The sequence below is a fragment of the Anolis carolinensis genome, chromosome 3 (genome assembly GCF_035594765.1).
Source record: "Anolis carolinensis isolate JA03-04 chromosome 3, rAnoCar3.1.pri, whole genome shotgun sequence".
NCBI lineage: Eukaryota > Metazoa > Chordata > Lepidosauria > Squamata > Dactyloidae > Anolis > Anolis carolinensis.
Genome location: NC_085843.1, coordinates 266,668,726 through 267,822,158, shown reverse-complemented (window position 1 = coordinate 267,822,158; position 1,153,433 = coordinate 266,668,726). Strand labels below are relative to the sequence as shown.

The following is a 1,153,433-nucleotide window of genomic DNA, read 5'->3' as shown; positions in this document are numbered from 1 at the left end:
CATTATTTGTATAATTAATCACTCGCTTCATCTCTCTCCATCTCCTCCATCGGAAAATAATTACTAAAAATAAACAGGGAAATAAAGATACTTGTGTAATGGGAAAACCAGAATCCCAACTGACTAGAGGATTTTATCAGTAAGAGTTGTTTTCCTTGTCTGAATTTGATTTAAAGCAAGTCATCCCTGTTTAAAGCAGGATGTCCTTTCTTGCCAGCTTGTTCGTGTTTTACTTTTCAGCCTCAAGAGGATTGTGAGAAATACACACAGGGAATTTGAGCAGTGTTCTCAGTTTTTGTTTCCTATTGCTCTCTTGTGGTCATGCAGAAGAATTACATAAATTCCTATCTACTAAGTGTGCTTTTGTGGACATAGATGGGAATTTGTTATTAAAAGGCATCACTGAGAAGAAATTATATATTTTGATATCCAATGTCTATCAGGAGGACAGTAAAATTGGGATAAGGCAGAGATCTTGCCCTATGAAGGAAATATTTATTTTTCAATTCAGGTGAATGACAGTGATGGAGGATGGCTTATAAATGCTTGATCCAGTTCTAAGTTTTTTTCACTGATAAGGGTGATATAAGCTTTTAAAAATCTGACTTCTTTAAGCTTAAAGAGTCCAATGGGACAGGCAAAAATCTGCAACAGGAAGAAAATAACTTTTTTCCAGTGGTAATGGATGCCCTCTCCAAACTTTCTCCACTTTCTCTAACAGTTAAAAGTAGCCTAGAAAAAAAAATAGAAACATAAAGAACTATCCTCAAAAGAAAATTGAGTTATAAAAGTTCTCAAACTGTTGGAAATGGACAGGTTGATGACAGAATCCCCAGTCTATCCCTGATTTTCAGACTCATATACACACACTCAATGTGATTCAGCTCCCTAGTAGGTAATCCTGCCATATTAAGCCTATCCCCAACCCACTTCCCTCACTAGCTCACGGACACAGTTTTGGGCTGGGAGGGCTTGAGCCCAGGTTGGACTACTATCACCCCCCAGCCAAGTTTCAGTGAAGCATATCACTCTTTGAGGAGCTTGTAGATTATATGTGTTTTAGTTTTAATTGATCTGGCATTACTAAAGAGCAAGGTGAGTTTTTGTGGATGGTCTGGGTCTCTCTTCACAAGTTCCCCAGGCTAGCAAGGTGACCAGAAGGTGAGATAGGTATTATTGTTTATGCATCATGTTGTAATTTTGTAATTTGTACTTTGCACCGTGTTTTTACTTCTTGTAAGATACCCTGAGTTCTGTTTGTAGAGGAGAAGCATATAAATAAAGATGATGATGATGATGATGATGATGATGATATAATGATAGGTATTAAATGTCTTTTTCTCCTTCCTCTCAGAGGAAATGTGACCCTGCCATTGCCATTTCTCCCCCTGCCCTGCACAACTTGTATTGCTGCCTCAGCTTCATTATAGAAAGGTAAAGGTTTCCCCTGACATTAAGTCTAGTCGTGTCCGACTCTGGGGGTTGGTGGTCATCTCAATTTCTAAGCCGAAGAGCCGGCGTTGTCCGTAGATACCTCCAAGGTCATGTGGCCGGCATGACTGCATGGAGTACCGTTACCTTCCTGCCGAGCAGTACTTATTGATCTACTCACATTTGCATGTTTTCGAACTGTTAAGTTGGTAGAAGCTGGGGCTAATAGTGGGATCTTACTCTGCTCCCCGGATTTGAACTGTTGATCTTTCGGTCAGCAAGTTCAGCAGCTTAAAAGCTTAACCCGCTGCGCCACTGGGGGCTTATTATACATTCTATTAAAACAGCAAACAATTAAGACAAAAAGAAAGAGAAAAGACATACAACAAGACAGTGCTAATAACAAGACGTAACACCTAACACACTCTGCTGATAGGCGTGATTAGTTGGCTAGCTTGGCAGAACCCTACTGCCACCATGGAGCTGCCTTGTAGCCAACTATATGGTTCTGGGTAGCCCTCTCACCATTACCCAGTCTTTCAGCTCTCACTCTCACTGCCAGCTGGTTTAGCAGTCCTAGAGCAGACATCATCCACCTTAAATGAGCTGATAGGGCTTTGACATGAAAATTCTTCTCACACACCATAACTAAAATAAAGGAGGAGTTCATCTGCATTTCTGCTGGTAAGGACCAAAAGCTGTCCACATTATAGCAGGATACGGAGTTGTCTTAGTGGATCTCCATTTTAATATTGACATGTATTTCCCTGTTGATGCTTTTAGATCTCTCCGTGGCTTTTGATACCATCGACCATGGTATCCATCTACAGTGTAGCTGTCCCTCTAGTCCATGGCACTACAACTCTCATGAAGAAAACTCTGAAGGAGAGACCTTCTTGTTCACAATTGTTAATTAGCGATTATGTGTTCCCACGTGTATGCATACTCTCTCTCTCAAACATGTACTAGTTCTCAGTTTTATGCATTCTAATCTACAGGTCTTGTGGATTTTAGTCCTCAAAGACAATTCTGAAATACTTGTTTAAAGAGAACACCAGAATCCCAAGTGACTATAGAATTTTATCAGCCAGAGGATGTTTTCCTGGTCTGAATTTAAGACAAGTCATCATGGTTTAAAGCAGGATGTTCTTTCTTGCCAACTTGATAGTGCTGTATTTTTTTTCTCTGTAGAGGATTCTGGAGCATACTCAAAAGATGAGTATTGCTTTTAAGTGAGATAATGTCATCTTGAGAAGACCATCTTGCTTTGGCTCGGTTTCTTTGAACTTTGTCAGACTGAAATGTCACACCACTTACAGATGTGGTTTGGGATTTTTCTACTCCACTCTTTCTATATTTTCATCACTTTTGCTGTTTTGGCGGAGTAAATCAAAGGAATTTCCATAGGCCACTCTAAACAAGCTATATGTGATGGTTTGTTTTATTTGGCATTCTTCTCCAGGGTATGAGTCGTCAGCAGGTTGATTCAGGGTTAGGAAATTACTCAAAATTCTGGCAGGATTTGTGGTAGATTAAAGTCGGGAAGTTTTTCTAGTTTCTCACCAGTCTTTATTGCCCATCTCCATTTGCAGAAATAGATGATACTAACAACTCACTTTAAAAGAACCCTAAACTGTTCTGTGAAACCTATAGATGTGGCTAAAAAATAAATTCAAACATGTCTAATGATTCTTTTCAGATGATTTTTAAAAACTAAGAAGAGTTCTACTATATCAGACCAAAGCTCTCGTCAGTTTGAGCATTCTTCCTCTGGCCATATATAACCACATATTTTCCTGCAGAATTGGAAGCGGTCCATGAAGCTGATGGCTTTATTATTTGTTCTCAGCTTCCAGTATATAGATAGATACCCTGGTTTCTTCCAGCCAACAAGGGGAATTTGAGGAGTTATCATTTAAAAAAGTAACTTCCAAGCTCTGCCATGGAAATGCCATTTAACCAACAGCGCTAATAGCTGTTGATAGAATGAATTTGTTTAATGTTATTTCAAAGTGATCTAAGCTAGTGGGCATCACCACATCCTGTAGTAGGGAATTCCAGAAGTTAATTATGTGTTGTGTGAAGAAACACTTTATTATGTCAGTTCTGGATCTGTTACCAATCAGTTTAACAGGATGCTCCTGAGTACTACGGATAGGAGGGAGAGAAATATATTTCTATCCTCTCCCTCTGTAAAAAAATCTGTTTCCCGCTTAGAGTCAATATTGTGGATAGGATGAAGGGAGGCAATAAAAGAAGTGCCTCTATATGTGGTTATGACTTCAAGAAAATGAGAGAACATGAGAGAAGGTGGTGATGGGGTGGAGTCATAGAATCATAGAATCATAGAATAGTAGAGTTGGAAGAGACCTCATGGGCCATCCAGTCCAACCCCCCGCTAAGAAGCAGGAAATCGCATTCAAAGCACCCCCGACAGATGGCCATCCAGCCTCTGCTTAAAAGCCTCCAAAGAAGGAGCCTCCACCACAGCCCAGGGGAGAGAGTTCCACTACCGAACAGCTCTCACAGTGAGGAAGTTCTTCCTGATGTTCAGGTGGAATCTCCTTTCCTGTAGTTTGAAGCCATTGTTCCGTGTCCTAGTCTGCAGGGCAGCAGAAAACAAGCTTGCTCCCTCCTCCCTATGACTTCCCTTCACGTATTTGTACATGGCTATCATGTCTCCTCTCAGCCTTCTCTTCTGCAGGCTAAACATGCCCAGTTCTTTAAGCCACTCCTCATAGGGCTTGTTCTCCAGACCCTTAATCATTTTAGTCGCCCTCCTCTGGACGCTTTCCAGCTTGTCAACATCTCCCTTCAACTGTGGTGCCCAAAATTGGACACAGTATTCCAGGTGTGGTCTGACCAAGGCAGAATAGAGGGGTAGCATGACTTCCCTGGATCTAGACGCTATTCCCCTATTGATGCAGGCCAGAGTCCCGTTGGCTTTTTTAGCTGCCGCATCACATTGTTGGCTCATGTTTAACTTGTTGACCACGACGTCTCCAAGGTCTTTTTCGCACACACTGCTGTCAAGCCAGGCATCCCCCATTCTGTATCTTTGATTTCCATTTTTTCTGCCGAAGTGAAGTATCTTGCATTTGTCCCTGTTGAACTTCATTTTGTTAGTTTTGGCCATCTCTCTAGTCTGTCAAGATCGTTTTGAATTTTGCTCCTGTCTTCTGGAGTGTTAGCTATCCCTCCCAGTTTTGTGTCGTCTGCAAACTTGATGATCGTGCCTTCTAACCCTTCGTCTAAGTCGTTAATAAAGATGTTGAACAGAACCGGGCCCAGGACGGAGCCCTGCAGCACTCCACTTGTCACTACTTTCCAAGATGAAGACGATGCATTGGTGAGCACCCTTTGGGTTCGTTCGCTTAGCCAATTACAGATCCACCTAACCGTAGTTTTGTCTAGCCCACATTTTACTAGTTTGTTTGCCAGAAGGTCGTGGGGGACTTTGTCGAAGGCCTTACTGAAATCCAGGTACGCTACATCCACAGCATTCCCTGTATCGACCCAACTCGTAACTCTATCGAAAAAAGAGATCAGATTAGTCTGGCATGACTTGTTTTTGGTAAATCCGTGTTGACTATTTGCAATGACCGCATTTGTTTCTAAGTGTTTGCAGACCACTTCCTTAAAGATCTTTTCCAGAATCTTGCCTGGTATTGATGTGAGGCTGACCAGACGGTAATTGTTTGTGTCGTTCTTTTTTCCCTTCTTGAAGATAGGGACCACATTCGCCCTCGTCCAATCTGCTGGGACTTCTCCCGTTCTCCAAGAACTCTCGAAGATAATTGCCAGTGGTTCTGAAATAACTTCCGCTAGTTCCTTTAATACTCTTGGATGTAGCTGATCTGGCCCTGGGGACTTGAATTCGTTTAGAGCGGCCAGGTGTTCCTGGACAACTTGTTTCCCTATTTGGGGTTGGATTTCCCCCAATCCTTCGTCCATTCCATGTTGCTGAGGTTGAAGATGGCTTTCTTTTTGTGAGAAGACCGAGGCAAAGAAGGTATTAAGCAGTTCTGCCTTTTCCCTATCCCCTGTCACCATCACCCCATCATCTCCTTGCAGTGGCCCTATCGCCTCCTTTTTCTTCCTTTTTCTACCAACATAAACAAAAAAGCCTTTTTTGTTGTTTTTTATGTCCCTGGCAAGCCTGAGCACATTTTGCGCTTTAGCCTTGTGAACCTTTTCCCTACAGGTGTTGGCTATACATTTGAATTCTTCTTTGGTGATTTCTCCCCTTTTCCACTTCTTGTGCATGTCACTTTTGAGCTTTAGCTCAGTTAGAAGTTCTTTGGACATCCATTCTGGCTTCTTTGCACTTGTCTTATTTTTCTTCTTTGTTGGCACTGTTTGCATTTGTGCCTTGAGTATTTCACTTTTGAAAAACTCCCATCCATCCTTAACTCCCTTGTTTTTTAATATTGGCGTCCATGGAATGCCGCTCAGTAATTCCTTCATTTTTTGGAAGTCAGCTCTCTTAAAGTCCAGAATGCGTGTTTGACTTGTCTTAGTTTCAGCATTCCTTTGTATTGCAAACTGCAGGAGCACATGGTCACTTGCCCCTAAGGATCCAACCACTTCAACTGTATTGATCAGGTCTTCCACATTTGTTAAGATTAGATCAAGAGTTGCGGATCCCCTTGTTGCCTCTTCTACCTTCTGGACCATAAAATTGTCTGCAAGGCAAGTGAGGAATTTGTTGGACTTTGTACTCTTGGCTGAGTTTGTTTTCCAGCAGATATTGGGATAATTGAAATCGCCCATGACTACTATATCTCTTCTTTGTGCCTGTTTGGTCAGCTGTTGACAGAAGGCTTCATCAAGTCCTTCATCCTGACTTGGAGGTCTGTAGTAGACACCCACGACAAGATCTTTTTGAGTCCTGGTTCCCTTGATTCTTATCCAGATGCTTTCAAGCTGGTTTCCCGGATTACAGTCTATGCAGCCCAGTGGCCCAGCTGGACTGTCATTTTACCTTTTCTGTCACCATTGTGTTCATGTAGATAAGCCCTAAAGTGACAAAATTCTTAAATATACAGATAACGCCTTAAAATGTTTTCAGTTTGATTTCTACTACTGTAGCTCCATTACACCTTCACCTTGCAAGACCCTAAGTAAATAATGACAGTTGCAATGCAAGATGCATCATCATTATCATCAATTACTCCTCCCATCTCAAGGCAGGGCACAACATAATTAAAATACATAGATAAAACAAAGGACCATAAACTACATATAATAAAAATAAAACAAGGTTCAAAACATCAATACTAATAAAATGTAAATTTAAAATTGACAACTTAAAATTGGCTGGGTGAAGAGATATGTCTTTTTTTTTAAAAAAAAAAAATCTGACAGCTCGTTTGGCTGTTGAGGCTCTTCTGGTAGGTCATTCCACAGTTTAGAGGCAGCCCATGAAAACTGCAGGCATGGAGGGTGCTGCTGGAGTTTTACTTCTTTACAATCATTTCCTGAACTTTTTCTCCCATATTCACCTCAACATGATGTAACTTTTGCATTTATGGGAATTAACTTCTATTTCCCATATAGTCTTAATTTGCATTTCCAAAACTAGGGCACAAAGTGGATAACAAATATTTAAATTAATAAACCAAGATAAATTCAATCCCAGCATGGCAGGCGATGCAAGTGGAGGGTGTGTGTGTTGTGCCTGAGCATTCATGGAAAGAGGGATTCGGGTTCCAGCACTGAATAATAGTCTTAATGGATGATTTCTATACAAAAAGCAGACTTCCTTGCATTAATGGTGGGTGCCAAGGATTGCATTGGAACACATTCCTTTTTCTTGCTCAAGGAATGCTTGCCCCTAACTTCTGCTGCTGTACAATAAGAGTTTTGCAAAGCACATACAGTGAGCCCTTCATAGTCACTGGATTTGTGGTGCAAGCCCCCCAAGAAAAAGGTAGGTAAAGGTAAAGATTTCCCCCCGGCATTAGGTCCAGTCATGTCCGACTCTGAGGGGTCGGTGCTCATCTCCATTTCTAAACCGAAGAGCCAGTGTTGTCCATAGACACTTCCAAGGTCATGTGGCTGGCATGACTGCATGGAGTGCCGTTACCTTCCCACTGGAGTGGTACCTATTGATCTACTCACATTTGCATGTTTTTGAACTGCTAGGTTGGCAGAAGTTGGGGCTAACAGAGGGCGCTCATTCCACTCCCTGGAGTTGAACCACCAACCTTTCAGTCAGCAAGTTTAGCAACTCGGTAGTTTAATCCGCTGCACCACCAGGGGCTCCAAAGAAGAAGGAAAAACCACAATATAAAAATATAGTGGGTGTTTTTGTCTGAAAGAACACCCTACAAATCTCTGTTTCCTCCAGTGTGATTCTATAGTCAACTTCTACTGATGTTGACTGTACAGTCCCACTGGAGGACCTAAAGAGTTCCAGAAAGACCATACTATCTTATTTGATTGATTGGAAAACCCACACTAATTTCAATACCATCAAAAAATAAGGTTCATTTTGTTTTATTGATTAACCCATCGGCCATATCAAAATACTTGACAAGCACATTTGACACATACTCATTAGGCTTGAGCCCAGATCAGCTTTTAGCTGTTTCTTTCAGTCAATCCAGCTTCTTCAGCTTGTTTAGAGGCTAGTAATGGCAAAGGGCCAACCATCATGGATTCCCATCCATAACGGGACCATGTGGAAGCCAATCCTGGCTCTTCCTTCCTTATTCGGCACCACAGTTTAATCTTTTTGATTTTCCTTAATTTTCTTGGTTCACCCTTTTAGCTTTTTTTCCCTCCTTCCCTTCCTCTCTTTTAAATACTTCTAAAAGAGAATAATGATTAATCCCAGCAAACAAAAAGAAAGCTCTAATTCTCCAAAAACTACCAGCAACGTGCCAGCAGTTGCTAGTAGTTTTTGGAGTAGAAAGTAGAAACAGCCGTAAGGAAGCATTAAACCCACAGATTGAAGTGTGCTCACTCCCGTCAGGACCTGCAGTAGAGCAAAAAGAGGGTTTTTAAGGAAGTCCAGGGAGATAGTTTGAGGTTGATCACTCTTTCTTATCTGGGAAGTGGGAAGCCTCTTTAAATGCTTTGGAAAGCTGTGTGCGGGTAGAGACCATGTGCACCTGCATCCTGTCTTTTCTAGAATAGAAAGAAACAGCTTTAACGAAGTATTAAACCCTGTCTTCTCTACAGACAGAAGGGAAAGGATCACAGAAAGAGTGTTATCTTAACTCTGATTCTTTTAATTCGGGTCTTAATGAAGGATATGGAAACAGCTATCTGGTTACCCACCTGTTTTCGGGAGTCATGCAAAAATGGATCTGAGGGTGCACCGTTATCAAGAAACAGATCTAGATTTAGCCGAAATGCACAAGCCTAATACTCATACAGCATACAACTCACATTACAACCAAAGTTAAAATAAACAAGTTGTTAACAATGGGTCAAGATCCAGATCAAATATCTGCATTCCCCTAAAATTTACCCCAATTGACCCCAAATATGCAGTTCTCAGCTGAATTGTTTTATATGAAAAAAGGCCCTTTTGTATGTTAATTTAGCATTCTGGCCGGCCAATAAAATGTAGTTTTAGTATAAGGATCCCAGTGTGTCTTTCAACAAAATAAGGTTTTTCTTCCTCTCTATGTATATAAAAGCACCCACAATTCTAAGATGAACCCAATTTTTTGAAATGTTTATATGGGTGGAGGGAGTATTTTTTTGAATTGAGAAAATACAGTAATAACATTGGTTAATAATCAAGCCTGCAAAAGTTAAATCTGCAAATTGAGCATATTTATGCTAGCAAAAAGAAATCTCAAAATTAGTCACGACTGACAAAACCACAGACAATATGTATAATGCATGCAGACATGCAGAACAGACACAAGACACCATTCAAGTTAGTCAATTTATCCAAAAATTGTCAACACCATATTGACATACCGAACAGTTATCTTTAACTACACCTTATTTTCAGCCAATGATACCTTTCGTATTGCTTTACTCCTCAACCACAAAAACAAGTTTAGCAAGTGAAGTTTTATTTCCTCTGCTCTGTCTGCTAGAAAAAAGAGAAATAGAGAAAAAGTACTGCATTTAATTAACATAGTTTATATGTTACACCTCGGCCTGCTTTATTCTGAGAATAAATGCTACAGCATCCGAGTCCCCGAGTTTCCTTTACAATTCATTATAATACAAGGATTTCTCATGACCACTAGGGGGCACTATGCCTCCCCACCTGCTGCAGACTCTGCCAGCTTCTATCCTGGAAAGGAAAAGCTTTTGGGGGAGTCCGTGTGGTTTATTATGTAGCAAAATTAGTGGGTGAAAAAAAGAGCAAAGAACATAATTAGGGAAATTAGCACAGAGGAGGGCTGCAAGCTTGAGACGGCTGATTAAACCAATTAGACATCCTGAAGCTTTTCTTGGAGATTAACACAGCTCTCCGCCTCCTGATACTCTGTGGGCCAAGAGTACATTGCACCATGGAAGATGTCCTCATTCTTTTCTCCCCCAGACAATAAAAAAACAAAACACTTTATACATCCCATCTCAATTTCTAGCCAAATTGAGCACAGATTTTGCATTTCAGAAGGAAGCAAAAAGGGACTAAAAAAGCAAACAAAGACAGAAGCAAAAGTGCCAAGAAATATGTATTTGTTGGGGATAGGTAGACCGGCAAGGAGTCTTACCTGATAATCTGTACTTACTGATATGGGGAGCAAATTGCACAATCAGGATGCAAAGCTTAAAAATATTGTATTTTTCTTTATTTTCAGTCTGCATAGTTGCTGACCTGTGACTATACTGAAGAATTAATGCAGTTCAACACCACTTTAGCTGCCATGGCTTAAAGTTATGGAAACATGGGAGTTGTTTGGTGAAGTACCAGCACTCTTTGGCAGAGAATGCTAGAAATCTTGTAAAAGTACAATGCCCATGATTTCAAACTGCTGTGTGATTCCATAGGTGATTAAAGTGGCATCAAACTGCATTTATTCTACCATGTAGATGCATCCTAGAAGGGTTCTGTGAACTCTTGTTTAAAAATAGTACTTTCTCTAATCTGCAGGCACTTTGTTAAGGAAAATTCAATAGCAGCTTGAATCTCCTCTAATCAAGATCAGGAGCAACAGAACGTTAAAGGTTGAAACACTTGCCACCCAACAGGAAGCCTTTCAGTGAAGTAGATGGAAATCTGTTTTGGAGAAATAAAAAACATTTGACATATTCATGTTGAAAAGCAAAATTGTTATATAGGAAAATAAAGAAGTGTAATGATGATTAGAGATAAGCAGTTTACTCAGCAACTCTGTATTAATGAAGTGATAGTTACTATGCTTATTTTCTTGTTGTGTTCCTTCAAGTTGTTGCCAACTTACGGTGAACCTATCACAGAGCTTTCTTGACATGGTTATTTTTCTGAGAAAGGTGGGATACAAAGAAATAAGATAAATATATAAATGAATATAAAAATTCATATTTGTTCAGAGGGCACTTTGCATTGGGCTGCCTCTGAGCTGAGAGAGTATGTCTTGCCCATGAGTTTCCATGGCTGGTCTCCAGATTCATAGTCCAACGCTCAAACCACTAAACTGCTCTGGCTCTCTGCTTATGCTTGATATGCCTCTTGCTAATGTTACCATTTTGTTCCAGTATTAAATGTTTGGAATGCCAAATTTATAGATAGTATCCACAGATGAATTTGAACCAACAATAGGTTAACCAGAGGAAATTTGTCATGAAAATGAATCCAATTAAACTAAGCAGTTGTCCACACTGATCATTTAATACACTTTTAAACTGATATTGAAGAAAGTGGTTTTACTGTGCATATGATAACATAGGAAACCAGGAATCAGTTTGAGGCCCAAATGATGATAACATAAACCACAGAGTACTGATGTCAATTAAGGGCTTCTTTTTCTGTGCTTCTATGGGAATTTTATGTCTGGCTGTATTAAATGGTCAGTGGAGATGGGGCCTCAACTACCAGAGAGTCTAAAACTGATTTTAGTGGGAAATGGAGTAAAACCTTGCATATTCACTTGTATGCAAATCCTACTGTGTGTCACAGAGGATTATAAAAGTTCAAACCCAAATGCTTTAGCTTAAGTGCATCATATCTGGGCAATATATTGTGGTAGATTAAATCATATATTGAAATGTAAGTTCTTATAATATAGAGCAGTGGTTCTCAACCTTTGGGCCTCCAGGTGTTTTGGATTTCAACTCCCAGAAATCCCAGCCAGTTTATCAGCTGTTAGGAAGTGTGAGAGCTGAAGTCCAAAAGACCTGGAGGCCCAAATGTTGGGAACTGGATGCACACCTCAGTCTTCTGTGCGTATTACTGGAAACTTTCACAGTTGGTTTGCCATGTGTCTTAGTGGATCATAAACTGTCTGATCAGCATATCAGAATATCAGCAAAATTCTATATGAATAGGTATTGAACCTCCCCTGAATAATTTCAAATTATATACAGTCAGTAAACTATTTCCACTGGTCTACTTATGGTTAAATAATAAGATTCAGCTAAAAATCTTCAAGTACCTAATGTAAGTGGTCTGTGGACAGAAGCCAAAGTCAGCTCTTCTACTTAATGAGAGAGAGGAAGGAGATGGCATTCTGCAATGAAACGTCGTGATTGCATGTCAACCTCAATTAGATATTTGGATAAAAGGAAGAAAAAAACATCTCATCTACCATACTGCCTGCTTATCTTAAAAAACAAAACAATCCCACAGATGTATTAATGGAATTCCACCATCAAGAATAGAACCAAACCACCATCATGTTTTTTTAATGGACAAAATAAGTAAAAACAAAGCATACCAAACAATCACTCAAAGAACTTTTCTGTCAAATTCTTGGAGAATGCTAACAGTTATTCAGCATCATTTAACACTGCTTTCCTTTCTCTAAACACTAGAAGCATCCTTTATATAAACAACAGCTTCTTTTTTTAGAAGTCCAAAGAGCAAAGAAAGCCACACGACTGAAAATTGGCTGAATCATTACCAGATTGCTCTAAAGCTTGATCTCCTTATTTTGCTGTCATGTGGTCTACTTTTGCCAATGATTCTAGATGAACATAGGAATGAGTTTGTGCTATGTCTCATCAATGTCAATTTCGTATGTGTTCATTCACACGTAAGTTCTCTCCATGTCTGCATTCAACCATTTTTTTTACAAACACACAAATATTTGTGTAAGTATGGGTATTTAAATATGCAGCGTTTAATTACTTGCTTCATAAATATTTTATATGGATTGTGTCCTGGCCCTGATGAAGAAAATAGATAAATAGTCTAATGAAAGAGCAAGACATTTTGCAGATAAAATCTCTTTGATCTGTTTAGACCAAGATACTATGGCCACTGAATATAAATTTGGCCACTACATGTCCACTATAATGGACAATTTGTACAGCCCAATGACACGTGTAAACTGTGGGATCAAACACATGTCTTGATCATTGCCTTTTCCAGCTTATCAAACCCCCAGGATTTCCTGAGTGAGTAAGAGTAATGATGCAACACAGTGGCTAAAAGAGGTAATGGGGAAACATCTCTTTAAAATGAACAAATTAGAATCTTGCCATATTGAGAAATTTCTGGTTAATTTCCAGTATTCAATTCTTGGAAAATTTGCTGGTAGTTTTTCAGCACTGGAGCTTTCTAGATGACATGGGCATTCAGGAGTATATCTTTTATTCTGATATCGGACCTAATTGTAGGACAGAAACAACTTTGGTCACCTTTAGGGATGTCTTCTACACCAGGCATGGACAAACTTTTTTGTCCTGGGGCCACATTGTGGGTCTTGCGAGGAGGGCTGGGCCAGGAGGTGGGGCTGGGAGGAGATGAGGCTGGGGGAAAGGTGGGTCTGGGAGGGGTGGGACTAGAATGGGGAAAGCCCAGGTGGGAATGGGGCCAAGGGCAGGAGGGGTGAGGCCAAGAGTGGGAGGGGCAGAGCCAGGGGAGGATCACCTTGTGGCTTTACTCCCAGCATAAGGATGAAGCTGCTTGCCCCATCCTTATCCTGGGAGGACGGTGAGGCTTTTGAGCTCTCTCAGCCTCCACTTGCCTCTCCCTTCTGCCAGCAGGTCTCATCCTGACTAAGGGGGAAGGGAGACAGGCAGGGGACAAGGGAGCTTGGAACTCCTTCAGCCCTTGCTTGTCTCCTCCCCTGGACCAGGCTTCTCCTGGCATCAGGACAGCGCCCACACCTTGTCCTGACACTGGAAGAAAGGGGAGACAGGTGGGGGCCAAGGACGCTGTGGAGCTCCTTCAGCCCCTGCTTGTCTCCTCCCCCACACCAGGCTTCTCCCAGCATCAGGATGCCAGGAGAAGGGAGACAGGAGGGGGCTGAGGGCTGGCATTAGGACAGGGCCTAATGCCTCAGGGGGCTCCCAGCTATCGCATGCCTCCATCCCTCATCCTTTCGGCAAAAGGACATGCCAGATCGCCACTTCCTTATACCCAGAAAACAGGGAAACTTTCAAGGACTGGGCATAAGCTGTTTTCTCTGGACATTTGCCTGTTTGCCTTAAGGTTCCATCTTGTCCACCTAATGTGTCACATATACAGACAGTTTCCATGATATGAACAAGATAGGTTCTGAATGTTTGTTCTTAAGTTGAAACAGGTACATTTTTTCAGCCATGTCTCGGATTTCTTGGAGCCCAAGAAACCCGAGACAGCACCCACCCATCTCAAAAACTCCCAGAAAAGCCTTTAAAACAGAAAATAACTTGCCAGGCCATTCTCCTGGCATGTAGAAATGATGCTCCAGGAGAAGGGGGAGGAGGAAAATTGCTCCTCACCCCTCTTTCTCCTGGTGCATCATTTCTACATGCCAGGTGAGCTCTGGAGAAGGGGGAATGGTGGGTGGGTAAGTTATTTTCTGTTTTAAAGGTTTTACTGGAAGGGTATTGTTTAATGTCCTGGTGTCCTGCCAGAAAATCCTGTAGGCCATGGGGACACCTGCTCCCGAAAAGCACACACTTGTGGACATGTGTGGACTTTAACCCAGGTGCAACCGTATTTAATAAACCTCATTGCTCCTGGGTTAAAGGGCTGTCTAGAACTGCCCACAGTCAGTTCATTTTTTGCTGTTCCAGTGACTAATAGAGCAATGGATTAAAACTACATCAATATACACAGAAGAAGAGAGAGGGGGATTTCTCCTAAACATTATGAGCTGTTCAAAAATGGAATAAATTTTCTTTGGTATGTGGTGGATGGTCATTTGCCGGGAGTGCTTTGTTTGGGGTTCCTTCATAGCAGCATGTGGTTGTTCTGAATGTCCCTTGTGGTCCCTTCCAACTCTGTGTTTCTATGTTTGTGAGTCTTTAATGCTACAAATGTAATGCAGCACAACGAAATGCAATGATATATCTAAAGGTGTGAGAGAAGATCCCATGTTGTATTCTGTTCCATTGGTTTCTTAGTCTGTCTCACCAGAATACAATCCATTAGCTTGCTTCCTGTTTTAACAAATATTTGAACTATCATCTGTTGCTTCCTTGAGATTTTAGATTTATGCAAATATGGAAGCTCTATATACTGCTTTTCTTCTGCATTGGGATTCTGTCCAACTTCCAATTCCCAATTTAGATTACATGCTTAGAAAGTAACTCCAAACTGTTACTGTGTTTGAAGGTCACAGCACTATTGATTGATTTCCCATTATAATGTATGTTGTCCTAACATAAGGAATGGGTGAGGGCTTGCCTGGCTGTTTTTATTCCCCAAATCTGGCTGAAATCCAAAAATGTGAGGATCAAAGCATCTGGACTTGTTGCTTTTATGTTTGGCACATAAAGAGGCTGGCAGTCCCCAATGTGGTCTTGGCTGGGCTCTAGTTGTTTTCTTCTCTGATGTGAAACAGTTGGGACTCACAGACCCTCCAACACTTAAAGTGGACTAAATAAAAACTGGCTTTAAAACTTGCCAAGTGCATGAAAGTGCCAGTCCCCAAAGTTTTTCAAAACTTATTAGCTATGGTATGCCCCCTTTTTTCATGTCTTGTTTTTAAGGAAAGCATGTTCTTTTTTAAAAAGTGGCTATTTGCTTGAAACATAGGTAAATTTATTTCTTGTTTTTAAGGAAAGTTTTTTTAAAAAATTGCATTTAAAAACATAGGTAAATTCATTAAACCTATGCAGGAGTCTTTTTTTAAACGTCTTTTAGATCTGGCTTAACTTTGTCTTTGCACTGGATATTGGGATACAAACATGTCTATGTTCAAAAAAGCCAAAATTTTCACTGGACAGTCTTTAAACAATTAACTTTTTTGCAATGCATCACATTTTTGAAAAGCAAGAAGTAATTTTTTTACACTTTTTTAGATGTTTACTGTCATTTTCCCCTAAATATTGGAAAACTATACACAGAATATTTTCTATCAGCTCCTGTGTAATGAATTTTTAAACCAATTTCTCGGGTCACTTTGTTTTAACTCAGTATAAATTAGAGATCCAACATGGTATAGTATTTTTTATTTATTGTGTCAAAAGCAAACTGAGGGTACAGTTGTAATGTATTTAAAACACAAACAAAGTTAAAAACTTGGCATTATACTAAATGTCCTTTGACCAGTAGCTGTATTTTGAGTGTTATACTATGATTCTGGAGATCTGCTCAGCCAAGAAAACCCACTGGCTGACCTTGGCCAAATCACACTCTGTAACCTTAGTGGAAGGTAAGGGTAAGTCCCTCAGAATAAAGCTTGGCAAAAAAACAAAAACAAAAAAACAAAAAAAACAAAACACCCGGTGATAGATTTGCCTTAGGTTGCCATAAGTCTGAAGTGACCTGGAGGCACACAACAACAACAATAAAGTCAGACAAAACAGGAACAAAATCTTAACCAATTTTCATAAACTGCATCCATACATATAGGCACATGAGAAACAATATTATTTGCTTCTGCTTTCCATTTTCAGCCAAACTATTTTCAAAAGTTTCTTTTGTGTAGATGGGTGATGGAGAAAGGAGAACTACCATGTTTGTGTGTTGTTTTTTGGTGGCTTAACCCAGTTTTCAAACAAGACATCACCCCAAAAGGCACCAATTTTTAACAAAAGTTAGAAGGCTCGGGAAAGGCTCGCAGGACTGCTAGGGAGCTCCTGGAACCATAAATATAGTGTTTGGGTCACATTGTCCTCTTCTTCTCTATCCACCTTTTGCTTAATTGTACATGTGTAACTTAAAGATCCTTCCTGGATGGATAGAATTTCTCCCTGATCTAGCCTGGCAATCCATTTCCCAAAAAACGATATTATACATGTGGAAAAAATGATCAATTAATTTAAGGCCAGCAAAATCTACAGAAAAATTGATCAATTCAGCTAAGCCCAGAAAAGTCAGTGGCCTTCTTCCATTCTTACCAATGTTTTTCTTACAGTCACTCAAAAGTTATTTCCTGACTGTACCTTTTACTAGTACATATCCACCAACTGTCCCAATTTGGCAGGTACAATCCAAATTAATTCTTAGTGCTCCCACTTTTCCAGATCGTTAAAAATGTTCTAGTTTCTCTTTCTTCCTCCCACCTTCCCTATTTGTGCTAAGCCTGATTCAGTTCAGTTGCTTCAAAAGGTGTGGATTTTCATCAGTTTGCTCAGAAAGAAGGAAAGGAGAGGAAGGAGCAGAATCTTGCTCTCCCCCCCCCCCCCCGCCCAGTAAGCTCAGGCAAAAGCAAAATGCTGTAGACCCTGCTAAATGGTGTGTTCTTCTATATCAATAAATTTCAACTTTTGTAATTGACCACACTTTGATATTGTTTGGTCATGGATATCTCAGTTTCCATCCATGAAATGTTGGAGGATATGGTCCAGATATGAAGAACATGGGCTTCTCTCTTTTTCTGTAATTTGAAGATGGTTCTGTCCTCACAATAATCAGAGTGTGTACTTAATTCTTTTTGATTACACAATAAATCTTATTGTTATTCCCAATAATAGTAAGTCTATCGAATCAAAAGGACTTATACATGCCTTGACTTACCAAATTCCTTTGGATTAAATGGGTCTGTTCTAGTAGGAATTAAGATTTAAGCTTCCATATGTGACCTGTTGTTTAGTAGCTGGGAATAAGTTTCTGGTTATATTTAGCTATATATTTATATAGTTATTTTAATATAATAAATGCCAGGAACTTACAAGATAGGTGGCTGTGTAGATTTCAGTACACAAACAATGAGGCTGGAGGTCATTATTGGTGCTTGTCTGGAGACCTATCAATTAGTGTTGTCTGTCTTTTTATGCCTATCATTTTTTTCATATGCTCACTAGAAAAACAATGCAAAAATACATTCTTTCCATATAAAATAAGTTTATAAAAGAACTTGGTCCAAAAACTTCACAGCTACAGTATCAAGACATTTTTTAAAAAAAACAACAACAAAGAAATAACGTTTTGATTATACGCGAGTAAACGAGCATATGTGCAATTACATTTTGGGTGCAATGTTTAGCAGTAAGATTTTGGCATTTCATTTTATTTGCTAGAATTTCACATATGTTTTCCATGTTCCCCAGCTGACACTGAAGGCACAATACAAGGAGAGGTTATGTTTAACTCCACCCAAGCAGTTTTAACACTGAAAAATTCCATTTCTGATCTGAGATGAACTTCATTGAAATTGTGCTGTGTGTTGGCTATTAAGATGCTTTAAATACTGTAATAAACAATTAAAAGCTATTTCATTCACCTTGATGCCAAATGTTCTGCATGCATGAAAGGACAGAATGCCAGATGAGTCCTTTTAACAATTGCAGTTAATGTTCCCACAGTAATAATTTCAATAACAGCATATAAACCGATGCAGTACATAGGACAAATGATCATAAGGTTTTGGGAAACAATTATATCAAAGTTATGCACTGTCTGCTTCCAACATTATATTATATAGACAGCATGGGAATCTGCACCTGACTGTATGAATATTATAAAAGTTTTAAAGACTGATATATATTATGTATAATATTCAGAGAGGGTCACGTGGTTTACTGGAAAGGAGGACAGTAGCTGAAGAAGTACAGAGACCCAGAATCCTGTCTGACAACACTTGAAAAATCCATTACGAAGTTCAAATTGGAAAGCAGGTTATGGAAACATCAGCTTAAGGCAAATGTTTCCAGTCACTGGGACTTCATTCATTATATGCCTGAGCATATGTCTGTTCCAGTAACAACAGAAGGCTACGTGGTATTATAATGCCAAGTACAAGAAAGGCAATATGGATGTACCCTTGAATCTCACTTGTGGCACTCTCAGATTTGTTCATATTCCACTTGCTTTGACCCACTGCTCTGGTCTCCCTCTGGACCTCAGTGCTGATGGCTTGTCTTTGATCAAAGCACTGCCACTTTTGATAGACACCACGGGAGGAAGTCAATTTACCACACTTTCATTGAATAATACACTCTACCTTTATTAACCTAGAATGCTGCTTTCTAGAAAAACACCAATGTTTTGCCTGAGTTAGGTTCTATTTGTATATGACCTGCTACAACAGCCAGGTTGTAGTTGCTTCCACACCATTCCCAGCATCCTATAGAGAAAGGTCTCGGGTGTCCAGAAAACAAAATAACAAAGTAGTGTACATATATGATCAAGTCATTTTTTGCGAATCCAGTTGAAACCAGATATAGTATTTGAAGATTTTTAGATATTTAGGATGTAAAAAGTGCAGAAATACTGCATCCATATGCTCGTGTATTCAGGTGCAAGCAAAGTTGAATACACTCACACTTACTCCAGGATATGTGAAGACAGGATTGCAACCCAAACAATCAAGTTTTGTCTTGATTCCAAGTTTTGGATGATGGTGATTTTAATTTAGATATAACCATTTCTATATCACATCTTGTTGTTAATTGCTATCAAGCCAGCTTCAACATATGGTGAGAGACATCAAAGACACACTGTTATCAACAGCCCAGCTCAATTCCAGGAGACGGGGGGCTGGGGCTTCTTTTATTGAATGTATCCATCTGCAATGTGGTCTTCCTCTTTTCCTTGTGCCTTCCACTTTAACAAGCATTATCATATTAGTTACTCAGTTATATCATCTGGTAATATGGCCAATGAACAATGATATAGATAATATAGATATATTTAGTAAAGTAATCAATTTAAGAAGTTTCACACTTCTTGTGCCGGTTCAAAGTATTTTTCCAGTACAGGCACATGGCATTTGTAGTACATTACTTTTTAAGTCATAAGGAACATAAGTGTGTATTCATGATTATCATACATTTAAAGAAATTGAAAGACGGGACCATCTTCCATCTGGAAATGGAAGACAACTGACAGGAAGAGATATCCTCTTTTCTTGAGTATTGATTTCCTGATACCAGAAATTTCTTCCAAACTTGTTTTCTTTCAGTTTGGTTTATTTTGAGTTCTGAACTCAACAACAGCTAGTGATGGGAGGGGGCTGATTAAAATATTCCATTTAGAGACAAGAAGCAGTAGATTGAAGAAAGATGCCCTTTAAATTTTAATTTTTCCTATGCAAATCCTCCCTCAGATAAAATTAGGATTTCTATATTTGCTTAATAGGATACTGTGAGCCTGGTATACCTACGTGTTGACACTTTCAGCAGGTGTCGCTGGGTTCCTAGTTCTTCCCTCAGGGAAACTCATGACACCTCACAAAACAAATATAAAATAACCATAAATAGCAATCTGAACAGTAAAATTCTAACAAGGCAGGAGGGTTTCTCAGCATAAAAAATAGCCTTTCTCCATGTAAAAATTATTGAGCTGAGAATTGCATACAATGCAAACAAGAACAATAATAGGACCAGCTCATCATGATCATTAGGTGACACAATTGCATGTATGGCACAATTACTGATGTCACTTCACATTTGTTGGCTTAACATTTGTGGATTTATTCATAGATTGGATTAATATGTTCTGTCTTGGAATCTCTAGTTTTTCGAGTGCAACTTTATTTTTAACTTCTACTGGATGTTGACCATAAAGTCATACAGGAGTACCTACAGATTCCTAGAAATAACACTTCTCTAGACAATTCTTGGTCCTCTAGTGTAATTTTATGGTCACTTCACACAGGAAGTAGCTGGAATATTACTAGTGGTTTCAGCACTGGGCTATGTCTCTGGAGATCAGGGCAGCCATGGCAACCTACTGGGCGACCTTGGTCAAGTCATCCTCTCTCCGCCTCAATGGACAGGAAAAGCAACACCTCTCTGAACAGATCTTGCCAAGAAAACCCTATGATAGCATCACCATAACTCAGAAATGACTTGATGACACACAACAACAAAATTTCTCTTTTGGAGTACTAGCATAGTGGATTTTTGGAGTACTAACACAATGGATTCGATGGCTACCATGTTCTAATTTAATCATCTGAAATTTTTCAATTAGTGAGAAAGCAATGCAGGCAGGGAAACATTAATTCTATCTTCCAAGATATGCACATATGAGACATCTTGGAGATGGGATCCAAATATAACAACAACATTCATTTGTGCTTGACATACACATTATGCACACAGTATATTTTATATAATTTTGCACCTGAGATGTTGGTGTACATTAAACCATCAATGCCTGTGTGAAAAGGAAGGTTTTTGGTGGTGGACATCATCACAGATTGCTATGATAATAGACCTCTATCATTGCAGTTATCTTTGATGATTCAGGATGTTGGCCATATAGAAGTCTTTAAAATACTCTTGTTCTTCTATATGCACCTATCCCTGCACCCATATTTTATATTTGTTATTTTACTCTCTGCTAAAACAGGATTTTTTTTAAATTGGAGAAATAATTATTTTAAATAGTCATGCTAAAACGTCAAAGTTCAAAGTTTGAAACCTGTTAGACTGCACTACAGGTAAATATAATTTGGAGCAAACATACATACACATTATGCCAAGAGGTAAATTGAAGCTAAGGCCAAACTTGGCTTTGATTACCTTCTTGTCTTGTTTGTGTCACTGTCAAGAAAACACAAGGAGCCTTTATCTGGTTCGAGTTTGATCTGTGAAGCTCTTTTTGGAGGGTAGCGAAGACCCCCTCTTTTTAAAAATTACAACCTGACAGTCACGTTTCATAAAACAACATGCACATAGGAAGAATAATATCATCATTGCTAATCAGCAATGAAAAATGTTGCCTGCAAGTCTAAACAGACCACAAGAATGTTGGAAAGCAGAAAGTTCTTCACTATAGCTTGTGGTGGAAAAAAAAAAAAAGGAATATTTGCTTATGTTCTCATTTGGCTAGAAACAAAAGCATGTTGATACTATATTAAGGCATTGTGCTTGGCCCCATATTTAACATGATTGTGATTTTCAAAAGCACAGAGGGAAAACTTCAAAATTGAGGTGGGCAGCTGGTAACCATCTCTCATGCATAACTGAGTTTTATGAAGTGCAACATTATCCAGGAAGTTATCTACTGGGAAGGTATGCAACCTACTAACTGTAACATTTATGGATAAATTGAGATCTGAAAGGAAACCAGGCACATGAAAAGGCAGAGGGCCCAGTTTCCTCAGGTAACTTTAATCATCAACTCCCAAATGTGCAAATTTAACATGAAATTGTCACCTCTTTATTCTATTGACTGAGCCAGTGAAATAAACAACAACCATTAGGACTTTTCTTAACAGCTGTATTCAGAGTTAGATTAACCATTGTATATCATCTATAAAATCTATAAATCATCAAGAGGAAGACTATCATTACAGTCAAATAGTACTTATTATTTGATTTCTAAACCTGTGCCGATGTTTCCAGAACAACCGCCGTAAACCCTTCACATTTGCGGTATTTGTGGATTTGATTATTTGCAGAACTGATTAACATGTTCTCTTCAGAAATTTCTGGATCCTCCAGTGTGACTCTATGGTCTACTTCCACAGAAGTCGGCCATAGAGTCTTACTGAAGGACTTCAGAGATTCCTAAAGAGAACATTTTAATCAATTGCCAGAAAGAACATCTGTCTTGGAATCTCTAAGTCCTCCAGTGTGATTCTATGGTCAACAACTGAAGGATTAATATACACCTCAATCAATAATGAATGGTAATTCCTAATAAAGTGTTCTTTCAGTTAAAAAGCATTTTATTTTATTTATAGTTCATCACTTTTGTAGGGTTCTGTGCCCCAAACTCCAGTGACTGTGGAGGGTCAATTGTAATTTAACTAATGAGTTGAATGCCAAACATCAGCTGTGATGAGCCCTAGGCCTTGTACTTCATAACATGTCTCATTGCTACAGAAACTAGGGAACTCCATGCCATATGCTCTAACATTTCACAGGTGAGAATTGGAACACGTGTGGTCAAGCAACACCTGGATGTGGTGAAGGTGGCAAAATTATTAATGAGGAAGAATACCAAAATTAAGGAAGACTGCAGCAATTGCTTTTGCTTGAGGATCCCAGGAGGAAAAAATTATGCCCTCTCTTTCACCCTGCTGAATTAATAAAGGTCAAACCACTTTTACGCTTTGCAACATTTCAAAAAAGTTATTTTTATTTCAATTTAAAATAATCTGACAAAAATGAAACATTCAAATAAAGCAAAACAAAATTAAGTTAATCAACAAATGCAGAAGCAAAACCAAAAAATATACTTAAAGAGCAAATCAAACAAAAACATTATGTTGTGTTGTTTCTTATATGAAATCTATATTAAATCTACCATTCATTATAGATTGCCAGTTCTCACTCAGTTTGCTATGACTGAAGTGAACCAAAGACCATCGGGGAAGTAGGAGGAAAAGATGGATTCCAGGACATTTCAAAAGCAGATTTAAAAGCAGGACAACAGAAGATGGATAAGGATTGTACTGGAAAACTGGAAGAGTTGTGGGATATGTAATACAGGAAATAAGCAGGCTAGTGAAGGAAGGACAGATATATGCTTGACTTCTGTGTTTGTTTGAAAGAAAGGGAAGATAGTCCTACTGATCTGTGCCACTTGTAATTTCTTTTAGTTTAATACGTAGAACCTAAAAATATCTTGAGTTTTCATACTGGTGAAAATGTTCTGTTTGCAACACCAGAGCAATGTATAAGAGTCATGTTTTAGGAGGCTAGTAAAATAGATTTCATGCTAGTACGTTTTGTAACTTTATTTATTAGTCTGACATATGTTTTTATAAGTAAGTTACAAGTATGATATATATATTTTACAAGTTGTTTATAAGTGTGATATATGTTTTTCAGCTGGCTTCAGTAAAACAGATCTCATGTTATAGAATAAAAATTGTTATAGGGTAAAAGTAGATCCTACAATACTCAAGTCTGCCTATCTTTGTTAAGAGCCATTTTCAGTTAACATATCCTCTAGAATTTCACAGTTGTAAATCCAGGATATATGTGACCAAGCAACATCAGTGTGCACTGCAGTCAAGATGGATATTAATGAGTACAAAGAGAAAAGTAGGAGAGATTGCAGCAGTGTGCTTTGCTGAGCATACTGGGAAGGAAGTGTAAACAAATCTGGGACATTTTAGGGGGGAGGGAGAAGGAAAAACATGAGGTAATTGAAGATCCATCATACTTTGGGACTGGTGCGGAGTACTGTCCTCCACACCAAACCCAAAGTTTCCTACCCATGTAGATGCACCCAATACTCCACATCAGCCCTGGAGGCAGCTGCACTGCCCATCTCCATCCCATTGCAGCAGAGGAATATAGTCCTGACCATCCAGCAAGACCTATCTTGGAGGTCCTGTCACCATTGTTATGATAGCTAGGAGCTCTTTGGAGCTGTGCCATTGCGCCTGGGGCAATAATTCTTAGCGAAAGAGGCATGGACGTGACATCTTTCCCCCAGGGGATTGCTTCTTGCCCTCCTTTAGGAAAGATGGAACTCCCAAGGATCAAAACACTGTAGATAACTCAAAACTAGTTTTATTGTTTACAAAAGGTTATCTCTTTAAGGCGATAAGCTGGAGGTTTCAAAGGGGTAAAGGAAAATATACATTAAAGTCTCCGGTTGTCTTGGGTCCAAGGAGCTTTGCAGCTGAGAAGCTTTTCCAGGTCCCTCTTTCTCAATGACTGTGAATGCCGAAGCAATCCTCAACCCCAGTCCAAATGGCCTATGTTTGAAGACACAGAGCCTTCCTCTAGCGCCAAAGAACTGATTTGAAGGCGCTTGAGACTTCTCAACGTCATCCAGGTTGGTCTGAACTTGAAGCATAAGTCTCAAGGGTAAGAACCTCAGAATTGGTGCTGAGAGATAACTTAATCAAGGGCTTTTAGAGCCAAGTCTCTCTCTCACGTCCATCTGATAGAAAGCTTGATGGTGGAATGAAAAAGGAAACACTGTCCTACTCCAGGAAAAGGTGGAGCCAAACAATTGACCTAAGGGAGCAATATAACTGGTGCAAACAACACTGATTGACAGCTATAAATAACCAATCAATCCAACTACATTTACAGGGTAAAAGGGGCAAAATCAGGCATGATACAACAATTCAAATATTGGAACTTACAGTTCCACATATAGATGGTGCCACTCGCGCTGTCACAGGAGCGTCTTGTGCCTGCAGGGTGGAACCCATGGAAAGTGGGGTGACCGTGTAAACAGTAGGGCCAGTTTGGATTTAGAAACAGCCCAACTGTTTACAAGACTTCAAAGTGTGGGTTTGAACCTTCAGGGGAGCTCCAGATCATTCCCCAACTTTGGCTAATGCAGGGCAAAACTGTGTTAAACAGTCTGCATTTCGTGTGAGTGCCACAAGGCTGATTCTCACCTGCCTTACTTTATAGTGTTCATATAGATATGTCTCCTGACAAATTGGGGCAGTTGGGGGGTATTAATTTCTAATGTATGAGATCTACTGTATTTACTTGAATCAAATTTTATCTTCCATGGCTAAATTCCATAGCTAAAATTAAGGTGTGCATTAAGTTCGATGGTGCGTTAGAACCACATATGTAAACTTGCTTGTGTCCTTCTGTCAGTCCGAAAGTGTGCCCCTTCATCAATTTATTATAAAGACTGTATATCAAGTCAAGAAATGTAGTTGTGCCATCATAATGTTACACATGTAGCCTCTGATGTACAATAAGTCAATCTTTATAAGCAATTTTCCTCTTCTATGTCTTTTTTTCTTTAAGTTTAATTTTCCGTACTCTCAATTTTTCTTTTCTATTTTTCCGTCCTCTTCTTTGAACAATTTTTATTGTAATTCATCTCTTTAAGATATTAGGATTTATTATTCAATATTTATTTCATTGTTTTTTCATTTTTTATTTCCAATTTTATAAATTAGGAAATTAACATAAAAACAAAAAACAAAATGACGAGATGAAATGATTCTGTTTAAAACAAATACAACAAAACATTATCTGGATGAACTATTTTTTTTTATATGTCCCTGTTTTTAATCTTGTTTTTGTGAGACATCCTGTATCTCTGTTTTGGAGGAAATAGGGATAGAAATTAAATGTAAAGAAATCATTGACAAAGATGCACCAGAGGTGTTAAAATTTTCAAATTTCTAGCCAAATATCTACCAAAGTCTGACTGATCCCCCAATGCAACCTGATGTAAAAGATAAGAAATGAAGCCTTAGAACCTTTCCATCTCTGAGTATATGCACACACATGTGTCCTGCAAATGGGCCATTCACATGAATTACTCACAGATGAAAGCTGCACTCTGGAATTTTATAGGATTGTCAGGCATCATGCCACGTACATAGCTGATGCATGCTGTTTGCTTGCACATGCATCCAGACTTGAGAATCACTCTGGAAGTCATCTCATGGCTGTTGGGTATGGTCCCAGAGACTGTTACAGGAACTCATCAGAGAGACCCAGTATAGAGTTCTAAATACCTTATGGTTTCAAGTCTGATGTGTGCTTTGAGTTGATCAAAATTTCCATCCTTTTGTAGTGGAAAGGGGAAGGCTGATATTGCAATAACATACATGGAAAATAGTCACAAATCATTTGTATGTTCCTGATTGTTAACAGGTGGTTATCGTCAAATCTGTTCTTGGCTGATTCGAAAATGGGTTAGCTGATAATGGTATCTTCCTATTGCCATCTCCCTTCCAAAAGACCTTTGATGTGACTGATGTGTTATCTTTTATTCTTGGCAAGAAACCAGGAAGAAACCAGATGATCAACACCCCCTTTCATGTATTTTGAGATGGAAAGTGCCTGTTTGGTAGCTGTCTTGGTGTCTGACAACTCCCAAATTGCAGAGCGGTGACTTTGTAAATTCACTGCTGTGGGCACTTAAAACCTGAGCACTTCATGCTAAGCTCTCTTTGGGTCTTAAAACAGCCTAAGGAGTGGATCTTAATATTCCTGTTCTTGTCAAATGATGAGTACATGTCAATAACACCATAGGCTCTTTGCAAACTGGTTACTCCATCCTTTAGTGACCAGAGTCATATGGTTGGGGAGCCATCTTGAAAGACTTTTCTTTCTTGTCCTTTAAAATGTAAGGCAACTGACCATCCCTCATTAACAAATTCTCCACTGGGCATACCTTAATGGATATAGGCACTCACTGAATTGGTTTCATAATGGTAGACTTTATAACTATGTAATAGGATAGATAAGTTCAACCTATCTCAGGGTAATGTAATTAATTATTTTAGAATCTCTTAGAAGAATGAAGATTCTATTGGCATCATTGGACTTCCAAGACATAAATCTTCACTGGGAGTGCAAATGCATCTAAATTCAGTGGCTGCCAAATAGCAAGGACACATACATTACTAGATTCTGGCAAAGCCTGTGCTCATACATAAAACATATTGCAATCAAGCATCATTGTCCATTTTTATTACCAATGGGAAGGGTGGGAGTAAATGGGTGGCAAATGCTTGAGCTTTGAATATAATGCTTTCTAAATTGCTCTCTATTTTCCTGGACAATTTTTCATTTTGGGGTGTGGATGTAAAAGTATTTTAGTATTTGGGGAAATGAGTGGTAGATGGTAGTGGTTGATTTTGGCATGTTATCATGGATGAATGATGAGATGACTGCACATCAAAAGAAGCGGACATTAACCGATACACACACATACAGCCATGCCAAAAGTTGGAATTTTCTAAACATTATTATAGATCTCATAAGTCATCATCTCAACAGAATGTCAAGAACAGCAAAATCAGTGTTTCTACATATTTAAGAAACAGCAACCCATGGTGCCCATCACACAATGTAAGCTTCAACTGTGGGGGTGAGATATTTTGCCATTTCTAAAGTGTTGGTTTTTCCAATGATTCCTAAGCCAGTTGGCAATTGACTAATTTTTAAATTCCCTGCATAGAGATGGGCAAAATGGCCAATTTCCCCATGTGATGTTAATCTGTATTGCCTGCTTTTGTTGCCTGCTTGCAAATAAAATGATGATGCTGTGTGTGGGAGGAGCTACAATGCCCATTTCCCCAGATCGCCAATACAGAGGCTTGGGAAAAGATCAGGGAAAGACATTCATTTGCAGGTCCATCATCAATGAAGGTCACAGTTTCTCTGGTTATGGGTGAACTACAACTCCCAGAAAGGAAGGTCAGTTTCCCCCAAATCCTTCCAGTAATCAAATTTCCAAATATCAGGTATATGTGCCAGTTTGGTATAGATCCATCAGTATTTGGATTCACAGTGCCCTGTATGTAGGTGACCTCCAGTATTTTTTGCTGCTCATGGGGGCTCTGTGTGCCAAGTTAGTTCCAGATCCATCATTGGTGGAGCTTAGAGTGCTCTTAGATTGCAGGTGAACTATACATCCCAGTACCTACAACTCCTATAAATCATGGTGAATTCTCCGCAAACCTCTTTGGTATGTTCAGTTGCTGATCAATTTCTCTGTTTGCTGTGTGCCATAGAAAAGAATAGGAAAGGGTTATGGGAAAGGCATTGGGTGAGGTCATGCAAATTCCACACCAATGGAGAGAGAGTAAGAAACACTGGGATGTCTGTGGTGGAGGAAAAACACAAAATCTAGGATGAAATTGTCCCCGTGTGAAAGCCTTCACTTGGGTGGCGGGCAGTATGGTGTTTTTGGAGGACATTGGCAGGGCTCTTGGACATGTTTGTGGCACTCTCTATAACCTGCAATGTCAATGGAAGGAGGGCCACTGGTGTCTCCTGAGTAGTGGGAGCAATAGCTATTTGTAGAAGTGGGAGCTTGTCTGTGTAAGTGGACATCCCAGCCACACACACACATACACATTTTCTCTTTGGGTATAGATGTTAAAAGTTCTTGAAAATATGGTCCCACCAAAGTAATTAAACACAATCAATTGTACGGCTTCAAGTCTTCTAATAAAACTTAAACAGCAGTTCTGGCTGAAATATATTCTATTGTTAGTCCTGACTTGAGCAGAGTTACTGAATCAATCAAATTTATCTACATGTTGAATCAACAGTTAATTCAATAGATCCACTTTAGTTGGGATCAACCAACAATATTTTGCTTTTTCTGGGCCAAATAACCAGGAATTACTCAGTAACAAGGGATAACCTTGGGATTCCCTTTCTAACAGCTTACCCTCTCAAATAGGAAGGGTGGTAGTATGAAGTAGCAGTAAGAAAACCTTTACTGAGGCTAGTGAAAAGGTGAGGTTCGGAAATGGTGGATTTCCTCAAGATTTCTCACAGGCCAGATTGCCAACCTCCATGGAACGGACTAATCCCAGGCTCCAGAGGTTTTCCTCTCTTTATATCCTGCCTGAGCTAGCTGACAATTACAATATTATGTACTCATCCTTAGCTGAAGTGTGCCTTAGGTTGACAAGAAGAAAATGAAAGATCCTTGAAACCCTAATGTTAGTGGCAATTGCACAGGAAAGTGCCCTTGTCAAATTTGTTCAGGCATTGAATTTTTTCCCCTTAAGGGATAAAGTAGTGACATTATAACCACGGATGCTTCTGAAATGTCTCCTTGGCTCTAAAGGAAGGAATGAGGAGGTATAATTTCCATGTTTATCTGACTGGCAACTTCTGATACTGTGTTGGTTATTACTTAAGCAAACAGAAGGCTGTCGCCAATGAAAATAATATGCTTGGCAAGAATGCTGGGCAATGTTTAATAGCTCTGGTTCTTCAACATAAAAAAGGATCAAAATTGAATAATAATTTTTGGCAAGGAGAAAGAAGGAATATTTAAAATTCTGATTGTTTTCCTATGAAGATTCTAATTACTGAAGTTTAACTGAAAACACTCGACTTTGTTCCCACGAGCAAAAGTCTGTGGGATTTAAAACAGGGGTGATGATTCTTCCAGGTGTCTGATCCATGTTCTCATGAATCTCGTGAAATTACTGGGCAGTCTGCATTTTGCCACAGAAATTAGAAAGGGGCGATGATATCTACAGTGGATCCAGAGTGTATATTGTGGGTTGCTGTTGCTGCTAGGGTAGTTGTTGTGCATCATCAAATAATTTCCGGCAAAGGTTATCCAATAATTGAATTTTCTGGGGTTGAAAGTATGATATATGGTCGCTCCTTTCTCATTGGAAACTGTATTAATTTTGTGTCAGACAATAAGGTTTGCTATTATCCATGGTTTCCTGATTCTACTGTAAGTTCAGGAACAGCATATGGGGATTGTAATGTATATACCCAACACATATTTGGGATAAAAAGGAATTATCTTTAATGATAGATTAGAAATAATGTCAAATACTGTAACTAAAATTAATACTTTAAAAGTTTGCTTAGTGACCAAAAGAAACATGGATTAATCATGTGTTTTTTCTTCTTCCCCCGATACTTAAACATTACATTAAAAATTCCCATTCCCTTCCTTGGTAATTTTTATCTTACTTTTAAAGCAATTGTGAAACCTAATGCACTTGAAGACACATAACAGCAACAACACTGATTCTTGTACGAGGCTTTCACAACTTCTCAGAAAGCAACGTGGCTTTATCCAAGCACATTTATAATTTATTTTACTATTTTCACCAGTGGTACCAAGCTCTCTTAGAAGAAAATGTATACTGAAATTTTATAAAGCAGAGAAAAAACAAGTCTGTTAACATTTATGGTGAATTATAGAAATATAAACTATACATTATATATCGCCCAGGCAAACAAAATATGTTTAATAGCTATCTGGACAGATTTCTCATGGCTAAATGACTATACAATATTTTGAGTGACAGTTTGGTATTTCATCCAGACAAATGAAGAGAAAACTTTACAAAAATTGATTTAACCCAAAGGCCAAATCATTGTAAAACCGTGACATTTTCCAAAAGTATTTCCCCTTCAGCCCAACACTCCTCTCTCAGAATTCAGATTGCAACAATAGCAGCATTTATCATTTTTATAGTACATAGTACAGTAGAGTCTCACTAATCCAAGCCTCACTTATCCAAGCCTCTGGATAATCCAAGCCATTTTTGTAGTCAATATTTTCAATATATCGTGATATTTTGGTGCTAAATTCATAAATACAGTAATTACAACATAACATTACTGCGTATTGAACTACTTTTTCTGTCAAATTTGTTGTATAACATGATGTTTTGGTGCTTAATTTGTAAAATCCTAACCTAATTTGATGTTTAATAGGCTTTTCCTTAATCCCTCCTTATTATCCAAGATATTCGCTTATCCAAGCTGCTGCCGGCCCATTTAGCTTGGATAAGTGAGACTCTACTGTATTTACAAAATTCAGAAGAATGGAGATACAATTTAACAATGGAAATTGATCAGGAATGATACATAAACAGTGTTTGTTTCAGTCCGAAAGGTGTTTTAAAGACACATTGAGACACATCTTATGCCAGGAAGGAGAACTTGAAATAGGATCCACTATACCACAAAGTATGTATAATTTCACAGCAGACATCCATGCTTAATATCTGGACAACTGTGGCACTAACCTGGATGTGTATAACATCCAGCATTTCAGAAATAAAAACTGTGTGGCCAAGGAACATCAGAGTTTGGTCAAAATGGCAAAAGTTATTATGGAGAAAGAATGTATACGTTAGGAGAGGTAGTTTCGTTTGCTTTTGCTTGAGCCTACTGAGAAGGGAAAGGTAATGCCTTACCTCTCCTTTGGCTGCCTGTTAACCAAATGCAAACTGTATTTGCATTTTGAACTATTTGCAGCAACTGAAGTAAACTGAGGACAAAGGGGCAAGTGGGAGGAGGAAGGAGGAACTTGGACATTTGAAATCCAGCTGAAAAGTGGAATAACAGACCATTAATCAGGGGCGTTGCTGCCAAATTCGGATTGTTGGAAGGCATGGATGTATGATGGTGGAAGTGGAGTCAGGGGCTTCATGCTCTCTTCTACTTGTGTTATTTTTTTATTATAATTCATTTCCGTTACTTCTTTCAGTATTTCAAATTCCTTTGCTGTCATTACTGTTGGTCCTCAACATTTGCGTTTTTGCCATTTGTGGATTTGATTATTCACAGATTTGATTACAATGTTTTCTCTAGGTCCCCATTACAATTATGTACTTAGCTTTCAGTAGAAATTGACTACAGAATCATACTGAAAGACCTAGAAATTCCAAGAGAGGTGGAAAATATAAAAAGAAATTATATTTATTGAGAACGATAAAATACCAATAGACAAGGAACACAATAGAAATATCAAGCTTTGTTTTTCACTTTCACAGATGTCCTGTGCCTCTAACCCCAGCAAATTGTATTCTGCTCATTTCCTTTCCTTACCTTTACTCTCTTAGGGGAGAAATAGTGAAGATAGAATAGTGGCATAAAACTTGGAAAAAAAACCCTGTCAAATGCCTAACAATTTCATGTAAAAGTAACTTTAAAAAAGAATATGTAGATGCTGTTCATTGTACGAATAAAGTGACTATTTTTGCATGTCATGGTGAAATGTGAGCTCCTTTTAAACCAGTGGTTCTCAACCTGGGGTCGCCAGATGTTTTTCGCCTACAACTCCCAGAAATCCCAGCCAGTTTTTTTTACCAGCTGTTAGGATTTCTGGGAGTTGAAAGTAAAAAACATCTGGGGACCCCAGGTTGAGAACCACTGTTTTAAACCAAGAAGGGTATAGATCATTATAAGTAACTATGTTGCTTGGAATTGATTTCTGCTGAGCTTTGCCCCAAATGTGAACACTTTAAGCAAAGGTCTTGGGTCCCACTTAAAACTGAATCAAAAGTAATATTTTGCTGTTTCATATAAAAGTGAGATTGAAGGAGAACTGCTATATTTCTGGGTGGGCAGAATGACTTTGATTATAGTTAAAGAAACATATGACTATAAAATCATTGTATTGTATTCCCCACCACCTGCAGCAACAAATCATGTGAAACAAAGACAAGGGAATTCACAATCCCGTAGCATCACATCACACTTATTACAAAGTAGTTGTCATTAAGCATGAGAAGGACAGATAAGCTGCTTCAAAAAAAGAAAAAAAAGAAAAAAAGGTCGACCTCATGATCAATGAGCTATTGTCTGTTGTCCAAAGTGGGCAATGAGCAAGCAATTCTATACTGAAGGATTGAAGACTGTGGTCCTCTAAACGTGATCGAATTCCAAGTTCCATAAGCCTGAACCAATTTAACCAATATTTGAGATGCTGTGCTATATTATGGCTGCCATATTATATCTCTTAAATGCAGTGGCTGAGCACTGTAACATGTAATAGAGGATACCCCCTTATTCATGGACTCGATACCAATGGTTTCATTCACCAGTACTCCAACCCCCCCCTCCCCAAACCTGGAAGTCCTGGAAGGTCTTCCAGTTCTATTCTATGGTAAGCTTACAGCCCAAATGTAGTCAAAATATAGCATTTGATATTATCTGTAGTTCTAGGTGTCAAGGAGGGGGCCTGGACCGTGTCCTTGTGCATAAAGGGGTTGTACTGTTTTTCCTTCCTTCCTCCACATTGTCCAGCTTACTGTAAAGCCCTGGAGCAGCCATCCCATGCTTTATAAGCCAGTAGAATGGCACAAGTGTCTAGATACCTCCCTGTAGTCAGATGTAAAATGATAGACTGGGATTCTCTATGTGTCTCAGTGCTGCTACGTATATTCACTTTGTGACTATGTCCCCTGTGTCTCACATGTTTCATCCTGCCTCTTCCCACTAAGCACAGAATTTCCATGCAGGCTGGCTTCAGGGCTGCATAGAGATATTAAAGCTCAGAGAATGTGGACCCTTAGGTAGTTAAGGTGGAGTGAGCATTTTTGAATTCACTAGCCATGGCCCTTTCATGATAGAATCCAGATGGGTGTGAGATTGGGGTGGTGCCGCGATATGCCCAATTACTTAAGGGTTTATCCACAAAGTGATTTTACCATGTCAACTGTGCTGTCAAAATGTGCCCCCATGTGGTTCAAGCTGGGATTTATTAGCAGGAGAATGAAGGTTTGGGTTTGGTGGTTCACTCCAATTGTAATAGAAAGTAACAACTTGCACCACATAAATTAGAATGGCAACCTAGTGTAGTGTTGAACTACACCTCTGGGAGACCAGGGAGACAAGGTCATCCACTGGGTGACCTTGGGCAAGCCACTCTCATCCTCAGAGGAAGGCAATGGCAAACCACCTCTGAACAAATCTTTCCAGGAAAATCCTATGAGTCTGAAATTCAAATGTCTGAAATGACTTGAAGGCGCATGACAGTAACAGCAAACGATGTAAGTTAGCTTGAAAAGTGTCATTCTTTAAAGAAATATCCATGGTTGTGACCTCAACACTTTAACAAGTAATATGAGAATTGGTTTGGGAGCTGGGTATCTGTATGACATCTCACCAACTTATTATTTCTTGATTACTTGTACTTTCAGTTGTTTCCTTTTCTTCACTATCTTCCCTGTAAGGGATATTTGTTTTACATCAAGTGTTGGAGAATAATCTGAGTAATTTTGGGCTGTTGCATTTTCAGTTATAAATGGACCAACAGCTACTCTTGTGTCTTTGTTACATAAGGTTCCCTTGGTAGAACATCATGTTTTGTATCCATTGCAGCCTAGTCTAATGAGATGTGCAGAACACTTCAGATATTTTGATTTAGAGAGGGTTTTGGGGCTTTTCAATTATAGTAGAGTTTCACTTATCCAACATAAACAGACCGGCAGAACATTGGATACATGAAAATGTTGGATAATAAGGAGGGATGAAGGAAAAGCCTATTAAACATCATATTACATTATGCTTTTACAAATTAAGCACCAAAACATCATGTTTTACAACAAACTGACAGAAAAAGCAGTTCAATATATGTAACATTCTGTAGTAATTACTGTATTTACAAATTTAGTACCAAAACATTGCAATATATTGAAAATACTGACTACAAAAACATTGACTACTGAAAAGGCAGACTGCGTTGGATAATACAGAACATTGGATGAGCAAAGGTTGAATAAGCAAAATTTTTCTTCCTTTCTATTTATGTTTTTAAATTGTTTTGTTTAATATTTTTCCCAAGGAAGAACAGTTGGATTTTAAACATTGTTCACAACTTTGTGATGTTTGCATTAATTCTATTGTTTTTAAGTCCCGCCCTTTCATCCCGCCAACCATCACAAATTGATTCTTTACTTTTTATTTCCGCTGTGGTTTAGGACTATTTTATGGGTATGACTTCTATCTGAAAATGCTAAATGGTGAAGAAATGAAGATAATACACACACCATGAAACTAATTAACATCCAAGTCCAGCCAAGTTTCATCAAAGAACTTAAAGTGGGCGACTAAGAGATGGCTCATTTATACTTTGTCAGTGAAGTACTAAGTATTACAGTATATAGTCAATGCCCATTAACATTAAGTAGCTTTCTAAGAGGGATTATTGGCTCTAGAGCTGAAAAATTAAGTCATAGCTTTGGGTAAGACCTGAGCCCTTGGAATATTCGGTAAAAAGAAATTCATTATTGACAATTCTACCATTGCAAAATAGTGATAGCATTTAAAGATTTAAAGCCTTATTTACTCAGGCAAGCTGATCCTTTATAATCTCCAGTTAGTACATTTATTCATCATATTTATTCCTATATTTAAGTTTCATATACATCTTTATCCATATCAAAAACCTTATTTACAACATGGCAAATCCTATACATGTTTACTCAGAAATTAGAGAACTATACAGACCTCCAAACATCCCAGCACTTCCAGACATCCCTAGATATACTTCTTAGGGCTGATGGGAATTGCTGCCCTTCAACATAAGGAGGCCTGAATGTTTCCAATCCCTGCCTTATATTTAATTTGTAAGTCAAACTAGAGTAGAACCACAGAGTCAGTAAGCACTTGGCAAGTTCACATACTGATTCGGTGGATACTTTTAATTGGTATGAACAACTGGATTTAGGCCAGTGGTGGGAATCATGTGGCTCTCCAGATACAAGGGTTGAATGAAAAGTAACGCCTCCACCTTCATTACTTGGGTTTGGATGGGAATATTTTAATAACTTAAAGGCAGAAATAATCCTTAGAATGTGCTCTTTAACTACCATTATTCACTTTTCTACATAATCACCAGACAATTGGATACATTTCTGCCAATGATGAACAAATTTTCTGAAGCCGTCACAGAAGAAGTCGACACTCTGTTTTCACAACCATCATCTCACAGTTCTTCATCAGAAGCATAATGATGTCCCCGCAGATCTTCTTTCATTATCGGGAACAGATGGAAGTCAGACGGTGCTAAATCTTTTCCTTTTGGACCCCTGTTAGCCATCGTTTCAAAGTTCACAGCGTTGTGATGTAATGCTCTGAATTTATTGTTGTTCCACATTCAAGGAAATCAACATGGATAACACCATCTGCATCCTAGAACACTGTTGCCATGATTTTTCCAGCTGAGGGCTGTGTCTTGAATTTCTTTTTCTGGGCGAGTCTTTGTGTCAATATTCCATAGACTGATGCTTCTTTTCATTTAACCCTTGTCTTACTGAACTGCAATCTCCTGCATTCACCACTACTGGATTGCTTGGGCTGCTGGGACTTGCAGTCCAACAACATCTGGAGGGCCACATGAGTGCCCTAATCTTGATATAAGATATACTTTTCAGTATATGTATATACAATTTCTACTGTAAAAATTTTAATTAACTGAATAGGTATCCACATTTGTGTTAGTTTTGTGAAGGTGGGCATTTGCTTCTACATGCCAATCTTCTGCTTGTCTTGCGATATGCTGACTTCCTGCTTGTCTGTTTCTGCATGTGGATCTCCCTTGCTGAATTGTGCCTCAAATATTTTATTTATTTATTTTATCTGTTATCTTCTCCTGTTGAAACAATGGTTATTTGTTCTGAAAACACGCTGCTTCCCCCAACATAGGTTGAATACTTTGGCTTCATAAACCCAAAAAGTGTTCCAATATCTCTTGCACAGTTTCTGTAGCAAACAAATGTTTGTGATCCTTCATTTCAAATACTGATTCCTCCAATATGCTGGCAAAGAAGGAAAACCCTCTATGTTTTGCAGTGGTAAGAAACACAGGATTGACACTTGGAAATGATACTGAGAGTGGATTAATCAGAAGGAAGCAGGAGGTCAAGAATAAATAAACAGAAGAGAGCTAAACAGTTTTAAAAGGGGCCGAGTTACTTAACAGGACACTGTGAACTTGCATGAAGAAGTGTGAATTTTTCAGTACCGCTCAGGCTGAAATGAATAGCAGCTCTCATTTCCAGAGTTAAATACCGCCTGTGCATATAAAACAGCTCATTTATTAGTCCAAGTGTTCCTGTTGTGGCAGTCTTGAAAAAGCATTCCCTTTCTCCTGAGTTTGTTCTTCATAAGAAGGAAGTTTTGGAGGGCCACCTGGAGAATTATAGATAAATACACTTAGGAGGCTGTTAGAAATATTATGTGAGACTTGACACAAATTAGACAGATAATATTTTGGAAATCTAATAGACCATAAATTCTCAAGTATAGCGCTAAATGTAAGAAGAGCCTCAAACCACTAAATCAGAGGTTTTTCAGCTTTGCATTCTTTTTCTACCAGTGAACCACCAGAGATCACCTGGAAAACCCACAAACAACTGAAAGTAATAGACTTCCCCCATGGTTGTCGCTAGTATCTGGCATTTGGACATATACTGTCTTTGAACAGGCTGTCTTCCATTTGGCTTCCATTGTAAATAGCTCCCAAGAAACCTATCATCAAGGAACTTTCTAATCCTCTTAAAAGCTCTGTGAGTGGTGATTGCCCATATCTTCTATTCTAGCAGTTAATTTGGTATCCTTATTACATATTTACAAGTATGGTTCTGCAACAGAATTTTGCATTGCATCTTTGATATGCTTGTACTATCTGACGGTTCAGTGAGTGGGAAAGCAAGTTTGCGTCAATAAAGAAGTCCTTCCTCTAACCTTGGATGAATTCATTAGCTAGTGTCAACCAAAATACTCTTAGTGGAATTCACATAACCGTTGGCTTACCAAGTCCACATTTACTGAATTTGCTTTCTCTAGTTGGGACTAACAACTGGATTTGAGTCTTCAATGAGTGTATTTTTAAAAAAGTTTTTGAATATTTAAAAATGCAGTCAGCATCCTTTAGTAATTAGTTCAGTGCTGAATTTTTCATGTGTGGAGAGGGTTTGTGGTGGCAAATTAACAAGACTGACCTTTCGGCAGCTTAAAAGGGGTGTCTTCCAAGGTGCTAGTGCCACCATCTTTTCTCCAACCATTGTTAGTTCATGCTGCTTCCTGCACCTGATTTTCTTTTTGGAACCATCTCAGTGTTTGGTAACTATGTAGTAAGTGGCTGTTTTATCCTACTAGCCAAAGGGCTTTCCCCTAAATTATTTTTATACCTATGATTTCCCTGAGCTTGTTGCTTTCTCCTACATGTTGTTTTGATACTATAAAGATAGTCTTTAAGAAATCTTTTTTTGTACATGAAAGGCCTAGTAATTTAAATAGTTTTCTTCTGATTGCAGGAAGATTTTTGAGAACTTCCATGTAAAGGGGCGCGGTTAGAAAGTTTCCCCCGTCAGATTCCTTTTTTTTTTTTTTTTGCTGTGTTATAGAGCTGGTGAGATAGGTAGAAGGGCAAGAGAATGAAGAGGAATGTCAATCATGCAGCTATTTTGGCTATCGACAGAGAAACCTTGCCTACCCCCACCTCCCTATGTGTGATTTCCTATAGGGGAATCACACACAACGTGAGTAGTAATAAATGAGACTGCTTAGCTGCCATGACTTTTCCCTTAGCATGGTTGTTTAGTGCCTGAGTCTGGAAATAAACAACCAAGCAAGGAGGAGCTCTCATACCAGCCATGTTCAGAAAACTGTCACGTGACAATAGAAAATCTTCCCCAACCTGGTTTGGTGTGTATGTGCGTGTGTGTGTGAAACTGGAGGTATGATTGGCGCTTCTAGAGAAGAGTCTGTTCCTGGGATATCTGACTTCACACTTTTTGTGGTCTGCCTCTTTCAAGTTAGCACAAGGCACATTGACATATTTTGCTTAGCAATCTGGTTTACTGTCTGTGCTTGCATTTACCTTCTTCACAAGTTGGTCCCATCCAGTTGTTGAAACAAGTACACCTTCCACTGTACACATTGCATTGGGATTTGTTGGCACACTGGCATTGCTGTGAGCAGTTGGTGCCATATTGGTTTGGCTTACACGCTACAAAGGGGAACACAGAAACACAGAGTTATATAGTCCAGCAAGTATCACAAGTTTTTAATTTTTCCATTTTACTTTTGTTGTTTGCTTTCACAAAGGATTTTTTAAACAATGCAAAAGATAACAAAGAAACAAAGATGCATTTGACTGTTCTCATAGAATTAGTCTTCATTTTAAAAGCATGTGATTTGGTTGGCTTTGTGTCAATCAGTTAACTAAATTTAAAGGTATTTCTGTTTTGAAGAACTTCAAAGACACAGAGAGAATCCTTAGTAGAGAGTCTACTTTATTCATAAATATGAAATAAATTAGATTTTTGTTTTTTAAAGCTATTATTTATGGCTTACGGAAAAAGCCCCTTTCAACTTGTTCCATTACATTTTAGGACTATGAAATGTTCTGTGGTAATATAATATTTAAAATAACTTCAAAAATAAACATGTTTGTAGGGCAAGGGAGCATTCCACAACCTGTTGTCCTCCCAGATGCATCGGAGTAGCTGTATTTAGAAGGAGGAGGAGCAGCTGGTGTGGACAGAAGTGGTTTTGGTATGAAGCAACATAACTTCTTATACAGACATACTGCAACCAATACACCCTCTGATAAAGAAGCTCCTTTTTGCATAGTATTTTGATGTTTTCTTTTCCTTTTCCTCCTATGTCTTGGTCAAAAGTTTTTTTTTAAAAGAAATCAGCATCAGCATTGGGAGAATGGTGAAAGAGGGCTGCAGAAAAATGGCTTTGTGGTGTGGGATTACAACACTATGTTTGTACTAAATACTGCAATAAACCTTGAGATGGGAGATAATAGCCAATTCCTCTGTTGCTTTGGGTGTCTACCTACACGTAACAATAAAGAGCAGCTAACTCCAGAATCTTTTACTAAATATCGGTGAATAGCAAAACGAGGGGAGAACACATAAGCCTGCCTCACCAGCTACTTTCCAGCAAGTGGAAAAAAAAGTTTGCCCAGCAAAGTGGAAATCATAAGAAAAAATGGAAGCTAGTATAATCATTGCTGTATGCACAAAAAAAGTCTTCCAAATACTCTCTAGAACAATGTTTCTCAACCTGTGGGTTCCCAGGTGTTTTGGCCTACAACTCCCAGAAATCCCAGTCAGTTTACCGGCCAAAAACATCTGGGGGCTTACAGGTTGAGAACCATTGCTTTAGAAAATATTTCTGTCTACTTGGACAGCCCTTCCTTGAGATAGTCATGTGATTTTGTGTGTGCATGTTAGAAAATTTAACAAATTTAAATTTCTGCTGTAGAAACCTGTCTTTATTCTCTCCGTGTTATTTGTGGTTCTCGAACCAAATTTGCTGCTAACAAGGTAAAAGATCTACTTTGATAACTGAGATATATCCTGAATTGCCAACTCATGTATCACAACAAAGGTTTTGCTATAAAACTACATGCCACAATAATTGATGAATCATCAAGGTGACACAACCCTTTTTTAATTTACAAGATTTCATTAGTACTGAAACAATATTCATTACACATTTTTAAAATAGTTTTGAACAATATTGCCTCTAGGATGGGAAACAATGAAAAACAACAACAACAACAAAAACATAAAACACTACACACAAACTGGTTAAAACAATAAAATATGTATTGAAAACAAACAAGGCAAATTGAACGTAATAATAATAATAATAATAATAATAATAATAATAATAATAATAATAATACTTTATTTATAACCCATTCTCTCTCCCCAAAGGGACTCAGGGTGGTTAAGAGAGTAGCATTAGCAATATGATATCACAGAATCATGGGGGAAGCCTGAAGGTGATCAAGTGATATTTTAAAGCACCTGAAAGGATTAAAAAGACATTGACTAATACCGTAAGGACCTAAGAACGGGTTTTCAGTAGTTGTGAGATCTAAGGGCCCAACCCCTGAATCCCCAGTTTTTACAGATTATCTTTATGTGGCAGAAAAGGGTGTCAATTCCCCAGTTTTGGGCATTTCAGCTCTGAACAAATGGTAAATGCTATTTTCATCTATTCTGCAACTTGCAAAGACACCTGGGGAGGTATGCATATATTTATTTAACTAGCTTCTTAGAATCATAGAATCATAGAATTGGAAGAGACCTCATGGGCCATCTAGTTCAACCACCTGCCAAGCAGCAGGAAAGTCACATTCCAAGCACCCTCAACAGATGGCCATCCAGCCTCTGCTTAAAAGTCTCCAAAGAAGGAGTGTTGTGACTGCGCCTTCGGGGATTATGGTTGATGGGGATGGAATTCGAAGAGGAAGAAAAAACCCTCGTGATGAGGGTTCACTGGAGGAGTTGTGCAGGAAGCGACTTAGAGAGCTATATGGGGGATCTTCTGAGGAAGATTCAGATGGGGAGATGGATGCTGAGGAACAGGTGGTGGCTGGGGAAGTGGGCACTGAATGGGCACAGCCACCGGAGATGTCTGGGGATTTGGGGTCTATGGATACTTCTGAACCTGGGGTTTCTGCAGGAGCTGATCCCAATTGGGATGCTTGGAGAAGGGAGGATGGTTCTTTAAGTGTTCATGGGGCTAAGTGTGGGCAGGATGATTGGGACTCCGACGAATTGCTAGGTACTCCAGATCCACGAGCTCTAGCTGTGTGGAGCTCAGACTCTGAGTAGATTTGGGACACCTGGTGTTTGGGTGTGAGTGTTTGGTCACCCAGGAGGAAGGGGAATAAAATGGGAATGTTTGGCCACTGCACTTTGCGTGTGGCAAGGTGTTGCTGAGGCGCCATTGGGATCTCTGTGTTTCCATGAAGACTGGACTTGGACTATGATTTGAATCTGCTGTTATCACCTAGCTTGGCTCTCGCTGTGTCTTATCGTGGACCTGTTTTGGATGACTGCACCCTCTTCAGACTTTGGATCGGAATTTGACCTTGCTACTGCCTTCGCCCTGTGATTGATGACTACTATCGGCTTTTGACTCCTGGCTTGCTCTTTGGACACCGCTGTTATCTCCTGACCTGACCTTGGAATCCCGGACGACGTCTTTTCACCATCCTTTTGGAGCCTTCGGCTTTATCCACATTGTGGAAGCAGTCTACTGCATTCTTAGTTTTTTTGTTGTTTCCTGACCAATTTGGTGTTTTCTTTTGGGAACTGTTCCTTGGAAAACTACAGAGCTGGCTGGCAGGGCTTGGACTCAGAAAGTGCAGTTTGCACTAAGTCTGTTTAGCTTTGTTTTTACCTGCTTGTGTTGCTGAATTATATTTTTGTTTGAACTGCTCTTGAAGCACTGATAGTGAAGTGTTTCAAGGTTTTTTCTGTGTTAACATTACTTTTTGGCTTATCTGCTGAATAAACTCTATTTTTGTTCACTAATTAGCGTCTGACTCTTGACAAGGAGCTTCCACCACACTCCGGGGCAGAGAGTTCCACTGCCAAACAGCCCTCACAGTGAGGAAGTTCTTCCTAATGTTCAAGTGGAATCTCATTTCGTCTAGTTTAAAGCCATTGTTCCGTGTCCTAGTCTCCAGGGCAGCAGAAAACAATCTTGCTCCCTCCTCCCTATGACTTCCTCTCACATATTTATACATGGCTATCATAAATAGAGGGATATATGCATTCTTCCTTCCTAGTTGTTGTGATTCTGAATTTACCTTCCTGCTAGAAGCAAATCATCTAGGCTAAATGTTCCTTATTTCATCTTCCTAAGTAAGGGATGATCTCACTTTTTCTTGTTCTAAGAACACCCCTTAAAACTAAGGTGTCCATCTTAATTTCCAAACAGGAAAACATGTTCTGTGGAGTGACAAATAGGATCAATGCCTCCAGGTCTCAGGCTTTGGCCTGGAAACCTTAGGCTGTGGGACAATCCTGACAGGTAAGTCTAGTGTTCAGTGAATCTTCCTTGGGGTATCAAAATTCAGAAGAGTTTCTCTTTGATTGTTGTGAACCCAACAACAAAAGGGCCCCAGGCTGACATGGAAAAATCCATGCATTTTTAAAAAAACATAAAGATTGTCACACTGCTTTAGTCACATGAGAATTGGATCTTGTAACTTCTTGATACCAAATACATTTAGCATGCTTGGTGTTTGTTAAAGACACCTCTCTTTCTCCATGCCTCCCCTTCTAACCACCACACACACCTTCTTTCATCTGGATTCCGATAAACACAAAAGATCTTTTCTTTTCCCCAGCACCTGAACTATTATATTAGGAGGAATGATTCACTGGCCACTTAGAATTGCCACCCCCATGTGTGGGAGAATTTTTTTATTCCAATTCAGACATTGTAGCTCTTTCAATTAAGGGAATGTTATGAGACAGAGTCTCGCAAACACCTCTGGGCCTGATTCTAATTTAAGTAATAACCACATTTTCATGTTCATAACAATGTGAATTTTAGACATCTGCTTGAAAGTCTGCAATGTTAATTTAGGAGAGGAGGGAAAAAGCAACCCAATAAAAAACCTGCTATATATTCTCTAGGTTTTTTTTAATTAACGTTATGGTTGTTTAATGGATGCTTTACCAGAGTTCAAATTAAAATCAGGCCTTTTATCTTTATAGCTGCTGAACAGTCACAGCTGTTCATGATTATATCACAGATGAACTGGGCCTAATTGAAAATAAAAATGCAAATAAAACCAGTCCCATAACAGCTTTTTAAGCTTTGGGGGTTGCACTGATTGTTTAGAAGAAAATAAAAGTGACTGCATTTTTTGTGTGTGTGCAAGGAACTGAAAACTTCACTCTCATTTTTTGTGCTAAGCTTCCCCCTTGTGACTTCCAGTTGTCCAAACAAATACAGAAGAAAGATATATCACTGAGAAAGCTCTCTCTATGTAGCCTTACTCACTTGTAATGTGAGGTTCCCCATTCAGACCACAAGAACTGAAAGACGGAGTTAGCTGGAATCTTGACCGCAAGTCTGTGCAAGCTAGGACGAGAGTCATTTCCTTTCTTTTAGCTCCTGGGCGGCACCAACTTCTACGTTTTCAAAATTCAAGGGATTTTCATTCACACTGGTTACATGTAAAAGTTTTTCATACTGTTTTCCTTCTACTCTGGGTTGCAGATTTTGGGGTCTCTAAACAACAGACCGCCTCTGTACCTGTGCACTTGAGGGGTCACATGTCTTACTTGTTCATTCATTTCAAGTGCAGATCATATGGGTTTATGCCCAGTGTAATCTATAAATGATACTTAAGATCCATGGGCTTCAGGTTTTAGGTCAGTCAAGTGTAAAATCAGAAAGAACACAGCTGTCAGTGTTGTCCCTTGATCTTACCAATATCACATCTATCTCCAGTTGTACCAGGAGGACAAAAGCATTTTCCAGTAACCGGATCACACCAAGATGAACCTTCACACTCGCACTGATGCTGACACTTCTCTCCAAACATCCCAGAAGGACAACCTGGAAAACAGGGCATTTATATATGAAATAGGTGTTTCTGTTGTATGAAAGACAATGCAATGGTAATAAAAAATGCTGTAATTAAAAACATTAATACAGCTGGGTTTTTGGATCCATGGGATCCATGATTTCCAGTGATTGTGAATTGTCACACCCCATATTAGTAAAAGGTGGCAGTGTTAACCTAGAAACTCTGAAGCATGCATGTTCACATCGCTGCCATTTTATTTTATATCCACAGCGGGCACCAGAACCTGAGGATACAGTGGGGCCACTGTATTTCTGTCTGTTGAATAGAACTCCCCAAAATGCCAAAGAACTTGAACTACTGTAAATATAACATTGGTATGCTGTTCTTACCTTTTTCACATTGCACACCATAGAAACCTGGAGGACAAATGCAATGCCCAGTTGTTGCATTGCATACAGCTGCATTTTTACAGTTGCAGGTGTTACAGCAGTTGAAACCATAAAATCCTGAAGGACAGGCTGAGAAAAGAAAGAGTTATATAGTTGTTGCTTCTTTCTTTTTGGAAGACCCATAATTTTTCACAAAAGGTAATTTTACAGCAGGCATGCATTTGGAATGCTATAAGACCCAGTCCATTGTATCTTGAATACAAGGCCCACTGTAACTGTCTTTCCTCACTGAGTCCTGGAAAGAAACGGTTGCTCCTAAATAGAATTGTTAGGCAGAATCAGTGTACTTGAGCCCATGAAATCTCAAACCCAGACACCAGAATGAGATAAGGAACTATATGACTGGGAAGACAGGTTTGTGGTGAGAATCTAAACTTTTCAAATCACAGATGAACCCATATCTCACTCATTGTTTTCTGCATTTGATCTAAGGCTGTTCAATATGCATCACATGTTTAAAGCATTCTTTTCATGTTCCACTGACAGAATAATGACCATGTTATATGTGAACATGTTATGGTGCCAATCTGAGCAGAGAAAAAGTTCACTCAAAGGCAGTCTACGGTACAGGAGGAATAGAGATTACAAAAACATAGGGAACACAGGCCTTTCATTTTTCTCTACCTCATTGGAAGGCACTATATATATATATTCTAAGAACAAAATGGCAGTACACTAGAAAAGACACATTTGTAAAGTCTACATGTTCTTGCTCATACTCTGTGGGTGATGTGATGCAATACTCCCTTTGAGTATTTTCTTAACGTTGCTAGACAATGACATGAAATGAGCAGCAGGAACAGAACAGAGTGGCCTTATAACATGGGTAAGAGTTCCTGAATTATGGATATGCCATGTTTAAAGTAGTGTTTTAATACAATCTATGCATCACTTTCTTTTTAATTTGTATTTAAGGTAATTAGCATGCACTGATTTTGCAATGTAGAGCTTTTATTGGCTTTCCTTAAGTTCCTTGGTTGATTACGTACTTACTATGTTCACAGGAATGGCCATAATAACCTTCTGCACATTGACAGCAGCCAGTAAACCTGTTGCAAATTCCATTATTCTGACAAGCGCAGTCTAGGTGACAATCAGCACCATATTTTCCAAGAGCACATTCTGGAGAGGGGGAAAAAGTTAGGAAGATCTTAATCATCTATATAAAACAGTCAGACAAGGTATCCTTGCTGCAAATGTGTGTAAGATAACTGAAATATGAAAATATATATTACGCCTTTCATTCTGCCAACTACTGTAGTTTGTATTCATTGAAATTAAACATGTGCTGAGAACACAGTTAAGAAAAACTTGAAAAATTATCCATCCTTCTGGAGAATTTCAAACAGTTAGTAATCAGCAGCATCTATTCTGTCATAAACTTTTATTTTGTATCATTTCTTCAGAAATTCTAGGAATATAGGAATTTTCACTGTAGTGATTTAAACCACTGCCCCACGTAGGTCAGTATTACATATTATGATTGAAAGCAGATTTCCAGAGTTTATCACCTCTCGGCACACCAGGATTCCTGAGTTGAAGTGCAATGGATACATTCCTTAAAAACAGACTAAAGCAATTTTTATTTTTAAAAAACAGTCTTTTAAAATGAAATCTAGCCAAGGTTTTAAGCACATGAGGTTAAAGAAAAAAAACAGTCTTAAGCTGCTTCCTAGAGTGACTCTACACTGTAGAATTAATGCAAGACACCACTTTACCTACCATTGCTCAATTCTATGGAATCCTGGGATGTGTAGTTTGGTGAAGCACCAGACCTCTTTGATACAAAGGAATACAACTTCCTCTTGTTTGAGGCTCTCTTGATGACCTCTCTTTTATGTGACAATCTCTTCAGTTCAGAGTATGTATAATTTTGCCACACACTGATGAAAAATTGTACACGTGTGTGGGAATGCTACCCCACAGGCAATGAAGGAACATGGAAAGAAATAGTACCTTTCTCACAATAGTTTCCTGTCCAGCCAAGTCCACAAGTACAAGTCCCATTGGCAGGGTCACAGATACCACCATTCTTGCACATACATTTTAGCTGACAGGTAGGGCCATATCTTCCCTGGGGACACACTATAGTAAATTAGTAAATTAACAAAGAGTTTTTGAAGAAGAAAAAAACAGTATAATGGTATAAATGGATGAAACCAGAAGAATGCACATATATGATATACCTATAACACACTATATAAAGAATCATTTTTTAAAAACTCAACAGACCCATCTTTAAATAATGAAATCCAGATTTTCCAAATATATGTACAAATACATGAAGCTGTTTTATTCTGATCCATCTAAGCCTTGTGGAAATAGTAGGACTCTAGTTTCTCACATATCTCTGTCAGAAATATTTTAAAATAACCAGGTATTTTTAATTACAAAAATGTAAGTCAAGCGCCGAAAGGATTAAATAAACTCACATTGCCCTGAGGAGATTAAGTAAGCCAAAGCCTTTTGGGTTAGTGAGCCAAAGCTAATGGTCCCGATGAGTGTTAGAACGCCTCAGTGTTAGTCAGTCTGTGAGAGAAAGCCACTGTGTGAGTAGGCCTCAGTATGAGATAGGCCTCATTGTAAGAGAAGGCCTGGTGTGAGAAACTTTCATGAGAAAAGCCCCAGTGTGAAGGCTGCTGTGTATAAAAGCTACTGTGTGAAACTCCTGTGTAAGAGGAGGCTCTCTGAGAGCGAAGCTGTTTATCTGCATGAGAAAGAAGCTCAGCGTTGAGACAAAGAAGGAAGTATAAAGAACTTTATTTGTGTTATGGAAATCTTGTTTTTGTAAATAGTGCAAGCATATTATTTTGCTATAAAGAAACGCCTCCAAAGGAAGAGATAACATTGATCTGTGGGTTTTTGTTTGCTTTATCACTCTTGGCTACTGGTGCTGGGTCATGCTGCTGCTAATAAGTTACTCTGCTATACATTTATGTAAAGGGCCTTTTGTTAATAAGCCCACTCACCCAACAGTCTCACCATTAGCTATGCTGCCTGAGGCTATTGAGATTCACAACCCAATAATCATGATATGGTTGCATTCCTGATCAGTAGTGTGTCCACCAACCTTCCTTAAACTTATGACCCCTTGAGCTTTTTTTTACTGAATGATTGGAGTTGCAGGCCTTGAAGTTGGGAAGATTTGTTTCCACTGACTGACAGGAGTTTTCAGAGCTTGTGAAATACATTTTTCCTTGTGCTGATTAAAGCCCCCTGAATATTTCTGAGACAATGCCTGAATTTTATTAGTCATAAATATAATAGATTGGTGTGATAAAATTGTGATTTGAGGATCACATGTAACCCAGGAGCTTTTGGTGGCCACGGGAAACTTCCAAGCCTGTCGGACTCCCATCCAAGGCAAAAACCAACCACCAAATTGCAAAAAGCCATACAAGGAGTAGAGAAAACAAGTAACCTTCCCTTTCCAATAATCAGATACAAACTGCTGAAAACAAAAACTGAAAGTCACCTGCTTTTTTTCTTTCTTTTTGGCTGTGTGACAGCTAATCATTAGGAAATGATAGGAAGGTATGGAGGGCTAATATGCCTCCCATACCCTGTAATCAATGTGGTAGATGTTGCCCATACCTACCAATTATATTTAATTGATGATGATGATGCCATGAAAAGTCATGCAGGTATGATTTTATAAACCCTTTGTTAAATTAATATAATCCTTGATTAATTTAAATAATTCCTGCAAAGGGCTCGTGGCATATATGTGGTTCACCACCTTCCCATTTTACTATCGCAATAATCCTATCAGGTATGTTAATCTAAGAGATAGCAGATACCACACAGAAAATTGGAATCTGGATCTTTCTAGTCCAAATCCATCATGTTAACTACTATGTTACACTGGTCCTGGAAACCACAAATGTGAATTACAAATCAGGTTGAGTTGGCTCACTTAGTCTAGTTTAAAGGAAATGAAGGGTTATGGGTGTGCTGAAATATGGTATCCCAGATAATTTTTAATTTCATGTATGAAACCACCATGGTGATTTTGGGCAAGGACCTGAGGTGAGTGAGGTGGTGACAACAAGTAAGATGAGAAATAGATGAGTGGTAAGACCAAGGGGATAAATTCATTCATTCATTCATCCATTCATCCAATATTCCATCTATCTATACAGGATATTCATTGGCAGTATTAATTATTCTGCAGTCACTGCTTTGCAGGTTAGAAACTATAGCCAATGCCTTTCAAGGGACTATGAATAAAAGCCATGAAACATTTTAAAAATCTAACTTTGTTCTGAATAATATAAGTGCATAGCTGGACTTATCTTACCCTGAAGGCAATTTGGTCCCATTTGGCCAGATGGACAGGAGCATTTGCCTGTCACTGGGTCACAATGTCCCGCACCACAGAAGCGGAATGAGCTACAATCCTTTCCATACTGATGTTCTGGACAAGCTAAAAGAAAACATTATATGGTTTAACAGACATTTATGTAAGTAGAGCCCAAAAGTTCCCTTAACATTTGAGAATCCATGTGTCTGCTTGCTTTTTATTGAAAATGTTGCCAAGAAAAAGTTGCCAAGCTATTTGCATGATGATGACTGGTTCCAAATTACCTAAGTAAGATGAAAGGGGATTGGAACCAGCATATTCATCATCCGTTTGAAACTGTTATGGTATGACATTGTTTCATCCACATGACCTTCATCAACAAAACTATAGAATAAATATATTCTTGTTGCAAATGAAGAACTGTTCTACTTGGTTGGAAAACTTAATTATTCCTGGGAGAAGAATGGCCCCAAAGGGGATACTGAAATCTGGTGTACTGTAGAAGGAAATAAATCCTGGATGAGACCACTGTCTAATACATGGAAATCTGTATGAGGAATTTTCTCTGGAAAGTAAATGTGTGTATCAGTTTTTATAGTCATTACATTTCTGGGAGTTTACTTCCTTATGTTCCACTTATGGTCCTGCATGGCAGGCATCTGGCTGTCCTTTGCAGGAAACAAGATGTGGGACTATAGAAGCCTTCATTTAGCATGGGCCAGAAGGTTATATTATGTTTGCACACACTTACTTTTGCCACAGTCTGCTCCAATGAATCCCGGGGGGCAGTCACAGGCTCCTGTCACAGCATTGCAATGCCCTCCATTCAGACACTGGCATGTCTTCTGGCAGTATGGCCCATAGGTTCCTTTTGGACAGCCTGTTCAAATCAGAAAATTCAGCTTCTGTTCATGAAATCATTTGGTATATAAGTAGACATAAGTTTGGTGCATATAAATGAGAGAGTTTACACAGATCTAAAGTGCTTGTAATGAAGTTACCGTTACCCATCATCTAAAAATGAGACTCTCCTACTGACCTGCCTGTTTCCTCAGCCGAAATTAACTTTCTGAGCTCAGTTGAGAAGAAAATTAATTTGAGGCAGGGATAATAGAGAGTTAAAATAAGGACAAGTAGAATTCAACTTTACACATGTTTAGAGCTGACATACAGAACTACCCAAATCATTTCAAACATGTCTATTATTTTCTAAGAAAGAATTTCAGGTCACCATGATTTACCATTTTTATGCTGGGGAGAAGCGAAACAGATTCAGTGAGTCCTCATGCCTCATACCCTCTTAGTACAAAAGAGCACCAGCATTTTATTTTAGTACATTCCATAATGACACATGAACCACCTCCTTGACCCATTCATATACAGTAGAGTCTCACTTATCCAAGCTAAACGGGTCGGCAGAAGCTTGGATAAGCGAATAACTTGGATAATAAGGAGGGATTAAGGAAAAGCCTATTAAACATCAAATTAGGTTATGATTTTACAAATTAAGCACCAAAACATCGTGTTATACAACAAATTGGACAGAAAAGGTAGTTCAATATGCAGTAATGTCATGATATAATTACTGTATTTACGAATTTAGCACCAAAATATCATGATATATTGAAAACATTGACTACAAAAATGGCTTGGATTATCCAGAGGCTTGGATAAGCGAGGCTTGGATTAGTGAGACTCTACTGTACATTGTAAATATTGAAAAATACTTTAAAAATCAATTCAAAATGTTCTCTGCACAATTTGGGTATATGAGGGGAATTTCCCCATATTTTAAGTGTTAACCCTATAGAGGTGTTCCTAAACTCAGGAAATCAACTAGAAGTCATCTAAGCCACCCCAAGGAAAAAAAAACCTCATGGTTAAATCAACCCCACCTCCTATTGTAGTGCTTCTTAAGTTATCTATTTGTAGAGAGGAAAATGACCTGTATTCCTCCAATTTACCTGTGATTAGTAATGCATTTAAATTTTCCTGGAAATTCCTGGAGACACTCCAGGGATTGATAGCTAATTATGCATGGACCGGCATCACTCCAGGGACAACCACTTTGAATAGCATTGCTCATGAAACAGTTTTAGAAATTCGTTAGGGGTTTTTTGGTTTTTTTTGGAGGGGCTATTTTTGGCAGCCTGAAAGTCAGCTATCCACCAAATGAAGTCTTTTTCCAAGGACAATGAGGGAGTCTTTTTTCTTTCACTGGCCTCTACTTTTTTATGATTTTCATTTTGATACCCAAGGCCTTTTAAACATGCTTGGTGTAGCTGATGAGAAAGGAATATCTGCTTCTATTTTTGTTTTGTTATTCATGTCTACTTACTAAAGAATTCTGTCAGTATCTGCTGTTTACCTTGCCTAATGCAAGCAGGCACACAGAGCTGCACCATGATAATCTAGAATAGAATGAATCCCATTCTTTCCTGGGTTAAGATCTAAAGCATTGTGTACTGTAGATGTTTGGCTACAATGTGACACTGAAAGTCTGTGTTTCTACAGGCCACTGCCACCATCTTCCTTTTATGCTGCTTAAAAAAGCAACCTTCAAACTACAAAGGGGACAAGGAGGAAATGGAGACTGAGCAGGAGAGTATGAATTTTGTAAGAAGGGAAAAAGGACATTCTTTGGCAGATACTTTACTAACTGGAATGTCTCTAGATCAATCTGCTAGAAATGCGCTCTAGCTAGTAACGCTACACTTTTGTTCTTGAATCAAAATTTGTTTACATCCTGCCACTCATTGCCTCTATCAAAGTTGTAGGTAATGGGAGCACTTGGTATAGACTTTGCTGTTTGGTTTTTGTGGAGCAATTTAAAAAGCTGGTAAGGAAAAATCCCGTGACATGCTACTGCTGTGAAAGGATTTAGGAACTGTTGGTCATGGCAAGTCTAATCCAGGCCAGAAGGAAGAAATCAGGAAATGACTTAGGCTGCTGGCTGCCATCCCTGCAGTTCCCAGAAAAACATAACACAGATACACAGGAAACTGTTAAATTAGAAAATGTCTTTTTTAGATAACTGGCAGTTGGAGGCTGAAAATCTTTTTTTAATGGGTGCTCGGCTCATGAAAGTGGCAGCTCTCTGTGTAAACTGGCTTCACTGTCTCTTCATTTGGGGAATGTAGTAACAGACAAGCATTCTGTGTTTAAATGAGAATAAAATATCACGGCAGGCTTGTATCATCTGTATGCATTGCTCCCAAATGAACTTAAATAAATAATAACTTAGGAGGGCAGGTCTACTGGTAAATAGGAGGATTACATGAATTACTGCAACTGTTTCCAATCATGGAACAAAAGTGTGTTGGCTTGAGCTGGGAAACAATTCCACTGGCTTTACCATAAAAGGGGTGGGAGAAAGACCCAGACTCAGGTGCTTGATGCTGAGTAAATTCTGAGCTATTTACACAAAAGCCAAATAACTAGTGACTATAAAGGAAGTGGGGTGGGTGAAAGAGACATTCATCGAAAGACAAGCCAAATGAGGTCATTATATTGAGGGTGTGTTCTATCCGCTTGGTAGATATTAAAAAAGGATTCAGGAGTGATTCACTTTTTTGCCAGGAAAACCAGGATTTCAAATATATATACACAAGAATGAGCAGAACTGAAGGCTTGTTTTGTGTGCCTGCACATGTGTTCAAAGAAATCTCACTAATTAGGGGGAAACTGATGGATTCAGTTTCCCCCAATTTGATTTGCTTAGGTGCTGATAGTGCATGTATGAGCCAAAAGTCTTTTTAAAATATGTTGTAGTTGTTCTTGAATTCTTGTTGTTAATTATCTTCAAGTTGACTTTGATGTATAGCAAATCTATGAATGGGAGACCTCCAAGTCACCCTACCATGGTCAACAACCCGGCTCAGGTCTTGCATACTTAGGGCCATGGCTTCTCTGTCCAACTGCAAAGCTGTCTTCCTCTTTTCCTATTGCCTTCTACCATAACAAGAATTATTGTCTTTTCTAGTAAGTCATGTCTTCTCATTATATGTCCAAAATATGACAGTCACAGTTTAGTCTAGTTCAGGTCTGATTTGCTCTAAAACCCATTTATTGGTCTTTTTATCTGTCCACAGTTTCCATAGAACTCCTCTCCAACAGCATTTTTCAAATGGAAAAACAGAAATAGTATGGCATGGACCACCCTAACTTTTAATATGCAATGAAAAAACCTTTATACCTCAGAATCTTGTCTAGTTCTTCATCACTTCTCTTACAAATCTTAATTTGTTGTTGTTTACAGTCTCCATTCTGAAAAATGATTGAGCCAAGGTATGGAAAATCTTGAACTATTTCAATGTCTTCATCAGCTACTTTGAAATTATTTGAATGTTTTTAGTCATTATTTTTGTTTCCTTAATGTTAAACTCTAAATCTATCTTTGTATTTTCTTCCTTGATGTTCCTCAGTAGTCATTCCAATTTTTTGTTATTCTTCTGCTAGTGTTATGGTGCTATCCAAATACTTCAAACTGCTGGTGTTAATTACTCCAGTTATAATGCCTCCTTCCTCCAAGTCTAATCCGGCTTTACATATGATATGTTCAGTATACAAGTTAAACAGATAGGGTGATAAAATGCTGCCTTGTCTGACTTGCTTGCCAAATTGGAAACCATTTTTAATCTATATTCTACCCTAATGACAGCTTCTTGTGGTCTCAAGAAGATTCAAAATGTTATTGTTCAAGGCTTATTTTTCCAAGGTTTACCAGCTTTGATTAATTTATTTCACATGTGAATATTGGTTCATTGTGAATTTAAAAAGTCTTTTTTCCCTCTTTCATTTTGAGCCTCCATCAGAGGTATGGTACAGAGAACCACCATGCTGTCAGATTGTAGGTTTCAATGTATTGCTAAGGGATGAAGAGTCATTTAAGATATAAAGTACTTACGCTATTTAGGGATTTAAAGGACCTGGTCAATAATCTGAGTTGTATCAGGATACAAATGGGTAATTAATGCAGCCAAAGCAGAATGGGTATGGTATGAGCTCATATTCAGCAGCATTCTTGCAACTTTGTCTAAGATTGCAGCAATTTCCAGAAAAGACAGTGTTAGGAAAATCACTCTAGTTATAACTGTGCCACCAGGTTCAGGTCTAACTGTTTGGAAAATCACCTTAATGTGGTTCCCAATAACAATTCCTTTCTGGATTCTAGATAATCTCAAGACCTAAAATGCAGTCCAAAGGTAAGCAGACTAGATCACCTGAAGAACCTGCAGGCCATACCACTAACAGCACTGAGTTCACCTTTACCTTTAATGTACAGGTTAACAAAAATGATAGCAACTGAAGGAGATGATATACCGTACTTTTCTGGACTGCTTCTATCCTGAATCTTTTCAGAACAATTTGGGTGGGAAGGTTTTCTAAAACAATTGTCTGATCTTTGGTCTGAGGAATCCCCCAGATTAAGAATTTAGAAATACAGGTTCTCTGGAGAACCACACTGGTGTTAAAAAAATCACTAGGCCCAGAGAGTTGCCTAGGCATGAATTATCTCTGAGTGCATCCTCCTTTTTCAAGTGTTGAATTAAATATAGATTATCTTTTGCTGGACCAGTCTTTATTTTCTGGGACCAGTCTTTATTTTGTAGAAGGTGCTTCAATTTAATTTTCAGGGATCCCTTTTCACTTCCAATTTACCTCTTTCCAAAAGTTTTCCCAGCATTTTGGGGGCAATTTTTAGGAGTTTGGAGGCATTGCCACAGAAAGGAGGATGCAAAGAAATTTCTGCCAACCCAATGACTAATGTTGTCAATAGCCAGTTGGGAACTTAATTATCCATAAAGGAGATATATATCAAGGGAACAGTGAATCCATGTAATGTTTCAGTATGAACTTCGCGTTCAGCATCCTGGATAGCTCAATCCTATAAACAGCTTTAGAACCTTGGATAGCTCCTTTAAAATACAACCTAAAATGCAGGGGGAAAGCTCTGCACACTGACACCAAAGCCTATTATTTTCCTTGGTCTTATCCAGTCCAATGACTGGATAAGCCAGTTTGTGCCTTCATGCCCTTGCATGTGGACATAAAATAGGCAGCATAGTCTTTGAACTGATGCAAAATATCTCTATTAGGAAGTAACAACTTAACATGGGACTGCTGTTTAAAAAGCCGTATCTTGCAACATTCCCTATTCTGTCTTTAACACTTAGTCCAACTTTTCCATGTCCCAATATTGCTAAAAATGTGTCCCTTCCCAACCATGCTCCATATCAGTGATTGGATATGAGGAGTCAACAAAAAGTTTTCATTTTTAGCAGTTACATGAACAGTACCATGTTTATATAAAGTGTAGTTCTGCCCTTAACTATGACCTGTTGCTGGTGAAAACGCCCAGTTTCTACGTGTCTTTCATCTGGATATGGCTGAGTGGTATTATAAAGTTTACTATTCATTGCAGCAAATTTAGATGCTGGCTTTCTCTTTTCTGTTTCTTTTTTAAACTACAGTGTATTAGGCATGCCCTTGCACTGATTTATGAGCAAATAAAGCAATTCTTACTGCTAGGCTATCTGCTTCCTTTAGTCCCTGCCAAGACACTATTTCAATTCTTCACTCCAAAATTCAAGAACATGAAAGCTCAGTTGCTCTTGGCAGCTCAATGCCTTTGCTTACCAGCCAGCTACACCTTTTATGGATAATTTCTTGTGCTGCTTTTTTCTCACATACTACTATAAGCACAGAGATTGTTGCCAGGAAAGGTTTCCAACCATATCCAACCACATGCTGGCTGGACTCAGTCCAGTTCAAGTTTTTTGGAAAAGGCTTTGTATATTGAACTTGGGATGCTTGAGAGCATTTTTTAAAGAAGTAGCATATGGAAAGCTCCTGCTCTGGACATGGTACCTGAGCCTAATTTTGACCTTTACTGTATCAGCCTCAGGCTGATTTTTTCCCCTTTTTTCAAGTGGCTTGAACAGAGGATAGCCTTTTAAAAATTCCACCAACCATCTGTGAGCTATCAGCTTATCTTTTACGGAGTCAGATTGTGCATCTATTCAGTAGGCTTGAGCAAATTTTTCGTTAGTTCGTTAAATTCGTTTAAAATTCGTTTCATAATTACTTTTGAATTGATATTGAACCATCTGCTCACTGCCTTACAAATATTACGAATTTGAATAATAAAAGTACCTTTTTTTTCGTTTGTTTCTGATGTCTTTGGATGTAGCTGTAGCCCCTCTGAGAGGAGAAGCCATGTTGGCATGCCTCTCAGCCAATCAGAGCGGAAGAGGGAGGGAGGGAGAGGCATGGCCATTGATTTTAAAAGAAGAAGCTTATCTATAACTGGATCAGCCAATCAATTAAAAAGAAACTTGCAGGTGACATGGCTCATTGGTTGTTGCAAACCACAGTCTGTCACGTCTCCTGACAAAATTTCACAATGCACAGTTGCAATGCAACACACTCTATCACAGGCATGGACAAACCTGGGACTTCCCTATGGGTGTTTTGGACTCCAACTCCCACCATTCCTAACAGCCTCAGGCCCTTTCCTTTTGCCCCTCAGCAAAAGGGGCGTCACGGGCTCAGCCAATGGGAGGGGGCGAGGGGGAAGGAGGCCGAGGAGGAGGAGGAAGACGGAGGGGGAAAATGGCCGCCGCTGCCGCCGCCGCCTCGCCTCAACTCAGGCCTGGTGTCTCTCTGTGAGGCGGGAAGGCGGCGGATGGAGCCGGGAATGGAGAGACCGAGAGAGAGAGAGGTCTGTATAGAGACACGCAGAGATGGAGGCTGGTGCGGGGCCCGGCGGTGAGGAGGAAGAGGCCCGGGATGTGAGGGGGTGTGGGCCAGGCCCATCCTCGGCTGCTCCCGGGGAGGCAGGGAGGGAGGACTACGACTCCCAGGGGCCCAGATTCGCACCCTCCCTCCCCCCAATGCAGGTCTCCATACGACGCCACATGAACTTGAATGGATACTGTGGTTGTGTTGTCGAAAGCTTTCATGGCCGGGATCACACTGTTGTGGTATGTATTCCGGGCTCTATGGCCATGTGCCAGAAGCATTCTCTCCTGACGTTTCACCCACATCTGTGGCAGACATACTCAGAGGTTTTGACGTCTGTGCGAAGCTAGGCAAGTGGGGTTTATATATCTGTGGAAGGTCCAGGGTGGGAGAAAGAACTCTTGTCTATGGGAGGCAAGTGTGAATGTTGCAATTGGTCACCTTGATTAGCATTGAATAGCCTTGCAGCTTCAAAGCCTGGCTGCTTCCTACCTGGGGGAATCCTTTGTTGGGAGGTATTAGCTGGCCCTGATTGTTTCCTGTCTGGAATTCCCATTTTCTGGGTGTTGTTCTTTTACTGTCCTGATTTTAGCTTTTCTGTAGCTAAAAATGCATATAAAATTGATTCTATAGGGAGGATAAGTGATTGGATTTCAACTCCTACAGCTTAGCTTTCTCTGCCAATAATGGTACCATACCAAACTAAAGCTCCCAAGATTCTGTAGCAGTGAGCCATCTTGGATATTGTAAGGGATTTATTAATTATTATTATTATTATTATTATTATTATTATTATTATTAGATCTTGCTCCCAGGAAGGTGCCTTCGCTGTGGCTCCCAACTTATCTATCTACCTTTCCACATATTCTCCACATTGTGTGTATGTGTATGTATATTATATATACATGAACCCCGATGGCGAAGTGTGTTAAAGCACTGAGCTGCTGAACTTGCAGACCGAAAGGTCCCAGGTTCAAATCCCAGGAGCAGAGTGAGTGCCCGCTGTTAGCTCCAGCTTCTGCCAACCTAGCAGCTTGAAAACATGCCAATGTGAGTAGATCAATAGGTACCGCTCTGGCGGGAAGGTAATGGCACTCCATGTAGTCATGCCGGCCACATGACCTTGGAGGTGTCTATGGACAACACTGGCTCTTGGGCTTAGAAATGGAGATGAGCACCAACCCCCAGAGTCAGACATGACTGAACTTAACGTCAAGGGATACCTTTACCTTTACCTATACACACACACACACACACACACACACACATATGCAGGGACTATATATATATATATATCACACACACACCAATTTAACAAAGTTTCAGCCACAAAAACAAAGTTTCTGAAGTAGAACAATGACTTTCACAGTAAAGACAACCCAATTTAACAGGAAATAAGACTTTCAAACCAGGAACAGATTTCTGCAATTATTAAAAAATGGTTTATTATAAAAGCTATGAAAATTCGCCAAAAATCAGAGGATAAGGGAAACGTTCCAAATTTTGGTGAGCTATCAGTGTTAAATGTGTTCTACCACTGTACCAAGTTTGAAGAAGATCACTCAAAAAATGAGGGCGGGAGAGTCCTGTAAAATCTCCCCTCGTGCTGTTTTTTTTTTGGCCACTGCACATGCGCGTCCGCCATTAACGAATTACTTTTGAAACTAACGAATTTTCGTTAATTTCGAATTTTTTGGGGGGCAAAATTTGGAAATGACATCAGAAACGAAACGCTGGCGCCCCCTACTTTTGAAACGAGTTTAGAATCAATTGTTTCATGGATCGCTCAAGCCTACTATTCAGCCCTACTAACCTTAATATGGCACGACCCATATGTTTTGTCCAAGTGCAAGTCACATCTTCTCCAGGTATTATACTGTCTGGGAATGATAGAAGCTGTAGTTCAACACTAGATGATGCCAGTTTGCAGAAAAAAATTCTAACCTACTAGAGAACATGAAAACAGCCTCGCCATGGCTATGTAGTTGTCAGTAAAGTCATTTTCTTTCTGTTCACTGCCTTTTTCCTTATAGAGGAAATATTACTGGGACCTCCTGCTAAAATACTATGTTGGAGGGGAGGAAGGCATTTTGATAGACCACTATGTAATACAGTGTCCCATGCCAGATAAGCTTTCCCTCAGACTCAGATTAAATATGCCAAACAGCCACTGAGTTGTACTATAGTAGAAATAAGTACAGGTAAATCCTCTGACTCTTCTGTCACAAAGCACTGAATTCTTTCCTTATGTGAGTCCCAAACATCACACAAGTTCCAAACGTTGTATTAGTTCAAAAATGTTAAACGGCTTGCCTAGCTGCTTGAATTAAAGCCCTAGTTGGATTCATGTCTCAGGAAACTACATATTCAAGTAATATATGTAAACATTGCATGTGTTTTGTAACCCAAAAGTTCCTGGATCAATTTTTACTAACTTTAGGTAAATGTTCAAAAGATTTTAGCATAAAAGGCTGGTTGAAATACTTTCTATCAGTGTAGATAATACTGTCCAACAAGGAACAGTGATGGACTCAAGAATATAGCAGAAGCTTTCTTGCAAGAATTTGCCTTATTATTAACATGGGGATGAAATCCCAAATATTTCTGTGGGAACAGTGCTAAAAGAGTGCAGCATGCCAAAGAAACCACCTCGTTTTCTTTCTAGTTTGTGGGCAGCAAACAGCAGAGTATGCAAAATCCACACTAGAAAGGAAGGGATAGTTTTTATCTCTTATTCTTATAAGATGAAGTGGTAAGGAAGAGGCAAGATGTAAACACACTTCACGATTTTCTTCTTTTTAAAGTCACATAAGTCTCTATTTCTTATCTGTCATTATATATGCTGTGCTCTACAAATATGTTTTTAAAGTCTTAAAAAGTCAAAGGACATTTAGCTCTACAAACATTAAAAACATCTTATGGTTAAGGAAGTCTTGCCCAACTTGGCAGCATGCCCTTCAAGTTACTTTCTGTGTCTTGACACAGGAGAGCAATTTGTTTTAAGTTGTATGTTCCTGTGGAGGCTGTGTAACCTAAAAAGCTGACTACAGATCACTTTTGATTTATTACAATTTGAAAAATATTTTTGCAACCAGTATAGATGCTTGGTTTCAATGTTCTGAGCAATTTCAAAACTTCGTGATGGCAGATGGGCATGCAGGTATCAATAAGGAACACACAGGGAACTCAACAGATTGCTCTGGAAATTTGGAATATAATTTATAAATATCATTTTGAAAAATAAAAACTTGTTCATTCTCATTTTTCTGTGCTATTTGTCATAAAGTCTGTTTTAACTTATTAATCTTGTGATCACCCCACATCACAGGCAACTTGAAGCCACGTTTCAATATGGCCTTCCTTTATTCCTACTGCTCTTTTAATTTATTAAGCATTGCTGTTTTTTCCATTGACACGTGTAGTCTCACATATATACAATTGTCTCAGTTTAGCCATTTTGGCTTCTAGTGAGATTTCATTATTATTGGCTCTAATGCCAATTCATTTGTCTTTTTTGGGAGTCCATGGTATCCGCAGTATTCTTCTCCAATACTTCTTTCAAATGAGTTAATTCTCTATTTATTTATTTATTTACATCACTTTTACCCCGCCTTTCTCCCCGAGGGGACTCAAAGCGGCTTACAATAAATAGGCAAAAATTCAATGCCTAAAAACAATGTAAAAACAACAATTCATATAAAAAAATCTACAAAACAACAATTCATATAAAACAGATACCATTGCAAAATAAAATCAGATTATATAAAATTTTAAGTATGTCCAAGATTAGAATTCTCTACCTGTCAGCATTCTTCACTGTCCAGCTTCACAAACAGAAACTGAAAATAGTATGGTATGGAAGAGTCTGATTTTGGGATTTAATGTTATATATTTACACTTCAGCATCTTAACTTGTTCCTTCATAACTGTCCTTCCAATGTTTAGTCAGCTTCTGATTTCTTGACAACAGTCTCCATTTTGATTTATTACTAAGACAAGGTACAGGAAATTCCTTAACTGCAGTGATTTATGTATTTACTGCACACATTAAAGAGGTGTTGCTTTGTTAATATTCAACTATAACCCCCCCCCCTCCTTTTTTTGCATTTTCCTCTGTAAGTGATTTAGTCCAACTGTTTGCCAATGCAGGAACCCACTGGATCTCATATCCACAGTTTCAGTACCGATGAATTTTGTTTTTATTCTCCTAGGCATTTGAAACCTGGTTTTCAGTGTGTACAATGTACTATTTTGCTGGTTTCATTATTGTACAATACGCTCTAAGGCAGTACTGTTCAAAATGATAATAGTAGTCTAGGAGCCAATGCCAATCAATATACTTTTGGCTACCAGTGAGTTTCTAGAGAATAAAAAAGCAATTGTAGCCAATGGGCACAGATATAGAGCTGGTCCTCAGCACAGTAGGGAAAAACAACTTGCTGGTCTCCCATATTTTAAGAAACATTATTTAGAGTTTTGCACTAGTTTCCTTAAATGATTCTTTTTGTCACTGTTTAGATGGGTTTAAAATTCCCATAGAATCTGTAAATAATTTTTCAGGAGTTGAGAGATTTTGAATGCAAGATTCTCAATGTGCTTCCAAAAATGAGCCTGAAGAGAGTTTGTACATTCACAAAGTACTTGAATACTTTGGTGAAACAGGAAAATAAGAGTGATTCATACAGTCCTTGATTGGCTGCCTTTCAGAAGATGTGGACTATTGTTTCTTGAGGAGCTTCAAGCATGATATACACCAGGGACGACTTTAACCACTGAAGAACAGCTGCTTGTGTTCAGCAGTAAGTGCTGATTCCAGAAGTAAATGCCAAACAAACCAGGAAAACACAGCATAAAAGTTGTAAGGCACTGTGTCCTATAAAGGAAAGCATTCATGAACAAATAAATAAATACCTGGGCAGGCAGCCTGGAACATCAATGAAAGCTCAGCTTGATTATAGTGTGGTGACAACGCTATTTGAACTATATTTCCGCACTGGTATTTAGGAACATCCAAGTATTTTTTTTTCATAGCTTAGAACTGAAGGAAGCTCAGCTAACACATGATTTCTATGCATGATTGTGAAAGCTACAAAATGAAGAAAGATGACAGGAAGAAAATGGATTTATTTGAAGTGTGGTGCTGAAGAAAGGTTCTATGGATATCATAGACTGTAGAAAAGACAATGAAAAGGTCTTTGAGCAAACCAAGATGACTTAACTGAGGCTGTTGTACTTTGGATGTCTCATGAGCTGACATGACATATTGGACAAGATAATGCATGGTAAAGTAGAAATCATTGAGAAAAGTGGAAGGGAAATTGACTCGATCAAGGAAGCCAAAGTTTGCAAGCCCAGAGCAGGACAGTTGATGACCAGGTATTTTGGACATCTCCCATTCATTAAATTGTCTTATGTTGATGTTGAGTTGCTAGCAAATAAAAACTGCTGACTCAAAACCTAATATACATCACTGCTGTTCTTTTTGTGTTTTTTATTTAATTTATTCGGAGCCCCTGGTGTCGAAGTGCATTAAAGCACTGAGCTGGAGACCAAAAGGTCCCAGGTTCAAACCCCGGGAGCGGCGTGAGCGGCTGCTGTTAGCTCCAGCTCCTGCCAACCTAGCAGTTCAAAAACATGCCAATGTGAGTAGATCAATAGGTACCGCTATGGCGGGAAGGTAACGGCGCTCTATGCAGTCCATGCCAGCCACATGACCTTGGAGGTGGCTACGGACAATGCCAGCTCTTCGGCTTAGAAATGGAGATTGGCATCAACCCCCAGAGTCAGACATTACTGGACTTAACGTCAGGGGAAACCTTTACCTTTTATTTAATTTATTATGTTTTTCTCCAGTAGGCAATTGAACATAATAACACTACATACATATTTTTTTAAAAAACAAGGCAGTTCCCAAGTTATGGACAAGATAGGTTGTGTAGGTTTGTCCTTAAGCTGAATTTGTATGTAAGTCAATACAGGCACATTTTAAGTGTAATACACACACACACACACACACACTTTGGATAGCATAGGGAAGGGTTAATATCACTGTGGCATTTGTTTTGTTGTCTGTACCCCTGTTTCAGCTCACTTTATGTCCCTGTGATAATTTGATTTTGGAAAATTTGACATGTTGTGAAACAAGGATTTATGAAAAACCTTCAGTGGAGACAACTTTTCCCTATGGTAGCTATTTCAGGAGTGAATTTCTCTTCATAAGAGTAGATTCCTCTCACTTTCTGTTATCTCACCTTAATTTGTAAGTTTAATGTTTGTAACTCGGAGACTGCCTGCATAGGTAAGATATACTAAAAGTTAATATTAAAGAAGTAACTTAATTGTCTACATAATTATAACCAACTGGTGTAGCCTCACTAATCCCAGGACTTGGGTACAGTCCCTGAGAGGTCTCTGCCCTTGGTCCCTTGTGACCATGAAAGTGGATGAGACTGAGAGACAGGCTTCCCCTGTAGATGTCAATGCCTGGGCAAATATATGGGAAAATTTTCATATTTTCATATGGGAAAATACAGCTCTCCAGATTGTCTTGACAAAAGTCATATGGCACCATTCAACGGAATATCATATGCCACACGTACTCACCCACTCTTGCTTCTATAGTAGGACAGTAAATAAGAAAACTAGCAGATGGTGCACCATTTGCTTGTAAGTACTATTATTGCATTATAATGAACATTTATATGTTTTCAATAATAACATATATTGCAGTCTTTTTACTTCAGATATGCCCACATACTGTTTTTGTAATTCCCTAAAGAGGCCTTAAAATATTAACAGGCCAAAGTACATTCAATTTGCAAAAATTAAATGCTACCATCTAGACAACAACAGACTGGTTCAAGATTGGGAAAGGAATATGGCAGGGCTGTATACTCTCACCCTACCTATTCAACTTGTATGCAGAACACATCATGCAATGTTCAGGGCTTGACAAATCCAAGGCTGGAGTTAAAATGGTTGGAAGAAACATTAACAACTTTAGATATGCAGATGATACTATTTTAATGGCTGAAAGCGAGAAGGAGATGAGAAGTCTTATAACCAAGGTGAAAGAAGAAAGTGCAAAAGCTGGGTTACTGTTAAACATAAAAAACAAGATTATGGCAACCAGACTGATTGATAACCAGCAAATAGAAGGAGAAAAAGTGGAAGTAGTGACAGACTTTGTATTTCTAGGCGTGAAAATTACAGCAGACGTAGACTGCAGCCAGGAAATCAGAAAACGTCTACTTCTTGGGAGGAGAGCAATGAACAATCTCAATAAAATATTTAAGAGTAGAGACATCACACTGGAAATGAAGATCCGCATAGTTAAAGCAATGGTTTAACTGAGCGAAGGATGATAGATGCTTTTGAACTGTGGTGTTGGAGAAAAATTGTGAGAGTGCCTTGGACTATGAAAAGATCCAACCAGTCCATCCTCCAGGAAATAAAGCCCAACTGCTCACTGGAGGAAAGGATCTTAGAGGCAAAGATGAAGTACTTTGGCCACATATTGAGAAGACAGGAAAGCTTGAAGAAGACAATGATGCTGGGGAAAATGGAAGGAAAAAGGAAGAGGAGCCGACCAAGGGCAGATGGATAGACGATATCCTTGAAGTGACTGGCTTGACCTTGAAAGAGCTGGGGGTGGTGATGGCCGACAGGGAGCTCTGGCGTGGGCTTGTCCAAGAGGTCACGAAGATTCGGAAGCAACTGAATGAATAAACAACAACAACAACCATCTAGACTCTAGGAAGCATTTCTTTCATATCTAGATTCTAGATTCAAGCCGCCCTGAGTCCCCTCGGGGAGAATGGCGGGGTAGAAATATCGGAAATAAATAAATAAATAAATGTTATGCAATTGTAAGAATGGCCATTTATTATTTTGTTGCTGGGATAGATAATTGTCTCACCTTACAGTAGTTATAGACTTTCTTGGAAATAATTTTCATCTGTTTTAGAGTTCACATTGTTTTCCTAATTTTGGTGGGTTCAGAAGAGGGTTTAAATTGTGTTGGTTCCTCCTTTTGGCACATATTGGAGAGGTGACATCTACACAAAACACATTTTCCATTTCAAATGCATATGTACTTCTGTTTCTTGGTGCTAAGATATTGGGGCATATTCTTACTCTTGAACCCAAAACACATATATGGGAATTGGACATTATTATACTTGCACTATATCTTTAAATTCTTATGAGGCCAGAAAACCGTTAAGTGCAAATTCTGCCTGAATGAGAACTAACATATGTAAATCCTCTCATTTTCTCTTAAGATACTATTTTTAATCAATCTTCCTTTCAGATTCCTACAGACATTTCCTCTCTTGAGGTGTATTAGCACACATTGCCGTGCTTTATAATATGCTAGCAACTGTCATAATTACTAACTGAAAGAAATCGAATGTCACTCAGCCAAAGGAAACTATGTCAAGATTATTGTTTAGATAAAGAAGATGCACTCTGCTTGCTTTTCATGCTGCCATCGGTATTAAATACCCTTTTAAAGGAGATACAATCAATTAGTCTATTTTTCTTCAAAAGTTTATACTATTTAAAAACTGTGATAAATGCACTGATTGATTGATCACACTAATCCATCAGTTAATGCTTTTAACTCTAATAAAATTGTAAATGGATAATTGGGAGGAATATCATCCCCCAGTAGAACTGCTTTGCATCTATAAATCTGTTCTTCCATAAAAATTTATGTCTCACCTTGCCCTGTAGACTTAAAAGTGATTAAAGGAGCATGGAATATAAATAGATGCAAAGATATGTACTAAAAATGGTGCATGGAAACTTGGGAGTCTATATCTCTCCAAAGTCCATAATATTTTGATTTGTACATTTCTATAAATCTCAAATTTGTGCATTGCAATCACTTCTGGATACATAAATAATTTCTTTAGCCTGACTATTTATAGTTTTGTATCTTATTTAAATACAGTTATGAATGAACCCATACATGTAGCCAAACATAGTAGTGGGTGATGTTCATTTACTTCTTTTATTTGTTTAATTAATTTATAACCGACCTTTTTCCCATTGGGCACTGGTAAAATGTCCAATTTGTATTTTCCATTGCACTTCAATTGACATGTTGGTTATTACTATTTTTTATTTTCTATACTATTTACAACATTTATAAATAGAACAACTATAAACAGATCAGTTACTTAGCTATGTGTAATTAGCAAACTGAACAAAGTAGCATATCCTTGGCTTCCACAATGCTGTTTCATTACTGGGCAGCAACTGCTGTGAGTGATGGAGGTCTGTTCTCTTGTTAACCAAGGCAGTAGACTGACATTTTCACTTTCTCCTACCAGTGCTTTCCACTGTGACAATTAAAAGCAAGAAGACTGTTGCAATTCCATCTTGAACTGAAGATCAGTTACAGGACATGATAGAAACACCAGTCTGCTGTATCCTGATGGACAGGAAAAGAGAGCAGCTTCTGCTTTCACAATCCCTACATATTCCCTATATTATTGCCATGATTTTGAGTATATAGGGGTTATCAGTGCAAAAGATATAGGGATAAATAACCCATACACATTTTTAACAGCTGTCATTCATAGTGCAACAAAGAACACAAAGAACACATGCACACGAAAGGAAACAAACTTCCATCCTTATTTTGCACTACAAATTGCAGTCACATTGGATAAATCACATCGACACCAGTATCTTCCACTGGAAGTTGAGTCAAGCGACAGGACCTAGGGATTCCTAGAAAGAGCAAATTTATGGGAATCTCTAGGTCCTCCAGGGTGATTGTAGTCTTCTGCGGTGACCATATAATTACCACAAAGGACTAGAGATTCCTAGAGAACTGTTTTCTCTGAAAATATATATATATATTAAATTTGCAGTTTCCCCCTTTCTGCTCCCCTAACCCCATGAAAGTGGAGCATCTACTGTGTATGTGTGTATGTGTTTATTAGTCTCTGTGTGCATGTATGTGTATGTATATATGAGTGTGTGTGTGCACACACACATATTGAAAATAGCACATATTGAAGTTCTAATAGGAACCACAAAATCCAGGAGTCCAGCCTTGCCCAATCAACCAATCAAATGCTTATTTGAGAAAAGGGCATCACTTACGAATATCGCAGTGGATTCCATGGTAGCCTGGCAGGCAGCCACACTTGCCAGTGACATGGTGGCACTCTTCATTCTTTCCATTGCACTGACAGAGTTGGTTACAGTTCTCTCCATATGTGCCTGGCAGACAAGCTGAGAGAAGAGGAAATGTAAACCGATGAATTACATTTGTCTTGATAAACATTGTGCTCAAACAAAGAGCAGAGTAGAATGTATTCAATAAGAGCAGCGCCTGCAGAAGAATGCTGCCCTCGGGGACTTTGGGGTTATTACATTTGCTTGGGGATTACTTTGTGGTTTGATTTTGTTTTGTTCACTCAATTTGTGCCCAACTGTCAAGGGCCAGTTGCAATTTTCTTGTCACTTAAAGAAAGTCATAGGTTGATGTCAGGGAAAATCAACTAAAATAATAAACTCAGGAGAGTCCCCCATGTCTGCCGGGTGACTCTCTCCTCCACAGATGTCTGAAAGCATCAAGTCAGCCTTAAATGTTTATGTAGCTTCTTTCTTTGTTTTTGCCACAGGGTCTCACATTTATGCTTGTATTTATGCTATGTGTTGTGCGCTCCACCACCAATGAAAGTGCAAGCTTGGAAGTGCCTATTTCCATTAACAAAGATGAACATGCCATAGAAAGACATCCAGGTTACTAGTGATAACTTGACTTTGAATGTGTTATTTGGGTACAAATGGAAAACATTGCCCTGAAAATAATTTGAAAATTCTGTCTTTTCCCTTTGGGAACTAGCTCTAAATATGTGGCCAAAAATAAATGCCTTACAGTTGCCTCAGCAAGGACATAGTGGAATTAAATAAAGAAGAACAATGTTGCCTTTACGTGTCTAATTTATTACAATTGCTTAGGGATTAGCAAATGTTCTTACCAAGTAGTCTTTGGGTTCAATGAGACATAAACACCATTAAAATCCAGTTCAAGTATAATGGGATGCCATGGTTTCCTCCAATGGGCATGAGCTGTGATGAATCTTCAAATTTGCAAGGTCCCTTTCCCCTCTCTATTTTCATATCCAGAAAGAAGTGTAGAAGTTTTCATATCTTCCTTTAAGGCAAATCTCAGTTCTCCATCTGAACTTGGAAAACTCTGGTTCATCTCAACTCTATACTGAATATAGGAATGGGATCTCTTTTTACTCTATAGAAAGCATTTACAGCCAACTGTCTATAGTTGCAAGTTTAACTCTTGTAGATTTGATTATTTGCAGATTTATTAATATAGTCTTTCTAGGAATCTCTAACATACTTTTTTTAACCTGAGAACACACCACTATAGAAATCTCCAGTTCCTCCAGTGCTATGCAAGAGTCGGCTTCCATTGGAAAATGGCCATAGAATTGCACTGGAGGAATGAGAGCTTTTAAGATTCTCATCTTCTAACCCAATTAAGACTGATTTCAAATAACCGTCTTGATAGCAGCTACAGAACATGTGTTTTGCATAACCTTACAGCCAGTATATTTTGTTTGAATCAGATATTTCTTTACACACAATGCTTCCTTTGGATGTGACACGTTGAACCTTATTCCTTCATGACAGAGATAACTTACTTCTTTCACATCCACTGCCCGCAAAACCTGGAGGACAGCCACACTCTCCATTAACATGGTTACAAGAGACTTCTGAAGGGCATTTGCAAGGCTCAGCACAACTATTGCCATAGAAGCCAGGCAAGCAAGCTGGAGAAACACCAAACAAAAATAAAACATTCTTTGTTAGAAGTACAGATATGTTTAAATAATATGACGCAGATGTGCCCTATAGTGTTATTGAACTTAAAATGTTATAAATCAGTCCTTTTGGGATTAGGGGCACAGGATGCCAGTAAAAGTGGAAACCCCAAGAGAACACATTTCTAGATATTTCTATGGTCAGCTTTTGGTTGCACTGGAGGACCTAAAGATTCCTAGAGACCATGAAAGTGAAACTCACAAATGTGGAAGCCCAACTGTATATAAGTGAATGAAGATAGCAGGAAATGTTTTCACTGTAAAGTGAAGGTAGGGAACTTTAGTGCAGAATAATGGAAGTGTGGGCTATAGATGTTTATGGAGTTATGGACATTACAGAGTAAAACAATTTTTAGAGCTCAAAACAATCAATGCTCATGTAAGGAGGTTCAATGACTAAACGACTAAAAGCAATGCATCATTAACCCATGGAATTACTACTATTCATTCATTGTTGCTCACTCCAACAGCCCAAGAGAGAGAAGACGGAATGAGAGATAGGAATGTGACAAGTTACCAAACTCAAGCTTTGTTGTATTTCTTTAAATCTTACTTCAGTTCTACAAGACTTTTCCTGCACACAAGATTTATATATTATTTGGGCACTTTTTTTTGGAAAAAGTATATTTTCTATGTGTGTTCTACTAAGATACATTTTAATATTATTTTACTGATTATTTTAAAGTATATTTATCTATCAGATGATTACCACAAATATACATGGCTCCTTACAAGTGAAACAACCAAAAGCATGGTGTCCTGCCAAAGACATATAATCTAGAATATACATGTGTGTGTGTGTATTTGAGGAGATACACACACACACACACACACACACACACACAGAGGGAGAGATGGAAGAATAAAAACAGATTATGCAATACAAAACAATATAGTATCAAACAATCTGACAAAAATATAATTAAAATATACAAGATTAAAAATAATATTACAATAAAATTCAAAATATATTCAAATATAAGCATTTTTAGTTGTGTACATTTTTCAAGTGTGTGCATGGTTTTGCATGTGGGTTTTCCACCTCAAAATGCACTGTAAGACTGAGAAACTTAAGAAATCCTATCCAGGATATTGTTCATCTTTTTCCCATGTTTGTGTGGCATGATGAGTTTTTTTTTTTTGGAGAAACTTCAACCCATTTTTTAATGCATACGAACACATCTTATTGAGTCTATTGCCTAACCCACACACACCATATTCTGTGCAGCAACATCTCTCTAAAGCACCGCATGTTGAGTTGCTACAAATTATTCTGTTCCCACTTGTGGACCTCCCGCCTTTTCAAATATTGCAATATTAAAATTCCTAAATTGGGTTATTTGAAACAGCAAGTAGCTCTAACTTATGATAAGGAATCTACAGAGCTTTACAATAAGCAGTCAAATGTATTTATTGACTACAGTATATTGACTTTTTTGCTTAGGGCACTGAAAACATTTTAATCACTTCTTCGAGTATACTATTTGCACACAGTTATGAAAAAAATATCATACATCATGCTAAAAATATACCATCAACACAAATGATTTTAAGCCCCAAGTCCCAGGGTGGGGTGATCACATTATCTAAACCTTAATGAACAATTGTAGGTTTTGTTGTCTAAAATGAAACGGTTTGAGAACCACTTCTCTACTTCCTAGCTAGGATTCCGGCTGCTTATACAGAAGATGTATTTGTGATCATTAGCTCTTATGTATTAAAAAGCTGCAAGCAGTAGGATTTCAGCTATGTTAGGTCAGTGAGGTTTCATGTAAGCACTGCCACAAAAACAAACAAACAAACAACAGGAACTTACGTTTTTCACATTGTTTTCCTCTCCACCCCTTTTCACAGTGACATATTCCAGTCTGATGATGGCAGGAGAAGCTGTGTTCACAGTCACATTGTTCCTCACATCGTTGGCCAAAATAACCAGTTGGGCAAACTGAGAGAAAAATCAGATACACAACTTAATATATCCTGCCTCTCTTTCTTTCTTTATGAACAGGAGGATAATTGAAGTGCAACCTTCAACCATTTCAGCTAAAGAGCCCAAATTTATGAACACGGCTCCTTGGAATTACTAATGTTTTTACATGTGGAGCATCTGTAATTTGAGAAGTCTGCCTGTCACAAGACAAAACGTTATAATAATCTCACAAGTGTGCAACATCTGGTGACTGGAGACATTCACATGTGATTTAATGCTTTGAGAATGCCTGAAATATCCCTATTGCTTAGTTATAACTAATGTGGATGCTCACAATCCTGCTTAAGTATTTTACACAACTCAGTTTGGAAGGGTTTTGCAGAATTTTCAACATATATATATACATGTATGTATGCAGTATTACATGTAATAAATGGAAAAATATAATAAATGAAGAATCTGCATCAGAGGATGTAAAATACCAGATAATTGTTCCTCTCTTTAGTAAAACTGGTCCCTATCATTACCCAAAAGAGCCTAAAACTGGAGCATTGGACATACACTATAGTATATACATCAGTCCCCTATCCTTATAACAGAGGCATAGAATTTATGTGCTCCCGATGTTGTAGGATCCCATCTTCCATCATCTACAGCCAATATTGCCAGCAGTGAGGGATAATGGGTGCTGTAGTCCAGCAAGAACTTCAGGACCACTGGTTCTATGCAATTCATCTTGAAAAGAATTAGTTTAGAAACCTGCAGAATTGTATATATTGGGATTTGACAGTCAATCCTAATTTTTGACTGTGGGATGGGCAGAAAGGAATAAACACATTCAAGAAATCTATAGATGCAGAAACAGAGGCAGGAAAGGGGAAGAATAGGAGAAGGAGTAGTAGTAGTAGTAGTAGTAGTAGTAGTAGCAGCAGTGAAGGAGGAGGAGGAAAATATTGAGATAAAATTGCCCATGACAAGCGGAGATAGAAGTATTTTATTAACTTGTAACATTGAAAGAATGGAGTTTGGACTATATATATATATATATATATATATATATATATATATATATATATCTCACAAAGCCCTTAGAATGAAAGATCTAAAAAAGGGAAAGAAAAGCATACCTTGAAAGGAGAAAACGAAAATGAGTCAGCATTCCTGAAAGGACAGAAAAAGAAGAGGAGAGTGAATCCTAACAGTTGATTCAGTATATAATATTTTAAAGACGGAAACCTTGAATCTATTCTTTAGGCAGAATCTCAGTCCAATGAAAAATCAGTAAGAATACCCCAGTACTGTTATAACGGCAATCTCTATTCCTATAAAAATTGTGTGAAAGAGGGGAGTTGAGTCTGCAGAAACAGTACATCATCACAAAATAATGTGAAATCAGTATTACAGGAAGCTTATCACACTGCAGGAACTTAAACTAAGAAAAGGGATTGTTACGAGACATTGTATTAAAAGCACTGAAATCAGATGACTTACCAGTATCACAGCGATCTCCAGTCCAGCCTGGATGACAATTGCATTTCCCAGAACGATGATCGCATGCTCCACCATTGTTACAAGTGCAGTTCTGCTGGCAGTTCTCCCCATATTTTCCAGATTCACACTCTATAATGAAACAAAGCAAAGTTTCACTTTCTGGTTATGAATGAGAAACCAGTCTTGGTGGCTAGTTCCACCAATTTCAGTAAGATGGAATGTAACAAATGTGATTGTTGCTCATCACCAGAACTTCAGATGGTCTTGGATGGCAACTGAATTAAATAAAGCAAGCAAAGTTTAAAATCCTTGCTGGAATGTATCCAGTTCACAGGCTGTTCCAGTCCAACCTCTGGGGCATAAGCAGTGTCCTGTTGTGTGGTTACAAGTAGTTTGATTTTGGCATGTGAAACACTGTAGGCAGTTCTTGTTGTACCAGCCTGGAAGGCAAGTTGTGAACAAGAATGTATTTCAGTTTAACATGAACAGAAGCTATGCAGAGGTTCTTTAAAAAAAATCTTGTCCAAGATCCTGGATTGGAAGATGTATTGCACATTTATAACTGCAATATGTCTCCTACTTTTTGTCTCCCGGAGCCCCCAGCATACCCATTTTCCTGATCAGTAGGGAAGGAGATGTATAGGCAAAGAAATGTCCAGTTGTTTTCCTATAGCAAGATGTACAGCAATGGTCATCCTCTAGGATTTAGGAAGTCCCTGAAGATAATCTCTTTGCTGTGTCATAAATCTTTATGAACACAATCACTATCTTGAGATGTGTCCCCAGCCAGTGGGCGGTAAAAGGCTGTTTAATCCACTAATTATTGCTGATAGCCTTAGGTATTAATGCATTGAACTCAAAACATACTTTGGGTCTGGTATCATTTGCTATACTGAGCAGGGGATGTCAAATCCTTTGCTTTTTGATCTAATTTTAAAATATATATTTTCAATTGAAGAAATCATAAGATAGAAAAGAAGCTGCCTTATACAAAACATTTGTTGGCATGCCTAGTAGGCTTCTGCATTTCGGGTGAATCGCTATCCATTTCTGCTTGCTGGGTACCGGAAGCCTCCCATATCTGTTTGTGCACACTTCCCCAAAACAAGTGCACTGCCAAATGGGTGCTTTCGTTCCACATAAAAAGTGGTTGTTTTTGGCCCATTGGTGGCATTGGGGAATTTGAGGCTCTCTTTTCCCCTGGGAGCCTTTCCTTTCTTCCCTTCAAAGGAACCTGGGTGACAGCAACAGGGTCAAGAAAGCACCCTATATAGCCCATTATGGAAGGGGACTTCCCACAGGCTCCTCTTCCATATCCTTCATTAATAACTGGATAAAAAAGCATTAGAGTTAAGTTACCAATCTTTCTGGATCCTTTCTGGTTGTAGAGGAGGAGACCCAGTTTAATGCTTCTCAAAGCTGTTTATACGGAGGTGCGTGTGTGCTTTTGTCTCCCAGCACCAGCAGCAAGCCATGCAGCTTTCCAAGGCATTTTAAGGAGGCCCAGAGAAGGAAGAGAGATGACCTGGAACTCAGTGGAGCTATCCTCCCTGGAGTACCTTAAAAATCCCCTCTTGCCTGCAATCATCTTTCTGCTTAGGGTTTTGCTTCCTTAAAGCTGTTCTTACTTTCTACTCTAGAGGAGGGGTAGGCTACTCTTTTTGTTTGCTGGGATTACAATTATTATTATTATTATTATTATTATTATTATTATTATTATTAACATTTTAGAAGTATTTTCTGAAGGAGATGAAGGGAAGGAGAAAAAGAAGCTAAAAGAGTGACTCTCCAAGCCCCCAAACACGTGTGCACCCCACTCAGTGTCCCTCAGGTCCCCAACTCCCAGTCAGTCCCACTAAATCAAAAGAATCAGGGAAATAAAGGAAAATCAAAAAGATTCAACAGTGATGCCGAGCAGGGGTGGAGGAGCCGTCATCAGCTGCCATGTGGTCCATTATAGGATGAGAATCTGTGATGACTGGGCCTTTGCCATTACGGATATTGGATCAAACTGAAAGAGCCAGATGAGCCACAGGGATCGGCTAAAAACAGTTCCGGGCTCAAATCTTATGCCTAAGACAATCGTTTAACCATACTTTCTGCAGATATCCAGTACTCTTCATGATGTTTTTCATGATGCTATTATTTGTTTGCTTTAAAAAAAAGACACCAGGAGCTGAACTTGAAACTTCCTCTTTACAGAACATGGGTGAGTAGCTACTGTTTGTTCTTCAACCTGTCTCTGACATATTTTTGGAAGCAATTTTTAGGTCCACAATCCTATGGCAAAACTAAGTTTTAGTAACCTTAAGTACTTTCCCCTCCTCTTTGTGACAAGAAAGACAGACATTTAACTTTTTAAAGGAACATTTAACTCAAAAAAGGTATAGAATTTCATTTCACACAAAGGTGAACCGAAACAGAAACCTTATCCTGAAAAAGCAATACTAGGGGAAAATATCATTTAATAACATCAGTTTGCTCTGTGATACTTTTAAGAGTTATTTTCATCTAGACCATATTATGTGTTTTCTGTGCATATTGCAACAAAACCTGAGAGCCCCTTTGTTCAATAACCAAAGACCACGGATTACCTAAGAAAGAAACAAACTGGGACCTTGTAAAAGACTACTTGAAACAAATGAAGATAGACCTCATTTGCTGAAAGTACACAATCTTAGGGATAAGAAGAAGACGGAGGGGAAGTAGAATTAAAACAAGGAAATATGGACTGGAAATGGATTATAGGACTATCAAAGTAAGAAGGAAGTTAACCCCCCCCCCTTTTTTTGTTAGCTATTCTCTCTCACTCTTTTTTCTTTTCACTTTCCTACTTTCTATCAAAACAAAATGTTCTCCATACCCCACAACCTCTGAGGATGCCTGCCATAGATGTAGGCGAAACGTCAGGAGAGAATGCTTCTGGAACATGGCCACACAGCCCGAAAGACATACAACAACCCAAAATGTTCTCACTCTTTCGTTGTAAATTTATCCTACTTTACAAGATTAAAAGCTTAATAAAAAGATTTTTTAAAAAAAAAAAAAACCAAAGACCAAACTCAACCAAACTCCTGACAACAATTCATAATATTTTAAAACTCAACTGTAAATGCAAATCATGGCATACCACATACAATTATTAGGTATCGTATTAAAGATGATTATAGTTTTATCTGGCCTCACTTTTCATATGTGTGTGCGTATGCATTCAGCTTGTTTGCATATCAAATAACACTTAAAACAGTAAATTTTATTCGAAAAATAAACAAATGGGCTTGCATATTACTTGGCAACACACCTGGATTTTGTCTTGCAGTCTTCTTGAGACTGAAGGACCTAAACCTTGCAAAAATTAAAATAAAATTCTACCTAACTTCCAAGTGAAGAGCAAGCCATTTATTGTTCCTTTAAATTTCACTCCAGTTTATGGCCACCCCATCACAAGGTTTTCTTGGCAAGGTTTATTCAGAGGTGATTTGGAATTGCTTTTTTCTTACATTGGATTAGTGTGTCTTGTCTAAGTGGGGTTGAATGGGGATTTAAATATCTCTCAGATTGTGTTGTCAAAGGCTTTCATGGCTGGAATCACTGGGTTGCTGTGAATTTTTCCAGGCTATATGGCCATGTTCCAGAAGCATTCTTTCCTGACATTTCACCCACATCTAGATGTGGGCGAAATGTCAGATGAGAATGCTTCTGGAACATAAAAATACAGCCCGGAAAATTCACAGCAGCCCATCTTTTAGATTTCTAGTCCAACTGCTGTGGCTCAATGCTATGGAATCATGAAAGTTGCATATCTTTAGCCTCTCTGCCAAAGGGGGCTGGTATCTCATTGAACTACACATTCAAGGATTCCATAACATTGATTTATGGCAGGTAACGTGGTGTTAAGCTGCATTAATTCTGCAGTGTAGATGCACCCAAAGAGAGGGAGAGAATATGAACCATAAAACTCAATCTCAAGACATCCGATTAATTTGGAACTCAGCTCAAGAGGAACTAAAGACAATAACTGCTTTGGGATAAGCCGTTAATTTCAAGTCACAAACACATGCTTGCACATTGATAGTGACTGAACAAAGGCATGAACCCACAAATATGCATGATCCTAACAAAATCTGTCTTTTTCTTTTGTTTTTAATCTAACTATAAATGGCATAATTTGTGTGATAGATCAACCACCTTTGTCTTATATTTTAGATTTTCTCTGTATATAACAAACAGCCCTACACAGCCAGACTGATATTCAATTTGTTTATCAGCTGTCTGGCTTGAGATCTTTTTCTACAAAGCAGGGTTTCCTTCTTTTTGCATCAGGCAAAATTACTCTAATACAAAATGAGGATGAGATCATATCAGAGTCCATTCAGAGAGAAACAGCAAAGGTGTTTTGGACAAACCAAACTAAAATAAACATACACATTTAATTATTATTATTTTTTAAAAAAACCTTCTCCAAATCACATACATGTAAAACCTTTCTGACAAAGTTGCCCAAACTGTTTGGTCAAAATAAAACTATTAAAAAGAATGCTTGTGTGAATGTTCTTAATTCAAATAATGATGCTTAATTTACATGCATTATTCTTGACAGTTTTATTTGAAAGTAGCCATAGAGTCTTAGGCTTTGTGTGTATTGTCTTTCAAAACCACAAAAAAGAAAAACTCTGCACGATCCTAACGGAGTAGAATGATGAGATCTGCTTCACCCAGAATTAGATAAATATCTTGAAATAGTCTCCCCAAAATTTGGAAATGTTACCTTTATAGACTCCAACTCCCAGCCTACATACTGGGGAAGATTTCAAGAGTGCAGTCCAAAACAAAACAACCAATAAACCAACAAAGCCTTATTTGCTCCTAATCTGTGCCTACCCTGTTATTTTTTCCCCCAAGTTTTGCTAAATACAGCACTGACTCCTTCCCCAACTAAAATCAGAGGCATACTTCAATCCCCATCTATGAAGATATACTGTTTTTCTCAATACAGTCCCAGAGAAATAGGCAGTCAACTGCCAAAATGTTGGGTGAAAATTGCATTTTCCTTGTTCCTTTGCCAACTCAATCAGAGTCCAGAGATGCTTCTTGAATTGCTTTTCCATGGAATCCTAATGCAGTGTCATCTCCTCCTTTATAATGATGATATAACTCATATATTGGAAGAGATTAGAGAACTTTGTGATCTGAGAGGGAAGGCATAGTGGCAGCATGCCTGAACCAAAATCTCTCGAGTCACTTTGACTTGGATCTCTGTGAAAGTAGGATCCCCACAGTTGCAGACCTCCTCCCACTGACTGCTACTTTTGGGGCATCATTTCCCAAGAGGCCCCTGCAGCTATATCATGAAAAGGGGACCAAAGTTTAAACACAAAATTCATTTGTTTCATATCCATCTTATAGACTGAATATAATTGTATGCATGGTATATTGTGGGCCAGCGATAGAGCAGTGGGTTAAACCACTAGCTGCAGGAAATTTGTCAACTGGAGGGTTGGCAGTTCAAAGCTGTGAGTCAGGGTGAGCTCTCAACTGTCAGCCCTAGCTTCTGCTAACCTAGCAGTTCGAAAACATGCAATGTGAGTAGATCCTCAGTGGGAAGGTAAAAGATTGTCCCATGCAGATATGCAAAACATGACAGCAACAGATCGGAGATATCTATGGATAAAAGGAAGGCTGGAACAAGAGCACCTCCCCATGGTCAGAAGCATAGTGTTGCCCCCAGACATGGGAGATGAAAAAAAAAAAAGGGGGGGGGAGACCTTTACTTCTGTCTGTTATTGTATGTCTTTGTGTAAAAGGCACTGAATGTTTACCTCATATATATTCGGTAATCTGCTCTGAATCCCTCCAGGGAGATAGAGCAGAATATAAATAAAGTGTATTATTATTATTATTATTATTATTATTATTATTATTATTATTACTATTATTTTCCTTAATACTTTAATAATAATTAATAATTACAATATTCACACTGGCCTCCAACAGACAAGAGGTCTTTCTCCCACCCTGAACCTTCCACAGATATATAAACCTTCCTTGCTTAGTTTTTCCAATATACCTCACCACCTCTGAGGATGCCTGCCATAGATGTGGGTGAAACGTCAGGAGAGAATGCTTCTGGAACATGGCCATACAGCCCCGAAAACACACAACAACCCTCTTTAATAATTTGTTCATAAAACCAAGTTCGTGTACAGTAAAACATCAGAAAGCAAAGGTATCATTATCTTAGCCACCCATATGGACAATTTCAAATGTTGGAGTTTTTCAGATTTTGGAATTCCAGATAAGAGACACTCAGCCTGTATAAGATATCATTCTAGCTTATTTTCTTATCTACAAGACAAGATGAAGTGTGTTTGATTGGGCCACCTATTTTTGTCTTCCACATCCTTTGACCATCCATGGCAGGTGGAATGTATTCCTTCTTGTGGATGACTTCTTAGCCTGACAAGTTCTGATTCTACAAGTATAGAACTTCTGTAGCTGTCAATGCCTAAACAAATGCCTTTGGGTGCCATCTAGAGCTCTACATGAGAATAGCAGGCTGGGCCAGGGGACAAAGGAAGAAAACCTGCCTTCTTTAGGCTGGCTTGACCCACTGATGATCATCTTAGTGTGATCCAAGGCTGGCCACAGTTCAGTCCTGGACATATGCCTTCCCAGCCCTGGAACCTATTTTAAGTGCTACTCCATGTCTCTGGAACATCATCATCACTCCTAGCAATGCTGAACTCACTCCTTGAGTACAGACAACTTTGTAGACCAAACAGGACCACCTAGCAACAAGCTATTCCTCCACAGGCTGCAGGGAAACCACAGGTTTGCAGAAGTACAATAAGAAAAAAAGTACAAGGAATGGAATTGTTTTCAATGTTATATATTTTTGCTCTTTCCAATGTGTCTTTTAAAAGTAATTGTGCTGTGAGTTACCATGAATTCTAGTCTTGGGAAAGAGGTTAAATAGAAACCAAGTGAACAGGAAAATATTTTTCGGAATCCAAGCCCAATGAAGGCTGAGTATCCTTAGCAGTCATGGATTGCTGCGTATCCACCAAGAATGGTGGACTGGAGTATCCTAAAGAAGGGCATGGTTCTGTGCAAAGGGAAGGGGCGAGGGACAAGTAGGCATGACTGGAAATATCTATCCCCTGTTTTGCTCTTTCTTTCCTCCTGCTACAAATTGCCTTAGTCTCATGTGGGGATAAAATACAAAGATGGATTTATTTATAAATCTTGCAAATCACTTCTAGGGTGTGTAGAGGTCATTTCTGCCAGATTTATAAGCCCCCATTTTGTGTGTGTGTGTGTGTGTGTGTGTGTGTCCATCCAAATTGGCATCCAGGTAGCATGGGGGATATGTCCACAACATTTTTTTTGGGAGGGGGGCTAGTCGAATTTATAATTTGGATTGGATAAGGCTTTTTTTTTAAAAAAATGTAAAAAATGAATAAAATTGACTTCTACTTGCCTTCTGCTGTTTTATTTTTTTAAAGGCCCCTCTTGGGGCTAAAATGGCCCAGAGATACCTGAAACAAGCAAAACTGAAGCAGCAAAGTTAGTAATGAGGAAGAACACAGGCTAAGAGAGGCTGCAGCAGTTTGCTTTCCCTGAAATTACTGGCAAGACCAACAGGCTTGTCCTTCCCTTCCTGCTGATTTAATTAGGCATTCTTGTGTGCCTCCAAGTTGTTTCCAATCTATGGTATCTTTCAGGAAAACCTATTTTAGGTTCTTTTGGCAACATTTTTTCATATGAAATTTGCCATTGTCGTTTTCTGAGGTTGACAAGAGTATGACTTGCCTAAGCTCATCCAATGGGTTTTTAAAGTTTAAAACTTTGGGAGTCATAGGCAAGGTAAAGGTTTCCCCTGACGTTAAGTCCAGTCATGTCTGACTCTGGGGGTTGGTGCTCATCTCCATTTCTAAGCCGAAGAGCCGGCGTTGTCCGTAGACATCTCCAAGGTCATGTGGCTGGCATGACTGCATGGAGCGCCATTACCTTCCCGCCGGAGCGATACCTATTGATCTACTCACATTGGCATGTTTTTGAACTGCTAGGTTGGCAGAAGCTGGAGCTAACAGCGGGTGCTCACTCCGCTCCCGGGATTTGAACCTGGGACCTTTCGGTCTGCAAGTTCAGCAGCTCAGTGCTTTAACACACTTCGCCACCGGGATTCATGGAAGTCATAATCCTTAGCAAAAGAAGATTGAGGTTTAGGAAATGTGGCTTCTACTTGGGTAGCAGTGTTCATTTTGCCTTAGATGCAAAAGCAAAAAATGTATTGACAGTTGTAAGCCTTCCTGGCAACTCCATCTTATGCTAATACTATCATAGGATTGCCAGGCAAGTTAAATTCAAAGGAGATTGCCCACTGCCTTCCTCTGATGCTGAGAGAGTATGACTTGCCCAAGGTCCCCCAGTAGTTCTCCATGGCTGAGTGAGAACTGAACCCTGATCCCTCAGAGTCCTCATCCAGTCCTTATACCACAACACCACACCTGTCTCCAAGGTTTCTGTTGCTCCTGCAAGCCCAACTAGCCATTTGTGCATGTTTCAGACTCCACAATATAAGCATGAATGGTTGCGAACAAAGCTTGTAAATGCTGCAACCATTTGCATCAGTGTTTCCAACTCGCCCTCCAGCCTGGTGCCCTCACAATGCAGAGGTAACAAAAAGGCCCTCATTTATTTTATTTCTGCTTGTTGACAAGTTCTCTGCAGAGGGGTTGCATCCCTCCTTATCAATAATTTTGAAAAGCTTTTTCATTCACGCCAAACGGCTGCCCTGAAGCCAGCAGCTTTTAATAGCATTAAGTCTTAGAGCAAATCAATTTCTGTCTCAATTATGCGCCAGCCTTGTGCTCCCCTCAAAACCTTTTACTTCCCTCTTAGGAGAAGATCTCTTCATCACTCAGTACCGCCAGGCCTGAATATAAATACTGCGTTGTTGTGTGCACTGCCAGAAGACCTGGAAGCCAGCCATCACCCAACCATTTTAATAGCAACCTTTGGAAGAAACCAGCAGTGTCACCCATGTATTACAAGGCATTACTGGCCGGTCTGAAAAATCAAAGCCATGATTCATTGTTTAGCTAAGAGGGAAAAGGGGGCTCCATTCCTGCATTGTTGTTTGACCTTATCCCTTCCCCTCAGAGGCAAAAGAAGTTGCGAAGGCTGTTGGACCTTAACTGGTGCAAAAAATAAATCAAACGTGGCTGAAAAAGCTTTAATGGTCCCATTGCACAAGAACAAATAGTGGTTTTCAGGTACAAATACCATCTACTTTGGTGTGGATGACAAAGGAGACAGACATGACTTAAAATGAAGGCCTTTGTTTCTTAATTAAACTTAACACGGAGAAACAAAGCATCCCGTGTTGGTGGTTGGGTTTGGTGGTTGTTGCTTTTTAAAAAGGAATAATTGGCAAAGCCCAGTCAAGACTAAGCTGATAGATTGCTTGCTTTGAAGGTGTTTGGAATGTCAGAGCAAATGGGCTGTGAGCAAAGAAAACCTATCACCCCTGGACCCTTCCACAATCATGAAGAAACACAATATGGCCATATTTCACCACACTTAGAGAGCAATTATAGAACCTGCTTTCCCTTTTAACGAATAACTGGATCAGAGAGTTGTTGTGTGTTTCTGGGCTGTATGGCCATGTTCCAGAAGTATTCTCTCCTGATGTTTCACCCTCATCTATAGCAGGCATCCTCAGAGGTTGTGAGGTATATACTGGATCAGATTTTCATTGCACAGCCACAGAATATATCTATGATAAATCTGGTATGGTCTTCCGTTTTAATATATTGGTTTTCAAGCAATGTTTTTAAACAAAAGGGATTTTTTTATTGTATAGTGGTGGGGGTGGACGGTGGAAACTATTAATTGCACTTTACAATACCAATTTCATCATTCTGGATGAAAGGTTGGCGGTTCAAATCTGGGGAGCAGGGTGAGTTCCCATCTGTCAGCTCTGGCTCCTCATGCAGGGACATGAGAGAAGGGAGTCCCCTGGGCAATGTCCTTGCAGACAGCCAATTCTCTTGCACCAGAAGTGACTTGTAGTTTCTCAAGTTGCCTCTGACATGAAAAAAAAATCATTCAAGAAGCTCCAGGAGTTCATAGACTTGTCACTGATGGCATTCTTGTATTCCAAGGTCTTCCAATGGCTGTGCCTGTTCTAAACAGTTATGTCTCTAACCCTGGCCAAATCTTTCTAAAACCCATATTTTGACCAAGTCAAGCTCAATAATCTGTGCAGCTGATCTGGCTAATCATTGTACCTGGTGAGCACTAAAATGACAATACTGAATCCTAAAGCATGGCCATTAGCTTTAGAATAATAGAATCACAGAGTCAAAAAGTTGGAAAAGACCACAATGGCCATCCAGTCCAACTCCATTCTGCCATGCAGGAATGCACAATCAAAGCACTCTTCACAGATGGCCATCCAGCCTCTGTTTAAACTTATCCAGAGGAGACTCTATCACACTCCAAAGCAGCATATTCAAACAACTCTTACTTTCAGAGAGTTCCTCCTAATTTTTAGGTGGAAACCTTTTTTTTCTATAGTTTGGATCCATTGCTCCATGTTTTAGGACCTTATCACATTGGGAAATAATCCATTTTTATCAATATGCATCCCATATTTGTTTAGGACTGGATGCATACTGTATTGAGACGGGATGCATACTCTCCTCATCATACCTGATTATTATGATTCTTACGTTGTGAAAATACTGCACTTTGACTCATCACACCACGGAAGGCTGGCTCCACCAAATCCGTTCAAAACACTCCCTACATCAATCTATGGCCTTTTAGAAAGTACTGTTGCTGATGGATTTTCCTATCACTCACAAAAGCAGCACTTCAGCAGTGGAAGAATCTGGAGTATTGCAAATAACACCATTAGAATTAAGTCTGTAAATAATCAGTTTCTGCGACACTTTGCAGGCAGATTCTGACACAATACTGATGGGATGGGGCAAACTTCATGTGATGGGACCCATTCAAAATCATTCTCAAACAGTCTCAGAAATGAAGTATTTCCTAATGTGATAAGGTCCTAAGTCTCTGGAACACTAGAAAGGAAGCTTGTCTTCCCTTTTGTCCAGTTCTAGCAACTTCATGTACCAATAACTATGTCTATATTGCTCCTCAAAGACAATTGTTGCCAGATTACTCTTTTTTTATAGTATCTGGCATTGGCTAGACAACCACCATTCATGGCAAAATTAGTATGGACACCGGGCTCAACTCCACCCCACAAACACTGTTTAGTGCTTACTCTAACTGGAAGCCAGGTGCCAGGTCTCACTGCCAGATATACAAACAGGAAACAACAGATATACAAATTGAGATTTTTTTTGCATGCAAGGTTCTGTGCTATGGTCTCTGTGTGTGTGTGTTTGTGTGCATTCTAGTCACCTGATGATTCACAGTAACTTTATTAATTTCATAGGTGTTTTCTGGGCAAAAATGCACAGGTGGTTTTTCAAGTTCTTTCCTCACAGACATAGGCTACAGCTTTTGGAATTTGTTGGTCTTCCATCAAAGAACTAACCAGGACTGACCATGCTTAGCTTTCAAAGCAGTCCGGATCTGCTATTTAGTCCTCCACTATGGTCCACAGTCCACAGAAATATTGTAAAGGCATACACAGATTACATTCTACTCCATCAAAATTATTGGTTGAAACCCATTTTGCACAAATGGAAGATAGTAAAACTCACAATCAAATCTGCTATGGTGATATACACGGGGAGAATTTCTGGCTTCTAGCAGAGATATCCATTACAGAGTACAATATATCAGATGCATGGGGTGTGTGTCAAAATAACTCATTCTATGATGAATGAAATGACAAGATGGGCAATAAATAATTTGTTCTAATCTTGCCCTCAATAAATGTCTTTCTCTGCTGTTTCCTGGATATTCTGGCTGTAGGTAAGATAGCAGCTGGTGACATTGTTACTTTGAGACACACTGCAAACACAAGATTTCCCGAATTTATCCCAGGTACTAATCCAGGGAGCACTGTGTTTTCTTCAAAGAATCACTGTTTCTCGATGGCAAGTATATCTATGACAAGTAGATTTGATTATCTATAAGAAGCCAGTACAAAGTCTTCTAAAGAGTCCATTGACCAAAGGCAAAAATAAACTTCATGTGAACGATCCTTGCCAAGACGACCCATGATAGGTTCATTTGAGGGTCACCATCAGTCATAAATGACTTGTAGGCATATAGCAACAATGTGAACTGAATAGTGAAAGCCACAAAATTCACCAGCAGAAAAATATCTTATATCATAACTGCTGTAAGGAGCTAGTAGTCTGAGATGTTACTGGGACAACCCCCCGCTCCCATTATGCTTGGTGACTGGCCCTGGTGTCTGGAGGCTATGAGAGCTAAAGCATTACAACATCTTATTGGCCATTGGTGGATTCATATGAAGAGTCTGCTAACAACACATGAAGTTGAGAAATCATTAGAAATAGGATCTATATAGAATTGGCTTGTGTGAGAGTTCTGGGCTAACATGATCACCCCAGCTTCTTCCTATGACCTATTTTCATGTGGTGCCCATGATGCTGTGATTCCAAAAACCAAATACACCATGGGAATATCTGTTATTGAAATGCTTTCATAAAAAATCAGTCTTTTGTGATTAGGACTGGCATCAACTATTATGCAAGGACATGGTTAATACCTAAATACAGGAAACAAATCACAGCCCACATGTGGCAATAATTTCAAATAACTAGACCATCAGAATTGAAATCATCATATCCTTGTTAATCAAGCCCTGTTATCTCCTTTAGGAACAAATACTTCCTGGCTCTGATCCAACAAAACACTGTATGCATAAATAACTAATAGTCGATGCACAGCTAACTTTATTACTTTTATTAGTTGCCTAGAAGTTGTTATCAGTGAACAGTTGCTTTTTAAATGTGAAGGAATGCAAAAAATGTAAGTTGGGGAGTTTCATAGAGGAATAAAGTGTTGGATAAATTATGCTGCATACATGAATAGGATATGAACATGTGCTTTGATTTATAGCTTAGGCATTCTAAGTAGTTTGGTGAGGATTACTGGAGATTGTGCTGTAACAAATACATACGTTGGTTGCACTTCAGTCCAATCCAGCCGGGGAGACACTGACATGTTCCAGCAATGTGATCACAGGAAGCTCCATTCTTGCAGTCGCAAATCTGGCCACAGTCAACCCCAAAGAAGCCATGTGGACAAGCTAAGGACAGAGAAATGAAGAAGTGATTCTGATATATATATATATATATATATATATATATATATATATATATATATATATATATATATCGTGTTTCCCCGAAAATAAGACAGTGTCTTATATTAATTTTTGCTCCCAAAGATGCACTAGGTCTTATTTTAGGGGATGTCTTATTTTTCCATGAAGAAGAATTCACATTTATTGTTGAACAAAAAAATTGAACATTTATGATATACTGTACAGTAGTTGTTATCACAAACCAGCATAACCAGACAAACTGAATCCTATCAAGAATTTCTTGTTACTACCATTATTTCCATGTACAACACTCTATGGTACGTACATTTACCAATCCTGCATGCTCTGGTGTTCTGTTTGACGGGCATGCTTCCAAACAAAAACTTTGCTAGATCTTACTTTCAGGGGAGGCCTTATATTTATCAATTCAGCAAAACCTCTACTAGGTCTTATTTTCTGGGGATGTCTTATTTTAGGGGAAACAGGGTGTGTATATATATATATATATATATATATATATATATATATATATATGCATAATCTTTGTTCTCCACCACACCAACAAAACAGAGCTTTTAGGAATACAAGTAGGACTGGCAGTTCACCATTTAGTTTACAGGATTGATTGCCCTGACCTGCATCAAACAGTTTAACTTTTCTTAAGGTGAAGTGGACTTCAAGCTACATTAGATTTGGTTGCTTGTTTGTTTGTTTTCAGCCCAAACAAACAAACTCTCTCTGTGGTTCAGACAGAGTCCCAAGGCAATAAACTGACTTCTGGATCAACCTTGGACAAGAGAAATGACTACAAAATAGATTTTCTCTGTTTATATTTGATTCATACTTGCTACATAAGAAAGATCTATTTTGCCTCTTGGTGGAGTTTTAATCAGCAATACACAAGCTCGGGCTGTGGCGCAGGCTGGAGAGCAAGCCAGCTGTAACCAGCTGCAATGAATCACTCTGACCAGGAGGTCATGAGTTCGAGGCCCGCTTGGAGCCTATGTTTGGAGCCTATATGTGTAATGTGATCCGCCCTGAGTTCCCTTCGGGGTGAGAAGAGCGGAATATAAATGCTATAAATAAATAAATAAATAAATAATCAATTTTTAAAAATTTACATTTATACAAGACTGGTAGTAATCTATGTCAACTGACTCTCACTTAGGAGAGGGAAGGATTTATTTTCAGTGTGTGATTGATGCAAATATCTGATCATTTATATTCAGTTTGCATCTTGATCAAGCAAAGCTAGTATTGGTTTTATCTCAGTTTTAAACAAATGAAGAAGCACATTGACAGTCTGATTTCAATCATATAACTTTTTTGTGCAGTGAAGGAATGAAAGATTTTTATTATACTTTCAGGTCTGATAATGCAGACATCTCATTTGTTTTTTGGACTTTAAAAGCCACTCATGAAAGGAAATTCATTATGTGCAGAGATTGTGTGAGTCCCTTCGGGAATATAGGGTGATCTACAAATAAAGTATTATTATTATTATTATTATTATTATTATTATTATTATTATTATTATTATTATTTTGTATTACTAGCACTGTTGTCCCTATTTCCAAGTGAAGCGGCTCTTGGGAGAACTCTATATCCCTGGACCTGACATATCCCATAGTCTGCACCTTGGCATGCTTCTAGCCTCCACTCCAGTGGGAAATGAAGTATGAGAGAAAGAATAAAACATTCCCTTCCCTTGCCTTTTGGTCATTTGTTTCTCCTGCATGGAGCGCCATTACCTTCCCACCGAGGCAGTACCTATTGATCTACTCACATTTGCATGTTTTCGAACTGCTGGGGCTAATAGCGAGAGCTCGCCCAGCTCCCTGGGTTTGAACTGTCAACCTTTTGGTCTGCAAATTCAGCAGCTCAGGAGTTTAACCCATTGCGCCACTGGGGCTCCATTTTACTTTTAGCTTTCATCAAATTAATTACTTGGATCAATTTATTTATTTAATCAATTGCTATCCTTATACAGTAGAGTCTCACTTATCCAAGCTAAACGGACTGGCAGAAGCTTGGATAAGCAAATATCTTGGATAATAAGGAGGATTAAGGAAAAGCCTATTAAACATCAAATTAAGTTATGATTTTACAAATTAAGCACCAAAACATCATGTTATACAACAAATTTGACAGAAAAAGTAGTTCAATACGCAGTAATGTTATGTTGTAATTACTGTATTTACGAATTTAGCACCAAAATATCATGATATATTGAAAACATTGACTGCAAAAATGGCTTGGATTATCCAGAATGTTGGATAAGCGAGGCTTGGATAAGTGAGACTCTACTGTATTTCATAAGGGCTCACAGTTTATTTTCATGTGTTCCAGCAAGAATGAGGTACAAAGGGATATGAGCCAAGGAAGGGAGCAATTTCTTTCCACAGCACGAGTAGCGCATGGATCAGGAAATTAGAAACATTTTGCACTGGATGCAAGTTAACATGTGAAGCTTTCTCTGCACCTATTTTTTTTAAGTGATCCTGAGTGAAAAGTCCTGTCACTCAAAAGGCTAGCCCATTGCTATTTGATCTCCATAAAGGCAATATAATACCATTCATCAAGTTTTTTTGTTTTTCTCAAGTAGTTGCGTAAATACCCTAAAAGCACCAGATCCTGTCTAATTTGGTAGTTGATCACACCTGGTTAGTACTTAGATGGGAGATCATGAGCAAATGACAGGCACTGTAGTCTACATTTCAGATGAAGAAATTGGCAAATCACCTGTGAATATTCCTCGCTTAAGAAAATGCTATGCAATTCATGGGTTCACCAAAAATCTACACGAAGGCACATACACATTGTATTGACAGGTGTCCTGAATTTTCTGGGTGCCCAACATTGCAAATTGTCCTTGCATCCGCTAGAGGGCAGTAGATGCATGAAAGATATGAAATAAATATTTTACTAAAGAATAATCCACTATATGAGGACACAGGCACAGATAACACTGACAAAGATACATAACAACTCTAGTGACAAGAAGTGTAAAAAATTCAGTGTGGAAGATACAGGTTTCTAAAATAGGATAAGCTGAAGATCATCTTTGGCAAAACATGCACATAAATAAGCATTATCATGGGTCTATCCAAAATAGAATGTCACTTGAGTGCTTTTCTTCTCTATCCAGCATAGGAAAGCGAAGCAACTTTGCAGGACCTGATAATGGGTGAATCAGTAGAAGCAGAAAGTAATTCTATTCACCCCTTGCTTTGGGAATTGCAGTTTTACAAGTCTTTAGCCTTCTCTGCCAAAGAGCGCAGATGCTAAGCTAAATTTCAAATCCCAGAATTCTATAGCATTGATCCATGGCAGTTAAAGTGATGTCAAACTACATTAATTCTACAGTGTAGATGCAGCAATTGTACAATTACGTAAGCTGCCTGCTATATATACTTGAAGAATGTGATCCTTGAGAATTCTCCAAGAACTTGTTCTGATTCATACTTTCAGACTAACAATAAAACTGTCAAAGGCTTTCATGGCCAGAACCACTGGGTTGCTGTGACTCACAACCTCTGAGGATGCCTGCTATAGATGTGGGTGAAATGTCAGGAGAGAACGCCTTTGGAACATGGCCATACAGGCCAGAAAACTCACAGCAACCCAAAACTGAAACTGTTCAACTGATTTTCCATTTTTCCAAATGTTGCTATCTATGAAGATTCCCAGAGATTAACATACACGACCTACATGCGGCCAAGCCACATCAGAGTGCGGCCAAAAGCATGTGGCCAAAAGACAAGAGGCAAAAATTATTAATCAGGAAAAACATACGAAACATATCATTATAAACTGAGAAATCCTAGAATTTATGTGCTGCGTTTCAGAAGGGCAAGTATCTCTTTCTCCTATTCATTCCCCCCATGTGAGTGGAAACTACTTGCACTTTGAATTAGACTTGCGGAAAGGATAAAAGACAATGGGGGAAGTGGGACGTAGAGAGAGAAATCAGGACATCATAAAAAATAACTTAGGAAGTGGGACAGCAGAGAATGAATAGGGAATATCCCTGTTAAAACAACAATGCCAGCAAGGCATGTTAAGTTTGATTGTTATTCCCATCAAAACAATGACTAGAGGTTGGAAAAAGTGTTTAGACTACAACCTAGTTGTCAAGATGGTTGCAGGATTAAGGGAGACCACTAGGTTTCAGTGTTGGACTAGGACACTAGGACACCAGGATTCGAATGACGGCTCTGACATGGAAATTCAGTGGCTCATCTCAAAGGAAGACAAACTTCCTCTGAACAAATTCTGCCAAGAAATATCTGTGATAGGTTCACCTCTGGGTTGCCATAAATCAGAAATGACTGGAAGGAACACAAAAACAACAGGATTAAAGCTTTTGAATTCATAGGGACATATCAGAGTAGTAAAAAGTTGAGGTGGATCGGAGATGTAATCCCCCAAGGTCAAGCACATAGCTACATGAATTGTCCTGTTAGGCAAATCTTGTAGCTGGTTAGCAGATTTGAAACATGAAGTAGAATTGCTCATTCATTTCTGGCAGTTTTCTTCTCCTTTCCACCTACTCATTTAATTGCTGTTAAGAGCTACATCAGAACTGATGTGAACTCCGGCTCATTTCCTTCACATCAGGGACAGAAATAAAGAATCTCAGTTAAGAGGAGGAAATACTTATTCTTTACTGCACTGACTATAGCTCTGCTACAAGGGATATTTTTCAAGGGAATAAAATGCCCCTAAATAAGAATTCTGCCTCCACAAAGAACTTTTGTTCATCCACTGAATGTCTGGTATTGCAGTGTGGGACATGGAAAAATAATTCACACTTTGAACTCATGTATTTGCTGTGCTCACTTGCCTCTTTTGGGTCATTTTGCCTATCTCTTTTCCTTTGATATCTAAATGGTCATTTCTAAATGCTTAACTAGAGTTTTCAGTTACCGGGTGGATGTAAGTATGTACGGAAGGAAAATTGCCTCCTGGCAGAGGGCAAAGTTCTTATATTGGATGCTGTGAGGGCGGCAAACAAAATGGTAAGGGGTTTCAAAACCATGCTTATGAGGAGCAGTTTAGGGAGCTGGGTCTGTTTAGCCTAGAGAAGAGAAGAAGATGATGATGGTGATATGATAGCCAAGTACAAATATTTGAAAAGCTATCATATTGAGGAGGGAACAGGCTTGTTTTATTCAGAAGACTAGAACACACAACAGTGGTTTCAAACTGCAGGATAATGGATTCGACATTATTAGGAAGAAGCTCTTGACAGGGTTGTTGTATGTCTTTCGGGCTGTGTGGCCATGTTCCAGAAGCATTCTCTCCTGACGTTTCGCCCACATCTATGGCAGGCATCCTCAGAGGTTGTGAGGTATGGATAAACTAAGTAAGGAAAGGAAAGAATATATATCTGTGTCCAAGGTGTGGCAAGAGTCCTTTGTCACTGGGAGCCAGCATTAATGTTTCAGTTAATCACCCTAATTAGCATTGGAGATGTTTTGTCCCTTGCCTGGGGGCATCCTTTGTTCAGTCAAGCCTTCATTGTGTTGGTTCCCATCTACTGTTTTGATTTTGGAGTTTTGTAATACTGGTAGCCAGATTTTGTTCATTTTCATGGTTTCTTCCTTTCTGTTAAAGTTGTCCACATGCTTGTGGATTTCAATGGCTTCTCTGTGTAGTCTGACATGATAGTTGTTGGAATGGTCCAGCATTTTTGTGTTCTCAAATAGTATCCTGTGTCCAGGCTGGTTCATCAAATGCTCTGCTATGGCTGATTTCTCTGGTTGAATTAGTCTGCAGTGCCTTTCATGTTCTTTGACTCTTGTTTGGGCGCTGCGTTTGGTGGTCCCTATGTAGACTTGTCCACAGCTGCATGGTATCCGGTAGACTCCTGCAGAAGAGAGAGGATCCCTCTTGTCCTTCGCTGACCGTAGCATTTGTTGGATTTTCTTCGTGGGTCTGTAGATAGTTTGTAGGTTGTGCTTCTTCATCAGCTTCCCTATGCGGTCAGTAGTTCCCTTGATGTATGGTAAGAACACCTTTCCTCTGGGTGGATGTTTGTCTTGACTCTCATGGCTTGTTCTTGCCCTTGCAGCTCTTCTGATGTCTGTGGTGGAGTATCCATTGGCCTGTAGAGCCCAGTTTAGGTGGTTGAGTTCACCTTGGAGGAGGTGAGGTTCGCAGATTCTTTGTGCACGGTCTGTCAGGGCTTTGATTGTGCTCCTTTTTTGACTTGGGTGATGGTTGGAGTTTTTATGAAGGTATCTATCTGTATGTGTAGGTTTTCTGTAAACTGTGTGGCCCAATTGTTGATTGGGTTTGCGGATGACCAGAACATCTAGAAATGGCAGTTTTCCTTCCTTTTCTTTTTCCATGGTGAATTGGATGTTTGGGTGGATGCTGTTAAGATGGTCCAGGAACTTGCTGAGTTCTTCCTCTCCATGGCTCCAAATTGTGAAGGTGTCATCTACGTATCTGAACCAAACAGTTGGCTTTTTTGGTGCTGTTTCTAGGGCCTGTTTTTCAAAGTATTCCATATAGAAATTTGCTACTACTGGGCTGAGAGGGCTCCCCATGGCCACTCCATCCTTCTGTTCATAGAATCCAGTGTCCCACTGAAAGTAGCTAGTGGTGAGGCAATGGTGAAACAGTAAAAGCTGTTCCACAGTGGAATATGCTGCCTTGGAATATGGTAGAATCTCGTTCTCTGGGGATTTTTTGACAGAGGCTGGATGGCCACCTATTGGGAGTGCTTTGATTCCCACATAGCAGAATGAGTTTGGACTGAAGGGTCTTTTTTTGGTTTCTTCCAACTCTGTGTTTCTATGATTTTAGGATCTGCCCTCCTTGCAGCTACACTTCTGGGCTTTGCAATGGATCACTGTGAGATGTGCTCCATGACAAAAATGGGGAGAACATCATGGTGTTATGAGTTCCTGACCTCTTTAGCTGTGTTTAAGGGACTGGGCCTACTTTGTCTGCACTTGCCTGGTAAATTATCCCCACTTCTTGAACAGATCAATACAATCATTGCAACAGATTTAAAAATCTGCAGAAAACGTCACCCTTGATAAATGCATCAACTCCTTTTGTGAAGAGGCTACAGAGAGAAGAGAGGAGAGGTAAAGAGAGAATACCTTTCTCACAAAAGGTTCCCAACCAGCCGGCTGTGCAAGTACAGGCTCCACTTATGTGATCACAGGCAGCTCCATTCTTACACTGACAGCTAGATTTACAGCTGAGGCCAAAGGTTCCCTTGGGGCACTCTGCATTCACAAAAAAGGAGACATACATTGGGACAAAGTCAGGCACAGGCCTGTCATCAATTCTGAAAGGTTTCTAATTAGTTTAAATGACTGCCACATGCACAAACATTGAACACTGATGTTGCTTTTCAAGAAATTCATTTTAATATAACCACAAACATAGCTATATGCATGGACCGCAGCTTGAAAAAATGGCCTTTTTGGACTTTTGGTTGGGGAATTCTGAGATAAGTAGTTTCACCTGCCCAGTATGTTTTCCTTTTGATTTGGTGTGGATATTGCCATTCTAAGGAAATGTGAACAACACACACAATCTGATATTGGATGTAAAATGCAAGCGCCTTATAAACCTGCCTTTCAACGAGTGGGATGGAGAAAAGGAAGAAGGGAAGTTTATTTGTGTCATTCGATGCATTTGAGGCAATGGACTGTAATCCAGAAAAGTACATGCTAAAATAAACCTGTTAACCTAAAAAAAGGAATCAGAAAAAACTCCCCTTTTTTCCCTCTGTCTTCTTTTTTAACACTAAAATGGACTTGCACAACTGTCTCTTTGAAAAGAAAACCAGGTTGCATCATTTCCAAACATACATTTTATGGATATCTATGCGCATTATGTAAATTTCCAGTTTCCACCTACGACAATGCAATCGGAGACCTGCCACATGCACAATGGAGGACCTTCTTATAGTGACACCAGGGGCACTCCAAGGGGCCAGCTATTGGTCAAAGGACATTTAGTATAATGCCAAGTTTTTAAAAACTTTGTTTGTGTTTTCAAATACATTACAACTTGTACCTTGGTTCATTTCTGATAAATAAATAAATGAATAAATAAATCCTGTTTCCAAATACAGTAGTCTCACTTATCCAACATAAACGAGCTGGCAGAATGTTGGATAAGCGAATATGTTGGGTAATAAGGAGAGCTTAAGGAAAAGCCTATTAAACATCAAATTAGGTTATGATTTTACAAATTAAGCACCAAAACATTATGTTATACAACAAATTTGACAGAAAAAGTAGTTCAATACACAGTAATGCTATGTAGTAATTACTGTATTTACAAATTTAGCACCAAAATATCATGATGTATTGAAAACATTGACTACAAAAATGCGTTGTATAATCCAGAACATTGGATAAGCGAGTGTTGGATAAGTGGGACTCTACTGTAACAAAAATGAAGTGGGCTAAATCTATACCTGAGAAACAAAGTTGTGAAAATAAAAAGTTGATTTTTTTATAGCATCAGCTGATTTCTACAACCATTTTGGTGGAAAAGTGGAATGTGACTGACTAAGATTAATACAGAAAAAGAAGTTTCATACTAAAATCAGGTGCACAGTCTGAAAAAAGTCCCTAAAATATTCTCCCTCCTAGTATATGTATGAAGCTAAAGGTTCTAGCTGAGCTGAAATCTGAGCCCTTCCAAGTAGACTACTCAACATCCTGGAAACGAGCTACACTCCTTCCTAGATGCATATGCCAGGAAAAAAAATCTATTCATTTATTCTAAAAATGTGCTGCTTCAGCAACAAATGATTAATAGCTTGGAATATTCACAGTGTTTCCCAGTACATCCTGCTACACAGAAGCAATTCCCAGTAACAGGGTCACAACTGCCATCACTGTTATTGGAGTCACATCCACTTCCACAGGGAGTTGTTCCCAGAGGCCAGGATTACATGGGCCAAAATAATAGGGTTTAATAATGGATGTAACAAACTCCACCATTTGGGGTGGTTGTTCTCTTCCTGTCTACAGCAAGGAGGGGGAATAAGGGTACCTTGATTTATTACAACTCCCATCATAATATCTCACTCCTGGCTTAGCTGGCTATAAATCATATATAATTTGGGCAGCAGATATATGAGCAATGGGAACTGGAGAAAAATAATGGGGGCAGGGGCACAGATTTCCTATCCTAGCTCTGGAATATCTATGATGGCCTTATTTCCTTGTATCCATGGTAGCCACTGGTGAATCAGCTTTTACAATTTGTCATTTTTTGGCCACCTCATGCTTTCAGTACTTCAGAGTATCATAACAATGTTCAAGGATTCCTGCTGGAGCAACCCAATGATTTGTCTAGCAAGGAGTGGGGATTATACAGTTCTCCAGGCATTGTTGACTACAACTCCCAGAATCCTTAGGAAAAATAGCCAATGATCTGAAACTATGGGGTCCAACAATATCTGAAGGACTGCCCAGCTAGACATGAAAGTACTAGCTTTCTCCTGTTATTTCTCCTGAAGAACAAATATGCGGATACTTCCTCTTAATCTAGAAGGTTACACAGCAGCTACTGGTAGACTGATAAACAGATGGACATCTTTCAGGAGTGCTTTAGTTGTGCATTTCTGCATGGCAGGAAATTGAATTACATGAAACTTGTACTCCCTTCTAAGTTTAAGATTTTATGAATGGGCCCACTTACCTTGTACAACCCCATGGCTTTTGAATATTTCAGTAGCAACATGCTGTAAGAGAACTAGCATAATAGATGCTGAACTTAAACAAGGAGAGCCTGACTTCAATTCCCTGCTCAGGACTTCTCTATGCATTGTTTTTAGGTAACACTTTCAAAATATGCTCTTTAAAATATTACATGCACACCTGTAACATAACATTTTATCATTTATTTATTTATTTACGTCATTTCTACCCTGCCTTTCTCCACTTCAAAGGAGACTCAAGGCGGCTTTACACATAGGGAACTATTTGATGCCTTAAAAACAATGTACAATTAAAATTAATAAAACAATTAGAAACCTTTAAAACAATACAATCACTATTAATCACATAATCCACAAGCGTAATCTGGGCCATTCCTATAGTCATTGCATATTATTCCATATCTATCTATTGTACAAGTTCTCCAAAGGCTTGGTCACAAAGCCATGTTTTTACTCTTTCTCTCACTTGAAAGCACAGCCATCATTCAACAAATAAAATTGCTCTTAGTAATCTAGGTAATTAGGTAGATAGTTCTGGGTAAATCACTGTTTTTTAGACTAACTTGCATCTCATGATTGTTGAGAGAATTAAAATGAAGTATTCCATTCATTTCATCTTGGAGGAAGCAGATGGACTTCTAATGAACCAAGAAAGGATGCCTTTGGACTTCTTGCACTTAAAGGCGGCTTGCACTTAAAGAAGTTTGTAGCAGCCTATTGTCTAATACACTGGAGTGCTGAATCCATTTTGGAATTAACAGGATCTATCTAAGGTACTGAACTTCGTTCTCCAAAAAGCTTCAGCACCATGGACAGATCCCATAAAATGTTCCCTTACAACACAGTGTAGCTCCTGTAAAACCCACCCTAGGTTTACCATCCTAAAGAAATAGAGACTTTGGATAGTACTTTAATAAAATGGGTAGGATAGTAAGGTCTGCCTGGCCATTGCTTAAGAAACCAGATAGAAGTGATGCCTGTTGGAAACCTATAATCTTCCATACATTCTGGTTGCCATAATTTGGTAATCCAGTGTAAGGAAGGAAATCATCTAAGATTTATATTCACAACTGAGGAATTGTCTCTCAAACTCAAGAAAGTGCAAGTAACTGTTCAGGCAAACACCCCCTCTCCACACACCCTGTAGTAATACTATGTATTAGCCCTCAAGTAAGCTGCATTGAAAATTGACAAGTGGAGGGGGGTAGCAGATGAAACTGGTTGCCAATCTGAATGCTGAAAATACAGACTGTGCTGGGAGGAACTGGCACACAGTGATGGAATAAAATTCTTCTATCAAAAGTTTCTCTGCCTCACCAGTTGTCACTCTCCATACTTCAGACTTAGATAATTAAGGATTATCAACAGCCAGGCTACATAAACCCATAAATACACAATTTCAGAAGCAATACGATTAACATGGATGTATGTATGTATGTATGTATGTATGTATGTATGTGTATATATATATATATATATATATATATATATATATATATATATATATATATCCATAGCATGAGAAAGTTAATTGCCTAAGTCAGGATTTTAGGATTTCGATTATGCCTGATGAGACAGAAAGAGCAGGTGCTGATAATGGAGGCTTTGACTTACGCTGCTTGCAGTCACGGCCAATCCAACCCGGGGGACATGAGCATTCACCAGTGATGGGGCTACACGCAGCCTTACTGTCACAGCTGCATTGCAGCAAGCATTTTTTTCCATGGTAACCAGCGGGACAAGCTGAAAAGAGACAAGCCACACAGGACTTGTCGGTTAGATATATGAACTGAAACAAAAGCATCTGTTTTCCATGAGAGAGAACAATGCTGGTCATGATCCGCTCATTAGGGATCACTAAGCAAGAGAGGACCTGAAAAATCATCAAGTACCATAGTAGGATGATCCACCCACCACTCCTGTGTGCAACACATTTCTGTGGAAACTTCTTTTTCCATATTGCTAATTTTAATATTGTATTGGACTGTCTTGTGTAATCAAACACCTGTAGAAATCACTGCCCCTATTTCACTATTTTTAGATCATAGTTCATTGTGTTATGATTATACAGAAATCTAGACACATATTATACTTCACTCTGTGGAATGGTGGTCTTGAGACAGTAATTTTCTCAGAGGAAATCCAGATGACACACATGGTATCCTGCGATGCTTCCTGTTATTATTATATTTTTAAAACATTAAAATTAATATGGAATCATTTGAGCTTTGATTTGTAAATAGCTTGTGAGCAATATATCATAATCAGAGAAAAGAGGAATGCAAGTTTGGGGTTTATTATGTTGTTGTTGTTTTTTTGCATACAAGCTGCTCTCACCCTGAATTTTAATTAGGTGTTATAAGAAATATTTACACCTTCATGTTCCATTTAAGGGAACTGCATTGATTTTTCTGCATTTTTTGATTTTTCTGCATTTTTTCTGCATTTTTCATTGTTCATTTTTCTTACATCTCAGTTTTCCCCAACACAACCTGTAAAAACCTCATACTTACAAACATTACAATACTTTCCAGTGTATCCAGAGGGACATTCACACATCCCAGTTTCTTTGTTACACTGTCCTCCGTTCTCACAGGAATCACAGGCAAGTTGACAGTTCACACCCCAGAAGCCATCAGGGCAATCTAAAAGGAAAAAAAAGAAAAAAGAGAAGAAAGCACAAAGAGATTATAATCTATACACATAATAAAAGTGAAAATATGCATGTATGTGTATGTGTCTGGGGTACCCACTTACACAGACAAGCTCCCACTTCCACAAATAGCTTTAGCTTTAGCTCCCACTACTCAGGGAGACACTAATGCCCCCCCCCCCCGATGACATTGCAGGTTATAGAAAGTGCCATAAACATGTACAAGAGCCCTGCCAATGCCCTCCACAAACACCATACTGCCCACCATCCAAATGAAGGGATTGATAAGAGTTGTAGTTCACCTACATCCAGAGTGCACTATGAACCCAAACAATGATGGCTCTGGACCAAACTTGGCATGCATACCCAATATGCCCAAATTTGAATACTGGTGGGTTTTGAGGGGAATTGGTCTGGGCATTTTGGAGATGTAGGTACTGGGATTTATAGCTCACTTGCAATCGATGAACACTTTGAACTCCACCAAAGATGGAATTGGACCAAACTTGGCACACAGAGCACCTATGACCAGCAAAAAATACTGGAGATCTTTGAGGAAAATTCACCTTGTTTTGTGGGAGTTGAAGTTCACCTACATCTAGACAGCACTGTGAATCTAAACACTGATGGATCTGGACCAAACTTTGCACACATACCTGATATGCCAAAATTTGGTTACTGGAGGGGTTGGGCGGAACTGGCCCTTTCCTTCTGGGAGTTGTAGTTCACCCACAATCAGGGAAACTGTGACCTCCACCGATGATGGACTTGGACCAAACATGGCATATAGAACCCCCATGACTAACTCAATCTACTAAAGAGGGTTGAGGGGACTGACTCACCATTGTGAGGGTTGTAGTTTACTGTACAGCCAGAGAGCATACTGAACCCCACTGATGATGTATCCAGAGCAAACTTGCCCAACATAACAAACTTGAAGTTCTGGTGGAATTTCTCGGGATTAATCTGGCATGATATCAGTTGTAGTTAATCTACAACCTTATGCATTTTGTATAATTAAAAATTGTCTTTTCCAAATGCCGGGTACCCTGGCTAATTAGTTAGCTAGCTGGCTAGCTAGCGATATATATATATATATATACACACACACACACACACACACACACACACACACACACACACATACACACACACACACACACACACATGCACACAATTCTTATAGGTATTTACTAGCAATAAAATCCCAACAATTATTTCCTCGCAAGTATTCAAAGCCTTAGAAGATTTCCCGAAACTCTAAACTCATGGAGTATACTGGGATTTAAAATCTCTTCAGGGTCTGAATTGGAATCAAGATCCATGTTAATCCTAACATAAATCATTTCACTTTTGGGAAATCTGAACCTTGTGGTTATATGGCACTTTAAGATTTACATTAAACATCGGAGTTAACTGCTTTTAAAAATAGTTCAGAAGACAGAGAATGGGGATGAGATAAAAAGACTGCCTGAAACATTCAAAAGGTGATGCTGTTACAAATGAAATGAAAATAATCTTGCAACTTTCAGCATAAGCACTACTGGCTTGCAAACCCCCCAAAACTCCTCCTCATTAAAAGACCAAACATGGACTTTTAAAAAAGAATCTTGTGTTAAACCTATCCTGCCACACTCACATAGATATATAAATGTAGAAATTAGCAAAGGCAATTTTAGGAGAAGGGAAATTGCTTTAGCCTTTTTCTGAGAGCATGAAAAATTTACTTCTAGCCAGCAAGTCTGTTGGCAGCAAGTCCAAAGAAGCCTTTACAGCCTGCTGTTCTGGTTTCCATAGAAGGCTATGAAGTCAGGAATACAGACTGTCTATGTATAATATCTTATTACGCAGGTTTAATTATATGTAAAGAGCTGTCCTGGTCAATTTCTGGCAGATGTATACCATAGACTATTGCTAGGGAACCATTCCACTAGAAGTTACCACAGAATCATACTGGAGGACCTAGGCATCCGTGCTAGCCATTTTCTAGGTCCTCAAGTGCAATTTTATGGTATTCTCAGTTAGAAGGCCAAGACATTGTTTATTTCAGGTTCCAGATTTTATACGGAAATCATTATACACAAAGTATTCTGAGAATGAATCTCTTGCATAATGAACTGTAATGGGTTTCCTACCTTAATTTGGCTCTTCCTCCAGTCTGCAATTGAATGTCATCACAATTTGTTCCAGGAACAAACAACTGTCAGGCCCACTCCTGTGACCCAGTTACTTATTATATCTATTTCCATCCTCTCTTACTTATAGGTTCAGTTCCCAGGTCTCAAGGCCTGTACTCTCATCTCTGGCCCTAAGCGCAAGAGGAAGCAGTCTCAGGATAAGAAGCATGATTGATTATTCCTGTGGCATGCTTAATGGTGTCACGAAGATCTTCTCCCATGACTTCACAAGATGTCATCCCTAAGTCTGAGATATGGAGCTGAAATCCATAGCTTAAAACAATCCAGATAGGGTAAACCTTCTTAGGAATCTCTGTGAATGTTGGGCTCTTTAGTGCATAATTTGCACCAGGAAAAAAACCCAATCTCCTCTATCAATAAATCATAATGGCCAATGATTTATGTTCCAATATTAAAAAAATCTATTTGTTTCAGTTTCCTGCTGATCCAATATCTCCTTTTAATTTGTATCTTCCTTCTGTTGTATTAACTGATTGAGACAGCATATCCATCATACATATGCTGTTGAGCTACATACTTGTAATCCTTCTGGTCTCCTGTCGAGTCACCCTGCTCTTTACTATCTCAGCAGCAGAGTAAAAGACCAAGAAAATATTAAAATGCAATTCTTGATGCAAGTGAAGCTCTATCAAGTGTTTGGAGACTATGTTGCTCTGGAGATTCGGGGATAACTTCCCCTTGACAGTGTACAGGATGCTTGCTGAATGCATTCACATGTATATGATGTGTTTTGATGCATTCATAAGCATATGGCAAAGGAGCCCGAGAATGACTTCCAGTGGGGTTGAGCAATTCTGAATAATTTAGGACCGGTTTTGTTTACCCTGAGGGTCTCTAAGGAGCACAGAATGTCTCCTGATAAAATTGGAGATGGCAAGGAATACATTTCTCTCATTAACTCCTACCTATTCACTTTTCACTTTAAAAATACACTAATCAGCCTCCTGGAAATTTCCAGGAACATTATTTTATGTTTATTTGGTAAGGAGGTGGGGTGGATGAGGTGGGGTGAACATCTTCAAGAACATATGGAAGTTGCATCCTGCTGGACATGGATGTTTGCAGTCTCCAGTTTCATGTTCACACAAGGAAACCGAAGGACAGTTATCACTGCCCTGAGTCCCTTGGAGAGATAGGGCAGGATAAAAATAAATTTTTATTATTGTTATATTATTATTATTACATCTATGTTGACAGGCTGCTCCATAAAAACCAAACCAACACTCTGGGAAGAAAAAAATAGCAAAGTGTCAGCATTCATAATGGAAGCATTTGTTTTCGTTCAGTTCCTTTATGCCTATAACACTGAGGAATAACTGGCGAAGGGGCTGACCCTTTACTTTTCTCACCAATATCAAATGTGAGAATCTTTATGTATTCTGTTCTCTCATTACCACCAAATGTGACATCTTTTTAAAAACCATTACCTCACTTTTGCAGCTTTTATGATTGTCCTCATATTCCCCATGGGGAGACTTTATTCCTTTAAACCCACCACAGGATTTATATTCAGGTTGTAGCTACATTCTATGATATTTACTTTCATCAGTTCTCGTGGGTCGATCTCCTCACCTAAACTCAGTACTAGTAATCAAAGTTAATCCTCACAATTGAGCAAGTTCTGTGAACACATGTTCCTAGAGACATGCATGGACCCCTCAATCATGTATTTGTTATTATGGCTTCACTAATAATAATAATAATAATAATAATAATAATAATAATAATAATAATAATTTATTTATGTCCTGTCACCATCTCCTATAGGTACTCGGATTGGCTTACAAAGTAGCACACAATGGTGCCACACAACATATCAAATACAATACATCAGCATTTATAAAATCAGTAACACACCAATTTACATAAAACCACAACATACAGAAATTAACAAAGCTCAACTCAAAGTGCCTAAAAGCAGGCTAAGTAACAATCTGACGGATACTTGACCCTTAACCCTAGTTTCCCCTTACTTCAACTTATTCTAAGTAATCTAACCAATAATATCCTCAAATCACATTGTTGGGTTCTCTTCTCTCAGTTGTGCTGTGGGTCTGTCTTCCAAAGGAAAAAGCACAAGACACACTGGTAGATTCCAACATATTTTTATTGTACCGAATGCCAGAACCTTCTTTTGGCCCACATATATAGGAGCTCCCACATACCAGAGGGTAATTGATGTTTTATGGCCGGCCTGTTTTATGGCTGGCATCTGTTCCTTGTCAACCAACCAGAGATGTAAAGGATTGGAGATCATGACACACATCCAGTCTCACAGTTAGATATCATTTGCCGTCAACATCCCAGGCATCTTTGTCTCCGACAAGTCACTAAACTTTAATTTATGCACTATTCATATAGTGCTTTACAATGCATTGTCTTATTTACTCTGATTTACATTGAATAATACATTTACGCAAATACAGATCCTTATAGAGGGGCAGGAGGCTACTCTCTAGCATTTATGGCCCATTCAACATTTCCCACAGCATTTGTCAGGCCACAGAAGAACTGTTGATGTTGTTGCTTCATGGAAACAGATGAAGCAAATAGTGTATGAGGAACAGTTCAGACACTAATGATGTGAATGGTCTGGGCTCCAAAGAGAAGGTAGGAAGAGGGTACTGCATCTGTGAGTGTGTCTTTGTTTCTTCCCTCTCCAAGATGAGATCAACTGCTTCTTCTTCATCTGAATTACCTTTCCCATTCCTGTCGAGAGAATGTGTTTTATCTCACTCTTGCACTGTCTCTGCAAACAGAACTCTTTGAACTCACTGAAACACATGTACATCATTTGATCTTTTTGTGTCTAATTTCTTTGAACCTGGTGTTCTGTGTATATCTGTCATGTTTGTACAGTAGGTGATTTTCCCCTATTGGTCAGATCAGCAAAAAAGGACATCTCACATTTTCTTGTGAAGATCCTACAACAAAGAGAAAACTAAAATATAAATAATCAGCTTCCCTTTTATTCAGTGCCAGCTCTGCCGATAAGCAGACTGATGTGACCATTGCCCTGGACCACAGATTCTGGCAGTTATGAGCATCATTTGCTTCATGTGTTTCCATCAGCTATAGACTCGTTTTGAATGTATTTTTGCAAGTCTGAAACCCTTGTGTATGCCTCAGAATCATGAAAGAGAACATTTTTTTTAGGTATGTCATTTGTTATGGTTGTATTTTCATTGACCAAAAGAGGACTTGTAAGATTTCCTTTTTCAGATATCAAAATAAGTTGGCAGAACTAAAGTAGCACAACTCTTGACTTTGGAAAGAGCAGAAGGGAAAATATTTGCATCCTGCAATGATTAACTTCTTATTTGTTTGACTAAATGTTTATGTGTTGTATTATCTGTCTTTCACAGGACAGCCAAAATAGCTTACAAAACAAACTGAGAAATAAATTAATCCCTAAAACACTCATCAAAATGAGAACCGTGCCACATAATTTTAAAACCCAGATAGAAGTCTTATAAAAATCACTGTTAAATATAAACAAGAGAGCCATTCTAAACCACCATCATCACTCCCAAGTACCTGGAAGGAAAATAAACTTTAGATTTATACCCCAGAAGACAAGCAGAAAAGAGTGATATGGAATGAGGGAAGAATAAATAACAATGTGGAGAAAATCATCAGGCCATATAGGAAAATGCCTACTTTTCTGACACTTGGTTCCTTCATAGCCTGGTCTGCAGATGCAAGTTCCATTTCTGGGATCACAATTCAAGGTGTGTTCCTTCACACACTGGCAATCTTCTGAGCAGCCAGCTCCATAGACCCATTTGGGGCATGCTAAAGTCAGATTAAAGATAAATATTGATATAATTATTACATGAGTAAAAGCAGACCACGAAGATTCAGTCAGGCAGGTAGACAATCCAGAATTATATTTCACCCCACCCTGCAATATAATTTCATATTAGTCTAACTCTATTCAGAAATTGATTGAATTGGTCTACATCAGTGGTTCTCAACCTGTGGGTCCCCAGATGTTTTGGCTTTGAGCTCCCAGATATCCTAACAGCTGGTAAACTTGCTGGGATTTCTGAGAGTTGTAGGCCAAAACACTTGGGGACCCACAGATTGAGAACCATTGATCTAAGTGATAAGATCATTAATGTTAGACAATACAGACTGCAATTCTATACACTCTTAAACCAGGGCTAAGTCTTACTTAGCCAAGTGGTTCTTATTCATATAGAAATGTGTAAATATGATTTCAGATTGTCCATCTTTGAAGCTTACATAAACTAATCCACTGATCCCCACTACAGGCCCACTATTTATTTTCTAGCTATTTATTTATTTAAACATTTATATTCTGCCCTTCTCACTCTGAAGGGGACTCAGGGTTGAGCACATCATATATACGGCAAGCATTTCATGTTGAGACATAAAGTAACTATAAATATACACAAGCATTAAAATCAGTTATATCAACTTAAAATCAGCTATTTATAACCAACTCAGTTCTCCATGCTGGCTCTAGTCAGTAGAGTAGGTTTCCTATTAATTATATATTCCTATTTTAATCCACAAGGTACACTTTTTGGGCATGTGGTGTGACTTGACTCACTTAGATGGCAGAAGCGACCATATAACCCAGGATCGCACAAGCAAGCTCCATATAATCTGTGGCAATATCCACTGTTAGCACAGTTGCATTTCTTGTTGCAGTGCTTCCCAAAACGTCCTTTGGGGCAGCCTGATATATATGAAGCAAAAAGAAGAAAGACAATACAAATGTCACTGAGCATCAATATGGAAATTGCTCTCTGTCATCAATAGCAACATATTGAGTGAGAGGATTTTAATTAGAAGGGCTCTTATTGATAGATATTTGTTTCCATGTTGTTTGAGATTGTAACAAGATGCATGAGAACATTTCAATAATGTTTATGTATGTTCCACTGGGCCATCACCCCAAAAATCTTATAGGAGGGCCAAGGCATTTATTTATTTATTTATTTATTTATTTACAGCATTTATATTCCGCCCTTCTCACTCTGAAGGGGACTCAGGGCGGATCACATTACACATATAGGCAAACATTCAATGCCTTTTAACATAGAACAAAGACAGGACAAACATAGGCTCCGAGCGGGCCTCGAACTCATGACCTCCTAAAACAGAGATACTTATATTTCTCATTGCAACTACAATAAGATATATAAAAACATACTTTGGGAGGCTATAGCTCCCAAAATCCTCTTACTTCCTATGCTTAATTATTATAGTATCTCGTACTTGTGTTTGGGGAAACTGATTATTTGGGTGAAAGTTTCCAGAATTCTCCAGAGTGCTCTAGCTCACTGGATGACACTGGGGATTATAACTCAGAAAGTCACTTCTCAAAGTTTTGCTATCTGTAGAGTACTACACAGTAGTTCCGAATAACTCTATGCTGCTATTCATGTTTGCTATACAACCAAGTGCATGGTTTTAATGGTGTGCCACATTAGCCTTGTAAGTTGTGGAAAGTGTGTTTCTGTGGAGTCCATGTGTGAAAGGAAGACTCCAGGTAAATGTTATAGCAGAAAAAATACGTTATAAATAATTTTAAGATCTGGAAGTCTGGAGAGTCTAGAAACCAATACAAAATTAGTTTTGAAGGGTGTAGACTAAAATGCATCTCTTTTCAAATGTTTGTCTCATCACTTCCAGCCACAAATAGGATGATTCTGCTTACTGTATTTTGACCTGAACTTGTAGTGGCAATTAAAGAAGATAATCAACACTGGAGGCAATAAAAAGAACACTCAGTGGGTAATGAGGCAAAGCAAAACCATGAAATCCTTACCATTCTCACAAAACTTTCCATTAATTCCTGGTGGACAACGACACTGCCCTGATATTGGGTCACAGGAGCCTCCATTCTGACACTTGCAGATGCTGCTACAATCTTTTCCGTGCATTCCCGTGGGGCAAGCTGTATCCAAATATGGTTAAAATAAATGAGGAAAGAAATCTAATCACATCAGGAATACAGTGACACCACCACTCAGACATATTTGAGAACTGACAATTCTGATGGTATTCCTTGCAGTTTCTATTGGCGATATTTCTCAGCTTGCTATTTATTACTGAAGGAGACTGATATAACTATGTAACATAAAGAGTGTCACGAACTGCTCACCTGTGACCATATTCTTTTTCTCTCTCACACATGAATGTCACCAAGTTCTGATCACAGCTTGGACAAATTCCCTTCTGGAACACCCAGAATCTCCAGTGACCAAAGTCAATAGCATCTGTCAAGTGTTTCATTGGCATAACTTTGTATCTTAAAACAATCATGATTGTGGGTGGATATCAAAGGAAATGGAGCAGTGGATTTTGAAATTCATTTTCCAAGTGCACACTGTTTTTTTTTTTATAGCAGATGAGATCAGCTAAGACTGACACCTGTCAAGACTGAAGGGTGCTTTGTTGTTGCCATCTAAGGACCATTTTGGTTGTCTGTCACTTGAGAAGAAAATATATGGGAGCTGAAGGGACAATATGTGTCAGACAGCATCCGTGGGTCATCTCATTCTGTGTCTCTCAATATGGTCTCATCAGCTCAATGTCAAAGCAGCTCAGGGTCAGTTTAATAGCTGATTAAACTATCAAGAGTATTTTCAAAGGGGTTTTTCCATTACCCTGAGTATCTGTGTCTTGCAGCTGCAGATCATCCCCAGTTCAAAGGGGTATCCAGCAATTTGAAAACTTTAGAAGATGATTGAAATAAATAGAATCCAGCTCAGAAAGATATGAAAATGAACACTGTAGTAGTTAAATTAATTTGGTCATGTCAGGTAAAGACTGCTGTCAATTTCTTTTTCATAAAAAAAAACCCCAGCATGGTGTAAATCATAGCTTTTCATGCAATATTTCACAGCATTCCATCGTTCCCTATAAATCTATCAAAATAATATTTGATGACATCTTTGATTTACTGAAAAGTACTCTGTCATCATTATTAGTCTATCTCTAAATTGTGTAATTGTAAGAAAATGCTTCACCAAGCCTCATGGGGAGTCATAGAAGATCCCAAAACACTGCCTAGAATTTTACATAAATGGAGAATAAGTATTCAAAAATATTTTTCTAAATGTTCCAAAACATGATTGGGAAATTCTGATGTCTGTATTGACAAGAATCTTCTCTGATGCATGGTAGTTAAAGTGGTGTTAAACTGCATTCATTCAACAGTGTAGATTCACTCTCAGTTTTTTGAAGCTATAGCTAGTAGATAGATAGACACACGTGGTCACACACTGTTCTTTATAGTGTAGCTTGATTTATTTCCTCAGGGAGGGGGAACTTCCAGTTCTCCAGATATTGGACTCTGTGACGATTGGCAAAGGTCAATGGGAGCTACAGTCATCTAATATTTGGAAGGACATAGATTCCTCATCTCTGATTTAATTAGTTTGTATCTTTATCTTTAAAACATCTAGATTTTTTTTAAAAATAAAAAACTGTCCAAGAAATTGGAAAATTATCACCATCAATCCCACCCCCCCCCCCCGAGTTGATGGCATGTTAGACTCAAATAAATATGGTTGTTGTTTCCTTCTCAATGTCTTCAATTGGATGTGGTGGTGGCAGTTACTTTCTACTCTTTAGCTACCAAAACCTGTTAGGTGATATTAATATTGAAAGAGAAAATATGCAAGGTCAGTTGAAAATCCTCAGGGTGGTTGTCAGAAGTACAATACTCACTTTCATTACAAATAATGCCAGTCCATCCGGGCGGGCAGTCACAACCAGTGTTGTTACTGTTGCAGTTTCCTCTGTTCATACAATCTGAACAACTTAAGCTGCAGTCACTACCAAACATGTCACTCAGGCAAACTGAAATGAAAAGTTATAAGAATCAAATTTGAAATCAGACAAGCCTACCTCTATCCATACTGAACAATCTTGAGGTGAACAACTGCTGATGGCAAACCAAAGCTAGTGGCTGTCCCTGAAGAAACAGAACCTAATTCATATTTGGGAGATGCTCATGATTTTTGTCCATACTGCTTTTTGGAAGTAAATGACCAACCTACATATTCTGGATTATTCAGCAGTTGTCCTCCAGATTTTACACTTATATGTTTTGCAGTCTATTTTTCTGCTCATGAAAATGTAACACAATAGAAATAAAAATACTATTTTGGGAGGAAATACTCTATTATTGGCCTAATCTTATTCTTCTGACTAATCTTGACTAGAGTAGGCTCACCAAATTAATAGGCTTTAATGATGTGTTGCTTCTATTTGTGACTAATCAACAAAATTGCAAACATAATTTATTTATTTACCACATTTATTTATGCATCACTTTCGCAGTGATCTGCATGCGAACTGTGGAAAGTGAAAATGCCAATTTAAAAGAATCTCTCACCAACTCTGTGGACAAGAGCAAGTTCTCCACGAATGTCTTCATTGTCATCATCATCATCATAGAAAGAGCTTAGTGAAGTACTGAAGTGAAGAAGCTGAGGTGGTCTTCTGAAGCGAAGGTCAGGACTTCCAACTATCTCCAGTTCTTCTTCATCCTCCTCTTCCAGTTCATCCTCATCTAATGCTAAGATAAGATATGAAATCCTTACATTTTCCTCTTAGTAAAGAAATACAAAGTCTTCTTGTATATAGAACTCGAGTTCTCTTTAAGGTGTTCTTTCTCCCCAGAGAGCTAATGGGCTATGGCCTTCCTGTTACATCCTTGTTATCTGGCCCATTACTCTCCAGGCATTGGAAGGCCAGTACATGCAACTTAGAACCTTAGAGAAAGAAATACAGTTGTGAGTATAGTCCCCTTTATCCCCTGTTCATGTGACCTCTTTGATGCCTAGATAGAACTGTTGTCGAAACCTTGATCCCACTTGTTACTAAGAAACAATCAATAAATAAGCAGCAGGCAATATAAAAAGGAATGGGAATTTCCAAAGACATTTATCTTAGGCTTTTGGGTCCATTCTGGTGACAAAACAATCCTAGGATGAAGAATCTCACTTTGGGGTATTTGTATTGACTTCCAACTGTACAAAAAAAATTCCACACATCATCATTTGGATGTGTGCGGCCAAATGATCATCTTTAGCCACAAACTGTACTCTGAACCTCAGGATTTGAACAATTATAAATTTGCTGGCATAAGGATTACTCAATTTGATTTGATTTTTAAGAAGTGCACACTATTGAAATGTCTCACTCTAAAAGCATGCAACTTCTAAAAACCATGGTCAGCAACATGAGTTTTCATTCTGGAAGACTTTCTAAATATATATGGTAGAACTTACAGATGCAGGACTTTCTATTCACACTGTTAAGCCTATATCCTTCTTCACACATACACTCATAAGAACCCAAAGAATTAATACAGTGTTGGTCACAGCCATCAGTGTCAGCAAGGCATTCATCGATATCTGGGATGAAATAAGAAGAGCAAATCATGAGTGCATCAATCAATTTTGATTAAGAACATTGCAGTGTAATGATGATGGTGGCAAGTACTTAGGTTACATCAGGAATTATCACACTGGTTATAATCTCTTTGGAAAAGGAATACAGTAGAGTCTCACTTATCCAACACTCACTTATCCAAGCTTCTGGATTAACCAAAGCATTTTTGTAGTCAGTGTTTTAATACATCGTGATATTTTGGTGCTAAATTCGTAAATACAATAATTACTATATGGCATTACTGTGTATAGGGGAATAGCGTCTAGATCCAGGGAAGTTATGCTCCCCCTCTATTCTGCCTTGGTCAGACCACACCTGGAATACTGCGTCCAATTCTGGGCATCGCAGTTGAAGGGAGATGTTGACAAGCTGGAAAGCGTCCAGAGGAGGGCAACTAAAATGATCAAAGGTCTGGAGAACAAGCCCTATGAGGAGAGGCTTAAAGAACTGGGCATGTTTAGCCTGCAGAAGAGAAGGCTGAGAGGAGACATGATAGCCATGTACAAATATGTGAGGGGAAGTCATAGGGAGGAGGGAGCAAGCTTGTTTTCTGCTGCCCTGCAGACTAGGACGTGGAACAATGGCTTCAAACTACAGGAAAGGAGATTCCACCTGAACATTTGCAAAAACTTCCTTACTGTGAGAGCTGTTCAGCACTGGAACTCTCTCCCCTGGAGTGTGGTGGAGGCTCCTTCTTTGGAGGCTTTTAAGCAGAGGCTGGATGGCCATCTGTCGGGGGTGCTTTGAATGCTATTACCTGCTTCTTAGCGGGGGGTTGGACTGGGTGGCCCAAGAGGTCTCTTCCAACTCTACTATTCTATGATTCTATGACCCTTACAAGTCAGTTTTCAAATGTCTGCTGAAATAACAAGGTCTTAACTTGTACTCCTTCTTGGAAAGAGCTTTCAGATCCTAGGATTAGCCACCGAGAAGGCCCTCAACTTTATTTCAACCAGAAAATATGTGAAAGTGGTGGGACAGAGAGAAGGATCAGGGCCATGACTTCCTTGATTAAATCAAACTATTTGCAAGATGGTCTTTCTCTTTTCCTACAGTCCTCCACCCTACCAAGCATTCTATTCTGAGAGAGTCTTACTTTGGGTATGTTTCTTCAATTTCATGTCATGCCCAAAGCAGGACAGCCTCGGTTTAGTCACTGTAGCTTCTAGACAGAGTTCAGGATTGATTCAATCTAAAACCTATTCATTTGACTTTTGGTGGTGCAGCTATAAAATGCTACTCATCATTATACATAGAAAATATATTTACAAATATTGTATTTTCTGTGAAGAAAATGCTGTTTTCTAAACAGAAAACACAGTACAGTAGAGTCTCACTTATCCGACTTCCGCTTATCCGACACTCCGTATTATCCGACGCCATCTAGTGGCCAATTGGAAACATTGCATCCTTCACTCAATCCAAGGTGAGAGCTGTGGCTCTTTCCCTTTCGAAAAAACTGGAAGGAGGAAAGCGCATCTCCGAAGGGAAGGGAGGGAAGGGGGGTGAATCATCCCATGGGGGGCCATTTATATGCGAGGGAGGGAGGGAGGGAGGAGGGGGAAAAAAGGAAACGCATGGCTCTTCCTCCCTCTTTCTCTTGGTGCAGGCAGAGCCTCGTGTCTCCAAACCGGCCTTGTTTCCAAATCAATGATTGGAAGGAAAGAATGGGGAGGGAGAGAAGCCAAAGCAGCTGGCTGCCTTCTGTAATCTCCTTACCTGGGTGGGCGGGCGGAGGACCCCCCTTTCCTCCTGCACACACACACACATTTTGCTCCAGATCCCCCCTCTCTCTCTCTCCTTCCTTTTTCTCCCCCACGCACTCTTCTTCCTCCTCCTCCTCCCTCTTCTCCCTCTTTTACCCCTGTCAGCCTTGCAGCAACTTGCACTTCTGTCTTCCTCCTCCTCCTCTTTTAACCCAAGCAAGAATCATTAGAGGCATAGCACCCTAGAAACACAAGAGACCCCCTCCTCCCTTCAGAGGCTCTCCAGCCCAGCCCCGTTCTGCCAGGCTGGAAGGCACAAGCCAAGCCCTCCTCCCAACACAGAGCCACCCAGTTCCAGGTGAGATTCTGGAGACAGTTGACCAATATCAAATATTTAGCAAATTTTTGTTTCCCAGTGTTGCCATTGCTCTGCTCAATATGGGATTCTAGAGATGATTAATCTACAGTATATTAGTGTGTTCCCAGCTTCCAGGGGTTTTGTATTTCAAACAGGATGTTTTGGTGCTTAATTTGTAAAACCATAATGTAATTTGACATTCAATAGGCTTTTCCTTAAACCCTCCTTATTATCCAACATATTCGCTTATCCAACGTTCTGCCGGCCCGTTTATGTTGGATAAGTGAGACTCTACTGTACTTCAGGACTTCTGCTGCAGAAAATTTGTTTGTTTTACATCTATAGTATTTTTTATGCAGGAAACATTTTCTTTTCCCAATCTTTTTACAGAGTAAGTACCAAATTGTGGACAGTCTTTCTTGCAGCATGAAAAACAAAATGCTAAACATTCTTATTCCTTTCTTCCAAATGAAAATTAGTGATACATTATACCCTTAATATTTACCATCACATCCACAGCCATCCAGAGAAAGTCGGAATCCTGCCTTGCAGCTACATTCATAGCCTCTGACATAGTTGATGCAGAACTGTGAACAGCAAGCATCTCCCGTCTCACATTCATCCAGATCTATGGGAAGAATGAAAATTCTCCAAAACATGTAGAAGAAATTCACATAAGAAAGATTTCAAACAGAAACGAAACAAACGAAAACAATGAGAACTGTATGAAACAAAGATCAACTCTTTAAATATTATTAGACTGTAACTTCCAATAATCTTATGCAGTATAGCCAATGGTGAGAAATAGAAGGAGCAGCAATTCTACATATGGAGATCTGTAGTTTCACCTTAGATTCACTGTAGGTCAGAAACAACTTGAAGACACACAACATAATGCTTCCCACTCAACCCATGTACTTAAATAATTCCTTCACTAAAGAATGATGCTTGATTGCATTGATGAAATAGTGAAAAATTACACAGTAGCCAAGAGCCTTCACGAGAATGTTCCTAGTTAATCTCTAATAATAATAATAATAATAATAATAATAATAATAATAATAATAATAATAATAATAATAATAATAATAATTATTCTTATATCCCGCCCCATCTCCCCGGAGGGACTCGGGGCAGCTTACATGGGGCCAAGCCCGGTCATAACAATATAAAACAAGCAGTAAAACAAATCAAACAACAATAAAACAAGTTATAAAACACATACAGTACATCATGATAAAATCATGGATAAAATCTGTAGGAAATTGGGCTAAAGTGCTAGTTAAGTCGAAATCTGTCATCTGTCACAACTCATTTACATGGTTGTTACTTTGCTACAACCCTTGTCCCTATCTTAGAGCATTAAAAAAACAAAAACAAACACACACACTACATTTCCCCTGTTTTCTCAAAGGCATTCATGGTTCATCACAAAATTAGATGAGATCTTGTAAATAATGTAATTCAACTTCCAATCAATGATAGAAAACTACTACTACAGTATCACTAATATGTGGTCATATTCAAAGAAAGCCCACCATCCTCTGAGAAAGTCTTTCCTACTGGTCAAGTAGCTCATGTTATCAGGAGATTCTTTCAAATATTTATTTTTATTTCTTTTAACTAAATCCATCACTCTGGATCCTATTTTATTGTACATGATTCCAACAGCACTGTTGAATTATATTACTAAAATCAGTCACTGCTCATCAGAATCTACAGCACTACATCTACACATGAATTCTTGTGTAAATTCATCCCATAGAAAACCTCTTTCTGAACATCAAAGGCCACCGTGAAATGCCCCGAGTAAAAATTTTCTCAGACCATATATTTTTAAGGTCAGTTTCTTTTAAAAAATAAAATAACATTTGTGACACTTCAGTAACCATCACCATCACATTGTGCTTTAGCCAGAGCTGGGATTGCATACATCCTGAAACTGCTGACCCACAAAAGATGAAACAAGGCCAAAAGAAAAAAAGCGTTGATTGTCTATCTGAAAGATGATCAGTCCATGCTGAATGGGCACAATTTCTCCAAAGAAGCAACAAGAGGAGTAAAAGGTCAGTCTGGCAATTAACCTTGGAAAGGGTGCTAACATTATTAGAGAATATAGTCAACACAAGGAAAAGAGAAGGAAGTGTAATCTATCAATTGAGGTTAGAGGCCACTGCAAAATTGATTAATGCAAGTTATTGGAACCAGCAGCACTGCTTTTCCTGAAAATGTCACACACAAAAAAGCTGGTGGGCAATATTTCAGATAATATCACAGGACTGAGGTAGTGTATTTCTCCCCAAATACACTACACTTCAAAACATGCCAACTTGCAGTTAATACAAAATGCCTTATTTGCAAAAGAGTTTATTTAGTCTTCTCTTGATAGAGACTGAAAGCATTGCACAGCAAAGACATGTTGTACCATATTTTGTGCATCAAAGTTTGGGTTGGCCACAATGGAGGCCACATGTTGGACAAAGAGTCCATTGGTTCAATCTAATTTGATTCATCTTTCCCACATGGCAGAGGGTTGCTTTATTGGACCTTTTCCACTCATGACCTCTTTCCACCCGAGAAATTTTTACGTGAACCCAGGTATATAAGAATATAAAACAGATATAAAAATCAAACATTTATTGATAACAAAAGAGCATTTGCAATGCTGATTTGCATAATGATAAACAGGCTAATTTTCCTTTTTGTGGATTACAGCTGAAGTCTTTTCTACAGAGTCTGCTGTAAACACTGCATGGTGTTGCTAATTGCCAAATTTTTAGGGACCTCACCATTAAGATATTTATGGTCAGAACCTACAGTTTTAAAAGCCCTGGTCTAGACAATCCACAGGACCCCATTAAGCTCTCAGATTCTATGATGCTATGATGATAATTCATTTATATGCCACTCTGCAAATAAAGCCTTCAGAGTGTCATGATCACTGAATACTATGTATAAACCAAAGGTATGGTATGTTTGGCTCCCCTGGTGTTTTGAAATATAACTCTCCCAAATTTTTGTCTGGGTGAAGCTGGTTGTAGCTGTAAGTCAAAACATCTGGAGCAGTGGTTCTCAACCTGTGATTCCCCTATATGTTTTGGCCTTTTTATGGTTAGTTTTATTTCATGTATGTATATATGGCATTGAATTGTGCCTTTTGTTGTGACTGTTATGGGCTGTACAACCATGTTCCAGAAGCATTATCTCATAATGTTTGGCACCCCAGGCAGGAAGCAGTCAGGCTTTGAAGCTGCAAGGCTATTCAGTGCTAATCAAGCTGGCCAATTACAACATTCACACTTGCCTCAAGCAGACAAGAGTTCTTTCTCCCACCCTGAACATTACAGAGATATATAAACCCTACTTGCCTAGTTTCCAACAGACCTCACAACCTCTGAGGATGCCTGCCATAGATGTGGGCAAAACCTTAGGAGATAATGCTTTTGTAATATGGCCATACAGCAACCCAATAAATAAATAGTCCTTTTTCTGTCAAATGTTGCCTGACCAACCATGTATGAAATCCATTGAACACTAGAAATGTGACAAAATACCTCTGGCTCTGGATTGCAAACAGCATAACATAAAGCTTTCAAAAGTAAGTTGCTCCTGCTCTATCAGCTATAGATATGACAATTCTATGGTTCTTTTACTAACCTGACTGTCTGATAGGCTGGTGTTAAATAGTTTAGAAGAAGAGTAATGGTCTGACTAATTTAATAGTTTAGAAGAAGTGTAAAAAGCTATGAAGCAGTAGGCTATCTAATCACTCATTCCCTTCCCAGCTTTTAACATAAAAAGGAGAGATTTATTCTAGGCACCAATTCTTCAAAGCTAAATCCCTTGGAGATAGAACATGCAAGTGGTTAAACCTGAACCAAAGGCACATACGTTCAACTCATTCCTCAGCTGTAAAGTTCACTCGGATGTTCTGAGACCTTGTGTGCAGCATTGCTTTGGTGATAATATTCTTTAATCCATAGGCTGGCAGTTTATGTGGGTTCAACGGCCTATTTCTCCTGTGAGAAATGCAATTTGTGTGATAGCATACCAAACCACTGCTGAATATGCTACCAAAGGTTGGTGGCATATGGCAAAATGTGTTTATTTTTGCTTTTAAAATCCCACATCCTTTTTGGGAAAAGGCATATGCTCCCCACATATAATGTTTACAATTGGATGTGCACATTCAGGAGGACAAGTTTATTTTTAAACAGTGCATGTGGGCAGCACACACCTTGGTTGAAGGGAAGGTGGCAATTTGAAACAAAGTGCTGCTTTTTCACCTAGCTGGTGAGTTTTGGTACCAAAACTGACAGCAGCAATAGGGGATTCAGGGGGAGAGATATCTTCAAAAATAGATATACCCACACATTGCCTGTCTCTGCTTTAGTTTCAGTTTGAAAATGGTTTCTTTCATTCCTGTTTGATGCTCTCCTTCCATACATCCCTAGTGTTTTTGCTGCCATGCATTTCGTTCACAGAGGATTCATTTATATGAGGGTCATTTATTGCTTCCATCATTATATTAATATGGGGCCTGTGAGATAAAGGTGTCATTGTAAATATATGATTTATGTATGAATACCCTTATACTCATAATATTTTTTGAAATCTATCTATATATTTATACATCTGTCTTCCATAACACAGCTCAGAGAATCTCCTGACTCTTTGCTGCTCTATCATATGCATGCTCTGTGCCTTTTGGCAGAAAGACAGTGGAAAAATGTATAATGTATTATTTAGATTGAGGCATTGACCTTCAGGTCATTAGCAAGCCGTCTTCTTGTTTTTATCTGAGTAATAGTAAACTTTGCCATGCCCCCTTATAAATCAATGATTTAACAGCTATAATTTGGGGGGTATGGAGCACCTCTTTTTGTGTTAGGATGCCTTTTTTTGATTTTTGGATACAATCTTTTAGGAAATATGGAAGCGGGTTGGAAAAGGCTTACACACATTAACACCAACATCACTTCTTCACCTGTTCAATTTTATCTGGGAACCTAAAGACTCATAGTTCCCTCTCTGAATGAAATCATTTTCAGGGTGAGGAGGTGTCATATAGATCTGATGGTTGTTTTATGTGCTCAATTTGTTTCTGACTTACGATGGGCCAAAGGCAAGCTTGTCATGGAAGTTTCTTGGCAAGTCACTTTGAGTCACCTTCAGGGGAGATAAAACAGGGTATAAATATAATAATAATAATATGATTGGTTCAAAATGGGTTTGGCCTTTGCCTTCCTCTTTGGCTGGGAGAATGTAATGGCTTTCCATTGCCAAGTGGGCATTTGCACCCTTGTCTCCAGAATCATAGTCCAACTCCCAAGTCACTACAGAGAGACAATGTAAGTAATAGCTTATAGGTAATTAAAGCTACGGTTTACTTCACAGAGGTATATATTTATTTTTACATCACCTATGCATGTCTTCTCATCAAAATCCAAAAGGTAACCTTGGTTACATGAGCAGAGTGGTCCCTTGGTAGAGTGCTCACAGTGATGAGAACAACCTCCATTGTTGTCTTCACAGCTGTTGACAATTTCCATTTCTATGCCTTGCAGAAAAAAGATCAAATCAAATACAGAGTAGAGCAAAGCTACCATCAGGGTTAAGCATGGTTGGACTTCCACCAACATTTAATTCTCAGCAAATTGCAAATAAAAATACATTTTTATCTGGAAAAACACCTCTTTAGGTCCTTTAGCATGAATCTATGGTCAACATTTGCCAGAGGTTGGCCATTGCGTTGCACCAAAGAACCCAGAGTGTACTAGAGAAAACCTTTAAATAAAATCCATGAATTATCATGTCCACAAAAGTTAAGCCCACAAATGTGGAAGGCTGACTGTAGGAGATAGCTGACAGGAGCTAGTTATAGGGACCTAACAACTGCCCTGCTAAAACAGCTCCACTGGCTGCCGATCAGTTGCCGGGCCCAATTCAAGGTGCAGGTTATGACTTATAAAGCCCTAAACGGTTTGGGCCCTGCCTATCTTCGTGATTACATCTCCCCCTATGTCCCAGTGTGGACCTTGAGATCTTCTGGTGAGGCCCTCCTCTCGATCCTACCACCTTCTCAGATACGGTTGGTGGAGACGAGAGAGAGGGCCTTTTCAGTGGTGGCCCCTCACTTTTGGAACACCCTCCCTAAAGAGATAAGACAAGCCCCATCAATATCATCTTTCCGTAGGGACTTGAAAACTTGGTGGTTTCAGCAGGTTTTTGGAAATAACTAATCTGAGGCCCTAGACACCACCTTGGCCATCACATGGTAGCTTAGGGTCTCAATAGGTTTGTGGAAGCAACTAATCTGAAACCCTACACGCCACCCTGTCCATTACATGATTCATGTTCTGCACTTTACCCACTTCCTTGATTGTGTTAGGGTGTTTGTTCTAATAGTTTTTACCCTTATAGTTATGCTGTAGGTTTGCAGTGGTGTAATCTTGGCCTGTGGTCTTTGTTATTAGTCACACTTCACCCCTGACTTTAGGTTTTTTACTATGTGATCCCTACTCTAGCCCATACTGCTGTCTTGTCTGATCCAGAAATTATACCCATTGGTTGTGGAATTCACCCAATGGAGCAATCTGTCATTCGCTTTTTATATCAAAGGTTTTACATTGTTTTAAAACATTTTTATCAAGCTTAAGTTGTTATGTTATTATTGGTTTGTTGCATTTTGTGTCATGTATGTTGGTATTGAACATACATGACATACATGTTGGTATTGAGTCCCTATGGGAGAGCGGTATATAAATAAAGTTTGTTGTTGTTTGTTGTAGGAGATGGGAAAAATAGGTCCAGAAGTAAGAGCTGATGACTGTGGAAGAAGGCAGATACACTGAGTGAGGCATCTAGTAAAGAAAATCTATGCATCCACATATTGTATGGATGTACAATTGTTCATGTTGCCAGCCACCCAACCCATTCTACAATATTCCATTCTATCAAATTTCCTTTCCAAAATCAGTAGCATTCTGTGTCAAGTGAGCATGCTCAAGCCTAACCAGGCTCTTTTAATACGCCTCTTCTCCAATGGTTCGTTTTATCCCTATGGATATTTTGTGTCCTGCTGCAAACCTTGAGCTTCTTTCTGTTCTCCCCCTTTACATATGTATGGTGTTGTTGTAAGGACCCAAGAATCCACCTGTATTTTTAAGTGAAATAAAAAAGTTTCAATAGATATGGCTTTTCTTATCTTCAAGAAGCAATGGTGGAAGGAGTTAAAGGAGGCATATTTTTGCCTTTCTCACAGCTCAGAAAGAACCCTTTTACTGTATGGATTAGGAAATCATACAGCTGAGGCCGATTGACTCTTTCCTGTCTGCATAAACATTTTCTACATTATGCATTCATCTCTCATAGGCAAGATATTTTCTTTCAATTTCCTTCTGATAAAAAAATCCCTCTGCCTACACACTAAATAGCTGTATCTTATACTTTCAATCATTTCCTCTTTCTGCAAACAGGATACAGAAGGAAGTTCTGAACAGAGACAGATGTTAATTTTATAACCTTCAAAGTGCAGCATTCCTGTATTTTCTGCAGTTTATTATAAATCTTACATGTCTGCCTTGAAGGCTATTCCTCAGTCTAACTCCTACAGTTGTATGCTACCTGGACTCCCACAAACCGGGAAAAGCTGTAATTTTGTTTTTAAAAAGCTATTTTGTTTTTAAAAAGCTAGGCCGGGCGGTGGCAAAGGCTGGTTAGCAGCCAGCTGCAACAAATCACTCTGACCAAGAGGTCATGAGTTCGAGGCCAGCCCATGCCTGCATCTGTCTCTGTCTCTGTTCTATGTTATGGCACTGAATGTTTGCCTTATATGTGTGTAATGTAATCCGCCCTGAGTCCCCTTGGGGTTAGAAGGGCAGAATATAAATACTGTAAGTAAATAAATAAATAAATAAATAAATATTTCTTCAGCTGAAAGAACATATTTCTAGGAATCTCTTGATCCTCCAGGGCAATTCTATGGTCAATGTCCATCAAAAGTTCACCAGAATTACTATGAAAAACCTAGAGATTTTTAGAGGACATATTAATCAAATCCACAGAAAAGTTAAACCCAGAAATGTGGAGGGTTGACTGCACAGGGGAAAAACAAATGTCACCCGTATCATTCCACACCTCCATTCTGAAATACACTGATTCCAGATAGACATACTGGAAGATTGGGTTTTGCTCAATATTGCTCTTGTTTCTGCTGTTTCCGGAGAGCCATGTGTTCTGGTTTGTTTGATGTGATCAACCTGTCTTGGATGCTTCCAGGAAGCCTACAGGCACTCTTCCACTGTTTCCATATCAATGAACATCCTCTGGCAATAACTTATTCCCATTGCTCTTCAACACTCAACAGTTGAGTATTTAGCTCAGGGATGTGAATTGTGGAGCTCTCCAGATGTTGTCAAATTGTAACATCTGGTAGCCCTAACTATTACAGCCAATGGTGAGGTGTTTCAGAACAACAACATCTGGAGGACCACGTGATTCCTTCCCCAATTTTGCCCTTTTCATATGCCCTGCATTTACACAGAGGCAATGTATGAATGGGCTCTAAAAATGCACTAAAACAATATATTGCTTCTTTAATTGAACAAGTTAACTTTGCCCTTCTGATGTTTCTCATTTTCCAGCAAGGATAGCTGCTTGACCACTGCTTATCAAGTGCTGTCATGCTGAGAATCCTCTTCTGTAGAAGCAGCATCACTCAGGGAAATAACAGCAAGCCATCAATTTGTAGCTTTGGACTTCCAATGTCCTCATTATTTTTATTTTTGAAAACAGAGCTTTGGTGGGTTGATCCACAGGCTTGATCACACTACGGTCAGAAGTCAGTCAGGGGAGCTGAGAGCTTGCATACATGAGTTGGGTTCTTTTCGTTTTTAATGGTTGTGCCTGAGATGTAAAATTAGGATGGAGATGGATAGAAAAATGCAGCCTTAAAAATCAGTAGTCTAAGCATGTACTTTGGGTAACTCTAGGAACAGTTAGACACATATTATCATTCACTGTATCTTGAGGGTAAATCAGCAGCCCTGTGTGCTTTTTGAAATGCAGGAGGCATCTAGTTCAGTATTTTGAATTCATGCTCATGGACATGGAAAGCTATAGCCTGGTGCAAACCCAAAATCTTTATCCTTGTATGCTGTGCAAGACACCTCTGATCACAATGTCCAGTTTTGTTTTGTTTTTTAAAAAAGCAAGACCAATGAAAGAACCTGAAATTAAGAACAAGTAGGCAATCTTTCATAGGTAAAATATGTCAGGGGCTCCATCCTGCCAGCACCCATTGAGAAGGTAGTTGTATCTTTACAGAGTCATAGCAAAAATGAGCACTTACGGTAGCACTGCCTTCCATCACGCCCTAGCTCAAATCCAGGATTGCAAATCAGGCAAAGGAACCCAGAGTGTTCATACAGAGATGAGTGCACCTGGAAGTCCCTTCTGCACATTCATCAACATCTGTAGGGAAAAAGGGGAAGCATGAGCATTAGAACCACTGAAGAATCCTCCTTCCATTGTCTACCTTTTGGACAAACCTTTCCAAATGGACAAATCTGCCACAGAATCCATGTTAATGACAGCTGGTGACTCTGATGCCATCAGGACAGTGAAATTGCATTGGTTTAAAAAGAGCTATCCAAGGTACTGAACCCTATTCCCAAAACCTTTCCCTTCAAATAGTACTTTGGGCAACTCCTTTAAAAAAGTCAGACTGAAACACAAAGAGAATTTAATGCTATGCCCCCATCACTAACCAACTCATATAGCTAACAACAGCAACACTAGCTCAACATGTCCGAGTCTTACTGTTGACTAATTTGAATTTAAAATGCCCTGCTAGAATGCACTTCCCTACAACTGTGTTTTGTCTGCTGGAACATCAATAGTGGTGTGTAAGCTGTATCTCAGGGAAACTTATGTGCCATGAATTGCCTTCTCATTAAAATGTTGCTATAAAGCTCCCAAAGAATGCCAAGGTACTCCAAAACACAGCTGGGATCAGAGCTTGGAAAAGTTACTTGGGGGACAATAAAATTCAGAATACAATTAGATCTAGAGCATGGAAAAAAACCTTTAGGTCTATAAACCCACACAAAACTGGAGAAAAGGCTTAGAAAAGGGGCGATGAAGATGAATAAAAATAGAAAGGAAGATGAAGCATTGACATCATGAACCAGGACCAACAAGCAAGCTCCTATGGAGTTCCACCTTCTCAAACGCTTCCTATTCAAATCAGAGTTGTACTATTGCACACACTGTAGTTAATTTCATTGTGTAAGCTCATTATAAGGTACAGAACTTTCAGATTTGTTTTTCGTTTCCATTCCAAACACTGTGATTTTTTTTTTTTACCTGTGCAAGACTTTCCATCTGCAGAAAGACTGTATCCAGAATAGCATTGGCACTTTGCAAATCCATTCTCATTTTGGCAGATGTGTAAACACCCTCCATTACCATTTTCACAAGGGTCAATCTCTGAAAGCAAGGATCAAAATGGCATATGTTATGGGATTCAAAAGTGCAAGCTGAGGTGTGGAGAACAACACAGGATACTGTAACTATCCTTATATACAGGAAACTCAAAAACACTTGAAGGCCAAAAACAATTAAAGATTGCTTTGTACCAATACATGCAGCAGAGTGAAATTTATGTCTAAAGAAGTTATTTCCAATGTTTTGTCAAAAATTAAGATGTCCCTGTCATAGAGAAACATGCACCAATTTTAAATTGGCTATGAATGATTCTATTGTGTGCAACAATCAAAGGAAAAAATTGTTATTATTTTATTCAATTACATCTTGTCTTTCTCCCAATAATGGGACTAAAAGTGGACAACAACATATTTTAAACAATGCAAATTAAAAGCAAGATAAAAGCCAAGATAAAAGTACAAATATAAGACTTGCTTTTAATAACATATTGATAAATTTTAGCATCACGCTTAAAATTTTAATTATAAGAAACAATAGACAAGACAGTATCTATGTTTAAGAAACATACAACACAAAAGACAAAGAAATAAACGGTATAGTGTTCCTATCCCCAGCACCCAGCAAAACTGACTTTCTGCTTTTATCTGGATGCAGTAATTTAACTTATCCCCAATACTCCTCCTCTGTAAAAAAAAAAACTGCATTTATTATGTTTACTATGTTTTCTTATAACAAAGAAATGATTTTCTTCTGCATATATCAAAGCATATAGTGACAATTACTCCTTTTTTCTTCCTTGCATAAACATTATCTTTCAAAACAATTAATTTATTAGATAAACATTAAAATATTAAAATGCACCGAAAGACTACATAGACATCCTTTAAAATGGGATTTTGAAACAGGGAAGAAAAAAATTGGCCTAACATGGCTATACAGCTCGGAAAACTCACAGCAACCCTGACCTAACAATGCTTTCAGTTTTTTTACAGCAGTGCTGACTTGCTTTCCTTAATATTCAGCAGAGATCTGACACAGATACTTCCATATGCCTCTCTTCTTGCCAACATTTTCCATGCCATCATTTCCTTTGCGACTTGACAAATCTAATGGTTGAAGCTGATCTGGCAAACCATGACATTTTTAATGGGCAGAGATGTTGCTGCAAGGGATTAAAGCAGAAACATGACTGAGGAATCAACCAAATTGCTTGAAAATAAACTTCAAAAAGTGGGAAGATAGCCTATTCCAGGGATGGTACTACTGCGGTGCGATGCCTGGAACCCATGGATACCACTTCAATGATGCCTGAAGCCCCCCACCCCCCAAATGCTGTGAAAACAACTGGATTATTACAGAGCAATCTCCCATGTCACTTCAACAAGTCTCTGCTATGCTATACTGCCCCCAGATACCTTCATTTTCTTCCATAGCCCTCTCATAACGGTGATAGGAATGGACTTACAGGGAGGGCCGGGCTGTGGCGCAGGCTGGTAAACAGCTGCTGCAATAAATCACTCTGACCATGAGGTCATGAGTTCGAGGCCAGCCCATGGCGGGGTGAGCACCTGTCAATTAAAAATAAAATATAGCCCCTGCTCATTGCTGACCTAGCAACCCGAAAGATAGTTGCATCTATCAAGTAGGAAATAAGGTATAAAAAGTGGGGAGGCAAGTTTAACTAATTTACAACATTGGAATGAGGAAGTGAGGAAGTGCCATCAGAGTGGATGATGAAGCAGCTGCTCCCCCCTGTGGCCAGAATCGAACATCCCCTCAGGAGAAGGTTAAATTGCCTCTGCGTCTGTCTGTCTGTTGTCTCTGTCTCTGTCTCAGTTCGATGTGTTTATGGGCATTGAATGTTTGCCCTATATGTACATAATGTGATCCGCCCTGAGTCCCCTTTGGGGTGAGAAGGGCGGAATATAAATAGTGCAAATAAATAAATAAATAAAGGAAAGGGAGGCAATTTTGAAAATGATGAAAATAATCATGTTTTTGTTTGCAATAGTTTTATCACTATCTGTTTTTAATTTGTAAGCAGCTTTGAATCTGGGGGCCACCATGCAATTATTATAAATATTTGTTTTAAAAAATTAAAGCTGTTTAATGGTATACTTTAGATGATCAGTTCTAGTGTTTGTGTTTTTGGATGATATCCATTAAATATATCCTATAAACTCTTTAAAAATTATATTAAATATTAAACAAATTGCACTTACATTAAAATCATTCCATGAATAAAAGAAATGCATACAGATTTCCATTGGGAAATATGCCATGTTCTTTTCCATCTCTTTCTTAATTCTTAACTTTGCACTTTCTGTTTTTCCCGATGCAGCATGCTGGCTTGACCTTTTCACAGGGTTTTCTGCTGTGCTGAAAGATTTTTTCCCTAAGAGCTAATTTAGATCCCGTTGGTATGTATATATAATGTTAGGCTTATTTTCCTCAAATGTCACTTTGCACTTAAGTTGAACCCAATCTACCACGTTGTCACCCATTTTGGGGAATGTCCTTTTGAAGCTTTTCTGGATGTACTTGGTACATTATAACACCACCACAGTCATGTGCCTCACTCTTTTTTTTCCAGGTTCCATTTCATTTATTAGAAATATTGACTGCAAAATAGATCCTTGGTGACAACACCACATTGTGCAAACTGCTTGTTTATTCCTGTCCTAGTATCTTTCAATCAATTATTAGTTCTTCAGAGTTCATGTCCTTTCATCCCATAACTGCTAAATGCTCTCAGGAGCCTCTTCAGATGGTACCTTCAATCATACTGTGTTTTTTTAAAGCAGCAAGTCAACATGAAAAAATTCTACACTGCAAGTTCTTCCCACACTAGAAAACTCCTGAGAATTGAATAATACATACACAGTATACAAAGGATTGTGGGGTAGTAGTAGGATTCTAAAGAACTAAATGCAAGACTGCTGCAAACTCTTTGATATGGTACAATGTCAAAGATGCTCTGAAAACCTAGAAATATAGCATTGACCAGGTCAGCCTACCTACATGCTTGGGATGTGCATCTTTATGCCTTCCCACTGAGAGAATGATTTAATCCATTTTCTCCCCACCACAGGAATGCCTTTGAAAACTATGTAGTTTTCAAATATGTTTTCTCAGGTAGGAGAAAGTCCCTTCCTACTTTTTCCTGTCTCTCTCAAGAGGGCCATGTAGAATTGCGATGGTGAGGTGAAGGTCTATCAAGGATCATTCTTGACTTTGTTCTGATATGATGATGTCCCCTGGAGGATTCTTGGAAGGTCCAAAAAATGTCTTCATTATCCCCAGTGTCCCCCAACCTCCTCATATTAGAGATACCATGTTGAAAAAAGGGGCAGGGAAAAGGGGTACTCTAGGATAGGGGCAGGAATAGCTCTGCGTTTATTTGAAGTTTATAGGAGAAGGAAAAAAACTGGCTTCAGGACAACTATCTGTATCAGGTTTTGTTAAAATTTAAGATCCTCTTTCATTCCCACCTCACAGAATCTTGAATATTATTTCAGTCCTCTACTACAAGTTGTATTCCAGACATACGCAATGTGGTGTTAAGACAACCATTCCCAGAAGCTCCCAGTATGATGAATGCTCGGTGTCAAAAATTAGGAATACTGCTTTTTCCTTTCTTTTTTTAAAATGACAATTCTCAAAACCCCAAAGCTATCACAGACAGTGGACATGAGGGCTGAGGAATTCTGGAGACTTTAATTGAAAAATACATTTCCTAAGCTCTGAATGATGATGATTGTAGCCCACAACACTTGAAGGGCAAGAGGCTGCCTACCCTTTGGTGCCTTCAAATTCTTCATAGTTCAGTGGCCAAGGCTGTTATTTACAAGTAAGATGATAGCTCCATGTAGCCCACCACATGTGGCCCCATGACCCTAACATCTCATTTTATTCTTTGCTGTTTTGGAAAAATTGGCATTGACACCTATCCTTTCTTCTCTGTCCCATTAAAACCAAAAACAAAATGAGGAATTATACCACACAACTTCCAATTGCATTGCAGCCTCCTTCCCCAGCCAGTGTGGTGGGAAATGGTTTCTTCCTGCTTCACAATGGCCTAATCCTGGCCCATGGGAAACTCAAAACAGAACATGAATGTAATGGCACATTCTCCTCAAAGTTCCTCAGCAACTGGCACTCAGACAGTCTCTGGTATACACAGCCATCATGGCATCATAGTAACCAATGACAGGTATTAACTCTATCAATCTAGTTCCCGTTTAAGGTGGTTTATTTGTTAGAAGCCAGCATTACAGTTTTGGGGCAATAAAGCTAACAATTGAACTAAGTGCTATGTGAAGATGAACCTTCTTTCATTGGTTAGATGCATTTACTATAATGCTTCAGTTGATAGCCTTGGCTTCTAATATTACAAGAGAGGAAGAAAAATGTCCATATAAACTACCCTCATTATGTGTCATTTTCTACACTCCTATCATGTACCCTCTTGCTTTTTGAATTAAGGTACAAAGCATTTAATGTAATAGCTTTTCCTCTATGCTACTATAAACCTCACTTGTTTTTCAGACTTTGTCCAACTACGTAACATCTTGTTTCACATGTATTCTACAAGTATTGCAGGTGTTTTTGCACATTTGCATAAGTATAGTGGACAGTATACTGTAATACAGTAATCCCTTTCCATGGAGAATACATTCCAAGACTCCCTGTTGATACCTGAAACTGTGGATAATAGTGAACCTTATATTTTGACAATACTTGGACCAGAAACATACCATAGAATCACACTGGAGGACCTAGAGAGTCCATAAATAATTCTGGAGGGATGGGAGAAATATTTTTGAGAACACGGGTAAGTGAAAGCATGGATATTTATTTTGTGGATAAGGGGATCAAAATCTGAAATCATATATATATATATATATATATATATATATATATATATATATCTTGTAACAACCTCCCACTGGGTCAATACATTAACTGAATTTTCCACTTAAAAGCTGTCAACTAAATGACCCATTGGGAAAGACCTGCTCATAAGCTTAGAAAACTCAGCTGGTGGAGTAGCAGCTTAGTTCAATTTGCAAGGATTTATGCAGAATAGACAAGATCTGGTTGAGGGAATCATAGCCTGACTTACACCTGGTAACTTCACATGTTTATTCATAACACAGAGGAGGACCCAAAGGTTTTGGGCCCCTACTTTGAGAAGCCATGGCCAGAATGGCAATTTGGGTCATAGGAGTTGCAGTACAAAACATATGCCTGACTCCAGGTCATTTTTGGCTACTCTGATTTTATCCATGGTTGTATTCATTGTATTCCTTTGGAGGCTCTTTTTCTATGAGGCAATCTTTTTCCAAGCATTTCTAAGTTTCCTGCAAGCGATGCAGTCTCCAAACAAAACTGGAGAACAGAAACACGGAGCTGGAACTGTAACATTTTATAAATATCTTATGGAACACTTGGTGCAGAATCTAGACCATATGGCACTGAACATATGATGAGCTCACAATGGGAATTTTAGCTGGGTCAGCCTGCAAAATTTGGCTAATAAACATTCCACTGGATCAGTGGAAAACAGAACAAAGTGCAGGTCATTGCCAAATAATGGAAGCTAATAATAATTGCCTGGAAGAAGGACAACCTAAAGCCATATTGCCTTGTTAATGTGTTTTAAGGAAAAAAAAAATAGAAAAGATTAATGTGCTTATGTTTTGATCTCCTTTCCTTCCCCAGTTGACTTCCTATATTAGTTGCCCCATTTCCTACATCTTTCTCTTTCTCCCATTTCTTTTGATTATCCTGCTGTTTGTCTTTCGAGTTTCATGGTCATTTCTAGGTGGGAGACAAAGGTGCAAATTCTCCAGTTTTAGTCAGCTCTGGGCAATAGAAAAGGCCTGGGTGCAAATCTCAAATTTAGCTAGTAGAGCAGCAACTTGATACAATTTGCAAGGTTTAATTGATTTGTTGCTACGACTTAAAAAGAATTGTCGCAGTCTGAGTGCCTAAGTATTTAGTTAGTTTCCTCCTTCCTTCCCAGTTGTTGCAATGCCAGGGCTCTTGATGTGCTCTCTTCTGTATTCATTTTCTGGCTAGAAGCAAATAGGCTACCGGCAGATTAAATGCTTAATGCATAACCCTTAATGACATCCCTGGGGGATTCCTAAGTCTCTGGTTTTGGCCCACAACAATCCTGAACTGACATCTCTAGTCACAAGACATCAGATGTGATGTAGGAGGTACATGCTTCTCCTCTGAATCAGAGAGTTGGAAGGGAATGGAGGGGCGTTACCCAGGACTTCAATAACAGCTTGCCTGACATCTTACCTACCTGCTAAAGCTAATAGGACACCCAGGGGAGCCTTGAGCTGCAAAAGGCTTAAAGGGAGATGAGAGATTAACCACTCTATGAAAAGTAAACTAAGTAAGTCAGCAAACCAAAGAGAAGCTGATGCTAAGCATTCTTCTTCACCTTTTGTTATTCCTTTTTATTTGTTTGTGTTTTGGATTGCTCCCTGGGACTCTAAATCTCTCAGTCTTTGGTTTTTCGTCCCTTAGGCCAGGGGTGGGGAGCATCCAGTATGCAGGCTGTATAAGTCCCACAAAGTCATTTGGTCTGGTTATGTGGCGCCTGTGGTTGTCTCCCTCCCTCCCTTTCTCCTCCTCGATTACTGCCTCTTTCTCTGAGTGATGAAAGCCATGATCAGCCTTGAGAAGTGGTTGGTCTGCCTCCTCCTCCTCCCATTGCCCACCTCTCGGCTCCTCTGGCGATGTAGTCAGCGGGAGGTGACCAGACCCAACTGTATGCCTCCTCTCTACCTCATTATCACCCATACCCTCCATCAGACTTCTTCCTATTATGACCCAATATTCCACTGTTTCCCAGTTCTCCAAAACATAACCTCTGATCCATCTTCCATCTCCCTAGCCCATCTTCCTTCTAGTATTCATCTGTTTATTCATCTGTGATCAAAAAAGACAAACATTCTCACTGGCTTATTATAGTATATAGGAAGGTTGGAAAAAAAACCTTTATATATTTTATTAAATGAAAGTATTATAAATAAGCACAAGTTGAGCATCGCTCATCAAGATATCTAAAAACTGAAATTGTCCACATGGGTGGCTGAGATAGTGACACATTTGTTTTCTGATCATTCAGTGTACACAGACTTTTTTTTCTTACCTTCAACATACATAATTTTGTGTTTAGTCTTGGGCCCCATTCTACAAGATATTTCATTATGTACATGCAAATATTTTAAAATCCAAAATATCTTGAGATCCCAAACAATTTTGGTCCTAAACACTTTTGGTAGGGGGACTCAGCCTGTGTCAGTCACAGAAAAACTCCAATGAGGTAATTTGATGTCATGGTACATGTCCCTTGCCCTCTGCTTCTCATATAGACCATGCAGATAAACATTTCTCTATAGCTTTTGACTTCATATGAGCTTTTTAAGTAACTTTGGCATGTCCTGATTTCAGATCCACGGGGCTTCCCATCGGTCTTCAGTTGGTAATGTGCATAGCATTGACACTGGTAATGGTCTTCACTGATCTGCAGGCACTCATGTTCACAGCCTTCGACATAAAGGTTACTACTATTTTCATCTTTGCCTACTTTTAGCTACATGTGTTTACTCATATTTCATTTCTTTGTAAACTGCTTTGAGAACCAATCTTTGGATGGGAGGGGGATACAGGGAATAAATAAGAACACTGGGCAATTTCCCAATAGTGTAACCCTATGTTGTTATGCAAACATTGCCCCCCCCCCAACTGTTGCTAACCCTTAGGTTACTGCAATAGTAAATTCTTTGAATCCTAAATCATTATAACACTATGCTGTATTGTATGGTGAACAAAATATTCAGGAACTTTAAAAGACATTTGGGGTGTAAAGGCAAATAAAAGTTGCAATGATTCAGTGGGAATTTATGATGCCTTTTTTTTAGTAAATCAGCTTGTAGAAACAAATGGGATAATGATGCTGCTCTCCAAAATTTAACACAAGGGCTACTGGCAGGACAGCATCCAACATCTGTGCAATTAAAAATAAAAGCCTACAGCCAAGTAGTATAAGAATATAGTATATACAAATTAATGTGTCTCCCAATGTAAGTTTAGAAATGTGGGCCAATTAATGGGCTTCCCAATTAAAGGAAGTGAAATTCCATTCTAAAGAATAAAGTTTTCTTCCCAACATGTGTCTTTTGACCCAAGGTGACTTCATTATTCTCCCCTCGTACCCTTTTCCACCTGCAGACGAGACCCACTGGCTCTAAGGAAAGTCCCTGAGGGAGTGCACATTCTCCAGATGCCAATACTGTCTGCAACACTATACAATCTCTTTTGTGAATGCATTTTGGTTTTCAACAGTTTCCTGACAAGTGAGAGCTTTGCTTCTTAACAACTTGGATGTTTGAGCCTGCTGATTCTAAAGATATATCCATCAACATGTATCACCTATCAATAACAAAATTGATTTTTAAAAGCATAAAAGGCAAGAAAGGGGCCTGACAACATGCTGGTGTTGGTGCACTGGGTTCCTTATTAACGTAAAATATTTATATCTCACCCTTCTTTCAAAATGCACAAAAAGGTTCCAAAGAGTAAAACCGCATACATCAACATAACACATAATAATAAGGAAGAAATCCTGTTACCACATCTACAGTTTATTACATTCCCTAATAGACAATTTTGTATAATATATAGCCTGGGCTTTAATGTATCTTTTGCTAGTTTACATACTTAACTTTTTAGTTTTACTAACAGACTTTTTGTTGTTGTGTCTCCTTTCTAATACACAGAGTTTTGTGCTTTTTCCCTGGAAGATACTTTTGGTAAGCATTGCTTGTCTGGAGAGATAAGGTTGCTGTAAGTTGAAGCCAAATAGCAACAACAACAACAACAACAACGCATTAGTTTGCCGGTTGGTCCACAAACTTCAAATTAGTTGCACTGTTGTTAACTGTGAGTTGAATGTTTTCTTCCTTATCTCTAACATTAAACAAGTGTTCATTTTATTGTTAAGCTGGAAATGTACATGCCTGGTTTAGTATTCTTGATTTTGTGTATTGCCTGAATGGAAAAATAATAATTGGTAGTATTTTCAATGTAAAAAAAAATCACTTCACAACAGTTTCTGCAAGGTGTCCCATTGGGTTTTCATAGCTGTGCTGGGCTTTGAATCCTGGTCTCAGGAGTAAAATAGTACCATCCTAGCTGTTATGTACACATTTATCAAGCCACAAAGTAAACATTTCTTAAAACCTTCTCCTACCTCCTCAAGGTTGCTTGCCATCAAGTCAATACAATGGTAGCTCTAAGAATGGCAAAACAAGTCATTTGGTCTGTTTCCCAAGTGCCTCCAGTTTCAGCATAAAGACAAAGAAATCCAAAAGAATTGATTCAACAGATGCCATCCATATGAAACCGTACGGGTTTTCACATTTTAAACAGCAAAAAACAAAATCAATGGGGAATGGAACAAGAATTTCTCTTGTGTCAACAGGCAGATTTACATAACATTTTAATCCTTTATACAGAACTTGGCAACAGTAATTGGAGCTCTATGCCCTATTGCTCTGCTATCTCAATAAAAGCATCTATTTACTGTCATTTTTCCCAGTGTGACAAAAAGACAGATCTCTATAAATGTAGGAATGTTATTTTAAAAATACCAGGTTCTGATAATTTGCAAACCCCCTTCTTTTAAAAATCATTTATATTCTGCCTTTTCAAAATGTTCAGGGTTTTAAGAAATAATACATATGTATATGCCGGAGATTACAATATGAGACAGGAGTACAAAAAAAATTAAAACAAGAATTACCAAATGTGAACAGCTTCCCTGTAATATTAATGAACAGGAGAGCCAGAGCCAGGTATCCCCTTCATAGATGACAATGATACGTTCTAAATTCATGAATAATCAATTCCAGCCAGTAGGCTAAAACATTAATAGATAGAAGAAAATGCTGCAAAGCCACAAAGACCAGGAATTCACAGCTAGTATAATAATAACTCCATCTTGACTTGTGGTGCCCAGACCTGCACATGGCATTCCAGCAGAATAGAGTGCTGTAACTACTTTGCTTGATCTGGGCACCATAGTCCTATTGATATGGGCTAGAATTGTGTTGGCTTTTTAAGCTGCTGACTTGTGTTCAGCTTGTGGTCTACAAACATTCCTAAATCTTTTTCATAAATAAAGCTGTTCAGTCTGGTGACACCCAATTATTTGAGTGGTTAGTGGGGGAAATGGTATCAAATAGTCTCAAAAGGACCTTATCCATGTGCCAGGATATCACATTAACAAAGAAAAGGGGTGATGGTTTATAGCAGTGGTTTTCACCCTGTGGGTCCCCAGGTTGTGGGTCCTACAACTCCCAGAAATTCCAGCCAATTTACCAGCTGTTAGGATTTCTGGGAGTTGAAGGCCAAAACATCTGGGGACCCACAGGTTGAGAACCACTGTCTTATAGGAATAACTTTTTCTTGCTTCTTTATCATACTAGAACCTGGAGTCATCTGCTAATGCAGATCAAGGAAAGTGCTTCTTCACATACTATATAGTTAAAATGTGGATTTTGGTACAATGACATGTAGTGGTGTGTCTAACTTAGCTGTCTTAAAGAATATCAGACATATTCCGATAATCTCCAGACTACCAGAGGCAGATTGTCTTCATATACCTACCACTACGGGGCACAAACCAAAGATGCTGTTACATTTATCCCCTGCTGGTAGACTTCCCATAGGCATCCTGTTGACCACACAGTAAACAGACTGCTAACACAGCTAAACTTTTGATTTCAGACAGCACGGCTCTTCTTATGTTGCTATGATTTGTCCCATAATTAGATCCACAATGGTAATAGATACTCAGAGCCTGCATTATTGAAAAAAAACTTGTGCTTTCCATTTGCATCTCTGAGCTTAGAGGGTTGGGGCTATTTGGTTATCTTACAAGTAAAATAAAAAATAGAAAAAGGATGGAAGAGAAAGAATCTAGTATCAGCTTTACAACTGAGGATGCATCTACACTCTAGAATTAATGCAATTTAACTGCCATAATGCAATGATAAGGAATCTTGGTAGTTGTAGTCAATAAGGTTTTAAGGCCTTCTCTGCCAAAGACTACTAGTGTCTCACCAAACTATGTACAATTCCCATAATTCTATAGCATTGGGTCACAGCAGTTAAAGTGATTTCAACTGCATTTATTCTTTAGTGTATATTTTGGGTCCTTCCACACAGCCGTATAACCCAGAATGTCATGGCAGGTAATCCACAATATCTGCTTTGAACTGGATTATCCGAGTCCACACTGCCATATAATCCAGTTCAATGTGGATTTTATACAGCTGCATTTAAGGGGCCTTGGAGTCTTAAAAGACATGGCTTCTCCCTTTTTATGCTGTAGCAGACTGACATAGCTATTTAAAAAACATTATTGCAAAATAATAAAATATAAATAAAACACTATCCTTTCTAAGGGTAAGTCTGGCAATGCATCTTATTTTCTGCTTTTATGATTCTTAATCTTTTATTCTGTTTTGTGAGTTGTTATTTGAAAAAAATAGATAGGTATTTGATGATCAGGAAAAACAAACTCAGTTTTTTATTCTGATGGAAACAAAGAAGAATATCCTATCAGGTACCTTTAATATTATCCAGATACCTGGCAATATGGTCATTTATCCATCTCTTTCTATAAAATAAAGTGAAGAAGTGAAGATCGAGCTGAAAGTTACAGTAATCTGAAGGCACATTCCTACATCAAGTTCTCACTTGGGATGTGTAGGAACACTCACTTCATGATGGGGTGCCATCACTTTCTGAGTTCCTCTTCCCCCATCTGCCAAGTGATAACATGGAACAGGGGCAGATAAACACAAAATGTGATGACAACAACATAGCATGGTTTGAGTAGCAAGGCTTAGAACACAACAGGGCGAGAACATTAAAAAAGTGAAAACTATGCATATGAGTATTGTTGTTGGCAGCATCCCTGCAGTGAGACTTCCAAGGGTTTAGAAATATTTGTTGGACCATTTGGCTCTAGTCAGGGTAAGGGGGAATGAATGAGAGGAGTTAGGACAAGCTTATCATTCCTACAAGCTAGAAGTTTCCAAAACAGTATTGCAGTTTATTCGGCCAAACAAAAAAGGCAGAAAATCAGTATAAAGCAAAATATTAGAAAAACCAGACAAGGGAAGCAGGGAATTAGCATGTAAAGTCATGCTATAGTCCACATGTCTTGAGAAGCAGCAGAGAGGAGAGAACTGCAGATTCTCAGATTAGGTTTAACATGTATTACGGTAGATTTCACCTTCAGTGGCCCTTAGATTTGTAGAAATAACAGAAGCAACTTTAATTTGTCACTTTGAAAAAAACAAACAAAAAAACAGGAATTATCTCCTTCTTGAAAACACAGAACTGTCTGTATCCAATGCAGACAGTTCCAGCTGCACTTCTCATGTCTGTATCTCATATCACTTAAGAATTATGCCTAAAGAACAATGTATTTTGTAATTAGCTTCCCAGGGAAATATGCAACACTTACTCCCTTTAGGTTTTTAGAAGGGCCGTTAAGACACTTTTTGTTCTCCAAAATGGTTTGCTGGATCTTAAAGGTTTTTGTTTTACTTCTGGCTGTTTTATTGTGATATGGGTTTGGAGTCTTTAATATTTATGCCTTTAATATAATGGTACTGACCTGCCTTGAAGCCTCTAGCATGCAGAAAGGCAAATGATATATTTTGAAATTTAAAAACAAAATAAACATTGGATTTTGCTTACCAGAATCCAACTGCCCCATTTAAGAGGCACCGTTATTTGCATCCTGTGGGTAATATTTTGATTGACCAATTCACTCTTGTTGGAAAGGACAGAAGAGGCCACAGTGAACTTTCCAAGCAGAATAAATTGAGCAAGTCTATAATTAATGTCATATTCCTTTTGAATGCAGGCAGCCAATATCCTTCAAATATAGTTTCGCATTGAAGCAACTTTGATTTGACATCACCCTAAGAGTTATAAGCACCATGTCATGAAGTGCAGAAGCAGAGGAGGCTGTACTGAAGCTGCTTTCAGAATAATTTTAAAAGTCAGGGGGAAAGTTGACAACCTTCCAGACAACTTGACAACATAGTATTATACAGTCTTGTTTGGGGGGAAATGTGCTTTCTATAACCCTCCCCCCTCCAAAAAATTAAAAGTGTATTTCCTTCCTTCCTCTCATCCTCATTTTCTCTTGACAGCTCTCATTTCTTTAGAAAGTATAGCACAGGTGGTGTCACTCATGCTTACCTATGCAAGTGTGTCCATCAGCATGAAGTCTATGAGCAGCATCACATTCACAGTGGTAGGAATCTAAGATGTTCATGCAGGTGTGCTGGCAGCCTCCGTTCTTCACTGCACATTCATCAATATCTAGAAATGGGAGAAAATTAGGTGAAACTTGATAAAATACAAACCACTCTAGGAGAGCCTAGCTATGGTCCAAGCAGTGCATGCTTCTTATTTGTACATGTTCTATCCCAACACTAGACATAGTTTTTGCTCTCTATATTTTACATTTTCTTACTTCTCGGTTCATAGCCTACTATGTCCTGATTCCTTCAGGTCATACTGTTCTCCTATTTTCCATCATCTTTGAGCTCAGACTTTACTCCTCAACAGCAACTTATGAATTTAATTCCACAAGGGCAAGACCTTCTGCCTGCTTTGTGATCTTTTTTCTTCTATAAATCTTAGAGCTTTTATTTACTCTTGTCTTGGAGGCCCACAAAAAGCCACTGAAATTCAATAGCATTCTGATAACCCAAATACTCACAAGGATGACAAGTGCCCCTCCTAATGCTTGAATTTTGGTACTGGAGAACAGATCTATGGATATCACAGGCTGTTAAAAAGATGAATAACTGAGTCCTAGAACAAATGCAGCCTAAACTCTCTTTAGAAGCCAAGATGGCTAAACTGAGACTGCTGAAACTGTATGATGAGAAGACATGTCTCACTAGAAAAGAATACTTGAAAAGGTAGAAGGCAATAGCAAAAGATGCCCACATTTGGCTTAAGATAGACTGGCTTAATCAAGGAAGCTATAGCCCTGAGTCTGCAAGACCTAAGCAGAAATGTTGATGATAGGGTGAGGAGATCTCTTGTTCATGAGGTTGTCATAAGTCAAAGGCAATTTGATGGAAGCCATTTTTCTCATCCCTTGCAAAAATCTCACTCTGTGTGTGTGCTTGCTTTTTACACTAGGTCATGGCTCTGAAACAGATACTGTTGTTATACCTCAATTCAGCAGAATGCACTCAACCAAAGCCAAGTGCTTGATACTTCATTGGTCTTGCTTTGAGATGTACAAAGAAAAGGCTGAGTTGGTTTGTAATCAATATGGGTCTAGCAGTGAGTCAAACACCAACAAGTAATTGGATTAACTAGGTGGTATGAGATTGCTTCCTCCATCCCAAACCCATAACAAAAGTTCTTTCAGCCCTATGATTCCACAGTTCTTTCTAATCTTTCCCAGCCTCTTTTTAATTAGACACAAAGCTGTTCATTTCAACTGGAAGGCTTTTCTTTCCCAAATTGCAGTATGAGTACAAACAGTATAAATAATAACACAGTATTTGCAATATGTACAAACTCTCTCTCTCTCCTATCTTAAACTTCCAACCCCCATCAAACACACACAGGGTTACTACAACCTATACTATAGTCTCAGTACTGGCCACCACATCCCAATTACAGTAACACTTGTGGTTAGGTTTGAGGCACTGATCCTGTGATCACTTAAAATAATGCTGTATGACTTACAAATCCTTACACCTTCCAGTCTATACCTTCCTGTGTTCTTCATCCTGAAATGACATAACAGGAGCCTACCAAAGTCTTCATCCTGAAGTCACTTAGCTGAGTATATTAGAACATTTTCAATTTTAACTAAAGACCCATCTTCCTAAGTGAGAGGTTCTAGGTTTGATTGAAACATCATGTAGGCTGGAAGGTTATCAAATTTGGGACAACTGCCTGAAGCATGTTCTTATTTAAAAAAAAACAACTAAAAAGGTGGGATCAATGGCATAAATAAAGAAATTATGGAAAGCTTTTCTGAAACTTTTCACTGCTTAGAAGTAAAACATAAGCAGGTAATAGAATTTAAATACTTTGACAATTGTAATTCTGTTCCAAAGAAAACAGTTTTAAAAACTGTATGGAAAAAGCTAAGACATGGATGGCCAACAAGGTAACTCAGCAGTCCCATGTGATTCCTTGCCTGTCCATATGCATCTACCTTTGGTGCCACTGAATTTTAGAAGACTAATCAGTGGTGGATCAGCAGGTGTAAAAAAAACACCCCTATTTGACTTATTTGCTATCTGATGAGTACTTCTGAAAAAAACATGGAACATTAATCACCTTGTAAAGAAGGGGGTATAGTTTGTGTTAGTCTGCTGCAGAAAAAAAAGTTGAATATTAACAGTTTTGTTTGGCACAAGTTTTTGTGGACTCCAGCCTATTTCATCCTTGGAGTGTTGCTCAGTTGCCACTAGCACGTGGGTGAGGGACGACGTGGAAGAAAGTAAATGCAAAAGGATTGAATACTATTCATTATCTTAACAAGATCCCCATACCCGTATTGGATGGTAATGCAGACAATCTAACACCAATAAACAGATTAACAAAGTATTGATATGAAAAGCCCTACTATATCTAATATCCAGATGTTGTCCCTTTCTTTCTGTATTATGTGAAGTTGAGCCACCAGACCAAGTTCACACATGGATAGAAAATAGACAGTTGTTTTAAAAATAAAGCATTACCTTTCACTATTTACTTTTAAATTATCCTCTGCTTTATATCGCTCTCATTATTTCTATATTTTTGATCTTGTATTCATGTAATTCAAACCAACCTTAAAGTTTAGAATGCAAAATGAAGGGAGAAAGAAGAGAAACTTCTTAAAATAAGAATTTAAATAAATGAGATGTTCAACTTTCCCGGTCTTAATTCAAGGTTTTTACAAGGGCAGTTGATGTGGTATGTGTGTAAGCACTGGAAATTACTTGAGCTAATTTTAAAACCAGAATACAAGTCATTCTTTATCACTTGTGCGTCAGTCTTGTACTCAAATGTAATGTGTGGGGCTTTACACTAGACATTTCATTTTTGTTCAAGCAAGCCATCTGGAACCATTTTGGCATTAGTGGATGTTCTTTGAGATGTAAATAATAAACAGTACACATTCTCAGGCTCTCTTGCATTAACAAAGTTGAATAAAGTTTCTGTATTTGAAGACTGGCATTTATTATAGCAAGTTAGTCATCAAATGCCATTTTTTTTTCCAAGAACATATAACCATCATGTGCAAAATGAGGCTGTTCTTTTTCTGAAGTAAAAAGGTGACACTTTTGTTGCTTTGATTTTTTTTGAGGAAGCAGGTATGATTTTTTCCTCCTGTTTTATCCATGGATTAGTATATGGGTTTGCCATAAATTGAACTGAAATAATTGAAAACCACATGGGCACATCTGTTAGAAAAGGAACTCTTCTGCAGTATTGGGAGGGGGCCTGGAATCATAGACAACATGATACTTTTGAATAAGATTCCGTTTTGCTAATTCTGAATTTTTAAAATAACTTTTAGGACTATCACCGGAAGTTACTATTCCACGGTAGTTGTGTGATCATTGATAGCAGTTACATATCAGCTTGAACATCCTTGCTAATACAGGTTTTTGCAGCCAGCCACACAATTGTGTTGATTCGCTGATCCATGGCCCCTCACTTGTACATCTGCCTGAGCTTGTAAACCTACCTTCCCATACTTCTAGGTTTTTAAAAGCAATTTCACAATTCTGGGTATGATTAATACATTTTTAAAAGTATTTCTACAGATTAAAAAATTAAGATTTTAGGAATGGACAGCCCTATGGACTATTTTTTATTTACTCTGTCCCGTTAATCTATTGGTTCCCAACTTTTGGGCCTCCAGTGTTTTGGACTTCAACTCCCAGAAATCCCAGCCAGATTACCAGCTGTTTAGGAACTGTGCTAGCTGAAGTCCAAAACACTTGGAGGCCCAAAGATTGGGAACCACTGCTTTAATCTCACTCATTTCCAGAATGTGGTTTACCCAAGACCCTGGCTAAATTGTAAATTGTAAAGGCTGCAAAAGATTGTGAACCAAAATTAGATGGGCCCCCGGTGGTGCAGCGGTTTAAACTGCTGAGCTGCTGGACTTGCTGACCGAAAGGTTGGCGGTTCGAATCTGGGGAGCAGCATGAGCTCCCACTATTAGCCCCAGCTTCTGTCAACCTAGCAGTTTGAAAACATGCCAATGTGAATAGATCAATAGGTACTGCTCCGGTGGGAAGGTAATGGCACTCCATGCAGTCATGCTGACCACATGACCTAGGAGGTGCCTATAGACAATGCCGGCTCTTCGGCTTAGAAATGGAGATGAGCACCAACCCCCAGAGTAGGACATAACTAGACTTAATGTCAGGGAAAACCTTTACCTTTTACTAAAGTAGAATACATATCCATGTTGCATATGATTGTGAAAAACAGCACCAATAGTACAGTGTCTGGAGAACTAGTAGCTTAAAGTTTTAAGAGTCAAAACTGCAATCATATTTCCAACGACAAACTAAGTGAAGAAAATTAAACTGTCAAACAAATGAGGAAAGGCAAAACATCTATTTGATAAGCAAGCCTAGCTATGATATAAAAACAATTTCAAATTCCATTGCACCTAGCTAGCATTTTAGAGATGACATTAACAACCATAAAAACACACAAAAGAAGCCAATTCTTATGAACTGTCACTTAACAGGAAGTCAAACTGGGGGATTAAAAAAAGAAAGCAGATGATTCATGTGAGAGAACTTGTGATATTCGCACATGGGACTAAGGAAACATTACCTGTCTTCCGCATGCCAGCTCATAAAGAGAATTGCACATAATTAACTAAAGGAGCTTTCCTGTATTCAGAGTTGCAAACAAAAATCCAGCTGAACAAGAACCATGGAACAAATATCTGTACTACGTTTTGTACCACATTCCAATATTTCTCAATAAACTGGTGGCATAATATTTGGCATGTTGCTTTGTTTACTCAATAACAGCACTGGACCATCTGACACATAGAACATGTTTCCCTGACTCTGTTATCTTGTCATCACAAGTTTTGTACAAATTAGATTCCCTGAAATATATGTGGTCCCATTTCATGCATTATAAACAAATCTGAAGCAAGAAAAAGGCAGAAAATGGCATAGTCAACTTTTTAGGACTGAAACTGGCATGCCTCCATGACCAAAGTGACTAGGGGGTTTTGTGAGTTGCAGTCCAAAATGGACCTCTTGGTCTTGCTCCAGGTGTCTTGCTTTTTATGCCTGTTCCTGGGATTATTTGGAGCACTAATTCAGAAAATTGCATTGGATAGACCACATCAGCTGTAGTTTCTTAGATATGGTTATCACGGTTTTTAATGGGCTTTATTTCATATCAGGAGCATCTTGAGAAAGTGCAAGTCACTTCTGGTGTGAGATAATTGCCCATCTGTAAGGATGTTGCCCAGGGGATGCCTGGATGTTTGATGTTTTACCATCCTTGTGGGAGGTTTCTCTCATGTCCCCGCATGGGGAGCTAAAGTTGACAGGGGGAGCTCACCTGCTCTCCCCCGATTCGAACCACCAACCTATGAATCAGCAGTCCTGCTGGCACAAGGATTTAACCCATTGCACCACCAGGGGCTCCTTTTTATGGGTGAGCAGATAGGGAGTAGTAAATAGCATGTATTCTGTATCTCAAAAACTAGCGCTAATAGGGGGAAACTGGTGCCCTTTTTGGAACTGGCAGGTCAAATATACTCAGAAACAAGTCTAACATTTGAGGCACTGAAATATGTGTTGGCCAGTGTAATGACTCTATAGGCAACTGCTGTTTGCTCAAAGCCAGGAAGAGCAGCAATTAGGGATTTTAATTGGATGGCAGTGGGAAGAAGGAATAGGATTAAGCGCCGCACAAACCACAGCCCCAGTCGTGACTCTTTTGCCTTCAGGTCTTATAACCACATCCATGACAATTCAAAAATGCAGGCAGCTGGAGTGACACATATATCTATATGATATGCCATGTCTATATATGTACAACTCTTTACATAACTCACAATATTTTAGGGTTTCTTAGAGTTATTTTAGCCCCTATAATTTCAGGGCCAAAATTGAGCCCTTGGGAAAACTCCTTGTGATGTTACAAGAGTGATATTAAAAAGGGTCAGTCACCTGTGATGCTATTTCGGCATGACATTTTAAGCATCAAACACAGTTGTCTAGAGTATGCCATTCAAATATTACACACATTACAAAATCGCAAACCCAAGTTCCAGGCAGTGCTTTTGCCTTGAGATTTCTTTCTCATGCCCTGAGGGCTAGAGGATCAAATTTAGGTTCTGAGGATCTGTAGACTCTATAATATATTGTTGCTACAAAATCCAGTCCATTCTCCAGCTACTGGCAGCATTGCAGTAAAGATCTGGAGACATGGAGACACTGAGAGGTATGACTATAGCAAATGATATTGTTTGTACAAATGTAAATGTCCCACAGCTTTGACTGTACATGCCGTGATTTGACCACAGTCTAGTCTGCATCTGTTCTGTCTCTCTTTTTGACTTCTGAAATGCAAACATGAATTTTGTACATTGTATAGTTTGGATCTGTTTAATGCACTGAGCAAATGGGAATTAATTCACAGGGCCACATAGTACTAGCATGCATGAGAAGTCCTAAAGAACTGGCCTTATACATGCTTCCAAACATGTGGCTTTGTGTCACACCTGGTGCTGCTCATCACTTGAAACAATGGAAAATCCTGGAAAATATGCTTGCTCTGTTAATGGTAGGCAACATTCCAGTTTTGGGGATTGAAAGTGAGTCTTAACTCAGGGGTATTCTGCATTTTGCCACCACATTGTGCTGTTTCCCTTTACTTCCACCTGAACACCAACTCCCTTTCCCTCAATCAATCTCAATTTCAAATATTGCCATTTAGTTTTCTAGCACAGCAAGCCTGTCACCAAGTGCAACAAGCTTTCCCTTGAGATCTCTCCGTTAATAGCTTACTTTTGGCCAATGCTCTGGTTTTATAGTAAACAAACACACACAAACACATGCCCCAACCTACAAGTTAAGTTCTACAAAAGCAAGTGCTATAATTATTTGTGAATTGGGACTTCAATATCTTTCTCTCAGCAGGACCTGACAGCTTGAAAATACAGTTATGCTCAAGAAGAAACAGGAAAACTTCTGATCTTTTGAAAATCTCCGCATTTGGACAGCAGCTTAGGCAGATGTGTTCTTGCCAAGCTCAGTAGGAGCTAACCTCAGTTTAGCAGCTTTCGTTCCCACCATGCCATCACGCAGTAGGAAATAGATACAAGAGAGGCAAGCTCATGGAAATGCTTTTCTAATGTGAACTGCTGTCATCGAAGTCGAAATGCAGCTGCAACTAATGTGTCCTACTTCATGGATTACTCTGTGTCAATGTCATGTGTGTTTATAGAGCAATCTCAGGAAGCAGTTGTGTATGTCAGCTCCCTCATTCATGTTTACTGGAGGGAGACACTTGCTTCAAAATGAAGGGCTATTTCTGTACAATGATGTTCCCCAAGTGAGACCAGTAACAAAACCCAAAAGAAGGTTAGGGAAATCATGGTTTAGCTCCAAAGATTAGCTCTGAAGGTCTTGCCTCAGTGGTGCCCTCAAAGGCTGTTTATAATAACACGAGCTTACAAACATATTGAAACATAAATCGACGCCGTTTGCTGAGTTCCCAGACCATCTAAAGTGGAATAGAACAATGTATGATCCAGTCAACATTCACATTTTGTTTATTTTCTATTAAAATGGTAGTTAGTTGCCTTTCTAAAATGCTGAAGAGGTATCCAAAGATGCAAAACAAGTAAAACACAGCTGTCACAGATCAACAACACACAAGTGTGGCTTGCAAGTTATATTGAAAGCAGATCAGTCTTCTAATTTTATTTGCCCACCTCTGTACACATTCCAGCTTGTCAGTATCTCTTTTAAATTGTGGTGCAGAATTGGACACAGAATTCCAGATGAAGTCTAACCAAAGCAGAATAGAGAGGTACCATGACTTCCCTTGATCTAGACCGGGCATGGGCCAACTTTGGCCCTCCAGGTGTTCAACTCCAACAATTCCAAATAGCAGGAAAGCTGGCTGTGATTTCTGGGAGTTGAAGTCCAAAATACCTGGAGGACTGAGGTTTACCCATGCCTGATCTAGACACTATACTCCTTTTGATGCAGTCCAAAATCCCATTGGCTTTTTTAGCTGCTGCATCACACTGTTGGCTCATGTTCAACTTGTTGTCCACGGAGGTTCCAAGATCTTTTTCAGATGTACTGTGATTGAGCCAGGTGTCATCCATCCTGTATCTTTGCATTTCATTTTTTCTGCCTAAGTGAAGTATCCTACACTTTACCTTCTTGAAAATCATTTTGTTAGTTTTGGCTCAGCTCTCTAATCTGCTGAAATCATTTTGAACTCTGATCTTGTCTTCTGGAGTATTAGCTAGAAATGCCCTTTCTCCACTACTTTCCTTACCGCTACTTTGTGAAAATCAGCCTGGTCAGTTTCCTTATTTTAAGTCTAGCTCCTAGAAATCCTGGAAGACATGTCCCTCGCCACAGCTGCTTTTTTAATTAGCTTGGTACACAGACCTTAACTTCCACCCACCCTGCTATTTGCCAGAAAACATAGTGATCTATGTCTCAGCTGCGCTTCTGGATCTGCTTTTAATGCCAACTACCTACATGACAGATTTTTCTTCTTTTAAAACTTCACAAGATGATATTCTACCATTGCCTACTGTCATGGAGCCAAATCCCAGGGCTGGATTTCCAAGCCCTGAATCTGGCTTCATAACATAAAACAACCCTGCAAGCACCTGGCGGGAGAAGATAAAATGAGCCTGGGAACTCAGGGTTGAAAGTATAAACAATTATAATTGATGTAGTGTGTGGGAATGGTAGTAATGTGATCCGGAGGGTGGGGTTTGATGATGATATTTGCGTGTGCTATTACGTTGCATCAGAAGTGATAAAATTGAATGTATGTAAACATTAGGTCATTCTCGACTTTTCCAAAGTCATGTATTCTTCAATAAAGATTGGATTTGAGAGCAGCTATCTTTGATCTGCGTTCAGACTGATCCTTTGAAGTGAGCGTGACATTTAAGTCGAGAATCCCGTTCTCACCCTCCTGCGGAATTCGCAGTGAAGTGATAATGAGTGGAGAAGGAGATCAAAGCCCAAATGGAGCAGGGAGGCCTTTGCAAGGGGCCCGGCCGTTGGGAGAAGAGACGCTGCAAGCCATAGCTTCCTCTACGGGGTACCCCAGGCCGGACGGCGTGACCCAGAGGATTCCCAGGGGAGGAAGAGGCGTCTCTGCGGCTGCGGAAACCAGTTGGGGATCTGGAGGAAGCATGCCGGAGACCGTGGCCCTGCGGTTATCCATCCTGGAAACAAATTTATCCAGGCTGTCGGAAACCGTAGGGAGGTTGGTGCCACTATTGGAAGAGAATCTCCAAAAGGAGCCCATCCGATATGGCGCCGAGAGAGAGCCAAGTAAAGAAGGAGATTGGAGCCAGAGGGGCCAGCGAGCATCAACGCAGAGTCCCGTGGCCGCGAGGGGCGAGGGAGATGAGGAATATTGGCAGGAGCTGGAGTTCCGAGACAGAATGGCACGCGAAGTGGAGCGCCAGCGAGCTCTGGGAACTCTGAGGCCGCCATCTCCAACAGAGCTCCCAACCCCCCGAATGGGCGTCGGGGTGGAAAGACCACTGGGGCCAGGGATCGGGTCCAGTGGATTAGCAGACGAAGGCGGAGATGAGCAGGAGATCCAGGAAGAGGAGGAGAATGTGCTGTACGACGAGGGAAGACGAGATGCGGGGGCTACAGCGAGGCCCGTATGCGGATGGGTGGAAGGGCCGACAGCGGCGGCAGAATTTCGGGAGCCGCGCAGAATGGCCACCGGAGTGGGGCGCGGCGTGTTCAGAGGGGCCGTCCAAGGTAACCCGATGCAACCCTTCCCCCTGCCTCCCAGACAGCACCAACGGGCCGCAGAATGGATGCCAAGGAGGGAAGATCTCAAACTAGAATACGGAGGGGAATCAGCTGAATTGAACTTTTTTCTAATTAGCATCAGAGGATACATGGAAGACAATGCACACACATTCCCCTCCGAAGCAAGCAGGGTTCGAGCCATCGGCAACACACTAAAGAGAGGAGCTGCAAGCTGGTATGTGCAACTACATGCCAGACGCGACCCATGCCTGAGGTCAGTGCCCCGCTTCCTCGCCGCACTGGAAAACCGGTTCAGAGACCGGCTAGAGCAATTGAGGGCTCGAGACCAGCTTAAAGGAATAAAGCAGAGGGACAAAACGGTGCCCGAGTACGCAGAGGAATTCCTCCACCTCGCGGAAAGGGTACCAGAGTGGTCTGAAGTGACCAAAGTGGAAATATTTAAAGTGGGACTACGCCCCGAGGTTTTCAGCTGGGCAGCGCACAGAGATGACCCCGAAACGCTCCAGGGATGGATTCAACTAGCGGGGCGCGTTGAGTCCACCCTGGCCCAAGTGAAGCGCTTCAGGAGCAGCGGCGGCCAGCAAAGACCGGTGGCAAGAGGCCGAGGAGAAACGAGGAAGCAGGAAAGGTCCGGAGGGAGGCCGGGGATTCCCTCCAGAGGAGACGACAACAAACCTAAACCGGGATGCTTTGTGTGTGGGAAGACGGGCCATCGAGCAGCAGAATGTTGGGCACGGAAGGGGGAACCACCAAAACCCTCAAAACCCAAGCCAGCAACCGGGAGGCGTGCGGAGGAGGAGGTGCAAGCCCCAGAATCTTCGGAAAAACTGGTGAGTCGGGACAAACGCATGATAGTAGTGCCAATCTGCATCTCGGGGCTAGAGAATCGGGCCACCTGCAAGGCATTCGTGGATTGTGGTTGTTCTAGGAACATTATAACTCCGGAACTAGCAGGAGCGCTGAAGTGCCAGCAGATGGCGCTTGACTCCCCAATTGCATTTTCGCAGCTAGATGGATCAGTTGCTGCTGGGGAAGTATCTACAAAGGAAATACGGGGGGTCCCATGTAAAATAGGCAAATGGGAAGGAAGAATATCCTTTGTGATAGCCCCTATTGCCGCATACCACGTAATATTAGGGATACCATGGCTCGAACAGGCTAATCCTGAAGTAGATTGGAGAGGAAAGAGCCTAGCATTTAAAGAACAGCAGACGCAATGGGAGATAAGCAAAATTGCAGAAGAGGAGGACGAGGGAGATGAAGCAGGTGAAATAGACCCACAGCTATTGCCACCTGAATACAGAGACTTTGTGGATGTTTTCAATCAAAAAGAAGCAAGTAAATTACCTCCCAAAAGGAATATAGAAGTAGAAATTGAAATAACCCCAGGAGCAAACTTACCAAAACCAAAAGTGTATCCCATGTCTGTGCAGGAGAAGGAGGAATTGAGGAAATATATTGATAAAAACCTGGCGCGAGGCTTCATTAAGCCATCCAATTCTCCTCTCGGGGCCCCAGTGTTATTTAGGAGAAAGAAAGACAACTCCCTACGATTGTGCATTGATTATCGAAATTTAAATGCAATTACTAAGGACAATAAATACCCTATGCCCTTAGTAAAGGATTTAATTACCGTATTGAAGAAAGGGAGCATATTTACTAAACTGGATTTAATTGAAGCATATCATAAATTAAGAATCAAACCGGAGGATACTTGGAAAACTGAATTTTCCTGCGCATTCGGCCATTTTGAATATAAAATTTTGCCTTTCGGTTTAAAAAACGGAGGCGGTTGCTTTATGCAGCTTATAAATGAAATACTACACCCATTGTTGTACAGAGGGGTATTCATATTCCTTGATGATATCTTGATTGTGAGCGAAGATAAGGAAAAGCACGTGAAATTGGTCCGGGAAGTGTTGCAGAGACTAAGAGAAGCAAAGCTGTACGCAAAACTGTCCAAATGTGAATTTAATAAAACTCAAATTGACTTTCTGGGGTATCGGATATCTCCAGAAGGGTTAGCTATGGATCCAGCTAAAGTATCAGATGTAAAAGAATGGGGAGTGCCTCAAACAAGGAGGCAAGTGCAATCATTTCTGGGGTTTGCAAATTTTTATAGATCCTTCATAAAAGGCTTCGCGCAAATAACCGCACCCCTTACTGAACTTTTAAAAACAAAAGGGAAAGGGGAGACAGCAAAAGTAAAAGCTCCTGGCGCCAAACTGAGTTGGACGCCAGAATGCCAAAAGGCATTCGAAACACTAAAAGAATGCTTCACAGAAGGACCCATCCTAAAACATCCAGATATCAGAAGCCCTTTCGTAATCCATTGCGATGCCTCAGACTGTGCGTACGGGGCAGTACTATTGCAAAAAGATCAAAATGGGAACTTAAAACCCTGTGGATATTTGTCCCGGAAGTTCAGCGAAACTGAAAAATGTTGGCCAATATGGGAAAAAGAGGCATTAGCCATATTAAAAGCCTTAGAATGCTGGCGACACTTCCTCGAAGGAAGCGGAATCCCATTTGAAATTTGGTCTGACCATAAGAACCTCCAGTATTTAAAGTCTCCTCGAAAATTGTCCCCCAAACAGATTAGATGGGCGCAATACTTCAGCAGGTTCGATTTCCAATTAAAATTTTTTCAAGGGAAGCAGAATGTCTTGGCAGATGCTCTTTCACGCATGCCTCAACACGAAGGCATAACCACAGCAAAAGAGGGGACAATATTCTCTGATAAACAATGGGGCTTAGCTGTCAGGACAAGAGCGCAAACCCAAAAGGAGAACACGGCTATTGTTGAACTCGACGGGGAAGATAATTGGGGAAACGAACTGAAACAGTCTTATGAAGGAGATCAGTGGATCGCATCCAATGCAGAAAAGGGGGAGCAGAAGGGGGGATTTTGGTTTGTTAACAAGAAACTGTATATCCCAGCAATATTAAGGATTAAGATTTTGCATCGTTTTCACAATAACCAGAGCGCTGGTCATACAGGAATTACAAAAACAACGAAGGCAATAGCAAAACATTGTTGGTGGCCAGGAATGAGGAAGGACATAAAGAATCATGTTGTTCAATGTGATGATTGTGCCAGAAATAAATCGAGAGGAGGGGAGCCTATGGGATTATTACAAACAGTAGCGGAACCTACCAGGCCTTGGGAATGTGTAGCTATGGACTTTGTGGGGGAACTGCCGGTTAGCAAAGGACATCGTTATATTTGGACAGTATTAGACCTGTTTTCTAAACAGGCCCACTTTATAGCACTGACGAAACTGCCATCGGCCGAGAAACTAGCTGAATTGTACATAAACCATATTTACAAACTGCATGGATGTCCCAGTAGAGTGGTCAGTGACAGAGGAGTACAATTCACAGCAAAATTTTGGGAAAAATTCTTGGAAATGCTAGGAGCAGAAAGGAGTCTAAGTTCTGCTTTTCACCCCATGACAAACGGGGCAGTAGAACGTACTCAGCAGACACTTGGGCAGTTCCTTCGAATGTACTCCAACATGAGACAAAATGACTGGTCTAGGTGGTTGGCTTTTGCAGAACTAGCTTTTAATTCGACTATACATTCAGCAACAAATAAAACCCCCTTTGAAGTAATCTACGGGTATGAAATACAGCCTTTGCCCCAGTTGCCAAGATGGACAGAGAATGAGGAAACAGAGGCAAGAAAATGGAAAACGCAAATGCTGGAATGCTGGAGTCAAGTGACTGCATCCTTAAAGGAAGCACACAAAAAGTATAAAGCGTTCGCAGACAGAAAGAGGGTGGAAGGCGAAAAATTGGATAAAGGAGATCTAGTGTGGTTAAGTACCCAAAACATCAAATTGGGGCTACCTTCGAGAAAATTGGGCCCCAAATATATTGGACCATTCAGAATACAGGGTGTTATCAATGAAGTAACTTTCCAGTTGGCATTGCCAAAAAGTTTAGGGAAAATACACCCAGTATTCCATCGCAGCTTACTGAAAAAGTATATGGGGACATTGGACAAAATGGACACATAGAGTTATTGTTTGATTTGTTTCAGGACTATGATGAAAGAAGAACCGGAGAGGAGGACGAAGAAAACGAGGGCGCCATGTCATGGAGCCAAATCCCAGGGCTGGATTTCCAAGCCCTGAATCTGGCTTCATAACATAAAACAACCCTGCAAGCACCTGGCGGGAGAAGATAAAATGAGCCTGGGAACTCAGGGTTGAAAGTATAAACAATTATAATTGATGTAGTGTGTGGGAATGGTAGTAATGTGATCCGGAGGGTGGGGTTTGATGATGATATTTGCGTGTGCTATTACGTTGCATCAGAAGTGATAAAATTGAATGTATGTAAACATTAGGTCATTCTCGACTTTTCCAAAGTCATGTATTCTTCAATAAAGATTGGATTTGAGAGCAGCTATCTTTGATCTGCGTTCAGACTGATCCTTTGAAGTGAGCGTGACAGCCTACACTTTGGAGCTTCGCCCCAGCTTGGCTGGGGAAGAAAGACCATTGATCATACCATTATATAAACAAGACAATTTATTAAATTAATGTTCATTGTTTTTTATTTTTAAAACAGTTTTCCTCTTCTTTTCACTATTGTTGCACTAATACTTCTATTATTTATTGAAAAGATTTTGTATCTGAAACATAAGATTGAGACATCCAAATGTTCTGGATTTCAACTCTCAGATTATTGGTTCTCTAGTCCATCTGGCGGCAATAGGTTGACCACTCTTGTCTTAATCATAGGGCCAGTAAAATATTTAGAATTTGAAATACGAAGCCTGTATCACTCAAACCACATAGCTAGTAATTATAAATGGTATAGTTCCCCATGTTTTTCCCAGATTCTGATGAAATTCATCTAAATTAATTGGCTGTGGTAATAACTTCTGTGACAGAGATTATGTCATTTCATATACTTTAATACTGCATTCTAATATGGACAATGGCAAAGACAAAAATAAAATTAAATCAAATTCAAACATTCACATTTGGAATATTCCCCCAGGATTTTCTTCTCAAAGTGTCCGTCCATGTATTTGTGTTTTATTTGGATTTCATGCCTTAGAGCTTTCTCAAATCATGGCTCAGTTGTTTCGATTGATAGTACAACCCAGAAATGTTTTAATAATAGAAGTTTGACCACAAAAGATACGTGAGGATGCATTTCTATATGTTATACAAGTAGAAGTTGAGATTTGTGCATTTTCTTTTTTGTGGTTTATGAAGGCTACACCTGTGTTTAGGTACATATTCTACTGCCCACCAAATCTCCACAAATCCTCCTATGCCAATACCAGTAGAAGTCATGTGGCAAGGACTTTCCACAAACTTTCTTTTTACACTGTTATCACACTTTAGACAGTCTAACAGACTGTTCTTAGGTGGGGGAAAACCATTGACTATGGAAACGAGACAGCACATAAGTCGACACCACACACCCTCTTTCAAAACAGACGTGTGTTGTCATCACACAAAGCCCAGAATTGTTTTGGGTCAGGGAAGGAGTTGCTCAAGACTGGCAGGCAGGTTATTATCAATGTTGCATTCCTACAAACATTTTTTTAACAAAACAGTAAAAACAGAGAATGAATTGTTACAACAATATCAGCTAAAGCAGTTAATATATGATTATCATAAAGACATTAAGAATAAAGAAACGATTGTAAAATAGCTTAAAGTGAAAAAATATATCAAGCAAAGGAGATAATCTATAAGACCTCATTAAGTGAATGCAAAGAGGGATATAAACTAGGACACTATTGATTACTCAAGAAGCTCAATCAAGTACTCTTGGTGGTTCTGATTCTTGGTGCCTGATAATTTGAGGTTAGGGGGCTTTGGTCCCAAGCCTAGCTTTAAGGAGTGAGGGTCAATCCTTCTTACCGCTTGGTTCAAGGTCTAGGCCCTACTATCCCAGTGTTTTTCAAACTCTGCTCCTCCAGGCCTTCAGCTCCCAGAAATCCCAGCCAGTTTACCATCTGTTAGGAATTGTGGGAGCTGAAGTCCAAAACATCTGGAGGAACAGAGTTTGAGAAACACTGTACTAGCCTATCAGTGAGCTAGCTATTTTGAAAGTTGTTGGAGACATCATCATGCCAGGAAAAGAGGAATAACTCTCCTTCCCACACCTTGAGTTAGAAGTTAGCAGTGTCTCAGGAGCCAGGGTGGTGTAGTGGTTTAAGCCTTAAACTAGGACTCTGGAGACCAGGATTCAAATCACTGCTCAACCATGAATCCCGCTGAGTGACCTTGGGAAAGTCACACTCTCAGCCTCAGAGGAAAGCAATGGCAAACCTTTTCTGGTTTCCATGGAAGGTGTGGAAAATGTGAAAGGAGAGGAGAAAGAATCTAACTGAGGCAGATACATGATGTGACTATTAAAATACAATATAAACTTGTATCCATGAGGGGCATGTTCCGAGATCCGCCTGTAAATACATGGAAACTGTTAATAATGGTGAACTCTCTTTATATTCGATTACCATTGAATAGCACTGGAGGACCCTTAGAGAGACCCACAAATCCAAGAGAAAATCCTTTTTGGATCATAGGTAAGTGAAACTATGGTTATACTATATTTGGGGAATTGATTGATGCTATGATAGAAAAAGATACCATTTTAAAAGGTGCCCCCATTGATTTCTCTAAGGGTGTGATATTAACTATTTCCTCATTTATATGTCCTGCTAACGTATATGGACGTTACACCTAGTAAATATATGTAGGATATTTATTTGTACTTATTAAGAATACTATTTCCTTCTGTAATGTAAACTGTAGTAACAAAACAGTAGCCACCAAGTTAATGATGCAAAAAAGTATTGAGAAGTAGAAGTAAATGTTGACAGATGGTATAAATAATGAAAAACAGGTGTGCCACCCTGTATCAACACTTCCTTTGAAATGGTTTTTTCCCCTTTAAACCAAAGCAATACTTTTCAGTAGAGTGGCTATGTTAGTCTGTTATAGTAACACTGAAAGTGTATATTGGCATCTTAAAGGCTGACAAGTTTTATTTGGTATTAGATTTCATGGACTGCAGCTCACTTTATCAAGTGCATGGAATAGTGCCTTGGTTTAGTATTATACAGTTGGATGAGTATATTGTTAACTCCCTGCAAAGTGACCTATAGTGACCCTATGAAACCAAACTGTGTGATCCCCAACAGCCCTGCTTAGAATTTGCAGATTCAGGATCATTGTTTTCCTGATTGATTCTGTCCATCTGGCATACAGTCTTCCTCTTTTCCTGTTGCCCTCTACATTGTTGTCTTCTCTAGTGAGTCCTGTCATTTTCATGATATGGCTAAAAAAGCATTATCGTCTCAGCTTTGTTGTCTTGGCTTCTAGGGACAATTCAGGTCTGATTTCTTCTGGACCCATTTATTTGTCTTTTTAGCAGTCCATGGTATCCATGGAACTCTTCTCTGGCACCACATAAATTTGATTTTCTTCCTATCAACCTTTATCACTGTCCATATTTCACAACCTTATAGGGAGCATGATGGAATGGACCATCTTAACTGTAGTATTCAGTTACCCATATTTACTCGAGCCTAAGGCACACTTCAAATTTCAAAACCCTGAAACCAAAAAAAGTATTTGCTGCTGAATGTTATGTGCTTTGGCAAAAACTGCTGTTTGTTATTTGGCCAGAAAAGGTGTGCATTACTATTGTTGGCTGCTTAGAATTTCTTCATTATAAACAGTTGTGTTAGGACACCAAAGCTTCCAGCAACAAAAAAGAAAACCTTGGAATGCATCTCTGATGTAGAATTAATCCACTTTAATTGCCTTGGTTCAACACTAGGGAATCCTGGTGGCTGTAGTTTGACAAGGTTTGAGCCTTCTATTCCAAAAAATGCTGATGCCTCACCAAGCTACAAATCCCAGGATCCCATAGCATTGAGCCATGGCTATTAAATTAGAGATGGCATCCCTCAAAGAGGAGCTCCATTGCACCTCCTGAAGCAGCCCTACCTTTTGTTTTGGTTCAGCACTAAAATTACCGTATGGCATAAATATAATGCACACCACAATTTTGACAAGGTCATTTATCCAAAAAAGGTGAGCATTAGATTCGAGTAAGTATGACATACACACACACACACGCACACACACACACACACGTACACACACGTACTTCAAGATTATGTCTAGTTCCTTCATAGCTTCCAGTGAAAGGTGGAAGGATGAAATTAGTGCATGTGAGCATGAACAGAAGTGCAAAAACCTCATATATTTATAAATATTTTAATAGGTAATTAATAATCAATTGGTTGCATGGTAACACAGACATCCATCACAGAGGAATGGGTTACCTTGTGCACTATTAAGTTAAACTAGAACATTTTCTTGTTATAGTACAATATTTAATATGTACTCTTCTTGCTTTTTGATGAAATTACTGCTATTTGCCCATATCCTTTTCTACATTCTTTGAATCAGATGACAGCCACTCTCAGAGGCTTCCTTTCATATTTTTATAGATTTGGTATTTTTTCCAACCATAAAACACTGAAGGCAAAAAAGAAATCACAGAAATCCGAAGAGAATACCTCTGAAAGGACCTGCACACATTGTTGATGATAATGCTGCTTCAGTTAGTTGCCCATCTCTCTTAATCCCTCCAATGGCCCAAGTTCATATGGTGCAATCCATTATCAAGGAGGGCTCTCATGTCACAGCATTTTAAGCTTTACTTTAACCACTCAGAGCAGTGGTTAGTATAAAAATGGTACCATGACTGAATCATAGTACTAAAAAATGTGACAATGAATGTATTGTATTTGCATAATTAGAATGAAATGAGAATATTATGCCAAATTAATTGACATTATATGCAGATTACTCGTCTATATTAGAGGAAGTGGAATATGGCAACGTGATAGTTTTACAGTACTACAGTTTCATAACCCCATGTGCATGAATATTGTTTTTTAAAAGTTGGCATTTTATCAATGACATCCCCCAATGGTTTTTATTTCAAAAGACTCAAAGCAAATTTGGAGACAAAGCTTCATGTGCTAAATAGTCACCTGCTGCATTTGGTTTTTTTAAAAACAATAACAATGCATTTTGGGCACTGATAAAATGGGCTTTTCTCAGGAGCTATACTTTAACCAGAAATAAAGCAAGAGACCATCTATTAACATGTGGAGATTTGTTTCTAATTTGTTTTGATTTTTCATATGTTCTCATCAGTTTTGTCCTTTGGAAAATAGTTCAGAAGATGCCATCTTTGATATGGCAGCCATTCTTATGCTTCTACAAAACATTTAGATGGCTATCACTTATCTGTAAGTTGGAAAATGCTACTTTTTAAACTAAACTAGTAACAAATTATCATTTATGGTTTAATAATTGCCCATTACATTACCAGTCGCCTTTCTGCCGGTGGTTGCAATTCTAAAACAATTTCTGCTGGAGTAGTCCCAATGGATTCCAAGGGAATTAATTCAGCGTCAACAAGAAGAGAAGTACAGCCACGCAAAATCACGTTTTCCCCCTTGGAAAATGAATATCCATTTATTCTTGACAACTGCAAAGTGTATTCCTATAATTGCAGAGATAATAGCCTGGCTGATTACATCCATTTGTCAATGGTAACAACTCTTCTTCTCTATTCAAACAAACAAATTACTGCCACTTAGGAAACTAGAAAATGTTGACATTCTCTACAACATGCATTTAAAAAAAACCCCACACATGATTCAGAAATATGGAAAATGGCTTAAATAATTAATGGAGAATATTTTCAGAATCTTCTCAAGTTGTTAGAAGTACTGTTCAGTTAGTTAAGGATGACAGAATGAGCACCCTTCTAAAAGAATGATGATACAGGCTGGATCGACACTGCCATAATAATGGTCAATGTAGAGTCATATAATGCAGCTAAATGAAGTTACACTGCATTATATGAGTCTATACTGACCATATAATGCCGTTTCAAAAGGCATTATATGGCAGTATACATGGGGCCACCACAGTTACACAAGCTACCATGGGAGGGGGAAATATTTTGATTACATGTGACAAACCATGCCACAATTTTACCACCAAAGTACTGTTTGGTCCTTTCTGTCCTGTCCTGCCCTGCCCTGTCCTGCTTTCTTTCAATATCTATATCTTGCAATAATAATAATAATAATAATAATAATAATAATAATAATAATAATAGAAGAAGAAGAAGAAGAAGAAGAAGAAGAAGAAGAAGAAGAAGAAGGGAAAGGAAAGAAGAAGGGAAAAATCATTGAAAGTGAGGGCATAAATATGCCCAATGGCCAAACAATAAAGTGTCACCAGCCAGAGGCCTATAAATATCTGGGCATATTACAGCTGGACAACATCAAGCATGAACACGTGAAAACTGTGGTCAGCAAAGAATACACACAAAGGGTCAGAAAAATTCTCAAAAGCAAGCTCAATGGAGGCAACACCATCAAGGCCATAAACACCTGGGCCATACCTGTCATAAGATATACTGCTGGCATTATAAATTGGACACAGGCGGAACTGGACAATTTGGACAGAAAAACAAGAAAACTCATGACCATTCATCATTCCCTGCACCCTCGCAGTGATGTTGACCGGCTCTATCTGCCTAGAAGATCAGGGGGCAGAGGACTCTTACAAGTAAAACAAGCAGTCAAAGAAGGAGAACATGCCCTGGCAGAATATGTAAAGCAAAGTGAAGAACCTGCTTTGATTGAAGTCAAAAATCAGAAACTCCTCAAAGCACAGCAGACAAAAAACCAGTACAAGAAAACCACACTACAAACTAGAGCTGACAGCTGGCACAACAAAACATTGCATGGAAAGTTCCTTGACAAAATTGAAGGAAAAGCTGATAAGGAGAAGACCTGGCTCTGGCTCACGAATGGGACCCTGAAGAAGGAAACAGAAGGCCTGATCCTTGCAGCCCAGGAGCAAGACATCAGGACAAAGGCAATTAAGGCCAAGATCAAAAAATCAGCTGATGACACAAAATGCAGACTGTGCAAGGAAGCTGACGAAACCATTGATCATATCCTCAGCTGCTGTAAGAAAATCGCACAGACAGACTACAAACAGAAGCACAACTATGTGGCCCAAATGATCCATTGGAACTTATGCCTCAAGTACCACCTCCCAGCAGAAAAGAACTGGTGGAATCACAAACCAGCAAAGGTCGTGGAAAACGAACACGCAAAGATACTGTGGGACTTCCGAATCCAGACTGACAAAGTTCTGGAACACAACACACCAGACATCACAGTTGTGGAAAAGAACAAGGTTTGGATAATTGATGGTGACAGTTGCATTGATGAAAACCACAGGAAAAACTCAGCCGCTATCAGGACCTCAAGATTGAACTTCAAAGACTCTGGCAGAAACCCGTGCAGGTGGTCCCGGTGGTGATGGGCACACTGGGTGCCGTCCCAAAAGATCTCAGCCGGCATTTGGAAACAATAGACATTGACAAAATCACGATCTGCCAACTGCAAAAGGCCACTCTACTGGGATTTGCACACATCATCCGAAAATACATCACACAGTCCTAGACACTTGGGAAGTGTTCGACTTGTGATTTTGTGATATGAAATCCAGCATATCTATCTTGTTTGCTGTGTCATACAACGTCATTGTGTCAATAAATCACACAGTCCTAGACGCTTGGGGTGGGGGTGGCTTACACAGCGACCAAGCCTGATAGTATAGCAATAAAACATCAACATAAAATACAACCCAATTGCAATGAATTAATACAGAAAAACATATAAAATATTATAAAACATAAGTTGAACAACAACCAATAACCAATCGCCAAGTACAGTGGGCATGTTCAGAATTGGGGCAGGGCAATAATGATACATGTGCAATATATTGCAGGACCACTGGTAAGATGGGCCAGTAATAAAGTGCAGAGATCAGGTATAACATGGAGATAGAAGGACTCAGTCAAGTTGTAACTGAATTAGTCAAAGGCACATTGAAATAACCAAGTTTTCAAGTTTTTCCAGAAGGTGGCCAAGATGGGGGGCAACCTAATTACTCTTGGGAGGGCTTTGCAGAGCTGTGGGGGCCCCACCAAGAAGGCCCTCTCCCTTGTCCCCAGTAATGGTGCTTGAGATTGCAGAGGAAGCGTGAGAAGGGCCTCCTGAGTAGATCTTAAAGTTCGTTCAAGTTTGTAGTAGAAGATGTGATCACGAAGGCAGGCTGGATCCAAACCTTTTAGGGCTTTATAGGTGATAACCAGCACCTTGAATGGGACAGGAAACTTATCGGCAGCCAGTGGAGCTGTTTTAATAGGGGGGTTGTCTGTTCCCTATAATTCACTTCTGTTAAAAATCTGGCTGCTGCCTATTGTACTAACTGGATTTTCTGGGCTGTCTTCAAAGGCAGCCCCAAATAGAGTGCATTGCAGTAATCTAGTCTGGAAATAACTAAGGCATGGACCACCATGGCCAAGGCAGGCTTCTCGAGGTATGGTCGCAGTTGGCGCACAAGTTTTAACTGGGCAAAGGCCCAGTTAAAACTTATATCCAAGGATGTTAAGGTGATATATTACAAAAGAAATTTAAATAGTTTAAAGCAACTTAAATCAAGAATATTTTAAGATAATGAAAGAATGTTAAACCATTCAACAATTTAAACAATTTAAAAAGAAGTTAGGAGACAATTGAAGATAATATTAACTTTGTTCAAATGTGCACATTTGAACAAGATCAATTAGGCCCAAAGTCTTTAGTAAAAACATGTTTTAACATGGCACTAGGCGCCTCCGGTGGCCTAGGGGATAAAAGCCTCATGACTTGAAGGTTGGGTTGCTGACCTGAAAGCTGCCAGGTTCGAATCCCACCTGGGGAGAGCGTGGATGAGCTCCCTCTTTCAGCTCCAGCTCCATGCGGGGACATGAGAGAAGCCTCCCACAAGGTAAAACATCAAAAACATCTGGGCGTCCCCTGGGCAACGTCCATGCAGACAGCCAATTCTCTCACTCCAGAAGCAACTCCGGTTGCTCCTGACATGAAAAAACAAAACAAAACAAAACAAATCATGGCACTGAAATGACTTGAGTGGTGGCACCAATGAGGCATCTCAGAGGATGGTCTTCTGATGCTGGGGTGTCACAGCAGGGTAAACATGTCCTCCCAAATCTCACTGGTAGGGCCACTTCAGAAGACAGAGGAAGGGATGTGTCTTGGGTAGCAGGTTTGGGAGTTGTGAAAGGGCATCAAATTGTTACATAGTTTAATCACTGAAGTTTACAGTAGTTTCGCTGTGTCAGTGTAGAGGCAACCTTACTTAGGATTTATCTATTACTCTAGAGAAGATTGAAGCTCACTTTTACTCTTCTTAGTTTCCTTTCCTCCCTACTCCTTCTGTATTTTCTTCTTCAATTTATTGTTGTTGTTGTTTATTTATTTATTTATTACAATATTTATATCCCGCCCTTCTCACCCAACAGGGGACTCAGGGCGGCTTACAATAAAACAGACATATAAAAACAGTACAATACACTATAAATTACTTAAAAAATTAACTTACATATAACATTCATAAAATGCATTTATAAAATATAGATAGGCGTGTACAAGTTTAAAAGACTGGGTCTGTCAATTGAGTTCCAGTATACATAATAGTAATTAATGCTGCTGATTCTTATTCGAAAGCCTGGCCCCACAACCAAGTTTTTTATGGTCGCAGTTGGCGCACAAGTTTTAACTGGGCAAAGGCCCAGTTAAAACTTATATCCAAGGATGTTAAGGTGATATATTACAAAAGAAATTTAAATAGTTTAAAGCAACTTAAATCAAGAATATTTTAAGATAATGAAAGAATGTTAAACCATTCAACAATTTAAACAATTTGTTGTTTGTTGTTGTTGTTATTATTATTATTATTATTATTATTATTATTATTATTATTATTTAATTTGTATTTTTTTCCTTGTGTATTTGTATGATGTATATGATTTATAAAGGATGTTAAGCCATTTAGCAATTTAAACAATTTAAAAATAAGTTAGAAGACAATTTATTCCCCCCTCTCTCTCTGTGTGTGTATGTGTATGTATACACACACACACACAAAGAAGATTATACACACACACACACACACACACACACACACAAAGAAGATTAAAGAAGATTAAAACACCAATACCAATTAAATGTAAATTTAAAGTTATAAAAGTTTAACAATTTTTAAAGGAAATAAACTTGTGGTGAAACAAACTTATTTTTTACTGTGAGTTGAGTGCAATCAATGCAGATGTATGATATCACACTGTTCCTCCAAATGACTGTTATTGAGTTAGGTGTCATAAGTACTATGATTTACTACAATTCAGAAAGGCCATGAAAGAGATGCCTCCAAGCAGCAGATTAAGTCAACAATATTGCTCCAAATGTGAAGGGGACTAGAAGAAAAATGAGTTTAGCCATTTCTGTGCTTTTAAATTGAAGGTTTTAATATGGCACTCTTTTATTCCTGCATACGTAAGCCACCTTGAGAAAATGGCTGAAAGGTGAGCTAAAAGTTTTAAAACAAATAATTGAATAAAAGTGAATGGTGGCTTTAAAATTCGTGCAGCAATAGAAGATAAGCTCTCTTCACTAGATACCATTCATCTTCATTTCCCACCCGTCCTAGTCTTTTAATTATTCAGACCAAATCAATACCAGTTTCAATCCTTTTAATTGTAAGTCATTGGGTGCATTTATTTACATCTATTCACAGGCAGCAATTGCTACCTTTTCATTTTCATAGTTTCCCATTGCAATTTTTAACTTCAAGTAATGGTATAACTCTGGATGACTCGGGGTGCATCTACACTGTACAATTAACACACTTTGACATCACTTTCTCATGGGTCAAATGTATGGAATCATGGGCCTTCTCCTTTTGCAAGGTCTTTAGGCTTTTCTGCCAAAGAATGCTGATGCCTCACCAAAATAAAAGTCCCAGGATTCCTTAGCATATATTATATTCTTTTTTTTAGTCTGCTGAAAATGCAAAAACTCTAACGTCCAAATACAACAGCATGAATTGAACCCCGCATATTACTTATACATATGCAAAACATGTGTATTGCAACATAAACGAAATGCTCTCTTCAGCCAGAGCTGAACAGTATGATAAGGAGCTACTTTGCATTTCTCAGTTGAAATACCTCTTGCAATGCAGATGCCCATCTGAACCTTGATTCCCGCCCAGTCTGTCCCCAAATGGCTTCTAATATGCCAAAACAAACTAAACTGCTCTTTGATGCTAGAATGAGCTAATCGATTTTAAAATAATCGATTTTATTATGTGTACATTTATAGACTAATCACGTAAAGTTTACAAAATTAACTAGAACAACAACACACTTACTTTAAAAGATTCAGATAATTTGCTATTGACTTAGAGTAATTAGATTGATTTTCGTGGTAAAATTATCCAAGAGTACAATCTCATCTTCTTTCCCAATGGTACTAAGCTGAAGCACTATAAAGAAAGTTACAAGATACGCTCAGCAAATTTGATCTGACTTTTCCTTGGACCTTGTGAAGGTAACTCTGGTTGGGGAAAAGCAGCTTAATGGCAGAAGGCTAAATCCTATAATTGTTTCTACTAGCCAACTGTAAGAGCCAAAAACTTGAGGTCTTTGTTGCTAATTATACAAGGAATGGCAACAAGCAGTTGCTGGAATTAACTTGCCCTTTGTCTTTTTAAAGCTTCTTGGAACCTGAAAAGCATGCCTGATATGCTGTCATTGTGCTTCCGTTGGCCAAAAATATTTCAGGACTTCACCCCCAGGTTGTGAAAGTCAGAGTAAATTAGTTGACTCAGAAGACTTTGTAGGCTCAATGTGATTAAGCTTATGATTATTAATAAGTTCATCACTACTCTTGTTTTGCAGATAGGGAACTGAAACTCAGCAATTGAGCAAATTAATGATTCAGTGCATGAAAGGACTTGAATCCACCGCTTTCCAGACAAAACTAAATATAATATACCTTCTATCTTGTTAAATTGAATGTTTTTCATGATGTTCTATGACCAAAATGCAAATCATATTAAATTATCAATTTACTCAGAGTGGGAGATTATTATTTCCATCGAAGATATACATTCTATAAGATACTGTATCCACTTTTTCTCAGTCCCGTTTTGCTTCTCTTGGCTACTAAAAATATGGCATAAACACAGAAAACTGGGAATCCCTGGCCCTCAAGTGTTGTAACTGGAGGTCAGCTGTTACCAACAGGACTATGGAGTTTGAAAAGGCAAAAATAGAGGGAGAAAGGGATAAACTTGCCAAGAGGAAGGCGTGTCAAGCAAACTCTTGTTCAGACTACCTTCCATCTGGAAATGTATGTTGCAGAGGATTGCTTTCAGCTGCTACCAAAAATATGGAGGACTCGACATGTGTTAGACAGATCGCCACCCACTGACACCAATATATGGAGGATTCAAACTCATTACCACTGCTAATGCTACCACCAATATTATATTGAGAAGCCTTCTCTGTGTTAGGATATTTAGAGAGTCACACGAGACACTTTATGTGAGAAAAAACAAGAATTTGTTGTTTATTTGTTTTTAAACAGTAAAGATGTGTAGCAGTTTCAATAACAAGTTAGGCTTTTCTCTTATAAAGGATGGCTTTATAACTTGAATTCTGTGGAAATATGTTCCTTCACACAGGAAATACAAATAGGACAATTTAAACCTTTAAATCAACTTCTCCTGGGAATTTACATCAGCACTCTAAACTATAGAATCTCAATATAGTTCTCAGCCTTTGTTCCTGAAGGCTTTTAACTATATTCCTCAAAGAGGTATCTCTCTAATAGCAGAGCTCCCAAAACTATATCTTCACACACCACACACCAACCAACTAACTTCCTAACTGAATGAATAATTCTCTGGCTGAATAGCTCCAACTGTCACTTTGGCTCAGTCCCTCTCCAGTTGCTAAACAATTCTCCCCATTTACATCAGCCAATCAGACTGCCCTTCGAGTAATGACTGCCTGATCACTCCTCCCCGTTGCTCTGCTTAGCTTTTGCCTGAAGCTACCTGTACACCGACCTTGTAAGGTAGGCTAATCCATTACACATGCCATCACTGTGAAAGACCATGCAGATCCAAAATAGGTCTCTACAGTTACTTACGGACCTACCATCAAGACCCTTGGAAGACAATCATATTTGGCTACAAGTGATAACCTATGATGCAGTCATCATAGGCTATCACTTGTAGCCAAATATGATTGTCTACTTTCTTCTTTCTGTTTTACTCATAAAATAGATCCCACCGGTAGAGTGAATGAAATGACTAGGCAACAAAATTCTGGGGCATAGTAGCTCCCCATAGAATGAAATAGTCCAAAATAGTTCAAAAATAGTAAAAATGAGATTGCCAAATGCTATGAAAGATTTTTTTTTAAAAAAAAGAAATTGCAATGTTGGTAGATAAAGTAGTAAGTATGTACATCAGTACTGCATTTATGGGTAAAACAAAAGATTCATTTTATCAACAAGTGATCATAGGTCATCACAGGTTTCTTGTCTTAGAAGATTTAATGTAAGATTTGATGTAAGAAAATGTGATGATCTATATTAGAAATGACAATCCACTGAAGGGAGCTAGCACAGGGGTCATGAACTTTTCAGCTAATTTCTGAAGCATACCTATGCGAAGTGACAACTCTATTTTCAGCCTGTGCTGCTCAGTCTAGAACTAAGAATATCTATCTTTAACAGAAATGTGTACTAATTTCTCAAAAAGAAAACAACAGAGTCTTCCCTCTCCTGTGTAATATTAATTAACAGTGAAAGAAATACACTTGAAGGTTATAGTTCTATGCACACTGTTGATGCTAACTGCTGTCAAGTTAACAATGGTCACCTCCAAGTCATCCTCTTATTGACAGCTTTGCTCAGGTTGCACAGGGCCTTGGTTTTTTAAATTAAGTCTATCCAACTGTAACAGGATTTTTCTGTGTTCCTATTGCCTTCTACCATACAAAGCACTATTGCCTCTTTTAGTGGGTTATTTCTTCTCATGATATATATGAAGTACAACTATCTCTTGCTTGTTTTGCTCTAGGATCGATTTATTTGCCTTTTTTTTAGTCCACACTACCATAGCACTCCTTTTATTTCATCAGCTTTCTTTACTATCCCACTTTTACAGCCATAGACAAAAATTGGAAATATAACAGCATGGACAATCCTAACTAGTATTCAGTGATGCATCTTTACACTTCAGAATCTTGTCTAATTCCTTCATATCTCACCTTCTGAATTGTAGAAATTTTTTTTTGGTAATATCTTAACTGCAGTCTCCATTCTGATGAATGAATGAGCTCAGGTATGGAAAATCCTGAACTATTTCAATGTCTCCATCATCTATTTAAATGTTATACAAATAATCTGTGATCATGGTTTTGTTTTCTTAATGTTCAATGGTAAATCCACCTTTGCACTTTATTTCTTGGCTTTCTTCAGTTATCATTTGAAATCTTTGCTACTTTATGCTATTATGATGATATCATCTTAAACTTCTGGTGTTCTTACCTCCAATGTCTATTTTTCATTCCTCTGAGTCTAATCCTGCTTTTTGCACAATATGTTCAGTGTCCAGGTTAAACAGACGGAATAATGACCCTTTGTGTTCTGTTCTGAGGGTGTCATCTTTTCCTGTGTGCAGGTTACACATCTGGGCTAACAAATGTTGTGGAATACTTGTTTCATTAAGAAGATGTGTTTCATGATCACCACAGTCAAAAGTTTTGTTCTAATATGTAAAGCACAAGCTAGTTTTTTTTTATGAATTCTTTGATACACCTCATTATCCAAACAGATTTTTGCAAAATGACCTGATGTCATGCTCCCCCACCCCAGTTTGTCTTCTTTAGAAGATGAAGAAGACCTTATAAGAGCTGAGCACTCCTTCAGCAATTCAGCATGATGAACAGTCAAGTCTTCCTCTGGTTCTGCAAGAAGAGACCTCCAAGTACTGATAAGTAAAGATGAATTAAGCATTTAGTGCAAATCCTCAGATGCAGCAAAAAGCTACATGCTTCCAGCTCTAAGATGTGCTCTTTAAATACTATTGGGCACATGGACATGGGTTGTGCTGAAGTTGGATAAAAAATGGCTCATTTCTCCCTGAATGGTACTGAAAGCAACTTCAGCACTCCTTGTGACCACTGGACCCTGCTATTGAACATCTTGGATTTATGACCCTCAGTTGGCTCACTGACGTTGTACTGATTTATGGCTTCTTGATCTCTGGTTGCTGATTATTGGAGATTTTGTGTCAGTTTTTGAACTGTTTTAAGAGAAGGACTCTCATGACTCTTCCTCAAGCAAATCCAGCTTGTATACATTGCATTTCTCACTCCACATATGGTAAATGTCTTTGTTGTAGTACTTTGAGCATCACTTTATTAAAGGATTCTATGCAATGGTCCTAAGGCTATTGCAAACCTTGGTGCCCCCTCTCTTGGAAATAGGAATGTATATTGAACGATTCCAATCTTCAGTCAGTGATTACATTTTCCATATTTGTTGACAGATTTTAGTTAGAGCTAGAGTAGATTCTGCTTGAAGCAGCTATTTTGATATTCTGTCCAGCTTCTACTTGTTTATGGATTCATCTTTCATTTTTATTTGAAGGAACCGATCATCCTTCCATCTATTTTATGTAGCTTTTCGGCATATCATTTCCATCATTTTTTAAAATTTCTAATTGGTCATGAAATGTGTTCTCTGACTGACAAAACTACAAATCACAAGATTCCAGAGGATGAATCCATGGTAGTTCCAGCAGTATTTTATATTAGAGCAAGATATCCTCAAACAGGTTAAATAAATGGAAGGAGGCAGAGTCAAACTAAACCAGTTTCCAGTTGGAACAACATTTGCTCCAAACAACATGTAGCCCTAAACTACATGTTGTTTGGAGCAAATGTTGTTCCAACCCAGGTTGTTCCTATCTAAATTATATGAATAAATCCCAAGGAAACGGCAAGGCACAAAGACACACAGCAAGTCTTTCTGTAAACAAGCATGATACAAGCTTTCAACTCACAGCGGGGTATGAATTGTGTTCTCCAGTATATACAAAATTCAGCACAGAATGAGAAAGTCTGGGATTGAACTCTTGTCCACCTTTGGCCTTCCTCTCTCTCTCTCTCTCTCTCTCTCTCTCTCTCTCTCTCTCGGGATCAGCCCCTTCAGGAGCAAAATTGAAACGACAAGAACTACAACACACTCCGTGCTAAGAAGTATTATCTAAATGGCAAATAAGAAGACTTGTTTCCGGTGAAGTGAGCAAGAAAAATGACATGGTAAAGTAGCACTGCTTCCCTTCAAATTCCACTGCAGTTCCAATTACTTTGCTATAGAGAGTTCGTATAACCCTGAATAAGGCAGAAGATTTCCCATGTTATCTCTCATCTATGCTTTCTAAAGTCTGGTTTCTTGTTTCTGAAACTGAACAGACATTTACTGTCACAAGACACTTTGCAGCATGATTTATTCATTGCCATTTTTCACAGCTTCTAATTTCCCCAAAGGTTTTTCTAAGAACGCAAGGGTGAGGAGAGTGATGCACCAACCCTTTTTTATAGTCATCCCCACCCCCATCTTTTCACAGAATAAAAGTCTCACATACACACATATGTTTAAATATTTATATTCCTCATATCACAAAATAGTTGTGTACAAATAAAATCAGTTTACATGAATTTAAAAACAACTGTAATTAATAAACATAATTTAAACAGAACAAAAACATATTAAAAAAAACGCAGGATGTGAAAGCGATTTCAACCATGAACACATTACGATAGGAAGCCAGGATTTGTTGGAAAACTACCCCAAAAGCTTTAAAAGTTCTGGAAGTCAAACCTTAAGTTACTTCTGGCTTCTTTTTGCCCACAAATCAATGCATCACAGAAGCAGAGGGGACAAAACTATCCTTTCACCCCATTGCAGTTGGTGATACAAAAAGCAAATATCTATTGATACACTTAATTTTCTTTTAATCCAGTTACACTATGGACTTTTTCATTAATCCACTGGAGTATGAGTTAAAAACAATATGCATGGACATTGAATGCCCCACTTTTAATACCCTTCAAGCACCCCAGATTTGCAACTGTCGCAATTCACCCTCTGTTGATGCAATTTTAAAATGTTCTGGTTAACTTCTTTTCTTTCCTCTTTCCCCCAGTGTTTTTAGCTTACTTTAGGTGCTTCAAATTAAATTCAAAGTACCAGAGTAGCTTTTATCCCATTAACTCAGCAAAGAGAAAAGAGAGATGGAGAAATCTTGCATGGAGGAATCTTGCCCTTCTCTACAGTGTAGACTCAGGCAAAAGCAAACTGCTCCAATCCCTCTCAGATTGTGTGTTCTTCCTCATTATGAACTTTTGCAATCTTGACCACACTCTGATATGACTAAGTTCACTTTTCCTGGTTTTCATCTGCAAAATGTTCTATGCCTAGCATTTATTATTAAATAATTATGAATATAGATTTGAGAAGACAGGAAAGCTTGGAGAAGATAACAATGTTGGGGAAAATGGAAGGAAAAAGGATGAGGGGCCGACTAAGGGCAAGATGGATGAATGGTATCCTTGAAGTAGCTGGCTTGACCGTGAAGGAACTGGGGGTGGTAATGGCCGACAGGGAGCTCTGGCGTGGGCTGGTCCATGAGGCCACAAAGAGTTGGAAGCAACTGAACAAATAAACAACAATAACAAATGGTTCTGGATCCTTAACTTGATGGTCAAAGTTCATTTTAACAAATCCTTTGCTAGATATTAAACCTGAATCCAATCTAACGAAGATTTTCATGTGTATATTTCACAACGATTGTGTGTCTAAGCGGCAGGATATGGGAGATAAATCTATCTTAACATAACAGATACGGAATTAGCTTTGAAAGGCTAATCTGTGAACTCCCTGCAGCATTCTAATTCAGCTGCTCATTACTTCACTAAACTGGAATTTACTTCTCATCTGTAATTTACTTCCAGATGTAAAGGCTACCCATGCTTGTGTAGTGAGAGTGTCTAAAGATTTTATACTATATGGTAGAGGTTCTCAAACAGTCACTGTAAGTTGTTGAAGGCTTTCGTGGCCGGAATCACAGGTTTGTTGTGTGTTTTCTGGGCTGTATGGCCATGTTCCAGAAGTATTATCTCCTGACGTTTCACCCACATCTATGGCAGGCATCTTCAGAGGTTGCCTGCCATAGATGTGGGTGAAACATCAGGAGATAATACTTATGGAACATGGCCATACAGCCTGGAAAACACACAACAACCCACTCATTGTAGGCTTGCCAAGTCAATAAAACCCTTGACATGTCTGCATCTGTTAAGGCTCTGTTTTAAATAAAATAAAAGGGACAGAAGATAGCTGGACAGAAACATTGAACAGCTATACCAAACACAAATAAGAGGTATATGGCAGCAAACCTGTGCTACAACTAATGGTACAATTATTTTGCCCTAATGCAACCAGGTCCCGGTAAGTACCTGGTAAGTAAAGCTATGATATTTGTGAAATTAAAACAAAATTAGTCATGTGGTTTCTACTATCCAACATTACACGGTCATTGGGACATATGTGGCTGAGCAACATCAGAGTGCAGTCGACATGGTAATGCACAAGTTTGGAGAAGCTGCAGCAGTTGCTTTTGCTGAACTGACTGGGAAGGGCATGATTCCAGTCTCTTTTTTCTCTCCTGCTGATTATATTGAACATGAACCATATTTTCACAACAGAGGAAAATGGGAAGAAGAGAGACATTTTAAAACCATCTGGAAAAGCAGGACAAAAGAAAATAAAGTAAGACTGTTCCTGACAAATGGGGATAATTGGGGGGTTTGATGACTGATGCTGACAATATTTGTTGTAATGCATTTCATAAATCTATATTTTGGGTTTTGCTTTTTTATTGGCATCGTACTAGAACTTTGCAGGATCTCTGAATACATGGGAAGCAAGTAACAGAAAGATTCCAGTGTCACTGAAGTATTTCTTTCTTGTCATGGAAATCCAGTAACATGTGTGCCTCTTATTGAAACTCTTTGGATAATACATATGCTTCTCTCACTAGCAGGGAGGAGGTGGAATGTTACTATTTAATGTGGGAAAATTAACTGATTAGGTTAATTGTACAGTTTGGCGGAAGAGTAAATTATTGTGTTAGTCATTCTGTTATTGCCAAGTCAGTATTTTTTGGAGTGGGAGTGGATAGTTTGCCTCTCAGTAAGAGACTTTTATATTTCCTTACTTTAATTATATAAGGCAACCTGGTTGTTCAGAAAAAGGAGACTAAAAGTGGATAGATTCAATTGAGGGGGCCATAGCCCTGAGTTTGCAAGTGTTGAGCAGGGCAGGTGATGCTCAGGCATCTTGAAGCTGTTTCATTCATCAGGCAGCTGTAAGCTGAAGTTTACTTGATGGCAAATAAAAACAACAAAGGCAGCTTGTTGTTTTTATATCTATTTCTTTTCTTTAAATAAAGTTGAACCCATGTTCAAACCTACTTCCATTCCCACCAGTTCAAAATCTTGCTGAAGAGCACTGGGATGTAGAGTGCAGGAGCAGGTGGGAGAGGACACGATTTAAAGCAATGGAGAAGACTTTCATAAAGGGAAAGATCTCATTACATCTCCCTCCCCAGCCCATCTTATATGATGAAAATATGAGGACACAAAAGCCTATCATTAAAAGCAATACTCCTCTACCACCACAAAAAACATAATAACAAGTAAAAAAAATTGTGTCACTTAGTCCTCTGCCAACTAATGGCTTGGAGGAAATTGCATGGGTTTTTGTTAAAGAAACTGACGTATGGCTTCATTAGCATGAAAAGTAACTCACTGAAGGGAGCATCACCATCTGCAATATGTTATTCTCAGGCTTGGCTACCATTCAAGCAGGCACACCATAAAGATACCTTTATATTGACTATTCTAAAGAAACACAGCCCACTAATGTGTTGAAATGGAAAAACAGGTTAAAATGTCATCTGAATACTGCTCATTATAAAGTTAGCCCTTTGTATCCATGGATTCTACCATTCACAGCTTGAAAATGTTTTTTAAAATATCCAAAGAGCAAACCTTTGATTTTGCCATTTTACATAACGAATAGCATTTTGCTAAGTCATTGTATATAATGGGAATTTAGCATCTACAGATTTTAGTCCAAGCTTCAAGCTAGAGTTTGCACTCCAAAGTGTGATAAGGATAACCAAGAAGCCATGTGATTGTCAGGCACAGATTCTCTCATATTATTTTCTTCGAAGCAGCACTCATGAGTCAAAATGATGTAATGGTTTGTTTGTTGGACTAGGCTTCTGGAGGACTGGGATATGAATCCTTGCTCAGTCATTGGGCAAGGACCTTGGGCAAGTCACATTCCCTCAGTCTGAGAGGAAGGTAATGCTAAACCCCTTCTGAACCAATTTTGCCAAGAAAACCCCATGATAAGCTCACCTCAGGGTTACAGTAAGTTGGAAATGACAAGACACATCTCCAAAAAAAAAAAAAAAACACACACACACACACACACATCTCAACATCACTGTATTTTAGAAAGTGTGGTTATCATGTATGCAAAAATTAGTTTATTTGCAGAAAGTTATAAATAGGCTTAAAAATAGAAATCTGAAGTTTTGGTAGGAGAATCAGAGGGTGAAATTTGTCACTCATAACTTCTGAAATAGAGCCAGTGCAGTGCAGTGGTTCGCCTTATAGAATCCATGACAAATCTTGGGTCCCTGGGAGAATAGGTTGTGAATCTTGCACAGTTATGAAAACTCATTTGGTGATTTGGGGCAAATCATAATCTCTCAGGTTTAGGAGACATCCTCTGAAAAAATAGTGCCAGGAAAACCCTGTGATGGGGTCACCATGTTGAAGTTAACAAAATGCTTTGACATTATGATCCTATGTTCATCCCTGTGTTACCTTGTAACATGCTGTGTACCAACTTGTAACACTGTTATATAATATAACTCAGGGTAGGGAACATGTAGTGTCCCAGATGTTTTATACTTCGACTCCATCATCATTGGCTTTGCTGGATAGGTCTGTTGAGAGATCCAGTCCAACAACATATGGAGAGTCACACAGTCTTCATCTGTGGATGCATGTAAGTATAGAGGGAGCATGTTTCAGAAAATGTCTCCCATAAATCATTTTATCCTGTATTTTACTAGAGTCCAAGGACTTGGGATTATAGCCATGGAGAAAAAGCATTGCTCCTCTCCTCTAGAGACAACCTGAAATCCCAGAAACTAGAATTGTAATGCTCTGCTTGTCTGGACTGACATAAATGGACATTGCTTTGACTCATTATGAAGTATCTTCCAACACATTCATATTATAGCTGTTATGACAGATCAGTCTTTATGTTCAAAGAAATAATGAGTGCCTGTGGGACATATGGATTGACTAAGTGTAGTGTGCTAGAAAACCTTATGTGTTCATTCATTAACACAATGAGGGATATAAAATACAGTTCTGTTCATGCACATAATAGTATTACACCAAGACCATGCCAACAGCATGCAATGTTAACAAGTCCTCTGGATTACTTTCCTTGCTTCTGAACGTGTGAATATTACATTAGCTTTAAAAAAAACCTGTAAAAGCTGATGGAAAAACCTCATTAAAAAAAAAAAGAATAAAAATTCAGCAGTTTGTTTCTTTTACCTTCCAGCAACAGCATTTGCTACTTTCCCCAGCATTCCAATGTGGAAAAGAAGAGTAGGGGGTAAAATTTAATTGCAACATACATTTACACTGCACTGGGCCTAAGCTACAAAAAATACGGGGAAACAGCAAAGAATTAAATCCTAGGACGAAGAGACAAAACTTTCAGTTCTGTACAAGAGCAAGAACTTTATGGGAAAGAGCTACCAGCTTTTCTTCTTTGCTGGTCATGTATTTCCTTTCAAAATATAAATATAAAAATTGCTAGAGTTATAATTAGAGCAGATGTGCTGTACAACAATGTGCACAAAGGAAGGCAACTCAGCACACTCCAGATGTTTTGGAGTCTAGATCCCACTGGACTCAGCCAGCAAGGCATTGTGAGCATTTACTAAAACATCTGGAGGGCACCAACTTCCTTACCCTGAGAGAATATAATATAAAAAGTCATAAATAAATAAAATGAGCAGGCAGAGTGATGAGAAGTCATGAGGATCTGGCATGTGCTTGCTTACGTCCTTTAAGCTACTATCACATTTTTCTTCCTTATAATCAATACGCTGGGGTGAGTATGCATTTGATAGATACTAAAAATCTTTTTGCTTGGCAATTGTAAATGAAAAGTAATTCACCAGGGGCTGGCAATTGTTCTTAAGATACAGCGTAATGTCAAGATATGGCAGCCTCAACCACATCATCATAATGAGATTTTTTTTTGCCTGGGAGGAAGGGTGGGGTAAATGAACTATCCAGCTTTTTTCTTATGTCCCCACTGCCCTAAACAAGCCATTTACTACCTTAAAGTATGTAGAAGATTACTATACTGAAGTTTAGACACATTAGAGCAGAATTCCTTTATGCTTATAACATTAAGAGGTGTATCTGTGTTTGGATACTGCAAGGGGAAAGTAGTACATGTTGTTACGGATAATACAGGAGGCACCTGTATTAGAGAAAAAGTGCGTCAGGAGCTTTCCCTTCTTCTGAGTCAGTCGCAAACTCTCTTTCAACCAAAATTGACTGCCTGAATAAAAGACTAGCTTTAGGCAAAAAATAAGGGCTGCAAACTTGAACCAGTTCATTTCAGATAGCAAGCTATTCAACTGAGAAGGATTTGCTAACTTGTGAAACAAATGCACTTGCATACCAAAATACACTAGATAGAATGAAGAAAAATTTAATCAGATCAGCTCTGCCTGTAACAGCCTTGTCTGAATATATTATCACCAAAAAGGCAGTGGGGGGAAACGCTGTATCCTGGAATCAGGTCATCACAAAGAATTGAGCACTGAGCAGTAAAATGTTAGGAATTTAGGTAATTTTTAAAATTTTGCACTTATTTTTGTTGTACTCAGACCTCCAGCTTTTCTTCTTGCCATTTTTCTTAAACCGAGATTGTCTTTACTTTTAGGTCACCTAAGGGCCCTTCCACATAGCCATATAACCCAGAATATCAAAGCAGATAATCCACAATATTTGCTTTGAACTAGGTTATCTGAGTCCACACTGCCATTTAATCCAGTTCAATGTGGATTGTATACAGCTGTGTGGAAGAGCCGTAGATACTGAAATGCAGCTTGCTATTAAGGTTTCTCTACATTGGGAGACACTAAGCAATCTTTGAAGCAGGAACCACTTTCTTTCCAAGTTTTAGCTGAAGAATGAAAATAATTAGTTGATTGTGTTTATCTGGTAGAAATAATCTCTGGATCCAAATCATTCTATTGCTTTGCAGAAATCAATGCTTTTGCATCATTTAGGTGAGAACAAACCTCTTTGTTACACCAACTACCAAATTATAAATATATGTATCTTAAGACTTATTGCTGCATATGCATGTATTTGACTAAGTTTTTGCGGGATCGCCACTTGTGTGTATGTGTGTTAAGGGAAAAACACCTGGTCAATCACATTTCATAGTTGGGTAATTAGAACAATCAAGGATAACAAGCTTGAGCCACTCCCTGAATGGGGTATAACTTGGGGAATGTTTGTAATGCTTTTTGGGACTTACTGAATCACTTGCTTCAGAACTTACTCAGAGTAAGTTCCTGGCTGAGAGCTTACTATGCTTGTCTCCTTGCACCATTGAAGAAGAAACCTCCAAAGAAGATGCATGAATTTAATGCAAATAATTTTATGTGAGTTTGTTGCTCCAGATGGACTGAATTATTTTGAAGCTGGAAGTTTTGTGTTTTTGAAGCTGCTTATTTAATTTTCTCCTTGACTCTGCTACTTAAGAGTATACTTTGATTTTTCCATTTTCTTGGCTTGTATTAGCTCATTGTGGATGTACAAAAGGGCTGGATAAGTCTGGACAGGTCTGCACGCAGTTTGTTGTTCCACAAACCCGTAACAAGACTTACACACAAAGTTTGAGTCCTGGCTTAGTTATGGTCATTGTAAATTCGTTAATATTGATGAGACAAGTATTCACAACTAACTTATGTTTTCCTAATGTGACTTAATTTACAAGTGGATTGATTCAAATCTGGCTAAGAACTAATGTAGGCTTGATCCAGCATCTAGGACCTGGTGGCCAGATAGGGACTCCCTAAATTACCATGGAAGTGGTAGGAAGCCCCTACTGCCCAGCCACACCGAACATGATTCGGTGCCACTGGACAGTCACCCTAGGGATCCCTGTTCCCCATCTTACGGCTTTCCCTGTCCGTGACATGCCACCTGATCTTTGGAACTTTGTTGTCAGCCAGAGTTCTGCTTTGTGAGGCAAGCTGAGGGAGGGAGGGAGGAGGAGGAGGAGGAGGAGGGGGAAAGCCCACTCAGCTGTGGCTGACATCAGCCAGAAAGCCTGAGAATAAGGATGATATGTGCCATGGCTGGGGACAGAGGCAACATGGAGGGACAACAGAGGACACGACCCCGTATCCCTGGAGCCCGCATCCCTCGACCACACAAGTCTGGGGAATGTGGGGTGGCAGAAAAGACAGCTGCAGTTGGTCTGCCTTCACCCTTCTATACTCAACTTAAACTGGGCAAGAATGCATTAAGGTGACCTTGCCTTGGATTAAGCTGAAGGAGCCTCATATAGCTACTGAAGTGCTGATCCAAGTACAAATCGATCTTAGTGTTCTATGTAGATGCGCTCTACTTTTGGATCCTAAAATGTTTTATTTGTTTCTGAAATAACATAATAGACCAAAGAAGCCCATATGACTTTCCGTTTGCATACTCACTTATTCTGTCCCCTCAAAAATCTCAAAAAGAGGAGCTCTTATTTCGCTGCACTGCTTAAAACTTCATCATTGTAGACCTTTCCTGTTCCCTGACACACACACACACACACACACTTCAGGGAAAACAGCAGCAGTGCCTCCTCTCCAGTTTTCTAGCCCTTTAAAATATTTTCTATCAATTATTTGTATAGATAGATCCCTTCTCCCCGTTCCCCAATCTTCTTGTTTAGAATTTCAATTTGAAAGTAGCCAGTAAATTGTGGGTGCTAAACAAAAAAAGTTGTAGATTTTGATGTCTATCATAATTTATTTATTATTTTATTGACAGTATTTATACCCTGCCCTTCTCACCCTGAAGGGGACTCAGAGAGGCTTTACAGAACACATATAGGGCAAACATTCAATGTCTATTATACAATTAACAAGGATAGACAACACAGAACAGGTAAAGGCATTTTTCACATCTTATTTCCAGCATCTTTTGGAGGCTGTGCTTGACTCTGGCTCCATCTTCCATGTCGAGGAGCTCCTCTCGATCAATGTCTTTAGGATACCTTTTTTTTTATAACCTCCCCACTAAAAAGCGGAACCTATTTTATCTACTCACATTTCTGCTTTTGACCCTGCTAGGTAGACAGGTGGGCTAGAGCTAATGGCAGGTACTCATCCCCAACACGTGCTTGAACCACTGACTTCTAATCAGTAGGATCTTTTTGCAGCACAGTGGTTTAGCCTGCTGTGCTAAGTTCAGCTCCTTATGGCCTGAGAGGTTATGATGAGGTATAAAATTGACAAATAATACAGAACAATCCCTATATTTAGACATTTGGTGTCAACACTGAGGAATCCATTCAAACTAACTATATCCACAGTCTAAAGTGTCATTCATTCCAGCTGTTGCTTTGCCAACCAGATGCACATTTATATCCTGAAGTCAAGTATGATTTCTGAAAGCAAAGCCTTCCTCCCACTCTCTGTTCAACATATTACCATGCAACTGATCAATCAAAAGTATCTACAAAGATTGTTACCTTCACATGATCTCCGGTCTTCCCCCAGTTTTTGGCCAACTGGACATTTACAGTAGAAACTGCCAATAGTATTGCAGCATTGGCCCTGACAGCCTCCATTTTCAGTGCTGCATTCATTGACATCTGCAAAAACAATATTTTTTATTGAAGAACAAATGCCAAATATATAAATTATACAATATTAACATCTTGTGTGTGTGTGTGTGTATACAGCATTTCATCCTGTCTGTCAAAATAAATACTCTCATAAAGGCTAACTATTCTAAACATTCACTCTTTGCACCTTCACAATACTCCCATTTTAGCCTGAAAGGCAGCCCTTTCTTGTCCAAATCATCTGGATGAATGGCCAGCTGGACGTTTGCAATAGCTGCCAATGGTATTGCTGGCTTGGACCTTGGTTTGCCCTGTCCTTATCCAGCAATGCATATCACAGCAGCACTAAACTCCTCTGCTTCTTGCGGATCAATGTAATTCAGGAGGTTCTGAACTGATCAAACCAGCTTTGCTTAATCAGCTTCCTGTCTTGTTATCTTTGAGAATTACCAAAAAAGGGTTTTCAGCTGCTGAAACACCACAATATATAGCAATATATAACAATTTCCAAATCTTTCATACAAAATATCCTGCCTGTAATGATAGGGCTGGCCCTGGTTCATGAAAGAAACTATCATATTCAAAATGGTAGATTAGATGCCTATTTGTGGAGGTCTATCAAGAATGATGACAACATGCCCGAATGTTCTCTTTGGAAACTACACAGGGAGAAGAGATTACTCAAAATACTCACTTCCAAAACAGCACAGTATGTGACTGATATTTTGTGATCTGACTCTCAAGTAAAGGTTAGGGTTTTAATTCAAATTGTGGTCATTAAACAAGTCTTTAAATATTCTCTGAGGAGTTTTAAGACCTCCTTTAAATCAGTTTCCCTTCCATTTCTCGAGTTAATGAAATCCCTAATTATTTTGACACCAATTGCTGGTTTGCAGTTTTACAAAGTCTATGTGTTCCTTAGGAGGGCAATCCTAAGCCTTTGGTGAGCATCTTACTAATATTTAGTCAATTCTGCCTAACTATAGGAGGAAAGTGGAAGAAAATTAGAAACTGATTTATTTTACAAATAAGGACTAAGCAAGATAATTTACTTCCTGAGAAAAGATGCAATCCTGTATGCTTTTACCTGGAATCAAGCTCTGCTGAACTCAGTGGAATTTAGTTTTGAACAGATATGTACAGAATATTGTATGTATGCCCAGATGTTTCAAGAGCAAGAATTAAAAGGCAAATAAATGTTATGAAAAAGTCGACAACTACAGGCATAATCTGTAAAGAACAAATGGGTTCCAGATGATAAGGCCAGACAATATAGTTTCATACTATACACTCAAGTAAACCTGGGTTCATACAATTTTCACATTCCAGCTGACAAAGCCGATAAACTAAAATCAATACATTACATTTTCAGCCCACAAAAGTGCAAAATCATATAACCTTGAGGCCACTCTTTCTCCTAGAAGAAAATACTGCTTTATTGCACTGACATATTTTGATAGAAAAGGGCAGGTTACAGAAATAATTGTATGGCTGTTTATTAGAAGTCTCGCCACTCTAAGGATTTCTATCTTCTCATTAAGAATTCTGTGATATGTTGTTAACTTGGTCTCTGTTTCAGCGACCACACTCATAGGGCTAACTTGTTCCATGAACCATAATAAGCTGACTTTGGTGAATGTCATAGCTCACTGGGCCTGCAATAAACTACTGGGGTGGAATAACCTCTTCTAAAGCATTAGGATTCTCAGTGTAACAACCCATAAACAAGGTGCCAATCAGTTCAAGTGGTGCCTATTGGCTACTCTAGCATCGTTGCAACACACAATAATAACAATAATAGTTTTGAGCCTCTGAGGATGCCTGCCATAGATGTGGGCAAAACGTCAAGAGAGAATGCTTCTGGAATATGGCCATACAGCCTGGAAAACTTACAGCAACCCAATAATGGTTTTATTTCTTACCCGCCTCGCATCGTAGCTCGAGGTGGGTTACAACATTGCTAAAAACACACAATCAACTAAAAACAGTCTATAAAATACACACATTAAAACACATTTCTACAAAATACATATTAAAATGCACAGAAGAAATATCAAACATAAGATGCTAGTTTAAAATTTGTGATTGAAACTGACTTGGTAGGCCCGATACAGTAGCAGATTGAACAAGAGACTGGAGTCCATAACTATTATGTGAATGGTTTAGTCCAACAAAGAAGAAATCACACGATAACTCATTATTCATATTCATTTCAATGTCCCCTTGCAAACTGAAAAAATGATTAAGCTCGAAAGGGTACATTCATGGGCTTTGCGATCAATGAAATAAATGTTTCAAACCTGATTACAAAATGAGGGTGCACTGGCTTTTTGTTTCTAAAGTGTTTCTAAAGTATTGTTAGTGAAAATTTTGTTACTATAATGAGAGTAACAAAATTTCACTACCTTTTCTGTATAGTAATTGTGCAAGTGGGGAAACTTCAGGGGCTCCTTTCTCCCTCAGTTTTACAGCTATTGGGGTGAAACTTGCTACAATGGTAGAACACATGTACCACTGCTAGCCCATCAAGTTTCAGAACATTTCACTCATCCACTGTGTTTTGAGGATTTTTCAAAGTTTTTCTAAATAACATTTTTTTAAAAAAAAACCTACAAAAGCTCTGTCTTTGAATTGTCTATACAATGACACAAGATAACAGGGGGCCATTCATATTCATATATTTACTGATTTTAAGGATTTTTAAAAAAGGTTTTGAGATAACAATTGTTTTTTTAAAGCCACAACAGATGTCTCATTGATTGTCTCTCATACTAATCAATAGAACTTCCATTTAGAGATTTCTTTCCATCCCAGCACAGAGATTTACTTACTAGAAGTATCCGTCAGTCTCCCTCTTTGCAGATTCAACAAATACAGTCATTAATTAATCAGCCCCAGAGGGTTTTTAATAATCTATCCTGTATTTATCACGGTCTTACCATTTATGTGTTTTAAATGTAATTTTTTATCCTATATTGTTGTTTTAATTGATATATTATATTACTGTTTTATCTTTTTTATATTGTGATTTGTACTATGTTATTTATATTTTGTCCTTATGTTGTTTGCGCCGTTGCCCCATGTAAGCTGCCCCGAGTCCCCGTGGGGAGATGGTGGCGGGGTATAAATTAAGTTTTATTTATTATTATTAATTTATTGGAACTCTGGCTGGCTGCTGCTACGGAGGGACATACCTCTTCCCTATCCTGATTGGGACTTTCTGATGCTGATCCATTCTGGGAAATGTAGTTTAGGGCAGGGCCTTTTGCATTCTCTGGCATAGGGCTTCTTGCCTTCCCAAACTACATTTCCCAGAATTATGTGCTTTCTCAGTCTCTTTCCCAACTCTGCTTTCTCCCTACTTCTTCCCTTTCTTAATGGTGAGAGGCCATGAATTTATGCTTTTTTGGCTTTGCTTTGCTTGCTTGCACTGAAAATAAAACTGAATTTGAGAGGCTTCCAAAGTTTACAAAATTCAAACAAAAAAGTATTTGGTAAGTTTTTATTTTTAAGTAATTGTAAGCAGTAGATTACAATTAAATGCAGAAAACCAAAAAGGAGCCTGCCTGCCCCCCCTCCCCATCTTCCTCCCACCAGGAGGCTGCGAGAAGGAACTTAATGGCAGTCAGGTAAGTTTTCTTTAATTTTAGAGGTACTTTTGGGGGCTTTGGGGTGGTTGCATGCCATTCCGATTGCAAGCAGGATGGCATGCAGCCACCCCTCAGGAATGCCCAGGTTTTCAGGGTGCAGTGGGAACAGAAATGTGGGCCAAAATGGGTTTTAAAAGCTTGCTTTGACACACATTTCTGGCCTATCTGGAAGTGCCCAAAGTTTTGCAGTTGCAGATCCCTCTGTTTTTTGGATCTAGAGTGAAATTGTATCAGGAACACAACTGTTAATATACAGTGTTATGAGTTTTGACAGTTTTTTAAAAACAACACTGCAATGTTTTCATGCTAGATATTAAAGGTAATGTGTAGATCAGCATAGTTTTCAACTTATGTCAGTAAGAACCATTTTATGGCTTTCATATCAAGGAAAGCAACCACTGCAATACTTTCCCCCTTTTAGAATCTATACATAAGATGACACAGAATCAACCACTTCTTTTCTGAAATCTTGCTCTATAAAAAACATTTTCCTCCTTAAAATAGCAAAAATCATAGCTGATTACAATCAGTGTGCAAGCCTTTCATATTGAAGAGGAATGTCTTAGTATGCAATTACTCTTCGCAGTTGGATTCAAATTTATTTTATATTATTAATGGAATTCTAAAACAGCTGACATTTCCCAAATAAGTTCATGAAGATAAGATTTGGGTGATGTGGACTGGTATGGTCTGGTAGTACAGCACCAGGTAAGAAGGTTCTGGGGCAGTCATTGAGTAAATTCTATTTCACATCACATTAGTAATTCCCAGCAGACTAGGAAGGGAATCCTGCCACACCTTCATTGGGAGATATATGTGATGGGTACCAGTGTCAGGAAAAGAGAAGCACAATAGCAGGCATCTTTCCAGTTCAGGTCTTTTCTATTTGTGGTATCAAATGTATGGGACAGCCTCCATGAAGAGAAGAGCCAACTTCTATCACTGGCCTCTTCAAAATGCCAAAAACAGAGCTGTTTCAGAAGACATTTAGATTCTCTTTTGAAGACTAATTGAAAAGCTATTTTCAACGCTGTATCTCTTTGTTTGGGTGAGAACCTGCATCACAGAATCACAGTGTTAATGCTTAACTTGTGGAACCACATCTTCTTCTCTCCCTTCTCTGGGACTCAAATTCAGGACTCCCACCAATCCATGACCAATTCAGGATTCACTTTATCGCCAATTGTTATGCAATCCTATTACTAGACACAGAACACCAACATCATCTGCCAAGATCTCCAGATGGCCTTTGGACATTTCAGTGGATGATCAATGGCATCATCCACTGAGACCTCTGAAGGTCATTTGCATTTGGTTACAGGGATACCCTTCTCTCCACTGGCCATGGAGAGGGGGGATTGCAGTAGCTAAATGGTAAGTCCTTGGGAGATTTAGATCATACACAAGGTAGTCAGAATTCAAACCTGTGCAAGGGGTCGTGGTAGCACAGTGGACTGAAAGTAACAGATAATATGAGCTATTATATTCCCATTGCAAGAAGGTCTTTGAAAACAGAGCAGATTTCACCATTTAGGATTTATTCTGAGGAAAATTAATACCTGGAAGTTTTACTCAGAAAACAGCATTCACTACACGGGATTTTATAGTAACAGAAGCGACTTTGTGAACATGCTGCAAGTTGCTTCTGGTGTGAGAGAATTGGCTGTCTACAGAGATGATGCCCAGGTGATTCTGGAATGTGTTAGCTGGGAGGCTTCTCTAATGTCCCTACAAGTTAGAGCTGACAGACAGGAGCTCACCCCATCTCACAGATTCGAACCAGCAACCCAACCTTCAGGTCAGCAGTTCAGTCAGCACAAGGGTTTAATCCATTGTGCCACCGCAATCAAGAATGCATCGACCTTCCCTCTCAGATGGAAGCCATAAATCTTCACTGGTTGAATTGCATTTTGAATTTGATAGTTCTATATGGATTCAAATTGGATTCAAATACTCAATGGATTCAAATTGTTGTGTATATAAGGAACTTCATATTTGGTTACCCTTCTACTTTCTCACTGTGTAGCCTTATCAAACTAATTTTCACCAAGGGCACATCAGCCTTATGGTTGCCTTCAAAGGGCCAGTTGTAGTTTTCAGACTGTATAAATATGACTATTTTACCCAGGCACTGAAAGCCTTACAGGCCACATAAAACGACTGGACTTGTTGGCTACATTTGATGTGATCCATACTAAATACTTTCATAGCTGCTTTCAGAATGTTGGGATAAGATAAGTGGTCTCTTCCAGCTCTATTATTTTACAATAGAAACTACCCACAACCCAGCAAGAATATCAAAAAGACTGTCGTCCCACGCAGCTGACCCCTTACATAATACCGTGAAGTCTGCAATTTTGCCTATAGCTGATGAACATTCCTACCTCTGAAAGAGACCCCACAGTACCTCTTATATCAGAAGCAAGAGGGAAGCCTGCAGCTTGCTGTCTGAATTTCCTGATTAAGTAGCAGATGGCACAAAGAAGAAAAACAGTGTGCTAGATTATAAAATTGGGCACCCTGCCAACTTCCTCCCTCACTCTCAGCAAGATTCCTTAACATTCTTTCACCCCAATATTCATTACAGGCAGAAAAGGAGGGGGAGCCAATACAGAATACTAAATGGAGCTCTCCTGTTAAAAACAAGGTTAGTCTACTGGATCCAGGGAATAAATATAAAATGCAAAGGGTAGATTTGAAACTATTATATTTAAAGATTGTTTGCTTATTGAGAAATGTAACAGTCTTATAGAAATACAACATGAATTTGATGTTGTTTGCCTTCCAATAATTTATGGAGCCCCTAAGGGAGTTCCTCTGAGGCTGAGTGAGTGTGACTTGCTCAAGGTTACCCAAAGGGTTTACTCATACATATTTGAGAGGTGATTCAAACTCTGGTCTCCCATGCCCTACTCCAAACTGCAAAGAATTGTATATTTCAGTGTCATAACCCAACATTCAAAACACTTGCTGGTTCTTTGCTATTAAGTAAAATGATCAGCGTCTTGTAGAATGTGAAGGCTCATTGTGAGTTAGTCTAGGCTTTCTGCATGGATTCTCTGTTATACTTAACAACAACAAACAACAATAACAACAACAACAGCTTTATCCTGCTTGTATCCCGCTTCCATCACTCTGAAGGGACTCGGGGCTACTCACATGGGGACAAGCCCAACAACACAAGTTAAAACACAGAACAATCAATTAAAACATTATAATTACATAAAACAATAAAACACACCAATAGAATTAAAACCAGGACAATAATAATAACTAAACATTCAGAGAGTATATATTTTGGTCGTATACTTGACCAAAAAACAAATTAGGGTGAACTTTGTTGCCATCACCTTTGACTGCTACCATTTTTGGCTGAATATTTAGGTTGGCAAAAGGTCTAGTTTGATGTTGTTGTTTGTTGAAAATTTAAATATCAGAGTGAATTTCCCTTCCTGCTTCACTGGATGATGTGGAACAGAGTAATCCAAAGAAATCCAAAGGCTACTCTATATTTCAGTATCACACTGTTCACTATCTCTATCAGACACCAGTGAACAACTTAACACAATTAGAAAAATGAAGGTCAAGATCTGTGAAATTATCTGGCATGGTATAAAATGAAACAGAGAATTAGATGTGCTGATGTACTCACTCTACCCACCAAATTGGATAAGATCTTAATTGTTAAGCCATAGGAAGATATATTAGCCACAAGTTGTTTTTTCTTGTGGAGTTGGTGCTGTGTCTTCATGCTGTTTCTGATTTAAGGTGATCCTATCACAGGGTTTTCTTGGCAAGGCTTCTTCTCAGGAGGTTTGCCATTGTCTTCCTTTGAGGTCGAGAACGTGTGACATGCCTAAGGTTACCCAGTGGGTTTCTGTGGCTGAAAGGGGATTCTGACACTAGCCCCCCAGTGTCTTACACTCAAACCACTACATCACACTTGATCTCAAATACGATTAACTTTTGAGAAAAAATATTTAGGAACATACTGCACACAAGTTCATACCACCTAGACAGTCTTCCTTTCTTTGCCAGTTCTGTAAGCCTTTTCAATGTCCAATATAGTCGTCTTTTTAAAAAACTATTCCTCCCCCCCCCTCTCAAGTTGGTCCCCCTCTCTCCCCAATGGAGAGGAATTCCATTATTATTCCAACCGGAGATTAAAAAGAACATATTCTTGCCCTGATCTCCCAATTGGGAAGTTGAAGAAATAAGTTTTGTCACCAGTCAGTGATGGGTGATAACACAGTTCATCCACCTAATCATTTATATCGAGCCTTTCTCCCACCAATGGGATTCAAGATAACTTAAAACGTAATTAGCAACAATAAAGATTAAAAGCATCAATAGAAGATGTATATATAAAAGTTATTTGAAGGACAAAAAGTTTATCACTTTAAAACACAGAAACTCATTTAAAAAACTACACAAAACCATAAAACTCATAATATATGATCGGAACTCCATCCTAGTCAGTTTCTAAAACTTGAATGCATAATACATTTTGATTTGTTGGTAGAAGAAGGGGGGTTATCTTCGTCCCCCTGGGAGGGAATCCAAAGTGTAAAAATAGTTACCAACAAGCCTGAGAAGGTGGAGGAACAGACAGAAGGGCCTCCTTTGATTAACTTTAAGGTAAAGGTAAACAATTTCCCCTGACATTAAGTCTAGTCGTGTCCGACTCTGGGGGTTGGTTTTCATCTTCATTTCTAAGCTGAAGAGCCAGCGTTGTCTATAGACGCCTCCAAGGTCATGTGGCTGGCATGACTGCATGGAATGCTGTTACCTTCCCACCGGAGTGGTACCTATTGATCTACATTGGCATGTTTTCGAACTGTAAGGTTTTGAACTGTCAGAAGCTGGGGCCAATAGCAAGAGCTCACTCCGCTCCCCAGATTCTAACTGCCGACCTTTCACTCAGCAAGTTCAGCAGCTCAGTGGTTTAATCTGCTGCACCACGGAGGGCGCATAAAGCAAGACAGGGTCATATTCTGAGATTCAAAGAAAGCTATTTAGTGTTTTATTTCAGAGCAAGGAACTGGACAAACCACCTCTGCATATTTTGTGCTGAAGAAAACACAGAGAATTCATTGGGTAACAATAATTCAACAGGCAACCTGAAGGTGCCAACACATTTTGAATTTCTAGTCAGATAATACTAATGTCTCACCCCTGGATTCCATAGGACATAGCCACATGAAAGGATCCCATGCGAGTTCTTACATGAGCAACCTGGCTTCATTGCTTCCTCCTCATTCACCCTTTATTCCTCCAAAATGGGAATGGGAGCAATTCCTTCCACTCACTTGGAGACCTTTCACACTTCTATGGCTGAACCACGTGGAATCCTGAGATTTGTTGTTTGGTAAGATATTATAGCTCTCCAGCTGAGAATTAAAAATACCATGAACCTATGAATGTCAAAGCAGTTCAAATTGATTCATATCCCTGTAAAAGTGTTGAGTGCAAAGGCTTCTGATGTCTGCAAAACCCACTGAAAGTGCATTTCTCCCCCACCATCTTCTATGTACAAGGATGAGAGCAACAACTCTCACTTCTTTGAAGTGATCCCTGAGAGCTCTTTACTGTCAGGATTTGTAAGTTACATGGCATTTCTTAAGTGATAACAGGATCAGTGCCCAGGCTTTACTACAGGTGTCATGGTAACTGAGATGTGGTGACTAGTGCTGAGACAGTTGTAATAATCCAGTGTTAGTTTAATGAGGGTAGATGAAGGTATGAGGATTGTTGGAGGATTGTAGAGTATTGCATATACTGTGTTTATACCATTGATGCAACTAAAGAGAAAACACTTCCTTTTGGAAAGAACAACTTTGTTTGCATGTTCTTGTTCCTGGAGAAGACCACTCAACTACCAGAAGCTTAACTGGAGCTAATAGAGTCCCTTCTACTCTAACAGGGAATTTTATGATTGCAGAGAACCCCTGACATTTACTTCCAACCCTTCCCTCCATGAAACCACATTCCTGGTTGAACTGCCCAATGCTTTGGGCAAGATCTCGCAACATGTTGTCTAAGGCAGTTTGAGCCACAGAGGTACAAGAATCCATCCCTACAACCCTTTTCAGCTCCCCGATCCAGTGATTGGAATTGTTACTGTGTGGACTGTAACTCACAGAACCTTTGCCACAACAATGGGCCAAAAGGGTAGTTTTAAAAACACATTTTCCAAGTTTTGAACAGAGGTGTGCTTATCCATCCATATGATTTCTTTGCTATGGTGCCAGCTAGAGTGGATGTAGTTTTGGAAGAAATCCCCAATAGCTTTAAATCAAGTAATTTTGCAGAAAAGGGAAGCAAAGAGCCCACACTGACACTTTGGACTGGGCTATTACACAACAAAAGCAATGGAACCACGCAAACATCTAACTATTTTTGAAGGGGATCACGTGCCCTCATTAGTTTACTTAACAAGATGTTTGAGAGCTCGTGGAGACAGAATGTCACAGTTTCCCAGGTTTTTCAATGGCAGCTCTTTCCCTGTCAAGGGCAAAAGAACACGTATAGAAAAGATAATTAGATCCTCATCTATTTAAAACTTAGAGACAGACTCCAGGGGAAGCTATTGTTCCCTGATATTTCAATCACCTAATTAGGTTTGGGAAGCTTCCTCATCAACCCCCAGCCAAAGGGGCACGACTGGAATCAAGCACACTTGAGCAAAATACTCCGGTCTAGTCACATCCGTGAAGGACAGATGGTACAAAAAAAGGACAGGAGGAGGCTAATAAAGTGTCATTTTCAAGGTATCCAAAAGGGAGAAGATCCTTTTCAAAGAAAATCTGCCAGCTGCATTTTTCCACAGCAAACAATGATTTCTTTCCTTTAGCTCAATGAATTGTGGGTTCATTTCCATTTTCAAGGTAATATTGTTGAGCTTTTTACAGAAAGGGGTAGAAAATCTATATATAAAAAGAATGTGTTTTCAGAGCTACCATAGAAATACCAGCCAGTACTCCTTCTACAACTTGAGAAAACTCCTAGGTTTTGAACAGCTGCCTTGTTGTTATATGCCTTCAAATTATTTCTGACTTATGTCAGTCCTAAGGTGAATCTATCCTGGGGTTTTCTTGGTTCAGAGTGGGTTTGCCTGCCTTTGAAAGAGTGTGACTTGCACAAGGTCAACCACTGCATCTCCATGGCTGAGCTGGGATTTCAATTCTAGTCTGCAGTTAGAATCCAACATTCAAACCACTACACAATGTTGACTTTTTATAACGTCTCCACAGCAGGTACAATTAAACAGGTAAAATTATTGCTATTACAGTTGTTGTTAAGGCTATAGCTTGCCTTCGTCTCCAGAATGAGACTCAATACTACTTACAATTTTTGAAAACTAGCAATACTAATAACATAACCTAAAAGTCCATCCAAAAACAATAAAAAGAATGCAAAAATGCATTCCACTTATTGAATTCTTCTTATAATACCAAGAAGTTGGGGAAAATGGAGAATATGTCTCCAACTAATTCCTTTGCTAATAAATCATTCCCAGACTTAATTCCCAGTTTCAAATACAACATTCCTTATGGAATACTTATTAGTATTATTTTTCTTATCTTTATTTATATCCTGCTTTTCTTCCCATGGGGACTCAAGGCAGCTAACATCCATCCACACTAAACAATTTAAAAAGAGCAATACAAAAGTTAAAAAAAATTACATGATAACAGTGTGTAAAAACAAAATTAAAATACAGCAAATACATTAAAATGGCCTTTATACTCTATTTAAATACATACATATTCCTATACATTTTTGGACAGCCTTTTGAAATATTTCAAAGGTAAAAAGCCAAACCATTGAGTAAGAAAAATGTATATACCCTTAGCAAAATACAAAATCCTTTAAAATCTCTACTACTTCTTTGTTAGGAACAATGAGTGGCATATGGATAGTTGTATGTTACTATTAAAACAAATACTGTTCAGTACAGAATTGCTATTTTATATGATAGATACAGCAGATGTCCTGATTTTGGATAGTAGGGAAAAAATCAACTCAAATCCATGAAAGTTGTATCCATAATTGTATGCAGTCTCACGTCTTCGCGCTTGTCAAATGTCAAAGGTGATCATAAGTGGAAATGAAAGGCCGCTTAATTTCCAAATTTAGCTCAGCTAACAAAGAACGGTTTGTGCTGAGGCCAAGAGGAGCCAATTGTGACACCAAGTTTTCACACTCCAGTGTGGATTTGACTTTGTGATGTGATGACTGTACAGCCATCTACTATTGACGTACAGCCACAGGAAATTCATTTACACCCTGTGACAAACAGATTTTTTGCTCCCTTGTTTTGCATTTTCCACAACAGTCAAATGTCATTGCTTTTTTACTCTCTGCCTTGCAGTGACATCAACATTTTATTGCCTGCACTATTTACAGAGGAAGAAATCTTATATTCAAGATGTTCACACAAATGCATGTGTATGAACTAAATAAGATAATCATAGGTTATATAGGTTGAATATCCCTTATCCAAAATACTTAATACCAGAAGTGTTTTGGATTTTGGATTTTTTCCCCAACTTTGGAATAATGAGATGTTTTGGAGATGGGGCCCAAATCTAAAATGTGTTTATGTTTCATATGCACTTTGTATACTTAAACCTGAAGATAATGTTACATAATATTTTCAATTATTTAGTGTATGAAACGAAGTTTGAATAGACTGAACCATGAAAAAGCTTAGGTGTTTTAGCCATCCATGTGAACAATTTTGGATACTGAAAAATTTCAGATTTTGGAATAGAGAGGACATTTTTTTGGAAGCAGGTAAGCAACTAGATACTGATCCCACATATACAGGGGCCACACTGTATTTTACTGCCATGCCCATGAAGGTACTTTGAGATCTGCAGTGGAGAGGGAACAGGGAAACTGAACTTAGTGTGGTGGGAGACACTTTGTCCCTCCCAATCAAAAAAGTCCCAACAATCAATTTGGCACAGTGAGCTCTGGCTTTGCTAAACTGCTTGGGACATTCAATTTGATGTTTTGTTACATAGATAAAGAATGCTTCAAAGGGACATGCTGAAGGATGCTTACAAACAATAAAGCCTTCAGGATCTACTGTGTTTTTCACTCAGATTTTTGAGATCAGCTAACTGAAGCTTGAGTTAGAACTGAAGACTTCAGAGCCAAGAATAACTTTCCAAATCGACAGACATGAACTGAGAGCATACAGTGTTTCCACACAAAAACCAATGAAGCGCCTTCCTTTCAGCCACTTAATACAGGATAAATTGTTGCTGGGGTGCTAGTGTCCAATGGTTTGAATGTTGAATTATGACGCTATAAACTTCTTAGACCCCTTGAGCAAGTCACTCCCTTTCAACCTCAGAAGGCAATGGCAAAACTGCCTTCCAACAAACTTAATTAAGAACATCCTGGGATAAGGCACCAATAAGGGGAAAAAAAGAAGATACATAGTGACAAATTGCTCTCTGTATGTTTGTATTTGTGTGTTTGGAGTACACCCCACACTCTATTTTGGAATATAAATATGTGTGGATTTTCCCCTCCACAACCTATTTCTAGTTTACTTATTTTCCGGTATAAGCAAAGTTGCTGGTTTTATAACAGACCGTCTGCCTCGTGGTATACTTTGCAAGCCATTATGCTTTTGAAGGTGACAGTTTCTCTAAGGAAATTACAGGTGAGGCAACGATTGGATGCACAGTGATGAGATCCAGAATGTATGATTGGTGGTTTTTAATCAACTCTTGCAAGTAATTTATATGGGTTAGGAGGAGGTGGCTGGTGAACATCCTTTGATTGCTTCTGGCAAGAGTTCAGTTATAATCCTTCTGCTCTAGTCTTGGATAGGGATGGAAAAGGAATTTGCATTAACCAGGTCTTTAAAAAAATCAGTTGCAATTCAATTCATGGTTTGTGAGGCTATTTAAGGAAAATATGCATGGTGGGGGATTGGAGCAAATTAAATTAAAGATACACACACACAAGTATGCAAGTAAATGCACAAAGCAAAAGTGGGTATGAACGTCAGGGTGGTGTAATTGAGTGTTGACCAAGGATTCTGGCAGGCCAAATACAAATCCCCATGTAGCCATGGAAACCTCGTGGGTGACTTTGGCCAAGTCATACTCTCTTGGCATAAGAAGAAAGCAATGGCAAATCCAGTTGCGGTCAATACATGGTCTGTGAGGTTATTTAAGGAAAATGTGCATGATGGGTGTTTGGAGAAAATTAAACTAAAGATTTACACACACACACACACAAGTATGCAAGCAAATGCATACAGCAAAAATGTGTATGAAAGTCAGGGTGGCGTAATAGTTTGATTGTTGACCAAGGATTCTGGCAGACCAAAAGACAACCCCCGCCCCCATGCAGCCATGGAAACCTAATGGGTGATTTTGGCCAAGTCATATTTTCTCGGCATAAGAAGAAAGCAATGGCAAATCTGGTCTGAATAATTGTTGATAACTAAACCTTAGGAGAACTTGAAGACATATACCAACAATGACAGACATGTTTAATATATGTACAAAAATAAAATTTGATTAATGCAAAAGAGAGCATAAACATGAGTGTGTGAGGAGAAGTATTTGGAACCATACCTAAATACGCTTGAATTTCCATTCAGGAAGGAGGAAAAAAAGTCTCAGAAATTGACAAGGAACATGGACAAGATTATTTTTATGCGGGATTCTACAAAATTTTAGAATTTGGTACTGGCTAAGAATTTAGCTGGCTGAAGAACCACCCCCTACCTAGTAATTAAATTTGTTATTTTCATCCTTATATGTGCTACCTATCAAACCTTTTTCATCCACTTCAGAAGTGGAATCATCAGCATTAACCAAGGCAATACTGGATAAATTTCCTAGTGTCATAATATAATTAATACAGGATAACAAATGAATCATTATCAGGCTGGACTGTTGTTGCCCCAAATTGCAAACATGATATATTCTTGAAATAGAAAGGGCTAATGTGATAAAGGGAACTGGCATCAAAACACCACAAAGGATATCAAAGGGTTATAATATCTATTATAATGTCTTGGAATTCTGATTAACTCTAAACACTGAATGCATTAACATAGTATATATTACAATTATAACTGGTTTCCAATCACAAGTCATTTCAATCCCACATGTTATTGATTCACATTGGACATTTATTAAATTGTCAACATTAAGGAAGAAAATTATTTTGGTATGGGATGAGACATACAGAGGAGTATATAATTTTCTAAAGGACAGATGGGTTTTGGATTGTTCAAGAGACACAGCAGGATCTGATGGGAAGCTATAGCTGGAACAGAATATTAACAAAGCAGATAACTATCTTCTAGCTCTGTCTTTCTTTATTTCCGAATTGTCACTATTAGCAGAGGAAGTCTGAAAAATATCTGTAATGGCTAGTGATTGATATTTTATTTACAAGTTTTAGTAATAATACAAAAATAATAGGCATCAAGACATGCCCAGATAAGTTCTTATTGTAACCAATTGTAAACATCATTGGCTTTTAATATATTTTATTTTTTTCTTTGCTTGTCTTTTTTTTTCTTTTGTCCCTTATCATTTTGCTATAGAGTCAACACTCTGGCTCCAAAGTCAGTATCTTATGAGTTGTTTGCCCATCAATATGTGAATACCCATATGTATGAGTAGATATACAGGTCACAACACTTGAGAAGGGTAGCAATGCATAAGAGTGTGCAGTGGAGGATGGCAGTTTCTATGTTTGGATGTGTGAATCCACTCTAAAGCACAGTCGCTCTCCACTCCATCTATTTGGTTTGAGGGCTGATTGCCAGGTATCTGTTTTGAGATCTTTGCTATCATTGTCATCTCATAATTCCTGATGCCTAATTATCAGTCAGGGTTTAACATTAAATTTTGGGACAAGATTTTGCAGTGTGTTGTTGCTGACTAGCTAGCGCCAGTGGTTCCTGGATGAAATGGATTCTTCATATCCATTTCAGCTCTGGCCATGAAACAGAGACAGCCTTGCTCACCTTGGTAGAGAACCCATACTGGGAACTGCTGTGAATGGGATTCCACTGGTCCTTCTGGTCCAACAAGGTTTTGTCTTGTTTAATATTATATACATGATACTGCTCCATTGGTTGCAAGTTTTTTGGAGCATAATTCAAAGCCCTATGATCCTGGAACTCTTCTTGTGATAGTTTTTCCTTAGGGTCTTCACAATAAGTTCAGCAACCATTGATACACTATTTGGCATTAGCATAAAGGAAACTGATGTGCTCAAATACCCTAAAGACACATGGTCTCATCTGAACTTGGAATCTAAAGAGGGGCAGCTCTGGTCAGTACATGGATGGGAGACCAACAATTAATACTTTGTGCTGTAGGCTATATTTCAGAAGAAGAAACTGGCAAAACCATCCCTGAGAATTTCTTGCCTAGAAAATCCCTATGAAATTCATGAGATTGCTATAAATTGGGAGATTATTTGAAGGCATTTATACATACCCAACTGTTGTGAGCTGTGCCATGTATAAAGGTATTACCCTTTAGAGGTCTTTTTGTGCCTTCTTGCTTTTGAACTCTCTCTAGTCAGGAGTTACAAAGGTTTTCATGTTTGTTTTGCCATTTTTCAACAGCTAATCAAATCAATATTTAAGAAGTTGGACTTTAACTGCAAATCTACCACATCTCATCTAGCGTGCCACCATAAATAAAATTCAGCACCTTTGGTAGCTCTTTTAAAGTTTGGACTAAAATCCAGAATGGATTTATCATCCCAATGACTTAGCTCTCACTGGGATTGTACCTATCAACTGTTCTACACAAGTGAGTTGCTTTGCACCAAAAGCTGCAAAGAGCATATTTTTCAACCTCTTGATCTACTTCTATATATAAAACATAGTGTTGCTATTAGTTATTTTCTTTCACTGCCCACAGGGTCCCTTCCATTACTTGTAACCTACTGATTAAATTCCAAGGCATATTCACACTCAAAAGAAAAAAACCCCTCCCACACATATAATTATAGAATGTAGAGAAATATAACTTTTACAAAAGTCATTAATGCAGCAAGTGAAAATTATTTCCCATTTGTCAAAGACTTTGGGGAGGTCAGGAGATAATTGGAATGACAGATGAATAGAAGAGATTCTCAGCAAATGAACTATACTGCAATGAATCAATGTCATTTATGGAGGGTTTTTTTGGGAAACTATACCTTATTCAAGTTCCAGACTGCCCTCTTTGCATTTCTCTTTTCAAAGGCTAAAATGTATACATAAATTACTATACTAAGTATTGGACCCCTGCTTCCCCCTCGGACTAATTGCACAATCATATGGGTCCTATTCCCTAGGAAGGGACAAAATGGGTATTCTATAAATATATACCAGGCAGCTGAGTATTTCATTTGGCTTTAGTTAACTAGCACCCAGCACAGCTCCATTGTTCCTGAGCTCCAGTGGTTCATAAGAATCCTTCCTCCATGTTAAAACTGTCACTGCTGTGGCCTCTGAAGGAGGAGGAAAGCAGCCAGGGAAACCTGCCCTTTGTTCCCACCTCACCATCTCTTTTACCTCGCATGTCCTACCTTACTTAGATCGTACGTCTAAAAGCAGGGTGTAGTCAAACTAACTAATCGCAAGCAACTTTGGGAACTTTTGTGCTGGATGCACAGCACAGGCTATAAATGCCAAGTAAATGTATAAATGCCATGATGGGGAGTTTGGATGGACCTGGTCAGAAATACTGTGCATGAGGAGAAAAGGCATGTGTAATTATATCTAAGAATTAATGGAATCTAAATATCCTCTCCTTTATATGCTTGAACATCAACAGCTCTGGTAAGATGCCTTGCTCACCACTTGATCTATAAGTCATCAGTGAGTTAGAACACACTTGTCTACTTAGGATTACAAAAGAAATACTTTTGACCTATTTAATCTATTCTAGGTCTTCTATGTTTCCTGTTCAGAAACATATTGGAGACTGTCTCATTCTTTCATCAAAACTATTTATAAAAACATAACTCTCTCAGGTCATCTTCCTGGAAACTAGAAGGCAAGGCATAACAACAACAACAACTACTACTACTACTACTACTACTACTACTACTACTTTATTTTTGTACCCGGCCTCTATCTCCCTGAAGGGACTCAGGGTGGCTAACATGGGGCCAAGCATGGGTAATTACAATAGAACAAAATAAAATACATTCATAATGCACATCATCAGCAAATAAAAATACATCAAGATTGACCATCTGTCGGGGGTGCTTTGAATGCGATTTCCTGCTTCTTGGCAGGGGGTTGGACTGGATGGCCCATGAGGTCTCTTCCAACTCTACTATTTTATTATTCTAAGATAAAAACACAGTTATACACAGTAACATAGTAAAATAATAAAATAGTGACAATAGCATAGTTAACCATAATTTAAAACTGGAACAGGAGTTAATGAGAATGAAAAGGCATGGCAAAATCAGCATTAAATCAGGGTCAAGAAATTGTGTTGTGCTTTTAGACTGAAACTACCATTAGACCAGGTCAGCATAAGCCAATGGTGAGGAATGCTGGGTTGTCTAATCCAGTTGCCATTCTTGTGTGCTTTTAAGTGCTTTTAAGTTGGCAGTGCCTAACCATTTGGCCCTCTATATGTTTGGGACTCCATTTCCCAGAAGCTGGAGGATCAAAGGTTGGAATTGATGATGACATTAAGGTATTATGAGGTTTTCTGGAGCTGAAAATACATAATTCTCCCAAGGTCACTCAGGAGTTTTCCACAGCCAAGTTTGGAAAACTCTAATATCCAGAGGTGTAGTTCAACACTACTATACCACATTAACCAAGGATTTTGGAAATTGTGGTCCACCAAAAGATTTTTTTTAGCAATTGTGTCAAATAGGTATAATTTTGCACCCAGCTTCAGTGAATGGATCTCTGCTTCTAGTAGTACAAAGATATTACTATTATTTTGTGAAATATTCATATTCCACTCTATACAATATTATAGTGTGTTATAAGTAACATCAATTAAAAGTTTCGGCTTTAAAGTAATCAAAATTATTTGAATAGACAATTATTTGAATAGACAAAAAGGACATGAAACAATTTTTAAAAATTACACAGATTAAAATTCATATATATATATATATATATATATATATATATATATATATACACACACACACACACACACACATACATACATTTTGGAATAAATCTAGTAATCTTCAAAGGGTTGTCGAAGGCTTTCATGGGTGGGATCACAGGGTTGTTGTATGTTTTCCGGGCTGTATGGCCATGTTCCAGGAGAGAATATTTCTGGAACATGGCCATACAGCCCGGAAAACATACAACAACCCTCCAGTCTTCAAAGGCTTTTCTAAAAAGTTGTATTTTTACTGAGTACTGGAATGAAGTCAATGTCTGAAATAATTGGGGCTCTATATGGTGCCACAATTTAAAAGGCCCCTTTCTCATAGAGTACAGGCAGTTCCTTAGTTACAAACATTCGACTTAGAAATGACTCATAGTTTTCTCACAAATCCTTGTTTCCACAAAAAGCACAGGAGCACCGACAGCAAAACAAACACCACAGGGATGTTAACCCTTCCCTATGCTACCCATTGTTCATAAGTAGTTCATAGAAGAAGGCCCCGCTAAAGCAGATTTCAGGCTTCATGCATATAGATCCCACAAGCATATATCCTTCCCTGAATCAGATAGATCTTCTTACTAATAACAAAGAGAACCTTCTTACTCATAACAAAAAAGGTTAAAATAAATATGGCACCTTGATCTTAAAATGACAAAACAAAAGTACTTGTCTGTACCAGTTAATTTTGAGTAGATTTGTAGATGTGACATATTAGCCATGGCACTTACATATGTACATTTTCAAATTAAGGTTTAACATTATTTTCCCAATCTTAAAGGTACTAGCCCAATTAATGTTTCTATGTAAAGCATATAGTAGTCTTCTGATGAAGAGTGTCCAGGGGTCAGGATGAGAAAGAAAAGCAATAGTGAACTTCACTGAAAGGCCAAGGAATAGCTTGTAGAAAAATTGAGACACAAGGAGCAGCAAGGGACGGTTGATGAATAAATCCTCGAAGCTCCTGAAACCAAGTATGGGTCGCCTTCCAGTCTGTTCACGAGGTCTCACCCAACCTTGATTTCTGGAGCCACTGAGATTGCCAAAAAGGAATTGAATTTCTCTGTGAAGAAATAATAACAGAGGAGGAAAAGAATATACAATCCAAAAGGAATTGATTTTATTTTAAAATGAACTTTCTGCCCAAAATGTGCCTCCAGAACCCGGTGTCCTAAATCTTAGACATGGGTGTAGCTGTAAGGGGAGAGATTAGGGCGCTACTTACTAAAATAAGAAATATTTTCTCTCTCTCTCTCTCTCTCCCTCCCCCCAACTTTTCTTCAGTCCCCAGATTTCTAACACTGCAGTAATTTGAAACCTGAATTGAACACTTAGAAATGTAATTTTGGCTTTAAAATGTTAGGCGGGGAAAGTTAGGTATGAAATACAAGCACAGCAAATAGAATAGTTTTAGATGTGAACCATTTTAATATCTCACTCTCTATAATGCTAGAAATTTGAGGACTCAAGGAAAGTTCATTTGGAGGGAGCAAATTCTTATGGGATAATACTCTCATTCTCCCCCTCTAGCTACATTCCTGAATTTCCAAAGGAAGAAATTGTTACTCAGATAAGATTAATTATTGCATTGATAACGAGAAGGGACATGAGGAAAGTCCACTGTGCCTGTGGGAGCAGTCATATGTTGTTGGCGAGCTCCAGACAATACTCCAACTTTCACAGCTCTGAAGTTGGTGAGAATAGAAATTTAGCAATCAGCAATTCTATTCAGATTTTTGCCACTCACAATCTTGCTTATTGGTAAACATTGAATTACAGACATGCTGATCCAGATTAAACATCAAAGTTCTAGCACTTTAGTTTTTACCTCTACAGGAGGAAGTATTTTGTTAAGTCTCAATAACCCATTCAAGATCAAGTAACCTCAAAATACTGTGTTGCATGATTGCTGGGGAAATCCATTCATCTCCCAGCTAGAATAGTGAAACAAGAAACATTGGAAGTGTGTGTGTGATGACAACAAATTAATATGGCGATTTCTTTGAAAACTCCCACAGGCTTTGTGGTTATTCAGTAACAACTATAAAGCAAAACTAAATTCTGATAAGAAATCCAGGGAAGTTCACTGGCTTTGTTATCAACTGGAGTTCAGTGGAAAAAAACGAATCTAAGATGCCATTGAATGTAAGGTCCACCCCATTTTCGAATCCCCATAAATGGGAAAAATATGCCTTAGATACAGTTAAATATGGCAATTCATAGCATATGTTGTGAAAGCAATTCCTGTTTTGCAAATTTGATTACAAACCACTCTTGATAGGCAAAAGTTCATATAAAGCGCCTTCATAAGAAGCTCTACTGTGGATGAGGATCAACCAAAACAAGAACAGCAAATGTTTGATCTGGTAGTTTAAGACACTGGTTTTTGCTTGTATTTCCAATGCACTTGTTTTCAGTTGTAGAACTATACAGAAACCCACCAAACTGGAGCCCAAACACTGTCGAATGCTGTGGCATAGAACCTTATTTTCCCATTGTTTTACTGACTCACAGTAAGTCCAGAACAGACAATATTTTAGATAGTGGACTGTTGCAATGAGATAATGACAGAAACTTCACCTCTAAAATCTATGTTGGCACCAACATTGTTAGTTATAAGCAGAGCTATAGAAACGGGGTCCAAAGGGGACTCCATAAAGCTAATTGTGCACAACACCAAAGCATGCCATTTGCAGAAAAATGTGTACTCTGAGTTACTTTTAATAAATAAATAAATAAATACAGGGATATCCATTTTGTTGGTTTCCACAGCACTTTGTCTTTGGATTTTATCTTTCATTTTGAAAAGTTTGTTTCCCTGCTGATTATTGGTGTGCTACAGTAGCCACTCCTGACAGGACCGGAACAGGATAAAAACCAAGCGAATAAAATAAGATAAATAAATTTCCTGCACAATTTGCTGCTGACATCATTTTGTGTTGTCTTTCCTGCAATTTACAGGGGCTGATAAACATTCCCTGCTCGTTCAGCAATATATTTTCTCCCTTCAAGGAAGTCTGTTTTCTATTACCATGTAAACTGCGGGATTGCCAGGCAGACTATCCTCATTAATCTTGTCCCAAGGTAGAAGAGTTAGCACTTCTGTACAATGTTTCGGAGCTTATATCTCATTCTCTCCCCCTGCTCACCCATGCCCCTAGTTCAATGGAAGAGACTTCATCTGCACAAGGTGTTTCAATCTGTAATGCCAGAAACCAAAGAAATTACTCTAAAGCACACGACTGAATTTCTAATAACTCCTGAAGTTAAAAAAAAAATCTTGATGATTAAAACTGTTGTGGCATGGAGAAATTATAAAAGGACAATGTTTCCAAAAACAATGAAGAGAAGGATCATGATTTCCAGAAACCATACTTTTAGGAACCCTACAAAACTACTGGGTGACTATGTGATCTGGTTTACAGATAATAGTTCTCTGTTTAAATGTGTGTCCTATTTGGGAGCTTGTCTAAGCTATGATAAGGTAAAGATAGAAGAAGAAAGGCCTTCAGGAACCTTGAAGTTGCCTATTGCAATTAGCACACAGATAGGACACTGAACTAAAATATCTTACTAAAATAACTAATAACAATAGCCACAGATTATTACTTCATTAGATCACTTATTACTCAAAATTGATTTCTTAAAAAGTCTTCAACTGAACCTATTCTTCCATCACTGCTGCTTCAGTTCACTATCAAGTTTGAGCAAACAATATTCTTGCTGCTTTTGGCATATATCAAATTAGTAATCCATAATTACTATGCATTTCTTATCCACAATGCCCAACAGAAATATTTTTGATAACATTACAAAATCTACATTTAATTTTGTAATTAAATATGCATTATAGTGCAATAAGTTTTCATCTTCTAATAAGACCGTTACATATGGAAAAAAACCCTTCCTTATCTTGACATTCCCAACATTGATCTGAAACATTCTGGGACATTTTGACAGTTTATTTGGGGAAAATGCCATTTATACATAATTTTATACAGTTTTTCTTTGAAACTGCTGCACAAAGTAAATTTTATATCTTTCCCATACAACCATATGGATGTCATGCCCAACATTTTGGCCCAGGATAATGATCTGTTTTTAGTTTCAAAAAGACATTTAAACACTTTTTAAATTACATGGTCACTGTCTTTACCCAACTCTAAATAAAATTCATTTTCTTTAATCACTATGGCTGCATTTTTCTTGTCTTGATTAAATCTGTTCTTAAATTGGCATATAAGCAAACCAATTAAGATCTTTGCCTTCCTTAAGAATCATCTCTCTTGATTTAAACTTCCAGCTATCTTGTTGAAAATACAAATTGTCATCAGAGAGAAACCATCTCCAATTTTAACCCATTCTTATCTTTTAAAAAAAAGACTTATTGAGGTGAGATATCAAACATTATCCTAGAGTTTGTGTATGCAATCACTTTACCCTGAAGAGGACCAGAAATCAAACTTGGGTGTTCTGGTGACATCCAGGAACTTCCAGTCCTTAACATGACGTAAACAGAGCTGAGTCCCTGTATCCTCACATCAAACCAAGTCCGGGAATGCTCTGAAGTTTCTTTGAAACTCTGAAGCAGTCTTGCACTTGGGGCTGAGCATGGACAACAGACTTGCTGTAAAGTAAACTGGTCTGCTGTCTATGTGGACTGGTGGTGCTATTCTCTTTGCCTTACAGGGAAAGGGAGATGGACTGGGTCCAGGTCCTATCAACACAATAGTTGGCCAGAGAGTTCCTGGCTGCCCAGGAGTCTTTGAGACATCAGCAAAGATGCCTGCATGGCCAAAATGATTGGTCACAAAGGTTTTCAGCAATGACCAGGAGCTTTCCAGTGCTATCTGAATGACTGATTTGATGCTATGATGACTAAGGTAACAGAACAGGTTAGGGTGTCAGTCTAACAGGACCATCTAGACCAGGCATGGGCAAACTTTGCCCTCTGGGTGTTTGGACTTCAGTACCAGCTTTTAGGAATTGTAGGAGTTGAAGTCCAAAACATCCAGAGGGCCGAAGTTTGCCCATGCCTGATGTAGACTCTACCATGACCCAGCTGCATAGCATGTGGGGCCAGTCCAAAACAACTCCATGTCATCTGTTCTGTACTGGCCCAAATTTTTGGGTAGGGGTAAATGAAGAAATATTAGATCGTAAGTTATTATGATAGGTTTGATTTTAGACATAATCCAAATGCCCTATTTATGTTTAGCCATGTTATCTACAAACTCTGTTATTCCTTTTCTTCCTATATTAACTTATGTCTATTTTCTCTTTAGGGGCCCCGGTGGAGAAGTGCATTAAAGCACTGAGCTAGAGACCGAAAGGTCCCAGGTTCAAACCCTGGGAGCGGCGTGAGCGGCCGCTGTTAGCTCCAGCTCCTGCCAACCTAGCAGTTTGAAAACATGCAAATGTGAGTAGATCAATAGGTACCGCTCCGGCGGGAAGGTAACGGCACTCCATGCAGTCATGCCGGCCACATGACCTTGGAGGTGTCTACAGACAATGCCGGCTCTTCGGCTTAGAAATGGAGATGAGCACCAACCCCCAGAGTCAGACATGCTTGGACTTAACGTCAGGGGAAACCTTTACCTTTACCTATTTCCTCTTTGCTATTATTTCTCCCCTTTTGTCTGCTCCCCATCTTGTTGTCTCCCTACTGTCAACATTAGGACTAAAATTATCTTGCGTTTAGGATTTTCTTGCATATTTATTAAACTCCATAAAGTACCATGTGCATTGTAAATTAATATTTTTGTTTTTTAAAAAAGTTGCTACTGAACTTCTCGGGTTTTTTTTTCCTGAAGGAAACTGCACTGCCTCTGCACTACAGCAGTTCACATGATCAAGACTTTGATGAGATCAATCCCACAGTACAACTAAATTAGCTTTTTAATCTTCTCATACTTATCTAGCGACACGGATTAAGGCTGTTTTAATTATGATTTCCATACCAAGAGACTGTGTAAATATTTGTGGCTTCAGATGTTCTTTCCTTGACACTCAATTTAGACTATGAAATATATGCTTTCTCTTGTCATGGAGACAGAAGAGGTAGGAGGAAGGGAAGAAGAACTGCATGGGTTATTTCATTTTGAAGAGCAACGATTGCAAAGCAATTACTTTGCATAAGACCATTTATAATGAATGCAATCCATACCATCAGCAATGTCATACATTTGATACTGTAGCCCATCTACTGGATAACTGATCCATCGAAATTAATGCATTCTCTCCACAGTATGCTTCAGCACATAAATTCCCCCATCATGCAATTGCATAAAAGTGGCTATTTGTTTTCATATTTTATATATACCTTGGTCTATCCTAAAGACTTTGGTGCAAGGCTGCAAAACAATAGTAATGCAAGGACGTATAGTTTTCATTGCAAAAGAATAAATACCTCACCGTCTTCCATTTTCACATGCTTTGCAGGACACAGTAATTGCTCATATAGCGCTTTCTTCTTCAAACATGAGAACAATTGTTGGTGAGAAAAGCTTTGTATTTGGGCACAAAATGAAAGCTTTAATTGATCTTTCTGCTGTGATTCCTTATCTGGAATAAATACCACCACTAGCAATTTCATATTTTCAATTGAATTTTTTTTCTGGAAAAAAAATAGGACAATCTATAAAAAGTAGCTACATGCTATAATGCTTCTTATAACAATGCACACTGCTGGAAAGCTTCATGGAGATGTAAAGCAAAGATTTATAAGTCATAATGAAGGCCTCCTCAAATAAGTTTGATCTCCAAAGGAAAAACCATATTTCAAATAGCAATTACTTTGCTAGTAAGAAGGTAGATAAAATCTCTCTGGCTGTGCCTATAAAGCACAATACTTGTTTACATCTCAGAATCTCATAGGCTATAGGATTTGATAGGGTGCCTATGTCTTGTATTATGACGTTGTTAAATATTAGTTGTAGATAAAGCCACAACCTAGTTTTTGTACTGAAATGTATCTAGTTAAGATAACATCCAAATATATTAAGACTGCAAATGTATGTGTGTAAATTCACCTGAGTTACCTTGGAGTAAATACACACTGGGTCGAAAGAGCATAATTTTTTCTGGAAAGTAAGTCCAACTGAGTACAGTAACTTCAGTTTGCTGACAAACTAGAGGAATAAAGAGACCAGAGAACAGAAGTATAATGAACTAAGGGAAATTTTATTAATTGTTACCTGTTTAAATGTTTCTTGATGGTGGTTGTTCAAAGTTCCAGCTCAAATACTGGAAGGCTAGTTGGAGGGTATAAGCTCCTAAGCCAATTTAGCCCCTAGTGAAGGCAAAAACCCAAAAACAAGCCCCAAGGACAGGAGATTCATCATAACCTTCTGGTTCGCTTGATACCCAGGAGATATTTATTTATTTATGATATTTCTATCCTGCCTTTTTCTACCCTGAAGGGGACTCAAGGCGGCTTCACATAGAGGCAGCTATTTAATGCCTAGACAACAATACAGCATTAAAAAATGTCATTGAAAAGACTAATAAAATTACAAGTAACAAATTAAAAACAATTAAAAACCTAACAATGATAACTGATCACATAATCCACAAGCATAAACCGGGCCATTTCTATAGTAATAACTTGTCATTCCATATCATTGTCATTCTCTTTCGTCCTCATCAGTCACACCTGTGAAGAAGGTGGGACAGAGAGCAGGGCCTCCCCAGATCATCTTAAACTCCAAGATGGTTCATAGAGGAAGACATGTTCAGACAGGTAAACTGGGCCAGAACCAGTTAGGGCTTTGTAGGCTAAAGCCTGCACTTTGAATTGTATTTGGCAGCAGACTGGTAGTCAGTGGAGCTGATGCCATAGGGGAGTTGTATGCTCCATGTATGCTGCTCTGGTGAGCTGCCTGGCTGCCAACCATTGGACCATTTGGAGCTTCCCAACAGTCTTCAAAAGCAACCCCACATAGAGCGCATTGCAGTAATCTATTCAGGATGCGGCCAGAGTGTGGACTACCATGGCCAAGTCTGACTTCCAAAGGTCCGGGCACAACTGGCGCACAAGTTTTAATTGTGCAAAAGCTCCCCTGGCCACTGCTGAAACCTGGGGTTCGAGGCTCAGTAATGATTCCAGGATCACTCCCAAACTGAGAATTTCAAAGCTTCCATCCAATATCAAATGTGCCAGTACATGGCTCATTGGACTGTAGCTCCCAAACACCTGCCACAAATAGGGGCCAGTGTCTGCTGTACCCCCTATTTCCCACGAAAGTCACACAGGACAAATGTAAGAGCATGCTGTTAATCATCAAGAAACAAAACCACGCCAATTTGAGTAGGTCAATGCCATCACCTCAATAACTCAGGTCCCTGTTAGGTAATGATAAGGTAGGAAATGGAAAATCCCAAACCGTTTAATTATTGATGTATGGCCAATTGGCTTAGATATTGTTGGTGACTGCCAGTTTCCTCTGGCTCCAACTGGAGTCTGGTAACTTGGCTGTCCTGCTTCCCCATCTGAGGAGTCTCTTTCGGGTAGGACATAATTAGGGTGAATCTGGATTAAGCATATAGCTCTTTTTGCACTTTTTACAATGAAAATCCCTCTGCCACCTATGATTGCCAATATGCCATGTTATGAGAACATTATAGATGCTTTTAGGCTGGATAGCTCCTGCATATCGCTCATACCTGTTCCAGGACTTCTGCTATCCAATCACAAATTGCCACTCATTCATAGAGTATAACCTGCCCAAGAACACACAAGTACGCCATAGGTCAGAACCAATTTATATTCAAGTTATGAAAAATTGAGCACCAAGGCAAAGTGGAACAAAGGCGGGCTCTTTATTACTGGAGGTATTTAAATATAGATTTGATTGACATCTATCAAGGAGGTTGTGGTTGCATCCTCCACTAGAGATGGCAAATTGGTCAGGGAATTGGATCAGACGGCTTATGGAGTATGATTATATGATAGTCTCCAATTAATTTGGAACCTTGAAAAAATGGAAAGAGTCTCTGTATCCAAACTTAGATCCACAGAATTTGTTCTCACACTGAGTACCTTGAAGCCATTGGACACTACTAGAAACAGTGTAAACTGAGCCCATGTTTGTTTCTTCCATTAACACCAAACCATGAAAAAATGGCAGGTGCTTATCTACCTGCATGTGTTTTGTTCGACAGCAGGGCTACATTACCACAAGAATATAAATCAATGATTCACACTGATGTTTACGGAGGATGATCTGGAGAAAAATAGCCTTGAAACACTTGCTGTTTGGATCAAAAATTTCTACAACTGAATAAGCAGGTTTTCTAATATAGAAAATTGAGATGGAGGGGGGGTGGAATAATTGCTCTCTGTGAACAGAGCATTTCCACAAGCTGCTTCTCTACAGATAATATTTAATCAGTCATAAATATGAGACACATAGCGAGAGACTTCATTTCCCTGCACTTTATTTTCCTGAGAGAGTCACAAGGGAATTTTGTTCATAAAAAGAAAGAACCATCTATCATAATCATTGGTTTTCCATATCAAAGAACATGAAAAGATTGCTTGCCCCCAACTCAAGCAAAGAACTGTCACAAAAATTCCAACATGGATTGAAAAGGGTTAAGTTGTCAGTATAAATCAGGAATTGCCTAGGCAAGGGCCATAAAACTAAAAGTAGCAAAAAGGCAAAGTGTCTGCTCTCCACCCATTCATTTTCTGTGATTTATGTTTCTGTAGTTATAAAGTACAAGAGGGTCCAAAGGGGCAGGGAGTGGGGATAATGCCTGAGAGTAATCTACGGTACTTTGGTCCACACACATCAGTCAAAAGCTTCAGCAGGAGTTCACAAAAGAAAATTAATCATCAGTATCTGATATCAGATACAATGACAAGAAAAAAAGTCAGGGACACTTCAGACACTCCAAACCTTGCATACTGGTAAAGCAGGCACTGCTTGTGATCAAGGTATATTCTAAGCAGTCCCATGGTGGGAGTAGGGTGCTCCTGGACCAGCTAACTAATCATCCTGGGCAATTGGGAATAATACACCCATTGATTGTGTGTTCAGTGTTGTTGTATTAATAATTTGTCTTTTGCATTTTCATTTTTTGTTTTTGGTTGTCTCTTTGGTCCTCCATTGTTTGTTTTTAATTCAATGCATTCAGAACCCAAGGCAACAATACAATGCATACAGGGCAGAGGGAGATATGGCAATGCCTGGGTCATTTGCCCTTACAGAGGAAGGAGAGAAATGTGTTTTGTCAGGGGTTTGTTTTGTATTATTTTTTATTATTTGTGGGAACAAATAGGATAATACAAATCTCGATAATGAAATTCCACTTATATTTTCTCTCAATGTAATATATCTTATTTACATTAATCTTACCAATCCAGATTCCATATTTATCAACCTCTTGTGTCTAACCGTTTTTTTTTTCTCCCCTCCCCCTTCACCCCCACTCACTGGGAACAGTTATAACATTAATGCGAGTGTTATTTGAAATGATCAATCATGAAGAGAGTATGATTTAGCTCTTTATATTTTCTTTTTCCTTTTACTCTAGTTATCAGTGTTCCCCATTTTGAATCCCAATTCTTTTTACAGCTGCCTGTTGTGTATTTCAACATCCTTTCAAAAATATAATCCTGGAGGATACGGTCTGCTAAATATTCAAACCATTTTAAATTCCAATTTTTCCTGCTCTTTCCAGCCCAAAGCTACTGTTGATTGGGCTGCTTCTATATGCCCATTTATTTGAGCTAGGAGCCCCCGTGGCGTAGTGGTTTAAAGCCTTGTGACTTGAAGGTTGGGTTGCTATCCTGAAGGCTGCCAGGTTCGAATCCCACCCAGGGAAAGCGCGGATGAGCTCCCTCTGTCAGCTCCAGCTCCATACGGGGACATGAGAGAAGCCTCCCACAAGAATAATAAAAACATCTGGGCGTCCCCTGGGCTATGTCCTTGCAAACGGCCAATTCTCTCACACCAGAAGCAATTCAGGTTGCTCCTGACACGGAAAAAAATGAGCTGCTCTTGAATTCAATTTTCTGAATTAAAAATGCCCTTTTAATCAGCTCTACTTTTTGCCTTAATAGTTCTTCCATCTCTTTATTTTATTACAAAATTTTTGTATCTTGTCACAGTCCCACTGCATATGCATAAAAGAGCCAATTTCACCACATTTGTGCCAACATAGCTTTGACAATGATTTAGTTATATGGGATAATTTAAGAGGGGGGGTTGTATCATTTGGTCAATATTTTCCATTGTGTTTTTCCGGCCCTCTGGTTTTAGGAGAGAAATGTGTTTAATATATAACTCACCTTCTGGTCATCTTGCCAGCCTGGGGAACTTGAAGAGTAAGCCAGATCACCCACAAAACTTCACCTTGTTCTTAAGCAATGCCAGGTCAGTGAAAAGTAAAATACATATCATCTATGATCTCCTCAAAGATGAGGAAGCTGACCTGGCATGCTTCACTGAAACTTGGCTGGGAGATGAGACTGGTCTAACCGGGTACTGAGTCAATGACCAGATGAGGGAAGGGGGGAGTAGCTGTGATGTATAATGATTATCTACTAGTGAGCTAAATCATATTGAGCGTGTGTACCTGAATCTGAAAACCAAATATAGACTGGGGATTCTGTTAGCTGCCTAACAGATTCCTTGGCTGAGCTGATGGTCTCGGAGGTGTTGTTGGAGTCACCTAGACTTTTGCTTCTGGGTGACTTCAACATAACACTGAAGAGTGGTTTGTCATGTGCAGCTCGGGAATTCACGGCATCCATGACAAACATGGGCCTATCTCAATTTGTTTTTGGACCTGTGCATTTGGCAGGTCATACCTGATCGCTCTCAAGGGTTCTCTCTGACCCATTAAAGGCTCCCTAATATACACAAACCCTCAGGGAAATGAAATGGGAAGTATGATGATTAGAACGCAGATGGAGCAAAACAAGACTTTTATGTGACAAGACATGGTATAAAGGGCAATATGTGCAGCGAACAAAGCTTTCTTCTCTGCATGTATTGCATTAGAACCTGCAGTAGTTCAACGTGATGCACTTAACAACTATTTCACAGATAAAATCTCTCACATAAGAGCTGACTTAGATGTTGTCATTGGAGCAGAAGTCAATAACAAGGTGTCCAGGAACTTTGTGAGTATGATTACCCTAGATCAGTTTCAATTGGTGAGCATGTTGATTCGTAATCAACTACCACCACCACCATCCGCCCCATGACCCTCAGAAAGCACTTCTAGTGTGTATGTGTGTGTGTGTGTGTTTGCATACCAAGATTTTGTGACATATATATCCCCATACACACACCAAAGATATACTGTTTTTGAAATTCCAAAACCTGTTGTTTATACGTTCAGTCGCTTCCCACTTTTTCCTGATCTCATGGACCAGTTCCCCAAAGCCTACACGTGCACAAACACATGTATAGATCCCTGGGAACCTCAAAAAGAAAAGAAAAAAGAAAAAAAAGAAAAAGACCAAAGATGCAATAATCCCACCTCATATGACCGCATTGCTCTCAGGTTATTATTTTTAGGACTAAAATCTACTAAACATGAGTGCTACCACAGTGCACACCTAAACCCTTCAACATGAAAAAAAAGATCCCACACAATAACTGGAAAGTTTTTATATCGATCTAATGTCTCCAGGTTCCTTAAGATAGTTTCTTGATTTATTTTTTTTTAAAAAATATGGAGATAAAATATACAACTGATTTTCAGTCTTCACTTAAATCATTTTCAATCTCTTACATTTTATGTTGGGCTTTATTTTAACATTGTTTTAAAAATTCTAATTGTTGCCGCATGTAGTTTTAATGTTGCATAGTGCTTTCAGCACATTTTAAATGAAAACATGTCTGATTAAGGCAATCTATAATGAAAATTAATCAACAGAGTAATAGCAAAATTAGCTGTCAAATACAGGTTTAGTATTTCAATGAAATTAAATGCTCCAGCAATTGATTTTTTCTTTAAGGGAGACATCTGAATTTTTAACATCTGCATTGCTTTTAACATCTGAATTTTAATTATTTGTTACAATTTAAAAGAGCAATAGAGCCTCTGTAGCAACAAAAGCGTTAATTAAAGGTTGGTTTCCTCTGTCCTCTCTTTATCTGATACATAAATACTGCTCAAGGGCATTCCATTAACACTCATCTCATATTTATTACTTAAGTCTTTTACCTTAGCCATTTAGTCTGTTTCTTCCTTTTTGCTCCTTCTTAGGCAAAGTTCACACAACCTCATTCAGTCCACAGAGGTCACTATGCATCCAGACCTAAACTGCGGTCTACATATGAATCATGCATATCTAATATGTGTGCATATGTTGCTGGTATTATACAACAACAATTATTAATGGTTATCTCTGAAAGTGGCATCTCTCACCAAAGCAATTGGTGGTATAGCTTATATCAAACTCTATTTTCTAACTTTCCATGAGATGATTGATTAAATCAGGAAATGGCATTTACAAATGTGTTGAGTGTTTTATATTTCTACTCCTACAATTAAATACACAGTTTTTTTATGTTTTTCTTACTACAGTGTGCCAATCATGACCATCATTATTTGTTTCAAATTAACTTCCCATGCTGTGGTCACATACCCAAAAGTAGGGGCAGATGACCCCATTAATAACTGATGTTATAGCTATTTCATGATGTTGTTTATGAAAGAACATTTGGAAACTCACACTGTTTCATCCTGATCAGGGAAGGAATGTCAATTCCACAGTATACACAAGGGTTCGGGAGTAAATACAGCCAAGTGTCAAGTGAAGCTGTATGTTTGTAAGTATGCATTTGACATATATGAGATGGCCACAGCCATTCATGCACATACTGGTATGTGAGGTTTGGGGCTCAGTTTGAAGTGTCACAAAAACCTAATTAGGATCTAAATCATTGGGATAGCAGCTGAATAGGTTTAAAGCAAGTTGGAAAATGCATGCATTAAAAGTATTCACTTTCTCCAGATATACTGGGACAATTCTCAGGACCTTATCTTGAATCTCCAAAGGTGAGGTGCACATTTTCCAGTTTTGATTGACTTAGTACCATAGAAGAAAAAAATGTGTGTGTCTAAATCTCCAGCTCATCTAGCGCAGAAGCAGCTTGCTACCATTTGCTAGGATTAATTCATTGCTGCAGTTCAGAAAGATTTTTCAGGGCAGGTCTATGGATTTACTTAGCTCCCTTATTTATTTATTTATATTTTTATTTTGGCTTTCTACTTCTACAGGATCCAAGGCAGCTAACAAAATATATAATATCTGACTACTATTAAAAAATATCATATGAAAGTTTTAAAGACAATTAAATAACAGTCCAGTTAAAAAGTATGATACACAATTAAAACACAAAAAGAGTTTAGAAGTATACTAAGATATAAAAACAGATAACAACCTTCCCTTCTAATCGTCATGGTACAAGGGCTCACCTGTTGTTCTCCATCTACCTTCTGACTAAAAGCAAATAGGCTAGATTAAATTTTCCTAGTCTTGCCTTCCAAAGAAAGTGAGAAGATATAATACCTTCACCTCATGTTGATCCAATAACAGTCCATTTAGCTAATATTTCTGTTTCAATGACAAGCTATGAGTAACTGTGATTGGTACTTAATACGTAACATCTAATGACATCACCAGGAGTCATCCCAAAATCCCAGGTTTTGGCCCAGAATTTTTGGAGCCTCTGACCTAACACCTTCATAACTTTGCGAGGTTTCTACAATCTTTTTTTCTTTTGGAATGTAATTAACTGAGTTTTACCTAACCAACACCTAAAAGTTTTTTTCACAAGTAACAGTACTGAGACTTCTTGAGAAATCCAAATCTTTCTTTTTACAAAAAGCGTCAGAACTTCACAGAAACCGAGATATCTGGATCCCAAAAAGAGTTACTTGCTGCTGGAATTTAAATTTTACTGTACTTTGTCTTGGTCCTCACATGGCCAGGAATAGAATGGTCACATTGCAATCCTTCCAACCAAATAAACAACAACAGAAACAACATCTGATCAAAATGTAGTCTGTGACTTCAATTCTCTTTTCTATACTTCTGCATGATTTTCTAACATTTATTTCCTGAAAATAAAGCTAGTGGAATGTCAAAAACTTGCATGAAGAATTTTGTACAATTTGGTTGGCCAAGGCTGCATCTATACTGTAGAATTAATGCAGTTTGTTAGCACTTTCACTACTATGGCTCAATGCTATGGAATTATAGTTTTGCAAGGTCTTTAGTGCTCGTACCTCCAAAAATACAAGGCCCATCATACCAAGCCACTGAGCAATTGCAATTAAAGTGGTATCAGTTTGCATTGATTCTTCCCCAACCTCTGGTTGTTAATAGATGTTAGTTTGTTTTAGAAAAAAACTACTGACCATAATATTCATGAAAGCATTTTTGCAGGTGCTGCAAAGAATGAAGTCTCAGAATTCAATAGATAGCAAAGTATCTGACTTCTAGCTTCGTCTGACCACCTGGAAGTCAAAGAACCATTTCATCAAGAGTCTAACCATCCTCTCAAAGCTTCTTTTTCACTTGGCTGCCGATGCAAGACTTTTGATTACAAAGAACATTTCACCCAGAATTTAACCTCAAGGTAACTGCCCACATTCTAGAAAGGGCCTTCAAACTATTCTTCAGATATTGGAGAGCTATTCAGGCATAGTAAGTGTAACTTTGCACAATTAACATGCTAGATATGTATGGTAGAATTATAATGAAATTTAAATAATGTTGAATTTTAAGTTATCTTCTAACCACTATTAAATATTTTAAGCAAAAATGGGATAAAATGTAATTGAAAAAGTGATTTGTGGCTTCACTCACTGAGACAAATTCAAACAATTTATTCTCCTCACAAGCATAATGCTAGAATCTGTTGTCAGCTCTGCAGCATGCAGTAATGCCATGTTGGCTGGGGATGATGGGAATTAGAAGAGGTGAGTGCATGTTCATACATAAAATTTGCACTGTCATAGAAAAAAGATCATGAGTGAAGTGACTCTGAGTCACATCCATAAGATTATGCAATGACTGTACTGTCGTTTCTAGAAATATTTCTTTGTTGTAGCAACGTATTGTTGGGTCATGTTCCTAAGTTGAACAGTTTTGCCATATGCTGTGAATTTCTAGGCACCTCATTTTAAGAAGGATGCAGACATGCTGCAAAAAGTTCAGAGAAGGGCAAGAAGGATGGTAAGAAGCATGGGGAACAAAGTATATGCAGAATGGCTGATGGAGTTATGCATGCTCAGTCTGGTGAAGAGAAGGTGGCAAAGTAACACGATTGCAGTCTTGAAATATCTAAAGTAAGGCTTCTTAAACATTTACACTCATCATCCCTTTTGGCATGAGAAATTTTTACTTGACCTCAGATAGGTCCATATAAAATAAGTATAAAATCAAACATTTACTGATAACAAATCAGCATTTGCATGGTTTGCTAAACAGGGAAATTTTCTTTTTTAAGAAGCATAGTTGAAGCAGCTTATGCGGAGTCTCCTATAAACACAAGTGCACAACAGATTCATGTAAATATTTCAAACATCCATTAGATCGTATTCATAAAACCTCTACTGTTGCCAGTTTTAGGACCCCAACATTGAGCTAAGGGAATCCCATTTTGGATTGGGACCCACAATTTAAGAATAAGTGATCTAAAGAACTACCACAGAGAGGCAGGGGCAGGTTTACTGTCTGCTGTTTCAGAAGGTAGGATCAAGTCTAATGGTTTTAAATTATATAAGTGTAGATTTCAACTGAGCACGAAAAGGAACTTCTTAATGGTGAGTGTGTCACTAGTGGGACCAATTTTCTTTTGACCTAATCATATTGACCAAAATCAGCAGCATATGCCGATTCCTCTCCATTTGTCCCACGGAGCCTGCGGGCTCTCATTCCATGATGTAGAGGTACTTCCAGCAGGGCTCCGTGGCACAGAAGGAGAAGAATTGGCGTACGTGGCAGAGGGAGGTTTCCCATGTTGCATTAGCAACAATGGGTGGAAGCTGGGCAGCAGATGCTTCCCCCTATAGGATGGGGTTTGGGGTAAGTTGGGTGATGTGGGTTATGGGGTGACAAATTCACCATGCTCCCACTGGACACCACCAGATTTGCCGCGATCTATGGCAATTCCTGGGGCAAATTGATGAGGTTCTTAGAGAAGTTGTAAGGTATCTGTCTCTTCCTCTAAATATCTTCAAAAAGAAGTTGCAACGCAGTAGAAAAAGCAGCAGAGGTGCCAAACTAATAACATCAATAATAACTCAACAGAAATATAGGAATAGAATAAGGCATTCAAAACATATACTTCATATGTAATTCTATCATCAAAAATTACCATATATACAATAGAGTAGATTTTCTGATATCTATTTTTTGCCAGAGTGGTCTTCTTTAAAATACAGGCAGTCCCCAAGTTACAAACATTTGACTTACAAATGACTCATTATTAAGAATGGGGGTGAGACAACAGGAAGTGAGAGAAATCTACCACTTGGAAGGGAAATTCATTCCTGAAAGAGTTATTATCATGGGGAAAAGGTGTCTCTACTGAAGCTTTCTCCCCAATCGTTGTTTCCACAACAGGCCAATTTTTTCAAAATCCAGTTTGAAATCTTGTGATTGCACAGACAGCAAAACAAACATTACATCAAAAGTTATATATATACCTGTTCCGACTTACATACAAATTCAACTTAAGAACAAACTACAGAACCTATCTTGTTCATTTGTTTATAACATGGGGATTGCCTGTATAGAGAAGATTTATAGCAACGAGTTTTAAGAATATGCTTTTATCTCAATAATGCATGCATTTCTACCAATCATTTAGCAGGAGCAGAGTACATATAAATACCAGAATATCAGTAACCCCAAAACTACAAAATTAGAAAGCACCAGTAAATAAAGACAGAGCCCAGAGTTTATTCTGCTTGCTTATTCCTCTCATGGGGAAGGCTTCTCTATGAGATGTGCAAGTAAGTAGAATAAATTCTGGGCACTGTCTTTACTTACTGGTGTTTTGTATTATTTAGATATAGCGTTACTTATATGTATTTTTTTGCTATTCTATCATTGTATTATTTATGCAATTGCCTTGCTTCTGGGAATATTGCTCCTGTTAAATGATTAAGGGAAGTTTATATATTATTGGGATAAAAGTTACTCTCAGAACTGGTTGCCGTAAATATTATCTATCCACCTTCCACATTTGGGGATTTGGTATTTCTGTTTTAGATTATTTGTGTTCACTGCTCCCTTGAAGGCAGCTGATGCATAAGCTTTGTTGGTACAGTTGGCAAAGCCTTCACTGCTTCACCCCACTCTCAAAGCCATGGGGAGAGGGGTGAATTAGCAAAGAGCTTGCCAACTATCCTGCAAAGCATACCAACCAGCAAGCTTCAGAGGGGCTGGATGGCAAGAGATGAGAAAGGGAGCAGCTGTGCCTCCCTTGAAGCCATGGGAAGTGGCATAGCAACAATTTATGTCATCATCTGCCATCTACCAAAGTCGGAGACTTCAGTGCGGAGTGGTTGAAAACCTGAAATCACTGCTATTCTACTTCCTATAGATTTGGGGAAAGCACAGCAACAGTGCCTCCACCTGCCAGTTATACAAGAGAGTCTTGCCCTGACCTGGTTTTTCCATGATTTTTCCACATTTATGGGGCTCTTTGCCCCTAATCCCTACATATGGAGACCAATTGCACTTTGAAGAAAAAACATTATCTGGAAATCCATTCACTGTTTTTATATTTTGATTGAAGTGTTCTATATAAATCACAGGGTTGGAAGTGCCATCCAGTCCAACCCTCTCCAAGGCAGCATATTCCACTGTCAAACAGCCCTTACCATCAGGAAGTTCTTCCTAATGTTTAGGTGGAAGCCCGTTTCCTGCAATTTGAGTCCATTCCTCTATGGTCCATTCCTCTGTGCAATTTTGCACAGGTTCATTAAAATAGTGTTAATCTCTGATGAGACTGAGAGTTGGCTCATATCTGTTTTGTTTCCAACCTGTTACATCATCTCTCTAGTACAGTCAGATAACTGACTCCCATATTTTAAACTCTTCCTTATAGTAAAGCTTTAAGTTTGATTGGCAAAGAAATTACAACACTGCCATTCTCCTTTTACATTCATAAAAATTGTGACTTCCAGCTTTTTTTTTTTTTACCCAAAGGCTTTTTTTATTTTTGAAAGGGGATGATAAAAGTGGCAGCCTTGTTTTGGAAAGAAAAGAGTATTCTCATAATCCCTACCACCACTGCTACACCTTCACAGTACACAGACAATGTGGTGACTTTCAAATGTACTTGTAAAGAAGATTGGGAAGCAGCTCTAAGGATAAGATTGTCCAATGCAGAAAATAATGAGAAACCAAAACCCACAGGCACATCACCAGGAAAGAATGGGATGAGTGTGTGCATGACAGAAGATCAATGCATTCTGAAGATGATGGAGTAGGCTGCAGTGAAGAGGAGGAGGAGGAGGAGAATGAATGAGGACAAATAGGCAAGAATGGGGCTAACTAGAGGCATTTTTTTTAAAAAAAAATTCTCAGGAAAGTTTGTTATGAAGCAGAAGCCAGCATGGCATAGTGTTTTGAGTATTTGACTCAAAGTTTGAAGCCAAAGTTCAAACCCCTGATTAGCCACAAAACCCACTGGTGATCTTGAAAAATCATGATCCCCAGCCTCAGAGGAAGAAGACAAAAAATCTTCCCAAGAAAAAGTCTGTAATAGGTTTGCTTTAAGGTCACTATATATCAGACAGGACTTGAAGGCAAACAACAGGAGAATGTTCCAGAAGCCCAGTGACAGTAAATAATGAGGATTAACCAGGAAACCCCCTTAATATAGCTGATATAGATATGCTACATCATACGCTACCAGTGCTACTGTTTGGTGCATGCTCTGGACAAAAAGGAACCACCAAGAGAACAGTCATAGAGCATGAGGGATCCATCTACAATAACAATTTAATGCAATTTTTAACCAGTACTGAGGAAAGTAATTTTATTGTGCAAATGGTTACATAGGAGATACTAGAATCAGATTGAGGCCCAGATGATGACTGCACAAACCACAGAGCACAGATGTGCCGTCGCGCCTGGGGCTGTAAACTCTTAGTGAAAGAGGCATGGACGTGACATCTTTCCCCAGGGGATTGCTTCTTGCCCTCCTTTAGGGAAACTGGAACTCCCAAGGACCAAAACACTGTAGATAACTCAAAACTGGGTTTATTCTTCACAAAGGGGGTAAAAGAAAATATACATTACAGTCTTTGATTGTTTAAGTCCATGAAGCTTGTCCAGATCCCTCTTTCTCTGGCTGTGAATGCCGGAGCAAACTCAGCCTCAGTCCAATGACCTATATCTGAAGACAAGAGTCTTCCTCTGTTGCCAAAGGACTGATGTGAAGGCGCTTGAGACTCCTCAACGTTATTCAGGTTGGCCCTGAACATGAAGTGTGAGTCCCAAGGGTAAGAACCTCAGAATTGGTGCTGAGAGGTAACTTTTGAAGGGCTTTTTGAGCCAAGCCTCTCTTTCACGTCCATCCGATACAGAACTTGCTGATGGAATGAAAAGAGGAAACACAGTCCTACTCCAGGAAGAGGTGGAGCCAAATAGTTTAGCTAAGTGAGCAATATAACAGGTACAAACAACATTGATTGACAGATATAAATAACCAATCCAACTACATTTACAGGGTAAAGGCAAAATCAGGCATGATACAACAATTCAGATCTTGAAAATTATAGTTTGACATATAGATGGCGCCACTCGCGCCGTCACAACAGAGCTTTCTTTCATGCACTTCTGTGGCAATTTGAAGCTAACTTTGAATTGCATTAAATTGTCAGTGTAGATGGGGCCAAGCATATGAACCTCCCTGGAAAACAGAGCCCTTGGATCCTACTCGAGCCTGAATACTCTTTGGACCCCATTCATTTTCAAAGGGAGAGTTACCTTAAAACTCTAGACCTAGTCCATTTAGGGTAAGCCTATGCAATCTGGGTTGATTTCTTTTCACATTGCCTCTATCAGTGAAAAGGTAAACAATGAAGCCATTATCTCCAGCAATCTGACTTGAAGATCGAAATCCTTCATTCAGCAGTCTATAACTTCGATTTCAACCAGAATAAAAAAAGGATAGATAGAGCTAGAAAATATAAATCACCTGTCCCTTCAGACCATACTATGATTCCACTTTAACTGTCATGGCAACATCTTGGGGCATCCTGAGATCTGCAGTGAGGTTTAGAATTCAAGTTCCTCATCAAACTACAAACCTCATAGGACACAGACTTAACAGTTAAAGGAGAATCATAATGCTATAACTGCATAGTGTAAAAGGCCCCACATTACATCACAAGTATATACTTTGCATAAATATGTCCTATGGAAATTGTTAGTATGCATTTTTTTAAATGTGTCTATCAAATGTAGATCAAATATTTGAAAAACTGAAGTGGTTCAGGACATGCATTTTTAAATGGAAACAAAAGTCTGAATGATATGTTAGAAAATGTTGTTGGTAGTCTAAATTATAATTTAACATGAGGTGAGCAATCTAAAGTATAATTGTCATAATGGCCATTGAAATTCACCCAATATATCAAAAACCTGCATGTGAGCATTCTGCAAAACTGTTCCAAAAATAATTACTATGACACCTGCATGTTTTAAAAACAAGACTAGGCAAATAACATGCTCTGATAATATCCATAATTCTGCAGTGGGTTGGAGAGAGCAGTTAATATACTGTTCTCTGTTCATAATCCAAATCAGATGTTTAAAACATTTCCATTATTGTAGAATTATCTTGTTTTAAAGGACAGCTTGAAAACATTGTTGAATGTGATTATGTGAACACAAAATGTAGCTTGAATTGATCATGCACACCAAATACACAAAAACATTGCACAAGAGAGCCAAAGAGAAAAGAAAAAAAAGTATGGTAGAAGATGGCATTTGAGATGGTATTCTTGGTGCAGAACTAAATGATGCAAGAAACACTGAGCTGCTGCTAAAATTGCAGTCTGATGTATTCCAGAATATCTATTGAAATATCTAGTGAAAATATCTACTGTGCTCTGGATTTCCATGAATCCATTTTTCAATGATGCTAGGAGAGAGATATCCATGGCATTGTGAACTCGGATAAAATACAGAGGGAGAATTCAATACAAAGATGTCATTTTTAGCAGTAGCCTTGCATTTCTTATATATTAAGTTTTCTGCCTTTAGACTATTGGCTGCCAGGGCATACAATTGTTAAAGAAAGCAACGGACCATCAGCTTCACTCTCTTATTCCTTGTACTGGGAGAACAGCTTATGATTTGGTACTAAGATACTTGGTTCAACTCACTGATTTTTAGGTATTTCTCCCAGCTAATAGACTCTAAGTAGGGTTGTCACATTTAACACATTTAATACAGGTTACACAAGGGGTGGAAACCCTCTGGCCTCCCTCCCTAATGTGGCCCCAGGAAAATTTAGATTTGATCCACAAAAGATCCAAATGATGCTTCGTCCTTTCCTGAGGCCACCTTTAAAGTTACACAAACAAACAAACAAACAGTAGATACTGCTTAAATTACCAAAGGGGAGTGTAAGTAAGATGTGGGAAGTTCCACTATTTTTTTTGTTTTTTTGTTTTTAGGCAGGAGATAGCAAACAAATTCCTGTTTTCTATGCCATGTTCAAATTCTCAATGGGATTGCACTTTCAAGTGCCTTATCCTTTGGAAAGACACTTGCAATGAGATATACCTCTGGGTAGAAGAGGCCCTCTTAATGAAAAGATACACTGCTGCATGTTTCAGAGTAGAAGAAACAACAGCATGACAGCACAAACATTTACTATTCCCTGTTCTCACCTAACCAGTGCCTCATTGCTGTGCCTTATAAGCCAAGATGAGAAAGGTTTGAGCTTTCATAGGGTGGATGGCTAATCCAAGCATCTTGTTCATAGCCTCAGGCTACAAGTGAAAATGAACCTAGGAGCCCTGACTAGATGGTACACTGGACATGTCCAGCTGATGCTGCTACAAATACACAAAGTACTGAGTAAATATGAAAGGTTTTTTCTTCCAAGTGCCTAGTAAATTAGCACTATATGTGACAATCAGAGCTTGATCATAATAGGCTGCGTACCAGGAGAAATAACTGTAACACAGATATAAAGAAGATAAGGTAGGACACAAAATATTATTTTTAATCTTCTTAATTATTGCATAACAGCACAGTAGTGTAGTGATTTTTTGTTTAATCCTAATTAATGCCATTTGTTTGCTACCACTATCCATCTCTTTTCATTTCCATCAAATCTCTTATAAACCAGGGTACATTTCACAATTCACAGCACTAGAGCAGGTATACGGGGGACTTACCAAGACTTCAAAAGAATACTTCCACTATAAAACCCCCACACCTTTTGAGAATTCCTTGGGTTCCATCCATTTTTGGGAGTGGATCCTCTTAATTGGTGGTTGTGGTTGAAACATAACACTTAAAAATGACAAATAAGCCAAACACAAATAGAAAACAAGTTTGTAGGACCCGGTCTCCTTGAGAAGTCATGTCATAATCACACATGTCATTGGTCCCCAGTACTGACACAGAGCACATGGCCCAAAGGGAGGACAAGATGCTGAAAGGACACATGAACACCCATAAAAATCAATTGCTCTGATGTGTTGGAAGGGGGACTCTGGTATGTGGGAACAGGCAGGCACCAGAGTTTTTGAGTGATTTATGACATCGTAGAAAAAGTCCTATATAGATGGGCTGTAGTATTCTGAACAATGAAGATGTAGGTACCTTCAGCCCCTGTGTGTCTTGGCATATTCTTTCAAGAGAAGACTAAATCCATAGCAACACAGAAGGAGCAAAGTAATGTACATGTGGTCTTTGCATCCCTTCTCCCCATTGTAAGATGTGGCCCTGCAAAGGGCCAGAAAAATAGTACAGGTCAATAACTGGCTCAGAAAATGGTGCCAGGAAGTATACCTTGGCTTCCTTGACCATGGCCTGCTTTTTGAGGAGGAAGGCCTACTGGCAAGGGATGGTGTGCATCTCACACAAGTAGGAAAACACCTTTTTGCTCACAAACTAGCAAGCTTCATCAGGTGCACTTTAAATTAGGTCAGCCGGTGGAGGGGGACAATAGCCTTGTGAACAGTATTTTACCCAAACCACAGGGAATCGCCATAAGGCTAAATGGAAGGTTGCAGAAACACAAGAAGGACCAATTACCAAGAACACAATAATCCCAAAGGAACAGCTCAGGGGAAGGTCCCAGGGGCTTACATATCGTTCAACTAATGCACAGAGCATGGGGAATAAACAAAACGAACTCCAACTTTTAGCACATCACCACATGATGTCATAGGCATCACTGAAATGTGGTGGGATGACTCCCATCACTGGAATGTAACCATTGAAGGCTATAACCTCTTTCACAGAAACAGAACAAAGGGGAGAAGAGGGAGTAGCCCTATATGTCAAAAACAATTACATTGCAGAAGAGATGCAAGATGGCAATCTGGGAAACCAGCTTGAAAGCATCTGGATAAGAATCAAGGGAAACGGGACTCAAAAAGATCTTGTCATGGGATTAGGGAAACAAGTTGTCCAGGAACACCTGGCCGCTCTAAATGAATTCAAGTCTCCAGGGCTGGATCAACTACACCCAAGAGTATTGAAGGAACTAGCAGAAGTTATTTCGGAACCACTAGCAACATTTTTTAGAGTTCTTGGAGAACGGGAGAAGTCCCAGCAGATTGGAGGGGGGCGAATGTGGTCCCTATCTTCAAGAAGGGAAAAAAGAACGACCCAAACAATTACCATCCTGTCAGCCTCACGTCGATACCAGGCAAGATTCTGGAAAAGATCATTAAGGAAGTGGTCTGCGAACACTTAGAAACAAATGCGGTCATTGCTAATAGTCAACACGATTTACCAAAAACAAATCATGCCAGACTAATCTGGTCTCTTTCTTCAATAAAGTTACATGCTAGGTAGATGCGGGGAATGCTGTGGATGTAGAGTACCTGGATTTCAGTAAGACCTTCAGCAAGGTCCCCCATGACCTTCTGGCAAACAAGCTAGTCAAATGTGGGCTAGGCAAAACTACGGTTAGGTGGATCTGTAATTGGCTAAGCGAACAAACCCAAAGGGTGCTCACCAATGCATCTTCTTCATCTTGAAAAGAAGTCACGAGTGGAGTGTCGCAGGGTTCCGTCCTGGGCCCAGTTCTGTTCAACATTTTTATTAACGACTTAGATGAAGGGTTAGAAGGCACGATCATCAAGTTTGCAGATGACACCAAACTGGGAGGGATAGCCAACACTCCAGAAGAAAGGAGCAGAATTCAAAACGATCTTAACACATGTCACGACCCAGGCTGCAGAGCACCAATAACCATACACAGAGGCCAGAATCTATCTAATATCTTTATTGAGGAAATATATAAAGTTAATAAAAGCAAGTGTAGGAAATAGTTCAGAAGTAGACCTTTCAGGAAAGGTCAAAATTAGTCCAGAGAAACAATGTCCAATATGAAATATTAAGGTCCAAAGTTGTAATCCAGTAACCGAAACACTCACTTTGCCAAGCAAAGTGAGGGGAGATGACAAGGTCCTTTAGTCCATGAAACTTAGGCAAGGCAAGGAAATAACTTGATTCTTGGATACAAGACTTAATTCAAGGCAACAAAGAACAAGGAGCAAAAACAGGATCCGTGGTAAATTCGTGGCGAGGTCCGGAAGGCAAGGCTGGGTCCGTGAAGCAAAACAAGGTCCTGGGAAGCAAAGCTGGAAACGGGAGCGTAGTCCACACACAACCTACTCCCGTAGTTGACAAATTGACTCCGCAAGATTCCTACGAGGGCAAAACACCTAAGTAGGGTCTCGTTTTCCCGCCAGAGAACAATTCTCTGGGGAATCAGAACCGAAAGCCATTCTCTGAGCCCAGATGCATGACTCCCTAAAGATTCCCATGGGAAGCAGGTTTAATCAACCATTTGTTTGGCCGCGATTCTCAGGCTTCTGCGATTAGCCTGTTGAGCTCCTCTCTGTTGTTGACAATAATCACGGCGAGAAAAAGGGGGAGATTTCGGCTCAGGGCTTGTTTGGGAAACTTCTGGGAGGCAAATCTCCTGCAGGTGCAGGGGCTCCATCTCTGGCTGTGAAAGCTCCAATTCTGGCTGAAACGGTGGGAAACCTAAGTTTTCCTCTTCATCTGTCACAACAGCGCTAGGAACGGGACTACATGGCCCATGAGTCATCACAACACATTAGAAAGATGAGCCGAAACTAACAAAATGAAGTTCAACAGGGACAAATGCAAGATACTTCACTTCGGCAGAAAAAATGAAATGCAAAGATACAGAATGGGGGATGCCTGGCTCGACAGCAGTACATGTGAAAAAGATCTTGGAGTCCTCGTGGACAAGAAGTTAAACATGAGCCTACAATGTGATGCGGCGGCAAAAAAAGTCAATGGGATTTTGGCCTGCATAAATAGGAGTATAGCGTCTAGATCCAGGGAAGTCATGCTCCCCCTCTATTCTGCCTTGGTCAGACCACACCTGGAATACTGCGTCCAATTCTGGGCATCGCAGTTGAAGGGAGATGTTGACAAGCTGGAAAGCGTCCAGAGGAGGGCAACTAAAATGATCAAAGGTCTGGAGAACAAGCCCTATGAGGAGAGGCTTAAAGAACTGGGCATGTTTAGCCTGCAGAAGAGAAGGCTGAGAGGAGACATGATAGCCATGTACAAATATGTGAGGGGAAGTCATAGGGAGGAGGGAGCAAGCTTGTTTTCTGCTGCCCTGCAGACTAGGACGTGGAACAATGGCTTCAAACTACAGGAAAGGAGATTCCACCTGAACATTTGCAAAAACTTCCTTACTGTGAGAGCTGTTCAGCACTGGAACTCTCTCCCCTGGAGTGTGGTGGAGGCTCCTTCTTTGGAGGCTTTTAAGCAGAGGCTGGATGGCCATCTGTCGGGGGTGCTTTGAATGCTATTTCCTGCTTCTTAGCGGGGGGTTGGACTGGGTGGCCCAAGAGGTCTCTTCCAACTCTACTATTCTATGATTCTATGACCCTTACAAGTCAGTTTTCAAATGTCTGCTGAAATAACAAGGTCTTAACTTGTACTCCTTCTTGGAAAGAGCTTTCAGATCCTAGGATTAGCCACCGAGAAGGCCCTCAACTTTATTTCAACCAGAAAATATGTGAAAGTGGTGGGACAGAGAGAAGGACCTCCTTAGCAAAGCTCAAAGAACAGGCAGGATAGCCAGAGAAACGATGGTGCTTCAAGTAATTTGAACTTGAACCATGTAAGGCTTTAAAGGTCATAACCAACACCTTAAAGTCTCCTTGTGGGAAAAAGTGGGCCATAAACAACAACAACAACAACAACCACAACAACCACAACAACAACAACAACACCATCAATAGCAACAACTAATTGATTTGTGCCCAAAAACCAACTGGCAACTGGTTATCCCCCAAAGATGCAAGCCACATTGCTGTCCCTTTGTATTACTCAAAAGATGAAAATAACAGGACAAAGGAATTAACGGTTAATTAATTACCTTGCTAATTACCTCCCTGCTGTTTGCACAGGCAGAGACAATGTTTGGTGGGGAACAGCAATATTCGGGATGGTGAGGTGTGATCTGCTTCTCTCAACTCTGATGGTCCTGGAACAATTGTCCACTGCCCATTGTCTGTTTGTATACTTTATTTAGAGCCTACCAGTGGAATACGTACTGAAACTTGGGCTTATGAAGAAAGATAGGCAAAGCATATAGCAATAAGGCCCAATAAGATTCTGGATTTTTAATGAGGATTTGAATTGTAAATCACTTGACCAAATTCAGCAAATCTTTATATGCTTTAGGAATTCAGCTATAAAGCAGAGATAGAAGCATGAGCAAACTGGGTGTTACACTAACACTGAGCTCTCATGTGTAAACATCCATGCAATTCTGTCTCTCAGGATCAGGGAGGATTAGTGCTCAGATACATATTGCTGCCAAATGAAAAGAGGGGATATTCATATTTTGTGATTTGCAAGTCTTACTTCATTTGCATTCAAATTCAAGTCATTTATTTGTTGAAAAGATGCCTCAGTTTAACACATGCCATAGCTAAAACTCTTCCTCCAATACTCAGTTTAACCCTATATAGATTCAGTAACAAAAGCAAATGTGAAGAATTAAAATTATTAGCAGTCAGGGCCCAACCCTGATTTTTCCTGCCAGAGTAATTGCCAGCTTGAGGCTCTGTCAGAGGGCTAGTTCTTGTTTTACCAGAATAACACATTTCATCCTTGTATGGGACTAACATTTCTTTCTCTGGGGAAAACAAAGCAGGATAGGAACCGGCATATCAGACAGACCAATATTAAACCTGCCTGATGAGGTAGTTTGTTGCTGGAGAAATATAGTGCAGTCTCCCAAACTACAGCACTAGTGCTCTGTAGCTGAGATTTGTATGTACCTAACCAAACTGCAAAGTCCAGGCTTCTGTAGGATGGTGCCATGACAACTAAAGTGGTAGCAAACAGCAATATTGTGAAGTGTAGATATTTCCTTAAACAAAGGAGTATTAACCATTGGATAGATCATAGTGGAAGTGTGGAAACGTGCTGTGGACAGAAAATTTTATAACTTTTTTGATGCTCAAATCCTATCATGATATTAGTTTAATCAAAACTGTACTGACTTTCAATTAAGCTTCTGGACACAAATCATAGTGCTAGTTATCTGTATCATCTTACATGACATGGGACAAAGTTTGTATGGAGGACTCTCTCTTCTTGTATTAATCTGTTCTTCATTTGGCCAGTTTCCAAGGCTGTGCAGGCATCCTCAGAGGTTGTGAGGTATATGAGGTATTAATATATGAGGTATTATACCTCACAACCTCTGAGGATGCCTGCCATAGATGTGGGCAAAACATCTGGAGAGAATATTTCTGGAACATGGCCATACAACCTGGAAAACACACAACAGCCATTTTTCTTTCTTGTTGGTTTATTGTTTGGATTCAGATTTGATAACTTGCTAAAGCTAATGTCTTTTTGTCTGATTAGGATCTACAAAGTTCACCCAGGAATGCAAGACTTAATTTAATAGTCACCTTTTTCATTTAGGGTTGCCAAGGACACCCCTTAGTATAAGGGATATCCTCTACCTGGGGGTTGGAAAGCTTTTCCTTTTATACAGACAGAATAAGATGACAAGAAAAATTACTGCATTTTGGAGTATGCCATGCCATTTATGAATGTAGATGATGCACCTATTTTTACAATGACTTACAGTATGTTTTATAGAGAAACTGAATACATTTATTTAGTATTTTGAGATTAACACAATCTTGATAATAGCTTTCTTTGACTGTCAATTCTCCTGTCCCTTATTGCTATTTTGAAAACCTGGCAACACTACTTTAACTGTAATGAGGTAATGGCCCGAGCACACCATGGTGCAGATGTGCTTAGGCTTGGGAAAAACAAGCAGTAGCAATATTCTTGCGCTTCATTTACCATTGTCAGGTGGAAGGTAATTTAAGGGTCTCGGATTGCAAATAACAAGCAAGGCAGATGAACTTCAGGAAAGACAAAGCTTAGAAACAGCCGCTTCTCATTCAGTCTGTAGTGTCCATTGAAGCCTGATTGACTCAGGTGGATCCTAACAGCAATGCTATAAATTATCAGGGCAAGCTCAACACAACACAATTTAGATTTTAAAAAAAAATCTTAGTGAAACAATGGAAACTCTAAAAACAACTAAGGTAGGGACAAACAATGATTGTCTTTCACTGAAAACAGGATTATTGACAATGGCTTGTAGGCTGAAAAATTATTTGAGTGGCTCTGGGGATAGGGGAAGCTAGCCTACAATGTACAGCTTTTGTATTTTGGGCCCTTTTCAGAGGGAAAATCACCAAAACCATGGGAGAGGGGACTATCATGGGGAAATTGTCAGGGGACTTTTGGGTTTGCAAGAAATACATGTGGTCCATGAGCCGCAATTTCTACACACCTCATTTTTATTATGGAGCCCCGGTGGTGGAGTGTGTAAAAGCACTGAGCTGGAGACTGAAAGGTCCCAGGTTCAAATCCCGGGAGCAGCGTGAGCGGCCGCTGTTAGCTCCAGTTCCTGCCAACCTAGCAGTTCGAAAACATGCCAATGTGAGTAGATCAATAGTTACCGCTCCAGCGGGAAGGTAATGGCGCTCCATGCAGTCATGCCAGCCACATGACCTTGGAGGTGTCTACGGACAACACCAGCTCTTCGGCTTAGTAATGGAGATGAGCACCAACCCCCAGAGTCAGACATGACTGGACTTAACATCAAGGGAAAACCTTTACCTTTACCTAATTTATATTATAGATGGCTGAAGCAGCTAAAATTATTGTTCTTCAGGCAAGAATCCCATATCCTCCAACATTTCACATATGAAAATTTGGACATGTATAACTTGGCAACATTAGAGTGCAATCAAGATGGGAGAAGTTATTAATGAGGAAGAACACACAAGGTACAGGAGACTGCAACAGTTTGCTTTTGGCTGAACCTATTGAGAAGGGCAAGATTCTGCCCCTGTTTTCCTCTCTGTCCTGCTTAGGTGAGTACAAACAGAGTGTTCAGCAAATGATGTAAACAGAGAACAAAAGGGAAAAGCAAAAGAAGAAACAAGAAACAAGAACATTTTAAAAGCAGCTAGATGACAGAATTGGGATTGACCCTGAACAATGAAAGCCATACAACACCCTCCATATATTTCAAAACATAGTTCTGATCACCTCTATCTTTGCTAGCCTGAACTAGATGGTAAATGCTAAGATGCTATTTTTTTCTGAAAGGGCATCCCCACACTGTGACTCCTGAGAGTTTTTGACATGTTTCCATAACAGAAATATCCACACACTACATACATTTCGCAAACAGGAGAATTAAGACTGCTGTCTGAGGCATGCATGCTTGGAGTTAACCCACTGAGATCATATGAGCTTACTCGCAAGGATCATGCCTAACAGTAATACAATAACCCTACAGTAACACATTAATAAACTAAGAAATATACCAATGACTGTCTTCCAATATTTTCCTTATACCTTTCAGTAGGATATACAATTGTCCCTCCACATTCATGGTTTTGGTTTTTGTTGATTTGATTATTAATGCATTCAATTGAAATGTCCCCTCCAGGAATCTCTTGTGCGATCCTACAGTCATCTTCCTCTGGTTCTGCTGTAGGACTACGACATTTCTAGAGATGACATTTCTAGAGATTACATATTTTAAGGATATCTAGGTTGTCCAGTTAGAATGTGTGGTCAGCTTCCAGCAGAAGTCAACAGCAGAGTGATGCTGGAAAACTTAAAACATTTCTAGAATAGCACCGTAATGTCTTTGTTCATAGTTTTTCACTTTCCCAGGGATCCTGTGCCCTTAACCTCGGTGAATGTGGAGAACTGACTGTAGTTCCCACCAGTTCTTGTTTCTTCCTTCCCATCTCTTATTCTCTCTCAGGGTTGCTTCTGAATGTCACCTGCTAAATCCAGCGCATTACTGCAGGCTCCAGAAACAACACAGATATTGGCTGCAAGGGATAAACAGGGCAGAGTGATTAATAGGCGTCTGCTGATTCCACCTCGGCAGAGTTATGCCAAGGGATTCTTCAATTCACTTTCCTTTCCAGGAGATACACACGGCAGCACTTTTCTGGCCTCCAAAAGACAAGGCTAATGAGTATATATACATTACAGCTCTTTGCTTCTGCTTTTTCACCTACTTTTTCTGGGGAGGGCTGGCTATTTTGGGAAGAATTATAATGCATTGGGAAGGATTAAATTATAGTCACTTGAATCATTTATTAATTCATTACACTGGTAATATTGCGTTCCTCCTCTGGGAAAAAAGGTGTTTGTAACATTTATAATTAGAGGTTAACCGTATACTACATCCCTCCTCACACAGGAAATCGTAGCTCTTTCTTATAAGGTTTTTTTTTGTGGTTATTGAACTATTTTTTCCCTCACTTGGTGACTTAAAAATATTAGAAAAACAGTGAAGAATTTCCACAGATCTCTCCTCTATGCTGTAGAATTAATGCAATTTGAAACCCTTTTAACTGTTGTGGCTCAGTGCTATGGGACCCAGGGGGTTGTAGTTTTACAAAGATCTTTAGCAATCTCTGCCAAAGGGTGATTGTACCTCACCTGACTACAAATCTCAGGATTCCACAGCATTGTGCCATGACAGTTAATGTGGTTTCAAACTGCATTAATCCTACACTATTGAGACAATCATATTGTGTTGGATTTGGATGAGCAAAATGGGAAGTTCATTTGAAATGCTAGACTGCAGAACCTACAACAAATTACCGAAGTGTGCCATAGTCATTTTCCTCTAAGGATTTTGCAGCAGGAAAACAAAAAGAGCTAGATCACCTTGAGTACACTGGAAGAATGGGAGGGTGTACATATGATAATTAAATCAGGAGTAAATATCTAAGATTTATTTTGCCCATTAGCTGAGCTCCCTTTGTTTGGGTAGCATGAAACACCACCTCCAGGATCTGATGTGCCGTGGATACATGTACACCAGTACACTTCATCATTGAACCATGTGAAAGAAGTAATTTCTTCTGAAATCTATTCTCTGCTGTATAAATTCAATGCTCTGTGAGCATTTTCCAGTTAATGCTGTGAATACCAGAGACCTGCAGAAAGTGGACTGCTCTTCCATTAGAAAGCAGAACCTTCTTTCCCTCTCTCAGAGGGGAAATTACTTCAATTAATCTTCATACTGATATGGGAACCGGTTTTAGGGCATACGAGAGCACAGCTTTAAGGAACAGTAATTAAGTGCAAACCCTGATGAGCGGCACTGGCAGCACGTTTTTGGAAGTCAGTCATTAAAGCAAAGACCGCGTTATCTGCTTCGTTGTTTAATAATTTTTAGAGCAGGATGAAGGGGGAAGGGGCTTTCGGGGGGAGGAGAGGAATGAAGTACTAACCCAAGAAGATGAACACATTATTCATTAAATATCAGGTGAATAATTCTGCTGTCTTAACAGGCTTTCTGGGGTTAGGCTTAATATATGTAGATATTACCGGAAAACCTATTATCATCCTGTTTTAGCTTGCCTGATCATTCTGGGCAGGAATTCCTGCTGGAATGTGTGTAATCTTTCTAAGTTTTCCTTCTTTCTGCTCTTTCCGATTTCTTCCTTCAGTTCTTCTGCCTCACTGATCAAATCATTGGAACTCATGCACCTGCAACACTGGGTATCAGTTGTACTCTTTTGCAAGAGTAGAATTTTGTTGTTCTGAATACTTGCAGTGTACACACACAAGTAAAGTTGAAAAATAAACCTGGAATTAATATGTCAACATCACTAAAAAAAATAAGAGGCTACTCCACAGATTGAATAGTGAAGTAGCACAATTGTACACAGATCCCTATTCAGTAAAACATGCACCTAGCTTAACAAGTTCTTGCTGTGATGTGTACATCACACACACACATACATACACAATATGCATAAGTATGTATGAGGGTTGAATGAAAAGTAATGCCTCCCCCTTTGCAACTCCTCAACAGATGGCAGTACTGGTATGCGGCAGGTACTGCCTTGTTTAGTAGACTCTACAGTTCCATTTGGTGGGAAGCCTTAGCATTTAATGGTTGTGTTGTTAAAGTGTGAAGTATGTAACCTTGCACAGACAGTTGGTCAATGCGACTTAAGCAACGTGCAGTCATTGAATTCTTGACAGCAGAAGGTGTCACCCAAAGGAGAAAAGCATCACCTTCATTCTCATAATGTGAGAGGAGTTCCTGGCAAATTTCAAGTCTGTGTGCTTTCATTTCAGGTGTCAGCATCCTGGGTACCCATCATGCACAGATCTTCTGATAGCCAAGCAAAGCAATAATGTGACTCACACGTTCTTGTGAAATGCCAATTATGCTTGAAATTTCTCTCTGAGCGATACGACAATCATCCTGAATCAACCTGTCAACCTTTTGTTTGTGAAACTCGGTGGTTGCTGTCACAGGACATCCAACTCTTTGTTTGTCACACAAGTCAGATGTTCCCACCTCAACATCTTTAAACTTACTTGCCCAACAACGCACATCAACACAATCACCATAAACAGTTTGCATTCTCTGATGAATCTCTGAAATGTACAAACAGAACCTATGTCCAGAGTCTATTTCAAGCTTTTAGGACACAAAAGTTGGTTCTGAATCATCACTCATTAATATATCATACTGGTTCATAGTCCAAGTGACACCTCCCCCCCCCCCCCCCCCCGCGCGCTACCCTGGCAAATGTCCTGATTTAACAGAGACACTGCTGATTAATCTCCTGTTGTCCTACTTTGTCAGCTAATTTTAAAATGTCCCAGTTTCTTTTTCCTCCTTCCATTTCTCCCTTTGTCCTTGGCTTACTTCCATTATTGCAAAACTGAGTCCAAAGCGCAGAAGTAGCTTGCTCCCATTAACTTGGCAGGGGGCTAAATGTTGCCCTTCCCTGCAGGGCAGTGGTTCTCAACCTGTGGGTCCCCAGGTGTTTTGGCCTACAACTCCCAGAAATCCCAGCCAGTTTATCAGCTGCTAGGATTTCTGAGAGTTGAAGGCCAAAACATCTGGGGACTCACAGGTTGAGAACCACTGCTGTAGGGAAAGGAAAATGTAAACTGCTGCAGTCTCTTTTGGCTTGTCTATTCCTCACAACCAATAACTTTGCCATTTTCCCCATATTCTCATGTTGCTTGCCAATTCGCCTCATTATTCGTCTGTTTGAATATTAGAAAGTATGCAGCAAGGAAAGCATCTTACCCATTGTTTCAGAGTAATGGTTCCACTAACAGGCCGCAGGCTGCCCCTGCATGAACACAGTGAATGCTTATTTTAATTAACAGAGGAGGCAGATCCCTTTAGCTAGCCCTCCACCAAGGCGTGTTAAGTAACACTCATCCGCTCCATTTTGTTCTAGCATTTGGATACTCAAAGAAAACAAAAGGATGCATTCAACTTAATGTGTGAACCATGCAATTCCCACTCCTGTTTCAATGCCTTCTTCAAGTTTCTACAAAATAAAAATAAAAACAATCCCCATGTATGCTTTCCTATGCTATCCCAGGAAAGTAGTCCTTTCAATCAATTTTTATAACCTTTGGTTCTGGTGACTTTCATTCTTTTTTAATTCAAATATTTTCTGGTGATTGGCAGGATAGTAAAACTTGTTAGGATATTGATATATTTATTTGCTTTTAAAACTCAGTATTGACTTCCTCCTTTTAAAACATTCACTTTCAACACATTGTGAATATCAAGATTGTATATATGGGGGAGGCTTCTGCTCCTGAATCTTCTGAATGGGAGAATGAACACCCCAAAACTATTTCTGTTAAAATATCTTGTTCTCTATTGATGATGAGGGGCCCCAGTGGCGAAGTGTGTTAAAGCACTGAGCTGCTGAACTTGCAGACCGAAAGGTCCCAGGTTCAAACCCCGGGAGCAGCGGGAGCGGCTGCTGTTAGCTCCAGCTTCTGCCAACCTAGCAGTTCGAAAACATGCCAATGTGAGTAGATCCATAGGTACCGCTCTGGCGGGAAGGTAACTGCGCTCCATGCAGTCATGCCGGCCACATGACCCTGGAGGTGTCTACAGACAACGCCGGCTCTTCGGCTTAGAAATGGAGATCAGTACCAACCCCGAGAGTCAGACACGACTGGACTTAATGTCAGGGGAAACCTTTACCTTTACCTATTGGTGTCAGTTTGAGATGTTATCAGATTTTAAAATAGAAATCCTAACTTTTCTATTATTCTAGCTAAATGTACAGTAAGAACCCACGCTGGCTCTATGAGATTTCCTTATCTGAGCAAAGGAGAAAATGTCTCCCCTGCTTTCATTTCACTTGAATCCTCTATCAACACTCACATAGGACTATGTCCTCCATTGCAGTTGTTACACTCAGCCTAAAGACACAGGCTTAGAATAGGATCGTCTGTGGCTCTATGAAGACGGATGCAAATATTGTGGCTTGATCTTTTTAGGGTTATCCACCATCTCACCAATGCATTGTTTTGGGTTATCAATTTCCTTCCTCTCCCCACAAACAAAAAACCTCTTCCAAATAAAATTGAAGATATACATTTCATGTCAGCATTCATATTTCTCTTACCTTGTAACCTATTTTAGGCTCATAATTAATTTTGTAATTATCTCTTGACAATCCTTTTTAATTTATTTCCAGTTTCCCTACAAACTGTATCAATTAAGTTAAACAAGTTAGCCTTTGTGCCAAGTATTTATATATACATTGTGTGTGTGTGTGTGTGTGTGTGTGTGTATCTGACCTAGAATGCAAACTCAATTTATACTTTATGCAAGTATGAGTTGAAATTTCTCCTAACCAACTACATTTTTAAGCATCTTAGTCAGCAACAACTTCCAAAGTTTTGCAAAAATAATCCATTAAAGAACTATGTTGTCCAACCTCCCATCTAGAGATATACAAAACCTGTCCTTGTTATGTCCTTCAGTATTTCTTCATTGAATGTTTAGAACATTTATTCACCAAAAGGATAATGATTCTCAACAGAGAGATCTTTCATAGTGGCTTAAAGATAATGTGAGTTCTTGTAATATATTTCTTTGGATTTTGCTAGTTGTTGTTGCGTCTTCATCCACTTTTTAAATAGGCACATAGTTTGCTGAACTCTTATGTGTGATTGGAAGGATATTTTTCTTCTTGTGATATCTTTTATGGATATATATTTTTAGAATCATAGAGTTATAATGCAAATGTGTGCAGTAGGCTCTTGGTATCTGCTGAAGTTTTGTTTCAGAACATCCTATGGATACCAAAATCCATAGATGCCCAACTCTGATGATATATGAGTGCAATGGAATGGTGTCACTTGTATATAAAAAAACATGGGATGTATTTTTTAAAGCCATATTGAATTCGTGAATGCAGAAATCATGTATATAGAGAGCCAACTGTATTTCATTGGGAGACTATACCATAATCAGTCTTTTAAAAATTAAAAAGAAAGGTGAAAAGAGACGACAACATGTTATAGATTATGGAATAAAAACAACAACCCCCCTATGGCAGGATGGAATGTTGCAGGTTGTGCCAAGAAGTGCCAAACAACAGTCTGGGGCAACACAACTTCATTTGGATATGCCTTTTAAGTACTATAGCAACAAATGCCGCATGATCTATTTGTCCTGTTTGGAGAAGCCCAGGGAGGAAGAGGATTTGCTCTTTAAAGCATCACAAGTTATTTTGCTAGGATAGACTAAGGTGGTGGGTCCTCTGAAACTTCTAATTCAAAGTCCTTTTTTAAACAAAAAGTCTTTTGTATTATTCAAAACACAGGTGTCTCGACAAATCCAGATGTGAACTGCAGAGTTTTGTTCGAGGCTCATACAGCAGAAAAGGTGATGGGATCCCTGTTGAGAGACACAGCATGTAGACTGGAAGTTTCATGACCTTCTGTGTTTCATCTGTTAGAACTATTCCTTGAGACAACAAGTGTCAACTAGCTAATAAGACAGACATGAGAAATCCTTGAAAAATTTATAAAAAACACCAGAATTTTTTTTTGTACAGCACATATTGAGAACCATTTTCATAAGTGCATATATGCATTTATGCATTTATCACACACACGTACATATAGGCCATGCCTTAGCCTGAAATATGATGAGGACAACCAGACATTATCTCCATGATCAAAAGATTTTTTTGGCCACTACCTCAGAGTTTTTTACGTTTTATTAGATACAGAATATCTTCCAGGACTCTTATTGAATCCAATATAGCTTAAGTCAATCATGATTTCAGTGGATATATCCCTATACATGATTAACTCTGAATCCAGTCTGTGGTATGTATTGGCCTTCTACCGCCCAGAGCCCTATTATGTTTTGGATTACAGCTCCCAACTGCCCGTCTAAAATGGATAATGATCAGAAATAATAGAACTGTAGCCAAAACCATCAGGCTGGAGAAGGCTGATCTATATTCCACATTATTGATGGTTATGGGTGTCAACATAAATGCAAAGCCATTTATTTCCAGTTTACGATTTGTCAGCATTGATTTCCTTATAGAAAAGACTATAAATGCTGTTGCTCTGTAATCCATACACCTATCAAGAAACCTCATATCTATATTTCTCCCACAGAAAGGTGATATTGCACATATATATGGTATGGGGGAATGAAATCTATTTTGTCTAGGCCCTTCCCTTTCTTTGAAATATACATTAAGTTAAAAATATATCCAATATAGTGGCTTAATTTTTAGGCAATTTCTCACAGCATACCTTTGTGCTTGATCACAAACTTTGATAACCACTGATGTTTTATCACCGAAAGCCAGCATGGTATAGCAGTTTGAGTATTGGGACTATGACATTGGAAAACAGGGTTTTAATCCCTGATCAGCCATTAAAAGCAACTGGATTACCTTAGGCAACTGACATACTTTTAACCTTGCAAAATACCATGACAGAACCACCTTAGGGTCACCAGAAGTCAGAAATTATTTGAAGGCACACAACAACGTTAGTAATAGTTTATTGTTATTTTTATGCATTAGTTCCACTTCTATTTTCTTGCAAGCAAGATATAGGCATTGTACATTTCACTCCTCCTTCCCAATTCATTCTCAAATCCACCTAGTATGAAAGATCAAGCTGAGAGTGTGAAACAGACCCAAGGTCACCTTGCAAATATTGCTTAGTGATAAGTAAAAGCTGGATTCCCCATATCCCAGATAAACATTATAACCCTTAAAGCACACTAACAGGTAAAGTCTTTTCATGCTAGCCTTCTCCTCCAAAACATTTAACTGCACTGAATAATGCACTAAAAATTCCATTTTCAACAATGTCCAATGATGTTGGAATGGGATGATGCCGAATGTGACAAGCTTCAAAATATGGTTAGGTTCTACTAGATGTTACAGGGAGGGAGAACACAGCTGGATTTGTTAGCATCCACACACTTAGTATAATATTCCATTTCCTCCCGAGTCTCAGAGAAATGAGTGGGATTTGCCTCAGCTTCAGTAAGAGAAAAACTGCACCTGTAAATAGCATGAGATTCAGCTGTACCTAAATCTATTTCTAAAATTACATCGACTGTATGATTTCTCACTCTTCTGACTCTTTTTATCTATCCAACATTAAGAACGGAAGAGACAGTACTACAGATAAAAGGAATCAGTGACACACATGGCCCTCACTTATCTTGCAGGAAAAGATATATAATTCACTTTAATTTGTGAAAATGGTATCATTATGCCCTGTGGTTAACACTTGGAGCACCTGTGTTGTGCACATCACCAAGTAAATAAGATAAAATGAACACGCAATGTGTGTGAGAGAGACAGACACACACAGTTGATTGTCAGTTGTGTGTTGAAAACACAGGGACATGGGGAGTGCGGAAGATTCTTCTCCAACTATTTTTACAAGGTTTTATTTTAAAAAAATTAAAACATACTTTCTTATATCCCTTTCCACTGTTCATAATGGAATCAAGCTAGCAATAACTTTCACAGACTTTAATGGAAACACCACTGAGTCTAAAAAATCAAATTATTTTCATTTGGAAGATAAAGCTGTCAGTGGGGAATGCAGTCATTGTCATGCTAACAAAGGTATCAGATAAACAGCTTGTCATTCAATCTCTCCCTTTCACATTAAGTTATTCCCAATGTTGATTCATATGCAGCATAGGGAAACTCAGGCTTGCTATGCCTGTGTGGAAACAATAAGCAGAAAGAATCAATGCTCTCCCTTTTAATCCCAGTGAAAAGATGCAAAATAAGTATCATGGTATCTTGTAGCAAATCAACATATGCTGTCTCCTATTAAGCTGTTCTACACCAGTGGCTCCCAAATTACCTGCTTGCAGGAAAATCCCTCTTGCGTTGCACGGTCTGCTGATAAACCTTAAATATCCTCAGGCTGAGAAGCTGAAGTTCTGGTCTGAGAAAAATTTGGAGGCAAGCGAGGACTCCCCTGTCATTGTGCTAGTGAATTTATGCCAGGTTTTAGAGCACTGTAGAATTAATGCAGATTGACAACACTTTACCTGCCATACTGTGATTGTGGATTTTGAAAATGAGATGGTACATTTACTCCTGAATTGGTTTTCCTATTTTTTTGCTGGATAATTACTTGATCTATTTCTGGTGTTTACCCATAGGGAGAGCCATCCGATCATCATTAAGCCATTCTCTTCTCCCTTTCTCATAGTGAATACATTCTATGTGAACCTGAGATCCTTCTGCGGCACACCTACACAGAGAGAGAGATTCAACTGCCTATGGTTGAGTACTTCCTGTCAGGGATACTTAAGTTGTGGATTTCTCCATTGACAAAAGTTGGACTCTAGTCAAAGAAATCAGAAGATTAAAACTTGAAAGAGCAGCTATGAAGGAAACAAACTCAATTCTCAAGTATACATATATATGACTGAATATTAAAGTCATGCCATAGTATTTTCAGTTTCTATATATGTTTACGAAAGTTTATGAAAGTTCGACTATAAAGAAAGTAGGAAGGAGGAGGATCCGCTTATCTGAGATGTGGTGCTGGAGGAGAGTTTGGTAGCTCTTATAGAGTGCAGCAAATACAAATAAATGTATCTGAGAACAAATCAAGGCTGAGCTGTCCATAAAAACCCAAATGACCCAACAGATGCGGTTGTGCTTTGGCCATATAATGAGATGACTTGATTCACCAGAAAATACAGTAATAGCAGGAGACAGTATAGATCAGAGGCCCCCCAAAGTAAGGCCCACAGGCCAGATATGGCCCTCCAAGGTTATTTCCCTGGCCCACGTCCTAAACTTTTGTCTGAAACAATTTAAAGGCACACAACAACAGCAATCCTTATTAACTTGACTTCCCATCAGTCAAAAGCAGGCCCACACTTCCCACTGAAATACTGGTAAGTTTATGTTAGTTAAAATTGTTCTTCACTTTAAATATAATATTGTTTGCTAATGGGTTGTTGTTGTTTTTTGCACTATAAATAAGATATGTGCAATGTGCATAGGAAAGTGTTCATGTTTTTTTCAAACTATAATCTGCCTCCCCCCCCCCCCCAAACAATCTGAGGGATTGTGAACCAGTCCTTGTCTTTAGAAGTTTGAGTACCCTTGGTATAGAATAATAATAATAATAATAATAATAATAATAATAATAATAATAATAATAATAAACAGACAAAATCAACTGTTTCAATCAGACCAAAGACGGTTCTACCAGAGTCTGAACCAAACAACAGACACAGTAACCATAAAGCCAGAGAAAACTGCAACAACAAAGTTCTGGAAAGAACTTTGGGAAAATAATAAAACCTACAACAAAAACGCTAGGTGGATAAAGGAGTTTGAAGGAAAATTCTCACAGAACAAAATGGAACTGATGGAAATAACAACTGAAATGATCAGCAAACGAGTGCAAAAAGTCAAGAACTGGACATCGCCTGGTAGTGATCAACTTCATGGATTTTGGCTCAAACATCTGATTAGTTTACATGGAAAAATGGCCCAACAATTCAATGAGATGCTGCAGAAAGGAAGTATCAGTGAATGGCTAACAACTGGAAGAACATACCTGATACAAAAGGATCCAGCAAAAGGAGCAGCACCAGGAAACTACAGGCCAATAACGTGTCTGCCCACTATGTTTAAACTACTGACTGGCATCATAGCTGACAGAATTCAAGACTATCTTGAAGAAAAAAACATCTTGCCAGATGAACAGAAAGGCAACAAACGGAAAAGCAGGGGCACAAAAGACCAGTTATTGATTGACAAAATGATTCTGGAGAACTGTAAGAGCCGAAAAGCTAATCTTCACATGACGTGGATTGACTACAAAAAGGCCTTTGACTCACTCCCACACAGCTGGATCATCAAGTGCCTGGACGCCATCGGGATTTGTAAAACCGTTGGCACCTTCATTGAAAACATGATGGAGCACTGGAAAACTGAACTGTTTGTTGGAAATGAAAGCTATGGACTTGTCAACATCAGGAGAGGAATTTTCCAGGGAGATTCATTGTCCCCTCTGCTTTTCATTATTGCCATGATCCCTCTGTCAACAATCTTACAAAAAACAAATCTCGGCTATCAAACATCTAAGAATTCTCACAAAATTTCACATTTGATGTACATGGATGACCTGAAGCTATATGGGAAAACGGAAACTGAAATCCAGTCTCTGACCAACACTGTCCGAATTTTTAGCACTGATATCAACATGGAGTTTGGTTTGGACAAATGTTCGACAGTGGCATTGAAGAAGGGAAAAATCATTGAAAGTGAGGGCATAAATATGCCCAATGGCCAAACAATAAAGTGTCACCAGCCAGAGGCCTATAAATATCTGGGCATACTACAGCTGACAACATCAAGCATGAACATGTGAAAACTGTGGTCAGCAAAGAATACACACAAAGGATCAGAAAAATTCTCAAAAACAAGCTCAATGGAGGCAACACCATCAAGGCCATAAACACCTGGGCCATACCTGTCATAAGATATACTGCTGGCATTATAAATTGGACACAGGTGGAACTGGACAATTTGGACAGAAAAACAAGAAAACTCATGACCATTCATCATTCCCTGCACCCTCGCAGTGATGTTGACCGGCTATATCTGCCTAGAAGATCAGGGGCAGAGGACTCTTACAAGTAAAACAAGCAGTCAAAGAAGAAGAACATGCCCTGGCAGAATATGTCAAGCAAAGTGAAGAACCTGCTTTGATTGAAGTCAAAAATCAGAAACTCCTCAAAACACAGCAGACAAAAAACCAGTACAAGAAAACCGCACTACAAACTAGAGCTGACAGCTGGCACAACAAAACACTGCATGGAAAGTTCCTTGACAAAATTGAAGGAAAAGCTGATAAGGAGAAGACCTGGCTCTGGCTCACGAATGGGACCCTGAAGAAGGAGACAGAAAGCCTGATCCTTGCAGCCCAGGAGCAAGCCATCAGAACAAATGCAATTAAGGCCAAGATCGAAAAATCAGCTGATGACCCAAAATGCAGACTGTGCAAGGAAACCGACGAAACCATTGATCATATCCTCAGCTGCTGTAAGAAAATCGCACAGACAGACTACAAACAGAGGCACAACTATGTGGCCCAAATGATTCATTGGAACTTATGCCTCAAGTACCACCTCCCAGCAGCAAAGAACTGGTGGAATCACAAACCTGCAAAAGTATTGGAAAATGAGCACGCAAAGATACTGTGGGACTTCCGAATCCAGACTGACAAAGTTCTGGAACAAAACACACCAGACATCACAGATGTGGAAAAGAACAAGGTTTGGATCATTGATGTTGCCATCCCAGGTGACAGTCGCATAGATGAAAAACAACAGGAAAAACTCAGCCGCTATCAGGACCTCAAGATTGAACTTCAAAGACTCTGGCAGAAACCAGTACAGGTGGTCCCGGTGGTGATGGGCACACTGGGTGCCATGCCAAAAGATCTCAGCCGGCATTTGGAAACAATAGACATTGACAAATTCACCATCTGCCAACTGCAAAAGGCCACCCTACTGGGATCTGCACACATCATCAGAAAATACATCACACAGTCCTAGACACTTGGGAAGTGTTCGACTTGTGGTTTTGCGAAACGAAATCCAGCATATCTATCTTGTTTGCTGTGCCATACAACGTCGTTGTGTTGATAATAATAATAATTTATGTTCAGCTTTTCTCCCTCACAGGACCCAAAACAGCTGTATTACAGATTGATAGACACAAACAAGGAAGCCATGGCCCTGGGTCTGTGGGGTCTGAACAGGACTGCTGATAACAAGACATTTTGGAGGTATCTTAACATAGGGTCAACGTAAGACAAAGCTTTCCTGTTGAAAATTAACAATAGCAAGAAGATATTTGATTAGACAACATACCATGTCTCTTCAAGTTCCATGCATTCTGCCTTCTTTCCTTGATGTTGAGTTTTACAAGTACCAAAGAGCACAAGCAGGCTGTATATTAATGGCCTGAAGTGGAGTGGAAAGTAAGCCATTAGTTACTTGAAGATGAGGTAAGGAATGTAATGAGGTTACCTTTTGAATTTAACTAATGGGTCAGAATGTGGCTATAACTGTTGAGGTATCTTTTAACCTATTTACAAAGCTATTTTGAGATGAATTTTTTCCCCACTTTTAGCTTCTTACCAACACTAATGTCCATTTCTCAAAAGCAATGAAAATAACAGAAAATTATGGAACTAAAGAAGTAATGCAACTAATTACTGTGGTGTGATGAAGAGAACATATTTTTTCTCAAACACTATGCTGAATTATTGGAATAAATTACTTTTTCAAAGTAGATTCTATGCTCTGAGGCTGCTGAATCTGACTGTGTGAGGAGACAAAGGGAATCACAGCCCCAGTCAAAGCAACGGTGTTCTGCATTGTGCCTGACTTAAAGCAGGCTAGGTTGATAAGCAGTGCAAAAAAAGGTGGAGGTGGGTAAACAGGATGAATTTATAGACTCCTGTGTAAAGATCTGCTCATCACCATGCAAAGCTGTTGCTGCAAGACTGACTGCAGAAAACATAATAATTCAAACCTTTCTTAAAGGTATCACAATTTCACTTTTTAATCTCTGAGAAATCTCTGCATTGCAGACTTAAAACTGTAGTAAATAAATATTGCTCATCCTCATTGAGAACCTACCTGCAGCTACGTCTTCCTCTATTCTTACTGCCTGGGACAGAGTATGCTCCCCAACATTTAATAGTCTAGCTTGCTGTTGACCTATGCAGCCAAAAGACAATTTAATCTGTCAAGTAGGAAGTTAGGTACTGCTTATCCAGGGAGGCCAATTCAACTAATTTACAGTCATAAAAAAATCTCCAGCAGCATGTGGAAGAATGAGGAAGTACTCCATCAAGGACTCAGTTTCACAAGTGGATAGTGAAGCAGTAGCTCCCCCTGTGGCTGGAATCAAGCATACTCTCAGGAAGCCAGAAGCTGGAACGTTAAATTGCCTCTATGTCTGTCTATATATGTTGTATGTCTCATGGCATTGAATGCTTGCCATGTATATGTGCATTGTGATCTGCCCTGAGTTCCCTTCAGGTTGAGAAGGGTATGAATGAACATGGAACATGGCCATACAGCCTGCAAAACTCACTGAAACTCAATTAGTTACTTTAGTTTTTACTGACAGTATAGGCATGTTTGCTCTTGGACTCTGATACATAATGATTCACATCAGTGTGAAAGAGCTTTTGCCATCCTGAATAGGATACAACCCAAAAAACACAACAATTTGTATGAATACAAGCACAAAGCAACAACAGGATTCTGGCTGGTGCTGGAGAATTCCCAGCACCCTCCCCTAACTCAGCTACTTGAGCTCACATAAAAAAAGTGTGTTTGCAACACACAATGTCCCAGATGTTGCTTGGCAGGGTTCTCTTTTAAACTGATTATTATTTGCATGAGATATATGATAGAAGGGCAAGCCTTTAGGGATTATTTTGATAGCGGTGGAGAGAAAAGAGCAAGAGACAGATGCAGCCTGAGCCTCACCTAGAGCGTGGCATTTGAGTTTAATGTTAATAGGGGCTTTAAGTATGATGAAAGCTGTGGTAATGATTGATTTGCTATGTATAGAAAGCTTGTTGCTACTGAGGGGTGAACATTACAAAATTTGATCTTGCTTTTATGTCTTCTTAGATACATGCCTTCTACTCTTTGTGATAACATCAAGTATTTTCTCTTCGGAGCGGCAAAAATATGACTAGAAACAGCAGGGTTTTCCTTTTTAATGTTAACTAATGCTTAATACCATTACAGAGAAAGAACAATCAAGTGTCAGAGGGTCTTGAATGTCTCTTCTTAGAAGGTGCATGGCCTGCTGTATACACCTTTAAATGATGCTATACCAGACACTGACAGATTGTATGGGGGTGGATTTCTATTCACCCCATCCCATGCAGAGACATCTGCTTGCAAATGAATTTTCCTATCATTGTCCTCCTCACTTCCATCTGAGAACATGTGCTGACAGCATTCTCTTATAGATCCAAAGCATCCATGAAGCAGCGCACAATAGGGGTGCATTAGGATTTACTCCCATATATGGACCTAATTCAGCTCCATTTCCCCATAAGAAGTAGGGAGGGAGTATTACAGCAGGGTGTTCATGACTACCGGGGAGATAACACAAATGAGTGTGGATTCAAATCCTGATATCCAGAATTGTTGTCCAATGATCAAACTATTACAGCATGTGGCTCTCCAGAGCAATATATATAAATTTATCTTCCCCCGCCCCCACACATACACACCCAAAGAATATGACTCCCATATTCTGGTACTCACATATTCATTTACCCACTTCTGACAAAATATATCTTTTGTAGACATTTTCTATGTCCTCTAGCATGACTCTATGTTCTGGTTTTGCTGGATGTTAGTGATAAAATTGTGCTAGAGGACCTACCAAAGACTAGTTTCTCCGGAGTGATTCTATGGTATGCTTCCACCAGACATTGTCCATTCAGTAATACAATAGAGTCTCACTTATCCAAGTCTCGCTTATCCAAGTTTCTGGATTATCCAAGCCATTTTTGCAGTCAATGTTTTCAATATATCATGATATTTTGGTGCTAAATTCGTAAATACGTTAACTACAACATAACATTACTGCGTATTGAACTACTTTTTCTGTCAAATTTGTTGTATAACATGTTTTGGTGCTTAATTTGTAAAATCATAACCTAATTTGATGTTTAATAGGCTTTCCTTAATCTCTCCTTGTTATCCAAGATATTCGCTTATCCAAGGTTCTGCTGGCCCGTTTAGCTTGGGTAAGTGAGACTCTACTGTATTTGCTATTATTCATGATTCTTGCTAGCCACCATGGATTTAGGAATGTATCACATGTGGATAAAAGGGCCATGATATCTGTATGTATATAGATAAACACATGTGTGTATAGCATGTTGAAGTGCTTTGAGTATTGGACTATAACTCCAGAAACAAAGCACAAATCCCTGCTTGACCATGGAAATCCCCAGATGACCTTGGGCAAATCAAATTTTCTCAGAAGAAAGCAAAATCCTTTGAAGAAATCTCACCAGGAAAACCAATGACAAGCTCACCATAGAGTAGTCATTAGTTGGAAATGACCTGGAGTCACAGAACAACAGTGTGTATGTATCTATAACTGTATCTATATCTATGTTTGTTTCTGGTGTGTGTGAGTGTATAACATTCTATCATCTATCCATCTATCTATCTATCTATCTATCTATCTATCTATCTATCTATCTATCTATCTATCTATGTTTTGTCTAGTTCGTGTGTTTGTGTGTGTATGGTGAAACTGTCATGAGTTTTATTGGCACAATTTGTTCTGAGAGTGTGACTTGCCCAAGGTCTCCCAGTGGGTTTCCCTGGGCAAGTGTAACTTTGAACCTTGTCTCCTGAGTTATAGTCCCAACACTCAAAGCACTACCTAATCCTAGCTCTCACACATATGAGAAAACTCTATGATAGGTTAGGGCAGTCGTAAGTCAGGAATGACTGTGCAAGCATTTGCTGATTTAATCAATTTAAATTCAATTGTGCTCATAAAGTACATTATTCTATCAATTTAAAATTTATGTTTCATATTTCTTTAATCAAGTGACAATACTAGCATCAACATTATTCACTAGATATTGGTTTGGTTGAAAATGCATTCAATCTGTTGATTTTTGAGATGGAAGACTTCATTTTTGTCAAGAACCTATTTCTGTGCTTATTGTGCTTATTTACAGGTTTCTATGGATGTGTGCAAGGCAATAAAATGCCTTCCTAGCCTACTTAATATATTGCTTTGACAGAACAGGAATACAAATCATAGCTATATACCTGAGTCTCTGCTTGGATGATCATACGCTTCAGAGAAACTACTTTCCTTAAAAAACCAAAAAACAAAAAAAAATCATTAAATTTTTCCCTAGAAAACTGAGTTGGATTTGGACCACATACAATGTACAAAATATATAAAATGATATATAAAACAGCATATTCTAAGGGTTTTTTCTAGTTATACCTAATGCATTTCAAAAATAGAAGGCAACATACATAAATGAAAGGCTTAAAAAGATTTTTTTGCTAAGATGTTTGCTGGAAATTATCATGGTACTAAGGATTGTTTGATGAAGTCTCTGCTAACCTTGGGTAACTGCAAGTTGTTGGATGATCATTCTTACCATCCCTGCCACCATGGCAAATTGTTGAGCTATGTGTAGTGCCCAAGCACAAGCAAGGAAATATTTTGTATGTAACCATACAAATCCACCATTACTTATGTATCTCTTTTTCTTAGTTCCTATTTTCCAGCATATAGAATTAAAGATTCCTAAATAGGGAGTTTCAATCCATGCTCTTTAAAAAAATATGGGTGCATATTTCAACATATTAACCATTCAAGATGCTTTCTCACTTGATAAATCTGTTCTTGGGCAGAAGATTATCTCTTGTTCATATATATCAACATGTTTTGATTCTAGGTACACTTTTTCACATCTTAAAAACCTAGCATCTCATCCTATTTGCCACTATATTGAAGTAAGAACTCAGACTAGAGTGGTTTCATTTCACTCCAGTAAAGTAAGTCAACCAAGTTATAAGGAGAACAGGCATTAAAAATTGCTCATTCTTTCTCGTAGAACAAGCTTGCTCAGAAATTACAACTGCTTGCTTTTAATTATTCATTTTGTAGTCTAGTACAGATACCTGCGTGCAGAACAGAGACAAAGCACATTTGTAGAACAGCAGACATGTACAGATATTTCTCTTTTTCCCTTTTAAAAATATGAGCAGGCATCAAGGTCTGATAATTTTCCAATTGCTGGTGGCAAGCTTTGCATACTGAAAGACGAAAATATGATTTGTTCTCACAAATCCCTCATACTAAAAGCAATATGCCAAATTCTACCCATATGGAAAACACTATACTGTTATTTATGTTTCATCACTCATACCCATCTCTATGTTTTCTGCCATATCAGTCAGTATACTTGCTACAGAATTCCAGCATATGTTCATCAAACAATCTTTCCTTCTCGCAGCTGCTGTGGCTTCTGCTTCCACTTATATAACTCTTGCCTGCACTCCAACTGTCCCATTTTGGCAGGGACAATCCCAGCTAATCCTTTATTGTCCCAATTTTCAGCTGATTCTTAAAATGTCCCAGATGCTCTAATCTTCTCCCACCTTTCCCCTTTGTCCTCCACTTATTTCCATTGCTTACTTTCAAAGTGCAAGTCAGCAGGGAGAAGAGGGAACAAACTCTTACTCATGAGTTCTTTTTCATTACTGATTTTGCCAGCTTGACTACACTTTGATCTTGGTAGGACTCATGTGTCCCACTTTTCACCAATTAAATGTTGGAGTATGAGATCTGTTCCCTTCATATTGGTGAAGAGGGTTCAAACTCTAAGATTTAGGTCCAAGCCTTGAGATCTGGGAACCCTTCCAATGATACCTGCCGCCTTCCAAAGTAGGCTATCTAGTTGTACCACAACTCATGTTTTGTCAGCAGGAACTACTCTTCTGAGCATTTACCTTGGGAACAAAATGTGGCACACAAAAGCTCCACCAATCACTTCCACAAAGGTCTTCCAGATTTCATTGTCAGAGGAACAGCATAGTGAAAAAGACAAAGAGGTTTGAAAGATCTTCCAATGGGTAAAATGCAACCATTAACTTTAAACAGAAATGCAAGCAATTTTGGAGACAAGTGCTACTTTTTGTATTGCTAACATGAAGCAGGAACCCCATCAAAGGAAAGGAAGGTCCAGCCTCTGCTCAATAAGGCCCCTGATCCCCCGATTTCCTCTGAGCATGGTACATGAAAAAGACCAAGGTCAGATTCTGCTCTGGGACAGCATCTTGGATCTCGATGGTGTCAGAGTATATTTTTCTCCCTTGAAACCCTTTCTTCCTTTGTTCTGTCACACGCTGGGCCTGTAACTATTGTCTTTTGTATAGGACGTATACTTTATGTCCAGCAGGAAGCCAGGGCGCCTAAAGAAAGGTTCTTGAGGATTTCCCTGAAAAGGATGGCCCTTTGAGTCTTCAATGAAATAACAAAGTCTTTATTGATGAACAAATAATAAATCTTCAAGGAGTCAAATAACACTTCAAGGTTTCCTTAATAAACTGTTGGCTTTTCAATCTTGTCCCCAGGGGACGGGCAATTGGCTTTGGATAACTGTACTTTCTCTGTAAGAAGAAAATCCCCTTATAACCTCTCCCAGGCTGTCTATCAAATGGGCCTAGCTGATGTGGGACCTACTACCGATTCCAAATGCGTCTGGGCATCGAGTAGACCTACTAACCAAAGCTTGCAGATGTTTCAGCTGGGGTTCCGTGAATCTGTGATGCTGTTCTCTCTCCGAGGTTTCTTTGGAAATTTTAGGGCTGTTTCCCCTTAGGAGCTGTGAGGCTGAGAGGCTGTAAGCTCTCAGCCAGAGCTTTTGGGACCTTTCCCCCTGGAATTTCTGTTTCTGTTTTCTCAGATGTTCTATATCCCCGGATGTTCTTGAGATATGAAGCTTTTCTATGGGACAAGCTGGTCTACCTCCTATAGCTTAGCTTCCTTAAGTGAGACTGACTTAAAAAAGGCTCCTTCCCTCCCAAAGCCCTGAACAAGGGGCGGAACCAAACTTAATAATGATTGACAGGCGGCCTGTCCTATGACTGCAAACATTAGCAGCAAGAAAATAAAGTCGGAGCTTCTGGTACAGCCGTACCAGCACATCCTTTCTCTGATTTCTTGGGCTTTATGATGACATTGATTTTTTTTAATCCAATAAGTAAACATACGCAAGGAGTTATTTCTACTCAGAAAGTCCTTCTCACAAAAAAAACCCCACTGTGCAAACTGTTCATCAGTGCCCTCACCTATAAAAAGTGTACAGCACACACTTGGCCAATAGATGCAATGTGCCCCTTTCAAAAATAACCAGAATATGCTACTATGTTAAACATCACTTAAACAGAATAAATACAGATGTGTACAGTTTTGTTTCATTCAAATTCCCTATGACATTAAAGAGATCAAAACCAGGCAACATCAGAGAGTATCAATATGGTAAAAGTTAGTAATGAGGAAGAATATGAAAGATAGGATAGAATATAGCAGTTTGCGATAAACTGAGGCCCCTTCTACACTGTTATATAACATCCAGATTATCTGCTTTTATAATTTGGATTATATGGCAGTGTAGAAGAGGCCTTAGTCTGCCGAGAACAGCAAGATTCTACCACCATCACCACCTCACCCCATGTGTTTGAGCAAACTATGTTTGCATTTTGGACTCATCTTGGAGCAAATAAAGCAAGCTGTGGACAAGGAAGAGACAAATAGGAACATTTTGAAAGCAGCTGGAAAAGTGGGAATGACGAGATCTGGGAATTGGAACTGCTCCTGCCAAATCAGGGCTGGTGGGAAATGTGTGTTCAAAGATCTTCAAGGAGCTGTTGCAAATAATGTGTTGCACATGGAAAGTTCTTTACAGACATCCAGATACATGTGCAAGATAGGGAATAGAGCATTCTGCTACCACCCCCTCATGCAACAAATGTGAATGCTTTCTGTAGCAGAATTCTGGAATCTTTCAGTCAACTCCCACCATGCCTATAAAAGCCAGTTCTGGAACTTAAATCAACAGTTGCAATACAAGATTTTCTTTTCTTTCCTCTCCTCTCTGCAAAACCACACATAGTTGGAGTCTCTTTCATCCTCCACTCTTACTGAAAGGATGAACAAATAACTTTGGCAGGGTCTAGGGAACAGGGACAACTGGCCATCAGTGTAATTGAAAAACCAGACATAACCACTTCATAAACCCATAAGGAACTTGGCTTTCCTATTGCTGAAAATCTAGTTTCCCACTGTATCAAGTTACATCCAAGATCTTCTCCAGCCCAAAGCAGAACCGTTTTTTCACAAATGTTGCAAAGCAGGCCCATGAAAAACCACCAAATAATGCATGTCCTTAAAGAGGTCACATTATCATTCCAATTTCTTCCCACTTTTTTAAAAAATCACATAATGTGGTTTCCTGCCCATTACTATCATACTCTTCTGGGCTTGAGTGTTCTAGAACTATTCCATTTTTATAACCTTCACAAGAGAAAGTCTTAAATCTTTTTCTCTGTCCATTTTTTCCTTCTGTTACACAATTGTTAGGCATGGCATATCGATTCTTGGAGGTATTGTGGGACACACAGTTTATGCATGTCCAAAGATAACACTACTGCCTTGAAAATACTAAGATGATGCCTAGTATCACTCAATGAACTTGCCTCTTCACCAGTTCAAGACTCAACATGGCTCACATAGCTAAAGATTCACAGTACATTGAGGGTAATAAACCATCAGAAAGAAAACAAAAAAGTCAAAAGCCTAGGCAGTTATGACAGAAAGAAAAAAAACTGTTATGGGTCAATGGGAGCAAATATGATAACATATGGCATTGACTGTTTTCCATGCATATGTGCATTATGATCCGCCCTAAGTCCCCTTCATGGTGAGAAGGGTGGAATATAAATTCTGTAAATAAATAATAAATAAAATAAATAACACTAAGAAGGGGGGGGGGGAAATCCAATACCCCACAGTTAGCCTGAGAGGTTGACTATACTGATTAAAATCTGACTTCCAATGCTTTTGACTATTACTAAATCAAAATAGAGAAGAAACAGGATGCAGATGAAGATACGTTGCTGTGTCCTAAAATTATAATAGCAATATGTTGCTCTGTGCTAGGTATAATAGCAAAATGTATGAGTACCAATAATAGTTTATCTCTTTTTTGGCCTCTTTAAGGTTCAAAATCCTAAATAAATACAGGAAGCCACTTACAAGATCAAATATCTAAGCTATCTAGCAGAAGGAAAGTTCCTGCCAAGCCTTTGCCTCTTGCTAATAGAGTTCCCAGCTTTTTTAATGAAAAGATCCAAGCCTCTGGAGAGCAGCCTTCTGTTTTGTTTAATAGTTACAATTTAATAAAGCAGATATAATCCAGAGAGGCCATAGGGAAACATACAATGGATAAAATCCATGTGTGCATTTTCGGTTCTGTTCCAAGAAGACTACTGATTTTATTCTCATCGGACAAAATCGTATGCACATAAAGCAGCTCTCTCTTCCTCTTAATAACTATTTATTTATTAATCAGTGCAGGAAGTATTTATGTTGCTATCAGATATTAAAATTGCCATAGGCTGGAGATGCGAGAGTCTCAAAAGGTTCAGAAAGTCAACTGGGACACACTTTCTAATGTTTACACAGCCTACTAAAAGACAATTGTAGCATGGTGAGATAGAAGAAGATACAGTGAAACAAAGCCAAGAATACCAACAGTCACCCATTACATATTCCTTTAGTTTATTCCTATCTAAAAGCCTAGACAGGAATCTAGCCTATACACCTTGAGCCATTATGTTTTTGTACTACAGTTCGATTGACCATGCTATCAGTGGATTCTGGGAGATGCAGGTAAAAACATAACTTCCCCAAGCCCTGTCACTTTGGTACCTGCTGTCTTTTCAAAGAAAGTACTTTAAATGCTAATTATATGAGAAGATGTGCCACGAAAATTAGACAAGTCCCCATTGTTTCTGCAGTCAATTAAAGACTTATCTGTCTACACAGGCACATGTCTGTCTCCCCCCGATTACCAATCCCACCACACTTTTTAATCAATTGTTTTAATTAACTTCATGGCTTTACTGTTTCTGCCATTGGTTTTACAGTATTTGCAAATCGCTGAAGGGTTTTTTTTTTAAAGAAAAGGAGATATGAAAATGTTACAAATAAATAGTAAAAAAAGAAGCCAAAAATAAGTACCTGTCCAGCACATGTAGACACCAAGTCTGTGAGCCATATTTTGTCTCTCCCTCAAAAATAACTGGTGCTACATTCTTTGTTACTCAAGAATATCTTGTCCTAATGTGAAATCAGAACAAATTTTCTGAGCCAGTTGAGCTTTTGGAATGTTTTGTTTGCCCTTTTTGTCCCAGAGAAACATAATGACAATGAGGTACAACATCACAAAGAAGGAAGGGGATGGAAAGATACTCTTTTTGCCTTTATTGAAGCCCCAGCAAGAAAAGGTTGAATGGGGCCTGATAGAAAGGAATGCACACAATGTCTTCCTTCTGAAATGTCTTTCACGCTGCACAATTATAGTGCTATGACCCCATTTTAACTATCATGACAGCATCCTATAGAATCCTGGGATTTCTATTTCAGGGAGGGACATTTAGAATTTTTAGTCAAAGATCTAATACTAAAAATCTCAGAATACCATAGTATTCAGGTGGTGGGAATTTCTCCACTCAAGGATGTAGGCAAAACCCTCGAGTAGAGCCAAAGAGTACTATCTTTGCCTTTTAGAACATTCTTTGGAATTCCCTGCCACATTTCCTGAACAAAACTAAAGACACCCAGCTTTTTAGAAAGTAAAGTAAAGAAACTTTACTGAGAAAGGATATAAAACTAGGCCATCTTATTAAGGAGATACAGGTATATGGTAGAGGACACATTGTGCATACATAAAGTCCCATCACAATATCTAGCATCTCTAAGCACTGCAAAAAAACACGTTTTCTGAAACACCAAGGACTGGTTGCTAATCAGTGAAGACCAGGATTTGGTCTTCATTGTGAGTAGCTTTTACATTGGTGCCAGGTGGATACAAAACCTCTCTCTATAAATTAAACCTCTCCTTTGGTGGCTGTGATAACTTCAAAGGGAAGTGCTAGCACCATCTTCAGATCCCAAGCATCATATGGATCTAGAGGTATCTCTTGGGGATAAAGGAAAGGGTCTGGAGAAGACCTTTGTGAAACAGACAAGATAACCTGCATGGGGCATATCTGAATCATAAAGTAAATAGATCCAACCGCGATTACACTTAGTTACTCTACAGGGGAAGCAGCTATTGCCACAGAATTTAACTCAATCAGAGGTTCTCTGACATTACATGAATGACAATCCTGGCAACCTTTTCTTGCATTCCTTGTATGTAGGTTACTCACAACTGGAAGAAAGAATGTCCTGTCCAGGGCCATTGCTATGTGAAAGTTAGCTACATTGTGCCTTAAGGCACTTTTGGCTCTCCAAATGCTTTGGGCTGCTCTTCTCACAATCCCTTTCAAATGGTCTCTGAAGTGGTCAAAACTTTCAGTAGAATTTGATGTCTCCCATCCTTGGTTTATGGCTGTGGAACAAGTTGTTCTGCTTGGTTTACACATGAATGCACACAAACTCACACATATATGAAGTTAGAGAAAGAAGGACTGAGGGGATTATGTTTATAAAATTAAAAGCAATCTAATCCTTCACACTTTGCTTTTTGGTCATTAAAGAAAAAAGGTGAGCCATTCATCAAGAAAAGTGATATATGGAAACTTACAAGACTGTCAATTACCTTCTGAGCTACAGAGCTGTTATGACTAGTAAGACCCCCTGGATTTTGCAGCACCTGTCATCACAATCCTTCTGCAGTCATTATATTCCAGAGAATCTTCTGACACAGGCAAAGGATACTTACTTAATGACAGATGGATAAAATTTAACATGCCACTTCAAAATATTTTGGATGCATTGCTTGTCACCTGAATTTCAATGGCATATCACCGGCCATGTCTCCAATTAAGGAGAAAACCTCCACTTCAATAAAATCTCAGCCAACATCTCTTCTGACATGGATATCACTGACTAAAGAATGAGAAGAAGAGTTATACAAAGAAGGGAGGTTTTAATTCTATGTAATCATGTAGAGATGAGCACAAAAATAAGCTATTTGTCTGTAACCAGGCATATACTGTGTTCCTAATAGTCACTATGGAAATATATAGTGGCTATTGGCTAAGTGCCCTTCTACACAGCCCCAATAACCCGTGATAGGTAAACAGGTTTACTTGAGGTGTCCGAACTACTTTTTCTCCACACCTTGTATTATTTTATAAGTCTCTGCCTTCTTGATCCTCAGCTCATGCTGTTGGTGGAGTTCACAAAGAAAATACAGCACAAGACTCTGGCAATGACTTAACCTTGTTCTGAACAGCCTAGACATATGTGAGTTAGAAATATTTGCACTGAACAATCTGACAATAACAACCTTGTTCTATGACAAATTGCTAGCTGTGTGCCAATAAGACAGCTATGTCAGAGAAAATATTTTTTTCAGCTGATAAGTGGGAATCTGAGTGTTACTTATGTAGACATTTTTCTGTTGATACTTCAATAACAGTTATTTAAAAGGAGAATTCAACATAAGACAGCAGTGATGCATTAAACATTTTACCAGAGTTTTGTAAATGAGTCCTAAGGGAATGCACAGATTAGCAGAAAGTCAGCTAATAAGGAAAACTTGCAAACACATCATAGTTCTCCACAGTTGCCGGTGAGAAAGAATTTTCAAAGGCCTCTCAAACATGTACTCATTGTCATCACATTCAAAGTGTTGCCAGCTACAATCAGGGGCAGTCCTATCATTGGGCAGAATGAGACAACCATCTCAGGTAGCAGATGTTGGTGGCCTTCAGAAGCAAGCCCATCATTCCTCCCTGTTGGATGATATTGCTGTGGGAGCCCCTGAGTGCAGTCTGCACTTTTTCAGCTTGGCTGAAACATTCAGTCATCTCATGCTTGTCAAAATAGTGGTGTGGTCGTAACATTTGACTGCACTTAATCCCTTGTGTCCAGAAAGTTGCCCAAAGACTTACAGTGGAAGAAGCCCAAAATATCAGTAAAAGGCAGAAATAATGATAAGACAGAAATAATTATGGGGAATAAGCAATGTTCCATCTTGGCAATTAAATTAGCCCACCATCAACTCTGCAAAAAATGAAGGACGGGGAATCATCTTGTTAGCTGAAAACTTGGCAGGAGGAACTCTGATTTTGGTTCATATTACTACCCACATTGAGTTTCTAATAGTTTAGGGTGATCATCCATTTATCATAGCAGTCCATCACTATCCTGCTAGCCTTTGGGCATTATCATTTGCCCTGACAAGCAGATAAATGGATAAATTTTGGAAGGATCATGACTGATGAACTCCTGTGTCTAAGGAAACCAATGAACTAAGTAATTTGCATTGTGTTGTGAAATAGAAGGCGGTGTCATCATTCCAAGTACCAAATGTGACAACCACACAATGACGAGAAACTCCCTCAGCTTGTTAGCAAAATTACCCAGAAGACAACTTTTTACCTCTCCTGTTGCTATTTAAGTCTTCAACTCCCTGGAGGAAGGACATGTCATTTCAAATCATTTCACCTAAGCATATGCCAAGCTATAGTGATGCAGTATTGTACATACTCAGCATGGTAACAGACCCCATCAAATTCAGTGGGATTTTTCCTTCCTGGGTGGATGTATATAAGACAGTGCTGTAAAGGAAGAAATAAATTGTAATATTGCCTAAGCCTCAGGTTTATTACACAGCAAATATGAATTAGGACAAACAAATATTTTCAACATGTTGGTATTCATGGAACCCCACAGTTTACGTTAATAGAAAGGCATTAGAAGAGGCCTGTTGAATCAAATCAAAGACCTGTCTCCAGGATGGTGAATTAGATAAGCCAGGGGTGGGGATATTCTTTTTTAAAAAAATTATCTTTATTAGGTTATATATACATGTTAAAATCAGATACATGTTAAAATCAGGTATGGGGTTAGGGGTTAAGTAAGGGAAAGTAGGGGAAGGACAGATAGGAGGGAAGCAAAGAGAGAAAACGGAAAAAAGAAAAAAGAGAGAGAGAGAAAGGTAAAAAGTAAAAAGAAATAGATACAAAAAAAAACCCACACCGAAACTGAAGATAAAAAATAAGATTAAAAAGTAAAATGCGACTTCTGATCATTTTCCCTGGGGAACAATTACACAAAGAAATGGAAGGAAATAAAAAAAGACCTGGAGACATGGAAAAAATTAAACTTATCTCTATTAGGAAGGATAGCCAGCGTGAAAATGAATATCCTCCCAAAGATGATATTTCTTTTTCAAAACTTACCAATAATTAGAAACCAAAAAATAATAAATGGATGGAAAAGAAATTTAATGAAATACATATGGCAAGGGAAAAAAGCAAGAATAAATTACAAAAACATGATAGAAGAAAAAAATAAAGGGGGATTAGCAATGGCAGATCTGAAATTATACTTTGAAGCGAGTGCCCTGGCATGGGTTAGAGATTGGACTAAACTGGAGAAAGACAAAATACTAAATTTGGAGGGGATAGGATTAAGATCAGGTTGGCACTCATATATATGGTACGAGAAGGGAATTTTTTTTAAAAAAATCGGAAATCATTTGGATGAAATATAAGAGTAAGTTCTATGAAAAAATACCACTTTGGCTATCACCATTGGAAGCGGTACAGAGGAGAGAAATGGGATGGAAAAATTGGCCGAGATATAAAGATTTAATGGAAAAGCAAGAAGGAGAATGGAATTTGAAGACGCAACAAGAGATGAATAAATTAGATAAAAACATAACCTGGTTTCAATATTGGCAGGTAAAAGATAAATTCTCAAAAGGGGTGGGGATATTCTTGAATCACAGCTCCCATCATCCCTCATCATTACCTATAGTAAGTATAGCTGAGAGGACCTGCAGTCTGACAGCAGTCACACATTCTACAGACCTGGCCTGTCTAATTCAACATCCTGTTTCACAAAATGGCCCAGCAGATGTTCACATACATCTGCTCCCTGGCAACTGATACTGAGAATTATGCTCCTTCTGTTCCTAACAATGGTATATACCTACTGTGACTATTTACCATTATCCACAGAGACATTTATAATTCTAGAAGTCTTGGATCTTGGCTATGTGAAAGATTATAGCTTCCTTTATGATCATGCCTGAATTTTCAGAACTTTGAAGGAGGCATATATCTCAGTCTTACTATCATCACAGGCATGATTAGTAAGGACAAGGCAGAAAGCCTTCTCAGCAGCTACCCCCAGATTGTATTTTAAGAATGTTTTAACATAATAAGTTTTTAAACTTTGATATTTTAAAGATTTCAATTTTTTTTTAATTTTGTGTAACCCACCATAAGTTCTGGGTGGGGAAAAGGGTGGCATAATATTGTTGGAAATCAATGCTGTTAGAGCAACTGCGGATTTTAGTACAAAGACTTCTGAAACCTATACTCATCCTTAGATCTTAACTCAAGTGTCCTCATTTGTTCTTCTATATATTGCAATTCATAGTCATGAATACTTTGTGTATCTAAGTAACCAGACCAAGAAACTTCTGGGGTCAGTAATCATATAAAGCCCTGTCTTTCTCTAGTTACTTTCTCACCAATATGGTGAGTTCAAAGCTTGCTGGATTTCTTCCTCTTACCTTTTTTTTTTTTTTCGTGTCAGGAGCAACCAGAGTTGCTTCTGGAGTGAGAGAATTGGCCGTCTGCAAGGACGTTGCTCAAGGGACGCCCGGATGTTTTGATGTTTTTACCATCCTTGTGGGAGGCTTCTCTCGTGTCCCCGCATGGAGCTGGAGCTGATAGAGGGAGCTCATCCACACTCTCCCCAGGTGGGATTCGAACCTGGCAGCTTTCAGGTCAGCAACCCAACCTTCAAGTCACTTAGTCCACTACGCCATCTGGGGGCTCCTTCCTCTTACCTAATATTAGATAAGAGGAACCTACAATATTAGGTAGGTAGGTAGGTTCCTCTTACCTAATATTGTCATTAGTTGGTCAGGATGTAGCTTCTTCAAGTGTATGTACATTCTAAAAGCAAAACTAGATCCCTTTTGGGAGATAGGGCAGTATAGAAATAAAGTTTTATTATTATTATATTGTATGCAAACAAGATAGATATGCTGGATTTCGTATCACAAAATCACAAGTCAAACACTTCCCAAGTGTTTAGGACTGTGTGATGTATTTTCGGATTATTATTATTATTATTATTATTATTATTATTATTATTATTATTATTATTATTATTATTATGACACAGCAAACAAGATAGATATGGTGGATTTCGTTTCACAAAATCACAAGTCAAACACTTCCCAAGTGTCTAGGACTCTGTGATGTATTTTCGGATGATGCGTGCAGATCCCAGTAGGGTGGCCTTTTGCAGTTAGCAGATCGTAATTTTGTCAATGTCTATGGTTTCCAAATGCCGGCTGAGATCTTTTGGCACGGTACCCAATGTGCCAATCACCACCGGGACCACCTGTACTGGTTTCTGCCAGAGTCTTTGAAGTTCAATCTTGAGGTCCTGATAGCGGCTGAGTTTTTCCTGTTGTTTTTTGTCAATGCGACTGTCACCTGGGATGGCAACACCAATGATCCAAATCTTTTTCTTTTCCACAACTGTGATGTCTGGTGTGTTGTGTTCCAGAACTTTGTCAGTCTGGGTTCGGAAGTCCCACAGTATCTTTGCGTGCTCTTATTATTATTATTATTATTATTATTATTATTATTATTATTATTATTATTACTAGTACTAGTGGTAGTACAGTTCTTTAGATTGAAATTTGATGCTGCCTGTTTGTCCTTTACTTAAGACCAAGGATGTACTGAAAAATGAGGCATGTTACTTCTGCTGAGGGAGGTTGTTTCCTAACCGATCATATTTTTTATCTAAAAAGGCTAACAACCTGAAGTATACTTATTTTTCTCACAAAAATAAAATGAAATTCCGCGGTAGATGTACATGGACCATTATCTCCACATCACTTAATTTAAAATACCTCATGCTTTTCAAAGACCATGTGCTACTCCTTTGTATCTTACCTATAAAAATGCTTTCAGCAGCACCATTTATCTCAATATAAGCACCCTTACTAGCCACAATGTAAGGCAAACATGGAAAAAATGTGCCACTCTCAAGACTGAAACCCACCTAGTACTCTGACAACTATATTTGAAAGGCTTCAATCATGTCAATTCACTTTTCAAACAGATCCCCTCATTGTTTAACTTTTTTAAAAAAAACAAAAAAAACCTGTCATTCTGCTTAATTACTATCGAATTGGCTTTGACTTATTGTGACTCTGTTAATGAGAGACCTCCAAGAGACTCTGCTATTATCAGTTCTTTGAAGGTCTTGCAAACTCAGGGTTGAAGCTTCTTAAATTAAGCCAATCCCCTTCCATTATAGTACTGCTCCCTTTTCAACCGCTTCTCACTTTCCTGATGTCTAGTCATCTCATAGTACACTCAAAGTACAATGGACCCATTTCAACCATTTTGGCTTTGATATCCCACAGTCCACCACAGCATTACCTTTCTGTAGTGGTATTGTAGACAAAAGGTTATGATAACATCAAAATAACATCTTATTTTTCCCCTTTTTGCATTTTCAACAATTATTTCAGTCCTCAGATGGTCCTAGGAGAAAAAAAAAACCCCTTAGACCTGCTGGAACTGGTCATCCTAATGAAAGCTCTATTCTAGATTTCTGTGGTTTACCCTTCTTCATGCTAAAATTTATATTTTTTCTATCTTGCCATTGCAGCTACTTAGCTGCCTTCTTTGCTTAAGTAAACTCTTTACTAATGTATCAACAGGTACAGCCAGGGCCACTCAAAGAAATGTTGCTGGAGGCAGAACATCAAATGTAACTCTGATCATCCAAGCAAGTGGCATAACACTTTATGCTAGCCAGACTATTCCAGAATTTGAGGAAGAAGAGTCTCAGGATCACTCTGTTTTTCTGCCCAGAGGTTTTTTGGGGACGGGGCACATCTACTGCAAAGAGCATATTTTGGGGGACATTTCTATGGAGAGCAGCTAGGCTGGTCCCCGCCCTGTTGCCTTTTTCTACAGAAAACAAGGCCTTTTTACTCTGAGAGTATTTTGCCAATTTACTGGTTACTGAAGAAGAATCATACAATCATACAGTTGGAAGAGACCTCATGGGCCATCCAATCCAACCCCCTGCCAAGAAGCAGGAAAATCCCATTCAGTGCACCCCCAACAGATGGCCATCCAGCCTCTGTTTAAAAGCCCCCAAAGAAAGAGCCTCTACCAAGAGGTGCTGCATACACCCAATCAATAAATGAATGAACAAGCATTCTGGAAGATCTCTCACCTACCATACACTATAATATCATTAGCTGCCCGAGGGAAAACCACCAATTCACACACTTTCCCTGCTCCACCACAAGTGGAGCCTCCAGTGCTGAACTTGCAGACCAAAAGGTTCCAGGTTCAAACCCGAGGAGTGGAGTGAGCACCCGCTGTTAGCTCTAGCTTCTGCCAACCTAGCAGTTCAAAAACATGCAAATATCAGTAGATCAATAGGTACCGCTCCGGCGGGAAGGTAACGGCGTTCCATGCAGTCATGCTGGCCACATGACCTTGGAGGCCTCTACGGACAATGCCAGCTCTTTGGCTTAGAAATGGAGATGAGCACCAACCCCCAGAGTTGGACATGACTGGACTTAACATCAGGGGAAACCTTTACCTACCACAAGTACAGAAACATGCCCACCAATTGTCATGATTTGACAGGGACGGTTCCAATGAATCCTCTGTCATCTTACTTTTTCAGATGCTTTAAAAATGTCTGTTTTTCTCTTTGTCTCCTCCTCCACCCACTTATTGCCTTTGTCCTGTGTTCACTTCTATAGCCAACCCTCTATATATTCACTGAGGCTCCTGCAAACTGAATTCAGAGTTTGTATGTTCTTCTCATTAATAATCTTTGCTGTTGTGGCCACATTTTGATATTGCTTGGTCACATATATCCAAGTATTCATCTGTGAAATGCTGGAAGGTATGCAGCTGAAGAGAAAAATTCAACAGACGAAGCTGTTTCACTGCAAACTGCACCATTCCTCTTTCCCACCCTCTCCCCCATCTTTGACATCTAATTCTGCTAATTTGGAAGGGAAGGTAATTAGAGGCCAATAGCAAGGCATGCAGTATCAAACATAACAGAATCAAGGGTTTCCTTGCCTTGACTTCTTGGATTTGTGCATGGGGGACAGGGATTTAGCATGGGAGTCTCAAAATAATCTTTTAGGGGACACCTAAATCAAGAAACTTGTTAGAAAGAAGTTATTTAAAATGCACACCGAGGTGCTTAACTTTACAACGTCTTATAAATCGCCTGCTCACACCTGCTGTCTTTAATGCTGGAAATACTGCACATCTTTCAATTCTTCCTGCTTAATAAATAGGCAAATGTAAAATTTGGGATGTATGAATGTGTGCACACAGGAACATACATTACTTTCACTCTATATTACCTAATAATTACAGTTAGATAGTTCTGTATCTGAAATCACAAGTTCAAATTTAAATGGAACAGCACACATATTATGAAGATGCACATAAAAGAATACAGAATCAGGATTTTAATCATTTTAATTGCAATGAGTGGTTAGCATGCCAAAAGGTAAATAACCTCTATCAAGTAGTCCAGAGAATATATTTTGTGTTAGGGTAACTGGGAATTCATTGTCCGATCCACAGCTTCATCTGGTTTATGTATTTTTAAATGAACAATTACCTACCCACCCAGGTCATGCAAACTGGACATTAGATTTAAGAAGCACAGTATAAAGAGAATAAGCGTTGTTGGAATTTTTGGTGATCCATTTGTTTTCACAGGTTCCCATTCAAAATAGATTCTGAATCATACATGAAAACGCTTCAGTGCTCCAAACCTTACTAAAGAGTCCAGTGCTTAATCCTTTAACCCCATAACCACCACCGACCAAATGAAGCTGCAAGTATGTGGAATTACTTTTTACTACACTTTTCACTTTGCTTTGCTCTTGATTATTTTCACTCATCAGATTTTAGCTCTTTGGGTCAAGTATTTATATTTTCTGCCTAAATTCAGTTGTCGAACTCAAATAGAGTAAACTAACTGGATAAAGAAAATTTATATATATAATGCTTTACATATTTATACATGTTCAGCAACTGAAGCTGCACTTATGCTTTGGAATTAATGCAGTTTGACATCACTGTAACTGCTATGGCGCAATGCTATTGGAGCTGTAGTTTGGCAGGACACCACCTCTCTCTGGCAGAGAAGTCTAAAGACTTGTACAACTAACTTCCCTGATTCCATAGCACTGAAGTATGTCAGTCAAAGTGGTGTGAAACTGAATTAATTCTACCGTGAGGATAGTATGATGACATGTTTCAAACAAATATGATTAAGAACGGGTCTGTGACAACAGTAAGTGAGAGAAATTTACTGCTATGAAGGGAAATTAACGCCTGGAAGAGTTCTAATGGGGAAAAGGTGTCTCAGCTGAAGTTTTATCATCAATCCTTGTTTTCACAAGCCAAATTTTTCCAAGTCCAATGATCATAGGGACAGAAAGTAGGGTGAAATCTTCTGAACAGGGGCACAGACAGAAAAACAAACATCCCTATGCTATTCTCTCTCTTGCTCCCTCTCCCCCCCCCTCTCTCATCTATCTGTCTCTTATCTCTCTCTCTCTCTCTCTCTCTCTCTCTCTCTCTCTCTCTCTCTCTCTCTCTCTCTCTCTCTCTCTATCTATCTATCTATCTATCTATCTATCTATCTATCTATCTATCTATCTTTGGCTGGAGCTACATTTTAAAATGTACCTGTTCCAACTTATATACAAATTTAACTTAAGAACCAATGTACAGAACCTATCTTGTTCATAATTTGGGAGCTGCCTGTAGTCTATACTTCAAAGAAAGCAATTGATAAAACCACCTGTGACAATTCCTTGCCTAGGAAACCCCTATGCAATTCATAAGTCAATAGTCTACTTGAAGACACACACACACACACAGAGCACAAAGTGGATTGGATAAGGATGGCATGGTAGAAATTTATTAGATTAGATTATTTATGTGGGGTTACAGTGACACAGTTTGGAATGTTCTTAATCACTAGAATACACAGAAGTGTTCAGGCTTCAGCTTTCTATCAATAATAATATTCTTTCCACCGCCACCACCAAATTTAGCTTTGAAAGGATGCAAAGCAAAATGTCGGCAATCTAACTGATGGATATTGCCTCTCCCATCCCTGTCAGCTCTTCTAAGCTCCACAAGGCTACAAAATTACTGTGTGAGAAAACAGATTCAGGTCAGCAACCCTGAATATAAAGTGCTTACAATATCAGCAATAGCAAGAAAGCAATTGCCTGTGAATTCTTGGTGAACCTAAAGCAATTAGATTCACAAAAAGGGAAACTGTTAGAAATAAGTTTCTCTATAAAAAGCGAACACCAATCCCATTCCCATTATTTCAGTACATCAAGAGTGAAAAACATTCTCAAAATGTTTCAGACTCATGGAAAGAAAGAGAGGGCACTTTGCTTCAAGGTGACCGAGATGCAAGGGTTGGAGGAGGAAAAAGCTGGTGGATTAGCTAGGAGAGTAGCACTGGAATTATCATCATCATCATCATCATCATCATCATCATCATCATCATTTCATTTCTTACCCACCTATCCTTGTGGCTCGAGGTGAGTTACAGCATAGTTAAAACACATAAACATTGTAAAGATTCTATAAATACACATATTAAATTAAATGTATTTCTATAAAACATATTAAAACATATTTCTAAAAATACATATTAAAATATACAGAACAGAGACTGCTTCTTGGCAGGGGGTTGGACTGGATGGCCCATGAGGTCTCTTCCAACTCTACTATTCTATGATTCTATGATTCTATGAAACACAGGGCACGAGTTTAAAAATCATGATTAAAACTGGCTGGGCAGCCCTGCTGGAAGAGATAGGTCTTTGAATGGTTTTTAAATTCTGACAGATTATTTAACTCTCAGAGCTCTTTCGACAGGTCATTTCACAGTCTTGGGGCAACCAATGAAAAGGTCCTCTGGGTGATGGTTACCAGTTGAGTTCTGGCTGGATGGAGAGACGTCCACTAGAGGATGCAAATGTTTGGGGTGGATTATATGGAAGAAGGTGATCATTAGGTAACTTGGACCCAAACCATGTAGGGATGTAAAGGTCAAAACCAACACTACTTTGCCCAGAAACTAATTGGCAGTCAGTGGAGTGACTTTAGTATAGGTGTACTATACACATTCCTGGATGTTCCTCTCTAACCAATCTGGCTGTCATATTTTGAATCAACTGGAGTTTCCAAACAAAGGTAGCCCAATGTAAAGCACATTGCAGAAGTAGGGTAAGGAAGTGTGTGTCATTCAAGACTGCTTAGAGTTGGAGGGCAACGGCTTTCTCAATCATTTTGCCCCCCCCCCCAAAAAAAGGTTAGAGATTGGTCTGTAATTATTAAGGTACAAGGCATCCAGGGAGGACTTTACTACTAACTAACTAACTTCTGCTTCTTTTGAACAGGATGGAGAGTTCTCATCCCAGAGAGATGTATTAATAATTTGTTGTTTTTGAGATCAAATTGCACCTCCTCCCTAGATGACCAGCCAAGAGAGACAGGTATTAAAAAAGAAGGTTGTCCTCCTTACTTGCCACATCAATAAAACTCACCAATTGAAACTGATCCAGTGTAACCCCACTTACAAAGTTGCTGGACACCTCGTTGTTGGTCTCTGCTCCAATGACAATATCTAAGTCAGCTCTAATGCAAAAGAATTTATCTGCAAAATTGCTGTTAAAAGCATGAAGGTTCTAGCAATTGGTTCAGAGCAGAAAGTACCTGAGTTAAACCTTTCACCACTTTGAACAGCTCAGCTGGACGTGAATCTGCAGATGCAATGCATGCAGAAAAGAAATTAATCTTCGGTAAAAAGGTGACTTATCAGGATATTGTTGGGGAACACTAACATTATTTTTGGAAGGAAACTGTATACCAGCACATCTGGAGGATGGAAGGATTAAAATGTGCTTCTGAATTAAGTGTTAATTCTGGAATAGCCTAAGTTTGTTCACCCATTTCTTGGAGTCTTCAATGTGTTGCATCACTGGATTAATGCTGTATTTGACTTTGGCTCAGTATATAAGATGGACAATATCTCCAAGGCCCTAAGACCTGCATGAGAAGCCCTTTCAATCCACCACCGGTGTAGGTACAATTACTGGGACACAGTATAAGGCCTTTTCTATAGTGGCCTCTAGGCTCTGGAATTCTGCTTCCAGGGAACCTAGAATAACCCCCTTGTTGCTCTTCTTCCATCAGTTTGCAACAACCTCTGTATTCCTACAGTCTTATCTAAAAGTATTATAAGAAAGAGCTTATAAGAGGATTGGTACTGCGTGCTTTTAAATCTTTCTGACTTAATGGTGATCCTAAGACAAACCTATCATGGGGTTTTATTGCCACAAATGTCGAGAGGAAACAAAAGGAAAAGTTTTACAACCCTCAAATAGGGCATATGACTTACAATAAGGGGCAGCAAGCAACTACTCCCTGTATAAGATTGAGCTTGTTCAGTCTCCAAAAACACACGTATGGCTATCTCTTCTAAATAGACAGTGCACTTCCTTTTATTGTTTACTTGTATTTTTAAAAAGTAGTTGTGTTACAATTAAGTCATATAGAAATGTAATTAACATATCAGTTCAGAAGAGTAATGAAGTGTATGAAGAACAACAAGAAGAGAAGCAAAGTAAATGCAGAAAATGAGCATTAAAATAGATAAAAGAATATGAAAGTATAATACCTGGGATGTAAGTTTTAGGGACATTACGGCATTTTGAGATGATCAAAATGGATTTTTCTGGTGTTTAAGTTATAAGAATGGTGACCATTTTGGGAATGTTTTTTATAAGCAAATAGAATAGTTACCAAATTGTCTGAAATGTATTATTGTCTATGACTCCAATGTAAATACATTCCTAAAGAAAGAAGATCTCACATAGATTCTATAAGGTTAGCAGTAAGTAAGCAGAAGAGACTTCTCACAGGAAAAGTTACTCTTTTAGACTGCATTTCCCTGTAAGCCTCAGAGAAAGGCAAAGCCAAACCCCTGGTGGACAAACATTGCCAAGAAAACCATGATAACTGGGTTGCTGTGAGTTTTCTGGGCTGTATGGCTATGTTCCAGAAGCATTCTCTCCTGACATTTCACCCATATCTATGGCAGGCAACCTCAGAGGTTGTGAGATATATTGGAAACTTGAAAGGGACGTTTATGTATCTATGGAAGGTCCAGGATGGGAAGAGGAACTCTTGTCTGTTGGAGGCAAGTGTGAATGTTGCAATTAATCACCTTGACTAGCATTTAATTGCCTTACAATTTCAAGACCTGGCTTCTTCCTATCTGGGGGAATTCCTTTGTTGGGAGGTGTGAGCTGGCCCTGATTGTTTCATGTCTGGAATTCCCCTGTTTTCAGAGTGTTGTTACCTGATTTTAGAGTTTTTAAATACTGGTAGCCAGATTTTGTTCATTTTCCTGGTTTCCTCCTTTCTGTTGAAATTGTCCACATACTTGTGGATTTCAATGGCTTCTCTGTGAAGTCTGACATGGTAATTGTTGGAGTGGTCCAGTATTTCTGTGTTCTCAAATAATACGCTGTGTCCAGGCTGGTTCATCAGGTGCTCTGCTATGGCTGACTTCTCAGGCTGAGTTAGTCGGCAATGCCTTTCATGTTCCTTGATTTACGTTTGGTAAATCTGTGCTTGGTGGTCCCTATGTAGACTTGTCCACAGTTGCATGGAATACGGTAGACTCCTACAAGGCCATTAAATGCTAATCAAGGTGATTAATTACAACATTCACACTTGCCTCCAACAGACAAAAGTTCTTCCTCCCACCATGGACCTTAGTTTCTAATATACCTCGCAACCTCTGAGGATGCCTGCCACAGATGTGGGAAAAATGTCAGGAGAGAATACTTCTGGAACATGGCCATACAACCTGGAAAACTCACAGTAACCTGGTGATTCCAGCTCGAAAGCCTTCAACAAATATGGTAATGTTTGCCTTAGTCTTGCCACAAGTTGGAAATGAATTGAAAGCACACAACAACAAGGCTTTGTAGCTGAGGAGCGGGGCATAACTATTATAATTAAATAAACAAGGCAGAGTGGTATCAATATACACTTCAATTATTTACCAATCTTATATTTCTAACTAGATGTGAAGCCTTTCCTTCTTCTGAGCCAACTGGTTTTTTAAAAAAACACCTTGGGACTTTTGAAAATAGTGCATCTAGGTCGCAGTTGGGATTAATGCAATATAATAGCAGACAATATAATTTGGAACTCCTCTGGGTAGTCAAACTGACTGTGAAATCTTTGTTCTTGTTAGTAGTTGTTCTGCAAGCCTTGTCTCCAAAAGACAAGAAGTTCTATTTTTTAAAAGTGCTCTAACACAAGCAGGCAGGCTGTGTTGGGGGCTACTGCCATTATCCATTCCTGAGCAGCTGTTGCTGAAACCACAGGGTTTCCGGCTCCTAATTAGATCCAGCTGCCCCTACTGTGTGCTCACTCATTGACGGGAGCAAGAACACCGAGGAGTTGATGGCAGGCCTTTTTCCTGACTTTGAAACAGACAGCGTAATTAACTTTTCGGCCCCTCCTGGAGAAAAGAGAAGGCAAATTGCTGGAAAGGTGTTTGAGTGACTCCAAAACATCACGTCTGCATAGGAATCAAAATGATTAATCGTAAAACCTCAGGGAACTGATTGGCACAGCCCATGCAGAGAGAAGTGGGGAAAGGGTGCCGACTCCAGTTAATTCCTACATGAAGTTACTGTGATAAACACAGCTGAAACACTAATGTCATCACTGGGTGCTTGGTTTCCAGGCCCAGAGGATTTTGTGCAAGGTTCAGAATAGAAGAAAGCACTTTCTGTTCTCTCCCTGGGGATAATGTGTTAGTTGGAGTAGGCCAGGCTAAGCTAGACAGGCAAAACAATGTTACCCAGAAGCCTGGAAAGTGGGAAAGAAAGAACACAGAGTTACCAGCAGTTCACAAAGCACCAGAGCTGAAAGGAAGCTCCATTGGCCATCTAGTCCAACCCCATGCCATGCTGGTAACACACAACAAAAACATTCCAGAGATCTGGGATGCAGCCACTCTCTAGAAATAATGCAGTTTGACAGCACTTTAACTGTCGTGGCTCAGTACTATAGAATCCTGAATTTGAAATTTAGTGAGGCACCAGCACTCTTTGGCAGAGAAGGGTAAAAAGCTTATAAAACTACATTTACGGTAGTTAAAGTGTCTCAAACTGCATTAATTATGTAGTGTAGGTGCACCCCTGGCTATCCAACTTCTGTTTAAAAGAAAGAGAATCCAACACGTCCTGATGTAGTTTATTCACTGTCAGACAGCTATTCTAGGAAAAACATCTTTCTAAAATTTAACTGGAATCTCTTTTTCTGCAGTCTGAACAGATTGGTTTGTATTCTAGCTTATAGAACAACAGCCAGCTAGTTTGCTCCCTCCTCTACATCAGTGCTTTCCAAGCTATCCGATATGCAAGATCAGCAGTTATGCCAGGGCCCAGCAATATATTTGTTGCCACTGAGTACATTTTTCCTTCCTGGAAATTTGCCAGCAGTAAATTTCCCAGGGGCCAGAAATTGTTCAGGGACTACCAATTTGTGTAGCATCACTTCAAATATTAAAAGATGATTTCCACATCACCTCTGTTGAAACAAGCTCCATTCGGATTTGCTTTTCCCTAGTACCATAGGACTAGGACTGTACGTGAGGTTATAGAACACTGTTGGGTAATGAGTGGATTGCACTCCAGCCAGGGTGGCCAATTAGGAGAGCAAGACATCAGAATGGTGGTTCCCAGATTTTTGTCCTCTCCTCCAGGTGCTTTGGGGTTCAGCTCTCCCCCCCCCCCCCCGAATTCCAGACTGTTAGTCAAGCTGACTGAAACTTCTGGGAGTTAATGTTCAAAATGTCTGGAGAACCAATGTTTGGAAACTACTGGTCTAGAATGCTAACACTCCCCAACCCTCTCAACTAACCTGAATAGCCAACTCTTTGGGGCTTTGCCTCTTTCACAGCTGCCATTCAGTAGCCATTCTAGCGCTGAGAAACCACTGATCTTAATCTAGACACAAATTCTTACTCTTATTTTCCCCTGTTCTGCTGCTCCCTTTCATTTTATGTCATGTCTTTCCTGGTCATGAAGAGGGACTGTCTTTTTAAAAGATAAATATATAAATCACTTTTCCAGCTGTAGAGTGGGCAATCAAACAACTAACCCATCAGAATTGCTATAAGGGCAATTTACTATGAGACACACTGGCAGGAACAAAGGGATTGAGACCTCAACCAATGTTCCATGTAAACTTATTTTATTTATTAAGACTTTACCTTCAGGACAGGCTTAAAGCCATTTTAAATACAGTAGAGTCTCACTTATCTAATATAAACGGGCCGGTAGAATGTCGGTTAAGTGAAAATGTTGAATAATAAGGAGGGATTAAGGAAAAGCCTATTAAACATCAAATTTCATTAGGATTTTACAAATGAAGCACCAAGCCACCATGTTTTACAACAAATCGACAGAAAATACAGTTCAATATACTGTTATGTAATCATTACTGTATTTATGAATTTAGCACCAAACTATTTCAATGTGTTGAAAACATTGGCTACTAACAAATGGACTACAAATAAAGATAGAATTGCATAAAATGAACTTACAGTAACAACATTGTGAAAAATTAAATCTGTGAAAAGTTCAGTCCTTGATGCCTAGAGAAATAGTTGTGAATCTGGGTGGAAGGCAGACTGCGTTGGATAATCCAGAACATTGGATAAACAGATGTTGGATAAGTGAGACTCTATTGTAGCTCTAAAATGTAACAAAACTTTTTGTTTTTTTAAATCAATGATTGGAGAAAGTTATTATCACCACCACCAGCAGCAAATTACAGTAGTCTCACTTATCCAACATAAACGGGCCGGCAGAATGTTGGATAAGCAAATATGTTGGATAATAAGGAGGCATTAAGGAAAAGCCTATTAAACATCAAATTAGGTTATGATTTTACAAATGAAGCACCAAAACATCATGTTAGACAACAAATTTGGCAGAAAAAGTAGTTCAATACACAGTAATGCTATGTAGTAATTACTGTATTTATGAATTTAGCACCAAAATATCACGATATATTGAAAACATTGACTACAAAAATGTGTTGGCTAATCCAGAACGTTGGATAAGTGAGTGTTGGATAAGTGAGACTCTACTGTATCTGGTGAAAAGCAAGCCTGGGACAACCCAGCATCCACCAACACCATCTTGTAAGCATCCTCCTCCTGGGTTACTGCAATGCGCAGTTTTTTCCTTCCACACACAAGCATCCTAAACATAACCTCTTCACCATTAATACAGCAGCAGAGCCCATCTTATAGCGTTCCCTCTCTTCCTGCTCATCTTTTGCCACATTTGCTTTCCCATTTATCCAGTCATTTCAAAGACCAGGAGCCAGAGAGAAGCACATTGATTTCTGCTTAGCCCCCACTTCTCCCAGCCAGCAAAGTAAACAGCCTTTTCTGTCGCAGGCATTAAGGATGCATTTTGTTCTCAACTGGTTATTCTTGAGTGCATTTACTGTTGTCACATCCATTTGGCAGTTTGCTGTTCCCCTGCCTGTCTACCCGTCGCTCAGCGCTAATAGCTCTAAAGTTCAGGTACTCAAGGGCAGTTTGTCAAGATGGGTGGATTAATATCTTGACACATCTGGGCTGGAGCTAGGCAATGATTTTTCAATCGGTGTTTTACAGTTTTCATTGGAAAATGGCAAAGTTTCATTCCTTCTGCCTATTTTTTAGTAGATGCTAGAGAGAACTTTAATTCACAGAGGATACATATATTGTATGGCAGCGTAGGGTGGGTTGAGGGAATTGTTTCTTAACTGCTCTTCCTCTACAAATTTAACATCAGGATATAGAGATGCACATATTACAGCCATAACTCCTCAAGACAACTGTGAAATATTCACACAGGGAATGACTAGGAAGCTTTTTTCCATGTATATGGTACTTTTCACAAAGTTTGTTTGTTTCATTCACACATTTTCTTTCTTGTAGTGATATCAAGGTGACATGCATTGATCTCCTCCCCATTTTTACCATCACAACAAACCTGTGAGGTAGATTGAGAGACTGTGACTGGTCCAAAGCCAATCAGTAAACCTACTATCCAAATGGGGTTTTGAATCCAGGTGCTTACTAGTTACATCATAGTTGAAGACTTTTCATGAAATGAATCGAACACAAAGGGTTTTGTTTTTTTGGGTCTTCATGACTTCTGCAGTGCAGGTTAATGTTAAGGCATCAGCAGGGTTGCAAGATAAAAGCAACCTTTGAAACATCACTTTTTGAGACCAGATCTTGTGGAACACTGGAGGAGTTTGAGAGCTATAGTCTTTAAAAAGTAACTTTTTCTAAGTTCTGGTTCAAACTCTGTTTAGCCAGGATTATTATTGACTGACTATCAGTAGGCAATGTGTATGAAAGGAAATAAAAACATGAATTCTTTGAAGAAAGAGCAGAGTTTTATAAGGTTGTGGTCCTAATCTTACTGGGACTTGTACAATTGTCCAAAGATTCTACCTGCTTTCAAGACACAACTGCCTGACACTTCCATGCTTATTCTGCTTCTATCATGAGGGATAAAAACTAGATGCTGCATATCTGTTTGCTATAAAAATGAGTACCATCTCCAGAATTCTTTCAGTGAGTGTATCAAGTACATTGCTGTCACTGCTTCCAGATTCTTAAGGCAGATTTTCTATGTTCATATGTTAGAGTTAACAATATTCACATGTCTATACTAATTACCAGCTTCCATGTTTGCAGATTTTGCTTGGTCACAATCACTGTCTTACTTATATACCCTCTACGTCAGTTGTTCTCAACCTATTGGTCCCCAGGTGTTTTAGCCTACAATTCAATCCCAGCCAGTTTACCAGCTGTTAGGATTTCTGGGATTTGAAGGCCAAAACATCTGGGGACCCACAGGGTGAGAACCACTGCTCTATGTGGATAGGTGAATTTGAGATTGGATGTTATTTCAGCTTCTGTCTTGCCAATTTCATTACTCTGCTTCAATACAAATATACCACGCTCATTCATATTTCTCAAAATAACACGAGGCAGGTACACATACAGAACAAATCCCCAATTACAGACTTTCTCTGCAAAAAAACCAAAACCCAATGTATTCTACAAAGCAACTAATAGCTGTTTTGATATATTCTCCCCTCTACACAGAAAATGCTGTTTTCCATGCAGAACAACCACATGCAAATTTTGTGCAAAATAAATCCTGAACTGCGAAGGTTCTCGTAAGTTCAGGCTTCTTTCTTATCATAGTTTCTTGACACATGAAAAACAGGTTTTTTGACCATTTTTTCAATGCTTTCTTAATATTCTTTCCCTTGTTAGTAAATACATAAAACCCTTGGAAAGTGTTTGCAAGTTGCAGCAACAAATCAATTAAGCCTGTTTTCCTAACTGACCCAGAGATTTGCATACAACTCTTTCCTTTGGTCTGAAAATGAGTCCCATTAAATCCGGAGAATCTGCATTCTTATCTCCCAGCTGGAGTTGACACATGAAAACTGGCCAGAGCCTGAAATCTTAATGAGCACTTAATGTGGAATGAAAACAGCCGAGTAGGAAGCAATCCAAAGATAGATTTGATCACACATCAAACTCAGGAACCAAATTGAGGCCTGGGCAATAGTGCTTATATGCAGTAGAGAGGTCCAAGACCCTAATTTGTAATCATTTTCTGTTTTTCAAATGTTTCTGCCATTTTTTCCAAACTTCAGAATTTTTTTTTAAATGATAGAATGAAAGATGGGTTGCATGACATCCTTTAATAAGTAGTGCTACCAGCTGTCAGTCTGGAAACATCCTAACTAAGCTTTTTTCCATGTTGAGATGCTTGTTTGGATATTTGCTGGTTCATACTCCTCTTAAGACAGAAAAGTCATTGCATGTCACATATATTGGAAATTAATCAGACAGGAAATGGCTTAGTTGTTGGTACTAGAACCCCTGCAGCCCAAATGAGGGAAGTAAAAGAGAGAAAAAACTAGTCAAGTCATTTGAATTATCCCAGAAACCCTCTGTGCTTTATCTGCTGTCGTAAGACATGCCCTTGTGTCTTTTAAACTCCATTGCAGATGATACTGAGCTCAGATATAATGACACAGTGTAAAACTTAGTGAACTGTGCAACTTGTGTGAGGCTAAAAGACCCTTTTCTTCATCAAGGGGAAAGAATCTGCAAACCTGATGAGCTGCTTCCAGCAAACCTCTTGCTAAATATACAGTAGTTATTATGTTGAATTCTCACTATGATTGGGGTAATTGACTCTGCTTTGCCAGTGGCTTCTCGTTGCTGTTTAGCTTCCTTAGAGATACAACTAGATAGATATACCTTCCAAATACACACACACACACACACACACACACACACACACACACACACGTTCCAGTTAGCCCTTGGCAAGCTTCTTGCTTCCCACTCAGTGATAAATTTACATTCTTGCCCAGCTCCTAGCATCACAAACTGTTCTGGAAGGTCAGGAATAACCATAAGCTTTCTGACAGAGCCATCTCCTAGTAACTGCTATATTTTTTTTAAAAAAAACAAGGGGTTATTATGAAGAGAGAAGAGGTTCTCTCTGGCAGGTGAAACCTATACTGAGATTATAGGGAAGGAGCAATGCTGAAAGTATAAACTATACCATCTTTGTTGTCAACAAGAAGAGCAGTGCCTTTTACTGTAGTTACATGGAAATATCTCTTTTTCTCTCCTGACAAAGGTCCAAGTCAGAGGCTTAGAGATATACTGAAATTTGTCGCAAATACATTAATTTCACTGAATTTTTTTCACAGTGAAAAATACATTGAGATATAGTTAAGCCTCCTGCTGTGGGTTTTGATTATGAGCCAATTATTGTTGCAGTTGTCATGAATGCTTATTAGCTGAATTTCAAGAACATTTTGGTTAAAAAATCCACAGACTTCTACATGCAGCTTTTGTTCTCTAGCAGAAAATTGAGGCCTCATATACATAATATTGTAACGATTATTAGGACGTAGTACAGCATTGTTGTAGATGATAGCTTGGCCTAAATGATGTCATTTTAAGAAATGCAAACTATATTTTGGGGGGAAAAAGTCTCCAAAGTCATTTACAAAAGACATTATTTGTGAGTAAATTATGACATTAAATTATGAGTAACATCAAATCTACCATCAACTTTCTGTCTCCTAATTCATCTTCTACAGACTGGGTCCTCTCCTTTCTCTAGCTTATACCATAATGAATAGTAATTTTGTTCTTTATCCTTCTCATGGAGGGATTCTCAATTAAAATGTCAATGGCCTTTTCTATTTGCAGAAGGTTTGCTCTAGTCAGCTCCAGCAAATGAAGCTTAGATCACTAATGAATCATAGAACTTTGTCCTGTAAAGTGTGGAAATCTGATCTAGTTACAGAGGAACAAGATCTGCAGTTAAACAAAGGCAGGAACAGTTTCTGAAGAAAACCCATCTTAGAAATGCAGGGTCCCATAAGATAGCCACATTTTTTTGAACATCAGATAAGATTTCCAGGAGTGAATGTGGTGGAGCCCTCAATAGCACAGCAGGTTAAACCACTGAACTTGCTGACCAAAAGATCAGTGGTTTGAATCCAGGGAGCAGTGTGAGCTCCCGCTGTCAGCCCCAGCTTCTGCCAACCTAGCAGTTCGAAAACATGCAAATGTGAGTAAATCAATAGGTACTGCTCTGGTGGGAAGGTAACAATGCTCCATGCAGTCATGCCGGCCACATGACCTAGGAGTTGTCTACGGACAACACTGGCTCTTCGGCTTAGAAATGGAGATGAGCACCAACATGCAGAGTAGGACACGACTAGACTTCATGTCAGGAGAAAACCTTTACCTTACCTAATGTGGAAGTTCATATAATTTACCTGCAGAAAGATCCATTTTCAGTTTTTCTAGAACCTCTAGCTAAAAGAGAAAGTAGTATGTGAATATTTTGCAGACAGAGTAAGCAAGGTGCAATCTTGTAATGGAGCTTCCTACATTTCATTCTGGTCACTTTCCCCTCAGTCAACAAGACCAGATTTGCTCAGCCAAAAGCATAAGTACAACATTCAGTCCCAATACTTGGTGCCTCAGTGCACCAGTTCGGATGAGAGGTTTCTAACATTTATATGTTCAAATTTCCCAATTAGATGTATTAAGAGTTCTTAAGAAAATAGTCTGGTTTAGACATCACAGTAAGACATCTTTCTTCAAAACAAGCAGGCTGACTTTATAAGGTGGTTACTTTCCCCAGACAGATTTCTGAATGCAACTTCAGTTCTCCTCTTGAGGATTCCTCTTGATGGCTTGTAAATGTGTTTTGAGGATTGTGTTGTCGAAGGTTTTTATGGCCGGGATCACAAGGTTGTTGTATGTTTTCTGGACTGTATGGCCATGTTCTAGAAGTATTCTCTCCTGATGTTTCGCCCACATCTATGGCAGGCATCTTCAGAGGTTTTGAGGTATGTAGAAACTAAGCAAGGAAGTTTCTCACAACCTCTGAGGATGCCTGCCATAGATGTGGGCGAAACGTCAGGAGAGAATACTTCTGGAACATGGTCACACAGCCCGAAAGACATACAACAACCCTAAGCAAGGAAGGTTTATATATATATCTGTGGGAAGTCCAGAGTGAGGGAAGAACTCTTGTCAGTTGGAGGCCAGCGTGAATGTTGCCGTTAATCACCCTAATTTGCATTGAATGGCTTCATCTACTGGCTACTTTCTGCCTGGGGGCATCCTTTGTTAGCTGCCTCTAGTTCCCATGTCTCAGAGTGTTGCTTCTTATTTACTGTTCTGATTTTTGAGTTTTTTAATACTGGTAGCCAGATTTTGTTCATTTTCATAGTTTCCTCCTTTCTATTGAAGTCATCCACATGCTTGTGGATTTCAATGGCTTCCCTGTGTAGTCTGACATGATAGTTTTTGGAGTGGTCCAGCCTTTCTGTGTTCTCAAATAATATTCTGTGTCCAGGTTGGTTTATCATGTGCTCTGCTATGGCTGATTTCTCTGGTTGAGTTAGTCTGCAGTGCCTTTCATGTTCTTTGACTCGTGTTTGGGCGCTGCGTTTGGTGGTCCCTATGTAAACTGGGCCACAGTTTTGGGGATTTATGATTTTTGGATTGTTTAAGAACTCTGCAACCACAACTCCCTAGAACTCTTATCCAATTTATTATTTTCTTTATCCTGGATTTTTTTTTTTGTCTTCAGATACTTCATGCCTCCATGATTTCTGACTTTGGCACTCTGAATTCTTGTTCAGTGTTGAAAGCAGGACACATGGCCTCTAGACAAAGGATAGGCAAGCCAGGCTCAGAGCCACATTGACAGGGTGGAGTGAAAGCTTAAGATCTCAAGAACATCACTGGTGAGTTGCTTCCTGGCATCTTCCTGCCCTCCCTCATTTCTATACTGTGTCAGGACATGTTTGAAGCATATTTAAAAGATCCTATTTGTTACACTGTTGGTAAGATTGGCATAGAGACATATCTGGGGGCTTGGTGTGCCTATTTAATGCAATACAAGAGTTCCCATATGACCCTTTCAAGGTGTAGGCAACCAGAGCTATAGCTAACTTGGGGTGGTTAATTCTTCTCATTGCAGAATGGCAATATACTCACACAGGGATTTTTAACTCAATGAGTTTCCATTAGCCAACAAGTAGATTAACTGATATCTAGATCCAGATATCTAGATTAAAAACATTCAGAATCTTCATGCAGTTCATTCACTATTAATTAATCTTACATCTAGGACTCTTAATCAAGGGCTTGGATAGCTCCTTATACAGGCAGTCCCCCAAGTTATGAACAAGAGAGGTTCTGCAGGTGTGTTTTTCAGTTGAATTTCTTTGTAAGTCAGAACAGGGGCATTTCAAAGTGTGGTTTGGATAGCATATGGAAGGGTTAACACCCCTGTGGTGTTAGTTTTGCTATCTGTGCACCTATTCAGAAGATTTCACCTCACTTTCTGCCCCTGTAATAACTGGATTTTGGAAAATGTGGCTTGTTGTGAAAACTGGGATTGGTGAGAAAGCTTCAGTGAAGATTTCTTTTCCCCATGATAACTCTTCCAGGAGTGAATTTCCCTTCTGAGGGGTCGATTTCTCTCACTTCCTGTTGCCCCACCCCATGAGTCATTTGTAAGTTGGATGTTTGTAACTCGGGGACTGCCTGAAGTCACGTTTTTGGTAATCTTCCTTCTTTTTTTTGTGTTACTGCTCTTATTGATGAAATGCAAAGATGTGATGAGACTACATTTCTGCTCATCATTTTTCCAAAAATCATAACCAAGATAACGCTGATACTGAAATAACCTTCCATTGAAGGCGTATGAAATACACTGTAACATCTCTCAGGGAGTCATTAGGCTACCTTGCAAATTGCAAGGGAATCGCTCCCTATTACAGATTGTTATGATATCCCTGGGCTGTCCTCGGTCATGTCAGTGAACTGTTAAAAGCTTTCTGAGCCACAGTTCAATATAATGCATTAATAATGGCTTCATTTTCCAAAAGCTGCTCACTACCCTTCCCTTCCATTAAGATGCCATGAACGCCCAAACAATCAAGTGAAAAACTGCTCAGGTTATGAAATTTAAGAACTATACATTCAAAAACATATAGCTGAAGCAAGGGGATTTAACTTATTCCTTCTGCCTAGATGTGAGGAAAAATTTGACTATAATTCCCAGAATCCCCAGTCAGCACAACCACTGTTTTCTCAGCTATTAGAGTCCTAAAAATTTGTTTTCAAGCTCAGGTGCTAGACAAACATGATACACAATGTCTGCCCAAGGATGGTGATAGCCATTGGAAGGGTTCTCTATGAAGCTTGGCCACCTTTGCACGTATTGTAGCCCATTGATATTATAGCCCAATGTCTAAAATGCATTTTAAAGTGTAACCTACATGCTGTGTGTAGCTATTATGGTCCCCTATTCTCCTCCAGAAGTTGTCCAAAACTTCCAGACTACTTTTATAAAAAAGAAAAATTATGCTGATATTCAGGCAAATCTTTTGTCCCAAAATGACTCTGATGCAGGAGTTTGGTTCCCCAGACCCAATCAATTTCCCAAACACAAAATAAATCTAAAATCTAGGGCGAAAATAAGCCAAAATGACAGCCAGAAGTGACCTTGCATTACTAGGTAAAGGTAAAGGTTTTCCCTTGTCATTAAGCCTAGTCGTGTCTGATTCTGGGGGTTAGTGCTCATCTCCATTTCTAAGCTGAAGAGGCAGCATTGTCCGTAGACACCTCCAAGGTCATCTAGCCGGCATGACTGCATGGAGCACTATTACTTTCCCACCAAAGTAGTACCTATTGATCTACTCACATTTGCATGTTTTCGAACTGCTAGGTTGGCAGGAGCTGGGGCTGACAGTGGGAGCTAACATGTATTCAAACTGCCAACCTTTCAACCCAAGTGTTTTGGCCTACAACTCCCAGAAATCCCAGTCAGTTTACCAACTGTTAGGATTTCTGGGAGTTGAGGGCCAAAACATCTGAGGACCCACAGGTTGAGAACCACTGTTCTAGATGGATAGACTCAATCAAGAAAGCCAGTGCCCCGAGTCTGCAAGTCCTGAGCAGGCAGTTGATGAAAGGATGATTTCAAGATCTCTCATTCATGGGGTCACCTTAAGTCAAAGGCAACTTGATGGCAGTTAACAATAATACGCAACTATCCATTCCCTGACACCTAACAGACAGAAGTGAGAAATATAAAACAAAAACATAATCCGCATAAAGCAAGTGAAATTGGAACAGCTTTTCCAACTTTTTTCCCTGGAAAAAAGCGATCTTGATAGAAAGTCCACTATATCATTTATATATAGATTGAAAACTAATGGGTCAGGATGCAACCTTGGCAAGCCCATTTTGAAAGTCTGGACAACTGGCCATGAATGCAAACTCTGACTCCTTCATTTGCTGTAACAGCCTGATATCTATATTTAGACTGATTGAGGAGTCTCTTATTATATTAATAACAAGATATTATGATGAAAAAAGTGATCCATAGTTGAATGTTCTGGTCTAAATCCAATATTCAGGAGCAATCAAACTGTTCTCAACCAGCTAAATCTCTTATCATTTCAGAAAGATATGTTTTGCATATAGTCCTCCTATGATGTCAAGCATACATATAGATTTATAATTGTCTGGTAAAACAAAACAAAAGGAAAGGATAAGACCTAACTCAAGGAAACAATGAAAAACAAATAGAAAGAGCTAGGAAATGAATGTCAAGTGTGTGTATGTATTTAAAGGTATAACAAATCTCTAAAATAATCAATTATTCTGATTAAAATTACACAGTGCAAACTATAAATAGCAATATGGGAGAAGGTCTATAAGACATAAATCACTTGTTGAAAGAAAATAGATGAGCCAAGATCTCATCAAACATGCTTACTAACCCAATCTTTCATCCAAACAAAAAGCACCACTACAGTATAGATTTTAGGTTGAATGTTTTAGGTTGAATGTTTTTATGTTGAATGTTTTTATGTTGAATGTTTTTATGTTGAATGTTTTATATTGTGGAATGATATTTTAAATTGTAAGTTGCTCGGAGCACTCTGGTGGAGAGTGACTAAGAAATAAAGTGAAGTGAAGTGAAATGAAGTGAAGTGAAAAGAGGGGTACCATGCTTGAAAAGTTTGGCCCCTGGGGAAATGTCCCAAATCTAGTTATGCAAGGAAATAAAGTTGTTAAAGCAGAGGCCCACCAAATATTGAAGCAGTTATGTTTCTCACTATGGCTCTTTTGTTCTTAATTGAAAAAGTACATAGGAGACTCAAAGGTGAAACTCATAATAGAGACACTAATCTGAGGAGTTCAGCCATATTACCAGCACTCCTCAGTTTTTGGCTGGGAGTTGCATCCATCAGCATCTGAATGGCTTCTTGATTCCAATCTCTATTCTTTCTCTGATCTGTGCTACACCCTGTTGGGGGAAAAGTAGTTGAAAATAAGGTAAAATTGTGGTCTATCATCCATGGGGAAATTTGCATTGTATCAGCAATATAATAATAATAATAATAATAATAATAATAATAATAATAATAATAATAATTATTATTATTATTATTATTATTATTATTGTTATTATTATTATTAATATCCCTCCCCAAAGTTAGTGCTGTAAGTTTTGGCCACCTAAAATACAGACATATACATACACATACATACACACACACACACACACGGCCCGTAGACATGTCGTTCAGCATACTTGGATGAGAAACTCTAAAGGTCATTTTTCACTCCCCTGAAACCTCAGGTTAAAATATGTGCTTTGCCTCTGATTTTCTTTTTAACTGGAAGTGACCAGAAATAGATGTCTAATTTGATATATATACAGTAGAGTCTCACTTATCCAACATTCGCTTATCCAACGTTCTGGATTATCCAATGCATTTTTGTAGTCAATGTTTTCAATACATCGTGATATTTTGGTGCTAAATTCATGAATACAGTAATTACTACTTAGCATTACTGTGTATTGAACTACTTTTTCTGTCAAATGTGTTGTCTAACATGATGTTTTGGTGTTTAATTTGTAAAATCATAACCTAATTTGGTGTTTAATAGGCTTCTCCTTAATCTCTCCTTATTATCCAGCATATTCGCTTATCCAACATTCTGCCGGCCTGTTTTTGTTGGATAAGTGAGACTCTGTGTGTGTGTGTGTGTGTATTCAATTAATTAAACTGTATGCAGTTGCACTGCTTTGAAGGAGAAGCATGCTTCCTTACATTTTTGAGGACTATAAGATTTTATCTTCATTATCTTAAACACAATAGTATAGATTTTTGTGGGGAGGGGGGAAGAATGTTTAAAGAGAGAGTAAGTGTGTAGTAGCTAGAGCACTGGACTCTGACTCTAGAGACCACAATTCTAATCCTCAATCAGTCATGGAAACTTAATAGCCAACTGATACATTCTCAGCCTCAAATGAAAGCAATAGCAAACTGTTTCTCAACAAATCTTGCCAAGAATATGCTTTGCTAGGTTTGCCTTAAAGTCACCATATATCAGGAATGACTTCAAGAAACACAGTAGTAGCAGCAACAACAGAATATATTTATTATTATTTATTATTTTAAACATTTGTATTCCACCCTTCTCACCCCGAAGGGGACTCAGGGCGGGGCACAACATATACTATATACGGCAAGCATTCCACACTGGTACATAAAATAATTATAAATATATACAAGCATTAAACATTAAAATCAGTTATATCTACTTTAAAATCAGCTGTTTAAACCAACTCGGGACACCATGCTGGCTCCACTTAGCGGACTAGGTTTCCTCTTATTGCCTCACTGCACTGCCCAAAAGGCTTGGTCCCACCTGGGTCTTTACCATCTTTCTAAAGGCCGGGAGGGAGGGGGCTGATCTAATCTCACCAGGGAGGGAGTTCTATAGCCGAGGAGCAATCACTGAGAAGACCCTGTCTCTCATCCCCACCAAACGAGCCTGTGATGGTGATGGGACCGAGAGCAGGGTCTCCCTGGAAGATCTTAATCTCCATGGATCATAGAGACAGGTTTGGACAGGTAAACTGGGCTGGGGTTGTTTAGGGCTTTATAGGCCAAAGCCAGCACTTTGAATTGTGCTCAGTAGCTAACTGGCAGCCAATGGAGCTGACACAACAAGGGAGTTGTGTGCTCCCTGTATGCTGCCCTAGTTATTAACCTGGCCGCCTCTCATTGGACTATATGAAGCTTCCAAACAGTCTTCAAAGGCAACTCCACATAGAGCGCATTGCAGTAGTCTATCCTAGATGTAACGAGAGTGTGGACCATTGTGGACAAGTCTGACTTCCCAAGGTATGGCCGCAACTGGCACACAAGTTTTAATATATACAGTGTATGGAGCTACTTATAGACTAGTTAGATAAGCAGCTGTGAACTGGATCAGGAAATATATTCTGCTACTACTTAAATAATCATGCTGGCTTCAGGTTGAAATCTGATACATCTGATGTAGGAGCAAAGTCCAGCTGGACAATACAATCACAGAAAACCAATAAACCAACTACCTTTCACTGAACCAGTAATCCAATCCCATCTGTAGTTTGTGGACTTTATTACACGAGGCAAGCAAAACAGCAGAGCGGCTGGATCACATAACACCATGTGAACCTCAATGCTAGTATACCTGTTCAATTCCCCCATTATTCTGTCCATCCTAAGTATTAACAGGTCACACAACATTCCCATCACGTACCTTGTGATGACAGGTGCTTTCCACTTCTTTTCCAGCATGCCAGCAGTAAAGTCACATCAGAGAATAGGATTCTCTTCTTCTCCCCGCTTCCCCTCACTACTCCCAGATGTGTTGTTTCCCTTTTATTTTATATGTATATTTCTTTTTCTTTCCTTTTTAAATGCTGAAATTGCACAACTGAATTCAAAACGATGATGATGATGATGATTATGAAGATGAAAGTAGTATAGGAACATGGGATTATGAAGGTGTGCAGAAGTACAATCACCAGACTGTGGACTGGCAAATAGGTAGAATTCAGCTAATTAAGACAGGTGCAGTATCAAAAGTGCTCAATGCTATATATACATTATCAATTATAATGCAACCATAATAGAATGTGTGTGATAAAATCCTTAGTGTTAGTGATGGAGAGGACAGTGTTTAAGCACGAAAGGATGCTGAATTTGTTCTCATAGTGCAATGTCTATGTCATGTTTTGTTCCAAGAACAAAGAAAGAATTTCAACTTTCAACCTTCCTACCTTGAGATCCCTTGAGCATTGTAAAGAAATCTGTCACCACCGTTAGCCATAACCAATGAAAGGTCTTCCAACACTTTCCAGCAGTTTTCTCATTGAACAGCCCTGCCATTATGTCCAAAGGGAATTTCATCTGTGGTGTCATTTACAAATCTACCTCCTGCAGGCTCTCGAGTGTGTAAATGTGCTAGCAAGCTGATGACTGTTGAAATTTCATACTGCCCTTCTGGATTTAGTAGAAAAATCCAACAAGATTATGCCTATCACAATTTTGATAAACTGGAAATGGGAAAGTAAGCAGTGTTATTTTTAAAAGTGTCTTATCAGTACTTTAGTCCATTCCCTAGGAAACAACAACCATACAATCTGAACTTTATTGCTGCATGCACTGCAGCTCCACTTTTCCCTCGTCTTAGAATGTGAAATGTCATCACTGCCCAGAAAATGCCTTTATACCTACATTAGACATAAATAGTTATCACTGCATTTACAACTGGAGATTTGAAGCGGCTCAAATTATACTATTTTTTTTCTTCAGAAGCTACTGCTAAAGTGAACACTGCACAGGTGTCATTGTAAACATGTAACTCACACAATGTCTGCATTCTCCAGTGCAGTGTTTCTCAAACTCTGCTCCTCCAGATGTTTTGGACATCTTACAATTCCTAATAGCTGGTAAAATGGCTGGGAATTCTAGGAGTCCAAACCACCTGGAGGAGAAGAGTTTGAGAAACATGAATTGAACTATGCTGACAACATTACTCATAGTAATTTCTGATGTCATTTAGTCTCTACATTTACAGTCATGAAAATTATACTAATGTCAATTATGCATCCATGTCATTAGGCTGAAGAAAGTTGTCCACCAGTTGGTCAAGCAACCCATCTATTCTTAACAGCACCAGTATCAAATTTCTGATTCAGAATCTAGCCCTCAAACCTACAATTTGTAATAGACGAACTCTTTCACTATCATAAATCCACAATGAAGTGGAAGGAATGAACCAAGACTGGCAGATGACTATACAAAGTGACTCTTGGCAGAACCCAGATGATCCCCTGTAGACTGTGGAAATGGGGCATGCAATCACTGCAGCCTACATGCCTGCATATCCTAGCAGGTCTTCTCAATACCAGACAACCATTATTATTTTGCATGAACTCAGTGCACCGTTCATTGATTCAGAACACACCCAAAAATTCCTGAATATGACATTGCTGAGTATTGTATTGCTGAGTATAGACAATTTTATTCTTCCCTGGCACTAGAGAAACCAAATATAATAAAGTAAGTATTACCATATTGCTAGAATACATCCAGAACTATAGAAATCATTTCACTTACCATATTGGCAGCGTGGCCCCTGAAATCCCAATGAGCACTGGCATACTGGAGAAATTCCTTCAGAGCATTTTCCTCCATTGAAGCACACAGAGCATACAGCTAAAGAGAAGGAATAGAGAGACAACAGAAAAAGCAACTGTTATTTACAAAACACAACTGTTTAACCAAAAGAAATATTAAAAATGGCCATTGCCATTATCATCATTCATCATTACCTGTCATCTGTCAACATCATTACTATTACCTATCGTCACCACCACCTCAATTTCTATCACAACTTTCTACAGCCTAATACCTGAGATGACTTATAATATTAAAATTTCAGATAAAAGTACATGTGTAAAATATACAGTTAAAAACCTAATAATAAAAATATTTATTAATTTACATATAGCTCAATTTTTTCCAACACAGGGTCCAAGGTGACATATTACATTCTAAAAGTATAATATAATTTAAGAAATTGTTGGGGCTGTTATTAAAATATTATTAAACTAATTTTCTATTAAAACATAAAAGTTAAAAATAGCATTAAATATTGAAAACACCATTAGGGAAACTTAAAAATATCATTAAAATTACAATCTAATATTTTAGAAGTTTTCCACAGTTCTTATCTGCAAAATAAGACCCCACCAGTCCCCAAAAGTCCCCCAACATTAAAAGCCAAGCAGCCCCAACATTCAAATATCAATACTTACAGTGAAGACATCCTGCTTCATCATCATCCTTTCTACTCCATCCAGGGCAACACTTAAAAACAGTGTGATGTTTTATACTGTATGTTTGTTTATAGATGGTATAATAGCTTGTCCTTTAATAAAAAAAAGGAAGAATGAAGGTGAAGCACTACATAAAACAGTACTGGATCTTCTGTTGAGACAGCAGCTCTAGCTTATATATAGCATACAACAAATAAAATACCAACTGCACTGCAGTAGTTATCAAACTTTCTGTCTTTTGAGAACCGTACTGCCCATTAATCTGTCACAAAATCCTAGGAATGTTGAGTAAAGGAGGCAAATGGCAGATCTGGATTCACTAAGTAAATTATTGAGGAACCTGCAGTAACTTTTTGTTGTCCTCTGAATCTGCTCCAATTTGCCTCTATTCTTCTTAAAATGAGGCAACCAGAACCAAATACAATACTCCAGATGAGACCTGACCAGAGTAGAACATAGAGGGACTATTACTTCCCTCGATTTTATTTAAAAAATACATTACCTTCTCTCATAACGTAAGCACCATCTTTCCACTGCACAGTCCTGTTTCCATATTTTCGTCATACGGGTGAAGGCTTGAACACACGGTTGACGATGTCCCACCATTGCCAATTCTTGTTCAGGACACACATTTGGCCTAGAATATTGTGAGAAAAGGTTGAATCAGAATGGCACATCACAATGACACACAATTTTGGAAATGTGCAGGAATGGCATCAGATGATCCATATTGTTGTTTGTCTCATTCCAGACCTAAGTTGCAATTGCTTGTGACAAAGACAACACTTAGTTTTAGCTTGTCTTCCTATCACTCGGGATGCTCATAGAATAGAAACAAAGTTGGAAGAGACTCAAAGCCCATCCAGTTCAGTCCCCTGCCATGCAGAAATACACAACCAAAGCATGCCCAACAGATGGCCATCCAGCCAGTTAAAAACCTCCAGGAAAATGGAGCCCATCACACTTCAAGGCAATGTATTTCACTACTGAGCAGTTCTTATCAGGAAATTCTTCTTAATGTTTTGATGGTATTGCTTTTTATAGTTTGAATCCACTGACAGTAAACAAACCTGTTTCATCTTCAATATGACATATTTTCAAATATTTAAACATGACTGCATGTCACCTCTAAAAACTTTTCTTTTCTAGATTAAACATACCCAGACCCCTCAAACCACTTCTCATAGGGTTTGGCTTTCAGACATTTAACCATTTAGGTCACCCTCCTCTGGAAATGTTCAGCTTGTCAATATCATTTTTAAAATCCTGTTGCCAGGAACTGGACACAGAATTCAAGGTGAGATCTGATCAAAGCAGAATAGATCTTTCCTTGATCTAGACACTATATCTTTTGGTGCAGCCTAGAATTTCATTGGCTTTTTTAGCTGCTGCATCACACTATTGTCTCATGTTCAACTTATGTTTTACTAAGACTCCTAGATCCCTTTCACATGAGCTGTAATCAAGCCAGCTGTTATTCATTCTATATCTGAGCATTTCATTTTCTTCCTTCAAGTTGAAATGCATTGTTAGTGTTAGCCCAGTTTTCCAATTTGTTAAGATCATGTTGAATTCTAAGTCTGTTCTATGAGGCATCCACTACCCTTCCTAATTTGGTGTCATCTGCCAATTTTATTAACAGGCCCTCTGTTCCATTATCAATGGATAAAGATATTGATCATCACTAGATTCAGGACAGAACCCTGTGGTATTTCTCTCCAGGATAAAGAGGAGCCACTGGTGAGTGTCCTTTGCATTCAGTTGGTGAACCAATTACTAATCCATCTAAACTAAATCCAAGGGCAGGGGTGCAACCTTTTCCAACATTTTTATTAGGGAGGCAATTATCTTGTTTATTGAGAAACTGAATAAGAAACCCCACCATAAGTAAAAATTGTATGCATTGCTCTGACAAGTATTTATTTTCCCAGTACATTCCAGAATCATCTTTTCATGCCAAGTAGTGCTTACCTCCTGAACTTTGGAGAGCTGTGAATTAAGGTAACACTAACAAGAAATGTTTACATTTATCTACAGAAAACATCTGGATACATATAAACTTCAGCTAAAACCAAAATACTTCTTTTTTGCCTAGTGCTCTCTGCTAAGAGAGTCGTCCTTGTATTACACCCTCAAGTAACAGTGGGTTTATGTTTACCTATTTAGAATATGATGTAAATATACCATACAGATGAACTATCAGAGTTCCTTTATGTGCTATTTTGTAATGTTTCAGATAAAATAATTAGATAAATTCATTACAATTGAACCCATGTCCCTGAAATCAATTCTATGTCCCCATATCTTATGTCCCATGGCCTCATTTATGTAGCAACAGAGCAGAAATATTAGGATAAACATTCTCAGAAAATTCCAGTTATACTCCAGTCCAAACTTGGACAGTCAAATTCAAGTGGGCTGAAACATGCCAAACACTGCATTGGAGTACAATTCTAATCTCCAAAGATCTGGGACCCATTGATACTACACAACTATAGCACTATTATTTTATTTTAACTCCCATGGTTTGGAGTCTGGTGAGACATTGAGCAACTCTGGCTGAGAGTTGTAAATATTCTTCCCTAAACACCCAATCCCGGAGTCCATAGAAATTAATCATGGCAGTTGAAATAGAACCATAGTCCTAGCTTTTCAGCTTCAGAAGAAGGGAAAGACAAACTTTTGGATAATTCTCTCCAAGAAAACCATGTAATTAATTCACCTTTGGGGCACCATGTCAGAAATGATCTTAAGACACCAAACAACAAGTGCTACAATAGCATATTCTGAGGGGACTCCTGAACAACCAAACCAAAACGCAAAAGGAAGCTATGTTTATATCAAGATAAAAACAACATTAATGTAACATCGTTCTTAGACAAGCAAAAGGACATAAAATGGATACCAACTTTTGGATACTCCAGGTCTTTTAATGAGGAAAGATATCTGAATCTGGAATTGAGGAAGAATTTTTATACCTTGTTTGTTGCTTATTTAGTTTTAAATGTTTAATTTGTTTCTCATTACTTTAAAGCTTTATTAAGACAACCCCCAGAAGACATCAACAATATGTGAAGCCTTCAAGATCATTAGATCTCATCTTAAAACTCAAAGAGTGCTTTGAATTGAGATTTTCCTGTTTCTTGGCAGGGGGTTGGACTGGATGGCCCATGAGGTCTCTTCCAACTCTACTATTCTATGATTCTATAACAAGCTACAAATATCATGGTCCATGGATAGTACTGTTTGACTATTTCATCCTAGCAAATGAAGATAAATATTTTCTAGTTGTCTCTCCAAGCTCTTACCTTTCAGAATTCTGCTCTAAGTAGGTGATGGTTCCTTTTTGATAAGAGCTAAAGTACAGCAATTACAATGACCCATTGATAAGCTGATCCAAGAATTTTGGGTTGATTTTCAGACTAAAATTTCTAGACTTATGCATGAGTATATAGAATAACTTCTGGTATGCTATCATGTCTACTCAGCATGACTTTCCCAGGCTCCGAAAAAGTTTGCCATAGATCCTTTAACAAGGGAAATGACTATAATAGACAAACTTTAAACATGAAATCATATGTAACATCTACCCTACCTACAGTATATTGTACAGTTCGCTGCACTTTAATTTCATGAAGCACCAGACTCGCCACTAAGCAGAATAAGGCAGGCATCTCAAGATTCAGATATCATCAATGTGTAACATGCTGTAACAGCTGGCCCTACACATCCAAGGATTCTGTATCTATAGATTCCATCATCCACAGCTCAGTTTTATTTAATCCAACAAGCAAACCTTGGTTTGGCCATTTTATATTAGGGATATCCTTTTTACTGCATCATAGTACATAATAGGATTTGAGCTCCCATGGATGTTAGTATCTATTGGGGGCAAAGGGGTGTCCTGGAACCAAACATCAGCCATACCAAAGGCTCACTGTAATTGTACAATTATTCTTGCTGCCAAAAAAGGGGAGCAGTACAGGAATATCTCAGTTATCCCACTGGATTCTTCCTGGGGTATTGCTTCTTTAACATCTGACCTTTCTACAGTCCACTTGAATGCTCAATACACTGGAGACAACTGGTATGCCAAGCTTATCTGCTTTCCTCTTCTCTGTTTTGCCATCCATGCTCAGTAAGGGTTTTTGGAGGCAGCTTCTGATTATATCCCATTTTGCAGTCAGGCACACATGCCAACAGTATAGTTGGTTATAATAGAATCCTGTTTTTTCTAGATGTAACATTAATAGAAGGTATCAATACATTTTTAAAAACCATATACATAACTACAGGAAGGAGGTAGCAAGAAGAAGCCTATGGTACTTGGAAAGGGATCCTAACTCTTTCTACGCATTCACTCACAGACTGGTTCTAATGAAAATCGGAATTAAGCACATCTGCTATTTGCATCATGAGAGGATAAATGAACTGAAACTATCAGCCAAGATCTAAACTCATCTGATGGAACCACAGTAGAGAGGTTTTGGTGTATCTGATTATTTTAAATGGGGATTCTATGGCACTTGAAGGGGTAAAATGATTGGATTTGTTCACAATTGGGGTTAAACCTTAACCATAAGAACTCACCTAATAGCTGCTATTTACTTTTTAAAAATGCAATGCTCATTAAATGCATCCGCACAAAGACAGGTCCAGTACAACTTTAGGACTCGGCTTTCATGGACTTTTTCTGATTATTCCTACTTAAACTATGCTTCTGAGCAGTTCCCTTTTTGTCAACACTTACAGAAACTCAGGCTCTATCTTACCCAAACTCCTAAATCGTTTGATGGCAATTCTGTTCAATTCAAGACACCTGATTTTCTTGACATTTTAGGCCACTTTCTCCAAATGAGAACACTTCACCAAAGTCATTTGCTGAAAAGTTAATGCAGTTTGGTCCACTGGAAATACAAAATGGAACACAGGAAGTAATTTTGTGGCTTCACCATTTAGGCTGTAGCACAAAGAAATCATCTTCAAAGAATTTAACAGCCATCTCTTGATATATTTTTTTATCACAGAGAGAGACTAAGAGAAAACTCATTTTTTACTGCAGTTGAGGCATTTCACTCTATGGGTAATATATAAATAAGTTTTAATATGAGTCAATGTGGGAAACAAAGAAGATGTTGCCATCTCAAATGTGTTAATGACAAGCTAGATGCAATTATCACTTGATAATCAGAGTAGGAATGGTTTGTAAGAGTATCCAAATTAGTCTCCCCCTCTGAAAATGAAAAAAATAATCATTTTAAATATCACTTAAATAGCCTAGAAGATTAGTCCTCAGTTTTTCATACCTTACTTACTATTTAGTTGTTGCATTTAATATCCCATCTGTCCTGCAGTTAGTTTAAGGTGGCCCTCTTCTTCATCTTTGCATCAACTCTGTGAGGAAGGTCAGATTAGGATTGAGAGATTGAAAACTGGAGAGAGATCCCATACCTTTAATGGTTGTATAGTAGAAGGAAAATCATCAGGTGTTGCTTGTCATGCATCCAGGTAACAAGTAACACCTGCTGAAATTCCTGCTCCGATGTAACCATTAAACTTAAAGGGCCCATCTCTAATTTTCATTCTGGCAACCCAACATGAAGCCAAGAGACAGTCTCATGGTCACCTACTGAGTTTTATGGCTCAGTGGTGACAAGATACATCTTCTATGACCAATCCACAACTTTAACCAGAACAGGTTTATTGCTTGTCTGTCTCTTTTTCTCTAAATAGACACACACACACACACTTTTTCTACCTACCACCTTCCTGCTTTATTCTGATATCAGTCTTGCCCTACAAATATTGTCCTTGTGTGCCTTCAAGTCACTTTTAACTTTTGAGAAATGTAGGGCAAATTTAACACAGGTTTTCCTGGCAATAAGTATTCATAGGAAATTCACCATTTCTATTGTTGTTGTTGTTGTTGGCTCAAAGCAGCTGGATGAGCCAAACCATGGATTTCCACAGTTGGGTGGAGATTTGTACACTGATCTCCCACAGTACTAGTTCCATTCACATCACTGTACCACATTAGCTCATCTACAGAAGTTGGTGGCTCACAAACAATTTGACCAACCGGTTGGGGCTTGGTAGAGATAATGTGGAGATATCTGTCCCTCTCTTCAGAAGCCTGTATTGTTTCTATTCTGAGTGAAGTCGGGGGGGGGGGGGGCACTTCTCTGAACAATTCCATGTGCTTGCCTATGTCGAGAAAAGTAATAGTCCCAATACATTTTCCACTGGTTGGGTCTCATTTGGAGTACTGCATTCAATTCTGAGCAACTCATTTTAAAGACACAAAAGCTAAAGCCCTTTATTGAAGCACAATAAGAATGATAAGAACTATGGAGAATAAACCTATAAGGAGCTGGGCATGCTCAGCTTGGTGAAGAGAAAATTGCGAGATGACATGATTCTATTCTTTTAATACCTCAAAGGTTGTCACACAGAGAATGACATTGGGCCTTTTATTTGCTTCCTCAGGAGGGTAGAATCAGGTCTAATGGCTTTAAATTACAGAAGGGAAGATTTAGACTCAACATTAGAAGGAACATCTTACAATAAGTATAGTTTGGCAATGGAACCAATAGCTCAGAGAGGTGGTGGGGTCTCCTTTCTGGATGTCTTCAAAAAAGGCTGAGCAGCTATCTGCAGAGGATGTTTTAGCTGAAGATTATGAATTGAAGGGAGGTTCGACTTGATAGTCCATGAGATCCCTTCCAAATCTATGATTCTATGTGTGCAATCCCTCACCACCCATGACAAGAAAGGGAATCATGAAGTCATATATTTGCAGCTCCAAACTTTCCTCATAATTTTATATTTTAGCTAGCAGTTGCAGACCAACAGCATTTGAGGTAAAGGTTTCCCCCTGACATTAAATCCAGTTGTATTCGATTCTGGGGGTTGGTGCTCATCTCCATTTCTAAGCCGAAGAGCCGGTGTTTTCCGTAGATGTCTCCAAGGTCATGTGGCCAGTATGACTGCATGGAGCGCCGTTACCTTCCCACTGGAGCGGTACCTATTGATCTACTCACATTTGCATGTTTTCGAACTGTTAGGTTGGCAGAAGCTGGGGCTAACAGCGGCACACCACTCCTCAAATTCGAACCTGCAGCCTTTCGGTCAGCAAGTTCAGCAGCTCAGCGCTTTAATACGCTGTGCCACTGGGGGCTCCAACAGCATTTGAAGGGTCAATTAATTCCAACTGTGTTCTAGGTCTACCAGGCAATTACCTTACATAGTTATGTATAATTCTAGAAATTTTAGTCACAAAATTAACCCAAAAAAGTTGGGTTATCCATAGGTTAATGTCTTGACACGAAAAAATGATTGGTTTCTTATCAAGAAAGGAACCATCCCTCTTCTGAATAGAATGGGAAAGGAGAAGAACTTGGTTCACTCCTGGAGAACCTAAAAGGAGCACTAATCTCCTTGACTCTTTCTGTTGTGTCACTACTTCTGGACATCTTTAATTCCTATGAAGAGACAATGGCAACAGCCATGACTGGCTGACCTCCTGAGACAGCATTTGTGCTTTTTTCTGTCTCCATAGTTCATATCAAAATCTATAATTTTGATCTCAAAACCTGCCTTTGACTTATACAAAAGGTTGATTTATACATTAGTTTATATGGAACTTAAATACAAGGCTTTCACTCTGACTCAAAGGGGAAGAGAAAGGGGCTAGTTTAAAAGGGTTTTTAAAGTTACAGTCTCAATAAAACAAATTACAGGTTATAAACTTGCAATGAAGGCACTTAAAATGCCTTTGAATTATTCAAAAGTCCTTGTAGGTGAGGAAAAACTTGAAATCAATTGATAATTCATTGAAACCAGTTAAAATTCCAATAATGGCGATTCCTCCACACCCCCTTTGAAAAAAAATGATCAGTTTGTGTTTAAATAAATTTTATTAGTGCTTTCGACATACAATAAAAATAAATTTGTTATAGAACAAAGTGAGGAGAGGGGAAGAATAATAATAGTGGAGAAGACGAACGTACCCGAAAAAAGAAAAGAAAGAAAAGAAAAGAAAAGAAAAAAGAAATAAAAAGAAAGGAATATATATATATATATATATATATATATATATATATATATATATAAAAACAAAAACAACAAAGAGCAAACATACTATATCTTAAAAGTTGACTTCCATCTTAGCACAGTGCCATGTTCCATCATAATTAACAAAATATTCTTGTTCTTTCAACCGTTTCTATCCGGTGTCTTTATTTTATGTGATTCCATTAGTTTATACTCTCGATTGTATTGTGAATCTTATTTTCCATATATTCTAAATTATCACCCTATGTTCTTCCTTTTTTAAATAAATTTTAATCATATCCCAGTTTGTCTGTTTTTTTGGTCTGCCTTCATTATTTTGTAGTAAATATGTTAATGTGTCCATATTCATTACTTCCCAGATCTTTATTAACCAACATCTTACGTCCGGCTTATCTTTATCTTTCCAGAATTTAGCAAAATTCATTCTAGCTGCAGTGGTAAGATAATTAAATAGAATTTCCTTGTTTCTATCTTTTTCTATATTTAACATCCCCAAGAGGAAATATTCTGGGTTCAGAATGATCAGTTTGCTAGAAAATATCATGATGTTGACATCTTGTACAATATCAAGCAGGAATTTATGTTTGAAAAATAATTAAACTAAAAGGAAATGTTTGTGCCTTTGGGGAAAAATAAGGTAGGAGACAATATCCTTGTCTGTGTGACACTTTCTCCTTATTTTATTTCATGCTTCCTTTCTTCCTTGATGAATTTTTATTACAGAGCTCTGTACTAAACTGAAAACTAAAATTAAAATAACAGGGTTTTTTTATAAATCTAATATGTTTATCATGTAAGGATATGTGGTTGAGCAAGAAAATGTATCTGTTGCTTCAAAATATGGCCTTAAGATGTCATATAAAAATAAAAACAGATTGTAGAATCATAGAGTTGGAAGAGACCTCATGGGCCATCTAGTCCAACCCCCTGCCAAGAAGCAGGAAAATTGCATTCAGATGTAGTTGAAAACACAGAAAAAGGCATAAAAACCATATAACACGCTATTGTTAAAATGCAATGAAACTATCTGCCAAATTTAAATCTTTATCTTTAAAAATAATGTAAAATAGGAAAGAAAAAACCCAACAAAATTGTTCTCTATTTAAAGCCACTGCAGCCATTCCTTAAAGCCTGTGGCATTAGAATATATATATATATATATGTGTGTGTGTGTGTATGTATGTATGTATGTATGTATATATGTATATTCTGGAATATAAGGTTTTCTTAAAAATAAGACGGATGGGCTCTTATTGTAGAATGCAAATATACGTAGAATACAAATGTCATTGCCCTTGCTTTGTGTGCATAATTTGAACTATATCACAAGTTGTCTCTTTTGAGATCCGTCTTAGGTAGGTCTGTGATCTAGGATACATCTACACAGTAGAATTAATGCAGTTTGACAACACTTTAATGGCTATGACTCAATGCTGTAGAATCCCAGGTTTTGCAAGGCTTTTAACCTTTTCTGCCAAAGAGTACCCCATGCATCACCTAAAATATTAGATGTGCACTCCTGCATTGCAAGGGTTTGACTAGATGTCCTTTGCAACCCCTTCCAACTCTAAGATGCTATGATTCTATGATGAAAGATAAAAGCCTACTGATATTTCCATCCTCCCATGGATACATCCCACCCTCAATAAAGAGCTGAAGCAGTTACCCAAATTCTAATTGAATGGTTTGAGTACTGGCCCCTTAAATATGAGGAGACAGGTGGTACTCCAAGGGGACATGACCTGCTACAATTCATCAGATGGCAACTGGAAATGGCAGGCAGAGAGCCTGTGAAACATGCCCTTAAAAAGTTCCTCTGAATAATGCAGAAAACAGTGGTTGTAACATGCTGGTACCACTATGCTGTTCCCTTTCCCCACCGCACCCCGGGACTGCACATCTCACTAATCGCTTCTCTGTTTAATAACCCCTGGAGACCCAGAGTCTGCAACTATTGCACAAAGCAGCTGTCAAGGAAAAGAAATCCAATTAAACTTTTTTGCCATGGGGCTGACCCCAATTGTAGGCTGCAGAACAGACTAGACAGTGTCACTCAACCGTTATAGAAGACACGAGAATGGGCAAGGCACTTCACTCAGCAGGCACAAAGCCACCCTTTTTGACTCCGATTAATTAATGCAATGTAATTAAACCCTTCCCAATCCTTCATTCTTGTCAAGTCACCACTCCTAGTGTGAAACACTAGCTGAGATTATCTAACAGCAGTTCAGTCCTTTTATTCCTCTGACACAGGACAAAATCAGGGTTCCCAGCATCCATCCCATAACAGGCAGAGGATCAGGCCACAGATTTTCCAACCATGCATGACTTGCTTTCTTCTCAAAGCATTATATCAGCACCAGTACTAATTGAGACAGAAAGAAACCCAGATTGCCTTGAAATCATGGCTCAAAGTGCATCAGCAAACCTTGGCTGATGCCAATGTGGATGTAATGCTATATTCTGATCACAAGAAACCATCAAACACTAAACTGTGGTTTCAGTAAACCACAAAAAAGGAGATTTATTGCACAAGAGGACAGGGATGCGTAAGTTCTGTGTCAAAAACGATGTCGTCTGCACCAGGACCTTGAATGTTGTGAATATAACTAAACTCCATAAGAGTGTATATATTTCCTGTTGAGATAACTTTGTATTCCTTGTAGTCTCTTTCTTTGATTAACTGCATTTCAGTATCAGAATCAAAATCATCTGAAGGAAATATATACACACACACACACACACACACATATATATATATACATACCAAAGCAAATCAGTTATAATGCTGTAATCTGAGCACAATTTCCGTACACTAAGTACCTGTCACATCAAACGTTTTCCCTGTCATTGCTTGGGAAATGCAACACAATTTTGCCAGTAACATTTAAAGAGAAAAAAAAATTGTATCAAGATACATTACTTATACCACATTGCACAAGTGGTGATGTTCAAAATCCACACTCCACTTTATGAAGAGATGAACTGTGCACTGCTACATGTTGACTCAGAAGTAAACCACACTACATTGCTCCCAAGGTTGCAAATCACGGCAATTTCCCATATGATGACTGTACAACAAAGACATCAGGGACAGGGCACAACTACATACTTTATCAGCTATCACAGCAAAAAATGTGTAACTTACGACAATACACACACAAAGACATGCAGTTGCTTTAGTGCAAATTTTTTCTTGTGCAGAACAGTTTTGAATTCCATCAGTGACCTGAACAGTCAATGAGACTTCAGAGTAACAGTATTTGGAGGGTGATGGAATATTGTATTGTCTTAACTACTTTACTTGAGAAATGCTTAGAAGAGTAAAAATTACTAAACCCTAGCTGAGATCGTATACCCAGTTTATGGAGAAATGGTCCTAACTATTTGAGAGCTGCAGTTTTTATTGATGTTATGAACTGCACTGTTAATCTGTCTTTCAACTTAACAATTTGCTTTGATTCAAATTTTATTCCCTTGAGCTGTCTGGAGTGCCATTTTTTTTCTGCTGTTGTTGTACTATGCCTTCAAAACATTTCCAATTTGTAAACAACCTAAAAGCACTGGGTTGCTTTGAGTTTTCCAGGCTGTATGGCAATGTTCTAGAAGCATTCTCATCTGACATTTTGCCCACATCTATGGCAGGCATCCTCAGAGGTTGTGAGGTTTATTGGAAACTTGGCGAGTGAGGTTTATATATCTGTGGGATGTCCAGGGTGGGAGAAAGAACTCTTGTCAGTTGGAGGCAAGTGTGAATGTTGCAATTAATCACCTTGATGAGCATTGAAAAGCCTTGCAGCTTCAAAGCTTTGCTGATTCCTGCCTGGGGGAATCCTTTGTTGGGAGATGTTAGCTGATTGTTTCATGTCTGGAATTTCCCTGTTTTCAGAGTGTTGTTCTTTATTTACTGTCCTGATTTTAGAGGGGTTTTTAAATACTTTAATACAGATTTTGTTCATTTTCATGGTTTCCTCCTTTCTTAAGCCAACCATACCATGATTCTCTTGGTAAGGTTTGTTTGGTTACCTTTGTCTTCTTCTGAGGCTGAGAAATGAGATTTGCCCAATCTCACCCCCAGGATTTCCATGTCTGAACAGTGATTCCAACCCCAGTCTTCAAAAATGTAGTCCACCTTCCAAACCCATAAACAGATAGACTCCGTGGGACTTGATCCCATTAAAAAAGGGGGCACAGGAGATTAACCTTAAAGCAAGGAGTGCTTTTTTTCCCCTTGCTCTGCTTTTCCTGCTCAAGCAGAAGTTCCCAGGTTCATTCCTTGGCATTTGCAAGAAACAGACACTTAAGAGTTTTCTCCTATTGTCTCTCTGAGAAAGACAGTGCCAGTCAGGAGGGGAAGAAGAAAAAGAGATCTCACCTGCCACAGGGCAGAAAGGGGTCAACTGCTGTACCTGCATCTCCACTTCTTATGCTTACAGCCTTTGTATCAGCACATGTCATTCAGAAGGAAGAAAAAAGCAGGCATTCTATGCAGGTATATTAGCAACAAAATCTAGCTAACTAGCATGGATATTGAGTTGGTGTGAGTTTTCTGGGCTGTATGGCCATGTTTGGAGCTGAAAGGCTTTTCAATGCTAATCAAGGTGGCCAATTGCAACATTCACACTTGCCTCAAACAGGCAAGAGTTCTTTCTCCCGCCCTGGACATCCCACAGATATATAAACAGCACTTGACTAGTTTCCAGCAGACCTCACAACCTCTGAGGATGCCTGCCATAGATGTGGGCGAAACGTCAGGAGAGAATGCTTCTGGAACATGGCCATACAGCCCAAAAAACTCACAGCAACGCAGCTATTCTGGGCATGAAAGACTTCAACAACACATAGCATGGATATCACCTGAACACCTTAAAGCAGGCACGGGCAAACTTGAGCCCTCCAGGTGTTTTGGACTACAACTCCCACAATTCCTAACAGCCTGCCGGCTGTTAGGAATTGTGGGAGTTGTAGTCCAAAACACCTGGAGGGCCCAAGTTTGCCCATACCTGCCCTAAAGGCACCACATCCCTTTGATTTTGGAAACTAAGCAAGGCTAGTTTGGGCTAGAACTTGGAGGGGAAACCAACTGACAAGGAAAAGCGCAGAGGAAGGAATTGACAAAACACCTCTGAGTGTTCATTCCCTATGGAATCCCAATTAAATTCATAGAGACAGATCCCTTGGAGGGTAGTTTTATGTTTTTCGGGCTGTATGGCCATGTTCCAGAAGTATTCTCTCCTGGTGTTTCGCCCACATCTGCTTGCCATAGATGTGGGCGAAATGTCAGGAGAGAATACTTCTGGAGCTCTCTCCCCCGGACTGTGGTGGAGGCTCCTTCTTTGGAGGCTTTTAAGCAGAGGCTGGATGGCCATCTGTCAGGGGTGCTTTGAATGCGATTTCCTGCTTCTTGGCAGGGGGTTGGACTGGATGGCCCATGAGGTCTCTTCCAACTCTACTATTCTATGATTCTATGGAACATGGCCATACAGCCCGAAAAACATACAACAACCCTGTGATCCCGGCCATGCAAGCCTTCGACAACACATAGATCCCTTGGAGCTTGGAAGCTAAGCAGGGACAACTCTGGTTCGTACTTGGATGGGAGACTGACAACGAAAAATACAATAAGCTGTATTTTTTTCCAGGGGAAGGAATGGACAAAACCATTTCTGTGCATTCCTTCTCGAAGAAAATCTTATAAAATTCACAGAAATGGGCGGTTTGAAGACGCAGACACCCAAGTAGCAAGGCAAAGGGTACAGAGTTTGGTTCAAATTGGGAAAGAAAGCGGTCCAAATCGTATTCTCGCTCCTCCCGGCAATATTTTTACCAATTCCTTAAGAAGCCTCTATGGAACAGATCCTAGTCTCCTTTTTCCATACTTACATGCCGGGGTGAAGTGGCCCCGCGGCCACCAGGCTAGCGACGGTGCAGAGAAGCCACGCTCCGACGGGACTCATCTCGAGAGCCGAAGAAGCGGAGGAAGGAGGCGGGCGGGAAGTTCAACGCCCGGGGCCAGGTTGGCCGAGAAGGGACTGGCATCGAGGGGGAGAAGCTGGAGAGCTCTGTCCCGCTTCGGGCGCGGAGCATCCGCACCGGGAGGGCTGAGCAGAGAGGCAGAGGCGGGAGAGAGAGAGAGAGAGCAAGGCTCCGCTGCTGCTCCTGCGGCAACTGGAGAGCGAAGAGACCCGGTGCGCGCTTTCTAGGCTCCCACGCGGCGCTGCCTCCGCCTCCTCTTCCGCGGGAGCAACAGGCGGACACGGAGCCCCGCCTCCCATTCAAGGACTTTTGAAGCCCCACGGAACCAATGAGAGGCCTCGCCACTTCCTGGCCCTGCCCACAATTAGGTCGCGGGGAAAGAGCTGGAGGGCAGAGGCTCTTGGCTCTGAAATACCTTCAAGCAGGCATGGGCAAACTTGGGCCCTCCAGGTGTTTTGGACTTCAACACCATGGTGGGAGTTGAAGTCCAAAACACCTGGAGGGCCCAAGTTTGCCCATGCCTGCTCCAAATCTTCCAAATCGCCAAGGCAGGTGAGGCTTCTGGGAGCTGAACTAGGGAGCTGAACTGAATTAGGGTTTGGAAATCAGGGTCTTAGAGGGAGGGAAGCAACCATGGAGATCATCTGACAAGCTGCTGGCTTGTGTGTCAGCAGAGGGGTCAATCGGCTCCGAGGAACTGTCCATGGTGCTGACGCCTCCATACTGAAAGGAATGCTTCTCACTACCGGTGTTTCCCGGGAATTAATACTGTATTAATTTTTGCTCCCAAAGATGCACTAGGTCTTCTTTTCAGGGGATGTCTTGTTTTTCCATGAAGAAGAATTCACATTTATTATACTGTATACTGTACATGCGGGGCTTGAGGAATCCAAGGCCGGAGTTAAAATTGCTGGAAGAAACATTAACAACTTTAGGTATGCAGACGATACCACTCTGATGGCCAAAAGTGAGGAAGAACTGAGGAGCCTTATCACCAAGCTGAAAGAAGAAAGTGCAAAAGCTGGGTTGCAGTTAAACATCAAGAAAACCAAGATCATGGCAACTACACCTATTGATAACTGGCAAATAGAACCAGACAAACTGTGAATCCTATCAAGAATTTATTGTTACTACTATTATTTCCAAATACAACAGTCTATGGTACGTACATTTACCAATCCTGCATGCTCTGGTGTTCTGTTTGGCATGCATGCTTCCAAACAAAAACTTTGCTAGGTCTTTCTTTAGGGGGATGCCTTATATTTAGCAATTCAGCAAAACCTCTAGTAGGTCTTACTTTCAGGGGATGTCTTATTTTTGGGGAAACAGGGTACATACAGTTCAGGCACAGGCAAACTTTGGCCCTCCAGGTTTTTTGGACTTCAACTTCCACAATTGTTAGGAAGTCCAAAACACCTGGAGGGCCAAAGTTTGCCCATGCCTGACCTATAGATCTACCTGGCCAAGGGGTGCACCTACACTGTAAAACTAATGCAGACAGACACCACTTCAACTGCCATGGCTCAATGCTATGGAATCATGAGGGTTGTAGTTTTATAAGGTCTTTAGCCGTCGTTATAATCAAGGTGAAAGAAGGACATGCAAAAGCTGGGTTACAGTTAAACATTTAAAAAAACCAAGATTGTGGCAACCAGATTGATTTATAACTGGCAAATAGAGGGAGAAAACATAGAGGCAGTGACAGACTTTGTATTTCTAGGACTGAAAATAACTGCAGACATAGACTGCAGCCAGGAAAACAGAAGATGTTTACTTCTTGGGAGGAGAACAATGACCAATCTCGATAAAATAGTGAGAAGTAGAGACATAACACTGGCAATGAAGGTCCGCATAGTCAAAGCAATGGTATTCCCCATAGTAACCTATGGATGTGGAGAGCTGGACCATAAGGAAGGCTGAGCGAAGGAAGATAGACACTTTTGAACTCTGGTGCTGGAGGAAAATTCTGAGAGTGCAACCAGTCCATCCTCCAGGAAATAATGCCCAACTGCTTACTGGAAGGATGTTAGAGGCAAAGATGAAGTACTTTGGCCACTTTTTTTTTCATGTCAGGAGTGACTTGAGAAACTGCAAGTCGCTTCTGGTGTGAGAGAATTGGCTGTCGGCGAGGACATTGCCCAGGGGACGCCCGGATGTTTTGATGTTTTTACCATCCTTGTGGGAGTCTTCTCTCATGTCTGTCTGTACTACACAACAAAAGCACAATAGTCAAATGAATAAGCTATTCAGCACCTTGAAGAGCTTTTTTACAGTTCAGACTAAAGTCTAGAGCAGATTTGCTGCCTAATTCACCAGCTGCCACCACTGATTTTTCATCATGTCCAGGGACTACTCTAGCTGAAATTCACAGTTGGATATAGTCCTCTGATTTGTTGTATTTCCATCGGTGCCTAAGTATGCAAAGCCTGTTCGGAATAAACACCATACCTTGGCCACTTCATTTCACCATGCCTGACTGATCAAAGACTTGAAATGAGTTGCAAATTCTGCATCAGGAAGTGTCAAAATCTGCCATTAAAATTAACCGTGCAACTAACTGTGCATGTTAGTTCTGGCTGCAGAATGTGGAAAGCAGAAGTATAGCTTCCAAACTGTATAAGCACAGATACTTAAAACAGTTTTAAAAAAAAGAAAAGAAAAGAAACATTTAGCAAGGGTTTAATATGCTTAGAATAATAACATGGATGGAATTTAATGGGCTGGTCCATACATTCCTGGTACAATCCTGTGTGTGTTTATTCAGAAGTCGTTTATGCCACCAAGTCAGAGGGCAATGACTCCCAGATAAGTGAATGCCGGGTTCCAGCTTAAATAGTTTTAATCATAAGGCTTTTTACTACTTCAAAAGGGACCTGGTGATCTGGCTATTTAAATTGCAACCCTTGGATAATAACCACACAATTGTGTGATTTTGAGTTGCTAATGACCTCTGACAATCCTAAGGTGAATCTATCACAGGGTTATCTTGGCAAGATTTGTTCAGAAGACTTGCCATTGCCTTCCTCCGAGTCTGAGAAAGTGTGACTTGTCCAACTGGTGGGTTTCATGGTCAAGCAGGGATTTAAATCTTGGTCTCCACCATTATAGTCCAGCATTAAAACCACTACACCACATTGTCAACCTGTCAATTTCCCTATTTGGTTTTTGTGTGTCCTGACGTATTCTAGCAAACTGATGCAAAACAAACTGAAACAAATGACTCAATCATTACCCACAACAGATAAATGCACCCATGTCAATTTCAGAAAGTACATACTAATTGTACACTGCAATTTTCCTAGGACTTACTGAAAGAACTGTCCAAGGTACATTATAATGCAAATTGTTTTATTGAAATATTCTGCACTGTTTTTTGAATAGGTAATTGCAGGCTGCATTGTGGTGTACAATGATTGAATGATTATCTGACATTTATAGATGTATATTTATATGTCACTTTATTATATTCACAGACTGCAATGCATTAGGCTTTTTAAACAATTAAACATCCTCTCGTAGCACATGAAAAAGGGACAGGACTTCTGTAACTTAATAGTAGTATGGAAGAAGGAATTTCAGCAGGTGTGGCTTGCATTCCTTTTCAAGGAACTCAAAGTCAGTGGCATTTGAAATATTGTAAAACTCACTTATGCAAGCAACAGCAAATTCATGAAACAGATGTGAAATCATGACAGATAAACCAAAGGGAAATGGTAATAAAATATCTTTGAAAGCTGACATTTTATATTCTGTGTAAAACTGGAGAAGCAACATCTGAGCCAGGATTCTATTTCTTGGTCTTCAGGGCAAGGGAGAGGAATCTCAAAGCAAGACTGCTCTCTTGGAAAGTATGTGTATGCAACGAGATCCTGTAGCACCTTGGAGACCAGTGAGAGAAAGATAGAATCATAGAATCATTGAGTTGGAATAAAACACAAGGACTATTCAATACAACCTCCTGCCATGCAGGAACACACAATTAAAGCATTTGTGATAGATGACCATCCTGCTTCTGCTTTAAAACCTCCAGGGAAGGAGATTATACTAGAGTCCAAAGCAGAATATTCCACTGTCAAACACCTCTTACCCTCAGAAAGTCCTTCATAATGTTTAGGTAGGATCTCTTTTCCTGCAATTTGAATCAATTGTTCTGTGTCCTAGAAAACATGTATGCCCCCTCCTTGTTATGACATTCTTTCATATATTTAAACATAGACGTCCCCTCTCAGCCTTCTTTTCTCTAAGATCAATAAACCCAGCTCCCTAAGGTGATCCTCATTGGGCTTGGCTTCCCTGACCTTTTACAATTTTGGACACCCTTCTTTGAGCATGTCAATATTCTTCTGGAATTGTGCCACCCGGAACTGGAGACAGTATTCCAGGTGAGGTCTGACCAAAGCAAAACAGGGGTACTGTTGCTTCCCTTGGTATAGGCACTATACTTCTATTGATGCTACTATATTCCTATTGATGAAAAGACCAAGAGAAGGGATTCAGTTGCCAATCTGGACCTCACTCTCTAGGGGTGCAAATTCCACCTCCTACTCCGTCCAGCCAGGAAAGTAAAAGGGATGGAAAGGGGAATATATGTGCATGCACCTTCAAATTACCTTCTAAATATGGCAACATCATTAATTTCATAAGGTTTTTTTTAACAAACTCATCACATGCAGTCTGGGATCCATTTCCACGCACCTTGGAAACAAGAGTACCACAAAGGCCACTACATGATGTAAGCGTACTTCCGGTGGGACTCCATTTCTGAAGCATATGGAATGGAGAACAGACTGAAAAAAATGGGAGAAAACAGGGAAAGATGAGGAAAAAACATAGGATGACTGGCTATCCGAGGAGATGGACCTTGGTGGTAGAGAATGAAGTAGGACAGTTCCCTCTGCTTTCTCCCACTCTCCCCCCACTCATGGGATGAGGTCCTTGGGCATGGGATACTTTGAGGTCATGTGTTATTGTCTTTCACTGAAATACAACCTACAGCACTTGGTATTTCTAGGCAGTCCCCCATCCAATTACTAACCAGGCCTGACCCTGCTTTGCTTCCAAGATTAGGTGGCATCTGATATTTGGGCCTTGATACTAATTTATCTGAAACTTTGTAATAGTTTGTCTCATCAGTGCAGGGAAAGGGGCTGGAATATGCTTGTGTTGCTGCCACCAATTCTAGTTCGCTACAGAGCTCTGTTCAATATGCTTGCCTTTGTGAGAATGGTGTGCCCATGTTACCTGCAATTAGGAGGGGAAATCACCCTCCTTTTCACTGGTCATGTGAGTATCCTATTCTAACATTACCGGAGGCATCCACAAAGATTGGCAAAAGCTTTGTGCCTTGCTAGCAGTAGGAGTGACACAGAGGAGATCCTAGCACAGTGGACTGGATGTGGTTCTGGGCTGTCTAGAGAATGACCCTGGATTCAGCATGAATGTGCTGGATCTGGGGCAACTTTAGAGCATATTTACACCAGGCAAAACTTAGTTTTATTGAACTCAGTGGGGTTTACTTCTGATGAGATATCCCTTGCACTGTTGCACTGTTAATTACAGCTGATATATCATCTTAACCTAGAACTAACTTGAAGCTCCCACAGAGACCGAAAACAAGAGAGGAAAAATCAGCCGAAAATACACCAGAAATCATTTCCCCCAGCCCGTTGTCTGCAAAGATTTATTAGCCTACCAACAAGGTGACTCTTAAAAATAAACTTGAGAACATTCACAAAAAGAATTTTTTGGCATTCTTTTAAATCAAATTTTAAAATGATTTTTGGCTCTGTATTTTAAAAATGTCTGTGGGCAGTCATATCCTATGCATGCTTACTCAGTCTTGCTGCTTATAACTAGGATTTCTCCCTTATATGGTTGCACCCAAGGATAAATAAATAAACATTAGGACAACGATATACTCCTCAGAAAAAGTTTATGCAATAACATTGCAAGGCCCCATTTTCTTGTAAGTTACTACAAATACCTGGTCTAAAAGTGTAACAAAATGTATTGTTGAAAGCTTTCACAGCTAGAAGCACTGGAGTGTTGTGTAGTTTCCGGGTTCTATGGCCGTGTTCTAGTAGCATTTTCTTTTGATATTTCACCTGCATCTGTGGCTGGCATCTTCAGAGGATCAAATACCAGGTGAAGATGCCAGCCGCAGATGCAGGTGAAACGTCAGGAGAAAATGCTGCTAGAACATGGCCATACACTCTGGAAACCACACAACACTCCCGTAACAAAATGAATTAATTTTTCCCAATTAAAGACAATTAAAAATGGGTTCTTTGCTTGTATTTGTGTATAGCCTCAGTGGACTGTCTTATGTAGACAACCTTAAAAAAAACCCCAAGAATACTAAGTGACATACAATTCTAACTATTGTTTTGGGAATAGGAGGAAGGAAACAATTAAGAATTGAGGTATAAAGAGTGCTGAAGCATTAGAATGCTGAAAAAGTTACCAAAAAGCATTTATTTGGAAAATACCCTAAGATGTGCACGCATGCATGTATTTATGTCCCAGATTAGACTAAAACAAAATCTTCTTCCAGTCCACAAGTCAACCTCCAAAGAAAATTTCAGATATGTAATTCCGAAATAATAGAACAAATGCAATGTTGAATGCTACCAATCAACTGGGCATGGAACATGAATACAAGCAGATTGATTTCTTGTTTCTAGGCAATAGCTATATTCATACCCACATGTGTTTGTTGTACATATGCTGTCACTGTTGTCTTTGCAGACCTCATAAAAGATCCTTATAAAGGAGAGTCAAGGTGTCTAAAGGCAGCAGATTCCTTTTTGGAAGCTTAACAGGATTAATATTTCAACGGGGCACCATCAATGAATATCAGACACTGGAGGCTATGTTTCAGAGGAAGGAACTGGCAAAACCACGTCTGAGTGTTCCTTACCTAAGAAAATACTATGAAATGATGGGTCACCATGAACTGGCAAATAATTTGAAGGCATGTACACACAGAGATATCAAGGCCAGGGGTCTGCATTCTGCCTCTAGTGTAGATGCAAAGCTTTGGCTCTTGGGAAAAAGCTTTCCTCCTTTTCTGGGAGGTCTCTTGCTGAATTCTTGCTGAAAGCACTCTCTAGACTTTACATAACTCATTTCAAGAGTTTTATTGTGTTTATATGTTTTATTTGTACATTTTATATACAATGTATTGCTTTTTATTTGCCATTGAGGAGCCCCTGGTAGCGCGGCGGATTAAACTACTGAGCTACTGAACTTGCTGACCAAGTTTCCACACAACCATATAACTCAGGATAGCAAGGCAGAAAATCCCACAATATTTGCTTTGAACTGGGTTATCTGAGTCCATACTGCCATATATTCCAGTTCAAAGCAGAAAATGTGGGATTTTATTTAGCTGTGTGGAAGAGGCCCCAAAATCCTGTTGCTGGTGCAATCATCTATTAGACTGCTGTAAGGCACTTTACAGAGTGCTACATAGTACAGTAGAGTCTCACTTATCCAACACTCACTTATCCAACGTTCTGGATTATCCAACGCATTTTTATAGTCAATGTTTTCAAAACATCGTGATATTTTGGTGCTAAATTCGTAAATACAGTAATTACTACATAGCATTACTGCATATTGAACTACTTTTTCTGTCAAATTTGTTGTATAACATGATGTTTTGGTGCTTAATTTGTAAAATCATAACTTATTTTGATATTTAATAGGCTTTTCCTTAATCCCTCCTTATTATCCAATATATTCACTTATCCAACGTTCTGCCGGCCCGTTTATGTTGGATAAGTGAAACTCTACTGTAGTGGTAAAAGTATAGCAAAGAAAGCTTTCTCCACTACCAGAAAAGAGGTATTACCCGCTCCCAAGAAGGTCAGAATCCAGAAGGGAAGGTTTATCTCCTGACAAAGCTGTCTTTTGTAACTGCAACTCCTTTGCCTTCCAGCAAGTGCCCATATTACTGCTGCCCAAAGAATTGCTTAGTGGAGTTTATTATACAACTCCAGAAATTTATGTGCAAAGTGTAGTCCTGGAGGAAGGCCAACTCTGGTAGTGGCTGAAACATGGTGTGGTTTTTTTAATAAATAAAGCAAATGACCATATAACAGCATGTGGAGCTTTGTTTCCTGATTTGCTTTGGCATATTACTTCTTCCGTCACCTCTGCCTTCTGCCATGCTGTTGTTCTTGTTTTACTGTAGGTATATTAGTAGTGCCATGATTAGCCCAGGATTCAGTTTGCACAATATTCAGTTGCCACAGCAACAAACTACAGATATAATGGAAAACCAGAAAGAGTGCAATAGGAATGACCAAAACATTTTTGGTGAGGTGAAGGACAAGATAGCATCCTCCACATACAATACCCAGCAGGATTACACCTTCAATATTTCCTCTGTTCTAGTTAATAGACCTACACGCTTATTTTGCAGTCTTATGCATGCCTGCTCATAGAATTAAGATACAGTTTATACATGTGTTTTGACAACAGCAAAAGTGTCAGCAGGAAGCAAGACTCAGCTTGCAGACAAACTGCGACAGCCACTCCTATTCACAGCTAGATATGTCATTATGTTATTACCACTCAAACTGTGTTTCTAGTTCACCTTAAAAATTGCTCTTGCTACAAACTTGGGATTCTGACTTTGATATCAAGAACTTGCTATCTAGTTGACTCTATTAGATGACTTGTCTTCATATGCAAAATATCAAAGGCTATATCTGCCCCCACAAAACATAGAAGGGGCCCAATTGATTTCATTTGTATCTGTACACACAAAGATCTAAACACTCAGTCCTAAAATACCTATGATACCTATGATATTTCTTATGGGCTGTTTGGTTGGCTTTGACTTTTGGCAGCATTATGAACGAGGGAGATCCTGTTATTAAAAGTACTACTCAGGTCTTGTATATTCAGTGCCACAAGTAAACCACACAGAAATGCCACTTTCCTCTTTTCCTACATCAATTTTACTGAGCATTATAATCTTTTTTAGTGACACATTTCTCATAATGTGCCAGTAGTAAGATACCCTCATTTTAATGTTAGCTCTTTGATAAAGTTGTGCTTGGTTTGCTCTAGGGTCTATTTGTTGATCATTATGACAGCTCATGCTGCCTATATCACTCTCTTTCAGAACCGTGTTTCAAGAGAATTTATTCTTTTCCTGTCAACTTTCTTTACCATTCAGATTTCCCAACCATACATAGAGGAACCTGGCTTTGGAATTTTGTGATACATCTTTACTTGTCAAATTTATTTAGTTCATCCATAGCTGCTCTTACAAGCCAAAATATCCAAAGACAAAAACAAAGAGAAACCAGGCAAAAGCAAAACAACATCAGACCAATAGAACAGCCTCTTTTAGACATCACAGTGAAGAAAAATCCCTGTCCCCAAAATGGCCAAAGCACAACAGCATATGGAAAAATATTTGCTAATGCCCTTCTGCTTCCATTAAGTTTCCAGGGAGATATTCCCCGCCACTGACCAGATTATCTATTTTACTGACCAGCTTTGTCACTTGAAAAGGAAACATTAAACTGCCTTCACTCACCATTTTTATTTCCTTAGAATGTCCCGGCAGCCAAAGTGTTGCTCAGAAGCATTACTGGAAATAAAGATGGTCCTAGAAGCTGGGGCTTCCCTTGAATCCAGCTTTAAGCAAGCGATTCTCTTTGATGCATGTTTATATGCCAGTGATTTTTAGTACAAAAATACCTTAGGGGGATTGGTAGCCTGGTAACCATCAATGAATGCCCTGTAGTTGATACCTGTGGGCATTGTATTAAATTTGTAGTTACATTGCCAACATGCTGAAGTAGTTTGAGCATTGGACTATGGCCCTGGAGAATAAGGTTTGATTTCCCACTTGTCCATAAAAACTCATTGGGTGACCCACATCCTACACTCTCAGCCCCCAAAACCCATGATAGGGTCGCCATAGGTCAGAAACTACTTGAAGGCACACAATAACAAGAATTAGTTGTCATTTACTGAATTAATTTCCCTTGATGTCTGTCTGACTAATGCAGAAATACCAGTAGGGGTAATGACACTGAAGTGGAAGGACATGGTTTCAGACTGGAAAACAATTATAGTACAAGACTTTAGCTACCCGCCAAGTGGCATTGAAGAACAACAGACAGCAGGACAGGGAAATATTTCTGTCCAAGAGCCATTTCTGGAATTAGTAGACCAGTGGACTTAGTTGGTTTCATATGAGCAATTGAGTAGACTTTGAAACATCGTCAAGGACAAAAAAAACTCTTTCTCTTTTTTGGAAACCTCAATACCACATAATTTTCTTGCCTTCCTCCCCTCACTTCCCAGCATGAAGTGTAGCTTCGCAGCGATGACATAGTTAATGGATAACCTCTGGGCATGCCTATTGTATGTTGTCTCTGTGTGTGTGTGGCAGTTACAGACCAAATGACTCTATGGATGCTGCGATAGGCTGTATGCTGTCTTTTCATGCTGTCTTGTTTCTTTGTTGATGACTCTGTGTTTGGAATAGTTTTGTCCATGCATCACCAACTGTCTTTTGTTTTTGCTCTGTTGGGAGGATTGAGCTAATCCATATATTACCAGTGAAAAACCCACAGTTCCTCTCTGTGTGATCATTTCCAAGCATAGCTTTATGATTTATTACCTTCCCCCACTCCCAGGGTAATTTGTTCACTAACCCACGTAAATGTCCAATGAGCTGCTATTTCATTGTCTGATTCAAACTGTACTTCTGCAGAATTATGATGCTGGACTATCATGTAGCAACAGAAAGGGATACATTTGTTTGATTTGTGTAGTATAAGCTATGGGATGAAATTGCACTGGTTTTAAGGACACCCCAGCTACTAACGTGCATGACAGCTTTCAGGATATCACTGTTTTCTCTGCCTCTGAGCATGGATTTGCAATGTCGATATGATTATAACAATGGGATAGTTTTTAGTGTCCTTGTAATGGTCATGATGATAAAATAAGTATCCAGTGATTTAGACTTTCTTCTCAGGTGGAAGTTAAAGCACTAAGACTATTGCAGGTAACCTGAATAGGCACAAAAAGGGAGGGAGCAAAAAGTGATTGCCTTGTGTTTTCTCAACTTGTCTACTGTAGATCTACATGTTGATAGTAACATTTAAGATTTATCATCCTCATTCACTGAGCTCATTTTCTGTTTTTCTCCTCCCAGCGAGAGAGGGGCAAGTGTCATGTAGAGTCTTCATAAAGTACAGTCAATCATCAGTATATATGGATTCAATCAAGATACCTTGAACCTATCCCACCCCTCAAAAAAAATCCCAAAAGTAAACCTTGATTTTGCCAGTTTATATAGAAACATCATATTATTGTCCCATTGTACATATTCATGGATTTTTATATCCATGGAGATTCTGGAACAAATACCAGTAGACGCCAGGAACCACTGTAGATTTGAGCAGATTTGAACACACAAAAGACACAAAAGGCTTTAATAACAAAATTAAGGACTCTGCACTATTTTTGAATGGACTACAAGCTCTAAGTTTATAGCACTTATCAAAACATATTTATAGAACCCTATTCAAGCATTCCATCAATATACTCACATTACTTAGCTGGAGCTTCAAATCATGGGAACAAAAAATTAGGGAATGAGTTTCTGATATTTAGGGTATTGTGTGTGTGATTTACTGAGATACTGAAGAGATTTTGGAGAAAGCAACACCTTTCCAGTAGAGAAAATGGGCAGAGGAACAGAGGCTTGAATATTTGCTGACTCTGAGGTCACAGAGGTGGTCTGACAGAGCTGTGAGTTGGCTGAAGATGAAGCAGTATTATTTATTTATATACAGTATTTATATTCCGCCCTTCTCACCCCAAAGGGGGCTCAGGGCAGATCACATTGTACACATATAAGGCAAACATTCAATGCCATGTAACATAGAACAGAGACAGAGACAGACGCAGAGGCAATTTAAACCTTCTTGAGATTCCAGCTTCCAGCTTCCTGAGGGTATGCTTGATTCCGGCCACAGGGGGAGCAGCTGCTTCATCATCCTTCTACGGCAACTTCCTCATTCCAACAGCGGATGGATGATTTTTATGGTGTCATAAATTAGCCACCCCACATATAAGTGGTACCTAAATTTCCTACTTGATAGATGCAACTACCTTTCAGGTTGCATAGGTCAGCAATGAGCAGGGGCTATATTTTATTTTTAATTGTTGGGTGCTCACTCCAACATGGGGTGGCCTCGAACTCATGACCTCTTGGTCAGAGTGATTTATTGCAGCTGACTGCTAACCATCCTGCGCCACAGCTCGGCCCCATTTTTAAAATATTTCTGGGCCAATGAACATTTATTGTTTCCTGATGATATATTCCTGTCATAAGGCTCCTTCACATTCACTACACACACATATGGCAATAGAATCATAGAAGAGTCATGACAGGACAGGACAAAAATGGTTTTGAAAATCAAGCATAAAAAATCAATGAAAGTCTAGATGGAGAAATTCAAAGATATAGCTGTGTTAATCTGGAACATCAGCATGCAAAATCAGAGACTAAGTTAAAGAGACTAAAAGAATATTCAAAAATTGAGCAAGTTAAACCCATCTACAGATATTGATTTGAAAGAACCCACTTAGACCCCTGCGGCTATAATACAAAATCATGTTTTCACTTGAGGCTGGAATGGCTTTCAGACATCTCTAAAGAAGGTCTAGGATAGTTGTTTCACAAAGAAGCAAAAGCTGAGTTTGTGCAGTGGTCCCTGACTTTCCCAGGGCATCTCTTCCTTAGACAGAAGCTTTTCAGTGAGGAATAGCACAGAATGCATAGGGCCGGGGGAATCTGCACAACGGCTTCACCAGAGGTGTGACATCAATGTCCTTGGGTTCTGTGATGGGTTTCAGCTGTGATGGGATTCAGGAGTTCTTTCTAGCTAGTGGCTCAACAGCCTTGGGTGAATGTTTGCCTCCACTTATACTCTGCTAGTATATTTTTTCCATAAAGTGCATATTAGAAAGATGCCATAAATCTCTAGCACTCTCTCTTCCAACGGAAACAAAATCTGAAAAGCACTTTCTGTTGAATGCCTTTGTCTTTAGGAAATGGAAAATAACAATCCACTTTTTTGCACTACAACATAAAGTGGGATCAAAGCATTCCAGTGTTTTGATCCCACTTTAACTGAAATGGTTGCACCCTGTGGAATCCTGGGATCTGCATGTTAGGGAAGGTGTTTGGAATTCTTTGCCATAGAACTCTAATGCTTCATCAAACTACAAATCTCAAGTTTTCTCAGGATAAAGCCATGCAGTTATCGTCTAAATCCCAACTATATGAAAGGTTGTATTTCTCTATATAGCCTGCCTGAGATTTTAGATGTTTAGGGAAGACCTTCTGTCAGCCCCATCAATTTTACAGCCACATTTGTTAAGGACAAGTGAGTGAACCTTTCTGATGGAGATCCCAGAATGTGGAATTCCATCCTACTGGCTCTCTCTTTGTTCTGTTTCTTGTTTTTAAGTGAAATTTCTTTTCCTGTAGTTTGAGTTCACTGCTCCATGTTCTCGTCTTCAAGTAGTAGAAAAGAAGCTTGCTCCATCTTCCCTATTACATTATTTCAAATATTTAAACATGACTGTCATGTCCCATTAAACTTCTTTTCTCCCCCTTGAACATACCTAGCTCCTCAAGTGTCTTCTCATAGGGCATAGAAAAATGGGCTCTGCTAGGTCTAATGTAGACGGTGGATGGATGGTTTAAAAATATGACAAAATGCACCTCACAGGCCCTAGCCTACAGGATGCCAGGGTACATTTGGGTATGCTTTTAAAAGTGTTTTGCAGGGTGATGTGGTGGGGATGCAGCCCCTCCAAGATTGCCTAGATTCCCACAGTCACCTACACTATCACATGTCTCTCAATACAGCAAGTTTCCTTTAACCCTTATCTTATATTTCAAGAACACCTATTGAAACCTGAAAGAGTGGATAGTAGCAAACCCTTTCAGACTATGGTTGATTACTCAAATTTAATTGGATAAGTACTCAACCATAGTCCAAATATATAGGGTTTGCACAGAGTAGGCTTGAAAACAACCCTTTCTGTGTCTGGGAGGATGTCCGTCCACCTCACCTCCATTTACTCCTTGCTGATCAACTCCCAACTTTCCTCATCACTTCCTCAACAGATGCTTAATGGCAGGAGGTCATACTGGGCAGGAAACATACTGTAGAATTGTACTGGATGACCAAGAGATGTCCACAAACATGGTAGTAACAACTGCAAGTAAGTGTTTTTCTGTGTCAGGAGTGACTTGAGAAACTACAAGTCACTTCTGGTGTGAGAGAATTGGCCATCTGCAAGGACGTTGCCCAGTGGACGCCCAGATGTTTGATGCCTTACTATCTTTTGGGAGGCTTCTTTCACGTTTCCACATGGGGAGCTAGAGTTGACAGATGGGAGCTCACCCCATTCCCAGATTCGAAGTAAAACTATGGCAAAAGATCCCATTGATATGGTAATAATAAGGCTACTTTGTCTTGTTTAATATAACAAAATAAAAAGTGGACTTCTAGCCAATTCATTTAGGGGGAAGGACATTTTTGGGAAGTTTGTGTTGACCCTAGAAGGTCTTGACATCTGGTGTTGTAAGAGACATTTTGTCATTTGATATATGTGCCACAAATACCTCTTGTTGCCTAATGCATACTTCTGCAACAATCTTGATATCATACATTTTTATAAAACATCTCACAACTTTTTTACAGCAAACTATAGAAACTGGCAAGCTAGCATTTACACAGTAGACTTTTTGACCTATTTTTTGGCTGGAGTTCAGTTTAATAAGTAGGTGTCTGGGGCAATAATAACTCCATTAATATTTAATTTGGAAATCACAGCTTCATAAATCAAAGGCAATGCTGTCAACTATCTAAGGAGATAAGAATTTGGAACATGTATTTATTGCTCAAGAACATGTTTGGAACTTCACTACTAGCTGAAGTGAAATATGCAATATAGGTCTACATTAGCTCACTGTCAAAAAACAAACCCAAAACCATAACAGATAAAAAGTTACAGATGCAATACAGGCAATACAAAATGTTTGCTACCCTTTGAAGTTGCATCTTTTAAGACTGGTTTATTTAATAATTAAAATATTTGTATCACACTTCATATCTTCAGATCTCAGGGTGAAAAGCAGGCAATAAAAACAACTTAAAATGCTTACAAAACAGTTTAGGAGAATGAAGGAAATCATAGGACCAAAATATATAGCTCAATGATTAAAGTCAAACTGTGATGACTGTGCTTTAAAGGCTGCCTGAACTTCTCTCTTTTTTTTAACCTGGCCCCAAAATGAGTCCAGTACTGGTGACAATTAGGTCTTTAGAGGAAGCAGATTCCACTAGGATGATACAGCAGATAACTTCTTTTTCCATGTCTCTGCATAAAGTATTACCCTTAAAGTTGGGACTCAGGAGACTCTTCAGCAAACCTCATTGTGCAACCTTAAATATGCAAGGTGCCCGTGAGAAGTCCCTTTTACATTATGTGAATCTTGAATGATCATGTTTCTACAAGAAAAACAATTGGTATGGAATGCACAAATACAAAGCCTCTTAAGACATGAAAAATATATATTCTTAACATCCTGTAAAATTCTGGCCTCAGAAGATACAAATGATCAGTATAGTTCACTCATTGATATCCTTACCCCACTAGAATGGGAAAGGGAAAATCAAGGAACCAAAGGACAAATATACATGTTTTAGAACATAGGCATTCAGTAAGAATCTGAAGATGCTGTCAACCTCCTAAAAAGCTGATGAGGGAACCACATCCATTGCAGTATAAGCACAGAGCCATCAACTATGATCAGCCTCTACATTTTTGGAGGGAGCGCTAATATTAAGCATTTACCATATTCAATGGAAACTGAACTTTGAGTAGATGCTCATAATCCTAAAACCTTTCTCTGCTTCATGTTGTGCATGCAACCAGGCCTGGTCTTATCATTAGGCAGATTAAAGGAGTTTTCAGACAGCACCAAAATGCGTATTTTAAATCTGGGGCAAAAAATCCCTGAACCTGAGAGCAGGTCCATACACAGACCTGTCAGTCCCAGGAAATGGTCCCCCACTGTCCTCACATCTTCCTTTAAAATTGATCAAGATGGAAAGCAAATGAGAGACATCCTGGGGAAGATTGTTTAAAAATTCACTCCGTTATGGGCTGGACTACATATGCAGACATATGAATATCTTAATGTAAACACAAGTAGATTTCTTTCTCTTCACCCAATTGCTAATTCAAGCTCTGTTTAATATTAAAAAGTTTAAAAGAGTTTCAGAGAGTTCTAATTGCTTGCCACCTGTGCTTCCCTTGAGCCACCTGTGTGTCTGTGGCTCAATGTTTTGACAGCCCGATTTGCTATTTCAGGCTTTTAAAAAGAACATGTGCGCAGGAGGAGTCCACACAGGGGGAAGGGAAGGAAAGCACGGGTTTTGCATGACTGCAGAGATATACAGTCATGCGAAGGTGCATATTCTTTGGACAGAATTGGGTTTTAAGTGCACTTTTTAAACAAGTGCTATTCAGCTGTTAATCCTATTCTGTCTGCGCTTTGGCTAAACATCATTTAGGCATCTCTCCCCTTTTTAACCTGGTTACTTCTGGGTTTTTAGCCATGTAGAAGGACCCTATGGAGTCCCCGGTGGTGTACCAGTTAAACCGCTGAGCTGCTGAACTTGCTGACTGAAAGTTGGCAGTTCAAATTTGGGAAGAGGGGTGAGCTCCCACGGTTAACCCCAGTTTCTGCCATCCTAGCAGTTCAAAAACATGTAAATGTGAGTAGACCAATAGGTGGGAAGGTAACAGCGCTCCATGCAGTCATGCCAGCCACATGACCTTGGAGGTGTCTATGGACAATGCCAGCTCTTCAGCTTAGAAATGGAGATATGCACCAACCCCCAATTCAGACACAACTAGACTTAATATCAAGGGAAAACCTTTACCTAGAAGGGCCCTAAGGCAGCTGCCTCAGTCAGCAGATTCATATGTCATGAAAGGGAAGGGAATTGTTTGCTAATTTGTCATAGTTTTATTATGAGTGTCAAGGAGATATTGCATTGGATGTAAAGAGGGATGAATGAAACACATTCTCCTTTGGGTGCCAAAATAAGTTGGTTGGCATTGCATGCTATATGCTAGATGGAGAGTGGGTCAGCTTTTACTGCTTCATCTCAGACAACAAAATATCTTGGGTCAGTCCTGCAAATTGCCATCTCCTTGGCATGCTGCTTAGCATACTGTTTAGCAGTGTGCTAGTGTCCAAAGCTTGGAGGCTCATGGGAAAATATTTCTTTTTCACTGGCTGTATAGTCTCACATAAAAGGTTTAAAAAAAAAAAAACAACCAAAAATGTCGCCCAAATTTCACTTGACTTATGCATGGGTCAATGCAGGAATGGGGACCCAGTGTGAAGACAGAGATGAGAAGTTCTCGGGCTGTGGCACAGGCTGGAGAGCAAGCCAGCTGTAACCAGCTGCAATGAATCACTCTGACCAGGAGGTCATGAGTTCGAGGTCCGCTCGGAGCTTATGTTTGTCTTGTCTTTGTTCTATGTTAAAAGGCATTGAATGTTTGCCTATATGTGTAATGTGATCCTCCCTGAGTCCCCTTCGGGGTGAGAAGGGCGGAATATAAATGCTGTAAATAAATAAATAAATAAATAAATAAATGCGTCATTAGTCTTCCTTTGCCCAAACCAGAGAAAGACAAACAGCTCTCTCTCCTTCCTCACCATCTTTTTAGTCTGAACAGAATCCATTAACAATATGGTTAAGCCATTTTGATACTTGATATGGGGTGGAGCGGCAGCAACAATTTTTAATAAGGGCTAACTGCATAAGCTTTTCCACAGAGCGAATGTAGTGGCTATTTTTAATGGGAGCTTACTGCAAGACTCTGTTAAAAGGGTAACCACAATTTCTCTGCAGAAACCCTATGCAATGAGCCCTTATTAAAATTGTCCACCCAACTTTGCTCTACTTCATGTGCCCAAAATGGCAAGCACATTCTTCAGGTTCTTGCACATTGCTGATGAATGCTATTCAGGCTTTAAAAAGAAGTCAAGGAATGTAGAAGGGTTGTCTTCCTTTATCTAGTTTGTGAAAGATAGGGGTAATGGAGTGGGAGTGCTTTTCAGCTCTTTCTCTCATCATTGCCTTTGGGCCGAGTCCCTAACAGAGGTAGGTTACTTTTCTTGCTCCTCTCTTCCCCCCTCCCCCTACTCTTTTTTTGAGATTGTGTTCACATTCTTTTTCCTCATTTATATTCCTTTCCCTATCTGTATTTGTTGAGATATAGACATTTTAAGACCAGCAACTGAATTGACATTCTTCTCCATTGAAACCCTAGAATAAACAGTTCTCTCTTCTCTAACTCTTCCTATGTTCCCTCTTTGCATTTTTTTAAATAAAGGAAAGCATGTGTTTGTTACATGCCCCTAAATTTTGCCCTCAACTTGTTCACGGATCAAAATAAAAGCCTTAATTTTGGCCCCCAAACCTACCTTTGATTTATACACAAGTATATGCAGTAATTTCATTAGCATTATTGTCCTACATGGACATTATTCACCATATGTAAAGATCACCTAAAGAACAAACATTCTGTGTAATATTATGGCAGGAAAGATGAACTGTGACTCACTGCAAACCACAGGAGTCCATAAGATGATATGACTGTTTTTGTCACCATGGGAATTTGATCTTTGGCAACTCTAACAATGCTTGCCTGCTTCCCCCCTGCAGTCTTCAGATATGCTTTTCATTGTAACCGTATTCCCCAGTGCCAAGGCCTTGCTTCTTGCTATCTTTTATTCTAGCACACAGTTTTAAATCTGCATTGCCAGCAAAGTTTTTCTTTTGTTAACACACAGGTAACCTCATTATTTGCATTTGTGGCTCTTCGAGGCACAAGGGGATTGTCTTTGCATGAATGGAACCAATGGTTAATTACTAGTCCTGTCTTTCTGCTATAACTGACCTGGCAAAATTCAACTAGGACTCACAGAAACATATAGACAAAAAGTGGCAGCTTGAATTAAAATCTCAAATGTGTTAGCACAACCCAGAGAAATGAAAGAGCTGTGTACCCTAGCCCATTAATTCTGAAATTTAAATTCAGCTTTGCAAAGAAAAATGTGCTGCCATGGTTAGAAATGCTTTATGAGCATTTTACCACATCACAGTAGTACAGCCAGGCACTTGGGACTTATCCATATCATCAAAGGAAATAGCTCAGTATTGCATTTTAGCCTTGCTACTTTTTTAAAATAGGTATCTAAAGGCTTGTCTACATTTGCAAAAAAGAAAAAAAAAGACTTATACTAAATGGATGACTGGCTGTAATCACAATGCACAGTGGCCTCTGGTGTATATTGCAAGGTTTTATTTTGAACGGCTTTTTTCCTGCTTTGGGAAAAATCAGGGATATTCTGAAGTTGTGGATACTCGGAGTATCTCACACCTTTGGGTCAGTTTGGACGATGGGGTCAGGTCTGGTCCCTGTTTAGATTGGATAAAGATGTCATTACTGTCACAGACAGAACGCCACCAGATAAGATTCAACACAGTTTATTAAAGATACAGAACCAAAAATGCCCGTAAAAGACAAAGGGCTAAGCAAAAACCCGCCTTCAATATGAAAAGACACTAAAAAACAGTTCAAAAGATAAACCGGATTAAACGGGAGTTTAATCCGGGTAAAACCAAAAATGCTTACTTCAGCCTGGCTCTTAAAACAAACAAAAACTGGTAAACTAAGATTCAATGAAACATAAATAACTGGCAGCAGATTACTCTCTGCTACTCAACAGCTGTGGTTGATTAACTAAGTTGTTACTCCTCCGTGCAGCAAGCGAACTCCGGGTCCAAACACATCAATCAGGGCAGAAGCAGTCAGCGGGGTCCCAATCCGGTCCAAGGTCAAAGGCCAGGTACAGACGTCTTTAGTTCACCAGTTCCACCGATAATCACAGAAGGAATAGTCCAAGGTCGTAGTCAGTCAGTCAGTCCAGCGTCAATCCAGAGTAGGCAATTAATGTCCGTCAAAAAGACGACGGAGGTCCAAGCTATTAAGATTAAACACAAGTTGCACAGGAAAAGCCCACACAGTTCCTCCCGCCGTCTATGCCCAGTGTCCTTGGTAACTTACGTATTCAGCAAACGAATCACACCCGTCTTCAGGAAATTCCCAACAAGAGCCCAAGCGTTCGTCCAGACTGCCTTGCCCAACGCAATTAGCCCTGGATTCTAAACCCCATTATATGCCAGTTTACAACTCCTCATCGCTGTCAGCTGTTACCCTAATTCCAGGTGCCTCATCATCATCCTCCTCATCAGAACTAAAACACCTTTGACTACGCCCCACAGCATCCCCAGCTGTGGATCCCGTCCCATCCCTCCAGCTCGTCCACGGGTCTAATCCTGCAACCCCCCAGTCGCCTCCCATACTATCATTGCCGGTGGCACCCAAATCCTCCCTCACACGAGTCCATTCCATATCATCCTCCTCTGAGCTAACCATCTCTTCCTCCATTCCCTCGGTAAAACCCTCAAAGGAATCTTCGTCAGTTGGTTCTGCAAATAAGTCCCGCAGCCGTTTCCTTTCTCGCTCCTCAAGAGAGTCTGACTCCTGAGGAGTCTTACGACCACGTCTCCCAGTATCGGAGCCATAAGGCTCAACCATAACAATTACATTTTCCCTGAAAAAGTCAGTGTAGGGAATGGGGATGGAATCTGTCAATGTCACTGCTGCTGCCCCTAGTTGGCCCTAGTAGAGCTCCATCCAAGCTCCTGGACATTGCAAGCACTCCTGCTGACATAAGAATGGGACTCCTGTGGGACCTGCCGGAAGGAATAAAGCAATCTCTCCTACTGCTTGTTGGTCATGTGTGTGCCCATTCTGATATCAGCAAATATGCCTAAAATAATTTTCTAAAGTAGTATGGCTTATAAGTAAGCTTCAGAATCAAATGAATAGTTATTTTAATATTTGTCTTATGAATTGTATAAATACCCAGAAAATGTAGATATTAGGAACCTATTGTTTCCACAAAATTGAATGGAAATGAATTGCTTGTGCTATTTGTCTTGAAACTGTTCTGAAATAAAAAATAATCTACAATTTTCTGCATAGTTCTGTTTTACATAACAAATTCATTTTGAACTGTATATTATATATTATATATTATATTATATATATATATATATTATATATTATATGTTATTATATAACATTACTGCAAGCCTGGAAGTGGAATTATTTCCTCCAATATTTCTGTTCAGCTGAATTTTCACAGACTTCAGTATTTTCTTCTACTATCTGATTCCTTTTCCATTTCAAATGTCTCATTTCTGTAGATAATCACCTGTGACTTTTATTATGATTAAATCAGCTTACCATGGAGCCCCCGATGGCATAGTGGATTAAAGCCTTGTGCCTTGAAGGTTGGGTTGCTGATCTGAAAGCTGCCAGGTTCAAATCCCATCCGGGGAGAGTGCAGGTGAGCTCCCTCTATCAGCTCCAGCTCCATGCGGGGACATGAGGAAAGCCTCCCACAAGGATGATAAAAACATCAAAAAAACATCCGGCCGTCCCCTGGGTAACGTCCTTGCAGACGGCCAATTCTCTCACAGCAGAAGTGACTTGCAGTTTCTCAAGTCGCTCCCGACACACAAAAAATGTGCCTAAGAAAGCCAGAAGTTCAAATGGAGCTCTGTAGCTGACACAGAGTAACATATGAGCTGCTTCAATGGAGCAGGTATACTCCTGGGCAGTCTGAATGGTGACCCCAGATGTGGCACAAATATGCTAGATCTGGTGCCTTTCCAGGGCATATTCAAACCAGGTTATATCGCCCAGTGTAGATGAGTCCTCATAAATGTTTCAGCCTTCTTGACGTGTTAGGCAAAGTCAGGTCTGCCCCAAGACATTTTGCCCCCTGAGCTGGAGCAGCAAATACTGGCTACCTACCCACTCAGGTGCTTAAAATCTAAGGCCAACCATGATATTGTGGTACATGAGGCAAATAAATTGTATAAGTGCCTTTCCCTACTACTGGGCGTAAACATGCAATAGTACCAGATTAAACACCTAAGAATTTACTGTGCTTTTATAAGACCTGAAATCTGCCTGAAGTGGTCACCTCACCTTCCCTAATGGTAGGGCTGGCCCTTTTGTAAGACCATCATGACGAGTAAAAATCTTTTCTAGGTGTTTTCTAGTGATCAATAAAATATCAGTGATCAATAAAACATTAGTTAATGAAAGCAACAATCAGATGAAAGTAATGTCTGCTGCCCACCATTTTGTTTGATTTTAAATATTAGTATTAATATGAGAATATGATAATGCTTCAAATTCTCTTTCTAAAAGTATATGGAAATAAATTGAGAAATTACTACTCCTACACAGGAATAGGGAACAGTGTATATAATGTTATACATAAAAATGAAAAACAGCAGCAGTTACAATTAATTTCCATCCAAATACCCGATGCATATCAGTCATCCAATAAGTTTCCATGGCCAAGTTGGAATTAAAACCCTAATCTCCCAGTGTCCTAGTCCAACTCCCAGACTCTTGCACCAAGCTGGCCTCGAACCAGCATCATATTTGTGCCCATTTGCTTCTTTCTTACCTGGAAATTCACCAGGAACTAGCACTAGTCCAGAGGCTACTACTTTGAGTAGCACTGCTGTAGATAACCACAAAGATGTGATCTGTTCCACCTGACCTGTTCCACCCTGATCCTCGCAATGGGAGCAGCAGTGTTACCTTGAAATCCCCAGCCATCTGAGTTCAGTAGACATTACAACTTAATGTCAAAAGGATATACAAAAAGCAAGGTGTGGCCCTTGAATACGTTCAATGCCCACCTAAAAAAAAAACAACTAAATTATCTACTTGAATAATAAGTAGTTGGTGATTTTCCACTGGATTGTTTGAAGACAGAGGTTTCCTTTTCACCAGTTTCTCCATTTGTATTTCACAAATATATTCTCACTCTGTAGATTTAGGGTACAGAACCTCTTGGGATCAGAAAGATAAATTTAGTTTCAGAGAAGTTGTTAAAGGCTGAATTCCAGTGAGGGTTACACCAATAGGAAAAGTATGGGACCAAAATTATCAGCACAGTTGATAGCTTAAACCTTTGACTAGGAATTATTGTGTCCTAGAAGAGGCATTTCCAGCATTCAGGAAGGAAGAAAAATGAACAAAAGCTTGGAGGCTATGTAAACATTGATGGAATAGAGAAAGGAGTGTAATCTTTTGGGGATCCATAGAGGGCTCGACTCAGCCTGGCATTACTTTACTCAAATATAGATTTCTGAATAGCAATAGTGAGTTGCTTTTCCACAGTCTTCCTTACTAACTCTTATGTTAAAAAATGTCAATCAACTGATCCTGAAGCTTCTTGGGAAGATAAAATCTTACGTTCTTTCAGATTTGATTTAGAGCATAAATGTGTTTCATTTTAGATTGTCTCATCATAGGGGGTTCATGGCAGAAGACATTCAGAAGTGATTTACTGGTACCTCCTCCTGTGCAGAACTAACAGATTTAGCTAAAGTGCCTCTGCCATTGTCTTTGAAAAATTCTCCACCAGTATCACTGCCACACACACATAAAACCTGCTGCTTGGCCCATTTAATTCAGCTCCTAAAAAATTCCAGACCCTACACCAATAGCCCTACAAAGGGTATAGCTTCTCACCACACAAGAACATGCAATCCTAGCACCACTGAAAGATAGTTCCCAAAAAGGGGCAGGAAACGAAAGTGGCGGTTGAGACTGGTGGAGGAGGAATCCAATAATAACTTTATTCTTGTATCCTGCCACCATCTCCCCGAAGAAACTCGGATCGGCTTACACAAGGCACAAGGTGCATAAAAGAAGGACATGAAATAAAACATAATATAAAATATAATTGAATAAAATACATAAGCATGTAATAAAACAGACAGCATAAAACAGACAGTTTGATCTTCCTCAAAGTGCATACTAGTTTTTGTGTCTTATCAATGGTGAAAACACCGAGATATCTGGAGCAGCATTCCTCAACTTCAAGAACTGAGAGCAAAGCAACTCGTCATGTGAAGGCTGTTCTGAATGCTTCCCCGCCCATCTGTCTTGGCTCCATTCGATTTCTTTCTCCAAGCTCAAAACCTACTTCAAAAGGCAACGCATTTGGGACAGTTGAAAATACCGAGGCAGCTGCAATGAGGTCTTTGAACAACATCTTAAGTGAAGACTTCCTCCAATGTTATGAAGAATGACAACAATTCTGGAATCTCTGTATTTGATCATGAGCCTATTTTCAAGCCATAGCCTTGAGCCTGCAGGACATGAGTAGTTCTTTTGATGGCATTGTGGCTTGGAGGTCTCTCATTCATAAGTCGTCATAAATTGAAGCCAACTAGATAGCAAGAATAGAATAGAATAGCTTTATTGTCATTGTGCTGTTGCACAATGAAATAAAATGCCTTCCCTAACACACATCACAAAACAACACACCCATCCCTCAACCCCTACTGCACAGCTCGAATGTCACATCAATATGAAACCACGGAATTCAACATAGCCACAGTTCTAGGGTAAAAGCTATCTCTCAGTCTGTTTGTTCTTGTTTTTGTCACCCTGTACCATCTGCCAGATGGCAATAATGCATATATATATTGAGTGAGATGGATCCCCAGAGTGCTCTAAGCCAGTGGTTCTCAATCTTTGAGTCCCAGTTGTTTTAGCCTACAACTCCCAGAAATTCCAGCCAGTTTATCTGCTGGAATAAACATCACGCCAAAACATCTGGGGACCCACAGGTTGAGAACCAGTGCTCTGAGCTTTCTTAAGGCTGTGGGACCTATAAAGTTCTTCCAAAGAAGGGGAGGGCAACCAATGATTATCTGTGCAGAAGTGCTTACCCTTTGGAGCAACTTCCTATCAGCCACTGTGCAGTTACCAAACCATGTGCAGATGCAGTATGTTAGGACACTCTCTATAGCACAGAGGTAGAAAGTCACCAGCAGTTTTTCATTCAGTTGTTGGTTCCTTAGAAGTCTCAGATATCTGCTGGGCCTTCTTAACCAATGCTGCCATATGAGTGCCCCAGATCAAATCCTCCTTAACAGTGACACCTAGAAACTCAAAACTGGCCACCAGCTTCATTTGGTCTTCATTTATGACCAAGGACTGGATTTCTGGTCTGTTCTTTCTATAGTCCGGTATAAGCTCTTTGTTCTTATTGATGTTAAGAACCAGATTATTGTCCTGAACCACGAGAGCAGCTGATCCACCTCATCCCAATAGTAATAAATAATAAATGTGTGGGTTTTTGTACATGTACACACACATTTCTCTTCTTTTCAAAAACTAATAGTGATGTCAGCATAAAACCAAGGTGAATAGCTTATTGATTACAATTAGTTAAATTAATTAAAACTAATTCCAATTCATTTACTGCAATATCATACAAAGTTGAAAATCAAATGAAGAATCCTAGTTTTTAATGAAGCACTAATCAGTAATTGGTTAATAGTAATCATGCACTGGTTTGTGAGCCTTTTATTATTACCAAACATGTTGATGGTAATAATTACTCCTTTCCTTCATAACTGTTGAACTGTTGCCACCTGGTGGATATTTTATGGATCTATTGAATAACTTGAAAAATAATGCATTTTTGAACAAGGGTATTTGAAATTCTTTAAACCATGAAACAACAAAATGTATAATGTTAATATTTGAAAATGTTGCATGGCATAGCAAGTATGACCCCCCCCCCTGCAAAAAAAAACCCATTTGTTCACAAGCCACCCAACACAATTCCTGTCATGTCTTTGTCTTCCCTAATCCTTCTTGTTTTTCATAACCTTTCATAGCCCTTTCTCTCTAGACTCTTATCAGTACTTCTCTTCCCCCCAAAATATCATATAATCCATCTGATCCAGAATTTATAAAGGCACTTATCTTGGATTATAATCCTCAGGAATTCTGGGAGTTTTTCTAGACTGAGGGCTTCTAACAAAAAGGAACAGTGCAGTACTGAATTTTATGCCTTCACTATCCTTAACTGGACGCTCAGGTGAGGAATATATTGGAACAATTACTGTGGAATAGGGTGGCTGGACAATTTGTTTGCTTATACAAGCAGTGGGGTTGAGGGCTAAATGGGCATCAGGAGGCAGCTGACTATGATCTGCTCATTCCATGGACGCTTCAATGTCAAGGTGCTATGACAAGAGTGGGCTTAGAAAAAAGGATACAAATTATGAGTAATTTCCAAGCCATGTATACTAGAAGATCTTGGCTTCTAGAAACTCTTTCCCCTAAACCATGTATTAATGGAATTAGCAGCTTGAGATCTTTATTTAGCAATATTTCTCTCCCTCCTTCCCTCCCTCCCCCCCCAGTGTACACTTGTACAGCAGTAGTTGAATCTCAGCCTAGTGCCCAATAGAGAACAAAGGAAGTAATTTTTGTTGTTGTTGCTATTGTGTGTTTCCAACTTACTGCAACTGCAGCCCTAAGGTAAACTTATCACCAAGGTTTCTAACCATGACTTGTTCAAAAGGAATTTGCCTTTGCTGTCTTCTGAGAATAAAAGAGTGTGACTTGTCTAAGGTCACCCAAATCATTAGACCAGTGGTTCCCAGCCTTTGGGTCTCCAGTTGTTTTGAACTTCAGCTCCCACAATTCCTAACAGCTAGTAAGATGACTGGGATTTCTGGGAGTTGAAGTCCAAAACATCTGGAGCCCCAAAAGTCAGGAACCATAGCATTAGACCATTCTAAGCATCACAACAAGATTTTTACCAGATCCTTACTGAAGAATGTGGGGTCTATATTGAAAAAAAGAAAGTAAGGCTGAACTTGTTTAGAGTAAACCTTATTACCAATTAAAACAAAGTTCCTACAGAGCATAGAAGTATTATTCTTGTCTTCCTCTTCTTTGCCTTGCTTCCCCAACCATTTCCTCTGTGATATCCCTCTTATCAAAGTATAAATTGGAGGATTGAAATAAGCCACAGAAGTAGATTTTTGTAGCTGTTGTTTACAGAGATCTTTTGATGTCCACTTCGTGGGGGAAAAGTTGTGACAGACAAATCTAACTTGTTTGCTTTTATGTCTGCTGGACATTCTGTCCCATATATAAGCCACTCCAAGTCCTTTTGGGAAGATGGTGGCGAGGCATTAGAATAAAGTTGTTGTTGTTGTTGTTGTTGTTGTTGTTGTTAACTGTTTTGCATTTTCCTTTTAGATTCAAGTTCTTCCTTGACCTATATTTCTGTGTGACATCTGAAACTTTTCTGACAAGATGAACTGAATGAAACCTTCACCAATCTCTGATAAGCTACGTGGAGGATCACGTTCACCTGTCTGGCTTAGAGGTTTCTTTAAGCCTTCTCTACCACACTGAGCAATAGCAGTTAAGGTGGTGTCAAACTGCATTAATTCTACATTGCAGAAGCACACTAAGTAACCATACCGACCAACTTTTCTGATTGGGCAATATTTGGTGTTCCATTTTTTCAGCTGCTTTTAAAATGTCTGTTTTTCTCCCTTCCTTCTCATTTTCCTTCTCTGTCTTTGGCTTATTTGAATTGCTGCAAATGAATGCAAAAGTCCTTAGTGCTACATTAACTTGATGTGAGGGTTGAAGAAGAAATTGAAGAATCTTGTTCTTCCCAGTAGCCTCAGACAAAAACAAACTTTTGCATCCTCTCCCAAGTTCTCTCTACTTCCTCATTAATAACTTTTGTAATCTTGAGCACATTCTGATATTGCTTGGCCACATATATTCCAGTTTTCATCTGTTAAATATTAAAAGTTATAAGTTTGCTTATACATTTATGAAGAAAAATATATTCAATGACAGTTGCATTAGTCATGTGGCAAAATGCAGCAACATCCAAAATACACATCATAATAATGGTCATTTCTAATAAATATACTTTATTAGAAAAAGCAAAGTACTTTATAGATAGCTTTTGCAATTTACTGACTTTTTCATGGGGAAAAGATCTTAAAAATTATCCAGGAGAAAAACAGTTATGGTGTCAGAGTCCACTTCTACACTGACAAATAATCCAGTTTCCAATTATCTGCTTTAAACTGGATGATATGGCAGTGTAGACCCATGTAAGCCAGTTTAAAGCAGGTAGTCTGCATTCAGAAACTGCATTATATGGTAGTGTTAGATGGGGACTCCTGCCAACCTAGCAGTTTGAAAACATGCCAATGTGAGTAGATCAATAGGTACCACTCTGGTGGGAAGGTAATGGCGCTCCATGCAGTCATGCCGGTCACATGACCTTGGAGGTGTCTACTGACAACGCCGGTTCTTCGGCTTAGAAATGGAGATGAGCACCAACCCTCAGAGTCGGTCACGACTGGACTTAGCGTCAGGGGAAAACCTTTACCTTTACCTAGATGGGGACAGAGACATAGGACTGCATTTTCTTTGAGAGTTTGACTAAGATCTCAACAGACGGGCTGAATATGATGGCGTATGCCCTTTCCTTTTGCCACGGAGCCCACTGGCTCCCATCCTACAACACACAGCTACTTCCGGCAGGGCTCCATGGCAAAATGGAAGGGGAACTGGCATATACCACCATGGTGGCAACACGGGAGATTTCCCATGTTGTATAGAGATCAACGGGGTAGCTGGGTGGCGGACATTTCCCCGCATGGGATGGGGTCAGGGGGAACCTGGGTGATGCAAGGCATGGGGCAATGGGTTCCTCACATTCCCTTCCAGACACTGCAGGATTCACCACAATGTGTGGTGATTCCAGTGGCAAATGGAATGAGGACCTTACAATAGTTTTAACTAAGGTGAAATGCAAGTAGAAGCTTTACCCTTCTTGGCCTGAGGATGTAGATACTAAAAGGCAAGTCATAAAATGTCTGTCATCACTGGTAGAAACAAGGTACTTCCTGCATCCAGGTAGGATATGCAAAACCTCAGATAACACTAAGCTCTGTTGAAAAGAAGAACGTCAGCCCAAGAATAATGCTAGAGAACCTAGAAAATGTCTACAGAGGACATTTTTTTGGACATAGAAAAAATGAAACCATGGATTCTGGTCCTGGGGATACAAGGGTCATACTATAAACTCCTCTTGAAATCTGGGCTGCCTCTGTCCTATGTAAGCCTGCAATCCCTTTTGTTAAGGAAAGACTTCTCATAGTTTTGACTTTAATAATCCATTAGGTGGCGCCCAATATCTAACATTTTTCTTTCAACTGTCTCCAAAGAAGCCTTGAAACATTTATACAACAAAGCTTGGCTTGAAAAAGTGCTATCAGGTATCTGTGTATCTGGAGTGGCAGCAAAGCTTGATATTTGAGACTTCCATTCTGAAAGAGTTGCACTGATCTAGATACATTTAGGTTACTACTTAAAGAGAAGTATTATTTTTGAAGAATAGAAGCGTATGATCATGCAAAGAACATAATATGCCAAAGTTTGGAAAATTACTTTTTGTAAATCATTTGTTCCCATTACTCATTAAAGTGTTTGAAAGCTAACCTTTTTGTTGTTGCTCACAGCAACCATAACACAAAAGTAATTCATAAGATGTACAAAGGTGTTGCAAATAAATAATAATAGCAATAGTAATAATGATGATGGTGGTGGTGGTGATAAATTTTGGAGATGTGAACATTTAGGAACTTTTCAGCTTATGTGTTGGAGAGATTAGCAACATTCAGGGACATTTCAGTTTATGTAGGAACACACACACAAATACTTGTAACTGACACTTTTTGGTTGCATATCTGTGAGAACTCCCAAAACAACTTTGGCAACGTAAGTTTGCCCGTGTTACATGTACAGACCTTACAAATGTGATATAACTAAAATGGTGAAAGCCAACATGGCATATAGTGACTTGAACTGTGGAGACCAGAATTCAATTCCCTGCTTCACTATGGAATCGGAAACCTACTGAATTACCTTGCACAAGTCAGACCTTATCTGCCTCAGAAAAGCCCCTGATAGGTTCATTTTTGGATCACAATAAGTCAGAAATGACTTGAAGTCACCTAACCAGAAATAGCCTAAATGGACGTGCATCCAAATGCAAATATATGCAAGTCTCAATTTATGTTTGGGTTGCATCAGCTAGCTTGGACCTCTTCTTCATGGGTACACCTCCCAGTGGCTATGCATTCAATGTCTCTGTGAAGAGACTGTATACTACTAAGTTTTTCACCTGAGGAAAATGCTAATTAATCCAGGACTTTTTCTTACACTAAAGGATCTCTATCCATTTACAGGCAGGTATTGATTTACATTTGGGGTTACATTCCTAGAATTGCAATGTAAATTGACTTATGTAACTTGTAAGAGCTAGTTCTATGGGGAATTATTGGAGATCCAGGACAGACATTCCAACAGAATTGAAATAGCTGAAAAGCTCTCAACTCACCATCAGTTTTGGAGAGGTCCAAAGAATAAAACACCAGAGCTGGTTTGCTGTTAAGAAATTTGTCCGGCCCGGCCCCCCACCCTGGTTTTAAAACAGTTGTAATCCATTGAACAAATGAAAAATGCCCATGCCATGATGTAGGGGGATTTCTTGTCAGTGCCCATCTTGATTTGTAAGGAAAACATCTAAAACAGACCAAAAATAATCACTACTTTTCTTTGCCTTTAATGTTAATCTTGAGATACCATTTGAGTTCAATCCTTTGCAATGTTGAACTTAGAGACAATTGGTGTTTTTGAAAGGGAAGAGAGAGGGAAATCTACTCACTCATGGAATAAGAATGAAAATATATAGTAAAGGATAAACCAAAAAATTCATACAACATGTAATAATGGAACATAGTGATTTGTGATGCTACAGGACTGAACATCATGGTTAGATGACGCTCACACACACACACACACACACACACACACACACACACACACACACACAAAATAAGGTCCTAGGTGACAGTTTCCATTATCATGAAAAAGGCAGGAGAAGGAGGAATAAGAGGAGGAGGGGGGCAACAGGCTTAAGTAAACATGTCCAGTCTTATCACTCAAAACTCCCAAAACTTCAAAACTCCTTGCAGTCCCTCCCTTCTCCCTTCATGCTCTTCTGTCTCATTCAGCTCTACAGGCGCTCCAGTGCAGTTATGCACAATGGCTGAAACTTCCATTTATATATTTCTGGAGAAACATAATAAATTTGAAATGTCATAAATTGGAGCTATGCAAATTGAGACTTGCAGGTAATAATGGAAGAACTGATTTGTTGAAGTAGATTAAAGGTTAATCTAGTTGAGCACAGTCATCATCATCATTAGCAATCACTTATGTCTGAGTATGATTGTTTTCCAAGTGTAGGGTCTTGGCGGTGGGTATGTAGGGAATTGTGGAGACCTATTCTTGACCTGCATGTTCTTCCACAGTGAGGACATAGATTTCCAGGTGGAAGGCAGTCCTGGTCACTGTTGGCTTGACACACCGTCCTCTTGAAGCATTTCTCCCTTTAGTCCTCAATTCATATCTTTTTGAATTCCACAGCACTGTTGGTCACAGCTGACCTCCAGTTAGAGTGCTTCAGGGCCAGGGCTTCCCAGTTCTCAGTGTCTATGCCACAGTTTTTGAGGTTGGCTTTTAAGCCTATCTTTAAATCTCTTTTCCTGCCCACCAACATTCCATTTTCCATTCATGAGTTGGGAATATAGTAATTGCTTTGAGAAGCAATGATCAGGTATCTGAACAATGTGGCCAGTCCAGCGAAGTTGATGGTGGAGGATCATTGTTTCAGTGCTGGTGATCTTTGCTTCTTCCAGCATGCTGATATTTGTCTGCCTGTCTCTTCAAGAAACTTGCAGGATATTTCAGAGGCAATGCTGATGGAATCGTTCCAGGAGTTGAGTGTGATGTCTGTAGGCAGTCCATGTTTCACAGGTGTATAAAAGAGTTGGGAGGACAATAAACAAGCACCTTGCTCTCCCTACGAATGTCCTGATCCTCAAACACTCCCTACTTCATTTGGAAAAATGCTGCTGCACTCACAGAGCGTAGAAGGTGCTGTATTTCAGTGTCAATATTGACTTTTGTAGAGAGGTGGCTGTCAAGGTAGCGGAAATGGTCAACATTTTCAAACATTACATCATTAAGCTGTATTTCTGCCATTGCAAAGGGTGCCTGCTAAAAGAGGCTGGTGCCTGCTAAAAGAGCACTTTGGTTTTCTTGATGTTCAGTGAGAGGACAAGCTTTTCATATGCTTCTGCAAAGATGTTTCGAATGGCTTGTAGGTCTTCTTCTGAATGAGCACAGATTACATTATCATAAGCATATTGGATGAGTACAGTATACCCATGTTATTACACAAGGAATCCATTTCAGGACCCTTCGTGTAATATGATTTACATGTATAATATGGAATCCTACTTTTCATACTTGAAATGAATGATGTCTTGGGCTTCTACTGAGGCACACCCTAAAATTGCAGCTGACTAGAGACATGTTATCTGTAGGCTTCCAGCATGATTCTATGGCAGGCATTGACAAATTTTGGCCCTCCCGGTCCCAGAAGTCCCAGTCAGCTTAGTGGCTGTTAGGATTTGTGGGAGTTAATGTCCAAAAAACCTGGAGAGCCAAAGTTTGCCCTTGTCTGCTGTATAGTCAACTTCTGCAGAACATCTATAGAGCTTCTAATAGAAGTTGAACATTGAATTGTATTGTATATAATGTGGAAATTTAATTTAAAACTTAAGAAAAGAACAGAATTGCAATGGAGGTCTTGAGAGAACACTTCTCTGGGGACTGCTAGAGAATGTTTCTATAGCAGTGGTTCTCAACATGTGCTCCTTGAAGCCTTTGGAGGCTCTGCAGTTTCCTCTCCCTCTTCCCCCTCCAAACTTTCCCTCATCTTTCCTGCTCCTTCCTCTCCTCCACCTCCCCCATTCCCCAAAGCCCCTTTCCCCACCAGCAGATGGCTCCTGGGATTGCTATTATTACTATTATTATTATTATTATTATTATTATTATTATTATTATTATTGTATGTCACAACAAACAAGATAGATATGCTGGATTTCATATCACCAAGTCACAATTCAAACACTTCCCAAGTGTCTAGGACTGTGTGATGTATTTTCGGTTGATCCGCGCAGATCCCAGTAGGGTGGCCTTTTGCAGTTGGCAGATCGTAATTTTGTCAATGTCTATTGTTTCCAAATGCTGGTTGAGATAGTTTGGCACGGCACCCAATGTGCTGATCACCACCGGGAACACTGCACTGGTTTCTGCCAGAGTCTTTGAGGTCCTTATAGCGGCTGAATTTTTCCTGTTGTTTTTCGTCAATGTGACTGTCACCTGGGATGACAACATCAATGATCCAAACCTTTTTCTTTTCCACAACTGTGATGTTGTGTTCCAGAACTTTGTCAGTCTGTATTCGGAAGTCCCACAGTATCTTTGCGTGCTCATTTTCCAGTACTTTTGCAGGTTTGTGATCTCATCAGTTCTTTACTGCTGGGAGGTGGTACTTATTATTATTATTATTATTATTATTATTATTATTATTATTATTATTATTATTTCTATTTCTACTACTACAACAACAAAGGCTGGCTGGCTATCTGTTGTGGGTGCTTTGTGCTTTTCCTGCATGGCAGAAGGGGGTTGGACTGGATGGCCCCTGGGTTTGCTTATATTACTACTATTACTACTACTACTTCTACTACTACTAGTAGTAGTGTGATCGAGGTGACCACCCTCCCCCCAGGACTTTGTAAAAGATAGTTCAAAAATCAAGACTTTATGTTCTATATTCCATATATTTATAGTAGAAGGTGATTGAGACTTTTTACTGGAGTTTACTGTGGATTATCCCTGCACTCTGAGGCAAGAGATAACAACTTCATGAATTGTAAAATCATGCTGCTAAAACTCCACTTTTATGAATTTCCATGCTGGGTTCTCCAGATGTTATGAACTTCGTTCTTATCAAATATTTTCAATTGTTTATATCATTCATGATTCCCCTTTAGGCAATGTAACTCACTTTTATGGATTCTCCCTTATTTCCATGAAATCTATCTGTCTGCCTATATGTATTTGTACTCTTTGGGATCCCCGGAAAATATGTATTTTTCCCAGCAGGGTTTATATTCCAACTTTATTTTATTTTTCATTTTATTTCATATAATTGCCAAGTCATGAAATCAAATAGGAAATATTTTGAACTCAACCTGAACCCCAGAACCTATCCCATTTTCTATGACCCAGGCTTCCCTTCCCAAAAACAAAAGGATAATCTGCCACTGCTAAACCCAATCAAATTCAGATTGCATGGCTTGAGTCGCCGAATTCGGAGTGTTGACCTAAAGGTGATTCGCCCCAAGGCAAACATTGTCATATCTCACCCAAAGGAAAAACCAGGACACCTCAGGAAGGCGCCCTGCAGAGCCTGTCAATATGGCTCATCACCACCCATCTTTGCTTCCATCTCTGACACCCCAAGGCATATCTGAAATCTGTATACGTGACAGAAACCCGGACACCCTTGATTGCTGCCATTAATCCCTTTAGAAATCGGTCTAGCAGGTCTTAATCCGACAGTTCCTGCCCTGTCACCCCATTGTTTCAATAACTCCCGCCTTCTCTTTCCTGATTGGCCCGAGTAGAGACAAAAGGTAGCTTCCTATTGGGCCAACGGAGCAAGGCGGGAAACGAAAGCCCGCCTCGTTCAACCTTCTAGCTGTCAGGACCCAGGCTGCAGAGCACCAATAACCATACACAGAGGCCAGAATCTATCTAATATCTTTATTGAGGAAATATATAAAGTTAATAAAAACAAGTGTAGAATATAGTTCAGAAGTAGACCTTTCAGAAAAGGTCAAATATAGTCCAGGAAAACAATGTCCAATATGAGATATTAAAGTCCAAAGTTGTAATCCAATAACCGAGACACACACTTTGCCAAGCAAAGTGAGGGGAAATGACAAGGTCCTTTAGTCCATGGAGCTTGATGCAAGGCTGGGGAGCAAACTAGATTCTTGGCAAACAAGGCTTGATTCAAGGCAACAAGAAGCGAGGAGCAAGAACAGGGTCCGTGGCGAAATCCGTGGCGAGGTCCGGGGAACAAGGCAGGGCTGGAACGAGAGCAAGGTCCTGGAAACTGGAGTAGCGTAGTCCACACACAATCTACTCCCGAAGCTGACGAATTGACTCCGCAAGGAATCCTTTGTCGCCAAGCATCTATATAGGATCTTGTTTTCCCGCCAAAGCACACTTCCTCTGGGGAACAAGAACCGAAACCTATACTGTCCAGATGCAGGACTCCTTAAACTTTCCCAAGGGAAATAGACTTAATCATCTAATTGTCTGGCAGCTATCCGGGCGCTTCGGCGAGTCGCCTCCCGCGCGTGTCTATCTTGATTATAATAAAGACGGCGAGAAAATGGGGGAGATTTCTCCTCAAGGCTTGTTTGTCTGACTTCTTGTGGGCAAACATCCTGCAGCTGCAAGGGCTCCAAATCTGGCAGAAACGGTGGGAAACCCAAGTTTTCCTCTTCATCTGTCACAACAGTACTAGGAACGGGACTACATGGCCCATAAGTCATCACACTAGCCTATCAACGATCAGATGGGCGGGGGAGCAGGGCGGGAAATTCAAAGGGCTGTCAGACTGAAATTTTGTATAAATATGGCTTTATTTTGATTATGTGGTACCCTAGTAGACTGAATGATCGCTACTAGAGTCCTCTTCAGCTGAATTGCTCAATAAAGACTCCTTGGCGGATTTTCCTTCAACTTTGGCGGACCTTCTTCATTTCGGCTTCAGGTTGTATTGCGGCTCATATTTTCCTATTGGCTCCGCCAAGGTCCGTTCTCTCAGGACCAGATCGGGTCTCTCCTTAAGGGCCCGATCCCCTAAAACGCGGTCGACAACAGTAGTAGTAGTAGTAGTAGTAGTAGTAGTAGTAGTATTTCTACAGAGGCTGGATTACCATCTGCCAGGGGCACTTTGTACTTTTCCTGCATGCCAAAGGGGGTTGGACAGACTGGCCCCTAGGATCTTCCACTGAATACTGTTAGGTTTCTGTTGGTTAAAATTATTCTTCATTTTAAATATTGTATTGTTCTTTCTTTCCTTTTTTTTTTTTTTTGCACAGTGTGACTTAGTTCACATAAAAACTCTCCATCCATCTGTGACTTGCCCAGCCCATGCCTGATATATATAATGTACTAGCTTTGCCCGGCCACATGTTGCTGTGGCTTATGCTTTCAGAGTGTTGTTCTTTATTTACTGTCCTGATTTTAGAGATTATATTGTTCTGTATTATTATATCACAGTAATTATTACATATTATATTTATAATCTTATATTATCTGCTTAGAACTGGATTATATGAGGCCCCTTCTACACAGCTGTATAAAATGCACACTGAAGTGGATTATATGCCAGTGTGGACTCAAGATAATCCAGTTCAAAGCAGATAATAGAAGATTATAAATGGGTTATATAGCTGTGTGGAAGGGCCTTGAGTCTACACTGCCATATACTGTAATCCAGTTAAAATCTAATAATCTGTATTTTATAGGCAGTGGTGAAGAGGCCTAAGTGAGGCCTAACTCGGCCTGTCCCCTGGGCTGAGTGGGTTGCTAGGAGACCAAGTGGGCAGAGCTTAGCCTTCTAACTGGCAGCAATTGGATAAAAACAATTATTCCTCTCCCTCTAATTAGGACTTTATTTTTCTTTTCTTTTTGTTGTATGAACGCAGAGGCATGGATGAGGGGTTGTGCTGCCAAGTTTAGTGTTTCTGGGATGTGTAGTTTTGTTGTTTTGTCCTAGGCCGAAATTTCATTACCCTTTTATATATATAGATAATATTTACACATTTCTTGGAGCTCCACAAGAATCCTTTGCTTCAAAAAAGGACACTGACAAAAAAGGTCGCTGACAAAGTTTGAGAGCCCTCGTTCTATAGTATTCAAATTTCTTCACATATCACTGAAATTGTGCTCAACATGTTCATATAATTAACTGTATTCTGTCTCTAGCAAAAGCTGGCTAAAATAAACATTTTGACTATAACTTTCTGGTGATCGATCCTTTTGTTGCTTACTCCTATTATATATAGTGTATTACTGCTACTGAACACAGAAACCCTATTTATGTATCATAGTGAGAAATACCCATGCCGTAAAATTATCTATCCTGCTTTTACACAGTTTAAAATATACATATAATGAATAAATATAAATCAAAATGTGCAGGGTGTCCAATTAGAATAAGCCCACTAAATCAATGACATTTATATCAGTGTTGACTCATTATTCAGCCATTGATTTATTCGGTACCCTTTAATATTCAGGCTAACTTTATGAATCTAATATATAAACTTCCTCCGATATATATGTATACTTGCTCTGAGCAGTTCCTGTGATCTTGATTTTCATATTTAATACCATCTTGTCTATGAAGGAGCATTTTCTTTTATTAGCATCCTCAAAGGTTAACAGGAAGATCTGAGCCTATATTTACATTTGCCTGGGTTCATATTTCATATTTGTGAGGAAATGATGAGTTGGCATCTTATATCACATACCAAACGCTGGGCTGTAGCAGTCTATAATTTAGTAACACAAAGAGAAACCCAAGCTGTACACATGTTTGTATAGGTTTATATGTACTTAATTGCCTGGGGCCTCATTCTAGTTCTCAGTACAAGACATGTGTATACAGGTGAGCAACTGTTAAGCAATTTTATAAGCCTCGCCCTTGAAACCCCATACAATGCTAAAAGATTTTTGACAGTTGATCAAGTCTGTCACGTGTTGATTTTTGCATATTCCATTCCTAAGGACAAAAGAAACCCTTTTCTGGATCAAGTTAAAGGCTCCTCCAATCCTGTATCCTGATTTCAATAATGGCAAGCCAAAGAAAATACTACCAGGAAGCTCACAGAACAAGGCATAAAGACAAGAGCCTTCTCTCTTTATTTGTCTCCAAGCAACTGATACTCAGAGATATGCCTTTAAATTGTGTTTTGCTAATATGGTTGAAAGCTGATGATAGATGCTCCCTCCCTGGTTTAATCTAATTTCTTTTTAAAGGCAGCCAAGTTAGTTTCCATTGCCACATTGTATGGCAGCTTCTTACATTGCACTAAGAGTGAAAAAGTACTTTCTTTTGTTTGTCTTGAATCCACTGCTCATCAGTTTAATGGGTTGACCTTCATTTCTTGTATTATGTCAGAAAAATTGACATGGCTTTCCTTCTTTTTACACTCCTAAATACTTTGGGTATACACAATTGCACTGATTATAGTCTAAGCATTACTATATATATATATATATATATATATATATATATATACACACACATATATATATATATACACACACACACACACACACAGTAGAGTCTCACTTATCCAACATAAACGGGCTGGCAGAATGTTGGATAAGCAAATATGTTGGATAATAAGGAGGCATTAAGGAAAAGCCTATTAAACATCAAGTTAGGTTATGATTTTACAAATGAAGCACCAAAACAACATGTTAGACAACAAATTTGGCAGAAAAAGTAGTTCAATACGCAGTAATGCTATGTAGTAATTACTTATTTATGAATTTAACATCAAAATATCACAATATATTGAAAACATTGACTACAAAAATGCGTTGGATAATCCAGAATGTTGGATAAGCGAGTGTTGGATAAGTGAGACTCTACTCTCTCTGTGTGTGTGTGTGTGTGTGTGTGTATATATATATATATATATATATATATATATATATATATATATATATTAGACCTGTATATACTCCCAGCTAGTTAAAATGGCGGTGTGCAGTTTTGAACCATAATGCCTAGAGTAGCTGTCCAACACTCACGCCACTACACTCCATGTTGGCTTTCATCACAACCACGTATGTGGTAATATACCTATACTTTCATGTGAATTCCATCAGAGGTTCTGGAGAAGTGAAATGAAATTCAGGAAAGTTCACACTAAAATGAACCATTAACTCTTAAAATTGCTGCTAAGTTCCTTCATCTTTGTTAGCATTTCATTTTTATGCTGCAACAAACAAATACCCCCCCCCCCCCTCTTTGGGGAGACATAATAGTTGGATGGCAAATGTATCCTGTTTTTTTCATGTTGTGAGAGACCTGGAACACTCCACCCAGCCTAAAAAGATTCAAGGCAAGGGTCATGATTTGTATCCTTCTGAATTATTTTTTATCCTGCTTCCATAACTGTATGTTTAATAACCTAATTATTCTGTATTGCACAAATCACTTTTCTATTTATCTTATAATCTTCTGTTCTGTGTCTTCGAGTCATTTCTAACCCATGGTGATCCTAAAGTGCCTTATCATGGTTTTTCTTAGCAAGATTTGTTCAATTATTCTGTATTGCAGAATAATTGTGGCTTGGTATCCACAAATGCTGATGTTGAAATGACCATCAGTTAATTTTAAAGATGCTGTTAGATTTCCCTTTTTTCTCCCCTTTTCTTTTCTACTTTTTACATTGCAGCATATTAATAAGGCTGATTCTTTGGAAAAATGACCCAAAGATTTCATATAAACACATTGGCAACCTTGTTTGGGTGTGGGGAAAGACCTGGCGAGGATCTTGTTCATTCTCTTAAAGACACTGTTGCATTATGTCATATTGTTATGACATAATTAAAAACCCATTGTGTTGAAGTTGTCAACTGCAACAGCCACCAATTTCCCCCTCAGTCTTGAGAGGAATCTATATGTGGTTTAGAGCAGTGTTTCTCAAAGTATGCTCCTCCAGGTGTTTGGGACTTCAACTCCCAGAAATCCCAGCCAGTTTACCAGCTGTTAGGAATTGTGGAAGTTTAAGTCCAAAACACCTGGAGGGCCAAGTTTGTCCATGACTGGTATATACGGTATATAAAAATTAGTGGTAACCTCAATGTTGGCCTTCTACAATGCACTGTACCAAGTTCAGAAACTCCAATTAGTTCAAAACATGGTAGCCAGATTGGTTACAGGAACATCTAGGAGTAAGCATATGACAGCCATACTAAAGTCACTCCACTGGCTGCCAGTTAGTTTCTGGGCAATATGCAAGTGTTGGTCTTGACCTTTAAAGGCCTATATGTGTCAGACCCCTGGCAGCTGGGCACCAAGAACCATACACGGAGGCCAGTCTCTATCTAATATCTTTATTAAGGAAATATATAAAAGCAATAAAAACAAGTGAAGAATATAGTTCAGAAGCAGACCTTTCAAATGAGGTCAAATATAGTCCAAAAATGTATAGTCCAATAAATGATATTAGAGTTCAAAGTTCTTTATCCAATACCGAAACACACACTATTGCCAAGCAATAGCGTGGGGAAAAGTCAGAGTCTTAAGAGTCCAAGGTAGCTTGACAACAAGGCTGGAACAAGGCTGGATATAACTTGGTTCTTTAACAAGGTCCAAGACTAGGTACAAGGTAACCAGTGAATCCTGGAACAAGGTCCATGGTTAAAAGCAAAGCGATGCAAAATCTTGAATGCTTGATCCGGGAGGCAAGGAACTGGGGTTACGAAGTCCACACACGATCTCACTCCTGAAGCTGATCTGTTGACTCCGCAAAGAATCTCCCGCGCCAAACACCTATATTGGGTCTCGTTTTCCCGCCAACAATCTCTTTCCCAAGAGAACAAGAAGCGAAACCCAACTCTGTCCAGATGCAAGACTCCTTAGAATTTCCCAAGGGAAGCAGGCCTAATCAGCCTGTTGTTTGGCAGCGATCCGTAAACTCCTGCGATTTGCTTCTCTGACTCCTCTGTCTCTAGAGTAAGATTCCCTCCTGGGAAACGGAGGCGAGGAATGCCCAAGGTCTGTTTTACTGAATTTTTGAGGACAAACATCAACATCCGGCAGGTGAAAGGACTCCGGCTCTTGTTGAACCGGCGAAAACCCCATGTTTTCATCTTCATCTGCCACGATAGTACTAGGAACAGGACTACAAGGCCCATGAGGCATCACAATATGGTTAGGGTCTAAGTTACCTACAGGATTTCCTTCTTCCATAAAGCCCTAAACAGTTTCAGCTCAGCTTATCTGTCTGAATGTATCTCCCTCTATGATCCACCTCGGAGGTTAAGATAGTCAGGGAAGGCCTTGCTCTCAGTTCCACCCCTCTCGCAAGTGTGACTGGTGTGGACGAGAGACAGGGCCTTCTCAGTGGTGGCCCCTCGTCTATGGAACTCCCTCCCCAGTGAAATTAGATCAGCTCCTTCCCTCCTGTCCTTCAGGGAAAAAAACTAAAAATATGGCTTTGGGATCAATAATGGAAGCAGTGCAATAATAGACTATAAATTAATTTAATGATGACCCAGACTGGCCCTGGAATATGACCTGGATTATGTGATTTTAATTCTGGTTTTAATGATCTGTTTTAATTGGTTGGGTTTTTTTTTTGGTGTTGTTTACTCATTGATGTATGTATACATGATGTGACATTGAATTGTTGCCTTTGTAAGGCTGACTAGAGTCCCCTTCAGGGTTGAGAAAGGCAGAATACAAGTATGGTATATAAATAAATAAATCAGCTCCTAGGACACTTAAGTCCTCTGGTGGACACCAGCACCCTGATGCTACTATAAGTCAATTCTGTTTCTGTGTTTGGTGCAAGATATATGTGTGTGTGTGTTTGTGTATTTGATATATTTATTGTATATATTTGATCATGTTTTTGACTTTGTTGCACCCCGCCTCAAGCCATTAAGACAGAAAATGCTGCAATATCTGCTTTTTTTTCCATATCGGGAGCGACTTGAGAAACTGCAAGTCGCTTATGGTGTGAGAAAATTGGCTGTCTGCAAGGAAGTTATCCAGGGGATGTTTCACCATCCTGTGGGAGGCTTCTCTCTTATCCCCGCATTGAAAGCTAGAGCTTATGGATGGGAGCTCACCCCATTTCCTGGATTGGAGCCGCCAACCTTTCGGTCAGCAGTACTGCTGGCACAAGGGTTTAACCCATTGCGCCACAGGGGGGTTCCTAATATCTGCTTTGAACTGGAATATCTGAATCCACACTGACATATATTCCAGTTCAAAGTGGATAATGTGGGATATTATTCAGCTGTGTGGAGGGGGCCTGAATATATGGCAGTGTGGACTCAGATAACACAGTTCAAAGCAGATATTGTGGGATTTTCTGCCTTGAAATTCTGGGTTATAGGGCTGTGTGGAAGGGCCCTGAATCCACACTGCCATATATTCCAGTTCAAAGCAGAAAATGTGGGATTTTATTCAGCTGTTTGGAAGGGATGTATTTCCTCTATTACTGTTGCAAGCACTGGAGAGCTTGCAACAGTAGATAATATATAAAAAAAGGGCCCTTCCACATAGCCCTATATCCCAGAAATATCAAGGCTGGAAATCCCACAATATCTGCTTTGAAATGGAATATTTGGCACTGGCAGTGTGGACTCAAGGTAACCCAGTTCAAAGCTTGGATAAGCGAATATCTTGGATAATAAGGAGGGATTAAGGAAAAGCCTATTAAACGTCAAATTACATTAGGATTTTACAAATTAAGCACCAAAACATCATGTTTTACAACAAATCAACAGAAAAAAACAGTTCAATATACGGTAACATTATGTAGTAATTAGTGTATTTACGAATTTAGCACCAAAATATCACAATATATTGAAAACATTGACTACAAAAATTTGAGCATTTGAGCATGAGTAGCAGCAAAATGAGATATGAATATATGACCTACTGGCAGACCCCACCTGGACATGGAAAGCGCTTTAAATGTATATTTAAATGTATAATTATGTATATTTTTAATGTATATTCTTAATTTTTAATCTTGATGGATTTTTAAATTTGATGAAAACTGTTTTTTGATGTGTATGTTTATATTGCAAGCCGCCCTGAGTCCCCTGATGGGTGAGAAGGGCGGGGTAGAAATGATGTAATAATAAATAAGTAAACAATAAATACAAATATGGTTTGGATAATCCAGAAGCTTGGATAAGCGAGACTCTACTGTACTGTGGGATTTTCTGCCTGGATATTCTGGGCTATAGGGCTGTGTGGAAAGGCCCTAAGACAGGGGTCCCCAAACTAAGGCCCAGGGGCCCGATGCGGCCCTCCAAGGCCATTTACCTGGCCCCCGCCCTCAGTTTTAGACTAAGGCTCACCCAAAGTCTGAAATGACTTGAAGGCACAACAACAACAATCCTACTTGATTATCTCATTGGCCAGATGCAGGCCCACACTTCCCACTGAAATCCTGATAAGTTTACAATATGTTGGTTAAAATTATTTTTAAATATTGTATTGTTCTTTCATTTACTAATATTGGAAATGAAATATTGTAAATGAATGATATGGTAATAATATAATATATTGTGTATACATATAATATTGATAATAATATTATAATGTAATACAATATATTTATTTATTACAGTATTTCTACCCCGCCCTTCTCACCCAATAGGGGACTCAGGGTGGCTAATAATAATAATATAATATAATAATATTGTATAATATAATAATATTAATTATATATTATATATTAAATGTAATATTATAATATTATGGTATAATGGTATAGTACAATATAGTATTATATAATGCTAATATTGTGCTATGCTAATAATATAATATATTGTATGTACATACAACTTGTAAGCCCCTCTGAGTCCCCTTCGGGGTGAGAGAGGGTGGGGTATAAATGTAGTAAATAAATAAATAAGTAATTGTTGCTGGGGGTTTTTTTGCACTACAAATAAGACATGTGCAGTGAGCATAGGAATTTGTTCTTTTTTTCAAATGATAATTTGGCCCCTCAACAATCTGAGGGTGCAGGTGCTTACCTACAAAGCCCTGAACGGTTTGGGACCATCCTACCTCCGTGACCGCATCTTTGTTTACGAACCCACGCGTTCACTTCGGTCATCTGGAGAGGCCCTGCTCGTGATCCCGCCTGCGTCGCAAGCGCGGTTGGTGGGGACACGAGACAGGGCCTTCTCTGTGGTGGCCCCCCGACTCTGGAGCACCCTCCCCAAGGATCTCAGACAGGCCCCTACATTGGCAGTCTTCAGAAAGAATTTGAAGACCTGGCTGTTCCAATGTGCCTTCCCAGATTAATAGGAAATCTCCAATACCAAGTCCCATAAGCACTTTATTAGAACTAAGATCGCACATCGCACTCTGCACTTGCCCTATAAGCCTTATATATCACCTGTCACACCAGCACTTTTAATCTTGTACCCATTACTCTGGCCCGGCCCAGTTTTATTGTGTTCTAGCGTATTGTTATTGCTTGTGGTTTATACGGTTTAATTGTTTATTTGCCTTTTGTTTGTATTGCTACATTGTGTGTTGAGGCCTTGGCCTTTGTAAGCCGAATCGAGTCCTTCGGGAGATGCTAGCGGGGTACAAATAAAGTTTAATAATAATAATAATAATAATAATAATAATAATAATAATAATGAATTGGCCCTCCACTTAAAAAGTTTGAGGACCCCTGCCCTAAGATCTCTCCTACGTGGGGCAATGAGCAGGTTGCACAGAGGGCCCTTCCACACAGTCCTATATCCCAGAATATCAAGGTAGAAAATCCCACAGTATCTGCTTTGAACTGGGTTATTTGAGTCTACACTCAAATATATCCCAGAATATCAGGGCAGAAAATCCCACATTTGATTGTAGACTCAAATAATGAGGGATTTCCTGCTTGATACTCTGGGCTATAGGGCTGCGTGGAAGGGCCCACAGACTCGCGCGCTGCCCATGCGTTCACGGCTACGTGGGAAAGACCGAAGAGGAAAGACAGAGAGAGAGAGAGAGAGAGAGAGAGAGAGAAGGGGAGGCGAGTCCCCGCCCCCCGTGGAAATCCCTCGCGCCGCCCCCTCCCTCGCGCTCCAGACTGGAATTGGTGGGGGGGGGGGGAGTGGGGCTCGAGCGGCCGAGACGGACGTGGGCAGCATCCAATGGGCGCCGGCGCTGCCCCTCGGGGAGGAGGGGAGCCAGGAGGGGCTTCGCCCAATGAGGTCGTGTCCAGAGCGGGACTTCCTTTGGGGAGGCGGAGGAGAGGAGAGGAGAGAGAGAGTGGGAGGGAGGAGGCGGGAATCCCGCAGTTGAGCCTCGGAGGTGACACGTAAGTGCGGGGCTGGAAGGCGGCCAGGGCGACCCAGGAGGAGGAGGAAGAGCCGCCCCCGGGGGAAAAGTTGCCCTTCCTGCTCCGCGAGAGAAAGGAACTTTTAGCCCGAGGGGAGGCAGGAGGAGGGTGAAGCCCCGGTTGGAGAAGGGTGCCTGGGGAGGCACAAGGCAGGAGCCCGCCTGGAGCAGAAGAAGAGGGAAAGTCAGGTGGGCCAGGAACAAAAGAGACCTTGGCGGGCCATAACCTTGGGATTTGCCCTCAGGGAGCCTCTCTACTCAATAAAAAGTAATTTGCGAAAGAGGAGAGAACCAATCCGGGATGCCTTCTCTACCCTGATAAGTGGATGTGGCCCCATCCAGAGGGCAAGAAGCACCAAGAAGGGGAGCTCAGCCCCAACCTCCTTTGGCCTTCCTATTCTTCCCTGGCCACTTGCCCTCTCCAGGATGGCCTGAGACGCCTGGCAAGACTTCAGGCCCAAGGGAGTTCTCGTTAGGGTCAGGGTCTATGGCTCTGATGCCCGTGCCCCATGCTGAGGTTTGCCTGAACGCTGAAGTCTAGAGGCGGACAAGCTCCCGGATTCCCCCAAGGGAAGGACTATGGGCAACGGGATGTGTTCCCGAAAGCAGAAGCGCATCTTGCAGTCCCTCTTGCTCCTCACCGTGGTCTTCGGCTTCATCTACGGGGCCATGCTCTACTACGAGTTGCAGAACCAGCTCAAGAAGGCAGAGGCCATTTCCATCAAGTACCAGCAGCACCAAGAGGCCCTTTCGGCACAACTCCAAGGTAAAAGAAGTTGCCTCTCTCTGATCCACCAAATTGTGGGAGTTGAAGTCCAAAACACCTGGAGGGCCAAAGTTTGCCCATGCCTGCTGTGGATGCACCCTGAAGATGAAAAGAACTTTGTAGGCCTTCCAGATGACAGGACCTTTGTAGGCCTTCCAGATGACAGGACCTTCCAGATGACAGGAGCCAGGTCCTGTCATCTGGGAGGCCTACAAAGTTCTTTTCATCTTCAGGGTGCATCCCCAGCAGGCATGGGCAAACTTTGGCCCTCCAGGTGTTTTGGACTTCAACTCCCACAATTCCTAACAGCCAGTAGGCTGTTAGGAATTGTGGGAGTTGAAGTCCAAAGCACCTGGAGGGCCAAAGTTTGCCCATGCCTGATACAGTTTGGCACCACTTTAACTTCCATGCCTCAGTGCTATGGAATCATGCAAGTTGTGGTTTTACAAGATGTTTAGTCATCTCTGCCAAAGAGCTTTGGCTCACAAAATTCCACATCATTTAGCCTTGACAGTTAAAGTGGTGTCAAATTGCATTATTTCCACTTTGTAGATGCAACCTTAACGTTCTCATTCAACTTTTGTAGCCTATGTGCCATTATTTATCTGTTGCTCCAACACCTGCTTATGCATGTACAACCACACACTGTTTGAAAAAGTTAAAGACAGGGAGTAAAAGTAGAGTTGCAAATAGATTATCACACATCATTGTTTCTATTTACTATAACTTCTTTTCTGAATCTGTGTTTCTGGCTAAATGAGTCAATTGGTGATAGGAGTGTTAGGCCACATCTGCACTAATCACTTAATGCAGTTTGAAGACAGCTTGAGAATGTTGTTTAGATGATGCATGTGAAGAACGTGCGAAGGAATGCACATTAGGGCTTTAAACAGAAATAAGCAAAGTCCAGTAATATTCTTAAATTGGGCCCATACTGTGCATCAGTGTGCCTTAATGCCTCATTACACTAGAACATGAATACACTTTAAATCTGGTTTCTGCCTCTTGCAGAATTCTGCGGTTTGTAGTTTGGTGAAGCCCAGGACTGTCTGGCTGAGATGTTTGAAACCCTCTTCCTAAAGTGGATTTTAAGTAGATCCAAGTTCTAGTGTGATGAGGTCCTAAGTGTAAACCACATTGGATGGTAAAACTGCTCTGTTGTTCCACACATGCGAATTGCAATGTGGGAGGTGAAAAAAACGTGATTTATAGACTCATAGAGTTGGAAGATGCCCCAAGGCCTATCCAGTCTAATCCCCTGCCATGCAGGAACATACAGTCAAAGCACCTCAAGAGGTGAGCATCCAGCTTCTGCTTAAAAGTCTCTAGAGCAGTGGTTCTCAATCTGAGGGCCCCAGATGTTTTTGGCCTTCAACTCCCAGAAATCCCAGCCAGTTTACCAGCTGTTGGATTTCTGGGAGTTGAAGGCCAAAACATCTGGGGACCCACAGGTTGAGAACCACTGCTCTAGAGGAGGAGGTTCCATCACATCCCTAGGCTGTTACCATCAGGAAGTTCTTCCTAATACTTAAATTGATCTCTCTTCCTTCAGTTTGAATCCATTGTTCCGTGGATTCCAACATGGCAGTAAAGTCACAGATAATGCAGATCCTGGAGCCAGTTTGAGACCAACTTTTGTGGTGCATATAAACACCATCCAGGCCTTGAACTGGTTCCAGGACTTCACATGTAATCATCTGCGCAGTAAAACTTTTCCCTCCTCTGTGGTAGCAACCTAAGTGGTCAGTGTAACTGTACTCCTAATTTAGAATAGTCTTGCTGAAGCATTGAGTAAAGTAAAGACTTTCAGTATATACAGTAGAGTCTCACTTATCCAACACTCGCTTATCCAATGTTCTGGATTATCCAACGCATTTTTATAGTCAATGTTTTCAATATATTGTGATATTTTGGTGCTAAATTCATAAATACAGTAATTACTACATAGCATTACTGCATATTGAACTACTTTTTCTGCCAAATTTGTTGTCTAACATAATGTTTTGGTGCTTCATTTGTAAAATCATAACCTAATTTGATGTTTAATAGGCTTTTCCTTAATGCCTCCTTATTAACCAACATATTCGCTTATTCAACATTCTGCCAGCCCGTTTATGTTGGATAAGTGAGACTCTACTGTATTTCAGATTTTAATATTAATGTCAAAAATATGTAGTATGATTTTACATAGGATTTGTGCTACCATCTACACTGCCCAATAATGCAGTTTTAGAATTAAACATAACTGTGATGAGCTTTAGAATTATAACTATAATGAGCTGGATTATATGAGTCTACTCTGCCCTATAATGGAGCTCAACTGCATTCAGAAGCTGCATTATAGGACAGTGGAGATGGGGCCTAGGGGTGCTGAACAGTGGGGTGGTTGAGGTTAAATCAGGGTCTGTCAAGATTCAGCATTTTTTCCCATAACATTCTTCACATTCCCACTAGCTCTGCACTGTTTGATAGGCATCTTTGAAAATTCCATTTGTTTCCTGTAAAGCAGCGGGTGTGGAATGAGTGGCCAAGGCAGGATTATCAAAGGGGTATTTGGAGCAAGTGCACCATAGCCCTTCCTGATTGCTGTTGCTGGGCTCATGTGCATACTCTTGTACTGAGTTGTCCTAAAGCCACAAAAGCTTTAGAGGAGAGAGAAGTCTTTCTCTGTCCTTCCCAGGGTTTGGCAGCAGTTAGCACACATTTCATTTCCATTTTCTAGCTTTAGAGGTGAGTAAAAAGCCTGGGACTGCTGCTTCTGAGTTATTGCCCTAGTCATGCTGACTGGTTCAAGGGGGAAATGCCCAGAACTTTGCCCCGTTTTCAGGCCTGACAGGTCACAGAGATTGTTGTTCTTTGACCAGCAGTGGCATTATGCCAAATTCACTCCAATCCAAAGCCAGGCAGACAATGCAGACTTGCCTCCCTCCGAAGGGTTTTACTTTTTGGAACTTTTCTAGAGTCCCATTCCACCTTAATCTCACCTTTCTTGGCCCTTTGTGTGCTTTTGGAATCCAACCTTTGCCAGCACCAGTGAGTGTGTCCAGTGATTGATAAAGATGAAAACTATTCTAACAACTTCTGCAGAGCCACAGTAGCTCTTGTCCCTGTACGAAAGTCATCCCAACCATTGCCACATCCTGTAGTGGAGGATTTCAATATTTAATGTTGCATTGTGTAAATAATTTCCATTCAATCAGCTCTAGTAGTTGAATAATGTTGCTATCCAATAATATTCAAGGGGGGATTTTTGATTCATTAAGTGTAATTCATAATTTAATTAATATAGTTTGTACCATACTTCTATTCTTTTTGTTTGTAAGAGAAAACAATTCCAAACACTGGCTGGATGATTACTGTGAATCAAGCAGTATTGAATTTAGATGAGTCCACTTTTATTACACTTATTAAAATATATTTAAGCCACTTTTCATCCTGCTGGATGCCAGGATGATTTAGAAATAAAATTAACATGATACAATACATTTTTAAAGCATAAACAAACAAAAAATGGCAACAAGCACAATAAGACAAAATCAACCAACTAAAATGACCTGGCAATCAGAAATTTCTTTTTTATTGATAATTTTAAGTCAGAAAAACTAACAGCAAACCCACAAACAGACAAAACAAGAATATAAACCATAAGACATTTTTGCTACATGCGTTAGAGCCCTCCACCATTGAACATTAACTATATACAAATCTACACTACCGTACTTAGCCTTTATATTCTCTGCCTGATAGTTTTATATTCTCAATTTTCCACACCCATTAAAAGAAGGAAAAACATGAATACATCCCTTCCTTATAAGATGACACTCTTCTGATTCAAAAAGCCAATATTGGAGATATTACCCAGTCTTGTTTGAAGTTAACTACAGATTTCTCCTTAATCAACATCAGAAAGTTCTTAAGATGGTATTGAAACTATGACAATGGGTTCTAGTCACACTTTTTGTGGGAAGGGTATTTCATAGTTGGGATGCCACAACAAAATGCCTCTTTGCTTATCTTGTACATCCTGCATGCAAGCAGTAGCTCCAGGTGGAGGTGTCTTTGTGAAAGTAGAGCTGGTATCAATTCCACCTTATCTGGCTGTTTTTGCAGAACGAACTGAGCGTGTTCCCTGGAGCCACTACTACTATTTTGTGTGGCACAACTTGTGGTGGAGCAGGGAAAGTGTAGATTTGTGGTTTCCATCAGACAGTTAATAATATTATATTGTACATAAGGCGAGAGATCTTCCAGAGTGTTTGCTCATTCATTTATTTATTGGGTATGTGCAGTTTCCCTTGGTGTAGGCTCCTCCTTTGGAGGCTTTTAAACAGAGGCTGGATGGCCATCTGTCGGGGTTGCACTGAATGCGATTTTCATGCTTCTTGGCAAGGGGTTGGGTTGGACTGGATGGCCCATGAGGTCTCTTCCAACTCTATGATTCTATGAGTGCCACTCTCTCAGCTGCCCTGATGGCTTGGCCAACTCTTACATGCCCTTTCCTCCCCCTCACCACTCTTATAGTGTCTGTTAAAAACAGTGTGGGGTGGCAGCAAATAATCTGTGAAGAACTAAATTTGTGGAAGTTAAACCCACAAATGTAAAATGGTTACTATATTATTATACAGTATTGTTCCCAGCATACTTATACTCTGAGATAATTGTTACATATAACATGTATTGTATCATACCATATATATGTCTCACATATATGCTATGCAGTATCTTACGTATGTTATATAATTGTAAATCTGTTGGTACTTTTAAAATAACCCAAATGTTGTGGAACCTATTTCCTTGGAAAAGTTCCTTTTTTGTGAGAAACCTGACATTAAGTAACTTTAGGACCTTTAGTGCCTCTCATTTGACTATTCTTGCAATTTTGGGCAGAATGAAATGAGAATTGATGAATCGCCTGGTGCACCATCATATGTCGCTGGCAGACTTTGTTGGATTTGGCAGATTAGACATTGCAAGCTTGTTGCAGTTCTTTGCCTTCAGTTCATTTCTGACTTATGGTGATCTTAAGGCAAACCAATTACAGTTTTTTTTCTTGAAAAAAAAATGTTCAGAGTAGGCTTGCATTTATCTTCCTGTGAGGTTGAGAGAGAGTGATTTGTCCAAGGTCATTCAGTGGGTTTTATTGCTGAATCCTGTTGTCCGGAGTCTTAGTCTGGCACTGAAATCACTACAGCACATGTCTCTCTTGTAGTCTGTAGAGATACAAATTTAATTTACCAAAAGATCATCAATGTGTTCTAACCTTCAAGGCATATGAAGTAACAATTGAGCTAAAATTTGATCCTAGATTTTTTACACCATAGTAGTTGAAGCATGCTAATTGGAAAATGTAGTTCTAGGCCCCCAAACAATTGACGAATGTCTTTTGTTTACTGCTGATGTGAGAGTAGAATGTACTTCCATGTGTTGTTTTTGTGAAAATTAATGCTCCATGAAGTAATTACAGGGAGAGGAATGCGGTATGTAATAAAATAACCAAGATTAGATCTTCATTTTGTAATAACATGATACAGTACATGTAAATATTGACTTTTCATTTTCTGTAGGTGATTGTGTTATACGTAGATGAATATTGGAAATAGTAATGGTAGTAAGAGTAATCAATGCAGAGCTAAGTGATAAACAGTAAAAATAATAATTGGAATCCCTACCATTTTTATGGAGTGTGAACAGTGTCCTGCTACTTTGCATGATCTCAAGAAAATTAAGAAAGCCAATTGCCTCTGACCACTGCTGCCACCAGTGATGCCATGCCAGAGAGAAAGAGTAAGGCCCCTTCCACACAACTGAATAAAATCCCACATTTTCTGCTTTGAACTGGAATATATGGCAGTGTGGACTCATATAATCCAGTTCAAAGCAGATTTTGTGGGTTTTTCTGCCTTGATATTCTGGGTTATATGGCTGTGTGGAAGGGCCCTAAATGGGGTCAGCACTCCTTTTAGGTTCTACTAGAATGGACTAGGCTCTTGCCTTTTGCCACTATATTCAGAGAAAGAGGATGGCTCCTTTTTGGATAAGATTTAAGGTACAGTATTCATAGTGGATAAGCTAACCCAGTTTTGACTCAAAGTTGTAGACATACATGAATAAATAGGGTAATATTGAAAAAGTGCACATACTAAATTATTGTGATGCCCTATTAGTAAGAGTTGACAGTTATATTGTAGAGAACAACCCCATGTGAAGGGATCATTGGTGAAATTAAATCTCATCACTTTTTACTGACCTTCAGATTAGAGATCAGTGAAAGTATTTTTTAAATTTCATTTGCATTCTGTCTTTCATCTAGTAAGCTAAATGCAGTATAGCTCTCTTGTTGCTCACTCTATGGTCATGACACCCTAGTGAGGTAGGTAAGGCTGAGTTAGATTGATGTGCCCAAAGTTATGCATTAACGTTTATGGCAGATTGTGAATGTGAACTTGAAACTCTGAAATCCCAATCCACCATCCTCACACACGTTGGTATCTTAAAAGCAGAAGTGCCTGAGGAATTTGGTTTTTGCAAATTCTGGTGTAAAATGAAGTAGTCAGCATCTCTTGAACTAATTTATAGGCCAAAAATAATTATCATTTGAGTTTCACATTTTTCCAAATTTTGTCATGCAGTTGTAGAAGCTGTGGTTCATTAAAGTAAATTTTGCAATTTCTGGAATTAAGGTTGTATTTGAACTTGTTAATAATTAACAATGTGAAAGTACGTTGTCCAAAATATTTCCAAAGTTGAAACATCCCAGTACTATTTACAATGAATAAATCTGTGTATACCAAACTTCTGTGTACCAAAATATAAAATAAATATTTTAGCTCAGGTTTGATAGTGTGGCAGATGGGCCACGCTGGCAGCATTTCGTGTTTGTCCAAATCTATTTGAAGTGCATTTTCTGGGAATGAACATCCTGTTCCTTTGTGAAGTTAAAATGTCTCTGCCACCAGTTGATTATGCCAAATTGGAAAATACCATGCTTCTGAAAATGTTCAGGTATGGGAAACTTTGGCCCCTTGGTATTTTTCCCTGAAGCAAAGGGTTTTTTTTTCATATCAAAATAAACAAAGATACAAAAGACTACCATACAGAAGCAGTCAGTCAGAAGAGCAACAGATCATGGATCACAGAGCAGTGTATCCAAAGAGGTATTCCCAAAATTATTTAATTCAGATTAATTAAACTCCCATTGTGCCCTGCCAAGCCTTTTGTTCACACTTCGAAATTGGCTGGAGAAATTACTCCTCACCAGTGGATAGTTTGTGCAGAGAGATGATGCAAAAGTTTAGTCTTTGGCATTTTATTGATGGTGGCTTAATATACTGGTTGTTGCTTAGTGCTACAGTTATCAAATGATTATCAATTTGCATATGTAGACCAACCCTGGGCCCATAGACCACATATGGCGATGTTGATCTGGAGTACTGCGGTTGATCACCATGTGTGTCTGCATGAACAGCCAATGAGCCAGTTTGGCAGATGACAGTGTCTATATTGTGTGGCACTGAGTGGCCTGGTGGCTGGATGAAATCTCCATGACCACTTTTACCTTCTCCCTTCTTCCCTTGGCTTTGCAGCAACCACTGAGCATGAAATTGCGAGTGGTTGTCACTTGTCACATCTGCTGATACAGGCTGGAGTGCCAGAGCTATGCAGAAGAGGAAAGGGGGCAGAGCAGGAATTGCTCCTTCCTTTCCCCTAATCATCCCTGATTGCTAAGTTTCTGCATCCAGCATCAGTGGAAGTGAAGAGTGACAATCATTGGCAATTTTGCACCCAATGATCACCACTAAGCTGAGCACAAGAGAGGGAAGGTAAGTGCTGACCCCTGACTCCAGGTTTGCAGAGTCCAGGAAAAGTGAGATTGTTGTATGAACAACCACGGCCATTTCCAAATATGAACCAGTCCAACTGTTCACGCTGCCACAAAGTGGTATCTCAAAACTTTCTTTAATGTGGGACACGGTCACATTAAGCAGCCTTGATGGATATATGACAGATGGGCCCCATATGTCATGTGGACACCACGGAGTCCATTGCTCCCCTGCCCAAACTTCATGTGGCATGTGTGCATGAATCTTCTATCTCCCTTCCCTATTAGGCAGTTTTTGTTTGCTCCTTCACTTTCTTGCAATTTATGAAGGAATGGCTAGTCCTTTGCCTTGTCTCCCTGCCTCCTCCTTCACATGGTCATTACTTTTATACCCTGAAGGTCACCTCAGGTAGGAGAGGATAATGAAGACTCTGGAGAGGAAAGCTAACAGGAACTTTCTAAACTTAAAAAATCCATTTGTCTTGGTTGACTGAACAAATATCATGGGGTTATTTTTATGTCCTACCTGTGCAAAATATTCATTGGAAGGGAGATCTCGCCTAATAAAAATATTCTATTCTTGTAAAGTTGACCTTTTTCAACAATAATTTCAAGTCTGCAAGATTTTGCATGCATGTGCATCTTTGCAGGTTTTCACTTGACCATTTTTTGAGCTTTGAACTATCCATGCTAATAATAGTAATGAAAATTCTCAAAATAAGAGTTGCAATCTACAAGAAAGACCAGATATTTTAGCGTGTTTGTCAAGTATGGCATGTGTTTAACATCCTGTAGTTGGAGGGAAGATGTTTGTTGATTCCAGGTCTCTGGCCAAAAAGCATGCACACACCCAAAGCAGAAAATTTCCTCTTTCAGTATTACTGTCTTGAAAACCTGTTCTTCCATATTTAAGATCATTAAATGAAACATATTGCAGGTTGTGCATTCCTTATCTGGAATTCTGAAACCCAAAAGCCAAAATTTTCCACATAGGTGGCTGTGGTGTGTGTGACACTTTAGCATTCTGATGGTTCCATTCTACACAAACTTAGTTTCATTACAGTAGAGTCTCATTTATCCAACATTCTGGATTATCCAACGCATTTTTGTAGTCAATGTTTTCAATACATCGTGATATTTTGGTGCTAAACTCGTAAATACAGTAATTACTACATAGCATTACTGCGTATTAAACTACTTTTTCTGTCAAATTTGTTGTATAACATGATGTTTTGGTGCTTAATTTGTGAAATCATAACCTAATTTGATGTTTAATAGGCTTTTCCTTAAACCCTCCTTATTATCCAACATATTCGCTTATCCAACATTCTGCTGGCCCGTTTATGTTGGATAAGTGAGACTCTACTGTATTTAAAATGTTATTTATTATTTAAAATTTAAAATTATTTGTGCTATTATTTAAAATACTGTATAATTAATTATGTATATGCAAGTATTTCAAAATCTGAAAAAAAATCCAAACTATGGAACACTTCCAGTCCCAAATATTTTGGAAAAGGCATACTCAACCTGTACATCCTTATAAAAAATCCATCTGCATGCCGAGAAATGGCATGGCTCCCACTTTGAATAAAAATTGCACTTGTATATGCCTCTATTAAGTGTTGGGTATGTTTCTCACATTCAAAATATTATTTATATAGCATTAAGAAGTGACCTGACTGAATTTGAAATATAAAAGAACAGAATTAAATGATATTCTGCAAGGGCTAAGTCGTGAAGACTCCCATGCTGTGACATTTACTGACATTTAAAGCATATATGACAGTGTGCAAGATTGTTGCAGAAATCTCTATATATAGTTACTTTCTCAATTTCCAGTCCAGACTGACCAGTTGTTTCTTTTGTGAAATGGATACTGATGTAATTTTGGAAGAGCAGGAATGTTAGCTGAGCCTGCCAAAGTGCTTTAAATAGGAGTTGCTCTGTCGTCTTGAGGAAGAATTAAAAAAGCTTGCATGCCAAAACTAGCATCAGGAAATGTGATAGTGCGGAAGGTCTAGACATTTACCATGTTACCTTTCAGATGAAAGTGGTCAAGTGAGTGATGGGGCAGAAATAAGAGAAAATTTGAAAAATAGCATCAAAAGACTTTATAGGGCATTTTTAAAATTTGCAATCTATGAAAAGATAAATTTCTGTAAAGGAAATTTCACTATCTGCACCTATCTTATCATCACTTCAATTTGGAAATTACCTTGTAGTTTTCTTCTAATTAGTTCTTTAGGCATTATGTTCATTCTATTCCTGGATAAAAACTACCTACCCACGGTAATTCAGGTGCTGATAACTTTCAGACCAGACTAGTGCAGTTCTCCCTGTGTGAGGCTGTCTTCAAAGATATCTTGGAAACTGCAGCATATGCAAAATATTTGATGAAAACATTACACAGAAATCTTATAATGCTTGTCTCAAAGGAATGGCATTGAGTTGGGATGTGATTAATCTTGACATTCATTCTTGAAAGGTAAATGAATAATTTCTTCAATTTTCTCTCTGTGGTGAGAATATCTTCCTCACTTAAAGACTTACTGATTTTTTTAAACTCCATCAACATGATCATGTTGTGGTTAGTAAATGGTGATGTGGACAGGTGTTGATCTTTTGGCTATGTTCCGTTAGCTGGTAGATGATGTCCACATCATTATTTTTCTTGTTATAATTAACAGTAATTATGCTCTGCCTTTCACTCAAACCAAGAGTCAAAGCAGCTAAAATAATGAAATAGAATACAGTTAAAATATACAAAAGGCTGAATGTTCTTTGTTTGTTGTGGTGTGCCTTCAGGTCATTTCTGACTGATGGCAACCCTAAAGTGAACTTAGAGTCTGCATGGTATAGTGAGTTGAGTGCTAGACTACAACTCTAGAAACCAGGAATTGAATCCCTGCATGGCTTTGAGACCCACAATTAGCAAGTCTTACTTTCTCTGCCTCAGAGAAAGGCAATGGCAAAGCCCTGTAATAGGTTCGCATCAGAGTTGCCAAACATCAGAGCTGACTCAAAGAATAACAGGGTAAACCTATTACGTAGTTTTCTTGGCTTTCTTGGAGGTGAAAATGTCAGTTAAAATGAGAACTGTTGTCCTATTGGACAGATAAGAAAACATTTCAGTGGTTAGATTATTTTGGTTGCCAGTGACTGATAAATCAGTCTCATCTATTGTCTTATAAAGACCTAAGTTTTTCCTCCCGGAAAACTAACATGTAGTCATTTGCTTAGACTGCTACGGCAAAGTTGTACATGTTTGCAGGTGTTCACCTGACCATTTTTTGAGCTTTGAACTACCCATTCTAATAATAGTAACAAAAATTCTTAAAAGTAAAAGTTTTTTTTAAAAAAAAATCTCATAGATCAGGGGGTTTTTTCCTGAAAAGCTAGTGTTGAATTCAAAGTACTATCCCATAATCTGACAGGCAAATAATACTGTGAGCTACCTACTTATGAAAACTGGCAGTAGGCAGTTGTTCAGTAGGCAAGTCAAGTTGATCTGTGTTCCTTTTCTTAAAATTACTACATTGAGTAAATTCACAACAATGCAGCGCAATAATCTGAGTAAGTTATGAAAAACTGGTGTTTCTGAATAGTTTCATTTGATCGATTTCTACCGTGTTTCTCCGAAAATAAGACAGTGTCTTATATTAATTTTTGCTCCCAAAGATGCTCTAGGTCTTATTTTCAGGGGATGTCTTATTTTTCCATGAAGAAAAATTCACATTTATTGTTGGACAAAAAAATGAACATTTATTATATACTGTACAGTAGTTGTCATCATAAACCAGCATAACCAGACAAACTGTGAATCCTATCAAGAATTTCTTGTAACTACTAATATTTCCATGTACTACAATCTATGGTACATACATTTACTGATCTGGTGTTCTGTTTGGTGGGCATGCTTCCAGACAAAAACTTTGCTAGGTCTTACTTTCAAGGGAGGCCTTATATTTAGCCATTCAGTAAAACCTCTACTAGGTCTTATTTTTTGGGCATGTCTTATTTTAGGGGAAACAGGGTAGGTGTTTCTTAAAGATACTACGCTACTGCAATAAATTTCAAGAAGTTAAACTCTTCTAATAATTCTCCTTTATAAAAAAAGTTTAAAAAGTGTTTATGCTGTAGCCAATTTTTTTCTTTTCTTTTTTAACCAGTATTTAAAAGGTTCTAATTCAATGTCAGTGAGGAAGAAGCCAATTAACAAACTAATTATTGCATTGTTCTTCAAGTCTGGCATCCCATGCAGACAGTCATCAGCACTTTACTAATTACACTCATTAGGCATCCTAATTTATTGACAAATCCATGAAAAATTATCTGTGCTGTAACCTACACATTCCTTCCTTGTTTTTTCCTGCCAGCAACTGAACACTAAAGACAGAAAAAAATGTTTTTTATGGAATTATTCCTGTATCTGTTTTTATGGATCTTTTCATACTCTGTTGAGGTGTACATAGTTTTGATGAGAAACTGTCATTACAGAGGACTAGAGTCAAATGATATGAATGATGAGGTTGAAGATGAGGCATTAATATGGACAGAATTTCACCAGTGGTTAGTCTTTAGTTCTCCAGATGGATGTTAATTTTAAAAAGCAAAGCCAATGGTTAGGGATTCAGAGGGCTGAGATAGAAAAAGAACTGAATGATCAAAAGTTAAAGAACAGTGTTTTAGATTAAAACCATGACAATATTATTGGACAACGACCAATCAATAGCTTCTTGATTCAATTGATTATTTCTTTTGTAAAGAAAAATAACTTCTTGAAATTCTTAACCTTACTTGTGGCTGGAAAAATAGGGAGAAACATTTCACGAAATATTCTCCATGGGGAAGATCAGTTCCTTCAAAGGTGGTTCGGAGCTGGAGTTCACCATTAGTTGTGACAGTAATGTAATTTATTACCTTTCCTCTAAATTTTACAAGAGGAAAACAGCATGTCTTAAGCACTGCTGATGAATGCTCAAGTTGTGAACAATTAATGAAATCAGGTTAATAGTTCTTACCTAAATTCACTGCACATAATGAAGAAAATGAGTGGTGTATTTCAAGCCTCTTTCAAGTCCCATTGCTTGTTCTATTATTTTCTGCCATCTTGGAACAGAGAACAGATATTGCAGCCAGCCCTCCAAATTCATGAGTGTTGCATCCATAAGTTCAACCAACCACAGCTGTGTGTGTATGTGTGTGTGTGTGTGTATGTATGTATGTATGTATATGTATATATAACATTCCCCAAAAGCAAACCATACTTTTGCTGCATTCAGAGCACTACCTTGCTGCATAAGGATGCCATTCTGTAGCATCTTGCCATTTCACATATCTGTAGGCTCGCTTCAACACTCATTTTAGTGATTTGTCCCATTTTACTACAGTGGAGCAGTGGGTTAAACTTTTGTGCTATCAGGACTGATGTTGAGTTGCTGACCTGAAGGTTGGCGTTCGAATTCAAGGAGGATCATCAATCATGCATGGATGAGCTCCCTCTGTCAGCTCCAGCTCCATGCAGGGACATGAGAGAAGCCTCCCACAAGGGTGATAAAAACATCAAAACATCTGGTCATCCGCTGGGCAACATCCTTGCAGATTACCTATTCTCTCACACCAGAAAAAAACCCCTACATCTTTGTATATAATAGGACTTGAGTATCCATGGGGTTTTTAGTTCTGGATCCAAATCCCAGTGGATACCTAGTGTGCACTATAATAGTTTTTGTAGGTTCGATGTGGAATGTGAGACATAGAACTTTTTCCTTCAGATACTGGAAAAAAGGGATTAAATCGCAGTAATGTAACAAATTGATAGCTCTCAAAGATTGTGTCACAAGTATGTTAGTGGTATGTTTAGAACATAAGTATGGAAAGTATGGTCCACTGTCTGTATGTGATCAACAAAGTTATTTTTGTGGTTTCCAAGGATCTCCATAACCTTCTCCTCAGCTTCTCCCTTATTGTTGTTGTTGGAATGAGTGAAGGTCTCCACAAGTGGGCAGAAGTGCCCCTAAACCCTATAGGTAAAACAGGGAATAAAACTGAGCATAGTAAAGATGAACCCAGTGATGGTGTAGAATAGCTATGATCTGCTGTGGTGAAGGGATGAAAACTCAGAACTTCAAAGTATACGAGATAGGATTAGATTGAAAGTGTGCACTATGAGCAAGCAAAATGCATATCCAAATGTCATTTAATATTTATCTATATATATAAAAGAGTGATGGCATCAGGGCAGTGGACAAAACAACAAAACTACAGGCCCCCCAACCTCGAAATTTGACAACACAACCCATCATCCACGCCTCTAGGTTGATACAACAAAAAGAAAAGAAAAATAAAGTCCTAATTAGAGGGAGAGCAATAATTGTTTTTATCCAATTGCTGCCAGTTTAGAGGGCTAATCTCTGCCCACTTTGTTGCCTAGCAACCAAGGGACAGCCAGGTTTCAGTGAGGGGACAGGCCGATTTAGGCCTCACTGAGGCTTCTTCCACAGATTATCTAATTTGCACTGGATTATATGGCAGTGTAGACTCAAGGTCCTTCCACACAGCTATATAACCCATTTATAATCTTATATTATCTGCTTTGCACTGGATTATCTTGACTCCACACTGCCATATAATCCACTTCAGTGTGCATTTTATACAGCTGTGAAGAAGGGGCCTCAGATAATCCAGTTCTGAGCAGATAATATAAGATTAGAAATATACAGTAGAGTCTCACTTATCCAACATAAACAGGCCGGCAGGATAAGTGAATATGTTGGATAATAAGAAGGGATTCAGGAAAAGCTGATTAAACATCAAATTAGGTAATCGTTATACAAATTAAGCACCAAAACATCATATTATACAACAAATTTGACAGAAAAGGTAGTTCCATGCGCAGTAATGCTATGTAGTAATTACAGTAGAGTCTCACTAATCCAACACTCGCTTATCCAACGTTCTGGATTATCCAACGCATTTTTGTAGTCAATGTTTTCAATATATCGTGATATTTTGGTGCTAAATTCATAAATACAGTAATTACTACATAGCATTACTGCGTATTGAACTACTTTTTCTGCCAAATTTGTTGTCTAACATGATGTTTTGGTGTTTCATTTGTAAAATCATAACCTAATTTGATATTTAATAGGATTTTCCTTAACGCCTCCTTATTATCCAACATATTCGGTTATCCAACATTTTGCCAGCCCACTTATGTTGGATAAGTGAGACTCTACTGTACTGTATTTACAAATTTACCAGTAAAATATCACAATGAATTTGAAACACTGACTACAAAAACATTGATTATGAAAAGGCAGACTGTGTTGGATAATCCAGAACATTGTATAAGCGAATGTTGGATAAGTGAGATTCTACTTTGATATGAAATAATTTCTAGGATAGAATAATGCAGAACAATATAATCTCTAAAACCAGGACAGTAATAAAGAAATAAAGAAATAAAGAAAGTAAATAAAGCAAGGAAATTGGAAATTCCACAAAGGAAACAATCAGGGCCAGCTAACACCTCCCAAGAAAGGATTCTTCCAGAAAGGAAGCTGAGAAGGCAGTGAAGCACTATGTATTACCAAAGTCATTATTATTACTATCATTACTATCCTTATTATTATTATTATTATTATTATTATTATTATTATTGTGTTGCGGTCAACCGTGAAAATGAATACAATCTGGCTCCAAGTATTCAAAAACACTAAAATCAGAATATATAAAAATTAATGTGGTATAATAAAACAGAACAATACAATCTCTAAAATCAGAACACTAAATAAAGAACAACACTCTGAAAATAGGGGAATTCCACACAGAAAACAATCAGGGCCAGCTAACACCTCCCAACAAAGGATTCCCATCATCAAAGTCTGGCCAATCCTCTGTTTTCTCAGGGCCACAGACAGTAGAAGCATATAAAATATCGCAAACAACACCACTCTGAAAACAAGGTAATTCCAGACAGGAAACAATCAGGGCCAGCTAACACCTCCCAACAAACAAATCACTCAGGGAGGAAACAGCTAGGCTTTAAATCTGCAAGGCCATTACATCCTAATCATTTTTCCTAATTGCAGCATTCATACTTGCCTCCAACAGACAAAAAAAAAACAATCAGAAATATTGCATATTCACAACCTTTAGGAAACAATGTCCCCTGATGGCACAGCATGTTAAAGCGCTGAGCTGCTGAACTTCTGGACCGAAAGGCCGCAGGTTTGAATTGGGGGAACTGACAGAGCTCCCACTGTTAGCCCCAGCTTCTGCCAACCCAGAAGTTCAAAAACATGTAAATGTGAGTGCATCAATAGGTACTGCTCCGGTGGGAAGGTAACGGCGCTCCATGCAGTCATCCCACATGACCTTGGAGGAGTCTACAGACAACGACGGCTCTTCGGCTTAGAAATGGAGATGAGCACCAACCCCCAGAATCATACATGACTGGGCTTAATGTCCGAGGAAAACGTTTACCCTTTACCTTAACTACCACCAATTCCTCAATACTTTATTTCCCATACCACCAGACTTCGCCACAGCAACGCGTGGCCGGGCACAGCTAGTATATATATAATTTGTTGTGCTCATTTGCTTTCAGAATCAGAATATAATAATAATTATAATAATAACAACAACAACAACAACAACAACAACTTTATTTTATACCCCGCCTCTATCTCCCCAAAGGGGACTCAGGGCGGCTTACATGGGGCCAAGCCCGAATAAAAACAATAGCAATATAAAACACAACAATAGACAAAGAACATGCACAATTATAAAAATTTAAACATGCCAATAAAAACAAATGACAAGAACTAATAAAAACATGGATTAAAACGGAGAGGTTGTAAAAGTAGACTGGGTAAGGTTCACCATATAAATATTGTAAACACGAGGTGACTGATAAAGTGCTGCAAATTCTTGGAAGTGCAAATTGGGATGGGAATAGACCCTGTGTCTATATTAGTTGTTTGGATCGGTGTGGTATGTGACTTAACTCAATCAACAATGTAGATATGTTCCTAGGCATATCTTCTTTAAGAGAAAATTTGGTACTGGAGGTACATGTAATTAGGAAAGAACAAAGATATACAACAAAAAAGAGAAGTTGTTTCATATATTTTAGCAAATATTTTATTAAAACTAAAAATGTGCACAGTCTAATTGAGCAGACCAAACAGAACTAAGCAAAAACATTTGATCCTTCTGCAGACACTACTTGAAAGATTCTTCCAAAATGCATCCAGGGGTGATTCTTTTTCTTTCTTTCACCAGTGTCCAGTTTTCTTATGATTTCTATATTGATGCCCAAACTGATTTCCCTTTTTCTCTTTGTGTCACTGTTCTTGAATCCTTAGTGAGAAATTCTGGAGACAGGTGGTGTTTACTTTGCCCATTGCAGGTAGTCTGCACACCTACAGTAGAGTCAGCTAGGATAGAAGCCTATTGTTTCCCAGCTCAGGCTTTATTTCATTGTTTACTGAAGACAATCTGTGACCTTATCCAAGTCTCTGCTTATCTCCACCCCTCTAATGTTGATTGCATTTTTAAAAAGCCTTCCTTACTGAAGATGAGGAGAAAAAGAGTGGTTCGGTGGGCATACAAAGACTGTAAAAAGGAGCTTCTTTGTCAGATAATTTCTTAACTGAGCTTGTATATTAGTCTGGCTACAGCAGGCAGTACTCCTAGTCCTGCACTCTCAAAAAGATTTGGACATGTGTTTTTTCTGCTTTTCATACTTCCCAAAAATAGTCTGTGGGTGCTGCCTTTTATCTCGAATAATATGAATTCTTACCCAAGTATCTAATCAGTTTTAACAATAAAAATATCCCTTGAATATTTTGACTTCAAGAAAAGGGGAAAAGAACAAGCATAATCTTATATCAAAATTACCCCAAGGAACTGTTTTTAGCAGTTTCAGATATTAGTAACCATCTCTCTCTCTGAGGTTTCCTGTCTGGCTGTAATTTGCTGGAGACAAAGATAAGAGCAAGAAAATTGCTAGTATCTCAGTAAGTTTTGGAAGTGTGCTTTAATATTTTAAAGATTGGGCAACTTTCTAATTCCTTAGAAAACGAGTTCTGGTAGTGCATCAAGGATAATTTGTCATGAAACAGATTGCCAGACAAAAACGCACCATAAGTATTACAAGAAAAGGATTGTTGAAGGCTGTTCTTAAATAAAAATATGTTAAACATTTCATATGTCTATTTCGTATCTTCCAGTCTTCAATAGGAGCCATGGAGGGAAATGGCTTCAAGTGCACTTACACATGGCCTATTCTTTTTAGATATCAAGAAAAAAAGCAAAATAGGTGAGAATTTTACAATATGATAGGAGAAATACTGTGTGACTAGAGACAAGGAGGGATGTAAAAGCCCAAATACCACCCAGGCTCATTCATGATTTCATCTCTTACTGCATATATCTACACACCAATTCAAGGCTTTAAATCCTCTCTGTCTGTCATTTCAGTGAATTTGGTGACTGATGAAAGTGACTTGTCAGTCTTTCAGAGAATGGGGCAGTTTTACAAAGCATCCGTAATGAATCAGCTACCTAGGAAAGGAGAAACCTGTTAAAGATCTCCCCTCTATATAGCTAGATCATATGCAGAATCACATGCAGGTATCCCAGAGTGGGATCGAACATGATGAGCATGTGGCAAACAATCACTGATAGACTGTTATGCCATTATTGCTTCTGTATCAATGCTTTATAGATGTAGCAGCCCTTTCAAGTTTTTACTTGATGGAAGTCTGATTTAATTTTTCTTAATTTTTAGTTGCGGCCTTGAGCAAAATCTTATTAAACATTATGACTGACTTCTGAGTACATGTAATATTGATAGAATCGCATTCATATGGTCCTAGGCAGCATTTTCTAGATCAGTGTCACACAATGACATTTTGCTGATTTCCTGAGTGTTTCCAGAAAAGAAGAAAAGAAACAGTTGTCACCATTAGACACCTGTATGTGATTGGTCCCTCACAAATGGAAAAAAAAATTCAGCCCACCCCCCTCCTGATGCAGGAAGCAAAGTGCTACATCAGCCACTTGCACTTGCACTTCTAGAAGAAAGTGTAATGATAATAAGCACCACTCTCGTCCAAGAAGGGGGCAGAAAACAAGATAGCTGTGGCTGCAGTTCTCATACCCATATTTAAAGAAGAATCCTGCAGCAGTATTACCATCTACAGTAGAGTCTCACTTATCCAAGACTCACTTATCCAATGTTCTGGATTATCCAACGCATTTTTGTAGTCAATGTTTTCAATACATTGTGATGCTTTGATGTTAAATTCGTAAATACAGTAATTACTACATAGCATTACTGAATATTGAACTACTTTTTCTGTCAAATTTATTTTATAACATGATGTTTTGGTGCTTAATTTGTAAAAACATAACCTAATTTGATGTTTAATATGCTTTTCCTTAATCCCTCCTAATTATCCAACATATTCGTTTATCCAACATTCTTCCGGCCTGTTTATGTTGGATAAGTAAGACTCTACTGTACCAGTACTTCCGTAAAGGAGGAGGATGCAGCACCAGTCATGCCAGTACCTCATAAATCTATGACATTCTCCTCTTCAATCCATATGCCCCCCAAAAAGGAGGGTTCAGCAGTGGTCCTGTTCCTACTTTTGACTATCTCAGAATGGGAAGGAGTCACCCTTTTTCACACTAAAAAGGAAAATACAACAGCTGTAGTCCCTGCTTATAGGGAGAGTAGAGTGATGTTGACTTTGTGGAGAAAGTTTGGGGAGGTGATAGGAAGTTTGCCACTTCTAATACCCTGCCACATGGGGAGGTTTTTCATGGAGGCTAGTGGCAGAGGTAATACTTATGGTGGTGGTTGTGTACCTTCACGTCATTTCTTACTTACACTGATACTAAGGTGATTTTTGGCAAGATTTTTTTCAGAGGGGTTTGACAGGAAAGTGAATCTTGCCCATGGTCACTCAGTAGGTTTCCACGGCTAAGAGCAGAGATAGAAACCCTAGTCTCTAGGGTCAAAATCCTGCTGTTGTAGCATTATGCCATGTTGGCTCTTGAACCTGTAATTTAGGAAGACTCCGTTGGAGTCCACCTCATTCATTGCAATGAAAGAGGCTATGGTTATGGCTAACTGAAGTCCCATTGACTCGATAAGGCTCTTTCTTGTTGCATTGTGGTTTCTGTCACCAACAGCAGCCAGCCTGTTCACCCCAAGAGAATACCGGAATCTTTTTCCTTCAGGGATACAGGATGTATGTTAGTGATGTTGTTTGTCTTAAGAACCTGAAAATAAGTTGTCCCCTTCCCCTGAATAAGGCTTCTGTAGCTAAATACCATCAATAAACCTGTCTTCCATGAAAATTTCAAATCTTTTCTTTCCTAAAGTCACACCAATTTGATGCTTTGGAAAAGGAAAGGCAGTCTACCTACTCTCTGTGTTCGTTATCAGATATAAGAATTATACTAATCATATGAATCTGCAGTACAGAAGTTCTTAATAATGTCCGTTTGATGAACAACTGAGCCAATCCATTTTAGAATGGAAAAGATAGACTCCAGAAGTGATGAATAAGCTCTTAGTTTTCAAGAGCTCTTTCTGCCAAGTGGAAATTTTTCAGAGGAAAACTGATTTTGCTTGTAAAGTGGGTCTGTTTTGTAAGCACACATACAAACAGCTAGATGAAGCTACACATCTTCATTAAGATAGCATTGATGTTTACTTAGAATTCTACTTCTCTTGTTTTTCTAAAAAAAAAAAAAGTAAAAGCAATAAAAAGTAAAATTTAATTTTATTGGCTTTGTTATTCCCCATTCTGTAACACTTGGAAGCTACAGCAATATCATTTCCAAGTGATGTAATGAGTTAGCAATTTTCTAAAGGCTGAATTTTTTTAACCTGATTTTTTTAGAATGTTCACAGCACAAAAAATATTCTTATTAAATAATTCTTTATTAGAAGGATAGCTGTGTTTGTGTTAAAGCAAAAAAAAAATAGAGTTAATGTGATGCCTGGATATGTTACTCGTATAATAAATTTCATACTATTTTAAGGTGCTACAGGACTCTTAGGATTGTTTTGTTGTTATTTTTATTCTTACTACTTTAGGCTTTAGAGAGATGGACCTATAACTCACTTTCAAGTACACAATTTATGTAGTGAAAGGTCAAAATTAGACTTGGTTAAGAAGTCCATGAAAACTCAGGATCATTTGCCATGAGCTCATTGTAAACAAAATAGAGATTAGACAGAAAATACTACTCTTATGTATAAGCCTCTTGTTTATGCCAAAGGTGAGAATATGCAGCCCCCCACAAGTGTTGTACTACAGCTCCTATCATCCATAACTATAGTAGTGGTTTAAATTGCTGTGACTTGGAGGTCAACAGTTTCAGAAGAGCCAACTACTGTAATTCTCAACCTCTCTTCCCCAGCTGTTTGCAGAGAGAGAAATCACCATTCCACAGTAATTTTCTTTCTTGAACAGTTGCAGTAATTTAACACTGACTGTTAGGTTAATTGATTTGGTAAAATATTGTTTTCATGGCTTATTTATAAATATCCAAGTGACATCAAGGAAGTTGAAGCTAGAGGACGAAGTGAGTGTTTTGATCTGGAAATGGCACTTCATAGAATAGAATGATCTATTTGTTGCTTTATTGAAAATGTTCCAGATATGAAGACCTGGAAGCATAACAACATCAGACCATTGCAGTCAGCTTCTTTTTCATTTAAGATAGCAAGGATGGAAATGTTTCATGGAGTTTAGGACAAGCTGAACAGCTGTTTAAATTAAGATAGGACCGTGTAAATCTTCCATGGTCCTGTCTTAATTCAGACAGCTGCTCTGCTTGTAAATGGAATGATTTTTTTCTTTGAAGATGGGATATAATAACTTGTGATTGCAGTCATACTCATAGTCAGTTGGCTTCACTGAAATCAACAGGATGGATAAAGGAAGGAAGGAATAATTATCCTCTTTTTTTGGAATGTTGCAAATTGCAGTTAGTGGTTATAGTTGTTCAGGCACATGGCCATAAGCGATGTTGCATCTGACCAATTGCCTGGGAGTCTAATATTCTGTTTCCTATGCTGGCCAATCAGATAATATTTTGAAGCTTTGAAGCAAGGCACGAGTCCACTGGCCCTTTCTTGCTATTGTTTGTTGGTTCCTATTTATGCTGCCTCTGATCCTTGAAGTAGTGTGTGATCATGATGGGTATGTTGATACCTGCCCTAACCTCTATTGATTTATGTAATGGCCAACTGAGAAAGTAGATAAAATCATCTATATATATAAAAATGTAATGTATGTTTTTCCCATGGAGTAAACGACAAAATCACTGAACCAAATCACACCAAATTTGGCCACAAAAGACATAGTCATCCAATCTATGTCTTTGTGATGACTCATGGGCCATGTAGTCCCGTTCCTAGTGCTGTTGTGGCAGATGAAGAGGAAAACTTGGGTTTTCCACCATTTCAGCCAGAAAGGGAACTTTCCCAGCCAGAATTGGAGCCCTCGCACCTGCAGGATGTTTGTCTTCCAGAAATCTGCCAAACAAGCCCGGAGTCAAAATCTCCCCCATTTTCTCGCCGTAATTATTATCTACAGCAAAAAGGAGTGCAGCAGGCTAATCGCAGAAGCCTGAGAATTGCAGCAAAGCATTCAGATGATTAAGCCTGCTTTCATGAGAAATTTTAGGGAGTCATACATCTGGACACAGAGATTGACTTTCGGTTCTGGTTTCCCCAGAGAAGTGTTCTTTGGTGGGAATACGAGGCCTATTTAGGTTCCTTGCCCCGTTTGGAATCTTGCGGAGTCAATTCGTCAGCTACTGGAGTAGCGTGTGTGGACAGCTACTCCCGCTTCCAAGCCTTTGTTCCTGTTCCAAGCCTTCGTTTCCAGCCTTGTTTGCTCCCCGGACCTTGCCTTGTTCCCGGACCTCGCCAAGTAATTACCACTGATCTTGTTCTTGCTCCTCGTTTTCTTGTTGCCTTGAATCAAGCCTTGTGTTCCAAGAATCAAGTTACTTCCTAGCCTTGCTCAAGTTTCATGGACTAAAGGACCTTGTCATCTCCCCTCACTTTGCTTGGCAAAGTGAGTGTTTCGGTTATTGGATTACAACTTTGGACCTTAATATTTCATATTGGACATTGTTTCTTTGGACTAATTTTGACCTTTCCTGAAAGGTCTACTTCTGGACTATTTCATACACTTGTTTTTACTAACTTTATATATTTCCTCAATAAAGATATTAGATAGATTCTGGCCTCTCTGTATGGTTATTGGTGCTCTGCAGCCTGGGTCGTGACAGTCTTTCAATAAAAAAGACCTAGAAAAATAGACCAAATTACAAAGTCGTTCTCCACCTCTTGGCTGCCAGTTAGAAGGGTTGGCCCCACCCCCTTTAGCCTCACTTCGTGTCCTAGCAACCGCCTCTTCCACACTGCCTATAAAATACAGATTATCTGATTTGAACTGGATTATATGGCAGTGTAGATTCAAGGCCCTTCCACACAGCTATATAACCCAGAATGCCAAGGCAGATCATCCACAGTATCTGCTTTGAATTGGATTATCTTGAGTCCACACAGCCATATAATCCAGTTCAATGTGGATATTTTACAGTTGTGTAGAAGGGGCCTCATATAATCCAGTTCAAAGAAAATAATTTAAGATTATAAATATAATATATAAAAATTACTGTAATATAATAAAACAGAACGATATAATCTAAAATCAGGACACACTCTGAAAACAGAACCACACTCTGAAAACAGGGGAATTCCAGATAGGAAACAATCTGGGCCAGCTAACACCTCCCAACAAAGAATTCCCCCAGGGAGGAAGCTGAGGAGGGAGAAAAGTAGTGTGTCATTATTTATTATTATTATTATTATTATTATTATTATTATTATTATTATTATTATTATTATTACTGTGTTGCTGTGAACCATGAAAATGAAAACAATCTGGTTCCAAATATTAAACTCTAAAATCAGAACAGTAAATAAAAGACAACACTCTGAAAACAGGGCAATTCCAGACATGAAACAATCAGGCACAGCTAACACCTCCCAACAAAAGATTCCCCAGGGAGGAAGCAGCCAGGCTTTGAAGCTGAATGGCCATTACATACTAATAATTCTGGCTAATTGCAGCATTCATACTTGCCTCCAACACATAATAAAGGAACAATCAGAAATATTGTATATTCATAAGCTTTAGGAAATAATGTATACTAACTACCACCAATTCCTCAATACTTTATTTCCCTTACCACCACACTTTGCCACAGCAACATGTGGCTGGGCACAGCTAGTATCTTATATAGTTCATACTTCTGTAGTGATAGAGTATCCCTTGAAATCACAGAGTGAATTGTGCACACAGTGTCATAGGACCCTTCTACACTGCCATATAAAATCCAGATTATTTGCTTTGATAATCTGAATTTTATGGCAGTATAGAAGGGGCCAGACTTTGCAGTTCAGTTCACATTTAACAAACCAGGTTATGGTTTGTTGAATTCTAGCCCAGTCTTCCTGAACTACTCTTTACAAACAAATTCTCTTTTTAAAAATCTTTTTAAAAATCAGTTAGAAACCATAGTTTGTTGATAGATCATGAAGTCTGCCATGTTTAAACCATGATGGTTGTGCACATTCATACCAAGACTTTAGCTTTTCCTTGCCTTGTTTTCTTAGGTGTCTACCCTGAAATATGCAGAGAAGAGGGAACAGTCCAGAAATTAGGAAATTAACTAGTTTGTTTGGTCATTTCTGGAACAATCTGTGGTTAAAGCAACAAATTATGGATAACCTGAATCATGTCTTAATACAGCAATTGAAATTGTGAAGTCCTCGAGATGCTTTCGGACTGCACCTCACCAGTGCCTCTGCTGGATACATCTGTTGGGAGTTGTAGCCCCAAAACATCTAGATGGCCACATAATTTTTCCTCTAGCTTGAAGAGATGTGCAAATGCAACCATGTTGAAGAGAGAGCCTATATTTTTCCCCTACTTTGTTCTATTACATTTATTTCTTGTGCTACATTAGAAAAAACATGCATAATGAGATTGAAAATTCTTTTGCATGTGTGTGTGATTTATTACCGTATCATTTTGTGGATATTGACCACATTTTGATGTCCGTCACCATTTATTCATCCTTTGGGCACACATTGACTTATTTATAATATCAACACTCAACATTCTTTTGCTTTCTTGATCAGTTGGCTTGTATACATTTTGGAAATGCATAAGCCATCTTCTCCCAGCTGACAGAGCTGGAGGGGAAAATGAAGCCATGGTTCAATCTTTTGAAGCCATGAAACAATCTACGTTATTGCAAAAAAGTGCTTCTCCATTTTATGTGGTATTTCCATTACTCTTACAAAGGGAAGGGATCTGGGTGGTCATAATATGCCACTATTGGACTGCATATGGTTGACAGTTGTTAAAAAAATACCAGGCAGGAGACATCATTCAGAGGCCAAGAGCTTTTAGATTATCAAAAACATCTTGTTTTCTTTTAAATATGTGCACCTTTTGATCTGAAAGGAAAGTTAAACACAATCTATTGCATTACTAAGCAGGTTTCCACAAATTTAGGACTACAGTTTTCCAATTACCATAGGAATCAGCATTGAATTCTGATTTACTGATGTAAATCCTACCTTGATTTGTCTTCACAAAGCAAATGATGTAAATTTTGAAAAGTGTCCTGAACACAAGCTATTGGGTTGGGTATTTTTTGGTTGTTCTCGGTGTTGGAAAATATGATTAACAGTTGCTTTGTAGTTATAAAGTACAAGAATCCTGGGTGGATTGTTGGAATCTTTGCATTCTTCTTCTGCTTGTTGTATTTGTTAACATAACTTTATAAAGGGAAAAAGATACTAGCCTTGTAGAGAGACTGGAGTTTTATGAGAAGTGTATTTTACACAAATCACAGACACCACAATGGCAGTAATACACAATTAGAGGTCTCAGGCTCAAACTGGAGAGGGGGATTGGAAATATTATCTTGCTGTGCCAAAATGGCTAGTCTCCACTGGAATTTTGGCAGTGGTGTTAGGTATTCACATCTCTTACACCTCCGTCACATTTGACATCACTTTGAACTCTTGACACACTCCAGTATTTGATTGTACTTCCCTGATTCCTAAATTTGTGGATAGAATCTGAATAACTGATTATCTAAATTTCCACTGATTAACATCTGGCACACACCATGAAAAGGATGGTGGAAAGACGGTGATAATAATAAATTGTTTTGTGTATTGTCGAAGGCTTTCATGGCCGGGATCACAGGGTTATTGTATGTTTTCCGGGCTGTATAGCCATGTTCCAGAAGTACCAAATTGTTTTGTGTCTTTTGGATGGTGAACCATCACTACACATCTAGATTTGGATGGGCTTTGTTTTTTTTATGACATATTCCCTGTAAAAGAAAAGAGGGGAGAGATATACCAGAAATTATTGGTGAATCTTTCCTTTTGATGTCAAGGATGCATGCAGGCAAGGTTTGCTTGAGATCCATGCCTCATTTCCAGGCAACACCTAAAACTCTTGCAACATCTTTGTTCCCATTGGGAAAGTAGGTTTTCCAAAGGGCATTGGGAAATTCACTTTCCCCATCCATGATTTAGCTGAATTTATGCTACCTGAACCTCAGAATGGATATGCTTTCTTCCAAAAATGAACTATAATTTTATTGGAATTAGGCTGGTATAGTGTTTGGGCTGTGATTTAGTGGCTACAACCTTCTATTGAGCCAAGGAAGTTGGAGTTGGTCACATATTCACAATTTAGCCTACCTCACAGGTTACTTTGAGGATATTGTAAGGAGGAGGAGAGTTAAGCTGTTGTTCATGGTAAATGGACACATCCAGTTATTCGTACCCACTGAATTAATGGAAACTTGAAAGATCGAATTGGGACTAATAAGGGAGAGTTCGTTTTCTCTCTGATCCTTAAATACTCTCGTGAGATACTCTCACGGCTAGCGTTGCCATATAGCTGTACACAGTTGTGTGCTTCAGCTAGCACTGGATCTATTATTAGAATAAGCCAAAATTTTGACCTGAGACATAGAAAGGACAAATATGCTTCACTTCAGGCAGCAAAATGTTTTGAGGCGGTGGAGCAACGGGAGGAGCAGCGTCAGCCGAGCTCAAGGGCAAGTTCTGAAGCTGTTATCTTATTGCTTTTATATTATCTTAAACTCTCAATTTTAATTGAAGACTGTTGCCCTTGAACTCCTTGCTTTTACTAAAGACTGTTCATATGAAGCTAATGCAGTTTTAAAGATTTTATCGGCAACTGTTTGGAAAACACCTAAGCCTAAGCCTCCCTTGAAGGAGGGAAGGTAAGAAGAGGATCACATTGCTGAATCTCTGCTTGCCTCAAACTGCTTTCTTCCCAGCTGGCTGGAAGGCTTGCAGTGCTCCAGGTTTCCAAAGATTTTTTATAATTTTTTTTACTTTTTTTTTCTTATCTGGTCTCCTTTTGTTTGCTGGCTGCTACCCTGGTGTACATACTAGGAAGCAGAGAGCCCTCTACTACTCAAGGCTGCTGACTCAAGGAACACTCTTTGAGCTGTTTTTACTTCAGAGCTCTTTCAAAGCACTAATCTCTGCTAAATTGGTACAAACTGCAAGGGAACAAAACAGCAGATGATATAAGGACTGCAGATAAAGGCCAAGTATTAAAACATATCAAGATATATTGGCGTGCTTTATCAAAGTCATTGTAGCAATCTCTATCAAATACCAACTAACAGTTATTAACTAGTACCTAAAACTCTTGGTTGCTTAAAGACTCTGCTACCTGAACCTCAGAATGGATATGCTTTCTTCCAAAAATGAACTATAATTTTATTGGAATTAGGCTGGTATAGTGTTTGGGCTGTGATTTAGTGGCTACAACCTTCTATTGAGCCAAGGAAGTTGGAGTTGGTCACATATTCACAATTTAGCCTACCTCACAGGTTACTTTGAGGATATTGTAAGGAGGAGGAGAGTTAAGCTGTTGTTCATGGTAAATGGACACATCCAGTTATTTGTACCCACTGAATTAATGGAAACTTGAAAGATCGAATTGGAACTAATAAGGGAGAGTTCGTTTTCTCTCTGATCCTTAAATATACATTTCAGAAATATCTTCTATGTTTTTATTCCATTCTCTTGAAACTTAGAACATCATGCACTTTTCTCTCCAGAACTGACTCTTATTTTATTTACATGCTTATTTTTTCCCTTTTCCCCCCAGTTGTGTATGAACACCGGTCAAGACTGGAAAAATCTTTACAAAAAGAGAGACTTGAACATAAGAAAGCAAAAGAAGGTAACATTTTACATTTCAAATGGACAATCAAATGTTGCAGCACACCCATTTCTTTATGAGCAATTCAAAGTTTTTCATGACTGATGCAAGCAAAGGCTTTGTTGTATTCTATAAAACACAAGATGATTTTCTTCTGAGATACTTTGGTGTGGAATGTGAATTCTCTGTAGTTTGAAGCAGCTCTACTGGTATACCTGCTGTTCTTGGTAATTTTTCTCTCCCAAGTGCCCTGAGTGTAGCTTCCCACTTCACTTCCTTTAAAATGATTCTTTGACTGAATCTGTCATGCTTTCATCTCTTTTATATAGTTCCTCCGTGTTCTATTTCCATTGTCTTTTTATTTCTGTTTGATGATATAATATGTTTCCTTCCCTCGGTTTAAATTTCCCTTTGATTTTTTTAAATCTTGTGAAAGCGTTCTCTGGTTTTTCCTTTTTTGTTGTCATCTTCTGTTTCTCTGTATTTCTTATTATATTAGCTCTCCTGGAATCTGCACACAAGTAGCTGAACAGTTATATTCAGGGTTCTAACTCTATGTACAATGTTTCCTCACTTATGACGGGGGTTACGTTCCAGGACCACCAGCGAAAAGGGAAAATCCGTGAAGTAGGAATGCTATATTTGTGTTGTTTACAATCTCACTGGCAGGTAGTGTCTCTGTCCCCTTCTCGCCTCTCAAGCACGCGCATGCCTTGTGAGGCAAAAACAAAGCTGCTTCAGTCTCCTTTTCTCTCCCTTCAGCTTCCCCTTCCTTCCTTCCTTCCTTCCTTCCTTCCTTCCTTCCTTCCTTCCTTCCTTCCTTCCTTCCTTCCTTCCTTCCTTCCTTTGGCTTCTCCTGAGGAAGGAAGTAGAAAGAAGGATTTATAATATTATTTTATGATTTATACTATTATTTTAGTGTTTATTTAAAAACCTCAAAACAGTGAGGGTGTGAAAAGCGAACCGCGAAGTAGTGAGGGAACACTGTACTGTAAACTTGTACATTTGCTTCTCATCTCTCCTTTCCTGCTTGAAGAGTTTTACCTGAGGCTTTTCTTTGTTATTGACTGCAGTTGGTGTCTTTTTTGCATTCATCTCTAATAATGACCCTGATTTCAGTCCAGTGGTTCTATTTCCCAGTCAATTAGGCTTAATAGTACAAGTGTTTGTTTGTTTTTTACATTTTCTATGGGTCTATTTTTTTTACATTTTCTTTTAATTCTATGATGATGTACAAAGAAGGAAAGTCTGCCACCCTTCAAGGCTTTCTGTTCAACTACTGATTATCTGTTACCATCAAGATTTTTTCCCACATGATTTGGATGATTTTTTCCCTTGTAGATTTAGTCCTAATTGTCTTGTAGTATTTGAAGAAGCAGAAAAGAAGCTTGTTTCATCTTCCATTTGACATTCCCACTAAATATTTAAAAATGACTATTATATTAGTTCAGCCTTCTGTTCAACAAGCTAAGTATACCCCAGCTTCCTTAGTCATGTATAACAGAGCTTAGTTGGTATATCTTTTGCCATCTTGTCTTCCCTCCTCTGGATGCATTCAAGCTTGTCAGTAAACCCCTTTTGAACTGTGACATCCAAAACTGCAGTTTGAGAAGAGCATGATCTGAATTGGAAGAGCAACCAAGATGGTAAAAGATCTGGAAATCACTATTCATTATTTGATAGCAAATCCTGGGCAAACAGGAATCAACTAAGATCTGGGTGGCAGAGTCAAACCATTCTTGATTTGGCTTTGCCCACTAGTGCAATTTTGTAACTATACTTTGTGCAAAGTTTTAACTTTAGTCATGAGATGTTATGATTTTTAGACTTTGGGTATTTATAAATTGTGATTGTAGCTCTATCCAAGTTTTTCCATGTGGGTTGTATGACATAAATCTATGTATGTGGAGTTAGTCACTGACTATGCTATGCAACCCTTGTGTTCCATGATAAATCCTCACAAGTGGATGTACCCCTGAATGTGCAGCCTAGTGCACAGTGAAATGTTCAGTTTTCTTCTACAAGTACAGTGGCAACCTTTGGACACCTTTAGTTCTACTACTTTTTTCCACAGTGGACAAAACATCTAACCAATCTATAGGGGAACTTAAGGATGTATGAGACACCAGCAGGATTTTGCCCAATTTGTTATTATGACAGTGTTAGCCTCCTTGACCTCTTATACAGAAGTGTGGAATATAGATCAAACAAATCAATGAATACATTTTACTTATTTTTCTTAAGAGCTCTGCTATCTGTGAGGAGAATGCTTTGATTGTGCTTTTTCTGCATGGCAGGGGTCTGGACTGGATGACCCTTTTGGTCTCTTCCTGTCCGATGATTCTGTTATAAAACGAGATACAGAAGAAATGTAATTCCCATGCTTAATTAATGTAAGAACGTTATGCCACAGGGCCATGTACAGTTTTCTGAAAAGATATGAACTCCTCCAGAGTAGCTTCTGATTTACCAAAGCTTTTGCAAAACAAATGGTGATGAGTAAGGTCCTTTCATTTCAGACATCCTGCTTCACAGCTGTTCAGTGCTGTATTACCCTTTAAGTCTTGAGTCTCTTCATGGTTTTGTACTACCATCTAGTGGACAACAATGAAACTCTAGATTTCTTATAACAGTATGTTCCAAACTCAATATAGGCAGGCCCCAAGTTACAAACATCCGACTTACAAATGACTTACAAAAGAACAGGGGTGAGACAACAGGAAGTGAGGTGCAAGGGCCACAAAAATGGAGTACAGGAGCCATATGAGGCCATTGATCATACTCTGCCCACTCTTGCACTTCTTCATCCAGTCTGTCAAGGCTTACTTACAACATTTTCAGATCCTGTTGTTTTATCAGGAATTCATTTCCATTTGTTTGGTACCGTATATACTCAAAGATAAGCCGAGTTTTTCAGCCCTTTTTATGAGCTGATAATCGGCTTTTAATCGGGTCAAGGTCAAGCCGGCAGTGGAGCCTGGAGGCCGTTTATTGCAATAAATGATATATTTCTCTCTCATCTTACCCTTCCTTATCAGTGTTTACTTTTCCATAGCCTCCCTCCTATTAACCAAGGGAATGTTTTGAAAAGGGCCCTTGCAAGTCAGGAAGAAGAATATATCTTATAAAAGCGTTTTCCCCTGAAATATTTGTTAATCTCTTCTACAGAGATATAGGTATTTCCCCCTGCAAGCCTTTGCAATCCCTATGTACCTTTATATTTATATCTACATTAATTTTATATATAAATTTCTCCCTCATATGTTTGCAAGTCTTTGCAAATCCTATATACATATAGATATCTAGAGATTTCCATGTACCTGTATATCTGTAACTATGTGTATACATTCTTTTATATATGAAATTTCACCTCACATGTTTGCAAGTCTTTGCTAATCCTATACAGATATAATTATCTATATAGAGAGAGATGTCTAGAGAGAGATATATGAAAATATTGTAAATATTGCGATGGAACTGCACACACACATACACACGTAGAGATTTCTAGATAGATATAAACATAAATATATAGGGCTTATAAATATTGTAGGAGGAAAATGCACATATATATAGAGAGGATTTGCAAACATTTCAGGGGGAAATGCATACGTGACATTAGTATATGTCATTATAGATCTATATCTAGCTCTGCACTGTTTATGTAGGCATTGAATGTTGGCCTGTTACTGGGGCCTGAGTCCCCATGGGGAGATAGGACAGGGTACAAATGAAGTTTTATTATTATTATTATTATTATTATTATTATTATTATTATTATTATTATTATTAAGTTATTAATACCATATTGTTTTTGTTGACCCTATTCTTCCACTTAGAGAGCTAGTTTACTGTTTTTCTTTGAAATACAGAAAATATTCAAAAATCTTTAACCTACTGATGCCTCAATATAATTTCATTGGGATCTATTTTCATTTTGAAATTGACTTGTAGCTGCTGCATTTTCCACCCTCGGCTTATACTCGAGTCAATAATTTTCCCCAGTTTTTTGTGGTAAAATTAGGTGCCTCGGCTTATATTAGGGTCGACATATACTCAAGTATATACAGTATAATTTCAGCTTTTTCAGATAATCCTGAAAATCTCTCTGGATAATAATCATTGCATTTCAATTGACTCACTTATAAAATATGTTGTTGATAAATTTTAATACTGTCTATTGTTTGGTTTTAAGTGGAGTTAGCGGTCAATGGTACACAATTGAGGTGTGCAATGCTGGTTGTCTTTGTGAAGCAGAAATCATTATTGAAAGATTGTTTGGACCCTGAAATGTTCCCACCATCCACAATTTTTTCTGTTGATGTTTTTTAGTCTTAAGTGAACATTGCTCATTTTAAAAAATCATTTTCTCCCCCTTTATTTTTAGACTTTCTTGTTTATAAACTTGAAGCACAAGAAACACTAAATAAGGGAAGGGTAAGTAAGAAGATAGAATATATTTCCTCTTATGTAAACATAACTGAAAACACAGTTCTGAATAATTTTATCTTTAATGTTTGAAGTGATATTCTTGCTTGGGGATGAACTTCTTTGGAAGGGTCCGAGGAGCCATTTGGTTCCTGAGATGTAATTTGACTAGAGAACAATTTCCATCAATTTACTTACCAATACTATTTAAGAGTAAAAGGATGAGCCTTCCTGCACCTTTCCCTTGTAAATTTACTGTGCTAAGCAGGCCTGTAGCGAGGGGGGGGGGGGGGGTTAGGGGTTCAACCCCCCCCCCCCCGAAATTTTTCAAGTTATAAAAAAAATCTCGTCTACTCATGAATTTTAACTGGTTAACCAAATCCCCATGCTAAGTCTATGAGATGCAAAACATTAAGAGTCCCTCCAGGCACTATCTCAAGCAGATATTGACAGGTTTGTAGCGGGGAGGGGTATGTGCTAGGGGTTCAACCCCCCCCCCCCCCCGAAATTTTCAAAACCCCTCCCGAATTTTTTTTCTGGCTACGGCCCTGGTGTTAAGTGTTTCACTCCAGAAACATTATTTTAAAATTGATCTTCTAATTCAGGGGTGTCAAACTCATTTTCACCGAGGGCCACATCACTCTTACAGCTGCCTGCAAAAGGCAATTTTTAATTATAAGAGTGTGTAAGCATAGCTACTCCATAACATATTGTTAAATAATCTGGGACGCCACGTCACACATCATCCTCATCATTTGAACATGTTCTGAAAATAACAACAAACACTAAACAAAATGCAAACCAAAATGCTACAACTCCCAAATGTGACCGAACCTTGCGGATCACATATGATGCTGTGATGGGCCAGATTCGGCCCATGGGCCTTGTGTTTGACACATGCTCTAATTCAAAGCAGATTATATTAAAAACTTGAGGTTGCCACTGCAGAACTGTTACCTTATTTGGTTCCTGTTTGTATTGATGAACCAGTAAGAGACATTAAGAGGCAAATCTCTGTTCAATTCAGAGTGACCTGGCTTTTTTGGTACTAGAAACCATTGGGGCAGAAAAGCCAAGATAGGATTGTTGTGTGTTTTCTGGGCTGTATGGCCATGTTCCAGAAGTATTCTCTCCTGATGTTTCACTCACATCTATGGTAGGCATCCTCAGAGGCTGTGAAGTATATATCTGTGATTATGGCCATGAAAGCTTTTAACAAAACAAAGCCAAGATAATTTCTGGTGGCATGTTTGTTCTCTAATGGGTATACTAATGATCTCTTCAGATTATATTCAGTGCAGTCCCTGACCTGCTACACTGGAAAGATATCCACTTCTGGTTGCAGGACTGACTATGGTTTTGTGTTGAACTCCACTGGAAACACAAATCCTGAGGAAAGTAATCTTTGGGACAGCAGCAAATTTGCAAGAGTTTAAAATCTAATTCTGCACTGTAAACAGTGAACACAAAATGTTTTGCTTAATAGACACATTATAATGTTTTGCCAATGCTATAGTGTAAGGCACTTATTCAGAGCTAACTGAAGGTATGAAAAATGGCAGGAAGGAGAACTATTATATTTTTTCAGGAATGGGCAATCCATAATACAGTGGTCCCCAGATGTTTTGGTCTTCAACTCCCAGAAATCCTAACAGCTGGTAAACTGACAGGGATTTCTGGGAGTTGTAGGCCAAAATACCTGGGGACCCACAGGTTGAGAACCACTACCATAATTTATAGCATAGTTGTATTTGAAGGGAAGTTCTTATAGTAGCTTTTAGGTTGAATCCAGTTGCTAGTCCCAATTAGAATAGGTCACAGGAACAGAAGTGTTGATTTACCATTCTAGAATTGATTCAACTATACTACTCTAGGGATGTCTAGCAATTGGATTTAGGCTTCTGTTGTTTACATAGATGCTATTCCAAGGGAAAAGATGACGTGATTTGCAGCAGGGAAATTGGAAGATCTCTTCATTGTAAGGAGCACTTCCTTTGATTTCTAGTCCAATAAGATTAGACAAATAAGATCAGATAAGCAAGAGTGCCAGCATAGCATAGTGATTTGAGTGTTGGACTATGACCAGGGTTTGATTCTCCATTTGCTGGATGACCTTGGACAAATCACATACTCTTAAACCTAGAAAATCCTGTGATAGGGTTGCCTTAGTATTGCCATAAATTGGAACAACTTGAAGGCACACAACATCAACAGCGAAGATCAGATTAATCTCATTGTTAGTTGTATGACTTCAGGACGGTTAACAACCGTCCATGTACTCTGTGTCCACATGCAAGGTCAATTACAGGGAAAACAGCAATTCATTTCAGTTCAGTGTAACTCACCCCTCTGCATAAGGATGTTGATGAGACTCTTCAAAGCGACCCAAAGACTACTTTGAGTAACATTTTCTGTTCCACCAACATCTAACATTGCACAGTGAAAAAATTTGACTATTTCACATTTATGTTACTAAATCAAGAGTGCAGAACAGTTTCATGGGAATCTATCTATTTCACACTCATTCATCCATTGCTCAGGCAAAAATCCTTATACTACAGTAAGAAATCTACATGAACCTCATTCACACAGTCTACTCTCTTCCTACTCAAATATGCACAAATTGAGCTCCCTTACTCTTCACAGAAAATGGACATGAATAAACTTTGTCCACCTGTTTCAGCTTGTACTGAGTTTTTCCTATCTGTCTGACTGATTTTCAATCTACTGAGGATAATGTATTGTCAAAGGCTTTCATGGCCAGAATCACTGGGTTGCTGTGAGTCTTCCGGGCTGCATGGCCATGTTCCAGAAACCTTCTCTCCTGATATTTTGCCCACATCTGTGGTAGGCATCCTCAGAGGTTGTGAGCTACTGGGGGATATTTCCTGCTGTTTCTCTAATGAGAATATAATTTTTTAAGAAGCCATGTCAGAATTGACTGTGGATCATGCTAAAAAAAAAAAGAAGAGAGAATTCTGGGCCCTGAACAGAACACACTTCATTTATGGAAGTCAAGGCAAACAATCCCTGTGTCCTCTTTGGAATTTTACTGGGAATAAATGGAGGAAGTGGCAACTCGCTGATAGTTTTCAGATGGCAGTGGAGAATTCAAGAGATATAAAAGGTGACTGGGTTACTTCAGCAGTAGGGCACTAAACAGGGAAGTGCCTATATCAATTGCACCAGCTGGACCAGCTGCTGTGCAGTTCAGAGATTTGTTCTTCTATCTCTTTGACATTGAAATTAATTAGTTGTGGGTGAAAATCTCAAGCAGTCCTGTATGTCTTGCAATTGAGTAACTGAATATTATGGCAGAGCAGCAACTTGGTTTGGTACTACAGAAAGCAAACATTAGGACATCCTTTCCTCAATATAGCACTAATTGGAGGTATTGGGATCATTTCATCTCCATAAAACTAAGACAATGGAATTTTTCGTCCAACACTTGGAGTGGGGGGATTTCATCCTAGGAAAAACAACATTCATTTGGGTCTCGAATCCCAGTTATTTCCTACATTCCAACAGTGAGGTTGCCATTTCTTTGCAGTTTCAAGAAAGTTTCCATACCTTTGTAGGAATGCATTGCATATGAACTAATGCTGTATTTCTCTTTTTCATTTCCAGCAAGATTCCAATAGTAGATACAGTGCATTGAATGTTCAACACCAGATGCTGAAGGTAGATATGATTTTTGTTGTAAAAATCTAGTCATTTAATAATAATATTAATAATAATACATTTATTTCCCACCTCTCCCTGTGACGCTACTTTGCTTCCTCTTATACTACCATACACCCAAAAGGGGGGTGGGGGGCTAGTTCTTCATTGGGAATTTAGAAAAATTGTGATATTCAGGCTCTTCTCTTGTTGAAATAACTAATTTTTCAACTCAATTAAATCTTCTGGGTGCTTTGAGAAGTCCTCTTTCCTTTTGCAAAAATATTGCTTCTCCATTTCCCATGTGCACAAATTTCTGTGCACTGTAGAGTGAAGAAGAACTTCTTGTGTGCATGCTGGGATATTGCACCAACCTTTCACACACCACAATTATTTTGATGTGATTTCACTTTAATTACCATGGCAACCTCCTATAGAATCCTTTGGTTCCAATTTCTGTGTACGGCTGTAAAATTTGGGCAACAAAGAAATAGAATCGACGTATTTGAAATGTAGTGCTGGAGAAGTTCTGTGGTTAACATCACAAATTAATGGATCTTTGAGCAAAAATTTGAAAGTACCTGGCAAATATGAAGGCCATATAACAGCTGGATTGATTCAGTCAAGGAAGTGAGGGCCTTGAGGTGACAAGACCTAAGAAGCCATTGACTGGGGCTATTGAAAGATTCATCATAGGTGGAAGTCAATGACAAATAACAACATGAGGGACTAGAGCTTTCTAGTTGTGTATTTTCACTTCCCCTCTCTAAACTGCAAATACCAAGATTCTGTAGATGTTGTCACAGCAGTTAAAATGGGATCATAGCACTATAATTGTGTAATTTGGAAGGGTACCTGACTTTCCTTTTTAACCAGGCCCACTCTCAAGTCATTATACCCCTATTTTAAAATTTTGTGTAACCTGAAGAAATTCTGCACTGAATATTCAAACATATAAATAGATGTATAATATTTTAAGTAGCGGTGACCAGCCATGGTCGTTTAGATATTAATCACCAGCATCTTATGATGGTATCTAAAGGTTTGAAGTTACAGGAGAGTAGATGCCAATTAAACATCAGAAGGAACACCTTGACACTAGGAATGGAACCAATAGCCTGGAGTGGTGGTGAGGGCTTCTTCTCTGGATGTCTCAAGAAAGACATCAGACAGCTGGCACAGCTTATGATTCTGCATTGAGCAGTGGTTGGACATTGACTCATGAGTCCTCTTCCAATTCTGAGTCTATTATTTTAGTCCATAGTTGCCACCTCTGGTTTCCTCAGTTCTGAGGACCTTCACTAACCAGAAATACAGAATTAGGGGCCTCAAAGCTGACAGCCACTTCCTCTTACTCCGCTCTGTAAAAGAGAGCCAATAATAACTGCTACAATAATGGACTGTTGTGCTGCTCTAGTATAAAAGTTGAATTACTATGTTTTCAGTGTTTAGTTTATTTTTTTTATAACAAATTTGTTATGGTACACCTTTTCATTTTTTTATTTTTATTTTGCATTGCTTACAGAGTCAACATGAGGAATTAAGGAAACAGCATTCGGACCTGGAAGAGGATCATAGGAGACAAGGAGAAGATTTTAACCGTGTAGTCAATGATCACAAACAGAGATATGCAGAGCTACAGCAAGATAAAGAGCAAGAGCTGTCAAAGATAAAGGGTATTGAATGCAGTTATTCATTTGTAATTAAACTTTGGGTGCAGGAGGGGAAATATATGTTATTTGATTGCCAGTTTTTAGTAGGAGTCAAACGTAAATATTTAAACCTTCAGCGATTCAGATCCTCCATCAAATATATCTCTAGGATCAAGATTTGTTTACATTTGAATTTTAACAGAATCCATGTATAATCTGCGAGAAGAAAACAGGCAGTTGAGGAAAGCCCACCAAGATATTCATACCCAGCTACAAGATGTGAAGGTAAGTTCCCAAATCCCTGCAAGGCATTATTGAGGGAGGGGCAATATCTTCCGTTTGCCAAAGAGTATAGAAATGTTGCAAGTGGAATTGATGATTCAAATATTATTTTCTTAATTTAATAGAAAGAAAATGTTTGGAGAAACTTCTTAAGTACATATAGTGTTGTCTTGGGGAGATTAATACATGACTTCAAGCCATATGTACAATGCAGAAATAACATGTATTCGTTTTCCTACACTGGCCATGCTGGCTGGGAAATTCTAGGAGTTGTAGTCCCATTTTATTAAGTGAGGACAACCCTATTTAATTTTTGATGCTGTTTGGATTCTGGTGTATTAGGTTATGAAGGAATAAAAAGTATTAAGAGAGATGGCATTTTCACCTAATGGTGCATGGTAGCTTTTGCCAAATATGACATCTCTCACTTTTTTCAGTGTAATCACTCTGTGTGAGATGTGTCACCATGATTAAGTGCAAGAATGTGAGCCTTGCAGGCCTTCAGCTGTTGTAGGGCTATAGTCCTTGTTAGCATCATCAGTGGTGAGTCATGCTGGGAATTGCAGTCCAGCAATATTTAGAATCTTGCATGACTCCTGTTCCTGGTTAAGAGACACTGGAAGCTGGCAACAGGAAGATATGCTCTCTTTCTGAACTAAGAATTTTTCATTTAATTTTAGGTAATGCATATGTTTATTCCAACCCTAACGATGATGATATAAAGCTTGGAAAAATACATGTTTAAAGATGTAATTTATTCCCATTATTTGTTGTAGCGTTTGCCAAGTAATTCATTCCCATTATTCATTGTGATTGTTTTTCCATTTGTAATCATCTTCATTAGCTTTTTTTGTGGATTGCCTGCCATCGCAGGATTGATAAGTGATAGGCATGAATTTGAAAACCTTTTTATTAATAATCCTCTAAAATACCTTTACAATTTTTTTTTTCAAAATGAGGGTGATAGTAAGCAAACTTGGTAAACAGTCTTGGTGGTAAGCAAATGCTCTGGGCTGATGTTATCAAGGGTTTATGCTTAACTAGGGTTTGAAACATATATCAACCCCTTATTTAGGAAGGAACCTGGTTAATATTAACCATGGCTAAGGTTGATTTACCCTTTATTTTTGATTAAGGTAGGAATAGAAATTCTATTGGTAAGGTCAGTATATGTGAAGTAAGGATAATAAATAAACTTCACAGCCTGTTCCTAGCCTGTTAATCATAATTATATCTGTACCAACCCCATTGTAACTAAAGGTTGGATAAAATTGGAAATACTATAGTTAGTGAATTGGTTAGTAGGCAACTGGTGAATCATCTTTCCAGTCAAGTGGACAACCCTAAGTATATATTTGTTAGGCTTTGAAAAATGATTGGCACTTGCCTTGATGAAGTACACTTGGGATCAAATTTGATGTGGTGTTTTCTTTTATGTAGCTGCAGCATAAGAATTTGCTCTCCCAACATGACCAGCTTGTAGTGACATTGGAAGAACACAAGAGTGCGCTAGACGCTGCGCAGGTCAGCCAGAGAAGTGGCTTTGAATTAGCCTCCACTTTTAATAAATTGGGTTTGGGGTTTTTTCTTCTACCTCAGTAATACCTTCCTAAAATGCCTTTCCTCTTTCTTTCTGCTGATGGCAACTTTGGTGCATGCATATTTTCATTTTTATTTTTGCATGGGGATCACCGCTTAACAACTGGCTGCACTCTTGGGGAGAGAAATCCATGCCTGGAAGCATTTCTGCTAAGCCAAAATTATAGCACAATAAATTGTTGTTGTTTCTTGACAGCTCTATTATGGGCTTGAGTGAATGCATCTATGGATAAAAGCTGAATCTTTTCTTTTCTGAAGACTGTGAAATCTTTAGTGGTGGTTTTCTCTTCGGCAGCCTGTATAACATAGGGACTCAGTTCTTTTGTGCTTGGAAATAAGTCATTCCCAATGTATGTTTGTGCATTTGCATGTGTGTGCATACATGTGATTTACAAGTAAGTTTTCTTTGGTTCTAATGCAAAAATCATTTCAAAATGGAAGCAGACTCATTGTGTTGTAATTTGTTTTCTGTGTTGGTTGGATTGTGTGTTAACTTTCCTGGAACAAGATCAATTGTTGTTCCATTTTCTCCTCAAGCAAAATAGGGAAAACTAGTAAGAAGTTCAGTCAACACCACGATTAGATAGGGAACTATTATCTGTACAAGAACCCAGAAGAAATGAAAGAGTTTGTATTCTTCTTGTGTACCCTTTCCTCTTCCAAACAATCCTCTGCTGATCTATAATAATAATAATAATTTTATTCTTATACGAATAAGACCCCGAAGGGACTCGGGGCGGCTTACATGGGGCCAAGCCCGAATAGAACAATAAAAACAAGACAAGAAACCAATGAAACCAATAATCAAACCATAAAAACAAGTCATAAAAACCACATACAAGATAAAATGTTAAAATCATGGATAAAGTTCAAAGAATCTAGGCCAAAGTGCTAAGAGTGCAAATAAATCATATCATCAGAGGAAGGAAGTTATTCAGCTGTAATGGCTATAAAGTGCTATTATAATACTGGGGAAGGCGTTCACTGAAATGGACAGCCGGTCAATGATACAGAGATCAGTCACCAAAAGCCTCCCGGAAGAGCGGTCTTCAGGCTCGTCCGAAAGGAGAGGAGGGTAGGGGCCTGCCTAATCTCCCCGGGGAGCGAGTTCCAGAGCCAGGGGGCCACGACGGAGAAGGCCCTCTCCCTCATCCCCATCAGCTGTGATTGTGAAGGTGGTGGGAGCGAGAGGAGGGCCTCCCCCGATGAGCGAAGAGGTCGTGCAGGTTCATAGGGGAAAATGCGGTCTCGAAGGTAGGTGGGTCCCAAACCGTTTAGGGCTTTGTAGGTGATAACCTGCACCTTGAATTGGGCCCGGAAAATAAATGGCAGCCAATGGAGCTCCTTAAACAGTGGCGTTGAACGCGCCCTGTAATTTGCTCCAGTTAGAAACCTGGCTGCCGAACATTGAACTAGTTGTAATTTCCGGGCTGTCTTCAAAGGCAGCCCCACGTAGAGTGCATTGCAGTAATCCAGTCTAGAGGTAACTAAGGCATGGACCACCATGGCCAGATCTGACTTCTCGAGGTATGGTCGCAGCTGGCGCACAAGTTTTACTTGTGCAAAGGCCCTCCCAGCCACGGCCGACACCTGAGCTTCAAGCGTCAGCCCCGAATCCAGGAGGACCCCCAAGCTGCGGACCTGCGCCTTCAGGGGGAGTGCAACCCCGTCAAGCACAGGTTGCCACCCAATACCCCGATCAGACGTACGACTGACCTGGAGGACCTCTGTCTTGTCAGGATTAAGTTTCAGCTTGTTCGCCCTCATCCAGGCCAACACAGTGGCCAGACACTGGTCCAGTATCCGAGGGGCTTCTTTGGATTTAGGTGGAAAAGAGTAGTAGAGTTGGGTGTCATCTGCGTAGAGGTGGCACCGAACTCCAAAACTCCGGATGACCTCGCCCAACGGTTTCATGTAGATATTAAAAAGCATGGGAGACAAAATAGAACCTTGCGGGACCCCACAGGTCAATGGCCAGGGGTCCGAGCAGGTGTCCCCCAGCTTCACCATCTGGGTGCGACCCTCCAGGAAGGACTGAAGCCACTGCAGAACAGTGCCCCCAAGACCCATCCCGGAGAGCCGCCCCAGAATGATACCATGATCGATGGTATCGAACGCTGCTGAGATGTCCAAGAGAACCAGCAGGGTCACACTCCCCCTGTCCAGTTCTCTGCGGAGGTCATCCACCAAGGCGACCAAAGCCGTCTCAGTACTGTAACCAGGTCTGAAGCCAGACTGCGATTGGTCCAGTCTGGATTTTGTCTGGCTTCTTCTGTCTTACTTTTCCCGAGTAGACCACTTTGCCCCAAAAAATTCCTGCTGATAGGACTGCTTTGTCACCTAGAAAATCATTGGGCCCCAAAATCTATTGGGACATTGGGGGCGAAAGCAGAAATATTGGGCTTGTTAAATAAATAAATTTCAATAGCAATCAAAATGCAGCAGGGGCAACTTGCAAGTTATTTGAACTGTAAATTGCTGTGTCTAATGTCATTATCATAATTGGCATCATCTTCGTCATTATCCAATGAGGGAAGTGGACCTAATGCTTTCATTAGCAGCTGATGGTGCCTTCTGTGACAGTGAGGTGGTAAATCTGCTCTGAAAGAATTAACCAAGGGGCGGAACCTTTCTTTTTTCGGAGATGGGATTATCTGAATTAGAGAGCTCCTTCAACATTCAGATTAAAGCAGTAGTGGGTTCAACTAAATATTGAAGGACCTACTCTAGATTCACAACTGGTTCTTATCAGTCTCCATCTGTGCTGGGGTTTTCTGCAGTGCTCCACGCTTCCTCCATGGAAGATCACTACAAACACCAACTTTGCCAAGGCTGTCGTGTGAGCTTTATGGCTTGATGGGGCTTTGAAATTAGGCCCCACAACAGGAAAAATGGATAACTTGTGGCCACACCCAATAATTAACAGTGTGCATTTCCCATCAGCCCTAGCCAGAATAACCAGGGAGATTTGCTGTGTTACAGCTGTCGTAAAGTATCATATTCCCCGATTTATGCTTTGACATTCATCTATACTTGATTGTACAAGCTCTTCACTCCTGCTCCAACCCATACATCAGCATTGGGTGGGGTGTTGTTGATGGTGCATTCACACCAGGATGGATGTGAGTCACAGGGAGAGTTTGTAAACAGCTTGTTGATTGATATATCAGGTGAGTAATAGTTTCTGAGAAACGTGTGCTTCGGAGAAGAAGGAGAAGAAAGGCGTATGATAGAGATCTGGTTTCCCTCTATCCTCTCTGTTCCTAGGCTTTTGTGGAGTCCCTTTTTCACTAGACATGACAACGATACCAAAGAGGCAAGAGTATTTTGTTGTGTTAGAAACAATGGGTAATCCATATCTTTCTTAACTCCTTTAAGTTACTGTCTGTCTCCTGCATGCAACTGGGAACAATCCTTTGAATTCGGCACCGTCATTTGCCCTGCAATGTCTTTGATTCCCACCCCTTTGCTTCTACTCTGTTACTGAACCTTCTTCCCACAAGGTTTTTCCTATTTGATGAAAATATATGCGTCTCTTTCCTTTTAAGATTTTATGGTCAATGAGTACCTTAGGTTGATCTCAAGTGTACTAGGATGTTTTTTATATCAAAGTTATAATGCACCCCAGGCTACTGAATTATTACTGAATGGATGAAGTATTTATTTTATATTTATTTACAACATTTCTATGCTATCCAATAACAAACAGTTCTTTGGGGGATTCACAGTAAATGCTAAGCCTGCTTCCACATAGAAATACAAGACACGAATTCAATACAAATATGATTATAGAAGACCTTTTGGGGTTGGTTAGGTACATAGGGGTGTATGGATCAGTTCCATTAATCATCCATTGACCTTTTTTTTGTTTCTTATTCCATCATTTTAGTAGGATTTTTCCCTCACCTCATTTTTGCAAAATTCACAATTATTCATAATCATCTATGCAACCTGTGTCAGAGCAGTAATGTGCCAATATATGTATCCAAAGAAATTCCTGTACTATGTGTTGTCGAAGGCATTCATGGCCGGAATAACTGGGTTGTTGTGAGTTTTCCAGGCTGTTTGGCCATGTTCCAGAAGCATTCTCTCCTGACGTTTCACCCACATCTATGGCAGGCATCCTCAGAGGTTGTGAGGATGCCTGCCATAGATGTAGGTGAAACGTCAGAAGAGAATGCTTCTGGGACATGGCCAAACAGCCTGGAAAACTCACAACAACCCAATTCCTGTAGTCTTCTCACGTGAGACTTTTGACTTCTCACATCCATTTAATGACTTTTTTTGTAGCCTTTTTGCTTCTACTTTTCTTGTACAGGTAGTCCCCAAGTTACAAACATCTGACTTACAAATTACTCATAGTTATGAACGGGGGTGAGACAACAGGGAGTGAGAGGAATGTAATCCTCAAAAGGGAAAAGGTATCTCCACTGAAGCTTTATCATAGGGACAGAAAGTGAGCTGAAATCTTCTGAACAGGAGCACAGGCAGAAAAACGAACTCCACAAACAAACTCTTCGCTATGCTATCCAATATATGGTTGGAGCTACATATCCAATGTATGGCTGGAGCTACCCTTAAAAATGTACCAGCTCTAACTTGCATACAAATTCATCTTAAGAACAAATCTACAGAACCTATCTTGTTCGTTACTTGAGAACTGCCTATACACCAATATTCAAATGTTGAGTTGTTGTTGTACATCTCACTGATGTTCTCAGTGTACAAGTGTTAGGTTTTTGTTTAAAGGCATGATTGCTTGCAAAGTTATCATGCTTTCTCATTGTGCCATCATAGAACTTGCATTCTGTCTTATTCATGCGGCACTTTTTTTTTTTTTGAGTGGGAAAAGTTATGTGAATGGAGCAAGGGTGGGTGTAGGCTGTAGTAGTGACTGTCAGTGTCACATGTAATACTTAAATGCATTTGCAAATCCCAACTGATTGAATCAACGATTGCATGGTGAATTATCAATTATAGAATTTCCTTTAATTCAGTAAATCTACTCTGATTTGAACTAGCAATTGTACTTATGCTGCTGCTTTAGGATTGGGAATGAGGAACCCGCAAAGATCTCCCACACACTATTTTTTTTTTTTTTCGTGTCAGGAGCAACCGGAGTTGCTTCTGGAGTGAGAGAATTGGCCGTCTGTAAGGACGTTTCCCAGGGGACGCCCGGATGTTTTGTTGTTTTTACCATCCTTGTGGGAGGCTTCTCTCGTGTCCCCGCATGGAGCTGGAGCTGATAGAGGGAGCTCATCCACACTCTCCCCAGGTGGGATTCGAACCTGGCAGCTTTCAGGTCAGCAACCCAACCTTCAAGTCACTTAGTCCACTACGCCATCTGGGGGCTCCTCCCACACACTATGATGTGGCAAGTGATGTAAAGGTTTGTGGGTAAAATAGGATCTGGTAGTGGAGACTGCTCTATATTTCTAATTGTGATCCAATAGGTATGCTGCACCGAGATGGTGTTATTGAACCACCCATGTTCCACCACTTTGCCTTGTGTTATGGAGTGATTTGTTTCATTGTATGTTCCTTATAAGATTCTTGTGGGCAACTGCCTTTCCATAATGGCAAACAGGCTGCTGGAATAAGCAGGCTCTTAGACTCACCAAATAGGACTCTTCTTAAGTTTTCATACATAAGCAATTTTCTTAAAAAATGGGAAGTTGTTTTTCTTGCAAATGTTTGAACAAGTGCATGAAATTAATCGTTATGCTTTTTCTCAAGGGTTGTAATGGTTATGTATTCACTCCATCGAACTTTCTGTTTGTGAATTTCTTCTGTTTGAAAGGTTGAAGAGAAACACAATATTTCATTTTTGACAGTTTTGTTCCTTTTCTTAAAAAAAACTAATCCCAGTTTCTGGGTGGTGGGGTTTTCTGCTTTGCATGCCTGCTGTAAAGTATTAAATTGGTGCACTCTGGCGCATAGAAATATGTAGTTCCAGCAGATGGGCATTTTAATCTGATGAGCATGCTTAAGTTAAAATCCCACATTGCTTCTGAGCTGTGAGCTTCCATGCAGTTTTTAACAAGAAGCGGTTCATTTGACAGTGCTATCTAATGCTTGCATTTGAATTTCTAGTCCCAGGTGGAGGAATACAGGCAGTTGAAGGACACCCTGAAAAAGATGCCCAGTTTCCAGAAGCCTGAAAGTTTTAACCAGCCACATTCTCAGCTAGAAACACCAACGCCTTTTCCACTAAGTGATTCCAAAGCACATGGCGCAGGTGCTGATGACAAGCAGGTACAAATATTTGACTGAAAAAGCTATCTTTGATCTTAACCGTAATCATTAGCATTTATACAGAACCTTCTGAGTGTTCAAAAACAACAGCATATTATCAAGTAATCCTTATAGCTGGTTTGTAAACTGAGTCAGTTGTTATTACCAATGGCACACCAATAGGGATGGCCAAACTTAAGGGAACTTTTCACTCTAACTGATTAGTGATGTCAGAATTAGAAAATTAGATGCTGAAATTGTTGTTCACAAACCATGGTTTGTGCTAACTATCATTTGATATTATGTCTGTATTGACAGACCATAATAATGCATCATAAAAATTGGTGCGTTGAACAAGTTAAAAATCAATGCAGAGGAATCTAGCTAAACCATGGCTTGCCTGTAAGTTTGGAAGAGTAAGGTAATCTCTGTAAATCTGTAGAATCTGTCCCCAGGCATTTCAAGTCACAACTGAGTTTTAAGTGAAAGAGGTGATAAATATAGTAGTGATAGTTTATTGTTTATATCCCCTAACCATTCTGAAAATTTGTGCTAACAGTGGCTTCCACATTTATAAACAATATACTTAAAGCATGTAAAAGCTCATCATTAAAGCGGAACTGACTTGCCAGAACAATCTAAAACTTGCAGCTAAAATGATACAAAGTAATTGAAAATAATAAAAATAGATTAGTATCCTCCTAAAACTGTGGTTCTCAGCCTGTAGGTCCCCAGGTGCTTTGGCCTGGGAGTTGAAAGCCAAAACATCTGGGGACCCTTAGGTTGACAACAACTGTCCTAAGAGCTCTTTCTTCAAAAACATAAGAGTATTTAATAGCCTTCCAACCATAAAAAAATGTCCTTGTCTATTAATGGAAAGAATGCAAGGAGTGGGCTGTTCTAGCCTTCCTGGGAAAGACGTTCAAGAGCCTATGGGCACCTCCGAGAAGGCCCTTTGAACTTTTTGGAAGGCCAACTTGTAGGAACTCCAAAAAGGCCCCTGAATGACTTGATCCCTCAGGGGGAGTGTAGCCCAATCCAGGAAAATGGATTGCTCAGCAGATGTGGTGGTTTCCATCGCCACACCCAGGAGTTGGCTTGGACTCCACTTCCTGTTGCCTGGCAATTCCTCCCCATTTTTCAATACAGTATAAGAGTGTTTTTTTTTTCCGTGTCAGGAGCAACCTCAGTTGCTTCTGGAGTGAGAGAATTGGCCGTCTGCAAGGACGTTGCCCAGGGGACGCCCGGATGATTTGATGTTTTTACCATCCTTGTGGGAGGCTTCTCTCATGTCCCCGCATGGAGCTGGAGCTGATAGAGGGAGCTCATCCACACTCTCCCCAGGTGGGATTCGAACCTGGCAGCTTTCAGGTCAGCAACTCAACCTTCAAGTCACTTAGTCCACTACGCCATCTGGGGGCTATAAGAGTGTTGAAAGAAGCCTTTTTAATTGCAGCAAGAAAATCCAACTTTTCCCAAAGAGCAGGCTGAACCAGCAATTCCTAGTACAAGTGTTTATTTTAGCATAGGCTTGATTTAGTCTGGAAGAAAATTCTAATATCCTTTGCTGATTAGTGTGTAGATGGCCATGTGTATTCAGTAACTACCCCTTTTGGAGTGCTTGTGGTTAATAAACCATTGAAAATCTTTGCTCTTTGCAAATGTCACTTTAAGCAAGAGAAAGCTGTTAAACCCCCTCAATGTCCATCATATTTGCATAGAGCAAACTTCAGGGTTTGTGTATTTTATATAAAAATGTATACACTCTGTATGTGGTATTTATTCTAATTTTTCAAATTTTTGGACTAGACAATTATATGCTTCCATAGATCTACAAAAACTAGTTCCTGACAGTAAATGCTAGTTGCGAACTAGGACAAGAGGAGTCCATTGCTGATATGTAATGGCTGCAAAGCAGAAAACCATAAGCAGTTTAAACATGAAAGATTTGTCTAGACAGCTCAATTCTATTTGGAGGATATTTGAATCAAAATAAGATTATTTCTCTTAGGGGTGATTTCACACCTGGATATCTGGCAGTTGATATTCTGATGCTTGGTGACTTTGCTGCTCCAGTTCATAGATGAATGCATCAACTATCTCCACTGTCCTTCAGGGTCATGTCAGGTGATAGGAAAGCAGAGGAAGCACGTGTGAAGTCACCTTTAGATAACTGCTTGCACTGCTTTTTCAGCCCAAGTGCAAGTTTAATGTCAGATTAGTTCTTTGTGTGGGGTGGGGGCATGTGCTTGATTTTAGTACTGAATAAGGCCCATAATACTTAAATATTTTAGCTACATCTGGTACCTACGTTTTAGGATAAGATGCATTTACATGTATTAGAATGGGGAAGATGTGCAAAAGCTGGGAACCACCAAATCATGATGTTTTGTAGAAAGTGATATGATGATTTCAAGAATCCCATCTGGAGATTCCCCATCACTGCTTCTTTTGAGTTCCAAGTTTTATTATAGTAGTGGCAAGTCAGACGGCCCCATGTTTTGTTCTGTTGCTTTTGGAAAAATACACAACTATGCATTTGTTCCATAAAACAGGTCTGAGAAATGTTTGACCCTTTATGATTTGGGCCATAACTCTCATAATCTCTTAGTATTACCATGTTGCTGAGATGTTTGGGGTCTGAACCCCAAAACATTTGGCAGATCAGTGCTTTTTTAATCTATATATATAAAAGGGTAATGAAATTTTGGCCTAGGACAAAACAACAAAACTACACATTCCAGAAACACTAAACTTGGCAGCACAACCCCTCATCCATGCCTCTATGTTCATACAACAAAATATATATATAAAATCCTAATTAGAGGGAGAGGAATAATTGTTTTTATCTAATTGCTGCCAGTTAGAAGGCTAAGCTCCGCGCACTTGGTCTCCTAACAACCCACACAGCCCAGGGGACAGGCAGAGTTAGGCCTCACTTAGGCCTCTTCCACACTGCCTATAAAATACAGATTATCTGATTTTAACTGGATTATATGGCAGTGTAGACTCAAGGCCCTTCCACACAGCTATATAACCCATTTATAATGGACTTAATGTCAGAGGAAAACCTTTACCCTTTACCTTAACTACCACCAATTCCTCAATTCTTTCTTTCCCATACCACCATACTTCGCCACAGCAACGCGTGGCCAGGCACAGCTAGTCATTCATAAAGTTGAATTTAACTGTTCAATGTCACAAGTGCAGTGATGACTATCTTTTGTGTGTTCGTTTTTAAAGGCTTGTATCGTAATGATCAACAATTCCAATGATAGTAATTTGAAGTAGATCCACAGGTGTCCTACAGGTGGCACTATTTTGTTAAGTACAGTGTTCCCTCGCTACTTCGCGGTTTGCTTTTTGCACACTCGCTGTTTCACAGGTTTTCAACTCCGCTCCCCCCCGAAAGGTATATAGATACACATACCGCTTCCCCCTCCGTTCTTCCTCTCCTTCACACAGAAATGGCAGAGGCAGAGGCTTTGCTGAGACTGCTTAAGAAGCCCCTCCTCCTCCCTTGAAGCAGATGGCAAGGAGAAGCTGAAATAAGCATGTTGGGAGGTAGCCAGGCAGCAAATAATAGTGTATAACTACTAAAATAAGGTATAAATATTAAAATAAATATAGCATCCCTACTTCGCCGATTTTCACTTTGCGCGGTTGGTCCTAGAACGTAACCCCCGCAATAAGTGAGGGAACACTGTATTAGTTGTTTCCTACCTCTTTTTATATTTGGATTATTTTAATTTGAGATTTGTCAAATAATTTAGGACTCAGGTTTGAATTGCTTAATATGTGTCATTGTTTAACTTAACCATATTAATTTTTGGATGATCTATCTTTAAACCTTCACGGAAAGGTGCCCCCCGAGAATGATCTTATGGTGCTTTCTTATTTCCTTCGTACCTTATTCTTTCACATAGTCTGTATGTTTATCCCAGAAAACTCAATAAAAGGTTACAGGAACTAAGTTACATGTTCTACAGTGCATTGTCTTTATTTAGTACATCCAATAAGAAACCTGGTATTTGAAACAAACCACCTAGATTGAATCTTCTGTATGGGTGCAGGTTGTGCTGAATGGTGAACAGCCACTAGGAGGAGAAGAAACCAATAGAGGAGTTCATTCAGAAGGAAGAGAAGAGAGAGCTGGACTGTTCCATCCTGGCAGAAAAGAATTTGAAGGTCATGTGTTGCGGGAGTTAAATATCCAGGAGAAGCAGGAAGCTGGAGAGGATGAAGAGCAACATGTGGAGCAGGTTGCAGAGGAACACAAAAAGGAACTTGAGGAAGAGGAAATGGAGCAAGCAGGACAACCAGAGCACTTAACAGAGGATCTCGACCAAGTCCCTGGGGAACATGACTGGAAGGAAAAAGATCGGACTGAAGAAGAGACCAAGATTATGCAGGAACACAATCACTCAGAGGTATTCTGTTTTCCTTTTTACAGTAGAGTCTCGCTTATCCAACGTAAACGGGTCGGCAGAACGTTGGATAAGCGAATATGTTGGATAATAAGGAGAGATTAAGGAAAAGCCTATTAAACATCAAACTAGGTTATGATTTTACAAATTAAGCACCAAAACATCATGTTATACAACAAATTTGACAGAAAAAGTAGTTCAATACACAGTAATGCTATGTAGTAATTACAGTATTTATGAATTTAGCACAAAAAATCACGATGTATTGAAAACATTGACTACAAAAATGTGTTGGCTAATCCAGAATGTTGGATAAGCGAGTGTTGGATAAGTGAGACTCTACTGTATTAACTTCAACTCTCTTGTTCATTCTTTGTCCTTTCCTAAAAGAAAGCTTGCTAGCAAATTCTAGGGGTTAAAGTTGCAACTATTCTCTACTATCTTTATTCAAGTTAAGGGTATATACATTTGTATGGAAAAAAGTGGAAAAAAACACACACATTGATATTTCCCAACCTGTTGGAACAATGAACTGGCTCACTATAAGGCACTCTATTTTTTTTCTCCCTATCCCAAAGTCTAACCTTTGGCTAAAAAAAAAATCTCAGCAGTCTGATTTCAATGTAGGTGTTGGCAAGAGGTGGTCAGTGAGTCATGTGCAGCCCTGGATATGTTCCCTTCCTCCTGCTGACACTGTCTTTCTTCCAAACAAGTAGAATCACAGTAGTGGGTACTTTTAGGAGTTGCAATTGTACTCCAAAGCAGGAATGAGGTCTTACATCACCAACTTTTGACCTTTTGGAGAGTGCTGTTCAAAAACAGAAATGAACTTCTGTTCATTTTTGTTTAAAATGCTTTTAAACTCTACATTTTCAGTTCAGATATGGCCTCTTGTACATCCTGAGGGGAGGAGAACAAAATAGGCTGTCCATCAGTGATTTAACTCTTTAATACATGGTGTTAAAGACAACCTCAGTTATAAGTAACTTTGAAAATAAAAGCCACTTTAAAAATGAGCTTGTTAGATACACATAAGCTTAAGATGTGGTGTGCAGATGTGTTTACGCAAAAGCACAAAAAAGACAGCCCAGTATTTTTCATTGTCCTTCTCTCTATCCAGTATGCCCTAACAATTTGGCTGGCTGTTTTAGCTTTCTAAAAGTGGCATGCCCTGAGGAGCTGATGTCTTCAGAGTATAGAGCATATAGGGCATGTTTTGTGTCAATCTGTAAATAGAATCTCAGAAAAATGACTTTGCCTTCTGGGTCATGTCTCAGGGGCACCAAACTGTACTTGTTTCTTTGGTTTCCACCTAGATCTTTGCTGATGTTTAGCCAACTCACAAAGTTGTCCTGTTATTTCAAGCTTCATTAGGACTCAGGCATGTCCTGCAGCCCATGATTTAGCTGTTGTTTGCTTTCTTACATGAAATTTCTTCCCCTGATGTGTTTGTCCATCTGTTTGTGCTTTCTTGCTCGCAGCCTTCTGATTTTCCCCTAAATACCAGTTCGTTGATACCAACAGCACATATTTATTTTTGGGGATGGGAGGGAAAGAAAGATTGGAGGGAGAGATCCAGTCATCTAGCCTGATTTGGCATTTGCTTCTTGTCATTTTCCTCTTTCTTTCAATGTTCCCATGAATACTCCAGCTTTTTGAAATGGTTTTGGTAAAGGAGTGAAGATAAGTGGTGTGGTGGCCACCACACTTTTCAATTTTTTTAATTCTCTTCCAAATGCAAACTTGGCTTTTATTATACTCTTGACAAAGTTTTCATCACAGCCCTTTAAATTTGTTTAGCCAGAGAAACTGTGACTGACCCAAAATTACCTAGTAAATTCAGAGTTGACTGGGTTTCAACCCTGTCCTCTCTCAAATTCTTATCCAATACAGTACGCCTTGAACATTTCCAATAATAAGATAGAAAGTTGTTATATGCTCGCTGTATCCTTTACTGGTTGTTTTACATAGGATGCCCTACCCATCTGGTCCTCTTTGCATTGCTGACCAAGTGGAAGGGAAAAGGGAGAGTAGAGTGTTTGACCCATACCTCTGTCTGGGAACCATGAGGTCAGTCTCCAAATGAAGAAAGCACCTTCCTATAGTGCTGTCTTCCAGCAGACAAGAAGGTGACTTATTTTTATTCAGGAAAAACTTTGTCAACTAAGTTAGATCAGGAAAGAAGCTTGTAGATAGGCAATGTTGTATTCATTGACTATATGGTGTGCTTCAGTTGCTCTTGAAATGTCTCTTGTACCTCAATCTATTTTATGTTGCAGTGGTACTCGTTTTTGTTTGATTTTATGGTCATTCCTCTTGAGTTTAGCGAACTCAAATTTTATAAAGTCAAATAAACTAAGAGCACCAAATGATCAAATTGGAATCTTTGTTTGAGGAGAGCCAGCAATAGTGTTCTCCTTTTGAACAAATAATCAACTTCTAGCTCTTTCTTCAAACAATAGCACAAAGAATCATCATAGGCAGTTACTGGGTTTTGTTCTAACATATAGTCACTTGCTTCCCTTCTAGGCTTTTAAAATGTACTTAACCTTTTCTGGATGTCTGTCATGAAATGCTCAGGAAAAGGGGTTAGCTTCTTCTTCCATGTTCCCAGCTGCACTATCCATAGTTCTTATTCAATGTAAGGAATGCCTTTGTCTTTCTCTAGGATCCCCCGACTGCAAAGACTGTAACTGTACATAGGTACAAATCACCCTATGAAGAGCAGTTGGAGCAACAGAAGTTGGCTGCACAGAGAGCAGAAGAAGCCAACCGCCTCCGGGAACGACAGGAATCTCTGCATCAGGGGAAGCTACAGGAACAGTTGTTAAGGCAGCAGCAGCTTCAAGAAAGAGAATTGACCCTACGGAGGCAAGCAGAGCGGGATGAAGAACACTTTAAGCACCAACTGAGGTTGTCTTTAAAAGGAACTTGGGGCTTTCACTTAACTGGGATAAATTGAGGGTTTCCAGATTTAGGTAACTCTGTTAGGGCCAGAAGCTTCTACCATGTTGCTACTTTTTACGCCATTTCCTTGACAGGACTGGGGGTGATGCAGCCATTTTGAGGGCATGGTGTATGGACATTTTGTGGTGAGCATCATTTGATTCTTGCCAGATGCTTGAATAGCACCAGATCATTCTCTGAATAATACGTTTCTGGAACAAACTGCTGTAAAGTGGCATTTAAAATGCCTTGTTAAAAATCATTATCTCCCCTCTGTTATATAAGGTTCGTCACATAGTGCATTGAATTTCTGTCGTAACATCCCCATACCTTGGATTTTTGAAATTGGAGTGTTCTTGTCGGGAAGGGAATCATGCTCCATTCAGTCAAATGGTCTGGTGTGTTGGAGCTTGATGCCAACATAGCTGGTACCATTCACATTTCATTAGTTATGTGTTAGTATATTTGTCAAAGCATTTGTGGGTGGCGGTGGGCAAGCACACTACTTGAGGCATCTGCAAAAGATATGGGAGCCAGTTTTCACCTTGCATGGCCTTTCTAAAAATTGGCTGAATATTTAGCTGTATTGTTCTTTAAATTGTATGGTGCCTTGAGTCCCTATTTTGGGAGAAAGGCATGATGATAATGATGATGATACTGTGTGCTACCTTAGCTTTAAAAAAGAGAGACCTTCTGTGTATCTGAATTAACCCATTCATGTAAACTTTTCAGCCAACAATCCCATTATGACAACCTAGATCAGGATATTGTACAAGGAGAAGAACAAGGTGCGCAGGAAGAAGAGGAAGAAAGTAATTGACTTTTTAAAGTTTTTCTGTCTAATTAATATATATGGGTTTTTTGCCTTTATTGATTTGTTCCCATTGCTTTTCAAATTCCTTCTACATTTAATCTGTTTTATGTTGTTGGAAGAGGATGGAACATTTTAATATGAATTTATTTAAAATTGTTGGTCCCCATGTCAGAAGAAAGGTAGTCTTTCATTCATTCAATCATAATAAATAAATGTTTACAAGTGATAAACTAAACTAAACTATATCTACAGTTTAGACATTTCACAACATTTTGCATTGTTACATGAAACTTCCTTATGTATACTTTTTTCTTCACAAAAAACAAAACAATCAGTCCAGGACTGAACCCCCCCCCCCCCCCCCCCAGTAAATCTGGTTCTTCGCCATGGTGCTACTTTTCTGTATTAGTTGAAATGACACATTTTTGAAATTGGAGAGTGTTATTGTCAGGAAGGGAATCATGCTCCATTCAGTCAAAAGCCCAGGTCTCCGCCATTAGTAGAACCGCCTTCTTTCACCTGCGGCAGGCTAGACGGCTGGCCCCCTATCTGTCAAGGGACGACTTAGCTACAGTGATCCAGGCCACGGTCATCTCAAGACTGGACTACTGTAATGCCCTCTACATTGGCCTTCCTTTGTCAGTGATCCGGAAGCTCAAGTTGGTACAAAATGCAGCTGCTCGACTTCTTGTGGGAGTCCCGATGAGATGTCATATAACACCAATCCTACAGCTGCAGTGGTTACCAATTGAGCACCGGATCACTTTTAAAGTGATGGTGCTTACCTTTAAGGCCTTACATGGTCTAGGGCCAATGTACCTGAGGGACCGCCTCACCCCCTACCAACCCCAGAGATCCCTCCGTTCGGAGGACCAAGATCTATTGGAAGTTCCCAGTTTTAAGACCTTGCGCCTAACAGCAACTAGACGTAGAGCTTTTACATCAGTGGCGCCATTACTCTGGAACACTCTGCCGCCTGAAATTCGTGCCCTGCGGGACTTATCAGTCTTCCGCAGGGCATGTAAGACACACCTGTTTCAACAGGCTTTTGATCTCCGCTATTGCTGTTTTTAAATTGCTTAGATTTTAGCTGTTTTTGTAAGCCACTCCGAGCCCTGGGGGAGTGTTTTTGAGATTTTTTTTAAAAGATATTTTAAAGATGTTTTTAAATTGTTAGATTTTAGCCTTTCTTGTAAGCCGCCCCGAGCCCTAGGGGAGTGGCGGCATCTAAGTTTAAATAATAAATAAATAAATAAATTTGGACAAAAAGTGTCCCATGACAGTGCTCCAAAGCAGCAATTTCATTCTCTGGTCATATCGAGTTGGCCCTATTCAGGGTTCTCACTGAAGTTAGGAAATACAGGACATTTAAAAGATGGAAATCGCTATATCTCTGCGACCATGAACTGCTCGTGAATGAAATTGTTACCATTTGAAATAGTGAGTCATAGAGTTTCAATGGATTAGTGGTAGATACCTCTCACAGCGCACAAAAGGCCCCTAGCCTCACACAATGGTGACTCCTAATGAGATATTTTCCACTTGCAGGGTTATTTTTTAAATTTGTTTTTGGTTAATGAAGCTTGATAACCCATTAAGCAGTTTGTAACTTGTGTAATTGTAACATATGTCCATTGTGAAATATACTTGTTTCAAAATGAGTCCATGTTTTTGAAGCACCCTGTACAAAAAGAGTTACGTTGTGACTCTTAACTATGATCCTGACCCTCAATACATGAAAATTCTTGTTAGGTCAAAAATACCTCCAACTTGAAAGAAAGAAAGTAAGAAAGAAAGAAAGAAAGAGAGAAAGACAGACAGACAGACAGACAGACAGAAAAGTTTGAGGGCTTTAAAGCTTTTTGATTGATAGATCCTATATCAAAGCTCAGCTTAACCTGTTGAGAGACTTGACAATGTGATTTGTTCATTTATTTGAATGTTTGTATATCCTTTCATGAATGTCAGTGTCTCTTACCTGTAAGTCTGGCATTTTAGTCTTGACTTCATAAATGAGAGCCCATTCCTATGGTCCCTATTCCTATGATGCTCAGCTTGTTCTGGTTTTTCTAAATGTGGGGATGGTTGAATTAAAAAAATGTATGTTTGAATGTACTATTTGTTATATTTTTATACTGTGTAATAGACAGTTCTCTGGGTGTTTCAAAAATACAATAAAATTATTCTTCATCAGACTATGAGCGGCAGAACCAGCATTTGGATGAAGCAGAGGAAGACCAAAATAATGCAAATGAACAACATGATCGGGAACTGGACCACCAAGCTTTGAGTGAGCAGAATGATGATCCGGTGAGTAGCAGTGGCACCTACTAAAATTTAATATGTCTTCTTTGGCAACTTTAAAATATACATAGACAGTTAGCCTAGACTACAATTCTCCTAATCCTTACCTATTCTCCATGATGGCACAGAGTTATGGGAGTTGTAGTTTAAAACATTTAGAGTATACCAAGTTAACATCATCTTTATGTATTGTTGAAAAAAGATGATAGGAAGAAAATCAATTCTCCCTACACACTTTGCTCTTCTGGGGGGCATCTGCTCCAACCAGCCAGAACCCGACTAGCAACCACCACCCAAAGGACATTTTCATCGACCGTCCCATGACTGGAATGACCTGCCGGAAGAACTCCTGACAACTAAATGAGCTGTCAGAATTTAAAACCATGTAAAGACCTATCTCTTCCAGCAGGCCTACCCAGACAGTCTTTAAACATGAATTTTAAATGCATGTCTTTTGTTTAATCTCTATTTTGTGTATATGTATGTACTTTATAGTGTAACTGGTGTGTAATTTCTATAGAGGTATGTTAATATGTGTGTTTTTGCTGTGCTTATGTGTTTTAATTGTTCTATAACCCTTCTTGAGACATGAGGAGAGGCGGGTAAGAAATAAATTATTACTATTATTATTATTATTTCATCTTAAAGGTGGTACTGCAGGATACCATGAACGGCTAAAATGACAATTAAATGAGACCCAAAATAAATAATCCTGAAATCTCCTATGAAGTCAAGATGACTAAACTGAGGCGGTTATACTTTGGCCATATTATAAGAAGAGATTACTTACTAGATAAATCAGAACACGTTTACGACATATGCTGTGGTCTTTTTTATTTGTGCATTTCTTGCTATTAGAAGCAGCATGTTCTCAAAGTGGAAGTAAAATATGGCAACAGTTTTCAGAATGATCAAATTAACACAAATATGGTGAGATTCTTTGTATGTAAAAGACACAATGGAAACAGAGGTTTCTATTATGCATATTGTCGGAAACCTCAAGCATATTGAATCATGTGTTGGGTCTCAGCCTAACAGAATGCTCATAATGTTGACATTTTAAAACCTATTTTTTAAATTCAGAAGACAGGTGGCGATGATGTCAACCCAGCCGATGATCCCAATAATCAGGGTGAAGATGAATTTGAAGAAGCAGAACAAGAGAGAGAAGAGAACCTACCTGATGAGAATAAGCAGCTAAAATCAAATAACCAGAAGCAACAAAACCCTGAAATGGATGAGCATTTAGTGGTGAGTATAATGGATAATGGTGTCTCCTAGTCCAGAGATGACTGCATCTTCAAGTCATGATTTGTATGTGTGAGGGAATAGTTGCAAATTGAAGTTTCATATAATATCATATCCAGTGGTTTACAATACTAGGCCACTTAGGGTCAACATAGACCAGCTGGGGCTCTTTCTGGAAAAAAGGTAGATTCCCATTACATTAATGTTCCATTGTTTTCTGTTCCCCACTTGTTGCTTTGCTTTCTTTCCAGGTTAACATGGTTAATCTTTGAAATTAATCCTATTGTTAATGCATATGTGGTTTGCCACAGTTCATTTATTCAATTAGTATTCTATTTTTGTGATAAAATTCAATACAGTATATGTAAGGGCTTCCATATAATCTGTTCTTCAGGAGCTAAATGTATTTTCTGTCCCCTCACAACTTCTGGTCCTGCAGATTGATAATACAGTACAAAATCTGTGCAAATTGGTAAAATGCTGCACAGAAAAAAGAATGCAGTTGTGCATGCCATTTTATCGTTTTTTCTTTATCAGCAGTCATTCATATGCTCAAGACTTTCAGATACTGTTTTTAGAAACATTTAAGTAAATGTTTTGATTGAATACAGTTTGGAGAATGCTACGTTTTAAATGCTTGAACTTGAAGGCCAACATTATTGTTCATTCTCTTCAAGTGTTTTATCTCATCTTTCTTTAGTTGAACTTGAAAGCTGCTGCAAACTGAATAAAATCAAAACACAAAATAAAAAATATAGTTCAGCTATACATCTGCTCTTTAGAAGAACAAGAAGATAATATTACATATCAATTTACTAAATTGCTTTGCTAAATTGTCATCTTGAATATTTTTAAAGCACCTGCCAATAATATAGTTTAAAGCTTTGTTAGAGCTTCTTAGAAGGGGAATCGGGAGGGAGTTGAAATCAGAATTATTTGAAATAAAAACCCGTGTAGTGTCAATATTCTTTGGAGTTGAACATTTGTTGATTCCCTTCCAATTATGTAGTGCAGAGTGTCTTTGAATTATGGGTTTTCCTTTTCATCCTGAGTTGCAAATGGAAGTGTTGTATGATTCTATTTGCTGTGATATGAAAGCGAGCCAGGATCTCTTTGTAAGGAGAACTTTTAATAAGCTTAAAGTGCCTCATCCTTCATTGTTCCTCTTTAGAAGAGTTGTAAAAATAGTATTGTTTCAGTAGATATATTTGCAGTCTCTGTGGCTCCAATCCCATTTACAGTTCTCTATATTCACAAACTCAATAGAATTTAGTTTTGAGTAGACTTAAATAGAATTATGTTGTAAATGTATCTTGAGCTGATTTTATTGTTTTGTTTAACTACTACAAATTTTAAAGTGTTGTTTTAATGTTTGCTTTTCTCTTAAAATTGGAAGTCTTTTGGAGTACATCTTGATATAGGGTACATATTACGTCATTTACATTACAATTCTGTGCCACCTGAGAAAGCATACCAGTCACAATTGAAATACATTTTCCCCATAAAATTGGGAAAAGGATGCTCTGACCCTGAAGAAGGATATCTGATCCCTTTGGGTCCTATATATCTTCCAGCCCCTGTAGTAACATGTATATTTCCCACTTCCACAACGTTGAAAGTTCTGCCTTTCAGGGAAGTAAGGGGGAAGCATATTGCCAACATACAGGGTAATGTGCCATACTCTAGAGTTAGCGTACAGAATTCCCCCCCATTGCTCAGAGTATAGTGGCAATAGTTGCAAGAGGAATAAGAAGAATAATGTGTGTAGTGGAGGGAAGGTTGAGATTCCAACAGATTTGTTGTGGTATCACACACTTGTAGAATTTCCATTTGAAAAACAGGACAATAATACCTGTTGAATCATAGAATCATAGAATAGTAGAGTTGGAAGAGACCTCATGGGCCATCTAGTCCAAACCCCCTCTAAGAAGCAGGAAATCGCATTCAAAGCACCCCCGACAGATAGGCATCCAGCCTCTACTTAAAAGCCTCCAAGGAAGGAGCCTCCACCACAGTCCGGGGAAGAGAGTTCCACTGCCGAACAGCCCTCACAGTGATGTTGCTTCATCTACATATCCATTAAAAAGACAATAGGCCTAGTCCTTATTTCACCTGACAACCCTACTCACACTTCTGACCAGAAAGTGTATCAACTAAGCAGGTACTACGAAGCTCAGGTTACAAAAGAACCAAGGAATGAGATGTGGCTGAGACTGGTGTTGATGTAATTTTCAATAATGACTGTAAATAATGCAACAAGAAAGGGTGTTTCATCATAGCAAGATGAAAGATGACCAAGGCCCATGAGTTTTTGTTTCTTAGCACATTTTGCAATAAATTAATATGTGCTATAAATAACATATTTGCCCGGTAAAAGGTGTGTTTTCATACATACTGTTTTCTACATGAAATCTCTGTGTGTGTGTATGTGTGTGTGTGTGTGTGTGTGTAAAGGTTAAAAAAAAGGTAAAGGTTTTCCCCTGACGATAAATCCAGTCGTGACCGACTTGGAGGGTTGGTGCTCATCTCCATTTCTAAGCCAAAGAGCCAGTGTTGTCAGTAGACACCTCCAAGGTCATGTGGCCGGCATGACTGCATGGAGCGCCGTTACCTTCCCACCAGAGCAGTACCTATTGATCTACTTACATTTGCATGTTTTCGAACTGCTAGGTTGGCAGGAGCTGGGGCTAACAGCAGACGCTTATTCCGCTCCCGGGATTTGAACCTGGCGCCTTTTGGTCCACAAGTTCAGCAACTCAGCACTTTAACACACTGTGCCACCAGGGGCCCCTGTGTGTGTAAAAGCATTGTTTTTTTGTTTTTTGCAAACACAAAAAAAGCATTAAAATATAAGAAACTTTGGTGTACTCTTCTGGTAGGATGGAAACATACCTCTTTCCTCATAACTGTGTGGTGAAGAGAATTGTATTAGGATTGGAAGAGAAGTGGAACAGTTTTTATACTCAGTGCTTTATTTCCCAAAATAATACAAAAAATCTAAATCTAATTGTTAGTTGCTATTACAGTAGAACCTGTTGAATCAATAGGACAGGGGAGATGGGTGTATTGTAGCATTAATTTCCAAATGGAATTTAGCATCAAATCTCAACTTACGCAAAACACTTAGTGCTTCTCAACTTGTGGGTCCCCAGATGTTTTGCCGTCAACTCCCAGAAATCCTAACAGCTGGTAAATTGGCTGGGATTTCTGGGAGTTGTAGGCCAAAACACCTGGGGACCCACAGGTTGAGAACCACTGTCATAAGGCATTAAAAAAAAACCCATAATGCCTACATTTTAAATGTTAGTTTGTTCCTGTCACCAAGACCAATTCATTACAAATATATAGATTAAGTGAGAGATAAAAAGTGCAAGCAATAAACACTTAACCAGTCATTGTATTTCTAAAAATCATATCATCTTTGCAAATATGAAATGAAAATGGGGAGAGAAAGAAGAACATTATTTTAGATAATGTTCTCTAACCTAAGAACTGGTAAATACTACCCCTTTCTTCACAAAGTTATTGTCATATATATTGTTTCCCCAGTCTGATAAAAGAGAGGCAATATTCTTATTTTCCAACAGACAGTGCTAGATAGCTCAGTAGATTTATAGCCTTTCCTATTGTTGCCTGCACCTCCTTTTACATAATTCCATCAGAGCTTTTCATGCTGCAAGTTGCTTCTGGCCAAAGGACAATTAGTATAATGCCAAATTTTAAACTTTGTGTTTTTAAATACATTACAACTGTACCCTTGGTTTGCTTCTGACATGATAAATAAACAAATCAGAGCTTTTCTAAGTTTGTGTCTAGTAACTGGTTCAACGTAAATTACAATTGATCACTGATATACCTTGTTTTTTTCCCTAGAATATGTGAAAATAGTCAGCATACAATTAACTTTATTGCCAGCCTTGTTCATAAATGACAGCATATCCAAGTTCAATGTTATTGGGATGTGATTGTTATCTTGTTTCTTATATTTTAACCACAATGAAAGGATATAGTATATGTATACTAGGCCACAGAGAAATAATGGGCCTTGACACTTAAGGCAATGCGATTCAGCAGTTTGTTAAGTCCAATGTTAGAATTTATTTTGAAAGAAAAAAAATATTTTTATTTACTGCAGAAGCATTGCTTGAGGTATGTGTTTGTTTTGCCTGCAGATGGTGGGTAATCCCGATCAGCAAGAAGACAACATTGATGAACAGTACCAAGAAGAGGGAGAAGAAGAGGTAAAGAACCCATATTTCACCTGAAGGATTTAAGAAATCTATTTGAGATTCATTAATTAAATCTGGTAATAATTTGAACTCAACTGATTATTTAATAGGACAGTGGTTGTAGCTCAAGAGTTCAACTCCAAGGAAGCAATTAAATCAATTCTATTTAGAATGCTTAGAAAACTGTGTATTAGCAGCACTGGGGCAACAAAAGACTTTTATTATTATTATTATTATTATTATTATTATTATTATTATTATTATTATACTTACCCACCTCTCCTTGTGGCTCAAGGCAGATTACAACATCATTACACAATCCTCTAAAACATTCTACAAAATGCACATATTGTAATATATTTTTACAGAATACATATTAAAATACACAAAAAAATTAGACGCAAGTTTAAAATTTGTGACTATGACATACATACAAACTCACCAATAATCACTATTTTCAAAATATGTACATCATAATTCATCTTCATATCTTATTCCAATGTTCTTGAAGGTACTAGGAACTTGCAACATTTCTTTTGTCTTAAGAGACTTTTATTCAATATAACTTTACCTCATTTAGGCCTTATAGTCACTTTCTAATGTCTTTCCTTCACATTTTAATGTGCTTCTCAGGTTGTTTTGAAGATAAAATGAGGGGAGTGCACGGACAGAGTTTCCACTCTGAGTTACTTGGTGGGAAGGCAGGAAGTTATGCATAGGATAGAAGCCCAACCTGCAAATAGCACAAAAAACTGCAAATGAGGGGCTAATAGCACTTGTCTGGTGCTGCCAGCGGCCCCTGGGCAAAAAAAAAAAAAAAGGGGGGGCAAAGAAGGTAGTCCACCTAATTGTGATTTTTCTGACCCACTCAGCTTATGAACCACACATGACAAAGTACATTGCACTTAATGGAACAGAAATTAGGTGATAGAGGGCAAAGAATAAAACAGATATAGCTATAAGGATTTTATACAGAGGAACAGACAAAATCGTATTCCAGAATATTGGGATATGGTTTAAGAAATGAAACAGCTGCACATGTGGAATTCTGTTTGCACAAACACTAAACTAAGTACATTTGTTATGCTGTGAATGAACAAGTGCAACCACTAAGGTAAGGGAACTTAACAACTAGCATAATACTGGCCAAGAAGATTTCTTCCTTTATTTTGGTATTTAAAGGGATATGTCTAAATGTAGCCATAAGCCATAAATAAGTTTTTAGTAGGTGGTAGTGGTGTGCCTTTGAGTCATGGTGACCCTAAGCAAATATATTGTGATGTTTTCCTTGAAAGATTGTTCAGAAAGTTTGTCTTTGCCTTTCTCCAAGAGAGTATGGTTTTCCCAGTGGTTTTCCATAAGTGAGTGAGTATTCAAATCCTGGTCACCAGAGCTATAGTCCAATGCTCAAACCACTACGCCATGGTTTGCTTCCCCAACAATTGGATGTGTGTTTCTTACAGGCCCAGGGAGATTTGACAGAAGAGAAGAAAAGGGAGTTGGAACACAATGGTGAAGAACCATATGGTGAAAATGATGAAAATGTAAGTATTGTTTAGATGGGCTACTCAACATGGGTGGGCATGAAAAGCTCAGGTATCCAAGAAAATGTTATATAAAAAATGGGATTTATTTCCAAATTCTGTGCTATGTGGGTCTTTTAATTGGCCATCCTTGAATCTAGGACATGGTTCAAGCACTGCTACAACTCAGACACTTGTAAGAACACAAAGCAAAGTCACAGGAAATGGTGTGAGGAGGGCACATGATGCTGTTTTGTTTTGAAGCTAAGTTTGGCTTGATCTTGTTAGTGGTTGTGTGGATGACTGCTATAAAATGCCACATCAGCTTTACAAAAAAAGAGAGATTAAAGTTGAGTAAATAAATAATGCAAAATCCCCGTATTAACAGAATGCAAGAAGAAATTCAAAATTATGTTCTGGTAAGCCAGCACAAATACTGGCAAGAGTTCCATTAGGTGGAGACACAGTATTCGAATTCTTAATAAAACCCCCTATTAATTGATGTGTTCTCCTGAAGTTAGAGGTGGATTAAGTAAAGTTTTGGTGTACTGATTCCATTATTTGTATCCTCCGGAAACTGTTAAAACTGTTCGCCAATAGCTATAACACCTTTCCATCTTAGAGATTTTTATTACTATTCATCTAGCATTTAATTCAATCCAGTATATCCTCTGTGGGCAATGGTAAACATTACCATTAGCTGCCTTTGAGTTATCATAGGAGCTCCTGTGAATTAACTTCAGATAGGGTTGAAATATGACTAGTGACAACAACAGCAAAAAGCAACTTGACCAGCTGTCAAAAAGAAATCCACATTGCTAAAGCACAATTGTATTGCAACAGCAACAGCACAGGAAATTGTAAGTGTCTGAACTGACTGTTTTCAAGTAGAGTTCAATCTCTCACAGAAGTCCCTCCTTAAAAAGAGGTGCATGGCTCTTGAAGGGTGCTTCGTGCTCTCTACATGTTCTGTAGCACTAATTATTATATATGCTCCAGATGCTGTCTGGCCACTTTGTTACTGCTGCATTCATCACTTATCTGCTGGGGTTGGAGTGCCCTTGTAGTTGGTTGCTAGAGATTGGCTCTGGAGGGTATAAGAACAGCAGAAAGCCACTGCTTCACATACCTCTTTCTTAGAGGGAATTCATATTTGCTTCTGCTGTTTATCCTGTGCGATGGGAGAATGCAATCACACACTCTACTCCAAACAAGGAAGAGGGAAATGCGGAGAAACCTGTCAAAACTAGATCACATGGAAGTTTCTTCTTCCCCACAATAAACTCATTTCTCTTATGTGGTGGTTCTGAATGGTGACACTTGTAACCCTTAGCATGGTGAGGTGTGTGTGTGTACACATACATAAATTTACTTCCTCAGTGGTTGCTTTAGGCTAAAGATACTCTGCATTTGGAGTAAATAGTAAGATAGAAATGGGAATTGGCTGTGCTATAAGGTGCAAATGTGAGTTGACCTGCCAAAATATGTGGAGGGGAGGCATGGGTCACCTCCTCGAGCAATAAAGTAAACTAGGCATAATTCAAAGGTGAGAGGGCAGATCATCTCTTGAGAAGAGTGCCTTCCAAATGGGAGGAATTCCTCTATATATTTGACTGAAATCAAGACCTCTGACCTTCAAGGCTGAGAAACAAGCAGCATCACTCTGACCTTTGCTATCAGATGACCCCATAAGCCAATAAAGACCTTTAGTTGTAACTGAGACAAATGTGATTTCCTTCTATATTTGACCTGCATCAGATAAAACATAATCAGTTGGTTCTGTTCTTTTACTTAATTATCTAACACCTCAAACCTAATTCTATAGGTGGGAAAAACAATTATCCATGTACAGAGTTTTCTTAATGTCCTTATTACATTGAAATAAATCATTTTTCCCCTTTAATCTATTTCTTCATATCAATTATAGCAAGTATATAAAATACCAAAAAATTCAATGTATCTACTGTAATAATGGGAGGAATGATGATGTCACCAAACATTAAGTCCAATACCTTATCTGCTTCCATTATTACCTCACGATCTTTCAGTCCAGACATGGGCAGAGTTTAGCCCTCCAGGTGTTCCCAGAATTCCTAACAACTGGTAAAGTGGCTGGGATTTGTCAAAATTGGAATTATTTGAAGCAGATCCCATATTTACTCAATTGTAATGCTCACCTTTTCTGGCTAAATTACCTCTCCAAAATTAACGCACACATTAGATTAGCATGATATGGTAATCTTAGTGCTGAACTAAAGCCAAAGGGGAATCTGCTTCAGGAGTCCCTGGAGCTCCTCTTTGAGTGACATCATCTCATTTAGTGGGGATTTTATTTCTTGTGGCACACTGAGAGTTCCCCGTCTATCTGTCTCTCTCTAGATCAAGCTCTTGTCTTTTTTAAGCATTTCAGTAGAAGTTTGCACCAGCCACTTTCTTAGATTTTGGACATCTTCAAGGATACCCTTTAATCTAAGCGAAAATTTCCTTTGGAGATAGTCCAACTATTGTAGTTATTAGCTTTCTTGTTGATATTCCCATCTGTTATCTAATTTGGCTTTCTAGTTGAACTATTTTTTTCCATTTTGGGCTTGTGTGTCTTTAATCCTGTCCACCATTATTTTCACTTTACTCAGTTCTTTCCTCATCTCCTATTGTGTTATATTCAATTGATCAAATTTATGAGATAAACTTTCAGCTTTGTTATTTATCTTTTTCACCATGTTTGAGATTTTGTCCAGTCTTTATTCATTTTATTTATAGATTCAGTCAATGCCTTAAGTTGAAGAGTCATGAACTACATCATTCTGCTCTTTTGAGAATTTACATGTCAAAATAAAATTTTATCCATTTATGTATTCTTTCATTTTTTCTTTTTATTCTTACATCTGTATGTGTGTGTGTGTGTGTGTGTGTGTGTGTGTGCTTCTTTAGCTAAGTCAGATTTCCCTCCCCATATAATTAGGAAGTGAGGTTAGTAAAGGCAAAATTTCATAGGTTTTATAGTCTTCTGTTCACTAAAAGTCAGGTGTCTCTTCTCTATTTATTGTAATTGACTTGTGCTTTTGCTTTTATGGCTACCAGGTGTTGTCTTCTTGGCACAGTTTGTCTTTGTTATTGTTTTGCAAAGTTCAAAAATGCTAGAATGTTAAAATTTAAGAACAGTGTCCTTTTCACATGCTGTAAGATTTCTGACAGTGTAGATAAACTTCCCTGAACTCTTCTCTTGCCTTTAACAATTATAATTTAGATAGAGTTCTCCCTTCAATATTTCTCTGTTGGTATTTTAATTGGGTTATAAATTGTTAACTAATTTGCGGGGAAAAAGAAACAACCTTTTAAAAATCCTCGTCTTATCTTCTCAAGCAGAAAATCTCTTTTCTCTTCAATCAAATTATTTGTTAACAACTACTGTGGAATGGTCTCAACTGGTTTTTTTTATTCTTTTAAATACTATTTAATTCAATTTAATACTGTGAAGGACTAATAACGTCTAAGGCTCCTTCAGGCAGGGGGGAATTTTTTTATCCCACCCGCTGCCCCAAATTTGTAAAGAATTTGTAAAGAACTATTAACGACTGCCACCAGTTTGTACGTGGCAACCACCAGTTGGCAAGGAGGTGCCTCCTATTTCAGCAATGCGTGACCACCAATGACGCAGGGAGGAGACCTTTTACTTTTTTTCTTTCTTCTTCTTCACTTTAGATGGTAGCATAACTTAGTTTAGAATATATGCGACAGAGGCTTGGATGTTGAAAGAACAGTAACAAGTTTATTCAGGCACAAGCTTGGTGGTTACAAAAGATGTTTCACTTAGAGGTATTCTTATTAACAGTTACAATACTAGAATGAGATGAATCAAACTCTCTAAAGTATCACTTCTTTTACTCAAAGTAGTTAAAACCTATTCCTCTGCTCCTTTCTGTTACTTCAATGGATCTCTGTGAGTTCAGCTGGGATTGGTTCCCAAAGTCTGAAACTTGGACAGTCCAGTGACTTCAAACCACAGTCACCCCTGTGATATACTATCACAGATTCTCTGCGTCTTTCCAGGACACAGACTACATTAAATAAGTCACCAAACGTATTTAAAACTCACTCAAAATGAACAATTGAGTCTCCTTGATCCCATCAACCTAGAATCAATCTTCCCTGTGCCTCATCAGAGCACAGACTGAACCCTTTTCAAAACATTCCCTACTTTTTCATCCAGCTAGCTCTGCCCCTTTCTTGCTAGTTTCGAAATAGTTACATTTCTACAGAGGCAGCTACGTTTCTGTGTCAACCTGCCTCAGAATGCTGAGCTGGCTACCATCCCCCACACACTGGTAACTCTAATACTTACCCATTCCAAACATAAACACACAATTAAACATAACATCTGTAAACCAAAATTCATACTTCATTACAAATACTATTTAATTTAATTCAATTTAAATAAATAAATAAAATTCAATTACCATTCAATCAACTAATTTTGGTACTTGCACTCTGAGTGTTTGTAGTTCTTTTGGGTTTTTCTTTCTTCCTCCTCTCTCCTCCACTCTTTGTTCCATTTCTTTTTGTTTTTGAGGCTGTGCTGCTTTCTGTCTCGCTCTGCTCTTAAACTCTAGAAAAGGGATAAGGTCTTCAGGGGTGAGGGAAGGAAGAAAGAGTAGTTGAGCCATCAGTGATGTTGGCCATATTACGTTTGTGTGTGCTGCTTTCTGTCCCCTCAGCTGTACCGCTCTCAGAGCTGCTGCCTTACAACTAGCCTCCCTGCTGGGGTTTTACAGGGCTCTCAACACCCAAGCTGTTACCACTGACTAAGGAGGTTTGCACCTTGCCTCTCTGCCGTGTGTCTAGTTGAGATGACGTTCCCAAATAGGAGAGCACCAAATCGCTTACTGTTGGGAACAGAAACTCAATCGACCGATCCAACTGAAAGTCAAAAATATTTTCTGCAGCAGATGCTGTTGGATTCAGGGTAGAATTTTAATTGCAAAATGTATAGTGGTGTTTCTTCATCTTCAAAAGATGAGTCATCCTCAGTTTTTTTATTTTTGTTCTGATTGCTGTCACACCACATTCCACCCCCACCCCCTTATTTTTCAGGCTGAAGAGAAAATGAGTGAAGGTGCTGATCAAGAAATTCCAGAAGAAACCCATCGGAAAGAAGGTCATGATGAAAACTATGAAGAGCAAGATGAGGAAGAGGAAGATGAGGAAGGTGATACTGCAGCCGCAAAAGCCCATAGAAGAGGAGAAATGTAATTTTCAAGCTACTCCACTCCTTCTTGGAAATAGACTGTGCAGATCCTAGAGAAGGACAGAATGAACCTTTTAAAAACCAATACATATGTATTATTTTTGTTGGAATTTTGCGCATTTATATGAATGCAATATTTTAGATTAGTTTTCTTTTTATATAAAATTGTATGTGACAAAAATCCCCAATAGAATGCAAGAGATGGTATTTCTTCACCCTTATTTCCTCCCACCACTACCTTATTTTTTGTAATGATGTTTCTTTTTTAAAGTTTGAGTTTCAACTTTGGCATTGTCTTAATAGTGGCCAGTCTTTTCGCCTAAAATGGCATTGTTTGCAAAACAGTGACAAAAGAAGTGCCTGCGCTTGATATTTTGGAAAAGGGCTGTGAGAGGCCTTGCACCAACATCTCAGTTTTGTGGGTCTTCCCACTGTGGTGCCTTACCACATATTCATTTTCATTGCAGTGAATTTGTCCTGAATTTTGTCTGAAGCAATCAGATAAAAACTTAGTTTCTCGCGAGTTACTACGTCAGAAACAGCATCATTTTAGGCATAACATTCAGGTGCACTATAACACAGCCTTTTGTTACATTCCTCCTGGGGAGGCATTGAATATCTTGGATTATTCAAAACACAGCTTGAAAAAAAATTGTTAAACATCAATTTGTTGCCCCTAATTCTTTAAAAAGTTATAGCAATATTTCTTAAATTCATAATTTTAATTGCTAAATTGCAGTGACATTATTTTTGAGCAACAATTAATGTTTCTCATTACTTTCACCATTTGTCACTAGCCATTTTTAATAATTGTAAATGATTTTTCTCATTAAGTGAGAAATTCATATTTAGAGAAATCTTAAGATTTCCATGTCAATGAATTAAACAAATTTAATATATTTAGCAATACCAATGTATTAGTGCTAAGTCTAACCTTTCCAAGCTCTAGATCCAAACAACTTTATCTATGCAGCAGCAGTACTGAACAAACATATGCTTATACACACACCACAATAGTGTGTGATTATATGATAAGGCATAGTAGTTTGTATTAGAGTGTTCATATTGAAAGGTTATTTTATGCCATTTCAGACAATTATACATTTCTAGACAGGTTTTCTAGAGTGAAACCAACAATTAGTTGTCTTTAGTGCTTTTTCTACTTAAGAGCACAGAGATAACATATTAATGACATATGTTCACTTAGTAATTCTTACAACAACATTTCCATGTAGAGCAGTGTTGCTTTCCTTATATTTCAACATTGAGAGATGACTCGTTCCTGTCCTTCCATTGCTAGGAGACATCCTCTTTGTTTAGTCTGCACTGTTACTCGCTGCAGTTCATTCCAGTTCAGCAAACTCTGCAGAGCCTCATAATTCCCAGGCAAACAATAGACTCAAATTCTGGTGTATTGTGCAGCATGAGCAATGAAGCAACAAACAATAAAGAGCATGGATTTGGATAGACCAGACACAACAAGACTGCAGCATTTTATCTCAGTATCCATTACAGGCCAAAAAGTGACTTCTGCCACAAGTTAAGTTGTGAAGCAAACACGCAATGCATATTTTGACTCAGAGGGGTGGAATTCAAAGCTGGAAGCCTATGACAAAGAAATTACAAGATGCCCAGGATCATGTTACTTAAATTCATATTGTGATTAGATCAATGAGTTACAATATATTTACTGTGAATTACATTGGAGGCCAGTGCAAAGTTGAACACTTCCCTGGTCTGAAACCATGCCTAAGGAGTCAAAAGGAGGCTTGTATGCTTCATCCAGTATCCCTTAACCTCATAATTCTTTCACAGGAAAAATGGTATAACCCATCTTTCAAGATGGTTTCGAACTAGGGTTTGAAATTTATTTTATATCCTAGTTAAGCTTGGAAAAATTATTTTTATAGACTACCACTTCTTTTTTACTACAATTTCCAGCTTATACTAACCAGTATGACTATAGGTCATGTTGACTGTGGAATTCTGAATATTGTGGCCCTCAAAGTAACTTTCCCAAATTCTGGGAGTGAGAATTAAATTGTTCCTTCACAAAGTTGGATGTACCACAGCCCTCATCCAAAACCAAATTCATTTGTGTATCTACTGATTACCATGTTTTTTTTTAAGAAGGCGAGAGATCCATTTGGTGATTTTTCACACTCTCATGTGGTTTCATCCTGAAGTGAGAGGACTCATGCAGCACAAATCTACTAGTAGGAATTTTGACTCCATTAGTATTGAATTAGATGTAATGGCTTTGTGGGGATCTTCAGGTCAAGTCTACTGCAGTCTAACCAGTGCAAATACTCTTTCTTGTGTGTTGTACTAGAGACCTGTACTCAATGAAAGAAAGTTTGCAACATGTCTTTTCATTTTCAGAAGCAGTGTGTGATTTGAAATGTATGGGTTATGCTACTTCAGCCTTTTTACACAAGTGTAATATAGTTCATTTTGTACTAACCTGATAATTTGCTTTTATAAATGTTTTCAATTATTCTTTATATAGATTTTTAAAGTAAGCAACTTCTAACACTTCTCTGGACTGTATGTGTGAAGTGCAGATTTAAAATTTTCTGATTGCCACAAAAATGATTTATCTTAAATGTAGGGGGAAAGGTATCCCTGTTTACATATATAGCTGTAAAGTGTATAATATGTACATAATCTTTGGAATACAAATTTTTGATACATTTTGTGTGTATTTTTAATGCCAGGAGGCAGTATTTAATTATTTTGAGGTATATTTGAAGGCCACCAATAAACAATAAAATTTAAGGTAACAATTATTTTAGTCTGTGATGACTTTCTTGGGGGAGAGCCTTGATCTGGGGACAGGTGACAACTGTGAGTTCCTTTGGCCAGTGATCGTTCAGTGATCAGAAGGAATCCTGCATGGGTTTACCAAGCTAAACTTATTCCTTGTTTCGATCAGGTCACTAATTTAGTAGATGAGAATGCTATGTTATCATTTACCTGGACTTCATGGAAGTATTTGATAAGGTTGCTTACAATATTTTGATTAGCAATTTGATTAAATGTGGAAAAGGTGGGAACATTTCCAGATAATTAATTGAAACACTGCTCAAACATTCATCCTCAATGGTGACATAAAAATGTGAAGGGTGGCCAACACATTGGAAAATAGAATCCAAAAGGACCTTAAATAAATGTATAAGTCTAGAGATTTTAGTAAAAAAAAATCAACTCAAAAATCTGGGTCAACTTATCCCCGAATCAATATGAGTAATGTACTCTTGTCAAGAAAGGAACCAGACCTTTCTTTGAGTCAAGTGGCAAAAGGAGATTCGGAGAGAGCTCAGTCCATCCCAAATGAACCTAAAAGACATGCAACCTCCTCCACTCTCTCGCCTTGGCATTACATTTGGCATTTTTGAATGCCTGGGCAGGGAAATGGTAGCTGCACAACTAAGAATGGTAGGCCTTCTGAGGTGGCATTGAAGCTTTCCCCTCTTCACAGAATGGGTCATAGCAAAATCCATAATTTTGGCCCCAAATTTGCCCTTGGCTTATACATGAAGTCAACTTGTACATGAGCATCTATGGTGGAAAATTGGACAGAATAACATGAAATTCAATGGAGACAAATGTAAAATGTATTTATGCCTCAAAGACCAAGATGCATCATCTTCAAACATCATAATCATAGGCTGTCACTCGTGGCTGAGTACAATTGTCTTCCAAGTGTAGAGTCTTGGAGGTGGGTCCACAAATGATTGTAGAGCCCTATCCTGGATCCACATGGTCTTTCGCAGTGAGGATATACATTTTACAGATGGAAGGCAGTCCTGACAAGGGTTTTCCTGATGTGCCTTCACTTTGGCATGTTTCTCCCATTTGCCCTCTGTTTGTGCCTCTTCAAAATCCACAGCACTATTGGTAATAGCTGACCTCGAGTTAGAGTGCTCAAGGGCCAGGGTTTCTCAGTTCTTGGTGTTTATGCCACAGTTTTTAAGGTTAGCTTTAAACCCATCTTTGCATCTCTTTTGCTGTGCACCAACATATTGTTTGAGCTGAGAGTAGAGTCACTGGTGATTGGGCATTCAGACAACATGGCCGGTCCAGCAAAGTTGATGGCAGAGATTCATCACTTCAATGCTGGTCGTCTTTGTTTCTTCCAGAACACTGTTGTTTGTTCTATCTTCCCAAGAGATTTGCAGGATTTATTTTGGAGGAAATGATGTTGGAATCTTTCCAGAAGTTGAGAGTGACATTTGCAGAGGGTCCATGTTTCACAAGCATACAACAGGGTTGAAGGACAATAGCTTTATAAAAAAGCATCTTCCCTATGGATGTCCTGATCTTCAAACATTCTCTGCTTCATTAAAAAATGTTGCATTAGCAGAGCTCAGGTGGTGATGTATTTTGATGTTGATGTTGACTTGTGGTGAGGTGGCTGCCTAGTTGGGGAAATGGTTAACATTTTGTAGCATTGCACCATTAAGCTTTATATCGGGCATTGCAAAGGGATTTGTTGGTGCCTGAAACAAAGCATTTTTGTTTTCTTGATGTTCAGCGAAAGGCCAAGGTTTTTGTATGTTTCTGCAAAGGTGTTTAAAGTGGCTTGTAGGTCTTTCTTTGAATGAGCACAGATTACATTATAATTAGCATACTGGAGTGGCTTTGCTGCTGGTAAAGTTTCCCACAGAAGACAGGCTTTTGATGAGAAGCCAGACAAAAATGTTCCAAATAGCACAAGCTGAGGGTGATACTTGGTTAACACTTCTTACTAATATGCAGAAAGAGGCATCGGTCAATACTTCTGTATGTTTTTTACCACAAAAATCCTTGGGTGACACAATCCAAAATGACACAAGGACTATGATTAATGGAAAGCAATTAGGGATAGGCCTATTTCTGGGTTTATCCCTCAGATGACTAAAGACACATCCATACGTGTATGTCTATATATGAATGAAGAAAGTTACAAGAACAAAGGAGAAGATCTTGAGGAGAGAAGGGAAGGGATGAATATGGAAAGAAAGGAATAATCTCATAGTTTCTTAAAAGGAGGGTTACATGTTCCAGAAGAACTGGGAGTTTGGGAGAGGGACTAAAGAACTCTGGAGAGAATGAAATATTAAAAAGTGGGCCAGTAGAGACTTCCTGGATAAGAGTGAGTGGAATGGGGGTGGGAATGGCAATGAGAGTTAATTTTCCTCATATTCTAAATAACCAGCCAAATCTTTGTAGAGGTGCTTATGTCACAGGATGCTGCATACATTTTTGTGCACGCATGTATAGAGTATAGCTTCCAGTGCATCCTAGACTTATGCTGGTGTAATGTTTCAGCAGGATTCACCCCTGGACTAAATCTGAATCCAACCCACGATACATTAATTTTCCAGTCCAGGCGACAATGATTCTGTGATTTTTTTCTCAGTGTCCTTCAGATGATCCCCCCACCCAATTCAAAATGTGCATGTTTGTTCACTCTGTATAAATAAGAGCATTTATATTTTGACATCTGAAATACTTACAGAATGTCAAGAACAAACACCCAAAGCAGCTGAACTTCAGCAAAATAAAACATTCCCTTTAATTTGCATGACATATAATTTGACTTCAAACAATTTTCCTGGAAGACATTCAACATTGGGGAGGGGGGCTTGGCTCAGTTTTGGAATTATTCATTGTTTTCTCAGTCACCATCAGTCATTTTTAAAAGAGTATAAAAATAAATGTGCCTGCCACATCAACTCAAAAAGCATGCTTACATTTTTATTGGAATTTAAATGCCATCAATGGGTTTTAGCTGAGTCTTGGAATATAAAAGCAGTGCTGGCATACTTCATATTTAATATCAAAATTTCCAGATGCTAAGAACAGAAATCTGGACAGATATGCATCTCTCATTGCACCTATGAGAAGTGCAGCTGGAAGAAAGATTATACTACTTAAAACTTCATTTTCATTGCAAAGACCACATTATCCTGGGTGGAGATGCACGTTTTTAAGTGTTGAAGAAGATATTACAGTATACGCCCTGCCTATATGTGTTATTTTATTTCTTCTAACATACAAGGTCAAACAGGTTTTTTAGGTTCATACAAACCCTGAAAAATCTGTTTAATTATGGACAATGCATAGAGGGATTGAAATAGATGGCCATAGTAGTTCCTTCCAATGCTATGCCTATGAAGAACAATATTTCAAAGAAGTAATAAATGAATGAATGGTGTGTTGACCATTAAACATTGAATTCAGTTCGTGTTTAATGGTCAACATTAATTCATTTTTATTAGACCAACCAGAAGGTGCAAATTTATTATTTTAGTTTTCAAACTCTCACAAACAAAGAAAAAAATCAACTAAATATTAATCAAAATAGTGGCTATAAGTCACGTCACAACATTTGAATGCTGTGACATGACTTACGGCTATACACCAGTGATGTTCACTGGTAAAGTAGAGATGGAAAAAACTGACCCTCAGCCACTATGCAGTTAGCCTCTCTTTGATAAGAGAGGAAAGAGGGGTATAAATAAATAAATATTATAATAATAATAATAATAATAATAATAATAATAATAATAATAAATAGTAATTTGAAGTTATCCACTCCTGAACTCAAAAAATCTGCTCAATGTATTTAAGACTGTTTTCTACTTCTTGAAACCTCACTTATAACACTGTTTCTCATTGATCAGATTTGTTCTTTAGTATGTCTCCACAGCCACTGTACCTAGCATCGCTATATTCCTTATAGTTTGCTGTTATCTCCCATTGTGAGCATTTATATGCATTTTGTACTTTCTGTCATCATATATTTTGTTGTATTTAATATTTAAGTACTAATTGTGTTTGAGGCGGAGCTTCCTGCTTTCGGCAGGAGAGGACGCATGGGAGAGAGCTCCCGAGGTTTTCAGATTTTAATTACCTACTAATTGTGTTTGAAGTGTGTTTTGTTTACGTTTTCTAGTCTTTTCAGGATGGTTTACTTTGAGGACCCTTTGCTTTTCTTCGTTTTGGGTGTAACAGGTAAAATATGTTAATAAGAGCCAACCTTGGACTGAAAAATGAGATCCCAGTGAAACAGTTAATTCTATCCAGATTAGGATTTTCCTGTTCAGCAATTCTAAGTTTGACATTTTCAAATTAAGTGTATGCAGCAGTAGACATGTTGGCAATAAACCTTTATTAGGCCAAACAAAAGATGCAAAATTCTTTATGCTACTTTTAAAGCACATTGCTTTCGTCTGGGAATAATGCGGGGGGGGGGGGGGAATCATGTGGGAGGTAAAAAGTGATGTTGTGCTTGTTAGAATGCATTTTCCTTGCTGAGTATGAACTAAATATAGTAGGTAACACAATATTAACTAAATATACATCCAATGAGTACAACAATATATTCATGCTGTTTTTAGTTTTGTGGAAAAAACAACTGTGCTCTGCAGCTGTGAGCAGTTATTACTTTGAGAACTAGGTAACTAACTACTCCTTTAGGACCAACTGTTCATTTGAGTTCAGCATTTCTCAGTGATAGTCCTCTCACTCCAGGCATCATATTGTCATTCTAGTCATGCAGAATAAGATAGTTAATTGACATCGTAGAATTGTCTTCAAATTACAGGTTGGCAATCATGTTTTTGAAAACTTCCCTATAAATAGCAAACTAATCTTCAACTTTTCCTCCTGAAGAGTATGTTTTCTATGGGCAGAGATGATTTTATTTGATATAAAAATCTGATTGTTTGCATTAAGTGGTAGAAATCAAAACCAAGAAGACCATCTAATACAAGAAGAAGTGTTCTATTTTGGACTGGGATGGCTATATAACCCATTGTATAGAGCAGTGGTTCTCTACTTGGAATCCCCAGATGTTTTTGGCCTTCAACTCCCAGAAATCCTAACAGCTGGTAAACTGGCTGGGATTTCTGGGAATTGTAGGCCATAAACATCTGGGGACCCCCAGGTTGAGAACTACTGGTATAGAGTCTGTCAGAGATTCTGTAGAGTGTCTGTCAGACATCTTTTCTGATGCCTGCTACCTGAAATAATAGAATCATAAAGTTAGAAGGAATCTCAAAGACCATTGAGTCCAACCCACTGCTCAATGAAGGACTGTAAAGAACTGATGTGGCAGGGAATGGAATCCCTTTTGAATCCCACCGCTGCCACCAAATTGTACAGAACTGAGGGTGACAGGGAATGGAATCCCTTTTGAATCCCTCCGTTTGCCACCAATATGTACAGAGGTGAGGTGTCTGACAGGAATGTGTGACAGAGATGGAATCCCTCTGATCCTACACACACACACAGATACCACCAATTAATAAAGATGTTTTATGAGAGATGATGTTAATTAATTATTTGTTTGACTATCTTCTTCGCTGCCACCAATGGAGGAGACGTCAGGCAGATGGCACTGGTTCTTTTAAGCTGTCTCTATTTGTTTTACTTCAGATGTTGTTGTTACTTAACTTAATATAAGAGTATGACAGAGGCTTGGTTAGAATAAAATCAAAACAAGTTTATTGCAGGTACAGAGCTTGATGGTTTCATATAACTTGTTAAAGGCACTTCGCTTAATGGTTACAAACGGATATGAGGTGGTCAAACTTTCAAAATATTCCTTTCTCTGGATTACACTAAACCCTGATACTCCTGGATCCCCTGGGATTAATTTTCCCTAATCCACAGGCTCTATAAATGATCCTAGACAAGTCACCTAACTTGCCTAGTCTGGTCTAATCTAAATCTGACTCAAATCCTTCTATTTAAGCCAGCCTGATTCTCCTCACAAGAATCAGATCCTCCACTGTGACTGGAAAATCACAGACTGCCTTGGGTTTTTAAATATTCCCCCTTTTCCTTTCCAGGCGGCGGTTGGCTCCGCCCCTGTTGCTAGGGTAACCTGTCTTAGCATTCTAAGATGGCTACCTTCCCCCACACATCATCAATTCAAATACTCACCATTTTAAACTTTAGCCAAACCTGACTGTTTAAACAAAATACAATAAACATGTCATCTATAAACAAAATATAATTATACAATTCTTCACAAGGACCTTCAGCTAAAGTATTGGCAGCAGGCAGCTGTGAAGACATCCCAAATGAGAATTGCTTCTATTGCCAAATCATTCTTACTTTCTAATGTCCTATTGAAATCTACTCTCCTCTGAGAGTCCATAGACTTGGTCCTACACCCTGGGGCAGCAGAGACCAGACCTAGCCCCTCCTCTCTGGGACAGCTCTTGAACTATTTCACAAGTATAATCATGTCACCCCTCAATCTTTTCTTCATCAAAATGGCCAGCTCCTTCAATCTTTCCTCATGTTTTGTTCCCCATTCCTTGCTGCCCTTCTCTGAAGCTGCTCCAATTTGTACATATCTTTCTTAAAAAAGAGGTGACCAGAACTGAATGCAGTACACAGATGAGGACTAACAGTGCAGAATACAGATAATCTTTCATTCTTTCATTTTGTATTTGACTCTCCAATGCATTTTTCCACCATCTTTTTATTTCTACTTGGTCATGTAGTGTGTTATCCCGCTGGTCACAGATGGCCCTTCCAGACAGGACCCAAAATGTGGACCTTGTCAGACTTTTATCTGGGGCATCCAAACAATGCCTTAGGTAAAACAGGATTACTTTGGGACAAAGCAGGAAAACCCTGCTTTGTCTCAAGTTAAATAGATAACCCATTAGACCTGGGCCTTCCTGAAAGAAGTGAAGAGAGCACCCCCCCCCTCCACAACCCCCCCTCCCAAAAGCCCTTAAAATAAAAATAAACTTATTGAGTGCCATGAAGCCTCTCCAGCAGGCCTCCTGCCATATAGAAATGATGTGCCAGGAGGCCTGGTGCCTGGTAAATTTCTTCTTATTTTAAGAGCTTTTGGGAGAGGGGGTTCGGTGGTCCCATACTAGTGTCGAAGTTACTGCACTAGTAGGGGAACACCAACAAGAAAAGCCCTGTTGTTTTGGGTAGGGTGTGGGGACTTAAACTCCAGGTTAAGCCTTGTCTGGAAGCGCCCAGAGCAATCCAACTACTGGTTTAAATTTCCCTTTCATTTCTTTGATCTTGCAGACAAGGTGTCATCTTTTATTTCTTTGCAGTTATCATTATAGTAATCTTTGTTCTTGTATACCTGTTGCTTAGCAGTTATCTTCAAGATTCTGATCTTCTGTCACCTTTTTCTTTCCTTAACTGTTTAAAGAGTTTCATCAGTCATCCTTTGAGGCTTCTCTTTCTTTTTGGCTGCAGATAGTATCATTTTCTATTCTTCCCTGACAAAGTTCTTGACAATTTTGTCAATTAGGCTTGACAGTACAAATCTATTTTACATTGTCTTTAAATTCTACAAGGATGTTCTTCATATTGAATTTTGGCACAGCGGTTGGTTTATTGTTCTTTAGCTTTACTCTAATTTTTGATCCCCTTTTTGCAGACTGAATGGAGCTTCTCCATCTTCCACTTCCAATTGTGTAGGCTATTTGTAATTTTGTGCAAATGTACATTTTATTAACTTATTGGTTTAATTTATGGACAATATGTGTATTCTGTAAACTACGGAAGAAATTTAATTAGTCATATATATCAATTTAATACAAACACATATTTAGATGAAACAAAAAGACAAAACATTTCAACAGGTACCCCCCTCCTTGTTCCCACTTACACATGGCTTCCTAGGAAAGTTGTATCTTAGACTATGTTCTAGAATACAGAAGTTTGGCTCTGATTCTTACTGTTTTTTTCCCTGGTTTGTTTGCACTACACTGTTTTATTATTCCCCAATTGGTGCATTTGGTAAAAATGGCTATTGGAAATGTTGGTATTCTGGGCTATTTTCCAGAACCTAGATGTTTTGTCTGGAATGGGCAGTAGAGAATTATTTGTAAGCAGATTTTGTAACTTATGACACAACTCTCATTTAAACTTGCACATATGCTGAATTTGTTGCCCTTGGCTTCCTGAATAGTTGGCATCCTTGATATTTTCTAAATGTTTTATCTGGAATTGGTTGAAAAATGCAGTTTCTGTGAAGATTTTGAGGCTTATGGTATTTTTCTTCATCTAATTTTGCATGGCTGGTGAATCTGCTTTCACATTAAGCAATAGCGCATCAAGGAAAGATAATGTCAAATAAAATGTGTTAATCTTTCAGCCTCTGGAATATTCATTGGGATTATTTCTCCAAAAGATGAACACAGTTAAGTCCCTAAACAGTCTGTTTTCCTAAGTCTCCAAAAAATCTTTTTTCCTGTTTCTACACATTATACAAGTTCAAAGCAAGTAACACTCCAGTGTGGCACACCCGTTTCCCCATTAACACCACTTGATAAATAGAAATATATGTAATATGTACTTTAAACATTAATGTAACTTAAGGATTCATGTACCTGGGTAAAAAATTCAAAAGACCATGCAACATACCACAAACATGAAAACATGTAATTAACCTTTCCTAAAGAATTATATCTATCTATGCACCTATCTCTCCTCACACTTACTTTCTTCTATCTGGGAGCAGTCAATTTTCTACCCAAGGAGCTGGACTGCCTCAGAATTTCCTCAGAGCAGTTGATTTTCAATATTCTTTAATATTCAGTCACAGAGATTTATAAATAGTAATAGAGTGGATTTCTCCATTCTTTAATCATATGTCAGAATACATGCTATTTAATTATGACCTCGAAATCAAGTAATCTACAAAGGAATTACAAAATTCCTCTGAAACACCTCAGGAATAAGATGCATTTGTCCACCTGAATTTGGTCTGAGATACAGTCTTCAAACACAAAACATGATTTCTTATTTGCAGTAAGGAAGCATTAGATGCCATTCTTTTCCTTTTCTTTAGTGTTTGTTTTAGCAGAATAATTTAATTTTGGACGGGAGCCAGTTCTAATTTCCACAAGATTCCATCTAGCTTTCTTTGCACGTCTCTGTTTACTGATCATTCAGCTACCAATTAACACCCCCATCTGCACAGACATCTAATACTGTTGTGCATTGTGCAGTCTAGCTTACACAGATGACTTTATAACATGAATGGATTTGTATTTTAAGGATCAGATACCGTGAAATACAGCAGTGATGTGTGGGAGATACCCTAAGGGCCTGGATAGGGTTGCCATCTCTAGACCTATAGAATTTCCACAGGGAAGTTAATCACTCGCCTACAACCACAAGGCCAGGGTTAAGGACTTCCATATGTTGCCATATGTTGTAGCAATGCTGGAAGCCAACTGCCATATGTTTTCCTCATTGTCATAGTCATATGCAATAAAATTATCTTGGTATTAGGACCTTTGGGAGTAATCCTGTTCCAATTCTTTGCAGTTGCAACAGACATGCACAGGTCCCTGCAGACAACCTTCTTGAACTGCATCCATCTATAAGAAAATAGTTGGGTGTGGCTCTGCTGATCCTCTTGTGACCCAGAGAAGGAGATTCCACCACAGTGAGGCAGCATATGTACTATCAAAATGTTTGTTTTTAACAAAGTTTAGGTGAAATATCTTTTCCTGCAGTTTGAATCAATCCATACCCTAATCTCTGGAACAGCAGAAAACAAGCTTACTCTATTTTCAGTATGACATCCTTTCAAATATTTAGACATTGCTATCATGTCATACTTCTTAATTGACTCTAAGCATGACTTCCAGACCATTTATCATTTTGGTCCCCTCCTCTGGACATTTATTTATTATTATTTATTTACAGTATTGATATTCTGCCCTTCTCACCCCGAAGGGGACTCAGGGCGGATCACATTATACACACATAGGGCAAACATTCAATGCCCATAAACACATCAAACAGAGACCGAGACAGACAGACGCAGAGGCAGTTTAACCTTCTCCTGAGGGGATGTTCGATTCTGGCCACAGGGCGGAGCAGCTGCTTCATCATCCACTCTGATGGCACTTCCTCACTTCCTCATTCCAGGTCATAAATTAGTCAAACTTGCCTCCCCACTTTATAGGTGGTACCTTATTTCCTACTTGATAGATGCAACTATCTTTCAGGTTGCTAGGTCAGCAACGAGCAGGGGCAATTTTTATTTTTAATTGACGGGTGCTCACCCCGCCATGGGCTGGCCTCGAACTCATAACCTCATGGTCAGAGTGATTTATTATTCCACAATATTCCAGGCGGCCAAAGCAGACCTTCGATATGCAACTACATTGCTTAAGAGGTAAATTGGGAAATAATGTGATTGCTATGTAATCAGTAAAGAATTCTGACCTCATATGTTGGACTTACACTACTGTAAGGCACTAGCAGGAGTTACATGATGTTGCCTTTAACTTTTAACAGAGCAAATTCACCAAGAAAAGAGTGGGGATATGGATTCTTGCATCCTCCTTGTCATTGTCACTGCCTTGATTGTTATAGGCAAAGACATTCAGTTAACAGTTGTATTCAAGAATACAATTTTGGAAATAGACTCTTGTTCCTTCTGTTACTTGTATATATCTTTGAATGTTCTCTATCCTTTTCATGTGTTCAATAAAAGAATCCCAAATTACTTAAAATGTGGGGCTGACTTTTTGTTTTTTTGCTTGTCTAATCTCATAGGTCAACTTCTCTATTAGATAAACATTCCAAACATTACTGTTTAAACGCTTGGTAGAATTCTCTTTCCAGTTATAAATAGTAACCAGTTAGGCTTTGTATTTATTTATTTATTTATGTATTTATTTATATCATTTCTACCCCGCCCTTCTCACCCGAGGGGACTCAGGGTGGCTTACAGACTGGCAATTTATGCCGATACACCATAGTACAATAAAATAACATTAAAGCAGTTAAAACAGTTATAATATACAATATACAAAATTTAAAATAGTGCAAAGTGCTTATGCCATTCGTAGAAAGTAGAAAGCAACTAGAAGGGAGAATAATATTTTTAAATAGCTGTAATCTCGATAATGTATAATGTATAATGATGTATAATGATGCCACATATAATGATACCAAGTATAATGATGCCATACTTGGATCAGGAATGATATTTTATAGGGTAATCACATTCATCTCAGCTTGCACTGGCTTTTAAATCACATTAATCTCATCATGCACTTGCTTCTGGGTATCCCCACTATAGATGGAAATAAGAACAAAAAAAGAACATTGCCTCTAATTCTTGGTCATATGTGCTAAAACAGCTGGTGCCACTTAGGTATTGCCAGAATATCCTCTGTCTTTGTAAGTGGACTTACATCTGAGGGAATTAGAATTGTGCAATTTTATGAACATCTGCATCCAGTAGAGGAGTACCTATATGTTACTATGTAGCAGAACCAGTAAAGTGTGAGATGTGCATCAGTGCACAATGCACGTTACACAATACACAATGCACACAGTGATGTACATACCATATGTATTGATGTACACTATGCAGTGGTATACACTGATCTAAATCCACCTTACTCCTGTGTATATATTTTCTTGGATTGTTGTGGAGGTAGATTTTCCTCTACTCCTTTTGCAAAAACCTAAAACTCCTCTGATGTGCCATTGAGCTGCTGCAGCTTCCATATCCTGGATTCATTCCATGCCTGGTGGAGAGAGGGGGTGGGGATCAAAGAAGCACCTCAATAAGTCCCCATATGAGATGCAAAATGGGTACATCATCTTCTGGGGACTTTGTAATACCTCAGCAGATCTCAGTGGATAATGCAACCTACTCTTGCCACTAGCCATGGACTGGCAAGGAAGCTATAATGGTTCAAAAGTAAATTTAAGAGGTGTTGAATGACCAGGTGTAGTGTAGCTTCATATGCCAAATGTTTGCACTATACAGTGCCATATAGGATCTCAGCCAAATTCTAATAACTCAATTTCAATCCATGCTTTTCATATCACTATATAATAATTAAAGGTTCTGTTGCCACTAGAATTAATCCAGATATATTTATGCACATTTGGAGCTCCCAATTGCCCCTCTTTTGTATGCCTGCAAATTAATCTCTTCCTGTCCACCCTTCCTCCTGCTTCTTGCCCTTCTTTTATAGTCCTGGAAATTAGTATCTTTCCCTCCTCCTCTGTCTTTGAATTGCTATTTTAAAGATGTTTTTCTGTGGGAATCATTGTGATGAACACCTTACTCGAAAATTTACCATTTACCTAGTGATGTTTGGCTGCAATTCAGCATGAGATACACATTTTCATACAAGGAAGGACATGTATGAGAAACAGAATAGAATAGTTTTGTAACATACATATTCATTTAGGGGCTGCCATGTATGCATCCATTGTGCAATAGTAGACACTTGAGCAACCACAATGCAATAGTTGAGTGTACATTGGGAATGTTCCCAGATGTGCATCAAGACATTGGCTAGGAAGTCATGAAATACAACAGCAGTGCCTTATGCACATTAGAATACACTTGCCTGGACGTGTATCTATTCAATTCACTAACTGAGTTTTCTTACATTTCTTCAATTTTGTGATGGATCCATAAAGTTACAAAAGGTAGCCTATGATGCAGAATCTCAGCCATTGTTTTGTTTAAGTCTTGTTAGCTGCTTTGGAGCTTGTTGAAACACAAGGTGGTATCTAAAATATTGTATGTAAATTTAAATGTCATTTACAATGTATCACTGGGATGAAAAGAGGGAAATGATTGGCATGTTTGGCTAATTTAAAGAACTTCTAGTTCATTCATGTGGAGATAATTTTTATTTGCCACAGGCAAATAAGCAAATAAACCTGACTGATTGAAATCAGCTGGCTATATGTGGCCAGATGTTGCCCGATATAACCGCCGAGGAATATTATTTTAGTTCACTCATCTTTTACAACCATGATGAACACTCCAGTAGGCAAATCCGACTTAAAGAAACAAGAACTTGAAACTCAGTAATAGACTTAAGTAGGAAAAGGCTTCTGTGACAAAGATTTTAATATTGTATTAGGAATAGAAGATTGTCTTTCCACTTCATTCTAGCTACTGCTTGAGATACTATGTCCAGGGATGTAAGGAAATCCTAGTGACATTTGATAGCAGCTGATAAATCTCTATCCCTCTCTTTTGTTTTCCCAAAGTGTTCTTTGCAATTGGAAGAAAGTTGCTTTCATGAGGGATGTTCAAAATTTCCATGCATTCAGCTAACATGTGAAGAACTGCATGTTTGGCTCAATATCTACCTGTGCTTGTTTCCAGGCTGGGTGGATAGCCAGTGTCTTTAAAGTTATTTTAATTTTTAGGAACAAACAGATTGAATCGTTATTTGGTGGGGGGGGGGGGAACGTTGAGACAAAACCCAAAATGAATTAATAATTAAAATACATAAAAAACTGAATTTCAAGATTTATATGCCAGTTCAATATTACAGTACAAAACCATTATTTGTATGATGTCTGTTCTCCTGTTAAATAGATTACTTTAAAACTTCAAATGTTGTCACTGAGTCTCAAACAACATGGCTTTAGATTTTGTGTGCGTATTACATATATAATAAATGGATACCTAATTGAAAAAAATTGTATCTATCTATGTCCCTGTGGTGGCCTTTATCTGGTAGGCTAGTTTTTCCACAATGGTAATAGATGAAACTCTTTTAATCTGAGAAAAAAAAAGAGATTACAACTGTGAGTTTTCAGTGCTTGGCAATTTCCAAATGAGTTTCAATCAAGCGGACTGAAATCAAATCTTCATAATATTTATTTAAGTGTTGAATTAGATCCTTTGAAGATGGAGACAAGAAAGGCCTTACAATAATGAACATTTTGGTTCAGCATAATTGATAAAAATTGCAAAATATAATTCTACATTTTTAACCTTGTTACATTGTAGCTACATCCTCTTGCTTTGTATGCATAACCTACTTTCCAGATGTCATGCTGTGCACAGAGGCATCTGGGTAGTGCTGAGAGATGTACAGATATGTCAAGATTGGCATCACACCCCCATCCATACATTTGGTATTCATGCCAACAAATCTTGTTGAAAGAGTTACTTTTTTGATTCTAGCTCCCAGAAGCCCTCGGCCATGTTTTTCCCGTGAATGTACTGGTTGTTGTCTGCAAAATGTAATGGCTGTATTCCTGCATCATTGGATATAACTATTACCAAAGAATTGCCTAGTTCTAGCTATGTGTGAAAATAACATCTAGCGAAATTTACTTTTTTCTACCAAGCAGCACACCCTCTGAAAATTATGTGAAGCCTCCCAGATTTGGGGCACTTGGAAACTATGCTCCCAGTGGTCTCCCAATGCAGTGCATTGAAAACAGGCAGGCCTCTCAGATCCTACTGTAATTCTCTTAATGTGCCTGTTACTGGGATACATCTTTTCTCAATGCCCCAATCTGGAATGTCTTATATACCCTTTGACTGAGGCAGTGACTGCATGAAAACATAAGTTTTCAGATTCATGTTCAATCTTTAACCACTGTAAATAAATCTGGTTAATCCCTGTGATGTCCCCTGAACCCTTGGGCCGTGATCCTGCCTCCATTATGGACCACAGTGACGAGGACATGGGGTTTGTGCCGATTCAGCAAGACTCTGCCGCTTTCCAGCTGCTTCCTATTGACAATTCTAGTCCACAGCTCATTAAAAAGGCCCTTGAAACGGAGCCTTCTCCCACCAGTTCCCCTCCCTTTGATAGACGAATATTTTGAGAAACTTGCAGGTCTGAGAAAGCTGGCAGGAGAAGGAGCGCGCGATTAGCAGCTAGAGAATCTGCTGGTTAACCTGTTTTCCCCTGAGAACTCTCAGGGAGGATCGCATCTGGTGAAGATGTTTTAGCTCTTTTTCCTTGGGAAAAGAGCATTTGGACACCTGCTCTGTGAAAAGATTTGAAGTTCCTCAAAAGTTCTGTGCGCTGGCTAGCCAGCGCGGAGTCAACGTGTCAGTTGGAGGATCAACTTCATTTCCAGCCAAGTGTGGACCGCGTTTAGTTCCACTACATTCCAGTCTAGCTGTGCCTTGCCTGGCCGTGTTTCCGTGTCTTGCCTAGCCGTGTTTCCTTGCCTTGCCTCGCTGTGATTCCAGCCTTGTCTTCAATACCTTGCCTTGGACTTACATTGAACTCTAGCAAAAGACTTGAATGTTTTCCCCACTCAAACTGCTTGGAAGTTTGAGTGTGTTTCGGTTTTTGGATTACAAACTTTAAACTCTAATATTATACATTGGACAATATATGACTGGACTATATTTGACCTTTCCTGAAAGGTCTATTGATGAACTATATCTTCTACTTGTTTTCATTTTAATTTCTTAATTCCTTAATAAAGATATTAGATTGTTTATTGGCCTCGGTGTATTGGTTTCCAGTGCTCTCGCAGCCAGGGGTGTCACAATCCCAAAGATTAAAGGATTGTTAAATCCCATTTATGAACAAAGGTTAGCCAACATTTAAAAGCTCTGGCTCTATACGTTGACTATTTATCCTAATGCAGGAAAAAATCTCATTGAGATATGAAATTGTTTATTTATAATGGTACTTAAGCATTTCTTGCCATTCCTTAGCATGGGAAGAAGGTTAGGAAATTTATACATACATTTCCATAGCTTTCTGCCTATCATACAACTGTTAAATGTGTATGATTCAAACAGTATCAACCTATGTTATTTCCAACTGTCAATGTCCTCTAACTCTGACTTTGCACCTGTTCCCAGATATCTAGTTGGAACATAGAACAGTAATCCATGCAGAACAACTATTTACCCTCAAATAAAGTACAGGAGCTAATCTAGTCAGGGATCATCATGCTAACAAATATACTGATTCTTTTTTAAATAGTTCCATATAAAAATATGGAACAGGCACAATTAATTTCTGCCTCAATACTCTGAAATGTCATTGAACTTAATAGGAAATATCAAGAGAGATGGTAAATCAAAGGATGTTTTGCAATGAGATTAGAACAAGCAGGTTTTCATTTGCTTTTGTTTGCTATGCACATTAAATTCTGAAATGTTCCAACAGAAAAGCAGCCTCTGCAGCCATTACAAAATCCAGCAGGGGAATGTGCATAATAAGCTATACATGTCAACTTAGAGGTAAACATTTGCTCTGAGGTTAAGTGGGACTGCAATTTGAGCAAGTATATGGGTTTTAAAATGGCAGAGAGTTGCAATCATGAAGACACAAGTATTAGCAAGCACATTATTCTGAAATCTCTAAAGTGTATAATTTGAGAGATTTTTTTTCTTTTAAAAAAAACAACCTGTTGACTGCAGGGCTGGGGAACCCATGTTTCTTCTGATGTTCATGCACTGAAATATCTATAATTCCCTATGAGACTGGCAAAGACAATGAAGTCCAGCAACTTCTGAATGGTTACTGTTTACCAGTCTTTGGTCAAGAGCATTGGTTCTCAACCTGTGGGTCTCCAGATATTTTGGCCTTCAACTCCCAGCAATTCTAACAGCTGGTAAACACCTGGGGACCCACAGGTTGAGAACCACTGGTCAAGAGCCTTACAGAACTAAAGTGACATGTGGCTTAATCCCACTGAAACAAACTGCAAGTTCAATGTATCTACATACACATAAGTGCACAACTGATGGCTCTGTGTTGGAATGCTTTTCCATATTCGTGGTGGTGGCATCCCACCAAGATCAATGAAGATTAGATTCACATTGCAATGTTCATTTCTACCAGTTGCTTGATGTTTTAGAAGGTGCTCCAAACTCTAAAGAACTGTTCACAGCTTGAAAATGTTTTTAAAATTCTAAATGAAAACCTTGATTTTACTGTTTTATATAAGGGACGCTATTTTAATTTGCCACTATGTATAATGGCGCTTAAGTATCCATGGATTTTGATATCCATAGAGAGTCCTAGAATCAAACCCCAGCAGATACCAAGGGCCCACTGTAACCGGGATTATTTAAGGCATTTTTTTTCAGATTTTAAGAGAATTGAAATATTCACAAATCATGAACTCTTTAACTCAAACAACTGAACTTTTAGAAATCAAAGCAAAGCTAGTAATGTGCCTTTGGGTATTTAAAATTAACTGGATGGGAGCAACTTCCAGAAAGTATCTGAAAAGAAACAAGGAAAGAAGTGAACAAGTAAATAAGAAGTCTGTGATTCCACTTTGGCATTTAGCTGGCATTTCATATGAAGGCATTCGGTTAATTTAATTTTTTTTTCTCCTCTTGGAAAGGCTTTTTCGTCTTCAAGCCTCTCTGTGAGAACTTCTTAATAACACATTTATTTTGCTGAGGGTGATTTAGTTCACTTTAATTTTCAACACAGTTATTCTGCAAACCATCGGTCATGATTTGGAAGCTATTCTTCCCTATTCCTCCAGCTGTTATTTATTGGATGGTGCAATTCAGTCTCATATTGCCAGGAAATGTAAAATGCTGGGGCAGTTTTCAATTATGATATAGAAGGAAAACTAAATGTTTTGGATTCTGTCCACTAAGAAGTCCATTCCTTTATTAACCTCTCATTGGCCCTCTGTACTAATGGAAAGGAGTAGAATCCCATGATATTGAGATGTAACATTAATAAAATAAATGAAAATACCAAGGAGAAGATGCTTCATGATTACAGTTGCCATATATACTCATGTATAAATCAAGATCATATCTAGGTCAAGGGCAGGTTTTGGGGTCAAAATTATGGATTTTGATATGACCTATGGATAAGTCAAGGGTTATTCTGCAGAGTGGGGGAAACACCAATGCTGCCTTGAAGACAGTGGTCCCTGACCACCATTTTTTTCCACCTAGGCATTCAAACAGCCTGGAAGTAGCAGCATGACAGAGAGTAGAGGGGTCAGTGCTTCTCCTAGGACAGACTAAGTTCTTGCCTGTCACTGCTCTACCCATAGAGACATAAAGATGACATGTAGTTACACATTTGTAGATAATATATCTAAGATGTAGTATCTCAGTCATGCTCTTACCATAGTGACAATGATGTTAGCAGGTGAAATGTGTGCCTGCTCAACTGTGGATGCGAAGCTTGAGGTCTCTGGTGTCTTTCCCAAATGATTTCTGTGGACTGGACAAAACTTCAAACAAAGGTGGATGCCTTCGAAATAGAAGCCTTCCCCCCATGCTGATTTCTCAGACCATTTTATGGGAGTCCTCAATTGTGCTGAACCTGATTTGGGGATAAAAGGTAGCACCTTTGAAAGCTCCCAGAAACCCAGCGTGGATTCATAACCCTAATGCAGCAGAATCACTGGTTGATGCTACTAACCACTGACACCTGTACCCTGTTTTTGAGCACCTGTCATGATGGGACTTGGCGCACAAGAGCCACTACCTCTTCTTTCCCAGAGAAGACATAAAGGCCCATTGCTACAGTTTAGTAGTGAACAAGCATGACTAGAAACAGATGTCCTTGACTTTTCCTTTCTTTTCCTCCTTTCTTGTCTTGCTTAATACATTTGACATTTGAATTAGAACAACAAATAGAATCAAACTAAATTTCACAGTAGTTCAAATTTTGGCACATGAGGCAGAAAATACACAAGTACCACTCTCCATACTTGTTAGTAAAAGTACAGCAATAATAAGGTATTCAGTACTCTTTCATGGCTTTTCAAATATATTACATGGGGCAGTTGCCTCTTCATACCTAGTGAACAAGCAAGCCCTGCTTCCTCAGTCAATAGGCTATTTCAAGAAATATCCTTCCTTGATTGCCTCCTCAAGAAGATCGGTAGAAGAGAAAAATTACAGATACTACCTTTTGCTCTTTTCAGATGTGGAGGAAGACAGGTTAAGGAAAATGTGAGCACTATGGAGAGTATGTGGCTCCCAATAGCTGAGAAGGAGCCCTGATTGGGGAATGAGCAATTGTGAAATCTGGCAATTTGAAAACCACTCTTTCTGTGCAAAATAAAGCAAATTTATGGTAATGGGTGCTTTGTGTGTTTAAATCCTAGCTTTGACTTTAACATATTCTGTGGTTTTGTTCTGTTGACAACCTTATTTTTTACTTTGTTCAGTTTTCATTTATTTAAAATATTAAATAGAATTCTGTTCCCCCTGAGTGTTTTGTGCAGCTTTAAACCCATTTTTAAAGGGCAAGGAGGTTTTCCCATCATGTTTACTTGATTCTTTGATTCTTTTAATCAAAATGCATTGATATTGACTGCATTTCTTTCTTTCCTTCCTCTGGGCCCACATATATTCTTTATACAACTGAGTACATACACATTTGTAACTGCGCTCTTGATTTCCCAATATTACCCTTTATCAAAGTCACCCCTGACTGGCCGGCTAAGTAGCACATTGCGGGTTAAAAGGAATATTTCAATTAATGAAGCTTTGTATTTAATTCTCGTGGCATTTTCCATCTTTATCGTATCTGTTTTCCTTTCTTCATCTTCTGCTTGGAGATTTATTTTTCCCCTCCAGAAATGATAAGCAGTCTATAAACTGAAGAGATAATAAATAAATAATTTGGCCTGCTTGCGAGTACAATCACTAGTTTTGTTCTTCCCATTACTGGGAGTAGCAGGTCATTATTTCTTCTGTCTGTATCCCGTTTCATCTTACAGGTGCCTGGAGTCCCGAGGCATTTGTTTATTGGTTATCTTAGTCATTTCTTCCCAGCATTTTTACATCCTAGTTCAGAAGCTGGTCGTGAAGAAGTGTTTGCCTTTTAAAGACTGCCCAAGGACGCTGTGTGCAACACTGGAATTGATGAGGGCCTTGATTGATCAGCCTGTTTCTAGATGCACCTGCTTCACCTATGATTTATGGGATCTACATGGACTACGGAGTAGCCACCAACCGGCTAATGTTGAGCACAGTGATTGCAGTGATGGATGATGCATACAGGAGAGAAGAACAGAAGAGTGAATTGAGGAGTTGGAAGGCATTTAATGGATCATCCAGAGCTTCTTCTAGTCCCGAGATAGGATTCTCTTTATCTGAAGTACTTCCAATGGATACCTGTCTCACTAATAAACACATTCTAAAAAACAGAAACTCTACAATGAGTTGGAGCAATTGTCTATGCCAGATCTTGGTCCTTTCAATTTCTCTCCCAGCAGAAAAGAAAAGATATAAGGAAAACTGGATGGAGAACTTTTTTTGTTTGTAAAACAATGTAACACAGTGATGGAGATCATACACCAAGCAAATGGGCATAGATTTTTGCTCATGGAATGAGATCACAATCACTGATTAGTGAGTAGTGACACTGCACAGTTTAATGAGCAACTAAATGCGCACGTGCCTCTCCATCGATAATATGCAATGTGCAATTAATGTTGAACTTTTAAAAACTCTTTTAGTCCATTTTTAAGTGGTTAAATTATTTAATCATTTTTAAAACAAGCCAATACTATAAAAGCACATGACCACAAGAAAATCAAGAGTAAATTGTTATGATTACACAACCAAGAATAAATCAATGCTGTAAGATGAAGCCAAGGCCATAAAAATATAATATAATGTATACAGAGACATAAACATATAAGCTAGCCTTTCAAACATTTTATTATTTACACTGTTTTAAATTTGTCAGATTTATTTTACTGTATGCTGCCCTAGGATCTCTGGATAAAGGCTGGGATATAAGTATTTTAATAAATACATTTTTAAAATAAAAAATAAACAATAAGACCTATGCGCAACATGCATCTATGTGCATTATGGAATAAGAAACTTTGTGCAAACATACACACACACACACACACACACACACACACACATACAGAACTATATATGACAAAGGGAAGCAGGAATTTACAAAAACATTCTCACCCTACCTCTATATCTTGTCTGACAGAAGAGCAAGAGTGAAAAACATGCAAGCCCAAAGACCATTTTTGAGGCTCCCGTAGTATCCTAGTATACCACACATTTTAATGTTTTTTCTCTCCTCTAAAGATCATTTTCAGCATGGGAAGCAATTTTACCACTTTTCAGAGTGGCCCTCCAAGCTCTCTTTTGGCCGCTGCAGCTCTGAGGCATATAAAAAGATATAACACTGCTGAAGATGTAATGCACTTCAGAATAAGCAGACTATGTTTTTTTATCCATCTCACTCCTAACTAGATTAAAATCATTTTTCCTCATTCATTTATTCATTATAAAGTAGCTGCCATTTGTTCATATACTTGGTCATTTGCACGATTAATAACTCTACACAGGCTGTGGTTAATATGCCTCTGCTATCAGTACTAAAAGATAAAAGAAGGAATTTAACTCATATACACATAGATGCTTTGATCAGCTTAGATACATGTGTAAAGTGCACAGAGGCACAATTGTGGGAACTACGAGACACATGCAGTTTCAGAGCCATCATTTTTCATTTGTGATCTCTAGTCAGGATAGGCATTTGTGTGTGTTTATCTTGGATGGAGATCACAAATGAAACATTCACCCACTCACATTCACATGGTGTACACTGTACCATACTTAATAACTTGAAAATGCTGACTACACGGAATGGAAGTTCACAGATAGTATATGCCAAGGATTAAAAGAGTGGTATAAATAAATGTAATCAATTTTGTGAGAAGGCTAGAGGCTAGGACACTGACAATTTACAACAAACCCTGAACTCATGCATAGTCAAGGCACCAAGATCCACTGATACCCCTAGAAGTATAATTAACTATTGGTTTTGAAACGGAAAGCGAAACAAGTGACATAAAAGATTGTGGTTGTCAACATACTGTATGACATGGATATCCCTGGGGAGAGCACAGAACTGACAGTGAAGGTAACTGAGAGAGCTTGGAAAGGTCCTTGATTAATTTCACCCACTATTCTGCATCAGAGGCATAGTTACAATATTGTAGCTATGTTTCATTTCCCAATCCACTCCCTGAAACCCATCATGAAAGCCAGTCTGCACACAAGTGCCACGGACTCTAGTTGCTCAGAATAGTTGACTGGATGTTGTTGGGTGGTTCAGGGACATTTACAGCTCTGACAATGGCACATCGGTTGTAAATGTGAAAATAAAACATTTAGATGACCATAGTGTAATTCAGAACATTATAGGTGACTAGGATGGGAGACAGCAGAAATGGCAGGTGGCTGCTTTCTGAGCAATAGACGGACAGATTCCTGTCGATTGCAGTAACTGCTACCTGGTAAGTGGGGATAATAGTGTGTGTTTCATGTGTTAAATTATAACATACATAAAAAGTTTAGACAACAGGGTTAAACATGGGGTTCACATTTAACTCTCATGGGCATTTGAGTGATCTATCACATGTGTATTTCCTTAATTCGTTAAAAAGCCATCTGCTAATTAACTATATGGTAGGACATTACAACATTTAAGTATGACTTGTACATCCTTGTACATCTGGAATGATCGAACTGCACAGTTCCTGTCGGATCAACTTGTCTAACATGCTGCCAGTGCTAAAACTATCTGATTCACATTCTATATGCTGGTAGTATGAGAGATGCTTGTCACTCCATTACACTTTGTTAATTAATCACACCAATGTTAATTAATTGGCCAATTAATTTTTTTAGATTTTCATATAAGTAAAATAACAGTTCTGAAGAAAGTGTTTTTGCTTCTTTTCAGATTATGGATATAAGTATCACAGCAGACATTATTCTGAAGGAACATTAACATGATTTCTAACTGTATAAACTACTGTCATGGCAATGCAATTCTGGAACAGATGCATTTGAAGACTATCTTACCAACAAACTCTTGCTTTCAGGAAGATTCCCTTTATTAGTACCTTGCCCTGAAGGTCCAGATTGTCTAGGAAAAGTTGGAAGTCATGTGTACTAGCACATGTAAATGCATTAACAAATAAACAGAAAAGGACCAGGGAGTAAGGTTGTAAGAGGGGGATATCATAGTTTTGGAGGGCAAAAATGAGAGCATTGCTCTGCAAATGAGAATTGTGTCTCTCCTATGAAATTTCCATCCCTGAATTTCTAGCAATACAGTTGAAGTACAACTGAGGCAAACAAATAAAAGAATATGGTAGAATCCCACAGGATGAATTTACCAAAACTTTATACACGGTCAAGGAAACCTTTCCATGAGTCCACACTGTGTGCTACAGAATCCACCTGGGATGCATCCACAGCTATGTGTGAAAATTAATTCTCAACTTTTGCACATGACAGCATACAGTTGCTCAATGCATCATAAGAGAAAAGCAAATTTGTAATCTTCATTTTTGAAAGTGACACATTTGAAAGGATTTCAAGGGAATCGTTTGCAGAGATATCAGCCATTAAATTTTATTAAATGTTTAGATAATTAATTATGGTAAGATGACTTGTGCAATATGGATGTACTTGCTTGACACTATTATTTTGTTCATATCAGTATTTTTTATGGGGAAAATGCTGTATTTTTAATTGATAAGCTTTTTTGAGAGTTTCAGAATGTATTTCTAATTAAAATTCATTAACTAGAGGATACTTTGCAATTCCTATATTTTTTCCCTACAAAACCACCTTTATAGTGTGTTGTTTTTAATTGCTGCCAACTCTGTTTCAAATTATGGCAACTCATGTGGATAAGAGATCTCCAAGTCAGCCTGTTACCAACAGCTCTGCTTAGTCTTGCCAGCTCACAGCTGTGGCTTCCTTGACTGATTCTGTCACCCTGTAAAGCCACCTTCCTTTTGTCCTCTTAGATATGTCCCACTTCCTTCCATCTTACCAAGCATTTCTGTCTTTGACAATAAGGCAATTACTCTAATGAGTTAGCTGACAAGTGGAAACAGCTACTGGGCAAATAATAGTGGTGCATGTAGGAGTGACATTGGCAGAGGATACTTGAGAAGCAATGGCACTTTAGTTAACAGTTGCTGGTACTAAGCAGAAGGAGACACTGATAACCCATTTCTCAATGTCTTTTACCAAGAAAATATTATGATAAGAAATTATTTTTACTTATTGGTGCTGAAGTCCTTCTCTCCCTGAATGTTATCTCCTCATCCCATGAAAATTTTCTTGCTACACCTCTGGATGTGAGTCTGATTTTCAGGGTAACACAATATTTTGCACCAATATTGTAAAGCTGCATCAGCTATGATGACAGCTGTGATGCAGTAAAAGCTGCCAGGGCCTTGGCATTCTCTTCACCATGCTGGGATATGGGACCTAAACTGGGCATAAAGGATAAATGTGTATAAAGTGGTATGCAAAGGAATCTTGTGGCATCTTAAAAAGCAACTGAAAGAAGTTTGAAGCAAAAGTGCATCAACATATGCCAGTAAATCGGAGGACATCTAGGAGCAACTGCACTGACCATCTCCATCCCACATTCATAGCAGTGTATAGTCCAGACCATCTAGCAGAGTTGAAATTGGGTAGTCAGCTTACCTTGGCCGCACCCATCCCACCTACCAGATGGCCAGAAAACTCCAAGAAAGCTTTGTAGCCATCTCCCTTCCTGTCTGTCAGCAGCAAGGGATATCTGTGGTCATCTGATGCCATTATGGGAAGATCACACAGGCCTAATACATCCCCTTTATCCTGTGCTGCCAAGTGCAGGGAAAAAGACTGGCCTTTTTGGACAGTTAACCAGTTGGATTAGAGCTGATCCACCTGTCCACACCCACTCTGAAGTGTGGGGTTGTTCTGGAGCTTCATGGAAGCTCTGGCATATTCCCCAGCGTTGTGTAATGTGGGGTAAAACTGGGTTAACCCAGTTCTCTGCATGATGGATCCATAATGTCCATGGATGTCATTTAGATTTTAAAGATCAACATCTGGTCCATATTGGGTTGTGAGCCACTGTAGACAAGCCCTAGCTCAGAGGCTTTTAAGCAAAGGCTGGATGGCCATCTGTCGGGGGTGCTTTGAATGCGATTTCCTGCTTCTTAGTGGGGGGTTGGACTGGATGGCCCGTGAGGTCTCTTCCAACTCTACTATTCTATGATTCTAAATTATTTTCTAAGGTTCTTATATGGTATTCCAGATAATACAGCTGTGTGTAGATTAGTCATTCCACCTGATTTGCTTATAAGACAGGAATGGGGACTATTTTTCATATGATTAGTCCTTCCAAGAAAGGGGGACACACAAGGAGAGTAAAATCTGTTTCCTCTCACCTTAGCAAATTATTCACACAGTGACTTCCAGCAGTTTCTTATTCTTTCACCAGAAAATGACAAATCTGAAGAGGAGGTAATTTATGTTTCTTTGTGTGTGTACAGTAAAGGGGGAGGAATGGCTGTGGTTTGAGAGTGTGAGATTGACAATGTCCTCTTATATATGTCTATCCCCAAATTAAATCCAGCTAAGTTCAGTGAGGTTTACTTCCAGGAAATTGTACATAACCTGATAAATGGGAAAAGGAATAAGCTTAGTTCTGAGCTTCTGAGCTGACAAGCTAACAGCATTTGGGTTTACACTTTAAATCCAGAGGTTTCTCAATTTGAGGTAGAATTCCAATTTTGCTGCTGTCAGAGAATGGAGTTGTTTGCCTCTAGCAATGCTGAACTTGTATATTTGCAAATAAGTCAATGTTTACAAAAATCCTGTTAAGTGTCCAGTCAGCAAAGGGAAGTTACGTATGCTTCTAGAATGCCTTACCAAACAACTTAGAGGAGGAGTGGGGTTATAAAAATATTTTGCTGAGAACTGACATGGACAATAAAAAAGAAAGCATCTCTGTCTGGAACAGAACACTTGATATTAAAATTGACACTAATGAAACTACATCTGCACTGGAAAATCCTTGTTCAAACCCTGAAAGTTTTTTTTGGGGTGGAGTGTGTGTGCGTGGTTCCTTACATTGATCCGATTGTGGGAATAGGCATTTTTGATTGCCATTAAGCTTCAGACTGACTCCAGATCAACCATGATGGCAGCAAAATGAACAAGACCAATCCTCTACAGGACAACATTGAAGGTCAGCCAATTCAGTGCCTCCTCTAGTTCATCCCCTTGTTCTCTGTGTCACTGCTAACATGGAACTGACTGTTATGGTCTTATCTGTTGAGGTCATAATTGGGGGTGGGGGTGGTGGGGGTGGCATGTGACCAGAAAGGGGGAGGTAGAGCAACCCACCCCAATTATTGGTTACTCAGATGCCCCATTGACCCCAGTAGAATTGTCCACAATGGCCAAGATCTTTCAGGGAGCTCTGTGGCCAGTGAGAAGTGGCAGTAGCAACACAATGAAAGGTTTATGGAGTAGTGGCTATATGAGCAACGGGTCATGCTGAAACAGACCCAGTATACATGGCCACAGATCCCTACAGTACCCCAGAATTTCCTAAAAACTCTAAATTATTTCCAACTTTGTTTACTGTGGAACAAATGCAGGTTAAGAACTTATAAGCTGGATATTTATTGAAAGTCTTCATGCATCATAAAGGCTGCCAGTGCAGGGTAATTTTTTATTATTATTTGTGTAGACAAGTCCCAAATCATGGATCTCATTATAGTAGTACACATCTTTGACACAAAATGCTGCTACTCCTCTGTTTGGTGTATTTTGAAATAGGTTATACATTTTAAATGCTATATCCTAGCCCCAAGATTCACCCTACTAGGTTTCATTGGTGCCTTTTAAATGTTTGCCTTTTTCTCTTAAAAGTTCATGTTTATCTTATTTTTTATGCTCCGTGCATTAATGTAGAAAATCTAAGATCATTCTTAGAATTCTTCTAATGGTTTTATCACACGAGGCTCATAAATTGCAATTGCAGTAGGATAATAGCATGTTTGGCTGGTACTCAGTGATCATACTGTGTTTCTCTTGTTATTGCTTTGCATTTCAATTGTTCATGGATAAATGTTTTTCACAGGAAAACCTGTCAATATATTTCAATATTGCAATTCAATTACCTGACTTTGTGTAGTATGTGTCTAACACATTTCCTCGGTTTTGAATGTTCTGTAAACTCCTGTATGTTATCCACTTAACAGCTGCAGGTCCATATATTAATATATTGCATTAATTCCAGTACTGCCTCTGGTGTGATGGGTCCCTTCCACTGCAGTTCCACTATTCCAGCAATCTCGTGGTGTAAATGGAGGTGATTTTCTTCCCCTCAGTATTCTCAAGCAGGATTTTTTTCTTTTTCTTTAGCATGACTGCAAAGAAGTGAAAAGGTGATTGTTTCCATACTGGTATGCTTCATTCTTCTCCAACAGCAGGCAGGTGTGATAAAGCTCTAGGACATAAGATCATCTAAGGTCAATTCCTTCAGCAGATTTCTTGGTTTTCTTTTGTTTTTCTGTTTAGTTTTGAGATCTTGTATTATTGAGGCTATTATCTCCAGGATTGGATGAACTCCTGCTTTCTATAATACTGTCTGCTTCCTCCAATTTAATTTTCTTTTGATCAGGTATGTAAGCCTCCTAAGAAATATGTTCCAACCAAATGCTGGAAGGTGCAACCCATCTCTTATAAGAAATCCTTCTTCATGAAAGCACAGCTCATGGTCTAAGAAGCCTGGTGGCAATATCTGCAGAGCCAATATCTGTTCTAGTATTTTGCACCACATCTTTCAACAGGAAGGAGTGTCTCAAGGTCCTTTAGTATCCTGCTCAGTTTTTATAATTATTTATTTATTTATAGTATTTATATTCCGCCCTTCTCACCCCGAACGGGACTCAGGGCAGATCACATTACACATATAAGGCAAACATTCAATGCCTTAACATAGAACAAAGACAGAAGACAAACGCAGGCTCCGAGCTGGCCTCGAACTCATGACCTCTTGGTCAGAGTGATTTGTTGCAGCTGGCTGCAGCTGGCTGCACACCAGCCTGCGCCACAGCCACAGTTCCTTGTAATATGTTGAAGGCGATATCATGTTTTCCCCATGTGGATTAGAAGGAAGGGGTAACAATAATTGAAATTGGTGAATTTTATCAGCACCAATTTCATAGTGTAACATAGTGGATGGATATAAAATTGTAGCATACCACTTATTAGGACATTTTATCAGTCCTACACACCACTAATTGTGTTCCTTTCAAGAACTAATCACCTGTTACCATCACCTCAGAGAACTTACAGGAACCCTTTAGTCCACATAACTTCTAAAAATCCATCGGAAGGTCACTTTCATTAGTATTTGACAAATAATTACTCCTTGCAATATCTATATATACAATAATCTGGTGTATTTTCTTTGCTATTTTTTCATTAGTTTCATTGCTCCTAAACACCACCAACACCCCTTAACATTCACCAAAGATTATCTTAAAACTTGCAATCTCCCCATCAAATTGTATCTAAGCTTTAGAAAATTACTTATTTACTTTCAAAAAGCCAGTTTGTTAAGACGTTGTTGCCCCTCAAAAGGTAACTCATTGCCATTTCCCCCCTAGGAATATCCACTTTCCCACTCTGTGAAACATATCTGGTTCTCTTAAATATAAATATAAGATAGATAAATGCTTTCACGTTTTTAAAAATGTGAAAGAATTTGGTGTAATGAAGGGATTAGAATCCTGTAGTCCCCCCAGATGTCCTTTGGCTGCAAGTCTCAGCAGCTTCTTGAAAAAAAGGACTAGATATAAACATAATAAATAAATGTATACTTAGTCATTCAGATGGTATGAACACTATAATAAGTGATTGAACTTTTCCCTTTTTTCCCACTGAGGTAGTATAGTTCTTTTTTCTTCTTCTATGATACAGATTTTGTAAGTTTTGGCACAGCATTGGCCTTGGCTAATAGGTTCAAAAAGAGATTTGTGTAGTCATATGATTTACTGCTTTAATTGTGGCAATTTTTAGAGTCCCATCACAAAAATATATTATAGTATGGTGCATATTTTACATAAAAAATTGGTTTCTGGTGGAAGACAGTCCTCTGGCAGTTTTGGGATTCCATCCAGCACTTTCAGGTTTGGCAACTTGGAGAAGACACTAGAAGAAAACAAGATATAGAATTAATACTTCTTTTCTTAATATTCTATACTATTGACAGTAGCTTCCATGTTGTCTCTATCATTTGCTAAAAATAAGACAGGATTGAAAAATGTAGGGTTCCTTTCATTTCACAACCCATTATTATCATAGGTTACTTTTACAAACTTACAGTGGAAGCAATTCAGGAGCATCAATCACACCACAGAACCATGGTGGTGCAGTAGTTTGAGTGCTGAACTCAAACTCTCACTCAGCCATAGAAACCCAGTGAGTGACCTTGGGCAAGTCACACTTTCTCAGCCTTAGAGAAAAGCAATGGCATGCGTGAACAAATTGTCCCAAAGAAGCCCTGTGGTGGATTTATCTTATGGTTAAGCATCACATAACCCTCCATCTAGCAGGCCACTATCTAGAAGAGTCTATTGTTCTCTCAAAAAGATTTATGGAGTGATTATTATTGTTTCTGGACAGAAGGAATGGCAGTAGTATACTTTGAAAGTAAAAATGTGTGATGGGTGGGAAGTTGACCTAGTTCTGACTTGAAGACACCTTGGAGCAACAACCTAAAATAGCAGTTTTGGGGTGTAATAATGGATTCTTATTTGAAATGTTACTATTTTCTTTCCACTGACAAAGAAGAGAAAAGGTGTTGTGGGGAGAGAAGAGCTGCCTCATGTGCCAAAATAGCTCATTAGTGGGAGACATGACTTGCTGCTCCATGTCAGGCAGCAAAAACAGCCTGAGCTGGCACTGAGCAACAGTTCTGGTAGAAGACAGTGGGATTTGCCCTTTATCCAGTTTTGCTGCCTTGCGCCAGAAATAAATTTGCTATCTTTCCCTCTCCCTCTCCCCCCTCTCTCTGTTGCAGCAACCAATTTTATAAAGAGCAAAAGGAAGTGTGGATACATACAGATTGATTGTGACTGAGCACAACATGTGGGGATAAACTTAAACATTATTTTCCATAGTGCCAATGTAAAATCTGAAGACATAAATTTGCAGCAACCATGGGTCTTCATGCATTAAGGAATTTGTGATCACAGAGCCGGTCCTAGGTATTTTTCAAGTGTAGGCAAACAGAATTTTGCCCCCCCCCCAAAAAAAAAACCCAATCACTGAAAAATAAAAGCGTTGTATAAGCGAAAATGTTGGATAATAAGGAAGAAGGAAAAGCCTATTAAAAATCAAAATAAATTAAGATTTTAAAAATTAAACACCAAAACATCATGTTTTACAATAAATCAACAGAAAAAGCAGTTCACTACATGGTAATGTTATGTAGGAAATTACTATATTTGTGAATTTAGCACCAAACATTGAACAGGGATATAGGGCAATGTGGACTTAGATAATCCAGATAGCCCCCAGTATCAAAAAAACCCTCTAAAATCAGGACAATAAATAAAGAATAACACTCTGAAAACAGGAGAAATCCAGATAGTAAACAATCAGGGACAGCTAACACCTCCCAAAAAAGATTCTCCCAGGCAAGAAGAAGCCAGGGCTTGAAGCTGCAGGGTCATTAAATGCTAAACAAGGTGATTAATTAGAGTTCTTTTTCCTACCCTGGACCTTCTACAGATATATAAATCCCACTTACCTCACAATCTCTGAGGGCCCTCAAAGGCGAGCACAGTGCCGGCACCGGGGGGCCTACCGGCACGGGCACCGGGGGGCCTACCGGTGCTTCCTGGCACTTCTCTGCTCTGCAAAGCCCTGAATGCCTTCCTGGCGAGGCAAAGCGGTGAACGCCTTCGTTCTCACCAGGAAGGCGTTCGGTGCTCCTCTGCTCCCTAAAGCCCCGAATGCCTTCCTGGCGAGGCCTTCCTGGCGAGATCAGGCTTTGGGGAGCAGAGAAGTAGCACTTCTCTGCTCCTCAAACCGCTGAACGCCTTCCTGGCGAGGCGGACTTGCCAGGAAGGCGTTCGGTGGCTTCTCTGCTCTGCAAAGCCCCGAACGCATTCCTGGCAAGAAGGAATGCATTTGAGGCTTTGTGGAGCAGAGAAGCAGCGCTTCTCTGCTCCTCAAAGCAGCGACCTTGGCTCCTTCCTTGCGGAGGGAGGCACGGCGGCGGAGGCAGGCCGCAGGTGACAAGAGTTGCCTCGATGGCGCCCCCAACAAGATGGCACCACAGGCAACTGCCTAGTTGGCCTGTTGGTTGAACCGCCTCTGTGTGATCACTTCAATTCTTTTCTTAAACCAAGTAGGAGAAACTTTTGGCCTTTCATATGGGCTTCAACTCCCTGAACCCCCAAGCAGCTTGGCTAATGAGAAAGGATTATGGGAAAAGAGAATCAAAATATCTGGAAGGTCAAAGGTTCCTTGCTCCTGTTATAAACTTTTTCTTGCCTGACCACAAGAGCACTGAATAGACAGTTTCCTTGCAGGTGCATCATATCCTTGCATATGTCTTTCCACCCACTCTTTTACCCTCTGCTTGTCATGGGCCAGACATATTTATGTATACAATCAGTTTCTTAGTTGCCTGTCACTACCATCAGCTTCTTAGGAAAGTTTACAGCATAAAATGCAGCTTCTGTATTAGCAAAATTGTAATAAATATAAGAAGTGTTTCTGAGTAGGCTTTTTCTTTTTGAGAAAATTGTGATGCTTCTGGCTTTAGATTGCTTCAAATAATTTGCATACCCAATAATGTAGCTAGGCGAGTGGGTGCCAAAACGGGGCATTACCTTGCAAAGTAAGGATTCTTCCTCTTAAATTTTTCTTCAGTCCTCAAACACCTAACATTGAAGTAACTTAAAACTTTAGTTGGACATTTAGAAATATAGTTTAGGTATCCAAAGAAAAGGAGTAAGCAAAATCACTAGGAGAATATTAACACAGTACAATAAAGAACCCACTTATGTACATTCAGTGTGGGGAGTGGAATGGACTCTCTAAAAAGCTTATAGATCCTCCAAGAAATGCTCCCCCAGAAGGTGCCACAGATTTGCTTTAGAAGAGGTACAGATTTCTAAAGAGAATAGCTCTCTAGGAATGTATTCATTTTGCTGCACCTCACCTAATTCCTTGTATATATATGCAACCCTGCCCTCGACAATGTATATCCATACATTTCTACAACTGAGCCCCTGCTATACAACAGATCAGCACAAGATCCATTAAACCAGGCATGGACAAATTTTCTGTGAGCTTCCTGTTGTTGTTTCTTTTTCAACGGAGAAGCCTTTATTTAAGCATAGTTTTCTGGTTCAGATCACATAAGAAATTATGATCAGTTACCTCACTGCTCATAAGGAGTGGGAAAGGTGGGTCATAGTAAAGAATTTGGAGAGCATTCACCTATGTGATCCCTCCCGTTTGAGACTATGGCACTGAGTATTTCTCAATGTCACTAGTCCTATTTCTTGGGGCATACAAAATGGGTGAGATCTGGCTTAGGTGAGGTAGCTATAATGACATGGCTATGATCCACATCCCAATATGTCCAGCTGCAGCAATGAAGGATGATGATCCAGAAGGATGATGTGTCCAGTCATCTCCCATCACAAAGTTGAAGTGAAATAAATGATAGGAGGTACCATGCAGAAGTCATTTGATTGCTGCAGCTGTCTGGCTTTTGAAGCAGATTCTCTCCCAAGAGAGACCAGGGTGGCCCTATTCCTGTTGGCTTTCTGCAGATCAAGACCTTCCTCCACCAGCAGGCAGTTTGGGATTGAAAAGGGGAGTGCTATTGGAGGAGCCCCCAGTGGCACAGCATGTTAAAGTGTTGAACTGCTGAACTTGTGGACTTAAAGGCTGCAGGTTTGAATCCGGGGAGCAGAGTGAGCACCCGCAGTTAGCCCCAGCTTCTGACAACCTAGCAGTTTGAAAACATGCAAATGTGAGTAGATCAATAGGTACCGCTCTGGCGAGAAGGTAACAGTGCTCCATGCAGTCATGCCAGCTACATGACCTTGGAGGTGTCTATGGACAATGCCGGCTCTTCAGCTTAGAAATGGAGCTGAGCACCAACCCCCAGAGTTGGACACGACTGGACTTACTGTCAGGAAAAACATTACCTTTACTCTATTGGAGGAAGCATGGGTGGAATTGGGGGGGGGGGGTGAGTTTTAAAGGGTAATTTAAGTGTATTTATTATATTTTAATTTGTTTTACCCTAATCCACAGTGTATTAATTAATTGTTGTTTTTTTAATTATATTGCGCTTTTTAAAACTATGACCAAAGTGTAGGATTGTTAGCTGCCTTGAGTCCCTAATATACTAATACTAATATTAATCTTTGTGATCATGTCAATGGCACCATGATTGTAAATGTGAAGCCAATCTTTATAAGGTTGTTTATTTAGCTTCCAACATTGCAAATATATAAAATGATGACAACTAATGTTTTCTTAGGAACACATTATTATCCAATCATATTGCAACACAATGCAAATACTTACAGTTTTCTGTAGTTTTCTTGAAACTCACAAGGATTTCTCTCAAGCACAAGGGATTCCAGTGGAGTGTGTCTCAAGGCTGACAGTTCATCCAGAGTCTCAATGTTGTTCTCATCAAGGGCCAGGTGGTGAATCTCAGGTATTTTTGGCAGCTGTTTGAAGGATGTAATATGGTTTTTGCTGAGTTTCAGTTCTTTGCATCTGTAAAACATATGAGAACGTGTGCTATTAAATACTTCATATAGAGTAGAGGTTCTCAACCTGTGGGTCTCCAGCTATTTTGGCCTACAACTCCCAGAAATCCCAGCCAGTTTGCCAGTTGTTAGGATTTCTGGAAGTTGAAGGCCAAAACATCTGTGGACCTACAGGTTGAGGACCACTGATATAGAAGAACAACAAAAGCAAGCACAGCTTTGAACAATGAAACACTTTAAGTCCTCAAAAACACAGAAATGAATCCTGACCAATGTTTGCAACTGTGTATGTGAATATGTGGAATTCTGCGACATACCATGTACTATACATACTATTACCATTAATATATTGAATTCTTGAAAGGTCCTGGTCATTTAAAAAATAAAGATTACCTTGGCAAGCATATGGCACTTAGATCTGTCAATGAGTTGTCCACCAGCAAAAGCCTCTCCACTCGAATTAATCTACGAAGAATCCTTATGCAGTTCCCTACTTGGTACAGGTCTCCCAAATCTTGATATGAAAGGTTTAAACTCTGGTACAGGGGGGAAAATATTCAAGATTATATTTATAACATTTATCTTAATGTTTATTTGAGATTATTTGCACACAAAACACCTTCTTTTACACAAATGAGAACTAAATTTGATGGAAAAAACATATTTCAGCAGGGTGGTAGTACGTTTCTACTGGGAAAATGATATGGGAAATAGTGTAAAATTATCCCGTCTCTCTTTTAAACAGAAGCTGGATAGCTATCTGTCAAGGGTGCTTTGATTGCGCTTTTCCTGCATGGCAGGGAGTTAAACTAAATGGTATCTTCCAACTCTATTATTCCATGATTCTAAGATTCTATGAAAAGTCCAAAGGGAACAAAATGCATTAATGTATCTCTACTACTTTGTCTTATTTGACCCTTTGATTTCTTGTGGTGCAAAACTCTTCTTTTTTGTTGTGTGCCTTCATATTATTTCTGACCTATGGTATTTCTGACCACAAGGCTAACCCACCATGGTGTTTTCTTGACAGAATTTTAGAGGTGTTTGTCCTTGCCTCTCTCTTGCCATCTACACTGCCATAGAATGAAGTTTCAGAATGCAGGTTAACTAAATTGAACTGGATTATATGTCTACATTGCCTTCTTCTTCTTTTTCTTTTTCTTTTTCTTCTTCTTCATTTACTATTTTGATGAAGCGCTCATATTCCTCAGGGATTGGGGCGATTGATATGATCTTGTCATCTAACATGTCTGAGAATTTAGGCCAATCTGCCTTTCTGAAGTTGAATCTTGGTATAGATCTAACTTCCTAGGGCCGTATAGTTGGTCGATGCAGTGTGGTTGGTATTGGTGGTCCCACTGATTTAGTGCATTGCTGCACAATGCTGTCGCTCACAAATAGGAGTTCTGGGTTATATCCTCGGTGCCACTATTGTAGGATGATGGGAGCTTACTATCATGAATAAGCAATACTTTATGCAGTTCAGCGCAGGAAAGGACAGCCTCTCCATTTTTATCCTCCTGAGCGTAGCCCCATATGTGGCTATCTATGGCTGTTAAAGTCACCAATTACTACAGTCCATTTGGTGCCAAATAATGACATATATAAACTCATATAATCCAGTTCAATGCAGTTTAATCTGCATTATATGAGTCTACACTGACCATATAATGTGGTTCAATTTGCTTTATATGGCAGTGTTGGTGGGGATAGAGCATGAGTTGCTTATATTCACTCAGTGGGTTTTCAAGTCCAAGCGAAAATTCTAATCCTTGACTCCAGAATGTGAAGGCTCACTGAGAGCTAGTCAGGACTTTCTGTGAGCGCTCAGTTATAGTTGACTAAAAATGAATTAGAGTGCCAAATTTGACCTAAGCAAGCTTAACTATGGTTGCCACCACCTATGTCATATTACTTGCTACATTACTTGCCATTGTGTGAAGGCCTAGCTCATTGCTATTTGAAATAGTAAATACCCAAGTGATTAAAGACAAGACAACATAAATGTTCCCCTTCAAGTCTCACTGGATGATTTGGAATAAAATGATTTGAAGAAATTCAGATGCTACTCTATTTTTTTTTCCACAGCTGTTCACCATCTATCTGATACTAGTGAGCAACTTAACTCACCCATACATGAAATGTTTGCAACAACATGTAGGTACAACAAGCCTCCTGATTGCTGCTTCTCCTCCTCCTTTCTCCCCTTGAGTGAAGCTGTTCCATTTGGTGCTTGGAAGCAGGACGCTTTGGTGTCTTTGTTTCTAGGCCTGTTCCTGGGGTTATTTGGGGTGCTGATTCAGAAAATTGCATTGGATAGATCACATTAACTCTAGATGATCAAATATGGTTTTCTGTGGGTGAGTAGATGGTGACTACTGGATGGCATATGTTCTGTATCAGAAATTAGAGCTGATGGCATATCCAATGCAATTTTCTGAATAAGCACCCTCAAATAACAAAACCAAATTTAAAGTTGACCAAAAACTGATTTGTAACTCTTTTGGTGCTAATGTTGGAGAGTGGTCCATGGTCAAAATGAGGTTTGTAACCACTGCACTACACCATGCTAGCTCTAATCATGAGAAGACCAACGATAATTTCCATAGTAGTTAATAAATAATTTCTATCAGTATATCAGATACATTAAGGACTGTCCCTAAGAAACATGTTTCAAACATGAGCAGTGTGCCACTTTTGGCTGAAAAACTTGGATGATTGGAGTTTCCTTGCTTTATTTTATAGTATGTTGAAAGGGTATGTTTCTCCAATTTTGATTAGAGTTGAAGTGCTAATAGAACTGTGGTTCAAGCTTCCTTCCATTCACTATTTTCTAGATTAAATAAATTATTTTCTTTGAGCTGTTTTCATTCTCTGGAGGGAGGAAAACCACCTCCCCCCCCCCCCCCGGTGTTTCCGCTAAGAATAAGAATAACATAAAATAGCTGAAGACCTTCATTCTTTAACAAGTTCCTACCATGCAGTTTTCCCAGTCCTCCTGTAGCCTTTGCTCCCATTTCTCTTTCTCTGTCAGTTGTTTTTTTGCATACAGAGTGTGATGTTCTCCTCTGAGAAAACACTCTTCTTCAGAAGGACCTGTTCAGGCAAAAACATTGTGGAAAGGCCCAGAAATAGTGGACTCAAATACATTTGATGGTAGAAGACATGGTTAAAATTAAATTCACAATGAAACCAGAGTTTTATGTGTTGGAAATGCTGGACAATAGTTTAGAAAGAAAATTTGGAATATGACAACTGCAGAAAGAATCGTTCATGCTCAGAGACAGAAGTAACCAGTTATTCCAACACAAAAAGAATGACTGATGATGATTTGTAAAGTAGCTGAGATGAACAAATGGACTATGCTGATTAAGGAGAAATCTCTGACCAAATTAAAAACAGATTAGGATTTGTGTATTACTTCTTCATAACAATGAGGGGGGCATTTGTCAACTGTTGGATTTATGAATTAGCATAGTGCTATCAAAAGTCTGATTATATAGTATCATTTGAAGGGAGTAGTAATAAGGAATAACAACTATCAGATAGTGAGTGGGAAATCCATCGATCTGTCATTCTGTTTGTTTGTGTGTGTGTGTTTCATTTTTGTGTTGACATTATTTTAATAAGTATTTAGTAACAGTTCTGTAGTAGTGCATAGAATGAAGTTATGTAGTTTTAGTTATTGTATTATATCTCCAAAATTGCTGATTTGATGTATCATTGCTATTCTAGCATATTCTTTCATTCATTATATATAAAACAGAATTCATTATATATAAAACAGAAATGTTGGCTGATGGGATAGCTTGTGGTAAGAAATGTTGGGACTTAAAGTCTAGTAACACCTGAAGAGCCAAATGATTTCCTCCCTTCCAGTGTTATATTTACTCAGAATTAAGCACCATAGAGTTCAGTCAGAATTTTTCCTATGCACTGAACTGTAGCAGGTGGGATCAACAACAGTGACCATTGTATGCGCTTACAAGAATGCATTTCCCAAATCCATAAAACCTCTGTGGGTTGGAAGAGTAGAATTTTTTTTTGCATAATCTTTCTCACAGTTTATTATTTGCCTTTAATAGTGAATACAATAGGAGAACTAAATTTCAAGTAAGTCCAAACTTGCAAACTGATCATTGTTTGTATATTGGAAATGAACACATTAAATAGGAAAATTAAATAGGACTGCTTTGTTAAGATAATGTCCTGGCCATATTGGATTGCTTTCAAGATTGCTCTTGGGAACTATGAGCTGGTTGCCAAGAAAACAAATCGGTATTGTTTCAACTGATTTTCATTCCAAATTGCTTCTTATCTCTGTTGCCAGGGTCTGATTGTTTTGTTCCATTGTATCCTCTGATTTCTTAATACTTCATAGTTGTGGAGACAGTACTGTGCATCAGCTGCAAACCTGTGCACAGTTAAGATGCTTAATTAAATCAGAAGAATATTTTAGTTGATTTGGCAGCTGCCATTTTAAAAGAAATCAATTAATGGGCCACTTAACTTTAAATACATTTTCCACTACTCCAGTATAGATGGTTTTTTTCTGAATGCTGAACAAAAGAGTCATTTTACCCCCACATACCGCATACATTTCTTTTGTTGTATGAAGAGCCCATAATGGTTAGTGGACACCTTGTCAATTAACTGCTTACTAAGCAGTTCAAGGTGTTTTTCTTTTTGATGGAATACGCCTCAAAGCTTGGGTAAGTGCTCCACCAGGAGCAAGTGTGTGTGTGTGTCATTGTGGAGGAAATACAGGATGGAGGAAACAAACCAGAGGTGTAGTGACAGGGTTCAAAAACAGAATTTTGTAAATAATCCCACTATTATTAGCTTTTATGAAGCTAACAAACCAGTTATATTTCTATACCTTCTCTCACTCGAGGACAGTGGATTTGACTCCCTTGAACATCATGTTCTTCTAATTCATGCCAGGTGAGATACTTGAAAGAATCTGATGGAAGCTTGAAAGGAGAGAAGCAAAATAAATAAAATTTTCCTTATACCAAACATTATTAAATTAGGAGGGGAGTGCCAGATACACTTGTGAATTCTGATCTTCTTTTTACTTTGTTTCCAAACAAATAACCTTTTTATTTGTTTTCAGGGCATTTGGTTTACTAGAAATGGGAACGATTTAGCTCTAAATATCTAGCATGGAGCCAGTCCAGATGGAAGTACATATTACAACCATATTTCACAGTACCTGAAATGAGCCATTTTCATTATTTATATTGGCTACTGTAAAGATTTCCTAGCAGGAGATACTTCACATAAATATGCCAGGAAAGGCAGGCTAGACATTTGGGCCATAAGCCAAAATCATTCTAACTGTATTTAATATAAATGATTTCAATGGGATAAAACATATCTATACTTTTAGCAGTAAGTTTGCTCTGGAAGCACATTCACTGCATTTGGGGGGGGGGGGGGGGTTGAGACTACCTTTTCACCTAGAATGATCTAATGGGAAATCAATTATGGTTTTCAGGGAACATTAGATTTCCAAAGCACTGATTAACTAGGCTTTCTTTCAGCCATGAAGGTGCATCCCTTGTCCCTAGAACAAGGTTTGCCCAATGCTCATTGGCTATGTCTTCTGTGAATCCCAATGCTATTTGTCCTTCTGTAGAGGAAGGTCATGCATTGTGCTGGCTGACCCTTTTGTTAATCACAAAATCAACTTCCTTTTATATTTCTGGAAATGCAGAGAAGAAGAGGCAGACACAGTTCATTCCAACTGCCACTGCCCTGGTCACAGAGGGAGAGAATAAGACGCGGACATAGCTCCATTGTTCTAAACCCAGAAATAGTTCTGAGCTACCACTGCCATGGCCTTGGAGGTAGAGAAGAAAAGGCAATATCTGTTGGACTTAATCCCATCCCACACTGCTATCCATTTTTCTTTTTGTTTCATGTCTTAATTATACTGTAAGCTTAAGAGCAGGGAATGTTTTTGTTGGATTTTTACTTTTGAAGTGCTATGTACAATGATGGCATCAGCAGCAGTAATAGAAGTAGTAGTCTTACGACCTCATCACACGTGGTCTGGGCTCTGTTGTAGGATGCTTTCAACATGGAACCAGGATGGAGCCAGACAGAGCCCATCACATCACACAGGGCTACTTCCAGCAAGGCTCCATCCTGGCTCTGTGTTGAATGCATCCTGCAATGGAACCCTGAGAACATGGGAAGCTTCCTGTGTTCTCATACGGTTGAATGGGGAAAGCACGGGGAGAAGCTGGGTGGCAACACTTCCTCCTGTGGAGTGGTGAAGGGGGCAATACGGGGAGTGGGGCAACGAGTTTCCACACTGCCCCACAGATTTGCCCTGCTGCCCAATTAATGCCCCCACTGTTTCCCAGCTTCAAGACTTCAATGTGATGTGAAGTTCATAGAAGTAGTATTACAGGAGAAAAGGGAAGCAGTACTACAACCTCATCACATGAACTTCAGGCTTTATCCTAGGATGCTTCTAGGACAGACCACACCAAAGCCCTACACACAACACAGGGCAACTTCCAGTGGGACTTTTTCCTGGTTCCGTCCAAGAAGCAGCCTAGGACTGAGCCCTAAAAACACAGGTGGCTACTTGTGTTCTCATGGCTTGCAACAAGACAAGTGTGGGAAAGCCAGGCGTCTACGCTTTCCTCTGTGTGATGGGGAGGGGTGGTGATGCTGGACATGGGAATCTACGCTGCTCCATGGATTCACCACGCTGCCCAGCAAATTCCCCCACTATTGCCTGCATTAGGGACCACAATGTAGTAGCAGAAGAAGTAGTAGTATTTCTTAAATGTAAGCTCCCTTAAGCTACACAATCTAGAAGAAAACTATGGACTGTGAAAGTCCCCTAGACCTTTTTTTACTGGGAAGCATACACTGGGATTGTTGGCAGTTTTTCCCCATGGCAATCAAAAAAATGTCTACCTGATATTCCCATCTCCCTTTGCATAAATGATTTGCAGCACAATAGAGATTTGCGATAGGAGGCTTTCTCTGCCTTTTGCACCAGAAATCACCGTTGGGCTACTTCCTGATCAACAGCTGTCTTTATTTTATTTTACTTTACTTTACTGGTTAGTGGGATTAGTGTTATGTAGTACACAATGGTAATTTCTGCAAACAGATGTAAGTATTGTTTAAAAATGAAAATGTATTGTTAGCCATAGAATTAAAAATATTTAAGACAAAATCTATATGAGGAATTATGACTACAAATAGTACTCAAAGACATAACTGTGTTAGTCTGGACTATCAGTATGCATAGGGATCTTGTAGCTTCTTTGAAACTAACTGAAATAACTTGTGGTATAAGCATTTGTTGACTCAGTCTACTTCCTCAGATCCGTTTGCATACTAGTAGTACTGCTATCGCCATCACCTTCAATTATTGATGAGGTTTGTTTTCTTGATAATATGAGTACATGTTGTAAGCTGCCTTGGCTATATGAAAACAGAACAAAGCAGACCAACATACAAAATAGATGGCTGGCTGATGAGGAGATATGAAAGTGGAATTCATTCAACAATAGAGATACTGATTCTGGCTCTTGCTTCTAGAACAGTGTTTCTCAAATGCTTCTCCTCCAGGTGTTTTGTACTTCAGCTCACAGAAATCCCAGCCAGTTTACCCAGCAGTTAGGAATTGTGGAAGCTGAAGTCCAAACATCAGGAGGACTGCAGTTTGAGAAACTTTGTTCTAATCTAGAGGAACCTGCATGGATCCTTGTCATTCAGTTTAAGCTCTGGGCTGAGGCTGAAGAGAACACTTTCACTTTGTGAAGGTGTTTCTCATTGAGGATTCTAGGGCAAGCAAAACTTCATATGGAAGAGAAAACAAAATGGTTGTTGGCTTTTGTTATTGGTTGCCTCTTTGGGTTGTGGCAACTATCCTTATCCCTGTGAATGGGTATGGATCATTGCAGTTGCTTTGAGTCTCTTCTAGGAGAGAAAAATGGAATAATAATAAAAATAATAATCCATACCTAAGGTGGATATTGAGAAGCAATGCATTCATAGAATCATAGAATCATAGAGACCTCATGGGCCATCCAGTCCAACTCCCTGCCAAGAAGCAGGAAATCACATTCAAAGCACTATTTAGTCTCTTCAACCCATTCACAGGACAATCTTTCTTCCCCTGTTGCAATAACCAACCTCCAACATCAGAAGGCAAAAACTTAGGGAGAAGGTTTTCATTTTTATCATTACACATGTGTGGCTGCTAAGAGTGAGATGCTAGTAATGAGGTTACCATCAATTTGGGCTTCTTTCCACAGAAACGAGAACCAGAATGCTTACTGGAGAGGCAATGCCCGAATCACAGCTTGGCTGATGTATTTGATGTATCACTCTGTTCCTTGGTGACAACACTGGCAAACAAATGTCTAGATTGCTTAAATCAGAGCAAGGAGACGATTGGGAGGTGCAGAACCTGAAGCAGCTTGTGTTCAGACCTGAGGAGCTAAAGAAATATAACAGATTGATGTCTCATCTTCTGAAACACATTAGCAGCCAACATTATTGCTAGAAATTTCAAGACTGAAGGAAAGGTTTATTGGGAAAATTCTGATTTATAAGGACAATATTTATTTTCTTCTGCTCTTCCCCATAGCTACACCCCTGGTGTGTGTTCATACATGTGGACCCTTTGGATTCAGAATGACTTTAAATTTGAAAAAATCATGTCAATATGTTATACAATGTTCTTGAAAAGAAAATCTAAAAAGGGACTGGGAACCCTAACTCAGTTCTCTGATAAAGTGTCATTATTTTTGCACATCAGGGACAGCTGGGGGATCTGCTAGTTGATGCTGCCTTTCAAAAGTGGCCATAAAATCTGGGATGGATCTGGCACCTCCATGATATTGGGTTCACCAATGACTTACAAATATATACATGCAGCTTAGATATATCCTCTTTTGGACAAGATGCCCCCATTTCCATCAAAAACCCCCAACCTGGTGATTTTCAAGCTCTGGGAGAGGCTGATGTTATTTATTCATATTGGAGTGAATGTAAGGGATGAGGTGATTCAAACTATGAAGGTCCAGATAATCTAACAGTTTGGGGGAAATACAGACAGGTGCACCCCTTTGAAGAGCACCCCCTCATTTCACTCCTTCCCAAGCTGAGACCAACTGTTTCTCTTCATCATCAATAAACATCAGCAGCAGGGGCCCTCCTTCAGTCTTCACTGCTGCTGGGTGGTGGGAACAAATTATGTGTTTAGAGCTGCTGTGGTATATATAGCTCTATTCCATTCAATTACAATATTTTTTAAAATATAACTTTGTTACAATGTTGTAACCAAGAAAAGTCCATAGTTACAGGTGATTAAATTGCTTGTCAATTATTCCATCCAACACATTACTTTGAAAGTCTGCAGGATCAAAGGCCAATACAGTATTGCATACAGTAGCTGCACATGTAAGCAGTCATGAATATAGTCACATTTCACAGTCACTAATATTGAGAGAGTGAGAGAAAGTCTGCTTCTGATTCAATTTTGTCTATTCTTACTAGCAGCAGCTTTCTGGGTTTCAGACAGAGGTCTTTCATGTCAGTCCCCTGATCCATTTAAATGGAAATGTCAGTGAAATAGCCTGGGATTTCTCAGCAGGCCAAGTGTGTTCTTAAAAAGAATCTATGCACACTGTATCTCAAAATTTTGCTGCACTGAGCAACATTGCTCAGGACTGGACAAAGGAATGGAAATGCTAGAAGGCCAGTGAATTCAATAAAGGAGCTGAACATGGAAAGGCCAAAAGAAATAACATGATACACAAGATATTCTTATAAAGGCAGTCAAATTGTCAGAGCAACTTGACAGCTTTACTTCAGAGGTGAGGAATGTGAAGACTTCTTGGTGTGGTCAGATTTCAACTCCTGTCAGCCATTACTATGAGTATATAGTAGCATAGGCAATGGGGAGGACAGTGGGGGTTTTGGATCAGTGATATTTAGAGCAGTAATTCTCAACCTGTGGGTCCCCAGGTGTTTTGACCAACAACTCCCAGAAAACCCAGCTAGTTTACCAGCTATTAGGATTTCTGGGAGTTGAAGGCCAAAACATTTGGATACCCACAGGTTGAGAACCACTGATCTAAAGGGTTACGGGATGACCATCTTTGCTATACTTGCTCTAAATATACCCTGTTACCTTTTTGGTCCCTTTCCCCTTTTCCCTGTTCTTTCCCCTATACTGTCCTTGGCTTTACAGAACTTAGTAACACAGAGAAAGATATACGTACACCATAAGATCTTCCATGGTTTACTTTTTGATTGGGATAGAGAACTGAAAGTGGTTTATTTTATTGCATAACAGTGCAATTTCCAAGCTTGTGATTTCAAGCAAATGAACATCTCTAAAGGCAGAGAGAAGTCAAGTGAAAAATATCTTGATGGTATGAATGTTTATCTTCAGTGGAATACCCAATTCAACAAGCCACACTCCTGTTAATCTACAAGCCTCTTGGTCTGTCACAAAACATGATTTAACAGCTCCACAAGGGAGGAGAGAGAGATGTATCTATAACATGCTCCAGTAAGAATACTAATAGAACCTTTCTTCTAAGGAAGCGTGCATGGTCAATATAAAGTACTAAAAGACTTCAAATTCAAACAGTGTTGCGATATGAGAAAACTTCTGAAAAGTCCTATATGCTGCTGTCACAAAACTCAATGTTTGGAAAAATTGAATTAAAAAAGGAAATTTGCAAAACACCTTTTCATGTGGTCTTTCGTTAAGGCAGTCTACAGTTTTTCAAACTTCTGAAATATCTGCATAAAAAAGGAAAGGAAAAAGGAATCTAGGATCTCTGAGACCAGCTGGTTTACTTCATTATCCAAACATGAAAAGGTGATAGTGAAATAAGCCAGTTAGCCTCAAAGGGACTACTAGATACCTCCATCACACCACCGCCATTTTGCTTTTCCATTCTTGTTGGTGAACTCAGTATCCCTGTGCATGGCAAGCTCTGGCTTTTTCTAAAGCAGGAATAGATAATTTGTGTCCCACATGGATTCTAAGGGTCCAAGAGAGTTAATGGCTCTTGATTTTTTGCTGCTGGAGATTTACCACCAGTTGGTAACTCAAGGTCTTCTGCCCTTCCCCATAATTTGCTTCTAGTGAGAATGGTTTTGCAGAATTTGCAGTCTTTGTATATCTGTTGCTGTGGAATATGGACAGGAAGATGTAGCATGCCTAGTGAGCTATGGACTGAAAGTTGCTCTAGGTCAGTGGTTCTCAACCTGTGGGTTCCCGGGTGTTTTGGCCTACAACTCCCAGAAATCCCAGCTAGTTTACCAGCTTTTAGGATTTCTGGGAGTTGCAGGCCAAAACATCTGGTTGAGAACCACTGGTCTGGGTAGACTGTTGTTGTAATCTTACATGGGTCTGCTTGTGTTTTATGGCATCCACCTACCTACAGACAGTCGATGCAATCTCCACAGTCCAGAAGAGTGGTTTGAGACACCTGTCTGCCAATATGCACCATCTCCCTTTTGATCTTGTCACTAATTGCCATAGTGAGCTATCCCTAGTTAGGACAGCCCTCAGCTTATCCTTAATTTTGCTGTGTTCAGCTAGGGCACTCTTGCAGGTTACCGATAGCAAAAATGAAGGGCTTGTTTTATAAACATCCATGTATGCATATGTTTCCATTGGGTTTTTTTTTGGTAAGAATTGGTTGTTGTATTGGTGTCAATTGAAGGACTGACAAATATCTTCTGTGTGCATTTTTGTTCATCAGGCTCATTTATGAAATTGGACTTGAAAATGACTTTTACATGCCTCTGTTACTAAGCAGATAAAAAAGTAATTTACTGTTTTATTGCTGTCCATATAACTATATTAGATCATTGCTGTGTGCAAGGTTTTGGAAATGGTTTGAGAAAACCACCCTGCAAGAGTGTAACTTTTGTTAGTGTTACGCAGTGAAGTCATTTAATGCATCAACGGTGTCATAAAAGATCACATAATGCAATGCCATTATATGTAATACCAATTACAGCAGGAGAAAAAAGGGCCAATCTAGACATGAGAGGTGCTTTTACTATTTCCAAGTCTATGTCTTTCTATCAAAGGACCTTGAGGTACATTAGTGGAAAAATAGTGACTTGCCCAAGATTCATCCAAGACTTTCACTGCTGATTTAGGTAAGGTTCAGTTTCTACAGTGTTTAAAACTACCAGCTGCATTCAAAAGCAGATTTTTAACATTAAATAACACTAAGCATGTTCTTAAGAAAATACCCAGGGAAAGGCAATGGAGTAATTACAGAGTAATTACTGCATACATCCCTTTTGTTACTCTCCTCCAATATCTGTCCTCCAGATTGCACCACTACTTTATGACCCTGTTTTCTGTGGTTTATTCCTATTCTCTTTCTCATCCGAGTTTTTAACCTAGTGTTCATGTGGCCCGCCCTTGGTTTTATTGTTCTTTTGATTTTGCTTAATGTAGTGTATACTATCTTTTATTGTATTGTTTAATGTGTTATGATTTGTTGTTTTATTTATATTCTGTGATATTGTATTGTTTTGGGCATGGCCCCATGTAAGCCGCCCCGAGTCCCCGTTGGGGAGATGGTGGCGGGGTATAAATAAAGTTGTTTATTATTATTATTATTATTATTATTATTATTATTATTATTATTACCCTGCACATCAGCCTTAATTCTGCCATTCATTGGCAGATATGAGGAGGGTGAAACCATTTGTAAGGCCAAGAATGGGAGAGAACTAAGTAGACTATCTTATGCTCCATCTCAGGTATTACAGGTAAAATCACTCAAAGACCCATAGCTAATTTATGAAGAATTTTCTTAGGCTGCATCTACACTATAGAATTAATGCAGTTTGACACCACTGTAAGTGACATGGATCAATGCTATGGAATACTGGTAGTTATCGTTTGGTGGGGCACCAGCACTCTTTGGCATAGAAGGCACAATATCTTGTAAAACTTTAACTCCCATGACTAAATAACACTAAACCATAGAAGTTAAAATGCATTACTTATTCAGTGTAGGTGCATGCTTAGTCAGACCATCCTGTACTGGACTAAATGAGTCACTGGTGGAGCTTGCAGTGGTGGTGGGGATACTCTTCTGGACTACATTTCCAGTCCAAAAGGTACTTTTTCAAAGTTCTGATCATTAGAGGCACTAGGCACAATGATTGAACAGTACTTCTACTACTGATATTAAGGTGATTATGTACCTCATATCATTTTAAAACTCAAAATAGGTACAGTCACGGTCTCATCTAGATGGTAAATTTCCTCACTTTCCTTCCTTTTTCTTATTATCTCTTAAGGGTGAACTAAAACTAATTTCAGTGATGGAGGCAAGATGCAATTTAAAACAATTATTGCTCACCATATTTTAAACTACCCCAACTTTCTGTCTCGATTGGAGTGTCCCTTGGCTCAACTGACTCTCCAAATGGTCCCGCTGGGAAATGCGCTTGAGATTATAGCAACCGCTAAGAGGGGAAATGAGATTCACACTCTCTATCACGACAGAGTTATTTCCCTCCTTTTGCCTGCAGTGACAAATAGGTAGTTACCATAAATCACAGATCTTACTTCTAGAGAGGAATTCATTTCACTAATGCTCTAACAGGAACCTGCTGTGCCTCTAGCTTTTCTGGGAGAATGCCATTTTTCAGGTGCTTTTCCTGAAAACATTTTAAGAAATCTCAGAGTATGCCTTTGGGGACAAACCAGATGAAAGTCAATATAAAACAGTTTGTTCTGACTCACATAGGAGTGTCCATCATTCATTGATTATGTTGTCAAAGGATCATGTAAATGTTTGAATGAAGCATCACCCAATTCTGAATCACAAAAAGTAAATGCCAATATTATATTCTTCATGAGATGGTTCATCAGAGAGCAATGAAAGGTTGAGAAATCAAGTGATGTTACCCAATGTGAACAATATCATTGCAAGGCAAAAGCCTGACCATTGATCTTTGTCTGGGATGCACTTTGAAAAAGTTACATCTTTAGTCTCCAGTTCACTGAATCTCAGTGATATGTTGAAGGTTGAAAATTTCAAAATTTCTTTCCTGTGCTGTTTCCTGATCTGCTACTTGGATGATTTGTATTCCAAGCTGGTGCAAAGAGAGTAGGCTCCTTTACTTGGGAGGCCATTGTTTTTGTTGTTGTTATATCATCATCATCATCATCATCATCATCATCATCATCATCATCATCCTGTTCCTAAAGATTTTCTTTGGTCATAATTTTTTTTTGTTTGGAAGTTTTCTTGGTGAACCCCCCCCCCCCCCCAAAAAAAAAAAGCTGCAGGAACTTTTTGTATTGCCATGCCCTTAGAGAACCATAATTTGGTCTAGAGCTTGGAAACATCATATTTTTAGAGCAAGTTACAGTGTTGGCTGAAGGATTCTAGGATTTGAATTCCAGAAGATGCAATTATTCTCAGATCTGGTTAGATCCATTCTTTACATATCACAAATATGAATTCTACTTCCCTTACTCAAGACAAAGTTTTTTTTTTGTTTTTTTGCAAATCTTATCATGCTTAGAAGAACTCACTCATATGGATTTAGTCATTCAAATGCATTTCGATCATAGGCCTGTCCATATTTAGTTTAAGTACAAAAATCAAGTTATGAATTACTTTTATGACAGCAAACATTCCAAAGCAAGCACTACTTAAGATGGTACAAATATCAGAGAAAATAAGCAAATAGTCAATATGATGGTCTCCAAATATTGATGGAAGCCCCCTCCCCTCTTTCATCAATCCCATCCAACTTTTCCAAAGATCAGAGATGATGGGAACTATTGTACAATAACCTTTGAAGGAGCAGTATTTTGGAATTCATGTTCTCTGAGGAAAAGCACTGAAGGGAATCAAGGTCATCTAAGGCCACATAAGATAATTGAATTGCAGAACTTATAGGGCTAAGGAGAGCTGTTAGTGGACCTCCAGTATATTAAAATTGGTTGCTGAAATTACAGGTTTATCTGAAACCCTTGATATTTCCAACAGCAAGCATACTGGGAGGAAGGGGAATACCAATGCACTATGATTCTTAGCAGTTTAATTGAGGGTCCCACGAATAACATAGAAAGGATGCAAGCATAGCTGGGTTGCTGGTGTTCAAGTAAGCACACACTGAACATGTGAGATAGGATTTTCAGCTTTTGAAATGTAAAATTGTGATACCATATTAGGAGATAGATCCAGAACTGGGAAGATGTTGAAGTCAGTTTTTTCTTTCTTTTTTGAGGAACCCAAGTAAAGAATTCAGTAATTGTAGGCAAATTCAGTATGCAACTCAACCCTCTAATGTGTCCAACAATTAAACAGCACAATTCACAAAATGATTTTCTCCCAAACTGGCAGCTCCCAGAGGTGTTGGACTATACATCATCCCTGGACAGCACAGCAATGATTTGAGTTGTAGCCTAATGCATCTGGAGAGTCACAACTAAAGTCTGATACAGACTGGAGTTTCCTTATTTGAAATGCTTGGGACTAGAAGTGTTTTGGATTTGGAATTTCTTCTGGATTTTGAAATACTTGTATTCTTATATATGTACATAATCAGGTATCTTGGAGATGGGACTCAAGTCTAAACATGAAATTATTTTATTTTTCATATACACCTTATACACATAACCTGAAGGTAATTCTATACACAATATTTTAGTAATTTTGTACATGAAACAAAGTTTGTGTATATTAAGCTATCAGACAGCAAAAGTGTCACTATTTCAACCACCCATCTGGAAAACATTGGGTTTTTGAATTTATTTGAATTCTGAGTAGGGATGCTCAACCTTGTAAACTTTCCAAAGGCATACAAGTCAGGGAAAAATGACAACTTGTCACTGAATTAAAAAATTTAAAAGCAAGTTTTTCCTCCTTCCTTTTTCTTTCTTGTTGGTTGACAACTCTGAAATTCCTACTTTACACAAAAAACGCCCTGTGAACTCGGCTGCTATTTTGTTCTGTCACCATTGTTCTGGTGATCTGAGATCACCCCTTCATCTGCCAGCAGAAGAACTTAGCTGTCACAGTTTGAAGACTTGCTGCTTCAGTTTGTCATATCCAAGATATTATGGATAATAATAATAATAATAATAATAATAATAATAATAATAATAATACTTTATTTGTATTCTGCCTTATCTCCTGAGGGAACTCAGGGTAGATTCTAGAATACACAACAAAAGGCAAACATTCAGTGCCTAGCAATAATATATATTTTGGGATTTCATCAGGATTATTGACTATTCAAGTAGAACAGTTTGGGAGCAATTTTACTGATACACATTCCCTTCCAAACATGTGGCTGCCCCATGAATGATTATCCCAACAGTGTGGCATCCATTTGCTTGCTGCGCAGAAAATGCCTCCGAGTTGCCATTCAGGCCCAATTACCATAATTAGCCATATCACATATAATTAGCCCTTGCTGGTGGATATATAACTTGAACACCAGGCTACTCGTCAATAACGCTAAAGGGTGTACATTTAATATTGCATTGGAGCAGTGGCTTGTACCTGCTTTTCATAAATAATCCATTGCTTCGAAGATGCTATTTGTCTTCAGTAATGAACAAATGACACATTTCTCCTTTGCTTTCATGGCCGCAAAGCCGGCCTCAACTATTCAGCCGCTGCTACCTCTGCATTTATAAAGATACTCAATCCTGTAACCCTATCTTGTTTTTTTCAAAGTGTGTCAAGTGAACAGAGCACAGACTAAAGTTACTTTTCCATTTTCGGGCTCCTACCTTTCAGACATGGTGTGCTGCTACTGCTGATGTTGTTGCATGAAGTTTTCAAGGTTCCCATGAACTCCTTAGTCTGCTGAGAGAGCATTTCTTTCCATCTTTCCTCCTTCTGGATTTGCAACTGGGCATCCCTCTAAAAATGCAAAGCCCCCTTTGGGGTTTTGGCTGGAACTCTATGGACGCGATGTCACCAGGGAAACAGCCTGTTCAACGTGCAAAGGCTGTTCCCTTCAGGAGGTATTGTTACCAATCTCTTAAGTGCATCAAGGGATTTCCTGTGTTTCTTCAGCCAATCACAGAGCATCTCTCCACCCCTTCACTCCAGCCAGGACATTTCGGGAGGTTTATACACTTAACAGGATACCTGCTTAATTACCTGACTAAATCTCTCATGTTCCCAATTGTTTCCACCTTGCAGGATTTTTCTTTGTCTCTAATTGCGAATAATAAGTATGTTTGCAAGAAAGAGACTTTGGTGATTAAATTAGAGTGTCTGGTTGACCTGAGCCAAAAGCACCATACCCTGAAGTATCTTAAGGAAAAACCTTACTGGCACAGTTGTTGTTGTTGTTGTTGTTATTGCTGTTGTTATTATGTTTATTTAAAAAAGGTAAAGGTTTCCCCTGACATTAAGTCCAGTCATGTCTGACTCTGGGGGTTGGTCCTCCATTTCTAATCCGAAGAGCCGGTGTTGTCCATAGACACCTCCAAGGTCATGTGGCTGGCATGACTGCATGGAGCGCCGTTACCTTCCCACTGGATCGGTACCTATTGATCTACTCACATTGGCATGTTTTCGAACTGCTAGGTTGGCAGAAGCTGGAGCAACAGCGGGCGCTCACTCCGCTCCCGGGATTTGAACCTGGGACCTTTCGATCTGCAAGTTCAGCAGCTCAGTGCTTTAACACACTTCGCCACTGGGACTTTATTTATACGCCTCTCTTTCTCTCCATCAGGAGACTCAAAGCGGCTTACATTAAAAGCATTTCAATACAGTTTAAAATCTAAAAATATACAAACATTAAAAATAATTAAATATAAATGGTATTAAAAATTAAGTTAAAATCCATAAAAACATATTCAAAGCTAAATATTACAGTACCCTGACTTGATCTTACAAACCTTCTTTTTTAAAAGCCTGCCTGAATAAAAAGGTTTTAGCTGCCACTGAAAAGACAGCAGAGAAGGAGCCATTCTGGTTCCCTGAGCAGGGAGTTCCAGAGTCAAGGGACAGCCACTGAAAAGGCCCCCTCTCTCTCTCTTGTTCCCACCAACCGACCTTGTGATGGAAGTGGGACCAAGAGAAGTACCTCTCCTGAAGATCTCAGGGCCCAGACAGGTTCATATTTTCATTCACAAAAGCAACTTTTAGAGGGCATTGTTTAGTCCAAGGACAACCAGGCACTGACCACCTACTTTAGTACTAAGGGGTGTTTCTGATGTTCCACATGTTTCTATCCTCTTCATGTATTAGGGGTGATTTGCATTTAAAAAGACGGACAGATTATTGTAGTGGGATTGTGGTTGTTGTGTACCTATAAATAAATTCTGATTTATGGAACATAGGGTCTTCTTCTTTTCCATAGGGATTTTTTAAAAGTGCAAGAGTTTCCATGGTTGGCCATGGACGAGGCTCCTCAGAGTCCTAGTCCAACAGCCAAACAGCTATGCCATGCTGGCTTTGTCTCAAGGCTGCATCCTATGGAATTTGCTCTCTGACTGAGAGCAATAAACACCTCTTTCTAAACTGTGAATCCCAGGGTTCTATAGCATGAAACCATGACAGTTAAAGTGGGATCATAGTGATATAATTATGCAGCGTAAGGGTTATTAATGACCGTGACTCTTGGAAATATCTCATAAACAAGGGCACCATAGATCAAAACCTACTTGGAAGCAAATTACACTAATTTTGGAAGGCAAGGGTTTAATTATTTTTTCATAAAAATCACAGCTCTTCTCCACCGCCCACTTCCCATTCTCACCCTTCTGAACTGAAGCTTGTGATCTCATAACCTTAACCAAGGACTTATCTGCACAAGGCAGGCAAACTGGCATTGTAGCTGGACAATTAACTTGATCGTGATAGAATCATAGATATGGAAGAGACACATGAGCCATTTAGTCTAACCCCCTGCCATGCAGAAAAAAATCATAGTACCCTTGATAGATGGCTATCCAGCCTCTGTTTAAAAATCTCTAGAGAAGGAGCTTCCACCGCACTCAAAGACAGAGAGTTCCACTGTTGAACAGCTCTCACAGTGAGGAAGTTCTTCCTAATGTTCAGGTGACATGCTGGCAGTCACATAATATCAGTGGGTAGGATTTTCTTTCCTCTTCTTTGCTATTCCCAGAGGGGTTATATTACATGTCTGTCTGTATATCTATTGTACATCTTTGCTGATCTCTTTTAGTTTTTTGATGTTGAACTTGCACAACTGCACTACAGTTTAAAAAAAAAAAAAGAACCACAAGGCACGCTGAGTAGGGAATAGGTCAGAAAGATGGGGTTGAGTGGATGACTGATCATAGGATCACAGATTACTGAACCATCACAGCTGTGCTAGTGAAGAGAAGATTCTCAAATTAGTATTTATCCATTATCTACACTGACACAATTGTTGTGACACAATGGGTTAGTGTGATAAAGTCCTAAATTAAATTCCTTAACTAAGTAATCTATCTTTGCCTGAACTTCCCTCCCAATTTGATGAAAACATCATTTGCCCACACTGCTGTCTACTTCTCCCCCATGGAGTTGATACCTGCTAAGAGTAGATTTGGGTGGAGGGAGTTACACTTGTGGCAATATTCATTGTGCATACAAAAGTGTCACAATGGTTATTGTGAATATATATAAAAATAGATATACCTCTCCAGAACATGTTTGTATACTTAGCATACTTAGATATATTTAATGAAGTAGCTAATACAAGATTCTGTCTAATATTTTCTAAGCAATTAATGGCTAGATTAATTAGGTTTATGTTCATATCCATTTAAGCACATGGTGCATTCAAGAGTAATTAATAAGCAGACTATAGTACTGAGATTGTCAAGAATTCTTAGTCTGGAACGTTCTATTGCTCCAGAATATAAATCCTACTATCAATCAATTTCCCCCATAAAATGGATTTTCTTGCAGTCTTCAAATTAGTATTATCCTGTATAGTTAGTTTAGCATGGCCACATTAATCAATTTGCAATTGACTACAGTTCATACATCAAGCCACCCTGCCAGCAGAAATGGGAGGAAGCACTATCTTTTTCTTCCTTTAATGGATAGCGCCTAAGGCAATCCATCTAAGAAGAGGTGCCAAACAGGTAGAAGCCAGGATCACCCAAGGGGGCTAGTTAACTGAGCCATACTTGTCAGTTATTTGTACAAAGAGATAGGACTTACAATATAAACTAAAATTAAACCCATCTTCAGAAAATACAGTTGCACAATTTTCAGTTTAAAAAATGGGGTACTGAAGGTATTCACGTCAATTTCTTAAACATAATATTAAATTTCTAGGAGAAAACTAAAGAATAATTTGAAGAACATAAACTATCTGTAGTTAGACATTTATCATAAGTATAATAACTTTACCACAGATTCTTAATTGGAGTGGTTGACAATTGGAGTGATTCAGCTCTTTACAACAATTATACTCTTATTTTAAGCATGGTGTCTATGTGATATTCATGAAGTACCTCTGGGTATTTGGCAACACTTGTTTCCATATTATTTAATATGTGAGGGCGCGTTTTCTACTATATAATCCCATTGATTGATGTCTCCTGGAAGACACTACTTGGTGTTCCAAGTATAGGGTCAATACAATATATGAAGACATGGGAGTGGGCCTTCCTGATAATGGCAACAACCTGAAGAATCCCCCAACACTGGAAGTCTGATTGGCTTCGATGCTGACTTCATTTTGTCACCAAATAAAAATGTGGTTAATACCTTTAGAGCCTACCTGATAACTTGTTGAACTGACCACTACATTTTTAGTCTACTTAATCATTTTTGATGTTTTAAAATTCTTTTCATTGGCTTACAATGGCTTTACTGGTGTACTAATATAATCTTGTGACATAGAGTGAGATATAAATATTTTAATAATGCATAAATATATTAATCACTCTAGGACAAAATGTGAAAAATCATGTTTTCTGTGCAAAAATAAGCACAGGTCTAATCCTGAAATGCTCTGTTAGAAAGATCGCTGACTGGAAAATTCAAGGTTGATTTGTTACTTAGCTCTTACCTCTGTATTAGATTTTCCTTTAACAAAATTGGCTGTCACTTTTAAGGTCAATGTCAAAGAGCAAGGAGGATTTCAGGCTAGAAAAAGTATTATCGGTATTAGCCTATGTGCCATCTCATCATGAAATATATGGCAAAACACCACCTATATACATCTTCTGTAGATTAACATTAAAATTTGATTTACTGTCTTGAGATTATCTCTAGATAAGTGTGGACAGAAGTCTTATCTTGCTCAAGAACTTGTGCACTAGTTCCAAAGTGTAGAAGGAGTTTTTTTCCAACTACATTGAACAGAATGCTATAAGCAACACTGCATGCACTGGCAAGAGAATTCTGGGAAATATAGTCTAAAATACAAAGTTGAGGGTTAGGATGGAGATTATTAAACTATAGATTACCTTCTGATGGTATATATATCACACACACACATTGTTTCCTTATATATTAATGATATTTTGCCATTCATTAAAAGATTGCATATTCCCGCTACAGCTATACAACATCTTATATCACCCCGTATTGTTATATGTAGTTTATATGGTAATTCTTAATGTAACTCAAATTGGATGGAGACAGTTGCTGAAATAAGTTTAAAGTTTCTGCCAAATAGAACATCTTACGGTTAATCATAGTAATGTTTTTAGGCAAAAGTCCAAATAGGTATTAATGGACCATGAAGCTGATCATAATAATGAATAGTTTAAGAATTTGGTCCTTGGATATAGAAAAAGTTATTGAATACTTTGTCATGCCTGCCCCAAGGTATATCATAGGATGCAATTCCAGAATGCCAGAGCAAGACATAATCATTGTTACCTTTTTGTTGATTGGAGACACATCTCATCTGTTCACCTTTTCAGCTATTTTATGCATGGAGGATGTGTTTCAAGGCAGGAAACCCCCAAAAGAGCATATAACAGCACTGCAAAACAGATTAGTGATGCCCATGGCTTCATGATTTTCCAGTCCTCTTTTAAGTCACAGTTACTTGTGTTGAAGGCTGGCACATTCCTGACCCTATTCTTTAAAGCTGAAACAAATAAGGTAAGAAATCCCAAAAAGAGTGTATAGCACTATTTGAGGTTTGAGAAATTCTACCTATGATTTAATGATTTGACTTTGGAGAAGTTTTAAAAAAGCAATTGAGGACAGGGTGTTCAACAAAGACTGCAATCGGGCCATGGAAAATATAGCAAATACTAGACTTTCTTTGAGTGATAAATGTATAATGGTTGCTCGTGTTTTGCAACACTGTTCTTACAAGCTTACAGTTCCCTTCCTAATAAAGTTACTCACAGTACAACTCCCATGGGGGTGCAGGGCATTACCCACATTTTCATCAATAGGCATTCAACAAAATATGTCATTTCCAGGAATTTTCTAGTTCCTTCAGAGCTAGAATGGTAATTACCAGGGGAAATCATTCATTTCAATAGAGTGTGCTATTGTAGAAATCTTTATCTTACCATGGTAAGTTCAGGAATGTATCTCCTGTGGATACTAAGCTGCATTTAATGCTATGTCTCAAGGCTAATCTAAAAGGAAATTTTGCTAAAATACTAAAAACAAAGGAAGCTGTGCTATACAAAGTGAAATCATTGGTCCATCTAGATTAGTAGCATCAATTCTCCTAGACAGTAGGTCTCCAGGTGTTCAGTTAGCATTCCTTCCTAGCCTTACCTGGAATGTCCTGGTAGTATAACTACCTAGCCTCAAAAATCAGCTGTATTCATGCTATCATTGTAGCATCCTTGGAATAAATGTTTCTATTTGTGGATAGGAGAGGTGGAAATTAGCAATGGTCAGAAAGGCTGGAACCATATGACTGCTTAGGACAAATGCTCTAGGATTAGATCTTAGAGGAGCTGCCAACTTCTCCAACCTAGCGCTTGCCCTCTGTCTGTCACCACTTGGTTGGAATTTTGTGGCTGTTCAGCACTCTGGACAATGTTAGTTTATATTACAAGATGCCATAAGGTCTTCAGTTCTACCTACACATGATCCTAATGAATAGGGCATCATGTAGTTGTTGTTGTTGTGTGCCTTTTAAGTCATTTCTGATTTATGGCAACCTCAAAGTGATCCTATTATGAGTTTTTCTTGTTCCTTTTCTTCCTTTGAGGCAGTAAGACTGTGAGTTGCCCAAGGTCATGCAATAGGTTGCCATGTCATAGCAGCCAAATCACTATACCATATTGGCTTCCATGGGGGCACCATGACTTGTTTGCTTTCTATAGAGTCCCTAGAGCAGCTTCAGCCCCCCCCCCCCCCAGCCGAAATTCTCAGGGTGGTCTGGGAGAAGGCCTTACATTTATTATTTAAACTGTTGTGTTTGTTCATATCATGATCTGTTCACTATGCTCAATATATCCCATATGCATGGGGGTATTGGGATAGCAATACAAAAGGTTTGCTAGGGTAGATCCTCTCTCACTCAGCCTCAGCCCCCACCCCCCACCCCCCTGAATCAAAATCCTGGCTACGGGCCTGTCTGGATATAAATAAAGTTTTGTCGTTGTTTGTTTTGTTGTATGGCTATGGAAACATGGAGCAGGAAATCATCATAGCTGTGTAAATATTGAGTGGTGTGATAGCAAGGATAATCATCCCAGTATGTTGCTAATATCTGTGATTGTGTGAATGCCATGGGGTAGTTGCTTCATGGGATAAAATCCTTCTCAAGTCTGTTTTATTAGAATCATGGAGTTGTAAATCCCCCCGAAAGCTATTCAGTCCAAACTTGCTGATGTAAGAATCTCCTGCTAGAGTTCCCGTAAGAAATGGCAATCAAGCTTCTATTTAAAGTCCTCCAACAAAGAAGAACTTCATCCATCTTCTAACAGAACTCAGACCACCAAGAAGTTCTTCATACATTTAAGCTGGAATCTTATTGCTTGTAATTTCAATCCACTCACTGAAGTTCTCCAGATCAACTGAAAGCAAACTTGCTCCATTTTTTTTTCATGACAGTCATTCCGAGGAGCCATGGATTGTAGAACAAGAGAAGAGACATCAGTTGTATACACAACTAATCATGTGCGTAATGTTGGGACATGTTAAGAATATCCATCAATTTACGCCGTTCGATCAAATGTTCCACAAAGCACTGCATATCACTGCAGGCTGCCTGATGATTAATGTGCTAGTTTTTAGAAATGCAGGTTTCTCTTGACATTGAGAATTTCTCTACAAGGGATTGATTTTGTTTGTGGCAGGGAAGGTCCTACCGCAAGACTGAGTAGAAAGCTCTTTCAAGCAGCAGATGCTGAGGGACACAGAAGGGACAGAGCTGTAAGTGCCATGTGCCATCCTTGAACCACCCCGTTGACCTCTGATTTAGCACACTATCCTGCTTTGTCAGCAATACTGAAATAAGATTCAGCCACAAGGTCAATCAACTTTTATACAGAAAATAGAGCAGACTCAACAAAACTTGGAAAGTAACTTTTAAAAAGTAATTAAGTCTTACTTTAGAAAAGTAATTCAGTCATACCTTCAAAAAGTAATTCAGTCTTTAGTCTTGTTGCAAGGTCTTTTTTAAAAAAGGCACTGGAAATATCTCTGTGTTGGAATGATCAAAATAAGTATTTTTTTAAATTATTATAATGTATAATATAAGTACTCCTTACAGGTGCCTTAGTTTTTATTATATTTTATTTTGGAGCATTGAGAAGCCAATGGCATCAGGCTTAAAAATTTCTTCTCAAAATAACCATAAAATTGTCTTTCAGCAGTGGCTTTAGAAAGGAATAATAACAATAACAATAACAATAACAACAACAACAACAACAACAATAATAACAATAGACACTTGGGAAGTGTTCGACTTGTGATTTTGTGATACGAAATCCAGCATATCTATCTTGTTTGCTGTGTCATAATAAAATAATAATAATAATAAATAATCTATTTATATCCCATTATTTATAACTACTACTCATTTGTAGTAGTAACGTAACTTTATCTTACTCATTACATTCCCTTTGAAATGTGTTTTCACTGTACTCTTACATGCCTAAGAAGTATTGAGGGTAAATGTGTTACTTGTCAGTTGCACATTTTGCATGCCCTCTTGACCCTTACCTCAAGCAGCAAACTTATTAGGAATGACTATTCTCTGTGAGTACTTAGTCCTTGGTGTGTGACATTTCTATGCAAGATAACTGGCAGTGGGGAGCAGAGCAGGTAGCAAAGCAATATGTAATGTGTACCAACACACAGATGACTTGACATGGTGTCATCACATCTCATCTGAATACAGCTTCGAAATGTTACTGTTTTGAGCTCCAAGTCACTGAATTGTTCAATCTACATGGACACTTATCACAAACATCTGAATGGTCACAAACATCTGCATGATTCCCAGAATGTTCATTATGCTGTCCAGAGCGAATGTGACCAGAAGTTACATTGTTGTGTTGTCAGGAATACCAGACAGAGTAGGTATGGTGAATCATTCAGTCTAAAATCCGGACATTCTCAGGACTTATTCACATCACAGAGTTATATGTTATGGTTTCGCTTTACCTGCCAGTTACATCCTACAGAATCCTGAAACTTGTAGTTTGGCGAGACATTTGGAGAAATCTATCTGCTCCTCCTTAAACTGCCAATAACAGGAACCAGATCATGTCTGATTTTGGAAGCTAAGCATGGTCAGCCCTTATTAGTACTTGGATGGAAGACTGCCAATAAATACTAGGTGTTACAGGTTGTATCTCAAAGCAAGAGAATGGCAAAACTATCTCCAGTTTTCCTTGTCTAAGAAAATCTCATAAATCAACAAGCGATTGGAAGACACCAAAACATCATATTATACAACAAATTTGACACAAAAAGCAGTTCAATACGCAGTAATGTTATGTTGTAATTACTGTATTTACGAATTTAGCACCAAAATGTCACGATATATTGAAAACATTGACTACAAAAATGGCTTGGATTATCCAGAAACTTGGATAAGTGAGGCTTGGATAAGTGAGACTCTACTGTATTTGCTGTGTTCTCAATCCTTTGGTAACTCTGTCTTGCCACCTTTTTGGATGTCTTAACTGTATTTCTAAATTGTCAATTGACATTTTAGGTTTCTGCAGGTGTAGAAATTTGGGATTGAAGAACATTTTTATGCACTGGGGATAATTTTTATAGGAAGGCATTGTCCTATTTTTTCCTCCATCGGCAACTACAGCCCTGGTTCTCCCACGTCTTTGCCTTGCTGTGAAATACAGGAAATTAGTCTTCCAATAGGTATTTCTGCTGTTGGAAGCCTCTAGAACAGTGGTTCTCAACCTGTGGATCCCTAGATGTTTTGGCCTTCAAATCCCGGAAATCCTAACAACTGGTAAACTGGCTGGGAGTTGTAGGCCAAAACAGCTGGGGACCCACAGGTTGAGAACCACTGCTCTAGAAGGAGTTGGTTGGGATGCTTAAAAGCTTTCTTCTTAGATGGGGAACATACAGGCCTATTTGGGGAATCTGTGTGACTTTTAGGATGCCATCTTGTTATGACATGGAATTCTTCATGGCTAATGGTATAGAAGATAATTTTCTCTGCCATGACACATCTGCTTCATCTAACATTCATTTTAAAAACTTCCTTAACTCCTGTGACTTAGACTCATCTTGGCAACATGTGGGTCTCTTGGGAGGACCTGGAGTGGATCCAGCCCTAAGTTCAAAGCACCACTTAAGAGAAAGCTGTTCTTATTTAATTTTCCATTTCGCTCATTCATCATCTAGAGACATAAAGGGACATTTTGCCCAATGATGTAATTGTTGGATGCTTTTCATATGTCCTGACATTATGCGCATGACAAGTTGCATGTACAACAGTTGCTTGCTTTAGTATCTGTAGCAATTTAAAGAAGAAGAGCAGGGCTGAAAATGGAGGAGAAGTTGAACTACAAATCATTTACCATGCTACTATTCACCATTGACCATGCTGGTTGTGGGGTTCTGAGAATAGTAATTCAAAACAATAATGTCTAGATTCTGGGTCCAAATATTCTTTTTTTCTGACCCAAGGAGTTGGAAGAGACCACATGGGCCATCTAGTCCAACCCCATGCCATGCAGGAAAAGCACTATCAAAGTATCCCTAGATGGCCAATGTGGTCTCTTTCAACTCAATGATTCAATAATCTGTGCATATAGATGGCTGATTGCGTATTTTTGTTGTAAGTCAAATGATTGCTAATTAGGACACACAGGCTCTTTTGTGGTTCCTGGAGTAAAGGGAAATTGGAATTGTGGAGCATTTTCACCATGGTTTGCCCCTGCTGGTTCACTTTAATATTACCCTGTTTCCCCAAAAAATAAGACCTAGCAGAGGTTTTGCTGAATTGCTAAATATAAGGCCTCCCCCGAAAGTAAGACCTAGCAAAGTTTTTGTTTGGAAGCATGCCCAACAAACAGAACACCAGAGCATGCAGGATCGGTAAATGTACATACAAGTTGTACATGGAAATAATGGTAATACAGTAGAGTCTCACTTATCCAAGCTAAACGGGCCGGCAGAAGCTTGGATAAGTGAATATCTTGGATAATAAGGAGGAATTAAGCACCAAAACATCATGTTATACAACAAATTTGACAGAAAAAGTAGTTCAGTGCGCAGTAATGTTATGTTGTAATTACTGTATTTATGAATTTAGCACCAAAATATCATGATATATTGAAAACATTGACTACAAAAATGGCTTGGATAATTCAGAAGCTTGGATAAGTGAAACTCTACTGTAATAAGAAATTCTTGACAGGAGTCACAGTTTGTCTGGTTTGGTTATGTTGGTTTGTGATGAAAACCACTGTACAGTATATAATAAATGTTCATTTTTTTGGTTCAACGATAAATGTGAATTCTTCTTCATGGAAAAAAAAAGACATCCCCTGAAAATAAGACCTAGCACATCTTTGGGAGCAAAAAATAATATAAGACACTGTCTTATTTTTTGGGAAACACGGTAGTAGAGGCTTTAAAAATAATTGAGAAAATGAATAGGAGTAACTTCTGATAATTTCCTGATATGGAAAAATATGGACCGAAAATGGCCCTGGGAGCTGAAGACATGTCAAAATAGCCCATAGGACACTTAGGGGCAAAATAGTTTTTGATATTTTTACAGGTTGGCATGGTCCTCTGAGGTCCTGAGGGGTTAATGTGCCCCCTAGCCTCCCATAGCTGCTTGTTAGAAGTGCAGAAAGGTACAACCACACTTGCACAAGTCAACATGTCCCTGTAGAGTTTGAGCAGTTATACTTCCTTGGCAGTCATTTTGCCTGTGTTTTTCCCCTTCAATTTTAGATTTAAACTTCCACAACCCTCTTCTTTGCTTTGCCATGTAATCAGTTATCAGGTTCCATCTTTTCTCTCTCAGATATGCAGTCTATTCTCTCTTCATGAAAGATGAAAAGATGTGTCAAAATACTGTCTTCCATATAGGCTATTACATCTTGGGCATTCAAGGTTCTCTTCATTCTTTAACTTATCCCTATTTACACAAATCTAATGACCACCTTTTTTGGCTAAATTACATTGTCAAAATTAGGGTGTACATGAAATGCACATAATACGGTAATAGTCTTGAGTCAAAGCAAAAGGGAAAACTACTTCAAGGGCACCTGGAGCTCCTATTTGAGGGATGTCATATCTAATTTAATTGCCCTGACTCAGTGCTATGCCATCCTGGGATTTGTAGGCATCTGCAGCCTTTGTCGGCGAAGACTCAAGACCTTGTAAAACTACAACCCCCATGACTTCATAGCATTGAGCTGGGACATTTAAAGTAGATTCATTCTACAGCAGAGATGGTCCCAAAGTTTTCTTTTCTACTGCTGAAAGCGTTGGTGGTCTAACACTTTTGTTTTTAAAGAAGGAATTCTGAGCTTCCTGCAAGTGTAGCAGCCATATTACAAGAATGAACTTTTTGTCACTGCACATTGCATTCAGCAGCAAATATTTCCTTGGTTTCAGGGTTTTAAAAATTGAGGTGTGCATTAGATTTGACATATACATTGACCTTTCAGGGATAACTGGGATTCTCCTATTGTTGAATGGTTAATACAAATGTTTATGCCTTGACTTGTTGTTCACTTCTTATCCAATTCACTCAATGTTCCTCATGTTCCATGCTTTAAAAGAAAAAATGCAACAAAAAAGGAGTTTTAGGTTATTTTCTATTACTATTGAGTGCCTTCAAGCTGTGTATGACTTATGGCAAACCTAAGGTGAATTTCTCATGGGGTTTTCTTGACAAGATTTGTTCAGAGGAATTTGTCCTTGCCTTCCTTTGAGACTGGGAGACTGAGAGTATGGCTTGTTCAAGGTAACCCATTGGCTGAGCAGGGATTCAAATCATGGTCTCTCGCAGTGCTCAAACCCTATATCATATTGCCCTATGATATTTCTAACCCTATTGGAATTCCAGTAGGTTAGCAGTAAGATTAGAAAGTTTGTGTTGTACTGGCTGAACCCACTGGAAATTCCACTGTAATCCTTCCTATATAAGAACAACCTATTGACAACCTGAGACAATCACTTCATCTTGGCACAAGGAATGTCCCACTAAGAAAAGACAGGATGGCACTGTATGACCTCAGTTTATATTGTTTGGGATAGACTTCTTGGACAATTCATTCTCCAATTATTTTCGTCATCTTCTTTAATCTGTCTCAGTTCATAAAGGTTTTGAAAATCTGTGTAGTGCATTTTAAAAATATACCTATACCCCATATTTTGACCATATTTGGGCTGGAAGTATACCATAGAATCACACTGGAGGACCTAGATAGGCCAGCAGACATCTTTTGGTGGGATATTTTTTGGAGAGTAAGATATTGAGTTTGTGGATAAGGGGATCATACTGGATTGCTGTCCTCAATTTATAGAAAGGGGAGTTTCCATTGTGTATAAAATCATTTACACACATGCGCACATGCACACACACACACACATATGATGCATCTTCTTGATAAATAGTATGATTCAGTCATGCAATTTCTGAATGGCTCCTTGAGGTTATATTTTTCAAGGTCTTTTGGGCCTGAGACAGAGAGTACCAGCACTGAATCAAAGCAAATAACCCATTGTTCTGATGATGTGTACTTATCTAGTGAGTCACCAAGTCAGTTTGTGTTCATTGCTATGTGCATTTAGTATTCTGTATATGGTAAGGTGTTCACTTTGTAGTCTTTAGACATAGTAGTTGGTATCCGTTGCTACTGTTGTAATTTGCAGAAGGAAACAGAGAGTACCGTGGGGGTGGGGATCATAGTCAGCATCTTTGAAAAACAAAGTTATAGATGCTAGTCAGCTTCCCTAGGCTATGGGGGAAGAAATAAATAGAATACGAGAGTCTGCTTTTCTTCCTTCTGGTGGAAATATGGGCTAACGCTGAGGCAGCAACATTTTTGGTATGCCTCAGAATACTGTCATCTTCCTCAAGCAAGCTATATTTAAAGAGAGACAACAAATCACACATATACACTGCAAGTCAGTTGTATTCAGTGTTTAAAAATAAAACAAAATAACACTTCATCAAGGGAATGCAAACTGTGCAACAAATATAGTGGGATTCTGTAACCAGTATAAATTGTATTATTTAGTACCTGATTGCTCCTGGTGCAGTGAAATCCTGTGCACATTTGTTCAGGATTGAAACCTCACAGAGTTCAGTGGGGATTTATCTCTACAGGATTTCCTCATAAAGCCATTGTTGCTATTGTTCTGTGTCTTCATATATGATGGTGTCTAGTTCTGGGCACCACAATTCAAGAAGAATATTCACAAGCAGGAACCAAGAAGGACAGGATTTTTTTGCAGCAATGATAACAACAACAACAACAACAACAACAATTAAGATTATTATTTTATTAAACCAACATCCCCCTGGTGGCGCAGCAGGTTAAACCACTGAGCTACCGAACTATCTGACCGAAAGGTTGGTGGTTCGAATCCGGAGAGTGGGGTGAGCTCCCGCTGTTAGCCCCAGTTTCTGCCAACCTAACTGTTCAAAAACATGCAAATGTGAGTAGATCAATATGTATCGCTCTGGCGGGAAGGTAATGGCACTCAATGCAGTCATGACCTTGGCGGTGTCTATGGACAATGCCGGCTCTTCAGCTTAGACATTGAGATGAGCACCAGCCCCCAGAGTCGGACAAGACCAGACTTAATGTCAGGGGAAAAGCTTTACCTTTACCTAACAACCCTAACTTTGGGCATGGCATATTTTGTGAAAAATGTACTGCTTTAGACACAAAACATAGCATTTGTGCAAAAGTATCCTCTTTCACAAAAATGAATATTTTGTAAAAACAAAAGGGTCTTAAAAAGTTTGTAATCTGATGCAAGACTGTAAAAAGTGCAGACTTGAACAGGCAACAGTGACCTGACCTACATGTGAATGTCTGTATACACCAGCCATTCATCAAGTACTTTTACTCCAGCTATCAAACAGACATTTATTTTTAAAAGCAGTGAATCAGTAATAGTTTTATCTTCAAAGGTGTTTTAAAGCAGGCTCAGACAAGGCAGCAATATAGGAGAAGTTAGCTATAAGCAGCCCTCCATATCAATAGGTTATTTATCCATGGATTCAACTATCCATGGCTTGATATTTTTGAAAATATCCATAAGGCACATTTACTATGTTGCTCAGCCATTGTATACAATGGGACTTGAGCATCCACAGCTTTTGGTATCCACAGGGGGTTCTGGAACCAATCCCAGTGGGTACCAAGGGCCCACTGTATATTGTTCAACATACACAAAAACACTAGAAACAGAATCATGGATGAGGTCTAACCAACAAAACACTCTACCTATAACTATTCTTCAGGTGTAACGAAAGCAGATCAACATTAAAGAGATATTATAAAAGAAAGTGCAGTTAGCTGTACCTCGAGTTGGACCACTGAAATGCATGGGTCAGGATTTCAGTGGTTGTGGCCAATGCATAATGTTTATCAGTGGGTTTTCTCTTTTCCCCCCCAGAGAACAGAGTGGCCGGCTTACATGGATCCTCTCTTCATTTCAGTGTCACAACAACTCATTATTCATATTGTTTGTTCTTCTGACTTATTGAATCAAGCTTGAATTTCAATCCAAAGTAATAGATTGTGCTGGAAATGATTACATTAGGAATGATTGCGTAATATTTTCGATATAATTTTGTATTTCACAGTTGAACCTATTTTTTATTGAATCAACATTTAAGCTTATAGTTATTTCTTTTTATGTCAGAAATCTTGTTATGATCTAAGGGATTATGTAATGCTTTGCTCGTATCTTACATCTGTTTTTGTTTAATGAAAAACAACCCTTTTACACAAGCAATATTGTTTATCTGATGGTATTCTGATATTCCTGTAGGGTTGAATCTTAAACAGTTTTGAAGTATACCAGCAGTCTAATTTTCTACTGACTGAGGAAGTTTCCTGAATACAGCAAAGTAGAACTTCTCTTATGCCTTTTGTGGACAGAGAGGCAGAAATAGAGACCCAAATTCTTACCACATTGAGAATGCCCCATCCTAAACCACACACCGAACAGCATGATAGGAGGTGCCATTTTGTTTATTTCAGTTTCCTAAATGCAAAAAATGTGTTTAAACTGTGGGTTGTAAAACATAACCCACCTTCTTTAGAGCACAGTGACACCTGGTGGTTTATGCCTCAGAAGGTTATGAGCACTGATGGCATTCACTTTGAATTCCTGAATCTATTCCAAGACAGTGGATGTCATTCCCATTTGCACTATTGCTTTTTGAAAATGCAAGGGAGGTGTGTGTGTGTGCCTTCAGATTACCTGTCATGGATTTCATAGACAGGTAATACTAAAAAGTGGTTTTCCCAGTTCTTTCCTCTGAAATATTGCCTATAGTGCCTGTTGTTTGTTAGTGATCTCGTCTCCAAGGACTAACAAGGGCTGAGCATGCTTAGCTTCCATGATTGGAGGGGATCTGATGCCTTTAGGGTATTTTTAAAAGGAAGACTTTAATTACTAATGAGTAATTGGCTAATAGAATATTCAAAATGGTTAGAGGGATGCAGCATATCACAATGAGGGTGCTGCAAAGAGCCACATTCATAATATACAATTACATTTTCTTATATGGAGGAATTTAATGGATAAACAACAAGGGGCATCTGGGCCTCCTCTCTTCATCCAATTCCAATGGGATGGCAAAAGTGGGGCCATTATTGTATTGGTATTGAAAGTTTAGTGAACTTGAGCCATCCCTTCCTCTTAAAATTCCGAAACAGATATCTTTTCCAGCTTTCCAGCTAATTGAATTAAAAAATTCTTTGTAGCCAGATCTGAGAACAAACATTAGAAATCTGGGGAAGGCAATAAACACAGAGTTGACAAACAGGGCAAGATTTTCATTGACTCTTGGAAATAAATGTCTGTCTTGATGGGTAAAATAAATGCTTGTAAGGCCAAGAGTCATAAAATGACAGAAATGAGTAAGCGATCATTTAGTTCAAAATGTGTTATGCTTGTGATTCTCCAGCTGTTCCCCTCATTCTTTGCCAACATTCATCACAGAGACAGACTTGCTGAGTCATAGCAAACCATTGCAGAAACAGGATCAATGTCTGTAATGCTTTTGTTTAGAACGTTGATAGCAAAATCAAAGAAAGAATCCATTACAGCCACAAATACAGAATTAGCTGCACCTGAGATTTGCCAAAGGATTCATTATAGAAGCTTCTTCCCAACCTGCTGTCATCAAGCTATGTTGGGCTACAGTCTCCATCATTCCCTGTCAACACGGCCATTGGTCACAGCTTTTCAAAGGCTTCAATGGGAAAGTGTCACCTTTCAGCCAGAGCTCCATCTGTGCACACTGAGCCCTTAGGAATGTAAACTTTTTCATTCATTTATGCAGAAATGGCAGCAAGGATTTTTCTTTGGATTTGCTACACGTTTCACTTAGCTCTGCATTAGGACCTTTAGCGTGTCATGAGTATGACAATTATGGAAAGATTAGAATTTGGTAGATTCCAAATTCTGTTTCAATGGTTTTTAATCAGGTTTTGAGTACTAGACCACTTGGTGAATCTACCAAAATACAGAGATCCACTCCTTTTCATAATATATCATTACATTGCTATGATTTCACTTTAATTGCTATGGCTTCATCCTATGGAATCCTGGGATTTGTAGTTTGGTGAAGCATTCGGGCTCCCTAGAAGAACATTCATAGAATCATAGAATCGGAAGAACCTCAAAGACCATTAAGTACAACCGCCTGCTCAATGCAGGATCTTCAGCAAAAGCATTCCCAGCAGGTAGTTGTCCTGAGTCTTTTTGAAGACATTCAGAAAAAGAGACACCCTTCATCTCTCTATTGAATTGTTCCCACTGCTGAACCACTCTTACCATCATGTCACCTCGACCCCTATTCTGCTCTTCATCAGGCTGAACATGCCCAGTTCCTTTTATTCTAAATGTCAGTGTGTATGTGCCTACAAGTTGCCTATCAACTTATGGTGGCCCCATAAGTTCATATAATTCCTTGGTAAGGAGTATAGTTACAGGATGTGTATGTGCCTTCATGTTGCCTATTAATTTATGATGACCCCATGAATTTTGTATGGTTCCTTGAGCTGGGGTGTAGTTATAGGCATTACCCACCACCATCACCAATGAGAATTTTATTCCTCATGAAATTTTCTTTATGCAAAATTTTCATTTTGCAAATTTCTATAACTGAAAGTGAAAAATTCAGCTGAGCATTTGAGAAAGAGAGTTTAGACATCCAAAGAAAAGGGGCAGGCAAAATGATCAAGGGGAAGAAAATGCAGCAAATGGCAAGAGTTTTACATGTGAATCGTTTTCATTTTCTCACCTTCTGAAGTGCTAGAAATAAAGGAAAATTTCACTGACGACAGGCTTCTTTCTTCTGAAGCAAATCTCCACATTTTGCTTTTATCCAAACCTGGAACCTCCCTGATGCTGAAGGGTTGCAGTAGCCCACACCTGAATAAGATATTCAGTGCACAAAAACACCTACTTTGGAGTGTTTTAGTTTAGTTTTTGAAGTGGCTATTACTGCTGGGACAAACAAGTAATTCTGTGTCAATCATATCTGAAAACTTCATGAAATGATTTTGGTTTGTTGCACGGCAGTTTCCAAAAATAGATATCAAGAAAGCTAAATTCTACAAGATCACGATAAATGGCCTTGATTATTTAAATTGCAGTGCTAGAAATAATATTTTGTTATCTGATCTGTAAAATCAAAAGTAGTATGAAACATTGGCTCAGACAGAATGATTATTTCTGTATAGTTCAGAGTCAACCGAGGAATTGACCTTCAGCAATTTTGTTGGCACTTCACATTAAAAGAAATCCCTGGATAATTTATTTCAAATAAAACCTTTTTATTCTGGTCTGGTCTTGATTGAAAAAAGGTCTTGTGTGCCTATACTTTTCTCCATTTACAGTATAAAAGTGTGATAGGGTATCTGTAAAGTGCTGGTTTGTTATGTGGTAGCATTAACGAAAGACATGCAGTTTACAATGCCATTTACTATAGATATATAGTATATGAATATCTAATTCAGTTAACAAAGTAGATGCGTCCCTGGGCATTACTTTAAGGAAAAAATGGTAGCAGAGGGAGAAATGACATGGAAGGAATGGGATTGCCATAAAAGAGAAGTGCAACCTGTTTCAGCAAAGCTTTTCATCAAAACTAAAAAAAAATATGCACATATGATGCAAAACTTCCTGATCAGATAGGTCTTGCATACGTTTACGAAAACATTTTGAACTTTCTATAGAACAACTGAAGGCTTCTTCCAAAAGGTATCCAGGGATATTTTTGTTTCTATCACCACTCTGCCCTTTCCATTTCCATTATAGTCTCTAGATCTATCACCGTAAAGATCTACCTTTCTGTACTGAAGGGATTCAGGCTCCTGTGAGGTAAGAGCCTATTGTGATGGTAGTAGTGCCACTATTAGCCCCCTTTCCCATGTCAGACAGATTTTTGCTGAGGAACCAGACTAAATATGCCAAATAGCTATTGGGCAGCACCAGAAGTGTGCATGTGTGGGGTGACACTGGCCTAGTGGCACCATAGCTAACAGTTGTTAGAACTAAGTAGAAGAAAGCAATGATAAACCTGAAGGCTTCTTGGAAACCCTATGTTTTGGAAATACTGTGAGAGGACATGACTCACTGGAAAAGGCAATAATGCTTGATAAAGTAGAAGGCAGTAAGAGAAAAGCAAGACTGCACTGCATGATCTCAAAATTCTCAACTTAATCAAGAAATCCACATTTCTGAGTAAAGCTGTTCATGATAGGACAGAGAGACTTGGAAGTCTCTCATTCATAGGGTCACCATAAGCCAAAGCCAACTTGATGGCAGTTAACAATTACTGCTATAGAGCCCTTCATTTTGAACATTTGGGGGGGGGGAGAGATGGTGGTGAAACAAGGTCTTTCGCTCTCTCTTACAGTTTACAATGGTCGATTGCAACCACCAACCTCCCAGTTACATCACGATATAACTGTGCTGCCTCCAATCTAATTGTATTAGTCTTCGACCACACCATTCACGTTTCCCTGTCCCATTGGCCCACCAACCAAAAATAAAGCCACTCAAAAATAAAGGGAAAATCTGACTTAAAGAGTGATGGCTATTATGCAGACAGGCTCCCTTCCTATATTGATGCACAGAAAGACACACTGAATTCTTGTGGTGAAGTATAAACAAATTTGTCAAGTTTATTTGATCTGGAATAAGAAAGTTTCTCAGATATTAGAAGAGGTTCAGACACATAATGGTTTCAGAAGATTATCAAGCTGATTCCTTAAAAGAAAATGGTTCCTTAACTTGTCTTCCACAGAACTATGTTCTTTCACAGGAGAACTAATTGGGCTTTTCAAAACCCTTCAGTCCAACCTTCCGGAGGCTCCTAAATATAAGCCTTCTGTCCCTTAGTGTCTCTCTAAAAATGTAGCACTTCTCCCCGGAAGGCTATTTTAAAATCCCCACTCACAGAGGTTCTTTTCTCAGAGCTCCAAAATTTTTTTTCCTCCTCAGACTCCCCTCTCTCAAATTCCTCTCTCCTCTTAGTGCCCTTTACCTTCTGTAGGAAGGCAACACTCTCTAACTCCCCCACCAGTCAGGCACCACTACCACATAAGGAGTGGATGTTTTATTTATTTATTTATTTATTTCTATCATTTCTACCCCGCCCTTCTCACCCGCAGGGACTCAGGGCGGCTTACAGACTGGCAATTTATGCCAATACACCATAGTACAATAAAATAAACATTAAAACAGTTAAAACAATTATAATATACAATATACAAAATTTATATTTCCCTCCTGTTCCCTCTTCCTTTAGCTTGGATCAGGCCTTTTCTCCCAGGGGCCTAGAACTTTTCCTACGCTGGCCTGGCAAGGTAGACCCATTCTGTTACACTGTTCATGCGTGCTCAGCAAAGAATTTCAAAGGCAGCTGCTGTTTACCTTGCCACTGGTAGACATACACACACAACTGCAGAAGGATTGGTTAGATTCCCACTTCTTTTACAGCTTGAATTGTATTGCATTGTTTATTCCAGACATATTGCTGCAAACTGCCACAAAGTATATGTTTCTCCAGTCCTTTCACCATCCTCACAATTTGTATGTATGATGCTCAAAAACAAACATTTTACCCACACAAAGGACATTGGGGATGGAGGGGTAGGAGCTAGCCTAAAAAATACTTGGTTAAAAGAATTTTCTTTGAAGGAGGTATGTCTGTATCATTCTTTTTCTGTCTTTGTGGCTGTAACTCCCCTCCCTCCTTTTTCAAATCTGGGATATATCAGTTATTTAAGTTGCTCTTGTAAGGTAAATGAAATGCAGAGATATTTCCATATTTATTTAAAGAAGTGAGCAATGAGCCAAATATGATTTTTGCATTACTTGTCCTCTGAGCCTGGAATAAAATATTCCAGACCAAATCAAAGTATATGTAAGTCCATTTGCTTCCAGCTCTAATTGGCTATCTTGCCCACTCCCTTTCCTCTCCTCTCTTGATATCCCCATTCCGTTATTGAAATTCAGGCTGTAAATCTTTCAGAGCATAGATCGATATGTTTTCTTTGCTTTCTTTTATAAATGTTTATGAATAAAATTATACAAAAGAAACACTAATGATTGCCGAGTCAACAAAAAAGTTTAAGGTGAGAAATTCAGGCCCTCCATATGTTTTGGTTTTCAACTCCAAAAAGTTCTGTCTAGCATGGATTCTGTAAAAGATTGTAGAACTTGAAATTTTAATTTCTAGAGAAGCAAATATTTTCCCTTAAAAATATTATCTTACAGTTCAAAACTGGAGGGAAGTCTGATAGCTTCTTAAAATGCCTTTCAATAGGAACTTTTAAAAATAACTATAAAATATTATGCCAGTAACAAACTCTGTTCCTGCTCACTACTTTTGAAATATAAGCTTCTTAGCACCTTTCAAAAGGAATAGGATCTCAAAATTCTCAGTCTCCATGCTTTCAATTTCAATGTTGGTATCCTGTTTGGAGTAAATTCATTTAATCAAAATTAACATTAAATTTAAAAAAGCTGGAATCTTAGATTTGGAAGGGATCACAAAGCCCATCTAGTCCAATCCCATACATGTATACACTCCATACATCACACTTCAGAGGATGCCTGCCATAGATGTGGGCGAAACGTCAGGAGAGAATACTTCTGGAACATGGCCACACAGCCCGAAAGACATACAACAACCCTGTGATTCTGGCCATCAAAGCCTTCGACAACACATGTATACACTACTAAAGCACTTCTGAAAGATGCCCATCCAACCTCTGTTTAAAGATCTCCAAAGATTAGAAGTCCAATTTTTGAGGATATATTTCAATTAAACAGATCATACAAGCAATGCATAGTGAGATGGAACAGACAAGAAATTCTTCTTAATGATTGAATCAAATGTTTGTTTTTTGGGGGATTTTTTTTTTTAAATTTGAACCTATTTGTCTATATCCTGATCTCTGGAACAGCTTGAAAACAAGTTTGCTCCAACTTCTGCATTTTGTCCCTTTGGATTTTTAAAAATGGTTATTAGGTCATCTCTCAACCTGTTCTTCCCAACCACAAATTCCATTCTGTGAATATGTATTGATCACATAGCTTTGGAAATACCGGCCTTTCAGGCCCTTCATTTAATCATAGTGAAGGCTGGTAGATTAACAGAACCTGACAATCCTCACAAGCTCGTATCTTCAAAGTCAATGGAGTGGTGATTCCACTTTGGGTTTTAGCCCAAACATTAAATAAAGCTTCAAACTCTATCCCCAAATAAATTCAGTACCTTGGATGGGACCTTTACATTCCAGATTAGGGCCCAAATAAGCATCATTAGTCTACTAATATCAGAGCCAACAACTAGGTAACCTTTCCTGCACTTTTTATCTGCTCAGTTGTGTGCCTCTATTCTAGGAGATCAGCAGTGCAAGGATGGATTTCCTTCCCATTTCTTTGATGCACATCTCCAAAAATTACCCCCTCCCCTGAGTGTAGTTTTTGAAACTGCTAGCAAGAAGAGCACACAATAAGTCTCTCCGTTGTTCTGGGTTCATGAATCTGGAAGAATAGAATATGCTCTTGTCTGAGCACATAAAGGCTTCCCTATGCCCTCTTTCTTTATGGTGCTTCTAACCACAATGGATTCCTCCACACATGAGAGCACCCTTTGTCTACATAAAGGTGTCTGGGAGCGCATGCACTGTACCATAACCTGAGCAATATTTTTTTAAGGAGTTTCTATTGTCCCTGCATTTTTGCTTATTTAGTCAGGGCACAACCCATGAAATTAGCTCTCTGTTTGCCCTCCTGTGCATAGTTTAAGGGAACTGAACCCTGAATTCAGCAGCGGATGCTTTGTCACGATGACATGTCATAGTATGGCAAGGTTGTCTGCCACAGGCATTACTTTTACGTACATAATTAATTAACTCACAGAATCAGATGCTGATGTGTATTAAATGAGAAATGAGCTTTTGAATGCATTAGGACAGAGATGGGTTCCAGGAATCATAGGGCGATTTCCCCCCAACCTTTTTTAAAAATAATAATAATAATAATCAAGAGTAATTCAGATTTCTGGTTGCTTAAGAGACACATATCTTCATGCAGCTTCTTCCTAACTCTGATTGGGGTTATCTCTCAGCCTTATGATAGTGTGATTGGATGTGATTTTTTTTTGCATTTCATTCATATTTTTTGTGTCTGATATTTACTTTTACTTGTAAACTTATTAACAAAAGGGATTATTTTTGTGCAAGCCAGTCGCTACTGCAATCATCATTTACCGATTTTTCTGAGCAGTCTGATGTGTTGAAAGAATCATATGGATTCCTGTAATTTGCTTGCAGGAAGGAATCACATTAAAATCTGATAAATAATTAACTCTCCCACATCAATAATGACATTTTGCAATTTATAATGACAGATTTTCAATTTCAAGGCGGTACAAGCCTGGTTTAAAGTAGCAGGCATACTACTCATATTGAAGACAGTAGGGGCAATGAAGGGAATGGTGCAGTGTTCCTAATGTTGGACTGTTACTCCCAGCATCCCCCACTATGGTAGGGCTGCTGGGAGTCAACATGCAACTAAATCTGCTGGACTTCATAATTCTCACCTTTGCGAAAGAGTATTTCAGTTGACAGAACAAGCCCACTGCATAGACTAATGCTTTGGTCAGAGCTGAAAATGACAGGAATTATCGTTTGTGTTTCTATTTTGGTGATTTCAAGGCTAAGCAAAAATTCTCAAACAACTCCTGGATCTTTGCTGCTTCTAGCTGTCATGTTTAATTTTCCAGAGTGCCTCACATGTATGCAATGCCATGAAGTAGCATTATTCTTAGGATCTTTTGGGATATAAGGTGGTGGTGCCCCCAAGTCGATACTCCTGAATGTTATGATGGTAAAAGTCTTCAAGGTCAAGATTTCTTAAGCATTTTCCACTCATGCCACCTTTCTGCCCAAGAAATTTTTACATGACCCCAGGTGTATAGTAATATAAAATAGATATAAAATATATCTGATATTAATTATAATTAATCAGCATTTGCAAGACTTGCTTAACAGGCTGATTTTCCTTTTTGTGGAGTAAGCTAAAACTTTTTCTATAGAATCCACTGTACACATAGCAGTGTTGCTAACAGATTTTGCAAATGTGTGGCATTCAGAAGCCTTTTACTGTGTTCAGAGCCGGCCCTAGGTATTTTTCAAGTGTAGGCGAACAGAATTTTGGTGCCCCCCCCCAAACCAATCACTGAAAAATAAAAGCGTTGGATAAGTGAAAATGTTGGATAATAAGGAAGGATTAAGGAAAAGCCTATTAAACATCAAATTACATTATGATTTTACAAATTAAGCACCAAAACATCATGTTTTACAACAAATCAATAGAAAAAGCAGTTCAATACATGGTAATGTTATGTAGGAATGACTATATTTGCGAATTTAGCACTAAACATTGAACAGGGATATAGAGCAGTGTGGACTTAGATAACCCAGATAGCCCTCAGTATTTAAAAAAATCTCTAAAATCAGGACAATAAACAACAACACTCTGAAAACAGAAGAAATCCAGACAGTAAACAATCAGGGACAGCTAACACCTCCCCAAAAAAGATTCTTCCAGGCAAGAAGAAGCCAGGCCTTGAAGCCACAGGGCCATTAAATGCTAATCAAGGTGATTAATTACAACATTCACACCTGCTTCAAAGAAGACTTCTTTCTCCCACCCTGGACTTTCTACAGATATATAAACCCCACATACCTAGCTTCCAAGTTCCCACAGACCTCACAATCTCTGAAGGTCCCAAAGGTGGGCTCACGTGGTGTGAAGGCAGGCCCGCGCTGGCCGGAAGGCCCAGCGTGGGCAATGGGAGGCCCAGCGTGGCCGCCAGGAGACCTGAAGGAGAAGGAGGCGGAGAGTGGCGCCCTCCTCCCAGGACGATGGTGCCCCCGGGTCGATGGCGCCACAGGCAAATGCCTAGTTCGCCTTATGGTTGGACCGCCTCTGACTGTGTTCACAGCTGGAGAGTGCTCCTGGATCCATCTCTCCAAATGTCAGCCCAGATAGATGCAACTGTCAGGAGCGCTTACTACCAGCTTTGGCTGATACACCTTCCTAGATATGGAGGACCTAAAGATGGTAGTGCATGCACTGGTAACCTTAAGGTAGGAATTCTGCAATGAGCTTTACATTGAGACAGGCCCATAGGCAAAAAAATAAATTCAGGAGGGATTGAAACTTTTTCCCCCCAAGATGACTTTTCAGGACAACATTTCCTGATCTGGCACAAGATCTCAACAAGGCTTTGCAATTGCCATAATTCTACAAAGGTTATTCACAGGTAATCAGTTCTGAATCTTTGCTCTCTCTTATAGCCCGTTCTTGTCAGCCACAAAGGATAATAGTTTCCACAATTGGCAGACATTTATTTCTGTTTTCTTCTGTATTCTTATTATTTCCTTTCTCATGACAATGGGTTACATCAAGACGTTTCCACTGTGAATTAGAAAGAAGTTTTCAGCCAAGCACAAGTTGTTCTGATAGTATTCTATTTTTTGGTGTCTACTGAAGACTTCTATTGCATTTTTCAATTGTATAAATGGTTCAGCAACCAATGTACCAAGTTTCTGATGACCACTTTTACCCCCAACTTTTCCTCCAAACACCACACAGTACTTACAGAGTGCACCTTGTAGATAAAATAAGTAGGATAATCAGGGAAATCTGCTGAACCATGTGTGTTGAAAACATAGACACCTTTTCTTATCCATAGGAAATACATATCTTGGCAATGGAGGCTATGAATTTTGCACTAACTGAGATTTTACTTGGTCATCAGAAACAGTCTTGTTCATATAAAGTTCAATGACACAGCTTCTTCTCTTTGCTCCTGTTCCATTGTTTCTTTAGCAGGTCTTGGATTAGATGAAACAGTGGTACACATCTCTCTTTCCACAGTTTCCTCAGTTTTCACCTGCAATCCAGGTCAAATCCCACCCCCCATCATGCACCTTAGGCTTTGCCTGCCAGCTGTGAGTAGACCGACCTGGTTGCTTCCATTATGTCAGCTATTGCTGCAACTGGAATGCAAATTGGTAGAAAGGTAGGTAATGATAGTGTAAATACTGTAATCAAAATTTGGTTGAGATAGTGCTTGTGTGCAGTGAGTAATGTGGCAATATAACATGTTCAGATGTGTGCATATACAAGTGTGTGTGCATGCATGGAAGAGAAAGAGATAACCAAATATTAATCCTTTTTGAAGGTGTTCCAAGCTCTGCTGAATGCTGCATCTTCATATGGCACCAGCCCTCTCACGTACAGAATGGAGCTGTGGCCATCCTTGTCATTACTTGGCTCATGGGGTCTCACTGCTGCATTAGGCATGGATGTCTCATAGTAAAGACTATGCACACAAGGTGTGGAGCCCTGCAGAATCACCAGAAAAAGGAAACTATTTTTCTAGAAAGTTCCAGGAAAGAAAGAAAAATGAAATCCAACAAACCAAGATCTCATTTTTTTTCCTTTCTCACAAAATTGCACTGAGAAGATTTTGGAGATTCAATCTTTAAATCCCCTTCACCTCAAGTGGAATGCAGAATAGCATCTCACACAGAGATGCAAGAGGTTAGCTCCTCTTTGGAAATTTAGCTCTTGTTCTTCTAGGAGCTTTAATTTCTCTTGGGTCCCTATCGCCCCTGGGACAAAGCTTGCTTCATTAGATATGTAAGAGAGAGAGAGAGAGAGAGAGAGAGAGAGAGAGAGAGAGAGAGAGAGAGAGAGAGAGAGAGAGAGAGAGGGAGGGAGAAAAAAAATCAACATTACGGTTGACTGAGACAGGAAACACAACCACTGACATGTATATGCTTTTATTTTAAAGGACCACCACCACCACAATTCACAAGGACAACAATATTTACTTTAATACTGAAAGCTTTTCTTCCATAACCACAACCTGCAATTTGTAGCTGAAGTTAAATCTGGAAGTTTGTTTGTTTGTTTTTCTTTTCAAACAGTATCTCAAAGGTAACATTGCAAAAAAAGAGAAAGAAAACCACACGGCAAACCTTAAATACATCAATTGCAACTCAGTGTGCTTATTTTTCTCTGTGTGGGTGTGTGAGCCTGTGGAGATATTACAGTTCTTCAAAGTCATGGGCACTTGTATTCATTGCTTCTGGGTGCATAACTCTCCCCAGAAAAATGATGGTACCTAAAGGAGAGAGAAAAATTAGAGAGACAGGAGGAAGAAGTAGATATACAAAGGAGGAAGGTATTGTTAAGAGTACAAGATAAAGAAAGCTTGTTCTGCTTTATCTATTCAAGGCTGAAGAAATCATGGTGAAAATATATGTGGTACAGGAAACCCACTTGACATCATTCACATTAATCAAAAACAGCATTGAGAATCACTAATGTGAAATATGATTCCATCCTCTGCACTGCGGTAGAGTTTGGGAAAATGAACTTTTTGGACTATGACTCCTAGAATCACCCAGCCAGCAGAGTTACTGGCCATACTGGTTGAGGGCATTTGGAAACTGTAGTTCAAGACAAGTGATATCCCAAAGCTCCATGCAGTCATGCCGGCCACATGATCTTGGAGGTGTCTACGGACAACGCTGGCTCTTCGTCTTAGAAATGGAGATGAGCACCAACCCCCAGAGTCAGACATGACTGGACTTAACGACAGGGGAAACCTTTACCTTTACTTACATAACTTTGCAGCCTGAAATCTCTTCCCTAGGCTGCTAAAAGCCACAAAATGAGAAGACAGAGAATTACAATATGGGTATCTCTCATTTTATTGCATCTTCCCAAATTAATTGGTGTGATTTAAGGTGGAGAAAAGACATTGGGGAAAAGATTAAAACCTCACCCCTAAATCTCACTTTACTGATTTTCATGGAATAAAATGATAGAGGAAAATGTGTAAATGTTTGTGTATGTATTTGTCTTCCAGGTTGCCTGTCAATTAATAATAATCCCATGAATTCTATAGGATTTTTCTAGGGAAGGAATACTCAGAGGTGGCTTTGCCTGTTCCTTCCTCTGAAATATAACCCAAAGCATCTGGTATTCACTGGCGTTCTACCATTCAAGAACTAAGCATGGCTAGCCATGTTTCGCTTCTAAGCTTAAGCAGAATATGGTGCTTAGGCCTAGCTCTAAGAAGCGATCTCTTTGGAGTAAGTGATTTGTATTTATTTATTTATTTATTTGCAGTATTTATATTCCGCCCTTCTCACCCCGAAGGGGACTCAGGGCGGATCACATTACACATATAGGCAAACATTCAATGCCTTAACATAGAACAAAGACAGAGACAAACGCAGGCTCCGAGCTGGCCTTGAACTCATGACCTCTTGGTCAGAGTGATTTGTTGCAGCTGGCTGCAGCTGGTTGCTCAACAGCCTGTGCCACAGCCCGGGCTGCCTCAATCACCCATAGGCTGGATGTTAAAATGGTTAGCTGAGAGCATATCCAAACTGATGAAAAAGACTGGAAAGTCACAGATCTTTTTTGATAGAGTTACAAGCTTGGTAGATGCAGGGAATGCTGTGGATGTAGCATATCTTGATTTCAGTAAGGCCTTCGACAAGGTCTCCAATGATCTTCTTTCAAACAAACTAGTAAAATGTAGGCTATATAATACTGCTGTTAGATGGATTTGTAATTGGTTAAGCGACTGAACACAAAGGGTGCTCACCAACGGCTCCTCTTCATCCTGGAAAGAAGTGACTAGTGGGGTGCCACAGGCTTCTATCCCAGACCAACATCTTTATTAATGACTTAGATAAGAGTTTAGATGGCGTCCTTATCAAATTTGCAGAGGACTCCAAATTAGAAGGGATAGCTAATGCTCCCGAAGACAGGATCAGAATTCAAAATGACTTCAACAGATTAGAGAACTGGGCCAAAACTAACAAAATGAATTTCAACAAATGCAAGGTACTACATGTAGTCGGAAAAAGATGGAATGCAAAGATACATTCTAGGTGATGCCTGGCTTGACAACAGTCCATGTGAAAAAAGACTCTGGAATCATGTTTAACAATTTAAACATGAGTCAACAGTATAATGCAGCAGCTTAAAAAGCCAATGGGATTTTGGGCTGCATTAAAAGGAGTTTAGTATTTAGATCAAGAGAAGTCATGGTGCCTCTCTATTCTGCTTTGGTCAGATCTCATCTGGAATACTGTGTCCAATTTTGGACACCACAATTCAAGAGAGATATTGACATGCTGGAAGGTATCCAGAGGATGGCAACTAAAATGATTAAAAGTCTGGAAACCATGCCATATGAGAAGTGGCTTAAAGAGCTGGGGATGTTTAGCCTGCAGAAGAGAAGGTTGAGTGGAGACATGATCACCATGTTTAAATATTTGAAAGGCTGTCATAAGGAAGACGGAGCAGGACTGTTTTCTGCTGCCCTGGAGACTAGGACTCGGAGATTCCACTTGAACATTATGAAGAACTTCCTGACTGTAAGAGCCATTCAATAGTGGAACTCACTGCCTCAGAGTTTGGTGGAAGCTACTTCTTTGGAGGCTTTTCAACAGAGGCCTTGTTGAGATGCTTTGATAGTGCTTCTCCTGCATGTCAGGGGGTTGGATTAAAAGGTCCATGAGGTCTCTTCCAACTCTATGATTCTATGATCTTGTTCCTAATCTTTTCAATCTTATTTTGGGGGTTCATACATGTTAGTTTCTTTCAGAATATTTTCTTTTTTCTCCCACTACAATGAATCACTTTTAAAAACCAGATCCCCAAGTCAGTTGAGTTTAACCCAGTACAATGTCAGAAAGAATAGGAACAAAATCTGGAATTTTTCAATCAGTTTGGATGTTTACTGAGAAAAAAGAGGAGGACAGACAATGTTTCCTATTACTTTTGGATTTTGCAAAGATTTGGACTGGATGTCAATTACATTAAATTTTCAATTAAAAAAGCACATTTTCTTGGACCAGCTATATCCAAAATAATCCAGGACTTACTGGTTTAGATAATGAGTTTCTATAGAAGGAAATTTTTATCTCACCTATTGTATTGGTAAGATGTCATATTTCTATTTTTATCCAGGGACACAATCTGGGACCAATAGCCCCCAAAGTACCATTTCCAAGCTCTAGTTGAAGCCAACACACTTTAAAATGTTAGGCATTCTTATACAGAAGTGGGTGGACACTATGTGGAATGTGGGTCACAACCAACTTTTGGACCCCATTCATATATGGTCCCTGAAGTTCCTCAACCCCTAATTAAATAAAATTCAGTCCAGTTTTCTGGCAATGTTTATCCCAAACTATACAGAAAGATCCACAATCACATGAAAACATTTAAAATATACACACCCTACCTCAGGATCCCATACTCTCCTTCAAATACCTGAATTTTTGCTCTGTAGTCCCCTGTGGTGGGGGTTGTGTATGTAGGGAATTGCCCATTGTCCTCTATATAGTTGCCCACCCTGATATAGACCACTACTTCATTCACTACCCAGCTTGCATTCCAATATCCACTTATCAGGGAGGGAATAAGACTGGCCAGTAAGCCTTGCCTCTGGGAAGCCATGCACAGGATTGCACTGTTAATCTGATCACTCATCTTTTCACCCAGAGCTGTCTAAACAGACTGACAGGTGGTTTTCTCAATTCTCATATAGTATTTCTGTAGTCTAGGGACCCCAAAATTCTTTTTAATTGATGACATTGGGAATTGAGCTTGAGACCTTCTTGAATGCAAAGCACGTGCTCCAGCACTCAGTTTCTACCCTGACCCAAGAATACAGCCAGTTTCCCCCATGCACTCTTAAATCAATCTGTTCTATTATACAGGAGGCAATTCTCATCGGTCTTCCTGTCCAGCACATAAATAACAGATCATACCGATATCCTGGATGCTCTCGGATCAAAGAATTTTTACAATTCTACTGCCATAGCCAGCAAACAATGTTACACAAGACTCCAAACCTGATGATCTGACTGAGACAATGCACTTGAAATATCAAAGACAGCTTTCCCTCAGTAGAGATGAAAGGGAGACAGCAGGACAGAAATTTTAAGAAGGCAACTACAGATTTGAGATTTCAGCTCTCTCTTGCAAATTGCAGGCATTCATACTGCCTTGCATCAGGCTGGTTTCTCAGAAATCTTTTATTATTATTTTAAAATCAGTGACAAGGTATTGTGCTCCAAAACCCTTCCCCCCTCCGGGGCCAGAAACATTAATGAGAGTGTTTAAAACAGCGATGGGCAATTTTAGATGGTTTTGGGGCCAATTTTCAGCAGGAAGTCAGAAATGCCTCTCACTTAAAAGAAAAGCAAACCAAAACTGGAGCCAGTCAAAAAGTTACTTCTGTGTTTGCAAAGTGGGCATTTGAAAGAAGTTAAACAGTGAAGATGACTTCTGGAACATATTTCAAATGGTGAACTAAAAGGGTTCCAGAACAAGTAATTTACAGTTCAGTTTGGGCTGAACTATAAATGATGGTCCAAGGGAGTCTGGAGGCACTGACAGCCAGCCACCAATTTTCCCATCAGTCCTGGAGGGTCTGAACGTCACATGAATATGAATTTATATTGTATTTGTTATTTAAATTGCTCATTTTAAGATGTTTAGATTTATTTATTGTCTTATTGGTTTTGATTTATATATTTGGATTGTTGTTTGTACAGTTCAGTGAGGGAGAAAAGTGGAATATGAATAAAGATTTATCATCATCATCATCATCATCATCATCTATATGCGGTCTCAGAAATTCCTTTTGCTCTGGTTTAGAATTTTAAATTAACCCAATCCACATATTGCTTGTCCCATACAATTCCCATGTGTTAGGATGAATTTCAAATACTTGGTATGTGTCTGCCATTTGGGAATGAATGCATATGAACAGAGAATCAACATATATTAAAACATACTCATCTACTTACAGAGGTCAAAAATATTACTTTTCAAAAATTCGGCCATGTGTTTCCAGGCTTTCTCTCTTTATAAGAAGTCACTATGAGCTGCAGCCAGTATTGCATTGCATTGCATTGTATTTATTTTATCCTATCTTTCTCCTGATATAGGACTCAGAGTGGTAATCAGACTCATTAGAAAAGCATAATGTTGACTAAAGTTGCATTTCTAATAAGGCATGCTCAATTGCTCATTCATTACCAGTGTATTTGTTTCTATTATAGAGTGTCTTATTTGAAAGACTGCCTCTGCATTATTTCTACTTTACCTCCCAGGTAAAAAATAAATAAATAAAAGGATTGAAGATGGCGTGAAAGACATTCACCGGAGATCACAAAGATCTGGTCTAAACAACATTGGGCTGGACAGACAAATTATTTGACATGGTAAATATAAGATGGTTCAAGGGCCAGATCTCTTCCATTTCATGTGAAATGGGAGCAGAATCTTATAGTAGCACAGGAAATTGGATGTTTTTGTCACAATTGCAGGGTGGGAAGGGCAGGCTAGTTTAGGTGGTGTTGGGAGGGCTGAGCAGACAAAATTTGATGCTTCTGCATGTTACTGCCACATATTTATCAACATTTCTTACCAGATGTGGCCACCTGATGCTAAGTCCAATCCTGGGGATATGGTATATATGTGCCTATCTAAGTTTCTATAGAGGGGTCACCAGTACTAAGATGGAAAAAAAGTAGGAGAGATGATGTACTGACCTGTTCTTCTGTTCCGAACCACAAAGAAAAAAGGGTGGTCCACGATCACCTGTGGGTACAGCACTGCCATTCTACTAATGGCTATCATTCCTGAAGAGGGGAAGAGAAGACAACATGGTATCGTTTGAGGCAACACTCTTTCCTTACTATTTCTCACTTTCATTCTATTTCACACCAGTAAAGACACATAGAAACTGCACAAAGAGAAATTAAAAATCTCCCTTGCCAACATGGATTGTCAGTAAGACAGAGAGCTAGCAATCCAATCTAAAACGAAGGGAGACTTGGAAAGAAATGAATATGTCTAGTTATGCTCTGGGAATGATTAACAACTGGTGGTGGGGCAATTTATTTCTGCTGCTAGAGGAGCGGATTATAACTTACACAGATGCAGGACTTTGGGAGAGAGTTATGATGGCCATTCCCTTCCACAAGAAATAGATTATGTTCCACCACTCAGATGGGTTCGGCGAGGCAGAGATATTGAACACACTCAGCAAAACATATTCCACACTAGTTCTGCTTGGTCACGGTCATTCTGTGCAGCCCACTTCTACTTTTCAGAAGTTTACATTCTGAGTTTTAAAAATTCAGTACCTATAAATGCATATATTTTGCAAATGCCACTGTAAAAATTATAGCTTCTCTTCCAAAGATACATACACTCGCCAAATTCTTTCACTGAAGCACAAAATCCATTGTGCTAATCCAAAGTATGACTTCTTTTAATTTATCTTCTTTTCTACACTGGATCACCAAAGATCTCTTGGAAGTTTACAAGCAGGTTATGAAAGGCAATATTTTATTTTTTTCATTAAAATATTTATATTTTTCCCTAGAACACAGGGTCTAAAGAAGCATATAAATAAAGTCAATGATGAACAATGAAATCTGTACCAATGTTTAAGGATAAAGATTAATGTAATAAGTCTAAAAGAGGAGAAAGCATTTATGAAAGTCTAGGGGGATACATAATGCTCCCCGATACCTTGATGGGCCATGCCCCCACTGTACCTACTCCTGCCAAAAGGAAAAAATCGTTTCGCTCCAAAATTCCCACAAAGGAATAAGAAGGCATTTTCCACTATGCTTTTGGATCTTCTTGCACCATTTTAGGCCTAGTAGATGCATTTAAAAAACAGGAAGGAAGCAATGTCAATTCCTGTTCACCTTTGTGCTTTAGGGACCAAACTGATCTAGTGGTTCCAAGAGAGAATTTTGGGGGTAATTTGGAGCACAAAAATATTATGGACAAATTTTGAATTTCTGAACTGGGGGTGATGTTAATACCCATCATAGTCCCAAGAGACCACACTTTGCCTGTTACTACCCTAAATGCATATTAAACAATCTAACAAATTAAAACAAGTTTCCAGGCACACACACACATCACAGGTTCTGCTTCAAGTAATGAAATTTCAAGCCAATCAGGGTCTTGAATTAAAGCACAGAAAAATACTAGTGGCCAGTACTATTCCTTTCACTGATTTCTCCAGTTGTTGCCCACAGGTTCTACAATTGACACTCAAGTGTCTTGCCACCACCAAACATGCAGAAGGTTAATGGAGAACCACTGCATATCTTCATCTGTACAAAATGAATGAAAGGGCCATTCATGAAGAGTTTAACTAACTGCGTCTAGATGCTGTCATTCACGGCACTAGTCAAATATTGGTCTAAATGATGCTCTATATGCATAGTGCCTCATACAGAATGATACTTGGCCAAAGGTTATGCAGATGTGATGGGTTCTTGCCCCATGGGCATTGGCCCTAGTTCATACCTTGATAAAGGGTCGTAGGGCCTATTTAGTCAGATGTTTGACATATATCAACTAAAGGGCGATCTGGCTAATCGAGGCAAGACTTGTCTGTCCTTGCATGAGAACCTTTTAACATATTAATGCTGAATACCTGCAGACGGTGACATTTATAGCCACCCTACAGCCTTCCCATTATAATAGCTATCTCTTTTTTATTGCATCAATTGTAGTAAAGGAATAATCAGCGTGCTTTAATATGATAAATCCATAGAGAATTTGAAGATTGAGAAGTAGGAAAACGGAGAGTGCTAAAAATAGTCCAGAATGATGAGAACTTCTATTCCTCAGATATTTGTTGCTGAGAGAGGTCTTAGGGTGAGAAGATTTAATTTTTAATATCTGGTACACAAAGGGAATACTGTGGGCCAAACATATTAGCAGCGAGACAGCGTTTACTTTTAATTAAATTTGGAAGTCTTTAATAACTCTACTCTAGAGGTTTATGTTTTCCAAGAATTTTATTAACTTTTATTTTTATTGAATTGACATATTGCTGTGTGGGAGGACAAGAAAGAAAAAAAATGTTGAGGCATGTCCAGGCATGACAGCAATAATCGATTTGCACCATTAGAGGAATGTCACATTCTGATCAGCTGAGAATGAGCCTCATCATAAAGAGACTTGCCTTTCTACTTATGAAAAAATAGTGTCTAGCAATATCAATTCATGATACAAATTAAAGCAGCAACAAAAATTACTTGCTAGTGGGGAAAAAACCAATATTTGCATCTGACAAGCAAATGGCTCGACCATCTGGGCCTTCCATAATTGCTAGAAAGCCAGCTTTTCTCCATTATTCATATACCATGCTGTTATCCAAACATAACCACATTCCTCTAACACTGTTTCCAGGCAGCTCAGAACTGAAAATATCTCCCAGTCTAATCCTATGTTTTATTGTATAGTTGCAATGGGGCTCCAATATAATATCCCCAATATCTAAATCAAAACAATCTTTAGCTCCTGAGATTGGTGCTGTAGTTGGGTAATGGGACCCTGCTGCTAGTACAACACTGTGCAAGGAAAAACAAACCCAAGGCTCCAGGAGGAGTAGAAGAAATCATGGCTGAGAATGAGCTACAGAACTTTGGGGTTTGCAGTTTAGATTACGCACTACAACTCCAAAAAGCACACAGAGTTGGAATGGTCATTTAACAATTGTTCACCAGGAAAAACAAATGTTACCAAGCTTCAGATCTCAGAAAGCAGATTTGCTCATTTGGATCACACATACCTTTAAAATGTTACAGAGACACAGATAGCAACACAAGAATAGTTCAGTTTTTCTACAGCATCTTTGAATAATGGACCCATGGCTTTTTGGGGCTCTATCAAGTTATGGCATTGTCTTTTTTTTAATACTATTCATTAATATTTGTTTCAGAACGTATGCAACAGAGCCAAAAGATAGTGTACCTATAATATCTGAAGCTTTCATTCTAAATGAATGACTTGCGCATCTGCCAATGGGAAATATAGGCAAACGGCTAGAAAGCATACTAAAAAGTATTCCAGTCAAAGCCATTTGTAAGTAGCAAAATTGTTCCTCATTAACTATTATGATAGAGAAGAATCAAAAGATGAAAGATGATGATCAGGTTTTACATATCAGCCTGGGGATCCACTTTGTGTGATGGAGCCAAGACTGGCCAATCATAGTATCATACAAACTGGATCACCAGGCTGATGTGTAGAACCTGATCACCATCTTTTGATTTTCCTCTATCAGTCAAAGCTGGTTGCAAGTAGCACATTACATTCAGAGGGACAAATATGTTAGTTTCACTTACCACCATTCTCTGTTTCTATTGTTTCTACTGATTTAATGAAGATATTTTCAAAGTTTGATAGATTTTTATTTAAAAAATGAGACAAACATATTTTTCAGTTCCACATGTACTGGCCAAACACAAAATGACCAGCTGTAAAATTTGCATATCATTGTGGTGCACAGAAAACATAATGGAAAATAGTATGTCTCTATAGAATTATTATGTCCTGTGCAGAAAAAAATATATTTTCTATGCAAATCAATCATGTGCAAATTGTATCCAGAATAAATATCCAGTTGTGGCATTTTTAGGAAGGAAACAAATCTTTTCTGCATGGAAAATATTTCTGCATTGAAATATTATTTTCTGTGAGAAAATTTTGTTCTCCCTGCAGATAACTACATTTCCTGTACATAAAGTGCTGCTTTCTGCAAAAAACAACAATTTTTGAATTTTTTTGCGGGAATTTTATGCAAGTCTCAAATTGCAATCATTCTCATAAGTCCAAGGTTCTTCTAATTAAATAATGTAGGTGATATGTCAGGAGAAAATGCTGCTGGAACATGGCCATACAGCCCAAAAACCTCACAGCAACCCGATAACGATCAGGTCCTACATATCAAAATTAAAACAATTTTATGAACATTTGCATATTCAATCCCTACTCTTAATCATGCCACCTAAGAGCCTGTCCTTGTCATTACGTCCACAATTTCCATAGCATTTACCTGAGGCAGCAGCTGCTTCAGAGCCTTCTTCATTAACTTCAAGGACAGACTTGTGAACTGCTTTTGAAAGGTAAAGGTCTTTGTTGTCTGGAGGAGAAACAAAAGTCAAAGAATAGTAAGAAATGCATGTAGGATTTCCACCCATGATCTGTTTCTTTCTGCTAACATCAGAGGAAATATAGTGGTCGTTCCAAAATCCACAACTGGAAATCAAGATGGATGGATACTATTTATTTCACTGGGATGTGACTATACTATAAAAATTAATCTTTTATTAGTTCACTTCTCTTTCTGAGTTTGCAGTGGTAAAGATGCTATTTTTGTTTATTCCATACAGCACAATAGACAGACCTCCAAACAAACATGGACAGGCAGGAGAGAACCACAGGCTTTTTAGCAATAAATATTATTTTACTATTTTCTACCCTATCCAGATGGCCAGTGCTGGTTAAAGCTGTTTGTGTATCACACTTCCTTCTGACTCAGTCCACCCACTCCCATTTCCCACCTATGTTTGGGACAGCTAATAAGAGCTAAGATGAGATACTGCAGAAAACTAGCTTTTAACTATCATGTATGTCTATGACAGCCCAACAATGAGTATGTGAAAAGAAAGCAGTAAAAGTAAAAAGTAAAGAAGCATCTGCACTAAATCAGCTGAAAAGAATCCCCAAGAGATTCTTTATCCTAAAAATCACAAAATACATAATATACCTAATGGAAGTCTAGTATGTCTTCAGACCACCCAACACAACCATCTATTCACAACAACATCCTCCTGCTCATCACTATATGTTCTATGAACCAAATTGTCTCATTAACTAGGAATGAATAATTGTGGTGAGGGCAGACCTCCCTAATGTACCCAACACACCTAGGACTATATTGAGCTTCATGTGAATTATAAGTCGATCAGACCCTTGGAAGCTACTCAGAACAGAAGCTCTGAAACCTTTGAATCACAGATACCGTTTAAATGCAATTCCCAGAATTTCTGACCACAGGACATAAATAGCTGAGGCTTCTAGGAACTGATGTCTAGCAAGAACTTGGAACCCAAATTTGAGAACCATTGGATCAGATCATAGGTCTACTTATAGTGCATGAAATATGTATTCTGATTGGCTGTTACATTTTCAATGTCCCATACAGAAGTCTTTTCTACTATCTGTCTTTTGATGGAGAGTCATTATGGTAGTGGTTTAAGTGTTTGGTAAACCGGGGTTAAGAACCTCACACAACAATGGAAATATACTGGGTGACCTTGGGAAAGTTGCACTCTTTAAGCATTATAGAAAGGCCCAGCCAACTTCCCGTGATAAGGTCACTATAAGTCTGAGCTGATCTGACGGCATGCAGTCACAAACCCTTAGTGATCATGTTAAATGGAGATCACAGAGACAGAACTAGGATCCTTACTGAATTTTGGCATCTCCCACTACATGTAAACAAACAAAATGTTAGAAGGAAAATAGATCCTTACAAACCATCCCATTAGCACTAACTCAAAAGAGAGCAGATGCTGTTGAACCAAAGTCATTGGACCATCACACTTGAAATCAAGAATATATGGACAAAAACAGAAACAGCAATTTATATACATTAATTCACATGCTTAGACAAAACCTTTTTAAATGGAGGCAAGAGGGAAGGAATATTGCATTCTTTTTCATATTCCTACCTGGCAGATAATTAAAAAGGAAACCAGCATCTGTGAGAAATGCAAGAGCTTCAAGGCAGAGCTCCAAGTAATTTAAAGACAGTCTTTCAAAAAGAGAGCTTCAAAATGATTGCTGGGTATTTAATTAAATAAAGGCAAACGGTGAACAGCCTTTCCAGTACCACCTGGGATGTCTCCTTTATTCATGGAGAAAAATGAGGAACACTACCATGGAACTCATTAATCTTCTCTATGTCTAATGCACTATGATCTTCTATAAATAACGTAATCTTTTAATGGTAGAGGAGTTAGTTTGCTCAAGAAAAAAAACCAGATCTGTGGTTTCAGGTTCTCTCTTGGTTTGGGTACTGCTAAAAAGGGACAAAGTACAACTCTTCCACAAAACATTCATCCTGTGGATAAAATGTAAAGCTAATTCACGGCATCTGCTGTTTTTTGTGCTTTATAGCCCAGTCTCAGGACTTGCTTCATCAGCACATTGCAAAAGCTAAATAAAGTGTGTTAAGAAGTGAGAGCAAGAGAACAGTTTGGCTGGATCAAGAAACAGATCAGCCAAGCTCAACACTCTGCTTCTGACAATAGCCAGGCTTTGGAGATGCCTCCCCAATGCAAAGGGACTACCAAGGCAACAACCTTTTTGGTGGTTGTTTCCCAACATTTGAGTCTTATTTTAAGGCACCAGGTAACTGAATTTTTGACTCGCTCCCCTTTAGTGTCACCAGGGCATCTGCCAGTGGAAGAAGTTGCTGCCTCGCTCTTTGATGCACTGTTGTATCAAACTCATAGATGGCTCAGAATATGTAAAAGTTACTTTCCAGAAGTACATCTTTTGAAATCCCACTGTCAGCATGGCCACTGATGGTTGGGAGATTTTGGGAGTTGTAGTCATAGCTCCACATTATCTGAATTGTTCTCCATATAGCCTGGTGGCACAGCAGGTTAAACTACTGAGCTGAACTTGCTGATCGAAAGGTCTGTGGTTCAAATCCAGGGAGTGGGGTGTGATCCTGCTGTTAGCCCCTGCTTCTGCCAACATAGCAGTTCAAAAACATGCAAATGGGAGTAGATCAATAGGTAACGCTTAGGCAGGAAGATAATGGCGCTCCATGCAGTCATGCCGGCCACATGACCTTGGAGGCGTTTATGGACAACACTGGCTCTTCGGCTTAGAAATGGAGATGAGAACCAACCCCCATAATTGGACACAACTAGACTTAATGTCAGGGGAAAACTTTTATCTTTTACCTTATAGCCTGTGAGGATGGTGGGCCACCTTCTCTGTTCCATCATACTCACAAATAAATTTGAAGAGTATATGGGAGATGTCTTTCTTGGTGGTTGCTCACAAGCACTGGAACATCCTTCCTAACGAAGCCAGACTGGTATCCTCCCTGCTCTCCTTTCATAGGCAAGTCTTTTATTTTGGCTGAAGCCTTTCAGAATATGGTGTACAGGTTATTTGTAATTTCAATGGTCTTTTTTAAACTGCTTTAAATTAAACTTTTGGCTTAATTATATAATTTCTATTATTTGTATGATTTTAAAACTATATGTTTTGTGATTCCCAGATGATGTCCTTCTCCTGGCAGACAAAGAACTTTCCATTTAGACAGGTTTTGGTTTTTAACTTGCGGCATTAGACTGAACTTGTAGTGGGATGCACCGTGTCTGTATTTTCATTATGTTTTAAATATAGTTTAAAACTGTGTCACACTAATGTTTTAAACATAGTTACTGATTGTTCTTTTTAACTTTGGTATTTAGCTGCATTTTGTAAACTGTTTTAGGAACGCTAGTATGACTTAGTGGTCTGAGTACTACAGCTTTGGACAGCAGGGTTCAAATTCCTATTTGGAAAACTCGTTGTGTAACCCTGGGCAAACTCACTTTTTTAGCTTCAGAGGAAGGCAAAGGCAAAACTTCTTCTGAACAAAATCTTGCGAGGAAAACTCTGTGATAGAGTTGCCTTAGGGTCAGAAATGACTTGAAGGTATGCAACAGTAACAAAACTGTCTTAGGACTTGTGCTACTAACAAGGTGAGATATAAATAAAGATGATAACAACAACAGCAATCATTACATGCTGTACTTTTGGTCTTTATTTTCCTGATGAAGGGAGAATTGTACATTGGGGTAAGTAAGACTTGAAGGCCATAAAAATAATGTTTTCTGTCTGGCAAGTCATGTATGATAGTAGCACAGGCCAAGACATATCATCAGTGGCCCTGTTGGATGGAGAGTTCTGGTCACTGAAATGAAAAAAGAAACTTTTCTAGGTTCTGACATTTCTGACATTTTGTGCCTGCACCTATATCTGCAGGCAAAAGCTATAGGAGAAATACTGATATTGGCATCTTTAAAAACATGTTAAGAGGCTATTGACCAGAAAGGTCAGGTCAAGGTCACCTTTCTTCTTGTAAATATGAACAGCAGGTGCAGGGTTTCTACTGTCCCGTTGCCCTGACCCAGCTCAATTCCTTCCCAGATTAAAGCAAAACAGGTCCGTGAGGGCACAGCTTGTGACAAATGTCAAGTCCGATTTGAGCCTAAGAGCTGTGTTGAGAAAGATGGTTTTCTGTAGATTTGTCTTAAAAACAGTATACTGCAGTAACATTTTAAAGCCTGTAAAGCTCACAAGCCAGACTATTCATCCTTAACATGAAATGTTGCCTGGTGGGATTAGGACATTAAGGGATCTGCTTGACTGACCACATTCATACAGTCACAGGCCTTTGAATGTCATATCTTTGGGTTGAAGCCAGAGATGAGCAGTTCCTACAGACAAGTTGCAATGTTAAAAGGAGAACTGGGTATTTTGTTGCCCTCCAGATATATCTGAACTGAAACCCCTATGAACCAATGGGGAGAAATGATAAGAACAGCAGTCCATGAGCATCTGGAGAACCACATGTTCCCAATTCTTAGTTACAAGATATCTTCTTTGATGTGTGCAGAGTTGTCCTTCTGCTACCGCATTGTGTAGAAGTAAACCTAGCTTCCCAAACACTGTGCCAATGGAGAGTAAACTTTAACTCCTTCTATCAGGCTAGTAAGGCTTTAAAAGGACCTTGGAGGTAGACTGTGTTTCTGTCATTCGAGAGCCAGATTGGAAAAAAATATGGAGAATAACAACCACCAGGTGACAAATTGGCCATAGCAATGTTGCACGGAATAGTTTCAATCTGCTTAAAGCATAATTTAAATCATATGTAGAGTTCCTTTCAGTTCTATTAGACATTATCCAAATTTGATGCCACAAATTTCATAAACATACAGCAGCTGGATTTAAATACCCAAATATGGGGATTTAAATGGGTGAAATCCCTTGCTCACTCCAAAAGCAACTCCGGTTGCTCCTGACACAAAAAAACAAAAACAAAACAAAAAAAAAAACTTCTTAGCTGAGTAGTTTTAAAATCACCCTCTTCCAAGCAGATCCTTAGAGAAGGAGTCCTCTTCTAGCCTCCTGTTGATCCATGTTGTATTGGTTGTTTGCATTTTCCCCTACAAGCTGTTAAATGCAAAGTTACTGCCATTTTTACAAGAGTACTAGAAGAACACAAATGAGTCATCCTTACCATGGCTTCCATTTTCAGTGCGGTGGTGAACCTGCTCTGAGTTTTAGTCTGAATTTTAAAGGTGCTATCCTCCTTGGGATTAAGATTCATCACTCCACTTAAATGGAAGCCATCGGCCATGACAGTTCACCCAGAGAGCAAATTATCAGTTCCAGCTAAGCCTTACTGATCCTCTCCTTATGACATTTAGATGAAGGGGAATTGCATTTTAATTTGATGCCCATCTGGGTATTCAGTTTAAACAAACAGAAATAACCCCTACTACACAGGACATCACCTTGAATAAAACTAACCAATTATCCTAAACAATACAATGCTCCAGGAATGACAATCTGCCTAGCATGAGAATGGTTGACTAGATAATAAAAACTATGGTTATAAAGATTTAAGTGGATTTGGTTTTTCCAGTCTACATAACAAAATAATACAAAAGTTCCTACAGTCACTTGAGAGCCACGCGGAGTAGTGGGTTAGGATTCCATGAGACCTGGGTTTGAATTCACACTTAGCAGCATAAAATAGCATCTGTGAGAAAATGTAAGCAAAAGTATACAAAATTGTGAACAGATTGGGAAAAAATGTGCATAGACATTTTTCTCGCTCTCTTTTGCTAGAATGGCACAGCAGTGAATTAAATAGAGCATGCAACTAATTTAAAAACAAAAAACAGAATATATCTGTTGGACCTTTTGCCACTGGGAGTAACAACAAAGTGGCACAGTAATAAGCAAACTACGTAAATTTGTGAGAGAAATGAGAAACAAACAAGCTATTAGCCTGAGTATATAGGTCAACAGCCATAATGTTAGAAATGTATGTAGCCCTATGATTATCAATTATTGGAGTATCAGACTTTTTACAGAGAGCAGACAACAAGTTAGATGGCTTCATGAACTCATGTGTGCTTCCCTGTAACCTGCAAGAATCACAATATTCAAATTGGATTGTACTACATTTATTTGGGCATCAATCTTTATGCCTTCTTCCCTGTTCCCCATGCAATTAAATCAGGGGTGGGCAAGTGTGAAAGGAAGACATTGGAGGTCCATACACACCTTCACATTCAGTGGGGGTCATGCCCACAGTGCCCCTAAAAGCCTCTAACACATATGGGACATTTTCACTCTATTTCTGGGGCTTCCTGAGCTGTTATTAGTCCAGGAGAGCTCATTTTTTAAAAAACAGTAGTAAATGTCACATCCTATTCACCTCCTGTATATATATAAAAGGGGTATCTTCTAGGCATATATTGGTCCAGTGGGGGTCCTAAACATGGTGAACATGTCCTAACACCAGTTATAGGACATTTTGCAGTAAAAAAATCTGAAAATGTTTGGGATCTTTTGTGGGCTCTGGAAGCACAAAAATGGTCTCGGGAGCTACAAGTGGTCTATGGATGATACCCTAACTACTCTTGATCTAAGGAGAAATTATATAGCCAAAGAGACCGTATAAGAATTTTGAATTGTCTGCACATAGTAAAGTTTACTAAATTTACGTTTGTGTCTTAACTCAGTTCTATAGCAGTTTAGGTATTAATTTACTCTGGCAGACAAACCAGATTAATAGGAAGTTATATAATGGATTTTGTGCCATAGGGAAATAAAATAAATCTGATTCTGACTCAGTATGATAAAAGCTACTGAGACACCCACAATAATCATTAGGGCTTCACTCTTCAAATGAAACTGATGACAGTTGCTCATCTAGAAGTCTGACCAAGGTGGTTTCTGTTTCCAAACCAAATGTGTGGTTGCAAAAGGGGTGGGGGGAACAATCACTATATTGCCTCAAACTTCAATGGAGTTGAAGTTTAAGGAGTGACATCTAAGGAGTGTAGTCAAGGAAAGGGGAAAGGCAGGGGAAAGCCCATGAGGTACATATAGTCTTTGGATAGGTTCACTGTGGCCCCTGGAATCAATACTAATCAAGACAACAAATAGCACAATACATAACATAATTGAAATAGAATATAAAATCAATGTTTATTAAAGTTCATCAATAAATACTTTGATTGAACTAGCATATAAAACCAATGTTTATTAAAGTCCATCAATAAATACTTTAAAACCTATAATTCAAAAATAATCCGGATAATCTGGATTTTGAAAACATAAAGCTGAGAGTTCTTATTTCCATAAAAAGGATCACCAGTTACCTAGGGAATAAATCTTTAAATGTTACTATTTTAGATTATAAACACCCAGTGGTCAGAATAGTCTTGGTGATTTAACACCAGTGTGAGCAGTTTTCCAGATGCCATACCAATTACCTCTTTGTGCTTTTGCTTATACCCTACAAAACTGTCTCCAAAATTGGAAGCTCAAGGCAGCTGACTTGAAAAAAAAAGCCAGCTAGAGAGATCAACTTTAAAATTGAATTAAACTACTAACAACATTTAAAAGCAATTTAACAAACAGTTAAAAGTGATAAATAGCAGACTTAAAAACAGTAAACAAAACACTAAAAACAAAAAATATCCTCCCAAAAGCATAGGCTTTATAAATCTTCAATTCTCAAAAGGCTGTTAAAATTAGAAAAACTTTCCCAGATGAAAGGATTCCCAGGAAAGGAGTTCCAGAGCCCAAAGGCAGCCACCAAGAAGTCCCTGTTTCATATCCGTATCAGTCATGGGACTGAGACAAGGGTATCTCATTAGATCTCAGGCTCAGATAGGGAAACATGGTCAGTCAGGGCCTTGTTTATGCCACCAAAAATTATCCAGTGCTAATTCAGATTATTCAGGCCCTAATTCATCCCATTATTTCCATATCTACATTTAAGAATCCATACTGAAAATCACATGCCCATTTTATTTCACTTCCTTCTCTGACATAAATTGCCTGTGGCTGCCTTCCCAACCAAACAGCTTTCTAGCAGAACCCTGTTGGGGATGACCCTTGCTTGGATATCAGATTGAGGAATCCAGCTATGTGTTTTACTGAAAGAAGGTAGCCCGATCAACCCCTTAATAATGGCAAGGAACCTCATTCTGAGCAAGTAACTTTCCTAATAGGGCTCTTCCAGGAAGCTTTTTGGCTGGCAAGGAAACAGCACAGAAATAAAGAGAAAGGAAGGCAATGGTAAACCACATTGCCTTTCTTTCTCCTTAATTTTTGCATTGATAAGTGGTGGTGGTAGGTGAACAGCGAAAGGAGGCCCATATCGCTTCCTTTCAGCTCGGGACCACCATTTCTGCTGGGAGGGATTTGCCATTGCCTCCCTTTCTGCCTACACTCCCTCCCAGGACAAAAATAGAGGGACCTTCAATGTCAGAAAGCATTAACCTCTGAAGTAGCAGTAGACATGTAAACAAACAAACAAACAGACAATAGGATAATGTGTGTCACCCAGCAAATCTGTACCACCAACCCCCTCCCCAAGATTGTAAGCTTATTAACAGACTGGACTTTACTAGAAACTGTGGAGCAAGGAGTGAGTTTTGTTCTATCACACTAAAGCCTGAAAGAAGTGCTTCCCCTGCTAAAGGGATCATTTATTGTGTGTCAGAATCAAGGCCGGTAAGAGAAGAGCTTGACTTTTTTTGACCATGTTGATATGCCCCTGGACCTAAGCCTAATGGATGTGTCATGTCAGCCAGGTGGAAGTCAAATAGTCTGCCCTCCCCGCCACAGATATTGATTGGCTATGTGTGTTTTACTGAGCTCCATCATATTCAGTGGGAAGCTGTTGCCTTCCTAGGCTACTGCCTGATGGTGCTATGCCAACATTAAATAGGATCTATATTGGTTGGGGGTTCTGAAAGCTGTGAAAAAAGTAGTATTTCGAAGCTCTAAATTAGATTTGAGCTACATACTGTATTACAGAGTTAAAGTAAAAAAGTAACTTTTTTAAAAGTTCTGGGTTAGAGTTGCTGGATGGACTCCACTTCCTCCTCCCTTTCATATTAATTCATGGTCAGGTAAATTAGGTACCCCATTAGTACACAGACTTCATATTACATATCAAAGGGACTGTGGGTGGGAGTACACAAAGCTGAAGCCCCCCCCCTTTCGTTAGTAGATACACAACACAGTTTTAAAATATTTATACCATTTTTTCAGATTGGAAAGGTGTTCAGAAATGTTTTACCAATTAACTGAAAAGACAACTGGATATTGAAACTCTTAGAAGGGCAATTACTTTCAAGAACAGGTGAGGATGCCTGTGTAAGATGGCTAGCTCTGGAAAGTACAAACAGGAAAACAGAGCCCCATCACTCTTCCTTGCAGCCTGGCCTCCTTCTCAGCATCGAGCTGACCTTGCAATTTTCGGCCGGCGGCTGTGTGGGCTATAAGCCAACTCCCCAGAATGTGCTTATTGCTAACTTGAGCCACCCAAATTGGCATCAAACGTCAGGAGAGAAGTACAGAGGACAAAGGGCAGGGACGGGAGCAAATACATAAATGGGAACACTTAATAAGTATTGCAGCCAGACTTAATTGGAGATGGGAAACAGAGGTTTTAATAGAGCGAGGCACAAGATTGATATCTTGTTAAAAGTCTAGGCAGGGCAGAGGGAGCCCATTGATCTTGAGAGCTCTTGTTAGCAGGTTCTGGATGAAACTTCAGGGAATGTTGGGGGATTCTGTTATCATTAAGGAATAACAGACAAGCCCATTTTATGATAATTAAAATACATTATTTCATAGCACAGTGATGCTTTTGAGAATGCATTGCTTTTTGACTAACTGATATGATGATTATTTAGAAAAAAGTATTTAAGGAGGCATGTTTTATGTGCCTGATGAATACATCAAATGCAAGTGGGCTGCACTCCACTGAAATTTACGGCTAATAAAATTTATTTGTCCTTAAGGTGCCTTGAAACCCTGCTTTAACTTTGCTGCTATAATCTACCATAGTAACCCCCCTCCCCTGGAAATGTCTATGATGCTTTGAACATCTTTGGAATGGAAAACTAGTTCAAAATAATAGGTGTAGGAAATAAACAAACAGAATTTGTTGCATTTTCTCTGAATTATGAAAATTTTCCTAGGGTAAGGGAACACTGTGACACTTCCATGGTGACACCTCCCAATCATTCTGTCACAGTTACTCATTCTCATAAATCTATCTCCACACTGTGAAAACAAGCTTGAACCCATAGGGTACATAACATCAATAGTGGATATGTCTCCATTTCACTACACCAAGATAAATTGCTATTCCATGTGTGCACAGTCACTTTGAATTCTATTTCTAATGGCAGTTTTAGACTGCCTGAAAAACTACTGGTGAATGTTTCCACAAGGCAATACCCATGAGGCACATGAGAGGACATTTCAATTCCACACAAACAGAAGCACCTCTCAATGCACAAAGGAAGCTGAATATTGCCCAGTGACATTATAATCAATGAACCACACACAATCATTAATAGTATAGTGCCCTCCAGTTTTCACTCTGGTAAACCCCGTAGAGGTTCAGCACCCCTTATCCGGAATTTCTAAATGCGAAATCTTCTAAAATCTAAAATTGTCCACATGGGTGGCCGAGATAGTGATACCTTTACTTTCTGAAAGATTAATGTAGGCAAACTTAATTTCATGCACAAAATTATTAAAAAAATATTATGTCCAATAATGACTTCAAGCTATGAATACAAGGTATATGTCAAGGACAGAACGCCACAAGATTCAAAGTAACAGAGTTTATTAGATTACAGAACTCAAAAATGCCCGTAAAAACACAAGGGCCAGGCAGTTTTTGCCTTTAAGCGCAAAAAGGGACAAAAGTAAATGTTCAAAAGATAAACCGGATTAAACCGGAGTTTAATCCGGGTAAAAACAAACTGCTTGCTTCAGCCTAGGTATTAACAGAACGAAAGCCAAGGAACAAAAGATACAAAGAATGCAACTAATTGGCAGCAGATTCCTCTCTGCTGCCAGCACTGTGCTTAGAGTAACTTGCGTCGCTCCCACACACACACAGTAGACAGGATCTCCAACACGAGCAATTCAGCCAAGGATTGTAGAAGTAGAGTAGACCAGTTCCGTTCCGTAGATCAAAGCCAGAAGCAGACGTTTGTAGTTTTTCCAAGTCCAAGAAGGGGGGAAGACAAGCCGTGGTCAGTTCAGTCCGGGTTCTCAAAGCAGGAGATGGCGTCCGTCAGAAAGACGACGGAAGGTCAAGCTAATAAGAGTAAGCACAGGTTTGCACAAACAAATGCCCACACAATCCCTCCCGCCGTCTGACCCTGGATTCCAATCAACTTACGTCTCAGCACAGGAAAGTACACAAGTCTTCAGGGAAGCGTCCCACACACACACGGATCCCAAGCGTTTGCCCAGATTACCTTGCCTGACGCAATTTGCAATTGCTCCCAAGCCCCATTTTATGCCAGTTACAAATCTTCATCACTGTCAGCTGTCCTCCTTAACCCGGGCGTTTCCTCATCACTTTCCTCGTCAGAGCTGGAACACCTCTGACTACGCCCAACAGCATCTCCAGCTGTGGATCCCGTCCCATCCCTCCAGCTAAGCCATGGGTCTAATCCTGAAGGTCCCCATTCATCTTCTGCCCCATCATGGCCAGTGGCCCCCAATTCCTCCCTTACCCGAGTCCAATCCATCTCATCCTCCTCTGAGCTAACCAGCCCCTCCTCCATTCTTTCCGTAAACCCTTCGAAAGATTCTTCGTCAGATGGTGCTGCAAATATGTCTCGCAGTCTTTTTCTCTCTCGCTCCTCGAGAGTATCTGACTCCCGAGGAGTCTTACGCCCACGTCTGTCAGTAACAGAGCCATGAGGCTCAATCATAACACTATCCCCTCTCACAAAGGCCTCCTCCCCCGATGGCGGAGAAGTGGCAGTGATACCCTCCGCTATAGCACCACGACGACTAGAGGTATCAAGTTTCAACAGCGAACGATGAAAGACTGGATGGACCTTTAAACTAGACGGTAAACGCAAACGAAACGCAACGGAAGAAATCTTTTTAACGATAGGAAAGGGACCCAAATACCGAGGCGCAAACTTTCCCCCAGCCTGTTTAATATGTTTGGAAGATAACCACACCAAATCCCCTTCTTCCAACTCCTCCCCTGCCTGCCTGTGGCGGTCAGCCTGAGTCTTCTGCGTTGCCTTAGCTTCCAACAGTAAGCGACGGGCAACATCATGCAATGCAGCCATTTCCGTAGAGCGGTACACAGGGTCCGAAGAGACCACATTGGTCGACGGCGCCACACCTCCCCGTGGGTGAAAACCATAAGTTAGCTCAAATGGCGTATGCTGACTAGACGTGTGCACCGCATTGTTATAAGCAAATTCCGCCACCGGTAACCACTTCACCCAAGCCGTGGGTTGATCTAAACAAAAACAACGCAGATATTGCTCTAAGAGCCCATTAACCCGTTCCGACTGTCCATCCGTTTGCGGATGGAAAGCTGAAGACACGTTTAACTTAGTCCCCAAACACTCATGGAAATGTTTCCAAAAGCGTGACACAAATTGCGGAGCCCTATCTGAAATAATCACCTCGGGTGCTCCGTGCAAACGATAGATGTGCTTAGTAAATAGTAAGGCCAACGTAGGGGCCGCCGGAATGGTTGAACAAGGAATAAAATGAGCCAGTTTACTAAATAAATCCACCACCACCCAAATACAAGTATAACCCCCAGACTTAGGCAAATCTGAAATAAAATCCATGGAAATGATTTGCCATGGCCTGTCCGGAACAGGTAAAGACGACAACAACCCTCTAGGGCGCCCAACAGGCGTCTTACTCTGCTGGCAAACGGCGCAGCTGTCGCAAAAGCGCAGAATGTCTTGCCGCATCTTTGGCCACCAATAGCTCCTGGTAATGAGCTGCACGGTCTTGAATCTGCCAAAGTGCCCAGCCATGGGTTCGTCATGGTGGGCTCTAATCACCTCCAACCTGAGGGCCCCCACTGGTACGTAGACCTGTCCCCTGCGTACCAATACTCCGTCTTGATCTTGTAGATGCGGCAGTATGGTACGGTTACCTGCTGAGAGCAGCATCAGTTGCTCCTGTGTCCACACATCATCCCTCTGAGCCTCAAGGATCTGGTCATGTAACCCGAGCTCATTATCTACAACACACAGAGAGGCAGTAGGCAAGATGGTCTGACATACAACCTGCTCATTGGTCTTAAACTCCGGCTTGCGGGATAAAGCATCGGCCCGCAAGTTTGCCTTCCCCTCTACGAACTGCACCTTGAAGTTAAACCTGGAGAAAAACAAAGCCCATCGGATTTGACGCTGGTTTAACTTCTTTGCTGTTTGCAAGTGCTCTAAATTCTTGTGATCAGATCTGACCACGATCTGGTGCCGTGCCCCTTCAAGCCAGTGCCGCCACACCTCAAACGCCACCTTAATCGCCAACAACTCCTTCTCCCATATGGTATAGTTCTGCTCGAAGGGTGTTAGTTGCCGCGAGTAAAATCCACAGGGACGCAAGGTCCCTGAGGAATCCTTCTGAGACAATACAGCCCCCAACGCGTAGCTAGAAGCGTCCGCTTCTACCACGAACGGTTTGTCAACATCAGGATGGGTTAGTATGTTGTCCGATTGAAAACTAGACTTAAGTTGTAGAAACGCCTCGTGAGCTTCCCGCCCCCACACAAATGGCTGTTTCTTGCGCAGAAGCTGCGTCAAAGGTACCGTGAGCTTTGCAAAATTCGGAATAAACTCCCGGTAGTAATTAGCAAAACCTAAGAACCTTTGTACATCCTTCTTAGTTTTCAGCTCCTGCCATGAGTTGACGGCGTCAACCTTATGTGGGTCCATTTTAAGTTCCCTACCTGACACTACATGACCTAGGAACTCCACTTCAGGCACATGAAAGACGCATTTGGAAGCCTTGGCGAAAAGCCCATTAGCCCGCAGTCGGTGCAGAACCTGCTTGACATGTTGACGATGTTCTTTCTCGTCCTTAGAAAAAATCAAGATATCATCCAAATAAATCACTAAAAATTGGTCAATTAGGTCCCTGAACACATCGTTCATGAACCTCTGGAAGACCGCAGGAGCATTACAAAGCCCAAAAGGCATGACTCGGAACTCGTGGCATCCGAAACACGTGTTAAATGCCGTCTTCCATTCATCCCCTTCCCGTATACGGATTAAATTATAGGCCCCCCGCAGGTCAAGCTTGGTAAAGACCTTAGCCCCTTGCACCCTTGATAACAGTTCCGAGATTAAAGGGAGCGGGTACCTATCCCGAATGGTGTATTTGTTTAGGATCCGATAGTCGCAGACCAGCCTAAGTTCCCCAGTCTTTTTGGCTACAAAGAATACTGGTGCCGCAGTTGGAGAACTAGATGGGCGAATAAACCCCTTGGCTAAATTTTCATCTAGAAACTCCCGCAAAGCTTGCCTTTCCGGTACAGTCAAGGCATACAACCTCCCTGCTGGCAGTTTCGCACCTTCTGCCAACTTGATGGCGCAATCATATGGCCTGTGCGGTGGTAATTTGTCCGCTTCTCTTTTACAAAATACATCAGAGAACTCCCCATACTCAGCAGGCACTCCCTCCATATCAGCATGAGTAACGTTTAGAGTGCAACAATCCTGCCTCTTTAAGATCACTTTACGTGTTGCCCAATCCACTTGTGGGTTTACTACAGCTAGCCAATCCATCCCCAGGATCACATCATATCGAGGCAAGCTCGTAATATCCCACACAAACGTTCCCGTTACTCCCTGCACCTCCCACGTTACTGCTGAGGTTTCCTGGTTAACCACCCCAGTCTCCAGCAGTCTCCCATCTGCTCCCTCCACCCACACGTCGCATGCCTTGCGCACTCTAGGAATGCCATGCTTCTTAGCAAACTCAATATCTACATAGGAGACCGTAGCTCCTGAGTCCAGCAGTGCCAGAGTAGAAACAAGTTCCCTTTCCCCAACAGATAATGTAATGGGTACGAAAACATGCTTCCTCCCCTCAGTTGACTGCTTGAGGAGCCCTAGTGCGTTGGACTCACGTCGCACTAGGGCTGGCCTTTTCCCGAAAGCTGGGAAGGTTTCACATTACAATTTTTGGCAAAATGCCCAGCATTCCCACAGTACAAACACAAGCCCAGCTGCCTCCTACGGCTCTTTTCCTCTGTAGACAGTTTTTTAAAGACCCCAAGCTCCATGGGCTCTTCCCCCATCACCACAGGTGCCCTGGTTACATGCATGGGTGGCGCACACATTGCTTTTGAGTGTTTACGAGCCTCGAACCTTGCGTCTAAACGCAGCACCTTAGCTACTAAGGCGTCCCAGCTTTCAGCCGGCTCCAAGCGTGCTAATTCATCCTGGAGCATATCACTTAACCCGGCAGTAAATAAAAGCATGAATGCATTTTCCCCCCAATCCAGCTGGTGGCGATACAGGTTAAACTTATTTAAGTAATCCAAAACAGTCCCCTTTCCCTGTTTCAACCGATACAGGGCCCACCCAGCGTTCTCCGTGCGGAGAGGATCCCCAAAAGTATCAGTTAACAACTTTTTGAAATTATTCAAATTGTCCTTGACTGGGTCATTTCCCAAAATTAAATTAGTGGCCCATTGTCCTGCGGAACCGGTCAACAAACTCAAAATAAAAGCCACCTTACTAGTGTCAGTAGGAAAAGCATGAGCACTGAGCTGAGAAAAATAAAGCTCCACTTGTGCCAAAAAGGTTGGCAACTTGCACCTGGTTCCGTCAAAGCGTTCAGGAGTCAAAACATGTCCTTTCACAGCAAAAGCTGTTTGGCTTACGGTAAAGGCCGTTTGCAATTGGTCTACTTTGGCTCTTAACTCATCCATCGTCTTCCTGACGGGTTTATTGCTGCAATAAACTTTTTATGGGCGTCAGGCAATCTGTCAAGGACAGAACGCCACAAGATTCAAAGTAACAGAGTTTATTAGATTACAGAACTCAAAAATGCCCGTAAAAACACAAGGGCCAGGCAGTTTTTGCCTTTAAGCGCAAAAAGGGACAAAAGTAAATGTTCAAAAGATAAACCGGATTAAACCGGAGTTTAATCCGGGTAAAAACAAACTGCTTGCTTCAGCCTAGGTATTAACAGAACGAAAGCCAAGGAACAAAAGATACAAAGAATGCAACTAATTGGCAGCAGATTCCTCTCTGCTGCCAGCACTGTGCTTAGAGTAACTTGCGTCGCTCCCACACACACACAGTAGACAGGATCTCCAACACGAGCAATTCAGCCAAGGATTGTAGAAGTAGAGTAGACCAGTTCCGTTCCGTAGATCAAAGCCAGAAGCAGACGTTTGTAGTTTTTCCAAGTCCAAGAAGGGGGGAAGACAAGCCGTGGTCAGTTCAGTCCGGGTTCTCAAAGCAGGAGATGGCGTCCGTCAGAAAGACGACGGAAGGTCAAGCTAATAAGAGTAAGCACAGGTTTGCACAAACAAATGCCCACACAATCCCTCCCGCCGTCTGACCCTGGATTCCAATCAACTTACGTCTCAGCACAGGAAAGTACACAAGTCTTCAGGGAAGCGTCCCACACACACACGGATCCCAAGCGTTTGCCCAGATTACCTTGCCTGACGCAATTTGCAATTGCTCCCAAGCCCCATTTTATGCCAGTTACAAATCTTCATCACTGTCAGCTGTCCTCCTTAACCCGGGCGTTTCCTCATCACTTTCCTCGTCAGAGCTGGAACACCTCTGACTACGCCCAACAGCATCTCCAGCTGTGGATCCCGTCCCATCCCTCCAGCTAAGCCATGGGTCTAATCCTGAAGGTCCCCATTCATCTTCTGCCCCATCATGGCCAGTGGCCCCCAATTCCTCCCTTACCCGAGTCCAATCCATCTCATCCTCCTCTGAGCTAACCAGCCCCTCCTCCATTCTTTCCGTAAACCCTTCGAAAGATTCTTCGTCAGATGGTGCTGCAAATATGTCTCGCAGTCTTTTTCTCTCTCGCTCCTCGAGAGTATCTGACTCCCGAGGAGTCTTACGCCCACGTCTGTCAGTAACAGAGCCATGAGGCTCAATCATAACAGTATATATGAAACAGAAATGAAATGTGTGTTGTTGAAGGCTTTCATGCCCAGAATCACAAGGTTGCTGTGTGTTTTCTGGACTTTATGGCCATGTTCCAGAAGAATGCTTCTGGAACATGGCTATACAGCCCAGAAAACGCACAGCAACCCAGAAATGAATTGTGTGTTTAGATTTGGATCTCATCTCTAAAATATCTCATTGTGTGCAAATACAGATATTCCAAAATTTGATAAAATCCAAAATCCAAAGCTCATCTGATCTCAAGCAATTAAGATAAGGGATGTTCAACTTGTATTTCATGGTGAGTTGCAAAGGATTTGAAAATGGAAGAAATTTGAAGGGCCACATAGTCCAATTCTCTACCAGTGCAGGATGTTAAATCTGACAATTCCTCTTGTTGGATACAAAAATAGTTGGATGTATTAATTTCATTAAAGCATTTATAATCCTTACTGGCAAAGCTTAAAACACACCAAAATACACATCAAAACCCTTCTTACCAGACATAGCAGTGAGATCAGCACTTCGGCTAAATACTTCAGTAATTCCAAGGCCCTTCAAAACATCCTTCAGATCAATTTCCTGTTCTATTGTGAACCTAGAAAACACACACATAAAAGAAGGCTGAGACTCCTAGCATTCTTTTCTCAACAAAAGGAAGCATATTTTGCACATTGTCACTAAGGAATCAGAGAAAGAAATTGAATTAACACATAAGCAGCCTGGAGGGTGTTAGGTTACTCGATATGGGGATAAACACTTAAAAAGAGGCAGGGGGAGGGAGGAAAGAGAGAGCAAGCGAAGGCAATAAATTGCATTTACTGAGTTGACATTCATCAGTTGCTTATTTGCAGTAATATTCTGAGACTAATTGTGCAACAGTGTCACTCTCGAAGCCTTAGAAAGCAAATTTGATAGAGAAAATTCTATCTATAAAGCAAGCAAAAATGCAGTAAGTTTTAAACAGTGGCTAAGAATAAGTTCTAAAGAGATGTATCCCCCTCAAAAAACAAACAAAAAAAGCCCCAACATCTCATCAAACTGCTTTGTGTTAAAAACATTGTTGTTTTTCAGAACTACTGAATCCCACCCCAAAGCACTTGATGAGTAGAAGTATAAACCAATGCATGAACCAAATGGTTCTTGAAAGCTGGAAGACACTGGAAACCTACGGTTTTCAACCCCAAAGGAAAACCAGCCAACTAGAGTTGGTTACTTGGTCATCCAGGCCAGTACTCTGTCCCAAAACAGACTTTCGCTTTTGGAAGCCGCCTTTGAGGAGAGAGGGAGGGTTAAAAATAATTTTTTATTATTATTATTATTATTATTATTATTATTATTATTATTATTATTATTACTTGCCTAGCTGCCAATCCGTTGTGCTTGAGGTGGTAACAGGCTCAGTGCAGAAGGGTTTTATACTTTCTCAGTTGAGGAACTCAAAAACATCAATGCAGGGCAAAGGACTACCAAGTTGTTGTTATATACCTTCAATTCAACTCTGATTTATGACAGCTTTATTATGTTTTCCTGGCAAGGATTCTTGATTAGCCTTCTGTCATGGCTAAAAGCATGTGAATTGGCACTTATTCACTTGTGATCTGATTTATTTATGCCAACCCAATGATTAAGGGGAAAATATTTCTCTACATGGGTTCCTCCCTCCTCTTCTCATTTGCCCAGTTTAGAGGAAAAAAATACTTAGAATTATAAAATCATAGAGTTGAAAGAGACCATAAGAGCTATTCAGTCCAGTTCCCTGCCACACAGGAAATTACATTCAAAGAACTTGTCAGACTAAGTACTTGTCCGACTATTACTCCCAGCTAGTATGGTCATTCTGGAAGCTGTAGTCCAAAAATAAACTTTCCAAGCTTTATGTTCACCAAGCACTCTTTCTAAAAGTGGAATCCAAAAGGGATTCTACTTTGAGAATTACAACACAATTGCGACATTATGATTTTGCTATAATTGCCATGGTTGCATCCCAGTAAATCCTGGTCTTTAGAGTTTGGTGAGAATTCCAAACGTCTCTCCTAGACTGCAAAGCTCATAGGATGTTGCCATGGCTATTAAAGTGAAATCACAGTGCTATAATTGTGTGGTGTGAAAGGACCTTCAATTTTAGGAGGCAGCAGATACTAAACTGGGCACATTGATCGTGTTTTGAATGTGAATTATGGGCCTGTTGTTGAAATCTGGTGTTCACCTGTCCTGTCCCCTTAAGGTACATCTGAATGGGCTTTAAAACTCTCAATCAAATCAAACAAGCTTTTTTATGACAACAAGATGCTCTATGTTTTAAAATATTGAAATACCCAATGACATTCACTGGGCTACATTCTGGGGAGATGTTCTCCTGCCATATGGAACTCTCTCCCCAGGGAGATGTGCTTGGCCCTCTCAGATGCAATGTTTAAACAGGCTTTGAAAACCCACCTGTTTCAAATGGCTTTTAACTGATGTGCTTTATTGGTTCATGCTGCTGCTTTATTGATATTTTATTGCCATGGCTGTGTAAATTGCTTTTATACTCACTAAATTATATTTTAACTATTGGGCTCTTTGTACCTTTTTAATATTGAAGTTTCTTTTTAATACGACAGTGTAGTTGTATGCTTATATTTTATTTACTGCCTGAAGCTGACTTGGTCTAGAAAGGTGCTTTATAAGTGTTCAAATAGATCAAGTGCCACATATTTCGTGTCACTAGTTAAATATCCTACATGTTTGCCAAGAACAGCCAGGAAGGAACATACCTTCCAACTGTACTTATTGGCTAGATTAACACTCTGCCATCCTATTTTTTCAGCAGATTCCTGGGTTTGAATTCCCCACTCGCCATGGAAGCCCACTAGATCACCTTGGGAAAGTCAGACTCTCTTATCCTCAGAGGAAGGTAAACACAACCTTCCTCGGAGCAAATCTTGTCAAGATATGGTTACAACAAGAATATTACAAGGTATGCAATATCAACAAGTAAGGTTTACAGCAGAGCTTTTATTCGTGATGGGTTGGAATGGAAATTGAATTAAAGATGTTTAGATTCTTTAATGTGAAATAATACTCTATTTCTTCAATTGTAAGACACATACAGACCCAGCCCCCCATATAAACATCTCAGAAAAAGGGATGCATCTTAAAATTGCAGGTGTATACATACATATATATATATATATATATATATATATATATATATATATTTGTTGTTCTATTATATTTTGTTATATTGTATTGTTCTGGGCATGGCCCCATGTAAGCCGCCCCGAGTCCCCGTTGGGGAGTTTTTATTATTATTATTATTATTATTATTATTATTATTATTATTATTATTATTATTATTATTATTATATGGCAGGGGGTTGGACTGGATGCCCCTTATGGTTTCTTCTGGCTCTATGATTCTATGAGTAAAGCTTTTCTGTTGATGTTACTAAAATTAGTATGCATTTTACAATTGATTGTATCTTATAATCAATGAAATGTGGTATTAAAGCCTATAGATCACTTTTAAAATTTTACATTGATTATCTTTTGGCTGACCACTCTTCTAAAATGAAAGCCAAAGTTTCTAATTTTTGTGCAGCAGCAGTAGCTTGCTGGCACAGGATGCTGTCACAGCTTTAAAAATTGTATTTATTTGACCTCATATTTTATCACTGTTATTCAATATACAATATTGAATATACAAATATTTAATATTGTTTTGAACTTTCATACTCAATACTGTTTCTTAACTCCGGTTTAAAAAATTGTATTTTAATGCCTAAACTTATGTTTTACTTTCTTTTACTGTTTGTTTTAATACTGGTCATTGACCAATATATATATTTATGGGCATCAGATTTCCCTCAGAGCCTTTAAACATTGTGATGCTTCAATGTGCCAAGTCTCTTCAAGCATTTCTTCTGGTATGGGTTGCTTTAGTGGTCAATTTGATACAGGAATATTCACAGTGGGAAAAACCATATCCTTGGGTCAAACTGTACATCTCAGGACTAATTAAATAGCCCTTACTAGGTTAAAGGGCAATGCCCTCATGGTTCCAATTGGATTTTTTAAAATTACATCATTTTCCTCAAATCCCCTCTGCATTTTGTAAGGGAGGCAATTTGCCATTTATCTGTACCTGCTTCCCCAGTGCTATTTTAGAGCCATGAAAGAGCATTTTCTAATGATGAAGTGACCAGAAGCCAGTCGGTCTGGTGAATACCCCCCACTATGGACTTCATCACATTGACAAAGGGAAGCGGGGCGATTTGCCTTTGTTGCAAATCCACAGTGCAACAGAGCAATCCCATTGCCTTGTGCCTCATCTGCAGTGACACTTCCCCATACACGGCTTCCCCCCACCCTGGCCCAATTGTTCCCTACGGAACATGGGAAGCCTCCCGTGTTTTGGGTGAAGCGTTGGATACTTGCACCACAGATGATTGATAGAGCCCCTGCCGTAAGTGTTTGCGCATTGTATGATGATCTAATTGATGTCAGCATTGCCTTTTGTGGCACAACTAAAGCTGATAAACATCGGAAATATACTAAATGACAGTGGATGTGAAACTAAGCATTTTATATTTTCACAATGGTTTGAGATTCTGTTGTGTCCACAGCAGGGAGATAAACATTTCTCGTAGTGGCACTCTTGGAGCCCTTCTATTACAATTACATAGGCAAAGACAGTATATTTGAAATTAATTTGATATAAATAGACATTCTTCTGACTGTCACCTTCAATTTCCTGGTTGACATGCTGACTCTTGCCAGTTACTGTGTTATGATTGAGCCTCATGGCTCTGTTACTGACAGACGTGGGCGTAAGACTCCTCGGGAGTCAGATACTCTCGAGGAGCGAGAGAGAAAAAGACTGCGAGACATATTTGCAGCACCATCTGACGAAGAATCTTTCGAAGGGTTTACGGAGAGAATGGAGGAGGGGCTGGTTAGCTCAGAGGAGGATGAGATGGATTGGACTCGGGTAAGGGAGGAATTGGGGGCCACTGGCCATGATGGGGCAGAAGATGAATGGGGACCTTCAGGATTAGACCCATGGCTTAGCTGGAGGGATGGGACGGGATCCACAGCTGGAGATGCTGTTGGGCGTAGTCAGAGGTGTTCCAGCTCTGACGAGGAAAGTGATGAGGAAACGCCCGGGTTAAGGAGGACAGCTGACAGTGATGAAGATTTGTAACTGGCATAAAATGGGGCTTGGGAGCAATTGCAAATTGCGTCGGGCAAGGTAATCTGGGCAAACGCTTGGGATCTGTGTGTGTGTGGGACGCTTCCCTGAAGACTTGTGTACTTTCCTGTGCTGAGACGTAAGTTGATTGGAATCCAGGGTCAGACGGCGGGAGGGATTGTGTGGGCATTTGTTTGTGCAAACCTGTGCTTACTCTTATTAGCTTGACCTTCCGTCGTCTTTCTGACGGACGCCATCTCCTGCTTTGAGAACCCGGACTGAACTGACCACGGCTTGTCTTCCCCCCTTCTTGGACTTGGAAAAACTACAAACGTCTGCTTCTGGCTTTGATCTACGGAACGGAACTGGTCTACTCTACTTCTACAATCCTTGGCTGAATTGCTCGTGTTGGAGATCCTGTCTACTGTGTGTGTGTGGGAGCGACGCAAGTTACTCTAAGCACAGTGCTGGCAGCAGAGAGGAATCTGCTGCCAATTAGTTGCATTCTTTGTATCTTTTGTTCCTTGGCTTTCGTTCTGTTAATACCTAGGCTGAAGCAAGCAGTTTGTTTTTACCCGGATTAAACTCCGGTTTAATCCGGTTTATCTTTTGAACATTTACTTTTGTCCCCTTTTTGCTCCTAAAGGCAAAAATTGCCTGGCCCTTGTGTTTTTACGGGCATTTTTGAGTTCTGTAATCTAATAAACTCTGTTACTTTGAATCTTGTGGCGTTCTGTCCTTGACAGATTGCCCGACGCCCATAAAAAGTTTATTGCAGCAATAAACCCGTCAGGAAGACGATGGATGAGTTAAGAGCCAAAGTAGACCAATTGCAAACGGCCTTTACCGTAAGCCAAACAGCTTTTGCTGTGAAAGGACATGTTTTGACTCCTGAACGCTTTGACGGAACCAGGTGCAAGTTGCCAACCTTTTTGGCACAAGTGGAGCTTTATTTTTCCCAGCTCAGTGCTCATGCTTTTCCTACTGACACTAGCAAGGTGGCTTTTATTTTGAGTTTGTTGACCGGTCCCGCAGGACAATGGGCCACTAATTTAATTTTGGGAAATGACCCAGTCAAGGACAATTTGAATAATTTCAAAAAGTTGTTAACTGATACTTTTGGGGATCCTCTCCGCACGGAGAACGCTGGGTGGGCTCTGTATCGGTTGAAACAGGGAAAGGGGACTGTTTTGGATTACTTAAATAAGTTTAACCTGTATCGCCACCAGCTGGATTGGGGGGAGAATGCATTCATGCTTTTATTTACTGCCGGGTTAAGTGATATGCTCCAGGATGAATTAGCACGCTTGGAGCCGGCTGAAAGCTGGGACGCCTTAGTAGCTAAGGTGCTGCGTTTAGACGCAAGGTTCGAGGCTCGTAAACACTCAAAAGCAATGTGTGCGCCACCCATGCATGTAACCAGGGCACCTGTGGTGATGGGGGAAGAGCCCATGGAGCTTGGGGTCTTTAAAAAACTGTCTACAGAGGAAAAGAGCCGTAGGAGGCAGCTGGGCTTGTGTTTGTACTGTGGGAATGCTGGGCATTTTGCCAAAAATTGTAATGTGAAACCTTCCCAGCTTTCGGGAAAAGGCCAGCCCTAGTGCGACGTGAGTCCAACGCACTAGGGCTCCTCAAGCAGTCAACTGAGGGGAGGAAGCATGTTTTCGTACCCATTACATTATCTGTTGGGGGAAGGGAACTTGTTTCTACTCTGGCACTGCTGGACTCAGGAGCTACGGTCTCCTATGTAGATATTGAGTTTGCTAAGAAGCATGGCATTCCTAGAGTGCGCAAGGCATGCGACGTGTGGGTGGAGGGAGCAGATGGGAGACTGCTGGAGACTGGGGTGGTTAACCAGGAAACCTCAGCAGTAACGTGGGAGGTGCAGGGAGTAACGGGAACGTTTGTGTGGGATATTACGAGCTTGCCTCGATATGATGTGATCCTGGGGATGGATTGGCTAGCTGTAGTAAACCCACAAGTGGATTGGGCAACACGTAAAGTGATCTTAAAGAGGCAGGATTGTTGCACTCTAAACGTTACTCATGCTGATATGGAGGGAGTGCCTGCTGAGTATGGGGAATTCTCTGATGTATTTTGTAAAAGAGAAGCGGACAAATTACCACCGCACAGGCCATATGATTGCGCCATCAAGTTGGCAGAAGGTGCGAAACTGCCAGCAGGGAGGCTGTATGCCTTGACTGTACCGGAAAGGCAAGCTTTGCGGGAGTTTTTAGATGAAAATTTAGCCAAGGGGTTTATTCGCCCATCTAGTTCTCCAACTGCGGCACCAGTATTCTTTGTAGCCAAAAAGACTGGGGAACTTAGGCTGGTCTGCGACTATCGGATCCTAAACAAATACACCATTCGGGATAGGTACCCGCTCCCTTTAATCTCGGAACTGTTATCAAGGGTGCAAGGGGCTAAGGTCTTTACCAAGCTTGACCTGCGGGGGGCCTATAACTTAATCCGTATACGGGAAGGGGATGAATGGAAGACGGCATTTAACACGTGTTTCGGATGCCACGAGTTCCGAGTCATGCCTTTTGGGCTTTGTAATGCTCCTGCGGTCTTCCAGAGGTTCATGAACGATGTGTTCAGGGACCTAATTGACCAATTTTTAGTGATTTATTTGGATGATATCTTGATTTTTTCTAAGGACGAGAAAGAACATCGTCAACATGTCAAGCAGGTTCTGCACCGACTGCGGGCTAATGGGCTTTTCGCCAAGGCTTCCAAATGCGTCTTTCATGTGCCTGAAGTGGAGTTCCTAGGTCATGTAGTGTCAGGTAGGGAACTTAAAATGGACCCACATAAGGTTGACGCCGTCAACTCATGGCAGGAGCTGAAAACTAAGAAGGATGTACAAAGGTTCTTAGGTTTTGCTAATTACTACCGGGAGTTTATTCCGAATTTTGCAAAGCTCACGGTACCTTTGACGCAGCTTCTGCGCAAGAAACAGCCATTTGTGTGGGGGCGGGAAGCTCACGAGGCGTTTCTACAACTTAAGTCTAGTTTTCAATCGGACAACATACTAACCCATCCTGATGTTGACAAACCGTTCGTGGTAGAAGCGGACGCTTCTAGCTACGCGTTGGGGGCTGTATTGTCTCAGAAGGATTCCTCAGGGACCTTGCGTCCCTGTGGATTTTACTCGCGGCAACTAACACCCTTCGAGCAGAACTATACCATATGGGAGAAGGAGTTGTTGGCGATTAAGGTGGCGTTTGAGGTGTGGCGGCACTGGCTTGAAGGGGCACGGCACCAGATCGTGGTCAGATCTGATCACAAGAATTTAGAGCACTTGCAAACAGCAAAGAAGTTAAACCAGCGTCAAATCCGATGGGCTTTGTTTTTCTCCAGGTTTAACTTCAAGGTGCAGTTCGTAGAGGGGAAGGCAAACTTGCGGGCCGATGCTTTATCCCGCAAGCCGGAGTTTAAGACCAATGAGCAGGTTGTATGTCAGACCATCTTGCCTACTGCCTCTCTGTGTGTTGTAGATAATGAGCTCGGGTTACATGACCAGATCCTTGAGGCTCAGAGGGATGATGTGTGGACACAGGAGCAACTGATGCTGCTCTCAGCAGGTAACCGTACCATACTGCCGCATCTACAAGATCAAGACGGAGTATTGGTACGCAGGGGGCAGGTCTACGTACCAGTGGGGGCCCTCAGGTTGGAGGTGATTAGAGCCCACCATGACGAACCCATGGCTGGGCACTTTGGCAGATTCAAGACCGTGCAGCTCATTACCAGGAGCTATTGGTGGCCAAAGATGCGGCAAGACATTCTGCGCTTTTGTGACAGCTGCGCCGTTTGCCAGCAGAGTAAGACGCCTGTTGGGCGCCCTAGAGGGTTGTTGTCGTCTTTACCTGTTCCGGACAGGCCATGGCAAATCATTTCCATGGATTTCATTTCAGATTTGCCTAAGTCTGGGGGTTATACTTGTATTTGGGTGGTGGTGGATTTATTTAGTAAACTGGCTCATTTTATTCCTTGTTCAACCATTCCGGCGGCCCCTACGTTGGCCTTACTATTTACTAAGCACATCTATCGTTTGCACGGAGCACCCGAGGTGATTATTTCAGATAGGGCTCCGCAATTTGTGTCACGCTTTTGGAAACATTTCCATGAGTGCTTGGGGACTAAGTTAAACGTTTCTTCAGCCTTTCATCCGCAAACGGATGGACAGTCGGAACGGGTTAATGGGCTCTTAGAGCAATACCTGCGTTGTTTTTGTTTAGATCAACCCACGGCTTGGGTGAAGTGGCTACCGGTGGCGGAATTTGCTTACAACAATGCGGTGCACACATCTAGTCAGCATACGCCATTTGAGCTAACTTATGGTTTTCACCCACGGGGAGGTGTGGCGCCGTCGACCAATGTGGTCTCTTCGGACCCTGTGTACCGCTCTACGGAAATGGCTGCATTGCATGATGTTGCCCGTCGCTTACTGTTGGAAGCTAAGGCAACGCAGAAGACTCAGGCTGACCGCCACAGGCAGGCAGGGGAGGAGTTGGAAGAAGGGGATTTGGTGTGGTTATCTTCCAAACATATTAAACAGGCTGGGGGAAAGTTTGCGCCTCGGTATTTGGGTCCCTTTCCTATCGTTAAAAAGATTTCTTCCGTTGCGTTTCGTTTGCGTTTACCGTCTAGTTTAAAGGTCCATCCAGTCTTTCATCGTTCGCTGTTGAAACTTGATACCTCTAGTCGTCGTGGTGCTATAGCGGAGGGTATCACTGCCACTTCTCCGCCATCGGGGGAGGAGGCCTTTGTGAGAGGGGATAGTGTTATGATTGAGCCTCATGGCTCTGTTACTGACAGACGTGGGCGTAAGACTCCTCGGGAGTCAGATACTCTCGAGGAGCGAGAGAGAAAAAGACTGCGAGACATATTTGCAGCACCATCTGACGAAGAATCTTTCGAAGGGTTTACGGAGAGAATGGAGGAGGGGCTGGTTAGCTCAGAGGAGGATGAGATGGATTGGACTCGGGTAAGGGAGGAATTGGGGGCCACTGGCCATGATGGGGCAGAAGATGAATGGGGACCTTCAGGATTAGACCCATGGCTTAGCTGGAGGGATGGGACGGGATCCACAGCTGGAGATGCTGTTGGGCGTAGTCAGAGGTGTTCCAGCTCTGACGAGGAAAGTGATGAGGAAACGCCCGGGTTAAGGAGGACAGCTGACAGTGATGAAGATTTGTAACTGGCATAAAATGGGGCTTGGGAGCAATTGCAAATTGCGTCGGGCAAGGTAATCTGGGCAAACGCTTGGGATCTGTGTGTGTGTGGGACGCTTCCCTGAAGACTTGTGTACTTTCCTGTGCTGAGACGTAAGTTGATTGGAATCCAGGGTCAGACGGCGGGAGGGATTGTGTGGGCATTTGTTTGTGCAAACCTGTGCTTACTCTTATTAGCTTGACCTTCCGTCGTCTTTCTGACGGACGCCATCTCCTGCTTTGAGAACCCGGACTGAACTGACCACGGCTTGTCTTCCCCCCTTCTTGGACTTGGAAAAACTACAAACGTCTGCTTCTGGCTTTGATCTACGGAACGGAACTGGTCTACTCTACTTCTACAATCCTTGGCTGAATTGCTCGTGTTGGAGATCCTGTCTACTGTGTGTGTGTGGGAGCGACGCAAGTTACTCTAAGCACAGTGCTGGCAGCAGAGAGGAATCTGCTGCCAATTAGTTGCATTCTTTGTATCTTTTGTTCCTTGGCTTTCGTTCTGTTAATACCTAGGCTGAAGCAAGCAGTTTGTTTTTACCCGGATTAAACTCCGGTTTAATCCGGTTTATCTTTTGAACATTTACTTTTGTCCCCTTTTTGCTCCTAAAGGCAAAAATTGCCTGGCCCTTGTGTTTTTACGGGCATTTTTGAGTTCTGTAATCTAATAAACTCTGTTACTTTGAATCTTGTGGCGTTCTGTCCTTGACATACTGGGAGTCAAAACAGAGATGTGCTATTAGGTATGAATGCCCCGTCAGACTCTTCTTTTACACAGTTACACAGTGGTGACCTTATGCACTTGTTGGTTATCTTGAATAATTGTGTTATTTGCAGTTATGTCATCTCAACTTTTGGGTGTATAGCCTTTAATTTGAAAAGGAATTTGTTGTATTCTCAGAAATGAAGTTGGGATGAGATTTAAAATTTCTCCAGTTCTTCAAGCTTTAAATTGGATCCCGAGGGAGACAATTCCATTGCATATTATAGGCTATGCCTTCATGTTTCTGATGTTAGCTGATTTTAAATGCAAATGGTATAATCATTTTGCTGAAAGAAAATAACTGTGATATGTAAGTTTGGGAGAGCAGTTGGAGACTGCAATTATGTGTATAACTAAATTCATCCATATGTTTTTTGTTCTTTGGCTTCTTTGACTATTTTTATATTGTGAGACAAAACAGCAAGCCTGGGAGCATGATGGAGATGGAGCTTTGGCTCCTATATATTGACAGAAAAGTGAGATGTATGTTGAGAGCAGCCCGGGCTGTAGCGCAGGTGGGAGAGCAAGCCAGCTACAATTAACTGCAATGAATCACTCTGACCAGGAGGTCATGAGTTCGAGGCCCGCTCGGAGCCTATATTTGTCTTGTCTTTGTTCTATGTTAAAAGGCATTGAATGTTTGCCTATATGTGTAATGTGATCCGCCCTGAGTCCCCTTCAGGGTGAGAAGGGCGGAATATAAATGCTGTAAATAAAATAAATAAATAATTATATTTTGCAAAGAGTTTAGGGGAGATTCAAAAAACGTACTGTAGGGTTTCTTAATGGCATGGTGTATCCCTCTTTAAGTGTATAGCTTTGTTTCTTTTATTTATTCTTTCATTTATATTAATGCATTGTAAATAAATAAATGTTGTAGCCTAATGCTCAGACCACTACACTACTATTTAAATAAATTGAGATAGCATGGTATAATGATTTGAGGGTTGGACTATGACTCTGGAAACCAGGGTTTGATTCCCCACTTGGTCATGCTTGGGCAAGTTACCCTCTCTGACTCGGAAACCACCACGAGAGGTTCACTATAATTTAGAAATGCCTTAAAGTCTTACAGCAACAACAAATTTTAGTACAAATTATGTACTGAATGGTAGCTATTCCCTTGATTTGTCTTTCTAACCTGACGTGTCCGCTGGGCCCAATACCCACACATCTTCCAGCCACCATGGGTGAGAATTGTGTCAGCTGGGGTGATGAGAGTTGTAGTCAAATAACGCCCAGGGACCAATAAATTGGGTTGCACTGCAGTAGACTGTAAGCTCTGGGGAGAACAATGCATACTGAGGATGCTTCAAAATGAACAACAATTTCCTTATATGTTGCATCTAGAGCATTTCTGAAAAATGTTGGGATCCTGAAAAATTGGGCAACAGTTAAAGTTTTTTTAACATCATCTAGTGTTCAGCAATGGAACTCTCTGCCTTGGAGTGCGGTGGAAACTCCTTCCTTGGAAGTTTTTAAACAGAGGCTGGATGGCCATCTGTCAGGGGTACTTCGTGTTTTTCCTGCATGGTGGGGGATTGTACCAGATGGCCCATATGGTCTCTTCCAACTTTATTATTCTATGATTCGATTATTCTAGTGGCTGTTTTAGATATTTATATGAATCGTTTGTGAAGTGTTTATAGTGGACTCTGCAGAAGATGCTTTAGCTGTACTTCATAGAAAGGAAATCTGCCTGTTCAAGAAGCCCTGCAAATGCTGATTTGTTATCAGTAAATGTTTGATTTTTATATCTATTTTATATAATAATATACCTGGGGTTGTGTAAAAAATTATCAGGCCAAAAGATGTCCTGAGTGAAAAAGTTTAAGAAGCCCTGCTCTAGAAAAGATTTGTAACAATGAGTTCTGGAAAAAAGGGTTGGTTTCAGCGAGGAGCAAGTAGAACTGTGCTCACACAAAGGACCTTCTTCTGGATTGTCCTCTTTCTCTTCCACCTTCATGTCTCTTAAAGCCCTTAGAAACAATCCTTTGGAATAGTATTTGCTCAAGCTTTGCAAGCTGTTGTGGAACAGGGGAATTCTAACAACTCAGCAAAGGTAATCTTAGACATGTGAAGGTGTCTTTCCACATATAAAAGACATATCTGTATCCAAGACAATGATTATAGGAGAAAAAAAAGAAATGCATTCCAGCCAAAATTTGAGGGATGTTTGCTTTTGCCTGAACTTATTAGAAAGACCAAGATTGTGCCCAGTTCTCTCTGCTATGAAAACTACAGGCAGTCCCCAAGTTACAAAATATCCGACATAAAATGACTCTTAGTTAAGAATGGGGGTGAGACAACAGGAAGTAAAATTCACTTCTGAAAGAGTTATCATGGGGAAAAAGTGTCTCCACTGAAGTTTTTATCACCAATCCTTGTTTCCACAACAAGCCAAATGTTTCAAAATCCAATTATCACAAGGACAGAAAGTGAGGGGAAATCTTCTGAACAGGAGCACAGATGGCAAAACAAACACCACAAGGGTCTTAACTCTTCCCTATGCTATCCAACACTTGCACATATATAAATATTTGGCTGGAGTTACACTTAAAAATGTACCTGTTCTGACTTACAAACAAATTCAACTTAAGAACAAACCTTGTTTGTAACTTGGGGATTGCCTGTAATTGAGTATAAACTATTTCATCACTTTGAACTTACGACGTGTCTGCACTTTAGAATTAATTTGATACCACTTGAACTGTCATTGCTCAGTGCTATGAAATTCGGGAAATTGGCAGAGAAGGTGAAAAACCTTGTAAAACTATGGCTCCTATGATTCCATAAGCATCAAGTCATGCCAGTTAAATTGGTGTCAAACTGCATTCATTACACAGTGTAGCTACACCCTTAGTTTGCAACACATGAAGCAAATTGAGAACAAGGGAAATTAAAAAAAAACTAGGACATTTTGAAAGCAGCTGAAAAAGTGTGATGACTGAATATTAAGAGGGATTGTTCCTGTCAAAATGGAACAATTGGAAGGTATAGTTGAGTATGATGCTCAAATATGACAGAACCTTGGGTATTGGATTTTATAACTAGAAAAGATTTTTTCCGATTCTCCACAATTATTTTTGAGTCTCTTTGTAAATATTAATGAGTGAAGCACAGTGCTGAGACAGATAAAACTCAATATCCATTTATCACCAGCATAGATCCACAATCGGAACAAGAGAGGTAGCTAGCATAACCACAAAGAATCGGATTCCAGTGCTATAATTCCCTTATTAAATTCAAGGGATTAGATATATACTTCAAGGATGGGTTTCTCAGAGGACTGAAAGCAGATCTGCTGGAAATTATCAATGTGCTAAATAAATACTTCATACATATTTTATGCCATCCCGTTTTTTTCAAAAAAGGAGAGTAAAAAAAAGGAGAGGCATGTATAGCCTGTAGGCACTAAATGAGAAACAGCCGTAGAATAAAATTAAATTTTCAGTGTCCTGAAAGATTCCATCCAATTATAAAGTGAACATTTTGAAAACTTTTACATTTCTAATAAGGTCTGAGCAGCTAAAGGAAAGCTGAATTAATCACATCCGTTTCAATTTTCTATCTCCACTGACTGCATTCGACCAACACTACAGTTTGCTTGTCTTAATAGCAAAACGCAGAAATGGTACAGAATTGTTAAATGATATTTAGCTTCATTCTCAAACCATTGTTTCTGAGCCAAAGCGATCAACATTTTTAATCCACTTTTGTGTAGCAGGGAAATAGACCATGAAACCAATTTGCAAAACTGTCTTCTGAGCACAATTTAGTTGAAGAACATAAAAAAGGGAAAAGTACTGGCAAATAACAGTAACCAAGTCTGAAGCATTCTCCTTACGAATCACTTTGCTCTGCACCGGAGTCACTGGGACCTGCATAATGGATGTGTACTTGCGTCCACATTTGTTGCTCACAGATTTCAAATGTTCTTCTCAAGGAAATAATTGGAAGTGAGGATATTGCATACACTGTGGCACTCAAAGGGGATCTTTTCTTACTAGTAGTAAATTATGATGCCTCCTTTTCCTTCCATCAGCTTTTGGGGCAGTGTTTAGGGTGGCCCTCTGCCCCACTTTGTAGAGAATAGCTGTGTAGCTGTCCACGACTTTAAAGGGCCATTTTTGTGGGCCACATTGTTTCTTTGCTTTCAGGTGGCCTCTTTCTATCACTTTCTCGTGTTAAAAAAGGAATTCCTGCACATAAAATGGTAAAATTTCTCCTCATATCTCCAACAAGGCAATTTGCAATTTTTCTGGGAGTGTAGTGTGGAGTACAACCTAGCAAAGACTTGTAGTGAGCTAATGTGTCCCCCTGGTCTTCTACAGTTGTGTTCCCTGCTGTCTGTGAAAGTATTTTCTGTGTGTATTCCAAATATAATTTATACAAACAAAAAAGGATAAGTAAATAAATCAACATACATTGCATTCAAGTGCAGATTCTTAGGTAAGTAAAACAGCTCCATCTAACACAAGAAATGATGTTAGAACTGATAAATCCCCAAGGGTTGCAAAAGACATAGTATTTAGGAAAAAATAACTCTTAAGGGATATGATAATTTCATTTTGTAAAAACACAGCTTGTAGAAAATACACACCAATTTTCTTGCCATGTTCTTTTGAGGAATTCTGATTCTATGGTGGAACACCTTGATATAAGGCTGCCTCAAGTACAAAAATTTCTAGAAACTTACAATTCTAGTTTTTGCAACATACAGCCATGGGATGGACACGTCTAGTTACTAGGGGAGGATTCTTGAGAATGAAGTGTGAGTCAGAGTTCTACAGTTGAGAAATAGACTGAGTAAAGACCCAATAGTCATCTTATTGCAATGTGTGAAAACATATGTTCACAAGATAAAATAATCTTATGTTTGCAATTTGGCTTTATTGGCTTTCTATGAAAGGTCCCCCCAAAGCTTAGGCAGACTCTGCACATTGAAAAGTAGTATGTGGTAGCCCATTTATCAAGGATGGTTTCTGTACCAAATCTTACAGCCAAAACATTTTCCACAGCTATGCTCTTATTTTTCTTTGTCAACAGTCTCAAATGAAATTCATTCCATGAATCAGAGGAAGCAGATTTAGTCCATGAAAGTTTACCAACCTTGTCATCTCAGTTGGTCTGCAAAGTGCTACAAGATCCCTATGCATATCAATATTCCAGACTAACATGCCAATATCTTTAGATTTCAAAGAAGTTAATGCTTTCATTTCAAAATGAGATATGGAGACCAAAGCTGTCCTTTTCTATCTACCACATTGTACCAGTTCCCCTTTTTCCCTGACAAGAAGCTGGAAAACCATTCTCACCTAGGTAGATACACCTCCACCTTCTGCTTCTTCACAGAAGTTGCCCATTCCTCAATCAACTGGGCTTTGACCAGAGGTTCCAGTGTGACTAGTGGAACTTCCTGTCTGGAAAGAACAATCATCATACTGATCTCATCTCCCTCGTATGGTATTTCCAGAACTTGATAGATGCCACCTGCTTCATTGGAACCATCACTGAATTCCCCTAAAAGAAAATAATTTTATTTTTAATCTATTGTTAAATTCATATGCTATCTTAACCCAGAATATGAAAAGACACCAAAGCAAAAACTATACAATGGTTTATTCTTTTGAATTATATATGTCTTGCAATTTTTCCCATTGTTTTCATTGTGTATGGTAGTTCAAAAGGATCTAGGAGTCATAGTAGACCACAAGCTGAACATGAATCAACAGTGTAACACAGCAGCTAATATCCAATGAGATTCTAGGCTGTATCTACAGGACATAGTGTCTACATCCAGGGAAGTAACAGTACCACACCATTCTGCTTTGGCCAGACCTTAGCTGGAATACTATATCCAATTCTAGGCACCACAATTCCTTAAAAAAAATGACAAACTGGGATGAGTCCAGAGAAGGGTGATCAAAATAGTAAAGAGTTCAAAAACTTTGCTCTATGAGGAGCAGATTAGGGAGCTGGGTATGTTTAACCTGGAGAAGAGAAGGTTAAGACATGACATGATAGTTGTTTTTTAAATATTTGAAAGGAAGTCATGTTGAAGATGGAGCAAGGACACAGGCCATTGGATTCAAACTAAAGAAAAATAATAATAATAATAAATTTATTCTTATATCCCGCCCCTTCTCCCCGAGGGGACTCGGGGCGGCTCACAGCAATAGTAAAAACAGTGACAATTACACATTGTAAAATCAAACATGAAAAACAATCATACAATCAAAACACACATCACATGTTAAAAACAAGGAGGTAAAACAGTTCTGGGCCGAAATAGAGGGCTACATGAAGAAGGTAGCTTCGTAGCAGAAGTGCTCGACAAGGTATCAATAATCATGGAAGGACACTCTCTAATTAAATTAAAAGGGCAGACAAATCAACCCCCAAGAATTAGTCATCGAAGGCCCTCTGGAAAAGCCAGGTTTTAAGGCTTTTTCGAAAGGCAAGGAGGGTGGGGGCCTGTCTAATCTCCCTCGGGAGTGAGTTCCAAAGGCGGGGGGCCACAGCGGAGAAGGCCCTCTCTCTCGTCCCCACCAACCGCAACTGCGAAGAACTTCCTAACAGTAAGAACTGTTTGACTGTGCCTAGAATTTTTTGGAGGTTTTGAACAGAGACTGGATAGCTGTCTGTTGATGCTTTGATTAGATTTTTTTTTGTATTTTGTATTTTTGACTACGATGTGGTATATGTTGAACGGCATCGAATGGCTGCCGTATGTTAGCCACTCTGAGTCCCTCAACGAGGGAGAGAGGGTGGTGTATAAAACAAAGTAAATAAATAAAAATAAATTGATTGTGTATTCTTGTATGCAAGAGGGTTAAGGGTAGATGCCCTTTGTGGTATCTGACACTATGATTTGGTGGAGAGAGACTAGAGTGAAATTGAGAATTGTTGTTCTGATAATTGGTGCACAGTGACAGCATCATTTCCTAGGAATTCTAGAGGACCTAGGGGAGATCCCAGAGAATGCAGGCTTCATTGTTCATAAGCTATTGGAATACAACCAACGAAAATCCTCAGCTTTCCCCAGCACCCCAGCCACTACGTGACCACGGGGGTGAGTGAGTAGAAAAGCCATGAGGAGGAGATAGACTTGTGGGGAAAATGCTTCAGGAATTGTCCTATCATGGCTCCTTCAATATTAAAAAGGCTCCTTTTCATGTCCACTCCCCTAGTCTTCAAATATTCTTTCAATCCCAAGTGCAGACATTTAAGTATGGCTTTTATGTCATTTGAATCCAAACAATTTGTTCCATTTCAGAGGTGAAGCCCAGCAATTCTTTTTGTGCACTACAGCACTTGAACCTGAAAAACTGTGAGAAGAAAACAAAACATAAGGTCAAATGTGAAATTGAACAGGTCTGATTCTGGATGAATGGCTGCCTGAGTGACAAGCAAAAGGGAGGTAATGAAAACTATAAATAATAGGAAACATATACATAGTGCTTTCAAGAGTTCAAAGTGATCCATCCACATGTTATTGTTATATGTGTTTGCATCCATCCCATCTGATGGAGACCCTACCATAGGATTTTCTTGACAAGGTATATTCATTGTGCAATATCCAAATTGTTGGGACCAGAAATGTTTGGGATTTTGGATTCTACAATTTTGGAATACAGTGCCTGTATTTGCATATGCATACATCATGAGATGTCTCGGAGATGGGACACAAGCTAAATGTGGAATTACTATATGTTTCATGCACATTTTATCCACATAGCCTGAAAGTAATTTTATACATTTTTTTATTATTTTGTACATGAAACCCAAAGATGTCACTGTTTTAGATTCCCATATGGACAATTTTTGGAGTACCTTGAATTCCAGATTTCTGGATAAGGCATATGCAATCTGCATAATGAGAAAAATCCTTGGTAATTTGTTCGAAAAGTTTAAAATCCTTAATTTACTTTTAAAGAAAGAATGAAGGTGATAAAATGATTTTTTCCTTTGACTAACAGTTAAAATATAGTTAAAATATAGATGAAGTGTAACAATTTAACTCATTAGGGGAGAAGTAGAAACTTAGAAATTATATAACCTGAAAAACATGAGTAAGAAGTCAAACAATATTGTAGTGTAGTCATAGTATAATTTGTATTGTTTTTTATTTTTGTTTATTTTTGTTGTTTGTGCTGTGATTATTATAGCCTATTGTGTATTGTAGCTTTGTTTGGTATATTCTAGTTTTATATAAAAATCAAATAAAAATGATTTTTACAAAAGAAGACGAAAGAGAAGAGCTTGTCTAATGCCATCTACTGAGTCCAGGCAGAAGCAAACTTCCAGTTTTTTGGGGTCCTTTCACACTATGCAATTTTAGTGCTCTATTTCATTTCAATTGCTATGGCAACTTCTCATAGAATCCCATAATTTGTAGTTAGTGAATTGGGAGAGATCTCTGCCTGAGAATTCTAGGTTTCCCTCCCAAGACTACAAATCCCAGATCTCCATAAGCTGGAACAACAACAGTTACAGTGAAATCATAGTGTTATAACTAAGTAATGTGAAAATAGTGTGATTGGCCACAGAATAGTTCCCAAGGAATTGAGCAAGAGATGCTACTGATATCATGTATGAATTGGCATGAAGTGCTGAAGGGAACAGTGTACACCAGTGAACTCCTGCTAAAATCCTAGTCTGTAGTTAGACAGTTAGAGAGAAAGAATGACTCGTTCACTTACCATAATAAAACTCTCCCTGCTGATACATCATTGGAATTTGCACTTCACTTTCATCATCCTTAGTGAAAGAGAACGTTCTTGTGTTTTCTGGCCTGAACTGAGACTTCCAATTTCCCTTAAAGTAGATTGCATTCACGAGGGCCAAGTGTGTAAGAGCACCAAAATCCCTTGCTGACACAAAATCTTTGATCATGTCTGTCAGATGAAAGCAGAGAGAAAAAGCACATCAATTGGCATGTCTAATTGGACATTTAAAGCAAAGATTACCCAGCCTGCAAAAAGCAAGAAAACAAAAACAACTTAAAAGCAATATATAATATATTCAATTGAGAAATTCCTTTTTAGATCCCCACATTAAACTGTCAAGAGTCTGGGCGGTGAAAGAAATTATTGTAGGCAGACCAAGCCATAGAATAAGTAGTTATACCAGTCAATCATTTTCTGAAATATCATCATTAATACAACAAAACTTAACCTAAGCTAAGCAACTAAACTCTAATTGCTACTTAAAGTCTCTGTCATGGACAATTAAATTTGGAGAGCTAAGATTGAAGAGCTCAGCCATAGCTATCAATAAGGATATTAGATTGAAGAGCCCAGATACTTTGTGTCTGTATCTGGATATGTTATAGGTACAGGCCCTGATTTGCCCAAATCACACTGTTTCACAGCCTCCTTTGAAAGTGGTACTCTGTATCCTGAAGGAATCAAGTGACTGATGGAATTTAATGCTTCTGCTTAGAAAAATCACTTTCTTAGACTCTACTGTTGCTGTTGTGTGTCTTAATGTGTCTTAAACAGAGGCTGGATGACCATCTGCCAGGGATATTTTGATTGTGCTTTTCCTGCATGGCAGGGGGTTGGATTAGATGGCCCAGGTGGTTCTCTTCCAACGCTATTATTCTATGATTCTATATTGTTTTTTACTTATTTTGATCCTACCATGGGATTTTGGGGGGCTGGGTATGGGATTCAAATCCTGATCTCCAGAATTATAGCCCCGTGCTCTAACCACTACACCACAATGTCTCCCCTTGCTTAGACTGTATCTCCCACAATTTCCCAGTGAGCATGGCTACTGGAATTTTACAAGCTCTTTTCCATTGACCCTCAAATGTACATACAATGCTAGCTTTGCCCCTTCAGTCTGTAAATGAAGGTCACAAAAGATCGGCCCAGCCCAGGAACCTGGCAGATGGTCTTTGAAACCATGTTACTTGCCTCTAGTCTGCTGAATCCTTGCTTACCTGTCTGGAATTTGACTGGACAGATACCTACACTGCATTGGACTTCAATTATCTTCAGTGACTGAAGAGTTTCTCAGAATGGAGAGTTGAGGCTAGTATGTTTAATACCTACACATATGCAAGAAAGTGTGAATACAGGAATGCTTGCAAATGATTACAACTTTTTCCTGTGATTAGACTCTGAAAGTAGAATGCAGGTATAGTTGCATTTTGGGCTAATTTTTGAATGCCCGAGTGCAAAAAGGTGGCAGTGGCAACCAGGGTGGTACTGGTGCTCTTCGTTAGAATGAGCCTCAACTTGTCCATAGGTCATATCAAAATCCATCATTTACGGCCTCAAGCTTGCCCTCAACTTATCCACATGATCGACCTATACATGACTGTATAAAGTAAGTATTGGTTATTGTTTCTGTAAATTCCACTTTTAGAACTACTACCAGAAAGAGGATACCTTTTGTACATTTTCATTAGCATAACACTAGTCACAAACTTGCGCATCAGGCAAAACCTCTTTGTCTCATGATGAATCATTTTATTAAGAGTCTCCCATCCCCAAAGAATTTGAAAAACAATTTCACATAAGGCATACAGAACAGCAATATAAGATACACAGATAGAATGATGCCATTGGCTGGAGGCACTATGGGCTGGTTGCCACACACGATTTCATCACTCCATTTTACCTCGGCAATATCCCACAAGCTGTAAGGGTAATGACTTAGCAATAAACAGAGTAAACATCTCGGAATCTATTCCACTGACATTTACCCAAGAAAGGGATGATACATCTTGCATCTGTTCAAGTCATGAGAGGCTTGTTAGCCAAATGTAACAGCTGCTGTACCCACATTCCTAAACAAGTCACTCCAGTCAAAATCCACTGGCGATGCCAACCGGGAATGGCTTTACTTGCTTTTGTGGTATGATAATTTGGATTTTGGGATTCTGCACTGACAATGATAGATCAAATAAATGTATAAAATTTCATATATCTTCACAGATGAGATCCTGCATTTTACTTGGAATAATGCAAGTTGCAAATGTCTAAGAAACTATAATGGCCAGCTCTGACAGTGAAAATGAGGAGGAACTGGAAGGGCCAGCAGAGGAGATGGAGATCAGCAGTTCCCAGCAGGCAAATACAGTAGAACCAGCCAGTGAGGAGTTAAATATACTTCCAGTTTTAGAACACAGAAGGGAGCATGTAGTTTCTCACAGGTCTGCAATATTATTTTTGGACCTTAGTTATTATTTATCTTAGACCTGTTCCTGTAATTCTCCAACTTTGACTCTGGAAACTGAATAACTGATAAAGTCCAGACAGTTATTGTTTGGACTTTGTTCTTTGACTGTGGAATGCATGCCTTGGCTTTGTTGCATGGACCTCTGGCATTTGCCTTGTGAACTGTGCCTCTGATAATGCAACGCAAACACAACAAAAACCCTTGAGCCAAACAACCATGAGTACTCTAGTACAACCCTGTACATCTGTGTACATGCTTCATTTTCTTGTGTTGGTCCCTTTCATGAAAGAAAATGGGTGAAATAACAAAAGTCCCAGAGACCCACTTGTCCTCAGAAGATCCCATTCCTACATTGGCCCTGAATCCTCTTCCACAATCAGTACCAAGTCCCAGTCCTTACCAATAAAAACATAATAGTTGTCTTATCAAAATCCACATATAGTGAATACACTTTTATTAGTATCTCAAAAAAGGAGGTTGCATGGTCGGCTTTCAGATATTTCAGCTGTTAATTCCTGTGCAGAGAAAAATTAGAATGGATTATCCTTGTGGTCCCTTTACACTATTTGTTATACTATTTGTAAGATTTAGTCTTTTATCAAACTAGATATAAAAATATTGAGGGGGTATAGAAAAGAATGGACTTTCATGCTTCCCTTGCCTTTGTTATTCTTTTTTCCACTTGGTCTGATAAGAGTTCTGGATAACTTGAAACCTTTTACATTTTATGAAACTGATTCTAATAAATTTATGACCCATGTGTTTTATTCCTATGGATCTACATGGAACCTTTCTTTTCTTTGTTGTTGCTATTTTGGTATAGGAGAGCTGTATTTTAATTGTTTTAACTGTGCAATCCTATACATATCATTTGAAGTAATCTTCACTAGGTTCAGTGGACTATTTCCCAAGTAGAAGGACATAAGATTGGCTGACCAAATGGTCTGAGTCACATGAAAATACCAAAAGTGTGAGTTATAAAACTTTAACTTTCTGTGGCATCACCCTAAATCCACCCCACATTATTTATATTCTGCACTACTTTTGCTTTATGGTCTTTTAAATTCAGCTTTGTCACCTTCAGCACATTTACGTCTCCTACTCTCTTAAACAACACTGCTCATTCTCTCTTGCTACACCAGGAGCTGGAGACAGAACATCCATATGGTGATATCTATTATCTGCCTTTAAAATAAGCACTCAGCACTTCCCTTCTCTTGAAAAGTCTTTTGTATGGCTCCTTTAGACATTACCCACAGCTGAACCAGGTGCGAATAATGCCTCTGATTTACATTCTTCCCATGTTAACCTTGAATCTCTGCCTCCTCTTTCACTACTGCTGAGATTTAAGCTGTATGCTTTGTGTTGCTGCTATCTTTTCCTTGCAAGCTCTATAGGTCTCAAGATGAATGAAAGAACTATATTAAAATAGTGATTTGGTAGTTGAAAACTCAAAAATTGTGACAGGAATATGTTCATCATACTTGAGCATAGACCCATGCATTTTCACACATATAGAAAATGGAGAAATGTTATCTATATTACCCCTAATCTGCAGAATAAATAGATGCTTCTGAAATGTATTAAGACATAAATAGGCAGTAGTAGCCCACAGCAATCTGTATCTCTACATCTACTGAACAGAAATATCACCTTTGTGCCAGGTCAAGAAGCTATTTGGAAAAAGCATTAAAAGGTTAAAAGTATAGTCAAGTCAACTTTATTTGCATCCCGTCCCATCTCCCTTTTGGGGACTCAGGGAGGCTAGCAACATGGATGGCAGCCATTTGATGCCACACAAATACATAATAAAGTAAAAGCAAATAATCAAAATAACAATTTATCATAAGACACAATAGCCATCAACAAAACACAAGTTGCAATAACAATTAAAAATAGGATTACAGTAATAACCCAGATCAATGTGATGACTCATGGGCCATGTAGTCCCGTTCCTAGTGCTGTTGTGACAGATGAAGAGGAAAACTTGGGTTTTCCACCATTTCAGCCAGAAAGGGAACTTTCCCAGCCTGAATTAGAGCCCTTGCACCTGCAGGAGGTTTGTATTCCAGAAATCTGCCAAACAAGCCCTGAGTCAAAATCTCCCCCATTTTCTCGCCGTAATTATTATCTACAACAAAAAGGAGTTCAGCAGGCTAATCGCCGAAGCCTGAGAATCGCAGCAAAGCATTCTGATGATTAAGCCTGCTTCCATGAGAAAATTTAGGGAGTCATACATCTGGACACAGAGATTGACTTTCGTTTCTGGTTTCCCCAGAGAAGTGTTCTCTGGTGGGAAACGAGGCCCTATTTAGGTTCCTTGCCCCTTTTGGAATCTTGCGGAGTCAATTCGTCAGCTACTGGAGTAGCGTGTGTGGACAGCTACTCCGTTTCCAAGCCTCGTTCCTGTTTCCAAGCCTCGTTCCTGTTTCCAAGCCTTCGTTCCCAGCCTTGTTTACTTCCACGGATCTAGCCTTGCTTTCCGGACCTTGCCAAGTAAATTCCACGGATCTTGGTTTTGCTCCTCGTTTCTTGTTGCCTTGTTCAAGCCTTGTGTTCCAAGTATCAAGTTATTTCCTAGCCTTGCTCAAGTTTCATGGACTAAAGGACCTTGTCATCTCCCCTCACTTCGCTTGGCGAAGTGAGTGTTTCGGTTATTGGATTACAACTTTGGACCTTAATATTTCATATTGGACATTGTTTCTTTGGACTAATTTTGACCTTCCCTGAAAGGTCTACTCCTGAACTATTTCCTACACTTGCTTTTATTAACCTATATATTTCCTTAAATAAAGATATTAGTTAGATTCTGGCCTCTGTGTATGGTTATTGGTGCTCTGCAGCCTGGGTCATGACAATCAATAAATTAAAATCCATATCTGTCTTCAAAGACCTGTTGATAATCCATTCATTGTGTTGGAGCCAGATATTCAAATGTTTGATTCTCCATAAGCCTGGGAGCATGTGTATATTTTTAATTGTTTCCTGAAAGAGGATAGTGTGTGGACCATTTCAAGCTCCTTCAGGAGAGATTTCTAGACGTGGGGGGTGACTACAGAAAAGGCCCTCTCTCTCATCCCCACCAGCCAGATTTGGGATGGGGGTGGGATCGAGAGGAGGGCCTCGCTTGATGAAGGCAGTGACCAGACAATTTCATATGAGGAGAGGCGGGTGGTCAAGTAGTCTGGACCTAAACCATTTAGGGCTTTAAAGGTAACAACCAGCACTTTAAATTTCACATGGTAGCAAACTGGTAGCAAGTGGAGCTGCTGTTTGCTTCCTGTATGGCTCTCCAGTTAGTAACCTGGCCACAGATCTCTGGACCAGGTGAAGTTTCCGAGTGCTCTTTAAAGGCAGCTCCACACAGAGCGCATTGCAGTAATTCAATCGAGATGTAACTAGGGCATGTACTACCATGGCCAGATCTGGTGTCTCAAGGTATGAGCACAGCTGGCACACAAGTTTTAACTGTGTAAAGGCGCTCCTGGTCATTTATGACCTGAGGCTCAAATCCACCCCCAAGCTGCAAACCTGTGTCTTCAGGGGAAGTGTAACCTCATAAGGCACAGGCTGTATGCCTATACCCTGATCTGCCTTACGACTGACCAGGAATACCTCTGTCTTGTCAGGATTTAATATCAATCTGTTCACCCTCATCTAGTCCATTACTGTTGACAGATACCAATTCAGGATCAGAACGGAACCCTTGGAGTTTGATGGAAAGGAGTAATAGATTTGAGTGTCGTCTGCATAAATATGACACCGAATCCCAAGACTCTGGATGATCTCTCCCACCGGTTTAATGTAGATGTTAAATAGCATGGGTGACAGAATGGATCCCTCAGGAACCCCACAGACCACTGGCAGGGAGTTGAATGGGATTCACCCAGCACGATCTTCTGGGTTTGGTCCTCCAGGAAGGAATGAAGCTCCTGCAAAACAGTGCCTCCTAATCCCATCCTAGCAAGCTGACCCAGAAGGATACCATGCTCAATGGTATCGAACACCACTGAGAGGTCCAGGAGAACCAACAGGGTCACACTCCTCCATCCAGTTCTCTTCATAGATCATCTACCAAGGCGACCAATGCTGTTTCATTCCTGTGAAATGAAACCAGGTCTGAAACCAGACTGAAAGAGATCCAGATCAGTTTCTTCCAAGAATCTTTGGAGCTGAGAGGCCACCACCCTCTCTAGAGCCTTGCCCAAAAGGGGGAGATTTGAGACTGCTCAATAGTTATTCAATTCAGTGGGATTTAGCAATGGTTTCTTTAATAAAGGTTTTACTACAGCTGCCTTTAAGCTAATTGGCACTGAGCCTTTTGACAAGGAGATGTTCATCAGCACCTTCATCCACTTTGCCAGTGTCCCCCCCCCCCGCTAAAGAAACTCTTGCTGGTGTTTTTCTTCCTCTTGCCAACATTATCCATGAAATCATTTCAGTTTCTCTGAAAATATACTTTCTCTCATTTTTTGTAACAAAAGCTGTAAATAGGTGCATTTGGCTGAACTTTTTAAAACTCCTGACCTTGTGCAGTGTATTTTGTTTTATTTTCCCCATCTTTCAATGAGAACTTGAAGGTTTTGTTTTATTGGTTGTGAGCTCATCCTTTCATTGAAAATCACTCCCAGCTTTCAGCAGTTTTGCAAGTTCTTGGTTACAGTTCTGGAGTTTCATTTTTATATTTTTATATCCTCTACCAGCTCTTGCTAGAATTAAGGGATAAACTGGTAGCAAGGAACAGACTGGCAGAGAATTGGCCTAGGGGTTTTCTGGAAGAAATAGAACAGTAATTTCATTTTCCAGAACACAGTATTCTAAATAATATCATCCGATTTAGCACATTTAGTTTAAATAGTATGTTCAAACACATGCAAAGCTTTATGTGGAAATTGTTTTATTGGACTATTAAATAAAGCAAATAACATATACTTCCCTTATATTTAACAAAAACTACAACTGGAAGAAATCAATATTTTAAATGACACATATTTTAAAAGAAAAATAAGTTTAAAGTGCATTCGTTTACTAGCTGCCTTGGGTCCATATATTGGGAGAAAGTTGGAATAAAAAATAAAGTAAATGAAATGAAATGAAATAAATAAAAATAAATAATATATTGCTTTGGGCACTAGAGTTTGCCAATACTAAATTCAGAAAAATAGCTAGAAGTTCTTATCCTATGTTTATCCAATCTAGCAGACTGATTATGGTACAACAGCCCCAGATAAAAATTAAGACAAATAGATGGATAGATATATAGGTAGGAAAAATGCAATGTCAGAAAATTTCCATGCCACAAGATTCCCTTCCCCTAACTCTTGGTCTAACTGTATCCAAATTGTAATAGCACCTGCACTCAATCTTTGAATTTCTTCCAAACTTTGATAAACTAAACAAAATTGAATTGGGGCATCAATAACTAAATAGCTTCAACATTTAACAGTCTGATATTCCCAGTTGTCATTCTAAGAAACAAGCCTTTCAAATATATTGTATTGTAGCCAGGGCAATGACAGATTCCTTTGAATTTGGCATTTTAATTCTTGGTGTGTAGAAACATTAAACGATAACCACTGACAACAAAAGAAGGACTATTAAAATGCTGATACTTACTGTTTGTACGGTTCTCCACCCATCTATTGATGTAGCTGGCCACAGCAATGTTCTGACTGAAATCTACATCTTCAACTTCAGCATTAAAGTATTTTTTCATCAACTGCAAAAATTTGTCATTGACGTGATATCCCTTCTGTACACAGAGGGAGTTGGCAAGCTTTAAAATGTACTGGCTCTCCTCAGTGGTTGACATGTCAGAGAGCTCCTTCAAGAAGTTAAATTCTGCACCTGAAATGAGAGTTAGAATACAGAACTTGTCAAAATAATATATATATATATATATATATATATATATATATATATATATATACACACACACACACACACACACACACACACACACACACATACATACACACACACACACACACACACACACAGAGAGCTTAATATATCCTACTGTCTTTGCAGGGAAGAAGTACAGTAATATATTATATTGATAGAAAAGGTCACTACCAACCATTTTATAATAGGTATGTTTTTCTAAACCTTCAAATCACTTCCAACTTATGGTGAACCTAAGGTTGTATTGTTCTGAGAGTACCTTGAACCGTATGAAGATCAAACCAGTCCATACTCCAGGAAATAATGCCTGACTGCTCACTGGAGGGAAGGATATTAGAGGCAAGGATGAAGTACTTTGGCCACATCATGAGAAGACAGAAAAGCTTGGAGAAGAGAATAATGCTGGGGAAAATGGAAGGAAAAAGAAAGAGGGGCCAACCAAGGGCAAGGTGGATGGATGGTATCCTTGAAGTGACTGGCTTGACCTTGAAGGAACTGGGGGCGGTGACGGCTGACAGGAAGCTCTGGCGTCGGCTCTGGTCCATGAGGTCACGAAGAGTCGGAAGCGACTGGACAAATAAACAACAACAAAGGTTGTATTGACGAGAATTGTTGAGACGGGGTTGCCTTTCCCTTCTGACCCTCAATGGGTTTCCATGGCTGAGTGGGGATTTGAGCTTTGGTCTCCAAACATGTACTCCAATGCTCAAACCACTACATCATGCTGGCTCCCGTAATAGTTATGACTATTATTTAAATCCCTGGACATAGAAAAAATTATGAAAGGACTGCCACCCAATCCTTCCCACAACTCTTATGGACATCTGAAGCTCCATTTGAAGAGGAACTTGTCCCTTTGCAGGGCTAGGAAATGCTTGATGTGTGGGTTATGAACAGCTGCACAGAACATGCCTTTCCCAGGCACAAAACGAGGTTTGGAAGACACAGATATTTATGGTATAATTTTAGAAATAACTTCATGATATGTGGCTTACTGAAAATATTATATCTATCTATCTATCTATCTATTTATCTATCTATCTATCTATCTATCTATCTATCTATCTATCTATCTAAACCCAGGTTGTGTCCCAAAATGCCTTTATGGATCTCAACACAAAAAGCTTTCAACAGAAGAGAAATAAACAAAAAGAGAAAAGGGGTAAACTGTTTATTTATCAGAACCTTGCCTCAAGGGGGAATATAATAACAGTAACTAAAACGACAACATTTTTATTATAATCCAGAGACCCAGGAAAACTCTAAAAATAAAACAATTATATTCTAAAACATAGTAAAATCCCCCTGCCAAACTTTGTTTTACCAAAAAATGAAACTTGAGAAATCACAAATTACTTTCCAATTTTCTGAGTTTGTTGGAGAGGGCTAAGCAGCTTGCAGAAAATAGCTCTCAGGACTTTCAAAGTCGCCCATCCCTGCTTTAAAACTTTCTAGGTCACATTCTCTCTAGCTCTCAGTCTTCTATCCTCCTATCCAGAGTTGTTTCCCACAATCATATAGACCAGTGGTTCGCAACCTGTACGTCCCCAGATGTTTTGGCCTTCAACTCCCAGAAATCCTAACAGTCGGTAAACTAGCTGGGATTTCTGGGAGTTGTAGGCCAAAATACCTAGGGACCCACAGGTTGAGAACCACCACTATAGACAGTTGTTGTCCAAAACATAAACTTCTCCAAGCCCTGTAATACCCAAAAGATAAAAACAGCATGATTCCACTGTTGTTACTGTTGTTGTTTTAACTTATTTAAACCATAACACAATCTGATGCAGTTTCCAGTATGCAAGTATGAAGTAGAGGACTTGTTTGCTTGGCACAAATTTTAGCTAGATAGACAATCCATTGTTTTATTCTGCTCTGTACTCTTCTTACTTGTCTCAACTTTTTTTTGCCCTTATCTCTATAAATAGAACTTGTTCTAATTCAGACACTGGAGGTTGAATGTTTACTTGGGAACTGCCTAAGGTATATCTCCCAGGAGCCTAGTTGCTCAAGCAATCACTCCAAGGTTTTATCAACCTGGGAATTGCAGAATGGGTTGACTGACTGCAGTGAAGTGGGAGTTTGTGAAGTGATTCTTCCTCTCATATGACTATGATTTGTAAATAGCAGTGAAAACAAGTTATATACTGAGCCCTTAGTATGGTGAAGCCAAGAGTACTTCTCAACTCTCAGGTCAACCTACTGCTTCAAATGCCTTGTATTTGCATTAGGAAACATAAAAAGGCAAAGGGGAAAAAATAAAATTAATAGAATCATGCTCCAGCTTATTCCATCTGAATAGGTGGAAGGCCTTCTTGACATAATGTATTGCTACTATATCATATGCTAGATACATAAACTGAACATGGGGATAATGGTCAACCATAATGGTGTTTTATGAGCATTAGGGGTGCATGATCATGTTTTTTGTTGAAACAGACTATGGCTAGAATTTTGCCAGGTAATTATGAATTTGTTACCTAATATTAACACTCCCATGTGTTTTGGCTCAAGGGGAAGGTATTTCCTCTGAAAAGAGTTACCATTTTATCTCTACCCTAGTGGTACAGCAAAATCCTTTCTTGCCTTTCACAACCTGATGTTCTCCAGAAGTGAACTGCAACTGCCATGATGATGAATGGTCGTGGCGCTTGGTAATGATGGGACCTATTTATTTATTTATTTATTTATTACATCACTTCTACCCCGCCCTTCTCACCCATCAGGGGACTCAGGGCGGCTTACAGTATAACCATACACATTAAAAACAGTTGTCATCAAATTTAAAAATCCATCAAGATTAAAAATTACAATAAAATTAAGAATATCCATTAAAATATACATAATTATACATTTAAATATACATTTAAGGCGCTTTCCATGTTCATGTGGGGTCTGTCAGTAGGTCATATATTCTTATCTCATTTTTTTGCTGCTACTCATGCTCAAATGCCTGGTCCCATAACCACGTTTTTGTCCTCTTTCGGAAAGACAGGAGGGAGGGAGCCTGCCTGACTTCAATGGGGAGGGCGTTCCATAGGCGGGGAGCCACCACTGAAAAGGCCCTGTCTCTCGTCCCCGCCAGCCGCACCTGTGAGGCTGACGGGACCGCGAGCAGGGCCTCATCTGACGATCTTAAGCTTCGAGGTGGGTCGTAGCGGGAGACACGTTCGGACAGATAAGCTGGGCCGGAACCGTTTAGAGCTTTATAGGCTAAAGCCAGCACCTTGAATTGTGTTCGGTAGCTAATTGGCAGCCAGTGGAGCTGGCGTAACAGAGGAGTCTTACGCTCCCTGTACGCCGCCCCAGTTATTAACCTGGCAGCCTCCCGTTGGACTAATTGAAGCTTCCGAACAGTCTTCAAAGGCAGCCCCACGTAGAGTGCGTTGCAGTAGTCTAAACGAGATGTAATAAGGGCGTGTACCACCGTGGCCAAGTCCGGCTTCCCAAGGTACGGTCGCAGCTGGCGCACAAGTTTTAATTGTGCGAAGGCTCCCCTAGCCACCGCTGAGACCTGGGGCTCCAGGCTCAACGATGAGTCCAGGATCACCCCCAGACTGCGCACCTGCGCCTTCAGGGGGAGTGTGACCCCATCCAGCACAGGCTGTAACCCAGTACCCTGTTCAGCCTTTCGACTGACCAGGAGGACCTCTGTCTTGTCTGGATTCAATTTCAATTTGTTGGCCCTCATCCAGTCCGACACAGCGGCCAAGCACCGGTTCAGGACCTGGACAGCCTCCTTAGTGACAGGTGGGAAGGAGTGACAGAGCTGGACATCATCTGCGTACAGATGACACCGCACCCCGAAACTCCTGATGATCTCTCCCAGCGGCTTCATGTAGATGTTAAACAACATGGGAGATAACACAGAGCCCTGCGGGACCCCACAAGTCAACGGTTGTGGGGCCGAGCAGGCATCCCCCAATGACACCATCTGGGACCGACCCTCCAGGAATGAGTGGAGCCACTGCAAAACAGTACCTCCAAGTCCCATTCCCGCGAGGCGTCCCAGAAGGATACCGTGATCGACGGTATCGAAGGCTGCTGAGAGGTCCAGCAGAACCAGCAGGGACACACTCCCCCTGTCCAGTTCCCGGCGTAGATCATCGACTAAGGCGACCAAGGCTGTCTCAGTACCATGCCCCGGCCTAAAGCCAGACTGTGCCGGATCCAGAAAATCAGTGTCAACCAAGAAACCCTGGAGCTGCGAAGCAACCACATGTTCCAAGACCTTGCCCAAATAGGGGAGATTGGAAATAGGCCGAAAGTTTCCGAATTGAGTGGGATGCAATGATGGCTTTTTCAACAGCGGCTTGATCACAGCCATTTTTAGGCTCGCTGGAAACTTGCCCTCCCGAAGGGAGGCATTTACCACCACCTTCACCCACTCGGCCAAACCCCCTCTGGCTTCTCTCACCAGCCAGGATGGGCAGGGGTCTAGGATGCATGTGGTCGGTCTCGCCTCTCCCAGGATCTTGTCCACATCCTCGAGCTCAACCAATTGAAATGAATCCAACAAAACTGGACAAGCAGGTGCACTCGTTACATCCTCAGAGACTGCCGTTAATATGGTGTCAAAGTCGGAACGGATCAGAGCGACTTTGTCCGCAAAGAACCGAGCAAATGCTTCACAGCGGGCTGCCGAGTTATCAGGGCTCCCACCTTGATTGGTGGGAGTTAACAACCCTCTGATGACACGGAACAGCGCCGCCGGACGGTTCTGTGCGGACGCAATGTTGGCCGCAAGGTGGGCTCTCCTTGCAGCTTTGATTGCCGCGGCATATGCCCTAAGATAGGAGCCTAGCCGTGTTCGGTCTGACTCGTTATACCCTGATCGCCACACGCACTCTAGTTCCCTCTTCTTTCGCTTCATCGCTGCCAGCTCCTCAGTAAACCAAGGAGCTGGTTTAGCTCGGTTACTCGAGAGGGGACGCTCCGGAGCAATCGTGTCTATTGCCCTAGTCATCTCTCCATTCCAGAGAGAGACCAGAGCATCAACAGGATCACCTGCCGAGGAGGCGGGAAATTCCCCAAGAGTTGTCAGGAATCCTTCTGGATCCATAAGTCTCCTGGGGCGGACCATTTTAGGTCCACCACCCCTGCAGAGGTTGGGGGGCGCAGTAAGTCTAAACCTGATCAGGTGATGGTCGGTCCATGGCAACGGAGCGATGGTGAGCTCCTCCACACCGCCACCTTCCTCCCATCCCTGACAGAAGACCAAGTCCAGTGTGTGTCCCGCACTGTGGGTGGGGCCTGTTACTAATTGGGACAGCCCCATGGTTGCCATGGCGGCCATGAAGTCCTGAGCTGCACCTGAGAGGTTGGTCTCGGCATGGACATTGAAGTCCCCCAGCACTATGAGCCGCCGGGACTCCAACGCCAGGCCCGAGACCACCTCAGCTAGCTCAGGCAGGGAGACTGTAGTGCAGCGGGGTGGTCGGTACACTAACAGAATCCCTAATCTGTCCCGGTCTCCCACCCTCAGGTGGACACATTCAAACATGGTCGACTGAGGGACAGGGCACCTGGTCAGGGGGATGGAATCCTTATAGACCACCGCGACCCCACCTCCCCTCCCTCCAGATCTCGGCTGGTGCTGTACGGAATAACCCGGCGGGCAGAGCTGGGTGAGATTAACTCCTCCCATCTCGTCCAGCCAGGTCTCCGTAATACATGCCAGGTCTACATGCTCATCCAAAATGAGATCTTGGATGAAAGATGTTTTTCCGTTCACTGACCTGGCATTAAACAGCACCACCTTTAACCTGGAGGGACCGCCATCCTGGCTACCCAGATTAGCTATGTCAGGAGACCGTTTTGGAACTATTAATGTCCTACCAAAAACCCTAGGCCGAATTAAATGATTTGGTCTCCCTTTCCCGTATCTCCCCCTCCCAGACACCACCTCTATAGGGGCTCCCCACCCATCAGAACACCCTCCTCCCCTATCACACTGTCCTTTCCCTTTCTCTTCCCCTGGTCCAAACGATGTTATTTGGTTTACTAGTTTTCTGTTATAGATTGGCATCCTTTCACACCCATTCCCTTCCCCCACCCTGCAGTCCCCATAACCCTCCAGCCTCCCCCACCCCCCTCCAACAATACAAAGTGCAAATGCAGTTGTAAAGTGCAGAGGGTGCATGAGCAGCATAGGTATAGGGGTCTGAGCTGACTAAAGTGCAAGGCAGGCAGTGGGGATTATGATGGTGAACTAATTCAATATGGTGCAATATGGTATTATAAGGTGCCAGGGCAGGACCAATTAGAGATGATAGACTTAGTAAACTAGTCAGGGGGACCAGGCTTCACAGTGCATAATAGTTATTATAACAGCATTTAAAGATTGTTATAGCAGCAATATATAAATAATGAGTGGACCTCAGTAAGACAGACTCTTAGTTCAATAGCCAATGCTGGGGAAAGCGAGGAGGGCAGTAGGCCTGCAGCAAGAGACAGAATGATTTTAAAGTCAGTTCCTCTGCCTTCTTCTTCCTCCGGATGGCTTTGGAGTTTTAAAAGTCTTCCCTCCCTTCTTATGTCCACTCACCAGCGCTGGGAAAAAGGGAGGGGGGCAGTAGGCAAGGAGTCCAGAGGCAGCAACAGGCAGACTGGCAGACAGGCAGACATAGAGGGCACCAGGTCAGAGAAATCTGAGCATGAATTTATTGTATGTAATACTACAGATTAAATAGCAATGAATGGAGAAGAAACATCATTCTGAAGAAGAGGTGCAGCACAGCTCCATTTCTGTCTACTCAGGAATATGTCATACTGAATCCAATTGGATTTAAACCTATATAAACATGCCTAGGATTGCTATCTTTATTCATTGCGGAAAAGAAATAAAACATGATCAAAGAAATGCTGTTTAATTAAAAAAAATACATTACCATTTTTCAAACCTTCATATCCCATGGAGTGTCGGATTTCTTTCAAGGTGGAACCATGGGCTCCGAGTTCAATCATTCCCAGGGCAATTGCTATTCCCAATGGGGAGAAAATAATGTTTTCATCTTCCCCTGTAGCTCTCAGCTGATTGTAAACATTCACTGAAAAGTCTGCTATGGTTTCATCTGGAAAACTGGTACTAAAGGCTTCAGTTTTCAAAATAAGCAGAGACAGGAGTCCAAGGAATAACATCGTTGGAAGAGTTTCAGACCTGGAAAGAGAATAATTGACCTCTTTTAAACCTATATGTACATGGTGTAATTTTTTTTTCATATTATCAGTTTGATTAAAAAAACAAGACATTTTTATTGTTTACAGTATACAGCTATACCTCCTTGTGACCCTCCAGAACAATATGTACTTGTTGCAGATTACAGTAAATCAGAAAACCTCTCCTGGGGATCTATGTATGTATTAAATACCATGTATTCACAAACAAGACAAACATTTACTCTTAGTTATCTCACCTATTGCATTGCAGTCAAACATTAGATAGGAGTAAATATAGAATATAACTGTCTTAACAGTTCTTCTAAGGAAGAAAGCAAACCCTAGTGAAATAGACTAACAAATCCTGGTGGAATACACTAATGAAAGAATGCACTGTTAAGCTTTCACAAAATCTCATGCTTCTCAATCAGGCAAAAGTACAAGTAGTTAAGACATACCTGTGCCCGTTGCCTGTGCCCACAAACTCATATTTATCCTTTAATGAAACAGAATGGCATATTTGTGCTGAATTAGATTTTTCTCAACTTAAAATGGATGTAATAAGTAGTGCAAAGCAAAAACAAATGAAACTGAAAGTACTACAGCTATACTTTAGCAAAAGAAAGTTAAACAGTTGATCTAAGGTATGTTAGGTACATATTCTATATGTTAAAACATTGCAGGTTTAACAAAAAAAACTCATAAAGGAGGTATATGGTATTTCCTTTATACATCAACTTCAATCAATACCAATGAAATAATTTTGAAGTAAATATTTGATGGGCTTGAGTATTATATTTAAACCAGATATTCTGGAAAGATTTCCAGTTATTTTTCCAAAAAACACCCATCACTACATGAGAAAGAAGTTTACTGAGACCGCTCTGGGTCCCCTTGGGGGAGAAGGGTAGTATATAAAACAAACAAACAAACAAACAAATACTGGTGGCACTCATTTTAACTCTGTATACGTAGCAGTGCCTAGAGCAAACATTGGGTTATGTGGAATTAGATGTCATTTGAATCCCCCAGTTGCATTTCATTGCAACAATCACAATGCACCCAATTAACAATATCACTCTTCTATGGTCATGCCTTCTCAACACACACACACACACACACTATCCTTAAATTTCAGCTACTTACATGTACGATTTTTCTATCTTATATACAACAGCAGCAATGTTGGCTGGGATAAGCAAATGTCAGATTTATTTATTAGTCAATGATGTGATTCTCCCAGCCAATGGGACAAAACAAACAGCAACATATGCTCTTTTTCAGTGAATCATGATGCAAAGTAACAGCAGCAAAATGTCAGTAATTGTCAGTAGAATCTACATGTTCCTTGATTGCTAGTAGGAGATCTCAATACCCCATGGATTTTATATTCTCTGATTGTGAGTAGGACATCCTCATCTCCATGGAAACTATATATTCTCTGATTACAAGTAGGACATTCCCATCTTCATGAAGCTACATATTTTACAACTGCCAGTAGACATCCTACTTGCCCATGGAAATTTCTTCCATTGATGGAGGATGGTGAAATTGGAACACAGTGAGGTCAGGAGAGATACCATCCTATAACAAATGTAAGCTTCATTGATTTATTTTATCTCATTTTACTGCATTTTATTACACCTCACAGTTTAGGGGTGGAACATACTCGATTCCACATACAAAAACACTCCATTAGAAATAATAGTTCACTGGCATTCTCAATGGTGTCAGATAATGCCAATATCTAACCATTACAGTTTTGGCAGGGTAGCAACATTAACAGGAACTTTCTGGAATGAATAAAAACACTATCATAATTTACTCATCTGTAGACAGGATGGCTTTCAAGGGCTTCATATAATTAAATTCCTCAACAATCCATAACAATGGTAACACAGAATACAGACCTCATTTCTAGTGCATCAGTTTCTATAACATTTTTCTGAGGGTGCAAGTCTGCACTCCGCTGCCTCGAAGAATAGAGACCAAGTCTAATGGTTTGAAGTTACAGGAGAGTAGTTTTCAACTGAATGTTAGAAGGAACTTCTTTACAGTAAGGTAAGTTCGGTAATGGTACCACTTACCTAGAGCGGTGGTGGAGTCATCTTCTCTGGACATCTTCAAAAGAGTTTAAGCATCTGCCTGCTGGGGATGCCATAGCTGAGAACCTGCACTTGGTATCCCATGTGGTTTGAGATACATAGCCCATGAGACTCTTTCCAAATCTATGATTTTATTGGTCCACTGTCAGTTAGATTTTTGATTTGATAAAACTATGCAAGCAAAAGAGGCCTCACTCCCAAAATATATTCCAAAAATACAAATGTGGACTCTTATGGCCACTTCAGACAAGAAAAGAATATGTAAGTTTTGTTTCCACATGACCCAGTCAGCTTCAAGCAACTTCTTGCTAACTTACGCTTGCTAACAAACCTGAGTCAATCTTTCTGCAATGTATAAAATAGCCCTTATATCCTGCATTCAGTTTCCATCTCTAGAGTTTTTGGAGGGACTGAAGTGTGTGACAGAATGGAGGCAAACCAGAAGTGTGTAGGCGTAAATCTGATTCCAACATCCCTGGGGGTTCATGCACTTCTAAACATCATTATATGTTGAGCAACTCAGAAAACCTTTCTTGACATTTGTTCTTGACACATAAATGTTTTGTGTCCACAGACATTTTGGTGCGTGTGTAGATCATACAAACACATAATCCTTGATGTACCTTTTGCATATCCACATTCAAGCAAATGCCTGTAGGAGGCGTGATAGAAATTAGAAAAGAGCAAGCTGTGAGTAAAATATATAAGTCCACCTTATGCTTCTGCACATCTTACACCACTGCAAAGGTTGCTCTTCTTTTCTAGTTTCAATGACAAAAGACTCAGATTCATGGTTTACTATGACAGTTCCCTGAATGGCCATTCCATTAATGATGAGGTGTAGGGGATAAGAGAAGCATCTAGCTATGTCCCTATAACCACATGTTAAGACCTCAAGAAGATCCTGGTGGTTGGTGGCAAAATATGTCATTGGTCTTTGTCTGGTTATAGAGCTTTCCTCTCTACCAGTCATGGAATGGCAATTAAGGAAGCTACTTCAGAAAAGCTTTGAGTCCTGGAGGGGAAGAGTGAGTAGGATGCTGAAGCAATGCTAGGTAATTCCAAATCTCAGCCATTAAGTGGCTTGCACCTCAAACTTTCTTTTATGATACTACTGGAGTCCTCCTTTATCTGATATTGATTTGTTCATCCAGTTGGAAATGTTCTAAGTGCAGAAGATGAAGCCACTGTAAAGCATGAAAGGGGGACAATGGTACTATTATACTATACATCTATGAATCTGTGAAATGTCCCAGTTTTAAAAGTGCAGAGGCAGCTTTTCTTTTGAGTAGGTTGTGGTTCATTTATTTCTTTTTAGTAGGTCATTTGCATTTTTCTCTTCAGTGACCTTTTGCAATAACAATAGTTAACATTTATATGGTGTATCTTATTAGCACAGTACTCCATAAACATTATCCAATTAAATATCATGACAGCTCAGAGCAGTGTGTAATTAAACATTATTAGATCCATGTATGTCTGTATGCCTTCAAATCATCTATCAACTTATGGAGACCCCATTAATTTCACAGGGTTTTCCTAGGGAAGGGATAATGAGAGATGATTCTGCCAGGTTCTTCCTCGAAAACATAGCCTACAGCACCTCATATTCTTTGGTGGTCTCCCAGACAAGTACTAACCAGGGCTGACCTTGCTTAGTTTCCAAGATCAGATGGGATCTGGTACCTTTTTATCGATGAAAAAACACAAAGTAAGTTTTATGTATTTTATGTGTTTTGGCAACAGCACCAAACCAAATAGCAGATAAAGTACAGGAAATCTATCTGTTTCTGTAGTGTTATCAGTTCAAACTGAAGCTCACAGAAGTGTATACTTCAGTCTTTTACATAAAAAGATTTGTCTATGTGATTTTAATGCATTAAATATGTTTTGAATCTATCAATTTGATTTAACTGTATTTATTTGTACAGTCTCAATGTGAATGCCTCAAGGCACTGTTTAAAAAAATGTATTTAACATGCTGTTTTAATGGTCTGTTGACTGTAATAAAGTATCTGATGAGCCTTTTCCATGGAAATAATTCCCAGCATATATTAATATAATTTCTAGTATACAGTTCCATTTCCTAGTGCAGGTTTTTGCATATACATACTGAGATGTCTTAGAGATTGGACCAAAATCTACACATGAAATTCATTTATGTCTCATATACACCTTATGCACCTAACCGGAGGCTAATTTTATGTTTTAATAATTTTGTGCATGAAACAAAGTTTGTCTACACTGAAGTACCAGAAACCAAAGGTTTGGGCTTCTCTTGGAGCAACTCATTTTGCAAAGGGAGTTTTTTTATATATATATACAGAGGCGCACTCATTCAACTATGTGACTTTTTTCTTGCATTCTAAAACTGTACAGAGGTGTCCTCTCTAGGTGTTCCCTAGGTTTTTTGTGGTAACTTAATGGGATATGTATGTCAGATGTCATGCATTTAATGGGATTCATTATTAATCCTGGAATATGTTCCTCACAAATATAGAAGTGTTAAGAAATATATGAAATTTTTAAAAAACACGGTTTACCAGGAATCAAAAATAAATAAAATGTTGGGATAACATCATCATGGATGTAATTTCACACCTAGGATATTACTACTGCAGAGACGCCTCTGGAGGCAATTTATTTCATTTCATTTATTATTTATTCAATTTATAGTCCACTTTTCTCTTAGCACAGGATTCAAGGTAGCACCCAGCCATGAAAACTATAATAAAAATATTAATGCAAACATTAAAAAGTCCTATGGGGTTGGGCCTAGGTAACCTACAGGATCACTTTCTCCCGTACAATTCACTCCAAACACTCTAGCGGGCATCTACTCCAGCCTGCCAGAATCTGACTAGCAACCATCACCCAGAGGATCTTTTCATCAGCTGTCCCAAGATTGTGAAACGACCTGCCAGAAGAACTCCAAAAGCTAAATGAGCTGTTGGAATTTAAAACACATCTGAAGACCTATTTCTTCCAGCAGGTCATTTAGTACTCATTATGCTGTAATCTTTGTTATGTATATTTTAATATCTGTTTATTTTATATAATGATTTTGTGTTTTTACTTATGTTGTAACCCAACTTGAGCCATGAGGAGAGGCAGGTAAGAAATAAAATAATAAGAATAAGAAAACTAATGTAAGATTCTTTTAAAAACATGCAAGCTAAAAGGAATATATATATATATAAAGCTTCCACTAACAAACCTCCCCCTGCTACAAATAAAAAATAAATGCATATGGTAAATAAAAAAAAACCCTTGGTCTATTCATGGAAAGAAAGCAGGATGGGGAAAACTGGAAATCCTCTTACAGTGGAAGAGGTACTAAGAGGATTTCCAAGGCTAGATACCTGTATATGGGAGAAAGCCATTTTCAGGGATCCTTCTCCTAAGCTACTGGGGGCTTTGAAGCTCAAAACCAACATTTTGAACAGAATATTAACACACCTCTTTCTTGTGCAGAAAAATACTTTTTTCTGCATAGTAGCCACATATGAACTTTACACAAAATTAGTCCCAAACTATGAATAAGCTTCAAAACCTGCCTGAAGAGGAAAGAAATTGCTACTATTACTTGTTGCCTCTTTTGAGAAGAAGCTTATTGAAGAATTAGATTCTATCCCCTATTCCTAAGCAAGCTGAAAAGCAGGAAACTATAATCTTACAGACCAAATCTCCCATTTTCCTTGCAATTTGCTAGGGTAGAATGAAAAATAAATTATCTAAGCCCTGACCACAGTTGGCTTTGAATGTTGCTTGAGGCTCAGCTACCTATTTTAGCATCACCACACACACAGCTGAACATTTTCTTAAGGGAAATGGATGAAGCATCGTCTACTCTCTGAGGCATGACCATCATTATTTCTTTCAAAGGCTGTGAAGGAAACAAATCTTCCAAATATAAATAGATCTCAACATTTGCTCATTATTATTCCTTCTCTCCTTTTGTTCTTTAATGAGAGCCAGAGTCTGCCAATGGGTAAAAAAAACTCTGATATGGGGATTTTGATCAAGTTCTGTTTTTACCAGAGGCTCACTTTATAACTGTGGGCAGCTGATTAGCTCAGCCTGTATACTCCTACAGACGAGCAGTAATGATCTGTCATGTCAGAACACCAGAAAGTTTTAAAATCTTTATATAACTAGTTGTAAAGTCACAGGTTGCCTTCTTACTTCTTGTTGCTTGCCTTCAAGTCATTTCTGATTTCTGGTGACACTATGGGGTTTTATTGCCAAGATTTGTTCAGAGGAGATTTGCCGTTGCTTTCTTCTATGGCTCAGAGAATGTGACCTTTCCAAGGGGTTTCTATAGCCAAAGGTGGACTTAAACACTGGTCTCCAAAGTCCAACACTCAAACCACTGTACCATACTAGCTTTCCACCCTCTGACTTGCTTTCTCTATAAATAATAAAACAGTAACTTATCATAGATTATGTTTAGTCTCAATTCTAACAGATCTGATGTACAATATGTATGTAATTATTAGGGCAAATGCGGAAAACTCTTAATGTTACCAAAATTGTGCACCTCTTTTTCTTCTTTGTATGTAAGTTAGATTTTAGAAAGTTAGAACAAAATCCATCATTCCTTTTTTATAATATTTATTAGAGTTTTCCTTGTACATAAAATAAAAAAGACAGTGACTGTGAGGGATCTGGGAAGGAAAGATGGCTGAGGGTTGGGTATAGAAGGGAGAGGGGGTGCGAGAACAGAAGGGAAGGAGCGAAGGGTGGAAAGGAGGGAGAGGGGTAGGGGTCTACTAAGAGTCCCACATTGTGACTTCTGATCTTCTTCCTTGTGTTTGTGTTCCTTCAATTTAGTTTCTACCATCTTCATTCTTGCTTCTCCTCTTCTTTGTTCAAAATTTCGAATGATATTTCTTGGCTTAGAAGTTCTTTCTAAGTTTTTTTTTTGCCCTTTTGTATTAAATAGTCTCTCACTGGGCTCCAGTCAGTTTTTCCTCTTGCCAGGCCCTGATGCCCTGTCAGAAGTGACGTTAATTTGTTCATGTTTCTTATTTCCAGTATCTTAACTTCCCAAAAAATCATTCATTCCTATCATGTTTTTTTATGGTTGTTCCAGAACATGGTTGTTCCAGAGCGTGTTTGAATGAATAGGCCAAATAGAGCTGTCATCAGAATACTTCTTTATGTTTTAAAAGCATATGGCACTTTATCACTGTTACTCATTTCCATGATACAGCACTTTATGAAACCTGTCCCCGCTGGTTTGCTTTTAATTACAGTAGAGTCTCACTTATCCAACACTCACTTATCCAACGTTCTGGATTATCCAACGCATTTTTGTAGTCAATGTTTTCAATATATCGTGATATTTTGGTGCTAACTTCATAAATACAGTAATTACTATATAGCATTACTGCGTATTGAACTACTTTTTCTACCAAATTTGTTGTCTAACCTGATGTTTTGATGCTTAATTTGTAAAATCATAACCTAATTTGATGTGTAATAGACTTTTCCTTAATGCCTCCTTATTATCCAACATATTCGCTTATCCAACATTCTGCCGGCCCGTTTATGTTGGATAAGTGAGACTCTACTGTACTCTGATTTTATCTGCTTGGATTTTAATGTATTGTCCATTATTTTATTTTGTGTATCTTGAAATGTTTTAAGTTTTATCAAATATGCTGTGTCGTTGTTTCGGGCTTGTCCCTGTTGTGAGCCGCCCCGAGTCCCTTCAGGGAGATGGGGCAGGATATAAAAATAAAGTTTATTTATTTATTTATTCATTCATTCATTCATTCATTCTTTCATCTTCTGACTCCATACTTCCAAATGAACAAACTCTGAAGGTTTTCGCAGCTGTCCAGAGACAGGTCTGGGAATATATTTAGGTGCTGCAATAGGAAAAAATGATTGCCATCACTCATTTCTGTTGAAAGGTGATGTTCAGCCAACTGAAGTCTATTGTTAGAGTCTACCAATAAATCAAATCTCTCCACATATATCCTCATCTATCATAACTAAAGGTATGATATCAAAACCAATGGACTCTCTAGTCTCTTTATATATTGTGGCATATTAAAATAGTGCCCCTTATATAAAATGGTGAACAACACAAATAATTGCTGTAGAGATCTTGAAAATGTGTGAAATTGCAAAAGACTGTAAAAAAATATTCATAAACAATAGTGTGATGCCTAGTACATGGCAAAATCAAGCTTTGTTGTTTTTTTTTTGTTTTTTTTAAATGATAAGTGGTTGGTTGAATCCATAGATATGAAAGGCAAACTGCATAAATATTATAAATAAATAAAACATAAATAAATGAAATCCCAAAATAGCCTCCCTCTTTCTCACCATTTCATGTAACAATATTACCCTTTACGAAAATATTTTCCCTTCAAAACATTTTTAAAAATCACATCTCAATACAAAGCAGGGGTAAATAACATTACCAACCATGAACACATTCAGCCTTTACAGTAACCATAACACCCTGTTGCCCCATTTCATGACTCCTACAATTGTATTGATCATTTTGAAGCTGTTCAGGTCCTAAACAGGTAGTTTATACTGCATCGCTCCCACTCATAACAAACCCGGACTGACAAACTGATTTATCCCTCTCCAGATGAATTTAGCAGAGTGAATTTAGCAGTGTTGTGCTGTGTGTGGGAGTAAGACAGAATCAAAAAGTTTACAGATATTTTGTAGTATGTGTCAGGTTTTTTAAAAACCCACTAAGCTATCAGAAGTGAAGCAGGATCTGGTCTGATGAGTACTTGGAAGGGAGACTGTCAGTGAATAATAAATGCTGGAGTCCATATTCAGTGGGAGGCAAAGGCAAATAAATTTTGTCAAGAAAATTTTATGTCATCATCACTACACATCAGAGTTGACCAAAAGTACCTAACATATACAGTCAGCCTTCCACATTTGCAGGTTTGACTTCTGATGATTCTTTTATTCATGGATTTGATAAATATGGTCTCTATAGGAATCTTTACACATTCTCCAACAAAAAGCAATGGTCAATTTCAGTGGACATTGACCATGAAATTGACTTAGAGATTCCTAGAAAGGTACTTTCATAGGTAACAATGAACAGCAATGTTTGTTCGCATTATTTTTCACTTTCATTGGGGCCCTCTAACCCCAGTGAAATTGGAGGGCTGGCAATAGTTTCAGAGTAAACTTAAAGGCACATCATGACAAAAAATATTCCAAAATGGACACCGGATTTTGACTTACATTTTATGGTTTGTTGTTATTATATGTCATCAAGTCAATTCTGATTTATGGCAACCTTTTAAAGAGAGACCTCCCAGAGCTCTGGTTATTAATTCCACTGCTCAAGTTTTGCAATCTCAGATTATGGCTTCCTTCGTTGAATAAATCCACCTACAATACGGCCTTCCTCTTTTCCTACTCTCTTTCCCTTTGGCGAGTATTTCATCCTTTCCAATGGATCACATAGTCTCGTGATATGACTAACATACTGATAGTGTGTGATTTCCATATTCAGGAGAAGAATCATATCTTGGTCTCCAGAATTGTACTTGAATGCTCAGTCATCATTACACCCAGCTGGCTCACTCATAATGTTATGTAGCTTTATTAAACTTCAGATGTCTACTGGAGTCCAAGGGGAGTCCAATGTGCTTAAAGGTGGCTCCAATGTTCCTGTGAACACTTGGAGCTATCCTATCCCCAACCTATAATAAAGGCAACCCAAATTTCATTTTTGATTGGTTTTTCTATATCCATAAAACCAGAATTTGGAATGGACTCCATAGTCATGTAGCTAAGTCAATAGGAATCTACTACTAAAGCATCCCTGAGAGGTAAACAATTAAATCTCAGTTTAAAAACCTCCAATGAAGGAGAGAATTCAGCATCTCCTGAGGTACACTATTCCATTATTGAACTACTTTAACCATCAGGAAGTTCTTCCTAATGTTCATTAAAAATCTACATACTCCAGAATCTCCACAACTAATTTGAATTCTCTGCTATACTTGAAAGCACCGGAAAACAAGTCTGTTCCATCATCTACATGACAGTCTTTCAGACAGTTGAAGGTGGCTGTCATATCACCTCTTAGTCTTCTCCAGGCAAAACATACTCATCTTCCTCAACCATTCCTTGTAGGGATTGTATTATTGATATACCTTCAGGCAGAAATACAAATTTAAACAGAACACGGCAAATAGCTGTAAAAGGGTATCCTCAGACATTTTCTTTTAAAAAATAGAGAGCCTATTTATTTTCTGAGTTCAAAGGATTATTTTGACCAGAATCAAAGCATCTATAACAAACTATTTTAGAATTGAAAGCTTTTAAGGAAAAAGCTGTAAGAACTGTATTGTTTTAAACTGTATGATTCAACTGAAATAATATTCTTTAATGTATACATTTTTAATATGGCTAATAGTTTAAACTAGTTTAATGTGTAATTTTGTTTGTTTTAGTTGCAATATTTTTAATACCTATGCTGCCTTGAGTCCAAATCTTGGGGAAAATGTGTGATATAAATAAAGTTAACAACAGCGACAACAAGAAAAAAATATAATAAAAGTAAAGCAAGATAATACATATGCAAAAAAGAACAGTACAGAACACCAAAAATATAAAAGTATTTAAGAAGAAAAAAGTAACAGCTGAAGGTAAAAGAACAAAGAAGGTACTGTGAGGCTTTCCTTAAAGAGAATTAACTGATTACCACCACCAAAAAGAGTCCCAAATGTTTTCATATGCATAACTTGTGATGGTATACAGAAGAAGAGCTTCCAGCATGACCTCAGTACCTGGGCAGATTGATATATATTTATGTCTTCTGAAATACAGGATAAAAAAAATATATTATGTATCGTCAAGTTGATCGTAATTCAAGGTGACCCAACCATGGATTTTTCTTGATAAGATTTATTCAGAGGACTTTTGCCATTGCCTTTCATTTAGGATGAATGTGTCTTATTCAGGGCCACCCAATGTATTCCCGCAGCTGAGTGCAGCTGCGGGAGTCTACTTCCTGAAGTCTAATACTCAGACCACTACACCATACTGGCTCCTCAGTAGGCACTTTAAAATTAAGGACTGGAAAACTTTACTTCAATGTTGACTTTTTTGATCTTGTTAGGAAAACTATATAATGACATGTAACAACAGAAGTTATTTCAAGAACTTGGAAGTTAGTAGATGAACTATTATTTAAGTTTCTTCTGGAAATAAATAACAGATCCTATAAATTAAAAGTTCATACCACCTGCTCCAAAATAAGGATTTATTACTATTTGTGCATTAACACTATGGATTCTTCATTCCAGAATGAAGAAATCTGCAGAAATCCATAGCTTCTTGATTCAATACAGCATCTCTAAATCAGTTGGTATCTTGTTCATAACATCTTTTCACTTTTATCCCAATCAATATATCTCTTTAAACAATACAAAGGTGAAAAATACACTGTACTTAAAGCACTATACGAGTTTTGCCCTTTATGGATTGAAGCGACAAGCTTGGCTCCTGCTGACACTGCTATGGTGCTGCAACTGTGACCAAAATTAAAATTCACTACATGTGCCCTTTTAGTCTATGCAAGCAGAATCAGAGCTTCAGCTGATGTAAATACATGAATTTTGGTACATGATCAAACTTCATAATCACAATTTGTGCAATTTCTACTATTAGATCCCTCTGAAGTCTTTATTTTAGTCTGCAGTTCCTCTTATTCCACTTTTAAACCACCTGATGGAAAAAAAAAAGATCCAGCCCTGCATAAAACAAAGACAATCTTTACTCTTCTGTATTTTTTAATGTGAGTTACAGAAAACATAACACTAAGGGCGGAATATAAATACTGTAAATAAATAAATAAATAAATAGTCATGGAAAGAATAATAAAAAATATTTGAGTTGTTGAAAAATTAGTTTGAGTGCTAGGATATCTTTATGAAGAGATTTCTGGCCTGTTGAACATATTCACAATACAAGATTTATTCAGTGAAAAAAATGTGCATGGTTTTATACATAGTAAGCAGTGCTGACTCCATAGGAAACAGATTTTTCTATGGAGGAAATGCTGTTTACTGTGCAAAAAATTCAGTTTGCACCACACAAGAAAATGAGGAATCCAAAAAGAAGAGAATTACCATGACTGGAAGAAATAATTCTGGCTAGACATTCTTTCCAAACCCTTTGAAAGAAGGTCAAGAAAGCCAGAGGCACAAGCAATGCAGGGAAGCAAAGTAAAGAAACACAAAATGGGGACAACAAAACTGGCGAAATCTTGATACCAAGCCTAATGCCATCTATACAAATGAGAATCTGAGTATTTAAGATACTCTTGTTCAGTTTACTTCTCAAGGACTTTGTATTAATAAGAAATATAGATTAACGTAGCAATTGGCTCCTTATAATTAGAGGCATAGAGATATATGTAAAGTCATATGTAAAGCCATCCCCCATGAACAAATCCTGCCAAGAAAAACATGTGATGGGTTTGCCTTAAGGTCGCCATTTGTAAGGAACAACTTGAAGGCACACAACCATCATCATATCAGAGGCCCTATCTTTGTGATTGGTAGCCCAAACTTTATTGGCCAGTCAGCTTTCATGACAGAAATCTAGAATTTTTCTCCACAAAATTCTAAGGCATGAAAATGAGGGTTGGCACACTAGTGAATTGACTAATGCCACTCCTGTTTTGTTTTTTTGTTTTTTAAAGATAAATGACATTGCTTCATTGATTGACAAGAACCAGTGGGAGGACAATGTACACATATGTATAGGATACATGCATGTTGTCCTCCCTTTGGCCCTTACCTACCAATGAAGCAATGTAATTATTGGAAGTTCGTGGAGAAAAATTCTACACTGCTGTAATGAAAACTGATTGGCCATGGAAACCATAATGAAAATTATTATTAGTAGGTTTGATACTTATAAATGCTTACTTTTAGATAAATAAAATAAGAAAAATAGATTGACTGGAGAGGGTAAAATATAGCTCTTAAAATGTCCTTGATCTTTGGCTCTGTTGGCTGAAACTGACGGGGGTTCTGAGCCAACAACATCTTGGAGGCATGCACTTTTTTCCTTCCCCCCCCCCCCCCATATAAGATACTTTTCTGGGCCCAAAACAAAAGTGTTTTCTAAAATATACTATACATGCTCATCCCCAGTGCATTCAAAGTAGTTGTTTAAAAGTTTTGATATTTTTGTTTTTTTTTTAAAAAAAAGTCAAATTGATGGAAATCAATTGTCAAACTTTCCATGTGTACAAGTTTGCCATTTTTTATATCTTCTGCCACAAGTTCACCAAAGATCATCCATCAAACATGCCAAACATCCTCGGACAAATGTCACTTTAAGCTTTGGATTATTTGTCAAAGCATATACTTTAGCACTTACTGTCACCTCCTGATCCCTGATTTCTGGTTATGGTGAAAGAATGAGATTCCTTTGCCTTATTTGTTACACAAGGTGCCATAGTTAAATTCTTATTCCACAAAACCTTATAAAGGAAGGAAAAGTACTTTGAAAAGTCCTGTAGCCAATATATCAATGCCAGCTTTACATTTACGTACTATTAGTTATTTTAGTCAGAGAAGCAGATTTTCAAGTACCATAATGGGTCAAATATATTAGTTCTATAAATCTTGACCCATTAAGCACAGTGATTTTGTCCTGTTTATATACTGAATGCTACTGATTGATCCCAACCAGAATATATCAACAGACTCAACCACTAAATGATTAATCAAAATCTAAGTAAATCCCATTGATTCAAGAAGTCAACTCTAGTTGAGGCTAACATACAATTCAGAAGTATGCCTTCTCCACTTCTAAGAGAAAACAGAATGACAGTTTATTATGAATGAGCAACGATTTTTGAACATTTGTTAAGCAAACTAAAATTATGTATAAATAAATAAAAACAGCAGACAAATCTCTCTTTGGGGTTCTCAGACAGACATACAAATGTACTGCCTTAACAAAGCTCAGCTGTGTTTGCGAATGTTCAGAATTTCGTATCTATATATATAGAGAGAGAGAGGTTTTTCATTTCAGTTTTAAAGAACACATCACATAAAAGCTTGGAACTGTCATTATTTAAGAAACCCTATGACTTTAGTTAGCTCCATGCATGCAAGGAGGGCGAAGACCCTGTCAGCCGTGTTTGTTACAACTTTCTAAAGAGCATGTCAGGAGAACAAAGAGCAAGAATATGTCTGAGAGCTTGGGTGCATGTACGCACTTAAACATACACACACCTCACTCCTCTGACTTGTGTGTGAATGAACAAGAGAACAGATCTCAAATAAAATGAACAGAACAATTTTTCTGCAGCAGGAAATCTTCCATGTAACCACCAAAGCTAAAATGTTTCATTGGGGAAACTCCAAAGTTGTTGTTATTCTCCCTTTGTGATGCAGGTGAAACTAGTCAGTCTAATAATACCAAAGAAATCAAAAACCCCTGTGATTTGCCTTCATTCTTGATATTCACTGCTTTCTAAAAAGAGAACAATCAAAACAATGTTTTCTTTACACTATTGCAGCCACAGTTCATGACAACTAATAGGAAATATTGTATTTACTTGACCTGTAATGCTCGTCTAGAGGATGAAAAGCCAAATAAGATTGATGTTTTCAGGAAAAGTATCAAAGTGCTGAAATAACCTGGCAATAAACCACTCATGGTTGACAGGTATGTGGGAGCAAGGGCACTTAGCCATAAGTGAAAAGCTAGGCCTTTGTTTCGGAACCTGGCTCTGTCGTCTGCTCCTTCCAATCAAAATCAATATACAGTAGAGTCTCACTTATACAACATAAACGGGCCGGCAGATAAGCGATAAGCGAATATGTTGGATAATAAGGAGGCATTAAGGAAAAGCCTATTAAACATCAAATTAGGTTATGATTTTACAAATGAAGCACCAAAACATCATGTTAGACAACAAATCTGGCAGAAAAAGTAGTTCTATACGCAGTAATGCTATGTACTAATTACTGTATTTATGAATTTAGCACCAAAATATCACGATATATTGAAAACATTGACTTCAAAAATGCATTGGATAATCCAGAATGTTGGATAAGTGAGACTCTACTGTAGCAGCTAATTGTAAAGATAGAAGTAAGGAAAGCCCTCTTCTACCTGGACCCTTTAGGGTGATGGTTACATATGTAAGAGAATGAAGAAAGACTATTTCTCCAATTTTAGGGCATGCTTTAGTAAACAGGTTGGAGAGGGGCTGACATTCACTCACTTCTTCACTTGTATCTAGAGGGTGATAGCCATTCATTATGAAGGTACAGTTGGCTATCCATGTCCACAGATTCTGCACCCATGGACTCCATCATTCATGGCTTGAAAACCTTCCTAAAAATCAAACTCAGACTTTATTGAAGGGACTCCATTTTACTATGCCATTGTATATCATCCTAAATATTCATGGCATCCATGGAGGGATGTGTGTGTGTGTGTGTGTCCTGAAACTCCAATGGATACCAAGGGTCACATACACGTGTGTTGTATTTCTTCATATTGAACAAACCTGTCTACAATTGGTGTGATCCAGCTTCCCATTCCTCTACTTTCCCTTGGGCGAGGAGAAACCCTGCTGTCAATCATTGTCAGAACCACCCTAAAGGGCTGGATAGAAGCCCGTGACATACATATGATATCACCAACACATATGAAGAAATTGAATGCACAGCTGAGGATGGACAGGAAACACAATGGTTTCACCCTGTGTGTGGATATTATTTATATTCTATGTTTTTTCTCAATTTGGGGCTAAAAGCGTAATGCTGTAATTAAGAAAAAAAAACCTATTTCCAAATACAATACAACCACCACCACAGTAGTTATTGAACTTCATGAAAAAGGCTGAAAGAAAATGTTAAGAAAACTGACCCTGCTTCTAATTCTTGGTAACCCTAGCTGGCAGCTCTTTTTCTACCAGTCTAACCCCCACAGGTGACCCCGACTATTGCAAATCAAGCTCCCCCAAACACAATCCTCTTTGTGAGTTCTGTTTCTTGGTTACATCAGGTAAGGGAAGAGAACTCAGGCCCTGCTGTTTAGTCTAGGAGTGCATCTGCACCATAAAGTTAATGCAGTTTGACAACACTTTGTCATGTTTCCATGCTATGGAATCACGGGAATTCAAGTTTTACAAGTTCTTTAGCCTTCTATGACAAAGAGTACTGATGCCTCGCCAAAGTAGAAACCCCACTATTTCACAGTATTCAGCCGTAGCAGTTAAAAGTGGTATCAAGCTGCATTAACTCTTCAATGTAGATGTACCTAGGGTCACTTGGAATCTCAGTGTGGCCCACCATAGGTGACATTCACATACAGCGGTTTTGCTTTTTTCCGTGGGACTGTTGTTTGGCAGATTCCCAGCTTTTGGACACATGTTTCCATTCTAAAAGGCTGAAATGCTTCTCGTAAAGTTTAGTAATTCTTTACTAATTTTCTTCTCAAAGAAAGCAGTGTGTAATATTAGAATTTTTTTCTGCTATGATAAAGTCTTCAAAAATCATGCTGCTTTCAAACATTATTCACAATTCATGACTTAGTCTGTACAAAATTTAGACATGGTTTGTTTTGTATAGAAAACAGCATTTTACATGCAAAAAAAAAATTCTTCATAGAGAATATTAAATAATACAGTTTCCTGTACAAAACCACCACATGTATATTTTATGCAAAATAAGTCCCAAACTAGGAAGATTCTCATCAGTCCAGGATTTTTAAAATTAGGCCTTGTTGACATTCGAAAATCACATTTGCAACCATTTTTCAATTAGTTTCAAGCATTATTTCCATTCTTAAATCTTAATCATTGACACAGGAAACTAAAGCTTAAATATACTGTACTGGTATATTTTACCTGAGCTCACAGTCTTGGAAGACAGAGTCCTCATGGCCATATGTCACACATTAAACATTTTTTGATTTGTTCTACTTCATTTAGTAATGTTCAGTTATGCTCATATTCTCACATGCATAAGTGCAAATAACAAAACCACAGCATTTTAGCAACAGCTGTTAACACACCTATTTGTTTGTTTCCTCAAGCCAGGAAGCTTTGAAGTTGATTCTTGATTTTCCTTGCTGCTTCCCAATTTAGAAGGATAAATAAAATGACACCAAGTATGCAATCTCAAAGACTATAAAGAGGCAGCTCTTTATATAATCTGTTAAAGCACACATATAAAGAACAGTTTGAAACAGAAGACAATTCCTTTAAAGGCAACTGGCAACAATTGAAGTCAAAACTTCCTGGGTATTCAGATCCTCAAGAGTTTTTCCTTTGGCTTGCCAACAACAGAGACCTGATTGCCTAAAGCATGTTTTCATGTATTTTCCCTCAATTACCATATTACGCCATTTGCATTTTAAAATATATGAATGTATCTGAACAGAATATGAGTATAATGTATTAAGCAATTTGTATCTGAACAGAATGTGAGTATAATGTATTAAGGAAGGACCAAGCTCATTTCCAAATGGACTGCACAACTATAATCGTGTGTTCTTGACCTGATGAAACACAAAGGACATAGAAATGAAAATGGGGGCAAACCCATCATTGTGTGGTCATCACACTGCACATCAGGGCTTACAGTTTGAGAAATCCAGATGGAGGGTTAAAACTGTCTTTCTACTTTTGTCATATCAAAAATAAGACATCTGGGTGTGGATGGTAAGGTTTTCCTTTGCCTTCCACCAATAGTATAAAATTGGCTCATGAAATGAAACTAACAACAAGAGATTCTACCATAGATAAAACCACTTTGAAGATGTACCAATGGCTATAGCTTGGTCTCCTTAAAAAAAAAAAAGCGAATAAATAAATTCAGGGAGGCAGAATCCATCATCTGTACATGAAGCTGAAAAACAATTTCCCTCCTGAGTGTTCATGTTGCAAATTTCTGTAGCTTTACCAAATTTATAATACTATTTTTGAGATGGGTTGAATAGAATTGTACACATGGATTTTGACACAGAAATCATATGTCCCTTAGTTTATGGGATTTGAGTGGAACTTATAATGCCCTAATCTATGAATTAAAAAGCCCTTAAACACATGCTGTTATTATTAAGCTTGCTCATATCTTGTCTGTGAAGGGCTATGGCAGTGGTTCTCAACCTGGGGTTCCCAGATGTTTTTGGCCTACAACTCCCAGAAATCCCAGCCAGTTTACCAGCTGTTAGGATTTCTGGGAGTTGAAGGCCAAAACATCTGGGGACCCAGAGGTTGAGAAGCACTGGGCTATGGCTTACTTGACATAATCCATCCACCTGTAGTGTGGTCTTCCTATTTTTCCTATTACTTTCTACTTATTGAGCATTAATGCTTCATGAATCAAGGCTGTGGCTTCTTGATTCATGCCATGAAATGTAACATGGCATGTCCAAATTACAATAGCCTCAATTTAATTCTTTTAGCTATTAGTGAAAATAGGTTTAATGGAATCTAGGATTCATTTGTGTGTCATTTTGACAATCCGTTGATTCTTTGGAATCAACTGACTATTGAACTTACTTCAAGGTAAACAGTAAATGTCAGTTAAAGCATTTGGAAATGTGTATTAAATAAGATTCTGGAAATGTGTATTAAATAGGATTATGATACCTGAATTTTCTTTTTTAAAAACTTTTTCATTTCTAATCTTAACAATAATAATAGTAATAATAATAATAATAATAATAATAATAATAATAATTACTTTATTTTTGTATCCCGCCAAAACCCAATGGAATACATATATGACATGCATATTAAATAAGAAATAATAAGATAACATAATAAATATTTATTATTGTTGTTGTTATTATTATTATTATTATTATTATTATTATTTATTCATTTCTATCCCGCTTTTCTTCTGTAGGTGGAATTTAAAACAGTGTACAACATATAAAATTCATACAAATACATCCAACCACAATACATAATCAGTTAAAACATCATATCTCGATATAAAAACCCAATTAACATACAAATAAAACATTTTAAAAATGTACAGCAAGCACCATTTAAAGATATCCATAATCTCCGGACACATAAAAGCTGCAAATGTTGTATTTACTATGAAAGCTGGAATCTTTATGTTTACTCGCAGAAGCAATTCCCCAGTTATAACTTAAATGGGCAGTATCTAAGATTCACCATATGTGATCGCCATCTGTAATAACTACAGTTGAGGTCTAGGGATGACATTACTGCATGTACTGAAGCATAGTTTTATAAGCGATGAAAGCTGTCACCTATGGTGTAGAAACTGCTACTATGCCTCATTATATTAGGGTATCAGTGGGCTGTAAAAACTATCATTGGTTTTATTTTATGAACAAATTTAGCAGCAGAGATTTATTTTTAAAAGAACCTAAATCCATAAGAACAATATGCACAATAAGAAAAAGGCCATTCCTGAAGATCCACATGAATCTTTACAACCCCAAACCATCTTTACAACCCCAAACAACCCCAAACCATGAATTCTTTTCAGTAATAAACTTCCTACTGGTAACATAGCAACTAAAGTTCAAACATTTTGCACATTGTGTATTTAGAACATGTATCAGAATTTGAACTTTGAAGAAGTGCAAAATGGAATTCCTAAGGGACTGTGCTGGAAAGATTGCCCTGTGGTATCCTCCCTGCTCCAGGTCTAAATCTCAGTTGGATTCATAACATGTTCAACTTTTTTATAAAACAACAGCTTTCCAGGCTTTTAGCTACAACCCTTTTATCCTCAGTACAGAATTTAATAGCATTTGCTTTAAAGAGAAAGGAGATTTTTATATAGCAAAGTATTTCGATGGGTGAGAGCTGGGCTGATCCAGTTTGTGCCTCAATTAGAAATGATAATGACACATACTTTTCAACTCCAACTAACCACATGATACTCAATTGGCCATCTGGATTTCCAGCCTTTCCAGTGGACATGCTTTCAAATTGTCTCATTAGATGATGGAACTTCTTGAGATTATGGGTACATGGGAGACATGTATTTTAAAGGAAGATGATTCATTTTTGTGGAGGATTGAATATAAAGATCTAGTGAAGAGGGGCTGTTCAGAGGTTGAAGCCAGAGAAATCCCAAGAAAGGCTCTCTGATGTATACTGCAATCTGAAGAATGCATTGGTTGGATACAAAGGAAAAGTAGATGGCAATGCTTAGCAGTTTTTCTGGCCATGCTTGTTAGTACAGTGAGTATAATGATTAAGTGGTGTTGCATAATTTTAAGTTACAGAGATAGGGGGCAGTAAGCTCAGTTGTAGTGGTGGCTGGGTCTGCCCACATTAGTGTGGCGGTGAATTCGCTTTGGGTTTTTGTTTGAGCTATCTAAGGTGTTAAACGTATTCTGGTGATAGGTATCACCATAGAATTACATTTCTGTTCTTGAATGAGCTATCACCAGATGTACAGATTGCTGCCAACTCAGATAACCTTAAAAGGAGATTGCACAAATTACCAGGGGGTACTGTGAATTTATGATTTCGTGTTGACTGTTTACTGCCTATGTTTTGTTTTGCACTTCTTGTATTTTGTATTTTGTGTCATACCTTGAGGCATTTGTGAACTGCTGTCAGGACCCAGGCTGCGGAGCACCAATAACCATGCGCAGAGACCAGAATCTATCTAATATCTTTATTAAAGGAATATATAAAGTCAATAAAAACAAGTGTAGAATAAAGTTCAGAAGTAGACCTTTCAGGAAAGGTCAAATATAGTCCAGGAAATCAATGTCCAATATGAGATATTAGAGTCCAAAGTTATAATCCAATAACCGAAACACACACTTTGCCAAGCAAAGTGTGGGGAAATGACAAGGTCCTTTAGTCCAATGGAGCTTGACAACAAGGCTGGAAAAACAAACTAGATTCTTGGCAAACAAGACTTGATACGTGGCAACAAGAAGCAAGAAACAAGAACAAGGTCCGTGGCGAGGTCCGGAGAACAAGGCAGGCTTGGAACTAGAACAAGGTCCGTGGCAAGGTCCGTGGAACAAGGCAGGCTTGGAACTTGGTCCTGGAAACAAGGAACTGGAGTAGCATAGTCCACACACGATCTCACTCCTGAAGCTGACGAATTGACTCCGCAAGGATCTCCTTGCGGGTAAACACCTATATAGGATCTTGTTTTCCCGCCAAGGAACACTTTCCCTGGAGAACAAGAAGTGAAACCCATACTGTGTCCAGATGCATGACTCCTTAAGATTTCCCAAGGGAAACAGGCTTAATCAGCTAATTGTCTGGCAGCGATTCTGGCGCTTCGGCGCTTCGCCTCCCTAGCGCCTCTATCTCGATTATAATTATCCTTGCGAGAGAACGGGGGAGAATTCTGCTCAAGGCTTGTTTGGCTGACTTCTTGAGGGCAAACATCTTGCAGGTGCGGGGCCTCCGATTCTGGCTGAATCGGTGGGAAACCCAAGTTTTCCTCTTCGTCTGCCACAATAGTACTAGGAACGGGACTACATGGCCCATGAGACATCACAACTGCCCAAGTCCCTCTGTGAGATAGTGACGGGATATAAATAAGTGCATGACTATCTGTAGCTACTACTCATTCTGGATACACATTACCCTTTAGTAATGTGTATCTAGTAGCAGGCACTAGGACAGGTATCTTCAAACTGCATTTTTCATGCTGTTTGGGCATCCAACTCCCAGAATTCCTGACCATTGAATAAGCTGGATAAGACTTCTGGGAGTTGAAAGGCCATAGGTTGAGGATGCCTGCACTAGGAGATAGGAGTGTGTGGGTGATATTACAACTCAAGTCCTATTTATAGGCCTGGAGGAGGTCATTGTGCTGGTCACTGTGAAGAGAGGATGCTGAGTTAGAGTCTATTCTTTGGGCTAATGCAGTATGACATTTCTTATCTTCTCAATTGGCTTACTGTATTGCAAACCTGAACATCAAGAAGAACTTCCTAACTGTGAGAGCTGTTCGGCAGTGGAACTCTCTGCCCTGGGCTGTGGTGGAGGCTCCTTCTTTGGAGGCTTTTAAGCAGAGGCTGGATGGCCATCTGTCGGGGGTGCTTTGATTGCGATTTCCTGCTTTTCGGCAGGGAGTTGGACTGGATGGTCCATGAGGTTTCTTCCAACTATATTATTTTATGATTCTATGAAACAAAATTACACAGCACAACAGGTAATGGTTAATCAGAAAACAAAGAGAGGTTTGCACATAGATGCATTGGGGAGGAAGATGTAGAAGCTTAATGTACATTTCCATTTCTCCAAACCAAGGCTTGGGTAACTGGGAACATTTGGTAGTTTGCCCACAATTAAATTCATGAGAACTGATTTGAATTTGATCCTCCCATATTTAAGCAACAATTCCTGGTCTTATAGACTTTTAAATGTCACTCTAATCTCAAATGCATGACCAAATCATAAAGTAATTTCTATAGTATTACTCTTTCCCAGTGTTATTAAATCATATTAGGTGATGCACCACATTGTTTAATACTGATAACCTTTGCTGTCACGTTGGAGAGAAGGTTTTTGTTTTTTTTTCAAAAATGTGCTCATAAGAGGCGGCACAAGAAATGTTAATTACCATCAGCATCACTTTACAGGTAGCAAAAAAGCATGTTAACTTTGAAATAGTTGCCAGACTTTTGGAAGTATAAATGAACCACCAGCTTAATGCCTAGAAATTGAGGGGGCAGGGGGAAGGATGCCAGAGCCACATATTTTCCACAAATGATGTCTAGTGTAGAAATTCTTCATATAGCTCTGTGTTTGTAAGGACTACACAGTAATTATTCAGTTATTGAAGATGCCATTCTTCATTTTTTACCTTAAAAGAAGCAATGAATAATTTTGATACAGTCTTTGAAACAACACATTTTTTCAAAGCCTGTCTGGAATCTGGATAGATTCTGTGCAAAGTTTTCATGTAGATGTTTTGTGCAGAAAACAGCATTTTCTGCATAGGAAACAACATTTTCTGCACTGGAAATAATATTGCTATGAGAAATATCTGCTGGGCATAAAATGTTATTTTCTGCACAAATAAACAGATACAAATTTTGTGCAGGATAAGATTCATACTACAATGATTCTTGCCAGTTCAAGATCCTTCTTCAGAGAGTTTCTCAACACTTTTTGCAACATTTTTCTGTTTCGAGATATTTTTAACACTATTAAAGAATTCATATATTCATATAATCCTAGACCTCATATATATACTGAAATTTTAGAGATGTGCCCTAATGAATCTGACCATTTAGTCTCATGAGTTACTTAGCAATCATCAGACTAAACACATTACTTGAGCTTGCTTCAAAGCATGGGAAATTTACTTTTCTGTTATCAATCTCCTAGAATTCCTCAATCAGCAAGATCACTGACCATGATAGCTTGGGAGAAAAGTAGTTTCTGCAAGCCCCACTCTAAACAGAACAACAGCTAGGCTTTAAAAAAGAGAAGCAGTCTCAAGAGTGGCATTGTGATGTATTTTAGGATTCAAGGTGACACACATAGTTTTCATGCTAAACTGGTTATCCAGCCTAGCAATAGCTAGCTACCAATTGACCAGTGCTGAAAAAAGTAGCAATATAAAAGATTCAAAATTATAAAATGTAAATCAGAATTCATGTTTAAAATTGGATATAAGAAAATAAATTTCAGATTAGACAGAATTAAAAAAACCCAGAACAAAAAACTAATCACTAATGCTTGATTATATAATATATATTTCATGAATATGTAAAGAGTAGTTTATGGAGGTGGGAGATAATCCGTTCTGTTTTCCAGGTAGTGCACACAATATTTACACATTCTCTTTCTTGATCTCTCATTAGACATCACCTCTTCCTAAGTAGAAACATATAGAGGGGTAACTGAATATGTAATTTGAAGAGATTTAGTACATCTGAACAAAAAGAAGCCTGGATTTAAATTCAAAGAATCCCACATTTTGATAAATTGAACATTAATCTGAAAAGAAGTCAGGATAATTGTTTTGTGTTGACATACCTTCTATTAAAACCTACAGCTATTTATTTATTTTATAGCCATTTGGAATCCAAAGGTACTTGTATCATACAGTAAAGCAATAGAGATGAAAACAATCTTTGTTGCTGAAGCATTTCATCAATTGTTCATCAAAGGTTCAGCCATTATATGCATGTATCTTGTAACTTGGCAATTATTGTGAACTTTGATAAGAGAGTAACATTGACAATGAGAGCTGAGCTAATGGAGATGTCATTGCAGACTGAGAAGAGATAAATGCTTTTGGTAAATAAACACATTAAAACTTTTCAGAACTGAATTTTTGTATCTTTGCATGTGAGGGATTTTCATCTTTAAAACATAGCTGAGAAAATCTTATCATTTTTTCCATTACTGCAAGTTTAAGAGTTTCTAAATGACACAATTTTTCTTACAATAAATTCAGTGCATATTTGTCTCAGCAAAGTTACGTTTCACTTACAATGGCACTGATAAGTTTCGGATCTTTTTGATCCTTAAGTTCAAGAACCTAGGAATGTAGCATCTATAGATTGCATAGAGATTCTGCAATGGAGAAAACAGACCCATGGCATAATGGCTTTAAGGGTGGAAGAAGATGTTAGATTTCACAAGGGGGATGCCAATTTATCATTATCAAGGATTTGTTTTAAACTCGTAGCAGTTGTTTCTCCAATGTTTTTCAGCATTATAGCCAATTATAGCTTGTGAGATGAAAAACTGCAGCAGCAGTCAGTGGTAAGTTCCCAATCAGGCTGTAATTAGTCTTGGAAGAGAAGAAATGAATCACCAGACAGTCAGTATAGGCGGAATGTTGACAGCCAACCAACAAAACTGTATGCAAAATGGAGCTGCATTGACTCTGCAACACTTCATCAAGTGGCCAACAAAGACTCAGCCATTCTTGGCAGTTTCTATATTGGCAGGGGTTCTGGACCCTGATAAGAATGTAGAATTGGCAATGAGGTCTGAGCTCAAAGCCATTCAGCTAATGGAGATGTCCTGGCAGGGGATCTGAAACTGTCTACCAATGCCATTATCAGCAACTGGGGTTTGAAAGCCATTATTTTATGGGTCCTTTTTGAGGGACTGAAAAGTAACAGCTATTGCTGAAATGATGGCAACTAACCAAGACGGACTGATCTTTTGCCTCCCTGGGTGAAACAACAACATTTAACTCTGTATAAACTCATGATTAAATCAATCTCATGTATAAATTGAGGGCAGGTTTTGGTGCTGGCATTATGAATTTTGATATGACCCATGGATAGGTCAAGATCATTTAATGGATCTTTTAACTGGTTTTATTTTAACAGAGGTTGTTTTATCTAATTTATATACCTGGTTTATTATTGTATTTATTTGATTATTTTATTTATTTATTTACGACATTTCTACCCCTCTTTTCTCTACTGCGAAGGGAACTCAAGGCAGCTTTACACACAGGCAACTATTTGATGCCTCAAAAACAATGTACAATTAAAATGAACATTTAAATAGAATAAAACTCATTAAAACAATTAGAAACATTTAAAACAAACAATCACAATTATGTAATCCACAAGCGTAATCCGGGCCATTCCTGTTGTTATTGCACATTATTCCATATCTATCTATTGCACATGTTATCCAAAGGCTAGGAGCCCCCGGTGGCCTAGGGGATAAAAGCCTCGCGACTTGAAGGTTGGGTTGCTGACCTGAAAGCTGCCAGGTTCGAATCCCACCCAGGGAGAGCGTGGATGAGCTCCCTCTATCAGCTCCAGCTCCATGCGGGGACATGAGAGAAGCCTCCCACAAGGATGGTAAAACATCAAAACATCCGGGTGTCCCCTGGGCAACGTCCTTGCAGACGGCCAATTCTCTCACTCCAGAAGCAACTCCGGTTGCTCCTGACACAAAAAAAAAATATCCAAAGGCTTGGTCACAAAGCCATGTTTTTACTTTCTTACGGAAGGTCAAGAGTGAGGGGGCTGATCTAATATCCCTGGGGAGGGAATTATGTATTTTATGTATGGCATTCTTGTGTGCTATTTTGTAAACCTCCCCGAGTCCCTAAGGGGGATGGTGGTGGGGTATAAATAAAGTCTTATTTAATTATTATTATTATTATCATTATTATTATTTAATGGAGAGGGAAGAGCACCAATGATGTCTTGGGGGTGAGTCACCCCTAGATGTTGCTTCCATTTCCACCCAAGACCAGAAGCAGTATCACGATGGAGAGATCAGGGGGACTGGTGCTTTTTTAAGGTTCTTCCAGGACATACTAAGCTCTTGCCTTTGCCACTCTACTTAAATAAGGGAATTGTTCCTTTTTTATCGGAATAAAGGTATAGACTCACATAGACCCACAGATTAGTCAAAGAAGGATATTTCAATTGATATTTTACGAAAATGTGTTTACGTACAAGAGTATATAGGGTAATCAATTTGCACGTACAGATCTCAGATTATGTTTCAAATGACAAAATTAGAAAACTGTATCATTGACTCAGCATTGTAAGTAATATCAGGGAGGAAAAATAACAATCCCATTGGGCCTCATTTACAGCTAAAACGTTGACAAAAGAATCAGCAGACTAAGTCTAATTTGAAGGGCAGCCAGAATTGCTCTCATTAGCTGTTGTTTCATCCAGTTAGGCATAGGAACCTTTAGAAACTATGTACACAACTCCTTCTTACTCATATCAGGATGATAGGATGAGGGAGCTGAAATATTAGAAAAATACTAAACTAAGGATGATTAGGTTACACTATTATACTAACATTTAGCACCAGATAATTCCAAATCCCCCAAATATCATTAAGTTTACAGGGCAATCTTGAGTCAGTCACCATATATATGACAGTATTGTTGGGCATGTGGAGCCCCCGGAGGCGCAGTGTGTTAAAGCGCTGAGCTGCTGAACTTGCAGACCGACAGGTCTCAGGTTTGAATCCGGGAAGCAGAGTGAGTGCCCACTCTTAGCTCTAGCTTCTGCCAACCTAGCAGTTCAAAAACATGCAAATGTGAGCAGATCAACAGGTACCCGCTCTGGCGGGAAGGTAACGGCGTTCCATGCTGGCCACGTGACCTTGGAGGTGTCTATGGACAACGCCGGCTCTTCGGCTTAGAAATGGAGATGAACACCAACCCCCAGAGTCGGGCACGACTGGATTTAACATCAGGGGAAACCTTTACCTTTACCTATTGTTGGGCAAATGAAATAAAAAGATCTCTATGGGTTCCCTAGAAGAAAGCAGATTATAATATGATCAGTTAAATAAGCTCATCTACTTAATGATCCCACTTGCCTACTTGCTAGATACTGGCTCAAACAGTATATCTGTAAATCTAAGATTGGGAAACTTGGGCCTTCTAGAACAGCGGTTGCTAAACTGTGTTCTGAGGAACCCTAGACGCATTTTAGGAATTCCTTGAAAAATCTTTAAAAAAACTTTTAAAAAAGTTTTTGCCAAGGTATGTAGATATTATTGAAATTCAATGTACTTCTACATTAAAAACAAAATTCAAATCTGTGCCATTGAATGACTATTGTGTAGTATTAATAGGTATATAGCTGTCAGTAGTTAAAAAGGCTTTTTAACTTATGCGTACACCAAAAACAAATTTAGGAGTAAGTTGGATGCTACCCTGGATTTCTGGCACGTAATTTCAAAACTATTTTAAGTACATAAATGAAACTATTTTATTCATCACTTTAGGAATGAATCCAATAGTTTTCTGTACTAAAATAAATGTCGTTGGTTATATCCAATATTTTCTTGTACAAAAATAAAGGTTTTTAGCTATATTTAGAATGTTTTCTCTTTATTTCCAAACCTATTACATTATACAAAACACTCTGGCAGTAGAAATAGATGAATGAAGGAAGAGGATGCCTGCCATAGATGTGGGCGAAACGTCAGGAGAGAATACTTCTGGAACATGGCCATACAGCCCGGAAAACATACAACCACCCAGGATAAAAAATAGATTAACGAAACTTGGTATCAATACCTCGATAGGTTCTACAACAGATCGTTAAACAGTCTGTGCACACCTAAAGAGGAATGAAGTCATTAGCAAGAGCTAGAATGGGTTTCTTAAGAACAAGTCAAGCCAAACTAATTTTATCTCTTTTCTGATAGAGTTAACAAGCTTGTTGAATTAAGGGAGTGTTGCAGATATAATATATCTTGATTTCTGACAAAGTCCCTATGATATTCCAGCAAATAAGCTGGTGAAATGAGGGCTATACGATGTTACAGTTATGTGGACTTCTAATTGGTAAGCAGACCAAACCTCTGATTGCTCTCCATCCTGGAGAGAAATGTCTAGTGGGATGCCTCAGGGTTCTGTCCTGTTTATTCTGTTAACATTATTGTAAATGGGATGATGGAATAGAAGGCTAACTTATTAAATTTGTAGATGACAACAAATTGAGGGGTAGCTAATATTCCAGAAAACAGGATCGGAATTCGAAATAACTTTGCCAAATTGGAAAAGTTAGCCAAAATTAACAAAATAAATATCAACTGGGTACAATGTTGTGTATGAAATGCACAAATGCAGAATGGGCGACATCTAGTCTAAAAACTGAAAAAGATCTATATGTCTTAGTAAAATATGAACATAGTTTAAGAAGGATATCAACAAATACTGACTGTGTCCAGAAAAGAGCAACCAGATGATCAAAGGTCTAAAACCCATGCCTTAAGAGGAACAACTTATAGAGCTGAATATGTTCATTTGGAAAAGAGAGAACTGAGAGGTGACATGACAGACATCTTTAAATATTTTAAGGCGTACATCTAGAAGATGGAGCAAGCATGCTTTCTGCTGCTCCAAAGACTAGAGCATGAATCAATGGACTCAAATTACAAGGAAACAAATTCCCCCTAAATATTAGGAAAACCTTTTATTGCTGTAAAAGCAATAAAAGTTTGCCAATTGTCTTAGAGCAATTTGCTTAGAGCAACCTGTGGGTCCCCAGGTGTTTTGGCCTACAACTCCCAAAAATCCCACACAGTTTACCAGCTGTTAGGATTTTTGGAAGTTGAAGGCCACTGCCTTAGAGGGTGGTGGGTGCTCCATCTTTCAAAAGCCTTTAAAGAGTGCTTTATATGCACATTTCTACATGGAGTGCTTTATTTGTACATTCCCATATGGGAGGAGGTTGGACTAAATGCTATTTCTATTTCTATGATGCTATGAATGGCAAATCACAAGCAACAGTTCCATAATATAAACCTGAGCTAAAATATCAGGTATGAACATTTTTCCATATTCAATGGGGATTTGATCAATGATAAAACGTTTTGTTTTATTTTATTCCTCGCCTTTCTCCAAATACGAAACCCAGGGCACTCCCCCAAACAAATTAAAATGAAATGCAGCTAAAATCGAATTGTGTAATATAGAAATTTGAATCATGTTTTTAATGGTTCAATACTGTTAAAAGGATAAACATACAAAACAACCCAATTAAAAGACCCTTTCCATCAAGGATAATGCTGAAAAGTGAGAGTAAACAAAAAGTATTTTCCTGAAAGTGGAGTGAAAACAGCAAGGGACCAAGATAGATTCCTATGGCAAGGAATTCCACACTCTGGGAGCAGCTACCAAAATAGCAAAAAACTTTGAGGCCAGTTCTCCATACTCCAAAAATCTCTGGTTGCTATATGCTATAAAAGTGTACTGAAAATTCACTGTCATTGAATATTAGAAGAAAAATTATACCTAAATATAACTAAGATTTGACAAATACTCTTTTTAAACCATCATTTTAAAACCATATGGTTGTGCATATTCAAGCCATCCTATGGTCTCTATCACAATGGCAGAGAACATTTACAGCCACTACAATAGTTGAGTGACCATGTTATTGGAGATCACTGAATTTCATATTTGTTTGACCATCACATCATAATCTTCCTTTTTGCTGCTCAAATCACTTTGGACTGTCTGCTGAGATGAATGAAATCCATTATGAAAATAAAGCACCAACAGCCTGTACAAACAAGGTTGTCAAGCTTCAGTTTCCAAACAGCAATTACTAGAGGAACTGGCTTTTTGGCACAAGAAAGATTTTCCCTCTGCCACCAACCTTCATTCTGCTTTCTCAGCTTGGCACATTGGGGAGCAGCCATCAATAAATATTTCAGGCTCCAAAGGCATTTATGTTCTATTTATTTGACAGTAAGAATGGCATCCTGAAAAATGTCAGGAACCATTCATCAACATGATGGATAAAATCCTCTCAACAATGTAGATTAGTTTCCTTGTCAGTTATTATAAGAGCTCTCTTTTTCAAATGTCTAGTCTTCTATGCTATTTGGATATTTAGGATTATAGAGGAAAGTAGGAGGGAGGGGGTTAAGAGGCTTCCAAGATCACAACCTCAGACTAATTCAGACAAGAGGATTAAAAAGCTTGTAATATTCCACTGAGCCTAGGCTTTGAATGAACCCTGGTAAGGAGGCAATGGTTCCTCCTTGATCTTCTCATAGTCTCATCCCCCAACAATTCTTTCTTTGGCATGTGTTGACTAGCCCAGGAGATTTTTCTTTAGAGCAGTGGTTCTCAACCTGTCGGTCCCCAGATGTTTTGGACTTCAACTCCCAGCAATCCTCACAGCTGGTAAACTGGCTGGAATTTCTGGGAGTTGTAGACCAAAACACCTGGGGACCCACAGGTCGAGAACCACTGCTTTAGAGCTTGGAAACACTTTTGACTAGAACTCCCAGAATTCACCCCCCATCCAAAAAAACACATGGTTTTGTGACTCAAAAATACTTCAAGTTCTTTTTTTTCACTGGAGGACAAGAGTCAGACCGCATTGAGTCAAAACAAAGCTATCAATGTTCATTTTCAATAAAGGCAGACTAATTCATAGAATAGGCTCATACAACTGAAAAGTTAGAGGAGACTGTGTAGGTGTACACTAAGGACCTCATCAAACTAGAGCATGGATACACTTTCAATCTCTCCCTAAACTACAAACCACAGAATTCTGCAGGAGGCAGAAACCAGATTTAAAGTAGATCCATGCTCTGGTGTAATGAGGCAGTAAATCACACACAGCTTCTCTTAAAAGACCTCTAAAGAAGAGGAGTCCATCACACTCCAAGGCAATTCATTCCACTGTCAAACATAAGAACTTCCTAATATTTATTTTTTTTATCCCACCTTTCTTCAAAGATGGGATTCAAGGTGAAGCAACAGAAAATAACCTTACCACATTTTCTACAATATACCTATTCAGGTACTTTAATATGACAATCATGTCTCACTCTTCTCTAAGCTAACCATCCTCATCTCCTTCAGCCATTTCTCCTGGGCTTCACATTGGCATGAAAAAGGCTGTTCCACTGGGAGTACAACAGTTACACTGATAAAGGTTCAGAAGGAAACCTATTTCATTTCTGAGGCACTTCCAAAACTGAACTCTTAACATGAATTTATAAATTTATGAATGAAAATTCAGATATCCATTTCACAAATTGGCAGGCCTGTGTGAAGAGGATCCATTTTTATCCACACACTCTTGAAATAAAACATTTCACCCAACCCCCATTCATGCTTATTCCAAAGTAAGAAATCCTAGTATGGCAACTCCACACACCACTAATTCCCTACAGAGGAAGCACTTACTCTCTTTCCCCATCTTTGGTGTATGTGTTATTCTTGGAACACAACTGGTTGGAAGGAGCCCCCAGTGGCACAATGAGTTAAACCCTTATGCTAGTAGGACTGCTGACCAAAAGGTCGGTGGTTCAAATCCAGGGAGCGGGGTGAGCTCCCATCTGTCAGCTCCAGCTTCCCATGCAGGGACATGAGAGAAGCCTCCCACAGGATGGTAAAACTTCTGGGTGTCCCCTGGGGATCGTCCTTGCCGATAGCCAATTCTCTCACATAAGAAGCAACTTGCAATTTCTTAAATTGTTCTTGCCACACACACACAAAAAGTGGTTGGAAATAGAGATAAGCTAAGTCCAATCATATTCAGCAGCTAGCTTACTACAGTGGCTAATGTTGACTTAATCACGTATCATATCAAAATTTATAATTTTGCCTTTAAAACCTGTCCTTAACTTATACATGAGGTTGACTTATGAGCAAATACAGTCATTGTTTTAACTTTACTGATTGCTTACTTCAGTATAAAATAACTATTTTTTTTATATCTATATCTATATCTATATCTATATATATTATTGTTTTTGTATAGCTTCTAATCTGTACTGTTTTTAATAGGTTGAAAGTGGCCAATAAGACCATTATTGGGAAACAAGTGGAACATAAATAAATAAATAAATAAATAAGTGCTGTCCCATTTTTGCTTTGCAGTGAATAACATTTAGTGATGCATTCCCTCTCAAACTAAAAGTCCCATGCAGCAACAAGTACCAGATCCACTAGCTGGTGGACTCAGAGAGTTGTAATTGTTGTCAATCTTCAAGTCATTTTTGACTTACGGCGATTGATCCTAAAAGCAAACTTACCACAGGGCTTTCTTGACAAAATTTGTTCATAATGGATGTGTCTTTATCTTCCTTTGAGACTTGCCCATGGTCATCCAGTGGGTTTCCATAGTAGGAAATTCAAAGCTTTATCTCCAGAGTCCAATGCTCAACTACTACACCATGCTGGCTCACAACTTGTAGTAGAAAGAACAACTTTCCCAAACTTATAATATATCTAGCATGACCAATGTTCTCCATGGACCTATCTAGCTTTATCTAGCTTTGAAGAAGCATGCCCTGAGGCACAAGTTTGCAAACACACATAAACCAATGCTCCTTCAATATATCAAACAGCTCATTTTAAACCATTACTGATTTAGTACATTTTGCAAAACTCCCATTAAAGTGCCACACACACGCACACTAAACAACTCAGAAATCCAAGCTGGGCCTCAGCAATTTCCTAAGGAACACCACTGATTTATAGATTTAATTTTGCTTCTTTTTCAACCACCCCATTCTAAAAATAAATCCAAAATGACTACCAGTACTTTTCAGCTCCTAAATGAAACAAACAGCAGCTATTCATTTTCCAAGGCAATATTATTTGCTGGAATAAATATCTCAAGACCAGGAAGCTTAGCTACAATTCCACTGTGCCAATGTCACTATTCCAATTTCTTTTCCTTATTTTTTAAAAGAAGAAATTCAGTGAAAACCACTCTGACAAATGAGGAAGATTTCCTTTGAAGCTACAATAAAAATTAGAACCTTGCCCTTAATATATTTCCCGTACATGGAGCCAGATGTACAAATTGAATTCTTCTTCTGTAAATAATAACTCTACATCTCTTGACACCAATTCATATATTTGCTTTTTTCCTTAGGAGATGCCATATCTGCTTAGCAACAACGAATCTACGATTGCATGAAAAATCCAAAGTACATTGAAAAGACAAATGAATGGGTCCTAGAAGAAATCACACCTAAACTCTTACGAGAAGCCAAGGTAGCTAAATTGAAGCTGTCATACTTTAGACATATCATGAGATAATGCTTAATACTCTAGAAGTCAAGAGGAAAAGAGGAAGAGCTCAATATAGGTGGATGAGTTTAGTCAAAGACATCACAATGCCGATTCGTGAGACTTGAATAGGGGAGAGTAACCATTAGTCAAAGTCAAATGGCAAATAACAAAAACAAGGTGATAGCAATACTGTCAAGACTATGAGTCCCTACACAAGCCTGGCTAAGTTTTAAGATTTTTCTTAAATCTTGGAGGACTTTCCTCCAAACCAATGACCATCTCAGGAATATTTGGTGAGGTGTGGACATAGGAAGCAGATTTCTGGGTATATATTTTCTGTACCTGTAAAGCTGATTTTACTTAAACCCTTACACATATGTTCTTTTCAATTGGTTTAAACAATTTTAATGTGGACATTTTTCCTTATTAAATATGTTTTAAAACTTTGAACATGATTTTTAGAGTTTAGACTGTTTAAAGTAATCAGATTCATTTTACTGTGATACTGCTTTGAGATCTCTAGATAGAGGGAAATATCAATGCCATAATAAAATATAAAATAAATACATCTGAAAGGCAGAGTTATTAGTGTGAGGTAATGCCCTCATTTACTCGCACCGCTAAACTCCTGTAACATATTGAGTGAGAATTATGCTACTTTGTATGCATGCACATGTCAGTAATAAGTAACAGTTTCACGTTACATGTAAAGGATATTTGAATTGATATTTATGCTTTTGTTAAATCCTTATGCCACTTTCCTGTTAATCCTGCTTGGGCTTTACTATAAAGATGAGGTGGATAATCCAAGAGCAATTTAGCAGAGACTGGAGACTACTGTGGTCACTTTTATAGGAACTAATTGAAGCCTCTTAGCTCCTTATGGTAGATGTTCCCAGTTGAGCTCATAGTTGCGGTATTATCCTCTGGCCAGATATAATGATGGTAAAGAACAAACAGGGCTAAAGTGGGCTTCCACCATGATGACACGCAGAAGAAACCACTTGGAATCCCACTGTCAACCATCAATTCAAGATCCCATATAAAGGGTGTTTTTTTTTCCAATGGGGCCTAAATACAATGCTCCAGCTCAATGGTCCAGCCTCCATTCTGTGGACAGTGAAGACACAGTTTGAAGGTACTTTAATTGCCATGGCTCAATGCTGTGGAATCCTGGAATTTGTAGTTTAGTGAAACACCAGCACTTTTTGGCAAAGAAGGCTAAAGACCTTATAAAACTACAACTGCCATGATTCTACAGCATTGAGCCATGATAGTTCAAGTGGTGTCAAACTGCATGAATCCTACAGTGGAGATGCACTCTTAGTCCTTATTAGGCTATTTAGGAAGGATTTTCTCTCTTAATTCATTTGGTCACTTTCTCCCCTAACAGCTATAAAAAATAAGGTGCTCCTACTCTTACCGATGCTATCGTCTTATGCATGGATGGTGTTGTCTTGGATAAACAGTCATTGCTAGTTAAATATTATTGACAAGACATTATCTCCTTTGCTATGATGGATAATGTTCTATTATGTGAAGAGGAGATTGCATATTGTGCTGAGATGTACCATGTTCACGGAAGCGCAACAATGATGATAAGAGGTATAAAGAACAAAACATATTTGGAATTGTTGAAGGAGCTGAGTATGTTCAGTTTGCTGAACATTGAAAGGAACTTTGTGGTAACAAAGAGTGATTTGGCAGTGGAACCTATTACCTACCAAAGTGCTGCAGTCTCCATCACTGCATACATTCAAAAAGAGGCCGGACATACTAGGGGTGCTCTAGTTGGAGTTCCTGCATTCGGCAGCGTGGGGGGCTGAGAACTATGGTTTATGGAACCCCTTCCAGCTCTATGGTTCTATGTAAGTAATCACAGATATTATATCTATAAACATTTTTATTCTATCTTTTCCTTCTGTGTAGGATGTCTACAGCAACTTATATTTTCAAGAGGAGTACCAGATAAATCTTTCCAATGTAAAGGTTTTGAACGACAGTAGAGTCTCACTTATCCAAGCCTCACTTATCCAAGCCTCTGGATAATCCAAGCCATTTTTGTAGTCAATGTTTTCAATATATCGTGATATTTTGGTGCTAAATTCGTACATATAGTAATTACAACATAACATTACTGAGTATTGAACTACTTTTTCTGTCAAATTTGTTGTATAACATGAAGTTTTGGTGCTTAATTTGTAAAATCATAACCTAATTTGATGTTTAATAGGCTTTTCCTTAATCCCTCCTTATTATCCAAGATATTCGCTTATCCAAGCTTCTGCCGGCCCGTTTAGCTTGGATAAGTGAGACTCTACTGTATATCTCCCATTAATCCCAGCGAGTTCAGCCAATGTTCAATGATAGGATATGTAGGGTTCCAGTGTGGCAAAGGTTACACTAAAGCTTTACACAGCAAAGTAAAACTACTAATACATCAACACAACATGAAACACTTAAACACAGAATTGGTTACGTCAGATAGCATATTTCTTCTTGCATTTTTAGTTATCCCTTTTTACAAAAAAACTAAAATTAATCCTTTTTTAAAATCCATTTGTCTGAAGTATTTAACCTCCACCAAGTCTAATTCATACAGTGCAGCACAATGCTGTTTAGCAGGTGAAGCATGATAAAACAAACAAACGAATTAAAACATTTGCCAGCAAGGGAAATAAATTATTTCCCCAAATGCGTCTACAGATTGCATAAAGACATCAATTACCATAGCCTGTCTTGTAAGTTAATGATTCACCGTGATGGATTATTCATGTGAGTCGGCCAACTGAATGTTCTCCTTTGACTCCAAGAGGGAAAAGCATAGCATGTCTCAATCATTTATGTTTTGTGCAAGGTTCGAGACAATCGCCAGAACTTAAAATAACATGTTTCTACCAAGTAAAAAGAAAGATAGAAATGATTTTTAAAAACACCCTCTCCTACCATATTTTCAATTCTAAAAAGAAGTGGAGTCAGTCCTCCACCATATTTACAGTGGACTGGTTCTTGCACTTTTCCAGTAATACAACTCCAGTGCCAAAGAGTAAACAAAGAGGTTGGTCAAATCTATGGTTGGTTGAATCTGTGAATGTGGAACCTGTGGATACAGAGGACCAATAGTAATTGACTGACTAGATGAAACCAGCTTCAGAATCATGTTTGAGAAAAATGTGGGAGAAATCTTCCCTGTGACTTCTTCTATACTCTGGAACTCCCTTCTTAGGGACAATAGGAGGCACCTCTTCTTGCTATCCTTTTCTCATGTCTTATTCTTCAAGGAATTTGGGAAATGTTTTATAGAATGTTTTCTGTTTTAGTGCTGTAATGCTGTTGCTGTTGCCCGCTTTTGGTCTAAAACTATTTAGTTGTTTGTGATTTCCTCTAATTTTTTTCCATCATTTTTAAAATGTATTTGTTATGCAATGCTTTTGACACGATCGAGATATATATATATATATATATATATATATATATATATATATATATTCTGTAAGCTAATTTGAATCTCACTCTTGGGGAAAAGATGTGGTCCACATGAAGTGATTAAAACCAATTCCATCTTGGGCCTCCAGGTATTTTGGACTTGAACTCCCAGAAATCCCAGTCATCCTACCAGCTGTTAGGAATTGTGGAAGCTGAAGTCCAAAACACCTGGAGGCCCAAAGGTTGGGAACCACTGATCTAGGTTGTCCTTATATTTTCCACAATGGCTAGCTGGATGCCTTTGAAAGTGAAAGTAATGATTATCATGATCAATCCTCATTCAGATAAAAAGCCAGCCACACTGACCATTGAACAGTTTGCTGTCTTCAGCAATCTTGGCTAGTTCCCAAAGATCAGGAATGAAGAATATGTAGGATGGATGTGTGTGTGTGTGTGTGATATTGTTGTATTTTTGCTCCCAGAATTTCTCATTGCTGGGTATTCTAGCTAGGATTGTTGATAGCTGCAGTCCAACATCTGGAAGACCGTATAATTACCGTGGTCCATAGAGAGAACATTGAAACAATGTTGCACTTTTTTCTTTCTGCAAAAAGGTAATAATAATACATGAAGCCTCCTGACTTCATTAGGCAAAGCTGGCTAACAATAAATACAGGGGAAGTGAAAGGAGCAGTGTCAGAATCACAGGTTTGCATCTTGCTTGAGGCATTTGCTTCAGGGGGTCTTGAAGGAGGGTCATGCAGATAGAAAGTTAAGGCCACATGCCCATGGCTATGTGATGACTAGGAACAAAAGCAATACAAAGGCAATAAACAATTCCTCTTCCATTAGCAGAAACAAAGCATTTAAGAACTTGGGCTTCTCTCAGACTGCACTTGAATTGCGACGGCAAAATCCTAGGCAATCCTGGAAACTGCACTGCAAGGAGTACAGTACCTGAAATTCTCAGTCAGAGAGCTTGAATGCTTTACTAGCCTACAGTTATCAGGATCCCAAAGTCAGGTGCAACTGTGGCCATTCAACTGGCATCACTATGCTTTTTTCATGTCAGGAGCAACTTGAGAAACTACAAGTCGCTTCTGTTGTGAGAGAATTGGCCATCTGCAAGGACGTTGCCCTAGAGACGTCCAGATGTTTTGATGTTTTTACCATCCTAATAGGAGGTTCCTCTCATGTCCTCACATGGAGCTGGAGCTGATAGAGAGCTCATCCACGGTCTCCCCAAGTTGGATTCGAACCGACAACCTTCAGGTCAGCAACCCAACCTTCAAGTCATCAGTCCTGCCAGCACAAGGGTTTAATCCACTGGGGGCTCCATCATTGTGCTATCATTGTGTAGTAGGAAAGGGTCTTTTTATGTCCTAGATGAAAACACTTTGTGGGCAGAGTACAATGAGTCTCTTAAAAAGCTGAGTAGTAACAAGCAAAGCATGTCAATAAAAGCAGAATTAATATTGGCTTTACTTTTTTGTTGTTGGAGAGAACCACCATCAGGAAATAAAGTCCCAAAGATATTTCATTCTTTTTAGGTTAGGCTCAGCTGCTAAATTCGACATACTCACTTTTAAAAAAATGTTGCAGAAGAAGTTGCATCGATATGGCTATGAGATTGTGACTTAACCCTCTACCTGCATTGACCATCATCTCAAACACACTGCAGATCTATGTCTCTATCATGGCCACTTCTATTTCTCAGCATATTTCAACTTTTGATGCAAAAGCCAGTGTTCTTTGGCTCTTAAAGTGAAGTATATTTTACACCTTTTAGCTGGTCTAATTAAAAAACACTTTATGTACTTTAGATTTATTTATTTATTGTATCCGGCTTTCTCTCTCCTCAAGTAGATTTGAAGTAGTCAACTTGGCTATTTTTGCATTTTTAACAATAAGGTATAACCTCAGTATCCATGAAGGATATATTCCAAGATCCACTTGTGAATACCTAAAACCATGGGTAATAGTGAAACCTACATTTTGACTATACTTGGGCCAGAAACACACTATAGAATTTCACTGGAAGACATAGAGTGCCACAAAGGGCCCTTCTAGACAGGCCCTATATCCCAGGATCTGATCCCAGGTTGTTTTTGCCGAGCTTCTGGGGAGGAAAGAGGGAGCAGCAGGGGTGAATCAGTCACCCCATATACAGCTCCCTCTTGGAGAAGCTTTCCTCATCACATGGGAAAAGTATCACCATTGCAGGGAGGCGGCCCTCACGTGTTGAGGGGGAAGGTTCGGCAATGCTTTCCCTCCAGTTGGAGGAGGGGTTTCCACAGGCAGCTCACTTGCATCATCTGATGGGCAGTGAGCCCATCACTCCTGCAGTCAGGGTGGAAGCATCCTGGTAGGTAAAGGTAAAGGTTTTCCCCTGAAGTTAAGTCCAGTCGTGACCAACTCTGGGGGCTGGTGCTCATCTCCATTTCTAAGCCGAAGAGCCGGCGTTGTCCGTAGACACCTCCAAGGTTGTGTCCGGCATGACTGCATGGAGCGCCGTTACCTTCCCGCCGGAGCGGTACCTATTGATCTACTCACATTTGCATGTTTCCGAACTGCTAGGTTGGCAGGAGCTGGGGCTAACAGCGGGCGCCCATTCCGCAAATCTCCCTATCCAATGAGGTGGTTATTCTCTAATCCTAAAGTACAGCATGACACTTATATTTAAGGGACCAGTACATGCAGTCTCATTTATCCACACTCTATACAATATTTTCTAGGTCCCCCAGCATGAGTTTATGGTATTCTTGAGCCAGCAGTCCGTCATTTCAGTAGGCTTGGCTATTATCCATGGTATTGCGTATCCACATGAAGATGCATCCCCTACAAATATGAGGGTTGTACTGAATTTCTAATGACTGGCTAAAGTAAAAGTAGATTTTATTCCTGTTCCTTCCTCTGCTGAAGTTTAATGAAATCTTACTACTAATTGTTGGCTGATGGAGAAGAAGTCTTTGTAATGTGGTTTCTTAATGTACAAATATTATCCCGAATCTTTTGTCATAATTTCATTGCATGGCCCAAGTTTGAGAATAACAGAACACAGAAGGGGTGGATTGCTACACCCTCTCTCCACAACATTTTTATTAACTTCTATCATATCTGTATCAACATCATTTTCCTGTTCAGAAAGAACACTTTAAATGTGTTAGTCCCTTTCCCTTCCAAAGAGAGTTCCAAACCCTCCATCTTTTCAGCTGCTTTATTCAGTTGACCTTTCCTAGCTCTTTAGTGCTTGCTGTAATGTGGTATAGATGAAAAAACTGCATACAAGAGCACTGGTGCCTCGAGCAAACCTACAATAGGAGTCTCGGATTACCATTTTAAAAAATAGATTTTACTCGGCAAATTGACTTTGGCTCTCTTCTATCAAAGCTTGATGAAGCAATTCAAATTTTATCCAATTCCATCTCATATTGTTTCCGCTATGCTGCAAGAGTGCAATTGCTTACTTCCAGAGTACAGGAAGCTAATTCTGTTAGACTTGCTCCAACTGTATTCAATGTAATGAATTTTTGCCTGAGTGCCAACATATTTTGGCCTTCTGAATATTTTCTAAATGAATGCAATTTATGGTTTTGTATGGTACTAGAAAATTGATATGCTCAAAAGAGGCTGATAGTTATTATTCCATTTGACAGATAGAAAACAGAGATGGGGTGGTCAAGAAAAGGCACTATTGTTAACCAAAGGAGCTGATTTGTTGTTGTGGGCTTTCAACTCATTTCCAACTTGACCACAAGGCAACCTATTAAGGTGTTTTCCTGGCAAGAATTGCCCTTTCTTTCATACTGATAGAGAGTGATTTGCCCAAGGTCATCCAATGGGTTTCCATGTCCCATTAGGATCCAAAATCTAGTTATTCTCAGTCTAAAGCTTAAATCACACTGCCTGTTGAAGGATTTTGAAAGTATAATACAAATACATCATGTACTTTACTAGGTAATTGCAGGGCTATAAAACTAAGTATGTTTAAAAGTAAACAATACATTGAAGTAAAATTTACTTTTGTGAAAACTTATTCCATATTTTTTTTAAAAAAAACAGGTCGTACATCTCTAACAATAATGTCTGCTTTATTGCTTTTTCACTGTACACTGCTATGCATGCCAAAGATGTGAGGTGATGCTGATGACGTTCCACTGATATCCCCTGGGTTTATTATATGCAAACACATTTAGGATCATTGATTTTAATTCTCTTCATCCAGTATTCCAGGTAATTTTTCTAAAACCAAAGGTCTTTTGAAAGTGAATCATCATACCCCCATGTATAAGAAAGGGCGGGGGGGGAAGGTGTTTTGTAACAAATGTCAAACATAAATGCATGTGAGGAGGAGAGAATAGATTCTGGGAAACTTGCGTATGCCACATTGCCTATTCTCACGAGGCCACCAGACGACTGATATAGAACTTTGGCAGATACATCACCTTCACAGCTTTTCAGATCTAATTTTTCTCATTTAAATTCCAGTATCTTTACCATCCATGTAAACAGGTGGCATTTGATTAGAGATTTAGCATTCACTGCATATGCTCCACGCAGCACATCATCCTGAAAATTAATATGAATTATCAACTGAAGGAGATTTGAAGGATTTAGACCCTCTAAAATGAACAAGATTTCAATAATCTTATCTATATGCAGTTGATGGATTCCTACAGCCTCCCTCCCTCAATGCTATCACCTTTTCTTCAATATCTTTCTGCCTCAGACCTAAGTTGAGGTCGTTTATAATCTGAATTTTCTCAAAATTACAAATGTCAAGTCAAGGTTCTCCAAATTCTACTCGGTGCAAATAAAGGCAAATAAAATATGCATTACTTCATTTTACATATCTCATGTGGCCCAAATATTAAGGCTTTTAAATATTATGAAGATTAACATAGACATAGGTTAGCAAACAAATAAAGATTAGACCCTGTACAGATGAGCTTCAACTGGAGAATAATGGTGAAACTGGAAACAGTAGCCAAATAGAGATGGAAAATCTTTAACCATCCAATTTTTATTTTTGGATTTCAACTCCCCAGAGTTGAAGCCAGGATGGCCAATAGGAGTTTTAGTCCAAATAATCTGGAAGCCCAAATGTTCCTTATACTTGACCAATAGAGTCATGCACAGGTAATATCAAAGCCTATTGGATCTATGTCAGGTCAAGCAACATTACAAGTTTCTGCGGCAAACCACCCAAAGAAAGATGACACACTCATATGGACTTTGATTATTCTTTTGTTTATTCAGTTCATTTTGTATTATACATCACTTGCTGGATGGACTTCTGTTCCAGACTACATTGTCTTCTTTTTATTGCTTCCTTTCATTTGCCAATATTTCCTGTATGTCATTTGGCAACAAGATATTCATATACCTTACCCAATTTGAATAGACTGATAAACCAACATATGTGCAATTTGGTTTCTTCCAACATCATGGTGTCTTTTCTCAAATAGACAGTACAAATTTCAGTAGCTGTTTGTGAAGCCATTATTCAAGATGACTTTGGGGATGAAAGAGCAATTACAATTAACTACTCACTGATTCAGTCCAATGTGACAAAATACAAAGAGGTCATCTCACATAGTTATTTGCCCTGAATTTGTTATACTTCTGGTGCCTCAGCATGTATCACATGAATCCGAAATCTAGTGCAGAAACATGATATTTTTATATGTATTCTGAGCAATTCTCTGTTGACAGAAGGTTACATTCTCCTTAGAGTCTTGGGAAGAGAATATGGTAATAGACCTGTTTGATTTGCCCACTTTATTCTGAACACAGTTTTATGTTCTGAATACAGAATATGAATGTAATGAATGCAGAGTAAACTGAATCAAGAACATGAAATGAGAACCTTTTAACTGCTGTGTGGGAAGTTCTGTTCAATCCCTCATGGGTGGACAAATACATAGATTTTTTCTCCTCAATTTTTCATTTTGTCAGTCTTGAAACTATTATTCCCATTTCCATTGTATGAAAGCCTGTATTCTTTTTAATGTGACTTTATACAAATTTCTGCCACATATTCACATTTTTGTACAAGTAGATCAACACTAAAAAAAAACCTGGGAGACGTGTAGAAACATGAACAAAAAGGTAGTTATTTTCATGTTTCAAATTCAGAAGTGTGAATTAGGTAGGTTTACCTTATATACAGTGAGATTCCTATAACCACAGAACCCATATTCACAGTTTCACTTACCCATGTCCTTCAGGCAATTCTTTGGTATACAGTAATTTTCCCAGAGGTCACCATAATATTGCTTTAGCGAACCTAGCAATCCCTAAAGAGAATACCCCCCCCCCCCCCTTGAAATCACTAGGTCCTCCAAGGCAACTTTATGGCACACCAGGACCGGAAAACATTTCACTTAATGGTGATTATTCATAGTCATGGTTTCAGGTAACCAGAACTGGGCAGGGAACACATTCCCCAATGGATGCAGGAGTCTTACTGTACAGCTATGCCTTTGACAGAGATCAAAATCATGGTACCGTACATGTTTTAATGGACTTACCACTGTATATTCGTAACTATTACTTTGTGAGCAATCTCCCTATTCCTCCTCTTTTTTCTTCCCTGCTTGCATTTCTTTCCTACTTATACCCATTTACTCAAGATGGCCTTCTATGAAGCAAACTTTGATGACTCTGCATTTAAAGTGTTCACTCTAAGATCTCAGAAGACTAACAGTCAGTAACAGACTAAGAAACATGATGAACCAAGATTTCATCTGTTCTGCATCTGGAAACAAACTGACTTGATTCACAGCTCCCAAACAATGTGCAAACTGAAACGCTTTACAGTTCACACTTATCCAAATTTGGCAATAGTCTTTAAAACATGCAAACACACATTAAAATGCCCCATTTGCTCATTTTTAGCACAACCTTCTGTTAGGAATAAATATAGAGATTTTTGAGTTCTCTTTCTTAAAAGCAAGGTACTGCCATTTCACCAACACTACTTTGGAGTTTAGAAAGCATTTTCAAGTGGCATTATTTGGGAAAGCTAAGTCTTGTGCAGTAAAATACACTGCCAACTCTGCTTTCCTTTCTTCTTCACTTTTCATCTTTTATAATTGCCATTTTCAAATGTGCTTGCCCAGTACTTTCATTTTTCCTTTACTGCCCCCTTCAGTTTTCATAAATTAGCACTGATATGGATGGTTTGACACCACAGTGTATATGAAATGAATCTGGTCAATATATGGCAGTGAAGAATGAAGTCAGATTAAACTGGAACAAAAGTGCTCAAATGTAAGTTTTCTCTCATCCACTACATATTTTCCCACTGGTGATCTCCCAGTTCTCAACTCCAAATGAGAACATTTAAGTTTTACAATCCAATGCTTATCTATTGCTTGGATCCAACAATTTCAAGCAGCAAACAGCAATAAAGTATACACAATACTATAATGAATACATTCCATTTGTATAATACAGGAAATTGTAGATTGAAATGTGAATGCCAAAAAGTAAAAGAAAATCCTGCTAAGTTTGTACTGTAGTTCTAAATATGAAAAGTTTGATGGACACCTATTTCACTTTTTAACTTGGCACAAGATAGTATGACAACATGATCCCTAAACAGATTTACAATATGTAGGATGACCATGTGAGCTATGACAAATGTAGATTTATATGAATTTTCACAACTTAATACAGACTGAGTATCTGAAATCCTTGGGACTAGAAGTATCTTGGTTGCTTTCAGGTTTTGGAATACTAGTTACATATATCTACATAATGAGTTTTCTTGGAGATGTGATCAAAGTCTAAACACATAGCTTACATTCTATATACAATACTGTATTTTAAATCGTTTGGATCATGAAGCAAAGTTTATGTATACTAACCCCTCAGAAAGCAAAGATATCCTTATGTCAGCTACCGATGTGAACAATTTCAAATTTGAGGATACAGTAGAGTCTCACTTATCCAACGTAAACGGGCCGGCAAAACGTTGGATAAGCAAATATGTTGGATAATAAGGAGAGATTAAGGAAAAGCCTATTAAACATCAAATTAGGTTCTGATTTTACAAATTAAGCACCAAAACATCCATGTTATACAACAAATTTGACAGAAAAAGTAGTTCAATACACAGTAATTCTATGTAGTAATTATTGTATTTACGAATTTAGCACCAAAATATAATGATGTATTGAAAGCATTGACTACAAAAATGCATTGGATAATCCAGAACGTTGGATAAGCAAGACTCTACTGTATTTCAGATTTCTAGACAAGGGATACTCAAACTATATTGAATTGGATATACTCAAACTATACTGAGTTAATACCCACAAGATTAGAAGGACAAACAGATGAACTATGAAAAAAATAACAAAGAATTCTTTACTAGGGACATAAGAATAATCATATAGATCAGAATAAAGACCTCTCTAGGTATTCTATTATGTCATGGCAATAATCATAATGCTTGCTGACAACTGGAGTTCAACTTTGGAGAGCCACTATTTACCAGCACTAACCTACCTAGGCCATTAATGATTTTTCCCAGTCACCAACTGGATGCCTATGGCAACCTCCCATCTGAGATTAATAATACTAATCTGTTTGTGTTTCTAAGCCATTGGTATTGGAGAAATTGGGAGGCATGTTGCTTCAGGTAATCCAGGAAATATATAACCATTACTTCTAGTACCCACTGACAGCTTTATCCTTCATAAATCTGTTTAATCCCCTTGCAAAGCCAGCCAGAGTGGTGGTCATGACAACACCTAGGTTCTGCAAATTCCTGTTCAGTTATGTGCCACCTTGAACTTTATCACGTGGGTGTATCTGCTGTGTAAAGTTGTGTCAATGTCATTCCACTAATTATAATGGCTATTCCTATCAATGTGGTTTCATGTGGTAAATACACTTCTACTTAAACAGATACCAAAGTTCTCTAGCAAATAAACTAAAATACCTCCACAAACCCAATCTTCGAAAGAGGGAGCCATAACAGTTGAAGTGCTATGAAATCAGTTATCACTGTGTAGTGTAGACGTACCCTAACCATTCTGAATCTCCCATAATTTTGATGGAGGTCCTGCACAGTGTTGGTGGAGTCAACACCTCCATGGATCACAATATTTTGAATGATGTCCAAGTGGTCATTCTGGACAGTAACAGAACCATGCTTTCACAGTGGACTGGTTTAAAGGGCTGGCTGTTCTGTTAGTGAATGGGCAACTGCTTGACTAGGCAGTAAAAACCTTCTTTTGCAAGAATGTAAAAAGTTTAATCCCAACATAACCCAGAGTTATTCTGGAATATGTGTTCCAGGTAAAATTCCAGCCAGAGTTTCATAGGGTGATTTTGGGCCCTTTCTAATAAGCCAACACTGTTTCTTGCTTTCAGAAGGTCATCCAACCCCTTCACATTTTGGCTGCCCTTGTCTATACCTTTTCAATACTCACAAAATACGCAAAAACATATGCTGACATGCAATGACCAGAAATGTATGTGGTATTTCCAAGTGCCGTTGCATCACAGATTTGTATAAAGGCATTATGATACTGGTAGTTTTATTTTCAATTATTTTCCTTATGATTCCCAGAACGGTATTTGCCATTTGCACAGCAGCTGCACACTGAATTAATGTTTTCATCAATCTATCCACCACAATCCCTAGATACCTTTCCTAATCAGTCAGCAGTGCCTCAGCCTTGGACAGCATATAGATGAAGGTAGGATTTCCTCCCTCCTTCTAGGAGCTTAACTTTACATTTGCATGCAGCAATTCACATTTGTCATTTTAATCCCCCCTCTTCGCCTCCAACTTGGAGAAGTCCTTCTGAAATTTTTCATGATCCCTTTGTGCTGTAATTATTCATAATAATGGGATATTTTCAGACAACATGGTCATCTTACTGCCCAAACCTAACCGATCTCATTTATGATGCTGGAAACTTGCAACCCAAATTTCAAAAAGTTGAAAACACCAGACTCCTCAAAAACCCAAGGAATCAAATGGTTTATATTGTACGACTGTCCATCTGTGAAGACACTTTATTTCTTGTTTTCAAACCAGCTACAACTTTAAGTGAATTCCTTTTATCCAGTAACTGCTTAGAAAGTTAACTGAAGTCCTTTTATCCAGTAACTGCTATGACATTCAGACATCTTTGCTGCTAGACTTAGAATCATAGAGTTGAAAGAGATCACATCATCCATCACATGGTACCCCTGACAGATAGCCATTCAGCCTATTCAAAAGTCTCCAAAGAATGAGCTTTCTCCATACTCCAAGGCAGTGAGTTCCATTCTTGAACAGCTCCTACAGTGAGGAAGTTCTTCCTAATGTTCAAGTGGAATCTCCTTTCCTCTATTTTCCATCCCCTGCTCCAAGTCCTAGTCTCCAGGGCAGCAGAAAATAGGACTGCTCTCTCTTCCTTATGACAGCCTTTTAAATATTTATACACGGCTATCATGACTCCTCTCTTCGTTGGGCATGGTCTCCAGGCCTTTGATAATTTTAGTTGCCCTCCTCTGGACATGTTCCAACTTGTCAATATCTCTCATGAATTGTGGTGCCCTTCCAGGTGAGGTCAGACCAAAGCAAAATAGAGAGGCACCAGTGCATCTCTTGATCCAGACATTATACTCCTTTCAATGCAGCCCAAAATCCTATTGGCTTTTTAAACTGCTGCATCACATTGTTGGCTCATGTTTAACTTGTTGTCCACTAAGACTCCAAGATCTTTGTCACATGGACTGTTTTTGAGCCAGGTGTCACCCATCCTGTATCTTTGCATTTTGTTTTTTTTTCTGTATCTTACATTTCTCTTTGTTTAAATTCATTTTTAGTTTTGGCCCAGCTCTCTAATCCGTTGTCATTTTGAACTCTGATCCTGTCGTTTGGAGTATTACCTATCCCTCCCAATTGGGTGTCATCAGCAAATTAGGGAAGCACACCTTCTAAACATTCATCTATGTCAGGGGTTCTCAGACTTTTTCAGCCATGGAACCCTTTTTGAAGGAAAAGTTTATCATGGTACCCCAAGAAGCATGTGCGTGTGTGTGTCTATTTCAGGGCAAACTTTTGGACACATGAGCTAGAAAAAGATATGGAGGCTGAGAACAGACTGAAAAGGTGAATTTCCCTCTGTTATTAACATGCTTGCACAGTTCTCATAGACATGGGTGACGTGTTTGTGCAATTTGTCTTTGCTTGCCTTCCCAATAGATAATCAGTGGGAGTCCATCTTCCATTGATCTCACCATGAAGCTCTCCATTTAGTCAGATTTGGGAAACTGGGCTGCTAGTAGAATTGGATGTCTCATGCCAATTCTACCATTGCCTGAGAGGAGATGTTGGACCCCTTTAGCAAAAGAACTGGAATGCTTCTGCATTGTATACCATCTGCTACATGATTTATCACCAATAAAGCTTTTCTCATAGCAGTACTATGTATGAGTGGAGAGAACCAAACTATGTCTTGCTGAGCCCAAGAAGTAAATCCAGTTGCACAAAAGTACAGTTGATTTCCAATACACTTTTTGAGGTGAACAAGATTGGCTTAGCATTTGTCCAACCAGTGTCAACAGAAGATGTAGATGGAACAAGATTTCATAACAGGAAGCACATATGTGCTATCATATGGGTTAAGTACTCCAAGCCATAGCTGGCAGGACAAACCATAGTGATTTCATTACCAAAATGCAAAACTTGGTATGATCTTCACATGAAACATGTAGTAAGCAATACAACAAAAATTACTTTAATATGGGCAGAGGGTAGGCATTCCAGAAAAGCAGCTTTACAAAGCCAATTAATTTAAGTATTAAAATGTATTAGCTGTCACTAGGCATCATGTTGAGTCACTGAAGAAACCACAATAGAGTGAACAGACAGCTTTAATTCCTCAGATATGGAAAAGGACGTTGCCAGAAGGAGAGTCTGACTATTGTTTTAAATATATGCTAGATGATATTTGACAGGTGTAGAAGGGCAAGGAATGTACAATCTGCAGGGGACATCACTTCAACAAGAATCCATGCTGGAATTAAAAGTCAAAAGAATAATGAATGCAAATGAGTACTGACAGAGAACTAGTTCAGTGGCAAAAAGACTGTTTCCTCCAACATTCCTGGCTAGCAGCACAACTCACAGATCTGATTCTCACAGTCAAATGATGAAATTCATTGAATGTATTAGTTAATATAGCAGCCTTTTAGAAAGAGCTTATCATATAGCTTGCCCATGAAAGAGAGATTATTCTAGAATTCAGTTCCATTCTACCAGTAAATGCTGCATCAGAGCAATCTGCAAGCTCAAAAATGCTTCTATAATGACAAGAGAGCTTGGCTTTATATTCTTGCTTCAGGTCCTAACAAGAGAGGGCCTTTCTAAAGATGAAAATATTGAAGGCTAGAACTGCTGAAGAATCTGAACTTCTGCATTTCTGTCTAGGAATGAGTTCACATAGCAGCTCACATATAAAAAGGACTGGGCAAATGTTAATTGTTACCTGCTGCAAAGCAGAAGACAGCACCCATGCCCAGAAAAAGTCAAGGCGCATATTAGCCACATGCTTTTGACATACAGTAGAACTTCTTACACTTTTCCTGCTTATGACCATTTCCATCCAGAAGGTTTTACATGACTCCAGATACATAGGCATATAAATCAGGTATATAAATCAAACATTTTATGATAATTGGCAATAGCAAAACTTACTAGATTGGCTAATTTTCCTTTCATTGGAATACAGCTGAAGCATTTTCTGAAGAGTCCACTGTAAACACTGCTAACAAATTTGTGTAAACGGGGGGAATTTAGAAACCTTTCACTAATGCCAAATTTTCCATGACCCTAATATTGAGCTAAGGGGACCCCATTTGGGGTCAGGATTCCCTAGTTTAAGAAACCTTGAGATAAAGTGTGACCTCTGTATCCATGGGAGAAGCCTTCCTGTATTTACCCTAGAAACAAAAAAAGACATGTAACATGAGCCTTATTCACATGAATAATTTCTACTGGAGGTTTCCAAAAATACACACTGGAGGACCTCAAAATTGCCAGTGAGTATCCTATTTAGAAATGTGCTAGGTCCTCCAACATGACTATGATAACCTTTGGGTGTAAATATACTATAAAATCACCATGAGGACTTAGAAAATTCATACAGGGCATATTTTTGTTGGATGTGGATAGATGAAACCACAGGTTTTGTTTAACCAAGAGGGCCAGCTTGAAAATGAAACTCCATACTGCCGGAAACCTCTGGTAACTGTAGTAGTTGCAGATTACTTCAATAACCAATTAAAGATTTTAACTCTCTTAAAACAGTCCTCGGTCCTTCTTGCATATGGCAAGCAAAGATGAATAAGAAATTTGCTATGAGAATTTCTAGGTCTTGCAGACATCTGCAAGTCAAACCTCCAAATGTGGAGGGACAGCTATATTTTGAGTGTTTTATGCTAGTGAGGAGCCCCCAGTGGCGAAGTGTGTTAAAGCACTGAGCTGCTGAACTTGCAGACCAAAAGGTCCCAGGTTCAAATCCCAGGAGCGGAGTGAGCGCCCGCTGTTAGCTCTAGCTTCTGCCAACCTAGCAGTTCGAAAACATGCCAGTGTGAGTAGATCAACAGGTACCGCTCTGGCGGGAAGGTAACAGCACTCCATGCAGTCATGCCAGTGGCCACATGACCTTGGAGGTGTCTACAGACAACGCTGGCTCTTCGGCTTAGAAATGGAGATGAGCACCAACCCCCAGAGTCAGACATTACATCAGGAGAAACCTTTACCTTTACTATGCTACAGTGATTGGATGCTTTCCTACTGGCTTTGATATGTGATGTTCCTACATCATTTATACGTATTGTGTATATTTGGGTATGTTATGCACCATATAGAAAACTCCAAGGTAGATTACTACAGGAAACTCAAGAAACAAGCAATAGTCCACATTTCTGCACATGTGGGATAGTTATTGCTAATTCAAATCAGGAAAGTTTTGGATATTAATTCACACTTAATAGAAAGTGTTTGCCTTTTATCCCTACTCCCCACTTTACTATCTATTATAGGCACCATGGTGAACCTATGAATAAATTGTCAGATTAAAAACAGCCGCCAACAAGAAGCTCAGTATCTTTGTACACAGGATTCATAAAAATGCTGACTGTGTTCCTTCTATAAGCTCACAAAAAAACTTCCAAGAGAATGACCTACAAAGAAGTTTCTGACATGTATGCCAAACTTCTCCCATCAAACAGCTTTTGCAAGCTTCCTGGGATCAAGGACATTAAAGGTTCTGTGATCCCAGTCCACCTAGGCTTGTTTCAAAGCTAACCATGCCCATGTACCAAGGATATAAACTATGATGAACACCTTATATGCTATATAAGCAACATGAGGCACCCTTGCTGCACTAGTAGAGCCAGACATACTCTCAGAGCCTGCCTTGTGAAATGTAGTTATTTTATTCAGTATGTTACACATTTTTTATTTATCTTCCACTACTTCTCACTAGTGCCTAGTCCCTATTGGGAGTAGTAAAATGAAGTAAAATAACCCAAGAAAGCAGAGAGCCAGCCCAGTAAAAATAAAGCATACATAATAGCAACAGATTATTGACAAACTGTAGCTATGGGGTATGCATGTAAAACTGGGTGGGGACTCGAATGGAATACAGGTTGAACACCCCTCATCCAAAATGCTTGGAACCAGAAGAATTTTGGATTTTCTCCCCAGATTGGAATACAGTAGAGTCTCACTTATCCAACATTCACTTATCCAATGTTCTGGATTATCCAACGCAGTCTGCCCTTTAATAGTCAATGTTTTTGTAGTCAATGTTTTTAATACATTGCGACATTTTGGTGCTAAATTCATAAATACAGTAATTACTTAACGTTACTATGTATTAAACTGCTTTTTCTGTCAATTTGTTGTAAAACATGATGTTTCGGTGCTTAATTTGCAAAATCATAATGTAATTTGACATTTAATAGGCTTTTCCTTAATCCCTCCTTATTATCCAATATTATTGCTTATCCAACGTTCTGCTGGCCCATTTATGTTGGATAAGTGAGACTCTACTATACCTGTATTTGCAGATACTTACATAATGAGATGCCTTGGAGATACAGCCCAACTCTAAATAAGAAATGCATTTATGTTATGAACACATACACATATCCTGTATGTGAGTCCTATGTAATATTCTGAACAAATACACATATCCTGTGTAATTCTACCCAATAGGTTTGTGTCAACTGAACTATCTGATGGGAAGGGTATTGCCATCTCTCCTACCTGTGTGGACAGTTTTGGAGTTTTGAATTCTGGATGAAGGGTTGCTCAGCCTGTATTCTGGAGGAGGACATGGCTGAAAGATTAAACAGGAAAGCAATACACTGCAACACTCTGGATACATCTACATTGTAGAATTGATGCAGTTTGACACCACTTTAACTGCCATGGCTCAAAGCCATTGAATAATGGGAGTTGTAGTTTTACAAGATTTTAAAGTCTTCACTGCCAAAGGATGCTAGTGCGACTTTCTGGATTCCATAGCATTGATCCATGGTGACAAATAGCATTAATTCTACAGTGTAGATGAATAATCTATTGCAAATTGTATTATTTATCATTGTATCATTGGAAGCATAAGCTTTCTACAGCAGAGGAAGATGCAGAAGTAACCTTCTACCTACTACACTAGATTATTAGAAGATATATTGATCTGAAAATATAACCTTCTACCTGCATGTATCTGCATAAGATTCTACCAGCTCATTTGTGCATAACATATAAATTTGTTTTAATGAGTATTGCATCCAGTTGTGTGTAAACCATCATTTTCTGTTGGATAAAACAAGAATACTGTGGCGGTGAAAGTGTTTAGCACTGCTGTATTCCTTATTACAGAAGCTTCTCATATTAAATCTCAATGTTGCTGAAATATTGATTAAAGCAGCAAAGGAATAAGACACCCACCGTTACACAAATTGTATAATGCATCTTATTACTGAGATTTATAAGGGAGTTTATGTTTTATACTTCATCATTTGCCTGTGGAAAATTAAGGGATTAAGATCCAGCACATCACAAATCTAAGTGGGAAGAGGTTTCATTACACTATTTCAATGCAAGGTAGAAAATTTAAGATTAATATACTACTCTAGTAACCATAAAGCCAACCTTCCTATATCATCTTTGGCTGTAAAAACTAACTGAAATTTTCTTTTGGACAATCTCTTTCCAAAATGAAGAATTAAGTTTCCATAGATCATTCGAGTCAGGTGGTAAACAAGGCTAATGCTAGAGATATGGAGTGATACTCAATTACGATCTGCTATTGATAGAATAGCTTCAGCTGGGAGAACACAGTTGATTTGATTCTCTTTCCTCCCTGCAGTTCCTTTCATCCTCAAAATTTGCTCCAGAAGGCTGAAGGTTATAAGAATGGAAGTAGATGCTAAGAAAGAAGGTGAAAGCTGATTCGAGAGACATAGGGTTTGGCAGATAGAACATTTGTTTCTGGATTTTTATTAAAGAGCACTAAATTCTGTATTTCTGCAGATATATGTTTAATTGAGTCCCAGATACATTTGGGATATCATTGTTCATCCCATGATAAAAAAAACATCTCCACAAGGCTTGAGTTTTCTTTTCTTTTTCTTTTTTTTTGTCTCTTTCTTCCTTGTGTCTATAAAAAAAGAAATTGGAGGCTTATTTTTTATTCAGTTTTCGACTAAACATAGATCTCCAGTTTGTCCTGACTCATGGGACTGTGGCCGGGTTTTAAACTCTGATTAGTGAGATCAAGGTGGGATCCAATGTGATAGTTGTACGTTCTTCCTATTTCTCTGTAATCATAGCTGAAGAGAACTGCAGGGCACTGTGGTTAATCTAAAATCGGAGAATTGTGGTTTAATTTAAGATCAAAAGCAGCTTCTGTTATGTGAACAAAAGAGGAGACGACACAAGGTCTACTACACCTTTTTCTTGTAGCAGAACAATATTCTTGCCAGATTTCACAAAACACTAGGGGTGGGACAAATATTTAAAGAACACTGAACATGTTTCTTGAGCGTCCAGAAACCCTGATGGGTAGAATTCTGGATTGATGAGAGTTCCTGCAGATCAGGACTCAATCCGTGCAAAATTTTCACATGATTGTTTTATGTAGAAAAAAAAGCATTTTCTGCTCAAGTAATAATGAGGAATTTCTTTACAGAAAACTGTCTTCTTTGTAGGTATTGCTATTTTCAGTTTAAAAAATAGCTGCATATAAATTTTGCACAGAATATGCCCACCCTGCAAATATTCACTAAAAACTACAAAGGTTTCAATTACATTCTCAAAGTAAGAAGAACATTGATTACTTATTTCTTCCATTGAAAAGAAAATTAGCAAACACATCTCTAGCAAACATTTAAAAAGCTGGAACCTGCTGTGCCACAAAATGCTTAAAAAACTATTGTTTAAAGAAAAAAATGAGAAAATTTGCTAACATTCATCTTTTTTGTTGAATGGCACTCAATAAAAGCAACCCTGCCAGGTTAGGTCCAAATGTTATCTGATGCCAAAGTCTCCGATCAGTTACACATAAGACTGCATCATTGTTCTCCTAATAGGTGTATAATATTAGTTTTATCTTTAAAGCAAGTAAACAGAATTCTCACACCACTTTCTTCAAAGAAAGCCACACTTCACTGTTGTTGCAACCATCCTGATGATATCTACTAGAAAAAATTAAGAGATTTAGATAAGAAAAGGAAATCTATATAGACATTTTCCTCCTACTGTTTAAAATAGATCAAACAATCAATTCATTAAATGATACACATGTACTATAATGGAAAGCAAATCTCTCTTTAAAAGTAAAAATCTATTTTTGTTGTTTGGAGATAGATCACAATACACCTTTAAAGGTTTCTTTCCCCTGATGTAAAGTCCAGTCATGTCTGACTCTGGGGGTTGGTGCTCATCTCCATTTCTAAGCCGAAGAGCTGGCGTTGTCCGTAGACATCTCTAAGGTCATGTGGCCGGCATGACTGCATGGAGCACCGTTACCTTCCCACCGGAGCAGTGCCTATTGATCTACTCACATTTGCATGTTTTCGAACTGCTAGGTCGAACTGCTAGCTGGAGCTAACAGAAGGCACTCAAGCCGCTCCTGGGATTTGAACCTGGGACCTTTCGGTCTGCAAGTTCAGAAGCTCAGCGCTTTAACGCACTTCACCACCGGGGCTCCATGTAATTGTAAATACAACTTTACAATTCATCAAATTGGATTAGTGGAATAATTTGCCTGCTTTTCATGCAGCCACTGCAAATATTGCAACTACACCTGCCACAAAATTAAGTTAAAGATTGTGCAACAGACTTAAGATCAGAGATATAAAAAGGAGAACATCACTCCTGCCAATTCATGTCAACTCTGGCAAATCAACCCACTCTTCAATATTCTAATTCTAGGCTTACGTCAACTGATAAAACATTAAGCCAGCATAGCTCATTCCACAAAGAATATCTGTCACATTTTTGACAACGCATGAGCAGCTAAGCACATAGTGACACTAAGGATACTTTTTTGTTGTGGTCAATAAACTTCTACACATAACAAAAAACTTCAAGATGTGATAACAAAAAGTACCATCATGATTTGGCCAATTCTTAAACATTCCAGATAACTCTCACTAGAAGTTAAAATGAATGAGATTACTATACTTTGGACAACATGATACACGGGAAAGTTGATTAAGTCAATACGATAACAGGAAGCTGAATAAAAACTGATTCAATAAGGAAGACAGTCATGAATTTGCAAACATCTAAGTAGAGCTGTTGAAGAAAGTCTCTCATTTTACAGTCACCAGAAGTTGGAGATGACTTGACTACAAACCACAACAATTTTAAAGGCCATTTATTTCATTTCTGTTCCAGTACAATTTAGCAATTTAAATCAACATCAAAGTCAACATCCATAAGATACCCCTCCCCCTCATGGCACATGTATCTGCTATTATCCAACAAAATAACCTTCTTGTTTAGCCATACTAAGTTTGGGAAGACATCTTTGGTAGATATTTCCATAGGGGTTGTACTGTATATAAGTGTCTGAAAAATTTCATTAAAATGGTAAAGCATGGTCTAGATCAAAAAAAAAAGTTCTAAACCATACATCTAATGAAGGAGATGTAGCTTTATAAGATTTTATAGATGCTATATGTGACAGGAGGTCCCATCTGTAAAGTATATATAGACAAAGGTATAGTTTTTAAAAGTTGCCACTGCAGTTTGAGGATTTATTCTCATGTCTAACCGCCTTATTCTTTTGCACAGCATTCTTGCTTTCACTTGTACAAAGAGATAAGCTGGTGCCTGCCTAGCACATCCCCGCAAGTCAGAGCCACTTGAAGAAGATATGAAGTTAAAGTAAATTCCAATTTATTCCAGTTTCTGTTGTTGTTCACCTGTTTGCTTGTTTAGTAATAGAGAGCCAATCAGAAATGTATTAGTTAAGCATAGACCAATTAAATGGACAACGTGTTAACACTAATCAAAATGTGATTTTGGATTTCTGTAAAATAATAAAAGTTTGTGACTCCATGTTGGTGGCATGGAAGTCTTTTCATGACTAGAGAACAACTATCACCATTTGCTTGGCCAGCAAATAAAGCCAATCTTCAGAGAGATTCAACTCGGTGTGTTCTTTCTGCACCACCCTCCCAAGACAGAAGGGGACTCCTGAGAATGTGCAAAGTGCATGCCTCTTCACTAACATGAACCTTACCGGCAGGTATAAACTGAGCAGAGCCACTTCAATCTGTGTGAATCCTGGCTGAGATATATTGTGTTGCATATAAGTGTGGAGATAGATGGATAGCATAAAGAGTCAGTGTAGTGGTTTGAATGCTGAATTAGAAAACTGGGATACAAGGGTTCAAAACCCCACTCGCCACGGAAACCCACTTGGGCAAGTCACACTCCCTCAGCCTCAAAGGAAAACAAGTGCAAGCCTCATCTGAACAATTTATGTCAAGAAAACTCCATAATAGGTTTGGGGTTATCATAAGTCAGACAATTTAAAGCAACATCAAATTCAACATCCAGCAGCCAGAAATCTATAAGTTAGAAATGACTTGAAGGTACACAATAAGAACTAATATCAGCTGGACAGCTTGCAGACAGTGCATAAAGTGCTCAGAGTCCCCAAATGACTTCAACTCAAAATGTGTTTGAAAAAGAAAATTGGATATAGAGTCAACCCTCCATTACTATGGAATCACCCATGATTTGATTTTTTTAAAAAAAATCCAAAAATCAAAGCTTGTATTAACCATTTTATATAACAGCCATCATTTTTACTACCCTACTGTATGTAATGGAACTTGAACATCCACAGATTTAAGCATCCATGTGGGGTCTTGAAACCAAACTCCAGTGGATACCAAAGACCCAGTGTAGACTTCTAAACTAACCAGGTTATTTCCCATTTCTTTCTCTCTCTGATGGTCCCCCCCCCCCTCCCCGGCCAATCCTCTCAATTCAGTCTCTCTTGGTGAGATCTGCTGTAATCCCTCTGGATCAGATATTGCACCATTTATACATTAATTGTTGCCCACCCTCAGGGTGCATGTGTGAGAGAAAGTGAGAGGGAGATAGACACACACAGAGATCTCACACATAGTGCATCTTTCTCTATTTCTATGAACCGAAGTGTTTGATGGCAGCCCACGCTGTGCATATGGTCTAACTTTTTATACTGAATTGATTCAAGAGTCTTCCCATACCATAGGAAGTTGTACACCATCTAATTAGCAAATAAGAAATGGGAATAGTTCTTTCATTCTAGTGTAAGAACTAACGAGAAAAGTTTAAAATATACATGAAATTGTACTAAATTTGCCTCAATTAATCAGTATGTTTCAGATCATGTCCACTTTCTTTAAAAAATATTTACTGTTATTAATATACTTATTATTGTTGGTACTATTAATTATATTGATATTTTTTCTTGAAATGCCCAGAATTGCTCACATATACTTATGTAATGGTCTCCTGAAGCTTTCTTAGCTTAAGCATTTGCTCCATAATTCTATGCATGTTTATTCAAAGCAAAGCCAAAGGGACTACCTCTCTATTAAATATGTTAACATTTGCAGTATTATACACACTTATTAGGGAATCAGTTCCATTGAACACAGTGTGTGTTACCCCTGAAGAAAATATGACTGTGTAATATTTTTTTCATTTTTATTATACACTTAAATGTATGTAGTTGTGTGTCTTCAAGTCGCTTTAGACCTATTGCAACCCTAAGGTGATCCTATCACACGTTTTTCTTGCTAAGATTGGTTCAGAAGTAGTTTGCTATTGGCGTCTTCTGAGGCTGAGAGAGTATGATGTGCCCAAGGTTCCCAATGGGTTTCATGGCCAAGCAAGGATTTGAAGCCTGGTCGATAGACCCATAGTCTAATGTTCAAAACACTACATTAGACTGACCATGAGCTAATATCTGAATAACACCTTGACTCCTCTCATTACAAGATAGTGGAATATAAACTCAATAAATTAAAAACTACTACTCAAATCAAAGACCCAGCTGTGAGTTTCCTCTTTTTTCCAGTGCTGGGCATCTAGCGTTCTAAACCATGTCAGCACATTGATATACATTAACTGCCATGAATCTATTGTGTGGAATTCTGGAATGTCTAGCTTCACTAAGTATTTAGCATCTTCTCCCAAAAAAGCTCTACTGGATCTCCAAACTACCAATCTCGTAAAACTCAAGTATGGCAGCTAAAGTAGAATCAATGTTCTACAACTGTTAGTGCAAAGAGGCCCCTGGTCGCTATTTTTAAAAGTATTTTTCAAATGTACTTCTAACTGTTTAGCAATCCCAGAAAACAAAATCTGTGTGATCCACCATCTGTCTGGTGGATCACATACTGGAGAAGGTCCATATCAGAAATGCAGAACAGCTTCCTTAAGGACCTTAACTTTGAATGCAGACTAAGGGTGCATCTACACCGGAGAATTAATGCAGTTTGATGCCACTTTAACTGCCATGGTTCAATTATATGGAACCATGGAAACCTTAGTTTACTGAGATACCAGCACTCATTGGAAGAAACGTCTAAAGACTTTGTAAAACAACTTCCACGATTATCGTGCTTTGATCCATGGGTACTTAAAGTGGTGTTAAACTGCATTAATTCTACAGTGTAGATCAATTGTTCTCAATCTGTGGATCCCCATTTGTTTTGGCCTACAACCCTCAGAAATCCTGGCCAGCTTACCAGCTGTTGGGATTTCTGGGAGTTAAAGGCCAAAACATCTGGGGACCCACAGATTGAGAACCACTGATGTACATGCACCCCAAAGCTACAATTTTTCTGACTTTTAATCCATGCCTTAATTATCTATGCAACTCAGGGTGTCTTTCAATGTTGTTCAAGAAACTAGAGTACAGTACAGGGAAGGGTGTCTGTCATTGTTCAACTTCTGTCTTTTGTCAAAGGGACTTGTAGGATTCTCCTGGAAAGAGAAAGTTGTTATTTTTGAAAGCATACTCTCAGTACAACTCTTAGGAAAGCCATGTTATGCTGTTGCAGGAAGATTCGGATTATGTCAGAGAGAGCACTGCGGTAATACTAAGAAAAATGGGTTTTATAAAGAGCAACGCCCTTTGGTTGATTGATGTAATCAATCAACCAAAATCATTAAGCAGGATTTTTAACTACTACCTTTCACTCGCACTTTACAAAAGTGGAAGGTGAAGGCTGCCATCTCGAAACAGGCACCTTCTATTGTGAAGGAGCATGCTTCTCCTCATATGGCATTCTCTATAAAACCTGCATGCATCAGCTAAAAGAGGAATAAACAATCTGTGCCTCTTGATCTCATTTCAAACTTTCCAAAATTATCATTTCAGGAGTGATTTATCTTTGCCCCTGTAGCCTAACAAATTGGGGAAGGGAACTGGTGTTAAGAAAGAGAGGGAGGAAATGGGATGTCCCTAAGAGATGAATCCCAAATATACTAATCCCAAGGTAGTAAAAAGCTTTCCTATTCTTACAACAAAAGACTGTGGCTTCTGTTTAGAAGAGTTATTTGAGTTTAATGAGTCATTGAATCTAATGCACACCTCCATTTTCAAAACCTGGAACCAAAAGAAGTATTTGCTGGTGAATGTAATGCACAGCAGCCAAAGGTGCACTCTTTGAAATATGCCCATTATAATTGCTGCCTGCTTAGAATTCCTTCTTTAAAAACAATTGTGTTGGAACACCAAAGCTTTCTGCAATGGAAAGGTATATCTATGCTGTAGAATGAATACACTTTAATTGCCTTGGTTCAATGCTATGGAATCATGGGGCTACAGTTTTGCAAGATCTTGAGCATCCTCTGCCAAAGAGTGCTAATGACTTAAAGTAAAGGTAAAGATTTCCCCTTGATATTAAGTCTAGTAGAGTCCAACTCTGGGGGGGGGGGGGGGTGCTCATCTCCATTTTTAAGCTGAAGAGCCAGCGTTGTCCATAGATACCTCCAAGGCCATGTGGCTGGCGGCCATGTGGCTGGCATGACTGCATGGAGTGCCGTTACCTTCCCACCAAAGCATGTTTCTGAACTGCTAGATTGACAGAAGCTGGGGCTAACAATGGGAGCTCACCTTGAACCCAAACTCGAACCAGAGACCTTCTGGTCAGCATGTTCTGCAGCTTAGCAATTTAACCCGCTGCATCAACGTGGCCCTTTATCAATGACTTATCAAACTACAGATCCCAGGATTGCATAGCATTGAGCCATGACAATTGAATTCCAGATGACATCCCTCAAATAGAAGCTACAGGTGCTCCTGAACCACCTTCCTCTTTTGCTTTGGCTCAGCACTAAGATTACCCTATTACGTGAATCTAATGTGCACCCTAATGTTGGCTGGGTAATTTACCCCAAAAAAGGTGAGCATTTGTATTTTTCTTCATAATATACAGATTTAAGCATATTAATTAATGATTAATACTTAATACTTGTAGCTCACCTTGCTTTCAAGCACAGGATTCAAGGTGGCCAATTAGTCACTCTTACCCAATTAATTACTCAGGATTTCTTTTGCTGGGTGATAGGTTCCCTGTTGGGCAAGCATTCACAAAGGCTTTCTTCATCATGTGCATCAATTTGACCAAAAAAAGAGGATCATATGCACTATCACAACTAAGACAGTGCAACAATGAGCTTATAAACACTACCCTCATACATCCTTTGCAAGGATGCAGAGGGAGAGAAGAAGTCGCCTTGCATTGAATCAGTTCATCAATTCAATATGACCTGAACTTGAAGACTGAACCAGCGATCTTCAGCACTGAAATTGATCTTTTCACAAAGCATCAGATGAGATGACACATGAAGTTGCAGAGACCTCCACTGCATAGACCTCACAAAGAATCAGATGATATTCAGCTGCATAGACTTCCACTGCTGGGTCACTCATGCTGGGCTCAGCCAGTTTTGTATGTCCATTACATCTCATTCATGTGGAGCACATCTTCATAAATAGTTTGCTTGAACAGAGTTTATTGGGAGAAGCTGATGAAGTGCAACAGCAAAAGGATCAAAGCTCATCATTTTGTTGAAATGCCAGTAGGATGGGCTATATGATATGTAAGCTAAACAACTGCACATAAGTTATGGACCAATTTTATTTTTTGTTAAGCCAGCCATACACAGTCTCAAACAGGCAGATAAAAAAATCAGCACCCACACCAACATCCCGAATCACAGAGAAATTACACGGATATCTCAAGAAAACACTTTAATGTATGTGCAAAGTATCGCAGCACTTCAAATCATAAACTAATTACTCCAAATGTATGCTCCACAAACAAGTATTTTCCTGATGTCCTCACTCTCTCTGCAATGGTAAACATTTCTTAATTGGATGCTGGCCCTTTCTTAAGCACAAGAAGGGGCGAAGTTCCACTGAACTCAGTATGGCGTACTTCTAAGTAAACATTCTCAGGATTGTGCTGTTTATCTTATAGATATTTCCAACCGAAACAAAACCCCAGTCCAGCTTTTATTTTCACCCAGACACTGGCTCCCTGAAAATAACTTTATTTTGGCAGAAATCCAATTTGAAAGTCAAGTGTCAGCAGTACGAAAATGCCAGCAGTTGGCTGTCGAGATAGCTAAAAACCTGATAGTAATCCTTAACATTGTCGAACTGCTCTTAAAAGTGGTATATTGGCAGTTTGACACACTGAAATGTCTTCTCATCCTGTGCATTACTGGATTAGAGTGTTAGGCTTTATAACATAGGATTGAAATCCACTTTGGTGAACAGTGATGGAGAGCGTAGATTTGGGGGGGGGGGGCAATGCAAAGCCTAGACTATTAAGACAGACATAAATATTCTTAATATCCTAGGTGCATTGTATAACAGCCTTGCTTTACCACCACAAAGTCCCAAAGAGAGAAAGTGAGATAGTTTCATACTACATTGCTGTCCCTTGTTGCCATCTCACTGGCACAGCTTCAAAAGGTAACACTGTGCTCTTCTGCATCTAAGCTCTCTGTGATTCTCAGCAGCTGAGAGCCTCAACCACTTAAGGCAAGAGATAAAAACCCTTCCACATCCCTGCTAGTTTTAAATGCCAACTTCTGGGTTTGTAATTTTAAATTAAATGTCAAATTTCCATCAAAATAAAGAGTCTATGTCTGTAACACAATTTTACCAACCTTTATAGACAAGCTGGTCATACAATCTATATAACCTCTTGGACAGACTAAATGGCTGTAAGGATATTGTGCCTATTAACCTTGGCATAAATCCTATTGAGCTAATAGGTTCTGCTCCTCCATAAACATTCCCAAGATTGCAGTGCAAAGTCAAGGATCTCCACAGCCAGCCTCTTCCCTGGGCACATTTACACAAATCTACGTCTCACAGAGTTCAATGAAACCTAGGATAGGGTTGTTGTATGTTTTCCGGGCTGTATGGCCATGTTCTAGAAGTTTTCTCTCCTGACGTTTCGCCCACATCTATGGCAGGCATCCTCAATGATACTTCTAGAACATGGCCATACAGCCCGGAAAACATATAACATACCCTGTGATCCCGGCCATGAAAGATTTCGACAACACATTATACCTAGGATACATCTACACTGCAGAATGAATGGCGTTTGACACCACTTTAACACCCTTGGCTCAATCCTATGAAATCATGGGAGTTGCAGTATTACAAGGTGTTTAGCCATTGCTACCAAAGAGTACTGGTACCTCACCAAACTCATGATCCCCTAGCATTGAGCTGTGGTAGTTAAAGTGGTATCAAACTGCATTCATTCTGCAGTGTAGATGCACCTCTATTCCCAAGAAAAAAATGTAGATTCATAACCTTAGTAAGAATTGAGGGGACTGGGGCTGCCTAGGCTTGTTGCAGCAAGAACAAAAAATCTTGGGGCATTTTAAAGACTATTGGTTTTATTGGGCAAAAGTCTCCATAGGCAATAATCCATTCCATCAGATGCAGCCTGAATAACAATATGCAACCAAATGTAGTAATCATGTGGAAAACCGATATATATATATATATATATATATATATATATATATATCCCTCCCTACATTATTTCAATCTCTCTATTTCCACTGTGCAAGAGACTGCATACAGCCTTCTTTCTTCTCTTTAAAAGCATCTGGAAACACTAACTGACAACCCCACTTGGAGTCAGCGACAAATTTGCTCATTATAAAGATTTCTGTCTGTACCAACAGAGATGAAATATTCCATTTGCAAAGCCTAATGGCCATCTCAATGGGCCGACATTCTATATAAAACTTTCGAAGCGATAGATGTCAAATACTCTTTTTAAAGAAGAACCAATAATGTGGAAGACACAACACAGGGGGATGATGTGAATGTTGCCAGTTGCAACATTCACACCTGCCTCAAACAAACAAGAGTTCTTTCTCCCACCCCGAATATCCCACAGATATATAAACCCCACATGCCTAGTTTCCAACAGACCTCACAACCTCTGAGGATGCCTGCCATAGATGCAGGCGAAACGTCAGGAGAGAATGCTTCTGTTACATGGCCATACAGCCCTGAAAACTCACAGCAACACAGTAGGATGAGCTAGGGCTAAAAATACTGATACTGCCCAGAGTTGAACAGTACCAATTCTAAATATATATATGAAAAATATAATATTGACTTTACCTAGATATACATATATACGGCAAATGACTTTTCGTAGCCCTACTTCAACTCTTGTACAGCAAATGACAGTGCCTCTCAGCCACAAACACATGCAAATTAGGGCTTATGGAGAATGACAAAGGGTGAAATGCCCATTATCTTTGAGCAAAAGGAGCATTTGCTATAATTATTCCATATGATCAGTTATTTCACAAAATTCAATACTGGAGGGAAATGATTGCAGTTGGCTTAAAAAAAATCAAACAACCAGAAATTTATTTAATTTGCAGCATCACTGTTAAAGGTTGCAGTGGGGGAAAGGGAGAGAGATAATATATCCTAATAGGTTTCTAGCAACAGGGGAAAACACAGAAAAAGCCTCTTGAAGTGATCCAGCACTTAGCCGAGAAGATGCTTGCAAATAAAATCAGGAGAGGCTTAAGTTATGCAGTTGGGAGACCTCCCCAAATAATACTAATACTAACAGTGATAATAATAATTAGAGGAAGGCATGAAAACTAGTATATTCTAAGCAAAATAATGGGGAAGGGGAACCAACCACTATTGGGATCCTATGCAGTGGGTTTAAGTTGTGCTGCTGGAAGATTTCCCCAAATAATAATAATAATAATAATAATAGCAGCATTTGGGGGAAGGCATGTAAACTATTGTTTCCAAGCAAAATAATGGAGAAGATGCACCAACCACTACTGGGATCCTATGCAGTGGGTTTAAGTTGTGCTGCTGGAAGATCTCCCCAAATAATATTATTATTATTATTATTATTATTATTATTATTATTATTAATAATAATAATAATAATAATAATAATAGCAGCATTTTGGGGAAGGTATGAAAACTCTTTATTGTTCCCATGCAAAATAATGGAGAAGATGCACCAACCACTACTGGGATCCTATGCAGTGGGTCTAAGTTGTGCTGCTGGAAGATCTCTCCAAATAATAATAATAATAATAATAATAGCAGCAGCAGCATTTGGGGGAAGGTATGAAAACTATTTATTGTTCCCATGCAAAATAAAGGAGAAGATGCACCAACCACTACTGGGATCCTATTCAGTGTGTTTAAGTTATGCTGCTGGAAGATATCCCCAAATATAATAATAATTGCCTTTTGGGGAAGGTATGAAAACTAGTTTATTGTTCCCAAACCAAATAAAGGGGATGATGAACCAGCCACTCTTAAAACCCTATTTAGTGGACCCAAAGAACAATTATCTTCTTTCTGTATTTATCTCAAAGCAAGAGCATAAACAAAAGGGAGGAGAAAATAAAGCCTTGCAAAGGGGCTGCTGCTGCAGAAGTGACCGGCTTACCTGCCCTAAAGGTGCTTTAAAGAGAGATGGAGATACGTGGTCTAGATGTCGCCGCTTAGCTCCACACTCCGAGCTCGCTTCTTCCTTCGCCGGCACCGCCTCAGGGATTGTTTCTGTGCGCCTCTGCGCTGGGGATGGTTTTATTCAACAGACCCACCCCTTCCCACTTCGCTCCGCCCCTTTCTTCCTAATATGGGCAACGCCACGCCCCTTTTCTCCCGATTCGCCTACGCTTTCCCAGCCGTTTCTCCCTTTTTCATATGCCGCTTCGAGCTGCCTCTCCGCCTCTTTTCTTCCTAATATGGGCAATGCCACGCCCCTTACTCCCTTTTGACCTCCCCCTCCTCTCCTTTTCGGATGCTGCTTTCCAAAGTCTCTCTCCGCCCACTTTCTTCCTAATATGGGCAAGGCCACGCCCCTTTCTCCTTCTTGGCCTCTCCCTCCTCTCTATTTTATTTTATTTTAATTTTATTTATTTATATCTCCATACTAAGAATCAAAGCAGCTCACAATCAAGAACATTACAACTTCAAATATACAGCAACATAACAGTGTATCATTATATATTATCAGTAGTATATGTTAATATTATATGCATATATATATTAGTATTATTATATCACAATAGTGTTATTATATATTACTATAGTGTATTATTCCTATTATATTGCATTACATTATAATATTTTATGTATATAATATGTATATAATATATTGATAGTATACAATATACAACTTAATTTATAATAATATATAATATAACATATTGTATATACATATAATATTGATAATATTATAATGTATTACAATATAATACTGATAATAATACAATTTAATAATATTAATTATATATTATATATTAAATGTAATATTGGGGCCCCTGGTGGTGGCGCAGTGTGTTAAAGCGCTGAGCTACTGAACTTGCAGACCAAAAGGTCCCAGGTTCAAATCCCAGGAGCAGAATGAGCACCCACTGTTAGCTCCAGCTCCTGTCAACCTAGCAGTTTGAAAACATGCAAATGTGAGTAGATCAATAGATACTGCTCACTGGAGGGAAGGATATTATAGACAAAGCTGAAGTACTTTGGCCACATCATGAGGAGACAGGAAAGCTTGGAAAAGATCACAATGCTGGGGAAAATGGAAGGAAAAAGGAAGAGAGGCCGACCAAGGGCGAGATGGATGGACGGTATCCTTGAAGTGACTGGCTTGACCTTGAAGGAACTGGGGGCAGCAATGGCCGACAGGGAGCTCTAGCGTGGACTGGTCCATGAGGTCACGAAGAGTTGGAGATGACTAAACGACTGAGCAGCAGCAACTATGCCACTATAATGCAATAATAGTGATATTACATGTAATATATAATATCACATTATTATATTTTATTGTATTGTCATCTGTATTATTTTGTATTATTAATATTATATGTACATATATTTATATTTTCATAGCACAATATTAGTATTATAGATTATAATGTGCTATACTGCAGTATTATTAGCAATATTACATGTAACATATAATATAGCACTATTACATTATTGTTATATTGTATTATTATTAGGTTTGTATTGTATTACATTATAATGTTGTTATTAATATTATATGCATATTATATTATTAGCATAGCACAATGTTAGTATTATACATTACTGTATTGTACTGCAACACTATACAGTACTGCAATATTATTAGTAATATTATATGTAATATATAATATACAATTATTATACAGTATTATTAAATAGAATTTTTAATAGTCTAATATTTTAGTACAAATATTATGTAATATTATTTTGTTATATAATACTAGCTGTGCCCAGCCACGCATTGCTGTGGCAAAGTGGTGGTGGTATTGGTTAAAAGTTGTTGTGGAATTTTTATTTGACGTTATTTGTATTTTTTAATTAATTTTATTGTAACTTATCTTTTTTATTTATTATATTTTATTATTTTGTTGTATTATTTTTAGTTATTTTGTTATTATATTATTTTATTGTATTAATTTTTTTAGTGTTTTTTATTGTATTATTTGTATATATTTTATTTTTTATTCTTTTATTAACACTGGGCTGAGTGGGTTGCTAGGAGACCAAGTTGGGACTCTACTGTAGTAGTACATGGAATATATAGTAGAGTCTCACTTATCCAACATAAACGGGCCGGCAGAATGTTGGATAAGCAAATATGTTGGATAATAAGGAGGGATTAAGGAAAAGCCTCTTAAACATCAAATTAGGTTATGATTTTACAAATTAAGCACCAAAACATCATGTTAGACAACAAATTTGACAGAAAAAGTAGTTCAATACACAGTAATGCTGTGTAGTAATTACTGTATTTACGAATTTTGCACCAAAATATCACGATGTATTGAAAACATTGACTACAAAAATGTGTTGGATAATCCAGAACGTTGGATAAGCGAGTGTTGGATAAGTGAGACTCTACTGTATAAAGGTTTCCCCTGACGTTATGTCCAGTCGTGACTGACTCTGGGGGTTGGTGCTCATCTCCATTTCTAAGCCGAAGAGCCGGCGTTGTCTTTAGACATCTCCTGGTCATGTGGCCGGCATGACTGCATGGAGCGCCGTTACCTTCCCACCGGAGCGGTACCTATTAATATACTCACATTTTATTATTATTATTATTATTATATTACTATATAGTAGTATAATGTTGTATTACATTATAATATTAGTGTATATATATATATATATATATATATATATATATATATATATATATATATATATATATATATACACACATACATACATACACATATTATTAGCATAGCTCAGTATTAGAATTATCGACAATTATACTGTTTTATACCACTATACCCCGGGAGTGGCGTGAGCTGCCGCTGTTAGCTCCAGCTCCTACCAACCTAGCAGTTCGAAAACATGCCAATGTTTTTATGCAAGAAAGAGCAACATAAGATAAATAATGAAGAAGAGAAGGGGACACAGTTAATAAATCCTCTTGGAATAAAGAGGAATGAAATTAAAGAATAGACATTAACCGTGAAGATGAGTGGAAGCAGAAACTTTACCTTTTTTCTCCCATTTTTACCCCCCCTTTTTTTCTTTCCTTCCTTTTCTCTATCCTTACCTTTTTTCCTCTTTGTTTCCTACTTTACTATAAACCACAATGTTCTCCCACTTTTATTGTATTCTTTTGAAAAATTATAAAAATAAATTTAAAAAAAGAAAGAAAAGAAAACATGCCAACGTGAGTAGTTCAATAGGTACTGGTCCAGCGGGATGGTAACGGCGCTCCATGCAGTCATTCTGGCCATCTGACCTTGGAGGTGTCTACGGACAACGCCGGCTTTTCGGCTTAGAAATGGAGATGAGCACCAACCCCCAGAGTCAGACATGAATGGACTTAACGTCAGGAGAAACCTTTACCTTACTATACCACTATACTGTAGTATTATTAGTAATATTATACGCATTTTATAATATCCCCTTCGGATGCGACTTCCCAATGTCTCTCACTCTCCGCCCACTGTCTTCCAAATATGGGCAACGCCACGCCTTCTTTCTTCCTATTGGTCCCCACGCTTCCCCTTTCATGGGCCTCTTGCCGTGCTCGCAAGGCATCTCGGTAGTTGTAGTGTGAAGGCGGGACTACAGGCCCCGTGGGCCCCCGCGGTCGCCGGCTAGTTCCGGACAACGCCTGGTGTGTGGTAACGACGGCGGTGGCATAGGAGAGGAGGACGCTACTTCCGGCCTCGGCGAAAGAGGAGCCTCGAAGGGCGGACAGGCAGGCAGGCGGGTGAGGGGAGGTGAGGTGGCCGCTGCGCGCTCTCCTTCGTTCGTAGTGGGGTCGCTGGCAGGGCCTGGCCTCGCGGGGCTGCGAGAACGGGGTTGGCCCCTGGCAAGCCGGCCTGAGGGCAGGCGCCGGGCCTAGTGGCTTGGCTGAGGAGAGAGAAAGAGGGGAACGCCGTTTGTTCTTCCCAGTCTCCGTCCCCGAAGGAGGAGGCCCTCCTTTGCTGAGGTATCCAGGAAGATTGGCGGGGAGAAAGGAGCGGGAGGTGGGCTAGGCCTCAACCCCCTTGATTCGAGGTCGGGGTTCAAGTCCCTGTTCGGCTGTAGAGACCCATTGGGTGACCTTGGGCGAGCCACTCTCTCTCAGCCTCAAGGGAGGCAAGGGCAAAACCCCTCTCTGAAGAAATCTTGCCAAGAAAGCCCTATGATGGGTCTCCCACCATAAGTAAGGAACTAATGAAGCCATGATGATGATTATATTTATTTATACCCTGCTTTATCTCCTCACTAGCATAGCCCAGGCATGGGCAAACCTCGGCCCTCCCTCCAGGTGTTTTGGACTTCAACTCCCACAATTCCTAGCAGCCTACCCGCTGTTAGGAATTGTGGGAGTTGAAATCTAAAACACCTGGAGGGAGGGCCGAGGTTTGCCCATGCCTGACATAGCTGTTTAAAATATACGAACATTGAAACAGAGTTAAATATAAATCGTATTTACACATTCCCAGTTGATAGTCATTCAAACAAATTCAAAATTGAAAACCACAGCAATTTTTACCCACAGATGAGGACAGGTGGGTAAAAATTGTATTGATTGTTGTTATTGAAGGCAAACAACAACAAAAGAAGAAATAGATACGTGCATCTACACCAAGCATGGACAAACTTCAGCCCTCCAGGTGTTTTGGACTTCAACTCCCACAATGCCTAACAATGTTGTTGATGTCCAAAACACCTGGAGGGAGGGCCAAAGTTTGTCCATGCATGGTGTAGATGCACTCCTCAATGTAATGCACCTACCTAGAGGGCCGAAGTTTGCCCGGAAGACCACAGTTTGGGAATGAATGCAGTTTGGCAGCACTTTAATTGCCACAACTCATTGCTATGAAATCACAGGACTTGTGGTATGATTTAAAATATGAGCTCAAAGTTAACTTTAAAAATTATGTTAAACACAGAGAACTGAGAAGTCCTGACACCCCAGCATTGTAACAGGAAGTCAACCATTACCAAAAGTGCAATGGTTTTTGAAGAGACAGGAATGCAGGATGAAACATGCCAAGAGGAAGGTGCACCCCTTGTTTTGAGCACCTTCCATTTTGAAATGTATGTCCTCATCCAGCATAGGTCTTCACCGGGCCCTTCCAGACAGGCCCTATATCCCATGATCTGATCCCAGGTTTTTTGCTTTAAACTAGATTATATGAGTTCCTGCAGGCAGATAATCTGGTATAAACAGAAAACCTGGGATATAGTACCTGTCTGGAAGGGCCTACAGTCACAGACCCACCATCAAGACTACCTCTGGAAGATAATTATATTCAGCCACGGGAGATTGCCCATAAGTTGTACAAGGTCTTTAGCCTTTCCTGGCAAATAATAATACTGGTCCCTCACCAAATTACAACTTTCATTATTCCATAGCATAGAACCATGGCAATTATAAAGAAATGCCAAGCTGCAGTGTAGATGCATCCAAAGAACCAAGGAGTTTAGGGGATTTTTAAATAAGGTCAAAAGAACAAAAATGGATATGGCGGGAGATAAAAAGGAAATAGAGGTGAGGGTTTTATTTTCTTGGTCTTTGTTGAGAAAGTCTGGCCAGAGCCAGCTGTATTGTTAGGAAGAATAAAGTGCCTGTCTCAAACAGTAGATTTGGGGTGTCAACAAATACTTTATTGCTTATAGTGGGCCCTTGGAATCTTCCATGGTATGCTTCCAGGACTTTCCGTGGATATGTGGGTTCCTTATATAAAATACTGTTCCTTATATAAAATGGTGAAGTCAAGGTTTGCTTTTGGGAATGGTTGAATCAATGATGCAGAACTGACTGTACTTCATTACTGTGCTTTTGCTTCCAGGGGTGGGGAGAGGTGGCATTCTGCTTCATTTGCTGAAATAATTAGGCAGGCTTCAGAGTTTTGGTTTCATTGACTTTAGTGACATTGACCATTGTTTTCTATACTTTCTAAGGCCACAAATTGTATTGGTCCAACCCTGAGCATGGCCCACTTGGACTAAGGTTGGTTGTGGGGGTGAGAATGGCATATTCCTCCCATTTCTTTCCCTCCATCCGCAAAGTCCCCTTAGTGCTGGTTTGACATTTATGGCCTATGCAAATGGCTGAAGCTTTTATAAGAGTATATTTTTAAAAATGGGTTTTCAACTGCAGGTGGTAATGGTTGTTGGCTTTTGAACACTTCTCAGGTGAGGAGGCTCACTACATATAGGAGACTGGTTTTATTATTTCTTTATTTAAACAAATAAATGATAGCGTGTCAGGTTAAGTTCCAGCTTCCCACATATTTTCAGTTTGTAGCCTATAGGAAAATGTGTTTTATATAGCATTTACTCCAGCATATAGGAGGAAATTCCAGGAACAGTGCTTCAGTCCAAACACTACCTCCCTCATGTATGTACAGGCACACATACATGTGTCCATCCTTGGCATGTGGAAAGCAGATGTGCATATTCATACTGGAAGATGGGTTAAGTGGAGAAATCAGTGGTATTCTCAAAAAAGAATGCTTCTGAACCTGAATTATCAGGTGCAGAAAATCCCAATCATGGGTCATTATTACAGTCAAAGTGGACCTTTGCTAAAATTTGGAAAAAAGATTTTATTTTTTAACTGGGACCAGGAAATGGATTGACTTGAGGAAAAGAATAGGTGGAGAATGCAACCAAGAGAATGCGACTGCATACATGTTCTGCTTGCAACCTTTTCATATGCATTTTTATTGTCTGCTATGCAAACAGAATACAGGGCTAGATAAACCTTTGGTATGATATGGTGTTGCTTTTCTTATATTTTAGCAGTTCAGTTATTCTAATGAGCTTGTGTTACATTATTATTCATTGTGACTCATTTGTGAGTTGGTGGAATGGCAGTAAGAAGAATATGTACAATGGCAAAGGAACTGATTGAGGATCATGCATGTTGATCCCAGGGACCAAATTATGTTGATTAAATAATTTTGCTAGTGAATGAGTCCAGAACCTGGAGAAGAGAAGGAAGTCTTCTCTAACTTTGAAGAAGTTCTCATTACTCTTCATTACTGTATATCTCATTACTCAGATATAAGCAGTCTGAGCAAGCTGGAAACGTAATGGAAAGTAGTAGAAATATTACTGAATAATTCAAGAAGGGTAGGATTATTATTACCCAATTTCAGACTGTTTTCCTGACTTAAAAAGCAATAGAGTTGCAGTAAAGAATAGATATAGAAACAAAATGAGATTATAAAACAGTTCTAAAGCATTAAGATAGGCAACCTATAGAAACAGGTGCTCATACTCCTATTTGTCTTATTACTAGCAAGGAAAACTGATTTTGGCAACTACATCACTACTGTGTAATAGTCTTTGATACCTGGATGGGAACCTGTTTGCTTGTGACAGGCATGATCTGTAGACTTACACCCAACCCTTAAGATATTTTTGTTAATATAGTTGATGTGTAGCACTTTTTGCCATATCTACTTAAGTCAGCCTCAAGTATAAGTTGAGGGCACAATTATGGTTTTTGATATGATCCATGGGTAAGTTGAGGGTAATTCCACAGAGAGGAGAAAGCACTAGTGCTGTCTGGGGGGGGGGGGAGAAGGAGAGAGTCTCCAGCACCATTTCCCCACCCAGGCATTCAAAAAGGCTGGACGTAGCACCAGAGTAGAGAGAGTATAGGTGCTTGGGACTTCTTTTAGGTTACAGACATATGTTATATCCTTTTAACACTACTCTGAGAAGGAGACGGGTCCTTAAAAAAAAGAGAGACAGTGCTCCCATTGACCTGTGGATAAGCTGACCCATGTTTTTTACATTGGTTTTTTTGCCTATAATTTCTTGAGTATATATTTCCTCATGCAGTGTCTTTTTGTCTTAAAAACAACTTTTTGAGTATCTGAAGTGTAGAAACTAGAAAAAATCCTCTTGATCTCTACCTTTGACCATATCTGATGTGATTCACATTCCAGTAGTGAACAAGACCAGTGCCAAAAGTAGGTGGTGTTAACAGGTGTAATTTTTACCTGTATTTAGTAATATAGCAGAAAAAGATGTTTTTATCCGGATGTATTAAATACAGTCGAGTCTCGCTTATCCAACCTTCACTTATCCAACATTCTGTGTTATCCAACGCAGTCTGCCTTTTCGTAGTCAATGTTTTGGTGCTAAATTCGTAAATACAGTAATTACTACATAACGTTACTACGTTTTTCTGTCAATTTGTTGTAAAACATGATGTTTTGGTGCTTAATTTGTAAAATCATAATGTAATTTGATGTTTAATAGGCTTTTCCTCAATCCCTCATTATCCAACATTTTTACTTATCCAATGTTCTGCTGGCCTGTTTATGTTGGACAAGCGAGACTACTGTAATAACAACAATCCAAAGTGGAGATGGTGAGGGGGCATTGCATGGATTGTAATTGGAAGTCTCAATGTAGCAAACTAAGTGTTGAATTCGTACAATTTCATTGATTCTTGTTCACATATAAGGCTTTCCTTTTTCTGGAGCTATTGTTCTCACAGCGTATCTGACACACAGAACATGAAACTAATTGCTTCCTAATTCATTTGTAAAGTCAATATCTTTTTAAAAATGGAAAATAGGTGCAGAGTCATACACCAATTAACATACCTTCATTTTTGGTCTTTTTTTTTTTTTTTTACAAACGGGATTGATATCTTTTTCAGGAACCTTGAAACATCATTTTGCTTTACACTTCATGTAATACACTGTTTTTGATGAATAGTTGTATTTCATTTTGTTGCTCCATTCTGTTAATGGGTGAAATTTGTCCTTCAGTAGCTGAGATATGTGAAATCGGCTGCATATATTTTTTTAAATTACAGAAAGCAAAAAGAAAAAGCTCCTTAATGCTTTTGAAATGGAGGATATTTTGGAAGTTTCATTTTTTAAAAGTAGCAATAGGATTTAACCTTAAAGATACGTAAAATAAATAGGCAGAGATGTTTTTCTGGCCATTTGTAGAATGAATGCTTTTAAAGTACAAAGAACCTTGGGACTCAAGTGTTGCCTCATCCTGCATAGGCACAAAATTTGGGAAAGTTTCCTTTTATTGTCTTAAGCACCAAGAATTCTCTAGCCAACAAAAAGTAACTTTTCCAAATTCATTTTTTATTTGGGTCGAACAAGTAAAGTATAACATAACCACATATCTTACAAACCTTTCCAGTTTTATCATAGTTTAATCAAGTGGGTGCACTACTTGGAGCAATTGGTGGTTTTTTCCCCTCTCAATCCAAATATATTTCAGCTGCTATTCTAGAAAATGCAATGTCTTATAATTCTAAGGGTTCACCTACACTGCATAATTAATGCAGTTTAACACTTTAATAGCCATGGCTCAATACTTTGGAATTCTGAGAACTGTAGTTATACAAGGATTTTAACCTCTGCCAAAGAATGCTGGTGCCTCACTAAACTACAAACCCCAGGATTCCATAACATTGAGCCATGACGGTTAAAGTGTTGCCAAACTGCATTCATTATGCAGGGTAAATGCACCCTTGGACTGTTCACATGTTACACTGAACACATGTACTGCTTATTTTGTGTCCAGTTATTTATTGAATACATTTGTAAAGTATTATTAGTATTCACCTGGCTGTACAAAGATAGAAAGAATTTGCATTTCTCTATAGTTTGTTCTGCTGGTGGTAGCAGAAGTGATTACCTTCCTCATGTATGGGTTTCATTTTTATGGATTTGAATATTTGCAGATTTGATTGTTGTAATCTCTCCTAGAAATCTTTAGTTCCTCCTGCACAGGTCTGGTCAACTTCCATCAAATCTCTAGGCCCTCCAGCAAAAGATGACTATATAACTGGAGGTGTTCCCTCAAGTTTTTTAAAAAACATTTTATTCACTTCTTTCTGTTTCCACAGTCGTCTTGCACCCCTATCTCCAGTGAATATGGAGGACTGACTGCAATGATCTTTTGCTGGCAATAAGAATGATATTTTGATTTATTTTTCTTCAAAGTTACTTTGAGCTGGAAAGAGTTTAGATAAAATGATATATAAATTGGATATACTGTATATACTCGAGTATAAGCCTAGTTTTTCAGCCCTTTTTTAGGCCTGAAAAAGCTCCCCTCGGCTTATACTCGAGTGAGGGTCCTGGCCGGCTTCTATTCAGGTCGGCTTAAACTAGAGTATAAAGGTGTTCAGAGTTGGACAGTCTTATCTTATTAAAGTCTTATTATTATCTTAAATTACAGTTTTATATAAATATTCAAAAACATTTAACCTACTGATGCCTCAAATAATGCAATTTTATTAATATCTATTTTTATTTTTGAATTTGACCCATAGCTGCTGCATTTACCATCCTCGTCTTATACTATAGTCAATAAATTTTCCCAGTTTTTGTGGTAAAATTAGGTGCCTCGGCTTATATTTGGGTCGGCTTATACTCAAGTATATACGGTAGTTGTTTTTCTAGTTGTGTCTTTTTAAAAACTTCACCTCTTTAGAACTGAAACTCAGAACTACACATTGCAACATTGCAAATTTTAAAATATTAAGAATTCTCCATGTAGCGATTCCTAGTAAAGATTTGATTCATTTTGCCCTTAAGGGCATTTTACAGTGAAATTTTATGCTACTTACTCAAAAGTGAATCTTGGTGTAACTAAGAAGGGAATAATTCCTGTCTTCAGAAGCTGCTGGGACAATATGGTGGAACAGAAAACTAGAAAGGTCTGTCACTGTGTTATAGTGGTCAATGTCACATTATTACATTTGCTGAATTTGAGAATGGAAGGAAGGCCCTTTTCAGCTATGAAGTAGTGTATACATGTCTTCAGTATAATATGTGAAAGGCTCTATCCTCTTAAAGGGCGTTTGTATTTGTCACAAAAAAGAATGAATAAACTACATCATTAGACCTTAATGAAAATACTAACTCAATTTATGTGGTTTAGTTTTGAAAATAGCTTTCTAGTTTAACAATAACTTGCATGTATGTTTATGCAGCATTCAGAAAGGTTACTAAATAAGTAATGTATCACAGATATCCTTTGGGTACTGTATAGAGCAAATGTTTGTTAGAAAACTGCTTTCTTTTAAAAATATGTAATCTAGTTTCCAACCTTTGCAGTTCACAAGATTTTTTTTTTGAAAAGATCAAAGTTGTATAGTATAAACAGGCATGTTGAATACATATGTTTACCATAAGATCACTAGACACCTAGAGAATTAACTGCTTTTTTGTGTCACTGTTAAAAGGTGCACAGGTTTTAACAGACCACAAGTGTAGACTTTTACAAAATCAACTGATATCAATGCCTTTCCATATCACCTTGTTTTTCTTGCCTCAGACTAAAATGCATTACTATTAAATAGGTTTCATAGGGAGAGACAGGCACCATTTGCAATGGGTAGGTGATCTCTTAAACTGTACAAATGAAGACAAATCCTGAATGTTTGCTTAGAACAAAATACTTGACAGCCTTTCTTCAAAATTACCCTGTCCAGTATCTATAAATGTCTCCACTGCCAAGCTAACTGTAGAAGATATATGTCAATGATCACAACTGTCCTTAAAACAGTTGTATATTTATTTATTTTTACTATCCTTCTCATCAACATTTGTTTATATAGCACTATCAAGATTACATGTCACTTTACAAAATAAGAAAAAAGGGAAATCTGCCAAAAGCATATAGTCTAAAATACTTACACATACAAATAAAGGGAGGATGGATAACAAATCACAAAGTTATACAATACAATTGCAAAATAAATCATCCATATAAAATGCAAATAAAAAACACAATGTCATATGAAGGAAACTTACAATACATATAACCACTGCACAAGTCTGCAAAGCATCAAACCAAAATCCCAAATGCTTTGGATTTTTTTAAAAAAAGAAAAACTCTTCAATTGAGATGCAAATACAGCGATGGAGACCACAAATGCCCAGAAAGGCAGTTCTAACAATATGGGGCAGCATGTGAGAAGCCAAGTCATAGAAGATACCCCTGATTGATGAGGAGCCTCGAATTCCTACAATGAAAATCTTGAGTAGGCTAGTAAAAAGAAATCAGTACTGAAAGATAAGGGAGCTAGGTTAATGTTGGGGTTTAAATACCAGCACATTTAACATAGATGAAATGGATAACCAATGGAAATATATCAAAAGTGGGGTTAGATGATCAAAACAATGGATCTCAAAGATAATCTTAGCAGTAGTGTTGAATGTTTATATAGGAAGGCTGTCCTCTTCATTTGTAAGTGCAGAACAAAGTTGGCTCAGTGGGGATTAGAGTTTCACTTTTTCAAATCCCAGTTCAGCATGTTCTGCCTATTTCTTGATTTTAAAGTGAGTCAGGTTGTTACCACAAAATAATTTCTATGATTCTGAAGGAATTATTTGTACCCCTTTTATATGTGTACCTGTTAGAAGTGATAAAATTGTCTTTGATTTGGTTTGATTTGACAGTAGTTGAAGCTAGGTGTACTGTGATCTTGATAAGACAGTGCATTTAGAGTTAGTTAAATAAGGAAACATCCTCTTTGTAATGGAACTGAAATGTCTTTTTCCTCAAAAAGCCTCAGGAGGGACCTAACATTTAGACATAAACCTGCATTTCCTTAACAAAAAGCATCCTATATAAACCTGGCACCTCCACTAAGTGAGCATTTTCTGAAACACTAGGAAGTAGGGTGACAAGTGAAGATGTTTCCAGCCCCTTCCAAGCAGTGAAGCTGAGAAGTTACTACTGCAGAGTACCTTGCTACTAGAAGAAGGCTGAAAATCCCTTAAATCCCTGCCTGCACTTCCTTCCTTTGGAAAAAGCTCAGTTGGCATAGATGACAGCTTATAATATAGGTTTTTGGGAGCACTTTGAGCCTTTGCAGTGGAACAAGATTGTAAATATAAATCCCATATGAATTGAGAATATTGAACAGAATGACAGGGTTAAATAGGACTTGCTTTTGGGAACCTATATGCCACCTTCCAGTTTGAGGCAAGTGTTTAAGTCCTAGATTGTAATGAAAAAATTTAAAAAATACACCAGTTAATAAGTTAATTTCATTTGCCAGCCAAGTGAGATGAAGTAGCCCAAAGGAAACTTCTGAAATAGACAAAATTCTCATTGAGGCTTGTAGGTATATTATGACTTTTCAAGAGCCTTCTATATTTTCCTGCAAATGTCAGGTGTGATCCTTGACCTCATTGATTTCTTTGCATGGCTCTGTGTAGACAATCAGATCTATTTAAACATTGGGATGAACATAATCCCGGACATGCTTGAGAGTATTAGTGTCTGTTTCTAGGACTAAAGAAATTAATTCAACTTGTAGGAGTTGCAATTCACTCTGTAAAATGAAGATTCTTGACACCTTGGATTTGGAGATACCTTACTTACTAGTGTTAATACTGTCTTATTTATAAAGGGGAATGGAAAGGTACTTTAAAGTGTTACAGTTAATTTTAGAACTACTAGATTAGATTGCAGATGATCATTGCAATTGCTCGCGCAATTAGAAACATGGCCCCTTCTACCTCTAAATAGGTTTAAATTATATACCACATTTGAAATGCCCTTCTGTTGCATACATCAAGACGTGCAAGTCCAAAACACCCTCAGATGCACATATTCAGTTGGATGGTTTGTTAATGGCTAGTCTTATTGGTTATTTGTTGGTTAGTGATTAAAAATAAATTGATTGTATATGGGAACCACTATTTTAAATTTCTATAAAACTAATTTGCATCCACATTTGGGTCTCATTTTCTCCAGTTGTCCTCTAATTTGGCAGTGACTATCCTGAGTAATCCTATATTGTCTGCTTTTAAAATGTTCCAGTTTCTCTTTCCTCTTCAAACGTTCTGCTTTTTGGCCTCAGTGGCGAAGTGTGTTAAAGCACTGAGCTGCTGAACTTGCAGACTGAAAGGTCCCAGGTTCAAATCCCAGGAGCGGAGTGAGCGCCCACTGTTGCTCCAGCTTCTGCCAACCTAGCAGTTCGAAAACATGCAAATGTGAGTAGGTCAATAGGTACCGTTCCGGCGGGAAGGTAGCGGTGCTCCATGCAGTCATGCCGGCCACATGACCTTGGAGGTGTCTACGGACAATGCCGGCTCTTCGGCTTAGAAATGGAGATGAGCACCAACCCCCAGAGTCAGATATGACTGGACTTAACGTCAGGAAAAACCTTCACTTTTACCTTTTTATACTTCAGTTAATGCAAAATGAGTATAAAATGCAAAGGTAACCTGCACTCAATTTATCAGTGGAAAAAGAAGAGGAAGAGATGGACTTGTCTTTTCCAGTTGACTTAGGCAAAATTAAACTGATATAATCTCTCCTAGCATGTGTTCTTCCTCATTAATAATCTTCAAAATTGTCTTAGTTGTTATCTGTGAAATATTGAAAAGGGGATGGAATCTGGTCTTTCCTAAGAGGTAGAAATAGAGACATAATATTTTATATTTTAAAAAGCAAACTTAGATTGCACTTGTATTACTAATTTAGACAGTTGCATGTTGCTGACAAATAGTAGTTTCTTAATATTATATAATCTCTTACATTGAAGCATACTGTCACTAAATTGTGATATTACTTTTCTTCTTGTGTAAGCCTGATGCGAATGTTGATAAAGTGGTACAGTATTAGTGACATTTTCACGGTGGTTGTGAAACAGATCTCTAGGTCTTTTTGAGTTCATCTGTTTAATGCAATGAAAGTTGATTTCTGCAGCTCACAGAGGAGTGAGGGATGTATTAGAATGCTAAGCAAACCTTTAACTATTTTGTGATCAGCATTTTTTGTAGCTTACTAGTAACTGCTAAACTACAATTTTTGACAGTAATCATTGCACATCTGGAATATTCCTTCCTCTTGCCCCTGCTTTTTTCCAAGACACCTATATATTTAATGCTGATTGGCATTTAAGACTCAGGAATATTAACACTTTGAAGGCACTGTATATGGGCTCACTATAATTTGAAAAATTCTGTCACCCTCAGTATGAAATAGGTTTCAACCTTCAAAACATACCTGAAATTCGGAATCATTAAAACTGAAAAACAATGCATTTAGGCTCACTGCATGAGCTTCCTCCTTCATGATATTTCAGCCTTGAAAAATTCCAGTCCTTTGTTGTCAAGATGCTGTAAAAACTGTTGCTAGGTCTGCCTAATACCTGAAATTAATTGTTTTTAACTCAGTGCAGAATTTACTGTCAGGAATTCAAGCTATGTTATAGTCTTGAATGGAAATTTTACATTCTTTCTAAGGGTGAGTGTTACTTCTCACAATACTATAACAGTCAGTATAGGAGTGGGGTAGGCCTATTTGGATTGTCAGCATGCTTGTTTGTATCTTTGCCAACTATATAGCTGCCAGCTTCTATTTGCTTTACTCTGCCTTGCCTGCTGAAAGAATGTGTTAGAAAATTGGTCATGGTTAATTACCTTGTTGTAGTTTCCCTTAAGCTCAGTCTGTACACTAAATTTATTGTAGTATAGCGAGTCACATTTTATCCTTCATCTTTGAAACTTGACCTCCCTTCTCCAGGAAAACGTTGCATTCCGAGTAAGGTCATTTAAAATCATACTTGCAGGTAATTGCTTGAAGAGCCGGTTGTCTGCACATCTTACATATCTTTTCTGTCTCAAACTAGTGCTGTGACTTCCCTTAAACTCAAGAGCAAAGGGAAGTGGTCACAAAGACTCATCAATGCATTCCACCCTCATACAAAGGAGGGAACTGGTCTTCAGTTACCAAATTTAACAATTTTCATTCTATGAAAACATTATTTTTCCTTCCAATGATTACTTTTCTGCATTTTTTTTTAAATATCCCGTGTGTTCTTGCTTCAAAATGGTTCACAAAATGTATAACCTTTTGGCATAGTGGAGTTGTTTCTTTTTATTGATGTATTACAGTATTTCATGAATTAGATTTTATTTTTAAATGATTTTATGTTTTAATTTTATCAGTGTGTTTTAAATGGCTTTAGGCGCCATGTATGAGGGAGTGGCAGAACATTGGGATATATATTTAATCAATATAAAGTTGTTGCTGTTTTCACAAATAAAATGTGTGCCCCTCAAGTGGTTTCCTACCTAGGGTGACCCTATCACAGGTTTTCTTGGCAAGATTTGTTCAATAGAAGTATGTTATTTCCTTTTTCTAAGACTGAGTGGGTGCAACTTGTCCAAGGTCTTCCAGTGGGTTTCATGGTGAAGCAGGGATTTCAACCCTGGTCTCCAGAGGTGTAGTCCAGTTGAAACTGCTACATCATGCTTGGTCCTTTGGGTAGTAATTAATAACATAAAATTTCAGTTATTGGGAAGTCTTTGGACTTTAAAGTATGTTACAGCAGTGTGAAAAGTTTTGACTTTAGAGAACAGTATCAGTGTCAATTTTCCTGCTGAAGCACAGATACAGACCTTCTATTACATAGAATTCTACAAAGCCATTTTGTCCCCTTATCACCTGAGAGAGTGGCATTTTGCATGTGTTTGCACATTACACAACACTCCTAATGATGGTCAAGTTGTTTTTAAGGAAGGATTTCCTTAACTAACTTCCTTATACCTTTCCAGCAATAATTGCCTTGTATGTTTGTAGTTAAAACACAAGGTTTTCATAGGGACAGATGTACCCAATGGTTTTCTTCATGTTTGTTTCCTGGTTTCTTGCCCGTGACTGCAACCTCTTTTCTGTAAATTGATTGATCTATTTGTCACAAACAGAGCTCAGTTAAAACTTGATCTTCTTTGCCTCATTGAAGTCCTTTTCGTTCTTTCAAGCTTAGATTGTCAAAGAAATGTATTTTCAGGCTGCCTTGTTTTCCTTGTACTATAAGAATGGCAAAGGACTTTAGCATGTCTTCTGAGTTGTGTTTCTTTTAACTCTTCAGAAGGGCAATGCAAATTGGCCTGTAGTAGTTAGAAAATGTCACAATGCCTGGGAATATCATTATGTTTTAGGATGTTTTTGGAGATACTGTACCAGCTTGTGGGAAAAACAGAAATAATTTCAAGCTGTCTTTTGAGATGAGTCCATCAGAAGAGATACAAAGTAGATTGCACTACTTTTCTGTTTGCTTTTTTTCTCAATTGGAAGTGTGTGGGATTGGAAGGTGAGCAGGTTTGGAGATGTGGGTACTTGGCGCTTTCTGATCTAGAAGATGTAAAAGTAATACCAGTAAAAGGAAATGTACCTTACCTTTCAAGTTTAGGTTGCTTTTGAGGGAAGTCAGGAACCATAAGTGCCCTTCTTGTTGTGATGGCTTAGCAATGTGAGATAATTCACATTGTATTGGAATAGGAGTGTTGTGAATCCTTTTATCTTTTCCTTTCTTGTTTCCTTTTTTCCCCTTTGGCTTAATATAATGTCTTTGAAGTGAGACCTCAAATGTTGCGATTCATAATTTAAGCAGAATGTTATTTTAGAACCCTGTTGCAGTGATGCTCAAAGTGATGGTCCCTGGACCAGTGCCGGTCCCTGAACCATCTGCTGCCAATCCCTGACATGTTTCCAGGAAATACACAATTGTATCCAGTTGGCGTGAATCCTGATAACTTCTGCTGTTATACATATATTTTATGTCAAATTGGGGGGGGGGGGGGGGAGAGAGAGAGGTAGAGGATCTCCAATTATTTTGTATGACTTTGGGATGTCATTTCACAGTTCTGTTCTCTCAGCTGAAATCTGCTTTTGTGGATTTTGTTTTGCTAGCACTGAGGTAAACTTGTTAGTGCGACCAGTCCTCCACATTCAAGGAGGTTAGGGATGCAGGACCCCCGTAAAAGTGAAAAAAAAGTGAATAACTCCATTGCACACGAACCCAAACATATGCTGCAATATGTTGCAGACTCCTTTCTCACCAACATCCCTAGCCAGACATATCAGCTTGAATTTACCATAGCCTTCTAGTACTCCACTTTTTCTCTTCTCTCCTCTCCTGCCCATCAGGACACCCTGGACTTTATTGCCCATCATCCAACTACAAGCCTTGTCCTGAATTTAATGTAAGGCAGGGAAGAGCTGAAAGTATGAGTGGGAGAAACAGGTAGATCAGTGGGGAAGGACTTCAAATGTAGGTCAAGGCTTGTGGTGGAATGATAGGCAATGGAGTGTGGGGAAGAGAGTTTAAGACAAAGTTTAAAATCTAGATGAGGCTTTCATGAGAGGGCAGGGAAGGGACCGAGGGGCAGGAACTGTTCGCAGGACAGTAGTGAAGAGGTAGAGGGGCAGAAGAAAGATTTTTCCAAGAAGGTCAAGCTACGTAGTTAATCAGAAGTTGTAAACTCGGAAATAATCAAATCTATGAAAATGAAACCTGTGAACGTGGTGGTCAGGTTTTGGGGCCTCATCACACTTGAGCATTTTCCACTATAATCCACTTTAAATGCTGTGACTGCCCCCTGCCAAATTCTGGGGCTTGTAGTTTAGTGAGGCCCAGGGCTTCTCTGGGTGAGTAGTTTAAAGGCCCCTCCCTAAACTACAAATTCCTGATTTCTGCAGGAGACAGTCAGTTCAGAATTCTGGGGTTTGTAGATTAGGGAGGAATCTTTAAACTGCTCATCCAGAGAAGCCCTAGGCCTAAAATACAAGCTCCAGAATTCTGCAGGAGGCAGTCACAGCATTTAAATGACGTAAGAAAATGTTCCAAGTGTGATGATACTGCTATAGATGCAGGGTGGCTGAAGCCAATTCCAGAATAGGATTTTCTGCTGAATAAACAGTAAAAAATACATAAAAGGAGATGTCTTGATTCAGATATTTTCAGTAGGAAGCATCTTTAATTGAATGGAGGTTTGATACTGAGTAGCTCAGTAATCAATGGTTTTTTGGACCCAGGACTGTCCTTTGGCCCCAGTTTATGTTTTTTCTAACCCTGTCACCTTCCACAGTATATATCTTTGTCCTGTATATCACTTTTTATTTCCCTCTTACTTTCTCTTTGTTTCATCCCCCCTTTTTTCCTTTACAGCAAACACAAAACATTGCAATATAATCTGATTAAAGACTGGTTGACTAGAGCTACCCTTTTAACAAGAATTATACTTATTAAGCTTTTCTTTTTTTAAAAGTCATCATTGAAAGTGTTAGAGGAGAACAGTGTTTAAGTTTTTAAGTATTTGCATAGTAAATGCTTAGGTGCTGGTATCTGTTTTAAGCACTTGGTTAGCACAGTTTTTCATTTACTTTGTTCATTTGGTGACTGGATTATTTCCTTACCAGTACTTGAAATTCAGGTCCATAGTTCAAATCACTTCATCAAGTTTAAAGGGCTGGATAGGGTGGAGCACACCTTAGGTCAGATTCATTAACTTGAAATGCTATTTTCCATTGAGGTCATAGCTTCCGGCACACCCTGTATGGAAACAGAGCTTGAAAACTGTTCCAATGCAGCCTGAAGTATACATTTCAATTGCTTTTTCATAATTTATTCCAACTCAAATGTGTTAAAATAGATTTGCTATGTAGAGATAACTATTAATTTGCATTTGTAATGAAATGGAACTATACATATTACTTGCCATTTGAAATTTCTTGCTTCACTTTCCAAGCAAGGCATTGTAAGTGTATGACTAAATTCTTTCCCACTGGTGAACGCTCACTATATAAATTATAAAAATAGTACTGACCTTTTAGCATTTTTATGACATCGTTTCTCTTTTCTTTCCAACAAAGAAGCTCAACAGAGATTTGTGATGAATCTCCAAGAACTGTTTTAATTACATAAAAGTTATTGGCAGAAGTGAAGTCAGTCTTAACTTTTATCATTAGAAGGTAACTGAGTAAATAGGGATAGTGCCAAACCTAATGCCTAAGCGTTTTAGTAGTTCTTTCCGCTCTCAAAATTTGGTAAGGACTATAATAACTTCCTCCTCTGCTATTTATGTTTTAGGGTAATATTAAGTGCTGCAATATCCAGGTACAATAAGGAAAAAAAGAAACCCTTCGTTGAATGCGGTGTCCATTGCTTCAGTAGCCTTTTCTTCACAAGTGGGTCTTTGAATGAGGATGACAATGGAAGAGATGAAGAATGAAGCTGAGACCACTTCTATGGTTTCCATGCCTCTCTATGCTGTTATGTATCCTGTCTTTAATGAGGTAATAGCCCTTCTAATTGTTTTTATGTGCAAGATTTGAGAAATGAGAGATTACTTTCAATATCTAATAATGCTACTTTATCTATAGTACTAGATTTAAGTTTTCTTCCTGGTTTTCAAATACTACTGTTCTATTCTCAGTCTTGGTGTGGAGGACTGTTTCCATGAAAGTAATACCTATAGCCATAACAGTTTGTTAGTCTCAATTTATTCCTTAATTTTAACCATCATTTTGAGAATTGTAAACTCCCAAGATATTTCCCTCATTATACAAGATCCTGTAAATGTAGTTATTTTTAGTTATAGTCTTAGATTTTCACAGTGACAGCATAAAACCCGGAATATCCTTAAATATCTGCGGTCACCACAGTTTAGCAGAAATGAAGTCCAGTCAACAAGTGTGTGTGTGTGTGTGTGTGTATATATGAATGGGAAGCTAAAAGTTTTATTTGTAAAAGTATGAAAGAAATAGCCTTTCTCTGCTAAATTTCCAGAAAACCATACACATAAATATTAAACTAACCTTTATAACCATCGTACAGAACAACCATCTCAATCACAATAAGATCTACTTACCCATTTAATAAAAGTCAACATTTGTATGTTTATGGGTGATGGATTTCCAAGACAGCTCAAATTCCAGAGAGCATTGTAACTCGAACCGACGACTGATCTGGACCAAACTTGGTACATAGACCCCCCCCCCCCCTAATGACCAACAGAAAATACTGGAGGGGTTTGGGGAGGTTACCCTAAAATCTGGGACTTATACTTCACCCACATCCAAATAACAACAACAACTTTATTTTTCTATCTCGCCACCATCTTCCCGAAGGGACTCAGGGCGGCTAACATGGGGCCAAGCCCAAAAACAGAACATGAACAGAGTTAAAAACATAAATGAACAATATCAACAGAAATAAGGTAAAACAGGGTAAAAGAACAATAACACAATAATAACAGAATAAAATGATAAATGATAAAACAAAATCCCTCACCACTAATGGATAGACTGAGGGAGAATTCTGAATCTAATCAACTCCTTAGTTACATCCAGAATTGACTACTGTAATGCACTCTACGTGGGGCTGTTTTTGAAGACAACTCGCAAACTGCAGTTAGTTCAAAGGTCAGCAGCCAGATTACTAACTGGGGCAAGCTTTAGAGAGCATGCCATGCCCCTCCTAAAGCAGCTCCATTGGCTCCTGACAAGTTTCCAGATCCAATTCAAAGTGCAGGTGATTACCTATAAAGCCCTATACACTTCGGATCCAACTTAACTTCGAGATCGCATCTCCTATGAATCGGCATGGGCATTGAGTTCTGCTGGGGAGGCCCTTCTCTCGGTCCCTTCTTGATGGTGGCACCCCAGCTCTGGAATGCCCTTCCTAGAGAGATCAGACTAGCCCCTTTGCTTCAAGCCTTCCATTCCAGCTTAAAAACATGGCTCTTTAAACAAGCCTTTGATCTTACATAGGTTTTTAAGAATTAGTCCACGGACTTACTGTGGGCATCACGTCAGCACTAGGCTATGTCAATTGAAACAACTTGTTTTTATCTGCAGATATGACTGCATTTTATGAATTTTTATGTTTTACATTGTAATTATGTGTGTGGTTGTAATTCTGTGGTTTTTATCACTTCAGATTTATGTATTATCTATATGCGGCACTTTGCTGTATTTTGTTGGCCGCCCCGAATCCCTTTAGGGTGATGGTGGTGGGGTAGAAATAAAATAATAATAATAATAATAATAATAATAATAATAATAATAATAATAATAATAATTTATCTGATCACACACACACCCCTCCACACATAGCCTTTATTGGCATACAACAATAAAATCACAACACAGGCATATATAACAAAAGGAAGTCACAGATAAAGAGGAAAGCATAATTAAGCGTTACTAATCTCAATAATATTTGCAACAGTCTCACAAAAATGCATCAGAGTTGTTCAGGGGGTATGAAAATTTAGAACTCCCTTACCATTGAGAACACTGAAAAAATTGAATTCCTGTATTTCATCCATATATTATCATATTTAGGGCATACAAACAAAGAATGGTGAAGTGTTTCAACAGAAACGAAGTTACAAGAACAAGCCTTTTAGAACGTTCCAACTATATATATAAAAATGTAATGTGTGTTTTATTATGGAGTAAACAAAACAACTGAACCAAATCACACCAAATTTGGCCACAAAAGACATAGTCATCCAAAATATGTCTTTCAAACAACAACAAAAAAACCTAGAAAAATAAAGTCCAAATTAGAGGACCAGGAAAAACCGTTTTTTCCTCTAAATGCCAGTTAGAAGGGTAGGCCCCGCCCACTTCGTCTCCTAGCAATCCACTCAGCAAATGGAGCTCAGGGCCTCTTCCACACTGCCTATAAAATACAGATTATCTGATTTGAACTGGATTATATGGCAGTGTAGACTCAAGGCCCTTCCACACAGCTATATAACTCAGAATGCCAAGGCAGGATAATCCACAGTATCTGATTTGAACTGGATTATCTTGAATCCACACTTCCACAGTTCAATGTGGATTTTATACAGTTGTATAGAACGGGCCTCATGTAATCCAGTTCTAAGCAGATAATATAAGATTATTGTATAAATATAATATATAATAATTATTGTGGTATAATAATACAGAACAATATAATTTCTAAAATCAGGGCAGTAAATAAAGAGCAGCACTCTGAAAATGGAAATTCCAGAAAGGAAACAACTAGAGCCAGCTAACACTTCCCAACAAAGGATTCCCCCAGGCAGGAAGCAGGCAGGCTTTAAAGCTGCTAGGCTATTAAATGCTAATCAAGGTGGCTAATTGCAGCATTCATACTTGCTGCACTGAGACTATTCATTGCTATTCAACCTGGCCAACTAAGAATTCCACAAGGTAGAAAGCAGCCAGGCTTGCAAACAGCAAGGCTATTCAGTGCTGTTCAATATGGCCAACCAAGATTCCCCTACATAGAAAACCCTCAGGTTTTGAAGCCACGAGGCTACTTCGTCCTATTCAACCTGCCCAAGGAAGGATGCCCCTATATAGAAAGCGGCCAGGCTTGAGGCAGAGAGGCTATTCAGTGCAGTTCAAATTGGCCAAAAACCATTCCCCTAGAACGCAAGTACCCAGCCTTCCAAGCAGAAAGCCTATTCCATTGTATTCCAGCTCACCAAACAAGGATTTGCATAAGAAGAAAACAGCCAGGCTTTGAGGCTGCAAGGCTATTCACTGCTATTCCACCTGGCCGACAAATGATTTCCATAAGCCACAGCAACGTGTGGCTGGGCACAGCTAGTGTTTTTATATCTCCCATTCAAAAAAGCTGGTGGCAATACTTTATATCTTGCAGTAGCCTAAGCTCTCCTCTGAGTGGGATTAATCAAAATGTGAAAATAAGTTGCCATAACTCCACGCCCACATGGAATTAATGATATGGTAGAGAGACAAGTTGTCTACACCAAACTTGGCATGCATGCCCAATATGCCCAACTTTGAATACTGGTGGAGTTTGGAGTGGAAGACCTTAGTGATTTGGAGTTGTAGTTCACCTATATCCAGAGAGCAATGAAAGCTCAAATGGCGATGAATCTGGACCAAACCTGGCAACATGACTAACTTTGAATACTGATAGCGTTTGGGGAAAACTGAGCTTGATTTTTGGGAGTTGTAGTTTACCTACATCCAGAGAGCACTATGAACCAAACAATTATGGATCTGGACCACACTTGGAGCACAAACCCAAAATGGTCATCTTTGAATACTAGTGGGGTTTGGAGAGAATTGATCTTGAATTTAGGGAGTTGTAGTTCACCTGCATCCACAGACCACTGTGAATCCAACCAACAATAGATCTGGCCCAAAAGTTGGCACACATACCCAACATGCCCAGCTTGGTGTGCTTGGAACAATGCCAGATGATTATGGAAGTTGTAGTTTACCCACATTCTTATGCATTTTCTAATGGTCCCATTCTTAAAATCCAATATCCAACAATGAATACTTTTCATGTTTATCATTGCAAAAGATGTAACCTGGGAATCGCCAGGTACCTAAGCTAGTATGAAATAAATCTGGATTTTATCCTGCATTTCTTACTGTAATCTGCCATGAATCCTGTTGCTACTGCAGCCCAGGGAATCCCATTATATTGATTAGATTGACATGTATTAACCTACCAATCAGCATCTAATTTAGCTGCCCACTTAAGTTAGGACTGGTTGATAAATCTCGACCAGTAGTGTTCAACCTTTGATCCTCCAGGTGTTTGGGATTTCTGCTCCCTGAATTTCTGAGCGTTGGGCAAGCTGACCAGGATTTCTGGGAGTTGGAGTCCCAAAAATCTGGAGGACCAAAAGTTGGATATCTCTGATGTAGACCTGTATCTTTAGTAGTTTATCTGTCTGTCCCAAATCTTGTTTATTGACCAGCCATTTTTTTCATAGCTATATATTGGTTAGAGGATGAACTGTAGTAGCCATGTTTTTTAAATGACATGAACAATACTACTAATATCATGAACTAATTCACAAAATCATTTTACTACCGGTATGTGGATATTGAGAGGAGCCCCCCCCCCCCCCGGTGGCACAGTATGTTAAAGCGCTGAGCTGTTGAACTTGTGGACCAAAAGGTCCCAGGTTCAAATCCCGGGAGCGGAATGAGCGCCTGCTGTTAGCCCCAGCTCCTGCCAACCTAGCAGTTCAAAAACATGCAAATGTGAGTAGATCAATAGGTACTGCTCCGGCGGGAAGGTAACGGCACTCCATGTAGTCATGCCAGCCACATGACCTTGGAGGTGTCTATGGGCAACGCCAGCTCTTCGGCTTAGAAATGGAGATGAGCACCAACCCCCAGAGTTGGTCACGACTGGACTTAACATCAGGGGAAACCTTTACCTTTACCTATTGAGAGGAGAATTATATGATTATTTACCTTCTGTTTCAAAAGGATTACCATATATACTTGAGTATAAGCAGAGTTTTTCAGCCTTTTCTAGGGCTGAAAATGCCCCCCTCGGCTTATACTCGAGTGAGTGTCCTGGCCAGCTTATATTTGGGTCAGCATACACTCGAGTATATAGGAAATCAGAATTTAACAGTCTTATCTTATTAAAGTCTTATTGTTATCTTAAATTACAGTTTTATGTAAATATTCAAAAACATTTAACCTACTGATGCTTCAATTAATGTAATTTTATTGGTATCTATTTTTATTTTTGAAATTTACTAGCAGCAGCTTCGTTTCTCACCCTCGTCTTATACTCAAGTCAATAAGTTTTCCCAGTTTTTATGGTAAAATTATTGATTCGGCTTTTATTCAGGCCAGCTTATACTTGAATATATACAGTATATGCATTACCCTTTAATTTCTACCTGATAGGGAAGGACTCATTGTTTATCTAAATTGGTAGAGAACCCTGGAAATGAAGATTCAGAAGGCAAAGGCAAAATATGTGTTTGTAACAGGTTTTTAAATTCTTCCTTGCAGCTAGAACGAGTAAATCTATCTGCAGCTCAGACATTGAGAGCAGCTTTTATTAAGGTGAGAATTACTTACATTCTTTTCTATTGTTTGTTGCCCTCAGTCACTTTCTCTTAATCACTGCAGCATTATTTCACCATGTAGGGGGAAAGGACTATACTATCTTCCTGTCTTCCATCTAGTTTATTGTGGCTTTTGTCATTGAGAGTATGAATAATTGAAACAGTGTTTAATACATAAGATTGAACATAGTCCACTAGTTTTTGTTTTCCCTGCTCATTGACAAGGTCCACCAAGACCTCAAGATTTTGCTGCCATTCTAATGGGTAATGAATTTACCCAAATTGTTGCTAAATTCCCTTCTACTTGTGAAGTGAACCATCACAATTGATCTTTTTCTTATACATTATGCAGTTTTGAGCATATGAAACAACTGTTTGGACTTAGAGATGTTCTTTCCTAGGCTGATTGGATTGGTTTCTGGATATTCTTCATGTCCCTAATGTCTATTTTAAAGTACCAACATGCAAAAAAAGGAAGGGTTAAACCTTCCTGTACCCACATGGTGAGTTCAGATGAGTGTGTGTGCAGCTCCATGCCTGTCATCGTATCTGGCCTTTAAGGAGTTGTCTCATCTGCTATAGGGAAAAGCTGCAAAGAAGCCTAATACCTAGGAAATTCTAGATTACAAAATATTAGTTTGTAATACTTCAAATTAATCATCCAGTAAAAGTATGCTCTAGGACAGTAGTTCTCAACCTGTGGGTCGCCCAGGCGTTTTGGCCTACAACTCCCAGAAATCCCAGCCAGTTTACCCGCTGTTAGGATTTCTGGAAGTTGAAGGCCAAAACATCTGGGTACCCACAGGTTGAGAACCACTGCTCTAAAGAAAAATCTCCTGGGCTAGTCAACACATGCCCTAGGAAGAGATAGTTTATATTGAATAATTGGAACATTCATCTAGGAGGTCCAATAATGTACTCTCAATTTTCACAAACCTAATGGATGTATCCCCCCCCTCCTTTGTATAGGAGATTTTTCAACCAACACTCATTGTAGACAGCCATTAAAGGTCTTTGTAAGAAACTTGTCAAGCAATTTAGAGGCTGCAGTGGGAAGGGAGAGAAAATCAGAATTATTGTGATGACCCATGGGCCTTGTAGTCCTGCTCAGGACATTGTAATTCCTGATGAAGATGAAAACTTGGGTTTTTTACCTTCCCAGTCTGATCTGGATTCCTCTCAGCCAGATCTTTCCCAGGCAGATCTGGGAACCTTGCACCTGCAAGAAAGTTGTCTCCCAGAAGTATGTCAAACAAGCCCAGAGCCTACTTCTCCCGTATTCTTGCGCCGGGAGTTTTGTAAACAACAGAGAAGTTTGGATTCAGCTTCGCGCAGGAGTGCGAGGATTGCAGCTAAGAATGTGGCCAATTAAGACTGCTTCTCGTGAGAATCTTTGGGGAGTCTCACATCTGGTCTCAGAGTTAGCTTTCGGTTCTGATTCCCAGAGAACTGCTTCGGCGGGAAAGCTAGACTCTATTTAGGTGTTTTACCCGCGTAGTAACTTCGCGGAGTCAATTCGTCAGCCTTCGGAGCGAGTTGTGTCTGGACAGCGCGCTCCGATTCAAGCCTCGCTCCTGCTCAAGCCTTGCCTTGCTATCCAGCCTTCGCCTTGCTTCCCAGCCTTGTTTATCTACGGACTTTGCCTTGTTTCCCAGGATCAATCCTTGCCTTGTTCCACGGATTTATCAAGTAATTCCACGGACCTTGTTCTTGTTCTTAGTTACCTTGTTCCACGTTCAAGCCTTGTTTCAAGTATCAAGTTATTTCCTAGCCTCGCTCAAGTTTCATGGACTAAAGGACCTTGTCATCTCCCCTCACTTTGCCTGGCAAAGTGAGTGTTTCGGTTATTGGATTACAACTTTGGACCTTAATATTTCTTATTGGACATTGCTTTTTTGGACTAATTCTGACCTTTCCTGAAAGGTCTAATTCTGAACTATTTTATACACTTGTTTTTATTAACTTTATATATTCCTTCAATAAAGATATTAGATAGATTCTGGCCTCTGTGTATGGTTATTGGTGCTCTGCAGCCTGGGTCGTGACAGTTTGACTCCGCCAACCTAAGCACCAATTAACCTCGGCCAGAATGTCTACCGGAGTCGTACCTGGGCCGAGCGGCCAGCCGATTACCTACACCATCGACAAGGAAGAGGTGGACCGAATCCGTGATAAGCTCAATGCACAGGATGGAGAAATAAGGGGTTTGAAGGAACGCGGAGTTCGTCTTCCGGCCATGGCGTTGCCAACCAAGTTTACTGGAGAAGCTTCTAAGGTTCATGTCTTCCGCCGCCAATGTCAAGCTTATCTGGAGGCCCGTGCTGCCGAGTTTCCCCAAGAAGACATCAAAGTGGCATGGGTTTACAGTCTTCTAGACGGGCCAGCGGCCAGCTGGGCGACGGCACTGTTCGACCAAGCCTCTCCACACCTAAGATCAGCGCAACACTTCTTGGACCACCTCAAGGAGACTTGGGGAATCGAGGACAATTTGGAGGCAGCCGGTCACAAACTCCGTCGCCTTTTCCAAGGAGACAGACCTATGTCTCAGTATATAGCCGAGTTCCGAGTGCTGGCCCACAACACCGGCTGGAACGATGTAGCCCTCAGGGGACAATTCCGGGAGGGTCTCAACATTGAAATGCTGGAAGAAATCTCCAAGGTGGATCCTCCCCAGACCCTCGAGGCACTCATTGATCAATGTTTACGGGCTGAAGTCATGATTGCCAACAGGAAACAGTGGGTTCGAGGCCAGGGCAGTAGAGCCGGGGCAAAACCCCCCGCTCCCGCCAGCGTTCAGCCACGTCCGGTGTGGAGACCCCCACCGCCAACCCCATACCCCAGAGGAGGCGAGGAGGTGCCGATGCAGTTGGGCAATGTGCGTCCCAGACTAGATGCCGCCGAGAAGGCCCGTCGTCAACGCTTAAACCTCTGCTGGTACTGCGGGAACGGGGGCCACTTCGCCAGAGAGTGCCCAGCCAAAGGGAAGCCTGCCGCCCGTCTTGCGGCGGCGTCCTCCACGGAGACGAAGGCGTCTGAGCCGACTGGCACACAGCCGGCGGGGGAAGCCAACGACCGGGTGTAGAGAGGCTCGCCAACCCGGTCAAAAAATCCATCCAAGAGCCGCCAACCGGGGTCCTGTTCCTTCTCGTGGTCACATTATGGTCAGCAAAAAGGGGACCCGTCATGATCCACGCCATGATAGACTCTGGAGCTACCAACAATTTCATCGATAGAGAGTATGCCGACTCTCTGGGATTACAATATCATGATTTCAAGAATGCCCGTGTGGTGCAAGCCATAGACGGCCGTCCCCTCAAGACGGGCCCCGTAAGCCAGTGGTCGGAACCCACCAGGATGTGGATAAGGGAACATATGGAAGAGATTTCCTTCTTTGTTACCGAGGTTCCCCATTTCCCTGTGATTTTGGGAATTCCATGGCTGACTCTCCACGACCCTAACATCTCCTGGTCCAACAGAGAACTGCAGTTTGCTTCACCGTATTGCCAAAACCATTGCCTCGTAGCCAAGGTATGCCATGCCACGGACACCGAGCCCATCATCACCTTGCCAAAGAAGTACTCCGAGTATTGGGATGTATTCAATGAGAAAGAAGCCGAAAAATTACCCCCACATAGACCTTATGACTGTGCCATTGACTTGGTGGAGGGGGCCCCGATCCCGCGAGGGCATCTCTACTCCCTGACTGAACCAGAGCAAGAAGCTCTCAGGGAATTCCTAGAGACAAACCTTCGCAAGGGATTCATCAGACCCTCTCAATCCCCAGCCGCCTCCCCAGTGATGTTTGTGAAGAAGAAGTCAGGGGAACTACGCTTGGTGGTGGACTACAGAGCATTGAACAATATCACCAAGCGGAACAGCTATCCCCTGCCCTTAATCTCGGATCTACTGGATCGGCTTCGAGGAGCCAAGGTTTACACCAAGCTGGATCTTCGGGGGGCTTACAACTTAGTTCGCATCAGGGAAGGGGACGAGTGGAAGACCGCCTTCCAGACCAAATTCGGATTATTTGAGTCCCGAGTTATGAATTTCGGTTTATGCGGAGCCCCCGCAACGTTCCAGCATTTTGTCAATGACATTTTTCAGGACTATCTAGACAGGTTCTTGATAATCTACCTGGACGATTTTTTGGTGTTTTCCAGATCACAATCAGAACATGAGAACCACGTCAAAATGGTGTTACAACGATTGCGGGATCATGGACTTTATGCCAAGCTGGAAAAATGCGCTTTTGATCTACAAGAGGTAGATTTCCTTGGTTACCGCATCTCGCCTCTAGGGCTTTCCATGGATCCAGCCAAAGTTTCAGCAGTATTGGAATGGCGGGCGCCAACTAACAAGAAAGAGGTGCAGCGTTTCTTGGGGTTCGCGAACTACTACCGCAAGTTCATTCCAGATTTTGCCCGCTGGTCCGACCCCATCACTAGCTGCATCCGTGGAAAGCAGCCTTTCCGCTGGACTGATCAAGCAGAGAAAGGGTTCCAGCAACTAAAGAAACTATTCACCTCCCAGCCAATTCTACAGCACCCAAATCCTGGAACCCCTTTTGTGGTGCAAGCGGACGCCTCTGATGTGGCAATTGGGGCTGTACTCTTACAACCGGTGGGAGATCACCTCCACCCCTGTGCCTTTTATTCTCGTCAATTAACCACACCAGAGAGGAATTACACCATTTGGGAAAAAGAACTACTGGCCATAAAGGCAGCCTTTGAAACTTGGAGACATTGGCTAGAAGGGGCCAAATTTCCCATTGAAGTCCACACTGATCATCGTAATCTAGAACATCTAAGAACTGCCCGCAAACTAAATCAGAGGCAGCAACGTTGGGCTTTATTCTTTGAACGTTTCAACTTCCAGATCCATTATGTGACCCCAGCCCAAACCAAGCAAGCAGACGCCCTGTCACGTAAACCGGAATACGCTGCAGGACGCAAGGAGACCTTTGAATCCCAACTGCTACAACCTGAGAACTTTGCCACGCTCACGGTGGGGAACACCAAATCCATTCCCATTGGTTCAACTTCCCCTACTCCAGGACCCATCTGTGCTCAAGAAATCAGGGCTAGTCAGCAAGCAGATGCCTGGGCGCAGGACCAACTTCGCCAAGGTCTGCATTTCCCCTTTTCGCTTAAAGATGGGCTGCTCTGCTATAGAAATCATGTTTATATCCCACCCGGACCGGGCAGGGAAAAAGCGCTTCGTCTGTGTCATGACTGCAAACCAGCAGGACATTTCGGACTATTTAAAACTATGCATTTGATCCTAAGGGATTTTTGGTGGCCCAAGATCCGCAAGGATGTGGAAAAATATGTCAACACCTGCCCAGTATGCCAGCGCTCCAAGATACGAAGGGAGAAGCCCTCAGGGCTTTTACACCCCCTTCCTACCCCATCTCGCCCATGGGAAATAATTTCCGCGGATTTCATCACTGACCTACCACCTTCCTGTGGATTCACCACGATCTTAGTGGTGGTGGACCTATTCACCAAGTTAGCCCATTTCATTCCCTGCGAAGGCCTCCCCACGGCCAAGGAAACTGCGGATCTATTTCTTCAACATGTTTTCAGACTACATGGATTGCCCAAGAGTTTAGTCACAGACCGTGGATCTCAATTCACCTCTCGTTTTTGGAAGGCACTACAAAAACTATTGGGCATAGACTCTCGCTTATCTTCAGCTCATCATCCCCAAACAGATGGGCAAACGGAGCGCACCAATGCCACTTTGGAGCAGTATCTTCGCTGTTATGTAAACTATCAACAGGACAATTGGGCTTCTCTGTTACCACTGTCTGAGTTTGCCTACAACAATGGAGTTCAAGCTTCTACAAAAGAAACGCCGTTCTTTGCAAACTACGGCTTCCATCCACGTTTCTTCCCCCCTGTCATTGAAACTTCAGAGGTTCCCGCAGCAGAGGATTGGCTGCAGGAACTCACAGCGGTGCAACAACTTTTGCTCCAGCAACTGGATCAAGCCAAGGAGGACTATAAACGCCACGCTGACAAACATCGCCAGCCGGGCCCCGAAATCAAGGTAGGAGATCGGGTTTTCCTGTCCACTCGCTTTCTGCCCTCCCACCGCCCTTGCCGGAAGTTAGATGCCCGTTTCATTGGTCCCTATCCAGTGGTGGCGCAATTAAACCCCGTGACTTTCAAACTCCAACTTCCGCGTTCAATGCGCATTCACCCAGTGTTTCACCGTTCCCTGCTCCTTCCGGCGGATGGTGTGCGACCTGATACAGACCAACCGGCCCCCCCTCCTGTTTTGATGAATGGGGAGGAGGAGTTCGAGGTTGAGGACATTTTGGATTCCCGCTTTCACCGCCGCCGCCTACAATATCTCATTGACTGGGTGGGTTTTGGCCCTGAGGAACGCTCTTGGGAAGACGCCTCCACAGTCCATGCTCCTGATCTAACCCGTCGCTTTCATCAGACCTATCCCACCAAACCACGACCTCGCGCCTCGGGGAGAGGGCCCCAGTTTGGGAGGGGCCTTGAGGAGGGGGATAGTGTGATGACCCATGGGCCTTGTAGTCCTGCTCAGGACATTGTAATTCCTGATGAAGATGAAAACTTGGGTTTTTTACCTTCCCAGTCTGATCTGGATTCCTCTCAGCCAGATCTTTCCCAGGCAGATCTGGGAACCTTGCACCTGCAAGAAAGTTGTCTCCCAGAAGTATGTCAAACAAGCCCAGAGCCTACTTCTCCCGTATTCTTGCGCCGGGAGTTTTGTAAACAACAGAGAAGTTTGGATTCAGCTTCGCGCAGGAGTGCGAGGATTGCAGCTAAGAATGTGGCCAATTAAGACTGCTTCTCGTGAGAATCTTTGGGGAGTCTCACATCTGGTCTCAGAGTTAGCTTTCGGTTCTGATTCCCAGAGAACTGCTTCGGCGGGAAAGCTAGACTCTATTTAGGTGTTTTACCCGCGTAGTAACTTCGCGGAGTCAATTCGTCAGCCTTCGGAGCGAGTTGTGTCTGGACAGCGCGCTCCGATTCAAGCCTCGCTCCTGCTCAAGCCTTGCCTTGCTATCCAGCCTTCGCCTTGCTTCCCAGCCTTGTTTATCTACGGACTTTGCCTTGTTTCCCAGGATCAATCCTTGCCTTGTTCCACGGATTTATCAAGTAATTCCACGGACCTTGTTCTTGTTCTTAGTTACCTTGTTCCACGTTCAAGCCTTGTTTCAAGTATCAAGTTATTTCCTAGCCTCGCTCAAGTTTCATGGACTAAAGGACCTTGTCATCTCCCCTCACTTTGCCTGGCAAAGTGAGTGTTTCGGTTATTGGATTACAACTTTGGACCTTAATATTTCTTATTGGACATTGCTTTTTTGGACTAATTCTGACCTTTCCTGAAAGGTCTAATTCTGAACTATTTTATACACTTGTTTTTATTAACTTTATATATTCCTTCAATAAAGATATTAGATAGATTCTGGCCTCTGTGTATGGTTATTGGTGCTCTGCAGCCTGGGTCGTGACAATTATGCTTTGGGAAGAGTTAATTGCCTTCTTTTCTGGAGTATGTTGTGTGGACTAAGGAAATTGCACCTCCAAAGCCCATTAAACCTTGCAAGATGCTGTCTCTGTACAGACAGGAGGTTTCACAATATAAAATGGGTGGTCACTTGAAGACATCCCCTGGTATTTCTCTTCTCATTCTGTAGTGAATGTGATTCAGTTCCTTGAGCCTTTATGGACTGTAGGTTCTAGTGCTAAGCACCTCAGAAAGAGAAATGACTGGCCGCTGCTGATCAAGGGTTGGTTTATTCTACCTTGGGGCTTGGGGTGACCTATTAACTGGCATGTTAGAATGGTAATTCTGTGTGAGACACAAATGCATGAGAAGATTGGGAGGTTTCCCCAATTTGTAATTGGTGAAAATTGAATTCCGCATAAACGGGGACATTCATCTTAAAAACAAACCGCAGTGACAGTTTTTGCCAATGTTATATCTAGTCTTTAGTAGTCAATTGTTAGTACATTGTAATCGTTTCCTTCTAAATAGCCAAAAAAATCAGTACTGTAAAAGCACTCTAGGGAATGTTTGTGACGTAAGAATATGACACAAGAGGTAGGAAAATTGAAGATTTGTAGGCTCTTGGCACCCTGTTGACTGCATTATATCCTGTTTTCAACATGCCAGCTATTGAAAAAGTAATTTTGGTATAACTGTAAACTTAAGTAATTTTTTTAAAAAACAATCTTTTTTGAGTGTTAAGTTAATTTTTTAAGATGCATTGAATTGCATTGCTTCTGTGCATTTCTAAAATTGTGTGGGATTTGAGCACAAGTCCCTTTAATTTCAGTTGGCATGAGATACTGTTTATTTAAAAAAAACCCGAAAGATTCGTTATGATGCATAGAAATAGATGCTGAACAGAAATTAATAAAATAGCTGATAGAACAAAGTTATAGATAAAAAATTGACGTAATCTAAGAAATATGGGCCTTTTTTTGGAGGAATCAAAGGCAGTACAGAATTGTTTATGAGCCTTTTCTGCTTGGTTAGCTTTTAAAAATATAATCTTGAATTTGCATACTGTAGCTGTTCTTGAATATGTTTTTTCTGATTTCAAGTTCCCTGTGCACTAAATAAACAAAACTTCTTTTAAATATAGGCTGAAAAAGAAAATCCAGGTCTCACACAAGATATCATCATGAAAATTTTGGAGAAAAAAAGTGTTGAAGTAAATTTTACTGAGTCTCTTCTACGCATGGCTGCTGACGATGTAGAGGGTATTTCTTCTTAATTTCCTGTGTCGGGTGGGGTGGGATGTGGCAGGTAGCTTGCTAAGGCCATTTTTGTGTCCTCCAACAGTTAAAAAAATGAGCAGCTCTTTCAAATGTTCCTAAATGGTATCTAGATGAGATGTGGGTATTTTCACCACATGGTGATGGCTTGTGCCATTTCATGCCCAAGAGAGGCCATATCTGGAAACCTAAAATGGCCCAAGGAGTAAAGCTGGTGTAACTATCCCCATGTCTGTAAAGAGTATTTGGAACCAATTTTTGCAGGAGATATAGTGAGGGGATTTGTCCTTCCAAGGCCTCCAGTGGTAGAGGGGGCATGGAAGGTTAATCCTTCACTACCTCTGCCTGTCGACCCTCATAATTTTCTTCACTGGTACTCACATACTGCTTATACACCTAGAATACTACTTGTTTTCCCACTCTGGTTAGGAGCCATTCAATTCTTGGCAAATGTGTTTTAGTGACATAAATTGTCCTTTCTGTATGAGAAGGAGGGGTGAGAATACCAGTATATATGGTATTTCTGATAGTTTTGTTAAATTTGGCATTGTTCACATTTTCATCAGACATTTCAAGTCATTTGAGATTTGCTTGTGATAAGTAACCAGTTAATTTATTCTCTCCCTTCAGAATATATGATTGAGAGGCCTGAGCCAGAATTTCAAGACTTAAATGAAAAGGCACGCGCACTTAAACAGATTCTTAGTAAGATTCCAGATGAGATAAATGACAGAGTGAGATTTCTTCAGACAATCAAGTAAGTGTCAGTGTATAATACATTTTCCTAATTAAAGTAAAACATTGTAAGTGTGTCATATTTTGCTGCTTGCCATTTATTTGCTCTACTTGTGGTATTTTGTTTAATTGCCATTATTACTTTCATGGTGTTGCCATAAGTTGACAGACAACTTGAAGGCCTATACATACATACATACACATTGGGTACCTTAGAAAATCTTGATTTATATGTTCGCTTTAATATTAAGTGGCCAACTTTTGTCCTACAGAGCATTGTGGTTGTAGTTAAAACAACTAGATAAAGATATGGCCCTTGTTTCTAGCTTGCCATAAGAGTTTATTTGTCATAGTATTCTCAGCATACGTAGGCTTAGTCCCTGTCTTTCCCAGCACGGCTACGTTTTAAATTAGCTTACTTCTACTGCTGGGATCCAGAAATATTGCAAATGTCACAGTAGAACTGGACTTTTGATTAAACTGTGTATTACTTTTTCAGTTTGGGACTTGATGCAGCTAAAGTCTGCTGGTCGCTTAATCTGTCAGATATTGTCAGTTGACCTTCTTTTACTTAATTAGTCAAATACTCCCAAAAAGTTAAGTGACAGTCTACCCTTTTAAATTCATCATGGGATCCTCTAATAGCAGTTGCAGGAGGTATTCCTTTTTTAACTCATTAAAGACTGCAAAACAAGTTATTCATGCATTCTTCATGTAGGAGCAGATGCCCCATGTTCGTTAGCTTTCTCCAGAGAAATGTTGCCTCCTTTCCTTCTAATTAAACAGCATTGCATATTTATTCTTGCTTGTCATTTACTTAACTATAGGCATCTTTGAAGAAAAAGACATGAATCAAACCTTCACATTGGTACATATATAGGACTGCTAACTTGCCACAACATTAACCCACAATAACATTTGCACACACATTACTTACCCACCTCAGCATTATGCAGTCAAGAATTACCTCCCATTAATTTAAAGGGTCCTTGGGAATTAATTAGCTCAGGGAGAATGTGCTCCTTAATTAATACTTTATTCTTCCCAGTTCAATTGTGATATGTCATCTAACACTATCCTTCCTATTGCAGCCAAAGATCTTGAGTACTGTAATACGTACTTATTTTGGGGGTTCACTGAGAAGTTAGAGAATTAAACCAGGAAATGTTAGAACAGAAGTAGGAGTAATGAAGCTCTCTAGATATTACTTGTTTGTGATTCTTAGCACTATTTACTACTAACTGTTCCGTTTGGGGCTGGTGGGAGTAGCAGTCCAATATCTCCTGATTGAGAGCTTCCCTTTTCTGGCTGTCTGATGTGGAGTTTTTTCCCTCATTACAAGAGACTGGAACCATTTTTATGTCCATTGGTTAAAACTCTTTCTTTCTTCCCTGGAATCTTGGGTGATCCAAGAGCCAATTGGTTGTTAAGTGACATTGGTAACATTGGTTTAAATGCTTACTTCCTGCTCTACCATTAAGTCTGGTTATACAAAATGTCCATAAACATCTTGTGGCAGTTCTTCGCATGCCAAATTATAAACCCATTTTTGTCTGTCTTTGGATTGTCTGTCGTAATTAAGATGGTGACCTTCTTAATTCTTGGTGGACATTTCTCAACTTGGTTTTCTTCATCTTTCTTGTAGATCCTCTCATTGATCTGCACAGTTGAAGAAATAATATGGTCATTTACTCCCAATAATTTTTAAAGAGTTGTCTAGTAGACACTTATATAAACCTTTTCCAAGTTGTACTTTTTATTTTGAAAGTTATTATTGGGAGCATGTCATGGTGTTGGTTACAATGTAGACAACTGACATTGTTGCACAGGTTATAGTACTAACCATCATTGTCTTCTGAGTTCTATTAGCCCAACACAATTCTGTTAGTTTTATCATACTGTGACCTTAAATCATGCCAAATTAGAACTAAATGAGTTGTATCCATTCTTGCAGGGAAAGGAATAGTGACATCAAACTGCTTTCAGAAATACTTGCTGTGACAATTTTCTTCCAGGTGGTTAGCTTTATTTAAATTCCTAAGATAACAACCTCAATTTATAAAATCAGTAGGCACAGAATGGTTTAAGGCAAATCATGGGCCACTCTATTCAAAATGAGATATCAGGAGTCAAAATCTGCTAATTTGTTGTGTAATGTATATTCTGAGGAGAAATTTTGATTCAAAAGATAGGTCAGTTCTCTTTTTGTTTAACAGTGTTGCAGTGTATATTTCTATATCAGGCAGATGCTACCTTTCCCCATATGAAGACTGCATTAAACCTAATTTGGGCTTTGAAATGCCATATAATCTAATTAGTTCTCGGTGTTCAGTCTTGCTGTGCCATATCTAAAACTCATTCTGTAAGACTGCAAATCCTTAAGAAATACATGTCAGACACAATTTTGGAAGTGATTAAAAGTCTGCATTGAATGAGTCTAATTTTAAAAGATGTTGCAATTATCTTTTCATTGCCAAACAGGGACATTGCCAGTGCAATAAAAGAACTTCTCGACACAGTAAATAATGTCTTCAAGAAATATCAATACCAGAACCGGAGGGTATGTGAATTAAATTCTGTTATGTTTACTTGTCAGAAATATAAACATATTAACACTAAATATTAGAGGATCTCCAGTTTTATGCTTAGATGGTGGGAAGTGTAAATCATTTCTATCACTAACAGTAAGGATGAAGAGACAAACAGAATAGAATATTGCCATTTTTCCCTGCTGCCTTTCAGTATATGATTATTTTAAAGCTTCGATAACTACGTTAAGCAGCAGTGTAATTTTTGAAATACAGAAGCACCATAACTCTTTTTGTTTCTTAAATGGGTGAATTTTTTTGTCAACAATAATTTACCTTATTTTTTCAGTGTATCATCTTAGTCTGTGTCTAGTGGTTAAATTAGATGCTCTGTGAAGGGCAAAACTTCAATTGAATGACTTTTCAATATCCATATTTCAGGCACTCGAGCACCAAAAGAAAGAGTTTGTAAAATACTCCAAAAGTTTCAGTGACACTTTGAAAACCTATTTTAAAGATGGAAAGTAAGTATTATTTTTAATGGAATTGGCACAGTTTTGTGTTTTTCCTTGCCCTTCCTTTCTTCCTATTTATTTTAGACAACTACTTTATATAGGAAATAGCATCCTTTCAGTAGACCATTATCTTAACCTCCTTCTTTCATTCATTTTAACATAATAGAAAATATATTGCTCTCTATGTAAAAGGGTTGCTTTCTAGAAAGTTAGGCATTTGAGAATGTGCATAACCAAAATATTTCTCTGTCCTTGGGCATCTATGGAATTTCAGTTTTTAATACTGAAACTTTCAAATGAGCCATTTTCAAATTGATAAACATTATGCAGACACCAGCATGCAAGAGGACCTTAGAGACTAACTGAAAAAAACAAGATGATAGCATAAGCTTTCCTAGACTTTGTCTATGAAAGTTTATGCTGCAAACCTCTTTTTCGCCATTAGTCTCGAAAGCGCTACAGCTACAATATCTCTTTGAATTATGTAGCCATGCAGCCTAAACTGTCTTATCCCCAACACCAGTGACACACTCTAAAATTCATTTAGTGTTGCTGTGCCAAAACCTTAGTTTTTCAATAAAATGAAGACAATTGGGAAAGGATAGGATTTTACTTTTTCTAAGAGTAACTGTCATACATAGCCATGTGAATGGCATTATTTTGACTACATATCAAAGAGCTAAATAGAGTGTCCATGTACATAAACAGATATATTGATCCCTAAATAGTACAACTATAGAGGTTGTTGAACCTCATGAGACCTCAGAGGGCTGCTCCTTTAATCTCGTCAATGACTAAGAAGAGCTTTATGATTTAGGATTGAATCCTGATCAAGCAAGGTGACTTTGCATGACATCTTACTACTACAACAACTACTACTAACAACAACAACAACAATAATAATTTATCTGCCTCTCTTTGCGGTTCAAAGCAGGGTAAATATGGGTAAATCAGCAAGATAAAACAGTATTAGAATACTTCATTTTATTCTGCATTTTACCTCTGTATATTTGTATATAACAAATATACACAGGTAGAATTCAGAGTAATTGAAGAGAGATGTGTCAACTTGACCCAGTTATGCCCACCAGATTTCCGGTTGCAGCAGTAGGCAAAATCTGGTGGGCGGAAAGGAGGAGTCATGGTGATCTATTGTGAGTCAATTCCACTATTGTGATGTTCTGTCTTGACAGTCTCAAAGTTTTGGGTGTATGCATGTCACAAAAGGGCAGTGAGACAGTGAGTATTCTGTTAGTTTATTATCCAGCCCACTGCCTACCTGTCTCTGTATCTCAACTGCTTTCGGTCTTGTTAATCTCCCCCAGAGGTACAGTGTTTGGAGGTTTTTACTATCCATGCTCAGGCACCTTCATCAGGGCTAGCTCAGGATAACGAGGCTTCCATGTCAACCTGTTTCAGTTAATATCTGCCCCTGCACATGTAGCAAACTACTCTTCTGATCTGATTTTTGCTAGTCAGGATGGTGATTTGGAGGTAATTAGGTTTGAAATAACTCTACTGTCATGAGCAAAGCACTATTTGATAGGGTTTAGATTTGCTGTGACTCCTAACTTCTGTAGGAATGTTAGATTCATTAAAATGGTCCACCCCAAAAGACATACGGATGCAGAAGAATTCAGAAATGCCCAGGCGGTTTTCCATTTGCAACAGCTGGCAATTCTGTTGATCTGTAGAATAGGGAAATGACTTTGACAATTGACCATTGCTCCCAATCTATTTTACTTGGCGGGGCAGCATAGCCTCCTTGGTTTTCTGTGGAGCTTAGGGAAATAGAGCACTTGGGTAGATGACTAGAGCAAAGGTGCAGAAAGATTCAGGATAAATCTAACTGAACATGGCTTTATGCTCATTTTAGAACTTACTTTACAGCAGCCAGGGCAGCAAAGAAATGAATTTTTCTGTAGCTTCTCTTATGTCAGCTCAATCTTACCCAGCTCAGTTGTTTTAGGAGTTAAAGGGCTTTTATATTCTAGACCTCATACTGCTGAGAAAGAGGCCTCAGAAAAGTGCTGTGACAAATTGGCTTAAATACTTTGTAAAGAAAAATGCTCAAATTCACTATGACCTGAACTTGAAAATAGAGTCTGGGGAGGTAACTTAGGTAAGTATTGTTTGGTTTTGATGAATGAGTTTCAGCTTATTCAACATGATGATGTGGATAAATTGCTTGAAGAGGTGAGGCTGAGTTCTTGCCATCCTTCTTAATTAAGGCTACTAGAAGAGGACTGTCCAACAGAGTGCTGAAGGTTGTAAATGCTTTTTTGAAAGAAGGCTATGTTCCATTTTCTCTAAAAGAAGCAACTGTAAGAACTTAGTTGATCCCTTTGTTGGTCAGTTTTTAATCTCTCCTTTCTAAGTAAGGTTCTAAAGGGATTCCACGCTTTCTTTTATGAAATAGATTGGCTGGAACACTTCCAATCTGAGTTCAGACTTGCTTATGAGACTGAAACAACCTTGGTTACCTTGACGGATTAGCAAGCCCTAAACAACTTGGATTAGGATATCTGAAAGGCTGTCTCTTTCAGTATGATCTTACCAGAAATTTGAGATCTTCAGAGAATGCCCTGTTGTATTTTGCAATAGCTCATGAAGTTAGGTTGGTGGGTAACATAACAGGGTTTTTTTTTGTTAGCAATATCTCAACTGTGGAACAACCTACCCAAGGAAATAAGGCTGGCTCCATGTCTTTTAAACTTCCAGCAGGCAGCCAAAAGAGTACTGTTCCACATGGTTTTCAAATGGCTGTTTTTAAAAAAATGGATTCTAAAATTGTTTTACACTGCTTTTAATGGTTTTTAACTTTGTTTTGTTTTAATTGGTTTGTATTTTTCCATTACCTTGGGATCCTTGTGGACTTTAAATAAGTAAATGAAGTACTAATTAATCATTGAAAGAAACAAGGGTGTTAGACTAGTAGGCTTGTAGTCTGGTTCTTCTATAAGACTTTCTCTTCTGAATACCGTATTTTACCATGTAATAGTCATCACCACATAATTGTCATATCCAGTTCTCCAGTCCCAAAATTAGAATTTGTCCCTTTCCTCATGTAATGGTCACAGACAGTTTTTTAAAAATGCAAAGCAAATCAGAGCTTTCTCTCCTCCCTACTCTTTATCTTTTGGAGGTTAAACAGGGTTTCTTAAAAAGCAACCTGAAACTGGAAAACTCATTTTAATCTGATAATACTCACACCCCTTTTCGAACAAAAAAGGCATAAAAAGCAACAAATACGTGATGAAATATGGTACCGTAGTTCCTCAGTGCATGTTCCCTCAAGTTTGTAGGTGCATTTCTCCTGAACGTAACAGAAGGAAAGTGTTAGTGGAAGCCATTGAATTGAAACTGTGTTGTCAGGAGGGAAAAAGATCTCATCTGTTCCTTGACCTAGGTTATGGTTTATAGTTGTTGAAGTTGTTGAAGTTAACTGACCAGTACTAATACACAGTCTTCCCCATTATACAGTTTATTTAAAGTTCATAATAAGATATTCTTCTGGTTTGTTAAACTTTGAGTCCAGAAATTCATCAGCCAAGAAATGCATGCTCTGTTGAGAGGATCTAATGCTAACAACATATCAACTGTATTTCATATAGGAGAAACAGAAATATCATCACATTTGAGTTTGGTGTTAATTAACCATCAATACAATTTCAATATGATTTACAAGTAAATTTAAATAGAGAATAGAGAATTGCCTAGAGTTCTTAGTAGGACACTATATATTACTATAGCCTTTTGAAACATTACATAGGCCTGCAATGAAAGAAAAAACATTTTTAAAAGAATGTAGTTTTTAATGTTTTTTGGGGGTTCTGAATTTGAAAAACACAATAAAAATGTTCCACACAGTTCTTTCACAAATGTTGTTAGTAATTCCGTTTCTAATTTCATTCACCTACATCTTCAAAAATAGAAACATCAGCACAAGTTGTGAAAATATGTGATGGAGTAAATCTGAGGCCATTTTTGAATTTAGAATGCCAAATACCTATAAAACCAACATTTGTTTTTTGAAAGGTTTTTATTACTTTCAGTTTTGTAGACCTGTGTGGTCAGAGGTTTTGTCATTTGATTGTACTGGGAATTTCTGTTCAATGGGAAAAAAAATCAACACTTCCACTGGAAATATGCAGAATCCTCCTATCTATCTTCTATCATGACAGCTTCTAACATTCACTAAATTATATGTGGATAGCTCTTCTTAACCCAATTCTAAGTGTGTTTATGACTGTCATGATCAAAAGCTCTTTATCGGCTCATCCTCAGCTAAGGATAGTGTGTCTGCTTCCGAATGATTGCCTGGAGGAGGTAATGACCTGGACGAGGAAAAACAAATTGAAATTGAATCCAGACAAGACAGAGGTGCTTGCCATTAATGGTTCTAACATAGGGATGGAGGTGTGTCAACCAGTCCTGGATGGAGTTTCACTGTCCCAAAAGACTATGTCCACAGCTTGGGAGTGCTGCTGAATCAGTCTCCAAATGTCAGCCTAGGTAGATGTGACAGTTTCTGGACAAAGCAAACTGTTGGTTTTGATCTTTAAGCCCTACATGGTTTGGGTCCAGGTTACCTACAGGATCACCTTCTCCTACACAATCTGTTCTTTAGGGCATTTAGGTCCTTTGGCAGACGCTTATTGCAGCCTGCCAGAATCTGGTAATGTATACTTTTGCCAGAATTTGAAATGATGTGAGACAATTTGAACTTCTACCGTACTACATGACTTTAAAATAACTTCTTAGAGCAGGACAAAGAAACCCTAGCATTTCTGGAGGGCCTTTTGTTCTTCAGAGCAGCTTTAGCTACAAAGATAAACCCAACCCATTTTCCATAAGAGCAGTAAATTGTTTATTTTGGCATGAATTTGGTTGATTTTACTGTGTCATATTGCACATGTCTGTATACGGATTGCAACCTTAGTTGATTATTAGTTTTCTGGCTGTTGTATAATTATTTGGGATTTTAAATGGATATGTGGCTTTGAATGTGAGATTTAAAAACACCAAGAAAAGCTTTGTTGCATCGTTTCAGATTTAGACCTTTTTGTGTGGCTTGGTAATAAGAAAGATGCAGTGAATGAATTTCATGTTGCGCTGTGTGATTTGGTTTCTTTTTTTAGACACATGCATGTAAGAGCTATGCTGATGTGCTTATTTGGTGTGTTAAGTTTAATATCCAGCAGAATTATTCTGCTCCTAGGAGAGTTTCTATCAGCAGTTTCAGAAAGGAGTCTGAAGGTTTGCAAGGGGCACTGGTAAGGGTCAAAAAGAGAAAGTCCTGTTACATGAAATTCCAATCTATACAGAATTGGATTCTACACGGTATCTTTTGAAAATTTACTCTAGTTGGTTGAAGAGACACTTAAGGCAGTATCCAAATATTAACAGCTCATGTTTGCAATTCAGATCATGCTTCTTGTTATCACTAAACAGAGAGTTTATGATGATTGCCTGATCTGTCTTGTTTGGACTTTTGTTTTTCTCAAAATGACCCTTCTATAATCCTATCCAGAAGCAAGTGCTATGGGATTTCATTAGATTGTTTTCTGAGCATACATTTGTAGGATTGGGCTGCTACTTGATGCTGTCCAGTGGCTTCCTGCCCTTGAACGTGACATTAAAATTTCTTTGTTTCTTTCAACAGGGCAATAAACGTGTTCATAAGTGCCAACCGACTAATTCATCAAACCAACTTGATACTGCAGACCTTCAAAACTGTGGCCTGAAAAACAAAACTAAAAACTGTATATGTTGAGAGCTGTACTTTTCAATGGTGGATAGGATACCTTTATATGTAAACTTTGACTGTATAAATTATCAGTCCCAGCTGAAGGGACCTAATGCAGGATTTTGAATGGGATTTATTGCCATCTTACACCATATTTTTGTAAAAACATTGTAGCTTAATCATAATCTCACGATGACGATTTTGCATCACTTTTTTGCTATTATCATTCTTTTCAGAATTATAAGCCAAAAGAATTTACGCCTTAATGTGTCATTATGTAACATTCCTTATAAGAATTGTAAATATTTGGTGTTCTGTTTCTGACATTTTAACTTGAAAGCGAAAAACTGCAAGATTATGTATTTAACAATATTGGTGGCAAATATTCAATAAATAGTTTACATCTGTTAAATTATATGTGTAATCTGATACCTTGACATCCTTTTGGTCTTGAAAAGGGAGTGGGGGTGTAATATCTTTTCTGCCACTACTGATATTTTAGAAACGATGTCCTACTAAAATGGAAGCATCTGAAAAATATCCTAAAAGGTTTTTCTGAAGAAAATTAAAATGTTATCCAGTCAGTGTCTGAGAGAAAATCTTAACCCACTCCTGCTGAAATTCACTCTAACAAAATATGTCCTAAAACCAATTCGCTCCAGCTAAAATATAGCCATTGGCTCAGTGGGAGCTAAGTAACTCAACAGTCGTGTGAGTTCTGTTGATACATATTGATCTACTTTACCTGGGTCTAACAGTTGAATTAAGGCTGTGGTTATGTTGTCTTTATATCTCTCTGCAGGATCCCAGTAACAAGTGGATCATCCAGTGTCATGGTGGAAACCAAGTTTATTTTGCCCTGTGTATACTTGAGAAAACTAGTTAGAATAGAATCATAGAAAAGGGAAAAACCACAATTTATTTTACAGTTTAAAGAAAACAAAATAGTAGAGTATCAATGTTTGTTGGAAAAAGTATGGCAATGAAGAAAACAGTCTTAAGGATAACACCTGAAAAGGAAAGGATGTTTTATCCAAATGCCAGCACAATGTTGGATATTACTGGGGAGAATTGTTTTGGTTTTTTTCTATTTATTTAAGGTGGTATAACAATGCTTTAGTGCTTTCTTGAAGAAAAAAAATCAACTTTAAAGTACAAGTGGTTCTGGAAAGTAAGAGAAGCTTTTAAACCTGCTTGTTTCACATTGTACTGCATTATTGATTACGGCTTACTGGGTTATACAACTGTTTGTCCCAATTGTTCATTGGTCTCGCATACACACAGGAGTTGGAGATAGTAGTTTGCCAGATTCAAAACTTTGTTGTATATACAAATCTTCTCAACACGAGCTAATTGGAAAACCCATAAAAATCCATTGCACATACTGAAATGCAGGAAAACAAAGTTGCAGTTGACAATTTAAAAACAACAACAATAAACAACAATAAACCAAATTTTGGCTTTGTTAAAAGCAGGAAACAGCCTAAACTTCACTTTGAGACTTCTTAATAGAGGTGTGTACTCTATTAAGTTCAATTGGTGAAAAATATTATTTTACATGGGAGTGGCTGTATGACTGCAGTGTTACTCCTGGGTTTTTAATTCACCATTTCATCATCAAAGTAAATAGGCATATTTTCTATTGATTGGATAGGCAGTTGTCTTCGCAACAAAAAGGAGTTTCCAATACAGTGTTGGCAACTTTCAGAACTCTGTGAAGAGTACACCTGTCCCCCTCCCCATAAAGTGTAGAGGACTGCTAGCTGATCCTTTTGTGATAATCACAGGCCTAACAAAGTTCATCTTTCCCCTAAAGGTGTGAAATGACCAAAGGTGATCATTATAAAACAACAAACCTTCAACCATTTCACACCACCACCACCTCTCTCTCTCTCTCTCTCTCTCTCTCTCTCTCTCTCTCTCTCTATATATATATATATATATATATATATATATAGGTATGAAGAGGGAGCAGAGGGCAGTTTGGAGTCTTGTAATGTGTCCCAGAGGCAATGCTTTGCCTTCCCTACTCTATGACCAAACTGCTGAATTTTTTTCTCCTTCCTCCTGCTGCCTAAACTAGGGAGATAATTTGGCACTATCTTTGACCTATGCTTTGAGGTCAGCCCACCCAACTGAGCTGTTTTCATCTTAGGCCAGGGCACTTACACATAGTGGAACAGTGACTTTTAACAGCTCAGCTCTGAAAATCTCTGAAGATGAACAAAGACCCAAACCAGCAGTCATACTGTAAGATAGTATCTCACTTTTTCTTGGTAGTACATTATCTGCATAGTCACAATCTCTTTAGTTCTTTGTTTTCATCACTGTAGCTACATCTGCAAAAATGATTTCTTGATAGCAAACATTATTTTAATCTTAGATGAAATTTGATTATGCAGATGATTTTGTATTTGGCAGCACTGAGTTTCCTGTATCCATTTATGGTAGCGAGAGCAGACATGATGGCTTTAATAGACACATGAAAAAGGATGAGACTATAAATCAAGATCTGTATTCCTAAACAGACATCTACAGCAATATTTTCTCCCTTTTGCCCATTTAAACAAAGTTCCCTGCAGTATTTCACAATCTTTGTGCCCTGGAGGAATCCTTAAGATAATTTTCTGGTCACTAAAACTGCTTCACCAATAAGCTGTAGATACTATAATCCAATAATTGTCAACACTCTCAAATAGGGAATATTTTTTTCTGTGGATTTGTTTATTGTGACCATCTTTTCTGCTTTTGTGCAGTTCCCCTTCTCCACAAAGGATATCAATTCTAATGCACATCAGTAGAGTATTGAGAGTGAGATTTCAGGGATAACAAATGCTGTCTAGCACAGGCTGAATCCCTTTTCCCTGATCTGCCTTTTGACTAACTTGGATAATCTCTGACTTGTTTGAATTAAGCTTCAATTTATTTACCCTCGTCCAATCCATTACAGTTAAAGGACACTGGTTTAACATAGACACAGCTTCCTTGGTGTTGAATTAAAGAAGAGAGTTGGCGTTGTCAGCATACTTTGACACTTAATTCCAAAACATAGGATGGCATCTTCCAGGGGTTTTGTGTAGAGTCACCAAATTAAATCATTTTCAAAGTACTGGATAAATTGGCCAAATAGTCTCACCCAGTCTGAAGGCATATATTTCTCTTTACAAGTAGAAGAAAAAGGTCTACTATAAGACTAACTTTTCTTTTAAAAAACAATTTTCCTGGAATTAGTTGTTCTAAGTTTTGGTTTTGTGGAGTTATAGCTGGAACTAGTAGGTTCCCAGTGAAAAGCTTTGACTTGCATTTTTGTTTGGTGAACATTTACAAAGGCTTAGAATACACTCCACAGCAGGACAAAAATTGATCACAACACCAGACTTTAGGGGGGGAAAGGATTAGCCTTTAAAGGAGGATTTTAGCCATAGTTACTCTGATGAAGTTACCCTGTGGTTTTATTTCTTTAATTTAATTTGGGGGTATCTGATATATTGTGCAGGATAAGATCAAAGTATTCTGTTTTACCATCAAAGAAAGCTAGGTGTTTGCATCTTGTTCAGACTCCTAAAGGGCATCTTTTAAGCATTTCCTTCCATTGTATGAGCTCCGTTTTTGCACTTCTCTGTACAGGCTTATTGTATGCAAGCTTCGTCAAAAGTAAATCCTTTTGATTTTAAAGCTAGCATTGGATTGCAGTTCTGCGGCTCACAGTTACTCAGAGGTAAGCCTTCCTGTGCTCAGCGCGGCTTATTCCCATGTCAGTGCACAGTCAAACTTCAGTCAAAGAGATGATTATATAAAGTGAGGAAGAGAAAGAGTTCTTGTCTGAACAGTCCCAGCTGAATGGGGGCAGATGAAAGCAGATGGGTAAAAACGGGGCAGAGACACCTATTAGAGCAAGGCACCAAACTTCTGCCCTTGTTGGTGCTTCTAAGAATATTTCATGGAGAGAGAGCTATGTAAAGATTGGACACAATATGCTATGATAGTAACCCTTTTCTGCAAATAAAATAATTTAAAAGCACAGTACAAAGTCATCCTCAATTCTGTGTCATATATGAGACCAGAGCTCCTAATGACTTGCAGCCCTGCCAGGTTTGTGGAACTACACATTAACAAGCCCCAAAGAATTTTGAAAGAAAATCAATCTGTGCTTTATAGATTATGGCGAAGCCTTTAGCTGTATAGACCATAAAAAACTGGATTTTTCTTAAATAAATATGCCACAACAATTGATTTTTCTGGTGCACAGGAGACTATTGTTAGAACAAAATACAGAGAATTGGAATAATACCCAATTGGCAAGAAGGTCAGATAGGGCTGCCTCTTATCAATTTTTCTCTTTAACATGCATGCTGAAATCTCTCAATCATTAATCAGAATGGAGACTTAAGTCAAGAAATCAGAAGGCTAGGACTTAAATGGAAAGGTACATCTTTGAACACAGGGTTGTTTGTGTCATCATATTTCCAATTTCTATGTATGATTCTGAAAGCTGGATAGTGAACTTGATAGGAAGAGTATCAACTCATTTGAGATGTGATGCTGGATATACCATGGGCTCCTAAAAGATATGGATATACCATGGACTCCTAAAAGGCAAATAAGTGGATACTAGAGTAAATCAACTTTGAACACTCCCCTCAAGTCAAGATTTAACTGAACTATGGTTTGGCCATATCATGAGAAGACATCATACACTAGAAAAGACGATGTTTAGTAAAAAAAGAGGGCAGTAGGAAAAGAAAAAGACCACATTCCAGAGGGATAAATTCAGTCAAGGAAGCGATTACTGAGTTTCCAAGAGCTGAACAGGGCAATTGATGATAGGATGATATGGAGGTCTCTCAATCATGGGGTCACCATTAGTCAAAATCAAAAGCATTTAACAACGACAACAATATTAAAAAGCAGGGCTCTCGTTTAATGGGATTGTATTAGTGCACACGTGTCTGCACACCCATGCCAACTATAACCATCTCCCAGTCTCTGTTATACTAAAGAGGTTTTAAGCTTTCAACATCTTGATTTTTATGGGTCTTTCTTTCCTGGGAGATCTTCTCCAAGCATAACCAAGCAAGTTCTTTATTTCAGCCACTTACTGGAAGAGGGAGGGAGCTAATGTTGTGCAAGGTTGCTAAGGAACACTTTGCCTGCTTCAAGAAAAGGGAATCCAGCAACTCCAAACAGCCCTAGAAATGCTCTTAGTGTCAACTTTGTACTCAGAAGCAGGGAGTTTCTGAAGTTAATTGTGTGTGTTCAGCAAAGATAATGGAATTTTAATCAAAATAAATAACAGTGGTACCAACAAGGTAAGCAACATAGATTTTCTATGGGTGAATTCCTTCTATTACATTTCCAGAAACAAACTAAATGATTATAAATTTGCTTGGTTCTGTTTCCCTATCATGAAAGAAAGCTGCTTATGTTTTCGTGTTTACACATACTGTATCCCAGGGCAAATGTTTAATCTATAAGGATACATATGAAAACATTGTGACCAAAGCCTGTGTTTAGTTCTTTGGATTGTTTCCTATTTAAATCCCTTTTGATATTCCAGAGACTTTACTATCATAATTTGGGATAGTTGATGTGCCAAGAATTACTTTTAGAAAAAAATCATTTCAAAAGGACATACCAGTCAAGGAGAGAAGCATATTGGTAATGTATTGATTTACATTCATTTAAGCATGAGTAACAAGCCTTTGGAGCCAAAAAAAAGCAATGGACAAGACTGCGGAGCAGCCTCCAAACAGGACCAAAGAGACTGGGATGGCAAGAAATCTGGAACAACTTGAAAACAGACTGACTATTCATGATTTCAGGAAAATGCAAGGTCTTTTTAAGGTGGGTGAATGTTCAGCCAAACTGAAGAACTACAATTTTTGGCCTGATTTTACTTATCATTGATGCAGAAGAGAAGTAGAAAAGATGACATGGAAAGAACAGGGTAACACAGCTTTATATTTTGAGATAGCATCCATCATAAACTAGTTGGCTAAAGTTAACTTACACATTTTGTTATTTTGATGTACATGTAGAATGCAAGCATTCTGTTGATAGGTATGCTATTTTTATTGTTTGACAAGAGTATTCAAAATTTGAATCAAGATAAAAGTGATTTGTGTCTCAATCTGACTATGACTTGTGGATGCCATGCAGCCTTTAGAGCACGTGTCAAACACAATGTCCATAGGCCGGATCCAGTCCACCATTTTATGTGGCCCACAAGGCTTTCAGTTCCAAGGTGACATAATTATACAGTCTGACACTTACAAACAGCACTTTGAGAACCATCATAAGGCTGATGTGGCCCTCGGTGAAAATGAGTTTGACACCTCTGGTATAGAGTATTTCTTTGGCCTCTTTGCTGCCTCCCATCCTGGATCAACCATATTTTCTCCAACCATTTGATGGGAGAAAAAATTGTTGGGAGTTTTTCTCAGGTGCACGGTGTCATTTTCGCCATGTTTTGAATCTTCCTGGGCCACATTTGGCCTGGTAGAAGCCTTTAAAAAATAGAAAGTTATCAGGACATGATTGTAGCCCATCTCCTGTTGTTATCAAAGGCTTCTTTTCTGACTAAAATAGCCTGAGAACAAGATGAAAATGTTCTCCTTGAGAATTAATTCTCCTGGAGAATTAATGTGGCCTTTAACTTCCTAGAGCCATCTACACCTGTCCAACTGAGCAACTCCAATAGCCCCCACCCATTGAGATTAAAAGGGAAAGCAATAGAATTCTTGGTTTCAAGAGAACTAATCTGAAAGAAAACCTGAAATAAACACATGTATCTGGAAGTTGTCAGCTTAAAGGGTATGAATGCTTGATAAATAAGACTCCAGAGGCCCATGTCTTTTAAAAGTGTTGTGAGAGGAGGAGGAAATCGGTGATGTGTGTGTGTTTTGGGGAGGGGGGTGATGGTGCTTTGTAATCTAAGCACATAGGAGCATGGAGCTCAGACATGGCACCTATGAAAATAAATGACCACTTTCAGTTGTATCTTGCACACAAATGAAATAAAGGAAAAAGAATATCGCTCATCCATTTTAAAGGCTTGTAAAAGCCAAAGGAGCAGAACAATCTGGTGAAAAAAAAGGCAGAAAGTCTCTAAAGGAGTGGTTCCCAATCTTTGGGTCTCCAGGTGTACTGGATTTCAACTCCCAGAAATCCTAGCCAGCTTACCAACTGTTAGGACCTGTGGGAGATGAAGTCCTAAACACCTGGAGGCTCAAAGGTTGGGAAGGACTGCTCTAAAGTGTGCCTCTCAATTAATATTGAAGCCTACCACAAAATGGTAGTTATGTACATAACAAGACAAGTAAAGCTGGCTCCAGAAGTTTTGAATATTGAGCTCAGAGGGTCCATGGGTGTTGTTCCCTCTAAAAGCAGAAACTGCCCTTGTGTAAAGTGTTTTTGAACCCACGGAAGTCACATCAATCAGCTGACATGATAAGAACTAAATACAATAAAGCACTGTTTCTCATACTTTGTTCCTCCAGATGTTTTGGACTTTAGCTCTTACAATCCCAAACAGCTGGAAAGCTGGCTGGGATTTCTGGAAGCTGAAATCCAAAACACCTGGAGGAACGGCGTGTGAGAAACACTGCACTAAAGGCTCAAGATCCCATCTGATTTTGGAAGCTCTGGTAAGTATTTGGGTAGGAGACTACCAATGAATACCAAGTACTGTAGGCTGTATTTCAGAGGAAGGAATTGGCAAAAGCTTACTTCCAATTTTTCCTTGTCTAAGAAAGCCCTTTGAGAGTCATTGGTGGCCATAGGTTGACAGGGACAGGCTACATGAAGACACACGTACTCACACACAATGTTACTATAGTGCTGTCCCTCTATAATGGGTTTCTAAGCAGTTTGACATGGGACCTAATTTTTGTTTCTAGATTTATTTTCTTATTGTGGCAGTGGGTAAAAATATGACTGCTTGTAAACCTCTGGCTTGATGATACCCAACTTCCCAAAAGTGGCTCTCTTTCCAGACTTGTTTTATCAGCTGCTTCCAATTTCTTATTCTTACATATGGCCTCCCTGCTCCTGCCACATTTGAAAAGCATAGAGAAAGGTTAGTGTTGTCAAATCCAACGTACCTTTTTCTGAAAGGAACATAGATGAGTGTTTCATTAAAAGAACACAGACAAACCTGGATTAAGAAACTCAATATTCGAAATCAGGCCAAGCCAATGAACTGTACTGTTACAATAATTTTAATATATTTTAATGTAGTAAACTGTGATACCATGAGGAACATTCTAATCACTAGTCATAATGTCAATGTTTACAAGTACCTGATTTTAAAAAGTAAATTTGTTTAAATTGCACTGCCTGGATGTGTTGTGAATTAGCCACCAATTTCCTAAAATTTTCTTCCTGACACAAAATTGTGGGTGAAATTATGTACATTGGCTTGCAGCTTTCTCTCTCTCTCTCTCTCTCTCTCTCTCTCTCTCTCTCTGTGTGTGTGTGTGTGTGTGTGTGTGTGTGTGTGTGTGTGGAATCTACTTTCTGGTTGCACAGTTAGAGTAACTAAAGGTGCATCTACACTGTAGAATTAATGCAATTTGACACCACTTTAACTCGCGTGGGTCAATGCTATGGATTTATGGGGTTTTTAGTTTTATGAGGTCTTTAGCCTTCTCTGTCAAAGAGTGCTGGTGCCTCATCAAACCACAACTCCCATGATTCCACAGCATTGAGCCATAGCAATAATAATGGTGTCAAACTGCATTTAGTCTACAGCAGTGGTGCCAAACTTGTGGCCCTCCAGGTATTTTAGAGTTCAGCTCCCAGAATTCCTGGCTATTGAACAAACTGGCTGGGGCATCTGGGATTTGGAGGCACAAACATCTGGAGGACCACAAGTTTGACAGCTCTGATCTACAGTGTATATAAACACACAAAGAAAAACCAGTGGTGAGGCTAATTTTTGAGGTTGTATTAAGCTGAAAAGAAGAAGATGAAAAGAGAAAACAGAGTGGGAGGTTGGTAAACTTTAATGATGAAGTTTAACCGTGTTGCAGCTACTCCCCAGCAGGGGAGCATTCATTTCTTTATTGACTTGCCTTTCTCCTGAATGGGACCAAGGTGACTCAGAGTATAATTAGAATGCTTTACCCTCAGATTCATGGAGGCCTTTCACACCACACAGTTCTAATTCTATGATTCCACTTTAACGGCCACAGCATCTCCCTATGTCATCAAGGGATTTTCAGTTTAAGGAATTGTATTTAAAATTCTTGGAGAGTTATCATGATGTAATAGTTTGAGTACTGAACTATGATTCCAGAGACCAGGGTTCAAATTCATGCTCAGCCATGGAAACTCACTGAATAATGTTAGACAAGTCACCTTTCTGCTTCAAAGGAAAGCAGAGGCAAATCCAATCTGAACAAATTGTTGGTTTTTTTTAGGAAAAAAATCCTCTGGTAGGTTTTTCCTATGGTCACCATAGATCAGAAATGACTTGAAGACACAGAACAATAGCACATTTAAAATTCTCAGCCACACAGTTATAATACCTCATCGAACTACAAATCCCAGGATTCTGTACGAAGCAGCTATAACAGTTAAAGTGCTATAATTGCAATATGAAAAAATACATGGAATCTAAGGTATTTCTGAAAGCTCTGAAGGATTTGATAGTATCTCTTCTGCAGGAAAAAAAGGCTTAAAATGCAAATTGAATAAATACATATTGAGAGAAAGAAAGAATGAGTTTCATGGTGATTGGCCATTTTCCCAACAGGAGGTCTCAAAAAGTTGAGACACCTTTTCTCCTCAAAGACTCAGAAAAATGGTATGTGTTCTTTACATCTTTAATTTGGCAGCATGCTGTGAAAAGTTTGCAAAGCCCATTAGTGACAAAGTTGCCTGCAGCCATTCTTAGTGCCAAAGTTGGAATGGATCTAGGAGCTTTTACCCAGATCGTTTTCATTTCTCCAAATATGTTTGAATTGAGATTCTGTAGCTTTATTTTACTACAATGTCCTCTGTGTTGGCATTTCTTTAAGATATGACTTGAAAGCTGAAAATAGTGCAAGGGTTTTGATCAAGTTGTTTGTATATCCTAATACAAGTATCCCTTATCTGAAATACTTGGGACCAGAGGTTCTTGGGATTTATTTTTGGATTTTGGAAGATTTGAAGACATCTTAGAGATGGGACCCGATGATAAACACCACATCTATTTAGATTTCAGAGATACCTTATGTGCATAGCCTTTGAAGATAATTTTCTACACAATATTTTAGTAATCTTGTGCATAAATCATCAGAAAGCAAAGAGGTCACAACAGGGCCGTAGCCAGAAATTTTGGGGGGGGGGGGTTGAAAATTTGGGGGGGGGGTTAACCCCTAGCACACACCCCTCCCCGCTACAAACCTGTCAATATCTGCTTGAAATAGTGTCTGGAGGGGCTCTTAATGTTTTGTGTCTCATAGACTTAGCATGGGGATTTGGTTAACCAGTTAAAATTCATGAGTAAACCAGGTTTTTTTTATAACCTGAAACATTTCGGGGGAGGGGGTTTGAACCCCTAAAACCACCCCCTCGCTACAGACCTGGGTCACAATATCAGACACCCATGTCGGTGGTTTTAAGGGATTATGAGTTTACATTTTGGTTATTCAATTTGTATGTGTGCCGTGTGCCTTCAAATCTCTTCTGATTTATGGCAATAGCAAGATTTGTTCAGGGAAAACTTGCCATTGCCTTCCTCTTAGGTCAAGAAAGGGTTTGCCTGAGATCACCCATCAGGTTTCTATGGCAGGGATTCGAATTCTACTGTCCACCATCATCAGACAACTATACCACACTGACTCAGGAAATCAGAAGACGTGTACTTCTTGGGAGAAGAGCAATGGCCAACCTCGATAAAATAGTGAAGAGTAGAGACATCACACTGGCAATGAAGTTCCACATAGTTAAAGCAATGGTATTCCCCATAGTAACCTATGGATGCGAGAGCTGGACCATAAGCTTTTGAACTGTGGTGTTGGAAGAAAATTCTGAGAGTCTCTTGGACTACAAAAAAACCAACCAGTCCATCCTCTAGGAAATAATGCCCGGCTGCTCACTGGAGGGAAAGATATTAGAGGCAAAGATGAAGTACTTTGGCCACATCATGAGAAGACAGGAAAGCTTGGAAAAGATCATGATGCTGGGGAAAATGGAAAGAAAAAGGAAGAGAGGCTGACCAAGGGCAAGATGGATGGATGGTATCCTTGAAGTGACTGGCTTGACCTTGAAGGAACTGAGAACGGTGTTGGCCGACAGGAAGCTCTGAGGAAGCTCTGGCATGGGCTGGTCCATGAGGTCACAAAGAGTTGGAAGCGACTGAACAAATAAACAACAAAAATCATCCCAGTGAGGCTTGTTGTTATTTACCTTGAAGTCAACTCCAACTCTTGGTGACCTTACTGAAGAGTTTTCTTTGCAAGGTTTTCAGTGTCTTTTTCTCAAGCTGAAAGATTGTGTCTTGTCCAAAGTCATGTGGTGAGTTTCATGAGTGAAGCTTTGAATCCTGGCCTCCTGGAGTCTTTCTGCCAGTGCTCAAACATTATATCACTCTGGCTCTTATTAAAACCACATAATCCCTTTAAAGACAAGGAGGGGAGATTTATTGGCATCTTTATTGAAATGGGAAGCAAGAAAATTTTGGTTTGCAACATTTACGCCCCAAATGGATCAAAGACAGAATTTGGAAGACGATTAAAACAGGAAATTATAAAATCCGAAGCTGAGGAAATTTTGATAGCAGGAGACTACAATGGGATACTAGACACAACCAAGGATAGGAGCAGCAAAGGCAAACACACAAAGGAAATGAGACAAGGGAAGCTTCCCATTTCTATGACGTCACTACAAGACGAATTTAACCTTAAAGATATATGGAGGGAAAGAAATCCGAACGAAAGGGATTATACCTTTTACTCCGACAGACACCAGTCATGGACACGAATAGACATGATTTGGGCATCCAACACCCTGGCGACCATGGCCAAAACAGTAAGAATCCTCCCTAGATTAGACTCGGACCATTGCCCGATGGAATTACAATTAAAAGAAATCACCAGAAAGTGGACCTGGAAGCTCAACAACAATCTATTAAACTCGGAAGAGGACATCCAAAGAAATAAAAAAATATTAAAAGAATACTTTACTAACAATGAGAAACAAGAGATACCACAACAAATAATATGGGACGCAAGCAAGGCAGTTATGCGAGGTCATCTGATACAACAAAACGCATGGAGAAATAAGAAGAAAAGGGAAGAGGAAAAGAAAGTTATAGAAGCAATAGAAAAGGCGGAGAAGGAACTGAAAAAAGCCCCTAGAGACAACAAAATAAAAGAAAAATTGGATTTGCTACAAAAACAGAGGCTATTCTTGGAAACTGAAGAGACCTCGAAAAAACTAAAGTTCATAAAACAATACAATTTCGAGAATGCGAACAAGCCAGGGAAATGGCTAGCAAGAAAATTAAGAAGAAAAAGGCAAAAGTTGCACATAACAAAAATAGTGGAAGAAGGGAAGACCTATGTAAATGACACAGAGATCATAAAGCAATTCAACAAATTCTATAAAAAATTGTATTCTAAAGAGGCAATAGATAAGGAGGAAGTTCAAAAATACATCAGCAATCGGAAACTTTAAAAAATAACAGAACAACAGAGAGAATTTTTGAATAGGGAAATATCGGAAAAGGAGATCGACCAAGCAATCATGAAATTAGACAATTCTAAAGCCCCGGGGCCAGATGGATACACGGCGGTGTATTACAAAAAGTTAAAAGAGGAACTGATACCCTACCTTAAAAAAATTATGAATGAAGCTCTAAACAATCAAATAATACCTGAATCCTGGAAGGAAGCTAATATAGTTATGATTGCTAAGGAAGACAAAGATCCAAATAATGTAAGAAATTATAGACCAATTTCCTTATTAAATGTGGACTATAAAATATATGCAAACATCTTAGCAGAAAGATTGAAAAAGTTTCTACAAGAGTGGATTCAAAAAGACCAAACCGGTTTCCTTCCACAGAGAGACATTAAGGATAATTTAAGAACAATTCTCGATATAATAGAATACTACGAATCTAACAACCAGAAAGAATTGGCGCTGATATTTCTGGACGCGGAAAAAGCCTTCGACAACCTGAATTGGGACTGTATTGAAATCTTATTAAGAGAATTGGATATGGGCTTTTACTTTATCAATGGAATTAAATCAATCTATAAAGAACAAACTGCAAAAATTTCAGTGAATGGGCAGGAAGGAAGCAAAATCAAGATTGGCAAAGGTACAAGACAAGGATGCCCCTTATCGCCACTACTCTTCATTATGGTCCTGGAACTCCTGTTAAATTCCATTAGAGAGGATGAAAATTTGCAAGGCACAAAGATTAGAAAAGAAACATACAAGATAAGGGCATTTGCTGATGATGTGGTATGCATAGTAGAAAATCCAAATTTAAACATCAATGACTGGCTGCAAAAAATAGAAACCTACAGTCGAATAGCGGGCTTTAAAATTAACAAAGAAAAAACAAAAATTTTAGTAAAAAACATGTCGAAAACAAAGCAACAAAAATTACAGGAAGTATCAGGACTAGAGATCATAAAGAAAATAAAATATTTAGGAATCTACCTCACGGCTAAAAATGCACAACTTTTGAAAAACAATTATGAAGAGACCTGGAAGAATATACAAAAAGACTTGAAAAAATGGTCTTTCTTAAATTTATCATTGCTAGGAAGAATTGCAACAATTAAAATGAGCATCCTCCCAAAACTGCTTTATTTATTTAGAACAATCCCAATAATCAGAAATAATAAAATATTTAAAAACTGGAGCACTGAACTATCCAAATTTATTTGGCAGGGGAAAAAACCAAGGGTAAAAATGCTAAATTTGACGGACGAAAAGAAAAGAGGAGGTCTAGGTCTTCCGGATTTACAACTATATTATGAGGCAAGTGCACTAGGCTGGGTCAAAGATTGGGCAACTTTAAAAGACACATCGATGCTAAATTTGGAAGGATTCGACCTGAGAACAGGGTGGCATGCCTACATGTGGTATGATAAGAAGAAATTGGAAAAAAAATGCGGAAATCATTTTATTAGAGCAGCCCTTATTAAAGTATGGGATAAATACAAACGAAATTTCTATACAAGAACACCAAGATGGATATCACCCCTGGAGGCATGCCACAGAAGAGAAACTCCAAGAAGGAATTGGCTAATTTATAACGATATTATTAGCAAAAGAGAGGGGAAGTGGACACTTAAATCACAGGAAGAAATGAAGAAAATAGACCAAGAGATTTCGTGGTTCCAATACTTTCAAATAAAGGAGTACTTCAATCAGGATAACAGAATTGGCTTTGAGGAAAACGAAACAACATGGGATAGAATAATGAAATCAGATAAGAAAATAATATCGAAATTATATAATAAACTTTTGGAATGGTCAACGTCAACGGAAGGAATAAAAGACTGTATGAGCTTGTGGGCAAAGGATGTAGGCCACACGATAATGTTAGAAGACTGGGAAAAAATGTGGAAAATTAAAAATAAATGGACATATGCACAGGATTTAAAGGAAAATTGGATCAAGATGATGTATAGGTGGTACATTACACCCCAAAAATTGGCGAAAATGTACCCAAAACTGAGCGACAAATGTTGGAAATGCGAAGAAAAAACGGGGACATTTATACACATGTGGTGGAATTGCAGAATGGCTAAGAAATATTGGTCAGAGATTCATGAAGAGATACAGAAAATCTTAAAGGTAAAAATTCGATTGAAGCCAGAATACTACTTGCTGGGTATAATCGATGATAAAATGGCAGAAAACAAAGAGAAACTCTTTCACTTCTTATCAACGGCGGCCAGGATCAATTACGCCAAGGTGTGGAGATCAAAGGAGAAACCAACAATAGATCAATGGATTTTGAAGATAATGGATATTATGAACATGGATGTACTGACTCAAACACTAAAACACTTCCAAGGAATGAAATGCAAAAAAACAGACTGGTCATCATTAAAGAAATATATGTTGCAGAGGAAAATGAAAATGATAATAATGATCTAGAAGAGAAAGTAAGAATGATATAAAGCAAGGTCTAGACAAGAGTAGGGGAAGCCACAGTGAATATTAATGATGCGAAAAGTATAGACCGCAAAGGAGGAGATTGGAAGTTGACGAAACCCCTTACCCCCCCCCCCCCGGTTCCCCGTACCCCACTATCCATGGAAACAGACACATAGTACAGAGTAGATAGACCCATAGAGTAGTTCTATCCTTTCCTACTTTCCTATCCCCATGATTGTTCCCCCACTTTTTAATGTATTTTTTTTTTTTGAAAAGAGGTTTCACAATAAAAATTTACTTGAAAAAAAAACAACCACATAATCCCTTCTTGACTTTAGTATCCCAGGGGATGCCTCCTCCATTTACCAGTAAAACAGACTTGATTGAAAACCCCCCTCTCTTAAATAAAATGGGTGATACAAGTTGAGGAGACAAGATAGACAATTCTTAGTGGTAGCTCTCTGTATATAGAATCCCTTTTCTGAAAATGTGCTCTCAGGACCCACTGGAATACAGGCAGTCCCTGAGTTACAAATATCTGACTTACAATACAAACTACGCATAGTTAAGAATGGAGGTGAGACAACAGGCAGTGAGAGAAACTTACCCCTCGTAAGAGAAATTCACTCATGAAAGAATTATCATGGGGAAAAGGTGTCTTAACTGAAGCATGCCCACCAATCCTTGTTTCCACAAGAAGCCATTTTTTTCAAAATCCAATTATCACAGAGATAAAAAATGAGGTTAAATCTTCTAAACAGGGGCAGACAGCAGAATGAACACCATAGGCGTGTTAACCCTTTCCTATGCTATCCAAAGCATATATTTGGTTGGAGTTTACACTTTAAAATGTACCTGTTGTGAGTGACTTACATACAAATTCAACTTAAAAACAAACCAACAGAACCTATCTTGTACGTAACTTGCAGACTGCCTGTACTTGAAAGTTTATAAACCATTGTTATTTCCGTAAGTTTCCTTTCCAGGCTTCCTTGTGTCCAGTTGTCATTATTTAAGTTCTGAAGCATTAAGCAATATGGATTATTCCTTCATTAAATCCATTTTCCTTCCTTTTGGTGTGCTTCACATGACTTCTGAGCTCTTGTGGTTCGTAGGTAGCAATGTGTCATAGTCTGCACGCAAGGAGAAGGAGAGATGTATATCCTTTGATCTTGCCTTGGCTGCATCCAAAGTACCACTGCAAGACCTCTGGCATCAACCCGTGCTTCAGTAAGGGAGAAGCAAAATGAGCTAAAGCAGAAGGACCAAGGCTTTTGATCTCCAATTACTGCAGTATGTCAGGCCTGTGGTTTAAATTGGGTTTAATTGGGGTGATTGTGATTACAATAGCATCCCTTCCATACTCTGCCCTTTCTCCCTCTGTGAGCTCTATTCAGCTGATGGGAGGTGCCGGCATCCAGATATAGCATGCTGTAGCTTGGCAGGAAATGATAGGAACGTGGATGGCATCCTTTCTGGAGCAGCATCCCCTGACAAAGGAGGGTCAAAGAGACAATGAACCCCTTTTCTGACAGCTTCACTTTCAAGCTGAGTTGTTCCTTGTATTTTGCAAAGGGAGGGATCTTGAACACAGCAGCCAGCAGGCAAATCAGAAGGGGAAGTCTTGTTTCTGAGATTTAATAGAGCAAAAAATGTTTGTTTTCCTCACTGATAGATAGATTGATTGATTGATTGATTGATTTATTACAGTACTTGTATCCCGCCCATCTCACCCAATAGGGGACTCAAGGTGGCTTACAATAAAACACATATATAAAAATAATACAAAACATTCAATCAATTAAAATTAAATACATTGAACATTCATAAAAATATACATATAAATATACAATTGGTGCATTTCGAGTCTGAAAACTGGGTCTGTCATTGAGTTCTAGAGGTGGTAGTAATTGATGCTGCTGTTATTGATCAAAGGCCTGGTCCCACAACTAGGTCTTAACTTTTCTGCAGATAGATAGGAGGGAGAGAGCCTGGCTGACTTCACTTGGGAGGGCGTTCCATAGGCGGGGAGCCACTACAGAAAAGGCCTTGTCTCTCGTCCCTGCCAGTCACATCTGTGAGGCTGGCGGGACCGCCAGCAGGGCCTCACCTGAAGATCTTAAATTTCGAGGTGGGTCATAACGGGAGACACATTCATACAAGTAAGCTGGGCTGGAACCATTTAGAGCTTTATAGGCTAATGCCAGCATCTTGAATTGTGCTTGGTAGCTGATTGGCAGCCAGTGGGGCTGGCGTAATAGAGGAGTAGTGAGATCCCTGTACGCCACTTCGGTTATCAATCTGGCTGCCTCCTGTTGGACTAGTTGAAGCTTCCAAACAATCTTCAAAGGCAGCCCCACATAGAGCGCATTGCAATAGTCTAATCGGGATGTAATAAGAGCATGGACTACCATGGCCAAGTCCAGCTTCTCAAGAAACGGGTGCAGCTGGCGCATAAGTTTTAGCTGTGTGAAGGCTCTCCTAGCCACTGCTGAGACCTGGGGCTCCAGGCTCAGCGATGAGTCCAGGAGAACCCCCAGACTGCAAACCTGCGCCTTCAGGGGGAGTGTGACCCCATCCAGCACAGGCTGTAACCCTATACCCTGTTCGGCCTTCCGACTGACCAGGAGGACCTCTGTCTTGTCTGGATTCAATTTCAATTTGTTGGCTCTCATCCAGACCAACACAGTGGCCAAGCACTGGTTCAGGACCTGGACAGCCTCCTTAGTGACAGGTGGAAAGGAGTGACAGAGCTGGACATCATCTGCATAGAGATGACACCGCACCCCAAAACTCCAGATGATCTCTCCCAGCGGCTTCATGTAGATATTAAACAACATGGGGGATAGTACAGAACCCTGCAAGACCCCATAAGTCAACGGTTGTGGGGCCAAGCAGATGTCCCCCAATAACACCCTCTGGGACCAATCCTCCAGGAATGAGTGGAGCCACTGCAAAACAGTACCTCCAGATCCATTTCAGATCACCTGCAGGGTTCCCATTCCAAGGCCTTTGAGATGGGCAGCTTTTCAATGGGAAAAGACTTGGCAGAGGTCAGTGGGGATAGATAGCAATGTAAAAATATCTACCAAGGGGTAAAGAAACCAGCTTTTTCTGGAGCACTACCAGCTTTCGGCAATCAGTTTTAGGTTTGCCAAGTGATTATTCCTGCTAAAGTTCATGCGTCTTTACAATGACATGTATAAACCCACTTTCTGCTAGGCATACAAACACTGAAGAAATGTGAGCAGAGAAAAATGCCTTTATAGGAAATTAGATGTGGAGAGTTATCACTGGACATTTCCTTCCTTTTCTTTATTGCTTATTTATATGGCAGACTGTCCACACCAAATTGATCACATTGAATCTTAACACTAGACTTCTATCACATACTTCTCCCATGTGCCTTAAACTGCACCTTGTGTTAATTAACTGTGGACCTAGAGTTTACCACTTTGAACACATATGCATTCTTTGCAGGTTCAGGTTTGTGTGTTCATGATCCATATCCTCACAATCCCCTTAAATGAATAACCCTTAGATCTCTTTCAGAGGATATAGTTTGATATAACTTTAACAGTCACGGCTACGCTCTACAAAATTTCCAGATTTGGAGCTTTATGTGGTGATAGAGTTTTCTGGCACAGATTTTAAATATGTCATCAAATTGAAGCCCTAGGATTTCACAGCTAGGAGCCTGACGGTTAAGATGGTATCAAAGTGACATTCCAATTGTGAGGAAGTTTAAACTCACATTTGGTGGAGTTTAAAACAGTAAAACAACAAGGTGTTGTTGTTTTTTTAAACAAAAGGCTACTTCAAAACATTTGACATAAATACTGACTTTCTAGTTCTTTCAAAGTTACATTTTGTACCTATTTTAATCCTTTCTAAATTCTCATCCCTGATCTCCTTCTCTCTTTACTACAGATACTCCATTATCAGTTCCCTTCTTAACTTCCTTCCAAAACCAAAACGAACTGACAGTTCAATCAGTCAACCCTCGTTCATGTTTCCTTTAAGCTCTTCTCATCTGAGTGCTGTGATTAGATTCATAGGGCCATTCAATCCAAACCCCTGCAATGCAGGAAAATACAATTAAAGCACTCCCAACAGATGGCCACCCAGCCTCTTCTTAAAAACGTCCAGAGAAGGAGACTTCTCACACTCCAAGGCAGCATATTCCACTGTTGAACAGCTTTTACCATCAGGAAGTTCTTCCTGAAGTTTGGATGGAATCTCTTTTCATATAGTCTGAATCCATTTCTTCATGTCCCAGTTTCTGGAGTAGCAGAAAACAAGCTTGTTCCATCTTTAATATGATGTCCTTTCAAATATTTACGCATGGCTACGATGCCCTTCCTAACCTTCTTTTGTCCCAGGCTAAACACATTCAGTTTCCTAAGCTGCTCATTGCAGAACATGGCTTCCTTTTGCCATTTTGGATGTTTTCCAACTTGTTAATGTCCTTCTTGAATTGTGGTGTCCAGAACTGTATCTAGTTTTCCAGGTTTATTTATTTATTTCGTGTCAAAAGCATTGTACATTTCAAATAATGGAAATAAAAAAAAAGGAATCACAAGCAACTAAATAGTTTTGGACCAGAAGCGGGCAACAGCAACCGCATTGTCCGTAGCTTTAAACAACTCCTCCTCCGTACATGAGGCAGGGCATTGTGGGCAAGCATACATGTGCTGAGTTGTTTGTTCAGCTCAACAGTCACACAAGGTGGAGGATTCCTCCAGGTAGTGCCACCTTGCCAAGTTGTCTTTTGATCTGCCCACTCCACTTCTGAGTCTGTTCAGGGACTTCCAAGTTGCCCGTTCTTGGTTTGCCCCTGGAGGAAGACCCTCATGGGGGGCCATCCAGTTAGAATTGCCAGGTTTAGCTGCCCAGAGAGACACCCTTGCTGCTGCTGGAGGAACATCAAGAGGAGTGGTGGTTCTCATGAAGCCCTTCCTTGATTTGAGTCTGGTGGGAGGAGGGTGATAGTCATGCAGTGGGTGGCTTTCACAATGTTCGGCCTTTTTTCTCTCACCGTTAGCAGCAACTTCCCGTCGCACGTCAGGAGGGGCAATGCCAGCTAACTTGTAGAGTTTATCAACAGGTGTAGGTTTAAGGCATCCCGTGATGATTCTGCATGTTTCATTCAGTGCTATGTCCACCTGCTTTGCATGGGCAGACTTTTGCCAGACAGGACAGGCATACTCAGCAGTTGAGAAAGACAAGGCCAGGGCTGATGTTCTTACTACTTGTGGGTCTGCACCCCATGAGCTGCCAGTCAGTTTCTGCAGGATGTTGTTGCGTGCAGCTACTTTGTGCTTGGTGTTCATGCAGTGTTTCCTATATGTTAGTGTTCGATCTAAGGTGACACCAAGGTATTTAGGATGGAAACAGTGTTCGAGCTCTTGGCCTTCCCAAGTAACTTTCAGTTTCCTGTTGGCTTCGCGGTTACGTAGGTGGAAAGCACACACTTGTGTCTTGGCAGGGTTAGGCTTCAGGTGGTTCTCTTTGTAGTAGCTGGAAAGGTCTTTCAAGGCATTGGTGAGTTGCTTTTCAACTGTTTCAAAATCTTTTGCTTGTGTTGTAAGGCCAAGGTCATCAGCATATATAAAGCTCTTTGTGAGTTTTCCAGGTGAAGTCTGACCAAAGCAGAATAGAATGGTTATATTATTTCCTTTGAACTTGACACTATACTTCTGTTGACTAGATTGATTACATATTCAGGACAGGCCTCTTTTCTGCTGTCCACCACACCTCACAACATGATTGATATTTATTGTTTACTCTGTTAACACCATTTTACAATATGTCAGTTTTTCTCTTTAGCTTCCTGGTTCTGAGATTAAATGAGTGGTAGGGGTTAGCATGGACCAGTTGCACAAAAATGAGAATTTGGTGTGGGGGTATAGATTTGCATTTGAAAAAAATGTGGTGGTGAGATTAGAGACATATTATGCATTATGGATAGTACACATGACTAATATATGCAGTGGTATAGGAAAATGGTGAATCCATGGGTGCAGAATCTGTGGATACAGGGGACCAACTGTACTCTTCTTGCATTCATCAGTAATTGATATACAGATGCACAATATCTCCAGTACTGGAGATAACATGGCCATTCTAGTAGGCACTGGTGACATAATTTTCCTGAATTTCTCAATTTGCTTTTATTGCCATCTAGTTGACAGTTATCATTGCATCTTGTGGCAGTGAGTTCTGCATTGAACTATGTGCTGTGGAAGAAAAATTCAATTTATCAATTTTGAATCTCCCAGCATTTAGTTTCAGTGGAAGACTACAGCTTCTAGTGTTATAAGAATGGAAGGCAATCATTGTCATCCCAACTTTTTCTATTCTATGTATGATTTCACACACTTCTGTCATGTTTAGCCTTAGTTACCTTTTCCCCATACAAGTTAAACAACACAGAGTATTATAATATTTTTTCATAAAATAACTTACATCACTTTTACCCATATTTAGTAAACACTGGACTGGGTTCCAGGGTATTTCCAAGTCCTGTACAGAGTTTAAAATTCTGAGAGTAAGGTTCATTTGGCTCAATGGGACATCCTTCTGAATTGTTCAGCTCCAGGATTGTGTTTTAAATGACTACTAGCTGTGCCCGGCCACGCATTGCTGTGGCAAAGTGGTGGTGGTATTGGTTAAAAATTGTTGTGTAATTTTTATTTGACGTTATTTGTATTTTTTTATTAATTTTATTGTAAGTTATCTTTTTATTTATTATATTTTATTATTTTCTTGTATTATTTTTAGTTATTTTCTGTTATTATAGTATTTTATTGTATTAATTTTTTAGGGTTTTTGATTATTTTTAGTGTTTTTTTTATTTTTTATTGGGTTGCTAGGAGACAAGTTGGAGGAGCTTAGCCTTCTAACTGGCAGCAATTGGATAAAAGCAATTATTCCTCTCTCTCTAATTAGAACTTTATTTTTCTTTTCTTTTTGTTGTATCAACCTAGAGCCGTGGATGATGGGTTGTGTTGTCAAATTTCGAGGTTGGGGGGCCTGTAGTTTTGTTGTTTTGTGGGTCGCCGTGATGCCATCACTCTTTTATATATATAGATATTTCTTCATTTGAACATAGCCTGTCAATTTAGATCTCCCTTAATAGCCCTTCTTCATGGGCTCTTGTTTTCAGGTGACTACCAAAAGTAGCGGCTTTTCAAGCAAGGACATTCTGACTCCTTCTCTAGACATGCACACTAGTACTTTACATTCTATGTTTTCTATAAGCTAAAATCCATCCTCTTTGTAGTTTACACAGCTTTGTAGAATATTTGATTCATATTCCTTGCCTTTGGCTATATTTTTAATTGACTGGCTGTACTTTTTTTAAAAGCTATTTCTGTTATGTATTTTAATTTTTATATTGTGTGCGTGTATGTATCCTTTGTGGTGACCAAATATGAGAAGGCAGAATGTACATTTTCAAATGAATAGCACTCACCTAATTAGAATCAGTGCTAGTGAGGCCATTCCATCTAGTCAAGTTTCCCAGTAGCAGTTTGTGGCTTCAATCTCAGACGAATGATGACTCTATTATAGATTTTCATCCATTTTGTTTGCTTGCTTTTTGTAGTGGGGGAATATTTTCAAGCCATGAATGGTTGAATCAAGAACCTGTGGATACAGAGGGCCAACTGTACCAAGGAATTGAGGAATCTAGCCAAGGTGTTGAATCTATTTATAGATATTCCTCAGAACATGGGACAATTGTTTTAAATTTCAAAGTGAATTTGCCACTCCAATGATGTGGAAGCCATCAGCTACTGATGGATTCCAAAACAGGAGAATCCCAGGAGAAAGCCTTCCACACTCCATCATGCAAGTGATGAAGAGCTCGCCATTCACCTAGATCAATGTTTCTCAAACTGTGCTCTTCCAAATGTTTTGGACTTCAGCTCCCACAATTCCTAACAGCTGGTAAACTGGCTGGGGTTTCTGGGAGCTGAAGTCCAAAACACCTGGAGTTTGAGAAACACTGATCTAGGTGATTCTGTTGTTGAGTGTCTCTGACATAAATACATTTTTGTACTGTTCGACCAATATGTACCCTCTTCTAACTTAAGTAACTTAGATCTATATCTGTCCTCTAGGGGAAGGGAAAAATAAACCTTAGCTCTCTAATATGTGAAGAGATATTGAAGAGATCCAGCATTGGGATATGTCTGTTTATATCCCCCTTCAGTTTTCTTATTCATACTACTTGTACCTAGCTTCTTCAAAGAGTTCACAAAGAACTTCTTGACTCTTTGGTAGAATACTGTAATACTTTAGAGATGTCTTCTGTTCCCTCCATCTCTCCAAAATCCTTTTTGTTGTCAGAGGAAGAGAAGGAGGGGACAATGGCATGACAGGAAGACCAAGACAGAAGACCATAGAGAAGGATGTTCCTTTAGGACAGTGGTTCTCAACCTGTGGGTCCCCAGATGTTTTGGCCTTCACCTCCCAGAAGTCCTAACAGCTGGTAAACTGGCTGGGATTTCTGGGACTTGTAGGTCAAAACACTTGGGAATCCACATGTGCTGTCCTACTTGGCTTTCCCTCCCTTGCTTATTTCCTGGTTGCTGTTCTTGGGAGGAATGTTCCATTGGCTCTCATTTTGGGGGTGGAGCTTGGGACTCCCCTTTAGGTTTGGATGAGATGGTTCAGCCTGGGAGCTAATCTCTAGAGGCTTTTTTCCCTCCAATTGCCATTCCAGAGAAAAACCTCTTAGAGATAGGTCTTAGAATTTGGTCTGGGTTCTTTGACCTGGCAAATTCAAACAGGCAACATAAATCACGTACTTACCTTATAGTCACATCATAGCTTTAGGTATTTACCTCATAGCCTCATACTTACCATTACAGATAGAGCTCATCATAGCCACGTACTTACCTTACAGCTTATGTATTTACCTCAAAGATAGCAAAGCTTATAGTTCACCTTGTACTTACCACCATAGCTTTGTGTACTTACCACCTCGTAGTTTACCTCATAACCATTATAGATAGAGCTTATAGTTTCTTCATAGTTAGAACTTATAGTTCACCTCATAGTCTCATATTTACCTCATGTACTTACCTTATAGCTTATCACCTTATAGTTTACCTCAGAGTTATTATAGATAGTTCACTATAGCTGGTATTTACCACTAAAGTCATTATAGATAGTGCTTATCATAGCCTTGTACATACCCTATAGTCCTTACCTTATAGTTTCCTCATAGCTTGTGTGTTTATCCTTTATAGTCTCTATAGCTTTCATTCTCAATCAATATAGTTTTATTTCTGTATAATTTCAGTGATTTTACCTCATATTATTTCTAATGCATTAAAAGGACTGTTTCCTGTTTTCAATAAACATATTTTTGGTTATCTTTAATCAGCTTCTAGAGTATTTACTTTGGGGTTTGAGGTATAATTATAAGGTAAACCGAAGCCGCTTGGGTAGCCAGACCTAGAGATAGCCATTTTCCCCCAGCGTGCCTTCACACCACAGATTGAGAACCACCGCTTTAGGAGAAAAAGTGACGTTGGATGCTCAGGAGCTGGGATGGCTGTGTTACCTCCTGACACGGATGGTTTTCAATGTCATTTACTTGTTATTGCCATGTCTTGTTTGTAAAAGGACTAATGGAGATGAAATTGAGACTTCTACCAGTGCAAGTCAACAGCAGGATCTCAGTCTTTTTCTCCATAACTACCTGCCCACTCCACACTTTTAAATAACTAGCTTGAGAAACAATGCTGATATCCTTGAATATCCATGGCATGGCTTCTGCTTAGATTTCTCCTCAACGTTGTTATGGCAAGCAATTTGTGATCTCCTTCACCCAGTTGGCATGAATGAGCTTTCCTTATTCCAGCAAGTGCTTTACCTAGACAACTGTGAAGCCCCAGCATGCATACATCTGAGAATGATCAGTTTCAGGCAGATGAATTTTATGACTACTGAGCATGATAGACACTCCCGTTGGGAGAATAAAAAGCCCCTACTGTTCAGACGTGGGTGGAAGCAGAAGCAGTTCACTTGCAGATGACAGCAAGGGCAGAATGAAGAGCAGAACATTTTCACATAAAATCTGATTTATAGTGGTTTACACTCACAATATTAAATATATATATTTATATACCAGTGAAGCAAAGGGTGGTGTCCCCCCCTTCTTGTGAAGGAGTCAAACCTCCAGAATGTATGAATATTAAGTAGGATAAACCTCCTTTCTTTTTTCAGTCCCGCTATTTGGATGGTGCCATTTACTATTTTGGAATATAGTACAGAACCCTAGAATGAAAATTTATGACTCCAACTGTGAAAGAAATAATGCTGAACACCACTGGAAATATCTGCCCAGTCTCTCTTGAGACTCTATGCCTGCAGCTACATATAGATTTAAATTTTAAAATACCTTGCTCTTTGAGCCACTATTTTCACTGCTGACAGTGCTAGTCTCTATTTGACTATGTTTAATTAATTTTAAGTCATTTTCAGGTTAACAAGTTATTTTAATGACCTTCCATGTTCATTTGAGATCCAAAATGCTGGGAAATTTAAGCTGCGAACAGACACGTTCTTCCGGCAAAATGCAGAAAATAAGGTATCCCATGCTGTGATGACTTTACCTTGGGAGACAAATAGCCTTCAATGGTAGACCCAAATCCCAAGTCTGATTGCTTACTAGAATATAGACATGATGTTTATGCAAAGAAGCAATTGTGAAACTGAAACTACAATTTCATATTAAAAGTACTTGGCAGGGAACTAATGCAGTACAAATAGAACTTTAGACTTGATAAAGACCTTGAAGACTGTCTAATTTTGAGTCAAAAGGAAAGCCTCTACAGATTATGGGACTTTTCTTTTGCTGACATTTGCCCTCCTTTTGTTTTCACATGCTAAATTGAATAAATGTGGAAGTGTTCTACCTCCAGGGGAAGAATACAGCAGTTGTTGCACATTTTTGGATGATTTATTTCAATTAGGGGAAGCTTTTTTGTGGGAAAAAAAAATCAAAAATGTAATTTTTGTAAAAATGCCAATATTTTGCAAAAAGCTGTTCGAAATACACAATTATTTGTGCAAAGAGTGAGTGAGATTTTTTGTTTTTGCAAAAGTTCCTAGTTTGTCAAACAAAATTTGGAGCGGTTGCTCTTTTTCTTAACACAGTGTACTGAGACACCCCTTTTAGTCAAGGATGAGAAAATGTGTGAGACTGCTTTACATCCCTAGTGAAAAAGTATATAATGAGAATAGCAGGGGAAGAAGAACAGCTCTAGTGTGTTCTTCCCTTCCTTATCTGTACAGCTTATGTTTTAAAATGTTTGCAAAAATCTGCAGTCTTAATCCTGCCAGGGAGGTATTAAGGTGTATAGGCAGCCACTTTGTGGGATCAAGAAAATTGTTTTCAGGATCATTGTTTTTCAATGCACTGACTCTGGGATTGTGTCGCTAGATATTTCAGAGCTACCTCTTTGCCTTCATACTGAAAGTGGGCAGCTGCTGGAGGTAGAATAGACCATGGTGACAAATGACTTACATCCTGCTTGGCTTACTATAACATACTCTACATCAGTGGTTCTCAGTCTGGGGTCCCCAGATGTTTTTGACCCACAACTCCCAGAAATCCCTGCCAGTTTCAGGGAGTTGAAGGCCAAAAACATCTGGGGACCCCAGGTTGAGAACCACTACTTTACATCCTTTGAAGAATGTTTAGAAATTTCAGATGGCTCAAAGGGCTGGAACCCATTGTAGAGTGAGGCTGGTTATAGGGAACACACAACATAATATTACCAAAACTTTACTGCTACTTCCTTGTTTCTGGGTACAATGAGAAGCACTGGTCATGACCTAGAAAGCTCTATATGACTCGGTCCAGGTGTTGAAGAATTGTGTGTTCCTGTATAAGCATTCCCAGATTTCAGTATCTTCTGAGGAGGCCCTTCTCTGTGTCCTACCACCCTCACAGATATATCGGAAAGAAGCGAGGGAGAGGGTCTCATCTGTGACACTCTATCATGAGGGTGATCAAACAGTGGCTACTAAATCACTCAAAATAGACCACCTCCAAGTAGTTACATATGAGCAAATGATATTCTACCCAAGGAAAGCTCTTGGAGCAGCAAGGTTTATTTTGGAGTTTGGAGGGAGCACTTCTGGCTTTCTCCTCAGTGCTGAGGAGGAAGTGGAGGATGAGGAAATCACATTTGGAGGGGTTCCATCCTGCAATGGGTGCATGGAAAACAAAACTGGCTACTAAACTCATCAAAGTTGCCCATCCCTTCTCTAAAGAAACATTGTTGTGTACTTTCAAGTCATTTCCAAGTTGTGCCGACTATAAAGCAAGCCTAGTAAAGGTAAAGGTTTTCCCCTGACATTAAGTCCAGTCGTGACTGACTCTGGGAGTTGGTGTTCATCTCCATTTCTAAGCCAAAGAGCCGGAGTTGTCCATAGATACCTCCAAGGTCATGTGGCTGGCATGACTGCATGGAGCGCTGTTACCTTTTCGCCGGAGCGGTACATATTGATCTACTCACATTTGCATGTTTCGAACTGCTAGGTTGGCTGGAGCTGGGGCTAACAGCAGGCGCTCATTCCGCTCCCAGGATTTGAACCTGGGACCTTTTGGTCCGCAAGTTCAGCAGCTCAGTGCTTTAACACACTGTGCCACCAGGGTCCCAGGGGCTTAGCATATTATTATTTTGGTAAGATTTGTTCAGAGGGGACTTGCTTTTGCCTTTGCCTGAGGTTGGGAGACTAATTTTCCAAGGTCATTCAACTGGTGTCCATGGTTGAGTAGGGTTTCATAGCCTGGTTTCAAGAGATTTAGTATCATATTCAAACTCTGACACCATGCTGGCTCTCCTAATGAAACTACCTGGTAAAAATATGGTGTTTCAATTGTCCCCGAGAATTCACATTCCTTATTTCTCATTTTGCTCTGTCTGTGCATAGCTTCCCAAGACCGTATCATGACTGAAGACCATTAGAGGAAAATCAAAATATTGTAATTTCACTTCTTTCTCTAATTTAGTGATTTAAGCAATTTAATTGCTCTGAGAGGAGAGTGCTGTCCCCTCTTTCAGGAAGACATTTTTTTTCACTGTGATCTTTTGCTGTACTTTACCAAAGAGCAAATAAATGGTTTAAATGCAAGGCACTTCCCAGGAGACATCTGTCTCATTTACATGGATTCTCTTTTTTACAAAAATCATTGGGAGAAGCTGTTCTGTATTAGCTCTGAGATTAGTATTACATTTGTATGTAAATGTGTAATTCTGCAGATGGAATGACCCAAGGGAGGCAGAATGGAATACAGAGTATTTCCTGCATTAAGTAAGTTATCATTAAATGAAAGGGGTTTGCAAGAGTCTGTTAATATAAGAATTCGACTGACCTGAACTAGAAACATTAAGAGGCACTGTAATTTAGTGGTTAGCACATGGAATGGGGATTTGGGAAATGCAGATTCAATTCCCCATTAAGCCATAAAACTGAAAGGGTGACCTTGGGCTAGTTACTGGCGTTCATCCTGAACTGCCTCACAGGCTTGGTGTGCAGAGGGACAGGTGGTCTTTTTCCTATTATGCTGCCAGCATAACAGGAAAAAAAATGTGCTCCCCTCAAATCTTCAATCAGTTCCCACTTCTGGGAGATTGTAAAGATACATTCTTTTCTATTTGGCCTTTTTGACATGTTGTTATTATTGTGATTACTCTAAATTCGTTTTAATCATCAATTATCCTGAGTGGGTGGTGTTTTTCTTTCTTCCATTGTTGTTAATGTTAATTAGAAAATAAACATGAAATGAATAAATTCATTCACACCACCAAGTATCATAGAATCATTGAGTTGAAAGAGATCACAAAGGCAATCCAACCCCAGTTTGCCATTCAGGAAAACCCAAAGTCCTCCATTCACTGAAAGAAAGAAGAAATAAATGACCTGAAAACACACATACACACACAAAAGAATCTGAGTTTCCTCTATGTTGATCTATTCTTATCCCATTATGTATCTGTAGTTAATATAATAAGTAGTCAGTGCTATACAATATCTATGCTATACTACAATAAAATATATAATCAATACTCTTACTTATTCATTTCAGTAGCTTTCCTTATTACCCAGTTTTCTGCTTCCACAGAAAGTTCAGGAGTGTATGCCATGTAGATATAAGAGTTGAACTGTACTTAAAAAAAATCACAGAGCTCAAAAATTGCTCCTTATTTTCTCCCAAACTGCCAATCACTGCAGTGAACTCAGACAGAAACATGATTTGTTTAAATGAAGCCTCGGTCTTGAATTTATCTAATAGGAAGCCTTTGAATTTTAAATGGCAGACCTCTTTGGGCTCGCGTGAATAATGGAGACTGTAGTGCTGGGTATGTGTGTGTCATGACTGATTCTATGAAATGTGTCAAGTTGGAGACTTTAAACAGGTGGATGGTGAAAAAACCCATTAAAAACCTCTTTGAGGAACTTGGAAGATGAATAGCTAGCTTGAAATTTCAAAGGGATTGATAACAAAGTGAGAAAAATCTCTCAGGTCTCTGCCTGTACATTGAATTCCTTCTGATGTTTGGAGGGTTGAAATAAGAAGTGAAAGATCTGGGCCAAGAGCCACGTAATTGGGCCAACTAGATCCACTGGGGGAGGGAAACAACAGCCTGGCGAACACTATATTACCCACGACCACAGGGAACCGCCAAAAGGCTAAACGGAGGGCTGCACAAACACAGCAAGGACCAAGTACAGAGAGCACAATAATCCCAAATAAACAGCTCAAGGGGAGGTCACAGGGGCTTACATGTCTTTACACTAATGCTCAGAGCATGGGGAATAAGCAAGACGAACTCCAACTCCTAGCACAGCACCACACATACGATGTCATAGGCATCACTGAAACCTGGTGGGATGACTCCCATCACTGGAATTTAACCATTGAGGGCTATAACCTCTTTCACAGAAATAGAACAAAGGGGAGAGGAGGGGGAGTAGCTTTATATGTCAAAAACAGTTACGTTGCAGAAGAAATGCAAGACTGTAATCCGGGAAACCAGCTTGAAAGCATCTGGATAAGAATCAAGGGAACCAGGACTCAAAAAGATCTTGTCGTGGGTGTCGACTACAGACCTCCGAGTCAGGATGAAGGACTTGATGAAGCCTTCTGTCAACAGCTGACCAAACAGGCACAAAGAAGAGATATAGTAGTCATGGGCGATTTCAATTATCCCGATATCTGCTGGAAAACAAACTCAGCCAAGAGTACAAAGTCCAACAAATTCCTCACTTGCCTTGCAGATAATTTTATGGTCCAGAAGGTAGAAGAGGCAACAAGGGGATCAGCAACTCTTGATCTAATCTTAACAAATGTGGAAGACCTGATCAATACAGTTGAAGTGGTTGGATCCTTAGGGGCAAGTGACCATGTGCTCCTGCAGTTTGCAATACAAAGGAATGCTGAAACTAAGACAAGTCAAACACACATTCTGGACTTTAAGAGAGCTGACTTCCAAAAAATGAATTACTGAGCGGCATTCCATGGATGCCAATATTAAAAAACAAGGGAGTTAAGGATGGATGGGAGTTTTTCAAAAGTGAAATACTCAAGGCGCAAATGCAAACAGTGCCAACAAAGAAGAAAAATAAGACAAGTGCAAAGAAGCCAGAATGGATGTCCAAAGAACTTCTAACTGAGCTAAAGCTCAAAAGTGACATGCACAAGAAGTGGAAAAGGGGAGAAATCACCAAAGAAGAATTCAAACATATAGCCAACACCTGTAGGGAAAAGGTTCGCAAGGCTAAAGCGCAAAATGAGCTCAGGCTTGCCAGGGACATAAAAAACAACAAAAAAGGCTTTTTTGCTTACGTTGGTAGAAAAAGGAAGAAAAAGGAGGCGATAGGGCCACTGCAAGGAGAAGATGGGGTGATGGCGACAGGGGACAGGGAAAAGGCAGAACTACTTAATGCCTTCTTTGCCTCGGTCTTCTCACAAAAAGAAAGCCATCTTCAACCTCAGCAACATGGAATGGACGAAGGATTGGGGGAAATCCAACCCCAAATAGGGAAACAAGTTGTCCAGGAACACCTGACCACTCTAAACGAATTCAAGTCCCCAGGGCCAGATCACCTACATCCAAGAGTACTGAAGGAACTAGCGGAAGTTATTTCAGAACCACTGGCAATTATCTTCGAGAGTTCTTGGAGAACGGGAGAAGTCCCAGCAGATTGGAGGAGGGCGAATGTGGTCCCTATCTTCAAGAAGGGAAAAAAGAACGACCCAAACAATTACCGTCCGGTCAGCCTCACATCAATACCAGGCAAAATTCTGGAAAAGATCATTAAGGAAGTGGTCTGCGAACACTTAGAAACAAATGCGGTCATTGCTAATAGTCAACACGGATTTACCAAAAACAAGTCATGCCAGACTAATCTGATCTCTTTTTTCGATAGAGTTACGAGTTGGGTCGATACAGGGAATGCTGTGGATGTAGCGTACCTGGATTTCAGTAAGGCCTTCGACAAAGTCCCCCACGACCTTCTGGCAAACAAACTAGTAAAATGTGGGCTAGACAAAACTACGGTTAGGTGGATCTGTAATTGGCTAAGCGAACGAACCCAAAGGGTGCTCATCAATGCGTCGTCTTCATCATGGAAAGAAGTGACAAGTGGAGTGCCGCAGGGCTCTGTCCTGGGCCCGGTTCTGTTCAACATCTTTATTAACGACTTAGACGAAGGGTTAGAAGGCACGATCATCAAGTTTGCAGACGACACAAAACTGGGAGGGATAGCTAACACTCCAGAAGACAGGAGCAGAATTCAAAACGATCTTGACAGACTAGAGAGATGGGCCAAAACTAACAAAATGAAGTTCAACAGGGACAAATGCAAGATACTTCACTTCGGCAGAAAAAATGGAAATCAAAGATACAGAATGGGGGACGCCTGGCTTGACAGCACTGTGTGCGAAAAAGACCTTGGAGTCCTTGTGGACAACAAGTTAAACATGAGCCAACAATATGATGCGGCTGCTAAAAAAGCCAATGGGATTCTGGCCTGCATCAATAGGGGAATAGCGTCTAGATCCAGGGAAGTTATGCTCCCCCTCTATTCTGCCTTGGTCAGACCACACCTGGAATACTGTGTCCAATTCTAGGCACCACAGTTGAAGGGAGATGTTGACAAGCTGGAAGGCGTCCAGAGGAGGGCGACTAAAATGATTAAGGGTCTGGAGAACAAGCCCTATGAGGAGCGGCTTAAAGAGCTGGGCATGTTTAGCCTGCAGAAGAGAAGGCTGAGAGGAGACATGATAGCCATGTACAAATACGTGAAGGGAAGTCATAGGGAGGAGGGAGCAAGCTTGTTTTCTGCTGCCCTGCAGACTAGGACACGGAACAATGGCTTCAAACTACAGGAAAGGGGATTCCACCTGAACATTAGGAAGAACTTCCTCACTGTGAGAGCTGTTCGACAGTGGAACTCTCTCCCCGGGGCCGTGGTGGAGGCTCCTTCTTTGGAGGCTTTTAAGCAGAGGCTGGATGGCCATCTGTCGGGGGTGCTTTGAATGCGATTTCCTGCTTCTTAGCAGGGGGTTGGACTGGATGGCCCATGTGGTCTCTTCCAACTCTAGTATTCTATGATTCTATGATTCTATGATTCTAATTGCTTGTAGTCTAACATTGTCTTGTAGTGATAGACCCCATGTTTACTGTGGACCCCTGAAAGTTGTCTGAACCTCTGATGCAAGATGCTAGGAACTGCAAGGAATCAGTAGAAACATCAGTAGACAAAACATTTCCAGTGCCAATTAGGGTGATTAACTGAAACATTAATGCTGGCTCCCAGTGACAAAGAACTCTTGCCACACCTTGGACTCTACACAGATATATATTCTTTCCTTTCCTGAATTAGTTTATCCATACCTCACAACCTCTGAGGATGCCTGCCATAGATGTGGGCGAAACGTCAGGAGAGAATGCTTCTGGAACATGGCCACACAGCCCGAAAGACATACAACAACCCTGTGATTCTGGCCATGAAAGCCTTCGACAACAAATCAGTAGAAACTTTTACCATCTGCCAGTGCCCTTTAAAAAACAAACAAACCTCACTTTGGAAAAGTAGCCTGTTGGAACTAACCATTCTCAAAACTTTTCAGCCAGCATTGTTGGGAGATTCTGGGAAATTGATCATATGTTCTCCTGTCCATTTGATTTTAGGGTTGCCAGTTCTAAAACATAGACTAAACTGATTTCAGGGCCCAAACTCTGAAAATTAGTGATGTTTGAGAGGGGAAGGAAGGAAGAGAGAAATGGGCAAGGCAGATTGCCTGAGGAATCTGCAGTCCAGACATATGCTTTTCAGGGTACTGCTTTCATCTGAGGATTTCTTCCTTTTGCCCTGGTAGCTGAAGAATAGATGTCAGCCCCTGATAATTGGGTACTCTATTTAGAACTATTGTTGTTGTGTACCTTCATATTTTTCTTATGTCAACCCTAAGGCCAACATTTCACTTGGTTTTTGTGGCAATATTTGTTCAGAGGGGGGTTTCCATCACTGAATGGGGATTCAAACCCTGGTATCTAGAGTCATATGACTTCATCACTTGGGCTTTCTTACCTGTTATAGGATGCTTCAAGCACAGTTCCTGGACAGAGCCTGCTGGATCCCATCAGACGACACACAGTTACTTCTGGCAGGCCTGTGTCCATGACCTGTGCTGGAAGTGTCCTACGACAGAGTCCTGATAACACAAGAGGCTTCATGTTTTCATTTGATAGAATGGGGATAGTGTAAGGGGAAGCCATGCGGTGATGTTTTCCCCCTGTGACATTGGGAAAGGGGCGATGTGGGGTGATGGGTTCCCTTACTGCCCACTGGATTTGCCTTGCTACCCCACAGATGCCCCCACTTTCCCTCAGATTCAGGGTCTCAATGAGATGAGGTCCATAGACCAACATTCAAACCACTACATCATGCTGGCTACATTTGTTATTGTCAGTTCCTGTTGAATTTATTTAACAGCAGTATGTTGTTGACTTCACTAGCTACAGGTATTTCTTATGGGGAAATAAAAAAAAAAAGAAACTCCAAAAACCAACTGTCCACTTTTGCCTTTGGGGAAAGAGGGCTAGTCATATGTCCATCATCTACTGAGTTTTTTCTCAAGGATCCCTGATAGGGAAAAGAGAGGAAGGCAAAACAGGGAGGACTCTATTTGCATTTGTTTAACCTTTCATGTCCTGCTTTTTTGGACTATAACTCCCAGAGTACCTCAGCATAGCAGTCATGTTGAAAAGTTATCACTTCTGAACTATGCTGACTAAAATTCATAATTGTTAAGAGATCTTTGGGTGAGGAAATATCACTTTTTTGGACTACAGCTCCCAAATTCCTTCACAACCACTACCAGTGTTGGCTGGGGTACTCTGGGAGCTATAGTCCAAAAAAGCAGGACATGAAAAGTTAAACAAATGACATGGTCATGGGGAGTTCTTCGAGTAGAGTTTTTTTGTAGCTCTGCTTCCTTTTGAAGCAAGAGTATTAAAACTTATCTCCTACCCACACTGCAGACCTATAACAGTTTGACACCACTTTGTGTCATAGCTCCATCACGTGGCAAAACTGAAGAAGAACCAGCATATGCTGTCACATGTTAGCCCATCTGATGAGGCTGTAAAACATCCCAGGAACCCAACCAGGGAAAAGAGAAGAGGGTGAATGATGGGGAAACTCTGCTTACACAAGCTCCCTGTACAAAGCAGGCATCAGAGATCCTCCCCAGGTATCAGCATACTTTCAACATTTCACATGTGATCCTGGGACGTTTTACTGCCTCTTCAGTTTTGCCATGGAGCCTGCCAGCTCCCATTCCATGATGAAGATCTAGTTCCAGTGGGGCTCTGTGGCAAAACAAGCAGACCCAATGTACACTGCCACAACGGCAACACGGGACGCCTCCTGTGTTGCATAGAGATCAACGGGGGAAGCCGAGTGACGGGTGCTTTCCCCCATAGGATGAGGCAAAGAGATAGCTCAGTGATGCGGGGCATGGGGTCCATCGGTTCCCCATACTCCCCACAGGGCACTGCCAGATTTGCCATGATCTGTGGTAATTCCAGTAGCAAATGTGATGAGGTCCTTAGTTTGTTGTGTCACTAGAGCTTTAAGGCAAAGAGGAATAAAATTGCAGTTAAAGTAGTGCCAAACTGCATTAATTTTGCAATGCAGGTGCACCTTTAGTGCAAGCGGCCCTGGTCTTATTCCTTTTCACTAGTTCTGTGAACACGCTCTGAATCATTTATGGCAAGCCTTCTCATACCTAGGATTTCTTTTTCTCATATATAACGGAGAAAGAGCATTTTAATCAGGTTCAAGAATCCTGCCCTTTTTGGTCACCTTCTTTGGTGGCTTCCATTTCTGTTTCCTGCCTCTTGGCAAGAGATATTGTTTTAAAAACACATTTTACTTCATAAGGCAATAGTTACAATGCTTGTTCTTTAGATGGACCAACATGTGCCGCTACTAGTTGATCATAATCCTAATAACATTCACTGCATAGCAAAAGAGTGAATTGGATCCATTGTTCATTATTTTCAAAAACCAGAGTTTAAAGCTAACTTTGAGTCAGAGTAGTATAGTGGTTTGAGTTTTGGACTAGGACCCAGAAAGACCAAGATTTGAATCAGTCATGGAAACTGGGTGACTTTGAGCCTTTCAGCCTCAGAGGAAGGCAAGGATAACCTCATGATAGATTCGCCTTGCAGTTGTCATAAGCCATAAATTACCTAAAGGCACACATCAACAAATCTCATTTTAAACCAAAAGCAAAACTATAAGCATATTAGTTAGGTGTACAAACCTGTTTGCTGTCCAGAAAAAAAAGAATTAAAGCAACAAATGGAGTGTCATTTGCATTCTAAAATACTATTTCATTAATGTACTATATAGCACGGTGAGATAGTGCTGAAATATTAATGGAATTTTTATGTGAAAATTAATTAAACTTGATTTTCCACAAAGTTATTATGTGTTGCACTTTAGATGTCTCTCCTTTCTCTGAATATTAGTTGTAAAAGCTGAAGTGGCTTTCTCTCTCTCTCCAAGTCTGCTATTTGGTTAACTAATTACAAGAGTGAATTAGAAAGAAGCTTTTTATACATAACATCTCTTGTCAGTTCTTCTTAGTTCCTCCTACCATATTTTCATTTATGGATATTAGAAAATTCAAGGAAGTCTTTTTTAAAAGTAAAATAAAAAATGCCCCCAAGGGAAGTCTGGATTGGTGATTATTAAATAGGATAAAGAAGCTTCCTTCTTACTGAGTGATCCAAAATCATTATTCTGACAGCTTTTCAACTAAGCATATAAAATGAGTTTGTGGCCTCAAGTATTTGAAAAAAAGAAATGTCCTTTACAATCTGTAACTTGAAAGAAGAAGCTCAGACAGTTAGCTTGTTTTGCTCGAATATATCAGCAGTCATTTTATGGAGATGCAAAAGCAAGATTTTGAATTTTTATTAGTCCATTGCTTTTACGTACAATTCATACACAAGGAACTCTGCTTCTAATACACATAAAAACACTATGGGGAATTTTGAATTGTTTTGCTTTGTTTTGTGAACCTGTTGAATAGTATTAAAAGAACATCTCAAACTACTTAACTGTGTCCTCCCAAGAATGATTACTAGGGCTGTGCAGAAGGTCGTATCAGCATTGTATGTCAAATCTATTTCGTAAGATGTACATAATGAAATAGTAATGAAAATTTTGTTATATTGTAATAGTTACAATATTGGGCCTCTCATGATATTTTAGAAACACCCTACAAACAATTTGCTGTCCCCCCTAATTTAGTAACAAGTATTGAAACATTTTTTTTTCGTTGATCACACCCCCCTAATGATTACTATAGAGTAATATTGGAAGCTTATGATGTTCTTTAAAACACACGACTTAAGTCTCATGGAGTTCAACAGTGGCAGGCATGTAGCCGGGGGGGGGGGGGCTTGAGGGGCTTCAGCCTCCCCCTGAAATTCTCAGGGTGGTCCGCAAGAAGACCTTATGCATGGGGGTATTGGGATAACGATTCAAAAGGTTTGCTTGGGTAGATCCTCTCTCACTCAGATTCACCCCCCCCCCCCCCCAAATTCTGGCTACGGGCCTAAACAGTGGAGTTTGTAGACAAGTTAAGTGTACACGTGTAGAATAACACACTCTAGTAATACTTACTAGAAAGTGAGTCCTAATGAAATCCAGGTGACTGGATGGATGCTACCAACTCTGGCCTTCTCTGTACTAGTTCAACATAAAATGCAAACATCTGAGGTTGTATAAGCAGAGAGCAGGCATTCTCATGGAACTGTTTTTGATGCTGTGGATCAGGGTTTTCAGAGTTTATTTTTGATATTTAGCTAACTCAGGTATTTTCGAAGTAGACTCTGAAGGAGAAATGATAGAACAAGCACTATTTCTCACTCATTTTATCATTCATAATGAACACATCACGAAACAGGACTGACTGAATATGTTTTAGAATGGTATTGTGCAAGATACAAGGATGGGCCCTACTACCAAAACCAAAATAGGGTTGGTGGCTGCTGCTGCTGTTTTTGTTGGTTGTTGTTGTTGTTGTTGTTGTTGTTGTTGTGTGTCTTATAGTAATTTCTGATTTATAGTAACCCTAACCTGACCTATCACAGGTTTTTCACAGGAAGACTTGTTCAGAAGGGGTTCTGCCTTCGTCATACTCTGATGCTAACAGAGTGTGATTTGCCCAAGATCAACCAGTAGGGTTTCTGTGACTGAACAGAGATTTGAACTCTAGCCTCCAGAGCTGTAGTCTAATGCTAAAAATACTACATCATGCTGGCTCTCAAACCAGGGTTGCCAGAAAGAAAACTAGAGAGGGTTCCTCCAGCTTTAATGGTTGTGTAGAGGAGAGAATTTAAGCAGGTGTAGCTCGTTATTTGGTAACACAACTCTTCTACCCAGCTGTGTCCTGTTTTTGGTCTGGCAGACTTAACAATAGGGCTATGACAACATCACTGTCTGTTCACTGCCTTCTTCATCTAGACCAGTGGTTCTCAATCTGGGGTCCCCAGATGTTTTTGGCCTACAACTCCCAGAAATCCCAGCCAGTTTACCAGCTGTTAGGATTACTGGGAGTTGAAGGCCAAAACATCTGGGGGCCCACAGGTTGAGAAGCACTGGTCTAGACTCTAGACCCAACCAATAGTGTTGCCTAGAAAGAAAGGGCGAAGTGCGTCAAAACTAGAGTTACGGTACTGTTTTCAGCTACAGCTCACAAAACTGCATTATTCTAAAAGTTGTAGTTCCAAAAAGTAATTTCCCCAACCTTAAGTGGAAAATCTCCTGCTTGTGCATTGAAAAAAGGCAAGTAAACCGATGATAATAGTAAGTATCAAAACAAAGAGGAGCAAAGTAATGGGGCTCAATCATGAACAGTGGATTCTCTGTTAGAATGTGGACCTTGATATCTTCTCAATTATACTAACCTCTAATGATACCCCTGATGTGGGGATCAACCATCAGATAAAGTTCCACAGACAGAGCTTTTGTACTACCTCATGCCATCATCAGGTGATACTGGAGTTTTGTATGGTTTCTGGGCTGTATGGCCATGTTCTAGCAGCATTTTCTCCTAATGTTTCACTTGCATCTGTGGCTGGCATCTTCAGAGGATCCGTTGGTGAAGCAAGTGGAGTATCAACCTGGGGATGATACCTTTCAAAAGAGAGTGTTCACTTGTTCTGCTGAGAAAGAGAAGGCCATTGAGTAATTTTCTATGTCTGCCACCTTTTACTCTGAAAGCTTTGTGTTTTTCTTTCAAGTCCCCAGGATCAAAGAAGATCAAGGGAATGATGGCTAAAGAAGAGTTCATGGATAAAATGTCCACCAATATTAGGCAAGGCACAAAGGAAGAATATGGTGAACTATTTAGTAAGATAGATTTGAATCGAGATGGAGCCATTGATTGGGAGAAACTGACCTCCTTTTTGCTGCTTGAACTGTATGAGAGAGATGAGCGAACCAAGCTATCTGTCATCCCCCAGTGGAAAGACCTCCAGCTTCTCCCACTGATCCATAAAGATGTGATTCAAAATGTGCTGTTTTTGAAAAGCCATGGCAGCTATTTGACTGTGAGCAGGAGTGGATTGCTTGGTCTCTGGGGAGAGAGTTTAAAATTACAGAGAACACTTCAGATCACTACAGAAGTTGTCAAACTGAAAGACCTCTGGGTGACCTCTCTGGTAGCACTACCAAATGTTAACAAGGTACGTAAATGTGCTGGTGGAAGTGGAATCATGCTTCCCAAATGAAGCCAGGGTAGATAGATTTCCACAGCTTGACAGTAATCCTATCACATCTCTAACACAATTGTGCATATCACTCACAGAGTGAATCTTTCAAAGCATGTGGAGATACCATGGCAGCAGCTTTGAGAGATCCACCAGCGCTACTCTTTTATCCAAGCCTTTGAGAACAGCTTCCTGCCTCTTTTTCAATTTGAACAGACAATTGATCTCAACAACTACCTCTTTGATAATGCCTTCCTTTAAAGGTGTATCTTTCAGAGTGAAGCATTTTGGCTTTCCATGTTCCACAAAGAGCAAACCTACCTTATTCTGATGGGTGGGTTTTGGACAGCGGTTTGTAGGCAGAGTTAGGATGAAAACACAGTTCGGAACGTAACTTCTAGCTTTAGCTGATATGCTAGCTGTAGCCCTTCTTAGATTTGGAGAAACTAAAGATGGTAGTGCATGTGCTGGTAACCTCAAGGTTGCACTTCTTCAATGCACTCTACATTGGACTACCTCTGAACCAAGTTTGGAAACTCCAGTTAGTTTGAAACATAGCAACCAGATTGGTTACAGGAACACGTAGGAGTGAGCATATTACATACATACTAAAGTCACTCAACTGGTTATAAATTAGTTTCTAAGAAAAGTGTTGGTTTTGATCTTTAAAGCCCTACATGGTTTGGGTTACGGTTACCTCCAAGATCACCTTCACCCATATAATCTGCCCCATACACTTAAGTCCTTTAGGGAATGTTTACTTCAACCAACCTGAAACTGACTGGCAATGGTAGCCTAGAGGACTTCTTCATCCACTTTCCCTAGACTGTGGAATGACCTACCAGAAAATATCTGACAGCTTAATGAGCTTTCAGAATTTAATTAAAGACCAATCCCTTCTGGGAGGCCTATCCAGTCAATTTTAAACTATGAGTTTTAAATTTAAATTCTGTTAATACTGTATTTTGATTTATTTATTTATTTACTCTTTTTCTACCCTGCATTTCTCTAACCCTAAGGGGGCTCAAAGCGGCTTACATAGAGGCAATTATTCAATGTCTTAAAACTTATAATACAAACATTAAAATGAAATTAGATTAAAATCAGACATATTAAACATTTAAAACATAACATTACATAAGAAATCATGCCATCCATAATATGTATTTTACTATATTCATGTCATGGTATTGTGTTTTATCTGAGTGTTTTAACTATGTTGCACCCCATTTCAAGCTATGAAGAGAGGCTGGTAACAAATACTTTTTTTTATTAGTACAACTAGTATTGACATTAATATACATGCATTGACATGTAATCAAAACTTACTTTGTTAATGTTTTCTCATTATCATATTATAATATTATAATGAGATATATAATATTAGTTACTGTATATTACTTGTTGATAGTATGCTAATGATATATTATATTGATTTTTTTAAATTATAAAATTACTTATAATAAGGCACAACAAAAGTAAATAGTATGCAGTGTTAACTATTTCTTAAACCGTTGTCATTTTTATTAGTTGATTGCAATCATAGGCGGGAATTTTCTATCACAGGGGTTCTCAAACTTTTCCAGCCACAGAGTTCTTTTGAAGCAAAAATTTCTCATAGAGGACTTGAGGGCAAAAGGTGTTTGACAGCAAGGGGAGAGGAGCAGGGAAGAGGAGGAAGAACGAGGAAGGACGCTGCTATGTGCGAAATAAAGAACGCGCGCGAGAGAAGGAAAGAAAGTGGTGTTAAGTCCGGCTAGTGGCCAAGGAGGGGCAATCAGTCTTGCATTTGCAAGTTAAAAAACTACTGGGTTCCACTATTCAACCGTTTCCACTTCTTCACACCACCTTTGTCCCTAAATTGCCAAATAACCAGGGGATACCTGTATTCCTTATAAACTAGCCACCTACAGTTACACTTCTGCAAAAGCCTTAGAGCAGTGGTTCTCAAAGTGTGCTCTGTGGAGCTCTTGAGGCTTTGTGAAGCATACTGAGGGGCTCTGCACTGCATTCCTTCTTGTCCTCCCTCTTATTCCCTTCAAGCTTTCCCTCCTCTTTCCTGCTCCTCCACCTCCCCTCTCTATGTTACCCCAAAACGCCATTTTTCCTCCCCTCCCATGCCTTCAGAAGCCTTTTTTCCTCACCTCCCTTGCTGTGCAGATCCTTTCCCACTCATCTTGTTGCTGCTAAAATCCTATTTCTCTCTCACCACTCAGAGGGTACTTTGATTGTGCTTTTCCTTCATGGTAGAAGGGAGTTGAACTGGATGGCCCTTGGGGTCTTCCACTGAAATACTGTTAAGTTTATGTTGGTCAAAATGGTTGCTTATATATTATATATAATAAATAATAAAATATATAATGAAATACAGTAGAGTCTCACATAAACGGGCCAGCAGAATGTTGGATAAGTGAAAATGTTGGACAATAAGGAGGGATTAAGGAAAAGCCTATTAAACATCAAATTACATTATGATTTTACAAATTAAGCACCAAAACATCATGTTTTACAACAAATCGACAGAGAAAGCAGTTCAATACACGGTAACATTATGTAGTAATTACTGTATTTACGAATTTAGCACCAAAACATCGCAGTATATTGAGAACATTGACTACAAAAACATTTACTACTAAAAGGCAGACTGCATTGGATAATCCAGAACATTGGATAAGCAAGACTCTACTGTATATGAAAAATTTGTGGAGCTCCACAAGAAACTTTTTTTTTTCCAAAAAGGGCTCTGCAGTTCAAAAAGTTTGAGGACCCCTGCCCCTTACTGCTATTACTGTTAAAGATTTAATGCATTTAATGGCAAGAAATTTATTTTAATTATGTGTTTTCAAGATCTGAGTGAAAGCAGAAGCATCTTACTATAGGCAATGAAGTGTCTTTTAATAATAATAATAATAATAATAATAATAATAATAATAATAATAATAATAACAGGAAAAACTCAGCTGCTATCAGGACCTCAAGATTGAACTTCAAAGACTCTGGCAGAAACCAGTGCAGGTGGTCCCGGTGGTGATCGGCACATTGGGTGCCGTGCCAAAAGATCTCAGCTGGCATTTGGAAACAATAGACATTGACAAAATTACAATTGCCAACTGCAACTGCGCGCATCATCCGAAAATACATCACACAGTCCTAGACACTTGGGAAGTGTTCGACTTGTGATTTTGTGAAACGAAATCCAGAATATCTATCTTGTTTGCTGTGTCATACAATAAAGTAATAATAAACTTTATTTGTATACCACTATATCTCCCTGAAGGTACTCAGAGCAGTTTCCAACATAGGTAAAGTATTCAATTACGCAAAACCATACAACACAACCGTAATAAAACATAACATAATTACTATTAAAACAAATTTTCAGTACTACTCTATTGGGTGAAATTCAGCTACCAATGGTCAGGATTCTAGGGTGGGCCTAGACAAGTATGAGAGTCTGGGCCAGGGCTAGTGCAACGAAGTAACATAGAGATGGGGAGTGGGTAAAGTGCAAGCTGATGGCCAGGATAGGGCCTGGTTTACTTAATCTCAAGGCCTACTGAGCAGCTATAAAAGTGCAACGAGGTATCATGTGCCGGGGAAGTGGGTAAAGTGCAAGTAGGGCCCTAACTGGTGGCCAGGGTGAGGTCTGGGCTAATCATTTTCAAAGACCTGCTGGAACCACAATGTTTTCAGGTCCCTGCTGAAGGAGGATAGTGATGAGGCTTGTCTTATCTCTTTGGGGGAGGGTATTTCAAAGGTGAGGGACCACCACCAAGGAACATAAGCTACCTTACACTGAATCAAACCATAGATCCATCCAGTCCAATATTGTCAACTGTAATTGGCTGAGGCTCTCCAGAGTTTCTGACAGAATTCTTTCCCTTCCTCACCTCAAGAGGCTGGGAACTGAATCAAGGAATTTCTGCATGAAAAAAAAATTCTACCAGAAAACTGTGGAGACTCTTTCCTTAAGCCTCTGATACCAGTGATTCAGAAACCATGCACTAGAAAATACTATCAGGCCGGGGGAAAAGATGAATAATGTACCCAGCCCACTACTTTATGTTTATCAGATCATGGACACCTATGAATTCTGACAGTTTGAGAACACCTTGTTCACTTTCTTTCTTATATGACATCAGCTAGCTCCTTTGTTAACCACCTAGCAGCCTTCTTCTCAGGTTAATGGCCACTGAATGCAATCTTACATTAATGGGAGAGCTGATGAAATTGCAGTGTTAATCTTTGACCAGTGCTTTAAAATATACCTATTATTCTATTTTATTGCACCAAAGATCTCTATTTTATTTCGTTTTGCATTGGAAGCACAGTGTAATTCTTGCCTGCTTCTGTCTACAGATTGAGATCCAGGGAAAGTTATAAACTGTAAGACCAATAAAGACATAAAATCTGTTTCAAAATACAATGAAATGTAGCACTTTAAAAAGCACATTACCTGCACTTGTCAAAATACAAGTCCTCCATTATAAAGAGCTTACAGTGATTTACATTTCTTTAGGGAAAGAGTTCGGGAGGGAAATGTAACAAGGAGTGAACAACAGTGAAGACATGCTTAGATTACGGTTCTGTTAATAGGAAAGATAAAGGAATAAGATGAGGCAAGTAAATAAAACTACCACTTAGATTTTTTACACTGAATAAAAAAATTAGAATTCTCAAAAAGTTACTATAATTTTAAGTTTTAAGAAACACATAAACAGAATGCACCACCAAAGAACACGTCTTTATCTCTCTCCTGCAAACACCACAAAAACAAAGACACAGAGATACTGAGGAGAGTAAACCAGCTTTGCAGAAAACTGCATGATTTTTCTTTCTTCTTCTGATTGACTGACAGGGAAAAAAAGCATGCCGCTGCCCTTCTCTTCCCTCAAGAGGCTTGTGTTTCAATTTGTAAATGCTTCAGAGGGGTCCTTTCAAATTTGTAATTCGCGAATCATCTGACTCTCTGATGCTCCAAAGCTTTGCACATCCCTACTGCTGACTCTGCTGTCCAGGGCTCATGGATGTTGCAATATCAGCTGGAGATGCACAACTGCCCACTCTTGGGAGACATGAAGTGAAGGCTTAGAGCAATGGAATACATTAATATAACAGCCTATATCTCAGATAGTAGGCTTGCTTGCCCAAAATGTGTTATTGTTATTGTTATTGTTGCTGTTGTCATTATTAAACATATACATCCCACTTTTTCTCTCCACAAGGAGACTCGAAGCGGCTCAAAACTAATGAGAATCAGATATGGATAAATAAAGTTTCTGTCATTCGGTTAAAAAAAAACCCCAGCATTATAGCCTAAAATAGTGGTCCTTAACTTTTGGTCCCCCAGGTGTTTTGGACTTCAGATCCCACAATTCCTAATAGCTAGCAAATTGGTTGGGATTTCTGGGAGCTGGAGTCCAAAACACTTGGTGGACCAAAGATTGAGAATCACTGGCCTAATTCATTTGGAAGGCAACTGACTGAATGAGGCTCACAGTAATCATTTGATGTCACAACATGGAGGCTCAATGGCAAGATGTGATAAAACATAGACCTCTTAAGAAATTAATTGACATTTTGGTCACTCTATATACAACATTATTTTCCCTCCTACTAAACATTCCTTCCCTTTTGCCACTTCCCTACATAGGTAGCAGTTGCATTCACAAGCAAGGAGATTTATTTTGCTGAGCTGAATTCCAAACAAGGATTCTCACGTCACTATAAGCTTCAAGGACTCAAAGGAACTGTGATATGTATGGACTACTGGTACAACCACCATGATGGAAATGATGCCATTCTGACCATGGGGGATGTCTGTGGACAGGCGAGTAAAGTCAAATTTTGAGGCAGCCCTCACCAAATATTGGAAGGGCTATCATAGATATTTTAATAGTGTCAGAAGAGACTTGAGAACATACTGCATGTCACTTCTGGTGTGAGAGAATTGGCTGTCTACAGTGAAGTTGCCCAGGGGATGCCTGGATGTGTTTGCTAGGAGGCTTCTCTCATGTCCCCACAAGCTAGAGCTGACAGGAGGGAGCTCATCCCATCTCGCCGATTTGAACTAGCAACTTTCAGGTCAGCAACCCAACCTTCAGTTCAGCCAGCACAAGGATTTAGCCCATTGTACCACTGTAGCTCCTACAGTCATAAATGAAAGGCCAAACCTGTTTTCTGTTACTCTGGAGTGTAGGACTTAAACCAATAGGCTCAAATTACAATTAAAAAACATTTTGAGTAAATGTGGAGAACTTTCTGATGGTGCAAGTTGTTCAACAGTGGAACAGATTACTTTAGGTCATCTTCCCCTTTAATGCTTTTAAACAGAGATGTGCATTGATTGCAACATTTGGTTTGAATCCAGATTTGGTGATTCAATTCAGACCTATTCGGAAGTTAGCCAATTCAGGCATCCAAGTCATTGTTCCTCCCAATGGCTATGATTAGCAATCAACAGCAAAAAAAACCTTTGTTTTCTGTCCAGATTTGAGTTATCTTGTCTATGCCAAAAGTAGCCAGTATTTGTTTTAAATCTAAAGCTCCATCCTGAATGTTTAAGAACCCCCGCTCTAGTTTTTAGTGAGTCATGTGTTAAAATACTGTGGCAGTGAATTTCTTTCATTGGCAGTAGATTTGTCTAGCTGACATTTGAAATGCTTTCCCAGTTCTTTGATTCTATGTATTTTCCAGGCATTCCCCTTCTGTTTTGCTGCAAGTCAGTTCATCTCAATTGTTTCTCATTCCTCATATTCATACTAATAGAATTGCTGCTAATCTGTCCAGGGCTTTGTTCCCTTCATTTGCCTTTAGATTGGGTCACCCTCCCCCTTTCTTGAGTCATGCTATATGTGTTTCCAAGCTGTACATATTTTAAGTTATTTCCTTTGTCCTCTTCTAAGCAAATCCCTGCAGTCTCATTAAGAAAAAATAGCCCCAGCTGTGGCCATGAAATTTAAATTCCTGCAAGTCATGAATTTATAACAAAGCAGAGGCTTTGTGTGATATCCAGGTTATCTCCTTCAGTAATGGATTGCTTTGAAATGTTGAGAATAGTTTAACTTTTTTTAAAAAGAAAGCATATTTCTATCCCTCCTAGGTTCAAGCAATTGCCTTCAACACAGCCCAGATTTCATTGTTTGAGCGACCTTCCAGTTCCTCTGAAGATGAAAATGTGATGATGACTATTAATTGGAAGGAACTTGCATCTGGATATCACAAATGTTGCTGTACATTAAGGCACAACTTCCATGACAAAGAATGGGTCAGACAAGGTTGGTACTAAAGAACAAATACAAGAAGGTCTCTTTCAGGTTTTGCATAAATGTTGGTTTTAGGAGAAAAAACAATATGGTGAACCCAACTCCTCCAGCTCCAAGTCCTAAGTATATTTACTTGGGAATAAAATCCATCTAGTCAATATTAATATTAGACTGAGAGTAACTACTTCAGGCAGAACATTTTGTGGGACAGAAATAGTATTCCTTGGTTATTCCTCTCGAACCCCAAGCAGTAGGAGAGCAAAGGTGTTATTTGTATTGTATTTATTTATATGCCACTTTTTCCTCTCTTAAAATAGACACAAAGCAGTTTTTGTGGTAAATTTTGAAATGTGAGTCCTCATCATGACAGTCCCTTTAGCACCATTCCCAAGAAGAGTCCTGCAAATGCAAATCACTGCAAATCTTTATAAAAGAATTCTAGAAGTTTTTAGCAAGTCATTGGAAAAGCAACCTTGTTCACACAAGATCAAGTCTCTCTTCAAAATACTTGAGATTTTAGCAAGGGTGGGTCATGCACAATAGAGTCCTTTAAGGTTTTTAAACAGAGGCTGGATGACCATCTGTGGGGATTGCTGTCATTTTGCGTATTCCTGCATGGAAGGAGGTTGAACTGGATGGCCCTTGTGGCTCTTTTCCAACTATGTTTTTATGATTCTGTAACTATAACTTTTCATTGGCTTGGAAAATCCACTTCCTTGCCAGATATATTGTGAATTGCAAGAGAAATGAGAAGGAGCAAAGGAAAGGAGATGATGCCTCCTTATCAAAATGCACAGGAGCTTTGACCCTGTAAGACCTAATTCAACTATACCACTGCTGGAATCCCTAAATGAGCTTGCTATCTGAGGTGTGATAGAAAACAGAAGGCTGCCAGCAGTAATACTATATCCCAGTACTGTCAGCTCTGACTGGCAATTACTCTCCAAGATTCTTTCCTTGTTCTACCTTGATGTACCTGGTAAGACATGCTAGTCTCCTATCCAGTCACTGACCATGGCTCCAAAAATGAGGTAAGATCGGATGTATTCAGGGTTAATGTTGGATTAGAGTTCAGCCTCCAATCTGCTCAGCATCCACCTTCAGCGTAGAAGCAAGGAGGTTAGATGAAATGTTTCCTATTATGTCTCCCTTCAACCAGTGTGATGTAGTGGTCTGATTTTTTTTCGTGTTAGGAGCGACTTGTGAAACTGCAAGTCGCTTCTGGTGTGAGAGAATTGGCTGTCTGGAAGGACATTGCCTAGGGGATGCCCAGATGTTTTGATGTTTTTACCATCCTTGTGGGAGGCTTCTCTCATGTCCCCACATGGAGCTGGCGCTGATAGAGGGAGCTCATCCGCGCTCTCCCCAGGTTGGATTCGAAAAGGCAACCTTCAGTTCAGCAACCCAACCTTCAAATCGTCAGTCCTGTGAGCACAAGGGTTTAACCCACTGTGCCACCAAGGGCTCCAGTGGTTTGATTATTGGCCAAATGACAACCCACGTAATCACACATGAAGTAATTTTACTCTGATGCCTGCAATTGTTGGAACCCAAAGACTAAATATGAATCTAGACATGATAAAACATTTGTCATTTTATGAGAAAAAGGCCAACATACACAATCATATACAACACTTCAGATACATTTTGGGGGAAAAAAATAAGAGGGTTCTCATTTCTGAAGCCAAGCCTTTGGGATTATCAGTCAGTCAATCAATCAATCAATCAGATGGTGAAATTCAGAACCAATGGAAATCAATGTAAAAAGGATTATCTATATTGGATGAAGTGAGCAGCAGTCTGTAAAGATTTATGCCAAATAAAATATATATTTGCCACAACCAAACATTATTTGACCTGTAATTTATTAGTTCTGAGCAGAATAAACCCATGAGATATATTTTTTATTGACTCACCATTAAGCAACCAATTCAGTGGATCTACATTAATTGGGAATAACCAATCGGTCCTTCCTTCCTTCCTTCCTTCCTTCCTTCCTTCCTTCCTTCCTTCCTTCCTTCCTTCCTTCCTTCCTTCCTTCCTTCCCAATAGACTTACACATTCAGACCCCTTTAAATCATAAAATAGTGTTGTTATTTCTCTCTTTAGTCTAAGGCATATAATCTTTGTATTTTGATCTTACACATATTGTCAAGTGCTTTATTTTAAAAAGATTACTCAGGTAGAAACTGATGAACAATTATGCCTCTTGAAAGGCCATTAAATAAGTGAGAGAAACTAATGTGGGGGTGTCAGAGATGTACAGAAGATAGGTGTACTGAAAGGAAATAAAGATTCAAAAAGTACCTTGTGGGTAGATTCTACAAATCCAACCATTATGAAGATGAAAGAAAGATTCTAAAGGAGTGAGGATTATGGAGATGAAAGAAACTAAAGAGGGCTTGTTTTTAAATGAAGCAATTTCTTAAAAACAGAACTTTTTAATATCCTTACAGTTTAATGGCAAAGAAGAAGATTATTGAAGTGGTTAAGTTGCCAGCCATTTTTTTAGCAGACTCTTGTTCTAAAACCTTTAATAGCAGTTTGTGTGTATCAGGAATTTATAATGCCCTACATCCATCCTATGAAAGACATCATTCATGTATGTCTTAATTATACAAGAGCAAGCAAGGTGGACTTTATCTCATCAGTTAGCCATTTATCTCATCAGTTAGCCATTTAGATACTTTTGAACTGGTAAAAGTAAGGTTGGAGCCAGGCTGCTTTAATCAATGGATGGGAAGTGAAAAACATCTTATCATGGCATCCCTTTCTGACTTATTTTCTACCATACAGTTGGCTCTCCACAACTGCAAGTTTATCATTTATGGATGTTATTATTCACAGATTTGATTAATACATTCTCTTTAGGAATCCCTAGTTTCTCCAACACTACTCTATGGTCAACTTTAGATGAAAACTGACTGTATAGTCACACTGGAGGACCTAGAGTTTAAATGCAGCCTTCAGACATTTCTGTGGTCATCTTCTGGCAGAAGTCATACTTCAGGACCTAGAGATTCCTTGTTTACACTGACCCCAAACCCCATGTTTGATGAGAAGTCACTCCTGGACATCCAGATGATATTCAGGGAATTTTAGTTCATATCATGGGGGAAAATCCAGTCAACCTGGTTTTGCCCTGCATTATAAGAACTTAAGAATTCTCCAAAATTTTGGTGAAACTCTGGAGCAACATTTCAGGGTTAGTGTGGACAGCTTGAGTGGCTGTAATCTGAACCAGTCCACTGTCTACACCAGCATTTCTCAACCTGGGGGTCGGGTCCCCTAGGGGGTCATAAGGGGTGTGTGAGAGAGGTCACTAAAGACCATCAGAAAACACATATTTCTGATGGTCTTAGGAACCCCTTTGGCAGAGAAGGCTGAAGATCTCTCCACCTGTCATGGGGGTTCTGTTTAGGAAGTTTGGTCCAATTCTATCATTAGTGGGATTCAGAATGCTCTTTGATTGTAGGTGAAGTATAAATCCCAGCAACGACAACTCCCAAATGTCAAGGTCTATTTTCCCACCAACATTGTTCACATTTTGAGTATTCATGCCAAGATTGGTCTGCATCCATCTTTTTAGAGTCCATAGTGCTCTCTGGATATAGGTGAACTAGAACTCCAAAATCCAAGATCAATGCCCACCAAACCCTTCCAGTATTTTCTGCTGGTCATGGGAGTTCTGTGTGCCAAGATTGGTTCAATTCCATCGTTGGTGGGGTTCAAAATGCTCTTTGATTGTATGTGAATCCCAGCAACTACAACTTTCAAATGACAAAATCAACTCCCCCCTTCCACCCCACTAGTATTCAAATTTGGGCGTATTGGGTATTTGTGCAAAATTTGGTCTAGTGATATACAACTTGCATATCAGATATTTACATTGCAATTCATACCAGTAGCAAAATTACAGTTATGAAGAAGCAACAAAAATAATTTTATGGTTGGGGTCACCACAACATGAGGAACCATATTAAGGGGTCACGGCATTAGGTAGGTTAGGAACCACTGGTCTAGTGCCACCATCTCCTCCTCCCTGAAACAGGACTCTGAAGTAGTGTATGTGTGTGTGTATGTGTGCACATGTGTACATGCACACTTAAAAAAGAAAAGAAAAACCCTTTATGTCTTTCCAAATGAAATGTCAAGTAAAGATTATGAGAACATATAACAAACCAATTTTCCAGCCAGTTACATTTTGTGTAGTAATTATGCTTGCTATTAAACATCATCATGGGTTTGCTGAAGAATAACAGCTTTGTATTTCTGAACTCCTTTCAGTGAAACTAGTTCCAGATCACCAATTAAGGTGTGCTCAAAGAATGCATTTACTTGTGTATTGTATGAATAGTCACACCCAAAATATGCACACATTTTTCTGAAAGCTGAACTTGACTATGGCTTCCTCCAAAAATGAATGCTTGGGAAAATAAGAAGTAGGAAAATGTGCTCCCAATGGAAGATAATAAAGTTGGGGGAAAATTTTGTTCAGCAATTTCTCTTTCTCTGTGCATGAAATACTCTTTTTGAAAGTAATATTTGTAGTACCTAATTGTACAGTTGCAAAAAACCTAATTCCAGGATTCCAAAATTGCAACATTGGTAGACTTTGCATTGTTCCTGCATTTGTCTGAATTAGTAAACCAGCATTGTCCCCATTATTATTAACACACCAATTCCAATACAAGGGATCACTAGCTATTCTTTGAACAGTCATTTCACACTATTTTACACTTCTAAAGGCAGTACTTATTGATCCCTGGTAGAAACAGCATGTGAAATGTATGCACTGTGTGATGCTAGCATTCATGTGTGCACATTTATGTGTATGTGTTCTAGAGAAACAATGTGTCTATTAACTTTAGTTATGCTAGATTTGTGGGTGATGATTGTTTAACGGAGCAGGATACAGAAATGCACAAAATATCCTGTGGATCTGTTTTCATTCATACAAGTAGTCCCTTCATTTTATAAAAACCACAACTACTCCATAACATCATTTTTATGGCCAAGCCATCACAAGATAGTAAGCCTTCAGGTGATAAAATTCTCACTACCTAGCTAGTCTGGCTCTCAAATGGAAGATATGCTACTGGAGCTGCTCCAAAAAATGTACCAAAAACCTCACAGCTTGATAGTATTTACCAGAGATTGGAGCCCAGGTTTCAACATCACCTCCCTTTCACAATAGCAAATTAGGACATTGTGAAGGAGGATAGAATGAATAATGACAAAATATGGATCTGGGATAATGACAACCTTCTCCAAAGTTACTTTGACAACAGAGGTCTATTATTATGCATAATCAAGGACAGGCCCTGCTGTTTGGCATGGTACGGTAATCACCTCAGCTAGCAGATCTTAGGGAATGTATTTCCAAAAATACATGTGTTACTATTAGACTACTATATTGCCCTCAGTTGCTATACAGGCATCCTGCGTGGAAGGGATAATTCAGCCAATAGTCTAGCTGTCTTCTGTAGATGGAATTAGGGAGGGGGAACACACCATTTTAAAAGGTAGGAAAACAGTTTTGGGCAGTTCTGTGAGCATCTACTTCCTCCGAGTTCAGTGGAGGTCACTCCCTCAAGCTTTATCTCCCTCTGGTACATCCTCGGCCCCTCTAGAAATCTTCAAATTAGATTGCTCAAGGAAAATGCTTCTGACTCGAAGAGTGCATAATTGCTCATCAACGTGCACAAATATTGTGCAATCACCTTAAATGTGGCTCAGAAGTTGCATAATTTCATCACAAGCTGTATTGCGGAGCTGCTGTTCCATATTCTCTTGCTACCCATAATCAGACCAGAGGTTGATGAAACCTTGTTTTGCAAATCGCCATCTTCAAAGCATTGCATAGTTAGAGTTACAATGCAGATGATTTTAATATTCGGATTTTGAGTTGTCTAAAGATATGGTGAAGTTCCAAATTTTCTCATTCACTAATTGTAAAGCAAGTTTCTGATAAACTCATCTGCTGGTATCCCCCCCTCCTCTTTCACACACATACGCAATTAGAGTTTGAAAAATTTACTTGAGTCATCCAGTTTTCATCCCAGAATAGAAATTTATCTATCATAATTGATTCAGTTCTAGCTAACAGAATTGATTTGGTGATTAATTTAATTAGTTTATCATCTCCTTTCTGTTTCAGTTGCATACAGCTCCTCCTTAGATGTATTTATTTCTATTTCAACCAGTAGCACAAACACTTTGGTGCTAGCTTGGAGAGAAAAATTAAGTCACCGTCTTACAATGACAACTTTCCACATAACCCAAGGAGTGAATGCTTTTGATTTCCATCCCAGACTCAACTTGATAGGTATGTAACACTTTAATTTTTATCTTTTATTGTAAATTTTAATAGATTAATCAAAAGTCTAGAAGTGGTTCTACCTTTCTAAATGGCAGTTCTCAAGATCTTTTAGAATGGCACCATAATAGTTGAAGTGGAAGTAAGCTGATGTAATTGTATAATTCAGGTAAAAAGATTATATACTGCAAATCAAGCTGGCCTAGCCTTTTCTCATCTCAAGAGTCTATGACAATGTGTGAAGTGGCTTGGGAATCTCAAAGAGAATATGAATCAATGTACATTGGACAGGATTCATTGGAGGAAACCATGATAATTAAATGTGGCTCTTCAATTGTAATAGCTTTTTCTGTAGGTGCACATTTTTGTAGACTATACACAAGGACAAGGGAGACTCATTCAAAGTAGGGAACAGGTTGATTTTCCCTTGTTGTAGAACTTGGAAGGAAAACATTAGAAATAATGAAGTTATCCATAATGAATTACTTTGGGCGGGAATGTAAACACAGCAATTGTGCATTTCAAAAATATTGTGAGAAGAATGTCATTAATTAGTTTTATCTTGGCATGAGTCATATTTTCTTGCTTACACTTGCAAAATGTATCTTTAAATTGCATTTAAGTTGCATTTTGTGTAGTATTTTCTAGGTTTTGTGCCATTCTTTTAACAACAAGAACAACAACAACAATAACTTAATTTTTTTATCCTGCTCCATCTCCCTGAGGTGACTCGAGGTGGCTCACATGGGGACCAGGCCCAAAAGTCTACAATAAAATACAACAAAATAAAATATATAACAATCAAAACAAATTAATTATCAAACTCTACAACTCAACATTACAAAATAAAAGCATATCCAGTGGACAGAGGCCATCGTGGCTCTTCAATGTTCAGTCTCGGAGGAAAGGAATAAAATTATAATTGTGCAATGTATTAGGAGTACTAATCGCAAGCATTTTACAACAGTAAGAAGAGGCAAATGGCACACAATTCTTTACTTAGAAAACAGGTTACTTTTAGCATTCATGAGCTTAAACGATTTTATCTTTTTGGCTATAAGGAACAGCACTACTGTTTTTTGACAGTTACTTCTTGCTGAGTGTGTTCAGACTCAATTGCATGAGCCTTCCTTGTGTGGTATTGTATAGCTAGTGCATAATTAACAATGTGAAAGAAGTAAGAGTGAGAGAATAATAGACAGAGGTAAGGTAAAGGTTTCCCCTGATGTTAAGTCCAGTCATGTCCGACTCTGGGGGTTGGTGCTCATCTCCATTTGTAAGCCAAAGAGCTGGCGTTGTCCGTAGACACCTCCAAGATCATATGGCTGCCATGACTGCATGGAGCGCGTTACCTTCCCGCTGGAGCGGTACCTATTGATCTACTCACATTGGCATGTTTTCAAACTGCTAGGTTGGCAGAAGCTGGAGCAACAGCGGGCGCTCACTCCGCTCCCGGGATTTGAACCTGGGACCTTTCAGTCTGCAAGCTCAGTGCTTTAACACACTTTGCCACTGGGGCTCCTAATAGACAGAAGGAAGCGACAAACATGGGCTGCACCAAAGATTCTGATTAGCTATAACTATATCAATCTATCTATATTAAAAATAGCCCTTTTTTTGCCTCCTTTTGTTTTTCCGAAGAGCCTGCCAATGAGTCAGGTGAGGTAAGGAGAGGGCAATGCTGACAAGGTGGTTGCTCCAAAGATTGGTGCTTGGTGTACATTTGGATTATCTGGGTTGATATCGGCAGTGACACAGATTTTAGACAGGGGTTGTTTCTCTCCATTATTGAAGTCATATCAGGGATGAGATTTAGAGCAATTGTTGGATGCAAGTTTAATAGGAAAGAAGAGAGACTGAATGATTGTTTTTGTGTATATGCTCAGAACTTCTGTGTGCAGAACATGTAATAGCTATGAGATCTGCTACAATATATCTGTGGACTTCATCACACGAAGGTTACAAACTGGAATTGAAGCATGGCCATTGCCATCATCATTGTCTTACAAGATTGTGGAGAAGTACTAGTACAGGATAATGGACTGGTGAATCAGTGCAGTTGTGTGAACAGAGCGACATGCAATAGCAAGGGGCTCTTTCTAGTATGTAGCCAGTAGCCACTGTTGGAGACAGAGCTACTGCTGTGGGAAATGTCCAGTGCGATAAAGTCCAGTGTCATTGTGGAATGGGGAATCCAGGAGTGGTTAACTCAGAATTAAGATAGTCACAAATAGAGGTAGCAGCAGTGGTAACATAGGATTTGCTTCATGGTTTGGAAAATAGCAAGGAACAATGACCTTTTTGGGTACTCAGAGTAATGAGCAATGTATCTCGTGCCCTTTGAACAGTAGCGTTCCAACATTGCTTATCATTTAAAAAAAAAGAAAAACAAGTAATGAAAAACAGTGCACAACATAACACCAGATACTTTCTCAGTGTTTTCATGACTACTGGCAACAAATTATTCTTCAAGCATAGTAATAAATAAGAGAGACATATGACTTTTAAAATAGTAACTTTCCAAGTTCTGCATAAAAGGGAAGTGTGTATCGTCTCTCTTTCTTTTGGCTGGTAATGAGACAGCCATGGTTATCAAGGAAGTGTGATAAAATGAGGAAATCATTTTTCTGGGCTGAATTCCATACAGAAAATGTGCAGTAAATCATAGAGTGTTGTAAAACATGGCATTTGCCTAGTGGTGGTTGTATCTTAGTACTCCTGATTGCCTTGGGTCCTATATATCAGGATAGTTCTGCATGACAAATGCAAACTGATTTGAGATAAATATAAGCAGCACAAGTTCCCCAGAGGAGCTCAGCATATCATACTCTTGTGAGGATTGTGAGAATCCAGCTTTTTAAATCCTCTTGTAAAACAGAAGCTGTCAGGGTTTTGGGGACGAAGTCATAAAGGTTCAGCCAATTTAAGCAGGTGTAGACCGCCATCATCTCTAGCTCTACAGTCCATGAATGCTCAGAGGATTGCCTCTTTTACTGTTTCCTGCATGTCAAGTGCAAATAAGGAGTATAACAAGAGGTTTTCAAAGACTAGTCTACAAACATAAATGTTAAGGCTCTGTGTGTACAAGCTTTCAATTCACCTGTCAAATTTATGGTGACCCCATCATTTCCTTAAGTGAGGAATACTGAGAAAGAACTTAGCAATTTCTCTTCCTCTGGAATATAGCCTACAGCACGTGGTAATCATTGGTAGTTTCCCATTGTAGTATTAACCAGAGCTGACCTTGCTTAGCTTTCAAGTCAGACTGAATCTGATGCCTTTAGGGGTTTCACTTCTTTAAAAACTATTAAGAAGTCTGAAGAGTAGATATGTCTCTAATTATATCAATGCATTCTAGTTTAAATGCTGTAAATGTGGAGAATTGTAGATTTTTTAAAATAGGGAACAGTTCTGCCCAGAGACAGCAAGGCTTTCTGACAGATCAACAGTTCCCTGATGAAAGGGAATGAGTGCTAAACCAGGGTAGGTTTGTGATGAAGACATTCTCCTGGAGACTATAATGTCATGCTGGCTGTTTTCCAGCAGGCAAACTACTTCTGGAAATTTGCCAGTTCAACAGGGATGGTAATACAAGATTTTTAAAAATCAGGACATATGTTCTTTTAGCAATATTAGGGAGAGTACATTTTAAATCAGGATTATACTTGTTAGGAATGCAGAAGCACATAAGAAAAGTCATGCGGGATCAGGTGAAAATCCTAACAAAGGCCCCTTCACTGACTGCATTGAACTGCAGTTGGTATAGACTCATATAACGCAGTTCAAATGCAGCCCTCCAAAGTTCACCTGGAATCACTACAGCACCTAATTTCTGATAGTTGCCCACTCCTGATTTCCTGATACATGACATATGCAGTATTGCATAAAGAGTGTTTGGATTTGGACTTGGGAGATTCAGGTTCTAGTTAGTCCTCCATTAAGTGAGCTATGAGACTCAAGGAGTCACCTTGGGTTAGTCTGTCCTAATCTGTCTCACAGGGCTGTTCTGAGGATTAAATAAGGAGAAAAGTCACCTTAACCTCATTGATGAGAAGCTAAGATATACATGTTAACAATAATATGCACGCTACTAATGCAATAATATAACTTAAAATGATGACATGCAGAGTGTTCCTGGCCATTGTTCAATTCAATCAGCCATGTATTTTCTTATGCCACCACATTGTGTTTCCCATCCAGTTTTCTGTTCCTTCCATTGACAGGATGGGAACATAAGAGGTGGCCCACAGTGAAAACTGAACTCTGAGATAAGTTAGCTTGGGGCACGAATTTTGCCCATTTACTATTTGTATTAAGCCATCCGGGCAATTTGTTATTTTATTACAGCTAGACTATGATGTGGGCAATGACACCCATGGCCCTGCCCCTGATTATATATTTTTTATAATCCATCTTGAAATACATATACTAATGTGAGGACCCACACTGAGCAGAATGGGGCATCTTAGGGTGCATCTACACTGTAGAATTAATGGAGATTGACACAATTGTATCTGCCTTCTCTGGCAAAGAGTGCTAAAGATGGGAAGGCCTGGAACAAAACAGATTTTTTTTTTCATTTTCCTCTTGGTTTTTTTTATGTCCCCCACCCCGGTTTTTCCAGCCCCCCCCCCCATTTTTCCATTTTTTTACAGGCTTTCCCATCTCTAATCTTACCAAAACTACAAATGCCCTGATTCCACAGCATTGAACCATCGCAATTACAATGGGGCCAAATGGCATTAATTCTACAGTGAAGATATATTCTTAGTTGAATGTACATACATTGGTGCAGCTTGGTATTTATTATACTTTTGCAAGTGGTGAGTCACCTTGGATATCTTGAATGGTGAGATGGAAAGGCTTTTAATAAATAAGACAAGTGCATTTGAATAGATCAATTAAATATTTCTTATTATTCGCTAAGGCTCTTGAAACTTGCAAGTACTTTATTAGAATGTCTGCTTCTAACCCTGGGAGAGAGGTCAGGGCTTTTATTCCTTCTTAGATAATGGAAATTAAATCTGAAAATTGCATAAAATAAGTTCCGGGTGCAGATAGTATTTCCTTCTCTAAATCACATTGATTCTAAATCAAGGCAAGGCATTGTAAAATATATTACTTTTTTTTTTAAAGAAGGAAAGAAATGAACAGGGCTTTGAGGAGATACCTTCAAGTAATCAGATTTAGAGTTTGGAATCAAATCCATCAATTTTCAGTTGCAGCAACTATGGGGCATTCATCACTTGCATTTGGAAAGATTGTTTCTAAAGTGGCTGCACTTTGTGATTTTGATCAGCAACTGCAGGAATCAACTGCCGGGTTTGCCTTTGGAACCCTTATGTCACGTCGAAACCCACTGGATTCCTGGAGGGTCACTCAGACTGTGTGATAGCTGTTCAGTTCATTCTGGAACGCAAACTGCTCTTCAGTTTTGCCAAAGATAAGGTGAGTACTGGAAGAACTTGCAACACAAATATCATCAGTCCTCCTTTAGATAGAGAACTAGGGAAAAAAACTAACTGCTTCACTTCCTAACATTTATGACTAAGTCTACATGCCATAAATGTTATGAAGTGGAGCAGATGATGGACTGAGAAATAAAGATCCCTAGGTTTTATTTTTTGGTTTGTGTACGCCTTCAAGTTGCCTGTCGACCATGGTGCCTCAATGAATTCAGTAGGGTTTTCTTAGGCAATGAATACTCAAAGGTGGTTTACCAGATCCTTCCTCAGAATTATAGCTTGCAGCACCTAGTATTTGTTGGCAATCTCCCATCCAAATGCTATCTAAAATTGACCCTGCTTAGCTAGAGCTTTAGAACTGCATTTAGCCCTCCACATTTGTAGGTTTCGTTTTTGTAGATTTGATTATTCATAGATTTGATTAATATGTTATCTCTAGGGATCTCTAGGTCCTCTGTGATCCATTCAGTCCAATCACCTGCTGGGTATACAGTTAAAATCTTCTTGAAATATGTCCACCCAGTCTACTTCCAAATGTAGAATGTCAATCAGCTTCTGAATGCATCAATTTCTCTATCAAATGACTCTTACAACAGAGAAATGTTTATAACATTTAGATGGAATCTCTTGTGATTTGAATCCATTGGTTTATGTTCTTGTCTCTGGAGGAGCTGAAAGCAAATTTGTTCCATCATCTTCTTGATATCCCTTCAGATATTTAAAAATGGTGGCCATGTCATCTCTTTATCTTCTCCAAGTTAAAAATTCCCAGATCTTTCAGGTAATTTTATTAAAGCTAGGTTTCCAGATGTTTGATCATCTTGATCACTTTTTCTGGATCATTTCTAGCTTATAATAAATATTAATACACTTTATTTATATTCCACCCTTCTCCCCTGGGGGACTCAGAGCAGATTACTGTATCATAGAGCAGACAAAGGCAAACATTCAATGCCTTATTTACAAACATACAATAAGACATACAGCACAAAGGCAAAGACTTCTTTCATTTCTGACATTGCTAATATTTTTTTTGAAGTGCGGTGCCCTGACCTCAGGACAGTATGTCACATGAGCTCTGAACAAAATGGAATAAAGTGACACCTTTGCTATCCTTGATCTGAAAGTTATGCTCTTGTTGATGCATAGGCTGGATGGCCCTTGAGATCTTCCACTGAAATACTGTTAAGTTTATGTTGGTTAAAATTGTTCTTCATTTTAAATATTACATTGTGCTTTCTTTCCATGTTTATTTTACACTACAAACAAGATATGTACAGTGTGCATAGGCATTTGTTCATGTTCTTTTCAATTAGTTCACACAAACATTCTCCATCCATCTGCTACTGGTCCGGCCCATCCATCAAATTTTAAAATTATATATGAACCCTGTGTCTAAAAGTTTCTTGGGGCTCCATGAGAGATTTTTCCTTCAAAAAGTACTCCATGGTTTGAGAACCCCTGCTCTAAAAACCCCAATTTGTATTCCTTTTTCTCATGGGAAAGCAAAAGCAGCATCTTTGAAGAGGAGAGCTCCGTCTACCCATGAGGGTTCTCTACATAAGCTATTCATCAGAGGACATGGGTTCTTTTCTCCTTTTTGCTTTGGTGGTGAACCTCTATGGACAAAAGGCATGTCTTCAGAGTTGTCACTTTCATGTGAGCAAATTGATGGTGAGTGGCTAGAGCACTCCCTTCACTGTATGCTTAAAAATATACTCCAGGAACATGTACCTAGTGCTTCTTGCTTCTTTCATTTCATCCTTTCCTCTCCTTTTCATCTCCTCTTAACTTCCATTCCCAGAGCTATGGCAAGTTCCTTTCAACTTTGACAACCACTACTTTCACTGTTGGAGACGGCACCTCTGCCCTCCTTCCATCTCACTCTGGTCTCTTTGTGACTGGGAGTGCTGGTCCAGAGAGAATACAGTGACAGCTACACTGTTCTGACACTTTAAAAACAGACAAGCAGACACATGCCTTCTCTTTGAATGATTGTTTACCTGCTCTAAAATCTCAACAATGCAAGTGAAATTTAACTTAGTTTGCAATTGGGATGGAACAAATGCCTTTTGGACTTTCAGTTATAGCCAAGGTATATTTTACCCCTTTCTCCACCCCAATCTTGCAAAATGGGCATTTTTGTTTTGAAAACAAAAATCCTTTGATGATCTTTCAGCACAATGAGAATTAAAGCCAGGATCTGGGTGTGATACTCTGTTCCATTTGCCTTTGCAAACTGCTCCTGATTATGTTTTCAGTGTGCAAATGTTTGGCTTGTTATTTATTTATTTACAGCATTTATATTCCGCCCTTCTCAGCCCGAAGGGGACTCAGGGCGGATCACATTACACATATAGGCAAACATTCAATGCCTTTTAACAGAGAACAAAGACAAGACAAACATAGGCTCTGAGTGGGCCTCGAACTCATGACCTCCTGGTCAGAGTGATTCATTGCAGCTGGTTGCAGCTGGCTTGCTCTCCAGCCTGCACCACAGCCCGGGCCTTATTGTTTCTTTCACCCCATTTTTAGCTTGGCTTTCCTACACATACATATAGACTGATATCTCCAGCCTGGCTACCTTCCAAAAAGGTTTATGACAGCTCCATCAGTGACACACTGTGATGATCTATGGGTGATGATTTTTTTTTTTAACAAGAAGTGGTGTTTTTTTGTGGGGGTAGTTTTCTCCCAAGTTGATCCATAGAACCTCCCTACAGGTACTCACTACAGTAAGTCCCAAGATCTCAATTTTCCTCTGCAGTTCAAAATGGCAAGAAGAAGTGATGTGTTTTTCGATGGGTTGGGGAACTTTGGGGATTGGTTGTCACGACCCAGGCGGCAGAGGCACCAATAACCATACACAGAGGCCAGAATCTAACTAATATCTTTATTGAAGGAATATATAAAGTTAATAAAAACAAGTATAGAAAATAGTCCAGAATTAGACCCTTCAGGAAAGGTCAGAATTAGTCCAAAAAAGCAATGTCCAATAAGAAATATTAAGGTCCAAAGTTGTAATCCAATAACCGAAACACTCACTTTGCCAAGCAAAGTGAGGGGAGATGACAAGGTCCTTAGTCCATAAAACTTGAGCGTGGCTAGGAAATAACTTGATACTTGAAACAAGACTTGAACGTGGAACAAGGTAACTAAGAACAAGAACAAGGTCCGTGGAATAACTTGGTAAAATCCGTGAAACAAGGCAAGGATTAGTCCTGGGAAACAAGGCAAAGTCCGTAGGTAAACAAAGGCTGGGAAGCAAGGCGAAGGCTGGATAGCAAGGCAAGGCTTGAGCTGAAGCGAGGCTTGAAACGGAGCGCGCTGTCCAGACACAACTCGCTCCGTAGGCTGACGAATTGACTCCGCGAAGTTGCTACGCGGGCAAAACACCTATATAGAGTCCAACTTTCTCACCAAAGCGGTTCTCTGGGAATCAGAAACGAAAGCTAAACTCTGAGACCAGATGTTAAACTCCTTAAAGATTCTCACGAGAACCAATGTTAATTGGCAACATTCTTAGCTGCTATCCTCGCACTCCTGCGCGAAGCTGAATCCAAACTTCTCTGTTGTTTACAAAACTCCCGGCGCAAGAACACGGGAGAAGTAGGCTCTGGGGTTGTTTGACATACTTCTGGGGCACAACTTTCTTGCAGGTGCAAGGTTTCCAGATCTGCCTGGGAAGGATCTGGCTGAGAGGAATCCAGTTCAGACTGGGAAGGTAAAAAACCCAAGTTTTCATCTTCATCAGGGATTACAATGTCCTGAGCAGGACTACAAGGCCCATGGTTCATCACACTATCCCCCTCCTCAGGGCCCCTCCCAAACTGGGGTCCTCTCCCCGAGGCGCGAGGTCGCGGTTTGGTGGGATAGGTCAGATGGAAGCGACGGGTTAGATCAGGAGCATGGACTGTGGAGGCGTCTTCCCAAGAGCGTTCCTCAGGCCCAAAACCCACCCAGTCAATGAGATATTGTAGGCGGCGGCGATGAAAGCGAGAATCCAAAATGTCCTCAACCTCGAACTCCTACCTTGATTTCGGGGCCCGGCTGGCGGTGTTTGTCAGCGTGGCGTTTATAGTCCTCCTTGGCTTGGTCCAGTTGCTGGAGCAAAAGTTGTTGCACCGCTGTGAGTTCCTGCAGCCAATCCTCTGCTGCGGGAACTTCTGAAGTTTCAATGACAGGGGGAAAGAAACGTGGATGGAAACCGTAGTTTGCAAAGAACGGCGTTTCTTTTGTAGAAGCTTGAACTCCATTATTGTAGGCAAACTCAGACAGTGGTAACAGAGAAGCCCAATTGTCCTGTTGGTAGTTTACATAACAGCGAAGATACTGCTCCAAAGTGGCATTGGTGCGCTCCGTTTGCCCATCTGTTTGGGGATGATGAGCTGAAGATAAGCGAGAGTCTATGCCCAGTAGTTTTTGTAGTGCCTTCCAAAAACGAGAGGTGAATTGAGATCCACGGTCTGTGACTAAACTCTTGGGCAATCCATGTAGTCTGAAAACATGCTGAAGAAATAGATCCGCAGTTTCTTTGGCCGTGGGGAGGCCTTCGCAGGGAATGAAATGGGCTAACTTGGTGAATAGGTCCACCACCACTAAGATCGTGGTGAATCCACAGGAAGGTGGTAGGTCAGTGATGAAATCCGCGGAAATTATTTCCCATGGGCGAGATGGGGTAGGAAGGGGGTGCAAAAGCCCTGAGGGCTTCTCCCTTCGTATCTTGGAGCGCTGGCATACTGGGCAGGTGTTGACATATTTTTCCACATCCTTGCGGATCTTGGGCCACCAAAAATCTCTTAGGATCAAATGCATGGTTTTAAATAGTCCGAAGTGTCCTGCTGGTTTGCAGTCATGACACAGACGAAGCGCTTTTTCCCTGCCCGGTCCGGGTGGGATATAAACATGATTTCTATAGCAGAGCAGCCCATCTTTAAGCGAAAAGGGAAAATGCAGACCTTGGCGAAGTTGGTCCTGCGCCCAGGCATCTGCTTGCTGACTAGCCCTGATTTCTTGAGCACAGATGGGTCCTGGAGTAGGGGAAGTTGAACCAATGGGACTGGATTTGGTGTTCCCCACTGTGAGCGTGGCAAAGTTCTCAGGTTGTAGCAGTTGGGATTCAAAGGTCTCCTTGCGTCCTGCAGCGTATTCCGGTTTACGTGACAGGGCGTCTGCTTGCTTGGTTTGAGCTGGGGTCACATAATGGATCTGGAAGTTGAAACGTTCAAAGAATAAAGCCCAACGTTGCTGCCTCTGATTTAATTTGCGGGCAGTTCTTAGATGTTCTAGATTACGATGATCAGTGTGGACTTCAATGGGGAATTTGGCCCCTTCTAGCCAATGTCTCCAAGTTTCAAAGGCTGCCTTTATGGCCAGTAGTTCTTTTTCCCAAATGGTGTAATTCCTCTCTGGTGTGGTTAGTTGACGAGAATAAAAGGCACAGGGGTGGAGGTGATCTCCCACCGGTTGTAAGAGTACAGCCCCAATTGCCACATCAGAGGCGTCCGCTTGCACCACAAAAGGGGTTCCAGGATTTGGGTGCTGTAGAATTGGCTGGGAGGTGAATAGTTTCTTCAGTTGCTGGAACCCTTTCTCTGCTTGATCAGTCCAGCGGAAAGGCTGCTTTCCACGGATGCAGCTAGTGATGGGGTCGGACCAGCGGGCAAAATCTGGAATGAACTTGCGGTAGTAGTTCGCGAACCCCAAGAAACGCTGCACCTCTTTCTTGTTAGTTGGCGCCCGCCATTCCAATACTGCTGAAACTTTGGCTGGATCCATGGAAAGCCCTAGAGGCGAGATGCGGTAGCCAAGGAAATCTACCTCTTGTAGATCAAAAGCGCATTTTTCTAGCTTGGCATAAAGTCCATGATCCCGCAGTCGTTGCAACACCATTTTGACGTGGTTCTCATGTTCTGATTGTGATCTGGAAAACACCAAAAAATCGTCCAGGTAGATTATCAAGAATCTGTCTAGATAGTCCTGAAAAATATCGTTGACAAAATGCTGGAACGTTGCGGGAGCTCCGCATAAACCGAAATTCATAACTCGGGACTCGAATAATCCGAATTTAGTCTGGAAGGCGGTCTTCCACTCGTCCCCTTCTCTGATGCGAACTAGATTATAAGCCCCCCGAAGATCCAGCTTGGTGTAGACCTTGGCTCCTCGAAGTCGGTCCAGTAGATCCGAGATTAAGGGCAGGGGATAGCTGTTCCGCTTGGTGATATTGTTCAATGCTCTGTAGTCCACCACCAAGCGTAATTCCCCTGACTTCTTCTTCACAAACATCACTGGGGAGGCGGCTGGGGATTGAGAGGGTCTGATGAACCCCTTGCGAAGGTTTGTCTCTAAGAATTCCCTGAGAGCTTCTTGCTCTGGTTCAGTCAGGGAGTAGAGATGCCCTCGCGGGATCGGGGCCCCCTCCACCAAGTCAATGGCACAGTCATAAGGTCTATGTGGGGGTAATTTTTCGGCTTCTTTCTCATTGAATACATCCCAATACTCGGAGTACTTCTTTGGCAAGGTGATGATGGGCTCGGAGTCTGTGGCATGGCATACCTTGGCTACGAGGCAATGGTTTTGGCAGTACGGTGAAGCAAACTGCAGTTCTCTGTTGGACCAGGAGATGTTAGGGTCGTGGAGTGTCAGCCATGGAATTCCCAAAATCACAGGGAAATGGGGAACCTCGGTAACAAAGAAGGAAATCTCTTCCATATGTTCCCTTATCCACATCCTGGTGGGTTCCGACCACTGGCTTACGGGGCCCGTCTTGAGGGGACGGCCGTCTATGGCTTGCACCACACGGGCATTCTTGAAATCATGATATTGTAATCCCAGAGAGTCGGCATACTCTCTATCGATGAAATTGTTGGTAGCTCCAGAGTCTATCATGGCGTGGATCATGACGGGTCCCCTTTTTGCTGACCATAATGTGACCACGAGAAGGAACAGGACCCCGGTTGGCGGCTCTTGGATGGATTTTTTGACCGGGTTGGCGAGCCTCTCTACACCCGGTCGTTGGCTTCCCCCGCCGGCTGTGTGCCAGTCGGCTCAGACGCCTTCGACTCCGTGGAGGACGCCGCCGCAAGACGGGCGGCAGGCTTCCCTTTGGCTGGGCACTCTCTGGCGAAGTGGCCCCCGTTCCCGCAGTACCAGCAGAGGTTCAAGCGTTGACGACGGGCCTTCTCGGCGGCATCTAGTCTGGGACGCACATTGCCCAACTGCATCGGCACCTCCTCGCCTCCTCTGGGGTATGGGGTTGGCGGCGGGGGTCTCCACACCGGACGTGGCTGAACACTGGCGGGAGCGGGGGGTTTTGCCCCGGCTCTACCGCCCTGGCCTCGAACCCATTGTTTCCTGTTGGCAATCATGACTTCAGCCCGTAAACATTGATCAATGAGTGCCTCGAGGGTCTGGGGAGGATCCACCTTGGAGATTTCTTCCAGCATTTCAATGTTGAGACCCTCCCGAAATTGTCCTCTGAGGGCTACATCGTTCCAGCCGGTGTTGTGGGCCAGCACGCGGAACTCGGCTATGTACTGAGACATGGGTCTGTCTCCTTGAAGGAGGCGCCGGAGTTTGTGACCGGCTGCCTCCAAATTGTCCTCGATTCCCCAGGTCTCCTTAAGGTGATCCAAGAAGCGTTGTGCTGAACTTAGGTGGGGGGAGGCTTGATCAAACAGGGCCGTCGCCCAGCTAGCCGCTGGTCCGTCTAGAAGACTGTAGACCCACGCCACCTTGATGTCTTCTTGGGGAAACTCGGCATCACGGGCCTCTAGATAAGCTTGACATTGGCGGCGGAAAACATGAACCTTAGCAGCTTCTCCAGAAAACTTGGTAGGCAACGCCATGGCCGGGAGGCGAACTCCGCGCTCCCTCAACCCTTTTATTTCTCCATCCTGCGCGTTGAGTCTGTCACGGATGCGGTCCACTTCGTCCTTGCTGATGGTGTAGCTGAGCGGCTGTCCAGCCGGCGCGGCTCCGGTAGACATCCTGGCCTCGGTTAGTTGGTGCTTATGGGTGGCGGAGTCAAACTGTCACGACCCAGGCGGCAGAGGCACCAATAACCATACACAGAGGCCAGAATCTAACTAATATCTTTATTGAAGGAATATATAAAGTTAATAAAAACAAGTATAGAAAATAGTCCAGAATTAGACCCTTCAGGAAAGGTCAGAATTAGTCCAAAAAAGCAATGTCCAATAAGAAATATTAAGGTCCAAAGTTGTAATCCAATAACCGAAACACTCACTTTGCCAAGCAAAGTGAGGGGAGATGACAAGGTCCTTAGTCCATAAAACTTGAGCGTGGCTAGGAAATAACTTGATACTTGAAACAAGACTTGAACGTGGAACAAGGTAACTAAGAACAAGAACAAGGTCCGTGGAATAACTTGGTAAAATCCGTGAAACAAGGCAAGGATTAGTCCTGGGAAACAAGGCAAAGTCCGTAGGTAAACAAAGGCTGGGAAGCAAGGCGAAGGCTGGATAGCAAGGCAAGGCTTGAGCTGAAGCGAGGCTTGAAACGGAGCGCGCTGTCCAGACACAACTCGCTCCGTAGGCTGACGAATTGACTCCGCGAAGTTGCTACGCGGGCAAAACACCTATATAGAGTCCAACTTTCTCACCAAAGCGGTTCTCTGGGAATCAGAAACGAAAGCTAAACTCTGAGACCAGATGTTAAACTCCTTAAAGATTCTCACGAGAACCAATGTTAATTGGCAACATTCTTAGCTGCTATCCTCGCACTCCTGCGCGAAGCTGAATCCAAACTTCTCTGTTGTTTACAAAACTCCCGGCGCAAGAACACGGGAGAAGTAGGCTCTGGGGTTGTTTGACATACTTCTGGGGCACAACTTTCTTGCAGGTGCAAGGTTTCCAGATCTGCCTGGGAAGGATCTGGCTGAGAGGAATCCAGTTCAGACTGGGAAGGTAAAAAACCCAAGTTTTCATCTTCATCAGGGATTACAATGTCCTGAGCAGGACTACAAGGCCCATGGTTCATCACATTGGTGGTGGTTTTCAGGGGTCACAGGGCCCAATAGGTTAAACCCTTGTTCTGGCTGAACTGCTGACCTGAAGGATGATGGTTTGAATCGGTGAGATGAAGTGAGCTACCATCTGTCAACCCTAACTTCCCTGACAACCTAGCAGTTTGAAAACATGCAAATGTGAGTCGATAAATAGGTTCAGGTGGGAAAAAGGCAAGAGATGCTCCAACCATTCTTGCCATTCATATGATCAGGAAGTAACAACACTCCTCAGCTTGAACATGGAGAAAAGCACCTCCCAGAAGCCAGAGTTGAGCACCACCTCCAGAAGCCGGAAATGAAAGGAGAAGCCTTGCTTTTGTTTGTGTTTGGTTGCCTCACTACATCTATGTTTGTAAGGGAACTGAATGTTTGCCTGTGTATGTAAATACTGTAATCTGCTCTGAGATCCCTACGGGAGAAGAGCGGAATATAGATAAAGTGTAATAACAGTAACAACAACAACAACAACAACAACAAAACAGAGTCAACAACATCAACAAATCAGATTCCAGGCTTTGCATGTGGCTTGTGGGACATACATGTCTACTCCTGTCTTATGTTGTTACACCAATTTCATACCATTTTAATAGTCCTGGCTTCCACATACTGTATGCTGCAGTTTGTTGAGATACTTAGAATTATTTTACTAGAGTGCTGTAGCCTGCTTTGCTGAACTACAGTTGGAGTACCATGAGTGCCTATCTGAACTATAGAATTAAAATTATTTCATCCTCAAACTGTCTGTCTCTTATCAGATCAGAGTATCTTAGGAATGGCATTTCAAAGGAGCAAATGAGAGCACTCTTCCAGAAAATATGATACAATGGTGTAGTGTAGGAATGTCATGAAATATTGTAGAAAATCAGTAAGATTTGAGAGTGATCATGCATGGAGTGGAGGTATCATTGAGTGGGATCACAAGATGAAGGACCACTTGAAGGGTAGGCAAAATTACATTGTTTTTAGTAGCACTTCTAGTAGTCCCTACACTATCATAAGAAATGTGTCTGTGTAAAAAAATGGTCACCTGCTGTGTTTTTTCTGTATTAGACTGCTGTTAAATGCACAAGAAATGGGCAACTGCAAAAGCTGACAACCCAATCTCCTCCAGTACACTTGCTTGTTGTCGTGTGCCTTCACATCCATTTCTGATTTATGTTGACCCAAAGACAAATCCATCACAGAGTTTTCTTGACAGAATTTGTTCAGAAGTGCCTTCCAGTGAGGCTGAGAAAGCGTGACTTGTCCTAGGCCACCTGATAGGTTTCCGTGGCTGAGCGGAGATTCAAACCCTGGTTTCCAGAGTTGTAGTCCAATGTTCAAATCACTACACTCTGTGAGCACTTGTTAGTTGCTTCCAATGTAAATCTGAGACTTCAACCTAAATTTATATCTAGAGAACATAGCCTGATTCCAACATTTTGAAAGTTTCTATTAACCTGCCACTAAGATTTTCAATAAGTTAGTTAATGCTGCTTTCCCTGTGGTTGCTCAGACATTATTTTACAAACAGCCTTGTGCCTTTCTTGGCATTAGCATGAATTCATTTCACTTTGATGGATGAACGGGCATCCAAGCTGGCAGCTATTTACATACAAAACCTCCTTCTCTGCTTGAGCAATCTGCCAGCCAACCCAAATCAAATATCTACTACACAATGGCATATAGAACAAGATAACCAAACAAGTTGAAAAGCTTCTGGTGGGCCATGCATGTGTGGACATACACTTTGGTTTGACACCTTCATGAAAGCAGAAACATAGAAGTCATGGGCACTTTTTCACATTGTTTAAAGCCTTGATATATAAAAAAGAACAACTGCTTTGAAACAACTGTTTTAAATTCACTACATCCACATTGCTTTCAAGGACTGAACAATGAGAATTTCTAAATAGTTTACATGTGGAATCAATAGTTGCCAATAATTTTATAATGCCCTCATTAGTGCTGATAAAGGTCTGACAGTACTTTGATTTTTGTTTAAAAAAATCATATTGGCCAACGTGACTGCAAATATTTTATAAATGGACCCATTAACTGTAAAGCTTTCTTCTTCTTGTCTTTTTCACTGCAAAAACCCCCCTCACATTTCATTTTTGTTCCTATGCACAAATCTTTAGAGAGAATATGTGAATGGCTTGTCTGTAGTAAAATGCTGGTAGTTTTGAATGAGTAACAATTTGCAGAAAAAAATCTGTTTCTGCCATGGTGCAACATATTTGTAAAACTATGAGCATTTCCCTGAAAGTCAAACATTAAATTAGACACTTATTCCTACATATTGGAATACTAGATCTATAAATCCTTTCAGCAATGTTAACTCCCACTGTCCTAAGGAACCCTGTTCCTGATTTCTCTCCTGACAGTGCTTGAGAGAGGGAGCAAAGCAGGCAGTCTCTGAACTACTAACATCTGACTTATGAATGACTCATAGTTAAGAACAGGGGTGAGACAACAGGAAGTGAGAGAAATCTACCGTTCGGAAGGGAAATTCACTCCTGAAAGAGTTATCATGGGAAAAAAGGTGTCTCCAATGAAGTTTTATCACCAATCCTTGTTTCCACAACAGGTCAAAATTTTCAAAATCCAATTATCACAGGGACAGAAAGTGAGGTGAAATCTTTGGAACTGGGGCCCAGACAGCAAAACAAACACCACAGGAGTGTTATCCCTTCCCTATGTCTCCAAAGCTAAAATATAATTACTTCCCCTATCACATGGAGGAAGGGTGGCATATCGGGTCAAGTCGCATTGGCGCCCTGCTGCTTTCTGCATCAGATGGGAAAAGCAGAGAAATAGCATGTAGCTCTGTTAGACTCACCTTGATATATAGTGGCGAGGAAGCTTTTTGCAATGCTTCTTCACCACTTCACCCATCATTTGATGGGGAGCATCTGGAACGATGGCTGAAAAGAAGCCCTGGCATGGTAAGGGGAAAAAAACAACAACATGTGATGAGATGGTAGGACTAGGAGCAATGGGTTCAAATTACAGGAAAGGAGATTCCACCTGAATATTAGGAAGAACTTCTTGATTGTGAGAGCTGTTCAACAGTGGAATTCGCTGCCTCAGGGTGGAAGCTCCTTTTTGGAGGCTTTTAAACAGAGGCTGGATGAACATCTGTCAGGAGTACTTGGATTCTGCTTTTCCTGCACGGCAAGGGATTGGACTACATGGCCCATGTGGTCTCTTCCAACTCCATGATTCTATGATTTTACAGTCTAGCCCATAAACTCTGTTCAGCCACACACATCCAAGCCAGTGACAGCAGCTTAACTTTACTGACATCCTATATCAAGGAGCCAGAGTGTAACTTTACTTTGGCAGAGTGATGTGATTATTGTACATAAGCAAATTGCAAAATCTGAATGTACAAACAAATGTGAAATGACATCTGCATATGAAATGCACAATGGCAGCACAATCATAAGGATATATTCACCCATCTCCTTCAGCAAAAGTGTAAGATACTAACACAATGTTGCCCTGACTATTTTCTTCCTATTCATGTGTGTTATTCTGGTGTTTTCAGATGGTCAAATCCCATGTCATCTTTACATGAACTACGTTAAAAATGAACTGAACTTAAGCTCTGCTGCATTTTTGCAGGTCTTGCTTATTCAAAAGATTGCTTCTGATTTCTTCCATGTTTGCCATTGTTTCCAGGTGTTAAGAATCTGGGACATTCAGTACCAACTTTGTATCCAAAGGATTGCTGGTTCCTTCCCCAAAAGCATAGACTTCCATTCCGTGCTTTACTTTGATGAATCCCATGGACGGCTTTTTATCTCATTGAACAACCAGCTGACATTGTTGGAAATGGAGCAGGAATCCGGCAACAGGAGAGTCAAGAGTCACAGGAAACCGGTGACTTGCATTCTTTACAACTCTGTGTTTAAGCAGGTAAACAAAAAAGAAAGAAACCCTTTCCTAGATTTGTCTGAGATGCAGTTTGAATCTTTCTTTGTGTATTTCTTGAATGTGTTTTTCCCAAATGTAAAAGCAAAGCAAATCTCAGGATATTATTGCATTTGGGAATGAATTTTATTTCATGGGAGTTGGTAGTAATGGTAAACAGCTGTAGCTTTCTTGCAGAAGGATTACGGGCACTCTGGCTTTCCAAGATTTTAATCTGAACACTACAGGAGTGTCCAACCCACACTATTTTTGTGGTCTTTGTCTGCTTCTGTTGTAGCTACCCAAATTGGTAGGGATGCAATCCATTTTCTCCTGCTACCTTAGTCATGGGAGAAATTGTGATCTCTGACTTTTTAAACCTATTACCAACACCCCTAACATCAGGTGAAATGGATGGCACACTTATATAGAGATAAGTTCATAAAGTCAATATGTACTTACAGTTAAGTAGCAATCTCTGTGGAAAGTCTTGGGGACCAGAAGTTGGTTGAGATGTCTATTGGGAGAATGTGCTTGGTTGTGCAAGAGCTGTTCATGTTGGCAATTACATGTGTTGCAAATATGCCCTTTAAAGGAAAACAGGTTCTTCACTCTTGAAAAAAGAGATGCCTGTGAATTCAATATCTCTTAAATCTGTGTATTTCAACTCTCTTCAAATGTTTTCTCTTGATACTGAATATATCATTAATCTAAGATTTATGAACTCTGAAAATTCAATCAGACCTCTATATGTCCTAATATTTCTCATTAAATTGGGAAACCTTGTAATTTACCTGTACAGTCCAGCCTCAGTATCAATAGGGGATACATTCCTTGACTTTGTGTAGATACATGGAACTATGGAGAATAGTGAACCCTATTGAAATGAACAACATCTGTTCCATGAATGTTACAGTGTTGCACTAGATAATCTCAAAGATATTTAGAGAGGACATATTTTGTCTGATGTAGACACAGAACTGCAGATATGAGGGTTGTACTATATTTTGGTATGTGGAATTCTGTTAAAATTTTTGAATGACTGCATAGAAATTTGGTAGAGGGAGAGACAATGCATGTGATCCTATTTCACTTCTTGTATTTTTATAAGGAGCACTTTAAGAACAAGAGCAAATTGCAGAAATCCATGGTATAATTTCTTGGACCATTTCACCTGTTCTAATTGTTCGATCTCAGAAAGGATATCATAGTGCTAGACAAAGTAGAGAAAATGCCACCAAAATGATCAGGGTTCTGGAATGGCATAATGCATGGTGTTACCATATTTTTAGAAGCAAGAAAAGTAGAATTATGCATGAAGAAATGGACAGGGAAAGCTTTTTTTTTTAACCTCTCAGGGCCCTTCCAGACAGGCCCTATATCCCAGGATCTGATCCCAGGTTTTCTGCTTTAAACTGTATTACAAGAGTCCACACTGCCACATAATCTGGGATAAACAGAAAACCTGGGATCAGATTCTGGGATATAGGGACTGTCTGGAAGGGCTCTCATACTACTAGAAACTGGAACTATCTAATTAAGCTGAAGAATGGGTGATTCAAGACAAAAAGAGCCATGTCTTTACATAATACTTAGAACCTCTTCACAGAGGGCATTTTTGCCCCATTTTGGCACTTTTAATCCTGGCAAGGACAAGTCCTGCCATGTGCCATGACATGAAGCATGGCAGGCCCTACCCACATTCCTCCCAAAGTGGAGGAGAAGCACTGAAAGGCACTTTCTCCTCCACTACAGGGAGGAAAGTGTAGTTTGGTTTGCACCAATGGAGCTACTTGCACTTTCCTCCCTTTTTTGCCATGTGATGGCAGAAAGGGCGTCGGGGCAACACATATTGCTGCACATTGCTACCTTTTCTGCCATCTGATGAGGGGTGGGACTCAGTAGAACAGCCTGAAAGGGCCATGTGAAAGGTCATTAGTCAAATGACGGAATTCGCTATCTCATAGTGTATTGATGTTTATTCATGTTTAGGACTTTTGAACAATTTTTGGCAAATAATGATTTGAATGACTACTGTGACTTTGGAATATTTTTGCATCCCTTTCAATATCAGGGAAAAACAAGCGGGAGATGCTGCTGTACTCAAATTCTTCCCAAGGGCATTTGTTAGAAATTGTGCATGGATCTAGAGATAGACCTTATGTCTGATCCAGGAGCACCCTTAAATTTTTATCAGGCTATGACATCATTAGAGCAAGGAGTTACACTCCCACTATTCTATTTTGTGCTGGCCAAAACAGTCAGTAGCCCTTTTAATTTTTTGGTTGTTCATTTATTATTCATTTATTGTATTAAAATATTTATATCCCAATAACTGTGGGTCTCAGGTCAACATACAATAAAATCAATTTGAACAGTTTAAAACATTTGAAAACAATATAAAATATTTAAAGGCCAAAGGCCCCATTAAATCATCTAATTATTCAAAAGAGACAGTTTGAAAGCAATTATAGCAATTCACATGTGCGGATTTAGTTGAAATGAATCAACCCCCTAAAGGTTTGTTTGTGCCTGAATGACAGCATATGGGATCCAATCAGTGTTTGAGGGAAGAATATCCTGAAAGTGGGTATCACTTCAGATAATACCTTCTCCCATATCCTCTCAACAGTGAATTACTCTGACTGATGTGACATAACAACTGTGTATTCTTGATATGGATTCACATATGGAAAACATGATCAGAGTGATATCCCAGATTGAGACTCAATACTCTGATATGTGTGAAGTTTGCTGAGGTGCGTGATAAAACAGGAGCCAAGTGAGACCTGACTGTGACTCTCTGGATCCTATTAGTATGCATTTTTGTTACTGAAATGGGATCTACGGGGAAGCTGCAGAAGCTTTAGAGCGTGTAGAGGGTTTAATTCATTCTTTTCCCTCCACTATTGAATGAAAATGGCCTCTCTACAGGCCTCTATTTGCATTATAGAGGAACATCAATTAACAGCAGAGGAGGCTTACCTTGGAGTACAAATAGAAGTAGGATGTTTTTGTTAGGACTGTGGAAGTGGGAGGAATCCTCACACCCTCTTCTCCAAAACTGCTTTGCTCAACAACAACAACAACAACAACAACAACAAACAACATACCCAGTGTGCAATTATATAAAGTTTCCACAAGCATTCTGTCATACATTCTGCTCATTGTATGGAGATTAGGGAGGTGAAATCTATAGGCTGGTTGTGGCCAGCACAACTATATTATGTGCATCTTTATATGACTGTACGCTGGGGCAATTATGGCCTGATCCCATCCTCTCTCGAAAGACTATGTGCATATGAAGAGCAGGGCTACTCCAAGGTGCTTTGATACCTGAGCAAATGACAAAAGAGCATCCCTCCACGCCACATTTAGAAGATGACTGGACTGCCTGTTGGATCCTGCTTCTGGATTCATGCTTTGCCACACTGAACAACAAACCTATATAGGGAAATAGGCTATGTGACTCCATGACTCCATCATCCAAGTGTAGAGTGTGCTAGGGTGCAGGGTAAAGAGGAAAAACAAGGCAATTGTGGCTACTGCCCATAAGTATTGACCATCTGAGACAGGTGTTTCACTCTGTTGAACATTTGGCCTATAGGAGTATAGTGTCTAGCTCTAGGGAAGTCATGCTCCCCCTCTATTCTGCCTTGGTCAGACCACTCCTGGAATACTGTGTCCAATTCTGGGCACCGCAATTGAAGGGAGATGTTGACAAGCTGGAAAGCGTCCAGAGGAGGGTGACTAAAATGATCAAGGGTCTGGAGAACAAGCCCTATGAAGAGCAGCTTAAAAAGCTGGACATGTTTAGCCTACAGAAGAGAAGCTGAGAGGAGACATGGTGGCCATGTATAAATATGTAAGTGGAAGTCATAGGGAGGAAGAAGCAAGCTTGTTTTCTGTTACCCTCGACTAGGACACAGAATGACAGCTTCAAACTTCAGGAAAGGAGATTCTACCTGAACATTAGGAAGAACTTCCTAACTGTGAGAGCTGTTCAGCAGTGGAACTCTCTGCCCCGGACTGTGGTGGAAGCTTCGCCTTTGGAGACTTTTTAACAGAGGCTGGATGGCATCTGTCGGGGGTGCTTTGAATGCAATTTTCCTGCTTCTTGGCAGGGGGTTGAACAGGATGGCCCATGAGGTCTCTTCCTACTCTTTGATTCTATGAATGTGGTTCACCTTTAACTTTCCCGTATTAGTGATGCATGGCTATCCCTCATCTCATAGATACTACATCTTCCAACTCTCCAGTGTGTCATGATTAATAACAAAAGCCCAACCACAGCCTAAAGCAGCAATAATGACAGCAATAACAGCATCCATAATGCTCCCACTGGAAATAAGAATGAAAACAATATGAGGAATTTACTTCCAGTTGCAAATGAAAGCTGCTTCTGAAGTCTTCCTGTGAAATCACCTTCCTGTGCCTGTCAGGAGAGTTGTAAAATATGCATGTGGTATAATGAGCTGAGATCCATTTTTTTGCTGGCACATTTTCCCTGCAGAGATTCGCAGTATGGCGGCCCCCGGATTGTGGTTATATATGTTGTAATAAAATGAATCAGTTAAATGCAATGCCACTTGGTATGCAAGTTGGGTGCTGTTTGTCTTCACAGGACCACAGCCCTTACGATCAGAGCGCTACCTGCATCTCAATGAACAGCGACACTCAATAGACAGGGAAAGGCCTCTGTGATTGATTTCCCCCTTCTTTCTCCCTTAGTAGTGACAAAGCAGCATCTTTTAATCTCCAGATCGGGATTTGGATAAAGCAGACATTCTGGTAGCATGCTCTGTGAGATGTGGAGCGACTGATAATCATCAACATTATTCCTCCCCCTTTTTTTCAAATGGCAACAGCATTTGTACGAATGAAGCACAAGTTTTCTTTGTTATGTACAAGTAAAGCATACAGCTTTCAGCCAGACAGACCAAATGAATATGTTGAACATTCATCCCTGACATAGGCTGAAATGGATGGCACACTTACATAGGGGAAATGTTTATATAATTATCAATGGGATCTACTAGGTGGGAGCTAGTGATTTCCATGTCAATGGGATGGCAAATCCACTCCTTTATATGTTACACTAGTGTATATACTTGGTGCTGCTTGGGCATCAGAGGGGCTGCTGCCCACCTGCTTTCATCCCTTCTTTCTCTTTCCTTCTTTTCCCTTCCTCCCCTCATACCTTCCCCCTTTCCTTTCTCTTCCTTCCCTCTTTTTTAATTCTTCCCCTCCCCTTCTCCTTCTCCTTCTCCTTCTCCTTCTCCTTCTCCTTCTCCTTCTCCTTCTCCTTCTCCTTCTCCTTCTCCTTCTCCTTCTCCTTCTCCTTCTCCTTCTCCTTCTCCTTCTCCTTCTCCTTCTCCTTCTCCTTCTCCTTCTCCTTCTCCTTCTCCTTCTCCTTCTCCTTCTCCTTCTCCTTCTCCTTCTCCTTCTCCTTCCCTTCCCTTCCCTTCCCTTCCTTCCCTTCCCTTCCCTTCCCTTCCCTTCCCTTCCCTTCCCTTCCCTTCCCTTCCCTTCCCTTCCCTTTCCTTCCTTCCTTCCTTCCTTCCTTCCTTCCTTCCTTCCTTCCTTCCTTCCTTCCTTCCTTCCTTCTGCATTTCTCCTCATATGCATGACATTTTCTTTCCCAGTGACATCACAGAGGCCAACTTCACCCAACATATTTTGTGGTACAAACAGACAAACATGCGTATCAATTACCTACAAACTTACCTTAACTATTCTGTATATAGCTATTTTAAAGCACTTTTTCAAAGTGCTCAACCTTATTTGCCCCATGAGTTTAGCACCTTGGATAACTTTTGTATATTTGAAACTAATTCCCAGTAATCATCTCATTGCCATGGGAAAAACCTTGGAATTTACTTTCAAGTAGATATGCCAGGGGTCCCCAAACTAAGGCCCGGGGGCCAGATGGTGTCCTCCAAGGTCGTTTACCTGGCCCCCGCCCTCATTAATATAATATTTTATATCAGTTTTAATAATATAATATATTATGTATACATATGATATTGATAATATTGTCATGTTATACAATGTAATACTAATAATATCATATAATAATATTAATTACATGTTATATATTACATATAATATTACAGTATAGTGGTATAATTCAATTTAGTAATATATAATGCTAATATTGTGCTATGCTAATAATATAATATATTGTATATACATACAGCTGCTCTGAGTCCCCTTCAGGGTGAGAAGGGCAGGATATAAATGTAGTAAATATATGTAGTAAATGAATAAATAAATCATTTTAGACTTAGGCTTGCCCAAAGTCTGAAATGACTTGAAGACACACAACAACAACAACAATCCTAATTAACCTGACTATCTCATTGGGCAGAAGCAGGCCCACACTTCCCATTGAAATCCTGATAGGTTTATGTTGGTTAAAATTGTTTTCATTTTAAAATATTGTATTGTTCTTTCATTGTTGTTGTTATTTCGCACTACAAATAAGACATGTGCAGTGTGCATAGGGATTTGTTTGTATTTCTTTTCAAATGATAATTCGGCCCCTCCACAGTCTGAAGGATTGTAGACCGGCCCCCTGCTTAAAAAGTTTGAGGACCCCTGAGATATGCCTTCACACTTTGTTGTAGTTGATAAATTAATATAAGAGTAGATGTTATTTTCCCTTAAATCCCACTGATAACAGCATTCTGGTTTATACTGTCTCATAGAAATATATTGTCTGTTGGGATACAAGTTTGTAAGATGAAATGCCTTGTAATCTATTTTTTAATCTTTATATCAACCTTTCACTTTGGAGAACACATGAACACAACTATTTCTCCCCTTTGCTTTCATCTGCCAAACAATCCTACAAGATAGGACATTTCAGAACAAGAGGCCATGGAAACCGATCCAGCAAAGCAACAAAGAAATTTGTGTTCCCCTAAAAATAATGTTTGGAATCCTGTTGGTTATTTACAACTGGAGTAGGCCCAAGAAAATCTTTGGAAAACACTCAAAAACATGTTTGTTTGTTTTATATCAATACATGACTCCCATCTTTTTGTTAGGGGAGGCTCTAGTATGGTGCTTTCAATACTAGGGAGACTATACAGATTTAGAAAAAATACCTTGCTGCTTCTTTTTATTATTATTTCTCTCTTTTTTCTTGTATCTCTCTGCATAAACAGTTGGCATAAATCACAGACCCTAGAGTGAACTTTTAACTGATCATACATGATTTTAACATGCATTTTATTTTTAGAATAAAAAAATAAATTAATTGAAAAATGACCACCACAAACCCATCTGGATTACTTGTATGCAATTTGAGGAGGATTATTTACCATGTATCCAAAGTTCATTCCCTCATATTTTTTACTTACAGATGTTTTTCTTTCCCAATGTAACAGCTGAGAATTCCAAAGATTTAGATTTCAAATTCAAGATCTAAAGTAGGCCAAGTTAGATCCATTACAGCCCAAATCAAATCACAGGCCACACTGAATTGTTGAATCAGACCCCAAACTGAATTGTCAGGTTCTTACAAATTGCTACTGAAGTTAAAAACAGCTAAGAGTCTGTGTGGTTGAATGTTTACAGTGTGGCTAAATGTGGCTCTACATGGTAGAATTAATGCTCAATGTTATGGAATTCTGTAATTTATAGTTTTGTTGAGGCAGAGCACTCTGTTGGAGAAAATGCTAAAAACCTTGTAAAACTACTACTAATGATTGATGTTCCTCACCCATTTAGATATACAGTAGAATCTCACTTATCCAATGTCACACTCACTTCAAACGACCAGCATGAACGCAAATCAAAGACAGCTGCTATCAAAACCAATCTTTATTGAAGAACACACGACTTGGAAAAAGTCGAGAATGACATAATGTTTACATACAAGCAATTTTATCACCTTGGTTGCAACGTAACATCACACGTAAATATCATCACCAAACCCCACCCCCTGTATCACATTTCTACTATTCCCACACAAACTACTCATTATAATTGTTATGATTTTCACCCCCGAGTTCCCATGCTCTGCTGCCAGGTGTTTTCATGAAACATTCAGGAGTGTTGATGTTATGGCTCCAATTCCAGGGCTTGCAAGTTCAGCCCTGGGAATTGGTCCCATGACATGGCGCCCCCCTTTCTCCGTCCTCCTCTTCTGTGCTTCCTCCATCACGACTCTGAAATAAATCAAACAAGAACACTAGGTATCCATTTTGTCCAAAGTACCCATATACTTTTTTAATAAGCTGTGATGGAATACTGGATGTATTTTCCCCAAACTTTTTGGCAAGGACAATTGGAAAGTCACTTCGTTTATCACATCCTGTATCCTGAAGGGTCCAATAAATTTGGGGCCCAGTTTCCTTGAAGGTAGCCCCAATTTGATGTTTTGTGTGCTTAGCCACACCAAGTCCCCTTTCTCCAATTTATCGCCTTCCACCCTTTTCCTGTCTGCGAATGTTTTATACTTTTTGTGTGCTTCTTTTAAGGATGCAGTCACCTGACTCCAACATTCTAGCATTTGGGTTTTCCATTTCCCTGCCCCTGTTTCTTCATTCTCTGCCCACCTTGGCAATTGGGGCAGAGGCTGAATCTCATACGCGTAAACTACTTCAAAGGGGGTTTTATTTGTTGCGGAATGTATGGTAGAATTAAAAGCTGGTTCAGCAAAGGCTAGCCACTTAGACCAATCGTTTTGTCTCATATTAGAGTACATGCGAAGGAACTGCCCAAGCGTCTGTTGAGTACGTTCTACCGCCCCGTTTGTCATGGGGTGAAAAGCAGAACTTAGGCTCCTTTCTGCTCCTAGCATTTCCAAGAATTTTTCCCAGAATTTTGCTGTGAATTGAACACCCCTATCACTGACCACTCTACTAGGACATCCATGAAGTTTGTAAATGTGGTTTATGTATAATTCAGCCAGTTTCTCTGCCGATGGTAGTTTCGTCAGTGCTATAAAGTGGGCCTGTTTAGAAAACAGGTCTAATACTGTCCATATGTAGCGATGTCCCCTGCTAACAGGCAGTTCTCCCACAAAGTCCATGGCTACACATTCCCAAGGCCTGGTAGGTTCTGCTACTGTTTGTAATAGTCCCATTGGCTTCCCTCCTCTCGATTTATTTCTGGCACAATCATCACATTGGATAACATAATTTTTTATGTCCTTTCTCATCCCTGGCCACCAACAGTGTTTTGCTATCGCCTTCGTCGTTTTTGTAATCCCCATATGACCAGCGCTCTGGTTATTATGAAAACGATGCAAAATCTTAATCCTCAATATCGCTGGGATGTACAGTTTCTTTTTCACAAACCAAAATCCCCCCTTCTGCTCCCCTTTTTCCGCGTTGGATAAGATCCACTGATCTCCTTCATATGACTGCCTCAGTTCTTTTTCCCAACTATCTTCTTCGTCAAATTTGACAGCGGCAGTGCTCTCCCTTTGAGCCTGCGCTCTTGTACTGACAGCTAAACCCCATTGTCTTTCGGAAAATAAAGTTCCCTCTTTTGCTGTGGTTATGTCCTCGTGCTGAGGCATGCGTGAAAGAGCATCTGCCAAAACATTCTGTTTCCCTTGGAAAAACTTTAATTGGAAATCGAACCTGCTAAAGTATTGAGCCCATCTAATTTGTTTGGGGGATAATTTTCGTGGGGATTTTAAGTACTGGAGGTTCTTATGATCAGACCAAATTTCAAATGGGATTCCACTCCCTTCGAGGAAGTGTCGCCAGCATTCCAAGGCCTTTAATATAGCTAATGCTTCTTTTTCCCATATGGGCCAACATTTCTCAGTTTCACTGAACTTCCGAGACAAATATCCACAAGGTTTTAAGTTCCCATTTTGATCTTTTTGCAATAGTACTGCTCCGTATGCACAATCCGAAGCATCACAATGTATTATGAAAGGGCTTTGAATGTCGGGGTGCTTTAGGACAGGTTCTTCTGTAAAGCGTTCTTTTAGGGTTTCAAAAGCCTTTTGGCATTCTGGCGTCCAACTCAACTTGGCGCCAGGGGCTTTCACTTTCGCCGTCTCCCCTTTCCCCTTTGTTTTCAAAAGTTCTGTGAGGGGTGCGGTTATTTGTGCAAAGCCCTTTATGAATGATCTATAGAAATTTGCAAATCCTAGGAACGATTGCAATTGTCTCCTGGTTTGAGGCACTCCCCATTCTCTTACGTCCAACACTTTGGATGGGTCCATAGCTAACCCCTCCGGAGATATTCGATACCCCAAGAAGTCAATTTGCGTTTTGTTAAATTCACATTTGGAAAGTTTTGCATACAGTTTTGCTTCCCTCAGTTTTTGCAAAACTTCCTGGACTAGTTCAATGTGTTGCTCTCTGTCCTCGCTTACGATAAGGATATCATCCAAAAATATGAATACTCCTCGGTATAATAGTGGATGTAAGATTTCATTTATAAGCTGCATAAAGCAAGCGCCGCCGTTTTTTAATCCAAAAGGCAAAATTAAATATTCAAAATGTCCGAACGCGCAGGAAAATGCAGTTTTCCAAGTATCCTCGGGTTTGATTCTTAATTTATGATAAGCTTCAATTAAATCAAGTTTGGTAAATATGCTCCCTTTCTTTAACACGTAATCAGATCCTTTACTAAGGGCATAGGGTACTTATTATCCTTAGTAATTGCATTTAAATTTCGATAGTCAATGCACAGTCTTAAAGAGTTGTCTTTCTTTCTCCTAAATAACACTGGGGCTCCCAAAGGGGAGCTGGACGGCTTAATGAAGCCTTGCGCCAGATTCTTATCAATGTATTTCCTCAATTCCTCCTTCTCCTGAACAGACATGGGATACACTTTTGGTTTTGGTAAGTTTGCTCCTGGGGTTATTTCGATTTCTACTTCTATATTCCTTTTGGGAGGTAATTTACTTGCCTCTTTCTGATTGAACACATCCACAAAGTCCCTGTATTCAGGGGGCAATAGTTCTTGGTCTATTTCCTCCGTTTCATCTCCCTCGCTCTCTTCTTCTGCTATTTTGCTTATCTCCCATTGCGTTTGTTGCTCTTTAAATGCCAGGCTCTTTCCCCTCCAATCCACTTCGGGGTTTGCTTGTTCTAGCCATGGAATCCCTAGTATGATATTGTATGTGGCAATAGGGGCTATCACAAAGGATATTCTTCCTTCCCATTTGCCTATTTTACATGGGATCCCCTGTATTTCTTTCGTGGATACTTCCCCAGCAGCAACTGATCCATCTAGCTGCGAAAATGCAATTGGGGCGTCAAGCAGCGTTTGCTGGCATTTTAGCGCCCCTGCTAATTCCGGAGTTATAATGTTCCTAGAGCAACCACAATCCACGAATGCTCTACAGGTGGCCCGATTCTCTAACCCTGACAAGCAGATTGGCACTACCAGCATGCGTTTGTCTTGACTCACCAGCCTCTCCGGAGGTTCTGGGGCTCGCACCTCCTCCTCCGCTCGTCTCCCGGCTGCTGGCGTGGGTTTTGAGGCTTTGGGCGGTTCTCTCTTCCGGGCCCAACATTCCGCCGCTCGATGGCCCGTCTTCCCACATACAAAGCATCCCGGCTTAGGTCTGTTGTCGTCTCCTTTGAAGGGGATCCCCGGCCTCCCTCCGGGTCTCTCCTGCTTCCTCGTTTCTCCCCGACCCCTTGCCACCGGTCTCTGCTGGCCGCCGCCGCCGCCGCTCCGGAAGCGCCTTACTTGGGACAGGGTGGATTCGACGCGCCCTGCCAGTTGAATCCAACCCTGTAGTGTCTCTGGGTCATCTCTGTGCGCCGCCCAACTAAATACCTCGGGGCGCAGTCCCTCTTTGAATATCTCCACTTTGGTCACTTTGGACCACTCTGGTACCCTTTCCGCGAGATGGAGGAATTCTTCTGCGTACTCTGGTACCGTCTTGTCCCTCTGTGTCAGGACCCAGGCTGCAGGGCACCAATAACCATACACAGAGGCCAGAATCTATCTAATATCTTTATTGAAGGAGTATATAAAGTTAATAAAAACAAGTGTAGAAAATAGTCCAGAGTTAGACCTTTCAGGAAAGGTCAAAATTAGTCCAAAAAAACAATGTCCAATATGAAATATTAAGGTCCAAAGTTGTAATCCAATAACCGAAACACTCACTTGCCAAGCAAGTGAGGGGAGATGACAAGGTCCTTTAGTCCATGAACTTGAGCAAGGCTAGGAAATAACTTGATACTTGGAACACAAGGCTTGATTCAAGGCAACAAGGTAACGAGGAGCTAGAACAAGATCCGTGGAATTACTTGGCAAAATCCGGGACAACAAAGCAAGGCTGAGTCCTGGAAAACAAGGCAAGGTCCGCGAAGGTAAACAAGGCTGGAAACAGGAGCGAAGGCTTGAAATCAGGGACAAGGCTTGAAACAGGAACGAGGCTTGGAAACGGAGCGCGCTGTCCACACACAACTTACTCCAGTAGCTGACGAATTGACTCCGCAAGATGCCTTTGTGGGTAAAACACCTAAATAGGTCTAGTTTTCCCACCAAAGAGCAGTTCTCTGGGGAACTAGAAACGAAAGCTAATCTCTGAGTCCAGATGCATGACTCCTTAAGGTTTCCCATGGAAAGCAGGCTTAATCAGCTGAATTCTTAGCAGCTATCCTAGCACTCCTACGAGAGGCCGCTTGAACTGCTCTCTGATGTTTACAAAACTCGTGGCGAGAGAACACAGGAGATTTAGACTCAGGGCTTGTTTGACAGATTTCTGGAAGACAAATCTCTTGCAGGTGCAAGGTTCCCAAATCTGGCTGGGAAGGTTCCAATTCTGACTGAGACGGTGAAAAACCCAAGTTCTCCTCTTCATCTGGGACTACAGTGCCATGAACGGGACTACATGGCCCATGACTCATCACACTATCCCCCTCCTCAAGCCCCCTCTCAAACCGGGACTCTCTCCCCGAGGCGCGAGGCCGCGGCTTGGCGGGATAGGTCTGATGGAAGCGGCGGGTTAGATCAGGAGCATGGACTGTAGAAGCGTCTTCCCAAGAGCGTTCCTCGGGGCCAAAACCCACCAAGTCAATGAGATATTGTAGGCGGCGGCGGTGAAAGCGAGAATCCAAAATGTCCTCAACCTCGAACTCCTCCTCCCCATTCATCAAAACAGGAGGGGGGGCCGGTCGGTCTGTATCAGAACGCACACCATCCGCCGGAAGGAGCAGGGAGCGGTGGAACACCGGATGAATGCGCATTGAACGCGGAAGTTGGAGTTTGAAAGTCACGGGGTTAAGTTGCGCCACCACTGGATAGGGGCCAATGAAACGGGCATCTAACTTCCGGCAAGGGCGATGGGAGGGCAAAAAGCGAGTGGACAGAAGAACCCGGTCTCCTACCTTGATTTCGGGGCCCGGTTGGCGATGTTTGTCCGCGTGACGTTTATAGTCCTCTTTGGCTTGGTTTAATTGCTGGAGCAAGAGTTGTTGCACCGCTGCGAGTTCCTGCAGCCAGTCCTCCGCTGCGGGAACTTCTGAGGTTTCAATGACAGGGGGAAAGAAACGTGGATGGAAGCCATAGTTTGCAAAGAACGGCGTTTCTTTAGTAGAAGCCTGGACCCCATTGTTGTAGGCAAACTCTGACAGCGATAACAGGGAAGCCCAATTGTCTTGCTGGTAGTTCACATAACAGCGAAGGTATTGTTCCAAAGTGGCATTGGTGCGCTCAGTTTGCCCATCTGTTTGGGGATGATGAGCCGAAGATAAACGAGAGTCTATGCCCAATAGTTTTTGTAGTGCTTTCCAGAAACGAGAGGTGAATTGGGACCCACGGTCTGTGACCAAACTCTTGGGCAATCCATGCAATCTGAAAACATGTTGGAGGAATAGATCTGCAGTTTCTTTGGCCGTGGGAAGGCCATCACAGGGAATGAAATGGGCTAACTTGGTGAAAAGGTCCACCACCACTAGGATCGTGGTGAATCCACAGGAAGGTGGTAGATCAGTGATAAAATCCGCAGAGATTATTTCCCATGGGCGGGATGGGGTAGGGAGGGGATGCAGAAGCCCTGAGGGCTTTTCTCTTCTTGTCTTGGAGCGCTGGCATACTGGGCAGGTGTTGACATATTTTTCCACATCCTTGCGGATCTTGGGCCACCAGAAATCTCTTAGGATCAAATGCATGGTTTTAAATAGCCCGAAATGCCCTGCTGGCTTGCAGTCATGACACAGACGAAGTGTTTTTTCCCTGCCCGGTCCTGGGGGGATGTAAACATGATTTCTATAGCAAAGTAGCCCATCCTTAAGCGAAAAGGGAAAACGTAGTCCTTGGCGAAGTTGGTCCTGTGCCCAGGCGTCTGCTTGCTGACTAGCCCTGATTTCCTGAGCACAAAGGGGTCCTGGAGTAGGGGAAGTTGATTCAATGGGAGTGGATTTGGTGTTTCCCACTGTGAGCGTGGCAAAGTTCTCGGGTTGTAGCAGCTGGGACTCAAAGGTCTCCTTGCGCCCTGCAGCGTATTCCGGTTTCCGTGACAGAGCATCTGCTTGCTTGGTCTGGGCTGGGGTTACATAATGAAAGTTAAAACGTTCAAAGAATAAAGCCCAGCGTTGTTGCCTTTGATTTAGCTTGCGGGCAGTTCTTAGATGCTCTAGATTTCGATGATCAGTATGGACTTCAATGGGAAATTTGGCCTCTTCTAGCCAATGTCTCCAAGTTTCAAAGGCTGCCTTTATGGCCAATAGTTCCTTTTCCCAAATGGTGTAATTTCTCTCTGGCGCGGTCAATTGATGGGAATAAAAGGCACAAGGATGAAGATGGTCTCCCACTGGTTGTAGGAGTACAGCCCCAATTGCCACATCGGAGGCATCCGCCTGCACAACAAAAGGGGTTTCAGGATCTGGATGCTGAAGGATTGGCTGGGACGTGAATAATTTCTTTAGTTGCTGGAACCCTTTCTCTGCTTGATCTGTCCAGCGGAAAGGCTGTTTCCCACGGATGCAGCTGGTGATTGGGTCAGACCAGCGGGCAAAGTCTGGAATGAACTTGCGGTAGTAGTTCGCGAACCCCAAGAATCGTTGCACCTCTTTCTTGTTGGTTGGCGCCCGCCATTCCAATACTGCTGAAACCTTAGCCGGGTCCATGGAGAGCCCTAGTGGTGAGACGCGGTATCCCAGGAAATCTACCTCTTGTAGATCAAAAGCGCATTTTTCCAGCTTGGCATAAAGTCCATGATCCCGCAATCGTTGTAACACCATTCTGACGTGGTTCTGACGTCTGTCAGTAACAGAGCCATGAGGCTCAATCATAACAGTTCTCATGCTCTGATTGTGATCTAGAAAACACCAAAAAATCGTCCAGGTAGATGATCAAGAACCGATCTAGATAATCCTGAAAGATGTCATTGACAAAATGTTGGAACGTTGCGGGAGCTCCACATAATCCATAATTCATAACTCGGGACTCGAATAATCCGAATTTAGTCTGGAAGGCGGTCTTCCACTCGTCCCCTTCTCTGATGCGAACTAGATTATAAGCCCCCCGAAGATCCAGCTTGGTGTAGACCTTGGCTCCCCGAAGTCGGTCTAGTAGGTCCGAGATCAAGGGCAGGGGATAGCTGTTCCGCTTAGTGATATTGTTCAATGCTCTATAGTCCACCACCAAGCGTAAGTCCCCTGATTTCTTTTTCACAAACATCACTGGGGAAGCGGCTGGGGATTGAGAGGGTCTGATGAATCCCTTGCGAAGGTTTGACTCTATGAACTCCCTGAGAGCTTCCTGCTCCGGTTCAGTCAGGGAGTAGAGATGTCCTCGCGGGATCGGGGGCCCCTCCACCAAGTCAATGGCACAGTCATAAGGTCTATGTGGGGGTAATCTCTCGGCTTCTTTTTCATTGAATACATCCCAATATTCTGAGTACTTCTTGGGCAAGGTGATAATGGGTTCAGTGTCTGTGGCATGGCAGACCTTGGCTACAAGGCAATGGTTTTGGCAATATTTTGAAGCAAACTGCAGTTCTCTGTTGGACCAGGAGATGCTTGGGTCGTGAAGTGTCAGCCATGGAATTCCCAAAATTACAGGGAAATGGGGAACCTCGGTAACAAAGAAGGAAATCTCTTCCATATGTTCCCTTATCCACATTCTGGTGGGTTCCGACCACTGGCTTACGGGACCCGTCTTGAGGGGTCGGCCATCGATGGCTTGCACCACACGGGCATTCTTGAAGTCATGGTATTGTAATCCCAGAGAGTCGGCATACTCTCTATCAATGAAATTGTTTGTAGCTCCTGAGTCTATCATGGCATGGACCATGACTGGCCCCTTTTTTGCTGACCACAAGGTGACCACTAGAAGAAATAGGACCCCGGTTGGCGGCTCTTGAGTGGGTTTTTTGACCGGGTTGGCGAGCCTCTCTACGCCCGGTCGCTGGCTTCCCCCGCCGGCTGTGCGCCAGCCGCCTCAGACGTCTTCGTCTCTGTGGAGGACGCCGCCGCCAGACGGGCGGCGGGCTTCCCTTTGGCTGGGCACTCTCTGGCGAAGTGGCCCCCGTTTCCGCAGTACCAACAGAGATTTAGGCGTTGGCGGCGGGCCTTCTCGGCGGCATCTAACCTGGGACGCACATTGCCCAACTGCATCGGCACCTCCTCGCTCCCCCTGGGGTATGGGGCTGGTGGCGGGGGTCTCCATACTGGACGCGGCTGGACGCTGGTGGGAGCGGGAGGTTTCACCCCAGCTCTATCGCTCTGGCCTCGGACCCATTGTTTTCTGTTGGCCAGCATGACTTCAGCTCGTAAACATTGATCAATGCCCAACAATGAGTGCCCAGCTTCCCTTTGGCTGGGCACTCTCTGGCGAAGTGGCCCCCGTTTCCGCAGTACCAACAGAGATTTAGGCGTTGGCGGCGGGCCTTCTCGGCGGCATCTAACCTGGGACGCACATTGCCCAACTGCATCGGCACCTCCTCGCTCCCCCTGGGGTATGGGGCTGGTGGCGGGGGTCTCCATACTGGACGCGGCTGGACGCTGGTGGGAGCGGGAGGTTTCACCCCAGCTCTATCGCTCTGGCCTCGGACCCATTGTTTTCTGTTGGCCAGCATGACTTCAGCTCGTAAACATTGATCAATGAGTGCTTCAAGAGAGTGGGGGGGATCCACTTTGGAAATTTCTTCCAACATCTCGATGTTGAGACCCTCCCGAAATTGTCCTCTGAGGGCTATATCATTCCATCCGGTGCTGTGGGCCAGCACTCGGAACTCGGCTATGTACTGGGACAAGGGTCTGTCCCCCTGAGAGAGGCGCCGGAGTTTATGGCCGGCTGCCTCCAAATTGTCTTCGATCCCCCAAGTCGCCTTAATGTGATCCAAGAAGTGTTGCGCTGATCTTAGGTGTGGGGAAACTTGGTCGAACAGTGCCGTCGCCCAGTTGGCCGCTGGCCCGTCTAAAAGGCTGTAGATCCACGCCACTTTGATGTCTTCTTGGGGAAACTCGGCATTGCGGGCCTCTAGATAAGCTTGGCATTGGCGACGGAAAACATGAACCTTAGAAGCTTCTCCAGAAAACTTGGTTGGCAATGCCAAGGCTGGGAGACGGATTCCGCGTTCCTTCAATCCCTTTATTTCTCCCTCCTGCGCATTGAGCTTATCACGGATGCGGTCCACTTCCTCCTTGTCGATGGTGTAGCTGAGCGGCTGGCCTCCCGGTCCGGCTCCGGTAGACATTCTGGCCTAGGTTAATTGGTGCTTAGGGTGGCGGAGTCAAACTGTCAGGACCCAGGCTGCAGGGCACCAATAACCATACACAGAGGCCAGAATCTATCTAATATCTTTATTGAAGGAGTATATAAAGTTAATAAAAACAAGTGTAGAAAATAGTCCAGAGTTAGACCTTTCAGGAAAGGTCAAAATTAGTCCAAAAAAACAATGTCCAATATGAAATATTAAGGTCCAAAGTTGTAATCCAATAACCGAAACACTCACTTGCCAAGCAAGTGAGGGGAGATGACAAGGTCCTTTAGTCCATGAACTTGAGCAAGGCTAGGAAATAACTTGATACTTGGAACACAAGGCTTGATTCAAGGCAACAAGGTAACGAGGAGCTAGAACAAGATCCGTGGAATTACTTGGCAAAATACGGGACAACAAAGCAAGGCTGAGTCCTGGAAAACAAGGCAAGGTCCGCGAAGGTAAACAAGGCTGGAAACAGGAGCGAAGGCTTGAAATCAGGGACAAGGCTTGAAACAGGAACGAGGCTTGGAAACGGAGCGCGCTGTCCACACACAACTTACTCCAGTAGCTGACGAATTGACTCCGCAAGATGCCTTTGTGGGTAAAACACCTAAATAGGTCTAGTTTTCCCACCAAAGAGCAGTTCTCTGGGGAACTAGAAACGAAAGCTAATCTCTGAGTCCAGATGCATGACTCCTTAAGGTTTCCCATGGAAAGCAGGCTTAATCAGCTGAATTCTTAGCAGCTATCCTAGCACTCCTACGAGAGGCCGCTTGAACTGCTCTCTGATGTTTACAAAACTCGTGGCGAGAGAACACAGGAGATTTAGACTCAGGGCTTGTTTGACAGATTTCTGGAAGACAAATCTCTTGCAGGTGCAAGGTTCCCAAATCTGGCTGGGAAGGTTCCAATTCTGACTGAGACGGTGAAAAACCCAAGTTCTCCTCTTCATCTGGGACTACAGTGCCATGAACGGGACTACATGGCCCATGACTCATCACACTCTGCTTTATTCCTTTTAGTTGGTCTCGAGCCCTCAATTGCTCCAGCGGGTCTCTAAATCGGTTTTCCAGTGCGGCGAGGAATTGGGGCACTGACCTCAAGCACGGGTCGCGTCTGGCATGTAATTGCACATACCAGCTGGCCGCTCCCCTCTTTAGAGTATTACCAATGGCCCGAACCATGCTTCCTTCGGAGGGGAATGTGTGTGCATTGTCCTCCATGTATCCTCTGATGCCAATGAGGAAAAAGTTCAGTTCGGATGATTCCCCTCCGTATTCCAGTTTGAGCTCCTCTCTCCTAGGCATCCATTCTGCGGCCCGCTGCCTTTGCATGGGTGGTCTGGGGAGGGGTTGCATCAGGTTCCCCTGAGCTGGCCCTTTGATCACTCCGCGTCCCAGCCCGGCGGTCGTTCCCCGCTGCCCTCGGAATTCCGCTGCTGCTGTCGGCCCTTCCACCCATCTGAACGCAGGTCCTGCTGTAGCCCCCGCACTTCGCACTCCTTCGCCGTACGGTGCATCCTCCCCGTCTCCATGGATCTCCGGCTCCTCCTCGCCTTCCTCCACCAACCCGCTGGACCCGATCCCTGGTCCCAGCGGTCTTTCAACCCCGACACCCATTCGGGGGGTTGGGAGTACTGTTGGAGTTGGCGGTCTTAGAGTCTCCAAGGCTCGCTGGCGATCCTCCTCGCGCGCCATCCTTTCTCAGAAGTCCAGCTCCTGCCAATACTCCTCATCTCCGCCGCCGCCTGTTGCTGTTGGGCTCTGCGTCGATGCGCGCTGGGCCCTCTGGCTCCAAGCCTCGTCCTTACTCGGCTCTCTTTCGGCACCGTATCGAGTGGGCTCCCTCTGGAGATTCTCCTCCAACAGCGGCACCAATCTTCCCACGGTTTCTGACAGCCTGGACAGGTTGGTCTCCAAGATAGACAACCGTAGGGCCACGGTCTCCGGCATGCTCCCTCCAGACCCCCAACTGGTCTCTGCAGCTGCTGAGACACCTCTTCCTCCTCTGGGGATCCTCTGGGTCACTCCGTTCGGTCTGGGGTATCCGGTAGAGGAAGCGATGGCTTGTAGCGTTTCCTCTCCCAGCGGCCGAGCCTCTGGCAAGGGCCCCTCTGCTCCTTTCGGGCTTTGATCGCCCCCTCCACTCATTTTCACTTCACTGCGACTCCGCAGGAGGGTGAGAATGGGATTCTCGACTTAAATGTCACGCTCACTTCAAACGACCAGCATGAATGCAAATCAAAGACAGCTGCTATCAAAACCAATCTTTATTGAAGAACACACGACTTGGAAAAAGTCGAGAATGACATAATGTTTACATACAAGCAATTTTATCACCTTGGTTGCAACGTAACATCACACGTAAATATCATCACCAAACCCCACCCCCTGTATCACATTTCTACTATTCCCACACAAACTACTCATTATAATTGTTATGATTTTCACCCCCGAGTTCCCATGCTCTGCTGCCAGGTGTTTTCATGAAACATTCAGGAGTGTTGATGTTATGGCTCCAATTCCAGGGCTTGCAAGTTCAGCCCTGGGAATTGGTCCCATGACAATCCAACATTCGCTTATCCAACGTTCTGGATTATCCAACGTATTTTTGTAGTCAATGTTTTCAATACATCATGATATTTTGGTGCTAAATTCGTAAATACAGTAATTACTACATAGCCTTACTGAGTACTGAACTACTTTTTCTGTCAAATTTGTTGTGTAACAAGATGTTTTGGTGTTTCATTTGTAAAATCATAACCTAATTTGATGTTTAATAGGCTTTTCCTTAATCTCTCCTTATTATCCAACATATTCGCTTATCCAACATTCTGCCGGCCCGTTTATGTTGGATAAGTGAGACTCTACTGTATCTCTTCCAAGAATAATCTGCTATACCATGCTGTTAGTAGAACCTTGGGTCTTTTTCTCCATGTTGTCTTATCTCTTCTCAACCTGCATTTTGGCTTCCTTTATGTCACAAGCTTTTATCCATGTGTTGTTTCTTCTTGCTGCTGTGCAATGAGACTGCAAAATTTTAAGAAAGCACAATAAATTTGTCCTGTGGCTTTTGTTTCTACAATAGTAGCTTTGTTTCTAGGTGTATCTGTACTCCCTGTCTTCCCATTTCCAAACTGTCCTGAGGGAGCTCTTTTGGGTGAAGATGTGATTGATTTTATATATTAAGGAAAATATCAGCCCTCAGTACAACAGTTAATAAACTCAGTCACTGTTTCATTTCATTGTAAAAATCAAAGAAGAAAGAGTCCCGATGTGAGAGTTAATGTACCTGTTAGCCAGAGGTGAGAGGTCCCAGTGGGGAAAAATCAATAAGAGGAGATGAAGGTTAAGTTAAATGACAGCCTCCAGCGGAGAACATCTGGTCATAGGGAGGGGAAGACCAAGCCAGGTCCAAATGAAGGAAGGACTGCGTAATGGATAATTAATATGCACATACTAATGGCATGTTACTCCTTGGAGAATGGCAGATAATTGCTACATTCAGGGTCTTTACTTATATGTTGCAGACTGTAGAGACTGAGGGTCCTCCTGGACACTGTCTTCTTAGGAAGAGTGTCAAAGGCACTCAGAAGCTGAGTAGGCAGAGCACTATTGCTCTCATAAGTATGGATAGGAGTTGCTGCTTCAGTTCCTTTCGATTTTTTCCTGACCTTTCCTGACCTTCCTTCCAGAAATCTGGAACTGTACACATCGTTCTTTCCCCTCCCATTTGATAGTCTAGACAGAGAGAACGTGTCACACAGTGAATGTCATGGTTGAAGGAGGATTTGAACCTGCAGTTTCCCAGACCAAGAACAACATTTTCATTGCTGTATGAATACTTTCTTACCACCATTGCTCATGACAGAGACAGCAGAAACACATCTCTTCTGTTCAGAAACTGGCTTCAAAAGGCTCAAGGCTGCTTGAGAGAAGAATAGATTCTGGGTTCCTTCTGCCAGTGGTATCAGCCCATAAATAAGGGGAAATGCAGCATTTATACTCAGGTATAAATCAGTTGCTATAGTTATACCTACAGTATATGTGAAGCACATTTTGCTCAGCTTCACTCCTGCAGTGCCTTCATTTTTCACATACACTTATTTCAGTTGTGTGAAAATGTTGCTTTCAAATGTGTTGGTCAAAGGGGAAGAATATACACAAGCAATATGTACAGTTTAAAACACACACATAAACATATACACATGAACATGTATAAACTTTGCAAGGCCACTGGGAACAAAAATGAAATGTATTTTGAAAAAAAAAATCCACCATAGGCTGTATTCTGAGATGGGAAAGGGGAGATGTTATAGATGTGGACTTAATAGATATACCTATCCCTAATTTTGGCATGATGAGTGAATTTGAAGTGTTTTTAATCAAAGCATTCAATGAAAGATCAAATGTTTTTTTCCAGATGACTACCTGAGAGGTATAACCAATATGTGCAACTGCAATGTATCCTGTTTCTGAATTTTCTAAAACATATGCCTCTTCTTTGAAGCTAGATCTGATTTCCCCCTTTTCCTTAAACTGGGATTTGATTTGGTATATTTATAATCTACTAAAAGCACATTAAAATGAGAAAGCTAGACTTGACCTATGATAGAAATTAAAGCTGAACACACTGTTTCCATATATAAAAGTTTAGAGTGCTTCAGAATTTCAATGCAGAGATGGCAGTTGGGCAGAGATCAGTCCTGGGCTCAGCACTATTTATTTATGTAATTGATTAAACTATGCAGAAGTCAATACAAGAATGTGACAGTCAGTCAGAGTTGTGTTCAAGTTGGGTGAAGATTATAGATGTAGCATAGACGGATGGCATTGCAGACTTGGCAGAGATCCCTGTAAAGTTACAAAGAGCTGTAAACACAACAAGAAATTGTAGTATAAGATCTGGCATGGTGCTTGACAGTGGCAAAGAATATGTTTCTTACAATCCCCATTCCATATGTGTTGTGTCCCATTATGATGTTTGCTTTGTTTTTCTAATTGTGCATTTTATGAGGATTTTGAGAACAGTGTTATTTACTTTGGGTAACTGTAGGAGTGTTTAAAATATTTGAAATGAATACAACAGCCCTTGGGTTGTCACAGAAGTGCAAACGGCGCACTTGTGACTGATTGAAAATATGTTGTGCCAGCTGGCTGGTGCATGAGATATTGGTATTCCAACTCTGAAATACAAAAATTAACGTTCTACAGATCCCCCTCCCCACCCAAAAATCTCATCAGAAGCACTGAAAGAAGACAGTGAGAGCAGAAATATTGATTTTAGTATCAAAAAGCTCTGAATGTAGGAATGACAAGGATACCATACATGGTGGAAAAGCACATGATTTATATGCAGAAAGTCCCAGATTCAGGCTCTTGCCTTAAAACATCTGGCAGCAATTTAATAAAGCCACTATCAGTTCTCCTGGTATATGAAATGGAATATGGTGCCCCACCTTGACCCCAAGCACTATTAACAACGTCCATAATCAAACACAATGATGTCATTCTCCCAGATACTTAACTCCAAGAATTTGTGACCCAGAAAAGCATCATAGATTGTGCCACATGGAAAATTACATGTGCCATGGCACAGTTGATATTCCAAACCATTCGTCCTATAGCATCTTGTTCTGAGAACATCTCTGAGCCAGGCAATTAGAAAATAGCTGGTTCTGATGAATGGCTATCCAGAATTCCAGAGGATTGTCAGGGTGGGGAGAGAACTAATGCTCAGCAGCCAGAGGGGATTACTTCAGTGGATTATTGGGAAGCCCAGCCCTTCCAGACAAAGTGGATGATGCTGAGCTAGATAGACGTGCTTCACTTTAGATAGCCACCATGGTGTGGTAGTTTGAGTGTTGTACTAGTGACCTCAACAGACAGGGCTGTTTTCAGTGGCATATGCCAGTACAGCCCTAGTTGACCCATGGAGCCCACTGGCTCCCATCTCATGGCACATGTGTCCATAGGTATCTATGGTGCCAGTGGCAAAACAATACTCTTCCTGTGCTGTGCAGGAAGCAATGGGGGGAAGCTGCATGGTTGACACTTCCCCATGGGACGACCTTCATGCCAAGCAAGGCAATGTGGGACATGAGGTGATGGGTCCCCTCCCCCCTGATGACGGTTGCCAGATTCACCATGACACATGATGATTCCGACAGCCCGTGTGATGAGGTCGTAGGACTCCAGGAGATCACGTTTCAGGTTCCTGCTTGGACAATGGCAAATTCCCTCTGAATAAATCTCAGCATTGCCATGAGGTGGAAATAACATGAAGGCATGCAAATAAAAGCCCATACATTTGCACTGTGTCCAATCAGTAGCACAATTGGTTATGATATGGAAAGAAGTACAAGGTCCAATTCCTTGCAAAGAAGCTGATCAACCTGACAGCTAAATCCAATTTCAATGCTCCTTTGCATAACAACATCTTCACTCTTTCCTGAGAATAATACTTCAGCTTAGGTGCTCAATTTTGAACACCTTTCTTCGCCCCCATTATCTTGCTATCCGTGACAGCTACACTACTCTACCTCATGATAGAGAAAGCCCTTATGATATCCAGTATTTCATACAATTAGTTATTTTTTTTAGCCTCGTATGTTTTATGCAGTTTAAGGAGATATATATTTTGTTTAAGTCAAATTTCTCATATAAATAGTTGGTGAAAAATTCTCAAAGAAAAAAAGAGACCTCACATGATCTATTTATTTCCCAAAAAATCTTTCTGTCTCCTGTTCTCAGCAAGGTGGTCTATAGCTTCCATTATGGTCTGAAGGGATTGGTGAGGGGAAAAGAGAAGACCATTTCAAAAAGAAACCACGAATCATAATCACCTGCTGGGCCTGAGAAACCATAAAAGGGTGAATGTTCTTTGTTTTTAACTTTAGATTTTACCTTTCAGGTCTTACTAAGAGGGAGACCCCTGCGGTTTCTTTTCTACAACCTTCTTGCAGTGGCAGGTGTTATCTCCCAGGTTCTCTGGAAGAGAGTTTGTAACAGGCTGCTGGTAATACTTCTGGTATTAAAAGCACATTGGATTGCAATTAAAATTCTACTTAGGAATCATTTGTAATTATGCTTTCAGGCCTTTAGAGGTGCACAGCTAATTTAATACAATAAGTATGCACCATATCACTACTTCACAAAATAAGTTCATTTAATTACTAAAGTTTAAGGGCAGCTGACTTATTTCACTTGATTAGCCCCTGCTGTAAGGGATTGGTGATTTTTTTAATTTAAAAAATGGAGATATATCAGCGTATCTGCAGACTTTTAGCCCAAAGCATGTTCTTAGAAGAGAACAGGGCAAAGTTGGCCCATAACTGCATAAAGCCCTGGCGATTCCTGATGGCTTCCGTCTATGTGCCCCCCCCCACACACACACACATTTTCTACACCCTCAAAAGCCTTCATAAGAGGCAGTTTTTCAATAAAGCTTTGTAGCCTTTCCCTGTATGAGAAAAGGAGCTACTACTGGACTTGGCCACCTCAGATTTCATTTTTGTCAGTTTGTCATTGCCTGGTTTGGCACAGCTCACAAAAGGCAACGGAATAGAAATAGAACCCTGGACTCTAAATGGCCCCATAGGATGGAGTCATGGCAGATAAAATGGTATCAAAATATTACACTTTCCCAAAATATTACACTCTGATAGGCCATGCAAGAAGGTGATCATTAGTGTAGGTGACTGAGTTAACCCAGGCTGTTATTCTTTCACTGGAAGGCTGTACAGGCAGGCTTCATGCAACTGATTGCTTGTTACAGCCTATAAAAATAATTTAGTATCATATTATGTGTGTGCTATTTTTAATTTGCAGAAATTGGTGGTCTAATGGTATAATTAATTTAATTTGTGGTTTAATATCTGTAATTTATTGTGTGTTTTTAATTATGTCAAAAGCAACCTTGCATGCCCACTGTGGGGGAAAGGCAGAAATAAATCAAAATAAGGAGGGAGAGATAAAACCTGAGGTAGGGAGATTTTTTTTTTTACCAATCTCATGTTTATTTGGTGCAGGAAAAGATACTACAGAATATGTATATTGATATACCCATGTAGTTTTCTTTCTTATGATTTACATACTGTCTTTATGTTTTTAAATAAAGCCTTTGAAGTGGTACACAATAAATATTAAGAAGTCAAAACGATCTATAAAATGATAGCTAATTAAAAAAAAATCAGTTAGCAGCAGGAACAAGATAATAGTAGAAGAAATAAATGAAGAAACAAAGAAATAAAAATTAGCCAAAAGATGAACATCAGGTTCTTCTTTACAGTTTGTATAAAGACCCAGAGAACAAAAGGTGATAATCCTGGTTGACCAGAATCTTGGCTGCCCTTTCAGAAAGCTATTCATATGTGTTTTAACATTCTCTCCCATGGAAACTATGAGTCTTTAGTCATATTTAAAAAGATAAACAGTGTCAACACAGTCCTGATGATAAATGGATTACCTGTCTCACATACCCACACAAAGGAACTAATATCTGATTTGGGAGACTGCTGGGGGGACCTTCTTAATTGTTCAGTGATCTTCATTTCCAGAAGCGCATGTAAATAGGGGGCACTGGGGGAAGCAGATGCCTTCATAATATATTTGATGCTGCTGGGTCCTTCTGGAGCCTCCAGCAGCTTTGATGTGGTGATATTTTGAAAGATCGGAAAAGATTTAAAAAATAAAAGAAAAATTGTATTTCCTGCTTAAAGTCTCATTAATGTCCACAATAATTTGGGAGGGGGGATGTTGTGGCTCGACAGCACAACCAGTGCCCTAGCTGCCATCTTTTGCATGATCAGAAGTTTCTAAAGAACTTCAGAGGCACCTCTTATGGTGGTGAGGAAGCTGCTTGCCTAGTACTGTACAAGAAATATTTTGGGTTTCATACAGTGGTAAGGAAGACATCATTATGTAGTTCTCTATAAAAACATTTCAGAAGATCTTGATTTATGCTCTGTTAAACCTGTTGCTGAGCAAAGGTGAAATTAAAGAAACTTATTTGGGAAATTATCTCAAATTTTTGTACCTGTACTGAGCCATCAAGACTGCACTTGGATAATCCTATGCCTCCTTCTCTACCCTAAGTTATCAAGACTGCACTTGGGCAATGCTGCACTTTCTTGACAGATGTCCATTTTGCTAATATAGGAAATATTTTTCTAGGCTATATAGTTGAAAATGTAATTTTTTCCATGATTTTCATAAAGCATTTCCAATGTCTAATGTCTTACACTTTCAGAAACCGTCCTTCATTCTAAAAGTTAGGTAACAATCCTATTAATGGGAGAATGAGTCATTTGGTTCCTATCTTGAAACTGTTTTGCTTCTTAACATTCATTATTCATTCTTTAAATATGTTATTTTTAAGATGGTTCTAAATTATTTGGTGCTGAAATGGCATTCTATTTCCACTGTATATACTGAAAGTCAGTTCTTTGGACTACATTAGAATTTGAAAAGCAAATGTTTAAAATAGCCTTCAGGCAGCCAATCCATAAGCCAAACAAGTGGTTGCAGAATCTAGTAAAACAAGGCTGAAAGGATTTATAGGTCTTTTAATGCCATTATTTGGTATCTTTGAAACTTATGCCTGGATCCTATCCACTTATAAACATTTGTAAAGAGGAATCACTTATCTTGGAGTAGATTTGTTTCCCAGATGGTATTAAAGTGAGCATATTATCCAACCTCCACTTTCCTGATAACCTACAAATCCAAACAACACTTGTACTTTTACTAGGAATCATATCAAACAAAAGAAACACTTCTTTATGACATGAGTGTATAAACTATGGATTTATTTTCCATAAGTTATTCTGGGGTTTGTACATATTCATGTAAGAAGTACTCTCCATGTTTATTGTGTATAGCTAAATGACCCCTGTATGCATGGAACCGATACCTGAGGTTTCACTTACATCTATCCCAAAATAGGCATTTTCTAGGACCTCCAGAGCAGTTCTGTGGTATGCTTCTGCCAGTAATTGAACATAAAGTTGCACTGGAGGACCTAGAAATGCAAGAGGGGTGTTCTAGCATTTCTAGGTCCCTCAGCACAATTCTATGGCATCCTTCCACTGGAAGTTGACCATTAAGTCACTTTAGAGAGCCTAGAAGTCCTAGAGAAGTGCTCTTTATAGGCATTTTCATTTTCAGTGAAATTCTATTACTTGCATCTGCAAGAAATGGTTCATTTTAATAGGGTTTTCTACTAATGTTAGTTTCACAATTTCACTGTAAATCTAGGACTGTATCTCCCATATGGGAGTTGTACTGTATTAGCCATCATACTGAATGGCTTTAAAAAATATTAGATGATCCGATGTAGGATCAATGAAGTCACCATTTGTAAAAGTTTCTTTTTTGGATTACAATTCCCACAATCTCACATATTTTCCTAAGATTTGTAATGGACTATGCATAATATTTCCGATGCATAATATTTCCAAATGGACTTTCCTCCAACTTATGGTTCCTGACCTCTGTTTTAGAATTTTAAATGGAAGCTAATACATTCTGAGACATTCCCAAGATCTGCTTTAAAGATCCATTACTCAGTGGATCAATGTGCTGAGATAAGAAAGGTTGGTTTATCTCCTTGCCTAGCGCAAAGAACTTTCACAAGTGCATCCTTTGAATTTCTGTTGGAAAAAACTTCAATTCTCATTGCTAAGGACATATTGTTCCCTTTTGGGTTGGGATATTATCTTGAGAAGGAATAAGTCACCTCTCTTCTCTGTTGAATGATAACGGCAGTTTAATCATTACTCTTTAGCTAAACGGAGCTTGCTGTGAAAGCAGGTATTTAAGATGGGATAAGAATCAGCCCATAAACTTTAATGGGGAATGAAGATAAATCTTCTAATGAGCTGAAAGAAAGAAGATGAGAAAATCAATGATGGCATTTTCCCTCAGATTTGCATTTCAAATGTTGGTAATTATATAAGTGAAGTGTGCATATGTATAAGATTATTCTAATGAAGGTGTTTGTGCTGAAGTTGTACAAAGAACAAACACGCAAGATTTTAATTCCAGCAACATCTCTCCCACTGCCCCCTTTTTTCTTTAGGTAATCAGCTCAGATACAGCATCTACTGTTATCTTCTGGCTGATTGATACTGGGCAGAAAATCAAAGAGTTTACTAGTTGTCATGGAAATGCTGAGATCAACACTATGGCACTTGATGGGACTGAAACCAGGTTGTTCACTGGAGGAATGGATGGAATTGTAAAGGTATGTCTCTAGGTGTATGTTGAGGCAGGAGCTAATTCAATACTTGGTGTAGTTGGAAAGCCTACCTTTAGAAGAACCTTACTAAACTCATTAAAACTCTCTCACACAAAGCAGAACTTAGTTCTATGGTTGTGACAGATCTTAACCATTTTTAAGTCATGGAATTTTTTTGAGATTCTGATAGAAGCTATGAAATTTCGCTTGAAAAATGGACATCAAGACTCTCCCTTAAGCTTTTCATACAGTTAATTGTATAATGGTAAAAATTATTTCCTTTACATTGGACCTTTTCATACTCCACTACAATAGAAGTACAATACTGTTAACCTCCATGTTTATCAGCCTATTAATTTGTGGGATTTGCAATCTAAAGTGATATATTTACAATTCTCTACACAGAGAGGTACAAATGCCTCAAACTACAAACCCAGTGATTCTGTAGGATATTGCCATGATATTTAAAGTGGAATCATATAACTGGATCATAACTTGTCAGGAAAAAGCATTACACTGAACAGTTGCGTGCTTTCAAGTCATTTGTAAGTTATGGCAACCATAAGGTCAGACTTACATGGGATTTTTTTGGCAAGATTTGTTCAGAGAGGGTTTCCCAAGCCTTTATCTGAGACTGAGAAAGTGTGTGTCTGTCCCAAGGTCACCCAGTGAGTTTCTATGACTGAGCAAGGATTCAAATCCTGGTCTCCAGAGTTATAGTCCAATGCTTAAACCACTGCATCATGCTGATGGCCACACCAACCAGTAGTGAAGGATGAATATTTATCTTGAAGTTTATAATATTAAGAAAATCAAAGTAACTGGAAAGGCATGAAAGAATATTTTTCAACTGGTTTATACACTGACTAAAGAATATCCATAGAACCTTAGATTATGGATCTTTGGTTTATGTTGTGTACCATTGGCAGCACTTCCATAAGACCAATGAATGCTTGTCCATTACATAGCAATGATTGATTTTTATTTTATTCACATAAAATAAACAGCTTTCCAACACTGGCCCCAGGTTAGCAATAATGCTTTAAAAGCATCTTCAAACTTTTCCGCATTACCATGTGGTTATATATTTCCATTCCAATGTCCTATTTCTAATGCTGAAAGTGTGTCAATTCCTACTCTATGCTCTTTTCCAGTTGCACATCTGCCAGCTTTCAAATCATGCAATTTTTCCTAGGCTGCAAATTTCATGTTTAGCTTCATGCTAAGAAAAAACCCTGGGGCTCTGTGGAATTTTACTGAAAAGGGAGTAAGGAAGATTTTCTTTTATTCTTTCTTCAACTGTACGTAGTTCTTGAGCTGTTTTAGATGTTGAAGGCTGCAGAGGGAAGGGGAAGTAAATATAATTGCCACTTCTTTTAATGGGAAGACACCAATGAATTGAAATGGACTCCATCAATGGAAGAGATCCTTCCTGTGGTGCAGGGACATATCCAATATTTCTGAGTGGCGTTGGGAAGGTATATCTTTTGGGTTCTTCTGTACATTAAAAAGCTGGAATCATCTCTGTGATGTTGTAGTTTTTATTGGTCATCCATTTCTGGAAGATAGTGGGACGTGTTTAGCTATGAAACCTGCTGCTTGTATTTTGAAATAATTAAAGTTCTTTTTGCTCAGAAATTACTTTTTTACTCTTTGGGCCTGGTACTTTAAGAGCTAGACAGAAGTAAACTTTTCATCCTAATTCTTCAACAGTTTCCACTTCAATTAACAACAAACATATTGCTCAGGAAACATCTCTTCCTTTAGTTTGATATGGTTTAGATATGATTTACTGTTTCTTTTACCCAGATCTCCTGTCCACCAACACACAGATAGGCTTATAAGATTAAAAACAATATCTCATTAGAACATCTAAAAATTATTCAAAACAGCAGCAGATGGAAAACAAGTAAATATCCTTCTCCTGTGGAGCTTGGAAAAGTTGCGTGCTTGTTAAGAAATTCTGGAATGTACATTCCAAAAAAACAACTTTTGATCCCCCTCCCTCCTTTTTGTGATAATCAATCTTGGATGGCAAAGCCTCAGGAAATATAAAAATATAACACCAGAGTTCAGAAACCTTATTTTTAAGGATATCAGCTCCCAACTGCCCCCTCCCCCCAAGTTAACACAGTTAGTAAACACACCAACCATTCCCAATGTGTTTGTCCAAAGAAACAATAAGCCAAGATACGTGAGCCAAGCCAAAGTCAAATAGTCCAATATCAGTGAAGTCCTTTGAATTCAAGAAGTCATTTAGCTTTTACTGGGCCTAGCATGACAGGCTGCTGGAGTTTGCTTGCTTCCATCTGGCAGCTCTTCGTCCTTGCTGTCTGAACAGTGCATGGCATTTGGGAGCAATAGTCCATAAGAAATATTTCCAGACTGAAGACCACTGTTGATTCTGATCCATCAGAAACTCTCTAGCAATATGTATACCCACCTTGGCTAGTAAAGGATAGCAAGGAGACATGTAAAACATCACTATTAAGTTAGGCATAAAAATAAATGGCTATCCTTTATTATCATATTGCTAGTTGCTTTTCTCTGCTTAAAAGGAATTGTTCCTAGATAATTATACCAGAGATAGATGAGCTATCAATGGCTTGCATCACTGACATGCAAATACACTAGACCATTCCCTTCAACGCACCAGACTCAACAAAGGAAACAGCTTGGCTCACACTGAAAACAAAAACAAAACTGAATGCTTGCCCTCTGTTTTGTTAGTTGGGGATTATTTCTAAATCAGACAGATTTCTACTTGTCAAATGACATCTAGTAGGATGAAAGGATATCTTGTTTCAAAAACAATTTACATCAACTGAAAACACCTCTGTAATAGAGGAGAAAGTCTACTTCCCATAGCATAGAGTAATCATAGGGCAGGTAGTTCTCTGCAGGGCAAGGGGTTCTAATAGATATAGCAAGTTGTCATTAGGGTAGTCTGATGTTTGATGCATAGGAGATTTTAATCCAAAGAAAATAAGAATTCATGTAAGCATCAAGTGATATTAAGTCCACATCCAGGCTCAATCTGGCAAACATCATCATCATCATCATCATCTTTAAATTACTCTTTCCTAACTACTGAAAGATCTTTTTTTAATATAATCAATGATTCACCACCTTCATATATCTTTTGAAGGACTCAATATGTACTATATGTAATTTTTCCATTATTTTGAAGGTACTATGAACACTTAGGATTTTTTTTTTGGTGTGTCAGGAGCGACTTGAGAAACTGCAAGTCACTTCTGGTGTGGGAGAATTGGCTGTATACAAGGACGTTGTTCCGGGGATGCCTGGATGTTTTTGATGTTTTACCATCCTTGTGGGAGATGGAGCTGAAAGAGGGATGACAGGAAAAAAAGTGATGCCCGATTGTACATATACATTTGACATGACATATATGCTCAGTTGTTAGTGTGCAGGCTCTATAAAATCATTGAAACGAAGACATACACGTTGATTTTTGTATCAATGTATTTTTTAAAATTTTATGCTATTATTATATGTTTCGATACATGCTTTTATTGTATGTATTTTATGTTGATATGTTTTGATTTTTTTGTACACTGCCTCAAGCCAGATGACAAATGCAATGTATGATGGTGGTGGTGGTGATGATGATGATGATGATGATGATGATGATGATTACATGTTCCACAAACCTTTTCATTGTACATGATTGAAACTTCTGTATGGTGCCCATAAAAACAAGAGCCAATGATTTGTTCTATTTTTATTCTATAAAAACTTCATTAGAAAAAGAGTGCATACGCAGAGGTTAGGCAAGCCTATTACTTATTCAACAGAAGTAATTTCATTTTGGGATCAATGTAAAACCATCAGTATGTTCCATTACCTGCTATCTGAACCTTTTAACTGAATATGCCAGGGAATGAATTTCCCTGATATTTTCTACATGCAGGTCAGGGGATTTATCTCTGGGTTATGGATTGTCTTCTATATTAAATAGGGCTATGATCAAGAGAGGAAAATCTATGGCCTTGGAATCTAATTCCCATCTTTTTCCAGTCAATTAGGCCAAGAGTCAAATATACATATTTCTGTAGCAATAATGACTTGGAGGGAGAAGGTCAGTCATTGTCCTATGGTCTATGTAATAGGCAAGGACTAACTATTAGAAATATTGTACAGTTTTGTTTAAAATGTTATATCTGCAAATTACTTAAATGATTTTCTATCTCACCGTTCCTTGAAAATGTTTCATTTTTTCCCCTGATTTGAACTGCAGGTTTGGGATTTCAATGGACACTGTCATCATAAACTCAACGTGGGAAGAGATCGAACTGTTGAAATCTCTCAGATTTTAGTGCTAAGCTGGACTATACTAGTCTTAGGAGGTGACAGGTAATACCACTTTTATACTTAAAACAGGAGTGGGCAACATGTAGCTCATGTAGCACATGGCCTAGTGCCACATTTGTTACTTACAGTCTCCCAAAGAGCCCCCTCCCAATGGTTCTCTGTATCAGAGAGATTTTTTTTGCCAAAAACTAATGTTTTCATTCTTTGGGGTATCCAAGAATGTCAGGTTTTACATCGTGACCCTCCAAAAGCCAACTTTCCAATCCTCATATAAAACAATGCACATTTTGGACACTTGTGGTTTTGATTTGTTGATTTTCACACCTGTTTACTGGAATGCTATCTCTTTCCTGTCCAGGCACCAGCTCTGGTGGGTGATAATTTGGCCCCAGCCCTGCCAAACATGACCACCCCCCCCCCCCAACCTATAAAGCAGAAATGTCTATGAGATGTAAAAGTACTTTTTGCTGCCCTTTTCTTTAGATAAAATCTCCTAATACTTATCTTTCAAGGCTGTCACAATTACTCAAAGGCTGTTTGATAACTGAATCTAAGAAATGATTTAGCACAGTCTGCATTTCAGGTGAGAAAGTTCAAGGGTGTAGCGCAGCCGAAAAGGCTCTCATCAGTCTTGATCAGGGATGCCATTTCAAATTTCACCAGGGAGGGAAACAAGTTTCTCTATGAGAATGTAGAAGAAACGTTCTTGATTACATTCAAGATTAAGAGAGCAATTCTAAAGGGAAGGATGAGGCCCTTGAACTGTCCAAGGTCCTGACTGGCTTGTTTGGCAGGGTAGAAGTAATGAAGGACAGAAGTAATGTTAAGTACAGAATGTAGCCCTTAATAAGTCTTTTTATTCTTAACGAAAGGCATGGAGAGCTAATCTAAATCTTTCCGTTTGTTAGGCTGTATCCTAACAGATTCAATCCACTTCCTTTTCCTCCACTAGTATAGGCCAAGATTTATTTCCCTCTCCTTAAAGTCAGAATCCCCACTTCATGGAGTGGGCAAACTTCAGGGACCTGGCAAGGAAGTTTCCACCAAGGAGTCCACTAAGGATTTTCTTTGTCCAACATGCACACAGACACATAAACAAAGAAAAAAGTGGTCAGCGATTTACTTTTTGTTTTGAAGAATGTTGTTTTGAAAAATAAATGTCACAAAATAAAAATCCAAAATGTGCCATCACTTCTGGAGCTTCAAGGGTATGGAGGTTCTCCTTTTCTACCCCTCACTAGAAATATTCACCCAGTTGGTGAGATGCTGTCTAGGAGGTGGTTTACAAAGGTTCTCTTCATCAAGTACTATTCCTTTTTCAATTTGTCTCTCTTCCTGGGAAAACATGGACATTTTCTGGACTTAAGTCATGGCCCTGAGACCTGGCAACCCTAAACTGAGGAGTTCCAAACTGGAAATTGGATATGTCTGTGATGTCAGCGGTGGATTTCTGATCATTTCTGGGATACCATCTGAGGGATTAAAAGCTTATGCTCTTATTACAACAATGACAAGCAATCCCACCAGGATATTAAATGGATATTAGTTGTATTTATTTTTATACCTCACCATATTTAAGTAAAAGCCTACAAAAAGAGAGATGTCAAACCATTCCTTATCCTTTTGCTTAAGATGAACTGGGGTCTTCTGTTAATATATGTACCTCTTGTGAAAGCCAGTTTTATGTTCAGAAAAGGCCATAAGAATAATCCACACCATTATGGCTATCGATTTAGGAGAACTGAAGTGATGTTTTGTTATTCCTGGTTTCCTTTTAGGCTGTTTTGTTGGAGGGTCTTGCTGTTTCGGGGATGAGCAAGCCCCCCACTCTATTTAATGAATATTTAAATATTCCAAAGCTATTTTTGGATTGGATGGCTAGAAAAATAGGAAATTAGGTAAATGGGGGGGGGGGGGGGTTCATTGCGGATACAGGAGTCAGTGGTGTCTGTAGCACTCAATCTTGGGGTAGAAATTAATTTTTCCCAAACTCTAGCCCTCCAGGTGTTCTAAACTTCAGCTCCCAGAATCCCTGACCATTGTATAAGGCAGTTGATGCATCTGGGAGTTGAATTACAAAACACCTGAAGGAATAGAGTTTGGAAATCACCGGGGCTAGACAAACAAATATTCTGACCTGGTTGGCAGCAGCTTCCCGAGTATTTTTCTGTAATTGGTTACTACATGATCATATTCACACAAATAAGGCTAGATTCACTTGTACCTGAACAACATCTGTTGAGATCATGTGCTATGACAGGATTTAAGACACCTAAATGGGAAAAGTGGTAATGGATACAGAACACAGAGACTGGGGTTTTCAGCTACATGGTCTATTACAAAAATGTGTGAGAAATACATTATGAACATTGAAATGAAACCAGCTTGTAAAGTGCACTGATACTCTAAGTGCCACATTACAATTTTGGTAGCAGAGCTAAGGGAAGAAATGAACTTGCAGCTCCAGGATACCCTTTCTGGCTGGGAGATTCTGGGAGCTATAGTAAAACATGTTCCCAAGCACTTGTTGGTTGCAGTTTTCAATTTTGTTAAATTTTCTGTGGCTTCGCTTCGTGTTTGTCTGCTGTTGAAAATGGAGAGAGGCATTACAATTTCCTGACAGGAAGAAAACAGGATGTGTATTTTTGTCACCAAGATGCTCTGCTAAGGAAGAAATTATGGCAGGACTTAATTAGAAACCCTTCTGTCCATAAATTTGAAATCTCAGACAACACATAGAAGCTGCTTCTGCTATAGAGGTGAATTCAGCAGTGTTGCTGAGTGAAAAAGTATGCTGAACTATGCTATTTTCCTCTTTAAATTATAAAAAAAATTCTGACAGCTCAGAAATGTGAATCTACATTCCTACAGTTGTCACTAGATATAACAACAATCTTGAAACCAGAGGAGCTTAAGGTAGGTTGCTTTTTAAAAAATAGATTGCTACCTCACCCCCCTCCTTAGGCTTTCTGGGACTTTATGCAACTAACTATGGAATTGAGTGAAACAAGCTAAAGATCTGCTTGAAGCTGATATGTAGCTAACCTGAACAGCCACTTGTGGCTTCATAATCCATGAATGTATCATTTTAAAGCCCTCCAAGTAAATTAATGCCATTATGTTTTGTGGCAGTGAGTTCCACAGTTTAGTTACAATTTGTGTTTCCTTTTTTTTGTTCTGAAGTTTTACAAGAGATCTAGAATTATGAGAAAGGGAGAGAAACTATTTGTCATATTCATAATTGTATATTTTCTGGTCTTCCCGTACTCCTCTGTTTTCTAAACTAAATACCTCCCAAACATTGCAAGATTCCCCTAAAGAGGGCTGCTTCTGTTCTATGATTATTTGGTTTACTCTTTTCTGCACCATTTACTATGATACCCCCTTTTTAAGTGTCATGATGGAAGTGTATGAAATAGCCCTGATACAGTTACACTATGGATTTGTATGATGACTGCTTTGTTTTAGTTCCTTTTCTCATTATGTCCAGCCAGAGAGCTTGGCTTTTTAAATGTCAGCTGCACTCTCAGTTAACATTTCCCTTGACCTCTCTGACACAAGAACAAGTGCCTTTTTATTTTGGCCGCTCTCCAGTTCTCTTATACAGAAGCATGATGCATATTTCAGTTAAAAGATCAATGTCTGCAAGCTAAGATGCCATTTTTGGGGGGTTTTTTGGTGTCAGTATGAACCTTTTCACATTTACCTACATTTTAGGTACTTAAATATTATTTGCCAATTTACTGTTTGTTCCCCAGTTTGAAGAGATCCATATGGAATGCTTTTCAAACCAGTTTTGTTCTTTCCCACTCTAAATAATTTAAAGTAAGCACCGTAGAAGTGGGAAAAAACCCTGCAAATTGAAAAACTATTTTTTGAAACTTGAGAGAATCTCTAGGTCTTTTGGTGTGACTCTATAGTCAACCTTTGGTGGAATGGGGCTCCTTTAAGTATGAAGGTCTCAAGCCATTAGGGTTGGATGTCATTACCAGCACTTTCAATTCAGATCTGTTCAATTCATTTGAAACCAATTTAATATAGTCTTGGGATGGTATTCCAGTCAGTTGTATATTTTGCACGAGTTGTAACTTCCATGTTGTCCTCAAAGGCAGCCCCATGTAGAATAGTCTAATCACAATAGTCTAATTGGGAAGATACCAGTGATTGGACAACTATGGCTATGTTATCCCCGTCCATGAAAACCTGTGCCTGATGGACCACTAATCACTCTGACCCAAGGAGCCCACCTGAGTAGACTCCTTGGGTCAGAGTGACAAAGATGGGTCTAAGATTTGTTCCACAATTTCTAGGCCTTGAAATCATCAAATCACAAAACCTTCATTGCCTTTGCTTCAGTTCATCTAACCCATTATGGCATGCAGGTATATTTGCACAACTCCAGTTGACAGGTCACAAAGAAGAGTAAACCTGAGTGTCATCTGTGTACTGTTGGCACCCCAATCCAAATCTCTTTATGACTGACCAAGAACTTTATCCCATTTGTGGGGTGGAGGGAAGCAGTGGAAATAGTTTTCTTTGCATGGCATTTCATGACTTTTGTGGCAGTTCATGGGAGAATTTACTCACCCCATGACACAAAAGTGCCTCCTCACACTTTCAGCTCAACCATCCACTTAATTTCCATCACATGGGTAGGTGATGTGTCCTCCCATTTCAAGAATACCAGCATATTTTTTAAAACAGGCATCCTTTTTGAGACACCACTTTTCCTGGGGTTATCTGCCCTCAAGACCTTTCCACTAAAGGAGAGTTAAGGCACCCTTTTAAAACACTTCTTTCTGTGGGACCCACAGCATCTGAAGGAGCATTGGTACACCACCCATAAGAATGCCCACACCTTCACATCACTAAAACCCTCCAAAATGGAGAAATCTGATAGTTTCCATCCCACCTTAAAATAAGCACTTTTAGTTTTCTCTTGCAAATGAGGAGCTTTGGAGTCGATTGCTACCCCAAAACTTCCATTTCTACGTGCTTCAGAAACTGAGTCCTAAGAGGCACCAACAGGAAGTACTCCAGCATCATTTGATGAACTCTGCGGGACTCAGTCTTTAAAAGCAAGGAGAAGTCAGCATCTGATGGAGTCCCTAGTAGCTTCATGAAGAGATTGGACCATGTGGGAGATAAGATGGAACCTTATGGCTGAACAGGAACCTCCTAACAATACTCTCTGGAGTCAGCCCTGTAGATAAGAATCATTGTAACACTATCCTTTGTACTTATAGTAGCCAATAGATCTAGAACACCATGATCACCATAATCAAAAGTATCAAAAGTTGCAAGGAAATCTGAGAGGATTGATAGGGTAGCACTCCCATTTCTTTTACCCAGGGTAGATCAGCAGTACGAGCAATTAAAAAAAAATCATTTCCACACTCTGTCCTGAAACTAGAGTGAATTTGACCCAGATAATCCTTTGTTCGAAATATGACTGTATTGGAGGTTTTTAAATGCTTCTTCAGTTGCATGTTAATTAAGTTTCTCAATGCTGAGGTCAATGTTTTCCATCAAATTACCCATACTCACATCTTGAGACAGGACACAAACAGCCCCATTTCATAGTTTTGACTAGGGAGTAGTGAGCAGCTGATTTATCATTGCATTTCAAGTGAGTTTTGGAAACCAGCATAATTACACAGATGGATATTTATGCCACATCAAAAATTCATGGTATCTTGACTGGGATATCGAGAAATTATATCTCCTTCTTGTGACCAGAATCCAACTGATTCAATCAATATGAGGGTGGCTAAAGTTATCTGCGATTACACCACGATATCCTTGTGATGCCTTCCTGATTTGATTTCCCATCTCAAGATCTAATTGAGCATTTTGGAAGGAGGCATGATAGCATATTCCTAGAAGTTGCTTTTACTGGCTAGTATTGTCACTCACTCATCCCTTTGAAGATTTCTAGCTTGTTTGACATAATGCTCTCCCTAATGTAAAAAGACTTGCTACTTCCAGTACTCTGCTGTATGCATTTTCTGCTTTTACCTCTAGACCTCTTTGATCGGCTATTGTGTTCTGCTACATGGTTATGACCCATGTTTCCCCAGTGCCCAATAAATCTAGACCTCTCTTACCTACACCATTTTATCTCATTCATGTATTAAATTGCACACATTCTCTTGACTAGCTGGCTTTCTTTGTGAAATAAGTACCAATTCAGAAAGTGCTATTTCAGAAATCGTTACTTTCCACATCCTTTCTAAAAAATCAGGTTTGACTGTCAGGACCACGTAACTACCATTTTTATGTGCCATGGGTGCTGTGTATTTCAAAACCTCACTCATCCCAAGTATTATTTACCAGGCTTTCTGGTAGATAGCATTGCAGAGACCAAGACACTGAAAATCATTCACACCTTGAACTTTTCTATTTTCTGTGCTGGTGCCATTTCTGGTCCTTTTTCTTTGGATGCATAAACATTTCTTAATGCTTAATTGAAGTTTGAAGTTAATGCAATCCTAGAAATATGAAGCTTGAAGGAGAATTTCATTGGGAGGAATGCCCTCATTTTGCCTCCCTTGTAACTGTACTCTGTGATGGGACTCTTCTTGGGAATTATTTCTTTCTCCTTTCCAAATACATTTTTAACTTGAGATTGGAATGATACTAAAACCAAAGACTCATGGGCTATTCTCTGTTCTTCTAAGTCACCCATCCTAGCCATCAGGGAGCAAACATGCTCCTGAATGGCCAAGAGCTAATTATTCACACCAACTTCTATCCATCTGATAGATAACTATAAATGAAATGGATAGCATAATAAATCCAATACACCAATACCACATTGTACCAATCCTTAATTATAGTTCAGCTGCTTCATTTCTGATTGTTTCATGATGAGACATTAGATTGCATTTCTGTCACTCTCTGAAAGCTTGATTGAATAGCCAAGTCTTAACTTGTTTTCTAAATGCCAAGAGGAAGGGGACCGATCTGATCTTGTTAAGAAGGGAGTTCCAAAGCCAAGGGGCAACCACCAAGAAGGCCCTGTCTTTCGTCCCCACCAATTGTGCTTGCGAAGGTGGTGGGACCAAAAACAGACCTCTCCGGCAGATCTTAGTGCTCAAACTGGTTCATAAAGGGATATACATTCTGATAGGTAAGCTGGATCAGAGCCGTTTAGAGTTTTATAGGCTAAAGCTAGCACTTTGAATTGTGCTTGGTAGCAGACTGGCAACCAGTGGAGTTGACACAACAGGAGGGTTTTCTGCTCCTTGTATGCTACTCTGATAACTAACCTGGCTGGACTACTTGAATTTTCCGAACAGTCTTCAAAGGCAACCCCATGTAGAGCATGTTGCAGTAGTCTATTCAGGATGTGATAAGAGTGTGGACCACCGTGGCCAAGTCTGACTTCCCAAGGTATGGGCGCAGCTAGAGCACAAGTTTTAAATGTGCAAAAGCTCCCTTGGCCACCACCAAAACCTGGGCTTCCAAGCTCAGCAATGAGTCCAAGAGAATTCCCAGACTGCGAACCTGTGTCTTTAGGGGAACTGCAACCCTGTCCAGAATAGGGTTGACTGACCAGGAGTACCACTGTCTTGTCTGGATTCAATTTCAATTTGTTCACTCTCATCCCAACCATCACAGCTGCCAAGCACCAGTTCAGAACCTGAACAGCCTCCTTAGTAGCAGGTGGAAAGTAGTAGAGTTGGACGTCATCTGCATACATATGACATCGAATTCCAAACCTCTGGATGGTATCCCCCAACAACTTCATATAAATGTTAAACAACATGGGGGACAGTACTGACCCTGAGGAACTTCACAGGACAAAGAAATAATAAGGTATTTGTATGTCAATACCTTAAACAAAATTGATGGATGCTGCCCATGTACGTTCTCCTTCAGAATGGTAAAACATCCGGGCATCCTCTGGGTAATGTCCCTGCAGACTGCCAATTCTTTCACACCAAAAGTGAATTTCAGTTTCTCAAATCACTCCTGACATGAAAAAAAATCTCCTTCAGGTTATGGGCCCAGAATGCTTCTGCTGCACATGCAGTTTCCATCAGTTCTGGCACAGAAGGCAGGAAAACCTACAAGCATATCTCCCCATTCTTATGCTAAAATAACACATTATTGCACAATTTTCTACATTTTAATGACACACTGTATCTACTCACTTAGACCCACACCTCATCTGCCCTAATCACAGGGTGATACTCAGTATTTGTTGATAATACTGGTAAAGATAAAGGAATCATTTACCTTTGTACATTACTTTTTATCTTGGTAATATTTACCTGTGATAAAGTGGAGCTGTAAAGGTGCTATCATTAATTATAATAGATCATTACCTGTAATCATGTCAGGCAGTTAGCTAACAATAGCAGCCATGCAGATAGGTGATAAAATTATCAAATGTTGTCTTTCATTTGCACATAAATTGAAGCTGTAACCTCAGCCTTCTAATGCTTGCCTCCATAGAGAGTAAGGAATTCATCTGATTTCAAGTTATTTTTGTTATAATTGACCTGAGCAACTTTCTTCATGCATTTAGTTTGGCACATGGAGAATGCAAGCATCGCATACTGAATATTTCATTGTGATATGGCTCAAAATAGAGAACAAAAGAACCACTGATGGAACATTTAAAGAAACAACTGGTGGCCGCAGATTAATCCTCTCCAATATCTTTCCTCTAGACGGTTCCACTTTCGTATGTCCCTGCTATGTCCCTGCTCCCCGTGGTCTCCATTCCCTTTATCTTTCCCACCCGAGTTTTTATCTTTGTATTCATGTGGCCGGCCCTGTTTTTTACTGTTTCTTTGATTTGCGTTGTAGGGTATATCGTATATTATTACTTATTGTATTGTTTAATTGCTCTATGTTATGTTGTATTTATATTTTGTTATATTGTTTTGCTCTGGGCATGGCCCCATGTAAGCCGCCCCGAGTCCCCGTTGCGGAGATGGTGGCGGGGTATAAATAAAGTTTTATTATTATTATTATTATTATTATTATTATTATTATTATTATTATTATTATTAAATGCTCAAAGTAGTCAATTCTGGCTGGCTAGGGGATACTGGGCATTGCATTATAGGAGAGTAACTTTCCCAAGCTCTCATAGGTACATAGGAATATGTTCAGATCACTCATACCAAATGGATTGAGCCTGAGATTTTGCTTTGCTGTTTGTATGACTGTTCCCTTCAGTCAATAGTGGGCAACGTGTGGATTGTAGGGACCATGCCTCCTCATCTCCTCCATGGAGGAAATTTTGGAGGGAGAAGTTGGAGGGGGAACAACTCCCATACCTACCTGCATGCAGTTTAGTTGCCCATTGGGTATTTTTTTGATGGCAAATCTTGAAAACCAATCACCAAAATAGTGGTTTTGAAGCACTCCCCGTGGGTGGCAGTGGTCATAAGTGTGTGTGTGTGCGTACATGCGGGGGGTGTCAGCTACTTGTGTTTCCGTTTTCTCTACTTCTGCCCTAGGTATTATATTAAAAAGATCCCCTCTAAACTCGCAACTCTCAGGATGGTTGAAAGCCATGAAAATAAATCTATATAAAGTAATATATTTGCAGTGCAGACAAGCCTTTGATGAGATATTTATCTCACTTTCACAAACAAATAAATGGATGCACGCTAATGGGCAAATAGAGTTGCAATCTTTCCATCTCGCATCATATTTGTGCAGAAGGAAATCTTACTCGAGGATAACAATAATATGAGCATTTGAGTTATCCTCCCCTCAAGCCCTCAGTGTTATTTTGCACAGCCGCAGCCACCAATTCCTTTTCTTTTGCTACCAAGCAAATGTTTTTGGCACGGAAAATAGAAAATCAATGCAAATAGGTTTAAAGCAAAATGAAACGTGTCTGCGCTTAGTGTCTGTACAAAGCCTGCTTTAGTCAGGATAAATGTTGGGGCTGATAAACTATAGATTAGATAGGATTAAAGGACTTTGACCTCTGTTTGCAATTCTCTCTTCTCTCAGAAGACTGACAAAAAAATTACTTTCAGGGTACATTGCTTTTAATTTCTAGAACTGTGTACTGGATCTGATTCTGATATCAGGAACAGTGTTCATCTCCTTTTATACTCAAGCAAAGTGGATTTACTGAATGCTGTCCTAAGCTTAGCGAATAAACTTTTAAAGTCCTGGAATACAATTCTTTGTGGCTGGGGGATTCTGCGAACTGTAGTCCAGAAAGGTTTTGTTGCAAGTGTGTAAGTAGCAGACCATAGAAAGTTACTTTGTAAAATGTGTTTTTTCACTACATTAATGTATCCATTCATGAAATTCACTACATGAATTTCACCCATTCTTTTTTTTTACTGTTCCCAAATACTATTGCAGCACTTCTTCTGACTTAATGCTGTTTGACACCGTTTTAATTGCCATAGCTTAATGCTATGGAATCATGAGAGTTGTAGTTTTTACAAGGCCTTAAGCCTTCTCTGCCAAAGAGTGCTGGTACCTCACAAAATACAACTTCCATGCTTTCAATGTATCACACCAGGGAGTATCAAACTGCATTAATTCTACAGTGTAGCTGCAGCCATAGAATAACATTTAACATAAATAAGCAAATGGCATAAAACATGGAAAATTGATGTTAAATGCCTATATAAGTGCCCTTGAAAAATAATATTTAAAATTACTAGAAAAACTTCCTGTTGACACTAACAGAGTAACTTTGTTCCCACTTGTTATTTTTCTTTTGAAATGTAAATGCTTTGTGCTTTCAGTGCTCCTACAAGTAATCTACAGAGCCAATGTTTGAGTGTTGGGCTAGACTCTAAAAGATCACAGGTTCGAATCCCCATCCAGCTCTGAAAAGCAATCGGATAGCCTTGGGCAGGTCACACTTTCAGAGGAAGGCAGTGGGAATCCTCCCCTGAATAAATCTTGCCAAGAAAACCTTAGGGTAGGATTGCCATAAATTGGAGTTGACTTGTAGGCATATTACAAAAACAAACTACCTTTGGTAAATGTTAGTAGACTCACAACGACAATCCCTGCTGTGTAAATTATAAAACCAGCTCTTCAGGGATAAAGACTTACCCATTTAGAATTTGCTTTCCTGCCTATCATTTTTTCACTTCTGTTTCTTTGCAGAAATGTTTTGGATTCACCCCCTACCACCCCCATAAGCCTTAAGGCAATCAGGTTTCTGTGAAGTCTGTGTCTGCCTCTCTACATTGAGATAACAATCCATAAGGGGTTGCCTGAGGTGCTCTCAGTTTCTCCAGACTTGAAAAACAGACTGGTTGCATGCAGCTTAGAAGCAGAGTTCCCCACAATGTTCATCTAAAAATAAATCCTACAACCAACCCCAGTAACTTTGAATTCAAGCACATTTAAATACAAAGTAAGAAAACACAGAGGCAGGGGCAAGACTGGCAGTTGTCCTGCTACGATTGGCAGTGCCATGTTTTGCTGGCAGGAAGATCTTCTCAGTCTAGTGGGTTTTAAATGTAACATGTCATTGGGGATATTTTGATTTCATTGTACTAAAGCTCTATGCCTGGTGTGGAATTAGCTCTATGTGAGAGAGATAATATAGTTTGTCCTATACAACTGTCATGCAAATATCATATATATTCGTGTATAAGTGGACCCCATGTATTAAGGGAGGGCATGTTTTGGTGGCAAAATTATGGATTTTGATATGACCTGTGGTTAAGTCAAGTGTCGTTCTGCAGAGAGGGGAAAGCACCAGCCATTCCAGGTCACCATAGCATTAAATAAGGCATTAGAAAGGCCAAAAGTAGCACCAGGGCAGAGAGTAGATGGGGTCAGTACTTCTTTTAGGTTCTCCCAGGAGAGGATTCCCAGGACATTTTACCACTATACTCAGAGAAGGGGATGTTTCCTTTTTTTGATATGAGTTGAGGTGCAGAATTCACATCGACCCATGGATAAGGCAACCCAGGGTTTTTTAGGTTGATTTTTTTTTACCAAACCTTCTAGACTTATACATGAGTATATAAGGTAGATGTCTTGGATATTTCGCCCAGCAATAGGAATGAATTTTTCTCATTTGTTTTTTATATAAACAAAAATGATCAAGTAATTTTATCATATTGCTCCCCCTGTGAGAAAGTTCACAACCTGCAAAGTTTTTTTTATAATAAACTGCATTTTGTGACTTTATTATGCACAAAATTCATATGTGCTTTTTGCAAAGAAAACAGCATGTTATGAACATTGATAATTTTATGCAGAGAGCATGCTGTGTTCTTCACAGAAAATGCTGTTTTCTGTTCCAAACAACATGTTTGGTTTTTGCACATAATGAGTGTCAACAATACAATTCATTGTGCAGAAAACATCATTTCTGTGCAGAAAGTAGTAGTTGCAAATTCTACAGAGTAAATCCTGAACTGTGAAGATTTCTTCAGAAGGGTTTTACCATTGCCTTTGTCTGGGGCTGAGTCACCCAATGGATTCCTGGCTTAGATGGATTCGAACCCTGGTCTCCAGAGTCATAGTCCACTATCCAAACCACTGCACCATGTTGACTCTATAGCAGGCATTAAGTGGTCCAAAAGGACCTGAAAAATATCCATTGGACATTACAAAATGATTTTTCCAATCATTTGTAAGAAAGTAACCTGCCCGCCGTTTCTGTATTCTTACATTTCTGCTCTTATTATACAACTTGCCAAACTTAGTTACAATTATTATTAATAGTACTAACATTAGTATTCTTAGTTATATCTTCAAATGTGTCTAAACTCTGCTAGTTCTGCCAAGATAAAATTAGAGAGATTTCCTTTTCTGAAGGTATATCATCTAAATAAGATAGGTACAAAAGGAAAGACAAAGGATGAAACATGACTCAGATCCAAAGAAGACAAAGGATCAAACATGACTCAGACCCAGAACCCTATTGAATATAATTACTTGCAGCTAATTTGCCCTGTTGATTTCAGTGGGACATGAGCACAACTAATGTTCTCTGGGTTTTTCTTTCTTGCTTGAAATATAAAGGACCTACCCAAGGTGCTTAACCATAAATTAGAGTTGATGCTTTCAATAGTCTCTTCAAAGTTTTAACTAAGATCAGGAGTGGATTCATTGCCCCACTAATATGGTAGTTACCAACTTTCACCAGGTTAAATGAGTGACAGAAGATAATAGCAACCGCCCTCTTCCACAAGACTAGGGATGGAAAAAGCATTCATCACCAGATTTTGTGGGAAAATAAATCTCAGTTCTCCTTGCCTTTGGCTGTGTTGACTATGGATGATGGGAGATGTAACACATTAACATCAGAGTAGATGCACTTTGTCCACTTCTTCTCTAGAGTAAATGCAAGCAAAAGTACTGCTTTAAATGTAATTGAAATGAGAAGATACACAACTGTTAGGGCATTTATCATTTTCAGTATTATGCTTCTGGATTTAAAACACACACATCTCTTTTTCTTATATTCTGCTTCACTTTTTTCTTGAACTTTTTTCAAAATGTCATGTTTATTTTTATTTTCCTTATTTCCTTTCCCCCCAAAATGTAAGGCCTTTTTTTAAAAAAAAGAATCAACTTAGGGGCTCATCATAGCACTGCTGCAAAGAGACTAGAGCAATAATTATCCCCTTCATCTACCAATATGATGAGAAACAATGTTCAATGCATTGTAGGAAGATTTGCCATTATGTTTTGGCAGTAAAGTAATATGATCGAACAATAGGTGATACAAAAAAAATTATTCAGATTGATACTTTCAGTGCAAAGTTTTTTCAACAAAGGCAGATAAAGAAAGAGAAAAGGGGAAATGAAACAAACCATTAAAATATTCCATTTCATGTTGCAAGCGTATCTCTTCTTAAAATATTTTCTTTTCTTGAAGGTTAGTCTCTTTTTTGATCATTGATTCTGTTTCAAAAGCTGGAGATTTCACCCAAATTGCATCGCTGAAATAAGGAAAGATATGAAAGGGGGGAAAGGAGTTGGGACTGTAAAATGAGATAGCTAGAAAATCAAGAGGGAAAAAATACCCAAAGCTTTCTTGATCACACTACATAAGTTGTTCATTGGGTTGAGACATGGGCTGGAATTCACAATTGCAATTTTGAATGCATAACCTAGAGCTACATGTTCATAATTCATTTTCACAATCCCGATGAATGTGAACAATGGATGATATGTTCTCCTTTCATTTTCTTAATGACCATCATGATATAGTTCATGGGTGTGGATAAGAATATCAATTTGCTGCATTCCCAAATAATAGGAGAACAGATTCCCATTGTTTGCAGCTGCTGCCGCCGCCTGTTAAGAGACTGCTTAGCTGTGTAATTAAGATAGTTCTGTAGCCAAGTAGTTGTTTCAGAATATCAGACTTGGTATCCCTGATGAGACCCTAAGGACTCATCTTTCTTTCTAAAAAGTGATAGCACAAGTATTTAACTTTGTATGTCTAACCTTTCTCCATTATTTATCATATGACCCACGACACACATAATTTTGTCTAATTTTAGAAGTGAGGCGGGCTGGCCTCATTGTACTTGGGCAGGAGACCAGTGGCTATTACCAGAAATGTCCAAATACAATTGGTTTTGGTGGTACAAAGCAAAGGCCCCTCCTGAGGACTTTAAGACTCTGGCTGGTTTGTACAGGGAAATATGATTTTGACATAGTCTGTACCTTGACACTTTGAATTGTGCCCAGAAATGATCGACGAGGCCCATCAAGCTATTTCAACATACAGGTTTTGTATTTCTAGCCATGATGGCAGCATATTGGTCCCATTGAAATAATATAAAGATCAAGAGTGATGTTGCAATGAGTAACAGTATAGCCAGTGTGGAATTGGGTTAATAGTGTGCAATGGAAACTAAAGGAACAATGTAGTGAAAATTTTAGTTATCACAAATGGGAGGATGCATGTAGCTTTGTATAAGGCAAGGAAAATAGAAGCAGGTGTAAAGATAGATGATTATAACTTGATAGATAGGTAGATAGATAGCCTTATGATTGAGGGAGCTTTCCACGGTTCTGGATATTATTTTAACATGCACAGTAGGGCAGTATCTACTACCATACTTTAGGACAAACAGCAACCTTAACTGAAGATGTTTGAAGCTGAAGGAGAAAGCTTAATATGGCTTCACTTGGACTAGATACTACAGCTTCACTTGGGCTCACCTAGAAAAACCTTAGTTTCAGGGATTTTCTCAAGTTAACAACCTGACACAGTATATATAGTTCTTTCCTGACATATAAGTGTCAAGGGCTTTCTGATAACAAGGAATGGAGACAGAGTTGTTTACATGGAAGAAATCTGTAGAAGGCTACAGGAATCTTGGAAAGAAATGTTGTTTGGATGATAAGGTGCCCCAATGCTTACATAATGTATGATTAATTTTGCAACTTTTAATATGTTATATTAAGGTCACGAGGGCAGCAACTCCATTTCTGGTCCATCAGAATATGGGACAAAAATGCATTTCCTTCAAGCAAGTTTCATGGTTGATTCACCAGCATAGCCTTCCAGTTTTTCTTAATGAAAACAATTCTTGTATAGATTATACGATTCAGTTCTCATTGGTACAGAATGTTGACAGGTCTTTCCCAGCCCCTTGGTGTGAATCTCTGTCAGTCTAACAACAGCCATGGAGGAAGGGGGAAAGCAAAAAAGAAAACCTTAAAAAAATCAGGAAATATTTGACTTCCTTCATGTTATTGGCCTCCAGCTCTCCTCATCTCTAGCTAGCATAGACAAAAATAAGAGATAATGGCAATTGCAGTCTCAACAGTCTTAACAACTGCTCTCTTTCTGTGTACTGAATTGATATATTTGTACCATAAGTATGTTCTATTTGTAGGCTGCTCATATGACCCTGCAAACAGCAAAGCTTATACAAGCCTTAAGATTTAATATGGGAAGCATTTGTGAACATATGTGGCCTGCAGATGACCAGATGTGCATGAGATTTGTATCAAATCCTCTCTCAAAATTGCTAAGTACATCAGATATGCCTGAATCTCATTTCTACTGGTCGGTGAGAAAACCCAGAGCCAGACATTGACTTTTGTGACACTGGACATACATTTTTGAATTTTTCTCAGTTTTGTTAATTAAAATATTACGGGTCTCCAGAAATCTACCTCCTGTTTCAGCTACTCAAACCTGAGAATATACAGACTATGTAGAGTGGTTTCACCTCTGTGATAAAGTAATGTTTCTTTTTGCAAGTGGGTCGGAAAGACTGAGTTCACTCACATGGATTTATTTGTATTCATATTTCTTGTTAGGTCAATTACTGTCTTCTGGCTGAACAACTTGACTCAGTTTTGTGTTCAGTCTTCAGAATGGAAAGGAGGAATTCAACATCAGGAAGACATCTTATGTGCAGCTTTTCTACCTCCACAGACTCTAGCTACAGGTTGTAGAACATTTATTGCTTAATATATCAATCCAAAATTGGAATAAAGGCCATTGCCATCTGCATGCCTGGCTGGATCTGTTGTAACTTAAGACACCTGACAAGCCTGCATTACTTACAGAATGCAGACAAGTGAATATTTTCTAATTACCCAGTCTCACTACACAGTGATACACATCATCCTGTGGAACTCTGGGGTTTGTAGTTTAGTGAGGCCCAATAGCTCTCTGGCTAAGAATTCTAAATACCCCTTCCTAAACTGTAAATCCCAGAATACTTTAGGATGTTGCCATGCAGTTAAAGCAGAAAGTAATATAATGATGTAGTGTCATAGGGCCCTCAGTCAATGAAAACAATGACCCTGATTCTCAGGGGTGTAGCTATGGACAGAGGGATAGGGTGCCGTTGCTTCCAAATAAGAAATCTGTTTCCCCCATTATTATTTTTCTTCAGTTCCCAAATGTCTATGGTATTACTTTAAAACCTCAGCTGAGCATTTAGAAGTACACTTTAGGCATCCAAAGCAAAGGAGCAGGCAACGTTGCTAAGGGAACACAAACAGCATAGATGTGACAGTTCTAGATGTGAATGGTTTTCAATGCCTGCTCTTTTCTTGGCAAGATTAGTTCAGAAGAGGTTTATCATTGCCTTCCTCTGAGACTGAGAGAGTGTGACTTGTCTAAGGTCACCCATTGGGTTACTATGGCTGTGCAAGGATCTGAACACTTGTCCAGCATTATAAGGAGCACACTGGCACAGTTAACATTATAGATTTGTTCTAATATTAAATCTTATTTACCACCAACCATTATTCATGCATCACCCCATGGACTAGGTTACAATATGATCGGAATGGTTGAGGCAATTGCAGAGGAGTTTGTTGCAATGCTGAGGAATGGTTAATAATTGTTCAAACTTTACTCCTACTTGAAATGTTATTCTAATATAACAAGAGGTTTGGTTTTTATCTTCAAATAACATCCTAATCAGTATGTATTTGCCTACTTCAGGTTTGGCTCTACTATTAGGCAAAGTGAAGTAACCAGAGGAGGCAGATTTTGAAAAGGCAGCATGTCATTTTTTTCTTTACTTAATCATTATTATATACTTACTGCCACTTAGGAGGGACTGGAAACAGCACTTTGACACCAGATACTTGTGACATTTTCTTCTCATGTGACAAAGGAACTTGATGGCTTCTGTGTATTTGGTCCAGGTGACTGGGATGCAAAAGCATAGTTTATTGTTTTGCTTCAGTCAGAAAAAACTATTTTGAGTCACTCTGATTTTGGATTAAGGCCCTGAACTCATTTATCAACAGTTTCAGGCTACAGTTGACGCTAAGGATTATTTTTTCCCCACAAGGGACATTTTGTAGGTTGGTCTTTTATCCCTTCTTATTAACCTCCTGCCATTTTCAGGATATGCCAGGGACAGTCAGCAAATATTTCCAATTGGTCTTGATACTTGAATTGTTCCTGCTCTTACTCATCAAACTACTCATCACTGACCTGACACACTTATTAGAAATTGCTTGTGAACAAACCTGATCTTTGATCAAAATTCAGTGGCCCAATAAAGCCTGGTTTGCTAAGCAAAGCTATTTCTGGATAATGTCTTGGCACAAAGCTTAGGATGTGAGATGGAATAATCCTTCAGAGAAAATACTGCAGAATTGTGCAACAGATAAGAAAAGGTGAAAGCTGGGAACAGACATCTGATAGGGCAATAAGGCTGGGTGACAAAAGTTAATAGGATGCACGACTTCAGTGAGAATCAAATGTCTGCATAACAAACCTTTGCTTGATTTGATTTCAGACTTTGTCTCTCTTCTATCAGCCCTGATTTGTATTCTCAAAACACACTGAATTCTGACCTCACTCTCTCTCACACTCCCATGTAACCCCCTCCCCCTAAACTCATATTGCAAAGTCTCATCTTTGTCCATTCAACCTGTCTTGATAGTGCATTGTGTCTTTATTGTTTAATCTAGGGAGTTCTGGAGGTGAAATTGTGGTGTGGAATAATAGTACGGAAAATGTCCGCAGTAAGCTCTGCCTGAATCCTGGAAGATCTCTGAAGGACAGTTCAGGTTAGTGTATACCATTATAGGACCCTCATGTTTAGAGACTTGGCATAGATCATTGCTTTGCCTAGATGCAGGAAGGAATAATAATAAGTTGCCTTATAGTGAGGCAGACCACCTAATGAACATCAGCATGGTAACTGAACAAGTTCATTCAGAGGTTTTTCCAGCCCAGAATGAAGGTGTGTGGGTTGAACCAGGGATTATACAAGAGTATGTGTGCTCTTTTACTGATTTATGGCTCCTTCCCACATAATCATAGCTCTGTTTTTGTCTGCACATGAAAAGGAAAAGGGTTGATTCACAAAAGAGTGGCCTTGTGTCTAGGTGCAAGAACAGCTGTCTACAGAAACCCTGATACTGAATTTCAGAGATAAAAGTGAGATCTCTAGAATCATGGAATTTGAAGAGACCACAAGGGCCATCCAGTCTAACCCTCAGCTATGCAGGGATAGATAATATAACATAACACAAAGTGGCCCATGGACCCATGTTGCCCCAGACATCTGATTAAGAGCCCCATCTGTTGTAGTATATTCGCTATTTTGTGGAGAATACAAACCAATACAGTGCCAATAATAATGGCTGTGGCATGTATCATAAAGATGCTCATCTGTGGTGTTTGACTCTAATGTAAAGATAACTTCATGAAGCATTTAACAGAAAAATGGAAAACAAAGAAATTTTGGTAACATTCCTGCTGTTATCATATGGGCAAACAATCCTATCAGCTGTAAGGCCAGCATTGGTAAGTTAGCAACTGGTAAACGATTTGGCCCTCATAGTAGAGTAATTCTCTCATTCTGTGGAGTCATTCTGTGGAACCAAAGAGGCTACAAAAAACTTTGATCTATGAAATTACTAATGATGAGTCTCAGCTAAGGGGTTGTTTACGCTTTCGCCTTGTCAGAGTGACAAAAGGCAGCAGCGAGATGGCTCTTCCCTGAGATGCGTTTGCTAATTCCCCATTGCTCAGAAGGCTATTTCTTCTGTTTATTGTCCCAGATCTACGTCAGCATTTTTGCATTATTACCTACCATGGGGAGCATTCCCTTAATTTTAGCCTTGTTTTAGTGCAGGGTGATAAATAATTGCAGGCAGCCCTCCCGCAACTGAGCCCAGCAAAGCCTTCCCTCAAGGCTGTTCATAACCTGAAAATTTTCATTTGGTTGAGAGTCTTCACACACTAATGGTTATCATATATTAAGCTCTGTGCCAGCAGGCAATTCATAATTGTTCCCTACTCTACAAACTGCAGTTTCCATTATGGAAGAATAACTGGTATATTTGATGTGGGGGAAGCTGAGGGAAGATGGGATTGTGGCAGGAAGAAAAGCATCTCTTCCACTAACATTACAGAAAGGCTTGACAAATCATTTTTATATTTCTTAGTTAAACTGCTTGACACTCCTGCTAAGACAATTTTTAAAAGGCATTTGTGTGTGTATTTGTGCACACAATTTAAATCATGCCAAATCCTGCTGTCTAGGTTGCCTATGAAACATTAGGCAGGACGATAAGAAAAGAGGCTGTTGATCTATTGTTTCTGCATCAGCTGCAATAAGGGAATTGTCCCCCAAAGTCATAATTTGGAAGGTGCCTAATTTTAACTGGGTAAATCATTGCTGAATCTAGATGTGTCAAAGGGGTTTTTAGTGGACGTGACAAAAATTATTAAGTTGATGAACAATCTCTGAACTTTTTGGACTGTAAAAGGTAGCATGCAGGTTTATAGTGAGATGACTTCCAGAGACTTTGCTATCATTTAGTAGATGATAGATATCTGAGTCACTCTCTGGTTCAAAAAAGACCCTAGAACATTTTATCTAAATCATGCTGATCCAAATGAACATGAGAGCCTGCTGGGATCTAGATTTAGGAAACGATAGTAGCAGAAATATAAAAAATACAGGCTAGTAGGAACATAAAAAAAGCCAACTTATCTAATGAAAATCTGTTTTGAACACCATATATGAAAAGTTGGAAATGAACACTAAATACTACAAAAATGGGGAATTTGGGAAATATGTATTCTCTTTATGGACTTTATAAACAAGGCAGGCAAACCAATATTGCTGCTGAACCTTTGGTGATGACTGGGGTGGGAGGAAGGAGTTTGCTTTCATTTCTAAATTCCTATCACTGGGGGAGATGTCCTAGGGTTACCGTTCAGAAATGTGTCAACTGGGGAGCAACCCAATTATTGGATTGCCCTTAGGACTCTGCTGTTTCATCCAAGGGAAGGCTGAGGAGGTAATTTTGGGTAGATGCCTGGCCACTGCTGAACCCGCATCAGGTTGCTGCCCAGTCTTGCTCCTTACCAGGTTCAATTCCAATTGAAATAGGTTCTAGGTCAAATAAAGTGCTCCTTGTTTAATCCAGTGTTATATGTCTGGTCTTGCTATTTCATGGTTGGTCATCAAAGGAGCTGACCTATATCAAGCTAAATCTCATATCATGTTCTTGCTTGGTTTGATAATTTTGAATTCAAAACTTGGTAAATCCATCATGTCCAGAGTTGGAAGTGACACAATATTGTTAAATGACTTTACTGAGAATATATTAGGACTTGGGCAGAGAAAGGCTAACCGCAATAATGAGCATTCAACTGAATATTTAGAAATACAGTTTAGGCATCCAATGAAAAGAGGCAGACAAATTTATCAAAGGAAAATGAGCAAAGCAAATAGAAGAGTTGTAAATGTGAATGATTTTCAATATTTCACTTTTTGCAGTGTTAGAAAATTGGGGAATGAAAGAATACTTTATTTGGAGGCAGAATTCTTATTCAATGGTGTGATGTCCTCGCATTGTTCACTTCTGGTAGCCACACACATACGCTTCACATCCCAAAGGATATAATGTTGGATATCAGACTGATTTTGAGCTAGTCTTCTAAGTGTCATAGAATCTATTATTGGAAGAGTTGGAAGAGGCTATGTGTCATACAGGAAAAGCACAATCAAAGCAGCCCCAATAGATGGTCTTCCAGCCTCTGTTTAAAAGCCTCCAAAGAAGGAGCTTCCACCACACCCTGAGGCAGAGGGTTCCACTGCTGAACAACTCTTACAGTCAGGAAGTTCCTCTTAATGTTCAGGTGGAATATCCTTTCCTGTAGTTTGAACCCATTGCTCCGAATCCTTGTCTCCAGGGCAACAGAAAACCAGACTACTCCTTCTTATTATTTATTTATTTACAGTATTTATATTCTGCCTTCTCACCCCGAAGGGGTCTCAGGGTGGATCACATTACACATATAAGGCAAACATTCAATGCCTTAACATAGAACAAAGACAAGACAAACACGGGGCTCCGAGCTGGCCTCGAACTCATGACCTCTTGTTCAGAGCGATTTGTTGCAGCTGGCTGCAGCTGGTTGCTCAACAGCCTGTGCCACAGCCTGGCCCCAGGGAATGCCTGTTTGGGGGTAAGGGAGGAATATGACATCCTTTTAAATATTTAACAGCAATCATGTCTCCTCTCAACCTTCTCTTGTGCAGGCTAAACATCAATTTTATAATATGGCAAGTGTATCTACTCTTTAAAGAAATGATGGGGAAAAGTTAAAAATTCTATCTATAGGTTCCTATGCATGTGTGGGTGGGTGGGAATTTTGTTTGGATCCTTGCCATGCAATAATATATACATATGTGACAGAATTTATTCAGTAGCCAACTTGATACCAATATCATCCAAGCTTCTTAGTCAATATTTAAGTGAAGTTCAAAACCCAGCAGATAAAAACTAAACATATGGGAGCCTTTATTTATAATTGGGCTGTGGCAGAAATCTAGTTGTTAGTCCCAACTAAACTGGACTCATTGAATCAGTGGAACTTCTATACCTTTCATCCTATTGATTTCAGATTGATTCAATCTATGGGTTTCATATAGCTGAGATTAACGCGGATCTAGGTCTATATGCAGAAGCAAAATCTTATAGATTTATTTAAAGGATCTTTTTAAACAAAGTCTCCCAAGTTTATAAAGTAGGGGCTGTTACATAGTTCCATCCAGAATGTGGAAAATATATTTTGTTGAACCATTTCTTCTAGAATCCTGCAGTTAGCATTGTCAGCAACTAAGCTATTTGCTGTCTCAGGGATATTGAGAATTACAGTTCAAAAAAGTAACTTTTCTCAGCTCTGTTTTCATTTGTTGCCAAAAACCAAACTTAGTTTCTTCAACTTATCCCCTACTTTAAAATGCAGTACCAGAAGCCAATTTTAATATTTTGACCTGTAGGTCTAACAAAGCTGAGTGAGTACAGAAACAGGATAGCATGAAAACAGAAATGGTATCAGGACTGAGTAAACTTATAAAAATGTAAATTATTAAAACCAACAAAAATTCATATGATAGGCTAAAGCATGTTTTGCCAAACAGATTTGATTTGGATTTTTCCATCCAGTAGAGGTGAAATAAATGAATTTCCTAGTAATCTATCTCTCTCCACATGCAAAGATGGGAGAGAAACTAATTTTCTGTAAGAATCATCTCTGTGAGAAAGTGGGAATCTTTCTAGTGACTTATTGGAGTATCAAAAAACAGCTGTTTGTGCTTTCATGTTGACAGATATAATGTCTGCCATGATGAACCAATGTATATTGTGATAGGCTTGAACCTCGATTGCCCCTGGACTCCCATGTTTCCTCACCTCCTCTGACTCAGTCACAATGAGAAGATTGGACATGTCGATTTCATTTTGGATTAATTTGAGATTAGGATTTGGTGTTACACATTCATACTTAAACTGTAATACTTAGCATCAACCTTAGTTGTGTAAACTAGGAGCATTATCACTTGAAACTGTTATCCAATGGCAATCGGATAATCACTGATAGTGACAGCATGGACCACTAGCATATATCTCTGCATTCATGCAATTGCACCAGTTCACTGATCCATGATCCCACACTCTAACAGTGATATAACCTCATAATTTATGCTCTCACAGTTCCATAACATAATTTCATAAATAGTTTTAAAGCAATTTTGAAATTCAGGCTATATTTAATTTTTTTTTAATGAAATCAAACTTTAAATTAAACATTCCAGGCTCAGAAAAAGTGAAGGGTGGGAAGTGGGAGAGAAGGAGAATTCTGACATTATCTCAGTGCCAGCATGGGATACAGAAGTGGAACAGCCCCATTGTATCAAGTAAGTGATGGGAACATACAACCTTGTCACACGTGCGACCAGATTTGGCCAGTCTCCCTGTATCCTGACAGTGCCCACCGAGAAGGTGTGGGGACCTGTTACCCCACACTCCACACTGTTGCAGCTTCCTCCCTGTCTGATCAATAGGGGGGAAGCCTCCTAAATCTGTCTTGACCCATCTTTCCTAATAGAAAGACAGGAAGCCTCCCATTGGCAACAGCAGGGTTTTTCCCCAGTTCAGCCATGGAGCCACCCTGGAAGTAGTTTTACTGGGTGTGATGGGAGCCATTGGACTCCATGGCCAAACTTGCAAAGCCTTGCCACCAAAAAGAAGCCCATGTGAAGAGGTCCTGATCTGCAGCTATGATAGGTTTCTTGATTCAATGTTGGTCTGCCTCTTTTGTGCAAAAAAGTGCTAGATTAACTTAAGAAACCATCATTCAAAAAGCCATGTTTATGATTAATCACAGTTCATCAAGTTAGGATGATTTATTTTCTATTATTTACTATATTCATATACCGCCTTTCTCACCTCTGGGAGGAACTCAAGGCAGTTTACAACATGATGCAATAAATTCCACAGCATATGCAAAATGGAGGGAATGGTACAAAAGAATAGAGGCATGAATGAGGCCTCCTTGTTGTTCTGACAAATCATGGTTTGCTGTGATGTTCAAAGTACATACCCAGTTACATATACAGATCTGTATTTTCTCCGAATGTCAGTTTTCAATTTTAAAATATCTATGAACACATTCTGGGCTGTCATGTCTATTATTTGTATTTGGACTTGGATGAGAGCCCTGCTGAAATGAAAATCACTGACATGCTTTTTCTTCCAGAGTTTCTTCTTATTAGTATCTCTCCAGACAGATGTTTTTTTTAACTCAAAGATGCTTTGAAAGCAGCTTCAAGATTATGCTTGGCACCTTGAAAGCCTATTTTTCTTTGCTAGGCTCTAATCAAAAATTTCTCCCACAGGTTCTCAGATACAGCAGAATGTAGCTCCTACTGACAGGCTGTCTTCTAGAAGACATACACTATCTTCTTCTGACCACAACAGTTCTGACACAGAAAATAGCAAGGCAATAACTAGGCTCTGCTTCTTGGAGACCAGGAATATTTCAACAACAGGTACATGATAAGTATTTCATTCATTTTGTTGTGATCTATTTTGCATATTGCCCTTTGAGCTGATCAAGGCTAGTTGTCCTAACTGAAGAAGTGTAGTAGGACTGAGTTTGACAGTCATTTTGATAGTCCTGAAATGACAGTCATTTTGGGGGATATAATACCCTCCAACTGATTTAGCCATTCATCCTCTGTTGTCTCACATTTTACTTCTCATACTCCATTCTTTTTGTAAGGAGATGCTTTTGATTGTCCCCATCTTTTATCCATGAGTTGCTTTTCCCACATCTTTTTTGTGGTGATTGACCCCTATTCCTCCCTTATCCCCAAACAGACATTACCTGGAACCAACTCTTGACTCACTTTGCACTTTTCCACTATTAACCAAAAATAAGCACTTTTCATTCACAGACAGTAGCACTGTCACATTCAAGAACAAGACTAAAGAAAATTCCATCAAAAGTCTAAACATAACTATGTGCTCCAGGTCCTGCTTTGTTACTAGTTTAATATGATGTGTGCTTTCTTATGTGCTGCCATCTTATGATGTGCTTCCATCTGTCTACATTGGTATGCATACAACTCCTAAACTAATTAATATTCTTGGTATGGCTGTTATGTGCTGTGCTATATGGCAGTACAGACTGCTACAAAACGTTATAGCAAAATACTTTTTAACAGATATAACTAACTATATTATTGGGGAAATTAAGTTTCTATTTACCACCTGTGAAATTTTTGCCATCTTTATGTGCTAAAGAATCCATTGGAATGGATGACCAAGGCTACTTTTTTGAAAGTTAGGCCTATGGGTGTGTCTACATTGTAGAATTCACTTAAACTGCCATAGCTAAATGCTATGGAATCTTAGGAGCTGTAGTTTTACAAGAAGGCTGATGTTGCACCAAACCACAAATCTCAGAATTCCATGCATTGGGCCATCACAGTTAAAGTGGTGTCAAACTACAGTGTAGATTCATCCTATGAAATGCAAATCAATACAATGCAAGTGGCTCACTTTAAGGCAAGCATTTTCAAAGTGCTAGGATTATTTAATGAAACATGGCTGCCATATCACCATATCAAAGCCTAGCAACAGGATAAGGGAAACCATAATTTCTTTAGTTGCTGCATTGGTCACTGTTGAGTTTCTCAAGCTCAGACCCAGAATTGGAGAGCTTTTGTTTCATGCATCTTACCTTCCAGCTGGGAAGACTAGTGGCATGTTGTGGTTTGAATCAGATCTCAGATTAAAATAACAGAAAAATTCCAGTTCCAGTCTCCTCCACTCTTGCCCTGCTAATGGAAAACATGGTCAAGGCAATGAGAACTCCTGTTGCTATTTCAGGTCTGAGATCAGAAATGTCAGAGGGAGTTCCACTTCTTGCAATACACTCAACTGAGAATGCAAGAACAGCAGTAGATCTCAGATTGGAAACAACTGAGACATTTTCTATGCAAAGAAAAGGGCATAAAACTCTGTGCCTCTGTTGAAAGAAAAGGAGAAATTGATGCCTTGTAGGCAATGTGGTCAGGTGACATCAGAGGGAAAAGGTGGGGCTCGGAGGAACCCTATGCATTGTGACATGAGCCAACCCACCAGTGAGAACCAGCTCCCAAGGAAAAAAAAGAAACTTGTCCAATTTTAATCCACTTCCTTTCTTATTTTAAATCTGAATTGAATTGTCTGTCTCTGATTTTGACAGTCATTTCCAATAACCCAAATGAACGAGTCTATAGTAAAAGGCTGCTCACACACTGAGAGTCAAACGAAGTATTGATTTATGCCCCTTGCGAGTCAGAGAGGCACCGCAGGAAGTTAAGTCATGATGGAATTTGATCCAGTTGGGAGTTTCATAGCAGCTACTCTTGAGAGTATAAAATAACTTCTCATCTGCCTTTTCCAGGTGTTTTCTGAATCAAATTATCATTGTTTCCCTCCAAGGCAAATTGAAATCTTTCTACAGATTTATCTGCAATGATTTGGGAAATCTCTTGCCTGAATGGTTATTTAGGGTTCTTGGGTGTTCATAAAGTATGCAGAATCGACAAGAGGAACTTTAGTTTGCCAAAGAGAAGACCATTTACATAAAGATTTACAGTCTCATGTGCATGTTTTGCAAATCGAAAATAAAAGGTCTGGAAACGAGGTTCCCAAGGCCCAATTTTTTATTACTGTAACTTTCTGTGTGGGGACTCTACAGATTGAACCATATTTCACTGCTGTTGGAAAGCAATGCTATTAAAATGGAGACTAATAGTCCAATAAACAAAATACAAATCTGAGTTCTCACAGAGCAGAAATGGGTTCTGATTAGAGAGTTGTGCTTAGACAGCAAAATCATGGAAGCTATATAAAGTACAATCCCTATACCTGCAGGACTGGTATCCTCCTTGGGTATTAGGGTCATGCTTTATAGTTTCGCTCTTTCATTCCCATTCAGGATGTGTCAGTAGATTTAATATGAGATTGAATTTGTCATGGGATCAAATAGGATAAGTCCTATGAAATTTGCTGAGTCTAACAGCTATAACATTTCCAGCATCTTATTTCCCTTGCCTGTTCTGCAACTATAAATGAACTTTTGTGATGAAGGCAACTCTAATTAATCGCTGGTTGAATACACTACTATTTATGGGGTTTTCTAGACCAGATTTGTTTCAAGGGTGTTTGCCACTGTCTTCTTCTGAAGTCAAGAGTGCATTAACTGTTCACAGTTTCTCATGGATGAGCAGGGTTTCAAATATGGGTTTACCAGAATCCTAGTTGAACCCTTAAACCACTACACAACACTGACTCTCATGACCTTATTGATGCATCATTATTTTTCATATTTTAGGAGGAGCAAACCTAGTATCTTGTGGAGGTGCTGGTTGTGTCAGATTTTGGAATACACAGAGGAGGAGCCTACTGGCAGAGTTTGAAGCTCATGGTGAAGTGGGGGCCATTATCATGACGGTTGAAAAACAAAACCAGTATCTCATCACTGGGGATCTGGTGGGATGGGTAAAGATATGGGACATAGAGGTAAGAGGAAAGATGTATACATTTATACATTGCTAGAGAAGAAGAGAACTTAAAGAAACAGAACTCAGATTCAAATAATGACTCACATGTTGAACATATAGTTTAATACAAATACAGACACAAGCAACAGTAAGTTGATTTTCCTCCAAAATAGTAGAGAATAAATTCCGTAATAAAACATTTCAAGGCAGAAATCATTTGAGATGATGGCAGGATGCTCCCTGTCTATGTAGGCAGTGTAATAAACAGGACCAGCCTTCTCCAACCTGGTGCCCTTCAGATGTTTTACATTAAAAATCCCAGTTTCAGTTCAAAATGCTTGGAGAGCACTAAGTAGGCAAAGGCTGGGCTGAAAGAATCAATGGCCTGGATCAATAGAAGTTCACTTTATAATACTGTTCTTTTCAAATTTATATATGAGCATAACAAAGTGCATATATTTAATCACTTGACTCATACTGGGTAACTTATAGAATTCGTTGCTAGCTCTGCTCATGTATTATATTCATGACTAAGCCTGACCTTGAGCAGTGCTGCACCTGCTTCATATGCCCTTCTCATGACATCTGTGGATATTGCAGGGGTGTCTACAGAGAGATTGTGTTCAAGCCCTGTAGGTATTCATGCTGTGGGTGTGGCTGCCAGGAGAAGAGCTACTCAATCATCATAATAATGAAGTCAGTTATATTTAAGTCTGGGAATGTGTAAGTTTGTCAGTTTTGTGTTCAATGTGCTTTACAGAACCTCATCAGTGTGCCCATCCTATCCCATTTCTTTACTGTGCAGCATAAGTAAGAAATCCATGAAATCCATGTCTGTTTTTGGTAGAAATTCCCCCCTAAGATATATATTTTCCCTTCCAACTAAATTGGGATGGATATCTTCCAGACATCTGAGGGCCATATATTTTTCCTCAGGATTTCAGTGATGCCATCTGCTTCTTCTAGAAGACAGACTTTGCAATTTTGCTACATATTTCTAGCCCATTAGGGTCTTTTTCCAAATAAGAAGTAGCACAATTACCCTTTGGAGTCAACAAGTTTTGGAATATCCGATGTTTTTAAATTTGATCTGACCCAGCAGGGCATTTCTTGTGTTTTCCACTAATAAACTGTGTAGGTAGGGCAGATATAATGGTTCCCATCCAAGTATCGCTGCATTGGGAAGCCACTGTTTATGTGGAATGGATTGTGCCCATAGAATTATACTGATGCATATTGCTACATGGTCGGATCCCACTATGAGCAAATAGTTCTAGTGTATCAATAGGTTGCATGAAAAGGATAATGTTGGTTAGACCCAACTAGGGTAGGTCCATTGAATCAACTGTTGAATGGTGAGTCAACATATAGGCAAATCCAATTTATTTTATGGGTTTGTCCTAATTGGGACTAATAAAATAATGTCAGCACATTTGACAGGCCTTAGTGTATGTTAGGAAAGGGAAGAAACCATGGCTATCACGATCGCTTTGGACTCCAACTCCCATAATCTCCAGCTGGCATACAGGAAAGCTAGGAACAAGGGAGGCTGCATGTTCTTCAGCTCTGAGGATGCCTGCCATAGATGTGGGTGAAACATCAGGAGTGAATACTTCTGGAACATGGCCATACAGACTGGAAAACTCGCAACAACCCAGTTCTTCAACTCTATTTTGACCCATTCTTCTGTCTTATTGTATGATGAGATATGGCCTACTAGATCACTTTCAACTGGCAATGTGGCCTGTAGCACAAAAGGCATTCTTCACTTTGTCATTTCTCTCTGATAACTTCAGCATTTGTTTCTTTCTGTTAACCACTTAGGACTACTGCCTTACTCTGGGAGAAAATGTGATAACACAGCCGCCCCCTCTGATAAGATCATTTCAGGCTCATGACGATGGCATCACTAGCCTGGGGACCTGTATACAGAACAACAGCCTGTTCATCCTGTCATCATCAACAGACCACAGTATTGTTCTTAGTGACATTTCTGGCATTCCATTTGGAATATTTGGGCAGGTAGAAAGGCTGTGGCTTGACTGTGTTTTTTAATATTACTGTTTCCCCCTTCTTGTTGTTGCTCACATTATCAGCATTTAAGAATGAAATAGTGTCAAGGGCTCCTGCAGAAATAAATCCCTAGGGGAAAGAATTAAAAAGAGCAATCTAATAAGCAATCTAATATATGGTGTGTGATGTGCATGCCGTTCCCCCTTCTCCTTTCCCTGCCCCACACATAGCTTGTCACATATACATAAACTGACAATACGGGGGATTTTGACATATCTTTCCTTAAAATTTGCCAAAAGCAGTGTTTGAAATTGGAGAGAGGAAAAAGCTTTTCTCAAAACATAGATAATACACAGAAATAATTGAATGGCTTGTAATTTGTCTAAGAGAAGGTAAAAACAAAAAAGGGGCTCAATTTTCTAAATGCAAAACATAGTCTGATTTAATCTAATTTCTTCATTCCAGTAGAATAATTTAAGAGTGGAGGTCATTTTGTTGCTATTTGCCTCCATCTCTCCCTTTAATGTTATACAAGCCTTTGGAGACATACTGAAAATTACCCAGAGATATTCTATATGCCCCTTCCTTTCCTGTTCAGTCTCCTGAAAAAGGAGAAAATAACTGAACACATATTTGGATTTCTCTTACCAATTGAGTTTACTTGATTTGTACTTTATACTCCCTTCCTTCCTAGGAAGGTCATTGGAGACTTGGAAATTATGTCCTGTCCTTCCCTGGTGGAGAAAACAAGTCCCATACTGAGGAGGAGAATGACATTGAAAAGGACAGCCTTGTGTCCTTTGTTGAAGGCGATCCACCCCCTCATCCCATGGAACAAGCTGTACCTGTTACAGAGGATGAAAATGACTACACAGACATGTAAATACTTTCTCTGAAAGCTGATTTGCAATGACAGATTTTGAGAGGGCAGGCCATTAAGAATGAGCCAAAGTATCCAATTAACAGAAGCTTCCTCTCAGTGATAATATTTTAAATTTCACTCACCAGAAAATGGCTTGTCTTGTTGGAAATCTAGAAATTTCTGGCTGTCAGTGCACAGGTCTGCGCACAACTCAGTGATAAAAACGTTAAAAATGTATGATGGTTTAATAAGAATTTAGTGTTCTAAATCCAAAGATGACCTCTGATTTGCTCCATCACATTTAGGTTTTGAGTGATTTTTACAATTTGCTTTGGCATATTTATTTTATGACATGTGACTGAATACTCCTCTTTGGGGAGTAAAAGGCAAACAGTAAGAAAAGGATTAAAGTCTTCTAACAGACTTTTGCATTCACTGATATGAAATACAAAAATCTATTCAAAACCAAATGACGTTGTAACATCAGTGTCTACCCTTATTATTTGTGTATAAGTCAAACTCAAGTATAAATCAGGGACAATGGATGAGACCAAAAATTGATTTTATATGACCCATTGATAAGTCAAAGATAACATTTAGCCATATGTAACAAAATATAGAAATGATAAAACAAATGAAAATTATATCAAAGAACTTACAAGATTCTGGCAGGTATAACTATTTGTGTTATCTAAAGGCTGGATGGACAAGTAGGGAATTCTGCCAAATGAAGGCTGTCTAATGTCTAGAGAAGGAGACCAGGCATGACCACGTCTAAGAAAACAGGAATCTATTTTGTGAAGACGATAATGTGGCAACATGCTTTGGCCACCACCACCATTTTTTCACTCAAGCATTCACATGTCCAGTAGCAACTTTGCAACAGATTGTAGATGGCGTCAATGCTTCTTTAAAGTTTTCCTGGGTTGGATTGGCCTCTTTGCCATTCAGCAATCTACTCAGATAAGAGGGTGGTTCCTTTTTATAAGGGTTAAGGTACAGTAAAATTCCCTACACAGATTCTAACAGATAAAATTATGACGTCTTTTATAAAAACCTTTCCCTATTTCTTTTTTTTTTTTTTACAAAGTTTAGAAATGGCTCCCAGTCTTTGATGAAGTTTTTGTGTTCTTTCTTTGTTCATCATTGCTAATGTGTCCATTTCTGCTATTTTAAAACTTTAACCATCCATTCTTCTGTTGTTGGGAGGTCCGCCTTCTTCCAAAACTGTGCGTATAATATCTTTACTGCTATTATTATGTAGTTCAATATTTTGTAGTTTAATTATTTTGTTCTTTCATTTGACATTCCCAATACAAATAACTCGGGTTCCAATTGTATCTTTGATTGAAAATTTTCTTGTAGTGTATTTTGTACCTTGCCCCAAAATCCTCTTGGTTTTTTACAGGTCCATCACATGCAGAAGAAAGTTCCTTCCTGTTCTTTACATTTCCAGCACTTATTGTTTCTTTCCTTATACATTTTAACTAGTTTTGCTGGCATCAGCTGCCACCTGTTAATCATTTTATTAAAAAATTCTCTAAGGCTGTAGCACAAAATTTTCTTTAAGCCAATAGTCTACAATTTCCCCATTTATCTAATTCTATGTTGTGCCCGACATTTTGTGCCCATTTAATCATACATTCTTTTATCAGTTTTGGTTCCATTTCCATCTTCAGTAGATCTTCATATATTTTTCAATAAGATTTTCTTCATTAATACACAATTCCTTTTCAAATGCTGATTGTTCTCTTTCAAAACCAGTATTTTACTGTCTACTGTAAATTTTCCTTTCAGTTGCCTATATCTGTACCACTGTAAGTGGAGTCCTGCAATCTTCAATTCTTCTTGAGTTTTAAATCTGTATTTATCCTCTTCATGTATTATTAAATCTCTATTCATTGTTCTCCATTGTTCTCCTTTGCTCCATTGTTTCCAAATCTATTGTTCTAATTTCTTCTTATCTAATTTGCAAAAAGCTTATTCCGTTAAAACTGATAATGGGGTTTTTGGACATAGTTTAATTTTGTATTTGTTCCAGATCCTTAGTATGGCTCATATTATAAAATGGTGATTAAAGTCTGTGTGTATATTTGCTTTCTAATTCCATATATAGACATGCCATCCAAAACTTAAATCATGGTTTTCTAATTATAATAGTCTCTCATTTCTTAAGGTTATCCAATCTTTCATTCAAACTAGTATATATGCTTCAAAAACAGTTTTAGGGGTTGATTTTTGAGCTAATGTTTTAGACTTATACATGAGTATATACAATAATCAAAATTAACAGCCAAATTGATAAAAATATTTAATGTTTGAAAAATGTGTGTGTGATAAACATGTTCATTGTATTTTTCAATTTCAACACTCCCCAAATATATTAAAAACAACTACAAAATTGAAAAGTTTTTCATCCCAGACCTTTTTTGTTGTAATTCACAGAAAAGGGACATACAGAGAGAAAATTATGCAGAAGGATTTAACATTAGGGTATTGTAAGCATCAAGTGAAGATGTGTTTTTGTTTAGCCAAGAGCTGAAGATGCTTCCATGGTGGATATTCATGAGCAAAATATGATTGCTTCACTGATCATTTATCCCCAGTAGCTACTAGCTATTGAATATATCTAACCTACTTGGGCTGCGACTGAAGAGAAGCAATCCTATTGATTATAATACAGCCAGCAAAGGAGAATGAATCTATTTGCTTGGTGAATAGAGTAGTCATTCTGATGTGGTGGGACTGTCAGTACATTCCAGTTGCCTTTGGGGATTACTGTTATGGTTGTGTGCCTCTAAATTGCTTCCAAGATATGGTAATAATCTGTTTTAGAAATTTATTTAAAATGAAAAAGCAGATTTGAAATATCCAAAATAAATAAATGCAATAAAGAAGGGCAATTTTCCCCATCTGGTGCAAAACCAGGGATAAAAAATTTTTTTACTCACGAATATCTCTATACCAGGGTGTTAAATATACAGTTGCAAGATCTGTCATTAAATATGACAACCCTATTTAGAGATATAGCAGGACAATCTGATTTCTTTAGAAATCCAGTTTACAGTTTGCTCATATCATGACAGCAATGTATAAAAATACACTCAATGAAAAATTGGCCTAATTTTGTGTTTCTGATTGCTGAGAGGTTAGAGGTGCAAGGCTCTTTGATGCCAAGTGAGCTCATATATTGCAAAATTGATAAATCTTTCATGGCTTTTTGTAATCTACACTATGCCCAAGCATAAGAACAGGAAAATTAAATTCTGGCTAAGTGCCTCCTTAGTTTTAAATAACTTTCTTGATGTAACAGAATGTGAGTCTTTTGTATTATTAAACGCTTTATTAACCTTGGGTAAAGAATGTAACCTTCACACACAGACACAGCATCCTAGGGACCATTTCTTGTGACCCCATTCACAAGGAAAAAAAATGCTAAACGAAGCTGTAATGCAGAATCAACAAGCAGAGCCTGGGATGCTTTGGTGCCTCCCATTTGGTCTCCTCCAGAAAGGAAAAGAATCCCGGGGAGAAGTATCAAGTCTTGTCAAAGGCTTTCATGGCCAGAATCACTGGGTTGTTGTGCATTTTCTGGGTTGTATGGCCATGATCCAGAAGCATTCTCTCCTGACGTTTTGCCCACAGCTACAGCAGGCATCCTCAGAGGTTGTGAAATATGCCTGAGAGATTGTGAGGTTGTGAGGTACCTCACAACCTCTGAGGATGTCCGCCATAGATGTGAAACGTCAGGAGAGAATGCTTCTGGAACATGGCCATACAACCCAGAAAATGTACAACAACCCAGTATCAAGTCTTTTCAGCCCTTTTTGTGTTAATTTTACCTTATATTCTAAAATTTGCTTCCAAACTCTTTTTTGAACGAAACTGAGGTTTTCATCTCTCCTTTTCCCTTCCCTCATGATGTATAATTGCTGATGGGTTGCATATTGATTTTCTGATCATGTGCATAAACAGTGCCTCAGCAACAGAAGAATCTGCAGTATTTCAAAAACCACAATTAGAATCCTATGTGCAAATAATCTGTTTCTCCGACATTTTACAGATGGATTCTGATGGCATACTGTAGTAAATCTTACCTGGTAGGCCAGAAAGGGAACCTGGATAACAGTATGGTAGGCCTTGATTTTGGGAGAGAAAGCCAGGGAGTCAGCCATTGTGAGTGTGGAAGGTTGGAAAAGGAGAGGAGTTTGGAGACTCTTAGGATTGGCCAGAGTAGTTGGGAGGAGCCAAGTCTTGAGAAGAAGGAGGGTGTGAGAAGGAGAGAGGGTGTAAGTGAGAGTGTGTGAGAGAGAGCTGGGTGTTGACAGGAAAAGGCCAGCTGTCAGGAGAGCTGACAGGAAAAGGCCAGACAGCAGTTTTGATCTCTTGTGAAGGTTAGCACTAGAATCATAGAATAGAATCATAGAATAGTAGAGTTGGAAGAGACCTCATGGGCCATCCAGTCCAACCCCCCGCTAAGAAGCAGGAAATCGCATTCAAAGCACCCCTGACAGATGGCCATCCAGCCTCTGCTTAAAAGCCTCCAAAGAAGGAGCCTCCACCACAGTCCAGGGGAGAGAGTTCCACTGTCGAACAGCTCTCACAGTGAGGAAGTTCTTCCTGATGTTCAGGTGGAATCTCCTTTCCTGTAGTTTGAAGCCATTGTTCCGTGTCCTAGTCTGCAGGGCAGCAGAAAACAAGCTTGCTGCCTCCTCCCTATGACTTCCCTTCACGTATTTGTACATGGCTATCATGTCTCCTCTCAGCCTTCTCTTCTGCAGGCTAAACATGCCCAGCTCTTTAAGCCGCTCCTCATAGGGCTTGTTCTCCAGACCCTTAATCATTTTAGTCACCCTCCTCTGGACGCTTTCCAGCTTGTCAACATCTCCCTTCAACTGCGGTGCCCAAAATTGGACACAGTGTGATTCCAGGTGTGTTCTGACCAAGGCAGAATAGAGGGGGAGCAGGACTTCCCTGGATCTAGACGCTATACCCCTATTGATGCAGGCCAGAATCCCGTTGGCTTTTTTAGCTGCCGCATCACATTGCTGGCTCATGTTTAACTTGTTGTCCACGAGGACTCCAAGGTCTTTTTTGCACACACTGCTGTCAAGCCAGGAGTCCCCCATTCTGTATCTTTGCATTCCATTTTTTCTGCCGAAGTGAAGTATCTTGCATTTGTCCCTGTTGAACTTCATTTTGTTAGTCTCGGCCCATCTCTCTAGTCTGTCAAGATCGTTTTGAATTCTGCTCCTGTCTTCTGGAGTGTTAGCTATCCCTCCCAGTTTTGTGTCGTCTGCAAACTTGATGAGATTGATTCTTCAGGCTGGGCTAGTTAACAGGAAGAACTCTAGGGTAGAGTTAGTTAATAACCCAGGGGGCTACCTAGATAGGTTAGTCAAACTCGTCACTATTCTCTGAAATAGAGCGAGGGTTTTGTTACCAACAGTTAGATAGATTTGTCTATAACAAAGCGAAGAGAACTGATGGGATGGGGTAAACATCATATGATGGGACCCTGTCTAAATCATTCTCAAACTTTCTCAGAAAAGGGGTATTTCCTAATTTGATAAGGCCTTCAATGCTGTGGCTTCCTTGATTGAATCTATCCACCTGGAATGCAATTTTCATCATTTCCTACCTTACTAAGTATTGCGTTTTATAATGAATCATATGATCTCATAATATGTGCTAAGTATAACACCCTCATTTAGACATCTTAGCTTTCAGGGAGAGTTCAGACTTGATTTGCTCTTGGATGCATCTATTTGTCTTTCTGGCAATCCATGCTATGCACAGAATTCTCCTCCAGCATCACATTTTGAATAAGTTGATCCTATCAGCTTTCTTTGCTGACCAGCTTTCCCAATAGAAACTGGAAATACAATGGCATGGACAGTTCTGACTTTACTATTTAGTGATACAACCTTATACATGAGGATCTTGCCCTTTCCCCTCATAGCTGTCCTTCCAAGTCAAAATCTTCCTCCTATTTCTCAAACAAAGTTTTTATTCTGATTTATGACTGAGTCAAGGTATGGAAAATCTTGAACTATTTCAACATCTTCATCTTCATCTTTAGAGTTATGTAAACAATTAGTGGTCATTACCTTTATTTTCTTACATGTTCAGGCATAATTCTGCCTTTCTGCTTCCTTCAATAGTCATTTCAAGTCTCTGCTATTTACTGTGAGTAGCATGGGGTCATCTGAGAAATTCTGCCACCTGCTATCACTGAAATAAGATGTCTCCCTGTCTTCCCAAGAGAGCTTTTAGCTTTATTTGATTCCTCGGGTTGTCACATTGATTATTTTAAATCTGCTTTAATTTTGTAATCAAAAGCCTGTGACAAAAGGTGGAATTTGTATCGTGTGTATAGATGAAATAAATCAACAAGGAGATTTTTTTCCCAGGTCATGAACTGTCTTCTTCTCCCTTCAGTTCTCACAGCTTCACAAGAGCAGACTCTAGCAATCTGCAACTCCTTAAAAACTTCTGAAAAATACTTTGGTCTATCAACTGATTAAATCATGTGAAGCGGATTAACTCTTTAATTAATTGCCTTTAATTAAATATGCATATTTTCAACAGCTGAAATGTAGACACATTGTTCTTTTTGGAGCACCAAGAGATATCTTTGCAACTTGTAAAGTTTATTAACTTTACAAGTTAATAAACAAAAACATAAACTCATAATTTTCTTTGGTTTTTTTGCTTTTATATTTTTGCACATCATTATTTTTTCTTTCCTTCTTATACTTCTGAATAATTTCTGGATTATTCAGTTATTGGAATATGTGGATGCTTTTTATTATGGAACTCTTGTAATAAGTGGATTCATTTTTAAAAAGAACAATTTAAAATTAATTTAAAATTAAACCTTGCCTCATAGATTAATTAACAAAATAAACAACTGATTACAACTGCAATATAAGCAATGCATCTGGGAGTAAACCCTACTGAAATCAAGGAAGTAAATATGCACAGGACGGTACTGCATGCTGATTAAAGATTGCTTTGTTTTGTTTAAAATATTTAATTAAACAATAGCATCGCTTTAGTAAAACTCTTGACAAGTCTTTGATTTTCTTGGATTGTGATGAGCTCTGGGATGGATAGATTTCAGAAAGGTATGCAGTTTTAAACTCGATTCTTCTCATCCTGAGGCTGTTGGATCAGCTATTATGAAAACCTAGGAAAGCAGTATTATGAAATATTGTGTTTTATGGATTCATTTGATATATTCAACGGATTTGTTCAGCACTGTTGAACCATCTGAAAAGAATGGATAGCGAACTCCACTTCAGGGTAAGCATTCCATTTGCCCTGCAATCCCACCAGTCCATTATCTTGTTAACAGCAAACAATGGATGCATCTTGAAAAGTCATGTTTCTCTGTATGCAGTAGGACAAATGAAAAACAAATCATGACATGTCTATCTGTTTCCTGATTTCTATCTACACAGTATAAATGTATGGGACAACACCATTCTAGGTAAAAGTTACAAAGAGAAAAAAGCACAGAAAGGAAGAAAAGGTATCCCGTTGAAAAGAATTGCTGGGATAAAGCCAACAGGTATGTAACTCTTATGAAATGCTTTCTGCAATATCGTGACTTTATTGTTCTCATCCATATGCCTGAAGCAGGCATAGTGCTTGTGGATGTGTTTCTCTCCTCATCCATTTTGGTAGATGAAACCCATCTATGGCCTTGCAGGAATGAGTGTATTGGGCACGGCAATTGAAGGGAGATGTTGACAAGCTGGAAAGTGTCCAGAGGAAGGCGACTAAAATGATTAAAGGTCTGGAGAACAAGCCCTATGAGGAGCGGCTTAAAGAGCTGAGCATGTTTGTCCTGCAGAAGAGAAGGATGAGAGGAGACATGATAGCTATGTATAAATATGTGAGAGAAAGTCATAGGGAGGAGGGAGCACGCTTGTTTTCTGCTGCCCTGGAGACTAGGACGCGGAACAATGGCTTCAAACAACAAGAAAGGAGATTCCACCTGAACATTAGGAAGAAATTCCTCACTGTGAATGCTGTTGGGCAGTGGAACACTCTGCCTCAGACTGTGGTGGAGGCTCCTTCTTTGGGGACTTTTAAGCAGAGGCTGGATGTCCACCTGTTGGGGGTGCTTTAAATGTGACTTTCCTGCTTCTTGGCAGGGGGTTGGACTGGATGGCCCATGAGGTCTCTTCCAACCCTATGATCCTATGATCCTATGATTCTATCAACATTTGTCCAGTATAGCCAACCCACTATGTAAAGTTGAATGCTAAGCTGGAATAAAAAGAGGCTTTCATGTACAATGGACTCACCAATATTACCTGCTAGAACTAGATCTTCTCATCATATAGAAATGCTTATTGCCCCCTTCATCATTTTCTGGCTTGAGTATATTAGGATGAAAGTGCATGACAGTAGCCCTAGAAGAAAATTTTAAAAAACCGAACTGTATAGTAGGGGGTGGTGGAGAAAATTGCCTGATCTGTATTTTAATACAAAAAGGCTTATCATGCATTTCGATGAAAAATGGAAAACAATTATCCTTTAGTTTTAACATCTGCCAGCATTTTGTGACATAATTCTCCAGCAGTGTGCGTGTGTATTAATTTAAACAAAAATGAATATAAATACACATATATTCAAAGGAGGCTTTCTGCCAAATTGCAGATATTAGGGTTGAATGTATACAAAATGAACATGGATTTTTGTGCTTATGGAAATCTGTTAAGAAATGCATAAACCATTCCTATGGACTTTTAAAACATATTGGAAAATTGATAGAATAGAATGGGCTAGTGAAGGAGAAAACAACTGTGAATAGCTAGGAAGCTACATTAACTCCCCTGAAATCCTTGAAGGCCCACTCGAATGCCTCCAATAAGTGAAATTGGTGTATCTTTTGCCATTTTAGCCATTTTTGGTCAGTATGGACCATTTTAAACTTAAGAAAGAGCTTTTTGTAAAAGAAGAATTGAGCATAAATTGATTTATGCTAAGGCTTTCATCCATCCTTAATCTGTGGTAACTGTTGATAGGTGGCTGGACCTTTCTGAAAAATCAATTCAGAGAATTTTCTTAAACAAAAGAATAATATTTCTCTTTTTAGAGAAATGTGGTTAGCTGGCTTGAGGACCTTGCTTCTTAATTAAAAGTCAGATTTATTTGCAGTCTTCATCTTTTTAAATACAAATGACTGTGAGTTTTCTTTGGCCTAAATAGAAAAAAATGTGCCCATGGTTAGGTGTTTATCCAGTTCTCTCAATATTTCTTAACCTCAGGAATGGCACAGTATGATTAGGCACCAAAATTAGCTTTGCTTCAGTTGCAATTGTACTGATAGGTGAAATGATTTTCTGCTTTTGGAATAATCCTCTGGTTTGCAAAGTTGTATTTAGGTCATTAAAGATTGAACCCCTGAAGGAGCCGATGGATATAAATGAGCTCGATTTTCTTGTGCACCCTGACAAATACATTGGGGAAAAGTCAGCTGAAAAGCGCTCAGAAGATTTAAAGCTGCCTACCCTTTCAGCAAGTAAGTAGACTTTTATTAGATTCCTGTTACTCTAGCTCCCACTAAAGAGAGGCAAAAATAAAGGTCACCAGCATATCTCTTTTATAAATGAAGTAAAGGTCATAGGAAATACTTCAATTTATTCTTTAGCCCATGACTGGCTTCTGAGGAAGAAGAATGGAAATTACAGTAAGCATGTGATCCAAAGTCGTGAGCATGAAGTGTCACATTACATTTGTTACATCTCCTAATTAAATAGCCAGGATGCTTTCAGAAATCATGTTTGAAGTTCAGTCATCACGTTTTACTGTAGGGCAACAATTCCTGGCTTCACTCACTTCATGGTATCCACATAGAGGCTTGACCTGAGTAGGCTTGTCTGTCTAATGTAGACTCTTCTTATGGTTAGAAATCTGATTGCACTGGCTTCTCTCAGCATAACCACCCTATATTGGTAGAGCAGGTCCCCAATCTCAGCCATTTCCCTCTGATATATATATATATATATATATATATATATATATATATATATATATGTATGTGTGTTTGTGTGTGTGTGTGTGTGTGTGTGTGTGTGTCAGGAGCAACCTGTGTCGCTTCTGGAGTGAGAGAATTGGCCATCTGCAAGGACGTTACCCAGGGGACGCCCGGATGTTTTGATGTTTTTACCATCCTTGTGGGAGGCTTCTCTCATGTCCCCGCATGGAGCTGGAGCTGATAGAGGGAGCTCATCCGCACTCTCCCCGGGTGGGATTCGAACTTGGCAGCCTTCAGGTCAGCAACCCAACTTTCAGGTTACAAGGCTTTGACCCATTATGCCACCGGAGGCTCCTAGCTCTGATATATGAACCATGGATGCCCAACCACCTGGGAAGAGTGGTAAGGCCAGTTAGTATAACCTAGCTCTTCCCTTCATTCAGGTAGCAGATGAATATAAGTGGAATATTGAGGGAGACTAGTAAAGGTGGGGAAAGTGCAATTCATTAATCATAGAATCATAGAATAGTAGAGTTGGAAGAGACCTCATGGGCCATCCAGTCCAACTCCCTGCCAAGAAGCAGGAAATCGCATTCAAAGCACCCCCGACAGATGGCCATCCAGCTAAAAACATCTCTTGAAGGCTATTTTGAACACCCCAGAACTCCATCTCAATTAAGGGTAAAGGTAAAGGTTTCCCCGACATTAAGTCCAGTCGTGACCGACTCTGGGGGTTGGTGCTCATCTCCATTTCTAAGCCGAAGAGCTGGCGTTGTCTGTAGACACCTCCAAGGTCATGTGGACAGCATGACTGCATGGAGCGCTGTTACCTTCCCACTGGAGTGGTACCTATTGATCTACTCACATTGGCATGTTTTCGAACTGCTAGGTTGGCAGAAGCTGGAGCTAACAGCGGCCGCTTATGCTGCTCCCGGGGTTTGAACCTGGGACCTTTTGGTCTGCAAGTTCAGCAGCTCAGTGCTTTAACACACTGCGCCACGGGGACTCCCCCATCTCAATTACTGTAGCATTATTTTCATTTTTGTCAAGACCCAGGCTACGGAGCACCAATAACCATGCGCAGAGGCCAGATTCTATTTAATATCTTTATTAAAGGAATATATAAAGTCAATAAAAACAAGTGAAGAATGAAGTTCAGAAGTAGACCTTTCAGGAAAGGTCAAATATAGTCCAGAAAAGCAATGTCCAATATGTGATATTAGAGTCCAAAGTTATAATCCAATAACCGAAACACACACTTTGCCAAGCAAAGTGTGGGGAAATGACAAGGTCCTTTAGTCCAATGGAGCTTGACAACAAGGCTGGAAAACAAACTAGATTCTTGGCAAACAAGAATTGATACGAGGCAACAAGAAGCAAGAAGCAAGAACAAAGTCCGTGGCGAGGTCCGAAGAACAAGGCAGGCTTGGAACTAGAACAAGGTCCTGGAACAAGGAATTGGAGTTGCGTAGTCCACACACGATCTTACTCCCGAAGCTGACGAATTGACTCCGCAAGGATCTCCTTGCGGTAAAACAGCTATATAGGATCTTGTTTTCCCGCCAAGGAACACTTTCCCTGGGGAACAAGAAGTGAAACCCAAGCTGTGTCCAGATGCATGACTCCTTAAGATTTCCCAAGGGAAACAGGCTTAATCAGCTAATTGTCTGGCTTCGGCGATTCGCCTCCCTAGCGCCTCTATCTCGATTATAATTATCCCGGCGAGAGAACGGGGGAGAATTCTGCCCAAGGCTTGTTTGGCTGACTTCTTGAGGGCAAACATCCTGCAAGTGCAGGGGCTCCGATTCTGGCTGAATCGGTGGGAAACCAAAGTTTTCCTCTTCGTCTGCCACAATAGTACTAGGAACGGGACTACATGGCCCATGAGACATCACATTTTTCTAAATGTGGTGCTAACACTTGCTGTGTCTTACCTTGTCTATGCTCAGTTAATCTCCAATTCACTTCCTGACTGAACACATCCAGTCCCTAACATGTAGAGCAAGGCCAAAAATGTAGCAAAATGAGCACTTCCTAGCCCTAGTGATTTTTTTTGGTGGGAAAAAATGCATGTAAAATACACACTAGATTTTGTACACAATTTTTTTGCCAAGAATAGCAAGTTGCAGTACTCAGTAGACATGTGCATTTGTATATAATCACTCAGTTTCTTTTTGTTTCATTCATAAGCCCCCCATTTTCATTTTCATGTGCTTCTCAAAAATGGCCGCCTTTCCGAATGGCTACATCCTAAAAAATGAAAATTTTCATCTCATGGGTGGGCTTCTCCAGGTTGCCTTTTCCCTCTGTTTTAGGACTAGAGGGGTGAAAATCACTAGACATGGAAAGTACATCTTCCACTCTTAGCCCACCAAGTTTTATAACATTTGGTCATCCCCCAAATTTTAGGGATTTTTTCTTTCTATAAATGAAATCTCCTTAAAAACATTATCCCCCCCTCCCCCCGCTAGCCCTGCCCTCTAAATTCTCCAGGAGCAGCCGCAGCAGGGAGGCAAATGTCATGCACAACTCAGTGCCCAGCCCCACTACTTCACTTCTTTGACTGGCGGCAATGGGGGGGGGGATTCCCTTCCCATCCCCATCATTTTTGGCAATAGCATGTTTTGTCCTTATATCCTTCATTATGACCTGGATTAAAAGCATCAGAGTTACTTAAGATACCACTCCTTCTGTGATGTTTTCTCTTCCGTCTGCAGAAGAGAACTGTGTTTAAAGACAGGGTGTAAGATACCACTCCTCCTGTGATGCTTTCCCCTTCGTCTGCAGAGAAGACCAGTGGGAGTGGGCAAGGTGGACGGCATTCTTCTTCTCCAATTAGCCCAACAGGCAGGGCTCAGAAGAGAATAGCAATTCTCCCCAGGCTGTTTGAGGAATGCCACTTGGCCTGAAAAGCACGCAAGGAAATGGTACCCACTCCTGCTTGCTTTCTTGTTGCGCTTATTTCAGTTCTGGGGAAGGGGTTCCCATTTTGTGCTCCTGCCCAAAATGACGGAAAGGAAAGAATGGATGAAAAGAGAGAAATGGGTATTGCACACACCTCTAGTACTCAGGATCCCCCCCCCCCCCCGAAAACAAATTTTTGTTTGTTTAGAAAATGCAGTTTTTGAAGGCTTTATTACAGCCCCTGGTGGTGGCGCAGTGTGTTAAAGCGCTGAGCTGCTGAACTTGCAGACCAAAAGGTCCCAGGTTCAAATCCCAGGAGCAGAGTGAGCACCCGCTATTAGCCCCAGCTTCTGCCAACCTAGCAGTTCAAAAACATGCAAATGTGAGTAGATCAATAGGTACCACTCCAGCAGGAAGGTAACGTCGCTCCATGCAGTCATGCCAGCCACATGACCTTGGAGGTGTCTATGGACAACGCCAGCTCTTCGACTTAGAAATGGAGATGAGCACCAACCCCCAGAGTCGGTCACGACTGGACTTAACGTCAGGGGAAAACCTTTACCTATTACAGTGGAAGGGGGAAAATGGTAGACTTTTTAATTGTTGGTACAATGGTTGAATTATTCATTGTTAGCACTGCCAACTTCTCCTGGGTTGCCAAAACAGAGTGGTGGTATAACAAATAAAACACATGTATTTATTTATTTTTATTATCCTACAAGTAAAAATTGTATTTTCTGAGGCATCAATCTCATTCCCACTTATATGGGTATAAGCCACATTGATTTCCTTCATCTCAGTAGCACTGAGTTGATATGCATATCATTGCACTATAAGTAAACTACCACATGTACCCTCCATTTTTGTGGCAGTTAGAGGCACAAGAGTCCTGCAAAAGTGAAACAAACCTGAATTAAAAATGCTCACCCTTGAGGACATGCACATGCGTATAGAAGTGTTCTGTCTAGGAATCTCTTGGTCATCCTCTGGCAAACACTGACCTTGTAGTCACACCAGATTCCTAGAGAGAGTCTATTATTGGAATCTTCCTATATTTAAATCCACAAAAGTTAAACCTACAAATGTGGAGGATTATCTATACTATGAATATTTAGGTGAATGTCATTCCATAAAATGATGGGGTGCCAAAATAAAACAAAGAAAGAATTAACCATCTTAGCACTATTAAAATCTAACACAGCTATAGTAAGTTCATTCTTATCACTTTAACCATGGCCAATAACACTACCAGAAGTCAATAGACACACATGGACTAAATACAATAATAATACCTCATTAATGTTCACCAGTGGGAATCACCTTTAGCAATCATCAGAATTAGCATTCATTGGAAGAACCATTTCACAATTGAATTACACAAGGTTTTACAAGCTAAGATCTAATTTTAATATAAAGCAGGCTGCTCTGTATGTTAATGTCTTGTCTCTGCCACTAAGCACATTTTCTTTTTTCTTCTTAATCTTGGTTAAACAGACAATCTGGTTGAATGTAATGGATAGACGAACATTCTTGTATTGTCATTTCACAACCATAACAGCTTGGTGCCACTTTAACTGCCATGGATGCATCCCAAAGAATCCTAAAATTTGTGGGTTTGTAACATACAGATTGATAATCCCTTATGTAGAATTCCATAATCTAAAATATTGCCAAATTTTAAAGTGTCCACACTGGGTGGCTAAGATAGAAACTCCTTTGATTTCTGATGGTTAAATGTACACAAAATTTATCTTATGTACATTTAAAAAATGTGTATGAAGTTACATCTGGGCCAGATGTAACTTTATGTATATATGGTGTATATGAAAGTGAAATGAATTTCATGTTGCAGTTTGGATCCCAATTCCAAGCTATCTCATTATGTATATATGTAAACATTCCAAAATATGGAATTTCACATAGGGGGTACTCAACTTATAGCTATAATTCGCTACTAGTGTTCTATAGTCTACTGCCTTGTACTACATCATGTTCTCCAGCAAGGAATCATGAATACAGAAAGCTACAAAGCCCATGGTTCTGTAGGATGGAGCCATGTCTATCAGTAGAACAGTAAATTCATGCTAGGCTTTGTGTGAAATGTAAAGAAACAATCCAAGCTATTGAACCTATTTGGGACATAGAAGAGGCTACTAAAAATATAGAATCAAGCTCAGAACAGATTCACTATCCCACTTGAAATGGAAGACCCGAGTTGTTACAGTAAAACTAATCTGCTGTAATTACTTACACAACATCATTTTATTCTATATTGTAAGTGTTTCCATATTTTCTAATATCTTACAGGTGTGAATATAGGGAAACTCCTGTGCATGAGTAGGTGGGAGACAGTTCTAAATAGATTTTTTATTTTTAGTACATTTAGTTGTGTAAATTCAGATAACTCCAGATGACTACATAACACATACCAAATGGCATATTGTACAGTAAGACAATTTAAACATACATACAAGATTGAAGACATTGGCTCTATTTTGCAGCTAAGGAACACAAAAGCACAGCGATAAAATGAGATTAGAGGGTTGTTGTATGTCTTTCGGGCTGTGTGGCCATGTTCCAGAAGCATTCTCTCCTGACGTTTCGCCCACATCTATGGCAGGCATCCTCAGAGGTTGTGAGGTATGGAGAAAACTAAGCAAAGAGGTTAATATATATCTGTGGAAAGTCTAGGGTGAGAGAGGTCAGTGTGAATGTGTAGTTAATCACTTAAATTAGCATTGAAAAGCTTATCTGCTGTCTTCTTCCTGCCTCTGGGGCATCCTTTGTTTAGAGTCGTTAACTGCCCTTGGTTGATTCATGTCTGGAAACCCTCTGTTTTCAGAGTATTGCTTTTTATTTACTGTTCTGATTTTTGAGTTTTGTAATACTGGTAGCCAGATTTTGTTCATTTTCATGGTTTCTTCCTTTCTGTTGAAGTTGTCCACATGCTTGTGGATTTCAATGGCTTCTCTGTGTAGTCTGACATGATAGTTGTTAGAATGGTCCAGCATTTTCACGATTTGGAGCCATGGAGAGGAAGAACTCAGCAAGTTCCTGGACCATCTTAACAGCATCCACCCAAACATCCAATTCACCATGGAAAAAGAAAAGGAAGGAAAACTGCCATTTCTAGATGTTCTGGTCATCCGCAAACCCAATCAACAATTGGGCCACACAGTTTACAGAAAACCTACACACACAGATAGATACCTTCATAAAAACTCCAACCATCACCCAAGTCAAAAAAGGAGCACAATCAAAGCCCTGACAGACCGTGCACAAAGAATCTGCGAACCTCACCTCCTCCAAGGTGAACTCAACCACCTAAACTGGGCTCTACAGGCCAATGGATACTCCACCACAGACATCAGAAGAGCTGCAAGGCCAAGAACAAGCCATGAGAGTCAAGACAAAGATCCACCCAGAGGAAAGGTGTTCTTACCATACATCAAGGGAACTACTGACCGCATAGGGAAGCTGATGAAGAAGCACAACCTACAAACTATCTACAGACCCACGAAGAAAATCCAACAAATGCTACGGTCAGCGAAGGACAAGAGGGATCCTCTCTCTTCTGCAGGAGTCTACCGGATACCATGCAGCTGTGGACAAGTCTACATAGGGACCACCAAACGCAGCGCCCAAACAAGAGTCAAAGAACATGAAAGGCACTGCAGACTAATTCAACCAGAGAAATCAGCCATAGCAGAGCATTTGATGAACCAGCCTGGACACAGAATACTATTTGAGAACACAAAAATGCTGGACCATTCTAACAACTATCATGTCAGACTACACAGAGAAGCCATTGAAATCCACAAGCATGTGGACAACTTCAACAGAAAGGAAGAAACCATGAAAATGAACAAAATCTGGCTACCAGTATTACAAAACTCAAAAATCAGAACAGTAAATAAAAAGCAATACTCTGAAAACAGAGGGTTTCCAGACATGAATCAACCAAGGGCAGTTAACGACTCTAAACAAAGGATGCCCCAGAGGCAGGAAGAAGACAGCAGATAAGCTTTTCAATGCTAATTTAAGTGATTAACTACACATTCACACTGACCTCTCTCACCCTAGACTTTCCACAGATATATATTAACCTCTTTGCTTAGTTTTCTCCATACCTCACAACCTCTGAGGATGCCTGCCATAGATGTGGGCGAAACGTCAGGAGAGAATGCTTCTGGAACATGGCCACACAGCCCGAAAGACATACAACAACCCTGTGATCCCGGCCATGAAAGCCTTCGACAACAAAATGAGATTAGTGTTGGCACATCTCCCATACATATTGAAGCCTAGCATTTACCTCTTTAGAAGATTATTGTCATTCCTCCAGATCTGTGGATTCTATCATCCATAGCTTGAAAATATTATAAAAGAAATCCAAAAAGTAAATCTTGATTTGCCATTTTATATAAAGGACATCAATTTATTTTGTCATTATATATATTGAGACTTGAGTGTCCACAGATTTTGGTATCCATTGATGGTCTTGGAACCAAACCCAAGAGACACCAAGGGCCCAATGTGCTGATCTACTACCATCACCAATGAAATATAGCTAAAGATCAAGCCTATTTCCACACATACAACAATCCAATGTTCATTTTCTCTCCTCCATCCAGTAGATATTTATGAAAAATCCATTCTTTACATAGCCAACCCCCAAATATATTTTCTCACTGCACTCTCATTTTGTTCTTTTAATAATCTTTTAGATGAAGCAGATCCATTGCTACCCCTGAGTGTAATATCAGAAAAGGAAACCATATAATGTTAATGAAAAAAAAATTCAGTAAAGTGATGGACCTCTAATTAGATTTCTGTTACCAATTTATAAGGATGTAAACCTTTATTCACTGAGAAAAGCAGAACCTTAGGAGTTCTGATACTTTATGATGTGTTTCCATGAGAACTAAAGGCTAGAAGAGCTTTCTTAAGCCTCTTGAATTCTAAGGAAATATCTGAAAGAAATTCGCTTATCTCTCTCCTTCACCCCTCACTCTCCACCTCAATTCACTTGAACCTATCTTGGAGATGCCTTTATGGGAAAATAAAAATGGACTTTAATTGAATTTAATTTAATTCAGAGCACTTGCACAGACATTGTTTATCTATTGTAAATCAACACCCACACAGAGGGTAATGTCTAGTCTTGACATTTCACTATCTTCATCGGATAAGTATGTCCATATGAAGGGTCTCCATACAAACAAAGAACCCTTGATGGTATAAGGAGCCTCCACATGGAATGGAACTTCATATCTTCAAACTTTTCAGTTTTCACATGAGAAAAAGTAATTATGGAGGGGAACAGATCTAGTGGTGTCTCTCTTCACTTGTTGATTCAAACCAAGCAAATAACATCTTCACAGGGGTGGACAAAGTGTTGAGTTGATGTTTCTATCATCATTAGTGTGGGCTGCCTACTTCCTTCTGGAGATCTTTGGAAATTTTGGACTTTGATTAGCTTAAGGGCATGTTTAAATTGTGCATTTATCAATGCTCAGCTTGTATAGCAGGAATAAACAACTGCATTTTAGGTGGAGGTCGTTTTCCTCCATCTGTCTGTCACACCCACAATGATGGGGTGTCACTTCTGGCTGCAATTTCAGCTTTTCTCTCTCTCTTCTTTGTGTTTCAGGAAGTTTGTGAGAGGTTGGGGGAACTAAACCACGCATTTTTAGATGATTTTGAACAATTCTGGACCGTTTGAGGGCAAAGTTATTGCCCCCAAATCATTCAGAATTTTTTTAGGGAGGTTTGGGATTTAGGGAGATTTCTGCATCTGTCCTCACCCCTTTTGCATAGCTACAAGTGAATTCAACTACCATATTGAATCGAATCTAGGATACACCCCCCCCCCCGAAATCAAAGCTCCAAAAAGGGGGTGCACCATGCAAAGTATGGCATTCTAGAATGGCACTTTGCTGTTGGCATGATCATTTCAGTTCAGAGAAAACCTTTTTCTCCCTATCAATTTCGAAAGAAGTGGCTTTAAATGTGTGCTGGTATACTTGAAAGAAGGGATTCAAATATAGTACAGATCTCATTGAAAGAATAGGTTTAAAAGTATGCTCATCTCCTTGGAACAAGGGGTTTAAAGATGATACAGGTCTCCTTGTTTTTCTGAGATCGGAGTTCCAAAAACGGGGTGCATCTTGAAATCAATTTTTTCTTTTTTTCTAAAATTGAAGTTCCAAAAAGAAAAAAAGAAGGGTGCATCTTGGAATTAATTGCAGTACTGGAATGAAATTTGGTATTACAGAACAGCTAAAATGTTTAACTACATCCTTCCCCAGGAAACAAAATCTGGATATGTTCTGGAACTTTTTTATTTGGCAATAATAATTTAAAAAATCAACTTCCATTCAGTGATTGGGCAGGACTGAGCAACTCATCCCCACACAGCAAACACAAATGGATTGCCTTTATGACTGCAGTATCTTTGCCAAATGCCTTCTGAGATCATTCATAAACCATAATTGTGAGTAAAGCTGGTGTAGCAGAAAAGCTATTTTCATATCTCAGCATCAGCAGTTCTGATTTGATGCAGATAAAAAACCCAACTCACTTCTTCAATCTAGATAACAACAGGCAACTGAGAATTAGACAGAAATCCCCCTGAGAAACAAAAAGAGAATTAAATAGGAGCTCATACTGATGATTCAGCACAGTCCAGTGACAGCCCCCACACACAGCCCCCCAAAAAGCAATTAAAAAATTAAAAGATAATCCTTTTGGGGGCTGGATCAATTCCCAATGAGCTTTCTTGACTAGCCAGGTGTATGATCTCAGTTGGCAAAATGCTGATTTTTCTCACCATCATTAATCTTGCCGGACTTTTAGGTCTCTCCTCTTCCCCCAGGAGTTTTAGATATAAAATGCTATTATTAAATTCATATGAAGCGCTTCAGAATTTTCCCATTTATTCTCTCAAAACTTCTGCTTTGGACATTAGACAAAAACTAGGAAAATTTAATGTTAACTCTTCTGGACGAGAAGTTTGCAACTGCTAAAAGCTTTTGCGTAATTTTGTTTAGTTATAAAGGGGATCAATTCTGGATAGCGATAAAAATGAGAAAAGCATCAGGGCTTGTGTTAGATTTCATATCATTGTATATTTTAACCCCCTGCTTAATTTTTTTTTAAAGTTGTGGCAAACTCAACATTTAAGTGGGAAAGTATTACATCTCTGTGTTGAAGCTTTATTTCGTTCTGCAATAATGGCAAATGTTACATCCACACTCAATGAATTTGTATGGTTGAATAGTGATTCGTATTACATTTAGAGTACCCTAAAGTTGGATGGATGAGAGCCGGTGTTGTGTATTTGTTTGACTGCTGAATGGAGACTGTGGGAGATCAGAGTACAAATTCCCACTCAGGCATATAAATCCACTCGGTGACCTTGGCCTAAGAGGAAGGCCATGACAGACAGTTTGTGTGTGACAAACTCTCCATCATTAACGACTAAAAGGCATAGTTTTCCCCAAACCAGGAAGAGCTACATCAGTTATATTGGCCAGATAGATGAGTGGGAATGGTATTTGAATAAAAATTTACCAAAAAAAAAAAAGGATAAAAAGGGAAAATGAAAAGGGAAAACAAGGCATGTGATAAAAAGGGTTCAAGAATTCAGCACTTTGGAGAGGTTTCTTCAATACCCTTACTTAAGTTTATGCATGATTTAGCATCCTGAAGAGTTCTCTTGTTGATGTTTTTAAACCCAAAATTGAACCTTGACAGCAGATTGCTATGGGAACAAAATTTCCTTTTTAATTTGAACTAAAGTCCAATCATTTTCCCCAAAATACGACAGGGTCTTATATTAATCTTTGCTTCAAAAGATGCTTTAGAGCTTGTTTTCAGGGGCAGTCTTATTTTTCCAAATTGGCTTTTTAAATGAACTATATCTAGGGCTTATTTTTGAAATGGGGCTTAAATTTCATGCATCCTCAGAAATGCTGATAAATTATGATAGGTCCTATTTTCGGGGTAGGTCTTATTTTTGGGGAAATGGTAATTGTTAAATGTCAGCTAGAGAGAAAGCTACAGTGATTCCCAGTGGAGCAGCCATATTTTTATAATAATTGTCTCAGGACAGTATGGTTTCTTTGTTGTTCCATAACTATAACCTTCACAATCAATGGGTAATATAAAAAGAAAAAGTTTTATTTTTAACTTGTGACAATCAAGGGGAAACTGTGATTTTAAATACACGCTCTATAAGGTCACTGTAATATGAATTTATACATTCTCTGCCTTTAATAAATAAAGTGTTCCCCTGACAAAATGGCCTGGCTGTTCTATTCTTGACGTGGGCAAAGATTCTTGAATCAAATATTCTTTCAGGTCAGCATCTTTTTCCAATTCAAGATCCACCTGCATACCATGCGGATTTTAAATTTTTGTGGTTGTTTTAATAGGATTGTATGGTTTTGTTTTATGATGTTTAATTTTGTTGTATGGTTTTCCTTTTGAATGTTTTGCCTTATGTTGGAAACTTCTTGGGGAGATAGGGCAGTATATAAATAAAGATGATGATGATGATGATGATGATGATGATGATGATGATGATGATGATGATGATTAGCATGTTACTACCTTGTAAGTTCATTGTCATTTACCTTGATATTAGTTGATTGGTCACAACCTGCAGGAAGTGTTAACATGACATGCAATAGCTTCATATAAAATTATATAGCTAGACATTAACTGTAAATGATCATGGCCTAGTATCTACATTTTTTAGCATAAGTTATCAATATTTATTTATTTACTGTATTTTACCCTGCTCTATCTCAACCCTGAAAGGGACTCAGAGAGGCTTCCAATTTGGCAATAAATCAATACTGCATTAAGACACTTTGAATTGTGCTCAATAGCAAAATGGCAGCCAGTGGAGCTGATGCAGCAGGGAAGTTGTATGTTCCCTGTATGCCATTTCGGTGAACAATCTGCCTGCCACCCGTTGTACTACTTGAAGCTTCCAAATAGTCTTCAAAGGCAATCTCATGTAGAGTGGTTTGCAGTAGTCTATTCAAGATGTAAATAGAGTGTAGACAACTGTGGCCAAGTCTGGCTTCTCAAGGTACAGGTGTAGCTGGTGCACAAGGTTTAATTATGCAAAAACTCCACTGTCCACCACCAAAACCTGAGGTTCCAGGCTCAGTAATGAATCCAGGACAATGTGGGCTAGAGAAAACTATGGTTAGGTGGATCTGTAATTGGCTAAGCGAACGAACCCAAAGGGTGCTCACCAATGCGTCGTCTTCATCTTGGAAAGAAGTCACAAGTGGAGTGCCGCAGGGTTCCGTCCTGGGCCCGGTTTTGTTCAACATCTTTATTAACGACTTAGATGAAGGGTTAGAAGGCACGATTATCAAGTTTGCAGATGACACCAAACTGGGAGGGGTAGCTAACACTCCAGAAGACAAGAGCAGAATTCAAAACGATCTTAACAGACTAGAGAGATGGGCTGAAACTAACAAAATGAAGTTCAACAGGGACAAATGCAAGATATTTCTCTTCGGCAGAAAAAATGGAATGCAAAGATACAGGATGGGGGATCCTGGCTTGATAGCAATATGTGTGAAAAAGATATTGGAGTCCTCGTGGACAACAAGTTAAATATGAGCCTACAATGTGATGCGGCTGCTAAAAAAGCCAACGGGATTCTGGCCTGCATAAATAGGGGTATAGCATCTAGATCCAGGGAAGCCATGCTCCCCCTCTATTCTGCCATGGTTAGACCATACTTGGAATACTGTGTCCAATTCTGGGCACCGCAATTGAAGGGAGATGTTGACAAGTTGGAAAGTGTCCAGAGGAGGGCAACTAACATGATCAAGGGTCTGGAGAACAAGCCCTATGAGGAGCGGCTTAAAGAACTAGGCATGTTTAGCCTGCAGAAGAGAAGGCTGAGAGGAGACATGATAGCCATGTACAAATACGTGAAGGGAAGTCATAGGGAGGAGGGAGCAAGCTTGTTTTCTGCTGCCCTGCAGACTAGGATGCGGAACAATGGCTTCAAACTACAGGAAAGGAGATTCCACCTGAACATCAGGAAGAACTTCCTCACTGTGAGAGCTGTTCGGCAGTGGAACTCTCTCCCCCGGACTGTGGTGGAGGCTCCTTCTTTGGAGGCTTTTAAGCAGAGGCTGGATGGCCATCTGTCGGGGGTGCTTTGGATGCGATTTCCTGCTTCTTGGCAGGGGGTTGGACTGGATGGTCCGTGAGGTCTCTTCCAACTCTACTATTCTATGATTCTATGATTCTAGGAGGACTCCCAAGCTGCAAACCTTTGATTTCAGGGGATTGTAACCCCATTCAGTACAGGCTGTAACCCTATACCTTGTTTGACCTTTTGACTGACCAGGAGTGCTTCTGACTTGTCTGGATTCAATTTCAATTTGTTTGCCCTCATCCAGCTTCCAGGCACCGGTTCAGGATCTAGACAGCCTCCTTAGCAGTAGGTGGAAAAGAGTAATAGAGTTGGCATCAAATCTCTCCCAGCAGCTTCATGTAGATGTTAAACAACATGGAGGACAACACTGAGCCCTGTGGGACCCCACAGGACAAGAACTGTGGAACTGAGCAGGTGTCCCACAGCAATACCTTGTGTGAGTGACCCTCCAGGAAGGACCAGAGCCACTATAGGACAGTACCTCCAAGTCTCATTCCCATTAGGTGCTCCAGAAGGATACCATGGTCTACGTATCAAAGGTCACTGAGAGGTCCAAGAGAACCAACAGGGGCACACTTCCCCTGTCAAATTCCCTGCGCAAATCATTCACTAAGGACACCAAGGCTGTCTTGGTTCTATGACCTAGTCTGAAGCCAGACTGTGACGGATCTAGATAATCCATTTCTTCCAAGAACACCTGAATTTATGAAGTGGCCACATGTTCCAAGACTTTGCCCAAAAAGGAGAGATTGGAAACTGGCTGAAAGTTGTTCAATTGAGTGGGGTCCAGTGATGGTTTTTTTAACAGCATTTTTATCACAGCCTCCTTTAGGCTAGCTAGAATCTTGCCTTCTTGCAAGGAGGCATTAAGCACCACCTTCACCTACTCTGCCAAACCCCCTCTGGGCTGCTTTATCTGTCAGGATGGGCAGGGGTCCAGGATGCATGTGGTCGCCCTCACCTCTCCAAGGATCTTGTCCACATCCTTGGGTTGCACCAATTGAAATGAAGCAATTAAAACCAGACAAACAGATGATCGAGTTACATCTGCAGGCACTACAGTCAAAGTAGTGTCCAGGTCAGAATGGATCAGAGTGACTTTGTTTGCTAAGAATCTAGCAAATGTTTCACAGAGAGCTGCCCAATGGTTAGAGATTCCATTTTGTGAGATGGGATTTCACTAACTTCTGACCATTTGAAAGAGCTCAGCTGTATGGTCACTTGCGAATGCAATGTAGGTCACACTGAAAGATTTCTTTGCATCCTCCACTGCCACAGAGTAGGTCCTTATATAGGCATATACTCGAGTTTGGTCTGACTCGCTATGAGTTGAGCGCTACATCAATAGGCTACAGAAAGATGCAAATCCTATCCCTTGCCCTAAATTTTAAACTAATTTGAAATTGATTTTAAACTTATGGTCATAGATAGAAGAGAGCATGGAAGAGTGAATAAATGATGGATTAGTGCACACACAGGGTGAGTCTGTCAAATTTAAGAATAAATGGATAATGTTTAAGAATTTGAATTAGCTAGGAATGAAATTCATGAAATAATGTGAGCTGTTTTAGATGTATTAAATAATGAATCTGATTTTTATTTTTTAAAACAAATATAAGGGAGAGGGAGCAAAGTGTATTTTGAAAAGAGTGAGCTTTCCCCCATATCTACACATTATATTATCCATTTAAATATTCTTTCTGTATTCCAGAAATTCCTTAAGGCAATTAAGAAAAATTCCTCATTAAATTCTCTAGCCTTAATCATGTTAATATTTCTACTCCAGTTCAATAGTTCCTCAAGGCAACTCTGAACGTTTCCCAATTATAACAAAATCGGAATCTCAAAATATAACAGATTAGCATGATCTGCAACATTTGTTGCAATGTGAAATCCTAATTTATCTCTCCTCCTTCCATTTTCTCCTTTGTCTTCAGTTGTGGAAACAGATTCCAAAATGAAAAAGTAGCTTGTATTTATTGTGGAGGGAGGAGCAGTGGAGAGTGAAGGAGAAGACGGCGAGAATAAGGATAAGAAAGAAACTGGTGCAAATTTTTAGGGCCCAGGAAGCTGGAAGGGGACTTGAAGATGAATATGTTGCAGGTCCAAATTGTGTGTGTGTGTGTATTTTTTTTAAAGTGGTGAGAGTAGAAACCACAAGTACCAGCCATACTCACAAAAGGACTCACCCATGAGCACTTAATATGCAGCTAAATGGCTTCAAATGCCTTCAAAGTACATATGAAATCCTTTTCTTCCTTCTTTTGGTTCTCCAGAGCCAGGCAACTGATGTGAATAGCATGCGTATATAAAGTAACCTCAAGCATGTTTATATAAAGTAAAATTAAGTCAGGGGCAGCCCTGGCTAATGATAGGAGACCAACAACAAATACTAGAAGCTGTAGACTGTGTCTCACAGTTGAAATCAATGTTGATGATTCCTTGCCTAAGAAAACTCTATGAAACTCATTGGGTCACCATAGGCGAACCAGCTAGATATGAAATTGCATGTGCACCGCACAGACACAGTCTTCTTATGCGTATGACTCCTGTGGGAATCTGGAACTCTTATGAAAAATTGTTCTCTTAATGTTGGTTTTATACAGAACTGCCTCATATCTACTAATCAGTCGAGCTGACTTAGAAACAGACAGGGTTGTCCCAATTGCTCTTCAAAAAACATGGCAACTCTATCCAGCGGTGGGAAGGGTTGTATTAAATGTACACTGCAGACCAAATCTGATCTTGGTAGCCCTGGCTAAAATGGTGCTTTCAAGTGAGGTGACATTCATTTCTAAAGGTGAAACTGAAAAGGTGCTCTCAGCAGGGCCGTAGCCAGAAAAAAAATTTCGGGAGGGGTTTTGAAAATTTCGGGGGGGGGGGGAGGGGGGGGTTGAACCCCTAGCACATACCCCTCCCTGCTACAAACCTGTCAATATCTGCTTGAGATAGTGCCTGGAGGGACTCTTAATGCTTTGCATCTCATAGACTTAGCATGGGGATTTGGTTAACCAGTTAAAATTCATGAGTAAACGAGATTTTTTTTATAACTTGAAAAATTTCGGGTGGGGGGGGTTGAACCCCTAAAACCACCCCCTCGCTACAGGCCTGGCTCTCAGTGATGGCTAGTGGCATCCGTATCAGTGGGAGGTAATGGTAAATCTGCCCTGGGGTCTGATCTGAACTTTGAGTGAATGGTCTAAGATATTGAATCCCACATCCTTACAAATTGTTTCAACATTTTGAATAAGAACAAATGTAATGCCCTACTGAAATAAGAGTTTACTACCATCATATGGTAGGCCGGGCTGTGGCTCAGGCTGGATAGCAAGCCAGCTGCAACAAATCACTCTGACCAAGAGGTCATGAGTTTGAGGCCAGCCCGCGCCTGTGCCTTGTCTCTGTCTCTGTTCTATGTTATGGCATTGAATGTTTGCCTTTATGTGTGCAATGTGATCCGCCCTGAGTCCCCTTTGGGGTGAGAAGGGCGGAATATAAATGCTGCAAATAAATAAATAAATAAATATGGGCACCATTGAGGTGTGGGCTGAACTCTTTCAAGCCCTTGACAATTGTTGCTGTTGAAAATCAGCCCATACTCTTTTTCAGGCTGAACAGCTTGCTCAGCAAAGTGGGATAAAATGTAGGCAAGTATAGGCTAGATAGATGATTTACCAGTAAATGGTTTTTTGTTTCTGGATTGCTTTCTTCATCTCACTAAGTTTCATATTCATCATGGTCTTTTTTTCTTTTACAAATGTGCCCAGTCATAATGAGAATTTGATGATATTCTCTTGTATTTCTTCTTCATCTTTTAAAATCCTGTAGCTCTGAAAGCCGCTTTTGATGAAAAGAACCTATTCCCCAAAGAAATTCTGGATCGGGGAAAAAAACTGCGGCAGCTCTGTGAGGAAATGTCTAACAAAGACGGGGTAACAAATGAGAGAAAGCAAAGGAAGTTGAAAAGAAAATGAAGTGGTCCTGACTTCAAAAGCAAGGTGGGTATGAAGGATACCACCTGGTGGTTTTAATATAATGAGGTAGAATTTGGCCCAGAGACCACAGAGAATCTGGCAGGGGCAGCGGAGGGATGGAGAAGAGAGCTGTCAAAATGAGAGAAGGGTCAAGAAGCTTAATCCTGGGAGGGAAGGATAAAAGGCATCTGGGAGGTTTCCATAAAAGACAGTAAAAGGACACGAATGTATTGGAAGTTCCTTGGCACAAGTCCCAACAAAATGAGTGGAAACTGCACATAGAGCAATACTTTCTTTCTCTGGGGCTTGCATAGAGACAAGTGAAGAATAAAGATTCAGACATTTAAAAGAAGAAACACTGAACCAAAAACCCCCCAATAAAAGTAGCAATGAGGTTGATGTAGAGTACATATAGATTTTCAGTAGAGTCTCGCTTATCCAACGTTCTGGATTATCCAATGCATTTTTGTAGTCAATGTTTTCAATACATCATGATATTTTGGTGCTAAATTCATAAATATAGTAATTACTACATAGCAATACTGCGTATTGAACTACTTTTTCTGTCAAACTTGTTGTATAACATGATGTTTTGGTGCTTAATTTGTAAAATCATAACCTAATTTGATGTTTAATAGGCTTTTCCTTAATCTCTCCTTATTATCCAATATATTCGCTTATCCAACGTTTTGCCGGCCCATTTACGTTGGATAAGCGAGACTCTACTGTACTTCCTATAGAGATTGTTCTTCCTACTGTTAGGAGAGCTCTATTTATTCCAAATACCTTTTTGCTCCTCCACAACCTGACTCAGAAACTGCCATTGATCCAGGCTTTGCCTAACATAAAGAAACAAGAAAAATATACTTCTTGTGTCTGGCATGTGTCTGCTCTGAAACGTATTTTCCAAGTGCAGTTATTAACTTCATTGCATCTGGAGGTCAATTATTTGTCCCAGGAACCCTTTAGAGACTATACAGTCTATTGTGGTTTTGAAAAACTGATATTTTCCGATGTTAAACAGGATAGGTTGTCAGCCATTTCAAAGGTAAACTGCTGCTCCAGGAGAGTCAATGAGCAATGTAGAAACTGGGCAGTCTCGGGAAAGCTATAAAAACAGCTTTACATGCACTTTGCCCATTTCAGTTTTGTTCAGAGCATCCCTTAAAGAACAGCAATGACAATACTAATCCAATCCAAATACTTGAAATACTTCTGTTGAAAAATTCTCAGCTATCCCAATTTGGCAGGGACAGTCTCAATTAACCTTCTGCAATATCATCTTCTGTTTCCTCCTCTCACTTACTCCCTTTTTCCTAAATTGCTGAAACTGAGTTCAAAAGGGGGGAAAACACCAATATTTCAATTATCAATAGGGAAGAGAGGAGAGTTGTTACAGCAACTTCTATTCTGGATATTTTGCTTAGCAACCTCTGCTACCTTGACCACATTAGCAATGGGAAGCATACTCAAAATATTTGAAAAATATTTGAAAAAAATGTTGTTTAAGTGAAGTCCCAAAATGCTTTGATTTTTAATTTTTTGAATACTCATACAGAAAGTCTCCAAGTTAAAAACATCCGATTTGCAAATGACTCATAGTTAAGAATAGGTGTGTGGCAACAGAAAGTGAGAGAAATCTATCCCTCAGAAGGGAAATTCACTACTGAAAGTGTTATCATGAGGAAGATTTATTGCCAACCCTTATTTCCACAATAAGCCAAATTGTTCGAAATCCAATTATCACAGGGGCAGAAAGTGAGGTGAAATATTCTGAACCAGAGCACAGATAGCAAAACAGTCACCACAGGCAGGACCGTAGCAAGGAAAAAAAATGGGGGGGGGGGGGTGAAACATTTTTTTTGGCGAATCATGAAGAGTAGTTCCATAGCGCAAAATAATTTAGAAATCAGGCTCCATCTTCAATGAACTTCAATGAACACTCATGGGGATATGGTTAACCAGTTAAAATTCATGAGTAAACCAGGATTATTAAAAATATCTGAAAATATTCAGGGGGGGGATTGAACCCCTAAGCCCCCCCCCCCTCGGCTAAAGCCCTGAATCCCTTCCCTGTGCTATCCAAAGCTAAGATAGACATAGATAAAAGGTAAAGGTTTTCCCCTGATGTTAAGTCCAGTCATGTCTGACTCTGGGGGTTGGTGCTCATCTCCATTTCTAAGCCGAAGAGCCGGCGTTGTCCGTAAACACCTCCAAGGTCATGTGGCCGGCATGACTGCTGAAGCGGTACCTATTAATCTACTCACATTTGCATGTTTTCGAACTGCTAGGTTGGCAGGAGCTGGAGCTAACAGCGAGCACTCAAGCCACTCCCGGGATTTGAACCTGGGACCTTTCGGTCTGCAAGTTCAGTAGCTCACGCTTTAAAGCACTTCGCCACCGGGGCTCCTCTAGACATTGCTAGATAGATAGATAGATAGATAGATAGATAGATAGATAGATATGGCTGGAATTACACTTTAAAATGTACCTGTTCTGACTTCCATATGAATTCAGCTTAAGAACAAATCTACAGAACCTATCTTGTTTGTAACTTGGGGATTTCCTGTATTCTAAAATAATGTTCATTATTAAAACATTTAAATATTAAAAAGCAAAAGTGTCACTATCTCAGTCACCATGTGGACAATTTAGATTTTGGAGTATTTTAGATTTTGGGATTCCATATACAAAATACTCAACCTTTGTCTAAATACAGCATAAATACAGCAGTGAAGAATTTAAACAAAATAATAATGCCAATGGTGCAATTAGATCATTTTAGACTTTGTACTTAATGGCCTCCCGTCCTTATTTCATTGATAATTCACCTTGCTTCAAAACACAGTCATGCTGCAGTCCTATTGCGATTGGCCCTGCTGCTCTTGAATACAATCCAGACTTCTGTTTCAAAGTCCTACTTTGATGGTATCATTCACAGCAATGTCAGAAATTTCTCATATTTTAGCACTCTAAAAATGTCAGAAGATCAATAGATCATAAAAGGAATATAAGATTAAACATGAAAAATTTACTCTCTTAACTCTCTATCTCCAGCCAACTCTTTCACCTTCAAGCTGAAACCCTGACCCTTTGCCATGCAACTGTTTTCCTGGCAGACTGATTCAGGTGGAGGAGAAGCCTTATTGGCTAGACGACCCTTCAACCTCTGCTCAGAACATGGACCACCACTGAGTACTTGCTATGAAATTAAAATAGATATCGAACACATGTCTTCAGATTCAGGCAATTAATATGAAGGCCAAGCCAGATCTACTTTATACTGATTTTTGTGAACCAAACATAACTCCAGTAAAGTGTGACTTACTGACAGTACACTTGCTTTATATGTCCAAGGTCCTAGGCAATTCCTAGGATCTCCAACATCTGAAAGTACACATGTTTGTCACCTTTGCTGTAGACAATATAGAGCTAGCTAAGCCAGTTACCTGCATGGATAAATTGAAGCTAGTTCCTAACACATGCAGCTCTGCCCTGCCATTGTATCATGGAGGAGATTCAGTGTGATGGATCAATCATATATTCTGGTGGCTAAAAGGCTAAAAGCTTCTGAAGCAGCTGGCATCACTTCATTAGCACCAATAACAGCAAAAATGTAAGTGTCTTTTGTGGTGATGGAAGCATTAGGCTTTCCATATCATGGCAATACACAACTCCCTTCTCACACCCCATTTGTGCACTTGCATGCATGTATGGATGTATGCAAGCATGCATGTATGCTTCCTGTCCTACTGAACATTATAGATCCCCTGATCAAATGAGCTTCCAAGAATCTTCGGGTCTTCTGGGAAATAATTTGAGAGCCCCTCCATTAAATATTAAGAAGAACCATCATTTATGTCTTCCCAATAACAACAACAACAACAACAACAACAACAACAACAACAACTTTATTTATATCCCACTCGTTCTCCCCGTAGGGACTCAAAGTGGCTCACAACAATATAAAATCACAGAATACATAATAAAACAGATAGATATTTCAAGTTAAATAAACAACCAACAACAGCCAATTACAAAAATTAATCAGATCATAGTAGACAAGAAAGGCATCATACATAAATAAGATACAAAAAAAATGTTTGTTTCTATGCATAAACAGCTAGTGTTAATGTGAGATGACAAGAGGAACGGGCAGTACTACTTTTTAGAGCTGCAGAATCTATGTTTGCATTGCAGATCAAGAGAAATGCAAATAAACATTTTAAGCTCAGTCCTGAAAATACCCTTCGAGATGGTAAATAACAGAGATGGGAGAAACCTCCCAACTTATAGATCACACCTTTTCAAATTAAAGAATGGATTGTCAAGGTGTCAAAATAGATAAGAAAACTTAAAATAATGTCTCAAGACAGAGTGTCTGCTGGAAAACACTGAAATAATGAATACATTTAGACCCTAGGGAATAGCATATTATAAGTGTCAGAATGTTAGCAGGACTTTAATACAAACAGAATATACAGACAAAAGAATAAAATGAATGTTATGATTGACTAGCAAATAAGGAATTATTCTTGAAATAAAGACATCTGGGAGTCCTAAATAAAATATTATAAGATTGCATAAGCTTGTCTTAACTTTACAACAGATAAAGAGAAAATAATTTGAATAGGTTTTCTCTTGCATTATGATTGGATTTATCCCAGTTACTACAAAAACAACAGCAGTATTTTAAATCATCATTTAAAAAAATATTATCAAACCACCTCTCTAGGTTTTCACAAAAGGAGCTGGATGGGCAGGAGCAATTCAGAAGCATTTCAGGACAAAGGGATGGGTAGTGGTTGAAAACTTTGAAACTTCAGAATTGGAAATCTGTACCTTATTAAATTGAGAGACTTAAGTGAGGTCTAAACCTTTCCATAAATAAGTCTGTTTTAACATATCTTGCAAATTTCTCTAGCTATCTCTCTTACTTTTATTACAGATGTGGGGATGTTTACTAAGGAATAGCTTTCAAAGCCATTGTTTACCTGATTTGGATGAGCATCACTTTCTAATAGGAGGCATAAGACTTATTTTTTACCAGTATACATCACAGATAGAAAACCTCTGTCTTTCAGGTATTGTTGAATTGAGCACATGCTTCCCACATTGCAATAACTTCAGTTAAGCTTTAGAAATACAATTTAGGTGACCAAAGAAAAGGTGCAGGCAAAGCTACCAAGACAACAAAAGCACAACAAATGTGTTCTTAAACAATTTCTGATCTCTCATTCTACATGGTAATGAAGTCAAAAATATTAAATAAAGAATTATTATGGGATATGTTTATGTGAGTTGTGATCTAATAGTAATATAGCTGCAGTGTAATAAGGTGTGTTTTGCAATCTATATATATAAAAGAGTGATGGCATCAGGGCAGCGGACAAAACAACAAAACTACAGGTCCCCCAACCTCAAAATTTGACAACACAACCCATCATCCACGCCTCTAGGTTGATACAACAAAAAGAAAAGAAAAATAAAGTCCTAATTACAGGGAGAGGAATAATTGTTTTTATCCAATTGCTGCCAGTTTGAAGGCTAAGCTCCACCCACTTGGTCTCCTAGCAACTCACTCAGTCCAGGGGACAGGCACAGTTAGGCCTCACTTAGGCTTCTTCCACAGATTATCAGATTTTAACTGGATTATATGGCACTGTAGACTCAAAGCCCTTCCAAACAGCTATATAACCCATTTAGAATCTTATATTATCTGCTTTGAACTGGATTATCTTGACTCCACACTGCCATATAATCTACTTCAGTGTGCATACTAAACATAAAGACATTCAATACCACCACTACCTCAACAATTTCTCACCAACACCACCAGACAACACCACAGCAACGCGTGGCCAGGCACAGCTAGTTTCTATATAGAATTGTATACAAGCTTAGTCCTTCGTCTTGCTTTGTGTGTCTGCTTTGTAGTTCTTAGACCCTAGACATTTTTTGGCTGCAGATCTCCTCTTTGGTGTTCTTGTCTGGTTGAAGTACGTCAAGGAACAAACTTCCAGTTTAGGGGTAACACAATGCTAGATATTTGTGGACTACAGTATATTTTGGGGGGTAGGGGAGGTGCAAAACTCTTATTTGGAGGAAAATGCCCACATCCCACTAACTATAATCCAGCATCAGTGAATGATTTTTTGGGGGTAAAGAGATATTAGCACCTCTTTGTCCAATGCCCCTTACAACACAACACCAATCTGAAAATACTAGGGAGACTTTTGAGTGGCATCCCAGCTATAGTTTTGCATCAGGATTAAAAGAAGAACAATCAATCTTCTTATAGGTGGTCATATAGTTCCAGCTTCTATGTATGTGTATGAATGTTGTGCAGTGAAGAAAGCTGTCAACAAGAGAATCAACACATTTGAAACATGATGCTGGAGAAGAGATCTATGGGTGTTACACAGGCAAATTAATGGATCTTAATGCAAATCAAGCCAAACTCTCACTGGAAGTGAAGATTACTAAACTAAGGTTGTCATCCTTAGGACATATTATGAGATGATGTAACACACTGGAAAGGATGGTAATTCTTAACAAACTGGAAGGGAGAAGGAAAACACGAAACTATACTACATATGTATTGATTCAGTCAAGGAAGTCTCAGTCCTGATTCTGTAAGACTTGAGCAAGACCATTGCTGACTGAGGCTTTTGGAGGCCTATTATTCATAGAGTTGTCATAACATTAAGTCAACATGATGGCAGATATCAACAACAGCAAATCCTCCTGAACTTCTGGCCAGTATGTTGGAGATCTGGGAAGGCAACAGCAGCTAATATTTATCAACTGTAAAATTGTAGCCAGATCTTGTGTGGGTGTCCTCTCCAATTGGCTTTGGTTGGTGTCAGGTTTAAGTCCTATTGCCTTCAAACTGGTGACAGATGTCCACTGGAGTCACACTAGCATAGATTTCCACTCCACAGGCTATAAAACCTTGGCTATGGACCTTTCAGTCTTGAGAAGTGTCTGATTTTAGAGGTGACATCATTCACTTCTCACAATCCTTTCAGTGTTTGCTAACGAGCATGTGGCTTGGAAATAAGTATCTTCATGGGAAAGATTATGGAATTTGTGGGCCAGATTAGGCATGTGAGCTGAAGATTTATCATGGCTTCATTGAACAGACTCAACAGTACCTGTTTCATAATCAGCCTCTGCAGGAAAGGTAAGCTGAGACACAGATTGATTGCTAGAAACAACATCAGAGATAACATGTCCAAAAATCTCTCTGAGTTTTGATACTTTGGCCTGGATTGTGGTGTCGTCTGATGATATATATATTGATCTTTCTTTGTGTCCTTTCACCTGTCTTTTGGGCTCTGCACAGATTTTCTTGGCTTCTTGACCTTTGGGTTGTATTGATTCACAGCTGCCAGCTATTAAACACATAGTTGTACAGTGCATGTGTTTCAAGTAAAACGCACACCACTATGTCTAACAGCTGGTGAAAAATATAACTGCAAGGCAATGATCTTACCCTGAGTTTCCTCCATCTTACTCGGGGCCGGGCTGTGGCGCGGGCTGTTGAGCAGCTGCAATAAATCACTCTGACCATGAGGTAATGAGTTTGAGGCCAGCCCGTGGCGGGGTGAGCACCGGTCAATTAAAAATAAAAAAAATAGCCCCTGCTCGTTGCTGACCTAGCAACCCGAAAGATAGTTGCATCTATCAAGTAGGAAATAAGGTACCACTTATAAAAGTGGGGAGGCAAGTTTAACTAATTTATGACCTGGAATGAGGAAGTGTCGTCAGAGTGGATGATGAAGCAGCTGCTCCCCCCGTGGCCAGAATTGAACATCCCCCCAGGAGAAGGTTAAATTGCCTCTGAGTCTGTCTGTCTCAGTCTCTGTTTGATGTGTTTATGGGCATTGAATGTTTGCCCTATGTGTGTATAATGCGATCCGCTCTGAGTCCACTTCGGGGTGAGAAGGGCGGAATATAAATACAGTAGAGTCTCACTTATCCAACATAAACGGGCTGGCAGAATGTTGGATAAGTGAATATGTTGGATAATAAGGAGGGATTAAGGAAAAGCCTATTAAGCATCAAATTAAATTATGATTTTACAAATTAAGCACCCAAACATCATGTTATACAACAAATTTAACAGAAAAAGTAGTTCAATACGCAGTAATGCTATGTAGTAATCACTGTATTTACATATTTAGCACCAAAATGTCACAATTTAATGAAAACATCGACTACAAAAATGCGTTGGATAATCCAGAACGTTGGATAAGCGAGTGTTGGATAAGTGAGACTCTACTGTACTGTAAATACATAAATACTCTAAGGACTACAGATGCACTCTAAATTCTGGAAAATCTATCCTAAAAACATTTTAACCACCTTGGATTAATGTTATGACATCATGCAAGTTGTAGTTTTACAAGTTCTTTAGCCTTCTTTTCCAAAGAGTCATTTTACAAGGGATTTAACGTATGACAAAAGTTAACCTCGCCAAACTACAACCTTCATTATTCCATAGCATTGAGCCATGGTAGTTAAAGTGGTATCAATAGTATTAATTCAACAGTGTAGATGCATCTTGATGTAACATCATTGAGCTAGAATAGGTTGATGGCTCTATAAGGCAGCTTCCTGTGTTCCTATTATTTCGGGGAAACTAAGGGAACCATCTTAGCACTTTACTATGTTTCTCTGATTTAATATACAGACTGATCCTGAGTTAAAAACATCTGCCTTACAAATGATTCATAGTTAAAGATGGGGATGAGACAACAGAAAGTGAGAGAAATCTACCCCTTGAAAGAGAAATTCACTCCTGAAAGAGTTATTGTGGGGGAAAGGAGTCTCCACTGAAGCTTTCTCACCAATCCTTGTTTCCACAAAAGGCCAAATTTTTCAATATCCAATTATCACAGGGACAGAAAGTAAGCTGAAATCTTCTGAACAGGGGCATAGACCACAAGGGTATTAACCCCTCCATGTGCTGGCTGGAGTTACACTTTAAAATCTACCTGTTCCGACTTACATACAAATTCAGCTTAAGAACAACCCTACAGAATCTATCTTGTTCATAACTTAAGGGCTGCCTGTACTACAATGATTGGGTGCACATCTAGGCTTGTAAGGTGAATGCAAAAGAGAGATTTTTGAAAATTTGTCTCATGCATCTTCTGCAGTTGCTGGTAAGACTGTGGCTGACTGCTATATTTCAGCATATACTCAGTAGCAAATCCAGATTTGCTGCTCAGTAATATGCCAAATGGCTTTCCAGACTGAAGAGACTGCACCTTCAATCCTCTCCTCATTTCAGAACTGCTTAACGGGTGATAAGGCTAATATCTAGTTCATTGCTCTTTTAAATTACTCAACCTGGGGATTGTAAGAACTTGTTTCACCACCTGCATACAGTGAACTTGATTAATGATATGAAATAAAGTCCTCTTTTCTGTCCCTTGAAAATAAATGAATGCATTACAGGAAAATTATACATATATAAAACACTACCCCAAATGCAATTTTCATGTGCTTTTGAGAAAGCCCAGGGAATCTGATGCATTTTGCAGGTGACAACAATGTCAAGACTAATTCTGCACAAGCAATTGGCTTTTATGTGATTCCTCCCAAGCTACTTTATGTATGTAATCACAATATATTTAGATCTAGTCAGGTGTTAAACACTGCCTCTAATTTTTAAGCCGTCATATAAATGCCAGATTTCTATATCTCCCCTTTTCTATGATCTGTGTGAAACATTACCCTCTAAGTATTAAAACAGAGATGATAAGCAAGTCATAAGCATTAGACAAATGCAGCAACCATTTTTGACAATTAGATAAATAGTATTAAGTAGTAGTAAAAGGAAAAGAATCAAGGCAACCTATGTACCAAAGTTATATAACTTAGAACAGTTACAAAAAGCACTTTAAAACATAAAAATGCTATTATTTAAATATAATGAAGCAATACACAGAATTACAACCCTTTAATACAGATCCATTAAAAGATAAAAATGAGGAAAATGCACCAGAAAGCAGCTTTCCATTTAAAGCCTTCACAGTCAACTCCTAAAAAGCCTTTCAGAACAGTAGAATAATAAACGCAGCCTGACACTGCTTTAACTGCCATGGCTCAATGCTAACGGAATCATAAGAGAGTTAGTTTTACAAAGTCTTTAGACTTCTCTGCCATCTTTGTGCTGGTGCCTCACCAAAAAACAGCTCCCATGATTCCATAGCATCATTCCTAGTGGTGTAAAACTCCATTAACTCTACAGTGTAGATGCACCCTGATAGAAGGGCTTCTCCTGAAGTTTTTAATCACAAGGAGGTTTATATAGGGGCATGCAGTCCTTCAGATAGCCTAAATCTGAACTATATAGGGATTTACTAAGGACACAATAGGTATAAAGTCCCGTGAAGCATTTGAATCACAAGATTTTGTTTTGTTGTTGAAAGTGAGACTGGAGGTTGAAAATGTCACCATCATGTAAGACATTATTGCACATGGTTTGTAATGAGACTTACTGTGATGTCTCAGGGACCTTTGGCCCATGACCCCGCAGCCATCATAGATCAAACTGAAGAGGATTTGGGCTTTTTCCCATCTCAGCAAGATTCTGTTCCATTCCAGATGTCCCCTGTTGACATTTTTGTGCCAGAGCCAATTAGGGACGCCCTTGAAACAGAGCCTGGTTCCCTGGAAAGTTTGGTGTTTGATAGGAAGGCTTTTCTCAAAACACATCGCTCCCATAAGCAGTTTCTAAGGCGAAGAGCGATATTAGCGGAGAGAGACAATTGTGATTAAACCGTTTCCCTTGGGAAGTTTTGGGGAGGCAGGCATCTGGTATGATGTTTGAAACAGCTTCATTCTCTGGGAAGATTTGGGGAGTTAAACACCTGTTGGGGGTAGCTCTTGAACTTCCATAAAAGTTCTGCACTGAGCTTTCCCTATTGCGGTGTCAACAGGACTATTCATAGAAGAACATCGACTCTTGTTCCTGAGCTTCGAAGCGGCCCTCCGGTACGCTTACTCACGAGTAGACCGGGAGTTGCGTTCCACTCCTTGTCAAGTTTGTACTGTGTTTCAGATCCCCCATGAAATACTTTGCCTAGCCTTGAATCCTTGTTCTGGACTTTACTTCAAGAATCTCCCTGTGAAACCTTGCTCTTTCCCCACTCAAACTTCCAAAGAGTTTGAGTTTGTTTCAGTTATTTGGATTATAAACTTTGGACTCTAATACTGGACATATAACTTCATTATATTGGACTAATTTTGATCTTCTCTAAAAGATCAACTGCTGGACTATATACTCTGCTCATTTTTGTTTAGAACCTTTATTGCTTTAATAAAGATATTAGATTGTTTATTGGTCTCCGTGTTGGTTTCCAGTGTTCGCGCTGCTTAGGGGTGTTACACTTACAGCCTCCCCAACCATGAACGGAAGTGCTTGCCATCATATAATGTCATCCTATATTCACTGCAAACCAGTGTTCAACTCATTGCAAACCAGCAACACAGAATGTTATGAAGGAAGGGTCTGTAGGCTCTCAAAAAAGGCTTGCATGTCTTCCAATGGGTGTGTGGGAGGGGGAACATTCAAAGACATAGCTGTATTAGTCTGGAATATCAATATGTTGCATTTGAAGAAGCAGACTTAGACTGTATTCATGCAGAATTATAGCAGTTTGATCTCATTTTAACTGCTATAGCTCTATCCTATAGAATCCTGAGATTTTTAATTTGTTGTGGCATCAGAGCTCTCTGACAGAGAAGGATAAATATCTATCTTACAAAGCTACAGATATCACAATTCCATAGCATTGAGCTATGGCAGATAAAGTGGTGTCAAACTGCTGTAATTCTACCATATGGATACAGCCTTTGTCTATAAAGGTTTATACTACCAACTTCACTCTCTCAGTTGGTCTACAATAGTGGTCCTCAACCTGTGGATCCCCAGATGTTTTGGTCTTTAACTCCCAGAAATCCTAACAGCTGGCAAACTGGCTGGGATTTCTGGGAGTTGAAGGTAAAAACATCTGGGGACCCACAGGTTGAGAACCACTGCTTTACAAGATACCTTCATATACTGATACCCTCTGGTGTTTCATAGGTCTAAGCCAGAACACATATGGACAAAAAGTGTTAAAGAGGAAGAATATAAAAGCTAGGAAAGACCATAGCAGTTTGCTTTTGTCTCAGTCTCCTGGGAAAAGCAAGATTCTGCCACCTTCTCTTCCCCCATTAATTGAGTGCAAATTACTTTTATACTTTGAACTCAGTTTGCAGCAAAGATTTTCAGAGCACTTCAGACTCATATGGTTCATTTTTTAAAAAAGTTATTCCACTTTTCAAAAGTAACTAAATGTGGTGCTTTTTGAGATTTTCCTGCTTCTTGCAGGGGGTTGGACTGGATGGCCCGTGAGGTCTCTTCCAACTCTACGATTCTATGATTCTATGATTTTTAATTGCTAATATTTGTAACTAATTAGTTTTGAAAATTAACTTTCCAAATCTCTTTAAAATGGTTTATGTGAAAAAGTACTGAAAATGAAAGCAATATAGAAACTGATTGCTGTGTAGAAACAGGTTATTTCTTTGTGGTTGTTTCCATTTGCTAGCCATTGGTTGGAGGGAAGCATTTTCCTGCTTCTTGGCAGGGGTTTGGACTGGATGGCCCGTGAGGTCTCTTCCAACTCTTTGATTCTATGATTCAATGAGAGGCTGGATGGCCATCTATCAGGGGTGCTTTGGTTGTGTTTCCCTTGTGATATGGACTGGATGACCCTTGTGGTCTCTTCCAACTGTATGATTCTAAGGTGTCAGTGATTTGTCTGATTATCTTTCTATCTGCCTTGTCTCACTTATCTCATCTTCATCCCTTCAGTGAAAAAGGCAGCTTACAGGATATGTAATACTTCATGTGTACAATCCAAATTTAAGAGATGGTATATAAGAAAATGGATTGGCAGGGAGGGAGAGGAAAGGAAAGGAAAAACACATTCCTTATTTATAATGACTATAATAATAATACATTGCTAATTATCTGTAGCATATGGATTGAAGCATAATGATGAGATGTCTGGTTGTTCTTTGTCTCCCTTATGGCCAGAACACCAGCATTTGGAAGCTGGAAGGACAGAATTTTAGCAGCATCTGGGCCCAGAGAGACTGGTTTCTAAAGCAAGAGATTCTGGGCTTTTTAATTGATATGGAACATATGCCATCAATCTATAAAATCCACTTTCCGTTTCTAACTGTATTGGGAGAGAACAAGCCGCAGTTGCTAAAGAGAAAAGGGGGAAACACTCAGCATATGTATAAAGATATTTTATCATCACTAATTATTTCTGCATACATTTCCCCTATGCATCCATTGGTTGATCATAGCCTAGCTGCTTCTAGCAGTGGCTTAGTCTTCCTCCTCTGTAAAATAGGGCAGGTATCCTCTATTCATACTAATTGAGCCTCCTCTTCCATGGGAGTAGCATACTCTCAGCCTCAACTGAATGGACAAACATCCTGAGCTCATCATGCTGACAAAGGGGATCATCTGTCCTGCATGCATACACAAAGGTCCTGATATTATCTGATCTGGGAAATAGCTTGAGGAATCCTGGTCATGGGCTCTGTTTCCAAGGGATTATGCTAACCAAATGCTAGGAAAGGTAGCTGCCTTCATGATACATTTGATATATTTTATACATTTAAAATTGACACAGTATACAAAGATACAAGTTATATATAGAATAGCTGATACATTTGGGTTAGATTTAATAGAGTTTTAGGGTACAACTGCTGCTAGCTCCATCTTGAAGCCTCTAGTAACTTTGACATTGCACACCTTTGGAGTTGCAGAAAATGTTTAAAAATAAAGAAAAAAAATCAAATATGTTGTCGAAGGCTTTCATGGCCTTTCACAGGGTTGTTGTATGTTTTTCGGGCTGTGCCATGTTCCAGAAGTATTCTCTCCTGACATTTCGCCCACATCTATGGCAGGTATCCTCAGAGGTTGTGAGGTATGGATAAACTAAGTAAGGAAAGGAAAGAATATATATCTGTGGAGAGTCCAGGGTGTGGCAAGAGTCCTTTGTCACTGGGAAGCCAGCATTAATGTTTCAGTTAATCACCCTAATTAGCACTGGAAAGGTTTTGTCTCTTGCCTGGGGGCATCCTTTGTTCAGTCATTAGCTGTCCTCTGCCCTCAGAGTGTTGGTTCCCATCTACTGTTTTGATTTTAGAGTTTTTTAATACTGGTAGCCAGATTTTGTTCATTTTCATGAACAAAAAAATCAAATATTTTGCTTGCAGTCTCTTTATTGTTCATAAACCTTTGCTGCGGGTGGGATGGGGTGGGTGGGTGGTGCCATGGCTCAATAACATTACAGTTTAGTTTAAAGCCATCTAACTCAAATAATTTAGAACACATATATACACACAACTGGATATATTTCTCGTCAATAGAATTGTAAGAACCCATCGTGTTGCCCAGATGTCTTCCTTTCATTAATTCAATCCATATTTTTGTTTTTCTAGGTTCACATGTTATGTAGCATTGATGAAAACTGCAAATAAATCAGAGCAATTAACAAAAGAAAAGGCCCAGAGGAAGTGTTAAAATCTGAATCTGAATTTCGGAGCCCTAGGCAGCATAAGAAAACCAATTTCCTTTTCTTACATTTATAATGGATTGGAGAATCTAATTCTGAGATGCAGAAGTGACTGAATGTCTGATCTGCCAGCAGGTCTCTGTGAAAAAATGTCAACAGAAAAGGCCCAATTACACATTCAGGCCTGCATGTCATTTATTTGTATTTGAGAAAAAGAAGACTGAAGTTGGAAACTCTTTCTGGGAAAAATGTTGCCATAATAAAAAATTCAGTAAAGATGTAGCATTTTGCCCAAGTAATGAATATTTAATTATTTTGAAATGCAAAGTGACTGCTCTTCTACAATTGTATTTAGATATTTGGTCAGACATATGAGTTTACCAACCATATTGGCATTAAAGTAGGGATGAGCAACTGGAGGTTCCAGATCCAAATCCATATCTTGTTTATCTATCACACACCCCTTTTCCACGATATTGCCATCCTTTTCTAGTTTCCTAGCTTTTCTATGGGGCTTTTCCCATTCCATACACCATAATATGAGTATAGTGTTTTGATCAAGGCAAGCCATAGTCCCATTCTCTTCAGCTTTGAATCATAGAATCATAGAGTTGGAAGAGACTGCATGGGCCATCTAGTCCAACCCCCTTCCATGCTGGAAAAGCACTGTCAAAAAGGCCCTGGAAGATGGCCATCTAGACTCTTTTTAAAAGCCTCCAAAGAAGGAGGTTCCACCACACACCGAGGCTGTGAGTTCCTCTGCATTGGTCAGACCTCATCTGCAATTCAAGAAAGATATTGACAAGCTGGAATATGTCCAGAGAAAGGTGACCAAAATAGTCAAAGGTCTGGAAGCCATCCTATGGATATGTTTAGCTTGGGAAAAAGAAGGCAGAGAGGGGACATTATAGCCATGTTTAAATATTTGAAAATACATCATATAGAGCAGAGGGCATGCTTTTATTTTGCTGCTCTGGAGACTAGGACATGGAGGAATAGATCCAAATTGCAGGAAAATAGATTCCACCTAAACATTAGGAAGAACTTTGAGCACACAAAATGCTGCTGCAGAGTGTGGTGGAGTCTCCTCCACCTGAGGTTATTAAACAGAGGCTAGATGGCAATCTACTGGGAGTGCTTCAATTGTGTGTTCCTGCATGGCAGAATGGGGTTGGCTTGGATGCAGGGCTGGCCTTACGTATTTTTCAAGTGTAAACAAACAGTATTTTGGCACTCCCCCCCCCCCCAAACCAATCACTGAAAAATAAAATAGTCAATACAAAGAAACACTAATGGGGGGAACAATTAACATTTTGAGAAAGCAGTTATTTTTTGATTGCTGTAGGTTTTTCGGGCTGTAGGCTCTTTCCCAGTCCCCAACAGACCTCAATTTCTAAGGATGCCTGCCATAGATGTGGGAGAAATATCAGGAGAGAATGCTTCTGGAACATGGTCATACACCCCGAAAAACCTACAGCAGCCCTGTGACTCCGGCCATGAAAGCCTTCGAAAACACTGAACCCAGATGACAATGTATCTGGACCAAACTTGGCACACAGATCCGACATGGCCAGCTTTGTATACTGGTGGGGTTTGGGGTGACTGACATTGGCATCAGGGAGTTATAGCATTTGTTGGATCTGGGCTACACTTGGCACACAGACCCAACATGGCCAACTGTGAATACTGGTGGACTTTGGGAATGATTGACCTTGAAATCTGGGAGTTATAGTTCACCTGTATTCAGAGAACCCTCAACCCAGTAGATGACAGATCCAGATCCAATTTGGCACACGGACTCAACATTGCCAACTGTGAATCCTGGCTGGCTTTCTAGGTGGTTGATCATGGCATCAGAGAGTTATAGCTCACCCATATTAGAGAACACTGATTTGTGATCAAATCATTTTGCTAGCAGAATTGTCAGCAACCACATTGACTCTTATAACCCATTTGTCTGTGAGGGGAGTGAATTCACAGAAATGATGTCTTCAGCCAGGGAGACTTAAGAGGCTAAGTGTGACTACCAATTGGAGAGGTTCTGTCTTTTCTCCTTTGAGTTCCCTGTCTTTCCCACCCCATTCATCTGGAATACTGAAAATGGCCTGCTGCTAAGGCGTCTTTGCAAACGTGAGGCAGCTTGGTTTATCTAATAGCCCCATGCTTTGGGGAAGCAAAGCAGTCTTTTATAACACATTTGTTGAGCACCTGTTATGTGTCTGCCTCATTAATCAAGCTTCTTTTTCCTGATAAATGTTGCTGTGCAAATGCCCTTGGCCTCCTATTTGTTCTTTGGTTATACAACAGTCTGTTCTGCAAATTGCTGACTGGTGAATACATAGCTGTTTTTCCAGGTACACATCTTTTATGTGCCCTGATAAAGCCACAAAAAAGCATATGGTGAGGGAGGAAGGGATGGGAGAGTGGGAAAAAGCAGACACTATAATAGCAACAATTAACCTAAAGCTAAAGGAGGTAAACCTAAACTTTCTTCTAGATGTCACTTTTCTTTCTTTTGTCATTACACCATACATTTCTGTGGACTGGCTTTATATTACATTTGCCACAGAAACTGACCCTGAAGGGTTCATCCAAGTCCGGTTTTAAATAAGTGATGAAGTTGTTCTAGATCATGCTGAATGAACCTGCATTCGTCAGCTCTGCCAGAGGCATTTACATGGGTTTCTTTGTGTTCAAATGCAAAGAAGGAAAGGCAGAATGTCCTGACAAAGGAGCCAAATGACATCAGTCAGTTAGGACAGTGAGGGCCCAGAATGAATAAGGTAGCCATAGTAGATGCAAGAAAGGACCCTCCAGCATTGCATTTACAGAGCCAGTGGAAAAGTCTCAGAGCAAAAGCACAGCCTCATAAAAGTGCCAAATGAATATTTTTTTCTTCATTTGTTGAACATGATTTTTTTATTTGAATGGCATGGTGCAAACTGTGGTTGACACGAATGTATCGTGCTTAATGACACCACCAATCTATCCATCACAACATCACAAATTGCTGTCCCCTTTCAAATCACAAGGGAACACCCCTGTCAGGTTTACATCCTGAAATCTCATGACCTGGAATGGGCTGGCATATTTGGTGTGGCTGGTGGTGGCTCTGAGACTTTGGATATATTAAATTAAAGCAGTTTGACATCACTTTAACTGCCATGGCTCATGGAATCATGGGAGTTGTAGTTTCACAAAGTGTCACATAATGGAGGTGCCTCACCAAACTACAACTCCAATGAACCATGGCAGTTAAAGCGGTGTCAAACTGCTTTAATTTAATATACCTAGAGTGTATTTAATTCTACAGTGTAGATGCACCCCTAATCTCTGTTCTTCTTCCAACAGCAAGCAAAAGTGTTTTTATTTAGATGGATTAACTGGTTGCTGTTAGAAGCATTTTTAAAGGATTGATATTTCACTATCATTTTCATGGGTTAAATTTCTGCCCCATGAACCAGATCTCTGACTTGTAACAGAAATTTGGTTCCTGAAATTTGGTTGTTGAAGCCTTGTTTGCTGGTGGAAGTGGAAAGTGGAAGTGTCATCCTTCTTACTCCCTGTCAAAAAGGACTATTGCTTGATACCTCTTGACTCTTAGTACAAAACAGAGCTCTTGTGTATGTGTTGTGTATGCTTAAAAGTTCAAGGTCAAACTAGATAAAGACATGTAAACATATATTCACCCAGATTCTTTCCCTCTACCATCCATTTAGGTCAGCATTTCTCAACCTGTGGGTCAGGACCCCTAGGGGGGGGTCATGAGAGGGTGTCAGTGGGGTCACCAAAGACCATCAGAAAACACATATTATCTCCCTAAATCACTGTTAATTTTCCCCAGATCCCTCCAGTATTTTCTGTTGGTCAAAGGGATTCTGTGTGGGAAATTTGGCCCAATCCTATAGTTGGTTGGGTTCAAGGGGCTCCTTGATTGTAGGTGAACTATAAATCCCATCAACTACAACTCCAAAATGTTAAGGTCAATTTTACCCAAACTCCACCAGTGTTCACATTTGGGCATATTGAGTATTCGTGCCAAGTTTGGTCTAGGCCCATCATTGTTTGAATCCACAGTGTTCTCTGGATGTAGGTGAACGGCAACTCCAAAATCCAAGTTCAATGCCCACCAAATCATTTCACTATTTTCTGTTGGTCATGCAAGTTCTGTGAGCCAAGTTTAGTTCAATTCCATCGTTAGTGGAGTTCAGAATGCTCTTTGATTGTAGGTAAACTATAAATCCCAGCAACTACAACTTCCAAATGATAAAATTAATGCAACCCCACCAGTATTCAAATTTGGGCATATCACGTATTTGCGCCAAATTTGGTCCAGTGAATGAAAATACATCCTATGTATCAGATATTTACTACGATTCATAACAGTAGCAAAATTACAGTTATGAAGTAGCAACAAAAATAATATTATGGTTGGGGGTCACCACAATATAAGGAACTGTATTAAGAGGTTGAGCATTAGGAAAGTTGAGAATCACTAATCAAGGTAGGTGTGTTGAACTGAAAAAAGTGGTAGCCTGTGTTGTGATTAACTCTTTCCACTCACCACATATGTGGAGTTTGTTTCCAAAACGTACCAGATCTAAAAAAAAATTGAAAAATGAGTGTTAGGTGGCAGCATGTTGTTAGCTAGGAATACATATCTCCAACATGTTTTTTTCAATTTCTGTAAAATTTGTTCAGATGGATTTGGTACCTTTTGGGAACAAACTCCTCATATCTAGTAAAGGGTACATCTGCATGATAGAATTAATGCCGTCTGACACCTCTTTGACTATTATGGCTCAAGGCTATGGAATCTAGGAAGTTGTAACTTTACAAAGTCTTTTGCCTTTTCTGCAAAAAGAAGCTGGTGCCTCACTGAACCACAACTGTCAATGATATGGGCACTTTCATTGTTTACATCTTTCCTCCTATCAATCAAACCTATCTAGGACATGATAATATTGTTTTTGGAACACACATCCCAAAATCCTGAGATTAAAGAACTGGAGAAGTTTAAAATTTACTTTTCTAATTTCTGTAAAGAGGTTGTGCAGAGATTTTAGCTTCATTTTTCCAGTGGCAAGCAGACCTCACATTACCAATGCAAGAGGAATCTCTGCAGCTGCATCCATTAATTACCACAAAACCATTAATGACCAGAAGTGAAAGTGCATTACTGATAATTAATGCCAGGAACACTCGCTTGATAACTTCCATCAGTGGCAAGGAAAATTAAGTTAGTATGAGAGTATTTTAAATGAACACTCAAAATAAATATCGCTGACAATCAGTGACTGCTTATATGATCCATAAATGAGGATATGAAAATGATTCCATTGACTTTAGCCCACTCTAGAGTCTGTATTAGCTTTGTCTTCTAAATGGATTTTTAATTTATGGATGTGACAAAAGATATGGGAAGTAGGATACAGAAGGAAATGAGTGTCTGGGTTGTCAAAAAAAAAAACCCAAAAAACCTGGCACTTATTGAAGAAAGACCATCTGTTCCTTTGGTATAATATTATTGTCCAGTAGAGAGGATCTTGGAACAGAGTTCTGGCTTTGCTTACTCAAAAGCCAATCCCACCTAAATTTGGATGGAATCACTTGCTGGCAAAGGATAAGTTCATATGATAGCCTTGGGTTTTATTCCTAAGTTCAGAGCTTTGGACTTAACATAGTATTTTTCCCCAAAACCCCCACAAACATTTCAAGGTTTGCCATTGTCTTCTAATATTGGGAAAGTATGGCTTGCCCAGATAACTCAACGATCAAACCAATACACTGGGCTAGCAGTTCAGGCATAAAGACAGTTGGGGAGCAGGTTGGATAGCACAGCAACAAAATCCCATCATGTCTCATTATCTTATGGCCATATATGTACACCTAAACCGTGAAGACTGCTGGACAGAATATCTTAATGGGGAATAGACTCATGACAGATCACTGCAATGCTTTCCATCCCCCACACCCCTATCAGATTTTGCCTTCTGCTGTATCTGGAAATCTGTAGGCACAACTGGGCCAAACTGGACTCCTGCTTTGAACTCAGTTATATGAGTCTATACTGCCAGATAATCTGGAATAAGCAGATAATCTGGGATCATGTCCTGGGATATAGGGCAGTGTAGATCCAGCCTCAGTTAAATAGATTTCAGTTATAAATGCAATATTAGCTTGCTTGTCCTGGATCATGCAGCTCTTCTTATTCATTGACTTGGCATTAAGCAGAAGACTTTGTGGTCTAATGAGGTTCCACTAGCGTAGCCAAGAAATACTTTGTTGAATGGTGAACAGTACAAGATGTCTCTCTCCACTTTTCCTTCCTTCTCTTCTACTTCTACTACCATACCTCCCTCTCCCCATTATAATTGAAATTGAAACTCTCATCATATTCAGTATTATTTACACTGCTATTTTTGGAGCAGTACTGAATTTGTAGCCTGAGTTACATTTTAGTCCACATTAGGTTGGTTAGTTTAAAAATGTGGACTGCTGAAATACATCATTTCAAGTCCTTGGAGAGTCTACCTACCTGTATAGAGAAAACAAATTTTAGAGAATTTTTAAAAAAACTTTTTAAAAAAGAATGACATCTACAGAGGAAAGGTGAAACCATTATCTCCTAATTATTGGTAACATGGTGTTTTGATTTTTATAACTTTTGCAAAACCACACGTACACACACTTTGCTGTTTTATTTATGCAGCTGAAAAGGATTATAATTGACAGCTGCATTCCAAGGCAGGGTCTAAGAAAATGTCACAAGAAGATATAATTGCTCATATTTCAAATACAATCTGGACCAAACACAAAATGCAATTTACAAGTCAAAACGAGATGATAATGATCACATATGACACTAGTTTTTATATATACTGCCCTATTTTGAACTGTTTGGCTTTCTAATTTTAAAATATACAAGTAAGACAGGTGGGAATCTTTTTGGCATGCTTCTATGTCTTTCAAAGATGATGTAAATCTATCAACTCAAGCTGATGATTGCCTACCATTATGATTCATTTTCCCCCTTTAGAAAATGCGTTAGGAAAGAGACCTTCTTTTCACTAAATTCCTATGAAATGTTGGACTCTCAGTTAGGTCTTTGCTATGTCTGCATTGTGCATGAAATCACAGATTCCAATCTATATATATAAAAGAGTGATGGCATCAGGGCAGTGGACAAAACAACAAAACTACAGGCCCCCCAACCTCGAAATTTGACAACACAACCCATCATCCACGCCTCTAGGTTGATACAAAAAAAGAAAAGAAAAATAAAGTCCTAATTAGAGGGAGAGCAATAATTGTTTTTATCCAATTGCTGCCAGTTTAGAGGGCTAATCTCTGCCCACTTCGTTGCCTAGCAACCAAGGGACAGCCAGGTTTCAGTTAGGGGACAGGCAGATTTAGGCCTCACTTAGACTTCTTCCAGAGATTATCTAATTTGCACTGGATTATATGGCAGTGTAGACTCAAGGCCCTTCCACACAGCTATATAACCTTGACTCCACACTGCCATATAAGCTATATAATCTTGACTCCACACTGCCATATAATCAACTTCAGTGTGCATTTTATACAACTGTGAAGAAAGGGCCTCATATAATCCAGTTCTGAGCAGATAATATAAGATTAGAAATATACAGTAGAGTCTCACTTCTCCAACATAAACAGGCCAGCAGGATAAGTAAATATATTGGATAATAAGAAGGGATTCAGGAAAAGCTGATTAAACATCAAATTAGGTAATCGTTATACAAATTAAGCACCAAAACATCATATTATACAACAAATTTGACAGAAAAGGTAGTTCCATGCGCAGTAATGCTATGTAGTAATTACAGTAGAGTCTCACTTATCCAACACTCGCTTATCCAACGTTCTGGATTATCCAAAGCATTTTTGTAGTCAATGTTTTCAATATATCGTGATATTTTGGTGCTAAATTCATAAATACAGTAATTACTACATAGCATTACTGCGTATTGAACTACTTTTTCTGCCAAATTTGTTGTCTAACATGATGTTTTGGTGTTTCATTTGTAAAATCATAACCTAATTTGATATTTAATAGGCTTTTCCTTAACGCCTCCTTATTATCCAACATATTCGGTTATCCAACATTTTGCCAGCCCACTTATGTTGGATAAGTGAGACTCTACTGTACTGTATTTACAAATTTACCAGTAAAATATCACAATGAATTTGAAACACTGACTACAAAAACATTGATTATGAAAAGGCAGATTGTGTTGGATAATCCAGAACATTGTATAAGCGAATGTTGGATAAGTGAGATTCTACTTTGATATGAAATAATTTCTAGGATAGAATAATGCAGAACAATATAATCTCTAAAACCAGGACAGTAATAAAGAAATAAAGAAATAAAGAAAGTAAATAAAGCAAGGAAATTGGAAATTCCACAAAGGAAACAATCAGGGCCAGCTAACACCTCCCAAGAAAGGATTCTTCCAGAAAGGAAGCTGAGAAGGCAGTGAAGCACTATGTATTACCAAAGTCCTTATTATTACTATCCTTACTATTATTATTATTATTATTATTGTGTTGCGGTCAACCGTGAAAATGAATACAATCTGGCTCCAAGTATTCAAAAACACTAAAATCAGAATATAAAAAAATTAATGTGGTATAATAAAACAGAACAATACAATCTCTAAAATCAGAACACTAAATAAAGAACAACACTCTGAAAATAGGGGAATTCCACACAGAAAACAATCAGGGCCAGCTAACACCTCCCAACAAAGGATTCCCATCATCAAAGTCTGGCCAATCCTCTGTTTTCTCAGGGCCACAGACAGTAGAAGCATATAAAATATTGCAAACAACACCACTCTGAAAACAAGGTAATTCCAGACAGGAAACAATCAGGGCCAGCTAACACCTCCCAACAAACAAATCACTCAGGGAGGAAACAGCTAGGCTTTAAATCTGCAAGGCCATTACATCCTAATCATTTTTCCTAATTGCAGCATTCATACTTGCCTCCAACAGACAAAAAAAAAAACAATCAGAAATATTGCATATTCACAACCTTTAGGAAATAATGTCCCCTGATGGCACAGCATGTTAAAGCGCTGAGCTGCTGAACTTCTGGACCGAAAGGCTGCAGGTTTGAATTGGGGGAACTGACAGAGCCCCCACTGTTAGCCCCAGCTTCTGCCAACCCAGAAGTTCAAAAAAATGTAAATGTGAGTGCATCAATAGGTACTGCTCCGGTGGGAAGGTAACGCCGCTCCATGCAGTCATCCCACATGACCTTGGTGGAGTCTACGGACAACGACGGCTCTTCGGCTTAGAAATGGAGATGAGCACCAACCCCCAGAATCATACATGACTGGGCTTAATGTCCGAGGAAAACGTTTACCCTTTACCTTAACTACCACCAATTCCTCAATACTTTATTTCCCATACCACCATTCTTCGCCACAGCAACGCGTGGCCGGGCACAGCTAGTAATGATATATAATCAATGCTTAATTGGTTTTCAAATGTCACTGTAATTTCCACAAGAATAAAAAATTTAGTCTGTTGTAACAAAAACACCTTAAAGATTAACAAGTGGCAACTTAAAAACTAACAAGTTTTATTTGGCATAAGCTTTTGTGGACTCCAGCCCATTGCATTAGATGCATCTGTTGAAATGGGCAGGAGTCCATAAAAACGTATGCCAAAAATTGTATTTGTCTTTGAGATGCCACTAGACTTTTTATATATTCCTTTATTTCCACAAAAATATAACTCCCTTAGATATAAATATAATAGAAAGCACAGGTACTTTTTCCTTTTCAGTCATCTTGTTTTTTTTATCTGGGCAATGAGAAGATGTCTCTCACTGCTGTTTTGTCCAGTTGTTGTTGCTGTTGTTGCTGTTGTTGTTGTTGTTGTTGTTGTTGCTATGTGTCTTCAAGTTGTATCTGACTTGTGGTGATCCTATCATGGAGTTTTCTCAGCAAGATTTGTTCAGAAGAGGTTTGTCATTGCCTTCCTCTGAGGCTGAGAGATTGTGACTGATCCAAGGTCTCCCAGTGATTTCCTGTGGCTGAGAAGGGATTTGAACTCTGGTCCCTCAGTGATTTTGTCTTTTCAGAATGATATTGACAGGTTAGAGAGGATTCAGAGAAGGGCAACAAGGACAAAAAGAGAGATGGAGAATAAAATGTATGAGGAAAGATTGTAGGAGGTGGGCATAGTGTATTTTTAATTGTATCGCTTCTTAAACGTGAGCTGCTTTGGGTCTCAATTCTGTGAAAAATGTGGGGGTAATCATCACTATCATCTTGTTAATAATCTTGCTATTTGTTATTAATAAAATGGTTAGCTAAATCTCATCTATGGCAATTATGAATGAATAACTTTGAGTTATGCAGCCATCATCATTATGTACTAATAATCCCAATATCTACTTATTGGGCAGCAGCCACTGGAATCAACTGTTTCCCAAGGAATGGGAAATAGGCCTCCATCCATCACAATGGATGTTCCCTATATAGGGATGGGGAGATTGGACTGGGATGCATTGCATTAGCACCATTGCTACTGTGCTTATATATATGAAAATCCCATTCAGGATTCCAGCCATTATTCATAATAAACTAATAATTATTAAAACTGAAATCATAATTTTAAAGATTTCCCCAACCTCCTCTGAAATACTAGCTCTTAAACTGGAGCAGACAGATGCTTTGAAAGCTTACTTTCTATCACTGGTATGGTGCTCAGATACTCCTCTTTTCAATTTAATGGACCTTGCTTTTCTTGATTCAAGTCAGTTTTAATTCCTGCTGGATCTAGTCCCTGGACTATATATTGCTTTGAAAATCCAATATCTTTTCCAGTCCCTGAGAGAGCTTCCGAAAGTGATTCTAAATGAAGCAAATTATGAAATAATGTGCTCATCAACTGATCTAATGCAGTTGTGGAAGCACTATCTTACCTGGGAAACTTCTGGCATGAAATGAAGCTGGCTCATATGAGAGAGGTCAAAAAATGATCCAAGTTGACCTCTGATCCTGATTATACCAGTACTAATACTGATGCTTGCTCTCTGCATTCTCTCCAGAGCTCTGAAATATTGCTTCACAGAGCTCTCAGTCAGAATGGTCATTGATTGGTAAAACTTGGTGCTGTTTAGTGAAACTGGTCAACAATGCAATTTTTCTAAAATGTAGATGGTTCAGGCCTGGCAAACTCTGGGCATTGGCTTCTTATTCATCCGTATAGAGCCTTCTAACATTACCAAGTATTATCACCTTTTCTAATGGGTCATGTCATCTCATGATGCGGTAAATTAGTTTGCATTGGTCTTTTGATTTCTTGACAATGTTCGGGCTTTATTTGAACTAAGACCTATTTTGACATTCCATGGTGTCTATGGAGTTCTCTTCCATCACCATTTTTCAAATGAATGTATTCCCTTCCTGTCAGCTTTCTTCACTGTTCAGCTTTTACAACCAAACATAGAAATTAGAAATATGATGGCTCTCATTCATCATAACAGATCTGCAGTCAGAGCCGGTCCAACAATGAGGCGAATTAAGCGGTCGCTTCGGGCGCAAAACATACGGGGGTGCAGTCGAGACTGTTTTTTCTGTTGATTTGTTGTAAAACATGATGTTTTGGTGCTTAATTTGTAAAATCTTAATGTAATTTGATGTTTAATAGGCTTTTCCTTAATCTCTCCTTATTATCCAATATTTTTGCTTATCCAACACTTTTATTTTTCAGTGATTGGTTTGGTGGGGGGGGGGGGCGCCAAACTTTTGTTCGCCTACACTTGAAAAATACCTAGGGTCAGCTCTGTCTGCAGTCTCCCTCAGTATCAGAAACAGAAATACTATACCATTTGCCAAGAAGCATGATAGGCAGGTGTAGCACTCATGCCCTTCTTGTACGCTTTCCATTGGCATAGTGTTGGTATCTGTGTGAACAAAATGTTGAACTGAATAGAGGGTGCAAATTATGCAGTCCTCCGGATGTTGAAGAACAACTCCCATTATTCTTCACTGCTGGATAAGCCACTGCTGAGAGTTGCAGTTCAACAACTTCTTCTGGAGGTTTGTTCAAATCCCAACTATATTCTAATCTAACCCAACATGATTTTGTTATGCTATATTCCCTTTACTGTCCATTCATGAAATAAGTGGGCAAAGTGGGCCTTTCATTTTCCACAAGAGTTAGGGACACAAGCCTCCACAAAAGTGAGAAAACAGTGAATTAAAATGGCACTTTTAAACCCAAGAACACCTCTCAGAGAATCTTTAGGTCTTCCAGCATGACTCTATCATAACCCAGAATTGAAATTTTAAAAGAAGGTGTTCACCTTAGATGGCATAGGTAGGTATTTGAATGTGAACATACCTTTTCATTAAAAAAAGAAACAGTTTTTGCCCAGGTACAACTAATATAGACCAATGTGAACTTTTTCAATAGATATGATGGTCAGGGATACGATTAAAATAATGGCACTCTTGGGCCTATAACTCCATTGGTTTCTTTTAAAAGTCACTTTCACAGCTTCGGATCATTTGGCAACCTTCCCTTCTACTTCTATATCAGCACACTGCCTGCTTCCCATATTAAATTTATTCTCCCCTTTGGGAGACATGCTAGTAATAACCTTTGAAGAGAGCCTAAAACCTGGGACATGGCCATTTCATCAAGGCTGTGCAGTCATTGTTCTGTCACCAGCAACAGCAAGCACAGTTTTCTAGAAAAGTTATTCTGCTATTTGTGTTCCTAGTCTGTTCTCTCCAGCTGTAATGCCATTTGTATCAGATCTCAGAAATGGGCCACTGACTGCAGCTCTTCTTCACAGCAGATTTACCTTGGAGAGCAACTGAAACTTCAGGAAGGATTATAAAAGCATGTCTATATTGGATAACTACCCTATTACACAGCTGGTTTGTATACTTTAAATGAAGATGTTAACTCTTAACACTTATTTTTCTGCAGGTGAAGCCTTTGTGCCACTCCAGAGCCTGTACGCTGTCACCTCAGATGGAAAGGCATTTACATTTAATCTTGCCAATGTCCTCTACCTTAAAGAAGGATTCGCAGTGAAAGAACAGTATCTCCATAGCAACGAAGAATTCTTTTATATGGCTTGTAAAGCTGGTGAATTTCCAAGACACTAAAGCTTCCATGGAGTCCATAAGTACTTGGGTAGAAAACAAAACAGATGGTCTTTTTTTTTTTTGAAAAAAAAAGATTCTTATTTTCTGCAGCTTCCTCACTTTTGTTTGCTTCACAAGTGCTTGTTGATTAGCCATCCTTCTTTTCATCAAATCTCAAATCTTGGAGCTAAAGGAACATGCACAGGAATAGTTAAATGCAAAATAATGGAACCTTCAATGAACTGAGAACAAATGAAAAATGCTCAGGTTAAGGAACTGATGACAATATCTTCTCCACTGAAACTCCCCTGGTATCATTCGATCCTATTTTGTTAGACTTTTAGATGTGAACTAAGGAAATGAGCCCAAAATCTCAGACTCACCCTAAATATGGCTGTCTTCAAAAGGACAGCAGCTTCAGGTCAGTATCACAGGGCTTTTCAGTTTAAACCAACTGAAAAACGTGAGTTTGCCAGAAACTCAAGATCATCCCAAGGTTTTGGGGCAGTTTGGACAGTGAGATCAGTTCTGATTCAGATCAGTCTGCTGTCCAGTCTGCATACCAACTGATGATGCCTATGCTGCCAACATTGCCATCCCTAGCCAGCCACAGATTTCCATGTGAGCTCCCGACCATTACGGCTACCTGTGCTCATTTCAGAATGGAGTGCCTGCACAACCAATAAGAAGAGGGGTGATCTCCACTTCTTGTTGGTCATGCGAGCATAATGTTCTGACATCCACAGAGCTGCATGAACAATCAGCAAAAAGGGGGATTGTTCTCCTTTCTTCTTGCTGGCTGTGTGTGTACCCCATTCTGACATCAGCAGAAGCTCCCACGATGGTCAGGAGCTTGGATTGAGGTCCATGGCCATCTAGGAGTGGCAGTGGAGGCGATATGGAGGAAGTGACAGGACAGTGGAGTAAATGTGACAAAGGCCCTGGGTTTGGCATGAACATGCTAAATCTGAGGCTACTCTGAGACAGATTTACTGTGGGTTAAATGCACCCCAAGTGTGGTGCTGTTACTTTATTTGTAGTAACATAGCCACTCTATGTAAGCTATCTTTAAATATCTATGGAGATTTCAAACGTAATAAGGAATAGGTTTCTGTGGTTCCAGCTAATAAGCCCCAGGTCAATGGATTGGAATTACAAGAAAGGAGATAGTGGTTAAATATTACAAAGAATTTCTTGATGATAAAAGTGTTTTACAATGGAATAGATTACCTAGAATTTGCCTTCATGGGAGAGTTCAAACAGAAGTTAAATTGCCACTTTTTAGGGGTACTTCCAGTTCTATTATTCTTTGTTTAATTGAATCACTCCAGTCCACTTTCTAAAATGAACTACAGTAAAGTCTCACTTATCCAACATCCGCTTATCCAACGTTCTGGATTATCCAACACATTTTTGTAGTCAATGTTTTCAATACATCATGATATTTTGGTGCTAAATTCTTAAATGCAGTAATTACTACATAGCATTACTGTGTATTGAACTACTTTTTCTGTCAAATGTGTTGTATAACATGATGTTTTGGTGCTTAATTTGTAAAATCATAACCAAATTTGATGTTTAATAGGCTCTTCCTTAATCCCTCCTTATTATCCAACATATTCGCTTATCCAACATTCTGCCGGCCTGTTTATGTTGGATAAGTGAGACTCTGCTGTATATGTATGAGCCCCTCTCTGTCTCAGTAAGTCCCATGATGGTCCCATGAAATAGTGAGTCTTCCCCACACTGGGGTTAGAATAATAGAATCATAGAATCATAGAGTTGGAAGAGACCTCATGGGCCATTCAGTCCAACCCCCTGCCAAGAAGCAGGAAAATCACACTCAAAGCACCCCTGACAGATGGCCATCCAGCCTCTGCTTAAAAGCCTCCAAAGAAGGACCCTCCACCACATTCTGGGGCAGAGAGTTTCACTGCCAAACAGCTCTCACAGTGAGGAAGTTCTTCCTAATGTTCAGGTGGAATCTCCTTTCCTGTAGTTTGAAGCCATTGTTCCACGTCCTAGTCTTCAAGGCAGCAGAAAATAAGCGTGCTCCCTCCTCCCTATGACTTCTTCTCACGTATTTATACATGGCTATCATGTCTCCTCTCAGCCTTCTCTTCTGCAGGCTAAACATGCCCAGCTCTTCAAGCAGCTCCTCATAGGGCTTGTTATCCAGAGCCTTAATAATTTTAGTTGCCCTCCTCTGGACACTTTTGAGCTTGTCAACATTTCCCTTCAATTGTGATGCCCAGAATTGGACACAGTATTCCAGGTGTGGTCTGACCAAGGCAGAATAGAGGGTAAGCATGACTTCCCTAGATCTAGACACTATACTCCTATTTATGCAAGCCAAAATCCCATTGGCTTTTTTAGCTGCCGCATCACATTGTAGGCTCATGTTTAACTTGTTGTCCACAAGGACTCCAAGATCTTTTTCACACGTACTGCTGTTGAGCCAGGCATCCCCCATGCTGTATCTTTGCATTTCATTTTTTTCTGCCTAAGTGGAGTATCTTGCATTTGTCCCTGTTGAACTTCATTTTGTTAGTTTTGGCCCATCTCTCTAATCTGTTAAGATCATTTTGAATTCTGCTCCTGTCTTCTGGAATATTGGCTATCCCTCCCAATTTGGTGTCATCTGCAAACTTGATGATCATGACTTCTAACTCTTTGTCCAAGTCATTAATAAAGATGTTAAACAGAACCGGGCCCAGGACGGAACCCTGCACAACTCCACTCATGACTTCTTTCCAAGATGAAGATGACACATTGGTGAGCACCCTTTGGGTTCATTTGCTTAGCCAATTACAGATCCACCAAACCGTAGTTTTGCCTAGCCCACATTGGACTAGTTTCCTTGCCAGAAGGTCATGGGGGACCTTTAGAGATGAGAAATGTGGCCTGCAGAAAGTGTTAGAAGCCAGTTTCAATTTTAAATTTCTCACAGTGCCACACTATGACTTTGCTCTGTACTGCTCTGGATAAATTAACATAGAATATGGCTTTTGTTTGCTACCTCCAAAAATCCACAGGTGAGGAAGATTCAGTAGCAGCAAGGCTCTGCAAGGATATTTGAGCTGCAGTAATAATGAAACTGAGAAATAATGCCCCTAATCTCAGACTTGAATCTGGAGAAGCCTGACCAAATTTTCAAAAATGTGTCAATTTCACCTTACATCCTAGACATCCTGCAGGAGTGAAGTTTGGGCTTGTCAGTGTGTGCAACCACCATCTGGCTATTATCTCATCATTTAATGGACTACTCCCAATTCTATGCCCACATGGCCTTTTGAAGAAAGATAAAAGGTTCTTTTTATAGCATAGCAACAGTAGAAGTGGTAGGAATTGCCAGTATAGGTGGAAAGGATGGACTTTTTCCCTTCTAGAAGGCTGTTTTCCACTTTACACGGGACAAGATAATGAGCAATCGTTCAGTGACAGAACTGGTACTTGGACAGCATTAGCCAAACTGAAAATGGCATTTTTGTTATTGCCTGGAAGCACCTGAGGAAAGCTACACCTATTGATTTTGTGTCTCCTGCATACGTGTTAAAGGCTCAAGGCTTCTGTCCATTTAAACAATTTTTGACAGTCCTTGAGGCTCTTTGCCATCACTCCTTCTGCAAGCAACATTGAAGAAACTTGTGTGTCGCCGCCACCTTTGCACTCCTCGAATAAAATTAGTTGCAGACAGGCATAAAGAAGGCAAACATTTAACTGGTCAAAAATAAAGGTTATATTTCTTACACTTACTGTAAGTCATTACTAAAATATATAAGAGAAATGTGTTCAGATGTTTGGCTACGTGTGTCAATAAACCACAGGAATGTTGCAGCAGGAGGCTGAACAGCATCCGAAGTAATTTGATGTTACCCTAGAGTGACAAGCAAAGGATCTGGTGAAAGGTCAATGACACAACATTGGCTTGGAGCCATCTTTGCTGGCTCCTCCAGTCTTTGAAATCAATGAGTTGAAATTTCACATTAATAGTGTTAGACAGATTTCCCCAATACTGTATATGGCAATCTACTTTAAGCCCTCCCTTGTCTCCCCCTCTCCTCCATTCATTTTCAGTTTGGGAAGCAAAGTATTCTCTCAGCAATTGGTTTGCCAGTTTTTCATTTGGTCTCCATAACAGCTTGATCTCAAGGAATTAGGTGATAACATTTGTCTCCATGATGTGACAAAGTTCACCTGCTAATTGTTGCTGATCAAGGCACAAATGCAGGGGCTGAAAATGCTGAAAAATTGGCAAGCCTAGGGGACTCTTGGCCGGAATGTCCAAAGAGTATCTTTGAGTTTAACCATGCTTAAACTGAAGCTCAATACTATTAATTTCAGTTTCAACCAGACTTGAATTCTTCTCTTAAGCAATTCCATTTCTATTCAATAGGACATAGCTTTGTAACTATGCACAATCCCAAACACAGTCTTAAGAGAGAAAAATGCAAGGCAGTTCATCACCAGCTAGAGAAGTCTTCCACAACATGATACCCTCCCGATGTGCTGTACTACAGCTCCCTCCATCCCTACCCAGCATGACTGCATGAGGGAAGTTGTGATTCAGCATATCTGGAAGGCATCTGAAATTCAATATTTGTTGCATCTGCTCAATAGTTTCAACAGAGCCAGCATGAAGTAGTGGTTGAAGCATTGAACTATGACTGGGAATTAGGTTTTGAATTCCTACTCAGCCATAGAAACACGAGGCATCCCTAGTTCTGGATCTCCCCCTTAGTTTCTTGCATTCCCCTTTCTGTTGAGAATTATCAAAGTCAGGCATGACATTTGCACACATATCCATGGAATCTGTCTATCTCATGAAGAGCATTTCTAGTTGATGGACAATCTGGCCCATCATAGACTTTGAATTTTCTCCCTATCCTTGAAGGTCTTCCTACTACACAGCTGTAGGTGAAAGAGAGAGCAGTCCTGTTCATCTGATAGGAGATAACAGCAAAGACCCTTTTCCATTCCCAAGGTGTACTTCCAGGACGTTGCTGAGTTCCTGCAGCAAATCAACCAACTCCTTGAAGAACTAAGAACTTCTCTGCCTACCCAAAGTAGAATAAGAATAAATGCCCACCACCTATCAGTTGGTACTTCTGCAGGAGGTCTTCTTTCTAGGTTTATCATCCAAAAGTCCATTTTTGGTTGGACATATATAATAACTAAAGAAGAGAGTGATGGGAAGAGTGAGTAAAATTAGAAAATGCAAATAGATACCAGGTTTTGGGGAAAAGGGTGGCTCAAGAGTTCTTGCAGCTGGTAGATGAAGCATTTGGTCTGGAAGAAGATTTCCCAGCACAGTGACCTCAAGTAGTAGTAATTGTCAAGTTGACCCTGTTAAAACTTGCAATTTGCACACTAGTTTTCAAATCCAGCACTATAAACAAAGATAAAATCTTCATGTTCATCATCATGATTTGCACATACCGCTCATGGTATTGTTTTCTGCCCTGATCTTAATGACACAGTGCATCATGACAAATCTTTCTCTGATTGGCTTTTATCCCATGTACTTTGTTTACAGTAGAAAGATGGTGGTGTTTGAATATTTAGTCATGCAGAACTGCATGAACAGAAATTGCAAGTTAATCCCTAATCAATTCTGATTTAAATTACAAAGATGTTAAAATTCATTGAAAAAGCCAAGGCTCATTACACACTTGAGAATGTCAAACCTACTAGATATGGTTTTCAGGCTGACTCATTCTGAATGTTAGTGACATCACAAACAAGGAGACATTCTGCCTAAAGTGAAACACCACAGGCAAGTGGAAGATATGAGCATTTTGCATTTACCAGCAGCTAAGTCTACTATGGAACAATCAACTCAAATGGAGATTAAACTGTGATTTCTCAAGGGCAAGGCTACTACAACATGCTGAATCACACTATTTCCTATTGTGATATTTCTTCTTAGATGTGCTGCGTAATGTTCTCTGAGGTGATTCTGATGATCCCTCTATGATTTTAATGAAAGAAATATTTCACTGGTAGCATTTGCACTCTACATTTTGTTCACACTAAGTCTCATGCAAAATGAACAATGATAAAAAGCTGATTTGCAAATATAAAAAATGTTTACGATATCAGCCTAAGTATATTCTTAAGTCCAATTTTAATAATGGCTAATTTGAGAACAGAGGCAGAAATTATGCAACTTCTAGGGCTTCTATGAAAACCCTGGTATTTATTGGGAATAAAACTTTGTCATGAATGTGTATTTTAATAATACACATAATATTTTAAAATATCTTACCCACCTCTACCCACAGCTCGAGATAAGTTACATCATTGCCGAAACACATAATCATTTAAAAACACTCTGTAGAATACACATATTAAAACATATTTCCATAAAATACATATTAAAATACAGAAAACAAAAATTAGACATAGAATGGAAATTTAAAATTCATCATTAAAACTGCCTGGGTAGCTTTGATCCTCACCAACAGAAATAAATAAGGGTGAGAGTGAACATGTTTCCCTGGAATTTTTTATACTGAGGAACGAAGAAGCCAAACAAAATCAAGCATATGCTCTGGACATTAAGGAAGCTGATTTCAGCAACCTTAGAGGATTTCTGGGTGAGATCCCAATGTTAGAAATGCTTAAAGTGAAGGCAGTTCACAATACATGTGAATTTCTTAAAGAGGAGAGAACGTTGGTACAATAGGAGACAATTCCAATAAGGAAGAGAAATAGGAGGTGCCTAAAGAAACTAGAGTAAGTGTACAAAGAATTCAATAAACTGAGATTTAAAAGATATGTGTGCAAGAAATTATAGAAAAGCACATTAGAAAGGGGTCAGTACTTGTAAGGAGAATGTCAGAAAAGTGAAACTTCAGAAGGACTTTAAAGAGCTTAAAAGTAATTTTAAAAAGACAGTTTTGGGCTATGTTTGGATCAAGAGTAAGAACAAGAACATGTTAGGGACACTGCCTGGAGAACATAGCAAAATTCTAACAACAAACAAAGTGGAACTGCATAACACCTTCTTCGCCCAGTCTTCTCCCACAGAAAAACAGTACTTTAACTGGTGTGCCAGTAGCTATACTGGCTGAATAATTCTAAGAGATGTGGCCCAAAAAAGTAGATACTTCAAGTCTGGATAATATTTGCCATCCCCATGTACTTAAAATCATAGAGTTGAAAGGTACACGAGGATGCCAAGAATTATTCAGACTTTGAAATATTTCATTTTTGGACCACACCAAGACAGACTATTCCCCATTTGAATGGCTCTTACTGTCAAGATGTTCTTTCTAATGAACTTATTTCTGTATAGCCAACAGATTGTGTTGCCATCATCATTTATCTAATATTCCTTGACAAGTGTCACATTTGTCTCCAAACCATTTTAAACTTCCTTTCATACTATAGTGTTCTTCTCATATCTAATTTCTTTTAATCCTCTTGTGGCACTCTCTGCTGTGCACTCTGCACTGCAAATCCTAACTTTGAAGGACAGACATGACAGCATCATTTTAAATATATTTTATTTTAGATCCCCTCTTTGTGGCAAAACTGATACCAATAAAATGTAGAGGGCTTGAAAGAGAAATGGCAAAACACATCACTTATGCTTTTATCAAAACCGGGAACTTGCAACAGTGACATTCCAATTAGATAATCTGTTCCAGTACATGACAAATAATTTCAAAGTATCAAGATCTCAGCTTGTTATTTCAATCTCTCCATCTCAATTTCTCACTCCCTTCTCTGAATTTAACCTGATGTATAAAATTAATCACGAACTGAAAGCATATCAAACTCTCCCACCACCCATGAAGGATTCATGTAGCAATTAAATTTAATAGCCAACTGGATACTTACAGTACAAGTTAGGAAAAGTTACTTGTTGGAGTATAACCCTCAGAATCCACTGCCATTTATAGTTCCAAGAAATAACACTGCCATTTATAGCTCCAAATGTCACTTTCTAAGTTTGCTTCTAGCTCAAAATGTATTAGGAAAGTTGAACCTAGACCTCTGGCAAAAGAAGGACCTGGGAGACCTTGCCTTAAATATGTCAAAGTTACAAGTACTCTATTTTGCCTCACTGACACTAATGCAGATGATAAAGATAGGGTATTACTTTCACATAGTCTGTAAGATGTGGTTGATTAGGATTGCAGATACAGTAGAGTCTTGCTTATCCAAACTTTGCTTATCCAATGTTCTGTATTATCCAATGCAGTCTGCCTTTTAGTAGTCAATGTTTTCAATACATTGCGATATTTTGGTGCTAACTTGATAAATACAGTAATTACTACATAACGTTACCGTGTATTGAACTGCTTTTTCTGTCAATTTGTTGTAAAACATGATGTTTTGTTGCTTAATTTGTAAAATCATAACCTAATCATTACCTTAATCCCTCCTTATTATCCAACATTTTCACTTATCCAATGTTCTGCCGGCCCGTTTATGTTGGATAAGTGAGACTCTGCTGTAATAGGATCCATGCCAGGTGAGTGTATGCTAAACTGAAAGGGCCAGGATAGAAAAACAACTCACCAGGTTGTAGACAATCCACAGAGGTTTAATACAATTCAGCCAAAAGGAATGCAATTACAAGCAAGATGCTTCAAAAGTACACATACAGAGAAAAGCAAGATATCTTATAAAATCTGATAGCTATTCAAACTTCCCACTCCCTCTTCCGATTGGCTGGGATGTCCACTGATGTCACTGCCTCCAGGCAGGGATTCCCTTGTGGGACAATGATGGCTAAGGATTGGTCAGGCAAGGGAGCAATCAGCTAGTGTGATGCCTCTCTGGGAGGAAGCACCATCCAGAAAGACAATGTCAAATAAATGTTAATGAGATTTTGATTAGCTGAACCAGGGGTCCTCAAACTTTTTAAGCAGAGGGCCAGTCAACAATCCTTCAGACTGTTGAGGGGCCGAATTACCATTTGAAAAAAAATACAAACAAATTCCTATGCACACTGCACATGTCTTATTTGTACTGCAAAAAACAAAAACAAAAACAATATCAACAACCATGAAAGAACAATACAATATATAAAAACAAAAACAATTTTAACCAGCATAAACCTATCAGGATTTTAGTGGGCCTGCTTCTGTCCAATGAGATAGTCAAATTAATTAGGATTGTTGTTGTTGTGACTTCCAAGTCATTTCATTTCATTCCAAGCTTAAATCTAAAAGTGAGGGCAGGGGCCAGATAAATGACCTTGGAGGGCCGCATCCGGCCCCCGGGCCTTAGTTTGGGGACCCCTGAGCTGAACTGTCCAGTTCTGTCATGAACAATGATAGGAGCTTAGGGAAACAAAGGCACAAGACTCCTGGAACAAAGTTTATGATCCAGGGCCATCAGGTGCTAAGTTATTGAAAAAAGGAGTTAACAAATGCACATGCTTAAGTCTGTTTTCGTGGGTAGCAATCACTCAGCCTCAGATAAACCATATAGCTATACAAACAGTCTTGGGCTTATCTGGGTTGGCAGGAGAAATCACCTATCTTTGCATATACAGTAGAGTCTCACTTATCCAACATAAACGGGATGGCAGAACGTTGGATAAGTGAATATGTTGGATAATAAGGAGGGATTAAGGAAAAGCCTATTAAACATCAAATTAGGTTATGATTTTACAAATTAAGCACCAAAACATCATGTTATACAACCAATTTGACAGAAAAAGTAGTTCAATACGCAGTAATGTTATATTGTAATTACTGTATTTACGAATTTAGCACCAAAATATCATGATGTTTTGAAAACATTGACTACAAAAATACGTTGGAAAATCCAGAATGTTGGATAAGTGAGTGTTGGATAAGTGAGACTCTACTGTACATAAACAATCAACCCGATGATTACCTGGCTTGGGAAATGGCTAGAGGGGATTGTCCAACCTTCTTGTTCTCAGGAGATTATTTCTGTGGAGACACAGGGGGTTGATTGTCTCTGGACTACATCTTTGATACATTTTCTAAAGCAGCCATATGTATTTTATATAAGAAATATATGCAGTCTGCAGTTGAAAGATACAAGTTACAAAGAAATCATGAAAATAGATACAGTTTATTAAAAGGTTAGATGCAATAGAGTCTTTGGGGGAGAAGCTTTTTTTGGGGGGGGGGGTGGTTGTTACCATGGATCAACAACAAGTAGAAGTCAGGTGGTACAAAGAACTGATTGAATTCTTCCTGGTTCTCTAGCTGATTTGGGTTCTTTTTTCTGGATGTTCTGTCCAGCATAATCTTTATCTCACCATTTACTCAGATTGGGACTCTAACCATCTTCTAATAATTTTTAAAAACCTTCTGTTCCTTTCAGTTGACCAGGAGCATGTTCATCTTGTCTGAAGTTTAAATTTCTTCACCTTCCATCAGTCCATTACAGATTGCAGACACCAGTTTAGGACCAAACCAGCTTTCTTGGATTGTGATTGAAAAAGTTGGCACCGAAAACCAAAACTCTGGACAACTTCTCTCAGTGTTTCATGTACATGTTAAATAGCACAGAGGACAGATAGAAATAGGAGTCATTCAATACCATCTTCTGGGTTTGTCCCTCCAGGGAGAAATGAAACTACTGTAAAATAGTGGTCCCAGGTCCCATCCCAGGAAGTTGACCAAGAAGAATACAATGGTTGATATTATTGAATGCCACTGAGAGTTGTAATGGAAACAACAGGAACACACTCTTCTGGTCTAGCTCCTGCTGTAGATTATTAAAGTTATCCCATAACCAAGTCTGAAACTATTGATTGTTATTTATCCTTCTGGCCTTCACTACAATCTAACCCTACTAAGTCACTAGACGTTATTAAAAGTTGGAAACATTACAGTATGGCAAATATGTTAACATTCTGTAATGGAAATTGATAAAAAATAATGTTCTATGTGTTTCTAGCATGTGAGGGAGCAGCTATGATTAGCAACTGAGCAGTTACCAGCATCCATGCTCTAACTCAATTTCCCTTAGGAAAAAGCAAGAAAAACAAATGGAGCAAGGAGGAGAGGTTATATTTATCCAAAATGATACATTTCTGATCAGTAAATAATTTGAAATCTTTTTAGTCTATTATCTTTTTTATTTTTAATATTTTAAACTGCATTTGCATGCTAAAACAATTTAGAGGGATTGACAACAGCTAAAATAAAACCAATAGATTAAGTGATAAAACAATAAAGCCAGAGGTAACTATTATTAATGGTAAAAACTGTAAAAATAATAAAGAAAATGACTGGCTAGACAGAAGAGTTTCAAGAAAAATCAAGCATAGAGAGCCTCCTGTATCACAGTGCTCCTTGTCTTCACAGCAACCACAATTCCATGGCACATTAAGCAGACAAATGCAAACACCCCATTAAGAACATATATTCATGGTACAGGAGAAAGCTGACTCTTAATAGACTGTTCCTGAACTGTACAGAGCCTTGCTCAATTTCTAGACGTATTTTTCTCTATTATAGCTTACCTGCTGAAATATTTGCCTTTCTAGTCTTTGGTTTGGCCCATTTTTCTATCTCCAGTGTATGTTCCCAAGTTTTGGAGTTTCCATATAAAGGAGATGAATTCAGTTTTATTCTTCTCACAGAAAATGTATCAATAGAAGAGGTGGAAAAACTCATTATGACTAAGCTGATAAAAGACCAGTATGTTGGGATGGAAGAAGATGTGGAGAAAGAAATCAGCTTCCTGAGGTGTGTAATGAATCCTCTGGCAGTCTGGGCTTCCTCATTATTGTACAAGATCTTAAATTTTACTTGTGGGAGAGTCTAGGAATTGAGATGCTGAAAAGGGCAACAGATTTACTGGCTTGGAAGTTTTGCAGTTAATAAAGCTAACGGTAGTTGATGCTTAGTGATTTCTTCACTGTGTGTAAATGAAATTAAAACCTATATGATGTAAGCTAATTTGGTATGTGGTATATCAGATTTCTCTGAGAGAGGGATTCTAGATCTAGGGACTGGGTTATTGAAGTAGCCATATTGGTCTTTAAAAATGCCTAATATATTTTGACTAAGTCTGATTCTAATCTTCTGGTTCCTACACTGCTTATTTTGTCCTTTGAAATGTTTTGAATGAGCTGTTAAGACTTGCCATTTGTGGTTTTTTAGTCCCTAACTATGGACTACATCAGATGGACAGGGGTAAAGGGGGGACAGTATGGGACAGTGGAGGGAACCATTTTCCCTCCTGTCCAAGTCCGTCTGCTGCCATCCCACGTCCTTTCCCCCATCAGGTCCATCTTTCCCCCATGTTTCTCCACTTTGTGCCATTAGGAGTCAAGTAACATCCAACTTTTCCAAAGACACTCTGGTCTTCATTTCTCCATGTTGCCGAAATGGAGCCCCATGGACCATGGGACCATGCCCTACACCATGTGATGGGTTGTGTGGGACTCCATTTGGATAGCATGGAGAAACTTGGAGAAGACACAGAGAAGACTGCATCTGATAAGGTCCTAATCAGAACATTGTCATTGTTCTGATTTATGGTATTCTAATTTCTAGTTTGGGTAGATGCTTAGAATTCTCTGACAATTCCTTGTTGTCAGTCTGTGGTGTATATTTGAGTTCTCTAGCACATAATTTTAGGAACCTCACCAAACTACACATCATATAATTCTTTGAATGGAACCATAGCAGAGAAAGATGTGGTAAATACTACTTCATTACAAACAGTGCTATGACTGTATATCATCAGCTTGGGCAGGAAAATTTATAGGCTTAAAAATCACAGAGGTGAAAACCCACAAAAACAAGATCTCAGTGAGTGTCCTGTTTTGTCTTTCAAGAACAGCTGTAAAACAATGTGGTAAGTAAATGAAAACTGCTTTACTTCAGCAAAACATAAAGAACAAAACACTCGGTGGTATAATGCAAAAGAAAGAAAAGTAGTCTTAGGGCAAACACAGTTCTCTATTCTCTGATAAATTCACAAACCAAGTAGCAGTCTTACTTCAGACAAAGAAACAGCAATAAATCCTTAGGAGCAGTTTCCCAGAAGCAGGCACAAGGGGAGCGAAGGCTTAGGCATTAGAGTCAGGTTGTTACTAGCAAAAGCTGGCTGCACCTGCTTCTGCTTTATAGCTCTGAGTTCCCTCACAGCTGCTAGGGCAGTTCCCAATTACTCAGCTGCATTTCTGGAAGCTATTCTAGCTGAACAACATCTCTACTTTGTTTCCTTTTGCCTCTCCTGAAATGTGGGCACTTGCAAAATATCCTTCTCAGATTCCAACTCCCCCTCAGATTCATGATCACCCTCCTGCTCCCTTTCCTCTTCTGAAAAAGAGAAATCCCTAACAGTGAGGTCTGAATGCTTTTAATGGCCAGAGAATGTTAAGTACTGGTTGGGAAAAAAAAACATTGGGGTGGGTGTGTATAAAACGTCTCAAGTGCCCTATAAAACGTCTAGTTTGAGATTTTAACAGTTTATAGTGAGTGTGACCAATTGCACTCTTTGGACTCTTTGGACAGCGGGGGAATCAGTAAGGGCAGAGAGGTGAATCCATGAGGCAGTGGGGGAAACTGCTGGGTGGTGCCCCGCATCACCCCCTTACCATCACATGTGGTTTCCTGTCTGTCCCCGGCTTGGTCCTGCACTATCCCTGGCTTAGTCTATGGACCTCTTCACACAGGGCTTTTGGCCAGACCACATTCCTCCCCAAGTGGAGGGGAAGTGACGGAAGGCACTTCCTCCACCACCATGGGGAAGAAAATGTGTTTTGGATAACTCCAACTGAGCTACTCACATGTTCCTCCCCTTTTCCCGGTTTAATGGGGCTGTGTGAAGAGGTCCTATGAGAACATAGATGACTACCCACATTCTCAAGGCTGCCTCTTAGCACACTGTCGAGACGCAGCATGCAGGGAGTTAGGACAGAGCCCCCCCCCCCAGAAGTAGCCCTGTGTCATGTGATGGGTTCTAGCAAGCCTCATCCTGGCTGCATCTCGGCAGCATCCTAAGATGGGCAAAACATCCCATGTGATGAGGCCACACATTTACTAACATCCAAGCTCCACAGCACCCAGTGCAACTTTTATCATGTAAACTGAATGCCTTATCTACACTGCAGTACTTCTCTACCTGCAACTGTTAAGGGCATCACAAAGACAATGACACCGAGGGGGCCACCTTGTTATTCTGCTCAACCTTTCATCCTTTCTCATTGAGCACCACCACCCATTGGCCTCCACTACCTCAGGCCCACTTCTTTTGCTGTCCCTCAGTCACTGCCCCATCTTCTCCAGCAGAGTGTGTCCCATGCCTCCGTAGCCCAATAGTGGTAGAGAGTGGACAGCCTCAGTATGGTGAGCTGAATACTGGTGGGCTAGACCTTTTTTACTGCCCCTGCTGCCACCGCCATAATGTTTGTTTGCTTCCCATGAGTGTGAAATGGAGAAGGAAAAAAAGGAGTAGGTGAGGGAGGAGGTTGTGGTGATAAACCTATTCTCCCATCTGCCTCGTTTCATTTCTTAAGCAAATGATGCCCTCCTTGAAATTCACACCTCACAATTTGAGGAGTGTTTGAAGATAGTGGAATAATGAGGCTATGCCTTTCTATTGACTACTCTGCCTTTAAAAGCACAAATAAGAGATATAGTAATGAAAGAAATTATCTTAGATAGGAACAAAAAAAAAGCTGAGACCCAAAAGATTGGCTTATTCGAATTACTATAATATAGTACCTCATTAGAATTAAGGTGATTTAGCACTGTACTTTACTCACAATATATGCCATGGAACTGGTGAATTGAGGCTCACATAGTAAGCATATAACATCTATAAAGAAAATTTCCAAATCTGTCCACGTAAAGTGAATCTTCTTTATATAATTAAATCTGCCAAAATAGAGCTTAATTAAAATCTCATAAAATTTTCATGGAGATACATTGGTATCCCAGCACTATTTTTCATGCTGGCTCCTTATCAGCAAAACTTTAAAACTTATCAAGAATATTTTGTATACAAGACTTTATAGAATGAAAAATAGACTCACATTTACTCTTGTATCTGAAATACATTTCTGATAACATTCACAAAAGAAGAGACTATACCTTGCTTAGAACCACTCTCAGAGCCAACATCAGGTATACCATGAAAACAACAAAAAGGTGAGGACTTCCGGGTGTGATTGATGGCGGAGAGACCGGTTCGCTAGAGCTCCGGCAGCGAACCAGCCTTCCAAGCGATCGGGTAGAGCTCCAGCTCCCTCTCCCTTCCAAAACAATAGAGGGGAGACAGCGTAACCCAAGGCATCAGGTATACCATGAAAACAACAAAAAGGCGGCCTATAATTATTATTAATGGGTTGAATCTAAATTAGTACACTTAAGACCGACTGAAAGCAACAAAAAAAGTTAGCAATAACTTGACTGGATTCATTAGTAGCATTGTAGCTAATTTGTCTGGAAACAAGCCACTGTGTTTTTGTTAAATTTAAGATCTGAAATTAGCAACTGGTTTAACTGAAGGACCACTCTGATGGATAAATGGAATTGCAGATGGGACATGGGAGTTCCAAATCCTACGTTTACTATCCTCTAATTTATAGGAAATCAATGTGAAAAAACAATATAAGAAGCTATACATTTTAGTTCAACCAAGGATTTGCTGCGGTACAGAACCATATTTTTTATCATCCTGGATCTTCTTAATAATGAGAAATTAAAGATAACATCTACAGTGTTCCCTCACTTATCGCGGGGGTTACGTTCCAGGACCACCCGCAATAAGTGAAAATCCGCGAAGTAGGGACACTATTTTAATTTTATATTTATACATTATATTGAAGTCTTTCCTAAAAGTGCCAGAGGGCTCCTTGCTCCATGCCTGCCATGTTGCTCTTGCTGCCTCTGTTCCTGCCACCAGGGAAGAAGGAAGGCTGCTCTGCCCAATAAGTGAGCGAGTGAGCAAGGGAGGGTGGGTGATAGAGTGAGGGTGGGTGGCAGCGATGGCAGGAGCCTGGAAGAGGCAGCCAAGCTCCTGTTTCTGCCACCTCTCCAGCCAGCCATGCTGGGAAACGTGGAGAACTCGGAAGAGGTGATGGGACTCGTGGAGGACTCTGCCCCCTCTTCTAAGTCCTCCACATTTCCTGGCATTGCCGTCTGGAGCGACGGCAGAAACAGGAACTTGGCTGCCTCTTCCAGGCTCCTGCCGCTGCTGCCTCCTGCCCTCACTCTCTCACTCTCCCTCCCTCCACTCTCTCACTTACCGGGTGAAGTGGTCTTCCTTCTTCCCTGGCTGCAGGAACAGAGGCAGCCAGAGCATCATGGCAGACATGAAGCAAGGGGGCAGCAATGGGGTAAATAAATAAATAAATTTCCCATGAAACAGCAAGTCCACAATAAGTGAACCGCAAAGTTTTTTTTGAGGGGGGACACTGATATAATATACTGATATAATCTAGCACACTGTGCACAAGAGTTGACCTAGGAGCCCTTTTGGTGTCCAGACAGATGGATGGACTGATAGCACATTGAGGCTGCTGCTGCTTTACTGGCTCAAAATAGCTTTCTTGCAGACCCTTGCTGGCAGTGTTGCCTCTTATGAGGTCACAATAGGATACCAAACCATGTGGCCATTGGATTAAATTGAATCCAAATATTCACTCCTCAAAAACACCAAGATTGTATTTCCGGTCCCTGCATATGTTTGTAAAAGCTGGACAGTGAAGGAAGCTGATATGAAAGGAACCAACTCATTTGAAATGTATCACTGGAGAAGAGTTCTACAAATACCATGGACTGCTAAAAACACAAATCAAGTCTGAGCTCTTCTTCAAAGTCAATTTGACTAAACAAAGACTGTCATATTTTGGACATATCAAGCAAAGACATGACTTGCTAGAAAAGACAATAATTCTTGGTAAGGTAGAAGGCAAAAGGAAAAGTGGAAGAGTGCATTACAGATGGAATCAACACAGTTATATCCCCTGAGTTGTCAAGACCTGAACAGGCTTGTTGTTAAGGAGGTCCTCATTTTTAGAACTGTTATAAGTCAAAGTTAACTTATGCCTGTTAACAACAATATCAACCCACTTTTATCTCTGGCTAGCCTTTCAACCCCTGCTGTTCTATAGGTTAAGTTCCAACAGGTTTTATATAGAACTAACCCTCAACTTGAAAGGATTGTTCCAGTCTCTCAGTGTTGGTGAGATATTTAATAATGGATGTGACCTTTCTGAAATAACAGGTGCTTTGATTTATTATGCTATACTGCTATTGTAGAAAGTTTTATCTCTGTTTTAGTCCTTGTTGCCTGCTGAAATAATGTACTTTTAACTAAGTGCATTTTAGCATTTGTTCAAGGACAAAGTTACATTCTACTTTTAAAACACACACACATGGGAGGTAGGTAGGAATGTGCGGAAGAGTGCTTGGTTTTGTATTCCACATTCGAAACCTTCCTTACTTTACCCTAGAGTTCACGTTAGCAGATAATTTTTCTTCGTGAACAAAGTTATTATAGAAAGATTGCCTCTGGTGAAAATGCAAAGAAATTTAAGGAATTTTCCTTAAGTGAAAAAACAAAGGAATGTGGAGGAAGCCAGAAAAAACTTGAGAAAACTAGTTATCTTGAGAGTATTAAGTTACTCCTAATCCTTTAATAAAAACCGATCAAATTTTACTCAAAGTGGAAGTCACTTTCCCTTCAGGAGAAACTTTAGTGATATTTTAAAGAATCCAGTTTGGCATGAAAATAAAAGCATTAGTAAAGACAGCTATGGAGTTTTAAATGTAGTTTTGAGTCAGTCACTACCTCCAAAGTCCATCTATCACGATGCATTGGGTAGCTACATGAACAAAGGACAAGGCTGCTTTGTTCATGTGGAATAGCTGTGGAATTTCAGCAGAAGACTATGTAAAAAAAAAACTACAAGTGGTTGATTTTATCTTATATTCAACTATTAAGGTTTTGTTATCCAAACCATTTTTTTTATGTGGCCACTAAATAAAACATCTGGCGTGGCACCTAAAAACAACTGCCAAAAATAATAGAAGATGAGTTCTTTCTATCAACAATTTTGTTAGGTTTTTAAAAAACATCTCTTCTCCACCATTAATCTGTGGCTAGGCACAGCAATTGCAGGTATCATCGCAGGGAAGGGGAAAAAAATCAGAGCTCCATACATCTGATAAGAATGTATGTGAGAAGGTCCACAAAGTGAAAAGAAAAGCAGAAATGACACCAATAACCCTTACAGTACCAGTCAGAGATTAAAGAAAGATAATCACAGGTCGGTGTGGGAAAAGCGCAGTTTAGGAAATCTGAAATTTTGGTGTTTTTGTCCTATCCCTACCACCAGAGGCTAGCATACATATTCAGTGCAAGTTGAGCTACACCCCATCACTTCCAACAATAAAAAGATACGAGCGTAACCACTGTAAATCTGTGATGTGTGCACTATTAATCATTTGTTTCTTACATTAGATTCTGCTAATACACAGATTTTTAAAGTCATTCAAAAAGTATGCATGGAAGTAAATGAAGATGGCAGTGAAGCTTCAGCATCTGCTAGTAAAGACATGACAGAGTGCTTATTCAGCCTATTGGGGGAAATGCTAATCGTCCTGATCTATTTTATTTTATTTTTATTGAAGTGAGGGAAGCTGATGATTAGTGCCACAAATTGGTTCTCCTGGCTGTACTTTTAACTTCTGATGTTTGAAAAATTCAGAAGGAATCTGGGGTGGAGTTAAACAGTGAAACAAAACCATAATTCAAACCATGGATGAATGTTTTCCCCCCCTCTAGGATAAAAATAATTATTATTTTATTTTATTTTAAAAAAATGTGCCCATACTTTTCTTAAAAGTATTTTATATTTTAAAAAACCAAGTCAGCCTTAAACCAAAGACTCAAAGCTTTGAAATATAATGAATAAAAAGTAGGAATGAAAATTCAGAGAAAATCATATTTATTCAGATTACAACTTTATCAGAGTAGTAAAACAATACAAGGGAAACAGATCCTACAAATGAAAGGTAGAATGTCATATCAATCATTGAAGGCAATAGAAAAGATGACCTTACAATGGATGAACTAATTTGCTCAAGGAAGCCACAGTTCTGAGTTTAATAACAAGCACCACTATGCTCTATGGGCTACTTAATTAAGTTTAACTTAAGTATACTTAACTATCTGGTCTGGCCTTATCTGGCATAAACATCATTCAAACTTGCTCCAACTGCTGGTAGAATGGAACTCTTTAAAGTAGGCCAGGGGAAGGGAGATATGTCATGATAGTGTCACAATTGTGACTAAGTAGCAATAATGAATGACGAACATTTATGCATGAATAAATCTTGCGGCCTATCCAGAGAGTCCTTAAACACGGGACCTGTTTCGGTTTCAGTACAGGGTTCCAAATGACGCCTCTGATAAAAATGAATTAATTCAAAATAAATCAAGATTTCCTTGGTTTGTTCCCAATTAATTAAATACCTCACTATATCTGGGCCTTCCTGAAAGACCTGGGTTTAATGGGATATTGGGCCTGTGAGGACCGACTTCTGGGGTCATGTTCCGTGATACCGGAAGTCAGTCCCCATAGCCATCCCTCACCTTTTGGGCCCCTGGAGCCCAAAGGTATGGGAGGGTTCCCACCCCCTTCACCCAGTCTTTGATTTCCCCCTAAAACTTATGAAAAGGGTCCCTTGCTGCCATAAATCCCCCCCTCGCATCCTCCTGTGGTGAGAAAATGATGCACGGGGAGACAATGATTTTTCTCTTCACCCTTCCCTATCGCCTCAGGCATCATTTTCTCACACCTGGAGGACACGAGGGGAGGATTTATGATGGCAAGGAACCTTTTTTCTTAGGTTTTAGAGGGTAGATGGGGGGGGGGGGGCTTCCAGATGGCTTCATGCCATCCCAATTTCAATTGGGATGATGTGTAGCCACCCCATCCCCAGGGAAAGCCTAGGGTTTGGGTGGGTGGGTGGGAATTAGAACCCACACTGAAGTGGGTTATTTGAATCCAATTTGGCACAGGTTTTAGGACTCTGTAGAAGCGCCCTTAGTCACAATTGTGACATATTTGTGCCACTATTGAAATGTAACTCTCCACAGCCTATTTTAAGGGTGGGACATCTGCCGCATGGCGGGGTGAAGCCCATTCTACTGATGAGTGGAGCATGGTTGAATGATATTTCCATTAGATTTTGGGAGAAAGTCAGGCCAGGAGAGATTATTTATGTATATCACAGAAGGGGATGGAAGCCCCCCCCCTCCAATCCCAGCTGCCATTGTTCTGTCTTCGGAGGAAGAGAAGAAGAAACCATCACAGCTCCATACTACCTAGGATTTCTCAGCCAACATAGTGATTTTCATGTTGATGGGACTCTAGCTGCTATCATCCAAAAAAATCTAACTTTTCAAAAGACATGTGACGCAATCCTGGTCAGCGACCTTTTTTAACCCACATATGAACAACACTATAATTTCACAAACATTGGGGTGTATTTAGGAAAACAGTTTTGAATTGTTTAAAATGGAGCAGAGAGGAATTTGCCCTTGTTACTGTAGAATTGGTGATTGTTTGAGAACAAATGCTCACTGATGCATTTCTTTTGTTCTCTATTTCCCCTTGGCCAACTGATAATTTAGGCAGAGCACATTTGCCCCAACATGTGAGGTTCCAAAAGTCAAGACCCAGAGGAGGTATTCATTAATGTCTCCAATAATTAATGACTTCGTACCCATCTAGACACATTGGAATACATTTAGTGCTTCTCAGCAGTCTGCAACAATATAAAATAAGTTGCCTGAATTTTTGTGATCTTAAGGATATAGTCCTATTTGGAACTAGGAAAAAAATTACATGATGAGAGCCCCAAATCTCCCATCCACTGACTATGCTTTCTAAAAATGTTGGGAATTGTAGTGCAAATGCATAATTTTTCTAGGCTTTAGTTGCAATCTTTTTGGAGTAAGCCACACCAAACTGATTTCATGCAGTTCTTGGCCTATAAATGAAAACCTCTCTGGAAGATTGAGCTGTCCATAATTGCACTTTAGCAGCTTTGTGTGATAAAGTCCTACGCGTCAATGGAATCACACCCATATACAAGATGAAGGGATCACAGGGTTTGGGGGAGCCCCAAGTACTGTATAGACAATATTGCAGAACAATTTAAGAGAGTAATCCTCTTCCAAAAAATATATCCTGTGAAGTCTCAAATGACAATTTACAGGAGCTTGATCCCACTATCATGGAATCTTTGGAAAATTTTCTGAGATTATCAGAATGATATGCTAGAAAGCTCAAGCACATTTGACTGATTCTAAGCACTAGATTCTAGGTATCTTCTTAAACTATAAATCTTAGGATTCTGTGGGATGGAGACATGACAGTGGGAATGGAATTATCCAGATCTGTGCATTGCAGTTTCCATAATATCTCTCCATTGGTAATACTGATAGGAAGTGCAATTGTTGACATCTTCTGATCTGTTGGGACAAAATCCTTTTTAAAAAGACATTTTTGAGTGGGAGAATTCTGCACCACAACATTATTTCTGCAGGTTCCTTTTTGTTGAAAGGAAATTTCAGTTGGCTCAAAGCAGTACAATCTATCAAAAAGTTATTTGCTTCACAAGAGCATATAAACATATACAATCAGTTTTTATGAGATTTATTTATTACGTGCCAGGAGCCAACATATATGCTCCATGTACAGGACAGGATGAAAACAGATTATTTCTTTACATAAACTATCTAGAATGGTAAAGAGGACTACACTCATGTAAGAAAAAGAATGATCAGGATAAGGGGCTGTTTGGGGTTATGCTTATGTTACTGGTGTACTAGTATCAAACATTTCTTTAAGCAAAGGCATTTTCAGATTTAAACAACTCTTCTTAAGCACATTTTGCAGTTTATGTGGGCTGTGTTAAACTTCCAGTTTGACAAATGCCTGTGGGGAAAGTAAGAACTATGGTTAAAAGTGAGTATCATCATAAATATCACCTTCAAATGAGTTTCAAAACGGAGAGCCAGGTCTTGAAATTTCTACTTCTGCAGTTCACTGCACCCCTAGCAGGTTATTATCCCTGATAGCTTTTGCTAAATCCCTACAGAAAATACCATGTTATGAAACAATGGCACCATGTACAAGCATTTCCCAGTAATGGCTCAATTGCCTTTGGATGATTTGTAACTAAAGGAGGACAGAATATGGTTGTAACTTTTTCCCATTTGCTAAGAACTCATTTGAAATTGTAGAAGATCTGAAAACAGAAAGGCATTTAAGAGAATTTGACATGTGCTTGTCTTCTTTATCATATTTCGGGCGCTAAATTGATGGCTTATGGTGGTTTGATCTAATGCTGGAAATCTTTTGTTAATAAAAATATATGAAAAAATGTACTAATCTGAGACAAACCTGAGCCTTTATTATGTTACTATCAATGTGAGGGCCATGAAACTGATGCAGAAGCTATAGCGTAATGGGTGAATAAAATACAGGAACCCATATCCTGTGGAACCCATATCCATGGTTTCACTTACCCACACACAGGGGAAAATGGTTTCTCTAGGAATTTGCTAGTTTCTTCAGGTTGTTCTATGGTATGGTATGCCTTCATTGGAAGTTACTGTAGATGTGCATTGGAGAACCTAGAAAATTCCTAGTGAGACCAATTCTAAGGTATGCCAGGACTAAAAGATCTTGGGCCAAGATCCTAGATGTACATATATGTCTCCACAAACAGTTCCACATCCTATCACCACCCTATAGCAGTCAGTCTTCAGGAGGGCCTCCAGCTATTGTTGCTTACTGGTGTAGAAGGGAGGTGATTATAGAAAATATGATGAGGTAAGGGAGAGAAATGAGGATTTATTTTCAAATGGGCTGTTCCCATCATTTGCTCAGAGCAGCCAGATCTTCCATCTCTTTCATTCTGTCTAGTTTTTATCATGTTAGAAGCTAATTGAGAACATACCTGAGTTGCTTCTGGTGTGAGAGAACTGACCGTCTTCAAAGACATTGCCCAGTAGATGCCTGAAAGTGTTACCATCCTGCAGGGGCTTCTCTCATGTCCCCACTTGGGAAGCTAGAGCTGAAAGACGGGAGCTCACCCCGTCTTGCAGATTTGGACTGCCAACCTTCAGGTCAGCAGTTCAGCCAGCACAAGGGTTTAACTCATTGCGCCACTGCAGCTCCTTCTGTCTAGTAAGAAACAGCAACTTGACAGCTGGCAGTAAACTGATGGATTTTTGGCACAGCACAAGGGCATGAGAATAGCTATCTGTGCTCCATCAAAAAGGGACTTTACATATGCATAAGCCGTAAGCCAGTGTGGTATGGTGGTTTGAGCATTGGGCTTCAACTTTGGAGACTGGGTTCAGTTCCCCACTCAGCCAAACTCATGGTGCTCTTGGGTGAGTCACTCACACTCAGTCCCAGAAAACTCTGGGATAGATTTGCCTTAGGGTCACCATAACTCAGAAATGACTTTAAGGCTCACAACAATAATGAAAGTCACTAACAGGGTGCTAATTTGTGGCTTTTCTTCTGAAGCGAACATATCATGGGGTATTCCTAGCACGTTCTGTTGAGGATAGCCATCTGTGGTTGAGAAAGTATGACCTGCTCAAGGGTTTCCATGATTCAAACTTTGGTCTCCAGGAATTGTAATCCAACACAGAAATCATCTCATAACAACTATATACTCAACATTAAATAACGGGGAGTCGGGAGGCGGATGCCGGAGAGTTAAGAGGCATTCAGCTGAGCTCCGGTATCGTCATTGTTTTCCTTACTTTTATCTTTTATCTTTTAATATTTTTTATTTTATTTTACTCCCATTCTGCTCCAGTCTGTTTCAGTTATCTCCAGCTTGAGCAGTGAGCAACATTATTTTAGAAACTCTGGCTGTTTGCTCACATTACTTGTGCTGGGTATGCTGCTTCCTACTCCTTGTTGCTCATACTTAACATTAAACAACTGTATACACCAGTTGTGTACAGCTTTATGGTTCATGAAGTTATCTATCACTTGAAAACAATAAAGGATATTTTAAGTTGCATGCATACATGAATTACTATATCTGTTACACCATAAATCTCCTGGCCTTTTTCATTTTCCCTCCCAGATAGTGTGTGTGTATGTGTGTGTGTGTGTTCTGTCACAAAAATTTATATAATTTTACATAACACTTTTCAAGGGAAAACATTCCCATCCAGTTGCCATAGGTAGATATAGTAATGAGATAAAATCAAGCAAAACCTGCCCTTTGAAGCTTTGCTCAGCAGTTGGTTTTGCTGCATAAGTGCAGCAGATGGAGCAGAATATGTTATAATGAGAGACACTCAGGGACTAGAATTGACTAATCCAGTGTTTCCAAATTCTGGTCTTTTAGCTGTTTTGGACTTTATTTCCCAGAATCCCTAATCATTGGCCAAGGCAGTTGACACCTTAAAAGTAAAAAAACACCTGGAAAGATTAGAGTTGGGTAAACATTGCACTAACCTGATTAGATCTCGGCTTCTGTGCAATTCTAGCCTGAAAGCTTTTCCATTTCCAGCTGACAAGATCAACCCCTTAGACACTCCAGGAGTTTGTTTTTTTTTGTCCTTTTGGGATAGCTCACAGTTTAAGAAATGCAATTTCTTTCAAAATGATCTTTACCTATAAAATACTGAGACATAGCTCCATAAAATTCTATGGGGCACATAAACATTCACGGCTCACTTGGGTTCATAATTCCAAGAGTGAATTGCACACCTTCTTTCCAAACTCCTGTAACTCCTCTACTTCGCTCTATATTCACAGACAAAAGGACTATCGTCTGTGATGGCAAGTGTCCTGCTTTATAACTCACAGTCCTCTGAAGGAGTTTTAGATACATGTTTTCCATTTGGAGGACTATTAGGGGATAATGTCCTAAATTGTCTGTTCAGTGTAGGCCTAGCTGAATGACAAGCAGAGGTGACACTCGGGTTGGTGTTAACTAGTTTTGTACATTTGTATAGAATTGCTATCCATTTCTGTATGTTCCATTTGTATAGCCCCATTTTCATTTTTCGGTGCTGCTTCCGAAAATGGGCACCTATACAAATGACGTTTCATAAAAGGTCCGAAACAAAACAAATATTTTCATGCCTGCCAGGGCTGAAGGCCCTTGGAGACACTGGCGTTTCTCTCTTCTCTCCCTTTAACTGTTTAAAACAAAGGGGAAAAAAACCTTACTGTAACTCCATCAGCGTGTGTGGACACAGCGCATCTTCAGGGTCTGGTGCATTCATACGTTCTGGGCCTGCTCACCACTCTCCTTGGAAAAAGACTGCATCTGGTGAGCAAGCCTACCAGCAGGCCCTGAAGCAGAATGCCGAAATAGCGCATCTTACTCGGCGCTCTGCTTCAGACCCTGAAGATGCGCTTGGTGTTCGGTCTGAAGCAGAGTGCTGAGTAAGATGCGCTATTTTGGTACTGCTGGCAGGCCTGCTCGCCAGATGCAGTCTTTTTGCAAGGAGAATGTGTCTGATGAGCAGGCCCAAAACGTGCGCGCCAGACCCTGAAGTGGAGCACCAAATGCCAAGTGAGTCTAATAATAATAATAATAATAATAATAATAATAATAATAATAATAACAACAACAACAACAACACATAAAATTATTGAATCTGCAAAGAGGACTAAAGTAAGCAAGTATTAAGGAATTTTGGCAAAGTGAAGAGAACATAAAGTGCTTTCAATATCATTCATTTTACTTTGACCATCTCCATATTCCTTTCTAAGTGATTGCAGACTGCCTCCTTAATGATCTGCTCCAGAATCTTTCCTGGAATTGATATCAGGCTGACTGGATTGCAATTGCTTGGGCCCTCTTTTTTCCCCTTCTTGAAGATAGATAGGGACAACATTTCCCCTCCTCCAATCTGCTGGGTCTTCTCTCATTTTCCAAGAATTCTGAAAGATTATTGCCAGTGGTTCTGAAATTTATTTATTTATTTACAGTGCTTTTACCCAGCCTTTCTCACCCGAGGGGACTCAAGACTTCTGCTACAAATCTCATTGAGATTTGTAGTTTGGTGAGGTTGCAGCACTCTTTGGCAAAGAAGGCTAAAGACTTTGTCAAACTACAACTCCCATGATTCAATAGCACTGAGCCATGGGAGTTAAAGTGGTGTCAAACTGCATTAATTCTATAGTTTAGAAGCACCCTTCCAGGAAATCATTGCACAACAGTCATATGAAAAAAGAAGTTCATAAGTGTATACAGTTGCCTTTCTGTTACCTCAAGTAATATCCATGCCTCGCTTCCTTCCCCAAAACTACACTTTATAATCTCAGCTCAAATCAAAGCCTCTAAATTAACATGCTCATTTGAGGATTGGGATAAGTGGCTGCTCATTTTCAGGAAATAACAGCAGAGAAAAGGAATTACTGTTATATATTTAATGATTACACAATCAGCATTTTTGTTCTCAGTCCATTGTAACCAAGTCTTAAGTATGTGTCATTGAAATAATCATGTATTTTCCTTTTGTTTCATGCTAACTCCATTTCCTGCTCTTTCATCTGATGCCCACTTTGAGCCTATTTTGTACATTGTGAACTACTGGAGAGAGAACTTGTCATTCTTTTTTGTAAAGTGCTATAGGTATAGATGATGACAAATTGAAATTAAATTCTCATTCAACCAGTAGAAGAAGATTCCTTTTCATTTTCTTGTGCGAGAAATTAATTTGGGTCCTTTTTAAATAAGAAGTTCCAAAAGTTTGAGAATTTTTCAGAAATGGGAGAATCAACTTGAAAAAACCAATACCAAAAATGGAAGAAAATAAACATGAAGTTTCCCCATCTATTTTAAAACCAGGAAGCTCTTTATCTATAAGGGATATATAGGAAATACAATGCAAAAATGTACAATATAATTTTATCCACAATGGAATTAATGAAAGATTTTTATATCTCAGATTAGCCATTAAACAAAATGGAAACTGGAGTCAAGAAATCAGAAGACCAAGGATCTACATTATTGAATAATTGCAATTTGACATCATTTTAACTGCCATGACTCATGCTTTAGAATCCTGAGATTTGGAGTCTGGCAAGGCACCAGCAATCTTTGGCAGAGAAAGCTAAAGTCTTTATAAAACTCTAACTCCATAATTCCATAGCATTGAACCATGATGGTTAAACCAATTTCAAACTGCATTATTTCTATGGTTTAGATGCACCCTAAGACTTTGGGGGGGGGGACTATGAAGGAACTGGAGAAGATCTTCAAGTGTAAAGACATGAAATTAAATATCAAAATCTGAGTCATCCATGCAATATTATTTCTAATTTCTATGTATGATTGTGAACGCTGAACAGTGAAAAAAGCTGGCATGAAGAAAAGTAACTTATTTGAAATGTGATTCTTGAGAAGAGTTCTATGAATACCGTGGACTGCTAAAAAGCCTAATAAATGGATCCTAGAGCACATCAAGGCATGAACTCATACTTGAAGCCAAAATAAACCTATTCAAACTGATAGCAGTTTGGATTTATCATGAGAAAACATAAAGCATTGGGAAAGATAATGCTCAGTAAAGTGGAAGGCAGTGGCAAAGGTGGAAGACTATGGGTGCTTCTGTACTGTAGAATTAATGCAGTTTAACACCACTTAACTGCCATGGCTCAATGCTATGGAACCCTTGGACTTAAACACCTTGTAAAACTACAGCTCCCATGACCACATAGCTATGGCAGTTAAAGTGGTGATAAACTGCATTAATTCTATACTTTAGATACCCCCACAGATTGCAACCACTGGCATATCCATAGGAGAAAAGACAGAAAAAAATTATTTTCTAAAACATTGGCTCCATAACATTTAACAACTTTCATTTAGTAGACGACCAAAAAAATCTGTATTACTTTTTATACTCTCTGCTAAAATCTGTCTAAAAGGAACCTGCTGTTTTAAATAGAGGCTTAGAGATGAGTGACAGTTAATTTTCAGGAAATAATGGCAACTGTAATAAGAAAGGAAATTACTGTTATTTTTAGCAATTACACAATCAGTATTTTTGTTATAGTGACTTCCACATTGAATTACGTATAATATGTCAAAATGGTAGACAGGCTTTATCAAAGCTCTTCATAACCTAAAGCAACAGAATTAGAGCCTTGGGAATTGAGACTGTGTCCAGGGCCGGTTGGAGATATGAGGCTGCTGACGCGGCGGCCTCGGGCGCTGGCCGCTAGGGGCGCTGTCGAGGTGTCGACAGCAGCCCATAGCGCCACAGCAGAGATTGCCCAATTCTCCCTTAGTTCCTGGACGCGGCCGCAGCTCGCCCTGGCGACCTGCGGCCGCGTCTAGGAAGGGAGAATTGGGCGATCCCTGCTGTGTGCATGCACACAGCAGAGATCGCCCAATCCTCCTTTACTTCCTGGACGCGGCCGCAGCTCGCCCTGGCGACCTGCGGCCGCGTCTAGTAAGGGAGAATTGGGCGATCCCTGCTGTGTGCATGCACACAGCAGAGATCGCCCAATCCTCCTTTACTTCCTGGACGCGGCCGCAGCTCGCCCTGGCGACCTGCGGCCGCGTCCAGGAGGGAGAATTGGGCGATCCCTGCTGTGTGCATGCACACAGCAGAGATCGCCCAATCCTCCTTTACTTCCTGGACGCGGCCGCAGCTCGCCCTGGCGACCTGCGGCCGCGTCCAGGAGGGAGAATTGGGTAAGGAGGAGGCAAGTGGACAATATCAACAGAAAGGAGGAAACCATGAAAATGAACAAAATCTGGCAAACATCATTTTAAAACTCTAAAATCAGGACAGTAAATAAAGAAACACACTCTGAAAAAGGGAATTCCAGACATGAAACAACCAGGTAACACCTCCCAACAAAGGATTCCCACAGGTAGGAATCAGCCAGACCTTGAAGCTGCAAGGCTTTTCACTCTAATCAAGGTGATTAATTGCAACATTCACACTTGCCTCCAACAGACAAGAATTCTTTCTCCCACCCTGGACCTTCCACAGATATATAAACCTCTCTTGCTTAGTTTCCAACAGACCTCACAACCTCAGAGGATGCCTGCCATAGATGTGGGCGAAACGTCAGGAGAGAATACTTCTGGAACATGTCCACGCAGCCCGAAAGACATACAACAACCCTAAAGGGTAAATGTTTTCCTCCTGACATTAAATCCAGTCATGTCTGATTCTGGGGTTTGGTGCTCATCTCCATTTCTAAGCCAAAGAGCCAGCCTTGTCCGTAGACTCCTCCAAGGTCATGTGGGATGACTGCATGGAGCGGCGTTACCTTCCCGCTGGAGCAGTACCTATTGATGCACTCACATTTGCATGTTTTTGAACTTCTGGGTTGGCAGAAGCTGGGGCTAACAGTGAGGGCTCACTCTGGTCCCCCAATTCAAATCTGCTGCGGCCTTTCAGTCCAGAATTTCAGCAGCTCAGCGCTTTCACACGCTGTGCCATCAGGGGATATTATTTCCTAAAGGTTGTGAATATACAATATTTCTGATTGGTTTTTTTTGTCTGTTAGAGGCAAGTATGAATGCTGCAATTAGGAAAAATGATAAGGATGTAAAGACCTTGCAGCTTTAAAGCCTGGCTGTTTCCTCCCTGAGTGAATTTTTTGTTGGGAGGTGTTAGCTGGCCCTGATTGTTTCCTGTCTGGAATTCCCCTGTTTTCAGAGTGGTGTTCTATGCGATATGTTATGTGCTTCTGCCGTCTGTGGCCGTGAGAAAACAGAGGATTTACCAGACTTTGATGATGGGAATACTTTGTTGGGAGGTGTTAGCTGGCCCTCTCACGATATATTGAAAACATTGACTACAAAAATGCGTTGGATAATCCAGAACATTGGATAAGCGAGTGTTGGATAAGTGAGACTCCACTGTGATTACTACATAGCATTAGTATGCATGGAACTACTTTTTCTGTCAAATTTGTTGTCCAACATGATATTTTGGTGCTTAATTTGTAAAATCATAACCTATTTTGATGTTCAATAGGCTTTTTCTTAATCTCTCCTTATTATCCAACATATTTGCTTATCCAACGTTCTGCCGGCCTACTTATGTTGGATAAGTGAAACTCTACTCTACATGTTTAATGTTTAATCCCTTGTTTTGGGAGTTGTAGTTGGTGACTGAATGTTTTGTTAATTAATTAATTGAGTAGGGAGTTGTAGTTGCTGGGATTTATAGTTTTAATAATTATATATTATATATACTAGTTGTGCCCGACCACGCTTTGTTGTGGCGAAGTATGGTGGTATGGGAAATAAAGTATTGAGGAACTTGTGGTAGTTAAGGTAAAGGGTAAACATGTTGTCGAAGGCTTTCATGGCCGGGATCACAGGGTTGTTGTATGTCTTTCGGGCTGTGTGGCCATGTTCCAGAAGTATTCTCTCCTGACGTTTCGCCCACATCTATGGCAGGCATCCTCAGAGGTTGTGAGGTATACCTCACAACCTCTGAGGATGCCTGCCATAGATGTGGGCGAAACGTCAGGAGAGAATACTTCTGGAACATGGCCACACAGCCCGAAAGACATACAACAACCCTAAAGGGTAAATGTTTTTCCCCAGACATTAAGTCCAGTCATGTCTGATTCTGGGGTTTGGTGCTCATCTCCATTTCTAAGCCAAAGAGCCAGCCTTGTCCGTAGACTCCTCCAAGGTCATGTGGGATGACTGCATGGAGCGGCGTTACCTTCCCGCTGGAGCAGTACCTATTGATGCACTCACATTTGCATGTTTTTGAACTTCTGGGTTGGCAGAAGCTGGGGCTAACAGTGAGGGCTCACTCTGGTCCCCCAATTCAAACCTGCTGCAGCCTGTCGGTCCAGAATTTCAGCAGCTCAGCGCTTTCACATGCTGTGCCATCAGGGGATATTATTTCTTAAAGGTTGTGAATATACAATATTTCTGATTGGTTTTTTTTTTGTCTGTTAGAGGCAAGTATGAATGCTGCAATTAGGAAAAATGATAAGGATGTAATGGCTTTGCAGATTTACAGCCAGGCTGTTTCCTCTCTGAGTGAATTTTTTGTTGGGAGGTGTTAGCTGACCCTGATTGTTTCCTGTCTGGAATTCCCGTTTTCAGAGTGGTGTTCTTTGCGATATGGTATGTGCTTCTGCCGTCTGTGGCCGTGAGAAAACAGAGGATTTACCAGACTTTGATGATGGGAATACTTTGTTGGGAGGTGTTAGCTGGCCCTGATTGATTCATGACTGGATTTCCCCTGCTTTGCTACACCCATTACAATGGTCCACGCTGGCGTGGCACTTCTGAAGGACAAGAGTTCACTTCCTGAGAAAGGAAGTGTCTATTCTCCTGGGGCTGCGTTCTCCCAAACAAAACTGATCTGAAGCTAGTCTGAAGTCTGAAAAATCTTCTGAAGAGATATCATGACCAGGAAACCTTTGTGTAGTACTTGTAGACTAGAAATAACAAAAAAATTAAAATTGTTGCAAAGTTTATTAAAATATTTATTTATTAAAATGCAAGATTGGTGTTAATTCTATGTAATGTTACTATATGAACATAATGTTGTTAATAAACTTCTGGTTGTAAGGTAAACTCTTTTATCCATTCTATTCACCTCTACCTTCTACCTTTTATTTCTCGGTGATTGGGTTTTTTTTTTGGGGGGGGGGGCACCAAAATCCTGTTTCGCTTACACTTGAAAATTTCCTTGGGCCGGCCCTGACTGTGTCTGTATCCTAAGCTCTCATTAAAAAGTGTGTGTGTGTGTGTGTATTATAGGTATATCAGACCCTACCTTGAAACCATTATGAGTTCCTGAATATGAATACGTGCCTATGGAAACCTGATGTAAGGAACATCATCCCATTCAACTTGCCAGCATCAACAGAGAGCTTTTGAGGTTGCACAATTATGGAAACATCACAACATACTGTGTATACTGTTGTATAAGTTGATCTCATGTATGCATTGTGGGAAGGTTTGGGGGCAAAAATTATGGATTTTGATATGACTTGTCGATAAGTTATTCCATATAGTTGGGAAAGCAGAATCACGAATATATACCGTAGAAATCTGCCTTATGTTATAAAAAGTTAATCCTTGGTCCGTTTATCTCGATATGAGCATGGGCTGAGATGAGTCTCTTTAAGAGTCAAATAATGTCTCCCTGGCTGGTTACTGAAAGTAGCTTTAGTCCTCCTCCTCCACCTCACCGGACTCTGGTGTTGTATCTTGGATTTATGACCATCAGACTGCTCACTGATTTCTCGACTGGGGCTTTGTTCTGATTTATGGGTCTTGACCTTGAACTGTTTATTATATCAGATTCCATGCTTTGGTTTCTGAAGTCGTATAGAAAAGCACACTCACTCTAACACATGAAAAAGAGCTATACTTAGAAGAATGTGTATTGAATGTGTGAATTTGCTTTATGTGTTCATTATTAGATATGTGCAGAGCACATGAGTGTGAGCAGGGGGAGTGGTGGTCATCCAGATGTTTTTGTGCTGCACCTTTGATCACCCCTCATTCTTGGCTATGCTGGTTAAGAAGAGGACATAGCTGGCCCTAGGTATTTTTCAAGTGTAGGTGAACAGAATGTTGCCCCCCCCAACCAATCACTGAAAAATAAAAGCGTTGGATAAGCGAAAATGTGGGATAATAAGGAGGGATTAAGGAAAAGCCTATTAAACATCAAATTACATTAAGATTTTACAAATTAAGCACCAAAACATCATGTTTTACAAGAAATCAACAGAAAAAGCAGTCTTGATTGCGCCCCCGTATGTTTTGTGCCCGAAGTGACCGCTTAATTTGCCTCATTGTTGGACCGGCTCTGAGAGGATCAGTCCTTTTTAAACTTAAGGCTGATGGGAATTGCAATGCAACAGCATGTGCAATGCAGACATTTTTCTCCACCAACCTAAAGCACCCCTTGAGTGAGAACCAGACACTTTCCATATACAGTAAATTCTCAGTTAACCGGCAACCTGTGGCACAGGCTGGTTAGCAGCCAGCTGCAACAAATCATTCTGACCAAGAGGTCATGAGTTCGAGGCCAGCCCATGCCTGCGTCTGTCTCTGTCCCTGTTCTATGTTATGGCATTGAATGTTTGCCTTATATTCCCCAATTTTAAGCCATGCCTGTTCTACCTCCCAGTCCCACTCTCAGACACCACTTTTGTTTAGTCCCCTTCCCATATCAGATGATGCCAAATCAGATGACTCCTTCTCTCTCCCATCAGTGGAGAGAGGCTCCTTTCTTAAACAAACTAGCACATTTGGAGGCTTTCCTTTTCAGGACAGCTGACTAGTCCCCTCAAACGGCAATTCCATTCAGCCATTTCATCAGGGGGAAGAGGGTTCTCATGGAGGTGGCTCCATCGAGGTGGTATGGGGGAGGAGAAAGAACGGTCACTATCGACCCAGGGAGAAGCGCAACAGAGTTTTTGCGACCCTGGAGAGGATTAGGTGTGGTAGTCTACAGGACAGACCCCCCAACCTTAAGGTCCTGCTTTTGAACGCCAGATCCGTCAACGGTAAAACAGCTGTCATCCAGGACTTGATCCTGGATGAGGGGGCGGATCTGGCATGCATCACTGAGACGTGGTTGGATGAGCTAGGAGGTGTGAATCTCACCCAGCTGTGTCCTCCGGGTTTCGGGGTGCATCAACAGGCCAGGGTTGGGGGGGTGGGGAGGAGGAGTTGCGGTGATCTTTCGGCAGTCCATCGCCCTGATCAGATGCGCCGTTCCGCAATCTTCGAGGTTCGAGTGTGTTTTCCTGAAGGTGGGAGCCCGAGACAGCATGGGGATTCTGTTGGTGTACCGTCCACCCCGCGACCCAGAAGTCTCTCTGTCCGAGCTAGCAGAAGTGGTCTCCAATGTGGCTCTTGTCTCCCAACAACTTATTGTTTTGGGGGACTTTAACATTCATGCCGAGACCACATTGACAGGTGCAGCTCAGGATTTTATGGTTGCCATGACGACCATGGGGCTGTCTCAAGTTATATCTGGGCCCACACATCAGGCGGGACACACTTTGGACCTTGTTTTTATTGTGGACGGTGGGACAGTCAGAGTGGAAGAGCAAAATATTCTTCCATTGTCATGGTCTGACCATCATCTGATCTGTTTAAGTTTCACCGTGACCTCTAACCTCCGCAGGGGTGGTGGACCCACTAAGATGGTGGCTGATGGAGGCTGATGGATCCGGATGGACTTCTGAGGTCTCTTGGGGATCTTCCTGTTCTGGAGACTGGCGATCCTGTCGATGTCCTGGCTGATCACTACAATAGTGAGCTGACAAGGGCACTGGACACGATCGCTCCCGAACGTCCCCTCTCACTGCGTAGAGTCGACTCGACTCCTTGGTTCACTGAGGAGCTGGCTGTGATGAAGCGTATGAGGAGGGGACTAGAGTGCATCTGGAGGAAATCTCAGGATGTGTCCGACCAAGCACGGGCTAAAGCCGCTATTAAGGCTTACTCCGTGGCTTTGCGAGCAGCCAGGAAAGCTTTCACGACTGCCCGCATAGCGTCTGTGGCCAACAGGCCATCGGAGTTGTTCCGAGTTGTTGGGGAGCTCCTGCGGCCCCCTGAGACCCAGGGGCTTCCTGATGACTTGGCAACTCGGTGCAGCGATTTTGCGCACCACTTTGCAGGCAAAGTTGCTCAGATACGCCATGAGCTGGACTCCAGCTTAATTGTAGTTCCAGCGGAGGTAACCGAGATACCTGTCTGTCCGATTTTGTGGGATTCTTTCCGGCTTGTTCTTCCTGATGACGTGGAGGGGATTCTTGGGTCTGTGAGGGCGACCACTTGCGCTCTGGATCCTTGTCCCCCTTGGCTGGTTAAGCAGGCCAAAGAGGGGTTGTTGGATTGGTTTGTGGCTATAATAAATGCCTCCTTGGGTCAGGGGTCAGTTCCATCCTGCTTCAAGCAGGCAGTAGTAAAACCGCTACTAAAAAAGACCTCGTTAGACCCATCTGTATGTAACAACTACAGACCAATTTCCAACCTCCCATTTTTGGGCAAGGTTCTGGAGCGGGTGGTTGCCACGCAGCTCCAGGAGTTCCTTGATGACACTGATTTTCTAGACTGCTCATGGTCTGGCTTCAGGCCTGGTCACAGCACCGAGACGGCTTTGGTCGCCTTGGTGGATGACCTCCGCAGGGAACTGGACAGGGGGAGTGTGACCCTGCTGGTTCTCCTGGACATCTCAGCGGCTTTCGATACCATCGACCATGGTATCCTTCTGGGGAGGCTCTCCGGGATGGGACTTGGTGGCACGGTTCTGCAGTGGCTCCGGTCCTTCCTGGAGGGCCGTTCCCAGATGGTGAAGCTGGGGGACACCTGCTCGGACCCCTGGCCTTTAACCTGTGGGGTCCCGCAAGGGTCTATTTTATCCCCCATGCTTTTCAATATCTACATGAAACTGCTGGGAGAGGTCATCCGGAGTTTTGGAGGGTGTTGCCATCTCTATGCAGATGACACACAAATCCACTACTCGTTTCCATCTAACTCCAAGGAAGCCCCGCGGATGCTGAACCAGTGCCTGGCCGCTGTGGCAGACTGGATGAGGAGGAACAAGCTGAGGATCAATCCTGACAAGACAGAGGCCCCTCCTGGTCAGTCGCTCGTCAGATCGGGGTATTGGGTGGCAACCTGTGCTGGACGGGGTTGCACTCCCCCTGAAATCACAAGTCCGCAGTTTGGGGGTCCTCCTGGATTCAGCGCTGACGCTTGAGGCGCAGGTGTCGGCGGTGGCCGGGAGGGCTTTCGCACAACTCAAACTTGTGCGCCAACTGCGACCATACCTCGTGAAGTCTGACTTGACCACGGTGGTCCATGCCTTAGTTACCTCTAGACTGGACTACTGTAATGCGCTCTACGTGGGGCTTCCCTTGAAGACGGCCTGGAAGTTACAATTGGTCCAACGCTCGGCTGCCAGATTAATAACGGGGGCGAGTTACAGGGAAAGATCTACTCCCTTGTTCAAGGAGCTCCACTGGCTGCCATTCATCTTCCGGTCCCAATTTAAGGTGCAGACCATCATTTATAAAGCCCTAAACAGTTTGGGACCCGCCTACCTTCTTGACCGTATCTCCTACCATAAACCTGCTCGATCTCTCCGATCATCAGGGGAGGCCCTCCTGTCGCCACTGCCTATATCTCAGGCCCGCCTTGTGGGAACAAGGGAGAGGGCCTTTTCTGCTGTGGCCCCCCGCTTGTGGAACTCACTGCCCATTGAAATCAGGCAAGCCCCCACCCTTTTAGCCTTCAGGAAAGATTTAAAAACATGGCTCTTCCGGTGTGCTTTTGGAGAGTAAATGTTCCTTTGCTACTCCCCCCAACATTTATCCTCTAGACTGTTTCACTATCTGACGTCCCTGTCCCCCAAGGTTTTTATTCTGATCCCTTTCTCACCCAGAGTTTTAATTTAGTGTTCATGCGGCCCGCCCTTGTTATACTGCTGTATTGATCTTATGTTGTACTGTTTATTTTTATTTATTGTATTATTTAATTGTATTATGATATGGTTATATTGTATTGTCCTGGGCATGGCCCCATGTAAGCTGCCCCGAGTCCCCGTTGGGGAGATGGTGGCAGGGTATAAATAAAGTATTATTATGATTATGATTATGATTATGATTATTATTATTATATGTGCAATGTGATCCGCCCTGAGTCCCCTTCGGGGTGAGAAGGGTGGAATATAAATACTGTAAAAAAATAAACCATGGGGATTGTTAGAAGTTAGATAAATATATTTTTGGTTGCTTGAGAGTTACTATTAAAAACAGACGTAATTAATACTATCCTCCATACTGTGGCATATTCTGTATTGATTTCATATTAATATAGAAATACAGTAGTTAAAAGCAAATTAAGATGATCAAAGACAGACTTAATGTAACAAGTTTATCTGTCTTATCCCAACAGTTTTGTGAATGCAGTATTATTTCTTTGATTTTTTTGTCAGCTACTTGAGGAGTTACAGTTGCTTGAGTTCTGGTTAACCGAGAGCCTACTTAGAACATGGTTCCGTGTCACTGGGCAGCCCCCCTAACTTACCTGTCCCCCCTTACCTGTCAGAAATCTTGTGCAGTGACGTTGGCTGGGTGATTTGGTGCCACGGGAGGAGGGAGAGGACAACCTCCCTCCTTTCCCTCTTCCTTCTCAGTGTATGCCCTGGCCAATGTGATGCACACATATGATGGCACACAGATAGGACCCATGTTGTGGCTGGAGACGGTTGCAACATGGAAGGGGCAGATGTGAACTGCCATTCTGTGTCCTTGGGCCACCTGAGCCCAGTCAACATAGGATGACAGCGGGGACAGTTGTGACTGGTTCTATTTCAGAACCATAGGCTCTATGTCAGTAACAACCCAAATTCAATTGCAATCTTTGGACTTTCTCCTGATTTTGGCTAACACAGGGTAAGGTCACATTAAGGTGGCATTAAGGAGCCCCGGTGGTGAAGTGTGTTAAAGCACTGAGCTGCTGAACTTGCAGACTGAAAGGTTGCAGGATCAAATCCCGGGAGCGGAGTGACCTCCAGCTTCTGCCAACCTAGCAGTTCGAAAACATGACAATGTGAGTAGATCAATAGGTATCACTCCGGTGGGAAGGTAATGGCGTTCCATGCAGTCATGCTGGCCACATGACCTTGGAGGTGTCTATGGACAACGCCGGCTCTTCGGCTTAGAAATAGAGATGAGCACCACACCCCAGAGTCAGACATGACTGGACTTAACGTCAGGGGAAACCTTTACCTTTTCCTTTCACCCCATATTACTCTGGATCAGTCCCGTACAGTGTTTGGCTGCCACGAGGCTGATTCACCTCTATACTGATAGAAGTGGTTAGTGTACATGCAGCCTAGATTGCTGTTATAGTATCAAAATTGGGTCCTTTCCACCCTGAAATAATTCTCTTTTGTACATGATTAGAGTGGAATGATAGCAGGTAAATGTAGTCAGTAAAAAATTAAGTCTGGTTTTTAAGCAAAGCACTACCACTGTCTGCATGGATGGGGAGACGATGGTATGGCAGAGTGAAAACAAGACAAGAGCAACCTGAACTGTCTCTCTGCAACTGCCAGGACGTTGTAGAAAAATCATGCCACATTAATAATCGTATCTGAGGCACGATAAATAGCTTGCAATAATGGAGACAAATTCCTTTATGTATGATTGTATAATATTCCCCAGTGAAAATCTATGGGCAGCTCTGAGCTATCTAAACAGATACACATACATATCATAATGGAAATGGTAGCAGAATTAGACAAAAATAGTTTAGCATGTCATTTTGTGATATTAACTTGTAGTGACGTTTTTGTATATTTTTACTTATGTCTTGGTAAATATTTTGTTTGAAAAAGGTTGAGCACATCTTCTATGAAATGCTTGGGACCAGAAGAGTTTTGGATCTGGATTTTATTTAATTTTTTTATTTTGGAATACCTATATGTACATATACAAATGTAATGAGATGTCTTGGAGATGCAACTCAAGTCTAAACATGAAATTCATTTATGTTTCAAATACACTTTATGCACATAGCCTGAAGGTAATTTTATACAATATTTTAAATAATTTTGTGCACTAAATAAAAATGTGTGCGCACTGAACCTCCAGAAAGCAAAATTGTCACTATCTCAATCACCCATATAGATGATTTCGGAGTGTTTTGGAATTCTGGATAAGAGATGGTCAATCTGAGTTTTAATTTTTCTAAATGAATGAAAAATATCACAAGCCCTTCTCAAATCACTTTGTATGCACAGAAGGAAAGCAGATAAGGCATGATCTGTCCTTCTCTCTCCATCTTCCATTTAATTCCCCACATAATGGTTTCAGTCCTGTTGTTAGTCTTGACTAGAGTAAAGCCATTACATGAATTGGGCTTCTCTCTCTGTTGATTCACCTATGACCATTTGATTCAATGGATCTCCTTGAGGGGAAACTAGCTATCAAGATTCAGCTCAAATTGTGCAACAGAAGCATAACATGCTTGACACTTTAATGGAAGAAAGGTTTCATTCTCTCAGATGTGATACCTTTGAGAAAAGTGGACACTTTTGGGAAAAAGAAGTCTGAACATAAGATATTCGATAGTTAGATTAATCCGACTCTTACTCCAGATGACAAGATATGAAATAAGGCTGCCAAGAAGGGTGTGAAACCCCATCTAACTTTTGTTAGTCTTCTTAGCACCCCATCAGTAGTATTGGCTCATTCGTGCTCCTTATCTTATTGAGAGCCTTTACTTTTTCTCCTCTCATGGACCTTTGTATACATTTTGGTATGCACCTTCCTTGATACATTTGTATGCAATTTCCTTAATGTACACTTAACAGGTAGAGGAGCATATGTTTGTTTGCATTTTCCCATTTTCTTGCATATGAGTGAAAAAATGCAAAGGAAAATAACCTGACTCTGAATGTAGTATCACAATGAATGATATATCTGCACTCTAGTTAATAACCTCCAAGGCCATGACTTTCACAAATTGATAAAAAAAATAGGTGTATGAAAATTTCTTTATCATTTGCTGAAAAACAGCATAAAGCATTGTGCAGTCTTATGGCTTCTGCTTCTAGTTCTCATTGCCTATTCATCCAGACATTTCCCTCTGATCTTGCTGTCTGTATCCACTCAAAACCATGGCCAGTTCTTTTCTTTTTCAGGTGCCGCAGGGGTTGGCATTCCCTATTTGCAGTGCCTCCTCCCGAACGTACTCTAAAGATACTGAAGAACAGCCGCTCCCTGCTTAGTAGGATCAGAGGAAAGATTGGAAAGGAGGTAAGATTAGAGAAGCATCTGGTTATGGAATTAATGCAGTTTTACAATATTTTAACTGCCTTGGCTCAATGCTATGGAATTATGAAAGTTATGGTTTGGTGAGGTGCTAGAACTCTTTAGCAGAGAAGGCTAGAGACCTTACAAAACTACAACCTCCATGATTCCATAGTATCACACTATGGCAGTTAAAGTGGTGTCAAACACCATTAGTTCTATGGTGCTAATTAACATTATGCCCTTCTAACCCAGTGTTTCTCAACCTGTGGATTCCCAGGTGTTTTGGCCTACAGCTCCCAGAAATCCCAACCAATTTACCAGCTGTTAAGATTCTGAGAGTTGAAGGCCAAAACATCTGGTGACCCACGGGTTGAGAACCACTGTTGTAGCCAGTTACATAATTAGTACTGCAGTGATGAGACCCTTGCGGGACCTGGGTAGATTTCTTTTTGTATCTGGCTATGGGGACGTAGCCAGATGCTCCTCCAATCCCACCTGCTTGCCACAAAGCACAAAATGATTGCACGAGGCAGCTTCAGGGGCTTTACATTAGTCAGGGGATATATAACTCAGCACAATGCATGTCCATATGTTTATTTATGCTACATTGAGGTGATGCTGGATTGAGACCCATATATATTTAACTACCTGCAGCTCAAGAGAATTCTCCACACATTTGATGCAGTGGATTGTAGGCCACAAAGGTTTATGCTGCAATACAGCTGCTAGGCTTTAAGGTGCGAAAACAACATTTGTTATACATAAGAGGTCCCTTTATAGAACAAAATGACTGTAATGTCAGCCTGCACAACAAATCACAACAGGAATTCAATGGTTTGAATTTCTGACCCAAATACCTTACTGTCAGTCTGTGAAGGAAAATGCTTATTTTAGACTGAACAGACCTGAAAATATATTTCTATACACGTTGGGGAGGAGGGAGAGAGAATGAGTGTCCTGGGATTGTCAGTAGCTGTACCTTTTAAGAGATGCTATCAGAAAAATCTATTATAACTAGTCCTGATGCTACAATATGTCAAGAGGGATAAAGAGAATTCACTTTAAGGAAGGAACTGAATTCTCTTTTTTAATCTTTGTGTGTACATGCACTATAGCAATCTTCCTCAGAACAGTTGTTCTACAACTACAGGCAGTCTCCAAGTTACAAATACTTGACTTACAAACAACAAACAGAGGTGAGACAACAGAAAGTGAGAAAAATGTCTCCTTAGGAAGGGAAATTCACTCCTGAAAGAATTATCATAGGGAAAAGGTGTCTCCAAGGAAACTTTCTCGCCAATCCGTTTCCAAAAAAACCCCACAATTTTTTCAAAATTTAATTACCCCATGGACATGTTGTGAGGTGAAATATTCTGAACAGAGACATAGATAACAAAACAAACACCACAGAGGTGTTAACTCTTCCCTATGCTATCCAAAGCTATCTATCTATCTATCTATCTATCTATCTATCTATCTATCTATCTATCTATCAATCATCTATCTATCTGGAGTTACACTTAACAAAATGTACTTGTTCTGACTTGCAAATAAATTCAACTTAAGAACAAACTTATAGAACCCATCTTGTTCATAACTTGGGGACTGCCTGTATATTGGACAGTGACTTTTAATATATTCCCACCAACATGGCAATTGACAATTTTTCCTTGATAAAATCCAGTTTTCTATGGCTAGGTTTTGCAAAGCTGGGCAAGCCAGACAACATGATAACACTGCAAAAATGACTTGCATGTATCCTAGAAAAGTTATGCTTTAGGGCTCTGATTCTGGTGACTAATATTGACCCCAAAGCAACAGTGCCACAGAAATATGCATGATTGTTCAATATGATGAACATTTTGAAATTCTCATTGAAAAAGGATCCTTTTTATTGTATTTAGGATTCTTGGCATTAATGGGGAAGCTGGCCAGTCCAAATATCTACCTGAAATAGAAATAAGATAAGGGCTCACTTTGAAAATAATAAGTCTCACAATAAATGCAGATGCATTTCAAGAGGAAATGAAACCTTATATCCTCTAATATAATAGATTAGCATATTACATTCTCATAATACAGTAGAGTCTCACTTATCCAACATAAACGGGCCGGCAGAACGTTGGATAAGCAAATATGTTGGATAATAAGGAGAGATTAAGAAAAAGCCTATTAAACATCAAAATAGATTATGATTTTACAAATTAAGCACCAAAACATCATGTTATACAACAAACTTGACAGAAAAGTAGTTCAATATGCAGTAATGCTATGTAGTAATTACTGTATTTACGAATTTAGCACCAAAATATCATGATGTATTGAAAACATTGACTACAAAAATGCGTTGGATAATCCAGAATGTTGGATAAGCGAGTGTTGGATAAGTGAGACTCTACTGTACATTTTGTGTGTATGTGTAAAATCTGTACCTCTTTTTCTGGGGTGAGAGCTTGCCATTCAAGTCGTTGAATTGTAGAATCATAGAATAATAGAGTTGGAAGAGACCACATGGGCCATCTAGTCTAACCCCCTGCCATACAGGAAAAGCACAATCAAAGTACCCCCAACAGATGGCCATCCAGGCTCTGTTTAAAATCCTCCAAGAAGGAGCTTCCACTACATTCTGAGGCAGAGAGTTCCACTATTGAACAGCTCTTACAGTCAGAAAGTTCTTCCTAATGTTCAATTGGAATCTCCTTTCCTCTAATTTGAATCCATTGCTTCTAGTACTAGTTTCCAGGGCAGCAGAAAACAAGCCTGCCCCCTCTTCCTTATGACATCCATTCACATATGTACAGGGTGTTTGAAAAAGAACTTCCTAGTTTTAATGTGTTTTAACTTAACACTAGGAAGTTCTTTTTCAAACACCCTGTATACATGTCCATCATGTCTCTTCTCAGCCTTCTCTTCTGCAGGCTAAACATACCCAGCTCTTTATGATGCTCCTCATAGTGTTTGTTCTCCAGACTTTGATGATTTCAGTTGCCTTCCTCTTGACTTCTTCCAGCTTATACAGTAGAGTCTCACTTATCCAACACTCGCTTATCCAACGTTCTGGATTATCCAACGCATTTTTGTAGTCAATGTTTTCAATATATCGTGATATTTTGGTGATAAATTCATAAATACAGTAATTACTACATAGCATTACTGCGTATTGAACTACTTTTTCTGCCAAATTTGTTGTCTACCATGATGTTTTGGTGCTTCATTTGTAAAATCATAACCTAATTTGATGTTTAATAGGCTTTTCCTTAATGCCTCCTTATTATCCAACATATTCGCTTATCCAACATTCTGCCGGCCCGTTTATGTTGGATAAGTGAGACTCTACTGTATCTTGTAAAAATTGGGCACCATAGTCTTTTCCCTTAGCTGGCATGCCACTGAAAGTTTCCTGGTCACCTACTGCCCCACAAAGGAGAGAATAGCCAAAGTGAAAATTCACACATTGGGGTGTAGGCTGCCTGTGCTGAGCTCCTGAAAGCAGCCTCCTTTTTGCAGGATAAACCTGGCAGAAAGCCATGCATCTCTCTCAGATGAAAAAGGACTTTCTCTTCTTCATCTGCAGAGAGATGTGTAATCAGGCTTCCAATGCTTCTCTCCTCTCAGAAAGGGAGTCATCTTCTTCCCCTTCCAAGGGAGGTGTATGGCTTTTCACAGCAAACTGCCCCATTGGATTTGTCACCTGAGGAAGAAGCTATTTCCAGGAGCTCAGCATTTGCAACCTGGTCTTCTGCTGCTTTTACCTTCACCAAGGAAGGGGTCTTGAAATATAACTAAAACAGTGTAACACGAGCTCATGGTCTACTGTACATCTGCCTTTATTTTCATATTAATGTATGATATAGGCATTTCAGAATTATAATAATACAACCATTTTTGTATGCACTGTTTGTTTCTATCTTCTCTATAAATCCTTTTCTGTAGCTTAGGTGACTTCCATACTTCCAAGTAATGATGATACTGCTAAAATGGATATATGAAGAGAAAGTATGTAAAGAAGTAACTATATGAGACATCCCACTGTTTCTCTTCTTGCCTTTCTGAATAATAAAAGAAAAAAAAATTCTCATACATTTCTAAGAGGAAAGTTCTTACAGAGATGTTCAACTACTAGCTTTCTATTTTGATTATACTTTTGACAGTTATTGCTTCAACCTACGTGTAGCCAAACTTTGCTAGCAAATAGAACAAAAAACAACCCATTGGGGCTGAAAACAAAAATGATTTTTAAAAATCTATATTACTGACATTTTTTCAGCAAAAAGAATGCATAAAGCATTCTCAATCTTTGTTACAAAATGTCTTGGATAGAATCTTGATGCTGTTTTATGCACGTCTAAATTCTCTAATGCACGTAGTGGTACTTTTGGGGCACTGGGCAACATCTGCATTCAATTCATAGTTGTATAAGTGCTGTTCTGCAAATATAACTGTGGTATATGGAATTCTGCCTTCCTTGATAGCGCATAACAATTTACCAGTGCCTTCAACATACTTCTTTATTCACTGGTCTTGAGGACGTAGCTAATCTGCACCATCCGATTGCACAATGCAGCAATAACCAATCACATTTTTGTACTATGTTGGTATTTATTAACAGTGAGGTAGCACAATCAGCACTAAAATAAACTAGTGTAGACTTATACTGGCAAGCACCCGTAAAGGATCTTGTCCTTTTTATACTCTACTTCTACTCTATTTTTTTTCCACCTTGATTACTTTCTTCCAGTTTCCAGCTTGATCAGCTCTAAAGAATTTCCAATGGCAACAATGAACAAGACCAACTCTACCGATGAAAGGAACCTCCAGGTCAAGATGTCTGCTGTGTCGCCAAATCTACCATGGTGCCACACAATAAATTTACTAAGGGGCAGAGATTTAGTTTGGGAGGAATTGGAAATGAGTGGCATTTAACTCCAGAGCTTATATGTTTACTATCTGGACTGCGGTTCTCAGCATTTTTCAGACAATATGGACATCAGCAAATTCTAGAAATTGAAGTCCAGTATTTTTTCCAGCCTGTAACAGCTGTCACCAGAGACTTCTGTGAAACTTCTCAAGGTGCTGAGCCAGGTATGTTGGAGTTAAGAATGCAGTGACTGGGGGTAATCTTAATGATTTGGGCATTTATGGACTGGCACTTCCATTAATATCACTGAGCCCTAAAAAGATTTAAAAACTTATTTCAAAGGATGTCAGCATTTCATGTATCCCAACAAGTGCCCTAGCATGTTGAAAGCTGTTATCCTATTGCCCACCAGTGTCCCATCCCTTCTTTTTCTCTGTATATATGGGCTTAAAATCACAGCATTTTGCTACTGTTTTGGGATAAACAATTACTTCTTATTGTGGTGGCTAATAAAGAACATTTATTTTACTGTTATTTGCTTTTTACATACTGGTATTTAGGCATTCCACTGTAAATGACCAAAATAATAGATATTTCGTTATGATAGTATCAACGATTCTCCTTTTTTGTTCAAGGAAGAAAGTAATCAACATAACGAGCTATCTGTATTTAAAACTATGCTCCCTCCTAAAACTGAGAACTTGCTAATATAGCCAAGTAAGAAATTGGCATGGCATCAAACTGTGTGCAAATTGCTCTCCAAAGAGTTCGGGTCATCACAAGTCCAAACTAATATGGTCTGCTGTGTTAAATTTGATTTCTTAAAATGCTGTGCTGTGCCACTCTGGAGCCGCTCTCATTTTGGCATGACATGACAGTTGCTAAACAATGGAAATATTTTTGAAAAACAACAACAGGGAAAGTAAGTTGTGGTTGTCAGCATATTTTGCACATAATCTTGTTAGAGAATAATCAGCAGCAATAAAGTGGACTTTGTGATTCCAGCAACAGTGCATCGTTTGCAATTGTATGCACTTCTCTAATGATTATATGTATACATAAACTCCCAAATTCTTGGAGAACCAGAGATGTTGCTCCGATTTCCTTAAATCACATCAGTAGTAAGTACTGCAAGCCATTTCAATTTTTTCCTTTTATTAACATTTTATTGTGGAAAGCCTCATTCTCTGGATGTTGTCAATGAGGGAAATGCATTTATATTACATTTTTCTTGTTTGAAGGGACTTCAGGAAATATATTTCTATAGCTCACAGGAAGAGTAAAAAAGGAACCCAAATGCTATAAAAAACTTGAAAGTGGCATAAACATATTTTTGTACATCTTTTCCATGAAATAAATGGTATGAAATATCTCTGAAAATGACAAGAATGGGTAATCTTAGTCAATATAGTCCTTAGCCTAATTTGACCACTAAAAGATATCAATTCAAAATTTGGCAAGGGTGGTCACAGTAATGGCTATATATGGCTAAGATGCCCTGGTGGCATCTGAGGCTCCCCAGAAACTGACCAGAATCTGTTTGGTGTCATATCCCAATTACACCAGCCTATGTAATTTTGAAAAATTGTGAAAATAAGTATTAAATACCTCCAAAATCATCCCTTCCCATACAAGATAGCTTCCCTGCATATCCCCCATCACTATTTAATAGCTGGGAGGACCTAAGCAGCATTCAGCAGTACTTACATAACCAGACATTGATCTGTTTTATCTCCAGATGACAATATGCTCTTTGGACTGAGCCTTGCCTTTTTCCATGGGACTAAAATATGGGATGAGCAGAGTGCAGTTATTGAACCACATACAGACACATCTGGGAATTTTTGTAAATTGGGAGGGAGCCAATCATAGCTTCAGAAGACTCTACAAGGCATGAGCAGTCATTTTGGAAGCCTGCAGTCTGTTTGTCCAAACTTCTGAGGAATATGATTGGCTATGTTCATCTCCTTCATGGGACAGGGCTCAAAACATGGCAAATGTGGCATGTCACAGCCACTTAGAAATTGTCCTCATCTTCTTGAAGTAGCCCACTCTTGGACTACAAAGTGTGTGCATGAAATAAAGTAGTCAATTGGATAAATGCATTTTGATATCTGCTTAGAAGCAAAGCAGGTCAATATTTAGATTGGAAGCCACCAATTAATACCAGGTGCTGTAGGATATATTTCAGAAGAAACAACTGCCAAAACCATCTCTGGACATTCCTTGCCTTTAAAAAACAGTCAAAAATTCATGTGGTTGTCACAAGAACTTGAAGGTACATGCACACTCACAGAAGAGATGCAAGCTAAACCTCTCCTCTCCTAAAAAGTCAGTATGTGCTCTGACTAAGCAATCCTAATCCAGAAGTTAGTAGTAGGGGACTTCGCAGCTGCTTACATTTGAATGAAAAAGGCAACATTTTCACATTGCCAAAGCTAAATTAATCACAGCCTGCCTACTACTTAACAGTTGAGTTGGTGAGGAAATAGGGATGTGCTGATTCAGGTTTTTCAAGCGACAGTCTGAGGTTATTTTAGGCCCACTCTCCATTGGCATGTTTTTTTTGTAATCATTAATCAACTGAATTTGTAAAGGTTTAAAGTTCAGACAAGCCCTGTGAAGTTTGCTTAATATGCTTTGTAAGACATCTCCCCTTGTTCTGCAAACCTTCTCTGTTTGCATAAATAAGCTCCCTCATGACATTTAGCATTTTAAAATTATTATTAGTTCAAAGGAAGAACTGCTGGCCTGGATTGTGGATTTCTCTCATGACATGTATTGCTTACCTTTCAACTTTCCCAGTTGAGTAGAGCCAGTCCCAATGAATCCTCTGTTGCCCCACATTTTCAGCTGCTTTTAAAATGCCCCACTTCTGACCTACTACAACTTTCTCCCTTTGGCTTAAACTTAATTGCATTGATACAAAGTGAGTTCAAAGTGCAAAAGTAGTTTGTAATCAGCTCCCTGGGGGACAAGAATAAGAAGAAATAGAATTACGCCCTTCGCAGTAGGCTCAGGAAGAAGCAAACTGTTGCAACCTGCCCCAGCTTGTGTGTTTTTCCTCATCTGTAAGCTTTGCCATCTTGTTCAGCCTTTGATGTTTGGCCACACATGTCCTGATTTTTATTAATTAATTGTTGGAGGGCACATTATATTGAGACTAGATTCCTTCTAAGGTTAGAGGGATCAACCTATTCAGTCTCAAGTCAATTCCTAAAATCTTCTCACCTAACTTATCTAGATAATTACATTTTTAGAGTTTTTAAAATACTTTTTGCACTGCAACTTTCAGAATTTCCCTTCCCAGTGTGGTTTCTGGGAAGTGTACTCCAAAAATGTTAACTTTTCCAATTTCTGAGATTTGGAAGTAGTGAAATAAAAATGATATCATTTTAAAAATGGAGAAAATGTATCAACAATCCTTCAATGTTTGTCATTGTTCGCCTGTGAGCAGCACTTGAAAATGACCCAAGACAAGCTGGGAATCAGCATCTAAAGACAAATTAATTCCAAAGGGCAAAGAAAGAGGCAGGATCAGAAAATCATAGAATCATAGAGTTGGACAGTACAGGAGTACAACAGCGGCCAGAAAGACCATTATACTTAGTGTTATAGCACTACAATCCACTTTAACTTCTATGACACATCCTGTGGAATTCTGGGGACTGACCTTTCCTAAACTGCAAACCCAGGATCCCATGAGATGTTGCCATGCCACTTAGGGACATTTAAGTAACAGTGGTTCAAGGAAAACCCAACAGTAATAGGAAGTGCTGTGACATGTTTTTCAGTTGGGAGGGATATAATAGACAATCAGAACAAAAAGAACAAGGCCTGAAGATACTCTAGAGTGCAGCTACTCTGCAGAATTAATGCAGTTTGACACCACTTAAACAGTCATGGATCCTGGGATTTGTAGTTTAGCAAAGCACGAGCACATTTTGGCAGAGAAAGCTAAAGACCTTGTAAAATTACAGCTCCCACAAACCCATAGCATTGAGCCATGGTAGTTAAAGTGGTGTTATCTGAATCAATTATATTTATTTATTTATTTACAACATTTATATCCCGCCCTTCTCACCCAAAGGGACTCAGGGCGGCTTACAAAAATTGGCAAAATTTAATGCCCTATATAATGTTGTAAATGCATCTTTGAACTGTCCATGCTTCACCAGATGGGGAAAACCCCAATAAGATCTAGGGCCCATCCTGACAGGCCTTTAACCCAAGACTTGTTTCAGTTTTACTGGAGGCATCCAAATGACACGTCCAGTAAAGCTGGATTAATTCAGGACAAAGCAGGTAAACCCTGCTTAGTCCCAAATTAATTAGATACCCGGTAAGACTCAGATCTTTGATAAGATCCGGGTCTTTCCAGGTGTGGGCCCAGTGTGGATTGGGCCTGGGGACAGATTCACGAGATCCCCGGGTTCAATCCACATACCATTCTCAGGTTTTTTGGGCTTCATGAGCCTGGGAAACCAAGAGGGCACCCACCCCTTTCCCCAAAAACCCTCAAAATAAGCCCTTAAAATTAAAACAACTTACCCGGCCACCATTAAGGTACTGCTGGAGTCCTCTTGACATGTAGAAATGATGTGCCAGGAAGGGGAGGGGGTGAAGAGGGTTTTTTTTTCATGTCAGGAGCAACCTGAGTTGCTTCTGGTGTTAGAGAATTGGCAGTCTGAAAGGACCTTGCCCAGGAGACGCCCGGATGTTTTGATGTTTTTACCATTCTTGTGGGAGGCTTCTCTCATGTCCCCTCATGGAGCTGGAGATGATAGAGGGAGCTCATCCGTGCTCTCCCTGGGTGCTCTCCCTTTCTTAAACCTGCTTCAGCGTACATTTAAATGAAGTCTCAAGTGTTACTAGAAACTTTTGATAAAGGTTGCTCAGAAATTACTTGTCTTCATCTGAATGATACAAGGCACCATCTCCTTAAGTACAACCCAGTTTCTGGCCTTTGTCTTACCTGTCTTCTTTTGGACTAAAAAACTCCCTGCTCCAAGCCTTAATTAACTGCCTGTCAAGGAAGTATACATCACTGATGTTTAAGAATCTTATTGCTTTACTAGCAATTGTGCAGAGCCTGAATAACCGATAACACATAATAGTTCTGATGACTTGAGATGTTATTTACCCTACTCCAGCCCACTCATCCTAAGTCATTTGTTGCATTGGATTTGAAACAATGTTGTAAGAGAGCATATGTATGAAAAGTAAGCAGTTCATTACAGTCCAAATTTAACAAATAGTGTTCTTTAGTAGTAGTTGGCATGAGCTAAGGATCTGCAAATTTGAGAATCCTAATACAGAACCAGCAATTGAGCTACTTGATTCAGGAGTCTACTTGCCTCTACTGTGCTCTGACAATATGTATGTAAACAAGCAGATACTTGGAAGATAACAAAAATGTTCTGAAGTCTCTCTTCCAAAACTAATCCTGTGCTCATGGACTTAACACTATGTGAAGAAGTGTAGAGCAGGAAACATTATCTGCACCAGTTTTCCATTGGCAAAACAAGCGGCCTATGTAGAATCAGAATTAACTGGGCACATCAAATAATGGTTTTTCACACTGTTTATGCATTATGCTTCTTTGGTATGGGCTGCCAATTATTGTGAAGTTAGGTAATTTCATTTTGGTATCTCTCAATCACATGCTGAAAAATGCTTCACACATTAGCAAACAGGTGAAACCAGAATTCTATGAGGGTTATCTGCATGCATACATACATTTCCAGGTATAACATGCAATACTGAGTGGAAGCACAGGAACATCTTGAAGACGTCTTGGAGTTCATTCAGGCTAAGATCCCATCTACACTGTCATATAATTCAGTTTTTGAATCTAGATTATCTGCTTTAAACTGAACTATATGGCCAGTGTAGAGTTGTATAATCCAGTTCAAAGTAGCTAATGTGGATTCAAAAGATGGATAAAATGGCAGTGTAAATACAGCCTGAGTCCGATTTTCATGTTCATGTAAACTCATTTTAGAAACCTCAAGAAGTGGCAGCATACTCAAGCCCATCTAGCTGTTGGTTCAGGTTATTACTACAATACTGTTTAGTGTATTTTGGAGGAGCAAGGTGTCGCTTGCTACTACTACCCATCCACATATTTCCTGCACTTGAGCTAAAAGTTCTGAGCTTTCTCTAATAATGGCAAGTGCCAACAGAAACTGATTCCCCCCCCAAAAAAACAACAAACCCTGAGTTTTGCAAAAGTATCTCCAATTTGATTTTTAAAGTATTTCATGTTTTAAGAAAACTATTGAGAAATATTGCACAGTCCCTAGATTTCACTAGAGAAGTCTCTTAAGCTGACTTCCATGTGTGCAAGTGTGCTTAGATATCCATTAGTGATATTCCATGTGCTGCCTAAATTTCTAGGAAAGAGAAGAAGCAGGATGTAATTTCGGAGAATTGAAGTAGACAGTATGTATGCACACCAAATTAGATATAGTTCTAGAAAATAAACAGGGAGAATATCAACGGATAACTATCTAACATCCCATTAGCTGTTAAGGATACTTACTGAATCACTGCTGTTTTAATTTTCAACATTCAGTGTGGCATATCCTACTCACCCTAAAAATCAAAAACAGCCTAGTCATGAAATTCAGTACCAGCTACGAAAAAGGCACAGAATGTCAACCAAAATTTATATTCACAAAGCCTTCCTTTTCTAATTTTGAATAATATTATCATTGTATTATAATTCTATCATGAACTGAGACCTTCTAAATGATTCTCCTTCTCTCTCATCAGATATATAGTATCATAATGTGACTGCATTACACAGATGCCATTTTACAGAGCACTATGTATTCATAATAGCCTGGTGAAGTGATAATATTCATAACCTTGGCCCCATTTGTCATGGCTGCCAAATGAAACATCCTCCAAAAGATTCAAAGTCAAAGCCACATGTACCCTGAAAAATCCTAAGCTAATATAGGATAGCAGATGATAGCTCATCTGCTTAGCAACAGAAGGCAATATTAGGGCATTTGCTGTCTATAAGCCAATTCAAGGTGTCCCTCCTGATATTGAAAGCCCAGAGCTGGATTGATTCTTTTCATCACAGCAGGATTCATTAGACCAAAGTACATTTCAGCCTATGACATTCCCCTTAGACTATATTGAAAATGCCAGAATCCCTCAGCCAGCGTGTATCTGGGAATGGTAACTGTTGAAGTACAATCTAACAGCCAGGACCCCAAGGAGAGTCCAGACAAGCATGTATTCATGTCATTTCTTGTTTGTTTGGCTTAGCAACCACCCACAATATGTGTGATCTGTCTGGCTCTTGTTCACTGCTTGGGAACATTGAGAGATACACTGCTACCTGACAGATGACCATCCAGCATCTTCTCCAGAGAAGGAGACTCCACCACTCTTCCAAACAGCATATTCTATTGCCAAACAGCTCTTACTGTCAAAAAGTGTAATGTTTGGAGGAATTTGAATTCTCTGCTCTTTATCACAGTCTCCAGAGCAATCAAAAACAAGCTTACCCCCAATGGCTCTCAGCAGCAATATATAGTTATTTTATTTTAGTAATCTAAAGTATGCAGAAGCATCTTCATTTTGTTTCACCATTAAAACCCATTAGGTTAAAACCAATGTATTTGCTTTGATTCTATGTTCTTGCATGGCAGGGGATGTGGATGGCCCTTGTATTCTCTTCCAACTCTATGATTCTTTGAAACTCTTCCTTCCACAGCCACTGTGTACTCTGCAGCTAAACTCTTAAGAACCAGAAAAAAATTGAAGGGCTTGAAGCTGATTACATCATAGTCTGCCCCCAAATAATTAGAAAATATCTTGATATTAAACCTTGCAAAACTTGGCTCTATCTTCTTGGTTATGCAACTTTCTTCAGCAAGAGAAGAAAATCACTCCAGGCGATTCTGTATCTTCCTCTAATATGCATCCTTCCAACTTCATTTTCCATTTCCTTCTAGAAAATGTTGTCAACTGTCTCTTTTATAGGTCAAAGAGAAAAGAAGAAATATATGAACACTGAGCAACAAATGTGTGCACTGACTGCTAATGCTCATGTGAACCAAACAATATTAGCTGCACACAATAGGCTTGGACAAACCCTGAAATTTGCAGAAGCCCCCCATCCATGTGAATAGAACCACGAAATTGACCCAATGAGATTTGGGCAAATGTAGTGGGAACAGAATGATAATTGTTGACAGGGTCATGGGAATTAAGGGAAAGGAGAGACAAAGTACTTATCTTACAGAGTGCATCTTGTACAAGAAATGACTAGGCTAACCAGGGAAATCTGCTGAACCGTTTGGGTTGAAAACTTAAGATGCCTCTTCTTTTCTACAGGAAATACATATCCTGGCAATGGCGGTCTATGGATTTTGCACTAATTGAGCTTTCACTTGGTCATCGGAAACAGTCTTTTTCATATAAAGTCCAAGGTCTAACAGTGACAGGAGCCTTTGCTCCTGTTCCAAGGTTTCTTTGGCATGGCTTGAATTAGATGAACCAGTGACAGAGACCTCAGTTTGCATAGTTTTTTCAGTTTTCACCTCCATCCAGGTGTGCATGTTCTGGAGTCTTCATCAGTAATGGTTCTTAACCTATTGCCTTCTCGGTCTTCAATATTCTTCTCAAGTCAAGTGGATGACAGGAAACACTAACAGCAACTAACAGGGCTTCAAGTCTTAGAACAACAACTCAAACTAGCAGACAATTACACAGCTTTGTTTGGAATGACCCACAGTTAATTTCATGGCCTTGTTTGATATCCCAGTGGGAGGAGCAAGAAGGCGGATGTAAGAGAGAGCTCTGGAAGGGGGAAGAGCAAGAGAGCAGTGGCATGACTACTTTCAGGGTTTTTTTTGTAAAAAAAAAATCAAAAACTATTAAAGATAATTACATGGGGTAAAAACACATGAAACTACATAATAAAATCCATAATTGTGTTCAGATTTCAAAAATTTGAATGTCTAAAAATCACGATCTATGACCCACACATATTACATTCTTAGAAACTACACAAAAATACCTTTAATCTGGTACCTAGTTATTCAAAAATACTTGATAATTTAGAAGAAATTAAAGTATAAACCTTTAAAGCAAGCAGAAATGAGCATAGTTGTTATATACCTAGAAATATTGTAAATTGTATTTAAACTTAAGCTTTTCTTATGGAGTTTAACCTGGGAAATCTGATTCTGATGTCAGTTTCGGTGAATTACGTCGTCTTCACATCAAAAATGTTGATTAAACATCTGCCATATCAAAACTTAATCACTTCCACTATGTTGCCTATTTCTGCTATTACAATGTATATTGTAATAGGGTAATGACAGTGTGAATAAATTATCAAAATTTGGTTAAAATTGTGTTTCTGGAGGAACTCTAATTTTGGCTTCTCATAGACTTAATATGGGGATTTGGTTAACCAGTTAAAATTCATGAGAAAACCAGGTTTTTTAACCTGAAAAATAGGGGGGGGGGGGTTAAACCTGTCCCGTCCCATTCCCATCCTCTCCCTGCCCCCCAGCTACAGATTTGATCTGGAGCCATAAAGTCCTTGCAATCTGACTCCTTTGTGTCTGATTCTTAAGTTATGGCATAAGATCTGCACAACTTTGAAAGTTCATAGGTTTGAGGCTATGCCCCTCCTAAATCCTCATATTTCAAAACTTGGGTGATACATACTTTGAAATATTTTTGAAGCACTTTGCATTGTAAATACTTTTGCTAATTTATTTATTTATTTACAGTACTTATATTCTGCCTTTCTCACCCCAAAGGAGACTCAGGGCGGATCACAATGGACATATACATGGCAGACATTCAATGTCATTAGGCAATATGACATATATAGACAGACACAGAGCAATTTAACATTACAGCTTCCGGCTTCATGAGGGTATGCTCGATTCCGGCGACAGGGGGAGCTGCCACTTCACTGTCGACTTGTAACACCGAGTCCTTGATGGAGTACTTCATCATTTTTCCACACGCTCCTGGAAGGTTTTATGTTGTCGTAAATTAGTTAAATTAGCCTCCCCACAATGCAGTACCTAAATTTGCTACTCGATAAATACAACTATCTTTCAGGCTGCATAGGTCAACAGTGAGCTAGACTATTGAATGATCTGGAGCTCACTCCGACCCGGGCTGGATTCGAACTCTGCTTAATCTGCTTATTCAGCATTTGGGAACTGTACTTTAAAGTTTTTTACCTTCTGTAATGAGGTAAAAACATGCATCAGTGGAACGTTCTGAAAAATTTTCTTGCCTTGAAAGAAAAGGAAACATTGAATTGATAGCAGAAATGGCTTATTACAGGAAGGGATCATCAAAGTTTCTTTGTTTCATTTTTAAAAATAAAATAAAATAAAAGGAAATAATCAGAGGGCGAGAAAGGATTGTTATTTTTCTTTCCAGCTGGGGAATGCAATAACGACCAGCGAGATAATATATGTGGGGCCCTTTCACACAATGTATAAACATGATGAATCCACTACAAACGACAGAATTCTATGGAATCCTGGAGTTTTGGCAGATAATTCTCCATATCCCTCCCTGAACTGCAAATTCAAAGATTCCATATCATGAACCTATAGTGTTTAAAGTAGAATAATAACACTACAATTGTGTACTGTCATAGGGCCCCTGGCATGCATCAATGTATAGCACAGTGTAAATATGCATCTGTTTTGAACATGCCATGCTACAGAACCCTCCACTCCCCAGCTGGAATATTTTGAAGAACACAGCTCATTTCGGTTCCATCCTTCTTGTTTTCTGCCACTAAGTAGGCTTGTCCAGGTAATCACAAGATATCTTTTAATGTGGCTTGTAGCATCATACAACACTGACTGAAATCATAATGTGCCTTAATTTTTTCAAGGAAAAGTAATTAATAATAACTTACCTGAAACTACTGCAAGACTCCTGAGTTGTTGGGAAATAGGCTCCCAGCCAGGCCACAGCTACTTAAAACCATGGCTATGAACAAACACTATTAGATAATACGGCTTTTGGTCCAAATATACCATAGAGTTTCATTAGATGTGTCCTCTCTAGGAATTTGCTATGTCCTCCAAAACAACTCTATGGTAATTTCTAGTATAAATATATGATAAAATTGCCTGGAAAAGCTAACAAATTCCTAGTGAGACCATTCCCGCCCCCATCCCTCGGCCCAGGTATGGGTAAGAGAACTATGGGTATGAGTTCTGCATTTACAGTGCTCTTACTGCATTTAATTCAAAGTTCTGTTTGCTAGAAACTAAATCAATTCCACTGGGAGAAATAAATAGTAATTGAAGAAAAGTGTAGCAATCTGTGAACGATCCTCAAGTTGTGCCAATGCTGCAATATCTTATCTAGTCTCTGCAGATAATTTCACAGATTTGTGTGTTGTTCCCCATTGCCCTCCCTCCTTGCCCTTTCCTACTTTCAGTTGCCTTAAATCTTTTCCTTCTACATCGTTAAAAGACATCAGATAATTTGAAGGCTTACTCATTATAGTTAATGGATATGATTGTGATTAGGTGTTAAGGGGGAGCCTTTGCTTCAAAGCAGGTGGAAAAGTTTCTAACAAACCTTAGTTCAAAATGTGAATGCCTTAAGATGAGCTCTTTTTATTGTTTTTACTGCGTGCCAAGAGAACAAGCTAAGCTCTATCCCAGCAGGGGAATTTCAGTGAAAGCTGAGAGATAATCCTCCCCATTTTCCTCATCATAAAGTTGCTGCTCTTTGTGCGTTGACTGGCCTGCTTTTTCCTCAATTTACTCATAGGTCATTATCTCTTTAATTCTGTTGGGTAAGGCAAAATATTATATAACATTGATAACATCCAGAATACAGATGAATCAAAACAAAGTTGGCTGGTGGGTAAGAACTGTGCATTGAAAGGAGCAGGGTTGGCAACTTCCTCAAGTCAAAAGAGTTCTTGTATTAAAAGAACCATCTCATCCCCATGTAGTGGACTGAGTGTACATTTTTCTCTCTGTATTTGATCGATAGTTCTGAAGGTAGAATAGATAAGTTTCAGGAAATATCTTTCTGATTTTTCCCATGTGCCTTTCTACAGTGCTATATCAGTTCCAACCTCTAACTTGTGGCTTGCTCATTTTTATCCAGGTGTTTTGGGCTTCAACTAGCCAAAACCCCAGCCAGCTTTCCAGCAGTTAGGAATTGTGGGAGCTGAAGTCCAAAACAGCTGGAGGATCAAATGTTGGGAATCACTAGGCTAGAAGAACAACTGAAGCCAGTAGGGAGCAACAAAAAGAAGGATGCGTAACAGATTCAAAGAGTTCTGGTGACTAATAGTGCCCTCCTCTCTACTTGACAGATGTGTAATGCTACTATCTTGATGTGAATAGTGTTTCCAGATCTGATGTTCTGGCCCCAAGGCTTCGTCTCCTGTCCTTAGGGCAAGGGGAAAAAACCCCAAGGAAAGAGTGCTGCCTTATAAGTATGTAAGAGTGTACATTTGGGTGCCTTCTTACTTTGGTGTTTTCATGTGTTCCATTGAAATGTGGTGAACTTAGTGCACTGTGGTTGGTACTTAATAGATCATACTTAATGAAACCAAGAGGGACTATTCTAGTAACAACCTGGGCCTGCCCTTTGATATAAGAAATGATTGTAGCTCTCAGGTTTTGGCTCTTAAATAACAGAATCTGGGATAGTCCCTAGATGCTGCTGTGAAATTAGATCCTTGAAATCTAACATGGATTCACATGTATACCTGAATGAACTATTTCTATATATTCTACATTGCAGTGAGTTGGTATCTGCTGGGGTTTGGTTCTAGGATTCTCAGTGGATACCAAAATCCAGGGATGTTCAGGTCTCATTATATAAGTGACGTATTAAAATGGTGTCCCTCATATAAAATGGCAAAATCTAGATTTGCTTTTGGAATTATTTTGCAGGTGGGAGAGCTATTTTCAAGATGTGGATGATTCTATTCATGGATACAGACTACATGGATATGGAGGACTGACTGTAAATGCTAAATATTTATGGCCCTAGATAATGTTAGGTCTTTCTGTTCCACTGTATACAAGAGAGATAGGAATTTACACTTAAATTGTCTTTAGTTTTTTCTGTCAAAGAGTATTGGTGCCTCACAAAACTACAACTCCTATGATTCCATAGTGTTGAGCTATGACAGTTAAAGTGGTGTCAAACAGCATTTATTCTACAGTGGAGGTGCACTCTAAACAATTCCTCATAAGACTTGGGTTTCTAGATCTTTGAGTATCTGGACACATCCCATCTTCTCAATATCTTTCTAACTGAAGATATTGACTTAACACAACTAAACACATTTTTCTAGAATCAATTGTTCATGGTGAATCAACAGTTGTGTAAATTCTAGTTATGATTCAATGGGTATACTTCCAGTTGAGGTTATCAGTTGTGGAATGGTTGCCATACTACTTGGTTTGACTGAGTGATACTGTTGTAGTTTTTGTCATTATTATTTGTAGCATACTTTTTTTCTTGGGACTGAAGCACAGGGCTAGCATTCTGCTATATTATTTTGAAATGGACAAAAGTAAAAAAGAGCAATGCCTTGCACTTTGTTCAATGCAATACCTTTCTATACAGAAAAAAATTGCCTAGATAAAACTACCCAAGAAACCTTGTATAGTTAATAATTATAAATTGTTGTAGCATGTATTCAAGTAGTTTTCAATGTATGGCAATGCTAAGGTGAATCTATCACGGGGTATTCTCAACATATAGTTGTGTGAACCTGGCCTTTGCAGGATGGTTACAAATCAGTGATCGGCACCTCCGTCTGTCAGTTGGTGGCTTCACTATTTATTTTATAAGCAGTTATCAAAGCAGGACTTCTACCATATAATTTGCCAGATTGGTGTCTGATAGAACTCAAACCCATACCACTCAGCTGCTGGAGGAGCTGACTAGACAGCAGAAGAGACTGGAAGCAAAATCATATTTTGAACTTCCCTTCATCAAGCTGCAGTAACATTTCATCCGTGACTTTGCTGAGTTTATATTCATTTGAAGAAATTATAATAAATTAACTCAAAAATGCACAAGTTTCTCTATGTACGTTGGGAGGAAAACTGGATGCATTATTTAATATACTGGTTCTACTAAGCTACACAAGGGCTGGTTCTTAATTGGATTGTTCTTTTCAACAAGGAAAAAAAACTCATTTAACTTACACAAATGTTCGCACAAAATTCACCCTGGGTTTAGCCGTACGAATCCATAGATTCAACCATCCATGGCATTGGCAGTTAAATTGGTGTCAAATTGCATTAACTTTACAGTGTAGATGCCACAAGAAAAGGAGAAAGAAGGCATCATTCACACTGCAAAATTATAGCAGTATTTATTCCACTTTACATGCCATGGTTGCATCCTATTTAATTTTAAGACTAGTAGTTTCATGAGTCATTAGAGTGCTTTGTCTAATAATTCTAAATGCTGTTCCTTAAACTGCCAGTCCCAGGATTCCACAGAATCTACTAATGTTAATTAAAGTGGAATAAAATTGCTATTATTTTGTAATGTGAAAGGCCCAGGGGGGAGAAGAGAGTTTGCTATTCTCTTATGGCTCAGAATTTGAAAGAAACCCAACTGAGAGTATGCTGGCGCCAAAAATGGTCGGAAATAATCTAAGACAAAAGAAGTCTTACCTGGATTTATTTTATTTTTTAAGAGATAGAACTATAGCAACTAATAACACAAACTCCTGATACATTCTTCCTGTCTGGAGGAGACTGATAACTGTGCACGAGCCTGCAGTTTTTTCTCCCATAAAAGAATATTTGCATGTGAGAACCCCTCTTTGGCTCAGTGAGATTGCTTTTATTTCTCCAGAGCCAATTTTTCATCATTATGGCAAAAAGGCTGCCGGTATGACATATACATATCAGACAGCAGCTTGCATTCCTGCAAACCTTTGCCCTTTTCAAGCAAAAGGCTGTGTGTGTGTCTATGTGTTTGTGTTTAGACACCAATCAAAATTGCATTAAAACTCATTTTCAGAAACATACTTCGACATGAAAATACGCTTTGGGGGAAAAGCATAGAATCCCCACTTATTTGAGAGCACAGAAAGAAAAACCAGATGACAAAATTTCTAAGTCTTGCAAAACCTGGAATGTTTTTAACTTAGAGCACAACTCCACCAAATGGCTTTTATTTGAATTTCAGGGTTTTTCCTTTTTTGCTGAACTCATATGTCCAAAAGCAAACGTAAATAGAAAACAACAAGCATAATTATTTTCTAGCCATTTTAACTGCCAATACAGTTTGATTCCCCTTCACTCACAGAATACAGAAAGAGAAGTCAAGAAGGGTTAAGCATGGTGCTTGTAGTCCTCCTTTTTGCTATCAAAAACACAGCCGTATTGCCTATATTTATGCAAATCTGGATCATTTTATATTTTCCTTGGATTGTGGGTGCATCTACACTGTAGAATTAATGCAGTGTGACACCACTTTAACTGCCATGGCTCAAAACTATGGAATCATGGGAGTCGTAGTTTGGTGAGGCACCAGTACTCTTTAGTAAAGAAGACTAAAGCTATTGCAAAACTACAGCTGCTGTGATTCCATAGCAAAAAGCTATGCCATATTCTGCTAAGTGTTGTAGAACTGCATTAATTCTACAGTGCAGATGCATCTTGAAACTCTAGTAAAACTAACCTGACAAGACAAAGTCCTCCATCTACACTGCCACATAATGCAGCTGAATGCAGTTAAACTGCATTACCTGAATCTACATCAGTGGTTCTCCACCTGTGGGTCCCCAGATGTTTTGGCTTTAAACTCCCAGAAATCCTAACAGCTGGTAAATTGGCTGGGATTTCTGGGAGTTGTAAACCAAAACATCTGGGGACCCACAGGTTGAGAACCACTGGTTTACATTGATAATATAATGCAGTTTCAAACTGCATTATATGGCAGTAGATGGGGCCAAAATTACAAATAAAAACACTAAAGATCAACAAATTCAAAACTATTTCCATATTTTAACAGAATAAAAGAAGCACAGCACATGAAAAAGCCCCTTTCTTATAAAACAACCAAATCCCTTAAAACTGCTTGAATAAAAAGATCTTCACCTGTTGACAATAAGAAAGCAAAGTTGGATCCAGCTTAGCCTCCCTAGGAAGGGAATTCCAGAACGGGGTCCATCCATAGAGAAGGCTATTGCCTACATTTCCATCGAGTTTTTCTGTGAAGATGGTGGGACTTTGCAAAGTGACCCTGAAAATCTTATAACTTGGCCAAATATTACATGGGGTGCCCTTGGAGAAGACTCAAAAGCTGCAACTAGTGCTAAATGTGATTACATGACTGCTGACTACATAGAATACCATACAGATGGCATATAATGCATTTCTGATCTGAATTCAAAATATTTTAATTACTTTTGAAGCACTTGGATCTCAATACTTGTTTCTGCATGAGGATTGAGGTCTACTGAGGTGCAGTACCCAACTAATAATGTCAACACACTTTGTTGGTACATAGAAGAGGACCTTCTCAGGCATGACATTTCAGTGGCCTTACCCTTGGTGCCAACATTCATTTCATTTAGACACCAAGTGACAACCTGGCAGTTATTATGTTTCTCCCTGTTGAAATTAATTAATCTGGAGTATATCAACAAATTCGGTGTCATTGACAAATTTGATAACCATGTCCTCTATTCTATCATTCCAGTCATTGATAAAGATGTTGAATAGCACTGGACCCAAGACAGAAACTTGTGGCACCCCACTGATCACTTCTCTTCAGAATGAAGAAGATCCACCGATAAGTACTTGAATGGTTAAGCAATTACTAATCCACCCAACATTATGGTAGCCCACTTTTTACTAGCGTGCTTGCAAGAATATAATTATAATCATAAAACTTTATTTATATCCCGCTCCCTTCCCTCAAAGGGACTCCAGTTTACAACATTATAGGGAAACTTGGTGAAGGCCTTACTGAGTGGTTGGGCCAACAGCAAAGGGTAGGGCAAAAGTAAGTTGGGATGAAGAAAGGTGTAATTTTCACCAATTTGAATCATTCCTTAGCAAGTTCAGCACAGTTCTAGGCGCATTTGCTTAGAAGCAAGCTATAGGTTGCAAACTATAGTTCAGCTCCATAAAACAGAACCTATGCCTTTGAATAGTTTCTGGCTTCTGATCTCTGGTTGGTGCTTCTAGCAAAATAACTTTGTGGTGAGATTGGGAACTCTTCTAGTTTGCATTCAGTCAAGAAATGTAGATCTCTTCAAATACCATGCATATAGTGCCAAGTGGCCCATGTTCAATGATGGAAAAATGGTATCATTTGATTTCTCCCATTCAACATATGGGAAAAAATGGATTTTTAAAATATTTGGTCCATTTATCTACCCCTCTGATTGTAGTGATCATTTTGCTTCTGGTATCCATCAAAGTTGAGTTGCATTTCTGGTTAAAAACAGTGAGCCTTACAATGGCAAATTTTCTGTAAAAGCTCAGTTCATCCTATCTCCCTCAAGCAATGAAATGATAAATACAATACAATGATAAATACTATAGTCTGCTGGAAAAATGGCCATGCCTCACCTTGAAGAAAATAACATTTTTTAAGAGCAACGAGTCCCATGTTTAAAAATGAACATCTTTATCTTGCGTGGTTTTGCTGTCAGTTCATTTTGTAGCTTAAGGCTATGTCAGGATTACACACAGAAGATGTGGGGATTGCTTTCGCCGTGACTAATGTGCCTGATGGTAAATACCCTTTAATGGCTGGGATAATAAGGCTGCCATTTTTTCTGTCCTTGCTCTATAGTACCATTCATAGCAACCGACAGACATTTAGCAAGTGAAATATATCCTAATTTAAAGCTACTTGGGAGGGAAGCTTTATTTATCTGCTTAGGCTTGTCAGGTGTATAAAGGAGACACTGACTTTCTCAGGATGAGTAAAAGACAATTTTATTTCTCAAATGAGCCCAATGTGCTGTAGTCAGAAAACAGAGTTATGGCCTTCTTCAAGGGCTAATCAAAGAGAAAGAGGGACGGGATAATACGTATGTAAGGCGTATGCGTGTGTATGTCCTTTCTATATCAGTTTATTGGAGGTATCTAATGCTTTTACAGTCCTTCAGCAAGGGAGGGAAATTGTAAAGAAAATAACAGTCTAGTTTGCTGTAATGCAGGGGTCGACAACTGCACTGGATCTAGAGGCTTATTTTGGTATCACCAAGGAATATGAAGGCTATGGACTGCATTTTACTCTATGCCAGGGGTCCCCAAACTAAGGCCCGGGGGCCGGATGCGGCCCTTCAAGGCCATTTACCTGGCCCCTGCCTTCAGTTTTAGACTTAGGCTCGCCCAAAGTCTGAAATGACTTGAAGGCACAACAACAACAACAATCCTGATTAACTTGACTATCTCATTGGCCAGAAGCAGGCCCACACTTCCCACTAAAATCCTGATAAGTTTACAGTATGTTGGTTAAAATTATTTTTATTTTTAAATATGGTACTGTTTTTCCATTTACCAATATTGTAAATGAATGATATGATAATAATATAATATATTGTAATAAAAACATAATGTATACATATAACATTGATAATAAATATTATAATGTAATACAATATAATATTTATTTATTTATTTATTTATTACAGTATTTCTACCCCCGCCCTTCTCACCCAATAGGGGACTCAGGGTGGTTAATAATAATAATAATACAATATAATAATATTGTATAATATAATAATATTAATTATATATTATATATTAAATGTAATATTACTAATAATATTACGTTATAGTGATATAGTGCAATATAGTAATATATAATGCTAATATTGTGCTATGCCATTAATATAATATATTGTATGTACATACAACTTGTAAGCCGCTCTGAGTCCCCTTCGGGGTGAGAGAGGGTGGGGTAGAAATGTAATAAATAAATAAGTAATTGTTGGAGTTTTTTTTGTTTTTTTTTTTTTGCACTACAAATAAGACATGTGCAGTGAGCATAGGAATTTGCTCGTTTTTTTTTTCAAATGATAATTTGGGCCCTCAACAATCTGAGGGACCATGAACTGGCCCTCCACTTAAAAAGTTTGAGGACCCCTGCTCTATGCAATGGTGAACCAGTTCTCAGTATTCCTTGCCTCTGAAAACCTAAGAAACCATGCCCTCCAACATTTCAGGATGCATCTAAACTGTAGAATTAATGCAGTTAGACACCACTTTTACTGCCATGATGCAATATTGCAAAATCTTGGGATTTGTAGTTTGGGGAAGCACCTGCCACCTTGGGCAGAGAAGGCTCAACAATTGTAAAACTACAATTCCTATGATTCCCTAGAATTGAGCCATTGAACTGCATAAATTCTAAGTGTAGATACATTCTTCATATGTTAACTGGGACACAGTGGGTGAACCAGCATCAATGTGGTCAAGATGGAAAAAGCTGTTGATGAGAGAGAACAGAAAATGCTTGGAAAATGTGCAGCATTTTGCATTTTTCCAAGTCTTCTGGGAAAGGTAAGAAATTTGCCCTCTCCATCCCACTATGTTTACAGTTTGAATTTAGTTTGACGCAACTGAAGCCAGCTGGGAAAGAGGGAAAATACAGAGAAACTTGTAGGACATTTTAATAGGAGCTTAAAAGATGATATTGTAAAGGGTTGATTAGGACTGTATCTGCTGGATAAGGACAGTTGCTGAATTTGTTACAAATGGCACAAGAATAAATCCAAAAGCTAAGGCAGTAGTGCTTCCTTGGAAGAAATAGTACTTTTAAAATTACACTATTCCAGCTGTGGAATTCCCTTCCCAGCAAAATCAGATCAGCTCCCTCCCTCCTGACCTTTAGAAAGAAATTAATAACTTGGCTGTGGGACCAAGCCTTCACAGAGTAACAGTTCAATAAGTGGATATGAAATACGTGCCATTACAATTGGAATGCCTCCTGGACTGACTTTGGATTTGTGTGGTTTTAATAATTGGTTTTAATGCATATATGTGTTTTCAATTTTATGATTTAATGAATATGCTTATTGTTTTTATATGTTTGTTAATATGGTATTAAATTGTTGCCAATTTGTAAGCTGCCCCAAAAACTTTGGAGGCTTAGCGGGGGGTTGAACTGGATGGCCCATGAGGTCTCTTCCAACTCTACTATTCTATGATTCTATGATTCTCTATGCTCTGAGTCCCCTTCAGGGTGCGAAGGATGGGGTATAAATATAGTAAACAAATAAATAAATGTTATACGATTTTTTCCCTGGATTATAAATGTCATTTTCTAATCAGTTCTATCATAAAAACATGGAAAATGTTTATTGAAATCCAAAGGTTTTGTTTTTGTGGGACATCCTGCAGCACTGTTTGCTCTAGTTTTTCAATGAATTTCTCATTGAGTCTCAACCAATTTGTGACAGCCACAAAAACAGTATAACAACTACTTTTAAATTAAGTAGCACAGAATTAAACAGGAAATAATACTTTCAAACCAGGAACAGAATATTTTTCAAATTTTGTTACTCACTATCATCAGTGTCACAAGGGAGATTATTTATGCAAACTGAAAGAGGTCTGCAGAAAAATGGTAATCATATTTCATAGGGCTGGTCTGAACTTAAGATCTTTAGAAATTCGATAAGTCGGTGAGTACCACAAAGAATGTGCCAATGGATCAGCATAGCCTAACATCTGGCATAAATCTGCCCACACAAAGCAGTTGAATATAGCACTTAATGTGACATGTAGAATAATCACAGGATGTCTTAAATCTACACCTGCTGACAGACTTTATAAGCTAGCTGCATAGCCCCCCAGATGTGCGACAAAAAGTTGTTGCCAATTGTGAGAGACATAAAGTTGAACACTGTGAAAGCCACCCACTGTATGGTTATCAGCCTCTTCCCAGTAGACTTAAATCAAGGAAAGGTTTTATGAGAACCACTACTCCTCTAAATGTTTCTCCAGCAACAGCAAGAATATCCCCGTGGGCAGCAAAATCAGGCAATTCCAACTAGAAGGACCCCAATGAGGGTCTTCCTCCAGGAGCAAAAAAAGCATGAGCAACTTGGAAGTCCCTGAACATACTTAGAGTGGAGTTGGCAAATCAAAAGACAACCTCGCAAAATGTCACTGTTACTGTTATTATTTATTCGTTCAGTCGCTTCCGACTCTTCGTGACCTCATGGACCAGCCCACACCAGAGCTCCCTGTTGGCCGTCACCGCCCCCAGTTCCTTCAAGGTCAAGCCAGTCTCTTCAAGGATACCGTCCATCCATCCTGCCCCTTGGTCGACCCCTCTTCCTTTTTCCTTCCATTTTCCCCAGCATCGTGATCTTTTCCAAGCTTTCCTGTCTCCTCATGATGTGGCCAAAATACTTCATCTTTGCCTCTAATATCCTTCCCTCCAGTGAGCATCCAGGCATTATTTACTGGAGGATGGACTGGTTGGATCTTTGTGCAGTCCAAGGTAATCTCAGAATTTTCCTCCTACACCACACTTCAAAATGGTACTACCTAGAAGAATCCTAGGTGACTGTGGAGCAGAACAAACAAATCAGCATCTGTTTGCTTGCCCACAATGCTTTGCCTCATGCACAGAGGAAGAACTGTTTAAAGCTACAGACAATGCGGTCGCTGTTGCCTGTTTTTGGTCTAAAATTATTTAGCTGCTTATGCTCCCTTTATTTTTATCAATTTTAAACTTATTTATTTATGCAGTGCTTTTGAAATGAAATAAATAAAAAATGAATAAAATAACATCTATGCCAACTCATCTGTTAAGTAATAGGCAGGGTATATTGAATCTATCTTTAGCAGTGTGTCAGAGGATTAAGAGGGATAGTCTCCGCCAAATTGAGGTGCATATATGCATACATTGATAATTTATATACATATAAATGCATGGATGATATATATGAATATAAGTGCACATGTTATATGCTTATCAATAGAAAATGTATATGAATGTCTATTGGGCCCCTGATGGCACAGTGTGTTAAAGCGTTGAGCTTGTGGACCAAAAAGGTGCCAGGTTCAAATCCCGGAAGAGGAATGAGCACCCGCTGTTAGCCCCAGCTCCTTCCAACCTAGCAGTTCAAAAACATACAAATGTGAGTAGATCAATAGGTGCCGCTCCGGTGGGAAGGTAACAGTGCTCCATGCAGTCATGCCGGCCACATGACCTGGAGATGTCTATGGACAACGCTGGCTCTTCGGCATAGAAATGGAGAGGAGCACCAACCCACAGAGTCGATCACGACTGGACTTAACGTCAGGGGAAAACCTTTACCTTTTACCATTGAATCTATCTTTAGCAGTGGGTCAGAGGATTAATAGGGATAGTCTCTGCCAAATTGGGGTGCATATATGCACACGTGGATAATGTATATACATATACGTAAATGTATGGATGATATATATGAATTTAAATGCACATGCGGTATATACTTATCAACAGAAAATTTGTATGAATGCATATGGATTACTTAAGTATATAAATGTGCATATGGGTCACATATATAAGTGCATACATGTGTGTATGGATAATATATATACTCATAAATACTTGTACAAATACATAGACATAAATGCATATAGCATGCATATAAATCAGGCATGGGCAAACTTGGGCCCTCCAGGTGTTTTGGACTTCAACTCCCACAATTCCTAACAGCCGGTAGGCTGTTAGGAATTGTGGGAGTTGAAGTCCAAAACACCTGGAGGGCCCAAGTTTGCCCATGCCTGATATAAATACATATGTGCGCATTGCTAACTTATATGCCTATAAATACGTATATCTAACTCAAGAGGGAAATGTACACCATGACATTGGAATAGGAATGGCCCACTTTGCGCTCTCTTCCAGCTCAGCTCTGTGCTTGGCTTGCCTCTTATCTCCTCTTCCCCCCACGGTTCTCAGAATGGAACTTCCCAACTTCGGAACCTCGTTTGCATTGAGAGCTCCCCCCTCTTCGCGTGCAAAGTGGAATGAGCCGCAACAGCCCGTTGCCATGGCGACGGCGAGCCGCGTTTGCTGCGCGTCCTGCCGGAAAGAAGAGGCCGCGGAGGCTTGGCACCTTCTTCCCTTCTTTTTCCCAGAGAGTGTGGACGAGGCGAGTGTTTGTGGGGGTAATGTTTGGCATATATATGTCTATAAGTTATCCATACTCACTTATATGTATTAGGCTACCAAAGGGTCCAGGATTGCCAGCAGGAAGAGTCAAAATGCCTATTACTGTTGCTGTTATTGCTATTGCTACTATGTTTTTCTTCTTGTTGTTATATTGTTATTATTATAACACTCTATTATACTCTGTAATAATAATACTTAGTACTATATAAATAAACAAGGCTTCATAACATTACCTGATAGTAATATACAGTAGAGTCTCACTTATCCAAGCTAAACGGGCCGGCAGAAGCTTGGATAAGCGAATATCTTGGATAATAAGGAGGGATTAAGGAAAAGTCTATTAAACATCAAATTAGGTTATGATTTTACAAATTAAGCACCAAAACATCATGTTATACAACAAATTTGACAGAAAAAGTAGTTCAGTATACAGTAATGTTATGTTGTAATTACTGTATTTATGAATTTAGCACCAAAATATCACAATGTATTGGAAACATTGACTACAAAAATGTGTTGGATAATCCAGAATGTTGGATAAGCGAGTGTTGGATCAGTGAGACTACTGTATATAGTAGAATGCTAACAATATTTTATCGCTACAGCTGTTGTTATTATGACTGTTTGTTTATATGGCATCACCAAGGTACATTGGAGTCACTTTTTTTTCTGTGTCAGGAGCAACTTCAGAAACTGCAAGTTGCTTCTGGTGTGAGAAAATTGGCCGTCTGCAAGGACGTTGCCCAGGGGACATTGCCCGGATGTTTGATGTTTTACCATCCTTGTGGGAGGCTTCTCTCATGTCCCTGCATGGGAAGCTGGAGCTGACAGATGAGAGCTCACCCCACTCCCTGGATTTGAACCACAACCTTTCGGTCAGCAGTCTTGCTGGCACAAGGGTTTTTAACCCATTGCCCCACCGGGGTTAAATCCTTGTGCCAGCTGAACTGCTGACCAGAAGGTTGGCAGTTTGAATCTGTGAGACAGGGTGAGCTCCTGTCTGTCAGCTCCAGCTTCTCATGCGGGGACATGAGAGAAGCCTTCCAGCAGGATGGTGACACATTCAGGTGTCTCTTGAGGAAAGTCATTGTATACAACTGATTCTCTCACACCAGAAGCGACTTGCAGTATGTTCTCAATTTGCTTCTGATACGATTTTTAAAAAAACCAAGGTACATGACTCTTTGCAAGAAAAACAACCAAAAACAGTGGATCTTGCCAAAGGCATCTGATCTAAACTACAGGAAAATAATAATAACAACAACAACAACTTATTTATATCCCTCTTTTATCCCTAACGGGACCCAAGGTGGCTCACAAAAATACAATACAAATCAAAGCATATTTAACATAAAATAAGCGTAGGGTTTCCCTTGATATTAAGTCTAGTTGTGTCCAACTCTGTGGGAGATACTCATCTCCATTTCTAAACTGAAGAGCCCACATTGTCCGTAGACACCTCCTAGGTCATGTGGCCGGCATGATTGCATAGAGCACTATTACCTTCCCATTGGAGTGGTACCTATTGATCTACTCACATTTCCATATTTTCAAACTGTTAGTTTGGCAGAAGCTGGGGCTCACAGTGGGAGCTCACCCCATTTCTTGGATTCGAACCGCTGACCTTTCGATTAGCAAATTCAGCAGCTCAGCGGTTTAATCCACTGCACCACAAGAGCTCAGTGGGTTAAAATACAAGATAAGACAAGAATCACAGAAAACATAATAGTGTATAGAAATACAGTCTCGTTTATCCAACCTCCACTTATCCAGTGTTCTGTATTACCCAAAGCAGTCTGCCTTTTAGTAGTCAATGTTTTTGTAGTCAATGTTTTCAATACATTGTGATATTTTAGTGCTAAATTTGTAAATACAGTAATTATTACATAATGTTACTGTGTATTGAACTGCTTTTTCTGTCGATTTGTTGTAAAACATGATGTTTTGGTGCTTAATTTGTAAAATTATAATGTACTTTGAGGTTTAATAGACTTTGCCTTAATGCCTCCTTATTATTCAACATTTTCGCTTATCCAACATTCTGCTGGCCCGTTTATGTTGGATAAGTGAGACTCTGCTGTAAATAATAAGCATTAAAAACACTTCAAACCAATTACAATTATTATGGAAACTCATCAATTAAATAAGATATTTTGCTAAGCTCAGTGCAAATCGATCTTGCTGTCATTAGCAATTGAATTCATTTGCCAAAAGCTTGCTTGAAGAGGTAGGTCTTCAACTGGTTCTTGAAGGTAAAAAGGTAAAGGTTTCCCCTGAAGTTAAGTCCAGTCATGTCTGACTCTGGGGGTTGGTGCTCCTCTCCATTTCTAAGCCAAAGAGCCGGCGTTGTCCGTAGACACCTCCAAGGTCATGTGGCCAGCATGACTTCATGATGCACCGTTACCTTCCCGCCAGAGCGGGACCTATTGATCTACTCACATTTGCATGTTTTCGAACTGCTAGGTTGGCAGGAGCTGGAGCTAACAGCGGATGCTCAAGCCGCTCCCGGGATTTGAACCTGGGACCTTTCGGTCTGCAAGTTCAGCAGCTCAGCGCTTTAACACACTTCGTCACCGGGGCTCTTGAAAGATAACAGGAAAGCTGCAGTTTAATCTCAATGGGGAGGGAGTTCAAAAGGGCTGGGATGGTTACTGAGAAGGCCCTCTCTCTCGTCACCATGAAACATATTTATGATGGTGCCGGCAATGAGAAAAGGGTTTCTTCGGAAAATTTTAAGGATCAGGCAATCTGGTAAGAGCTGATGCAGTCAGATAGATAAGTTAGGATGTCCCTCCATATCTGTCTATGACAGGGGTCCCCAAACTTTTTGAAGAGAGGGCCAGTTCACGGTCCCTCAGACCGTTGGAGGGCCGGACTATAGTTGAGAAAAAAAAAACTATAAACAAATTCCTATGCACACTGCACATCTCTTATTTTGAAGTAAAAAAACCCAAACGGGAACAAATACAGCCTCAACGTTAATAAAAATCATAATCATAATAAAAATAATAAAGACGGTTGGAAGGGACCCCTTGGCCCATTTAGTCCAACCCCCTTCTAACTTTGTGCACCAAAAGCACAAGCAAAGCACCCCTGACAGATGGCCACCCAGCCTCAATGATGTTAATAATAATAATAATAATAATAATAATAATAATAATAATAATAATAATAATAAATCACACAGCCCTAAACGCTTGGTACGAAATCCAGCATATCTATCTCGTTTGCTGTGTTATACTGTGTCTTTGTGTCAATAATAATAATAATAATAATAATAATAATAAAGAGGATTGGAAGAGACCCCTTGCGCCATATAGTCCAGCCCCCTTCTGCCTTTTTGCACCAAAAGCACTAGCAAAGCACCAGCCTCGATAATTAATTATTAATTAAATACTAATTCAAATACTGTTATAAACAAGAAAAACTCTGGAAGGCACTCACCGGGCGAGGGAGGGGCCGGGGGCCGGATAAATGGCTTCGATGGGCCGCATGTGGCCCCCGGGCCTTAGTTTGGGGACCCCTGGTCTATGATATGTTTGTGTATATATGTGTGTGTGTGTGTATAAAATATGTATATCTCCACTCTTTAATAACTAATAGTAGCTAATGGTGATTACTCGAAGGCTAATCCTAAAGGCACCAGATTCCTTCTGATCTTGGAAGCAAAGCAGAGTCATAGTTAAAACCTTCAGTAGGTTAAAAACCACATCTAATAATTAATTCTCTTAGGCCGCAGTCAGGTCTAGGTTCTGTTTCATCAGAAAGAACTGTCTGAGCCACCTCTTGAGTATTCTCTACCTAAGAAAATAAATTACAATTAATCAAATTTAATTAAAATTAAAGCATACCACAAATCAATATTAAACCAGTATTAAATTATAACCACGTTAAAAGCAAATCTCTATAAAAATTAAATTATGTATTATGTGATGTACATGAATGCAGTACTTATAGCCCTTTGTTTAAAGCCTACCTCAATAATAACAACAATAACAATACTCCCCTGCAACTAGAACATTCGTTCTCAACCTGTAGGTCCCCAGATATTTTGTCCTTCAACTCCCAGAAATATTAACAGCTGGTAAACTGGCTGGGATTTCTGGGAATTGTAGGCCAAAATACCTGGAGATCCACAGGTTGAAAACTACTGAACCAAAAGAACAGTAAGGAGGGTGCCATTCAGGTCTCTCCAGGAAAGGAGTCCCAAAGGTGGTGGGAATGAGAGGAAGGTCTCTTCTGTTAATCTCAGGCTGATTTTGGGAGATGTTTGTCAGATGGCCTGGACCTAAGCCACATACAGGCAGTCCCTGAGTTACAAACATTGGACTTACAAATCACTCATTGTTAAGAATGGGGTTGAAACAATAGAAAGTGAGAGAAATCTACCCTTTGGAAGGGAAATTAACTCCTGAAAGAGTTAACATGGGGAAAAGATGTCTCCACTGAAGCATTATCACCAATCCTTGTTTCAAGAACAAGCCAATTTTTCAAAATGTTTTTCTCACGGGGACAGAAAGCGAGGCAAAACCTTCTGAACAAAAGCACAAACAGCAAAACATACACCACAGGGGTATTAACCCTTCCCTATGGTATCCAGAGCTCTCTCTCTCTACACAAACAAATAAATGTCTATGTGGCTGGAGTTACACTTTAAAATGTAGGCTGGACAGTTCTATGTAGCAAAACTCGAACATTTGTACAAAAAGTCAAATTAATTAAGATTTTAGAGGGCTCCAAATCTTAATTCAATTTTCATTATGTTTACTGAAGATATTTGTAATATATACAATAAATGTTAACATAGCCATTGAAGTTTTATTAGATAGTTTTGAAAGAAATTATATAGGGAATAGTATTATAACTTTTGTTGACACTGTTGCCCCCTAGTGGCACAATTGGTTATTTGTTCCTTTAAATGGGCTTTATTGTACTTTAAAATGTTTTCAACATTTCTGCTTATTACCAGGTTAGGAAATACTAACAACCTACGGTTTAAGTTTTGTTAGTGTTTATAGGCAATTAGAATTGGTGGCTTTATTGCTCTACTTTTCTGTGTGAACGAACAGGGTCTGTGGCTCCTGAACATCATGAAATATGAGGTTCTTTTTGGAAGAAGAATTTGTGGAAAATATATTTTAACCCTCTCCCTTCCTCCACTGAAATTAGGTTTTGTTGGAGATGCTTGGTTTGGGCTGCTAGATTAGAGGTGAACTGACATCAATAGTCAAGAGAAAGAAAACCAACCCAGTTTTAACATATTAGTGTTTTTTTTAAAAAATAGGGGGAAATGGCTAATACTTCATTATGGCTATTCGAGTACCTACCTGTTTTCAGAAGGCATGCAAAAACAGATCTGGGGGTCTCCCAAAATTTGACCAGTAGAAACGGATCAAAATTCAGCCGAAATGCACAAGCCTAGTACAGTAGAGTCTCACTTATCCAACATAAATGGGCCGGCAGAACATTGGATAAGCGAATATGTTGGATAATTAGGAGAGATTAAGGAGACGCCTATTAAACACCAAATTAGGCTATGATTTTACAAATTAAGCACCAAAACATCATGTTAGACAACAAATTTGACAGAAAATGTAGTTCAATACGCAGTAATGATATGCAGTAATTACTGTATTTACGAATTTAGCACCAAAATATCACGATATATTGAAAACATTGACTACAAAAATGGGTTGGATAATCCAGAATGTTGGATAAGCGAGTGTTGGATAAGTGAGACTCTACTATACTTATTTTTCTCTAGGTATTTTTGTCCCAGCCAAAGGAAATGTAATGCTGCTTGTTGATATGATGATTTTGAAAACAGCAGCTGTTAATTCTACCGTGAGAAAAAGAAGGGTATCTGAGGAGAGACTTGAACTAAATTTAAATCTCACTTTTTGTCTTGTGTAATCTATTCTTGAGATTCCATTAAGAGACACTAATCTAGTACTAATCTAGTCCTACACTACTCAGAATGTCTACCTTTTCGCTTATTCCTCAGAAGTGAGAATTGAGTGGTCCAGAATATCTCATTATTGGTTGTGTCACTTAGGATGCTAGGGGAACTCTTGTACTGCTTCAGCAAATATTCAATTTTAGCATGGCTTGTTCCTGAGTAAGATGCATTGTATTAGGCTACATGGGTGTGATTTTTTTTTGTACTTGCTTGGAAGACACTTCCTTTAATATATTGTGATGACTCATGGGCCATGTAGTCCCGTTCCTAGTACTATTGTGGCAGATGAAGAGGAAAACTTGGGTTTTCCACCGTTTCAGCCAGAATTGGAGCCCTTGCACCTGCAAGATGTTTGGCCACAAGAAGTCAGCCAAACAAGCCTTGAGCAGAAATCTCCCCCATTTTCTCACCGGGATTATTATAATCAAGATAGAGGCGCTAGGGAGGCGATTCGCAGAAGCGCCAGGATTGCTGCCAGACAATTAACTGATTAAGTCTGTTTCCCTTGGGAACTCTTAAGGAGTCATGCATCTGGACACTGGATGGGTTTCGTTTCTTGTTCCCCAGGGAAAGTGTTCCTTGGCGGGAAAGCAAGATCCTATATAGGTGTTTATCCGCAAAGAAATCCTTGCGGACTCAATTCGTCAGCTGGAGGAGTGAGATCGTGTGTAGACTTCGTACTCCAGTTTCCTGTTCCCCGGACCAAGTTTCCAGCCTTGCCTTGTCCCGCGTTTGCCCACGGATCAAGTTTCCAGCCTTGCCTTGTCCCGCGTTTGCCACGGATCTTGTTTACTCTTGTTGCCTTGTTTCAAGTCTTGTTCTAGCCAAGTATCAAGTTTGCTTTCCAGCCTGATTGTCAAGTTTCTATGGACCTAAGGACCTTGTCATTTCCCCACACTTTGCTTGGCAAAGTGTGTGTTTCGGTTATTGGATTATAACTTTGGACTCTAATATCACATATTGGACATTATTTCTCTGGACTATATTTGACCTTTCCTGAAAGGTCTACTTCTGAACTATTTTCCACACTTGTTTTTATTGACTTTATATATTTCCTAAATAAAGATATTAGTTAGATTCTGGTCTCTGCGCATGGTTATTGGTGCTCTGCAGCCTGGGTCCTGACATATATTGGGATTTCCATCTAAATAAATATGGATGAGATTATACCTAGTACGTAGTAGCCATAGAATATTATGTTACCTGGTTTTCAAATGTAGCCTCTGGTATAGTAATCTTCCATATATAAAAAACGATGTATATAAACACACACACTTCAGAAGAGAGAAAAATGTACAGGTCACATCAACACATTGTTAATAGTGTAACTATCATTACATAAATTTAATCATTCACACTTTTGGAAAATCAGTTTGCCACCCATCCAATGAGGTGCATACCTGGTGAAAGTCTTCTGTAATAACCACAAAGCTTTGATAAAAGGGAATGCCCCTGTTCTGAGTTGCTGTGCAGCAAGGAATTGAACAGACCCCTCTTCATTGTTAGTGGGAAGTTTTTATAGCCCAAGCAAAAACAGCAATTTTCCTAACCCTGCATGCCCTAGACTACAGAATATATAATAGCTGTTTCAGATAAATCCTGCTTGCTTTTCTGTACTGTTTAGCTTACATAGGCAACATGTTAGATGTTAAGAAACAGCAGGATGTCCCTGACAATAAAAAATGCCAGGTTACAGCATTCAAAGCTAATTGGCAACATCTCTAACAAAAGGCAGCAGTTAGCACATTGAGCTACATGTTTCCTAAATGCAAAATGGTATAGTTTAGGGCAGTGGTTCCCAAACTTATTTGGCCTACCACACCCTTTCCAGAAAAAATATTACTCAGCACCCCCTGGAAAGGGGGGCGTGGCTCCTGCCCAAGAGGGTGGGGCTGAGCCTCTCCCCTAGTCCAAGATGCAGGGCTGGGAGGGGGAGGGGGAGGTGGGTGGGGCCACAAATGGGTGGCCAGGACTGGGATGGGCGGAGTTACGAGCTCTGAGGCAGGGCTGAGCTTCTATCCCTGTCCTGCAGTGCCTGCCAGGACACAGGAGGCGGGGCTAGAGGAGAGGGCGGGGCCTCTTCCCAGGTGCCTGACAGGGCACTCTATATCCCGCCCCCGTGTTCTAACAAGCACCTCAGGGGAGGTATACAGAGGGTCAGCTCTGTCTCGCGCTCTTGGGAAGAGGCCCCGCTCCTGCCCCTAGCCCTGCCATTTAGTCCTAAAAGGCCTCTCAGGAGAGGTATGAGGCTTAGCCCTGTCTCAGGCTCTTGGAAGGAGGCCCCGCCCCCTTCCCTAGTTCCACCCTCTGTGTCCCAACATGCGCCTCAAGAGAAATATAGATTCTCAGCCCTGTCTCGGGCTCTTGGGAAGAAGCCACGCCCACTCCTCTAGCTCCGCCCCCTGTGTCCTAACAGGCGCTTCAGGTGCCCAGCCCTGTCTCCGGCACTTGGGAAGAGGCCCCGCTCCTCCTCTGGTCACGCCCCGTGTCCTAATAGGTGCCATCACCGCCCCCCTGGATCACTGTAGCGCCCACCAGGGGGCGGTAGCACCAACTTTGGGAATCACTGGTTTAGGGCTAAGCAGCAGGTCCAATGTAAGGATAGAGACTTAAGACTAACTTGCAACTTATGAAAATAATTCTGCTTTCAGAAATATTTTTCAAACATTGAAATATGGATATTAGTGACTATGTTGGGTTTGATGGTAGGGATGCTTCCTGCTGGCTTTATTTTTGTTCCCTTTGAATGAATATTTAGGCTATCATATTACATCATAGAATATTAGTATATTAGAGTGGCATGTTATGCTATTGCCTTTATTAACTCATAATCATTTCTCTCTCTCTCTTTCTCTCGTATAGTTTGAAAGATTGCTGTAACCTTTTCTTAATTTGCAATTATGAATGCCAATGATTTTGTCATACTCCCTGGTTCAAAAACTGGAGTGTCTGCAAAACTGAAAGCAAAGTAAGTTCATTTCCTCCTAAATGTGTCTCAAGTGATTTTATAATGTTTGTGTTTTAATACACTATTTTCAAATGCAACGTGAAGCTACAACCCTTAAACCACTCTGTATGAAATTAATTGTATTGAAAGAAATGTAAATATGTTTAGAATTGCAGTAGCACTAACACTGTGCTCAAACATTGTGATATCTCTTTCCTTTTATCTTCTTTGCTTGGAGTCTTAAAATTGCTATAAAATTCCTTAAGGTGTAGTAGTACAAACATACTTCTTTCTTGAAGTTGTGTACCAGTCGGGACTAACATCGTAAGTATAATCCCGTCCCTAACCATCAAAATATGAACTTACCTGTTTCTGTACCATGCTGATTGTATGTTATGCCTCCATTATATGGAAGGGGAAACATGTAAGATATCACTGATTTTTGTATTTGAATATTACCTTTTCAGAAGCATGCGAGAGCTGCAGTTGGAGAAGGTCCGCCTGGAGCTTGAAAATCAGGAGATGGAAAAGAAACTGCAGCAACTGCAATTAAACATGAGCAGAGAGAAACAAGAGAGAGAGTAGGTGGAATTTTGAACATTGAAACTAAGGGCATATCTACACTCACCATATACTCCAGTTTAAAGATAGCTTCAAATTGCTGTGGCTACAGAACGCACACTGCTAAAGCAGCCAATGGGTTTCCATGGCATAGTTGAGATTCAGACCCTTGTCTTCAGAGCTCTAGCCCAACACTCAGATCACTGCATCTTGCTGGCTCCCTCCAAAGTATATGCATATTTGAGTATCCCTTACCGGCGGGAAGGTAACGGAAGTGAAGTCTAAACACACATTTAAATTTAATGTAGCTGAAGGTAATTTTATGCACAGTACTTTAAATGATTTTGTGCATGAAACAAATTATATACAGTCAACCATCACAATGCAGAAGGTGTCACTATCTCAGCCACCAATGTGGACGATTTTGAATTCTGGAATTTTTAGGATTTTGCAATTTCAGATAAGGGATACTCAACCTATACTGTTACGGATTTGCTTTATTTGTATACTGTGGGGGCAATTTTATCAAGATTGCTGATCTCTGCAGTGTTTCATATCCAGGAAAAACTTTTTTTTCTAACCAGAACTTAATCTGGAAATCACTTTTTGAGGTGCTTGTGCTTCTTCGAACAGTACATTTCTACTGTGTGCAGAAATGCTTTTTTTGTCTCTATCTACAGCAGAGGTGGATAAAGTGCACATATGGACCCCAAGCTTTCTTCTAATTTTTACAACCTTTTATGAACTTTGAAAAGCTCTTCACACACACATAGGCTGTTTATCCACTCTACTGCCTAGTTTAACTAATGCTTCACCTTGGCCTAATACAGCCAGAGGAGAGAAACATGACAACTGAACTTCCAGTAATTAAAAATAAGTTTTTGAAAAAAACCAGAGTGGGTAGGAATATACAGTGGGCTCCAACATCTAGCAGTTGCCTACAACCAGATACTCAGTTTGCAAAAGAATTACCATTTTCTAATTATGTTGACTTTGTTAGAAGCAGTTCTTCATACACGTTATTTGACATTATGATTGAAAAAAACCCATATGTTTAAAAGCATTTCACTCATTTTGAACATGAAAATATGTTGCTGGAATATATCCCCCCCCCCCTCAATTGATTCCTAAACCTGTGCTTTATAGATTGTGTCAAAGGCTTTTTATTGCACAGATCATGAAAAACTATACATCACTTTAAAGGAGGTCACTGTCATGACAGAACATGGAGAAAGAGAACCGTTTCTAATTAGCAAGAAACTCAGACAAGGCTGCATTTTATCACCCTATTTATATGCAGGACATATTGTACAGAAAGCAGGATTAGATTCAGAGACATGAGAAGTTAAAATTGGGAGAAAGAAGATGAACAGTTTAAATGTGCAGATGCCACTAATATTACTAGCAGAAAATAGCAAGAATTTAGCATGACTATTGGTGAAATTTAATGAAGAAAGTGCAAAAGCAGGACTGCAGTTAAATGTTAAGAAGGCAAACATCACAAACCCATATGTTTTATGTAACTTTAAAGTGGATGATGAAGATGTCAAATATAATATAAATACATCAATCAGTCATGAATCAAAATAGATTGAAGCCAAGTACAGGCAGTCCCCAAGTTACAAGCATCCAACTTACAAATGCCTCACGGTTACAAACGGGGGTGAGACAACAGGAAGTGAGAGAAATCTACCCCTCAGAATGGAAATTGATTCCTGAAAGAGTCATCATGGGGAAAAGGTGTCTTAGCTGAATCTTTGTTTTCACAAGCCATTTTTTTCTCCAAAATTCAAGTATTACAGGAAGTGAGGTGAAATCTGAACAGGGGCATAGACTGCTAAACAAAGACTGCAAGGGTGTTAACCCTTTCCTATGCTATCCAAAGTGTGCGTGTGTGTACACACACACAAACACACAAACCTACCCATCTTGTTCGTAATTTGGGGACTGCCTCTAATCAGTAGAAGACTAAGGCTTTGAAAGACAGCGGGAAAGCAGTGAGATTATTTGCATGGGTATAAAGATATTTAATACCAAAATCAAAACTATCCATGCCATAGCACCCCATATACTCATGTATAAGTTAACTTCATATAGAAATCAAAGGCAGCTTTAAGGGCCAAAATTATGCATTTTTACTACGACCCACAGATTAATTCAGAGTAAAAGATAGGGACATGTAACAAATAAATCTTTTTCTGTTCTTTTAGCAAAGCATAAAGGGAACATACTTAGGAAGAGCTAAAGAGAAGAACAAGATCTGTTTAGGGTTGTGTGTTTTCCGTGCTGTATGGCCCTGTTCCAGAAGTATTCTCTCCATGGCCATACAACCAGGAAAACACACAACAAGCCTGTGATTCCAGCCATGAAAGCCTTTGACAACACATTGAAGATCTGTTTATTTGAGGGATTGCAAAGGGAAGGAACTACCTTGAGGATCTTAAAATGTGTACAGCTATACAAATATAGATAAAGACAGGAATTTAAAGGAGGGAAAAGAATGAGAATGGATCCTGGAAAAAAGTTCTAGAGCTGTTTTGGGAGGTTGAGGGCAGATCATTAGCTTTTCTGTATTAGTTTCTCTGCATAGAGACTGCAGTGGCAATTTTTCATAGTGGCAAACAAGTTTTTACTGGCCCAAAAAGCAGGAGGTGTGAGGAAGGAGAAATAGCTGTATTTCTTTATGAGTGGGGTGGTGGTGGTAATGGAATGGGACCTTCTTGCTTCTGCCTTTTCCTCACTGCCTTTGTTCTCGGCCCTATTCCAGTATTGTCCTGTGTATCAGTTGAACCAGGATTTTTGTGGGGTGTATTTTTTCTACTTATACATGAGTATATACAGTGTTTCTTTTTCTACGTAGTTGTTCCTTTAAAGTGCTGCCCTGAAATTGTTCTGTGGATACCATGGAATGGTGAAAAACAAACAGAATGAAGAGCAAATGACAGCCAAACTGTCACTAGAAACCAAATGACGAAACTTGTCTTTAATCATATCTTCAATAGATATCATTATATGATTATTGCTTTGTAAAATTGAAGACAATAGACAAAGAGAAAAATGTGGCCCCGCTTTAGATGGATTGGCTCAATAAAGGAAGTCACAGCCTTGAAACTTGCAAATCCAAGTAGGTCTGTGATGACTAGTTCCCTCATTCATAGAATTTCCATAACTCAAAGATAGCTTGATAGCAAATAACAATGAAGTTTCTAGTTTTTGTGCTAGTAAAATTGAAAATGTGTTTGACAAAAACACTCCCCTACTCCCAGATGTCTTCATTTTTTTCTAAGGGCTTCACATCTCTAACTACAACCTTTATTTCTTCTGTTGCGTTTCTGATATCAGAATTCAATTTCAAGTACCTTCTCACCCACTGAACTTCATTCTGCATTCTTTCATAGTACTTCATTGTTCGTGAGAAGGTTATTATCTTTTAATAGAATCTCAGTACCATATGAGTGCTAAGTGCATATGCATGCATTTACAAAAACACAAGAAAGTTGTAATTGCTCTGTATTTGATAGACTCCATTTATGAAGTCAGACTGTTTTGCAGACAAAGCACAACCTTGAATATCTGTAACTCTTCTGCCTTCCTTTTTAAGAGTTACGTTATTAACCTTTCTATATCTGTTTCTCTTTCCCTCATAATGTGAATAATAATGCAAACTTTCCTCCCTCAGAAGAGCTTTGTAAGGGGTTTAGTCATTAGTGTTCTGCTGCACTTAGCAAGATATATAGTTCTGTTTAAGTGTTAAGTGTTGCTAATTGTCTTGGATCATAGCCATTAATTTCTACATCCTTTTCTAAGAGCATTTAATGCTAGATTCCAGCTCTGAGAAGTGGTTAGGATCCCTTTGCCTGTTATTCTTTTTTAAATGATGCTTTTCAATTTCTAATCCATATAACTTGTTGTTTGCTTGCTGAGCAAAAAGTCCATGCTACTAGATGCAATTATGATTTCCTTGATTGCATTTTTCTCGGCATGTTGACCAAGCCTGCAGAGTTGGATCTCAGTTTTATGGATTCTGTAACCTCCTGCAGCCCAGTATCTTGAAGCTACACTTCCCATATGAAAAAATGGCAGAGGTATCAGAATGTTTCAAACTGGGTAGCCTGATATGAACTCTTCAAATGATTCTGTTGTTATTTTACCAAGTGACATAAACTGTACTTGGTGCTTTATATGTGTTGCAACACTTTCACTATAGGTTTTAGTATTGTTAGAGATAAGGTCCTCTTTTTTAATGAACCGAGCATATGCAGAATGTTGAGAGTAGCAGGTGATTGCAGGCTCTGCTCTAGACATATCAAAAGCATCCCTGTAGTGCTCATCTATGTTCACAATCACATGCATGAGATCAAGGCCCCATTCCTACTCCCTGCCATGCAGGAAAGCACAATCAAAGCACCCCAACAGATGGCTATCCAGCCTTTGCTTAAATGGATGAGTTTCCACCATACTCAGAGGCCGTGGGTTCCATTATTGAACAGTTCTTACAGTCAGAAAGTTCTTCCTAAAGTTCAGATAGAATCTCCTTTCCTGTAATTTGAACCTGCTGTTCCGTGTCCTAGTCTCCAGGACAAAAGAAAACAAGCCTGCCACTCCCTCTTCCTTATGACATCCTTTCAAATATTTAAACATAGTGATCATGTCTCCTTGCAACCTTGTCGTCTGCATTCTTCTCAGGCTTTTTTTAATAGGAAAAAAATCTCTTCAGTAGTGGAACTAAATCCGGTTCTTAGAATAACTTCAAATGAATGAATGGTTTCCTCACACCTTCATGTATGTCTTGGGAACTTACTGCCATGTCCTTTTGCTTTCAACTCAGTTTAGTTTGATACCAATCTAAAAGGTAAACATTCTATTTTTCACCTTCTCTGCTCTGTTCTTTCTATTTTAGCAAACTTATTTTTGGTATTGGCATGGCAAGAGAAAGTGGAGCTGTAAAATCTCAATTTGTACTGTAAATGTGCATAAAAATACTTTTTGGACCTTTTTTGTAGACAAGCAAATAGATATCATTGGAAGTCAGGTCAAGCCGGTGTGAGTTTACAACCACAGCTGTTGTCACAAAACAAAGAAAATGTTGGAAAGGTAAGAATGTCTTTAGAAATTCGATACGTGATGGCACTACCTTTCCATAGTGGTGGGATTGCATGCTCTGTGGGGCAAAAGGCCATATTGGTGGCAATGGTGCTGCTGATAGGGTCTCCTGTGTCAGGCATGTTTAGTCTGAGAAGGTAGGTTAAGCATTACAAAGAGCTGCTGGGCAGAAGTGAGGGGTGACACTGGCAGAGGATCTCTCAGACACAATAGCAGTGGCATCATAGCTAGCTAATTGTTACTACTGAACTGAAGGAGGTACAGCAAACCCCTTTAAAGATGAATTACTATGAAACAAGATAGTGCTAGAAGATGAAATTGCCTGGCCAGATGGCATTTAGCAAGCTACTGGGATACAGCAAAGAACAACTATGTATAGCACAATGACTAAATAACACAACTGGACTTAAGCCAAAAGAACATTCTGCTGATGGCAGTGGTGAAAGGAAAGTCTGACTCTGCACTGCACATAGAAACATGAAATATGAGAAGCATGAATCACAAGATGCTAGTTATATTAAAATAAGAAATTGAACATATATAAACATTTCAGTACTTGAGGCGACCAAACTAAAGTGGACAGGAATTGAATGTTTTGAGTTAAATCATTAAATTGTGTTTTATACTCAGGTAATGAAAATCTAAGAAGAAATGGAGTGGTATGAATAGTGGGAAGAGATGTAGCAAAAGCAGTCCAAAGATATGCAAAATCTGACCAAGCAATGTCAGTGAGGCTTCAGGGGAAACCCATTAATATAACCATAATCCAGTCTTTGTTCCATTGAAAGAAATTCAAAGGTTCTGTGCTGGAGTCCAGGAGGAAATTTATACACAGCAAAACAGGATTTCTGTTTAATCATAGGTACACGATTCCTTGCAAAAGTAGGAAACAATAGTTAAAGATTGTAGGGAAATTTGGCCTAAGATCAAGATGTGAAGGAGAGTGACTGATTGAATTTTGCGAGGCCAACTGTTTGTTCCTTGCAAACACATTCTTCAATCAACCAAAGAGGCAACTGTATGCATGGACATTGCTGGATGACAAATAGAAAAAATTAAACTATATAAGACTACATAATTGGAAGCAGAAGATAGAAGAACTCCATTCTCTGCAGAAACAAGACCTTGAACTGCTAAAATAAAATACAAAATCAGTAAATGCTAAAGGAGAACACTAAAGAATTTGAATAGAATATATAAAAAACAGATGTGTATTCTTAAGCTTAATTGAGTAGAAGAACTCTAGTCCCTATCAGACTCTAGACTGAAGCCAGGGGTTTACTAACCCTGTATAGTTGTCTATCTAGTTGTCTATCTAGTGCTAGATGTGTGGTTTTGTATATACTGGATGTATTTTGTACATATTTTTGATACATAGAAGTATTTCCAATGTTCAGCAGCCTCTCCGCGCACCGAGCAAGACACAGCCAGCACAGACTTTTCCTGTCAGGCACAGCAAACGGCCTGCACTGGCCGCATCTCCCCCAAGACCCACTGTGCGTTGCTGCCTAGAGAAACAGCTGTTTAATAATCCCTCCTTAGTATCCAACATTTTTACTTATCCAATGTTCTGCCGGCCTATTTATGTTGAATAAGCAAGACTCTATTGTATTTAATTTGTTTTTGCTTGGATAAGTACTTCAACTGTTATGCCTATTTTGAGGAGAAATAAAAAATCAGTATGGCTGAAAAATGTTCAGAAATAAACATAAGCATAATTCAGTGTTTTGATCAATCTAATTGAGATATCCCCTTTTAAAAATGCAGATTTCTTCAGGAAAAGTAAAATTGAGAGTCCTCAAAGAACAAATTCAAGGTAATGTGATCTTAGTTCTGGAAAACTAGTAATGGTCATATACATGAAAACAAGAACTGTTCTTTTAGGTTTTTGTTTTGGTAAATCTTTGAGTAACAATTTGGATTCCTGTTAAAATAATTAATTTGGGCCTTGACATATGAGAGCCAAAGAACTAAGAAGTATCCTGTGGAAAAATATTAATTGTAATAATATTATTGACAATGGACAATATATTTATAAAATAACAACCATAAGATAATTTTCACAACTTTAAATGGATCAAACTATACCATGTTAAAATATTCATTTTGTTTACAATTCTCTGTGGAGAAATTGCAAGCTGAGATCTTGGTCAACTAAGTTGGAGGCTTTTATTAATCAGAAATGAGATTCTATCTTCTTTCCAGTTTTATTTAATGTTCTGGCTAGAAATATAAACTATTAATTTTGCTTTTCCGAATTCACTTGTGGAACATGGTTGGTTTCAGTGTAATAACCATAGTAAACCATCGTAAACCTTTAAAGAACCTATTTTCTGTCATTCTCTACCAATGCCATGTACTATGTTCCTTGCAGTTTGACTTCCATTGCTTAGTTTCTGCTACATTTTCTAGTTCCAGAACCGGCTAAACAGACACCTGCACATAAATTGGTGAATGTTTCAACAACTGAAAAGCCTAGAGTTAAGGGAAAGGCATGTGGTCAATGTGAAATGAAGACTGCACTACTGGTAAGCAAGTAAGCAAGAAAACAAATAAAAAAGTCATATTTTGACTCTGGACTGAAAGAAGTAGGGTTGATTGAGAGAAAAGATACAAAAAGCTCATCTTTATGTCTTAAGTGTCAGAATTTGTGTTCGAAATATTTGTGAAAGCCACCTCAGTATTGCTGTCATAGTAACAAGTCTTGAACTAAATTATCTAACTATTTTAGAATATCTAAGATATGAACAATTGCTGCAATTCAAAATACGTCTAAAATAGTGAGAGAAGTTGCTGCTCCAGTTTATCTGCTTTTAATTAGATTAGATGACAGTGCAGACTCATATAATCCAGTTCAAAGCAAATAATGTGGATTATTTGCTTTGATAATCTGGATTTTATGGCAGTGTAGAAGGGACCAAAGTTTTCCCCAAGTTACCCTTGGCTCAGCTGCTCTTATTTTACATCATTGATGTTAGCAAGATCTGTGTGCCATACAACTGATTGGATGGGGAGAGATGACTGCTGCAACCAAAGATCATACAGTTTGAGTTTCTCCTGCCTGAAATGTTTGGAACCAGGATTATTTTGGATTTTTCTGGGTTTTGGAATACCTATATTTACATGTATTTTTTTAAAAAAATCCCTGGTTTCAACTGCCATCTTATGCTGCACTTACCTGCCCACAGTATCACATGTCCCTAAGAGTCATAATTCACTTTCCTCACAGCCATTCACCTTCCCATATGCTGGGGTGAAGGACTTGTCTACTGGAAAATAGAAAAAGAAACTAAGAGGTATTTGTGAGAACAGGTCTCTTTCCCACTTAAACTACATCCGGCCTGTGATGCTGACATTGGCAGTGGTACCACCATCACTGGTACCCATGGCATCCTCGCTGGTGCCAGTGCTGGTATCATTCCTATTCTCCCTCTTTCCATTCCACATACACATATAATTCATGACTTTGTGTCCATGGGTATTGCTAGGAGTATCACTGGTGAGGAGGTGGAAGTGATGGTGGTGAAGCAGAAGAAGCCCCAGCAGGAAATTAAACTGGAAAGCAAAGTGCCTGGTTTTGTACTGCAATTGTTGCCATCAGCATCACCTCAGCAGGGCACTGTAGTTGTGGGTGTGAGGTGAGTGGTTGTGGGTGTGATGCACTGTCATGGTGACTTCTTAGCACCACTGCCGCCAATTATACCAAGAAGGGAATGGAGGCAAAGGATGGGACTGTGGCCTCTGCAAGAACAAGGAGAGGTAAGATCATCCCTCCCTCCATCCCTTTCTTCTTCCTTCCCTGTGACATAAGCAGGAGAAAGAAAGGCAGAAGCGGGCAACTGACAACAAAACGTTTCAGAATTTGGAATACCTCTGATTAGAGAGGATGTTCAGCTGCTTACACCAAGGCCATTGGTATTGTAATTGAACATTTAACAATCTTCCAGTCTTTTACTAAAACCCAGCACAAATTATTTGTTCTCAGTTTTATCAAATGAGTTGTAAAATATGTAGGCAAATCCTGTTGAGTACCTACACTAACACATTTATGTTAGTGTAAGATGTAGTATATTGACAGCAGGAGTAAAAAAGTCATGGCCACAATATAAGGAAGTTTAATTCATTAGGAGGAGATGCTATCTCTGTGGAGTCTCTTCCACTAATGCTTTCCTTGGTGGAGGTGTGGTTTTCTCAAGTAGTTGGAAAGACTGGTTTGCAAACCCACCTCTTCTGTAACCAAATCACATTGCTTAGAGCAGTGGTTCTCAACCTGTGGGTCCCCAGATGTCTTGGCCTTCAACTCCCAGAATTCCTAACAGATGGTAAATTGGCTGGTATTTCTGGGAGGCCAGCATACCTGGGGACCCACAGGTTGAGAACCCCTGGCTTAGAGAATCCAGTCTTAGTCTCTCTCAGAATAGATTACTGAAACTTAAAGTATAGTCATGCCTCACTTAGGTCTCGCTGATTGTATTCTGAGCAAGATTTCTGAATCTGATCCATTGATTGCAAAAATTAACTCAGTGAAGCAGGCTATTCACCCTTAGTTTTTAAATTAAATAATAGAAACATAAGAGTTGCTATGCATGAATTCAAACAAAGCACTCCTGGCAGATGGCCACCCAGCTTCTTTCAAAACCTGCAGAGAAGGAGGCATCCTGTTCCACTGGCAAAGAGATCTTGCCCTTTGGAAATTCTTTCTAATATTTAGGTGGAATGTCTTTTCCTGTAGTTTGAATTCATTCCTCTGTGTTTCTTTGGACTTAGTCTCTGAAACTGTGTCTTCATCTGTTTAAAATTCAAACTGGCATTGCCACAAACTTTCTACAGGCAGACGGAAGCAATGCTTTTCTTAATAGAAATGAGAATGTAATTTGTTTTCTTCCATTTTGGGGTCAGAGAATGATAAGCAATCCTATACACATTTTCCCATTTAATTCAATAGTGCTGACCTCTTCAAAGACGTGTGGCCTTGCTCTGTTGCTTTTATGTCCTTAATTTCTTTTTCTCTAGGTGTGTTTGGAGTGTGGAGAAAACTACTGTCCTGCCTGCTTTGCCAGGGTACACCAGAAGGGGGCACTGAAGCTCCACAGAACAACACCTTTAAAGGTATGCTGTCTTTTTTCCCCAGGTCCTGTTCTTATAATTGTGAAACATTTCCCTCTCAAGAACATTAAGCAATTCTAGCAGCTCTCTTTACTGCCATATGTAGAATGTTTTGTTAGGATGGGATCATGTTCTGCATTTTATTCCTACTGAAGTTATTTATATAGAAACAATCAGAGCACAGCAGAGAAACCAGAGGAGAAACTGGGAACAAAAGTCCAGATTTGCATTTTAAAGCTCCCATCCTTATTCAGCTAATGCAAATAATTATCATTGCTTGCAAATGCTTGAGATGACTATATTTTTGTTTGCTTTTGCTGTATGGTTGCAGTTCTTGGGGAGCAGTCTTGTCATCTGAGGATTTTGTCACAGAGTGGCATAGCAGAACAGCAGACATATATTACACATAGTAATTTTTTCACTGTGCTAAATGGATAAACACGGGAAGGTAACGGCGCTCCATGCAGTCATGCCGGCCACATGACCTGGAGATGTCTATGGACAACGCCGGCTCTTCGACTTAGAAATGGAGATGAGCACCAACTCCCAGAGTTGGTCACGACTCAGGGGAAACCTTTACCTTTTTACTAAATGGATAAAGATTTAATTGAGTTTCTGGACTCCATGTGTTCAGCTAAACCATTTATGGATAGGAATTGTGCCATTCTCCTTACTGTTGAATTCTAATTCCAATCAACCTTAGCCATGAAATACTGGAAGCTCAAAAAACATCTAGGGGGTTGAACAATTTCCATGCCTAGCTTAGGCTGCCTTGCTATTAGCATGCTTTATTATACCTGGATCTGTTAGAATACTATTCAGATCCTTTATGAGATTGATCATCTAGACCAGTGGTTCTCAACCTGTGGGTCCCCAGGTATTTTGGCCTACAATTCCCAGAAATCTCAGCCAGTTTACCAGCTGTTATGATTTCTGGGAGTTGAAGGCCAAAACATTTGGGCACCCACAGGTTGAGAACCACTGATCTAGACAAGACATCAGTATATTTGGTAGTGTGGAGATTTTGTGGCCTCCCTTTTGTGCCTATTTTTATTTATTTATTTATTTACAGTATTTATAATCAGCCCTTCTTACCCCAACGGGGACTCAGGATGGATCACAGAACATACATCTGTGGCAAACATTCAATGCCATTTATAAACAGACAAGACAGAAAATGGAACATAGATAGAGGTATATAGGCTTTTCCCATCTTTGGCTACATGGAAGCTTGTGCTCGGTTCTGGCCATTGGGGGGGTGGGGAGTGCTGTCACTCCATCTCTGCTGTCACTCCATCTCTGCTCTTTGTTCGTAACTTACTCCTTTTGATCAAATCACCGGTATTTTCTTATGGATGCCTTAATATCTCCCTGCTTTTAAGTGGTCCCTATTTATCTACTCACATTTTGCTTTCAATCTACTAGGCGAGTGGAAGCATATCACATTAATTTATATGCAGTGTTTTCTTTGATATAGTGAAGAATGACCTTAGAAGAAAATTGGATAAATTTATAGGTAGGGAATCTGTCACCATCTTTTAGATGCAATAGCGATATGCTTTTGAAAAGGCATGCCACTGAATAGCCTTTGCTGAGTAGCAACAGGAGAGACATTGTGCAAAGCAGCATGCTGGATTCAAATTGGGTTTTGGTTCTGATCTCTCTATACTGCTGTGATGTCCTTAATTGGCAGAAAAACTCATAATGTCAGTCCATCAAACATGTCTCAAATCTGTCATAGGCATTGCTAGACTACATGTGAATACTGCAGGAGACTGTTATGATGTGTCATTGAGTAAAATGTTATATTAAGTATGCATTAAACCTGAAAGCCTGCAGAGACAATAGTTAGCAATAGTTAGTTCCAACTGGAGTAGGCCTATTCTGTCAAATGTTGAATGGTGAGTCACACATAGATAAATATAATGGATTTAATGAGTCTACTCAAGTCAACACTGAAAGAGAATTTAGACCAATGTATGTAACTTAGGATGATAAAAGATAGGCTAATGGTAGGAAAGGCTTTAAGATAAAAGCATATCATTATCTGAACTATAGCTAAAATTATAGGAAACTATGGTGTGTGTTATTTAGTGAAAAATTGGAAATCAAAATGCAAAGGTCCCATAATGTAAAGGTTTTAATGTAGTGATGATCAAAGTTATTTAATATCTGTCTGCATTGAAAATTTGCATTTCCTTAAGGCAGTGAACATTTTTTGTGTGTGAAAGGAGATTGGGATCCTTGTTAAGTAGAAGATGGCAACATTCAAGGGTAGGACAAGAAAGAAATACAGAAAATAAGCCCCAAGTTGGGTTCAGAAATAGTCATGGTTAGAATGGATGTCGAAACACAGGCGCCTTAAAGAGCCACACACACAATACTTAGTTTAACAAAAGGTTTATTGCAACTCAAAAACTGGCTCAGAGACACTTGACTGCAGTGTCTCTGACCAAAACTCAAAGTTCTAGCCCAAACCGGGCTCAAAAAGCAGAATGGAAATTAATCCGGGTTAAACAGATGGATAACCCGGATTAAAACGCAGTCAATGAAACTGGAAGCAAACAGCGCTGTAACAGGCTTTGTTGAAGACAGCGCTGCACAAAGGGAGTAACCAAAACCAGTCAAAGTTCCAAAAAGCCATTGAAGAGGGTCCAAACCAGCGTCGCCTCCAAAGTGTTTACACAAGCCGCAGTCGAGTCAATCCAAAAGCCAGGAAAAGGGGAAATCCGCACTCACAATAAGCCAATCCAGGAGTAGTTTCTGAAGTGGTTAGACAAAGCCAAAGTCGAGTCAATCCAAAAGCCAGGAAGGGAGAAAGCTGCATCCACAATAAGCCAATCCAAACGTCATTACCCAGGTCGCCAGAGCCGAAGTCGCCAGGCAAAAGTCCAGGAAGGGAGAAGACACACTTACGAGAAGCCAATCCGAGTTGAAGAATCACAGGAACCAGGAACGCCAAGCTGTAGAGCACAGACCCAAAACCCAACAGAAAATAGGCAGCGACAAACCTACGCAATAACAACACTTTGCCTTCTGCAAAGAATCCCCATTTTGGACCCTACTTTTAACTTACACATCATTATCCGAAGATGAGCTGGCCTCCACCCCACAGCTGTTCCTGTTGTCACACGTGAACTCCGGTTACCATTCCCCCAACTCCTCTATCTCCTATAAAAACTTAGGTTTCCCCATGACCCAGATGTATCACCAGTTTGCTAATCCTCCTGTCCTGAAAACCCCACAAACATATCACTAGAAGTTGGCTCTGCACACATATCCCTTATTTCTTGTACCTTAGTCCAGTCCAATGTGCCCTTCTCATTCTCATCACTCCCAGACCCATCATCCCCAGAGAAACCCAAAAATGACTCATCCTCTGTGGGAGCACTAAGTATATCCCGGAGCTTCTTCCTCTCCTGTTCCTCATCAGATTCCTGCTCCCGAGTAACCCTCTTAGTGCCTCTATTCACATCCAGTCCATCTCCTTCCTCACTCATTGACTCCTCGCCACTTGAAAACCCTTCAAACGTGTCTTCATCAGAAGGTGCCATAAGTATATCCCAGATCCGTTTCCTTTGTTGTTCTTCATCTGACACCTGCTCATGATTAACCCTTTTCCTCCTACTGGTACTCCTACTACCGTTTGTAACATTGCCTGCTGACTCAACTACAACAATGGAACTATTCATTTCAGTAAATATTATAAAAGTGTGATTAAGTCCAAACCATTTTCCAAAAGTAAAAATAAAATATTAAGATGAGACAGATAATCATGAAGGTTGGAAATAAATTTGGAAACTTTTTTTTTTGCTTTTAAATTTGTTAAACCTCTCTCTATCCCTCCCCCCTTCCAAATGATAATTGTTTCTTTTTAGTGATGTCATGGTGTGATCTGATTGAAGGCATTAAATTGTTGCTCCATCCTCCTTCCTAGAAATACCTACCGTATTTGTATTCAATGCTTATTTCAGAGTCATATTGGTCATTTCTTGATACTATTGTTTCAGATATTTTCACGTTTTTGGAACATAAATGAATGAACATATCCGTGAGGGCTAGCTGCTTGGCCTAAAACCGATTCCTGTACTCTATTTTCTATTTATTGCTAGAATCAAATCCTCAAAAACTAGCTAAGGATACTTTGATGCCTGTTGCGAAGAATGAGAACAGATGTACAAAGATAGAGAGCCAGAATCTAAAAGGCAATGGAGTAGAGAATGTCAGATGCTGAGCATCCCAAGCAATGCAATGCAAAGCAATTAGACTGCCTCTTTATAACATAAAAGAGTATTCACTAATTCCTGCAGAAGGGTTAGTGGATTTACATAGTGTGTTACTTAGGCTGTTGATTCTGCTGGAGCATCTGTTTGGAGTAGTGCTCTCCAAAGCATAGAAGAGCAATTACTAGTGGTTCAGGTACATCATCTGCCTCATGGATATGCAATAAAAGTCTCTCTCTCTCTTTTTTAAGTGCTGCATCAAAGAAACTGCATGTAGAATTGCTTCAGATATTCTCTAGATCATTTATTTATGTGTGTGTGTAAGTGTAGAAAGTAGCAAATATTGTGAAAAGATACTGAGCAGTGTTTTGTATAAAGATATACCTTGAGAAATCCTGTTTGTGTCATTGATTTGACCCATATTTTGCTTCTTTAAGCCATAGTCTGCAGATTGGGGATGTTCTGTGTGGTCATACTCTTTCACTTGTGCTCTGAGATGCTGTTAGTTACTTTCTGGTTCAGTCAGAACATGACATTTTAGTCATGACATTTGATCTGGCACACTACAATGGGTTTGCCCTCCAGATCAGCACAGAAAATCCCTCTTTGAAACTGGTTTCTCCATGCTAGTTTGAAGAATGCAAACAATAAAATAACTGTAGTCCCACATATAAGAAAACCAGGAATTAAGTACTTGAGTCTTAATGCCTGAGAGGAGGAAAAAGTGAGGTGAAGAGTCAACTGTGATTGGGTAGATTGAAAATATAGCATGTGAATATATACTGAATAGAAGTCAAGTACACACAGTCCTCAAGTAACGAACAAGATAGGTTCTGTAGGTTTGTTCTTAAATTGGATTTTTATGTATGCCGAAACAGGTACAATGTAATTCCAGCTAAATATATTTATATAAGCTTTGGAAAGCACAAGGAATGGTTAACACCCCTGTGGTGTTTGTTTTGCTATTTGTGCCCCTGTTCAGAAGATTTCACCTCACTTTATATTCCTGTGAGAATTTGTTTTTGAAAAACTTGGCTGCCATAGAAAATCCAGAAAATGCATTGATATCCACCTTTATTTCTGTGTTCTTTGTTTTGTTTATAATTCATTATGTGGGTTCTTTTTGTCCATAGACAAAGACACATGTCTCAGTTGGGAAACTTGAAGCTGCACAGAACTTCCTGAAAACAATCCATGATGAGCACTCTAATGGCTGGATAAATAATGAGCAAAATAAAGAAACCAGTGAAATGCTAGAAGATACGTTAGACCTTCCTTCACCCTTACAAAAAGTGCCAACATTTAATATTGAGGTAATTTGAGACATCTGTTATGAGAGATGTTGAGCACTAGAAACCTTCTGTCATATACACTGCCAAAACTGGCCTCATAATTCATTTCGTAATCCAGCTAAGGTTAAATGTATATAATTTTTAGGAATAGGGCAAAAAAAGAATGTATCCTATATCTGAAGATACACATCTGGATGAAGTGTATTGTTTTTAATGTTTTTAAGAGTTTTGTTTTAATATTTACTATTTTAAAAGTAGTGTTTTGATTGCAAATCTGGTTTAATGCTTTTTCAACCTTAATACTCCCGATTGCTTTATTATTTTGTTTTTAATTTATATTGTAAACTCCATTAGAGATAGTGAGTTATAAATTACATATAAATCCAAATATATAAAGAGAAAATTGATATGTCATTGAATTAAAATTAATTTTTGAATTGAATTCAGGAAGCTTCTAGAGTACCTTCTTCTGAGATCAGGTGTGACAGCCAGAGTGGTGGGTCTTTATTTCATGGTACTTACGATGAGGAAGAATCAGCAAAGTCTTTTCAGGAAGCTCTAAATCAGTGGAGAAATGGAAATTGTTCTCAAAAATCTAAGGAAGAACGTTCCTGTCAAGTTGGTTCAGGTATGGCTTACTAATTGCTACTTAATAATTGAATAGAAAGATGAATCTGCTTTATTAAGATACACATTCAAATGGTCAGTAGGAGAAAATGAGATAGTGTTTCAGTTGTAAATGTTTGCAGCCACCCATATGTTATATAGATTATTATTTTATGTCCCAAATGTCTTGAAACAGATATATCTGTTGTGGTGCATGAAAGTAGTGACGATATTACTCTCTTTTGCTGTTTTGGTAGAGATACAGGGAGCTAACATACCTTATCAGTATGTAGCTTCTTTCCACAAATGTAGTATTGTGTTCATAAGAGTTACATTTTATGTCAGTAAATATTACTATTCTAAATTACTTTCTTAGTGATTGTTTTATGCCATTTTTTTTCTCATTGCAAAAATGTTGCATTTGATATAGTGAGATAGAGTCTTTGGAAGTTTATACCAATACAGCTTGTTAGTCTTTATGGTGCCACAAGACTTTCTGCTGTTTCATTGCTTCTGCTGCTAGAGTCATAGTTATTTGAATGGCAGTTAATTTTTTTCTTTGTGTTATAGAAAATTCAGGTACTTGTCAGGTGCAGACAAGTCCCCCACTTGTGAAAAAACCTATTGAAATTGAATTCAAAGAAGATAGTTTGAAATATATGGAAAGATTATTGATTAAGAAGCACAGAAGGTATTCATTGGATTTCTGAAATACATGAGGGAACTGTATTTTCTAATTTAATTGCCTATTTAAGATAGTATTTTCATAGTAGCTATGCAATAATGTTTGAAAGCACAGTACTCTTTTCCAGTATTACTGATGTAAAACGCTTATTACAAATGACATGATAGATGTCATGAAATCTTGTGGCATTATGTTGCCAGTATAATGTGATGAAGAACTTTAATATAACTAGCTAGCAAGCAATGCAGTGGATTCCAATTTGTGTGTTAAGTAGAAGAAAATTATTTGAATGCATTTTTGTTGTTGTTGGGAAGAGCTATGGGTTTCTTTCATTGTAATGTAGTTCAGTACATTCTGACTGAAACCCAGTAAGAAAAGAAACACATTTTGAAAATAACTGAATACTGAATAGCTGGAATATTGCCGGTAAAGACAAAATTGCTAACAAAGTATAAGAAGTCTACAGTACTTAGAACTTCCTTTTTGCTTTCCTAGAACTCCAGTTGATAAATTACCAGATAGCATTATAGCAGATGAACTGAAACTTGAAAAAACTTTGCCAAATGAAACTCCTAATAGTTGGGTTGGAGAAGATAATGAAGATGATGAAATAGCAAGTGCACATTTTGCAGGTTGGGAAACCTCCTTGGTACATTATAGAGCATGTAATATTTTTCAGTAGGCAAGCATTTAAAGAATTCAATTTGTTAATTGGCCTTTTGGAAGCATAAAAATTAGGGCTCACTGATCTAAACACTCCTGGGCAGTTTGTAAAACAAGAGTAATCAGTACAATACAAACATTTGCAGTGGTACAGAAATCAAGAATGTGGGGTTCAGCAATCATCCAGCTGTTTTATCCTTTGTCTAGACAAGAAAAGACAACCAAACATTTCTCTGAGCCTACTTTGACTAACCAAAAATGACTGTATCAACTTGTCATGAGAGATGCAGTATGTAGAAAATAACACTGGAGATCTATTGACACCAGCTTCGTGTTCTGTTTACAAACCAGTTCCTCGCAGGAATAGAGGGAAGAAGTGGAGTTTTATCTCACTTCGAATTCTGAATAAAAGAGAAAACAGAATAAAAATAGAAGATCCAGAAGGAAATGTCTTCTGGATCTTCTATTATCACAAATCCCTGCAAGTTGAAAGAAGATTCTGCTTCTCCCGCTCCCTGCTGGTTGGGATCATGACTTATTTGCACCCATGCTTGATTAAGGAAAGATACAGCAGGAGAGTGCATGTGTCTTTCATTACAAGTAAAAGTCTGAAGTTGCCATCTCATCTCACAAAGACACTGGCCTCTAGAGAACCAGGAATTCATATCATGGACACCTAATTTTGATAACACTGAGGCATTGTTCAGGGAACAGATGGTAATAGATGGGGACAGGGGCAACCTTTGGCTATGTATAGTTTGGTTGGATTGTAAATACCAGCCATCTTAATCAACACACTTGATGATTAGGGATCATTGGACTTGCAGTAAACTAAATATAAAGGATATTCACAATTTTTATTGTCCTCACCAAACAAAAGTGTCTTGACATGAAAGGACACTCCTTGGAAAAAGCATGTCACAACCATGACATTATTTGCATTTTATGACTTCTTTGTAAAAGTTTTGAAATGGTTATGTGAAAAAACATAGGATATAATAATTGAAAAATCTACAGATGCTCAGGTGATTTTGCCAAGTGAGGATAAATGTTTTGCTATTTTTACATTGTCATGTGCAAAATAAGCCAGTATTTATATTCCTACTGTCCATAGATACAGCTGCATGTTTTAGGGGAAAAGAAACAGGTTCCATATTAAACTGGAACATTCTATCCAGGTTCATTCTAAAAATATTGCTTCCTTCTCTACTTTTTAATTGCTGACCTGGTTCCTATTCCCACACTCTTCCTGTCAAGTTATACTGCTGTAGTTATCACCTTATCCATATGGTTCTTTGCATTCCAACATTTTTCTGTTCATGGAACCATTACCAGGCAAATTATGATTTCACATAGAGATGTTCCTATTGAATGCCAAGTATATCATCTTAACTATTCCAGCTGTTCATTCCTATAATATGAGGCCAAGGAAAATCTTTGTGTGCATCTTTGGCAAGGTGAAATTATTGTTACAATCACTGTACAGCTGCACACGAGCAATTATTTAGTACACATGCAAATGATGAACACTTGCAGGACTTGGATTTTTTATTGTAGCTGAAGAAATGAAAAAATACTGGAGAAATGTTTTTATACAAGAAGAGCCTGAGATTGACCCTGTGCATTCTGAGCCATCTTTGAAAATCAAGATTCTTGAAGATGTAAGTATATACTACCTGTTCAATCCTATAAAGGGTTTACTTGTGTGTGTGTGTGTGTGTGTAATAACCACCAGAGTATATCATCAATGGAAAGGTTTGCAGTGTTATTGTCCACCTATACAATCCCACTATGTATTGCCATGACAGTTACTTGACTCTATCACCAAGTCACATCTGACCTATATTACAGTATATGATTGCAGTAACATCCAGAGGGACATAATGATTGGTGGGAGTAAAAACCTCCATGATTTGAGAAGGATTGAACTGTTTTAAAAGAACAGCGGCTAAATGGTGATTGCATATTTTTTCAGCATTTATTGCTTGTATTTTTTTTTCAAATAGTCAAGATGGTTAGAAATAATCTTTCTTGTTTATTCAAACATTTCAGGCTGGTTTTTTATTCAATGTTTATATTACTACATATAATACACTAAAAAGTAGCAGATTTCCATGGATATTCTTGTATGCCAAAAGGTTAGCTAATATTATTTTGAATCCAGACTCACCCAGGTTTACTTCTGTTCTTGGGATTTTGGAATGTACTAAATAATGTTAAGGAAAATGATATATTTCACTTTCAAGACACTTTCAGGTAATATTGTCTTTCTCCCTGGTCACATGGACATCAGAGGTTGCAGATGTCAGCACAAGTCGGCCACAATGACCAGGAGCTCTCAGGAAGCTTTGCAAATGTATAGCAGCAATGATGATGATACCGGTGGTGAAATGATGGTCCAGTGGGGCTGAAGTAATTTCTGCCACGTTAGACTAGCTGAATTCTACTCTGCCACTGCTGTAGGTTGGGGATGGAGTATGTTGTCACCTCTGGCCCTGGATTAACAGGCTTATGCACAAATTTATGTAAAGACTAGACATGTGCATAATTTTCAGAAGTTTTGTAAGTCGGAAGGAAATTAGAAAGTTTTGTACATTTGAAGAAATATCTGACGTGTTTGTTAGACTTGCACCAAAAAATTTATAATCAAAACTTACCCAATACATTTTTGTTTGTATTTTTTAAATCTCAGAAGGCTCCCTCCCAAAGTCAGCTTGATCTTTATTTTCATGGCAAACAAACAAGCAGAGCAAAGCGAAAAAATTCCTCTGATTCCTCTGTAAATTAATGGCCTCTCGCCATTTGGAGCAGGAAAGGAGGGAGTAGAGTTTGCTGGGAAAAGGACAACTCTCGGAAATGTAGTTTGGGAAGGGAGGAATCCTATGTCAGAGAATTCAAAAGGTCCTGCCCTAAACTAATTTCCCAGAATTCATGAGCATCAGAAAGCTCCAGTCAGGATAGGGGGAAGAGAGATTTGTCCCTCCGTAACAGCAGCCAGCTAGAGTTCCAATAAATTGCTGAATCTGCAAAGAGGAGGACTGACTGATACTGACTGATAGTAAGTAAATATCTGTGTTGGGCTGGGAAGAAATCCCTAAATGGATGGCCCTTGGGGGTCCCCTCCAACTCAATAGGGAGAGCATATTAATTAGTTTAGAAGCTGGATGTCCATCTGTCAGGGGTGCTTTGATGGTGTATTTACTATTATTTTTGTTCCTGGGTTATCAATATTGGTTCCTAATTGGTTCTATCAGAAATGTGGGGAAAGTTCATTAAACTGCAAAAACTTTGTCTTTGTGGGAGGGACATTGTGCTATAGCACATTTTGTTTTGTTGAGTCCCCACCAATTTAAAGTAGTTTGTGCCAGAAAAACAAAGTTTCTGAAGTAGAACAATTACTTTCAGTGTAAGGATGACACCATTAAACAGGAAGTAACACTTTCAAACCAGGAATGTATTTTCTTTATTAAAAATGTTGTTTAGAAAATTTTAAAATTCCCCAAAAATCCGTAGATAAGTTAAACATTCTGAAATTTGGCAGTCTAACAGTGATAAATGTGTTCTACCATTGCAGTATGCTTCATCCCAATAGCTTTAAAAATGAGGGTGAAAGGAGCCCCTGAAGTTTCCCCAATTATAGTAATTTAATTATGAGCAATTACTATAATGAAATAGCAACAAAATTTTGTTGCTCTCATTCTAGTAATGCATTTTTCAATAAGTATACTTTAGAAACACTTTAGAAATGAATAGCCAGCACCTCCCATTTCATAACGACTTTTGAAACATTTTTTTATTGATCACACATCCCTAATAGAGACATTTTTTTCTCTTAAGGCTTACCAAGAGGAGATAGAGGAGTCTACTAATTTTGTAGTGATGGAAGCTGGATCTGATGAGTTGATTGATAGCAGGTAATGGTTCCAACCTAATTATGAAATTATTATTATTATTATTATTATTATATTTATGTGCAACTTTTTTTATCTCTTAACAAGAGTCAATGTAGGTACACAAATATAGGTTGATATGCATTCTGACTTCTTGCTTTGCCATAGTCTAGTGGGATTTTTATTCAAATCAAAGCCAGATAAGTGACAGATTGGGAAGTTTCAAGCCTTTTTCATACAATTCCACACCCAGTCTTCATGTACTGGAGTGATAGCCAGAGACTAGTACTGAAGAGGCAAAACTTTTCTGGGCAGTGTACTTAGGATGTTTAGCCTAGTTTATTTTTTCTTTTCTGAACAATAGAGCTTACATGTTTTACATCATAAACTGATTTCTTTTTAGAGGATAATATTTCTATAGTCTATTTTAAAAAGTAACCATTTATTATCAATTTTCATGGAATACAAATACAAAATTAGTTATATATACTAATCAAAACCATCCATACTATTACAAAATTGGCATGAAATTGTCCATATAGAATCAATTAACAGTGTTATAAGCGTTATAAGCAGTTAGTTAGATAAATAGGTAGATATACCTACATTCTGTTTGGCTTCCTCATTTGTGGATTGGACTTCTGTAGGTTTTATTAAAATAGCCTTTTTAGGAATTTCTTAAGTCCTTCAGTGTCAGTCTATGATTATCTTCCAGCAAGAGTTGACCAAAGAGTTGTGCTAGATAACCTAGAAATTCCTAGAGAAGTGTTCTGTCAGATGAAAAAAAACTATTTGTTTATGTGCATTTTTTTTAGTCTCACAGGGGTCCTGTACCCCTAACTCCAGTGAAAATGAAGGGCTAACTGTAGATATAATGTATTTTATCTATGTATGCAAAAGGAAGATGGTTAAATGTGGCAATCTGATCCTTTTTCTCTTCCAATTTTTGTCTCATATCTCAAGTGGTGCCATGTCAAAAAGCCATAAAACTGAACCAGACATTTTTCTGGCACAAACTAGCAATATTACCACAAGGTCACCTCTTTCTTCTTCAGTAAGAAAGGAAAAGTGTTTAACTTTTCTTCGTAATAAATGTGAAGAAACTTTAAGAGGTAAGCTTATAACATTGAGTTTCATTGTTAAAGGAGGATGGATTTCCAAGTGCATTTAATCTGAATTGATGCACAACTTGCAAGCACAATTAAATGTTTTAACTCCTGGATCCAGTGCTGAGAAGCATTTTTGTACTTATACCTAAGGGCATATCTTCACAAAAGCTGCTAGTATGTCCAGTTGAGTAATGGGATATAGAAGTGGAAGTGTATTACTGTTTCCTAGAAGGGACAGGAACATATCTAAATGTGTTTCTGTTGGATTTATGGCTAGAAACACAAATGGACTTAACAGCTCATTTAAGAAAAACAGGTATATGGTTTTGATTTTTTTTATTTATCGTGTCAGAAGTGAATTGAGAATACATTTCTAATGTATGGAAAAACAACAAACAAAGTTTAAAACTTGGCATTATACTAAGTTTCCTTTGACCAGAAGCTGGCCACTTCAAGTGCCCTGGATTATGTTGAATAAACAAGAAATAAATAGGCAAATGAACTAACACTTATGCTTTAATTCTTGTAGATAAGGTAGTTTTATGTGACCTCAACCTACTTTTATTTCTTACTAACCCTTTAAGAAATTTGTAATTTAGAAGATAGAGCCAGAGGGAAGATAGAAACCTTTTCCTCAGTTGTCCGTGTAATTCAACAGTTTCAGCTTATGATGTAGGCTGTATCTTCTTAATAGCTGCTGTGAATGCTGATCTTTGGTTTTATATGTAAGCCAACATTACTGGTGTGTAATTTGCCTATTTTACAGTAATTATTTCAGAGACTACATGCAAGGATTTAATTGACACTGTCCCACCCCTCCATTCCACTTTGCCCACTTCTTTAGCAAGAACACCTTTTTCTCAGTTTGAAAGAGCTGGAGATGCCTGCGGCTGTTCTGGTGCAGAAGAAATGCTTCCCAGCACCCCTTTAGAAAGAACTATAACGAAAGAAAAATGTGCCAAGAAAAAAAAGAGTAGCTCTTGCATGTCATCAGAGCAAACATTTAGTCCTCTCAAATTGGCTCCTGCTGAACCTTTTGCTGCAGTGGAATTGCCCAAGGACTGCAAGACACCTATGGAGTTGAATGAAGCTTCACCACTTGCTATGAAGTCCTCAGTGGTAAAAAGAATAAAAAAGAATTATACTGTTGCTTTTCTGGGGGTGTAGTAAATCATTATTGTAGCACTGTTTCTTGCAGTAGTTGAGTACATCTTTGGCTTGGAGTGGCACGCTACGTTTTCAGCCTGATCTTAAGAATTAGGCCATATTTGTTCCAAAGGAACCCACAGATCCTTTCATCTTTGCAGTCTTCACAGGGCGTGTAGAAGAGGGGTGTCAAATAGGACAGGGCTTGATGCAAGGGGAGAAAATATTCTCAAGTCTCTGAAAGGCTTTGAACTGTAAGCATAGAGGCAAAGGGGATGGAAGCAGTGACTCTATTTCATATTGTTTGTCAGCATGCCCTGTCTTTTCAAGGATCTTAAAAGAGGTAGAACAGAGATATTGTCCCACTTTTATACACACTGGCTTTTGAAAAGGTGCTAGAAGTGATCACAAATTGAAAAACTCATTGTACGGGTTTATCCAACGTTCACATATTTTTTTCAGAATGTGTCAATGAACAAAGTTCAGTGGAATATCACTGGAAAAAATTGAGATGTAGTCTCTCCCCTTAAACATTTGAGAAGAAAATCCTCTTTCAGGATTCTAAGTAGCAGCTGACAAAAGAAAGAAAGGATGGTGGTATTCTTCCCTCCAATTTACAAATGAATGTTTAAAAAATCTTTAGGAGAGTGTGCTTTTTAAAATCATATGGTATTCAAATCCTCCTAGTACATGTTCCAGAAACATTTTCAGTCTAAAATTGGATTTGTTTTGTGAGGAAGGGTTATATTCTAGTTGTGCAGGGCAGTACCAAGAAATCGACTGATCAGAACCAACACTCCTCTCTTTAGTCCCTTTCCATGTTCTTCCCTTCCATCCTGAAGTATGTGCCCATCTTCATTCAACACTAGACTGCTTCTGTATTACTTGTAAGTGCTTTCCATTGGTAGCAATAAGAATATTTTGTTATTGCAATTATTCCCAACCAACCTCAGTGAACTCAAGGAGGCGTGCTTGGCTCTCTTCCTTCCCTGCTTTATTCCCAACACAGCACTCTAAGTTAGGTCATACTGAGAAAGTTTAGCTAGGTATGTTCTGTCTGGGTGGAACCACAGCCCTACAGGTCAGAAGATTCTAATGGGATCATTAGAAAAAAAAATCAGATAAATAATCCACTCTACTGTGCTCAAGGATCATCTAGCTGTCCAGGAGTTACTAGACTGCTGCATTGACCAGTGGTGAAAGAACATGGTGGTTGATCACCAACATCTGGATGGCGCAGATTTTCTAGTTTTGTATTGCTTTTCTCCTTTAGAATTAGCCCTGATACAAAATTTTTCCTAAACTGTGTTTATAATAATGCTTCTTTAACCTTTGCACAAATGTAAACGTTAAAAACAGAAGCCATACTACTGGTTGTCTACTTTAACCTTTTTGCTTTATGAGTCTGTTTGCCTTCCCTCAAATAGATAAAGTGGGGTCTTATCCAACTGTTGAGGAGTTTGGAATATTATTAGTGACATATTGAAGAGAAGCAGGTCAGCATTGTTTGATTCCCAAAAGCTATTCCAGATGTTTTAGCACAGTGGTCCTCAGCCCGTGGGTCCCCAGATGTTTTGGCCTTCAACACCCATAAATCCTAACAGCTGGTAAACTGGCTGGGATTTTTGGGAGTTGTAGGCCCAAAGGACCTGGGAATCCACAGGTTGAGAACCACTGTTTAGCACAATCTCTGAAGATATAGGTAGCATTGAATGTATCACAGAATCCCCCCTCCTTGGTAAGAAAGCTTAGCATATGTAGCTGTAGGTTTCCAGGTTTGTGACCTTTTAAATTATATATACTGTATATTTCATTTTTATATATAAATTTCAATCTGTGCAACTAAGCAAATTTCAGGATCTTGAAATCTGCTTAAAGCTTATGTGACACATGAAGAAGACAAAGGCTATGCATATGAGATAATTTAGCCTTTTAATCTCCTAACAAAAACTAAAGAGTACACTTAATGTTAAATCTGTAGCTCAATAGTGGCAAGTTATACTGTATTTAGGAACTGACTGTCATCCAGAATGTAAAACTGGTGTCAAACTATGCAAATCATAGAAGCTTTGATTTTAAGTTTGCTTATCTAAGAGAAGCCCTTGAAAAGAGCAGCCATATTTAAAGATCTGAAGAGATATCATGTAGAAGATCAAACAAGTTACAAGAAAATAAATTCTGCCAAAATATTAACAAGAACCTCTTGACTCTTAAGAGAGTGCGACAGTGAAATAGATTGCCTTGGAGAGCGATGGACTGTCCTTTTGTGATATTTAAAAAAGTGATTGGATTGCCTTCTTTCAGGAATGTTATAGTTGTGTATTCCTGCATGACGGGTTGGACTAGATGGTCTTTTTGTCCTTTCTAGTTCTATAATTCTATGATTCTAAATTAGATTAAGAATGCATTGAATTTCCTCTGTACTAAATAAATCACAGATGAAGCAATGTTCAAGCTTTTCATTTTTCAAGAGGTCTTGAAATATAAGCAAGTCGTCATTATTTCCATGTTTACCCTATGGATGGCTTGGCTCAGAATACTACAGTCAGATTTTTCAGTAGAATATACTATTATTAAAAGTTAAAGTAACGAAACTTGGTTAGTCTTAACTATTGTTAGGCTTTCTTTCTGCACCAAGTGGAAGAATATTTCACATTTTAAAGACAGAACATGCCAGCATAGAGGTGGACAAGAAAACCAACTCTTAGCCCTATGTGGGCTGTACCCCCTAGCATGCCAAAATACCCGTTTCCTTTTGTTTCTACTCCAAAATGGTATTGTACCATTTGCTGTTGTCATTTGGAGAGGAAATTATGGGGAATGATTCTGATGTTAGGGAAGGTTTATTCACATGTCTATGTGCATTAGAAAGGATAAATAGCAAACAAAAAGATGACCCATGAACAAAAGTCACATTTAAAGTGATCAAAATTTTTAAGGGAGTTTGGAGGTCCTTGTGGAACTGTCTTGGCGGTCACATAATATCATTGTGGGTTGCACTTTTTTCTGGCCAAGCAGAATGTATATCAGGTGGCATTAGAGCTGTTTTATATGTTATCTTTTAAATCTTTGCTCTCTAGTTCTTAAAGGTAGCCAGGAGGGAAAAGCCTATTCATCATCCATATCAAGGACTTGAAGGATTTTTTACTGTGGGTACAAGCTGCCAGCAGGTTATGATGGACTCATTTCCTTCTCCATATATAGGGAGGCGTTTTCCAAGCAGCAACATTTCATTCTCAGGTATAGTAATAATAATCTAGATTGAAATTTTCTCAGTTGCACACACCTTGCTTATGGAGTACATTTGCTTTAAGGCATGGTAGACTTAGCTACATATTTAAGTACAGAGAAAAGCATTTTTATCTGCATGTGCTTTATCTAGGACATTTTGTATCAGTGAATTTGGCATTAATTGGTGTAACTGACTTGCTGAGAAAAGACAAGGAAAAGTTACAGCTGTAAAAGCAAGGAGACAAAATATGTCATTTCTTTATGTTCAAGTTGAAAGTAGTGCCATGTTATACTTAATTGTTTTCAGTCACCTGCAGATTCCTTGATTTTTCTTTGAAGCTAAGCTTTGATGAGACTTGGTTTCTCTTTTAAGAACAATGTGCATTACGCTCTCTTGGAAATTATTAATGAACCATTAGCAGGGATTGCTTAATTGCTTGGGTAAACAGCCCAATTGTTAAATGAAAATTAATGAGCTAGGTACTTAACCATCTTAAAGCAGATCTGTACTGCTTGTTTTGTTTTTGTGTACCTTTGAAGTCAAAGTTTGGGTAATACAGACTGTCCATGGAATGGACTTCAGGTTTCAGCTAGGAAAAACAATGTTGGATTAGTTCAGAGGTTTATGTAATTCTATTTTCATGCATTCTATTTTCCAGTACCTCAGTCAGATACCTGTAAGAAGTCCCAAGAAAGAAAATGAAATTGCACCATCATATTGATGCTTCTCAGTTAATAGCGTTCAGACGTACTCTTACTTTTCCCCATTGGCCTGGCCTTTGTAGCAGCTATCAGGCATGAAACTGGCTGCAGTCTTTGCTCAGCACTAGTAGTAATGCTAGCTGGAGCAACAAAGTGACTGTTCACACTAACACAAAGCACAAACACATTATGTAGCTTCAGGAAAGCTTCAGAGCATCTCATGATCCTTTTAAACATGGGACGAGGCCACATTAAGTTGAATGGACACCACAGAGCCCATTCACCCCTGAACCATTTGACCTGTGTAAATGAGCTCTTAGGTAAAGGTAAAAGTTTCTCCCTGATATTAAGTCTAGTCATGTCCGACTCTAGGGGTTGGTGCTCATTTCCATTTCTAAGCTGAAGAGCCGGCATTGTCCATAGACACCTCCAAGATAATGTGGCTGACATGACTGCATGGAGCGCCGTTACCTTTCCACTGGAGTGGAACCTACTGATTTACTCACATGTGCATGTTTTCAAACTGCTAGGTTGGCAGAAGCTGGGGCTAACAGCGGGAGCTCTACCCACTCACCGGATTCAAACCACTGACCTTTCGGTCCGCAAGTTCAGCAGCTCAGTGGTTTAACCCGCTGTGCTACCAAGGGCTTCTAGATGAGCTCTTAGTTTTACATATATTCAATTATCTTGTTTTACAAATTGCATATGACTTTGCTGGGATTTGTTTGTTTTGTTTTTGGTTAAAATGTAAACATTTACATACATTGGATTTTAGCATTATTTCCCATAACGTATAAACTCTCTTTGAAATTCTCGTTAATATATGCTTTTTTATATGAAGTTTTTCAGCCATAAAACACATTGCAAAATTTGGTCAGCCACAATTAGATGAGTTCTAGCCACTCCATGTACAGAACTCAAATTAAGATCTAAGTCTGTTTTCTTACTAGTCCATTTTTTTGCTGGTTTACATTCAGTTGATAAGAATGATGGTAAAATTTGTAGTAGCTGTATTTTAAAACACAGTTGATAACATTTTTGAAATAACTTCCCATTCTATAGACTGATATAGTGATTTATTTTAATTATATTTTGCATGTTCCATATTCCAAATTAGTCTCTTCTTTGACAATGTGAAATCTAAGAATTCTATAAACAATAGATACATTTACAATTTATTTTCAGAAGGGCAACATTAATTATTACACAACCCAACAAAAAATCTTGGTAGCTTGGTTTTTAGGCCTGTTCCTGGGGTTATTTGGGGTGCTGATTCAGAAAGATGCATTAGATAGATTGCCTCACTCTAGAATCAGCAGTTCAAATATACCCAGAAACAGGGCTAACTTTTGAGGTACCAAAATGAGTGTAAGTCAGTGTTATTTGTTACAGAAAGCAACAGGAACTCTAAAATAAACTGATCTTAACCATTAGTTTCACAAGTGAATTAACTAATTAGTACGTGTTTAATATTTAAACTAAGTGCTGGCAAATAATCGATAAAAATGTAATTGCTTACAACTAAGGATTAATATATGGATTAGACCAATGAAAGTGGGCTTCTTGTATTTCTTTATTGGCCCAGGGCAACTGATTTCATCAGTAGATTGCACATGGAAATGTGGAAACTGAACCATTTCTTCATCTGGAGTCTAATTGTTGGCACCTTCTTAATCCCATCATATCATGTTGTCTTTAAAGTAACAGAGTAGAGAGATAGGGCAAGAGAAGGAAAACCCAGTGACACTCATAAATGCTTCTGCTGGAGTTGGCAACCATGTCAAATATTCTGGGTTGATTTGTTTGAAGACAACTATATGCTGTGCGAATGTAGAAAATGTTTAATTAACCTGAATATTCAAGGTGTTTTTAATTGCATGTCTTTTCAACTTTAGGAACAGAAAAGTGGATGCAACACTTAAGCTTAGGCGAATGTTCTGATGAGTGTGTTGTGCAAGATGTCTTGAAAATGGAGCAGAGCAGACCATTAAGTAGATGTGGGAGACAAAGCCCAAGTCCTAGAGCCTCTTTTTCAGTCTTGTCCATGGGTGAGAGTGCTGCATGTTTATTGTATGAAAGAGAAATGCAGAACTATCCAGGAACAAATTTGTCATTTGCCACAAAGCTGTACATGCCACAACAATCCTTTCTTATTATACTACCTTGCATTCTAGGAAATGAAAGTAATGTGGCAATATATTTACTGAATGATCCATTCTGAAATGTCATGTGCTTTGGCCTAGCTTATCCTTGGAAAGTTGAGTACTGGACTATAGCTCTACTGTGTTTTATGAGGGACAGTGTCATCAATTTACACTTTCCTGCACATTTTTCGTTTTGTCACAAACCTGGTTATAGCAATGATTCTTGCTACATTGTCCTGTTTTCCTGTCCTACTATCCTATAATTGAAGTCTTTGGCGGCATTTTTATATGACAACCCTGTGTTCTGCCTGTATGCCTGGTATAATATTTTTAGGGCACAGTTTTCTCACTCAGTAAGTCTTCCATTTACCTAATTCACAAGTATATTGTTCCTCAGATGCCTGCTTTTCTTTGAGAAAGAAAACAGGGACAAGCTCGTAAGAAAGAAGTAGTTATCAACTAATGTGTTACATTAAACACAGACACACATACACACACACTCACTACCATTTATCTCTTCCAAAACAATTGTGACTGAAGTATTGTATATGGTCCAATAGAAACTGAATGCTATTCAAGAAATCATACAACAGTAATGGGAAATTTTCCATAATCTATATTCTCAACACAATTCCTATTCGTTGTATATGCAAGTATGTACACATCCCCACATATCCTTTTGCCGCATTCATGCATTAATATTTATATTATTGTATTGAAAGGTCTCCTGAAACATTGTTTTGACTTGTCCAGATTATTTTTGAGGTTGCTAGCTTTGAGAGCTTTGAAATTAAGAATGAACTAGAGCAGAGTTCTGTAGAAAGGAAATACTAAAAAGTTACCACAACAGATTCTCTTTCATGTTTATTTCAGGAAGTGCTTCTCCGAAACCCTTCTCTGCAAACATTCCCATTAAGTACACTTTTTGTACTCCTTCAGTCCTTGAGGCATGGCCCAAAAGCTCAGATAGCTTGCCTTTATCTCGAGCTGCTTCTGAAATTTCAGAAATTGAAGGAATTGATATCAGTGAGCTTGATGATCCTTCTTGGGAGTACAGTATTGATCAAAAAGCCTTAGCAGATTTAGCAGATGAATTTCAAAGTAACTCAGGTAATTATGTTTAAATGTACATCTTGAAATGCTATTTTGGTAGTACAGTGTTAGTGGGGAGAATATCAGTTCAATAGGTTGTATTGCTCTGAGCAACTCAAGCTCCTAAGCATCAGGAAAGTCTAAGGACTTTATAATTACATGAAGCTGCTATCCCACAGCATTTGCACATTCAGGAATAGCGGCAATTTATTGGTCTGATTTATTTATTTATTTCGTGTCAAAAGCATTGCATAACAAATACATTTAAAAAATGATGAAAAAAATAGAGGAAGTCACAAACAACTAAATGGTTTTAGACCAAAAGCGGGCAACAGCAACCGCATTGTCCGTAGCTTTAAACAACTCCTCCTCCGTGCATGAGGCAGGGCATTGTGGGCAAGCATACATATGCAGAGTTGTTTGTTCAGATCCACAGTCACACAAAGTGGAAGATTCCTCCAGGTAGTGCCACCTCGCCAAGTTGTCTTTAGATCTGCCCACTCCGCTTCTGAGTCTGTTCTTGGTTTGCCCCAGGACGAAGACCCTCATGGGGGGCCATCCAGTTGGAATTGCCAGGTTTAGCTGCCCAGAGAGACACCCTTGCTGTTGCTGGAGGAACATCAAGAGGAGTGGTGGTTCTCATGAAGCCCTTCCTTGATTTGAGTCTGGTGGGAGGAGGGTGATAGTCATGCAGTGGATGGCTTTCACAATGTTCGACCTTATTTCTCTCACAGTTAGTAGCAACTTCCCGTCGCACGTCAGGAGGGGCAATGCCAGTTAACTTGTAGAGTTTATCAACAGGTGTAGGTTTAAGGCATCCTGTGATTATTCTGCATGTTTCATTTAGTGCTATGTCCACTTGCTTCGCATGGGCAGACTTTTGCCAGACAGGACCGGCGTACTCTGCAGTTGAGAAAGACAAGGCCAGGGCTGATGTTCTTACTACTTGTGGGTCTGCACCCCATGAGCTGCCAGTCAGTTTCCGCAGGATGTTGTTGCGTGCAGCTACTTTGTGCTTGGTGTTCATGCAGTGTTTCCTATATGTTAGTGTTCGATCTAAGGTGACACCAAGATATTTAGGATGGAAACAGTGTTCGAGCTCTTGGCCTTCCCAAGTAACTTTCAGTTTCCTGTTGGCTTCACGGTTACGTAGGTGGAAAGCACACACTTGTGTCTTGGCAGGGTTAGGCTTCAGGTGGTTCTCTTTGTAGTAGCTGGAGAGGTCTTTCAAGGCATTAGTGAGTTGGTTTTCAACTGTTTCAAAGTCTTTCGCTTGTGATGTAAGGCCAAGGTGATCAGCATATATAAAGCTCTTTGTGAGTGGTGGTTGTGGCTGATCGTTCATGAAGATATTAAATAAGGTTGGTGCAAGAACGCTGCCTTGGGGTAAACCATTCTTTGGCCTCCTCCATCTGCTTTTCTGGCCCTGAAACTCCACATAGAAGCTGCGGTTTTCCAGGAGGGTCTGGACAGTTTTTGTAAATTCAAAGTCCCGGGTGATATGGTAGACTTTATGCAGCATTTTTCTATGTTGCACCGTGTCATAGGCTGCCGTAAGGTCCACAAAAACTGTTCCCGTAATGCAGCCTTTCTCATAGCCTTCCTCGATATGCTCAGTCAGATGAAGAATTTGACCTGTACAGTTTTTCCCTGGTCTGAAACCTGCTTGTTGTGCAATAAGCTTGGTCTGATCACGTCCGCCATTACACTTCTTTGTAGTTGCACAGTTGTAACAAGGGATCGGGCCTTTTTGGCAGTGGCCCCCTGGCTCTGGAATGCACTCCCAAAAGAGATCAGGCAATTCCCTACCTTATCCACCTTTTGTAAGGATCTGAAGACCTGGTGGTTTTGGCAGGTTTTTGAGTAATTCACTCTGTATACCTCCAACCTATGGCCTTGAAACATGTTATATAAGATTCATCCATCCCTAACCAGATTGTTAGGATACTTGACTAATGAGCCCTGTCCTTTCGATTATGGCTGGTTTGTAATTGTTATTTATTGTCTGTTTTAATTCTATAGTTGTATCTGTTTTAATATTGTCTCTCAATTGCTGACTATGTAATGTATGTTGTTGTTGTTTTTTAAAATCATTTTTATGTAATGTATGTTGTTGTTGTGATTGGAAACCACCCTGAGTCCCCTCGGGGAGATAGGGCAGTATATAAATAAAGTTTTATTATCATTATATTATATAAGTTTTTTTTTCAACTAGCGTACAAGCAATTTCCCATTAATATTTTTTCAAAAAAAACAAAAACCTTTAAATCAATTACCTCAAGGGGGAGAACAGGGATAAAGGACAATCCTGCTCCCTGACATCACTTCTGTGGTGGCATGCTGGCACAGGAGAGGCAGGGCTCATCCTGCAAGATATTCTCAAATCCATGTTGCAATCACACACTATTGATGGATTTTCCCCACAGGATAGATTTGTTGCAGGTAGGTGGCTGATTGGCAACCAGTTTTACATGACATTGTGTAATAAGAACCAAATGTGATGGCCCTCCTTCAATGCCATTTTGCCGCCTTTATGCAATCAAGTCTTAAATAAAACCTAAGCATAGACAGTACTACCTCAGGATTTTGATGGATCATAAATATAAATCGCCCAATATATGTAACCTTTCCAAGTTGCACAGCAGCTGTGCCTGTCTCTGTTAATCCATGCAGCAGATAGTGAAAATTGCAGGATCAGTCGGGGTGGCACAGTCATTTGATAAGGATATTGTGTACAGCCTTGTGCAGTGTGATGCTTCCTGGTTTTTATGCAGTACTACTGTCACTTCCAATTTAGCACTAAAGTGCTGAACTGGCAGCGTGGGCTGCTCCCATGAGAATATAATAATAGAGGCATTTATATACAACAGACTGATACTGCATTTGAGAGCTTCTACCCATATTTCAAGTATTTCAAGCTGGAATATTTTTCTCATTTTTGAAATACATAGTTGTCACACTTTGATAGATTCCTCATGTTCTGTGAGAATTTCATTGCCTGTTTCTGAACCATAAATACGAAATTTCAGATCCTTTGGAAAAACTCAATGGTTTAACCTCTGGTGACTTCAACAGACAATCAAGGATGACGTATCAAAACCTTCTTGATTTCTATAATAACCATGAAATAAATAACTACAGCAAAGGTGATGCTATAAGGTAAAGTAACCTTCCTATTCAATTTAAAATAAGATGCAAGAGATTGTAAAAATAAAAGATAGCATTCTTCCTTCCATGAAACATGGAAAGTTTTTTGTATGTGGCTGGTGTTTCCATGCAGAATATTCTCCGCAATTACTACTGCTCTCCCTGGTTGGGAGATAAATGATGGTGTTCTGTAGGTTAATTTATTTTTCCTAATTATTGGCTAATATAGTTTGTTTTCCAATTATTAGCTCATCCGAGAAATGCTTAATTATGCAAGGTTTGGCAGCATTAACCTTTTTCAGTTTTTGTTAAAAATAGATTCTGTCTTCTAATGACAAATCAGACAGTTTTTCAAAGCCTACAAAGATCACCACAAGCATGTTTTTCTGTTTCCAGTCTTTTGTCTGCTTGAAAATTAGGAGTTGCTGCCTTCCAACCTTTCATATGCTCATGACAAGATTCCACAATTATTAGGAAATTCACTAAATTATATTTATACAGCACATAATAATTCTCTGTTGGATGTCTCCAAATTAAAAGGCCTCTAACTAAATCTCATGTGTTTATGATTAGGAAGTTTCTGTGGTTGTTCCCTCTGACTGGTTTGTAATGTGAATTCAACAGCTGCTGAAAATCACTTGTGATTTAATCTTGTTCCTGTTGTAAAGCCGTTGTATGACATAAAGGTGTCATTCAGAATTTCATTGGTTTTAAATTGGAAATATCAAATATTGGAGCAGGAGAAGAATTAAGATTAAGATTTTAAGGATTTTAATCTTTTCTTCCCTATCTCAACCCTGAAAATAAATACTGCATCATCATTTTCAGTCTCCAGGAGGTCTGCAGGGCCGCCAACTAAAATGGATTTGCATCTTCTGAGATCATTTTAATGGGTAGCCATTGCATGATCTGTACCAATTCAAGCCCTTCAGAGCAATTATTTAAAAATGTAGTATGTATTTGTATTATTATCTTGCTTGCATTTGTGTTTCCTGAGATCCTGAACATTTGTAATGTTTTGTTTCTAGAATTTGTGATGAAAGCCATACGGATGATGAGGAAGACCAAAGGGACAAGCAGGAGGTGATACAATTACATTGAGAAGAGAAAGTGATTATAGAAAGAGGAATCTTAATCTGATACAATTTTACATTTCATATACAGTCATCAGGCCAAGGTGCTGGATTAACTGAGTTTGAGAGAAAATGAATCTCAAGTAATTAGATAAAGTGTATGTTGATCCTGAAACAAAGTAGCCGCAGCATCAAGTACAACAAAAAGAGTTGATTTTTCTATTTCATTATTCCAGTGAGACTTCTTGTAAACAATCAGTTAACCCTACATATGCTGGGCAACGAAAGGAAGAATGTTCATCCAGAGAAGATTAGTGGTTGTAAAGCTTTCTTGTTCGTTGGGATAGCTGCCAGGAGTCTGACCTGTAATTTGCAGCTGTGAAGTTATTGGTGTAACTCAATAGATAAGTGTGTCAATAAGTAACAAGTGAGCATCTACAGCAAAAGTTGCTGTGCCTTCTAGACTCCAAACAAAGTGCGCCTGTTGAGACGCCAATCAGCTTGAAATGTTCTTTAGAACTTATGGAGGGAATAAAGGAGAAGCAGTATCTTTATAAAACTAGTAGCGATAAAGGATATAATACTGGACTAGCTACTCACTTTAGGCATGAATATTTTTATGATAATGGACAGTCATTTCATGAAAGATGAAAAATTTCCCTAACTTTTAAGATCTAGCACAAATACATTATAGATCTTACAGTGAGGCCAGCCAGATCTCTTCAGATATCTTGTGTTACGTCATTGTCATGCATCTTATTTTAAATTACCCTTTCTTTATTTTACAAGAAAACTGAAGAGAACTAAAAACATATGAAATAATACTAATATCAGTAATAAAAAGAACTGAACAAAAACTGAACAGCAATGGGGCAAAAATAGAACAGCAAAAGCATAGGTAAATCATCAAATTATAACCAAAACTCAGCTACGACCAAATGTCATTCTGAAATAGCCGTATTTTTACCAAATGAAAAGGTAGGTTTAAAGACATTAGGTATATTTTTGAAGCACAATTTCACTAGCTTTTTACCTTTTTGATTGCATTTTTACAATTGTACAACACTCTTTTGAAAATCTATCCTTTAAAGTAAGATTGCACTGTAAAAGCCTATAAATATAAATATATAATTACATGGTAAAATAGTTTAAAGTATTGTTTAAAACAGAATAGTTTTATCTGCTCTGAATGTTACTGTATTGATATGGGTCTCCCTCTAGTAGTAATGCCAGAGATTATTGACAACTGTTGCAAAGAGAATGTGATTAGATTAAACCTGTGTTTTTGAGGAAATGTGCATACATAACTCACAGACATTTTCCCTCCTGCTATTTTGAGCCACTTGACATTTGCTGTAGAAAGTTACCTGTAACATTTCCAGCATTTTTTCTGCAAAATTACATTGCATTGAAAATCCCTTGTTTAATACTCTCATATAGCTCCACAAGCAGGAAATTTCTGCCTAACATATCCCTTAAAAACCTCTCAGGTTCAAAAGTCATTGTTGGAGAAACCATTAAACCAGTGGTTCCCAACCTGGGATCCCCAGATGTTTTTGGCCTACAATTCCCAGAAATCCCAGCCAATTTACCAGCTGTTAGGATTTCTGGGAGTTGAAGGCAAGAAACATCTGGGGCCCTCAGGTTGAGAACCACTGCATTAAACCATCGACTTGGTATATGTTGTGGTGCTTTCATATGGCTTTTCGCCCCCATTTTTGAAAAGTTCCTGGTGAGATGTGTTTTTTGATTGCAATCCATATTTCCGCCTCTCATTAATCGCAAATAGATTGCAATAGATTGAGATAGCAGTTTCTAAAAAGTTACCTTCTTTTAATTTTTTTTCAAATTAAGGGTGTGGAGAAAGGGTTAATGGGAATTTCTGGTGGGCTATGTTGTGAGAATCTTTAAAAAGAGATGAGTGAAGCCTTGTGTGTGGGGAGAGAGTGAGAGCGAGAGCGAGAGACAACCTTCAGAATTGTAAGCACAGGTAGTGAGGGAAGAGAGAACGTCTTCATTTGCTGCTGTGTATTTTCCAGAGTAGAGCATTCATATACATTGCTAGGGCTTGGGAAAATAGAATGTTTGATCCGGAGAAGCATTTCTTCTTGACCTCAATTGTAGCAATCAGTTGGGCAGGTTAGAATGCATTGTAAGAGAACACATCCTCATCCTCCATTGGTAGCTGATGAATCAATTCATTAATGGAAATCACTAACAGCCTCCCTTACTTATGAACCAACAGGTCAAGCAAATCCCAGTGCAAGTCTATTATTGTTGATGTGGTAGCCACAACTATTTTAAGTGTGAGCTGCTCATATTAGAGATAATGGACAATCACCTGATACCACTATCTTCCAGTGATTGTTGGAGGAAAAGATCAGATTTCTACCTTACAGCAGCTGTCAGCAACAGGCACTCTGGTGAACTATGAAATTGGTGAATTTTCATAGTTCTACATGTGGAAATATTTGCCTGTCAACCTTTACAGTATGACGCAAGAGTGGACAACTATGTATGGTTCTTTAGATGTTGCCAAGACAAACTCTTGTAATTCTTAAATAATAATAATAATAATAATAATAATAATAATAATAATAATAATAATAATAATAATCTTTATTTATACCCCGCCACCATCTCCCCAACGGGGACTCGGGGCGGCTTACATGGGGCCATGCCCAGAACAATACAATATAACTGTTATGGTTGAGCCTTCGGGCTCCGGTAATAGAAGAAGGGGTCATAAGACTCCTCGAGAGTCAGACTCTTTCGAGGAGCGTGAAAGAAAACGGCTCCGGGATTTGTTTACAGACCCGACAGATGAGGACTCATTTGAGGGTTTTTCTGAGGGTTTGGAGGAAGAGATGGCCAGCTCGGAGGAGGATGACATGGAATGGACTCGTGTGAGGGAGGATTTGGGTGTTGGGGAAACAGGCAATGAAAGCATGGGAGGTGATTGGCGGGTTGCAGGATCAGACCCATGGACTGGCTGGAGGGATGGAGCGGGATCCACAGCTGGGGATGCTGTGGGGCGTAGTCAAAGGTGCTTAAGCTCTGATGAGGATGATGATGTTGGGGCACCTGGAATTGGGATGGCAGCTGACAGCGATGATGAGCTTGAACTGGGATAAATTGGGGTTTGGGACCAATGTCTAATTGCGTTGGGCAAGGTAATCTGGACGGACGCTTGGGCTTTTGTTGGGGAACTTCCTGAAGACGGGTGTGATTCGTTACTGGATACGTAAGTTTACCAAGGACACTGGGCATCGACGGCGGGAGGAACTGTGCGGGGTTTTTCTCTGTGCAACTTGTGTTTAATCTCGATAGCTTGGACCTCCGTCGTCTTTTTGACGGGCAATATCTACTCGCACTGAATTGAAGCTGGACTGACTGACTTCGATTCCGGATTATCCCTTCTGCTGGCTATCGGTGAGACCTTTGGATTTCTAGACGACTACGCTTGGCTATTGACCTCTGGACCGGATTGGGACCCTGCTGACTGCCGTTACCCTGACTGCTATGCCTGGACCTGGATATCGTTGGCCGCTGAACCTTAAACTGAATTCTGACTACGACCACGCTTTTCGTTTGCTGCAGGAAGGAATAAACAAGCCTGGTTTATTCTCCTGCTGTTTCTGAGTAGCAGAGAGGAATCTGCTACCAGTCTGTTGTTTACATTCTGACTCCTGTTGATCCTCTTTTGTTTGCATTGTTTGCCAGGCTGAAGTAAGCACTTTTGATTTAATCCGGATTATACTTCTGTTTAACCCGGTTTATCCCTTTGAATTGTTTAAGCTCAAACTGAGTTGTTTTTTGTTACTTATCACACTGAAGTCAAGTGTTTGCCCTGTTCTTTGTCTCCTACGGGCGTTTTTAGTTCTGTAACCTCAATAAACTGAGTTTTGTTTTACTCGCTGGCGTTCTGTCTTTGATAATAACAGAATATAAACCTTAGCTGTGCTAGCTAGATCTTTTGTAACTTCTAGGCCATCTGGGAGGTCACAGTTATCTGCTTCAAAAACTCTTTCTCACTTTCAACCAATGTCTCATGGCCAGAGTTATCCCCATTCCTTCTTTCACAGTTCAGTACCAGGATCTCTTTATATGGAGTATATTTTGCTCTGCACCACTAAAATCACAAGACAACACAACATTGCGGGTTAACTATTGGCAACTTTACTATATGTTAACAATCAATCTCTATGTGATCTACCAGTTGGATTTAAGTGCATGAACATAAACTTGAATTTGAACTTACACTCAAATTTGTTATGTAATAAAATGAAGCAGTGGCCCTCCAAGACCAGCTCACTCCCTAACAATGGCGAGACACCACAGTCCCCACCTGATGGGTCCCCACATGTTGCTCCGAGGGGGACCCATCAGGTAAGTGGGTAGAGACATCAACATCAATCTCCATTCTCCTGTGGTGCACACCGATGTGTACCTATCAATCTTACATACATGTGAAACCTATTTAGGACCCTCCCTTGCCCAATTTTCCATGGATTAAACACTGTAAAGCAGGTGAAAATCCCCCCTCCCCAGAACATAGGGGGAAATTCCTACCTGGCCCCTTAGGCGACCCTTGTAAAGTACACTGTAGAGGAGGCAGGTGGGTAGCTCAGCGTCTTTCACTGACCCCGTCCACAACAAGTCCCAGCCAGGACTCTTTTGCCTCTCCCTTCACTGGAAGGAAGTAAAGCATTTCCCCACCCCCATGCTGAGGGCAGGAAAGGAATTGCTCCTACCAGTGAAATCACTAGACAACACAACATTGTGGGTTAACTATGGGCAACTTTATTATATGTTACCAATAAATTTCTGTGTGATCTACCAATTTAATTTAAGGGCATGAACATAAACTTGAACCTGCTGATGAATTTGAAATTGAACTTACACTCAAATTTGTTATGTAATAAAACGAGGTGGTGGACCTCCAAGACCAACTCACTCCCAAACAATGGAGAGACACCACAGTCCCCGAATGCAACCCACATGTTTCCCTGAAGGGGATCCATCAGGTAAATGGGTGGAGAATTTTAGCTTCAACTTATGAGGGTTCATATGTCTGCTTAGTCGCTATCAAAAGAATGCCCTGGGCAGGGAGCACTCTTGCTGACCCCACCCACAAAAAGTCCTGACCGGGACTCTTTTGCCTCTCCCTTCACTGGAAGGGAGCAAAGCGCTTCCCCACCCACATGCTGAGGGTGGGAAAAGAATTACAAAGGGAATTGCAAAGGGACATTTGCCTAAAGCACTATAGTCAAAATCTTCTAAATGAGTGGCACTTTAATCACATTTTGCTGTTTGACAAATATGGATTCAATGGCTAAAGTTAATGCCACAAAAGTTCATTGATCTATGCAGTTTTATGTAAGAATGGTAGAATGATCAATCACTTGAACATCCTGTGAATATTAATTCTCATTTTTTTTACTTTCTGTACTGTCTGAGATTGTTACCAACATTAACTCTCTCTTCTTGTCAATGTTTGTTTTCCTGTTAATATTGTTGGGCTTCATTTACATGTATCATTAAAGAAATTAATCACTGCTGTCACGCAAGAGTTGACATATAGTTCCTGCTGATGATTGCTGCCTTTGAATCTCTTGCTATAAAAAAGCTACTTTTAAAATCAAGATTAAAATATTTTCTGCTTGTTAGTGAGAACAAAGGACATTTCTAAACAATGTATGAAATGGGTTTGAGTAGTAGTGGTTCCCTTTTCTTATAGTCATTAACCTTTCTCAGATTACTTCCCCCGACTCAGTTGTATTCTTTCACTTTCATTATTCTTGATTATACAAAGTTCTTTAAACATTATGAATGCTTTGTGAATAGAAATTGATAATCCATGAATAAAAAAGTAACCAAAAGCCTTGCCAATATTGCACTTTTCCAGAAAGAATAGCTACCACCACTTTCACTGAAGACACACAAGTTTTCAAGGGGACCATTACTGTTTTGTTTTTATTTTTTTACATCACAGTCCTATATTCATAAGCAGGTTTTACTGATTTTAGTCTCATCTTATGTACACTCATAGAATCAGTGGAATCAATAATTCAATGAATCTATTCTATGTGAGACTAACAATTCAATTTAATCCATTCAATCATCTTAAAAGTAAGTGTATAGCAGGAAGGGGAAATATTGTCCTCCAGATGTTTGATGTGTTCCTAACATTCTTCACAGTTTATTAGCCTGGTAAGAATTGATAGATCAAATAAATTATTCCTTAATTAATTCATTTTTTTGTGCCTGGTGTTATTCCATTGTTGGTCAACAAATGTCTCTGTATAATAGTGTATATATGCTGAAAGTGAGAGATGGAAGTTGTCTATAGTTGGCCTAATCAGTTCTCGATAGCAGGGGTTCTCAAACCTTTTCAGACAAAGAGCCCTTTTTGAAGCAAACGTTTCTTGTGGAGATCTAAGAAATGTTTCTTATATGTTATGTATATATATCGGGCTTGGGCAAACTTTTGGACACACTTTGCATTTTAAAATTGGTCAGAAGGGCATGGCCACTGGCAGAAAGATGGAGAGGAAGTGCCAGGAAGCAGCATGGCACCACGGAGCCTTTGACTATCACTTATGGAGACTCAAGGGCTGCACAGAGCACAGTTTGAGAACCCCTGCTCTATAGAGATGCAGTTTCTTCTGTTGGACTGCACTAACTTGCATGTAAAAGCATTAGGAATATAAGTGCATCTAAGCATATGGTGCACATTTTTTCATCACTCCTCCCTGCATAATCCTGAATCAGTTCTACTGAATTGCCAAAGCCCAGCATGGTATAATGTATAGTGACTGTACTTGTTTGGACAGATCTGTAAAATTCATCTGGAATAGCAAATTCCAAAAGTTAACAATAATAAAACTTGCTGCAAATCACTTTTCTCAGGGCTGCTTAATGTCTGTTAAGTTGCCAAGAGCAGAGATGAGGTAGCTCTTGATCATGTTGGGAAAACTCCCATTGTGTTTAGTGTCGGAAAACAGACAGACATTTGTTGGTTTGCTACTTTGGAATTATGAAACTCACTTTGCATCATTTCCAATGGAACATGGCAGGAAACCATTATCTGTGTGTGGAGATTAAGTGTGCTAATTAACAAAGTGCCTTATTTTGCCTTCTAGGTATGCAATTGTTTTGTTCACTGACGCATGTGGTAAAGGGTTATACAAGATTGCTGTATAATTAGCTGTGTATTTACCTTTTTGAAAGAAGTTCGGGAGAAAGGAAATGCACATTTATTGTCACATTTATTTTTTATTAATATGTTCATTTATTTGCTTGTTACTGTCAGTCCTCCATATCTATTCTGCATCCATGAACTCAACCACCCACAGTATGAAAATATTTGGAAAACATCCTATAAGCAAACCTTGATTTTGTCACAGGCTAAGTGCTTCTTAGCCTCCTTCCATTTCACGGATCCTCAAGTTCTCTCTAGCACTTTGAATTATTTTCCATTTTATGTAAAGTATGGTATTTACTATGCTATTCTATATACAGTGGACCCTTGGTTTTTTTTTGGTTTTTTTTTTTTGCTGGAGTTTGGTTCCAGGGCACCTTGTGAATACCCAAATCCATGGATGTTCAAGGCCTATTGCATACAATGGCTTAGTAAAATGTCCTTTATAAAAAATTGTAATGATTAAGGTTGAATTTTTGATTTTTAAAAATATGTTCAAGCCATGAATAAATCTGTAAAGGTTTGTGACTCTTCACAATCTATTTTAAGCTAAGAAGAGTTTCTGCCACAAGCAAGTGAGTGGAAGTCACTTGCAGTTTTGAACCAACTCCTAATGGAAATTGAACCACCGTTCCTTCCCATGATCGGGGCCAGGACAGTTGGATCTTTTAGAAACAGCACATTTTAAAGTGCTGTACACATTGGCAATGATGAGCTTCACTAGTGACTGGTGTGTGTAGGTATTTAGCTGAGTGTTCTCTGGCAATAACTTCTGTTGTGATGGGAGACAGTGCTCAGTGGTGGGCAAAAGGTTGCCGTTCAATGTATTTTATTTATGACTAGCTGTGCCCGGCCACGCGTTGCTGTGGCATTGTCTGGTGGTGCTGGTGAGAAATTGTTGAGGTAGTGGTGGTACTGAATGTCTGTTGTATGGTTGTCTGTATGTTTAGTATGCATTTGGTTGTTTGTATACTGTGAAAGTGGTGAGGATCCTGTGTAGTATTGTATAGTATTTATACGTTGTCCATGTGTTGTGAATGCTTGGATTGTGTCCTGCTGCATAGTAGAAAGGGTTGGGCTGGATGGCCCTTAGGGGTCTCTCCAAACTCTTGGATTCTATGCTTCTATCATCATCATCATCATCATCATCATCATGTAGAGGCTGGATGGCCATCTGTCAGGAGTGATTGGATTGTGTCCTCCTGCATGGTAGAAGGAAGTTGATGTGGATGATCCTTAGAGGTCACTCAAAATCTTAGGATTGTATGATGTTGTTTTTGTTATTATTATTAGTAGTAGTATTAGTATTGAGAGGCTGGGTGGCCATCTGTTGGGAGTGCTTGGATTGTGTCCTGCATGGCAGAATTGGGTTGGACTGGATAGCCTTTAGGGGTGTCTCCTAACTGTCTGATGGTATGATTTGATGTGTATTATTATTGTGCAGATATTGGATGGCCATCAGTCAGGAGTGGTTGGATTGTGTCCTTCTGCATGATATAAGGAAATTGAACTGGATGATCCTTAGTGGTATGTGCTAACCTTAGGATTGTATGATCTTCTTCTTCTTCTTCTTCTTCTTCTTCTTCTTCTTCTTATTATTATTATTATTATTATTATTATTATTATTATTATTATTATTGAGAGGCTGGCAGGCCATGTGAAAGGAGGTGGAAAGAGGAGTTTTTGGAGGAGCCTTTTTTTCCCTTTAAGGCTTGAGTTGGCTGTTTGCTGGGTTTCCTCCGTGAGGAAATGTGCCTGGGGGAAGAGGGCAGCGGTGGTCAGAGAAGGGCGATCTGGCTGGCTGAGCCCTTCCCTCCTTTCCCTCCCAGATCGTCTTTCCCTGGGTCCCCCATACCTTGTTGTGTTCTGAAGCGATTTTATTTTCCTTTGAGGTTTGGGGGGGGGAGGTGGAAAGAGGAGTTTCTGGAGGAGCCTTTTTTTTTCTTTGAGGCTTGAGTTGGCTGGGTTTCCTCCATAAGGAAGTGTACCTGGGGGGAGAGGGCAGTGGTGGTCAGAGAAGGGCGATCTGGCTGGCTGAGCCCTTCCCTCCCTGATCCTCTTTCTCTGGGAGTCCATACCTGTTCTGAAGAGATTTTTTTTCCTTTGAGGTTTGGGGGGGGGGGAGAGGAAGGAGGTGGAAAGATGAGTTTCTGGAGGAGCCTTTTTTTTTTTTGAGGCTTGAGTCGGCTGGCTTTCCTCCGTGAGGAAATGTGCCTGTGGGGAGAGGGCAGCGGTGGTCAGAGATGTCAGTGTTCGTAGTCAAAGGGGTTTGGGTGAGTGAATTGGGCGGACTGGCGGGAAGCAGGAATTGGCCGTTTTTGCACATGCGCAGATGGCGCAGCGTCCGTAGTCAAAGGGAAGCGCGAGGAGGGCTTCTTTGAGCAAGCGGAGATGGTGGGTTGTGGGTTGTGTGATTTTCTGTCCCTGTGAAGGTGCATGATGTGATTTGTCATTGTTTCAACCTTAAGGCGTGGATGTTGCATTGTGTGGTTAAATTTCTATGTTGGGGGGTGTTTAATTTTGTTGTTTTGCTCGGCGCTCGAATTCCATTACTCTTATATATATAGAGATTTCCTGATCAAGTTTCATATGGTCATGCATATCTTAAGAGTTATTAGCTGCAGTTTCCTGGAGACTACTGGCTACACTTCCACCACTATCACTCTAGTCTCTGAAAACAATATTACCTAATGTCATCATCTTGCTTCTTAAAATAGCAAAAGTACCTGCCAGTCACTAGGAATATTGGTTGTGATAAATTTAGGACCTGTAGCCTCTTTGCTACAGTGCCCCTTCCAAATTCTCAAAATGGGGCAGCACAATGGTGGTGGGTGGAGGAGATTTGATTCTGTGACAGTGAATGTTAAAAGAGCATACTGGGATAGGCCAGTGCTTACAATGAGCAATGCATTGTCCCGTGCCATCTGTGTCCCAAATTGAGACCTGTATCCAACTTTCCACTGGGGATCACAGTGAAATTTTCATCTCCTTCAGCTCTGTGTTGTAATTATGGTGGTGGGTTTCCATCAAGTTGACTTCTGACTTATGGCATTGCTATGAATGAGAGACCTGCTGAATCCCTGAGTACCAACTGCCCTGCTCAGGTCTTGCAAACTAAATATGCCTTCTTTGAATCATTCCATTTATAGTGTGAGCTACTGCCTTCCACTTTACCAAGCATTATCATATTTTTCATTGAGTCACTCTATCTCCTGATGTCTCCAAAATATACCAGGCTTGATTTGCCCTAAAACCCATTTCACTGACTTTTTCAGTTCATGGTACCTGTAGAACTCTTAAAGCCCAGTGTGCTTTCTGAAATTTGGTTCCACCACATTTTGTTAACCCTAACGCTCCAGATCTGATTTTAGGAATTCATAGTGGGCTATGGTTGTAAGGAAGATCACTCCCTTTTGGTTTTGCAAGATCATGCCATCCTAAAAATAGAAAATTGCCTTGTAGATCAGTGTGGAATCTATTTCTTGCAATACTTGTGAGTGTCCCACCTATCCATCTTCTGCTGTTGAGTGGACTGGAGGTGCAGAATAATCTGGAATTCATTTCTTCTTCAGGTGCCAGAATAACACTCAACTTTCTAGCCTCCACATCATCTAGAACCTTGAAAGTTGCATTTGTAATAAACTGGTCTTTTTGTTCATACTATTTTAGTTTCAAAGATAATTTATTCCTCCTCTTTTCTTATAATATTCCAAGATATGGTGGTGTATGCAATTAAAAAAAATACAAGGTCATTGTCCAAGAAAAGTTTACAATGAATGTGTATGAGAGGGGGAGGGAAATAGAAAGCTATTCATTTCATCAAAGCCTAATATACAACTGTCATGATTGCATATTATTTTCTGTATAACTTTGCAATGTGCGGTACCTTTGACAATTTAACAGACATTTATAAGTGCAGATACTTCAAAAGCCAACCTTCTTTAGTATATGCAATTCCATTCTGCAGTGCAAATTAAAATTCTCTTAACTGTCTTAAGATAAGCATCAGCAACTTACATTTCATATGCTGGAAGAGATGGAGTCTGCTTTGCAAGTCAAAATATCTTTCCCACAGCATATTTTGCATGCTAAATTTTGCTCCTGCTGAATGTGTTCTCAGCATTATAATTTGTGGATGGCTTATGGTGATTCTGCTCCATATACCTTTTAAACAGACAGTGCTTTATTATATCAATATTGCTCCATTAGCCACTCTCCCCTGCCTAGAACCATGGTAGACGTGGACACACCTCTTTAGATAAATCCAGCCAATTTCCTGGAAGAATTATTGATTGTCTACTGTCATAAATACATCTACTGACCTTATCTATGATGTCCATCTGAAATCATTCTGCATATAAATCTTTTTGTGAGTAGGATCACTTCTTAGGCTTTAAATTTGTAATGATGATGGAAACCCTGGTATTTTCATTGAGCTGAGAGTGCAAAATGAGTATAGCTCTCAGCAGTGTTCAAACTGGAGTATGAGTGACTGGTTCCATATGCAAGTCCACATGCCTGAACCAGTGTCCCCAAATTTTAAACATTCATACTCCCTTCTTTAAAAAAAGTAAAGAAATAAGTAACTAAGCATTAACTTGATTTTGGCTGGCCATCCCCCTGTCAACAGTATCATATCCAGTTCTGTCACCAAAAGTCCTTCAACCTTTACTAGAACAGGATTTTAGAGGGATGTGTATTGGTTTCCCTGGTTTTCAACAAACAAAAACATACTACTTGATAGAACTATTAAAGTACTACTTATACCATTAATATTATTACCATGCCAGTGTCCCTTTATATTATACAATTATAGAACCATTATTCCATTTTAACTGCCAGTAACAACATCCAGTGAACCAGTGTGGGTAGTGGTTTGAGCATTGGATTATCTGCCAATTCCATATGACAGAACCATAGCACTTATAAAGTGAAGTAATAGCACTGTATTTCTGTAGTGTGAATAAATAGGCCCTTGTTGACATTAGCCTGTTCATTTTGTCTTAGCCTAATCTAACTCATAGACTTTTTGTGATGATGAAAAAAAGGGGTCATCTGTTTCTCCTTGAGCAATTCGGTATTGCTCAGTGATATGATATAATATAACATAACATAACATAAGCTGAGTACCTTGTATCAACAATGCATGGGACCAGAAGTGTTTTGGACTTTTGATGTTTCCAGATTTTGCAATACCTCTATTAGCATGTATGCACATAATGAAATATCTTGAAGATGGGACCACAGTGTTTTATATATACCTTATACAGATAGCCTGAAGGCAATTTTATACATAATATTTTAAATAACTTTGTGCATGAAACAAAGTTTGGGTATATTGAACATAACAAAGGAAAGGCATCACTATCCTATGTGGGATGCTCAGTCTCTGTGTATGCACACACACACATGCTTTAGCCTTAAGACCATTAATATTTCCCCTATCGTGTGCTTTCTCACTACCAAGTCATGTCTCCTGCTCCCTTTGGTTTAATTGCGTTTGGATTGTCTTTTAAAGAATGTTTAAATGTGCTTAGTTCCAGAGCTGTCTTGGGAATGAAAACCATAAATGATCCTCACAAACAAACAAAACATATCTTTAGGATTTTCTAGGTCCTCCAATGTAATTCAGTGTTCAGCTTGTAGCAGCAGTTGACTACAGAGTCAATTGAGAAGACTGAGAAATTCCTAGAGAGGAATTCTCTCAATTAAAACGAAAGATTTCTCGTATTGTCGAAGGCTTTCATGGCCGGGATCACAGGGTTGTTGTATGTCTTTCAGGCTGTGTGGCCATGTTCCAGAAGTATTCTCTCCTGATGTTTCGCCCACATCTATGGCAGGCATCCTCAGAGGTTGTGAGGTATGGATTTCTCACTTTCATGGGGATCCTGTGCCCCTAACGCCCCTGAATATGGAGGGTTGACAGTAGTGAGATTCTCTTTGGCCAAATTCTGATCTTGTAAATGATAGAATATCCCCCTTTTTCAGAGAAAAATGAAAAGATAAAATGTTTCCAAGATCGCAGGAGATGACTATAGCGTATTATTTTCAATAGCTTACATATATTATTTTCAAAAATTCCTCTATCATTTTTCCTTAACAATTTGGCAGTTAGTGTTCAGCTTTAAATGTTTAAACAGTTAAAGTGCTTTTTCCAAATGTTTGCAAAGTGCTGTGGGTTAGAATAAGGGATGGGAAGGAGGAGAAGTACATTTCTCTTACAAGTAACATTGGCACTTACACAGTCAACATTCTGCAGAGTATTCATGAAAGCAATGGAGTTAGCAGTGACATACACTAGTTTAAAACTTGGGAAAGTACTATGGAATTGACAGGCATCCCAATGGTCATCAAGACAGTGCCTACAAAATAGTAATCTATAGCTAAAGCATCCATGACATCCAAGGAAGGAAAGCCCATCATCTTCCAAGGTAGTCTAGGCCAGTGTTCCTCAAACTGTGTTCCTCCAGGTATTTTGGACTTTAGAAATCGCAGCCATCTTACCAGCTGTTAGGAATTATGGGAGCTGAATTGTGAATTGTGGAGGAGCACAGTTTGAGAAACACTGGTCTAATACACTATTGCAAAAGATTTTACCATCATTCCAAATGTTTAGTCAATACCACTTTTTTTTCCTTTCAGGGGGAGGCAAAAGAGAACACTTCTATCTGATAACTTTAGAAAGTCCATTAATATATTCCTTTTACCAGTAAATCAAAGGCTATTCTGTGAAACATTACATCTGAATTGAAGCGAAATCTATTAACTTGGAATAAAATAAATATATATTCTTCATGAAAATGATTCATGGTCAGGTTCCAGTAATATTGGTATGTTTTCTAGTAGTTATTTCCCCATTTTATAATGACACTTATGTCTCTTCTACAGCCATTCTAGATAATTAATTTACTAATATGGTTGCTGTTGAGACAGGAAATATTTCTTAGATCCTTCAAAATCCTTGACACATGGTAGAGAAAATGATGTTTGAACCACTCAAAAAAGATCAAGTATATAATGCTCATTATAAAATCTCTCATCTGGCATGTAGTTAAGAAACCTGGAACTTGGCAGTCAGAAGTGGGGAAAAATTGGATGCTTTTGATCAAAGATGCTTATGGAGGATTATTATACACGAACATATAAAGTAGGTGGTGAGAATATGAAATAAGAAAGAACAAAATTGTCACTGCCATTAAGAGGGATAACTCTGAAGGTTTACTGCCTTTTGTTGCTATGCTGGATTTGGGCTGGACTAGCTGATTTGTTGACAAAGATTGTGCAACTCACTCATCACCCATTCCAGAGACAGATCTTCAATCCATCTCAAGTTATATCTCACAAAGTTAACGGCAAGCTCAGTCCAATGTAGTTGTTGTTCAGTGGTATATGCTTTGCCTGACTTTTTTTGCTCCCACAATTGAAACCCTGGCATCTCCAGTTAAGAAGGATCAGATAGCAGATACCAGGAAAGACTTCTGCCAGAGAATAGAGAAAATTGGCATGCTGTAAGGCTATTTCTTCTGCTAGCCCATTTTGTATGTCATCGACTGGAATCCAACAAAGTATGAGAGGTGGATTCAAATTGCAGGAAAAGATGCAACCTGAATATTTGGAAAAGCTTTATCATTGTGAGAGCTTTTCCACAGTAGAATATGCTGCCTCAGAGTGTGGTGGACTGAAGTCTCCTTTTTGGTGGTTTTCAAACAGAGATTGATGGCTATTTCTCAGCTGTCGTTTGACATGGGCTGGATGGTTCTTGTGGTCTCTCCCAATTCCATTATTTTACTATGATTCCTCCCAACTTTGATAAATATACTTTTTACCTTCCATGCTTGGCAAAAGTGAAATGGGGGTGGGAGAGGTGTTGAAGACTTCAAGTACTTGGGAGGCAAAAACATGCATTGTATTGCTGGGGCATATTTGTGTAAACCTTGCTTAATCCTGAGAAGTTTAGATTCAGATCGCTCATCTGCAGTTGAAGTACTAGATTATTTCACTTAGGATCATAGTCTTGAAAGAGACCACAAGCACCATCCAATTCAATCCCTTACCATGCAGGTACACACAGTCAAAATACTTCTGACAGATGGCCATCTAATCTCTGCTTAAAAACCTCCAGAGAAGGAGATTCCACCATCTGCAAGGCAGCATATTTAAATGCTGAACAACTCTTGGATGTGGGTGGCCTGGTAACATCATTTTTCAATTGGTACTTCTTTATAAACATAGTGATGGTATCTTTCCATAAAACAAGTGGGATAGTATAAAAACACATCCATTTTAAAGTGAAAATGTAGTGTACATTCAATCAATTTAGGAGGAGGAGAGAAGGGGCAGTAGGCCTAAGCAAAAGCCTCTTTGAGTCTTTTTTTTAGAGAGAAAAAGTGGGCTATAAATAAACCAATAACAATAACAATTTAAAAAGCAAACTATATCAATCTCTCCTAGCTTGTGTGTTCTTCCTCATTAAAACATTCCCCATCTTGACCACTTTCTAAGGCTGCTTCGCCAACTGTGTCTCAATGAAATGCTGGAAGACATGGTATCCACCATGCAGTAGTTCTTTGATGCGTTTAACATCCATGAATTTGTCTAATCCCTTTTGGGTAGGCACAACAATATCATATAACATTGCACTGCAGTGCCCGAACCCAGATTCTAATACTGTTAGGGAGGGGGAAAAGTTGCCTTTTTTCTCCAAACCATGCACAATTTTACTTGCCTTCATTATGCTTCTTACCTTTTCCCTGAGCTAACAGCACCAGGTGTTGTAACCTTTTCTCAAAAGGGAATTGCTTCCGTCTCTTGCTTGTTTTGCTTATGCTTTTTTTTTGCTACATCAATGCAATCCCAAAATAACTTTCCTACTCAAGTGAAACTGTCCAAAAGCTGGCTTATGGGAGTTGAGAGATGCAAATCACCAAGTTCATACAATTTGATGTTATTTGATATGATTTTCAAATATTCCAGCCCCAACTGCAATATTCATGGAGGGCCAAAAAAGTTATACTTGGTCTTGCATCTGGCTGTTGGACCAACCCTGTTCAACATGCAGTGCATGACGTTATATGCTTTCAAGTTGACACTGACTTGTGGTAATCCTATCATGTGGATGTCTTGGTAAGAATTCCTTCAAAGAAGTTTTGTATTGCCCTTGCTCAAGGACAATCACAGGGGTTCCATGACTGAACAGGGATTTGAATCCTGGTCTCTCAGAATCCTAGTTCAACATTCACACATTCAATATTAACACTACACTTGCTCAAAATCTTTACTTGTTTTTGCCTGGTTTTGTACTGGAGACTTTCAATACATTGAATAGTATAAGAAAAGACCGGAATACTGTGAGATATTGGAGAACCATTGCCACTGGAGAGTTATTTTATCGTTTGAGAAGTGTATCTTTCGTGTGTAACTTAGCCATCTCTCTGTGTCTGTGTGTTTGTGTTCAGTTTGTCCTCTTTGCTGTTCTTTCTAATGTAACACTCTCTTGCTTGTCAGATAATGTGGAAGGGAATACAAATTGTCTTCCAGTGTAACTCCTAGGAAGCTGAGCACAGACTGTGATGCCCTGTAACTTATTGCTTAGTGCATCTTGCAGCAGGGAACATGATTTTGCCATAAGGTGAACCCCAGGTGAGTTCAATTTGTGAGGAACAGATAGCAAACCTAGTGGGAGGCCTGGAAAACAGGTGCCTTCCCTCTCGTTTTATATCTTGATCATACAGCGTTACTAAGAGAGCATGAAAAACCACTTCTGCTGGATGCAACGAATGATTAGGAAGCACAATAACCTTACCCCACACCAGCCTAGAGTGTGAGCTGAAAGGAATTAAAGCAACGGAGAGTCTGATAGTACCTTAAAAAGCAATGGCAGCTACATGTTTTTAATGAGAAGCCTTCAGAACCATCCGGGAAGCAGAAAGCCCTACAGATTTTAAAACATTAACTAAGAGATTGTATTACTTCGGCACTCTTTTGAATGCTGTAAATGGCAGAAGTGGGAAATCTTACACAAAGGAAGCTGTTTGACAAACCTTGGCTGCATGAAAACTGTAATAGCATCACAGAGTTAGCTGTAAGGAGGACTATCAACAGAAATCCTGTGGGTTTCAGCTGATAGTCCTCTCTATAGTGGCTTCCAGGTATTTGGAGAGCTGTCCAGGTCACCTAGCATTTAAAATGGAAGAGCTGTATGAGAGGAGAACAAAGGCCTTTAATATCCTCACCCACAGTGAACATAGAGACAGCGGACTGATGCATCTTCATACTACAAAATTATAGTGTATATCAATCCATTTCATTTGCTGTGGTTCCATGCTATGCAATACTGGGGTTATAATTACATGAGGCACTAGAGCGATCTGGCTAACAACTCTATATAACAACCCTCCCTTAACTGCCAATCTCATGATTTCTTAGGAGGAACATAAGAGAGTCCCCCCAGGGTTGAGAAGGGCAGGGTACAAATATGGTAAATAAATAAATAATAATGGCAGTTAAAATTGAAAATAGCACTATAATTATGTAGTTCAAATGGGCCCCAGATCATAGCCTGCCCCACTTGCGTTGAAGTGTATTACTTATCTATGCAGGATCATAGAGTTAGAGAGGGTGGGGCATATGTTGTAGAATCCAATAAAACTGAGTGCCATTCAAAACAAGACCTTCATGTACTGCACCCACAGCAAGTAACCGTCCAACTTCTTTTTGAAGATGCCATGAGAAAGATATTACACTTCTGTAGATAACTGCTTCCATTGTCAAACAGTTTTACCATTGAAACATTCCTTCTAATATTCCATTGAAAAGTTTCCCCATTATTTAAAACCATTAGCCTTGATCCTACCTTGTTGGGCATCAGAGAACATCTTTGCACCCTCTTTTCTATTGCAGTCTTGAGGTATTTAAAGCAAAGACTGACTACTGTGAGGTCTTCAGTCTTTGCTTCATCAAGCTGAACATGTTCAACTTCTTCAACCTTTCCTTCTGTGTTTTGTTTTCCATACCCCCCCTTCTCTGAACCTGCTACAACCTGTCTATATCCTTCTTAAAATAAACACAGTTTTGCAGATGGGGCCTGGCTAGCATAAATATAGTAAGACTATTCATTCTATTAAAGCAGGGTAAAATATTTTTCTCTCTGCTCCAGTATCACACTCCTGTGACATTTTGCATTTGTTACTGTTGAATCGTATTGTATTACTTTCAATTTCCAATTTTCTACTTTCCTTATTGAATTATGCTTCTATCTTTCAATGTGTTACTTCCCCTTCTCATCTACAAACTTTATAAAGATTCCTGCTGCCGATTCAATCTAAGTCGTTGAAAAAAATGACTAAATTTGCTATTTCAAAATTATTATTTGTACATACACTTTAGGATTTCTGCTTGCTTTCTTGCTTCTTTTCCTCCAAAAATGGATGGACCTCACTATCTGACTGTGTATAAATTATGAGCTGAAAAGAGAGCCTTGGGAAATTCACATTGTCTTTGGAAGTGGTCACCAACAAAGGTTTCCTTTGCATCCCCGCAAAGGGGTCCCCAGAGAGTGATTGGCTTTCCTCAACACAAAGGGTTTTCCTCAAGGCCTTAAAACCAGAGTTGACTCACAACAAAGAATACTTTAGATAACTTGAGCCAAAGCTGCATAGGGGTTTTATAAATCATAATTGGGATATCTCAATCCCAGGACTTGTATACTCTCCCCTTGTCATGTATCATGTTCCGCAGTTGATAGTGGTTGGTTGTGTCAGGCCTAGCAGTTGGTGATGGAAGAGATTAATGTCAGTCCTAGTTCTAAAGGGCAGAGTAATCTGTAAATCAGAATTTGCTGGTGAAAGCAATTAAGGGTGGAAGCATGCAAGAGATAGAATGCAGCGGGGTTTAACTAGTTATAAGGAGCTAGCCTGGAGACTGATATTCAGGAGAAAAAGTATTTGTTCTATTTGGCTGTGGATGCTGCTGTTTTTTTCCCCCCCAGGTTCATGGATTTTTAGTATTCTGACATTTCTCCTGAACTCTTGGAACCCTGGAACCTTGAATCTCTGGACTGGCTATTGACTAAGGTATAGATCAGTGATTCCCAAAGTGGGCGCTACTGCCCCCTGGTGGGTGCTGCAGCAATCCAGGGGGTGGTGATGGCCACAGGTGCATTTGAATGTTTTAACTTTTTTTTGTATTACCTTTCTATTCTGAGTTCAAAAAATAGTTTCATAATTTCAAACTTCAATGTTTCTAATTTACACCTTTCTTTACTATATTTTACTAGAAAGGTAGAAACATTAATACATATATCTTTCTGTTTAATTGCTATTAAAATTTAAAAAAATAATTTCCAGGGGGCGCTGAGTAATATTTTTTTCTGGAAAGGGGGCAGTAGGCCAAATAAGTTTGGGAACCACTGGTATAGATTGTTGATCCTTGGATTTTAATCATTGAACTCTCAGCGTTTGACTACTGGACTGGACATTTGACTATGGTGTTTGTCTAAACCTGCACCAGTCTTTGTATGATATTCTGTGATTGAGTACTATCTTTATGTTTTGTATTTGGACTATGAAAACAGTCAGACAGTAAGTGCTGCTTTAATGAAACTGTTTGACACAAGCTCAACATTTGTTTTGGTTCACCTCTGCCTGCATACTTGCAGAGCCCTGGATTTATGACACCCCCAATCCTCTTTGTAAAGAGAAGGAATCTCAAGGCAAGAACTCTGTCTTGGAAAAAGAAGTGTGCGTGTGTATGTATGTGTGGAAGTATATATCCCTTTTCAAGTTCGGGTGAGAGCTCTGCCTTGAAAAGAGTTTTGGTGCTTATTATTAAATGGCAAATTTTGTATAGCTGTGGTGCTTAATGTGTTAAGGGCTGCCTCTTGGAGGCCCACACTTGTATCACCATCCGGGTCTGCCCACTGTGACATCACAAAGGGGCACCCCTATGTATTAGATTTTGACCTTAGGACTTAGCTCTAGCAAGACTATTTCATTTTCAGCCCTTTGAATTGTGTGCACAAGGAGACTTATGGGAGGAAGATTTGTATATCAAGCAATGAAATAAGATAATGGAAACTTTATACCTGATAAGCTCTTTTTTTAAAAAAAATCTGGATAAATGCTACATGGAAAGCTATGCCGAAACGATGCCTCCGCATGCAGCATTCTTCTCAGTTCAGAAATCCATCTTATGGCTGGTATGATATCTGAGCAATGCTAAATATGGATAGCAGGACCAAGTACCTTTTTTGTAGAACTGCATTTGTAGTGTTGTGTTCATAAAATCTAAATTCAAATGTAAAGATAGAGAATTACTTTCGGCTCAGAAAAAGTTTTTGTTGACAAGTCACACTCAGGATTATTAATACTAGTACAGAACTGGAATTTGCTGTCATAAAACAAGCTTGAGGAACACAAATACTTTACAAGTCCTGTTTTCCTTTGCCTCCTAAATATATATTTATAAGTTCGTAAAAAAAAAAGAGTGAATCCCGGAGGACAAGAACTGCCTTCATTTCAGTGAAGATTTTTTTCTCTCTCCAAGTCTTTTGAAGACAGATTCCCTTTCACAGATGTGAAGTCTTTGATGTCATGCTATTTAATTTTCCCATTAACATATAAGTATGTAAACGTGCCAAAGTGGAGGTGAGGTGTGTGTGATGAGCTGAAACTGCAAGAAACAAGGCAAAAGGATATGTTTGAAAGTCCTTAAAAAGGTGAAACCATATACTTGGGCCCTTTCTCAAACTGGATTTACATTTGTCATAGCTTTATATCCATGATAGATATTGTATCATTTCCACTTTGCTGTCACAAAGCAGAGTCCATATCATGGGAAAAAAGAAATCAGCCAGCAATCAGCCACAAATAACATTTAAAGCTTATTGGTCCTAGTTTTCAGATTTTCATATGCAGAGATAGGATACATGATGAGGCCAATGATTATATTCTACATATATAAACATACGTTAGTCTCATTTAGTGCTTTGCTTTGAACAGAAGCAAACTTATGTTAGTGGAGCTAGAAATTTTTCTAACTTACTTTGTAGGCTAACAAACTTTTGTAGTAAATAAGCCAAAATGGAGTTAATTTTTTGACTGTGTTGTAATTGTCATGGATGTAGTTCATATATTGTCATGGAATGAAAAGATGTTGTCTTTTTTCAAAAACCCATTTCCAGTTGTGCTTGTAGAATCGTTCTGAGCAATGAGAAGGGAATGAGGCAGCTGGCTCACCATGCAATCAGGAAATATTTATTTATACAAGTTTGCTTCAGTTAACAATGTCTCTGATAAAGAAGATCCTATTTTTAACAAGGTTTTTATAGCCATCTTTCTCATCCTCTGTGTAGCTGTACATGTTTTAGCAGCACCAGAATTGGGAGGATGGTGAAGGAGGGCTAGAGAACCATTGACACTTGGTGTCAGGCTGAAGCAGTCTATGTGCAGTAAGCAAACCTGGGAAAGAATGACTTTTACTCCAGCTAATTCTACTGTATCCAATCCATGTGTGCTTGCCAACCTCAGATTTCTTTACCAAGCATGTATGACCAGCAAGACCAGAGAGAAAATATCACACACCCCTCCCTGGCACTGTCATGATTTTTTTTAAATAGACCTATACATTTGGGAACTCAAATGGATATCATATGAAAAGTGGAAGCTGTTTTTTTAAATAAATAAATAAATAAATAAAAATAATAATGCACTGAGGCATTTTGAAAGAGAGTTTCAAATTGTCTCAGAAGGTTAAAAATGATGGGAATAGGGATTTGTGTATTTATGCAGAGCTATCATGGTTGTTTTGATTCACAAATAGAGTAAAAAAAGTTTGCTAAAACATGTTGAACCATTAATGGTATCTTTAAGAGTAACATGAACTTGTTGGTGACATACAATTTAGCAAGTTGATTCAAAGGGATCAAAGCACTTAGGAAAGGAACTGGTTTCTTTTAAAAAGCAGTATTTCAGACCCTAAAGATAACACCAGTTAACTATGACAACATGGTGCAAACAAAAAGCTTAAAACTGAGATGTCAAGGATGGAAGCTGGCACTTTTTACTCCAATGTACATAGTATACCTCTTGAAATCCCTTACTGCATCTGATAAGTGATAAAAACAACTTTCTTATCCTTTGACATCTCAGGCTAAGGTGCCCAAAATTAATGCCACATTGAATTCTGACAGAATATTATGATTAAATTACACCTGATTAATGGACACTATCCAAAAGCCCAAATACTGGACATTTTCTCAACAGCGTTATAGAACAGAGGTCAATCATTTGATTTGCTCCTGCATAATTCTGGGAAATGTATTTAAGTGAAGCCAAGGTTCTCTATAGCTAAGAATTCCAAAGGCTCGCCCTGAACTACATTCCCAAAATTCTGCAGGAGCAACTTGGACGATTGGCAGACAATAGTCTCCATTCTGTAACACTGGGTGGAAAAACATATTGCCAAGGACTTGCTGCAAACAAAACATAGATACTGATCTCCTTTGTTGAAATGATATTGCTTTTTAGAACCCTGATCGACAGGCTTGTTGAGATCAGGACCTTTCATTTCAAACGAAAGAAACAAGGTCACTAGACTAAGAAATATTTAGCTATCCAAAACTAGCTTTCACCCACTGGGGATCTGATATAGCAAGCTTCAAAAATCTCACCAACTCACACTGTGCACAGTATAGATTTGTGCCGATATGTTTTGGGTAAGCTTTCCCACAACAATCTTATGACCTACTTCTTCATTTGATATATGGATGTTTCTTCATTTTCAAATACCAACCTTCAATCAAAAACTAGTAGATTTTATGTTCCACCCACAAAATGTTTTGAAATTGCATGCTTCTGTTAAACTGGCAAAATATTATCATCACCACATCTTACATCAGCGGCAGTTTTCCATGTGTTTTCAAGAGTACTCTGTAAACCAAGAACATTTTTTACATGTACACACACCCAGTCTCCAGAATTACATACTTATCATAAAGGGATCACTAATGTCCTTATCACACTGGGACTTTAATATGGGCAGCCCCATTCTTCTGGCACCTGCATAATTCTGGGAAGTGTTGTTTGGGAAGGTAAGGACCTATCTAGCTGAGCACTTTCTCCTTCTACACCCCAAATGGCACAATAATACATATCTTTGCACTTTCGCCTATTCCGCCCCCATTTTATTCTATTTCTCCTAATTGGTGGTCCTTTGTGTTATTATTCTATGTTTAAATTGGTTTTTACTGCTATTATATTGGATTATATGTTTTTTATTTGTTTCATCCGGTTTAAGATGTTGTAGAATATGTATTTTATTTGCTATTATCTATTTTTGGTCTTGGCCCTGTGTAAGCCACCCCGAGTCCCTGCAGGGAGGTGGAGGCAGGATAGAAAAATAAAGTTGTTGTTGTTGTTGTTGTTAGCTGTGTATTCAAAAGGCCCCACCCTAAACTATATTTCCCAGAATTCTGCAGGTACCAGAAGATCGGGGCTGCTTATGTTAAATATCCAGTATGATAACATGGATAGACTTCAAATGTAGATATTCAAATGCTAGCATCTCCAATTAAACACACCAGGAAGCAGTAGCAGCAGGCCAGTTGCAAGACTGAATATGCAGAACCACTGGTCAGTGGGCAACAGTAAATGGCCAAATGGTGTGAATGGTGTGAATAGCAGTTTCCTATATTCTGTGAGATAAAGAGCACAATTGGATAGTGCACAGATGTGTGGAGCTCATTAACAATCTTAATCTTATCCTAATGCCTTTTGCTTTTGAGGGATGCAACAGTATGAGTATATACGGGAGCATGTCCATTCAGATTATATAAGACTGTATATGTAGGATTTTACCACTCTTCGACATTTGAACCTATCAGATTTACTTCCATATGTTGCTTAAGGTGAAACCTTTTTGGCAATATAAAGCTGTGAAATGCAGAGCTGAAGAACACAATGGCTGTTGGAAAATTACCGCTTGTGGCCAACAGAAAATACTGGAAGGGTTTGGTGGGTAATAACAGGACAATGCGAGTTGCACTCCATCTACATCCAGAGAGCCCTGTGAGTAATAATAATAAACTTTATTTATATCCTGCCCTATCTCCCCATAGGAAATCATGGAAATTTACAACAAAGATCGACAAACATTCAATGCCATAAGGTACTAAACAAAAAAACCTTACCAACATCAGATTAATTTCCATATGTTACTTTAGGTGAAACTTTGGTGGCAATATAAAATTGTGAAATGCAGAGCTGAGGAATGCAGTGACTGTTGGAAAACAAGTCAGATAGAAGGAAATATCTCAGGCAGAGTAATCAAGACAGAAGCCGAACAACATCCAGTCGCATACACACAGTTGTGTGTGCATGTGCATACACAAATATACAAAATCTAGCTAAGAAAATAAAATTGCCTTTATTAAATATGTGTAGTTTTACTTACAAATGCTTGTGCCAAAATTCCTATAAAAATCACACACATAAATTAGCAATCAGTGAGCATCATCATCCAATAGTTGCTAACTCTAACAATGACTATGCTGGGTCCGGGGTTCAGGTAGTTGCGATAAAAAATGTAACTTTTCAAAGTTTTGGGTTAAGCAAAACTTGGCTATGGGTTAAAATAGTAGTGGAACTGATTTGTACTTATCGTCTTTCTGTAAGAAATTTAATTTAAAATAATTTATTCCATAAAGGAGTAAAGCCAAATATATCTTAAAATATCTTCCTACAGAAAAGTACTGCCCTGATATAATGAAAAAAATTTGCCAATGAATGCCTTTTTTTTAAAAAAAATATATTCACAACACAGCAAGCAAAATGCTGATTCTCAAAACTGTAGCATTAGTAGCTCTGAAGAACTGTTAATAAGGTAGAATCAGCAATTAGAGTAACTAACTTTGCCTAGAAATGTGCTATTAGCAGGATTGTCAGATGTGGCAATGGTGAAACAGGGGTGGGAATATTTTAAATTAGGTCCTGAGAGACTTGTGGATTATTCAAACATTTCCTCAACTGCATTCATTAAATATATCCGAGCCTGCTGGAAATGATATTGGATGTGCTCTTGCAACTTACAGGGGTTAACTGTTCCTAGCTGTATATCACTGAGGTCAATCCAAATTTAAACACAATCTTTGCAGTTAGAAGAACCCACAATTATTCCAGATACTAGAAGAGATTTTTTTGGATTATAATTCCCAACATGTGCATGTTCTTTTTATTTGGGGGGGGGGGGGGTGTAGAAATTAGTATAACTTTCTCCTAATGCTATCATCTGAACTTACAGTACAGCCTATGACGCATTCTCACATAGCCATTTCATGCCTTGGGATCAGTCAGGATTAGAGAAATGCCTGGCTCTGCCCCTGTAGCCAGATGCAAGTTATTGCATCAGTGCTTAGATCTTCCACAGTATGCCTCTAATATGGTGCCAGGTAATAAACCTCTCTACTCCAAATTATCTGTTTGAAGTTAGTAAAATGGACAGATATTCTCCAGATCCTGACCACTCACCACAAGGCCATGTGGGGCTAGGGACACCAGAACAAGAATGATAAACTGAGGAGGGGATATATAGCTCAATTAATTCTACACTGTATAATTAATGCAGTTTGACACCACTTTAACTCACATGGCTAAATGCTAGTGAATTATAGGAAGTATATTTTACAAAGTATTTTGCCCTCTCTGCCAAAGAGTGTTGATGCCCCACTAAGCTCTTAGTCCCTGGATTGCTAAAGTGGTATCAAACTGCATTAATTATACAGGGTATCTGCACCCTTGGTAAGCATACAAAACTACAGTGCTATGCTGAGCCAGACAGGATTGTAGCACAGCCAGTTTATATTAATGGATTTGTCGATTACAGCCAATGTATTCACCACATTTCATTTTCTCCCTCTACACTCTTTTTTCCTTATTTATGTATACAATTAAAATAATCAAACTTTTGAAAACTGTTACGGCTTCATAGATTCAGATTAGGAAGAGATGCCTACTGCAGAGGACACTTGTGTGTTCATCCCCCTGAAGCCAAAGAATTCAGCAAGTAACTAGCCCTTGGTCAATTTCTCTCTCTAAGCCTGACATACTTTACAGATTTGTTGTGGGGTTAAAATAGGGATGAAGAGATCCATGTTGGGGGTGCAGAGCTCATTAGAAGAAAAATGGGATATAAAAGTGAGAAATGAATAGATACATTTAGGCTTCTCTCTATTTCTCATTTTTCTCTTCCTAAGTTTGTTCCACCTCAATACCACCTCAATTTACAATTCTTAATGAAAACCTGCCAAAACAGTATTGAATTTTAGGTGCAAGTTTGCTTAGTATGTGCATTTTGTATGCAAGCTTGCCTAGGATAAATATTTTTAAATATCCTTAAAACAAAACACTTATCCTTCTCTGTCTTCTTTTTCTCTATTTCCCACTTCCCCCTCACTCTTTCATCTAATGTATGAGGTTTTGTGTGTACTTTCCCCTAAATGACACCTTTTTGTTTAGTGAACTAAACCTTTCAGAGATGAGCCAATACTGAGCAGTAACCACTTTCTGGTTTGTAAATTGATTCTGGAAGTATAAACCAGATACCTTCATATCAAAATGTAAACAGAATGAAATTCTTCCTCATCTTTGTTTGGATCAGATTTATAGTAGCTATTAAAACGGGGGCTTTCTTACAGCCAAAGAAGAATATGCATATGTTAGAGATAAAAAATGTTTGCTGTTAAAGTTCTTGCTGCCAAAGAAACAAGATACCGGAAAGCCATCTCCCTCTTTAGTGGAAACTGTCAAGTTAGAATAAACAGTAAACATCATGCTATGCTATTCACTAACCTGTTTTTTTTCTGGGAATGTGCAAATGTGTGTCTTGAACATTGTATGCAAGTTAGAATAAACAGTAAACATCATGCTATGCTATTCACTAACCTGTTTTTTCCCCCGGGAATGTGCAAATGTGTGTCTTGAACATTGTATGCAATCGAAATTGAAGACAGCCGTCATTCATCAATGTGCATTTCTTTTAATAGGCATCATATTTAACAGTACATTTTCTGATAAAGCAGGTAGTGCTCCTTGCCTTAGGCTAGGTATATTTAAAATCTACAATAGTTTTATAACCGTAGCTTAATCCTAGCTTTTGTCTACGCCTTACACCACTAGAAAAATTATACAGTTTAGCCAATATTGAACCACTTAACATCCGCTGGGAAGTAGCAGCCAGCAATGAAAAGACCAAGGCAGTGACATCTCCAGCCTATTCCCTGTTTGGATATCAACCAGCATGTCAAAGCCTTGCAGCACGAAATAGTTTTCTAAGCTCTACAAAGATACTCGCAGGAATGACTCAGCAAGCGAGAGTCCAAGAGTGGCAGGTTAAAACCCAGAACCTCAATCCATGACTGATACCACCTGAGTCACTCCCTCCTGGGCACACAGAAGCCGTGGAGACTTGGAAGGCTCTGAACAGGCTGCACTCTGGCACCACAAGATGCAGAGTCAACCTTAAGAAATGGGGTGACAAAGTGGAGTCCATGACATGCGAATGTGGAGAAGAGCAAACCACAAACCACCTATTACAATGCAGTCTGAGCCCTGCCACATGCACAGTGGAGAACCTTCTAATAGCAATTCCAGAGGCACTCCAAGTGGTCAGCTACGGGTCAAAGGACATTTAGAATAATGCCAAGTTTTAAACTTTGTTTGTGTTTTTGAATACATTGCAACTGTATCCTTGGTTCGCTTCTGATATGATTAATACATACCCCTACCTTTAAGCCTAACCCTGCTGCCTGTAGTTCTGCAAGATTGTAAGCTCCTTCATGTAAACCCATCATCATATGAACATTGTTTAAGAAGTTGGAATGACAAGGAGAATCTTTTTTTTAAAGATACTGTAGATGAGTATATGAATTAGAAATGGGAAAATTTCTCTGTTCAATCTCTTTGAGCTTCTCTGAAATCCTATCTGAAATCTCATCCTGTTCATATCTTTTCCTGCACTGAAATTAATTCCTATTTTTTCACATCTTTTTTCTACTGTGCACATCTATTTCTGCAATTTGTCTAATTATAGAAAACCTTTTCCCATTGACTGAAGTGTGTGTGGGTGCATAGAATGTGTGCATTTTAATTGTGTGCATTTCTCTTTCCATTCACATTTTTAAATGTGTGTATTGTTATGTACATGCATCATTACTGGGGAATACCCCCAACACAATACAGAGCTGTGAAGCTTAAGGGAAGATGTGCATTTTTCATGACATTTCAGAAGATATAAACACACTACTTTCTGTGTGACTGTTGAGGCCAACTTTTTTTCTTCCATCTGTAGCATGGAGACAGATATAGTCAGAATCACTTGAAACAAACCGTATTGTGCTGTTATGAGCCAGCTACCAATCTTAATGCATTTCCTTATCCCTTGTTTCCTTTTCTCTAGATGTCACTGTCGCATAATAGATGGAAAGTAGTTCTCTTAACCAAAGTAAGAAGTACATGGGAAGCAAGCTGTGATCTGATTTACTTGGCCATGGTTGTCATATCAACAATAAGGTTTCCCCAGCAACTAACAGAATGAATTATTTTAAGGATTTGTTTACATATTCTTTATTAAAAAAAGAATAGACATTACATAATGTGTATATTACTTTTGCTTCACAGTTATGAGAGTAATTAAAGCAGCTTCTCCAGCCATTTCTGTGTTAGTACCAATGACTCCAAATGGGTTTTGTTAATATAATAGATGCCAATGGAATTAATGAAGATTTGCTACTTGCTCCAACGTGTTGCCATTTTCTATCCCAACCATTTACATATTTCCAAAGTATTGGCTTGATTGCTGAGAGGGGGGGGGGGCATAAATTATTACTGTGAGTTTATTTGACAGGATAAACCTTCAGCACCACATAGAGTAGATTATATATGCAAATGCTGCCGTGTGACAGATTTAATATATTTCCCACTCAGGGCTATGCAGTGTCTCTTGAGCTAAGAATATTTGTAAGAAGGAGTACGTTCCCTAGCTATGTGGTGTCCACTCTGAGAGATGGGGCTGAATTGCCTGTTTTGATCCCAAATCTTATTCAGGGCATAACTTTTTTTATTAATAATAATAATATTAATAATTTCTATCCCACTTTTCTCCCACAGGTGGGACCCAAAGCGGCGTACAAAGTTTAAAAACACCAATACATATACATCAACACACAGAATACATAATCAACTAAAACATCATAAATTAACTTAAAAATAACCCAATGTAAACAAATCATATAAAACAATTGCTTCATTCAGTATGGCCACTGGAAAAATTCTGTTATGTGAAGGACCCAAGAATGACCTGTAGACATCATAAATCCAATGATATCCTGCTGTTACAGATCACACAATTATAGAACAATGATTCTAAATTAACTGCTACAGCAATGTGTATGAAATCCAAGGATTTGTAATTTAGGGAGGAACTGGTACCATTGGTTTCATTTATAGACTTCTGACAAATATATCTTCATTTGGCATTTTCTAGGTCTTCCATCATGACAACTGTAAAGGGGACATAGTCTTCAAAATTGTACACAAGGAAGAGAGAAGGGATACAAAAAGTTATCTGATGGAATTGTCCAATAGCATTGATTTGCAGTGCATTCAGAATAAACTCCCCCTCCCCCCGGTGCAGCTGGGGGAGGGAAGTGGCTTTGCCCCCTCCCACTGAAAGAGAGTTGATTGGGGGAGGGGCTTCTAGGAAGCTACTTACACCCATTGTCACTCACCTTTTGGTCATTGACCCACCCGCCCGCCACTAACAGTATAGCTTATGTGGTCGCTTAGTGGGGCCGGGTAGGAATATTTTCCCTCTTATGTTCGAGGAGGGTTTTTCACCTACCCTATACTGTGTATAGTGGCAAATTGGGAGGTGTGGTCAATTAAATAGGTTTGTCAATGGAATTCATAAGGGAATCACATATTTTTAGTGTGTACCACAAGGCACCTCGGTTTTGGTGTAGGCCAGAGGCATGAACCCTCGCCTAGGATTCATACATCCCCGGCGAGGGTAAACGATTATGGCCTAGGAATGGGAGACTATGACCTCAAGCATTCCTGGTGCAGAACTCTCCACCGCATTCCCTTTTAGGTCATCCAGGTTTAGTTATGCTGGGGACCTGGTGTTTCACCCTAAATTCAGTTAAAGGGGTGGTTGGGAAGGACCACCAATATGGGCTTTATGTCTCACCAAATTCATAGATGACAATTGAGAGTTCGATTCAAGTTACAAATTAAAGGTTAATTCGGTAACATTTAATAAAGTTGCTCAGTTTTAAATCCAAGTTTATTGTGCCGGCTCGTTATTTCAGGGGGTTGGAGGGCAACAGATATTAAGATATATAGGGTGTTTCAAAATAATGAATCCAATTTCAAAGTTATATATTTCACAATTACATGCTACAATTACACAAAAAGTTACAAATGATTGAATAAGTTATCAAGTTATCATGTTTTACCAACCATTTTAAAAATGCTCTATGTGCCCTCCATCTACTGTATAGTAGTAGCAGTATCAAATGTGTAGAAGGAGGAGGGTGGAGGAGAAGGGGGTCATATTCACAAGGATGAAATCTACCACTATGTTGATCATTAAAAGGAATCAAAAAGAGGCATGCAGATTTGCAGTGTCAGGATGTGTAAATGATTTACCATTTATTTCTTTAAGTGATAATAGAATCAGTGTCTCAGGATTAACCACAGGTCTTACTATAATTGGGGTGTGGGAGCAGAGAGCTGAGACTATTACATATAAGTTTGTATAATCTGATGAGGGTTGGAGGTTGGTGGATGAAGATAGAAAAGGGAGAGTTTGTACACACTGTAAACACTGTGTTGGTATTTGTACCATTACTGAAACTTGAAAAAGAAAAGCCTTCCATTTGGAATAAACAGCTTTGTGTCTGCATGTTGTTTTTGTTCCTGAGGACACCACTTCACAGCAAGAAGGTATGCTGATTTGAACCCCTGATATTCAGAACATTTAGAAATAATATCAATGCCTTAAAATGGGTTAAACCCAATCTATGTAACTTCCACAACATATCAGATTTGTTGCCACTGCTTTCTTCTTTGCTTCACCTTAGTCATGGAACTGTTTCTTAGGTGTCTCCTTTATGCCCGATGCACTCTCACTTAACTTGCTTCATAATCTCCCTAGAAACAAAAGCTATATTCTCCATGGATCTTTAGCCTCGTTGTCATAACTGCTTGCCATATTGTAACCAAACCTAGTGTATGCCATGAAAAGACAACACTTTCTTGGCCTGTTTGCTCCTGCCTCTGCCACCTTCATTTTTCTCTGATCTTTCTTGTGACAAATTAGGTTGTAAGTCCTCTGAGCAGAGATGTCTCCTTTTTTCTCCTTCAAGTGTCAGTACAATGATAGAGTGACAATATTAATAATGATCATAGTAGCAGCAGCAGCTACTGCTGATGTACAATCCAAGTCAAAATCCCTTTGAATGTTGGCTTGACTTATACCTAAACTCAGATACATCTTGAGTGGCATTCTTTTCTTTCTTTGAAGCAAAAGTGAGGCCTCAGGACTGGATGTGGTCATCAAGGCTATTTTGAGATCTTTAAGGCCTTCACCCATCGAAAACTGGCTTTTTCCTTAATATTATCTGATCTCTTCTAGAGTATGGAAGCATTTTGCTAGAGCTTTACAAAACATTGTAACTCATTTGTTGCATCTATTTCATAAGATTCATAAAGCAATATTTGGAAACATGAGGGGTGGCCACGCAAAAAACTTAAGATTCAAAATACTGACCTATGACAGATGAGTTATGTAAATTTCATAAATGGCTCCAGGTCTCCATCGCGGGCACCAACTCTGCCCCAAAAGAGCTGGGTTTGGTTTCCCCCACAGAGCCCTGAGGAGGATGGTGAGGCTGGAGAGGAGGGAGAAGCCTTGCTCTTTCCCAAAGGGAGATAGTGAGGGAGGGATGGAGGGAGGGATGCCTGGCTGGATAGCTGGGCAAGGAAGAAATCCCTTGGGCACATGGCTAGGCCAGAGAGATAGGCAGAGACCACACTCACGTTGAAGCTTTAATGAAGACAACTCCAGCATTCTGATGTGAGCAAAATTCTGGAAAATTGAGTTTAGCTTTTGAATTATCTGCCACAGGAGTCCTCGCTTTCCCAAATTACATTTCCCAGAATTCTGCTTACAGCCTTGTGCTGCTCATTCCTCCTCCTCCCTGAAAGTTTTGGTGGGGAAAATCTGTGTTCATTCTCTACAGAGATTTTGAGATAAAAAGGGATTGTTAGGAGTTGAATCAACAGTGTGGGGTAGGCAAAGTTGAGAGGCAGTAACTCCAAAGTTTACCTAGTAAGCTTCCTATTATTATTATTATTTGAAACACAACAAGATGAGTCCACAGCAGACACTCTGCTGGCTGTTATACTGGTTCACATGCCGGACACTTCCCAAGTGTCTAGGACTGTGTGATGTATCGGCGAATAATGCGTGCAGATCTCAGTAAGGTGGCCTTCTGCAGCTGGCAGATGGTAATTTTGTCACTGCCAATTGTGTTCAAGTACAGGCCAAGGTCTTTAGGAACTGCACCCAGTGTGCAGATTACCACTGGGACCACCTTGACTGGCTTGTGCCACAGTCTTTGCAATTTAATCTTTAAATCCTCATATTGTGTCAGCTTTTCTAGTTGTTTCTCTTTAATCCTGCTGTCACCTGGGATTGCAACATCGATAATCCATACTTTGTTTTTTTAACACGATCGTGAGGTCAGGAGTATTGTGCTCCAACACTCTGTCTGTCTGAATTTGGAAGTCCCAGAGTAGCTTGACATGTTCATTCTCTGTAACTTTTTCTGACTTGTGATCCCACCAGTTCTTTGTCGCAGGCAGAAGGTATTTGTGGCACAAGTTCCAATGAATCATCTGAGCAACGGTGTTATGCCTCTGCTTGTAGTCTTTCTGTGTGATCTTTCTGCAGCAGCTGAGGATGTGATCTATTATTTCATCTGCTTCCTTGCAGAGTCTACATTTGGGATCTGTATTATTATTATTATTATTATTATTATTATTATTATTATTATTATTATTTCAAAGGCTGGATGGGCATCTATTGGGAGTGGTTTGACTGTGCCTTTCCTGCCTGGCAGAAGGGTGTTGGACTGGATGGCCCCTGGAGTCTTCTAGTGAAATAATACTGTTAAGTTTATGTTGGTTAAAATTCCCTAAAAATCAGTGGATGTCCAAATCTTTCTGAAATTTGGAGGGAATGGTGCTCTGGTTATATTATATCATTGAAAATAGAAATTCAAGGAGATAACTCTTGTAGCTTTTAAAAATGTTATTAATAAAAGAAATTAAATTCTCAAAAATCAGTGAATGAGTGAAATGTTCTGAAACTTGGGGTGGGGGTAACAGTGATAAATATGATCTACCATTGTAGCAAGTTTCATCCCAATAGCTCTAAAAATGAGGGAGAAAGGAGCCCCAGAATCTCTCCCACTGTGCACAATTACTTTAAAAAAATTAACAAAAAAATTGTTATATCATTATAGTTATGATATAGAGCCCTAACGATATTTTGGAAACACTTTAGAAATGATTTGTCACCTTACTTTAGAAATGAGTACTGATTTATTTTCTTTGATTGCACAAACCTAATGTTTGCCATGTTGTTGACCACCACAACCTGTTTTAGGTTAAGAAAAGATCTGTTTTTAAAGCAGGAACTAATCTAAAATCATTCCTCTCCATAATGACATTGTCTCTACAGTTCATAGCAAGTGTGATGGAATTTTAAGGAAAAAATAAGCAGAAAAGAGAATGCAGTGTGGAAATGAAGCTACATGTGATCTGGTGTATCCTTAGTGCTTGACCACCAGATTTAAAGTCAATTTTCTAGCAGAGTGGGATAAATGTGAAGGGGAGGTTATTCATTTTGGTCCTAAATCCTTTGCAACTGGAATTTCTGAGCACAAACACAGCCAGTTTCTCACTTCTCTTCTAAAATAACTACAGAATAGGTTAGGCTAAATGCTTTGAAAGCCAAGAAATAGTAGGAAAGGTCTTTCAAATGGTTTTTGGAAAATGTTTAAGCTTTTTTCCTGAGAAAATCCAGAAGAGTCTAAGCCATTCTGAACAGAGATAGACAACTTTTACTTATCATGATTCTTATAACAAACTCATTATTTGAGTGTTGAGATTTATGTATCAAAAATTTCCCCACTCAAACACCACACCTCACCCAAGAGACAGCTATTGGTGGCTTTGGGAAAATTCATGGGAAACTGTATCATTCAGCCATGAGTAATGAAGAGACCTCCAAAATAGCCCAGTAAGAACTGAGCATATTTTGTGGATATAAATCACTCATGCCTTTCAATCAGTTACAGAGGGACAGTTCAAATTCTCACTTTTTCAGCTGCTTTAAAAATGTCCCAGATTTTCTTTTCTTCTCCCACGTACTCTCTCTGTCACGTCAATTGATGTAAGCCAAGTTCAATATGCAAAAGTAGCTTCTGCTCAGTTAGTAGGGAAGAAAGGAGAGAACAGAATCTTGTCCTTCCCAGTAGATTAAGGCAACCCCATCACCATCAACACCACCACTTCAGCCTCTTTATCTTGTGTACTTTTCTTAATAGTTTTTCTCATCTTGACTGCACTCTGATGCTGCTTGGTCACATGTGTTTTGGTTTACATCTGTGAAATGTTTAAAAGTATGAATGACTGTATCCATTCCCTGTTGTGGGAAAAATGGAAAATGGGAAGAATAGGGTGAGCTAGAATGAAGAAGAAGCACATTGTCTTGTAGATCATTCTCACTCATACCAGGTCTGCCTATGAGCTCATAAATACAAGACCTCGTTCCAAAAATATTACCATCTCAGTGAACTATCATGTGCATATATAATAATGATCATCCAACTTTTGATGCAGATCATAGTGCACGTGTGTATTTTGGTAAAGCTATATGAATAGAAATCTATGAACATCCCCTGGAGGACCAACACACACTGTCATGGGAATGTTGTAGCTGAAATGTGTTTAGAGAAGGGCACTCAAAATGGTAAAAAGTATGGAAGCCAAGTCCTATGAGGAGCAGCTTAGGGAGCTGAGTAAACCTTGGAGAAGAGAAAGACAAGAGGGGACATGATCGCCATGTTTAAATATTTGAAACGATGTTATATTAACAACGGAGACAATCTATTTTTTGCTGCTCTGGAGACTAAGACATGGAGCAATGGAGTCAAGCAAAAAATATTTCACCTAAACTTTAGAACAAACTTCCTGGTGGTAGGAGCTTTTTGACAATGGAATACATATGCTGCCTGGAAGTGTGGTGGAATATTCTTTTCTGGAGGGTTTTTAAACAGAAGCTGGGTGGCTATCTGTGAGGAATGCTTTGATTATATATTCTTGCATAGTGGACGGTTGGACTGGATGATTCCTATGGTCTCTTCCAACATTTATGACTCTACATCATGTAATCCAACTCCCTCTATGAATATTCCAGAGCTAAATTATCCCCAACAGATGGATATCCAACCTGAAGACTGCTAGCAAAGGAGAACCCACTAACCTTTCACTTTTTTCATTGTGTGATCAATCTACTCTTACCTTCAGTAGGTTGAAATCTAACCTGCTGTAACTAAAGCTGTCAGATGGAGTTCTGTCCTCTGGGGAACAGATAACAATCACCTGCCCATTTCCTGTGTGACAGCTGTTTAACTTGTGTATTCCTGCATTTTCAGATGTTAAAAAAATTGAACAGGATTGCCACAGAAAAATGTTGGCCATCATCAGATTTCAGACATTTGGGGTAACTTGTGTATTTTAACGCCCCCTTTTTATACAAAAAATGGCACACTAATGTCATATAGCAAAGGGGAGAGGCTTGAAAATAGAAGAGCTAGGGGATGAATAATTTATAAGAAAACACTTTTCTCCAACTCATTAAAATGGCCTGACAGTCATAGAAATTTTACAATTTTGCTGCTCGAGATGAAACTAGAACACATGCAAATGATCATTATGAAAAAAATGTAGTCCCCTTTATTTCTCTCTTAAAACCTTTAGAAAGAAAAAATAAAGTTGCACTGTGAAATAGCTCAGATTTAAAAGTTATTGTCACAGTCATTGACTTCATTGATATTTCAGTTCCTAACAGCAGAGAGTTCGACATAAAAACAGAAATGCTTTTCTTCTTCTTCTTTAATGAATGCAAGACTTTTAAAGCCTTGATGTGGTTGCTGTGAATGCTGGTAGGCAAATGTTCTTTGCGGGGGCTCATGGATGCTAATTCCATGCACTTTAAATTTGCAGGCCAAAATGGGTCAGATCATAGCCTATAGAAATAGCCTACCTGCATGGTAGATGTGGGAAATGATGAACGGCATATGGACTCTTTTTTGGGGACACAATATTAGATTGAAGTTGCCGCGTGGAAGCTGCTAGAAATGTTGAGTAATGGGTATTTAAATATCCAGTGCTACTGTCCTGAACTATCTGAAGTTCGCCCACTCGCTGCAAGACACCATGTTTCTACTTCCTGGCTCCTACCAAAAAAGATACTGTATATTGCCTGGTCATTTTCTTTCCAAGTTTCTTCTTCAAAGTAGCAATAAGTAAGTTCATTGGTTTTCTTCCTCTTGCAAAAATATTTTCAAAATCCAGTTTTTGAAATATATTCACATTTTAGGGTTTATTGTATTAAAAATTCAAACATAGTTATTTCTGTGCAGAAAACAGAAATTTTATGAATTAAAAATAATATATTATTGCAGAAATATTAATTTCTGTATAAAAAATGCTTTCTGCACAGAAAATACCACTTTCTGTGCAAATCACCATGTGAACTTTATGCAGAACACACTCCAATTAGTGTTTTTTCTGCCCAGTAATTAATATTAATAACCACATTTTTCCTGTGAATTATTATTTTTTACATTGAAATATTATCTTCCATGAAGAAAATGTTGCTTTATGAAAGAATGTGCAACCCCCCTCTTAAAATACTTGCAAAGAAAACCCCACGATAAGTTAACTTTAGAGCTTCCCGAAGTCAAGAACAACAACAGCAACAACAGCAGCAACAACAGCTACTCCATAATCAGTTATATTACATATTCACCATCATGGCACTATTGCTATGATACTAAACACCCTCCAAATCTCATGTTAAACTTCAGGGAACTTTTCCATGATCTTCACTATTTGATAATAGTGAAGATTTTAACATGTACATATTAAATTCTTTTCATGTGGTTGCACTTTTTTTGACCATTGATCATGGATGTATTTATCCTGTTGCTGTATAAGCAGAATTCAACAAGTATAGCTACTTCACATTCTGCATTGGATTTAATGAAGATATGCAATGTGGCATGATGTGGAATAACTACATGAGTGTAGATTTACAGTACATAGCATAACAGTCAATGAAATAGTTTTATGGTCCTCAAAGTTTGAGAAAGGCCTCCTAGAATCATTGCATTGCATGTTGTTGCTATGGGAACAAAAACTTATCCAGGGCAACTTTCCTCACTCACTAGAATTGAAAGACATATCTTATATGTGTCCTTGGGTTTGTCTGCATTCTGTGCCACTGTTACTTACATTTTTTTTGTTTTGAAATATATTGAAATATGAACTCTAGTTTCAGAAGCCTTATCATATTCCAAGTCATGCCTGGACTTCTGGAAACTAAGGCCTGGCTCAAAATGGAGAATATCTGTCTTTTCCCTCTGTCTATGTTTTTGCATAATGAACAATGGCTGAATCAGGAGATGTACATCTGGCACATAGCCAGGGGCACATCTACACTGATAATTTAATGCAGATTCATATTGACTACAAACTTCAGCAGCTAGAAAATACACATTGCCAAAGCATGCTGTGGTGCAAATTAAATAATTTAAATTGCATTAAGAGAAGTCAGGGGAAAGTTCAAGTTAAATCTCTAAATGTGCATTAGTGAGTCCCAAATATTAACCATGTCACATGGCAAAATCAGCCCTTGAGAATGCAAAGCACATGGTAGACACTTGCCCATGTTGGACTTCATTAAAAAATTGGTAGTAGGAGGTGGGGGTGGGGTGTCAAAAAGCACCCCAAATGCATGACAGGGTAGCAGGGGTCAATTAGTCCCCAGGGATAGGTAACTGCCTAACCCCAGTGCTAATCATCATTGTCGCCCCCTCCCCCCCCCCCCCCCCCGCCGCCTCCTATGTTTCTGGAATGCTGGTGTGCATTTCCATCAGAAACAGAAACAGACACACTGTGGATTCTTGAACTAGTTTGAGGCCACCTTTCACAATTAGTGTAATCTCTCACTTGGCCTCAAACCTGTTCTAGACATTTCAGTTTAATCATCCACACAGCAAAAACTGATTTCTACCAAACTGGTTTCAAACTGACCTAAGTGTCAGTTTAAATCCAGGGATCAGGGTCAGCTCCAGCTGTTAGCCTCAGCTTCTTCCAACCTAGCAGTTTGAAAACATACAAACATGAAATCAATGGGCAGGAAGGTAATAGTGCTCCATGCAGTCATGCCAGCCACATGACCTTGGAGATGTCTACAGACAATGCCAGCTCTTTGGCTTAGAAATGGAAATGAGCACCAACCCCCAGAGTTGGACATGACTTAATGTCAGGGAAAAACCTTTACCTTTACCTGTCCCTCCCAAAACAGCTATTTTCATATCATTGCAGAGCATGAGGATCAGCAGAGATGTGTCCAGCTATTTTCCTGTAGCCGGGCACACTGGAACAGGAAACTTTAGTAACCTTTAGGACTGTTCAGGAGATCCTTGAAGAATAGCATGTATCTCTGCAACCCCCTGCCATTCCCCAATGTGAAATAGTCATGTTGGGGGAAGCTGTAAAGATGTGTTTGGCAGGTCTTTGGTAATTGTGAAGTTGGTAGCCTCCTATAATGATCAAACATGTGGGTTACAATAGTGTTACATAGACTAATGTAACTCACTGTTGATGCCTGCCAACCTTTAACTTTCACAAAGAAAATGAAGGATCCAGTAGCAAAATATTTCAGGAGGTGATAATGTGATTCTAGGCAACAAGAGAATAGTGTATAAATTGAGAGAGGTAATAATACCACTAAATTCTGCATTGGTCAGACCCCGCCTGGAATACTGTCGATTATGACAAAAGATGGTGGAGTCTCCTTCAATGGAGATTTAAAACTGGCTCACTAAATAAAAATAATAATTTAGTTATGAATAGCATCTTCATTTGACTTTTTTGAGTATTCCCAAGGAATGTTTTGGAAGAAATGTTTTTTGAGTTGGGCTCAGTTGAGTTTGTTCAAAGTTGTCCCTGTGGAAATGAGCTTTTCAAGTTACATTTAAGAATGAATATAATGACATGAGGAAGTCATGCATAACTGAAAGTAGTAGTTTTGAGTTCTAGACCATCATTCTACTACTGTTCAATTATGGATAACTTCAGCATGTCATTATATTACTGGTTGACTATGAAATAGACTGTCTGGGAAGATGGTAGATGCATTCATCAAAGATATTAAAACTATTGTTGGAACACCACCTGTAAGGAATACTTTAGCTCTGAATTCCTGTGCTGGCAAAGGATTTGACTGTACAGCTCTTGGGCCGCTTCCAACTATATCATTCTATGATTTTTTAAATTAGCTTTCCAAATTCTGTAAGTGTTTTCTTTCTTAATTTATTCTTTAAGCTCTGTTCACTCAGGGGAGATGTCTTGAGGTTTGTCTTGGAACCTCTTGCCTTTCACACTAATATTGTTTTAACAAAAGAGGACATTTTGGAACACAAAATGCCGATATAGTTTGGCCCCATGTCAAAGTAATTTACTGAAGTAATATAATTTTTCTTAAATATACAGGAGATGAAAAGGAGCATGTTTACAAAAGCTTTCCTCACTAACACACAGCTCAGTGGAGAACCACTGAGCTGTGGTTCAATAAAGAACCACAGCACAGAATTGTCACTATTGCAGCCATTTAAAAAGAAATCAGTATACACATGATGTCCTGTGGTTACTTTCTTGAGGTGGTGTTGACATAAAATGAAAACCAACTTTTGCAGCCAAGGAAGCAGAAAATTATCCTGTGAATTCTTCAGTTTATGATCATTGACTGTTTAAAAAAAACAAAACAATGGCAAACACATCCATTTTAAAACTAGATTAAAATATATGTATAAGGCACAAGATATTATAGAAAACAAATGAGATAGATCTGATTGTTTGTCAATTGTACAGAGATTTTGATCGGTTTTTGTAGAAGAGGAAATGAGATCTTTCTAAGATAAGGACTAGAACCTTGTTGTTTGTTTGTAATATTAAAAAATATTACCCCTTAAAAGAAAGCTTAGTGCTTATCTACACTGGCCACTTATTTCAGGGTCATTCTAGAGTGGAAATGTTCCAGACTAATCCCAGTAGTTTTGGAAGTAAGGTGAAGTTTACATGGTCTAGCCACACCAAAGACAATTCAGCATAGCTAAACTGTCACCCTACTTTCCTTGTTACTATTGCCATTGCTGGACAGCCACACAAGTCCAGGAGAACTCCTGGCCATCATGGGGCATCAGCAGAAGTGCCCAAACGATGTGGGTGCCTGTGCTGAAAGCACAAGGCACCACGATAATCAAGAGCTTTTCTGGAGCTTTGTAGCTATCTGGCAGCAGCAACAGTTACACAGGCCTGATCCACCCCATGCAATCATCAGTGCAGGGAAAGGGGATGGTGGAGCTGATCTATATGAACAGTGGACCAGTTTACCTTGGAGCTGATCATGCTGTCTACATTCAGACCAAAGTGTGAAGCTGCTCTATAGTTTCACAAAAACTCTGGAACATTCCCCAACTGCATACAGGGCAAAAACAGTTCAATCTGGTTTACACTGCATTATGGATTAGATGTTCCAGGACATTAGGTAGACAACCATAAGCCTTGCCAACAGCCAAATGATTTGACTGGGGGCAAGCAATTGAAGCCCCCATGAGAGACCAGTTAATATTGTGTTAACTGGTGTTTCACATCAGGCTCAGCAGGAGGATGGGGCCTGGGCAGCTGGCCCCTCCCTCCTGCTTCAGTTGTTAATCCAGCGACCCACCCACCTACCCGCAGCACAATATGAGTGAATGCTGGTTGCTCTAGGGGCCAAGTAGGAATTTTCCCCTATATTAAAGGGGTTTTTTTTTGGCATATTCCATATTGTGTCATTGGAGGAAGGAGTTTGTTTGGGTGGCACTACTAACTAAGTTTCCCTGTCAGGAACTGGGGGGAGAACATTGTTGGTGTTCACCTTGGCACCCTCAATTTGTAGGTAAAGGGGGATATCTGGGATGGCCCTTACAAGTTACGGGACTTGGTGGCATCTTGAGATTTTTTTCCCCCTTGGGGCTGGACTAGGAGCTTCCCAATTTCCCTGATCTATTCCCAGAATTGAAACCCTACAAGGTGGCAATTCTAATATTCCTGCCCATGGCTTGAGCAGGTGACTTTTGGGCAATTCTTGAGTAAAGTTCTTGTTTTTTCTGGGTCCATTTTAATCTGAACTCATCCTTGGTTTAGGAATGGAAACTGTTTTCTTATACTTAAGATAATTTTCAGGAGAGTACATTTGAAATGGAACATTGGGGGACTTCTTGACAATAAAAGTGCATCAGTAATTACCTAGAGAGGTGTTGAAGTCTCGTTGTTTGGACATCTTCAGAAGGAGATTTGGACAGCTATCTGCTGAGGATGCTTTAACTAGAGATCCCTTTAAAATATTTTTATTACCAAAGATATTTTAACTACATTAAACTATCTTATGGGTGTACAAAAATAAAAGTAATACAAGAAAGAAAAGGTTGAATAAATGTCATAACTAAAAATTATACATATGCATACTTTACAACTAACATATTGCATCTACAATAACTAGGTTAAATTAAACCACAAAAATATAAATTACTCTTAATTTTCCAGATTGAAATTTTAAATATTATATGAACTCTTTCTTCCCCAAGGTTTATCAAAAGAGAGACATTTCTAACACCAACATATTTCTACTTTAAGTATTACTTCTACATATAAGAACTTTTAGCCAAAGCCTATAGTTAATTCTATACCCTGTTTGTTTTTCCTGTACTCTGTCACTAAACCCTGTTTTTCTGCTTTAGCTGGAGATTCTGCACTAAATAGGGGTATATTTGATGGCCCCCAAGGCCCCTTTGATTTTTTAAATTCTAACTCTGTTGATTCAAGCTTTCAGCTATTTATATCACTTAGACCTTCTTCCAGACTGCCCTCCCCAGTAATGTACATAATCCTCCTGTTCTCATTGACTTTGACCCCAGCTTTCATGGCCACTGTTGCAAATTATGAGCAACACATTATAAAAACAGATGCATTTACAGTGAAATGTGGGGAATATGAGGAATGGCAAAATATTTTCTCTACAACCAGCAAAAATTCTTAGTGGGTATTATCTGTTTCCCTATATTATCTCTACATACCATTAAAAGGGAAATTTGAAGAAAATACTAAAGGTTTTATTCACAGCCAAGTATCTGAGAATTTTCAAAGTCAAAATAATTTTGAAGTTCCCAGCATAATTTCTCACAATGTTTTCACACTCCTCTAATTTATACCTTGAGGCGGTAGATTTAGCTAAAAACACTGAGGGAAAATAGACACACAGAGCCTTAATTATCAGAACAGTTCATCAAGAAAACTAGTTGCCTAAAGATATTGTCAAATCTTGATCCCTGGAGATCAAAGGGCTGAAAGCATTTTACCAAAGCACTGGAAAAATTACTGATATACCACTTACAAGACAACATATTAAATGTATTTGACAAATTTCAGAAGCATTGCAAATTTGGATTATTCAGTGAAATACATGGATAGACATAGTTGATTACAGAATACTTGGTTTCCATAGATTTAATTTGACCCTTCAGAGCACTAACACAGCTAAACAAGATGCATTATGTATTTAAAGTGGGCAGAACCCAGTGTATTTGTTACCTTAAATAAATGAGGACAAATATAGCTGAACTTTCTGCTAGCTTTCAATATCACCTTCTTGTTTAAATGAATTCCTTTTGTTTTCTGTGTCAGATTAATTTTAAATATTTTGAATTCTTCAATATGTTCTTCCTGCAGTCATAAACTAGCTTATGCAAATTTGGATTGGTTATTGCAAAGGTGCTAAAGAGAAGTAGTTGCAGCATGGTGATAGAACAGCGTGTTATTATCTGTTGCTTTCCACAGTAACAATAGCATAGAATCATAAAATTGTAGAGTTGGAAGAGACCACATAGACCATCCAGTCCAACCTCGATGCAGGAAAAGCAAAAAGTACCTCCAACAGATAGTCATCTAGGCTCTGTTTAAAAGCCTCCAAGAAAAGGAGCTTCCACCACACTCTGAGGCAGAGAATTCCACTGTTGAACTGCTTTTATGTTCTATCAGATGTAATTTAAACCCATTGCTCCAAGTCCTAGTCTCCAGAGGAGCAGAAAACAAGCCTGCTCCCTCTTATGATGTCATTTCAAATATTTATACATGACTATCATGTCTCCTCTCAACCTTCTTTTCTGCTGGCTAAACAGACCCAGCTCTTTAAGATGCTCCACATAGGGCATGGTCTCCAGACCTTTGATAATTTTAGTCACCCTCCTCCGGACATGTTCCAACTTGTTCCAGGTGAGGTTTAACCAAAGCAGAATAAGGGGCCCCATGACTTCCCTTGATCTAGACACTATACTTATTTTGATGCAGCCCAAAGTCCCATTGGCTTTTTAAGATGCTGCATCACACTGTTGACTCATGTTCAACTGGTTGTCCATGAAGACATGAAGACTCCAAGATCTTTTTCACATGGACACTTGTATCTGTGCATTTAGTTTTTTTCTGCCAAAGTGAAGTATCTTACATTTCTCCTTGTTGAAATTCATTTTGTTAGTTTTGTCTCAGCTGTCTAATTTGTTGGGGTCATTTTGAATTCTAACCCTGTCCTCTTGAGTATTAGTTCTCACTCCTAATTTGGTGTCTTCTGCAAACTTGATAAGCACGCCCTCTAAACCTTCATCCAAGATGTTTAACAAAAATATTGGTGCAAAAAACAAAGTTCCTGGTGTACAATCACTACTTTCAAAGTAAGGACTACATGATTAAATTGGAAATACTTTCAAACTAGGAACATATTTTCTTTATTAATTATTTAAAAATGTTGTTTATAAAATCTTGAAAATTCCCAAACGTCCGTGGATAAGTGAAACATTCTGAAATTTGGTGGACTAAGAGTGGAAAATTTATTCGACCACTGTAGTTTTTTTCACCCCAATAACTGTAAAAATGAGGAAGAAAGGAGCCCCCAAATTTTGCCCAATGCGCAATTACTATAATGAAATAGTAAGTAAATTTCATTACTCTCGTTAAAGTAATGAATTTTTCACTAACTATACTTTAGATTTAGAAACACTTTAGAAATGAAACGTCAGTACTATGGAGCTGATTCAAACTCTCGCCATGCTTAGTACTCAGTATAGATGTGCCTTTGACCTTCTACACTCCATATATTAATTCCAGTTTCCCCACTTAAAATGATAATTTTTGCACGTTCTTCCTCATTAATTAATGTTGTCTTCTTGTTTTCTGGCCACATATTTCTTACTACATTTTAATGTGAGTCAGTCACATGTGTCACAGTTTACATCTGTGAAATTTTGGAGACATTGAAATAAATTAAATTGTTTACTATAGAAATGCTGAGGTGGTATACCACATGAGATCAATGTAGGCCAGTTGCAGTATATGATGAATAATAGAAATATTGGATTCAAATACACACAGTGATCCAGACAATATTAGGGGGAAGTATCCAGCTTGGTCTGACTGATAAAAATGACCAGGATAGACTATGACAATATATGACCACAGCAGCCAGACTACTATACGCACAGAAATGGAAGAGTACAACACCAACTATGGAGGAATGAATGATAAAAATGATGGGCTTGGCTGAAATGAACAAATTAACATGTCTACTAAAAAAGGGACATTGAAAACTTTTTAAAAAGACTGGAAATCTTTTATTCCTTTTTTCTATGAAGAAGAGAAGGGCTTACCAATTCTGAGCTTTGAAGAATAAATTGAAGTCTTTTTGGTTGATGTTGTAATATAAGAAAAGAGTTAATACAGAGAGGTCTAGAGGATGAAGCGTATGATATAAGCTTTATTTGGGACAAAATTGAGATAGACCAGAGGTCACCTATCTCCCACCCTTTTCTCTTTCCCCCTATTTTTCTTATTCCCTTCCTCCCTCCTTTTTAAGAAAAGGATGTATAAAAAGGGAGGGTGCAGATAAAAGCAATGTTACATGGAAACAAAGTATGTATAAATGTGATCACCAATAGAAACTAAGTATAAGGAAGACTTATACTTAGCCCATTTCCTTGCAAAGAAATCCTCACAAGAGAATTGTAATAATAAAATTGATATAGAAATCTGAAAAGAGTAATTATATGAGCTGGGTGTGACGTGTATTCCACCAAAACCTACTTTAGGGAATAGGGAAAACCTTTTGGATCAGGCAAAGAAAGCAGAAGAGGACTCTGGATACAGACTGACATAAACTGGATTTAGACTAATTTAATGAATGCAGGAATATTGAACTAAAATTCCAATTACCATCTAAATAATTAATAATATTTTCCTAAATAACAAAAAAAAATCAAAACTGGGAATCAAATATGCTAAATAGCACCAACAAGAAGTGCTCCCAAAACATTGCCCTTGTAGCATCATCAAGCCCCTATTCCTGTGACATCCCAAGGAGGGGTGGTCATCCCTAAATCCAATTTAGGTCTGGGATATCAGCACCTACCTCTTCCCTGCCTCATATCCTCGTGGTTTCTTACGACCTTGTCATATGGCTGCTGAAAGTGCGCCATATTGCTCCTCTTTGGTGCAGGGCATGGGAAAACCACCACCCCATGTCCCGCATTGCCGGGCTCCTCTGGCAGCTGATCCCATGGGGGAAAATGTGGTGTGTGCATGGAGTGCATGGCTTCCTTCCATGAAAGTTAATGGCAACACAGGAAGCTTCCCATGTTGCTGCGGTGGCACTCCAGTTCTGCCCTCCTTCACCCACGGAGGAAGCACGATGTTGTCTGATGGGAGCCAGCTGATTTCATGGATGACCGGGGCTAGATCAGCATTTGCTGCCGATTTTTGTCCCGTATGGTGAAGTCAATATTCAAGGTAAGCTAGTGTTACTCCAGAGATGGGAGTGGTGGCCACAAATTGTTCAGGCAGTTCAGGATATGAGAAAATGGTTAATCACTTTACAGCATTAAAGGCCTCAGGAAACCGATATACAAAGATGAAATTAGGCGTTTGTCAAAAGGTAAGGGTTTATTTTTAAATTTCATTAACATTATATATGACCCTGTTGAAAGGGGAATAATGGAATATGTACTGCAGAGAAAAGATAAAGCTGGCCTTAGTTCTCCCTTGTGTGGTTCACTGCTTTATGTCTTTATTTTTTCTAATTTTATTTGCACTCCTTTAATGTAACAAACTAAATCTTTGGGGATATGCACACAAACAAGCAATGACAGGGATAGTTAATAGCCTCTTTTCTTTTATTTGAAGTCTACCATTATCTTTGGAAAAATTGAATCAGGATAAAGATTTTATGCTTTGCTTCATTAATACATATATTTGTCTTGTCTTTTAGATGAAGCTTTAACTCCTCCAGGTGAACATATAGTTCAGTTTATTAAAAAAATTAAAACACCCAGTCACCAATGTAGAGGCTATTTCTAACCAGGATATTTTATTTGTGGATATGTATGGAGATGTCTGTATGAATCCAGAGATATATCAATATAATCCAGCCTGCTTTCTACCAGGAAAAATAATGATATCTCAGCTTGAGCTCAGCTGTTAAACATATGACGTCTGCATGTCTATGAGGGCTTTAAATGCTTTTTCTTCTGTCCTTGCCTAATAATGAACCACAAACAGTTCTTTTTCAATTATTCCAAATTATTTACATCAAACACAATCATATAGAATAGACAAATATCTAAATCATTCTGTGATATGCTGCATTCTGTAAATTTGAGAAATCTGTTCCTTTGCCAGGTGACTGATGGATTTAAGATTCTACGCTATTGTTTAAATTAGCATATTGAAAGTTGCATTTTATGTTCTTAATTTTTAAAAATCATGACAATTAATTTTAGTCTTTTTTGATGTGGTAGCATATAAATTCCCTAGATAATAGAGTTTTTTTCTGTATTATAGGGTGACTAGGAAATGCATTGCTCATATTTCTCTCACAATTTTAAAATCAAGTGTTTAAAATCAAAGCCCCAGTTTACGTGGCTATCAGATTCTGGGCCTCTCATACACTAGCTCAGGGCCAGAGATTCATAAATTACTATTTAAGATAGGTTGTTCCTATTATTCATTTTGGTATTTACAATATAATTTCTTTTCCTTTTCATTACAGTGTTGAAAACTGACTTTCTTGCATCACTCCTAGCATTACATTCACACTACTTAAGCCAGTGGTTCTCAACCTGTGGGTCCCCAGGTGTTTTGGCCTACAACTCCCAGAAATCCCAGCCAGTTTACCAGCTGTTAGGATTTCTGGAAGTTGAAGGCCAAAACATCTGGGAACTTAAACACACACCTTTTTAGCAATTATAAGAAAATTTGTGTGAGAGGCACTGTGGCCCCCATCCCAAAAATACAAGCCACACAGCAGGATGGGGTAGCAAAGGTCACAACTGGAAATATTTATTGGCTATAGCTGAAATGAGGTTGGCAGCCACACATGAGTACTGGGTCTCAGCATTTGTCAGCCCGCCAATGACACCAAAAGGAAGAGGCCAGTCCAAACAGTAACAGTTATCTCATCCCAATCATAAATGGATACCAATGAGAGGGAGCACACTGCACAGGTAGTTGTCCAATGTTGCCCTTGGCTCCCTGTGCAGCCTGCCCTGGAACAAGGCCAGAAGAGCCCTTCCTGGAATATAATGGGAAAGAGTGAAAACGGATCCAGATAGTAACAGATATTAAGATAAGATAGTGCAACAGATAGTAAGATACAGTACAAAAGAAAACCAAAGAACAAAGTGTGGGTGGTTCGGGAGAGCTCAAAGAAAATTAGGCCAGAAGCAGCTGGTCTTGCTTTTATTCCATGTAGGTGGGCCAGAAGAAAGAGGTCTTCCCTCAGGTCTACCCCTCTCCACCAATTCGACCAAACCCAGGGGGCTCAGTTTGATTGGCTGCAGCTTTCCTGTTTTCTGGCAGGGCATGTACTACATGAGAGAAAAGAGCTGAACCGGGCTGAGCCGAGGGAAAAATGGCAAGTGGAGGGCGGTGCCTACACCACAACTGTCCTGCCTAGTCAGCTGGGAAGGGTATTTATGTCAAAAATTCCATATCACAATGCTTCTAAACATCTTAAAATACTCCTTAAAATTCAGTACAAAACATTGCTAATAATTTTTCCCCAATAAAACAACTTGGTTCTTTTGTTTACGTTACTTTTGCTATATAATTTTCTCGCATGTACTTTTTAGGAGTGGAAAAAAGTTGTTACAAGTAACTGCATTGCTTAGAACTCGTTACTACCAATCCCTGAATTCAAAAGCTGTTGGGTTAGATACCAGTTTCTTCTGTCTGTCAAAAGACTTCCTTTATAAGGAGGCCAAAAGGGAACAAGCTGACCTTCTAATTGGTCAACGATCTTTCTTATGTATGTGGCAAATAGAGACATACTGGTAAAATTGATTTAGATTTAGGGAGCCCTGGGGTGAATTTATAGCCAATTTATTCCAGGAGAGCCAACATAAAGTAGTTATAAAAGAAAACTATGGGAAAAGCTTATTTTCCGCAAGAAGTAGCATTTTTGAAAATATATGAAAGCATATATTATGATTATCATGATAACTGATCACTCATGTTGGTTCTGCTTTTTCAGGAAGTAGTTGTGAATCATTCATTCTCATTTTTCAGTGTCTGTTTGGTATAAAGAGTCAGAAGATGAGAAACAAATGAGACCAGCAATAAAACGTGGAGACATATTCAATCTGCTAGCAAGGCAACAGGCATCCTTTCTTCTAGGATACTGCATTCCTTCTTGGATAGATGTCCTGCAATTCTGAATATTCATCACCATTCCCCGTCATTAGCAAATACTTTGGATTGGCCCCAGAGGCCTCAGAAGGGCCTCCATGCCTGACCTGTGGTGGAACCAAACCTACTTGATACAGCTGGGTCAAAACAGATTTGGCCTGACAAGACTATCACTTTTCCTTCCCTGATGCCACTGCCAGATGAATGCAGGGCTCCAGGAGAGCTCCTGGTTGTTGAAGGCATCATGTGCTCACATCAGCAGAGGAGTCCATACAGCCATGGAGAATTCTGGAGTATTTCTCAACTTTCCAGACTTGGAGGTATTCCCTAGTTTTCCTTAGTGCTGGACGAAACCGGTTCAACCTGGCTTGCACTGCATTAATAAAGTTTCTTAACAGCATGTAGACATCCAGGAGGAACTTCTTCACTGCTGCAGGTTTATTGGCCAATGCAGACAAGGAGTATAAGGCTACACTTTCTTCCTTGGGCAACTGGAATGTGCCCAGATGTATCTCTGCAACTAAACTTTGCATTGGGGAAAGTAGCTGTGTTCTTGAGACTCCTATATGTCACTGAGGAAGAAACATTGCAGAAGGAGATACTAGACATCTCCTTTTGCAACACTCCCAGAAGTACATATGGGTTATATCATTGTAACACATACTAAAGGTCACTGGGCTTTTTTCTAATAGCCATGCCATTCAAAAGTTTTACTTTGATTTCTTGACCACATGACTGTATTATTGATCTCTTTGCCTAGCTCCATTGCAAACTTTGAAGGAAGCTGAACTTTAAAAAATATTGGCAGAGCACATAGAGCCAATGTCTTTTATATATATATATGAAATGTTTGAAGCTAGACATAAATATGTGAGAGATGTGAGCAACCCGGTGAAGGGAAGTTTATGGCTTAGTTCAGAACCATCCATCTCATCAAAAGCCAGTCTTGGTGTATAGTTTCATATTTCAGTTAGACAGTATGGTTGTTTGATGACAGTCATGAGCCTTAGTAGAACAGACTTGTGACTTCGAATCAAATTATGTAGAATGTATAAAAATGTTACTGGGCAGTTGATTTAGGTGAGAAAAAAAGTTTACTTTTCTCTGAAATCTGGATTCAAGCATTATGCCTTCATAGGTCACCAAGGACCTAGGTGTGTATGTGTGTGGATACTTGCATATCAAAATGTCATTATTAGGTTAACAGAAAATGCATGTAAGTGCACACATAATAAGAAAACTAGCAAAGCATCCATGGTTGTGCAGATGAAAAAAATGTGAAGGACTGGAAATGCATATCATATTCTAACACTGAGTTGAGTTCAGCAAGAGAAAATGTCTAGCCAGTTATGGAAATTTCATCATGATGTTTGTGATGTGTGCAGCATTAATGGAGGCACTGCAGGATCAATGTGAACTAGCAAAATGTGGTGACAAACACCTTTTTTTTATCAGTGCAGACATGCCCTTAGGTGCCCCAGTGGCGAAGTGTGTTAAAGCACTGAGCTGCTGAACTTGCAGACCGAAAGGTCCCAGGTTCAAACTCCGGGAGCAGCGTGAGCGGCCGCTGTTAGCTCCAGCTTCTGCCAACCTAGCAGTTCAAAAACATGCCAATGTGAGTAGATCAATAGGTACTGCTCCGGCGGGAAGGTAACGGCACTTCATGCAGTCATGCCGGCCACTTGACCTTGGAGGTGTCTACGGACAACGCCGGCTCTTCAGCATAGAAATGGAGATGAGCACCAACCCCCAGAGTCAGACATGACTGGACTTAACGTCAGGGAAACCTTTACCTTTAGACATGCCCTTAATGGGTAATAAATGATTACTATCTCCCTTGAAGGTAATATTGTATGTACTCAAATTTGTTTTTGTTTGGGGTTTCAGTGGAGCAGAAGGATTGCCTGCACTTTAGGAAAACAGTTATGACAATTATGATGCTATTGTGTTGTCAAAGGCTTTCATGGCTAGAATCATAGGGTTGTTGTGTGTTTTCTGGGCTGTATGGCCATGTTCCAGAAGCATTCTCTCCTGACATTTCTCCCACATCTATTTTAAAACAAAAACATTTATCTTTTTTTCTTTGCCCCTGCTTTTTTTTGTTTTGTTTTTTGCAGGGATTATTGTTAGCAAACAAAGAAGCAGAAAGCTGGGTTGAATTGTGTGCTTCCAGTACAAAACTCAGAGCTAATGATGCATCTATGGAAAATTCCTTCTTGCATCAGCACCACTTTGAAAACAGATTTGAGCAATTTGGAAACCCAAAGCCTTAAGAGAAATTCAGATGAGAATTATAGAAGCATCCCTAGTTAAAAATAAATGGTTTGCTTGGATCAGTGAAAATGAACCAATGGGATCTTGTTTCATTTCTACATTCTATACTTATCAGAAAAAAAAGCTTTTATGTCTGTGCATTCCAATCATAGTCTTTGTTTTTTTTTGTTATTGTACTTGTCAGAGTTAGCTTGAGAGTCTACTCTGACTTGAAAACAGGTCTAAGAAAAACCACCGTCTAGAGAATTCCTCCAGAATAAATGTTTTATTGATTCACACACTAAGCTTATGAAATTTAAACCAAAAGACATTCCATTTGAAGAACATACTTTCAACTGATCAATATTTCCATACTGTAACAATCAACACTTTGTATGATGGCAATTTTTCTCTTATGTATTCAGGGTGGATGGTAGTCTATGTGTTGATGGATAAATAGACCGAGAACTTAGTGATATAGATGATGAATGTAGTTATATAAATCAGTCTTATTCAAACTGTGCTCCTTCAGGTGTTTTGGACTTTAGCTCCAAGTAATCACAGCCAGCTTACCAACTGTTAGGAATTGTGGGAGGTGAAGTCCAAAACATCTGGGGGAGTACAGTTTTAGAAACTCTGATATAGATGAAGAATTTAGGATAAAATAACTTAGACTTGGGTTGTTCATGTAGCATAATCTCTACATATGGTATTAACCTTTCAGTTGAACTACCAAATCCTGTGTTTAATGACAATATTCTGCAACTGAATGCAGACCTGCATGTGAAAGTAGGTACATAACCAGACATCCATCTCATGTGTGTGAACATCTCATGCACAACACATATCAATTGCAAATGTTCAGGTGCAAGGACAGTGGCACTGTATTGCGTACTATCGTCATCATCATCATCATCTTAATTTATACCCCGCCCCATGACCCTAAGAGACTTGGGGCGGCTCACAACATGAATAAATACAGTAAAATGCATAAAAATAAAATAACAAATAATGATACATCAAATTAATAGAAAAACAAACAAGATAGACAAAACACAAGTAACCAACATTAACAATAAAAATTATAAAACATTAGTTAAAACACCGTCATTCCTATGAGGTCCAAGCACAGGTTTACATCCTATACTCCGATTGACCTCACGACCCTGCTTTACATAACCTTGAATTGAGTGGAGACATTCCCTAAAATTGAAAAATGCCCAGTTCCTTCTGTAAGGGAATGTATGCATACATAAGATGTCATAATTAGTACAGATTTTATCTCAACCTTTTTAAAAATTAGATAAATTATATTATGATGAAGAAATTAATCTTCTTTTCACCACCTTTTATTGGAGTAGATCATTGGGTCATCCTGGAAAGAGCGGGTGGAACCAATGATTTATCACTTTTTCTTCCATCCCTGAATTTTGTTCTCTGTGGCATAGGAGAATGTGTCATAGAACTCCCTAGATCTCTGGTTTGGATTTTCAGACATTTGGGATCTTCTACATTGTAGGTTTGGTGATAGATTCAGCAAGTGGCAGTAATGATTGTTGACAACTGGAAGTAATAGTCACAAAAAGAAGGCACCTGAGAACTTTATGTGCTCTATGGAATGTATTTTGCACCTTATCTCAGCCTGTGTATTTCTATAGTAGAGTCTCGCTTATCCAACGTAAACGGGCCGGCAGAATGTTGGATAAGTGAATATGTTGGATAATAAGGAGAGATTAAGGAAAAGCCTATTAAACATTAAATTAGGTTATGATTTTACAAATTAAGCACCAAAACATCATGTTATACAACAAATTTGACAGAAAAAGTAGTTCAATACACAGTAATGCTATGTAGTAATTAGCACCAAAATATCACGATGTATTGAAAACATTGACTACAAAAATGCATTGGATAATCCAGAATGTTGGATAAGTGAGACTCTACCGTACTAGCAATTTGTGAAAGTATCAAGTAGGATCTTTCTCTGCCCTGGTAATATGTTGGCTGTTAGTGATGATGGTCATTACCTCCAGGTTCAAAGGCAATATTGTTCTGAATAAGACAATATGAGTCACTGGGGAAACAATAGAAGAGTGTGGTCTTGTCTTTGTTGTCTGCTTTAGGTTTGCTATGAGCATCAGGCTGACCACTGTGAAAATCAGAATGCTGGATTAAAGAGAACTTGGCTGTGATTCACTAAATTCTATAGCTATTAACAAGCTATCAAATTGAGACATTCAATGCAGAAGAAAATCCAGAGCACCCAAGAGAGCAAAGATAGGTATTCTAATACATAACTGAGCAAACTACAGTAGTTATGAGTTCTAGATAGTGAAGACAGGGTCAGGGCAGAACAAAGATAACTAAGGAGGGAGACAAAGCTGCTTTTTAAGTGTACTTCATAACTATGAGGCAATCCGGAGATATGGTGGAGCATGAAAATAGGAGTCACTTATGCTTCCTGTTAGCAAAACTATGGGAGATACAGGATTTTTTTTTGAAGTTCTTGAGATAGGAAACATATATCTCCCATGGAAAGTAAAAAGTATATTTAAGCTTTCCTGGGGGATAGAGATACATGTTCTGAGATCAGATGATTTCATGATATATCTGTTCATCATCTCACCCAGAGATGCAAGAGCATTTTAGCTTGAAATATGTCTCCAGATGAGGCCTGAACCTAAACTCTGAGCAGTGTCAATACATGTATTGCTGGAATTATAACCATATGAGATGAAAAGGGTGGTTCCACTTTTGTTAAACTTTTTTGGCCATATGCCCACAAAATATGCTTAGAAATGATTGAGTAGTTCACAGGTTGGCTTGCACTGATTTTCAAAATGCCATGCATTGATTTGAGCAAAGCACAGGGCAATAGATCAGTCAATTATATACACATTCTCCAAAGCTATGTGGGCGGCTTCTAAAACAGATACAAAACAATCAGCAGGTGTTGACTCCTATAAAAATAATTGCAAATGCCCATGCATTATAAAGAGCCTTAGCATGAGTTTCTGTTGAACTTAATAATTATTTCTGCCTTTCTCTTATATAAATGAGAGTGGCGAAACTGTTTGTTAAGTCTATTAAAAGCAGGGTGGCATGATAATGAATATTTCTTTACTGAGAGATTCAAATGCAAACAACATGAAAACAAAGATACTAATAACCTTTAGCAGAGAATTAATAAAGGCCTACAGAATAGAAAAGTAGCTTATGCAAATTGTTTATCATGCAGGATTGTGCAGTATTAGAGCTTTAATTGTGTGGAGTGGGGATTGAGGGCAGAATAACTCAAAATACAGAAGGAAAAAACCTATTCCATGCTCGTAATCGTAGCACAAGCCTTAAATTAATACTCTTCTGCAGTGTATACCCTCTTATTTATGAGCTGTTGCTACACTAAGACTTTGGCAGAAAGAAAGAAAAAAAGAAAAAACCTTTAGAATCTTACTTATCATAAACTAAAACCTTCGCTTGGAATTTCAGGAGACGTTATCACAAGTTCTTTATTATCTGACTGAAAATGTTATTATAGAATTAAAGTTTGGAACATAAAATGACAAGATATACTGCTTTGCATATGAAGCGGTTTTAATAATAAGATCTTATTGGTTGCCAGAGGCTTAAAGAGTTTCTTTGCACTTTCTACAGCAGCCGGGTTTCAGTGGTATCTGCTGAGGCAAACATGTGAAAGTTGAAAGGGAGAAGTGTCTCCATGTGTAATTTGCACAAAATGAATGCTGATTTACTTTCAAAGCATTAGAACTGATCCAAAGAACAGAGTGTAGGATCTGCAGAACTATTACTTCAGTATTTAGGTAGAATAGATGGCAGTTCTCATCCTTCTGCTGGAAGTTGTTGCATAAGTAGTGAAACATCTATGGCAGGCATCCTCAAACTGCAGCCCTCCAGCTGTTTGGGCCTCCAACTCCCAAAAGTCTTTGTCAACTTGTTCAGTGGTTAGGAATTTTGGGAGTTGGAGGTCCAAACAGATGGAGGGCCACCGTTTGAGGATGTCTGATCTGTGGATTTGGTTTTACTTTTGCATTATTCTGAGGCATTACTAGAGAGAGAGGAACCCTGTATGAGTGAAAAGTGTATTCCACAACTGTGTGTGCATGAGCCAAATTTACTTTCCAAAAATATCTTCCCCTAAATGGAAACCATTTTCTATATGGAGAAATGATGCAATATGATAGAGTGCATCTGGATTTGATTGTAGTTGGCCATTCAGTAGTAGATTTAATGAAATCAATGAGACATATTAGTTGTATAAATAACTGAAACTCTACCAAGGTCAATGGATCTGATTCTCTCAGTATTTCCAAAGCCAGAGCCAGCTCATTATGTCTGGAACCACTCAGTGTTCTCAGCTGCACAGAAGAATTGAATAAATATTATGTAAAATGTGGGCAATGCAAATAGTCTGCATAAGCTAACACTATTATGTATATATCCCAAAACTCAGTAGGCACATGTGGGGGCAGCCAATGATGTGAATCAGCCATGGGGAAGCACACCATGTGATATCTCTAGAACCCAGATTGCATATTGGTACCTATTAGGAAAGGATCATAGAATCATAGAAAAACAGAGTTGGAAGAGACCATTGGCCCATCATTGTGTCTGGAACCACGCAGTGTTCATTATGCCCAGAACCATTCCAGATAATTATGTTTTTGGGTGATGAATATCTTTGAGATGCAGGTTGGAGATTTATGCATGCAAATATATGCTACACATGATTTCCCCAGTCTAATCCATTTGCCAGAGTTGTACACATGAAGTCCTCACTGGACATTGATACCATAGACAAAATACTTTATGGAAGGGGCCATAGTTAGAGGAAGTTCTTGGTACAGTAGAGTCTCACTTATCAAACACTCTCTTATCCAACGTTCTGGATTATCCAATCCATTTTTGTAGTCAATGTTTTCAAAACATTGTGATATTTTGGTGCTAAATTCGTAAATACAGTAATTACTACATAGCATTACTGTGTATTGAACTATGGTTTCTGTCAAATTTGTTGTATAACATGATGTTTTGGTGCTTAATTTGTAAAATCATAACCTAATTTTATGTTTAATAGGCTTTTCCTTAATCCCTCCTTATTATCCAACATATTCACTTATCCAATGTTCTGCCGGCCCACTTATGTTGGATAAGTGAGACTCTACTGTACCTTTAATTAAAAAGACCTCAAGAAAATGGGTATGATGGCTTAGAATGTGAACTTGCTATATTTTTGTTCATCTTGAATTTGGGTCTGTACAACTATACCTGAATGATGTGAATTAGATGTTTGAAACAGGACTGATTTATTCTACCTTCCATTGCCTGCCAAACAGAAGCAAGCTGGTGTTCAGAGTATGTGACCTGGATGTACATGCTCATACATATGGATTTATTGCACAAGATAATATCAAGATTTGCTCATCTGATGTGAAGTTATCATCTCCCATTTCCACCTCCAATGTTCTTAATTCCTTGTGCATTAAAACATGAGAAGAATTTTGCAGGGATTTGACTGGATTGTCTGCAATCTGTTTCTGCAGTGAGCAAGGGATGCCTTTGGGAAACACATAAGTAATATAGATAAAGGATAAATCATAAGGTAATCATGACAGAATGATTTGTGAAAGGATTCTCAATTGTCAGTCTAGGGGAAAATGAACCTTTTTTACTTTTAAAAATATTCATTTTAATCTCCAGCCTTCCATTTTAAATCAACCAGTAGAATGCTCACAATTCAAAGAGAGTGAGAACTCTGGTACTTTTTTCTGCCTAAACCCTTCTTTCTCCTGATATTAATGTCAATAGAAATATCATGGGAAACTGATGGCTTATGGTATTTTCAGGGAAAATACCAAACAATTCAAATATTACATCTCTTGTAAATATCATATGAATATTTGCTGCTAAGAGCAAAAGAAGTGCAAGGAATGGAATGCTAGGAAAGTTGGGAATAAAATGGAGACTTGGGGCACAAATGCACTCTCATGTTTGTGGCAAATTGGAGGTGTAAGACTAGAATAACTTTTGTTTGCTGGAATGTATTTAGAAATACAGGACACTGTAGGATGAAAATGGTAATCTCCTGTAAGAAGCAAATACTGATACTCAAAGGTCTCAAGAAAAGAAATGATCCGGGCTTGTAGTGATGGATTAGCATTTCAAAGGGCAATCGGGTGAAAAGGACAAAAAAGTTCTGGGTGAATGTAATCATGTGCGGATGCTTCAGTGCATATGAGCAGTACATTACCTCCTTCGTGTAAGTGACCTTTATGGCAAATTTAAAGTACAACAGACCTGCATGAGTTGTGGGGTGTAGAAAATCACCATTAATGGTTTTTAAGGTAATGAAAACAGTTCAATGAGTCATATGAAGTGGACCAGTCAATCTGTGATTACTTCACATTTCTTCAGACCTAAATCCATTCTGTCCTATTTTCCATGATAAAATTCACAAATAGGACATATTGCTTCCAAAAAGTATATATTTTGTATGCATTTCTTTGGATGGAGAACTTCACAAAACAAGGAACAATGTGCAATCCAAAGGATAACTTAGTTATAAAGTTGGCCTACATTTAATTGCAAGTCCTAATTTTTTAAAAATCGATTGAATCAATTGAATTGTTGGAAGTTACATTGCATCAGTTGTAGATCACAACACACAAGATCTTACCAATGTTCTTACCTCCTGCATTCAGAAAGTGACATGGAAAGTGCGCAGTGGCTACCAATTGATTCCATGGGTCTATTCTTGTTGGGGATAGTAATTGGATTGGAAGGAAGATATCCAGAATAAGATACTAGCAACATACGTGGTTTCCTATATAGAAGGTATCATATTGTTATTAACTGGTGAAGGGTATTGTATTGCTGTTCTGTTTCTTTTAGAACTGTACAAAGACATTAACATATTTCATATGGGCTTGAGGCAACAATTTCTAAGGTAAACAATGAGTCACACTTCCTCAATTCATTCACAGGCCTCATGGGATATCATGCAAAATTCTGCAGCCATTATGAAAATTGTGTTTGCTCTGTGTTATGTAAATGTTGTGAAATGAATATCTCTTGGAGATTCAAGAAAGGACATTAAAGTTAAAGAAGAAATGAGTTGGATGTTAATTCTGATCTAGTCAATAGAAAAAAATGCAGTACTGTCTCTATCTTATCTGATTTTCAGTACTAATCTTGGAAGCTGTGCAGAATTCAATGAATGAATGTAGGATAATTTTGATGTGTAGTGTTACTTTTCATAAGACATTATTGGCTAAAACCATCAAGGTCTTTTCCTTTAAAAGAATAATGAATGAAGGGCATGACAGAGGTTTGTGAATAGTATGGGTTGAGTAGAGATAGCCAAATGAGACATACATCATTCCAGACCTCAGGATCATCTAATAACTTATTGGCTGGTGGTAGATTCAAAGTACAGGAAAAAAGTTTTTGTGCTTAAACTATAATAAAGTTTTGAAGTCCTCAACCACAAGATTAAACTTCAAAAGTAAAGATTCAGCAATTGTCTAGAAAAGCGATCTTCTCTGCATAGCTTCAGAAAGAGGCTGGGTAGCTCCCTGTTGGAAATGCTCTAACTGGAGATTCTGCACTGAGCAGGGGGTTGAACTCAATGGTCCATAAGGCCCTTCCAACTGTATGATTCTATGAGTTTGCACCAGCAGTCTCTAGCCATTGTCTGGATGTACACTGATGGTATTTGATCAGAAGTATTGTCTATTGCACACGAGAATGGACAGAACATATAAAATGGCAGTTTCACTGACTATTAGCACTCTACTATTGAAACCCTTTCTACTTGAGATTGTGTGATTGTAAAAGAACTATAGAAGCCTTACATAGATAAAAACTATATATCCAAGATTCTACATTATATTTGCCTAGTGTAATCTACACATGTTATTAATCTGCTGAGTGCCAACATTATGAATCTAGTAATGTATCTGAAACTACACTACTGTTTTTGCACTTGCAGTGAATCAAGTGGCACATTGAAGGCATTGATTAATAGTTATATATCATCTAAGAAGGCACAACTGTTTGTGCAACAGTTATGCTTGTTGAATTCCTAATAGGCAATTGCAGAACTGAATGTATTAAATGCCATGCTCTCACCCCTAATCCAGATGTATAAGTAGTGGAATTTCTTTGTATGTAAAATAACAAAAAGATGGAAGCTTACATGTTGGTCTAACTCAGGTGTTTTGCAATCATTGGGAGAAGGTCTTCCTGCCATTCTATGATGTATAAGAAACTTTAGAAAATTCCTATCATGAGTTGTCTAAAATCCAAAATGACTTCTATCCTACCTAGCCTTTCACCAATAAGAAGGTTCTACAGATTTCTCTTGTCTTTGATATTCCTTGGATGCTCATCTGTGTGATGAACCATGGGCCTTGTAGTCCTGCTCAGGACATTGTAATCCCTGATGAAGATGAAAACTTGGGTTTTTTACCTTCCCAGTCTGAACTGGATTCCTCTCAGCCAGATACTTCCCAGGCAGATCTGGAAACCTTGCACCTGCAAGAAAGTTGTGCCCCAGAAGTATGTCAAACAACCCCAGAGCCTACTTCTCCCGTGTTCTTGCGCCGGGAGTTTTGTAAACAACAGAGAAGTTTGGATTCAGCTTCGCGCAGGAGTGCGAGGATAGCAGCTAAGAATGTTGCCAATTAACATTGGTTCTCGTGAGAATCTTTAAGGAGTTTAACATCTGGTCTCAGAGTTTAGCTTTCGTTTCTGATTCCCAGAGAACCGCTCTGGTGAGAAAGTTGGACTCTATATAGGTGTTTTGCCCGCGTAGCAACTTCGCGGAGTCAATTCGTCAGCCTGCGGAGCGAGTTGTGTCTGGACAGCGCGCTCCGATTCAAGCCTCGCTTCAGCTCAAGCCTTGCCTTGCTATCCAGCCTTCGCCTTGCTTCCCAGCCTTGTTTACCTACGGACTTTGCCTTGTTTCCCAGGACTAATCCTTGCCTTGTTTCACGGATTTTACCAAGTTATTCCACGGACCTTGTTCTTGTTCTTAGTTACCTAGTTCCACGTTCAAGCCTTGTTTCAAGTATCAAGTTATTTCCTAGCCACGCTCAAGTTTTATGGACTAAAGGACCTTGTCATCTCCCCTCACTTTGCTTGGCAAAAGTGAGTGTTTCGGTTATTGGATTACAACTTTGGACCTTAATATTTCTTATTGGACATTGCTTTTTTGGACTAATTCTGACCTTTCCTGAAGGGTCTAATTCTGGACTATTTTCTTCACTTGTTTTTATTAACTTTATATATTCCTTCAATAAAGATATTAGTTAGATTCTGGCCTCTGTGTATGGTTATTGGTGCCTCTGCCGCCTGGGTCGTGACAGTTTGACTCCGCCACCCATAAGCACCAACTAACCGAGGCCAGGATGTCTACCGGAGCCGCGCCGGCTGGACAGCCGCTCAGCTACACCATCAGCAAGGACGAAGTGGACCGCATCCGTGACAGACTCAACGCGCAGGATGGAGAAATAAAAGGGTTGAGGGAGCGCGGAGTTCGCCTCCCGGCCATGGCGTTGCCTACCAAGTTTTCTGGAGAAGCTGCTAAGGTTCATGTTTTCCGCCGCCAATGTCAAGCTTATCTAGAGGCCCGTGATGCCGAGTTTCCCCAAGAAGACATCAAGGTGGCGTGGGTCTACAGTCTTCTAGATGGACCAGCGGCTAGCTGGGCGACGGCCCTGTTTGATCAAGCCTCCCCCCACCTAAATTCAGCACAACGCTTCTTGGATCACCTTAAGGAGACCTGGGGAATCGAGGACAATTTGGAGGCAGCCGGTCACAAACTCCGGCGCCTCCTTCAAGGAGACAGACCCATGTCTCAGTACATAGCCGAGTTCCGCGTGCTGGCCCACAACACCGGCTGGAACGATGTAGCCCTCAGAGGACAATTTCGGGAGGGTCTCAACATTGAAATGCTGGAAGAAATCTCCAAGGTGGATCCTCCCCAGACCCTCGAGGCACTCATTGATCAATGTTTACGGGCTGAAGTCATGATTGCCAACAGGAAACAATGGGTTCGAGGCCAGGGCGGTAGAGCCGGGGCAAAACCCCCCGCTCCCGCCAGTGTTCAGCCACGTCCGGTGTGGAGACCCCCGCCGCCAACCCCATACCCCAGAGGAGGCGAGGAGGTGCCGATGCAGTTGGGCAATGTGCGTCCCAGACTAGATGCCGCCGAGAAGGCCCGTCGTCAACGCTTGAACCTCTGCTGGTACTGCGGGAACGGGGGCCACTTCGCCAGAGAGTGCCCAGCCAAAGGGAAGCCTGCCGCCCGTCTTGCGGCGGCGTCCTCCACGGAGTCGAAGGCGTCTGAGCCGACTGGCACACAGCCGGCGGGGGAAGCCAACGACCGGGTGTAGAGAGGCTCGCCAACCCGGTCAAAAAATCCATCCAAGAGCCGCCAACCGGGGTCCTGTTCCTTCTCGTGGTCACATTATGGTCAGCAAAAAGGGGACCCGTCATGATCCACGCCATGATAGACTCTGGAGCTACCAACAATTTCATCGATAGAGAGTATGCCGACTCTCTGGGATTACAATATCATGATTTCAAGAATGCCCGTGTGGTGCAAGCCATAGACGGCCGTCCCCTCAAGACGGGCCCCGTAAGCCAGTGGTCGGAACCCACCAGGATGTGGATAAGGGAACATATGGAAGAGATTTCCTTCTTTGTTACCGAGGTTCCCCATTTCCCTGTGATTTTGGGAATTCCATGGCTGACACTCCACGACCCTAACATCTCCTGGTCCAACAGAGAACTGCAGTTTGCTTCACCGTACTGCCAAAACCATTGCCTCGTAGCCAAGGTATGCCATGCCACAGACTCCGAGCCCATCATCACCTTGCCAAAGAAGTACTCCGAGTATTGGGATGTATTCAATGAGAAAGAAGCCGAAAAATTACCCCCACATAGACCTTATGACTGTGCCATTGACTTGGTGGAGGGGGCCCCGATCCCGCGAGGGCATCTCTACTCCCTGACTGAACCAGAGCAAGAAGCTCTCAGGGAATTCTTAGAGACAAACCTTCGCAAGGGGTTCATCAGACCCTCTCAATCCCCAGCCGCCTCCCCAGTGATGTTTGTGAAGAAGAAGTCAGGGGAATTACGCTTGGTGGTGGACTACAGAGCATTGAACAATATCACCAAGCGGAACAGCTATCCCCTGCCCTTAATCTCGGATCTACTGGACCGACTTCGAGGAGCCAAGGTCTACACCAAGCTGGATCTTCGGGGGGCTTATAATCTAGTTCGCATCAGAGAAGGGGACGAGTGGAAGACCGCCTTCCAGACTAAATTCGGATTATTCGAGTCCCGAGTTATGAATTTCGGTTTATGCGGAGCTCCCGCAACGTTCCAGCATTTTGTCAACGATATTTTTCAGGACTATCTAGACAGATTCTTGATAATCTACCTGGACGATTTTTTGGTGTTTTCCAGATCACAATCAGAACATGAGAACCACGTCAAAATGGTGTTGCAACGATTGCGGGATCATGGACTTTATGCCAAGCTAGAAAAATGCGCTTTTGATCTACAAGAGGTAGATTTCCTTGGCTACCGCATCTCGCCTCTAGGGCTTTCCATGGATCCAGCCAAAGTTTCAGCAGTATTGGAATGGCGGGCGCCAACTAACAAGAAAGAGGTGCAGCGTTTCTTGGGGTTCGCGAACTACTACCGCAAGTTCATTCCAGATTTTGCCCGCTGGTCCGACCCCATCACTAGCTGCATCCGTGGAAAGCAGCCTTTCCGCTGGACTGATCAAGCAGAGAAAGGGTTCCAGCAACTGAAGAAACTATTCACCTCCCAGCCAATTCTACAGCACCCAAATCCTGGAACCCCTTTTGTGGTGCAAGCGGACGCCTCTGATGTGGCAATTGGGGCTGTACTCTTACAACCGGTGGGAGAACACCTCCATCCCTGTGCCTTTTATTCTCGTCAACTAACCACACCAGAGAGGAATTACACCATTTGGGAAAAAGAACTACTGGCCATAAAGGCAGCCTTTGAAACTTGGAGACATTGGCTAGAAGGGGCCAAATTCCCCATTGAAGTCCACACTGATCATCGTAATCTAGAACATCTAAGAACTGCCCGCAAACTAAATCAGAGGCAGCAACGTTGGGCTTTATTCTTTGAACGTTTCAACTTCCAGATCCATTATGTGACCCCAGCTCAAACCAAGCAAGCAGACGCCCTGTCACGTAAACCGGAATACGCTGCAGGACGCAAGGAGACCTTTGAATCCCAACTGCTACAACCTGAGAACTTTGCCACGCTCACAGTGGGGAACACCAAATCCAGTCCCATTGGTTCAACTTCCCCTACTCCAGGACCCATCTGTGCTCAAGAAATCAGGGCTAGTCAGCAAGCAGATGCCTGGGCGCAGGACCAACTTCGCCAAGGTCTGCATTTTCCCTTTTCGCTTAAAGATGGGCTGCTCTGCTATAGAAATCATGTTTATATCCCACCCGGACCGGGCAGGGAAAAAGCGCTTCGTCTGTGTCATGACTGCAAACCAGCAGGGCACTTCGGACTATTTAAAACCATGCATTTGATCCTAAGAGATTTTTGGTGGCCCAAGATCCGCAAGGATGTGGAAAAATATGTCAACACCTGCCCAGTATGCCAGCGCTCCAAGATACGAAGGGAGAAGCCCTCAGGGCTTTTACACCCCCTTCCTACCCCATCTCGCCCATGGGAAATAATTTCCGCGGATTTCATCACTGACCTACCACCTTCCTGTGGATTCACCACGATCTTAGTGGTGGTGGACCTATTCACCAAGTTAGCCCATTTCATTCCCTGCGAAGGCCTCCCCACGGCCAAAGAAACTGCGGATCTATTTCTTCAGCATGTTTTCAGACTTCATGGATTGCCCAAGAGTTTAGTCACAGACCGTGGATCTCAATTCACCTCTCGTTTTTGGAAGGCACTACAAAAACTACTGGGCATAGACTCTCGCTTATCTTCAGCTCATCATCCCCAAACAGATGGGCAAACGGAGCGCACTAATGCCACTTTGGAGCAGTATCTTCGCTGTTATGTAAACTACCAACAGGACAATTGGGCTTCTCTGTTACCACTGTCTGAGTTTGCCTACAATAATGGAGTTCAAGCTTCTACAAAAGAAACGCCGTTCTTTGCAAACTACGGTTTCCATCCACGTTTCTTTCCCCCTGTCATTGAAACTTCAGAAGTTCCCGCAGCAGAGGATTGGCTGCAGGAACTCACAGCGGTGCAACAACTTTTGCTCCAGCAACTGGACCAAGCCAAGGAGGACTATAAACGCCACGCTGACAAACACCGCCAGCCGGGCCCCGAAATCAAGGTAGGAGATCGGGTTTTTCTGTCCACTCGCTTTCTGCCCTCCCACCGCCCATGCCGGAAGTTAGATGCCCGCTTCATTGGCCCCTATCCAGTGGTGGCGCAATTAAACCCCGTGACTTTCAAACTCCAACTTCCGCGTTCAATGCGCATTCACCCAGTGTTTCACCGTTCCCTGCTCCTTCCGGCGGATGGTGTGCGACCTGATACAGACCAACCAGCCCCCCCTCCTGTTTTGATGAATGGGGAGGAGGAGTTCGAGGTTGAGGACATTTTGGATTCTCGCTTTCATCGCCGCCGCCTACAATATCTCATTGACTGGGTGGGTTTTGGGCCTGAGGAACGCTCTTGGGAAGACGCCTCCACAGTCCATGCTCCTGATCTAACCCGTCGCTTCCATCTGACCTATCCCACCAAACCGCGACCTCGCGCCTCGGGGAGAGGACCCCAGTTTGGGAGGGGCCCTGAGGAGGGGGATAGTGTGATGAACCATGGGCCTTGTAGTCCTGCTCAGGACATTGTAATCCCTGATGAAGATGAAAACTTGGGTTTTTTACCTTCCCAGTCTGAACTGGATTCCTCTCAGCCAGATACTTCCCAGGCAGATCTGGAAACCTTGCACCTGCAAGAAAGTTGTGCCCCAGAAGTATGTCAAACAACCCCAGAGCCTACTTCTCCCGTGTTCTTGCGCCGGGAGTTTTGTAAACAACAGAGAAGTTTGGATTCAGCTTCGCGCAGGAGTGCGAGGATAGCAGCTAAGAATGTTGCCAATTAACATTGGTTCTCGTGAGAATCTTTAAGGAGTTTAACATCTGGTCTCAGAGTTTAGCTTTCGTTTCTGATTCCCAGAGAACCGCTCTGGTGAGAAAGTTGGACTCTATATAGGTGTTTTGCCCGCGTAGCAACTTCGCGGAGTCAATTCGTCAGCCTGCGGAGCGAGTTGTGTCTGGACAGCGCGCTCCGATTCAAGCCTCGCTTCAGCTCAAGCCTTGCCTTGCTATCCAGCCTTCGCCTTGCTTCCCAGCCTTGTTTACCTACGGACTTTGCCTTGTTTCCCAGGACTAATCCTTGCCTTGTTTCACGGATTTTACCAAGTTATTCCACGGACCTTGTTCTTGTTCTTAGTTACCTAGTTCCACGTTCAAGCCTTGTTTCAAGTATCAAGTTATTTCCTAGCCACGCTCAAGTTTTATGGACTAAAGGACCTTGTCATCTCCCCTCACTTTGCTTGGCAAAAGTGAGTGTTTCGGTTATTGGATTACAACTTTGGACCTTAATATTTCTTATTGGACATTGCTTTTTTGGACTAATTCTGACCTTTCCTGAAGGGTCTAATTCTGGACTATTTTCTTCACTTGTTTTTATTAACTTTATATATTCCTTCAATAAAGATATTAGTTAGATTCTGGCCTCTGTGTATGGTTATTGGTGCCTCTGCCGCCTGGGTCGTGACAATCTGTGACCAGAAGTCTTTTAATGGCGTGCCCTTACTCCTCTTCATGCTATCACCAAACATGATAGTCCTGCTTCAATGCTGGTCTGCCACCTTCATGCATTAAAGTACTCTATGTCTGCCCCTTCTACCCTATAGGAAAATGCATTTCTGTGCAAACATAGTTGCACATTTTCTCCATTTCCAAAACAATGTGCTCAAAGAAAATTGATGGCCAAGTCCTACACTCATATTATTGATGCACATTCTTATGAAGTAGTTCAAAGGACCAATCTTGAAGAGCTCAGTGTTACTACAGGACCAGAAGCTTTATTGAAGATGGAAGCTTAGGCAGACAGTTGTATAAATTCATTCCATCATATTCTTTTTGCCTGTTGAAGCTTTCCAAGCTGTTGCTCTGCTCTGCTCTCACACACTCTCCTCTCCCAGCTCACAATGGAGGCAGCCTCATGGAGCTCCATAATTTAAAGGGAATGGCCACAGCACCAATTCAGTCTCTCCCCATCCCGCAGCCCTGATAAGTTGAGAGGCATACCAAGTTTGGCTTCACTCTCTGGAAAACGAAACTGCATCACAGAGAGAGTTAATGTGCTTACTCAACTTACGAAAGAGTACTTGGTGAGATTTTAGATTTTTACGTTTTTGGCATGGACACTGCCAACATTTCTTAATATCGAGTCATATATATGAATCTTACAAAATAGATCTGACATATGATGCTGATACGAATTTCTGCACAGTTCTATTATCTATCAGTTTATCACAATTACCTTTTCCAGCAAGTTACAGTAGAAGGAGCTATGATAAGGAGAAAGGCCATGCCCCCACTCCACTTGAATGTTGAAAGATTACTTCATTCCCCTCTTTTTCTTTCCTATCCCCTTTTATTTTTGTGTTGTGCTTTTTTTAGATTCTGAACCTGCAGGCAGATGCTGCCTTTTACTGATTTTGAGTGAACTCCTTCAGAAACACTTGCAACTGGGGAACAGTACAAAATCGCTTTGAAAAAAAAAAGCAAATGTCGTATAACAAAATTATGGATTCATGCCTATGTGCTGAAACATCTCTAGTGCAATGCTTCTCATGCTATATGATATGGAGAACCAACTTTTTTCACATATGTGACGGGACCAGTACCATACTTGCCTCCATTGACTATAGTAGTTTTTTTCTTTCCAAAAAAACAAAAACAAAAAAAACTGACTAGGGCTAGCAGCCAATGGCTCAGGAACTGGCATTGGTCCAGGGACCACCAATCTGGGTAGAAATGTTTTAGTAGACATCATAAAAGTGTACTTCAAGGAACATGGTGAAAATAAATGATTTGTTCATTACATTTGTGATTATTCAAATTTGGATCTTTGATCTGTGCAAGATTTTCATGCTAAAGTTGAAAATAAGCAAACTTGGAAAGGGAAAAGTAAGACAAATGATTGCTGACAGTTGTTTAATGAATCATCTATACCAGTGGTTCCCAAGTTTCCCAAGCCCAGCCAGTTTGCCAGCTGTTAGGAATTGTGGGAGATGAAGACCAAAACACCTACAGGACCAAAGTTTGGGAACCACTTATCTATACTTAGGGCATATTCTTACATGTTTCACAGTTTACTTTGATAAGAAGTCATCTCCTTAACACTGTATCATAGAACGTTATGCCTCACACCCCTCCCCCCAAATTTCAAAACAGTTGTAATCTATTTTTGAAATGAATACAATAGAGCCCACCACATGATGCAAGGAGACGTCTTGTCTCCATCCATGATGCTTTGTTAAAGGAATGTGTTGAAAGTGTTAAGAAACAGGGATGGGGGGGGGGGGCTGAAGATGGGGAGAAACTGTCTTTTCAGCTTTAGATCCGCATGAAAACAGGAGGGAACAGTAAAACAAAGTTAAGATGTGATCTGTCAGATTTGCCCACATTGAATCATTTTGCTGACGTTGATGAATGGGCATTCTTATGGGTGTCTCCTGTTGGAGTATGGTTGTATTTGTATGAAATGTAAATCAAGTGTTTACTGCTGATGAGCTAGAGTGTGTATCTTCAGTAATGAAATAGTTAACAGCAGGCTACTTTTGACTGACAGCCTGTTGTGATTACTGTGACCTATCAGGATTGATTTCCTGCCTTTGAGGGTTGGAACTTTTTCTGGACAGAGGAATGTGTGTCTTATCTTATCTCTGTGGAGTTAGGCCTGAGCTTTTCGCTGGAGATGGACAATGAATGCTATGCTCCGAAGCCGGGAAATGTAACTGTAAATATGTAAATAAAGTTTAACAACAGTTGGATTTACAACTGAACCTCCGGCTGCTGGAATTCTGTTGGCCAGTGCTGTTTCTCCGCAAGAGAAGTCAGCCTGCGGAAAAAAGGGGGCGGTGAGACCAGAATGATGATTTTTGGAATCCACTCTGCTACCCATCATCCCCCCTGACAAGGGTTATGGGCCCAGGGCCAAGGCCTCTACACTTCTGGCTGCGCAGTGAGTGGAAATGTTGATGGCTGGTGTGCTTTCAACAGCTGTGCGGCTGAGAGAGGGAATCCAGAGACGGAGGGGACCCAGTGAAAGCTCCAGTGAAGCTGCAGGAAGAAGATTGTGACTGCCTGAGTCTGCGCTTGAGTGAGTAGCAGTACGGCGAGAGTCACGGAGGCAGCTGATTCACCGGGAGCTTGGATGTTGTTGTTGTTTTCTTGATGGCAGAGATGGCTGGGAAAAGCTTCATTTCCAGCATGGAAAAGCAGTCTGATGATAATTATGCTTTGTGGTCAGTAATTATGCGATCTCTGCTGGCATCTGAGGATTTGGAAAATACCCTTGATGGATCTGACCAGGACGTACAGCACAGGAGGAAAGCCAAAGCATATTTGGTACTGTGCCTTCAACCAAACCAATTTGTCCATGTGAGGAATAAGGACACTCCTGAGGAGATTTGGCAAGCTTTGAGAGATGTCCATCAGAGGGAGACTTGCATGTCTCAGATGATTTGGACTAAAAGGCTGTATTCAGCAAAGCTTGTTCAGGGCCAGGATGTCAGAAAGCATTTGGACAATCTAAAGCATATATTGGTTGGAGCAGAAGAAAGGGGCCTGCAATATACAGAGGCACAGAAGTGTTATCTGGTGCTTTGCAGTTTGTCCGAGGATTGGGACTTTCTTGTACATTCTTTTCAGAATGTGAGAGTCCAGGACTTAACATTGGATTCAGTGTATGGAAAAATCCTAGAAGAAGTGGACCGAAGATCTTTTGAAAAAGCCCAGAAGCTGACGATGGCGCAGTGCGACCAGGAGGAGGTGCAAGTGGCCAGCTTTGGTCCAGATGGTGTTCCTGGGAATCGTGAGGAAGCTGCAGTTCTCCAAGTCAAAACACGATGATGTTTTGTCTGCAACAAGCCAGGGCATTTTGCCAGGAATTGCCCAAACAACAAGGCTAGAAGTTCTCGTGGGAACAGAGGGGCAAGAAGTTTGTCAACAACAACAAAGCCTCAGGTGTTCATGGCTGCAGCGAATGGGAGGATCACTGAGAAGAACAAGTGGTATTTGGACTCAGGTTGTACACACCATATTGTTACTAATATTAAACTTTTGAAAAACATAAGGGATGTGACAGGTACAGCAGTGACTTTGGCTGATGAAACTGAGAGAAAGTTTAACAAGTGTGGCACTGCATTCATCCCTTGTTTGGGTGTAGATTGGGAGAATGTACTTTACATCCCAGAGTTAAGTTCTCATCTGTTAAGTGTGGCTACCTTAACCGAGAACGGATATAGAGTTCATCAGAAAGATGGCCGAGTAGTGGCTAAAGGTGTAAAAAGGAACAAAATGTATATGATGTTTGATAAGAACAATTTTCCAGATGGGGCACAAGTTCATTGTGTGAAGCAGAAGATTATGCATGACAGGTGTATCCATCATCATCACAGAGCGATGGGTCATGCACGTGTAGATGCTGCAGAAAATGGAAAGAAAAAAGAAGAGGGGCTGACCAACGCAAGATGGATGGATGGTATCCTTTAAGTGATTGGCTTTACCTTGAAAAAGGTGGGGGTGGCAATGGTCAACAGGGAGCTCTAGCTGATCCATGAGGTCACGAAGAGTTGGAAGTAGCTGAACGAATAAATAATAACAAAAGTAAGGCAACAAAGGAATGTATGAACTACACTTCGGCTGGAGGCATCTCAGAGTGATTTCTCTATGGAGAAGAACTGGGTACTCCTGCTGTTTGTCTACATCAGTGATTCCCAATCTCTAGGCCTCCAAGTATTTTGTACTTAAGCTCCCCAAAGCCTCAGCTATCTTGGCCAATGATTAGGAATTCTGGGTTCTGAAGTCCAAAACACCTGGAAGACCAGGTTTGGGAACACACTGTGGTACATGCATGGTCTATCCTATCATTAGACAGACAGAGATGTCTAAAATTAAGAGAGCGAATGCTTAGTTTTTTTTACTTCATTACCATTGTATCTGATGCTGTTGTTTGATTTTCCTTGAGGCTATTGGGACGGGCTTGAGTCTCTCCCATCTTCTTATCTTCCCCATGCCAACAAAGTGGGTACTCGGTTTATAGCAATCAAGGTATACCAAGGGCAAAGAGGGAAAGTGAAAGGAGAAGAGAGAAAACAGGACATTTTAAAGAAACTGAAAAAGTAGGATTGCAGCAGATTAATTGGGACTGTCTCTGTAAATCTGGGACAGTTGGAGGGTATATGATAGGATTAAGGTGTAGAATCGTAGCATTTCCAGGCAATGTCTATTGCACAAATATCCCTAACCACCCTCTCCCCATTGCTGACAAAAGCTATCACTGCAAAAGTATAACCCTGCTTGCCAAAATCTTAATGCATTTCTAAAGACTTGGGCCAAGTTAGAATATACCTCATTAAATATGGAATTGTTCCAAGTTCATTTATGTTAAACATGCAGTGCTCATTCACGTGGAAAGCTGTCAGATTCAAGTGAAACTATGCTGTTTTCTTTTGAATACCTATAGTTAAAAGTTTGTTCAGTTGAGAGGTGGTACACCCTTGTCCTATAGATCTTGCAAAGTGATAGGAAAAAAGGACAATAAAATCTGCTAAATATCATCTCTGTGCAGTTGTTAAAGCAAAATAATATTGTTTAAAAAACAACAAGAAAATGTTAAAATCACATGATGTGGAAATAATAAAGATGACAATAAAGCGCACTGTTATAACAGGATTTTCTTATCAACTATGTTCCAGATTCTATAATTGTCAGTTACGCCCCAACAAGGACTGGTAACATGCCAACCTGATATGAAAAGTTGGTTGCATTTGTCATGTCTTCTGTATCCCAGCTACCCTTGATATTAAAGGACATATTAGAATTATCAAGCTAATCTTTTAAGATGCATCTTCATTTGCACTAAAGCTGCATTTGTTCCAGTGTCATATTATGTGAAAAAATGTATGTGATGAAATACCACTGAGATAAAAGAAGGAATATGATTAACTTGGCATGACATCTAATAAATATATTTGGTACTGCTTTCTGTTGTTTTTTCAAGGAGTATATTTGCAAACTGTGTTGAAAATAGTGATAGTGCAAATAGCCTTGAGATTCTTTCAGTTGTTAAGTGTTGCGTTGCCTTAGGCTGGATGTACACTGCCCTATATCTCAGGATCTCATTCCAGATTATCTGTTTTGAACTGGATTATATGAATCTACACTGCCAGATAATCTGGGACCAGATCCTGGGGTATAGGGCAGTATAGTTGTGTTTTCTGCAGTCATAAGTTTGCTGTTTATGAATACATATTGAATAGGGATGTGCAACATGTCGTAAATCATATCAAATTCATTAAATTCATACTTATGATGCGATATCTGATGCACGGGCATGGTCCACACCAAAGACTTAAGAATCAAAATTTACCCAATACTTTTTTTGAATTTTGTAAATCTCAGAAACCTCCCAAAGTCAGTTTCATTTTCAGCGCAAGCTAGCAAAGCAAAGCAAAAAAAAAGCTGTCTTTCCTCTTTAAATTAATGGCCTCTCACCATTAGGAGAGGGAAGCAGCAGGGAGAAAGCAGAGATCGCTGGGAAAGAGACAGAGAAAGCACAGAATTATGGGAAATGTAGTTTTGGAAGGTGAGGAGCCCTATGCCTGAGAATTCAAAAGACCCTGCCCTAAACTACATTTCCCAGAATTCTGCTCAGCATCGGAAAGCCCCAATCAGGATAGGGGAGAGATTTGTCTCTCCATAACAGCCAGCCAGCCAGAGTTCCAATAAATTGTTGAATCTGAAAAGAAGAGGACTGACTGATACTTCTAGTAAGTAAATCTCTATGGTGGGCTCAGAAGAAATCCCTAAATGGAAGTTCTATTGGTTAACATGAGAGACATTCAGTGAGATAGCTGTTGTGACTTTTTTTGAAAGATGTTTTTGTCAAAACTTTTTTTAAAATCCCTAAAATCAATAGATGTATTAACATTTCTGAAAACTGGGGGGAATGATCCCTTGCTATCTTGTGACATTGTATAGAAAATTCAAGGAGATAGCTCTTGCAGTTTTTTTTAAAATGTTGTTTATCGAAAGTTTTGAAAATTCCCCAAAAATCTGTGGATGAGTTCAATAATCTGAAACTTAATGGGCTAATAGGGGTAGATTGTAGCAAGTTTCGCTCCAATAAAAGTAAAAATGAGGAAGAACGGAGTCCCTGAAGTTGCGCAATTTCTGTAACAAAAAGTAATGAAAATTTGTTACTCTCGTTATAGTAATGAAATTTTCATTCATGACACTTTAGAAACACTTTAGAAACAAAACATCGGCACTCCTAATTTTGTAATGCATTTTGAAACATTTTTTCAACCATCGCACAGCCCCAATATTTAATACAATAGATTATTCATTCTTTAAATTGCATAAATTTGTCTATCATTTGGAATTGTAGGTGTAGAAAAAACACGTCCTTAAAGGGGATGGTTTATGGCCAAGCTTTCTAAACTGTATGTCGTGACACAATAGTGAGTTGCCTCCAGTGTGTAGGTGTGTCATGTGAACATAGAGAGAAACATCTGAGTCTATGTGAAATAAGCAATAAATCATGTATTTTAAAATATATAAATGGATTTGTCATGAGATAGGTTGTGTCTCCATACATTTCATTATTACAATTTATGTATGTGTCCGTATCTCTTATAAAGGGTTGGCTTAATTTCCAGTTTGCTAGTATACTAGGAATTGAATTACTGTGTTGTGAAATGATGCTTGTCTAAAATGTTTGTCACAAACATAAAATGTCTGGCAAGCTCTGGTTTAGGGATTAGCATGTTCTCCCATTGCAGACACATACTTATTAATTGGAAACTAAAACTTCCCCCTTCTTCAGTGTCTGTTTTCCTTTTATTTTATATTTTACATTTGTCTTTTGTTTGTTTGTTTTTTCAAATTCTGAAGGTGTACAGTTGTACCAAGAATGAAAAAACTCTGAATGAACCACAGTAATGTAGAAAAGGAAGGAAAAAGAAAAAAGACAGGTTACGGAGGTTTGCAGAAGTACAACGATGAGATTTTGGATTGGCAAATCAGTGTAATTACATAAATGAGGAGTAGTGTGAAATCAAAGTGCTCAAGCTAGTACATTTCCCCTATCAATTATCATCCAACTCTAGTGGTAAAATGGGTTCATGTGATAAAGTCCTTTGAATGGTTTCACATTTGGTCCTCTCCCCCATACATCCTGTTCTGCTACTACAAAGGAAGGGGTTCTCAAGCATGCACAAAATGGTATTTGATTCCTGTTCCATTATCAAGAATAATAAAAATGTTCCATCAAGATGTTGAAGGCTACAAGGATATAGGTTCATGTAATCATATTTCAAGATAAACTAGTTTTGGACTGTAATTATATCAAAAACAGCACAACAAAACATCCCCTTCTGCCTGGCACTTTGTTACTTTCCAGCCACCTTAATAACAAGAGTGTGTTAAAACTGAGGAGACTGATTGCTTTCTTCTTTGCATAGGTCTATAATGGATGCAAAAAAAAAGACAACACATTTTATGGGGAATGGTCACCTCTTATTGATTATATCATCAAAAATGTGCAGCCACTCCAACTACCGGGTGGTCAGTTGAACATCTGGAAGGACATTTTTCATTTTGATTCTCCTCTCCAACCTGATGTGCACCCAATGAATTCTACAGACAGATCACATGAATCAAGTATGAACAAATTGCTTTCTGTTCCATTTTTAGCTGACACAAATGGGGAAAAGCAATTTGTTCTTTCTCTATCTATGTTTATGTTTGTCTTCATAATGTGTTTGTTCTTATTTCTCATGAAGAAAATTTCCTTAAATATTTTTTAAATAATAAGTATGTTTGTGTGCATGTGTATTTAATCTGTACTGGCTTAATAATTTGTAAACCACCTGAAGTTAACCCAAAGAAGCATTTAAAAGACATACAGTGCATAACATTATCTTCTAAAGCTGGGAAAGGCTGACACCGCTTGCTTTTGTTTGAGCCAAGTGGAAAGAAAAAGATTTGTCTCTCCTTTCTTTTGATGAAACACTACGAAGAAGAATTAGCACTGGCAGACCATGAATGGTCCTGGTTACATGAACATTGATTCAGTGCAAGTGGCATTTTGAGGAAATCAAAATACAGCCAGGATAGATAAGGAATTGAGCCGTGCTACAAATCCAGTTCTGATTATGTATGAGCAATATATGGATGGATTTCTGAGTTTTTGTGATACATAAAACAGGGTGTTGGCATAGAATACACATTCAAGCATGTAGAAAATCAGTCATGCTAGTAACCAAAGATTACTTACACAGAAATAAGTCCCATTGTATCTTGTCTGGCTATCAAAGTTTGCTGCAATAAGATAACAATTTCTGGAAGACAGGCCAAATTTTCTTCAGCCCAGACAACGAACAGGGCATTCAGTGAAATGGAAGTTGCAGATGAGAAATGTCCCATTTAATTGCAATAATGTGGTGACATAAAATCCAATTACCTAATAAAGGGCTGAGTGAATGAAAGTCATAGCCTGTGTTAAAACAACATGATGAAGATATCGGAGTAAATTGTTCCTTTCCCCTTGTGATATTTGATCATGTACTACTGTAACATGCTGGCCCATTTTTTCTCTTCTGTAGCAACATCAGCAACTTAGAAGTCACTTATCACCCATTATAGAAAAAGTCCAGACAGCTCTGTTATCATGTATGTAAAACATTTTTGTACAACTAGCCAGATCTACACCTACAATCAGATTTTGTCTGAAGTGTACTTTGGAATGCAGTTATCATCTGGATTTTGCACTTCTCCGAATTTTATGACACAGATCCCAACTTTCAGAAAATACCAAAATGTGAATAAAATGCATATTTTAAGAGGTGGTGGAACAACACTGGTAATCCTTTCCACTCAGTTATTCCTTCTGAGTCCCTCTCTGTTGAGGAGCCAGCTCTATGTGCCATGTGATCTGTATTGCTCCCTCTAAAACTAGCATGCTGTCCTTTGGTTGCCAATGTGGAAGAAAGAATCAATTGCCAGTCCAGTTTGTCTCTGTGTCTGTGTGGAATGGGAGATACAGGTATGCAAGGAATAGCCTTGCATGTCACTCCTGGCAGCAAAATACCTTGGCCTGGTCTTGTTTTAGATAATACAGGTATATTTCAGTTATCATGATGTTCCTGGGTGTTACATTTTTAACAGAAAATCTGGTACCAATGGCAGAAATAATGTGGGAAGATAAGGGATAGGCTCCTACATCACAAAAAAGAAAGAGCAGTTTAACATTCCTCAGAATACCTCACTAACATTAATAGTATGCAAATGTGAAATGAAAGAAGCAGATGAGGTGAACTTTCTATAAGTAAACAAAGATTTTAAAAACTTGAGAAACCACTTGGAAACTTCCTCAAAAATGCATCTGGAGATTGTGCCCCCTCATTCCCCGCATTTTCACCAACTGTCATTCTTTTATACTTTATTTTTCTGATGAGAGAAGGCTTAGTTGGCCTACACTTTTCTTTCTATTTTTTCTTTTTACACATGATTTGTAAACTGAGGTTTTCTTATATGCACTGCAAGAGAAAATGTATTGTAAAATATATTTATGAATGTATATTCTAAGAAATGTTTACACTTTGCAAATTCATGCATTAATAAAATGAAAAGGAAATAGACCTGTTTATTTAAGGGAAATAGATCTGTATATATAGCTGTGAATTTATGTGCTATAGAGAGAGATAAAGGAAACAACAACATGGAGCTCCTTGCTGCCCAGCCATGCCATTGGGCACCTTTCATCAGCCCTTGTTTTGGAGTCTATAATGCACTTTGCATTTTGTGAAGCCAGTTGAGTGGAGCACATAATTTGGTTGAACTCAGACTTTCCTGCATCTTTTTAAATATTATGCATACCTCTCAATATGAGCTACAGTGTGCATTGGTGGAATGCGCTTTGTGGCCACTGCGGTTTTGAGTCATCTCAAAACTGCATTATAGTGTTAGTGTTTATGAGGCCAGAGAGAGAGAGAGGAAGGGAAGGAAAATCCTGGTTCATGTAAGTCAACCATTGGATTTTGATTGTTTAGACACAGAGTTGCCAGGTTTTCAATTTATGAGCTCCAGTGGTGCAGCTCCTTTTTAATTATTAAATGCTACATCCCACTGGCCCATGTAACAAATAAACTCTCTTCCCATTCAGATTGTTGTTACCACAGCACAGTGCAAGGCAGCAGCATGAGACATGGAGCATGTGCCAGCTCTTGCTGTGGAAGCCACAGCCTTCTAACTGTAACCAAAAGTTTCATTCCCAGTGCAAAAATGTGAAGCCTTATCTCATTAACATAAACAATGCAATTTTTTAAAGACGCAGTTATTGAGGGGGGGAAGATTAGACAGATCTTATTATTTGTAGCCTTTTACTTCCAAATTTTTGCTGTTTCCCCCCTGCAGCAGACATTATAAAAATAGACATCCGCTTAAGCAGAGTTCTTAGCGAGAGCTGGATGTTTTCCCCTTCTCCTCAGCTGTGTATAATTTTCCATGTACTGCAGTCAGTTCCTGGCCCGCTGACAAAGTTGGTCAAAGGGGAAGACAGAAACATGGGCCAATGAAACATGAGAAGAATGTAATGAACTAGGACTGCAGTTCGTGCTCTTAGATGCATCTCTAAAGAGTTCTTCCTTGTCTGTTTATCCTGCATTAACAGGTCTGTGCAATGCAAGAGGCATTGTAGCAGGCTACTGAAGGATTGTCCCACAGCTAAGGTTTCTCTTTGTACACAGATGCAAAGGTGTTTTAGAAACTCAGAACTCCCTGAAGAAGTATGAGGCATACTGCCAAGTGCAATCCACAAAGACAGGTAAACAGCTAATTGAGCTGAGCATGATTTTCTTTTTTTTTAAAAGCTTCCTTTATGCTGGCAATTCAAGATGGTGTTTTGCGAGTCTTTTGTAGGATGCAACATCTGCTGCCCTCCTGCCTGCAAAAACACATACCCATTTTTTTTTAAAAAAAGCTAATTAGTGGAGTGCCAATTGTGTGAACACTTTGTCAATAACTATACATCACAGGCAAAGTAGATAAAGGAATTTCCTTTTAACAGCCTCATCCCATAGCCATTTGGAAGATATGACTTCGTGAGCAACAAAAGAGGCAAGAAAGAAGCAACAGATAAAAAAAAGATGGTTGGACAACAGTGGGCAGTGCCTCAAGTTAGCTAATAAATGCCTAGCACTTACTATTACAGCCCATTCTTCAATCAGCACTGGAGTCTTGAGATTAATCTAGAGAGGCTAGAAACCCCAAGTTCATCATGAATTCATTTCTGGCTTTTCCCACAACTTCTTCTGACTTCTGGCAAGTACCACAGTTTTTTTAGAAAGAAAAGTTAAGCTCGGTTGCCATGAGTGTTTCGTGCTGTATTGTTATGTTCCAACAGCGTTCTCTCCCAATATTTTGCCTGCATATGTGACTATTGGAATGTGGAGTGTTCAGGGTGGGAGAAAGAACCTTTGTCTGTTTGAAGCAAGTGGGAATGTTGCAATTAGCAAGCTTGAATTAGCATTTGAGTAGCCATGAAGTTTGCAGTCAATCAGTGAAGGTATCTGCATAGAGGTGAGTGTGTGTTCATTCACTCAGTCGTCTCCGACTCTTCATGACCTCATGGACCAGTCCACACCAGAGCTCCCTGTTGGCCATTGCTGCCCCCAGGTAGTCCAGCCTTTATTGCCTGGAGGCTTCCTCTTTTTGGGAGGTGTTAACTGGCCCTTGATTGTTTGTTATGTGGAGTTCTCCTGTTTCTGAGTGATGTTCATTATTTACTGTCTTGATTCTGGTGTTTTTTTTTAATGCTGGTAATCAGAAATCTGCAGATGTTTTGAATATCAACTCCCAGAAATCACAGCCAGCTTACCAGTCATTTGGAATAATGGGAGCTGAAGTCCAAAACACCTGGAGGACCAAAGGTTGGGAACTACTGCTCTAGAGCAATGGTTCTCAACCTGTGGGCTCTCAGCTGTTTTGGCCTTCAACTTCCAGAAATCCCAACAGCTGGAAAAACTGGCTGGGATTTCTGGGAGTTGTAGGCCAAAACATCTGGGGACCCATAGGTTGAGTACCACTGATATAAAGTGACATCTGGACTTGGGTTTGATTTGGATCAACATACTGTCCAGATGGAACACAGGCATCATCTCTCCTTCCTTGAAGTCATCAATACAGGGAAAGGGGATGAAGAATGCCCATGTTACAGCCGGTTCCAGCCTGCCATGGAGCTCTGTCCAGTCTCCCGGCTGTTGCAGGCACCCTGTTTTGATATCACCACAAGGCATCCATGAGACCACTAAGGAGGAGGTATTTCCTCCTCTTTTTTAGCTTGGATAGAGCTCTGTGGCCAGATAAGAGCAATAGTGGTGATATGGAGTGCAAACCAGTGGAGCCAATACTGGACCACAGTGAGTTTGGAACCACAGTGAGTTTGGCCAGGTGTGTCTGGCTCCCTCTGGGGCCTGTCTAAAGCAATGATATATATTCGCTTTTCAAACTGTGGAAGCCATATCTCAGTGTCATGGATTGTTAACTCCTCACTATATCCCTGTTAGGTCAATGAAAGTATCATACCTCAAACTCTGGAAATCTTCTGTTGAGAATAAAGAGATGAATCAATTGTATGACTCAATATGAAACCACTTCCTATGTCCCTGATCACCCATAATGCCTCAGTGGAGGGTCTCTTTAAGTCTCTGGAGGAAATTTAAATGTGGGTACTGAGTGGAACACTGCTTCTGTCCCTGTAGCTGTCAGATAAACACACAGATGTAGAAAGATACATTTTTTTCTGATAGACCTCAGGTCTAACATTTGTTCTGCTATGGATTTCTGTGCCTGCAATCTGCCTAGTGCTGTCAATTTGGGAATCCACATTCCTCAGGAGAACCATCTTCAAGGTGGTTTGCTTGAGAGCTCAGATAGCCAGGGGAGACCTCTGAGGAAGCTTCTCATCTGTGGCTGAAAGTCCAACATATGTTTCAGCTTCCTTTTCATTCACCCCTCCTTCCTGCCTGTGTTATTTTCATTCTGGACTTGTGGATGTTTGATTCAAAATAAAATTTCATTGGTTCCTGTAGCCTTTTGTAAAGGGGGTATCATTACTTTTTCATCACAAGATCCTCCTATACAAAATTAATTTTAATCGACTTATGTCACCTCCATTTAGTACACTCTACAAAGATTAATAGAAATACAATGGCATGGGTCTTTTCTGATAAAGCACACCGCCTGCAATTATTCATTATTAAATATGTACGTGCAAATTTCAGTCCCATCAGAAATGATGCTTCAGCTTAATTAACTTTGATTTATGAACTAGCAGGCAATGACTATACGAGTGGGCAGATTATTCAGTTAGATAATGCTCTCCCACATTGCTAGGCAATAAGCAGTAGTAAAATATTCCACACCTTAGTCATGTAGCTTTCCTAATAAGCCTACAAAAATGTCACAAGTAAATTCTGAGCCTTTGAATTAAAGCACTAAAGACATCATCTATGCATATCATCATCTATATAATTTACAGCAAATGTCTCTCAAGGCTGTTTTAAATTGCCCCATAAGGTCTTTGTTACTATGTAGCACAGTACTGGTATTCAGACATGGTGATGACTGGAAATTATGCAACTAAGCTGAACATGTGGCAAAATGAATTCATACAGAGTGGCGAATGTTGGGGTTGTCTTCTTCTGGGACTGGGAATATTTCTTCCATTTTGTTCTCTAATAGTTCCTCTGGTTCCCTCCCTTCTGAGAATGTAGATATGTTTTCCACGTTTTGAGTAGATGTCCTTTTTGAGTCTTCAAGTGGCCTACATAATGTAATAATATAATATTATACGATACTAATATTATAATACATTGTATATACATGTAATATTAATAATAATATTATGATGTAATACAATGTAATAATAATTATAATTGACTATTATAATTGTATATTTATATTACATGCAATATTACTGATAATATTGCGATATAGTTGTATAATATAATATATTGTATGTATATATACTTGTAAACCGCCCTGAGTCCCCTTCGGGGTGAGAAGGGCGGTATATAAATGTCGCAAATAAATAAATAAATAAATAAATACAATAGATCCTCTACTTTCATGAAGGTTTGGGGTTCAGGACACCCACAGAAATGGAAAAGCCATAAGACCCCCCCCCCCCCAAATACATTTATTTATTTATTTATTCTGAAGAGAACATATCTCTAGGAACCTCTAAGTCCTCCAGCAGGACTCTATGGTGAACTTCTGCTGGGCATTGGTCATATAATTTTGTTGAAGAACTAGAGATTTCTAGAGAAGTGTTATCTCTAGGTCCTCCAGTATGATTATGAATTTAACCATAGTCATGCTGGAGGACCTAGTTATTCCTAGAGAGAACATATTAATCTAATTTGTAAGAACATTAAATTAGTAAAAGTTAAACCTTCAGATGTGGAGAGTCAATTATCTTTATAAAACATAGGAGACAGAGCAAGATCCACCTAGTCCAAGCAAACCTATAAACCAAACAAACAGAATTGGCTTGAGATAATGGTCTGATGTCGCTTTCAACAAGGCAATCGCTGCCCTATTCATGCAGACCCTGATGTTGTTTTGCCTGCATTTGTCACTCTCCCCTTAAACTTCCTCAGGTTCACTCTGCTTCATGTTCTCACTGCATTATGGTTTAATGAGGAAAGTGTGTGAAACCTGCTCTAGATGTGGATCATATGCCATTTGATTGCTGCAACTTCCAGTTCTTTGTGTTAATTTGCATATGTCATGCATACAGCCCTTGTTAAAATATTGCCAAAACAGATCTTCACAGGACTAAATGCATCCAGATTTTTAAAATAATACTTTTGTTAAAATAGATACTTGTATAAAACCATGAAAGGAGTGTACAGAAAGAGTAATACAGAAAAAAGAACTAAGTTACAAAATGACAAACCTCAAAAATGTTATTAAAATGTACATATGTATAGAAAAAAATTAAGCGGGAGGAAAAACATAATGACTTCCAACTTTGGTACTGATGGTTAAGATGTTATACTCTCTTACATCCTCTGCCATAAGAGCTTATATTAAATTTCTACAATCTAACTAATCTTTACTAATCTTCAAAGCCTAATATTGATAGTTTCCCCCACTGGTCCTGCAAAAAAAGACAATTAGCAATTCTCAATCTTTGTTAAACTACTCAATGATTTTTCTCTAATTAAAGTCTGCATCCAGATGTTTTACTCTTGTGTATTGATAGAGCAGTGCAAAGAGGTACTCTTGACACAACTCTATATATCATATTTTCTTATAGTGTTTTATTCATGTTTGCTGGCAGTGTTTTATTAATACCACTTGCATGAATGACCTGAAGGAAATGAGTAGCAAAATGCTATTACTGTATTCCAAATGCTGTTAAACAAATTTAAGAAATTAAAAATCTGACAAGACATGGATGGGTTTCCACTGAAAAAGCCAGGTCAAATAATTTAGAACTACAAAATCTGAATGATATCTGATTGAGAAGAACTTCTAATTAGGCATCATGATTTTTTTCTTTAGTTCATTTCTTGATAAGCAAACTGTCACATTGGTAAAATTTGCAAATTTCTCAATAAATGGGGCAAATTTAGATTTTGTACTAAATTTTGTCTGCTATGTGGAGTGAAATAGCCAAAAGATGTATAACATAAGATAAAAGGTAAAGGTTTTCCCTGATGTTAGGTCCAGTCGTGACCGACTCTGGGGGTTGGTGCTCATCTCCATTTCTAAGCTGAAGAGCTGGCGTTGTCCGCAGACACCTCCAAGGTCATGTGGCCGGCATGACTGCATGGAGCGCTGTTACCTTCCCGCCGGAGCAGTACCTATTGATCTACTCACATTGGCATGTTTTCGAACTGCTAGGTTGGCAGGAGCTGGAGCTAACAGCGGCAGCTCCTGCCGCTCCTGGGGTTTGAACCTGGGTTCTCTGGTGGTAAACCCATTTTGGCACAGCTGGGGGGTCCTTGCCTAGCCCTGCTTGTTCCCACACAAAATCCTTTTCTGAAACTTTTTGAAGTTCTTTTCAGCTGTACTGTGCAATGAGGAGAAGTTATGGGAGATGTAATGTCCTTTCCAGTCACTAAACAAAAATTATCCCTATCTCCTCTTCTCAGCTACAAAGACAAAACAGAGATCACAACATCATTCAGCTTTCAATGGAATTGTCAGTTTGACACTTTTTTCACTGCCATGGCAAAATGACATGGAATCCTGGGAGTTGTAGTTTCAGAAGGTCTTTAGCCTTCCCTGCCTTTTTGCTTGGAGCAATGCTGCCTCCTCAAAGACAGAGAAGACAAAAAATCTTGTGAAACCCCAACTCCAGGTTCCATAGCATTCAGCCATGGCTGTTAAAGTGCTTTCAAGAGAGCGGGGGTTAGTTTTGTCTTTCGACATGAAAAGGAAGGGGTTCATTGTCCTACCTCCCACTCCTGTTGTGTACTGCCTCAGAACATCCAGCTGCAAGAAGGTTTGCCCCATTGTATAGGAAAAAAATGCACTACAGAGGTCCAGGGAGGAGGATAAAGATGGGAGTTTCCATTAAAAAACTACTGTTCACCTATGCTTTGCCTATGAATTTTTTATGAAATGAGGTGACATCATGTGGTGGGATCTGCTTTCATGCATAGGTGAGGAGGCTGCAATTCATCTTGAAAAGGTATGTCTTTGGCTGGATCCACACTACCCTATATCCCAGGATTTGATTCCAGATAATTTGCTTATCCCAGATTTTCTGGCAGTGTAGAGTGAGATAATAGGTCCCAGGTTCAAACCCCGGGAGCTGCGTGAGCGGCTGCTGTTAGCTCCAGCTCCTGCCAACCTAGCAGTTCGAAAACATGCCAATGTGAGTAGATCAATAGGTACCGCTCCGGTGGGAAGGTAACGGCACTCCATGCAGTCATGCTGGCCACATGACCTTGGAGGGCTCTACGGACAACGCCGGCTCTTTGGCTTAGAAATGGAGATGAGCACCAACCCCCAGAGTCGGTCATGGCTGGACTTAACATCAGGGGAAACCTTTACTTTTACCTTTTAGAGTGAGATAATACATTTCAAATCAGATAATCTGGCATGAAATCCAGCCACAATGTCCTAAATTTGCCCCTTATTACGGTACAGTACCTTATGTAAACAGAAGAACAAGAACAAGAAACATCATGACATAAATATATTTGAAAACATGATGATTTTTTGTTCAAGAATAAATGTATATTATTGTTCATGAAAAAATAAGACATCCCCTGAAAATAAATCTGTCACATCTTTTGGAGCCAAAATTAATACAAGGCCCTGTTTTATTTTATTGTATTTTTTTGGGGGGGGGGGGATGTCAGGATACTACCTTAGAGTGTGGTATATTGGAGGTTTTTAAATAGAGACTGGATGACTGGATGACTATTTGTTGGAAGTGCTTTGAATTCTGCATGGCATGGGATTGGACTGGGTGGTCCTTGTGGTCTCTTCCATCTCTATGATTCTATGATCTTTAAAGTTACAAGCAACAAGTAGAAAAATAAACCCCACTGACTCCCTAGAGATCAGTGTCCCATTTGACTGTACTAGACAACTGTTTCTCTGAAGTTACAGAAGGAAAGAAAGGAGGAAGAGATGGGATCGCTGGATGAAGAGAGAGAATCTTAGAGTAAAACCCAGATTGGACATATTTCTTGTTGCAGCTTCTTAATCATGAAATAAGTTAAATTATGACAAGTGAATGGTTATATGAGTCCAACCTGCTTTCCTGCCTTGGCTTCACACTTAATGAAGGATTTTAAGCACAGACTGCAGGAAGTCTTCTGCTTAAATGACATCAATTCAGTAATTTAGAGTCATAGTTGCTATATGTAGAAAATTCAGTCAAATAGTCCAGTACTTCTGATTTGGTTATGTGAGAAGTAAAGTGCTTTGGCATACTGCAACATGACATTCACTTCTATGGTTTTCAAATAAGAAGAATGTTAATGTACCAGAAGCAATATTGTCAAATTTGTTATAGATGAGAAATGTTGACAACACTCTTGTATGATTCAATATGTTGTGTATTGTATTATGTATTCTTGTATGTATTTGAATGTTCTTTCTCAGTTTACCCTAGTTTTCTGTTCTTTTTCCCTACCAAGTTTTTTTTACCTTCCAGGATGTGGTTAATGGGTGGCTAGTCCAAGAGTGAGCTGGCAAAAAGGTGATGGAAGCTAAATGCTTTGTGTGAGGAAAGGAAAGGCTGACAACAAAGCACACTGCTGAGAAAGCAAGTTCTGGTTTTCAGCAGAGTTGACAATGTAAAGAACATTTGCACAACAACACTTGACATCCCTCTGATATTTGAGCTGCATACAAGAAAACCATCATAAAAAGAATACTTTTGAATAACTCTGACTCTTGTACTAGTCAACCAGATTTGAAAACATATTCAGCCTCTCAAAATAAATCCTTTGAATCATTGCCTTTTTGTAATGTTAAATTGCAATCTCTTATCTCTGCCACATTTTGTATTTTGTGCTGCTAAGAGCCCTAAGTACCTTGAAGGCACCAGATCCTGTTTGATCTTGGAAGCTGAATAGGATAATCTCTGGTTAGTTCTTGCATGGGAGACTGTCAACAAAAATACCAGATACTGTAGGTTCTATTTCAAAGGAAAGAACTGTCAACTTCTAATTAGGCATCATGATTTTTTTCTTTAGTTCATTTCTTGATAAGCAAACTGTCACATTGGACCTATGCTGGAAAATGTAAATGTAGTGGACTTGCCCAAAGGCTAAAGATTTTTGGATAAATATTCATAGTTATATGGAAATCATATAAAAAAACAAAACAACATTGAAACCAGAAACCTCTTTATTAGGATTATTAGACAAGCAAACACTGAAACACCAGGAAAGAATCTTCCTCTATATGACAACAGCAGCAAGAATTGAATATGCAAAATTTATGGAAGCAAATAAACTATACCAACAATAGCTGATTGGATCACAAAGGTTTTTGAAATGGCCAAAATGGACAAATTAACCTTAATTTTACAACGACCTAATCCACAGAATTGGCAAGAAGAATGGAAACCTTTTATGGACTTTATAAAAAAATCAGAAGATGATGGTCATAACAGGATTTGTGGACTAATAATAATATGAATAATATATGAATATATTCTGTATTCTAAAACTCAAATTATTGAAGACAATGGATGGGCTAATATAAGAGAAATGTATATAATTTCAATGATCTGGATATTATATATATATACACACACACATACGTAAATACAGAATCTGCATAGACGATAGACTATAATACGTGTTTACATATATGTTACTAACTAACAAAAGAAACCAACTCTGGGATGTGTGAACAGATGGATATTATTAAAACTAGGGGGAAAGCAAAGTATGTATATGTAAATTGATAAAATAAATAGAACACTTATTATGCAGGCTTGGAGAAGAAAAGAAAAAGATGGGATAATGCAAGAAGACAGAAGATTAATGTGGACACCAGATGACAAAAATCTACTTGTTCTTGGAATAGAAGATATTGTAGATGGAATATCTTTATATGATAGAGAATATGTATAATAATACCCCCACCTCATCCCTAGCGATACAATAGACTCCTGTGTAGATTTAGTTTACTAACAAAACTTACATATCATACTTTTCTTTATTTCCCATTCTTTTTTCTCCCCCATCCCTTTCTATTTGTGATATAAAACTGTGAAAATGAAATTAAAAATTTGTAAAAGGCTAAAGAAAAGAAAAGAAACATGGCAAACAATCTTGGATATATTTTGGCACTTAATATGATGCCTTTTGCTTCCTCTGGGTGAAATTTTTTTATATCTATTCCCATGCCTATTACCCATTGTTTTTTTTTCTCTCAACACCATTACGTTATATAGAAACTGTATTTTTAATTTACACATAATTGGAATTTTGTGGTAAAATGTGATTGATTTGCCTCTAGGTGGCATAAGAGCACTTCCAACCAAGCAACCAGGAATATGTTCAAAATATTGTAGTATTATTTCTCAATTTCTGAAGTGGCTGGGCTGGCATCACTAATCTGGCACTCTTGTTTAGGAGTGAAGTTCTGAGTATGACTGCATGTTCAGATAAACAATTTAGGTCAAATGTCAATACTGGTACTAATAATATCAACCAAGCAGTCTGAGTAGGGATGAATGCTTCGCAGAACATGGCCGATAATAAACCTGTAAGAGCCTTTTGCAAACACTCCCTTTATTTCCCACTATTTTATTTCTATTTAATTAAAACATGAACATTTTCAAGGCAGTTATCATCAATGTATCATTTATAAGAGCCAATAAGAGAAAAACATGATTTCATCAGCATTACAAATAATAAATTCTATTTTGTCAACTGTGATTAGCCACCACTCACCTCCAAAGTTCAACTGAAATAATCATATTTTCATATTTTGGGGTGGTTGGGTTTTTTTTTTTTGCAAAATATTTTCCCAAATAAACATAAACGGAAGAAGAAGAAGAAGAAGAAGAAGAAGAAGAAGAAGAAGAAGAAGAAGAAGAAGAAGTTGTTGTTGTTGTAAATCATATTCTCAATGCTATCTTGAAAATTTAAGAGTGTTCTTTATATCCCTATGTTACAGAAGCTAACTTTGGAAGATATCATGCAGTCATGACCACGTTGCTTGATATTAATCACAGGACAACAACTTGTGGCCTCCAAGCTGTTGTTTGGGGCAGAATTCTCATTATCCTTTACCATGAGATGTCATTTTGGAATGTAGATGTGAGCTCAAGGACATACAAGGGCCAAAGTGATAACTTAGGATGCATCTGGACTATAGAATTAATGCAGCTTGACAATAAGTTAATTGCCATGTCCCAATACTATGGAATCACAGGATTTATAGTTTGGGGAGGCACCAGCAATTTTTGGCAGAAAAAGCTAAAGACCTTGTAAATGATAAGTCTCATGATTCTATAGCTTTGTGTCATGGCAGTTAAAGTTGTGTCAATCTGCATTAACTCTACAGTGTAGATACATCCTTAATTGAAAGTGAAAAAGAAATAAATTAGACTGCGAAATTTGGTAAAATCCTTTCTTGAGTTTCTGTGCAAGTACAATGAGTGAACATTTAGTCAAAGAAATCTACAAAACAGTCAACTGTGTTCAGACTGTACAACATGGAAATTGGGATGGTTGTGATGTCAGCAAGTGAAGTCCCTTGCATGGAAATGCCAACTTATCAAAGCATTTAGGATATCAAAGCATTTAGCATTGGCTGGGGTTAGGGGCACAGGTCTCTGTGAAAGTGAAAAATTGCAAATAACAAAGTTGCTATTTTTTTTACTCAAGAAAACACTTCTCTGGGAATTTCTGTGGCTTTTAGCTCATTTCTGTTATTAACATCTACTGGACATTGAGCATAGAATTGCACTGGGGGACCCAGAGATTCCTAAAGAGACGTTCTCTCTACAAACTCCTAGGTCCTCCAGCATGACTGGGTGAAGTTGACCATAGAGTCACACTTGAGGTTTCTAGAGAGACTGTTTTAATAAAATCTGCAAAAGTTAAAATTGTAGACGTGGAATTCTGCTTACACATTCAGTTTGGTGTCGACTATGATATTTCCCCATGTAGCCCAGTATCCAGGATATGCTTTTAGAATAAAAGGACAAACTTATTGTTTACTTGGAAAGAGCTTACTTCCAAGTATGGATTGTTTCCTGGCTTTTGGTTTTATAAACTGTATAAATCTCAACAGCTGGAAATCCATTGGTCTTTTTATCATAATAATCCCTTGCATTAAGAAGACGGAATAGCTGAAAATAACATTGCATTTCAGCCTTTTCTGATAATAACATTCAAAGTAGTGTTACATGAAATAGTATCCATTTTAATTAACATTTCAACTCAAGGTGAGTCTTGTCTATAAAAAAAGTTTCATGAATTTCCCAGGGTTTATGGCTAAGAACTGTTCTTTCAACAGCAACAACAAATTTTGCAAAATATAAAAATACAGTTCTATTATGTGGTGTTAGAACAGATAATGAATATGAATAAAATATGATTTTATTCAATTATATTTTTATGGCTATTGTAATTGGTTTTCTTGATGGAAAAAATGTAAAAGATGTTTTATAGTAGAACTTTTCTTGGCATCCAATGAATATCTCTTGTTTGTTTTCTCTATTCTTTCAATGTAGTAGGGTGACCATTGTTTACTCTCCCAGGAGAGAGCAACTGAACCAAGTGAAAAATTGGAAAATTGGAAATACTTGTTCTGCCACTGGTCCTTAGCAATATGAAGTAAAAGCAGGTCTGTTAAAGATAAATTCAAAGTAATTGAAAAAGTGGAGGGGGACTCTAGGTCATTTCTATCAGTTTATCTTGACATTAGTAAACATTCTAACTAGGATTGAGCCAAACATTTTTCTAGTTTTTATATTTTGTGTGGAATTAGCATCTTTGAGACAGTCAGGTTTTCAAAAAACAACAAATAACTACCAAATGTTCACAGTTTTTCTATGCTTTCCAACCTGCTTTCTCTCTTAGCCCTAACGTGCTTAATGCAACTATTCCTCTTGCTATTTTTCCTCTTTTACTTTGCCCGTACTCTCTTCGGTATCAAACATCCTTACATCCCTTTGATCTGCAATTTATTCTGGAATTTTGTCCATTCCAGATCCCAGATTATATAACAGTGGAGACTCACATAATCCAGTTCAAAGCAGATAACCTGGGATATATGTTTATTTATTGTGTCAGAGGTGAACTGAGGGTACAGTTGTAATGTATTTAAAAACAAAAACGAAGTTTAAAAATTGGCATTATACTAAATGTTCTTTGATCAGTAGCTGGCCACTTGGAGTGCCTCTGGTGTTGTTATAAGAAGGTCCTCCAATGTGCATGTGGCAGGGCTCAGGCTACATTGTAATAGGTGGTCTGCAGTTTGCTTTTCTCCACACTTGCATATTGTGGACTCCACTTTGTCACCCTATTTCTTAAGGTTGGCTCTGGATCTCATGGTGTCAGAGTGTAGTATGTTCAGCGCCTTCCAAGACACCTAATCTTCTGTGTGCCCAGGGGGGAGTCTCTCATTCAGTATTAGCCATGGCTTGAAATTCCAGGTTTAGTCTGCCACTTTTTGACTCTCACTTGCTGAGGTGTTCCTGCGAATATCTCTGTAGATCTTATAAAACTATTTCTTGATTTAAAGCATTGGTGTGCTGGCTGATATCCGAACAGGTGATGGGCTGGAGATGTCACTGCCTTGGTCCTTTCATTATTGACCGCTACTTCCTGGAGGATGTCAGGTGATTTCAATACTAGCTAAACAGTGTAATTTCTCCAGTGGTGTGGAGTGTAGACATCCGATGATAATGCAGTATGTCTCATCCACTGTTTTAACATGGTGTGATGTGTTCCACACTGGGCATGCCTATTCAGCAGATCAGATCCTGGGATATAAGGGCAGTGTAGAAGGGGTCTATGAAGAAGCACCATTAACAATATCACTCCCATAAGAAAGTATGAAATTGTCCATTGAATTATCACATGTTCCTTGTCATATGAGTACTGCAACCAGCATACCGTATATGTAATTGACCAAAATGTGTAAGTATAGGTCATGGTCATACTGTAAGTTGTGTCATATATATGTCAATGAGGACTGTATGCAAATGACGACATTCACACTCTGACAAAACCTGAGAGAACATTATTTTCTAAATATTTATTGAACATATCATCTGGTTTGATTCTCAAATTACAAACATAGATGCAGACCTCAAGAAACTGATGGGACTCCTATTATTTGTTCGAATTAGAGTGTACTCATTGAATCAATGGAATATGTTGACTCATCAGTCAACAATTTAATCAGTGGGTTTCCTCTAGTAAGAACTTACCAGCAAGATTTAGGTCAGAGTATATGAGTGAAAGGGAGAACTAATTAAACGTATTAAAACTGAGATAAGTGAATGCTTACTGGCCAATCCAGTACTTTTGGAAAGAACTCTTGCTGAGGGACCAAAATGTTTCTGCAGTTCTAGTTTAAAGTGGCTTTTGTGGACGAGATTGCCTTGCCACCCCAATGTTGTGTTACTGTTGCCACTAATTTAGGTTGGGAAAAATCTGAGTGCTGGGACAACACATGCTGCTGAGAGCTTCAATGGGCATTGGTGCTGGTGAATTTGTGTGTCCCCTTGGATACAAGGAAGTGGCAAGGGTGGGGTCAGGGGCCAGCAGTTGAAAAGGCTGGAAGCTAAGTGGTGAAGGGAGGGTGATGGGAGATGAATGCCCTGCTAAGTGCCTTTTTGAACAGAGAAGCAGATAGCCACTTATAAGAAGAAATGGTTGAGCAGTCAGCATTTCCCCATGGAAGAAATCCCTCTAGAACTGTCCTGTTTTTGGGATCATTACACCAACCCCAGGGAAAAAGACGTGAAATTACATTGATGGAAGCTACCAGGTCAGGAGCTGGCCAGGCAGAAGAGGAGATGAGTGGAGTAACTTGAAAAGGCATAAGAGGTGTTACAACAGAGCCAAGGCATTCAAGTAGCACTTTAACCATCTAGTGGCTACTCATTAGTGCCATAACAGAGACTCTGGTCTCTTTACCCCTTCACTTGAAGGAGATTTGAATTTGTGTTGTTGAAGGCTTTCATGGCCGGAGTCACAGGGTTGTTGTATGTTTTCCGGGCTGTATGGCCATGTTCCAGAAGTATTCTCTCCTGACGTTTCACCCACATCTATGGCAGGCATCCTCAGAGATTGTGAGGTATGGAGAAACTAAGCAAGGAAGGTTTATATATCTGTGGAAAGTCTAGGGTGAGTGAAGAACTCTTGTCAGTTGGAGGCCAGTGTGAATGTTTTAATTAATCACCTAAATTAGCATTTACAGCATTTATATTCTGCCCTTCTCACGGTGTCCAGGTTGGTTCATCAAGTGCTCTGCTATGGCTGATTTCTCTGTTTGAGTTAGTCTGCAGTGCCTTTGGGCAATGCTGCATTTGGTGGTCCCTATGTAGACTTGCTCTCAGCTGCATGGTATAAGGTAGACTCCTGCAGAGATGAGAGGAGAGTATTAAAAAACTCAAAAATGAACTTTCCACAGATATATAAACTTCCCGTGCTTGGTTTCTCCATACCTCATAACCTCTGAGGATGTCTGCCATAGATGTGGGCAAAACATCAGGAGAGAAACATGGCCATACAGCCCGGAAAACATACAACCACCCTGAGATTTGAATTCTATGGCTATGAATAAAAACTAATGTCTGATCATGGGACTACAGCTTAATGTTCAGGTGATCCTGATACTCTTCAAGCTTGATAGCCTAATCCAGTGCCTACTCACCAAGGTCAAAATCCTGACCTATTTATTCAGCAATGAGGCGACTAATCCTATGGCTACTCCATGAAGCCGAGAGTCTGCTCTGTTGGTTACTTTTGTAAGACACTTCCCCTACCTAAGTATTGAAGATACTATGGACGTGTCCCCCTGGGCTGAGAAGGTATGTAAACATACTTTCACAAGTAGTTAAATCATCAACAAGTTGTTCCCTTTATGAAGAACAAGGAAGCAGGGAGGTTTGATGTACAACTCCTTATGGAAGCAGGCCCATTAGTTACAGGATGTTTTCAATTTGTTAGAAGTGTAAATGTTAGCCTTCTTCCCTGTTTCATAAACTTTGCTTTATCAAATTTCCAGGAGAAAATTGATATTACAGAATCAAGGAGGGCAAGATAATCTGAATAATTAAAAATAATAGGACAACCAGACTGCTAGATAACATGAGTAACCGTATTATCATTTGCTGCACATCTGATCCATGGATCTTACAAATAATGTTTTAACCTACAGCATTGTCCAGTGCCTTTATCTACAATAGAAAATTTGATGTGAGACTTTAACATCAGAAGTGGGAAAATATTCACAGCATATTTGCAATGTAGCAGCAGTTGTATTCTAGCAATTATATTTGAAATTCTACCACAGTGACTTAGCAAGTAAAAGGAGGAATGATGATGTGGATCCTGCTTTTGACTGTCGAGCCAGAGATTGCTCCCATCAACAAGAGAACAGACCCTTGTCATTCACATAGTTAGTAGATATTTTACAGCATGATTTTTAAAAGAAAAAAACCCAGGTAGTTCTTTAAAGCATCCTTTAGCTCAAAATAAAATACATAGATATAATCGTATTTGGTAGGTGCTTTTTAAAATAATTGTCTTTGTAGCTTATCTCTGTTGTTCATGAAGGAAAGCTATAATTACAGATATGATACCTGATTTCCATAGCTACAACATTCAAATTCAAGAAGAATTGTATGATAGCATATCATTTTAGAGATATGTTGCTCAGCTTGGCAAAGAACATAATGAGAGTCAATCATAAACAGTGTATTAAAATAATGTAACATATCCATCTCTGTGATTGTTATTTGTACACTAGAAAAGCAAAGAGAGCAGCATTCTGACTCTGTTCTGGTAGCATTTTGCCCACAAATCAGTCTGTTCAATTAAATTCTACCCATGCTGTTAATCCCTCACTATATATCACATTCTATACAAGTACTGTACACAATGTGGTAACTTCAATATTTTTTCTGGCTACAACTGTCATTTTAAACCATTAGCTACATGCATTGCGACTGATGAAAGATGAGACCAAAAATATCTGGAAGACATAACACTGGGAAAAACTAATCTATATTATTCTGGGTCAACATAACTATTACAGTGGTAATGCCCAATCTTGCTCTTGTACACTTTATGGAAAGAAAGATGTCTTTAGTGAGGATTAGAAGTTTCAATTGTATATGAAATTATCTATCAAACCCATAAATGTGTAAGATATGCACTTCTATGCAAACATTTGAACTTATCAAGAATTTGTGGGGTTTTCTTCTTTAGATAACTTCAAAAAGAGTCCAGATAGTCACCTACTAGTGATGCTTTAACTGGAGATCCTGCTCAAAGCAGGAGGTTGGATGTGAAGGGTCATGAGGTCTCTCCAAGTCATATGATTCTGTAATTTTACTGAGCAGTCTTGGGGAAGTTATATTCTTTAAGTCTAAGAGAAATAAAATATCAACTCCCTCTGAAGAAATTCTGCAAACAAAACCCCATAATAGGAATACCGTAAGTCAGAAATGATTTGAAGGTACACAACACCAAATTAATATAGAATAAAATGGGCTTAAAAAGTAATGATTCCAGCTAGGACCGCAGTTAAGAGAACCACGCTCTGTGAACATTCACTAAACCAGATCAGCCAGGACAGAAAAACAACCTCCCCAGGTTAAAGTTAAAGCCAAAGAGTTTAATTATGATTTGTCCAAAAATAATGTATGTACAAGCAATGTCAAAAGGTACAAGCATAAATTCACAGAAAAAATGCAAAACATTTTATACAGTTCTGACAGCAATTCAGACTTCCTATATCCTCCCCTGATTGGCTGAAAAGGAGGCAGGCTAGGATCTGCACCTGGATTGTGCGGAGGTTCCCTTGATGTCACAGCCCACAGGAGGAGATTTTCATGGTGAGAAGAAAGACGGCTGGTGGTTGGACAGGTTAAAGAGCCAATCCATTGCAGGGATGCCCCCTTGGGAGGACACAATTCAGGAGGAAATCGTGATGTGGATATGTTGATGAGTCCCTCATTAACTCAAATGTCTAGTTCTGTGTGAGACAAAGGGTGTAACACCCAAAGACAGAGGTGATTATTCTAGACAACCAAGAGCTTGGCTGTTGGCATATAGAAAGTTAATGAATTCATACCTCCTCTTACGTAGAAGCAGCAGACTCTCAGCCTCAAGTTAAATGGATAAACACCCTGAGTGTTGGCAAAGAGGAGCATTTATTTACATACACCATCATCTGATAGCTATCTGGCTTGGGAAACAGATGGAGGAATCCTGGCCATCATCTCCTTGAATGTTGAATGTTTTCAAGAAAACTTATGCTTCACAGTTATGAAATGAATGAGGAAGAAATCTGGCAGATCTCAAAAAAAAGGGGGAGGCTGCTATTGTTAAGATATTTATTATGTCTCTTGGATGATGTACAGTAGTGCTTTGTTTTATAAGTAAAAATCACCAGTTGTGAAAATCTATGGTTTTGCCATACCATAATATGGAGGGGAGGACATACTGTGGCACTTTAGATACACATAGTGCCAAAATGATTTTTGAGGCTCTCCATGTCCTTAGATTCCTTTATGAATTGAGTTTCCTAGGATGCATCTACACTATAGAATGAATGCAGTTTGAGACCACTTTAACTGTCATGGTTCAATGCTAAGGAATCTTGGGAGTTGTAGTTTTACAAGCCTTTAAGCCTTTTCTTTGCGCAGTAGTGCTGGAACCTCACCAAATGACAAATTCCAGGATTCTACAGCATTAAACTGTTGTAGTGGGGCCAAAATGTATTAATTATACAGTAGTTTTCTTTTTGAATAAGTTCCACACTCCCCTCCCTCCCCCGCCACACTCCATTCCTCATGTTGTTTGACATGCTGACCCTAGAACAGAAAACTGACTTGAAGATCTACTACAATTGCAAATATATTGCATGGTCCAAGAGATAAAAATTAGGTCTTGGCTGTCACCTGGTCTGCAATATGCCTCCTATGATATTAAGATGCACAGTAGTCTTGGGTGCTGCAGAGGAACAGACTGATTTTATTTGCCTGGCCGAAGTCAAGCGCTACAGATTTATGGACTTCTTCACTCACTGCACAATCTGACAGTTGCAGAACAGATGTATAGCCTCCAGGCTCTCTTATATTGCCAGAAACTGGTATCCAGCTGGGAACTGGGGGAGGATTTACAAAAGGGAGCAGGTTACCTAATAATAGCTCAAGGGAAAAAGTGTGTGTGTGTGTCAAAGAACAGACAAAAGAAGCTAAAAGAGATCGACAAATCTTCAACTTTCTTTTCCAAAGATGCTATAAATGCATTTGCCAAAGTCTGGTGGAATAATTTGTACCTTTCATACACTCATGATCTAGTTCATACTTGTTTCTTTATTCTGAGCCTTCTGGATTTGAGCTGTTGTGTCTGCATTTCCCAAGAATGGGCAGATCAAGATATGTAGTGTGTACCCTGTGAAATGAAATGCTGGACAAAGCTGGACAATCATCATTTATATAATAATGCCACGAAAGTCCAATGGGGAAGAGGATTTAACCTAGAACTGTGGTTCTCTACCTGTGGGTCTCCAGATGTTCTGGCCTTCAACTCCCAGAAATCCTAACAGCTGGTAAACTGGCTGGGATTTCTGGGAGTTGTAGGCCAAACACCTGGGGACCTACAGGTTGAGAACTACTGAACTATGGCCTGGCAGAGATAGAGGTAAGTGTTGGATCTGGAGAGGGAAATGGGGCAGGGAACCCACAATTTTACTGTTGAAAGCAAATGAGTCTAAATCTTAGGTCCTCTAGATGTTTTCAGCTACAACTTTAACAACCTTTTACTGTTTGACTATACTTCTAAAATATCTGAAGGACCAAAGTGTCCTCATCCCCCACCCTCCATTCTAAAAACTATGAATAACGCATAGAAGACAACCACATGGATGTCACATAGATATTACTAATAGGCATAGAAATTTAGCTGATATGCTCTATTATCTTCTTACATATTTTTCTTTTGGGTTTCATGTATGTCAGCTGTTTCACCAGCTAATCTTGGATTACATAAAAAAATTGCTGCCTTCTTTACCATTTTTGGACAAGTGTGAAAAAGAAATACTTTTTTCCAACTCCCCCTCTGCAAAATATATTCAAATCTATTAAAGAGACACAGATACATACACACACTTTGCACTTTTGTATCATTTTTGATATTCATGTACTCTGCACTAGAATCATATTGAACTGGGACTATGGGTATAGCTGATGTGAGACTACTGCTGCTCTGAGTTCATGGGAGATGTGTGTTTTGATATCATCTTTGTGGTAATTGTATGTTTTTCTTGAGAGTCAAGCTTGTTTTTTTGTGGGGTGGAGGGAAATTGACAGGGAAATAGTTGTCTGAATAACTCTTCAATATCTGTAGGAATTTAATTTCATCCAGTTTTTACTGATGGTTCATCTTGAAAACAGTTTCAGCATTCACTGCTTATAGAATCATAGATTTGGAAGAGACCCTAAGGGCTATTCAGTCCAACATCTGCCATGTAGGAACACATAATCAAGGTACCCCCGACTGATGGCCGCCCAGCCTCTGCTTAAAATTTTCAGAGAAGGAGGTTCCAACACGCTCTGAGGCAGCATATTCCACTGCAGAACAGCTCTTACCATAAGCAAGCTCTTCCTAAGTAGAATCTTTTTTCCTTTAGTTTGCATCCATGGTTCTGTGTCCTAATTTCTGGGACAGGAGAAGATGCTGGCTCCATCTTCAATGTAAATGTTAGTACCCAAACTGGATGATAATGATGATGATGATGATGATGATGATGATGATAATGCTTTATTTATAGCCCACTCTATCTTCCCGAGGGGACTCAGGGCAGCTTCCAACAAAATAAAATACAGTGGCATTCAATTCCAATAGTAACTTATAACAAAGACAGACTCAATAGATTAAAGTAACAATTTAAATAAACAAACGTAGTACATCTCAAACTTTATACATAATTAGCTTGAAATGTACTACGTTAAGGATGAAAAGAAAGGAGGGAATTCTCCTGTACAGGAAGTTTTGCCACTTAAAATGGGATACATTTCCCAGTGAATTCCCATCAAAACTGCTTCCATTGTGACTTGGAATGCTCAGGCCATGGGATCATTTTGATGGCTCATTTTGAGAAAACCTTAGTAGGAAAAGAATTGTTTGTACTGGGACAGGGACTGTGCGACAAAGGGCTTTGGATAGATATTACTCTTCAGCCTGGAGAAAGATGTTCAAATGCCTCCTGCCTAGGAAAAATCACTGGTCGACAAGACCAGTTCTCACATCACACTATTGACTCATGTTCAGGATAAGACTCCTAGATCCCTGTTGATTATGGTACTGGGTAACTGCTGGGTCACCATTCAGGACCTGCCTATCTTCGTGACCGCATCGTCCCCTATGAACCTACGCGCTCTCTGAGATCTTCCAGGGAGGCCCTCCTCTCACTTCCGCCTTCCTCACAGATACGTCTGGTGGGGACGAGAGAGAGGGCCTTCTCGGCTGTGGCCCCTAGGCTCTGGAACTCCCTCCCCAGGGAGATTAGGTTGGTGCCCTCCCTACCATCCTTTAAGAAACAATTGAAAACCTGGATGTTTGGGCTGGCCTTTGGAGAAACAGCCATCAGATGACCAGCCTCATTATAATTCTATCCTGAAGGTTATTAGGCTCCTTTCATCGGGGTATTTTAATCTAATGATTTTATCTTATATTGCTGCTATTGTCGCCCCCCCACACACACACCACCTTTGAAATTGATGGATTTGCATTGGTGGTTGTTTGATATTATTACTGTTATATAAACCTTTGTTTTAACTTCTGTTTTATCATCTTCTTGTGTTTTAAACTGTGTATATTGTTTAATGTATTTGTGCTGTTACTTTTGTAACGTTGTGAGCCGCCCTGAGTCCCCACGGGGAGATGGTGGCGGGGTATAAATAAAGTATTATTATTATTATTATTATTATTATTATTATTATTATTATTATTATCCTTGCTTAGTCAGAAAAGAGGAAATGTAATAGCAAATGTAATAGTAAAAAGGGTGAAAAAGAGAACAAAGATGTGTGTGAAACTTACAGATGTAACTCCACATTTAGGACTTCATTTCATGGACGAAGTACCTCGGAGCCCATCATACTACACAAACATACTTCTGGCTATCATCTGTGGTATTTTGTCAGTGAACTGTGTAAGAAGTATAGAGAAACGGGGGGGCAGGGAGGGGAGAGATCTTCATCTGAGCTCCTGATGCACTTGAAATCAGGAGAAATCACTTCCTTCCACATGAGATGATATCTGTCAGGTTTGCCTGTGTTGACATGCAGGAATGGGTGTTTGAACTACCAGCATTGTGAAGTTTTCCCTGATTTTTAAAAAAGAATGCAGAGTGTGCGGGGGGGGGGGGGGTGCAGGAGTTGCTCATGTGATGGAACATAACACGGAACATTTCAGGAGAAATGATTGAAACACAATAGTGTGTGATGGGATTTGAAAAACGAAATGATTTTTTACAAATGCAATGGGACCATACACTGCATTAAGAAGATGATCCCTCCTGCACCCGGTTTTCCGCAACTCATGTGATGACATCCCTAATATGTTCTATAGCTGAAATAGAATCACAGTTCATCTTACTACAAACAAGAAACAGATTGTATGTACCTCAGTCTACTCTCTGCTAGTTGCGGTGATGTATGAATTCAAGATTCCTTTTCTCTTTCTAAATGCTTTTCCATGTCCTCTTTTTAGTATGGACTGCACTTGAATCAGGGCTATTTTTGAAGAGGAGAGTGATTGTATAAAGTAAGACAGATAGCCACATTTAGTAGTCGCTGCTAACCTCTGTATATTTGGAAACTGGACACTGGATTTGTGTTGAAAGCTATTACTTCCTTGACAAAGTCCATTTATTATAGATGCACAGAATTGTGCAGCTGAAGGAGAACCTAAGTTTCATCTAGTCCAACCTTCACTACTGAAATTAAAGTATTCCTGACAGATGTCTATTCAACTTCATTTTTAAAAATACATCCTGAAAAAAAAGAGAAAAATCGGCAACCAGGGACAAGTCATAATTGCAATTTTTTAAATTTCCTACTGGAGACCACATATAATTTTTACTATCCTAATTATTTGTATAGCTTTTATTTTACTTAGCTATAATTTTTTAATCTAGAGTATGCAAAATGTTATTGTTTGATTGATTGTTTGGTTGGTTTGATTTGACAAATACCGGACAAGACTCAGATGCATAAAAAAATAACTCGTGAGATTAGGCCATGGGATACAAAAACATAACAATTATATTGTACTTCTTTGGTTTTTATAAAGTGTTATTTGGGTTGTGAACTTGTTCACATTACTCATATTTTCCAAATATACTTTTTAAGGTGTAGCATATTTCGTTTTTAAGCTCTAGCATAATGAAATCAGAGCAGGTTATGTCCTAGGTAATAGAAGGTAATTTTCACATCACATACTTCTTGGAAATAGTGAAGAGTTCTGAACAGTGAAGAACTGTAATTTAGGAGCACTAACTGATATTTATGGCTGTTGATCATGTGCATCATGGTCAAACACAATAAATAACTTTTGATGTCTTTCCTCTCTAATGGTCAGTTCTTGAGCTCTCAAAAATAGTGTAAGAAAAATAGATTCGCAAAATCTTATCATTCTTCAAGTATGCTTTGAATACCCTCCAACTTTCCTGACTTGTCAGGGACAGTTTCAATCAATCCTCCATCATCCCATTTTAAAGCTTCTTTGGAAAATGTCCTAGTTTTCCTCCCCACCTTCGACTTTTCACTTTTGTTCTCAGCTTATTTCAATTGATGACCCAAAGGATTTATTGAATAGTTCTGCCTTTCGTTTGTCTCTGTGAGTGTTTTCCCATCTTCTTCATGCAGTAACCCAATCATGTTCTCAATTCCTCTTTTGCTGTGGAGATAACAAACCCCCCCACCCACCTTTTTCTGTTTTTAAACCCTCTAAGAAGCCTGAGCTTGTTCTGCAATTCTGACTTTCTCCCTATGTGAGCTGGCTATTAATTTGAATTCCTTTTTAGTAATTTTCATCCTTTCCTTATTTTTTGAACAATTTGCCTTTTTAAGTTTTAGCTCCATAGAAAGTTCTTTAGATATCTATCCTGGCTTCTTTGGACACCTCCCACGTTTCTTCCTCACTTGAACTGTTTGAACTTTCAAAAGCTCATCTTTAAGAAATTTCCACCCACCATGAACTCTCCTTTTTTTTGTATTCTTGACCACTGGATTTCACCCAATGTTTCCCTAAAGATGCCAAAAGTTGAGAGCACCCCCCCCCAAAAAAAAACCCTGATGAAAATGGCATTCACCCTAACCCTAACCCTTACTCATCTGGATTTAAGAATCAAATTTAGGAGCTTAACATACAGTGAAATCTCGACTTATGAGTGCATGAACTTATGAGTTTTCCAAGATATTAGTCGCTGCTACTTCAATTTTTGGCTTTGAAAACACAAGCCGATATCTGAGTTATGAGCTCCTTTCACAAAGCCCTCTGGAGGCCTCAAAGGCCATCATTGCTGCCGCCTCCGTTGCCATTTTGGCTGAAACAATGCATGAGAGGCAGCCATTGCACACGTAGCTGTCCCCCCCCCCCCAAAAAAAAAACTCGAGTGCGTATTCTGATTTTAAAATCTAGCAGAAAAACCCCAAAGAAACCCAACTGACTGGGAGGGGTCTGTTTTACTGGCAGGAGTCCTTGATTGACAGGGGAGATGAAATACCCCTTCCCCTCACATGCAGACATCAACAGACACAGACAGTGGCAGCAATAGCTAAGCACCACTGTGCAACCTACACTTCACACCCGTGGAGTTGCTCCTGGCTCACCAATCATGAGTGGAGCTGGGATGGGACCGGGAGGGGGAGTAAAGTGGTCTCTTTCACCTCTGCCAGCATCTTCTCGGGCGCCATGTAAGCCTCCCCGAGTCCCCGTTGGAGAGATGGTGGCGGGGTATAAATAAAGTATTATTATTATTATTATTATTATTATTATTATTATTATTATTATTATTATTATTACTATTATTATTATTATTATTATATTATCATTGAAGGTAAATACACTTTAAAAATTGGTGTGATTTTGGGGGGACTGGAATGAATTAATAGCATTTCAATTCATTTCAATGGGGAAATTTGATTTGACATATGAACAAATTGAGTTACAAGCTTGGTCAGAGAACGAATTAAACTCATATGTCAAGGTATCATTGTGTATTCTTCAAATACTATAAGTTTATTCTCCTAGTAGTAAAAATCGTGCATAATTTTAAAGAGATAAATGCAAAAAAAATGTTTTATATAAAATCATCAGACAACTTTTAAAGTCAGTAGGTACCTGATATAGAATGGAAATCACAATTTGGCTGCCCTTTATATTTTACAAATATATATTCTAATGCAAAGATCAATCTGAACATTAACACAAAGTTTTGTTTGTTGCAATGTGCAAAGCTAACATTTTCAACTGTATTTAGAATATAAACCCAAATAAATAAAGGTTAAACACTGGCTTTTCATTAGCTTTCAAGCTCAATTACATATTCAGTTTATTCATTTTTCCCTATTTGGCAACATTTGAAACCTTTTGTCTGAGTGAACTACTTGATGGGTTAGTTTGGCAAGAGACCATGGCAATAATGTCTTTAAAAAATAGATGGCTCATAATGTCTCTGGATGTCTACAAGCTTCTTTTTTCCATTCTTCATTTTTGTGTTATTTTTTGTGGGTGCCTCAAGCTATGAGTAAAGACACACAATTATCAATTAATTCAAAGGAAGGTTGCATGATAGCATTTTTATGCATAGATGAAAGATTTTGTGACCTTTCTCAGTCTCATAAATATCTTAGATGAAGCACATACTTGTGATGTTGATTCTTCCTAGAACAAAAGAAAAATTAACCCAGCTATTAAGATGACAATTTTATGCATGCTTATTGTGGAATAAGCTAGCACTAACCCCAGGGGACTTTATTTTTAAACATGCGTACTTAAGATTCTGCTCACCGTGTAAACATAATGGTCTAATCCTACATTGTCTATATTTACTTACAAATTGTAGAATCAAATAAAATCCTTGACCCATACATTCAACCTCCCTTCCCAGCAGCCCCTTCACATCTGGATGCAGCAGGATAATGTTTCTAGTACTCTCCTGCCAGTAAACAAGGCTGTAACAATAAGAATTAAGATATGTCCACTGTCCGGCTTCTCCCGATTGTTGCAAAGGAACACGGGAAGCCTCCTGTGTTATCACTACAGCAGCTTATGCCACTTCCTCTCCCCTTTTGCCATGGAGCCCCACCTGAAGTAGATGTACATTGTGTAATGTGCTCCATGGTAAAAGGGGAGAGCAAGTAGCATACAGCTGGCAAATTAGCCCATATGATGATGTTGTAGTAGGTGGTGGATCTGTAACTACAAAACTACATAATGGTAAGAAATAATGTCTTTTGAAATATCAAGAAATGAGTTAGATCAGTACTCCTCAAAGTAATCTGGAAGGACTCCTACTGGCCCATAAACCATCAGCTGCCAATTTCTAGAGAATTTCTTGGGTGGGAAGAAATTATTGTAGCCAATTGGCACAAATATGGTGCCAGTCCCTGGCAGATTGAGGGAAAATGTCTGCTTACTGATGGGGAGACCAGTTCCAGTTTGGGATCAAGAATGAAGATAGCAGTCTATTTAATGACACAGTGCTGGTCCAGATGTCCAATACTTAAACCAAGCAGTTTGACTCTAAATTAACCCTTCACCTTAATAACAGCTTTAGAAATGCTACTATGCAACAGCATGCAGCAGCATATAATAAATTATAGGAAAAAACTGGAGATATATATTAACCAATAATTAAATAGTGGTCATTAAGCTATAATAGAAAATTACTGAGCAAGCACTGAGCAACACTGAACTTTTGCCTTACATTTCAGATTGTTATCATTAGTAGTAAGAATCACCAGTTAGCCAATGATGTGGTCAAATGTTCTGGAAATGCTTAATCTGCTTTTCCTTGAAATTTCTAAGAGTTTAATAGATTTGCAGCTTCAAAAATGTCACTGGTTGAAGAAACTTTTTCTTCATCTTGGCTCTCCCTTACTTGGCCTAATGGTCACCACCTGAGTTTTCCTCATTATTCCCCCACATCTGATAGCAAAAAGAATAACTGACTTTGCTGAAATGCATTGTCATTATAATGCCATATACTTTTTGATGGTATGATAAAATTATAGAGTTGGAGAACCCTTAACCATCTCCACTCATCCAGAGGCTGGAACAGTTTCTTCTTTGGATTTCAGCTCTGAAAATCCCCTGTCAACATGGCCAGCTGGCCGGGGGATTCTAATTTCATGTCCAAAAATACTTTACAAAGCTGTCCAACAGCAAGCTCAAGGCAAGAAGTACAGCACAAGAACATCACAAAAATATGGACCTCTAGCTTCTGCTCAATTTCCTCTGAGGAGTGAAATTACCCTCTGGTAATTGGTTCCATTGTCCAATTACTCAAGCAGTTTCTCCAAATGTTCAACCAACAACTTTCTGCCTGTCCTCCAAAATTAAACCCATAAAATCCAGTCCTGGGCAGCAAAAAAGGGGTTTTTTGCTTTCTTCTGTGTAGTTTATCTTCAGAAGAATAGTCTGTTGCCCATAAAGGTCTGTCCTTTAAAAACCCACAAAATAGAATGTTGTGACACAATGGGCATTATAACATGATACCATTACACAACAACAGGAACACATTTGTCCTGCTTTGCCTCAGCCTTACCATATGTAACAATATTGCTCTCCAGGACCTAGAAAATGCCTAGGTAAGGTAAAGGTTTCCCCTGACATTAAGTCCAGTCATGTCTGACTCTGGGGGTTGATGTTCATCTCCATTTCTAAGTCGAAGAGCCAGCATTGTCTGTAGGAGACACCTCCGAGGTCATGTGGCCGGCATGACTGCATGGAGTGCCGTTACCTTCCCACTGGAGCGGTACCTATTGATCTACTCACATTGGCATGTTTTCGAACTGCTAGGTTGGCAGGAGCTGGAGCTAACAGCGGCCGCTCACGTCACTCCCAGGGCTTGAACCTGGGACCTTTCGGTCTCCAGCTCAGTGCTTTTACACACTCCGCCACTGGGGCTCCTTAATGCCTAGAGATGACATATTTTATGATGCATGGATAAATGAAACAGCAGATCTCAGTCCCATGGATACAAGGGCTATAATGTACATAAAAATAAGCTGCAGCTAGGAAGGTGAATACAGTGCTTGATCAAAGTTAGGGTTATCACTCCTTGAGAAAGGGGTTCCTCCCTCAAAGCTTTTGGCCCCAGAAAACATGGTAAGTAGGGAAGGAAAGGAATTCATGCATAACAAAATCCATTGTATTACATTAAGAAAACTTCAAAAAAATAGCAACTGATTCTGTCCAAGTTTTGAGATGCTTTAAGGTGAACGGGGTAATATGCCAGTTCATTGTTGGTGGTAAGGAAATGAAACAGTCAATGGAAAGTTGAAATACAGAGCAATTTTTAAGCAGTTCCTGCAACAGAAATATGAATTGGGAGGGAAAGGAATATAAGAAGATTACCAAACCACCTCTTTGTACATCTACTGCAAATATAAGATATAGGGGAGAGCAGTATTTGGGTACTGAGACCATGAATGAACACAATGCATCTGCTCCAAGAAGACCTGAATGATGCCAGTACCTCTTTAAAAACATGATACTTCATATGTAGGTTTTAAAAAAAAGCCCAAATGCTCAGCTGTGAAAACAAGAAGCTGTATGTTTGCTTGCCAGAGGGACAGATACATCTCACATTCCCAATCATTTCCCTCAGCACCTGATTGTAAACCTGCAACACACAAAATCCTTCTCGGGTTGCTGTTCTTATGCTTTGGAGAATGCATGTATACAGAAAATGGGAAGTTATTTTAACATTTATTGAATTTGTCAAAACAGAGACAACAGGCAAGGCATCATACATCTTCTTGAACTTTGGAATGACATTTTATACCTGAACAGTCACGTTGCTGTCAATAAAAACCCCAAAGTTTCATCACTTGATATGAATGATTGATGAAACTAAAATTAAAACTCCGCTTTACTCATGGAATGCATCCTATTTGTTATTATTGTTATTTCTATTATCATTTTGATTGATGATGTTCACACTTACATGTACTTTCTTTTAGATATACCAGTTCAATAAATGTTTTTAAAAAAGAATTACCGTAATGACTCAAATGTCTTCAAAGGAAGTTTGTCTCTGTTAACAGTTAGCCCCCTGTAATCACTGGGGTTGAGGGTGCAGCCCCCTCCAAAAAATTGGGAAAATGCTAGTTTTTTTATCTGAGGGAAAAACTCTACATCCTCCAGCACAACTCTATACTCATCCTCCAGCAGAAGCTGACCCTAAAGTTAGATTGAAAGTCCTATGACTTCATCAGATGAGGCTTGTTTTGGCGACATACTGTTAGGGATCCCTCTTCTTCAGAAAGTGTTTATGAATTTGAGGGTGAGTTGGAATCTGAGGAGGAGATTTTGCAAGGAGAGGTGAAAGGAAACAAAGCAGAGACATTGTTCAGCTAGAATAGCTGCCAGAAATGCGGCTGAGTAATTGGAAACTGCCATAGCAGCTGTGAGGGAACTCAGGGCTATAAAGCAGAAGAAGGTGCAGTCAGCTTTTGCTAGTAACAAACTGACTCTAATGCCTAAGCCTTCGCTCCCCTTGTGCCTGCTTCGAGTCTGCATCTGGGGAACTGCTCCTAAAGATTTATTGGTGTTTCTTTGTCTGAAGTTAGACTGCTATTTGATTTGGGAATTTATCAGAGACTAGGAACTGTGTTTGCCCTAAGACTTCCTTGCTTTCTTTTGCATTATTCCACTGAGTGTGCTGTTCTTTATGTTTTGCTGAAATAAAGCTGTTTTCGTTTGCTTACCACATTGTTTTAAGGCTGTTCTTGAAAGACAAAACAGGACACATACGTTGGTTCAGAGATAGTCTAGCCACAGAGTCTGCCAGCACCCATCCCACAGCATAATACTATTTTCAGTGGGGCTCCATGGCTAAACTATAGCAGAACCTGCATATCCCGCCGTGACTGCAAAATGGGAAGTTTCCATGTTGCACCAGCAACAATGGGGGGAAGCCGGGTGGCCGACGCTTCACCTGTGGGATGGGTTTACTAGTGAGTCGAGCAATGCGGGGCATAGGGTGATGGGTTCCCCATGCCCCTCGACAAGCACTGCCAGTTTGGCCACAATCCGTGGCAATTCCAGTGGCGTATATGATAAGATCACTGGAGATAACATTTACATCAAATCTGCAAAAGTCAAACCTGTAAATGCGGATTGTATCATTTTATTTTTAAAAAGTAACACATTTCTCCATTGTTCTTAAGAGTCATTGACCTAGATTGACTCTACTTCTCGGAAGATGTTTAAACAGAGCTTCTGTACTGGGAAAATGTGGAAGTGATGTGAACTCGCTCAGCAACGAAGCCACAGAATGGTGAAGTTTCATGAGAATGACTCAAATATCAGAATTTTGCCGTTCTTCTGGTAAAAAGTGGAACATCAAAGAGGGGCAATGCAAAGGTTGGGTGGAATTAAATTCAAGCTGGTGTGCAAAGATGAAAGTTTGATCAGCTTTTTGAAATCACTTTCAACCAAATCATAGGGAGAGTGGCTGTCCTGGTGTGCTCTGGCTCTCTAGAAATGGTGCATCTACACCAGTGGTTCCCAAACTTATTTGGCCTACTGTCCCCTTTCCAGAAAAAAATATTAGTGCCCCCTGGAAAGGGGTGCATGGCTTAGAGGGGTGGGTGTGGTTCCTGCTCAAGAGGGCGGGGCTGAGCCTCTCCCCAGTCCAAGATGCAGGGCTGGGAGGGGGAGGTGGGTGGGACCACAAATGGGAGGCCAGGACTGAGATGGGCAGAGTTACAACCTCTGAGACAGGGCTGAGCTTCTATCCCTGTCCTGCAGCACCTGCCAGGATACAGAGGATGGGGCTAGAGGAGGGGGTGGGGCCTCTTCCCAAGTGTCTGATGGGGCTGAACCTCTATACCCCACTCCCCGTGTTCTAACAAGCGCCTCAGGGGAGGCATACAGAGGCTCTTGGGAAAAGGCCCCACTCCAACCCCTAGCCCTTCCCTTTAGTCCAAAAAGGCCTCTCAGGGGAGGTACAGAGGCTCAGCCCTGTCTCGCGCTCTTGGGAAGAGGCCCCGCCTCTCCTCTGGCCCTGCCCCGTGTCCTAATAGATGCCATCACCGCCACCCTGGATCGCTCCAGCACCCACCGGGGGGGCGGTAGCGCCCACTTTGGGAATCACTGATCTACACTGTAGAACTGATGCAATATGATACCACTTTAGCTGCCATGTTTCTATGCTATGGAATCCTGGGATGTGTAGTTTAGTCAGACACCAGTACTCATGGCAGAGAAGGTCTCATAAAACTACAGCTCCCACAATTCCATAGCATTGAGTCATGGCAGTAAAAGCTTTTATGACCTTGTGCAGTAATGTTCTCAGTGAGTAATGGCCACACACCTATAACTATAAAATTTCTTAAATTACAGTTACATTATCAAAGGAGTTAAATGATCTCTCATTGGGAGCTGTGGTGGTGCAATGGGTTAAACCATTGTGCTGGCTGAACTGCTAACCTGAACGTTAACAGTTTGAATCCACGAGATGGGATGAGCTCCTATCTGTCAGTCCCAGCTTCCCATGTGAGGACATGAGAGAAGCCTCCCACAGGATGGTAACACATCCATGCATCTCCTGGGCATCATCTTTGTAGACAACCAATTCTCTCACACCCAAAGCGACTTGCAGTATGTTCTCAAGTTGCTTCTGATACGATAAAAAACTCTCATTGAGTTGTAATCCTAACATAATATAGTAATAGGTTGCTTATTAGAAAAATAAATGTATTAGAATTACAAGTTATTTGTAGTGGTTATTTCCAGGTATGTGCATATGTGCACATGTATACCTGAATGAGAAGAAGCACATTAATGATTTGAATAGATTACCTGCTACAACCAGTACTGTCCCCTGCAGTAATCTAAAAAAGCCCATTTAGAATGAAAACAAGGAGCAGATGTTATTTTACAGGGACTGTTAAAACCAAATTCCATTCACTGAGTTTTCCCAGTCCCCTTTTCATTCTTCATAGAGATTATGTCTTATGTGTTTATGGTCTCTAGGAAATGATGGACGGTGCAGCAGTGGATAATAATTTGGCTTCCAATAATGCTCTGTAATAGTACTATGGGAAGAGACTGGCTTCTCAGGGATGTGATCAGCTTAAAATGCATAGAAATGATTTGCAGAGCAGCATGAATTTGCTTTCTTATTAATAGACTGAGATGATAGTGAACGGATTTAAGGGCATTTCTGGGCTTCTGGAAATGGATCGGCCTTGTAAGATGGTTTTTCATGCCTAACCTACACATCTCATTAAGGCTACAAAATGACCACAGAAATGTATACTGCCACCAAAAATTCTTACAAGGTATGAGTCAGTGTAATGTAGTAAAGTGTTGGATTAGGATAGGGAATCAGTGTTAAAACCTCTACTCAGTTATGGAAACTGAATGGGTGACTTTGGACAAGTTATACTCTCTTAGCCCCAGAAGAAGGCAATGGTACCCCACCCCCTTTGAACATCAATTTATTTTCCATTGTTTTTTTTTTCCAGGAAAGTTTGTTGCATTTCTCAATAGTAGTATCTGGTGACTTCCATGCCAATGGTCTGGAAAATTCCTTCTGAGTTTTAGTTTGAACTTTAACATTAACACACAACACATAACATATAGGTTAAGCATTCAGACCAGACCCAAAGTGAGCACCCCAAAACATGGAAGCCACAACCTGCCACTTGCCTCTCACACTGATATCTTATTGTAACTTAGGAAATAGAAAATGTGATTCTTCTCAGCTCTCTAACCTTCTCTGATCAGTAGACAAATTTGCACTTTTCCTAATCAAATGTGCAACTGTAAAAGAGCAATAAACTAAAAATGATGGCTCACATACATGAAAAAGACCACCCTCTTAGATAAATGATACAATTATAACAAACTCCAAGTTATAGATGCATCCGCTACTTGCCTTTGCAACATCTTGTGTTTACAGTTTCGTCTTTATGATGCTATAATTAGGGATTCACTGCCATTTCCATTGTAAACCTACTTGGGCACGAGTTCATAACTCAGTCGTCTTAATTTGCATCATGCTGAAACTTGGCATACAAAATGGTACTATGAATGCAAATTAATGTGAAAGAATGGCTTTGGAGTTCCTGCTTTCTTTTTTATTTCAGCAAATACACAGTGTTAAATAAACACAGAATCTTTCCAATTATTGAGGCATCAATGGACAGCAAACAAGTACCTTCAGTTGTTAATTTTTTGTACTGTGAGAAGGAAATTGCATCTGTTAGAATGACAAATTCGTTATACTATCTATCAGTGTCTCAATATTTGTTCCAAACCTTTGGGATATTTCATCAACCATCACTTTACCTTGAAATCACACAAGGTTATTTTACCAGTGACCATGTTGCACATTGGATTGATTTTCTCAATAATCTTTGACCAATCTAGCTCAGTCAGGCATTCAGAGGAAAGTTGTGACGAAGCTCCAAATTGCATTCAGCTGAAAATTCCTGTGAGCCTCCTTTGACTGGAAACCATGATAAGGTATATATTATTATTTATCTTCCTTCTCCTTCTCTTTAAAATGGTAAACAACTCAAATGAGTGAGTGAGAAAGCATGAAGATCTGTGAAATGGTGGGAGGCTACAGCAGGGTATATCTACATACCAGCATGGTTCTTGCCATGTGGCAAAATTTAGCTTTGATTTTGGAATTCTTTTTCAACTATTTTTGAGTTGTGGTTGGTTGAATTCATAGGGGCAGAACGAATGGCTGACTGTATGAAGCCAATGGGAAAATGATTGGAAAAATGGTTTCTCAGGTGCTGGGAAACTGATGACAATCCTTGATGTGAGAGAATGTTTGCAGCTGGGATTTTTTTCTGCATGAAAAAATGTACATTTATTATTGTGTGTGCAAAAAATGAAAACCAGAAAACAAGCTTCTGATGTCTCAGCAAAAAACATTTATTTGCACAAATATTTATTTCTACTGTTTCTGAACATGAAACTTGAAGAAAAAGAGCACATGCCTTTTTTTGTACACAGGATGGTAAACAAACTTCAAAAACTACAAAGTTTTTGGTGTCTTTCTCACAGTGAGGAAAAATTGTAAAATTATTTTTGTCTGCATGAATGAAGTTTATGAAGCTATCCATCTTTAATTCTGAATAATCAAAACTAGAATCCATGTTATTCAAACAGGTATGTCAGAACGGTACACAAACTGAGCATTAGCAAAAGATACACAGTGTCCAAATACTTTCATAAATATCTTCAGATGTCAAAGTATAGGCATGAGCTCTGGGTGAAACCCCAGGCAATAATAGTCAATGTGTCAGAGCATCATCACAGAATACCTTCTCCACTTGTAGAGAATACTCCTGACAAATGTCTAAGTTTTAAAAATGATTGGGCATTTTGTTGTAAAAGAGCAAAAGAAGTTTCTGGGTATACCTTCAAATTCATAATTCTCAACACAGAGTTTTCTGTTGACCAGCAATGGTGAATGAATGACTGTCCAGATGTTGATGGAGCATGTATCCAGCACTCCCAGCCAACATAACCATAGGAGAGGCATATACTTTTCCACATTTCACAAATAGTAAGCAGGACATGAATGGCTAAAAAATATCAGAAGTGCTTAAGATGGAAAAACATTACTTATCAGGAATAATACACAAGAACATACAAGCTAGAGGGAATGCATTAGTCACACACACTGTCTAATCTGCTGCAGTGGCTAAAAGGAGTCTACCTCACCATTTACATTGCCGCCACTGCTCTCAGCTGACCACAGAACTCCATGTGAGTTGTTGGGCATTGTGAGCATGCCATGTTGACCTCAGCAGGAACACATATGCAACCAGGAAGAAAGAGAGCAAATCTCTCCACATTTTTACTGATCATGTGGATTCATTTGCTGATGTCAGCACAGGATGGCCTTGACAGCCAGAAGCTCACTTGGAGCTCTGTGGTGAGCTAGGAGCAGTGATGGCAAAAAACAAAACAAAAACAAAAACAAAAAAAAACCCAGACATAATTCGTTTTCATTGGGGGATGGTGGTGATGAATGCTCTTAAGATTCGATCTATCCCCACATCATTCAGAAAACAGGTCCAGCTTCAGTTTGAGCTTATACAAATTGCCCTATGGAGTCTTTCCATGTTCAGTGGCAAAAACAGACTTTTAGCTCAGAAAAACCAATTTATCTTTTAGTAGTGGACTTTTGTCCTTTAAAGGGAAAACCCGACCACATCAGGTCACCCTCACATGTTTCAAAATGTTCACCTACACGATAACATTAGTTGGGTCTGGAGGAGGTTTGGCTTTGTCCCAGTCTGGAAATGTATTGAGTGGCTTGGGGAACTGTCATTTTAATCTCTTCCAATATAGCTTTGTTAGGAGCAATGATGGCTTCTTTTTTCATTAGCTCTAGCCTCCTTTCAGAGGAAGGAAGGAAGGAAGGAAGGAAGGAAGGAAGGAAGGAAGGAAGGAAGGAAGGAAGGAAGGAAGGAAGGAAGGAAGGAAGGAAGTTTGTGAGCTAGGCCAAACATACATCTTAAGATTTTTTATGCTTTTTCCTTCTGGCTCTGAATCAAATGCCTGGTAGCTTCCGCAAGCAACTGAACAGAAGCCATCATCTTAAACATGATCACAAACACTCTGGAGGCATTAAAATGTAAAATTAGGGTTTCTAGGGCAGTCAATTGTGCATTGCCAAATGAGGAATGACATCACTTAAAGTAAAGGGGAGGGAAATTAGGACACAGATCTGCATAACATTTGGCTATTGATAATCATTTCTAGAACACTCCAACCAACTTGACCCTGTTGTTTGGGGAAATCTGGGAAATGTCAGTGGGGAATGACAGTTATGGGAATGCCTAATATAAATTTGGTGCTCTAAACAATTATTATGTGAACAAACATGCAAAACAGAAGTGACTGGTGATCTGCGTGGCTGCTCATTTTGGTGTCCTGGTATTTGTTGTAAAATGGCAAAGTCAAAGCTTGTCTTCTCATTTCTTACTTTGAAACCACATTTTAAACTGCGTTTGGGTGAGGTAACCCCTCAAAAAGTGAACACCTTCAATGAGACAAACATCTTCTGTGAAGTAAGATGTTTTGCTATGTTGGCTCCATTTCTTCCTTGCTTGCTCTCCATGTTAGATGAAGGTGGTAGTTGCATAATGCTCTGAGGTGTAAAAGATACCGGAAAGTTGCTGCTGTCCCTGATTGTGTGAATGGTGTGGGATAGTGGCTTAATGCAATAAACTCCATTGTTGAATGCTTGAAAATTTTGAACTCAGTGCTTTCAATAGCTGCTAATTTAATCTTTAGTCAACTTCTGTACAATAAGATTTCAGCTGTATTTTTTTTTGTAAGCCACCTTGTTTCTTGTGTTAGGAGAAAGACAAGCTGTAAATCAACTTTAATAATAAAAAAAATAAAATACATGTTCTGTGCCAGCTGCTCCTTTTAATTTCAGAAATGCTTTGATGGCTAGGATTCTGTGTCTTGTAAGCAGCAGTCCTGGACCTGTCACAAACTCTTTGTCTATATTCAGTGAAGCCAGATGGCACCAGCAAGCAGTTTGCTTTTGGGGAATTTGAACAGAAACAGAATATAGGAAATTGTAGGTCTAGAGCAATGCTTTGCTTACTCTTCACAGTTCAGCAAAGACTTTTGGGGGAGGCTTTGGCCAAATTCTCTTTAACCATTACACTTTTGTAACTGCTGCCAACAACAGTGGGTGTACTATTTAGACCATAATTGCATTTTACTCCACTGTCCCATCCCCCCAGGCTTTCGCAATATATTCAGACACACTGGAAGTCATCATCATCATAGGCCTATAGCTGAGTATGTTTGCCTTCCAAGAGTAGGTTCTTGGTGGTTGGTCTGTAGGTGACTGCAGAGACCCATTCTTTTGCAGTGAAGACATCGATTTGCAGATGAAAGGTAATCCCAGCAAGGGTTGTCTTAATGCCCCTTCCTCTTGAGACTTTCCTCCCTTTTGCCCTCCATTCACCCCTCCTCAAATTCCATAGCACTGTTGGTAGCAGCTGACCTCTAGTTAGAATGCTTAAAGGCAAAGGGTTCCCAGTTCTCCATGTCTATGCCACAGTTTTTAAGGTTAGCTTTAAGCCCGTCTTTAAATCTCCTTTGTTGTTTACCAACATTCAATTTTCAGTTTTTGAGTTGAGAGTAGAGTAACAGCTTTGGGAGACAGTGATCGGGCATTCAGACAATAGGGCCAGTCCATGTTGGAGCTGTGGTTAAGGAGCTATACTGGAAGTAGAATTGCATCAATTTGTTATGTGATTTCAGCTCCCCTAAAATCTCCAGGGTTCAGAAGCCAGAGAGCTAAGCAGCTAGAAGGTTGAAAGAAACACAGATGGGTGTGAAGGCAAAAGCAGAGGTCCTTTATTTTCAAAAGGATATCAGTAGAGCTAATGCTCAAAGTAATAACATACCTCAACTGTGATCACATGGATTATTTATAGCATTTCAAAACAATTGAAAATTGCTGGACTGCCCTCCCATTGCTCTATTAATGTGCTGGCTAGGATTTGCAGCCTCATTGGAGTAGATATGAGTCTGCTTGGTTTCCCATTGGACCTTGAAAATGCTAGCTAGGATCTGCAGCCTCATTGGAGAAGGGAAAGAAAGAATGTGAATAAATGGATGTTAATGATGGTAGTTTTCCCAGCGTGGGTGAGGACAATGCAATGTGCTGGTAAAACAATTGATGTTAATTAGCCTAAGTAGTTTCTAGAAAGAGGACAAAAGAGAGCATTGGACATCTTCTGTGACATCTGTTTTGTTCCATTGTTAGGCGTGTGGAGGCATTGTTAAGGGATTCAAAGGTGTGGTGGAGCAACATTCAGATGACATTCATGTAAGTTTACTTGATCATGTGGATAACTATATTTTTCAATGGAGCCACATTTTAGAATCATAGAATCATAGAATAATAGAGTTGGAAGAGACCACATGGGCCATCTAGTCCAACCCCCTGCCATGCAGAAAAAGCACAATCAAAGTATCCCTTACAGGTAGCCATCCAGCCTGTTGAAAAGTTTCCAAGTAAGGAACTTGCACCACACTCCGAGGCAGAGAGTTCCACTGTTGAACAACTCATACAACAGTGGAGTTATATCAAATATATCTTATTTGCTATAACTCATATTGTTGGGGGTGGGGTAATTTCTTGATAACAATACCCAGCATCATTTCAGTTGATTTCTATGTGCTTTCAAGTCGACTATTGACGTAGGGCAATCTCATAAATTTCATTTGTTTTTCTTCCCTTCTCTGGTTTTGCCCTTTCTCTTCTCTAAAATATTTGGGGGCTGCTTTTTTGGCCAAGGAATGGGTAGGTTACCTGTATCACTCAACCTGCCATTTGTGGGTGAAAATCTCAAAAAAAACCTTAATGGACTTGAATCTTGAGGGGGATACAAATGTGGGGTTGAGCACAGTAGATGTCTTCACACACATCGCTCATTCACAGCACAATGTAATAAAATCTCAGGCCCACAGTCCACATTCAGAGCTGCCCATTGTCTCTCTGTGTGTAAGTCTGCAGGTTCTACTATTGTAAAAAAAAAAAAATCTCAGTTTGAAAAATTCTCTTTGGTTTTGTGGCTTCTCTTTGCAGAGAAGGCTACTCTTGGCTTTACCAGTCACAATGAAGTTTCCTTGCATTTGTCCTCTTCAAGAAATTGTTAATTCAAAACTGGAAATATATAAATCTACAGACTGGCTTCTACATTGTGCCTAGAAATTAATCTACAAATCAGAGGTCCAACAACATTTATAAGCCTATGCATTATCAATCTCAATCCAGGTAAAAAAATCTCCTTTACTTCTTACTTCCTGTGCTTTTAGACTACTTGTTCAAATTATATGAAAATAATTTCCACCAAAGGTAACTGTCACAATGTCCAATAGGAAGTCATAATTAATAATTGTGTTTAGGATCACAAACTGCATCTCCCAACAAGACATGTTTCAAAAGTGTATGATTATGTGCCTTCAAGTTATTTCCATCTTATGATGACCCTAAGGTGATCCTATCATGGAGTTTTCATGTCAAGATTTGTTTAGAATGGAGTTGTCTTTGCCTTTCTCTGAAGCTGAGAGAGTGAGTTGCCCATGATCTCCCAATGGGTTTCCATAGCAATGGAAGGATTCAAACCCTGCTTTTCAGAACAGTAGTTCAAAACTGAAGCCACTATACCACATTGCTCTCAAATTTATATTGTTGTTATTTTTAAAAAGAAAACTGAAAAAGAACAGTTTGGTATAGATTTCTATTGCTTAACATAATTTGTTCAAAATACAAAATTTAGTTTAACTTGGTGACCAGGATTTATATTTTTATTGTATAGTGGCTTGTGTGTTAGACATTTTCTCAGTCGAAAGGCTAGGTTCCTGAACTGTGCAACCTTCTGCATTTTCTCTTCTAGACTCACTTGCTGGTGCATTTGAAAATTATACTGTTGCAGTTAATGGATATGACCTCCCAGATATCGGAAGTCTAGCTTGCTGATACACTGACTGGGTAGATATTGAAGGCCAGAGAGTGTTTTATAACATTTTCTCTTCCTGATAAGCAGCTGCAGTTTCAGCTTATCAGGTAAGAGCAAAAATGGCAGGAAGCATAAATGTCATCCCTGTACAACAGGAAACAGGTGATTCTACCAAGCTGATACTCATATGTACCAATACAGTGATATGTCCAAGCAGATTAATCTATCTTAGTCCATGAGGAGGAAAACAGCTGTACCATACAGACATGGGTGGTTAATGCTAGGCAGACTCAAACTCTGCAAAGCAGCCTATTCTGCGGAATGCCAAACTCAATACTTTATCGCAGAGATTGCAATAATATTGTTCAGATTGTTGGAAACAGTTTCAGGGAAAGAGAACACATTCAGAAAGCCTCTGCTGAGGGTTTTCAAAGTTTCTATGCTGAGAGGAAAATGTTCATGGCACTCTTGCCATGTCTTCTTATTTGTTAAGAAAATCTTGTGCTCCCACTGTAGTATGGCTACAGGGATGTCCCTAAACAAAGGGTTCAGAATATTTGTTGTACAAGTTGCCATCTAGTCCAACCCCTGCTATACAAGAACAGTCAACAATATCACTTCTGAAAAAGACCCCACCCCAATCTCTCTTTAAAGATCTTTGAAAAAAGAGAGTACACTACCCTCTGAGATAGTCTGTTCCACTTTGTGATGCACCTCAGTCCAGTTGTGGATTGGTCCCATTGCTCATAAGTCTCTTTGCTGGCTCTGCTATGTAACACCAAGCTTTGACTCTAGTGGACATTGAGCATTTTCAAAATTGTAATTCTTACACATATCAGGCTACTCACATACTCCAGACTGTCCTGAAAAGTAGAGAACATTTTATTTATTTATTTACAGCATTTATATTCCACTCTTCTCATCCCGAAGGGGACTCAGGGCGGATCACATTACACATATAGGCAAACATTCAATGCCTTTTAACATAGAACAAAGACAAACAAACATAGGCTCCGAGCAGGCCTCGAACTCATGACCTCCTGGTCAGAGTGATTCATTGCAGTGATTGATTGCAGCTGCTCTCCAGCCTGCGCCACAGCCCGAGCCCAGGGGTCAATGGAGGAAAACAATCTGTAGGTTGGGATTTTGTAATTAATGTAGTTAATAAATGTATATTTTATTCATTTATATTATAATGGGCATGACTGTAGGCCATTTCATCACCTATCCTAAATGCACCATTGGAGATGAAAACAAAAAATCACAACAAATCATCTGCCCCAATTTTTAATTGATTTGAGGGATTTCAAGGGGCCCTTCACTTTCCTCATCCAAATATACACATGCATTAGGTTTCTTTTGTGACTATCCATTTTAGTAGTTGTCTGTCTTTGATATTTGCTCATTACCATCAGCCTTGTGTAAGCATCATCGGTCAAGAAAGGCCTTTACAGTTCTGAGTATGAGATTTTGTACAGAGGACCTTTCAACGATGTAAGTGTTGGATGACAAATATTCTTACTAATATGGCATGCAGCTATATCCTGTTGATGTGACTTTTCAGTGTCAGCTATCTTTTGCAAATGGGTGAATGATACTTCTTCTTCTGCCTAGCATACTTTGTGAGGTTTTTGTGGGTATCTTATGAAGCTATGTAAATGATGAACCAGATGAAAAGAAAGCCTACATTCTGATATGTTTTTTAAAAACAAACAGCTATTGAGTCAGAATTCCTGTGGTTTGAATTTAGATACACTAGAAACTGTGGAAACTAAATCTGCAGAGCTCATCTGCCTATGTGTCAGAGTGTTATATTTCTCCAAAATAAGGGTGACAAATCTTTTCAGTACCAGGGCTGGCAGATGGAAATAAGAGCTGTTGTGAAAATATCTGAAGCAATCCTGTTCCTTGGGATTGCGTTCCTTGTTCTACTAAAACAGTCAAGTTGCTTTAGCAAACAATATGTAACACATTGTCAAGAACCTCATGAATATAAGCAAACAACAAGCCATTTTGTGGACAAAATGAGGATTTGAGTGTAACTGTTATCTTCGATAGGGGTGTGCAAACCTTCGGAATTCCGTTTCATAATTCGGAAATCTGTATGGATCATATTAATAAAGCTTTGAATTACTAATTCAAAAGGGACCCCTCCAAAGCCTTCAAAACTTTCTAAGGGATTTGTAAATATTTGCTGTTTTGAAGCTTTTTTTCCAATGTAACATACTCCATCGTCCATAATTGTCTGGGTTGGGAGGAGGCAAGGACTGATGTGATTGACAAGGGCAGCTGTATGCTGCCTACTCGGAGAGTTGGTCATTGGCATTCACTGCCGCTCTAGCATTACAATGTACCTGGGTGTGTGGTTCAGGAAAAGAGGAGAATCTGGTTCAGATGGCACTCATTTGTGGGTGGGTTGGTTCGCTCTAGCTCTGACATACACTGTGCTTTATAGTCCCAAAAGTGTTGGTCCCTGTTGAGGCCTAGGCCAGTGCTGCTGGCAGTGGCTCCTGCTTTCTGGAGGCACACAACAACAATCCTAATTTTGGACTATTTCATCATAATCTGGCCTCCCAACAGTCTGAGGGACCATGAACTGACCCTCCACTTAAAAAGTTTGATGGCCGCTGCCTTAGAAATTAATTGATTTATTATGTGAGGAGCTTTCATTGACTAGAGTTCACCTCATTATTACCATTAAGCACTATTTTGAATTGACAGATATGTGAGTGTATCTAGATCTTATTTTGGGATACTGAGTCCTATGTCTTTTCTAATAAACAAGGGTCCTGTTTTGCTTTATCTGCTAGAATGTGTTAAGGAAACAGCCTAATATTTCTGATTGCAAAATAATAGCAGTATAACACCTTATTTTTTAAACAGTGTGCATTATTTACTATTATATCTTTTCAAATGTATCTTTAGAGTGGCTAGAAGCATATATTTTCATTCAAAAAAAACCCCTTTGAAAACTACACTTCACATATTTCTAGCAGTATTTTTATGCTACTCATTAGGCCTATGCTATCAATGAAAAAATGTTTCAATACTCATTACTTAATTGGGTGGAGAATGCCGAATAAGTTCTAAAGTGTTTCCAAAATATCATAAGGGGTCCGTATCGTATAACGATATAACAAGTTTTGATTACTTTTTCATTAAGTAATTGCACAAGTTAGAACCCCTGTGGCGAAGTGTGTTAAAGCACTGAGTTGCTGAACTTGCAGACCGAAAGGTCCCAGGTTCAAAGTGGAGTGAGCGACCGCTGTTAGCCCCAGCTTCTGCCAACCTAGCAGTTCAAAAACATGCAAATGTGAGTAGATCAATAGGTACCGCTCCAGCGGAAAGATAACAGCGCTCCATACAGTCATGCCAGCCACATGACCTTGGAGGTGTCTACGGACAACGGCGGCTCTTCGGCTTAGAAATGGAGATGAGCACCAACCCCCAGAGTCAGACATGACTGGACTTAACATCAGGGGAAACCTTTACCTTTACCTTAATTGTGCAAGTGATTAAGCTTACAGGGCTCCTTTCTCCTTCATTTGTAGAGCTATTGGGATGAAAACTTGCTACAATTGTAGAACATATTTACCACTGTTACCCATCACAAAATTTCAGAACATTTCACAAATTCACTGTTTTTTATTTTTTAAAAGTTCTTATGAACATGTCTTTTGAAAAAACTAAAAGTGCTATCTCCTTGAATTTCAAGGAGGTCATCATTCCCCCAAAGATTCAGAAAGATTTGCACAATCACTGTTTTTTTAGGGAATTTTAACTAACATAAACTTAACAGTATTATTTCACTGGAAGACCCAGGGGCCATCCAATCCAATCCCCTTCTGCCAGTCTGCCACAGTCAAAGCACCCCAAAAGATGCTCTTACAGCTTTTGAAATAAAAATAATTATAATGATAATAATAGTAATAATAGGAAGCCTACTAAGTAAACTTTGGAGTTATTGCCTCTCAACTTTGCCTACCTAACAGGGTTGATTCAACTCCCAACAACCCCCTTTTATCTCAAAATCTCTTTTAAGAATGAACACACGTTTCAGGGAAGAAGAGGTGACACAAGCCAGTAAGCAGAATTATTGGAAGACAAGGACCTCTGTGGCAGAGAATTCAAAAGATCCTGCCCTAAACTACAGTTCCCAGGATTCTGCTCACTTCAGAATACTGGACTCACCCATCAAAGCCTGACTCTCTCTGGCCCGGCCATGTGCTAAAGGAACTTCTTCCTTGCCTGTCCATCCAGCCAGACATCCCTCCCTCCTGCTTGTCCAGGCCCCCCTCCCTTCCCCCTTTGGGGAAAGAGCCTCTGGACCTTTTGGTCAGTGAAAACCCTGAAAAATTAAAAGAAAAAGAAAATCTGAAGTTTTCACTCTAAAATGTGGGCTGGAATCCCCTTGGTTAATCCTAACCATTGCAGACACATTTGATCAATTGCTGAATGATGCATTCTAGTTGATTCAATCAATGGCTCTACTCTAGTTGGGACTCACAATAGGATTTAGACTGTGATGTTAACAATAAAAAAGAGTGTCAATGATCAAATGCAGAAGAGATTTTCCACACTGCTGATTAACCATTGTCCACGAGGAGTTTCTAAAATAGAAATTTGAGCCCACTGTGATTTTCTTGTCAATAATTAACCTACTGTCTGTACATGCAGAGCAGATTTTGAAAAAATCCCTTTACTGCTCTTCATGAGAAAGATTCTTGCAACTCTGAATATATTCTGTTGTATCACTTTTCTTAACAAATTACCAAAGGTACCAGCCAAATAGTGGCCAATTTAGGAAGTGCTTTTGGATGATCCATTGCAGAGGAGAATGGAAAGGTTAGCAAAGTAATGCTCCATGACTATGAGACAAAGTAGAGATTCTAGCTTAGCAAGAGAAAATGTCCAATTTCAATGGCTGATGCGATGTTGAATTGGGCAGTAGTCAAGAACATTGTGTTCTTCTTTCATTACTCCAAAATGGGAGGAGGTCCCCTTGGCATTTATGAAGAGTTCAGTAGTTTTTCAAGTGATGGGTGAAAGTATCATAATGAGAATTCAAACTGTAAAGGGGAATGACTAAAACACTGTCACAGGTGACCTTCACCACAACATAAGCCTTGCCAGTGAAGTGCAAATCTATGAAAAGGATTTTTATATGCACTTCCCTCACTAACAAGCATATTATTTTCCAAAAAAATATTGGAAAACAAGTTTCTTTCTATAGTATGGAATAATATATAAAGCATAGCAGTATGTTTTTTATAAGAGATTATTATTTTAGTGTTAAAATATTCAGGGTTTGCAGTTACACTGAACAATTAATTGAGGAAAATGAATATGTGGCTGGAAGTGAAAGGACTGAATCGGTTTTGTTCACATTACACAGTTGAGTTGGATTAGTACTACATTAACTTCCCTGAATGTTGAAAAAGAGTGACAGATTTTCCCCAGAATGACATATGGCTATTCTTCCTTGATTCAGATATCACTTTGTTTAAATAAGTCATTTTAAATCAATAGTGTCTTCATGCTAGTACTAGTAAGTTTCCACAATTCTTCTATTTCTGTTGTAAGTTTTTAACAGCATGACTTCTCTCCCACAACCAAATGTGTGTGTCCTGCCCCATCTAGCCCTACCACATTAATTGTTCAAATGGAGGTACTGCTACATGTTACTGTTGCTTGTTTTTTAACCTTTGTCCATAAATATTGCATTTTTTGAATCATGTTGGTTTGTCCCAATTAGAAGAGTGCCTTTAACTCAATTGTTCAGTGGTGAATCAGTGCATAGGCAGATCTGATGAACTGAAAAAAATCTTCATCTTGTTGAGACTAACAATAGGATTCACAACAATAGCTATAGCTCCTTTCAAAAGATATTCTAATCTCTGATTGGGATAACTGAGTCAAACCTAATGGAATGGAAGGAATGAAGGAAGGATATATACATTGGATATATGGGGACTAGAGATTCTTCATAGAGGCATATTTATGTAGGTTGTCATGCCAAACTTATTTGGTACATTTCCGTGACATTTTTGCTTCCATGAACCCAAGAGAAAATACATGGATGCCTTCAGTCCTATTTTAATCCCATAACAATTCTATGAGATAGTTCATGCTTGGAGGGAGAAATTGCCTGAAGGTAATTTTATGAGTTTCCTCTTCAGTGAGAACTTGAACCAGTGAGTGCTTGAACCTGGATTTCCCAAGTACTACTCCAACACTGCATGCCTCTTTACATATAGCCTTTACTGATGTGGATTTAATTCTTTTTAAATTGAAGGCTGAGTATGCCTTATCATAAATACTTGGGACCAGAGGCATTTCTGATTTCTAGGTTTTTTTTCCAGATTTGCATTTATGTACATGATGAAATATCATAGTGATGGGGCCATCATCTAAATACAAAATTTATTCAGTGTGTGTGTGTGTGTATTTATAGCTATATATTAGACATATACACATAGCCTGAAAGTAATTTTATGTAACATTTTTAATAATATTGTGCATGAAACCAATTTTGCATACATTGAACCACCAAAAAGCAAAGGGATCACTATCTCAGGAAGCTGTATGAGCGATTTTGGAGCACTTCAGATTTCAGAATTCTGGATAAGGAATGTTTAAACTGTTACTAGTTGTCATTATTTGTACCAGTTATGTGAGAATAGCATAGCATAGAAATCCCCACTGCAGAAAAAGAGCAGGACCATGTGATTTTATGTTCCAAAGATTACAGTCATATGAACACTTACTTGAGAGTAGACCCTAATAGACATCAGATCAAGCATGATGTAATGGTTTGTGCATCAGACTACAGACCTCATCACAAAGGGCTAAATTTGGCAGCATGCATCAGTTTAGCCCAGGTCAGTCACGGAGCTCACCAGCCTCCCACCAAACAACACCGATGGGGCTCTGTGGGTGAAGTAAGATGGAGTCGGCACATGCAGCCACTGCAGCAACACGGGAGGCATTCTATGTTGCCATAGGAAGCCATAAGAGAAGCCGCACAATTGACGCTTCCCCCCCATGGGATTGCCCTTAACTGAAGCCAAGAGATGCAAGGAATGGGATGCCGGGTCCCCCCCTCCACAATGCAAATCAATTCTGGCAGTCATATGACAAAGTCGTCATATGACTGCCAGGGCTGTGGCAGAGGCTGTTGAGCAGCTGCAATAAATCACTCTGACCATGAGGTCATGAGTTCGAGGCCAGCCCGTGGCGGGGTGAGCAACCATCAATTATAAATAAAAAATACCCCTGCTCGTTGCTGACCTAGCAACCCGAAAGATAGTTGCATCTATCAAGTAGGAAATAAAGTACCACTTATAAAAAAGTGGGGAGGCAAGGTTAACTAATTTACGACCTGGAATGAGGAAGTGTCATCAGAGTGGATGATGAAGCAGCTGCTCCCCCCTGTGGCCAGAATCGAACATCCCCTCAGGAGAAGATTAACTTGCCTCTGCGTCTGTCTCTGTCTCTGTTTGATGTGTTTATGGGTATGGAATATTTGCCCTGTGTGTGTATAATGTGATCCGCCCTGAGTCCCCTTCGGGGTGAGAAGGGCGGAATATAAATACTGTAAATACATAAATAAATAAATCCATATGATTGTGGAGATCAGAGTTCAATTCCTCGCTTGACCATGGAAACTTACTGGCTAACCTTGGGTGAACTATACTCTCTAAACCCTAGAAAACCCTATAATAGGTTGTTTTAGGTATGCAATATGTTAGAAATTATTTAAAGGCATACAACCTGTGCCCTTATGACTAGGATGCAATATTTAAAAGATTGCATGATACTGCATTCATATTACCCGTCATCAGAGATCCACTTGTCTCTCTGACTCTTGACAAATTATGATATGCTTGTTGCATTTATTCTGCAGTGCAATGGCATGGGAGTAGGAATAGGAGCCTTGGCTTCTCTCTAGATTCTTTGTGCTAAATGATCCTGTCCCTTGCTTGGAATAATAGAGCAGTGATAGCTTTTGGCTCTGATCTATGTTGTTTTAATCTTATCAGTGCATTGAACTGAGTTTGGGGAGGGAAAAGATACCAGCAGGATCATATGTAGTTCTGGAAAATGAGTTGGCAGACTCCCTAGGTAATTAGATAGCAACATCAAGACTAGTACTTCCATTCTGAAGCCTTGACAGAGGGGTGGAAGGGATTTGGGGGGAGGTGATGTCTTTAAATTTCCCCTCTCTTTGCAATCCATCAAAGACAGCCTGGCATGCTAATAATAAGCAAGCAGCCCCTGGCTGTAGATACCATAGTAGCAGCTGGGAAGGGAATGATGAATCTAAATGGGCCATAGAATTTTTTTGGGTCTTCTCCTGCTTTCATGAGAAGAATGGTTGCCTGCTGACAGCACTGAGAGTGAATGAGAGAAATCTGGTGTTGATTAATGCTTGGTTCTGCAAGCAACCTATTGTTGTGAAGGAAGTAAAAAAGGGTAAAGGTTTCCCCTGAAGTTAAGTCCAGTCATGTCCGACTCTGGGGGTTGATGCTCATCTCCATTTCTAAGCAGAAGAGCCAGCGTTGTCTGTAGACATCTCCAAAGTCATGTGGCTGGCATGACTGCATGGAGCGCCATTACCTTCCTACCAAAGCGGTACCTATGATCTACTCACATTTTCATGTTTTCAAACTGCTAGTCTGGCAGAAGCTGGGGCTAACAGCAAGCACTCATTCCACTCCCCGAATTCGAACCTGCAACCTTTTGGTCTACAAGTTCAGCAACTCAGCGCTTCAACACATTGTGCCACCGGGGGTCCCCATTGTTGTGAAGGAACCATATGCAAATTTCTGCTGGATGACACCAAAGGTTTCAGTAGGTCTGTAATGCGGACTCTGTGGCCTTCTAGAGGTCTATTTGCACTACACACTTTCTTACCACTTTTCATGACTCCATGACTCCATTCTATGAATTCCTAGGATTTGCTGTTTGGAGGGGTACTTGGAATTTATACTGAGAGTGTCCTAGCCCTGGAACACATTTGCCAATGTACCAATATTTAACACCCTGACCTGTCTCTTAGAAATAGCAGCTTCAGGGAGAAAAACAGATCTCTTCTGGGTTCCTGAATAGCAGGGAGTTGGACTGGATCGCTCTTATGGTCTCTTCTAACTTTATGATTCTATGATTCTACCAAGAATTTAAGTATCTCACCCATGTACAAATCTTGGCGTCACAGTAATAAAATGGCATAAAACTGCTATATTGGCTATGTAATGAATATGTGTAGGAAATATGGTTCTTTTGCATAAATATGGTTCTTTTTCCATGTGTTTCTTGGATTATTATTATATTTATTTATATCCTGCTTTATCTTCCCAAAGAGGACTCAAAGCAGCTTAGAATAAAAGCGTTAGTATACAATTTAAAATATACAAATATACAAACATTTAAACAGAATTAAACACAAACAGCACTAAAAATTCAGTTAAAATCCATTAAAACATATTCAAAGTTAAAAACCACAGCACCCCCTTACTAGATCTTAAACATTTTATCTTTAAAAGCCTGTATGAATAAAAGGTTTTAGCCTGCCACTGGAAGGAGAGCAGGGAGGGGGCCATTCTGGCTTCCCTGGGCAGGGAGTTCCAGAATCATGGGGCAGCCACCGAGAAGGCCCATTCTCTTGTTTTTACCAACCAAGCTTGAGATAGAGGTGGGACCAAGAGAAGGGCCTCTTCTGAAGATCTTAAAGTCCGGGCAGGTTCGTACAAGGGATGCGGTCAGCCAAACAGCCTGGACCTGAACTGTATAGGGCTTTAAAGGTCATAGCCAGCACTTTGAATTGTGCTCAGAAACAAACTGGCAGCCAATGAAGCTGCTGCAGGAGTGGGGTTGTCCGCTCCCTGCAGCCATCCACAGTTGACAACCTGGCTGTAGCTCTTTGGACCAGCTGAAGATTCCAAGCACTCTTCAGAGGCAGCCCACATAAAATGTGTTACATCAAACCAGAAGGGATGTAACTAAGGAATGGACCACTGTGGCCAGATCTGGTTCTTCAAGGAATCGATATAGTTGGTGCACAAGTTTTAATTGTACAAAGGCCCTCCTGGCCAACACAGATACTTGGACCTCCAGTTTCAGCACTGAGTCCAGGTTACCCCCAAACTGGGGAATGTAACCCCATCCAGCACAGGCTGAATCCCTATTTCCTGGTGTGCCTTCCGACTGACCAGGAGTACCTCTGTCTTGTCTGGATTAAATTTCAATTTGTTTGCTCCCATCCAGTCCATTACTGATGACAGGCACTGATTTGGGATCAGGACAGCTTCCTTGGCATTAGGTGGAAAGGAGTAATAGAGTTGGGTGTTATCCGCATATAGGTGGCACCATACTCCAAAACTCCTGATGACCTCTCCCAGAGTTTCATATATATGTTAAACAGCAGGGAGGACAAAATAGAACCCTGAGGAACCCCATAGGTCAACAGCCAGGAGTTCGAACAGGAGTCCTTCAGTACCGGACTTCCGGTGAGCATAGATGGCGGCGGGTCGGACTCTCTGAGAGCTCTCGCTGACTCTCTCAGAAAGCCACTGTTCCGGACGGTCGGGTAGAGCTGTCGGCTCCCCTCCCCCTGGGGAACGAACCAGGGGGGGACGCAAGCCTCCTTAGCGGTAGCTAGGGTTCCCAACAGACTGCTCTGCCAAGGTGAGCGTCTGGAAGGTCCCAACATACCGCGGAGGGCGCGGACCGCTGGAAGGGAAGCGGGGGCAAAACTCCGCAAACACCGCCAGCCCGGCTCATTTTTAAAGGATAAGAAAACTTAAGGAAGAAGCTGCGGCAAGAGGAAACTGTAAGTTTCCAGTGAATAACTTTCTCACCGCTCGGCACAGGTTCGGGACGGGAAAGAAGAGATTAATTACGGAAGTCTGGAAACTTTAACAATAAACACGGAAAGACCTTTCCGACCTTTCCAACCAGCTCAGAAGTAATCTACCCAACTAGTAGGATTTAGTAACCAAAATTCAGCTCGGATCTGGCGCGCAAGATACGAGGATGCCACCAGAATATGTAAGGAAGATTTGAATTATTGATTGATTTATTTGTCTGACCTTGGCGCCATGATACTCAGTCTGCCCTTCCTTGCCCTATAACTGTTTAAACGCCAGAGGCGTCAGAGGCGCGCTGCAGGAAGAGGAAGCAAGGCGCAAGGTCAAACCATTGAGGTAGCGGCGTATGAAGAAGTGACGTGGCGGCTGGCTGGGAAACACCCGGAAATGGAGAGGAGAGGGTTTGCAAGAATTTAACTAACAAACTAACAACTCGGGACAATTACCCCAACGGTGCAACCAGCAGAGTAATTGAAAGAAGAAATCTAGAGAGGTCTAAATAAAACAGAGAATGGCTCCCAAGAGAAGCTGAGGCCCCAGGGTTCCCTACGGATACTTTAAATAAATATAGACCACAACCACCAACGTCGGGAACGGGTTAGAAGTCGGGACGACAGACTACGGAGGAGGGAAGAAGGTGGAGGACGGAGGCCAGGCGAGGGACGTCGGTCATCGGCGAATGGTGGACGGCGGACGACGGATGACGTGAGTGTGAATTCAGAGGGCCCTTTTAGCGGTAGGACGCATAAGAGGGGAATATTGGAAATACCAACGCCCTGAGGAAGGACTTTAGCCTATCAGATCCCTATCCAAGATATTAAAAAAAAATACATACATATATATATATATATATAGGGGCTTGCCCCAAGGCCACCATAAGAAATGGCAGCCCAAAAACCGAAGATGGACAAGGACCTAAGGGACATGAAAGGACTGGTTCTGACTAGAAGACCCTCGGAGGAGGTAAGCATGAAAGATATCATGAAGGAAATTCAGAAATTAGCAATGACAAATGAGTCATACCAAAAAGAACTCTGTGCCATGTTGGAAAAACATAATGAACAACAGAAAGAACTCTATCATGAGATGGTGGAGATGAAGAAGGAGATCAAAGAAGAAATAGGTCAACTAAAACAGGAAATCAAAGTAACTCATGAAGAAATTCTTGACTTGAAAAAAGCTAAAACAAAACTGGAAAAAACACAAACTAAAATGCAACAAAGACTAGAAAACCTTGAGGGGAGAAATATGAAATTGGAGAAGTTACATGAAAAGATGGAACTTAAGGAAATGGAATTCCAACTTCGCTTCAGAAATATAAAAGAAGACACCAACGAGGATATCAAAGAAATCCTGACCAAGCTGTTAGCTGACTTATTGAAATGCTCTGAACAAGAAATGGAAAACGAAATTGACAGAGTTTACAGAATCCAAACGAACTATTCAAAAAGAAATAAAGTTCCCCAGGACGTAATTGCACACTTTGTCAAAAGAAGAATCCGAGATGATATTTTGATCCAGAACAGCCGCTTCCCAATACACTTTAAAGATACCAGGGTCATAGTCTTGAAAGAATTCCCATTAGCCACCCTAAATAGACGCAGAAAATATTTCTTCTTAACTGATGAACTCAAAAAGCATAAAATACGCTTCCGCTGGGAAAAATCTGAAGGTATTATGGTAACCTATAAGAACGAAAAACATTGGCTTACCTCTGAAGAAAAGGCGAGGGATTTCTTCAAGAAATTAACACAAAAACCAAATACTGATAACCCATCTGAATCCCCTCCTGATAAGGGGAAACAACCAAAACGAGCCAGATTATACTCCCCTGAAGACCCAGACGCAAAGGCAGACCTAGACCCGATGGACACCGACCACAATAACGTTGAACGAGAGAATGATCCCACCACAGAGGAAACCCGGGAAGATGTGTGATTTAAATGGACACTTTAAATGTTTTATGAACAATATCAATGGGCTAAATTCCCCAATCAAAAGGAAAGTAGTTATGAATTCACTAATAAAAGGTAATTTTGACATTGTGGCTCTGCAAGAGACACACATAGCACAAAAACATGTGGCTTATTTGAAAAATCCAAAACTGGGGAGGGAATTCTTTTCTGCAGATGTGAGGAAAAAGAGAGGGGTAGTATTATATATTAAAGAAAGGATAGAAGCAGAACTAAAATTTAAAGATACAGAAGGGAGATTCGTGGGAGTCGAAATTTCACTGGGCGTCCAGAAAATCTTGATATGTAATGTCTATGTCCCAAACGGCCCTAAAACTCAGTTTATAAAGGAGCTAAAAGACCAGATCACCAAATCAGAGGCGGAACATATTATGATTTTCGGCGATTTTAACGGAGTTTTGGACCCCACTCAGGACAAAACTCGGAAAATGAAACGAGCAAAGAAGGATGATTGCGGGAGACTACCTAGAAACATGTTCCTAATGAAAGAGGAATTCAATTTACATGATATATGGCGCCACCACAACCCAACCCAATGAGACTATACATTTTACTCAAACAGGCATGACTCATGGTCGAGGATCGACATGGTTTGGGCGTCGAGTTCCCTTCTAACCAAATCTATTGAGATTAAGATTCTACCCAGAGATAAATCTGATCACTGCCCAATCTCTATGAACTTCAACTATAAACCAGTACACCACAAATGGAGATTAGATGACAACTTAATCAAATCAGAAGAAGACATAAACAGATATAAAGACATCACAAAGGAATTTTTTAAATTCAACACCCAGAAGGACTCCAAACTTCAAATAATCTGGGATACTTATAAAGCAGTCCTAAGAGGCCACCTAATCCAGCATAAATCCAGAAAGAACAAATTAAAATTTCAAAAAATCAATGAGCTAAAAAGAGAAATTGATATTACAGAAAAGCAACTGAAACAGAACTCTCAGGATAAACACGCCCTCCAGAAACTAAAAGAACTGAAGAAAGAAAAGGAACGAAATGATCTTGAAGACACCGCGAAAAAACTAAAATTCATTAAGCAGTATAACTTCGAAAATGCCAATAAGCCGGGCACGTGGTTAGTTAGGAAAATCAGAAAGAAGAGACAACGACAATTTATAACAAAAATAAGAGCCCACAATGAAGACTTTATTACTGATAAAAGTATTACAAAAGAATTTCACAAATTTTATACCCAATTATATAAACAGGAACAAGTGGATTACTCAAAAATAGCTGAATATTTAGGAAAACAAAAATTAGAGAAAATCACGGAGGCCCAAAGAGAACTTTTAAACAAAGAAATAACTCAAGATGAAATAAGGAAAACAATAAAGGCAATGAAAGGCAATAAAGCACCGGGCCCAGACGGATTCCCGGCGTGCTTTTACAAAACCTTTCAAAACGAAGTAATTCCGCATCTGCAAAAGATCATGAATCAGATTCTTTTAGGCAATGAAATTCCAGATTCCTGGAAATCTGCTGATATAATTACAATACTAAAGGAAAATTCGGACCCCTCAGAAATAAGAAACTATCGCCCTATATCACTTCTTAATGTGGATTATAAAATATTCACAGGAATATTAACAAATAGGTTTAAGGCATTCCTATGTACATGGATCTCGGAAGAACAAACTGGATTCCTTCCAAACCGAAAAATAGGAGAAAATGTAAGGTGTATTCTGGATATTATCGAATATTATGATAAAAATCATCAAAAGGAACTGGCACTTTTGTCCATCGACGCAGAAAAGGCTTTCGATAAATTGAACTGGGCTTTTTTAAAATTACTTTTTAAAGAACTGGACATTGGATTCCACTTCTATAATGCGATTGATAAGATTTATGGCCACCAGACTGCCAAACTATCAATCAACGGGTGTTGGTCAGATGAAATTAGGATTGAGAAAGGGACCCGGCAAGGGTGCCCATTGTCACCACTTATTTTCATTTTTGCTCTGGAGATTCTTCTAAAAAATATCCATGCTGATAAGGACTTAAGAGGGGCGAGAATTAATTTTAAGGACTATAAACTGAGAGCATTTGCCGACGATCTCATATGCATTGCCGAAGAACCCAGAAAAAACATTCAAAAATGGCTAAATAAGGTGCAAGAATTTGGAGACCTTGCAGGCTTCCATCTGAACAAAAAAAAGTCAAAAATACTGACCAAAAACATTACAAAATCTAATCAAAAGGTCCTTCAAGAGGAAGTAGGCATTGAGGTGTCGTCAAAAATTAAGTATCTGGGGATCTGGATAACAAACAAAAACGCACAACTTCTAGAAAATAACTACTATCTGAAGTGGAAAGAGATTAGCAAAGATCTCAAGAACTGGTCCAATTTAAACATATCCATTTTGGGGAGAATTGCGCTCATCAAAATGGACGTCCTCCCCAAAATGCTCTACCTCTTTCAGAATCTACCTATTATTCGCAATGCCAAGATTTTCAACGACTGGAACAGAGAAATCTCCAAATTCATCTGGAAAGGGAAAAAGCCCAGAATTAAATACGTGGTGATGACTGATCTAAAAAATCGAGGAGGATTTGGACTCCCGAATCTGAAATTATACTCGGAAGCTGCCGCATTAATATGGGCAACAGAGTGGGCATTATTAAGGAATGAGAAATTGCTAGACTTAGAAGGCTTCAACTTAAGGCGGGGCTGGCATGCATATGTTGGATACGATAAAAGAACGGTGGAAAAGAACTTTGGAGACCACTTCGTAAGATCCCCAATTATAAAGATCTGGGAAAAATATAAAAAATATATGTATCTCAAAATTCCACTATGGATCTCCCCCTTGGAGGCCAGCCAAAGGAAAATTCTTGGATGGGAAAAATGGCCTACTTACAAGGATATTCTCTTAAAAAACAATGGACGGTATTATCTGAAAGATCTAGATGAATTAAAAAGACCTACACTAAAATGTCATGGTTCCAATATGCCCAAATGAAAGAGCAATATTTAAAAGACTGCCAAACAGGATTTAATGAAACTGATTCTATATGGGATATACTGCTCAGAAGTGAGAAGAAAGGTATTACTCTATTGTATAACAAGCTACTAGAATGGTCGACAGACACAGAAACTGTAAAGGCATGTATGGTGAAATAGGCAAGCAACCTTGGCAGACAAATTAAATTTGAGGAATGGGAGTTAATATGGAAAAAAAATTAAATTATACCTATGCTATTGACCTGAAAGAAAACTGGTTAAAAATTTTCCATAGGTGGTACATCACGCTGGAAAAATTAGGAATAATGTATCCAAACGTGCAAAACAAATGCTGGAAATGCTCGAAACAGGTGGGATCTTTTTTTCATGTCTGGTGGTCCTGTGAGGAAACTCAAAAATTCTGGAAAATGGTGCACATAGAGACTCAGAAAATTCTAAAAACAACCTTCTCTCTAAAGCCCGAGTACTACCTTTTGGGAATCACTGACAATGACATAAAGTTTAACAGGAATGACGACATTTTATTCACATACATGAGCACGGCGGCAAGGATTACGTTTGCAAGACTTTGGAAATCACAAAACACCCCAAGTATCAAAGACTGGGGTGATAAACTAGAGGAAATACATGACATGGACTCCCTAACATTTCTGGTTAGACAGCATAGGGGAAAGACAATCAAGCGCACAGATTGGTCACCTTATGAAGAATATAAGAAACCTATGCTGGACAATTTAAGTACAGGCTAACAATTCCAGACCGGCACTGGCAGGTAATATAATAAACCAACCCGAGGAGAATAGGAAATAGAGACCAGACGTGAAATGACGATCCGAAGTGTTGAGAATGGAAGATCAACAACTCATCCCATATTTTTCTTCCTCTTTTTTTTTCTTTCTCTTTTTTCCCCCTTCTGTCCCTTCATTCCCTCCTCCCTATCCCCTTTTCTGTTTTCGCCTTTGCTTTGTTTTTATATAACTGTATATAAAATCTCTCAATAAAAATATAATTTTTAAAAAAAGGAGTCCTTCAGTACCATCTTCTGGGTACGGTCCTCCAGGAAGGACGGGAGCCACTGTAAAACAGTGCCTCCCAGTCCCATCCCAATGGGATGACCCAGAAGGATATCATGGTCAATGGTAATGAAAGCCACTGAAAGGTCCAGGAGAACCATCAGGGACACACTCCCCCTGTATAGCTCTCTTCCGAAGTCATCCACCAAGGTGGACAATGCTGTCTCTGTTCCATAGCCAGGCTTGAAACCAGATTGAAATGGATCTAGATAATCCATTTCATCCAAAAATCCCAGTGTTGGGAGGCCACTAAACACTTCAAAACCTTACTCAGAAAGGGAAAGTTGGACACTGGCTGATAGCTGTCCATTATAAAGGGGCTTAGGGATGAAATTTTTAATATAGATCTCACAACTGTCCCCTTTAGCCAAGTTGGAACTTTGTCTTGTTCCAAGGAGGCATTGATCACCACTTTCATCTACTCAGCTAGTCCCCCTCTGGGAAAAAAAAACTACATGAAAGTCTAACTGTTCTATTATTTTTACAGCTTTGCATCTCAACTATAATGTACAATTTATGACAGGGAAATTAATAGTTGTGTGCTTTCAAGTCATTTCCAACTTATAGTGACCAATATGATGATCTAACATGGGAGTTTTTTGTTAATAGTTGTCCAGAGGGTTTGCCTTTGCCTTTCTCTAAGTTTGAGAGAATGTGACAAGTCCACGTTTGAGCAAGATATGAATTTTTGTTTTCCAGAGTCATAGTGCAATGCTCTAAACACTTCACCATACTGAATATCATGAAATGAATAGTAGAGAACCTTCATCTTATTGTTTGTACTGGGGTATCAGGTAAATACACAAGAGTATCATCCAGTATGGCTGAGATATGTGTGTAGAATTTGTTCTTTTTTCCCTTCTAGAGAAAAAAAATCAGTTTTGAATTAATATAGAAAGTATTATGAAGAGATAACAGCTCTTCATTATCATGACCTTACTGACTGGATTGATCATTGGAGATAAAAATGAAAGCTTTTGTCTTTATTATCCATCCTGCTGATTAAGCCAAGTAGCTGCTGCCCTGAGTCCCATCCACAAATCTGCCAAGATTTATCTATGAGACCTTACTTTTGGCAGTACTGCTAATGTTCCAGTGGATGACACATAGGTGTAATAGTTTGTATTCTATAGTTTAAGACCTTATTCTAAAATGAAAGTTTAGTCTAGCTCAAAACCAAGAAGTGATGTCCCAACTTGCAACACATTGTGCTGCCTAAAAGAGATCACTGCCTGTCTTCCAGCCCATTCTAGATGAATATATTTAGCAAGTTTAGATGCACCAATTGAACATTAATCTCTTCCTTCACAAGTAGCAGCTTCAATTTCTTTTGTGGTAAGGCTAGGGTTACGAAGTAAACCCTCTTATAGGTTTCACATACTATCGTTTGTCCCAAATGTTAGCAAGATTTAGTATTTGCTGGCCGAGTGCAGGCACCTAGTACAGTGGTTTTGTTTACTGAAAAGGAATAACTATTTGAATAATCACTCTTAAAATGGAAACAATGAAGCCTACTGTTATTATTTATAAAATCCCTTTATATTCCCTGAATAGGAATTTAATCTAGATTATGTGAGACCATATAGATCCAATGTAAGATGGAAGAAGACAACAAAGCAAGCAGTGACCTAAGTAAATAATGTTGGAAATAGTAACCTCCCAAGCCTCTCTCTCTCTCTCTCTCTCTCTCTCTCTCTCTCTCTCTATATATATATATATATATATATATATATATATATATATACACACACACACACACACACACACACACACACACACACACACACTAACCTGTATTCTATGTGTATGTTGATTTGCCAGTTTGACTTATTTCTTTGGTGTGGGAGAGGTTATAGACATGTACTGAGCATGTTCAGACTCAGGACTCCATTTTGTATTCAGTCTGCTTTAGACCTCAGTGGAGGTGGATGCCTATTTGCTTTTGGATTTCAGTGAGTACAATTATACTTAAAGACTATGGACTATTGATTATGAATGATACCCTGTGTACTCAACACACAGAGAAGCTATATCCTATCTGTAACTGAACTTCAATAAGAAATGTGCCTGTATGGTGAATTAATACAAGATGTAAACAAGATGTAAACAAGATATGCTATTTTCAAAGAAGACTTTGGCTTTTTTTAATCTCTGAGTGTATATTTTAAACTAAGAGGTTTCAAGGGAGTGCATATCTTTTGGGCAATTGCAACTGCAACTTCAAAGAAAATCTTTAAAACTCTGCTAACCAAATATATTTTTGTAGTGGCATGTCTTTATCCTTGGCAGGTTAAAGACATGCTTCTTCAGTTTAACAGCTGAGTTACCTGTGTGCCATTACATGAATGCTTGTGAATATCACTTGTTCAAAGAACTGACTTCTAACAAGGTCATGCTTTTCTTAAGTAGTGGTTTTCAATAGGTGGCCTCCACATGTTCATGGAGATTCACATTTGCCAAACTGATATGTGCCCAGAGACTGGGTGCAATTATTTTCCAATAAATAAGAAGAAAGTTTAATTTGAAAGTATAGCATGTCTTAAAAAACACAAGGGTAACACACTTGGGCTAGTTATATGCCTCTTGCCTTCCACCCTTGGAGTTGAAGACTTACTACATGGATTGATGGTCTATTCCAGTGCTAACTAACACCATTGAGTTGCAAGCCATTATATTTTATAGCTAGCCCAGAATGATTCAGTGGTTGGGGAAGAAGAAAGGGTCTTGGGTGGTTTTATTTCCTGGCTTTTGTGACAGGTACCTTCAGAAGTTACCATCAATTCCATCAGATTCAATTTTACCATGAGGGAGAGTGAGATGACTTTTTCAGGTGGCTGATCTGAAGTGTCCTCAATTTATTAGCTATTGTTAGCTAGTTTTAAGTTAGAGAAGTGTAGAGAGAGACATTTGTAGGATTTTCTGTGTCAGTGCCAAAAATAATTTGAACTATTTTGGGTGCTACACAGCTTGACTAGGGGGCTTGCTTGCACAAGTTGTTGGTCCACCTCAGGAAATAAACTATCTTTCCTGACCTTTATGTTTAGCTTTGTAACTTCGAAAGAAACTGTTCTTGGAAGAATTGACCCAAGAAATGGAAGAAAAAGAAGCAGAGATCAAACTTGACTAGTCCTAAAACTAGGTCAAGGACCAAAATACTGACCTCCTGATAAGACTTTATAGATCTGGAGTGAAATGGGAGGCTAGATAACCTTGCATCATTTGTAGTCTTTATGACCACAAATACTATCTCATCTTACACTGCAGGAGTCTGCCCTTGGCTGCTTCATCTTTGCAAATTTTTACTTATGCTGCTACTATTCACAGACAAGTCATCCAGTAGCTCACTGTAAATCCTCTATTCCATCTTTTACCCCTAAAGGGAGACCAATCTTTCTGATTTTATTCACATGTGTAGAATGAAAATGAGCTTTCCTTCATGTTTCTTATGACTCTTTTGCTCAAATACATGGTTTAAACTGACTTCTTTTCTGTTTTTAGATACTCACTAAGTGATTGCATCGATTATCTATTCACTGCTGAATAATCTATGCAGATATAGTAATCTTCTCTAGGTAGTTTCAGCATAGAATAGCTCTGCTAATCTTTCTGTGGAGGAATCCAAATTGAGATGATATTTAGGCTAGCAATTTCTGATATAGACTGCTGTTGCTTCATTTCAATGCTGTATTCACATTACACATGTAAACAGTAAAAATCATCAGTAATTATTCCAGTGGTCTCATTTAACCAGAAGCACCTTTTCTGTTGAGTTATAAAAGTGGCAGTTTATTTTTCTTCTGACTGCCTTCATTTCTTTGGGGCAGAGTTTGGTCATCACACTAATCTTTTTTGTTTTGTTCTTCTGCTATATTGGTGATGGTCTGGTCTCATTAAGAAAACCCTGACTACTTTCAGTCCCCTGGCCATATTTCCAGCTACAGAGATTGCGTATATGCTATGTAAAAGCATCCATGCTTCATGTGCAATGGCAGTGTTTCTCCCCACCACTAACTCCTTCTCTCAGTTGCTTATTCTGCCCACATACACACTGCTTTTTGTCAACTGACAGACATTCCCAGATCTAGCACTGTGGTTCTTTGCCCTTCGTCGACACTGGGGAGTATGGTTCAATACTTTGCAAAGCCATGGAAACCCACTGGGTGATCTTGGGTGAGTCAGACACTCTCAGCTCAGAACAGATTGTGCTCTGGTACCATAAGATGCAGAACCAAACTTAAGAAATGGGGCATCAAAGTGGAGTCCATGACATGTGAGTATGGAGAAGAACAAACCACAGACCACCAACTACAATGAGTCTGAGCCCTGCCACATGTACAATGGAGGACCTTCTTACAGCGACACCAGAGGCACTTGACATGGCCAGCTTCTGGTCAAAACAAATTTAGTCAAGTCAAGTAACTTTATTTATACTCTGTCCCATCTTCCCATGGAGACTTGGGACACCTTAGTATAATGTCAAGTTTTTAAACTTTATTTGTGGTTTTTATGCATTATAACTGTATTCTCAATTTGCTTCTGACACAATAAATAAATAAATAGCCCAGAACACCCACCATATATTTCAGTTCATGTAGGATCACTATACCTTGGAAATGACTTTCACACAACAACAACAACAATTAGAATTCTTAGCCAGGGAGCCTTAATTACAAATTGCAAATTCTGGGATTCAATAGGTGGTGCCATGACAGTAAAAGTGGAATCACAGTGGTATAATTGTGCAGTGTGAAACAGCTCTGGCATTGAATAAACTGAAACACTCCAAAGATTATGCAGAAAAACCCCACAAACCATATGTCATGGAACCAAATGTAACAGCAATCAGAACTCTTCACTTCAGTGCAAGAAAAAAAGAATAGAAAATGAAAAATATATCTAACTATCCTGGAGTAAGTACAAAAATTAAATTCCTTCTCTCTTCTATTTTCCTCCCTCCTTCCAAAATACCTATGAATTGTCCCAAATGTCTCTATAATATTAACATGTGTTTTTTTAACAATGAGGATGTACTTGCCAAAGGCCAGGCCAAATAACCCAGTTTAATGCTACTAAGGTTTTATGGCCTCAATTTGCCCTTATCTTTTATCTTCTATTAAGCTAAGAATGAAAGAAGTTAGCAGCTGAATCATGCATAAGATCTGAAAAAAGCTTATTACTAATATATCTACATTTTGCAGGATTTCAGAAAAACATTTTTAAATGTTATTATTGAAGAACAATCATTGCTGGATGATTACAGATCAGTCAACAGGTAACATTCAGTTGGCGGTTTATATTGTAATATGGATATGCTCACTCTGTACATAGTATGAAAGGAAATGTGAACAGCTGCCAAGTTGGAAAACCATATGAACAGGAACAAGTGTCCTGAATACTGACTTGAAAGCCCATTCAAAACATAATTGAGATGTTGAGCTGTCTGGCTTTGAAAATAGAGAGATACTTGGGCTATCAAGGGAGTAAAAAATAAAGTGCCTGAGAAAAAGAATGATGAGGAATTCCAACAGATGGGTTCACCAATGTTGGAGAGCTGAGCTTTTATATTCATAGAGTATTGAGATGCCTTTTGTTTTATGAATGCTGATTGTTTGAATTAGTCAGGTTCCACATGAGCAGATGGGATGACTTTTCCATCATGTGGAAACAAGCACATCAACAAAAAAGAGGAGGAGCCAACAAAGCAGTAACTCAGATGAGCCAAATAATAAAAACAATATGCTGACTTGAAGTATCCTCTGATGGATATAAGTCACATTTAGAATGGTATCTTCCATCCTTCTTTTCAATCCAAATCCTTTGCTATGAATTGTATAATACATAAATGTGATTTCTTAATCCTTGTCATGAAATTCCTATATAGATATAACATTTCTAGACTGAATGTGTCTCGTAGCTAAAAACATGCTAACCATGTTGGCAAGATAATCATTTGGATCTTTCCCATCTAATAAGAATCTCATCACAATTATTTCAACCTAAATAACTATTTTATTCATCATCCACAGTAGCATGGGGCTGTATCAAGTCATGGAGTTTCTCTGTGATTTCTGCTGTATCACTGATCCATTTGTTGTTCTGAGCTTCTCCAGGGGAAATTGTAGAAAGCAGGGAATTGATAATTGTTAGCTATCTATGTAGACAAAGGTTTACTCTTATCTTAGGGTGCATCTACACTGTAGAATGAATGAAGTTTGTTGCCACTTTAATTTTAGACTTTCTGAGAAAAGGGAAAAAACAATAGAAGGCAATATACTTTGATTCACTGTTTGAGAGTACAAACACCCCACGTGCTGAAAAATCAGATGTGTCCATATCTAGTACATTTGTTTTTTAAGGCAAATAATGAAGTCTCTGTAAGTAGTCTACAGTGAAGAATGCTGAATCAGATAGTTTATCAATATTGTGGGAAGAAATTATCTCTAGTTACCTCATCAGACAGGGCTGTTTATGGCTATATAGGGCGATTCCTCTGCAGTTTTGCAATAGAGCTTGCTGGCTCCCATCCCATGACATAGAACTACTTCCAGCAGGCAAAACTGCAGAGTAACAGGCGTATGCTGCCATGGTGGTAACATAGGAAGCTTCCCATGTTTTATTGGGCTCAATGGGGGAACTCAGGCGGTGTAGGATGAGGTTGGGGGGAAGCTGGATGATGTGGGGCATGGGGCAATAGGTTCCCCTGGCGGGCACCATCAAATTTGCCATGGTCTGTAGTGATTCCTGTGGCATGTGTGATGAGTTCATAGGAAATATACTCCTAGTCTAGTCTTAGGTGGCATAGAATCCTCTTCCTTAGGTGTGGGTTCTCCCTGATGTGCAGTCATATTTAGCATTCTTGAAGTTGTAGAACACACAGGAGTAGTCTTGATGGTCAAAACACAATTTCAGAAATACATCTGCCTTACTGCCAGCAATGTCCAGGGAAATTTAGTGCAAAGATCCTTTGTTAGTGTTGGATGTCATGCTACAAAATATAAAAGATGTGTCACTACAACTTGAATAAAATGAAAAATGACTACAAAAGCCTTTTCCATTGAGATAAAAATGTGTTATTTCACCAATTCTATAATGCAATGATTAACACCTTTCCCCCTTGTATGACACCTGCTGATGGTGTCATATGTAAGAATAAGTTCATGTATGCAGGCAAATTTATATGTTGGTCATTGACAAACAGCCACATTCAGTTCATTTCAAAGTGTAGTACCACATTAGCTATTGCATATAAAGCTGGACATTTTCAAATGGCACATAGGGTTGTACTGTATTGACAAACAGATATTTGTGTGGGATACATTTCTAGATTTCACATGGATAGGGGAAACTGTGATTAAGAGAGAACACTACTGTTTTCAATGGGATGAATGACAGAGTGTAACCACATGCAGCACAGGTTGAGTCCCAGTTTCCTGACCAACTAATCAGAAGCACCTCTCTTTTGTCTAGATTAAACTTCAATTTGCTTGCCCTGATCCAGTCAATTATTGACAGGAAACAGTGGCTTGGCACCTAAACAAACTCCTTGGAATTAGATTAAAAAGACAGATAGAATTTGTTATTAGCATACTGGGCCCAGGCTGTGGCGCAGGCTGGAGAGCAAGCTAGCTGCAACCAGCTGTAATGAATCACTCTGACCAGGAGGTCATGAGTTCGAGGCCCGCTCAGAGCCTATGTTTGTCTTGTCTTTGTTCTATGTTAAAAGGCATTGAATGTTTGCCTATATGTGTAGTGTGATCCGCCCTGAGTCCCCTTCGGGGTGAGAAGGGCGGAATATAAATGCTGTAAATAATAATACTGGTGACACTGGAATCTAAAACTTTGGACATTCTCTCCCAGTGATTATGTGTAGATATTAAAGAGCATGAAAATAAAACTTAATCTTAATGGACCTCTTAGGCAGTAACATTTAGATAAGAGAATCCCTGTGGCTATTACAACAGCTCAGTCTGGCTCAACTGACAGGCAGTTCCTCTTGGATTCACCTGCTTAAAAATATGTCAGTAACTATGAGGAATTAATCTGCTTTCCCCATCTCCCTGTCTCCTCATTAGCTCCTTCTCTCCTATCTATGAATCCTAGACATAGCATACAGCTCCTGGAAAATTTTATCACACAAAACTGTTATTCCACAGTGTTGAGTGATAATTGCTACTAGATGCATATAAGAGCACTCTCATTATCCCTCCTCTCTCCATTCATACAATTGTGCTGATTTTCCAACCCCTGGTCCGGCACTCATACCTTGACATATTGCCATTAACCTTGCCTTCCTGAACTTCCATTGTCTGTTGTTGTTGTTGCAATTTTGCAGTTCTGGCAATTACCATTTTATTTTAAAAGGAAACTATTACTGTAAAAAAAGAGAAACAGCAAGGAAATTGTGAAAGAAAGGGAAGATAGAGGGGGAGGAGGAGAATCATGTCCCTTGATGTCACTTCAGTGCTGGCATACTGGCTCAGAAGTAGAATAAATTCACTGCACAAGATAGGTCACAGAAACATTCATAACTATTGATAGGTAAATCAAAGGGAGGGAGTAGATTAGTGCTGAGATATGCACAGTATTGTGATAGCCCTGCTTCAGTGCTGGTTTGCCTCCTTTCTGCAGTAAAGTCCTTAATCATCACTATCACTATAATTTAAAAATAGACTATTCATCAGGTTTCTTATCTGCTATCACTTACACTTACCCATTCACATTCCTTTCCAGGTCAGCAAATCCTATTTTACATGGATTCTGATGCTGCACTATTAAAGCTGATGTGAATCTTGTCAGTGACATCAATGAGATCTGAAGCTAATGGTCATAGGAGGAGATGTTAATTCCAAAAATGGGGTTGAATGGAGTGTGCCAATCACTGGAAAGGGGCAACGTTTTGCATACCCACTGTGCAAATAGTAGTGGCAGGTGGTAATGGTGCTATTTTCAGGCAATAACTATTACGGCATCCAACTGTGAGTTAACCTGGCCACTGTGACAATAGTTCCCAAAGCAAACAGCAGCTTGCTCAGTGCAGCAGGAGATAAGACCTTGCCAGCAGCTGCCGCAGAGTTCCAAATTGCTATTGTGCCCGTAACCTGGATATGGCTTCCAATTGTATACTAAAATCTTCCCTGAAGATGTCAACTTGTGCCTGAACTGCAGGAAATATGACAGACACTGCTGCTCATAACTTGAAGTTGCCCTGAAAAATTATTTATTACTGATTTAGCAATGTACATGTGCCATTTTAAATTGGTCGCTATGTGCAACAATTAGCGGAGTGGAATGAAAATATATACATTTCATATTTTATTCTTAACTGATGAGCAATGCCAATTGTTTGTAGGGGACAATGGCTAACTGATTGGAGCAGAATGATAGGCAATGAGTGTGATGTTTTTAAAATATGCCTAAAGGTATCTGATATTGGAAACCAGTCAGGGTCAGCCCTAGTTGGTTGACATTGAATATACCAGGTGCTATAGCTATCTTTCAGAGGAAGAAATTGGTAAAACTGTCACCATAGGTCAATAGACAATTTGAAGGTTCATGAACACACTTAATAATGGGTTTTTAAACATATGTTTTAAAAACATTGTTTTAATTTGACTTATTGTTTAATACATTAGAAAATAAATTGTGCCACATATATTTTTAACTTTAGGCCAATTTACAATCTTCTTCAAACCCATTTTAGGAAGAAAAATCAAATAAATAAAATTTCAAAGTTAACAGCAGGTAGAAAGTTCATAGGTTTGAGTCTATTCCAGATTTATAAATACTAGAATTTGCAACAAATGGCATGCATCTGATATAGCTAAATTTTACTTCCAATATTTTTGTAATGAGTCCAGTCTGGGTGTTCTCCTGGACTCATCAATGACCCTGGAAGCCAGCTTCACCTGTACCTTGAGAAGTCTGAACTGGTCATGGTGGTCCATGCCCTTGTTACGTCCAGACTGGATTACTGTAATTCGTTCTATATAAGGCTGCCCTTGAAGACTGTCCAGAAGTTTCAGATGGTACAAAGGTCTGTGGCCTGGCTGCTCACTGGAGCACCATAAAGGGAGCAATCAACTCTTCTGTTACGGCAATTCTACTGGCTACCAGTTTGCTTCTCGGTGCAATTCAAGGTGTTGGTTTTATCCTTTAAAGCTCTGAACAGTTCAGGCCCAACTTATCTATCCGACCGCATCTCCCAATATGAGCCTGCCTGAGCACTCAGATCTGCCGGAGAGGCCCTACTCTTGGTCCCACCCCTGCCTCAGATACAGTTGATGGGAATGAGAGAGGGCCTTCTTGACAGTGACTCCTCAGCTCTGGAAATTGTCAGAGTAATGCGCGCAGCGTAGCAGTAGATGAATGATGTCAGTTGAGCGCAGAACAAAGAGACAATCAGAGACGAAGTAAAAAGTATATTCAAAGTTTACTGAACAAGACAAACAGACTTGCAGACGATAGACACAGGACTTTCTCTCTAGACAAACAGCACAGATCTTCTCAGCAGGCAGAACAAAATCCATCTGATGCAATCAGCTATATACAAACACACTTGTAGTCTGGACACTCCTCTTTGTGTTCCAGCCACATATCCAAGGTCAATACAGCTTCTTACCAAATTAACTCTTTACACACTATAGCATTTCCTGGATGATGCAATACATGCTAGACACAAATTTCATTTAAACACTACCAATACACAAATCCCACATTAACAATTCCCCCTCTTTAAATGTAATTTTGTCTCCTTAAATATATACATCACCTAAGCACATATGAATCAAACTATTGTACATTCATTACATCTCATGGTTTTTCACACTGAATGTTTTATAACACTTTTCTTTGAACTAGGTAATCACATATAATCTTTACACAGTTGTTTCTTACACTCTATAAACACAGGGAACATCTCATGACTCTTAAACGATTATACATGAACATAAATCTCTATCACCACATTAACAGAACTCCCTCCCTAAAGACATCATAATGGCTCTCTCCCTGCTGTTCTTCAGAAAGTAAATAAAAACTTTTCTTTGGAAGGAAGCTTTTGGGGAAGACAATGAGTAATCATGTTAAATGGCAATGGACTTTGACTATGACAATGAGATAGAGCAAGTTTTTAATGTAGCTGGTTTTAATGTTGTTTTATCATATATATTTTGTTTTTATGAGTAGTTAGAAATGCTTTGTGTTGCTTGATTTACATGTATTTGAGTTTGTATTGTCTTATGTATTGTATTGTTTGAATGACATCAAATTGTTGCCAACTGTTAGCTGCTCTGAGTCCCTCAATGAGAGAGAGAGAGGGTGGAGTATAAAATAAATAAAATAAAATAAAAATCCAATATATTTCAAATGAGTCTATCATGTTTCACTAATGCAAACAAAATTATTTATTTATATAGATACAGTATGGCAGACACTATTGTAATAAATATGATATGGAAGATATTATTTCCATGTTTTTCCTCTTCTTTAATCTTAGATACTCCTCTGTATAACTAACTACCCACACTCAACCATCATAGATTGTCTGTAGCATCACAAAATAAGTTCATATCTAAATGAAGAGGAATGGAACCTTAGTATCCACTAAGGTTTGGTTCCAGGATCCCCATTGATACCAAAATCCATGGATCCTCAAGTCTGATTATATATAAAGAGGCAATAAAATGGTATATTTTACATAATGTGACAAAATAAAGGTTTGCCTTTGACAATATGTTTTGAATATTTTCAAGCTGTGAGTGATTGAATATGTGGATGTAGAATCTGTGGATAAGGATGGCTGACTATACTGGTAGTACTAATTTCCTACACACCTTTCAGATTCTAGAATCTGTTTGACTGTGAGCAAAATATGGCCAGAGAGAGCCTCTCTTACTTAGAAATGATTTCCATTGCACAATATTTTCACACCTGTAGAATGTCTCAGAGTTCATATAGTGATATCTCTGCAACAGTTGTTCTACCATTACAAAATATCTTGCAGCATGAAAATTTTAATTGGACATAATTAAAATTCAATTAGTAGTACTTATGAACTAAGTGGTGACTTTGAGAAATATAAATAAATACAATGGCACCTCAGGCTTTCTTAACATATTAGTTCCTTCCTTGGGTAATAGCTGTTTTGACTTTCTGACTACAGAGTTAATGACTATATTGAATATACATTTCTGAATGTGCAAAATAGTGGAGAGGAAACCCTTACATTAGCATAACATCATGAAGTTAATGATGACCACAAACATGCTGCCATGGTTGGTTGTCAAGATTTTCTTAATGACCTACAATTAATGAGGTACTCTCCTTTTGTTTCAGCAATATATGACACCTGAATATATGATGCCAACCATCTTTGAGTCACTGTAAGAAAGGCAATAGGAAAAGAGAATGTAGAACAATTTTGCTAGATCATTAGTTTTACATTTCCCTATGTAGATGTATACGTTAAGGGAACCATTGAAAGCATAGGGAAGTTGATGAAGAAATATAACCTTCAAACTACTCATAGACCCATGAAGAAAGTTTAACAAATGCAATGGTTGGCAAATGATAAGAGGGGTCCTCTAATCAATGCAGGAGTCTACTGTATACCAAGTCTACATAGGGACCACCAGATGCAGTGCCCATATACAAATAAAAGAACATGAAATACACTACAGACTTCTTCAGCCAGAAAAATCAGAAATACACAAAAAACACAAAAATTCTGGACCACTCTGATTACCACTTTGTCAGAGTACACAGAGAAACCATTGAAGTTCACAAGCACATGGACAATTTCAACAGAAAGGGGAAAAAAACATGAAAATGAACAAAATTTGGCTACCAGTATTAAGAAACACCAGCATCAAAATAGTAACTAATGAACACCACCCAGACACAGGAAGCACCCAGGTAGCAAGCTACTAAGGGCTAGTGAACACCACCCAGACAAAGGATGCCTCCAGGCAATAAACACTCAGAGGTAACAAAGGCCTGGCTTCTTTCAGGCAGATGCCCTCACTATTAACTATGCAATCTTCTCAGTTACTCATATAATAATGGATGGGTTCCAAACACTTGCAAATAAAACTTGCTAATTGCACCCTTCACATTTGGTTAATGAACACTGGTTCTTCTTCCTATCCTGGACATTTCACAGGTGTACACTTGCTTTACCACCATCAGATCCTCTGAAGATACCTGTCACAGATATAGGCAAAACATCAGGAGAAAATGCTGCTAGGGCAGGGCCATACAGCCTGGAAACCACACAACACCCCAGTGATCCCGGCTGTGAAAGCCTTCAACAATACAGCAAAGCCTTTACTTTGGGTGATTTCCAGGTGCAAGTTTTCTTCAGTAGCAGCAGCAACATGATGCAGGAGGCCTACAAGTAGGGGCTGGAGGACCACTTGTAATATCCTTCTGTTTCACATATTGTTCGCTAAAAATCCAATAGCAACATTCGTGCCATTATGTACTTGCATGGTTAACCAAACACAGTTGCTATTTTGTCCCTCCATTCTGCTGGTAGCAGAATAAAATCCCACTTGGCTATTGAATGATTCCAAACATGACCTTGCTTTGCATTTTCTTTCATGTTGCCATGTCCACTTTACAAATGCATCTCATTGTGATGTTGTGATATGTATTATTGTTAGATAATTAGCCGGGGGTGGGTGGGAGAGAGAAACCTGCAAATGGAAACTAAAGAGTACTTTTGTGCCATTATAGATTTTAGTGTGTTCTGTTCCCAGAGAGAAAAATAGCATCTATAGGTTGCAAAGCTATTTTTTAAACACCTGCTAAAGAATCTGCTTGCATGTTATTTTACTTTTACTTCTGTGCAGTGGTAAAATAAAATATATGTTACGGGTTTGTAGAAAAACAAACTGTGTGCAGTCCTGTCCAGACTTATCCAGTCCTTTGTTGTATCCACAATGAGCAAAAGAAAAACAAGCCACGAAAATGGAAGAGAAAATCAAAATTTACTCTTAAGTAGCAGAGTCAAAAATCATAATAAAACTTCCAGCAACAAAAACTCACATTGTCTCTTGCATTAAATTCATGCAACTTCATAGTAGGCTCTCAGCAAGCATTCAGTAAGTCCCCCCAGTAAGTCCTTACAAACATTTCCCAGATATACCCCATTCAGGGAGTGGCTCAAGCCTGTTAGCCCTGATTGTTCCAATTACTCAACCATGAGTTGTAATTAACCAGGTGTTTTTCTCTTAACACACACTTACACAAGTAGTGATCCCACAGAAACTTAGTCACATACATGCATATACAGTAATACCCCTCCTTGTGTTAGGAGGAAAAACATAGTACATTTTACATAGTACATTCAAAAAATTCCTAAATCATTTAAGACCTGTTCATGTTTCTGAACACTTAGTGGCTTTGTCAATATATCAGCCAGATTTAGAGATGTGTTACAATACATTAAATCAATCTCACCATTCATTACTGCATCTCTTACACAACTGTATTTTATATCTACATGCTTGCTTCTTTGTTTTACTCTGGCTTGTGTTGCCATCAAAATGCATGTTTGGTTATCTTCATATATTTTTGTAGGATCTTCAACAGGTATTTGCAAATCTTTCAATAATTGTTTTATCACACAGATTTCTGTATAAGCTGAGAGCTGAGAGCACCAAATTCAGCTTCACTGGAACTTAAAGCAACAAACCCCTGCTTTTTGGATTTCCAATCTATAACTGTATTAGAAAATTTAACTAAAACTCCAGTTGTTGATTTCCTATCTGCACTGTTTCCAAAATCACTGTCTGCATATACTTCTAAAGACAGTGAGTCATCCGGACTTAAAACTAAACAAAAATCTTGAGTTTGTTTTAAATATCTTGCCACTCTCTTAAGTCCATTCCATGCTAAAATGGATGGATTGCTTGCATATCTACTTAAGAAATTTACAGCAAATGCTATGTCTGCTCTTGTGTAATTGCTTATGTATAACAACTGCCCAATAATGCTTTTATACAAAATCTTTTCTTCAAATGGTTCAGAATTTTCTACTTCATTTGTAAAACTTAAAATCATGGGTGACTGAACCCCTTTACAATCTTTCATGTTTAGCTTTTCCAAAATCTGCAATATTTTCCCTTTTTGACTCAACATAAAACCTTGTTCAGTTCTCATAATTTGTACTCCAAGGAAATACTGTATTGGACCAAGGTTTCTCAGTTTGAAATGTTTGCCTAGTTCTTCTGAAAACTGATCAATTTCTGATTGACTCTCAGCTACAAAACATAAGTCATCTACATATACAAAAAGTATTTGATAATCGTGCTGTATATTTCTTATATACACACATGGGTCTGCTCGGCTTCTCTGAAAACCCATTTTGGTCAAAGCATCATTCAAACAATCATTCCAGGCAAGCCCCGCCTGTTTAAGACCATAAAGTGCCCGGTTTAATTTGAAAACTGTGTTGGTATTTCTGCACTTAGAACCTGGTGGAGGTATTATATATAAGTTTTCCTTTAAATTAGCATTCAGATATGCTGTGCTTATATCAAAATGATATGCTTTTAAATTTAGACATGCTGCAAGACTTAAAATTAATCTTACAGAACTGGGGCTCACAGTGGGTGAGTACACCTCTGTATAATCTATGTCCCTGATCTGTGTAAACCCTCTAGCTACAAGACGCGCTTTGTAGCGTACCTTACCATCAGAATCAATTTTCTGCTTGAAAACCCATCTTGTATCAATAGGATTACTTCCTTCTGGTAAAGTTGCAGGTTCATATACATTTAACCTTTCCATACTTTTTAATTCTTCATTTATAGCCTCTAACCATTTTTCTTTCTCCCCTTGTGGCAAACTCTCTATTTCCTCAAAAGTCTGAGGTTCATGGTTGACCAAACATACTCTTACATTTTGAATTTTAAATCTGTCAGGTTTCTTCCTGGTTCTTTCACTCCTTCTGAGACCTATGTCCTGGCTAGTACTTGGCATGGCATCTTCTTGCTCATTTACTTCTGGTCTTATATCTACTTCTTCAGGTTCACTTACTTCTATCTTGGGATGCCTAGTTCTGACTAGCTCAGACTGAGTAACTTGACTACTTGAGAGTTGGTGACTAGCAGATGTTGGCTTTGCAATACTACCCTGCTCTGATTGTTTACCTTGCTCACGAGTTTTCTCATTTGAAATAGGAAGGAAAACTTCATGATTAGCATGTATTTTATCCCAGTTTTGGCTATGAGCAAAATTTGCATATCTAGATATTACAATTGTACCATCTTTGTCTAAAAACCGCCAAGCTTTGGCTCCTTGAGCATACCCAACCATGGTTAACCTCCTAGCTTTATCTTGTCCTTTCTTTCTCATTGCTTTGGGTACAAAAACCCATGCCTGCATTCCAAAAGTTCGTAAATGCCCTAATGGAGGTTTCTTACCATATAACAAAAAATAAGGTGTGTTCTGAATAGGCTCACACCAGAGTCTGTTTATAAGATAACATGCAGTTAACATTCCTTCTCCCCAAAGATTTTGTGGTAACCCTGAATCTTCTAATAATGAATCTTTCACTGTTTGTATTTTCCTCACAAATCTTTCTATTTTTCCATTTTCTGCACTCTGAGAAGCACATGTAAGTCGGTGCTTTATCCCCTCCTGCTTTAGAAAATGTTCCAAATTGTGTGAGGTAAATTCTCCTCCTCTATCTGTTTGTAGAGCTTTTACTCCAGCTCCAAACTGCCTCTTAACATATACCACCCAATTTTTAAAAATTTCAAAAACCTCACTCTTTTGTTTTAACAGAAAACTCCATGCAAAATTTGAATAATCATCTAAAATACACAAAACATAAATTGCTCCACCTTTACTCGGCTGAAAAGGACCAATTAAATCAGCATGCACTAATTGAAAAGCTTCTTCTGAGTTTCTTAAGCTTTTCTTACTAATTGGAGCTGACTGTGCTTTTGTTTTCTTACATACATTGCAATCCAGAAACTTCTTGCAATCTTTCAGATTAATGCCTTCACTAAAATCTTGCATTTTATATAAAACATTGAAACTTGGGTGACCTAGTGCTCTATGTAAATCATGAATGCAACCTTGATGTAATGGAGCATTCTTACTAATCACATTTACCTCATTTACCTCTTGGGGTTAAGACATACAAATCTCCCTGTAATACCCCAATTCCACATAACTTATTCCCTTTCAGAATCCTGACCTTGCCTCCAAAAAAGTTCACTGCATACCCTTCTTTATCTAGTTTCCCAACAGATAAAAGATTATAGTCAATTTCTGGAACTAAAAATACATTTCTTAATGTTCTCCCCAGATGTTTAACAAAAACTTCCCCTTGACCTTGAACTGGATAAAGCTTTCCATCTGCAAGGGTAACATTTGAGCATTCAGGATCTACAGGATTCTGAATTAAATTTTTGTTGTTCACTATGTGCTGTGAACACCCAGAGTCCACATAAAATATGTCCTCATTTGCTGAACTTCTTTGGGACTTTACAATTCTTACATGTGATGAACCCCTCCTTTGGTTCACCTTCTTCCCTTGCTTCCCTTGTTGCTTTGGACAGCTTCTCTTTAAGTGGTTTGGAGACCCACAGTTGAAACACCTTTTCACCACACAGACTCTCTCTGTCTCTTCCTCGTGTGTAACTCCAGCTGGCTGCTTCTCCTGGGAACGTCCTGCTGTGTTTGCAGACTCCAGGCCACGATCTCTCCTTCTCTCCCAATCTGCCAAAAGTCTCGCACAAATGTATTGCAGGTTTAATTGTGATTGTGGGAGCGACTCTAGGGAATTCACTATTCCGTCAAAAGATTCATCCATTGAGGACAACACAATAAAACATTTGTTTGCCTCTGTAAGTTTAAAGTCTCTCTCCTCTAGCTGCAAAAACAAACTCTGCAATGTCTGCAAATGGTCCTTGAGACTTTCATTTCTCTTCAGTCTCTTTCTATATAGTCATCTCGCTAGTACAGCCACTGTTGCTGCTGAGTCTGAAGCATGCACCTCTCTCAGTCTTACCCAAATTGCGTTGGCAGTAGGCAAGCTGCATATATGGACGAGCTGGTCATCGTCAACACCCAGGATAAGCGTTGCTTTGGCCCTTTCCTGTGCCCTTTGTTGCTCTGCTGTAGCTGGTTGTTGGACTGGGTTCTCTGTACATTCCCATAAGGATTCCCTCCTTAAATAACTTTCCATTCTTACTTTCCAAATGGAATAGTTATTGCCATTAAGCCTGGCCATTGGGAAAGCTGCAAGATTCACCCCAGGATCCATCTTCCTTGTTTGCAAGTAAATACAAAATGCAAAACAAAACAATTTCTTCTTGCTACAGTCTTTTGTGGATTACTTCTGGAACTGGTCTGAAACTGGACCTGAGACTGGGCCCATAACCTGTTACGGGTTTGTAGAAAAACAAACTGCGTGCAGTCCTGTCCAGACTTATCCAGTCCTTTGTTGTATCCACAATGAGCAAAAGAAAAACAAGCCACGAAAATGGAAGAGAAAATCAAAATTTACTCTTAAGTAGCAGAGTCAAAAATCATAATAAAACTTCCAGCAACAAAAACTCACACAGTCTCTTGCATTAAGTTCATGCAACTTTATAGTAGGCTCTCAGCAAGCATTCAGTAAGTCCCCCAGTAAGTCCTTATAAACATTTCCCAGATATACCCCATTCAGGGAGTGGCTCAAGCCTGTTAGCCCTGATTGTTCCAATTACTCAACCATGAGTTGTAATTAACCAGGTGTTTTTCTCTTAACACACACTTACACAAGTAGTGATCCCACAGAAACTTAGTCACATACATGCATATACAGTAATAATATAGGCCTTAACCTTGATTGAACTATAAAATATAAAAGGAGGCTATCATCATCATCATCATCATCATCATCTCTTCCTCCTCCTCCTCCTTCTTCATTTTGTTTCATCTCTAAGATACTGGGGAAGGAATATCCCTAGATAGTGGAGAATGCTTACATGTGGGAGCCAAGAAAATATGCAAAGTTTTAACTTTACACCTGTAGTAACTGCTTAAGTAGCCCAATTCACTCCCAGTCACATTCATAACATAATCTCATCCAAGTACATCACCTTCAAGATTGGAGCTGGCACATTGCAATGTCTATGAAGCTGAGCTAAGAACCCAAAATCCCCAGTGAAAATGTTTCTTTTGCCCGATCCCCTTAAAGCAATGATTCTCAACCTGTGGGTCCCCAGCTGTTTTGGCCTACAACTTCCAGAAATCCCAGCCAATTTACCAGCTGTTAGGATTGCTGGGATTTGAAGGCCAAAACATCTGGGGACCCACAGGTTGAGAACCACTGCTTTAAAGCAAGTAATCCTCTTTCAGTTTCCCATCTGCAATACACATAATAAAATGCAGTTCTATTGTTGGTGCTATGCTCCTCATGTCTCTACAATAACACTATTATAGCACCAAGAGAAGGACCTGTTTTTCTGTCTAGGCATGGATGCATTATCTTACCTTATATCTCTGCTCATTCACAGTGAAGTCAGTAGGCGGTGTAGATCTTTGACTATGTTGTCAACAAAATAGTTTGTAGCTTTCTATTGTAAAATAGAAATAATGCTTTCACAAAATTTCCCTTTGGTAGTATTATATTCCATTGTGGTTCAGGAAGTTATTCTGTGTAAAAAGGAAAAGCACATTTTAAAAAGGAAAATATCCACAATTTCCACAAATTATTAATTTTGTTCAAAAACATGCTGTGTTTATGTAAGAGGATTGGAGGTTTGGGCCCTAAACTGTAATTTTCAAAAAACATACAAAAATAGTGGTTGGGAAACAATGTTATAAATCTATTTAGAATTATGTAAAGCTGAAGTGTGCATTCAATGAGGTTCAGGAGGGAATAATAATAATAATAATAATAATAATAATAATAATAATAATAAACTTTATTTATATACCGCCACCATCTCCCCAACGGGGACTTGGGGCGGCTTACATGGGGCCATGCCCAGAACAATACAATATAACAGAATATAAATAGAACAACAAACCATAACACATTGAACAATACAATAAATGATAATATACACTATATTACGCAAAATCAGAAGAACAATAAAACAGGGCAGGCCGCATGAACACTAAGTTAAAACTTGGGGTGAGAAAAGGAATAAGAGTAAAAACCACAGAGAACAGGGTCATAAAGTAGTGGTGCAATCTGGCGAACAGAAATTGGAGGAGAGCAGCAGAGGGGATGTATGTAGTAATTACTCTCCAAAAGCACAACGGAAGAGCCATGTTTTCAGGTCTTTCTTAAAGGCTGCTAATGTGGGGGCTTGCCTAATCTCAGCAGGCAGTGAGTTCCACAATCGAGGGGCCACAGCAGAGAAGGCCCTCTCCCTTGTTCCCACAAGGCAGGCCTGAGATATCGGCAGTGGCGACAGGAGAGCCTCCCCTGACGATCGAAGGGATCGGGCAGGTTTATGATAGGAGATACGGTCACGAAGGTAGGTGGGTCCCAAACCATTTAGGGCTTTATAGGTGATGGTCTGCACCTTGAATTGGGACCGGAAAGTAAACGGCAGCCAGTGGAGCTCCTTGAACAAGAGAGTGGATCTTTCTCTGTAACTCGCCCCAGTTATTAATCTGGCAGCCAAACGCTGGACCAATTGTAGTTTCCGGGCCATCTTCAAGGGAAGCCCCACGTAGAGTGCATTACAGTAGTCCAGTCTAGCGGTAACTAAGGCATGGACCACCGTGCTCAAGTCAGACTTCACGAGGTATGGCCGCAGTTGGCGCACAAGTTTTAGTTGTGCGAAAGCCCTCCTGGCCACCGCCGACACCTGCACCTCAAGCATCAATGCTGAGTCCAGGAGGACCCCCAACTGCGGACCTGTGATTTCAGGGGGAGTGCAACCCCGTCCAGCACAGGTTGCCACCCGATACCCCGATCTGACGAGCGACTGACCAGGAGGGCCTCTGTCTTGTCAGGATTGATCCTCAGCTTGTTCCTCCTCATCCAGTCCGCCACAGCGGCCAGGCACTGGTTCAGCATCCGAGGGGCTTCCTTGGAGTTAGATGGAAACGAGTAGTGGATTTGCGTGTCATCTGCGTAGAGATGGCAACGCCCTCCAAAACTCCGGATGACCTCTCAATGGCCAGGAGTCCGAGCAGGTATCCCCCAGCAGAGATAGCCACACCATTACACTAGTAAAGCTATCTGCTCAATCACTGTGTAAAATGTCTCAACGTGCAACTTGTTTTGGTTGGCAAAAGGAGCTCCCAGTGTGAAATGGGACATCTTTCTCAGTGCATTCCTGCAATTCACTACCAAAGTTGTGATTTTGCTCATGTAGCTCCACAATCATAAACTTAAGCATTATAGGTTCTAATAAAGGATCTTAGCCAATGATTTTGTGCAAGATACAGTTTCTAGAAACACACTGTATTTACACAAAACCTCCATAGTTTTTGTATGAAGCTTCTATGTCTGCTTCTGCACATAATCCTTCCTTGAAATAGAATATGCAATACTGAGTGAAAACTGAAATTTATACCTTCTAGGATAGTTTTCTAAACTAGGTTTCCCAAGTGTCAGGAAATACATGTTTTACTTAAAAATCAAATAATGGTAAATATTCTTTCCATCCCTAGAAAGCAATGATTTTATTTTTAGTGCCATAACAATAAAACCAAATTGGATTTGTTACATGCTATTTTGGAATCAAGAGGATAACGGTGTGATTCCTGGTTGACTGAGATTAATCCAGGAGGAAGAAGAAGTATAGGCTGACTACACAGTGCCAAAACTGAGTAGTGTGGAGATATTATGCTGGAAAACAGTTACACAAAATTGCGGTATAGTAGGCACTAGGCTAGAGCAAATTTTTTGTTATTTCGTTAAATTCGTTAAAAATTCGTTTGGTAAGCACTTTTGAATTAATATTGAACCATCTGCTCACTGCCCTTACAAATATTACGAATTTGAATAATAAAAGTACCTTTTTTCGTTTGTTTCTGATGTCTTCGGATGAAGCTGTAGCCCCTCTGAGAGGAGAAGCCATGTTGGCATGCCTCTCAGCCAATCAGAGCGGAAGAGGGAGGGAGGGAGAGGCATGGACATCGATCTGCTAGCATTTTAAAAAAAATGTTGCTTCAAAAATCCCCAAAAATCAGTGGATGGGTCAAACATTATGAAACTTGATAGGCTAAGAGTACTTAATTTTTGCTTCCATTCTGGCAAATTTCATCATAATAGCTTTCAAAATGCAGGAGAACGAAGCCTCTGAATATTGACCATTCTTTTAAGTGGAAATGAAGCAATTCGCCATAATGAGAGAAAAAACTCCATTTCCCAGAAGCCTTAGCAAGCCAATCAAAGTGGAAGGAAGAAGGACAGGGAGGCGTGGCCATCGATCTGCTAACATTTTAAAAAAATGTTGCTTCAGAAATCCCCAAAAATCAGTGGATGGGTCAAACATTATGAAACTTGATAGGCAAAGAGTACTTAATTTTTGCTTCCATTCTGGCAAATTTCATCATAATAGCTTTCATAATGCAGGAGAACGAAGCCTCTGAATATTGACCATTAATGAAGCAATTCGCCATAACGAGAGAAAAAACTCCATTTCCCAGAAGCCTTAGCAAGCCAATCAAAGTGGAAGGAAGAAGGACAGGGAGGCGTGGCTATCGATCTGCTAACATTTTAAAAAAATGTTGCTTCAGAAATCCCCAAAAATCAGTGGATGGGTCAAACATTATGAAACTTGATAGGCTAAGAGTACTTAATTTTTGCTTCCATTCTGGCAAATTTCATCATAATAGCTTTCATAATGCAGGAGAACGAAGCCTCTGAATATTGACCATTCTTTTAAGTGGAAATGAAGCAATTCGCCATAACGAGAGAAAAAACTCCATTTCCCAGAAGCCTTAGCAAGCCAATCAAAGTGGAAGGAAGAAGGACAGGGAGGCGTGGCCATCAATCTGCTAACATTTTTTAAAAAATGTTGCTTCAGAAATCCCCAAAAATCAGTGGATGGGTCAAACATTATGAAACTTGATAGGCTAAGAGTACTTAATTTTTGCTTCCATTCTGGCAAATTTCATCATAATAGCTTTCAAAATGCAGGAGAACGAAGCCTCTGAATATTGACCATTTATAAAAGCATTGGGCTGAAGCAAACGTTTCTCCAATAGTACTATGCCCACTTGCAAACTACAATTCCCAGGTGTTCCAGGCTCTCTCTCCTCTTAACATTCCCCACCCCCTTTTGTCCTCACTTAGAATCATAGCGTCATTGAACAGTAGAGTTGGAAGAGACCTCGTGGGCCATCCAGCCCAACCCCTTCTGCCAGGCAGGAAGACACCATCCAATCCCTCCCAACAGATGGCCATCCAGCCTCTGCTTAAAAGCCTCCAAAGAAGAAACCTCCACCACAGCCCGGGGAGAGAGTTCCACAGCTGAACAGCTCACAGTGAGGAAGTTCTTCCTAATGTTCAGGTGAAATCTCCTTTCCTGTAGTTTAAAGCCATTGTTCAGTGTCCTAGTCTGCAGGGCAGCAGAAAACAAGCTTGCTCCCTCCTCTCTATGACTTCCCCTCACATATTATACATCATGTCTCCTCTCAGCCTTCTTTTCTGCAGGCTAAACATGCCCAGTTCTTCAAGCCACTCCTCATAGGGCTTGTTCTCCAGACCCTAGATCATTTTAGTTGCCCTCCTCTGACCATCTTGACCAAACTTTCATACAGTATGTGAATTCTTGGAAGGTATGAGAAGTTTAGAGAGAAGGAGGGAGGATGAGGTTTGAATTTTGGACTCCAATTGTGGCTTGATTCCCCACTCTGCCACCCCACTTGGTCCACCAATTTAACAAAGTTTCAGCCACAAAAACAAAGTTTCTGAAGTAGAACAATGACTTTCACAGTAAAGACAACCCAATGAAACAGGAAATAAGACTTTCAAACCAGGAACAGATTTCTGCAATTATTAAAAATGGTTTATTATAAAAGCTATGAAAATTCGCCAAAAATCGGAGGATAAGGGAAACGTTCCAAATTATGGTGAGCTATCAGTGTTAAATGTGTTCTACCACTGTACCAAGTTTGAAGAAGATCACTCAAAAAATGAGGGCGGGAGAGTCCTGTAAAATCTCCCCTCGTGCTGTTTTTTTTTTTGGCCACTGCGCATGCGCGTCCGCCATTAACGAATTAATTTAGAAAATAACGAATTTTCATTAATTTTGAATTTTTGGGGGGGCAAAATTCGGAAATGACATCAGAAACGAAACACTGGCGCCCCCTACTTTTGAAACGAGTTTAGAATCAATTTTTTCATGGATCGCTCAAGCCTCGTAGGCACTAATTGGAGATGGCAACAGAGATGAGACAGAAAAAGAAACAACAACAAAGTTCTTTCCAAAAGTACAGAGAACAATTTTACTTTTTTCAGGATAAAAGTCAACCTCTAAAGTGCTAAGTTACGTCAAAGATGAAGATATATATCTATGCTGTTTATGCTTTAATTGGCTGCAGATAGCTGTGAAGTCAAGCTGAAGTGTGACTCAAGAGGAAACAAGACTGCAATGAAGAAAGGGACATCAAATTAATGTATTGAGAAGAATTTGCTGCCACATAATAGCAAGCATTTCAGGCAACCACAAGGATGAAATGTACAGGATTATATGTTTAGATTGTTTTGGCTAGAATAACAGGAGAGCAACCACATCAATATAAATTGAAACTTTGAAAGACCTTGTAATACCTATGGCAATCAAACTAACAATAGATTTCTCTGCATTAAAACCTGAACTTACTTTGAGTTGGGTCCTATCTATTCTTCACCATGTCTCTCCACTTCCAGTGCATATTGCAGGTTAAGTCAAGTTAATCTAGTTTTTCCTTATGTTATTAAAATTTAGATGAATTATTCTTGTATCACCACTGTTGATCTTTTCACCCAGCCACAGAACTCTGCATAATCTCCTGGTTATGTCAGCAGAGACACCCACCTCCTCAGAAGGTGAGAAGATCAATCCTGATTAGGAGAGTGCATGCAACTGCCTTCAGAGCATTTTTACTTCAGATTGGCCCCAGATTTATTAGCCAGTGTAGATGCAGTCTCAGAAGGATGAAGTGGTTTAGTATCTAATTGCTACTCTTGAGAAGTATCTGGAACTGAATAAGGTTGTCTGGACTTTTTTTAGTCAGTAGCAGTTCTGTAACCAGACTGCCAGCTTAGTCTGGCACAGATTGGTATCTGTTATCTTGGTTTTCCACTGCTGCTTTCTTATCAGAAGATGCCTCGTCTGATTAGTATTTGATGAATGCATACCCTGGCTTGGTTCTTCTGGCTAATGAAACTGTAAAATAGCATAATTTTCTTTTAATAATGTAATATGAAATAAAATGGCATATTATATAAACCACCTAAGGTACACCAGTTCACATCCAGAATTTCTGCCTCAAGTGGTCTAATTCAGTGCTATTCAGAGTGGTGAGTCTGGGACCAGTGCTGGTTCCTAGTAAGTTTTCATAAAGGAAAGTAAAAATTGTAATACAGAAAACATTAAACCTAAATTTAGTTCAATACAACAATATGAAAACAGATACAAAAGGCGTTGCTAAACAATCAAACAAAGGACTGTTACATTAACAGTAAAAACAATATCTTTCTCTTGAAGGATGAATTTACTCCTCTTCTCATAAACAATAAATGTTCTTTAGTTCTTTAATTGTTCAAAATGCACAAATTGAGTCCTCTTCTTATATATAATGATTGTTCTTGTTTCTTTATTATTGATAGTAGACAGTAGTAGATAGTTGGACTAAATTTAGGTTTAATGTTTTCTGTATTACTGTAATAGTGGATACTTGTCTTTGTAGTTCCAGGGAACCCATCTTCTTTTCTTTTTAAGGAAAAATTGTAGCCAGTAGGTGCAAATATGGTTCCAGTCTCTGGCTCATTATGAAAAGCAATTGGCACGTCTATTTGACATGGATTTTTGCCATTTGACACTTCAGAGCATGTATACTGTGACATTTTGTCAAAAACGTATCTGTGAAAATAAATTAAAACTCTATTTTAAAGAAAAAGAAAGAAATCAACTCAAAAGATAGATGGATACTGACATGCCAGGTGGGTACATATTTGTAGCAATTAATAGTTTAAAAAGCAGCATGAAAGGGGTACATTTTTTATACAAGTTCTTATCAGCAGTCAGCTTGCTTGCACCCAGGCATAGGATGTACTTTCCTTGGTTTAGATTGTTCAGGATGAGGAATTTAGTTGAGGGAAACCATAATTTTAAATTAAATATGACATTTTTTGTCGTGCTATAATTGGTGCTCTTTGCACTGGGAAGATACAGGGGTGGAACTAGAGAGAACAGGCTAAATAACTTCTCAGTTTTAATTCAACAACTTCAGTTTTAAGCACAGACTTTTTTTTGTACCTAATCATGTTTTTGGAAGTCATACAGTTTTCTATAACTTACCAACAGAAAGCTTTTACCAACTTCTCAAAGTTCAGGCCAGATTGATATAAAACTATTGAAACACCTCTTGTTATGGCTTCTGCTGTGTGCAGAGAAGCCGTGGACAGCACACCCCCCATCCCATGCTCCCATAAAGGTATATATCTCTACAAGAGCAATCTGTTAAGAGTACAGGACAGTGTAGTTGATGTTATCGAGCCACAATACACCCCCCAAAAAAAGATTTATAGTTCATCAAGAGACTTCAAGCAAGTATATGATTTTTCCTTTTTATTAAAATCTTTTACGGAGATCCAGATTTGCAAAATTATAAAGCACCACAGGTTCTGGAATTGACCTAGCAGCAGCTGTACCCTACAAACTATCAATTCCAATTCCTTAATAAAATGTATCCATTTGATGATTTTGTATAACTTGTATCTTTTATATACTGTATACTGTGTCAATTCCTTATATGAGTGTATAAACTGTTTCTAATATATGCATCAAAATGTAACTTGAAGGCAGCTATCTCTCTGTGACCCAGTTTACATAATCCCTTGGGAAAAGGGACTATGCCCAGGATCCCTCCAGCTATTTACCAAGCAGGATAATTATCAGAATCTTTGTGTATATGTAGATAGATGACCCCCTTAATCAAAAAAAAAAAAAAAAAAAAAAAAGCTCAGGATGTTTGCTTATTCAGCTTGAGGCTGAGATTCTGCTGCTCCTGCAGAAGGGGGGATTTAGGAGCTGCAGATCCATTTGTTTCTCAGTGCTGGCAGCCAAGTCCTTAATTTGTCTTTTGTGTCTTGCACTTTTGTCTCACACAGAATTGGACACTTGAGTTAATCAGAAACTCATCAGCATATCTACATCCATGTTTCCTCATGGACTGTGCCCTCCCAAGGGGTGTCTGTAATTGACTGGTTCCTTAACAGAACAATCCTCAGCTACTGGACTGTACAAAGATTTATTGAGGATTCTGGATGAATGGATTCTAATCTTGGACATTCTTAAAATTTTATATAATGTGATTTTATTTTGCAATGGTATCTGTTTTATATGAATTGTTGTTTTGTAGATTGTTTTATATGAATTGTTGTTTTTACATTGTTTTTAGGCATTGAATTTTTGCCTATTTATTGTAAGCCTCTTTGAGTCCCCTCGGGGAGAAAGGTGGGGTAAAAGTGATGTAAATAAATAAATAAATAAATAAATAAATAAATACTGTTCTTCCTGCCATGAGAATCCTCACCTGTAGACTATGACATCAAGGCAACCCATAAGCAATCCGAGTATAGATCCTAGCCTGCCTCTTTTCCAGCCAATCAAGAGCGGGAGCGGGAAGTCTGAATAGTTGTTAGAACTGCATAAGACAGTTGAAGGCCAAAACATCTGGGGACCCACAGGTTGAGAAGCACTGGCATAAGATGTCCTACATTTCTCTGTATGTTTATGATTATACCTCTTGAAGCAAATTGCTTGTACTTGGCATCCTTTTTAGCTAAATCGTAATAAATCTTTGTGGCTTGTTTTCAACCTGGGGTGCTTGTTTCTTTGTCCTGGCTGATCTGGTTTAATCAATGCTCACCAGGCATGGACCTCTCAACCACAGTCTTAGCTGAAATTACTACATTGAGACATTAGTGAATTTGCCAAACCAAAATGTCAAAAAGCCAGTCCTCCCGCCTCTCTTTCTCCCCCCCTCTCTCTCTTGACCACCATTCTTTAGCTTAATAGGTGGGCAACTGTGGAAGACCAGGAGGGGAAGACACATCATTCCACCAATAAAACTTTGAGAGCCACTCACATTGCCCCATGAAAATAATTTGCTCCCAAGTACACCAAATGTCTTATAGGTTATATGGTGAGGAACCATTTTATGTCCAGGAAGACCCCTTTCTTTTAGGCAACAGGAAGTGAGTAGAAGTATTGTCTGTTAATTACCTGTTTCCAAAAAAAGGAGATCTATTATAGCTGTAGATCGGCTCAGCCCCCCCCCCCCCCAAACATGACAAGATGTCTCATATCCTCCAGAGAGCATTTGTGAAGTTTGTTTCCAAAAGGATTTTTGATAGTGAAATAAGAATGCCTATTTCCATCTTTGGAGGTCAAGGGAAGGCAGAAAAAAAGTTGCCACCTCTGAGCAGCCTCTTTCCTCATTGCCAATGTTCTTTATAGCTACTATACCCTGGACCTTGTCTTCTACTATTGTATTTACACCAGCATAATGCACCAATAGGATTCCTTCCAATGATAATAACTAAACAAATCTAAAGTGACAATTACTCACAGCCTCTCTCTTAAAACAACGACAAATGCTATAAGGGCATACTGATCACTGAAAAAGCAGGAACATGGAATATGTTTCACTGCCTGAATGGAGAAATCCTACAAGATTCCTAGCAAATGTCAGCTCAGCTCTGAGTTGAGTGCCCCCTTTTGTTCCTTTTTTGCTTTCCTACAATTTGTCATGCTTCATACTTGGCTAGATCTGCCAATTTTCATTGTCTTCACTGACAACAGCTGACAGTGTGCCATTTATGTCTTCAAAACTCAGGGTGGCAGCATTATCAAAGTTACTTGAATGAAAATCAACCCAGAGAAGTTGGCAATTTACATGTCTTCAGCTCCTGGACAGATAATGTCTGATATTAATGAAACCACCATTTCCTTTCTCTTTTACTCATTGCTTTGGGAAAGAAAGACACTGCTGAAAGTAACACACTGGCCACCACTTATCATCTGTGCTTTGTTCCCTAACTGCTAGGAAAGACTTGAAGATGACAGAGTTCAAAACTTCCTGGAGCGGCATGAATCAAATAAACTTAAATGCCGAGAAATTTATTTGTAGGTGATAGCAAGGTTTCTGTTTCTTTTAATTGCTGGCTGCAGGACTGAAGAGTGGCTGTTTTATTTAAAATCCACAAAGCAATTTCTTCACGGCAGTTTCAAGGGCTTTCCTCAGAAAGCAAAGGGAAATGGCAATTCTCTTTGATGTCTCTTGGATATGACGGTAGTGGAAATACCTTGCAAAGCTGGTCTGATAAAAAGAATTTTTGATCTTTTATAATGGTGCTTCCGTTATCAATCCAGTTACTCAGTTGTCATGAATTTTTTTCTAGATAGCAGAGAGCCAGAACACCGCAGACATAATCCTCTTATCTTGTATTGGGGAGGGAAACTATGACCAGTTAACTAGTTCCAACAAGAGTGGACACACCAAATCAACTGCTGAATAGGGAGTCAACATCCATTGATTCAATGGCTCCATTCTTGTTAGAATGAGCAATGAAATTTAGATTGGACTACAGTACACCCATTGAATCTGCTGTTGCATCACCATGTCAACACAGAGCTAAATCCCATTGATCCAATAGGATATAGGACAAAGCATTTGTCATTAGGACTTGATTATTTCTGTCTGCCTTGCCTTACTTCAAAAGTGAGCAGCAACTCAGAGAAATTCAAAGTGTGTGAAGTTACTTAACAAATGTCATTGGTTACAATTATGGCTGTGGTGCTGGTCACCAGTTGTGTAGCTCTGAAAGAGGTTTGCATTCATAGGCAATAATTTCACCAATGGCATTCATTCTTAGTCCTGATGACCTCCAGTAGATGTAGTATGTCTCTAATAGAAGTAGAGCTTGTTTACACTGATGGAAAAAATGTTTCACACCCCACTTTCATGGTCCATAATGAGCTTGCAGTGATGTTGTTAATGCCACAGACAATGTGATCAGAACTTATAACCACCCACACATTTTTTCCCTGGTGAACTTACCTTGGCATAAGCAGGTATGCCAGGCAATCACCAATATCTAATTCTTCATATTATGTTCAGCCATATACAATTTCCCCATTATGCATATTTTTATCATGTCAGAAGTGACTTTGAGAACATACTGTAAGTCACTTCTGGTGTGAGAGAATTGGCTGTCTACTGAGATTTTGCCCAGGGTATGCTCAAATGTGTTAGCTGGGAGGCTTCTCTCATGTCCCCGCAAGCTAGAGCTGACAGAAGGGAGCTCAACCCATCTTGTTGATTTGAACCAACAACCTTTCAGGTCAGCAGTTCATCTGGCAGAAGGGTTTAACCCATTGCACCACTGCAGCTCCTGTTATGCATATGAATGTATGTATTTCTTATTAAGTGGTGGTGAGCTAATATTGATATGCAAGTATTCATAGACATGCACCCCAGGCTTGGGAAATCTATCCCAACAAAAGAGATTACATTTATCAAATTCTTCTGGGTTGACCTTTTCCTTGTCCATAGTCTGCCTTGACTCTTCTTGAACCTTTGTCCTAATATGAGCGAGCTCCTTTTTTTGCTGCCCTGGAGACTAGGACATGGAAAAATGGCTTTGAATTACAGGAAAGGAGATCCCACCTGAACATTAGGAAGAACTAACTGTGAGAGCTGTTCAGCAGTGGAACCCTCTGCCCTGGAGTGTGGTGGAGGCTCCTTCTTTGAAGGCTTTCAAACAGAGGCTGGATGGCCATCTGTTGGGGCTGCTTTGAATGCAATTTTCCTGCTTCTTGGCAGGGGTTTGTACTGGAAGGCCCATAAGGTCTCTTCCAACTGTATGATTGTATGATTCTGTGGTGAAAATTTTATGGATAAACTATCACCAACCCATCCCATGTCATTGTCTTATGGGAATCTCTGAAGACAAGCTAATGTTATGGGAGATACTATTTACTGGTCCAGTATAGGCATTTTATCTGCTGCAAACTCTCATACCTACCAGAAGTACATTTTCCCCTATCAGTCATTCAATACACATTAAATCTTTTTGATATCAACAACCATAATGGTAGTTAGTACAAAAAGCTTTTCGTCTTCTTCTACAACTCTCAAGGTTGCTCCCTATCCAGAGAGAGGCAAACATTATCATCTGAATTTTTATTGTCTCTTTTGTTTCTTTTAAGTATAAGAGCTATTTTCTCCCAGGAACAGAGAAAAATTATGAGAGTGATGGCATATTATTACTTTGTTCTTCATCAAAGTGTCATCGATTTGTTTAATTCTTTCCTTTCCACTCCTCATAATAAAAGCCGAGCATACTTTTTTAGAGATGCAACCACAAACGGCAGAAGAAATATAACAGCATGAGTAACAAAACTGATTCCGATTACAGCACAGGGAATAGAAGTACTCATAAAAGAAAATGAAATGAAGCAAGCTTGGTTTGAACAGTTGTCATTTGTCAAAGAAAAGAAATCTTCACTGAACCACCAATGGCCAGTCACACAGGAGAAAAACGAAAGCTGACAAGTGATGGTTTCTAATCTCCCTCTTGTTAGGATATTCACACAACACTTTTTTTTTTTAGCAGGGTTCCTGTTTTTGTTTTCTTTTGTTTTAAAAAAACCCCTTCAAAATGGTCAGCAAATCCAATTCACAAATACAGAATTACTATTTTAAAAACCCCATTGTTGTGATGGGGAAGGGACAGAGAAAATATCATTTTCCATCCATTACTGGGAACTTGTAGAAGGCAGCAAATGATGCTTAAGAATTTGATCTTTGTCAGTTTTGAGACAAGCAGACCTTCTCTGCTAATATGTGGAACAGAATTTAGTTATCTGCCAGTCTTCACACTTTCCAAATGTAGTGTCACTGTTGTGACTTTTAAATATGAAGTTATGTGTGGATGTTTTAAAACAAAAGCTACAAATTAATTTGAAATAGAAGTAACACATGGGTAAATGAGTATATTGAAGGTACTATGGGAAAAGATAGTGGTTCATGCAGTGTAAGGTTTAATATCAGTGTACATTGCATACTATGGCTGACATTGTCTTTCAGTAGTTTTAAGATTGTAAACTGGATTTATGATCTTGTAACTATTAGGAATTCATAATTATGGTAATTTATGGTACAGGCAAATGTGAACTCCAGAACCCACCGTTTCAGCACTTCAACTAAAGCACTTCCAAGGCAGTGAAGACTGGAACACTGGGGAATGTCCTCTTTTGGTTGCCTTGAGAAAAACAGTTGTGGGAGGAAACTGAGACATTTCTCCAGCTCAATGTGCCCCACAAAAGAACATGTAATGCAGATATAATTTCCCACTGCCCCAATCTGCATCACCGCAGAAATCCTTTAGTTTAGAGATTGCAAGGCTGAAACATTTTTTCCCTGTGACATAATCAGATGTAACTTCCATGATGGAGCTCTGTCATACTATTAACATTTAGATAATGCTGGATCTCAGCCCACATGTATTGGAAGCTACATCCATCCTCACATTGGTATGTTCAAAACAGTACAAAGTACATCCCACAAAACATTGCACATAACAGGTCTGGAAAGGTGCCATAAAACTTTGATGTTTTCCAAGAGGCAAATGTGTACCTGCAGATGTGATCACTTAAAGGCCTCCTCTCGGATTATTCAGTTTCACTTTCTCCACCATTCTAATTGTTGATATGTCAGATTTATTCCACCTTGTTTGTGTCTTTTGTAAGTTTTTAAATCAAAATCTTCACCTACCCTTTTGCCAATGTCTTAGTCTTCTAGTCTATATTACTTTTTGATATGCTCATTTTCTATATGACATGACATGATTATCCTGCTTCATCATTATGATGAAGGATTCAACTGTGGGATCTCCTCTCTCTAATTTGAAGTGGTAAAGGGCAAATACAGTTGTGCTGTTCCACCTGTTACTCTGTGATCAGAGATGAATTTAGCTCACATGTTGAGCATTGGATATTTCCACTATGATATTGTTGCTGTGTCCCATCAAGTCATTTCTTATTACCCATAACTGATCACCCAGCAGATTTCTATGGACAAACAGGGAATCGAACCTTGGTATCTTGAGTAATAGTTGAATACTCAAACCATTATACTCTGCTGGCTCTCCAGAGAACTTGCCTTATTTTGGATGTTGATAGTGGATGTAAGCCTCTATTTATACTACAGCATTTAAGCAGGTTTCAGAAATCGACACTGGAAATTACCTTGTTCATGCATAGATTATTCCATTTCCAGGTAGATACACAGATGTTTCTCATGTGCTCCATTAGCACTACAATGATTGATCTTCATTGTCCATATAATCCTCATTCAGTCATCCATCTCTTGAGGTAATGCCATAGTCTATTATTCATCCCACCTAGTGTACCAAATGACACTGAAGTAGGAACTTGGGTGGTTTAGTTTTCAAACAAAAGTAATGTAACAATAAGTCTCTTGTCAGCAGAAACCCAGAACTCATATACTGAAAGCTTTTTATATATGTGATAAAAACCAAACTTGCCATAAATGTGAGGCAGCTTAAATATTTAAGGACTGTCATCTCAAAAGAAATAGAACATATTACCACAGTCTTCAACTATTAATAATTTACATTTTAATAGAGCAGAAGCTCTGCACAAATAAAGACAAATAAAGATGCTTTTGAACATTGCATTAAAAATGCCATAGAAATATAACAATTCAAATATATAGGCAGGAGAGATACTGGGTGAAGTGCAGGCATGTAACTATAGTAGTCTATTAATGTTGCTATAATAATTCAGCATGGGGAAGAGTACAGGAATATTGATGGTGAGGATGATGATAATGATGATGATGTGACAATACTAGTAATACACAGGATATAATGCTATAATGCCAGTAATTTGTATTTAGACTAAGGAAGTGAAAATCTTTCCTGAATTTTCTTCCTGTTTCCGATCAGGTTGTGAGATTATGCATTTTCTTTCTATACTAAATTTGGATAAATTTCAATTCAGTTTGGCTAATTTATGGATTTATTTGTATATTTTTTTTCTATTTTTCCATATTGACTCAGATGTATATATTAATTCTACAGTTAATTTAAATTCCAGGCAGATGGATGACTAGGATGATGTTCATTGCAAAGCATCTGGTTAAACCAGCATTATGAAAAAACAATTCCCAGATTTCTCTAGCTAGCATGAACAAGCTTGAGTTATACCCCTTGTATCCGTATAATCAGGTCTACCTTGGGAACATTTCCCATTTTACATAGGTCAACAGGACTCCTGAATGATAAACTTTGCTGTTTTTGTTTTACTTATTTAATTGTTTCTTTGCTGTTGTTTTATCAGATGCTGCTGCAGATCTGAGTAGGTGACGGGAATACCAAACAGGAAAGCAATTGATGTCTCTGCCTGTTTGCCTCTAAGAAGGGAAAAGGTTTGTGTCATGCTCTTTGTATTGAAATGTGGCTCACACACTATGGAAATGTTTGTGAGCCTCTGAAATGGAATGTTGTCTTAGGTTTTATGCTGCTGTATAAATGTCACCACAAAAGCTGAAAGATCCATCCCTCATCCCCCATCAAAAGACACTGGCCCTGCTATGATGTGCTATTGCCATGGATTTATGACCATGATGGCTTCTGGCATCATATCCAAAGACATCTGGAAGGGTACTTTGCATGAGAACTATTGCAGCTGTGCTTGATACTCTGCACAGATTTACCTTCGTTTTGTTCCATATGAGTAAATATAGAGTTCTCCCCATATAAATAAAGTTGGCAAGAGAACATCCTTCAAAAATTCTATTGAGTCCTCCTTTTTCAATGGAAACATTTTTATATTGAATGGATATGGAAAAAAGTGAATGTCCAAGAACAAATATTCATAAGTTTAAACACATTATAAAAGTGATGAATTTAAGAGGCATTGCCATTCTTTCTACATCTGATGTGATTACATTGCCTCAATTGTGAGTCGAATTAGAGTGGTGAATAATGTGTCCCATTCCCTTCCACAGTCATTGCTCACCATCAAACTTTTCAACCTATCTACAAATGATGTGCTGTTTTGGAAGGGAGGGTGAAAATCTTCAAAAATAGGATTTTGGATAGTAACATTGGGAGACATTGTAGATGTATCTCTGCAGCTAAGTCTGGTGGTGCAAGATATTGGCTTTCATATTTAATTCAGAAAGAAGTCAGTTTCACAAAAGTGAAGCTGTCAGATTTTCCTTTTGCCTACTCATGAGGCCACATAAGTTTAAAAGTGACAAACTGAATCCTTTTCCCTACGCTAGAAATGTTTCTGAACAAACAATATGGCCAGCAATGACCAGGTGGGAAATCTTGACAAGCAAGATTTCTGCATTCCTACATATATAACAATGTCACTTCATTTGATTTATCTCTTTGCAACACCAAGGAGGAAAATATAACGTATGCCTCCATTTGGTGCCAAGAATATTTTGTGACCTTGAAGCCCTTTAACAACTCCCAAATAATTCTGAAAGCATTTTTTTGGCTAAAAATTCACTTCAAAGCTCCCTAGGAAGTATTGAGATAGTTTTCCATATTTTATCTTACCCAGGTCATTTTTGTCTTAGGAAATGCTTTTTTCTAATAAAAGATTTCTTGGAACTTGATCTTCCAATCCTTTCCTGTTGAAAAAGGGCCTTTCCTGGGCTCCATGACATAGTGACATTGCCCCTGGGTCTCTTGGGAAGTATTGCAATGATATGTGCACAATGTTTCAGGAATTTTTTTTTGTTATTTTGATGAGGCCCGAGGCCCCAAGGGCAGTGGTTCTCAACCTGGGGTCTCCATATGTTTTTGGCCTTCAACTCCCAGAAATCCTAACAGCTGGTAAACTGGTTGGGAGTTCTGGGAGTTGTAGGCCAAAAACATCTGAGGACCCCAGGTTGAGAACCACTGCCCTAGGGTCTAATCAGCATTTACTTCTGTTTACAAGATGGATTCAGAAACTGCCTTCAAATCATAGAGTTGAAGAGACCACATAGGCCATCCAATCCAACCCCCTGCCATGCATGATAAGGATAGTCCTTCTCTGGATATTGACTAATACCCACAAACATACCATTGTGTTTATGATATCCTCCTTCACCTTTTGGGTGCTAATGCTATACTGTGAAGTCTCATATGCCTCTCTTCTCATTTGGTAGCTGCTCTGATGACTTATTCTTAGGAGTCTGGCGCTTCATATATTTAACTCAGAAGATTCTAACTTTAATTTGGTTTTACAAGCAACTGGGCATATCTGTGTTTCTCTCTGCTTAGTTTTTCAATAGACATGTTTGAGTTGATTTAGCCTTTTTGCTAAGCCTGAAGGTTGGCCTCACTGATGTTCTAGGTTGCTTGGCAACTGGATTAACTAAGTTCTTAAGGGTATTAAAAAGGCACTGGAAAGGAGTCTGCTTGTCTCCATATATATAATCCATCTGTCTGGATCCCCATGTGTCCTGGTTAAGAGTTACTAAATGATAATGAAGAGTTATGGATAGCAACCACTATACCTTTGGAATATACATAAAAGGTTACTTAAAGCTTGATGCAGTATTACACATTTCTTCCTATATACATTTGATGAAATGAGCTTGTTTTCTGTGGCTCTAGAGATTAGGATATGAGCAATGAATTCAAATTGTGTGAAAAGAGATTCCACTTAAACATTAGGAAGAACTTCCTGATGGTTATAGCTGTTCCACAGTGTGATATGCTGCCTTGGAGCTTGATGAAGTCTCCTTCTCCAGAGGCTAGATGTCAGGAGTGCTTTGATTGTGTGCTCCTGCAGGACAGCGGGTTAGACTGGATGGGCCTTGTGATCTATTCCAACTCTATGATTCTATGAGGTAATATTGTAAGATTGTGGAAGTTGGTGTAATGGTTAGGGTAGTGGCAAGGAATCTATAAACTACATCCTATTGGCCCTATTCATCACAGCCATGGTGAATAATTTTGGGGCAATAGGACAACAATATCTGGGAGGCCTTTGGTTCTTCACCTCTGAGTTAGGGTGTTGAACTAGTAGAAACATATATATGAAGATGAAGTCAAATCCCATGGAAAATGCATTGATTAATTGTGAAAACTAATTCATTTTCATAACATTTTAGCACAGTGGTGTTAATTAAAAGAAGCAACAAGTAATATTACTGAGTATCGGTATCTTGCATCTTTGCCTTAAAACCTTGATGATGATACAAATCTGTTCTAATTAGGATAAGAAAAGTCAACATTCAATATAACTGCAGGGATGTTTTTGGTATTTCCCCAAAGGTTTTCTTCTAATCTGGTTATCTTCCACTGTTTCTTTTTCTTTAATAAATGAAGAAGAATAATGGAATTTATTTCCATATCTTTGTCAAGATTTGGATTCAATTAGTCACAGTCAATTATAAAAATGAGGCATGTTCACCAACTGAAGCTGCTTTGTGGTGCATCTCATCCGAAACTCATGTTCAACTACAAATTAACAGTTAAATTAATCATTTCTTTATGTAATTACTTCAGGCTATGTCATGTTATTTCTCAAGGCACTGTTGTGAAACATTTGTTGACTTTATTTAAGAGTGTAAACCATCACAATTTCACTGAAAACACTTTATGTACAAATCACAAAGCAAGATGCTTCATCATTCCACATTAACAAAGTCTATAATCCAAAGGTGTCTGAAATCAAATATGATCTTTTGTGTATACTTCAAAGAGTCACTTTAATTCCTTTCATATGTGACTAATAATCCCTACTACATTTAGATTTGTACTTCGTAAATCTCATGTTGACTAAATAGGAATGCCTTGCTCTAATAATATGATTCTGATTTGCATCAGAAACTAAGGACAATTCAGACCTTCTAGACGGTCAACCTTACCCTGGTGTTGTTCGTCACTCTTCAGACAAGTTCCTGGGCATTGTTGGACACCTTTGTTTATGTTAGCAAAAGCACTTGCCCTGACCTGAAGAAGAGGGAGGAAAAAGGAGAGGGGAAAATGTTGACATTGGCAAAGGTGTCCAGTGACAGCCAGGAGCTCTCCAGAGCCCCATCACAAAAGTCAATACTATCCTTTTTGCCCAAAGCTGAAAGGAACAAGGAAATGGCATGGTGGTGTTGTGGAATTTCGTTTGGACACGGGTGAAGAAAGCAGACTGACAGCAGAAGTTGTCTTCAAGATAGTTTACTTTTGGCCAAGAGCAGGTGACAATGTTAGCTAATGCCCAGAAAACGCAATGCCACACCTTGCCTGTAGTGGCTTTCCAATTTATACAATTTTACAGAGCATGCGCAGAAGCTAACTGACAATGGAATTTGCTGACTATTACAATCCTTTTGGTCATGCGTAGTTGCCTTGTAACTTATATAACTCATTACTCATCACATCAGGTGAAGTGTCCATAGTTTGCTCCACGTATGCACTATCCTCAGGTGACATGTTCATAGTTCATCCCACGTATGCATCATCCAGCAGCCAAATCATTACTGTAGTTTGCATGACCTTACATTGTGAGCAAAGAGAAAATTCAGGCAGAACATGTCCTGTCAACACTTTCATGGAAAAACAAGATTTTTGAGTAAGGGTCATCTAGGTAAGGGATTATTAGGGTCTTTAAATGAAATATTCAAGAGCTGCTACATTAGTGGCATTGGCCCCAGTTTTTTTTTTTTCCGTGTCAGGAGAGACTTGAGAAACTGCAAGTCGCTTCTGGTGTGAAAGAATTGGCCGTCTGCAAGGACATTGCCCAGGGGATGCCCAGATGTTTTTTCCTATCCTTGTGGGAGGCTTCTCTCATGTCCCCACATGGAGCTGGAGCTGATAGAGGGAGCTCATCCGCGGTCTCCTCAGGTTGGATTCGAACCTGGCAGCCTTCAGGTTAGCAACCCAACCTTCAAGTCACAAGGCTTTAACCCACCGGGGGCTCACATTGGCCTTAGTGAATGAATGGCATCAGGTCTGAAAGCACCAACTTCAAGGTGTGAGGTTGCTCTGAAGTTTTAGGGAAGCTCTACAGAATTCCTTGAGTTCTGCTTACACAAGGTTAGGAGCCAGAAATGCCTGGAAATCATTTAGACATGTTTGTGTGTGTTGTGTGGCTTAAACCTCCATATAAGGCTGATGAGGAACTATGTGAAACTGATGTGATCTGTCTAAGGCAGATGGGGAACTATGTGAACCCCATGTGTTCTGTGTTGCACTCTGTAGTTATAGGAAAAGTATATCAATCAGCCTGGTCTATGGTGTTTGCAGTTCTGGAAGAACTCTAATTTTTGCTTCTCATAGACTTAGCATGGAGATTTGGTCAATCAGCTAAAATTCATGAGTAAATCAGATTTTTCAAAAACTAAAAAAATTGGGGGGGGGGGACATAAATTACGCCCTTGGCTATGGGATTTGTAGCTAGTATCCCATCATGGAAGCCATGGAAGAGCAGCTTTGATGTGGTAATGTCCTACATTTCTAGCAGCAGCAAAACATCTTTTAGATAGGTCTCATTCAATTTTGCATTGTGTAACATTGGGGGAAAATATTGCTTTTAAAAATCAGAAATTGATTTTTGATTTTTTCCATGGGAACATTTTAGGCAGGTCATGCATCTCTCCCTCAAGGATGCTGTGACAGAATTTTTCCCCCCAGACCCAATGCAGTTGCTCACCCTTATCAACCATCTTTCTTTCTTTCTTTTTTCTATCTTGCTTCCATAAAAAGTCAGCTGTGATGTTTTCATTATTATCCTTTCAACACAGTAACACTTTTTCCCTTTTCTGGGTTGCAAATTCTCTAGCTCAATAGTGTGGGCTAAATCTAAAAATGTCTGTAAATGTTTGGTGTGGAATTTATTAAGTGTGGCTTTGAATCCTGCTGAAGAACTGTTAAAATTCTGAAGGAGTTGCAAGGATCCTTTTTGGTTCTTGAAGATCAGTTGTTTGCAATTGTCAGTTGCAGCTGAATCACTAGTCATACTGAAATCAATGTAGCAATTGGCTGGGTGCACTTGTTTGCTCTTTGCAAATCTCGTTATAGTTCAAAAGTGTTATGGAGGAATGACAATATTTTTTCTTGCAAAATCACATTAGGATTTCACAAAGCACTGGGACTTCCACTAATGTGACACAATTTGCTTTGAAGAGCTCCACACAATTTAGAGTTTACTCTTACAGAAGGTTAAAGCTGAGCAGTTCCAGAAGATCTTATACTGAGTGCCCAGTTTCTCTGTACTTTAAAGAAACTCAGGATTTTTGCTGGAAACTTCAAAGAATTGTAGCTATGCAGAGAAGGCAGCACTGGTGTGTAAAGTTGGATGGAACAGAGATCTAAATCAGTGTAAGGTACCTATATGTATTCTGTAGATATTCACTTTAGATTTTCCTGGAGATATATCCTGAAATGGCATCAATTTTAATGGTCACTTCTGAGTTCCCAACACCTGGTCATTTGAAACTGGACACGAACTATTCAAATGAGTCACCACAAAAGCCATCGGTATGGTAATGATTTGTAGTTTTATATATTCAGAAATCATGAAGCAGTTATCTGCAGCTGTTAGCAATTGCTGTCTTTTGAATATCCTTGTGTTTGACAGTTTTTTGGTACCTCATTTTCCCAAGAGGTGGTTTTACTTATGGTAAGCACTGCCTAGTGCTTCTTTCTGACAATGATAATGCTTTATTGTTATGGAAAACAACATTATCGCTACCCATTTAGAAGTGGGCTATAATTTTCATTTCCATCATCTGTTACCGAGAGTGAAGTTCACTCACCTATGATTAGATTTGAGGAAATGGCTCTATTATCATTTTAACAGCTGGTATACACCATGTGGTTCAGTGCAATGGGACACTGTATTTGACACCAGGTTCATGTATCTCCTTAATGATGGTTGGTTCAAAGGGCAAGAACTGATGTGTTATGGAGCCATATGGCAACATATATCTGAGGTTGATTTCTCTTTACCCTGAATGTTCCTGAAGCTATCTTAGAATATATGTGCTCAGTCTTCTAATGGTGGTTGAGTGATACCATGGGAGCATATAGAAGATCTTACATTCTGAAAAACAAATGCATAAAGAGTGAATTCCAAGCTAGCAAGATGGATATGTGATGAAAATGTGTAGAATGCCATAACGTCTGCAGATGTTTTTCATTTTGGAAGTCTGAGATTCTTATTAAGTTCAGAACTCAAACATTGGAGACAAAATAGTAAAGAGGTGAAAATGGGAAAGTCTTTTGCTTTCAGTTCTCTTTCACACAATAGATTGGTTCACACTTGTCCATTTTTGTAGCAGGGCCTCTTGTCATTTCTTCATTATGCTACTTCTCTTTATCCTATTTTTAATATATGATATCTAAAACCTGTTTATTTTCTGGACAATATGTCTGGTACTTCACAATTTTGACATTTAAATCATGAAACTAGAATAATAAGAGATTAAAAAATGAAAACAAAACTATTTACACACATTTTATTAACTTATAGTCCTGTACTAGTATACTTTGGGGAGATCAAATCCATGTTAACATATTCTCTTTGAACAGCAAGTATTGGTTATGGATTCAACATTAGGATTTAATTAAATTTAAATTTCCCTAACTACCATTCTCTCTCTCTCTCTCTCTCTCTCTCTCTCTCTCTCTCTCTCTCTCTCTCTCTCTCTATATATATATATATATATATATATATATTGCGAACACATAGATGTAGTAGAAATGCTCTTTTTGCGGATTAGCTGTTTCATGTTTTTTCAACAAACTCTAAAATAATATTATAAATCATTAAAAAATTACAATTTACAGCCTAAGGAAGGGAGGAAGGAGAAGCCAAAGGGAGAGAAAAGGAGCCCAAGCAGCAATGGGAGGGGAAGGAAGCGATTTATCAACACATGATTGGTTGATAAAGACTTAAAATAGTTTATAACTACTAAAATAATTTATAAATATATAGCATCCCTATTTCACGGATTTTTACTTATTGTGGGTGGTCCTGGAACCTAACTCCCACGTTAAGTGAGGGAACACTGTATACAATAAGGTAAATAGGATGAAGCAAGAACAACTTGATATAGCTTTTAGAACTTCACATGCTGTGTAACTCTATAATTATTCTTTCTCTTATCAGTCAGGTTAGTTTTAGGTTGAATGGAGGGCAAATAGATGAAAGGTAATACTGTTTTGAGAGGAACCAGTTTCGCTGTGCAAGTGATCAGACTGCCATGCCTGAAACCGATTTGAGGCCAGGAAGATGATTACATTTACCATGAAACCTGGCCTCAAACTGCTTTGCAGGGGTTTTTTTACCATGTCCCAGAGTGATGTGCATCAGTGTACCAGAGTCATATAGGGTGGAAGAAAGAGGGAGGCTGGCAGTTAATAGGAGAGGTAATCGTCACGTACCCCTCCCAGAGGGTATACTAGCCTCCTGCTGCCCAGCCATCCCTTTGGAGTATTTATTCAAGCAGCCTTCATTTAAGATTGTTTCCTGCACTTCAGCAGGAATGGTGTCTACAGTGTGCTCCACATTTTGCAGAGATGCTTTCACTTTGCATCTGGGATACACTGGGACCAGACACAGTGCATTATATGGCTTACATGGAAGTATTGAGTGACTTTTACATCCATGCTTCCCTTTTAATCCATGCTGCAGTGCACATTGGTAGCGTGCATTTTGTGGCCACTGTGGTCTAGGAGTCGGCATGGAGGTCCATTATATGGTCAGTGTAGATGGGCTTTTGGTGAAAAATTATACCTGGTTATAAATAATCACAGCTAGTTTTATTAATACTGTGAGTCACTTTTAAGGCTGGCTGAGGCTTTTCCCACCCTACTGCAGTCAGTAGTGCTCTGATTGTTGGTATGAAGTGTCTCAACATATGACTGTCACGGCTGACCTACTCTGAATGCTACAAGCACTGCTTCTAAGGATTCTAGGGAAGGAATATCAGCCAAATCCTCCAGACAGGAGGTTGTGAACTGTCCCTCCATCTCCTCACCTGAAGTTTCCTGAAGGTAAAACATGCTAGTGTTCATTGATTGCTGGTGGCTCTTATTGCAGTGGAAGAATACATTTATTCCAGGTTTTGCCTAGTCTTGATGGAGCTTTCCCAGGTGCTAAACCTATTTAGAAGTTGAATTCAGTACTTCACTAATAGAAGAACTACCAACCAACACTGCATGTAGCTGGAAGTGGCACATACATTAATTCTGGTGGCTTACATTCTGTCCAGTGTTTCCAAGTTCATTTGGGACCACTGACAGAGGCAGGTCAACATAGGGGAAGTTTCAGTTTGCTGCTTTACAGCATATCAGTTTCAAATTTAAGATTAGCTAGACATAAAATATAGACTTCTTTTCTAATGGAATTCTTCTCTTTCAATTTTAATGGAAAGGATAGCGGGGGAAGGGGGGCAACAAAAGCTGCTTATTATGCTCATTACTTTCCAAGTTGTTTTGCTTAGTATTAAATCCCATTTGAAACAAAAAAGGGCAATGAATCAGACAGATTATTATGAGTCTGATGTCTTGGGATGATTATTATAATCAAAATCAAACATGGGCTGCTACTGGATACAGAAAGCTGTGTTAGTGCTTTGTTAGACCATTTTATAGAATTGCATTTCACTGAAGAGTGCTACTCTCTTATGTTTCTGTTTTTGTTGATTTGTTTTGATATTCACAAATGAAAATAGTTCATATAACTGAAGAAGGGCACATCTTCAGACTACTTCATCAGATCAGGTTTCAGGAAGCATTTCTAATTTAATATGGATGTTCCCACTGAGATTGTCAGTTTCTCTTTGAGCTTCTTAGAATTGTAAGAACACAATGCTTGGTCCTCCAGTTGTTTTGAACTTTAACTCCCATAATCCCAGATAACATACCAGATGTTAGGAATTATGGGAGCTAAAGTCTAAAACATCTGTAGAAGCAGAGGTTGGGAACCACTTCTCTAGGGTTGCATCTTGAAGATTCCTATGATGCGAAACACACAGAGGAATACACCAGGTAACAGCATAATTAAGACTCACATTTCCTAGATCTCACATACATCAACTGTAATGGGTCAAAGTAAAAGCAAGCATTGTGAGCCTTTCATTATTGTATTCAAAATACATTAGGAATGTGAAAATGTCTGTATTACATTGAGAGTAGTGATAAAAGAATCAAATAAGAGTTGGCAATCTGTTAATAACATTCGCAAACATAGGTCATGCTACTATGCATGCAACCTGAATTATTTGTCATAGAACAAGCATATATGAGAGCCATGCGTGAGTTGGGGCCTTTTACCCTCGCACTCAAGACCTGGCTCTTTACTAGAACTTTTAATCTATTTTAATAATTTTAATCAATATTTGTATGTATGTATTTTTATCCTTTTTTATCTTGTAAATCGCCTAGAGCATCGTGTATGGAGGGCGATTAATAAGTAATTAAATGATGATGATGATGATGATGATGATGATGATGATATAGATTTCACAGCTGCAGAATCAGAATTTCACATACAACATGTTTTGAATTGCAGATGTGCATTGGGCATATTATAAATGCATGATTGCCACATTTGTACACTGTTGTTGTTCAGCATTGTAGTTGTGTAGTGATGGTGTAGCGTGCCTCCTCATGTAGATATTTATATTGATAATATGTTTTACATATTTTTTAGATTTTCTCAGCTGTTTTCCTTATAGCACTCTTTTTGGACTTTTTGTCCTATACCAGCAGATTTTGGGTGGATGATAATATGCAAAATAATATTAAAAATAATACACATTTTCCTATGAGGTATGATAATACAAAGTGACTGTATAAAATATGAAACATCACAGGTGCTACATTCATCACCTGTTTGGAGCAAGTCCAAAATAGGGGTGTGCATCAATGACTTCCAACCTCTACACCAGTTCTGTATCCACTTTCATCTGTATTTTTCCATAAATTGAAGTATGCTTCCCCATTTTAAAAACATACACATTTATATGTTCATTTCCCCAAAAACATACATATGGGCATTCTTCTTCATTGTCTGAAGCATATTGTTACTGTGCTGCTGAACCCATTTAAAATATGCACTTTTTGATATATATTATTTTTGATCTCTGTGGAAAAGCTGATGAGGTCCCATGGCATCACTGAAAATATTCCAGAAAAATAGTCATAATTAAAATAATTTCAGGTTTACATTTTATATATTAATGAAGAGTTAGCCAAACTTGAAGTCTATTTGTGTATTATGTAATTAGATTGTGTCCAAAATATAAAAGCTTTCATATGAGGAAAAAAAATGGAAATTAATGAGAAACTCAAACTACATGTCTGAGTAGATTCCACATGAAATTAGATGAAATTATAAAAAAATGCATGTGGTATTCCAGTAGGGATTTATATAATGCCATTGTTATTGTGGTACCAATCTACAAACTTGCCAGGAATGTAGTAGTACCAAGAAACAGTTGGTAGAAATAGTCTGGAACAGTACAAAGAATCAGCAGAAGGGCAGTAGTTTGTGAAAGAAAACAAAGAAAGTAGTCAGGGCATGTCTAGTGGGGATGGATCTTCTCTAGTGAATCCAGGTTCTGTCTCAGCATCTGAAAAGAAGATTGTCAGCTGGAACCTCAAGATCTTCCTCTGATTCAGCCGCTTCCAGTTGGGTCACGTCATGCTACTGCTTCTCCCCAAAGAGGTGCTTCTCCAGATACTCTTGTCTTGTCCCATTTGTACTCTTACGTCCAGTATTAGCATTCAATTCACTGTGTTGAATGGAAATAACCAAACTGGGCCCATTCTGTTCTAGATCTCACTGAAATTAATGATTTTTTTTCCTGTAAAGAAACAAACATACTTATATACACATTGAGTGGGAAAATAATTTGAGACTTAGCAGAGAAAGCTGTTTTATTAGTTGGTCATTTTTGCTCCAAAGAATACATTTTGAATGCTTATATCACAGATATGATTTCTAGAGATGCAAGGCCAATGTGAAAAGCTCAGGTTCAGTGCTGGCCACTGAGTGCATTAAATAACATCTTAATTAACTCTAAACATGACAGACACAACCCAGAAAGTCGCTAAGGAACAGGGCTTCCCAATCTCTCTCTGCTGAGTTAGCTGGCCTTTTTGACATACACAGTCCATTGTCGTGGAATGATTGTTTCAACTGTTAACTCATTGCCCAGAACCTTTCTCTTTGGGGCTGGCTGGATGAAGATGAATTCATTGCACTGCAAATTTTCCTTTCAATAAATAAAGAAACTTATGACCTGAAGAAACACTGCAAGACCCTTCAAATTGCTTGAAGTACCTGTTACTTAAACAAACATGTTTCTATTCCCTTGATACTTCCTGTGCTAGAAATATTGAGATGACCTATTGTACTGTGTATGTTCTGTCTCTTCACTCAAGGGAGGAACTATATCATTTCTTAGTTGCAAGTTAGGAGATAGTGAGGAAGTAGAAAGTTTCAGGGACAAAGTGTGGAGACAGTTGGAGATAACTTTGGTTACTAGTTATGAGTTCATAATTACTTAGTGAGAAAATGATCTCTAGAGAACTTCGTGGTTTAGTGTCTCGTTATTTGTAAAGTGGCCTATGAAATGTTAGAGGTATAACATTTAAATCATGTTAGAGGTATAGTTCTTTCCCAGAAAGAATTTGTGCAGAGACCAAACGTGTTATAATAAACTGGATTTTATTTTGATGAGTCAAATGTTCTTTCCAAGTAACTTAGTAACCAGGTGACATTGTCAAAAGAAGAAGAAGAGGAGCATGTTCCTTCCAAAGTGGCCCAAGGCCATCTAGGTAAGATTCCTTAGTTCCTCCTCTTTCGTTTCTCTCCATTCAGTCATCATAGCAGTAGCCCCAGTGGCGTAATCGGTTAAACCCTTGTACCGGCAGGAGTACTGATCTGAAGGTTGGGTTGCTGACCTGAAGGTTGCTGGTTCGAATCTGGGGAGAGCGCAGATGACCTCTCTCTCTCAGCTCCAGCTCCCCATGCGGGGACATGAGAGAAGCCTCCCACAAGGATGGTAAAACATCAAGACATCTGGGTGGCCCCTGGGCAATGTCCTTGCAGACGGCCAATTCTCTCACACCAGCTGGTCACAGCTGATCTCTAATTTCCTGTGTCTCATCTTTTATTCCATGGCTGGTTATCAAATGACAATCTGTGTAACCTCATGAGATCACTGCATGTTTCCTATGCTCTTTATGGTTAAAAATACTTCTGGAATGTTCCTTTACCTGCTTACCACTCTGTTGTTGCTGTTTTCCTTTCTGTGCCATGTTTTGCCATTACTTGCACTTTTTATACATAACGGGAAACCAAAGCATTTATGGAATTCAACTGGATTAATTCTGACAGTAGCAGCAAGTGGAGTGTTTTTGAAAGTTAGACCCATATTTTGACCAGATGGATGGGATACAGCAGCCAAGGGAGTTAAGCAATGCTAGGATGAAAGACCCCTGTGAATGTACAAAATAAAGCTGAACCTTCAAAGGGATGCCCCAGTGCTCTACAATGAAGGCATTTACATTTACTGTCTGTCCTTCGTTTGAAGTATCATAATAATGCTTTATAGTTGTCATCCATCATGAGCAGCATATGCTACACTGACCATAGTGTTGTGAAATCCCAGAAGTTTAGAGAGTGGATTTGAAATAATAATAAGGAAATTGCAATTGTATAGATGTAAAGAGAAATGTTGATCATATTAATAGTGACTTGAGAGAAGCATACTAGAACAGACTTTGACAAATTCACTGAGAGAAAAAGAGGAAAAGGTGGAAAACTAAGTGGAATAGGTTGCATCAGTATTTGACGAGATTTGTTTAAGTGAAGCAGTTTTTCTGAAATCAATATATATATAAGTGAATAGACCTGTTCACATAGGCAGACGTCTATGCCAGGATTTGGAAATAACTAGTTACTTCCAAATTTTGAGATAGACTACTTTTTATTTAAAACTAGTTAGCTGTAATTAATACTTTGATTAAGATATAAGTATCTCACATTATTACTATGAGAAATAAGTTCATTCCTTTGGTGGTATCATGGTGTTTACAATGAAGTTACATTTGTATTTATGTAGAGTATTTCATGAAAGGATGGAGCAGAGATATCACATAGTTTATGAGCTAACACCAACTGTGGTTTGTGCTGCTAGATATAGGAAGGGTCCACAGAAATAACTGTAGAGCATAACTGTAATATTTGAGAAATCACATCAAAGATGTATCAAATTGTAGAAATTCTATATTGTAAAGGCCTAGATCCAATAAGCTCACTGGAATAGTATAGATCTCTCTGCATACTTTTCCAGTCATCTGGGAAATAGAGACTACTCTCTCTTTCCCATGTTCTTCCCTGGTTCACAAGAACAACTGTAGAGCTCATGACTATGGCCCTGATCACCTTTGCAGGTGCCCTAGGTATATTCTAGAGAAGAAAGGCATAGCTAGAGAAGAAAGGGGCATAAAGTCACAAAATCTTTGGTTTGGAAACAAAAGTTGATGCTGTTGGACAGCTATTAAAGAGGACAATTTTGTACAGATGTTAAGTAGCACATTGGCATCCAATGCTGACTAGCTGTCACTGTTGTTTAGCAGCTTCTGGGAAGTTTCCATTCATTCATGGGACATTTATTTATTTACAGCATTTATATTCCGCCCTTCTCACCCTGAAGGGGACTCAGGGCGGATCACATTACACAAATAGGCAAACATTCAATGCCTTTTAACATAGAACAAAGACAAACAAACATAGGCTCCGAGCGGCCTCAAACTCATGACCTCCTGGTCAGAGTGATTCATTGCAGTTAATTGCAGCTGGCTTGCTCTCCTGCCTGCGCCACAGCCCGGGACCATGAGGACTTCTATCTCTTGCTATAGGAAACAATGGCAGCATATCCTGTTTACCTGGTTCCCTTCAGTCATTCACCTGGTTTCCGACTTTGGAAAGTGCAATGATAAGGACTTAGATTTGCTGCATGCTCCCGAAGAAAGTCCCACATAAAGGAAAGAGCAAGATGCAATGGTGGTGATGCTGGTCTCTAGTTGCCTATGATACATCTCTGGTTAGCACCACATGGAGAACGGAAAACAGTGGTATCACTCATTGGAAAAAGCAGGATTAGGCTCTTGCTATATCTATACAATCAGCGTAAGTTAGAAAAGTTACAGTTTCAGACTACAGCTCTCAAAATCCCTAATCCAACATGACCATTTGCTATGCTGTCTGAACAATTTTGGAAGCTGCGGCCCAAAATATTATTTTTTGGGCTGTTTCATTAGGAGCCTAAAACTGCAATCATATTGACTTATAGACTTATTTGAAAATCCCAAATAATGACAATAAATTAAGATTGGGCTCTAGGTTTCAGGAATACCTATGTACCAGAAGTAAATCCTGGATTGTTTCTCCATAAAACAAAAGGGAAATTCTGGTGAGGTTTTGTTCATGAAATTCTGCTCCATTTTGTTCTCTTTTGTTGCATTAATTATTATACCTACTTTTTGTCCAGAGTTGGGACTCAACATGTTATGAGCAATTTAAAATAAAACCAGTAAACACAAAATTGTTAACAGCATAGAAAATCTGTAAATATTTTTAAACTGGACACAATGCAGGGCCAAATTGGAAAATAATAATGATAACAACAATAACAACAACAGCAGCAGCAACAATGACAACAGCAACAACAATTTGGGTAGTGTCCAGAGTGTGATAGATTACAAAAGCAAGCATAGCAATCTTGTTTGCTGTGTACTAATCTTGTTGTGTAGCAAGTAATAATAACAATATATGTGTGCTTGTTTATTTATTTATATGTGCATGATATTAATGGGACAAATGTTAATCCAGGGTTCACCTGCACTATAGAATTTAAGACTGGGCTTCCATATCTTTGAGCCATGGCAGTTAAATGGGGTGTCAAAATGCAATAATTCTACAGTGGAAATGCACCCGTAGTTCATCCTTGGAAATTATGTAGAAAATGTGACTATCAGGAAATATGGCATGTAGTAGTAGTAGTAGTAGTAGTAGTTGTTGTTGTTGTTATTGTTGTGTGCTTTCTGGTTGTTTCTGACCTATGACAAACTTAATGGGTGCTGATCACATGATTTTGCATTCAGCTTTTTTAACGTTCACATTATTTTCTCTATTCTATCGGGACAAATTTTTAAAAGGCAGTCTCTCCTCCTGATTTCCAATAGGACAACTGCTTTTGTAAGCCAGTGAATTTCTAGTGGAGACATTTGAAAGCAAATGCATGTGACTCCTTAAGAAGAGGGACTGTTTTGTGCAGCTAAGAAGTTTAAGGGAACAATTTACGTGATTACCTGGAGTTACAGTTGGATGAAAGAAAGATGTTTTCCCATTTAATATCTTGACAGGGATAATAAGCAGATCAAAGGTCTGTGAGAAAAGAATCAGCAAATACAGTCTCTTGTTGATGTCTGCAACATGAATGCTAGAAGGGGCAATCTGTTTTAGTTATGCTTTTGAGTACACTTTAAATCTAATTTTAGTGCACAATAAAAATGAATGCGCTGCTTTTCAAAAGCGTTGCATCTGCTGAGCACAAGTTTCCATACCAGATGGTTTTGTGTTCTGCTAATTCTTCCCCTACAGTACGACACAGTGAAAATGACACACACTCAAAATGACCTTGCAGTGTGGTCTCTTTTTGTGTGATATAGGTTGAATGCTTCTCTTTGTGTGCTTTTAATGGCTTCTGTGATTCTAGTGAGGAGGATAACATGCTTTCCCTTTTTCATTTTCACCTAATCACTGAGTTGTTCAGTTAGCCAAATAAGTCTGTTTAAAACCTTTTGGTCCTCTAAAAAATCCCATTGGTTAATCATGGCTAGATGACAACTAGATGACATTTTTTCAGGGTTTATAATGCCATAAGCCAGATTAATTATCATGAGTACAGTGGATCCATGGTATACCCTAAACATGATTGCTTCAGCTGCTGTTTGATAAGACGAAGTAGGAGAGTGTCATGCTGGAAGACACCGTGTAGGCCGAAAACTTTGGTGGTTATGCCTTTGCAACTGCCTTAGTGAATTCCAGCCTTGTAGTCCAAAAAAGTTGAAGGACCCTAAAGTCCTTATGCCATTACAGAAAATATTAAACTAGATGGATCAGTGATTTGATTACATGAAAAGCCAAACTGTATGTACTCAGCACATAATTACTATCCAGTTCATCGGTAGCCTCTGGTCTTTTCATAACATGAATTCCCCACTTCCCTGCTTGCCTCTCCAAGAAAATGAATGGAGAGATATTGTGTTAGGAATGATACCACTTGATAATGAAGCCCCTGAGGACAATTAACATCATTGGAATGTGTTATTGCTGTTCTTCTTGGTGAAAGGAATTTGCACAGGGCAATTAATTTGGAAATCATCAGCAAATTGACTTTGGCAATGATTTTGCAAAAGAAAAGTTAAAACTTGCAGAACCCATTCCTTTTTTAAAAAATAAAATAAAAAAATGCCTTTTTATTTGACTGTTAATGAGTCAATTAAAACATCAATATTAATTTGGATAAGCTGGTAAAATAGGGCTGGACAGAAGATAGATTGGGAGCTGCAGGTAGATCTGTGGGCAATTCATAACCAATCAGCGATAGCTTTTGAATCCATGGTCTCTCACAATAACAACGATCAGCCCTACTCCCTTAAATTAGGCTGTTGAAATGACCAAAATAAGATGTTCCTGTGGGAGAAAATAATTGGTTTGTTGATTGATTAATGCATTACTTTATTAGCATGTTGCTTTTCTGACTTGGCTCACAGTGTGATTTTTTAAAAATTAAAACCAAAAACTCAGCAATTGAAATTTGCTGGGTTAGACCCAACTAGATTAGACCCACTGATTAAATTATTGAATAGTGAACCAATACAAAGACTACTTGAAGTGGTTCAAAAGCTCTGCTCTTGCTAGAATTAAGAAATGAGCAGGCAATTAAAGAATAAGTTTGCTGGCTTCGACTCGGTCTGGATTAAGGTTTATGTACAAGCTTTTGCGGATGAATGGCTTAAGTACTTTATATTGTTTTAAATTTTGTATATTGTATATTGTAATTTTGTTTAACTGCTTTTAACTGTTTTATTGTTTTATTTTATTGTACTGTGGTGTATTGGCATCGAATTCTGCCAGATCTGTGAGCCGCCCTGAATCCCCTTAGGTGAGAAGGGCAGGACAGAAATAATGGAAATAATAAATAAATAAATAAATAAATAAATAAATAAATAAATAAATAAATAAGAATAAGATCCTGGAAAATAATTCATAATGTTTGAATATAGTTAAACAAACAATTCTTTTAAAACAGGTGAAGTAACTGATAATTGGCATCTTGTTGCTTGTATACATTTTCTTATAAATGTAGTTGAGTCTCGATTTTGTTTTTAGGCTAATGCATACATGATCAGTTTAAGTTTACAAAACCGGAACTATGCAACCTTGTGTCATTGCAGATTGCTGCGCATTGGATGTTCTGCATTTCATATCAGTTGCAAGACTGCACATGGATGTGCCGTACATGTTGCATATCAAAGTGGAATGTTTGTGGACAGGAAAAAAATGGAATGTTGGTAGACAGGAAAAAAGATTTAAAGATGGGCTTAAAGATAACCTTAAAAACTGTGGCATAGACACTGAGATATGGGAAGCCCTGGCTTTTGAGCGCTATAACTGAAGGTCAGCCATTATCAGCAGTGCTGTGGAATTTGAAGAGGCACAAATGGAGGGTGAAAAGGAGAAATGTGCCAAGAGGAAGGTGCGTCAAGCTAACCCTGACTGGTGCTGAAACTGATGCTTCCACTGTGGAAGAACATGTGGGTCAAGAATAGGGCTCCACAGTTACCTATGTATCTACCAACAAGACACTACACTTGGAAGGCCATCACAATCAGACAATGAAGGATTGCCTACAGAAGAAAAGGATATCAAAGTGCCTTCATGTGCATTCAGATTGGGTTGCAGAATCCATTCCAGTTCTTGGGCCTCTATTTTGGAGGTGAGAAGAATGCATCCGTTCTACATTTCACCAAAATGTTGCAGAAAAGAACCATGTTTCTCATATGAACATGAAGCCATGGGGACTCTACGAATGCTCTTATATACTAATGAAAATTCTCTGAGCAAGTCCTTTGAGAAAAACATATTTTCTGTATGCCTTCAAATAAGTTTTGATTTGAAGTAGGCACCGAATTCTTTGTAAGCACTAACATCTTAGAAACATTGTGTTTTTTGTTTGCAGTACATCTTCTTGGAACTTTCAGCCAGAGTGGATGGTTCTGACATTTAAGCCTCAAACAGCTTAAATAAATACAAGCTAAATGAACACATTTCATTGCCCCAATGTAAACTTTATGTAATCCCAACAAATTTTCCTTGGCTGTTTTGCTGTTTCTCCCATATGCACAAGCACATTTGTGGAATAAACAGCCAAGTTATATTAGCGTGTTCCTAGAAGCTTGAACTGGTTTACTATAGTTGCCATAGAAATGGCAAAATAACTTGGCTACATGCTTGGGAAAGGATTTCTACAAAACCATGGCTTCCTTTGTTCTTCTTCTTTTTGTTTATTTGGTCTTCTGATGGATGTTAACTCACTGCTTAAAATTACTTTTTAATTAATCTGTATGAATGGTAAATTTTCAGGGCATGCCGAATTTGCAAGGGAAAGTTTATTGGCGGCATGGTACGTTACTGCTGTATCTTTGAGCAGTGATAAATACAGAATCTGCATTTCTTTGGTCTCACCTTAAGCATTTTTCAATTGTAGTTGTAAGTCTTCTAATAAATCCCCATTTTGAAATTTATTTATTCCACTTTTAGTGCATGTAGTAACTAATAAAACTTTAATTTACAAATACAAAATGAGAATACAATAAGAATCAAACAATAATAAATCATCCCAAAATCACCAGGTAAAAAGAGTACAGAATGTAATACAACCAGAAAAAAAAACTCCTGGCAAAAAAGAAGAAAAGAATACAAATCTCTACGAGCACTAAAACAGTTCTTTAAAAGCCTGTGGGGATAATTAGATTTTCATCTTGTACAGAAATATCATTATGTTAATATCAGATAGGGATTGAAAGAAAATTTCAAAATGTTCAAAACTGATTAAAAAAATATTTTTCAATTATTGAGAAACTTTGATGAGAACAATCCTGGACTGATGGGTATCGATCTCAGTTTCATATTTCTGTGCAAAATGTGCAGGAACTGATCTTGCGTAGACAACATTTATTTTGCATGAAAAATAATATTTCAATATATAAATATCAATTCCTGCATATGAAATGTTGCAATTGGGACTTGCTCTGAATAAAAAAATCCTGTATTAATGATTTAAATAGAAAACAAGAATTAAGATGTGTGCATTTAAATATAATTTTTGTTGCAGAAAATGCCTTTCTGAGAGGTCAACCCTCACCTGAGATGCCACCATTCTCTTTCTGTGGTAGTCTCTCATATTGTTTTATCTAATGAGATACTTGGAAGAGAACAATGGAAAAGTTTTGATTTACTGATGGACGCATATGTACAGACATTCAAACTACATTGAGAAGAATCTTGTACAACATGAAGTTTCATAGTTTGAGACTTATTCAGCACCGGATTTGTGTGTGTGCAGAAAAAAAAATTGTTCAGCAATGGCTTTATTGCACAGAAAATACAATTTACTGCATAAGAATTCTTGACTGCAAATAGTCCTTGAAACTCTGCCATTTTCAATAGCTTTGTCATAGAAAGGAGAAAATCAATTAAATTATTTGTTTTTCCTACAAAATAAATCAACACAATGGGTCCTTGATACTACAAAGGTGTAGTAAAATAATGTAGCTTACATAAAATGGCAAAATCAAAGAACACATCTACATTGACCACTTAGGTCAAAGTGGACCCAGATCAACTTTGTGGCGACCAAACACTGTATGGACTTGATCCAGGGTAACATGGGATAAGACCACCTTAACATGGCCTTGCTCTGTGTTAATCAGAATAAGGGGATATTCCAAAATATGACTCAGTATTCAGAGTATCTCTTGA

At 39.3% G+C, this 1,153,433-nt stretch overlaps 6 protein-coding genes, 5 long non-coding RNA genes and 1 other non-coding gene across 24 annotated transcripts; 6 read left to right on the top strand and 6 right to left on the bottom strand.

Annotated features, from left to right (window-relative positions):
- Positions 1-30,312: 30,312 nt before the first annotated feature.
- LOC100555258 (multiple epidermal growth factor-like domains protein 6) lies at positions 30,313-295,168 on the bottom strand. Its single transcript, XM_062976742.1, is given in 33 exon segments — positions 30,313-37,191; positions 38,885-39,013; positions 44,269-44,397; positions 44,758-44,886; positions 45,811-45,939; positions 46,774-46,902; positions 49,118-49,243; positions 49,872-50,000; positions 66,983-67,114; positions 68,548-68,676; positions 70,544-70,672; positions 72,149-72,277; positions 85,290-85,418; positions 92,555-92,683; positions 96,757-96,885; positions 97,656-97,787; positions 103,654-103,788; positions 104,573-104,701; positions 105,797-105,925; positions 107,704-107,835; positions 108,374-108,556; positions 109,272-109,397; positions 112,004-112,126; positions 116,921-117,058; positions 120,851-120,904; positions 120,907-120,972; positions 121,867-121,989; positions 135,259-135,381; positions 175,036-175,158; positions 280,132-280,230; positions 280,833-280,945; positions 281,356-281,490; positions 294,810-295,168. Coding segments are annotated over 33 exon segments (4,035 nt in total). The 5' UTR covers positions 294,884-295,168; the 3' UTR covers positions 30,313-37,099.
- Positions 194,870-194,960, bottom strand: mir551 (microRNA mir-551). The gene has a single exon (NR_129982.1). It is a non-coding gene; the product is annotated as a microRNA mir-551 (primary transcript).
- Positions 295,092-324,502, top strand: LOC134297889 (uncharacterized). Its single transcript, XR_010004840.1, has 2 exons — positions 295,092-296,063; positions 322,227-324,502. It is a non-coding gene; the product is annotated as an uncharacterized LOC134297889 (long non-coding RNA).
- A 15,529-nt stretch (positions 324,503-340,031) lies between these two features.
- golim4 (golgi integral membrane protein 4) lies at positions 340,032-412,432 on the top strand. Of its 3 annotated transcripts, none has more exons than XM_008106063.3 (16): positions 340,032-340,882; positions 368,999-369,073; positions 373,440-373,489; positions 377,108-377,161; positions 378,666-378,816; positions 378,995-379,077; positions 380,515-380,598; positions 386,767-386,928; positions 390,981-391,337; positions 394,003-394,247; positions 395,013-395,092; positions 397,289-397,404; positions 398,485-398,649; positions 402,819-402,887; positions 404,339-404,419; positions 409,490-412,432. In XM_008106063.3, the coding sequence occupies exons 1-16, from the start codon at positions 340,696-340,698 to the stop codon at positions 409,646-409,648; spliced, it is 2,118 nt and encodes a 705-aa protein (XP_008104270.1). In that variant the 5' UTR covers positions 340,032-340,695; the 3' UTR covers positions 409,649-412,432. The 3 variants fall into 3 exon arrangements, with proteins under 3 accessions (XP_008104270.1, XP_003218209.1, XP_008104271.1); XM_003218161.4 differs by having other exon boundaries at positions 340,033-340,882; positions 398,482-398,649; XM_008106064.3 differs by lacking the exon at positions 380,515-380,598 and having other exon boundaries at positions 340,033-340,882; positions 398,482-398,649.
- Positions 412,433-441,230: 28,798 nt separating this feature from the next.
- On the bottom strand, positions 441,231-463,666 carry LOC103278165 (leucine-rich repeat-containing protein 46). The gene is made up of 7 exons (XR_505840.3): positions 462,790-463,666; positions 454,311-454,473; positions 450,877-450,970; positions 448,975-449,093; positions 446,391-446,533; positions 445,807-446,004; positions 441,231-441,396 (listed from the first exon to the last, which is right to left on the bottom strand). It is a non-coding gene; the product is annotated as a leucine-rich repeat-containing protein 46 (long non-coding RNA).
- Positions 459,069-586,743, top strand: LOC134297887 (uncharacterized). Its single transcript, XR_010004838.1, has 3 exons — positions 459,069-459,146; positions 520,145-520,294; positions 586,195-586,743. It is a non-coding gene; the product is annotated as an uncharacterized LOC134297887 (long non-coding RNA).
- Positions 470,687-885,545, bottom strand: LOC134297886 (uncharacterized). Its single transcript, XR_010004837.1, has 2 exons — positions 882,646-885,545; positions 470,687-472,487 (listed from the first exon to the last, which is right to left on the bottom strand). It is a non-coding gene; the product is annotated as an uncharacterized LOC134297886 (long non-coding RNA).
- On the bottom strand, positions 489,966-618,450 carry serpini1 (serpin family I member 1). The gene is made up of 9 exons (XM_062976740.1): positions 618,291-618,450; positions 552,490-552,758; positions 545,312-545,542; positions 537,205-537,399; positions 533,818-534,022; positions 517,833-517,930; positions 500,115-500,201; positions 495,793-495,882; positions 489,966-490,325 (listed from the first exon to the last, which is right to left on the bottom strand). Exons 2-9 carry the CDS (start codon positions 552,737-552,739, stop codon positions 490,249-490,251), a joined length of 1,233 nt encoding a protein of 410 aa, XP_062832810.1. The 5' UTR covers positions 552,740-552,758; positions 618,291-618,450; the 3' UTR covers positions 489,966-490,248.
- On the top strand, positions 621,930-662,672 carry pdcd10 (programmed cell death 10). Of its 4 annotated transcripts, none has more exons than XM_008106065.3 (8): positions 621,931-622,086; positions 638,196-638,401; positions 643,910-643,963; positions 652,601-652,718; positions 653,364-653,490; positions 655,950-656,028; positions 656,438-656,520; positions 662,177-662,672. In XM_008106065.3, the coding sequence occupies exons 2-8, from the start codon at positions 638,306-638,308 to the stop codon at positions 662,256-662,258; spliced, it is 639 nt and encodes a 212-aa protein (XP_008104272.1). In that variant the 5' UTR covers positions 621,931-622,086; positions 638,196-638,305; the 3' UTR covers positions 662,259-662,672. The 4 variants fall into 4 exon arrangements, with proteins under 4 accessions (XP_062832811.1, XP_008104272.1, XP_008104274.1 ...); XM_008106067.3 differs by having other exon boundaries at positions 621,933-622,076; XM_008106066.3 differs by having other exon boundaries at positions 621,953-622,298.
- wdr49 (WD repeat domain 49) lies at positions 664,259-856,105 on the top strand. Of its 7 annotated transcripts, none has more exons than XR_010004836.1 (21): positions 664,259-667,569; positions 667,947-668,104; positions 701,236-701,679; positions 707,357-707,533; positions 708,806-708,980; positions 715,129-715,296; positions 720,587-720,735; positions 733,447-733,683; positions 762,401-762,565; positions 766,821-766,936; positions 783,149-783,279; positions 785,273-785,371; positions 791,506-791,658; positions 794,496-794,683; positions 796,489-796,686; positions 797,372-797,556; positions 805,006-805,115; positions 806,931-807,077; positions 824,464-824,633; positions 827,667-829,693; positions 852,194-856,105. XR_010004836.1 is itself a non-coding variant. In XM_062976739.1 (20 exons), the coding sequence occupies exons 2-19, from the start codon at positions 667,982-667,984 to the stop codon at positions 824,607-824,609; spliced, it is 3,111 nt and encodes a 1,036-aa protein (XP_062832809.1). In that variant the 5' UTR covers positions 664,259-667,569; positions 667,947-667,981; the 3' UTR covers positions 824,610-824,633; positions 852,194-856,105. The 7 variants fall into 7 exon arrangements, 5 of the variants coding, with proteins under 5 accessions (XP_062832809.1, XP_062832808.1, XP_062832807.1 ...); XR_010004835.1 differs by lacking the exon at positions 852,194-856,105 and adding an exon at positions 839,136-842,285; XM_062976739.1 differs by lacking the exon at positions 827,667-829,693.
- Positions 788,243-801,927, bottom strand: LOC134297888 (uncharacterized). The gene is made up of 3 exons (XR_010004839.1): positions 801,637-801,927; positions 792,855-792,951; positions 788,243-788,782 (listed from the first exon to the last, which is right to left on the bottom strand). It is a non-coding gene; the product is annotated as an uncharacterized LOC134297888 (long non-coding RNA).
- Positions 885,546-896,792: 11,247 nt separating the features above from the next.
- Positions 896,793-995,347, top strand: zbbx (zinc finger B-box domain containing). Of its 2 annotated transcripts, XM_008106076.3 has the most exons (22): positions 896,793-897,199; positions 919,920-920,112; positions 928,954-929,059; positions 929,506-929,619; positions 934,603-934,693; positions 936,470-936,518; positions 937,115-937,230; positions 939,716-939,811; positions 945,165-945,344; positions 945,771-945,951; positions 946,500-946,620; positions 947,110-947,246; positions 948,835-948,938; positions 951,115-951,191; positions 952,131-952,279; positions 953,121-953,395; positions 956,503-956,662; positions 959,251-959,403; positions 960,373-960,609; positions 963,621-963,750; positions 964,767-964,821; positions 993,463-995,347. In XM_008106076.3, exons 3-22 carry the CDS (start codon positions 928,992-928,994, stop codon positions 993,598-993,600), a joined length of 2,631 nt encoding a protein of 876 aa, XP_008104283.1. In that variant the 5' UTR covers positions 896,793-897,199; positions 919,920-920,112; positions 928,954-928,991; the 3' UTR covers positions 993,601-995,347. The 2 variants fall into 2 exon arrangements, with proteins under 2 accessions (XP_008104283.1, XP_062832806.1); XM_062976736.1 differs by lacking the exon at positions 993,463-995,347 and having other exon boundaries at positions 896,795-897,199; positions 964,767-968,724.
- Positions 995,348-1,153,433: the final 158,086 nt, after the last annotated feature.

Excerpts from the sequence above, each read along its gene's own strand:
- pdcd10 (XM_008106065.3), top strand. The coding sequence starts at position 638,306 with ATGAGGATGACAATGGAAGAGATGAAGAATGAAGCTGAGACCACTTCT. Across the intron at positions 643,964-652,600 it reads TGAGAGCAGCTTTTATTAAG|GCTGAAAAAGAAAATCCAGG; the intron begins GTGAGAATTACT and ends TTTTAAATATAG. Across the intron at positions 653,491-655,949 it reads AGATTTCTTCAGACAATCAA|GGACATTGCCAGTGCAATAA; the intron begins GTAAGTGTCAGT and ends ATTGCCAAACAG.
- golim4 (XM_003218161.4), top strand. The coding sequence starts at position 340,696 with ATGGGCAACGGGATGTGTTCCCGAAAGCAGAAGCGCATCTTGCAGTCC. Across the intron at positions 377,162-378,665 it reads TTCAACACCAGATGCTGAAG|AGTCAACATGAGGAATTAAG; the intron begins GTAGATATGATT and ends CATTGCTTACAG. Across the intron at positions 380,599-386,766 it reads GTGCGCTAGACGCTGCGCAG|TCCCAGGTGGAGGAATACAG; the intron begins GTCAGCCAGAGA and ends TTGAATTTCTAG.
- serpini1 (XM_062976740.1), bottom strand. The coding sequence starts at position 552,739 with ATGTTATTCCTTGGACTCCTGTCTCTGCTTATTTTGAAAACTGAAGCC. Across the intron at positions 495,883-500,114 it reads TGAAGCAGCTGCTGCCTCAG|GAATGATAGCCATTAGTAGA; the intron begins GTAAATGCTATG and ends TCCCCTCTTCAG. Across the intron at positions 490,326-495,792 it reads GGTTCGGAACAGAAGAACAG|GTACCATCATTTTTCTGGGG; the intron begins GTCAGTACATCA and ends TCTCTCCTTTAG.
- wdr49 (XM_062976739.1), top strand. The coding sequence starts at position 667,982 with ATGGACAAGACTGCGGAGCAGCCTCCAAACAGGACCAAAGAGACTGGG. Across the intron at positions 762,566-766,820 it reads GAATGGATGGAATTGTAAAG|GTTTGGGATTTCAATGGACA; the intron begins GTATGTCTCTAG and ends TTTGAACTGCAG. Across the intron at positions 794,684-796,488 it reads TAAAGATATGGGACATAGAG|GACTACTGCCTTACTCTGGG; the intron begins GTAAGAGGAAAG and ends TTAACCACTTAG.
- zbbx (XM_008106076.3), top strand. The coding sequence starts at position 928,992 with ATGAATGCCAATGATTTTGTCATACTCCCTGGTTCAAAAACTGGAGTG. Across the intron at positions 956,663-959,250 it reads CAGCAACATTTCATTCTCAG|GAACAGAAAAGTGGATGCAA; the intron begins GTATAGTAATAA and ends TTTCAACTTTAG. Across the intron at positions 964,822-993,462 it reads ACCAAAGGGACAAGCAGGAG|ATGTCACTGTCGCATAATAG; the intron begins GTGATACAATTA and ends CCTTTTCTCTAG.